The sequence below is a fragment of the Ischnura elegans genome, chromosome 6 (assembly GCF_921293095.1).
Source record: "Ischnura elegans chromosome 6, ioIscEleg1.1, whole genome shotgun sequence".
Lineage (NCBI taxonomy): Eukaryota > Metazoa > Arthropoda > Insecta > Odonata > Coenagrionidae > Ischnura > Ischnura elegans.
In genome coordinates this window covers 48642202-49617376 of record NC_060251.1, presented here as the reverse complement: position 1 = coordinate 49617376, position 975175 = coordinate 48642202, and the positions used below count along the sequence as shown (strand labels likewise).

At 37.7% G+C, this 975175-nt stretch overlaps 14 protein-coding genes and 3 non-coding genes across 26 annotated transcripts; 7 read left to right on the top strand and 10 right to left on the bottom strand.

The window, feature by feature from the left end:
- The first annotated feature begins 4427 nt into the window (after positions 1 to 4427).
- Positions 4428 to 315394, top strand: LOC124160627 (protein piccolo-like). Of its 4 annotated transcripts, none has more exons than XM_046536528.1 (10): positions 4428 to 4822; positions 60352 to 61106; positions 292782 to 292828; positions 297030 to 297220; positions 298354 to 299697; positions 300680 to 300849; positions 303438 to 303448; positions 305246 to 305335; positions 307110 to 310874; positions 313958 to 315394. In XM_046536528.1, the coding sequence occupies exons 1-9, from the start codon at positions 4706 to 4708 to the stop codon at positions 310706 to 310708; spliced, it is 6324 nt and encodes a 2107-aa protein (XP_046392484.1). In that variant the 5' UTR covers positions 4428 to 4705; the 3' UTR covers positions 310709 to 310874; positions 313958 to 315394. The 4 variants fall into 4 exon arrangements, with proteins under 4 accessions (XP_046392484.1, XP_046392483.1, XP_046392487.1 ...); XM_046536527.1 differs by having other exon boundaries at positions 303438 to 303598; XM_046536531.1 differs by lacking the exons at positions 4428 to 4822; positions 60352 to 61106 and adding an exon at positions 101581 to 103736 and having other exon boundaries at positions 303438 to 303598.
- Trnae-cuc lies at positions 58236 to 58307 on the bottom strand. Its single transcript has one exon. It is a non-coding gene; the product is annotated as a tRNA-Glu (tRNA).
- Trnap-ugg lies at positions 164660 to 164731 on the bottom strand. Its single transcript has one exon. It is a non-coding gene; the product is annotated as a tRNA-Pro (tRNA).
- A 350-nt stretch (positions 315395 to 315744) lies between the features above and the next one.
- LOC124160628 (glycine-rich cell wall structural protein 1.8-like) lies at positions 315745 to 318324 on the top strand. 4 transcript variants are annotated; one of them, XM_046536534.1, is made up of 3 exons: positions 315745 to 315850; positions 316707 to 317748; positions 317833 to 318324. In XM_046536534.1, exons 1-3 carry the CDS (start codon positions 315836 to 315838, stop codon positions 318204 to 318206), a joined length of 1431 nt encoding a protein of 476 aa, XP_046392490.1. In that variant the 5' UTR covers positions 315745 to 315835; the 3' UTR covers positions 318207 to 318324. The 4 variants fall into 4 exon arrangements, with proteins under 4 accessions (XP_046392490.1, XP_046392491.1, XP_046392489.1 ...); XM_046536535.1 differs by having other exon boundaries at positions 316707 to 317802; positions 317887 to 318324; XM_046536533.1 differs by having other exon boundaries at positions 316707 to 317892; positions 317953 to 318324.
- Positions 318325 to 328455: 10131 nt separating this feature from the next.
- On the top strand, positions 328456 to 479777 carry LOC124160623. Of its 4 annotated transcripts, XM_046536519.1 has the most exons (25): positions 328456 to 328520; positions 328686 to 328883; positions 416933 to 417041; positions 437791 to 438054; positions 438141 to 438251; positions 440492 to 440676; positions 441628 to 441751; positions 442194 to 442315; positions 450622 to 450745; positions 451134 to 451294; positions 451447 to 451489; positions 454526 to 454602; positions 455895 to 455961; positions 456596 to 456663; positions 459248 to 459366; positions 459733 to 460601; positions 461914 to 462030; positions 463149 to 463294; positions 464080 to 464214; positions 470993 to 471146; positions 472413 to 472822; positions 476602 to 476685; positions 476832 to 476959; positions 477168 to 477385; positions 478890 to 479777. In XM_046536519.1, the coding sequence occupies exons 3-25, from the start codon at positions 416973 to 416975 to the stop codon at positions 478977 to 478979; spliced, it is 3885 nt and encodes a 1294-aa protein (XP_046392475.1). In that variant the 5' UTR covers positions 328456 to 328520; positions 328686 to 328883; positions 416933 to 416972; the 3' UTR covers positions 478980 to 479777. The 4 variants fall into 4 exon arrangements, with proteins under 4 accessions (XP_046392475.1, XP_046392477.1, XP_046392479.1 ...); XM_046536521.1 differs by lacking the exon at positions 416933 to 417041; XM_046536523.1 differs by lacking the exons at positions 328456 to 328520; positions 328686 to 328883; positions 416933 to 417041 and adding an exon at positions 426608 to 426776.
- LOC124160624 lies at positions 346425 to 369855 on the bottom strand. Its single transcript, XM_046536524.1, has 2 exons — positions 369673 to 369855; positions 346425 to 347267 (listed from the first exon to the last, which is right to left on the bottom strand). The coding sequence occupies exons 1-2, from the start codon at positions 369688 to 369690 to the stop codon at positions 346704 to 346706; spliced, it is 582 nt and encodes a 193-aa protein (XP_046392480.1). The 5' UTR covers positions 369691 to 369855; the 3' UTR covers positions 346425 to 346703.
- LOC124160626 (neuropeptide-like protein 30) lies at positions 373669 to 376615 on the bottom strand. The gene is made up of 2 exons (XM_046536526.1): positions 376521 to 376615; positions 373669 to 374889 (listed from the first exon to the last, which is right to left on the bottom strand). The coding sequence occupies exons 1-2, from the start codon at positions 376530 to 376532 to the stop codon at positions 374641 to 374643; spliced, it is 261 nt and encodes an 86-aa protein (XP_046392482.1). The 5' UTR covers positions 376533 to 376615; the 3' UTR covers positions 373669 to 374640.
- On the bottom strand, positions 383777 to 387817 carry LOC124160625 (neuropeptide-like protein 31). Its single transcript, XM_046536525.1, has 2 exons — positions 387710 to 387817; positions 383777 to 384756 (listed from the first exon to the last, which is right to left on the bottom strand). Exons 1-2 carry the CDS (start codon positions 387719 to 387721, stop codon positions 384451 to 384453), a joined length of 318 nt encoding a protein of 105 aa, XP_046392481.1. The 5' UTR covers positions 387722 to 387817; the 3' UTR covers positions 383777 to 384450.
- Trnag-gcc lies at positions 409043 to 409113 on the bottom strand. The gene has a single exon. It is a non-coding gene; the product is annotated as a tRNA-Gly (tRNA).
- Positions 479778 to 489331: 9554 nt separating the features above from the next.
- LOC124160621 (nuclear migration protein nudC) lies at positions 489332 to 673431 on the top strand. The gene is made up of 7 exons (XM_046536517.1): positions 489332 to 489504; positions 489593 to 489670; positions 489757 to 489966; positions 494704 to 494883; positions 669819 to 670013; positions 672680 to 672882; positions 673046 to 673431. The coding sequence occupies exons 1-7, from the start codon at positions 489427 to 489429 to the stop codon at positions 673095 to 673097; spliced, it is 996 nt and encodes a 331-aa protein (XP_046392473.1). The 5' UTR covers positions 489332 to 489426; the 3' UTR covers positions 673098 to 673431.
- Positions 513302 to 624598, bottom strand: LOC124160622. Its single transcript, XM_046536518.1, has 4 exons — positions 624207 to 624598; positions 521228 to 521410; positions 514478 to 514832; positions 513302 to 513745 (listed from the first exon to the last, which is right to left on the bottom strand). The coding sequence occupies exons 1-4, from the start codon at positions 624216 to 624218 to the stop codon at positions 513708 to 513710; spliced, it is 588 nt and encodes a 195-aa protein (XP_046392474.1). The 5' UTR covers positions 624219 to 624598; the 3' UTR covers positions 513302 to 513707.
- Positions 673432 to 676716: 3285 nt separating the features above from the next.
- LOC124160615 (sarcolemmal membrane-associated protein) lies at positions 676717 to 680421 on the top strand. The gene is made up of 2 exons (XM_046536512.1): positions 676717 to 676902; positions 677155 to 680421. Exon 2 carries the CDS (start codon positions 677492 to 677494, stop codon positions 679919 to 679921), a length of 2430 nt encoding a protein of 809 aa, XP_046392468.1. The 5' UTR covers positions 676717 to 676902; positions 677155 to 677491; the 3' UTR covers positions 679922 to 680421.
- Positions 680422 to 690417: 9996 nt separating this feature from the next.
- Positions 690418 to 694988, bottom strand: LOC124160618 (DNA excision repair protein ERCC-1). Its single transcript, XM_046536515.1, has 5 exons — positions 694813 to 694988; positions 694435 to 694586; positions 693931 to 694128; positions 692863 to 693048; positions 690418 to 690982 (listed from the first exon to the last, which is right to left on the bottom strand). Exons 1-5 carry the CDS (start codon positions 694826 to 694828, stop codon positions 690713 to 690715), a joined length of 822 nt encoding a protein of 273 aa, XP_046392471.1. The 5' UTR covers positions 694829 to 694988; the 3' UTR covers positions 690418 to 690712.
- A 104-nt stretch (positions 694989 to 695092) lies between these two features.
- Positions 695093 to 714077, top strand: LOC124160617 (centrosomal protein 43-like). Its single transcript, XM_046536514.1, has 6 exons — positions 695093 to 695337; positions 695415 to 695468; positions 698149 to 698403; positions 699292 to 699667; positions 704297 to 704472; positions 713811 to 714077. The coding sequence occupies exons 1-6, from the start codon at positions 695245 to 695247 to the stop codon at positions 713913 to 713915; spliced, it is 1059 nt and encodes a 352-aa protein (XP_046392470.1). The 5' UTR covers positions 695093 to 695244; the 3' UTR covers positions 713916 to 714077.
- Positions 713418 to 714793, bottom strand: LOC124160619 (mitochondrial import inner membrane translocase subunit Tim13). Its single transcript, XM_046536516.1, has 3 exons — positions 714594 to 714793; positions 714419 to 714487; positions 713418 to 714332 (listed from the first exon to the last, which is right to left on the bottom strand). Exons 1-3 carry the CDS (start codon positions 714690 to 714692, stop codon positions 714234 to 714236), a joined length of 267 nt encoding a protein of 88 aa, XP_046392472.1. The 5' UTR covers positions 714693 to 714793; the 3' UTR covers positions 713418 to 714233.
- On the top strand, positions 714750 to 729769 carry LOC124160616. Its single transcript, XM_046536513.1, has 5 exons — positions 714750 to 714869; positions 714945 to 715075; positions 725436 to 725586; positions 725664 to 726205; positions 729231 to 729769. The coding sequence occupies exons 1-5, from the start codon at positions 714836 to 714838 to the stop codon at positions 729759 to 729761; spliced, it is 1389 nt and encodes a 462-aa protein (XP_046392469.1). The 5' UTR covers positions 714750 to 714835; the 3' UTR covers positions 729762 to 729769.
- An 88874-nt stretch (positions 729770 to 818643) lies between these two features.
- On the bottom strand, positions 818644 to 935478 carry LOC124161366 (uncharacterized PE-PGRS family protein PE_PGRS54-like). Its single transcript, XM_046537681.1, has 4 exons — positions 935226 to 935478; positions 906360 to 908842; positions 901598 to 901681; positions 818644 to 819235 (listed from the first exon to the last, which is right to left on the bottom strand). Exons 2-4 carry the CDS (start codon positions 908828 to 908830, stop codon positions 818644 to 818646), a joined length of 3147 nt encoding a protein of 1048 aa, XP_046393637.1. The 5' UTR covers positions 908831 to 908842; positions 935226 to 935478.
- Between the last annotated feature and the right edge of the window lie 39697 nt (positions 935479 to 975175).

The following is a 975175-nucleotide window of genomic DNA, read 5'->3' as shown; positions in this document are numbered from 1 at the left end:
CGTGTGGCGTATTTCTGGTTACCGCTGCCACTCTGTGAGGTGACCTTGAGGCGAGTTGAGCGCTGATACGACGCAGGCTGCTAGCGGGTAGCTGAGTACCCTGCTGGCTGGTAGCGCTTGGCTTAAATAAGGATTATTAATACCTTATCAAATGAAGAAAACTTTCCGACCTTAGCCAGTTTTAATAAGTGATTATTAAGACATGTTTCCCTGAGCTCTGCGCCTCATGCATGCATTGGTAACCTCAGACGATGTATAACTCCTATCTTCTCGTATAGAAACTAGGTCCCTGTGACGTCACGTGGAGCGGCATCGCATGGGCGCCAATCTGGCCGTTTTCAAATGAGGATAAAAATGGACCATTGCCATTCGTCTAAACCGGTATTTCTAAAACGAAATAATTTGTATATTATGAATACAGTAATGGTGGGTAACGAATCGCAATCAATGCTTTTCGTTTTATTTGATGAAGGAAACTACCCTATTGACGCCATTTGATCTAATTATTTTACCTGTCACATATGTCGACTTTAAGGTTTTTCTTGTTCTTTTTCCTTCCATTATATTCCGTATGAAAATGTTAGTTCCCAATGCTCTTTGCTTTTCTTTTCTAGTTTCCTGTGGTTTCCAATTGGATTTAGTTCAGTCTTGCTCGTTATTGTATTCAATGGGCCCATTAGATTTTTGTCAACCTCCTCTAAAGTCACGTTTATGTCGCTCCAATTTTGGTTATTTTAATCATTATAAGTGTCCATGTCGTACTGGAGCTAGCTCCCGAAGTTCTTTCATTTTCTTTTCTCGTTTCCTGTGGTATTTTACTTTTGGATTTTGTTTAGTCTTGCTCGTCAGTTTTTCAATCAGCCCATTTGATTTTTGTTAGCCTCATCCAAAGTCCCATTTATGCGGCACCTATTTTGGTTATTTCACTCATCCTCAGTGTGCATGTCTTACACTCATATTTTAGTGCACTCTACTCAGTATTTCTGAAATCTTTTCCTAGTCGTAATACTGCTGCTGTTGGTTACGAGGAATATTTTCTTAGTGGAAAGGCTTTCTTTGTTTAAGTTCTTGTAATGTGAGAGGAGACATTGTTTTGTTTATCTAAAATGCTAGACAAGTAAGGGCTAAACTCTGATATTTCAACTCAACTAGGCAATACAGAATTCAGGTACTTCTTCCTGTCCGACCTTGCCTATGTGAATGATTGTAATTTATGCTATTACATTTTTTATTATGGCATGTCGTGAGGTATATTTAATTTGCAGATATCGTACCATAATTTTTTACTTAGTTATATTTTTTGAAAGTTTTCTTATTATGAGGGCAACCTGTCTCTGTTCGTTCCTAGGTAACCTGTTATACTTTTCACATTTACCTCCAAGAATTTTAACGGGTAGGATACCGGAAAATGAACTCATACTTTATTCCTTACGATTTTGAAGTATGCCTAGATGAAATTAAATACGAGCAATTAACATTAGGTGGCAATTTGGTTACGAGGTAAATCCACGAACTCTGGTAATAAAAACTATCGGCCTATTTTGCTGTTTTAATGTTAGGATATTCTCAGCGTTTCCCCACCGCTGTTGGTCGTTTTGTCAAAAGAAATGAATGGGAAACGTCTATTCATAAATTTATATATGTGTTAAAAGACGGCAAAAACCTTAAATACCATATCTTGAGCCATGATGGCCTGATTAAGACAATCGTCCGGAGTCAAGTAGATGACAAGAACGGAAAAGGAAGACCTCGAATTATATGGAACAGGTGAAGAAAAATACGAAGGAGAATAAATACGTTGGTGTGAAAAGATAAGCTGATTGGAGAATTGAGTAGAGAGCTGCGTCAAACCCATGTTCGGATTGTTGACCAGTGATAGTGACGATGATGACCTACAGGAGATGGTAGGAGATGTGGATATATGAGATGGGCTGTTATTAAATCGTCGTTAGCTACGTATGATTTACTTTGACGCTGCGACATAGCCCAAAAGTTTGGATTACCTGGGCAAGCACCGGAGAAAGGTTTAATGACGATCCAACCTGGGCCGTACCTGGGCCATCTCGGTCCGACGATTGCTGTTTGGGGGTTTCCGGAGATGTATTCACCGGGATTTTTTAATCAGTAGCCTGGCAGACCACCCATCAGTGGCGGATCCAGAGAGGGGCTAACCAATTGGGTTAACCAGGTTACACTAGATAAAATGGTAAATTTGTTCAGGCTCCCACTACCAGTGGCGGATGCAGAAAAAACTCAAGGGGGGGGGGGGGGCGCAAAAGATACTTTGAGTTACCTTTACTTTTATCGCAATAAAATATGATAAGTCAAATGCAAAGTTTAATAAGTTTTTAATTAAAGTGATTACGTAAAAATACAAGACAATGCCATATTATGACATAAAAAAGTTACAATTGTGGTTCTGCAATGTTTGGCAATACGGGCGGTCCCACAAGTGGGGGGGGGGGGGGCCCATCTGTAACACAATTTCGCCAACACATTTTCTAGGATAATATTTTATGAATCCGTTTATGCAAGGGCGTACCCAGGGTCATAACTAGGGGGGGGGGGGGGGGCAAGCCAAGTTGTGACATATTAGCATGAATAAGGTGAATGGAACCAATATTTTACGAAAATTATTACAGCGCTTTATTAGTTCATGAGATTATTTCCTTGAAAAAATAGTTTTTTTTGTTACATTTTTGATACTAATACATATCATTTTTCGTGGGTTTAAAGAAAACTTTGTTGAATACTTCCGTTTCAATTCAGTACTGATTTTGCTTAAAGACTTTGCTTCTAGGGGGGGGGGGGGGGGAGCTGCCCCCCTCGTTGGGTACGCCCAAGTGTTTATGTTCATATGTTTCGAGAAAGCAATGTGACGGAAAAGCGGACACTGCATGAACCTGTGCATCCCAAAGTAATCTGCTTGTTATCTTTTTAAAGAATTATTTCAATTTTAATGCCTGTAATCGATACTTGGATTAAATTACTTTTCTTTTTGTGTTACTTCTCTCGCCCTACTCCTTTTTTTGAGTAAACTGACCGTCTTTTACTCCACTGAAGACGCATTGTGCGGTACTTTTCGAGAATTTCGAGCTTTTAACGATATGGGTAGCCGCAGCACTGCTTTCAATCATCTTCCTTTATGCATTATATCCTTTGTATCGTACTAGTTTTGAGCTTGTGAGTTACAGTTAATGAAAACTTTTCTTCAATTACAATCAGTCTAATATTATTTAACTCATTTCTCCCTGTTAGCCAGCCGTCTCTGTTGCTGTAAGCACGGAATATTTTGACTTCAAGTGAGATAATTTTCGAAGTTATTGAGCCCATAAATGAGTTAGGTAACTTCATCACCGCTTAATATTCGTTTGTGTCTAACCTTAGTAGCATGTTTATTTTTCAGTTTTGGTGATTGCATTTAGTGAGTACTTTTTATCAATACATTTCGCCCAGTTAGATGGCCGTCACTTTTGCAATTGGTACTGAATGTGTAGGCGTCGCGTACAATAATTTTTTGATATAATCGAGACCCTAACGAGTGAGGCAGTCTCATCACCGCTTCTTTTTCGTCTATGCCTAACGTAAGTAGCATGCTTGTTTTGCGCTAGGGTTAATTACTTATTTATTAATTTACTTATTACCACACTACCGCAAACAGCACATATCGGCCTTTTAAATATGGGTTTTCAACACATTTAACCATTAAACGTGGACGAACAACCATGCCTTGGATAGGGGAAAATTACCCAGGCGGCACTCGAACCCGCCACCTCTTGATTAGCAGGTGAGGAATTTACCTCGCTGCCACCGAGGGCGGCAAATTGCATTTAGTGAGTGCTATTTATCAATCATATTTCCTCCGTGTAATTTCACTCACTTCTCTCTGATGGCCGTCCCTTTCGCCCAACAGTTTCGCCTGGATTCCACCACGCGTCTTTAGTCCATTGGTGCATTGCTATTGGCCGAAATCTCTTGCTGCTGTGCTGTAATTGGTCGGTTTCTTAAACAATCTCTTCCGAGCATTAGTTAAATAAATAAAAAAGCAGCTCCGCTTTCTCTTCGTGGATGATTAACCTTAGTGTAGCATGCTTATTTTTCCCACCTGGTAATTACATTTGGCGAGTAATTGTTATCACTCACATTTCGCTCAATGCAGTTGCACTCACTTCTCTCAATTCGCTATTAACTTACGTACCTACTGAATGTGTAGACGTCGCGTATGATAATTTTGATGTTATCGAGCTCCTAACGATTTAAGTAACCTCAGCACCGCTTCCTCTTCGTTTATGTCTGCTCCTCCAACTAAACACGCCTTCTCTCTCTCTCCCTTCCATTTCCCCTCCCGCATCTACAGATCCCCACCACCGAATCTCCTTCCCCATCCAAGGGGGACTCAGGGGGGGATGCTACTTCGCTCGAAGCAGAATAGAAATCCTCAACACAGCCGGCCTCGAAGTCGGCCGCAGGCCGGCGGCGTTTTGGCGTGCTGCGAGAAAAAAATACCTCACGTGGCCCCGAAAACTCGTGGGGATGTTGTCGTGCTGTCAGTGTCTGGTCCTGTGTGAGTGATAGAGCTCGTGCACTCGTGTGATTTCAATATTATGGCTCCGTGTTCTACCGAGGAGGATTATTCTACGTTGAAGAGGAGAGCGCGGAGACAGCTGTGCCGTATTACCAACGCCGCCGAAGCTTCCAGCTGAGAATGACGACGCGTTTGTTGAGTATCGTGCTGCAGAGGGAGGATAGGAATGTGCCGTGGGGATTCAGACTGACCGGCGGAGGCGATAAGGCTAACTCGCCTCCCGTCTCCATTCTCAGGGTGAGTTTAATTGGACGAACATTGAAAACGCCGTGGAAAGGATTTCATAAAAAGGTGACATCGTGCGTAGTCACGCGCGCATGTGTTAAGTCATACGTACGCGGTTTATGAGTGGCGGAAAATTTGATATTTTCTTCATCCTAACCAATTTAACGTAATCATTAAAAGTCATCAATAAAATCAGGTGTCGGCGAGTTTACTTGGTGGAATCGTGACATAAATCCTGGGACTTTGTTGACGCAGCTCTCCAATCAATTCATCTATCAGCTAACCTTTAAACAGACGCAAAAACTTCTATTTTACATCATTTATCACTTGCTCCGTGCATTTTTTAAATCCAGAATATTTCATTGCTGTTCTTTCCTTCCTCTTCTTCTCCAAATGTTGTCTTAATCGGACTGTCAGGTATCATGTCATGGCCGATTTAGATGTTTCTTCTTCCTAATAAGGTTCTCGTAAGACATCTATTTTTTCCCATTCTTCTCAGGACTTCGCATAACTCACGATCGACCTATGTGATCTTCTTCATTCTTCTTAAGCCACTAATTTGGAATGCTTCAACCATTAACTTTTCTATTCCTGTCATCTTAGAATTGAATAATGTGATATATCCTTGAAAATACTTATTGTCATCACAACTCAATTTTTATAGTAACTACCCTGTTAAATCGCTCCTGTTTTAACAAGGGCAATCATGTTACTCGTGTTGGGCAGGAAATTATGCTTTCTTTAATGAGTTTTTGTTGTTGGTAGACTTTCATGTTCGATGTTGCCTTGTTCTCATGAATCTATTGTCATATTTGTGCTTTGTCTTTTGGTATAGATAGTAACGGCGAACTGCTCGTAACAAAATTTTTGCTATTATTTGTTGTAATATTAATATTATTTAATAATGAGTCTGCCGAGCGTTCGAGGAAAGGTGGGAAAAGGTAAATTATGATTTCCTTTTTTTCATCCAGACCAAAATAGGAGATATTTCTAAATCGCATGTACTATGTAAGGCTGTGAAAGACTATATCTATTTGGTTAAAGTCAGGTGTGAAATAATGAAATGTTAGCAATTTGAATACCGAAAATTGCCTTGTCTGCTACATAAGACCCACATAAGTACTGCGACTGTCACACAGTGCAGTTGCCTTGGAAAAACAATCGGCGAAAGCCTTTAAAGTCCGTTACAAGAGTCGATAGCAGTATGCACTTGGCGATGCAAAGATGGCGGCTTTTGTTTACATCAGATGATCTCGTCAACTTTGGTCATACATTGCAATTTCTTTATAAAACAGGAAGATTTCGTGGACATATAGCTTCTAATTTTTGGGTGATTATTCCACGCTATTACCTCATAGTAACGCACACACTCTGTCAGCCATTATACCACTGTCATTACGTGATTTAAATAATTATAGGCTGCTTAAATACTTACTTTTTATTAATATTCGTGCACGTTTTTAGTTGTAAGTGCTATAACTATCGCACAAAGTAGTGTTCAGGAACCATGGTCTGCTGTCAGGACGGAAATATTTCCAATTGTTTGTAATAATAAAATTATTTAATATTTGTTGTACAAACGTGTAAATGTAGTTGATTGCAATGAGAAATAAAATTTGAAGCTATGAGTGCTATGTGTATAGTGTAAAACTGGATATTGAGTTGCCTAATTTTTAAAACGGACGCTAAGTGCGTATGCCCTGGCAAATTGTCCTTGCGTTTGTTTATTTTTCTTGGCACCACTTGAAATCGGTCGGCCATTTCTGAGAGTGTTTATCTTTTAACACCTCGTTGGCGCAAAGAAATTCAAACACGAGGTCATTCGATTAAGGTCGATGTTTACATCTTTGCTTTCTTAAAACCGGGAGTTGACGAGTGCATTACATTTTGGATGACATATTTCCCAAGTATTGCGGGTGGTATATTAATATCGACGAATTGTGTTTCCATCTAAATAACAAAGAATAAATTAGACTTGTTAGGAGTATAACTTGAAAGTGAATTTTATATAGCGTTAGTTAAAAGTTTTCTTGAGCTTGTTTAAATATTCTTCCAAAAGCTATTACATTCTAATAGGTATTACCTCTGTTGCGGTAGTTTTCTATGTACGCATTTGTTTTGTATCGGCTCTCTTCATAAGACCCATAACTCTTAAAAAATGTTTGATTAATTTATTTCTGTTTTTTTCGAACTATGGAGACAATTTTTCTTTTGGCCAATCATATTTCTATGTGTTCATGTAACAGTCGTTTTAGATGTTAACAAATCAAAATATTTTTCTTGGATTATTTTTTCGATCGTTGTGCATCACAAAGCCCATCCAATGAACGTTTTCAACTCAATGGAACATCACCCTGTCGTTATCCTAAAATGTTTATCCGCATTAACTAGGTATTTTATTCAATTGTAAGAAATCTCCTATAAACAAGCACTGTGACATTACGCACTGTATAGCACCGTGCCTTTTGTAATATATGTGGCATCATTTCGTGAATACCTTATATTATACAGAAAATTCGGGCATGAGCCGGGTACAGACTCCAGGAAATGGCCCATTCCCCGTTCTTCTGTTTGTTTAAATTTCGCGATGTAAGAAGATCTTTTTTTTGGTGGAATGTCTTCGCCTGGGATAATCTGCTGATAATTTCTGTCATGCTTTTACCATCGCTAGAATCTCTGCTTCCCTAATAACAGAATTTATTAACCTCTTCCAGTTTATTCTCTTTGTTTTTAATTCATTTTTAATATATGCTTATATATTTATTGTTAGTCCTGACTTCTTCTCATCTACTGCATAACAATATCTTAGTTTTATTGGTGCCTTTTTTTTAGCTGACATCTATTACCCAACCCATGTTAACCAGAATCTTTTCAAATTATATCTCTGTCTCTGCTATGATAGCTATGTCATCGGCAAATATTAGCATGCTAATTTTCTCTCAACGTATGTTGACTCCCAATGCCTTTCCTTTGATTTCATTAATGGCTGTTTCGATGTTAACGTTGGAAATTACGCGTGATAATGCAGTCTTGTCTCACTCTTTTCCTGATTCTTGCTTCTTCACATCTGGGTCCTGATATGATCACCGCTACCTGATTTTTGTATCACCTGTGGATAATTTCTCTGTCATTATAAAGATCTCCAATTTAATACAGAAGGGGAATGTATGCAAAAATTTTAATTATATTTCAGATTTTTTTTTCAAATAGTGGGTTTCGAATGCGTAACCCGAATTGTTTTTTTTTCTGATTATTTTCGAAGCTCTTCTAGTAGCTTTAAAAGTAATGTAAATATAGTCCAGATTCGTTTTGCTCGTTTTTTATTTTGGATGAGAAATATTAAAAATGATCAAGTCAATGGAAATTAATTTGGAATGTTGTATTATTTATCTAGGTGTACAGATTTTTAAAATCAAATGGCTCATTGGAAATATCATAGAGGCCATATAAGCTTTCTTCATAGGCAGCCTATTTTTTTTTTTTTTGAGGAAAGGGATCAAATTAAAATTAGGTTTTTGGGTAATTTACTCAGCAACTCGAAGGAAAGAAAATTTTTTATAAAAAACTATAAATGGTACACTCTGATTTTCAAGGCGTGAATTAAATGAATAAGAAATTATTTCGAATTTTCTCTCATTATTCATCATATCTGGCAATTCCGCGCTGGTATGCGACGTTAACCTTCTCGTTGGGCTTTATTTCAATTTTATTTTTTTTTCTCTAATGATCCCCAATTACCTTCGCTACAGTGACCGTGCTAACTGGGCATTACAATGAAAATTTTCCCACTTCAAGCTACGCATTGTTTTCTTGCTTATCCAGGTCCTTTTCTCCTTAACAACTCGATACATTAAATTTATTCTTTATGATGTTAAGATGAAGCATCACTCCCTCTTTACCGATCTTATTTTGTCCTTTTTAGTTCTGCCCCTATGAAAAAAATGTATAAAATGTTTCAAAATTTTATACATTCTTATACATTGCCATGGTAATGTATAAAAATTTGAAACAGGGTTATACAATTTTTTCATAGGGGTGGGGACTGATGCGGTTACAATATGTTGCATTTATAACTTTCCCATAATGTATCTTTTGCCAGGATTCATCTGGAATTGTTACTTTCTATTTTGGTTATGGATCAGGAAACCGGCGTCGCTGCCTTAGGTAGCGGTACTGCTTCTTCCATCGCTAGTTATTCTGCTTGAAGAATCAAAAGTCATTCACCTTTTTCAGTTTTTGTTTCCCTATTTTAATGGTAGTCTTCACTTCTTCTCTTCCGCTCCATACTAATATCATAGTCTTCTTTGTGCTTATTTTCAGCTGATAATCAATAATAACCTATAACACTACTGATAATAACCAGAATATTTTTCAAATGCTTTCTGATACAGCTTGCCATTTTAAACTGAGATAATCTGAAATGTTCAGGGTATATAGAGAAGACCTAGTAAAAATAATTTCATCTGAGAAAGTACAGAGGTAAACATTTCAAATGAGAGATGGAGGTGAATGCTGACCACGGTATTTTTTAAAGTTTTGTTCTTAAGATTAATATAAAATATACTCTTAATATTTTAAATAATACGACGAGAAAAATCGATCGGTTGGGACTAATGCGTCTTTTTAATGGCGCCCTTATCACATCGCCTGGATTCATCTACCAGTTGCCTTCTTTTTTGATGATAAATCACTAAACAAGCTGCGTTGCCAGTAAACGTCTCGGGTAGATTTTTGGCTGGGCAATAATAGTTTTCTGATAATGGTTTTTGTCACATATTGATGTTTTCCTGGCTAATCATAAATTTCATAACATCTCCATGTAGAAAATCCCCTTTTTTTAAAGGGGTGGAAGCTTTAACAGCAAAACCAAATCCGCCGTTGACTAAACAAAAACTGGTTTTCTGGTACTTGGATTGCTTTTCCCATCACCTTAACTCTTTGATTTTCACTCTACTTTGCCTCGCATACATTTCCTAAATGTGCTTACAAAAAAATGGTGAAAGGGTATATAGAGAAGGCATAGTGAAAATAATTTCACATAAGAAAATAGAGAGGCAACTAAATGACCCTCTCCTTACGTGTAAAACCGCTCATCGTAATTTTATAAAAGCTGATGACTTCAGAATAGGAGCTCCTGCAGAATGATCGGAATGAATGGGGTTGGTTTGGTGGCTGATGTTAGCTTATCACCCTGTGGGCCCGGGTTCAAATCCCGGCCGTGGCGGAGATTTTTCAGTGACTCTCCCTGACAGTGATTCATGGATGGCACTTCAAATAGAGCACTCCGTCCATTGGATGTCCCATGTTAAGCTATGGTCTCCTTGGCGGCTTTCGCCGAGTACTTGTTAAATCCGATGCTGGGTTTTTCTCTACCCATGCTTTTCTACTGCAACCTAAGGCGTAAATGACCTCAGCTGTCGGTCGCCTCCTGACAATACCTTCCCACCATTTTGAGCCTAACCTTGACTCCTGCTTGTTACTCTTCTTTGCTCAGACTCAGACTAGCTTTCACCGGAAACCACTGCCGATGAATAAGCTCAGACGAAAGTAAAGTCCAGTGTGTTTTGATTTGCGCTATTTTCGCCGCGTGAATGCATGAATGGAGAATATCCGGAGAGGCAGTTGGCTTGCTGCGGTTCATCAAATTCAGTTAATAAAGAGTAGCATTTTCTGAAGTGTACGAGGTGTGTTCAAAAAGTATCGCGAATTTTGTATTTTTCGCGGGTTACGTATAATCGAATTTCGATTTTTTTGTGGCGTTATGTTGGTACTCATGTCTGTCACTTATGCCGACAAGCTCGGCCATTTTGAATGTTTACTTAATTGTTGACAGCTGCTTTGCTTGCACGTGTTTTGGATCGTCTTCGATTTTTACCATGGATCAAAGAACCTGTATCAAATTTTGTGTAAAAAACGAAATTAAGTGCGCGGATGCATTCCGAATGTTGACTGTGGTATACGGAGAAGCTACCTTGGACCGAAGCAACGTTTATCGGTGGTACAAAATGTTCTCAGAAGGCCGAGAAGATGTGAACGACGAAGAGCGTGCCGGACGCCCGAGCACTTCAACAACAGACGAAAAAATTAATGAAGTGGAGAAAATGGTATTGGCCAATCGTCGAATCACCGTTAGAGAAGTTGCTGAGGACCTAAACATATCGATTGGCTCGTGCCATTCGATTTTTATCAATGATTTGGGCATGAGACGGGTCGGGTTGGGTTGGGTTTGGGTCCGCGACGACCCAAATTTGCTGCAGAGGGTCATAACTGGTGACGAATCGTGGGTTTATGGTTATGACGTGGAAACCAAAGCTCAATCATCCCAATGGAAGCTGCCGCACGAACCAAGACCGAAAAAAGCGCGCCAAGTTCGGTCGAATGTGAAAGTTTTGCTGACAGTTTTCTTCGATTGCAGGGGCGTGGTGCATCATGAGTTCTTGCCACAGGGTAGAACGGTCAATAAGGAATATTACCTGCAAGTTATGCGCAATTTGCGCGAAGCAATCCGCCAGAAACGCCCGGATTTGTGGAAGAACAAAAATTGGCTTTTGCACCACGATAACGCCCCTGCTCACACATCGTTGCTTGTGCGCGACTTTTTGGCCAAAAACAACACACTAATGATGCCGCAGCCACCGTATTCCCCAGATCTGGCCCCCTGTGACTTTTTCTTGTTCCCTAAACTGAAGAGACCCACGAAAGGACGACGTTACGCTACGATTGACGAGATAAAGACGGCATCGAAGGAGGAGCTGAACAAGATTTAAAAAAATGATTTTTTGAAGTGCTTCGAAGATTGGAAAAACCGTTGGCACAAGTGTATAATATCTCATGGGGATTACTTTGAAGGGGACAAAATAGATATTCATGAATAAATAAATAATTTTTGAAAAAACACAAAAGTCGCGATATTTTTTGAACACACCTCGTACACCTACCTTCTATCGATATTTTGCCATCAAGCGCCAAAAATATGGCTAATTAAAAATACGATGACATCTACTCTGCTAAAATGTGATTTTATGCTTTCCCGGCGAATAATGTGGGTAAACTTTTCTCGGGATTCCCACCGGGTTAATGTTTTTATAACGGCCAACGTCTTAAGTACCGTCTCTAGGCTCGTCGTCGACTAGGCTCAAGGAGCATAAGCGGCACTTAAGACTCGGGCAACTGGAGAAATCTGCCATTGCCGAACATTGTGTGAGCCAGGACCACATCATTAAATTTGAAGAAGCAAAAATAATTTGCCATGCTAAAGGTTTTTGGGGTCGCCTCACGAAGGAAGCTATAGAAATTAAGCTGGAGAAAAATAACTTTAACAGAGACTCTGGGTATTCCATCAGTAATACTTGGAAACCCGTTTTGCAGAAGATTCTAGAAGTGAAGGAAAATTCGTGAATGCAAAAATCAAAAACTAACGCCACCTACAGTCACAGAGATAGCCAATCTTGATGCAGTTGACCTAACTATTTCGAAATTACAGTTAAAGAACTTCATTTATATAAAAAGGCCACATAAGGAAATAAGACTGTTTAATATAGGTGCGATAAAAGAATTGGCATCGTATTTTATTTTATTATTATTATTATTTTAATATATATTTTTATTTAACTAAATTTATTACAACAATGAGGCTTAGCAACCAAACATTAAATAAATCAATATTCAGCCCTGATGATGAGTGCCGAGACGGTACTTGAAACGTTGGCCGTTATAAAAACATTAACCCGGTGGGAATCCCGAGAAAAGTTTACCCACATCTACTCTGTTATAAGATGTTGTACGATATCTTGAACTCTTTCCATTGGGCGTGTAGGTATACTATTAGTGAGTATTTGGTATGTGCCATCTCAATCAACCTTAAATAATTTATTTATAGCATTGTAATAATTATACTTTGTAATATCGGTCGGCCATACCTATCTACCTTTAAATGTGAGTAAATTGTGTTTTTTTTTAATCAACGTGTACGCGTTTTAGCTCACAATTCGTGGACGAAGTGCTGTACTGCAATTATCATAAAATTTACGTGATAGAAAAGGAATTCGTCGAAATAATATATTTAGTTTTGCTCACATGTCGCTCTCTCAATTGCTGAGTGTCATTTCACGAAAATGAAATTACTCAGCACGTAAGAAAGTGACGCAAGGTTACGAAATCCACTTCTTGTATTGGTGAAGTTGGTGAGAGTGGCGTCGGCCCAAGTCGACTCCGTATTTTCCTCGCATTTCCAACGTATCTGTTGTGCATTAGTGGTGAATGGGAACACTCATTGAGACTGATGGCTAAATTCATTCTAAGTCCCTCGAGAAATACTGAGCCATTCAATTCGTGGGTTGGATTCGTCAGAATAGATTAGTTTTTTAAATGTGAATTGAAATCTGAATTTTTAATTTGAGGGAAGGTTATAGATAAAGGTACACGAAGTAATAAGTAGGCTATATTAAAGTTTTTATTACGTTTTTATAATACATTATTATAACAGTTAAGTATAGTGAACCAATTTCCCCGGTGTGTCCTCTCACCCGCATTGAACCTTCCGGTCCAATTCTCAGTAAAGGCCTATTCTTAATCATTCAATCCATAAACTCTATTAATATTCTCCCCTTCTTTTCGCACCTTACGTTTTCCCTCCTTACTCAGTTTTCAGAATCCCCTCTCCGATACTCTACTCAAGCTCTCCGTTTACACCTTATCTCCCCTGCAATTTTTCTCACTCCATATTTTCAGTGGCTTGCGATTTTTCTCCGTGGAACCTCGAATTCATGGCTAATTGCATATGCCGGAACTTGATTAACCCATTAGTGAATAGCGTCCGATATATCGGACGCGGGTATTTAATTTTTTTTTCTGGGCTCCAGTTGACTTGTGCTACATTTTGATACTATATTAAGTTCAAATGGATGTCTGTCTTCATCGCCCCGCTAATATTTTAGTTGACTCCTTGAATTTATCGACTTGAGAAGCATTTATGTGAGACATAGATAGCATTGAAAGAATTTTCAGTCACCCGCACGGGGTAATTAAATTATTTTTTATTGTAGTATTTTGCTCAATATGTTGATAACTTTTATCTCTGTTTTCTTCTAAAGGATGATCTTTTTATTTTCTATATTATCAAGTTTTTCTGTACAATTTTGAGTCTGTAATCAACACTAAAAACTGACCGTCCGATATATCAGACGGGCGGTATTATTTAAACTATTGATAGTAGAAATTTAAAAATTGCAGAAATAAGTTAAAATGAACCTTATTAGCCAGAATAATTACTTTCTGAATGAAATTAAACAAAAATAACTTTATGCATTAATGGGTTAATTCCGCGCTTAATTTTGTTAATTTTGTTTACCTCGATCGGTTACAACCTCAGAGTAAGGATTGGGGTAGAGGGCGCTTTCAGGCTGCGCAGTAGCAGATTCTTATAGTCAACATGGTTACCACGTGATCGTGGGAAGTAGTGCGGGAATCCCTTGTGGGAAGAATTGTGGGAAGTGTGGGATGTATATGCTGTATATGCGGGATCTTGACTACATGCGCAGTAGCCAAAGCGCACTCTCCCCCATCCTTACTCTGAGGTTACAACACACGCGTACACACAGTGGCGTTAAAAAGGATTTTGAAATGGGGGGAGGGTTTGCCGGAGATTTCGGGGCCCTTCCGGGGTGTATCGAAAACGCCAGGGCAAAGGGGGTTCGGCGGTCCTCTCCCTGGAAATTTTGGGATTTTTGGTGTTGAAAACGTGTGGACTCAAAAACAGTAATTTTTACTAGTATTTATTAAAATGAAGTATCTAATATATATAAAACCAAGTGATAAAGGCTCTAGGGGCTACGCCACTACATACATACACATTTCAATAGAGAAATATACCTCTGGATTTAGGTATTTCCTCTTAAAAATTACACGTGAGTGTTGAAAACGGTCGATGTTTAACGAATACAGTTGTGTGGAGTGTAAAAGTTTCAATATATTTATATTGTCAATTGTTTCTCCTCATGCACTCCTCAATTTTCCCACCTACCTTGCTCAACGTCTACGATTTCGAACTGTTAAACTCAAAAATAGACTACACTACAGGGAAAATGTTATCACAATACCGCGAAATGAATATGCCTCGATATCTGGTTCTATTCCTCCATGTATAGCAAATATTTTCCTGGTGCGCATGCCTGTTATTTTTGTCTTTTGTTCAATTCCTCGACAGAGAAATCATTTCCGTCGCCTAAATAACCCGCACCGTATATAGTTCGGCTTCTTTGGTGGCGTTTAAGTTGATTTCACCTAATTGGTGCCGATAGTCATGATAACTGTAAACTTATCAGCTCTATGGAGTTATGCAGCTCCGCAATGTATATTTAAGATGCCTTATGGTTTGTAACACCCGTTAATTTTATAAGTAAGCTAGACATTGCTTATACTCACAATAAACCTTGGCACAGTCTGAGTTGAGAAAGCTAGCGAAGTTGAGAAAGCCAAAACAAACCATTGATTTAAGTAAAGTTACTTTTCTGAAAGTGTATCTGAATAAAATTAAAGTAAAAATGTAAGTTATATGTTAACTAACAAGTTATGTTGTAAGTTATTTTTCCGTTTACTTTTAACATTAACGAAAATGTAACTTTTAAAATATATTTTTCCGCAATTAATTTATGGAATAAATGCAAAATTCAATCTGAAGAATAATTTATTTAACTATAACGTAAAAAGTCATTAAATTTCATAACATTTTATTTCAAAATTAGTATTACAAATCCTTCCTAAACTAACAAAAAATAGAAGTCCTTCAGCTCTATACATTCTTACACATTGTTCTGACCAAAGAATACCAGTACAATACTTGATAAAGATATTAATTGGCAACAGTGCAACACTTACGAAAGTACCTCACTCCTTCCCCGCATGCGCGTGATAGGAAATCAACCTTGCTTTCTCCTGTAGATATTAAGTTCCTCACATGTTATCATACAATCGAGGGGTTTATCCTTACCGAGATTTCAATTGTAAAACAGAACTGAATTTCTATTGACTTTCGATCGCGAAGTATTCGCACTGATGAAAGTTGCTCTAAATTCGGTAATGTCTGAAGGATTATCGGTAAAGCAAATGAGTATTAACCCGAGGAAACCCAGGTGGTGTACAGTAGTGGGAATTTGGGGAGTCTGGCGCATGACGTCACAACGTTCCCTTTCGCTCCCAGTGAATTCCAGACACGTGCCGAGACCATAGCTTCTCCCACTCGAGTTGGATATGTTCCTATTGGCAGTTACCAAGGTCTAAACACGTGCGGTTGCAACGTGAATCGTATTTTCCCGTCTCGGCATCGGAAATAACCGAAATAATACCTCTAACTACTTTGCTATTGAACATTTTTGAAAATAAATCCTTTTTAGTAAAAGAGCAAATAATTATCAGTAAAAAAGGTCTCCTACACTTTTTCGATACAAGTCATAGTTATGAAGATAAATAGTATCTTGTCTTATAAACAATTGTTGATTATTAAAAATCGCAATAACTTTGTTAATATTTACGCTATGATCACCATTCAAATTCCTATCATCATCAAATTCAATCTAGAATACTTTAGCATTTCCAAAAATTCGTCACCACAGCGATAAATACTCATTTTCAGAACCCTCCTCAAAAACTGCACATATTGTCTATGGTATGAGGCAAGGCTATAAGTGAAAGGCGTTTCCAAGCGATCTAAGTGGGATGGGTAGGTTACGCCTAGGAGACAAGGCTATAAGTGAAAGTCGTTTCCAAGCGATCCAAGTGGGATGGGTAGGTTACGCCTAGATTTGCCCCTTCCACGGTACCTTCTAAGCAGTATATAAGGCCGTGAAGTCTCTGAGAGAATCACCAGCGGTCTCAGAACTAGTCTGATTCCATCGGTCCAACTGAATCATCGAGCAGGTCTTCTAGAAGTGAATTCTGTAGGAATTCTTTATGAATTCTGATTGAATTCCGGAAGAATCATCAGAGACCCGGACGCCGAAGGAGTTTGCCGCTTTAAGGTAAATATGATCCGTAAAACTGAGTTTTTCGGATTTTTCCTATTTTTTCTATTGCTTTTAGAACCGAGAAAATTCATGAGCGTGTTATGCTCAATACCCCCCTTCGACTCCCGGTCAAAAAACAGGATGAAATTTTTTAAGTATCCTAGGATACTAAGGGTATGGTAGAAATCCTGGTCCTAGTAATCTCGTTTTCTCCTCTAAAATTCGGGGAGATGAGTAAAGGAATAATTCCGTTTGAAAAATTTTGATAGAGCAAATAGTTTAGATTCGGTGGGCCAATATATGAATGATGGTATTAGGAGAATATAGGTTAGTAGCAGGTATCTTTGTAAGAAAATCTTTAATAACTCCCTTATTTGAACGAATAAGACCATAGTTTAAATTTGAATGTTGATGGGTAAGTGACCACTCATCTTTTGTGTGTAAAAAAAATCACCTCACTCCAAGGGCGTGGCCCCTACACTCTGGAGATACTTCCTGCGATTGTCTATAACTCCCTTATTTGAACAAATACGACCATAGTTTAAATTTGAATGTTGATGAGTAGGTGACCACTCATCTTTTGCGTGTAAAAGAAATCACCTCACTCCAAGGGCGTGGCCCCTATACTCGGGAAATAATTCCTACGACCATCTATAACTCCCTTAATTGAACGAATAGGACCATAGTTTAAATTTGAATGTTGATGAGTAAGTAACCACTCATCTTTTGTATGTAAAAGAAATCATCTCACTCCAAGGGCGTGGTCCCTATACTGTGGAGATAATTCCTACGACCGTCTATAACTCCCTTATTGGAGCAAATAGGACCATAGTTTAAATTTAAATGTTGATGAGTAAGTGACAACTCATCTTTTGTGTGTAAAAGAAATCATCTCACTCCAAGGGTGTGGCCCCTATACCCTGGAGATAATTCCTGCGATGGTCTATAACTCCCTTATTTGAACAAATAGGACCATAGTTTAAATTTAAATGTTGATGAGTAAGTGACAACTCATCTTTTGTATGTAAAAGAATTCATCTCACTCCAAGGGCGTGACCCCTATACTCTGGAGATAATTCCTGCGATGGTGTATAACTCCCTTAATTGAACGAATAGGACCATAGTTTAAATTTGAATGTTGATGAGTAAGTGTCCACTGATCTTTTGTATGTAAAAGAAATCACCTCACTCCAAGGGCGTGGCCCCTATACTCGGGAGATAATTCCTACGACCGTCTATAACTCCCTTAATTGAACGAATAGGACCATAGTTTAAATTTGAATGTTGATGAGTAAGTGTCCACTGATCTTTTGTATGTAAAAGAAATCACCTCACTCCAAGGGCGTGGCCCCTATACTCGGGAGATAATTCCTACGACCGTCTATAACTCCCTTATTTGAACAAATAGGACCATAGTTTAAATTTGAATGTTGATGAGTAAGTGTCCACTGATCTTTTGTATGCAAAAGAAATCACCTCACTCCAAGGATGTGACCCCTTTACTCAGGAGATAATTCCTGCGGTGGTCTAACTCCCTTATTTGTGGATTTCTTACCCTATTTGGGGTGAAAGGAAATAGGGAACGACTTTGCTATCCACCCGAGGATAATTTAGCTAGGTATGTGCCACACTGCTGGCGTCATTCAGTAGCAGCTTTGCGCATTCCTTACCTTATTTAGGTGTAAGGAAATGCATAACTTTGTCATCTATCCGTGAGGATTGACCTCGGTTTTTTTTCCACTTAGTTGGAATACCTCTGTAGCTGACATCATACAGTCATCTCAACCCACTTGGCAGCCATCCGCTGAAGAGTAGGAGGAGAAGATTTTCTATTAAAAATACCGATCGAAGACGGAAACTTTCATTGCAATCTCGTCATTTGATCCGAGAACTTCCTCTTGGTGACTACTCCTCAGACAACGTCATCTGCTCTCTACGAAGACAACATCATCGTATCTACATCTGGGTAAGTCCAACTTTTTAGTCATATTCCAAGTTCCCGACATAAAATAACAGCTTGAGGAAGTTATCAACGCAGAATAAACTAACATTTTATTTAAATTGAGATTTTAAGTAGATGGTACGCGTTACGAGGTTAGAATCGAACGTTTTTATGATCCTACAATTGATCCAAGACGAAGAATGAGATAAACTTTTCTCTATTTTTTCAGATTTCTCACATTAATCATGACATCCATTACAGACATCATTTTTAACTTTAAAAACAATACATATAGAACTAAAGAAGAACTTGAACAGGCTTTAGCGTGCATTTACAGAAAAGTAGCTTTTGAAAACGAAAGCATTGATGACATGGAAACATATCATGAAATGAAAGATGCATTAGATAAAGCAAATGGTAGAAAATTTTGCTCTTACTGCGAAATCTTCTATAGCCTTGATGAGGCTATGCCTCATGAGAATACTAACGCACACCGGATGAAAATTAACGAGCAAATAGGGAGAGGGTTCAATGAAATCGAATCGGCAATTAGATCCAGGCTAAAAACCTTTTGGATAACTCCCGAGGGGGATGCTCGGGACGTTGTAACTTTTCTCGATGGAATAAAAAATCTATTGATTGAGAAAATTAGAGAGCAAATAAGGACGAACAGAAGTATAAAGTTCAACCTTGTATTGATTTGCAAATTTCGAAAAGGAGAACACGAGGAGCTAGATACCTCATTTAAGACTAGTAATCAACGAGTACTACTTGTTGATCAGTTAAATGAGATTGTGGGCGAGAAATTTTCCAAACTTTTAAAAGAAAAGTCCGAGTTTCAAGCAAAAGGGTCAGGATGGACTTTGGGTGAAGTTGTAGGTTTAGAGCTCCGTATTAACAAGTACACCCCCCTTCGAGGTTCAACGTATATAGATTTGCCACGAAAGATAAAAAATACCAAAGCAGTTATAAACGTGGAAAATGAAGACCAGTTTTGTTTCAAGTATGCGATATGGGCAAAAAATATCGCTAAAGACCCCCAGAGAGTTTCAAAGTATAATACTAATATATTTCATGAAAGTTACCATTGGGAATGTGTCGATTACCCGGTTGATCTGAAGGATATCCCTAAATTTGAACGTACAAATAACATTTCAATTAATGTGTTTGGACTAGATGATAAAAACAATGTGTATCCTATAAAAATTGTAGATTATGAGCTTGAGGATCATCGCGACCTCCTCTACATTACCAACGAAACCACTGCTCACTATTGCTGGATAAAGAATTTTGAAAGACTCGTGCGATCCCAAATTACGAGACATAAAACTAGAATTTTTATTTGCAAACGGTGTCTAACTTATTACCATGACGTAGAAAATCTCGAATCTCACAAAGACTTATGCAGAGGAACGGGAACTCCAAGTAAAATAGTGCTACCAGACGAGGACAATAAATTATTAAAATTTACCAACATTAATCGCACTTTCCGTGTACCTTACGTGATATATGCCGATTTTGAATGTCTACTGAAAAATGTAAACACATGCGAACCGTGTTCTAATACTTCGTTCACTAACATCATACAGAAGCATGAGCCATTCAGCTTTTGTTATATCATGATGACTCCAAACGGATGCGAGGAGCCAGTATTGTATCGAGGGCCTAATGCAGCACGTGTTTTTATTGAAAGTATAAAAGATGAAGCCCAGAAGGTTTTCAAGTTGTACAAAAATACTATTCCTATAACACCACTCACAGAGGAAAAAGAGAGCGCTTTCCAAAACGCATCGACGTGCCACATTTGTGGGAATGAGTTGAACGAGGATAGGGTTAGGGATCACGATCACCTGACGGGACAGTATCGAGGTCCAGCTCATTCGTTTTGCAATGTTCAGTATAAGATGCCTCAATTTCTTCCAATTTTTATTCATAACCTGTCCGCGTATGATGGTCATTTCATTGTACGAGAGCTAGACTATGATGAGAGGGAAATATTCATTATTCCAAATTCTGAAGAAAAATATATCACTTTTTCCAAGTCTATAGAGGATAATTTCAAAATTCGTTTTGTAGATACCTTTCGATTTATGCCCGCTTCTCTTGCTTCTCTAGTCTCGAACCTGACTGAATTTAAAAATACCTCAGAAATTTTTGGTAACAAGACGCGACTAGTTACACGAAAGGGGGTTTATCCCTATGATTATACTGATTCGTTGAATAAGCTCGATGAAACCTTGCTCCCGGACAAGGATAAATTTTACAACAGGTTGAACGACGAGCATGTGTCAGATGAAGATTATGGTCACGCTTTGAACGTATGGTCTTCGTTTGGATGTGAAACACTCGGTGATTACAGTGATGTTTATTTGAAAAGTGACGTCACTCTTCTCGCCGATGTTTTTGAGAACTTTCGCGACGTGTGCTACGGAGCCTACAAGTTAGACCCGGCGTGGTATTACACGGCACCAGGTTTAACATTTGATGCAATGCTAAAATATACCGAAATAGAGCTAGAGCTTTTGACTGATTACGATATGATACTCATGATTGAGAACGGTATCCGTGGTGGAATTTCACAGTGTTGTAAAAGATACTGTGAATCGAACAATAAGTACATGTCAGGTTATGACCCAGGTAAAGATTCAATATTTTTAACCTATCTTGACGCGAATAATCTCTACGGATGGGCACTCTCCAGACCCCTTCCTTACGGTGAATTTCGGTGGTTAAAACAGGAGGAAATTGACGATTTTAGCGTGAAAAATGTTCCCGATGACAGTGAAAATGGATTTATTCTCGAAGTGGATCTTGAGTACCCACATCGGCTGCACGATACGCATTCAGATTTCCCTCTTTGCCCGGAAAACAAGACACCACCTAACGGTAAACATGAAAAACTTTTGACCACCCTCGAAAATAAAAGTAAATATGTAATTCATTACATGAACCTGAAACAGGCATTAGAATTAGGCATCATACTCAAAAAAGTGCACAGAGTTATCGAGTTCAAACAGTCTTCGTGGTTAAAGACCTATATTGACCTAAATACAGATCGTCGAAAAGTTGCTAAAAATGAGTTTGAGAAGGACTTTTACAAGCTCATGAATAACGCCGTATTTGGCAAGACAATGGAGAATGTAAGGAAACGGATGAATATGCAATTAGTGACAAGCGAAAAAAGACTTCAAAAATTAATCAATAAATCGACATTTTTGGATAGGACAATTTTCAACGAGTCTTTAGTAGCCGTTCACATGCGGAAAGCCACCATCAAAATGGTTAAGCCAATATACATTGGTTTCTGCGTTCTCGATCTCAGCAAAACTCTAATGTACGACTTTCATTACCGTACCATGCTGCCCAAGTACCAAAATAAATTGTCACTCGCCTACACAGACACTGACAGCTTCATTTATGAGATTAGAACGGATGATGTATACAGAGATATGCTAGAATACCTAGATGCATTCGACACCTCGAATTATCCAAAAGAACATCCGTGTTATTCTGAAAAAAACAAGAAGGTCATTGGAAAGTTCAAAGACGAATGCGATGGTCTCATTATGACGGCTTTCGTTGGATTAAGAAGCAAATTGTACTCATTCAAGATGGAATCGGGTAAAGAAAAAAAGAAGGCAAAGGGGATAACGAAATCTGTGAAGGAAAAATGCCTAGAATTTGGTGATTATATTAATTGTTTAAGAGAGAACTCGACGCAATTTCGAAAGATGAACGTAATCCGTAGCAAAATGCACGAGTTATACACTGTTAAAATAAATAAGGTGACACTAAATGCATCCGATGATAAACGATATATTTGCGAGGATGGAATGAATACGCTTGCTTGGGGACATTACAAAATTCCACGGAAACGTACACATGATCAGGCATTTGGTAATGATTGAAGTTGATAAAAACTAGTTTCATCGTAATCATAATTTCAGTGTTAATCATGACGTTAGCCTGGAAACATCCTTTCACATGCATCTGCGCGGGTCCGTCAGGTTGTGGAAAAACCACATTTGTCACGCGGTTTTTGGAAAAATTGGATTATATGATAGATAGCCCGATAGAGCAAGTGGTTTGGTGCTGTGCCCCAGGGAGTGAGCCTAACATACGAATACCAGTTGAATTTTACTCCGAAATACCTCCTTTCGAAGAATTTGGTGGTGTTCCTACTTTGTACGTTATAGATGATTTAATGAGTGAGGGAGCCTACAGCAAAGATGTGTGTAGATTATTCACCAGAGGTAGCCATCATTTTAACATTTCGGTGTTTTTGATCACGCAGAATATTTTCTATCAAAGCCAGCAATCGAGAAACATATCATTGAATTCAAAGTATATTGTAGCGTTCAAAAATCCCAGAGATAAGTTACAATTTGGTCATTTAGCTAGGCAGGTCTATCCGGAAAAATCGGGGGAATTGGAGAGGGTATATAAACAGGTTACGCAAGAACCATTCGGTTATTTGGTTCTAGATCTTGGTCAGGACACGGACGAGATATTCCGCTTTAGAACCAAAATTTTTCCCCAAGACGGGGCCACTGTCATTTACATGCCCCAACGCGATGAAAAGGTTGAAGAACAATAAACACTTGCTCCACGTCCTAAAATCTGCAAAGCCTAAATTACGTACTGCCATATTGAATAGCTCGGACGAGGAGTTGATTAAAACAATTTGCGATTGTTGCCTCAATACTCTAAACGGAAATCATAAGATCGATAGGCGATTGAAACGAAAATTATCCAAGCATCGTAACACACTGAGAAAGTTGGCTGAACGGAGGACGAGTGTAAAAAGAAAACGAGCGCTTCTCGTACAAAAAGGTGGCTTTTTGCCATTACTACTGGGTTCGATTTTAAGCGGTGTGATCGGTAGCCTGCTGGGAAAATGAGTTTGCAGAAAATGCTCGTAGTGAGTCCCGAAGTCTTTGATCGAAGTCATGCAAAGGCTAGGTTGAGTAAATTGGATAAGGAAATGAAACTTGTGTTAGCGAGTAAAGGGCTCAAGGATATTGACAAGTGGCATTTGTATAAAAGAATACTCGATAAATATCTCGACTCAGTGTCAGACTTTAAATCTCCCGTACACGTTCCGATAGTGAAACACTCACCACCAACACGGCTATATGAGGGTAGCGATGCAATGAGAAGGCGGTTAGACGAAATTAGGAGGACAAATTCAGAGTTGGATTCGACATGGGCACGAATAAAGGAACAAATCGAAAGCGATTCTCCACCGAGAAAAATGAAGCGGATAATAGCAACTCCAAGAGAGCCAAGCACACCTCCAAGGGAGCAAAGAACATCTCCAAAGGAGCGATGGACATCTCCGAGACCAATTCCAAGGCGAAGCAAGCGAAAAAGGGTACCAAAAATGTTCGGGGCAGAGTGGGACACGACGTAATAGCTAGCGTGTACAACAATCCCGCACATCCTGCTGGTTTTTCCACAGATAAAAAATTAAATAAAGCGACTGGAATCCCTATAAAAACAATTCGCGAGTGGTTGGAATCTCAAGAAGCGTACACGCGTCACAAGCCGGTGAGAAAAAAGTTTGTTAGAAACCGTTACGAAGTAAACTATATAGATGAGTGTTGGCAATGTGATTTAAATGATTTGAGAAGTTTGAAAAAATACAACAACGGGTTCTGTTACATTTTAACCGTAATAGACATATTTTCCCGTTATGCGTGGGCTAGTCCTCTCAAGTCAAAAAGACCAGAGGAAATTATAGAAGCATTTAAGGTCATATTTCGCGAGCGCAAACCATTGAAAATTCAGAGCGATAAGGGAGGGGAATTTGTTAATAGCAAGTTTAAAAGTTTTCTCTCGAATCAAGGTGTAAAGTTTTACACTACAAATAATCCAGAAATTAAAGCTAGCCTCGTGGAACGCTTTAATCGAACTCTCAAGACAAAAATGTATAAATATTTTACAAAATACGAAACTTACAAATATATCGATGTGCTTCCAAAACTCATCAGTTCTTATAACCATAGTACGCATTCTAGCATTAGGATCGCTCCCTCTCAAGTGAATGCTAAAAATGCATTTATCATTGCTAGTCGGAGAAAAAGCTTAAAGAAGACGGATGCAAAATTTAATAAAGGTGATTATGTGAGGATTAGTAAAGAGAGGATTCCATTCACCAAAGGATACACACCAAATTATACCAAGGAAATATTTCAAGTTACAAACATTGATCGAATGAAACTAATACCAACCTATAAATTGAATGATTTGAACGGGGAGGATATAAAGGGTAGTTTCTATGCGGAAGAATTAGTCAAAGTTAACGTGTCTCCTGACACGGAGTACAGGATCGAGAAAATATTGAGACGTCGGGGGAGTGGTCCTAATTTAGAGTATTTTATCAAGTGGGACGGATACCCACCGTCTTTTAACTCGTGGATTTCAGCTTCTTCCGTGCGTAAAATATGAACGAATTTTATCTTACACTACCCAGCGATAGCTCGAGGGATTTTTTCCCAAGAAATACAATCGCTCATTATCGTACAAAGTTGAGTCATCGCATCGATTTAGAAAATAACGAGTGGTATGTCGGTCTAGCTGAGATTTCGATTCCTTCTATTGAGGTAAAAAAAGTTTCCGAAGACACACCAGCTGTTATCGAAAACTTTACTCCAGCGCCTCGCGTAGCAGACGAATTGCCTCCTAAGGATAATAGGACCCGGACTGAAGAGGGATTAGTTCGAGGGGATAAAGAAGTTATAAATGTGAAACTTTTAGATGATTCATACTTTACAATTTCCATTGGTACTTATGACAGTATTGCGGCGGCATTTGCAAAACCATATATTACCTCCAGTACACAAAAACAAACGTATATTTCAAATGAAGTAATGCGTTATATTGATAAACTGAGTGTAAGGATTAACCAGGTTGGAGTTGATGAACGCATATTACCACGGTCTGCGCAAATTTTTGCGAGCGGAGTAAAATACTCGTTGTCTCCGGGAACGTATGATTCGTTTGCTAACTTATTCAATAGAACTTTGTCAGGCTTTAGTGGAAAAGGCAAGGAAAAGATAAAAAATGACCTATCATTATTATCGGCTGTTCTTATTAGATTATCATTTAAAGATTCAACGTTGACAGATGATGAGTTAGCTGAAATCATCGATGATGCCAGGGTAGAGATTAACACTAAAGAAGACAAAGGAAAAAGAGGAAAAAGAAGCATTGCAACCTCCTCAAAAAATGTTTACGTTTACACAGATATAATAAAACCGCAGTTGGTGGGTGACACTTTGAGTCGATGCATCCGCATCATAAATGTCAAAATTGGTGAATATCAAACTTTCAATCCGATTTATTACTACCCCGTCGAGAAAAACAATATCGAGAGTGTTGAAATTCTTTTTGCTGATAAACTCGGTGAAGCAATTTCTTTTCATAGTGGGGAGCAAAGCTCGATAGTTGTGCTACACTTTATAAAAAAGAATTGATTCACGTTAGTACATCATTTTACGACGAGATGGCGCCGGTGATGGATCGATATTATAGTTATTATTCAAAACAGGTGGGAGGAGAGATTGGATCCTTGTATAGAGCTTCTTATAGGGTGCAAAAGGGACGAGGTATCGGGAGTTTCCTCGCGGGATTGTGGCGATTTGCAAAACCTTTGCTATTTAGCGGGCTTAAGACTGTTGGTAAGGAGGCCGCGAGCGCTGGGGCAGCAGCTCTTGGAGACCTTGGAACAAAACCGGTTAAGGAGATACTGCGCAGTAGAATAAACGAGGCAGGTCAGAACTTGAAACGCAAGGCCGAGGAAAAGATAAAAGGCATGTCTGGGGGTGGGTTGAGGATCGCGAAACGTCCAAGGTTAAACAAAATAAAACATAGCTGCGTAAGAAAAAAGCGACAGTCGATGAGAAGTCGAAGAGGAAAGAAGGTTGTTGGAGGAGATATTTTTTCGCGATAATGGCAGAGCATATGCTGACTTCGTTGGATTTATTTCAGCCCAATCCGCCGGTGCAAACTAACATCTTGGCAAAAAGACTCGTGTCCTACAAACCCATATCTTCGCTAGATAATCGATCGGTTATAGAATTCCTGATCAAAGACTCTGGGGATGCGTATAAGGATTTGAATAGTATATATCTTAGACTTAAAGTGAAACTTTGCAAAAAAGACGGGACTGATTACAATGAATCCGCTACCAATCAACCGGGAGTAGTGAACAATATTCTGCACTCTCTGTTCGAGCAGTGTAACGTTTATTTCAATGGGACGTTGGTCACACCATCAGAGGATAATTACCATTACAGAAGCTACCTGGAAAATGTGTTAAATTATGGAACAGATGCGAGCAAAACACATTTACGAAATGTGGGGTGGGAGTTGGACACGGGAGACGATATTAACTTGACAGATACTTCAAATTCTGGTTATACAAGGCGTAAGGGTTGGTTTAAGAACAGTGCAGAGGTTGAGTTGTATGGTAAACTGCACGTAGATGTTTTTAATCAGATACAATTAATGATGGATCGAGTAGACATCGGTATAAGACTATTGCTCTCTAATCATGCTTTCCATCTTATGGGAGGGAATGATGATGGACTATTGAAAATTTTAGACGCAACTTTATACGTTCAACATTTCGATATTAACCCATCCATTTTAGTTGCACATAATAAAATCCTGGAAAACAACAATGCCAAATATCACTACAAGCGTACTGAGTTGAAAACCTTTACTGTTCCTTCTGGTGGACGAACTTTAAGCCTTGACAATGCGATCGTGGGTCGAATACCTAATGTAATTATTTTTACAATGGTGGATAATGAAGCATATGCGGGAAGTTTGAATAAGAATCCATTTGCTCTCTCTCACTATTCGCTCGAGAATTTTTCACTCTTTGTGAACGGTGTGCAAATTCCGTCCGAGGGATTACAATGCAATTTTTCAAGTAAAAAGTATTGGGCGCGAGCGTATGACACAATATTCTCAGGAAGTGGGATAAAGCATTACAATCGGGGTAATCAAATCACTTACGATATGTTTGGACACGGTTATTTTATGCTAGTCTTCGATCTAACACCCGATGATTCGGGTAATGAGGACTATATAAGTTTAGGAGATAGAGGTGTGGTGAGAATAGAGGCGAGATTTGAAAACGAATTATCGAGAACGGTTACGTGTTTACTTTTCTCAGAGTATGATGCAACAGTGGAAATTGATAAAAACAGAAACATTATCACAAACTTTTAGTCATGGATGGAATTCAAATTAACAGGTTACTAAGACCACTCAATATATTTCGCGGAGTTTACGCATCTGATAGGTTACCAAAATCACCACGAAATGGAGTTTACATAATAAATTTAGATCCATCTAAATTACCGGGTTCACACTGGGTTGCAGTCTATTTACATAATAATTATGCAGAGTATTTTGATTCCTACGGCTTACCTCCTTTTGTTTCAAATATAAGTAATTTTTTAAAGTCATTCTCAGTCACTCGCAATCACGTTCAAATTCAAAGCTTTCGTTCGGATATTTGCGGTGAATACTGCTGCCTCTATACCGCTAGTAAATCATTAGGTCAAACACTACACAAATTCCTCGCACACTTTCATCACACCATCCCTCATCTCAACGACTGTCGAGCCCTGAAGCTGTTTCATCAGACCTTCAAGCGGGTTCGGCGGGCCAAATGTCATCCCAGAGCTCAGCGGTGCTGTTCCCGAATAAATACGATGAGCAGGAAGAGGAGGTGATTATTTGAGAAGAAACAGCCGCAGAATGCAGATCGTGGTATCTGTGACTTATAGCCAAGGCGGGGTGACGGAGCTTGCAGCCGTCGACGTGGATTCAAATCGTTTATTTTGGGGCAGTTTCAAGAAACATGGGAAGCTCATCGCTGGAGGAAAGAAGCTACGTTTCCCAGACCCCTTACAACGAGATGAGACATCCTTCAACGAAGGATTCATTTCACACACCGAACTTTCAACTACCCTGGAAGCTATGACTGAGGGTGCAACCGCTCTCTACGCATTCAGCGAAGCAGAGTGTGAGTTCCTGACCGATCTGACGGGACGCACTTTCATCTCTCTCGAAAAAGAGTTAAACTGTCCCCCTCCCGAAAAATGTTCCTTTCTTGCCTTTTCCTGCCTCAATCCTTGTCACAAATTGCGCAACAGCACTTGCGCATTGAGAGATGCACATTCTCTCGCCCAGTGGTTCCAGTATAACCGTCTCAAAACCGAAGTTGATCCTTGCCCGGATGACTGTTCCCCCACCCCTCCTCCTACATCAACCTCTAAATAAGGACGGTTACGTCACCATACGCCAGTCGTCATGCAGTCATCGGTGGATGCAGACCATCAGTCTCCTCCGGTGAAGAGAAAGAAACCTGCTGGAAATTTTATTCCTTCTATTGGACAATCGGACAATTTACTTCTTCAAACTGTGTATTATTTGAACAAAACAAAGACAAAGAGTGTGTGTATTGGTTACGATCCTGGTAGAGACTTTGAATCAGTTGTGCAATTTAATCAAGTTGGAAAAAAAAGTGTAATTGTTTCACAAAGCGAGTGGGCAAACATCTTGAACTGTGAAAAGGATGTGGATTTGTTCTTTTACAAAGGAGAAAAGCATTTTTTAACTTCCTGTTTGGCTTATGCGAATTACTTTGGGAAGACTCATTTGGTTATTAAAAAGACTTTTAATTTAAAGCAAGAAGAGTGGTTTGCATTGGTGAAACTCTTCAAGCTGATTGATTTATTTCTCCAGAGACTTTCAGCTAGTCGTGACAAAGTGAGACATTTTCTCGCCACAAAATTAGCAAAGAATATCACAGATTGTGATTTTGAAAGACTTGAATTAGAGATGGTACTCATAGCGTATGGTTCGGCTGATGAATAGCCTGTGTGAGTGAAAGGCTTTCTAACCTCTGGCGTGAATGAAAGTTCCGTAAGTTAGAGAGTCTTGATGTAAGTTCAACCCCTGGCATTGGGTGTAAAAACCTTGTAAGTTGGACATACATCACGATGGGTGCCATTGTCGAATTTCAAGGATTTACGGGTAGCAATGGACATTTTATTGTCAAAGAATTGGCAATTATCGCTGTCCAGAATAAATGCTGTAATACGTGGTTATTTAAATCACCACAGAGATTGCTCTTTACAAAAGAGTCTTCTTGGCTGAGAAACAACTATCACGGCTTGTGCGAATACTCTGGAGATGTGGATTATTCAGAACTGGAGAGTATACTTCACAATTATACTAAAAATTTTAAATATCTATTCACAAAGGGTGCTCAAAAAGCTGCCTTCTTAACAAGTCTTCTTCCCAAGGGAATTTGTGTGGCTAATCTGGAACTTTATGGGTGTCCTTCATTCACGAAATTGACCACGAATGAGGGTTGTTTAATTGAAATTCATATGGATGGTAATCTACAATGTGCCAGAAAAAATTGTTTTAAGCTAGCTGATTGGTGTATACGAAATAAAATATGTTAGATTTTCTAGTCAAATGTATCATTTTATTGTTTTACATCATCATGTTCACTTTGATCATTTACGATGCTATACAATTGAGACAATATGATTGTATCTGGGGATATTTAATCGAATGTGGTTATTTAAACGAGAGTGCTAGAGAACTGTCTGCGCTCAGACGTGCTGTTCAATTGTTTCAAGAGGATTATAACATAAGTATGAGTGGGGAAATGAACTATGAAACCATGTATATGGTGAACAATGTAACAAACTCATCTGTGTGTGGTTGAAGAAAATAAACTTTTGTTGTTAAAATTTACCCTGGTCTTTCATTTCGAAATAAAAAACACATAGTATAGTATTTAATATATTTATTGTTAATAAATATACATATCAACTTCAATTTTGAGTACAAACTTTATCACTCTCAGACGGGTACCTTTAATGGCGTCTGTGGTACCATAATCCACTTTTGATTTTCTATGGTCTGTATAACAAACAGGTTTTGATCCGTCAATACAATCACTTTGAGTCCTCGTTCCTCCTCCTTTTGCGTAGACTCGGGGCTGGTAGCACTCGTACACATCCAACCAGATGATTGGGTGCTGCTTGTCCGCGAGGCGTCGCTTTTCCGGATCGGTGATGTCATCCTGGTTCGTTATGTTAAATCTCTCCACTACACCATTCTCATTCTCGAAGCCGGAGAAAGTCACTTTATGTCCGATCACTTCAAATATCTTTCTCTGGTGTCGGAATACGCAGTAGTAAACTTCGTTAAAAAGTACCGAGAGCACAAAATCTGTGCCTCGTTGAGGGATGTACACGATGTAAGTATCCGGATCTGACTGCTTCTCCACCCGGAGATTGGTGTCCTCCAGGGAGGCTTCGGGATCTCTTCGCAGCTCAGCAACAGTTCTGGAGGTCATGTTAACGTTGAATGAGGTAATAATCACTCGGGAGTCATTTATATGCGGTAGTGGGAGGAGTCACGTTGCAACCGCACGTGTTAAGACCTTGGTAACTGCTAATGGGAACATATCCAACTCGAGTGGGAGAAGCTATGGGTGCGGCACGTGTCTGGAATTCACTGGGAGTGAAAGGGAACGTTGTGACGTCATGCGCCAGACTCCCCAAATTCCCACTACTGTGTACTTGGCAATGACTTCTGCAGTTTGCAGCCAATACAGGTATTTATTAATGCCTTTTCTTTTGCTCGTCCATTTTTATGACTTCACTTATAAATCGTGGCTCTATTGAGTCAGTAGGTACTTTGCAGTTTCCGATTCAGGTTACTGAGTAAGTTTTTTCTCAGTTATGTCTTATCAAGAACAATGTTTTTGTTCCTGTTGAAATTTTCCGCATTCATTCGTAGATCCTGATGATTTTCAGTTATTTTTATATTATCTGAATCCTCCATTAATATCAAGGCCATTGTTTACTGAAATAATATATACTCCTTTGTAAATGTGAAAACAAAGGAGCGAATCTTTAAGGTTTAATTGATTTACTAGGATTACTAAGTAAATCCAGATTTAAAAATCTTACTAGTAATGTCGAGCGTTGATGAAACCTCGTTTCCGTTATATGGTTGAACAATGGAATGAATTTTGTTTAACCGAGAAAATCTATTTTACGTTTTAAAACGTGTTTTTTGGAGACCATTATGGCGATTTCTGGATATTATTATTTATTTTAATTGGCAGATTTATGTAGGCAGGATGTTATTTATATTCCTGACAATGAGAGGCTACGCATTTTCAGAGGCGTCGTGTAGTACTAATTTTATAAATCAGTCTGAAACGAATCGATCCAATGAAGGCTAAAGTAAAAGTAAATTATCTGCCGCTCAATTTATGTTACATTTTTGCATTTGTGCTTCGTTTCCATGTCTCAAGGTTCGAAAACAATCCTGTGCTTTAAATACTTTTTGCCAGCTATGTTTACTCTCTGTGGTTTATATAAATTTAGCAATCGTATTTTGGCTTATGTAGCGGAATTATGTTGATAAGGTGAACGCCACGTTTAAGTTTCATTCTGGCGGATGATTTTGGCGGCTTGCAAAGCAGTTCCTTTTTGAGAAATATTTATAATTAATCATTAATAGGCTGTACATCTACGCTAAGATTTAATATTGAATTTGGTTAAAAATAACGCGTGATGAGAAGTTGATGTCGAGATTACCAACCGAAACGGTACTAACCCACTTGTTTTTAGACGAAAGTGTTTGCATTTAAATGCGCTTTCTCGTGTTGTTTCATCGATTTTATTTTAATCAATGGATGTTAAAGAGAAACGCATCAATTCATGGACAATGTAAGTATGATGGGCTTGGTAAAAATAAAATTTATTTTGGAGGAACTGGTTTGTCTGAAAACATTTCTGAGTGGACAAGTACAGTTTTGAAAATTACGGCTTCAAATATTTTTACGACATTTAGTGAGGCCAGTGGCCATATATTGTGTTAAAGACGATGGAGATATATTTTGAAGCTTTTATCAAAGTTTCAAGTAGGTAAAGATTCTGAAAAGTGCTCCCAGATATTTTGGAAAATAAAAATATACACGTAAAGGGCATCAAAAATTATGTGTCTGCCCAAAGTTTCAGGCCTCAAAAATTGAAATTTGCACCAATAAAATTGAAACATGGTTTTTCGTTTTTGAACCATATCTTCAGTATTTATTGTTGTAAAAACGTTTTCTCGATTTTAAAATGTATCTGCTGTTACGATATACCATCTGGATTTTTTTTCAAAATTTTTGACGAAATTTTTACGAAAGTTTGAAATTTTCAAAATTAAATGAAAAAATATTAGGAAAAGATAGACACACCGAAAAAATATATTTTGTTACTCCTACATCATGGCATACCCCATTTTTTCATATTTTTGAAATTGGTGGAACACGGTGAAAAACACGAATAACTGCTTTGCCCCATTAGCATCTTTTTATTCCACTAGAATATTTGATTTGATTGTTGAGAGCAACGACTGTTGATCAGCTAGTAATATTATTGATTGAGATTTAACATTTACAAAAGCAATGAGTATTGCACTAATATTAGTAATGTGAAAGTAAAAAATTTTTCGGAATGACTGGAATGTTGATACCTACCTATAATATTAACACCGATGTTGTAGCGTTAACTCTATGAGAGCATGAACCGCAAGATGGTCTCCTTATGTATCACTTGACTGTACGTTGATTAATTAAGTTGAGGTGGCATCGTTCGCAGAGTTAGCAGCTAGGAGATGGCCACTGTCCATCTATTGCCGTGAAAGACTTGGCACCTTCCAAGTGTCCTGCTTTGGCGGGGAGTCCCAGATCGTCTAAATACGAGTATTCCTAAGCGTGGTAGATAAAATATGATAACCATCATATCGCGGTGACGAGAAGCAATATTACTTTTCAGTTTAATTGTAGAATGAATGGGGTGTTCTAGTATTTCCTCTATCCTTGGAAATTATGTGGTTCGAGAGCCATATATTGAAATAGGAATTCCACTACCTGAACAATAAAAAGTTATGGTACCTTTTCACACGATTTATTCAATACGACCGGTTTCGTCGCAGAGGCGACATCATCAGGTACAGAAATCGTTACATTAACAGTTATTTTGTTGTTGTTTATCCAAGTAACTGTTAACAAAACAACCAACTACTGTTTCACAAAACAACCAACAACTGTTTGTTTAACAAAATAACTGTACCATAACTTTTTATTGTTCAGAATGGATTTTCACAAGGTAAGCCAGAAACAATCGAGTTTATACCACTACCTACTGGATTGTTCACGAAAATGATTGCGTCATTAAATCCTTGTGAATCATAATATTTAGTCCAATCTCTCCTCATCCCTCACATAGAGCGAGATCCAATTCTCCAAAATTAGGGCATAGTTATCACAGGCTTAAAGAAATCTATTGAGAATGGCGCAATTGTATAATGTGTACTCATTATCTCTCGCTTTAGTATCGCTACTATCTCGCTATCGCTAATATCTCGCTAATAAAAGAACTACTCACTGTCTCTCGCTATGTAATTTACCGTTTTTCATTATCTTCTTTCGTAACCCATAGAAATCGTTGGAATAACAATGCAAATGATAGAAACCGAACAGTTGGGGTAATTTGGAATTTAGCCTTTGCGGTAGGCTAGGATAATGAGCAATATCTGGTCATTGGTGGCCCAGAATGTTAAATGGAAGGTTAAACGATGAATTTATCGTCCAATCAGTGTTTTATCTTCGATTGGTGTTGTTCTGCGATGAAATATGAGGTTAACTATTCCTTTAGAAATAGTTGAAATAAAAATCAATTCCATCCAATCACGGAAAGAGAAATCAAGATAATAGACGCTTTGTCATTGGTACCAGGGGCATAGGTTCGTTTTGGTTATGTTTGGCTGGTTGTTTAATGCATCTTATTATTGCCAAGTAGTTTTTGGGAGTATCAAGCTGTTAAAATTCGAAAACGGCGCAAGAGCCGTAATGCCCTCTTGCTATGAATTTCATCCATTATAATTTTGCAGTATATATTTGTAAACAAATGTCACCCTTTTCTACTTTGCAGAGGTTACACACTTTTGATGGCTGCATTTTAAATCAAAGGAATTTTTAACTGTAGCGAAGGAATATACAATGCATATTCTAGGCATAAAATGACTGGAAAGATATGTGTGCTGCCTCCCATATGATACGTTATCAACCGTTTTTTACTGTAGGAATAATAAAGTATTTATAGCACTGTGTGCACTTTTTAGGGGAATGAATTTATAAATTCGCGCATTTATTACCTTCTGCTCTCTTCTTAGTGCGTGATACCCTTCCGATGCTAGTGCACTATCTTAACTCTGCATTTCTCATATCGTTTGATAGGAGGGTACTGGTGAATCATCCTTCAACATTGGTGGGCCAATTCCACTAGATATAAAGCTTGGTTATTTCATGAAGTCGTCATCGTCTTGTATTTTTTTCCTAGAAAATGTTCACAATTCACTTATTTTATCATAATAATGAAAATAAACAAAAATATCGATCTCCATTCTTTCCATTCACTGCGAAGAAAAAATAAAAGTTTGAAGAGGTCGCAATTGTTATAAAATATATGAATTAGATTATGGGCTCAGCTGTCGTTATTATACTTTTTTTAAAGTTTTATTGTACTATAGTTTTATTAATCAGAATTTAAAGCGAAAAGTAAGCAGTATGAAATTAATAAATAATGTGAAACGAAAACAAGAAAAAAATAACGCAAATATAATCATCACCTGGGATATAGACACTTGAATATGGAAAAACCAACAACAACTGTGACGAGCACAATTTTTTCTCATCTATCGAGTCTATCTTACTCTACTCTGCAAGCCGACTCAAAAGGAATGTGGCAGGGGACGTTTTCACAGCCGTCTTTACGAGAATAAAATAAAAATAGTTTTGCACTTTGTGAGAGTTTTGCTTGCTGTAAGCCGTTCTAGCTCACGTAGCCGTTATAGCTGGATAGTAATGGGACGTATTATATACTTTCTGCATTTAGAATACCGTATATTGGCACCCGGTTATTAATAAAATCGGAAATCTGGTACCCAATTTTTCAGAAGTACGTTACGTCATTATTACTGTATTTTTAAGTAGCATAGGTTAATGATTGTAGTTAGAATACATGTAATAATTGGAATTTCCGATTTTGGATGTTTTAAATTTCTGTTTTCTGATTTATACTACATTGTTAAAGTAGGTAGTGGAAAAGAAGTGACAACTACTCATTACCTTTTTGATAAAGACATTTTTATTTGTAATTAGTAGCTCACAAAATTTAGTCAACTAGGATTTTTTCTTATAAACATTATATAATCAAAGTTTAATTACTTCAAAGCGTCATCTTTGCATCAAAGGGGTGGCATTAGAAATATCATAAGCGGGTGGTTTTGGACTATTTCCAGGCATATAGGAAGTAGTACTGGTGAAGTAATAGCCAATAAAGCTGTCTGCCCGCGAAAATATTTGGAGAGAATTGCTATTTTGTGTCTCAATAAAGGAAAAAAAAAACAATCAGAGACACATGAAGCTGATTTCGGCATGCAAAGAATGTAGGTATACTTAGAAACGGGAAAAACACGGGAATGCCACCCTTTGTGTTGACGAAGTAGGGGATAAAATTGTAAGCAACATATAGATAATCAGCAAGCATTAGCCTCATGCATTAGGCACATGACATTTTGTCATCCTTCGTTAACCCTAGGAAAACAAAATCTATGTTATTTGGTACCTCAAAACTACTCAAACATGTCGACTTTGATGTTCTACCCAAGATTTTTGTTGGTGATTCCGAAATATCATATGCAAACTCCGTTAAAAATCTTGGAGTCTTATTGATGCCTAATTTGTCTTGGCAAAACCATGTTAAAGCCATCAGCAATAAGATCAACATGATCTTGTTTCAGCTAAAAATTCATAAAAACCTTATGCCCTCTCATACACGCAAGCAACTTGTATCCTCGTTAATATTCCCCCATATTGATCACTGCTGCCTTGTATATAATGACCTAACCGAAAAGATTAATACCCTGATTCAACGGCAATTAAATATGTGTGTTAGGTTCATTTATGATCTTAAAAAAGATGAACATATATCCCCTTATTTCTCTAAATTAGAATGGCTTAAAGCAAAAACAAGGAGGCAATACATGCTTGCCTCTTTTTTATACAAACTTTTTAATTTCAAACAGTCAGAATACATTATGCAATTTTTTCAGAGTAAAGAGAAATATCGCAATGTTGTAACTAGATTATCAGCTGACTTTTTAATTGTTCCTCAACATCGAACCACTGCATTTGATAATTCATTTTCAGTTGTTGGGACAAGGCTATGGAATGGTATTCCTGAACCAATCAAAACCGCAAAATCACTGATGTCTTTTAAAAATCTAATGTTCACTAAAATGCTATTACAAGAAAAAATGTAATTGTACCAATATGCCATTATATTTTGTTACAATTTTTTTAATATTTCTTTTTGCATGTATCTTATTCTTCTGTGCACTGAGCTCTAATATGAATGTAAGCCCTTGTATATTCTTAGTGGACCATAAAGGTCCAAGAACAATAAATATTTCTTTATTCTTATTAATTATCCTTCTAAAAAGACGGAATAATATGTTTCTTGAGTTCAATATGATTAGGAAATGTTTTAAATGTTTAATGTTTTTTAATAATTAATGCTTAACTTTAACCAAGCGTAGGCTAAGCTATGTAAAGTTTTAGATAAGAAGGATAAGTTGCTGCATGCATATCATAAAATTTCATCCTGTTGGGGTGGTGTTGATAAGCATTATGTTTACAAAATGCCTTATCGTGCGATACTAATTTTTCGTCCAAAATCAAGCAGTTTTGTTTGAAATCTCTGTGCAATTATAAACATGAGCGATTATTGTCCTGTGCGCATGCGGCTTAGGTGGGAATGGCAAAAAACCGAGATCACGCAATGTGTCTGATGGGCAGACTGTGACCATAGTGTTTGCTTTTGTTTTTTTTTCGGTTAGAGATTAAATTTCCATTAAATTTAGTTCTCCCGACGAAGGAGGTATAAGGCGTTTTATAAAATTAATTTCTAAGTATTTAATTTACTAACCCTTTACATTTATGATGATAATACCGGATTAGGGGTTTCATTGTGGGCTCGTGCTTTTTGTCCTTTCTTAGTCACCTTGTGCTGTCTGGTATTATATTGCTACATAGAGGAGACTACAGTCCGTCCTGTAGAGGCTTCATTTATTTTGCGACCTTGAGGAAATTTTGATGGGTTGAAGAATATGTCCGGAGTACAGTAATTAGTTTAGAGCGATCCATTTATTCTCAATATTTAAAATATAATGTTATAATTTCGAGGAATAGCTTTTAAAAGTTATTAATTTGATAGATTATATCATAACGAATACAAATATCGGTAAGCTGACCTATTTGTAAATTATTTCCCTGTGAAATTTCGATCGCTCCGTCTTCAGCGACGCTAGTGACGACTTCTGTAAATCCATTCAAATGCACGATGGTTGGCAACGTACATTCAGTGGCATAGTGGAGAATCCTCAATCGTAATATTCGTGATATATTTGAGGATCCCAGGTCTCGCTTCGCACAGCCTTGCCGGAGATGCGTCTTTGGCAGCGTATTTTGGCGGATAAACGCTGTGACCGAGAACTTAGTTTAATGATACTTTGCGCGAAAAATCCACAGAGAAAAAAATCATTCGCCTTGGACGGGATTCGAACCCGAATCCCCCGATTTTCGGTCGAGTGGCTTAGTCAGTTAAGCTAACGAGGCGTCATTCGTCAAGGCGATTCCTTTTTTTTCTCTGTGGATTTTTCGCACAATTAGTGCATTGCGGGAAGTCACCGTGGCTAGTCCCAGTAGACTTAAATTAATGATATTTTAAATAACTGTTATATAGAATTGTAAAATACCCTATTAGGAAAACAGAATTATCGGCCATTGAATTATTATTATGCTAAATTATTGGCCATTAAATAGCTAAATTATTATTTTACTAGGCAAGTGCCAAAGTTTTAAAAATAAAAGTAGCAGGGTAATTTTCCTACTCAGAGATCGAACTAAAGATTTATGGGACTTCAATAATTTCATTTAATACCTTCAATTTTATGGAGGATGCGAGAAAAATTTAAATGATTGAGCAAAGAATTGTCTTTGAAAATTATTTTGTCTCTCAGATTCTGTGATAGGAAACGTGAGAAGGTATCAAGGTTGTCAAAATGTCGGTAGTTTAGACAATTTTGTAGAAAGAGCGTGGAATGAACTTGAGAAAAGATTTAATTTGGAAATTAGTTGCGACGTCGTTGGAAAACGAGGTGTAAGTCCGTGAGAAACTTTCGTAAGTGTATTTGAGTTTCCGGAAAAAAAAATTATCACGAAATATTTGGCGAAACTTTCATATTAAAAGTTTCATTCCAATATAATTTCATTCCCAGGGTATTTAATTCGTTTAGGTGCATAAGAATATCTCTCTATGCCTTGCTATAAAAACCTTCAAGTCACCTCTAAGATACGATACACGTATTGATCAACATAAAATTCACGACTCATTTTACGCATGATCTCACTGCACTTCAGTAATTCACATGGATATCTTATTCGTCTATTCTTTTTCTGTGCCTGAAGATGTTTACTTCTTATCGTGCGGAGATCTGATCTAATCAAAATGATTTGTCTCCTTTCATTAGTGCAAAGGCTGGAGGAATATTTTTTATTTGAAATTTAAAATGTTCTCTCGTCAGTATTTTTGTTTAATGGCCGTTAAATTTCAAGCTTCGACACGTCTTGGTTTCGCGGAAATGAGTCTAATTAGGTGAAGCCGAGAGGTAAATCACTCAAAGAGGTAAAGTAGCTTCGAATTTTCCGTAAAGTGCCACGCGTATGGCAGCGGATGCATTGAAGTGACTTGGCGTGCCTCCAGACCATGCGCCCCCTGAAATATGAATGAAAACCGTGCCAACTATGCGAAATATTCTCACTCCGACGCCGACTGTGAGGAAATTATCTATATTTATCTCTCTTTCCTCTGCTAAAAGTTCTTCTAAGGCTCATTTTATTCCACACTTGTTCAGCTCAATATTTTTCGCCGTATGCTGCCTCTTATCAAAACATTCATCGCATGTGTCTAAAATGATGTGGAATCGGTTAAGATGTCCAGTTGGCTAGAAATTATTGAACGGGGGTGATCTATAACCTGTTTAAATACCCAGAATGACGGTGTTTTTGATTTTCATGGCCATTTTCACGATCATGTATTTTATATTGAGGTTATTCGGTACCTATATTAATTACAAAAGGACCATAAAACGGCCACGACGAATATTAAAAAGTACTAATTTTTCTACTTTTTCCCAATAAAAATGGCAGTCTTCCTTTTCAAAATCTTCAATGAAAGCGACCGACATGTCTTTAAATGGTAGCCACTCTTTTGGAAAACCTGGAAGTATTTCATTGTGTCTGGAGACTAATTTAATGTGTGGGAAATAGAAAAATAGTTCTTGAAAATCTTGTGTGCTGTAAAATTCAGGTCATGATTTTTCTCATCTCCTTGTACAGAGGGGTATCGGTAATATTAGAAAGTACCATTCCCAACACTTCATTCAGGCGCCTTTCAATTACAGTAAAAATTAATATTCTACAGCTTGATTTTAGTCAGTACAAAGGAATAATATTATTTACATTCAGTTAACCCATTTAAATAAAAATAAGAATGACTATGATGAAATAATCTGTAAAATTGACAAAATTGTTTGGAAACTAAAAAGAACACTTTTGTATTACTTTTTTCTAGTGCAGTGTTATCACCTCCGAAAAGAGAAGTTTGTGTTGCTTCCTCAGTAAGTGCGCTAAAATTAGGGGCTGCCACTGTCTGTAGGCACAAAATATATGTCTTTATCTCGAGAAGATATATTTTGCTATTAAAACCTCCAAATTCAATCTATCCTTTCCTTGGATCAATCAAGAAAACATTTAGGAAATTAAAAGAAGATTGAAATAATTCAAGTTTTATGTCTATTGACTATGACTGCTATCGGCTCAATAATACTTATGAAGTAGAATGCATTTTTAAATACTTTTAAGGTGGATTTAGCGCAAGGCAGATTATTACTGACTAGGGACTCAATGCACGAAAGAATAGCGATGGAGACTGCTAAAATATATCTCAATTCATGTTAGAACCGGAAATTCGGGGAAAACCCCGTGATTCCCTGGCTAGGTCGCGGAATACTGTAATCTAACTTTCCCATGATTCATGTCTATAATACGCTTATGACGTTTTGATTCATTCGAATGGATGTCCATATCTTACTGTAAATTTTTAAGACCCACGAAGGCTTCAGTGGCACCGTTGAAATGGCGACAAAGAAAGCAATGCGGGTTGCTCGTATAATGGGATTAACAACGTGTCTGCGATTTACATTTACAAGGGGATTTACAATTTGTGGCACGCATGGATGGTCCCACTTATTTACCGTTGCTTTTTTACCAGGAGTTGTAAAATTAATGAGGGGAGATGAGCGGCGGCTAATTGCCGTGATTAATGTGAAGATATATCTGAGAACATAAAGAAGGATATGCGATGATAATGGGATGGCGGGATAAACTGAAAGTCGAAGAGGTAGTTAATAAAATTAAGGTCTTTGTGCCAATCTTGTAAAACAACGCATCCATTGACGTTACAATGAGCCATTGCATGCATTTTTATCTTCCTTATTAATTGAGGGTTGTTTACACAGCATATAAAAATTATGAAAATCTAAGATCTATCAAAAATCTATTTGAAATTTGAATTTATTTTAAACAATATAAAATTCTTTAAAAAAAAATTCATCAAAAGTGTTCTCTAATTCAAGAAATTTAAAATGAGATATTGCATGCTTAGCTCCATATTTTTTATTACGATGAGATGCGGTCGAGACAAAAGGTATGGATGGAGCGAGTTGGTACTTATCGGGAACGGGGTGCTGAATACAGTTTTGGAGTATAAATGAGGGAGAGGTAGGAGGAGATAGGATTTTCAGATGGATTGAAAGGGAGTAGGCCTTACCGTGATTTGAAAGGGAAGTCCATGAAGAAAGGGGAGGCTCCCAGAATACTACTTACGTTCTCCATGGAGACCAACCTTAATCGGTAGAATACTTTAGTAATAATGATAATGTCCTCATTTCAAAGTATTACATGGGAAATCCTTATTTCCGGAGATATGAAGCCTTATGCGAAGGTGCTTTCGGGAATAGTACAGTTTTACAACATGCCGTGATTGCTTCCGTCAATTCAAAGACGGTCATTCCCATGCTGACGTGAAGGATGACCAAAAACCTTCGAAGACGCTGAATTGGAGGCATTGCTCGATTATGATCGCTACCAAACTCAAGAAGAGCTTGCTTATGCATTAGGAGTTCCCCACCGATCCATTTCCAAGCGATTGTATGCGTTGGGATTTATGCATAAGCAATGAACTTGGATTCCTTATGATTCTAAGCGATTCTACAGCATGACAACGCTTGACCCCACGTTGCAAAGCCCGTTAAAACATATCTGTAAACGCTCAAATGGGAAGTCCTGACCCCCCAGCAGTATTCCCCAGATATTACGCAGTCCGATTATTACTTGTTCTGTTATATGGCACATGATCTGGCTGATCTGCAGTTGCGCTCATGCGAAGACACCAATAAATGGCATGATTCGTGGGTCGCCTCGAAAAATGAAAATTTTTACTGTTACGGTATTGGCCTCTGCCACAATAATGGGGAAATATTGTAGCGATGGACAATACTTTGAACGATTCATTTATAACCATTTTTTCACGATTAAGTTGTATTTTCGTTCAAAAAACAGCGGGAACTTAGTTGCGCACCTAATAATTTTAATTAGCTTATATTTTATCACCGTAATCGTCCCACAATTAATTTTAATACTTTTCCTCTTCTATTCATGACCTTGTTTAATAACTTTTTATGATATTTCTTGGAGTGTAGGTCAATTTAAACCAAGTTATAGCCAACGTTTAGATTTATTTAAAATCATCCTCAGGGCAAAAAGAGAAAACATGAACAATATAAAATACAAAGATGACAACGGTATACAATATTTTTACATAAAAATGTTACAATCGCGTTTTTTATACAGTGATATAATTTAAAGTATACACATATATAATTATATATAAGAACAGAATAGAATACACAAACATTTTTGACATACCTCTTAACTTTGTACATATTTATTGATGTTGTGTTACTAAGGTATTGCCACACCTAGTTACCATTAATTTTGATTGAATTTCGGTTAATTTTGACAAAAATTATATAATTGATCCTTAAAATTGAGTTCTTTTTTCCATGACAGGATTGAATGAACATTTTTTTCTAAATGTTAGATGAAAAGAATTTGAACTTAAGTTCTGGGAATACTTATCCCGTCGAGTGCCAACCGGTTTTCCAGATACTATGCTAAAAGTGCCGAGGCATTTTTGCTGATTTTGCAGTAGGTTAGGAAAAAAAATTAGGTCTCAAAAGCAACTATAGGTATGTATTCAAAAACTTTAAGAAATCTATGTGGTGTGTGTGGTTTCACCTTTTTAATGTATTATTTGACGAAGTTTTGGTAATATGAGTTAATTTTTATAATTAGATGAAAATAGTTAATGTTAAAATAAAATGAATACTGACTATTGAATTATTAGTGAGCTATCAGAATCTAAGAGAGACATTGCAGGAGGAGCGCCTTCGCGCACTTTGGCACTTTTCGCGATAGATAGGAGGAGCACGATAGCGCTCCCCGGTACTCTTAAGGGTTAACTTTCGGGTATTGTCTAAAGCCGGTTTCACACCACCCAATATTCCTTGATCAATAAATGTTGAACAAGGAAAATTGACCGTCAAACTGCGTCAAAGATAATTCAAGACGGCAGATCAAGAATACTTGATCAAGAGTCATTGGAGGGACTTTCACACGTTCAAAGACTTCAATGATGAGTTTGAAGCGCTGCACCTGCAATACGGAAAACAAAATAGCAACTTAATGCGACTTGAGCACATTTTCTGTGGTTTGCCGGCAAAAAAAGTTTTCGTGGTTCCGAGTACTTAAGCACTATGGATGAGAATCACATAAATGTTGTACGGCTTGGATTAGCTGTGGCCGTTTTAGGCGTTGGCATTCAGGCTCAGAGGCGTAGGAATCGGCGCAGGATGTGGTCGAGGAAATGGATTAGTAGGAGGGAAAACGGAGTGATGTGCTTGCTGAGAAACGAGTTACGGACTGAAGATCCGGAACCCTTTCGGAATTTTTTGAGGATGAGTGAGCTAAATTTTAATGACTTACTTGGGAGGGTGTACGGAAAAATATCGAAGAAGGATACAGTGTGTCGGCAGTGCATACCTGCAAAGCACAAATGAATGCGAACATTGATGAATGAATTAATCCTGGTTTTTTAAAGTCGAAAATGAATCTGATGGCTTAGATATTTCGAAATTTCAGCAGTAAAGCATTGCTATTCACTGATGGATCGAATAGATGCCGATCGGTTCGATTCTATTTTGAGGACATCGTAAGATGGGTTAATGTTAGAATTTAAATATGATAAGATGATCACCGTATCATCACTTTTATTATAGGTTATTTAAAATGGAGACTAAATTTCCAGTATTAACAAACAAACTACAAAAAAGTCGTCCGAATAATGGCGAAAAGATGCCCTTGTAATGTTTGTCTATATCAGAAGGAATGATGTAAAATATCCGCGTATTCATGTATTATGCCATTATCCTTACCCGTAATGATTTACCCCGTCGTACATTTGTAAACTATATTAAAAATGCTGGAAAATTCAATTTGGATATGCTTATCAGTTCAAATTAATAAAATGTTACTTTCTCTTTAATCTGACATATTATGCAAATATTCATGTCGCATGAATTTGGTTATAACGTTGGTAAATAAAAGGTTGGTAAAAGTATAAATTTAAGCCACGTGTGGAAGAGATATCTTTCAAAAAATTGAATTACAATATTCCAATACTATCTCCCGTTTTTATAGTTGACGTTTTCAAGAAATTGTTGTTATTTTATTTATTTGATTTTTTAAACCCTAAACAACTTTGGAAATTCAATTTTTTACATCAAACACTGCGGTTACTCGTAACTCATTACCAGTAAAGGAGAAAACGGTCATAATAGAGGATTCTGTGTTGACGGCGATCGTAAGTAGCCCTCATTTTAGTTGTTTCCTTGGCCATGAATGCAATGCCTTAGTTTAAGTTTCTTGAAGAAGGCAAATCAGTCCTAGTTGCATGAATTGGGAGTTTCACTGCGGTGCATGAACTTCGAGGGAAGAAGAGACTGTAAACTAGTTTCTGGCCTCTTCATGTTGATGAAGTGCAGAGTGGTGGTATCGATTGCCTTTTGTACACATCCCTCTGAGTCAAGCGTCTTCTCATTGGTCTATAAAGGAGGCAGGAGACTTCGTATCGGTCCGTCTTCCGTGGCGTTTTCCTTTATCGTTTTCTACCGAGTTGGACTGACCACTCTTTTCCATAAGTTGGATACCTGGTATCCGTATTCCCTGTTGAAGGTTTTCAAGAATGTTATAATCTTAATCGCTTCCCTAATGATACGTGAACAGTATCCATTCCTCGGGGAAATTACGTTTGCTTTGAAAAATTCAATATAGTGAGTGGGCTCACTCCAGGTGTGCTCAGCTGTAGCTGTGAGGCGCAGTTGTTGATTTCTTGTGACTTCTTGGTGTTCATGGAGCCGTATATTGAGATGATGTCTGACTCCGTCGGATGTGTATGAAAGGCGGTCGATACCACACCTATAATTTTTCGACCTGAAGAAGCCAGCTGTAATTTTGGCAAAACTGTTGTCTTCTAAGACTGATACACGCAATGGATATCCCGTAAACTTTTCCGCTAAATCTCATTTAGCCTTATGTATGTCATTTGTTCCATTCAGAAAATAGCTGTTTAGCCATAATTTGAAATTCCTCCTGGGGAAAAACCTATTTATGAGTTCCTTCCTTACCCGCTGTGCGCTTATTCGACCCACACTACTAGTCGGGAGAGAACGGCCGTGAGTGATGAAACAGAGAAGCCGCCTTGGTATTCAAGTTCAAAACGATAATGGGGGACCACCTCCGAAGGTCCACGTGCCGTAAAACCACCTTGTTGGATCCACATGCCATGTTTTTTGTCCCAGAACGTGAAAGTCGTAAATTTTTAAACGTTATACTGTATTTTCTTTGAAGACTGGACTTACTTAATAACTTTTTTGAAAAAATACAAATACCATAAATATGAAAATAGCGCAATACGTAATTATGAAGCTCTTAAAAGCATATATTGGTGTCCTAAATTTCAGTATTTACTCAGGCTATGTGTAATTACTAGAGAAACATTTCCTACGAGTCCAGCAGAACAAATTAGAGGCCTTTTTCTGCCGAGATTGAGATAGGAATATGTAAAAATGACAAATTTAGATTTTTGAGTTTGATCTGAGGTTTCCGCGGCGTTTCTTCACATGAGTCTTGGCTTCCGGGCGTTCCTCCGCGTTTAGATGTCCATAAGTGACGACAGTTTCTCCAGCCATCCTGCTGGCGTCTTCAGGTCAGAAGTAGCGATGCATAAAATTTGGCCGTCTTATATAGGTACCTATGGGGATCAGAGGCCGATTTTGATTGGTTGGAATTCAAGTGGGCTCTGATTGGTCATTGGAAGACCCTTTTCCATGTGTTCGCTGAGACAGAGAAGACGGCTACATATTAGCCGTCATATCCTTTAATTGATGAATTGTGGTGATTTATGAGCCAAATGGATGATTACGACCTCTTCGGTGGGTAAATACCCAGGTAAACGACTATTTATGGATTCCTCATACGCTATTAGCTGACTCTAAAGACTGCCAGAATACCAGCCTACGCTAAGAAAATACGATACGAGAGCATCACCAGCATGCACGATAATTTATATTGCTCGAACAATTGAGAATGGATTTTTTGAAGAGCGACACAGAGAACATAATATTAGAGCCACACCATATTTCCTGGTCCGATAGAAGCGATAAATTAAGAGAGATGTTTTGCCGAACGGATAGATATGGGAATTCGTTTTTCCCCCGAACCATAAAGGACTTTAATAAAAGCTAGTCCCAACCTCGTTAGAGCACTTCATTTTTTTTTGTAAACGGCCGGTGCCCTAACACCCCCTGCCACACGCCTTTTAGGCGGCTTGCGGGGTATTATGTAGATGTAGAATTCGAACCTGAGGACGCTGATGGAACTCCTACTCGAAAGGGCTAAGAGATTCTATGAGAGTGCATAAGAGTCGTGGTATGAATAAATCCAGCGTCTCGGAAACATCGCGTTCGGACCTCGTAATAAACACAAGCGACCGATCGCCACTACAGTAGAGGACTGCTTGACCGCAAAACGACGGGCAACTCAACAAAACTGAGAAACCACGGAGAAGAATCGAAGCCATCTTAGTGGCTAGACCGGTAAGATGTGAAGAAGAGGAGACGACCAAACCTCAGCGCACTACAATTCTTAGCTAAACCAGCTCAACAGATTGGTAGTTGGGAGTGTAAGAGCGTGAGTGACGAGTGTCTTCCACCTCACCGTGAAGCCGTATGCTTCTCAAGTTCAAGAAGTTAAGTGCGAGACCACCTCGGTGGGTCCACGAGCCGTGTGTTTTGGAAATTCGTTAACTTTTGAACGGTATGTTGTATTTCCTTTGAACAGTGGACTTACTGAATTCCATTTTTGAGCAATATACATCACGTAAGTATGAGAATAACACAGCACCTAATGAAGAAGATCATTAAAATATATATTGGTTTCCTAAATTTCAGTATTTACTCAGGCTCTGGGTTTTAACCAGAGAAACATTTCCTGCCATTCCAGTACACCTTACCAAGTAAAATACCTTTTGCTACCAAGAATGTATGACAGAAGAATATGAAAAAAAAATGCTAATGATTAAAGTAAATATGTATAGATTAGATGATATAACGGATAAGGGGAGAACTGCTTCAAACGTCGTATCCAATAACTTCTGAATTGTGATTAAGGCATACTAAATTATTATTATTAATTGGCTATTATTCCTCATATTACGGTCAATTATGATGTTCCTATGTTTTTGGAAGTGAAAAAGAAATCTCTTTTTTCCTACTCTTTTTAGCAGTTCCTTTCTTCTGCGGGTAAATATCCAGGGTAACGCATATTTATGGATTCCTTACCCGCTCTTTGCTAGTCTGGAAGGTACAACCGTGAATGATGAGTGTCTTCCACTTCCACCGTGAAGCCGCCGATGACTTTCAAGTTCAAGACGCTGAGTGGGAGACCACCACGGTGGGTCCACGCGCGGCGTGTTTTGCCGGCTGCACTTTCGCCGCGGGGGGACCAGGGTCCTCGTGAGGAGAGTCTGTTGTGGCGTTCGGCCCACCGCCCCCTAACCTCTCAATGCCTCTGGGGGGGAAGCCGTCGTGGAAGAGGGGAAGATTTTCTATTTTTAAGTGGCCCCTTCGACTTGTTCTCTTCATCTAGACCTCCCCCTCTCCTCCTCCTCCACAATCCCCTCCCCGCCCGCCCCCATCCTCGTCACCCGCAATCTTTAATTCCCGCCTCCCCTCCGCTCGCGTTCTTCTCCCGCGCGCGGGAATTTCCCAAGGTAGAGGCGTAGACAGGGGTGCCTCGCTTGCCTTCCCCGCGTGTCTCGACTAGATCCGGTCCATTTCCTCCCGCGGAATCTTTTGAGAGTAGACGCGGTCCGTAAATCTCTCACGTAACCGCGACCAAAGGGCTCCTTTGAGACGGTGACCGGAAAATTTTTACTGAGGGTCATTTGGTTAGGGTTCATTATGAGGAAGTTCACGTAGGAGAAGGCACTACACCCACTCGACCAACCGCATTTTATTTGAAATTTTTTTAGAATTACCCTGTCGTCTTGAAATTTTCAGGGTATGTAAGGGTTATGTTACCATTGCTAATTTTTACCTGTTCTATCCACCAAGGATGAAATTCGCTATGAAAAAATAATTTTCTTCGCCAGAATTCGAACCCGGCCATGTATGGTACCAATCACGCCACTAAGCCATCTTCTTTCAAGGCGAATGCCAGACTGGGTTAACCGATCCGGGTTAGAATCCCAGCTAAGCCAAATGATGTATTCATGGCGAATTAATAACATATATTTACTTCATCACTGTTTGCATTATTTTAGCACAATTAATTTCATTCTTGGTGTATCTAACTTTGTACCTATGCGCGCGACTGCGTACAAATTCATTTGTTCTATGCAGTTCTTTGATTAACCTGTTTGTCAAAAAGAAAATTTTTTAAGAAAATATTGGGGTGAAATTTTCACATTTGAGGTAAAGGCACAATTTGAAAAGGGATGAATCTGTATGCCTTGGAATCATCAAATTGATGACGTCGGTTCTGCATTAGTATATTAGGTGGCGCAAAAAGAATGGTGACGAGCATGTTTATTGTGTCCAAGACTCCAATTATAATCATAAGTTATCAAATCTGGGATTGGTTTGACACAGACACTCTTCTCAACTCCCATCTACTAATATTTTCTCATGTAATTACTTCTATTATCTACTTAATATAAGCAACCCAAGCTGTTCCTCTCCTCCCTTCCCTTAATTTAGGAGCAATTTGAAAATGAGCAAAGTGATAAAAATATGCTCATGTATGAACAAGTGTTTGTCACCCACTCTCCTCTCCTTAACCCTTCAAGTTGCAAGGGACATATATGTCCCAAATTTTTAAAATTATCTTAAACGAGGTGGTGTATGATTTTAAGAATTCGTTCCATTGAAGAATAGGCTATTGGCTTCTAGTTTTAAATTCTTTTAGTGATATCCTTTAGATATCGTTGTTTCCATATTGTTAAGAACTTTCACTTGAAATGCTGTTTACGAAGTGTAAATTTGGTAGTTTATGTATAAGAAATCAATGAGATGGTTAATAATAACAGGACTTTCGGTTTATCCTTTATGTGAACCCATTCTGTGGATTTAGTGCGAAAAAATCCGCATTTGTTTTTTAATTTTCACAGAATTAGTGTTTTAATGTCATGTGAAACATATGTCCTTATAGACCATAAGGGAGTGAGAATTTGTATTATTTCAGTTTTTATCTCAGAAACCATAATATATATCGCTTTCACATAATTTCTTTTGGAATCTACGCATTAACATTAGCCTAAAAACCTAGCCTTTTGTTATGCAATCCAAAGGCTGCAATCTTTATGGAACTTAAAGGGTTAAGATCCTCTTCCCGAAAAAAAAATGGTCAAATTCTTTCTTCACCCACTCATTAACCGACTCCAACCTCCACAGGGTTTTTCCAACGCCCACCCCCTCACCGACTTTTAGTATTGTGCTGACCATTTTACTTCGCCTGCAGTCAATTCCCGGTGCCCCCTAAATTCTTTCTCGTCTAATCTTTCTGGGACTTCTCTCCTCCACCTCTTCCTTGCTTTGATACTTACTCCCACCTCTTCATTTCTACTTACGTGCGGACATTTTTTCACCCTACCCTTCCTATTCTTCTCCATCCCCTTGGCCTTCCCGTTTCTGCGGTTCTTTCATCAGTGAAGTTACTTTACAGCTACGACTGGAGTCCTCCTTCCACCCCGTTTGGTCTCCCCGTATCTCTAAAGTTGTATGTTTTTTCACCGTCCCCCCACTGTACACCTGTTTCCAACCCCTTCCTCAAACTTGTCAAATTCTCCCCCATCCCGTCCTCAAAGTTATAAATGTGATGTCCTCATGTACAGCAGTGTCTTGTACTAGGTGATCTCTATGTGAACCGAAACGCGTCGTACGCATTTTTGTGGAAAAGTGCAACTACCTTTCATTTCAATATGTCGACCTTCCACTGTATCACGCCTGAATCAGTTGAACTTACCTTACTTCATAATGACTCGCCAAAGTCGTTGTTGTATGCAGTTCACTGTTACAGTGACTTCAAGGGCATGTAATTATTTCAAATCTTAAATGCTCCGTTATCATTAAAAATTACTTTTTGTAATAAAATATATTACTAAATGAATATCCATATTTGGGATTAAGGATGAGCTCCTGCCCTCAATTATGTAGCTATTTTCGGCTAACAAATAAAATGAAGCTGAAATACATAAGGCAACGAGAAAACTTAATTCAAAAAATGAATAAAAATAAATGCAGAAAATATAAAGTAGCATGATTACTTCATCCGCGAATGAAAGTTTTCTCTTCTGATCACCTATTGAACTGTATGTTATCCATCGTCTGAATTGTATATTGTCCACAAAAAGCTCCTACAAAGATAGTTTAAGCAGTAAAATGAGACCACCGGAGCGGCCCGACGTGCCCGAGTGCCCGATAATGTGTTTTGGCATCGTACTATTATTCCGATCACTGATTGGCCCATTGTAACCTGGCAGGTAACATGCATACAAGCCATCCACGCCCTAAAATTAATGTGACGATTGAGTTTGATCGGCCTTACGTCTGGTTGAAATTAAACCCTTGGAAATAAGAAAATTCTTTTCTTGAGAGGATAGCATAAAATGTGCGCAGTTTGTCTATTAAATTTGGAGAATAACCGTCGGCTGAAGCAATTTGTTTAATGCTGATGATTTCTTTCTTGAAGTCTTCTTTTGATAGTGGTATGCTTAACAGGCGATGAATCATGGAATGAAAAGCCATAAGTTTGTGTGAGTAATGGTGTCTTGAACTTGCTGGGATGACATGATCGGTATAACAGGGTTTCCGAAAAATAGAGAAGGAATGCCGGCATTTATCGAGTTTGATTGTAAGATCCAGATAATTTAAGCAATGGTTGGAGTCTCTTTCACAGGTGAATGAAATTGTAGGATGGGTATCATTCAAAAAACTCTAGAACATATCCAGTTGCCGATCAGTTCCATTCCAAAGCAGGACAGTACTCTTATAAATGAATATCTCTACCCATCCTTTTCCCCTATTCTGGCGTCCGTTTTAAAATTCATGAAGTACCTAGGTAACAATAATAAGATAAACAAATCATAACTTGCGCCTGAAGATGATGATAATTCATTGAAACCCGGGTCGCGCTCTGATAAAAAATAAGTGGTATAAGTAATTGTGTGATATCCAGGAAAACTTATAATGGAATACCACAAAGTAAATCAAGAGTTAGTGAATTTTCCTCAACATGCCAAACCTTGTTTCAACGTTGACTTTTCCCAAGATGCGAGCAATCCGGTCCTTTGTTCCAGATATATATGGCAGAACTGCAAAAGCACATGGTTTTGTGTTATCCTTCGGGTCCTTGACTTACCTTAAAGCTCTCCTTATGAATGATGTAGCGTACCCGTTTCCTTTTGGAATTGAAAAAAGATGTTGCTTTTCACTTTCCATACTATCTTCAGCAGATACGGCAAGAGCTCTATATTTTAAGGTTTAGATTAGCAGAAGCAGAACTTCTGACGCGGATGATGGTGTGATGCTGCGTTCAAGTACCTGTCTGTGTGGGTCTTCTTTCTAAAGACAAATGTCCCAAGATCCCGTCCTGCCTTTTTCTTACTAAAACATCAAGAAATGGTAAGGAGCCATCTTCTCATGAAAGGGCGCTGAAGGCAAGACAGCGGGAGACCTCAGCTATCGCCGATCATTTCATGTCGGGGCCAGGACATAAGATCCTCTTGGATGAGGCCAAAGACATTGCAAGAACATCTGCGTATTATCCAAGGCTAATTAGATATGCGATAGAAATTACTAAACGGGCTATAAATTTTAATAGGGATGATGGATATAATTTAAGCCACGCGTGGAAGAGATATCTTTCAAAAAATTGAATTACAATATTCCAATATTATCTCCGTTTTTATAGTTGACGTTTTAAATAAAATGTTTTTTATTTTATTTATTTGATTTTTGAAACCCTAAACAGCAATGGACCAGTTTTCCAACGGTACGAAAGAAAAATATTTACATCTTTGGTCTCCTGACGACGTTCCCAGCAGGAAGAACGAAACGTCGAGGTAAATATTAAGCACGCAGACGTACACCCGAAAAATGGAATGTAATAGTGCATCTAATAGCTGCCGAAACCTTCCAAAACCAAAAAAATGATAGAGAGTCATGAGAACAAGCTTGATAGCATCAGAGTTAAATGATAAATTGGTTGAACAAAAATTTACTGGTATTCTTTTTATTTTGCAATAAAAGTGTTGTTTTAAAAACGTATTTTTATTTTGTATCATGCAAAATCCAACGCTAATTTTAAATACGGTGTGTCAAAAACTAACGATTTTTTGTTTTCAAATCCAATCGAAGAATGTGTTGTGAACATTAAAAAGCGTTGGCGTATTTTTTAGGCTCTTGAAAATCTCCGAAGTTTTTTCATCCCTCGCACCCCTTGCATGCCGACCATTCCTGGCCACGCGCCCTTGAGATTGCTCGGAACGCCCACACTACTAACAACACTCTTGACTTGGCAATCCTTCCATTAGGGTGGAAAGTACACTGTTGGCCCCTTGACTGTGGCTGAAGCTAGCGTGACATCGAGAAGGGAAAGCCGTGGAATCCCGCTATCTGATCCAAAATTAAGATAATGAAAAAACTGTTTTGATCCTGAACAGGTAGTCAGATAGTGCTAAATCAGATCTTAAGTCGTACCTGAAAATATTTCAGATCCCACCAAGATCAGCATTTCAATCTGTGTATTAGAGGTATGCGAGTGCTTACGGAAATTTTCAAGACACGTTAATTAATCATTCATCTCCTAATACTGGTACAATTACCACCAATATTCCTCATTATCTTTTCCTTTTTACATCAAGCATTCAAAAAAGAAAATTCAATAAGGAATTTGAAAATGATAATAATTTGCGGCATATATGTATTATCATATTGCCAGATCCAGAAATGACCAAACTCGACTCGACTCGATACTCGCGAGTAGTTTTCAGCTCGACTCGATACTCGACTCGAGTTCAAAAAGCGCTACTCGCACATCCCTAGTGCTTATGTTTCCTAGTCTAATTCCTGATCAAACGGGATCAACTTGGATCAAACACGATATAATGAGCTCATGCTCGATTTAAATTTCTGATTTTTTCTGGTCAAATTGGAATCAGGAGGACAATTTAATCCCATAATTCAATTGATGTTACTCCCATCGAGGATATGGGAGGAAAGGTTAAAAGTACTGGATAATCAAGAAATATCTAAAGGAATTTTTCCCTGTATGCAAGTGTATCTAGTGTAGATAACACTATTCAAGTGTTTTTAACGGACAATCGGCTTAAGTGGATAATCAAAAAGCATGAATTTTAATGCATTTTTTCTAAGCAGTAAGGGTAGAGAATAAAATTATTTCTATGGAAATAAGAAATACCTAATTGATAATAAGTAATAATGACTTTACAAAATTATGTATTAGGGTAAAATAATGAGTTCTATAAATCAGTCAAAATCATCAGAAGACCTCTTTTTCCTCTGACAAATATTTCACATTTTAGTATTCAATTCAATTGAATAGCGGAATATTAACTTATAATTTACATGACTGTAGATTACTTAGGGCATAAAAATGGAGTTAAAATATCTAAACCAAACAACCGGTTCCTCTAAAGTTTCATCCCGGCAATCGGAGAAATTTTGACGTGACTGTATGAAATCCGGTTTGAATATATCAGGTTGCTAGTAAAATATTTCTTTGAAATGTATATCTCCTCAAATTGGATGGATAAAATTTCAATATTCAATAAAATACCAATTTTTAGTGATTTTTAATTTTTGTCGATAAAAATGTTTACCCTAACTGTATCTATCATGAGATTGCTTCATATTGAATTCAATTCGTTATAATCGTGTTTAGTGATCTTTGACGATTTAAAAAAAGAGGAGAATGCATTATAGCGTTATTGAAGATTTTTTTGTACTTTTTAGTGTGAAAAGATACATTTATTTGTGCAAATGGAATACAAGTAGTCACGTGATGTAATTTCGCAACTATCGACTCTGGGTTATAGACGCTACCAATATTTGACTCTCTTTTCCCATATTTGAAGAAATTTCAAGTTCTTTTCTACGCTGTAATTTGTTTTGCTAGATTATGTACTCCAACGAGTAATGAATGGAAGAGTGAGTCATGGATATAGTCCCGTGATTTTCGATGAGTAATGTTTTTTTTTCAGAAAAATGATGATTTCCACCGTGAAGCATTTGATCCATTCTCCCACCAGTCTTTTTTTCTTGGATGAAATGCTGGTGGTCAAAAACTATTGTTTTTTTTTGTTTTAACTCCAATTTATTGTTGTTTCTAATTCATTTTGTTTTCTGAAAAAAATACCTTATTCCAATTGCCTTACTTTAGCTAAAATAGTTATCTACGGATTTTCGCTAACTCTACCCAAATTTTTATCTAAGTCATCAGTATTTATATTGCGCTCGGAGAATGGGAGTTACTGTCTTATGATTTTGAGTCATAGATGAAGTATCAAACAACTATTCATCACCGAGGGTTTATACTTTTTTACATGTTTAGCTCAAATTGTTCTCGTGAAACCGTTTTCATAATAGCATCCCATAGGTAGGTACTATAAGGAGCCACGTATTCTCTTTCCTTCTCAGGCCATTAGAATTACCAAAAATTCAATAAAAAATGATTCTAAATGATGAGCCTTTTAATATTAGTGACCTCTATCCTTGGAAAATAGATTTATATTCAGAGATTGAGCGTTAGTAAATCCGTAATGCGTACATAGATCGACTGTTTATTAATTATTAGTACTTCAACAGATTTTTAAGGTATGAAATAGTGATTTAAATCCATATTCACTTCCGTCATCACATATTAGTAATATCAAATTCAATCTGAAAAACTGGTTTGAAATAGTGTCACTAACATTTGATGGTGATTACGCTCTCCTCATTTTATAACTGGAATGCCATGTTTTTATTGTAATGAGCTTTAAATTTATTGACCATCAACAACTGGATAAAATTATTTCTATTGCTCTCGATTCCCCCGAACTTAGAACGAAAGCCAGTTTGTAAAAGCAACAAAGTAAGATGTAACAGCTAAATAGTAATTGCGGTTTTTGAATAATTTGAAGCCTTTTTACCCCTGAAAAAGCGGAATCATTTTATTGCAAGGTGAGGGAATTGCTCATCAAACTATTGCCTATTACTTAACTATTCATCACCGAGGATGTATACTTTTTTTATATGTTTAACTGAATTAGTCAAAACATTTTCTTAAATTAAAGTTGGCTTGTGCATACGCCATTAAATATTCTCGTTTAACATATTGTTACTGAAGTAACACATAGTTGTTGTTTAATATATTTTATCTACGGTTTATTGCGATGGTTAGTGCTTAACTTGTTATTAAGGGCATATCATTGGATGCCAATCTCTTGGATGCAATTTTGTGTGTTGGTCATATGATTTATATTGCGTCATAATTGATAAAATTTCAGAGGTTACTTGCCTGAATGTGTAAATTGATGTCAATTTTTCTATTTATGATTCTGGCAACAGTTTCATCGAGTGGTTGATAATTTTTAAAATCTAATATCATAAATGGCTATGAGTACTGAACCAAGAATACATTTTAGATCGTTTTGAAAATATTTTCCCGTAAGTTGCAAAATGATTTAACACGATATGATATTTACTTATCTTTTGAGTTGCACATAATCTCAACTAACTTATAAATTTGGTTGCATTTTCATTTGAATTTTAGCATGTCGGAAATGTAAATTTTTCGAAATGATTGCGGGAATATTCATTCGTCCTTAATTGTAGGAAGTAATTTTTACCCTTGCACTACTTGCATAATAATACCCTCCTTTAAATAACCCTATGACAAAATTTCCTCCGAATGTACCATTTTCCCTTGAATGAGATTAAAAATGTTGTTATCATATAATGTGTAGTTTTACTATGTCCTGACGCTTAATGTTGTGAGACTGTAAATATAATACGGTGATATTTGGCCTTTTAAGCTCCTTTTACCATGTATGTATGGCATCGAAAAAATGACAATATTTTTTTTGTTTGTATTCATTCACTGAAAGTAGAATTTGACTGTGAAAAAATCATTTCTTTAAACATGATTTGAATATGCATCTCTTTATAGCTAATCAGGAACGCAACAATTTTCCGTTCTAATATATAACTGTTGACGTCAACTTTGATGGTAATTGGTTGCTTTTTATGTTGATTCATGATATTCTGCATCATTCATGCAGTAGCGTGGTAGCAATATGCTGAAAACTGTGCGGATAAGAGGTCGTACAAGTTATGCGACTGCAGATATGTAATTATTAAATGCACACGATGGGCCACGAATATTTTGGTGCACAACACTAGCACTTATCCATAACTTTACTCTTCCTATCGCCCCTGAAATGTTCCGGTTTTAACTTGCGCGCCGCGTAGGGGTTGACGACTTGGTTTCTCATTTAGCTGCTAGAGTGAGCTAGCTTACTGAGAGGGGCTCCAGAAATTCATCGTAGCGGCTCGTCCCACCGCCAGAGGATGTTTACTTATCAATAATCAGAGTAGAAGCTGCGACGTTACCCATTCTGCGATGTTAGACTTGATTCGAACATAGAAGGGAACATTTTTATCCTAGGCCCATCCAAAACAAGCAACCGGTTTTTACTTAGGCGCATGTGTGGTTGCATACCTTCCATGGAGCATAAGTTGTGGGTGAGGAGAGATAAAAGCCAGCGTAAGTCGTCTTTCTTTCTGGATGTTCTCTGTAGTAAACAACTCATCAGCGGTGGATTATTACAAATGATATAAAATGTATCTTGCAATTATGGGAATTTTTATTAAAATAATATTGTGAAGCTATTTTACATGTAATAGGTACTATTATCACTTTTTACCGAAAAATAACTTCTCATTGGAATCGTGAATGCAAATTCTTGTGTGGAAAGATTACAGATCTCCAAGTAGTAATTGTCGCTTAAGCTTAAATAATCATCCTTAGGGTTATAGCTCGTTTACAGCTTAAAAATTATTACATTCAAGCAAGCCTTTTACTCCTAAGGAGATCTATTATAAATGAACTTCCTGAAAGAACCATCGACCTACCAAATATTACCTAGACGACTTATTGTATTGCATGAGATATCCAGGGCCCAAGCATAAAAGTTAAGCGTCACATTACGTGGATTGTAATGGAGGCATGTCAGCTGATATGTATAAGTGCTTTTGCGCCTTATGAATAAAGAAAATGAAGTATTTTTATTTTTTAGGTCAAGTGTGTCTTTTACCTTGGAATGTATATTCTGTTCGATTGTTTTCCTGTTAATGTTAAGAATTTCAAAGGCACAGATAACGAGCTTCCAATTGCTAATGATTGTGTGCGTAATTTTTGTCACGAAGCTGGAACAAAGTGGTCCAGATTATGTGAAACGATTCTGTCTAAAGATAAAATTTAAGTGATTGCTTAACCTGAGAAAAAAAAGTATTCCGGTACCGGGAATCGAACCCGGGCCTCCCGGGTGAGAGCCGGGTATCCTAACCACTAGACAATACCGGAGATTGGGCAATAGGAGATGTGTGTAAAGTTATATTTCCCCAAACTAAGTAATTCGGTAGGCCTTTAAAATTTAAGAAAATTAGTTTTTAATATGGTATTCTTGAAAATTCGTCAATACAGCTAATCTATCCGCTCACAGTGTGTTTATCAACAACGTTATATTGATCCTACAAAATGCTACACAGTAATATTTCATCTGCAGTACGGCCTTACCCCATCCACTCCTTGAAAGGCTGCCGGCAAGATTTATAAATCTTGGAATAATAAATTGTGGGTAAGAAATGTGTACAAAATAGTATCCGGGGAAGAAGTTTTCTGTATAATGGTTCATAATAGAATTGAATTACAAATTAATAATATTGTCCCCCGCCGTATTGTATTAAAATTATTGTTCTCCCCCTACTTTTTTGACATATTTTAAAATATATGCTATAATTGAAGAAGGCTACAAATTATAATCTATAGGACATATAATCGTCTCAACCGCCAGCAAAAAGGTGCCGAAATAAATTTACTTTAAATTCCCAATCTGTTTAAAGTGCTTTAAAATTTATGATTCCCGTTTTAATAATTAGGAACATCAATTTGAAATAGTTTCATTATCATGAATAAGTTATTGTGCAAAATAGGAAAAGCCTTGCTTAATGGGGATAGAAATATGTTTATTTTCACTATTGTCCAAGTATTTGAATAGGCCATGAAATTAAATGTGATAATGAAAAATTTACTTGGGTATTGTGCATTTATTTGTTGACCAGTGGCGTAGCGAGGGGGGGGGGGGGATAAAACCTAGGGGATAAAACCTCCACCAGAGCTGAGTGTTAACTTTAAAGTTTAATCCATTTTACTTAACTTGATTAATGTACTTGTAGAAGAGAGTAAGGATTAATAAAATGTCCATCAGAAAGCCATAAAACTCACCATTTTGAACCAATTATCTTTAAAAAATTCTGTAGGTGGACACCTCCCTCCCCTAGCCTTAATTCCTAGCTGCGCCCGTGGCCCTAACAATTTTCCGCGATTCCCTATAATTGGGTGAATTAATAAAAAAAAATGTTTTTTGTAAGCCTAAAATTGCGTTTATTGCCCTTACTTAACAATTTTTTACTGAACGAAATATTAAACCGTTAACGGAGCTAACGAAGGGATATAATACCGGAAGGATCTCAGCCATACGTACACATTTTTATGTTCATAGCAAAACAATTCCAATCTATTGTCAATCAATATTATTTAAGTCAAGTATTGTCAATCAATTTTATTATTAAATAGTATTTAATATAACTCAAGAATGTATCCAAGATATTTTCGCGAGTAAGAAACTGGCAATACACCGGGATGCTATTTCTTTAAGACCTGCGATATTGAATACTTCTAAGTGTACACATTTTATCAATGAAAATTTAAGTGTATGTACATTTTCATTGAGAACGAGTAACGAACCAGTTGTTCGCGAAACTTTGGCAGCGAAAGAATAGTCACGTGGTGTGGAGCACGAGAGCATTCCCCAGGTTATTTTTCTTGGAAGGTGATAAACTTTTATGCAAATAGTCAAGACATCGAACAATGTTTTTTTGATATAAGGCTAACCATTGGTTAATACAAGTATACCCTACCAATTGGACCATTTGTTTTCTATCTTGCAGCAGGATATTCAAGGCATCGCATGCCCTTGTTACACTTCACACAGTATTTACTAAAAACTTTACCGGTTTCGACCTTTTCAGGTCATTATCAAGAGGTTACCTTTCCAATAACAAACTGCACCTTGAATGTAACAAAGTTTATTTTTGAATCTATCGTGTCACCATTCCACGAAGTGAACTCGCGAACTATTGATTTGAATCTAATACACTTACTGATGTACTTAATGCGTGGGTTATAACTCTGGTTAGGATATGCGTTATAAACTCTACCATCTTCCTATCTTTCAGGAAATTATTCTAAAAATCGAATATACTAATTAATGCCGTCAACACTTTGGTTATTACTTTGGTTCTGATATTCTCAAGATTTTTTTTTTCCATTTTTCTCCGTCATGCAGGTATGTCCCGGCACCCTAGCCTCCCGCCACCTTGTCCCGGGGGACATCCTCCTGGCAGTACAAAACCTGTCAACCCGCGGCCTCCAAGCCTCCCAGGTGGACGAGATTATCTCCAAGGCGGGGAACTCCCTCCAGCTACTCGTCCAGGAGGCCCCCGGAGACGGAGGAGGACAGGCCCCCGTCGCTGCAGATGGCCCCAGACCCGGCCTGGAGGCCACCCTGGAAATCCCTGGACCCACCGTTTACGTGACCTGCGAGGACGGTGCCAGCGGACAGTCCATCGCCCCAGAGATCCGCGTCTCGGCCGGGGGATGTCCGGAGCCGTACGATATGAGTGGCGGCATTAGGGTTTACCCACAGATGTACACGGCCGTTGAGACAAGGGACGAGGGATTGGGCAGCCAGAGTGATCCAATGAGCCCATCCGATTCTGAAGACGGCCATCGTGGTCAACAGCACGTCCCTAGGGTTCAGGTTCGATCCGCACCGTCGCCGCAGGTGGTGACGTCACCGCAGCACGCCCCGTTTGCCATCAAGGTGACCATGACGATGATGCCGATGGAGTACGAAGAGGTGTTGGAAGATGAGGAGGAGGTTGAGCGGGCGGGGGTGAGGGATGCCGCTCCGCCGGTCGCTGCAGCCGCTCCCGCTGCCGCGCCTCACGGTAAGAGGCTGCCTCGGTCCATCTGGAGCTATGACGACATAGAGGTGGCTGCTGCTCAGGACACTTCTATCCCAGGACCGCGGCAAGATGGGTGAGTGAAAATCATAATTGTTTTATTTGCAGAAAAGTTTATCGGGTTTTCCACCGGTTGATGTCGTTCATGTCTCCCGACGTTTTGATCCGCGACTTGCTGATCTTCCTCAGGGGATCTCCGAAGATCTCTCTTCTCATCCGAGGGAGATCTTCATTCGGAAGATCCCCTGAGTTTGATCAGCAAGTCGCGGATCGAAACGTCGGGAGACATGGACGACATCAACCGGGTGGAAAACCTGAAAAACTTTTCCGCAACTGATACGCCGGGAAAATCTAAGATCATACATAATTGTTTTACAACTGCATTCAGTGCCGTAGTTGGGCCGGTACGGCGCGCCGTACCCCCTAAAATTCAAACTCGTTATGCCGGTTAAACTACATTTTTAAATCCGTAAAAAATAGCCCTACTGTAAGTTGTCCTTTGGATTTCAGAGAGGAAAACCGGAAATGATTATTTAATTGTTCAGAGTTTTCTTTTGACAAAGATCTTTTTGACATATTTGTACTGTGATCATATCGGTAATATTGATGAGCTAGTATAACGGATAATGGCTTTCAACATCGCGCTCATTATTCACATTCAACGTATCAGTTGAATTCAGAACGTGTCAATTTAAGTTAAAATCGTCAGATGCAGAATTAAAAATAATACTTATTGAGGTTTTTTGCGATTTCCATTTCAATGCACTGTGCGACGTTTTACGACGCTGTTTGGTATATCAGTTAGAAGTCAACCTGATGTTTTAGTATTTGATTAACGTTACAGTTTGCTGATTTACGTTCGTACATGAGTCTTGAAGTATAATCCAATTTAAAAGCTCCAAAGTGTACTACTATTATTATTATTTATTTGTATTTGTTGCGAAAAAATCGGAGTTCCATTTACTGCTGTTCATTTCATTTTGACCACTGAATTTAATCTTTCCATGAAATTCCTGAATTAATAAATAGTAATTATTAATTTCTTTGATCCCATTAATGAGTATTTCTTCGTGGACAGCATCTTGTTTAGAAAAAAGCTTCACCCAAACTATGCATTTCTTAGGAATGCGATGGCTATTTCTCAGTATCTCATGTTTTTTCTTTTGGAATAGAACATTATGAGTGACTTAAATGTTTAAGCATTTTATTTAATTTTATTCCCTCGACTTTGCGATGTGAGTTTTTCGATTCTCGTAAATTTCTCGTAGGGGGCAATTATCATGGTAGTGGATGTAATACCATGAAGTTCTTGTTAAATCGCTCTTTCAATGTGATCAAGTCATTTTGAGGGACGATTGATCGTTCCTCGTAGGTAGCGTCATCTTTCAGGCGCAGTTTCATCAGACGGCTATACAATAGAAATGCGAGGAAATTTTTTTTCACATTCTCATGGAACTATTGCAGTAATCCTAATATTCCCTATGGAATAAATTATAATTTGGATTTAATCAGTGGCGGATCTATAGGGGGGGGGCTAATGGGGCTATAGCTCCCCCCTTTGGGTATCCAATTCACACTAGATAGAATGGTAATTTTTTTCGACCCCCTCTAGTGCTGGAATTTTAACCCACTTAGCCTCCCCTTGCCCCTATCCTGGATCCGCCACTGGTGTTAATGTTTCGTTTTATATTTTAGTGCTTAGCCTTAACATTCATTTCGCAGTGGCCAATCTATTTCGAGCACCCATTCATGATTCAATATGTCCTCGTTCAACGTAGCTTCTTTGAAGTGCCGCTCCATCATACGATGCATTTCTTGGGAATGCGATGGCTGTTTCTTTTCATATCATCTTATTCCTTTTGGAATCGTACGTTATGAGTGACGTAATGGAATGCGAGCGTTGGCCCGGAAATGCATAAATCCTTTGATCTTCATACCGCTCTCGTAACGCTTTTTTTTACTCTTGTTATGCCGATCGTATTAAATAACTGACGAGCGCGATAGATGAAGGCCATTACCATTGCATCGCATGCCGTGAGTGCGTTCCAGACATTGGGTTCGATTCTATTTCCATCCGGTGCCATCGGTAGAAGAGCGTTCGCTGCACCTCCCGCGCCCTCTAGACACTGCACCCTTGAAGACACATAGCCCGTAATTGCGATCCTTAAGTCGCGGGTACATTCTTCTCCCCTTCGGGCCCAGTGGCCAGACACTATTGAGATTCGTCGTCAGTGAGTCAGGCCGTACGTATTTAACTCAATGGGGATCGGGAAAGGGTTAATGGAGGTAGGGATCGTAGGTCTAAATAATGTAGGGATGTTGAGTGGTATGCTGAGGTTAGAAAGCCGTTGGCACGGTTGGATAATGTCAACGAGGGCGTTTTTTTTGTCCTCTGAAATAATAATTTACCAGCTGCTCCAGTAGCTTTGGGTTTTCATGATAGAGTAGATTCCGGCTAATTGGGACTTATCGGGACTTGTGCACTTTGCCCCAATTAAGCGGCTGCCCCAATTAGGCTAACTATCCTGTATATGGGCATAAACAAGGTTGAAATGATAGGTAGAAGACTAAAGAATGTTTATAATGCAACATAAGTTTGTTAAACTATTTATTTCATTAATAAATCAGCGAGTTTGGTTACTTTATTATAATTTAAATAATTACAACAATTTAGCTAAAATATTTTTCACGGCCTTGGGCGACGCTGAATGAATGTCTTTTACTAAGTCCTATTAAGGAAAAGTCCTATCCTCTTGCGGATAGAATAACAATAAGAGATTTCAAAATAGGGCAACAATAGGATCATTTAAAAAAAAAGATTAAATCAAAGGAGGAAAATATAAAAAATAGTAATCTGAAAACAAAAAAAATTAATGTCGTCGCGAGTATAGAGTCAATGTCGCCGACTCATGGCCCAATAAAGCGGCATGCTGTCCCAATTAAGCGGAGAATACTCTAGGATATTCCTCTATTGGGTTCTGTTCTTCAAGATCTGCCCCAATTAAGCGGCTGCCCCAAGTAACCGGTGGACCCATTAAACGGAATATACTGTATTAATGACGTTTGTGATGTTTCAGTGGCCATATTTTGATCCAAATGAGATAGAAGTTGATAACTACGTCTTGGTGGGATTATAACGGCCATCTTATGGTCCAGGGTAAGGAATTCATATCGATGGTAACGTTTTGTTTGTTTTGCAGCGACCATTTTCAGGAGGAAAGTGAGCGTTTATGTTGATTTCAATGTTTCGTACTGTAAACGAATCAACGTGGTGATAAGGTGGCCATAAGAATAATGTTTTATTCTATATATTAAAGGTGGAAATGATACGGATCTTGAGGGGAATGAGAGGGGTTTATGCACGTAAGTGGTAGAATAGGAGGGACCGAGAAGAAAATATTGAGGAGGTTATCGATAAATTATTTACGCATGAAAAATTGTTGGATCTGGTCAAAAGGAACCAATTGGTGTTAATAATGTGTAATGTTCACTTTTACTATTTCAAATCAAATTAGCACAAATTATAGACACATTTTTCCTGAGTAATTACTCACGAAGAAAATTCTGGAGGGAAGACACGCGCCATGACTTCACAAAGCAGATTAACACAATTTACAACCACATTTGATAAGTATTCAGGACGAAAAATCGGGATCGACTACGGGTACAACTGATCGCCACTATTTCCGTCACATGGCAACTTTTTCGTTTATTTTCGCGCTGTCAACAAGAATTGTTGTCCATTATTCGACTCTCATTGTTTTTTTTTGCGTCGTCAAGGAGAATTGTTACAGGTGAATACGTGTACGAAATGGCTGCATTTAGCTGTAATTTCAACGCAATATTAACCAAGTTATTTTAGAATATATCCTGAATTTCATTTCAGGAATGGAATAGGGATATGGTGTATATGAATGGTATGAGCAAATGATGGAAGAGCGCAGAAAATTTTGTTACTTTCCATTTTTAAATCAAACTTATACTGACATAGGTTTCAAAGGGTAACCATCATGCTCAAGGTTACCCGATGAAACCGAGTTCGTGAAATGTTATATTTCAGTGCAGACAATTACAAAAGTTTGTCTGCTCTTCTATTATTATGATTGAAAAAATCCACACTGTTAAAACTGAGTTTATTGTGTAAAATATGAAGAGAGGTGAGCGGTATACTTTGCTTTCCTTTATCTCTTATAAATGGAAAAATATTTGTTCCTGATTTAGTGAAACTTTGTGTTAAAAATATATCAGTAACTACTTTATATAAATGCCCATGCTATTTTTTATTTGTTAAACTGGGCAAAAATTAAATCACTTTCATGGCAAGGTTCTTGAAATTCCCAGGGTCTTGCACTCATTGCCCTTTGCTATAAGTATTTTACCATAATTGTATTCTAACAGACATTTGAACTCGTTTTTATCCGCGACAGTGTTGTTTTTGTAATGGGAACTACATGAAAAGACCACATGCGTGACTTTACTTTGTTGAAGATTTTGACTTTACTATGAGTGTTGCATTAGGCATAGGAGTGCCTCCGGCGAGTGATAAAAAAGTGTAATTTGGCGATAACTTATCTCATGCATAAAATGTTATTTTGCTTCCGTCAGGGGAACCTTTTATGTAACAAAGAACTCTTGTATTACAGGGTACGAAAAGATGGAAATTCTGGTTTTACGCAGCTCACTACACGGTTCTCCATTAGCCCAATATTTATCACTTACGTAATTAATTCAAATTCACGAAAAAATACGTATTTATAAGATCAGAATGCATTTATATTTGAGATCATAAATCAGGGAAAATAAAAAAAAAAAATCAAATGGTATGAAAATATGTCGCGAGAAAGCAATCAAAATCCTTCTCTTTAATTTAGTTTTAATACTTCACTTAGCATGTCCAATCTCATCAAGTCTGTATCTTCCTAGGGTTATGTCGTGACCCTTTTTTAATTGCGACATTAGTGTCGTAGTGGGGGGAGGTCCGGTGTGTCCGGACCCACCCCGAAATATAGAGGCACAATTACTTTCCTTCATAGAAGAAAACGAAAAATTGAAAAATCATGAATTTACAAAAGATTACTGTGAAAAAAGAGTTTTATTTATTTTGAATATTAAAACAATTGAAAAGAACTAACTATGTCTTTATCCACCAATTTATTCTCGCGGTACAACTAGCTTCGACGCAGAGGCGTCATCGTCAGGCGTCATCAACACATAGTTTGTTCTTTTCATTTGTTAGAATGAACTTTCACAAAGTTGAGCCTGAGATTATAGAGATTAATTGAAAATTAGTTTAAAACCGTAAACTTAATACTCAGTTTTAAAAAAATTCCCCCTGCTTTTGGGCCCCCCTCCCTGAGAAAAACACCTGGCTGCCCCACTGTATGAAATATTCCTCTGTCGTTTAATGTCCAAACTCTTAATCCATCGATATTTTGTTCCCAATTAAACCATCATAAATGGAATAGTTAAATGTGCACTTCAAAACTTGTTTTTAACACTTCAACTATTCAGAATAATGATAACACTGTTCTGCAAAAATAGTTTAAAAAATGCCTGGCTACAATTTAGGGTGTTTTTGGCTAATTTTGGGTCGCTGAATCCGAAAATGACCTCCGTTTTTCTTCCATCACTCTCCATTTTAACGCAACTCCTAAATTGGGGAAAACGACCCCTTTTCTAAACTTATCGCTTTTCAAGGGACTTTTACTGATGTTATCTGCTTCTGATTGAAAACAACTGACGTTTTAAGGCTATCAGGGTCAAGAGAGAGACAAACTTCGCTGGGGTTGAAAAGATTTAGGGGATGAAAATTGAAAAAAAAACTTTAAAAAACATTAAAATAACCATTTTCCTTCGTTTTTTTTTGACATATGATATGGTAGCTAATGGAAAAGTTTTTGAGGGATGAATACAATGTTCACCCCCCCCTATTTTGTAAAGGATTAATATAACATAAAATATAAGAGGGGGAGGGGGTATACGAGTGGTATAGGAGGGGGTTTAGGAGGTGGTATAAAGCTGCCACAAAAATCTGGAATATGGGTTTCCTTTAAAACAGTGGCATATCCAAGAGAACCGAAGGTAAATCGTGGCCGTTGTTCAGTAAAACAGTCATTAAACTTGTCTTCGACGTGTCGATGAATAGCCTCCATTGGTCTGGAACATTCTAAATCGCTAATTTCCTCATCAGTCCTTCAATATCAGTGCAGAAAATCAGATCATTATTTTCATCATCCGTTGAAAAAAATTGAGTGAGCGTTGACTGTCTGCCTCTGTAGTAATAAACATTCACACTATCAGCCAAAAGATTCCTCTGCTGCAAATGTGAGCCAAGAAGTTGTGCTTTACCCTTTGGTAAGTCTAACTCTTGTATTAGATCACTTAGGTCCTCGTGTTATGGGATGAGGTGCCCTTTTTGACTAGTGTGGGGTTCTTCTACATCAGGGCTGTAATATTCATCTCGATGGCTAGGATCTGCTTCCACTTCCAGTGTAGCTTCGTTCACTAAGACATCAGAATCATCGAGAGTCCTTGTAGCTTGAGCTTTAGGGATAGGAATAGCATCAGTATGCTTCACCGGGCGAATTGCTGATGGTAAATTCAGATAAATCATTTCAGGATTGTTTTTTTTAGCCAACCCATAGTGTCGGTTTCGCAAAAATAGCAATTCTTTAATGGCAAGTGGGTTCAACTCAAACCATTGGCACTCCAAAATTTAGGGAACAATTTCCCCAGTTTAGTCATTCACAAAGACTTCTATGACAACCACTGCAACAGAATTTAAGGGCCCACGATTTGTCTTGGTCACCAATTCTACACCCGAAATAAAGTTCATAAGATTTTCGCAAAATTGCAGTCATCGCTTTCCTTTGGTCTTTAAACACTAAATCTCCACTGTACTGGTGTTACTAAATAAATTGGGATGATTTTTGCAGGATCGCTGAATGATCGCGAGAAAACACTATCGCTCGCAAAATAACACGCTAAATCGAACACGCTAGAAAAATAAAGAAAGAACTTGGAAGATTATAACCCGACACGCAGGAAAGAGTGTGAGGTACTGAATAGACCACTAGTTTATTTAATACATGAACATCATTAAGTGCGATTGCCAAGACACATGAAGACACGTTAAAACGTGTACAAGGGTGTCAAAACATGTGGTGAATAACTTTTACAGTGTATTTCCTAATTTTTCTCAATGTATTTACAATGTATTTCCCAACGTTTTCCAATGTATCTGATGGAAAGGTCTCAGCTCTTACTTTAAAAGTAAGGAGGTCAACGAAGTCAAATCATGAGCCCCCAAACGCTGTTACAATAATATTTAGACAAATCTGATTTGTGTTCAGATTTTTTTGGCAGATCTTTATACCACTTCCTAGAGGGGAGTATACGAGTGGTATCACTCGTATACCCCCCTCCCCCTCTTATAGTTTGTTATATTAATTCTTTACAAAATAGGGGGGTGAATATTGTATTCATCCCTCAAAAACTTTTCCATTAGCTACCATATCATATGTCAAAAAAAACGAAGGAAAATGGTTATTTTAATGTTTTTTAAAGTTTTTTTTTCAGTTTTCATCCCCTAAATCTTTTCAACCCCAGCGAAGTTTGTCTCTCTCTTGACCCTGGTAGCCTTAAAACGTCAGTTTTTTTCAATAAGAAGCAGATAACATTAGTAAAAGTCCCTTGAAAAGCGATGAGTTTAGAAAAGGGGTTGTTTTCCCCAATTTAGGAGTTGCGTAAAAATGGAGGGTGATAGAAAAAAAACGGAGGTCATTTTCGGATTCAGCGACTCAAAATTATCCAGAAACACCCTAAATTGTAGCCAGGCATTTTTTGAACTATTTTTTTGCAGAACAGTGTAATTTATAAAGAAGAACCATCAAATTAGCAAACTATTGCAATGAAGTGTCGTATCGCCGAGTATTTCGGAGACCAGCTTTGACGGAACATGTTTATGTAGTCAGAATTTTTATATTTTCGACAAAATTGAGGGTACGTTTTAAAAGTTAATGGGGCAGGCGAAATGAAATGGAATGGCATCCTGACATAATGAAAAAGAGAGATGGTATTTTTGCTACTATTTTATTGATTAATCTACGGTATTGTTATATTATCCAGTCCTCACTCATCCGAACTGTAAAAATATTGCTCCTAATTTCAGCAATTTTCACATTGTGCTTGAAAATGACCAAACGGTCAAAACACATCGTTCATTAATCAATGAAATTGTGAAATTAATGCCGTTTCTCTTTTTTCGTAAAAAATCAGGAACGTTTTTGTTACCAACCTGAATATATTGGATATATTCTTTCATATATACTTTGAAGCAGAAAAAAGTTTTGATAACAGACGAAGTTCTGGAAAGAATACATTCTTCAGAGTGTACACAGCTATGTACTTCGTTTGGGCACTTCCTGTAGAACTGCCTCAGCTGCTGGGGGAGTCAGTTCTGCGAAGGGTACGCGACGTTAAGTGTTTTAGAGTCCAGCGTAGGTGTATGTTTAAAAAATGTCCGCCTTGGTTCCAGTCTGCCCATCTATTTCCTACTTCGCCCACCCCACATCGCCGTCTTCTCCCCTGTCTCCCCCACCTCCTCTCCGTCTCCCCCTCCCCCCACTTCCCTAGCGTCCCCTTTACCATCGCTTCCTCCTCCGTGGGTAGACGGCGCGGGGGTATTTTTGGACTCGGAGGACGGAGGAGGCGGGGAGAAGGGAGATGGAAGGTAGTGGGGGTATGGTGGAGAGTATTGAGGGAATGACCGTGTTAGAAATTTGAGGTTGACGTCGTTAAAGCCTTTATTTGGCGAGAGAAGTGGCGGAGAGTGTGGTGGAGGATTTTTTCCCGCGCGCGGTTCAAAGATCTTAAGCGGTTATCAACATCACCGCCGTATTGGAAGTGGCGCTTTAATCGCGTCGTTTCGCGGTTTAATTTCTCGTTCACACTGTAACTGTAACGATACCCTTACTCCGTAAGTGTTCACCCTTGTCCAGTCCGCTTTTTTGTTTTACACATCTTCTTAAAGTATATAGGACGAGAGAATACTGGACATGGTGGGTGTGGAGGGTAATATTATAGTTGAGTTACGGATGAGATAAGAACAAGGAGGTTGCAAATACAACCTCCTTGGATAAGAATCATCAGAATATTTCCGCTCCCGTAAAATAGTCCGTCGTGTGAGTGAGTTACACACCCCTGCTCTATGTTATGTAAATGTAAGAGCTTTATTACTATGGTAAAATAATGAAAATTTTTATTTACAGTAAAAAAATAATATTATTTAAATTTATAATTTTAAATGCATATGGAATAAGGAATAGAAAAAGGTTTGGATGTTATTATTTACTGTGAAAGAATTATATAGTATACATTTTTAATTTAAAATGCTTATGGTATAAGGAGGAGACAGAAGGTCTGGATGTATCGTGTGCTAAACGGCGATGCCGAAAACAATGTTAGAGGGAAGACTGTTATGTAACTGGGGAATGGGAGGAAGAGGAGAAGATATATAGATGAAATAATAAAAATCAACCAGTGGACCTATCTAGAAAAAGGTTTGGGGATGGAAATTTTTTGCGGGCATTTAGATGTGAAAGGCTGTCGAAGCGAATTAGTATTTTGCGCGAAGTTTATCGTAAGAAAAAAGGAGGGATTGATACAGCAAACGATTAAACAGTTAGTAAGAGTTGGAGCCAGTTTTAAATTTTAGCGATAAATCGAATTCATATAAATGTAGACTAATAATCTTCTAAAGTGGATCGAGGTTACTTAAAAATATCATTTATAAAAATTAATCCCAATTATTGAGTAATACTATGGGCTTTGCGTTGCATTAGCCGTTTCTTTAGGCACACTCGTGAATGTATAAACATTTCTTCGATCATAAATTCAGTTGACTATGGCTATAAAGTTGAAAGGAAACAAACAGCAGAGAATGCGGAAACGTATTATGGGAATAATCTTTGAAACCAACAGCCTACTTCTACATCCATTTATTTTTGTGGAAGCAAATGTGCAATTCAAGGAAGGGTATGTAAATAAACACAAACCTTTTGAATTTATGCAAATGTAAAGTGTGAGATTTTTTAGTGGGTCACAGGTGTTACGTGAAAGATAATGGTAGACTTAAAAGTCTTAAAATACCGATTTTAACGGGGTAACACATATGGCACTTTAATTTAGATGTGAAGGGAGGCTTAGCATAACGTTCACATATTGAGCCACGAAGTAAATTCTTTAGGCCGTGGTGACTTTGAACACTTTCCGTGTTACCACTACCGTGTCTCTGAGGCGATTTTGAGAATAATATGGATGAAAGCCAAGAATACATCGTTTTCCCTGGTAAACATACGTAAGGATACTGCTAATGGCGCGTCTATGTGTATTGTCTGGGAGGACTCTCATCACCTTTATTTGTTTCGGAACCTTCTGTAGTGTCGTCTCCTAAAAAATTTTTCCATCGCTTCTCTTCGACATGTATTATCGAGTTCTCGGTCGCTCAGGAAATTTTAAATTGACAAACCGTATAGTGATTTAAATAGCTGTTTTAATGAGCGTCAGCGGGTATTTGAATTAGCTACGTTTGAATTACAGATTGGAATTTGGAATTTGTCTTTGGAAATTGGAATTATTCTCCGCAAAATATTACTAGCGTCAGTTTATTGTACCTGTTTATAATGCAATTTCAGTGGTTATTTTTTCATCATTTATTCACCGGTTGAAATTGAGCTTTCACTTAAGTTTTTCTTCGCGTTTGCGACAATTTTTAACTAATGAAGAAGGATTGGATGCTCTCCCGGCGAATGGACTCTGTGAAAAGCTCTTGGGGCTGCCACCGTGTCAGGAACTGGAGTGCTGCCAGCGTTTCAACGACGGAACCTACCATCTTCTTCGTGGCTGATACTATCAACGTTGGCAGTACTGTGGCCACTTCACGCAATTTAAACTAATATTTTAAAATAATTACTCTTTCTTATTTGGAAGATAAAGAGTGGGAATGGTTTAATATATGCCTCCAACATATTGATAGGAATTGTGATGCTGATCTTATTTCTTTGGTTTATGGTGAAGCAATTAATATTGAATTGACTTAATTATTGTACTTAAATACTTTGGCCTCTCGTTCGTCCGCAGCGATTCAAACTATATTATAATTCACTAAAATACCTGGTCAACTATGTACGTGGATGCAAAATCCTGTATGCTATAACGATTCGATATATTTTAAGAAAAAGCATATTCGATATACATCAATCGTGAGACTACATGCAAAACATATTTCCATTGGGAATTGTGAGGAATACCAAGACGTACCCAGCACCAAATTTCATTGGTCCAACGGATACACTATTCAACATATGCCAATTTTATGTATTTGTTATAATAATCGAATCCATTCTTCGATTATACTGACATTTAGGGCTATCTTCCATATAATTATCCTGGTCAACTATGTCCTTGGATGTAAAATCCTATATGTTATAGCAATACGATATGTTTTAAGAAAGGGTAGATTCGATATATACCGAACGTGAGACTATACACAAAAAATATTTCATCGGGGCATTGTGAGGAATACGAAGATGTACCCATTTACCAAATTTCATTCGTCCAACGTATATACTAATCAAGTTTTGCCAATTTGCGTATTTGCTAATAATAATTTTTATATTGTATTATATAAAAAAACCCCAATTGTTCCTTCTTTATGTATAAATATTGTGTATCGTCTTATTCTCTGTATTTTATATTGTTTCACACTTTTTCTAACATAGCCCTGAAGATGATTTAAGAAAATAAATCGAAACGTTGGCTTCTAACTTTTGTATAAATGACCTATACTCCTGGAAATACCATATTATATATTATAATCTTCTTAGTTATATATATATTTTTTTTTAGATCACGAGATGTGGGTCAATCATGAAAATGGATATTTCGATCATATTTCATCCACTGTTTCCTATCCAAGTGACGTCCGTTCAAACAGAAAAAAGCGTAAAAAAGCGTATGCAGAAAAGAGATCACCTGAGTCATTTCATTCCTTGGAAATACCATTCCCTTAAAAAAGGCATCGGTGGTGTAATGGTCAGCATAGTTGTCTCCCAAGTAGTTGATCCGAGTTCGATTCCCGGCCTACGCACTTTTTTTCGTTCCTTTTGAGGCATTTCCCTTTTTCTATTTTTCTGTTTACTTAACATTTATGGAAATTGCGTTTTATGTGTATTTTTTATCAATATGGCGTTCAGGTTCTATACTTTATAAAATGTTCCAAATGATTAAATAAAAATATTTTTCATGGACAATGCCAGTTATCACGAAGGGATATTTATGGTTACGGGAACTCTCTTGAATTAAAATGGTTGTTTTAAGAGTCCACACTTTCACAAGTAAACGGTTCATTGACCCACATCTCGTGATCTAAAAAAAAATATATATATATATATATAATAAGGGGTCGTGAAGCATAAAGTTTGAATCTTCTTAGTGTGCGTAGATATTATTTTCCTTTTCTGAGTTTTAAATACGGGTTTCCCTTCGTTAAGTGTAGTCTGGAGCTCGTTAGTTTAAACTCCCGTCTGGAGCACTGGACTCAACGTCTATGTTACGCCCACTCGAAAAAGTCACTAATAACTGCTCAAGGCGTATATTTTCCGTATTTCTGTTCCCAAGGTTATTCTGATATCGGGAGAACTCTGTGCTGGCTGTCAGAGAATAAATTTACGAGAGAGTCAAGGTTTTCCCTCTTTTGATCTAGCGTCTTCGCTCTCCGGATTTGAAAAGAAAAAGAAATAGGTCTAGTTTTTAATACAAGTGTATTAGTGATGTGCATGAAAAATAGTCACAGATATAAGTCTTTTCTTTAGTTCAAAGGAAAATCTTTGTGTTTATTTTGTAAGATGTAATAAAATTTCATGCAGATGTATTTAAGCACCATGTCCACTACTTTCGAAAATAACATTTTAAAAAATATGTAATTTTTTATGCTCTCCAGTGTTGGATATGTCAAGCTATTAGCTGAGATAATCATCGGACGAAATAGCATACAATGTAGCTTCCATTTTTAATTTTATGATTATTTGTTTTATTTTATTGAAGAAGTTTATGTTACAATACAAATTATTTTACAATCGCAGTAATATTTGAAGGAATGTTGCATATTGAGTATTGCAGATTAATGTCTAGGGTGATATGTTAGCTTTCATCCGCGAATCATTACTGCATTTGCAATTTAAATCGTCAACATAAATAAATGCCATTGTAGGTGAAATTTCTGTTTCATATCAATACTCATTTTAGTTTCTGAGCTCGAAATTAAAAAAATATTGTCTGTGATTTGAATTTCATTCCATAAAGCATTCAACTTATTAAATGTCGAAAAGTGGGTAACATTTTCTGGTCCGTTCCTTTCCTCTCACAAAACGCAAATTAAGTTCTCAGAGGAAAGGTAAATTTTTCTTACTTTAAATTTTAAGTGTAATCAAAATTGCTTGAAAATTGAGTCAACTTAAAAGGTGTTGTTCATTCTTTCGCATCTCCAGTATTACGGACTCGCCGTATCTCTACGTAGTGAAACTTAAATACCACCACAAAAAGAATTGGTGGAGATTGGTGGTATATTATGAGCCCACACACTATTTAATAGTCGTGCAAAAAGTAGCAAAGAATTGATTATGGCATGTAGCATACGATGGCCAGATGCTAATATTAATTCACCGTGAAGCTTCGCCAAAATTGTGTCTTCGCCGATGTCAAACCGATATAGATGTCAGAATCCAAAACGCATATCACCAACCTATTTATATAACTTCTCCAAGAACCTTGAAATACAAATTGAAAAGAAACTAAAGTTCTTTAATTCAGGGTTATGTCAATTTTTAACGCGTCGAATCGGTTTTCTGTGCGGCAAAAATAGAAATGATGGAATCAGCCAAATCTTTTCGATGACGAGATCTGTGTGGTGCCTAACCTTTTGGAAAAGAGAGGACACAAATGCTTTTGCTCTCAGGCATACATAATGTATAATTGTACTGATTTTATAGAAGCGAGTAGGCTGTAATGGAAAAATTTGCCGTTTTAACTAATTCCTTATAATCAGGAGGAAAATATGGAAAAGTTACTTGGCATGATTGATTTCATACGATTATTGTACTCAAGTTTTTATAAATGGGTTGTGTGAACTATTTCGGAAAATTTTTATGCATTCGGCATCCTTCTCCGATTAATTAGTGACCTGACTAGTTTTTAATTTACCTTCATCAAACTTGTTTTATTCTTCTTCCTTATTGTTTTTATTAGTAGCTAAAAATTTCGGTTTTGTAGTTTTATGCTAGCATTGCCTCTTTAAATAACAAAGCTCTTCATTGACTGAACCTTTCTATTAAAAAACGTATTAGTTTCAATAAAAATAGGGATCTGTCTGTGCCGAGATAATGTGCTAAACCAAATCATGGAAAGAATAGAGTTATTGTATATGACCAATTGCTGTGGCGTGCTTTTGAATCGCGTGGTGAAATTTATATTTAACTGACATATTTTTACTCCAAATACTGATTTAATTCTATGTAATTCAAACTCTATTATTTTGACGGCAGAATCTCTTTTATTTTTTAACCTTCCCTACTCCAACCCCTTTTGAGGCGGTATGGTAAGAAAGTTTCATACGTGTCGACCCAACCTCTGGATGGTTCATCTACATCCGAAGACTTCGATCCAGTTGTTGTTTCGTTAAGTGACTGTGTATTATTTTTATAATGAATTTAATCGTATGGTACGCCTAATACAAGCTTATTTGTTTGAATGGACTCTTTACTTAAATCGCAAAATTCATTTGTTTGGCAGGGATCAGGATTGTCAAATGAGCTTATGCAATTTGTTTTTCCTTTTATTAAAGTTTACTTGAAACATGTCTATGAAATCGCAATAATTTGGAACGGAAGCGTATAATATAACCAGTATTATATTGCATAAACTTTGTATTGTAAACGTTTATCTACTGTTTTTAAATATGTTTGCATTGACGCTATCGAGGGGTTAGTAGGAAGGGGACTTCTTAGTCTCAACCTCGCCCATATAAAGACATACTAATATTATTGTTACTATTATAATAAAAAGAAATAAATTACATTTTCTCAAAAATGACAAGGTCATTGTTTATCGATTGTAACTCGGGAATGTCCTTCCTTTTTTATCATTGTGTTTCTGATCAGCAAACGTTTCCAGTTCCTTTCCATCTTTCTATCATAATGAATTTCCACCCAATATGATATACCTGCCAACTTTTCGATTCTAAGACGCCATGCTGGGAAAATGGTCTTAAGCCATAGTGTTCGAATGTGGCTGTAGAACTGCTGTTAATATCTGCATTATTGCATATGATATCCCAGAGAAGCCATCAGTGGGCCAGCGGTCTTATGAAGAACACGATACCAAAGGAAAACCTCGGGAACATTTCCCTTAGTTTTGAAAAATAATTTGTATCAAGATGAATTACGTTTTTTCCGAGGGAAAACTATTGAAATTACTAATTTTGTTATTCTGCCTGAAATTCTGATTAGATATCAACAATTTGATTCGATTGGAGGTGCACCGTAATATTTTTTCCTAGGCAACTCGTGGAAAAATAATTTTCAACTGGCGATTCGCATAACTATCTTTAACAGTAAGAGACTTGCGTTCCTACTTGGACTTGCGTTCCCACTAATAGGCGTTACCGTACGCCAGTTGTTATCAATAGTCATTGTGAGACAGTTTTGGGATAGTTTAAGTTTATAGGCTTTGGGTTTATACGCTTTGGGTTTCAGTTTTAACGAAAAATGTGCTCTCTACTGTCCTAATGGCTGCAAATTAAAAAATCTTTATGAATGCCTGATTTGAATGAATGTTGACTACTTTTTTATTCTGTCTATGGCATGAACTATTTTCTTTTACTTTTCCTCTTCTATTCTTGACCTTGTTCAATTAACTTTTTATGATGTTTCTTGGAGTTTAGGTCAATTGAAACCAAGTTATAGCCAACGTTTCGATTTATGTAAAATCATCCTCATTTATATTGTTCATGTTTTCACTTTCATAGCCCTGAGGATGATTTTACATAAATCGAAACGTTGGCTATAACTTGGTTTCAATTGACCTAAACTCCAAGTAACATCATAAAAAGTTATTTTCGTTTATATTTGGAACTGTATTACGGAAGTATAATGTTGTCTCGGGTATAATATTGTAGCCGAGTTTTCGTGAGGTTATGTTCCTGACTTGGAAAGCTTTTTTGTAAAAGGGGAGCCACTGTAGTGGAATAACTATATACCTCTGTATCTGGTGTTAATTATTGTTGCCTTTGCACATAGGGCACTCCACTGAGAACCTAAATCTCGCCTATTCATTTTTTTTCGCCGCCATTTCTGCGTTAGTACTACCTTCATGCGAGTTAGATTAAATAACATTTCGCGAAAGATAACAAAATTAAGAGTTCAAAAGGTTTTGAGCGGAGATGGATAATGTTCAATTGCCCAGAGATGATGAGGCCATCCAATTTTGAGACGGACAAGGAGGAGGTTTAGTTTAGTCAGCCGGATCGAGTGTAAATGGACCTCGAAGTCTCTTCATTTTCTCTCGTCTCAATTGGCAACGCACCTCGATAAGATCACGGGAGAACTGTCATTAAAAGACGATGAGAGCAATTACTATTCTTCTATTTGCTTTGCCTCTTGTGGATAAAATCTCCGACTAAACTGCCTACAAAACAAATATTCCTCGCGTGGCCTGAGTGATGGTGATGCGTATGAAGGTTATTCTGCCAGAGTAGTTTCTTAACGTTAACTTATATTCGTGCTAGAAGACACTGATTATAGCGTAAATGAATAATAAAACTTAAACTGAGATCGATTGACACTTCATAAATAGAACATCACATAAGAAGGTATTTATGCTGAGAGTACACAAATAAATATGTTAGGTCGCCAACATACGAGGACAAAACATCAGTGATAAAGAAATAAACAAGGAACACGACCTAAAAATTACAAATAACAACAGAACGTGGTTCAAATATGACTATTTCTATATTTTCTCAAATTATGTTTTGGTAACGTTTATTTCATGGATGATAACAGCAATAAAAATGAAGTAACTTTCGCTACATCGTACTTCAGCTCTAAGATCTGGTATAGTATCAGAATCAGCTCCATAAAGGTGAAAATATTGGTGCTAAACAAGATCAATTCCAAATGTTTATGGAAGGAATGTTTCGGAAATTAATAAAATGTATTCCAGTAACTTCAGCTTCCTTGTGTCTCGTACCCGTAGTCTGCCTAAAATTTACACAATTGATGATATTTACGTTTTGTTGAGGTTGAGCTGCTGCTTATTGCGTTGCCGCAAGCTAAGTTACTGAAACCTATGTCGGAAGGCTGAAATTTTGTGAAAATTTACAGTTGTTTCCGCGAAAGTGCTAGCCACTTTAAGTATCCTTTTAAGTTTTCCTGTCTTATAGTGCCGTGGAATGCCGTTTTCCACCGGGTCAAGGATGAATTGGCTGCCGAAGTTTCGGAAGCCTGATCGGATTTCATCCGGAAGGAATAAACGGGCCTAGCAGAGAAGACTTGACGACCAAGAGAGATCTCAAATAACACAAGATTACACGGACCAGACGTCAGCCCTGAAGATGGAAAGCGTCTTAGTTTCCGAAACGTTGCAGCTATGTCGTCATTGATTCGGTGGAAAACGTGAACATCTTTCCAGGATGCTGGTCACTTTTTTCCTACTGTCGGCGTCAAAATGATGTGCCGCTAGACTTCGGAAATTCATATCTTGACTTCAGTGCATGACATAATATTGAGTAATACGTCATTTTTAATGAAATTTTATTTTCAATTCTGATTTATTTTTTGTTTTACGAAAATTTTAAAAATAAGACACGCGAGTGCAATAAATGTCTCCGCGCACCGTAAAATTTGCCGTTTTATCAACTTCATGAACTTTGTAACTCAACCTAGGGAAAACTACTACGTCTACAACATTCATCTTCCACAATAAATTGCAAACATTAATGTAGATTAATAAAATGGCTTTTGCGTATTTTTAGAATGCATATTTTGTTGTAAAACAATGAAAATATTTAAACACTATCTAGTCCTACAGTTCACCCCGAAAGAAAAATAAAATTGATAGAAATACTACTTAATTTTTTTCAAATTTTCTATAGTCCATAGTCTATAAAAATATTGATATTTGTGAATGTCAATATTTTAATTATTATTAATGTCATTTTGCCTAACGGGGCCGCTGCCGGTTACCGCGAAGCAAAGTTTTGAGTGCTAGACATGGCAACGCATCATTCGTTCGATCCGGAGCATTTTTTTAATGCCAATATATAATATATGCTATTATTATGATTAAAAAATTTTTACTTTGTTTTTCCACATATACTTTATTTGGACGCGACCATGGTTTCGACGCACTGCGTCATCATCTGGCCCCATCAGTGCGTCGAAACCATGGTCGCGTCTTAATGAAGTATATGTGGAAAAACAAAGTAAAATTTTTTTAATCATAATGAGTAACTTCCTTAAAGTAACGCCTCAGACTATCAACTGCTATTATTATGTCATGAACTGAAGTTCAAATATGGATTTGCAAAGTACAGCGGCACATTATTTTGACGCCGACATTAATATTATCACCTGATTCGATAAGGGCCAATTTTAATGCTTATCGTGGGAATATGTGGGCAGAAATATCGCCCGGGAGTGGTAAGAACTGTCGGTTGCCGAGTAGGACGGCCTAGAGGAAGTATCTTTCTAAATTCACTCGTCCCTTGGCACGTGATAAAATCGCCCTTAATTAGTGGACGAATTGGCTTCCTGTGATTCTGTGTGGCACCTGAGGCCTGACTTCGGCTCAGGGGACCATCTCCTGCTGTTTACGCGTAGCCTGAGTAAAAATCCCCAAACTGATCATATCTACCTTGTAACGAAGTATAGCTCTTGCTTTGTGCCTTGTTAATTGCTTTCACTTGCTGAAACATATGTATAACATTTCTGTAGAAATTTACGTAGTAGTTTTTGCGAAATTGATAGTCACTTATTTCCTAATATTATCCATGCTGTTGTCCTTCACCACTTTTTTTTACATAGTTGCTTTTGTACAATTGCTAGTCACTTACATACTAATAATTTACATATTGTTGACCTTGACCACTGTTTTTGTATATAAATGAGGATATTGTTCTGGAGGTTTGGTCAATTAGAATATTACTTAATCATAAACATTTTTGCAAACGTTTCGCGCCTTTATATGGGCATTACCAGATGTAAGTAGAGCGTATCGAACAACATTAGTGAAGAAAAAAATGTAAAAAAATCACAACATAAATAGTCATTACATAATTTTAGCAACATCAAGTTTTTGTTAAATTTGTTTTGTATCCAAGCGACAAAGAAAACCGCAGCGAAATTGTGCAACCTCATATTATCATCTGATACCATAAATGTCTATTAGTTGCCAGTACAAAACTCATATTTGGAGGAGGAGGAGTCAGAAATATCGCCGTGAAACCAAAGCGGAAAGAAGGAAGGCTTGGCTGTCCGTCGGAGCGTTAGTGATTAGGATGAGCGAGAGGGAATGTCTTTCTTAGCTTACTCGCTCCTTGGCGCGTGATAAAATCGAATGGGGAATGAATGATTTGGCACGGTCTCACCTCGCCTCTTCCTGCTCACACAAACACAAGCACACGGGCCGCTTTATTCAACACTTTAAAACCCCCAAAAACACTCTCGATCCCAAAGATACACCACCCCAGACCTCTCCTCCCCCTCCCCCCCCCTCATCCGTGGCCTCAATCTTCCCTATGATCTCTTCATCTTCTTGTTTCCTTCCCATTGTGTGTGCCTCGTCGCATTTAGTCTCATCCCGCCATGCTATCATCTCCTCTCTTTTTTACTCCTTCCCCATCCTCCTTCCTATTCACTTAGTCCGCGTCTTTTGCTTCGAGACTAACATCCATTTCCTGAATTTAATTATGTAAGCTGCATTATGCTTCTTTCAACAGGTATGGATGTCTGCAGTTTTTAATTGGTATATGCCGACGTTCATAACCTTATCATCTGTAAATAACCCATAATTGGTATTATTTTCAATACAGCTTCACAAGGGCGGGTCCAGGATTTTTTCTGGGGGGCGCAACGATGCTCTGACAGGCAAACGGTCTTCTCATATTTGAGATTAAAAACATAATATAGCAATTACTGTACGAAATATTCCCTTTATTTTAATATTGAAGTTATTAATATGAAATTAAATTATTAAAGATCCGTAATATGGAAAACAAAGCGAACGGAATAATAACCGTATTAAATCTTGGCCGGCCTCGTTGGCGGTGGGGTAAATCCTCGCTTGACTAACCGAAGGTCGTGGGTTCGAACGCCGCCTGGGTAGGTGGTCCCTATCCAAGACATGGATGTTTGTGTTGTGCTTTGTTAATCCTCCGTTGTAAAGGGCTAATTGTGATTTTTACGGCGAAGTTTGAAATAAAAAAGTAAATAAAAATCTTTTCCAGTTTTTGAACGTCTGGGGGGGGGGGGGGGGGCACGTGCCCCCGTGTCCCTCCCCTAAATCCGCCTATGCAGGTTCATCATAAAAAATGGTTCGGTGTCAATAGTTTATAGGAAGATAGTATCGTAATGCGATTGCGATTTTTCTTGTGTGGGTACATCAAAAGAGTTGTAAATGGACAAAAAATACGTGACATATCATTCATAGCTATTGTGTTTGCTATATTTAACTAGGTTAACAGGGTGGGCTCTTTTGGTCCATAGGAGGTATATAACCATGTATTTAAACGTAGTTGTAATAATTTAGTCTCCTATATCGCTATTCATCTCTTATATAGGTCGCGCTGATTTTTTATCCTTCTTTTACATTTAAGTTGTGCCCCTTTGTAATTTCTCTTTCATCGTGCAGTTGGCTACGTCGAAATTTGGCCGCGGATCCTCGAGCAATGCTTGAGCCAATATGAGCCGATAACTTACGAACGAGATTACGAAGATTTTTTGTTCTTTCATTGCTAGCTTCTCTTTTGTATTTCCCTTATTTATTACCTGAGGAATACTTGGAGACAAACGTATGCGATTAAGTATCCTACTGCTATCAGTGACGGTTGCAGTATTAAATTTCGGGCTGGGTGGGGCTCGACTTAAATCCATGTTATTGAAATGGTTGGTGTGCAGAATTTTCTCATTCCGTTGTTTTCTCTCACAGTGGAAAAGTGCCCTCCTGCGCTTCTAAAATAAACAGTAATAGCTAGAAAGTGACGTTAATAAAAGGATATGATCTTTTGAAGCTTTTAGATGAACATTTTCTGTTTTATTTGTTATTACGAATAAAAATTTGCATCGATTAACGAGTGAACTACTAATTTATTTTTCAAAGGGCTGATTAAACGGCTATCTTAATGATAACAATGATTTGATGCATTCAATAAAGGAAAATATTATATTTTCCGTGTTAGATAATTTTTTTACATAATAACAACTTAATTGAAAATATAAAGTTCCCCTCAGAGGCATATGGTGAGTTTTTCTTGTTTTTTTTTTAAGTTTTTTGAAGATTGACCCCTCAAGATACGGCTCAGATGTTGAGGAAAATAAAATATATACAAATAGTTGGACCTTAAGAGTTATGATGTATTTGTATGGCATTTAAAACGCAATTTTATTCGGTCTATACCCGCAAAACAACGCTATGCGGTATTTTAGTGTCCTTTTTTCAAAGCATTTTGGCATTTACAAATTTTTCACATGGCTCGGATATGTCGTTTATTTTGAGAGTTCTGAGGGAAGCTACCTTTCAAGGATACTGAAAGTTTATGGTGACATTAACTGTGTTTAGTCTGCTAGAACAAGGAGATTTGATAATATTTATATTATGTTGTTGCTAAAATTATGATTGTCCTTATTTATGACTGTTTGAAGCAGTCTGAAAACAATCTAACTAAGAAGAGCAAGAGAAAAATGTTATCTCATTAAACATCGCGAGGAACACCTGGAGACTTCGATAAATGCGTTCTGCGGCATATATGACCTTACGAAATGGCTAAAGAATAATAATTTTAAAAATTGACTCATTTTGTCGTCAACCAAGTCTTTGAAGTATTTTAAGTCAACAGGTGTGAGCTACGAAGGAGAGCCATAATTCTTTTCGTGTTCTGTTGCGAATTTCTTCATCACCAACCGGAACCGGATTTTCCTATAGGATTATTATGAATATATCATCAGCTTGAGCAAAGGGCCTTAATATTAAGAAGGATCTACATTCAATTTGCTAGAAAAATTGAAATTACATTATTTTAAAAACAGAGAACACTAGAACAATAAACCAAAAACGAGGATAAATTCTACGCAAATGAGTAATAAGACTCATAAAATTGTGTCTGTTAAGATCAACGCGTTTGGCTCATTGGGTCTGTTCGTTTGCATAAGCTAGATTGCACCAAAGTAAGTGAGAAGTGAAAGGGTCTCATTGGTGGAATAGCCTTGGGCCACTTTTATCTAAATCCGGCCGTCTCCCAGATCGTAATGGGTTATCATTTTTGTTTCACGAGCTCATGTACTGACAAAATATTTTCTTAGTTTAAGTTTTGAATTTGATAATTTTGAATTTTTACTCATAGTGCCATTAGCTTCCTACATGCCATTGTTTATGATTTTATATCTTTGGAGGACCGGTGGAAGGGAAGGAATATAATAGTTGATAAGAAAATTGAGTGGAGACTTGCATCAAACCAATCTCATTATCAATTATTGTTGATGCTGCACTCTAACACGAAGAATTTATTTTTTAAAGGTTATTATGAATGATTTCTATTTGAGGGACATTAAATATTTCACAAATTGTCTTCCATGAAATTATTAACCTACTTTTTTTAAGTATAAAGTGTAAATGTATGACAAACTTCACTCCGAAAGTCCACTCTAAGCATCCTTCATAATCATGCTGTCTCCGTAGTCTTGTTTCTATGACCATGCCGGCTTTTTTACTCTTCGACATAATTTGTTTTACCTAGATTTCTACTTTTAGGTATTTCAATTTTTATTACCAATTCTGTTATTTTTTTACTCTTACCTCGGTTTTTGAAACTGGATATACCCATGTATTTCCAATTTATTGTGCTCGAGATATTTATTCGGCGCGTTTTAGATCTCAGAGGGTTTCTTGCCGGCGAAGATTTCCTTCGCGTAAAGAAACTAGTGTTTTCCTAAAGCTACGCAGACATGGATGGATTTAGTGAGGCAAATGGTCCTGACAGTCCCTTACCCCCTTATCCCCTTTCAGCTTAGGAAGGCGACAAGGGCTAACGGAAGGAGTTATGGGTCTCCCCCTCTCGTGGCGGATGCAGCTCGGCAGATGCATAATTCCACGTTTCGCAAGACTTCTTCTTTCGCAGACTTCTTGAACCAAAACGCCGAAAAGTCCCGCTTCCTCCTTTTTTTCAAAATCCTGGCCGTGCATTCACTATTGCTGGGAAAAGGAGACGGTTGTGTAGGTAGATGACGCAGGAAAGTTCGATGTTTGTATTAGCCATCTGCGCTAACCTAAAACACTCATGGCATATGAATACGTGTTAGTCGGGCTAGTCGGTGGTTTTGATTTTGGCCGGGTATAAATAGTGTTTCTGGAGGAATATCCAATACTTCAGGAGATCGTAAGGGAGACAATTTTAAGCATTTTTTATGCATAAAGATGGGGTCGCAACTCATTAGTTACTGAGCTATGGCAACGGAAATATTGTTTTGGATACACTTTGCAGTTACCATGAAAACTGTTTTTCTTGGGTATCCAGCTTTTTTGACATTTTATTTTATACTCTAAATTTTAAAGGACATTAAATAATTAAGGCTGTACGAAAATGTTCGTTTATAATTTTCTGAAACAAAAAATATTGGAGCTTAAGTAATCGAGAGCTTTGAGCGAGTAACGAGAAACGATTGCGCAATCTCACCTTTTGTGAGATTAATTGTTTCAGGCAGTTAAAAACGTGTATTTTCGTCCAACCTTAACTATTTAATGTACTTAAAAACACAGAGAATTAAATAAATTGTCGAAAAGTCTGGATATCCCAGGAAAATAGTTTTTATGATAACTGCAAAGTGCATCCAAAAAAAATGCTTGCGTGTAAATTGCTGAGTTACAAAAGAGTTGCGATCCCATGTTTATGGACAAAAATGCTCAAAATTGTTACGGCTACCACCTCCTAAAGAGTTGCAGATTCCTCCTGAAACACACTGTATACCTTTGAGGGTATATGTCGGGTAGCATGCTTGTGTTTATAGAGTTTTTCCATGGGATCAAGATTGAAATGGAAGAATCCGAGATCAAGAGATGAATCTGAGGGGTGTAATTGGCTTACCCCCACCATAGCATTTGTTTAAATGTCTTTATTTCGATTGAGAATTTTATTTCAATTAAATGAGTTACCCACGAAAGAGAAAAATTAACAGGATCTAAGTCTTACATAATTTTCAATATTTATTTATTTGTAAACGTATTTTCTAGTAGAGGGACATCATTCTCCAAAGCTGGAGAAAATTGCTTATGTCTAACGTCCTGTCCTGGCGTATTGTTTACAATTAATCGGTGTTTGAATTTTGTATCACTTGGGTAAGTGAAATGTCGTTATTGCAACTTGTTCAGTGCTTCCTGACAGATGACATCATCATACAGAAGCATGATTTACAGAATTCGCTAATATTGTTAGTTAACATCTAATTTACCGGAAAACATGAAATTCAGATCAGAAACGGTAGATATTTCCCGGAATGGAGGTTTAGTGTCAAATTTTAATACCTTTGAGCCGGATTTGAGCATATTGGTATGTCGTTTAATAGATTTTGGATGCTAATTATTCATTAGCGAAGAAGAACGCAGAGTAAATAACAAAAGTTTTGGCTATAAATAGAAAATAGGTGTTCGGGTTAGTATGGTGACTTAGTTGACCCCACAACACCATGTTTAAATCCCTGAGGCGGAGGTTTTAGAGACTTCCCTCTCTATGCTTAAACGCATCCTCCATATTACCTACCTACCGACATGGAATAATGGTAAAACGAGTTTGAAGAGACAGCAGTTGAGATGGAAAATACAGGGAAGAAAGCAGCAGAAGTCAATGAAGTATTCGACGTGGACAAGGGAAAGTGATGAGTAGTATATAAAAATAAAAAATATTGAAAACAATGGAATGTATGGGTTCAGCATGGTTCATCAGAAAACCGAAGGTTTATATATTTTAATAGATAATAAGTGCATTATAATATACCATGTATTGATGTATTGTTATTTTCATACTTATTTTCAACAATTACTCCTCGTTCAGAAGAAAACTTGAAGTATATTTACTAACTTCAACACGTACGACGTGGAAATTATTCTGTAGTTTAGTTATATTGAATAACTATAAATTAATATAGGTATATGAAAATATGGAATATATTTATACATTTATTATTATTCAAGTTCATTAATACAATTCCAGTTTTCTGCTAAGTCAGCACGTTGTGAATTGTTAATAAATTTATCAAATTCTGTTTTAATGGTTGAAAAACCGAAGTAACTGTTTAATATAAAAGAGTAACGGAGTAATGGGTGAAACAAGTGCGAAGTGACGATGGGTCGGAATGAAACTTCTGGAAAAAGTAGCAGACTCCTGAAAGGAATGGTCGTGGCACAGGGATTATTGAATTTAATATTCAACAGGGTCATGTATAATTGGCTATATGCCGATTCCTAGTCCAGAAAAAACGGGAGTTATGTTTATTAATAAGTGTATTTCAAAACTAAGCGTATTCATGTATTCTGTATGTTTTTATAAAGTAATTTATGTAATTATAAAATAACTACTCCTTTCATGATTCGCAGACCAGAAGAAAACTTGAAGCATATCTATTAGTTTATCGACGCACTGTGTGAAAAATGTATTCCGTATTTTTATATAGTGCATAACTTTTTCCCTTCTTCACTTAACTCACGAGTTGCACGAGTTCACACATTTTCATCATGAAAGCAGTGCAATATTTTTATGTTGTGCGTAGCAATAATTAGAGTTAAAACACCAGGTTATTTCATATTAACCATCTGAATTAACTTCGTGCTAACGATGGAAATATTTACGCGCATAAAAAATATTGGTTCAAAGTAAAAGATAAACGAAGTAATGGATGATAGGTGGAGATGGGAGAACACGTCGGATGGGGGTGAAAATAAGAGAGGGTAAAAAAAGTAGTATCAGGAGACGAGGAAGGGTTGGACGTGGACACGAGGAAGAGTTGTAGGGGTGGGGGAGGGGTCCAGAGAAGGTGGGTGGGGTAAAGACTGGGGAAGGGGGTGGTGGAAGCGTCCAATCGCTTGGTTTTCTCCACGAAAGGGGGAGTCGTGGGGCGGAGGGACACGTCTGCTAAGCAGGAGATGGGTTGTGGAGTGTTAGTCGAAGAAGCCCACAGGTTCTATTTCTGGTGAGGCGATGGTCAGAGAGAGTTCACCACTCCATTCCCCTTCCTCCCTCCCTTCCCCCACCCCTAAGGCCATTTGTCCTCTCTCTCTCTCTCTCTCTACACTGGCTAAAGTCCTTCTCCGCCTCCTCGGCTTCCCATCCTCTGTCCCTTTTAGCCATTCTGGACGCTCGTTCGACGCCTACTGAGATCTGTCACTACGCTTCGTGATGGAGAGGTCTCCGGACGAAGGGGTTTGAGGAGGTTGGACGGGTTAAAGATCGTCGTGGTCTTATTTTTTCATACTGTTCCGCGATACTCACATTCGCCTTGCACTAGAGTACCCATGCAAAGAGCGTGCTTAGAGGACCATGCCGTAAGCGCTGAGTGCTTGGAATTTAGCCTTGTGCTTAGTTTGATCTTTTCGTTTATCGTAGATTCAACCCATCATAACCCAATGTTGCTTCTAAGTAACATCAAAAATTTATAAATTTTCAGCACTACTCAGGAAATATTTAAGCCAATTGTTATTTTGTGCTGTAATGTTTAATTGCAGAATATGTAGCTTCCATGTTAATTAGGATTGAGTAGAATATTTTCACATTTTTAAAATGAGAAGTCGTGAAATTTACTTACTTCCAGAAGCAGCTCTGGGTTGGAAATGGTTAATCATATCATATTTTAGTTTTAGACGTTCCGCATGTTGCCGAAATTATGCATCGCAGTCTAATAGCTTTTAATTATTTCTTCTTATTTTTTTCAGTTGAAGCTATTCTTCGTCACTTAGGCTTCAACTTCTATCCGAGTTTTAGCGAATACTAACTGTATAATCTAAGCACCATGGTACCGCGTAAAAATAGATAATTCGGTTTGACATTAATGTACTATGAAATGTGGTAAATGCTCTAGCTTTGGGTGTTTTTATCATTTCATTCAGCGTAGATTTTATGGTGCTATGAATTTGTTCTGGATTGTGCCGGTTGCCAAAATTTTATTTCACAATCCATTGTATTTTTATTTTCGATCACAAATATCTGCTCTGGCTGATGCAGTGAGTTAGATTAATCCTCAAAGACTCCTACCACTTCCAAGTGATATTTCCTATCCATTCATGAAGTGTTAGTTCGTTTTAGCCGTCAAGTATTCAATATGTTGCTGTTTCTCTACGAAAACAGCTTATGATCGTGACTAAGCGAACTCTTTCCTCTCTTGGGTTATTCATGGCAACTTCATTTATAAAAATCCATTACTTTTATGTGAGATGCCTTAGAATTATAGACATCTTTTTCGAGTTCATTCACCATTAAGAACTCCCCAACCCATGGGAAACTAGCCTACAGTAAATGGGTTAACATTGAAGAGTGAAATGACCAATATTAATCCTTTTTCGATCTGTATTTTCTTGTTAATATAGGCTTAGCGCCAAAATCCCCGACCCGTTTTCATGGATGCGAGCGAGGAAAGTTATTGACGTCATTTGCACTGCTTCCTCCGTCTTCAAGTGACCATTGGCTTCCTCATGAACTTTAGGAGGCGTGGTTAAATTTCGCATTTTTTTCATTTACAACTACGATATCGAATGTGGAAGATATTTGATTTTCGCTTTAATCTATTTTTCTATCTGTTAATTTATTAGAGCTTTTTAGCTGCAATGAGCGATAATTCTGGTGTAAGTTTTTTTTGTTTGGTCTGAATGAGGACTGGGGTAAGAAGGCTTGGAATTAGTAAAATTTGCATCTACTTAACAACAATATTTCTCTCAAATTTTTTAAAATACCATAATATAATTTAATTTAAAATATGGTCATTAAAGATACCTATGGAATTTTTTCTGAATATTCGAATGTTCGTAAAATTGTTTTTGTTGATATCGCAACAAATTTTACGTTGCGCATTAGCTGACTCATAAACATTGTCAAAGAGAAATATCCGCCGCGAGGAATAAACGTGGGTCTTCTATGTTTAACACTCCCACGCTTTTTTATTACGGTGATTAAACACTTTTCCGATGGTATTTTTATTCTGTATTTCCCCGTTGAGCCTCAGCATCCACGACCAAACTTCAACTTCTATCCAAGTTACAGCCCCTATCACAAGGGATTGGACATCCATAATCACCAATAAATATCCTGGGCATCCTAGTACCTCGTAAAAGAGGATTATGCGGTTGGTACTGAATGTCCTTTAAAATTGGGGAAATGTTTGGGATTTGGACGTATTTCTCTTTGAATTCAGCGTAGATTCTACGGAACTTTGGCGTTATCAGGAGTTTTATCCATGCAATACGCGAATAAAACCTCTTGACGTGGCGTTTTTATAAATCGATATATTGTTCCTTGATTTTTCTACAGAAAAATATTTTGCATTGTATACATTTTGATGTGAATTTTATTGCAGTAATGAAGTAGTCGTTATTATCCATTCCGATACTCCGATGTTCGTACTTAGTACTACGTGGGGTTCAATTATAACCGAAATAAGAATATAATATATGAAAAAATCGGTTCTATGCCTTATAAAGGTAAGAAGGCGATAACTATGATGGTAGTTATTATGTAAACTAAATATTAAATATATAAAATGTTCTCGGTATTTTGCAATCCCGAGAAAAGTTTATATATGCTGTTCACCGGGAAAGTGTTAAATCTTACATAAAATATTTCATTTCACTTATCATGTAAAATAAGAAAATATCTGGTGCCTAAGAGATTGGTGATTAAGGGATGTTCTGGTGATAAATTCATTTGTTTTGATTTTCCATTTTTGTAAAGCTTGTAATACTATTGGAATCGAATTATCAAGTAATGTATTTTCCGTAAAATTGCTATAGATTTTTTTGACGGTTGAATTACTCATCTCATGAAATATATAGACTATCTAACTCATTTTTAAATCAAATTTGGTGAGCAATATAATTCCGAAGGGAGCTATTTTGAAAGTGATCGCTTGGTGCCATACCACCATGTTCCATTTATCAAAATAGTCAAATTCTCACGGAAGCATAAAATAGTTAAGATACTAATCTATTCGCATCGTTCATTGAGCGCTTATGTATATATCACAGTACTTGGATACCTGTCACTCTAGAGCATTCGAAAATGCTGAATATTTCCCTATGATGTAATTTGAAACCTAATATCTGTAATAAAAATGTATCTATAGTCACTAATCAACAAACGTTCAAGATATTCTTTTACAAACTGTCTCAAGGTAGGTGTCCTCTAATTTTCTAATTAATTGTTATATAGAATGTAACTTTTTTCTAATTAATTGTTATATAGAATGTAACTTTTTTCTAATTAATTGTTACATAGAATGTAACTTTTTTCTAATTAATTGATATATAGAATGTAAATTTTTCATCACTTACAACTATGACTAAAAATGCTGAACGGAATACGAAGGGTTGGTTGAAAGTGTTGCTTTCTTACGTTCAGTAGGAGCGGATTTGCCCAGTAGCGACAAAACCGGGAAAAGCGTCCCTCCCACAAATGAGATGTGGAGTAGAAAAGTGATGAGAAGTATGCCCACGATTTACTTGTAAATGACATAAAATTGTAGAAATAATCCATTTTAATTCTTTAGTACAGCGCAAGATTAATTAATTTACTTCTTGTATTTTTATAAATGTTATTGTACTTATTGCGGCTTGTAGATTAATTAGCTGCAAAGAAATTACCTAGTATAGTTCAAATTGAACATTAAGAAAGGCATAGGCTATGACTAGACTCTAATCATTTGACGAAAGAGAAAAAATTCCTCGCAAAAACAAATTTTTCATACGAGAGTGAATTATAATGCTTTCGGAGTAATGTGGCTCTGGTGAAAGGTGAATATCTTACGGTCAGCCGTCTTAGACACTCACTAAGAGAACTTAAAAAAAGATAAACTTGGCGCTTTCATTAGTCTCTTAAGAGTGACATGTCATAGGAACCAATGTTGGCGGCGAAGTTTCTGAGTGGCTGTCAAATCTTTCTCGCGAGTAATGTGCATTGCGACCAAAATAGAAGATAATAGGCTACACGAGCCAAGTGGAAAATGTGGCACGAGAGGCATTAAGTAATTAGGATGCATATTAATTGAGTTCAAAATTTCTTCAAAGAGCCATATGCCAATAGGTCTATAATGCTTATTTTACTCCAATTTTGCTTAAACTTTTGCCAGCCAACTCGTTCCAATCCAGGGATCTTCATCCCACAGATATTTCCACTTTAGTACCATATCTCCGAATTCAATTTCTTGATATTATCTTGAACTAAGAACTTGCCGGATGAATAATTTATCACCGAATCGAAATGCAGGTATAGGGTTGATACTACAGTGAGGGCCTTCGGCAATTTATCCTCGTATATAAATCCTGATTCAAGTGTACTAAATAGAAGCGTTTATATGAAGCTTAAAAATGCAATCAAAAAGATATCTAGCAGTTTTTTTTACTTCTAGCCTAGACGACGCAAATGACCGTAGTTACTATCCACCTCCTTTCATACCCTCTACCAACCCTTTTGCAGGAACACGTAACAGAGAGTTGGCTGCCTAACTTGTAGATATGCGTAATAATTACGTATTTGGTTGGTAAGCGTAATAATTATAAATGTAATAAATGTTATGTAGTTAGTATAGGTTTGTCGTAAATAGCCTCCTGCACATAACCCCAGAAGAAATGATCGTGTGGTGTGAGATCATGAGAACACGGTGGTCAGAAATGCAGAGCCAGGTCACATTTCTAATTATTAAATAATAAAAAAACTAATCATCGCAAATTATTTAATTTATTAAATTAAATTTGTATTACACATTATGAAAAAATCTTTTAAATTTCCTCTTTTCATTGCTATTAAGCTTGTTAATTTTGGATGTGAACTTGAATAAATAATAAGTTTTGGAAATGGGTCCATCATTTATAATAGGTAGATCCCTGTATTTTAAGGTCTCCAATTCATTCAAATTAATCGCCATGGGAAAAAATTCCACCGTGACTTGTAATCGAACCATGTATCTTTTTTTCTTGAAAATGATCGCATTTTCCGCCAGACATGGCTTATGCGCAATTAAGGGATTCTCAACTGATTTTGACTTTTTGGAAGTCCGTCACCTTTGCTCGGTTAGCTGGTCAGGTGTGTGTTGTGCTTAGTAGTTAGGAAAGAGGAATTGTTCAAACGCGCTTAGTTTTTCCATGATGAATCTATTTTCAATTTGAAGCCTTCTTTAATTTTTTGGTGGTAAATTCTATGCAATCAATAAGTGAACTATGTAGCATATGATTGACATGAATAGTGAATTGATGATAAAATCTTTCATAATTGTTATGAACTCGCTCACAATTTCGTTTTTTTTAAGCCGTAAAACAAAAGTACCCCGAGGCATCGCGTTGCAAAAAATTTCCATTATTTCCTATTCATTGTAGAACATGCAATAAAAAACGCGCCGCTCTCATCGTTAGGTTTGAAGTATGACTTTGACGTGATATAATCAAAAGTTTCCATCTCATATTTCCTTTATACAGTGTACTACCGATGCTTACTTAAATGCTAACTGCTAATTTAATCACCGGGGAGTCGTGAAATTTCTTTCAGATTATCCTTTTCAGGTTATAACTAAATATTTTGTGACCTCCAAGTTTTTATAATTGATCTCAATTGTCTTCTTCAGCAGCTATGAATTTAGAGCACACGAATTATTTATTCGACTCCTTTGTTCAATGCTGTATTGTGATAAGAAATCCTACTCTAATTTATGTTATTTGGAGATTTCATCTCCACAATTAACTATTATGGATTCAAATCAAAATAAAGGCGATGCGTAACAGTGGAGTAATTATGGGGGGGGGGTGAGGGGATAGATCCTCCCCCTCCCCAAAGCCTCATAGAAATAACAAATTATTAATGCCATTTTCTAGTTTTGGCATGCAATAACTGCATCTGCGTATTTAAGTATTCATTGCCAAAATTATGTAAAATATATTTCAAGGTATGTCATTTTTCAAAATTTTTCCCGGACTTAAATGCTTACTCACTTACTTACCCATCCCATCCCCCCCAAAATATATTCCCAGCCACGCCACTGATGTGTAACCAAATCAAAACTTATAAGAAGTACCCCATGGTAAGAACCGCGGGTGATAAAATGTGAACGACATTAATTGAATGATTTGTCGCCCTGCAATTTTCCTTTTTTTCATCGAAGATTCCCTTCTTGGTATTTTAATTTTGTAGTAATACTTAAAGTAAAACTTGGAGGTTTAGTAGATATTTGTTCTGAACCCCGTTTCGGCGGGAATCTTCCTCGTATGCTGGAAAATTGACTTGTAGTCCAAAATAAGTAAAGAGTCAGTTTCAAAGGGAGATTTTGGGCTTAAAAGCTCATTTGGGCTTTAAAAAAAGTTTTCCCTTAGATCTGTTTTGACAGTAAGGATCGAGTGTAAAAATGGAGACTCTCACCAAAATTAGTCGTCTCATATTTTTTTTTATTCTGTGAATTGAATTTATATTTTGAAATTGCCATTCTCTGGAGTATAGTGACTTGAATGAAGAGCTCATTGAAAAGACTTCATCATCGCTGTTTTTTGATACGCATTCGTATTTTCTTGTATACCAAAGAATAAATACGCCGTAAAAAAGAACAATTTATTTTGCATGAGGTTGGAAACTGATTCTCCCAATCGTTTGTCAGGGGTGCTACACACACACCACTGAATCATAATTCTTTGTGTCGAATCTCCATGGGGTCAGCGAAAAAAAACCTTTTGATATTAAAATGCAGGGTTATCATAAAAGAATTATGCGGTTTTAGCAATTAACAGGAAAATATTAGGGCTAGGGTGGCAGAGATTTTTCAGAGGCTGCCCGATCTCTGCTTGAAAGCCTTGAGGAGGGCACTTCAAGTGCTATACTTGGTCGGTTGGATTGGGCGTTAGGCCGTGGTCCCCTTGGCGCCTTCGTTAGGAGTAGGCTAATATCGACGAATGGCTTCTCTCTTTTCAAGGGCCCAGGTATTGAAATTTTTTCAATTATGTTAAAAAATTATTGTAGACAACAAATTCGAAAAATAAAAATATGCATTAATTCTGTTTTCCATTGAAACTTGAAGCTTATGTGTGGTGGAAGGGCTCCATATTGAAAAAAAAATAGCAAACACTTTGTTACTTCCACAAAATATTTATAAAAAATTCTATTTATGACCGGTTTCGGCTATTATCAATATTTTCTATGTTTGATGATGGTGTAATTGCCGAAACCGGAAATATTAAATTTTGTGGAAGTAACAAAGTGTTTGTTGTTGATAATATTCTGTTATCCTTTAATCCATGTTCAATACCGCACCATTATTTTATTATAACGCTGTGTAATGATATTAAGTTTATTTTTTATCTTGAATTCTATGCTTAATGCAAGGACGTACCCTGGATGATATCTAGGGGGGGGGCAAGCCATGGTCTACGGAGGGCAAGCCATGATCTAGGGGGGTGGCAAGTCAAGTTGTGACATTTTAGCATGGAAAAAGTGAATGAAACCAACATTTTAAGAAAATTATGGCAGCGCTTTATTAGTTTGAGATTATTTCCTTGAAAAAAATAGTTTTATTTTAGTTACTTATCTTATACTAATAGATATCATTTTTCGTGGGTTTAAAGAAAATTTGTTGAATACTTTCGTTTCAATGCAGTACTGATTTTGCTTAAAGACTTTTGCGATTTTTGCTTCTAGGGGGGATAACTGCCCCTCCCACCTACCCTCGCTGGGTACGCCCATGGTTTAATGGTGACGTTGAATTGTAGTACAGGTTTTGAAGAATTTTGAATACAAATTTTTGCCAACCTTTCCGTATACTTATATGCACCTTCATCAGACCTTTCGTGAAATTAATTGGATTTGTGTATTTTATTTGTATTTTTTAATAAACAAATCCAATTGATTGCAAAAAAAAGCCCGGATGAAAGTACCAAATAAAAATATACCAAAACTTCAGCAAATATTTGCATTTAAAATTCTTCAATAAAACTATACCTATACCAAAATAACAAATATACCTATACTTCAAGACACTGAATCACCATGAAACATAGAAGTCAAGAGAAAAAATCAATTTAATAATATTACTCAGGGATGTAATAAAAGAATGGTGCGGTTTTGAACATGGATTAAAGGAGCACTGAATTACTTGCACGTTATTATTTTTTGAATTCGTAGTCTCCAACAGTTTGTTTGTAACAAAATTAATTAATTTCAATATCTGCGCCCTCGGCAAGAGATAAGACACTGAATCAAATTATCATCATATTGAGAGATTTTTCCATTATAATCGCTGAGTATTATTTTGGCTGCGGTCACGGTACCGCGGACTAGGTCCAGCATGTCCTTGGCTGCATTTTAAAGCGCCTTCCGCCTTGAAGTTCTGTTTTCTTTCCCACTTCCTCAGTCATGTCATTTCTCTTCTTGCTCCTCATTCCTTGCTGTCACAGGCCTTCCCTTCCCTCCTCGCGGCCTTACCTCTCTCTCACACATCGCGACACCCTCAAGCTCTTCCGAGCACATCCTATCACATGCGCATCTCCCAGATCCCTATCTCAAAGGGCCAAGTGCCACCCACGAACCCCTATATTTCACGCACCCCCCTCTTTGCCCTTACTCCTGTTAATTTTTTTCTTCCATACCTCACACTATTTCCTACCCCCCTCCGTAATTCCATGTTTTATACCGGAATTCCAACCTCGTTACTCGCCGTGCAATGGCAATTATCGCCTCTTGAGCCCTTCCCTAGTGGTGTGGGCTGAATTTGCAAAATGGCCCTGCGAATCCTCCGCACTAAATTTATATGGGATGGCAGACTTTAATTGGGGCGATGCCAAGTGTAAATACCTTCGCGTTGTTGATTTCTTTTTTAATTCAATCGGAAGGATGTCCACTGTGCAAAATATACTAATGATAGGCCTTATCGGAATATATATTTATGCGTCTTGGCGCTTTCTCCTAAATTAAGAGCAACATAAAATGGCGTAGCTCGACTTATTACGAACAAATGAATGACACATTCCGTCATGAAGAGGATAAACTACGCATAGACCGTGAAATCAATTTCAGAGAATTTACGAAAGAATTTTCTGACCTCGATCGGCAAAAAATCTTACTTCTCACTAATTTCAAGGGGAATTTGACCTTTTCTGTACCACGTAGGTATTAGGGAATGGCAGCAGCTGGAAATTCAAAAAAGGAAAGAATAGGCAATTTATGAGTCGAGGAAATAAATATAGAAAATGAGTGCCTATGACGACGAAGATATTAATGAATTTGACAAACTTATTGCCAGAATTATTAATGTGGAATGAAAATGGAATAAAGAAAATGTACAGCCTTATTTTTAGACGGATGGAGTCGAAATATTGTCATCTCGCGTACTGTTTTCATTACCGAGCATGACATATGTTTATCTATTTTCTGTGGTGATTGATTCTGTGGTGTAGAAGGGTCAAATATATCCTCGCTCGTGTGTACTGGTCGCAAATGATGCTGTGCACCCAACTTTGAAGGGCTGTTGTCTGCAACGGTGTCACTCAAAGTTGATCGAGACTGCTTTGGCTATCCATAATGTCTTGGAGTTATGCGTTGCCAACTTCGCGAGAGCTAAATATAATGTTAGAAATTTCAGTTCCTCTTTAACCAAGTGTCCTCTCTAGACCATGGGTAGTAGTTGTTTACTGTTACTCCTTTTGCTCTCCAAGAAATCTTTCAATTTTAAGGATATTTTTGAGTTTTTTTTTTTTTACGCTTTCGATCGATTACCATAGGTCCTTTGTTGCGGCGTCAAATTCGGATCTTAAGATTTTAGCTCCCATATCATTATTTTCAACTTTGCTATCCTCTTAAATTATTTGAGTTACGAAATTATTTTCTATGTGTTCTTCAATTTGTCATAATTTTCAATCAGGAGATCTCCTTTATTGCTTTTAATGGCATTACGTAATGGACTCAGCTCCTTGAAGTAGTATTAGATAGGCAGTTCTACTTTTCCCCGAGAGAGATTTTTCTGCAAAAGTAGGTACGCAGATATTATTCATTCTAATTTCTCTAGCTTTCCCCACTTTGCGACTTATTTCTTTCCTTATTTTCTTGTAGTTAAGTTGTCCTTTGCTTTTAGAAATCGTTCACATTTCTCATTCTTCCAGGAGTTCTAAGACTTTGCTTGTGATCCATGTATTTTTCTTGACAGCTTGTCTTCTCCCAAGAGAATCTTTTGCCGCCCCAGTTGTACATTTTTAATGTGATTCCAGCTTTCCATCACCGATTTCTCGGTAAAATCTTATTTCATTTTACTCTCTACTGCTTCTTGATATTCAGGTTGATGTTGAGCCTCCTTCTATGTGTGCACCTGTCTTACGTTCTTCATAGTTTCATCTCAGTTTCTGGAAATTTATGTGGAATCCCGTCATCACTAAATTATGATCGCTGTTAATATCTACTCCTGGGTTGTTTTTGCAGTCGTTCACCTGGTTTCTAAATGTCTAATTCACCAAGATGTGTCTGTTTGAAATATTCTCACGTCTTCTGGCATTCCCTTCGTGCATCATCTTCGGCTATGATTTTTTGATGAAGCATTAGCAACCACTAGTGTTTATTCCATGAAGGATTCATGTTACCTTCCTCCTTTTTCATTTTGTTTTCCTAATCCATGTTCTCCGGTTATTCTTTCGTCTTGATCTTCTCCGAAGGCGGCGTTCCAATCTCCTGAAATAAGAAAATTCGTTTTCACTCTCTCCACTGCCTCCTTCACCCTAACACTCCTCGTGCATCTATATCTCCGCTCCATAGTGGGAAGTAAATACTGTTATGGTCCCGCGCAGCCCTTTCATAGAAATCAGCCCTTTTATAGAAAACTTTTGTTTCAGAGGCATCGTTTCTAATATGCTGAACGAAATTAAAAAGTAATAAAGATTCTGGAAGACAAATGTTTTTCATTTCACATCGAAGAACTGTAAAATGGAAAAATACTTGGCTATTCCATTAATTTAAGTAATATCTGATGTGTTACTGTTTTTATGTTCCTCATATTTTATGTCCCATTTTTATGCCATAAGTGTATTTATAATTATTACGAAGAGGGGTGAAAATTTTAGTGGAAGGTAAGACCGTTGAATCATAATCTCGCTCAAATTAAGGCAATGTATTAATATAATTTCATTTTAATGGAGCTTTATCAAGGGTGAGATCTACCTTCAGCTATCCAAATAAATCCAATGCAACTCTGAAAATTACGCCTGTTGAGAAATGGTGAATAAATTAGCTGGAACGGATATAAACCGCCCGGAAAGGAAAAAAAAGGCAAAGAAATGGATAGAAATGAGTAGAAATGATTGGAAATGGAATAAAAATGAATTGAAATAACAGATGTGGATGGTAATGACTAAATTGGATAGGAATAGATGGAAGTGGAATTGCTGTGCGCACTTGTTTTTTTTCCAAATTTTTGAGTGAATCCTTGTTGAAACAATATTAATATTCATCGCCTGTATCCATTTTGACACGAGAAATTACCAGTATCATACGCTGATATATTTCGACGCGCAGATATACGTTGCTAAACCTAGGAGTTACGTGTTGTGACCTCTTGTATTTGGGAGCTGATGACCTTCACTCTGATTTCCTCCCCCCTTGCGTCGCTGGCATTGTTAGCGCGTTCCCTAGGGCCCCTCCTCTGTCATCACTCTCCCCAATGGCATTCCTGAGCCTCCGTTAACCCTGCTAACCTTCACCACCGCCCCACCACCCTTATCCTCTTCGCTCCTTCAGTGATCACGACCTCTGTCACTGGCCACTGATCTCTCCTGTCACGTGACTCCATTTCACTCTATCCTCTTCCTCCCTCACCCTTACACCACTTCATGCATCTATGGCTCTGCTCCATAATGAGGAGAAAACAATGTTATGACCCCTCGTAGCCCTTTCGATCGAATCCTCCTATAGATGACGTTTGTTTCAGGGGCGTATTTTTCCGTGGTACCATGCGAATTTAAAACAAAGTTAAGAGAATAGGAGAGAATTTGTTTCATTTTGTATTAAAGCACGATAAAATGGAAAGATACATGGCTACACCATTGATTTAATTAAATTTTCAAGTGGTGCAGTTTTTTATGTTCCTAATAGTAGCATTTTATATTGTCGAAAACATAAGAGGGATATATTTTGACAATGAATTCATTTTTTTAAGAATCGGTGTTTAGATTATTTTTTAATATTGTTTTAAAAATTTTCAAGTTTCAAATGAATGGCGGTATATATTAACTAATAATTATGAAACCACTGCATTCCAAAATTAATTGCCATTTATTAATAGAAAAATACCATATGACGTTAAAAATGATGGCTTTTACAGCATTTCAAGTAATGTGCAAGTTGATGTTTTGATAATTTTCTCATCGTATCATTTTGTTAGAACGTAGGTTTCCGCGGCGATGGTTTGATCTCTGCATTTCATCAGGGTTTTCTTCCGCGTCACTTTGTTTGTGGACAACAGTTTTGCTGGTCGAAGGCGCCTTCGACCTGAAGACGCTGGCAGGATAGCCAGCAAAACTGTTGTCCACAAACAAGCTGACGCGGAAGAAAACCCTGAATAAATGCAGAGATCATCGCATCATTTATATTTTGTCGAGTACTTGCAAAAGAATCACACTGGCAAGTGTTATGTGTAAATGGCTTTCTGAGGTTTAATATTTATTATTTCTCATATATTTTCAAATTATTTAGGGTTCAAATAAATTTTAAGATGTTTTCCAAATCAATTTTAATTTTATATGGTTGAAATATTCCATTTACCATGCCTTCAGAGCATGAATTTTTTTAAATAGCAATTTTTTCTGCATTCAGGCTTCAATCACAAATTTTATGCGACGAACTTCTTTACTAATGAAGTGCTGGAAATAAAAATTTTTCACGTTCGTCCCATGGAGGTGTTGTTTCTCGCTCTAACTAGTGGCAGTTGCTTACCTTTAGCAAGCTCTCATTGCAATTAGTTTTATCTGTGAGTGACTAAAGGCTTTCCCCGTTTTTGCATTAGGACCCCTTAGATTGGTATACCAATGTTTCCGCTGTATTGGCAATTCACCCTATTGAATTTTTACTCTGAAAATTCAACTCATCATTGACACATAAATTTAATTTTATTACTAACAAGCTAAGAATATTTATACGATATTAATTGTATGTATCGTAAGGTCAGTTCAGTTTGAATGTCAACGTAGATTCATCTTGAAGTATAGGTCTTGAAGAATTTTAAATGCAAATATTTGCCAACATTTCGATATATTTACACACCTTTTCCGGGGCTATGAATGAATATGAGAACGTAACATTGATACGTAAAAGACTTAAAAGTTTATAACATTTTTTTACGATAGTAAAATAAATAGGTAAAGAATTCTGATGTCAAGTTTCTTTTTCTCCTTTTACATTTCAAATTAAAATTTGCATTTAAAATTCTTTGAGACGTATACACCAAGGCACTGAATCAGCATTAAACGTAGAGGTTAAGAGAAAGACAAAAGACTCAATTTGTGAGAATGTCATTAATTCAAAAGTGGTGTGATAATCATTTCAAGTATTAGGAAGGAATAAATTGTTGTTTGGATGTACGTTTTTGATGGACTCGAAATGTATGATTCCTTCTTCACCCAAACGTACCAGAACGTTACCTGCTCCATACCACCCTAAAATTCGCATTACCTATTGGTCCAATCTTTCCCACCCCTACCCCATGCTTTGAGCACCCGCGTACTTCCTTAACTCTTCTGCTGTCCCTCCCAATCTCCGCAAAACCCTTTGAACCCCGGTTTAAAAACAGGGAAAAAAAAAGATGTGTTACCTTCCCCCCTATTTCATTCCCCTGCCCCAATCTCTTTTCCCCACCTACCCCCGACCCCTCCTCCTCCTACCGTTGGTCTCGTCTCTTCCTAACCCTCCTCCCTCCCCTCTCCTTTCCCCTGGTCCCCTACGGTTTTTCCCCCACTCTCTCCCCCCTCCACCCTTCCCATTCCAGAAACCCCTCGCCCGCAACACCTCGAGGAACACAAACGGGAGATCTCAAGTTCTCCCAAGGATCTCTACTCCTCCTCCGTCTCCCCAACTCATACGAGACTTTCAGTCCTCTGCAAGACTCTCCTGCGAAAAGTTCTCTCACACTTTCTCAAATAGTACGCGCTTTGCCGGCGATTCAGTGGACCTTTTGGAAAAAAAAATCGCGCGCCGAGGATTTCGCCCGGACTCACGGCGGCTGGTGGGTCCGCTCCCCGCGGGGGCACCTCGGTGACTTAGTTCCTGGGATTTTGACTCGCGCATGTCTCTTTGGAGTTGTTCTCCACGGAATTGCTTCCGGTGTGATTACCTCCCTGGAGATGTGCTCTTCCTTGTATCAGTGCTTATGACGGAGGCGAAAACTGAAGGGGATCGGGAGGCGGCTGCCTCAGATGGGTTTTTGAAGAGGAATCATTGTTTCTTCCCCGACCAGACGGACATCACTGAACTGGAACTGGTGACACGGACCTGGAGGAAGATTGAGCTGCGAAGAATTTTGTGTGCGACCTGGACTTCGTAGTAAAGGCTTAGTTTTAACGAAAGGGAAATACGAAATATTTTTATAGGGTGGAGGAAAATATCTTACCCCTTTTTAGCCGTTGACCTCTGCGAACTCTCAGGGTGGACACCACGTCGAAGATTACCTCGTTATAAGTCGCAATGTTAATTGTTGAACCTTGACCGTTTTGAATTTTACCTTTGCTTGGGAAGTGGGATTTTTAACGTAATATTTATTTTAACTCCCAGGAAATCAGTGCCGGAGAAGCGTATCCTTACTGATTCTTCACCACGGGCGGTATTTGTAAAGACTTATCACGTGTGGTCACTTTTTTCGTGATAAAAAATCTGCTTAGTGGAGAGTTAAGTATTATAACATAGATCAATGTGTTAGGCGGTGGAGGCTATGACTTTTCTCGTGGGCTGAGTCGGCGGGAGCACGTTGAAGATGATTTTTTTGCGTTGAGGAAGGGACTGACCGTCACGGAACTCGGAAATCTTCAATCAGCCGGAAAAGGTATTCAAATCGGCCGTCGCGGCGGCAATTTTCCCGGCGGAGATGCGGCCATCGCCGCGCGGGATACGACCTCCCACAGCCACGCGCTCATCGAAGCCTAGGGCCGAAGAGCCGCGTTCGGGGCCGGCCGGGATCCGGAAGAAAGCCTGAGGGGTAAGGAGAGGACCGTGCAGAGTTTACCGGACAGGGAGGAGTGCGAAGGGGGGGTTAGCGAGGTGTGTATGATATTTCGTCGGTGCACGCCTGGAAGAGTTCCAGGCACTGTGTGACTCCGTAAGCTATTATTAAAAGATCTCACTAGGGAGATCGCTCGAGAAAAGAACTGCCTTATTTTTTTCCTCTTCGGGAAGGAGTGCTATTAGCTTATTTTCGTTTTTCGAATGTTTTCACTTGGATGAAGACTACCTGTTTGTGAAAAGAAGGTGGAGCAAGGAACGGGGATTTTTAAAATTTTTAGTCCAAACTACAATCGTGTTTCACATCTTTTCGAAAAATACTGTTCACTTGTTTCCATGATTTACGCGGTGCGCAGTGATGAGAATAGTGTATGAGAATTCCGATGAGTGCGTCTGAAGTACTCTACTTTTCATTTGTTTTCTTTCAAGCTTTGTTTTAAGCTAATGTGATTGAAATTTCGCAGGATAGGGCTGAGGAGAGAACTATTAGGACGTGGGAAATAGGGAGAGTGATAGAGAATAGGAGAAAATAGTGTGGCGAGGGATCTGATTTTTTCCCTAAAGTCGCTCGTTCGATCAAGGTGGTGGTGCCGTGTGGAAAGAAGGAAGTTTAACTCCTCTCTTCACCGCTGGAGGCGCTGCTCGCGAGTCGAGCGAGTCCCAACGGAGGGAAAAGTCACGTTTTCCCCGTCGCCAGTTTCCGAAATTCGTGAAAAGACAAAAGGGACGCAGTTGGACGTTTTCTGGACGTAAAGACAAGACTGGCGAATTCCGCAACATCGAACTCTTGAAGACGGAATATAAAAAGAGACGAGAAGAGTTGTCGGTGTCCGAACGATACATTTTCTGAGACGAAGAAACTTTTTAACTACGAAAAATCCCTCAACCCTATACGAAAGCACCCAACGAACCTCATTGAGCCCCTTGAACAATGGCCACTGAGGATATGAGTGACGATGCTGCTCCTTGGAGGTAAGATTTCTTCTTCAGAAAGGGAAGGAGTTGTGTGTGCACGAGTGATTTCTGTGCTAACGTGAGTGCCATGCTTGGAGTTGGGTTCCTTCGCCTTATAAGCTGTGCTTTGCGAACTCGGTCAGCTGCTGGTGCAAACTGCTTTGCTTAAATTTCATTTTTTAAAGTTAAACAACCATATTAGAGTGATGTGTGGAAACTGCTTCGCAAAACGCGCCGTATTAATGTATCCCTAACTCGTGGAATATTCTAAAAATATTTACAAGGCCGGATGAAAATACTCAAATGCCTGGGTCTAGTCCACAGCCCGGAGAGTGCGCACCGCTGGATTGAGAAGAATCCAGTGGCAACAGTCGACGCTCTGTGGATCTGAAATATCGATCGAAGTACTCGTATTTACTCGCATAATTTATTTCTCAATCACCACTGTTAATTATACACCCGCTTATGCGCTGTGCATCATGCTTCAAAGTTAAAAATTAATGAGTTTTCAGCAAATTTGCGTAGGTACTTTTAACATCGTTTTCATCTTTTCGAGGGGTAAAAATCACTCACAGTATATTAACTCTCACATAAACAATAATGTTGGACACCGAGGTGTTTAAACCTATGTGCCATATATATCCTAGTGCTACCACGTGAAAGTTACCTATATTGTTTGTTTTGGTGGTATCATAAAAACTACTACGTGTTTATTTTCTTCAGAATATGTTCAACCCTTCTGAATTAATTAATCTGTTTATCAACACTGATGCTGTTTTTCCTATCCCACGTTGCTTTGTAAAAATGTTTAATGCAGTTTATATCGGTTAAGCGCGTGGCCTTTTACCGTAATCTCGGCATTAAGGTATTAAAAATACTCAAAATGTATTTGATGTATTGCAAACGTGGCATTATCATTAATTAGGTGAAGTAGTGAAGTAGACCTTTTAACTCTGTGTACATCTGTATCCAATATTCCACAGCGTGAAAGTTTTGTTGTTGGCTATAAAAGTACCTGGGCAAACTCCTTTATTGACATTTCAATCAATAAAAAGTTAATTTACTTTGCGTGACTTGTAATTCTATGAAAACGTAAGATTACGGAACGTTCCAGAATGGTTTGAAGTGTAAAATATAGGGGGAGGGGAGGTGATAAGCCAAAATTCGGTATTTCATAAGCCATTTTTGCTGTATAATAGTTATTTTAACGCTTTTTTTTTGACATTGCGTCATCGGAAATTTGTATTCATTAAGTTTTGTGCGATAGAAAATTGTTGACGCAGAGGAAAAGAGTTATTATCGCTAAGTGCCTACGGTTGAATCCATTTCTGAGATAAATAGTCATCATAATTCTACTACTACCTGTCGGTTTCTTGTGGATATTGTATTATATATGATAGCTGTAATGTCCTGCCAAGTCATTTTTACATTTCTCTCTTTTTAATTCCTCCCTTAAACATTTAGCTGATCAAATATTTACATACTATTCTTGAAATGGTGAAACTCATCATTACTTCTAATGATAATAATAATGATAGCAACTTTGTACCTTAGTTAATTTATCACGATTTCTTGGCTACCTATATCAAAGAAAACTTCCGTAGAATCAAGGTTATCTACCCTAAACAGTTGATGCCTGTAATCCCCCGTACCTATTTGAATTCGTGACTCAGCAAGCTTGCTAGTAATTGCGTAGTTGGTAATTCGCATTGCTTTATACGCATTTGTCAATGAGTCTAGTCGATTGTTGACTTTATAAATACTGTTGAAATTGCGCTCGTAAACATGTGTTTAGCTTCGTGGATTCTCACATTTATTTGTTTGGAATAGTTATGAAATTATATAATCATAAAATGCTCGTTTTAACTCTCAATAAATTCAATGCAATGTCCTAAACTTCTACATTTCGTAAAAAAAACAAGTGGGAATATTTTTGATTGAATTAATACCAATTTTTCTTATTATTTCGCAATAAGATATTTGAGGAATTAAAAATTGTTTGGCTCAAATTAGAATGGAATATTTCTCTAATTGAACCGACATTTTTTGTCTGTCACAATTTATTCCTTGTCCGTGTTTATCATATTTTATCTTTGCTTCATGGTAAGGTAAAGAACCTTCGAAATTAGGTTTTGAATTTTTAGCATTCTTATCCAATGTAATACCATAGCCACAGAATTTTATTATTGAGCAACTATTCGTGCTGCATGCCCCCTATCAACGTAAAGATAACCTTTTTTTTATTTTTTTTTTATTTCATGCACCATGTAGTTATAAAAATGATAAAAACATCCATCCATCTTCATTTTATCCGTAAGGTTCTTAATTAAATTTGTTCTTTTATTGATAACTAACTGAACTCATGACTTAGTAGAATGCAAAAATATTGCATTATTTTTGTAGTTGCTTTTATTCAATTTATTATACTATTAATTGGAGGATGTAGTAATTTTAAGCGCAGCTGGTTAATATTTACTTCATGCACTTACTTTAAGATTCAATGTGACAAATATCCTTGCATGATGTATCTCATTTAATGTGTTGATACTAACTTATATTTCAAGGATGTTGTTGCATGGGACCAAAAAGTACGGATTACAAGTATTAGATGGAACTCTTCATATCCATGAAGAATAGCAAAATTGTTGGTTCACTTGATATGCTGAATAATTTATGGATATTGCCATGGAAGCCTAGTCCTCCCGCACTCCCGCTCCCGCAGTTCCAATCGCTGCTCTCGATGTCAGCCAAATTTTAATTCCAATAAATCGGTTGTATGGTCCGGTGACTTTCATTTGGCTGTTAATGAACATACACCGTAATAAAGATGTTTGATGTAAGTGGGTTACATAGCTTCATATTAGCCATTTATTAGTCGTTTTGTCTGATTTTCTCTACCTAAATATTAAAAAAAAATAGTCGAACTTCTCGATGACCGCAAACTTATTAAAGATTTTTTAAATAAAATGGGCTGCTCATTAGAGGAAAGCGAACTATTAGGACAGTTAGGATATTATGAAAACTAAAAGGCTAGAAAATGTCTATTAGTATCCTTTCATCTCTTAGGTTTTTACTAATATTTATCGTGTGTCTCGGCGAAAATGCACGGGGCGTTTGCTATTAATTGAAGCGATGGTTCGATTCCATTCTGCTCCTGTTTTATTCAAAACAAGAACGATTAAGGAGAGGAGGGAACAAATTTAATTTCTTCGGCGAGAAGAGTGGACATTTACCGGTGTGATTGGAAAAGGTCCATCATCATCTCGTCTCTTCGTTGCTTGGCAACACGTCTCGGTGGAAACAAAGCCCGTCTTGCAATCAGATTCGCTTTTTGCGTAGAGAGCGTCTGCACGCTTTTCGCGTTTCTTTTGTTTTCTTCTCTTTCATGATGTGCTGCCGCCTCCATCCGATTCGACCACTGCCGCGAGACAGACGAAAGTCGCAAGGCACGCCCAATTTGATTCTTACCGCCGCGCCTAGGTTGATGCTGGCGATTTTTATTTTTCATTTGACGTTATTGTTGCTAGCTCCCATCTTTATCCATTCTTCCAAACTTTTCCTTAAGCTGGATTTTCGAAGCCAATTTCTTTATTCGTATTACTCTAATAAATATTTCGGAATAAATGATGTCGACGGAAAATATTTCGGAAGTTACTCCATATTTATTACTTATTGGTTACTCCTCATAAGCTAATGTTCTCCTCCACAATTACTCCTTGAAGATATCAATGAAATTTCCGCAATTTACGTCAGAAGTAGTATGGAGAAGGTGAATTGCGCTGATAAATTCCAGTCCAAATCGGACCAGATAAATGTTATTTCAAATTTCCATACTTAAACTCTGTATTTTGTCAGATGTAGTGGAGATACAGCCAATTGTTGACAAGGGGCATCTCGATGTATCCTAAATACCAGGTGTTTCAAAATGAATAGCTAGGTTTTGACGATTTATAATGTATTTATTGCGCTTAACTTACAGCTTATAAATGATGCATCAAATGAAAGAGAAACTCGAACAATTTTGATTTTTAGCAATAATGCGCCTGTGGACCCAATGATTCCGCCGCCATCCTTTAGAAAGCGTCAGTAGCAAAAATGTTGATTTGTGAATAGAAAGCAGTCTTTTATAGTTTTGCACGGACGGATTCTGTTGCTGCTTTGCACCGTGCGTTCCGTATAATGTTCATTTTTAATCCTCCAGATGATATCAACATCCATGCCTCCACTACCAGCTGACCTTTCAGAATTGAGTGGAGAAGTCAGAATTGATCAATGAGAATCAATGAGAATTGAGAAGCCAGGGGGTACAAGTGATATTTTTCTCAACATAGTTAGGTAAACTTAATTGTTAGAAGAAATACACGAAAAATTGGTTGCCAAAGGATACGAGTGAGTCTCTATTCTGTGGCTTTTGTTATTTTTTGGCTAATCTATATTAAAGAATTTCTTTAGGTGTTCGTACCATTGCAATCTCCTGATCCTTATTTTATTTGTGACTTTTCAGTATTTCCCTTTGGAAGAAATACTGATAAATAGGTGTAAAAATCATGATATTTTTGCAACTGAGCAATACCGTCCGCAATTCTTAGCATGTCTTTCTTTCTTCGTGAATCCTCATTTTTTCTGAACAGAATATTTTAAAGTAATTTTTTGTGTTTGAAGGTGCTTATCCTTGCTTTATAAAATAAATTTCCTTTAAATGAAAACCGGTGTTAATTTGGCGTGATTAATATCGCAGATTTCTCGTAAAGGGAATTAAATAACTGGCTACTATATCACTGTATTATAAAACAGTAAATACCATTACCTGATGGCATCAGCATCACATCGAAAGCCTTTGATTCCTGGCTTTTTCCCCTATTCGAAGTACAAATGAAACGGGGGCTCCCTCCTATCTTTCCGTTTTAATTTTAAATCAGCTGCCCATTCTGCGGAGTGACAGTTTAAAAAATTCTTTCCGGTTTCTTCAACTTTCCTTTCAGATTCGTTTATTGTCAAGTCCCTTTTCCTGTCAGTCTCCGCTTCGCCTTTCCTTCTACTCCTCGCCCTCTTCACGGATTACGGAAGTCTCTGGCAACTCTTTTTTTCTTGCAAATCGCCGAACCATTTATCTCCTTGTCTTACCCCTTCGAGATGAATCACCCTTAGGGGCCTTTCGGAGAATCTGCGTGAATCACCGCGAATTCTCATCAGGCTTTTTTTGAGATGCCCGCCCAGGCCTGTGTTATAACGAGGAAGGAATTGGGGCATTGTTCTCAAATTCTAAAAGATTGGTTTTTGTCTCTGAATAAATTATCCCTCTCTAAGAGGTCAAAGAATAAAACACTGTTTCCCTTTAGCGCCTGTGGAAAAATATTTTTCAATGTGATCGTTACATTGACATGCTTAAAGTTACATCCATAATCGCTCGCCGTTAATTTAAATCTTCCTTGTTTACCTATAAATGATCCTGATGTTGTATGAATTATCATTTATATGGCATTCCAAAATCCTCGTTTTATTTAACGATGCTTTCCAGTTCTGGCATTGGAACTAGTCAACAGTTATAAAAAAAATATTCTCTAAGATTCCCTGTTCGTCAGTATTTTTGGAATCAATGCGTTTTGTGCTCTCCTCCACCTATTTTGAACTTCCCTCTTAATTAACACTAGGGCCTAGTCCCCTATATTCTGTCCACGAACTCAGTTGCCTCCCTCACCATCCCCTTTCACCCTACACCCTTCACACAATATGGTTTTCAGCATCCCCTCCTCACTTGGCCCGTCCACACTTTCTGTCTCCAATCTTCATAATAGAATAATTTGGTATGATAAATGTGAGGTACTGCAGCTCCAAGAATTTCTAATGACATTATACCGTGATTTGAATGTATTTATTCAGTATTCAAACGATTTATGTAAAGTATTTTGATATGCTAGACTTATTCGCTGTCTTCATTAGTAAATACATCATTAAATTTTCCTCTAAATGTAAATTAACCCAGTGTAAATGACTCAAATGATACATTCACGTTTGATTAGATTGGATACACTTTTATCATGAGTTATTAGTGGGAATTATCTCGTTCGATTCGTTAAAATGTTCTGCTACTTGGTTGTCGAAAAAGTTAGCCAACAAAAGCTTTTATTGTTGTGAAATGGATTTTTAAAAATACACTCGTTCATGAACCTCATATTGCATTCGAAAACTGACAATGAGATCTCAGACTGTTGTAATTAAATTGATATTGCATTTGCATACGTCATAAACCTTCATAGATGTTTAAAGTACCTTGCGTAATTTATTTATGAGGTACTTTTATCGAAAGTCGGATGCAAATTTTATTTTTTCCTGGTGAAAAAAAATCTCAATGGAGAGTATTTGGAAATTCAAATCACGTCATTTGGAATCTTTCCAGATTAAATCTGTCATGCTTTGCATGAATTTGAATTATTGTAAAAATTTTAATCACGATTTCTTCTGCAATGTTGCTGAAGTGGACCTAAATTATTTTAAATTGAAACGAAGTTAAGTTTAAATATTTTATTTAAAAAAACCGACGCTGCATATCATGTAATGATTACCAGTTAAATTATTAATTTTAAAAGGATTTTCCAAAGAGAAAATTCGACATCTCTGACATTCGTCACTTATTGTAAGAATACAGTGTTGAAGTCATGAAATATATTAGTAGTTACGTACAAGCCACCCAGAAGTCACCTTCTTTTTACCTCTGACGTTTTTCTTTTGCTTCTACTTTGGTCTGGCGCAAATCAAGCAATGAGTGTAGTATAAATATGAAATAGGAATTGGTCAATAACAAAATTGATACCTGGAATGTTTTTTTAAGAACTGCAGTAAATAAGTTATCTCTCATAGCTCTTGATAAAAATTAAAAAAAACACCAAAGATTCAGCTACTTTTTACCTGTTTGGCGTTTTCATTTTACTGCTTCTTTGGTCCGGCGCCAACATAGTTATGAGTATCTAGAATATATTAATTTTAAAAGGGAATTGCCCAATAACAAAAATTGATATCTGAAATGTTTTTTAAATAACGTATTAAATAAAACGGAGCTCATTGTACTCTATCAAAATTCCAAAAAACACTTAGAATTCAGTTACTTTTTACCACTTTGGCAGTTTCTCAATGTATTTATGGGTCAGGACGTTTTCGTGGTTGACAGAAATCAGAGTTGATGGGTAAGCGGGGGAAGTCGCCAAGACTTATACCCGTGCAGGATAAATATTGGGGGAGATTTTTCGGGGGAACCCGGAAGTATTTTCGTCGTCCGCGGTGCCGATGGATGTGGATGATCTATTAACGTCGCCTCCGCGATATCCTTGTCCTCTTGCTTTCTCCCCGTGGCTGCTTCGCAAACATTCCCCACCCTCCCTTTTTTCGCCCGTTACCAACCCCGCTTCTTATCCCCAGACTCCCTATCCCTTTCCCCTCCTCTTGGCCCGACCGACGAACGACCCTTGTCCACGTGTCTGGTCAATCACTCACGTTAAAATTAGTCCACGTGGCCTCCATTTTTCTTCCTGTTACCCCATTTCACCCTTCCCTACCCTCAATGTTTCTTCTCCAGCATTTTTACCTCTCCCCCATTTACCCATACCGAGCTTGACTATATCTGTCTTACCTTATTTTTCCGATTCAACCAATTTTTTCGTTACCTTCCATTTCCAACACCGAACTCAAATTTTCCAATGGAGATATAGGGGAGAGTGTTGTACCAAGGAACACTATTTCAATTTTTTTAACTAAAGTAAAATATATTTACTTAAGATTCAGTCTAATAGTAACAATTTAATCCATCAGGATTACTCAACATAAGTTTTAGACTTGTACCTTTACTTTTAATGGATCTCATTTAAACTTCTAAAATTATTTATGATTTTTCCTAGGCACATCATGTTCACGTACCTAAGAACACTACCTTTTGTACCAAGGAACACAAGTTGGATTGGTGGGAACAGGAATTAAAAACGTGAAAAATGGGAATCAATCTGTAGTTTTTTATTAAAATTTGAAAGTACATTAAAGTTTTACATAAATAAAATAAATGTAGCACAGGTAAAAACTAAATTTTAAAACATAACTCCTTTCAAGTAAAAATAAGCTTAGGTTAAACTCTCCAAAATTAATATCATTCTCTAAAGTCCAATTATGTAATGAATGTAACACAAAAAAGTAAATTTTAGAATATTAGACCATAAATTACGGCTGACTTCAAAAATCAAAAACATAGGAACACGTTCTTATGTACATCACGGGCTTGTGTTCCTAGGTACAACAGGTAGCAATTTTAATGTCGACTGATTTCTCTGGTTAATATTACGCCTAAAATACCAAGTAAGTAGAAAAAAAAGACATGCTAAGAATTGCGGACGGTAATGCTGTGTTTGCAGAAAAGGTAAAAGACCTAAAAATAATGATAGGGAAGACGGATGAGATAATGGGAAGGAAAAAAACATGAAAATGAATGCCACTAAAACGAAAGATAATCATAGGTGATATGGAGGGGTAAGCAATGGCGCAGATAATGGGCGATAATCAGGGTATGATAAATTTATTCCTTAGTGAGCTTAGGAAGTAAAATAATGAGGGATGAACGAAGTAAGAAAGAGGCAAAGAGCAGAATTAAGTCAGCTAAAAATGCTTTCAATAAAACATCAATCAATTCATCTCCCAATGGAACAGCTTACAAATAAGAAAGAAGCTCCTGAAAACATACTTATGGAGTGTAATTCTCTAAGGGTTGAAGAAAGGGACTCCAGGCGTGGATGAGCAAAAATATTCAACTCATTTGAACTCTAGTGCTACAGGCGGATGCTAAGGATCGGATGGGCTGACAAGATGGCAAATGAAGAGATTCTGCAAAGTGTAAACGAAAAACGTAGCCTGGAGAAAGCCATAGTCATAGTGAGACAAATTGAGCATATGGGACATCTACTGAGACATAACGGTGTCCATAAGCTAATAATTAAGGGACATGTCAAAGGATTGAGAAATAGAGGAAGGCCACATCTGCAGTCTGTGGAACCGATAATGAAGGAAGTCGGATGCAAGACTTGCGCCGAAATGACGAGGAAGGCAAATGACGTGAGAAAGGGCGAGTTGCTGCAGACCAACTGGCACGGTAAAAACTTAAGAATTATAAAGTACACCCGTGTCCACCTTCATCTGTATCCTATGTATTGAAAATTTTCATTTGAAAAATGCTGAGGTAAAATTAAAAGCTTTGTTAGCTGAATTTCGAAAACTTCTCTTATGAAGTTTTTGCGCAAAATATCAATGCTTATTGATAGTACAATTAATGTGATAAAGTCTTAAGAAATAATTCTCGCTGACGGTGAGGTTAAGATGGAAATAAATTTTGACAAAGATGCACTGTATGCAACCTTATAATTTGAATATAATAGGTTAAGTCTTGAAGAAGAAATAAGTGAAGAAGTAGACTGTTCGAGTGGCAGTGATGTCTTCTCTGCAAGGCTTTTTATGTATAATCATGAGTTCATTTTAATGCACCCATTACTTTCGTTTTAGTAGGCGATGGTAGTCTATCGAGTACCTCACCAACTTAAGGGAGTCAGACTTGTTGGAAGGGTCGAGAATGAACCCATTAAATAGTTGAGAAATTTTTATGAAAGTGTAATTTTCTTCTATAAATAGATGCAACACATCAGAGGGCGGAAGGGGTTGGAGAAAAAGCTGCCATAACAAGGGAGACAGGAGAGGGGTTAAAAAAAAACAACCGAATCAATCACGGATTTAATATACGATCGTTAAGAGAACGCATGACTGCAACACCAACGGCATTTTTTGACCTAATTCTTCTATTAAATGTTACTTTTTTTCTTAAAACATTTGGTGAGTGCAAAATTTTACCCTTGTCGGCATTTGCCTATGTGTCAGTTTTCTAAACTTTCCTCTCTATGTTTTCGCGGATAAACAAACTTTCATTTATTTTGTACAGGCAAATGTTGACAATGGCCCGCATAGATTCCCTGAAAATACCAAATATGATAACTTAAATTTAACACGAGGACTTCTCCACGAAGAAAAAATAAAATACGCCCCGTCGAGATGGAATGACGCGTCCTTTTAAGGTTCCTATCCTCTCCCAGATATCACCGTCATTCTGGATATATTAGCGCTGTTAAAGGAAAAGAAAAGAATATTACACAAGTACGTATCTCTGGCTTCCTCGTAGTGAAGACAACTGACCCGACCGGCCCGCCTGCTCGTCTGCACTTCATTGATACGCGGTCGTTTTTCATTCGCCAGCAGCCGTAACGGCGCTCGGATGACGTCAACGGCGTGTTGGTTCCACCATCAGTCGTCCGACTCGAGCGCCAAATTAAATGGCACCCGTCAAGAAGCTTTTACGACTTAAGTTCTTGAAGCGCTCTAGGGATTGATTGTAACGATCCAGTTACGCGTGTGCTTGTTTTCTTATCGCACCTCGTTTCATTAAGGCCTTTGAAACAAGCCTCGCCGGCGGTTCTTCTATGTGGATGGAATGTGCATGGCGAAGAGCATGCACATCCGCAAACCAGCTCGGCGAGAAATCATAAATCATGATATAGTAATGATATCGCTGAGCTGACCACTCCGTTCAAGGTTCGCGACTCATCAAAAGTTAATGATTCAATCCTCCCTGAATATTAAAATTGTAAAACGCATCCCTGACATAGTATTTGAGGGAAGTATGTTAAGTAAGTGAGTAAGGACTTGGGAGCGAATAGGGTGAGTCGATATAATGGAAGGGAATAGGCGTAATAGTGAATTAAAGAGGGAATGCTATCTTGGGAAGGAGTCCGGATGGAGTGATTAGAAAAATGAAACGTAAAACATGTAAATCTGCCTCAACAGGTAGAATAGTTGAATTGATTAACATGTAAATCTGCCTCAACCGGTAGAATAATGCAATTGATTAATTTTAATGACTAATAATTGAAAGGAATATATATTCTCTTTTCTTCTTTATTATTGCTTGTGTGGGACTAATAAGTGAGCTAGTTTCTATGGTATTTTGATTCATTGCATTCATTTTTTTCTATACATCATTAGAATGTACCTCTCTTAATTTTTTCTTACTGATGTTTATATTACAATGCTCATAACATTAGTTCCTCGCCATAGGTATAATTTTAGAAGCTCCCCAAAATATTTTTTCTACTGCGCATTCGGTACTGTTGGAACCCTCCTCGGACAGCCTACAGTGATCTACTTACTTCTAGCATGGAATGAAAATGTAACATCCATTTCTCAGGCTGAGTTGATTTTTAAAGGATATTTGTGTCTACTTTTATTCATTTTTTAAACTCTAGCCATCTTAAATACGAGTTAATTTTGTGATCGTTGGTCTTTGACGTGCCTGTCATCATAAATCTAAGGTAATTTTTGTTCAAGGGTCATTGTTCCGTTCAAAAAGATGATTTAGCACTGCACGATTTCTATAGCCCTATAAAATAGTAGTCACAATCTATTGTTAGGTACCTATTCTTATCCATTTCTGCTTTTAAGACTTAGCTTGCCGGCTGTGGAGAGGTGTTTAAAGTTAAAATTAGATATTTTCTTTATGCGTTTGATCTCGTGGGGCAATTATTTCACATTATTTTTGATGTAGCTAATGACTGAGGTTCACATCGAGTTAATGCGATCCTTTGGACTTGATGATCTTTGGAATAACTCAACCCTCTGCTCTGAAGTTACGTAAATATAGCTCCATTTTAAAGAAGACGATCAATTTTTCCATGACAGCGGTGCAGAGTTAATGTTGGCTGGAATTTCGAGGACGTCTATTCATATATATGTATATAGACAATAAGTACAAGTAGACAATAGATAATAAGTACAATTTCGTAAAGTAATCGATCTTAAGAAATAATTTTCTCTTACAGTGAAGACTGTGTACATAATTTGGTTTCGATATATAGATCTCCATGTAAAAGCATTGAGTATATAGCCTACATTTGTTAATCCTTCGATATGACCTTTATAAGGCCAGCAGGACTTGAACTCCTTGGACCCCTCGTTATCATTTCAGCACTAAGAATATCTTTGTATGAAACCTGTTGTCACTGACTTCTTGTCAGAATCCCAGATGTTAGACCTGATATTTTATTATTATTATTTTGCTACGAGATTTGTGAAGGAATAATGGCGAGGTAAATGCTAAGTCAATCCAGGTTAAACACAATGTAACGAAGTTACCGTCTGCGTTACTTGTCGCTTCTTTACTTTATGACATGACCTACAGTAGCGATTTCTAATTACTTTCCGTCGTGGGTACTCGAAGATCATGGTTTTTACCAATGTCCAATATTTTCACCGTAGCAAACGTTTTGGCAGACAGGAATGCATAAATTTTTTGAACATGCTATCTAAAATTATAAATCATAGAGGATATTAAATAACGTCTTACGCACTTTCGCTACGATCGCTTATTATCCGCTAATGGCTAATTAATGTAGTTAAGATTATCTGTTACTAGCCCTTAGCAATGAAAGATCCGAAATGAATTTTTCTCTTCCTCCATAGGTGGTTTCGGAAACGGTATATCTTTCACCTCACCAAAATTGATGCACTCAGTCTAGTTTTTTTTCACTATGCTCTCTCTCATAATCAGGTGACTGTCGACTCTCTCTCTTACTGAAGAATTGAGATATTCAACAGCTATTGATTTGACGGGCTGCGAGTTCCTGTTAGTACCCCAAATGGTTGCCCAAATACTTTTCTTTCCGGAGTACTGTTCAGGAAATCGTCTCGTGTTGGTGTACATTCCATTCGTTTATTTGTTTGACTCTCACGCGATCGTTTACAAGTTCAGAACTTAAATCGTAGTGATTTGCGATTTTTAGGGACGCCTCTATGATGCTGGTAATGGACGCCTTCATCGTCGGACAATTTGCGTTGGATGGAACTCCAGCAGTTCAATTTATCCGCTGACGAGTTCATCGACCTTCCTCCTTCACATAAAGCTCTCTCTCGCTCCGTCCCCGGAACTTATACCGTCTTCTTTTTTTTCCTTCCTCTCTTTTTCCGGTGGTGTCTCACCCTAAAGACCATGGGTTCTATTTCCTGCTTCCACCTTCACCTTCCCCCTTTCACGGTTGTATGCCTTCTGAACGATGCCCCTTCAACATTGGACCTCTTCCCGTGTCTCCACTTTTTCCCCACCTTATTCAGCCACACCCTTCGTCTCTCTACCTCAGAACTTTCTAGACGATCTATTTCACGATCACAAGACGGATGTCGTTAGATTTAGTTGGTTAGTTTTAGAAAATGATCTAATTCTTAGTGTGAATCAGATTTAAAATACTACGAGGGAACAAATTTTTATATTGAATACTACCATTTATGTACCGCATGGAAATACAGACTACCAATAGCAAATGAAATATCTTTACCCCAATTCAGCTTAAAAATACAATGTTTACAGCCTTAAATTTCGTCTACTACGAGTCCAGCACACTACCTGGGTCCAATCAAATCAGAGATCTGCCTCTCTCTCTCTCTTCCCCGAACTTCTTAATTTTATCACCTACCGTTCGTCTTTGCTATCCGTCCTTGGTCCACACTCTTTTGCCTGTTTGCATTGTTATTTTTTGCTGTCTCTGAATCTGCCCTTGTTGTTGATTGTATTATCTGATCCTCCAATCGTTTATGCGTCCCTTTTTGTCTTTTCTAGTAACACTGTTATATATTTTAACTTTTTAACTATAAGCTGAATTATTCTTTGGCTAATCTATTTTAACGAATTTCTTTATGTGTTCGAACCATTGCAATTTCCTGATCTTTATTTTATTTGTGACTTTTCAGTAGTTCCCCTATACTGATATATAGGTTTAGAAAATCCTGATATTTTTTATTGTGTGCTGAAATCTTAACGTGAGTAAAATATTCAATCGAAATAAACAACTATCATCGTAGGAGGCCAATCAGATCCAACAAACCCATCACGTGATATTGGACTTTTACCATTTCAATTGACGAGGTGAGAAGGCAAGGAGTACAAGCGGTTATTTGATAGAGTTAGGTACAGAATCGGATGGAAGAAATACGTATCAAAACTTGGTGGCCTAGTGGATATTAGTGAGTCTCTGGTCTGTGTTGAAATCGAGTGGAAAATCTAATGCACTTCTATATATCTAGCTTATCTTGTTCGTTTCCTTCACTAATTTCTGTACTTAACTGTGTTTAGAAAAAAATCACTTTTACCCCTCGGCTTCTAACACCCTCAATGTCGGTCGCATGTGCTGAAGGCAGTATAGCCGCGCCGGAGGCGGGTGGCAATTATTCGTACCGGTCAGTCAAACTCACCCCAACCACACAATTCACATAAAGAAATTTTAAAAATTGCGTATGTGTACTGTTAACATGGTTAATTATTCTGACAAATATTTCTCGGGTTTGCATCCAGGTTAAAGCTTTTATATAAGCCGACGTTTCGGAAGACGACTTGTCTTCCATCCTCAAGGCTGTGTTACTTGAATGAACTCCGCGTAGTTAAGGAAGCAATAGAGATCCGCCTCAATCCCAAAAATTTCAATCGGGACACCGGCTTTCATCTAAGCACTACATGGAGACCTGTAATCAGCTGTATGAAAAACATAAGGGTTAAACGTGAAGAATTTCAAAAGACCTACAGCCAATCGGACGACACCTGAGCCGTATTGTTGTCTCCGTAAACGGTCGATCCTGTTCAGTGTGAAATTGAACTTCATTCAAGTAACACAGCCTTGAGGACGGAAGACAAGTCGTCTTCCGAAACGTCGGCTTACATAAAAGCTTTAACCTGGATGCAAACCCGAGAAATATTTGTCAGAAGTATTCACCAGGAAAAACTTAAATCGTTTATGGTTAATTATTGTTTGTGTGAAATAGGAAACTTAAAACTATTGATTTTAAAAGATTTACATATTTTCATCAAACAGTAATAATGATTGTGTTCCTTTTTTCCATTTGTTATTTTATATTTTTTTTTAGTATTTTCAATAGATTTTGCTATTTCGAAATTCGTAATATTGTTTTTCTTATTCTGAAGCTTAGTTTCTCTCTTATTTACATTTACTCTTTTTTTCTAAACTCCATTTCCAAGTTCGTTGCACCAAACCAGTGCTGAAGGGTAAGGAGTTTCATTTTCTATTTTTTTTTTGCACCAAAGGGACACGAGTTTTACACGAATTTTCATGGATACCTCCGTCGCGAATAGCAGCGCGACCACAAAGGGAGCGGCTATGCATTGGGCACCGCTAATTTACGACCGGTGGAGAGGATGAGCGGGAGACATGCTTGTGGGACCATTTAACGCGGAGCATTCTCCCCGAGACCATTTTGTCCTCGGAAATTTATGCCCCGACAGTCCTATTTTCGTCAAGCCCTCAAAAAAAAGAACCCTTGTGGTCCAGCGATAGCGATTGAGGCACGTGGACGAGGGCGAATTTTCCGAATGGCCGATGCCTTTCGAAAACAATTCGGCCAGAGGTGGATGACCCGAAAGAATATTTCCTCACCGCACCCCAGCTTCAGGCAATTTTTCTCGCTGAATTTCCATGCGGTGGCATTGGCAAGAATTTTGCTGATCAGCGACCTCATTAGTTAGCCGGTGTTCTTCCCGTCACTCATAAGATCATCGTAACCATGGTAATTAGCCGGCCTCGGTGGGGGCGGGGTGAAGTCCTCGCCTGCCAAATTGGAGGTCGCGGGTTCCAGCCCCGCCTGGGTATATCTCCCCTATTCAGGACATGATAGATCGTGTGTGATCAATTTTTAATGGTGAATACGTCTTATAGATAAAATGGCTAATGTGAGCTGTATTCGGTGGTGCCTAAATTTGCCTAATGCCTAAAATGCCTAAATTTCGCTCGCGACTGGTTAAAATACATTATCTCCATATATCTTATAGAATAAATAGATTCAAATTGCATTGAAGCCGGTCGTTAGGTGAAATTATAGTATTTTTTGAAAATTTTCAGTTGCTTTAAACTTACTACTAAGACTTTATGTGATATAAAAATCCCAAACCAATTTTGGGATCAAATTCATGTATACTTAGAGGGTAAAAGACGTAATTTTTCGTCAAAAGGTTTTTTTATTACACTAACTGCAGTTAAAATGCATATGGGCTATCTAACGGTGGGAGACATAACATCACGTCCTTCACCGTTTAAAATTTCATTTATTTCAAGCCACAGGCAAGCAGTTACTAAATTTTTTTATCACTTCTAAGAAGGAACTTTGAAATTTAGGTAAAATTATAGCATAAGAAGAATATTTTTGACATATTTTCGAAATTGTTGAAAAATCATCCCCCCCAGGAGCGAAGGCACCGCTTTAAAACAGGCCACTCACAAAGTGTAAAGCAGTCTATCTTTCACGATTGTATAACATATTCTCATGCTTCTTTTTATGGAACCACATTGCTGTGTTTGGAGATAACTTCATCGTTATGTATTCCACAATTTTTTTTAGTATCCTTGGTTTCAACTCTTCAAATAGTTTAATGATGACTGGGTAATGACTTGTAATAAGTTGAATATTTGGGAGATAGATAAGAAAAATTCTGCGCAATTTCAGGAAGGGAAGTTATTTCCAAAAATATTTCTTCTTTTTGCACTTAGGTAAATTTTGTCAGCGGCACCTAATGCTTTTTTCAAAAGGAAAATAACTGCAGTGCATAAAATGTTGCCTAATTTTTCCCCATTCTATCTGATTAAGCGATTTGTAATATGCAGCAAGAGTTGCCATCCAGCGTTGAAACCACGTGTATTTTATTCTACAAAATGAATCAATATATTCCCTCTGTATACTTATTTGAGACGGTGTTAGTTCCTTTATTATTAATGGAAATTTGAGTCCATTTATTTGAGGAATTATAGCAAATATTTTCCACATTTGATTCAATCGATAGCAACTTTTCCACTTCTCTGTCGAAACGCGAATTTTCTCTTTAGCATGTGGGTATCAGAATGATATCCACGAGTATTTTGAAGCTAATAGTAGATTTATAATAGGTAAGTAGATGTAATAGTAGGCCTGTATCGATCCGTTAAATTTAAATCACTATTGAACCTTTTACATTACATAGGCGGATGTTTATCTTACTTTGGACAGTTGTACTTACTCTTACCAAGTTTTTAAATGCACTTTTCCGTTGGTTTGGACCATGTGCAGTGAACTATTCTATGAAGGAAAGACAGAAATTTAATCCATTGATTCTGAAGTCGAAACTTAAATTCCAAGTGGGGCTGCTGGCTGAATGTGACTGCTTGATCCATCATTGGTAATTTTAAGCTCCCCGCATGTGTTTTAAAATTGAACAATTCTTCTTCTTTTGCTTTATATTTCAGCAGTGATAAATGTAGTATCTTTCGTTATATTTTAACACCTTCTGTGAATGAAAACTTGCACAATTTTCTCGAAATTTTGATAAATTTAATGCTCTTTAGTTTTCTTCTTCTAATCAATACTTTTAACTCAAATTAGCCTATATTTGGAAGTGTGCTTAGATATTCATAATCCAAGATGCGGTCAATTCGTCAAAAAAGAAGTGTTCGTCAAAAACTGCTACGGGCGTTCTGACAGTGTTACGCAGATGTTAAGCGAATCAGGCTGGGAGCCGCTGGAGACTCGGAGGCTGGTCGCTAGGCTTAGATTGTTTGAACAATTGAGAATGGATATCTTTAAGAGCGACACCGAGAACATAATATTAGCGCCAGAATATATTTCAATGTCCGACAGAAGCGATAAATTAAGAGATATATTTTGCCCAACGGGTAGACGTGGGAATTCCTTTTTCCCCCGAACCATAAAGGACTTTAATAAATGCTAATTTTAATTTCGTTAGAACATTTCCTTTTAATTCGTAAACGGCTGGTATCCTAACACCCCCTACCACACGCCTTTTATGCGGCTTTCGGCGTATTAGTATCATTTTGAAAAAAAATCAGTATTTAAGAAGGAGTCACTCAATAAGCATGTGTGCAAACACGAATTTTGCTTCCTAAAATATCCCAATGAAGGCGCTTAGCTTTCCGTTTCTCAAAGACTCCGCTAAGATATTTGTGATCGAAGATAAAACTAAGTTTTTCGATTACTACTGTTATTTTGAGAAAAAATGGATGTTATTAATGAGACGTTCTATAAGAATTCATGTGTGGAAAAAAGAATTGCGTTTCCTTAAAAACGCCATGTAGGAGATTTGCTTTCCGTTACTCGTTAAACTCTCTCGTTACTGATCTACCCGAAGCTTGACCTTGCTCTCACTTCTCACCGACTTGCATGTACACAGCTTCATTTCTTGAAAGCAAAGCACTACTCCGTCGCCAGATGTCATCCACCATTGCCGTCATTTGCTTGCGACCCCCGGCTTCAAAACATCTCTTTTTTCTCACTTTTACGCCTCCGTGAATGAATCCCTTCAAGACCCTGCTTATCCGCTCCCACCGCAAGTGTCGCAATGGAGAGTCAAAAGAAGGGCTCTCTTGCATTGTTGGTCACCCGCCATTGTTTACCGTTGTCTGGTGACGGTCTTACTCATCGCTTCTTTATTCTCCCGCGTAATTTCTCCTCTCGTGCACTGGGGCGCCATCTTTGCCTCCGGCCAAGTTGACGCTGATCCCATTTCACTCCTCGTCTCGAATCTCATTAGAATCCGTGTGCGAGTGCTTGCTTTGATTGTTTGTAATTGCAAGCCTTGCTGTACTCCTTGTCTCTTTACCTGCCAGCTGTGCTGTGGCAACTAGAATAATTTGGGCGTAGCGAATACTATTTTTAAGTGCATGACCCCTTCCAATGCGTGGCTGAATTCTTTTCCCTTCTCTCCAACAAAGAGTTTTTTCTTCAAGAGAGAGTGGCGCATTCTTTTGTCTGACTTGGAGTCATTCCTCAAATAAAACGAACTTTTTTTTACCTACTTTCATTATCTTTACCGAAGTGCATTAGGCTGGATAAGGTGAAATTCTTTTCATATATAGGGGAGGGTGGAGTGCCTAGGACATATTCTACCTAGGAACATTTTAAACTACCGGCAAGTTCTGCGACCTAGCGGCTTTAAAGTAAGTTATTATGTGAAAGATGCGCTAGAGTGTGGCATGTGAGAATTTGAGTGCAGTCGAGTTATGCTTACAAAGAAGAAGCTAGTTTGAAGTTTTTGCCGCGGAAAAGTAAATATTTTTAGTTGCATATCCAAGCCTTTTACCGAAAATCGATCACATCAACAGTGGTTATCGTAGCACACGTGAAATTCACATACAATTTTGAGTGGTATTAGTTACTTTTTTGGTATTTTAGACGCAATATTAACCAGAAAAATCAGCCGAAATTAAAAATGGCTACCTGTTGTACCAAGGAACACAAGCCCATGATGTACCTATGAACATGTTCCGATTCCCATTTTTCACGTTTTTAATAACTGTTCCCACCAATTTTACTTGTGTTCCTTGGTACAAAAGGTAGTGTTCATAGGTACATGAACATGATGTACCCAGGAACAGTTATAAACACTTTTAATTTCTCTTGGTGAATACTATTGATGAATTCTTCTCGGGTTCTCAGCCTGGTTAATTCTGTCGTATATGCTGTCGTTTCGAGAGACGACTTGTCTCCCGTCTTCAAGGCCGTGTTACTCTTAGAAAGTCCAATTTCAAAGAGTAACACGGCCTTGAAGATGGGAGACAAGTCGTCTCTCGAAACGTCGGCTTATGCGAAAGAATTAACCTGGCTGCGAACCCGAGAAGAATTAATCAATTATAAACACTTTTAAAAGCTTTAATTAGATCCATTAATGGTAAAGGTACAAGTCTTAAACCTAAAACTTATATTAGGTAATTCTGATGGATTAAATTGTTACTATTAGACTGAATCTTAAGTAAATATAATTTGCTTTACATGAAAAAGTAGAACAACACTCCGTGAACAACACTCCACGGAACACCAGATAGTGTTCCGTGGAACAACACTATCCCCTACGTCCTGATTTCCTTAGACGTGTCATATCGTATTTATAACTTACTCTCCCATTACTTAAGTGTAAGAAAAAAATTTTTAATTCTGGTTCACTTTTATTCATATAAACTGTATTTTATCAATTAATACAATGGTCAATCAAAGAAAACCTCGAGGTGCTAATCGTCTCAGTTGTCGATAATCTCTAAAACCCCAATCAAAAACTTTTCTGATCTTTATCAAATGAAAAACAACGCTAACATTCCACTGGGTTCGATTAGTAAAAATCTAAAAAAATACAAGGATACGCACAATGATTTTATAACCCCGACCCATAGTCAGTTTGATGATATTTTAACCAGGTGGTGATCTCAAATGCATTGTATTATCTGATCCTTGACATTGGTTTTAGTTGATGAAAGTAATGTTGGTATTACATTTTATTAGTGTTTAGCTATTATTAAGTTAATTAAAAATATTTTGATGTCACCACTTTCTCTGCTTTAACATAGACGCGTGCCTTATTGTAAGGTTAATGAAACTCATGAGTATCCAGAAGATAAGAATTTTTGATAAATCTAGAATAAAGGTGACTCACAGGTAGATGTCTTTTCTGTGTTACTTGTTAAATAATGGCAAATATAGAACGGAAATGCGTATTACAAATATATTAAGGGACCGGGCTATTTAGTATTCATTGGTCATAATGGGCCAACGTTCGATACCCAATCATCAAAATTTACTGCATTTTTTATCAGTTTTATAAAAAAAGTGATACAGGAAGAGGTATAAAATTTATATTTTGCGACAATCTTTAATTGGTTTCCAGTTTTTGGTAAGGAATGGTATATGATGCTAAGATAATTAGAGATGTTTTAAAGAAAAAGCGTATTTTTTAACATAATGAGACTGAGAGTGGTGGTGACCATACGTGAACGGCAATCATTCAGGGCGAAATTGTGGCTTATTCAGGCTTAAACCATCAGCCACTCCTGACTTTTAAGATGATAATTACCATTGCGAAAAACTGAGATCTGCGATTTCTACCGAAGACATGAGGGTCTTGTAGTTTGAATGCCCAAGGTGAAATTTCTCGCAGTGAAAAAAGTGACGTCATTTTCCGGTGCAAGCAATGCTAAATAGTGATTGAAAAGCGAATTCATCTTACAACATTAGAGTATAGGACTGATGCATCAAATGAAAAAGTAATCGTAGGTAGTTAATATTTTTCTACACCGCGGTCATTCAACAGCAGGAGGAATGCCACTAAAAATGCTATGATTTTATCTAATTGTAAGTAGAAATTTGCACCTATTCATGCCGTATTTTCTTGAATAAGTGTGATGAAGTTCAGTGGCAACTTTCAAGTATGAAAACATCAGAATATGCTCGCGTTTAATGAAATCAATAAGCCTTCATGTTAAATATACAAATGCTCGGGGGATAATATTTATTTCGGTAATTCGTGCCGTAATTTTACTATTATAAGTGTTCATCATAAGTACAAGTATTCATAGACAAATTTGACTTATGAATTTTGAAGTATATATCAGCAAGACTGTTTAATGCATTCTATATATTGAATGCGAACCTTACTATCATGTTTGGAGCTATAGAATTAAGGCGTCGTGGCGTGAAACATTTTCTGTTTATTGCGACTCTTAATGCTCGACTTACGGACTTTATATCTTTATATCGTTTTTTTTTCGTCCTCTGCATTGTGTCTGGTCTGGATAAGTGCCCACTTTAGGTACAAGGGAGAGGAAAACTTGGTTGCCGGGACTAAGTCTTTTAATTGTCCGCCTTTTAAATTAGGTGGCGCCGTGTCCCCGACACCGATAATGAGAGAATAAATACTTCATGCCCCAGTAAATAGGAGTCTTTATTTTGCTCACTATTTATGACCTCAGACACCATGATCCTTTGGTCTGAGGTCACGTGGTACCTACCCCTGCATGAGAGGAAAACGTACACTCCTAAAAACCTGTTGAATTGAAAAAAATTGTATCAGTTGCATTTAGTCACTTCATCCTTATCGTACTATCCACTTCAAATGTATCATAGGCTCTAATAACAAGGACAGCATGCTCTAAATTGCCGTATTCACCCATTATTAGTTACAATACGGTCACGAATCACTATCCGTTTTACTAATTTGCCACATGACCCGATTCCTTCAAAAAAGATTTTTTTCATCATACTGGGGATAATTTATAACAATAATAATACATTGTTTATTACTCCAAAAAAAATATAAGTACAAAATAGAATTAATGACATAAAACGGAGTAACTTTAGGTAGCCATTAAGGACAACCTGCTTTTGGGCTACCATCATTACATAGGGTCATGCTGACATATAAAATTGAATTTTGAAATTTGAATTGAAGTAGGTACGTACATGTATTACATGGTATTATATCATAGAAAAAAATCCTCCATACTTTGCATTCTGAACAACCAAGACTGTATATTTTTCATAATTACGATATTATTTTTTGCTTTCAGACATGAATCAGGTAATTAGTTGTACACTTTTGGGCCTGTTAACAAGAAACAACGTTTATAAAGCGTAAGATTAGGCCTTGGTAAAGTAATACGTGATCATCGTAGGGTGAAGGAAGGACGGTTGTATAATAATAACCCCGTATTTCCACTTCTCATGAAAAATCGACGTAAAACCTAGTAAATAAAAAATGTCTCAAGGGAAGCAAGCCTATACTACAAATTAAAGGAAAGGAACTTTCAAGACGGCTATTTGTAAAATTAATCTAATAAGCCTTTTTTGCAGTACAACAATGGATCTTATAGAATTTTTATGAGCTGCAACCCAACTAAATACACCGTAGTTTAGCCTGGTATTTACTAGAGCGTTATAAATGAGTTTCAAAAAATATGTTTCCGAAAACCTGAAGATTCGAGAAATATTCTTGACATAACTTAACATATCCTTAACTTCACCTGATGACCATCGAAATTTTGTTGTGATTGTAATATTTGGAAGAACGACAATGTAGAATTTAAAAATTTAGAGATGATAGAGTATAATTCCAAGGTGCCCAATAATTCTTATTATGACCAGTATTTTTCGTGGCGTCCAGTAGTGTATGGCGGTCAGTGTGTAACTTTTGGCTGTCTAGCTCTCACTTACTGTAAAATTTGTGGACTTTTAGTGGTGTACTTATTATTGAAAATGGCGTGTTTTATCAGAATTCGCCGAAATTTCAGTGACTTCCTCACATAGGAGGCTGAAATTAATGGTTTATTTTCCATTTCGCTGATTATGTAACATGAAATACTCAAAGAACCTTTCGTTTTTATGCTTATATTTTTCGATCAATTTCCATTTTTTGTTATTTTTTCTATCATCTTTCTCAATGATCATTTTGATTCTGATTCAATTCTTGATGCAATAATTCGTGGCAGCAAGTATAATTTCTGATTTTCTGACGGAATACATAGAAAGCAGTGTATTTTCGGCGCGTTCAGCCGTACGACTGTTAGAATCACCAGCAGTTTTTTGCGTAATTAAGTTAGTGTTCCGTGATTTTCACCTGTTGAACTGTATTCAACGATCTTTCCTGGTCGTCCTGTTCAGTGTTCCTACACTATCTCGAGCCTAGAGACTGCGCGATCCTATGCGCACCACATAATAAGTGAGGATATTTTTTTCTCTCGCACCGTCCGCTCATGAGTACAAGATGGCGTCGTCGGCCGCTTGAGTTCACGGACGAAGATAGAATGAAGCTTTAGAGATCTGATCCAAGGCTCCGTTTCAGACCGGACTAAATATAACGCCGAGCCTTTTTCCAAATCGTTCCCCTCCTTACCCCCTACCTTCCTCTCTGCCCACCTCTTCCCCTCCCCCTCTTTTCGCGTCCACATGTGTGTTTTTACGCTCTCGTTAAACATTGACTCTTCTTTTTTTTTCGTGCGTGTTTTTTCGTCTCCCCTCGCGCATAACACGTGACCCTGCCCACGTAGCCAAACATCTTCCGCGGGGAATTCCCAAGCCTCACGAGTCTAGCCTACAATTCGTAGATAAGGGGGGCGAAGGTGCGGAAACGATGGTGCAATAGAAACTGTACTAATGTTCAGCAATATTGAATATTCAATATCTAAGAAAGATATTTTTTATTGTTGGTTATCATCGATTACGATGGGTTATTTAGGGGCGATATACATAATCTAATCGGGATCTATAAAAATATCGTGATAATTAATTATCTCCTGACATAATCCTACGATATATTATTCGAGAAAAATTGTCTTTCGTTTGAAAATCACAATTAATGGATTTTATGGAATGATATATCGTAATATCACCTATTTATCGGGTGATATTTCGCGGTAATTACTGAGGTAACTTTCGTCGTATTTTTATCGGGGACGATATTTTTATTTTTGTTAATCTGACGATGTTTTCCGATTTTTATCGGACAACTGAAATTATCGCTAATGATCAAAACTAGATTTGGTTTCTTAATCTATCTTAATTTCTGGATCCATATCCATATTTCGATATTGTCGTCTATATATTGCGACTTACCTATGAATGTGGTTCCCAATTACCTACCACATGCGGGGTCAGCAACTCGTGGACTGCAGGATACATGCGTCCACGGAATCCATTTCAAGCGGCACTCAAAGTTACCCCTAAATTATTTTATTTCTCTTTACAGTGAGGTTATTAAAGATGGTTTTTTATTCTGTAAATTGGTGTACAATAAATGTAATCCCCTTTTTACAACGCTGGTTTCTGCGTCCCATGAGTACTCATGCAAGTTTGAATGTGGATCCGCGGTCACTCTTGGCTTATTAACCCCTACGTTAGGGTGATTTTAAGAATCGAGAATAAGTGACTAAATGAGGCCAGGTTGCCATGAATAGAATTACAGAAGAAAGGAAGCTACTCGAATATAAAACAAGACTTTATTATGATGGTCTCAAATAATTATTTATCATTATGCTTCTATGCATCCAATGCTGATGCTTCTCCTCTTTGTTCATTTTTCCGTATTCAACAGGTATTTTCAAAAGGTAATTCAGCCTGTAGAATACGGAAAAATGAACAGAGAGGAAAGTCATCAGCAAAGGATGCATGGAAGCATAATGATAAATAATTATTTGAAACCATCATAATAAAGTCTTGTTTTATATTCGAGTAGCTTCCTTTCTTCTGTAATTCTATTCGTGGTAACCAGGCCTCATTTACGTATTTTTCATGTATAAAGTTTGTGTTTTGACTGCTGCTCTATCCTTAACTTTCTATTAACTCTAAAATAAGTATGATCGGGTGCATATGCATTGTTTTTATTGTAGTTGCTAGATAATGTAAGCTGATATAATTTTATTTACTTAACGTTATGTATATTATAATTATAATCTACATTCCTTCTTCGCAGATGTTCGTTTTGCGAGAGTAACTAATTTGATATGAATGGTTATCTGTGGAGTCCATATAATTTATTTAGCAGATTCAGGAAGCCCCTTTATGAGTGGTATTCAGTGTAGTACAATGGTACAGTACAAAGTATACTTCGCAAGTGAAGATAGAGATTTTCCAGGCTTGACTCTGCGGTGGTCCATTTCTGCGGACGACAATTTCGCCAGGGTTACACTCTGCTTCTTCAGGTCACTAGTTGAAGAAGCCGAGTGAGATCCCGGCGAAACTGTCGTCTGAAGAAATGGACAACGTCAGATTCAAGCCCGTATGACCTATACCTTCATAAGAAACCAACCGCGGAAACCTACATAATGATATTTCACATGATTTTTAGTGAAATCCCTCTAAAACTAATTAATGAAAATAGTTTAAGAAAAGAATCAGGGATAGCCTTGGAGTCAGTGAACAAATGCATTATTCCACGCCTTTGGTGCCTTGGTCATTGGACAGGAGCTATATTTCCTTGTCCGCAATTGGCGAAATGAAGCGTGAGATGTGTTAAGAATATGCTTTCAGAGTTGTAGGTTGCCTTAGCGATGACAGAAGCTTTCAACTGACATCTGAGCTCGCTTTAAATGTATTGTTCAAAGAAGAGTTTGCTCAAAGAAGACTTGTAAACCTTGCCACCATCATCTCAGTTTCTCTTGGTCTATTTTGTTTCCGGCTTAATTGCTTCCCCAGCGCATGAGGAAATTGACTCGACAAATGAGAGGATGAACATGTTGATTTCATGTGTAAATTTTGATTTCATGCGTCAGCTTTATTAATTTATTTGGATCATTAGTTCCAGTAGCACGATTTGCTTGTCATAGTCCGCCCATAGCTTTACCAAAGGGCACGAGTTTTCAATGAAGATCCACCATTTTAAGTAGCTTTCAAGTTGTAGTTAAAGCATTTTGGTCCATATGATTTAAATCCTAAAATAATTTTCTTGTATGCAGCGTTAAATTACGAATAAAAAATTACTTATGGTGTCTTTAGTTTTTTTAGAATTTGGAGAGTAGGTACTTTTGTCCGTAAGCATTCATGGAGAAGCCTCAAAATGATGCTATTCTAGTGTCATATCTTGCTGATATATTTGCTCGTCGTTTTAAGCAAAAATATTCATTCGTATATGGTTCAATCATCAATAGGAGTCTTATAACCGAGGTGAATGAATATGAAAATGAAGTGATTAAATATATGGGCAAGTCAATCTTAAAAAATGTCATCGATTTTTATTTTTATTGTTAAATTAGAGCATTAATTTACCGAAATTAGTAATTATCATTAATATTATTATTATTATAAGTAAAATTCATGACTTCTAACTCATCATAAAATCTTGAATTCGTTTTATCAGATATTTTAAAACACTCCTGCAGGTATAATCGTTTCTTGAAAATGATGAGAATATGATTATTTATTTCATACTTAGCTCACTCACGTATTGCATACCAAGGTTGTCGCTATTCATGCCACGACTGTACTCGGGATAATGTTGGCGATAAATGTTCAGCTTTCTGTTACTACTTATTAAAAAAGACCTGTTATTAAAAATAATTCAAGTAATTAAATAATTCTACCTCCCGTTTGAAGCATTTATTGAAGTTGGCCAGAATTTAACCGAGTTTACAGACGTCTCAAGCTTGAAATGCATTTTATCGTTCACTTACCCACCCGATGATATGGATGGAGACGCTAAATCTTTTATTTACAAGTCTTTTGTCATCGGGGTAACTCCTAAACATTTTTCGCCGTTACCTCTCCAACTCTTTTGGGTACTCACCCGACTTTCTTCGAGTTTATAGGATTAATAAAATGGGTTTATCAGAATTAGAATGCAGTTTTGAGTCGCGGCCTCTTACTAGTGCTCTAGTACTTGGGGTCATAAGTTAAAAGCATCAGAATAGGTAGAAAATTGTACAACCCTAAATAAGTTTGATAAAATCACAAATTTCCAAAGCTTTAATACGAAAGGCAATTGTGAACCTTGGATGCCAAGTGGGATTAGTGCAATTTTTTATTATTTTGGGAGATACGTATAGTTAATGATTGTTTGCGTTCACAATACCGTTGTGGCAAAGGGATAAAAGTGAATCACTGATAAGCATATGCATATAGATTCAGTGATTTACATGTATCACTTTGTTACAAAAATATTGTGTACCCCACCAGCCATCATCTGCAATTATCCCCATTGATTTCTAATACCCTCAATTGTTAACACTATTAAGACGCACAAATAAGTAGCCAATTACAAATCGAGATAGAAGTTGAATTAAATAGGTTTTATGATATTTTTGGATGTCTACCCCAGTTCACACACCCATGATATTTACACTGAGTCGTGAATAACCGAGTACTTAACTAACTTCACCAAATATATGACGACGCTATTTTATCAGGGTGACAAGCGTATAAATCTCGATAGCCGTGCCCACGCGTGAATAATTTCCGAAAAATAACCATTGATAAATATCATTGCGGGGTTTCGCGACGTCCCCGAAGCCGCGAGTAACGAGACATTATTACTTGAATTATCCCCGCTCGTTACATTTTGGACCCGGAGGAAGAGGGGATGTCAGCTGATGGTGAATGTGTGCGTGAGAGATAGATATATGTGTGGACCGCTTCGGCGTCGGGACCAGACATACGAGCTTCCGCTCCTTGCGGCACCCCTAAGGCGAAAATAAATCCTTTTCCTGATCCTTTTGAAGGTCAACCACTCCGGTGACCTTCGCGCTATTATATTTTTAGCGATCGCGGAACAAGTAAGAAGACCCTGGAGAGTTTTTGAAGGAGAGGAATCGTTACCCTTAGTTTAATTTCTTACTTCTATTTTTCTTTTTCGTTCAGCTTCCTCTTTCAAGACTTATATCCTGCGGCCAACAGATTTCACGGAGCCAAAACCAATATCCTTGAGTGGGTAACTCACTCGACTCCTGTTGAGTTCACTGGCCGTCTTCCTTTTAGTTTATTTCTGCCGCTAAATTTCTTTTTTCCTTTTCTTCACAGTCCCCACCTATGTCTGTCTGAATCTATTTTACTTTCCATTCTCACCTTGGCAGAGAAAGGAGGACGCAGTATCCTTGAAGTTTCTCTATCCTGAATCTCAAGTTTTTTGACCTGTGTCAACAAGGTCTTCTCCAAAATTTAATGTAATTAGAAGTCATCTAAATCTCAGTTACATAATAATTGAAGTGGTAGTACGTGTTATAACCTTGTCACATCAGTCGTCGATATGGATGGAGATAATATACTGAAAAGTTCGTGGACCACGAAGGTTAAATCGCTTACATCGCCATGAATTTGTAGTGTGGGAAGTTTAATCAATGATAAAATGAATATTTTTTCATTGCCTTTAAAAGTAAAGTGTTTTAGTGTAGTATAGATTACAAATTGCTTCTTTGTCCACTGCACTGCCAATAATTCTGTTATAGTTATTATGACATCCTAATGAGTTTCTTTGCTTCAAATGTAAGTTGGTTGCCAGTAATCTAATATTTATCATCTTTTACTTTGTGAAGTATTTCGTGGTATGGCTGTCCGGAATTGATCTTCTGTCTTCCGTAAACTAAATATGTGCAAACCCGTCAAAAACCTAGTTCCATTAAGCGTAGTGTCCTCATGTGACGTATTATTGGACAATTGATTGAAAATTATCTTATATGGTTTTTTAAATCTCCTAAACTCTCTTATCAAATGCTTTCAGATAATGTCCAGATTACTGGGAGGGGCTAGGTTATAGAAAACGTTTATCAGATTTGACGTAAAATTGACATCTCCAAGATCTTATTAGACATCTTCGCTATCACATGTGGTGTAGCTCAATGTTATGCTATTTTAGCGCATTAAATTTCTGCTCTCATTTTATGGCAATCCAATCAATACCAATTTTGAGTTGCCGCGATTGAAGTAATGTCCACCAGGGAACCCAAGTGCCATAAAATATAATCGTCTATTAACAGATGATGTTACGTTTGAGTCGAAAGAGATATCGTTTCGGAATAAGTAAAGTTGAAGGTGTCAGTATATTTTCGGAGACGGCGTTCAGTTTAAAATTACCTTCCGTTATTTTAACTCTTAAATCACACGTGTGCGTCTGCACGGATGTTAACGTTTAAAAAAGTTTTCCTTTATGACATTAGGTGGCCTTCACGATTCAAAATGGCGTGGCATTTGACGTCATTGAGTCTTTGTCGTTAAATTCTTTTGCGTCATGGGAAGCTAACTAACGCCTCTGTTTTATCTAATTTCGAGTTAGACAGTTACCTTCTGCTTCCTAGAGAGACCGCATTAAAATCTATTTCTATCGTAAGATGTATTTATATTCCCCTATCATATTATTAAAGAAACATTTTCATTGAAATGATCGTTCTAAAGCTGTGATGAAAAATGATTGAATAATGAAAAATACAATAACTTTAGGTGCACAAGGAAAATAGGAAAATAAAACTCCGTAACAAATGGAAATTTGCAAATCTATTATTTTTTAATTTCAATTCCAATTTTCCATTTTTATCATTTTCCAAGTATGGTATAACATAACACAATCATTTATTACTAAGTGAAATTATTTAAAAAATTAATACCATCCCACCTATGCTAGTTACGACCCCTATTGCGCGTTCAATTCAATCACCTTGCTCGAGATTGAACACTGAATAATTAAGTTTTATAAATTCTCTCGAAAATCCTAATAACTACGAGAAACAAATAAAACGTTACCTAATACATTAATATAAAAGTATTAATATAGGTATTATTATATACGTTGTTTATTTCGACTACCATTTTAAACGGGGAACTATCCATATGATTGCTAAGCGGACATTATAGCAGTATCATAGAGATTTGGAAACATTAGTATCTCATTATTTTCCATCTTTGTGGTACATATATCCTCCTTCAGAGGAAGCTCTTTTCTTTAGCAAATAACTTAGCTTGTTGTTTACTACTGCTCCAGTGACGATTAATGGGTGATCGAGTCAATTGAAGGAATGAGTTCCAAAACGGTGCGAGTCTATTGAGAAAAGATTTGAGAGAAGCTAATATTACTTCAATTGGTTATAGTAAACCGGTATGATTTTCACACATACTCCAATCGGTGTTTGTGCGTTATGCCAGCGAGAAAATAATTTAAAAAGTAAAGAACATGTATGCGTGGAAGTAGCCGTTCTTCACGACTGATCATCGATTGTGTCGAAATCCCTTCGGAATCTAGTGCTCGAGCTACATCCCATTTTCACAACCCGGATGTCGCCTCGATAGGTCGCTGGTTCGAATTCCGTTCACCTCTGATTGGGATCGGCCTCAATTCGGTTTGAAAGTTTGTTATGCCGACGAAGCTTCGGAATAATGCTCTGGTCAGCTGGCTAACTCACAGCATCCCTCCACCGTGATTGACCACAATGGCTATCATCCCACCGGGTGCAATGGACCAGAAGAAAGATTTAGAACCACAGAGAGGATAGTATCTGGTGCACGGTGAGGCTTGATGAGGTTTGAAAGTTGTGGTGGCGACTCGAGACGAAGATTAAAATCCATGGATGTACCGTATACAATATACCCTTTGTGTATCCCTCTCGACGCAGAAAAGCGGAAGAGTTGAGAAAAGGAAGTGTCATTTGATTCGTCACCGTAAGTGCGATTTTGTGAAAAAACCACATCTGAATGCATTCAGTTTTTTTGTTAAAACTAAATCCATCGCCTAGTTGTAGTCATTTTTTTATATTTTGGACTCGAAGTCCTGGAATAAAGTTTCGGTACTTTTGTACACATAGGTCGGTAATGAAGGTTTAAGACTTCCAAGTCTTGAGTATATGCCGTAGATATCTGGTTAATACTTTGTGTCATGCGTGGTTCTTCGATCATTTGGTATCTATCCTTTGGTATCTTTGGTATCTCTATCACTTTTCTATCTACGTCTACATTCTAAACCTGGTTTTGGTATCTTTGGTATCTCTATCACTTTTCTATCTACGTCTACATTCTAAACCTGGTTTTGGTATCTTTGGTATCTCTATCACTTTTCTATCTACGTCTGCATTCTAAACCTGTAATCGCCTTTATAGGCGTGTCGCGGATGTGTTTGAACAATTGTTTTTTTATTTATCTGCTTTATATATATTAAAAAATTCAGATTAGCGTTGGTAATTGATTTGACTGACCTGAAATTTGTTGTAATCCTTTAGTTTACAATCAATAGCATATGCGCGCATTAAAAAATATGTATAAAAATATATATCCCTTTTTTATCTACTCACCTTACCCCATCGTTTTCCAAAACCACATTTTAATAGGATATCTGCTGAATACAATGTGGCAAGAGCATGTAAAATTCTGAGAGATTGAAATCTATATCGACGCCCGGAGGTATAAAAACCGAGATAAATGGCCCATGACAGTCGACAAGGAACTCGTGCCGAGGAAAGTCGATGAGTTGGTGTTACAGAAAAGGCCAATCGATGTATTCCCGCTTAATTGAAAGAGACTTTATCTCCCTCAAATTGATCGCCAAGGGTCGGATTCCCCGCTAGGAAGGCTTCCATCTCGCAGGTTGGGAAGGCGGTTTTTGCGGTAGGACTCTCTTCAGTATCTTACGACTCGTCTCTTGGAACTAAACTACGCAAGTACAACCGTGTCGTCGTACGTTATTTTTTCCGCGTTATCGGGGAGGAAAATTAACCCGACTTAGATTTATTTGCTAATAATTGATTACTTAATCGGACCAAAATAATCTTATGCCTTATCTTTATCATGGAAATGGTTCAGCTTTGTCCGTCAATTGAATTACATGCATACATTTTTTCCCCATTCCTATGTGTGATACTAGGATTAATAGAGAAAACAGCGAAACTGCGTCCAATCGGCATACTTTTACTCCGTGCTTGGAAGGTCGTGGCTCAGGGGGTTCAAAGTCAATGGTCTTATCCGTGTTAGGGGAGGATATTTTAATATCTGTGTTATAGGAAAGAATATTAGATGATTGGGGTAGGGGGAGGAAAAGAAAAGGAAATTTAGACAAAATGAAAGGTTGTAGGCCCGTTAGTGAATAGAAAGGAGAATTCCAATTTTGGAGAGGAGGCTGGCCAGGGTATAATGCAAAATACTCCATGAAAACCTGTCATAATCGGTGGTGCTTTAATTCTCCAAATGAACCTTCAGGGAATTTCCTCTCTCTTCAAATTTCCACCCTCACCTATTTTTTTACGCCACGGTCTTGAAACAATCATTTCTGAGGTTATTATTATTTTATTATTAAGGTTTGATCAGTGAAGTATTTTGGAAACCTCTTGGTGTTTATCTCTTCAGCCGAAAAACTATTTCTTTTATTACTGTCAGTTCCTTTTCCCTGGCTGCTAAAAAATTCCCCTAATGTAAATATTTCCCTCCTTTCCTCCGGTTTATCTGAAATTCCGCTCTTATTGCACCAATCTTACCTCGTCCTATGTCTCCATTTCTTGTGAAACAGGCAATTAAACGCTCTAAAATCTGTATGGGAGTGTCACCTATCTTCCTTCTAAATAGTGCACTGCGAAAAAGTAAAATTCATATTGTGTGCCACGTATTGCCCCGGCGATATTAAATGGAAAAACTTCTGGCAATGGAAAATTGCCAAGATTATTTGAGTAACGGAATCTATTTCTTTTTATTCTCGGTCGAAAAATTTTCTCCTCACCTCCAATACGTCCTCTAATCATGTACCCACCCAACATTACCTTCCTCTTACCCTTCATGTTTTTTCTTCTTACATTAGTCCCCCTACTTCTCAGATCTGATTTATATTGTCTTCAGTACAATTTTTTTGGGCCCGCGTCAGATTTGTTTTTGTTTTCTATGTTTTTGCCATTGTTTTGATTCCCTCCGACTTATTGTTCTAGATTGTGGAGGAGGTTCAAGGCGCCCGGGTGGTCGACCATTTTTCCTCTTTACCTTCCTCGTTCTTATTGGAGGAAAATACCGACTTAATTATCTTTGGCGTGCTTCATCTACTCCCTGTGGAGTGTTACCTCCTTCCAAATAATTTCTTCATAGTGCCAAGCACCGCGAAAAAGTGAAATTCATATTAAATGCCACTTATTGCCCCGGTGGTCTAAAATGGAAAGACCTGTTGCAATGGAACATTGCCAAGATTATTTGAATAACAAAGTATTATTCGTTTTTTTCTCGGTCGAACAAATTGTGTCCTTCCGCGTTGGAGCATATTTCTGCCCCATATTCAACGATTTAATGCTTCCATAGTTCTTTCCGGCTGCGGGATAATTTCAACATCTCACCTCAGAACGTTTTGGGCATTAATTTTGAGCGGTCGAGGTGGTGGTCTGAGTCGAGGGTTTGAGTACTAACCGAATTGTCCCTGGTTCACATACCGAAGGAAGCCTTCGGATACTTCCAAAACAAATCATCAATGAGCTATGTGTTCTTGGTAAAGGATCTGTTCTGTATGTGTGAACTTCACGCCCCTGTGGCTTGGTCAAGGGTGAACTCTATGCTCTACTGTCCCAACCAATCTTCAGATTGAAGCACTGAGTGAAGTTTATTTAGACGTAAATCATCTGCGTAGTCTTTATTTCTTTGACCTCATGTAGGTGGTATCAGTGCAAGCATTTTTTTTGCAATGTCGACTTTCGGAGAATTATCACCGTTGATTTTACACAGAGCGTAGGTATGTTGACTCTTAGAGGGCGGATACTAGTATTAATATTTATTAAAAATCCGTCGGCATGTATCTCACCATAATAGCATGCTGATGAAAAACTTAGCCGTAGGGTGTGTGACTAGGAATTTTTTTCCCACCTTCGCAAAATGGTGATAACATTTTAATATTGAATTTAAGCAAAAAATAGTCAAAGGATTCCATAACATTCTTTTTTCTCATAATACCTTGGATGTAAAGAGGAAGGTGAAAATAAAATAACAAACAAGTTCCAGGATAGCATCCGTTATTAATTGTGAATACTATTCAGTTTAATTAGTCGAAAACAAATTTGTGGCCCTATGAAGCGAGAAAAATACTGAAAAATTTCCGTCGCTGTCCTTGACAAAAAATCTCCCTTTCCCTACTCGAAGGAAACTATGCCCCACATCTAGTGACGGTAATCGTAGCGCATGCTTTAGCATTTTTCGGTGTTGGAGCTATCTTAAAAGTCATCAAATATACTCGTCTGAAAGACATTCACCACCCTAAGAGAAACAATATCTCATGGAAGTGATTTTATAGTACCCTTCCAGGACGGCTCCTGTAACTCTCATTTAACTTTGTCACATTATGTACCCAACTTAACCTCATTCTTATCTACTGAGTACTTACTTTTATGGCTCTTCTATGTTCTTCTTTTATATATTTCATACTTTTATCATCCTTTTCTCTAGAGTGTGATGTCTTTTTAAACAAGGAGTGTGGTCTATTTAACATCAGTGCTAGGTTAAAGGGTTTTATATTATTTATTTTTACTCGGTGTACTAAAAATATTGTTTTCAGAATTACTTTCACCTGTGCCATTAATTCGGAGACGGGTGCAGTTTCTGTGTTTTGCCCATTATTTTTTCAGCTTACACCCTCATTCTTTTTCGCTCTTATGTAATGCCTTCATAATTTACTGCGCGTATTCTATTTCCGAGGGCTATTAATTTATTCTACCCATTCATCTCTCTCTCTGTAAATGTTTTCGGAAGGCTGCTAAGAATGTGGTTTACTAAATCTTCCTCAAGTACGCCCGAATATTGCATTCCCAAGAGTTTTCAGTAAAATGAAAATAACTATAGAAACAATAATATATTGCAGTGTCGGTCCATCAAAGTCATAGGGTGAAGGGGAAACGCCTTTAAATTATTCAAAAGAAAACGTTACATAGGAACGTATGAATTATTAAATATCTATCAAATTGGAAACATATTTCTTACACAGAAAATACGGACATATTTAATAGAGCATATACATTAAATTAGGTGAAATGACTTACAAGTGTATATGTCTTAAGAAACTTCTTGATCGGTACAATTGCGGGTGTATCAAGTGACCAACTCAGTGTGTTCTTCTTTGGGTATCGCAGGAACGATATTCGGTCAGAGTTCCTGGACTTTCTCCCGAAATGCGGGAAATGCAAATATCAAAAGGGTGCCACAATCGGAATTATTTTCTTATCTTACATCGATCTGCCCCGTTCCTCATAAAATTCCTACAGGGAGGGAAGAAAGTATATTGAGTGCCTCCTTGATTAGCAGCTATACGTGTTATTCCCAGGATTCGTCGTTACAAAGCTCAGGACTATTGGTGCTTAAGCAAGCTTTTGTTATTTTAGTCTTGGATTTTCCCTAATTTCTTCGTCTCCAGAACAAGGAGTTATTTTTAAATAAAAGCCTTGTATTCAAGAACTACCGCAAAGATCGTATTGCATCCCAGCGTACGAGTTGGTTCAAGTGGTCTGCTCTCTTTGATCTACCCTCTTTGAGACAAACGTTTAGGTAGCTCTCTTAGTAGCCTATATCTTGCAGCGGCTTGGAAATATTTCAGTCTCCAACGTAATTAAATGTGTCTTTTTTTATCATGGTCGGTCCTTTATGGCAGCTCATATGTTAAAGGGCTTATGGTCTCCATTCTTTTCTTCAGTGTTGCCGACGATAACAACAGTTCTCTTCATTATACTTTTTCCAGTGTTTTTGTCATTTTTGAGGTACCCACCCATTAACTTCTTTGTTCCGCTCCAATTGCGCTGAAATAATCTCTCTTTTTGACATTTATTTCGTTTGAACTTCCATGTTTACGGAGAATAGATATGATGGACCGTCGTGCGTCTCAACCATTTACTTTACGTTTAATACCTTTGAAAACATATTTCTGCTGAGATATTTATAGTGAGTCCAACCTTTCGGCTAACCTCCGAAAAATTCGTACATATAAGAGAATTTTCCTTTTTCACGTGCTCTTTATTTCAAGTTATCTATAACTTGAAACTATAAGGTAACTGAACCATTGAATCATACCTGTATAAACCTCACATTTAACACATGCGATATTATTGTCAACTATGAAAGGCCTTTGCCACTACGGTTAATGGCGAAAGTAACAAAAAAATGGATACTTCTGCTTAGTGGCGCCGCCAAATAAAATGCGCGGGAAACAGTCATAACGCTGAAACGCCAAGTTCTTGTCTCCATTTAAGGAGTGCCCTTGATGGACTGTATTAAAAATTAGATGCTCATTTTTTTGTAACTCGGCGATGACTGATATCTCCGGCGTTGGGGGTAGTTTGTAAATGGTCGTTTGAGATCGCTGTCCTCTAGTAATCTCGAAATCAAGTTTACTTGATTATTGGCACTTTCAAACGCGGCTCCAGCTCGTGCATTCGCTGTGTCGCTCCTATTTTATATTAATAAAAATCAATTGATAATAGATGACCGTCTACTAGCTGTTGCCATTTCCCGGGACTCGATTTAGAACCATCCGTGTAAAGGACCTGTGTGCATGCGTGAGGATAAGCTGGCGGTAGATGGCGAGGGGTTAGTTCTGGGAAGAGGGGGGACGGCGCGAGGGGAGGGGGTGTTGATGGCGTGAATTGGAGCGGAGAGACGGGTGGAGGTGGTGGTGTCGGGGTGTCCAGACGGAGAAACCGCAAGGTGTGGGCGTGGCAAGAGGGGTTGAGGACATGCACAGTTACTGAGTTGTACACCAGAGGGTACCCCGGTCGCCGCATAAACCTACATTTTGGCAACGTGCTCGTGGTTAGGTATTGTCACATCTCCAAGTCGCTTCCAAGTCTTAAGACCTGTATATAGAAAAAATAGCGATAAATTTAACGTAGAGAGCATTTTACTTAAGATTCTCATTAAAATCGATGATTTCAGGCTTAACTTTGTGGAAATCCATTGTAAACAATTAAAAAGGTTTGCTACTTTTTCACACTATTTATTTAAGACGACCGGTTTCGTCACAGAGGCGACATCTTCAGGCACAGAAATCGTTATTTTTGTTGTTATGTTATTGTTTATTTGGTTGCTATTACGCGTTGGTAGGGGAGACACTACAAATTAGCGTAAGAAAATTAGGTTGCGTTGGGGTTGGAGCGTTACTCAACTCAGGGGAATTTCCAATTTTTTCTCAAACCCCGAGTCATGGAAGAAGGCTTTTCGGGATGAAAAATTATATGACTTAAACATGTAACGGAGAGGTTAACTCCGGTCAAAGCATAGAGGCAGTTAAGGAATAAAATGAATTTAAACCAAGGGCGGCAAGGGAATCGAAACGAAAATGTTTTGTTTCTATCCGGAGGGAAACGGAAATACGAGGCCTAGGTTTTTGTTTCGTTTCTGCTCGAAATTAAAATCACCAAGGAGTTAAGTTTCGTCCCGGGTCGAAACTTTACTCCCGGGAACGAAACTAAATTAATCGGAACCCCATAATTACGTTTCGATCCCAGAAGTTGAGTGGAGGGGGATAAGAGGAATAGTTTCGAACCATTTCATGATAGAATGTAGAGAGGTTAAAGCATTTTGCTTCGTCGTATTGCGACTTAGTACTGCGTTGCGCATTGTGAGCGGAAAAGTTCCCCAATCATCTAGACGCAGTAGGGCTAACCTCCACTACATGCAACCATACTTCGTACTCGGTGTGAGGGTCGAAACTGAACTGTTCTAAGATGAAGCATGTGGTTTCTCTGGTGCGAAACATTATGTGTTTCGTTTCGTCCCAGAGGTTTAGTAGTTTCGATCCGAAGTAGTTTTGACTCCGATTTCGTTTTGACCCTGAGTTTAGCTCCCCGGGTTTTATTATTTTTCGTTTCGTTTCTACATTTCGCTCCCAGGTACGAAACTATTGAAACTTTACTGGTTTTGACTTTCATTAGGTTTCAGTTGCCATTCCTGATTCAAACACTGTGTCTACAGCGGTACGCTTTCAATCATTCAGAAAGACAAAAGATGGCGTCCAGTACGCGGTCATATTATAAATGCCGCAAAACTATTAAGCTGCTTTTTCGTTCAGTTCTTTATTTAATTTTTCGCTATTTTTTCTATTAGCTAGCCTTTTAGTTTACAGATTATCACATACTTTTTTATGATTTCTTGCCGATTCTCTGGACTTTCAGCATTAAAGAGGGCCATCATTTTCTCCTCCTAAAAAGCTCGGAGATTATTTTTATTGTTTGCACCGCCTTATCATAAACGCTGAATAAAAATTAAAAGTTCTCAAACAACAGAGAAACCAGAAAATTAGGCCATTTCGATGCAAACACTGCGAAAATTAAATTTTAATTTGATATGAAAATAAGCGCAGTGAAAGCTAAATCCTTTGCCCTGCATAGTAAGAATTTCAAAGAAAATTTTACCCTTCTCTGAGACGGTTGAGAGCAGAGATATATCAAATAATATCGTTCAAGGCACTGATTTTTGGCGGAAAAATCAAAATATGCATAAATTGTGAAAAATTATCGTTTTACGCAAGACATTTTTCGGCAGTTTGATGTGAGATTTTTGAATTATATCATGGTTGGAAGTAGCATCACCTTTAATATCCACAATTCAACATGGAATCTTCTGGAAACCGTTTTGGCCCAATCATACGGACGGATATCAACATTTATATCAAAGTCTTTCTTTATAAAACTGTGCTTTATTTTTTAGATTGCTTGTCAAGTTAATTGAATGAGAGTTAGTTGAGCATTGGGTAATTGAATTGATTTTTTGCTGATTTTTCTATTAACTGGCCTTATAGTTTCCAGATTAATGTAAACCAGCGCACAGTGGGCGGAAATCGGAAAAAGCTGGACAAAATTACAAAATGACTTTTTTTGAGTTATAAACTTGAAACTTCGCAGGTATACTAAAAAATGATTGAAATTTATGGATATGTACTTTATTTGACAAAGATTCCACCCGCTACTGAGATACAGAGGCTCAAACGTGAGCAAATTTCCATGAAAACGCCCGTCTTCAATTTTTTCTGAAAATCTTCCAAAGTAAGTTGAGTAAGATGGTGAAGTTATAGAGGGATTCTTGCGGAATAAAAAAACCACATAATGTGTTGGCATGGTGTTTTTCTTTAATTTTCAGTTATATTAAAGAATATCATCGATAAATTCTTACCGTGCAGTTACAAAATGGCGGATACTGTTTTTCGACAAAGGTTTACATTAAGGTAGAGTTTCAAATGGGTTTTCGGCAAAGTCACGCGGAGTATTTTATATGAGAGCATTCCTTAAAGATTTCCTGAGGTGTTTATGCAGTTATTTTTGAAATAAGTTTGCGACGCCGGAAAGTACATAGATTTTTCGATCGCGCGGCAAGGTTCGTCTCCGCGCGTCGGGAGTTGGATTAGCCGCGACGCGGTAAGGTTACTGAAACTGTATGGGTTTTAACGCTCAGCATTGTGCTCAGCAACGCTCAGTGCACTGTGCGGCGCGCCGCGGCGGTGGAAACTTCTCCGTCGCATTGAACTCTCCCATCCAACCTCACAAATTTCCGGAAGTAGGGACAGCCCATGGATCACTGTCTATTTCCAGACCTAGTAAGTTCCGAGTTCTCGAGCCTTCGCACGTCTTGACGTTTGGTCTTGCTCTCGGAGCGTGCGGTCATCGTTTAAATCTTTTTTACTCCCCTTTGATGATCATCGGAGACAACCTGGTGGGCAGAGCGCTTGGCTAACGCCTCCATCTCAGATCCGAGAGGTGACTGGAATTCCCCACTGCGATTTTCGTGGAGGAGGGTGAATGAGAATAGACGTGGACCACTGGGATTGTAAGTTGGGGGAAGGAAAGAGATAATTCATTCGAGGGTTGTAAGGTGAAAACTTTATTTTAAAATATGAGGAAACATGGATTTGGCTTACTCGACGTGAATAAAGATTATGGTTTTGCTATTTTTTTGTCTTTTATTCGTCTTTTCTAAATTGTATCATATACAGCTTGCATGAGATGGAGTTATTTTGTGTCTGTTTTTCAGGATTACCTTTTGCAACCAAACTAGAGGTCTCGAGTTCGAGTCTCGTCAGGGAAGGTTGCACCTATCCAGGACAAGGTTGTTCGTGCACATTTAATTGTTAAATTTGTTGAAAACTCCGATGCAAAAGGCCAAATGTGCTGTTTTCGGTGGTTTGGGAATGAATAAAATGTAATCACTAACTCAGTGATAAGGTTGGTTTAGATAGGTGAGGGTAGGGCTCATCCCATATTAAACCACGGGTGCTTAAATGATACAAAATTAGAAAAATAGCTATTTTCCATGGGCCACTTCGCCACTACACGTGGGAATTGAATACTTTTTTTGTTTCTTAGCCTCTTAATTGCAGCAGTAGGTTTGAAGTTCAATTTTTGTATGAGACACTTACCGCTTACTGCCTTGAAGTAAACCCTTTTTACTATATAAGTATTCAATTTTTTCGTGGTACTCATTCAATAAATGATAAACACTAAAGTAAAGGTTGGATTGGATGAGTGAGGGAAAGAAATGAACCCAAATATACAATAGGGTAGTTTCCTTCATCAAAGAAAACGAAAGGCATTGATTGCGATTCGTTACACACCATTAGTGTATTCATAATACACAAATTATTTGGTTTTTGAAATACCGGTTTAGACGAATGGCAAGGGTCAAATTTTATCCTCATCTGAAAAAGGCCAGATTGGCGTCCATGCGATTCCACTCCACATGACGTCACAGGGACCTAGTTTCTACACGAGAGGATAGGAGTTATACATCGTCTGAGGTTACCAATGCATGCATGAGGCACAGAGCTCAGGGAAACATGTCTTAATAATCACCTATTAAAACTGGCTAAGGTCGGAAAGTTTTCTTCGTTTGATAAGGTATTAATATACCTTTTTTAAGCCAAGCGCTACCACCCAGCAAGGTACTCAGCTACCCGCTAGCAGCCTGCGACGTATCGGCGCTAAGCCTCCCCTCAAGGCCACCTCACCGGGCGGGAGGAGGAACCAGAAATACGACGTACGAGGATATTTCCCGGCATTCATACTTAAGCGTCGCGTTTTCGCGCGCTTGAAAATTTTCACTTTTCATTTAATCGCGAAAAATAGATATTGTCATTTAAAAATCTAAAAGCGTGAAATACGTACTCCAGGAGTAATAATCTTTCGATTAAGGCAATAAAAAAATCATAGGAAACCACCCTATTGCGTGCGAAAATCACACATTCAGGGAAGTAAGCCTAATTTCTTATGACTGGGACGCCTCGCATCGCAAGGATTTCGTCCAGTTGTGTTCAGCTGAAATGAGTACATGAAACGAATTGCTATTTTGTATACACAGTTCCAGAATTTTTCTATATTTTGCCAATAACTATTGCAGCAATACAGGATGCATAATCGTATTTTTTATTTAATTTTCCGTCTATTTTTTTCAGGTGAGTACTTCAACCCTAATCCTTAAGGCGACGGAGGCATTTGCCTGACGCAAGTGAAGTTTGGTGAGTCGCGATTTTTCCCATAATTCTTATTACTATGAAGTCCGAGCAGCCGTAAAATACGCCGTACACTACTTCCCTTGCTTATAAGAATATCCATTTCCGTTTACATGTGGGTGTTTACACAAGTGTTTCAGATTCATTTTAGACGACCTCAAAGTCGAGCTCTGGTTTGCTTTCTAATTTGTCTCTGGGGAATAAACTGAAGGAAATCGGGCCACTATTTGGCAAGGATCGTTGGTGCTAGAGGCAGGTGTTTTGCTTCATTTTTAATTTTTTTTCGATATTGAGCTCGTCTCCAATTTCATATTCCAAAATAGAATTTTTTAAATTTCAGTTGGGATTTTTCAGTATATGTATAGAAGTTTTCCTTGCCAATCGCTACACGTCATCCTCTCAGGTTTGGCAGTCATCTTTCAATAGGTTCCGGCATTACTTTATTCCTAATTACTCATCATTACCACCAGTGACTTGGAGCGTTAGGAAAAAAAATGGTGTAAAATTTTTTGTTCGAATATTTATAAATAATAGAGTTGAACGCAGTATTGAAAACCATCTGCCACAAGAGGGATACAAATATTTTTTTCACCAATTAGCCACTAGAATGATTAGCCTGATTGGGATACGAACCTGGATCTTTCGTATGAGATTTCCCATTTGGATCTACCGCACTTTCTGCTGGTGACTCCGCAAAATATGCCGCTACCTAGTACTATATTATCTCTTAAAACAATCCTAGAATAGTTGAAATTCGAATTGGTGAATGGCCTAGAAAAGCCATGACAATGATTCGTGCTATAATAGATTGATTTTTAAAAGATGTTTTAGTACTCTTTAATTTGAAAGAGAAGAAATATTTTGGAGCGAAAATATCAGCTGATAAGAGAATTGAGTGGAGAGCTGCGTTGAACATATTTTGGGATTCACATGAATTGCCACGAGAAAAAATTCCCCTGAACCAGGAATCGAACCACGTACCTTAGGTATTCTGAGCCACCGTGCAGACTATTACGCTGTCCAGGTATAGAACCATTTTGTATAATCATGAGCATCGGTATAGTTGTCATTGGAAATCAGGAGCATGGTACTCCAGGCAAAGGCAAAAGTAACCAAATCATTCGAAGTCATGAGTTGTCCAGAGCACCCGGCAACAAGGTAAACTCGCGGCCAATCGGAGCGCTTGGGTCAAAGTTGCTGTTGTTTAAAACTGGTGCGATTTCGACCTAAACATCATGAGTAATTTTTGGTTCCTTCTGGAATCTGCTATCCAAGATTAAAATTTCGTGGTACAATTTTTTTCTACCCAGTATTTATTATCATCTTCATACTACCTCGCAAGCCGCCTCAATGGGCGTGTGACAGGAAGTGTAAGGACATCAACCGTTAACCTGAAAGAGATTGATAAAAAGTTTAAGTGCACATGGTGAGAATTGCAGCGTTCGAAGTCCTGAGTTGTCCAAAGCATCCGGCAACGGGGCAAACTCGCGGCCAGTCGGAGCGCTAGGCTCAAAGTTCCTGTGGTTTAAAAAAGGTACGATTTCAACCAAAACATAATTGTTAATTTTGGTTCCTACTTGCATCAGCTCTCTAGGGTCTAAATTTCGTGATACAATTTTTCTCCATTCTGTATAAACCTATCTTTACCACTAGTGTACCCATGACCGGAGCTAGGAGTTTGGTAAGGGTAGATCATTTTTCCGCTCCCCTCCCGTGATCCCTCCACAATACCTCCTTACCCCTCCACACCACTAAAATAAGCTAATTTTTGAGATCCGGTAAATGAAATTAAACACCGTGTGTTTGCTATTAAAAAGTTTTATTAATATAATTATAATAATTGTTAAATAATTATATTTGAAAAATTATATAATTTTTAAAATTTATTTATAAATTTAAAAAATTTTCAAATTTTGTCGCCCCCTGAAATCTGTCGCCCGGGACACGTGCAACCCCTACCCCGCCCTTGTTCGGGCGTGGGTGTACCTTCAGTAACGATGCACTTAATCGTGTGATATAATTCAAGGTATTATGGGTTCAACCAACTCACATCCCAACTCTTCTCTTTCCTTTCCCCCCTTTTGCTTCGGCTTGTAAGCCCCCATCCGTCCCTCAGCCTTCCTCCCACACCCTCCCCCCACTCCCCTCTTGACGGGGAGAGAGAGAGAGTTCTATTCCGAGGTTTTCGCCCACGCCCGGTCGCCACGCACGTGCTCTCTCCCTCGGCTGCCGTAGCCGTCGCTCCCGCGGACGACCCACCGCTAATGAAGATCCTCGGCGGACGCAATAATGGAAGTGAAGAGCTTGCGGCGTAATTTTTATCCTCCCCATTTTTCGCGATTTAATTTTTTTCTGCTACTCGAGCAAGTGAACTCCATTAGAGGAGGACCAAGAACATGGTGGTCCAGGCGAATTGTATGCAATACGTCTACGTTTGAATTTTTCCATCGCTTGGCTAAGTGAAACGTTATTGCAACTAATTCAGTGTGTCTTGACCGATGACAGCATCATACCGAACCATGATTCACAGAAATTGCTAGTGTTTTTGTTGACATCTAACCAACTAAAAATATGTAGATATGTCCTGGGACTGAGGAAGTTAAGCGTTATATCTGTTGCAGTTTCGCGCGCATTTTATTCGGCGGCGACACTAGTTATCTGTATCTTGTTCAGTGTGACTTTCGCTACTAACCGTAGTGGCAGTGGTCTTTCTTAGTTGACATTCGTCTTGCATGCGTTAAATGTGTGGTTTATGTGATTAATTGCATCAGTTACATATTATTGTCGTGTAATTCCTCATGAAAAGTGAATATGGATGACTGGCACCACCGCGAGTGGCGATCTTGTATTCTGATTTTAGTGAGCGCAGAGCGACAACAATGCTAGCGGCTCTATTGTAATATAAGGGTATTCGTGACTCAAATCACCGATGGCGGCGCTGAAGGCACTTATGTAATTTTCCAATATGGCCGACGCATTGAGGATAGTGCTATGATGATAAGATCGGTGTACTGGGATGAATCGTCGAGTCAATGCGTAAAGTATAGTAGAAAATGTCATGGAAGATTTTCCTTGGTTCTGAGGAAGTATTTCGATACCGAGGGGCAGCGACAAATGGCATTAAAGATTCAGGAAGTAATAGATTATAGCTGAAATATCCACTACCAGATCACGGCGATAAGACAAAGGGTCCGTAATGATCTTAAATGCGTGACTCTGATAGAAAACACTATTCTCAGTGGTGTAGAAAAGAAAAAGAAAAGAAAAAGAAAAGAAAAGGAAAAGAAAATACGTTGGTTATCTTACACGGCTTAAACCTACAAACCATCGTCTCATTATATGATGAATTGTAGCAATGACTGGTAACTAAAAGATATTATACATAAATATGAATGCATGAATTAAATAGATAACGACGTTGTAATAGCTTAATACCAACAAAATAACAAGAGACATCAGAGAATACCCAACAATGCCAATGATTTATCAACGTGGTTTCCTTAGGCAATTACTTGGTATCGTTGGGGCTCTACTTACGAATTTGGCCAATAGGTGACGTCTCACCTGTCTGGATTCTCGATACGTTTGATTCCTCAGGTTAAGTACATACCCGAGCGCTCAACTGGCCGCGCGGGAATAAAAAGCTGAAGCCAGCATTGAAACCGCGCGGCTTCGGAAAAATGCTGATATTGTCGCATCTCAAATGCAAGTGAGCAGTATCGTGTCTTTGTGCGGGAATTCGAGTTCTAAATTCATTGAAGATAAAATGTATGTCGATTTTAACTAGTGTGTATATCATTCAAGAGATTTTATTGATGAAAGGCGTATCTATGAGGTTTATCGGGGTTGTAACCTCCTCCCATAAAATATTTAGCAACCTATATTCAAAACGTAACAGCTACTAAAGGTATTTTAAGGCTTGGAGCACCTTTAAAATGTCATTTAAATATTCACATTTATCAGAACTTCCGTTCTAATAGGGGAATTTCTATACATCCTCTACTTCCCGATGATGACCCCTTTCAGACGTTTCTAGATAGGCCTATGCTTTCGATTGAATCAGCTATTTGGCTTTCTTTATGAGAAGTTTACCCGTGATAAGTGGCATAATCCATAGCAAAGTGTCAACAATAAGATTTTGGATTATTTATCATTTTTGTGCCATCAATGTCAAAATGTATGTATGAGCGTAGAGAGGGTGGTACGATTAAAACTTAATAATACAGGAAATTGAATAAATGTTTATTTTAAGTACTTAACACTCCCTTAATACCCCAGTAAATAACGCAAACAACATTCTTGTCTATTTGTTATGTTACTACTTATCCTTCATACATTTCGCGATGGTGATTATGATGGTGGTCATGGTATTTTTCAACATGACAACTATCGTTAGCAGGAGTTTAAATTATGTTTAAAATAATGCCACTTTAGCGTCATATCGCACTAGAGTCGATCACAAGTGGAATTGAGTAATTTTCTGTAGCTGCCGTAGCTGTTTTTTTCATTAAATTCGTAGTATCTTCAATTTTCCGCCTTGTCTTATCATTTTCTGCCCAATGGGTCGTTTTCATGACCGATTAAAAATCTGCAAGCAATGAGTTCCGTCTTGTTCCCCGACCCTAAGTTTCTATTAAAAGCGCTCTGGTGATTTTTCGATGAGGAAGATGAAATCTCATTGGTTTTTCCCGACCCATGTAATGTCTTGTTTGTTCTGGCAAAATTTCGAAGGAAATTTCCCAGGCTAATACAAGGCATTGAATCGGGTGTCAGAAACGTCGAGGCGCGACTTAATCGTTTCCAACTGAAGTTACTGTAGCTCTTCTTCCCTTCTTTAAATAGTTCCGTAAACTCTTGTCTCTCTTCTTTTTGTGGCCGTTCAATTATTCCGTCTTACTTGATTGCTCAGAGTTCTCATTGAAAGACGACGTTAACTACTCGAAGACGCCTGGTGGAGTGAGATGTTTTTTCGAAGTGAGACTCCCACTAATTGCAACATGTCCGCCTGCCAATTATCTCTCTCATTTTTTGTGGCTTAAATATTCTATTTTTCGCCTGACACTTGGGTTTCAACTTTTATTTTGTTTTAAAGTTCTTTATTAATTTCTAATGGATTGAGTAAATATTGATTACTAGTATCTAAAACTGGCTTACAATCCTAGTAAATAGCAAAAGTTATATTCTCATTTAGTTTTAATGATAATATCAACCCATACGGCATTTCACGGTGGTTATTGTGATGGTAGTCATAGTGAATTTTCTACATCTCGACTGTCGTTAATATTTTTCCTAATATCAGGTTTTTATTAACTTGATGCGCTCTTGTTCACGGGTTGTATAAGTGAAAACATGAGCATTAACATCTCCATAGCTCGCGTGCAATCGAATCCAATTTTCATTGCGTTAAGCCTGTTTATTGGCCTTCCGTATGTACTAATAAACAATGGTTGTTAAGGTTTGGTTTTGATACAAGTCTCTTTGCGGTTCAGTTGCCAATATTTTTATGTATTTGCCCGAATCAGACTACGTTTTCATAGTATTTTAATCCTGACCTCAGTTGACCTCATTTTTTTCCTATCTCGGAGTTTTTTCAATGAATACCTTACTAAACTTATTGAGTACTCATCATATCGACGTAAATTACTTTTAAGCTATCTTATCTTCAAACAAACTCGTGGATTACCGTATTTGTCTTAATAGTCCCCCATTTTTTTCCAAAAATGCCCATGGTAAAAGTAAAGGGGGGACTATATTCAAACCCTTTTTTTTTTTATTTTTTCCTGAGACTTAAGCCTCAAAATTAGGGGGGGGGACTATATGCAGAGGGGGGCTATATTCGGAGAAATACATATTGTAATTTCGATTTAAAAGGAACTAGTCAACTAAGGATCTAACCATAGCTTGCGGCGGTGACAGATAATTTTCAGAGATTTCCCGAACCCTGCTTGAATAATATGTGGAGGACTTTTCAAGCGCAACACTCCGTCGGATTGGACGTTTAGCCGTGGTCTTTTTGGCGCCTTTCGTTAATAGTAGGCTGATGCCGACACTGGGTTTCTCTCCTCTCTTCCTTCCATATCCTTCCGTCGTGGCGCAAATGACCTCAGCTGTCGGTCGCCTCCTCCAAAACCCATACCATACCATAGCTTGGTGGAGAAATGGAGGTGACAGCCAAATGAGGGAAGAAATGGAGGAGCAAAAGATGAGACTTCAGATAATACTCCTAACCATCGCGGCCTCGTTTGTGCTCTCAGGAATAATAGACCCCTGCACTGCGATGGATGAGAGTGGCAGCTCTGTCTAGAGTCAACTTTGAGTGATGTGCATTGAGCTCATTTCTCTGCGAGCTCAGAGACACTTCGTGCACCGCCGTGTATAGCTCGCAAAATTTTCGCTTGTCTGCTTTTTTCAACTCTATCCTACTTCCCCAACTTGAACACTTGTACGAAATGAAGTTTTTTTTACTTGCAATTTTCCGATCGTCAGTGACTTTTTCAGTGTTTCCACCCGAAGGTTGTCGTTGATAAATGAGGGTAGACAGTCACCAGTAGAGTTCCCTTGAATTATGATGAATTAAGTATCATTACCATTGGTGCAATTGCGGTATATTTATATTGTAGATATTTATTAATCTTAATGTGAAATTGAGGTTTAGGTGCTGGTTGGCCCTCATTTTGAAGGAAAACCGTAAAGTAATATTGAACCAATTCCATGAAAACATACACGTATGACGAGAAATGGTTTCTCAGTAGTTCAGAATACATTTATATTAGGCTGTAATTTACATGCTATAATTGAATCCCCGAGCTTACTTTTCACAATACAAAAATATTTAACGCAATAGACTGAGACAACATTTTTCTATATGATAACTGATTTGGAATCAATGGCGAAAAATTATAAAAAGATTTTCAAACTCATCGTCAAATATGTTTGTGAAATCCTTCGCATTTTATAGCGGTGTTGTTATAGCTGAGTGAAATTTTTCATTTTTTCGGTATCAAAACCGTATTTTATTTAAAGTCTCTGACTTTTTGATTATATAATCGCATCGCAATTTCATATGTAATCCGTATCAGAAATCCAAGCAGGGGATTCGGTAAACCTGCCCTCTAACCCAATGTAATACGTCTATGTAAAAGTATATGGGTGGTAGTACTCCGACGTGTTCATCTCGGAGGTTGCGGCCGACTGCCGTTGCCTTTGTGTCCTCAACGCTTCAGCAGGCCCTCGTGTGACGCGTGGTCTGAGTTCAAGGGAGGTCCAATTAGAAGGAACGTCTCAATCTTGCGATCGAGCGGACCTCAACATCAGAGATTGTGCAACTCTCAGGAAGGGATGGCAAGGAATTTAGTTCCGACCCGGGACGAAACTTTACTCCTGGGAAAGAAACTAAATTAATCGAAACTTCGCTGCTCATAGTTAAGTTTTGATCCCAGAAGTTGAGTGGAGGAGGAAAAGAGGGAATAGTTTCGACTTATTGCGTTTGACATGCCTGTAGAGGGGTTAAAACATTGAGCTTAAAAATCGAATGGCCAGTTTGCGTTCACCGTTCTCCTGCTATTGGTAAAGATATGAGTCCCCCTGCATCTAATGGCGGTAGGCCGAACCTCTTCTTCATACAACCATACCTCGTTCTCGGTGTGTGGGTCGAAACTAAACTGGTTGAAGGGGAAGTACGTGGTCCCTCCGGTGTGAAACATTATCAGCGTTTCGTTTCGTTCCACAGTTTTAGTTTAGTATCGATCCGCAGTAGTTATGACTCCGATTTCGTTTTGACCCTCAGTTTAGCTCCAGGGTTTAAATCAATTTCGTTTCGTTTCTACATTTCGCTCCGGGGAACGAAACTATTTAAATTTTACTGGTTTTGACTTTCGTTTCGTTTCACTTGCCATCCCTGCTCTCGGGGTGAAAATGTTCTAGGGCGCCCAAATTGACTGCGCAGAAAGGAAAACCCAACGACAACGTTGAATATAAACTTCTGTTTTACTATCGGAAATAAGAACCTGTACAAGAAGAAGAATCATTCCAATCGACCATAATCTGAAACATTATGTCCTGATGAAGATAATGGTCGATGGACAAGAATGGAAAAACAACACCTGAAATGAAATATATAACGAATGGATAAAAAAGGATGGGAAAGAGAAGAAATTGATGCTTGTGAAAAAATTAGCTGACGAATGATTATGGTATATTCCAAAAGGTTTTGCCTGACAAAATCAATTCGAAGCTACCTGAACGATGAATCTAATTGCATTCAAGAAATTTTGAAAAATAACCATCCTACAAGAATCGTCTTGTGGATTTTTCAAGTAAGCCCTCCTTGCATTCTATATTGGTATTAATGGTGGACGCAAATGATGTCGCACTTAGCCGCACAGATGATAAGTGAGGACAGTGACCTCGAAAAACCGCCAGCGGTGATGGATCGACTTTAAACTGCCTGAAGAGTAAGCCACGTACATTTCCGGTGCCGGAAGAGTTGCAGCGTGGAGTAGGCGTGGTAAGGTTAGCGGAAAGTACGAAAGTGTCATATAACACAAGATTGACGGTTCAGTCGTCCGCCACGAGCATTAACTGGCGACCTCGAGAGAAAATAGATTTGGCCAATGTATATGCAGTCGGAGACGAGAACCAGCAATATCTTCACCACGTTTCCGTATTCCCTTGACGAGCCAATAGACTTTTGGCAAGTTAATGTCGCAACAAATAATCTTCAGTTCCTTCAAACAGTATAGTTAAGTCACGTGGTAGAAGGGTCGGTGACCTTATCATTCCTGTTAAATATCAAAATTGGAACGACTATTATTATATAATAATATAACGGACACGAGTAGGATGAAGTTAACTAATTTTATGTACCGATTTTATACTATATATAAACTTTTTTTTTCGGTATTTTTTGTATCATTTCCTGTCATATTTCCCCAGGAGTTCATTTAATATTTGTTCATTTTTGTTTTTTTTTACAGCTGCAGGGGTCAAAAGCACGATTCCGCCATACGTGTTCTTAATTTTTAATGCTATCCCGAATTTTATGCTCATTTAACAATCAGGAACAGAGGCAGCCAGAATTTTCTAAAAGTTAAAGCGAAGACTATATTATCGCACGTAAAATTCATTTTCCACCGGTTGATGCTTATAAGGTCATCTTGTTTCTCGAAATTATTTGTCGAAACCGGTCACAAATAAATCTTATGTGAATGGATAAATTTTATGTATTTGAATAAATTCTATTTTCTAGGTTTTCGCAATAATTTATTAATATTCTGGCTGCTCATCTTAATTATTGTTTACTGTAAATAAAATGGGCAATGGCATTGGGAATCAAATATATTAATGGCAAAACGGTACTGAAGAGCCTCGTAACACAAATAAAATGAAAATGAACAAATAATTTGTAGACCAATATCATGTATAGCTATGCAAATTTGTTGTAGTTGTCATTATGTTGTATCTTGCGATAAAATTTTCTTTTATATAGAATTTCGCTTGTATCCATAAGTATCTGGCAGAAATAATAAAAGCTATATAAGAAATAAGTCTATATGTTCTTTAGTTTTAAAAATTCGACCCTAAAATAATTATCAATTAGGGGTTTATTCCAAGGAACACATTGACTCCACCTCGAAATTAGCGAGCAGCAATAAACTAGTTTTATAACCTCTTCCTTATCAGGATATCGCCTTATTCTCCTCTCCGCTGACCGTTTCCATATCTATCAACAAATCTGTATTCAAAAAAACATATGACATATAATATCAATGGTTTTTGGGGATAACCGCGTCAAGACTTTAAAATATGCTTCGTTTCCTCTCCTATGCCGGAGACCTCATCCGGGCTAATGACCCCAGTGAGGTCCCAGGTCATTCGCCCTGATGAGGTTTCCGGCATAGGAGAGGAAACGTTGGCCACTTTACATTGTTGACGCGAGTCACCCCCAAAATCCAATAACAATGAGGAAAATGGACCGCGAAAGTTTTAGTTATTTTAAATGAGATACATTTTTTCTAAATATAATTTGCAGTCGAATTTTCCTGTCTTCAGACCTTTTCACGTAATCTAATAAGAAGTTCAACTAATTCTTTCTAAAGTCAACTTTATCGGGATGGATATCATGGAACAGCAAATCGAGCGATAAACAAAGATATCGTGTTGCCCAATAACTTTCTTTAACAGCTCTCAACACGTTTTTCGATTGCCTTGCAATCATCATCAGGTACTATTAAATAAAATTAAAGGGTTGTGCGATATCTTAATTTATCATTCAATGAAGTCTTTCTAATCTTTGTATCGGAGGCTTTCGGGAACAGCTGCGTATTACGCGTTGTCAAGCGATTTTTCGCGGCCATCGCAGGACGCTTATTCAGGCGATGAATAATGAAGCCCTCATCGCCTGATGATGCGACCTGAAATCGCCGCCAAAGCTTTCTTGACAGAGCGCAACACGCAGCTGCTCCCAAAATCCTACGATACTAATGGAATTTCGCTGCGAAAGCCTACGTTACCTCTAACTTTCTAATCTTAATTTGTTTTTTTCCCTTCCCTCAAAAATATAATCTTATATCCGCCAATGTTACCAATGCTTGCTTAATACACTGCGTGCTATGGGCGTAATATTACACCATGAGAAGTCCATAGATTTTTTCTTCGGGCCTAATATTTCGCCATATATTTTATCCAAGTGGCACTAACTTCTGAATAAAAAAATAAGAAAAGCAAAATTCATTTTTCGAAAATGACACTAAACAGCTATTCCTCGCCTCAAGGGTTGATTGCTAATAAATGACTATAAAGTATTGAAAATAGCCAGCAATGGGGTACAAACCCTCAGTACTAAGGTCAGCACATTGAGTGTTAATGCAGTTATTGTCACCAATGCTCTTCGAGCTGGCAATTTCCTAGGAATGAGATCACCGCCCCTCACCGTGGTCCTTCCCACTGCATCCCCGCTCGCATTTATTAGCATCACGCCTCCGACCCGTCCTTCTACTTGCTACTCGCATACACAGAGAGTCGACTCTTTGAAAATCCTCGTCGCATGCATGGCGTCGTGTCATCTTGGAGGGCGCGTCTCGTGTTACACTCGGAATCGCAGCGCGCAAAGAAGATTGTGGGGTTAGCGCGACCACCCACGAGACCAAGGACTGACTGCCTACTTCATACACAACAACTACCCCCTTTTCCACTGCTCAGCTGCTTGCTTTCGACGCGGACCGGGCGAAGCAGCGACCTTATACCATATGCCACTGCCGCAACGGCTGGCTGACGACACGGAGGCGAAACACGTGGAAGGAACCGGCATCTCTTCCTTTCTAAGAATAACGAGAATGATCATATTGAAACCGAATACGTACCGGCGCAAGACCATGCGGATAATAAACCACGTCATACCTCTCAGATTTTCTGTTAAGTACCAGTGACACGTATTTTTGCCCGCGGATTCATTTTTTTCCCTTTTATTATAAATTAATGATGATGCGTTAAATATTTTATGAGTTGAAGTCGATTGTAAGTGTTCTTTGTTTGTTTATTTGGATTGAGCTAGTCCTATGACATATATACTGGTATTATATGCTCAAAACCGTACGTATGAAACATAAAAAAAACTGAGCCACATCGTTCTTCACCATTTTTTGTGTAGTGTGACACGTCAGCGGAGACTGTATTTTTTATCCTATTAATTATATCTACGTGTTTCTATTGATATTTCATTTAATTTAGTAACAAAATGTTGATTTCGAAGTCTATCCCTAATATTTTCCACAGGCAGTCACAAAAGGAATTGAAGTCAGTGGTAATATAAAGTCAATTTCATATGCCTAATCTGTATTTTTTTTCGGAGAGACCATAAGTGAGCGAACATAAGATTCCAAGTATCTATGACAGTCGTCAGTACCTTTTTCGCGTGATATTGTAGTGGCTCCATGGGAATCAATTTAATTTTGTGATATAGATTTGATTCAAGAACGAAATGCCTTATACCTTGCAGGCTAAGCAGTCATTATCATAAGTAGCCGGTAAATGGAATCGGATCACATCGAAAAATTAATTATTGCTACTCTCTATTATTTTTAGAGGCTTAAGTAATTGAGTAGAGGCTTAGTTGTGTTCAAGGACTGAAAATTCATATTTTCACTATGCTGGAGAGAAGAACTTACAAGGAAATCAATGGAAATGATATTTTGGGAATTTGTCGCATCTCATTCTAAATGTTGGCCTCATTTATCTTATTTTTATTACGTGTCATTGGCGTAAGAAATATTTGTAAAACTATCGTTTGATATTAAGTATGAGAAATTGTTTAAACTTCATTTACATCCATCACACTTGCGATTTTTTTGCTTTTCGAGTAACGCTAGTATATCACGATGAGTAAATTAGGAGCTTGTGTTTCTCTTGTTCTCAACGCAACGCTGTCTCGCTCTTTGCGTCAATAAATTTAGTTCTATCAATATGCTGAGATTTGAAGTTCATGCTATGGAATGAGGAAGAAAATGCCTTAATCAGGCAAATCGTGAAGAATTTCATCGTCTCGAAGACGGAAGAATTAGGCGTTAACTTTGCTGATGAGAGAATAAGCTGACGTTGAGAAGTGGAATTCCAAGTGCGCAACATGAAATATATGGAATAAGTACCACTATCACCATAGGGAATAAAGGTCGTCTAATTTAAATAATTAATGAAAGTGGTAATTTTGGCTAATGTTTGATACTATCTTTGACCTGGAAAAGTCTGGTGAATGGATGCTGGAGGTAACTTGGAAATTTAATCAAAGATATTTGGTTGTGTCGGTTTCATTTTATCCAGAAGATTTTCGCAAACTATTGTATAACTTGTGTAGTTAATTTCATTCCACTGAAATACCTCCACTGTATTTTTTCTTGTAAATGAAAGTGTTAATAAGATTCCACTGCGATTCATACAGCTGGCCAGCACAAATTTTTCTGTCTTTAACAAGGTAATTGGTCAAATGTTCGTTTCCTCAATAATGTCGCTAATATGTTGTAACTGGCCGGATTAGTAAAATATTCCCAAATATTCAATCTGCAATTTTGTGGTTCCAGTTCAAATTTAACTATTTTTTGACTACGTTAGCAATATTAGCTCACTAAAAGAACTGTTTGATATTAACCAAACTTTCATTTTGATACTCCAAAATTCAGTTTTTGTCAAACCGTCATATGTAGTCTTATTGTTATTCACATTTCTTCGGTAGACAAGTGATCGCATTAGACTGTAATTTGTCGAATGAAACTGTGGAAAATACCAGTTTAAAATTAATTAATCCCCAAACCGTTAGGCGTTGAAAACCGGTTATATTCTGACGACAATCGTAAATAAAAAATTAGGAATCGCGTTTCGAAATTTTCAAAATAATGGCATTAATTTTATATCTCGGTAGAATGTCCATAAATGGCTGGGTTTGTGTTCATTTCCCGCTCTATATGAATGATATTTTCTCTGCGTATTTTCCTCCACCCATCGAATGTATTACTGGACCGAAAATGAAGATCTCGAGAGATGCAGTGAGCGTGGTAAATCGCTTCGCTGCCTCGCCAAAAATGAGGAAGCGTGTGACGCAAAGATGGCGCGTACCGTGTCAATGCGCAGCTGTGAATCACTTCAACGGGAAGTCTCGGAAATAAGACTCGAGACTCGAGAATCCAAATCCCAGCACTTTCAACCTGCTCGGGCTGTCAGAAAAGAAGAAATAGCGAGTTCATACTCATATCTTTGCAGTATACTCATACTTATCACTTTGTACCGTATTAACTACATACGTTGTATTTTATAGGGGCGCAGCTAGGGATTATGGCTAGGGGGGGGGGTTTAGGCGCAAGTAATACATAGGGGTGTGGGGGTTTTGCATACCCGTCATGGTAGGCAGGAGTTGCGGGGGCCCTCCTCCAGAAAAATTTTAAGAATAATAGTTCAAAATAGCGAGTTTTACGGCTTTCTGAGGGATATTTGATTAATCCTAACACTATGCAATAAGTATCACTGATCCAATTAAGAATTTAGTAAAATGGCTTAAACTTTAAAATTTCTCTGAGCTCTGGGGGGGGGGGTTATCACCCAAAACCCCCCCTCGCTGCGCCACTGGTATTTTACATGTAACATGACATTAGCTTTCACTCGGTAGGTTTTCGCAGGTTTTTCAAACCCCCTTCTTGAGTGGGCGTTTTCTTGCAGTGGGTTTTTTCGCTGAAGGATATTACACCCTTATCCTCATGTTTTTTTTCCACAGACAGAAATCTTTTTTGCACAAAAATTTCACTCATACTTGTTTACATTTCTTGACATTTCACAAATAGTGTATATTGTATATCTTTGGTATTGTAAACGTTTATCTATCTTTTTTTTGATAAGTTTACATTGACGCTATCGAGGGGTTAGGTGGAAGAGGGAACTTCTTAGTCTCAACTTCATCAGAATAAAGGCATATTATAATTATTATATCTTACATTTACATCAGGTCTCCTGTAGAGAGAATGTCTTTGACATTCATACACTGCGAGTTATTATTGTTTTATACATGCACTTTCCCACAGTAGCGGATACAGAGGAAACTCAGGGAGGGGGTGGGGGCGCAAAAGATATCTTGAGTTACCTTTAATTTTATCGTAATAAAAAATAATCAAGTCACATGCAGAGATTCATAAAGTTTTAATTATAGTAATTATACATATATTCAAGACAATGCCATCTTATGATATAAAAAAGTTAAAATTGTGGTTCTACTATGTTTGGCAGTACGGATGGCCCCGCAAAGGGGGGGGCGCGCGCCCTCGGCGCCCCCCCCCCCCCCCATCTGTATCCGCCACTGCTTTTCCAGCAATAATGTGCATGCAGGATTATTCATGATTAATATTCAGTGCTTTATTGGGTGAAAGTGATTTTTGTCCCTGCTGCTGTGGAAAGATCAAGTTTAGGGGGATGCTTATGTATATGAAATATTGCAAGCATGATAATTAGAAGTGGGATTTTAAATACCCGCTTCAGGATGTAATACAAGAGCTTGAGCCAGCTTGCATGTAAACCTGATTCACAGGCCACCGTTAAGCTCCGCGGAATTGACTCAGGAAGTAGCGCTGCGAAAGACTTGAACGGCCAATTATTGAACTATTAGTGGAGAGGTTCTTTTCCCACTTCAAAGATGCGGGAATTTTGAACGAGATAATCGGTGCATGTGTTGTTAACCATATATTATTTGTGGAATGTGAGCGCTAATAACCTTCCGCACTGGCTTATAATGGTTAATATCTAACCTTTAAATACTCGAACGCCTTGAGACGAAATGTGTACTAACTGTTACTTGCGGTTTCATCAATATCCAGAATTGAATGAAGAAAAAGGATCCGAAGAATATCATTGCGGTCATCTATCGATGTAAACCTTAGAAAATCAAAGTAACTTTTTCACAGGACGTAGTATAAAAAAATTAATAAGATATGGACGTCTTTTGCATTATTTCAAATGTTTTACCCGATCTGTACTGCACTGATAATGATGATACTTCGGAGAAAATGGGAAAGAAGTCAATCATGGGCCCGCAGAATAAAGGTATTCTATTTATCTAACTTCGTAATGTCTTTTACGAACCTTGTCAATATATAATTTGAATCGCTGAGGTTATTTCTTATTTAATTTTCTTTGTCATTCACCGGATTTAGTAATATCCTGCTATAATATCAATGACGTCTTTTTTAAATGTACCGTGTTTACCACCTTCCGTTCCCTATAATTCCTCGTTTGTATGAATTTATTTACTCGCTCAAGAAGAACCCTAATTGAGTTTAAGTAGATATATTTTCTTGGGCTCACCTGTTTTGATGCACAGAAAGAAAACCGGTTTCGGCTCAGCGGTAGCTTGCTTTTAACGAAAGGTGTTGAGCTTAACTTCTTTTTGCTAGCTAGCGTATGCCTTAACGTCCTTTTCGACGGACAAATTGCTTAATTGTAATTGCCTTATGCATGGTAGGGGTATATATTACTCAGTATGTATGCTCTGCCATCTTCGGGATTTGAAATCTAGCTAGGGACAAATTTATCTAGACAACAGTGAAGAGTTTTCGTGACTGCGTTTAGAGCTGAAGAGTTTTCGTGGCTGTGTTCTAATAGTTTTAGAGCTGCTTCGTTAAATTTATGGGAGGATGTATAATTTATTGCCGCTTTAAATTAATCTCCGTGAGGCTCAACCTTAGTTGGTGGTCTGGAGTTCCTTCTCGCTCTGTTAGTCATGCATGTCGAGCTTCAGAATAAAAAGTGATTGTGTCTTTACTAAATGTTGGCTTTATTGGAGAATTTAATTTTTTCATTAGTACTGCAGTCTTCCCAAAGACTGTGAGATGTATTATGTACTAGCAAAATTTTTTGTTATTATTAAAGATCAAATGTTATTGGAAGTGATAGAAGACCAGGCAAAAAATATTTTCGCCTAGATGAAATTCTTGTCGTTAAATGCCATTATGGATGATTTATTGGCAAAAATAGTGATTTCTTAAATTAAGTGCATAGAAATAGCTTCGCGGATCTGGGGCATTATTAAAAAATAAACTCGTCATTGTCGCCATCTATCACTCTACTGACAATGAGATATAACAGCGGACTGCTGCATACATTGAGTTGAAATTGATATGACCTCATCCTTATCTGTCTTGATGACGGAACACTTTTTTCATGCCAATGCTTTTTTAACCCAAAACGTTTCAGTTATGATTAACAGTTTGAGTCAAGAAAACAAAAGAAAGGAGCTGAAAAATTCACTATTGCTCTGTAAACTCACGAAATGTCACACTCAAAATCTGCATACCTTATTCTAAATATCCAGTTATTTTACCCAGTTTTTGCGCTAATTATCTCGGTATAAATGGTGACCTAAAATATCTGTAATATTACACTGGATGTGATTTTTACTGTAAATTTAAATATTTTTGTCCAAACCAACCTTCATAGCCGTTTTGGTGTGCGAAACGGGAAGCAAAAATGCCTAGTTGGAAATATTTTTTCATAATGCAATTTATGAGATTACTCCTTGATTAAATACCTGCTGCGTGATATTGTATCCAATTCAGCTTACTCGGAGTGAAAAAAGGTGACGTTCACGAATTCGTGCATCGGAAATAATTGGATTCGTGCAATGGGAAAACATCCTCGGACGCAAAAATTAATAAAGTGATTCCGGATACAAAAATGGCCGCGGGGAAAAGAGATGGAGCAAACTCTTCTTTCCTCTAACTTTTTTTTCTTGAGCCTCCTGTCATGTGATGTTCATTAACCTGTCCTGAAAGAGATGTCAGAGCGTTTTATTTAACTGCAGGTGTTCGACCATTTAAAATTTCCTCTTTTTTCGTTTCTCTTCCTTTTTACTCGTTTCGTTAATTTATTCGGCGCGTCGTGGGCTATCCCCGGGGGTCTCTTTTCATCTCAACGGCGGAACTAATGCCTCTTAAAGAAAGAACACACACATGCTCCGGTAACACTCCATTCGGGAAGTGGTCAGCCGCTTTGATGGGTCTTCTTTCGCCCCGGGGGCAAATCTCAGACCTCAAGGCTCTGGAGGGACGAATTCCAGAACCTCAATAGATTCAACGGTGTCAGACGGGATGTTGTGGAACATGTTACGGGGATTAATAAAGACTAGATTTTGCAATATCCACCTAGACCTTTAATTTAATACAACGCGTTCAATGGTACTGCGTCATCCAGGGCCGGATTTAGGGCTCATTTTGGTGGGAGCCCCTGTTTCAAGCTGTTTTCAATTTGTAACGTACGAACAGGAAATGCAAGTAACACAATTTTCTGCAAATTTATTAACGATACATATGCATCTCACTAATACATTGCAATACAGGGACTTTCCTTGATTTTCGTGCAGCAGGCGTTTTTCCGATTATGTGAGATTGGCCGCTATGCTGGTCGAAGGCTCATGCTTGGTGGTTGGCCCACGGACCGAAAACCTTGGGCCACCCCTTGATCCGGCCCTGGCGTCATCATCAGGTATACTGGTTTTACATAAAGTGGTTTTAGTGTAATGTCAGTGAACCTGATAATGACGCAGTTGCGTTGAAACGCGTTTTACAGAAATAAAAGTCTAAGTGGACATTGCAAAATATTTCCTTCATTAATCCTCCAGGACTTGAATCGATTATAAGTCCTCTCTCAACCTCGGTAGATCATATCTCAGACGTTAAAGTTGAGTTACAGTTTGAGTTCATATTTAAGAAACTAACTTCAATTTAGCTTACATGATATAAAGTAATTGTGGTAACGTTTTGTTGTAAAATTTACAAAATAATACACTTACATAAACCCTTTTCACACATGGGCTCCTGATCACCAAATATTAACAGCACAAGAGTACATTATCACGCTTTGAAGTACTTTTACGAGAGCGATTTCTTATTAATAACGTGATTTGACGACGGCGGACATCTCAGAACTTGGCGTCTCAATTTGAGTTTAGACTCTACATATCAACTGCGGAGCGAGTCTGTGCGAGCTTTGGGACTCTATGGATTCCAACGCGGCAACCTACTTAAGATCTGGAATACGGCCCTTAAAGGCTGGAGGAATGGTGTCCTTCTCGTATCGCCTCGTTTACATTTTGACATGTACTTATTTATTCCAATACCACTAAAAACAGCCCAATTGGCCTTTAACATCGGAGTTTATCACTTAGCAATTTAGAGTTCACATACATCCATGCCCTGAATAGGGGCAACCTACCCAGGCGGGACTCGAACCCAAGACCTCTTGTGTAGCCACTTTACCGGCTGCCACCGAGGCCGAGGACATGTCGTTGTTGTTTGTTGCTTTACCAAAAATTACTCTCTTTCGCGACGCAAAAATTATTGGTACATTCCGGTTATTAGTCGCCTCAAGTTTGTATTCGCTTTATTAATGACTCTTTCCGTTTTTTTGATCTCCTCCACATTTTTGCACTCCAAATTCCTGCCCAAATAACCCGCATTTGTGAAAGTTTGACCAAAGCTTAAATTTGTCTGATTCAGCGATCCCAAAGGTGATCCGATTTTACCGATTACCTTCCTTTTTAAAAAACGTCTGTCATGTCCCCAGTATTCTCGTTCCTTATCATTAGCGCTCATGCGTAAAAAATTGGTCAGATTCAGATTATTATTTTCATTTTGTAAAAATTGGGCCTGTCCGGGATTTGAACCCGGGACCTCTCGCACCCAAAGCGAGAATCATACCCCTAGACCAACAGGCCAATGTATTTGAGGAAGATTTCTGAGTTTCTATTTCCTCCATTCCGATATTGCCACAAGCAACAGGCTTCACGTGACGTCCCTTACCTGCCCGAACATATTGTGTCGATGACTTTCTCCCGGGCGACAACCTCGCCTAGCGGAGTGCTGCGTAAGACTAATTATCTCTGTTAATGGGTACATCTCAATTTGCATCCGTTTGCATTGTTCAATCGGAATGCAACTCTAAAACTCTGGATACCGACACAGAAGGGCTATGTTTGGACATATAATGAGTGTCAGCATGAATAAACTACTTACAGTCTTTCATTCATATTTTCACTGGTTTTTCAAACTGACCGTAATAGTTAATAGCGTCAACCTGACTAGTTAATCGATTTGAGAGGAGCTCATGCTTTTCTTTAGCGAATGAGTGTATGAAACTCGTGAGTAAATGTTTACCGGAACGCTGTATGTGGCTGAGCTTATCAGAGCTTATGGTTACTGCGCTCTGTAACCATAATAAGTCCCCCTATTTCGATATTTTTGTATAGAACGAAAAAAAAAGCGAACTAAATATTTACAGTTGTATTTAATTACAACCCTGGTGCCTGTTCTATTTGTGAGCATTAATTTAAATGGAAATAAACTTTAAAATCAAAGTAAACCCCTTGTGATTGAACGTATCTTTGGAATCGGCCAATCAGAACCATCAGGCCCATTACGTGATCTAGGATTTTGCTTCTTGAATCTTGGTCCCCAGCCCAAAAGTCAAGAATAGGGCTATTAGTTAGACTGAGGTATTTGAGATATGACATTCATAGTATTCCTAAGGGATGGGCGAAGTTCTTTTCCGTCAGAAAATAGCGATTTTCACCAATTAAATTGTCGTTTAGTTGAATTAGAACGTCCTTTAATTTAAATGACCTTAGAGAATCTTGATTTCATCCCGCAACTTTCCAATTAGCAGTCCACATCAACATAATATCCTGCGAGGCACGTCTAGGGCGTTTGGCAGGGGGTGATCAAAACACCAGCATGCAGCAGGATTCCCACATATACACACCACATGGTGAAAAAAAGTTACGCATACTAACATATTATACTACCACATTCATGCAAAGGTAAAACTTGCGAACTACTTATTAAGGTTAGCTGTCAATAAAGCTATAACACACAAAATATGCTGTTGGAAATAATAACAAAATTCAGAAACATGTACAAAGGTATACATAAGTTTGCACATTACGCTACAAGTCATCTAATCTATTTGTGAGTTCTATCGCTGCCGTTAGAGTCTCTTATTGATCGTGCAAAAAAGTCATTCTCAATCTATCTGTTGTACAGTCTATCCCTCTTATTTTATTTATATGGTCTTAGTACGTTGGCGTTCGTAAGACATGGCTAACTTCCTCAGAAAATACACTGCTCTTGAATTTATCTAATGGGTTTAGTCTATTTTTCAGTCTGCCGTCTGACAGAGATTCCCATCCGAGTTTATCTAAGAGGTCAGTAACACTAACAACACAATCTTATCGAATTTTCACGTACCTGGGAGCTCTTCTTTGCACGCGTTCTAACTCTGTTTTTAAACGTATTTCATGAGGATCTCAAACACTGGCAGTTATTCTAAGCTCAAAGATCAACTCTGCATATTTTTTTGACTTGCACAACTCATATAGTAGTTGTACTGTCTTTTTTGGCTGAACGGTAAAATAATACAAGAAGCTTGCGATTACGTCACCTTCAGATCAGCAGGTAAGGACCCAACCTCGCCCTCGCCGAGGGTCCCGAAGAGAGTAAACAGTTGTCACCGTGGCGTATCAACTCAATTGGAAAAAAAAACTTCGCTAAAATTGTATGGCTTCCTCCCTGTCTGATCGTGTGCCCAGTGGTGAAATTTTTTTCCGGATGGTACGGGGCTGTCTGACCGGGTGAGTCAGGGTTTTAGAATGCGATGGGCGCCAGGGGGTGGACGGCATTCCATCTTGGCCACCCGCCCCTCTGCGGTCTCTCCGCCGGGGGATGAATGAGTGGGCGGGTGGGAAGTTACTGCCCGGTCGCCGACGCCTTTTGTTTGAGCGGCAGTTTGGAATTCCTTCCAGAGACACAGGTAGAACGAAAACCGCTCTCTAGAAAGAGCACATGTTATCCTGTTATGATGAATAATTTTAATCGAAGGCCTGCAATTCCATCGAGAAACTAATATCTAATTCTTCTCTACTATGAAAGGGAAATATTTTAATTGTTGATTTTCTGTGTAGATATTCGATTATCGAATGTCTTTATTGCTTATGTTGATTAAAATATTTCTTTTTCCAACAGTTGCATACTAATATTTAAGTCTCTCGAGGGTGATATACTCGTATTCAACTCATTACTGACTATAAGGAAAGATGATTTGCAATTTTCCACAAAAATAAATTTAATCCGATCCGAGTTTCGATGTTACTACATCATTTTCAAGGTGGTCCTCGGTTGGGATTAAATTTATTTTTGTGGAAAATTGCAAATCATCTTTCATTATGAACCAATTCCACTCCATCTAGCTTGATTCCTCGAATTTTATTCATTACGGACTATTTGCGCTGATTTATCCAATTTTTGGACTCACTGTGAAGGTGACAATAATTTTTCCCTCCATTCCGAGAAAAATATCTTCCTTTTTAATTTTTTTTATATTTTTTATCATTATCCTTGCATATTCCAATCCTGAGTGAAGCTCATTTCATTATTAAATTTATATTATCTAAACTACATTTTCGACAATTTTCTTTCGTTTTCCCATTTATTATCCTCGTAATTAGGTTATCTTATTTATATTTTTGACCTTTTAACACAGTTTCCTTTATTCCCATTTGCCGAACAAGTTGTTGATGAGTAAGAAATGATAGGAAAACAATGTGCCAATCTATCAATTTTTTTGGCATCAGAGATGTTTTTAGCTTAGTCTTGAGATAAGAAATAATGACTTTTGTTACACCTCTCATTGAAAAGTGTAACTCCAGCTGTCTCAAACTTTTGCGTAAAAATGATCGCGCGATATATGGTCTTCTTCAAAGAGAAATATCGTCCTCTCGGATGGCGGGAAAATGAAAGGCCTCTATACGCAAGGGCACTTATGGGTATTCTCCCTCCCCCCTCCGCATGCCACTTTGGTTCGGATCCTTGCCCCCACTCTCTCTTTCCTCGTTAGTGGAATAATGGTAACCATGTTCTTTCCCTCTCGATGGAATTTGGTTTTTGTCACGAAAAAAGTTCATTTTTCCATAAGCGACCTTTTCCTCCGCCTCTTAGCTCCCGTTCCATATCATCTTGCGTGGTTGCATGCGGGGAATTCCTACTTATTTTCCTGTGGTCTTTCGGAAGGGCTGGTAAACTGGTTGGAAATATGAGTGGCGCGGTATCTTTTAGGTCCGATTTTCACAGATTGCCCTCCGTTCGAGGCGTAATTCAGGCCGTATAAATACCATACCATCTCCCTCAAATATCGGAAAGGTGAAAAAAACCACTTCGACTTAAACTTTAGGGGGCACTCGATCTTAACGGAAAGCTTGAGGTTCTAAAAGTAAAATATGTATGTAATTGGTCCTCTATTTTTGTGTGAAAATGCTATTCCACATTACATTTATAATGTGAAATTAAGGTACATATACTCATATTTTGGGTTTTCAGCTAAAACCGTGAAAATTGTAAAATATCAGTTTGCATTTTCAATGATGTTGCTTTTTCTTCGCAAATAGGGTAATTTTTGCTGTTATCAATTCACTTTAAGTACAAAAACTTGCCGATATCATCTGACTTCCGTATTTATGGGACTGTAATTGAATTAAAATATGTAGAAAAAATACGGAAAAACTTTAGTTTTTGTCTATATTCCCTCTATTTCAATGTAAAACAGAAAGATATCATGTTATGATTACACAATTTCATCCTTACTGAGGAAAATAGTGAAACATTTTAAGTGCACCGTGACAAAAGTAAAGTTACAAAAATCGAAATTGTGATTATTATCAGCGCCGCTTTACGCCTTGGTATTGAGGCCCCTTTAAGGAGGCTCCTGTGAATTCTCAATTCAAAACAGTTTTCGCGCAATTAACATAAATTTTTGTTTTCAAAACCGATAGCGTTCGTTGAGGCTGTATTTCATAATGAGGACAATTCAATAAAGTATCTTTAATGCATACTCTTTCATCATCAAGCTATTTCAGCCTGTTTTAGCGCTTTGTTCGATTACCTGACATTTTTTACTTCTGTTTCTTGATATCTCAGAACGGTACACGGAAAATGAATTTAAAATCGCTAAATATTTGCACTTAGCGGCTGTTTCCATGAAGGTTATCGTTTTGGAGTTGCGTTCTAAAGGGAACTGCTAAGTATTTAAAATTCAGAAGATGCAGAAGATAGACTTGATATTTAGTAAGTCCTATGTGCTTTATTTTGATGTTGCGGTTGTTTACATCAACTGATACTTTCATAGATCATGCGGCCCTCTGGAAATAGGAGGTCCAGTTACGCCGTTGGGCAGGGACTTTGATTATTTATCTGGATGAGAACGCGGACTTACTGGTCAGAAGACTCGAATCATACCGCAAACACCTCCAAATCGAAGTTTCACCATCAGATATGACTCATAAAATAACTTAAAATAATTAGTGGGTTCATGAGGTTGGTTCACGATAGGAAATATATTTCATTATCATGAAAAATTCAGAGCTGTCACTTCTTTGTGCAGTTTATCGACTGACGGTTGCAAAGGTTGGCTCCCCGTGCTGATATCAATGTATATCATTCTTCAAACGCAGCATTGTCACATACGTTCTTTTGGCAGTACTTATGTGCATAGGGAAAATGTTGATTACTTCTTGAATATATCAGATTTCTGCTATTTTTTTGATGAATAAACTTATAAAAAGTTCCATAGAATGTTGTACCACAAGGATGGCGATATAATTTAAACTTAGGCACATCACCGGAACGCTTTATGAGGTACCATCAAACGAGCGCTCTAACTGAACTAAAATTCCGTCACGAACATAATAATGGCGCTACAGTAGGCTCACACAGCCGGAAAAAATGTTAACGACCATGGCTTCGACTTGGCACGTGTCACATGAAGTTCCGATAAAAAGAATAAGAGGTCATGAAGAATGATCGTAGGGTTTCCCGGCGCATAGTATCGTGGGAGATTCCTCGGGATTTCCACCGGGTCAGGTTCTCCATCGCGGCCGAATTTTCGATTCACGGGTCGTCTATCGAAACGTCGGCCGTGATGGAGAACCTGACCCGGTGGGAATCCCGAGGAACCTTCCACGCAAGAGAGGTCACGTTGAAGTAAAACTGCATGCATTACATCATCCACATTCTCAGTACCATTCATTTCCTTTTCAGCTTCGATGGATATAGCCTATGAGAGAAAAACATATTTTTAAAGACATAGTGCGAGAAATGGTTGTTTCGGATCGAGAAACCGCGAAATTTACTGCTTAATAAGGGATTTTACCGACAAGGGTCAGGTTGTCTAAGTCGGCAGGAAACGCGTAGTATTCTGGCCTCGTTATACCTAAGTGAAAGGCGATGGTAGGGATTCATCCACCGACAACCCCGTCCTCTCCCGTCTCGTCCATTAAAATCCACGGGCCGTACTCTTAGCCTCCTGCTCCTAACGGGATAGGGGAGGAGCACATATTCTCGACCACACTTATCTCCCACGGTGCATCTATCCCGATTCAAAATCTTTCCCCCTTTATACCTACGAAGAGCGAGAGAGGGCTGGGACTGTGGTCATGTGTGTGAGGGAGATCAGTTCAGGAGACACCCGATAGGAGGCGGCGATTAGACGCGCGCACGTGTTGTCTAGGATTGTTTTTCCACTGAGTTGATGGTTAAGGAAGGGGGTTCTCCTATTACTAGTGGCATCTCACGGGATAGGCGTGCCCTCGTTAAGACGAAGCATTACTCACCCTTGACCGATCGTGTTTTGTTTTTTCTTCGCGACGTATTGCTCCTTTATAATGTTTTGCTATCGTATTGAAATCTTTATTAAGCAGAGAGTTAACCATAGCCATGGCCTTATTTACAAAAAAATACATTTGAGAAAATACCGAGGTAATATATTCAAATTTTAGCTACCAGCAAATTTTAACAACGACCCAAATGATGGCAACACTGCATTGAAACCTGCGTTTGTTTTGAATTGGAACGTGAGGATTTAATACTAATTTATTCATTAAGAATGTTTAAAATTCAACAGAGTTAAGCCTAAAACGATTACTTCCTATCCGTTTGGGATTAACCCGTAAAATAATGGGGTAAAAGATAGATAAATACGGGTTGCCTAAGTGTAGATATGTCGGTGGGGGTGGATACTATACACGGATAACGATTTTATATTTTATACTAGCAGGAAATGAGTCCTTCATAAGAAGATGCGGAAGAGAGTGCCTTTTTTAGCTATGGATAATATTTTTAGCAAATTAAGTAATTAATTTTTTTTCAGATAATTAACCTATCACCTAAACCTTAAAAGTAATATCTAGTGCTTATGCCCTTACAATATTAATTATCTTCATTTTAGAGATACCATTTTTCAATACTGCAACCACCATGTATTTGTAAAACCCGTAGCATATGGAGAACCATAAAGAAAAGCATGCTAAAGTGATTGCTTTTGGAATACTAGTTACCTAGCCAACCGCATCATGGTTATGGTTCCAGGCTGCTTGAGAAAACTCTTTTATGCCACTTGGCCTGGAAACATGGCAGGGCGTCAGTCTCCTGTGCCCTCAATGGAGGAGGGTATTCTTCATACACCCTCGACTCCAATTCTCTTTCGCGTCCGGACGGGAACGACCGCTCATTGAGAACGGAAGGGCGAGAAACGGGCAAGAGCGGGCTCATCAAAAAACCTCATGCATATGACGAGCACCTGGAAGTGGCTCGCTGTCGGCCTCATGTGTGAGATGAAACGATTAAAAAGCGCGCGCTCTTGTAATTTATGGCTGGCGGGCGAGCCTGGACGTCTTTTGAGGCGAGACAAGTCGGCCGAGGGGTCTGTGATGGGATGTTGTGACTGAAGGGACAAAGATATGCCGTGCCGCCTCTCTACCTATTCGCTTTTGTCAGCTCGTGAGTGTGTGCGAGTGACCCAAATCGTTTGCGGGATGTACCCGCACGGTGCTTGTCCCGACGGGCAGTGATAATTAGCACAGATAAGTTGGCTTCAGTTTTAAAAAATTAATGGTGGGGATTTTAACTGGAGTACCAGAACATAAATTGGGGCTAAAAATTTTCTTTCTCAAGTTTTTAAAAAGAGCGAATGTTTAATGAGAGGTTGAGGAGACCCTCTGAGGCGTCATTTGATGGAAATATTTGTATTAAAATTGATTACAGTTGTTATATTGCACAGATATTTTATGTAAACAACGACTGAAGTTTCAACAATTGAGCGTCATAATCATGCTAACAAATTTCCGTGTTGATGAAAGGCCGGCAAAAAGACCAATTTTTGTGACGGGATGAAAATTAAATAAATACACTTGCTTTCGCCTGTGTCTTGTGGTAATTCTTACGTTAAGAGATGAAAAACTATTAACTGTTAATAACACAATTTGTGTATTATTAAACAGCGAATCGAAACTTTTGGTTAATGATGGTGCGATTAAAAATTGGAAAATGCATGTTTTGCTAAGAAACGGACTTTAAATATCACACAATATGAATCAACGCCTGAGGAAGTGATTGCTCGAAGTCTTTTTGTGGAGTATTATTTTGTAACGCTCAGAGACTACGATCAGTGGGAAAGATAAAAGATAAGAGCGGAGAGGTATTTTGGGATTGAAATTGGCTCTTATAACTTTTCAAGCAAATGTGATTATCGAATTTTTTCTCTAATACCCTACCTTATGTGATAGAGTTATATTGGGGGGCATATATACGGTTTGGAAAAATCCTTCGACGCACAGAATAGCTCAGGAAAATAATCAAGGATACTTTTCTTAGAGGATAAAAAAAATATTTAAGCCAAGTTAAATTGAAGTACCTACACGAGTTTAATAGAACGACACCTTTATGTGCACCCTAGTCTGAAATAAAACAATTTGTATATAAATGTGATCTGTGGGGAAATGCGAAATAAAACAACTTGTAGATAAATGTGATATGTTGGGAAATGCAATTACCTGCTAACCAGCTAGGGGGCTAAAAACGAGATAAGTTTTTATGTTACGCATAATATCGAAATTCACGAACGCCTTACCTTCATGTAGCTAAATCAGCCCTTAGAAATGTGCAGTCGCTTAAACCCCGCCATGTTAACCTCGAGATTGTACACATCCTTGTACACACCCAAAGAATTGTAGAAATTTATAAAGATAAGTCGGCCGGAGAATATTACTTTCATCGGAACTTTAGTTTTCCGTGTAGCTGATTCGGATAATGTATCAAAAAAGAGCCTATGTGAAATGTGTTTTTATCGCTCATCGTGTTATTCGGTCTGCACGTAGGTCGATTAGAAATATAATTTTCCGACGTGAAGATATTTTCAATATTGGATAAATATGTATAACACCAATTTTTCTTATGCCAAAACCGATTTCAACTTACTCACTCCGCCCTCAAGGCTCTGAAATAATTGTTGAGTGCCAATATCGAGGCAAAATTAGACAAAACATGTGATAAACACGTGCTAATTCTAGTGATTAGAACCACCGTCTCAAAGGAATATCTTGTCTTCTCTACGTGGCTTCATTATGCCACCTAAATTGTCGCAGTTGTCTCGCGTGCACACTCTGGCCATCAAGCGAATAATCCTGGGTATAATTCTCCACTTCCCCTCGGGGCACTAACACCCACCCTCGGGCTTTCCTTAGCCTCTCTCTTCCTGGCTTGGGCCCCTTCCAAATCCGAGCTGGAACTCAAAGAAAGAAAAAAATCATTTTCTTCTCCTCCTGCATCTCCGTCGCTGATACTATTTTTAATAGTCCGAACGCCAATAAATTCGCGCCTCATTCAAGGACGGCGATTTCCACGTCTGCTGCTAAAAGATTAAAAAAACAGCTGTGCAAAAAAAAATAAAATGAGAAAACATCCAGTCGAGGCATCTTCCGGAGGTCACTTGGGTTTTCGACCTCTTGATGTTGAGAGGGGAAAAAAATCCGATCGTTTGTGTGGTTTGGCTTCTCTTGCAACCGTCTACCTCCTCCTCTCCAAAGTCAAGAAGAAGAGCTGGGGTTTGTTTTTACGTAAGCAAATCTCGCGGAAGAAGTCTTGAAAGAAAAAAGCGAGAAAGGGGGATTTTTTTATTCGCCAATCAGACGGCGTGTGTGGTCACTGAAATAGCGATTGAATGCATCCGTTTCAAATATATCGTGGGTCTGTCCAGTCTGAGCTCTCGTTTGGTTTATGTTGTGGCAAGTGTACTTCAATGAAGGGCCATTTTTCTGATTTCAATGGAATTATTCATGGATATACTGGTTTCTTTGTGTACTTATATATTAGGACTATTTTGTGAACGTTTAAGACTAAACTGTGAATTGAGAACTTTATGAATTCTAGAGTTATTTAATTAGCCCAAATAACCCGGCCGTTATCAATGCCATGTGTGCATTGAAATAGGGTGGTTTCCTATTATTTGTTTATTGCCTAAATCGAAAGATTATTATCCCTGGAGTACGTATTTCATGCTTTTAGATTTTTAAATGACAATATCTATTTTTCGCGATTAAATGAAAAGTGAAAAATTTCAAGCGCGCGAAAACGCGACGCATAAGTATGAATGCCGGGAAATCTCTCCGTACGTCGTATTTCTGGTTCCCCCTCCCGCCCGGTGAGGTGACCTTGAGGCGAGGCTTAGCGCTGATACGTCGCAGGCTGCTAGCGGGTAGCTGAGTACCCTGCTGGCTGGTAGCGCTTGGCTTAAATAAGGATTATTAATATCTTATCAACGAGGAAAACTTTCCGACCTTAGCCAGTTTTAATAAGTAATTATTAAGACACGTTTCCCTGAGCTCTGCGCCTCATGCATGCATTGGTAACCTCAGACGATGTATAACTCCTATCTTCTCCTATAGAAACTAGGTCCCTGTGACGTCACTTGGAGTGGCATCGCATGGGCGCCAATCTGGTCCTTTTCAAATGAGGATAAAAATGGACCATTGTCATTCGTTTAAACCGGCATTTCTAAAACGAAATAATTTGTATATTATGAATACACTAATGGTGGGTAACGAATCGCAATTATTGCCTTTTGTTTTCTTTGATGAAGGAAACTACCCTATTGGTCGGGATAATATTTACGCCGTGGATTATTACGGTCTTAAATTCACAGTAATGCAATTCTCTTATTAGTGTCCGATCACAATTATCGATTTAGAAAGAGTGGAACTTATAAGTTCGAAACTGGGAGTCGATGATGGGAGTCGTAAAATTAAATACTGGGTTGACAACTGTCGATCTTCGATAAAGATTGATCATCCATAGTCGCCAATTTTTCTCTCTTTTACTAATGCTCGATTGAACGTAGATATTAATATGTTTTTTATGTAAAACACAGAATTTCATTCTACATATGAGTGCGATTCGCTTTTGGAGGTTTCTTACGGTGCAAATATATTTCATTTTTTCATAAATCTCATAAAATATTAAAACTATAACACTATATTTGTAAATCATAACTACCGTACCACAAATCGAACCTAACGCGTTATATTTGTCACTCTCTAAATTAGTTAGATATATTATATAGTCTAAAGTTTTTTTTAAGTCCCAGTTGTCGTCTCATTTATAAGTGTTTATTTTGGCTAAGTTCAATGCTATAGCTTCTTTTGCCTTTAGACAAACTCTCTTATGCGAGTAAAAAAAGGTGGATTACTTGGAAATGAAACGACCTCGTTTGATTTGCTCTCCAACCCAAAATAGTTCGAGTACTACCTCTAGCGCTAGTAAAATTTTCACCGTAGTAATTTTTACTATCGCGAAAATGTAGAATACGCTGAATTTTTCTATAATATAATCCTTCGTGACAATGATTTTATTTGCACCTCAACATATTAACAATGCAAATAGCGAACGTGAGTAAATTTGTGGAATTTTGTGAAATAATTTACTTTACATTCTCACAAATATCAGTTCTGATACCCGTGGAGATGTACCATTTTGTCAATACATTCCAATAGCGTCCCATTCGTTCTTAAAGTTGTTTTTACGGCAGAGTTCGAAGAAATCTTCGCTATAAAAACGACTGACATCAAGATCTGAGGGACAGGAACTCGAATGGATGATTTGCAATCCGTGTGTTCCCTGCACAGCTCCTCTTCCCATGAATATACTTCTCCCGTTCGACGCCAGCGGTGTGGGCCGCTGGGGTCCGCTGATATTACCCCAGCTCCGCTTGTCATAAATCGCGGTGTACGGGCACATCAAGACGTAACGTCGTGAACTTGGCGGTTTGTCGCTCGGCTCGTCTATGCATTACATACTTATTTCCCTCCCCCTCCCTCCGGTTATTCCATGGAGCCGGACGCGCGGCTCTCGCATGGACCCCCTTCTTAAAGGCCGTCATTGCTAGTTGGTTGCGTGACTGATTCCCGACTATCGTGTGTGCCTCAAAGCGGGGAAAGGGGGAGGAAGTTGCTGTAAAGCGATATCGTTAAGTTCGCAGGCGTGCACGACTGCAAAGAGAATTGACCTCCAACGAGGGCGATTGGTTGTCCGTAGGAGGGTTGGCAGTTTCACGGTGCATTGATGGGCTTGGACTCACTTCACGGTTTCGATTTAGGCGGTTCCACAGTGAAAATTGTTAAGGATACGCATCACTCCCGCTCGACCGGACTAGTTTCAAGAATAAAAATATGCTGTCACCTTTATATTTTCAGGTTATATTAAGTAGACCTGTATCGACAATGTCCTCATCATCTTCACTGGTCAACAATCATAAGATTTGTGAAACCCTACATAAGTATAGGAAGACGCGGTACTTCATGTCTATCTCATATTGACACTTGTCTGATCAGCACTCTCCTGGGCTCTTCAGACGATCTATTGCTTCGGGTTCCTTCATTCGATGGACTTATTCCCTCGCGGCGTCTCTGTTGTTGAAGCCTATGATTCCACTATGGAAACAGTGTTGTCCGTTGTCTAGAAGGAAGGACCTCGTCCCTTCCGGTGCCAGCGTAGGATCGTCAATATTTGCCCCATGGTCGCATTTGGAAGTCAGCAATCTTCCGCAGATCAGAATATTTAGAGTCGATGGATCCTTTGAAGAATCTCTGCGTCCGGGAACTGAGAATTTTTTCTAGTAATTCTTGCAATTTCCTATAGGGCAAGGTTGTGCGGCGTACATTCGAGTTGTATTGCAACAGGAACAGAACTTATATCGCCTACACGAGCATATATACCGCCCTGTCTGTATATCCATTTTTTAGCCTCTTGATAATGACCTGAAGAGGTATAAACCGGTTGAATCGGTTAATAAAAACTATGTGGAATACGACAAGGTTTACTTTTTAATCTATCATGTCACGATTCCATAAAGAAACGTCGCAAATCATTGATTTCATGCTAAGATTGGTTTGACGCAGCTCTCCGTTCAATACTCCGATCATCTAATCTTTGCGCACCTGCGTAATTCTTCTATTTCACATCATTTTTAACCTGTCCCTTATATTTAATTCGAGGTCTTCCTTTTCCGTTCTTCCCATTTACTTTTCCCAGACGATCGTCTTCATCAGGCCATCATGTCTCAAGATGGCCTAAAAGGTTGTATCGTCTTCTTATCAGTGTTTTCATGAGGCCTTTTCTCCTACTCTTCTTAGACTTCCTCATTACAAACTCGGTCGATCCATTTGATCCTCAAAACATTTTCCTGCATCTATAATTTAAAATATACCATTTACGTTTTTTTAGGGAGTAATATTTTGGGCTTTTTTGGGCTATGCAACAGGTTGAAAATTATTTTATTGAGGTGAAGGCATTAATATATATAAATGATCGAAAATGTGGAAACACAAGTCTGTTTCACAATAGGACGCAGGTCGTTAAGTTTTCCGAAACGTCACTTCAATCAAATACTAAACCATAAAAGGTAAATTTAGCTTCAAACCTAGTTTCATTTCCATTCCCTTACTCCTTTCCTTATTTTTGGCAGCTCCATCGTTGTCGCTTTCATCAATTGGAAATACCCTCCGGACCCGGATGAATATCATTCGGGGGTCGATGAAACTTTAAAATAAGGAGCGGCCTGAGAATGAAAATTTCCGCCATAGCTTCGAGATGTGTTTCGAATGATAATCGCTTTATAGCTCACCGAATATCCGAAACGAGCCAATTAGAATTTTTTGCTGGGTTGTTAACGGGAAATGCCCATAATTTTTCGCAAGCGGTGTCTTTGTCGGAGCGAAAGACCTTTTTTTTACGAACTCCAGTCACGATCTGAGCGTTTTATTTTCACCCGAAAGACACATGATTATTTTCGTATTCTGTTAAATGAAATGTTTTGCCTCCAACTCGATCTGGGAAATCTAGGAGATATTTATGCAACGGTGACAGTGTCGGTGATTAACTTTGAAATTATCTCAAACCCTTGGAGAACTGAATTCATTCCACTCGAAATATTCTCCTAATAGGATGGAATACTCAATATTAGATTTCGGATTGGAGTACTTAAAATCATTAAGAAATATTTACTTGGTGTGTAAATTAAGTAATGATACTGATTTTTCCATTTTTTATTCAAATAAAATTACAGTTTCACATTGTCTCCTTCAAAGTAACTACCATAGGAAGCCACACAATGCTGGAGACGATTCTTCCATTCCTCATAGCAGTGCTGGAACTCGGATATTGGAATAGCATCAGTATCAAAATTAGTTTATTAGTATGAACTATTCAATCAGGAACATTAGAAACTACATTTCTATTACATATCGTTTTTTGCATGTTAATGGGAAATGATTTCCTATTAGTATTCAACGGGTTTGTGAGAATTAATCATCAGTAAATTTACATTTGCTGTAATTAACTAATTCCAATCACGCAGGGTGCTAAGCTAATTGAGTGTAACTGCTTGTATCTCCAATTCAAAGAAGATTCCAAAGATGCTAATTATCGAATCATTTACGTGATTAGTGTTTTATGTTGTTTGAAGTCGGAATTTCTGTGATTGGCCTCGCTCATAGCGAAACAACTTCAGTGATTCTTAGCCAAAATCCGTTCATGAATTTCCATTAATCGATATCTTGAAACGAACACGGTCAGGATAACTTATTCACATTCCTGCGGTGCCATAACACGTTTTGAGTGTGTATTATTATGGTAGCAATCAAGGGAAATAGCAAGAACTTTCGTTTGTAAAGTACGTAGATGGCAAGACTGTTTCATAGAACCGATATTGCTACCAAAATATCTATTTTTACTGTTTTCAATCTCATTTTATAAGGGCCTGAGGACTCTTTTTTGCACCTAATATTATCTGACTTCCAATTTGTATTTCGTTATTAAAGCAATGTAATTATTAAGGAAGACACTGGCTTCCTTTAGGCGATAATATCACGTATATTCTCAGAATAAGCCAAAATGCGTTCAGTTATAATCTCATCCGTACTTCTACACGATTTTATTTATTGAACGATGTTCGCTGTGTTAGCATCGAAATGTTCGCAGATTTAAAGTTGCTGTATAAAATAGGTAAACTTTTATTTACCGATTCCATTGTTAAAATTTTCATATTTCCTTGAATATTTTTTTCGCTTTACTTTGAGAATGCATGGAACTTCCTTCCCGTTTTGATTTTATTTTGTTGGATGGTATGATTCGTTAACAATAAAAAATAGTTCTGCCAAATATCGCATTTACTTATAAAAGCAAGTTGTTTTTTTTACGCTACTTAGGACCACTTTGAACTATTTACAGCTGAACTCTACTCTTGCTTGTGAGAGACGTGCACAACTGGCATGCATTTGTGCACGCAACACACACCGGATAGCGCTGATATCCCGGAGAATGAAAATTTATGAACGGATCTACTTCAAGTCACAAATATATTCACATTCTTAACATATCTGTTTCTTGTAGTGGATTTTTACACGCGCAATATTCGAATGGGCTTGAATATGAATTAAGACGGATACATTTTTGGAGTAGTATCAGCAACAATCATAGGACCGAAGTTGACTCAACGGTGCGGCAATTTGTACGAAATCCCTCTTTCACCTATTCTTGCATAGTCTCAGCCACTTCGATGATGGTGAAATTATACATATTAACCGAATATGCCCGTCATATTGTGAAGAAGTGTTCCCCTGCCAGCTGGAGAAGTAACCATCAGTCAAAAACCACACATCCGACAACCTCCTCTCCCTCGTAACACTTTTGAGTGATGCAATCATCTTTGATGCCTTTTGAGGACCCGAATCAACACCGTCCCCAATATGTTTCGCCATCGTCGCCTCTTCTCGAATTATCCTCCTCCCGAAAAGGTGCCGCGTGGTTCCATTGTCTCGGCGAAAATTTCCCTGTCGATCATTACGTTCGAAATTATTTGAGTAGAGCGCAATTTGTCTTTAAGAGTCCTCTTTTGTTTTTCTCGATCAGGTCATCGAACTCTCTCTCCCTTGCGATACCGCCGCAGACTCGTCTCTTCCATTTGCGAGTGTAAGGAGTGAATTGATGGGAGCACTTACCTGGCCGCGCAGATTTTAGTACTTCTTCTGATCTCTAGACGAAGAGAGGGGCTAAGCTTTAAAAGCTCGATGAGTTTCCGCTCTTTTTTTTTGTATTCTTCCTTTCTTCGGAGCGTCTCGTATTTTCGCGTCATACCTTCCTTTCTCTTTGAAAAGAGCGCCGCAGCCTACCCTCCAGTCTTATCTCCTCGGAAAATCTTTCCTCATGATGCTGGGGAAAATGCGGTGGAGTTGTCGTTGCCGAGCGCTGTTCGAATGTTTTTTTTTCTTAAAAAGTTGATAAGAGTCGTATTGTGATAGGTATCAGTGGTGGATTTAACGATGATTCGACCCGCATTGTGATGTGTCCATCTTATCTTATTCAAGAGTATTGGGCAGGCGAAAATGCGAATAAGAAGTGATGCACTCTATCGTGCAGTATGGTAGATTTAGTAGAAATCGGGTGAGAATAAAAGCTGTTATTATGGAGGAGAGTACTGGGAAATGGGGATGCTGCAGACAGTGACACAGAGGAGAATATTGACACACTAAAAAAGGAATTATTATAGGCGGATGGATATGAAGAATATGGTCCACACATTGGCTTCTAAATGCACCTAATTGAAGTAATGGGCTACCGTCAGTATTTATAACAACAATAGTGTGATTCCATGTCAAATTAACATCGTATTTTTCTCACGCCAACGGTTTTTTTTTCATCGGGATATGCTGTAATGAGCTTGCGTATGTAGGTACTTCCCTTAATAGTTTTTCAGGATCTTGTTGGAGCGCTGACGAAGTTCAGAGGAGTTAAAATTTTAACTATTTATAATCATGCATTTACTTTTTATTTGTTATCTTATAAAGTATTGTACTCAATTAGACCACTTGGTATAGAATGTCATTCTCTGGCACTCATGAGAATGTCTCTGAAGTGGATCTGTGTACCTATTTTATCATATTTTCCAATTCAACAACGCGAAACATATTTTTTTCAATTCATAAATGTTCTCTTATGATTTTCGCATTTTATTTGTTGTTGGTGGGAATTATCGAGTAATTAGTTTTGAAAATTAGGCAATTGAATTTTTGTTCAAAATTTTTTTCCATGGGAGCATGCGCAGCTCACGGTGCAGCTATCCTCACCTGCTGAAAGCGAAGTTGATGGAATTTTTACAAAGAATCCTAATTCGGCAATTCCCTTTAATTCTATACTACTAAAAATATCGAAATTTCAAAATTATTTTTTAATATATACTTTACCAAGCTGCGGGGTCCAAATTATTTAAATATACGTTTAATAAATTCATATTTTCCAGAAAAAATGCTTTAGCTAATTTTATACATCGCAATTAGTATTTATATACTCGCGTAGCAAATGAATCTTTGCTACTTGACGCGAGTTTCAAAGAAGGGCTTCTACAAAATCTAGTTAGCGATTCTCAGGGTAGGATTCACATTCAGGAAGCAATAAGGAAGTTAGATATTTTGTAGCCGTTTGGTGTTGGTGTGTTCAACAGTTGACGGAAAAAATGGCTGAGAATCTCTACGTCAAGTACCTCACTCTAATCCTTAGAAATATTATTATTCCCTCTCTTGCTCGAAACGTATTGCCAAGCTTCCGCGTCTTATTCCAAGCAATTATCCATATTCATCACCTGTTACGCTCGTAATTGATGATCGAGACGACCTTTCCATGCGACTAGTTTCCCTTGAGAATATCCTGCGTTTATCATGATGCGTCCCGTGGATGCTGATAGATGCATCACCGATGGTTGCTGTAGAGGTGACCATTTTTTTCTAGGGGTTCCTTGAATACCTCATGAAATCTTCGAATCACTCTCAAAAGAAGACGAAACACACATGCGTTTGCAAGGGACTTGCTATCGTCCCCATTGACGGTTTGAGTGCCAAGCGATTTTCTAGGTACTGTGCTATAAGTACCGAGGCATTTTAGCTGATTTTGCAGTAGGTTAGGAAAAAAAATTTGGTCTCAAAAACGACTAACGGTATATATTCAAAAACTTTAGGAAATCTTTATTATGTGTGACTTTTAATGTATTATTTGACGAATTTTTGATAGTATGAGTTAATTTTTATAATTTAAAGAAAATAGTTAATGATAAAATAAAATGAATATTGACTATTGAATGATTAGTGAGCTTTCAGCATCAAAGAGTGACATTAACAGTGTATTACAATTCAGTGACAAAAGTCCTGACACTCTTCGCGAGAGATAGGAGGGTGATAGCGCTTCCCGGCACTCTTAGGGTTAAAATCATATGCTGCTTTTTGTATCCATTATACATTTTTGCTAATTTAGGTAGCATCTCTTGCTAGTCTTGTTTATTAGGATTCTTCCATGGCTATCGGTTTTTTACTTCAAATTCCATATTATACCTGGGTCTATTCCTCGTGTGTGATGGATAGTCTAAATTGCCTATTCGCTGGAGATCCTGGTGATTTACAATACAACCACAAAATATAATTGAATCTGCTTATTACAACTTGCCCTAGCAGCGTAAGAAGAAGGTCTTAAGCTACAGAAATTGTGCATGCTTAAATTATGATCGCGTTCTTGACATTTTCGCTCTACACTTGGTTTTGTTATGACTTTTCCTTCTCTTTTATTGCATTTTTTCCAATTGAGTTCATCCGATTCAAACGTGATATAGTGGATGATTGACATATTGAAATTAGAGGTAGTAGCACTTATCCGTATTTATTTATTGCGTATGATGCGTTTCGGCTCACAGAGCTATTATAAGCTACAATATCTGTACAAGTATGTCTTGTGCCGCCTGATGACTTGTACGTGTTAAATAATTGTGGAAAAGTGCCCTTATCTTTTATTCTAGTCCGTATTTTTTCCAAGTCTAAATATGCAATAACATATATGTAAATAGTCGATTTTTCAATTCTATATACTTACTGTATACTTCGAGCACGTCTCTACATAAGTAATGATGTGGATGCTGTAAGATACTTGGGCTGTAGTACTTGTATTAAAGTTGCAAAATATAGGCTGAATGAGGAGGCGAATGATAAAAAATATATTCCTTAAAAATGTAATATATTTTCATCGTCCAGAGTAACTGTGGAATAGTTAATTTTACCTTTTATCCGTATGTCAAAGTTTTTGCATCTGCTTAGAAATGCAAGTAATTACAGCTGTAAATTGGAAAAATCTCTGCGAATACGTGCCGAAAATTGCTATCGGTATGATATTGATTCTATCACAATCAGTGGTATCAGTTTTGATGATAGGTAATTAATGTAGTCTTGGAGGATTGGTCAGGGAAATGCAATGCAAAAATGTTTGCCGACAATTCGATTTTTTCTTATTTATTCATCAGGGCTGGGCTATGAATAATGGTTACAATAAATTAACACATGAAAGTATGAACGATTTTTAGATGCACGTATCACTATGCCACTGTCCATAAATCCACCTATGTAGGTAGGTAAGTTTATTTACCCCCTGGATATATCACCATTAGAGCATAGTTTCTTTTATGCGCTGTAGTAAAAGGCGTTTTTCTGGCGGAGATTCGTTGGCAGAGGCGTCAAACCACGTGAATCGCTGCGATGGAAATGCATGTAGAAATTAGCCGCCGCTTCCTCGTCTCACTCACGTCTCGAGTGTTGGGAATTCTTAACAGCCACCATAAATTAAAAGCCCGCGCTCTTGAGCAGTGTTTTCCTTCGACCGTGGCGACACACGACTTAACCTTGAGTAGTGTTACTCACCGCGTCATTAGTCCGCGGTTGTGGATTCCTCGGGCGAGTTCATGAGCAAGCGACATTGTTGGAAGAGGGCGTTGGGAAAAAAATGCCGCGCGCGCCAAAAGCTCAACCCAGAGAGACAGCGCTGCGGTGCGAAAAATGGCTGAGGTCTCAGCCCTTATAGTGAGCGTATACTACAATAAAAATGGGTTTCTGGGTTATGGACCGGAATTGAAATGGCAAAATCCGTGATCACGTCATAGATCTGACCGATCTGATTGGTATACTGCGACGTTAGTGTTCATTTTTATGTTGGTTAATTCGATTGGAATTTTTTTTCAGTTGAATTTGATGCTCACGAAGAAGTATCAGATTGTTTATAATATCTTAATATAAGAATATAATCGGCTATCTTAACACCTATCAGCGTTGAAATTCGGTAAAATTGCCATGGGAAATAAAGATCCAGGATAGCTAGTGGTCTGCGCAGTGGTCCGTGGTTCGATTCCCGGTTTAGTGGATTTTTTTCTCCTGGCAATTAATGTGAGGTTTCTCATAGTTAAGCCCGAAGTTATCAGTCACATTTTGGAAGCCAATTAGGCAGAACAGACACAGGTGTATTTCAAACTGTTGGTTAAATTGTGAGAGATAAATAAAAAATGATCGTAGATATTATGCGGGCAATTACTCTCATTGTACTTGCTTTTGGAAGTTACTGACGATAGAACCTCATGATATCAATTATCAATATGCGAATAGCTGAGAAACTCTTCAGGTTGGTACGCAAAGCCGCCTCTCCCTCTCTTCTCCTTGGCGGAAATGCCTCTTATCCTTCGGACCTCCAAATTATGGTCCTGGCTTTCAGTTTAGAGGCGATATTAAGGCCCACTCGAGGACACGGTAATCATCTTCTCCACGCGCATTCATCAGACGTCGAACATCAAAGCGCGCAGATACCTCCAGGATTATCCAACTTTGTTACTAAACGCATGACATCCACCCGTGCTTGGTGATTCAGGGGTCGGTGAATTTCCTCCTTTACTCCACTTACCACGTATATACACTGTTGAAAGCATGAAGACATGCTCGATATCAAGCTGAGACAGCGGGAGGAGATTCGCAGCTACCCACAGGAATTGCTGTACGATACATTAATGGACGATATTGAATTAGGAAATTCTAATATGAGTAGGACAGAAGAGAATCCTGCAGAAAAACTGTTCTGAGGATTAAATGGATCGAACGAGTTAGTAATGAGGAAGTCCTTAGAAGAGTAGGGCGGAAGACAAGCCTCACGAAAACCTTGTTAAGAAGACATTCCAAACTTATAGGCCACATCATGAGACATGATGGCCTGATGAAGACAATCGTTAAGAGACCAGTAGATGGCAAGATCGGGAAAGGAAGACCTCGAATGAAATATATGGAATAGGTAAATAGGGATGTGAAAATTAACAAATACGTAGGTGCGAAAAGATTATCTGATAGAATTATAGAGTGGAGATTGCGTCAAACCTTAGGATTGTTGACCAGTGGTATCGAAGTAGAATGCCAAGTCCCACAGGATAAATAGTTCATGGAAGTGACTTAATCAATATCGATTTCTGTTATTCGATTTTTACTCATTTTCGACTTACATTTCGTAAGTATCATTTACGAAGTACATTGTCGTTTAAGCTTTTCACTTGATCGTGTGATTCGTGTGACCACGTTAGAAGAAATATTTAGTGTAGACCTAATGTAATATAACGATACTGATTAGATAATTACCTGGTATATAAACCATTATATACCGGGTATATAAACCTGGTATATAAAATATACAATTTACTGACGAATATATTGGTATATGAAATGCTGAATGCTAATGAAAATGGTGATAATGGCAATTAAGATCGAAGATATATTGCGGGATAAAGAAATTAACAAAATTTTGGTTACATATGTTTTTAGGTAATTATTATGATGTTTTTTTTCTCAGAAACAAGATTCAGTTTTTCACTTTTGGGCTTGTGTATCTGCCCTATCAGTAATATTCAGAAATAAGATTTTTAATTTCAATTGCATCTTCTTGAATTAAAACTCTTTTCTTCTTTCACAGGTAAGTTTCAAAGAGATTTGGGAACCATGACGGGAATGCATGCTAAACAGCTGGTGGTGAGTCATGAATGTATGTTTTTAATAGGGCATGGTGAGTAAACTTGAAAATATTGTTACCTATAAATCCCGAAAAATAACTATCACATCTCATGCTGTACCATTTCCCTCTAAGGACGTTATTGAAAAATTGAAGCGTCTTCAACTATGACTCGTTTAAGGTGATTAAGGTGAATTTTTATACATTTCTGCTCATGGCATCCCTGATCAATTTGTGTTATGCTGTAGGAGAAATGAATTCAACGAAGATCTTATTGTTTCCTTGAAAACTTAATAGGCGTTAATCTAGGATCGGGTTGGTGTGGTTGTTTCTCACCCTGTGGGCTCGGGTTCAAATCCCGGCTGTGGCAGAAAATTTTCGGAGACTGCCCGATCCCTGCTTGAATGTTCTGTGGAGGACATTTCAAGCGCTATACTCCGTCCGTCGGATGGGACGTTAAGCCGTGCTCCCCTTTGTGCCACGAGGCTTTCGTTAAGAGTAGGCCAATACCGATGCCGGGTTTTTCTCCATTCTTCCTTCCATACCCTTCCCTCATGGCGCGAATGACCTCAGCTGTCGGTCGCCTCCTCCAAATACCATACCAATAGGCGTTAATCTATTTATTTTTTTAACGAGTTGATATGTTCAAAGTTAGTTCTTTGACTCAAGTACGTCCGCTAATGAGAATGGTGGCCTTCACCTCCGATCACCACCTTTGGTGCCGTCGGGTCACACCGCGTCCACCTTTCCGCTTCGAACAATGAGTGCTTAGATTACGACTCCCACGACCTTCTCTTTGCAGAGGGCTGCCGTAAAATACAATTTGATCGCCTTGAGTTGACAGTAACCATTATGGGTACTTCTAATTTCTCTCCTAATTGGAGTTCATTAGGACGGATGTCAAGATTCTTATCCTCTCGTCACGAATGAGTTAAGGGTGGAGAATTCATCGCTGTATAATGCTATGATCCATGAGATAATTTTAAGTAACTAGTATCACGTTTAAAATAATGGAGCGTGATACTGCTATCTATGTATCGAGTATATTGATTTAATGATTTTTCTTTATTCAGTGATTTAAAAGGATAAAAAGCCCTTTTGTTCCCTGAATTGAGATCCTTTTTTTCATACCCTGCTAGAAACTTCTGTAGCAATTCCTAAATATTTTTTTGCACAGAATTCCTCAGACTTGTATTAAGAAGTTTCTTCGAGTTTTGAAATGCTTTTTTTAGGCATTTCTAAAGATGCTTTACAGTTTCCGTAGTTCCTGGTCACCCATTCACGAAATATTGAACAACTGGACGAGTTGGGTCGTAGGAGGTAAGTAAGAACATTATCAAACAGAATGTATATGTATTACTTCCTCAGCGGTCAGCTCTGGCTTGATGCGGGGTTCTATTTCAATTATCTTAGGATTGAGAACATACCTCACCATGGATACAATACTGCTACTTTGATAACTAACTCGCTTTATATGTAAAACATAAATTTATTAGCCTGGTATGCATATATGTATTGTTTATTTATCTAGTAGATTTAATATCAGCCCAAATACTTAATGAATGAACAAACTACGAGTAAGTAACAAATTGCTACGCAGATATCAAACTTATCGATGACATCAAGTACTTGAGTTGAAATATTCGTGTCTGGAACATTAAGGCATTACATATTGCTTATTGTGTTCCTTGTGGCGAGCTATTTACGCTATCAATTGTACATGCTCTGGGTAAAATGCAGACTTCTGTCACTAGCAAACGCTGGAAATTCTACAAAATGTGATAGCCGACGAGGAAACCTAGAGTTCACTAACGTAGAAATATCATATACAATACCATCCACGACTAGCCTTTCTTCTTCGAGAAAACTTTGGCGGGTGCTCGTCATGGTAGTTAAAATCTTTTTAGGCTATTTCTCCGCTTCAATATTTGGTTGGCACCAACAGTTTCCCGACCGATGCTGGTCGCTTTATCAAGGGAATCTGATGTGGCCAGAATTTTTTAAATTTATATTAATGCAGTGTCTAGTTTTGACTTGTTGTAAATTTTAACGTAACCTTTTAATAAACCCAAATTTTGAGTGCTAAAATTATGTAAAATGTATTCGCAGGCATGTACTCTTTCCAAAGTTTTCCTAAAAGGGTGGGTGGGAGGTCGCCCTTCGCCCCTCCTCTCTCATCATGTTCCCTTGATTAAGCGACCAGCATCGGTCGGGAAACTTTGGGGCCACCCATAAAAATTGACGCGGCGACATTGCCCAAAAAGGTTTTTACTACCATAGCTATAGCCTTTCTTGTCCCAAAATACCAAAATCGATCATTTTCAAAAAGGTGCCTTGGTAAACTCCTCTAATTTATGCTCATGAAGTAGTTATAAAACAAACATCTTTATAGTTTTTATCGTCCTCTGTAACTCATCCTCTCTGTATTTCAAACTCTTATTGTAAGTTGCGGCATCGGGGTGAATGTATGAAAATAGTCCCTACGGTAAACCTTGTTCCTATGATGGTGGAACCCTTTCAAACGTTCGTCGACCCGAGAGAATCGCTTTTCCGAACGGTTCACCCAATCACGAAACATTCGTCAAATGGACGGGTCGGAATCGAATGGGATCGTGAGCGCATTAGCTAACAATGGCGCCAATATTTCCGCGGCGGACCGATCCGCCGTGCTCCCGATCAAGAGAGCGTATCATGAATTAGTGCGGCGTAGGAAACTGGGACGCATTCCGACTCTCTTATATTGCGAGCCAGCTCACAAAAGCCGTCGATGAAGCTGCACTGAAGGGTTTTCCGTCTTAAATTAATGGCTGCAATCATTAACGCCCGGCGGAGATGTGAAACGTGAGACGGGGACCGGGAGATACGATTAATCTCGAGACATGGGAGTGAGTCAGTGAGTTTTTAAGTGGAGGAGGGAATACCTGGCGACCAGGGCGGCGTTCGAGAAAGCAAAGAGGCGCTGAGGGAGCTTTCACCGCGTCCCGTCGAATGGGGTTCGGAATCTCCCGCCCACGTATGACTAATCGCACGGCTGACGGGCAAACGGGAGGTAATATAACTGCCGTGCGTGGTTGGCCGAGGGGGTTTAGCGAATCCCGGTCGTGGTAAAAGTTCATTTCTCCCGTGGGGGTTGTTCGAAACAAGGGCGAGGGGCTGAAATCGTGACATGAGGGTTGACTGAAGAAAAATATTTAAGTATACAGGGACTGGCTACGTGAAAACTTTTTCTTAGCATCCAGATACACAGCAATAGTGCCCCATTTCGCGAATATTACGCTACTCGCGTGGCACAGTGTGGCATTAAATTTGGAAAAATGCGTCGTAATGAATTTCTGGAAGAAAAATAACTCCCTACAGCGTAACTATATCATTCGAGGCACCCAATTAAATGCAGTTGAATCCGTGAAATATCTAGGCGTTAGACTCAATAATGATCTATCGTGGAATAAACATATTCGAGAAATAACCGGTCAAGCTAATCGTAAAATGGGTTTTGTTAAAAGAATATTAGGAAAGTGCGACGACAAAGTGGGAGAAATTAGCTACTTTTCCCTCGTTAGACCACATTTGGATACGCTGCCAGTGTTTGGGACCCTCATGAAAAAGGCTTAATAACTGAGTTAGAACGTGTGTAAAGAAGAGCTGCCAGGTATGTGAAAGGTCGTTACGATAGTCTTGTTAGTGTAACTGACCTCTTAGATAAACTCGGATGGGAATCTCTGTCGGACCGTAGATTGAAAAATAGACTAAACCTTTTAGATAAATTCAAGAGCAGTGTCTTTTCTGACGAAGTTGACCATATCTTGCGGACGCCAACGTACTACGGAAAATCAGATCATATAAATAAAATAAGAGAGATAGATTGTAGAACAGACAGATTCCGAATGTCATTTTTTCCACGATCAATAAGAGATTATAACGGCAGCAATAGAACTCGTAAATAGATTGCATGACTTGTAGTGTAGCCTACTAACCTATGTAAAACTTAATGCATGTTTCTGAATTTCTATTCTATATTCTATTTCTAACAGCATATAGTAGTATAGTTTGTTATTATACGGGACGTTTTTTGGACGGTGTGGTGTGCATGTGGGAGTCCAAATGCATGCTGCATGCTGGTGATTGATCACCCCCTGCCAAACACCCTAGAGGTGGCTCGCAGGGTGTTATGTAGATGTAGATTATCATGGAGCCTCTTGAGGTATGTTGGACCAAAGTAGTGACGTCACCCGCCTAATACGATTATTTTTCAATGTGGAATTTTTGCATTGAGAAAATATGCCATGAATATTACCTGAGAGGATCCTCGAGTCGTCTTCTAAATGTGTTGCCCCCCCCCCCCCCCCCAACGCGCATTTTAATGTGTTTACAGAAGTCGCCACCCGCGTCGCTAAGGGACAAATTGATTCGAGTATCACGTGGAAATAAGGTATAATTAAGGGATGTCGAACGAAATTTACATGATGATGCGCTTTATCAAATTAATAAAAGCTCAATTCTGTTCCTCGCAATAGCATATATTATACCTACATCAAAATATTGGGAAAAAAGTGGATCGCATTGCACTCAACATCGCGCCGCGGACATTTTTGAAAGCCGATTAAAATGCGACCCAAGTGGCAATAGAAATCAGTCTTCTATAGGATGGTATTAGGCCTCCTCTATCCAATCCCCTTGCCCTGAGCCATCCGTTTCGATTACTATGCTCTGTCTCATACCCCACCTCATTTTTTACTGTGGCTCACGATAGCATTTTTTTGTAAGGACAGTTCATAAAATTTATTAATTGTATGAAAATGAGTAAATGCACGTTAAAACGGTCACGTTAAACTTTATGATGAAAATTCGTCTTACGCAACGGTTTCATCATCATCATCACAAGTCAACAATCCTAAGATTGGTTTGACGCAGATCTCCACTCATTTCTCCTATCGGCTAATATTTTCACACCTAGGTATTCTCTTCTCTTTCACATCTTCTTTACTCGTTCCATAAATTTTGTTCGAGGTCTTCCTTTTTCGTTCTTGCATTCCACTTGTCCCTCGACGATTGTCTTCGTCAGGCCATCATGTCTCAAGATGTGGCCTATGAGGTTATTCCGTCCTCTTGTTAAGGTTTTCATGAGGCTTCTCTTCTCTCATAGTAATGTAATAAATGCAATGCAATAAATTGATTGCCGGAAACTCCTTCCGATCAATTACCTACATCGTGAGCAGCACGCGTTAGTTACTAATTACAAGACGGTAACGATAATGAAGGAGTTTATTCTCCGATAGTGATAAGTAATATCTGATCCTTCGACTGGAAATGGATTAATAAATAAATTATTTAGTAGAATAGATCGGAATATCTATTAATTTAATTCATTTTTTTCAAAATACATTGACCTCGTTACTCCGCCAAATAAATCAGTATGTCTTTTAGGAAATTTGAAGGTGCTGTTTTGTCGGTTGACTATTTTAGAAGGCTTGCTTTTGATTTGTCCACATGTAATAAATCTTTCTCCTGCCGTATCTGTCATGCGCTCGTTCATTGACACTTCAAATCGCTACGGCTGTCGCGGTTGTTGATTTATTATTCTGTTTGCGCCTGCGTGTATGAGGAGTAATTTTTTAAGGAAACGTCTTGACGAATGTGGTATTTACATTGTTACCATTGCTTAGAGTTATATTTTTGAGTAAATCGTGTACCATTGAGAAAGTGTTGGATTGAATTTAGTTCGTCTCAACGCTTTAGTTTATGTTTTTTTTCTGTTTGATATATATAGGGTGGGTATGTATAGGGTGGGCGGTACTACGACTTGTAGACTCAGAAAGAAAATGCCTTAGGAAGAAAAGCCATGAACTGATTTTAGGGTCTCAGATGTGATATGTTATATTAATAATCTGCTTATATCAAATTCTACTGGCAGAGCCTTTAAGTTTAAACTTCGCGGAAATGGAGGCGGAATTAGTAAACCAACGCCTATGTAGACCAATTCAGTTTAATCAAGGCCATTTCGGTAGTAACCAAATGTGACCGTAAATTTCAACATTATTGTAAAATGAAGTATTTTTATAACTTTCAAATTTACTCAATGAAATGTATGGTTTTGCAATTCGTGAGAACGTTCAACAAATTCCGAGCTATAATAAACCGTTCACCGCCAAAAATTTCTGGCGACACTTGTCATTTTGCGTTTTGGAAGCTGTATTCGCGCTAAATTTTCATAAAAGGTCTGTTTTCCTTCCATACCACGGTTTGTTTTCTTTGAAAACTGAGTTCCATTCATCGAAAATTTATTCCGGAAAATCTTTTCAGTTGTGCAAATCATCGGGACCTCAGCATGGACTTCCTCTCCGAAGAGGAGAGCTTCCGCTGCCATTATATTGTGCACACATTAACTTAACTGTAAATTTCATTCATTGAATCCATTTATTCACAACAAACTTTGTATATCTTTCCCTTGTATAAACTTACCCGTCATTATGACACGATTAGAACTCCTTCACCTTATCATCCACCGCTTATCTTCCAATTCGTCACATCCTTGCCTTACACATGATAGTGGTATTTGTAGCGGAATATTTAACGGATGCTGAGATATCCAGACATTAACAGCGGTGATAATGAGTATCATGGAGACATGTTTGTATATTTCTAATTGTTTAACATAATCTACGCAGATAAAACGGAAGTCGGCGCAAAATTTTTCGTTGCGCTAAATATATAGTTCATACGCTTGCCTTTCTCTCCGTGTCTCTAAAATTGCCGCTACATTTTAGATGTTTTATTTTTTAAATAAAATTGTATAGTGAAGCATGATAATTTTTGTGGCCTAGTGGGTGAAACATTCGGTTACTGACCAAAGGTACCAGATTTAAACCCCGGCTTAAACATTTGGACAATTAAAATAAGCATTCTCGCTTTTTTCCTTCGCTTTTTTTAAGTTCTCCACAAAAATGTCTACCTGAAGTTAATCCGTAATTTTGATGATCATTCGAAAGTTAGAATCTGTCATTTATCCGATGAACTATTGATTAATTATTTGCTTCGGCATTCATGACGCAAGCATACTTTAAATACAATCTACCATTTTCACACATATATCTACGCGGAGAAAATTATTTACGACAATGGAGAATTTTTCCAGAAAAAATCACTTGGCTTAGTGAGAATGATAGCATGATGGTTAGTCAAATGATTTCTTCAGCGCAAATTTAACCCTTTTTGTAAATAACTATGTACCCCTGCGCATGACTGCGTTCAAAATCACTTTTTCTTGCAGTGCTTCAATTCCAGCGTTTTTGTTACATTCTTTTATTTTAAAAAGCACGAAGTGAGTAACTGAATGCGTTGTAAATCAAAACTTGGGCTAATCTTTGCTGGCTGCTAGAGGTCTGCTGTTATCATATACGCCGGATATTTCAAAAAGAATTGCGGGGTTTTAACGCATTCTAATATTTCTTGCACTAAACTCATAGCTCTAAATCATGCAGCAAATGAAAGAGCAACTCAATTAGTTTTACATAAATGCCTACAAGTGTTCGATGTGAGCACTATTCGTTTTACGCCACACGTCCACGGCCTGATATATCTCCAAAGTTAGGCTATAGGCACCTCTCCATTGAGCGCCCATACTCACATGAGGCCCCCCTCCCCTTTATGAGAAGGCAGAGCCACTCGCATGTGGTAACGTTCGGAAAAAAGGAATAAAGAGATATTTGGCTGATGACTTAAGTTTATGCTTGAATTTTTACGCAGGGAAAACATAGACAATTCAGTTAAAGAAAAATAGCTTGGAGTAAAACCACATGAAACTGTTTAACTTTCATCCAACTAAAACACTATGAAAACCCTTCCAAAAAAATAATATCTATCCGTAATTCATGCAACAAAAAAGAATACTAACTTCAAAAATAAAAACGTATTGCTGTAACTGAATGAACAGCCGCCCTTGGAGACTGCGACGCCCCTAGGCACGTGCCTATTTTGCCTTACGATGAATCCGGCCCTGCACACGTCAAGACGATATGCTAATTATTACCAAACATTTATTGGTATCTCTCGAGTAATTGTTGTAACAGCTTCGTAAAATGTTCTCGGTATCCTCACCGGTTGAGGAACTTCATAACTTGCGACGTTTCGATGTCCGACTCGGCCATCGAAACGTCTGCAGTAATGCAGTTCCTGACCCGGTGGCGATCCCGAGAACATTTTACGAAGTCTATTCGCCGGGAAAGCACTAAATATTTCTGTTGTAACAGCTGTTTCAATCATGTCTTTTAATTCGAAAAGATCAGCTGGTAGTACAAACACGGATGTTATCATCACCTGGCCGTTCACAACCGAACGTTTCACAGTAACTACAGAGATATTCGTACACTGTAGAACGCAAGCAATTTCCGGTTCATTATTCGCTATATTTGTTACTAGCGTTCTCTAACGGATTACGGCGGAAACATAGGGCACCCTTGCGCATTGTTGCCGGCAATCAAAACTGTTTGAACTGCTTCTTTCATTGATGTGTCATTTATAGCCGTGACTTACGTGCAATAAATATTATAAAGCATTACAATCCGGCCATTCATTTTGTAACGCTCGGTACACTGCAGAAGGTGAAAGTAAAGAACCAAGAGGACAACATGGAGTTATCTGATGGAATGCTTAGTTTGAGAGGTGTGGCTTAAAGGACCATCCCAGCTAGCCCCGTCGGCGTCGACTCATCCGAGTTCAGCGTTGTGTACCTGACTGCATGACATAGCATTTTGATTCGTCTCAGGGGTCCTTAGATTCGACATTGGCCCGCTTATTCCAGCCGCCCAGTTCTTTCTATATACTTCATGCGTCAACTCAGAACGCACTTGTGAGCGTACGATTCATTTCGCTTTCTCCTCATGTGCGTCCTTCCGAACAGCACGCGTGAGGGAAGAGTCTGTTTGTGAATGCAAGGGCAACTTTCCCATGCGGCCAAGAGAACAGGAGAATCCACCAATCATTCGGTACCGTCATGTGAACCTCGTCGATTCATTCCCCAACCTTTTGTGCTCCCGTCGAATTTGAATATTTAAGTTGATAACTACTTATAAGCAGTGAAGGATTTGATGGGTCGATTTCTCGAGAAATCGCTTTTTTATCGAAATAAAGAGCTCGACTTTTCAGCAAAAATCGAAATTTGAACCGAAAGATCGATTAATCGAAGATATCGACGGTTCATTTTTGAGAAAAAAACAGTATGTACAAAAACATGTTTATTACACATTAGAACAACACTAAATAATACATTTGACTAGTATAAAAATCTACTTAGATAACATGCTGAATATTATCAGTAAAAATTTTCAAGAAACGCTTATTTAAGTTTTGGGATCACCTCTTCGAAGCTGCCCCTACTTTTTGTAAGTTGTTGATGTCATATAATCGTGAGATCTGCCCCATAACATCAGAGATATATCTATCCGTTAATTATATGCCTATCAGATTCTCCCACACCCTCCATCTGCACCACGTTCATTGATCTCAGATATGGCTTGAGTCAGACCTTCTCCGGTATTACCAATATAATCTTCTTTGTCACTATAACTGAAAATTTGGCGTCAAATCATCCGTAGCAATTTCAGTCATGAAGGAAGTGAATTTTACGAAGAGGAAAACATCTGCGTATTCATTGCTGCGAGCATTAGTTCACCACTCAACTAGCGACATTCTCTCAGAATAACATCTTACTATGATTTGTTTTAACAATGGTAATCGAGTTAGTCTACTGCCCTCGAATACCAGTGTGTTATTGTTGTGCGATTTTGGAAGCTCAAAAATTTTATCGGTTGCAAGGATTTTAAGTGAGTGTTGTAGTAGTAGAACGTTTGTCACCATGGAAGATACACCTTAATAAGGAAAACAGGCATGTATTTTCTCAATCAAACGCCAATCCTTTTTTTTAATGGATTTTTCCTGATACAGTCGGTGTACATCTTAAATTTCCTCTCACGACTTTCATTTAAAGAAGTATGCATTGAACAAACTGTGTATACCCGATTGAACTATTGTTAAATGTGTGAGAATTGATATAAATCCGTTACATCTTCCTTATATTTATACAGCTTAACTTCGAATTCCTGTGAAAGCAAGGAGTTATCTGAGAAGGAAACGTGCTCGTAGTAGACATAACTCTAATCTCGCCTCAAGCTTTTAGAACTTCATAGTTTTCTTTTGAATAGAAGCACGCGATGACTTCATTGCGAGTCACCTTTTGTGATAAAATAAGATTGCTGGTCTAAGTAAATAAGTATGCGTTCATCATCACTAGTCAACAATCCTCATATTTGTTTGCCGCAGCTCTCCGCTCAATTCTCATATCTACTAATCTTCTCGTATCTACATATTTTTCTCTTTCACATCCTTTCTTTTGCTCTTTCCATATATCTATTTTTTTAGGTCTTCCTTTTCCGTTCTTGGAGTTCACTTTTCCCTCAACGATTGTCTTGATCAGGCTATCATGTCGTAAGATGTAGCTGATAAGGCTATTTCGTATTCTTATCAAAGATTTCACGGGGTTTATTTTTCTCCCCTACTCTGGTAAAGAATTCCTAATTACTTACTCAGCAAATCCATTCCATTCTCGTCATCCTTCTGTAGCACCACATTTCGAAAGCCTCCACTCTGGATTTCTCCGCTGCTGTCGTTGTCCATGACTCTCTTCCGTAGTTAATTGTAATCATTCATTTGCCCGTTAATAACCCCCATATTGATTAATGTGGATTATCTCAAGTACATATTTATGAGAATTTTCTTTTTCAATGATCCACCTTTATGACTTTATTTTTGTATTTTGTTTTCGGTATGGATACTTTTTGATAAAAAGGCCAAATATTGTTAAGTTTTATATTAAATTATGACACGTAATCTCTATTCCATTACCCAATAAATTCGTATATATACCCAAATTCGTATAGATAATACCCAATCAATTCGTTGCAGTTCCTTCGTGGTAATCACTTAAATTGGATAGGGTATCACGGATACTTGTCCAAAAATTTACTTCGGTGTTCTTTTTACCTGCATATTTTATGATAAAAATTTACTATGATGTGTATTTTCCGTCAAGTAAGCATTTAGTTTTTTTATAAAATAGCTTCATAGCTTTTAAAGTTAAAACAGCGTAACCTTATATGAAGTCCAAATTCGGAGTCGAAAGTCACATGATTGATTTTTTCTCCAAAATTATACGGAAGTAAGTGTTTAACCTACTACTGGTTCTGAGCAGTGCCAAAAATTAAGCTTACGTACTCTTCGAGAGAAAACCAATACCGGCGCCTGTGTGGCTATGCCTTGTATGGTACTAAGGTTTCCTTTGGTCGATGTGCGTCTGGCGCCATGGCTTTTACGTATCATTCGTACTCGATTATGTGTAATTTGAATTCCCGTTACAAACTCCGAACTTTCGCAAGTATAAAATTCTTAAGAGCAATTACATCCTTTTATCTTTCGTATTTATCATGTCCTTTACTTCCGGTCAATTATTAATTGTTATATTTATCATCGCAAAAAATTGTCACGGATTGTTATGTAAATAATTCATTGCCAATAGCTGTCTGGTACATCGCTAATGTCTACGATCACTGCCCTCTGGATGTGTATCGTGTGCAATTATAGAGAAATATTAATTGATTCAAATTTAAATAAAATGTTGTGTACAAATTTCAATTTAAGTATTGGCATATTCTTAAATAGAAAACAAAAAAATGCAATGGAATCAATTTACTGGCCATATTTTTCATAAATTTCATCTGCAGGAATTCATTAAATGTAGAGCTTAAATTAATGAATCTAAAGCTCTGTTATTACGGGTAAAAAGCCCAAATGGACAATATTTATTGAAAGAATATGCCTCATTTGAATACTTTGTATAAATTTGGTTCAGTGACGCTCGAAAATTTCTCAAATCCTACCAGTAACAATATTTCTGAATAAGACGCCAAGACTAGGGGCTTTTTTTAAGTGTGTATTTTCATAGTTGTGATTTGTCTAAGTTGACTCATCACGCAGCGCAGGCGTTTCGAGAAGATTTATTCTTGTCAATTTAGCTGTAAAAATTTTTACATTATGCGTCACCAGACTGCTTGCTTATTTAGCATCAAAAGTTTGTGGGTGATTCGTATCATCTTTCAAATTAAATCCTGGGAACTTACGAGACTGCGAAACTTAAGGTTTTAGAAAAATCCTTACGTTTTCATAAAACGAGCTCCAACATCCTTAAAATTAAAATGATGTGACTGTGGGTTGCAAGATTGACCCGTAGTGGGATTACGGCCACGTGTCAAACGACCGCAATGAATGGTGTGCTACGTTTCTACATCGTGTGGTCGGCAACCACGCGCTTTTGCTGCATATCAGGTGGCTCCTTCTCCGCTATATAGTTTATGCAATCAGGAAAAAAAGTCTAGTTCACGACGCGGAACCGCTTTTTGAGACCGAAACGAATTTCGAAGGTATTCTTTTCCAGCAGGAAGTGTATCTCAGATTGAATAATAAAGTCATGAATATCTCCACGGGTCGGTGCGAAAGTTTTTGCGTTTGGTTATCCTCGTGTATCGAATGAAATCATTATTATTGGAGCCTATTAGCTTGAAGTACTCCACACCTGTATTCATCTTAGTAACGCACGCCGAATTGTCCATTTGCTCTATACATATGAGGATCCTCGAAGTGAATCCTATATAAATTTAGATTTTTGAGCCATGCTTATTTTACTCACCGTGAGTTTCCTCAGAGTTCTTTTGTGTAGAGAAGTGTGCGACTTATTGAGGTTTTCACTCACGCGATTGAAAAGATCAAGTGACTGTTTTTGCAGGCTTTTAAAAATTGCAGCATTTGAAATTATTTATCACCAATGAGACTGAATCTCGCAGGATTTAACTCGTTATTAGATCAATTCATTCAGAGCTGCCAATATCGTGATTCCGAAACCTTCCTTCCTTCCTTATGTTAGCGGCTCATTTATTTCTTTATATCATCGAACTTTGCGCTGCTACTCTCAACGCGAGATTAGGAGAAATTTGGGTGGTTGGAAAGGGTAGAAATGAATAAATTAGTCATTCGAAGATTCGGGAAAAGTCATGAAATTTATATTGGCTTGGAGAAAGAAACTAGCAGCTTTAATGTGGAGGCTGGTTCACTGTCGCGAGAGAATGCTGAAGGCTAAGATGGAGGGAAGATTCTGAGCGTGCGTGCGTTAGAGGAGGAAGTAAGATTATGACTCATATTTAAGATGAAGAGAGATGGGACATTTCTTTTTGATGAAATCGTGCTGTGTAGTGGAGGCTAGTGGATATAAAGTGTTTAAGTGGGATATTTATTTTTACTCAATTGGTTGAATTTTATACTCTCGGCATTCCTTCATTTTCGACTTCATATCGACTATTTTAGCATTGCAAGCGAATTAAATTCAACTCTGTATATTAAAGGAACCGAACTGTACGAAGTAAAAGGCAAAATACCAAATGAAAGAGATTGTGGGTATCGCTAGTGAATGTGTCATCCATCTTCATTTTACGTATTCTACTTCAATATATGAGATTGATTTTAATCTAACAGAATTGAATTTATATTCTACGTTCATTTATTCATAGGCCATCTATCATACAATTTTCATTTACTTAACTATGACAAGTATCCGAACAGTTTGCAGGTTTATTTAATTTTAAATCGCTTTTATGTACGGATTTTGCATTTGGTAAACTGTTCTTGAAGGTCTTCCTGAATATTCCAGAGATTTAAAACATGATTACAATCTAAATGTTATTATAAACCTTGTTTTTGAAATCTTGGAAACTAAATGACCTTTAAATAGTAATATTACCGCTAAAAACTTTTCCCACGTGCTACGTTTAATGCTTTGTAATCTAAGATTCACTCTATGTAAAATATATAACTAGTTTCATGGCAAAGCATTATTCATCACCCCGATATCATATCCAATATACTCGTTTTCCAACTCGCCTCAGTTTCTGAAAAGAAGTCACATTTTAAAAGCAGAGTTGCTTCATAACTTGTTTAACGCTGCATAACACTATGTATTTAACTGCTTTCAAGGTGGCGCCTTTCTTAGTCACTTTGCTTTCGTAACCAATTCGTTTTTTTCCGCTCTTCTTCATGAAAAAGCAGTGACGTTAATTCGCCCCCAAGAGCATTCTGCATTAGCAGTGGAAACATCGCCGCACTCATCCTGATTGATCACGACACGCGGGGACAAATAAAAAGACCGAATTTTTCAGAGCACGTTTCTGCGACTCACTCCTTTCATCGATTTTTTTCCCCGTCCCAAGTCCGCGATAACATCCTCAGGGGAGGGAATTATGAATTCGCGCCCTTGCCCTAGCCAATATCTCGCCATAATCATTATGCAGACGTCGCTCACACAACTATAATCTGATGACTAATCGACTCGCTTGGATGGCCCCCAGGGCGACCTATAATCACGAACAGCAGGCTCGGGACTTCTCCCGTTTTCTGAATCACCGAGTGACATCATGGACAAGCCCTCGGGAATCAATGAAGTCCTCTGGGTTCTCGCCTGTTCGCTTGTATTTGCGTCCGGACTCGAAGTTAGCATTGCACAAGACCCGTAGGTAGTCTTTTGAACTCAGCGCCTTGCCTCCGTTGGGAAAAAACGGCTAGAAAAGCCTTCAACATAATGAAATTGCTTGTCAGTTTCCACACTTCTTTCTTTCAACCGATCCAGGTTTGGGCACATAATCTCATTTTCAAGAAAATTAAAACTTTGAAAAATGGCATAAAGCTGGGTCCCTTGAGGTAAAGAAGTGCGGAAATAGGCGATTACTTTTACTATGTTAAATATCAAAGATTTCTACCGAATTGCGCTGTATCTTTTTAAAAAAAAGGTTCTCCAGCTAATACGCTAGGAGAACACATCAATCCCGCTCAGCCAATTATTTTAATCGTACATAATACGAAATTTAAGCACAGAATAAGGGAAACAATCATAACTTCCATTTGGTGTATACTTGTCTACGGAAAGGAGGCATGGACAACGACAGCAGGGGAGAAAGAAAGGGTCGTTATCAGAGCCAAATTCAACAATAAGATAAAAATATAATTTTCGTATGATCGGCCCCAGAGGTGGCAAAGTATTTTCCCATTCCAATGAAGTGAACACTACTCATCAAAAAAACCTATCTTATTATTTTCCTTTCCGGACAAAGATTTATGCATTAGAGGAGAAGAAGTTAAAACTAGCAATAGGGAAAGAAATCTGCGACAGGTGGATGAATTCTGTTATTTGGAAGCAGGATAACTAGCGATGTGAAAGGGAGAAAGAAATTATCAGCAGAATAGCTCAGGCGAAAAAGGTATTCCATCAAAAGAAAGATCTACTGACATTGGGGAATATGAAGTAAGGAAACAATTTATCAGAACTTACATTTGTAGTATACTTCTTTACGTAAGTGTGGCACGAGCAATGACAGTAGCGGAGACAGCAAGGATTGATGCCTTCAGAATGTGGTGCTACTTAACAATGATGAAGATCAAATGGATCGGCCGAGTTAGTATTGAGGTAATCTTAAGAAGAGTGGGAGAGAAGTGAACCTTCATGAAAACTTTAATAAGAAGACGGAACATCCTGGTAGACCACATCTTAATTCATGATGGTCTGATGAAGACATGAAGGAAACGTATGGAACATAATACATGAAACAGGTAAAGAAGGATGTGAAAGAGAAGAAATACCTAAGTGTGAAATGATTAGCTGATATGAGAATTGAGTGTAGAGCTGCGTCAAACCAATCTAAAGGCCATTTTACACGGGCACGTACGTGCACAATGACGTGTGTACGAAGGCGAAGTCAAACTTGCGTCGTGTAAAGCGGTTAATTGAGAGAAGACATGCGAGCATGCGTGGACGTGAGATGGAAATTTAGCCCCTGTTCTAATTTCGTTCATGCATTCGCGCAATTCCAAGCCCTTTTAAGGCCGTTTTACACGGTACATGGAATTGCGCAATCTGGCGTACGTGCGATGGCGCAATCAAAATTGTGTCGTGTAAAGCGGTGAATTGCTAGAACACATGCGAGAATGCGTGGATGCGAGACGGCAAAATAGCTCCTGTTCTAATTTCGTTCATGCGCATTCGCGCAATTCCGCGCCATTTTAGAAATTAATGCAGCTCTAACCTGCGCAATTCCGTGCCCCGTGTAAAACGGCCTTTTGGATTGCTTACAAGTGATGATGATTATTACGTATAATCCGTTAAAAACAGTAGAGGTTTATAAGCGAAGATAAAATGAATTATTTTTTTATTTATACAAGAATGAATGAGTTATAAGAATTTAGTATGACTCCTGCTGTTCATCACGTTATGCTATTGCCGGAAGTCCCTTCATAAATGAAAAGTAAAATTGAGCGCTGGAGAGTGAGCCGAAGGCTGAGAAAGGGAATCTATATCTAACTTATGATTCATATCAAGACGATGGTGATTTCGGTATGAAATGACGTTCGACATCGAGTGTTGGGCTTGATCAGCGAATAAAGAATTGCTTATTGACGTATCTATCCCGGCGCTCCGAAACGTCAGCAGAAATGCTGAGCTTGACCCAGTGCAGATCCCGGGCAGCCTTCAGCGACGGCAGTTTTTTAATAACTGTGCTCTTTGTATGAACCGCAATAGATGCGCCCAAGGCTGCGCCAAGTGAGGGCAAAACGAATTAAGTTGCATAATTTAACTTTGCCACTGACTGAATTCTGAAATAATCCGCGGAGGCGATGTTTAAAATTGGTTATAATCTGGAATGAAAGTTTAAATCTGCATGTCTTCTCATTTACGAAAAAATGTGCGAAAAATATTTCTCGACTTGAATGCACCATTCTCATTGACTCAGTGCATCATCCTTAATGACGATTAGTCGTTGAAATCTTGGTCGGAGCGTCTTAGCGGAGAGTATGAGTCAATACCATGTATTTTTCTTCTAAAATAATAATTATAACAATTTGTTTTATTACTCCAAAAAAAGGATGCAGAGTTGGAACTTGATCAGTGATCACGTATATACATTATTAACTTTAGGCAGCCATTCAGAAAAACCTGTTCTATGGCTACAATCATTTACAAAAATGTCATGCGAACATAAAAGCATTTTTAAATGCAACATTTGAATTTAACAGTGTTTACATATATTACGTGGTATTGCATAAGAGGAATATATACTCCATACTTTGTCTTGTAATTACCAAGACTATATGTTTCATAATTGAGTTATATTTTTCCGATTTAATACATGAATCCGGCTATGCATTGTGGCTTATAAACATCTTTATATAGCATAACTTTTGGCCTATGAATAAAACTCATTGTTTTTATAGCGTAAGATTAGTTTTTGGTAAAGAAACACACGCTCTGCGTAGGGTGGAGGAAGAATGGTTGTAAAATAACAACCCAGTATTTTCACTTATAATAAAAATACTTTAAACTTTCTCAACCACTCTACTCAAGGTGCACACTTAACCCTTTCGGTCATGGCGTCCATAAATATGGACATAACCATCGGAGAATTCTTACTTCCTGAGCTGCATATCAGTCCTTAACTATGGACATGGACAACAGGATTTAATGCGTAAAAGATTACCAAATTCTATGGCAAAAGCAGTGGCGTAACTATGAGGGGGATAGATCCCCCCAAAGCCGCAGAGAAAAAATATTATTATAAACCTATTGCCTAGTTTTGATATATAATAACTGCATCTACTTTAAGTTAAATTTTAAGTACCAAAATGATGCAAAATGCATATCCAGGCATGTCATTTTTCAAAGATTTTCTCAGACCCCGATTGCTTGGGGGAGGAGGGAGTCGCCCCCTAGGCCCCTCATCCCACCCAAAGCAATTTCCTTGTTAGTATTGAAAAGGTTATGTAAGATTAAATTGCGAAAGAAAAGAACTATTAACAACACAAAGAAAAAATGTGTTACTGAAAGGGAGAAAAGGTTAATGACGTTGAAAGCTTGGTCGGAGCGTTTTATTCCTAAGTATGAGTAGGTACTATGTATTTTTTTCTAGCATCGTGGTTGATTAATTCACCATTCTTCAAAACTCTTTGCATCTTAAATGTGAGTGAAGAACGTGGCATCGTTTACTGCGAGATGGTTGCGGAGGTACCTTCAGCCTTGTGCCCCAGGGCCGTCGGCAGATGGCACACGCTTGATCTGGAAATCGCTGCGCGGTGATTTGTCTCACCGGTGCGACCTTGAAAACAATTGCCTCTCGGAGGAATGCCTCGAAGTGGATGAGCGAGCGATGTAAACAAGGAAATAAAGAAGAGTCGCGGGGCGAAAACAAACCAGTAAATAAGATTAGTCTGCCCAGATGCGGAATTATTTCAAACCCTTGACATAATAACTCAATTATCTTCCGTTGAGTCCCTTCTCGAAATCTTACGGTTATAAATTGTGAAATCTTAAAAAAAAAACTTGCGTGGTAGAAGTGAGAGGTAAATGTGGGGGATAAAGAAATCAAAACAAGATAGACATTTCATCTTCAATTTTTTTATAACTTTACATCGCCTTCTCTGTTCTAAAACATATTATTATGTTTTAAGTGTAGGGACTCGAACGTAATCGCTAATGTAGTCTTTCTGTTTGGTCACTTACTCATTCAGTGATTGAAAACGAAAGCTTGGATTAGTGAGGTCAAGTTAGAGCTCTCCGGGAAATAAGCCACAGGAGTGTGAATTTCACTCATTCAGGGTAGCGGACGACTTTCTTTCCCTGTACTGTCTCGCGCTTCCGGGAGTTATTTCGGTATAACCGGAGGTGTCTCCCGGGAATTGAACCCAAGACCCAACGATTAGCTGGCAGGCGCTCTAGGATCACGCCTTATCATTTACATGCTACCGTAGGTTTTGAATCCGTGACCGCGTTAAAATCCGAGTGCCGACCCGAATATGCTGTGAAATATGAGAAATCAAAGCATATTGAGGCAACACTGTAATACAGTGTTATCCTAGGATCAAGTCAGAATGATTTCGAAGGAAGTTTTCACAAACGTTACTTCATATTACAAGTAATACTTCAATGGAAACATCAGACGGGACCGGTCGTAAATCCCCGTCCGCAATCTCTCGTAATATACGTTTGAGAAATGACTACAGTAAAGCTTTCAAGGAGTCATCATCACCATCATTAGCCGACAATCCTAAGATTGGTTTGACGCAGCTCTCCATTCCTCTCTCCTATCCGCTAGCCTCTTCATAGCGACGTATTTCATCTCTTTTACATCCTTCATAACCTGTCCTACGTAACTCAATCGGGGCCGTCCCTTGCCTATCCCCCCCCCTTCTATGATTGTCTTCTGCAGGCCATCATGCCTCATAATGTGGCCAACCAAGTAGTCCCGTCTTCTTCTTAAGTTTATTAGGAGACTTCTCTTTTCTCCCAATCTTCTTAGCACTTCCTCGTTACTTACACGGTCGATCCATTTTATCTTCATCATTCTTCGGTAGAACTACATTTCGAATGCTTCCACTCCTGACTTCCCTGCTGCTGTCAACGTCCACGCCTCGCTTCCACAGAGAAACATACTCCATATGTAGCATCTGATGATTTTTTTCCTTGCTTCTATGCATGTATTCTCAGCTGTATGAGGAGTTAAAAATTAAATCTTGATAGTTTAAGTACAAGGCAAAATAACTGACTGAGAATATGCGTGAAAAATTGCTTAAATACCATCATTTCTGTGTGCCTTTAGACTAAAATCTCAATCCCCAATATGAAGCTGTAAGATGGACCAAATTTTATAAAGCGGTTTTTTTAAAAAAAAGCACATCTATCATCGAGAGCGCTATATAGACGTTATTATTTACGGCCGTTTTTTCGTGGATATAGCTGGCACCCTATATTTTCAAAGAGAAACTGAAGTATGATACTGTGTTGTGACATCTAAATGACACTAACTCATAACTCGTTATATCGATCCTGTCTCACATTGCCATTGAAATATTAGTTATTTTATGGAATAGCTTTTCTATAAACTTCTTCGAAATCATTCTTGCTTGATTCTCTGTACCGTTGCGGCTCAGTTAGTGAAAAGGAAGGCATATTGGCAATTAACTGCATTATATGACGCGAACTTAATAGTTGACTCTTGACACGTTTTATGTGTGATCCCTCTTCATTTAGTTGCAGTAATTTCTATTTTATGATCGTTAATTTGAGGGAATTCTCCTTTTTTTTACAGCTGATTGGAGAAAAAATCGTCCTGTAAAAAAGGGGTCTTAATTTATTTTTATCGTTTCACAAGTACTGAAATGGACATCAGTTTTAAAAAAGCTGGAAAATTTATGATTGGGAGTTTCAAGTTAAAACAAAATAATTTAGGGATGTCTCCAGGCTCAATTCAACTTTCATTTTAGCCATGATTTATTTAGCACTGGACTGCTGAGAACCTATTTTTTATGAGAAAATGTTGATATTTTTATTTAAAAAGGAATAAAACTTAATTTATTATACCTTATTCCGTTTCCATAGTTTTTATATCTGCTTTCAGTTTCGGTCCTGTTTAATCCTTTGGCAATTAGGCGGAAACAACGGGTGAGAATAACTAAGAACCCTATTATTAGCCTTTACATGTCTCGTAATTTGTTCTAACTGCAACTAAACCTAAATAAATTGCCATTAATCGGTCGTATACTCAGGGACGCCGACTTACAAAAAATATTGGGGGGGCCCAAACCGGAGATCTTGCCCCGGGAAATTTTATAAGTCGTGAGTTTTAAGTTTTTTAAGAATTTTAAAAGAGTCATATGATCAACATTAGAACCCTGATAACTCGAATCTCGATATCTGGACACTCCGGGGAAAATCGACAAGCCTGGCACATTTTTTCCTCACACCCATGACGAATTTTTGAGGGAGCTCGGGCCCCCTCAGGCCCCATGGAGTCGGCGCACTGCGTATACTTAACTAGCAATTTGACTAGAGTTGTAAGTTAGGAGTGCGTATCAAGAAGCGTAACATTGGAGTCATTTGTATTGAATTTGGCCAGGAAAATGACTAACCTTCAATCTGATGGTAAAATTCCGAGTTATTTCTATCACATCTATTTTAAATAAAGAAATAAAACTTTGTAAGGTTCACTATTTTTATATGGGCACGACCCGGGTTTCGTAACGTAGTAACCACGTTACGAAACCCGGGTCGTGCCCATATAAAAATAGTGAACCTTACAAAGTTTTATTTCTTTATTTCTAGTATGGAGAGGTTTCACATAGTAAAGCCTGAAGTTATCAGTTACATCTATTTGAATTAGTTCCTATCACAATAAATTATATTAGTAGTCACTGTTTTTATTATTTTTATACTAATATTAACGGTGATTAATATTTTTTTAAAATGATTATTATGGATTTCGCACGTTAATAGCTGATAGTTTCTTTTGGAAATAAATGGAATGTCAATTATACCATAGAGATGATTCATGTTTTTTGTGAATGAGCAATAGTAGTAAAATACTGAATGGGAATGTTTATACAACTCGTGGGACTTATTTAGGTTCAGACGATCGAACGTTGGCAATTTATATGTCTTATGACTTCACAGCATCGCAAAAATAGTCTCAAAGAACCCGAGAGGCAGCTAATAAGCAATGAAAACAAAATTAAATCTCAGACATCGGCGTGCATAATGGGAGCCATTGTGCACCAGTTCCGCAAACTGGCACCCCAACGTCGGATGGAATACACTCCGCCTGCTGCTGCATTACCGCTATCTCTATGAAAATGTTTGTTTGAATGCAGGATTCTTATCCTGAGAAGACTTTACCATGAAATCTAGTTATCCCACGTATTCCTCGTGTTATCATCTGAGCAACTCAGCAGCACCTATAGGTATGTTTACACAATATTTTAATATCAAATTCAATTATCAAAGTGCCAAGAAACAGGTGCCTTTGCACGCATTCACGCGCACGGGTAAAAAGGTATGTACACCAAGGATGAAGTTTTTCAAGAAAAATATGTGGCTTAGCCGGTATTCGAATTTGAATCTTGAGATTGCCGGTGAGGCGTTTTAGCCAGTTACACTACCAAGCCATCTTCTCGAAGCAAAACATCGGCAATCGGGGGATCCGGGTTCGAATCCCGTCTGAGCAAAATATTTTTTCACAGCGAACTTCATCCTTAGTGTGTATAAGTGCAATTATATTGCTGTTACCTTGTATCCCATGGAATTCTATGCAGCATAGTAGTGGTCATTGTCACTATTTATTACACTACTTATAGTATTGTGGGGTATTGTAGGTGAAAAAATAATATTTTGGAAAATGATCGTTATGGATTTCCTATGTTCATAGCTGATATGTTTTTTTGGAAATGGCTAATGATTGCAATACGTCGTGGGTGGTAATAGTACACTGAAAAAACACTTTGGATATGAGAATCGTAGGTTTGGGTGTCACACCCAAAGCTGAGGTGAAGGAAAGGACTTGTCCATACATTTGGTTGTGTCACCCAAAGGGAATGGGTGATGAGGATTTGGATGTTCCAACTACTCTTTTGGTTGCTACATCCAAAGAAGATGGACGAGTACTTTGGGTGTGAGAACCAAAGCGTTGGGTAGCTCATCAAAACAACGTTTGGATGCCGAATGAAAACTTTAGATCACCTGCCCAAAAGATGGCGCCCCTACCCCTTCCTCCCTCCTTTTCAATTCCACTACACCTTAATATTGTTCTTTTTTAACACATTTTGAAATAGGCCACTAAGACAGTGCAAATAAAAAATGAGAAAATCTAGCTATGTGGTTATCATAATATCTATTATCACTTAATTCAACATATTGTAACATGCGCGGGTGGAAGAATAAATATCCATATTTGTAGAACACTAGAAAGAACATTTATTTCCAATATATAAACACACAGTTACATAAAATTCACTCCAAACACACAATTTTTCTCAATATCTTCTTGTTCATTCTCCTTTCCTCGTCAATAACCTCCGTGCCAACGCTTTCGATGATTACTCCGCAAGGCTCACGATGAATCCACCGTTATAATATCATAAAAAGTGCACAAAACACAGTGAATTAATATCATTATCAAATTCTATGCCATTAACATAAAATATTATTAAAATACAATCACAACATATTATAAATATCATCGGGAAATACAAGAAACGTGAGACAATTTAACCTCAATAAATAAAGGTCAGTGTTAGTAACCACAGCAGCACTTCCGACAAAATATGATCTGAGAGTTTGAACTTTGTTTTAATAAGCACATAGTACATAGCACATAATAAACAATGGGAATCTGAAGAACTCATACGCAAAGGGTGGTAGTGCGGGCATGAGAATTAATGCAACATGGCGGTGAGAATAAACACAAAATGGCCGTGAGAATAAACAACAACTCGCAACTTACCAGCGAAAACATGGATTTAGGCTCCAAGTCCAGCCTTCGATAAGAAATTCGCCGTCCCCTCGTCCATAATCTCGAGCAGCAAGAGCAACGAAGCACAAGCGGCAGCAGAGTTCGCCCGTTTTGCCCACAACAAGTCCACACGTGTCTACGGCTTCCACGGCTGAAGACAGAACTGTGGGTGCTAGAGAGCTTCATGAGATTGCCACCAGAGCGCGTAACAATAGATTTAGATTTCGCACCTAAACCGGTAGAGTGCACTAACCATAACTTTGGTTCTCCCACCCAAAGGACGTTGACTGGACGTGTTTGGTGTGACATTCTTTGCCTTTGGTTCTCACATCCAAAGAGTTAGTTCTGATGTCGCATGATTCTTGATGGCGTATCCAAACCTCCCCGCCCAAAAGGGTTTAGGGTGTAGCATCCAAACCTGTTCTCTCAGTGTAGTACATTCATTTGATGGTAATTGGTTGCTAACGATGGTCTGTAAATGTCAATGATATCGGTGACATCATGGCAAAATTAGCAGTACCGGAAACGCACTTTCCTAAACTCTTTTTAGAAGTGAAATGTTACTCTGTTTGTTTTTTATTACAAGTTATTATTTACATTTTATTACATTTTTTGTCTTGGTTACGAATTTATATATTAGAAATTTTGAGACAACAAAATTAATAAAAGTGTAATTTGACATTACTTCATATTGTTATGTCTTTTGTTAACCATCGCCGAAACGGCGTTACGGTGCGTTCCGGCACCATGACACCACTGAATGATGTTCCATCTAGGTACTATCAACAGTTAGGTGTTTATAGATAGTTGATCACCCATCGTCAATCGGCTGTCTACGGAAATCTTGACCATCTTTATCATTGCTGACAGTCACCATCGTATCTTCCATGATGGGAAAAAAGTTTTTGTTGACGCAATTATTCACACATAAGTATCGATAGTCTTCTGCGTATCGTTGGTGATCGAAACTGTCAATTATGTGATTCGGTTAATCGAATGAAATTTATAAATATTTACTAAAATTTGGTTTGAGGAAGAATAAATCAATAGTCTTTTTGTGTCGTTTGTATAATAGTACAAAGTTATGTCTATTGATTTATATCTACTTCCTATTGTTGAACCAATCAGGAGATTACGTGAAGAGTTAAATCCCGAAATAATCAGTTAAATTCATGACTTTGTGTAGTGATTTTTCAGTTTTTGCTTGCCGTTCACCATTTCTCTTTCCCCATCGAGCCACTTAAAAACCGTCCTTATCGAGGAGTTAACTTCTGAGCAGTAGCACGCAGCTTGCAGACCCCACGCGCCTGTCTTTCAAACATTGACATGTTGGTGGTCTGGTGTCTACTACACCGTTTCTTTTTTTCTCTTCCTTTATTCGTCCCCTTTTTCTTCCGTTTTTGAGTCACTTTCCCGGGAAACCTCTTCCACCGGGTTCTTCTTATTGTGTGATGCGGTTCGGCCGGTTACGTCACGCCTTTCTGAGGCCGTGCACGAGACACGTGGGCCGCCCGTCCCACTCCAACTTCCCGCCTTCGTCGAAAAGATGCGTGCGATAGTCCGACAATTGGAAACCATCGTCAATGTTTTGCAGTTCGAATATGTGCTCTCAACTTTAGATCCTAATTTTTCAGGCACCCACTGCTATACAGGGTGTCCCATTTATCTTGACCACCCGAAATAACTTTTTGTCCAGATGCTTCGTGTAGTCACATTGTACTACAGATACTACAGGTCGTTACCTGTAGTACTCACACAGCTCTTCAACGGACGATTGTTGACTGAATGACTGGTGTGCATTTTACTATGTTTTCATTTGTTCACTGTCAACGTCAGCAAGTGGAGTAGTTCCAATTCCCGCGTACCTGCACTAAGCGCTAGAGAGTCAGTCATTTTTCCTAACACCGTGTTTATGTTAATAGTCCACTGTGCTACATTATTGAATCAGTCTTTGGGAGAGGAAATGAATTGCCGAATAAAAAATATAAGATGCTATTTAAAAAAGACATACCTCTGTTCATACCTTCGTAAATAACAAAGCTACAAGTAAGGCAATCATGCTGATTAATGTCCCCCTGACGGCTAATGAACATTTGCTTGGCACATTTTTGATTTTGCATCTGGATAAATGTTATTTCGGGTGGTCAAGATAAATGGAACACCCTGTATTTCCTACTGTGTGCACGTAGACGAGGGTTGTCCATCGTTATCGGTCGTCGAGGTTTGTGGTCGTCGATGATCGCTAGTCTTTTATTGTACAAATTCCCAACGCTTACGTTGCATAGCCGGCATTAAATGTATTGTTGACGATAATCGATGCAGTAATATCTACAACATCCCATGCCCCAGGGATAGTCATTTTGGCTGGGAACTGCGGCACTAAAAGTCAAGAGAAATCAGTCTTGAACTTGTCTCCCAATCATATTAATTTCTCCAAAAATACCACCACAATAGGTTATTTGAGCAATTGACGATCGGAGACATCGTCGATCATCGAAAATTAATGACAATTGGCTTCATACATGCAATTAACGACCTTAATAATTACACTACTACCGTTATTTGAGTGAGTTATCTCCGACTTTTTTTTAAACAGAGGAATGTTTTAATGTGAAAAGCAAATCAATACGAATGCTATTAAATATAACGTATTTTAATGACTTGGTGAAAGTCTCTGGTTTGGCAAAACTTTTTCCGAAGAAAATAGACTTTTCTGGGACTTTTTGCTAAAAGTACAGGATATAATTTAAAATTACGCTGTTGAAATGTCTTTGCTCAGCCAGAGCTGTTTTTCACCCGTCAGCTCTTTTGAGGGTCGTGGTCATCGGAATTTTTTTCAGCTGATAATGTACCTATTCTATTAAAATATGACATTTTTATTGATTTTTGACGGAAAAAACAACACCTGCTGAAAACCTACGCTTTGTGTTGTCATTATTGACACCCCCAGACTTTTACGAGTCGCTGGCGCGTCCTCGTCAATTCTCGGAAATCCTGACGCACTCCTTGGCGTCTCCTCCTTCATGCACCGCGCGTCGCGCGGTGAAATTCACGAGGGTTTTCCAGAACACGCAAACTTGGGACACCTCGTCGCCCGCCTTTGTTTTTCTACCAGACCTCACCCACATCCTGACTGAGGTAATATTCGACTTGGCCTCGAAGGGTGTGATACTGCCAAAGCTCTCATCCATCCATTCAGTTTCCTTTAGCTGAAAGACGTTTTCTACTTCGATTGAAATTTAAATATTTAAATAACCCCGTGTCAACTGCAAGTGCGTTTTGAGCACTTAATGTCCGCTTAACTAATAGTATATTCTCTTTCTTCCGACGTTTTGCGCAAAATTATTTTTACGTATATTTTTTACTACATTTAATTTGAATCCGTAACTAATATTTTGAAAGTTTTCAGCGTACAAAATTTTAAAAAAAAATCCAAATTTTTAGCATTTATTTATAGTTTAGTACGCATTTCATTATCTGCAGTAATGCTTTGGACACTTTGTGTGGAAAATCTTTGTTATCTTTCGATATAATGCTGTTACTGATACAGGTGACAATTTAATCATAATGTGGTGATAAAAACATCAGTGATTTTTTATGCATTTCTTAATTTTTTATTGATATTTGTATTGGTGTGAAAGCAGTATGTACCGTGATATTATTACCTGTCGTTATTTATGTACATGTTTCAAATGGAGTTGCCGCAGGATTTATCAATACATTCAATTATCCTCTTCACCTTATTCTTCTCCCTTATGAATTGTAATCAGTTTGGATCAGTACTTTAAAATACTCAGTTTGGTGCCACAGAATCTTATTTATTACTTAAAATAATAATGATTGGTTTCCTTTGGAATTAAATTGCCATTAAAATCGTAAAAATTATTCACAATTTAGGAAGCATTCATTTTGCTTCATCTTCACTTTTGTACTACATATATTTCTCATCGAACAAGAAATAAATATTAAATCCGTAGCTAAAATGTTGCATAGTCTATACGTACACATTTTTTTAATCTCCAAATATTATTGACATGCTCTGTTGGTGGAGTTTATAATCGTTTGATATTGAACCCAGATTATACGCGATTGGCGTTTCGTATATATAGGCATCAGTTTTTTTAAGGTTGGAAACCATTTCGGCGGTCAAATATTATCAGAAATCATTCAGGAGGCGAAATGGCGAGTCATTTCTTCCAGCGAAATATGCCCTGAATTTTGGCGCAAAAAGCCCAAGAAATGTGGAATGGTGTTATTTGAATGGCCTTGAGAACAGCAGAGGAAGCCCGAAAAAAAGAGGAGAATTGTTCCATTTAGATAGCGCTTTTAGCTATGGAGGAACGCATGATGGGCAAGTGCTGTGCGATGGGAATAAGAAATGACTGAAGAGTTTACTTCCAAGCCAAACGTAAAGTACTATTTTTCCATGTATTTGGTTTGATATAGTAGCCAAAATTTCAGACGGGAGGCGGTCAACAATATCAAAGCTCTGTTGTTAGAATTCAGGAATTTTCGAGTGCACTACTTGAAATAAACAATTCTTTTATAAGAGAGACCAACACTTCTTTCAATAATCCCTTAGGTATCTTACTTTATACGTTTTCTTGGTCAACCTGGATTGGAAGATAGTATAAATAGTGTTTGAATCTTGAGTTTCGAGTTTCGATGCATACCACATTCGGTGAACGACTCCTGGAATTCAGCCACTCATATTTTTTGCGTAAATTAGACTAAAAGTTGCAAGAGAACGTGACCTCATATCAGGTCATCTGGGAAATGGAATAAGCTATCAACTTTTCGCCGCAAGATGTCAGCGGCGTACTGTGGTCTGGAAACGGAAAAAAAGTATACAAAATTATAAAATACATTAATCGAGGTTGGAACTTTGAGCATCGAAATAATACCCAAAAATAGTCGGTAATCAAGAAGCTGGAGATGAATTGCTGTATTAATTCGCCATTGCCTGGGCAAAGGCATGCTTACTCGACATTAATTTCAAAGGAACGGCGTTTTTTCTGTTTCTGGTTGGAACAATGAACTTTGAAAAAATAGCCTAAATAATCGGTAATCGAGAAACGGGAGATAAATTGCTATATTAATTCGCCATTTTTTGGGCAAAGACATGCATACTTGACAAAAATTTCAAAGGAACGGCGTTTTTTTCTGTTTTCTTGGAAAATCTTGAAGGTTAAACACCTGCTTGCGTTATTGGAATATCTCAATCGGGAAAAAAATGTGGGTCTCTTTACTTTCACTCTATATCAACAATGGAGACGGATTATTTGAATTGAGCGAGTACTGAGCGGGGAGGGATATTATAAACAGTGTTAGAGGGAAGAATGTCGAATTACAGTGGTAGGGGAAGGGAGAGGATAGGATTTATGGATAAGATAAAGGGAATAGGTTTTCTAATTTGAAGTGGCAAGTCCGATTTCGGACGGGAGACAGGCCTGGATAGTCTGCAAAATGGGCCATGTAAACATATACGTTACCAGTTCGAATACTATAACAGTATTAATCACAATCTGCAATAAAATTGGCGCAAGAGCTCATTATCGCACAAGATGTAGAGTGTAGCCATTAAAGGAAGTTATCCCTCATTGTTCCATTTTCAGGAATAATAAGACATCTAAAAGATACAAGTTATCAGCAATAATTAATCAGTATTATCTTTTGGTAGCGCAGCATTTCCTGCTAATTTGATTACATGGGAATTTGATATGTTATCATCACATATTAGGCTCAAATCTGATATGATCTCCCGAAACGTCAGGAAAGACTATAGTTAATACCGTTTCATAATTAGCCTAAGATTTACAAAATATTTCTGTGACAAATGAAGTATTTTGATTACGAAAAGTGTTAAAAATAGTTTAAAACTATTTTAAACACTTTTCGTAATCAGCATGTCTACAAAATTTTTCTGATTTACAAAATATTTCTGTGACAAATAAAGTATTTTGATTATACTTTGATATAGTACTTTCATATACAACCATTCCCTGGTTTGGGGCAACCTATCCAGGCAGGACTCGAACCCGCGACCTTCGGTTTGGCAGGTGAGGACTTAACCCCGCCGCTACCGAGACCATTTCAAAATACTTTGGAAATTACTGTTTGAATGTCTATATAACGTTATTTTTACATCTTGTCGTAGATATTACAAGAAAGAAATCTATGTAAAGTGTTTTTAAAATATTCATCATGTTATAACAACGTGTTTCAATGTAAATTTTATTCATGTTTGGTATCCGATGGATATCGTCTGCTGCTTGGGACGTATCCGCCACTGGTCAGACGATACGTCACGGTGTCGCGGACGGGATCGGCACAGTGAGCGCGCTAGCAAACAGATACGGACGCACATGCACCATGCAGGGGGCGGGGGGGAGTAGAGAACACACACTCACGGGTCCGTGACGTCACCTACCCTCCCCTCCCGCCCTACCACTTCCCCATCCTCCTCCCACACCCTCTCCCCTCCATCCGACTCGAAATCTCCTCTCGCAGCGTCCGTTCGAACGGCCACTCGACTCTCGCCCCTCCGACCACGAGGACGCAACACGCCTTCGGACCAGAGAGGAAGATCTCAGGTATAATCGAAAGGTTCTCCCGTCAAGGCGGCTAAAGGGAACTTGTGCCGGTCGCGCGACGCCGGACAAAGCAGATGGCCTCTTGGGGTGTTATCCAGGACCCCGCGGCTAAATTAACAGTGTTTTGATTCTCCGAGGGCTTGAGTGGGTTGAAGTTCTGCACACATTGTTTCGCGTGTGAAATTGTATGACTGCGCCTCAAATTTTACGTGAACATTTCTTAATTTTTTCGCTGTCCCTTTGTGGTAGACTCTTCCGAATCTTAGACTGCATCCCATCAGTGTCAATTATCTCGCAAAGAAAACGCCGGATTCTGCAGGAGAAACGGAAAATATTATCGCCACAACGAAAGGCAGATTAAGTGCGCCTCTAGTTGGGCAAAATAATTGTTGCAGACTCTCTGAACAGCTGTCGAAGTTGAAAGTGTTGGTGTACGGTGACATAGGACGTAAGACTACGCTTCTCAATCCTAAGAAACGATTTGATTCAGCTAAATCGACCCGTGGTGCTTCACGCATTCATCATTCTTCGAAGTCCGAAAAAGTGCGTTGTATTCGAAGGAGACCTGTGTACAGTAACGACCTGTGACAGGAAGTTGACATTCGTGTTACATTTCCGTGCGCGGTACTTCCAGTTCGTCTTGGAGTGGCAGACCAGTCTTTTGTTTTTGTTTACGTTTTGTCGAAAAGCGCTGACGGTAGTCAATGCGCTTGAAAATGCCATCGTCGGCACCGGAATTCGTGCTTCCAATTCTCACGGCCAGCTGAGCGTGTGCTGCCGGAAATTCGTTGGAGGGATGGGGATGATATAGAAGAACTCCACTTTTTAAAGTTTTATAATTCCATAGTTTTTTAAATATTATTTTTTTGGCACATCAGACGAAGACCCATCCTATTTGCCCAGTTTGAGGCATTGATTCTCCTTACAGTCACAAGTGCGTGTTATTCACTCCACATCGACTCGTATGTGGACGTTGAAGTTTCTTATCCGTGGGAAAAATTGTTCCGCTTTGCGATTACCGAAGTTACCCAACCTCGGAATTCTTCACCAGGGTCGCGTGAGAACCTTTTTAGAGCGGTTGAAGCTTTTGGAAAGGGAGGAAATATATTTTTTCATCTTCCCGCCGACTCCATGCACCTCCGCCGGATGTAGGAGACGGGATATTATATGAGTGTATATTTTTTTGGTCTAGAATTTGCGTGTGCCGCCTTTCTTCTTAAATATTCCTCCTTGATTTTCCATTTGAGACTTGTAAGCTGCGGCATCCTACACGTCCGGTTGGGTGAATTAGATGGTATTGAAAAAATACGCTTAGCTCGATCGAAGTCCTGCATCCCCCTTTCTCATTTTTCGCTTGATTGACTCAGTGAAGGGTGAAAGGAGATCCCTCTGAGACGACAGCAGTGTTGGAGAACGATCGCGATACGCCTGGAAGAAAGTTGGAACATCACAGAATTCCTTGAATCCCTCCTAAACCAGTCGGAAGTTTTTTTCATAAAAAATAGATAAGAGAAGCGCGTAGCAGCTTTTTAAGACATCCATGAGTGCATGAACATTTTAAAAGAAGAGTGGTAATTCTTGTGGACTACAAGAAACTATCTGTTCGGATTTCCGTGAAATATCCCGTCGGTGACTCAGAAAAAGTTTTAAAAAACATCACCCCTTCTTAGCGGTCTCTTATCGGAAGTTATCTTGGCCGTGAATCAAACGGAAAGGGTCGAAATCGTTGCGTTCGGTTGGAGCCGTCGTGATAATTTCTCGGCTCGCAAATATTGTCCAGTGTTGTTGAGGAAGAAGCGAAAATGTCTGCTGCACAGGTGAACAAGGTTGACCCCAATGACCCGCGGGTCCGTCGGCTGGTGTACAACATGTACCGTGGGATGCTGAGTAACTGCAACGATCGGGCCAACGGGATGGTCGATGCTCTTCCAAAGAAAATCGTGCGGGAGGACCAAGGCATTGCCAAACAGCTGGAGTCCATGATGTGAGTCTCGGTTTTAATGTGGTTTATCTTTTTCACAAAATATTTTTTATCGTATTGGGACTTCCTCAGAGTCAGAAGTTTTTCAATATAATGATTAACGCCACTGTTTCAAAATCATATTAATCCATCATCGAGGATATAAAAGAGATGAAAAAATAGTATGCATCAATATGTCAATACTCATAAGTACGTTCAATGTTGTTTACAATTCACAGATTACGTATAAAAGTCATAGCATTGTTACATGATTTTTTTTAATTTTACCATTAATCCTTTTAAATTTGTTTTTCTCTGTATTTTTGTGTATTCTAATTTAATTAACTATGGCATGTACCTTAATTTGGAAATTTCTGTGTTCCTATTACCTCTTTCGTTGTTGCGTTGTGATAAATTACTTCGGGAAATCTTTATTTTACGTATTCTTCTGATGTTTGTTCCTGAGGAAACTACAAAATCGTATTTCTTAGCTCCAGTAGATATGCTTTTATTCATATTTGCAGATCACTTGTGCGTTATAAATTTTACATCCGTTTTCTCAGTCATTATTTCTAGACGCTATGGGATATATATTGAAAGTTTGGGCAGGTTATGAATTAAAAGCAAGTTGTAATTATGTTAATCTTGTTGTAAATTGATGTTTGTTTTTGGGGTATTGATGAAGGTTCAATTTTAATAATGGCATAATTCACTCATGCCCTGAATCGTTATTCATTACAATATTCGGTAGATAATCGAGGAAGGCAGCTAACTGGCGAAAGTATATCTACCCCATTCAGCCATTCGCTTTTAAGTGTAAAGTAGTATAGCGAGAATGTTACTGCCCTTTTTCATTAGTTGATGACGTCATATAAGATCTGGCGCTTTTACTCGTTCCGGGAGAATATATCTTGTGAGTTCCAGGGATTCATGAGGGGCGGGTTCAATAGAGTGTAAACAACTACGAACTGCGTAATGCCGATTCGCAGGGCCGAGGAAAAGCTGCAATCAGCTCGGCATGAGTTCATGACGTCATCAACTTCTCTGCAAAAGGGATGAGGCCATCGATTTTTCGTTGTGGAAATTGCTAGAAGTAGATGACGGATCGAAAATGGGTTAAATACGGATTTCTTTACTTTTTTAAACCCCATTACAGTCGACAATTATAGGTAATGGTGAACGTACCCGTTTTTTCGCCTTCGCGAATGTCGTCTTCCGGGATGATCTCCGCGTGTGTTCATCCTCTATCAGCGGTTTCTTTGGTGTATCATCAGTCGTCTTCAGTTCTGAAAGCCATGTTTCAGTTTTTATCAGTCTCTTAGGTATTGACCTTGATTCTCGTCCGTGCGCCAGTCCATAGAAACTCATGTTCCTTTTTGATTGTAGCTTTCAAGGTTATCACAATATGGATATCTGACATGTTTTATGAATTTCACCCAGTTTTGGTGGTTGCTGCTTTTAGGGGGACTGTAAATGGAGGAAAGAACTATGGTAAACATTTTCCGTATTGAACTTGGAAATATCCATGTTATTGGTATTCTCTAACTTCCATAACATATTTTTAAAGTCATAATTTGTTTATTTGGTCCCTCTTCTGCCTGAATTTTTACCAGCACGTCCAATGTAATGTAATTAATTTTGTTCGCTCGATTTAGTGGATCAAATCACAGAGACCCATCCTTCCCACTAGTACTTTTTCTCATGCATATTTTTGTATGATATAATGGCTTCACTCGATAATTGGAAGCAAATAAGTAATCTCGTGAAATCATTTTTGAGTTTAGTTTTAAGAGCCGGCGCGTTTCGTTTAAGTAATTCGAAGCGTAATCAGTGGTATGTATGAGAATATAATGACAATGTTTCACCACTGCTATTTTCTCTAAGTTATCTTATTAAGTCCAATACCGCAGGATTACTTATTTCGTATAGAGTGAAGCCATTATATCAAACAAATAAATAGTCATTGGAAGTAGAAATGAAATGAAGAATTTGTGTAAACATATAAATAAACCTTCCCCTCTCGCGTTTTTCGTTGAGAGTAGTCTTATGCTGACTGCTGGCTCTTTTTACCTACCCATCCCTCAGAGCGCGGATGACCTCAGCAATCGGTCGCATCCTTCAAATACAATATACTCTTAAAGTTATGTCCTCTCATTTTTATTTTCGTTTTTTAGTTAATATTGGTCATTAGTTATGCATAGACATAATTCTACCTCGTTTTTACAATCAGAGAACTGCTATATTTTATCATTTTCATATAATTTTAGTTCTATTTTGGACTTTCCTGCTGCGGAAATAGATTTCCGGAGGAAGTAAAATACAAGGAGTTTCTCGGATTGTCATGTAAAAGCTCATTCAAATGAATTGAATGTTTGAAAGTATTAATTTTACCATTGTATTTTGACCACACGTCTAACGACCACGCTGCACGAGCAGGCGGAGAAGTAATTCATGTGGTACAATAATGCATGATAACGCATGATTATACTGCTCAGATAAAATGCTCAATATTTTCATTCTATCATCCGTCTTAAAGTTGTAATTCAATGTGGAATCGTAAATTTGTGGCTTCCATTTATTATATTCGGCAAATTCTGTGTCCTTAGTGTTCTGTGTATTTTTATTTGTATTCTGTGTTCTGTGAATTTTTATAAATGTGAACATTGATTACTTCAGTGTTCCTCATCAATTATTTCACTCCCATTCCTAGGTTTAAATTATTAAGTGTTATTGTCGAGAACACTTACGCATCGTATTATCAACTTTATTTTTACTTTTATTTTCATTCATTCATTCCTGGTATCAACTGGTTACGTTTAGACGCAGGTCGTAGATATTAAGAAATAATTATCTGATGGAAATATATGTAGCTAAAATTATTATAGACCGTCTTAATTATCTTCTTATTTAGGTTTCTTCTCACTAACGACTTCACTACCATTTATTTCAGAAAAAAACTTGGAATAGCTATCGCGCAAACTCTCTCACATGTACATTCAGTAACACCAAATTAACAACTTCACTACCATTCATTTCAATTGCTTTAAGGGTTCTTGTGGTCGTGTGTTCCTTCATCTCTATATACCCTATCCCTTCCTCCTCATTAATCGACGTTTTAAAACTGCCCGCTGCGGTGACGTATCGCGAGCTAAGTGGTTTTAACGATCACTTTGGCGCCAAGTGAATTACTTCGCTACAAGAGCGGCGTTTTTCATGGCTATAGCCACCAATTAACGCTTTTTCTATAATCGCTTTTCAATTAGACGATGAGGAAATTGAAGCGTTGTCGAGGATGAAAAGATAAAGCCTACAAGAATTGAGGAGGAGTGGGTTCAAAGGGAATGAAGGAGATATATTTCTGCGGAGTCTTGACGCGAGAGGAGCTTCAAGAAGATGCTTCGTTTCCTCGGCGGAAGTGGATTATGGCAATGGTGGAGACGTGTCGTTTTTAATTGATCTAGAAGCGATTAAATAGTCTTAACACTCGAAGGACCTGGGTGGTATGGCTACTTAGAGGGACAGTTTCTTATCTAGAAGGACATCCTTCACGTGACATGTAACATCATGGGAACAGTAGGAAAGATCCAACACTTATCTCCTCCTGCTTTATCTAATTTTCCTTTCTTTCTAGTTACTGGGAGACATTTTCTTGTAATTTCTTGTATTTGCAAACATCCATGTTTACGAATTTAAGTATACCGGGACTAGCCACGGTGATAACTTTACGGGAGTCACCCGCAATGCACAATTGTGCGAAAAATCCACAGAGAAAAAATCATTCGCCTTGACCGGGATTCGAACCCGGATCCCTCGATTTCCGGCCGAGTGCTTTAGCCAGTTAAGCTACCGAGGCGTCATTCTTCTCTGTGGAAATTTGTGGACTATACCGGACATGGTGGTATGGACTGCCGAGCATATTATGCGACGAGCAGTCCAAATCGTGCGCATGGCGCCACAGCCGGAGAGTAAAGCCCGAACTTTGAACACAAGGGGTGTTCTCTCTTGACGAATTTAAGTATACCGGGACTAGCCACGGTGATAACTTTACGGGAGTCACCCGCAATGCACAATTGTGCGAAAAATCCACAGAGAAAAAATCATTCGCCTTGAGCGGGATTCGAACCCGGATCCCTCGATTTCCGGCCGAGTGCTTTAGCCAGTTAAGCTACCGAGGCGTCATTCTTCTCTGTGGAAATTTGTGGACTATACCGGACATGGTGGTATGGACTGCCGAGCATATTATGCGAAGAGCAGTCCAAATCGTGTTTATCCATGTTTATCCATTATTAAATCCATGTTTACGTTAGATCTTTCTCGGTACGTTTTCGCAGGTTTTCATATCTCCCTTCTTGTGTGGGCGTTTTCCTGCAGTGGGTATTTTCCATTAAGGACTAAAGTCAAAGGTTTTTCCCGCGTTTGTTCACATCTTTTTACTCTTGGTAAATGTAACTTCGTTCACTTTGAATTTTGTTTGTTGTTTCTGGAAAGCGTACTTCTATGTATCTTTTGCCATAATTGACTGCATTTAATTGCAAAAGTAACTTGACATTGTATTAAGCTGAAAATACTTTATGTATGACGAGGGTTTAGACGGAATATAGAACTTTCTAGTCCCTATCTCGTCCAATTAAGTCGAATAATAATAATTATTATCACCTTTCATTTTAACGGGTATTGATTATTTTTTATATTTCTTCGTTTATGTTAAAAGTAATGGATAAATTCGTTAAATTTAACAAATTTTTTGTATATAAATACAACTGAGGAATTTTTACAAAACATTTTAGGTTTAAAACTTTAAAATGAACAGCGGTCGCGTCGCTCCTGCGTCCCCTGCGCTGGCCTAACGCACGCCACTCTGAATGGCAGATATGCTGCGTATATCCATTCGAAATGTAGTAAACATGTTAAATCCATAAAGGTGTTAATTAAAACATAAAATGGCCAGAATTATATAGTATAATGATTTCCTATGTAAAACACACGATACCATTGCAAATAAAATAGAAACGCATAACCCGTTATTTTTTACGGTTGACGTCTTTTACGGTATGCAGGTGTTATAACTCCATTTTTATGTAAAAAGGTCAAATTATGATGTAACAAAATACGTACATTGAAAATTAAATGAAAGTCAGAAAAAATTGAGACGGTAGAAAAGAATCTAGGTAATATGATTAAATAGATGCAGAGTTGTAACTCCGTCAAAATGATATCTAGTGGTTAGACTCAATAATGATCTATCGTGGAATAAACATATTCGAGAAATAACCGGTCAAGCTAATCGTAAAATGGGTTTTGTTAAAAGAATATTAGGAAAGTGCGACGACAAAGTGAGAGAAATTAGCTACTTTTCCCTCGTTAGACCACATTTGGAATACGCTGCCAGTGTTTGGGACCCTCATGAAAAAGGCTTAATGACAGAGTTAGAACGCGTGCAAAGAAGAGCTGCCAGGTATGTGAAAGGTCGTTACGATAGTCTTGTTAGTGTAAATGACCTCTTAGATAAACTCGGATGGGAATCTCTGTCGGACCGTAGATTGAAAAATAGACTAAACCTTTTAGATAAATTCAAGAGCAGTGTCTTTTCTGACGAAGTTAACCATATCTTGCGGACGCCAACGTACTACGGAAGATCAGATCATATAAATAAAATAAGAGAGATAGATTGCAGAACAGACAGATTCCGAATGTCATTTTTTCCACGATCAATAAGAGATTATAATGGCAGCAATAGAACTCGTAAATAGATTGCATGACTTGTAGTGTAGCCTACTAACCTACGTAAAACTTAATGCATGTTTCTGAATTTCTATTCTATATTATATTTCTAACAGCATATAGTAGTATAGTTTGTTATTATACGGGACGTTTTTTGGACGGTGTGGTGTGCATGTGGGAGTCCAAATGCATGCTGCATGCTGGTGATTAATCACCCCCTGCCAAACACCCTAGAGGTGGCTCGCAGGGTATTATGTAGATGTAGATGATGAGTCCGGGACTTCTAGTGTTAATAGAAAATTTAATTGGTCTCACATTTTGAATCTATCCCTTGAGGATATACAAGGAATTCATTTTATTCGTTTTGTGATTGTGACTTTGAAGATGAAAGTTTATGCGTGATATCACGTTCGCCTAAGCAAAACAACACGCAGCAATTCTCGTGCTCATTTGAAAAGTGAGTTGCGTAACTCAACTACCGAGCTTGCGAAGGAAACCTCTGCACGAATTGTCTCCTCGGAAGTGCTCGCGAGCGGAACTTGCTCAATAATTGTATTCTTATCTGTAGGTGGTGTACCATCCTGTTAGAAACCTAAATATTTGATTCTTATAATATTTTGTGTTTCGTGATCAAGTTTACCAGAATAATCGATGAATTTTCCACTTTTTGAGGATTTTTCGTCATAGAATAAAATAATATATATCAAATATTATTATTATATTAATACTAAGACAAGCCGTCATCACCAATTGCTGGCGAAGGCGAGTGCGTTGAGGAGCTTCGAAATTAGTTGACGATAAGGACGCCATTGGTTCGAGTTCCGATGAAGAAGAAGTTCCACTTCTTGTGTACGCCACTTTGATGTATTCCGGATGTTTTTCCTTCTTATAATTCCTAAATAATCGCTATTACAACGCACTCAGCTACGCCGCGCCGGCTATTGGAGGTGTATGCTGACTTGAGGGGTGACATGGCGCGCCAAATCTTTACTTACATTTTCCTTCGATCCCGGGCCTATGAGGAAGAAAGCCGTGACTTTTTTTCTGCATTTGCTATGGAGTTTTAGAAAGTAAAATTAGCATTCATCTCCCGAACATCACTCTCGTGGTGTATCCTAGTGAGTGAGCGAAGGCAGGGGCGATGCTAGGAATTAAGGCTGGGGGGGGGGGGGGTTTAGGTGCTACTAATATTGGGGTGTGTGGGTGTATGGAATACCTACCAAGTATGTTACCGCTTATAGAATACCATAAGCGATAGGTGCGAGATTTATAAATTGCGAAATTTTAAGATAAATGGTTCAAAATTGTGAGTTTTACGGCTTTCTGAGGGATATTTTATTAATCCTTACACTATCCCATAATTAATATCAATCCAATTAAGTAAAATGGATTAAACTTAAAATTTCTCTGAGCTCTGGGGGGGGGGGTTTATCCCCCAAAACCCCCCCTCGCTGCGCCAGTGAGTGAAGGGTATGTTCATCGCAAGTGAACTTGAATTTCATTATGTTCGCACATTTAGTGGTGCATCATTGAGGCAATTGCGTGGTTCCATTTATCTCCTAGATGCACTTTTCACGCCCATTTTCATCAAGCCCAGTCTCAATTCGTCTCAGCCCGGAGCGATAGAGGAAGAGTCATGGCCAAGTGCTGCTCTCCTTTGAGCTCGCCCTTGAGGTGGATGTGACCGCGGAGAATTCGTGTAATCGCGTGACCTTTCTTCTCTTGAGAATGTTCTCCACACCCCATAACTGCGTTCGCTTTTTTTCCGCGAAGGTCAAAACGACTGGCGCCTGCTCCAAGGCGCCGTTTTCGCGAGGCTGGAGGTGAACGAGAGGCAGGACAAATTGTTTAGATGTCATGCCTGGTGACCGTTCCATAGCCTTCCTGCGATTGATGTAATCCAATACGGAGGTTTCGCCACAAATGCGAAGTAATAGTTTCTTTCGTGAAATAAATTAGCGTACGTGCACGTATATGCGTAAGAAGTTACTATTCTTATTCAGTACATACTTTGTCAACATTTGTCCGTTCTAACCTTTATTTTATTAAAGTCAACTTTCTTAGGAGAGATGTCGTGGAACATTACTATTGATAATGGTATACGAAGATATCTTATTGCCCGCAATTTATTAATAAATTGTGGGTAGTACGATATCTTCGTTTATCATTATCTTTATTTTATTAATTTACCCATTATCGTAGGATTGCATGAAGTATTTAAGAAGTGTTCTGGCACCCTCCCGTTCCTTCATGTAATTCCCTCTTCAATTCACAACAAGGCCTTGTTCCTTTCCATTCTATCTAAAAATCCTATTCTTTAACTCCCTCCTCGCCATTTTCCCAGCATTCTACCCTATAACGCTGTTTTCTACATCCTCTCCCCGTTAAGTACTCGCTCCATTCATACTGTCTACCTCCGTAACTCATTAGAAGTTGCCTCTCATTACCCATCATGTCCAGCACTTCGTCGTTTCCATTCCATTCTTCGCCACACCCACATCTCGCTAGCCTCCTGTCTTCTCTCGTCCTCCTTCCTAAGTGTCCATATTTCCGCTCCATAAAGCGCTACACTCCATATCAGACTCTTCATAAACTTTTTCTTTAAACTCTTACTCAACAATCCTCTTGTAATATCCTTCCTGTTCATGAGCGTACTCTGGGGAAAACGCAATTATTTACTCAAATTGACGTGCGGTACTTAGTAATAAATCCTTTGCTGAGCAGCGACGAAGTAGGGTTTTCCCTCCGACAATGGCTCAATATTCACGACCACCGTTTCCTGTGCAACAGTATGGACTTAAGGCGCTTGCATCTTGTGTCATTTTCCTTTTGTGAAGCTGGCTTGGTGGTGATCTGGTAGCACATCTGATGTAGAAATTGAAAGTATGGGTTATATTTCCTACTAAGCCAATTTTTTTTCATGATGAAGTACTTGTCTTGTGAGATACTTTGTGAGAATGTGTCCATTCTGTTCTAATCGGTGAAGAACGTAGTCCTTCAACGTCACATCCATTATAAAAGAGCATAAATGATAGTTTCATGGATTAACTTTTACCATGGATATATCGAACTTCCACAAAATCATGCCTGAAACGATTTTATACATTCAACGGTATACTAATTCGGCTTGGCATTGACAATTTATTTTCTGAAGTATTTTAATGTTATGCAATTCTCTTCGTAGAATAAATGACTGTGAAATAAATGTTATTTCGACGAAACGTAATACCTTTAAGAAACATAGGTATAACTTTTTGGAATTTTTTTTTCGAGTTCCTCGTAATAGTGCTTACATTTTCCTTTTTTTAAATTTTATGCTACGACTGAAGTAAAAGATTGAAACTGCTCTGCATTCGAATAAAAATGCTTGATTATTATGACTGACAAATATATTAATTGTGCATCATAACTACATAGTGTCTTACTTTTACTTTTGGCATTAACTTCTGTCACAATTGAAATCAGTATTTTAAATTCAGTATTTATAAAAAGTTGAAAGTGGCTATTTATTGTTAATCAAGATACCAGGATCTGTACCTTTAAAAATATGATGTATTATTTTAGGAATCACAGGACATTGTATCTTTCAATTCTTAACTACCATAGCCGAAATAACACAAGACTAAAAGTTGATAACCTGAACGCCTTTATTTATCGAAATATGTGTTGTTAACTGAAAGGATGGAAGGATCTTTGTTTAAAAATCATGGGTAAATTCATCGGTAATTTCACTAAAAATCTACGAGTACCCTGGCTCTTGTTAAGGAAGCGGCCAATTATTTTTCTCTGTGGAATTTCTTAATTTTATGATATATTTTCTGCTCTTTGTGAGCCATAGTATTCAATGACTTCTTGTCTTACATATTTTCCCATGCCGAGATTTGTTTACAAGACTTTTTTTTGCCCATGCTTGTAATTGTTTTACTTTTCCTGAGTAACTTGAGATTTCAATTTTCTCATAATAATGAGTCACCATCTTTCGCTTTCTATTCTTTCTCTCATCTCTTTTCACTCATGCACCAAAGGAGTATCTTTATAATTCCATTCGTGCTTCTTCAACTGCATAACTCACCTCTTCCTAACCCCACCGATGCGTCATTTCTATGCGATGATAGTTGAGTATCACATTTTTTTTTAGAAAACCAGCTCAAGGTCGCATCCTAGATTTGGTGAATAGAAACATGTGATGAAACATATCGAGAAGCAGTGCGCTACGGCTTTACGCGTGTTTAGACATGGAAAGTGACATGAGCCTCGATGACTAAAAAAATCACTGCCTTATTTCTCATTGGCTTCAATTCAATCGCCATTGGGCGTTTTGGAGACTGAAACTGTATCACGTTCTAGCCAGTAATGGCCTCGTTAAAAGAGTTTATCGCTCATAACAGCTAAGAGCTAGCTTAATGTACGTCGCGCTAATACTCTGCCCACTAACTTGGCGCTCAATAGCCAGTTTTTGCTCTTATCTTCGGATTTTTATCCCGTGCGAGTTCGCTGCCAACTTCTCATCGCCGCTGGAAACTCTCACTCCACCTCAGATAAGACTCATCTCAGGAGTAAGAAAAGCATTTGACATTAATCACCACCAGGAAATCCAAATCAACGCAATCGACTAACACTAGGATAAGATTTAATTGCATTTTGTGGTCTTCTCACGTATTACAATTGAACATATTGATGGCAGGAATAGGTTTTGTTTAATTTTCATATGGCTTCGGTTTCGGAAAGGTTTCTATGTTCGTTCCACGCGTTGGCTGCTGATTATCACGACATCTAAGCATTTTTTATTACTGACTACCGAAAAGGACAATTTTGATTCTCAAATCAGCCTCGTTTTTCTCTTCTTTATGATTAATTTTCTTAAACTCTCTGTACAAATCTGCCTTGTTAAATAACCAGGATATATTTGTGGATTTTGTATTGCTACGTTTATTCAAACATATTTTTGCAATATGGATGGAAGGATCATTTGTGTAGCGTGTTTTATGCGCGATCTGTTTCATATTATGCAATGTGATCGTAACATGCCATGCGAAAGTTTTTTTTCCCGAAAGTTGAAAATTCTGTCATGCTACTTTTTTCGCGGTAAATTGGTTACAATACATTCTTTTGGATGAATGTAAGTGTATTTAAAATTAATCTACAAAAGATTGTTCATTAGTAATGTCCTTGCGGTGAATTTACAGTCCTGAGTCATCTAAATTCTTAGTTCTAGTTTCAACTGAGTGAAACTGAATTTTTCTCTCTTTTGTACCGTTTCACAAAATGTCATGGTGCAACCAAAGTGAAGTGGTTGTGGTCGGTGGGCATTATTCACAGTTGCTTGATATAAATGTGAACTATAATCACATTATGGCGCGTTTACTGCGATTGCGCGCTCAACGCATGTTAATCCTCACTCGCTCCCTTTTATCTTATATCTTGTCCACGCAACGAAAAACAGGTATTTTCTAACCCATTCCAGATGGTAAGTGTAAAAATGTATGCATTAAAACTTGATTGTGTTGAAGAGTACTAATGGAATTTTTATCGGTATAATCCTGTAAACCTTGTTATTAACTCTTCGAAAAAATCTCATGTGTATTTTAATTCACCTATACGAGCAATGTTTTCGTTATTTTTCGTTCAAATCCTATAAGTATTTATCAGCAGCTCAGTCAGTGGGAGTTTCCTCCATCCAACTAGGGTGATTTTTTTGTGAAGTGACTCATGGAAAGAGATCGCATCTATCTGATACTGCTGATATAATGCTTGTTCAATTGTTTGGAAGAAAATTTATTATATTATGATAAATTCGACATTTTTATAAGGTCGAAAATCAGCTGATATAAATCAGTATCCAAACTCTCTACACACACGTTTCATTTTATAATTTCTATTAATGGTAAGTACCGTAATCTATGGGAGATTTGCATGCGGTAAAAAGTTGCAGTAATTCACATTCACCTGGATATTTTTTCCTTTAGTTTGCTTCGGTAATGCTTGAATCACACCATCATTTGTTTCGTCTCTCTTAGTGATCACTCAAGCGATCGCATATCGCGACTAGAAAAGTGATCGCTCGAGTGATCATTTTTCTGAATCAAACGCCGTCGCGTTTCGCATCATTTTCGATATCACAGCTCGTTGTCATAGGACCAGCATCACGAAAATATAGAGCGTGTTTCTGTTTACCGATATCGTTCCCACGATTGTCAAACGTTGCGCTGCAATCGCTCCATAATGGGCATGCGTTCTGATTGGCTGATAAACTGTTTCAGTGACGGTTTCAGCGACGGAAAAAGCGGCCATACGAATGATGAAAAAATTGATGGGAATCCTCATCATTGTAGTGATCGCGAAAAACAATTGCGCGCGATGATCATTTCAGAGTGATCACTCGGAAATGACAAAAAAATGATCGTGTGATTCAGGCTTTATGAACTGTATTATTAGCTGTTTTCGCTGAAGTTGATAACTTCACCATAATAGCTACGACAAAATATCTCCTACGTGATTCATCGGCTGTGCGTATAGCTTTAGCTTGTCGTTTTATGTTCCTCCAAAAAATATTGATCCCCAGTTCAAAATGATCGCATGTATAGATAAACGAAATTACTCTTCCAAATCTCATGCAATCGTGCAGGTGCAGGAAAACTTCGCGCGTGTCAAAATCCTGGCGTGCAGGTTTGGAAGTTTCGTCTCAATAATTTTTACAATCGAAAAGCGATATGAGACTCCCTTCATTTCTTAGGTTATGTTTTGCTAATAAATCCACATTATGTAAAATGACTACCTTCATCTTATTTAACGCTTATGTTTTAATATTTTTGTTTACAACGCCTAAAGTATCAGACCATTTATAGAAACGCTGTGTGAATGGTGGCTAAAAATCGATTTTTGTAAATCGTGAAAACCATGCAACTTCGAAGAAATCCTTTTATTAATAATAGCTTATTAAATTTAGATTTTATATCATTTTCATCGTGAGATGATGCTGGTCAGGAAAAAAAAATCCCAAGGATTGAGTGACTCCTATAGGCTGGCAGTGCAGCTTGTTCTTCTGTACGCATTCCAATAAGTGGTTTTTCAAAATGTCTCGGCTTATTTATGTGCCCGTTCGAACATCAGGCATTTATTTGGGCGTTGTTGGCTGTAAAGTACGAGGCTATTATATATTTTAAGAGGAATATGCAACCAAGTAGATTTGTCGAAGTGAATTGGCGGGCGCAAAAGTATGGACGATTATTTTCCCCCAGTTACCCAACGTCGATGCATGGTCGTGGTCATACTTGGCTTCCAGATAAATATCATGTGTTGTACGGGGCATGATCGTCTGCTGTTGCCGTTCCATAATGGAGTCGTGAGTCACTTCCGGTGCATGGGTGTATCGTGTACGTAAGTGGGGGGGGGGGGAGGGTGGACCGACGTAAGTTATCTAAGAACGCACGGGCGGAACTCCCCTTGCGTCTCTGTTTCATTGATTATGACTTGTCAGAAACCTTCGATCCGCGACGGTCTTTGCGAATTTCCTACGTGGGTAAATCGATGTCGAAGACTTGCTCCCTTAAGAGGACGCATCACTACCGTCTGCCCGTTCTTTTCTTTGCCGCATCACGCGTTTGTACTTGTTCTATAATTTTGAAATCGACTGGTTACATAACATAGACTGTGGTAAAAATATTCCTTTAAAATTTGGAGAAAAATGAGGTAAAGGCGAATTGAAGTATTTTGTATAATTATTTTCATAAATACAAATTTAACCCAGGTTGGGTAAGAACGGTTTAAAAGATACAATACTCATTCTAAATCAAATTCTCGCTGGAGCCTTCCTCGGAGTTAAAAGTCATAATCCAAAAATTTACATTGGTGTTAGCCTCTTTTTCATTGTATTTTGTATACTTTTCTTACCCCACCTGGGTTATATTTGTGTTAAAAACCTTTTCCAGGAATTTCAATAGCCATATAATCATAAAAAATGTAGCAATTAAAAAAAATTATTTATTGAGATGAAAATAAATGTTATTAAGCCTCTATTCTTTGTATCCTGAAAATTTAGAGATAACAGCTTTGTTTTTCAGATAATACGACACTGAAAAAGAATAAATGCGACCATTTTAGCGGGAGTGGCACGGTCATCTTAAGATTTCTCCCTGCCAATATGAGTATACAGTGATGTGAACTTCATTGGTATTTTATAGCTCTAGATACATATTCTTGATATTCCTCAGCCAATATTTTACAATACTTACAGCACCCACGGTACTCACGATAATCATAACTTTCAGCGTGCTAGCTACTTAATTGTTGAGGCGATAGATATATATGCTATGTATGACTATATAGGCTTGAAACATTGAGGATTTCCGTGGACCTTTTGATTAAATTCGCAAATAATTTATTGTTATAAATCATGGTATTAATATGTAGTTATTTAACTGTTGCAGTAAATAAGTCTTGCGGAAAAAATCAATGTTCAAATGATATTTGTTGTTGCTAGCATTGTACCACTAAAAGCCTCAAATACATGCTAAATATGCTGCTAAGGTAATATATGGTAAGCATAAAACCTAATCTGATCTAGTTTACCGAGTAAATATTACTGGGTATTCATTCAAGATACGTTTGCTTCCTATAGCCCTGGTTCAAAATTGATGACTTCAAATAGGAAATATTTACCAAATATTTCATGTGGTGTTGTTTCTGTTGGTGCACATATCCCAACGATTGAGTTAATTTTAGAAGTATCAAGACTTGCTTATTTGTCAATGAAAACCTCGGAGATTTATTCAGGCGTTCTTAGTAGTGAATTACAAAAGTCGCGTATTTTTCAGGGAAAAATGCCTTAAGAGAGCTCGGCAATCATTAAAAGTTAGGCTTTGTCTTACATTTTACCAATTCCTGTCATCTCAATGCATTTTTTTCTGTGCTCACTTTTCCGAGGCAGCCTTGATGCATCAGATCTTCTTTTCGCTTTCATTGCAAACGGAAGCGTGGTCGAAGGACAGGAAATGCACGTTCTAGTCGCCCGCAGAAAACTCATAACTTCATTTCTTCGTTGCGCCTCGTCGGGAAGTTTCGTGTTAATTTTTTTTTTCTCTGTAGCTTGCCATTTTCTCTCGAGTGATGTCACTGCCTAAGAACCACTAACTCGTGTCTCATCTCCCATCCGTTCCTGACGTCATTTGGTAACGCGAAAATCCTCAGCTATCTGTCGTTATTCCTCGCAAGGGTCGGGACTTAGCTATCATGTTTAACAACTAAATCCAAAATTCCCAGAGAGGAGGTTACATGATTGTAGCCGGTCAAAATATTGTCATTATAGCTCATATTCACGACGTTAATTATTTGTTTCTATCCCTAATCCAATTTTGGTTACCTCTTTTCTAAAGTTAGCATTTAAGTATTTGAAAAAAGTTAAAAATTTAGAGATTATCAATTGCATAGGAATTTAAACGTAAAATCAGTTGCATATGAATTAAATTTTAAATGATACTATATTAAGGATAGTGTAACCAAGTTTTCAAGAATTATATATAATAAAATGTGAATGCCAATAAGTGTAGGGGAAAACGCTGAAGTAAAGTTGAAATTTTTGCGAGGGATGGTATTTTTTTGAAGTGCATAGACACTCTATTTCTTGAAAAGAAATACATTTTTGGAAAGTAAATATAACGGTTAGTTAGTTATGCTATAAATATAGTCGAGAGGATTTTGTTTATCTTATGTATTAGTTTTATTTTATTTGCATGTTCTTTATTTCAGTGGTCGATGAGGAAATACAATGGTAAAGGTAATTTAATACTTAATTCAAATGAATGATTATTCGTAGATTTTTGTAAAAAAAATTACTTCCTGGAAAATGAATTAGTAAAAAGATGTATCTTGAATATATTAATGTGGATATTTTATTATTTTAAATTTCCTACTGAATCCTGTTGCTATTTTATGTGGGGGGAGGGATAAGAAAAATCTGTGAATATGCTGTAGCCAAAATCGCTGCAGATGCTCTGTTTTTATCATGTGGCCACATGAGACTCGATTTCAATGTCAGAAATACAATCAGTAATGTACTAATCAGTCAGTGAATCGATTTATAACAGATCTAATTTACCGTGGGAGATAAAAATGGTTTTACGTATTGGATTGTAGTGATCACGAAAATGAAGTTCTGATTTTACTTGAAATGGATATTAATAACTAGATAATAATGATAAATTTAGCTTAACTCTTGAAATAAACAAGCGAAAAGGTATTTTTTAGTGTTTCGTATGGAAAAATGATCGCTTCTCGACCAAGGGAATAAGGTTCTACCTCAAAATTGTGTTGGTATCAACTTGCTATAACACTGAGAGGTGCAAAAGAGGAGTACGTTCATGGAGGACATCTAGTCCAATGAGAATACCCTGTTTATGAAAAGAGCTACACTCACCGCTACATTTACTGGGTTATTCTGTAACAGTTAATGAGAATTTTGTATGTCATTAACGCACCGTTATTATCAACTTAGCCCTATCTACTGTGCGTTACAAGTGCTTGGGTATTTTAGATCAATTTGTCTCCGAAAAAAAATACAAGAGTGTGGGAAAGTGCAAAAAAATAAATTTGAACTACACGCATTTTCCCATATGTTTTATCCATTTTATGGCATGAAAAGTTTGTTTGCATTCTTATAGAGGATAGTTGGTATAGTGTTTTACTGACGCGAAATACGCTTGCGTTTCAATGTTTGCTGTATACAAACAGTGAAAGGCGTCATTTCTCTCCAGCACTTTCTCTTTCCTGCTCCGCATTTGCCTATCTCCCGGCGGCCATTCTTGAACCTTGCAAAACCCAAGAGCAACCCTGACTTTCTTCGCTATTTTCCGCGAAAAATGCTTGTGGCGTGAAGTAGGAAGTGGCGTTACTGGGACGGCGCACATATCTTCATGAGAGGATGATGGATGAGCTGAAAAGGAATTCCTCGGTCTCAGACGTCACCAGCACTGAGAAAACGTGACGAAATTCCTGAGAGGATATGACTCCATCCCTGTGGGGTCGTACCCAATTTTTCAATTGCTCTTGTGCATTATTTGAGTCAAGATAAGCCGACTTCTGATGTAAGGGAGAAACCAATGGAAATATTTTATCTTTATTTAGATAGTGTACGGCATTTTTGTTTGTAGTTTATTCAAGGCGTTGAGGTGTGGTATCCAGCAGCTAATGGCAATTTTAACTAAATACAGTTATACAAAATTAACTTATTATGATCGTAATAATAGTTAGTTGAGGAAAAATTACATCGAAAAAAATGTCATCCATTGTATGGCAATGTATTTTCTTATTTCAAGGTTCTATTACTAGTACTCCTCCCGCGAAGGCTTTTCCATTCATTTTGTTTCTATTTCCTGCCTTAATTCTTGTTTAGAGGTTACGCTACCGTCCTGAAAATTTCCGTTTGTGTAAATGAGAGCCTCGTAAGTATCTTTCTTTAACTTAAATATGAAAATTTTACCTCAACTTTTATTTTTAACTGAGTGAAAATGTTCTTATTTCAGTTATAGGTAAATTTTAATGAGAATCTGAATATCCTGAAATACTTCAGGATGATAATATTTTACTCCAAGGAATTTTTTTTACTTTAAATACAAGAAGATGTTGACAGCGGTCTACTGCATGAACCCTGAAACTTAAAATACTATAGGACAAGTTTAAAACAAGCACTACGTCAGGAATACCGATAAATCCAGTGAGAATCATTCGTTTCCTTTAATTACAATCGGTATGATGCTCGAAATCTCATCCCAACCTTAAATCTTACAGTCATTTCTGCTGGGGGGGAAAACCGGACTAATTAGTTTCAAGCCCAGTTAATGGAAAACGACACGAAAAGGCTTGGCCCACCTGCCCGGGAAAGACACAGACGAGGGTGCGGTGGGCCGAAATTGCTTTATTACCATTCTAAAATACCTAAAAACATGCCGTGTACGCCGGCTGAGTTGAACGCGACTCAAAAAACATGCACTCCGGGCATTCAGCAAAGCAAGCAAACCGCAGACGCCGCCCGGTTAATTTCGAGAAACGCATTAAAATTTTCCTCGCTCACGTGTTGAGTCCACTTTGGACGGTGTGTTTGGGGTGTGAGTTTTCAGTCCTCGCCAACCGTCTTTCATCTTTCTTTTTCCTCTCTCCTCTCAACATTCCCTCCCCAGACTCTCAAATTGGCATCGCATAAGACGGTTTCTATCTTTGGAACGTTTTCGTGAAGCGGAGTGCCTTTTGCATGTCAAGAGATAAATTAATCCCTTAAAACTTTCGCTTGTGATTCCATCGAGTATATCTTCGTATATCTATTTTTTGAAAAAAGTATTTACTGTAGTTAATTGAATTGAAATTACTTTTTTATCCCTTTTCAACGCTTCATAATGTTATTATTTCTTTGCCACGGCTGCATAAAATTATCAAGTTCTAAAACAGGACGGTATCTCTCTATTCGAATGTTTTCTTGAAGCAACGTGCCTTTTGCATGTCAAGAGAGGAATTAACCCCAAAACTTTCGCTTGAGATTCCATCGAATGGGCTAGCGCATTTTTTTTGTTTTTCAAATACAAGTATTGATTGCTGGTGGTGAAATAGAGATCATTTTTTATTCCTCGTCAGCACTTTGGGATGTTGTTAATCCTTTGTCCGAGCTGCAATAAAATAATGAAGTTAAAAAAAACAAATAGCAACTTTTTAAATAAAAAATGCACGCAATAGTCATGAGAAAACCGTCAAGTCGCATAGACGCAAAGTTTTTAAAATTTTTAAATGTGAATAATCATTATTATACGGTCGATTTACTATTTCATTTGTCAATAAATCATTTAAAGCTTCTAATTTATAGGTGCATAGGTTTTATTTAACGCGCTACGAAGTAATGTTTTCGCAGCAATTCCAATTGAGGAACGTATGTTTAGCACGAGTTAATGTGAGCCACATTATGATCCTAAGTTTAACTACCACAAATAATTCATGATAAAATAAACAGGTGGAGAAACAGGAGAGGTAAACTAAAAGGATGTCTGCGAGGTCTTTTGGTTGGAAGTTTGATTTCATTTTTTGCCTCGATGGCTTGTTGCATGATGACGACGTGGATAATAACGTATTGTCTTTTAGTGGGAATAAGCTAAGGAATTTCAGGATGTAAATCTTTTTATCTGCATCTTCAGTAGCCCTTTTTTTAGCCAAATTAAGTATAATTCTATATTCCATAAGTTCGTGTATCCTGATCCAAGAAAGAAAGTTCATTTACTTTTAATCCAAGCCTCTGATCCAAGCGTGATATCATTTAAAATGTACTCATTCCTTCCGCTCGGTCCATGCTTATTTGTCGTGGAAAAATTAAGTTGTCATCTTAAAATCTTCAGGCTTTATAAAATTATATCTCTTTTTTCGCGAATTTGAAAATTTTACCTCCGTATTTTTTCGGATATGTTTAACGTTTGAGATGCTTGCAAGTGTAGCTAAGTCTACTTTATCTTTATATCATGAAAATTTCATCATGGAAACGCCTGTATCAAACGAGTAATATGTGACGGATAAAGCCAAAATACAACAGGCAGTGATACGTCCTCTTAAAGTTGATGGGTCAGCGGCCTTTATCCTTTCTCTTGTTTACATCCCGTTGCCGAGGTTACTCTTAGTTTCACGTGTAATGGGTGCTCAGTGGAGCGTAAGCGGATGGAACTAAAGGATTTCGAATCCAGGCATCGGCCCAGCGGGGATCTGAAGGATCTTTCCTACGGGTCAGTGCAGATACTCTCCTCCGTGATGGACCTCCAACGCCTTTTCTGACATTCCGACGTCCGTTTATCGCCTTCGGGGCCATCAGCCAGAAGAAAATCTCGTGGTTATTTCGTCTCTCCACCTTCTCTTGTCTCGCAAAGGTAGAAATTTTGTACCCGTCTGCATAATACCTTGAGAGCCACCATAAGGCTGCGAACAGTTTTTTTACTTATACAAAGGGGTCACTTCCTGGAAGTTATTTTCAAGTGGTTTATTTTTATTTTCATATTGTTATCCTATAATATACTTATTTGAGTACAACCATAGTAGTACAACTATTTGTAGTTGTATTAACGCGTCGATTTCATCACCACAACAGATCATTTTATGTCGGTTTTTAATTTTACTTCCAATATTTCTTGACCTCCCACTATGATTCGTTTTCCCCTTAATTAAATTTCTTTTCCTTCCTTTCCTCTTTCTCAAGTTATTTTCTGAGTTATGACACCTTCTTCCGTCACTACCATTTGCTTGGAGTTCCTCACAGAGATTTATTTCTTTTGCTTTGACTGTAAGTTGTTGCGTCTGAAATGCAGCTCTTCAAGTGAGTTTGAGAGAAAAACGCCTTTTCTGACATTCCGTTTATCGCCTTCGGGGACCTACGCCTGAAGAAAATCTTATTTCCTCTCTCCGTCTCGCAACCGTGGAAATTTTTTTTCGTCAGCATAATATCCTGAAAGTCACCAAAAGGCTAAGAATATGGTGAAGTTTGTGGGCTTAAAACGATACCAACTAGTGCCGGATCCATGATAGGGATAAGGGGGGGAGGGGCTAGATGTGGGGGCAGAGTGGTAACCTCCCAGCAGTGGTGAGGGCCTGGGAGGTTCGGAAAATTTTGAAAATCTCGAGGCTTGTGACAGCACTTTAAGGCTCTCTCAGTACTAATTTTCCATTGAATTCCTTTTTAACTCTGCTCTGGATCCGCCACCGATACCAACCCATGTTTCACCCTTACTATAATCATATCCAAGGAAATTTTATCAAGTCGACTTATTTTATATTCAACCACAATAGGAGTCACTTTGTGGAAGTTATTTTGATGATGTAAGTTTATATTTTCATGCTGTTGTAGTAGTAGTGTTTCTTTTATAGGGTGCGTCGGCGGCTAAGGCCATTTTGCACCACTCACTGACTGGAATTGATAAAGGGGATTAGGCCCGTTCTGAAATTAACGTGTCAATAATTTATTTTCATGCTGTTGCTCTACTACATTTTCATTTGGTACAACAGCTTTTTACGGTATTCTTTCTTTTATTTTTCACCAGAAATAATGAACTGGTGCAACAATATACTGAGATATATTTGCAGCGCTATCCATGGAAGTACTAGTTGTCATTTCCATAATACCCAACGCTATCACTTAAATATATCGCGGCATTATGCTATTATTGCTCTTGACCGTTATGGTCAAATTTATTCTTATTGCCCCAAGTGACTTTAAATGGTGTTATCGCGTGGTCGTGATTCTTTGCATTTTGAGGGAGAGTCGGTGTCTACTCAGTGGGAATGCATAAACAAGTCTTTATTTCGTTGACATCCATCCTCATTGAGAAAGTGTATGCGTCTATATCCCCTCTGTATCCCCTCTGTGGTTGTTTTTATGTGTCTTCTTTCAAAATTCTGGTATCAATCGTTGGCTATTTATTCACGTAAATGCAAAGAACATTCTCGGTTTTACGTACGTTGCTCCATATTCGGGCTAATTAAAATAGTTTTAATGCAATGGCAATTGCATATTATCTTTTGCGATTATCTTTTCCATCCTTCGACATGTATAGTAAAGAAGTTTTGCATCAGCAAATACGAGGACGACATAGCGGAGGGAATATCATTGGAAAAGCACCGTGAGAGAGATTGATTCATGAACGGAAACATACGACAAGTGATGACGGAAATGGGAACAATGGCCTGAAGACTGAATTTACCTCGGATAAGCGGCTCTATTTGGGTTTGTTAAGGACGCCGAATAGATAGTCTTTATCAGCGGAAATGAGCAAGACGGGATGATTGAATTTCCGTTAATTTTCCGTTCTCCTTTCAGTCACATTTATGTTGGTTTATAATTCAACAGCATAGTGCGTCAACCGTGTGGCTTGTGGGAGTGGATGAGGGTAGAGCTCATCCCGGACTGAGTCTTGGGTTTGTGAATTCCATATATTCAGATGAGGGACACAGGTTCCTTTCCCTGGGTCACCGCGAGCCTCGTGAACTTTTGATGGGGGTGTACTGAGATCTCACGCAAGGTACTTGATTCCTTCGGTCAAGAGCCAAACTTGTTACTCACAGAGCTACACGTCCCCCGCAGTTATATAAATAGGCATGAAATGTTTACTGAACTCTTTTAGGATTCCGTATAAGAGTCAGTGGAAAGAAATGAGAAGAATAGGCTGCTAAAAAGCAATACAGTTTCGGAATTATGATAGTCCTGGAAGATACCACGCCATATTTACGATGGGCTCGGTCAACTATCTCCTTTTGGTGTCGACTGTGATAGTTTGTAAAATAAAGAATCCCGATTTTTTCGTTTTTTGATCTATTTCCTACTTCTCGAGCAACTCGTGACGAAAAATCGACGGTCTTAACCCATTCGCGGATAACGTCATGACGTTACTAACTCTTGCCTAGCGATTGAACATTTATCCGCTACTTACTGACTTCACGAATCAGCCGCACGTTGTTCGTTCTTGTTTTAACTCTTCTGAGCGATTTATTCTCTCAGTAAAATGCTCTTCCTGGGCGAAGCAATGCACTATTAACTCTAATGTCGTCTCCAAATCGTGAAAAGTAGGGGGCAACTTTCAAGTTTTCTTATTATAACCTTTAAAAAAAATGGCTGAAATATTTTTTCTTTCGTTGTAACTTATCTTTCCTTCCCATCTATCGAATTATTTTAATTTAATGTTATTTCGTGCCTGAGCGAAAGGCTGATTTTGGCGAAATTTAACGACTCACGTTTCCTTTCCTCTTCCCCACAAAGTATCCATGCATTCCTTTACCCGAGACCTCCGTGCATTCTCCCCTCTGAGGAGTCTCTATTCCGCCCCAGAGATTTTTTTCGCAAATATTTCCTCTTGCCTTCGTCTTATCGTAGTTATATGTTTGGAGTGCGGAGTATTTGCCCAATGTCCTTAAGACGAGATACGGTACTCGCACCTCCTTTAACTCAAGAGACTTTGTGACTCCATTGTCCGCCTTTTTGATGGAGTAATTTACCCTATCCTTTTTTTAAATTTTTTTTTGGATTTACATCTATGGTTAAAACTACTGCGTAGTGTTATTAGCCCGAAGCGAGGTTTGAGGTGATGTATAGGAAACAATTTACGTTCACATCCTTTAAGAATTGTCAATTACTTGACGACTAATCTTATCTGAGGGAATTCTCAGCAATGTCAAGTATCAGTGATCTTCTTATCTTTTACTAGTTTTCTCACTTATTGTGCTAAATTTAAACGTTAACATTGCATATTTTTCATTTAGTATCTTGTAAAAATTGTTTCAATTACAGGCTTTCTTAGGGTTTTGACTAAACCCTTATTACGTTAAGTTTGAGCAATTTATGGGGGAGAGTACCGCCTGGTCGAATTCATTTTGCCCAACGCATGCATTGCCCTAGAACTTTAATTAATAAATAAAAATGTGATTTCCACTGCCCCATTTTCTGTTTAAAATCGCCCAGTCTATTCCCTATTGAAAGTCCATTCTCTTCGAACATGAGTGGGTTTTTATTGCAAATAGAAGATGCCGTTTAGCGGCTATTATGGGTTGAGGTCACGTTTACCCAGTTGTCGCCCGACTCGATGACGCGCCGCAGCGAAAGCAGGGGGATGACTCCCAGACGTCTGCCTTTCATAACCCACCGAGAAATTTCTCCCGCCGTCCATCCTGCATCAGATGTGGAGCCCCGATGCGGATTACTTAATTGGTCTGGCAGTCGAAGTCATTCCGTTCTTTCATGGAGATTCGTGGAAGAAAAGTGAAAAGCTTCCATTCCTTCTAGCCATCTGACGCCGGAGGCTATTTATAAAAACGTTACGTTCTTTAAACTGTACTTATCTTTAAAATCACCCCCTCCCTGTGCTCACAGACCGTTGACAAGCATATCAATTGCTAATTATCAATACCTCTGGCAAACTGTATTGTATATATTGAAGCATTAGCTCTGCATATAATCAGAGAGGAGATATAATCTTTAAACTCCATTTCAGCAATGCCTAAAAATTCCTTTTCCTTCTTTCACTCTTTCTACAGTTATTTTCTTTATTACAACATCTTCGGACGTTGCAACTTAAAAGCAGTAATTTCTGCTTTTCCTATTTCTCCAATTATTATCTACATAACAACATTTTCTTCCATCACTTCTTAAAGCAGTATATCCCACAGTATATCCCACGAATTGCACACTTAACTTTCTTTCTTTTGTTTTTACTTAAAATTGTAACACCAGAACTACAACTCTTCAAGTGAGTTTCAAGGAAGCATTTCAATGGTATTCAAACGGTTATGTATTTATACCTTTATTTTTAGCAATTTTATATTTTTTATAAAAATTATAACTCCTTTTTGATGAATCTAGTCATGCATGGAAAAACTCTAAATACCCAGCTAGCCAACAAATATTTTTTTATTTTAAATATTATACCTACTTATGGATTGTAATTTCTGCTCGATTATGTCGTATATTTTTGTCATATTTTTCAAAATCTTTATTTGGCAAAAACGAAATTGATGGTAGCATTTGAAACGTCCTTGTTTAACCCCAACCTATCTACCTGTTTCAAGTCTCGCTTTTCTTGTCCATATTTTTGAGCTACCTTGAAAGCAGCTCTGGTAAAAAACTTTGATAGCTCGTTGATAAGTTGCCCAGGAAATGTGAGCCTAAAAGCAATTCTCAAGGTCCACGTGTGATATTTTTAGCTACACCTGCTGTGAAATGGTATAGGTTAGTTATCCTTGCGGCTTTTTCATCAGTTCAACTTTTACTAGAAGGTTAATTATTAAGAACATTTTGTGAATTTGAATATTTTCTGATAACATACCGTAATATTCATTATTTTAATTTTTATGTAACTGTGGGCTACTACTGAAAAATTTCCATATGAATTTTTAGCCTGTCATGTTTTTATAAATTTTACCTCAGTACGAATTATGTTTCGTATTTTCAGAAAAATGAAGAGAGATTCTTCTGTGAATCAATGATAACACCCATATGTATCGCTGTAATTCTTTTTCCTTGTCATATTCAAACAGTTTTCCGCTATAAACGATGCCATTTGTGTTGTCTAGGCAGTAAATGTTAAAATGAGCATTCATGTCACGTCTTAATTCAAATTTTAGCGTTTCATTCTAACATTTACTCGTAAAGAGTTGGTCTCGAGGGATTAGTAGCTTTGACGTAAAATGCTCGTCCAGCCAAGCAGGTAGAACAATAAGGGCGAAACATGAATATTAATGTATGTTAATTTAATTCTATTGTTACTTGGCTCGGTGATAATTCATTCCAAAATTACCCTTTTAATTGCTGGATTCCGATATTTGTCGGATGAGTTATGGTTCGTGAATAAATTACATGAACACCTGATTGTGTCTTTCAGATTTATGCCGTGGACTCTGAAGTTCGTATGCTCTCGAAGATACTTATTTATTGCGATCTATCCGAAGACATATTCTTTGTGGATACCTGATTTAATAAGTTAAAAATTTTCATCTCGCAATTTTGCAAGGACTGAGTATCTTTGGTATTTGAGCTTGAATTGATTTTTTAATGCCGGAGAGGAAGCGCTTGTTTTCAAAATCAATAAATCCAAGACTTGAATGATTATAATAGAACACGGAGTTTTCCCTTAAAGTTCCTAAATTATATTTTTCCTCTGCAAATCTTTACAGACGCATTTTGGTGAAGTTGGGTGTAAGGCAACACTTACGGAAAGAGTAGCTTTATATCCATATCAATTTAATTACTCAAATTGTTTACTGCTATGTCCCTTTTCACAAATGTTCCGAGTAGAACGATATCTGTGAAACGTATAATAAATAAAAAATCTGCGACAATTTACGAAGTTTGTGTATCTTCATTCAGCATGAATTTTCTCCAAGTGACAGCCGAATCGATCGATTTTGTTTCGTCGAATCTGTAATGCATCCTTGGTTTAGGTCAAGGGCCTTCAATCCGTTTAATGCAAGGGCCAAAAATTGATTTCTCCTCGTCCGGAGGGCCACAATGCTCCACGTCATTTTACCACCCTATCAATAAAATTAGTTAAAAAACATATAATTTTGAAGTGCAATAATCTTTATTTTTTATTAACCCGTTAACGCCTAGCGGTACCAAATGGTACCAGCTGGTAGTGCAGTGCTAAACGTAACTTTTTTGCCATTTGCTGTAATTTATTAGGATTTTTGAGAGGTGTAAATTGATAAGAATGTTTTAAATAACATTTTCCCGAAAAGTTTGCTATTTTAAAGTTGCAATTAACGTTTTTAGAGCCGTTTGAAAATTGAGAATTATCAAATAGCCCATAAAAACGGAAGTTATGGAGCAAGCATTTCGATTTTCTTTACTTACGTCTTATGTATTGTTAATACTAAGGTTTTTAAAAGTGATTTTGGTTGCTACAACATGTATATCTCACATGAAGCATGGTTATTTGATGTGAGCCTAATATTTGGGATGTTATGATGCAAAACATTTTTGTGGTAGCATATGGTACCGATAGGCGGAATTATTAGTGGTAACAGAATAAAATTTGCACCTAATGACTCAGAATTTCATTGATATTTAGATACATGATCACCGAAAAATCACAGAAACTTTTCAATTCAGGCGTTACCGGGTTAAGTTCCATCAATTAATTTTTGATATTGTTTATTTTTGACGAGTGTGTCGATATTTGGTTTTATTTTTGTAGTTGAGATGCATTATTTTCTTTAGCCTATAGGGGCCGCTTGCGGCCCGGAGGCCGCGGGTTGAACACCCTTGTTGTACTTTATCTGTGACATAGCATAGGAACGTTTTTACAGTGCTAGTAAAAGCTTGCGGACACGTGTATTACCGCGAATACTACAAAAGAGGATCCTCAAGTCGGTTTCTTCATGTGTTGTCAGCTTGTCACCCACCGAAAATTCAAATAGGCTTACTTAAGTCGCTACTCGCGTCGATGATGGGGAAAAAGATCCGAGTCTCACGGGGAAAAAAGGTATAAGTAGAGGGGTGTTAACCAAAATTTATATACATGGTGATGTGGATATAGCTGCGATACAATATTTTCCTTAGCCTATAGGGTCTTGCATTCGGCCCGGGGGACGCGGGTTGAAGACCTTTGGCTTAGGTCTTCCCAGTGAACTGTCCAATCCCAGTAGAGCAGCGTCTTTCTTCTGCAGCGCGAGGCTGCTGGAGTCGTGAAGGGCGTGGGGTGGGAATCCAACGGCTGTTGGCTCGTGAAATGCTGACCCTTTTCACATGCTCCTCGCCCCTTGACAGTCGCCTCTCTCGCGCGATTTATGCCCCTTTAACGAGGTGATTGGTCGCGAGGAATTCTTTCCGTGCCACTTAACACCTTTCACGCTGGCTGTTCCGGACGGCTGGCTGTTATCGCGGCACGGAAGCCCCCAGGGGACGGACGAATCGTTCGACCGCCTCGAAAGATGTCCGTGCCATCGGCTGGCGGGGATCTCGTGGACCCGACCACTCCCCCGCGCTCTACATGAGAAGAGTCGATTGTTCACGAAATTTTCCATTCGTTGGAGTAGATGCATCTGGCCGAATGATTACTTAAAACTGGCCGGCCTCGGTGACGGTGGGGTCCTCGCTTGCCAAACCCAAAGTCACAGGTTCGAGTACTATTAAGGATAGCAACGTTGTCTCAATTGATAGGATTAGTGGCGTCGCTCGCTAGGATCACTCATTGCATGTTTTTTCATAGTTCTAACCTTGCATGTATTTGCACTAGGAATTACTAACCATTAGCAATTTTTTATGAATAAGCATGTATATTTTTCTAGTGTGCGTAATATTTCTATGACCGTGCGGTGTGCATGTGGCAGTCCTCTTGCATACTGCATGTTGGTGATTGGTCACCCCCTGCCAAACACCCTAGAGGTGGCTCGCAGGGTATTATGTAGATGTAGATGTATCGGTGAGGCGGTCATTATCCTGGACATACGGTCCATATCCTGAGCTTGGATGTTTATGTTGCACGTTGTTGATGTTGGATTCCCCGTTGTAAAGGCCGTTATTTGCTATTTACGGGGAAGTAGAAAATAAAAGAAAATAAGTAAAGAAATACAGTACACCCTCAAATTAATTGCTATGTGTAAAGATTTCCCTGGACTGAAAATTGAACCGCGAACATTTGGCTATCCATGGGTGCCGAAATTCCCGGTAAATTTTTCCCATGGCAATTGATGTGAATTTAATCGCCGTTCAAGTGTCAGGTTTGAAATAAACCGCAGTAGACCCTAGATTTACGATATTTATCCGTTCCAGATGTCCGACCTTAAGGTGAAATCCTTCGTATGTTGAATAGACATTACTGTCGGACGAGGTATCAGTTTCAAGAGCATCGATGCATATAAATTTTACCATCTTAAAAAACTTAGGATCAACTTAGGATCAGGTTGAAGCGGTTTTCCTAAGTCCTGCCGGCGGATCAATTAGTAAAAATATCGGATTAGGAGCTTGTCTTTGGAAAAAATTGTCTAAGAAAACTAAGGAAAAGAATGAGGAAAGTAGTTTTTATGTCAAAAGAAAAAGGTTCGGAATCACGTTTAGAAATGAAAACGGCATTTGGAATGTCGGAGCGAAATTGTGTTCATCTTCTGCTTCTTGCTGGTATATTTCGTGATTATCACTCTCCCTCGTAAATCACTGGCGCGCATGTATCTTTTTATCGCAGGTTAGTGCTTTTCTAGAAATGGGTCAAGAAAGTGTTCTTCCCAGCAAACAGTATTTGTTCTTAATGGCAAATGGTTGTCGTTGTTGTTCGCTCTCAAGTTCAAGTCACAAGAGGGTCAAGATCCATTATTCAAACACCCCGAAGAACGTACTTAGGTATCTCGGAGTAATTAATGAGGGAAGCTCTACTCGTTGTGACAGAACTCCGTAGCGGTTAACAGAGAGGGTTTTGAATGCATGTTTGACGCGCACTATCTATTAATTAATGCACTACACGTCTAACCTGTTCACGTAGCGGAACAAATGGGGTTTACCTCGTAGTAGGACTCTGGTTTCATTCGCTCATAGAGGAGGTTTTTCCATCTGTCCCCATTTCTCAAGAGGAGATTGTTTCTTCGTCGTTAATCATGTTCAATATTATGCTCAATTTCGCGGTCGCTTAAGTACGATCTTGTTCATTAAGAGTTTTTTTGTCCTCGTCCACTGGTATTTGTCTCCTGCGCATTCTTGATATAATAATTATTGCAATGAATGAAGAAAATACGATCATTCCTAATTGTTTTGCTAAATCGACTGTAATTTGCTAAGCTATGTCTATAGGAGGTTATTCAGAGGTTTCAGTGAAGAGGTTTTTGGGATATCCACTGCGCGTGTCCATATTCGTAGTCGAATGCAATGGAGTGATCGCTGTTAGGATCTCGTGATCAAAATGAGTGTGTAATTCCGCTTTTGGGCTGGTAAGCTTCCATTTATTATTTAGTAACAAAATCTGTGGGTAGAAAGAAATGGAAAATGTATTTAATTAATCGTTTATATTTGTAATACATTTAATCGTTTTCATTCGGCATTTTTGCTAATTATTTCTTAGATGCGTATTTGTAGACGAATAAAATCTCGTGATTTTAATAGGGGTGGTGTCATGGTCGGGTTCGTCTCATATTCATGTAAAATAGCTATAATTAAAATATAAAACTCAATATTATATTTTTCTACCCACTGCTACTGTAACCCTATAAAAATGAATGAATGCAATTATAAAGGTGGAATTAGATACCCTTTTTTTATCAAGAGTCCTCCAGTGCGGTCACTCCATTGAGTTAAAATTACTGAAGAAAAGCTATTGAAGACCTATGAATATCCTCATATGCGTAAACCTTGCCCAATGACAGTCAAGTAAGTCGTGGTTGGAAACAAATCACAACATGAACGGAGCTGGAAGAGGAATATTTATCCCATCAGCTGAATTAACTCTGGTCTTTGGAAGATTATTGGCACTGTCGCCGTCAGAGAAGAAGCCGCATTGCATTTTGCGCCTGGCGCCTCAGAGATTCCGCGCGTCTGGCGGTCTTGGTTGTCCGAACGGACGCAAATCCGCTGACGCGACGTTTCCGCCGAGCCTCGCCCGCCATGACTCGTTTGTTTACACTCCGCTCGAGAATGGATCGGGCGTCTTGGATGCGATCCGAAGGTCGCGTCACTACATCCCGCTCTCTTTCATGATCCACCGCTCGAAGAAATAATCTGGCTCCTTATATGAGACGAAGGCGATGATTTACCTACTACTTACAGTCCCCCGCGAAAGCTTACGGCGGCGTTGCGAAGTAGACGTATTTGGGACTGGAATATTGGCATTTTCCAAAAAGCTGTTGCTTCGATTATTGGGTTTGTGTAGGCGTTAGATTTCAAAGCCAAATAAGTATTTTTAAACTTAGTAAATCCCGCAAAACTTTATTCGGTAAACCTCGAACATACATATGTCATTCAAGGGGAAATACTGCATTGACGTTTATATTGTATTGAGAAAATCACGAAATTGTAAAAACCAGTCCAACTTTACCTAATCAATTTGAGTGGAATTAACAAAGCTTCTTATTATTCATATAGCTATGACTGCGAAGTTCCCGAATGTAAACTCCCAAACCATTGAAACTAAGGCTTTTAATGTTGGATTTCCACGCTGTCGGTCCGGGTTCGCGTGAGCGGCGGCGAAGTCATTATGGTCCCTGCTGTGTGAAGGGCACATAAGTCAAGCACATTGACCATCGGATGGGACGTTGAGGCGTTGTTCCCTCGGTGCTTTTCGTTAAGAGCAGACTAATGAGGACGATGGATTTCTTTCCACCCTTTACTATCAGAGCCTTTGCTATGGCGCAAATAATCTGAGCCAACGGTCGCCTCATTCAAAAACATACTTTTTCGCTGTTGGATGGGCATTTGAGAAAATATTGAAGTAAATTTATGATATTCCAGACACTGGTAAATATTTAAAATGGTGTATCTTATGTACTCTCACGATTCTAATGTTTTGACGCACCATACGTTAAGGTTTTTGTCGAAGTGAACTACATATTCTTGTTGTAATTTGGATTTTTCTCGCCAGAAAAGCGTCACAATTAAATGCTAATAATTTTTCATAGTATGAGTTAGAAATTCTTATTTTTAAGAAATTTTTATTTAAACTCTTAATTTAAAAAATCGTAAAAACCTTCCGTTATTTGATGGTGAAAATAATTTTCGTAGTATCAAGTAAAATTTCGTAATTTTCAGAAATTTTAATTTAAATTATTTATTAAAAGCATCTAATCATTGAATGGGGAAAGAAACACTCCAATGGCCGTAACAAGGGACCTCGTCACAGGTATAAACAAAACATTGTGTGGTATGCTGGAACGGGAAAATTCGCTGATGACGACGAACCAAATTCAAAACCCTCGCGAAGGTTCCTTCATAGTTAAGCGAGTGATTGGTTTCAACGTGAGCAGCCTTAGCGAGGTCCAACAAAACCCTCGCGAAGGTTTCTACACTATTGATCGTGTGTTAGTGAAGGGTTTCCGGTTGAGAGGCTGGGGTTGGTCACTGCTGCGAATTTTCCCGTTCCAGCATACCACACAGTGTTTTGTTTATACCTGTGACGAGGTCCCTTGTTACGGCCATTGGAGTGTTTCTTTCCCCATTTGACCTTGAGGCCGTAGAGCTCAACTTTTTATCTATAATCATTGAATGATTGAAAAATTGATCTTTTCAAGGATTTGTATAGTTTTTGAAGCGCTTCTGCCTTTCCTGAGATTCAAACTCGAATGATGGAATGATAAATGCACAGTCACTTCGTTGTATTGCATTGGAGGGAGCGATGGTATTCTTTGTGGGGTATAGGAGTTACAAGGGATTGATCAAACGACTCCCGCCAATATACCATTGATCTCCATGACCACTTCCAAGACGACTTGAATTATGCGAGGCCAGCGATATGCTAGGATGCCGTCATTCCGGGAAAAAATCTGTGTGTCGAATGAAGATGTCAGATCATGTTATTTTATTCGATCCGTTAAACGTATATCTTTATTTTTATGGAAACATTCTTTAGCAGAGAAATGCACAGTGCGAATAGCAAATAAATTATAATATTACTCAGTCCTCGAAGGCGTTTGCTCGATGGTTCTCATCCTCTCACTTCGACTTCGAAAAGGGAAGTTGGCCTCCAACTATGAACAGATAATAGAACGTAAGGAGCACCTAGCAACCCCGATGAGTTAAAGCTAGGGCACGAAAAGGAAAGAGTTGGAAAGAAATTAGAAATAGTATGAAAGAAATTAAATTAGATTGGATAAAGTTTCCAATGACTCAACAATAAAATAAAATGTAATAAAGGAAAAAGATTTATGTACTTAGTAATAAAATTTAACAATATTTATGAACGTTAAGTTGCGATGCTTCTCAAACTCCTTTGCCGAGGGCTTGTGAGGTCTCCAATGGAATTCTTCCATAATCCACTCAGTTTTTTAATCTAAGGGTTGGCTATGAGGTTGGAGGTTTACCCGCACGAAGCCTCAAGCTTGTACCATTTTAACCTGTGTAATATCTACGTTCAGAAAGGGGGAAGCATACTTATTGGCATCAATTTGAGGCAGTGTCTCACTGCATTTTTATAAAGGCCTTGAACAAACCCTCAATCAATGATTGTAGGTCCTATGAGGTGTCTTTCCATCATTACTTATGCTTTAATAATTATTATTATTATTACTTTTCTTGAAAATACTATTTTTAGTATTTGATCTACGCATCCCCTCATTTTTTGTTTGTTAAGGTTTCTATTATACATGTATTGTCATTTTTCGATTTAGACTTTATTGAGTAATTAATGTACCTTTTTTATGCTTTCAGGTGAGTAAAATCCAAAATCTGCACGATTGGTTGGGGATTTCTCTGCTGCCGGAATTGAAAAATTTGTGAGTAAAAACGAGCTATTTCTCGTAAAGAGAAAAACGTAATAAATATGATAAATTAAAAAAAGAAATTAGTAATGTATTGGCTTCGCTGCAATTTCACCTGAGTGGATAGTCACCGACGAAGAAAAAGTGGCAAAAATACGACTAAAATTTAATATCTATGACCATTTGCGCAGTCCTTCTAAATATGTATTAGTAAGCGTTCTTATAGATCAGTTTTCGTGTATGCTTACGCAACTTATTTTGAAGTGGCGTCCACGCATCAAATCCGGTTATGTTAAACCCAGTTATGACCTATCAAGTTTTCGAGAATGACCTACGCTAGGTTTTGAGATTACATGGACGCAAGTAAAATGACCGAATTAAATTACCTTATTAGTTATTTATTTATTTGCAGGATTATTTTTTTGATTTAGAGAAGCGATGCAATATGACGAATGAAACAAATGATTCACCATTCCAACTACATGTTTTCTCTTGAAACTACAATGACTGAATTCACTCTATCTTTGGAAGGTGTAAATAATCCAATATGAACTTCTATTCTTGCCTCACTTAAATGCGTATAACGTGAGTCTCCTCGTCCATCCATTTTAAGTATATTGGAAGCAAAAAACTAAAGAAGTACTGAATGCATCAGCAAACCCTAATCCTGAAATTAAATTTCCGGCGTTTTATATTTCAATAAGTATGAACCACTCTCGGTATTCCTTTCAGCTTCGTTTTTATAGAAGGTGGGGATTATTAAGTGGATCAGTGGTTCATTTTTTTCACTTTCGAAGGCAGTGCCGCGGGCGGGGTTGTAGTATGGGGTGGTTAGTGACTTGTTCCGTTCTCACAGTAAGTTGATTGATGGTGCCATCTTAATTGGCGGCCCCATTGACCGTAATGACCGTGTCAGTTTAACCTGCGACCAGCCTACTTCTGACACTCAACCCGGAGGGCGTGTCCGGAAAAATCAACCAGTCATCTTTCCGACGAACTCGATAGGATGCTCAGGATGTTAAACTATACCGCGGTGCGACGTGCATTTGGGTAAAGTTGACAGCTAGTACCTCACACCTTAATGTCACAACCTGTTTTGTTGTTGTGATTTAGCTCCGGTTTTGTAGCTTTCTATTTGATCTAACCTTTAGTGGATGATTCCTTTGCGTTTACTCAAAAGTGCCCACTGACCGTTCAAATACCTGTGTTCTATTTTCCGTTCGTCATGTCAAAATTTGCATACATCTCAAGTAACTAGAGATAATAAATGAATTTGTATTTCAAAGTAAATTTATATTAGTGATAGTTGAGGTCTTCAAACGTGTTTCCTACGACGACGCTTGATAGTTTGGACTTCAATCGAAACCTCTTATAAAAACAACATCCAAACGTTAAAATATAAAGGTAGTAAAATGAACAAAATATTCAATTTGCCACTAAAAATTCACTCTTAGTTTCCTTTAAAATTCTATAGAATCTCAAGCCAACACTTCTGGGCTATTTTCATTTTGTTTCGTTCATAATTGTATACCACTTCAAAGTCGAAAGCTAATTTATTATATATTTCGTAAATTTTATCAGATCCTCATTTAAATCACAAGAAACTGTGACCTTGTGGTTTGCTTTTTTATTTTAAATTGTAGACACTAGTGATAAAAAGCAGCCATACGTTGTACATATCGACTTCATAAATCATTTTTTCCCTTAAATTTCAGTTAATTTTTCAATCAAGGTTCTCTGCCGTCTTCTTGAACGGAGCTTTTGAAAGTATTTTGGCTTCGTCACTCAAATAGAAACTATCGTGTGGTTGAGAATGACGCCTCAGCGTCGAAACGCGTTGTATCAATAAATAATTTTCCAATGAAAAGTTACCAGGGTTGTGCATTTTCATTTCAACATGGATTTTTCACAAAGTAAAAGCCGAATCGATTGAATTCCATAGAAACTATATTATTGTCCAACAGTTTCTCTTATCTGTGCATGGACTAATTTTAAAAATAGAAGGAGGTAAATCTAAAATCTGTAATTTAGGGTAGGATTCATAGTAAACGAGGATAGAGAATGTAGAACACGGAATTCGTAGCCGAATTGTCCCACTGATGCAATGAATAAGTTAATGATCTTTAGAATTGGGCCCTGAGCAAAAATGTATGTGTTCATATCATATAACGTATCAGATGAACGTACTTTAATGGGTGTATCACCTTAGGTTGCTCAGTGACACTAGAACTCACCTCAGACCAAGCCATAGTCATGTGAAATTCGTGAATTAAGGGTAGGGGGGTCAGTTCGTCTCCCAGGGCCACCTCGCTCTGCGAGGATTTTCTTTTGCTTGGATGTGTGTTAAGATTTCGCATTTCGAGTCTTGATCCCGAAATCCTTTACTCAATAGCCCAACAACACTTGCTTATTCATAAAAAGTATTGGACACTGAAAGATACTAATTATCTTGAATAAATAGTTACTTCTTCATTTTACCGTAATAGTTGTCAGTATGGTGGTGCATTTTTCTGTACCATTTTTGGCTTTATGTAGGGACCAGTCTTCAAAATACCCCCGGACTGTGCTGTTAATGAAATGCATATCTTGGAAATAATCAATCATCTTCCTCGCCCACAGCGATGAATCACGCCATCAAACTCAGAAATGAGATTTCGTTTGAAGAAGTGGCTCATTTTTACATGCATTACGTCACTCTTTTCGCGAAATGCGATCATCACAATCGGCTCAGCTTCGTCCACTCAAACCGCCAAACAAGAACATGGACAGGTGTCGATGATTGGCCTGCGCGACCGTTACAGAGGGAATCGCCAGTTTCAAGAATGGCGCGTCCCTGTTCTTCGTTGTTTTATTTCTTTTCGCTCGAATAGCAAAAAAAATGTATCGTCCGCAGACCCACAGGGATGTGGAATTTACGAGAAACAGGGGGTGGAGTTGCTCTGGGGAAAAAGGAACGCGAAGAGTTTGAACCTGTTAGGTCGACTTTCTCTCCGATACGTGTGGGTTTCGTTTGCAGACGGAGTGTGACTCACCGATCGGGCGACGGTTACGCTCTGGTCAGCGTCCAGCCAGCGAGGAGCCCGTCGCGCCGGCGGGAGAGTATTATAGACTCCTGCCAATTCGGAGAGAGATATCGGCCGGACAGATTTCCCTACCCGTGTGAAAGTCAGGCAGCAAATGTTTACTATTTTCCATGGAAATTCATGTGAATAGTTCTTTAAACATTGACAATAAATATATACAGAATATTTTTAGGAGGAATCTATAATATTTCAGAAGGTGGTAAGAAAGAAAATTTTAAGCATTTTTTTGGCCCATAAATATGGGGTCGCAACTTCTTAGCTACTAAGCTATGGCAACGTCAGCATTTTTTTGGATTCTTTTTGCAGTTACCATGGAAATGGTTTTTCTTATGTATTCAGCCTTTTCAACATTTTATGAAATACTCTTGATATTCATGGGTATTAAGTAACTAAGGTTGGACGAAAATATGGGATTATAATTGTCTGAAACAATTATTCTTTGAGTTAATTAAACGAGAGCATTGAGCAAGTTATCAAAATTACAATAGTGCAATCTCACCCATTTTGAAATGAACTGTTTCAGACAATTATAATCGCACATTTTCGTCCAACATTAGTTATCTAATGTCCTTAAAGATATAGAAAATTGAATAAAATGTTAAAAGGCTGGATGCTCAAAAAAACCGTTTTCATGGTTACTGCAAAGTTACCGTTTTTATGTTAACCCCAAAAAATTGTTTAAGTTGCCATAGCTCGGTAACTAAGGAGTTGGGACCCCATGTTTATAGGACAAAAATGCTTAAAATTGGCTTTCATACAACCACTTAAAATATTGCAGATTCCTCAAGAAACACCCTGTATATATGCGGCCACTGAAGTGGCATATTAATTGAGGAAGGGGAAGATGAGAAGTCAAAATGTCGAAATTTGAAATTTTATGGGGAATATGAGTATAATAAGACCCTACATAATCCCCTCTTTCGTCGCAGTTCAGAAAGATTCTGGTATCCGTTGCCTACAGTTTTTTTTGAGAATTTTCCACCGCAACTACTTAATCCAAAACTAATTCTCAGTGTATACATTTACCTTGCCTTAGTAAAAAAATAATAAATTCATGAATTGCAACCTGGATTACGTTGATCCTTCAATTTTTAGAAACAATATCAAAGTTTATTTCCCAACCGTGAGAAAGCCTTCTGTTATCTCTCAGTTGTCGTTACTCGAGAATTTTCCTTCGTAACCACTTTGTCCAAAACCAATTCTTTACGAATACTTTTACTTTGCATTAATAAAAATGATAAATTCATGGACTAACTGTGCCAACCTGCCTCTTCTGCAGCCAGGTTGACTCGGTACCGGTCGTTTCCTTGGAGCCAATCGTAATGGTGCTCTTGCCTATCATAGTGTTGCACCTGTTGCTGGTTGCTATCAGGCCCGTGCTGGGCCGCCGGGACACCGGGACGTATCCCGGTGCGCCCTCCAGGTTGGAAATCTTTGGCGCCCTCCTGTTCCGAAACTGACAAATTTCACAGTTAGAATACCAACATTGAGCGGTTAGCTTGATTTCAATAATGTCTCATTTAACAGCATAATTAATACCCCCTTGAGTAAAGAAAATAATTATTAAAATTAATATAATTCAATCTGGTAAGATTCGATTCAATCACAAGAGGGTAAAGATTAAAATTTCAAATTTTATTTGTTATATTCCGCACCCACAGACGCACACCCGGTAGTCCTACCCCTGCATATAGCCGGCGGCCTTTGAGCTATGGCCGTCCACTGCTCTAAGGAGGAGTTCAGCTCGCGCCTGGTTGCTATAGTTTGCAAAGGAGAACCACTGCAGTGGGGAGACAGGAAATAATTGTGTCTTGTCACTGTTCAAACCTGGTATTCATCAGCTGCGGTTTATTAAGGATTTTCTTCCACTACTTCTTTGTCAAAAACCAATGCCTCACGTATTTTTTTGCTCTGCATTGATAAAAAATACAAAGTTCATGAATTACGGCATGAATTACATTGATCCTTTAATTTTTCGAAACAAAACAAAGTCTGTTTCCCAGACGTTTGAAAGCCTTCTGAAATCCATCAGCTGCAGTCTCTTGAGAGTTTTCAGTTCTGTTAAGAAAAAAAAGAACAGGGTGTCCTTTGAAATATCCCATATTCACAACAACATTTCTAAATATTGACTTTTTGTCCTTTCATCTTTCCCGTCCAACCGTAACGGAATTTTTGCATAATTTCTGCACCTGTAATTCATGTAACACATAGTCATTACCCCAAAAACTAATATGGAAAATTTTTATATCGCGTTATATATAGATGTAGATATCAAAGTAGCTGATTTAAACTTATTTTTTGTACGTACAAGTAGTGAAGTGGGAAAAAGTAACCACATATTACTGCAAGGTTCTCATCTCACAGACACTCGCTTACTTTTGAAATTCACCGGCAACCGTCTCCATTATCATTCATGCGCCATACGGAGTGAGCGCGGTGATCGCCGCTGGAGGAAAGGGCCGTCGTCGTGGGAACTCTCGTCTGGGGCAGGGGACAGAGAGGAATCCGGTCCAACGGCCGAAAGATTGTCTCAGATCAAAGGCAGGAAGCGTGCACGATCAGTTTCGCATTTTGGCTCCCACACGAACTGATTGATCAAGTTCACCGGGGAGGATTTTCAGTTCGAAATTGACCATTCATCAAACGTTGTCCGCCCGCTGCGTTTCTTTCCCGCTTTTCGATGAAGATTTATTCATTTTGCTGCAGATAACTGAACAGGAACGAACGTCTTCCTTCCTGCCGGAACGCAGTGGTACGTTTCGTCGATTTTATTGGAATCGTGAGATGACTCCCAAGGAATGAAACATGGAAGCCACTACCGGTAGTCAATGAAATTATCGTATCCTGTATTGGGTGCGGTAGGTAGTTCCATTTGACCCTTTTTAATTCGTCTTGTTTCCAATTTTGAGTCAGCCTGCTATGCCGTATCTGTATTTATTTTAATTTGTTTAGTGTGTGAATAGATAAAAATGTGATCGAAGGAAAGTTGCCTTTTAGAGTTTGGCCCATGTTATTAACTTTCCACCACTTCCATTGGTGTTTGATTTAGCTACACCTTATGAAGGTGACTGGATTGTTGGTTTATGCTATTGTTTTACTTTCATTTTTCTCTCATCCATTTCATTTTCTCACGTGAGATGATTCTAAAGGAATGAAACATGGCAGCCACGAGTGGTAGTGAATTAAATGATCACTTCCTTAATTTGGTGCGGTCGGTAGTTCCAATAGATTTTTATAATTCGCTTTTTTCTATGTTAGATGTACTTAATGGTTTATATTAGAAGAAAAAATTAAAAAACTATGTGGTTATTTATAATTTTCTCACGCGCCTGTGCAATAAAAATTCCCGTCATCATTCTTTCATTTAATTTTTGGTAGAATATAAACATTTGTATTTTGGTATTTTGATTTTTCGTAAAATGTCCAGCATTGATTAGACTTGATAGATTCAACCTTGATCGGTTGCATACATTTTCGAGAATTTCCTCAAATATAGAGGAAGGCATAAAAAACCGTTTTATTTAGCTGGAAAAAGTCCCTTAAGGTATAAAAAATACAATTGCTTGCCATCATGAAAAATATGATTACAGTGTATAACTGATTTAATACATAAAGGGGGAAAACAACTTTTTAAACGATAGCGGACAAACAGGCAGCCATTAAGATAATTAAATCAACAAATTAGGGTGATACGAAAAAATTATCTTTTTGTAATAAATGAAAAGTAGACAAAAATCAGAAAAACAAGTGTTTTTATCTGGGATCAATATCATGTCGTACTCAAATTATTTTTCTATCATAATTTACCAATGGAAGGCACAGTGCATTCGCGTGACAGTTCCAATAGATACCATATCTCTGTCGAATTATATTTAATTACAGGTTATCAGGCTGTAACAAACTGTACTCTTTACTGTATTTCAGTTCTTCTACTTGATGAAGTACTTCCAAATTTCCCCAGTTGTCAAGGAGGACCTCGAAGATGTTTGACTGATTACACTTGAGAGTTCGCGCTTATTCATGGTACCCGATATAAAAGGTCATGCCTGCGGCTTTTATAAGCAGTTGCTCTTCGATCATCATTCGTCAAAAAAACTAATATGGCATTGATTGATGCGAATTTACATTCGTTTAGCCGTTGGCACCCTTCCGAACCCAATCATTCACTACTTATCCTCTCTTAGTGTCTCGATTTTTTTTCGTTGCAGTGGGTGCTACAAATAAGGGCGAATTCAAATATATAATCACACTTCTCCATGTTTCAAATTATACGTCAGCTTCGGTCACCAGCTATAATAAATGCTCTTGATACAGGACTGTAATCGGTTTCCAAATATATAGTGTTTTTTTGCAACCCAATCGTGATAAGTAGTACCTAATCTTCTTTCGAACAAAGAAAGCCCTGCGAAGATTGATAGACAAAATTATTCTTTTAAATTTTCAATTACGCTACTGTTAATGTTTCAGGTTAATTTTTTTTACGTATACTGTATGCAAAAAAAACTTCTTTGATGTATTTTATAAATCTGAGCCTTTTTTTATTTAAAAAAAGATAGGAATAGGGAATGATACTTAAGGAGGGAGATGTTTTAGCTAGATAGAAGATATTCTGGCACAAGCGCATTAGCAATAAGTTACCAAAGCATCGAGAATATTTTTAAGATATCCGTGTTTTTAAGCACTGAGGCTTGTTTCTCGGTTGATATGAATTGTAGTCCGGGATAATTGTCGTTAAATTTATTTCACTTCTTTGGATAGGCATGGAAATTTAACTAGGCATTAGTGGTGGACAGCTGTTTGGGCAGCTGATCGAAGGGTCGCGGGTTCATACCCCCAGGCAAAACTACTTACTTGCGATACGAGGTGGTTCAAGAAAAAGAACTGGCCCTGAATTGGTGAAATTGATAAAACTGTTGCATGTCCGGGACAGGAGCGCGGTATTGGGGTTTAGTTAGACACATCGACCTTGATTTCAAGTATTCAGAGCGTTGCAACTTAAAAATTATGGGGAGATGTTTGATACGAGGATTGTTACTGTGAAATATTTATATAAAAATCTATTGAATGCTATTCACGTTTACCAAAATTTAAGTTTTTTTTATGAATAAGCTTCACTAGAAGTACGGTGAACGTATTAGAAATAATTATTTTGATTAACATAAAACCTCCCCAAGGAATTACCTGGATACAGTGTTGATCCAAGGCGAGCTCTAGCCTCACCTACGAAAGCCAATCTTTGGAATAAATCACTGAGTAAATGAACGGTATATGACCTAATAGAATTTGTATCGAAGGTGACATGGGAAAGAAATTGGTCGTATATTATTAAGTGCGTCACCCACTCATAAGGGATTCCCACGGACAGGAGTGATTGGATTGTAATTTACAAATAGGGATGCGTGCAGTCTTTCTGGAAGTGCAGTGCATACTGCACAGTCGACTCTCTCCGAGCTTCCAGCACCATTCTCTTTCCGCTTGACCTTTTATCTCGCCGCCAAAGGAGCAGCTCTCCACGCGTGGAAGCGTGTAATGGACCGGAATCAATTTCACCGCGAGCGCCGTCTCGTTTAGCTCCTTTACAGTATCCTTTTGAGCTTAGAAAATCTTTGTGAAATACCACATCTAATCTGGATGGACGACGTGGGAACCTCGTGAAAGTGTGACATCGTAAACATGATTCCTGCGAGAAAACCTGCGATTAACATTCTCGTAAAAATTTCCCCCGTGTACTCTCGTACATATTATAAGCGGATTATCGCGAGAAAAAAATGCCTATTTAGCTTAAATCACCTATGTTTCATGGCCAATGAAGTGAAATTTCTCCATACTGGAAATGATAAAGTTTAAATTCCCATCATTTATCATTACCAGTGGTAATTGAAGTTGGATGCTACATGTCTGGAAATTATTTTTTTCGCAGATTTTTGAAATTCTCATTGCTATACTTGTCTATTCGTAGAAAAATGTCGTTTACATCATGGAAAGGAACGCTTTTTCGAAAAAAATATGGGGAACTGTATAGACTTTGACATTGACTCAAACGAGCATCATAAATAAATAAAACTTCTTCTTGCACTAGGGTAAGAACACAAAAACATTTACTTAGATGGTAAGAATAAACAAAAAAACAAAAATATTTAGCTTAAGGGGGTAGTCTGATCTCATTTTCGATGGGACTCAGCCCCTCTTTCTCATCAAAGGAGAGGAATAGGAGTCTAGAAACAGGCCTCCTGTTTCTAGTCTTGTTCAAATCCCGGCGGTAGCAGAGAATTTTTAGAATCTGTTCGAATCCCGTTTGAATTTTTTTAAGGATATTTCAAGCGCAACACTCCGTCCGTTGGATGGGACGTTAAGCCGTGGTCCCTTAGGCGCCTCTCGTTAAGAGCAGGCTAATACTGACTCCGGGTTTCTCCCTACCTTTCCTTCCATACCCTTCCGTCATCGCACAAATGACCTCAGCTGTCGGACGCCTCCTCCAAATACCATATCACTAAAAGTTAACATTTTGCACCGATGCCTTGATAATGCCACTGCTGAGCACAGATGATATTCCCTCAGTTGTCACCGTAATATCATATCAGAGTGCTGCTGAGAATTATGCTCATGGACGAGAGTGACCCCGTGGCTCTGAATATTTTCCAAGTCACCGTGACATTTCATCTTCATCCCTGTCCCGCTTATTCTAATCACTTCTTTCATTCTATGTAGCACGGAGAAAAATGAAGATTATAATTGCTCTACGACTCTGCTGCATAATTTATCTCACTGTTAGTAGCCCGATGATGAGGTAGATCGAGAACTGTAAAGCATTAAGGAGCATGCTCAGGGCGATTTAAAGCCTCAGAACCTTGTATGCAAATCCTTGTTAACCTAATTAATGTTTACCGTCGTAGGAAATGACTTGCTTTGACATACTATTCCCTTTGAATTATTGGGGTTTACCACATGGAGTGATGTTCTATGCTACTTTTAAGCAATATTTTTGTACCTATTAAAATGTCATCTTTTGTCTTCTGAACTAACAAGTCCCACATTCAGTTACGGTTATGATTTAAATACTAGGTGGTCGTGATAATTTTTATGTGCAAATGTATCTAAAAACCATCTTCATTGTCTGCTAAATTTTGTTTTTAGCCTTTGACTGCTGTTACTGTGATATCAGCTTGGGATGATAATTGGAACATGACGAAATAAAATATTTGGAATAGATGTTATTTAGCATCCATTATAGGTATTGATTTTAATTTAACAAATTGGAATGATTAAATATTCATCTTAAAAGTTGTTCGCTACTTGGCTGTCACAGGACAAAATCAATCAAAATAATGAAAATGTCTTATTTGTGCTCTCCAGAAGTCCAACACATGAATTAAATAGTTATGCGGTTTAATAATTAGGTTAAAACTTTTTTAGTTGCACGCAACTTGTTTTTGGCATGCCCCAACCAGTTTAAAGACTTGATTTGCAATCTCAATGGAAGCAAAACAATGTGAAAATTTAAAAAAAAGTTTTAACATATTTGTTTTGCTATGAATGCGAGTTTCCACAAAACTATCACGCAAGCTATTGAAGGAATAAGCTATTATAATAATATTGTTTACCTTTATTCGTTTCAGTAATGAAAAATTATGTAAGGAAAGCAAATATTACCTGCATTAAAAGTTAGTATTGTTTCCAATTGCCTCAGAAGAGTGTTGGATGTAATTAGATATCTTCAATGTTGGTTTGACTATCAAGGCCGACTAAGAATCTCAAGAATAGATGGCACTCAAGTTGAAAACGTTTTCCTTTGCAGTAGCTAAATATGAACGTTCCGTTGTAAATTACAGTGCTAACGTTTCCTAATTGTCCAAACTGATGGACAAGTGGTGAAACATTCCATAAGTGGTATTGAAGGTAAACTCTCCCTTTCGGTCTAACGAGGACACCTAAGGACCAAGTGTTGCCTTCAAACTTATTTTTTTCATGGTCTCCTAGACATAATTCCTTGCCTCACTTCACGACTTCCTATTAATCCTCGCCATGCGGTTCTCTCACCTTGAAATGTTTGGGATTCTCTTGTGGCTCAAACATTTGAGAACAAAAGTTATTGTGATATGATGACGGTATGGATATCGGACGTGCATAGCTTTACAATTGATAATAATGATTAAAAAGATATTTATTTCAATGCCCGAAAATTTCACCAAAATGCTGAGAAAATCAGTGAAATTAGGCACCCTAGAATTAACAGCCTTCTGTAGGTATTGCCATTCAACGAAAGTTAGGCAATGCTCGGCAGTACAATTTACAAATAAGATTTGAACAAAATTTGCTCATCTATGACTCATTATATTAGCATGTGTATTAGCAATATCATGCATTACTATAAATAAAAGTAAGTGAAAAACGTGTAAACCGTTACAATTTTTATAAAAAGTACAATAATAGGAAATATTATTAAACAAAATTATAATCAAATAAAATTAGTAGAAAAATAGAAGGTCATAAGTTTGGAATAATGAATTACCTTAATTTCAGTCCCAAGCATACCTATTGATATTCAAGATCAGGCCTGATGTTAACTTTTCATGAGGAAATGGGCAAATTCTAATCCTGATGAGGTTAAATGTTCATAATTGATCATATTTCAGTAAGAAATCATCAGATTCCAGATCAGACCCCGAACCGGATTAAGTTTTAGATCGTGCGTGAACTAATGAGATCGCCCTTGATTCAATTCCTCATAGTACCAGATAACTTATATCAGACCTGATCTAATATCATCAGCCCTGATTGATCCTGACCGGATATCATTAATTTGGATCAGATCTGAGATCCTTGGATTATTTTTGATTTAATTACTGATAAGACTTAATCCAGTTGTAGGTATTAGAAAATTCTATGCGGATCAGTTAGTGTACGCACAAGGATAGAAGTAGAAATATAGAGTTCGATGTTGATAATCGTCATCGAAAATTAACGTTATGCTTCCTGCGATGCCTTGTACGATCGATATATCGATTATAGTTCATTTTTCAATCTAACATAAGATATATTGACTATTGAACTATGCAATCTTCGATATCTTGACTAATGCTAAGACCTGCTCTACTACTAGCGAGGGCTAGGCTACTACTACTACTAGTAGCCTAGCCCTCGGCCCTAGCCTCGGTCAACATCTGTACTCCTCCCTGATAATGATTGCCTAAGACAATTGAAAAATCGGTTTCGGAGATATTGATCCTTCAAAATTTAATCATCATCATAAGTCAAGAATCTTAAGATTGGTTTGACGCAGCTCTCCATTTCGCTCTCCTATCTGCTTGATTTTTCATATCGATGTATTTCTTCTCTTTTTTATACTCTTTAAAACCTGTCCTATGCCACTCATTTGGGGTCGTCCCTTGCCCATCTTCCCGTCCACCTGTCCTTCAACGATTGTTGGGGATCTGGTTGTAGTGGTTGCGAGGGTGTTGGCTTCCCATTCCGTGGACTCGGGTTCAAATCCCGGCGGTGGCAGAGACTGACCGATCTCTGCTTGAATGGTGTGTACAGGACATTTAAAGCGCAACACCCCGTCCGTAGAATGGGACGTTAAGCTATGGTCCCCTTGGCGCCTTTCGTTAAGGCCGACGCCGGGTTTCTCTCCACCCTTCCTTTCCTACCCTTCCCTTATGCCACAAATGGCCTCAGCTGTCGGTCGTCTCCTCCAAATACCATACCATACTACTTAAAGGATTGTTTTCGTTTGGGCATCAGGCCTCATAATGTGGTCAACTAAGTTTTCCTGTCTGCTCCTTATAATTTTTAGCTCCTAATTTTAGTATACATTTGAATTTCCTCTCTTCTGACTTATTCATACGCGAGGTGTCCCGCGACACAAGCAGTATTTATGAGATGCCCCATCCTGGGGGAGAGTTGGAATACAAATCATTGCGGGCCTTCGGCATGAGAAGAGGATGATGGCATTTGCCGTGGATGGTCCATCGGCAGAGAAATCTCCCGGGAGTCGCGGTCCCTCGCTCGCCCAGGCGCCCAGGAAGAAAGCGGGAGATGGGGTCGGTGCCGCAGCGAAGGGCCGGCCGGAGGCGCCCGCGGATCTGGGCCACGGTCGCGCGCCACACAGTCCCGCGCCTTCCAATGATTCACCTTGATCCGAGCGGCGGGAAGGTCGGAGAAAGCAAGTTCCACACTACGACGACGATGGGGCGATCCGTGGCCGAGAAGGTCAACGCGCGTGCTCCTCCAAGGGATTCCAGAAAATTCCATGCGGTTTATTTTGTGTGCGCAGGGGGATAGAAGTAAAAAAAATACGGAGTTCGATTGTGATAAACGTCATCGTAAATTATCTTTGTTTTTCCAGCAATGCTTTGGACGATATATATTTCGATTTAAAATTTTAGGTTTTCTCGGCGTATAGATTGATGAAAAATTTCTCGGGATTCCCGCCAGGTGTGGTATTGGGTTAATTCTCCCAACGTTTCACTATTATATTTATTTATATTTCGATTGTTGGATAGTAGCAGGCTTTAATAGCGAGGCCCTAATTTAGACCATCATCAATACCATAATTATCAATGATATATTAAATGAAAGAATGACTCAATCAATTTCGTTGTACACTTATAAGTATGTGCGCGCAATGTCTCATCAATAGAATGCGATGGTATAAAAAAACGGAGACCACTGAACAGAAGGTTACTTTTTGCGTACCCCCACTTACACGGATGCGATTTTCCACATTACCGATTTCTGACACCGATGTGTTTTTTTTTCTTAGGGGAAAAATGAAAGATCGTCTTTATTTTCCTACGATACCGGATAAACTTCTTTTCTCGAGGAACTAGATTGAAGTAATCGATGTAGCAAATACTCCATCAAGCTGACCAAAGTAACAGCGTGGAAGGACCCCGTTCATCGATGGGATGTGTAACGTGTAATGAACGAAAAATACACTTTACTAAACTTTGTTGTTGAGCAATCTTGCGAGACGTTTTTCAAAGATATCGTTGCCGATTAGAATTAGTGGCAGTTTTTTTAATTTCCCCGTGTACAGGCCCGAAAGAGTAAAAATACAAATAAATTAAATTTCACCATCATGTGTGAACATAAAAACGGATAAAAAAGAACTACAATCATTTAATCACTTACGATACAGTACTAGTATTTACAAATAAGCATTTGCGAAAAAATAGATGGAGATACACTTTCTTTTAATTGCGAAATAATGGTAGAATCTCTATAGTGTCTATTAGTCCGATACCGTGGTCTTTTATTCAAAATCACTCGTCACGCTGAACGATTTATTTTTTTTTCTATCCTAGTAATGGAGTCGCATCAATGGCAGTCAACTGATTGAGGCGACCTTTTCTTGCTGGAAGCGTGCACTTCGATTAAGCGTCGGACCGTTTTTGGTGCTGTGTAACGTCTTTCTTGAACGCCGCGTAAACTTCGAGTTTTTAAAATGGTCAACGCGAGTGCGATGGTGCTGCATAATGAAGGTCAGATTGGCGGCGGAGCGGATGAGGTTAGAGCAGCAGCTACGGCGGCTGCATTCCGATCCCCTCTTACGCTGGTGATCGACTCTGAGGAGCTATGAGTGGAGAACTTCTTTTTTTTTTCTTTCTTTCTCATCGTCTGGATTCCGTCCCGTCTCACCAAACCCATTCACTTTTTTTCCGCCGCCTTTTTCTGTTGCGGAGGAATTAGTTTTTGAGATGGCTGTGAGGGAAGAATTCAGATACTTAAGTATGTGGGCTGAAAAACGTATACTGGGTGTTTCAGGAGGAATCTGGAATACTTCAGCAGGTGTTAAGGGAAACAATTTCAAGTATTTTTTTGTCCATTTAAATGAGGTTGCTACTCCTTAGTTACTGAGCTTTGGGAACGAAAACATTATTTTCATGCCCTTTGAAGTTATAATGCCATGAAAGCTGCTTATTTTTTTGGGTATCCAGCCGACGTTGTATTTATTCTCTGAATCTTTAAGGGCATCAATATAAATAATTGGGGTTCGATTATGTGTCTGAAAATTACGATAATAATTGCCTGAAAAAATTAATCTTTGAACTTGATTAAACGAGAGCTTTGATCGAGTTTTAAGAATACGATTGCGCAATCTCACCCTTTTGAAATCAATTGTTTTAGACAATTATAAACGTGAAAAGCGTGTTCAAAGACTGCAAGAATGCGAAATTGAATTATTTGTAGGCTTCCATTTCCACGAGATACAAAAGAGCGAAAGTAAATTTCTTTTCGAAGTGTTTCCAATTAGTTCCCTATTGCATGTGATTTTCAAAAAGAGTTTTTGATTTTTTCTCGCTATAGTAACCTTTACATCTCGACTATAAAAGTTCTGCGTTTTTAACTTCGAACGTTAAAAAGCCTAAAGTATCGCTAGTTCGAACTCTAGGCTGTCAAAATTTTACTAAGTGCACCTAAATTTTTATTTGACTCTCACAAGTTAACGGCCGGTGTCCTTACACTTCGTGCCATACCACAATTGAAGCGGCTTGTGGACAGTGCCCGATTTTCCTAAAGTGTAACTAACTTCAGCGAAAGGCTAACTAGGCTTCAGGGCCTCAAGATCAAAATTTTTCACGTTCAATTTCCTTGCAAAATTAAAATTACACCATTCTAAAAACAGTAAGCACTGAAGTGCTGAACAGAAAACAAGGCGAAATTCTACTCATATGAGTAATAAACAAAAATAAAAATGTATTGGTTAATGTTCAAGCTTTTGGCTCAACGGGTCTGTTCGTTTGTATATAATAGATTGCACCTAAGTATAGCACCTATCACAACATGTTTCATTACTTCAAATAGGAAAGTGGAATAGTTTGAAGCCGCTTTTCGTCTAAATCCGGCCCTGCTTACGGGGTATTATGTATAGATGACGATAAATATATGTCGACCTTAACGAGCTGGAAGTAAGAAAGAAAGGCACCTCAATTCTTCGCGCCAAGTTTTTTTTTAACTCTTTTGCCGGTTTTGTAGCCAGGAAAGAAAGTTATGAAACTTCGGATAAATACATTCCAGGATGTTTTACGACGCTCACGAGCTGAAAGTTGGGAGAAAGTGTGTAAGCTGTTTTTTTTTTTTGCTTTTTGTTGTCCCTTTTGTGGTCCATGAAAAGAAGTTGTGAGTTAACATTCCGTACAACCCTTGCCCTTCCGCAGCATTTCCTCCCACAAAGCATGCCTTTCTTCTTAGTGACCTCTTTATTCTTGACGCGCGAGGTCTCGACCATTGTCCCGTGAGGGCATGATATATTATTAAGCTCCGTGCGAGATAACGCGCCAATGAAACGGCTGACTAGTGTAAATCGTACGTAGGTAACGCGCTTCATTTCATGCTCGTGATTCGTTCCGCCAACAGCGGAAATATGCTTTGAATATTGCTCCGAGAGATCGAGTGGGAAGTACGTTGCTCCCACTTTTTAAAATATGGGACACGGATCTTAACTAGGCCTGGAATAAGGAGTTTGCACCATGAAACGCGGCGCTAGTTATTTTGAGTTTTTTTTTAAATTCTTTCTCTTTGAATTTCTTTCTCTTATGTTGAATGCCGAATAAGTGTCTTAAGGCCTGTTTACACGATACATTAACACGTACGAGTTAATTTCTGTTTGCATGAATGATTTTTGTGGACCGGAATGGAACATTTACGAATGCATGAACCAAAGTAGAACAGGTTCTATTTTCTGTGCGTGCATTTCCACAAGTTGGGTGGTTACACGGTGCATTTTGGCGTTCATTCTCACATTCATACATTTAGTCATTTACCCGTTCGCGTTAATGTACCGTGTAAACAGGCCTTTGAGTATAGGTTCTGAAGAATTTAAAATACAATTTTATGCCAAAATTTGGATATGTTTATGCACCTTCATCAGGTGTACGGATGAATTTGAGTACATAATTTTGACACTTAAGAGGTATAAAAGGTTATTAAAACGTTTCTTTGCAATAATAAATAAAAAAAGAAGAATTCAGTTTTAAATTAATTAAAATGAAGATACTAAGTAGTAAATTATTAGCTAGTTATTTTAATAAAAATCTCGCTCTAACTTGTGCTTTACCCTCTATTGTTCCTTGTTCATTACGTCTTAACTTAGCAAAAGAAGCTTACAGTATTGCCTTACCACCTCATGGTTGTATTTTTTTGTTTGGTTGTTTTTTTTTGTTGTATTTATTGTTTTGCACTGAATGTTAATGTTATAAAGAGGATGCGACCGACAGCTAAGTAATAAGGGGACGGTACGAGAGGAGGGGTAAAGAGAAACCCGGCGTCAGTATTATACTGCTCTTAACGGGACCACAGCCAAGGGGACCACGGCTCAATGTCCCATTCGTTGGACGGAGTATTACACTTGAGTGGATTGGAAGCCAAGTGATACAAGTGATTTTTTCTCAACAGAGTTAGGTAAAGGTAATTGTTAGAATAAATACACGAAAATCTGGTCGCCAAAGGATACGAGTGAGTCTCTGTTCTGTGCTAACGTGGAGTGGAAAATTAAATGCACTACTATGTAATTGATCTCGTTTGTTTTCTATACTTACCTAAATTCTGTACCTAACTCTGTATAGAAAAGGGAAATCACTTGTACCCCTTGCCTTCCAACCCACTCACTTGAGGTACCCCCCTCGTCGAACTGTAGTAGGATTCAGGCGACTGCTTGAACGTCTCAGCCTCCGTTGGGATTTGAACCTGGATCCATGAAGTGAGATGCCAGCCCTCTTGTCACCACACTAACGCGACCCCTTTTCTACTTCTCCTATCATTTCTTCGCCAAAGAGTCTTCATTTTTTGGCTGAAGCTCAACTCAAAAGGTTACTCGGTACAATGTGGGGTACCTGTAATGCGCGGGCAATAACGGAAGTAGTTCACAAGTGCGTGGAACACATCGCCGCGTAGGTGGGATAATTGTTCCCGTTACACTCACGTAAGTGTCGTCATAAATATTATTGAGAGTTGCTAATGGCATACAACACATCAATGGCGAGGAATTTAAACTCCCAGGTGGACTGAGGGATTATAAATTCATACGGATTCTGTGTGCATAAATACTAATTACTGAATTGCTATCATGGTATTTACAGACGGTCGGTGGAGAAAAATTTACTTGTGGAAAAGAATGTTTTTTTTAATCGGCATTAAAACCATACCTATTTACTTGATTGATATGAAACATATTTACTTAGTCAGTTCTAAAGGAAGAAAATTTAGGTATATGATAGCATTAACCCGTCAGTTCCCATGCTCTGTGGCTTAAGTAAATTAACGTAAATTTGGTCGTTTTGAGTTAAAAAAAACATCTCTATTAGGTGGTTAAAGATGTTTTGTCGTAAATTTTTACATTGATTTTGTGACAGGAAGTGCGTCACCATCAGGTGAGATTGGAAATTAGCCTCCTATTTTTGAATGAATGAAATATAAGAGAGAATTTTCAAGATTTTTATAGATTCACAGGTGCACTAAAGACTTCTATGTCACCATAGCAACATAATATTACATTATGTGGCGCAAAAAGAGAAAAAGAATGTAACAAAAATACACCGCGTCCCTAAGATTATATTGTTGCATTTTATTTGTTCACAAAACTGTGTTATCTATATGTGACGTCGGCCGTTGCCGAGTTAAGACATGTACACGTAATTCGGTATCATCGGCTTCCATTTAACCTTGTAACGTAATAATAATAATCAAGTTTTTCTGCCAGCTCTATTTCGCGACGTGCTAATTTTCTATAATACTCGTTCCTTTTTACTCCTTTAGCTCTTTAAAACCTCATTTTTTAGTTTAATTACGAGCAAGCTTTATACCGTATGTCACGTCACATTTTTAATCATCATTATGCTTCTGTGCACCTTTATTTGGAGTAAAGGTGGACGGGGTTATATAAATTTTCAAGGAATAGTTGCTTCTTTTTTGCAAGACGGGAACTTAGGAAGACGGTGTCAATCAAACGCATTTACTTGCGGTATCATGTTAGTAATTCAAGATCCGGTTTCGCTTGGCAAATGTGGAAAAAATATATGGGACGTTGTCGAAGTGATAGTTTCAAGGATTTACGCTCACCTTTAGTGACCCGCGACCGCAAATCAAACGGATTAAAGACACTTTTTAACTCTCGTATATCCTTTGTACGCAAGAAAATTTCTCCCTCTACAGCATTTGCATTCTGTCGCCCCACCGAGGTCAGTTTGATATGTGACAGTTACCTGCCCTTTCTTCTGATTGGAAATATCGAGACGGTGTGACTTTTGGGTTAAGAAAGGTGATGAATGATTGTCTCGTAAAAAAAATGAGTGGTTCCATAAACTCCACTGAAAGAGTAAATCATTGGTATTAGTGACGGTGCAAGCATCATATATATCTTATTGTGTCTGGCTGGATAGCTTTTCCTTTACAGTTAGTAATAACTAGTATTTTTTACGGGAATACCTGAAACAGGAAAAACCTTTTCTTAAAAAAAAGAAAGGTTTTTCCTTCTTCAGGAAAAAGGCTTCTTCTTCGCACCTTCTTCCTTCTTCAGGAAAAACCTGTCTTGGTATTACTGGCGGAGCCAGCATCATTATATCTTATTGTGCCTGGCTGGATAGCTTTTCGTTTACAGTTAGTAATAACCGGTATTATTTACGGGAATACCTGAAACAGGAAAAACCTTTTCTCAAATAATTTTAAATTTGCCATTCTGTTGAATTTTGATCCACCTCACAATTTTCTGCTGTCAATTTCTTCTGCAGTATGGAACAACGGTATAAATTATTCTGAGTGGGAGAAAACCTTTAAAAAAATGAACGAAAAAAATTAACCAACAAAATAATGAGAGAAATCAAAAAATACCCAACAATGCCAATGAAATGTCAATATTCTTTACTGAAGCCTGAACCTTGCGATCATTTGTTCTGTCCCTCTTAGTGATCACTTGAGCGATCGCTTTTCGTGACCGGAAAAGTGATCGCTCGAGTGATCATTTTTCTGAATCACACGGTCCCTCTCGCCGTTGCTTTACGCATCATTTTCGATATCACAGCTCGTTGTCATAGGACCCGCATTACGAAAACGTATAGTTTTGTGAAAATGTATGTTTTTATGTTTACCAATGTCGTTCCCACGATTTTCAAACGTTGCGCTGCAATCGCTCCATACGGGCATGCGTTCTGTTTGGCTGATATGGTGTTTCAGTGACGGAAAAAGCGGCCAGACGAGTGATGAAAAAATTGATGGGAATCCTCATCGTTGGAGTGATCGCGAAAAATAATTGCGCGCGACGATCGTTTCCGAGTGATCAATCCAGTGATCGCTGGAGTGATCACTCGAAAATTACGAAAAAATATGATCGTTTGATTCAGGCTTAAGGTAACTGCCTGATATCCTCGTAGCTCTACTTCCGAATTCGGCCGACAGTTGGCGTCTCACTTGTGTGGATTCTCGAATTCGACGTGGGCTATCCTCCGTCCTTCTCGGAACTCTTTACGATTGGACACGGTGAAAACTTGTGCGTTTCATACCCGCCGCGAGGAATTGTTCTCGCGCCGCTAGACGTCTTGTCATTAGCAGGATACCCGCGGAACAAACGCCTTTCCTCGCGTAGTGCCGGCCGCGTGATGAGAATTCCTGGAAGCTGAACGTCATCGCTCGTGTTTTTTCCCACCGTAGTGATGATTTTTCCCAAACTTGGCGTGCCGTCTTGCGTCTTGAAGCGGTTACTCAAAAGGTGAGTTGCCGCCGATCAAGCGTGGGTGAACGTCGTTTGCGTTTGCCATCGTGAGAAATTCCGAATGCGATGTAATGCTTGCTTTTCGAAAACTACAAAGGTCCTTTAATGTAAAGCACGATCTTGCACAGTGACGTAGCCAGCAATTTCGTTCGAGGGGGGGGGGTCCAAAACCAGGGGTGAAAAAAAAAATTTCCACAACAGAGTACAAAGAAGAGGGTTTTAAACTAGTTTTAACAGTTTTCAAAATCGAAATAATTTCATTTGTTGAAGAAATATATTGCAAATTCATGATTTTTCAATATTTTGTTTTCTTTAATGAAAGAAAATAATTGCGTTTTTACATTTCGGGGGGTGGGGTCCGGACCCCCCGAAATGTAAAAACGGCAAGGCCAGGCCACTAATGGCAAGGCCACTGATCTTGCATTAGATTATTCGGAACTAAATGCGATTATGCGTGCGAAAATGAAATGCACAGAACTAACCAGACTGATGAGATATTTTTGTTTAAACACTGTGGCCGGTGATAACTAAAGGAAAAATTAACGCTACTGATTTATCAAATAACTACGTTTATTACATTGGAAAATTCAATTGCACGTAAGAAAATTAAATTTATAGAACCCACCAGTAAGATGCGATATTTTTTTTAGCACCACGGCCGGTAATTACCATTTATATTACTAAAGGAAACCCAAACGCTATACTGATTTACCAATTAACTTCGTTTATATGATATTTTAGATTTACTCGGGAGTGACTATTTCTGAATTGAGAACAGTAACTTTTGTAAATGACTGATTAATCAACCAAGCAATTATCATGTTTAATATTAATCGTGTAAAGTTTCGGAAATAATTACCTGAACCGGGTATTGTTCCTAGAAATTTGCAATAATAAAATTACGCGTCTATAAATTGTGTTTTATTTTGATTGGGTTTCATAATCAAGCAATCTAAGCTAATTATGCAAGTTTGGTTTGTTATAAACTGCGATTCAACTGCGGAACGAGTGAATGTTTTTGATACCACGGCGGTTGTAAGTGCATTCATTGGCATAGGATTCTCATCTTTTTCCTCCCTAAACACTCACCGTCTTTGCTTTTATAACAAATAGCACCCAATGATTTCTATGGAAACGTGACCTTGTCTCGCCTGTTTGACCTTTTCTTAAATTAACTCTCCCAATTCAATCAAATTTATTCATATTCTGATGTGGAGTTCTTCCAACTCCATAATGTCAAAGTACTATTTAAATCGGTGCTTCGAAGGTTGAGACCTTGTTTCTAGGTACAAACCATCAATTCACTACAACTCAGGACATACGTATTAAGTGTTTAAAAAATATGATTCATATAGAAGTGAGTAAAAAAGTTGCGAAATCCATCAAAAAATATGAATTTCCCTTTCATAAAAAAACATAAAATAAGTGAGGTAAATAATAAAATTTTAATTCAATAAAAAGTACCAATTATTAAAATAATGTAATGCAGTAACATTAATCGAGTGAAAGGAAAAATATTAGAAAAAATAGTTCCGAAAATGAGAAGATATGTATGTGATTAAGATTGAGAGAAGTATTAAACCAATTTTTTTAAGGTTTTGATGTTGAGTGATGAAGCAAGATTTACGTGGTGTAATTGATGTTATCACTGTCACCGTAATATCCACGAATGAATTGCTCTCATTTGCCATCTCGAATTCGGTCCTTTGTTCGCCGGTCTTCCTTAGTGCCCATTTAAGACGCCGCCTCTTCTATTTGGTCCTCCCCAGCGGGGCGCTCCCGTCGTGAGCTTCGCTAGCAGTGCCACCAACGGCGGAGGGTATAATTTCCACCCGACAAGAATGATGCGGCGGCCTTACAAATACTGCTCCCCATCAATTAGCGACTTCGCGGAAGCATTTAGAAATGATCCTTTCACAATTATATCGTAATAAATCTTTCCCCTAACGAGTCGTGAGTTCATTTACTTTCAGCTTTGTCTTGTAGCCACCCGTGTCGCTCCATGGGGCGCCTAACATATAATTCTAGCTTCTGTCCACAGATGCTCTAGATGTAGGAAGCGGCTTCATTTTTCATGAAGTTTTCTCCCTGTGAAATTATCACGAAGAGAAAATAAAATTATCTAAACGTCGGAGGAAGAAATTCAGGACGAAAAAATCATTGAACTTGACCGGTGTCAACCCCGCATCTCCCAACTACATGTATCAGCGCCAAACAAAATGCTATGTAACCATTAATGTAACCATTAATGACATTTCTGAATTCGAACAACGATCTACTCAAATGATGTTTTGCAGCCAGTTTCATTCTCTGGTGTTTATCTTTTCCCCCTCTCTTTAACTTTGTTCCTTAGTATCGCCCATGAATATTTGCTCATATTTCTGAACCATGAGATAGAATTGCCATAGAGATCAAGGAAGTTAAAAAATTGCTTTGAACAATTTGAGGGGAGTTTATGAAACATAACCAGGCCACTTAGCACTCAACCTTAACAAAGTAACCAGCAAGTGCAATTATCCCAATGGGAAAGAGTAGTTAGTCTTGACGTAGACTCGACTCGATTGACGCCTTTTAACTTTAACTTTTAACTTTAAAAATAGTAAATAATATTGAATCCCTGTCAAGCCAATTAATTTCTTTTACGCCTGATTTCATTATGTGGTGCTTATTCTGTCAGCTCTTGGCGGGGCTGTTAACGAAGGCCCTTGTTGAACTATTTCAGTTTACGAGGGATTGCTTCTGAAGATGTTTTTGAATAATTTCGTTAGGCTTACTCTTAAAAAATCGATCTAAGGTTTTATGAACATTCCGTAACAGAATTTAGCTCATACCATTCGTTTGAGAAATTTGTTTAAGAGTTGAGTAGATGATGTCACATTACGTGTGTTTCCTCTATTTACCCCCAAGATATCAAGGTATTTTACTCGTTTCACTACCAAGTGGTTTAATTTGGCTACACCATCAATTTAACTTAAAAGAAAGTACACCTTGCAGAAGAGATCTATTGCATAATTTTTACATTATTGTCATTTTATCTACTTTTGAATTTGAACGTTTATAATCACCCATATAATAAGTTGTTTAAATTAAGAAACAGATTTCAAAATGCTTATTATCTTTTATTATCCAGGATTTTTATTTAAATCGCGGTAAAATAGGTACGAGCGTTCGAAATTATGCGAACGAAGCATTTTTTCTAATAGAAAGTAATTGGGCTGCGTGGGTTTTTCATAATATGCCAATGAATCTCCCATGTGTTACAACTGATCATCCACCTCTATTCTTCCTCAACATTGCCATCAATATTTTACCTCTATAACGGTAGTATAATCTCACACTTTGACGGACGAATAGTGTAGTTTCCTTCATCAAAGAAAACGAAAGTTATTGATTGCGATTCGTTACCCACGTTGGAGTATTCATTATATACAAATTATTTGGTTTTAGAAATCCCAGTTTAGACGAACGTTAATGATCAATTTTAACCTCATTTGAAAAAGGCCAAATTGGTGGCCATGCGATGCCACTCCACGTGTCGTCACAGGGACCTAGATGCCATACGACTAGTCAGGAGTTTTACATCGTCTGAGATTACCAATGCATGCATGAGGCACAGAGCTCAGGGAAACATTTCTTAATAATCACCTATTAAAATGCCTATGGTCGGTGGTTTCCTTCCTTAATAGGGTATTAATAATCCTTATTTAATCCAATCGCTACCTGCTAGCAGCCTGCATCGTATCGGCGCTCATAGCCTCGAACTAAGGTGGCCTCATACGATGGCAGCTGGAACCAGAATGACGTCACACGGGCTTTTCCCAGCAGGCATACTTAGCCGTCGCGTTTTCGCGCGCTTGAAATTTTTCACTTTTCATTTAATCGCGAAAAATAGATATCGTCATTTAAAAATCTAAAAGCGTGAAATACGTACTCCAGAAGTAATATTCTTTCGATTTAGGCAGTAAAAAAATAGGAAACTACCTATTGACGTAATCTTGGGCAAGATCCCATCGATTTTCTTGAGATGTGACACCAGGCATACATACGAACGACTGTATTCTCTTTACTTTAGCCGGCGCCTCGAAGTCAACACGTTTCCCACGAAACAAAAAACTTTTTCGAAGGGGCAGCATTTTGTTCGTGTGGAGGAGGGAGAAGGAGGCATATAGGGGGTTGAAAGATCTGAGTTATACGAGGCGAAACCTGAGTCACGGCGTAATGCGATTAAACACCATGTTGACAAGGCTGAGCCCGTGACGTGGCCCGAGTCTCTTTCCCGTGATGCATTCTTCGGACGTCCGTAATCCTGTGGCTCACGCGTGCTCACGCCCTAATCGGCCGACATCCACGCATGGACTGCTAAATGCACGCCCGACCTTGATGCGAGATGCTCGGAGGAGTGTGGAACGTGTGAGTTCTCTCGCCTTTTATTCGTATTTATTCTAGTATTATTTTATTCTTTTCATTACGCTTTTATTTCTTAGCTAGCTTTAATATCTATTCAAACTAGTTTTAACGTTGCTCAAGGTTTTAAGGTTACCACTTTAATAAAAGTAAGATTTAAAAGTAACACGCTTTTTCCAATTGCAGTATAAAATACAAAATATTCAAAAAGCAAACTTTTCCCAAAATCAGTAAAAATGCACAAAAAGGTAAAATAATAAGGCTTTCATGATTAGTTGACATGATTTATTAGAAATGAGTTTAGACAATCCTGATAGGTTAGGATTATCACGCAATATTTATCTCTAAACCTAATCAGCACCCGATCTTTATTCTCCAAGTAGTGAAAAGCTTTTCTGTTACTTTTTGGTATATTTTATACTTAATTTATTATAGTATTTTACCGATTAAGGGCCAGTTTCACCAACGAGGATAATTGAATTAACTCGGATAATATTCTCAAAAACCGAGATATTACAACAATCGCGTTTCACCAGATGCATTAACTCGGTTTTGGGCTGTTATCTCGGTTTATACTTTTACTGGCGATATTCCGCAGTTCAAAGCTTATTATCCGAGTTAATCTGAGGGCAGATGGCATGGCGCGCATGCAGCTTCATCAGCTCTCGGAAAATACGAATGACAGCGATGAAGAATATCGACATTCTATTCGGAGACCACGTTCATTATGGATAAATGAGCGTGCAGATTATTTTAATATATATGGTGAAGTACATTTATTTACTCATCCCAAAATGGCATATGAAACTGCAAAGGCAGTTCTCGCTCTCATTGAAGAAGACGAATTTTACTAACAAGGGGAAGCGGAGGTTTCCAATGCCGTATATTTTATAGCATTCGGAATGGCGAACACATCTATAAACTGGTAGTGGTTCTAATGAATGAGCCTTAGTTTGGCTGTAATAAATTAATTTTCATGCGGTACTTTTAACAAGCCTTATTCAATAATGATATATAATGCTAAAATAGCGCAATATCCCATATCTCGGGTAGTTGGTATAGTGGTACCGTCGTTGACTCTCACCCAGGGTTCGAGCCTTCGCCGAAGAGAACTTTTTTTTCGTCTTCGTTTTGATCATACGGCGACAAGTATATGAATAATTTTAATTGTAGTTAGCATAGACATGAGGAAAATTTTTTATCATCATAATGGGGTACGTGATCTCCCCTTGTCAAAGAAATTTCACGTTTCTTTCTCTTAAACTTGAGCTTTCCCATGCCTATGCTCCTCTTGAGCCAATAATTCGGACAACTCTTGCCAAAATATGTTCGTATTCATAAATGTCATAAGCCTTTCTTTGAATTTTCTTGCATATATATACAAAAACCTTTTATCTCTGTCCTCTTCCTGAATTAATACCTATGTAACAGCATCGTTATCTTCGAAATCGCAATTTTACCAATGTGAGACGTAATTAATTATTGTAGCACAAAATAACCAAGAACTGTGTTTGTTTAAATGTGGGAGTCTCGGTAAATTAAAAATTTTCATTTTTAAATAACGATGCATTAAACAAAGGTGCTTACAAGTTTTTTTACCGCAATATTCTCGCATTCCTTGATCTTGCCAAATGCGGTTCCCCTATTTGTTTTTTATTTATTTTTTACTACCCGTGCGTGGTATTCGGTAAGGCAAATTAAAAAATCCTTGCACGAAAACTTAATATTTGAGCTTTTTGAACTCTCATTGTCTATATTAATACTGTTGCTGTTCATTTTATCACTCTGTACTTAATTGTACACTTACCGGCTAATTAAAGCTGATTCCATGTCATACGGTTGCTTACCGTCATTTGTTTTTCCCACGTCAGAGTTATGAAAAACGTACGAGCCAAATCATTTATTCTGATTATCTCGGTTTTTGAAAACTAGGATAAAACGTCGTTGGTGAAACACGGTCATCACATTTCTGAGATAATATTTTAACCGAGTTTTTGAAAACTTAGATAATAGAGAATATTATCCGTGTTGGTGAAACTGGGCCTAAGGTAGGTTTCCATGGAACACTAAGGCCCAGTTTCACCAACACGGATAATATTCTCCATTATCTCAGTTTTCAAAAACTCGGTTAAAATTATTATCTCAGAAATATGAGGATCGTGTTTCACCAACGACGTTTTATCTTAGTTTTCAAAAACCGAGATAATCAGAATAAATTATTTGGCTCGTATGTTTTTCATAACGCTGACGTGGGACAAATAAATGACGGTAAGCAACCGTATGACATGGAATCAGCTTTAATAAGGCGGTATGTGTACAATCAAGTACAGAGTGAGAAAATGAACAGCAAAAGTGTTAATATTGACAATGAGAGTTAGAAAAGCTCAAATATTACGTTTTCGTGGAAATATTTATTAATTCGCCTTACCGAATACCACGCACGGGTAACAAACACTAAATAAAAAACAAATAGGGGAACCGCGTTTGGAAAGAGCAAGGAATGCGAGAATATTGCGGTAAAAAAAACTTGTGAGCACCTTTGTTTAATGCATCGTTATTTAAAAATGAAAATTTTAAATTAACCGAGACTCCCAGATTTAAATAAACACAGTTCTTGATTATTTTGTGCTACAATAAATAATTAAGTACGTCTCATATTGGTAAAATTGCGATTTCGAAGATAACGATTCTGTTACATAGGTATTAATTCAGGAAGAGGACAGAGATTAAAGGTTTTTGTATATACATGTAAGAAAATTCAAAGAAAGGCTTGTAATATTTAAGAGTGCGACCATATTTTGGCAAGAGTTGTCGGAATCATTGGCTCAAGAGGAGCATAGGCATGGAAGAGCTCACGTTTAAGAGAAAGAAAAGTGAAATTGCTTTGACAAGGGGAGATCACGTACCCCATTATGATGATGAAAAATTTTCCTCATGTCTATGCTTGCTTCAATTAAAATTATTCATGTACTTGTCGCCGTATGATGAAAATGAAGACGACAAAAAAAAGCTATACAAAAGATGCTACGCCGAAGGCTCGAACCCTGGCCCCCTGGGTGAGAGTCGACGGCGGTACCATTATACCAACTGCCCGACATGTGAGATATGGCGCTATTTTAGCATTATACATTATCGTTGTAAAGCTTGTTAAAAATACCGCATGAAAATTAATTTATTACAGCCAAACTAAGGCCCATTAATTAGAACCAATACCAGTTTAGAAATGTGTTCGCCATTCCGAATGCTATAAAATACACGGCATTGGAAACCTCCACCTCCCCTTGTTAGTAAAATTCGTCTTCTTCAATGAGAAAGAGAACTGACTTTGCAGTTTTATTTGCCATTTTGGGATGAGTAAATATGTACTTTACCATACATATTAAAATAATCTGCACATCCATAATGAACGTGGTCTCCGAATAGAATGTCGATATTCTTCATCGCTGTCATTCGTATTTTCCGAGAGCTGATGAAGTTGCATGCGCGCCATGCCATCTGCCCTCAGATTAACTCGGATAATAAGCTTTGAACGAAGGAATATCGTCAGTAAAGGTATAAACCGAGATAACAGCCCAAAACCGAGTTAATGTATCTGGTGAAACGCGATGGTTGTAATATCTCGGTTTTTGGAGGATATTATCCGAGTTAATTCAATTATCCTCGTTGGTGAAACTGGCCCTAAAGAGGTTATCTTGGAGCCTCCATTTCCTTCCAGCACTGCCTTCTCCAATTCACTGTGAGGCCTACTCCCTTTTAATCTATCTAAAAATCCTATTCTCCTCCTTTCCCTCCCTCGTTTACCTAACATTCTACCCTCTAACACCATTTTCAAGGTTCCCTTCCCGCTAAGTACTCCCTGCATCCACACCCTCTGTCTCCTCCGTATCTCATCTAAAAGCTGACGCTCCTCAACCACCTTGTCCAGCACTTCGTCGTTTCTCCTTCTCTCTGCCCATTTCACCTTCTCCATTCTTCTCCATACCCACATCTCGAATGACTCTAATCTTCTCTCGTCCTCCTTCCTTAGTGTCCACGTTTCCGCACCGTAGAGAGCTACACTCCAGATCAAACTCTTCACTAACCTTATCTTTAAACTCTTACATAACGATCCTCTCAGAAGCTCCTTCCTGTTCATGAAGTATTTCAAAAAGGTTGATTTTGTATATTTTATATTAGAGTTAATTCCTACTGTTTAGAAATGCATAATGTAATACATTAAACCAGAGCTGTTAAAGAAATTTATGCCAAAAGATTTATAACTAAAGCCATCAATTGAGAAAATGTATGTAAAATGAGTCAAGGTACGTAGGATTCCGCGGTGATTAAATTGATGTGTGTTTTTCGGGTTAATGCCGCGTAGATTCATTTTTGGTGGACGACAGCTTTAGCTCTCCAGATCATTTGGACCCGAATACAGGAGCTGGAACGCGCCCGAAACTGTCGTCCACCAGCAATGAGTCGATGCGGCATTAAAACCGAATAACACTCATCAAATGTATAACTATTATTCCTTATGAAAATTCAGTTAATAAATTACAAAAAATAACAAAATTTCAAATTCCTAATTACTGTATTGTCATCAGAAACAAGCAAGTGTGCCAAATGTCAAGCTGAATCGGCAATGGGAAATCAGTTACAAGATTCCATCCATGAAACAATCAGACAGACGAAGGAAGTTAAGGAAAATCGTGTAAAAATTGGAGGACATTGCCTTATTATTTTCATATCAGCATCAGGAGATGACGCATCACTCCTGTTATCAGTTCCCGTATCATCCGGTCGTACATCGCAATTTTTTTCCCTGTATTATTTTTTCTAATCACGCAAATATATTTACGGAATACACGCCTGTCAACAAATTTCTGTTTCTCAAAGATAAATTTTTAACCTGTAAGGAAATACTGAGGTTAGCCAGTGGCGTAGCCATGAATTTTGTTCTGGGGGGTTCAAAAGCAGGGGGGAAATATTTTGAAAAGCATGTTACTAAGCAGAGGTTTTTAAACTAATTTTAACACTTATCATGATCGAAAAAGCTTCATATTTCAAAGAAATCTTTTGTAAATTCATGATTTCTCAATATTTGGTTTTCCCTTGTGATGTAAAGTAAGTGTGCTTTTATATTTCGAGGGGTGGTCCGGACCCCCCCCCCCCCTCGCTACGCCACTGAACGTTTCGTATTTTAGGTGTAGGAAAATTTTGACCGCAGTCTACTCTTTAATCGTTATTTGAAATTTGTAAAACATGCATTGTTATTCCACGGCTTATTGCTGCTCATTTTCCAATGAACTGAGTACCGATTTTTTTGTAGTTATGCATAATCGAAACCGTTGGGCAAATTTTGTATTCAGGGTTTGTAGTAGGCAATGAATTTCAGCCTTATATAAATGGCTTAGTGCGCTTTGATTGTATTGCCTTAGGTTTCATCCACTGAATGTTAAAATTTTTAAGAAGGAAGCACGCTATAGTTGTGAAACATCATGATTTATGTGTGAGGAGAAATCCAAATAGATTTTATTTTCTTGGTGATTGTGATTCTTGTCTTGCTGCATGATGCAATTCTGATGTATCAAGAATTCAAATCCAAGTCATGTGTTCATTGTTGCATTTCATTTGAATAATCCTCCATCCTTATAGTCAGCAAAAAGCTCTTTAGGATGTCATCGACAACATACGCATCTACTGGTTGCTGTTGCACTATTAAGCAGAATGGATTTGTTTATTTATGCTGGGCGTTTGTGGAAATAACCCGCTGCGTCTGCAATGATAACAATTGACATGATTTTCTGAACAACTGCATCCGAAATGCACTTTTAAATGTTGTAATGAGATGGAAATAAATTAGATGTTAAGTGAAAACGGTTATTAGTTATTAGCCCCCACTTGCTTGAGTGATAGGAAGTAAGAGAGTTTCAGTGTACATTTATTTCGTTTCAGTTTTTTTTCCTGGTTTCGGGCAACCAAGATATTTACTCTTTCGGATTAATTCCAAGTTGATAAAAATATGAGCGTACCCTTTACGACCTCATCTTGGTATTTTTCCCGTCGTAATAATCCGTTGCCGAATCACGCATCAGTTGTACCACCGTCACTCTTATATTGTCAAAGAGGAATTCAATTCCCTTGAAACAGGGGAAACATTGTGTTGAATAAAAACGTGTGGATTATGTCGCCGCATCAATTTTTGGGTGGCCCCAACTGCTAGTCGCTTTCTCAAGGGAATCTTCTGGTGAGATTCCCTTGGGAATCATCTGAAATATGATTCCCTTTAGAAAGCGACCAGCATCAGTCAGGAAACGTTGGGGCCACCCAAAAATTGACGCGGCGACATAGCCCAAGTCTTTATTCGACATGACGAGTACCCGCGAAAGTTTTAAGGGAGAAACATTGACGTATATATACTTTTTGTGTATAAATTCGTTAATTAGACATTGAATATGATGATTTCATTGTGAATATTACTCAAGAGATATCACATTTAAACCTGTAAATATATTTAACAGTCTTATTTTTCAAATATTGAATTTTCGTGAACTTTCTCTTTCTTTTCTTACTTTTTGGTTTCCTTGATTTCTTATTGGTTCCCTACCTAACCCCATACCTCTTATGTATCGGTACCTCTCCGCGTGGCTGAACTGTTTATGGGGAAGCAAAAATAGTCTTATGACAAAAATAGGGATAGGTGGTAATAAACCTCAAGCAAAAAAGATTTATTTCGCTCGCCATAATTTATTAGCTTGGTACTGATGCTGAATAAGATGTATCCTGGCAACGCCCTTAGTCCTCGATGTTGATTTCACGTTCGCGATCTTCCACGTTAAAGACCGATACGCATCAGGGATTGCAGTTCGTGAGTAGCTTAAGTGGTGCATGATCATATCGTAGGGCCATATAACAACAGCAGCCTGGAGTCAAACCAGTTTAACCGGCTGTCCTTTTTTTCGTCCAAACTTTTCATTTAATTTTTGTGGTCTTCGTTAACTACCTGTGATGCATCAACGCCTTTTGACGGAAGAAATTGGTAGTTAGTTGGCAAAAAGTGAACTTTTAATTGTTTTTTATTATTTTATTTTTAGTTTAGTCAAATCCTTATGTGTTATTTATGAGTATGTCTTTCATTGAGGCACCAAAGAAATGATGATTTTTTTTACATCGATCGTGAAAACTACAGTTTTGCTTTAATATACTATTTGTTACTGAATATTATATGTAAATATCGTTATCACCCGTAAATCGCCCAAAAAATGAAATCGTGATGACTTCAAATTGGTTACCTTCTTTGATAACTGTTCGAATTAATTTTAATTATGTTAATTTTTCAATTAAATAAAAATATATCTTGGTAGAATACAGCATTGAATGCGCCAAAAATATATTTTTAATATATCTTGGGGGATACGATATTTAAAACAAGCATACGACGTTTTACCTGAACTTCCTAACCCTTCTTTTGTAATTCTCTGCGGAAATTACTCGATTACCAAAGTCAAAACTGAGCCTTGGAGAATAGTTAGCATGCAATGGTTTTACTGCCCTTCATATTAGCTGCGGACGGATTATTATATTTTTTTTTACTCATTCGTCATATCCTTCACGTGTTTTATTCCCTGACACTATCCCACAATCTTGTCAGTCATAAGGTCCGTTTGCACATATTATACTTCATCCCGCACGTGGAAGTAGATTGCGATTACAATGGATTAACTGGTGGTGTAGATCGGACGTGCGATGTGAAGGGAAATATAAGTCCACTGCGTACCTTTATACAATATATATTTCCTCTTTTGGGATGACTTAGTCGAGTCCTTTCTCCTTCGCCAGGGTCCCGACCTTTTGTTCGAATCAGCGCGCGTCCTTCCTCATTTCCATACATGGTGCCATTACTCCACCCCCCCAGTTCATCACTTAACCTCCGCTTTGAATACATCGCCGATGGTGGCGCCGACGGGTTGCAGCCGAACCAAACCGGCGCTCAATCTTGTCGCCGGGCGTAGTTCAATTGTTTGATTTGCTTGTCGCGCCTGCCGATGGCCTTTCAAGAAGAAGGAAATGACGTTATCGCATTGAAATCCCGTAAAGGTTGATGAAAAACTATGGGAATGTGAGAAATATTGGAGGTTCATCAGGTAAACGATGTAGAAAATTGTAATTTTCGTGAATATTTCCAAAATTGTTTACCCTTTTAATTGGGGATTTTCGTAGTTTTTTGATGTTTTCATTAAACAGGCCATGAGTTCCGCGGAATAAACTTTCCAATTGATAGATTTGTCTGAAAATTAAATTTATGTGACGTATTCATGACGAAAAATGAACTTGGTGCATTCACCACTTTCTATCTTCATTTCCCACCTAAGTTTGGACTGTACAGCTACCGTTTCAAGTTACATTTATCATGTTTTCCAAGAATTTCGACTTCTCGGTAATCAATTATTCCTGTGCAGTAGAAATATAGGTCGGAAATGAAGTTTTAAGCGTTGAATATTCTTGAGTTGATTTTTCGTTCGGTCTGTAACTACACTCCTCAAAGTTACATCTTCAGCCATTCATTGTATGAATTACTGTTATTGTACTACATTCCCTATAGCTATTTTCCATATTAATAATTATTCAGGTTCAATCTGAGTGAGAAATTGTGTAAATTCTCATTCTCACTGTTTACTTACCGATGAAGGTATAACACGCAACGCAATAAAAAAGCTTGCATGATGTTAGGCACGATATGGTGGAAGTTCTTCATATAATTAAAATAAGAAATTGCAATATTTCCACTGAGTTTTATTATTACACTACACGTTTCGTCGTTACAAACAACATCACTTGATATGGTTGTTTGTAACGACGAAACGTGTAGTGTAATAATAAAACTCAGTGGAAATGTTGCAATGCCTTATTTTAGTAACAATAAAAAAGGAATTTTGGCACACCATTGAGATATGCTATGCAGTCTATTACTATAAAGACTATGTATTAAAGGGAATTGTGGACTTACCTTTCTGTTAATACATTTTCTGTGCAAGTGTTAAAAACGTAGTTCTATCTTACTCAATTGCTTCACAAAAAAATAAGTCTACGCGCCAATTTTACTTTTCCTACCCTCTTTCCTCTTATGTTACCCTCATTCTCCCATTTCCTTTTTGAATTTGTACTTTTATCATTCTTTCTAGCCATTGAAAATACTTTATATTACTCCTCCTTTCTTTTTACCCAAAATTCTTCCCTCTAACGCAATTTTCTGAACCCCATTGGCCCTCAAGGAACGCTCCATTCTGCCTTGCCATTATCTCATAGTCGTTTCCTATTATCATTCCCCATTTCCAGCACTTTCTCGTTCATTTTCGTCTTTGGTTACGTTTTCCATTTTCCTCCATACCTATATCTCGATAGCATACGATTGTCAGTTGCTGACGTCTTTATACAATCAGTCCTCTTACGTAAAAATGAAATGTGCCTCTTTTCCGATGTAATCACCTTTCATATGTCTCTCATTACTTCTGCTTGACCCAGCCAGTGGCGAATAGGTCACGGGGGTCACTCCCCCCAAATATTATAACATATTTTTGATTTTCATTTATTCAATAGGTTTTTATCCTTGAATGCCTAAAATCGTTTAATTTCATCTGTTATTCAGAATAGAAGTCATATTTTAGGCTTTTTTTTTTAGTTTTACACGGGAGAACGCCCCTCTCTCCCGGGGGTATTCCATACTCACTGGACCCTGGTCATGACCCCCTCCCCCCAATTTCGTGCTGAATCCTCCTTTCACATTTTTCATACCAGCTTTCATCTAAAATCAGTAAAAAAAATGTCTTCTCCACGGTGCATAGACCAAGTTTTCGAGAATCATAATCAAGTTCATGTGTAATGCATGGCGATTTCTTAGCACTTTTCGATTGAATACCTCTCTCTAGGTTTTCATTGTTTGGTTTTAGTTTTTCTTCTCGACATAAAATTTATCATCCACTGCTGAATCGCGGAACCCGTTCATTTTACATTTCCTCCGCGATAGCATTCATTCTAACTATATTTCTATGAATTCTTCGGTTTGAAAGAGGAAATTTTCAAGGTTAAAATTTCAATGATTCATTTAAATAAACCGGTCGTTAAATAGGTTATCATCTCAGGTGGTTTACGGATTGAAGAGCATGTTGAACATCAACCGTGGTGGAAATTTTTTACCTCCTCGATACTCACCGTCAATGCGAGCTAGAGCGAGATCTGGTGGATGTGGCGGACGTTTACAACTTCAGTGATTAAATGTTTGAAACTATGCACGAGTTTGGAACACGATAAAATTTTAACGAAGGCTCAGAGAATTTTTTTACTTGTAGCTCTGACCTTTTTTTTATCGCCACCATCAATCGGCCCATTTTCGCACGGCGCTCCTCAACTTTTTTTCCGTCCCTTCTCCGCCCCCACCACGGGAAAACTGTTGTCTCGCGTCGGGCGCCGCGAAAGCACTTAAGATTTACATCTGATCAGGGGTTTATCGACTCGCATCAATGGTGAGGGTGTCGTTGCATGCCTAATGATCTGCAGTTAAAAGAGATAGGCATCTCATCAACGCGTCGAGTGAATCGCCAATGAAATGACACCATACTCAACCCTCTCAGACGATTGGAACGAACCGGAAATGAGAAGTATTTTTATTTAGGCTGATGGGTCGAGAGACTTAAGGAGGCAGTCTGAGTATGCAGAGGTATAAAATTTATTTCTGTTATTTCTTGCCAGCACTCATTTTAAATATTCTTCATCATCTATCAGTTGTTTTATTGCTGAGGGTATCGTAATTGTGGATGAATGATGGCTAAAATTTCTTGTGGAGTGGGTGTGATATGTTTATCTTAATATAGGTAGTTTAACTTTCTTGGATCTTACCATCGAATGCGATTAACCTACAAATTTCTTATATTCCTTTCGTTTTCATATATTTGGTACATGCTGTAACTTTTGTCGTCATGAGTTTCGTGACACGTCATAATTTATCCTTTCTCCTCTGGTGTACCTTTTACCCATTCTTATTTGATGAAATCTTTGTTTTTTTATACATTATTCTAAAATATTTTTGGTGAAAATTTCTGACCCCGAACTACGGTATGATAATGGAATTGCTCTCGGCCTTATTGTCATACTTGGCGTTATAGGACGACATTTGGGTTTCTTTCTCACCTCAGCCCCGTAGCAGTGGCACAAAGAAAACGAGGAAGTAGATGAGCTTTGTGAAAATTGCCGACGCAAGATCCACGTCTGCTTTCAAAATGTTTCATCAGCACCACGTGCGTAGGAAACATGTCTCGTGGGTTGACATTCATGCTGATTTAAACAAAATTCAAGAGTTAGCTTTTAAAATAATCTGAGCGAATCTCAAATAGTACGGCAAATTTTACTTTGAATCTGGTCGATTATTTTATTAAAAATTTAGTCTATACTATACTAATAAACGTTCTTTAAATGAAATTCATTAATCAATGGATTCATTGGATTCTACTGGAGTGCAATTGTGTGCAAATATAAGTTGAGATACCTTGATCAACATGGTGAAACATTTCCATCATTTACTGGTAAAGGAAAGTGATATTTCTCCTTTTTCTATGCTCAAGTACTTCGTGAGAATAGTGAGATTACCATTTCATTCATCAGTGAATGTTTTTAGAGAGCTGAAACATTATATTACGTGAAGATTGATTCATGTCAGTCTAGTCAAGTAATAATAGTCAAATCTATGGTGAAACTTTACTGGTTTGAATATACGAAATTTCTAAGCGCATTTGGTGCATCCATCTGTCAAATTAGGTATATCCATCCTCCTTTGTATCATAATTTTTTCAAGGTTACTACAGGATTTTGCAATGTAATCCTAGTTTCAAAGCCTACCTTAGTCAGTAGAAATTTTTAATGATAATAATCATAATAATAATAATGATTAATATTTAGATTATGGTGGACAAACATTTTAAAGAACAAAGCTAAATGATACACTGTTAAGTAACTAACTCATGTTCATGTAACACATTTATGTCTGGGAAAACCGCCTCCTATCGACGACAAGCTTCGGGATTCATAGATGTCTTACATATGGAGAATTATTATTTCAAAGAATTACCATTTAGAAAAAAAATCGTCGAGAATTTTTTCCTCGAAAGCTCGGTTTCACGTGATTTCCCTTGCGTCCTTCAAAAGGTTTTTCACGCAAGATTTCGTTGCGTGTTAAGTGTTTTGTTTTCCTCGCCCGAGCGGCTGTTTTAAATTTTGTTCGCCGGCGCTTGTTATGGGGAAACATCCCTCTAAGGAATATAACTGCCGTGCCCGCTCTTTGATCGTGGTGTATTAGCGGGGCCGATTTAAATTTTTGATCGAGTTGAAGGATGCTGTGATCCGTGCCGACGAACACGATCCGAAGGGATTTGAGTATTTTTGACGGGAATAAGTCAGCCGTACTTACGAGATAAGCTATGCAAATTTCAATTATTGATGAGATGATCACGAATTATTATTGGATATATTCAAATAATATGATTCATCAATGTAAATTGGATCTTAAAACCCTCTTATCATTTACTTTTTTCTTTCCTAATCCTTCACTTTTATGCCTTATGGCTTAGTAAATAATTTAGAACGAAATAGCCGCATTTTGTTCACTAAAATATCCTGAATGCTACCCTTATCCGATCATGGAATATTATTTGATGTATTCATCTATGTGAATTGGATCTAAAAACCGTCTTATCATTTACTTTTTCTTTTCTAAGTCTTCACCTTTATGGCTTAGTAACTAATTTAGAACGAAATAACCGCATTTTTTTCAGTACAATATTCTGAATTCTACCCTCAACTGATCATGGAATATTATTAGATGTATTTAAATAATGTGATTCGTCTATTTAAATTGGATCTAAAAACCGTCTTATCACTTACTTTTTCTCTCCTAATATTCACCTTTATGGCCTAGTAATTAATTTAGAACTATATAGCCGCAAAATTGGCATAACATTCTGCAAATACCTTTCACTCAGTGAATTGGCTCTAAGTTTTTTTTGGGATAGGTGAGGGTTGAGATCGCGCTAGATTTATTCATACACGTGTGAATTTCTCACATTCTGGGAAGAAGGCCATATCATTTTTTGGCCACCTTACACTTTGAGGATTTTGCTAATTTTATCGTATTATACTTTATTTTATTATATTTCATTATAAGTTGCGCCATTTCCCATTTTATTTTGAGTAGCGATATAATTTATGATACAGTTTCCTTTCGTCACGACCTTATGGTCATTGATTAAATTGCATCAGTGGCTGTGATGTTCATCACGTGGAGGCCTCAATCGTATAGGTTGAATAAGTTCCTTGGATTGGGTACTATGCGAGAGGATGTGATCATGACACTGACTGAAAGAGAAAGTATGCGAAGTTACATTTTTTTAAGATGCACAGCACAGCTCAAGGACTCAAACGGAAATTCGACCGCCTTGACCTACCCGGAACCGTTCTTAATCCTTTTATACGCGCCAATGAGCGAACCGTTTGTTTTTTTTTTCAGTTTAAGGAGATAGACTCGCGACTTCGTGATCCCAAACATACATACTTTTCGCGAATGTTATTTCAAAAAAGTTTTTCCATCATATGAGACATCCATCGAGCAGAATTAGAACACGAAGGATTTTGATAATATATTCCATATATTTTAATTTCAATACTTTCTCCATCTATTTGAGCTAACTAACCATTTTCATGTATCACATGGAAAGTGACTTCAATTACAGCAATCAAAATCTTAAAACTTAAAATATAGTTAAAATTAAATACTTTTTAGGCATTAGAACACACTGTAGTGCCATTTTAATGTACGATCGTAATTAACGTGATAACACTTAAATTTCAGCGTTCATTTGCTAATAACTAAAAAGGCAACGCTATAATGTCCCGAAATTTATTTTTATAAATATTTTAATGCTATTATAAACATTAATTAGTTTTTAACTGCAGTATATTTTCTATAAGTAGACAAGATTTTTCTTCTGCGTAATAGGGTATCGCCGTGAGACCCTGCGTAAAAATGCGAATTTACAAGTGCTATTTCCAGAAAATGTATAAGGGAAAGCATGATTTTTGTGCCGTCTGTCGATTGAGTGCAAATAGAAGACCATATATAAATATGGTCTTCTATTTGAACTACAAAGTTAAGTTATTAATGTTAGTTTCATCGGTACGATCTTTTACTGTTGCTTTCATTCTGAGTGAAGACTAGACATCATCAATTAAAATCTTCAAAATGCAAGGTGGCTCAGGGAAAGGAACTGAATGTGTGAAATACCTTAACTGAGCATTATCTTAATTTTAAGAGCCTTAATATATGCTGTAAATTGGTTTGTATGTTAATACTATGGCTCATGACGATTGGTAACTAATGTTTTTCTTCTTCTTGTTATGAACATATTATTTTTAACAAAATTCTGTTTCTTGACTTGATAAAAAATAACGTTGTAATGTTCTGTTTTTGGCACACCTAGCTGGCTGTTTCCTTATTTTCTTCTTATGGAAAGAACTATGTATGATGACAACTCCAGCACTGATTGTTTATCACAAGGGTGTCATTATTACACCGTATTTAATTTTATTGTCAAAATTATTTATTGTAAGCTGGTGGAATGAAATTATATATCTGTCTATTTAACGATATTCAATTAAAATGACATACACTTGGTACCTACTATTTATTTACTATGGAAGGCCTGTGAACTAACGCGAGCGCCATATTCATCTAACTAACGGGATTGGATATCTATAACATAAAGTAACCGCTAAAAACTTTAAATATAGTTTTATATTGATTTTTTTTCTAGTTATTACATCATTTTCGTGTAACTAAGTAATTCTACTTCAATTACAGTGCTAATTTGCTATTAACATAAAAATTAACTAAATCGCATGTCTTAATTTCCTGTTAGTTTGATGAATATGGCGCTACAATTAGCTCAAATACCTTCAACAGAAAATAAATGGTACAAGTCATTTGCCATAATAATTGAATATTTCAAAATTGGCAGATGCATAATCTAACTCCACTAACTTACAACAAATAATTTTGACAAAAAAATTACATATTGTGTAATACGGGCAACACTTTTGAAGGTATTAATTCTCTGTTGACTTGAGTTTTAAGTTATAGTTCTCCGGAATTTATCATTATTTCTTATAGTTTTATAATTGTAAAATGAAGCTAAATTTATTACTTCTGCAATACCTTTAGGGTCTTGAGGGTCCACGATAATTAACTTTTACTATTATTATTGTTATACTTGGTGCTCCTCACCAACCTCCTTCATTTCCATTAAACAACCTGTTTTTTTATGATGGTCAGCGGAGAGTTTACCGCTCGCGACCTCCGCTTCGTTTCCGCGGCCGATGCGACACCTGTTGCACCCAGCTGATACATCCCAGTCACCCTCACCGTGTCCTTACCGCAACGCCTTTTAAGGGGCTTTGCCAGCCTTTCGTGTGAAATATTAATCCGAGTCAAGGTGGCGGTTTAGCGCGCTCGCGGCCATAAATAATCCTTTCACGTTCATAAATATCTTCACAGATGCCGTTGTTTTTTTCCTCCGCATCGACTGTTTTCACCGCTTTTTTCTCCAGACGTTCGTCTTTTGAAATCGTAACGAGATAGTTTTGATGCGATATATACATTTATGGAATTGTGTGGGAAAAGTCCTTTTTCTTCTTGCCTCTCAACTAATTCCGATTCTTATCCGCGACCTATTTATAGTTTGTTTTGCTATTATGTTGGCGTTTTCTGTTGTTTTTCCTTACCTTTATGATCCTCGTCCCCACTACCTGGCTGTCCTCAGGAAACGTTCTTTTGCCCCCTGAATCGTCCAGATGGTTGGATGTATTCGAATCACAAGTCATTCCTCCACTTCCGATCAGAACGGATTGATTTCTACTACCGCGAGGCTCTCGTGAACTCTCCTTTGTTTCTGTTGCTCAACTTCTCACAAAATTGGGTTTGTTTGGTGTCTGGTCTACAGGTTTGTCCTGTGACTTAGAAAAATGCCTTCCGTCGAATTAAAGGTAAGTTTTGTGGAAGTTTTCAGGAATTCAATTTGCTCTCCGTCGCCGGGGATCATTGATTCACGTGTTGGTGGATTCTGAAATATCATGTAAGCAAACCTTTTACTCAATTCGAACTGTAATATTTGAGGGTTCATTGAATTAGATGTATATATATTGTTTTGTGGAGAAGTTTTTGCATCATCGTCATATCAAGATTTTAATTCGTAGAATAGGAATTAATGTTGGATAATGGAAATTACTCCGTAATTCCTGCGCGACACAATGCTACACAAGCAGTGTAATCGACCGGAGCTACGATTTATTGATGTGTTAATTGCTGACCTAATTTATATTCTTGTATTGATAAATACCTTAATTTTTTATTTTTTTTCCGTATTGCATTATTACCAGAAACCATCTTATTTCTACTTGTGATTCCGTCATGAATTTAGATCAGTCTCTGTTCTTTGAATAGCACATTTTTCTTCAGCAGTGAGTGATATCCGTACCGCCGACAAACGTGGGCATCGCCAAAAACCAGTGACGGAGCGATCATGTTCAAAACCGATTCATATTACTTTTCCGGTCCACCGTATGGGTTTCCAATATCAATAATCATGTAAATATCACCCATATATTTCATACCCTTGTTTGTTTAGTCCATTTTTATTGCCTGCAAATGATAAGTTCGTGGAAAATTATTGTCCTATTATTCTAATATGTCCCTATTTTTTTCTTTCAGACGGCAGTCAAGCCAAATCTCTGGCAGAGGAAATGGAAATGAAGCAGGTAAGGAACAACATTTCTATTACTGTACTCTGTCACTACTAGAAGTTCATGATTTTTAACTTGTCATGATTCCGCTGTTTAATAAATGGAAGGTTCTTAATATTACACTCCAGAATTGAACGCCCTATGGTATATTTGTCACAAATCACCAAATAGTATCAGTCCAGAGCTGTGAGTAATTTCTGGCGCTGAAAATGCAGGCGAAGTTTTACCAGGCTTTAATATTTTGAGTGATTTATTTTTGTATTTTTTACGTAAAATTTGAATTTTTCGTGCACATAATTTTTGATTGCTAGCACTCATTTGAGGGATTGGATGTGTGCGAATTGTTAGGTGCCTCAAATGGTGTTGTTATTATGTTTCTTGTGGTATCTAACGGAAAATAATTTAGGCTTTTATCTAGAGAATGATTGAGAATAACTTGATTCTGATATTGATCGGAAATAAGTACTTTTTCGCAGCAGCCTCAGAAATCGTTCTTGCAAAAATATTTACATTTTCAGTTGCCTGGTCAGGCTTTGTTTTTAATATCGATTGTTTATTTTTTTATTTTTGATTTAAATATTTAAGGCAGAATGTATGTCTGCGTAAAAGGGTGCTTAGAATATTTGAAGTTCGTTCCAAGATGTATGCGAGTACATTCTTTTTACCATATCGACTTATTTTTAAAAGTATGAAACGTAAATATAAGTGGGCATTCGGTCATATAGTGACACAGGCAATACGAATGCAGTTACCCGATAGAAAAAGAAGGGTAATACTTCCTTAATACTCTTAATCCTTTTGAAAATATTCATAATTTTTGGGCAAGACTCGAGAAGTTTTGTGGGACAAGTTCATTATGGTCCTAGTAAAGTAGAACTTTTCTTCTTTGGTCACTTGCGACGGGCGCTTTATCAACTTCTATTATTATTTTTCCCCACTAAGTGTGGTGTCACTGACAGCTTTGCTGTAATTTCGTGTTAGCACCTGTGCTAAGGCCTGGGAGATATATCGAAATATCGGAGAATTTAGCGGTATTAAAATACATGGGGAATCGTATATTACGTTTTGTAAATTGACGATGCACGAATCTCCGAAAAAAGTCGTCATATATCGACCGATAACTATTAAAAAATCGTGCCCGTTCAAATGTTAAGATAAAATGTATAAATATATATTAACCGATTAAAATAGCCGCCTGATAGCATATCACGATATATTATTAGATGAATATCAAATATTGGAATGTATCTGGTAAATCGTGTTATTTTATCGGACGAAGATTTTTATTTGGTGGTAAATCAGATATTTTATCCCTATATTTTTATCAGTTCTGATGAGACGATATTAGTTGTCACGACGCTAGCTAGTTACGTTAGTGACCTGTTATCGATTTTAACATATAATCGTATTCTGAATATCAATTTTCAATATCGCCGAGGCTTACCTGTACTGCCCACTCAGAACGTTTCTCGCGAGAGATCGTTATCTTCGTCCATGGCGTAGAATGTGCGTTCCATTTCCTTCTTTTTGCTCTTGCTGTATCTAAAATGAGTGACAAGGAGGCTTCAGACTGCCAGGTGGCCACCAAATTAGTGTCGTAAATAATCGGTTTCCGAGGTCGAATTCCATGAGTCTTTTCCTTTTCTTGCGTTTTTTACCCCTCGTGGCTATTCTCGTCAGTTTCAATCCTTGGCCCCGAAAGGGAATATTCTAATTCATTATCTGATTTTGGAACTCATGTTTCAACGAGTTATACTTTCCGAATTCTTTCACGGTCAAAATGAGGTTATCTTATTGTTAAAAACGAAATATTATCATACTCGAATACTTGTTAGCGTGGAATTAAGTGATAAGCAATGAATACCTATGGAGAAAAATTTACGATCGATAATAATTTTTAAGTTTTTTCGCTTTTATGGATATATATCCGATGGGTTAGAGGAAGGAAGAATAATTTAATCGTTTTCGTTTGCTTAAAAACAAAATCGATCCAAACTACACGTATTATAATTCGATGATTATTTCCGATTGTTCTAAAATTGTTGATACAATTTGTTCCCTGAACATGCTACTTTATCTTTGCCTTGCTTTGGTACAGGGTGCATTGACTTCGATTGAAAAATCCTAGTATGTTTTTCAATACCCTGTTTATTGCTCCTTTATTTATAAATCCTAGTAAAAACGTTTTAGACAGCCTTGGCGCTTAAGACGTAAGCGGAAGAAATGGAGATGAAAGCTCTTTGTTTCTTAGTTGAGTATGCCTTTTCCATTCCAGAAACAGTTTTGTTCTCGTGCACGATGATTTCTCAATAAGGCGTAGCTTACGCGGTTGTGATGGTCGCATACCTGGGGAAAATATACATCACTTTACTATCACCAAATTTGTGGCATTGTGAGGAAGACGATTCTGGGGCCTTGGAAAGAAAATGTGTTTGAATTCATGGGAACAACAATTTCAAATCGAGTTGAGAGGAAAGTCCTAGTCTAACACTGATTCTTCCCTGATATTCTTAATTTCCCCTACTCTTGGAGCCTGGTAAATTCACCGAGTTAAAAATAAACTGAGGCGGAAGTCTGGTTTACTCTCGAAATCGAGGTAAAAACCACAAAATCTGTCTTTCATTGATCAATCAAAGCACTCTCTTAAATATGGAGTATGATCAATTCAGAAAAAAATGTTGGCAGCATTATGATTGGAAAAGTTTCGGGCCTATATTTATGCTACGAAGGAGCATTTCGCCATCTTGCTGCAATAATTTCCATTGCTAAGTAGATATAAATTACCTGCAAATTCATATTTTTCAACTGTTTATATTTGTATGCATCTTCAGGATTCGTAGCAGATGGAAATAATTAGAATATAATAATAGCGGAACCACTGGTTATTTGCTCAGAGTAAACATATAAAAGAGCAGAAAAGTTTGTCGGGTTTTCCAGCGGTTGATGTTTTCCTTGCCTCCCGACGTTTCGAGCAGCGACTTGCTGTTCAAGTTTTTCTGCACCTGATACGCCGTGAAAACCTAATATCATAAGTATAAAAGAGCAATTCTCGACTTCTTTGGCTGAAACCAAGATTAATTTTTTTTAAGTTCGAGACTAAGTGATTGAGCAGGTTGAGCAATTCAACTATTTAGGCAGTACGTTAGAGGAAAACGGATACAGTAGTAAGGATATCAGGAAGAGAATAGCATTAGCAAAGGAGGCGTTCATGAACAGGAAAGAGTTTCTGAGAGGATCGTTGTGTAAGAGTTTAAAGAAAAGGCTAGTGAAGAGTTTGATTTGGAGTGTAGCTCTCTACGGTGCGGAAACGTGGACAATGAGGAAAGAAGACGAGAGAAGATTGGAGGCATTCGAGATGTGGGTATGGAGAAGAATGGAGAGGGTGAAATGGGCGGAGAGGAAAAGGAACGACGAAGTGCTGGATATGGTTGGCGAGGAGAGGCAGCTTTTAGATGAGATACGCAGGAGACAGAAGTTATGGATGGAGCGAGTACTTAGCGGGGAGGGGATGTTGAAAATGGTGTTGGAGGGTAGAATGTTAGGGAAACGAGGGAGGGGAAGGAAAAGAATAAAATTTTTGGATAGATTGAAAGAGAGTAGGCCTTACAGTGAATTAAAGAAGGCAGTGCTGGAAGGAAGGGGAGGCTCCCAGATCGCTTCTCGAATACTCCATGGAAACCTACCTTAATCGGTAGAATACTATAATAATAATAGACTAAGTGATGGGTCCAATTGACTGACCACGGCGATAGCATTTGCTTTCATGCGATGTTTTTTAGGATCTCAATTTTATTTCTTTTAAATTTAATAGCTAGAAGGTCTGAGAGCTATTAGTATTTTAATAGAATCAATTTGTAAGTATTTCATTAGCTAGCGTCACATTTATAATGATAATGCAGTTTTTGGAGGTTTCATTGTTGGCCTCGGCTTTCAGTCACCAGCAACCACCCACTGGGACCTCGTCTATTTTTATTAGGATGATGAGTGCGGTTATTAGAATTTTCCCCGTTTCTGAACTAATTACCCCTATAATATTCCCGCTTCCTATCCTTGACGGTCTCTTTATCGAAGGATTTCGCCTTGGAAAGCCCAACGCTCGAAATGTTGACTCTTCCTTTCACTATACGTCTTCACCTGTCAGGTGTAGTACGCATCGTGTGGAGAGGAGTGAGTGAGTGATGTTGATTTGCGACCGTCATCTTTCCATTGTTTTCAGACGACTACGACGAGAGCTGTGTCAATGGGAATGACAAGGGCAGCCCGACGCCCCCGATGAATGCCCCGCCTCCACCGCCTCCCGCCCCCAGTGGAGGGGGTGCCCCGCCGCCTCCACCTCCACCCCCGCCTCCACCGCCCCCGCCTCCCTCGTCCGGGGGTGGCTTCCCGGGGGCGCGCATCAACAGCGAGGTGAGTGACTACGGTATTTCCTTTTTTACTGAAATTTAATTCACAGTTCATGTCGGCAGCCTTTTTCTCAGCCCCGTGTGCATTTCCGTGCGAGAACTAGACCATTGAGCCAGCCTGGTTATTGGAATTAAGTTTTTGTCTTGGCAAATACGGGTTGGAGAAAAATTTTGTCACGAAATTTTAACCTTGGATAGCTGATGCCAGTCGGAACAAAAATTACTAATGACATTTGGGTCGAAATGCACCATTTTTTGACTATAGAAACTTTGAGCCAAGCGCTCCGGTTGGCCGCGAGTTTACACCTACCTGTACCTGTTGCTGGTTGCTATGGACAACTCATTACTTCGAATGCTTTGCCTGCCGGAGATGGCGATGTATCCAAGATATCCGGAAACAGTGCAAGCTCGGGAACAATTGGAGCGCTTGGCTAAAACTTTTTGTAGTTTAAAAATGGTGCGTTTTCCACCAAAAAATGATTGGTAATTTTGGTTCCAATTGACATCAGCAAGGCAGGGCTAAATTTTCATGACTAAATTTTTCTACACCCTGTAAAATCAAGAGCGAGTTTTGGATTTTACTCGTGGAATTAAAATTGAATTGTCAAAGTCACAAATTACGTGATCCCTGGTGTAATGATTGGCCACCAACATGGGGTTGGCAAACCTTTTTCGTAATTACTCCCCAAGAGTCTTTACCAAGCATTTAATTTCTATTTTTTATGCATCTTATTTGTAGATAGGCGGATGTATTCTCTCTTATGATTCCATTGGGGACATTGGCGAATTAAAAAATAGGAAATACCTTTTCGTAACTGTGAACGCAATACCTTACATCACCTATTATTTATTTTCTACCAATAAATCTATTAATAAAAATATAATTTTAAATTAATGTTCCTCAGGAAATAACTGTTAACAGTAGAGAATTGAAAATTTATCCTTGAAAACCTTTAAAACTCAAAAAACTTACGCGATTGAACATTTTAAAGCATAAATTCGGATTCTATCATTGAAACTGCATGATTAATGGTGTGTGGCATCCTGAAGGCAAAATGATTGTCCACTAATCTCTTTATATTTCCATTTTTCTCTCTATCTGATCGTAATGCTACCCGCTCGCCATCATTAACCCAGCTCGCTCAAAGGGGAGGTACCCTTCCGAAAGCAGTGAGCCTGGGCATGCCTCCTCCGGCTGCCATCCAAAACGCGATGATGACCAAGGACAAGAAACCATTCACGTACACGCCGGGCGGCATCGACCTCTCGCAGCTCCGGAGCCCCAGGATGCAGCGGCGGATCTCGAGGAACGCGGCCTCCGAAGGGGTCTCCGGGCCCCCGCAGCCACCGGCCCCCTCGCCCCTTGCACAGCAGGTCCCCGGCCAGCAGCCCACCTCCACCATCCCCACACCTCCACCCCCACCGCCTCCACCGCCCCCGGGCCCACTCCCGCCATCTGCCCTCGCCGCCATGCAGCCACAAATCGCTATACCCGTGTTCCCGCCCCCGGGGGCCCAGCACACCCTCAACAAGGTCGCGCCGCCCCACTCCCAAGCGCAGAGGCGACAGTCTCCACCTTCCCAACCCGCCGCACCCCAGGTCAAGTCGCCCATCCAGCAGGCAATGAAGTCTCCCCCGGCGGCGCAGGTCCCTTCCCCGCCTCCGGCTCCGAAGTCGCCCCCGACACCCAAGTCTGCCCCTTCCCCGCCCACCCCGAAGTCCCCCCCAACACCCCAGTCTCCTCCATCTGTCTCCTCCCCACCCCCTCCGCAGACTTCTCAGCAACAACCCGCAGTGGTTGTCGTCATCCGTGCCGGGACCGGACCGCCGCCCCCGCCTGAACAGCCAGCGACGGTCAGGATGGGTCCTGGGAAGATTTACATCCCTCCGACGAGTCCACCCCAGCAGCAAAACACGGCACCTCCTTCTAGAGGGTCCGGTTCCGGCTCATCGGCAACTCCGGGGTCGGCCTCGACGCCCATGTCGCCGATTCAAGTCTCCCTCAACAAGACTCCGAAACCGGCTTGGCTGAATTCGCAGAACAGGGCTGCTGGAGGATCCCAACAGGGCGGTGGGCAGCCTCCGTGGCAACAGCAGCAGAAGGATCAACAACAGCAAAGGGAGCAGCAACAGAAGGAGCAGATCCAGAAGGAGAGGCTACAGCAGCAATACCAGAGGGATCTTCAGGAGCAGCAGTTAAGGGAGCAGGAGCATGCATTCATGCAGAATCAACTGAGGCAACAGGCGCAGTTTCAGCCACCGCAGTTCCAACCTCCTCAGTTTCAGCAGCCCCAGTTTCAGCAAAGGCAGCCTCCAATGCAGCAACAGCAGCAAGCGGGTCATCCCCAGACAAGGATAATCCCAATCCATGTGGAAGGACGGGATGATCCTGCTCCAGCTTCTCAGCAGCAGGGTCAGCAGCGGCAGCAAACTCAGCAGCAGAAGGGTGCTAATCCTCGGGAGCACGTGATTCCCATACAGGTATTTCAGATATTACTACCATCTCTTTAATATGTTTCACAAAGTGAATTTATCCCAGGGATGTTTTGAGTTACAGTTTCTGTAAGTCTGTAATGATCGACATGCTCTGTTGCTTTTGTTGTATTTAGAACAATGTTAATGGTTGGAGAAAATTTTGATTTTAGATCAATACAACGTATTACTTTCAGCAATTTATGTCCTATTTTCCCCATTCAAGTGCATATCCTGTGATTTAGGGCGTTGCTTATTTTTTTTATTTTTTCCCGGAGTCAGGGGTGTGACGCACAGCTGTAGCTTGCGGAAAAGTATTGTGTTCTTGGAAAACTGTTGAGCGGATGTAAAAATGGAGCAAATTTTGAATCTGAAGGAAGGTAAAATTTTGTATTACCTCCGAAAATGATGTAATTTCAAAATAAAAGGAAAATAAAATGTTGTATTTATGTACTTTGAGCAACTTCTAAATCTTAAACAATCGAGCTGAAATTTTTAGGATGTATCCATTCTGCACCCCATAGCATATTTTAAGAGGTAGAAATCAAATATCTGAGAAAAATAAGCAACACCCTACTGTGGCTCCTGCAGGTAAGGCTACTATTCATTTTCGGCGTATCCCCTAATTCCTGCTTTCTTTTGGTTTCTCTATTATCTTTCAATTCTTTATGCCATGAGTTCTTCTTCAATATTTTCACCATACATGTTGACTTCGTAATTTTTAATGATTATAGATGCCAGCTACTCTCACTTTTTCAAGGATTGCATATAGATTTCCTCCAAAGCAAACTCTGCACTAATTAATCATTTAATTTTTTAGACTCAATTAGTAAGAAAAATAATGCATTATTATTGAGGATAAAACAAAATTATACAGTTTTAGGCTGTATGCATTGTAAAAATGTGTACTTGAAGTATTAAAAATATTTCTCCAGTTGAATGTGTATGTTGGTGATTGGATTCTAAAATTTAGGATTGATTTTATCTCCAGATTGAAGGAAGGTCTTCTCAGCAATCTTCACCATCACCGCAGCAACATCAGCAAGTCAGAAGACCACCGTTTGCTCAAAACAAGTTCAACTCACCTGCAACACCATCGGGGGCTTATCCACCTCAGTACCAGCATCAAGTGGATGGAAACTTTGTGTCTGCTATGGAAAGGTATTACTGCACCTTTTTAGTCAGTGCTAATCTAGGAGGTTGTAAATATCTGGAGGCGCTGTATTTGAGTTGTAAGCGCGGTCAGAATTCCACCATCTTGGTTTGACAATTTTTTGACTAAGTCTCAAACAGTGTACAGGTATAATCAAGTAGTCTATTCCTTATATTGCCTCTGATTTATAAAATGAAAATGCAACAATTACTTCTTGATTGTTGTTGTAGTATTCTGATCGTTCGTCATACTATTGTGTATATTAAACTGTCCATATAGTCATATCGTGATGATAATATATCGTCGTGAACATGCTTTCATAATATTATTATAACCGGTCCACTATCGTAAGATATCCATTGGCTGTAACCTTATTAATTACCGGTATAAGTGCAGGGGAATAGATATTTTACACTTGTAAAATGTTATTTTCGGCTAAGCTAGTTGCACAGTGGAACTGTGGTGTTTTACAATAATTTTTCCTTGGAAAAAGAAATTTTAGGCATATTTTCACAAGTCTTCCCATAATGATAGAAAAAGGTTTACTGTGTTATTTGCTATAGTTTATTTTAATCTAACAACGATCATGACCAAATATTTCTCCAAATAGTTAGCGTTAACTCTTATGGGATTATCAGCATTTTGGTCAAAGTAGGCTATCCCACCCAAGCTCCCCTATTCCTGCCACACTGCGCTCAACGCTCGGAACCAGTGGTGCCCCCTCTAGTATATTTACAACCTCCTTAATGCTAATCATGTTGGCATCATTTAATTATTTGCCTATTTGCACAATGAATAGTCCTAACTACAGTTGATGATATGTATCATTATAGCTGCTTATAAATTAAAAGTGCATATAAGTCATTTCATACCAGAATTCGTTAACAAATGAGAGATATAATTGATTATATATTCGTACTACTTCATCATGCATTTTAAAAACCTGCATTTGAGGTAAATGCATGCTGAATTTCTGAATTAGGAAGAGTTTTGTATTCCTTGGTTAGTATATTGCATATTATATGTATAGTAAATTTATATTTTTCATTCTGCATGTGTATTTTGATTTCTGAAAGAATGAGCATTACTGAAATTAATTGCATAGTATAATTTTATTCATTAGTTCTGCGTTAGGATAACCCATAGTGCATGTGGTTTCTGAGTCTGCAAAAAACTAACTTGATAGTTGACTTTTAGAATAATTTAGCCATTAACTACCAAGATGTTAAAGAACCTGTCCCTAGCCGTAGTCTTAGTTGTGACAATTATGGCTATTCTGCATTAATGGCTGGAATAACATTCTTTCTTAATTATGCTTTTTTGTGCACTTGTATATGTTCATTTATATTCCATGAGTTAGTAGCAAAACTACATTCTGAAAGACAAGACTGTTTCATAATTAAGTTCTATGGCAGAGACTTAGTTTCTTGCCAACAGTTACAGTCAGCCATAAGTTGAATGCATTGTCTAGGCAAAAAATTTCCATTTGTGCCAAGTATGTCTTTCCAAGTTGCTGAAGTATCATCTCCTATATCCCATAGCAATAGCAAAAATAATCCTTATTTCCAATGCATCGTTACAAAAATATTTTGACTTGAACGCTTTGAAAATTATTTCAGAGTTTAGCTAAAATTCATGTGCCTATAATTTATCTCCAAAATTAGGCCATTCAGGTTGGTCTGTTTTGCAGCTCATTTTGCAATCATGTGTTTTTGTAATTAATTGTTTAAAGTAGGGATGGACGGATCCAGGATTTTTTTTCGGATCCGGATTCAGATCGGATCCTAGATTTTCGGAGCCGAATCTTACGGATTGGATATTTTCGGATCCAAATGTATTTTCAAATCCCTGCTGCAAAACGAAGTAATTATTCAAGTTTATCCTGGGTACATACAATCAAAGGAATGCGTTTTAGATTTTCATAGACATTTTAATATTTTTATGAATTAAAAATCATTTTTATAGGCTATCTAGTTGTTTTTAAAAACATCTTTACATGCTCAGAACCCGAACTGTTACGCTCGGGTTTGGAAATGGAAATAGGAAAAATCTTTGGATAAACCACAAATTGCTACATAGCCTCTGCGAGAGCTTTCAAACAAAATGGTTCATGAATAGGACAAGTAATACGACGGAGCATTCGAAGAGAGAATCGGAACTCTTTCCACCCTTATGGGGTGTTGCATTTACTGAAGCTTTTATTTAAAATTTCTAATCCAGATCCAATATCTTCCATGACTTTGTATCCGATGCATCCGATGAAGGGCAATATCCGCGGATATTTGGATCCGAGGTATCCGATCCGACCATCCCTAGTTTAAAGAAATTTCCTGTTTCACTCTTGGTTTATTCCATTGTTAATTAAACCTGTGGTAACAAAGAACAATAATAATAATATAATGAATTTTTAATAATAATGAACCTATTGATGCCAAATATTCACTTAACCTCAAGTTGATGACTGCATCATTAAAAAACCATTTTCACCTGGAAAGAAGATTAATTAGCATAAGCTATGTTATAACTATGATTATATAAATTTTTGTGATAATTTCCCATACCCAAGTTCTAATCAGCAAAACTGCAATTTTTCCAGGATGTCTACAGGTGAGCAACCTCCACAGTATGTTAGGCAGCATTCTGCTCAACAGCACCCATCTTCTGGAGGAGGGTGGGGGCCCACAACACCGGGAGGTGGGCCAATACAATCACGCTCCTTCCGAGTTCTACAAAAAATCACAGACACAGATGATGATGGTGGGTTGCGCTAATGGTACTGGGTGCATGTAGCCGAGATGGGGAAGTTAGAGTTGCCAACTCATCTTCAAGAAATCCAGGCACAAATCCTTGGGTCTCCAAATCCTTCGTTTCCTTTCAGTATCAATGAGGACATCTCATATTCAGTCTCAGAATCTAGTGCTATATTTTGAGCTTTCTGTTAAACATGGAAGGAATTGTGTCATTTATATGTTTCCGTTTTTTTGTGATAGCAATTAGTTAGCCAGCTGTAGATATCTCTATTAGTTGTTCTTTGTGCTAAGTTTGTGTGTGTTCCATCAAAACTTAAAAAAAAATTTTGGAGAGTGTATCTGACTCTCATGATCAGTTTTTATTCAATGTTTTTATTTGTAATTATAAACCTATATTCTTATCTTGAATTACTTAAACTTTTACGTTAGAACTTTTTCGATCAATGTCTCATCTCATATTTGACTTATTAAGAGAAAAGAATCTGTGGATCCAAATGTTTCATGATTGTGTCTACATTTCTATTTTAAACATTTAAACTGATTCCTCTTGAGAACTTTCTACAGATTTTTCTTTAAGCATGCCTCATGCTGTCATAGCATAGCTTAGAATTTCACATTTGGGATTCCTACTCAGTTTTGTGTCTCTTCTCATTGTTTCTTCCTATATCTGTAGTTTATGACCTTTTTGCTGAACCCTGTAGCCTCTCTCTTTTCTTTAGAGATAGTTCCCACTTGTATCCCAGGATATATTAACATCAGACCTATATCTCAGTGTTACCTCTTCAGTTCCTGACAGTAATTCCTGAGAGACAATTCCATTTCCATCAAAATCAGCTTGGTTCAATATTTTCCTATTTGTTGGGCAGGTTGGCAGCTCTATTTCTTGTTAGTATTTCGTTACCTTGTGATAGCCCCAAGAATACACGCATGCGTAGATTTCCTTACCCACTCAAATTTTGTGAAGACAGGATTTTACTATATGCTTTTTGTATGTATTTAATTATTCATGTAGTGAAACAGCACTTCTTCCATTTGTGGGCAATAAATATCTACTCAGTCAACTAGTAACCAATCATAAAATTAGATCAGGCTGGATGGATAGTTGCTTCATGAATTGAAGTCATAGTTTTCATTGGTATTCAATAAGTATGTCTACTCTGAGAAGAATATGCCAAAAACAAGGTCTCTCTGTAGCTTCTTCCTCATCAATTGGGTCATCACTAAATCTAAGTAAGGCCGAAAAATGTTTCTACTGGTCTGCAATCACTCCTCCTTAGAACTGCACTTATACATATTTCAGAAATCCCAGGCTAAACATTCATGTTATATTTGACTTAAAATATGTGTAATTACAGTAAATCAGACAGTGGCGTAGCCGGAGGGGGGGTGGAAGATTCAAGGGGGTTAGGCAATAAATTATATATTTAATCACATTTATCATGAGAAAATGTCCCTATTTCTCAAAGCATGTGGGCATTTTTCAGCAGTTTATGGCCTTTTCATAATCTAATCCCTCACAATTTTGGTGAAATGAGGTATTTATCAAAATGCTATCCCTCAAATACAGACTAAAAATGTAACGGGTTCCAATCAGTCAGTATGTACATATGTATTTGTAAAATAAACATGTATTTTTTTCGTTTTTATTTCTTAGGTCATCCTGAAGGATATGATACACCTATGTCACCAAATTCACTTCCATATGGTCATGGATACAGGGCAAGAAGAGATGATGGAGAATGTGGTAAGTAACATCATTATTCTTATTTTATTTTTCCTCAGTTTCTATGGGTTGCTGACTTGTTGAATAATTGGCTGTATAAAATGGGTGTAACAGTACCCTCCATGGCAATGAACTGATCACGAAATTTATAAGAATAAAGCATACAATTATCTTCATGTGTCTCCATTTATCACCAGTAGTCAAATACCTCTCGTGAGATTTCTCTATAGGCAACTTATGTAAAAAAAAATATGAATTCATGTCGGAGAATGGTCCAGAAGGAGAGAAAAAATTCATCGTAGATTATGTAATTCAAGTGCCATAAAAAGTGCCTCAAGTAAGTGTCCCTTCATGCAGGGTCACTCAGTGGGACTTTCTTGTTCCAATACCTGATCTTAGAATTTGCTGCACCACAGACATGCCATATAAGTGCCATAAAAGAATATCACTGGATACATTTTTGTCACTACACAGTCAGGCTTCTTTGGTATTTGGGCACACCACTTCGAAGTGCCACTATGTAGTCCCGCAAAGAGGGGTTGTGAAAGCTCATCTTGGCCAAGAAGAAAAGAAGGCATGAATTTGATGTAGTGAGAGTCTTTTATCTTTGGCCTAATTTCTTGTCCATTTTTTTTTATCATGGCATTGATATGCTTTTCATATAGAAAATGCAGCAGGTTTCAAATTTGATTTTCGCAATACATTTTATATTTACTTGTAGGATTGCTGCTATTTATTCTTGTACTGGTATATTTTCTGGCTTATATAAATAGTATTTCAAGTTTTATGTGGTTATAATATAATGGGTGAAAGTTAACTTGAGAATTACTGGCAATTTACCCCAAAAAGTACTCAGTTTTTATTCTGTCTGGCATTGAGCAGTATAAATTTAATTTTGCCTATATTTCAGAGGCCATTGTCTTCAACATACATACAACATAAAATTATTTATCAATGTGGTTCCCACATTTAGTGTAAAATTTTGTATAGTTACTGATAACCTATGTTACCCATTGTTTCCTATCTGTTTTAATACAAAACTGATTGAGTCTCTATGTCCTTATACTGTTTGATTGTTTAAACTTCAGAAATATTAGTATTAAGAGTATTTCAAATGCCACAGAAGAAAAGGTTTATATAATTCACATTTATAAATAATCTTAATAACTTAATATGATTAAGAAGCCATTTTTGTTGGCACTTAAAAAACTGGAAAATATTTTCAAAAACTTTTTTCACATTTCGACTGGTTTGATTCATAATTTTACTTAGCCTTTTTTTGTTAAATATTGCAGGTTCATTGAAACATTTATCCACTTGCTAGCTCTCTATGTTGTGCCTGTTATGAGTGTTGGCAGATAAAAGAAAATGCCCTTAAAGTTATTACCTTCATTATTGTGTAAGTGAGCATCCTGGACTGAAGTTAAATCATTTCCTTACCCATTCAAGTGGTAACAGAGTGGGTAATCACCAGAAAATTGGGGGTTACAATAAATAATTGACAAGTCAAGATAATTTGTGAAAGAAATCATGGAAAAAGATTTAATATTTTGATAATACACAAGGTATTTTAGATGTAATGGAAACTATGTGAGGATGCATCAGAAGTCTGAGCATAACAAATACATTAGGAATATGTGTTACCGTATTGAAATAAGGTTTCGTGGAAGTAAATGGAATTCAATTTTCGTACTGCCAACACTCATGCCAGAACTATTTCAAAACGCGTGCACAGTGACACCGTAGCTTTGATAACCCCATTCCTCGCATGGCCTTCTTTTTTTATCTCTTGTAGAGACACTTTCATCCTCAGATGGAGGTGGCTCCCCTACCGATGCCTTCCTCTCTCACAGTTCGGACCCTTCAAACAAACCATCACCCTCTCCCCATGGTCTACCTCCCCACCCACCTCGCAGACCACAAAGCCAGCCTACCCTGCAGACCTCAGTGTCCCCCACAGAACCCTATTGGGGTCAATACGACCCGCAATATCGTGCGTATTCACCGTATGCAAATCCCATGCATGATGGAAGTGAGCACTATGACCCTACCTATTGGTGGAGTGGTCACGAGGCCCATCAGCCCCAAATGTGGGACCCTTATGCTTACGCCTCGTACATGGCTGGCTATGAGGCAGCCACAGCTGCAGCCTCTGCAGCTTCCCCTTATGGTACCCCATCGGCATCACCCTCGCCGGCTCAGTGGGGACGGTACCCCCCACACCAGATGCCCTACCCATACCAGCATCCTCGTTACTATGGGGGCTACATGAATGGTGACTCAGATGACTACTCTGGGTACTCTTCGGCAGAGGAAATGGCTTACTATAATAAAATGCAAGCCGCTGCCGCTGCAGCCTCAGCTAATGACAGGAACTATGACCACTCATCCAATTATGCGCCACAGCAGAATGGAGTGTATCAAAATGGTTACGAGACAACCCAGAGTAACCCTCCAAAATCACCCACACCTCGCATCGTTGTTACGCCTTCGGCCTCTGAGGGTTCTCAAACGCCCACCTCGGTGAGAATTGATGACAAATCACCAGTGAGTAGTTCAAACACATTGAAAGTTAGCTCTCCTGGGAGTGTATCCAATGGAAGATCTTCTGCCACATCAGAGGAAGAGGAGACTGAAACAGAGGTTGAGACAGAAGGAGAAAGTGAGAGTGCAGATGGAGACAGATCGCCTGGACTGAAAGCAATCAGGTCAGTGTCAAATGTTGGCATCTATGATGGTGAGGGAATGCCTTTGGCAGAGAGTTCCTCACGCTCCGGCTGCTCTTCTATGAATGAAGAGGAGGAAGAGAGCGAAGAGGAATCGACCGAGGAAGAAGAAGAGGAGGAGGAGGAAGTGGAAGAAGATGAAGAAGAGGATACAGAGAAGGCTTCGCAACAACAACAGATTCCCAAACAGTTGAGCACTATATATGAGGAAACAGAGAGTGTGGCTAGCAATTCAGAGGCTGAAATAGAGGTATCGGGTAGGAGTGGTGGGAGGGTTAAGAAATCCAAATCGAAGAGCAAGCAGGAGGACACAGAGGAAGAAACTGAGGAAGAAGAGACAGAGGAGGAGACCGAGGAGGAGGAGGAGGAAGAAGAAAGTGAAACAGAGGTAGAGGAGGATGAAAAGATGAAAGATAAGATGGGGAACAAAACCATGGCATCAAGCAAGGCCTCAATGGATCAAGAAGTTGGTTCAGACTCGGAGAGCGAAGCAGGTTCATGGGACGGAGAAGCATCCTCCACAGTCACTGTCAGACTGCCTTTGCAAATAAAAGTCAGCCGCTCTGATGGCGATGAGCAAGTTACTACTGTGATTGTAGGAGACAGTGAAGTTCGGAAATCCAGTTCAAGCAGCAGTGAGAGAACAGAAAGCTCTTCAGGCTCATCATCAAAGACAAAGTGTGAAGAGAAATCGCAGGCTATTGCCGATGAATCGGAAGAGCCAAATGTTTCGGTCACCCTATCTGTCCCTGCCAAAACAAAGGTGGAAAAGTGGAGGGAGGAATCTTACAAGTATTCTGCCGGGGAAGATAGTGACCATGACAGTGAAAATGAAACTGATGAGTCTCGTGAAGCATCAAAGTCACCCTTGCCAACGGTCAAGTCCAAGTCTCTTTCCTCAGAGCCAGATTCTGAGGTGAGCGTGACTGTATCTTTGCCCTTGGCCACGGAGATGAACAAAGCTGAAGGTGCTGCGTTCAAAAATGCTAAGAAAATTGATGAGGATGAGTCAGAAGAGGAATCTGACGAAGAATCAGAAGAGGATGAGGAAGAAGAAGAGGAATGTAAGACAAGGCATGAGAGTGAATCGCCATTCAGCCATTGGGAGGATGACTCCAGTGGCACTAGCATCCAAACCGTCAAAGTGGGAATAACTGGAGCGGCATCCACCTCTGTGACTTCTACCACCAATGGGAGGAGAAACAGTGAAGCATGTTCTGATTCGGGAGGGGCGCAGATCAAGTCCAAAGAATTTGTTGCCAACCCAAGTGGAGGAAAGGAGGCAATCAAAAAGGCAGAAGAAGCAAAAGAATCCTCAGAAAGCTCTTCGGAATCTGAAGAATCAGAAGATGAAGAAGAGGAGGAAGATGATGTGAAACCAGCGGAGAAACCTGTTGAAAAAGAACCAGAGGAACGCACTTCAGAGAAATTGTCTTCGCTAAAGGAAAAAGTTGAAACTGTGGACACCACAGAAATATCTGATTGCTCCATCAAAACAGAGAAGAAGATCAAGAGATCAAAGTCAAGCTCGTCAACCAAAAAATTGTCCAAAGATAAAGAGCAATCAGGTTCAGAGAATATTTCCGAGCCCCCTCCTCCTCCCGTTTCTCCTCCAGGCAGTGAAGATGATTCTGGTGTCACTGATCTCAGCCGCCACATATCTGATGTGGAATGTGATAACTCATCAGTTGGCCGTGGCACTCAATCAGGTTGTGCAGATGCTGATGATGAAGCAGCCGCTGCTGCTGCAGCCATTGTGGCCGAGGTGCTGGAGAGAAGAGGAATGGTTGAGTTCCAGAGAGCTGCCACACACTCTCGCCTATTCCATCTGTTGAGAGATGCTTGCGAGGATGACGGCAGCGAGGAGGAACAGAGAGAAATGGAACCTGAATACTTTAAACCTGAAGAATTAACTCCGTCCAAGGGAAGGGAGAAGGATGAGGAGATTCTGGATAGTGCCATGAGGCGTCGCCAGTTAACTCTACCTCTCCGTGCTAGGGAAGCATGTCAAGGTGGAGCCGACAGCCTGTCCTCCTCATCTGGCGTGGCTTCTCCAGCCTCACCCACTGTATCTGCCGAGCGTCTTGTGGGCGAACTGGTTGCGGAATTGCAAAGGAGGAAGCATGCTCAGGCATTGCAGCACCACAAGAAACCAAAGAAAGTGCCTCTTGCCAAGCTTCATGCTGCTGCATTGAGGATCCTTCAGGAGGATATGGATCCATATGACACTGCCACTGGAAGCTCTCCATCGGAAGATGGAAGCCCAGCTAGGAGGCCACCTCCAACTCAGGTCGATTACATCCAAACACCTGCAGAGTATTATGCCCCTATGGGTTATGCAGATCCTGCATACTATAGGGATTACTGTGATTATTACGCCACATGGCGGGAAGGTAACGGGTACATGAGACAAGGTGAAAGATGGGACCAACCCACGTGGTGGGGAGAGTATGACGTTGTTCCTTCGAGAGCTTTTAGACTGCTGAGGGAGCATGCTACACCAAAGGGGTTCAGTGGTGGTGTTATCCAGGGCCTGTGGGGTAAGTGCCCCAGGGTTCCTAGCCGAGATGGTAACCACCACCACTACCCAATGGGCTTAGATGTAGGCGATAGAAGTGAACCCAATCCTGCCCCTGACCAAGCACCCTGTCCACCCGAGGCGACTTGAACGCATGAGAGAGGGGGGGTCGGGAGGGTGGGGGGCTAAAAGGTCGTGATGAAGGCAAGGAAATCCAAGGTGTGCCCTTTCCACGTTTCACTATTATCTACCCCAAACCCTTTCTCCCCACTTATGAAGAGTCACGGCCTGGGGCCAGCAGGCATATCAAAAACAGGTCATTGAAAAGTTAAAAAAAAAAATTTTGCCTAGTTTTGTGGGCTAATATTCCCTCATTTTTTTAGTTAATATACTTTTTTCTCTACTACATTCACATATCTGTAATAATTGTTAAATTTTTTTGATTTATTTTTTTTTTGCGCCAAATTAATATTGCCATGAGTGTTTGAGTGATGCGTGCTGAGGTCTCTCTGGAGTAAACTCCACCATTCCCTTTCATTCAAATAAAAAATGAATGATAGTGCAAAGGAAATTCCAATTTTATTTATAATTCTTGGATATGAGATGCTAAAGTAAAAATAAACAGAAATGGTTATTCTGTCTCTGTAATTGGAATGAATGATAGATATAAGTTCAAAGAAGATATCATGTGATAAATTCTTGTTTGAGAAATTCACTTTCTGAAAGCCGATTCGGTGAGCTGAGATTATCATGCAAGCATATGATTCTTTTTCAAGATATTTCCTTTGGACTGGAGGCCTGCAATATTTTAATGATGCTATAAAAAAATGTAGAGTAAACTTAAGGAATCGTTTATTGCAGAAACTTTTTTAATCCCTGCATTTTTAAACTGTGATTGATTAAATTTTGTCAATCATTTTTAAAATTGTAAAAAATTCGGTATAAATTTATTGACAATATGTAAGAAAATACTGTTGCATTTTGCACTCGTGTTTTTACAGTTTTATATCCTTTTGATTCTTTGCAATGCATTAACAGCTTCACCCCTTAATTAGTTATCCAATGTACTAGAAGTCCAATTGTCTCACCTACGGCTGGTATTAATTTCTCCACATTGGACTGACACTTTAAAAGGACTGCAATTGGGTGTGGTTTGCTTCAAAGAGATTGTGAGGATCCCCTAACTGATTTTGTGATGTCATAGTGACCTGTTTTGTTCTTAATAGTATACTTAACATTTAGGACTAACTCATCATTGATGGAAGAGTAATCATTCTCTGTATTCAGTCAAAGTTTATAGGGTTATTTGATACAGTAATAATTTTAAGCTTTGATAGCATTTTAGGTGCCAAAGATAAGAAAACAGTAATACATATTATATTCTCATGGGAAGCAAGTCAATATTATTTGATACACATTTTGTGCCTATATCTCCATTTCTCAGAAACTCTTATTGTGCCATGAGAAAAATTACTATTATAATGATTAATGTTTTGAGATTTTCTCTCCTTTGAACTAAAGGTTTACAAGTTTATTGCATCAGTAATTTTTTTTAAATCCACCTAATACCCCCAAAATCAAACATATAATTTTGTGAGCTGGGAGTGACATGCATTAGCACAAATGATGCATTACTAGCAATTTTTCAAATGAGGCAATTAGTATAGGTTGAAGTGGATCCTCCAAGAATCACGGTCTACTGTTTTATAAATTTGGGTTTCAATTTTTCAAATGTGATTATCTGCTCATTAAGTTGTATCCTCATAAAAATATCTTTTTTTATCATTTGAATCATTCATAAGATGTAAAAATGATTAACTTTTAGTTTAAGATGTGAATGAGAGAATGGTTTGCTCTGAGGACACTTTCACAAACATATTTCATTGGTTAGCAATAAAACATCCCTGCATATCCTCAAGGCTATTTACTTTTTAGAATTATTTTTTATGCATGTTATTGCTTTTTTAAACAGTAGGCATGGTTTCTTATTTTTAATTATTTTGCAATACTTTGATCATCCTTTACCTCTACAAAGAGTGTAATTGATTCTATCAATTCAGAAAAACTTGGGTATCAGTATGAATTACTAATTGGCTGAAAGGTTAGTTGCCATTGGCTTCAGATTGGAGGTCAGGGTATGAACATAACTTGGCAATCATCCATGTTAAAAACTTATTGAGCTTCTACGTTAAAAAAAGCTATTCTTAATGAATCAATATATCCTTTTCCCATGCATATTGCAAATTGATTTGAAATTTAACTTTCCATTTATAATATTATACCAGGTGTGTAATTGTTTTTTTAAACTTTTTAAATGGTTCTCCCTATTCATATCATAAAAAATTTTATATGTCCTGCCTGGCACCAGCTGCTGGTATTTTAAATCAGCAGCTCATTTTATCTTTAGAAAAACATGGCAGAGCTAAATAAATACATGTCTTTATTCCATCAATGTGTTTTGTATGAATGGACATCAGCTACTGACTTGCTAAACCATTGAGATAGTTGACTAAACAGGCCTTAAGAGCTATTTTTATGGAACAATTTGGCCAATATTTCAAGAAAATAATAAGGAAAAAACATTAGAATGAATTTTTACTATATTTCTCATGGAAATAAAGCCCTGAGAATATAAAATATAGACATAATAGTTTGGCTTGCAAATGATAATATATGTGGGTGCATGACGTATTTGTAGTACTATCTCTTATTGTAGCCATCCCTTTACAACAGTTATCAAAAGAGAAAGTTCATAGAAATCATGAATTTCAGTGATAATTTTGAGGAAAGAAGTATAAAGTAATAATGTTAAGTTAAATCAGTTACAAGCGTTGATGCTATTTTTTAATATCTGCCTTATAAGTATTCCTCTTGTTTTATTTTTTAGTTTTTTCTCTGAAACTTTTACCTCCAGTTATAACATATTTATCTTCTGATGTAGAATTTATTTTATTTTACTGTAAGGTAATGCATGGATGTTGTAGAGCAAGTTTGCATGACTTGAAATATTTTTATTTTTCGAAACTTTTCGCAAACTTTTCTTGATTTATTTTTATTTGAGTAGATATATTTACTTACTGCCATGGGTGTTTACTCATATGTATATTTAACGGCTCTATAATGAATTGCACTCTGTTTGATGGTGTTTCATGAATGGTATTTAAACTTCAGTATGCATGGAGAACTGTTGAATACCAAGGTTGCGCAAAGCATGCATGAAAAAAAACGTGAAATGCAACAGTTTCTGAACATATTTTCTTTTAAGTATGTAAAAGTATTTTGTAAATTCATCAATTTTTTTAAATAATCAAACTATTGCAGTTGGCTTTTTCATAGTGTTTTTAATAACAGAAATATGATGAAGGTTCATTGTCTAATACAAACATTAATTCTTTCCAGGCCCAGGGCAGTCAGACATGTGAGGTTCATGTTCAAAGAATATCAGCTTTGTGGGATTTGAGCTCTGCTTTCCTCCTCCCACTTAGAAATTTCTATGAAAGTGTGGAGCCATGTTGAGGATCAACAAAAATTGTCAATTAATGGTGTGAAGGCTATCAACGGAGCCCAAAAGGCATTCAGTCAGAGTATAGTCACAGATGGTTACCATTATTTGGTTTTGAAATGGAAAAATTGAGTTGGTATCTTTTTTCTTGAATGCAAAATGATTCTTTCTCATGGTTCTTCATCAACATGATGGCTCTGTACCATCAGTGCCTCTCACATGGCAATGTGGTGCTTTGTCTCTGGTGCTTTGCATTTTTAGCTAAATAAGTCTGCAGGACATTTTTAGATTGGGACATCAAGTTTGCTTTGAAGCCTTAATCTACATGGCTAGCACAGGTTTTGCTGTCATCAGAGATACAGTGTAATACAAGTTGTTTTCTGAAGGAACGTAAGGTCTCTACAAAGTTAATATTATAGCCTGTGATTGTGTGAAATGGTGTGGTGACCCCGTATTACGGGACAAGAGAACAGTGTTCCTTTCATTACATTATTTATACTGTTGGAATATAATTCAAAATAATTTCTCTGTATGCTTCAAACAGTGCTAAGATGCCATTGAAAATAGTAACGCTTTACTTTTTTGCCCATTTTGTTTCTCATGTTCCCTCAAGAGGATCTCTCATATTAATTCACCATTTAACAGTTGAATAAAATGAAGATCCACTTAATAATGGAATAAATGTCAGAAAATATGCTTATTTTATGTCAATTACCATTGATTGTCATTTAGTTTTATGGCATGTTTTGTAAATAATATTTCACAAAAGCATTTTCAGTAATAACATTTTGTACATTCTTTCTGAGAAATGTTTTTCATAGGTAGTACTGTACAAACTCATGACTTTGATGCTCTCTGTCATGTAGTTTATAGTTAAATTGATTGTCAAATGGATAGCTCATTATAGCTTGTGTGTTTTTGATGAGACTGTAAAATTGGAAGTTTTGCTGCCCAAGCAAAATGTTTAATGGAAACTTCTCTCATTTATTTTATCACATTTCATGTTGATACATGCTCTACTTAAAGTTTCAACTAACTCTGATTTTAAATTAAACTTGAACTTTATTGTCAAAAGGTGATATGCACAAAAATCTCATTCTATGAAGATGAGAAGTTTTATTTTATTCTATCCAAATTGTATAGAAGTATTTACAGTTCTGTCATTTAATAGCCAAATTGTAATGATTTGTTGGTTTGTTTTTTATATGCTTAAATCCTTCTTTTCTAATTGAAATTAATTTATAAATGCATGAATACCCAGCATTGTTGTTATAAATTGTGTGCTGTAAAAGAAATTTGTATTAAATAAAAATAAGCACAGTTTTTCCCTAAAATATTGTAATTATTTAATAACCTGGGCAAACACATTATAATTTGTGGTTATTTTTAGACAGCATTTCTTTTTTGTGCATTATTGGCATGGAAAATGTCTGAAGAAATTGTCTTTAGGTCTGAGTGCAAAAATGCCAGCATTGTGAATGTGCAATGTGCTGATGCTTCATTCTTGCTGATCTATGCGGAGGGGGTGGAGGGGAGAGGCTTCGCCTCCTCCTTCCCTATTGAGCAGTCACCATTGCAGATGGGGAAAGAAATGAATTTGCAGTTTCATAACTTGAAGAGTGAGAAATGCATTCTTGCAAAGGATAGCTCTATGGGGGAAGTGGAATAGCTCTTATAAAAGGGTGACCTTCAAACTGTCAGAACATCATTGTGCTTTCATTAACCGACTGTGGGAAAGCTCCTGTCACACAGTAAGAAGATCTCCGGCCAGCACAATGGTCTCCAAGGTGGTGAGTAGCTGATTACTGAAGTCTTTCATTTATAAAAAGATTCCTTTCTCAGGAATTCAGAATTATCTTCATTCTTTTGGAATTCATAATTCTCTTTTTTCAAAATTCTCTCACATGACTGTTGACTGCCCACATATAATGCTAAAAAGAATCTTCAGATACATTAAGCAAAATAATGCAAATTATGTCTGTGCGATTGTTTTCAAAGAACAGAAATCAAATGGTAAAGATGGCTCAGAATAATCAATTTATCCATATACATATATAATAGGTGGAGAGTTGTATTAGTATATTTATTGCTCAAAATTTTGTAAAAAATTATCTCATCATGCCATTCAAACTACTTCAAATTTGTTTAATTGAGTACATACAATGGTAATCGCTTTATTAAAATTATGTACAATTACAAGCCTTATCATTCTCTCCTATTTATTTATTGATTTAATAAATATGCACAGCTACTTAGATGTAATATGTCAGTGAATTTTTTGTCAACTTGGCTTTAAGATGACTTATTGCAAAATGCTAGGTTAACCTCATGATCTCACCTCAATCCATCATCATAATTAACTTTGTAGAAAAGTTTTCAAACTAATTCTGATGGGCCAACTTTTTGGTATTTTGTCATTTATCATTTTGGCATTTCCTGTTGTTAATGGATAGTTTAAGATTGGAGTCAGTGTTATGAGTTTCTGATTTTTAGACCAAAATTTCTTTCCATTTATAGGTCTTGCTAACTTTTCGATACTTTTTCATTGATCATTTTGGCATTTCTAGGAGTATGATGGTTAATTTAAGATTAGATTGAGTTCCATGAGTTTCTGATTTTAAAACAAAAATTTCTTTCCATTTATAGGTCATGCTGACCCTTCTCCCTTCCCTCCTCCTACTGGCCACCTCGTCATCGGCCACCCACCTCATGGCCATGCCGTACGGTGGGTACGGGGGCAAAGGAGGATACGACATGGGTGGTTATGGGGGAAAAGGGGGATACGACATGGGCGGTTATGGAGGGAAAGGCGGGTACGACATGGGTGGCTATGGGATGAAAGGGGGCTATGGAATGGGGGGCGGATATGGAGGGAAAGGGGGTTACGGTAAAGGCCACGAGATGGGAGGATACGGAGGATATGGGAAAGGGGGGAGCTATGACATGGGCGGATATGGAGGGAAAGGGGGCTATGACATGGGGGGGTACGGAGGGAAAGGGGGATATGACATGGGCGGGTACGGAGGGAAAGGGGGATATGACATGGGAGGGTACGGAGGCAAAGGTGGCTACGGAATGGGAGGGGGCAAGGGAGGGTATGGAATGGGAGGTGGGTACGGAGGGAAAGGAGGTTACGACATGGGTGGGTACGGAGGGAAGGGAGGCCACGACATGGGAGGCTACGGCGGTAAGGGTTACGGTCACGGAGGTGGTTATGGAGCTTATGGTGGAGCTGCTGGAGCTGGATCTGGAGGATATGGAGGTCATGGTGGTGGTGGTTACGGAGGTGCTGGCGGTTACGGAAACAGTGGAGGAGTGTATGGAAGTGGTGGATATGGCTCTGGAGGTCATGGTGGTTATGGAAGTGGAAGTTATGGAGCTGGAGGTCATGGCTCTGGAGGTTATGGATACGGCATGCCTCCCACCTACAAGCCTCATGTATCCATCACATATCCAACCCCAAGTTACTCTTCTGGATGCAGCTATGGTCTCCCCATCCTACAGCCTAAGCACCACCACGTGATTGTACCTTACCCCTCACTTGATTACGGCAAGGGAGGTTACGGTGGAGGCTATGGCGGTAAAGGAGGTTATGACAGCGGTTATGGCGGTAAGGTAGGCTATGGAGGTGGTCACGGAGGAAAGGGAGGATATGATGGTGGTTATGGAGGTAAGGGAGGCTACGGAGGTGGCTATGGAGGTGGTCATGGAGGAAAAGGAGGCTATGATGGTGGTTATGGAGGAAAAGTTGGCTACGATGGTGGCTACGGAGGCGGCTATGGAGGTGGTCATGGAGGAAAAGGAGGCTATGATGGTGGCTATGGAGGCAAAGGTGGCTACGATGGTGGCTACGGAGGCAAAGGTGGCTACGATGGTGGCTACGGAGGCAAAGGTGGCTACGATGGTGGTTATGGAGGTGGTCATGGAGGAAAAGGAGGCTATGATGGCGGATATGGTGGCAAGGGAGGTTATGGTGGTGGCCATGGAGGAAAGGGTGGATATGGCTCAGCCTATGGTGATGGAGGCTACGGCGACAAGGGAGGCTATGGCGGTGGTGCTAGTGGTGGTTATGGTGGAAAGGATGGTTATGATGGTGGCCATGATGCAAAAGGACTCTATGAAGGTGGCTACGTGAAAGGATATTGAACATGAACTTACTCTTTTGCTCTTGATCTCAAATATGAAACAGCAACCAGATGCCATAAATAAGTTGTTTTATGACTGATTTTGATTTTTCACACTATTTTTTAATTCCATGACTCGTGTCAGAACAAAATAATTACCTGTTATTTGTGTTTACTTCTGACATTTGCTCAATAGTAATTCACAAGGTGCATTTTGAACAAGTGGAAAATCATGATACCTTATTGGCGTTGCATCTCATGAAAGAGAACCCTGTACATTAAAGTATTTGTGAATACAAATGTATTACTAAAAAAATGGTGAAACTTGTTTTATTTCATTTCCCTTGCATCATTTAGTGGTCATTTGCCAGTTAAGTATTTTAATAGCTTATTTTTTCTAGGGTATAGTATCAGCCTATACACGCTACTTTTTTATGATGTTGTATAAGTTTGGGGATTTAATTTTTTTAAATTGAGTTTTCTTACATTCTACTTGTCGGAATGGTCATTCAGGAATGTTATTTAGGAATGTCAAGTATTGCTAAGGAAACCCAAGTTTTTAAGAAAAATGTAAACAGTAAAGTAAATGCGCCATTGGGTGCGTTCATCCAGGCTAGCGCTGAGCTAGCGAACAGCGCTTTTCGGGATTGAACGCTCCGCTGAGGAGTTCGCTACCTCCAGCGGACGCCATTTTCAACAGCGAAATTTTCCTATGCTCGCGGACTTAGCGGTGAACCCTGATTGGTTGTATACTTTAAATATTAAGGAATACTGAAATATTTAAAAACATTTAGCATTTTCAGAGTAGTGATGCTTGGGTGTAAAGACGTATACATTTTATTCCGGTCTAAATTAATGTAGCCTATTTTCATTGCTTACATAAATGTCCTCGTCCAGCTCGTATGAGAATTCCCGTAAAGAAGAAATTATATGTTTGGCGTATCATTTAAACGCGGCCAAATATTTAATTCTATTGATTGCACTTCGGTGACATCCTCCGTGAGTGCTATCTCATATTTCTCTGGGTTCATGGCTCAGAGTAAGGATGGTTCATGGCGCGCTTTCTTCAAATATCTTTCTTTCAAATACGATTGTAATCTATCGCTTGCAAATATCGAAAGGTCGAGGGAATTCAAATTTCGATTATTTTGTCGTAACATCAAATTCGTAGTGGTAATTCTAGTAATAAAAGTGATTCTTTGTAGTGTTTATTGTACTGTTTGAATTTTTATGTTCTTTAGTTACTTTCTCAGAGGCTTAATTATTTTTTGGACGAGAAAATTGTAACGAAGTGGTTGTCCTAGTTATTCAAGAACGAGTCTACCCGATGGCAGGTTTGGCGGATTCGTGCGAAATGGCAATAACAGCAAGTTCTACCTGTTTTCATATTGTTTAACATTATTCATTGTTCACGTGTGCTTTCATCCCTTAACTCTTGTTTGTGAAAAAGCCTTAAACGAGTTCCCTATTGGAAAAAATCAGCCGATTCAATTGAAAATTCCAATTGAAATCAATTGAAAATGCCAATTTTCAATTGAATTTCCTTGTTTTCAATTGAATATCCAAAAATTCAATGGAATTTCCTTGTTTTCAATTGAATATCCAAAAATTCAATGGAATTTTCAAATTTACAATTGAAAATACGAATGTCCAATTGAATATTAGGAAATTCCATTGAATTCGAAGAAAAGATACAATTGAATTTTCAAATATTCAATGGAATTCTCAAATTTTCAATGGAATTCCCAAATATCCTATTGAAATCTCAAATACTCAATGGAATTCTCCTATATTCAATTGAAATAAAAAATACCGTTATACCGGTTATACCGTTATTCATATGTTTACGTGCACATGGTTGACCGGGTTATGGTTAATTGTTTGCTTGTGGAGAAAAGACTATTTAGTATCGTTGTTATTTATAACCTGTGCTTGATCTCCACAGCGTTGTTTTAGGTCATTCGTGTGTTTCTTCAGAGATATAGTGGAAGTCTTGATGTGATTGTTGTGCTGTAGTGTGTTCATTTAGTAATGCATCGTTTGCCTTCAGTTTTTGACTGGTTATACTAACGTTTGTGTTTAAAATGTAAGCATATTTATGTAACTTAATTATGCGTACGTTCGTTACGTCGCCGACAAAAAACTACTAGCATTGTCGGAATAGTGTGTATCACGCAGGTTTGTTTGTGTGAAGTGAAATTCCCGTGTTCTAGTATAAACATGAGTGACATGTTTCTGTTGTGAAAAACAAGTTATGTTGGCTTCATGCTAAACCAGAATTATATTTATTAGTATTTTAAAGAAGCCTTTCTTAGATAAAGACGTGTGAGATATTTGTTGGTGAAGTTGTTATCGCTAATCGCGAAAAAACGTTTTCTTTTCGACAACTACTCCAACGTTGTTCGAACTGATAAAAGATGTGGCTCTCGTGGTATAGTTGTTGTTCTGATAATCATGGCAAAACTATACAGCTTTTCGATAGCTATTCATGATTGTGAGAAGTGTTGTAACATGTGGAAAAGCCCAATTAAAGTTTTCATGACACTGCTTCTAAGAATATTTCAACTTTAATTTTTGTTCACATATTTTATTTATTCAGAATTCGGGATTCGTGAAATTTAGATGTTAAGTATATTCTACCTAATAATAAGTTTACCATATTGGATGCATTTATGTATTTGTAATTTTTTCAATTGAACCGCTCAATTGAAAAGTGACAAATTTCAATTTAATTTTTCAATTGAAAATTGTCACTTTCAATTGAATTTTTTTTTCAATTGAAAAAAATTCAATTGAAATTTGTCACTTTTCAATTGAACATTTCAATTGAATTTTTTCCCATTGAATTTTTCCAATAGGGTTGTGGTTGACTTAATCGATGATTCTGCGAATGTTTACTGAACACAATGCAGAATAAGATGTATTTCCATATAGAGAGTAGTGATTAACCTCGTATATTCATTTACCTACGATAAGTTGCAGATTGTAATGTTACTGAAGTCCTGTTTTCTTTCTTTCTGGAGAAGTATTGCACGTTTTGTATCGAATTAATATTGTGCAGTCAGCCTTTAAGGGACTATTTAACCATATTGATATCCGGATTATAATTTTTGTTATGTACACCCCAAGAATGCATTATTTTGTCTGTCGTTTTTGACAGGTTGTGCTTTGAAAGTATGGATGAGAATGGGAGCAAAATTTACACTTATAGACATTTAACGCCATATTGTGGATAAGGAACTTAAAAAAACTGAAAGCCAACATTTTTTGCAATACTTACTTACACTATCTGTTTCCCGAACCTCACGGATTCTTCTGCTAGCGTACGAAATGAGTCGCCCGTTTGAGGATGTCTGTCCAAATTATTCTCATTTTTGTAATGTAGGAGTTGAAATCAGGAATTTCCTTCAAAAGTTGTGAAACTAATTTTCATTTTCCAATTCTATAGCGGAAGTGGTCCCCAGATCGTTTTTGTCTTTGGTACTTATTATTTACAAATACATGTACGAAATATCTTGGCATCATAATAGTTCCCCCCAATATTACATGTATGTAGAAGACTCTTATCAAATTAACCGTCTGTAAGGCCAGAACACTAGTGTAGTTAAGCCCAGTAAGGACTTGCCTAAATATCCAGTAACCTTTAACTAGCGAAGCTTTATGATCTGTATATCCTACCCCTATTACCATTTATGGATTCTTTACGTCAGAACTTGCATTTCCATGAGCTTGAATCACAAATTCCGGGTTTTTTTCCGTTTTTATTTTGAGTTTGTTATTATTTAATGACTTAATTCATATTTAATTTCACTTCGCGTCCAAGTTCCTAACAATTTTGATCACGTAGTTATAAAACTCACTAAGCCATTCAGTACTTTGGGCACAAAGGTTATTTGGATTTGGTGAGGGCAGAAATTTCTTTGAATGCAGCCACACGCTTGTCAATTCGACTGATTCAGGATGGTGAGATTAACTTCTTTCTCTGTGCCACCTCTCACTCTGAGGATATTTATTTAATTATCAGGCATCAGAATTTATATCCTCTTTAATGATTTACTTTTGGAACTCTGCTCAGTCTGGTTGAATAGACCGTAGCTGTTTGTCTAAGGTCTTTAATGGAGAGTTCACCGAGTGGACAGAAAGTGCTCTTATGCGTGTACAAAATATTGGTGATAGTTGTCAATGAAACTTTTATTACTCAGTAACATTCATTACTCAAGGCATCACCTAGTACAGGGAACAGCAGCTTCTCTCTAAAACTGTAAATGGTATGATCTTGGTATGGTATGGTGTTTGGAGGTGACTGACATCTTCGGTCATTTGTGCCATATGGGGGAAGGGGAACAGGATGGGTGGAGAGAAACCCAGCATCAATATTGGCCTGCTCTAAACGAAAAAGGGCCAAGGCTTATTATCCCATCGGATGGGTGGAGTACTTGAAATGCCCTCCAGAAGACATTCAGGAAGGGATCAGGCAGTCTCTGAAAAATCTCTGCCACTGCTGGGATTAGAATCTAGAACCATAGGGTGAGAAGTCAACAATCTAGCCACCACACCAACCTGATCTCCAGTAAGTTTCTTTCCCAAACTACTTGAAAGAGGACAGAAAAGGACATTTGGCATATAACATTTTTTGTAACGATTTAATTTTATATGCCTTTCTCTTCACCAGGAGGTTATAGCATAAATTGTGGCAAAGCTCTTGTTCTAATTGACCGAAATTGATGCCAGCTGCCGTCAATGACATAGTGTTTTTGTAGGGTTTAGAGAATGAGTCAAAAAGTTTTTTGTAGATTTTGTATTCATTTTCTTTGCAGTTGAGCAAAGAATAAGTACATTGAGGGCTTGGTAATTATGATATAAAAATCTGAAGATTCAAGCATGATGGAGTGGAATTTTTCCATATTGAAATAAAAACTTGCAATTTTCCATGATTAAAAAAATTATGACGGCCTAGGTTTCAACGTTATTATGATGTAGTAATATTGAAACTTAGGTCATAATAAATGTTATAATCATAGAAAATTGCTTGTGATTATTTCTATAAATCAAGATGTTATTACATGTGATATTGTAGCCAAGGGGACAGAGGCTGCCTCCATCCCCAAGAATGGAGTTGTTGATATTTTACATTCACAGCCTGCTAGAAAGGCTTAAGTACCAGGCCCCTTCACACTCTTCCTCCCTGATTCCTTGGGTTGGTGGGTTGCATCATTGAGATTTTCATAGTGACATGTAATTTCTTTTATGCTATTTATTTATTGCATTAACTATATTTTTATTTTGAATATTCGGAAAGAAGCCCTTTTTTAGACGATGCATGGTTTCTTTAAAGTCCTCTTACCCAACCCTTATCAATAGTTGGCAGCAGGGGCGCAGCAAGGAATTAAGGCTGGGGGGGGGGTTTACGTGCGATTAATACCGGGTCGCGTGGGGGTATGGTATACCCACCAGGATAAGCGGTGGGTGCGAGATTAATAAATTGCGGAATTTTAAGATAAATGGTTCAAAATGGTGAGTTTTACGGCTTTGTGAGGGATATTTTATTAATCCTTACACTATTCTATTAGTAATATCAATCCAATTAAGTAAAATGGATTAAACTTACAATTTCATTGAGCTCTGGGGGGGGGGGGGTTTATCCCCCAAAACCCCCACCTCGCTGCGCCACTGGTTGGCAGGGGTGGATCCAGTATTTTTTTTCTGGGGGGGGGGGGGGCACAAGAGTCTGACAGACAAATGATCTTCTTATATGTACTTGAGATTAAAAACGAGATACAACAAAACTGCACATAATATTTTCTTTATTTAATATGAAATTAAATGGTCGAGGCTCCGAAATACTCAAAACAAAGTGAACTCAATGGTAACCATATAAAAAATTTGGTCTGTTTTTTAAGCATCTGAGGGGGTATGTGCCCCCCCCCCGCAAATCTGCCTATGATAGTTGGGATCGCACGCAATGGTGCCCAAGGCCGCCAACCATACCACCAATACACCTTTGCGCCAATGACACTACTGTGTAGCTACCAGAGGTATATTTGAGCAAGTTTTGGGTAGGGTGTAGACAACTGGGGAGCAAAGGTAATATTATACGTATAATTAGCCGTTAAAGGAAGATTTTAAGACCCTAAAGTTCACGTATTGTTTTTTGTTCAGAGTAAATCTGCATTATTCCTCCTTTTGGGAGTAAAATCCATGCCAAATTCATGCTTTATCCCAAGTCTCATGTTGCTAGATTAATAGCTTCAGCAAAAAAATATTTTCTTTCTGATTTATGAGATAGTTTCCCCTTTTCCTCCCGGCCCTACAGGAACTACATTTAGTAGACGTATCGTACGTCAATCATCTCCGGGGAGGGAGGGCAAGATCGATGTAGGATGTGGTTAAATAATTTTAAGTTAGGCCCCGCTATGATATTTGATATTTATAATAAATTTGAAAATAAAAAAATAAGTGATTACGACAGTGTGAATAAACTTTTCTCGGGTTTCCGTGCGGGTAATAAAATCTAAGGCAGCCTTAGATTTCTTAGCCGCGCGGAAACCAGTGAAAAGTTCATTTATTCTATTCGCCGGGAAAGTGTTATATCATTCATAAGTTTGATAGTACCTTTAGATGGATAGGAAGTACCGCGATAGCTCTAAGCGGCGGGCGGTATGATGATAAATGCTAAATAAAATTCCGTATACCGGATGGGGGGGGGGGGGGGGGGGCGATACTCCCCAGTTACGATTTCAGTTGGAACCACTGTGTAACGGCCTAACTAAAGCGATTCGAGATGGCCACTATTTCGCTTAGTTGGGCTCCGATTTCGTGGCTGAGTCCCACGTGCATAATTCAAGCGACGACTTTAGTGTTAAGACCATTTAACACGAAATGCTGAAGTGTTAAAGTATTGCGTATCGTCAAAGAAGGCTATTCGGGCTTCCAGTCGGGTGGTCTCTTTCCATTCTGCCGACGGTTTGGAACTCGAGTCGTGTTCAATCCTCAACTCTGTCGAGTTCTGAAACGTCGGCAGAGGAGAGAGATCACCCGGCTGGAAGCCCGAATAGCCTTCTTTGACTATATTCGCCGGGAAAGCATCAGATCTTGCAATGCGTATTGTCGTTTGATTTGAGAACTATTTCCGCGAGGAAGAGGGCTAAAATATTCTTAATTGGCAAAAATGAACTTACAATTATGGGTTGATGCAAAGAGGGTGATGTAGTAGTAGCGCAATTAGTTGATGACTCGTTTCCGGAGGCTGCAACGTCTCGTTCCAGGTCAAATGCGGTAAGAGGGATCGGCTTCTAATATTCTCGCTCCCGTATCAGCTTTAAATCACAGAGTAATGATTCTTGCAATGATGATTACAGATTGAGACCAAAGTACTGATTAGGAAGGACTACGAGAAAAGAGTGGAGGCATTCGAGATTTAGGCATGAAAGAGAAGGAAAAGGTGAAGTGGACGTACGGAATGAGAAACGACATAGTGCTAGAAAAGGTTGTTGAGGAAAGGAAACTTATTGATGAGATACGGAAGAAAGAGATGGTTTGGATAGAGGTAGTTGTGATTGTGGGCGGGGAAAGGATGTTTAAATCCGTGTTTAATGGAAGAATGTCAGATAAAAAAGGGAGGGGAAGTAAGATACTTAATTGGATTTATAGATATAATAATTGTGGGGTAAAGTCATCGCCTTCCAAACCGGAGGCCGTAGGTTCGAGTCCCGCCTGGGTTAGTGGACCATATCCTGTGCATGTGTGTTTGTGTTGTGCTTCGTAAATTCTGGAACTCCCGTTGTAAAGGCCATAATTTACTGTTTACGGGGAAGTTGGAAAGAAATAAGAACAATAATGAGAGGGAATAGGCCTTAAAGTAAACGGAAGAGAGGAGTCCTATCAGGGCTAGCTTAGCTAACCCGCCAAACACTCCACGGAAACCTACCTCAACCGTTAGTATGCTTAAATAATGGTTTACCGAGTTTGTATAGTGGATTATACGGGTCGTCCAGCAGATTTAAACCAGGGATGGCAATCGGAACTAATCGAAAGTCAAAACCAGTAAAATTTCAATGGTTTCGTTCCCGGGAGCGAAATGTAGAAACGAAACAAGAAAGAATTAAACCCGGAGAGCTAAACTCAGGGTCGAAACGAAATCGGAGTCATAACTACTGCGGATCGATACTAAACTGAACCTCTGGGACGAAACGAAACACAGATTATGTTTTGCACCGGAGCGACCACTTACTTCGCCTTCGAACATTTTAGTTTCGACCCATAAACCGAGTACGAAGTATGGTTGAATCATAGATCTTCCATATATCATTTCTGTACGAAAGATCTATGGGTTGAATGAAGTGGAGGTTCTGCCTACCGCCACTGGATGCATGGGGCAGTGGCGCAGCGAGGGGGTGGGTGTTTGGGGGATTAAACCCCCCCCCCCCCCAGAGCTCAGAGAAATTTTTAAGTTTAATCCATTTGACTTAATTGGATTGATATTACAAATAGAATAGTGTAAGTATTGATAAAATATCCCTCAGAAAGCCGTAAAACTCACCATTTTGAACCAATTATCATAAAATTCCGCAATTTATTAATCTCGCACCTACCGCTTATCCTAGTGGGTATTCCATACCCCTACACACCCCGGTATAAGTTGCACCTAAACCCCCTGAGCCTTAATTCCTAGCTGCGGCCCTGACATGGGGAATCCATATTTTGGCCACAAATAGGAGAACGGTGAGAGCAAACTGGACAATGTATTTTTAAGCTTAATATTTTAACCTCTCTACATTCTGTCATGAAATGAGTTAAAACTATTACCACTTATGCCCCTCCACTCAACTTCTAGGATCGAAACTTAACTATGAGTAGTAGTGATGAGCGATATATCGCTAACTGTGATTGAATCACCGTTACTGAAAAGTAGCAGTCACTGTCGGTGATTCAATATTCGAAATCACTGTGATCGGTGATTCGATCACTGGATTCGGTGAAGATAGCTCTGGCTGCTACCAAGTGATATGCGATACATCGCTACCTGTGATTGAAGAGAAGTAGCCGATCACTGCCGGTGACTAAATCACCAAATACTCGAAATCACTGCGACTGTGTGAATACGGTGAAGTTAGCCTCGGCAGCTACCATGAAGCTACCAATAGCAATATAAGGATGTCTTATTCATCTTGTATGATAAATAACACATTCTGAACGAAATATACAGCTAAAGTTTTGATTTATGATGGTTTGATTAAAAATATGCTTAAAAAATGATTGCCCCTTACTAATTCTTTTACCCCATAAAATTTACTTAATTATTGTAAATAAACTCGGAATTAGAACTATTCCCTCATAAAAAATATTTCCCCTATTCTTTTGCAATTTTCTATAAGTTTATTCGTTTCTATTGAGGAGAGCTCACTCCTTGGAATTGGATAAAGTAGCAGGAATAGCAGCGCCACAAATCACCGCTGAATTCTAAGAGTGATTCACCTCGGTGATCGCAATCACAGTTAAGAATCACCGTTACTGGAGAGTAGCAGTCACAGGTAACGAAGTGATCGAAAAATCACAGTTCCGCTCATCACTAATGAGTAGCGGAGTTTCGATTAATTTCGTTTCGTCCCAGGTCGAAACTAAATTTTTAATTTCGCGCGGGAACGAAAATAAACTTATGCCTCTTATTTTCGTTTCCCTTCGGGTCGAAACGAAACATTTTCGTTTCGTTTCAATTGCCATCCCCGATTTAAACAGACGAAAGAAAGACTTATCCTCAAAACCTGTCTTTTCGGGGGTTTGACTCTTCTTCTGCCCCCACCACCTTTGGTGACGCCCATGAAAGAAAGGTAGTCTCAACAAAAACAACCTCTGAACCAAGGGTCAATGCACAGTAATCGAAAAAGTAATGATTTCTAATGATTGGGATTTAAATATTTGTCAAAATTGCGCGTATGTAATGCCGACTGAGCTTTTAAATTTCGGGAAAGCATTTAATTAACGGAGACCGCAGAGCCTTTTATAACAACGATTTTTTTTGTGCTAGTAAAACGTAACAAAGTTTTGTTCCGAGATTGCATTTATAAAATTCCGTATTTCCATTATATGGATTATGAAATACATGCATAGAGAAGTTCTTGAAGAAAAAGCGTTCAATGTTGAGCTATTGTTTTCCGATTGCCTAAAAACGGACCTTTTTTTTTCGAGAGAAGCCGAATCGAAAAATTGTTTATGCTAAGATGGGTTGTTAATCGTATTGGTGAAAATTTTCTTTAATTTTCAGTTTATTGCATCAGAACCTATGGAGCAGTTACCGAGACGCAGCACTTGAAACTGGTGTACTTCCACTTTTTGCTTGGTGAGTGGAAACATGTAGAAGTTCTCTTGAAGGTGGATTTACGTGACTATTCTTGGCCAACTTATGTCGACCAAGCCCATTTATTGCTCGGGCGTGGCTTATCTTCGGTTCGTCTCCCTTAATGCTTTCAAACGTGTTTGTGGTTATCACCTTATCTCTTTCCAGCCTCTTTAGATAAACGATTCATGAGATAAGCCAGTCCCAATCTTGCCTTGGGTTTTCGACCACCTGCAATGCAAGTGCCTCCTTGGACTCCCTCCGATGTGTTTCATGTTTCATGGTTCCTTACTGTGTCGTGATCAGAAAATCCTGTCTTTTTCGATCCCGTAAGATTTCATCAGGATTTGGAAGCTCATGGAGTCGGTGAGTATATTTTTTTTGTCTTCCCATTTAAAATTAAATGATTGGAGGGTTTGCTAATTGAAAATGTTGTAGGTTCAAAGGTTGCTTCGATTTAATTTAGATCCGCTGTATAAGTGCCTGCTGGCTGAATTCTGTCGCCGTGGCTCAGTTACTCGTTTCTTATTTTCAGGTTACAGAATTAACGTTATCATTTTTAAAGTATTCATCGTAATTGGACGAGATAGGAACTAGGTGTTACTGATTTTTTTCCTTGAATTTATTGTTTCACCTATTTTTCCAAACTCGAGTGTACCTCCAGAATTCTCATACACGTGTTTAAACAGCCACCAATATTCAAGCACCTTCATCAGCGCCCATTCATGCTACAAAATTATATGCTTGGCAACGAATACCATTGAAAAATTATCTTCGGCTACGTGAAAAGTTTATGTGCTACTGCCCAAGAGTTACCATATTTTATCAATTTGTAAAACGATAATGATATATGACTAGTGTGTTTCTTATAACTGGTTTTTGTTTACAAAACATTTCGTGTGCAGTGTATATATAGTTTATCTTTCATTTTTCGCTGTGACTAATGAGTAGTATTGTTTATAAAAACACATTTTTAGTTAGAAAAGATAGTGATTTATCTCAGAGACCTCTTCATTAACTGTCGTTACTTTTTATGATTGAATTTCCTTTTTTAAGTAGTTCTAATGGGTGAACTGAAATCTTTGAAAATCTCCGAAAGTGTATTTGATATTCCCGAGTTTGAATCCATTCCAAAGTTTATTATTTCACTTTTCGTGAAGTTGAAAATAATTATGCCGTAAGGATGTAAATTTTAAGGTAATGAGAATTGTGTGCTGGTGAGTTCACTAATTGATGCCATATTTTTTTCTTGCCGAATACTAATTGAGCATGAATTTCTGTTCCAGAATAGTTTTTTTTTCCTTTTTGTACGTAAGGAGAAGCTACAGGTTGTTCAGGACGCATTACTATTGCAAATTAATCGTTCACTCTCTCGCGAAAAAATTTCCTCTCTACGTTTGTCGACTTTAACTCGTCAATGTAAAGCAAGAGATATGTTATCTGCCTGATAATATTGGTGTTGGCTAATGTATGGGATACCTGTATAGATCATTTTATCTGACGAAAGAAGGTGAATGTGCCAACTGTACTTTCTCATGTTCTCTGCGAGAAGTTCTCTCTGAAAAAATGTCTGAAATCTTTCTGTGCTCATTAAAAAATGTAGACTCTAGTGTTGCTCGGACGAAATGTTTAAGAATGTAAGTAAAATAATTTATGCCATTAGTTAACAAGTGTTGAGCGAAATAATTGTAAATGTGCAAATTTTTTATGAAAACCACTGTTTAATATGTTGCCCCACTGGGAGATACCCAATCGCTCACCAAACCCGTATAACTTACGAAGCTAATTCTTCATTCGATGGGGTAGACAGCGACCACTGCCCTCACTCCCGCGAGATAGGAAAATAATAAAATAAAACAATTTATACAGCCCTTTGCTTAACTTACGCGAGAGAATAGATGGCTTTTACAGCAGTTATTTTCAAATTTGTTGTTGTCACACTCACGGGCGTACCCAGCGAGGGGCAATGGGGCCCCCCCCAGAAGCAAAAATCGCATAAGTCTTTAAGCAAAATTAGTACTGAATGGAAACGAAAGTATTTTTTTTTAATTCTTTAAACCCACAAAAAATGATATGTATTAGTACAAGATATGTAACTAAAATACAACTATTTTTTCAAGGAAATAATCTCATAAACTAATAAGGCGCTGTTACAATTTTCTTAAAATGTTGGTTTCATTCACCTTTTCCATGCTAAAATGTCACAACTAGGCTTGACCCACCCTAAACCATGGCTTGCCCCTAGTTATGATCCTGGGTACGCCCTTGGTCACACTATCCTTTTTCTGAATTACTGTAATAATTATTCTCCTGCCAAGCTCATAAAAGTTCAATGCCATGAGCGAACACAGCCCATCCTGTGACCATATGAGCAGAACTGAATGAATGTGCGTAATCAATAAGATCACGTTAACTATCGGAAGCTTATGACCAATAGTCAGGGCTGTGCAGTATTTCAAATACGAGTATTATAATATACGTATTTTGTCAATACGCATTTGTAATTTTTATTCAAGTATTTCAAACACAGAATTTTGGTGTTTTCCGATTCTGAAATAAAAAATACATTTGTAAAATACTTTTGAAGTAGCTCTGATAACACTTCTGTAACATTATAATTCAGAGATTACTTAATTTTCGTTATACTTGTTTTCTTCGTGTTTGCAGCAATCCATTACGTGCCAAGGCAGGTTATCTATTTTTAAGATCTCTCAGTTTCCATGCAAATGCATTTTGTATTTTAAAAGTTATTTAAAATACTATTTTGTTGTTTTTTTTTCAAATACCAAAGTCCAAGGTATTTTGTATTTTGCATTCCAAATATATTTAGAGCGGTATTTTGTATTTCAAATACTTCACGGCTTGCATGCTGCCAAGTCCTCCCAATAGGGTAGTTTCCTTCATCATAGAAAACGAAAGGCACTTATTGCGATTCGTTACCCACCATTAGTGTATTCATAATATACAAATTATTTGGTTTTAGAAATCCCAGTTTAGACGAATGTTAATGGTCAATTTTAACGTCATTTGAAAAAGACCAGATTGGCGCCCATGCGATGCCACTCCACATGACGTCACAGGGACCTAAATTCTATACGAGTTGATATGAGTTTTACAACGTCTGATATTACCAATGCTTGCGTGAGGCTCAGAGGTCAGGGAAACATCTCTTCATAATCACCTATTAAAAGTGCCAAAGGTCGGAAAGTTTCCCTCGTTTGATGGGGTATTTATAATCCTTATTTAAGCCAAGCGCTACATGCTAGTAGGGTACTCTACGCAACCACCATGCTCGGCAGCAAGCAGCCTGCGTCGTAGCGGCGTTCATAGCTTCGCACACAGGTGGCCTCACACAGCAGCAGCCAGACGTCACACGGGCTTTTCCCAGGATTCATACTTAGCCGTCAAGTTTCCACGCACCTGAAATTTTTCATTTAATCGGAAAAAATAGATATCGTCATTTAAAAATCTAAAAGAATGAAATATATAATACAGGAGTAATAATCTTTCGATTTAGGCAATAAAAAATAACATGAAACCACCCTATTGTGAGCCGAGCACCTTCTCTTCAATGAAATGAATACGTTGTCTTATTTGCAGATGCGTCGACCTTCAGAGAACAGCGAGCGTGGGAGTATTAGGTCTAAGGAGTGAAAGTCTTCAAGTCTTGAGACGACGGAAAACCATTGCGGTCTGCGGCACTGTCGTCAGCTTTTAGGTTGTCTTTACGGCTTGCGGTAGGGTTGCATGGAAGCCATTCCTCGAAAGCCATCGTAATTGAATTTTTTACGATACTAGGCGTAATATATGTGGGGCAAAGAGTTTTAAAGCATGCGTTTTATGCCGTAAATATGCTGAAAGGTGCACAAACGTGCATTTAATAAATTGCTAATATTTCTATCCAATTTATACAACATGGAAATCACTATAAACAATAGAAATTAAATTGCATTTATGAACCTGTTTTCAGCAAAAAAATCTGTAAATCCGTGGTGATAACTTCAGCCATTGGTATATTATCAATATATAGAAAGTACACTTATAATATCAAAAGCAGCCCTACCTGACTTATGACATCGCAAACTTTTATAACTTTATGATAAGCTATGACTCAGCTTATTCTATTAAATGCGCCAAGTTTGACTGTGACCTTTTGTCGGGTAATATCACATCGCATTTTTTCGTGTTATCTTAGTCGGCCACATCCTGACTTGTAACCACTGAACTGAAGTGAGAGGATGGCCTCAGAATATTTTTCAGATACTTTCACATAAAAGATTACATACTTTTATTTACTTCCGTCTTCATGGGAAAAAATAATATTAGAAAGAAGTTTATCGGTCATTACTCCTCTTCTTTTGCTCTCGGCTCAAACTCCTACAATTTCACTATGTTTTTCGTCCCTCTTATATGTTTTTTATGATTTTCAAAAGTAATTCTGAGAAATATTATAAGGTCAAAATTTATTACTTGATCAAAGATAAATTTTAATTAAATTTCTCTGAAATGTTATCTTTTTATCTCAAAGTTTCATATAATTTCTCTCCAGGTAAATAATAGTTGTTAAGGAATGCATTCCCCTTGCATACATATATTTCCTCTTCCCTCACCGTAAACATATATCATGCTCACCTCATCTCCTCCTTGGGTCCTTACTTATGTTCGAATTTATATCGGAGATACCACTCGCGTAATTGAATTATTTAACTGCCTGTAATCGGTGATGACATAACAATTGTTACATTCCAATCCGCCCAATAGAACTTTGTTAAACATGGTCGATAGCAAAGAACCTACGAATGTGATGAGGCTGCTAAAACTAATTGCGTGAAATAATGCTTTGAATCTCGTACGTACGTTTGCGACAACCTACCAGTTGCTGTAAGAAATTTGAATAGTTTTTATCGCCAGGGCCACTCACGGAGACATGTATGGCGCTAGATGCATCATTGATACAAATCTTGGGGGAGAGAGGAATCATTAATTTTGGCTGTTTTGAAAATTACGTGAATGAACTATGCTCTAAATATCTACGTAGATAATCTTTTACAGTATTAAATGTATCCCCGAAGGTCGTTATGTTAGGTGAATGCTACACGTTAAGTGCAGAAGACTAAATCAGGTCTTCGGTGTGTCACGTTCTTAAATTTCAGTCAGTTGATGTATAATGGGATGAATAAAAGATTTTGGTGGGCTCAATCCAACCAGAAATCCCAATTCATCTAAATAAATCGGTAGATTAAAGGAAAAGATAAGGAGGAAAGAAAATCTTCCTTGTTCAGCCATTCTTCCAAAAAAATAAAATAAAACAAAAAAGCGCGAAAGTTGCTGCCCACTATTCATGAGTTGGTGGCGTTATTGGAGTTCCGGTTAAACATTCGTTCAGGTAGAACTCCTTGTAGAGGAGATTAATCGGTCGAAAGAGTGTAAACGACAAGTTTTCCGCGGTTACAAGATGTAGAAAGCAGTGGTGAAGCGGTAATCTCGCTTGGCAGAAAAAGGTCGTGACGTTAACAACTTATCTGCGAAAGGGTTGTGGCCGTATATTTTTCGATTCTAATAGCTCAAGAAGTAGGCGGGAAAATACGGTCTCTTTATTTTTATAACTGCTATCTTAGTCGTCATTAAAATAAATCGGTAACCGCGCCATTTGGAGGGGATGAGTATCCCGCGTTTCACTCCCATCATTCTTAGCTATGCCTAAGCCTTGATTCATTGCTTCAATGCCTCTCCTAAGTTATGTTTGGCGGTGGCTTCGGAAGGCGCTAACTCCCTGTCAACACCTCTGCAATTTGCTTTCTCTGCCGCCCCATTGTCCGCACGTAAGCCTCCCCGGCCCCACCCAGGTGTCGTTGACACCCCCGACATTGCGCATTCATGAGATGCCTTCCCGTCTTCTCGTGCTTGCCCACTACCGCTAGACTGCCGTAATCGCAGCGGTAACGTGCTGTGGGCGATATTATTCATTGGCTGTGAAAATTGCTGGACTTGACTTGAGTAACCCTGCAAAAATTTCTTAGAGTTTCTTAATAATCCGTGGTATTTCGGTATTATTTCAGTTAAGATGGGTTTGCAGGGAGCGTTATGCAAATCATCACCGACTTCCTCCTCCACCAATTTGGACGTTCCTTTAACATTCACTATAAGAGTTTTTTCAGCTCCACTAAACGCAATGAAGGCCTTAGTTCCAATTAATAGTTACGTGACGTGACTTGCTACTATTAGTAGAATATTAGTTATTTGGATACGTCGAAAATGTGACTTATTTATTGGAAGTCAAATTCTCACTCCATACTCTTTGCTAAATGCTAGTCGCGTACCCAGAAAATGGATCTAGGGGAAGTTAAGCTGAAAGAATACTTCCATCTTGTTCATTACCTGTACAAGGTGTTTGATTGATGCTATTGCGCATCATCATCATCACTGGTCAACAATCCTAGGATTGGTTTGACGCAGCTCTCCACTCAGTTCTCCTATCAGCTAATCTTTTCACACCAACGTATTTCTTCTCTTTCACATCTCTATTTACTGGTTCCATATATTTTGTTCGGGGTCTTCCTTTTCCATTCTTGCCTTCCACTTGTCCTTCGACTATTGTCTTCATCAGGCCATCATGTCTCAAGATGTGGCCTATAAGGTTGTTCCGTCTTCTTATTAAGGTTTTCATGAGGCTTCTCTTCTCTCCTACCCTTCTTAGGACTTCCTCGTTACTAACTCGGTCGATCCATTTGATTTTCATCATTCTTCTGTAGCACCACATTTCAAAGGCCTCTATCCTTGCTTTCTCCGCTGCGGTCATAGTCCATGCCTCACTTCCGTATAGGAGCATAATCCAGATGTAGGTTCTTATAAATTGTTTCTTTACTTCCATATTTACGTTTCCCGCTGTAAGCAGGTCTCTCTTTTGGTGGAATGCTCTCTTCGCCTGGGCTGTTCTGCTGATAATTTCTTTCTTGCTTCTCCCGTCACTAGTTATCTTTCTTCCCAACTTACAGAATTCATCCACCTCTATCAGTTTTTGCCTCCCTATTTTAATGTTGGTCTTGACTTCTTCTCTTCTGCTGCATACTAATTGTAAGATCTTGGTTTTCTTCGTGCTTATTTTCAGTTGATATCTACTCATTACCCTACCCATATTAACCAGAATATTTTTCAAATCCTTCTCTGTTTCTGCTATAACGGCTATGTCATCGGCAAATCTTAGCATGCTAATTTTTTCTCCATGGATATTCACTCCCAATTCCTTTCCTTTGATTTCATTAATGGCTTTTTCAATGTAAACGTTGAAAATTACGGGTGACAATGTACAGCCTTGTCGCACTCCTTTCTTAATTCTTGCTTCTTCACAGCTGGGCCCTGATTTTATCACGGCTACTTGTTTTTGTATAAACTGTGGATGATTCTTCTGTCATTATAAAGAACCCCAATTTCCTTTAGGATTCCAAGCATTGTGCTTCAATCCACGTTGTCAAATGCTTTCTCTAAGTCCACATACGCAACGAATGTTGGCTTGTTCTTTTCCATTCTCTTCTCTATGAGCAGTCTTAAAGCCAATATTGCTTCCCTTGTGCCTTTGTTTTTTTCTGAATCCAAATTGGTCCTCATCCAAGTACTCTTCTGCTTTTCGTTCTATTCTTCTATAGATGATCCTTGTCAGTATCTTTGACGCATGTGTAGTAAGGCTTATGGTCCTAAAATCTTCGCACTTCTCCGCTCTTTTCTTCTTAGGAATAGGGATTATAATGTTCCTCTCGAAATCCTTTGGTATCTCACCTGTCGTATACATTTCACTAATGATTTTGTATAGCTGGTTCAGCGTCTTCTCTCCTGAATTTTTAATTAGTTCTGCAGGAATGTCATCAATGCCAGACGCTTTATTTATCCTGAGGTCTCTTACAGCCGCATCAAATTCCGATCTTAAAATTGGGGCTCCCATGTCATCGGCATCCACTTCCCTCTCGTTTTCGATAGCATTCCTTCTGAGGCGACTTCCTTTGTACAAATCTTCCAGATATTCCTTCCATCTCTTCCCTTTTTCTTCGTTTTCAATCAATGGTTCTCCGTTTTTGTCCTTAAGGGTATTACATCTTACGCCCCTTTCCTTAAAGTGGTTCCTCACTATCCTATAAGCGGCCTCTACTTTTCCATGTCTAAGATTGTTTTGCACGTCTTCGCAAATGCTTTTCATCCACGTTTCTCTAGCCTTCCGCGCTTTACGACATATTTCGTTCCTTATTCTCTTGTAATTGCGCATATGATAATAATAAATAAAAAATTAATAATTTTTAATAGATCTAACATATTTTTCTTATAGATTTTGATAAAATTTTCATTTATTTCCTCGATAATAATTTAATGTAATTAGATCTCTAGTCTCAATTTAATTTGACTAATTTTACTTCTTGCATGTGGGAATACTCACGCCCAACCTGCTGCCCCTGGTTACATCACTGACTTCTTGTATAGTATTTGCTTAATATGCGATTCTACGTGTTGTAAATATATTAGCTCACCCATGGTATTGCCATTAAGAATATAGATGTTACAGTTCCCTCTCCAAGTTCTTAGTCGCCCTCTAAAGATGAAGTTACACCACACATGATGGAGTTAGCAATATCAGATGGCATTTGCATTACGACAGCTGTCTTAGCGTAAGCCATCTATTAATTATGCATATGTTCTCCGGTAAACGACAGTATTCATGGTTTGATGAACTTTGAGCTCCCTGTTTGCATTGTGTAAACGAATGAATTTTCTTTGCCTAATCATTATGCAAGTCACGTCGCGTGAAGAAAAATGCGCTTCGGCTATGGCTCCGGCATTCTGACCGAACAGGTACACAGCAAACACCCAAGGAGAAGAAGAAGGTTTAAGTATATGCATTAACCTATTCTATTAAGCATCAGTAATTGAACTAGTTTATTTGGGGGGATTATTTGGAAATAATTGTAGAATGATTGTCAAATTAATTTCAATAGTTGGGAATATGTATCTATTGAGCGATTGATCTCACCGAGCTTGTTCTTACCAGCAGTTTTTTTAAATATTTCTAGATATTCCAAAAAACAGCAGCAGTCTTGTCCAAGTAATAATGTCATTGCTTTTCGCAACACTTTTTTTCAGCCGATGCGGCATTTATGAAGCTTTTTATGTTCCTAAAACATTGCCTTTGTTGTGGTGATGCTTTGCATCTTCCATCATATTCTATCCTGATTTATATCTCGAGTCGAAATTTTGGGAATATACACGGATAAAAAACAATGCAATAATTGGCACAAAAGAATCTAATTACAATTTCTCACTATCTTTTCTCCGTATAACAAGGCAATTACAGGCCTAATATAATCGAATTCGTAAAATATCAAGGCTTATATTCATCATTTTTTACAATTTGCATTTCTCTGCTTTTAGTTTCCTCGGTGGTGAAGTGTCAAAGTTCTTCCCCATTTCTCAAAAAGTGCTGTGGATTTTTCTAAACTCTTATACGGTTCTTTCGTTAAATTATCAAGAAAGCAATGAACCTTTTCCTTTCTGTCCTTAATATCGTTCAAGGGTGCGATTAGGGCACTTCAGAGGGATTATGCGGCGTCATGTCATCATGAACTGAACTGAACTGAAGTTTTCGGTGACGAATGACTTGTTTAAACTTTCGGTATCATCCTTAAATTTTCAGGGTATATAAAGTTAAGTATCATTGTGACGTTTGCTTGTATCTCAAATATTTACAAAAATACATCTGAAAAAATACCCTCGATAAATTTTCAAGTTTGAAATGCAGGTCGATGCTGACCAGGGCACTGCCTTGAATACCCTGTAATTTTCGAGGCTACGTGACACAAATACAAGTGGAGTGGTGGTATGCGTCCTAGTCAACAGCAACTTTTGTAACTTCTTTCTAATTACGAGCTAATGGTTGATCCCGGAATATTTTCACTTCGGCACAGTGATGGATACATACCCTCATAAGGGGGCGCGGAGGTGCCCCCTTGCGGGGCTGCCCGCATTGCCGAACATTGCAGAGCCACAATTGTGACTTTTTTATATCGTAAGATGGTATTGTCTTGTATGTGTATATAATCAGTGTACATAAAACTTTCTTAAACTTAACATATGACTTGATAATTTTTTAATTACGATAAAAGTAAAGGTAGATCAAGATACCTTTCCGCCCCCCTTGAGGTTTTTCCGTATCCGCTACTGCTTCGGCATTAATCTATTTATCAATTCAACTTCTGTAGTCTTAATGAAATTGTAATATGTGGTCACAGAAGCTTTACGTTTTTCACTGCTCATGGCTGCGGCGGATATTAATTCAGCTGAGAGTCGGAAACATCTTGGGAGTGATATAGGTACGGCGCATTCGGCGACCTTTGTACTGCAGACGCATGAAAGGAATATTTGTTTCATGCGCACAATAATTCATCTATGTCGACTGCTCGCCATATCCTCTCCAGACAACCAGGCTTTGTGAGAATGTCTTATCACCATAAGTAAGAGATTCTATAGTACGGAAGTTCGGCTTGGGGAACTTCTTAATTTAGCTGGGTTAATGTTAAGTATACTTTCATTCAGCTGAAAGTAGTGTGACCTTGTCATCAAATTTCACCATTAACATTTATCTTATTTAACGACTACATATATATTTAATCTTACGCAGTGCTCTACGTTATGTGAATATCATTTACGTTAGTATTGGACATTTTATTTTGAAATCCTATTAAGGCGCCACCGCAGAAGTATTTTGAAAAAATATGTAGGTATCTTATTTATTTCAGGTGATATCTTTACCCGCAAGTTACCTATAGTTTTAATAATAAATTGGTGTCATTGGATGTATTTTGGTGCATATTTCTTGTACTTGTATATTATTTATTCCTTTCATGACGCCGTATTTCATATCTAGCTACTATAGTGTAGTTCGAAAATATATTATAGTACTAGTTTCATAATATTATATTGTCATTTGTATGAAATTCAAATGGAAATAAATTATTCGCGACAAAAAGTTTCGTTCAGTGAGAGAATTGTACATGGTTATTCTACTTTCGAAATCGCGTCGTCATCGCTGTATTGCAAATTATCGGTGTCATTCAAATTTATAAATTTTGCCCTTTATTTATTTCTTATCATTTTAAACTGTCCCTGTATAGGACCTATTAGTGAATTTCTGTTTGACGTAGTGGAGATGCCGTGAACAAATTACAAATGGTCTATCCTGTTCATGCCTTTATTTATCTGGTATCAGCTACAGGTTGCAAGATGTATGGTTCTCTATTGGTGCCTCCGTATAGAGTTAATGGCACTTGAATTCAGTGTTAATTGGCTACTCAAAGGAGTTTAAAACCGTAATTCTTTGCGTATATTAATGAAAGCGGATACGAGATGTATTGCAGTATGCAATGGGCTGGGTGTTGTTGTGCATAGTTATAGTGGTTATAGTCTTCAAGAAAGCTTACGTCATCAAACTTGCTGAACAAATGAAGTGAAATAAGTGGACCAGAGAAAGAAGGGATCGTGAGCACACGGTGGAATGGGGTCGCTTACATAGATTTTAAAATCAAAATTAACTGAGTGAATTCCTTAGATGAGAGGGAAAGACAAATTACGACCAAAAAAATCATCCTCATTCGGCAATTTTCTCATAATTCTAAAAAAAATGCGAAAGTTGCAGACAACTTTTCATGAGTTGGTGACGCCGTTAGAATATTAGTTCATTGACTTGGTTATGGTGATGCGCTCATTGGAGTTGCTCACTCCAGTGTAAATGACGACAAACCACACATGACCCGCGAGGTCTAGGAATAGGGGGTAGCGGTGAGGCCCTCGGTAGGAGTTTGTGAAATCATCAACTTACATGTTAAAGGTATAAGACTTTCGATATTTCGACGCGAATAAAGAAGCCAGTAGGTAAGACGTAGTTATAAAGCGAAGAAGTAGGTCCTATATCTAAAAACTGAGAAAGTATGAGTCTATATACTTATAAAATTTTACCACTATAAAAAATGCAAAGTAATTGGCGAACAAACCCATCACCAGCGTAGCGTCTCAGTGTAGGAACTGAATGCCGTGCCACATTTTAAAATTAAACGCCTCTTGGACTCGGATCATATATCCGGCTTTTGGGAAGGAAAAGAATAGGTCCTATCCATCCCTCTCGGCGGTTAATAGGTGAAGGTATTCAAATTTGTCGGAATTGAATAAAAAATTTCAAAGTTGGCTGTAAAAAATCATAAAAATAATCCACCTTTCCACCCGCAACAACCGGCTTATAGAAAAATAGGCTTTTTTACCCCCGAAGTCATCCATTGGGCAACACTGAAAGGTCCCGCTAGGATTGTAGTTAAAGTGCTCATATTGATTTACAAGTGTACATATATTTGGTGGACCACCGCTTTACGACATATTCTTCATAACGTCTGTGGTAATTTTGCGCTTTTTAATGTTAAAATTTCACCGATTTTGTTTCCGCTCGCACAATATGGCATCAATTATGTTATTCTACGCCTTATTTGTTTATGAAAAACATTCTTATCATAGTAGTATTTTCATGCGCTGAAACTTTTTAAACTGATTTCTTATTCGGTAATATGAGCATCACCATACGATATGAACGATACGATACATCACTAGAATTCACTTTACGACAGGTCATGCGGAACGAAAAAGCGTAGGCATACTGCTTATGTTTTCGGCACTTGAGTATTTATACAGGAGGAGAGGATGAGTAATGGAAGAATGCTATTCGAAGCCGGTCAAAAATAGTTGTGGTTAGGTTAAGCTATCAGTCTTTTGTTTTGACTCTGTTACTCGTTCTGAAGGTCATGCAATGGTAGCTTGAGCTTGACTGCTATCGGTGTTTATTTACGCAGTGGTCGTTTTCCCAATGTTATCATGAAGCTTCTGTTGCGTTTTATAGATAAACATAACTTTTATAGAGATAAATAACAAATACGTAAAAGATAATCAAAATGATCATCAGATATCAATATCGATCGTTTTTTTTTTGTAAAAATAGTGGAATATTACTGGAGCCGGCGATTCCGAATATTTTTGAAGCTATGGAAATGTTGATTGTTCGTAAATTGCTTTTTTTCCGTCTTCCAATGTGTTCACGTGTATATGTGATCTCAAGAATGACATATTGAAGAAGCCTTAGCCATCCATGTTAAGTAACGCATAAAGTATGATGAGTAGTTTTTGCCCTTGTGAAACCCATGCCATCATTGTAAAATGAGTTTACTTTTACATGTGTGTATTAGTTGTTTTTGGAGGACTTTCGTCTATTATTGAGTAATCCATCCACACTATTCTCTTCGTATCATCTTCTTTTCGTATTCTCCAAAATCCTTTGTTAATGGTGCTAATGACCTGAGCTGTAGCTGGCCTCCCCCAAATATCATTCCTTACGGCGCAAGTCCACTATGTAAGAGTTTGGGATGAATTATTAGAATACGCATTTGTGGGTCAATAAGGGCTATTACTTATTTTGTTTCCACGAATAGATCTTATAAATTTTTATATATCTGTCTATTAATGGGAATGATTCTGAGTTGGCTGTCCTTGGTATGAAGGTGTTCTGAAAAAGTCAAGTGTCTAAAAATTTCCCGAATGGACTTCCCCTATTTTTGCTTTAAGTTTAAAACTGCAAAGTAATGTATAAATATTTATTCGTTGAATCTAATTGAATAGATTTGAGTATTTATTTCCATCTTTCTGTGCAAATACTGTCTCCAATATTCGCTAACCCGTCCATGTGATTCCGTGTTTATTAATTTTCCAGAGAAAATTTTCGGCGTACCTCATAGATAGCTATGGTGTCAAGTAATAATCTTTGCCTACTTGATCTGCGCCTCAAAATTGCGCTGCAAATAAGTTGTGTTGCATCGAACATTACGTGGCGTGGTCTCGCCGTCCCTATCTAGAATTCGTTATGAGGCAGTCGCAAAGCAAAATTTAACCCCAGTTGGGTCTCATTTTTGCATCGCCCACTATCGCATACGTCTTTCACGGTGGCGGAATTTTAAATTGCCCGCGATGCACAATGGGCGGTCAGTAAACTCAAGGGAGTCATTTCTTCCGAAGGCGTCGGCCTTTCCAAAGAGCAAATACGCTTCACTCCCTTCCCGATAAGTCAGTGACCTCATGCATGCGTGTGTTACGTAATGTTTAACGACACAACAACGGCTCGCTTTTGTCCCTTCACCATTCCCTCCCAAAATTTTTCCATGGCACGCCCTCTTATTAATACAATATTCACTTTCGCCCCAGACCCCCCAGAAAAGGCCGCAGGTCCTGCGACCTCTTCTGGTCACTCTGCTAGTTCTTACAATTTTTTTTTGCCGCTTGATCCCTCAGGATCGTTTTGTTTCGTGACATCAATACTACTTAAATTGAATCCTAGGAATACCACACTCTTCTGGACACCAGGCTTTCGGACTGTTACAAAGTGTGGACTAATTGTTGCCACAATGACTTTAGTGCCATTAACAAGCTTCTCCGCGATGTTCAAGTTCCTCATTAATATCGATTTTTTGACCACCAAAAAGTAGAGGCGTAGAGACTGTTGGCAACACTGTAATATATAGAAAATTCAGTGTTTCGACACTTTTTCCCAGGGTATTAGAGGAGGTCAATTGTATGACTTTTGGTCGTATCTCGTCTCTTTCACCCCAAAAATATGTATGAATCAATCAGTCAGTGGTCGGAGGTGGGTTTTATAGTATATTCATATGAAGCGATAGTCATTCATAATTTCTTTTCATTATCAGGTCATTACTCTGTTCTTGAATATTACTTGGGAATACATTTTTTCACCACCGAAAACGGCACTGAGGCATTTTGATTGGTTGACGTAATCAAATAAATTCAAACGTACCGGTAATGTAAATCGCAAAAATTCTATATGAAACGTATGAAATTAACTTAGGTTTGGAGAGCGGTTATTTGTTTAGTTGGAGTTTAAGGAAGGATTTGAAAACTATGGAATGGGAGGTGAGGTGAAGGGAAGGATATTTTGAGTCCAGGAAGTTAAATAATGGAGTCGCTGGCAAAAAATAGCGATATAGAGAGGCGGGTTCGGAGAATTGACGCATTAAGATATTGTAGTGGTGTTTACGAGGAACATGTCTTGGCATGTTATAACTCATGCATGAATCAATTACCGCGCTGAATTTCATTTTCTATTACTAACTAATAGTTTTATTTACATAGTAGTGTGTTCGTGTCCTTAGCATTCTCCTAGTTTCTGGTCTGACCGCATCTCGCTGTCCTGCATACTTGGCCTGTTTCCGACAAGCGAGGGCGTGTCTAAGGCTGGAATGAGTGCTGCATGCCTGGTATGGAATCACCCCGTGCCACACACCCTTGTGGTGGCTTGTACGGCACCTCGTAGATATAGATGTAAACGTAGAAGAGGTAGACCAAAGGATAGGCTACGAGCATGCGGGTAGGTCAATCAATAAATTTGTCAATAGCACTATTTGCTGGTGTTTGAGTCGTCTGAGTTGACATTTTCATCCAACTAATGTATTTTGAATTCAGTTATAAAATTAATTTTCAAATAACTCTTAAGTTAGCATTCTTAGTTGACTAATAGATTTTATTTTTACGATGACTTTTACACTATCACTCACCTTTTATGAGTATTTTTTCAAGGCAGCTTTCACAACTCGGGTGTAATCTTCAATGTTTCTTCGCCTATTTAAACATTTCCATGATATTCTATAGAAATTTTCGTGTTATTAGTAATTTAAAAAACATTTGTTTTATCTCAGTAGTTTTGTTTCATAAGTTTTGGTTAAAAAATAAAATTTTTCGATTGTATTTTAACATTTTTATGAAAAATAATTCATTTTTGGACGGAAAACCCTTAACCAATGGGTGTACATCAGGTTCTGGAGCTTGAGTTTCTGGCTGGCATGCATTGCTTTCATAGCCTCAAAATTTTCACCAACTTTCGCTGACGCGGTAAATAATACAAGCAGTATGATAGCATAATAAGAAATTTATTCACAGAATTCGAGATTATTGAAGTTAGTAATCATCAAACTTCTATTTGATTGCTAAACCATGCCATATCTTTCTGAAAGAATTTTTAAAATTAAATTTAAACATGTTTCACCAATTTAATTGCGTTTAGCGGTTATCGAAGACTTTAGTAATTGAAAGACGTAGGTGAAAATCTCTTGTATTTCTTTCAGTCAATGTTCTTGCTCTCCGTTTAGGCTTCGTGGCGGCATAAAATCTGTGGAGTGGGTTTATAAACGATGTTTATAATGATTTCAGTACAAAGAGGTTGAGTGTTGGCTTTGCTCAATAGGTACTAACGATTAGGTCTAACAAAAAATTAAATAATTGACATCTAATCGTTGGTTGAGTGGTATGGATTGGTTGATTCAAAACTGAGTTAATATCCGCGTTTTCTTATTTTCTGGGACTTGTTTGTCGAAAAGCTAAAGACAAATTCGTCCCTTATGTTTGCGTTCCCCCAACCTCATGTTTAATCTATCCAAATATATTATTGCTCAGCATTGATTACCTTCAAGTATATATCGACGACATCTTATTGTTTATTTTTCACTCATATCGTCACTGATAGTTTATGTATTTGGTAAAATTTTGAAGTGATTTTAGTGCCTTTTTTCCTGTAAATAATGATGAAAATTATCCCTTGACTTATTATATGATGAGAGGGATTTTGGAATTTTTATCAAGCTCCTCAACGTGTATGGAATTAATATTTTTGTGTTTCGCAGCTGAATCTAACAAATTTTTTAAAGATTTAGTTCAAGGAAACAATAGAAGGCACTAAAAAACACCGTGAAAACATACGTCCTCTTGATGGGCATATTAGGGGAGGCGAAGGTAATGTAAGGAGTTAAGTTAAGTGAACAGAAGGGAAGCGTATGTACATGGCAAGCAAAATGGCCTACTTATCGGAAAAGCGAAAAAAGTTAGACATATTGGACAGTTTCATTCATTCATGCAGTAGGTATTTTACCCATCATGCCGCCCGTCGACCAACTGTGTCGAATAAGGGACATCCATAACACATCGCGACGAGTTGCTGGAGAAATCCAAATTCATGGAAAGCATGTACATGGCAAATTCCGAGGTCGGCAACGAAAATTTTAAACGATAGCCCGCAGCTGCCATCCGTCCACTCACTACAATCATTTTTCAAAGGATAGACTTTGCGCATGAAATGCGCAATGACATAAGCTTTGACCCTGACCGGACGGTACCTTTTATTCGGACCCGGTCGGTAACCCGTGAAGAATTCATATATTTCATCCATCAAGAAAGCACCAGGTCATAAATAGACATAGAAAACTTGGCTTAAATTTTGAGTCCTTAATGAGTCCATAATACTGTATTAAAACATAAAAGGAAACCACGTACTTGTGAACCTTAAAAATTCGTCGTGTTGGGACATGGAAATAAAATAATACAAAGGAAGCTTCCATGTGGAAAATAGGCAAAAGTCAAATGCCGTATGTGCACAAAAATAATTTCCTTTCACATAAAGAAAAGCTTCATTGAAAATCGTGAAGTAACTGAGAATAGCAGGCTTCTGTAAAAGAAAAGACGGGACTCGATCTTAGAATCTTGGCATATGAGTAGGAAACCGTAGCCACGGGACCGTGATTAAATATAATAATAAAATACAGTTCTGAAGGGAATTCTAAACCAAATGCATTGACTCCTACCAATCAGTGCGCCACTAGGGACAAGAGTTGGAGTGCGATTCAATGCGCGGGGACCGGGTTCAAATTAGGTTACGTAGTGGAGCCTCCTATAGTAGTATAAACTCTATGCACCAGGTCCCAAGGGCGTACACAGGATCAATACTAAGGAGAGGGGGCAAGCCGTGGTCGTTCAAGTTGTAACATTTTAGCACAGGAAAGGTTAAGGAAGCCAAAATTTTAAGAAAATTATGACATCAATTTATTAGTTTTCATTATTATTTGCTTGGATAAATAATGATTTTTTTTTAGATCCCTGTCTTGAACGTAAATCACTTTAATCCAAAAGAAGTTTTGTTCAAAACTTTCGTGTTTTTCTAAAATGATTTTCGCTTCATGGGGGGGGGGGGGCAGCTGCCTCCTCATGCCCCCCGCTGGGTACGCCCATGCCAGGTCCTGTTTGAAATAAAGTCAATCCAACTTCATGGGAAGGTCGGACACCTCACTGCAATAGGAAGGCCGAGGCCAGCGCCCCCGCTGGCCAACCGAGCCACTGCCTTAGTGGCCAGATCACGTATCGCCTGAGCTCCAAATTCCTCGTTACTCTGTCGGGAAGGATTCCGCCTCCAAGATTGGGGACGGTCTCGTACACGCTGTACGGAGGACGGTACGTCGGACGTGGCTTGTGAGGCTGTGGCTTATGCGGCTTTGCAGTGGTGGGCTCTCGGCAGAGGATCGTGATTGCCTTCTTCAATCGTCTTATCTTGAGGGCTAAGTGGATGGCGTCGCCGGGGCCCAAAGTCTTGTGGCTGCCTCCCTGGTGTCCGCTTTCGTATTCGTGGGAGTCGAACCAGTGCTTGGCGGCTGGGCAGACCTTCCCTATCTTCTCTCCCAAGTGTTTCTCGATGTCCTCCAACTCATCCTCGTCGAAGAATCGCCTTCTCCTGATTAGGATAGCTTCCGGAAGGTGGCGCTCTCCGCTAGTTGGTGGCGGGATGTCTAGCTTGGCGCCATTGTGTGGTGGCGCTGCTAGTCCCACTGCTGCAACTACCCAGAAGAAAGCTAACTGAAATGATACGATGGCATATGATTAAGAGGATGCATCATTAGCAATCGATCGATCCTTTTTTTTACGTATTATTGTTTAAAACCTAGTTCATCATCTCTAAGTTTTTAGGGTATGAAGTATTAATATAGGACATTTAGTAAATCCCTGTGAAATGAAACATTAAATTATCAACTCAGTATTTTCTAGCTGATAAAATTTTGTATTGAAGAGGTAAATTTTGATAAGGGTGTAATCTAAAATTTCAAGGTGTTAGATCAACCATAAATATAAAAGATACTAGCGGATAAAATTTTGTATTGAAGAGGTAAAGTTTGATAAGGGTGTAATTTAAAATTTCAAGGTGATAGATCAACCATAAATATAAGATATATAGCAAGTTTCCGGGGAACCTGCAAAATCTCTTTCATTAATGATCGGTTCCACCACATCTTATCTGAAGCCACAAGTTTCATGATCGGTAAAAATACAAACAAGTAATACGCCGCGAAATATGAAAAATACGACTGGTTGAGCGGAACTGATGCGGCCTATTAAAGAAGTTCCGTCGATACTGAACAACTCGAAACAAAGACTTTTTTCATATCCATGATAAAAACACAAATGGTAATTTCCACACTATTTAATTCAACACTCAACGACCGACCATGGTTTCATCACTTTGTGTCATTTTCAAGGGGTGAAATTGACACAAAGTGTTGAAACCATGGTCGGTCGTTGAGTGTTGAATTAAATAGTGTGGAAATTACCGTTTGTGTTTTTATCATGGATATAGCAATATTCCTCAAAATCAAGCCGGAAACGATTTTATTCTTTTTTCATATTTCGTAAAATTAAATTTTTCTCTTTATAGATGAAAATCCATTTATGCACAAAGTAAAATAAGAGTGCTATATGTAATTTGAAATTTCAATCCCAATATTTTTAAATTGAAGCCTTTTAGGAATGGATGATCAAGCGTAACCCACATATCATTCAACGAGTATGGTAATACTTATAATTCAAGGGAATTTACGAGGGGAGGGCCCTCATTCTCCATCAAAACGCAGAATGGTAAGGAAAAAATGAAGTACCGCAGTTTGAACAGATTAATGAGCATTATTTCGCCAGATATATCAGCATTCCTACATAGTTAAATATTTATAATTCATGGGTTGTCCTTGTTTAAAATGAGTTATCCAGGCCTCACATATGTTCTTGGACCCCCTTTCATTATCGATACATCATTTTTAGTTAGTGTAGGGCATTATTACTGGTCCGAGTACGCGCGAGCGATAGAGAGACGGAAACCCGGACCGCATTCGTCGAATGAATTTGACGAATGTTCCTGAAAGGTCCTGACACGCGCAATCGTCTTGCGTCACCGAAGTTGCGTTCTGCGCCGGAGCGAAAACAAATCTAAGAGTTACGAATGGTAATCCCCAAAGGTGAATATGTGGAAGGGGATGAGAGAGCCCGCTCCACACCGCCAAAACAGGGATTAGTGCTCGCTACTGACTTCAATCGCGTCATTCCTTGCTAAAACTAAATATATAGTTCGGAGACGTACCTACGTTTCATTTATACCATGGCTATTCCGGTGTCATGAACTCTATATCAGAATTTTGAGATGGAATTCTCCAACAGCCGTAATGTATACTGTAAATACGTTGCGGTTGTATGGACATTTCATCTCACAAGTCCTCTTCAAGGCCGTAGAGCTCTCGTCCTTATATTCAACTATATATCAGGTTTCCATTATCGCGAAATTTATATCCTATTTCCAGTCAACGTTTTCGTGTGCTTGTACCGGCATCGTCATAGGGATGTATTTTCAATTATGATTATAAATTGCAATTTACAGGAAATAAAGCATGGAACCCGGATGTTTCTTATCTTTTTTCGATGAAAACAATTAGAAGAGTATTTTCTTTTTTTGCGATGATTGCATTTCTTACGATGGCCATACCTACAACCTCCACTCCTTTTTATATCGTTCAAGGATAAAATGAAAACCTCCCATATGATTCAAATCATTAAATGTAACCGAGGTTTCTCTGTGGTGTAGCATCATTAGGATAGGACATATTCTAAGATCGTGGGATAGGATTTGCCTCACCAGAGTTGTACCTACCATAGAGTAGGAGTGTTACCCTGTGGCTGTACTAAAAAGTATTTTCTTCGAGGAATTGTAAGCGTTCATTATCATTGCAGCTATCGTGAAACCCATCTGCCTATGTAAGTCTGAAGGTTTTTATGATGGATAAACTATTCGATACGATTTCTTTCGTTTAAAGTAATTAAGCGCAAATGCTGAGGTAGTCAGCGCTGACGGATTTGTGAGAGAGGTTTGGGAAAAATCAGACGCATTGTAATTATTTGAGAACTATAGTTAAACATTTTTTCGGCATATTTACATTTCACTCGCTCAATGATTTTACCTGATCATTGGTTTCAAAAGGTGAACCATGAGTGTGAGCCACACTCCTCGAATAGCAACGTTAGCGCTCTACCTTACACTCCCTTCTAGGACAGCACCTCGCTTCCACAACGGTGAAGAATAGGTGGGTGTCTTTATTCTCATGGCGGTCCTTTTTGTGGCGACGGTGGCGACTATGCACGTGAGGAGACCGCGAAATATCTTCAAAAATCGGCAATCCAACGGGACGGGAAATGCGAACCTTTGGTTTGAAGATGGAACGGTAAAACAAGGTTTCTCGTCTTTCTTCTAAGGTAGAGCATAGAAAGTTATATTTAAACGTAAATTGGAACCAAGCGAGTACGATAATTCTTCCCCAAACATTGATACTGGTTTTGCATAGCAAAATTTTATTAGATCTATGCTCAACAACTTTTCGAAATTTTACTCTCGTCTAGCACCCGGCGTTGACAACAGGTCGTGGAGGCTTCATGTCTTTTATATTCCTGTTTTTCCAATTTTTCCAAAAATTTCTGTTTCTGATCCCTTGAGTGCCAATACCTCCAGGGATGTTAACGCGTACTCTCTACTTGTCTCAAACCCTATATCGATGCCTATGTGGCCTTTCCTATAGTCATCTCGGCCTCTCATCGACACAGCAACTATGAATTGTTCAACCAAATTCTATCGCGTAGTATAGGGTTGAAAACTTCCTAAGTGACATACTGCGGACCACCCATCAAAGTCACGGTCGAACGCACTGTGTGTTATGTGAAGGCCGATTTTGAGAAGAAAACCACGCGCGGAACGAATTTACGTCCTCATGCGTGACAAAGTGTATTTCCCAGTATTTCCCCTCGCATTGCTATCAACGGATTCGCGGGATGAATATTGTCACCCGAGCGACCTTCGCGTCAAGTGTCGCGCGTCGCCAGCATGTTGAGAGTTTCATTTCCTCCCTCAAAGTCATCCCATGTTCCGGCAGAAGGAAAAACTGCCTCGTAATTCAATTTTAGCGAGAGCAAAATTAACCAAATCATATTTTAAGCACTGCAGAAACAGGTGACTTTGTACGCAGTCACGCGCACGGGTACAAAGTGAAATACACTCAAGGATGAAGTTCGCTCTGAAAACATTTAATGTAAATGAATTTGCGATGGTGGTTTCAGGTGTGTTTGACTGGCTAACACACCTGACCGGCAATCTGGAGATCCGGGTTCGAATCCCGACTAAGTCAAACATGTTTTCATGGCGAACTTCATCCTTTGGTGTCTTTAACTTTGCACCCGTACGCGTGACTGTGAACAAATTAACTTGTTTCTGCAGTGCTTTGAAATTCGTCGTCGCAGACCAGCGACCAAATAGGGGGTTTTCACTCCGACAGTAGCTTAGTAAGCACGACCTTCGCCACAAGTGTCACAGTTGGGACTTGTAACGTCAACATCTTGTTCGGTAAAACCCATCCCTAAGTTCGCTCTGGAAAAATGGCTTGGCGGTGTTACTGGCTAACACACCTGACCGGCAATCGGGAGATCCGGGTTCGAATTCCGGCTAAGTCAAATATTCTATTCATGGCGTACTTCATCCTTAGGTGTAGTAAACTCATTTTTAACTGTGTGGTATACCATTTTAAAGTTTCTTGGTTGAATTACTATTACTTATACCACTTCTTATTATAATTTAAGCCTGATGATGATGATTAACCTTCGAAACTTGGGTCGCTTTATTAAAAAAAGAAGTGGTATCATTAATAGTTATCCAACCAAGAAACCTTTAGCAAGAGCGTCAGGTTCATAACGTCATTTCATCTTCCTTCAAAATTTCTTCGCGAATGCATTCATTTTTACTGATCCAAGGTGTTTGGTAGGGGGCCGCTCAATTGTTGATTAATTAAAGCCTGAATCACGAGATCACTTTTTTCCATCCCTTCGTAGGGACAGCTCCAGTGATCTCTCCAATGATGACGGAAAAATGAACGTTTCCCACGATCATTTTCCGCGATGGCTGGAGGGATGGAAATCCCATCCCTTTTTTCGTCCCTTATTCCGTTGCTGAAACCATCGCTGGCATTTCGCTTCAGCCAATCAAAACGCACGATTGCTGAAAGCGATTGTACCACTCCACTCTGGGCTTTTAATTGAGTGACAGGTGTAAATACGAAAAGTGCTGGAAAAAGGGACGGTGACAATGACCGTGGGATACTGAAGATTATGGGTCGAGTGATCACTCTATTGGTCTCTGAAAACCTACCCAAGCAGCAATGACCAAACAACGTTCCAGCGATGTCCAAGAGTGGACATGGAGGTCCGTATTACTACATCTCTTAAATATATTCACAACATCTAACGAGTATATATTGGGTGTGCTTACGATAAAGTCTGCTGCTTTGGTATCGCTTGAGCTATCATTCTACGAGATGAATACCTGTATATTTTTACAAATAACGTTTGCACCAAGTTTTTCGCCAGAGAGTGGTTTGTTCTTTCGATTTCACCCTACTACCAGTAAATCTCTTCTTCCTCATGCGAATTATAATTTGCAATCGAAGCACGTTTTCCTCTCAGTTCAACGTTCTTAGAATCCCCCTTTGGAGCTTTATGTCTTCCATTGTGATCGAGGTTACTACCTGGAAAAATAAAAATTCTAAGACATCCTTCCCTCGTTTCCAAGTTTTTGTTGGAAATACCCTAAAATTTTCTCATCAGCGCCCGCCTTTAACAATGGCCTTGAAGGCTTCAAGCATTTTATTTTTCTCCTTTTCCAAAGATCCATGCTGTGGTCCTTAGAAAGCCACTGCCCCCACGAGTGTTTTCACAAACTGTTTCCTTGTCTCTATTCTAATGCTCTTGGAGCACACCTCTTTTTAAAAGTATCCCAATAATTAATTTTTTATTAGTCTAGTTACGTAAACTTCTATTTTTTGAGCTCGTATGACAAAATTTATCTAAGCTGATGTATATTTTGCTATCCTCAGGGCACCTGTAGATTTTCTCATGGAAATGGGTGAGTATCATTTCGAAAATTGTACGGAGATTTTTCTCCTTTGATGAGCCAATGTGTTGGGTGATAAATGAATCGCGGGAGTGAAATAACTTTGAGTTATCTCCAGTGAGGCCACTTTTAAGTTTCAGCCCGTCACTGTAACTCACTGGTCATGACTTTTTAAAAATCGTACTCTCTCACGAGTGTAATATTAAATTAACGCTACTGGGAATGAAAAAAGGCGTTCGCAAAGGTCAACAACCATTTGACCTGCTGAAAAATTCTCCAAAAGCGATAGTGCTGAGCCAACAGTCAGTAGCACGTTAGGTACAATGATCTCTTTCAACGAGCTCGTTGCAAAATAGTTGAGTCATCAGCCAGTCGTTGAAAACGGTCATTCTCGTATCTCTGACTTAACAGTGGTCACTTGTTATCGTGAAAAAAATAGCCTCCATTATTATGCGACTATTGGACCGAATTAAGTCGAACGAACAGGAAAAAAATATTCACGCCTACACGCGTAATTTTCGACGTTGGTGAAAGTCCGACAAGGCGTTGTGAGAGGGCGTTTTGAGTTCGTAGACCGTACGAATTTTTTGGACCAATGTGGAAAAAGTAGAGCACATCTGTAGGTTTCAATTTAAAAATTAACTCATAACATTTTTTGATCTTGAAAGCACTTCATGATTCATTCCGAAAGATGGTTGACATCAATAGAGGTCATCTGATGCTCAACGGACATGTGTATTAATACATATTACTCTTTCAGGGGTGGGGGGGGGGAGAGAGTACCCTTTTCTGGGCCACCTCGCATTACTCATTTTTGTTGAGGATGTCCTTGTTGTTGAAAGCCTCTTTTTCAGGGATATTCACTCGGGTTTTTAACCCAAGAACCTTCGTTCAGTGTCCAAACACCCTACCAACTGGGCTACTCCCGCGAATAATGGTTGCTGTGAAATTTTCATAAAGCTTTTAACATACAGTGGAGGCAAATAACTCTTGAGCCCATAGAACCCTGAAGTTGGGTGGATAGATGCATAGATCATTTATTTTACAAATCATCAACTCTAAGGCTGGTTGGGAGCAGTGGCGGGTTTAAGGGGGTGGCGAGGTGAGCGGCTGCCTCCTCCCCACCCCTCTAATAGCGGGAAAAATTGAAAAGATAGAAATATTTTAGGTGGAAATCCAATGAAAGTTATTGCTTCACAAACTTAGCAAATATTATTTACAACTAATCGATAAATTCTAAAAGCCTGGGGATCAGGTTGGTGTGGTGGATATAGTGTCGACTTCCCACCCCATGGGCTTGGGTTTGTACCCTGGCGGTTAATGTCGCTCTCGTGGGGACTACCGATGGTCAGTCCCGCTAATGAAGGTTCAACCTCGACTCCCTGGTAGTGGCAGAGAAGTTTCAGAGAATGCCCGATGAATGTTGTTGGAGAAAATTTCAAGCGCAACACTCCGTCCGTCAGATGGGACGTTAAACTGTGTTCCCCTAAGCGTTCTCCGTTAAGGGCAGGCCAATGCCGACGCCGGGTTTCTCACCACCCTATGCTCATTGTGCAAATTACCCCAGCTGTCGGTCGCCTGCTTCAAATACCGTACCTTCTAACAACCTCTTCTCCATGCATGTAAGACCTTTATCGCTTAGAAGTATTGCATACCGTGCAAGGCTCCGCCGAAAATAATAAACCTCCCAAGAAGACGACCATAATTCGCCCCTGACTGGTAATGCTTTTGCAACTCGCGACTCTTCGCGTCTGTCCTCCAACCTGCGGCGGTCGACCGTTCCTCTTCCCGCGACCGTGGCCGTCAGCTCGTTCTGGTGTGTGCGTCCGCTTCTAATGCATTGACTTCGTACCTTGGCGGCCGTCACCACGGCCTCGAAGCTGCGTGGGAGGCTTTTATTTATCAGAGGACTAGCCGGCCTGCCGACGTTGCTCGGGAAGGATAATACCCATAAGAGTGGGAAACTTGGAATTCATGGTCGCATGGCAGGATTTTTAGGTAAAGGAACAAAGCAGGTATGATGATGATATGCATATGCAACAGCAAACAATGGAAAAAACGATATCCGTATACCTCGCTCGCGATCAGCTCATATCCCGCTCCACAACATTGATCAATGTTTGTGTCTGTACGTGCGTATACCGAAAATATCATGTGAATGCATAACCCAACAAGAGGGTTTGCACCAATGGGATTAATAGTTAGTCCTTTGAGTTGTTTTCCCTTTGAGCGTGTCAAGATGTGTGCCTACCGGGCAGTGCCTTTTGTCATTTTCTCTGAAAGTCTTCGACGCTATCAAAGCCATCACTCCCACTTTTTCCCATGAACAGGTAAGCTACACTTTTTGTGTGTACTACCCTTTTTATAAAAAAATAAATCGAAGAATGAGCTTTAGCAGCCCCAAAGGTATGAATATGCTGTTCCATCCAAATCATATCACTTTTGTATGAATTGTATCGCGTAAGCCGAATAGAATTATAGAAAATGAATTTTCGACTCATAGGGTGATATGCACGAAACTAGAAGGTGTGAAGTTTTCGATCTGGAAGTTAGACATGTATTGAATTCTAAAAGCGTAAGTGCTCGCCCACCCTCACCCGATATCCAACCCTAGCCACCATCATATTTTAGACCTCAAGAGAACCTCACCCGCAACCCGAGCCACCATCATATTTTAGGGCCGTTTATATATTGCCTTGTTAAAATTTTACGAGCAATGAAAATCACAGTAAATAAATGCTTTAATTTTAGGCATTAAGTTATACTGGCCCTTATTCGTAATTACTTTACTTGTGTGATTCAGTTCGAATCTGCCGGGTTAACGGCGGTGAAATTCACGATAATTGACATGGAAAAAAATCCTGTGGACCGGGTAGTGGTCTGCGCAGTGTCCAAAAAGCCTAAGGTCCGTGTTACGATTCCCGATCTAGGGGTTATTTTATTCTTATGGCAATTATTGTGTAAGGTTACTTGTGTCTTGCAGATATCGCTTTCAAGTTAAGGAGAAGGCTGAAGGTTAAAGTTAACGCTAGCCAGATGTTGTAAAACCGGCTTTTACGTCCCAAATAGAATACTTGAATCGGAAATGCTAAAAATCAACCCCTGCTTTCTCTATTCCTATCTACTTTTTAAAGAGGAATCACGCTTATTTTGATACGTTCCGTTGATTTAAAAAAAACTGGTAATCAAGCCAAGTGCGTCTTTTTGTCCGTCACTCACGGCATTATATTTAAAATAATTGCATTGGGATTGTTAATTATATTTTTGTGTGTTCCATCCAAATACATTTTCATCGACTTAATAGTGTCAACAACATGCTCTGCATCGTGGTCTGCACCAATCACACTATCTGTGGGCACTCTTTGACCACACCTTGGGAAATTGGCGATTTAATAACAGGGATTGCCCTCTATTATCGAACCTACGCGTCAGGCTTTTCCTCGCGAAAATTTGCGTCGCTCATGTGCATCTGTGTGGCTTGTACAATAACAGGGTGAGGTGAACGACAGGGCCAAACGCCCTTCATCCCAGCCTCTTTTGTTTCTGCATTGTGCTCCTGTCACAAGTGGTAAATCGTTGTGGGTCATGGACCGTGCGTTTTCACACGGGGTATCTCAACAGGTGTGGCTCCCTCCGTATGACCTCACATGGGAGGTGTTTCTCAACTTGATTAGTTTTCTCTTGAAGATCGGCTATTTTTTTTTCGAGTACTGCCCTCCGGCTCAATTACAGTTTCCACAATGATAGTTGTATACAGGGTTTTTTAAAGCGGAATATGCAATACTTCAGGAGGTGGTAGTGGAGACAATTTCAAGCATTTTTTGTCCATAAACATGGGGTCGCAACTCTTTAGTTACTGAGCTATGACCACGAAAGCATATTTTTGGATGCACTTTGCAGTTACCATGAAAAGGGTTTTTCTTGCGTTTCCAGCCTTTTCAACATTGTATTTAATACTCTGAATTTTTAAGGACATTAATATTAATTAATAATAATTAATTAATATATTTTGGACGAAAATGTGCTATTATAATTGTCTGAAACAATTAATCTCAAAATGGTTTCCGCTATCATATTGTTGACACTCACTCAAAGCTTTCCTTTTTATTAAGATCAAAGATTAATTGTTTCATACAATTATAATCGCACAACTTCGTCCTACCTGAATTATTTAATTTTTTTTAAATCCAGAGTATAAAATAAAGTGTCGAAAACGCTGGATACCCAAGAAAAACAATTTTATTAGTTACTTCAAAGTATGTACATCAAAAAATGTTTGCGTTGCTATTGGCCAGGAACTAAGGAGCTGCGAACCCATGGTTATGGACAAAAAATGCTGAAAACTGTTTCCCCTACCACCTCCTAAAGTACTGCAGATTCCTCCCGAAGAACCCTATACAAGCGCTAGAGCTCCCTCTAAATTTTAAATATTAGAATCATACTTTCTTATAGCCTTCCAGGTTTTCACCAAAACAATCTTTTTGTAGTCCTCTTGCTTATGAGAATCTAACAAGAAGTCCCCGGAAAGCCTGGAAACAGTGTCCACAGGTCCTCTGAAAGCGGCAAGTGTAAAGGTCAGTTATATTGAAAAAACATTTGCCTATTGCAACATAGTATATCACATTAAAAACTTTTCTTGGGCAGACTATACAAATTCATTTCCAATCCTCAGCCTGACTATTATGTTATTTCATTCGCGTATACAGCGTTCTACCTTCGTCGGTGGGTTATGAGAAACTCGATACGCTTCCTGTCATTCATTTCCTTGCTGCTTGAATTTTTTTCTTACTACATATTTTGCTGACTTGAAATGGAGTGGAGAATTGGCATCTGGACTATTTGCTTATGATGTCGTATTATCCACAAGAGCATAAGGCAGTCAACTTGAATTGAAAAAAATTGAAAACGATTTTGAAAACGCCTCGCTCAAGGTTGGTGCATGGTAAGCTACTTTTTTGCTAGTGCAAAAGCTAAAAAAGTTGTAAAATGTGGTTCCTATTTTAGACGATAAAAAATAATCAAAATTGATTAGACAAATATCGTATCAAGATGTAGCGGAGTTTATACAATACAATGTGTTTGTACAATCTTTTGAAAAGATTTTTTGTTACGTCTTTATTGTTTTCATAATGAAAATTAATTTTCTATTTTAATTCAATTAACATCAGGCTATTAGCTAAGCTAATAAAGAAAAGTTTTAGAAAGTTAATTTTTTATTAACTAGCCTATTCAAGTCCGTTGTCGATCATGAAGTTGTGTTCTACGTTTTTACGGGCTTCATCAAGTAAAAAAGAAATTAGGTCGTTATGATCTGATTTTACTTGCATTGAAGAATATGGTAGTTTCTGTTAATTTTTTTACGGCGCAATTTTCCTCGAAGATAAAATAATGTACAAGATTTTTTTCGATTTTTTTCTTAGGTTTCATGAATTATTATTTTCTTCTCCTAGGTATTTATGTTATATTCGCAATGACTTACTTAAAACTTTCATATTACTACAAAATAATGGGAAATGTGTATTATTTTGTAAAAAAAGAAATAAATATGGAAATAACATAATAACATATCTTTATAAAGGTAGTTCAAGCTGTGAAAAGGTATCTCTGTGAATTCCTTTTTTATTTGAAGCGAATTAATAGGTATATTCAATAAATTTTGATGAAATTATTTAACCATCTCAGTGAACTTAAAAAATTTTGCACATATTTTTGGATTATGGGACCAAAAAAATCTTCCAGTGTTATTTTATATGTAATCAATGTATCATTCATCGTTACAATAATATTTCGCTGATACTGTACAGCTTTTAAGTTTTATTCCAAATACTTTTGTTACTATTGCATGTTAGCATCCGTTTCGGTGTTATTTAAAAATTTATTAGGTTAATATTTTTTAGATTATTTTTAACTACATCTTTATCTCGGTATGTTTGCCGAGGGTTTCTTAGGATAGGCTAACGCGTGTTATTAATAACAATCTTAGTGCCTTTAACTCAGATTGTATCGTTACCATAGTTATTCATGTTACTGTCCCATCGTGCTTCTACCAGAGACGCACAAAGGTTAAGAAAAAGACTTCGCTGTTTCACAAAATATTTTGTGAAACAGCGAAGTCTTTTTCTTAATCTTTGTGCATCATGAAGGAGTTTCACCATGTTACGCCAACCACCATCGCATACATCAGAGACGTTGTGACGCCTTTGACTTCGCTGAAAATGAGTGTCGCTAAGTCTCCACTTCCAGTATTTGCGTACCAGGCGCAGGGATGCCCGGCTGATCGCGACCTTGGTTATAGCGAGCGATATGTAGTCTCAGTATCTGTGAAAAAAACTCGCTGAGGTGGGCTTCATTTCTTCTCGCCATCTTTTCCGGTGACGGCGTGCGTCGTGGTGAATTACTTCGAGTCGAATTATACCTCGGAAGTTGAAGGCATTGTTCTATTGAAGTTTTTTTTAGCTTTGCGAGTTTATGTTATTTTCTTTTACGTGCGTAAGGAAATTAGAAGTTATTTGGGTAGAATGTAGTGAAACCCGACTTCAGGAATATCATGCTCTTTGGACAGCTTTACAAGATGTATTTTGGGATACATTCTGATTTGCGTGCGATTAAAATTGTAAGTTTATCAGTAAAACATTTTTTTTCAATCCGAGAAATCTTACGAAAATCATTTGGGACATCTTAATACAGCTCTCCTTTTCATAATTTATTGGCTACTTCATAGGGTAAATACATATTTTGTAATTATTTCCCGAGTAAAAGTGTGAAGCACGAATTTTGCGATAGAAGATTCTCAAGTCTGCCGCTAGCATTGTTGTTGCTCCGCACGCGTTAAAACCAGATTTCAAAATCGCTACCATCATCGATTTCTACTTTTCATGAGAATCTACGCGGTAATAATACATACTGAACCAATAAATCATATAAACCATAAATTTAAGGAATTCGAGAAGATTAACAACTAAAGAAGACCACTTCCACTACAGTTAATTGCGAAAGCGTCTCTGAACTTGGTACCGCTGTCTAGTGACGCCGCCGAATAAAATGACTGCGAAACGGCAACAAATGCAAAGCTTAACTGCCATGTTCTTGGGCCTACTATAATGGAAACTCCTTGGTATTAAGTTGAAACTAATATTAGTTGCCCCTAATTCTGCCTTGCGCCACGCTGTTTGGTAATCAGTCTTTTTCGCTTCAAACTTTCTTCCCCTGGGGTTTTGGTATTCATTGGATCGGCATTTCCTGGAAAGTTACGGTCACAAAAAATGACCTTGCTTAACTTATTTTTGGTCATCGATCGCTTTTGACCTAAAAATTTACCCTGGTACACTTTTGGCAAAATTGGTTTGCGAATGATGCCATTTTGTCATTCAACATGCTTTAACCCATTAGTGCATACAATTATTTTTGTAAAATATTCATTTATAAAGTAATTATTCTGGCTAATAAGGTTTGTTTTAATGTATTTCTGCAATTCTTAAATTTTTACAATCAATAGTTCAAATAATACAGCCCGTCCAATATATCGGACGGTCAGTTGTCAGTGTTGATTACAGATTCAAAATAGTACAGAAAAACTTGATAATATTGAAAATAAAAAGATCAACCTTTACAAGAGAAATGAGATAAAAGTTATCAACATATTGAGCAAAATACTACAGTAAAAAATAATTTACTTACCCCGTGCGGGTGACTGAAAATTCTTTCAATGCCATGTCTCACATAAATGCTTCTCAAGTCGATAAATTAAAGGAATAAACTAGAATATTAGCAGGGCGGTGAATACAGACATCCATTTGAACTTAATATAGTATCAAAATGTAGCACAAGTCAACTGGAGCCCAGAAAAAAATTAAATGCGCGCGTCCGATATATCGGACGCTATTCGCTAATAGGTTAATTTATCTCGGCGTAGCATTTACTTCAGTCCTCTGTAATTTTGTTAATTTACCATGAAATTTTATTCTTGGAACTCATTAAAAGGTATGCCAAAGGCAACGACAGTCAAACCAGAGAAACTTTACTTATTTCCCATACATGAGATCTATTCTTCATTTGCTGCACAGGTTAGTTTAATTTTACAGACCGGAATGTTGCTTGCTGTGTGGTCACCGCTTTGAGTTTCGCTCCAGACAGTTTTGGTTCAATAAATTCTTGCTGGATGAATTTCTCACAATATCAAGTCCAAAGATTCATAATATCCTGAGGCATACTCTCTTGTTCAGGATTGTGCTAGTAATATAAAGACTTCAATTAAATCTTGTGAAATTATACTTGAAGAGAAGTTAAGAATAAGGCTATTTGTTGAAATTACGAGTAACTGCTGGAAATTGTCATTGCGACGAATTGTTTCGGGGAGATAATAATATAGATATACAGTTGTGTCTGCAAAATAATTGACGGATAAAATGTATGGTTCTATCTCGGGAAATGTTTCATGATTGCTGAGCTGTCTACAACTAATGTTTGAGCTACAATAGTTAGAATGTGTATATTACTGCTTCAGGATTAACTTCGGAGTAGTAGATAATATTAATATTATAACATAATTTGTTGCATTCTTCAGTTTTCAATTACTTTTTACATCAAAACTCCGAATACCACCTTCCCTTCAACGAAATTAACCAGCCCCTCAGTTTGTGTCGTTTGGAATTTTAAAAGGATATTAGGTTACTTTTTTGTAAATTAAAATTCATGAGGGAATTAAAAATTTTTTTTTCAAAACAATCTTTTTCCTTCTCTACTTTTTATATTTATTTTTAGATTTTAATTTTTTTAATCATTTAAAACATTTTTTTTTAGATTTTATTATTGTATGCTAAATTACTACAGCAAAGTGGCATAAAGGGGTTGACTTAATATCCTGATGGTAACCTAAGAAAGCGAAATACGTAGAAATAAAATTGTGTAACACTTGTGTTCCAGTTAGAAACCCATGGGTTGAGGTTAAAAAATTTGTTCTTGTCATGATGTAAAGGCGTGAATCCGTTACTATGTGAGATAATTGAATTAACTGGAAAGTTTCCATTCATTTTTTTGTCTCGAAACGGTCAACTTTTATTACCGAAAGAAAGATAAATACAGGAAGAAAGATTTCGTGGATTGCTCTCATCCTGTCCTTTTGTCCAAAATTAGAAACACGTATTTTTGTTTCCGTGGCTTTGAATTGTGGTACCAATCCTGTTAAAAAAAGAGATAATGTAACATGAAGAAGAGATAAGTTTCGTTGCCTGTCCGGTACCGTTTATTTAACTGTGTTTTTTTTTAAGAGGGAGAGAAGTGGCCAAGTGAATCGAGTAGTGTGAATTGGGGCTGAAATTGTACCTGCCCTCGACTGATTACGAGATTCAGAATTGGTTACTTTTTTGTGAGTTCTGAGTTCTCGTGTGCCGTTAATGTTATCTGTTTGTTGCCAAGGGTCATGTTACACAATTTACGACGGTGAGAATTTCGTCTTTTTCACTTCACTATGACCATTTCATTGGATCAGTTGGCCGTTAAAAAGCCAGACTATTAATGAAGAAGACCCCAGAAGATTTCATGCAGCCGGAGGTGGCGACAAATGCTGCAGCTGAGTTTGGAACACCACGCCGATTATGCAGAGACATTAAAAAGAAAAGGAGAGACATGCTTTCATGAAGACATCCAGGTTTTCGCTTTCTTATCAAATGGATATGATTTGCTAAATTTGGTTGAAATAGGTGACCCAACGGGCAAGAACGAGATCGAATTTTGATGGAATAACCTAACTAGATGTTAATATGTTCTATCGTCGAATATATTTTTTAAACTACCGGATAATTTAAAAAAAATAATTCCACAGATAAGTTATCGGATAAAGGGCAGGTAAAATTATCGGATTATCGTTGTTAATGAGGGGCGGGTAAGTATCATTAGGAAGCCGAACAGTAGGGAATTGAAAAGACTAGCGTGCAATACTAGATGTGGAGGGCTGTACCATACAAATTTTTGGAAATATTAGGATTGGAATACTATTAATGTAGTTGATAAAACATTCAACTTTAATTAGGTGCCTAAAGTTTTGATCAATTTATTTTTTCTTCTTTGAAAATACACAGGAATCAATAATCTTATGAGCTTTAGAAATTTGCTGTATTGTACCAGTGATTAGGTGTTACATTTGTTAGAAAAAGACTTAAAATAGACCATATGTTGTATTCCGAGTACTTCGCTACTGATATGGTGTAGGTGTAATTCGTTTTTCTTTTATTGTTTAAGTCGCAAATAATAATGATGATAATAATAATAATAATTTATTTACTCCTACATTTTGATTTTACAGTTGAATACAAGATGACAAAGAGAAGGAGCTTTAGGTAGTCCATCCTCCAAGGCCATCGGACCAGAATTTAGCCACCATCAAATAACAAAAATGTATGCCAATAAAAGAAAATAATAATGCAGTAAATAATACATGAGTGTTTTCAATAAATAACATCAAAGTAAATGCTCAATTATTTCTTGTGAGAAAAGCCAGTCTTTGGCAAGTCTGAACATTTTATTTGGCGTTTTAATTTTTTAATTTTAGCGCGCAGCAAATGAAGTAACTTTGGGTCCATGTAAAGAAAACAACGTTTATAGAATGTTAACTTTGGTCTGTTTTTTACTAGACATGACTCACTCCTTAAATTATATTTGTATTTATCACATCCACTCGGCATATTGCCACTTCTGACAAATCACCGGATATGTATAAATTTTGGGTTTTCCTCGATAAATACCTAGAATATTCACTCTAATCCGTTATTGTTCGGTATGAAATATCACTGCTAGGTTATGTTTGAGATTAACTCCATTCGAATCATTTACCTATATTGATTTGGGCCAGAGCTAAGTTCAAAGTTGTTGCACTCACATCAAGGGGTTTTTAAGTCAAAAAGTATAATATGAATAGACAAACAGTTGAAGGCGTTACTTGAGTGGCAGGTAGGTTTGGAAAGGGAACCTAATGCAATAATCTTTCACGCAATAAGTTTGACGTCGAAATCTCGGGAAGATGATCACTGTGGGTCGGAAAAGATTTTTTCATTCGTGTCTTTGTTTGATTGTTTTCGTTATCGCGTGGGATTCGACCATTTTAGTTTAGAGTGAGGATGAGTCGCAAAATTTTAATTTCTCGAAAGAAGTCCTTTTGAAATCCAACGGTGACACGTTATTCTTTCACAGCGGTGAGACAGGTAGGAAAGTTCAGACATAAGCTACCTACATTGAGTGTTCATTACTCTTTTTTTTGCCGGGTACTTTATCTCATTTTCAATGTAATGACTTCTTTGGTGAGTCAAGAAATACATTTTAATCAATGTATCAATGAATTACCAGTCATTATTGTCATTCACATATATTTTATTTTGTAATGAAATAAAAACTTTTTAAGGATTAATTAATATGATAAATGTGGTGAAACACGTTATGTGGTTTAAAATATGGTTTCTGAAGAAACTACCAGGTTTGTTCGTACATCTTAATCATACCGCATTTTTCATTGGTAAATGTTAATGTTTTCGGTTTTTGAGTTTTCAAATTTAAATATTCAATTGGTGATGAAAACTATTTCGAATTAATCGAATATATTTTAGTTCCGTATGCATATATTTGTAATCGTTAATTGTAAGTGATTGTAATTTCAGTATTTGTATGCCCTCTGTAGGATTGCTTCGAAAATACCAGTTATGAGAAAAGGAATAAATATTATTTTTTTATGCAGTCAACGCAGTAAAAAAAAGGTGGCTAATGTAAGTTAAAAATAAAATTGAGCATGTGTGAACCTATAGTAGAGGATTTGAGACCGCAGTAGTGAAATAATTAGGATTTTTTCGAATTCGATTCTGTAAAGACAAGGTTTACACTTATGAAATATTAGAGACTGCACTGCATTACTCATTGCTTTTTTTCTGGATAACTTGTACCGAGTGGCTTTCCTTCAAATCAGAGAAAAATAATTATACTTATGCCCTTTGACCACCATTTACGATAATGTTTATGGCCCTTTATATTACTCCAAATTAGATCTCCTTGACATGTACACCAGTGGCGTAGCCAGGGGGGAGGGTCCGGGGGGTCCCCCCGAATTTTAAAAATAAAATTATTTTCCTTCGTGAAAGAAAACAAAACCGACTCGACAAAACTGAATCGACTGCAATGCAATTTCGTGGATTTCTCTTGATGTCGATTATGAACGGAATACAATTCACTAACTCTTGGTTTACTCTGTGGTATTCCATTATAAGTTTTTCCTAGATATTAGCAGTTAATTATACCACTTATTTTTTCACTTGTGTGCCACCAGAGGAAGAAACCGGCCCAGAAATAGATCTCCTGGGGGCAGCCAAGATTGCAGAAAAAATGAAGGACGAATGATCCACCCTTCTCAAAATATGTGTGGCGCAAAATTAGTTCAAGTTCGATGGTAAATTTTACGAACAAAGTAGTGGCCTCGCTATGGGCTCACCACTTTCTCCGTTGCGGGCAGATGTTTTTGTTGATAATTTGGAAAGAAACATGTTTAGCTCAGGACATAGGCTACTAAATTATGTGGTATACTGGTACCGATACGTTGACGATATTATTGTGCTTTGGAATAGAAGTGATCGGCAACTGGATATGTTCTTGAGTTTTTTGAATGATATCCATCCTACAATTTCATTTACCTGTGAAAGAGACTCCAACCATTGCTTAAATTATCTGGATCTTACAATCAAACTCAATAAATGCCGGCATTCCTTCTACATTTTTCGGAAATCCTGTTATATCGATCATGTCATCCCAGCAAGTTCAAGACACCATTACGCTCTCAAACTTAACAGTTTGCGTGCCATGGGCGTAATATTACGTCCTGCTAATCTTTCTGAGGATGGCCATGGACGTAATATTACGTCTATCTAATTTATTGACGTTGTTTGCGTGAAGCTGTAATATTTCGCCCATGGTACTTTTCCAGTTTACTGCTTAGTGGTTCTATTATTTCAAAAATCAACTGCTCGATGGAAAAAGAGTTCTTTTAATATCTTGAGGATGAATCTCTGTAGCTACCGGCACCCTTATCTCAGCCTACTTTGTGTGAAAATTCTTTGGAGGATAGAATCGTTCGTGGAGGGTGCAGTGACCCTTTTTGTCATCCAGTATTATGAATGATTTGCTTGGAACAATGCTTTTGCATGATTTCCTTGGTTTAAATGGTTCAAATTGAACACAATTCAAAAAATATTATGCATTTTAAGGCGGTACATCATTTGTTGCAACTTTTTTATTTTTAAAAAACAGTAGGTTTTCATTATTAAAATATATATTTAAAAGTTAGCAATAAATATTATTCAACTCATTTATAAAGAAGAGCAAAGTCCATTTTTCCAGCCTTTATATCAACTCACCAACCTGTCTGTTTGTTTGTCTGTTTGTCTGGTACAAATCTTGTAACTCAAATTTGACTCACTTCCTGTGAAGCAAAAACGCTGAAATTTTGCACACTTCTTCATTTCCGATGACAATACATGAAAATATAACTTTTTCTCTCCAACCCCCCTTTAACCACCCCCCAGTCAACCTATAGCCCCCCAAAACATGTTTTTGATCTAAGAAGTTCCAAATTGTCGATTTTCGTGTTTTGCGACCACAGTAAAAGTTATCCACTTTAGGCATATCCACATAGTAGGCATTTAAAAGCATAGGGGTGGCATTTTGAAACATAGGGGGCTTACCATTCACTGAAAATTTAATAAATATAGTGACTTTTTTAATACGTCACTTTTGGTTTTTCGGGGTCACTGAGTTTTTTTGCTTTGTGTCATATATAAACGTTGCTCATCCCCTGTAATCTAAATATAAAGGCTGGTTTAAAAAAAAATTTTTTTTTATAAGAGCTTATTATTGAAATACACATCGATATAAATATATTTTTGATGCTAATGTTTTTAAAAAAATTTGCAAATTTAGTAAAAATGGCTGGATTTTTCAGTAGGGCTTTAAAATTAGCGGGCGGCACTCAAAGTGTTAAGGCTTTTCATTCCATGATTCATCGCCTGTTAAGCATATCACTTTCCAAAGAAGACTTTAAGAAAGAAATCATCACCATTAAACAAATTGCTTCTGCCAACGGTTATTCTCAAAATTTAATTGACAAACTGATTTAAAATAAGCTCTTATAAAAATTTTTTTTTTTTTTAAACCAGCCTTTATATTTAGATTACAGGGGATGAGCAACGTTTATATATGACACAAAGCAAAAAAACTCAGTGACCCCGAAAAATCAAAAGTGACGTATTAAAAAAGTCACTATATTTATTAAATTTTCAGTGAATGGTAAGCCCCCTATGTTTCAAAATGCCACCCCTATGCTTTTAAATGCCTACCCCTATGTTAAAAATGCCACGAAACACGAAAATCGACCATTTGGAACTTCTTAGATCAAAAACATGTTTTGGGGGGGGGTTGACTGGGGGGTGGTTAAAGGGGGGTTGGAGAGAAAAAGTTATATTTTCATGTATTGTCATCGGAAATGAAGAAGTGTGCAAAATTTCAGCGTTTTTGCTTCACAGGAAGTGAGTCAAATTTCAGTTACAAGATTTGTACCAGACAAACAGACAGGTTGGTGAGTTGATATAAAGACTGTAAAAAACAGAAGATTGGCTATTGACCAAATGTTTTCGGCGGACGAGGATAAAAAGAAGCAGTGGTGCGCAGTGACGCACCTCGATGCACTTTCTCTGAAAATGGCTCATCATTTACCCAAGGACAAATTCCGCTTGGCTTTTAAACCTTATGCCACTCTAAGGAGACTGATCGTTAAAGGTAAGGATCAGATAGACCGATTGGAAGGATGTGGAGTATATTCTTTGAAATGCAGCGATTGCAATGGTGTATACGTGGGACAGACGGGAATAAGTTTTGAAATCAGGAAGAAAGAACATTTAAGTGCTTACAAACATAACAAAGATGAAAAAAGTAATTTTGCTAAGCACTTAAGATGTAACTGCCATAGAAGCGATTTTAAAATGAATATTTTAAATTTTTGCAATGACCGCCGAGAACTGGATTCTAGGGAACAGTTAGAAATTTTAAAAATTATTGAATATCAAGACAGTACTCTTATAAATGAATACCTCTACCCATCTTTTTCCCCTATTTTGGCGTCCGTTTTAAAATTCATCAAGTAACTAGGTAACAATAAGATAAACAAATCATGATTAGCGCCTGATGATGATGATTATTCATTGAAACCCGGGTCGCACTCTGATACAAAAAAGAAGTGGTATAAGTAATTGTGTATAGGTACCAGGAAAAAACTGATTATGAATGGAACGAAAACGAAAAAATTTCAAATGAAAAAATATCCAAAAGTAACAATAATATGATCACGGCATAACAATTTCCTTCCAATATTTACCCATGAGAACAGGTGGAAATTGATGTTAATTTTTATTATTTTATTTGGAGAAAAAATTCATTTCGTATCATTAAAATCTTTAAATAATCGTCCTTGGTCAGGATTTTGAGAATATTCAAATCTTTTTCGTTAGGTGTTTATAGGTGGTTATGCATGCTGAAGTTGCTGGATAAAATGCACCAACTTCAACTTTCTACGTGTATTTGCGTTAGCTTTGATAATTGTCGTCTTTAAGCTGTGAATCTGAGTGTTATCCAATCACTTCCTCGTTATTTATATTGGCTAAACTTTCTTCCCTGGCTTGTGATCGCTCTAACTTTCTCTCATGCCTGGCGAATATGAAGTAGATACTACTTCCAACCACTCATTTTTAGGCGTGGCGAAACTTTTAAATGCGCGGTAGTGTACTGTTAAATAATTCCTTTAAAAATATCCTCCATTTTAATTCCATCGTAATTTTCCAACGCTTACGGTTAAAACTTAAGAATAAAACTCGAATAGTGCAGAATAAAATGAGAAAGTGGCTGGATAGCTTGGGTTCACGAGCAATTAACCTTTCTCTTTTAATTTTATGCGCACATATGGCTGTCTAAAAAAGACGCTAACTAAGTATTAATGTAATTATTCGACGAGATTCATTGGCTTCTTAAAGCTAAGTTGATTTATGGTTTTTTACTGAATTAAAATCTAAACCACGTAGACATTATTTTTGCATTCCTGCAAGGATTATTTCCTCGTATTGCTGAATTTATCTCACTCCTAGGAGTGGCTGTTATCTTTTGGAATGAGAACCACATATATACCTACGTCTTTTTAACTTACCTATCGCAAAAATACCTATGACTAGAGTGAAGGCCTATTTTGAAGTGCAGTATTGGAAAAAATACCACTCAGAGCGGCATCATTGAAATTTGAGTACCTACCTAAATAATTTTTCATAGGGCAGCAATGCAAAAAGTTGTCCTGTCAACATTAATTTTTTTCCACAACTCAATATTAGTGACTTTTTTAAGTTTCAAATCTGCTACAAATATGTGAAAATTGAAATTTTTCAAAAATTATTTTTAGACAATAATATTAGTAAAGCTACCTCAAGGGCCGGAAAGGAAAATGATTTGCACATATTAAAATGTTTTCGCTGATTTCTGTTTTCCTGATAAGATTGTCTATGTATGTCTTTATGACTACATTGTAATTTTATTTTATATCCATATCATGCAAGCGTATTTGCATTAATGGAAGATTTTTCAATACATTTTATTTAATAGCGCTAAAGTTCTTTTTGTCAATAATGATTTTATCGTCATTTCTATTTTAGATCTTTGCAGGTAGAAGTTAATTACTCCAATGAAATTCTATAACGGTGAAACTTGATAAAACATTTATCAATTCGCAATCATGAAAAATCCCTCAAAGGCCGTGTTTCTGAACTGAACTATTCGCAAATTAAAAAGACCATTAATTACAGAATAGTCAGCCGTTGTAATGCTTTGGCTAAGGGTACGGCTTTGACTATACACGTACGTGCGTTTCCTTGCATCTTTCTTAGACATATCTCATATCCTTGACGTATAATATCACCTCCAGCTATTTTAAATGATAAAATGATAAGTTCTTACCTGAAAGGTCAATTCCATTTTTGCTCCGGCTTATTCTTAATCCTTTCAAGTCGGTATCAGAAAGTGCTGGTGAGTCGACGGAGCCAACGTTAAGCTATATCCCGCCAAACGTCGCCTACTCCGCTCACACGTGTGTTATCTTCCAGATTATTACGTTGGATTGTCGTCTCTGTAGATGCTTGCTCAGCGATGTCTGGAGACTTGTGGCGATTACTTCTAGCGAACGCTGGCATATAAGGGTTGTAGGGTTTCTTTCTTGAGCTATCATCCCGTGGGATGCGTGGGATGGTATACACACGGAAGTGCTTTCAATGAGAGTTCGAGGCGGCTAGAATGACTCTGGCATTTCTCCATGGGCTAGCCAATGAAAGGAAGAAAGTGATCGAGGGTGGAAACGTACGTGGGTGTAGAAGATGCCTGTCGTGAACCGTGAAGATGATTTTAAAAGGTGCGCTTTGTCCTTTACCTCGAGTATCGGCTTGTCCCCATTTTATTTGTAACAGAAAGAGAAAGATTATAAAAATAAACCATTGCAAAAGAGAGGAGACCAAGTTTTTTTTATTATGGGGAATAAATTATCCTAACAAAGCTTGTGCTGTTATAATCGAACTAGGAAAATCAATTATTTTCTGAAGGCATATTGATGCAATAATTTTAGGGAGAAATGGCTTTACCACCAAGGTAATTTTTACTATTATGGCTGACGTAAATTAAAAACTTGCGCTGTATCGTACGAATTTTCTATGAAAGAAAAATTATTCAACGAAGTTTGTATTCAAATATCGATCTCCGACAAAATATTTCTCCATCCTGGTATTGCATATCATTCTAAGGCCTCATTCACGACTTAGGAAATGTAAGCGCGTCACATCGTCTTCCTCTTTTCAGCACTTCTTTCTTCCTCAAGTCAGTGATGGGAAACCGGCTGTTTGCCTGTTCCAGTCGTAGTCTGAGCTGTTCACCAGATTAATGGCGTATTGAATAATTCTTACTTGATGCCTTAGAAGCGTTCTATTCAACTTTCTAGGATTTCCAGGTCTGAGCCTGAGTATTGAATGAACCGTTGACCCTTGACCGAGAGCCAAAACGTACTCGGTCTGTAGAAAAAAGAGAGGAAAGAGGAAAAATGCGGAAAATTTTCGACTAAGGGATATTTCAAAGGCATTAAATTAGCATTACCCTACGCGCCACCATACTGACGACGAGAGCTAATTACTATTGGGGCAGGTAAGCCCCTATATTGACTCCGACTCGTATGATGAAAAAAGGGACACGATGCGGCCTGTTCGAATTTCCATCATCGTTAATTAGGATTATGAATATTACGCTATATCAGAAAGGAAACTTTTTTTGTGACAGATTGGTAGTGGACTACAAACTTGGTTTATGTACTTTTCCTCTATGGTACGTACTTACAGTTGGAAACAGCCTGAGTTTTTGACGTACATCATCCATAATTATTTAAAAAAAATACCTTGATGGTAATGCCTTTTTTTAGAATGTTTGAATCGATTGCAAGAAAGTTGGATACTTAGATGGTTAAAAAAGATTGAGAGGAGATGAGGAGGAGTTAGGTGTAGATGAAGCGATTACTAAGTGGGTAGGGTATCCAGAAAACCGTGGTAGGTATTATGTGAGGATTATTGTGTCAGGGTGTGTAGCAAAGGCAAGAGAAGAATCTATCTTGAATGGGCGCATCACGGCGCTGACACTTAGACGCTGAGGAAAGAGGACGAGAAAAGTCTGGGGGCTTTGGAGACGTGATTGTGGAGGAGAAAGGAGAAGGTGAAGAGGACGGAGAGGACCGAGGAAGTGCTAAATATGGTGGGAGGGGAGAGAAAACATCTGGAGGAAACGAACGGTCCGATTAACTCAGAGGAGGTTATGATGTTAGGTAAGCGGAGAAAAGGAACGGGGATAATATAAAAAGAAGAAGATAATAAGTTTTACGAATTCAATTAGAGGGAATATGCCTCATTTGGAATAAAAACGGATGTTCAATGTGGGTTCAGAACAGGCCAGGGTTATTAGTAACATAGTCTATGGAAACTTACTGCAACCAATGTATTAACTGCGGTGATGATTATTATTTGGTCCTTTGATCTTCTAATCGAATCTTTATTCATACTAACTTTTAGTATTATAGGCCGTAAATTGATCACATTTCCTTAAGTTATTGGCATTAACCGCAAATACTAGAAATAATGTTGAACCCAAGCTTTCTATTAATTGAACAATTAATAAAGAGTTTAGGAGAGAGAAAATTCTGATCTGGAGTGTGGCGCTTTACGGTGCGGAAGCAAGGACTTAAGATGGAAGGTTTCGAGAAAATGTTAGAGACCTTCCAGATGGGGTTTGGAGGAGAATGAAGGAAAGGGTCAAGTGGACGGAGAGGAAAAGGAACAAGGGAGTTAGGTTTTGGTTGAAGCGAGTATTGATCTCGGTGAGGATCCTGAAAGTAGTGTTAGAGGAAAGAATATTTAGTTGGCATGTAAGCTCAACGTACAGGACATGATTTTTAGATAAAATGAAAATTAATAGGCGTTATTGTGAATGGAAGATGAAAGTTTACTTTGGGAACGGCGAAGGTCGAGGGGATTTGCAAAATGCCCCGTGTAAACCTATCTTTACGTTTGATGGAAAATATAGGTACCCCCTTTTATTAAATATCAATGAATATTGGGAATTGGGATTTTTCTCATGGCAATTCTTGTATATCAATGAATATTGTCTATGAAAGTAAAAATTTTTCAATAAAATATACGAAAAGTTAATTTTTTTGCTCAGTGGAAATGGCACTACCTCTTTTAACGCTTTAATATTGTCGACTGTATCTTTTTAGGCGACTCTTACCTGTCTTTCACATAATATGCATGTAGTTCCTGCAAAGTGCAATCTTCAGATTAAATGAGATAGTGGCCACTGTACAGATCCAGTAGGTTTCCCTGTACTGAGGTCAAAAGTCCCTCATCACGGAAGCGGATTAATTAGCAAGTGAATCGATACTGATTAACGTGCCAACACTAAGATGCCCAATTTGCGCAAAGCGAATACCGGAGATGTAATGAACCGATCACGCAATGTTTTCGTTTCAGCGTGCAGCACCTCGTCTTGTCACGGCCTTTGTATCACTCATCATAAACTCATGGTTACGACGTATAAGGTTCTGCTTTTCCTCCAGTTCCACTGTCGTGGACGATGTATCCGTTTACTTTTTTTTGTCATTTGCCCATGTGAGATCCGTATCCCGGGCTTCTACGTAAACAATAGATTAACATTTCTGTTACAAGTGTTGGCATATCGTTTTTCATTTCTTGCGTTTGCGAATTTAAAGGATGGCGGTGAACAATTAATTGTGTCTGGTCATAGCGTTTAAATAAATTTATTTATTTTAATTTTAATATGCATTCATCGCCCCAAAAAACAGCGCATTTAAGGCCTTCAGAGCGGAGGAATGTAAGGACAACAACGTAGAATGATCACAAACACCGAAGGTCTGTATTAGGGCAACCTTCCCAGGCGGGACTCGAACCATGAACTTAACGAGGGACCAGGAAGGAATGAACCACCAGTCACCGAGGTCGGCCAAACAAAAAAAAATACGTTCACATGTCGGGAATCGGACCCGGGCCTTCTGGGTGAAAGCCAGATATCCTAGCCACTAGACCACATGGGATTAGTATTATGTGATAAGAATAATGATCCTATAATCGCGCAAAAATGGCTTCGTGCGAAATGTTTTTCCGCAAAATACATTGATATAAATATGAATTTTTAGGTCACAATAGCAATAATTATCAAATTCTGAGAACCTCTGCGTCGGTTATTTGTTGAATTGTTGTGAAATGACCTATTGGATTTGGAGGATTATTCATAAATTTGTTGTGTAAATTTATGAATAATCCTCCAAAAAATTGGTACGCAAAAAGTAAATTGCTTATTTATTTTTAATAAAAAACAGCCATTCATTTTTTGTGCATAAAATAAATGCGAAAATTTATTTTAACCTTTTATTTATGTATTTGTTGTTTATAATGCATTGTCAAGTTTCAGGGTTTACAGACACGTTATTTACCACTAATTGGATATAGTCCTCTCAGTAGTTTCAATGGTCGAAATTGCGTAGTTTACTTATTTTGAAGGTATCCACTTTCATATGCAAATAACAGTCTTAGCACAGTTCTTGATTGATACACAAAGTATAGAAATTTTCGTTCAGAACGACCTTAACACGGAGAAGGCCCATCCTAAACTCGTTCATTGTCATTGTCGCATTTTTGTTTCGCACATTGGTCACGGAAGCATCGTTAGCACTCACTTGTCACTCGCCACAATTCCATCTCGTCATAAAACACGTAAACATGGCAAATGAAAAAGCACTTCGGTCCATATCTCAACCAAAATTTCAAAGTAGTTTCCAAGAGCAGAAATTGAAACAAATTCAATTGATAGAATTCGGAATTGATTAAATATTTACACTTTGTTATATTCCAAACAATTCATACATCTCGTGACCCGTAGTGTTTTTCAGTATACTGATTCCTTAAGAGATATCTTGTTGGTCTAGTGAATAGAGCGTTGGACTGCTGACCGAAGAATCCTGGGTTCATATCTCGGGTGAAGCCTTCCTAGAAAGTGTGAGGTGGACCAGGGAAAGAAAATGACCCCCTCCCTCGCAGTGAATGTTTGAATTACATCCGGTTGAGCTCTACCCTCACCTATCCGGAACTACCGTACGGTTAATCACAGAAAAAGGGAATTTCTTGATATAGTCCCTTGAAAAGTAACTTGAAAACAACACATACGTTTTGTAATCGGTCGGGTAAAAAGTTTAATTATTTAACCAAATAATCTTCTATCTGGTATTGTTTCAATCTCGTATGTGCGAACTTCCATGTACGATTCATGTTGTGGCTGTCGAACTCATTCACTCGGTGTAATGCTGCTGTCCTCAGAGAATCTATTCGATTATCCATAGCCGTAGCCAAAGGGTCTACCAACTCCGATAGGGTAGGGAAATGGCACCGGGTGGATCGGGAATCGGCCCGGTCCACCAAATCCACCTGGTCTACCAAATCCACCAGGTCTACCGTATCCTCCGTATCCACCGTAGCCGCCGTAACGACCATAGCCAGGGCCGTAACCACCTGGAGCGACCACAACTGGAAATGTGGCCTCGGAGTAGGCAATGATGAGTAGAACAACTCCAACGAAGATCTGGAATGAAAAATATACTTCGTTAATATTATGGTTTATGAAAGAATCACGACTCAAGCAGGTATAAATATACCAAAAACATCCAGACAACATTGTCGGCGTTCTCATATGACATCCGTATAATATCTATATCAATTCAATTGACGTTGTACGCATATCTGTCTTATATCCCATGGTCTCGCCAAACAACGTTGCAGCCATGTCCAACATATTACAACATCTCTTAGATATCTTCACAACATCTAATAAGTTTTTCCGCAATGAAAATTTCCGCATAACGTCACCTTAGTCTCACCTCACCTGGCAATTGCAGGGTATCACTCATTAAGTCGGAATTACTAGGATATACCACAAGCATAGGCAGATTTAGGGGAGGGGCACGGGGGCACATGCCCCAGACGCTTAAAAAATGGACCACATTTTTAATACGGTTATCATTACGTTCGTTTTCTTTAGAGCAATACAGAACCTCAATGATTTTATTTCTTATTAAAATAAAGGTAATATTTCATACCTTAATTGTTGCATGTGGTTTTTAATCTCTAATATCACCGTTTGCCTGTCAGTCCTTGTGCCCCGCCCCCCCAGAAAAATATCCTGGATCCGCCCTTTACCATAAGCGATTAGTATCAATCGATGGTCATCAGAAGTACTTCCCCTTGCATCCAATGCAACTTTCCTAAATGTTTGACTACCTACATAGATTTTGAATTTGATTACCTTAACATAAGTAAAATGAGGTATTGTTTGAATTTTTATATAATTTATATATATGAACTCACGTTAATCGAGATAATGGGTGTACTTACTATGCAACGAGGTTGCAACATTTTTTTTTGTATTCCCCAAACATACAAACAAAACATTTGTACTCTTCAATTCTATTCAGAACATGTGCAACCTATGGATACTATTTCGAATTACATTTTTTTTAGCATCACGGTTATTACAACTTGGATATCTATGTAACATTGTCGAAATATGCATCTTCTACTAAAAACGTATTTTGGATATATCAACCTTATTTAGATATCAAATGGATATTGTCTGCTACTTGGGTAGCAACACGAAAATATATATCTATTCCTAACCGCTGAAATCAAAAGATCTTTAAACATAGTTATTAAACCTGGGATCAATATGGCTTGGCTTTTATTATGAGGATGATTTATACTGATAGGTATTGGAGATTTGTTTGCACTTAATCCAAATCAAGTAGTGGTCAAAGTGGTCAAAAAGTAGCCAAGGGGAAGCACGGGGGTACGGACCCCCTCCGAAGTATAAAAATGCAATTATTTCCCTTCAAAAAATAAAACAAAATATTGAAAAATCATGAATGTACAAAACATTTCTTTAAAAAATGAAGTTTTTTCGATTATGGGAGGTGTTAAAATTAGTTTAAAACCCTCTACTTAGTACCCTGTTTTTCAAAAATCCCCCCCCCCCCGAACGAAATTCCTGGCTACGCCACTGGTGATGGTGTTATACTTTGAAGATAGATTCTCTAATAATAATGCTGAAATGGATATCGAAAAGGTAAAATTATTATTTAAGATTGAGATCAAAGATAATACTCTAAATGATATTGAAATTTTAATTTTCTAACCTAGTAAAGGAAAATATGAACTCACCAAAGACCGCATTATCGCAGATATCTCTTCAAAAACTGATCCAAGTTATTCAGTAGGCTCCGAATCCTTCGAGTTTTTCCGTCAAGTTTCTTTCTTGATTTGATTTTTCTCCTAGGTGACCACCCTTTTATATATACGCACTGTTAACGATTAGGCTGCTCGGAACGCCATAATTGACCACGTGCCTACGTGTTAAATGGACCCACTCAGTCTCTCTCTTGGGTGAATCCCCATTCTGCCTGACGTCACCTTAGTCTCACCTCTCCTGCCAATAGCAGGGTGTCACTCATTAAGTCGAAAATACTGGGATTCACCACAAGCGATCGGTATCAATCGATGGTCATCGTATTTACTTCCCCTTGCAGCCAATATTTACTCACTTTCTTAAGAGCTTTGACTACCTGTGGAGACTGAATTTGACTGCCATACCACAAGTAAAATGAGGTATTATTTGAATTTCAAATGATTTTTATACATAACATTACATTAATCGTGTCAATGTAGTCAGTGCGAAAGATACCATTTTTTTGTTAAATATCTATTCTTCTTCTAAATCTTGTCAATCCGTCTTTATTTGCGTATTTTTAAAAATTCAACATTAAAACCTTGGCAAGTGGTGTCTGCCCATTAGTATGGCCACAAACTTTGTTAGATTTTTTTCTGAGGCCCCACTAAAAGTAACCAACCTTAAAATGAGATTGGAAAAGTATCACCTCACCTCAGTATAATAACTTTAACCCATCCTCCCAGACATATCTCGAGCCTAAGAGAGCGTTGAAGTTTGGAAAAAATGCAATATTTAGCCAAAAAAAATCGTAGTTTGTCTTTTATGAAATGAAAAAAATCGTTGTAGAGACCTAATGTTAATATCATGCTCCATAATGCTTCATTTTCTTTCAGCACTGTTCAATTAATCCTTCTGACACAACGGATTGAGTTGGCAGTATTTAGCATTATTTGGCCCGGGGGGTGGGGGGGGGGCTCAATGGTCCGACAGGCAAACGGTCTTCTCACATTTGACATTAAAAACAAAATATAACAATTGCTCTACGAAATATTCCCTTTATTTTAATATTGAACTTATTGATTAGAAATTAAATGATTGAGGATCTGTAGTACAAAAAATAAAACGAACGGAATGATAACTGTATTAAAAATCTTGTCCAGTTTTTGTGCGTCTGGGGGACGTGCCCCCGTTCCCCTCCCTTAAATCCACCGATGCCTACAAATATCCAAAAATTTATTTTCAGCTACTTTCCAGAAATTGCATCTCTATTTATAATTTTACACTTTGTAAAGGGTCAAATTGTGGTAGTTTCAGGTAAGTAAAATGTCAATGCATAATTTGTAAAATATATCGGCGGTAGTTTCATTTTCGTTTCGGGTAGTCCACGTCTTCCCTATACCACCTTTATGAAATTGGTTTGACACTAAAGCCACCATATTTACGAGTATTTTACCTAAATATTATTCATATTTAAAAGTGTAACGTAAAATGAAATGTAAAATAGTCCAAAAATCATCGCTTGCTTCCAGAAGAGCTAATATTTAATAACTTAAATATGCCAACCTGGCTAACGCGTGTTGAGTGCAGGCTTTTAAAAAAATATTAAAAAGATAAATATTGCCCACTCTTTTTAAATAAGCTGAATTTTTCACTATTGCTGTTTTATTTTAGTTAATTTCGATGAAATTTAAGGATGATAATGTGGAGAAATTGCCTCTTTTGCCTTCGCAAAAGTTCACTTTTCATTCATCACTGGCATATTTCATGTACGCGCTACAATGTTTGAAAATTTTGAAAGATACTTTCCCGCTGAAATGTGTAACTACTACAATCCAAGCTGATTTTTGTTCCTAATGCATTTTTTGGATGTACAAAAATTGTTAAAGTTGACAAAATTTTGTGATTATTCATTATGAAATTAGTGCCACGTTCGCCACCCATCCTAGTCAATATCAAACTGTGTCTTTAGGTGCAAATAATGACAAATCACTTTATAATGAAGAGATTTTCAATAATGTAGCCTTGTAATTGTCCTAGTCTTACACAAATGAAAAATAACTGTTTACCCCACACTCGCCAAAAGGGGCATTTGAGATGTTTTTTTTTTCAAAATTAGGGCTACAGTGTCATGTTGTTCTTGTAGGTCATCCAAGCGCAGTTTTCTGAAAAATATTATAGATAGAGGCCCCGCACCTTATGTATGAATTTAAATTGAATACTTTTTCACGCTGATATATTTTTCTAAGAAATTAAATTTAAATGATCATTTCAAAGTTATTGATGGTGTGTCCCGCTGTGTATCAGCATCAGAAATAATTGTTTGTCTCATAAATCTCTCCTAGTGTTTGAATCTCAAGATCTCTGAAATAGTTGAAAAGGGCATGAAATCATATCTTCAGATAATTACAAAAACAATAGAAATTTGTAGTATATATCCGCTGGTTGATTCTTTTGCATTAGTGCAACTTTTTCGTCGTCTTCTCGTTATCTCCTGGGGATGAGGTATTTTTTATCACTATCAGTTCAGGAAATATAACATCTTGCCACATACCGTTGATTTTATTCATATATTCAGGGTACAGAAAGCGTTACACTGATGTTAAGCGAATGAGGCTGGGAGACGCTAGAGACTCGAAGGTTGCGCGCTAGCCTTAGATTGCGTGAGCAATTAATTGTAAATATCTTTCAGGGTGACACCGAAAACATAATCTTGAAACGTCATTATATTTCTTAAAAGAGCGTTATTAAATGCAAGGTGGGTCACAGTGCGCATATCCTTTTCTTTTTTCTTCTTTTTTTGCTGATGACTGGTTTCCTTACACCACACGCCAGTTGAGGCAGTTCGTGGGGTAGTATAGTTTATATACAGTCTTCTAAAAACCCCAAGAAGAAGGTGGGTCAAGTTAATCGGCCGAATCTTGAGGCATGATGGCCTCATAAATACAATCGTCGAAGCACTAGTGGATGGGAAAAAAAGGCAAAGGATGGCCCAGAATGAATTGTATACGATAGAATATTTAGGATGTAACAGCGATGAATTACGTAAAAATGAAATGGTTAGCTTATTGGAGATCACAGTAGAGCTGTGTCAAACCAGTCATCGGATTGTTGATTGATGATTCACGATATGAGGGTTTCCTTTCCTTTGGCAGCCTGATTTTAACTGCCAAATACTGGGTACCTTTGCCCAAAATATTCTCTCTCATTATATCAAATCTGGATTCAGATAGGTGGTGTTAGAACTAGCAGCAATTAAACCTTTTCATGTGACACATTAGCGTGTTAAAGGTGGAGGCAGTAATATAATCCATTTTCGGGTGTACGTCTGCGTGCTTAATATTTGTCTCAACGTTTCATTCCACTTACTGGGAACGTCGTCAGGAGAATGAAAATATAAAAATCTATCGTACCGTTGGAAAAACTGGTCCATTGTTGTCAAGGTATTTAAAAAAGTAAATAAAAATAAAATAAAAGTCAACTTCTTTAAAACATCTACTATAAAAAAGGAAGATGAAAAGTATAATATTGTTATCAAATTTTCGAAATATATCTCTTCCACACATGGCTTAAATTATATCCATCATTCCTGTTAAAATTCATAGGTCGTTTAGAAATTTCGGAAAGAGGCTCTTGAATATTTCCATGAACACCTGAATAATATTCATGATAACATCAAGTTCACCAAAGAAATCGAAGAAGATGGCTCCTTACCGTTTCTTGATGTTCTAGTAAGAAAAAGGCAAGACGGAAGCTTGGGACATTCGGTCTTTAGGAAGAAGACCCCCACAGACAGGTACTTAAACGCGGCATCACACCATCACCCGCGCCAGAAGTCCTGCGTTATCAAGACCTTAAGACATAGAGCCCTTGCCGTTTCTGATGAATATAGCATGGAAAGTGAAATGGAACATCTTATTTCAATTTTAAAAGGAAAGGGATATGCTAATTCATTCATTAGGAGAGCTTTAAGGGAAGTCAAGGCCCCGATGGAGAAAACAAAACCAAGTGCTTTTGCAGTTCTGCCTTACATATCAGGAACAACGGACCGGATTGCTCGCATCCTTGGAAAAGCCAACGTTGAAACCAGGTTTGGCACGTTGAGGAAGATCATAGACCTACTTCCATCCGTCATTGATGCTATTCCCCCATTACAAATGGAAGGTATATATGAGATTCCGTGTTCATGTGGGTCTAGTTACATCGGACAGACCAAACGGAAGATAGTGACCAGGCTGAAAGAGCGTGAAAGGGCGCTGAAGGCAAGGCAATGGGAAACTTCAGCTGTCGCCGATCATTTTATGTCGGGACCGGGACACAAGATCCTCCTGGATGAGGCCAAAGCCATTGTAAGAAAATCTGCATATTATCCACGGCTTATTAGAGAGGCGATAGAAATTTCTAAACGACCTATGAATTTTAACAGGGATGATGGATATAATTTAAGCCATGTGTGGAAGAGATATATTTCGAAAATTTGATAACAATATTATACTTTTCATCTTCCTTTTTTATAGTAGATGTTTTAAAGAAGTTGGCTTTTATTTTATTTATATTTACTTTTTTAAATACCTTGACAACAATGGACCAGTTTTTCCAACGGTACGATAGACGTTTATATTTTCATTCTCCTGACGACGTTCCCAGTAAGTGGAATGAAACGTTGAGACAAATAATAAGCACGCAGACGTACACCCGAAAATGGATTATGATAGTGCATCTAATCACTGCGAAAACCTTAAAACTAAAAATGTGGAGGCAGTAACTTCACCTGTACCACCAACGATTCGTCTCCATCCTGTTATGACCTGCACAAAGTCGAATTCTGTTATGTTATTGGCATGAGTGTCAAAAAACTTGCTTATATTTTAATCCGGAGTTTCTCGTCCGTATTCCTGTGCTCTGTCTATCAACCACCGCGCCACATGTAATTATTTTAGCGGAAAACGTATTATTGTGGAAAAGTGTTGCTATAAATTTCCAAGCGTTAAAAAAAGCCATTTGCAATGATACTACAACAGATCAGCAGCGATCTAACTCATATGAATAGACTTTATTATGTTATTGTGTATATATTTATTTATTATTGTCTTCGGTATGCTTATTGTAACTCTTTAAAAATATCGCCATTAAAATTTAAAGTATTTTGTTTCTATTTATGGATTTTTGCTTCAATATTTGAATGGCATCTTTTCAGTCAGTTCCACAATATCGGGTGTAACATCTCGTTGATTTCTATTTATTTTCCTATGTTCCTAAAAATATCTGTTTGCACGTGTAAAGAATCCTCTAACAATAGTACTATACTCATGCAAAGACCAAATACGATGCTGTATGCTAACCAGAGTCCATGCTAGTTAGGGAGAATATCTCATTCAAAACCGAGTTAGTTCAAAGTGACGAGTGGAAAATCGGAAGCGCAGTTTATTATTTTGTGCTTAGTATCCTTAAGGAGAGGAAAAATCTCTAAACTTTCATCATGTTGTCCAATGCATAGAATTTTGCCATTTTCTTCTGCTATATTTAATGACGTTAGTAGTAGTATTTTGATTTATGGGAATTTTCTTTGAAAAGTTCTTACCAAAGTTTAGATTATTTAAATCATCAATTACTTTACCATTTATTTCATAGTTTTAGTTACTTACCTATTCTTAAGTATCTGTATTTCTCGTTTATTTTCCACCATTATTATCAAGTAGTTTCAAAATATTTTGGAATTTTGTGGAAAATATCGTTAACTGTCTCATCTTCATGAAGTTAGTGGGTAATCTATTGTCAAATGGACCTTAAAAAGAAAATTTCGTCGAATGATGCATAAATTACCGCACGTAAATAAAAATAATCGGCAAATATTTTGAAATGTATACTTGTTAGATTTCCTATAATGTAAAATCAAGTTTCTCAATCTCTTTGTTTCTCTGATTCCTCAGCGAAATACAAATACCAACATATAATTTAAGCTTGTACCCTCCGAAAGTAATAATAGTAGTTTTTACCTGCTATGATCCATCCAGCTTTTAACCATTAGCTCATCGAACGTATTTTTTGTGTAAACAATTTAGTCTCCAGCATTTTATAAATATGTTAAATTACACTAATTTCAAGAATGTAATAGCTGAAAGACCTTGAGAAATCTAACCCTAATTGAATAATAAAACTTATTATTACAATTTAAAAGTATTATGAGTGGGGAACTGGATTGACTGAAATGTACATGAACAAGATGAAAGAGTGCTAGGAGACAAAACAATCAGAATTTAGTCCAAAAAATATTTTTACTTCCGAATTCACGAGTATTTTCTGTTCCAAATTATAACTTCGATTGTGATCCAATGTTTAAAATATATATACGCACTATAATAGTGGCGTATCACATATTTTGTTATCTGTATGTGCGTAATGAAACTAAATAACTTGAAGAACAGAGGTATCAAGCCTTGAAATTCATACGCGTGGTATCAAGCCTCAAATTCATACGCGTGCCAAAGGCAACTTGAAAGTTAAGTTATTCGCTTCGGGAAACAGTAATTAGTAATAACCATGTTTTGATCGCTGTCCTTTTGATGTATCTAAAAATTTTCACAAGTTAAAATTATTTTCAGTAGTTATTATGTACCAAAAAATGAATGTAGCCATCATTGCTATTATTCTGTGTTTCTAATTTGAGAATTTAGAATATCAAACTCTCACTGCTCTACATAGCTTTCTCAGCTTTTTCGGGGTGTAAATTTGATCGATGGTTGGGTAAGTCCATTTAATGTCATTAGGTCATTAGCATTCTTTTTCAGAATTTGAAAAATTGTTGTAAAATCTGGATTCAAGTTTTCTAATATTTAAGAAAACTCTAACTTAATTTATTTGAATCGACGTAACTATTTGTTAACATGAAAATTTTATTGTTGCAATCACAAATTTCGATATTACTGTGATTTTTTAGCCAATTAATCTCCTCTAACACTAAAATTGATTTGCTTATACATATAAACCAGTTTTCCGGCCGCCCTTGGCATCTGTTCCACCTGTATTCATTGCGATAATATTTAAAGCCAGGACCAAAGTTACTTACCTTTATCTGAAAATCTTTTGTAAACATTAGGACAAAACATCGTTAAAACTAGACAAAGGGAAGAGAAAATTAATGGGGAAGAAACAAGACGGCCAAGCTACCCAATGGTTAACAAGGCGATATAATTAGGATTGCATGATGAGTTGTGAAATAGATGGAATAAATTTTTCATGGAATACATCGGTATCGTTTTGAGTAATTTTATTGCGAAAATATATTTGCGTATGAAAAACCCAACATCATTCTCTCTCTTTCAATGTAACACACAAATATTTTCATGTACATACTCAAAGAGAAAAATAAAAAGCATTTCAAAAGTGATTGTGCGAAGAGAACCATTTCATTAATGAAACACATTCAGAACAATACTCGAACGTAGTAGAGAGCATAAGCAAGTTCTGGCTCGAGCTGTTGAAGATGAAATGAAGGATAACATTTTAGACACTCAAAGGACTGGAAATTGATTGAAATCACTACATTTTCTCTGAAAAACACGCGGACATAAGGATAAAGTGTTCGCTAATAACTCGGGTAAAAAGTCTGTCATTCTGAACGTTTTTCTGAACTGTTTAAGCTGAAGAACTCTTCAACATGAAAAGTATCCTCCTCAGACTTCATTTTTGTCACTTCCAGCGTAGAATTTACATTTATTCGACGCAATCTTTCCCATCTGATTACCGCGTCTTTGCTACTATCTCCAGTTCAGTATGTTGGTGACTTCAACGTCTGAATGGGAAGGACAGGATAACACTATTTAACGGAGATTTTGGTTTTGCGTCGATAGCATTCAGTGTTCTTTCACAAACAGATCGTCATTGCCGAGGAAGAGAGGTGTTATGCTTCGCTGCATCGTTGGGACTTTAGTAGTGGCCGTATCCGTAACCTCCGTAGCCGCCGAATGGCCTGTGTCCGTAGCCATAGCCGCCATAACCACCATAGCCATAAGGCCTGTGGCCGTATCCACCATAGCCGCCGTATCCGAATGGTCTGTGTCCGTAGCCATATCCGCCGTATCCACCATAACCGCCATGTCCATAAGGCCTATGGCCGTATCCATAACCTCCGTATCCGCCATAACCGCCGTAACCGCCAAGACCGAAGAGGGCGCCGAGGCCGGTGGCTTCAGCGGCGGCAGCGGCGATCACCACAATGACGGCGATGATGAGCTGGAAAAATATTAGATAAGGTCACTTCAAGACAAGAACGTATGGTTTTCCATCCTTTTTACCCTCCATTATATTTAAAAACCTAGCGATTAAAAAAAGATTTTAATGAAAAATGCCGATTTGCGCCATTGAAAACTCAGTAGCAGCAGTGTCCGGAGGTCATTTTGCGGCGTTTGCAATAGTTTTTGAGGCGAAAATTGGTCACAGATGCTTATGAATTGAGCTTCAAGAATTAAGAAGTACGAAATTAAGATACAATATTAAGCATACGTCCTAAGAACGAATTCTGGGAAATTTACCATCTTATTTTTAGCAAAAAAGGATGATTTTTCGTTGCCGGAAGCGCACTCATCTATTAAAAAAATACAATTTCTAATGGAATTTCATGGCTCAGGGTCACCTCCGAAAACTTTTAGATGCATATTTTTCAAATTTCCCGGATTCCCCACGCTACATGGCGTTGCATTCCATACGCCCCAAGACTCCCCCACCAAGAGGTGATACTTACGCCTATGATTCTAAGCTATGAAAATTACTAGTTATTGTAATTCATTCTGAAATAATAGAGCAAGGGTCGGGAAGGAAAAGGATTGTTCATGTTATCACAATGGCCTAATTGCTGGATGCCGTTGGTGGTACCCATGAGTATGAATGACAAAATAATTAAAACTAATTTTACCTCTAACGTCTCGTATATATTTACATTGGCACTTTTTCAGCTTTTTGATGTCAATTTGTTGCCTAAAAATCCAATTCAATTACCAATCACAAAACAGTTTCACTATAAACATTTCCTTATGACTAAAATATATAAGTTTTTATAGGCTAACGTGAATATGCAGCATGTCGTAAAATTCGTTCGCTATTTGTGTTATGTAATTTCTTTAATTTGAAATTATTATTATAATTTATAAAAATATTTTTTTACGTCAATCCCTCTTACTTTTAATGACAAAATTTGCTTTTAGGTTATATTCGAAAATTACCACTCTGCAATTGTTTGATTAATTTTAAAATTAAGAATTCTTATTTTAATTATAAGTATTCGTCAGAGAAACAATATAAATTGTTTTCCATCGCATTCCACGTTAATTCGGATCCCTGTGAAACACTTGAGCCGCCAACAAATCCGTTGAGTTCTCTCAAAGCAAAATAACCTGTTAAGTAGCATTATTTCAATTTTTTCATATTTGCGTCCGTAAAAGGCGTTTTTGGTCAGTATTACGTATTTTTTCGTAATTTGTTAGAAGCGATTCGGCCAAATGTGTGTGTTTTCTCATGAATATTGTTTGTATTCTCTAAAGGTCAGAGGCAATCAGCAATTTTATGAAACAACCACATTCCGGAAACGAGTTTGCAACATATTTGGGTAGTGGGACAGAAAATGAAAGTTGTGCGTGTACTTGGAACGTAATTTTACGCAGCGGCAATTCTGATCTTCTAGGTTGCGTTTGCGTTCTCTGATTTGTCATCTTGTCTAATCATACGGCCTATGACAATACAGAAAGCATAATCCGGAGCTATATAATGTTTTTCAAAGTTTTAAATTTCGTTTTCGTATAACTGCGTGGCGAAAAAACGTGCGCCTCAACTTGGGAAACGGAAAAAATGTGAGAAAGTTGTCGGTTAAGGTCAATGTCACCTTCCGTCGTAGCGGGTTGAATTGTAGATGGAGGAAAAACGAGGATTCGACTAGGTATGGCGAATGATTTTCTGGAAATCGACTCAAGTTCATGCTATTTAGAATCACTTCAACTATCATTGAAGCACATCATTAATTCGTGTTAGCATTTACTTTCAATTTCCAAGGAAATTTTAAGCTATCCATTGGACAGATTAGTATTTTTTACTTTTTGTGGGGGATAAAGATATATAATTTCTTTTATATTTTCCAACTTGGTCATTTGTATTGGTGTCTAGACCGGTTCAGTTGTCAATGCCACCATTCTTAGTTCCCTTTTCAACAAAAATATAGTATTATTTTTTATCACTATCAAATCTGTGATCATCATGGAAGAAATCGATGGTGCAATAGCCCAAAAAGTGTCTTATAATTAAAGATAACCCATCGCAATACGATTGAAATGACATTTTCCTCGTATATATTCAGCCAGTTCGACGGTAGTAGCGATACTGTACATTCGTCTACCTCCGTGAGTCCTCGCTTAAAATTTAATTTTCAACCCAGTTGTGCATTTCATTTAGTATAATAACTCCATATCGTAATTAAAATCTACCTCTTTCGACGAAAAATTAATGAATTAGATGTTTGAATTGGTTCATATAGCTATCGCAGATTATCCTTAAAAGGTTAAAATCGATGTTCCCTAATGGCTTATATTAATAATTTTTCCAAAACCGTCGATAAAATACTACGTGCGCGTTATGTAGAACTACAGGTAATTTCAATTTTGGACTCGCTAAAATATATTTTTTCTGCTTTTCAACATGACTGCGCTTACTAATTGGCCGTGATATTGATATTTAGACATGTTTAGGCATATTTAAACGTTTTATTATACTTTTCGGGGGTAAATTTCGTTGTTTTTCTTGGAAATCTTTAAAATCATATTTTTTACGTTTAATTTGCCATAGAATAATATTAATTGTTCACAATTGAATTATATAATAATATAAATCACGTTGCTTTAAGTTACGTTTTAAAATTACATTGAATATTTGTAACACGAGCTGGTGAATTGTTACGATTTCACTTTCGTCCTGGTTTATCGTAAAATAAAATAAGAAGGCTAAATTTCCTCACTGAAAAACAACATTGAAAAACTTTCCAACCACGTTGAAGATGTATTAAACTAAGTAACCACGTAAAAAGCTTAGAATTTCAACCGAAACGTTGAGGTTTAAGACTGAGGAACCAACAGCGACTTTTTCTTTAAATATCGTTCCCTGAGCGTGAGCACAATGCATCTTAATGAAAAAGTGAGAGACTTACCAGGGAGCGCATGTTGGCCGAGTGAATTTTCCAATCGTCTGGATACGATATATCGAACGGGGAACCCCGATACTGTTTCACCTTACTACGGAGCACTCCGGAGTGTGACTGACGAGTTGGGCGGTTGAGAGACCGGCCTTATATAGCGAATCGGACGGTGAGACCGTGGCGGGAGGGCCCCCTCTGGGAAAATAAAGGAAAAAAAAAGACTTTCGGAACCACGTGTCCTTAAAGAAAATCCCACTCTTTCTTCTCCCCCTTCCTCCCTCCCCTACTCTCATCCGTCTCCGGTACCTCTTGATCCTTCGTCCAGAGGGACGCTATCCACCTCATCTGTGGGTGCCGCCTATCTAGGGGCCTTATTGCGTTTACCTAGTCGGAAAGCGTCGTTGCGGACCATCCAAGTTGGTAGCACGGTTCTTGGTGATGTTTTTTTCCATGGTAAATTTTTTAGTTCACTATAGGGTGAGAATGAATTTGCGATCACATAATATCCTTCTAATTTTTGTTTAATCGAGGAAAATAGACTTAAAACTGGCGTCGTTCCCCAGTTTTTCAACGTAATTTCATGCTGTGTCAACGTAAATAAATATGTATTGTATAAGTTGAAAATTGTGTTTTTTATCGTAGAATATATACTAATAAAATTATTACTTCGCTTGCCTCCGAAAGGTTAAATTATTGAAAATGCTTACTAATTTTTAGATATTTTTCAGTTTTGCTTCTACACTGATCGCAAAAAAAACTCAAAAATGCCATCTGTATATTTATTTATTTATTCAAGTAATTTTTCACTTACGGTATGTCTATCAATACATTTACGCAGTAACAAGCATGAAATATAAACGTAAACAAAACATGAAGGGTACAGGCTTAAAATAGAAAAAGAACACAAATACAAGTCACTAGGAAAATCTTTATATTTATTTATTATTAACACAGTTCCGAACATTATTTTGATGAAAATAATTGCGTTTAATCATTTTTCAAAATAATTTAATACATAATAAGTTACGCATATGGAGAACCAATCGTTGATATCACTACTTTAAGAGCGTTGAATTTTCCGCCAGGGTAGTGCGGCCCCTTGAGTTCCCCTCCCCCCACACTGCTGGCATTTCCCCTTCCAGCAAACACCTGTGCATAACCCTATCAAGTCCCAGCGCTCGTTTCAGTCTCCAATCGTCCCAACCTCCCCCTCTCCCGCCCCCACCCACCCCCCCGATCCCTCCATGATATCACCGGCTTTTTTCTTCCTTCGCCTCCGAAGCGGTCAACCGAAGCCACGGAGCGTTTGGAGGGGAGTGGCCTTCTCAGCGTATTTCACACGCGGTTCTCTTCTTAAGCGTTTCTAAGTTGTGAGAAGTGTTTCGTAGGAAGTTCTGGGATGGAGATCGGTTCGGAGATATGCAAATACTGCTAGGTACATGGAGATTTTTTTCTTATTATTCCCACGGCTGATTTCACCAGGGTGTTCAGAATGAAGGGACCAAATTTTGGGCGGTTACAATTCTTGTCAAAGGTCCACTTGAAATGGAAGGTAGCTCCACTTTTTCACAATCATTTAATACGAACGACGCGTTTCGGCTAACAGAGCTATCATCTGGTACAACACCTGGTACAGTGCAACCGCCTTTGATTTCAATATGTCGAACTTCCATTGTATCACGCCTGAACCGTTTGAACTTATGGTCCAGTTTTGAGTATTTCTTACGCATATTTTACGCTTGATTCGGATGGAATTTACCGGAGGGAAATGTATCACTTATTTCAACTTTGGAATAGGACCACGTTGTCGCCTCTATTTTTGTCATATTAGGTCAGCAATCCTAAAATTGGTACGTCGCAACACTCCTGTCAAATCTCCTTAATTTTTTCGTGTTTAAGAATGTTTTCTATTTTACATTCTGCATGTTTTTCCTGCCCATGGTTATCCTATTGTATTAATAGAAAGAAACAAATAATAATAATTATTATTATTACTATTATTTTTTTATGCACTTTCTCAGCTGATTAAAACCAGCTGGAAATATTCACCTATCCCGAGGTCAATTTAGGATTAGGCTCGGATGCTAAGGAAGAGAATTCACCCTATCCTACACTGTCCGATCATGCCCGACCCAGGAATCTTCTCACGATCTGGCAGGTCTGTAGTAAAACAGCTTTTTGCCCGAGGTTAATCAGTTGTTTTTTAATTCCCAGGTCTTCAACTTCTTTTTTGAATCTTTTAGACAAGACTCCCTCCGCAGAGATTATCAGTGGGTGTATGCTGACGTCTTTCAACTTCCAAATATTTTTTATTTCACCGGCTAAATTCTGATATTTTTGTATTTTCTCTCTTTCCGTAGACTCAACATTGTGATTTAGTGGCACTGCTACATCGACTATGTTTGCTCTTTGCTGTAATTTGTGGATCAATAAAATATCAGGCCTATTGTAATCTATGGTTTTATCTGTAAGTATCGGTCTATCCCAGTATAGGATGTGTGTATCTGTCTCTAGTACGGCGGGAGGATGGTATTTGTAATATGGTGGAGTATTTTTTTAAAGTCCATAGGTAGTTGCTAGGTTTTGGTGGATAATTTTGGCCAACTGGTTGTGCCTATTGAGATAGTCATTACCAGCAAGAGCTGAGCACCCCGAAGTTATGTGTTCAATGGATTCACCCGTTTTCCCACATTTTCTACATTTATCTGCAATTTCAAGTTTTAATATATTTGTTTCATAGTTGTGAGTTCGTATAACTCTGTCTTGAATTGCCATCACAAACCCTTCAGTCTCCGGGTATAAATAGCCATCTTGGAGCCATTTCAGAGAGGCGTTTCTGTCAACCCAATCCTCCTGTATGACTGTTGGGAACTTTCCATGCAAGATTTTAGACTTCCATTCCTGCTTTTGTTGGTTTAGGTCTGGTATTTGAATCCGATCTTGGTTCTCTCCAAAATTCAATGGTGTGTATCCCACGTCAGCCTTTATTACCGCTTTCATTAATGCATCTTTTGACGATTTTAAGGAGGATTTCATTGACTGTTCCTGAGATCGGCATTGTCGGAGAATATTTATTAGGCCTCTACCTCCTTCCTTTCTTGGGATATATAACCTAATTACTGAAGCCTTATCATGTAAACATCGGAATTTATTCAAAAGTCGTCTAGTCAGTCGGTCCAGCTCATTTAGATCCGTGTCAGACCATTTTAAAATTCCGAAGGAGTAAGCCAGCACAGGCACTGCCCAGGTATTTATTGCCGTTATCATATTCCTTCCAGATAGCTTTGTGTTCAGGATCTTCGTCACCCGACTCTTATATGCATTTGCTCGAGCTTTCTTTAATTCAGTATGGTCTATCCGATGATTTTGATGAAAGCCTAAGTATTTATATGACCCATCTACTGGAAGTATCTCTATATCGTCTATACATTCCAGTGGTGTCTGAGGTTTTCCTTTATTTAAGTGAACACTGGCACATTTATCCAGTCCAAATTCCATAAATATATCCTCACTAAACGTTTTCGCAGTTCTGATGAGTATCTGAAGTTTTTCTTTGGATTCGGCGTACAGTTTCAGATCATCCATGAACATTAAATGATTGGTTCTATTACTATCATTGTTATTATTATTATTACTATTATTATTTTACAAAATCATTCATAGAAGCGAAAGGTAAGATATTCTCATGGTTAATTTTGCCAGGGTGCTGCAAGAGAAGGGACTGAACTATAGACTAATGCCATGTTTTCTAAAGATTCAGTGCTAAGTTTTTCAACGGAGAAATTTGCGCCCGTTTCGATAGGAATTCTTTTGAGGGAAATACATGATTTATTCCCAATTTGGAAGAGACCTTAGTGTTAAACCATACTGCATCATCCCACGTAATAATTATAAATTGTAGACTTTTTACTACTATCGACTGACCTTGTACAATAATTTAAACCTACATATTGTAGGATAATTTTATTATTATCAAGCGCTATTTCTTTAATGTGATGTATTAGCTCTATTTGGAAAGCACTAATAACAACGAATGAAATATTTCAAATCTTCTACCGATTAATCGCGTCCTTTTTGGCCTCTGAAGTGCGAGAAAAAAATATTTATTAATAAGTCGACTGTTGTATTTTAAAATGAGTGTTAGGGAGGTGTACAATAACTTCATTAAGAAATATTCAATTCAGCTTCAGAACCTTGATTAGGAGCTTCTTGGCCTTAGTTATGCGAGAGCAATGAAGTCCTAATTGAGAGGATAGAAGGTTTACCTTGGGAGCTCTCGGCTAAATGGCTGTTCGCAAAATGTGTGAATCGTTTCAGATGAATCATATTAGATCATGGTAGACTGGGCTAGGTTTCAAGCAATGATTTAACTTTAGTTTATATGTTTACATTTAGCTAAATTTCTGGTTTTGTACCATCCTCTGTATCGGTAAACTTTTTCATCGCTTGTATCGGTATACTCTCTTGAAAATATACTATTTAATATTTAACGACTGATTTATTTTTCTACTGAAGTATAATTCTAGAGCGTCATAGTGCCCCAAGGTGATCTGCAACGCTATCACCTTCCTTCCTTGTCTGCGATGTTAAGATTTACCTCATTTTACTTATAATTACGAGTACAAGCTTAAATTAGAGGTGAAAGGGGTAAATAAGGCAATTTCAATAATACTGTATTCTAGTGGTATAACAGTGGCCCGCCTCAACGGAGCCCATGATCACCTTCCTTGTATATGACTTTGATGCTTTCTTTTATTAACTTTTGCCCTTGGTTTTCCCTCTCCTGATGATTCTTCGTCATATATTATTTGTTTTTTTCCCTGCGATCAGTAAGTTCCTCTTCTTTGCTACCCTGCATGATATTTTATGTTTTTATGATCAATGAGAAAGTTATTATGCTCTGCAAAGCACTCTGTGTAACAGCTATGCCATATTATATTGAGCCTGAACTTGTAAAACTATATCTAAGGACAGTAGTATTCTTTGTTGGAATGGATTTGAGAAAGGTACATTATGACATGAGAAGGAATCAGCAATTATCATAGCTAATTGGGATGCAATGTATTTTTATTGTTGAAAGATTTCAGGTACGTTAAGATGAGTGGGATGATGATGAATTTAAGGGAATCACCGATGACGCCAGTCTCGTCACTTCTTTTATTTCCTGTTTGCGACAGCGCGGGATTGTTCTCACGTCATGAGAACGGAACGTACGAATTGAGGAAATAGTGTTTTTTGTCGTGGGTAAATCATGTATGCAATCAAATCATAAAAATATCCGCAAAATTTTATGCCATTTCATTTGATTGTGATTTTGATCAATTGCTTTATTTTTATTTCTCGATGAAATATTACGGGAGCTTGGTAGTCTAAAAGGGGAGGACAGAAACAAGGGTCTCAGTATCCATGACCCCCTGTGTAGTCTTTGGACACCGCATAAATCCTCGAAGTGCGAGGTGGAACAAGGAAATGAAGTGCATTGGTCCGGGGCGAGGTCTACTCTCACATACCGAAACCCTTTGGGTTGATTCTCTGAGTTAATGAAAGGTTTCTGCCAATTGATTTAAATAAAAAACCGCTGAGGGTGTTCTCCTAAAAAACTATAATGTATATCTGATTTCCGTAACTGATCAACAATAACATTCATATCCAGATTGTGAATTGAAATCTCAATTTCCAAATCGTTTCTCGTGTATAAGGCGTAAATTTCCTGCTTGTTAGGAGTCGTAGAGACGGATTTCAGAATATATTTTTTGTTCGAAGACGAAATTATATGATCAATGAGAAAGAATTTATTATACGAAGACGAGGACGAATGGGGACGGAAGAAGACTAGAAGCGTTCGAGATGTAGGTGTGGAGAAGAATAGAGAAGGTGAAGTGGACGGAGAGGAGGAGAAACGTCGAAGTGCTGAACATGGTGGGTGAGGAGAAGCAGCTTTTAGGTTAGATACAGAAGAGTCATAAGGTTTGGACGATTACTGAGCGAGGAAGGGATGTTGAAAACAGTGTAAACGATGAAGAGGAAGAGAATAGCATTTTTAGATAGAATGAAAAGGAGTAGGCCTTATTGTGAATTAAAGAGGGAAGTCAATGAAGGAAGCGGATGCTGTCGGAATGCTTCTTAAGTGCTTTATGGAAGCCTACCTTAATCGGTGGAAATCTTATATAATAATACTTCTTTTCTAATTATTCGTGATCTCTTCTGCGTAGGAATTATCCATAGCCACAAATAAATTAATACGAGCGAATGCTAAATTTTGAGTTCAATTTTTGAAATACATAGGCTGTTGTTACAAATCTTTACTATGTTTCTTATTTTTTCAAAATACTTTGAATCGGTAGGTGATAAAAAGCTCATGGAGTGTCACTCTCTTTCTTAAAACCTTCAATATTGTAGCTCCCTTGACCACAAGCTGAGGAAATATTGTATGAAAGATACGCTAATGATATACTTTTACCCGCGGCATCCGGTGATTATCATTCCCCGGTTCACAAATACCTGGTGCCGTGCCGCAGTAACCATTATGAAACTTATCATAACTAATTTCCACCACCGAAGTGGCCCCACGTTTACTCTTTACCAATCGAAATCTGGGAAATCCCAAACTTCATTCGGGGTCAATGTTTTCTTCATTTTTTTCCCAACTCACCTGCTACGAGAATTTTCACGCCGGTTATGTTGAAAAGGCCTATTTCTGAGCTTTACAACCCTCCCGTCTCGTATGATATAACCGACGCCTTGCCGTAAGGAGGGCCACGAATTTTGAAAGTCCTCTCACTGAATCATGGGGATTTCCAAGCCAAGAGTGAGAGGAGGAGAGATGAAAATAAAGAAACGGAACGGAGGCCCGAGGGATTGGACTGGCGTCGGCGGGTGCAAATGACCTAGGTGTGCGCCAGTCGTGTTTTGTTTTCACGTCATGCGTGATGGCTCGTTATGTTATGGTGGGCGTTACACATGGTGGGGTTGAAGTATTTTTTACGAAATTTCTTCAACTCAGAGCTGTTTGGCAAATATATTGTTTTGCCTGTGACTTGCCTGTGCAGCATGTGATGCTCATAGTTCTGTGATTGGTTAGAGTTTTTCATCTTCAAGTTACCCCAATGTTAGCAGACACGCTATTTAAATTGCGGGAACACTCTTCAAGCTTCAATCAGCATACAATAAAAATACGCACTACACTTCTCTCCTTTTTATCTCTAAGCCGTCATTAGGTGTATTATGGTATTTGGAGGACGCGACTGAAAGCTGAGGTCATTTGCGCCATGAGGGAAGGGTATGGAAGAAAGAATGGAGAGAAACCCGGCGTCGGCATTAGCCTAATTTCAACAAAAGGCGCCAAAGGGATCACGGGTTAACGTCCCATCTGACGGACGGATTGTTGCGATTTAAATGTCCTCCACACATCATTCAAGTAGGAATCGGGCTGTCTCTGAAAATTTTCTTACACCGTGGGGATTTGAACCCGAGCCCACGGGGTCGGAAGCCAACACATAAGTCAATTCACTAACCCTATTCCCAGGAGTTTCTTCAACTCACAGCTGAACTTCTTAAAGCACGTTACCGCAATTTTAGTAGACTCGTTAATAAAATTTTGGAAACATGTTCAAGTTTTATTAGTGCGATTTAAAAATGCAGAGCCCACTTTTTGCTCACTAATTGTAAGATATCATCAGGTGTCCGGGGTTATCCGGATGATAACAATACTTTTACGTTTGGTTTGAGTGATCATTTGATAATTGAAACGATGAAAATGAATATATCTTGGAAATATGCTATTTCCTACGATGTAAAACGTGTTGACACTACTCACACTGAGCAACAAGGAAAGTATGTGGCCGTTTATATTCAATATCGATTAAAATTTTATTAAAAACATTCTATTCCGTCTGTGACTTTATTGCACAACGTTTGATGCTTATAGTTCTGTGATTGGTTAGAGTTTGATGGCATATCTTTTCAATACTGCACTTTCAAAATGCAGTGAATATTCTGCCTTCAACATAACGTTTGAATTGAGAATATACGGAATATTCTCCTTTGAACTTAACGAAGTTAAAGTCAACTTTCAAGACACAACTGTGAAAATAATTATTTTCACCGCTAGTTTAAGTAACAATAAACGTGAGGTAGGTAGCCCAAGAACAGTTTTTGTGGTGGCTTAGGTGAGTTCTTTTTATGGCCAATTGAAATATAATTGTTCATATTTTCTTTTTAGACTCCCTTTTCAAGTTCCACCAAAGCTTCACGAAGAATTAAAGAGCACTTCGATGCTACCTTCTTAAATGCGTTATTTTTTATCCCAGATGATTGAGAAAAAAACGTTTTCATTATCATCGAAAATTTTTATTGTTCTCCCAACCATAGCCACGGAATGCCTGTCTCATTTTTATCATTCGGGGTAACCGTATTAGCCCTGTGGGCGTTTTGAGGCAAGACTTAGAGGATTGGCCGCCAGTTACGTGACTGCGTAGGAAAGTGAAAGTGGTCGAGTGAGTATAGAATCACGAGTTGAGTGGCGGGGGAAGGTTAAATATGAAGCGAGCTCTATCCTTTTAGGTGGGACCAGGGAACGAGTCCCGAAAAAAAGGTCGCGCCCTAGCCTTGCATTGTTTTTTAGCTTCTCATATATTCTCGACGGTTCCTCTGGTGGCCACGTTGGATGCGGCCATCTCGAGATCTGAGAGAAGAGCCGTTATTTTTACTTAAGTATTCTATAAATTAAGATAGGTTTGCATGGAGTGTTTAAGAAATATTGTAGCAGTCTCCTTACGTAGACTTTCTCAATACAAAATAAGACCTACTCCCTTTCATTCTATCTAAAAATCCTATTCATGAAAAAATGTATGGAACAAATTTTGATTTGCACACCTTAATGCGTAACTCCTCCAACGACCTTTCGACAATCTATGTAATTTTTAAGGTACTTTCCTTTACTTTGAAAATGACATAGAGTATCGACATCATGGTCAGTAGTGAAGTTCTATATGATCGTGCGGAAATAACCATTTGTTGTTTATATTTTATAATGGATATATCGCATTTCTACCACGTCAAGCCTGAAGCGATCTCATTATATTCGCTTCCTTCCTCTCCCTTGTTTACGAAACATTCTTCCCTCATACACTGTTTTCAATATCCCCTACCCACGAGCAGCAAGGAAATGAAAGACACGAAGCGTATCAAGTTTCCCATAGCCCACCCACGCGACGGTTGTAGAACGCTGCATTACTATTATAGTATTCTACCGATTAACGTGGATCTTAAGAAGCCTTCCTAGCCTCCCTTGCCTTCAAGCACATCCCTCTTCAATTCATTGTAAGGCCTTCTACCTTTCAATCTATCCAAAAATCCTATTCTTTTCCTTCCTCTCCCTCGTTTAGCTAAAATTCTTCTCTGTAAAGCCGTTTTCAACATCCTCTAATCGCTAAGTACTCCCTCCATACACACCTGTCGCCTCTGTATTTCTAGAAGCTGCCTCTCCTCACCCTCCATGCCCAGCACATCGTCGTTTTTTTTCCTTTCCGTCCATTTTGCTTTCACCATTCTTCTCCACGCCCCCGTCTCGAACGCCTCCTGTCTCTTCTTGTCCTCCTTCCCAATAGTCCACGTTTACGCTATTCTTCAGATCAGACTCTTCACTGACCTTTTCTCAAAACTCTTGCTCAACAATGAAGAAGCCTTAGACTAAAATACAATTTTCAGGGAGTTTTTAAGGGAAGGGGATACGTTTTGCGGGGACTTCATTTGGAGGGGGAACACTGGAGACCATATCTCAAGAAAATTTTGAGGGAGGGAGGGAGTGAGAGGGTTTAAACCTTTGAATCCCTACGCTCTTTACGCCCTTGTCAGCAATGATGCGCTCTGGTTGTTATTCTTGTCCCGCCACAGCAAAAATGGTTTCAAGGATGGCTATTTTTGGGAATTCGTGATGACATTTTCTCTGGTGACGAGAGAAAGATCTTATCAGGCTTTAAAAAATTTAGTGTGTTGAATTTTGTGAATAAAATTGGGGCAGATGACAAATCAACACGATTTCTCAAATTTAAGGCCTGTTTACTCGGTACATCAGCTTTGCAAGTTAATGTCTAAACGTATGGTCGCGAGAATGAACGCCAAAATTCACCGTGCAACCACCCACGTGTGGGAACGCATGGACAGAAAATAGAAACTGTTCTAATTTGGTTCGTGTATTCGTACATGTTCCGTTCCGGACCACCAAAATCCCTTATTTAATCTAACATTATCTCGTACTTGTTAATGTATCGAGTAAACAGGCCTTAAAATTTTAAGATATCCTTTATATAATTATCCATCGCTTAATCCATTCGGTGCGTTGGGTCTAAAATTTTCTTTGATTTCATCATCATCAATGGTCAGCAATCCTAATATTGGGGTGACGCAGCTCTCCACTCAATTCTCATATCAGCTAATCTTTTCACACCTCGTATTTCTCCTCTTTCACATCCTTTTTTTCCTGTTCTATATATTTCATTCGAGGTCTTCCTTTTCCGTTCTTGCCATCCACTTGTCCCTCGACGATTGTCATCATTAAGCCATCATGTCTCGAGATGTGGCCGGTAAGGTTGTTCCGTCTTCTTATCAAGGTTAATATGAGGCTTTTCTTGATGTTTTCCTCATTGATTACTTACAATTTGTTACTATGTCTATTTGATCTCATCATTATTCTGTAGCACCAGATTTCGAAGACCTCTACCCTTGATATCTCCGTTGCTGTCATAGCCACATCCGTAGAGAAGTATGCTCCAGATGTAATTTCTGATAAATTTTCTCCTTACTTCTATTCTTCTTTTTGAAGAATTAGGTACGATTTACAATTGTATTATGACTACGTATTCATTCTGCTTTTCAAAAACATGCGTCTTATTTCAAACGACCTTCATTTACAAGTAACGGGTTGTAGAGGAAAATTTTCTAGAAGTGTATCACGCTTCGTTGCCACCCATGTCTATTCCCCTTATTTGTGTTTGAACAATTGGATCGCCGCCGTGAAAAATCAATTGATTGTACATTAGCGACTGGTACGGAATTGTCTCAGGAGCAAAGAGGCGGCGTCCAGGTGCCATAGAATTGCTAAATCGCTCACTCAATGGGCGAGTAGAGGCCGCACTCATTAGCGAAGGTTCTCGAAATGGCCGGTCGGGCATAACGCGTTGCCCTAATCACATGCCCTCCTCGTCGCATTTTCATGCAGCACATAAAGCACCCATTCCACGTGGGAACGTTCTTGTGGGTATGTGGTTAATCGTTCTCTCCGAATCTTGAATAAAGTGCGCCTTCATCAATATTTTTTATTGCTGCTCACAATCAACATGAATTGGCTACTTTTTTTAGGAATAAAACGGGCGGAAAGGGAATAGACAAATTTCTCTAGAAATTACTATTTTCTTAGACATGCTTACTGGGCATAAATCATTTCCAATGCATTCAAAGACATAAAAAATACATAAATATATTTATAAAAAGTTTCAATTGATAGCGTAAAAGCTGTTCGTTTCATGTTCTGTTCTGTCCGAATTGAATTCAGAGAAAAGTTGTCCATTATATTACGCCGGGAAAAAGTCTTTTCATAGATGACGTATTGATATTTAAAAAATAAACTCTTGTATTTGTTCGTTTTTCCCTTTTGTACCTGCTAAATTTCTTGGTCTCGAATAGATTTTTTCATAATTAGCGACATTTCTGAAAATCTTTGCACTTTTTGGGTGAAAATAATAACCTTTCTCCGTAATTAGATTGGAATTTATTTTATGCTTTCTTTGGCGTCTAAATACTTTGGTAGCCACAGAAATATGAGCTAAAGATTCTATTTTTATACTCTACATCCTTCAAAAGGTGATGCAATTCCAAAGATTTTAGAAGTGTTCATTTTCAAGTATCAATGAAAGGAGTTGGAATAGATTTTATGGAATTTGGGCCCTAGGTAACCAACAACTTTGTGACAAATTGCGACGTCCTAATTGCAAATTATCTCTGAATATCCTCTCAGATGAGAGGACATCAACTTACCGGATGGGTGAAATTTATCCGTGTTACTTAATGGTTTAATCGCGTTATAGAACGTTCATCTCAACTACAGATAATGCTAGGGTGACCTTAATAAGATGTTTTGATTCACTATGGTGCTTATACAGGTCCGATGGCGAAATTGGCATCTCCTGTTATGAGAAAATCGCTGAATGCTTTACGCCTACACATTTACTGCCCTATGTGGTAGTCTGCCTTTGAAGTGGGAGAATTTTCGTAACACAGCGATTCGCCGAATATTGGCAATTTTGATCTTGGCCTTGCTTGGAAATTCGCTGTCTGCCTGTAGGTGGAATTTGCTAATCTCGATGCTAGATTATCAGTGATATGCTTGAAGACTCTATATTTTATTATGCAAAGAAGGAATTTTAATATTTGAGTGTTGATGTGAGGAAACGTTTATGGCCTTGGATTTCCGAAAGTCGGGATCATAAATTACAATTTGTTGACGTCAGGGCATTTGATACGAAAGCTGCTTCTATTCTTATTTTTGAATTTAAGACTTAAAATGCATCCGTCATGCAATACGTTGCTCCGTTTGTTAAATTCGGCCGGGATATGGAAAGTAATATCCTCAATTCAACTGGTTATGAAACCATGTGGTTAGGTGTTTACAATGTGGTTATGTTAAAGCCTTACACAATCAGAATAAATTGATGATCGGCATACTAATTGATGATAATAAAGCATGTTCAATGCAAATAAAGAAAACGGGTTGTATTGCTTTCCCGTGGTCAGGGAATCGTGAGGTCTTTGAACTCAGGAATATGATTAATAAGGAGCGTTTACTTTTTGGGGCGTGGTTGTTATGTCTTCATGGAGGACTTTTGCATTACAAACGTGCATTGTTTACTGATTTCGAAAGTGTTATCCCTTGATCACATAATGATATTCATTTTCTTTTAAATGCTCATTCTATTCATACTTGAGAGAAGAAATTTGAGATTCAAGAAAATGTTGATCGGGATCTATGGAGATATTCCCTGAAAATTTCAAGGTGATAGCTTAAGTATTGAAGGTGTAATTTGTTGCGAAAAAGACCAAATGAGCCGGAGTAATGCTTCATCCTAAGTAAACACACTGTTTGATCCACCATCAACGTGAAAACCTTGAGGAAAATAGATGATCCATCGCGTTTAAAGAAAACACGTGAAAGAGTCTTCAAAACTCCTGATTCGCCATGAGTTTAAGTTCTCTCGTTTTCTTATTAATTCCACGAATTTATCTAGAACCACAATGACCCCATAAGAGTGTGGCCATCTATGTCCACGCTGTGGCTCATTAGAATTGCTATCGAGATTGTGTTTATATAAATGTCAAGCATGGGATTTTTTCAGGAGTCATTCATATTTCACACTGTCACCATCGCTCCATCCAGAAGACCTGTTCTTCAGTATTATGGCATTCGGTTAATACTTATTTGTTCGCCCTAGTGTGGACTGTAAGACAGATTTTAGGGTAAAATCCCCACCGAAGTCCACATCTTTTGGTAGGTCTTTTTCGGTGTCTGTTTCTAAGATATTGCGATAAACATAACCGTATGAAAAGGAGCAAAGAGAATCCACCGTGAAGGTGCAAAGAAAGGCAGCAAGGTATGTGATGGAGAAACATAAAAAGACCGAAAGTGTCACTAAAATTCTGAAAGCGCTGAGATGGGACTCATTAAGACGGAGAAGAAAAATAAATAGGCTTTGCGTGCTCTTCTGCTCACTTAAGGAGGAAAAGGCATGAGGGGAACTACGAAATAAGATTGAAAACCTCAGCTATATGGGAATGTAGAAAAGATCACCAATACAAGATGAAATGCCGGCCTCAAAGTACTAACGTAAAAAAGTTCTCATACCTCAACAGGACGATTAATGAATGGAAGAGACTCCCTACAGAACTGTTTCAGCCATATCCTAGCAACATTAAGATTTTCAAGAAGGGATGTAAAAAATTTATCATGAAAAATTAATTTCATAGCTATTTCAAATTTTCACTGATCTAGTTTTATTTTGGTAATGTATTTTCATTTCCTACATTTTAAGTAAATATAAACTGTTACCACCTGGCAAATAGCCAACTCGTCACCTGTGTAATCATAATAATTTCTTTCATCCTCAAGTAGGTACGTATGATCCCATGAGAATACGAAATGGCTTATTTGGTTCAATTTATCGACATAAGCTAAAGGTAGGAAGATATGAAAACCCTAACCTTTCCTTCTTTTAAACCTAGCCTTATTACTTTCACGAACAGTTGATATTGTGTTTAATAATAATATCAACTCGGTCCATGCAATCCTGATTATGGCCTTTCATGAGGAAAATATGTCCTTCCTTGTGAATCTCTCGAGTCTAATGAACTCCCAACATTTAAACTATTTTTCTACATTTACTGCTATTTTACTAAGCTAACCCATTTTTATTCTTTGTGCTTTAAGGATTAATTTTTAAAACTTTATCTTGTCTAGCCTTCTCTCCCTTCAAAAGGCTTGCACTATTTGTAATTTATGAAATTTACACCTGCTTACTTTGGCTAAGTCACTTTGGTTGTTGGTTCTCTGTGCCAGTAAGCAGCCGTGAAGTAAACATTACTGTACCCACTTTCTGGAAATGGTCGTTATAACAGTTGGTACTTATTTGCGTATACTACTATCAGTTTCAACGTTAATATGATCATTATATGTTAGCAAAATTGGTCAGAGCCTGAAAATAATGTAAGCATCTAAATTGGTATTTTAATTAAGTACAAATTAAATAAACTTGCAAAATGAGAAGCGCTCTTTATTAAACAAATACGCATCAAACATAAAAACCTGTTTAAGTCCTACTCATTGCGCGGCTTTTAGCATATAGGCTAATAGAAACTTGATGATTTTTCCCCGTAAAAAAAAATATATTTTTGTGGCAGGAAAATATCAAGTTCTCGTGACACGCATTAAGTTAACGTGACTCGACGTAAAATTAGTGCACGCGTGGTTGAATTCCAGGGCGGGGTCGGCTGGCACGAACTCTCACCGCCCTACCCACAATGGTGTGCGACAATTACCCCATCCGCCTATAGTCAAAATGTTTTTTGGGTTGTCGGAACAGGTTTGCGACTTTTTTTCGGGTGCCCCGATCCAAAGCAAGTCCCGGTAGGATTGAAAAACACCCGGTCGAAAAAAATGTTCAGAACTTCGTTCGCTTCGGGCAATGATGCGAAAGTATTGGCGAAAAAGAATGACTTCCACCTACCTGTACTTTTATAAATGTTCATTTGATTTAAGATCTCCACTTGTGTCGCGTGTGCTTCAATTTCCCAGCTTATGCATTTCGCTCGAGTTAAACACGCCCTGGCATGATACCTGCGCATCGTTAATTGGAGTGCATGGCGAAAACATGATAGCGCACCGAAAAATGAATTTGCATTGCTTAAATATATATTTAAGTATTTTGTATCAAAATGCATTACTTATATTATGTCTATCCCGCCTGTATATCTCAACTTAAGGTTTGCAGTAAATTTCAGTTTGTCCATATAAATGCGTGCATCAAATAAAATTAATTAACTCATCAAAGAAATGAAATAGGTACATCAATTTCGGTAACAGTTGTTCAAAAATTCACCCAGTGATGTATATCTCCTAATAATGGATAATTTCTAAATTATGATTTTGTTAACCGAAAGGAATTTTAAATTAGGATGCTTTACAGACATATTTTATTACGTATTTGATGTAAAAGAAGGGGTAAACAATATATTGACCTAAAGAAATTAGATGCCGTATTCAATGAGGTGTAAGGTAAATTAAATATTTAGTCTTCCCCTATAATTTTCCTCCTTTTCACTGCAGGGAATGTCAATAGGGTGGTTTCCTATTATTTTTTCATTACCTAAATCGAAAGATTATTACTCCTGGAGTACGCATTTCACGATTTTAGATTTTTAAATGACCATATATATTTTTCGCGATTAATTGAAAAGCGAAAATTTTCAGCGCGCGAAAGCACGACGGCTAAGTATGAATGCTGGGAAATGCCCGTATGACGTCATTCTGGTTCCTGCTGCCGCCGTGTGAGGTGACCTTGGGGCGAGTATATTGTGCGCCGCTGCGATGCAGGCTGCTAGCAGGTAGTAGAGTTCCCTGCTAGCAGGTAGCGCTTGGCTTAAATAAGAATGATTAATACCTTATCAAACGAAGGAAACTTTCCGACCATATGCAGTTTGAAGAGGTGATTATTAAGAGGTGTTTCCCAGAAGTCTGTGCCTCATGCATGCATTGGTAATCTCAGACGATATAAAACTCCTACCTACTCGTATAGAAACTAGGTCCCTGTGACGTCACGTGGAGTGGCATCGCATGGGCGCCAATCTGGCCTTTTTTCAAATGAGGTTAAAATTGACCATTGCCATTCGTCTAAACTGGGATTTGTAAAACCAAATAATTTGTATATTATGAATGCACAAATGGTGGGTAAGGAATCGCAATCAATGCCTTTCGTTCTCTTTGATGAAGGCAACTACCCTATTCTTTATACCCTATTATTTCTCCACATCTTCCCTGAATGTGTGACGTTCACATGCAGTGGCGCTGTTCGGGGTGGGCACTGTTCTCATCTAAACAAACCAACCTCCGGTTTGACTTACCGAGTCGATTCTTCCATTGATTGATTAGCATATTATGCTAATGGATTTGAATTTAAAATTAACTGCCATCGCATGAGGTTCTTTGTTATATTATCTCCTTTCGTTCCCTCATTACCGGTGTAATTATATTGACCTCCGGAAGTGTTTCGAGGAGATATTTTATGCATATTTTTTATAAATGGACCATAAATAAGATTTTTTGGTAAATACTCTGTGGAAATGCATACAATATATTGTATTATTTTTTAAGTAAATTGTAACTTTTTTAGTAATTCATGCTTCATACAAGAGAAGAATTTGTTTTCGCAAATGAGGAAGATAAAGGAGGAATTTGTTATTAAAATGTTAAATATAGTGTCCAGGTAAACGTGAAATTAACGACATATTTCGTCTTTTTCCAGTTTTATACTAGTTTTTTTTTAACAAGAATGATGATAAATAACGCCTATTTTTAATAATTAATTTTTATAATAATATCTATTTTATAGATAGAATAAGAGGGAATAGGTCTCAATGTGCATTGAAGATGGAAGTTTAACTTGGGGAAGATGGACGGACCCGAGTGATTCATAAAGTTCTCTATGTAATCCTAACTTAAGCGTCGGTTAAATGGGTTTTTTAACAAAACAAAAATTTTCAATTTAGAGGAATGTTAATTACATTAATTTTCATGGAGAAAAGGTCCCTTGGATTTGGATTCGATCCCGTGATAGTTATATTTTAACAAACCAAACCATATCGAGGTTTCTGGAACCTTTGGGCATGTTAATGATAATCGTTGACGCCAAGTTTCTGGCCAGTGGTGGATGCAGTACCATGACGGGGGCAGTATCTGGTGCTTTATGATTTCATTTCCTTTTTTGTCGAGTTTTAAGAGGAATGTAATCCATTCCAATAGAAGAAATGAGCATCAATTTTTCTCCCGATGTTGAGTTTGGTGTATATTTTTATTTCTTACTGAATGTTGCAGGAAAGTTTCTCGAGTTTTCCACCGGTTGATGTCGTCCATCAACCGGTGTACGTCGGGAGACATGGACGAAATCAACCGGTGGAAAACTCGAGAAACTTTTCTGCTACTGATACGCCGGGAAAACCTAAGATCATACTTCATACTGAATGGCTCACAGATTTTTGTGTTGTGAACCTTTGATGTAAAATTGGTGCCATTTTGTCCATTGTGTTTCCGGAAACCTTGCGACCGCTTCAAACATGACGCGGAAAGTCATTTTATTATGACGAAAACGCACTGGTACACAGAGAAACGGATACTATTGCACGAATAAATATTTCATTACTCTTTATTATTACGCGTTTCGTATGCATACAACTTTATATTTTTTTTTAATTCCAATACCTAAATATCCTTTCGTATCTCATTTCAATGGACCTGATTATACTAATAATATGGTTTATTGTTCTTTAGCATTGTCCATTGAGAACATATTGGGGTCATATCATAAAAAGGAGCTCATGATATACAAATTACAAAATTTAAAAATATATAGAGAGCGGTATCGTAAAAATATATAGAGCGGTTATAGCATGAAGTTCTCCGTGTCACTCCGAAAGATATGTATCTGTTCTTAATTGATCAATCACTCTAAGCCTATCACAATTCTGACTGAGTGGTCCACGGATATCTACGGTTTGGGAACTTCAGCTTTTGCGCCACCTTGTCCACTCTCTAGGTCGGGAAACCTCGACCGGAGAATGGACAGTGCAGATGCGTGCTCCCGTTTCCCTCCAAATGCTTTTTCCGGTGGCTGCGTTGTCCGACTGAGGTGGGCGTTCGGACGAAGGAAAGGTGGTTAACCCGCCGGTCTTTTCTTTTTGGGGTCGACGAAACCGAAAGTGTTCCCGTGGTATCACTCGCGCCTTCGGCCGACATGTGGGCCAAGGTCGCGGAGAGATCCGACCGCTCGATTCCGGCGAAAGTGAAGTGAAACGCGAGTGGGAAGCGACGCGACTTGAACTGGGCCCATCGACAGTTGGCCCAGAAAGGTTGATGGGCGTGCCATCTCGGGGCAGGGGTCATGCCGCGCCGCCGTGTCTGGGTCAAACTACGTCGCGTGAATAGCGTGTTGATGGTCACGTCGCTTGACGTCGACGTGGCGTGACGCGGATATGGGCTGTTGGCTCATCAATTACTTGCTCTATTATAACTACAGTCGTACCCGAAAGTAAGTACTAAAGCCGCTATACACGGCGAATGATTACATTCGCATGATCATTCAGTATGATCATGCGCATGATCATTCACCGTGTATGACCATAGAGTAAGTATATACTTACTCTATGGTATGACGGAACAATTCGCTTCATGCGCATGATCATTCAGTGAAAATCAGAACATGGTCCATTTTGCTCGCATGGTCCTGTGAATGATCACGTTATCATTCAGCATGATCATTCGCATGATCACGCAAAGGGCGTACTAAGGATCAAAACTAGAGGGGGACAAGCCGTGGTCGTTCATGTTGTAATACAGAAAAAGTTGAGAAAACCAAAATTTCAATAACATTATAACGGTGCATTGTTAGTTTTTTAAATTATTTGTTCGAAAAAGTATTTTTATTTTAATTATATGTTTTATACTAATATCACTTTTCTTAGATTTAAAGAAATTTTGTTCAAAACTTGCTTTTTGTACTAATTTAAGGTGAGGGCAGCTGCCCCTTGATGCCCCCTGCTGGGTACGCCCATTGTACTAAGCGATATCGACCAATAAATAGGTATAATGGCACCTGATGTCATTTTCACCGCAGGGATGGATGGAAGAAAACCCGGCGTCGGAATAAGCCCGCCCTTAACGATAGGGATCGGGTAGTCTCTAAAAGAAACCTCCGCCACCGCGATTTGAACCCGAGAAGGTGGGAAGCCATCATTGTAGCCACCTCGCCAGTGGCGTAGCAGCCGGGGGGTCCGGAATCCCCTCCCCTAGAAATATAAAAGCACTCTTACTTTGCATCACAAAACAAAAGCAAATATTGAAAAAATCATGAATTTACAAAAGATTTCTTTGACAAATGAAGTTTTTTCGATTATGAAAAGTGTTGAAATTAGTTTAAAACCATCTACTTTAGTACCCCGTTTTTCAAAAAATTTCCCCCTGGTTTTGGACCCCCCCGAACAAAATTCCTGGCTACGCCACTGCTCCACGCCAATTCCGTACCGGGCTAACTTATAATTTCTATAAAGATATCATTTGTGGACTCATAATGATGAAGTCGAGAGCTAGGAGACGATCGGAACAGCGACATTTTGGGTCAGGTACCCGGAACTCTTGCACTTGCATCCAAGGCCGGATCCAGGATGTTTTTCTGGGTAGAGGGACACAAGCGATATTTCATATAGAGAAATCATATTTGACAGGCAAACGGTCTTCTCATATTTGAGATTAAAAACTGCTTACGACAATTACTGTACGAAATATTCTCTTTTTTTAATATGAACGATATGAATTTAAAATTAAATCTTGTCTATTTTTGAGCGTCTGGGGGGGGGAGGCATGTGATTCTCCCTTAAAAACTCCTAAGCTTCCGTGTATAGCTGAAAAAAAGAGTGTAATTACAAGAAGCATCGTGCTACCATTTAAAGCTGAAAATAGCCTAAAATGTAATTCATACGTAAGGTAATCTAAAAAAAATACGAAATTCAATTTTGAATCGGGCATTTTAAATTACCAGTTGTAAATAGTAAAAAACCGGGAGTGCCTGAGAATTACTTCCGTAAGAGCAACTTTGGGAGTAATTGGAACGCGCATTTCCACAGCGGCAAAGTTGCTGCTCTAAGAAAATGAAATAATACTAATAACAATGAGGATATTTACTAAACCATTTTCCTTTGAAATATAGGAGCTTTAATTTAACCCTTAAATGCTCGAGATGCCGATATATCAGCTTTCGGTTTGTGCCTTAAAACCCTGCAGGTGTCGATTTATCGACTCCGTATTTTATCCCGTGTAAAAATGTTTGTAAAAATATTTTGAGTAAATTTAACTTTCATAATGAATATCATATACATATTTATCACTCCTGAGGCAATGGTTTTTCTTCTACTGTATTTAGTACATTCTATAAAAGCGATAATTTAGAAGAATTTGTCTCTTCTTCCAAACGCCTGACCCGTTCTTGAGTCGGACTTGAGCTTTCAGGGAGTGGAAACGGAGATTACCCTGAGAGCGTAAGGTGCGCTTCTAAGAGCGGATCAACGGAGTAGTCTTTGAAATCTTGGTTAAAATTGACGCCTTGGCAAGAATTATAAATAGTAAAACTGATGGCTGGTGCAGCTTTTGCTGATTCTCATTATTCTTCGGCACGTTTGAAGGATTGATAAGGTACGCTCTGAATCCATATGAAAATTATATCTCACACATTCTAGAAAATGGTTCTCGAGTTCTAAATAGCTATAACTGAAAGTGATCAAATACAATTCACGTTCTATAAACAGCTTTAAAGTAAAGTAAGAGTAAATTTTAAGTTAAGAAAAAAATTTAAGTATTTAAAGTAAAACTTTTTATAACGCGTAAAATGTGTTTGCTCATTTACAGATTTTGCTGTTTTGAACTCGAGTTCCATTCTCTGAAATGCATGGGATATAATTTTCATTAGGACTATATATATATAGGACGAGCATATGTTCTCAGTTCCTCAAACGCTTCGGGAAAAAAACAACAAAAGCTGCATCGGCCGGGAATCGAACCCGGGCCGCCCGCGTGGCAGGCGAGCATTCTACCACTGAACCACCGATGCTTATGTTTCTAGGGTGAATGTTCTTGAGAAATCTTCATTGACATTTTTGGGGAATTTTGAGACCTAGTTAAGAAAGATAAGTCGATGAATCACTCTCTTCCAATCGCAGCTGAAAAAAAAACTGTTATTAAGATGACCCGCCCTTCCATATCAAAAATTCTCTTGTATCTTAAAGAAGTTTCCGCAGAGCAGGTATGCGGTTTTTGATCATTTCTGAAGGCAACTCTTATCTAATCGAAAGAAATTAAATAACAGACTAGTAACAAGACAATAATGTTCCCGACAAAACCTATAATGAGGCGTGCCGTACTCACTACTCATCTCCTTCCCCAAGTCACCTCCGATTGAAGAATGGATTTTATTTATTTCAATTCAATGAGCCGTATCTTGAACTGGTAAGTAATTTTATGCGATTCGGTCATTTAAAATGGACATCTGTTCAGGATCGAATACTGGTGACCTATGAGTGCAATGCGTGCAATAACTCGCTTAAACATTTTTTACAATATTATTTGTAGTGGCGTGGTCATTTTGGCAATCTAAACACTATAATTAGACTGTTTACAACCTGTGGCTCTTGAGTAGATGTTTTCGGATCAGTCTCATCACAAATATAGCAAATATTGTTCACGTTCTGCTACCTCCTGTTTTTTCTTTTCTAAGTTCACCATAAATTAAGTTATTTCCATAAAATGAATCTTTCGCGATAAACATTTCTAATATAAGACACGGTCGAAGGTGTTATTTTGTGGAATTTCTTCATTATAGAATAAAATAAAATAACTTTGTTTTATTCCACACTTTATTTTAAATAGCACGGCCCGGGTTTCAACATCTAGTGTTATCTTAGAACGTAGGTATCCGCGGCGATGGTTTGATCTCTGCATTTCTTCAGGGTTTTCTTCCGCGTCAGCGTGTTTGTGGACAACAGTTTCGCTGGCTATCCTTCACCTTTGACCTGAAGACGCTGGCAGGATAGCCAGCGAAACTGTTGTCCACAAACAAGCTGACGCGGAAGAAAACCCTGAAGAAATGCAGAGATCATCTAGTGTTATCATCAGGTATCAACTTCTAGTGTTATCATCCTGATGATAACACTAGATGCTGAAACCCGGGTCGTGCTATTTAAAATAAAGTGTGGAATAAAACAAAGTTATTTTATTTTATTATGTAATAAACATTTCTTTTCCATTGCAGGTGAAGTTTGTTCTGCCTTCTATTTATTAACCTCCTGCCATTCACCCATCAGCGTAATTGGTGTCAATCCCTATGACCAGAAGTAGCGATCAATTAAAACCTTTGGGTTGGTGAAAAGGAATGATAAGTTTGGACGGAATAGAAATATTATTTTTCACCCATTACCGTGGAATTGAATGTTTAGACTCAAATCCCTTACTTAAATGAAATTATCACGGCAAAGTTATAAAATTAACACAGAGACGCTAAATTTTTAATTGTAATTTTTAACTTTTAAGTATTATTTCTGCTGCTATCAATGGGAGAAATTAAGGATATGGGGTAGAGGTATGTGATAGAAAATATTGGTCATTCAACATGTATCAATGCCTAATTAAAAAAGGTCAAATAGGTAGCCGAAATCTGATGCATGAAACTCCACCATACTGTACGAGGTATTTCAATGTAAAATAAGGCTACCCACTTTAGCTAAGCGGTAGAGATGGCGTATTTATTTTCTCTAACGAATTAAAAAAATACGATCAGAAAACATCGCTTACTTACAGAATTCGAATTGTCATTCGAACGAGTACTCATACAATGTGTTGGGAAGAAATTGATTTTCTCAGAAAAGGCCTGTCCCAGTTTCTACGCCTGCACGGAAAAATGAAAATTGCGGATGTTTTATGATTATTTCTTTCTTATTTATGTGATAACATCATACTTCCTTATGGAAACTTTTGTTGACGTATTTGGTTTTCAGGAAGTCGCGACACTGGGAATCGTTTGCTTACCAATTAGCATTTTTTTTCAGTTCCACGGGCGCGTTCTGCTAAACAAGGGGCATAATGTAATAATATTTTTTCCTGTTTTTAATCTGCATACATCCATGTATTCACTACCTCGGACAATGTCATGGAGGACTCACATCAGTAGATGCACGTGGAGTAAAACCAAGAAACAATATTCTTAAACATCCCGTTAATACATCCCGTCGAAGCCAGGACACGAGGGCAGAATATCATTGCTTATTATAACTTTGTTTAAATTCTTTCCGTATACATTGGGGCTGCCTTATTGATCGGTGAACATTTAGTCTTCAAGTTAACAGCCAAAATCGTGTAAATTCATCTTCATAATCAATCAAATTTTGGGTCTTTTTCGGGGTAAGGCAGGTTATCCTTGGGTTCGGATTCTCAATTAGGTTGATGTGCCATACCATTATTACCAGCTCTCTTTTTAAGTCGACGACATTTTCATATCGGCGTAATACGCTATCATATTTCCGAAATTTACTAACTTTTTGGTGATACCGCATGTTTCTATTCCAAATTTATTTCTCCCTGCCGTTTTTTGCCCGAATACGCTTTCATCAATTCTTCTCCTCTCACTCCTTCCATTGAAGTTTTTTCACTTGATCATCTCCTACTACTCCATTATTTTCCATTCCATATGAGCTTCAGTGTGACTTGGGGGAAATCTTTTTAACACATAATTCCTCTCTGTAACTCAAAGAGGAGTTAAAATAAGAAAAATTTGCGGCAAAGCTGTTAATCAGTTGGATGCTACACATTATTCAACAACTCACGTAGATCATTTTACTTATCTTCTTTTCCTTTCTCGTGGCTAATACCCACTTCTTGGCTTTTGAAATCGGAAGCGGCTATCTGGGTGATCTTGATCTACGAGCTATATTTATTTGTGGGTAGGTCAGTCAACTGTTAATATTGATGAGTTGCATTGTATACAATTAAAATAATAAATTTATTATTCCGATCACAACACGATTAGAGCTATGTAAAAATAATTTCAGTTTAACATGTATTGCGGAATATTGTTACCCCTATGGAGGAACTCCATGTTGAGGTCACTGACTCTTTTGCAAGCATAGATAGTATTTTATATTTTCATTTTTTTTAAGTGTGCCGACACGCAGCCACTCAGCATTATTAGCACTGGCCGAGCCACAAGAGAAACTGGTGCTGACTGCGAAATCAATAAATGGAAAATGTTATTATAATGAAAATAGAAAAAGAGAATATGCAATCAATATAAATGACACATACAGGGTGTTTGAGGATGAATCTGCAATATTTTAGTAGGTGGTAGGGGAGCCAATTTTAAACATTGTTTGTCCATAAACATGGGGCCGCAATTCATTAGTTCCTGAGCTATGGTAACGCAAAAATGTTTTTGGATGCAATTACGGTTATTCTTGGGTATCTAGCCTTTTCGAAATTTTATTAATATTCTTGATTTTTAAGGACATTAAATACTGAAGGTTGGACAAATATGTGCGATTATAATTGTTTTTAGCAATTAATCTCAAAATGGGTGAGATTGCGCAATCGTATTGTTGATATTTACTCAAATTTCTCATTTAATTAAACTCAAAGATTAATAGTTTCAGACGTTTCAATAATCGTAAGATTCACCCGCCTAGCCCTCCAAAATTATATTTCAAATTCCCATTGAAAACATTCCCGCAACGGGGTATCCTTTCCTTTCTCCGCATTCTGTGATTATAATCGACACTTGAGGTAATTACAATACAGGAGTAGAGTCGGAAGACGAAAATCGCCGGAAATTCGCGAAGTCCGCTCCGTTAATCTGTTGCTGGGTCCTTTGTTTTCCAAGGATGTTCCACCGAGGTCGACCCTGGCCCGAATTCTCAAGTTGTGTCCGCTTCTTCTTTCGGTGCTGAACAATGGACAGGACTCGGACATAGTAAACGTCGAGGAAAATACGTAACTCACTCCATCCGAAATAATTAGTATCGCCTTCAATCTTTTAAGTTTCTGTGCGTGTTTTCTTGTTCGCCTTTTTTTCTGTCTCAATCCAAAGAGCCTATGTAGGCCTGTGAACGGTTTAATTCGTATAGATCTGACTCGAACTGTCAATCCAAAAGTCTTGTCCTCGCGAGCTTTCAGTTGTCGATGGATAGGTCATAGTTCACGGTAGATTATCGTCTTCTAAAAGCAGCATTATGTGTACCACGGCACAAATTGTATTCCTTCCAGGGCCCTACCGTTTTCATGCTCAAATCTACCCAGAATAGAGGTAGGGAAAGTTATATAAATATAGTTTTATTTAATGCGGCATTTAATTTTTTTAATTATTTTCCGAGTTATTTAATTACATATTGTCCTAAAATATCACAATAATCGCTAATAATTAGCCATTCTAATTACATTACTTGGTGAGGGCTGTATAATTCTTCGAGTTTCCCACACTTCAGCAAGTTACATATAGCTATGCAAGACAAAATAATTATTTTGAATTGCTTGCAGAATATAGTAACTTTTGTCTGAGAGCCTAACTTACAGTGTTACAAACATAGCTTATGCCTTTAAAAAATACAGCATTTTGGACTGAAATAGTATTTAGGTAGATGTGAGTGGATATCGCGGAATATTTATTTATATTTTACATGTATCATTGATGCAATATTATACCAAATAACCCTTCATGCACTTTACATAGCTACGGATAAAATAGCCTAATTACTGGAGAATAATGCACAAATAGTTTTCATGAAGATAGTTGCTGAGGAAATAGTGATAGTAATGATGAAATTTTGGAAATAGTAGTAAGTAATTAATTTTTGGCATGATAAAAGGTTTTTTCTATGCTCCATGGAATTTAATAGATTTTGTGAAATTGATTAAAATTTTTTTACGGTTTTTTATCATACAGTAAATTATAATTATAATTTTAATTAGACTCCATTCTGATTTTGAATTTCAACTGTATCTTAATGGCATTCACCTTGTATTCAATATTTGTCTTCTCAAGTAAGGGCTGAAGGTTAATGCCATGAGAGACTAACTTTGGAAATGACCTTTAACCAAGCGTAAACCATTGTTTTAAAGAATATGCCAATTTGGGGTCTCCCTAAAGGCACAAAAGCAAGGCCAGTTATTTTACTGAAAGTTAACTCTTTTGAGGTGTTATTCATTACATACAGCATTAATTATGATGCACTGGAGGAAGAGATACTTCGACATAATCCTCGCCATAGGTTTTTCTAGAAATATGCTGGAGATGATGCATATAACGTATGGTTCTGTATTTTTTGGATTATTTTAGCTAACATAGCTAGCATATGTAACGGGAATAATTCTGTTTTCAGCGGTAATTCGGTCTGTAACAGCGCTCACGTACAGACTGTCCCAAGGTTCGTGTGTCATTTTTGACCTGTAATTTTAGTAACTTTCCATGGAGCAATGTTCATGAAAATTGGCACACTTATGGGGAAAGGTCCTAATTTTTGTTGAATGTAAGCAAAATTTTACAATTTTGACCTTTTGACCTCACAATTTGGGTCCAAACCAAAATTTTGAATTTGCCTTATGGGATTTCAATGTTAAAAAAATCGAGATAGAAAAATGTTTGAATTTCATTGACCAATATGTCAATTCTTAGGGTTTCGGACCCGAGAAACCCGAAAATAACACTTTTATTGACGAAAATTCAACCGTTGACCCAGTAAGGTCACCGTCAAGGTCATAAGGGTGGCAAAAAGAATGGCATACCAACAAAGGTGTCGATCCATGGGTTTCATAGGGTGCCCAAGTCATTGGTATTGTCCAAATACCCGTATTATTCACTAATTGACCTCCTAGGGTCACAATGGGGGTCAAAGGTCATAGAGTTAAACGTCGGGCCATCATGACAACCAACATGTCAAACCATAGGTTTTGAAGGGTGCCAAAGTCGGTTAGGCAGTTCATAGGTCCGTATTATTGGTTTTTTGACCTCCGAGGGTCACAATGGGGGTCAAAGGTCATAGAGTTAAATGTCGGGCGATCTTGACAACCAACGTGTCAAACCATAGGTTTTGAAGGGTGCCAAAGTCGGTTAGGCAGTTCATAGGTCCGTAGTGTTGGTTTTTTGACCTCCGAGGGTCACAATGGGGGTCAAAGGTCATAGAGAAAATATGTTATGCGCTTACCTTCTAAAATTTTTCCATTTTCTCGCAGTCTTTTCCGACAGGCCTTCCATGCCCTCTTAGTTTCACGCCACAGTTGATCATTTATTTCTTTACACATTCTTTTGATTTACCACAATTTGTATAGTAGAATTTTGATTGTAAATTTTCATATTTCTTAGGGAAATTGCTTGTTTTGGGATTTTGATCCAAAAAATCATTATTTACCTTGTGAATCGTTAAGTGTTTTTATAAATTTTCATTTTGAGTATGGCTACTAAAGTTCATTAAACTTAATTGCGTTAAAATATCGAGTTAAATTTCGAATGTCAGAAGTCATTAAACCTACCTACTTTCGGCTCTATGTTTTGGTCTTCTGAAGATTTGGCCGTGGTAAATTTTTGTCTTGAAATTATTTGAATACGTTTTTCTAACTTCACTGTTTTGTCTGTATGTTTGCCCTATCTTGTAAAATTTTGTCACTCAGACTTAACCCAATTTCCGATTAGATATTGAGCTACAATTTTCAGGACAAATAAGAGCTACATAATGGCATTGAATTTTTACACAATTTTTACTTCTTCAGAGGCCGAATGAGCCGTCATTTTTGACGATTAACATTGGTATTAATCTCATAGCTGCCGGAGAAATTTTGAGAGTTTATTTTAATTTAATTACAAGAATTTTTGTGCTATATTAGGGATCTTTTAGCGCAACGGTTAACGCGTCCGACTACTGATATAAAGAGTTCAGTGTAACATTCCGGTTGATTTATTATGTTTTCCTTATATTTTTTAGCTTTTTTAGAAGTTGGATTTCTAGCTTTTTTTAGCTTTTTTTTTAATTTTTAGCTTTTTTACAAGTTGGATTTTTTGTCTTCCATAGTTTTCGGCTTTGACGTTTTGAACTCTTTTTATGTTTTTGGTAGCCTCGGACACCTCACTTTCACGAAATAAAAATGAGAAAAAATTACTGCAATGGATTGAAAAATTAATCTAAAAAGTTACGTTTTAAATTTAAAATAAAAATAAGAACATATACCACCTTTCCTTGCCCCAAGGTCTCACGTTAAATTTTTCTGACAAGAGATATTATATATCATCATTATTCCTTATTTTCATCTTGAATAAAAAATTGAGTTTTCAAATTAATTCTTTAATTTATTGCGATATTTTACTTGCATTAGTGTACTTTTTTGTCTTCTGAAAACGTATGTGAACACTTTGCTCTCTATTTCGTTGTTTTTTATAAAAAGTTTCAAAATTATTTTTAAATTTTATTTGAAAATCGTGTATTTTACAATTACATACAGTTATTTTTTATGGTATTCATTGCTTACCTTATTTCTGCCTGCATTTTTTCCTTTTTTTTTGCATTCCTTTTTTTATTATCTTCGGTGAATGGAAAGTCTCATGTACAAATGTACTTGTGCAGCTTGTATAAAGAAGAGTTTTAAATTTCATTGAATAATTTGCAAGTTACGTGCAAAGTCGTGTGGCTACATCTTTAATTTGAAGGTGTATTTATTATTACTATTTTTCCTCTATAAGGTGGAGAATATCTGAGCAGTTCTACAAAATTATGCCCTCGTTTGAGAAATTTGCAAGACTGCCCTGTTTCTCAGACTTTTGAATGCATGCATCATATTTAACTTTGTTTTAATTAATGGTTTTCCCCGAATATGCTCATTAGCACCGTTCTTCTTTTGCATAGGTTTCCTTGGACATAGCATCGTGAGAAGGCTTGAGGAGAAATGAAGCCTCCGGTGAATGCTATCAAAATCGTTACGCCTTCTACGGGAAGAATATCGTCATCCGCTCAGGTTCGGGAATGTCCTACAATGCACTCCTTGCATGCTATCCTTGCTTTTGACTAAAAAAATCCTACTTCTCTCCTATGTCCCCTGTGTTCTTCTGTATAGGAGATGAATACATTTGGTGATGGTCTTTTAAATATTAACAGATTTGATTAGAGAATTTGCGTGGGGTAGTCATCATAGCGTTCTGGTGCTCTATAGCGTGTGGAGGTCTAAAAAAATTTCAAATCTATTCTAATTAAGCCCTTGTTACTAAATTATTAAATGATAAGAATAATTATAAAAAAGGAAACGTTCGATTACGATTCTCGAGTCCACCACTTCTTAGAGGAATTGGGAATGAAAGAAGCCTTCCAAGGATTTTGAGGAAACACGAAATAACCAAAATTATAATACTGTCAATTTTTATTTCCTTGATTTGAAGTTTCCATGGTATAAGATCAAAACCTTGCACTTATGTGTTTTTATCATAATAATTCAGCTGAAAATTGTATTTATTTTCACACGTTCTTTTTTAATACCGTAATAATACAATTTTAACACATTCGTGGAACGTATTTAACATATTCGTATATTTTATAATTCGTGGAATGTCATCTAGATAGTATGGGAGATGTAAATAAATTAATTTATATTTTTGCATGTATTTCAAATTTTGACTCGTTTTAACACCAAGGTCTCCTAAATTGTATTTCTATTGTGTGTTTAAATGTGATGTGGATGAATTGAATGTTTAACGAAATTTTTTCACTGTACAAAAAACATGTGAAATTTATTCTCTTTTACAGCCTTAATCACTTAATATACTATTATGTAAATCATACTTAGGTTTTTTTGTCGTTGCTCCTGTCCTCTTGCCCATTGACAATTGTCTTCATCAGACCATCTTGTCGCATGATGATACCGATTAGATTGCCTCGTCTTTTCTCTGAATCATCTTCGGACGACCTTATTGCTCGTTCGATCCATTTGATTCTCATCTGTCTTTGATTACACCACGTTTCAAATGCATTTCACGCAATTGACTTTTCCGCATGGTGTTACGGAATAGTGTGAAGATTAATAAAACATTCCTCACAAGGCCGTAAAAATCACCATTTTGACACATTTATCTTAATTTTTTTCTGGGGGAGGGGCCCGCACCTCCCGCTTATCCTGGCGGGTGTACCACACCCCCAGCACCTCCCAGTGTAAGTTCCGCGTAAAACCCCGTAGCCTTAATTCCTAGGTGCGCTCCTGATTGACGAGGCAGCTTCCCTTCGTTACAACTCTCTGGTCACACGCTGTTAGGGAAAGAATCGGCCGTAGGTTGTCACGGGCCCATTGCCAAACCTGAAGTATGCAAATTATAATATCTTAAAACCAGTCTCCCGGTATTATTATCCATTTTCGAGGAGTGGATTAGTAATTACGACGTATTATGCCCGATTACACTAGTACTCCCCGACTTAAGGCCATCCGGAGTTACGACCAAAATTATTTTTTAAATATGTTTTGAAAAACCCCGACATTTCTAGTTGAACTTTCACAACAGTCGAACGCATATTGTGGCAACGTTTTCCTATCACACAATTATTCTCAGCAGCGGTTTTTTCGTGGAATTACATCGCATTTTCAATTTTTATGGCACACAGTTTTATTAGCATTGATGTTCTTTTAATATTTACATTAAAGGATAAAGCTTAAAGATTACGTGTATTTCACAGAGAGAAATTACGTTAGCCGGTTCAGGAACTTTTTATGCTATATTTTGGCCTGTAAATGATCATATGCCTGTACATATATGTACGTCCGTTCCGACTTACGACCAAGTATTCGGAACGTATCTTGATCGTATGTCTGGGAGGGTAGTTTCCTTCATCAAAGAAAACGAAAGGCATTGATTGCGATTCGTTACCCACCATTAGTGTATTCATAATATATAAATTATCTGGTTTCAGAAATCCCAGTTAAGACAAATGTTAATGGTCAATTTTAACCTCATTTGAAAAAGGCTAGATTGGCGCCCATGCGATGCCACTCCACGTGACGTCACAGGGACCTAGTTTCTATACGAGTAGATAGGAGTTTTACACCGTCTGAGATTACCAATGCAAGCATGAGGCACAGAGCTCAGGGAAACATCTCTTGATAATCACCTATTAAAATTGCCTAAGGTCGGAAAGTTTCCTTCGTTTGATAGGGTGTTAATAATCCTTATTTAAGCCAAGCGCTACCTGCTAGCGGGGTACTCTGCTACCTTCTAGTAGCCTGCATCGTAACGGCGCTCATAGACTCGCAACAAGGTAGCCTCACACGGCAGCAGCCAGAACCAGAATGACGTCACACGGTGTTTTCCCAGCATTCATACTTAGCCGTCGCGTTTTCGCGCGCTTGAAATTTTTCACTTTTCATTTAATCGCGAAAAAATAGATATCGTAATTTAAAAATCTAAAAGCGTGAAATACGTACTCCAGGAATAATAATCTTTCGATTCAGGCAATAAAAAAATAATACGAAACCACCCTATTGCCTGTATATCGCCATATCACTGATATTAAGGACCCCCGAGTCACTCCCTCTCTCAGTCTCATATCTTTGATGACGAAGGGAGGGTGTTTTGGCCTTGAGTATCTGGTCGCTCCGGGCGAGACAACTGCTGGTGATGATAAGTAGGATGACTGCGAGAGTTCAGCCTGAGCTTAACAGGGGGAGTAACCTCTGGAACCTCTGAGTGCATACAAGTGAATCTTCACATGCACAAAGAGGCTTAACGTAAAGGCTTAACTTCCCGTTAAAATTGGAGTCTGAGCATTTTACAGATTCGTGATGAAAGAACTACCTTCATACATCTGTGAAAAATGTATGTACGGAATTGATTTCTATGGCAAATACAAAGATTGTGTAACTTTTATCCATCGTGACATTGAGAATTATCTTTTCATGCTATGAAATTTTAAATCATTAGCTACATAAAAATGAGTCTGAAATTCTTCGTTAAAATTTTTTTAATACTAGGATAATCAATCCTTGCATCTAAATCCGCACCCATCAACTATAACTTCAAACCGCTCACCAGCGTGACCAAGATGTGAATTAGCCTCATGATGATTCAAAACATATTCCACGCGATATCGCACCAAAAGTCACCAAATGACGAAATGATAAATGATGACGGATTCGTCTATGCTGTGTCAGAAATATGAAAGTATGTCAAGTCATCATGCAAGATTTGTTGATTCGGGAATAAATGTGAAAGTAAATAAAGTATACACAGGAAGCATATAGCTCGCGTGACCCATAACTTGTAACGGAACGCTAAAGATAGTAGATTAAAGTGCAATAATTAATTTCGCTCGGATTTTTCAAAAGAAATTCTACAATAATAATAGCCTATACCCTTTATCAAATGTAGGAATGTGAAAATTGCTTGACTATTAATTGTCCTACGTCGTGTGCGGAAAAGTTGTGTGTGTAGCTGGTTGGTTAGTTGCCCGTGAAGTACTAACGAGTTCCTTGCCACACAAATTTACGAGCATCTCTGTTATGTCTGGGAACATGGCCTCAGGACACGTTCTCCTTATTCATCAAGTCTGTGAGCTTGTAGCGTTTGAACAAACGAACTGATCACCTAATTCAGCTACTAAAGAATCGTATTTTTCAGGGGAGTGCATTGACTTGCATATTTAATAATGAATATTTGTTCATGTGTCGTAAAATATATTTCTTAAAATTTGCTGAACAGGAAGTTTCAGAAGCGTTTTTATAAATCAAAGAGGCCAGGTTACGTACGTAAAATAATGAGTTCTTACTACCTATCGTGTTGGTGTTAAACATAAAATCTTATTAACGTTTACTTTTTCATTAAAGCAGGCATCGTTTTTCCTGTTTTTAATAAGAAGAAGTAATTGCCGAATGTCATGGAAACAATAAAAAAGCAGTGCAGTGAAAGAACAGTAATATTATCGAATCAATCATCAACGTTTTCTTGAATTTAAGAGGTTGAATATACATTATACTGGGTGAAAAATACAGCATCGTATTTCACGCCCTTAAGTCTCCATTAGGTCTCCATTAAGTCTTTCTCCATTAGTTCTCCATTAAGTCTTTCTTAATTTTTTATTATTTCTAACAGCATATGGTAGTATAATTTGTTAGTATGCGTGACGTATTTTGTACTGTGTGGTGTGCGTGTTCTAACTGCATGCTGGTGATTGATCACCCCCTGCCAAACACCCTAAAGGTGGCTCGCAGGGTATTATGTAGATGTAAGCTTTTTTATTTCCATCACCCCGAAAACAGCACTATTTGGCTTTTATATCGGAGGGTTTTCAACAATTAACATAGGACAATCAAACAACCATGCCCTGGTTAGGAGTTAACCATCCGGGCGGGATTCCAACCCGCGACCTTCAGTGTGGCAGGCGAGGACTGTACCCCGCCGCCACCGAGGTCGTCAAATTAAAAGGATTCAAAAGAAAAATTTGAGTGCCTGGGAAACTTGAGTGTAATATTTTGGCTTCGAATTAACAAGTGCTCTATTTTTGCGGGCTTTGGAGCCAGTTGTTTGTACCGCTGCCTGTTTTAACCCATGCTCGGTAAAATGATGCTCCCATTCTGTAATCTGTTTTAGTTGCTTGTAGGGGAGAGAAAAGTGTGTGGTAGGCTATTGCGTATAGCAGTTAGATGAATCGAGGAGTCGTAGGTTCAAATCCCAGGTGAAAGCTTTGGATATCCTCATCCATTAAATAAAATCCTCGAAGAGCGAGGTGGTTCAGGGAAGGGAACCGACCGGCCGGTTTGGGCCATTTGAAAATTCAGGTAAAATATATATTTTTTTAATTGTCCTCCACGAGGCTGAACATATTCAAAATCGTCCGATTTAACGCAATTGTCTTTTTCATGCTGAATGCTCCTCGTTTGACGGGTCCCTGTAGCCGCTCTGATCTACGAAAATTTCGAATAAGTGGCGTGCTTTGTAGACCATATCCTGTAGAATCCGAATACAACATTTAAAAATTCCATGAAAAATTCTAAAAAATGACTTTTGGCCAGCTTTTTTCGATTTGGGACCACTGTGCAGCCTCCCTACCCTGATTTTGTAAAATTCTCGTTCCTGTAACTTACTTCGAAGTGAGCCCTTATGCAAAGTAAGATTTTAATGAAATAAAAATAATTGTATTAATAATAATTTCGTGTTTATTTATCAACCGAATTTCGGAATATAAAATCTTTTCTTACAATTAAGTTGATGGACACGCACTTATATACCTTGAATGAGAAATAATCCACCCAGGTGTACTTCGAACCTTAGGACTAGCAGTCTAGGACTTTACCCCGCCTCCATTGGAAGCAACAAGTAATTTGCCTCCAGAGAGATTTAAACTCTTTACCCTTGGTGTAAAAGGCCAGTGCTCTAACCCCTGAGGCATTTTGGGTAAAATCACTGTAAGTACGTGGAGAGGATATGAAGAACTTCAATACTTAAAGAAATTCAAAGATCTTCACGAGAATGGGCGTGTCTGAAGGTGTGGTGCTCTGTCTGAAATTCCTAAATTCTTGTAACCGGAGTTTCGTTCGTTTGATAAAAGAAAATGTCATGCCCTCCTCTTTCCCGGAACGCTATTTTCATTTTTCTTCTTCGTTGCCCTCAGCCTCACCTTGACCTTTTGCTACTTTATTTATTTTGTCCGCAGTGTCACTATTTCCTCTCATCCGGCTACGAACTTGGAGACACAATGATCGCCTACGGTCCCAGCTCTCACGGATAAAAAAGTTGATACCTCAAAAGAGGCTATAAAAAAGGACCATGTGGGCGTTTTGAGTGGGACCTCGGTGACTATTTATGAAAGGATGTGCAGAGTTCTGTGTCCCCAAATGTATTCAAACCGCTTCGCTATTTTTTTATCCTCCCTGGAAACGTTTCATGCCTATTAAGCGCGGTAGTGATGCGAAGAATTCCGTAAGATAAAAAATAAATTGATGACAAAAATAAATGCTTTCAATTTTGAATTTTAACGAACTTCGAGAGTTTAAGGGACTGCGAGTTTATCTTTTTGTTCATATTTCGCCATGAACGTGTAATTAAAAATAACTGTGGCACTTAATTCCAAATCTGTCCATACATATTTCTGCAAAAGCTGATTTTCCTTCCTTTCCTTTTAAATGACGTATTATTCATTATTATGGCGTGCTCTGAAGTCCAGATATAAATTTTCAAAGTACATCGCTTTACGCCGACAGATGATCGATTAATTAGTAGATGATGGATTAATTATAGCGGATTAACAATAGTGAGGCGTAAGTTCAATAATGTTGCCGTATTTCAAGCCATTTGATTCGGATATCCAATGAGTATTTATCTCTAAATATAATGACGAACATTGATATGCATGATGGAGTATCACTGCATTCCGCGGCGCAAGTTTCATTACATAAATGAAGGCATCTACATCTACATAATACCCTCCGATCCACCTCTAGGGTGTTTGGCAGGGGGTGACCAATCACCAACATGCAGCATGCAAGAAGACCGCCACTTACACACCGCACGGTCATAGAAATATTACGCATACCGCCAAAATATACATGCGTATTCATAAAAAAAAACTTGCCAATGTTTAGTAATTCCTATAGCAAATACATGCAAGGTTAGAACCATAGATGTCCAACTCCACGCAAAACTTCTTTGACAGTTAAGAGTTTTACTACTATAAGTTCAGATGGCAGCAGCATCGGCATCTGCCGCCAAATTCAAATCACTAAAACACGACCTCCCTTCCCATTCCATTGTTTCAAGTCTATTTGCTTCAACTCAAAATGCCCGCAAACTCGTACGCACAAAATAACTGATTCTCAGGAGCGAATGGGTAGTTTTATAGCATTTTTATTTGGAGGAAAGATCCATCAAGGCCTCAGGGCAGTAGCTTATTGTTTATCTGAGGTTATTGCACATAAATTAAAATCGAATATAAAAAGACAAAAATAATATTTATTGTCAATAAGTACATTAATCATGAGAATAACAAACTTATCCGAATAGTTCTGTGCTACATATTTTTTTCATGATGGAGTTCTGAAGAATGATTCATGAACTCCTGGATAAAGAAAGAATAGAAAGAAACCCAATCAGAGTACATCACTTGTAATGTTTCAGAAATTAAAGGAAAATTACACCTCCCTATGAAAAACACAAGAAAGTTATGAGAAATGCAAGGACTTTCAAACAAAATTAGCTGAGTGAATTGGCTATAACTGAGTATTGCACTGTTAAACAATTTTCAGACGATATCCACAAAAATCAGTTCTGTAAGACAAAAATGGAAGCAGACGCGTAACTATGGCGGTGGGAAGGGGGATAGATCCCCCCCAAAGCCTCAGAGAAACAAAAACAATTGACTAGTTTTGACATTTAATAACTTCGTCTGCTTAAAGTCAATTTTTTAGTGCGAAAATTATGTGAAATGTATCTCCAGGCATGCTATTTTTCAAAAACTTTCCCCAACGAAAGTGGGGAATCGCCACCCCAGGCTATCCCCTCCCCCCAAAGCATAGTCCTAGTTCCCCCTGAATGGCAGCATGGATGAGGCGATGATTCAAAACTTTTAAAAGAACTAGAAATTTAGCCCAGTAATTTCTTAGAAGAAAATTATCTTAGACTGTTGCAAAGAGTATTTCAATAGCAGGTTAAAATTAAAGAAAGATTCACATGACACCACCACAAAAATGCATAAAGTTAACTTCACTAACAACACAATTTGGTGTAGATAAGTGAAAAATAAAGGCATTAATTAAAAATGATTTAACTTAATTAAATAGATTTAAACAGTAATTCTAATACATAGTAACTTCAAACCACCGAGTTTGGATGTTTAGAGCAAGCACATAGAAGCATAAAAACAATGTGACGAGCGAAGGATGGAAGTTAACTAAGCATAGTAAAAATTATGCATTCCTTTTTCGAGATCCTTGGAATTTAATAATAATCGCTTCAAGCAGATGAACTACATTTGGATTAATCATTCTTAACAGTCCTATACTTACTCCACGGGAAAGATATGTCTTTATCAATTGAGAGGAAATAAACTGAAATGTCACTGTTCTTCTAAAGAGTTGGATTAAGTTACCTAAATTTAAAACATCCAACAACTACGTTCTTGAGAAAAGTATTTCACAACGCATGACAGCAGATGCAATAAAAATAAATGTGACTTACCTGGCTACTTGTCGAGGAAAACAGAAAAACTTACAGCCCTTGGAAGGGCAGTCCTTAACTGCGCAACAGTAACGTATTTCTTACGATACTCCAAATTTTGAAGATCTATTACGATGCGATACACGCTGGCAAATGCCGACATTCTTCGATTTCACTACAGAACTCCGAAACAACAACACAGTTCACTTGAGAGGACGCGGATGTCACCTTCATTTGTTTTTCTAATAGCCCTTCGACCGAAAATATAAATCAGTAGAAAGAGACATTTAGTTATCAAAAGGAAAGGCAATATAGCGTAAATTGGAAATTTATGGCTGAATTATGCATTTTTATGGCTACAAATATTATATTTAACAACAACGTCAAGAATAGATGTCGCAAATGCTTGCGAAAAAATTTCCCCTATCCTGTTGAACTTCCCTGGTTAGAACTATGGAAAAACATGCTATGAGTCATCTTAGCGACTGACGCCATTAATCCTATTAATTGAAACAACGTTGCTATCCGTAATAGTACGAGGGAAGAATGACATTTAAATCTCTCTGTTTTGCAGTCTATTTCTTTAATTTCCTTCTCATGATCACGTCTACTATAGTACGACGGTAAACGAAGAATATGATTTACGCCGTCTGAGAAAATATCTTCGTCGAATTTATTAAGTAAATTAAGCCTATACTCCGATATACGCTCTTGTAAAGATTCCCATTTTAACTCGTCTTACACACTGGACTGCTGAAAGTAAGTATTATAAAGGAATTATTTTAGGAAATCAAAGAACTCTATTTACCTTCTTTCGGGGATTGGGGAGGAAGGGACGCCCGCCTCATGTACACCCCTGAGAAATAACCACGTCTTTGGTGTCTGGGGTTCCCTGGAGTTTCTTCTGTTGTTAGCGTAAAGGATATGGCATGGGAATCCCGAAAGCATTGTCTACCAAGAGATTAGAGATAATAAACCCCTAGCAGGCAGCCTGCGTTTCCTAGGTCTCGCTTTTGCCTGAAGGCCCTTACCCACCCTTGCCCTTGTCCCTCCACGACCAGCGTTTGACCGCTTGCAGCCGGCGCGCCGGTTTGCTTACCTCCCAAGAACAATAAATGACCGGCTGGATTTTGGGAACAAGTGGTGAATATCTATGACCAGTTTCAGGAGAATGGTTGAGGTGAGGTTTTTGCTGCAGGAACCTCTGAAGGAAGGGAAATGGGAATCCCTAGCATCGAACAGGGTCGTTGACCGTGTTAGTAATCGCTAATCTCCGCTATGCCGAAAACGTAGGTATTTAGTGTCGCTGTTGGCGTCTGAAGGAGTAGGCTATTTGGTAAATTCATTCCATTCTCTTAAAAACGGCCTATTGGAGAGGTTGTCTTCGTGAGTAGTTTTAGTTCATATTGGTGCTTCCATCTGAGCTTCGAAGTATCGCTCATGCGAGTGAACAAGTGCTTTCTGTGAGAGAAGTTTGCGTCATAGGATCAGATTTCATTCAATTACATTGGAGAATGAAGAGCTATCGGTCCCTGCCATTTTTTCCAGGATGTTCTGCTTGAACGGCGGTGAGTGTAAAAATAGAATCGGTAGCGATAAAGGTATTATTTCGGGATTAATTGTCGTAAGAAGAGTTAACATCGTGTCAGTGCCGGTAGTGAGAATTAATACTCCTTTTTAGAATATATGCACCGACTCACATCTCGTGCATAGTTAACCTATTTACACAAGTGAGTGCGTGTATCTAAAATCGAAGATATTTTTATCCTGAGTGGTGTAAACTTATCATTTTTTAGCAATGTAATTGTATAGGTGAACAAATGTATGTAAAGTGTTGGAACCGAGTCTATTTGGTTTGAAATCTCTACATATCTTTGATAATGAGACTTTTCACACTTGAAATCACAAATCATTATCACATACTTAGGACATCGGAAGATTGCAGATGCCATCTCTTAGAGGACAATTTTGGAGTTTTCATGAGAACAGCATTTTCTTCGCGCGAGATGGCTGAAGTGTTGGGTACTCATCCTAAGGGCCTGGGTTCAAATCCCGTCAGTGGCGCAGAGTATTCGGAGACTGCCAGCTTGTGTTTACAGAGAAATCCGTTCCGGCAAAGATAGAGATAAACTAATGAATGACCTTGCGGTTATCCAAGCGTGGTGCGATGCATGGCAGTTAGAATTAAATTTGAAAAAATGCGTAGTAATGAATTTCTGGACGAAGAATAACTCTCTACAACGTAGCCATATAATTCGTGGCACCCAATTAAAGGCAGTTGAATCCGTGAAATATCTAGGAGTTAGACTCAATAATGATCTATCGTGGAATAAAAATATTCGGGAAATAACCGGTCAAGCTAATCGTAAAATGGGTTTTGTTAAAAGAATATTAGGAAAGTGCGACAGAAAGAGAGAAATCAGCTACTTTTCCTTCGTTAGACCCCATTTAGAATACGCTGCTATAGTGTTTGGGACCCTCATGAAAAAGGCTTAATAACAGAGTTAGAACGCGTGGAAAGAAGAGCTGCCAGGTACGTGAAAGGTCGTTACGACAGTCTTTTTAGTGTAACTGACCTCTTAGATAAAATCGGGTGGGAATCTCTGTCAGACCGTAGATTGAAAAATAGACCTTGTAGATAAATTCAAGACCATTGTCTTTTCTTTCGAAGTTAGCAATCAACATACTACGGAAGATCATATCATATAAATAAAATAATAGAGATAGATTGTAGTACAGACAGATTCAGAATGTCTTTTTTTCCACGATCGATAAGATATTATAACGGCAGCGATAAAACTCATAAGTAGATTAAATGACTTGTAGTGTAGCCTACAAACCTATGTAAAACTTAATGCATGTTTTTTTAATTTTATTATTATTTCTAACAGCATATGGTAGTATTATTTGTTAGTATGCTTGACGTTTTTTGTACTTTGGTGTGCATGTGGGAGTTAATTGCGTGCTGGTGATTGATCACCCCCTGCCAAACACCCTAGAGGTGGCTCGGAGGGTATTATGTAGATGTTGAGAGGACACCTTAAGCACAACGCTCCGTCCGTCGAATGGGTTGTTGAGTCATGTCCTCTTGGTGCCTTTTGTTTACCAACGCGCCGACGCGTCGCGACGCCGTGATTCTCTCCACCCTTTCTCTTCCTCGTCGCACAAATGAAAATCGCTGTCAGTCACCTAAAGAGCCTGCCTGCTACCATTTTCTTCGTTTCTCTTTGGAATTTCCCTCGTATGCACTGTTGGCACAAGAAATTATATTTCCCGTTGTTAAGATACGAATTCAAATTTAACACAATTGACGGTTACTTTAATTCTAAACTCATAGACCATTATGCCTTATTAATGATGTAAAAATGCGTATGAAAATGTTACCAAGAACGAATCTTAACGACATCCCACTTCTGTTATGATCGCATTTTGCTCGTTTGAGAATAGCTCTTTTTCTGTTGAGAAATACATAAATTAAACTTAAAGATTTATTGCAAAGATTCCTTTCTTATTAGTATTCAAATTTGATGGAAATTGTATGGCTTATTTCCCAGTTATGAGTACCTCCCCATTGGAAAAAATCTGCCGATTCAATTGAAAATTCCAATTGAATGTGCCAATATTCAATTGAATTTCCATATATTCAATTGAAATTTGTCACTTTTCAACTGAACGCAATTGAATATTTCCAATAGGGCTAAAATGGATTAGCTTGAACAATCTCAAAAACTTTTTTCGTTACAGCTGTGATGAAAACTAGAGTAAAGCCTCTTCAAATTTTAAGGTCAGGCTGAAACAACATGGAATAGAATAGGGTGGTTTCCTATTATTTTTTTATTGCCTAAATCGAAAGATTATTACTCCTGGAGTACGCATTTCACGCTTTTAGATTTTTAAATTACGATATCTATTTTTTCGCGATTAAATGAAAAGTGAAAATTTTCAAGCGCGCGAAAACGCGACGGCTAAGTATGAATGCTGGGAAAACACCGTGTGACGTCATTCTGGTTCCCGATGTTGGCGTGTGAGGTGACCTTGGAGCGAGGCTTTGAGCGCTGATACGATGCAGGCTGCTACCAGGTAGCTGAGTACCCTGCTAGCAGGTAGCGCTTCGCTTAAATAAGGATTATTAATACCCTATCATACGAAGGAAACTTTCCGACCTTAGGCAGTTTTAATAGATGATTATTAAGACGTTTCCCTGACCTCTGTGCCTCATGCATGCATCGGTAATCTCAGACGATGTAAAACTCCTATCTACTCGTATAGAAACTTGGTCCCTGTGACGTCACGTGGAGTGGCATCGCATGGGCACCAATCTGGCCTTTTTCAAATGAGGTTAAAATTGACCAGTAACATTCCTCTAAACTGAGATTTCTAAAACCAAATAATTTGTATATTATGAATACACTAATGGTGTGTAACAAATCACAATCAGTGCCTTTTCTTTTCTTTGATGAAGGAAACTACCCTATTGAAACCGAGAAAGGGCATTGTGGGGTCATTAGCCATCTTGAGCCATTCTTCGTACCATAGCTTAAACTCGTACACACACACACAGTTTATGTGGTGGTAGTATAGTTGCTAAGTTTCTTCAGCTCCTCTGTGATCGTTCTTTTGGTTTTATCTTCTGATATATTTGGTCCTTGAGTCTATTCCTTCAGTTCAGATGGTTTTTCTGTTGGGAATTCCCCGCAGTCGATCAAACTGGTGCTTCCCGGTTATGGCACTGGCTGGGAGAAGATGTTTCCCCCTGCCGTTTGACCTTTGTGTTTCAGACGCCGAGTGACCTTGATACTCGTGACTGAAACATTATGTGTTCTCCGGGCGTGACTGGCGAACACGCAGGACATCGTCCTCGGTTATTCGTGGATTGGCGTGCTCTGTGGGGACCCAGCCCGCGCGCTCGATTTTCATCCGAGAAAGGGGAATCCCCTCCCCCGCGTAGTTATAATTACTGTTTGCAAGCTTGACTTAATTCGATTCGAGGCAACTCGGGTGAGTGAGGGCTATATCCCGCTTTTTGACGAAGTCCTGAAAACAAATTCCAGAAAATCGCGTCGCAGTGTGGTCGGAAATCGGAAAAAGCCGGCCAAAATTACAAAATGGCTTTTTTTAGTTAGAAATTTGAAATTTCGCTTGTTAACTCATAAATGATCTAACTGTATGGAAATGTACCTGATTTGACATGATTCTAAACCCTTACTGAGTTATAAAGGCTCAAGCAAATTTCCATAAAATTGCCCGTCTTCAATTTTCTCTGAAAATCTTCCTAAATATCAACAATGAACAATAAATACAAGGAATGCTCGCGTTAATGTATTTGTACAATAATTCGTTCGTGTTTACGATTTTTTTAAATTTTCATGATGGGAATGGCAAGGGATTTCCTTGCACCTTGAAGTTTTATCTCTTGGTAGTATCTCTTCCTTTATTTTGAAGGTAGTATTTTTTCTCTGATGTTTCCGGTCGTGAACAATTCCGTATTGTATTTTTGCCGAGCGTCCCTTAAAACACATGTGAAAATTACGATTTGAACGGCTCGTGGAGAATTTGAAGAGTAATTTCCTTGTAGGAAATTCTAGTACTCACAAGCTTTTAGTATGCTACCGTTCTCTATCTGTGGAGCTACCTATCTCTCTGTGGATATCGATTATTGTACCAATGTTGAATAAAAACTTTTGGGATATGTCGCCGCGTCAATTTTTGCATGGCCCCAACGTTTCCCTACCGATGCTGGTCGCTTTCTTAAGGGATAGGTACGGGTAAAGGGTTAATTTAACGTCCCTTACCTGTGTGATTTTTTTCCTAAGTGTTAAGAAATTGAACGCCTTGAACACCAAGCGTATTACACATAGATAACGCACCAAATTCAAGCCTTTCATTTTGATATCAAGTCAAAAGTTAATAAGACATGCTGACTTTCACCAAGAAGACCTTAAAGCAACCATGCTTTTACCTGCTCTACATTCTGCTTAGCTGAACATTGATGTAAAATGATCTCTGCATTTCTTCAGGGTTTCCTTCCGCGTCAGCTTGTTTGTGGACAACAGTTTCGCTGGCTATCTTGCCAGCGTCTCCAGGTCGAAGGTCTGAAAGCAAGAAACTGTTGTCCACAAACAAGCTTGACGTGGAAGGAAACCCAGAAGAAATGCAGAGATCAAACCATCGCCGCGGAAACCTACGTTCTAACGTTGATGTAAAATATCATTCATATTGTGATTTGAGCAATCTCGGCTAAGTTAGTGGTTATTTTCTAATAACACTATGAAACACTAACTTAATTGACTTATGAAAGCACCTTCTAGTTCCTACAGCTAAAAATACCCCGCGAATTTGTCCATGACTTTAACTAATTAAGCTTCATAAAATTTTCTCCTTGAGAATACTGATTAACTCAATTAAAGTTGAAACATCATATTCAACAGCTTATAAAAAACATTTCCCCTCTGTAATTATGTATGATCGTCATTTTATTAATGTGTCATACTACCTTTGATTTAAAAAATATTTTTGTCCCTTATTTATCATTTTATTGTCGTTCTATTTATTTTTCTTATATGTAATGGTTTATTTATTTAAACTTAAAATAATCCTTAGAAAATTATTCTAAATATATAATAGGGAACTTGCATATATTTCAGATATAATCAATAGCCCCAAAATTATATAAAAATATATGTTTGCATACCTCGGTGAAAGTTTTTTTATTATTTTATGACGTGGTTTACGATATTTAATGCATCAAAGTTCACGATAATTTTCAAATGCAAGTGAGAAGCGAAAACGCCCGATGATTGGCTGGTAGAAAAGTGACGTCATAGTTCAGTACGAGGTGAGACGGCGGCACGGCCATAGTATAGGTTGCATACTTATACATGCGACGGCGTGGTTATGATTCATTTATTGAAGTGCAGACGTATCGTAGTTGTTCATTGTGACTTCAGGGCTATTATTTGATCTATTTCTCCTCCATTGAAAGCGATAGATTGCGTAAAGATGAAGGCATATGGTTATTCTTAGGCTGATCCTAGCAAGCTTCCTGTTACTGATTCCATCATGATAACAGGGTATTTTAGTGAAACTGTAGACTTCGTCGGCTCGGAAAGTCGATGCCGAGAAATGGAAAGATAGCTGATGAGCATCTGTAATGTTTTATAGTTCATAACAAAGTGAGACTTGCGTATAATATTGGCGAAAGCGTATACTCATGTGAAATGTGTATTCTTTTGGCAGTCCGGTAGAGTGTTATGGTGAACTTATTTCCACCTCGAAGCTGTCGATGATACTTTCAACTTAAAAATACCTTGCCTGGAGGGCGAAAGGAAGCTCTGAGGAGGCCAGACTATTAATTTTTCAATTTAGTAGCGATAATATAGACGAACTTCCAACACAATCTACCATCTTGTGACTAAAAACCCCGAAGCCACTTCCTTTTCTGCAGAAAGAATCGGTCAATCGCACTTCGATCAATATAATAAACACAACGTCTTCAGGTGTTCATAAGTTACTTTTGAAATGAAATACTTCCTAAATTAGCATTAAAATGTGCATGTTTTCCAAACAGAGTCTTTAATACATTTTGGGAGCTTTTCTCACGATATATCTGAAACCTTCTCTAAAGGCGAGCTCATCGTCATTGCGATCGGTTGTCACTTTAAAATTCCGTATCGGAAATCCTAGAGGGATGACTTTCGACGATGACCGTGATCACCTGCACTCTCACTATCACTGGAACCCGTGGTGAAAATATCATCCCAATCCAATTTCTATTTGGTTTTAACTGGGGAAAGAGCAACATAGAACTGCACATTCTTTGGGCAACTTTGGGTTTGACTTTCCCTCAAACACACCATTTCCCCTGTGGTGCACATCAGTCCTATCTTTATACGATGGCCTGACAACCTTTAAATGGATCCTTGGTTTATCCTGACAACCAACTAAATGGAAATTGCTGATCCACACATGTCCATTCTTATCTCCATAGTTTCCAAATCAAAGGCCGCGGAACATATGTTCAAAAAAAAAGTTGAGTCACAAGAGGTATATTCCTCTTGTGACTCAACTTTTTTTTTTAAAGCAAGCAACGGCGTAGAATAAAATCAAAGAATGCTGCGATTCATTTTTTGTGACCACCTCTGGATTCCATTCTTTTTCCATCTACAACTTTCTTTATTTTTCGGGGTAAACTATGGGACAAGATAATGTTTAAATATTTTCATTAATTTATAACAAAATATAAGTTCGAAAAATACCCAAAAGCCATTTTATTAATCCGCACTGATGAGTGTAAATTAATGTGGAAGATGAATGCTGTAGACGTAGTAGTTTTCCTTAGGTTGAGTTGCAAAGTTCATGAAGTTGACAAAACGGCTAATTTTTCGGTGCGCGGAGTCATTTATTGCACTGACCGTGTCTACATTTTTCAATTTTTTTGTAATAAAATAAATCAGAATTTAGGATAAAATTTCCTTTAAAATGACGTATAGTTCATTATTATAGCATGTAGTGAAGCCAGGATATAAATTTGCAAAGTACAGCGGCGCATCATTTTGACGCCGACAGTAGAAGAAAACGCTGTCTTCTTGGCTGGCACTCGAATGCATGAGGATCAACGTTGCTCTATATTTTCATATTTCCTCCCTTGATTTTAAACATCATGGAATTTTCTATGTCCTTCCGTAACTGAAATTGAACAAGTGCCTTAATAATTTGAGTCCATCGTAACCATCGAGAAACACCTATCTCGATTTTTGTTCGGAAGTTGAGTTTTTATTCTACGGCGGCCGAATAGGGTGGTTTCCTATTATTTTTTTATTGCCTAAATCGAAAGATTATTACTCCTGGAGTACGTATTTCGCGCTTTTAGATTTTTAAATGACGATATCTATTTTTCGCGATTAAATGAAAAGTGAAAAATTTCAAGCGCGCAAAAACGCGACGCGTAAGTAGGAAAGTCCGTGCGCCGCATTTCTGGTTCCCCCTCTCTCCTTGTGAAGTGACCTTGATCGAGGCTCTGAGCGCTGATAGGACGCAGGATGCTAGCGGATAGCTGAGTACCTTCCTGTCTGGTAGCGCATGGCTTAAAAAAGGTTTATCAATACCTTATCAAGCGAAGAAAACTTTCCGACCTTAGCCAGTTTTAATAGGTGATTATTGAGACATGTTTCCCTGAGCTCTGTGCCTCATGCATGCATTGGTAACCTCAGACGATGTATAACTCCTATCCTCTCGTGTAGAAACTAGGTCCCTGTGACGTCACGCGGAGCGGAATCGCATGGGCGCCAATCTGGCCTTTTTCAAATGAGGATAAAATTTGACCCTTGCCATTCGTCTAAAACGGTATTTCAAAAACCAAATAATTTGTGTATTATGAATACACTAATGGTGGGCAACGAATCGCAATCAATGCCTATCGTTTTCTTTGATGAAGGAAACTACCCTATTATCGAAAAATCTCAGTTTCAAGTTATTCAGTCAATGAAATATGGAAATATTATTTATATTAAAGTTATCTTCGCTCACATAGCACACGGGTTTATCATTCCGTTTATTATACTCTTATTTTTCCGTAACGCTCATCCCGACAGACGGCATGCATCGAGGCTTTTCTTCTAATTTCCTCCGTGGGAATGCAGACGAAAATTTTTTTCTGGGGTGTTATTGCACAGAGGAATAATGCACCACTTGTAATTTTTCCTTATTTCACCCATGTTCTCCTTAAAACGCAACGTGGATCTTCCAAACCTGCAGTTACTGGGCTTGGATCTTGGACTCGTACTGAACTATGACGTCACAGCCAAAGATTAGTGGGGGCGGTATTTTTTAGCCCGCGAAACTCGGGCGACTTTTGGGAGTCATTTTCTAGGGTATAAACTGAATTTTAAGCGGAAAAAAGTATATTGCTGTCCTAAGTGTTTACTGTAGTATATCAGCATACTGTTTATAAAAAGTATGCAATTTCCCTATTTGTATATATTGTCATCACGACATACCTCGGAAATTTGAATAGAAGTGTTGGCTGCGAAAAATTACCAAAAATCGTTCGGATGTAATTATTACTACAGTGAGAAATACAAAAATTTCATAGTAATTTCGTGTGTAACTTTCATTCTGTTTATCATACCGCAGACAAGAGGACATACATCCGGATAGGTCCCGCCATAAAATGTATACCTAAAGTTACTAACGATATCCTTGGGAAAGCTAAAATCGGACTAAATAAGATAAAATAAAGCTTTCACTACGCCTGTGTCTACTTCTCAGAATTGTTTTAAATACAGAATTTCCTGCAATCCACATTTACGTTTTTATTTAAATGTGCCGCGCTTGCATGCTGCTCGTGATAACACTCTTCTCTGATGTTCCATGCGGCAACTATTTACTAAAAGGTAGCTTATGGTGGACTTCATGGTATTTAATTCGTCCTGTCTTTATTTTGCTGTCTTGGGGAAGTATTTCAATCTCTTCCATGTCGAATACGTTAAAAAAAAACATTCAGGCGATTCAGACAAGCAAGCTGACAAATGATGGTATTGGAGCGTCTTGAATCTCGCGTAGCCGACGTCCAAATTGAGACGCCTACGGAACAGTGTGTGAGAGTCTGGGAGTTAGTTCCAATTCGGCGGATAGGTGCGCTGTTTTGAGAACAAAGTATGTGTAGGGATTAACGAAGAACGTATGAATGAGGCACTAATTATCATTTGAAATTATTTATTTTTATGGCAGTGAAGGTTGGCATATTAAAGTGATTTTGACTTATTGATATATTTCATATTTTCTTCAAAATTTAAAGTATTTCCAGTCCAATGGTTCTTTCCTAACGGCAAGCCCTCAGCGTCCGTTCCTTTTTTTTTAACGAGATTGTCCAGAAGTGGCTTCGAAAACTTTTTTCTATCACTTAAAGCATTTCCTAATTTTGTCTTGCTTACAAGCAAATTCGTGGTAGAATATATATATGAGATTGCTAAACAAAGAGCTGGAAATGTGGAAACAAAGTTTACCAAAGCATTCCGTAGTTTCTTGTTATAAAAAGCATGATAAAAAATGAGAAACACAGGGTGGGAGAAAAATCCTCGTCCATCCGTGTTGACACTTGAATAGGATTTACATAGAATGGAGATATAGGCAGGGGCGCTACAGCTCTACAAATTCTGGGGGTGGAGGTAAATCTGAAAAAATCGACTTGGCTTGCCAGGGTGGGAGAGTTTCGTTGTCTCCCCATAATAGTTTTCGCGACTTTCGAAGTCTGAGGGGTGCCGCTTAGGATGAAGGCGCAAATATTTTTGCAAATAATTTTGTACGTGTTAATTGAAAAGTGAGCCAAAGCCTCCACTGCGCTCCAATGCTTACCCCCTTCCGGCCTCCACTGCGCCCCTGTCTTCGGGGAATGGGGGCTTCATTACTTTCCTCATGATACTAATATACCATGACTTTCCTAGGCGCCCTGAGGGTAAGCATTTCCAATAAACGGGACTGTGATGCAGCAGCATTTCCGCAATTCATATGAATCTCCCTCGTCGTAAAATATGGCTGATAGAAAACTTTCTCTTTGCCCTCGAACTTCAACGTGAAATAGCAAATAGTATAATTTCCTTTAACTATCCTTTTTACATTTTTTCATTACGTCGCACGAGATGATCATGACCAATCATGACTGTTCAAATAGCACTGCCGTCATTTTTTTGATACTTGTGTACCAGATGAATAACAGATTCTGTATCTCTACCCCATTTTCCCGAATGAAATAACAATTTTCAACCGACAAATACTTATACATATTGTCAAACACACCCTAAACATATGGAAAATTCATAAAATTTGGCGAGAATAGGCCAAAAAATAGCCAAGATTTTTCTCATACTTCGTGATGTTGTAGAAAGAATGTATACCCTCTGTACATGCAAAAAATCATAATTTCCTCGTTTCCGCGTCTTTTGACGGTTAGGGGGGTTAGGGGTATTAAATCATGTTCTCAAAAGAACGCCTCTAGCGTCGACAGAATGCACTACGTGAACTGATGCGGTATTCTCTAAGCGAATGACGGTTTTGTATATGACGTAGGCTACAGTGAACGCGAGGCATTATTCGACGTAGCTGTTGAAGTCATGGGCATTTTTTTGCTTTAATTGTCAATAATACACGTTGTCAGTCTATTAATAGTGTTTTTTCGATTTTTATTTTGTGCTGTGAATCTAAAGACACATCAATTGAAGGGAATTCATATATTTGGAGCTACACATCCATCGTACTCTGCTTTGTGTGGCTTGCTTATTTTCGCAGAGTTCTTTTGAAATGGTAAGTGCCTCACAAAATTGTAAAAATAGTGTCAGGAATCATTGGTTGAGAATAAAATTTGATGAGACGTTTTAGGATTGGTAGGGAACATTTGCATATAGGAACATTGAACTCATTCGTACAATTAGCTCCAAGTCAAGGACGAGGTGACTTCAAGATCTTCGCTGATAGTTGGTTGACATTCCAAAATAGTTGAATGCAACCCACCATTATTTATAAACTGCAGTATTGTCTTGAAATTGGGTGGAGAGTATAAATATGATGGATACTTCTTGTATGTTTTAGGTGGGAGATGAGTCTCTGAGTTCGTCGAGTGAGTCAAGACGGGAACAGTTGGTTGATATGGTGAAAACAGGCATTGAGACAGTTCCGGGTAAGAACAAGGACAAGATGCAAGGTACTGGGAGAGCAGTAGCATCTCACCCAACGACTACGGGCGAGAAGATTCGGGAAGAGAATACCACAGTGTATCGTAGCAGTGACATATTATTAAATATTGCTTGTGACGTTGATAAAAAAAATGTTTTAAGCCGCGAATCGACTTCAGAGGTAATACATGAGGAAATGCTGTACTACGTACTCCATGAGCTTGTGTTGATGGTAAAGGATTTTCATGTTTATTTTTTCCATTACAGCGTCTTGGCATACTTTTAGGTGAAGGATCCAGGGCTTTAATCGTGGGAAACTTCAGATTAGCTGTGAGTAAATTCCAAGAAGTGGCTGAATTAAAGAAGTATTCCAGTCATGTAAGTGTGTATGTTATAGTAGGATATAGATGAACAATTTAAGTATTGTCCCAGGGAGAACACAAAGGTCAAAAAGACGTCTTTAAAACGTCATTTAGATGGTCGAAAAAACGTCTTAATCCCAGGTCAATAATACCTATTTCCTTCCCTCCACCATGATCCAATCACGACGTCTTCTGGTTGGTCATAAAGGCGTATTTTAGACGTCCCTTAGGTGGTCAATAAAACCTCTCGATCCCAGGTCAATAATACCTATTTCCTTCCCTCTACCATTACGTAACCACGATGTCTTCTGGTTGGTCAAAAAGATGTCTTTAAGGTGTTATTTAGATGGTCAAAAAACCTCTCAATCCCGGGCTAACAATACCTTTTTCCTTCCCTCCACCATGGCCCAATCGCGACCTTTTCTTTTTGATCAAAAAGATGACATTTTGGTGTTTAAAATATTTTGAAAAATTCAACTAGAAGACATATTTTCTTCCCTCCACCAAGATTTAAGGAAAACCTCTTAGGTGATGAAAATAGGAGATAAAACATGAGATGAATGAAGTAATTTTTTAATTATATAACCAATAGAAAACTGTTTAGATTTATGTCTGAGAAACAGGAAGTATAAATAAATATAGAAAACTCCCACGTAGCAAAAATTATCGACAAAATGTCTATGTAATATCTAATACGTCTTTTGCTAATACTAGAATATATCTTTAATAACTTGTAGACACCTTCTAAGCATGTTGTAGATATCTTAGCTGTCTCAAAACATCTTCAGCATTATAAATGAATTCATTCATAATAATAAATAAAAGCGAACAAACTATGTATAAATCCACCAATTTATAAATACCAAATTTATATATATACCAAATTTTTTGTGGTACTACTAGTTTCGACGCAGCGGCGTCATCATCAGGTACAAAGGCTACAAAGAAACAAACATCCTTATATATCATGTGGTATCGGGAGGAAGAAGGTAGGTGGAAGGGGTGGCTGGGAAATCTGAGGTGTGTGATTGGGCCTTTGTACCTGATGATGACGCCGCTGCGTCGAAACTAGTAGTACCACAAAAATAAATTGGTGGATTTATACATAGTTTGTTCGCTTTTATTTATTAGAATGAACCTCCACAAAGTTGAGCCTGTTACGATAGAGATTATGAATTCATTCATGTTGATTCAATGTCTTGCAGTATAGTTATTGAAGTATTTTCAATGCAAATTTTGCCAACGTATTTAAACACCTTCATCAGGGCTATGAATAAATATGAGTACATAATTGTGAAACATAAAAGGTTATGACAATATTATTCACGATATTAAAATAAAAACAGAATTATCTTGTACATTAATTAAAAAGAAGAGACTAGAATTTTGATACATACCTGCTATACCATTGAATTGGATTTGTTTATTGATGGTAACTAATCTAATTCAGTACATATTTACGTATCAATTTTGATTAAGTAAATAATTATAAATTTTGCTTAAATAGTTGATGTCTGCCCTGTATTTCTTACAACTATTTTTGTTTTTCAAATGTATATCATTTGTTTAAATAATCTTTTTGTTAAATTAATTACATCATCTAAAATATTGGTATTTTTGAAGTCCAATCAACAGCCATACTTTCATAAAATAGGCATTCTATAGAATTTCTATTATTCTACTCTACTATTCTCTAGACTATATATGTATAGCTATATGTTTAGTAAAGATATTTAGAGAATGAGTTTTCCCAACTTTAAATCGCTTTTATGAACATTTGCCAGAAAAGTTGCCAATGCAATTTGGTGCACGTGCATACTATGACTTCATCTATCCATCCACCTTCAAAGGAAATAGGTATTATTGACCTGGGATTAATACGTTTTTTTGACCATCTAAATATCGTCTTAAAGATGCCTTTTTGACCAAACAGAAGACGTCGTGATGAGGTCGATCATGATCATGGTGAAGGGAAGAAAATAGGTTTTTTGACCTAGGATCGCAAGGTTTTGTCGACCATCTAAATGATATCCTAAAGACATCTTTTTGTCCAACCAGAAGATGTCATGATTAGGTCACGGTGGAGGGAAGGAAATAGGTTTTTTGACTGGGGATCGCAAGGTTTTTTTTGACCATCTAAATGATGTCTTTTTGACCTTGGTGTTCTCCCTGGGATGATTCAGCCTCGGTTTGCCATCTGAATTCCTGACTATGATTCCGTCTGCCATCACTTTGTAACTTATTTTTCTTTTTAAGGTTTTTGATGACAGTTCCAAGTACATATGGTTTCAATACGCCTATTTTATGAGCCTCGTTGAAGTGGACAGCTTCCCGGACCTCATCAATGCCCAAAATTCCCTTTCAGCTTTGAAAGACACTCTTCATGCTGAACTACCAACATATCATTATGCTGCTGCTAAATTGCTTATAAAATTCAACCGGTAAGTAATATTGCATTATGGTCTGGTTACATGATACATCAACACACAGGAGTTTATGTCCAAATGCATGAGCACTAGAATGGACATTAAAATGCACCATGTAACCACCCAATGCATGGACAGAAAAGAGAAGCTGTTCTAATTTGGTTCATACATTAGTTCCGGTCAAATAAATTGTTTGTGCATTTATACATTCACTTGAAAGCAGTGGCACCGACTCCATGGGGCCTGAGGGGGCCCGAGCCCCCCCAAAAGTTCGTTACAGATGTGAGAAAAAAATGTTTCAGGCTTGCCGATCTTCCCCGAAGTGTCCAGATATCGAGATTCGAGTGATCAGGGTTCTAATGTTGATCATATGACTCTTTTAAAATGCTTAAAAACCTAAAATTCACTACTTACAAAATTGAGGTGACCTTGGAGCGAGGCTTTGAGCGCTGATACGATGCAGGCTGCTACCAGGTAGCTGAGTACCCTGCAAGCAGGTAGCGCTTCGCTTAAATAAGGATTATTAATACCCTATCATACGAAGGAAACTTTCCGACCTTAGGCAGTTTTAATAGGTGATTATTAAGAGATGTTTCCCTGAGCTCTGTGCCTCATGCATTCATCAGTAATCTCAGACGATGTAGAACTCCTATCTACTCATATAGAAACTAGGTCCCTGTGACGTCACATGGAGTGGCATCGCATGGGCACCAATCTGGCCTTTTTCAAATGAGGATAAAATTGACCCTTGCCATTCGTCTAAACCGATATTTCTAAAACCAAATAATTTGTATATTATGAATACACTAATGGTGGGTAACGAATCGCAATCAATGCCTTTCGTTTTCTTTGCTGAAGGAAACTACCCTATTGAAATTATGCTGCACGATTTTCATTTATGTTTTTCTTGTAACAATCTTGAGAGTGATAATATATCTTGATAGTTTATTTTTTATCTTCTTTCAGGTTTCAGTTAGCTGAGGAAGAAATTCAGAAAAGTCGTGACGCTATGGTAGGGCATGATTTCAAAACACATTTTTGGCCTTTCACTGAAGAAGTTATAAAGGAAGCCACTCAAGATGGTCTTGAGGTTTGTATCTACTGGTCCAAACCATAATGTAATTTTGGCTGAATTGGTCGAACTTAAATATCTTGGGCAGATCTCTTACGAGGACAATTTGTTCACAAGGGTTCAGGACTAAGTATAGGTTGCACTAATGGTGAACTATCAGGAAGGGTAGGTTGTGGACCATCCAATTGTAGATTGCTTAGGACAAAACACTAAACATTGGAAGACCCCTCCCCGCTCAACTTCCTCCTCCTGCAGGTTGCCATCGAAAGTCCCAGTAAAGAGTGCCTTCTCCATAATTTGTCATGGTATATGATATTCAAACTTAAGCTAAAAATTTTGGATAGTCGCATTTGAATTAAATTTTCATTTTATAAATATGTATGCAAATAGATTATTAATTTTTTTGTAAGGGGTGTTGAAGAAATCTTATAATTAATCTAAATGCTTTCTTCTTTTACAGAAATACCTGGAAGATTTAATTACTAAATGTAAGGGTTATCATGTGCCTGATGCAACATGTAAATTTGAGGGTTGCTTAAGTGCAAGCTCTCATCCATACCCTTCTAGAGACATCTTTCACAGGTAGCATAAAAAAATTGAATTTATTTGTTATGGAAAATTTAACTTGTAGGGTGTAAGAGCCACTCATGAATTTTTATGGCACATGGTGGTATTTTTGTGGAGATAATATTTAAAGGAACTCGTTGAATATGTGAGTCTAGTAATTATAGTCAACAGGGTGTTTTAACTTCCAGAAGATGGATTCTTCCCTCTATATCAGTCATATTTTGTCATTTTAAATGTAAATTACTCATTAATGTCGTAGTATTGAAATTTTTTGAGTTTGTAAAATATACCCTCATCAGAATTAACTTCTATCTCAAATGCAAAAATTTTCCCTCTAAGAAAATACATACGTGAACTTTTCACTTTTGAGGAGCAGGCAAATTTCAATAAGGGTCTATTCTAATACAATACAATTTGAATTTAGTTGAAAAAAAAGAAAAAGAATAATGAAAGTTGAATTATACATTTTCTTAGTGAATCGATTTCAAAATAAGTTATTGCATAAGCCATCAGTTGTATCCTAAGACATACTATGTTCCTCTCTTTACCTCTGCACTTAATTTCTTTAAGGTTTTATTACATAGTCAGTCAGTTGAGGCATGAGAATGATCAGTGTTACCAATGTGGAAACTTAAATTATATTTTTAGGCATAGGTGTTAGATAATATCAATCCTTTACTTTCAATATTGTCCAATTCAATATTTTGTCAAATTCAGCATTTACCTCATATCCGTTAGGTATTACCGTATTTCCCGGCCTATAAGACGTACCGGCGCATAAGACGCACCTGGATTTTTCAGGTTAGAATTTACGAAAAAAACTAAAATACTTGGATAATACAAAGAAGAATTTTAATGATAACATTTTACATAAAAACGGAACTTTAATATTAAAAAATTTTAAAATTATTAATGAGCAAATATATCAGAGTTTATTCATCATAGAACCCCAGAAATTCCTCATCACTGCTGCTAAAATCATTCACGTACATATTTTCTCGGGAGTCGTCACTTTCCTCATACAAAATGTCATCTTCACTTCCATCCAGCGCATTGCTGATTCCACACTTTTTGAAAGACTTTATGATAGTCTCAGTTTTTACTTTCTGCCAGGACTTTTTCACCCACTCACAAACGGTAGAAATTGACGGCCGTTTCATTCTTCCGGTCGGTGTGAAATCGTGAGTTGGTGCCTCAATCCACTTTATCCATTCTTCACGCATAAATCCCTTGAATGGTTTATTGATTGAAACATCCAAAGGCTGCAGTTGAGAAGTCAATCCACCAGGAATCACAGCAAGATGCGTCTTCAGTTCTGTAGCAAGGATTTTTGCGGACTCCATTATATGGGCCTTAAACTGATCGCACACTAACAAAGACGATTTCTTCAGAAGTCCACCTGGACGCCGGGACCACACCCTCTGCAACCACAGTTTCATATCCTCTCCATCCATCCATCCCTTAGGATGAACATGAATATAAATTCCATGTGGAATTATACACTTAGGCAGCGTTTTTCGTTTAAAGATCAACAAAGGAGGGAGTTTTGAACCATCAGCACAACACGCAAGGACAACAGTATAGCGTGTTTTTTCGTTGCCGGAAGTCTTTATCGTAACTGTATTTGCACCTTTAACGTCCACAGTTCTATTTGATGGCACATCAAATGTCAAGGGAACTTCATCCATATTTCCTATCTGTCCTATTTCAAAACACTTCATTTTTCTCAGGTTAAGTACGTATTTATGGAATTCGATAATTTTTCTTTCGTATTCGGGTGGCAGTTTTTGTGCTATTGTGGTTTTAGTACGCATGCACAGACCATTTCTCTTCATAAATCTTTCACACGACGTTGTCCCAGAAAAATCGGCAATAGACATATCTATCGCCAACTTTCTCGCTTCCATTAAAATCATTTTTGTTGAAACAGTGATCCCGTTCTTCCTGTGATTTATTATCCAGGTCTTAACGTGCTCCTCAAGCTTTGGCCATTTCGGAGATCATGAACGTAAAGTTTTCTTACTCTTATTTGCATTCATTAAATCTACCTTCTGCTTCCGCCATTCTCGTATCATCTTCTCGGTTGGAGGTGGGCCGAAACGCCTTGCAGCTGCCCGGTTGCCGTGTTCCGAAGCATATTTCACGACTTCAAGTTTAAACGCAATACTGTACGACAATCTTCTCTCTTTAGATCCCATTAGGTTATTCCAATTTTGACTTTTTATACAGAAATTACCAAGTTTCTGTGCTTAGAAGCACATGTGCAGACTAAATAGAAAGATACGTATTACGCCTGAACTGACTGAACACCGAGCTCATACTTTGTTACCTAAGGTTGAGTGCCGGTGGTGCTGGTAGACTCGTGAGTTTATCGTGAGAGATACAATGTATTAGCATATAGATGACATCTCCTTTAGCTCAATGTATGTAAGTTTTGCAGCAGCACCCATTGCAAGATTAAACTAAACATGCTACATTGCATGCATTTCTGATTTTATCCGGGAATTTTTTTAAAGGAGTTAGACATCGACGTATTAAAACTTTATTTCTAACAACCTGCTCAAAAGAGTGCTATTATCAAAATTTTTAATGAATTGAACTATTTTCAATGCCTGACACACTAAAAAATACTTAATGGTAATTATTTATCCTGTCAAAACGGTTGCTTATTATAGGACGAAGTTATACCCGTGATATCCGTACACCATCGGCGCATAAGACGCAGGCAAATTTTACAGCACATTTAGGAGAAAAAAAAGTGCGTCTTATCGGCCGGGAAATATGGTACTTAATGAAAACATTTAGTGATATCAGATTTAGTTACGGATAATGGTTTTTACCAACTGTGAAATTGCATTTTGGGTCCCATTTGGCTAATGTCCTATTTGGCTTGTGTATTGATAACTGGCCTGGTGACTCTGCGTTTTAGGGTGCATTGAATCAATAAGTTGACATAGTTTATTGGGCTGGAGATGATAGTGTGGGTTGGAGAGAGTTGTTGTTAATGATGTTGTAATGGGTTCGTTATTGTTGAAGGGGGTTGGATAATGTTCAGTTGTGCCATCGCAATTATGTAACTCCACACCTTTTCGTGGATTAATGTCTATCAAAGAAGTGATACAGTTAAGAAGTGATAAGAACTTCGAAAGCTTTTGCTTATCCTACTAATATATGAACAACTAATTGCTAAGCTAATGTGATGAAATATTACATTTTCCCGTTATTATCGTCATTTGTGTTTGTATTTCATTTTTGATTTTTTGCGCCATGTTTAGTAATTGCGTCTGTATTGCATTCGAAATAGTAACGTGTTATAAGTACATGTATATGTTTTGAACGGCATTCAAATTTGGCGGTGTTTAGGTACGTGCGCTGTGAAATTATGATGTTCATTTGTTTGACTAGGAATGTTGTGAAACCGTAATAATGCGTATGGAAACGTTACAACCACTATTGTACATAGGATTTCGTCGGGTATGTTGACATATTGGAATACGGAATGCCATAATTGTTATGTTGATGTATTTTTCACTTTCGTCAAGTATTGCTGTCGTCCCTCGCGACTTAACCTATGTTTTAGGTATTTTCGGTTGTTCCTCGCATGGTACACGTTATTCTTTACGTCTTACAATTTTACGATTTGTTCCTGATTACATCCCGTACTCGCGGCTATCTCGTATTAATTTTCTGTGGTTTTTGAAGTACATGCCCTTTCCAGCATTTGGTAACTACGCTACATTGCGCCTCGATAACGTAGGGTTTTCCATGTGTAGTTTTGCTTATTTTCTTACTCTCGCGTGAGTTATAATTGTTAACAACTCTTGGAACATAGCAGAATAATAAGCTTCGAAATGTTCATGGAATTAACCCGATTCACCGACGACATCTAAAGGGTTCATCTTTTTCTGTTGTTGAAGTCTTTGACATGCTGACTAGTTTGAATTTTGGGCGGCCCTTATTTTTAGCAAGATCTTTGCATGAGTTTTATTTTTTACTTAGTGTACGGTCACCCTGAGAAAAGCTAGTGTTAAGCTTATTGTGGTTTTTCGAAATTAAATTGTTGTGATCTGTCTTGATATTTAAGAAAAAGACAATCCAAGTGAACTGCATCAATGGTAACGGTCACTTTGTAGCACTCCATTCTCCACCATAAATTTATCTTGGAATGAATTATAACCGTACTCAAAAGGCTAAATGATCCCAAAGAAGGAAAGAAAGTGTATCATCATTGATAGTCCTTCGGTACCTAGTGCTGTCCCTTTCAGCTTACTTTTATTGCTTGTATCTGTGCGCACTGCCCAAAAAGCAGTGAGGTATTTGAGGTAAATATTCCCTTGTATTTTGTGAGGTGTTCATTGATGTCTATGGACTATTTTTATTCATATCTGATAATGCAATTGCTTGGGTGACATTTCTCTAAACTTTGTTTTATCAACTTATATACTGAAAGATCTGAGGTTTTCCCGGCGTATGATGATGTTGAAGTTTATTCTGGATTGCCACCGGATAAGGTTCTCCATCTCTGCCGACGTTTCGATGGCCGAGTCGTCCATCGTCATCAGGGCTTGATGATGATGGACGACTCAGCCATCAAAACGTTAAACTTCAACAACTTATATACTCTTCTTATTAACCATAGATGACCCAGTGAACTTAGTGACACCTTCATCTGCCTACCCTGTCGATTTCTGTAACAATAATGCCTGTTCGTTATCTGTTCAGCAGGCTGTTGGCTCCCTGTTCCTTGTTCGAGTGACAACAGTCAGACGATTGTCAGTAGATTGTAAATTGGAACGCATTGTCTGTTTCATGTCTGTGAGAATAGGGTTACTTGTCTGTTCTCTCCCTGTTGCGGCATTCTCTGTTTCTTGTTGGACCACAGCTAGTGAACAGATGGGGGACTGAGTGCTGTTAGTTTGCTGCCTGTTAATTAGACTATTAGATCCCTGTTTGCTGGCCAAGTGACTACAGGCAGGTGACTTTTGGTAGAATGTAAATTGGAACACATGGTCTGTTTCATGTCTGTGTGATGGTTACTTGCCTGTTCTCTCCCTAGCAGCATACGTTGTCCCCTACCTGTTCACTGTTGTTGATTTGGTACTAGACAAGAAGTAATTTATGTAAACATAGAATTCAAAGTTGAAATTCATTTGAAGGATTGTTAGAAACACTTATTGTGCTTTTCTACATCTTCCATCTGTCATAACAATCTTGAATAGATATCGAAAAGCAAGCTTTGTCATCAATGACAGAGATATTTCATCAAAGAAATACTTCCTTAAATGAATATTATTCTGGTTCTGCAATATGCTAATGTAATATGTGTGTTTCAAAAGAGAAATATGCCATTAATGTTTGTACATGAGCATGATGATTTCACTTCACTCAAACAAACCTACTCAGAATATAGTCCTCTGACAATGTTTGTAGGATCTTATTGGTGACTTAACACACGCACACATAATACATGTTAAATACAAATACTACTAATTACTCAAAAACTGGATACACAGTAAATTATTAAATGAATGCATTAAAGCCCAAATATCACGTAAAGACTTTCACTCTCACTGAATAGATGTATGAATGACTTAATTCAATGCTGTGGGGATTATGCAGAGGTTAAATAATACTCAAATAAAGACATGTTTTCTCCACAACCAACAACTTAACCACAGTACAGTACACCATGTGCTTGGAAACATGTGTGGATAACGGTATCGGCATTGTTTTTTACATTTGCTATCCTCTGTAGGTAGATGGCAGCACCGTGCCCACGATCTTTCCCATCCTGTTAAGAACCTGTTCACTGTTTTCTGTTCGTGCCATGTAGTGTGAAACGGACAATCAACCGGCTCCTGCCTGTTGAGTGCCTGTTCACTGTTGTCTGTTAGTTCCCTGTCCAGTGAAACATACAAACAACCGTCCCCTGCATGTAATATGCGAAGTAAAGTATTTAACATGCATAAGCCGTGATAGCTGTTTTAATTTGCATGCTCACTTCATTAGCCGTCATCTGTGGTTGGTGATAACCGTGATAATGAATTCAATCACATATAATTTCTGTTTAAGCAGATAGTATTTTGTTTTAATTCAATTAAGCATCCTCATACTCTATTAAATTGAGATTGTTCATTGGCTGTTCATGTTCTGTTCACTAAATCTACAGCTGGCTATAAACTGACAGCGAACAGGCTATATTGTTACAGAAATCGATAGGGTGTTGAGTGCCTATTCACTGTTGTCTGTTCGTTCTTAGTTTAGAGCACAGGCAGATTCAGATTCAAATTTGGGGGGGTTCATGATCTGGGAAGAGAGGGGTATTCTCCTGTGTGAACTTTTTTAAAATTCTCATTTTGTATGCATTTTTGAGCGTAATATTTCATTTTTATTCTTAACAATTGATGTAATTGAACAATTTAAGAAGTTTAAAATAACAATGGAGAAAAATGAATAGGAAGAAAAACTGATTAAACTAATAAAATTTAATATAAAATTATGAGGGGCGGTTACAACCCCTGTGATCCCCTCCTAAATCTGCCACTGATTGGGAGAAACCAACATCCAACCAGTCCCTGCCTGGTGTTTTTGTGTTGTTTTTGAATCTGTTCGTTCCTGTGCGGTGAAACATACAAACTACTGGCCCCTGTATGTTGACTGCCTATTCAATGTTTTCTGTTCATTCCCTGCACGGTGAAACATAAAACAACCCACCCCTGCCTGTAAAGAGTTTGTTCACTATTGTTCCCGAAAAGCTGTTCCGTGTCTGACAGGCGCTTGTTGCCTGCCTGTTAAGGAACAAGCTGCAAACAGAGTACTAATTGTTGAAAGGCTGTTATTAAGTTCCCATTTGTGTGTGGCCCGAGATTTTTCATGGGCTGTTCGTACTCTGTTCACTAAATCTTCAACAGGTTATCAATAGGCTTCAAACGGACAAGAAACAGGCATTATTGTTACAGAAATAGACAGGATATTTATACAAAAAATATCTTGTTTAATGAAAAGAGTATCGTGTGGACAAGGTTCTATTTTAACCAATATCTGTTAATAAGTATGGATTTTAATAGTTTAGAGGCTTGTGTGCCTATCATTTTCCATTGCCTTGTCTCATAAAAATTCCTTTCCTATTAAGTGTAAGTATGTAGTTCTCTTTCATTATTTCAAATTTTCTTGTCTTCAAGATAGAATTTTCATGTAAAAGGATCATATTAAGTAGGTAGATACATCCTTCAGTTGTATCGTCATCACTTAATTCATTTTTCTTTTTGTTCTCAATGTTTATCTAATTATCACCTCATTTTATTTATTAGAAGCTATGAGGCTGAAATAATTAGTTGATTGTATTGTCTGCTATTTAAATACACACTCGATTGACTTACATTCTTTATGTATCAACAATTCTTCATGAGCTTAACCCTTTCGTGCCGGACCTTCATTGAGGGAAATTCTTCCTCATTATGAGTCTCTTGAAAATTTTCTTTTCTCCCCTGTACGAAGGTTTTTTCGCATCGACAGAAGGCAGTGGTTCCCTCCCTAACCATTTTTGGACCCAACTCAGCGGGGCAACAATCCCTTTCCTCTGCCTCTTTCCCAGACCCTCTGAGGATTAAAGGCCCCTTCCCAGCGCGAGTTCGCGGTGAACTGGCTAAAATATTAATGTTAAATGTGAGCAAATATTTGTTGTTTGCATAGATATTTTTACATTCAAAATGAATTTTGTGTTTTTTTAAGGAGCGTGCAGAAATTTTAAATGAAGTTCTAACGTTGATATAGACGGATTTAGTATATTTACTAGTTGTTCTATAACTCCGTTGATATTAGAATTTCGTTTGAAATTTCCATGTGGTTTCCAGTTTCAGCAAAAAAAGATGAATTCATTTCTAGCTTTGGATTTCAAAAGTAAGCAACAAATATTTTTTGGAAAAAACACTGGAAATAGCAGTAGTTAACCGCGTGGAGAGGATAGGAAATGGTTGATCTGAGCGGCCGAAGAATGGTCTGGGCTAGCGCTAAGGCAGATCTTGAAGGGTGACCGCGTCCATGGGTCTATTGTGTCCGCCACGGTCTCTTTTTTGTACCTGTGCCGCACATTCGTTGGTTAGGGTAGGAAAATTCACGCCACACAGGTGCGGCATTCGGCGCGAAAGGGTTAATTTGTAATCTGATAAAAAAAGCAACCTAAAAACACTTTTTTTTCTTAATTGTAAAAAACCACTTCTCTTGATATTCTGAAATGAGACTGCATTTCGTGTAGCATTTCATTATTAATATATCTTTCAAGTTAGGCTTTGATTACTTCATATCTCAGGTTTATTTTTCAGTGATCCCGACTTCAAAGGATATGTAGTACTTACCTGCCAGGAAGGTTGTAAAGTGCATTACCACCCTCAGTGTTGGAAAAATATAAAGGAAACCTTTACTAATTTAGACAAGTTATCAGATAAGGTTGGTGATTCTGGTTTATAATGAAGTTTTGATAGATTCTTTGCAAATGGCTAATCTTCAAAGTAATATTAGGCTTAAATTGTGTCCTTGTTAAAAAAAATGGATTATTCCTTCATTTGAAATTAATGTGTTATTTTTAAGTGGAGAAATTTTGAGCAATATCTAATTTAGTCAAGAAAAGTGTCTACTACATCGTGCCGTACAACTTACATGATATTGAGATGACTAGTTCTTGTTGTTAGTTACTTTTTCATATCCATAGTGTGGAATAATCCAGAGATGGAATTTTGTTTAAATGCTTTGACTTATGCTCCTTCATACATCATGTTTTTGGAAATTACTGTTATTATATATGTACATTACTATTATTTATTCTTATCCATTCTAGGAATGCGTCGGTAAGCCATGCTTAACACCAGACTGCAAAAATAGTGACGGTGGACCATCTATCCTACAAAAAATAGAAATTTTTGGTTCTGATGGCCACATCAAGAGTACATGTGTTGTAGACCTTGGAGCTGAAATCCGCCAAAAGGAAATTGCTTTGAAGTAGGTGCTATTCAATGGTGAACCAAATATTTTTGGTTACTGTTTTATATCTACCGATTTTCTGCTATATTTTGTATTTTGATTGGTTTCATTCTTAATTATGACTTCATTCTATGTACCCTCCTAAATATGGGTTTTGTTCCTTTTTTCAGGAAAAGGCAAAGGCAAATCTCCGATGAGCTTAAAAATGAAAAGGTGGGTCATTGTTTTGTACAAAATTTAAATGCGTTAGAATGTGTTGAAATGGGTACTGCTTGTGGCAAGGTCTTGGCCATTATGAGGATGTATAGAGGCCCTGTAAATGTCTTCCTGATGCTGTATTGTCAAAGACTGGTATTATGGAACCGTCATATATTTATGGTGTTTGTTATTTGAAGTTTTTTTGCTGGAGGTGAACTAAATGAGAATAATTGTAGTTGGTGCGGCCTGGATGCAATACATGTGTTATAGTAGTTAATGTAATTGTATAACGTGTGCGTCATTATATCACACAGCTTCTAATGTATTTTGTTATTATTTCCCGATAGATGTATTCAAATGATTTTGCAACGTTTCTTTCCTCTTTGTCCTCACAAATACGATATACACACACATTTCCAGCAAAATTTATAAATACTTTGGCAAATGCAACGGGAACAATGACGCACGCACCCACTCTCCACAATTTTCACAACCATACTGCCCATTCTCTGTCCCGCGCCTTCTACAACAATTAATCCATTAAAGTTTTGCTGTTCATAATCACCTGACTCACTGTTTTTCTCCCATCGTCAACATTAATTGTCACAATGTACATATATATCAAAAATTAAAGCTCGGTTGCAGTCTTCTCATTTAGTATTTCTATCTCAAATTATTCAGATAATAATGAAAAGTGAAAGGTCACCGAGTTGTTTAGAAAATTAACTGTTTTAGAAATGTAAAAGTGATTTAATTTATTTTAGTGCAAGAGTGTGGAAAATAGTCAGTATTCCTATAAGCTGATTTAAAATGAGGCTAAAATGTAGGTATCTTATCTTAGTTTTGAAGTTATTTCTTGTTACTTGTACTAAGTAGTGAGAAAGGAGATGAAATTTCAATAGGGAGAAGAATGAAAGATTCAAAATTGAATAAAGAGAAAAAATAATTTTCCTTCATTTCTAACAGCCTATTAAATTGAATTATTCCAGCTAATATCTATTTTTACAATGATAGATGCTATTATGTACTTAGAGAACCTAATACAGCAGACTCCCGATTATCCGGCTGCGGTTTTTGCGGGTTGAGGATTATCCGTGCATGATTTTAACTCTCGCTCAATTTTTTCCGCGATCTTTATAAAAAAATAAAATCGAACACAAATTCATCAAAATTAGGGCATTAATGCTAGGATACATGAGGTTTATTATTTCCATTAGAATCCCCTTCGTAAAACGGAAGTGATCACGCACTAGCTGCATTCACGGGAGCACCGTGTTCATGTTTTCTAAGCCTCGCAGTGTGCAACCGTGCCCCTTGTTTGCGGATACACGTCGCGCAGCAGTTGCAACCCCGGCAACTTGTTGAAGATGGGAGTACGTGCTGTGGTGCCTGACAGTATAGTTTCTGACGTCGAGAGTTGGTTTTGAAGCATTCGTGCTAACCACTTTTCTACATCTGTGATCACACAGACCCGGATGTGTGGTTTTTGAAACCAGGTCTTAGATGGAGCATTAATAATACGAATATAACCATGTTATCGCCGCTAAAAAGATCACGAACTGGCAAAGAAAGCCCTCAATTAGTCCGGGAAGTACTCTTAACATGTTGCGGACCGGGTATTTAATTCCAATCTCATCGGGTTGCACCAGGCATTTAGAGGAGCTTTAACCTAAATGACACTGATACACAAAAACCCTCATAGAATGTTTACTTTTTAACGTATTTTAATAAAATTTGAAGCGTTTTACTTACCAGAGGTGTTAGTACATAGTTTTTGTAGAAACATAGTATTTGGAGAAACATGCTCCTTTGTGCTGGGGAACCTTGCAGAATCCACAGATATACCGAGTTTCCTTCATAAGTTTATTAGCAGAACAAGCTCGACACATCCGTGATGGATATTTCTTCTTCTCATACCCCACTATCTTCTCTAGAGTGTGTTTCATCATTCACCCTGCTAGCCTTGTTGGGTTATATTGCCGAGGCATTTGCTGAGTCGGTCTTTCTATCTCGCCCTCTGTGTCATCATTGCTGGAAGACGTACTTCTTCCCTCCTCACATTTAGCTCAGCCCTTGGCTACTTCCAAAACAAATTTTTTGAAGGTCAAACGGGTGGAAGTGTTCAACGTTTTGTATACCACAAAAGAATTAAATAGGGCACAGTTGATCTACCACAAAACCACTTTTTTTGTCCAGTTCATTGTTTTTCTTAGTACTGAAAAGTAAGCCAGGTACATATCAGCTTTATCTACTCCTCCCATGTACTTATTGTACTCCAAAATACAAATTGATTTTTTCTTTATTCATCCCGTCCATCTGTTTCGCTTTCCTTTGCGCATACTCGAGTTAGGGATTGTGGAAATCATCCTCACCTCCCTCTTGTCCTTCCACACAAGCAGCAGAACTTCCCTCCATCTACAGAATGTGTAGTCACCTTTCTTCATATTTATATAATGCATCAACACAAATTTCTTCGTATATTTCCTTCTCTGTCATTCCGCAAGCACCACCACTAGTTGATGCCATTACTATAGATAAGGTCTTATTGTTTTGGAGTAATTTTTCGGTAGACAAGATACATAGGAATTAATACTGGAAATAAATGAAATTGACGTAGGCTACGTATGCATGCACTTTCATTGGGTAAACGCACTCCAACTTTCATCCAAGGAAATGATTCCTCACTAAACTACATGACTTCATGAGTTTCCTAAAGGCCATTTTACACGGGGCACAGAATTGCTCAGGTGAGAGCTGCATTAATTTCTAAAATGGTGTGGAATTGTGCGAATGCATGAACAACATTAGAACGGGCTATTTTGCCATCTCAGGTCCATGCATTCTCGCATGTGTTCTAGCAATTTACCGCTTTACACAACACAATTTTGACTGTGCCTTCATACACACATCAGATTGTGCAAGTACATGTCCCATGTAAAACGGCCTTAGTGGATTTATCAAAATTAAGGCCATGGTGCTTCATTTGGTCAAATATATGTTAAGTAACTGCTGTGATTCTAAAAACTTTCTTCTATTTCTCCTAAATTTTAGCTGGCTTCGAAGATCAAGCAGAAAAATAAGAAAATTCCAGAACATAATCACGCCAGTGAAGTATTGCCATCCTCAACGTAAGTGAACTGTTTCTAATATTAGGGCAAAATCGTCACTTATAAAATTATCTAAAATTTGAAACTTGATTGATGTTAATTGTACAATTTTACTGGGTGGACATGAAGGACAAGCAGAGATAATATGCTAATTAAATTAAAAATCTGCCACCAATTTGGGACTCTTTTTGGTTATTTGAACCGCTTATGGGCACAATATGCAAAAGCACGTGATCGAATAATATCTTTGCACTAATGATTATCCTCTTGAAGAATTCAAGCATTAATTGAATCCTTTGATATGAAATGCCAAGTACCGCATGAATCATTCTGCTCTATCACTGCATGTAACTTTTTCGTTACTTGGTGCTGAGAACTACCTTTTTTTAAATAGAAGATGGTAGTACTTTTCCACAATATTTTAATGCGAATGACACGTTTTGGCTCACAGAGCCATCATCTGGTACAAGAGGTGTTGTACCAGATGATGGCTCTGTGAGCCGAAACGCGTCCTATGCATTAAAATAATGTGGAAAAGTGCTACCATCTTTTATTTAAATATGTCAAACTTGCACCATATAGTGCCTGCATCGATTGAACTCGTTCATTTTTTTAGTTTATTTTATGAAACGGTATGTAATAGTTTGTTCCATAAGTTTGTATTGAAATTACATATTTCATCAACTATAGCCCTCTGCCTCCTTTTAAAGGCTTACCCTTTTGGATTATAATTTCTCTTTTGCAATGAAGGCCTCAAAACTTGTGTGCTGAATATGTTTTGTACTCTTGGTGTGCAACGGAATGGCTGTATTATTTGTGTACAGTAAGAGCTCAATGATCCAGAAATCTAAATAATGGAATGATCTACTATCTGTAAAAAAAAGCAAGACACCCAAGTTTGAGGAGCTCTCTAGCACCTAAATGAAGCAATCAATTTCAATGCTACTAAAAGCATACGAAAGAGAATTTTTTTCCATGTTGGATCATTTACTTAAAAAAATAATTTGCTCCATAGTATTTAATGTACTCAATTTTTTCTCAAAAACGTAACTGTTTTTTGTGCGTAAAATCAAGTTGCCCAACATTGAGGGCTTGGTATTCCCATAGTTTTCGTTTCAATAACTTGCAATTTTGATATAAAAAAGCCAGATATAGTGACAACAGTTTGCAGAAAACATTTTTTTATACCACTAAAATTGATGGAGTGGTTGTAATCAATGCAAATCACTGCTTGCTTCGAAAAAATTGGGAGCCTGCATTGTGTTTGCCTGTTTTTGAAATACAATGCCTAATAGTTGGTGTTTTATTTTCAGAAAAAATCCAGTCCCTAAGGATAATAAACCACTTCAGATAACAGGAGTGGCAAGTGTTAAGCAAAATGTAAGTTTTTAATTTTTTTGTCTATTTTTTCCTCCCTATTTGGAAATACTTTGATATAATTAAATGGAAAAATTAAAATTGTGGAATCAAGACTAATTTGAGTTAAACTATCGTAAAGTTTTTTGACTTGAATGCATGGAGTCATAATAAGATCTTGCACATAATTTAAATTGGTCTAAATACTTAGACTTTTTTCAAACCATGTGTTGTTTTTTTTTTCCTATGCTTTTTTGATCGTATCCTGGCTCTTTATTTCTCTTTGTGCTCCCTCACATAGAGGTCTTGATTTAATGCATTTAAAAAGTTGTATATAGAAATGCATTTTCATGTAAGCCATTTCTTAGTCTAATTAAGCTGCTGAACCAAACAGTATGTGCATTTTAGAAAAAAACTTATTCGTTATATCACGGCAATGAATGCTTATCTCATATCCATCAGTGTCAACTTTTCTTTTGAGCTCTGCTCTGCAAGACATTTATGATTTGGAGAATCAACTAATTCCTAAGTCAAATCATAAATTAAAGCTTCCATTCATACAGATAAATATAAATACAATAAAATATCCAATTGTTTAGTCAATTTTTAAATTGAGAAATTTATTCTTGCTGTCTCTCTATTGCATGTTTTTTTCTAGATGCCTGCAAAGGAAAAGAGTTATCGGGAAATGGATACTCTTGCAGGTCAGAAGGAATTCATCTGCTCGTAAGTACATATATGTTTTAATATTATGTATCAAATATTCAGTTTGATTAATAATTTTGTGCTTCAAATTACTGCCCTGTCCTATACAGTGAACTCTTCTTATTATGAAGTTCACTGGATCGAAAAACAGCAGGTTCATGATAGCAAACTCTATATGAGTATTTCTCTTAGTAATCATTGCAAAAAAACATACCTTGCCAAAATTCCTTGTCTCATTAATCTCCCATACATATACTTGCACTGTGGAATAGCTCTAGAGTATGGTATGCATGATTAAATGATGTACAAATACAGTAATCTTCGACATATGAACAAGATGCGTTCCGAGGGCATGTTCGTAAGGTGATAAATCTATGCAAGGCATCTAAAAGTCTTGTTATCCTGCAGAATGCAACACTGCATTACAACTTTTGTTTTGACTCACAATTGTGATGAACTGATCTAGCTGTGCGTGAAGAAGGCGAATAAAATGTGCTGTCCATAGGAAGGAAGAATGGGCAAAACGCTGAACAGTTACTGATTTCAATACGGATTTAATTGACTCTCTGTTCAGTCTGTGCCCAAAGTGCGAGTTCCTTTGCACCACACTGCATCGCATCGGCCAGCTTCAAAGGCACCAAATTTGAAATTTCTGGCATGCTTGAATTTTTCAAAAGTTCGTAAATCGAGTGTTTGTAAAAAGAGGATGTACTGATTGTAATTTATTAGGGGGTCACAATGATTCCACAGGAATGAAGCTTATAATATGATGCTGTGTAGATACTGAAGTATCTCCTACTGAAGAAAGAACTATAATTGATGCTCTTGGGCACAGTGCACGAGGATAACTTAAGCTTGGCGCAATGATTATGATGTAGTGTAGTTACATCCACCTTTAAAAAAGGCCATCAGGGTGTTTTAAAATGCCGTTAGTTAGTGTATAAACACCATTGCCTATCCATGGAACTTCATAATAAAGTTCACTTTATAACCCCCAGGACTTGAACTGACGTTTGTAATATCGTTATAATGAAAATTTCGTATTAACATTACTTTTATTATAGATTGGATTATTCTTTCATTGGGACCAGCGATTTGCTTCATAGGAATGAGAAATTCATAGTAACGTTGTTCGTATGAATGCATGTCTATTGTGTACCAAATTGCTCTTAATTTATTTTAGGTAGGCACCTACACCAAACTCTCAAATTTGCCAAGCAGGATAATACGAATTGAAAGTGTTGGTCCCAGCAAAAAGCATATTCTCTGGTCAGCAATTTTGAAAATACAAAGCTCTGAAAATGCATATTTTTTTAAATTTCCAAAACTCGACCTCAGTCACCATGAAGTGCTAAAATTCGTCTTTACGAACAAAGGCAAAAAACTCAACTACAAAGCTATCAATAATGATGTGTTTACAGTAGTGGTTTGCGTTTTATTGTACTTTTTAAACTGTATCTTGCATTGGATGGAAAGACTGGAAGCTGGAAAATTCACAGAATGACAGACATTCCATAGTGCGACCTTCAGGCAAAAGGGATGCCCGGTTACCTGTGGTCAACAAGGGATACACAATATAAAGAATAGAAAAAAAACTCTAGAATAGATTTCCGTGGAATCTTAAGCAAGATATCCTTAGGTCATTTTTTGCCGGACAAAATTTGCAACCCTATTTTACTTACAAACTCAAAAATTATTGATGCCATCATTTGGAAATAATTAGGTAAATTTGTGGCAAAATCCTTATTACCTCTCCTGCCTGGCCCATTCTTGCCTTGGGCCTAAGTTAAGTAACGTGTGTGCAAGCGTTTATAGCTGCGGGACATAGGTGAGGATCTGCTGCATTGTAACTTCAGCATCAACTCTGGACATTTTTCATCTTTGGATAATTTTTTTCAACAGGATTGAATTATTTTTGTGGCGATTTATTTTTTGTACCTGACCGTGGGATCTGAAATTTCATTTGTTAGGTAAGGGAAGAGGATGTATGTCTTGTTTAAATTTCTAAATTACTTGGAAATTCTGATGTAGTGGAGGTTGGAGATTACTATACACAATGCGGAATACATATTACACAATAATTTATTCCTTCAAATCTACCTCAAAAGCATTAATTGAGGAATGCTCTTTCTAGATTGCATCCAATTGCATTCAAAATGATTACATAAATACAAAAGAGGGTAGAAAAATCCAAGTTAACATTGTGTCAGATTTATTAAAAATTGTTGAAATGAAGTAATTTGATATTACAAAATGCCAATTTTTTTTTTGTTCCAATGACTTCATGTTATCAAGAGTCTACTTTATTCCTTTTTTTTCTTCTGAACTTTAAAAAAATTATCATCCTCATTGTGAGTCTAAGGAAAGAATACATGTCAAGTCATTGTGCTTAAGTTTTTGGAAAAGAAATGAATGTTGTAATGGATGTGGAAAAGGCTATGTTTCAAATACAAATCCTATAGCAGAGCAAAAAGAGCAGCACTTCTTGAATAGTGCTGCAGCAGAATGGATTGTCATGGGACTATGTCAACTTTTTTAGGCCTACACATGTTTATAACTTTTCAATGAGATTGATGGATGCTTGTACTTCTATTTTTCTGAATAGGTATTTTACAATGCTTGTAAACACAAGTGGACCATTATCTAAAGATAAAGTTGAAGATGAATGGGGAAAATTTTATCCTATTTTTAAACCAATGGCTGGACTTGTAACAAAGAATTGTGGTGAGTAACTAAAAAATACTTTCTTATGTAGTCTTTGCTTTCTAGACCAGTTTATCATTCGAATAGGACATAGTAAGTCCTTGGTTATTGTGAAATCATTAACACTACCAGTTCATTCTTATAACATATGGACTTAGATGCTTCCCGTTTGTCAGTATAATGCTAAATTGACCAATAAATAATTTAATTTCTTAACGATTTTCTCTATTACTTATGTATAATTTTTAAGTTTGCATTTTTTTTTACATATTTTCGAGTATTCAAATATATCCTAATTATTAATTGAATAGTTACTGATGTGTAATTGTTGGTTTGTTGCATGATATATGTGGATGTTTTTTTCTAATAAAATAAAATTCATTGCAGGTATTTTCAATTTACTTAAGAAATCAGGAAGCTTTGTTGTTGAAGATGACCATTTGTGCATAAAAGAATCATCAAACAAAAAAGAAGATACCAAGGAGGGCTCAGTAGGTGATGTGAAGAGTGAAGATGAAAAAGAAGAAAATACTCTTCCAGCAGCTGATTGTGAAGAAACTCCTAAGCCTCCAAACACATTAAAATCTTTAAAACAAACTGAAAAGGCTGAGACACTTGAATCGGTTAAAATTGTGCCTCCATTGCCACTCTTATCTGATTTTATTTCTTCTAAAGATAAATCAAGTCACAAAGACTGGGCTATGGAGAATAAAGTTGTAGATTCGGAAATCAGTGAAATCGAGAATGAATTACGGTTGACATCTCTTTTAGATAAGACATCAAAAAGTTTTCATAATAGCTCTGAATTACTGAATTCCAAATTACTTGATAGTTCTAGCAAAGATCGGACTAACGCTTCTGGTGATCAAGCCAGTCATAATTACCATATACCTATCAATAAACCACCTAGTTTCTTTGAGGATAGTAGAAATGATAAAAAACCAATGCTTGGTACCACTTTAGATCATCAAAAGTTGGCTGGCATACCATTTCATAAAAGTAGTGAAAACGTACCGATGATGCCCCAACATCCGGAAGGTTTTTTCTTCATTCCGCCCCATTTAAGAGGAGTGCCTACAATGATGCCCCCTCTAGTTCCCCCACCGCCATTACCAGGATCAACTGCGTTACATTGGCCTGTTGATGGATTACAACCACAGAAACCAATGCAATTTGGGAATCAAGAGATGATTAAACCAATGATGATTTTCCCCACTCCTGGTGGTCTTGATCCATCTTTTGGTTTTCCAGTCCAGGTAAGCTCTCTCTTGTGGAATTATAAAATATACAATTACCCCTGTTCACTGTACTGTGTGAGGTTGGCTACTCCTCTGAAAATCCTAGAAAGTTGGAGAAAGTCATGGAATGTCAGCAAAATTACAAAGACATCTGGATAAATGTTATATGTTGTGCAAGTCGAATATGTAATATCTAATATTTCCTTATCTTCTTACTCAGTGGTGAACAGGAATCCCTCGCTTTGCACGAATTCAGATAACTCGATGCCAAAACTCTCATGTCACCTCTTTGCAAGCATGGGAAAAGTAAAGAACATGATTTACCTTATGAAGTAATTATAATTCATGAAGTAATTTGCTCTATGCAAGATAAGAATCTCTGGCTTTTCGATCACTGTGCCATATCAAATGCATTGATTCCCATTGATATAAAATATCCCCCAGTCTATGTCAGTCTAAAAGTCAGTCTATGGGATACAGAGTATAAATGATATTTTCTGATGTACACCTCTCACTTGACAAAATATTTGCTTGACACAACACTTTTTAAGAACATATTTATGGTGTTGAGTGAGGGATACATGTGTCTTTGACCTTTGAACATCCTGCTCTATGTAACTTTTTCTTTCCATTTTTTTTGTCGTGTAAACAATAAGATGGGCCAATCTCAAGTATTTCAGGATGAAATAAGTTTTTCTCTAGTTTTAGCAAAATATTGATTGAATATTTGCTGATGTCGTCATAACACATAATTCCATCCAGATGATGTGCCATTGCTGTTAAAATTTCTTTATCGATGTTTATTAAAATTATTTTATTTTAAGATTTATCTCTATTAGCATATTTTTGTGTGATCAATTTATACATGCTTATTTCGTACAATTTTGTGAAATAGCCTGGAAAATTGTCTTGAAAGTTAGGGAAATATAATTTTATATTTGTATGACTACCCTGTTGATATAGAAGAAAATTGTAAGTAAAATCCTGGTAGAAGAAAATTGTAAGTAAAATCCTGGTTTGTGTATACGTACCTGTTTTGCGAGGGCCACTTCCAATTTCAGTTTTCTCTTGTTTAGCTCATAGGTTTTGAGAAGAAATCCTCAGAGTTTGTGTCAAAACATTGAATGCATGAAGAATTCTGAATGCAATATCCTGTATTTTTAGTTTCTACTTAAGTAAACGATTATGTAAGTTTATTTAAATGATGCCATTGATTTGAGACAATGTTTTAAACAACTCCTTGAACATTCTGCTGTTTAGGGCTGGGTGATAATTATGTTTACACCATTTAACATTGAATTTTTATTTACCAAAACTTCCATTATTTCAGAATCGTAGAGATATAAGCATACAGACAGATGAAAAGTGGGAGGAGAAGAACAGTGGTGACGAGACTTGGGTTCAGCACATGCAGCTGGCAGTTAATGAGCTGTTGAAAAAGAACAAAGTGAGTAATTTTCCACGTTTCACTCTCCTCATTTCATGGTGGGGATTTTTTAAGAGTCCTGTGGTGGTTACTTCAATCATCTCGAAAGGAAAAGGAATGATGTAATGTGAAAAGTAATGTGGACAAATTTTGCAGAAGGGGAAACAAAAATTACAATTATCCAACCGTGGGCATTCATCATTTGTTGTCATTTTGGGCACCCATAAAAATTAAATTTTCGAATCAACTCCTTTGAGTTTTGATGACAGAAAGGTTTGAATTCTCAGCTTAAGTGAAAGGCAAACCTCATGAAAACAGCTTGTAATGGTAGGTGCTTGATGTGACTAGCTATATAGAATTGACAGGCCATCTGGAGCCATTTTAACGATGAAAGAAATAACTGGATGATGCTTTTGTGTACCATTGAATTATACATTTTCAAAAGATTAAATTATTATTAAGTCATCTTTTATGAAAAATTAAGGTGAGCTTCTAATTGGCTGAAGTGAATATACCTGAGGACTAGATCCAATTGCCAGTTAAATAGGAAAAATATAAATACCATCTGAGCCAGTTTTTTGATTGACTTTAGCAGTCATGAATGGGAAGGAGAATGTGTGTTGCAAGCTTAGAGATGAAGTCTTGTTAATAGCCCATTATGCATGCCTACATGCATTAAATTTTATATTGTCATCATGACTAAATTATTTACACGTAATTTTCATGTCCAATATTAAGTATCAACATCCATTATTGCTATTTGCCCAGAAGTAACTTTTTAATTCTGTGATTAATAAAAACATGACTAATATTTTTTACTCTAGCTTAAATGCTAAGAGGAAGGTGTAAGTCTGACTACGATGTACATCTTAAAATATTTATTTGATGTAATTGAGTGCCTTTTATACCTTTATTTTTAACATCATCCAATTATAAGTGATTCAATAACCTCTCTCTGTAATTTTTTGCCTTTTTCCTCTGTGGTTTGGTGGTGACAGTATTCACAATATTGCTTTTGTTGCTGTTGATTGTATTTATTAGATAGCAGGAAGTATCAAATTTTAGTTTATGTTATGTTATGAATTTTAATTCTAATGGAAGTGATTCTCTGGCTTCATTGTTGGTATTATCATCTGCAGGACTTGGCACATTCGAAGGAGGAATTAATAAATGCACATCAAAAGGAAGTTGAAGCTCTAAAAAATCAAATGCTGACTTTGAGGCAGAGTTATGAACAGTATATTGAATCCTTGAAGGAAAGCCTAAATAAAAGTGATGATGACCGGTAAGGCACTTAAGTCTCATGTTGTTTATTCTTGAATTGTCATCATAGTTATCCATGAAGTCCGTGTTTTAAAAATAATTTGAAGCATCCATTGGCACCAAGTTTTTAGAAGTTGGTTCATTAATTAATCAATTGCGTAGCCCTAATGGTAAATAACATCACTTGATGTAGTGAAAAATGCTTCGGTGGTATATTGTGCACTCTTTCTTTACTAACTAACAGATGTTCTTGCATGGATTTGTTCAGTGTAGTAAGAAGGTATGTTCTTGATGCGTTCTCCTAGAATTGTGTGATAACATTGATTTTCTTAATGTGCTTGTATCTATTTGATCTAAACCTAGAATTTAGATTTTTAGGTTTAGGTAGAAGCAGTGCCTTATTCTTTATTACATTTTTTTTTTTAATCTGACATTTTTTCGCTTCTGATGCCACTGGAATAATTTTATTGGCTGATAAATGGAATCAACTATTAATATGATAATTTGTCTAATTTTGACTAAGTTTCAAATGCTAATACTAGTGTCTTTATTAACTTAGGCTGGGCAACAATTTTGCATGACTTTTCACATAAAATTAATTACAGTTTAAAAATATATCTGTTGAGTAATCAAACGTGAAATCTCTTTATAATGCTTTTATGGCATATCTGAAGAAAAATCAGAAATCCACATGCTTGCCCAAAATTCTGCATTTTTACCCTCCATACTGTACATTTTACATTTGTATTTGTTTACTTCATTTTGTTCACATTAATGAAAATTTATGTCTCATTGTTGATGTTGTAGGAGAAGAGGTATGGGATTAGAGCAGCGCATGAAGTTACAAGAACAAATATTAAACTCAACCAGGGAAGAATTAAGGAACAAAGACTTCGATCTTCTGGAAGCAAAGAAATTATTGGGAGTAACAATCCTAGAAAGGTGAGTTCGCTGCAATTTACTAATTCTCTGGTGCATGCTGTGTGCACTCTTGTATCCATGTTATATACAGTAAACTCTTGATTTTACGAAGTCAGTGGGACCGGAAAATTGGCACTTCGTAAAATCGAGTTTCGTAAATTCAAACCTTATTCATAAGTCACGAAAAAAATGTTCGCTTTTGTTTCTTCCGCCGTTTTTGGTCTTTAGTTGTCTTATTTAACTGTTTTCGGTGGTTATTCTCGGTATAAATCATAGAAAAGGCTTTTTGCTATCGATTTATGTGATAAATCGTTAAATACCACCATATACCACCATAAAATTCCCATTTCTTGATCATACTTCAACATCCACGATCGCTAAAGAAATTCCCGACCAGTTTAGAAAACGTACTCAAATAATGAACTGCAATGTTTATTATAAGAATTTAATGTTATAAATTTGCGGTTAGGAGCCAATAGCTACTATTAAGTATGCAAAAGATAGATATTTGTTTCTGACACCCACGGAATTTTAGCGGCAGCCGGCCTAACCGCCATTTATGTCGCCCTCTATCGCTCAGTGACGAGAAAAAAAGAAAAACAAGGGTCTTACCCCGTTTCCAAAATAACCTTCGTAAGTTAATATTTCGAGTTACTTCGTATTTTCAGCAGAATGTGCTCTATTTCCACTGAGATTCAATTACGATCGTAAATAGCGTAGGATGTGATTATCTTCCGGCGAATATTTGAAGTAAATTCTGTTTGAGTTCTCCGTCCGACTACTGTGTTCCATCATCTTCGCAGACGTTGCCATAAAAGACTTAATTCTTCATCAGGACCATATTCTTCATACCGGGTGTGAGGTGACCTGTTCATATAGTATGTTTCTCTCCTTTTATGCCGACTGGAGCAAGGTTCCAACCGGAAAATGACAGGAGAAACATCTTACAGTATCGGAGAAATAGAGATAGAAACGTTATTATCCACATTGATTGTTTTCCTTCAAGAGACGTTTTATCATTTCTCAACGTGGTTAAGTATTAGTTCACTAGCGTGAATTCCCAAAAAATGACATGCAAAAGCTGTACCGTCACCTCATTTAGTTTTCGTGTTCCTTTCTCCGCCGTATTGAAAGTTTTGCAAAGGATCATTGACATAGAGAAAAGATTTTCTTAGTTTTAGCACTAAAAAATAGTCGCGCCATAATCGTAAATAAATATAGTGTGGAAAGAGCAAAGAAAATAATTTCAATTGAAAAGTCAGCTGAAAAGAAGAGAGACAATTATAAGCGCGGCACCATTTTCCCGATAGTGGAAGATACTTCTTCCGCCTCTCTCCGGTGAATAACTTCCCCCCGTTGCAGGTAAAGATGAACCATGCCCTTCTCCACAATCGGGGAACGTTCCCAGTGGGTGGGGTGAATAAGAGTGGCTGAGGGAAGAAGTGTGGTCAGCATAAGGACTGGTGAAGGGGGCAGGAGAAAGAAGGGTGGGGAAATGGCCTTGAGCTCTGCCTCAGTCTACTTTTGGGGGCCGTATTTTTTTGCGACGCACACAAGCTCAGTCACCTTAGGGAGGGAGTGAATGGGAAATGCTGGGGAAGCATAAGGTGGGTGTCAGCAAGATCAGCCAAAGGCGGCAGGAGGGAGTAAACAATGGCTTTGGAAAGAAAGAACCCCAGCATGGGAGAACGGGGAAGCGCGTGAGAAGAAAGTTCATGGTTAGACTTGGAAGTGTGTCTTCATTACGAGAAGCTTAAAATATAAATTGGCGGTAAATAGAGCCCAATACTTAAGATATTTAAGTCGTTTATTCACAAAGGCCAATATATACACGAAAAGATATAATGGCGCGGATTGCATGTATCAACGTCCATTTCGGGATGTTATAAATTTCTGTTCCCATTTATAAAAGTAGCAAATAGATTTGAAAGAATGATAATCATGAATAAAAATATCTAAATCGATATCCAAACGCACATGAGCAAAATAGATGAATGTATACATACCGATTCATCGCAAGTAATACCGCACAAGCTTCTTCCGGTACAGGACTTTAAAATCCTGGATAATGCCTTGGTCCAAGGGCTGGGACTTGCTAGTCGAGTTCGGGGGTAAAAAGAGGACTCGAACATTAGCCAATTTTAGATCTTCCACGAATTTATGGACGGTGGCATTATCCATTATTAAAACAATTTTGCGGTTCTCTCCAGCAATTTTTCTCTGTAGACGTATAACCATTTTCTGGAAAATTTCTCGGGTCATCCAGCTGTTTTTATTTGCATGGTAAAAAGCTGGGAGGGCTTCCAATTTTACATGTTTTAAGCACCGTGGCCTTTCAAATTTCCCAATGACAACGGGCTTATTTTGTCCGTGCCCGTTTGGTTGACGCACAGCCCCACAGTAACACGCACTTTACTCTTTTTCCCCCCATGGCACCTTTTCCCTTTGAAACCCAGGGTTGCGTCAGGTAATGCATTAAAAAATAGCCCAGTTTCAGGGGCCAGCGAGGGTGAGCTCGTCGAGGAAAGGGTCCCGGATTAGGGACCCTTCGAAGTGCTTCGGCGAAAAGTAGTCAAGTAGTCTTCGAAGAACGTTCACAGCAGTGCAAAGGGTTAATTAGGGGTGTTCGAAATACTCCGCGCGACCTTCCTGACATGTTAAACTACGAATTATTGTCGATGCTATGTTTACGAACAGGCACGTAAATAGGGGCATAATGTCAGCCGCGTTATTTTAACTGAACTCCTACTCCCCCTAAATTCCCACAGTGAGGTTTTTGGCGACCCATTTCTCTCCAAAGTTGCATTATCATTTACGATTTCGCACTTTTGATGGACCACAGTTGAAAGCGCTGATTTTTTAGCTACTTACGCCGGCGTAACTAGTTTTGTTGACAAATTTTTCGCCGTAGTTCGTATAAACGAATGCCATTTGCTCCTAGGGACCGAGCCGAGGTTCGTAAATTCAAAAAATTTCGTATAATCGAAACTTCGTATAATCGAATAGCGCCATGTATTTAGCATAGGCTTTTCGCCGGGACCGCAATATCACTTCGTATAATCGAAAACTTCGTAAAATCCTGCTTCGTAAAATCAAGAGTTTACTGTATTATCATTTTTGTCAATATCAGTATGATTAAGGGATAAATCTGCCAAGTACCTGTTATATACCTATAAATAATTACCTGTTGAAAGTTTGCTGGCCACCTTAATGCATTTTGGAGGTTGCATGTGGTGTCGGTGGTGGTGGAGTAAAGCACTTGCCTACTACTCCTGGAGTCATGCTTTCAAGTCCTGTCCGAGTGTGTTTTTACCACTCTGGACATGGGTGTATGTAAAATTCTGCTGGTCTAGTCCCTGGAAAATCTTAACACAGACCATGCCTTCTGATTTCTTGGGGTAAAACATGTGTACCAGGTTTGGAATTGTCAGATTAGTTATATGAGATTTCAGACCCCTCTTATGAACATTTCAAACAGCATTAATAATAATAATAATAAAATTTATTGTTCCGCTGGTCATGTGACATAGAACTCGTCAAATTGGAAACATACATATTGTATACAATACTAATACAATATACAAATTTACAATATATGCAATACACAAAAAATCAATTAGAGAATATCTTCCAGGTCTTCAGTCAAGTTGTAATACCGTTTGTTATAAAGAATTTAACATAATCTGCTTTTGAAAATGGCCGGAGAAGAGACAGACTTTAAAGAACTTGGGAGCTTATTGTATACAGTGGAACCTCGTTAAAGTGAGTACGGGCTATAGCGACACCCCCGCTATTACGAGAGATAGCCGATGCACCGTCAATTGACCCTATAATAAGCGTGTTAAAAAATTTGTTTTTACGAGACCCTTTTGGTGTTGGCTATTAGGAATACTATATTCTGTAAAAAATACATCAAAATGTTGCAATGGATGTAAGAATTGCCAGAAATAATATTCTCTTCAAGTCTTCCTCCTCAATCACATTAAATTCCAACAACAGTGCAACCCCGATCTATCTTTCCTGCATTGATCGTTTTCCCACATTGATCGTTTTCCCACATTTATTGTTCACCATTACTGGTCCCAAATAAAGTTCCACACAGACAATGTAATTCTTTCCCACATCTATCGTTCCCCAAAGTATCGTTTTCCCCCATTGATCGTTCGAAGATTGCAGTCCCGTTTACAATGTGTAATTTATGGCTAATAATGACAGACACATACAGTGGAACCTCGTTAAAGCGAGCTATACGGGCTATAGCGACACCCCCGCTATTACGAGAGATAGCCGATGCACCGTCAATTGACCCTATAATAAGCGTGTTAAAAAATTCGTTTTTACGAGACCCTTTCGGTGTTGGCTCTCGCCATAGCGAGGGTTTCACCGCCGGAAGACTTTCATCAAGACTCCTTAACCTCTGTAATTGCTAGCGATCTGTTAGAAATGAAGTTAATGGAGTGCTCAGTCTCAAATTTATGTGGTAAACTGTCGTTCGATAAATATTATGATTGACGAAACAATGCTTTGCATGATTTTTATTCAGTGCGGCGCTTATAAATTGTTTGAATAGTTGGTCGTTTATTTGAGTAAGGAAATTTAGTGATGCAAAAAAACATCGCCTTTCGCCTGGATTTATGCTTACGTTTATCGGATAGATGTTTATCTGTCGCCGCACCACTCCTGTTCCTGTATATCTGTTCACAGCAGGTATATTGGCTATTATTTGCTCCACCTCCGGTAAAGTGAGAATTCGCTATAGCGAGTGTTTATTAGTGCACCGTGGGGTGTCGTTATATCGAGGTTGCACTGTATTTGGGAAGCTGGGTGGAAAGGACCTCGCCTGAAATACTCTAAATTGTGCCCAAATGCATGTATATTGCCTCTACCACGTGTGAGATTATTGATTGAGAGAACCACTTGTTGAGCTATTAAATTGTTTGCTGAGTTTCAGTGCTCTGGTGAGTTTCCCCAAGCTCAGTTACCCAATGTGAGCAAGTGACTCAATGTGAGCCATGTACAAACCCTCGATAGTGGCAGTCCAAAAGAATCATTGAAAGCAAATGTAATTCCTTGCCAACAAGAGGGCCTTTAGTATCAAAGTAGATAAGTAGCTGCTATAGGTATTGAGTACAAACTTGCCATGATGATAATAGTCTATGTGACTACGCAAAAAAAATGGAAAAACCTTGAGACCTCCATAAAGCCAACCTTTTTTAGAAACCAATCAACCTTTTAAAAAAATTCCAAAATTCGTACTGACTTTAGGCTATAGGAATGGAACTATAGTATATGCTAATGAAATCAATTTTAGTGAAGAAGCCTGCTTCAACAAATTTGTTTACAGATTGAAAAATAATATTTTAACACTATTTTTTATCCTATGAAACTCGATACCTGTTTCAGGTTCTTGGTGGTTCACGACTCATTGTAAACAGCAGTTTTGATCCGGAAGACAGGTTCTGACAGATAGTATATTATTAAACTCGTTGCATATCATTGCGTCTTCATCTCTTTTTTTATCACTTCATTCATTACCAAGGGTAATAACAATCTGGAGCACTCAATCATGAACACGTTCCTTTTTTCAGCCTTCATCCTGAATTTTAGTATGCTCAACATACCTGTAATCCAATCTTTGATACTGATGCTAAAGCCTTATTTGTTAAACACTCCTCATAAACTGTTTTGCAGGTATTCCTCTGTGTTTTGAACCTCTTCACTTAAACAACTTATGCCCTAAACTCTTCAGAAATCTCCTTTGGTAATACAAGAGAATTACACAGCACCACTGATGATGAGTTTTGCTTGGAAGATGTCTTTGGGCAATGGCTTAGCTATAGTGCCTTTGAGAAGCCCCGAAATTTCATTAACAAATTTTGTACAAACCCATAAATATAGCAAATAAACATGACCCTATAAGCGGACTGGTTTTCAAACCTAGTGTCAGCACAGTTTATCTCCATTTTGCAGCTCCCTTGCAGAGCGCCCCAAATCTTAAACTTTCCTTTCACAATCATGGGAAAATATACAGGGGGTAGTGCTCACGGCACTAACGAATGCATTACTGGTTTCTTTACGTTTGGTTTTATCTTCAGGTGGTTTGAAAGTTATCAATTTTCATTTTATTATTTATTATCAATCATTATTCAACCTTCATTTTGTATTTTACTGTCAGGGATGCCATTGCTTAACATCATGAACAAAACATGACATCGTCATAAATCAAAATTGTATTGTTATTTTTATTTTTTGATTTCTTCAAAAAATCCATTGTTCCATTTATTGTTTTTTGTAATTACTTAGGACCTTAGACCTATGACTGTTGCAAACCTCTCTAAAGAAATTAAATTTCCAGTAAATAATTTTTCTATAACTTCCGTTGTAGGATGAATCGCTTTGCTAATATTTCACTTTTAATTTAATAAAATTGAAAAAATGACAGTTGTTGATAGAGGTGGCCATTTTTTTTAGAGTTGGAAATCTTTGATATTAATCATTTCACAGCACTCATTATGACTTTAAATTATTACAAATTTTCTCTTTTATATATTATCTAGTGGGTTAGTTTCTCTTAAAGGTATAATTTGGGAGGAATAAGCAATGAGGCAAGAAAGAGTGAAGATTTTGGTTTTTTCCCTTCTGGGAGTTACATAGGTCTTTTGGAGTTGCAAATCTGGATTTTCACAATCAATATTTGCTTTTATGATTTATCATAAAATCATAAAAACTTAAATTGGTAATGTTACGAAAGTTTCTACTGGCCAAGTCTCATTTATTGTGTTTCCATTTGATATTTCAGAATGGAGAGTGGTGCATGTAAGCAAGTGGCACGATTGGTCACAGCTTTAGCATCTTTGCCATGCAACAGCAAAGAAGCGGAGGCTGTAGGGCAGGCGATGGCAAAATGGGAAGAAACTGGCAATAGTGCTGCTAAGGCTAAGGGTGAATTTCTGGTAAGCAGTGATGTTTTAAACTTCATTTATCAAATTCAAATGATAAGGCTAAGTGGCTGAAAGATGTTTTCCCCCTGCAAATGGGTGAGATCTTTTATCCGAAAATTCTGTGAAAAATGAAAATTTTATCTGAATTGGTACTAGAGATGGGTTGGTTAAACTTTTTCTTGGTTGCAGTTCTTGGCTTTGGTTCCGTTGTTAATTTAGCACTCAAGTAGCTCAATTTTTCAGCATTAAAGCAGTTTTTGTATTTATATGCTTATTTCGGATAGTATTAATTGCAACTTTGAGAAATTTTTATTTTTCCATCCCTGAAAATGGCAAAAGAGTCAAAGCCATCACTGGGCCTATCCCTCAAATGGGCTAAAACTACTGGTACAGATATGAGGCATGAAGGGTAAGGGAACTCTGAAGCAACCTCTTATTACCACTGAAGGTGACATGTGCTATGGTGAGTTGTAGGTTCTATTCCCATAAAAATATTACCAAGAATCAAATGATATTATGCCAAGAATGAAGCTAACCATGAAAAAATATTTAGCTGGGATTTTAATGCAGTGCTTTGAGAGTCAAATGAATCTGCCAGGTATGTTCTTCATCGCCATTCTTCTGCCTTGACAGTGATGGAATCTGCAACTCAGCTGGCTGTTTTGCTTTTGCCACATCTAAGTTGAGTGTAACTCAGCTTGAGAACAATCCAGTTTACTTCTGTGTCTCATTCATCAATGTTTTCAAGTTTCTTTTCTGGGATTTTACCCTCTACTGCCATGCGTCTTGGCTGATAGTAGTTTGACAAGTAGGCAAGTTCTGCAATCAAGTGTACCCATTTTTTGTGTAACTTCTTGACAATGAAACTAGTGTTTTTATGGTGTGTTTGTTGTAGTAATTTCAGTGAAGTAGAATTAAATCAGAGCTTAAGATGAAGGGCAAAGATTGGAAAATGGAGTGCAAAGGTTAATTGGGGTAAACTCTCATCAGTTATATAAGTACGTCTTACTTGCTTTCAAAACACATTCTAAAACGTAGCTACATTGACATGAACTGATGCACTTTAAAATGATTCCTAGTCGGGAAATAATGCAGAGTTAACGTACTATGGAGTTTTGATTTACAATTGGTCCTCAGGAACAGGTAATTAATGTGTAATCAATATTAATAACAGAAAGCAAGGGTCTCCTATATTATGCTTGTTATTTGTTTGCTGTTTTTTTCTTGTTGTAGTTGATGTAAATTTTTCTTTACCACATTTACTCTTGGTTCTTTTAGGCTGCATGCATGAGACACCAAGCAAAGCTTATTGCCATGACAGGTGGTTATGGCAGTGATAATCTGAAAGATCTTCAAATTCCTGTTGTGGAGGAACCCAGTGGAGTTTGTCCATTGGACAGTTTGACTCTTAAGCTACTGCACGAAAAGGAGAGTGCCGGTTTGAACAATGAACCGTTTAGGATGAATCAAGGAAGGACTTCAATGGCAGCACCGACAGGTGTCCCGCCATTTAGGAACAGAAATGCTACCCCTGACATGTCTGTATCTACTGCTTCTTCATCATTCACACCCATACCTGCTCCATTATCTCCAGCTTCTTTAGGTGCTAGGCCAAGGGATTCAAGTGTCGGGGATCCATCAATGAACAGATGGCCGTCGTCACATAGTGTTCACAGCATCAGTCACAGGTATAGTAATGCTTCTGGTATTTCTCTTTTATGGACCATTCATCCATGGTGGTTTTTGGTCTTAAACAAGTAAAAGATCCGCCAATGAAACAGGATGATTAAATTAAGTAATTGGTTGTTGAAAAAGAACTTTTTAAGTATTTTCTTACTAATTAACTGAATGTACAAAAAAAACATTTTGAATAGAAAACGAGAAAAATTATTTTCTGATCACATTGTCCACCAAATTTACACCAATGCAGTCAAGGCATTCTTGCAGCCTGGCCTGGAAATTTTGCATAACCTCTCGTATCAGGTTGACAGGTATTGCAGCTATCTCGTCTGAATGTCTTTGTTTGAGAGCTTGGATGGTTCTGGGAGGATCGGTTTGAAAAACCTTCGTTTTTGGGTACCCTTCCACCATCTAGGCCAGCTTCCACCATTTTGATAAAATGCTTTGCATGCAAAGTCACGAAGTTCTTCAGTCTTATGATCCATGGCAACTGAAATGGCGGACTAATCAGTTTGTAACACATCAGTAGCCTTTCCCCCCCAGTCAAGGCCGTAGCCAGGGGGGGGATGAAGGGGGATTGATCCCCCCCCCGAAATGAAAAAAATTAAATAGATACTTTATGCTCACTTGGTGCTCACACGACAATATTATATAGCGGCGCAGGGACATCTAGTAGTCCAATGCGACTTATGTCAATAATTATCTAAGGGAATTTGTAGGTGCAGTGTGTGTAGTTGTAGCGCAGTGTGTGAAATAATAGTGCTGTGAATTAGTAGAGAGGTGAGTGACTTATGAGCCTCCTGAGGGACCGCAGCATTGAAATTGACACCGAGGAGTTAATTCATTTGGTCACTGCAAAAAAAAGCTAGAAGGCTAAATTCAATTTTATAATACAGTGGAACTTGGATAATTCGAATCTCAAGGGACCAGCTAAAAACTTCGAATTATCCAAAAATTCGAATTAAAGAAGTTCTTATAACCGGGGAAGTAAACAATAATAACACGTTTTAAATGAAAACTATTAACTTTATTGATACTATTTGATCATTAATTTATTGAATAATGCCTATTACAGTAATAGTATACAATAAAAATAACTTTCAATCGCTCAAACGGCAACGAAATTAAGTAAACAATCTTAACTAACCTTAAAATGTCCTCAGCAATAGCTGAACTGCACTGCATGACTGCAGTTTGCAAACTACGCACGATTACCAATAGTCCATAGCGAAATAAAAGCAAAAATCTATACAGAACTGAAATATAAAACATCGATCAAAGAGAACTAAAAGTCTGGACACTATATTAACTGAATAAACAATAAACATAAATTTATAGGCCCTAACCTATTGTTTTACAAAAAAAGAAGAGATTTTGGCCTGTTTCTTTGAATTTAATCTCTCGGCCGTTATAAATGATGCTAAAACATCTAATGATTTAAATTGCACATCACCAACATTATTTCTGCTCTCCACAAATCGCCGAATTTCTCTCAGGTAGTCCATAGCGTCGGCTGCACTCGGTACTGGCGTTTCTTCTTCATCGGCTCGTGACCCCTCTATCTCGTCCCCCGATCCTTCATTATTTTGTGTCTCGGTGTCTAGGACTTCTGCTACGATGTCGGCGTCAGTTAGTTCTCCGCACACAGTGACATTCTCGTCCGCATTCAGAAAGTCCTCGTACAAGATGATTGGATTGGGTGCCACATCCTCCCAGCCGTCGATTGGTAGAATTTCATCCAATTCCGTTCTTTCGGCGCTTTCTTCGTCGGTTTTAACAAAACCTGCCTTTTTAAAACAGTTTTTTATTGTTTCCGGTTTCACTTTGTCCCACGCTTGTTTACACATTCGCGATGCTTCTAAAATATCCAGCTTTATTTTGAGAGCGTTTCCTTCCCCGGACAGGATATTCTCGACCAACAAACCCCTGTAAAAGTGTTTTAAATTTTTTATGATCCCTTGATCCATGGGCTGGACAACAGAGGTCATGTTGGCTGCGAAAAAAACCACTTTCACATTTTCCATTACAGGTATGGTGTTGTGTGCCGTGCAATTGTCGATGAAAAGGAGAACCTGTCGATTTTCTTTAACAAACCTTTTGTCCAACTTCATTAGCCACTTCGCAAAAAGGTCACTTGTCATCCAAGCCTTAGAACTGCTGACATATTCTACTGGTTTAGACTTGACATTTTTAAAGCAACGAGGATTGGCCGATTTTCCTATCATTAGCAAAGGCAGCTTTTCCGAACCATCCATATTAGCGCCAACCAATAGCGTGATTCTTTCTTTGCTTAATTTCCCTCCGTGGCACTTTTCGTCTTTAAATGCAAGTGTTTTGTCAGGAGTGCATTTAAAAAAAAGACCGGTTTCGTCAACGTTAAAAATATTTCTCGGGTCTCTGTCCTGGATCATCTCTTCCAGATCTCTCTTCCACTGGTTAGCTTCCTGTAGGTTCACGGCCCCACTTTCACCACAGACTGCCTTAAACAAAATTTTATTGCGCTCTTTAAAACCATCCAGCCACCCAGTGCTAGCTTTAAAATTTTGCTTTCCTAATTCTTTAGCAAACTGCTCAGCCTTGATCCTAATCAGAGGACCACTTACAGGAACTTTCTTGTCTCTTGTCTGCTTGAACCATTTCAGCACACAGTTGTCGACATCTGGATTTCCTGGCTCTCGCGATCGTTTCCTGTCTTTATCAAATTCCTCTGCACTGCTGAGAATTTTATATTTATTTTTTAAGTAAGTCGATAGGGTGTTGGGTGGAATTCCAAAGTCTTTCGCGATTTCAGATTTTTTCTTTACTCCTTTTTCCACTTCTTTAATCACACTGACTTTTTCAGCTAATGTCAAAGTTTTATAAGACCCTGGTTTTTTCGATGACGTTGATGCCATGATCACTACACAGTACACTCACTAAAAGTTAAGATTTGGAGAAACCGACCCTAAGACATCAGCAAACCTACGTTAGGTAACGGCCTTCACACGAAACGATATAAACCACGCACAATGCGACACACAATGTAGGGGGAGTGTCGGGTGTCAGGTACAATGACCTTGGAACGCGCTGTGCCGTCTCAGTTGCAAGCAGGGTTGAGTTATTTTTAGTGTGGCCTTCAACAGGCGGTGGCGGGAGACTAAACGCAGGCGCGCGCGGTCCCGCGTTTGTTCTAACGCAAACATTTCGTCAAATGTGGCTTGGAATATGTTTTTTTACTTTTTTATTTATGGATATTTTGAATCGTAATTTAATGATTTGCTACTTAAAAATTCGAATTATCCAAAATAAACTTCGAATTATCCACGATGTTTTAGCATTGTTTTAATACAAAATGCTAGGGACCACGGGAAAAATTCGAATTAAAGAAGATTTCGAAGTAAAGAAGTTCGAATTATCCAGGTTCCACTGTAATATTTTTATATTTTCCTTTAAGGGTTTATAATAAATATGTATATTTAACCGTATACGCTTTTTTATTTATCTTATAAAAATAATTTTATGTTTGCCTACTATTCCATAAACCCCCCCCGAAAATATTTTCTGGCTACGGCCTTGCCCCCAGTACTTCCCAACTTCGTCTGAGGCCACCTACAATCATCTGGTTTCACTGGCGGACTGTATTCTTTGTTGCAAGTCTGTGTTCTTAAAATTATTACTGAAAGTACTGTACTGATTTTAAGGAATGTATCTGCTTTGTGGTAAAAATATTTTAATAGGAAAGTAATAATCTCCAAAAAGTTAATTTATCCTTGACTTGTAGCTTCTAATGCTAACACTTTCATTGCAGCTCATCTGGTGGCAATCCTAGAGGGTTATCTAATTTTCGGAAGCTTTTGATTGAACTTAAAAGATGTTTTCCCAGTCGAACAGAGTAAGTAATTGATTTTTGTATGCCTTGATGCCATGAAATGTGCTATCTATTATTGTCATAATGTTGAAGAAATCATCACCAATTCATTTTGTGATCTGTGAATGTTAATCAAAAACTCATCATTATATATGTAATGGTTTTTTCAGAGATGAGTTATGCTCTGCAATTAAATTAGCACGGAGGAAAAATAAGAATTCATTAAGTGGACTGACAATTGAAAAGATAGTTACCATGGTTGGCAATGTTCTTGAATGGTGGCCTGAGCCCATAGATGGTATGTATAATTCAGTGATGATTGATGTTCTATCATTTCAATTGTCCAGGTTGCTTGGGGAATTTTATTCTCATCTCCTGAGTATTCTTATTTTAAAGTCTGAATGGATCAGTCCCATGAAAAAATACATAGCCCTGTTTTAATTTTCTTTTCTTGTGAGCTTGAATGATGATGAAGAGTGGCTGACTTTATTTGTGTGTATTTTCAGGATCCATGGGTCTTGATAAGTTCATGGGCTGGGCCTCTGATGTCACACCTGCTGATGAAACATTTTGCAGTGTTTCAAAACCCCCTCAAAGTTCAGCCTGGATGTCAAACACTTGTAGCCCACGAAAGGAAGGTGACAAGGATGATTGCTGCATTTGCCTTCAAGGAATGAGTGAGCCGAAGACTGAGTTAATTTGCTCTCATTCCTTTCACACACAGGTGAGTAGCATTCATTTGCATGGTAAATTATTTTTATTTAAATTGATATTTCTTGATTGTCCCTGGTTGGCAGTGCAAATCAGGTTATTGACTTGAGGATTTCATGGTTGATAGAAGTGATGAATGTTTTTCAAGTTATTTCTCTGCTTGAGATGGTTGTATTTTTTACTATTCCTTAAAATGTCACCTATAAGTGATTGTTATGAAGCTTTTTCTTATAATGAGAAGGACTATATGTTATGAATTTCTTGGATTCAGTTTGATATGTCTTTGGAAGATGGATGATAATTAATTTATTTGACATTTATTTGTTTGTTATTTCAAGTTTTGATGTTTATTAATTGATTCAACACTAATATGTCATTGAAATTGGATGGATATAGTAGAGTAAAACGCATAATAGACCATAATTTGAAATGCAGGAAAAAGGATAGCGCTAAGAGGGTCACTGTAATATTGTAATTTAGTGTTGCGTTCTGCAGGATAACTCCACTGGCTTGTTCAACGTACAAACAAATTCAACCTATGATCAAGGTCTTAGAATACCTCTTGTTCGTGTCCCGGGGACTGTATACTAGTGTACTTCATGGACAAATGTACTTTGCCGTGGTTATTCTCAATATCCGAGTGAGACATGTCTGACACTGAGTAATTTATAACTGCCAAATAGCTAGCATAAAAAATCTCATTAAATGGATAGTCCATTCATGACCACATTCGTAGTACCTAGTTTCATTTCTGTGTCATACTCTCTTTGAATTGTGTGTTCACTATTCATTTTGTTGAAACACAGTGGAACTTGGTTGGTACGCTCTTCCTTAGCATGTTGAATTCTTTCGGTACTGGTAGCATTGGAGCAAAATAAACTAAACTAAAAAGTAAAACTAATTGGTTAGTACGCTTGAAATAGAGGCGCTTTCCTTGGTATGTAGTACACTTAATTATTTGCCATCAAGCAGCCCACAAGTTGTTTCCTAGTACATATCTCCTGGGTGTGTAAACCTCTGAATTCATTAGTTATTTTATTATTATCAGCCATTGACCTTCTTATATTCATCCTATATCTCTCTTTCTTCTACCGTGATGCATCCAAATGCATTTCTCAATGCTAGGAGTAAGTGCATCATTACTTGACTAGTGTTGCAGGAGCAGATAGTGCTTTAGATCTCCACGTGAAGCTTAACACAAAAATACTTGATCATGGTGCAAGAAGTAGAAAGCAGTCTCGATTGGACAAAATTTTTGAGGGAAATTAAAGTGTAGAATATAAAAAGGTGCTTATAATAATCTTTAAGTGTCATGTGTAATATTTCTAATCCTGCCATGTGAACGGCAGTGAAATATACAAGAATTGCCATGAGAAAAAATTCCCCTATACCGGAAATCGAGCCATGGACCTTTGGTTTCCTGGGCCTAACACCTAGTATAAATTTAATAATTTATTTATGAATAAATTTATGTTCAATATTTTGAGTTGTTGATGAAAATTTCGTTTTATTTTCAGTGCATACGCAAGTGGTTGAGCAAAGAGAGTGTCTGCCCAATATGTCGAAAATTCACAAGAATGCCTGATGAGTTTCCTACTTTAAAGTAGATTTGAGCGTAAACATTTTTGTTCTCATCTTGCAAGGAATTCTCATCCATTACAATACAAAATATTTTTATAAATAGTCATTGAACTATTTGATAACGAGCATCGCTGCTTTTTTGTAATGAAAGGTCTGCTGAAATGGCAAGCTCATCCATTCAGCTGTTGATAGTTTCTGCTGCTGTTGAAAGATTTTTTTATTTTTGACCAGTTAAATACTCATGATGTTTTAAAATGTCATGGTTTAATGGTTGATTTGAGATTGATTACAATCTTAATATGTTAATGTAAACTAAATATTTTTATTTTGATATACAAGTGTTGACAAGTGATCGTAGTTGGTGCTTTCTAATAACTTCAAGGTGACGAATGGATGTTTTTTTGTATTGCTCTATGATGGTATTGTTTATATCTTTTATTATTGTACATTTACTATTAGAAATGTGAACTATATCAAATAATTCAAATCTCCGTTGAATATATGTTTACTGTAGCTTAGTACTCCATTTTCAATTACTTCTATCTTGGTATCAGATAAAGGTGAACAAAAGTTTTACTTTCTTTGATATAGTTTATTTTTCTACCCTGGATATTCGAATAAGTAAGTCTTAACTGCAAAAAAGGCTATTCTGTGATTACTATCATATTTTAATATCTGTCGTAGAAAGTATTTTTGAAGTTTTACAGTAATTTTTTTAATTTCATTCTTGAATTGACGATAACTTCATAATTGAGTGTATTGTTCATAAAAAAATAAATACATCCTAGGATGAGTTATTCCTTGGAATTGATGATTTATTTTAATTTATTTATTTCATTTTTGGCCTCTCTTCTGTTACATCTTCCTTCATCTTATCATAGGATTAGCTGAGCTTATGCTAGTGACACACAGGAGGATTGAAAGCATAATTTAAATTAAATGTAATTTATTTAAATAAGTAAAAATTCAAATAGAAAATGGTGATTCGATCTTTTTTTCTGAACTTGATTCAAATCAATAGAGATGGTTTTATGAAGAACTGAATATATCTAGATTTTTTGTATTTTGTATTTGTTGTGAATACACTTGGTGATACTTAATATTTAATCACTATTCATATCATAAATCATAGAGATGGGTGGGCTCTAACTTTTACAGTTCTGTTTCATTTCTTACCTCCGGTTCTCTCTTCTGCGTTCTTGTCACATTGTTCGCATTGGTCACATTGCAATTGCCAAAGAAGAGTCAGCTTGAACTGCACAAAAGAAAAGTTCAGCTTTTTAAATGTGTTATAAGTAACTGCTTAAAGTCAGGATTATTTATGTCTTCGCTTTATTTAAGCATATGCCATGCCCTGAGAGGAATTATTCTTTTGTACGTGGAGTAAATAATTTTTCCACTGTCACCATATTGCAGGGATCAATGTAGTTAATGTAATTACAGTAAACTCTTGATTTTACGAAGTCAGTGGGACCGGAAAATTGGCACTTCGTAAAATCGAGTTTCGTAAATTCAAACCTTTTTCATAAGTCACGAAAAAAATATTCGCTTTTGTTTCTTCCGGCGTTTTTTGTCTTTAGTGGTCTTATTTAAATGTTTTCGGTGGTTATTCTCGGTATAATTCATAGAAAAGGCTTTTTTCTATCGATTTATGATGTGAAAAATCGTTAAATAATTATATATACCACCATAAAATTCCCATTTCTTGTTCATACTTCAACATCAACGATCGCTAAAGAAATTCCCGACCAGTTTAGAAAACGTAATCAAATAATGAATTGCAATGTTTATTATAAGAATTTACAGTAATAAATTTGTGGTTAGGAGTCAATAGCTACTATTAAGTATGCAAAAGATAGATACATATTTGTTTCTGACACCCACGGAATTTTAGCGGCAGCCGGCCTAACCGCCATTTATGTCGCCCTCTATCGCTCAGTGACGAGAAAAAAAGAAAAACAAGGGTCTTAGCCCGTTTCCAAAATAACCTTCGTAAGTTAATATTTCGAGTTACTTCGTATTTTCAGCAGAATGTACTCTATTTTCACTGAGATTCAATTACGATCATAAATAACGTAGGATGTGATTATCTTCTGGCGAATATTTGAAGTAAATTCTGTTTGAGTTCTCCGTCCGACTACTGTGTTCCATCATCTTCGCAGACGTTGCCATAGAAGACTTAATTCTTCATCAGGACTGTATTCTTCATACCGGGTGTGAGGTGACCTGTTCATATAGTATGTTTCTCTCCTTTTATGCCGACAGGAGCAAGGTTCCAACCGGAAAACGACAAGAGAAACATCTTACAGTATCGGAGAAAGATAGATAGAAACGTTATTATCCACATTGATTGTTTTCCTACAAGAGACGTTTTATCATTTCTCAACGTGGTTAAGTATTGGTTCACTAGCGTGAATTCCCAAAAAATGACACGCAAAAACCTGTACCGTCACCTCATTTAGTTTTCGTGTTCCTTTCTCCGCCATATTGAAAGTTATGCAAAGGATCATTGACATAGAGAAAAGATTTTCTTAGTTTTAGCAGTAAAAAATAGTCGCGCCATAATCGTAAATAAATATAGTGTGGAAAGAGCAAAGAAAATAATTTCAATTGAAAAGTCAGCTGAGAAGAAGAGAGACAATGCGGCACCATTTTCCCGATAGTGAAAGATACTTCTTCCGCCTCTCTCCGGTTAATAACTTCCCCCCGTTGCAGGTAAAGATGAACCATGCCCTTCTCCACAATCGGGGAACGTTCCCAGTGGGTGGGGTGAATAAGAGTGGGATGGGGATTGCCTGAGGGAAGAAGTGTGGTCATCACAAGGACTGGTGAAGGGGGCAGGACAAAGAAGGGTGGGGAAATGGCCTTCAGCTCTGCCTCAGTCTACTTTTGGGGGCCGTATTTTTTTGCGACGCACACAAGCTCAGTCACCTTAGGGAGGGAGTGAATGGGAAATGCTGGGGAAGGAGGGGTTTGGGATGCGTAAGGTGGGTGTCAGCAAGATCAGCCAAAGGCGGCAGGAGGGAAGGGACAAAGGCTTTTGAAAGACAGAACCCCAGCATGGGAGAACGGGGAAGCGCGTGAGAAGAAAGTTCATGGTTAGACTTGGAAGTGCGTCTTCATTACGAGAAGCCTGAAATATAAATTGGCGGTAAATAGAGCCCAATACTTAAGATATTTAAGTTGTTCATTCACAAAGGCCAATATATACACGAAAAGATATTATGGCGCGGATTGCATGTATCAACGTCCATTTCGGGATGTTATTAATTTCTGTTCCCATTTATAAATGTAGCAAATAGATTTGAAAGAATGATAATCATGAATAAAAATATCTAAATCGATATCCAAACGCACATGAGCAAAATAGATGAATGTATACATACCGATCCATCGCAAGTAATGCCGCTCAAGCTTCTTCCGGTACAGGACTTTAAAATCTTGGATAATGCCTTGGTCCAAGGGCTGGGACTTGATAGTCGAGTTCGGGGGTAAAAAGAGGACTCGAACATTAGCCAATTTTAGATCTTCCACGTATTTATGAACGGTGGCATTATCCATTATTAAAACAATTTTGCTGTTCTCTCCAGCAATTTTTCTCTGTAGACGTATAACCGTTTGCTGGAAAATTTCTCGGGTCATCCAGCTGTTTTTATTTGCATGGTAAAAAACGGGGAGGGCTTCCAATTTTACATGTTTTAAGCACCGTGGCCTTTCAAATTTCCCAATGACAACGGACTTATTTTGTCCGTGCCCGTTTGGTTGACGCACAGCCCCACAGTAACACGCACTTTACTCTTTTTCCCCCCACGGCACCTTTGCCCTTTGAAACCCAGGGTTGCGTCAGGTAATGCATTAAAAAATAGCCCAGTTTCAGGGGCCAGCGAGGGTAAGCTCGTCGAGGAAAGGGTCCCGGATTAGGGACCCTTCGAAGTGCGTCGGCGAAAAGTAGTCAAGTAGTCTTCGAAGTACGTTCACAGAAGTGCAAAGGGTTAATTAGGGGTGTACGAAATACTCCGCGCGACCTTCCTGACATGTTAAACTACGAATTATTGTCGATGCTATGCTTACGAACAGGCACGTAAATAGGGGCATAATGTCAGCCGCGATATTTTAACTGAACTCCTACTCCCCCTAAATTCCCACAGTGAGGTTTTTGGCGACCCATTTCTCTCCAAAGTTGCATTATCATTTACGATTTCGCACTTTTGATGGACCACAGTTGGAAGCGCTGATTTTTTAGCTACTTACGCCGGCGTAACTAGTTTTGTTGACAAATTTTTCGCCGTAGTTCGTATAAACGAATGCCATTTGTTCCTAGGGACCGAGCCGAGGTTCGTAAATTCAAAAAATTTCGTATAATCGAAACTTCGTATAATCGAATAGCGCCATGTATTTAGCATAGGCTTTTCACCGGGACCGCAATATCACTTCGTATAATCGAAAACTTCGTAAAATCCTGCTTCGTAAAATCAAGAGTTTACTGTATGTAAATGAAAATCAACCAGTCAGTGTGCCTCCTTGCATGAAGTGGAGATGTTGCTCAATCATTCTTTCTGCCCTTAGTTAGTGACAGCATGATTAACTATGAAAAAATGAGACACTTTTACCTTTAGTTTTTGGAAATGGTTCTGTAATGGGGATTCCTATTGCCTTGTGATCATTCAGGTTGATCCATTTTCTTTCAATAGTAATGTCATCTTGGTAGTCAAGAGCTAAGGCAAGGAGCGAATGCAAGGCTGTGTTTTGACTTGTACAGAATGAGAGTTGTAAACTTGTAAGTAAGCACAGCGAAGGGACAGAAAAAATAATGGAAAGTGACAAAAATGACCATGTGATGTGAATTTAAAAAAAATTCATCTTCAAATCCCAGAAAGCAGTGTACAACAAGGGAATTTAACAAGATCTAACATAGGTCGATCACAAACATCGGGGGCAACTATATGGGGCAACCTACCAAGGCAGGACTCAAACCTGTGACCTTTGGTTTGGAAGGCAAGGGCCCCACCGCCACAGGCTGGCTAAGTTGTAAAGTTGTTTTTCTGAGAGTAAGTTTATGTTCTGAGCCATAAAAATCATCGATGCTTGCTGTGTACCTAAATTTTCTTTCAAAAAAAAGGGAAGCTGTTGAAATTGGGGTGGGAAGGTTATATTGGGAAGAGGGGGCATCATGCAAAGAGAAATAAGTTATTTCTTGTGCACACAATATTCTATAACCTAATAGTGGTATCCGTGAGGAAAAGTGGCAATAAGTATGTTAAACTTTTTCCTTGATGTTGTACATGGAACTAAGTCTGCAATCTACCTTTTATTAACAAAACTCCATTTATGCAAATGAAGTTAATTTTCAATACCAGCAGAAAATGTGGCAAGCAGAGTGGTCCCTCTTCTGCAAAATCTAGGAAGTCTTGAATTAAACTAAATTATATTTCCTTGTCCTCCTACTTTGAGGTAGATATTTGACATTTGAACATCCCATGCTTTGTTGATAGCCGTCTTAACTCTTCTATTATTATTTTTATTATTTATTAGTTACTTATTTAACCCTGAGAATTCAGCACACAGGTAATCTTCTCTAGCAAATAATGATGTGGACAAACACAAGCTTCTGTGCGTTGTATGGCTAAAGGATTTAGGATTTGAAACCAGTGATCTCAGGAGTAGCAGGCAAGGTCTTATCTCCTGACCATTAAGGCCATTAGGACCAATTTTTTGGGTTTGAGTAACATGATAATGTATTTTATCAGTGATTGTAGGTTATCATGGATCAACTCACTCAAACTTGTTCCCTTCCCTCTGTGAATTTTGTTCTTCAGTTCAATATGAAGCATATTACTCCTCATTCTATTCTTAAACCTTAAGTATAGCCAACAGTAGTGGCTTAAGGGATGGCCGAAGTTGGAATGAAAACACTATGGTATACGCTGAATACCCTTTTATTATAAACAAAAATATCAATCTTGGCAACTTCCACTGTGTTTCAGAGATCAAATCTGAAGAAACGGTAAGTTAAGGATAAAAGAAATCCAATCCAATGCTGATGAGTGGACCAGCACCAGCTTTCTAATATGGGAACCATCATGATTTGGCTCTTGCTCTTATCTCAATATCTATTCCAGCATCACTATTTTTCATCATCCTCATCATCATTTTCACATGCTTCATTGATAACTTCAGCCTTCTTATCAGTGGCATAACTAGGAATATGCTTCTGGAGGATGAGATGGTCTGAGGTGGTGACCGCCCCAGGCAACGTTGGGTTCAGGAAATTTTTAAAGAAATGACATGCCTGGATATACATTTTACATCATTTTGGTACTGATACCCTTTTTCCGAACCGATGGCGACTGGGTGGAAAATAGCAAGCAGCCAATCAGAAGCACTGCCCCTTCCACCTCTCCTTTCCCCTCCATCCGGACAACAGACGTTGCCAGCCTTTGTACTTTCGGGGGCGGCGGACGAATGCTGCGCGATCTCCACAGATTCAGATTGGAAACACTGCAAACTGGAGAGCGATCTGTGCTGCACTGAAGTCGGAGAGAGACTGCGGCCTCTAACACTTTCTCCTGTCACTCTTCTGTGATTGGCTAAAAGAGTGGGTGGGTTTTGAGTACGCTCAAGGTCAGCCGCCATCAGTTCGGAAAAAGGTGTTAATATTTAACTTTAAGCAGATGCCGTTATTACATATGTATATAGCAAAACTAGACAATGGTTCTGAATTTTTTTTTCTCTGAGGCTTTGGGAGGGGGTCTATCCCCTCTATAATCTATTCTAGCAGCTTCCTCTCCTCACCTAGCATGTGGAGAGCATTCTCATTTCCTTTTCTCTCTTCGTCCATTTTTCCTTGCATGCCATTTCCCATTTAGTCCAGGAAATGAAGCTCATAAAAGTGCAAAACCTTGCAATTTTTTCAAACTGAATCGATTTGCACAAAAATTTGGGATTAGACTAATTATACCCCCTACTTCAAAATCTATATTATGCTGAAGGGCGCTTTTTATTTTTTAGGGGTGAAAACTACCCCTAAAAGCCAAAACTTATAAAATTATATTTTAAAGCTAAATACGGGTAAAATTTAGTTTAAACTATTTGTATAATTATTTTTTTATGTTTGGAAAATAATTTTAAGGTGCTTCAACCCATAATAATCAACCCTTATTGGGGGTTAATGTAAAAAGAAATTATTTAGCCTAAAAATATAAATTATTTATCACAATGTATCTTCTTATTCACTTTCTTACTCCTTTTATTATGTATTCACTTTTTTCTCTCATGATTTTAATCATAGCACAGAAAAGATATAACAATAGGATAAACAGAACAAATTTCATCATGGTAACATAAACAAATAAATGTACATTTATGTAGAAACTACATGAAACACTATCAAACTGAGACTGTATGGCTTCTAGTCTTCCCACCACATGCATGCACACAGGTCACTGTGAGCGAGAGCACACATACTCACACATGCGTATGTATATATACATCTTATGGGTATGTGTGTTTACTTTGTAGCAAATTTGAGTGTATCGTTAGCTTCGAACGTAAAGCAGACAAAGTATATACTGGTTATGAGGAATGTTATGCTCTGAATTGTGGATTTCGAATTTTTCGAAAATAAATTTGATTGGTATTTCAAACATAGCTCCTTTATTTTTTATGACAGAAAGTTCATTTAAATATTATTTTGTAGGGTTTTTATTGACTACGAGGTCATGAGAATTGAATTTTTTACGAGTCCTTAATTTTGAAAGGGTTTAAATAAGGTGGAGCTCCCTTGTAAATAGAGATTTTAATTATCAATATCTCACCAAATATTTATTGTACAGAAAATTTAAAAACACAAAATTATTTGAAAATAAAGAAGCTTATACAATTTATTACTCTTGCATTTTTTCATATCTCCAGTTTATTGGAGTTACTTTGAAAAAAAAAAGAACATTTTTAACAAAATTGTAGAACATGGCTTTTCACTTTTACCTCCAATTTTTTCAAAATTTAGAATTGTAAATTAAATAAACTTTTAGGATCAATTAACAATACTTAAAGAAAGAGAAATTCTGAAGGGCATTGATCAATTTACACTAGTGTGGTTAGAAGGAGTTGTTTTCACTGATTTTTTCGTAGAAAAAAGTAGGGACTGATCTTATTTTTAATCACAACTCGCTCAAATTTCATGATAAATTTTTTTTTCCCATTTTAAGAAAGTTTTTTTTAATACTTTCAAACAGATTGCATAAGTTTTCCTCGAAATATACATTTTTCCCGCTATTTGGTATTGAATCTTTCAAATTTAGCGTATGATAAACAAAAGATAACTATGAAAAAGTTGTAGTTCCATCCGAATTGGTCATAAAGGAAATATAAAATAAGATTTTTATTTAATTTTTTACAAGCTAGAGTTTTTTAATTGACAATTTCCTAATCAAATTAATGCTTTTCAAGTTATTTGCCTATATTTGATTAAAATCGTTGATTTTTTCGTCAAAAAACTTACTTTCAATCGCAAATAACTCTAAAAATATCAATTTTATGCAAAAAATGATAGGAACATTTTATTCTTAGAATTTATCTTTCTATCAATTTCTGTGGTGAAAATATAATTAAAATTTTCCACCCCCAGGGTAAAAGCGCCCGTCGGCATGATATAGATTTTGATTCTTGGTATATTCCCTACTTATTGTGAAAATTTCAAGAAAATCGATTCTGTTTGAAAAAATTGCAAGCCAAAATGCTTCATTTCCTGGACTAATTCCCATGTCACAAACTTCCCAAAATTCCGCCTATCGTTCCGATTTGTTCACTATTGCCTCCTGAGGAGCCTGTTACCTATGGACTAACCTAGACACTCAGAGAAAAATTGAACAAAAGATAGGATAAGCAAAAGAAGAGCCAATTAGACTAGCTAATCCAAATGGCATGAGTGGGGTAGCTGCAATTTTATCATCCACCAGGGATAATAATTTTCATATACAATGGATAGGAGAGAATGTTAAAGACTAGAATAAGGAAAGATAGCAGAGAATGGAGCCACACTTTTGCTGAGATAGAGAAACTTTGCTTGTGTGGCCCAGGTGGTAAGTTATTAACTAAACTTTTACATTTAAGTGAGTTATTTTAAACTGCGCTCACATCATGTTCTTGAGCATCAATAATGTTCAAAATTATTCTTATCATTTGAATGTACATAATTATTTTTATGTTTAAGGAGAATTCTGATGGTACTGAAGAATTATGGAAATAATTGCCGGCGTATACATACATCTCTGAAGCTTTAATCTGAATGTTGCGGAGCTGTATCATCTAGGGTGAACATCTAAATGGACCATTATAGGAACACATTATCATAAGCATATTTTGAACGTGAGCATTAATGTTAAAAGGGTAATTAAATAAGGAAACCACAGGTATTTGGAAACCATTCTGAATGTTCTTCATCATAATTAAATTGACGAGCTTTTCCTGTGATAAGGGGTGCTCTATGAATGCTTAATTGAGAATTTATATCTTTGGGTTTAGAATGTTTTATTGGTGAGTTTTTTAAAAGGTCAAAGTGACTATAATCAGTGGCGTAACTAGGAATGTGCTTTGGGGAGAGGGGGGGGGGGGACAGGGTGGCCTCAGGGGGCGACCCACCCCCCAGGCAAGGGGGTCCGGGAAATTTTTTGAAAAATGGCATGCCTGGAAATACATTTTAAATAATTTTGGCACTTAAAATTTAACTTCAAGCATATGCAGTTATTATATATGAAAGCTACACAATAGTTAAAAAAAAGTTTCTCTGTGGCTTCGGGGGGGGGGGATCTATACCCTCATCCCCCCATAGTTACGCCACTGTGGCTTATGATTGCTAATGGCCCTCTGCAAAACTGCCAAGGTAACTTTGTGCGATGGTATTTGAAGTTGTATACCGACCAGCAGTAATATTTCACCGAAGTGGGAAATCCTGAGAATGCGTTTCAAATAAAATTAGCGCATTAAAAGATGTTGGGTTAGAATCATTATTAATAGTATTAATTTTTCATCTTTTCTATAAAAAATCCAGAACTTCGAAAAGTTCCAGAAGGTTCTCCTAATAGAATCACTTGAATCTTGAGCTGCTTGAGCTAAAGAGCAACTGCCATCTACCAGGTTTTGAGTATACTAAAGGTGGCTATGTAAACGATCAAGTAAATCGGGATCGGGGGTAAAAATCGGTTATTTTCCCTTGATATCCAGCGTATTCCCAAGTTTTCAAGAAATTTCAAACTAAAATTAGACCGATTATTTTGGTCACTCATCTTTCATAATTATAAACAGATAAGGAAAGAAAAACTTGCTCGAGTCCGCCGGAGCTGCATTTGAAAGTGCCGGTAAAGATTTACGCCCTCTAACGGTAGAGGCACGAATTATTGTAGTTTACCAAATTGAGTATCGAAAACACGAGGTATTCAGTGGTCACACATTTCAGGCGCTTCGAAGAAACCGAAAATGACGGCGAATGATCCAGAACAATTTGATGGAATGTTTTTGGCGATGGCCCAGCAGCATGAGGGTGGTGTTCAAGAGGTGAATATCGACTTAAGATCAAAATTTGGATAAATATCACTAGCCCTAAACCTTATTCCCTCTAACATGTGTTTCTGTTATGTGACAGCTCTTGGACACCATCTTCAGTTTCTTGGCCCGGAAGACTGATTTCTACACCGGTGCTGAGGAAGGGGCTGCCCAAAAGGTAAATTTACGATTACATTTTTCATTTTATCCCTTAAAGCCTTTCTTGTCGCCATTTTTCACCTTTGATGTCATGTTTCTTCGCAGCTTGTCATGGAAAAATTCAAGAAGTACCAAAAGTTGGCCATCGAAAAGAAGAATGAGAAAAAAAGAGAAATGGAAGAGCAAGAACGAAAGAAGAAAGAAAAGGCCCAGAGGTTGAAGGAAGAGGAGGAGAAGGAGGCTGCTAAATTGAAATCAAGTATAGTGGAAATAACAGACGAAGAAGCCGAGTCGCTGCAGAAAGAAATCGATCAGGTATTGGCCGATGAGTCTTATTTACTTACTTTTACCCCCAGGACGTGTATATCGAAGGCTAAGTTTAGCTCTTTCAATCGTCTCCACTTAGATCGTTCTACTGCCTATCCTTCTCTAAGTAGTTCGTATCCCTTCTCGATAAGCATTTGGTCCTACCATCTCCGACGCGGTCGTCTCCCAAGCAGCACCTATTCCATCTAATATCCCTCCTGGCTTAAATGCTTACTGCCCACCTTTTTGTTTTGGACCTTCTCTCACTAATAATCTCCGAGTGATGATTTAGATTTCTGAATTCTCTCAAATGCGTTTTTCCTCGATCGTAATTCTTATTTTTATATTTATTGGTTAAGAAATCTCTTGACAATCAGGATTGATCGTGGACTTTACCATGTATAACAACTTTATCAAATATCTTTGTAAGCAGAGGAACAGACTAACGACATTTTGTCTTAAGCTGGGTTTGCAAGGGCATGGAATCTGCAGACTGGGTGGTCTAAACGAAGACTTTCAGCCATTCTCAATTCACCCCTTACTCACAACCCTGCTGTCATCAGTCATGGATTGGCTAATTATTCTTTCAGCATTCTGCCCGTTCCGTCGATTCAAGCTGCCTTTTAACCCAGTTTTAATTGGAAACATCTTGTCTTTAGCTAAGCACATTATATAATTTGGACCAGATGATATTACGGCATTTCTGCATTATCTTTTTATTTTGGCAATCAATGTATGTACACTCTTAACTAGCAATAGTTTTGTGAGGCACCTGGTTTTCTGAGGGTCATAATTTTGTATCAAATATGTGGACTATTTCATGTCATCATATCTTATAATTAGAACTTATTCTGATTAATAGATTTTACAAACTGTTACAAACTCACAATCAACTGCAATCAACAACTTCAAACAACTAAAAACACGTTTCCACACAGCTAAGAACAATTACTCATCACACAAAATAAAAAATACCGAAAAACAAAAAAGAATGATCACAATATGTTCCCTTTCTTTGTAAATAATTGCCACTCAGAGATGCCTCAATCTTTTAGATTCTCTCAGTGCGCACCCTCTCTTACATTCTCTTTCCTACCTCTATCTCAATACTATCTTTCTCCTTTAGATTTGAGCCAATCATGTGATCCCTTGGTACACTATCTATGCCACTCCACCGAGGATTGTTATGATTCACTATCACATTCCCCTCATTCTCATTCCAAACTAATAAAGGCAGACTTTCTTCACTGTCACTTCCATTCCACTCTTGAGAAGGGTCTTCATTTTCTCTTTCTTATTGAATAACACTCATCAGCGTTTTTAAATTTTCTTACTACATTCGGTTTGATTGCAGCTCTGTGGTAGATCAGATAGAGATAGATAGATGTAGATCTCCCATTTATGCAAACCAGAAATATATTTCAATGTCTTTTGTTCCTAGCAGATATATCGATGTTTTCTTTTAATTCTCTACGTCTGCTTTGACAACTTTTTCTATTTCTCTGCATTAACAAATTAATAAAAATGCAATATCTTGTCTGGTTTAACTGAGATGGATAGAAAATCGCAGAATACTTGAGGGTATGGACAGTCCAAGGTCTCTTCTTATCTGGCGGTGAATTCTTCTCGGGTTTCACTCCGGGTGAGCTCCATCTCCATCGCTGCCGACGTTTCGATAGAATCCTTTTCTATCGTCATCAGGGCCGATGATGCCAGTAGGAAAGTGCCAGGTTTATATATCCTCGGTCGTTATGTTGGGTCGTTCTGATTGGCGGAGAAAGAGTGCGCTTTTCCCGCCACTTTCAAAATCAAGTTCTATGCCTTACTTAAGTTGAAACCCTCGTCTCTGTTGAAGTTTTTCTTGGAGAGTCGTATTTCAATTGCCTCCTTGGTGAGGCGATCCCAGTAGCCGCTGGAGTGGCAGAGCATTTTGGTGTCTTCCCAGCGAATTCCGTGGTCGAGATTGATGGCGTGCTCCGCAACCGCCGATTTCGATGGTTGGCACAGCCGGAGATGACGCTTATGCTCTTTGATTCGGGTCTCGATCGTTCTTCCCGTTTCACCGATATACTCCTCACCACACTCGCATGGTATGCTGTAGACACCAGGCAATTTCAGTCCTGCAGGGTCTTTGGCACGGACTAAGACTTGTCTTAGTTTTTTGTGAGGCAGATGCACTGTCCGTATGTTGTGTTTATGAAGAATGCGCGAAATCTTGCCGGATACCGTAGAGACGTACGGCAGGTATGCGTTGGCCACCGGTTTCCCCTCTTCTTCATGTGTCTACCTTTTTCCTTCAAATGGAGATGGAGCTCACCCGGATGGAAACCCGAGAAGAATTCACCGCCATCATACGCCGGGAAAAAGTGAAATCTCTCTTCTTATCTGTTCCATTTTATTTTCATGGACTGGCATCAATGGGGCCTTCACTTGCTTGAAGTCTGGCATCTTCGAAATGTGGGTACTAATGCCAATCATTTGAGTTACTCATTATTTTGAGTTGATGTTTGTGTGAGGTGGAATTTACTCCATCTAACCTTATTCACTGTTAACATTGCATTGTAAAGAAGATTTAATCCTGGCCTAAAATACCACATAACTATATATGTCCATGCAGGGTAGTATCCCCTGCATATATGGATGTTAAAAAGAAGTGCTATCATTTTAGGATATATCGTCATGATATCTGAAGAGTTCATCAATGTATACTTTCTTCTTTTAACTTGCACTGGTTCACTCGTCTTGGTTTCCTGGGGAAAAATAATTATCTGATAACATCTCCTCTGAATTAGTGATGCCATAAACGACTCTTTTTGTGGAGCTGCCTCACCACTCACAGCACACTCCAGAGAGCCCCTCACACAGTGCGACTCAGCAAAGCGCTTCTTGGTTGAGGGGAGGGGGGAAGAGGGAAGTGGAAAAAAGGGGATGAAGGGAAGGTGGTGAGGGGGGATTTCTGAACGAACATTTGAAATGCGACATTTCCTAGATCAGGGGTCTCCAAAATATGGCCTGCGGGCTGGATCCGGCCCACGTACTAGTTTCAAGTAGCACGCGATTCTCGCTCGTTTAACTCTGTGAGATGGTGCCAGGAGCATTGCAGCGCTGTACTGCACGTCAAAGGCGCCTTCAACTGTTCGTAAATAAGAAATACGCCACCAGTAGACTTTGGTATTGAATACTTCAGTCATCGGCAAATTTGCTATCCGGCCCGCAGGGCAATTCGGAACTTGGAATGTGGCCCTCGTGGTCTAGTAAATTAGAGACCCCTGTCCTGGACCATAATTTGAAAAATTGATTTAAAATCAATCACGTATTTCATAGTCACAATGTTTAACACGTGATGTAACTGAGGAACCATTTCTGCCAAAACGTTATATCTTTCATGTAAGACAGAAAATGTATTCCATCTCCTGTGCTTAGAGATGATGTCAGTTTAAAAAATTTTGTTGTAACAATGTTATGTTTGTTAATTTCGATGTCAAAGTAGGGGTATTGTGAAGTTTATGGAAGACCAATGAGTTAAGTTAAAAAAGGATATAATCAGTTAACAATCCTAGGTTTTTTGTTTTATGTAAATCTCTACTCATGCCCTACAGGCAGTCTTTTCACTATTACATGCTTGTTGATCTTTTACATTCCTCATAATATGATCTATGTATCTGAGTTATGGCTACCCTTTTCATTCTTCATGTCCACTCGTCCTGAGGTTGTTTTCATCAGACCATTGCCTCATGTTGTTACGGATTAGTTCTCTTTTTTTCTTAGAGCTTTCAAAGGCTTCTCTTGCTTTTCTTTTCCCTCAGTACTCTTGTGTATAATATCCTCCTAATACACTCAGGTATTCTGCTGGATCTTCAGCATTCTTATGTTGTACCACATTTCGTTGCTACCACTCTCGACTTCTCTGCTGCTGTCATTTTCTATGCCTCATTTTCACAATGACTCAAGCTCTCAATTTCACTATGACTAAAGATTTTAGTCCTGTTGAATTGTCTCCTTAACACCCTGCTTTTGTTCCCTGCTAATATTAGAAGTTGTTTATGAACCTGTCTTCGCCCTTGGTTTTCTTTTGACAAATTATTTCAGGCTTTATCCATCATTGGTTTTTTACCCGGTCACAGAGCTCTTTCACCACCTCAAAGTTTGGTTTACCTAGTTAAACGTAGGCATTGACCTCTTCTGCTGCAATTCAATACCTTATTTTTTTATAATTATGCTCCCATTATCTGCTGTAATGGCCATCATCCTTTCCAAATGTACTGCTAACTTTGTCATACTCCTATCTTTCTCATCTATCATTGTTTTGTCATCAGAATGTTATATTTCCCTTTTGGAAAATAATAAGCATGAGCATGCAGCACTGTGAAATGTATAATATGAGCTCGTGAAACCATACGCTTTTCCTCATAGGGGTAATATCTTTTCATGTGTTTTTTTCTGTTTCAAAGGATTCAAGATCTGACAACACATAATTTTCTTTAACCCTTAGTTTTGGAACATTTTTATATGTTTTGCACGCTGACTGCGGCATTTACCCAAAATTTTTATTGCTACCTGGATATCTTGCATTTAGGAACTTTCCCTTGCCATAAGGAACGTTAAGGGGCTTAATTCTATCAAACCAGCCTTGGTGGCAGGGGGTCCCTCCTGCACAGGGGGTCTCTTCTGCACTGGCTAGCAGCTAAAATCGTGAACTACCCAGCCCAAGGGTTAAATCTTATTCTTTCCTCAATTTTTTTGCAGGAAAAGTTCGAACATGACGAAAAACCTGCTGTGAATAGTGAACCTACCACGCCCACTCCCAAGAAGGAGGATGAGGAGGAAGAAGAAGACCCCAAGGAAAAAGGGAAGCTGAAACCCAATGCTGGCAATGGTTGTGACCTCCCGAACTACAGATGGACGCAGACACTTTCGGAACTGGAGGTAGGTGAAAAGCTATTTTTTCAGTCCCAGCATGCATTTAGTTGCATCTGAATCCTGCCAGGATCCCATGAGGATACTCTATCGAGGCTGGGTCTATAATACATATTTTCTTCCTCCCTAAAAAATATCATTATTAGCATAGTTCGTTGAAACCTGTGTCTGTCAAGGCGTTGTGTATAGATGGTGAGAATTCTTGTCATTTTTTTCCCTAGCATCCCGGATGTATAATGAAGATTCTCATCATGTAGGCATGTCAACTTACACAATTTTAAAGCAGCAAAGAGTTTTCAGTTGTTTGTTACTTATGATGAATGGACGTATTGTAATGCTTGATTAGGTAAAGTTATATTTCAATCATTAGCATTTTAACTGTCTTTAAACCACAGGCAGTTCACCCAAATTGGCTCATATTTTCTATCTTAACACCTCTGCCTAAGTATGTTGTTCTTCTTCTTACCGGAATCAGCTTCTTATTTATTGTTTTCCTTGGGTTACAACACACACTTGCCTCTTTATGTTTTTCTGAAGGGTTTACCACATGGCCTTACTTTAGCTGGTGAGTTTGGCACCTGTCTTTTTTGCCGCTTCTTCGAGATGTACTCTTAGCAAATGGACTGCTCTGCTCTGTTAATATAAACATTTACGTTGGAAAGAGCGTGAGGACTCACAATGACATTATCTTACTTGTTTTTTGGCTCAGAGATATTTTCTTCTCCTAATGTGTCTAGAGCAGTTCAGGTTTCCTTGAGTCCCGGTGAGTAGTGCATTTGGTGTCAAGATTTTCTGGACAAGATTTGCTCATATTTTTGATCGAGGAACTAAATATGGGTTACTAGTTCCAATGAATTGTGAAAGTAATTCTGGTTACATTAGTAATTTAGGAATTTATTCAGCCGAGGGGGAAAAATTTGAGCTAACCATCTTGATCCTTTTGAAGCCACATCTCAATCTTAAGCATCATACCTATAAGGACAACTATTATAATAGCTTGAAAGTTGCGGAACTGCTTTTAGATAATAAAGTGAGAGTGAGTGGAACCATAAGGCCAAATTGGGGACTCTCTGCTAAGTTAAAGAGTGAGGCAAAAACTTTTTAAAAGAGACAAATCATGTTCTCTTGCAAAGATGAGGTGTTACTAGTGGTTTGGAAAGACTAGAGGGAAGTAAGAATAATTATGTAGGACTGCTCACTTGAGCAACTCAAAGTTAAAGTGTTGGGTCATAGGACAGGCAATCATAAAACCCATTATTTGCATTCTGAAATACATAGAGTACATGCAAGGAGTAGATATGTACTCATCCTATTACTCGATCATGAAAAAAAAACAAGGAAATGGTCAATGAAAGTGGGGCTGTGGCTAATGAATTGTGCCCTTTTCAATGCTTTCAGAGTATATAAAACTCTTTAACACTAATAATGTCATTTGATTTAAAGTCTATTCGCTCCTAACCGTCAGTGAGTGGGTTGCAAGTAGGCAGGAATCGGTTGAGTCATCCTCAAATGAGGACTGCGATGATAAGCCAACAGAGAAGTCCCTGCAAGAGATCACCCACCGGGCTTCTTGAGAGACCTTTAGAAACACCATCTTGTTCCCATCATGAGAAAGAGGAGGAAAAAATATCACACTGGAACATGTAAAGTGTGCGCTTCAAGAAACATTAGGAAAGAAACTTTGTAGTACTGTATTTAATAGCATATAAGGTACTCCCTCTTTTCAGGATGGCACACAAAAGAAAAAGACTGTGCGTAGGTGGGACACCCCAACAACTGAAGTTAGTTCCTTTTAGATCTTATTAGATCATATAAATTTAAGCAATAATTCATCTGTAATTTCTAAATGAATGGCCATTTTTTCCCTTTAGAAATAAAATCTTAAGTTGCTTCTAGTATTATCTTAATCTTATAAAAGCTTTATGTTTTGTCCAAAATAGCACAAGTAAATTGTCAAGATGGTTTGTAGTAAAACTTATGGTGTCTCCATCATGATAAGGCCTCTCCATCATTTCTCTGCCTTTGATTTAACACATTGAGCATGGAGCACGTCAACTGACGTGGTCCTGTCCAAGCCGAGATACGGAGCATATCAATTTACGTGCTCTGCCTTTCTTCGCCTCTATACGTGACTAAAATCCACTTTCGAGTCTTCCGATCATGTGCATGGCCTTCAGCAAGCTTCCCTCCTAAGACCCGTGCGCGCCATTTGTAAATAGCAGTATTTGAACGGAAGTTACGGCACAAAAACCTCTATTTTTCTTTCATATTTTATCGCCAATTCTGACGACGTTCATGAAAATCGGGCCCGCATTGAATATGTTAATGAATAACTTTTCCATCATTATCTAGGTCATTGCTTGGTAGCATGATACAAGCATAGATTTAGGGGTTGGGAGGTTTACGTCTCCTTCTCCTCTCTAAATTCTTGTTAAATTGTAAAGTGGTAGTCATAGATGTGGATTTCCATAATGAAAAGTAAAGAAAACTTTGTAATTTCTCATAAACATATACATATTTAATTTACGACCTAGGTTTCAACGTGGTTGGTTTCCTAAGTCGTACATTAAATATTTATGAGAAATTACAAAGTTTTCTTCACTTTTTATTATGTTAAGTAGAATCCATAAAGTCAAAGCTGAAACAACTAATTATAACAAGTGGATTTCCAATTTCACTGGTACAATATGCAATGCTTTCATGTCTCACGCATGCATTTCACGTTTACTTAACTTCTGATGCATATAAGCCTTGGGTAAATTTTGTGCTTCATGGTTCAGCCTTGTAAACAGAAGACCATTCATTTGTTTCCTAATGCACCTAAAGTGTGTTGGAATGCAGTTGTTAGCCCAAGCATTTAGCTTGTAGCCTACTGTCTGTGAAAAAAAGCTAGACACCCGAGTTTGAGAGGCTCTAGCATCTAAATGAAACAATCAATTTCAATGCGACAAAAAGATGACATAAAATTATTTATTTCTACATTGGATCATATACTGTTAACCCTTTTAGTTCGGCGCGCCAATATATCGGCTTTTACCGCTCGGCTGAAAAGTGCGATGCGCCGATATATCGGCTTTTACATAGTTGTTGTTAAATTTGAGGACATTGAAATAAAAAAAACTTATATATCAGTACACATGTAAAAATGTTGTGATTATTGTCCAATTTAATCTCATTAATAAAAAAAACACTTAAAGATATCTAAAAAGTTAACTATATAATGTTTATTTTTCCTAGTTGCTACATTTTATGAAAATACCCTCTGCATTTTTCGACTGTACCCCGGGAAGAAGGATAGCACTTAAAGGGTTAAAAATCTTCAGCTTCATAGTATTTCCTGTACTCTTGTGTTTTTTCTCAAAAAAGTAAGTTTTTAGCACATAAAATCAAGTTGGTATGCAATCGGTATTCCCGTAGTTTTTGTTCCAGTAACTTGCAATTTGGATATAAGAAAGTCAGATCTAGTATTAACATTTTGTCGAAAACAAATTGTTTATACCACTTAAAGTGATTGATTTGTCGTAAACTATGCAAATCTCTACTAACTTCGAAACGAATGGGTCAATTGAAAATTGATTGGTACTTTTATTTATTTATTTTACATACCACCGAAAACAGCACTGTTCGGCCTTTACATCGAGGTTGATAATAGTTAACAATCACAAACATCCATGCCCTGGATAAGGGTAACTTACCCAGGCGGGACTCGAACCCGCGACCTTCGGGTTGGCAGGTGAGGACTTTAACCCGCCGCCACGGAGGCCGGCATACTGTTACGGAGGTACTGTTGTGCGCCGTAGAATATAAGAAAATATATTTCCTCACTACTTGAGTTCAGCCAATGCAGATGTTGTTTAAGAAGGGACTAATTGTTATGATTATTTTAACTTAGGTGAATGTCTAAGGCTGGTCATACCTTCAGGTTCAATCATTCAATTTCCATATTTCTCCAAATATACCGTATAAGCTTGTGTAAGAGGCGCACACGTGTAAGAGGCGCACCCCTATTTTGAGGATCGAAGCTATAAAGAAAAAAATTTTGCGACATTTTTTTTATCCTATCGTGCGGTGTTGCAGACGTATGCCTGGAATTTCGACAGTTATCGAAATGTCCTCTTTCAGTACTATTTCTATCGGCTGTCCACATTCCAATAGTGAACAATGGGAGAGCATTGGAGCTTGCACACGTACCGACCACACGCCGGCACCGGCAAAATGCCGGTTAGCTGCCGGATATTGTCACTGTGGATCGCCGGCCCCGGCTCAAAAACTTAGCAACGTATCGTTTGACCGGTAAAAATCCGGCGTGTGTGCAAGCATCGCTTCGCCGGTAAAATATCGGCCAATGTTTTACCGGCCGTCCAAAATCGGTGTGTGTGCAAGGGGCTTAACGGAACTACACTCGGCTCTCCATCAGCTAATGCCTCTGTCGTTTTTTTCCTTTCCGAGACTCCACAGGAAAATATCAAGTTACAGGGGAACAATGGAAACGTGTTTCATCCCTACCCCATTCCACCAACTGACCTTTTACCTCGGTCTACCAGGTTCAATTCCCCGAGTTTCTGGAGGTCAAATGCTACGTGAGTCACCTTCTGAGCTCGAAGATATCTCGATATCTTTCAGCAATTGTATGACACGCACGAGGTTCTAAAAAGAATTAGACCTAACGCGACATATATCTTACAGCATTTAAGTTTTTTGAGCTCTAATTGATTGACACAAAGATTTATAGCTAAAATAAGGCTACTAATATTCAACATAGTCCAAACAGCACAATTTCGGAAGAAACAAGCGTAGCATAAGCGCATTCAAACAAGACGAGACGGACTGGAAACTCAGGCAACGCAAACTGCGTATATCACATAGTGATGGGTCGTTCGTGATCGATTCGTTCAAAATGATTGAATCACCAACTGAATCAAATGACTCATGATTCATTGCGCAAAATAAAGTCGATCATCAATCATCAATCAGTCCGACTTCCGGTTTATTAGGTGTAAGTCAATCATCAATCAGCCAGACTTCCTGCTTATTCAGTGCAATTCAGTGATCGATCCTGAGTATTTCTTGTGTGAATAGGTCTACCGTTGTGCTTTTATAAAATTGGTTGTGTTTATCCCGAATAATTCCAGATGATCGCTTTTTTCACCCAATTTCCTACAGTTGTAAGCTCCGCGCTGTGGTAGTAGCGACTTTGTTGAAAATCAACCAATTTTCAAAGAAATTATTATTTTTTGGAAATATGCACGTACACAAATATACGTATATAACAGAATACCTTTATGGTACCATAAAGGTATTCTGTTAAGTTTTTCTAGAACTCCATGGATGTTAAGATTCAGTTTTTCATTTGCATCGTATTTTAATCCTCAAAATCAACTTGTATAACTCATTATTATGAGGGTGTAAACAAGGCGATAATCTCAAAAAATGTTACATGTGAATGTTATGTTTACATAATTGAAATTGAAGGTACAAAAGTACAGTTGGCTGCATATTTAGGGTGGGTAATGATATAGCCTTATAAGAACATCTCAATCAAGAACGCAAAAGTTGATTTTGCAGTATTTATGCGACTTTAATGGTGGTAAATTACTCGCATACCTTCTAATTAGAATAAATCATAGAATAAGGTATTATCACAGAGTGTCCCAACTCTCTGATGTATGACTGAAGGGCTTTACAGTCACAAAGGAATTAGCAATATCGTATATTAAATAACAAAATCAAAAATGTTGCTCATGACTAGTTTATTCCTTCTGCATGTGCCAAATAAATATAAATTGCACTTTATTATAAAAAAATAAGGAATGCATCTTGCAAAAATAATAAGGCTATAAAAGTAAAAGTGCATGTCATCCCTTCAGTAATAACATCTGCAATATGACATATATGTTCTTCCCTGGCATATTACATATTAAAAATAACAAATCTAACAATATTAGGTAGAGGCACAAAATCATTGCAAATTGGCGTTGAGGAACATGATTTCTGATACCCTCTTTGAGGATAATCTGTTTCGCTTTTCTGAAAGAATCTGCCCGCTTTTAGAAAATATTCTTTCACACGGTACAGAAGTGGCTGGTATGGCAAGCCGACTACACATTATATCAAAAAGATGTGGATATAAAGTTTTGCGGTCCACCCACCATGCCAGAGGATTTTCTGTTCTCTTAATGATATCTTCTCGCATGTATTTCTCAAATTCAATTATTCCAGCTGCAGTGCTGTTTCGAGTAAGAAAAAATTCTTCCATTGTGTTGTCGAAATCCTCCCATATGGAAGAAGTTGATGGTTCCACAGAGGAGGTGGAATTCAATCGAGGCTCTTCTGGGGCGTTAGAGCAAGCTTGCAGCGTGGACAGCCTCTGTTGAATTGCTCTTGTTGTATTTTTCAATGCAACCTCATTTGTGAATCCATGTTTCTTGAATCGTGGATCCAGAAGCGTGCTTTCTGAGAGGATAGGGTTTGCCTCTATTTCTGCAAATCTTATTTTCATTTGATCAGATATTTTTGTTGCCATTTTTTTTATGCCTTCAGGCAAGTTTGCCTCACTATTTATTCTCTCTACATGCTTTTGCAGAGCTTTACTCACTAGTATAACTTTTGATATTGTCACTTTGTTTTCACTACTTAATTCTACTGTCACTTCATAGAAAAGCCTTAATAGCTCACAGGCTTTTGTGAGTACAAACCACTCTTCCTCAGTCACTGGTTCAATGTCTGTAGTGAACAAGGCCATTGTGGACAGCACAGGTTCCCTAAGTGCAATCATTCTTTGGAACATATCATAGGTTGAGTTCCACCTTGTGGGGACCTCCTGTTTTAATTTTAATTCGCTCACCCCAGATTGCTTCTGGAGAGCTCTTAACTTAGAAGTAGCATCTGGCCTACGCTTAAAAAATTCAACTATCTGCTTCACCTTAATTTGTAGTGCAGAAATTTCCTGCACACCTGCTTTAACAATTAAATTGATGGTGTGGGCAAAGCAAGGTATGTGTCTCCAATGACACTTTTTAATAGCAGCCTTTATATTTGCTGCGTTGTCACTCACTACCACAGATATTTTTCCAACTACTTCCCACTCCGTGGCTATTCTTATTATTTCAGCAGCCAAATTTTCACTCGTGTGCTTTCCTGTTAGTTCAAAACAATCTAATAAGTAGGACTTCAGGTCACAGCCGACCTGAAAATGGACTGTCACAGCGAGAAAGCTGTCATTGTTGATTGAGGTCCAGGCATCAGTTGTAATTGACACTGAATGAACTGATCGTAATGTATTCAGTACCATTTCCTTAGTGCTTAGATACAGCTGTGGCACAAGGGTGGAAGATACAGTTTTCCTGCTGGGCAACTTATAATTAGGGTTCAATAGGTATACAAAATTTTTAAATTCTTTATCCTCCACTAGTGACAGAGGATGGTATTCTTTTGCTATCATTTTTATGAGTTGATGGTCTAACTGTTTATGTCTCTGCTGGGAAATCGGTTTATTTATATAATTGGTAATTCGTGGCTGATTAGTAGCAGCTCTCAACACCATTGGAATGACACCCGGAGCTTGGTCAGGTGTAACGTCAGGGCACGGAGGTACAGAGGAGGAAGAATCTTGTGAATTACGAAGGGCTGAGATATCTATAAGTTCCTCTCTGTTGATCTCAGGAGGAATATCTTGGCGACTTAATTGGGACCCTGGATGCTTAAATTTAAGGTGCCTTCTTAAATTACTAGTAGCACCTCCTAGGAAAGACATTACTTGACCACATAACCCACATTTTGCCTTTCCTGATCCCATGTCAGTGAACGATGTCCACAGCAAGCTTCGCTTTCGCTTCTCCATGGTCCTTTGAAATGAGATTTAAATGTAAGGACATATAATAGATAGTTTATGCATGTAACTTTCTATGACAATGAGTACAGTAATATGTATGATACACCTACATGATGTATATCTTATACTCTGTGGTATTAGTAATTGAAGAGCGAAATCAAAAATAAATGAGAAAGGATGAACTGGATTTGGTGTTCAAAATACAAAATCGCAGTTCTTTTCCTTCTGACATGCTATTACAAAAGCATGTACGCATTTTTTTCATAAAATTAATTACCTCAAAATTCGTAAACCTTCCCGGGAAATATAAATTCAAAAAAAATTCTGCGTATCTGCAGTACCAATTCGCTACCACCACTCAACCACAGGTTATTAATAATTTCAAATTATCTGTTGACTACAGTCTCTGTGGTACGTTAATTGCAATCAATTTCTGTCACATCTCGATCATAATTTGCTAAAACTATGTGATTCATTTCAATCGATAGGTCACAGTCAATCAATGATCGGTGTTGATTGGCTAACCGGTTTCATTGGATTGGAACTGACGCAAATCCCTGATTGAATTCAAGATTCAATCAGGGATTTGAGTCAGTTCCATCAAGTCAATCAAAATGATTGATGATCGAAATGATTGAATCAGTTGATGGAATCACCCAAGTGACTTGAATCATAAAGATCGAATCTTTGAAAAGAATGACTTTGCCCATCTCTAATATCACATTGCTGCGCCTTCGCCCCTTCGCTTTAAAGGCAACGACGTCACATGCAAGATCGGACGTGTCCTTCCCTTGCTCCTTCGCTCGTAGCTTTAAATACGGAGGGGAGGGAGCGCTCTTCCCCTCGACCTCTCCTTCAGCGCTCTTCACTTATAAGCATTTCCGATTTCTTCTATCCACCATTAAGTCCAACAATGAGCACACTCGTTCGAATTTTTTCAACCGCAGGTTGTGACACCAATATTACTATATGCAGTATAAATGCCGCGGGATGCCCACTCGTGGCAATAAATTTAGCGCGCGCTCCGGAGCGAATCACCCCGCGCGATCTTTTCAATGTTCACCTCTGGGGTACCGACGTGACGGCGCACAGTGGTCCGGATCCGGAAAAAGGTGGACAAAAATCATTTTTTCGACTTTCTTGAAACTCACTTAGACTATAGACGTTATGTAGCAATATGCCTGGGGTATCACCTTTCATGCTTAATTTTTTGTAAAAAAATTGCTTGCTTAGATATATTGCGTCAAAGTAGCACTATTTATAATGGTATCTTGATTTTTCCGTTTTTTTGAAAATTACGCATTTTAGATTTATTTTTGGCTTTACGCCGCCAATTATATTCGTAAACTAACTTTGCACTATAGTAATATAGACATTTCACTGTCATAAAATATATATTTCAACCTTTTAGGGATGTTGATGATTGCTGTAGAATTATTCGAAGGGGAGTAATTTTTTTCGGAAAAATTCGCATAAATGTTGAGTTATAAAAAAAGTGACGTCGACTTGCGCAAATTCGGCTATTGGTGACAATAAAGTACAGTATTATAAAGATATTAGTAAAAAAATCAGCTGCAAATCTGTGCGAGTCAGCGAATAACAACGATTTATGTTCCTAGCCGCGGTGCGCGTCGTGCGTAGCGTGTCGACGTGAGCGTCGACACGCTAGCATCAGCGCAGTGTAGGCACATGGTAAAATGTGTCTCCCAATGTTTCATGGGCCAGAATCACAAAAAAAAGAATTTTAGCATTTTAAAACCTATTTTACACTTTGTAATAATCCAAACTTAATCTGTGTGTGGACCAATAGAATAATTTCGGAACAATTTGAATTAGGTTAAGCGCAGTTGGGACGCTGGGAGAGGAGATAAAATATTTTCGTCGATCGCTTCTCAGAACGACTTCAATCGCGATTTGGTAATAGATTGAAGTAAATACGACAGGCTACATGCACTGCTACCGGGAAAACCCACAACCGCCTTCCCTTTCTTTCAATCCGAACGGGCAAGAGACCCGTTACCCGAACACGTGTCGGACCTCAGGGAAGTGGGAAGGGGTCTTTAGTCGGGACATTTTGCCATCTTTTGTGATTTTGCCACTTGGCGCATCACCCAACTTGAGCTTATTGCTTTTCTAGGGGCGGTCTGGCTTGCAAGTGAAGCTAAATAGATGTAAATACGTGTAAATAGATGAGGTCTTTACCCTCCACCCGCTTCCTTTTGGACGGATTTTATTGCAGGTCCGCCGCTAGTATGCATTTTCGCTCAAAATCCAAACATTTCACATTTTATTTACGGGGACCAACCCTACCCCAACAAGTTATCCAGGGGAATACCCACATTTCCGTTGGTAAAGATTACTCCTCTTTTTAACCCCATCCAAATTTCGGTCGAAACATTTTGGTACCCTTCAGTTTCAACTTCTCTGTCGATGTGAACACATACCCATCACTAATTGCGAAGTCCTATTTTGGCTAAGTTTTTGTGATTTACAGTGATCTCGCAAAGAAGTTATAGTGTTGAGATAACTAAAAAATTGTGATTAAGTGATTTATTCCTGACAACCACAAAAATAAGGATTGTGGAGCAGGTGTACTATGTTTCATTTATTTCCGTTTCTTGTTTCCGTTTTTTTAAATTGGTCTGAGACGAGGCACCGCTCTAATTTTTCATACTTTCCCTTCTATTTGATATTTAAACTTTTTAGAAAGAAGACTGTTGTGTAGCTTTTTGCAAACCTGTGTTTTTTATTGTTGGCGGTCAACAATAAAAATTCATGGGCATTTACGCGGCGTAAACTGCACGAAAAAATGCTGGAGAAAAAAAGAAAAAACCATGGATGCTCGAAAAAGGAATTTGAATGCATACTTATCTAGAGAGTTGTTTCAGATTACACGGAGACGAGGAGGCAAAACTAGAGCTTAATAACTTTTTAAACATGAATTTTTTTTTATTCCAACGAGAGAGGTAGGTGAGCTAGTTCGCGATCAAAACTCTTCTTTTTTGAAGAGAAATTGCACTTGGATGGACAAAATTGTTGATTTCCCTGATGTATTTCGCAACCTTCAAAGCACCTCAGGTTCGTATTTTCCTGGTATTCTAATGGTGATATGGGGTCCCCTGGGATATTGTTCTAGTAGTCTTATTTTTTAATAGGTACCTACGAATTTTAAAAGAGAATGGGCCTTTTAGTTGATGTGCCGAAGCCAAAATATGGTACATCCAGTGATGGAAACTCAGCTAGGCGCTTTTTCAAAAATTCTCGCCTATCGGCTGAAACTACTGGCGAGGGTCAATATTTTTGAATGCTTTCTTTTCATTTTTGCAATATAACATCTTTTTTTATTGCTTTATGCAGCACTTTTCACATGAAATAACATAGTTAATTAATTTTCAGGAGTAGAGGAAGAGTTAATCTCTCAATTCTCAACAATTTTAAGGTCTTCGTCTTGCGGATTTTTGATTGATTCAGTAAAATTTAAAAAGTTCTGTATGGATACAGCGGAAAATTTTGTGAGACATTATGGATGGTTTTACATACCACCCACTGTGCACAAAGTGTTAATACATGGTGCAGATGTGATCGAGTCGGCTCTTCTTCCTATTGGAGAACTGTCGGAGGAGGCCCAGGAATCTCGCAATAAAGACATTAGAATATATCGCGAGCATCACGCGAGAAAGATATCTCGACTTCACACTAATGAGGATATTTTCCGGAGACTGATCCTAATATAAGATCCTTTTATTAGCGCATTAGGAACTGAACTAAACAAATGCCGGGGCCTTAAAGATCTTCCGCAGGAGGTTCGTGCTCTCTTGGTCTTGCAAGAGTCTCAAAATTCTTCGAGTGAATGAGAGGAGGAGGATGGGTGGGATTCAGAAGAATCTGATGCTGAACAATTATAATACATAATTGTAAATCTATGAGGAATTAACCATGCTTTTATGAGAATAAAAGAGTCACTTAAATACTATTTTGACACTTATTTAGTAATTACTTTTTAGTCCATACAGAAGAATCTCACGAAATCTGGAAATCGCTCCTCTTTAACGTAAGTCAATGTACCCAAAAACCCTACTTTTAGCAGTTTTTTTGTTTATTGACTAATTTGAAAGATCATTAACTCATTCTATACAACTAATTATCATTTATTTTCATATTTTATCATGATAACCGTTTATCTATGCAGTCAGCATTACAATTAGCCAGTTAATAAGATAAAGTTCCACGATACCGCATGGAATAATAGTTTTTTCGTAAAAATAACTGCAGAAATGAAAATAGCTCGGCAAAAAACATGTAAGGAGCAATTTTTAAAGACATCCAACGAAAATCTGATTTTTGTCCAACTTTTTCACGATCCGGACCACTGTGCGGCGCGATGCTCAGTGGCGGCTCGTGGGTCAAATGCTAGGGGGGGCGCACTCCACCGGGGGGTCATAAATTTTTAATATTTCGTGTATTTTATCAAGTTTTTACGGAAATCTAGGAATTAAATTTTGTGATGCCATATGTTCCGTTTTTTCAACAAAAATACCTAATTTTCCTAATAAAGCTTGATTAATAAATAATAAATGCAGTATACTCTCGGTCATCCGGATCGGCTTAGTCCGGACTCTCGATTATACTGATCAATGATCTTGAAGAATAAAAATATATTTGCTGCGATATTTTGTAAATACAAACGAAAATACGTAACTTTAGGTTTTAGCGCCTACATTCTTCGTGCGGATATGCCCGCAGTACACTTCTGTTGTTCGTTTTGCAATCATAATGCGTTATTTGTCAAATCTATACAACATTTGCTATGATTTAGGTATCAATGACACTTGTAACACCTGAGGAGGGAGGGGATTGTCACTGACTTCCACTAGGCAACAAACACTACTAGAATGCGCGCGCTTTGCTATTGCAGATGTAAACTTTGATGGCGGTGTTCGCGTTGCTTTTTGAATACAGTATGATTTAAAATCAATAATTAAACTTTTCTCACACATTTTTAACAAAATGCGAAATACTCACATGCCTTTAGTTATATTGCAGAAGTCCATCCTTCTTTCCTTTTGTCCAGCAAAGTGATCAATTACACGTTCGTTGAAATCAGCGCCGGACAATAATTTCTTTCCTATTGAACACATGGCAAGGGCACTAGTCTATAAATAAACAAGGGACGACACAAAATAGGCCGACGAAAAATACGACCAAAAAGAACAAGGTGCCTGGACACAGAATTGGGGCAATTTTTCCCTATATTTCCCTAAAAAAACGAGCACTGTTGATTAATTCAAAATTATCTTCTTGAATGTACACACAGCACGAAGAAACTTCTTAATCGGCAATTACGCACAGTTAACTCCTCGAAAATGATGTCTGAACTCATTTCACTCCGTTCTTTCCGTGAGTCTTGTCGTTACTATAAGGACGACTCAAGGGAGATAGAAGTCGTGGTCCACTAATGCTGATTCAGCTGAGGGACGAATTTAAGGTCAGCAAAGGCATTCAAGCAAACAAAGGACGCCACGGACCATCTCCTTGAGTCTAATATTCATATGTGGTAAACACACGAGACGCCAACGGGTCGCTTTTGGAATAACAGTTTCTTCGAAATCATTGCCATGATATAATAGAATATAAATTATAGATCGTAAAAGAAGACGACTCTGAGCCACAGATAGGAGCTGTAAGGATCTCCGCACGGATATGAACTCTTCAAAGCCACTTAAATCAGACCCAAGTGGACATTTTCCGTCAGACAGCTACCGCTCTGCCGCTGAGGAATTAGGTGAACATGAAGTAATACAACAAGGACGGCTAGAAATATGATGGACCTACACACAAAAGGTGCATTGTACGCGGCACTTCTTGACATTCATTGAATGACTCTATTTAAAGTCACGTTTTACGGTTTAAATCATGTTTAATCCTTCACCCTATCACGCACGCACCTATTTCTTAAATTATAAATCAGTAGGAGATGTTAACTGATTTTTCCTAATACCGCAGGTCTTTTGATAAATTTATCTGAAAAATAAGTACCGCATTTATAATCATCGGGAAGATATTAATACATTGTTAAGGGCTAAATATTATAATATTAGTTTCCCCAAGGTTCTTGAAATTCGTAATCATAACAGAACTGTGGCAAATACCTACTCGAGAATAGTTTTCCTTCCTCAATACGGCCTTTAACTGGTTGGATTTTATGTGTACCGGAATTCAAACACCAAAAAACGCAAGCATAATGGGATAATTTATTTACTGTAGCAATACCCACCAGTAATTAAAAATTAAAATCGTATAACTACACCCAGTACAGTGACCATTCTGATTCCGTAGGTCCCTTTTCTGTGGCGGCACCAAGTAGACGCCAGATTATACGCCCGCCCGCCTGCGCAGTGATGTCAACTCACTCGTCGCTCTGCGCAATCTCGGACGACGTCCCAAGACTTCCGTAAGGCACAATGTTAGACGCGTCATAGCACCAGCAGCCCCCACCACTACCACTCTCCATATAACTGCATGGGGATGGATTGGGACGTTCTGGCCAGCGCCCCACGACTACAAATACGAACTTCTCGCGCTATTTCTTTTCGTGTTTTTCCAACACTTTCGATGTATGGAACTGAAAAAACACTTTGATTAATCAGATGTATAATTATAAATCAATGGATATTTATTTTTTTTACTTTTTCAAATATTTGGGAGGGGCGGCGTCCGAGAGTCCTTATGGGCAAACCGCCACTGCCGATGCTTGCAAGAAATTCAAACAGGAGCATTTTAAAAATACGTCACTAAGGGAGAAACTCCCCTGCCTGCCGCTTGATTTTGACCCAGGGTTTCAGATGACTGACTCACGCTGAAAACCAAGGCCACTCAGTTCCCCTTGAACTTGCAACCGGTGAAGGGGAGGGGGGGAAGGTAAGAAGTTTGTGTAAGAGGCGCACCCCCATTTTCGGTTGCAATATCTGGGAAAAAAGGTGCGCCTCTTACACGCGCTTATACGGTACCTAGTTGCTCTATATCCTTGGGTGCCACAGGGCACCATGGTGCAGGGTTCTGTTCAATCTTCTACAATTTCTCAATAATGTATTTCTTTGCAATTGTTATAACTTTCTTATGTGGTAGATGGTTTTTTCTGTTATTTAAACATCAAAAAGTGTGCTTTATACCTCAAAAAATCATCTGATGTGCTCTTCAGTTAACACCTACTTCTGAGAACGAAATTTCTGGGATCATGACTGAGAAAATTCTTTTAAAAATTTATAGAGTAAATAATAAAAAAATTGCTGCCACATTTTGACAGAGGATGTAGTGCATATGAACAGTAAACTTATACGAGACTAATTATGGTGGTTATATTTTGAGAAAGATAAAAACAGATATCTGCTGTGCCATATGGCACCACCTGAAAAAATACTCTTTGGTTACTACTTCTCTTGCCTGTGACTGAGATTCTTAGCGGCAACTCTTATGACTATGTCATTTCCTTAGACTGTAGTTATGAACACACATTTGCATGTGTATTTAGTTCAATATTCAAATAAAAGTAAGTGAGTATGCATTTAATTATGCATTAAAGCAAGGGTTTCATATTCAGAGGTACTTCATTGTATCTCACTGGAAAATGAACAGTTATATTTACCACTATGCTTTTGTCATATCTTTGTATGATCAAGTACTTGTGTGATAAGTATACTGCTACACTATTGCACACTTTGAAAAAGAAGCATAATAATCCCGAAATGTACAATATTCTGGATTATTTCCTGAAAAAAGTTCTCTTACTTTCATAACTTCTAACTAAATATTTTCTGTGCTCTGGGAATTATAGGCATGCAATATTTTGTAGTTCCAGTTTTACTAATATAAACCCCTTGTACATGCTTACTTGTGGGAAAGTCATTGCTGCCAAAGTAGTATGTGGTGCTAAGTGTGCATACCTATTACATATGGGACAGATGTCTCTGACACAAACAGTCACAGTAATAGTTATCTGGAGAGGACTCACGAGCAACTTGGCAGGAACCAACACTAACAACTGGATTAGCATTTTAGATAACGTCTTTGCCATTACACTTCAGTGGTGTGGGTTTATATTTATAACTGAGGCCCCTAATAATGCTCTATTGTTACAAGATGGGTGGTAAATGATCAGATAGGTAATCACTGCCTATCACAATTTGTGTTAGCTTTTTATAGATTGTTAGCCTATGATCAGTCTCAATAATTACTCTTAATACAGTCCGGCCGCCGAGAGTTGTCCGATGACAGCTAGAAGGAGTAGGGGGCAAGGTTGCCAGGTAAGAAATGGAAACGCCCACACCACGCGTAAACAAAAGGGTTCCCTTAAGAAAGGAACCAGAAGGGACGACGAGCGTGAAGGACCCAAAGGAAGATTCCTTTGTTTTGGCGATTCGCAGAAAGGGCTTGTTTTGGTGGCTCAGGCTTGTTTCAGTGCTTCATATCCATGAGACAACGTTGTATGACTGGACGAGGGTATGAGGTGCGTTTGGGGGACAGCAATTGGCTGCAAACCGTGCAGGCGCAGGGTTCTCCGCCCCTCCTTTTGAACTGTCATCGGACAACTCTCGACGGCCGGACTGTAGACTAGGTTCAGCAACTGTATACTTACCAGTATTTATGAACTCACCAGTTTTTAAGTTGATTAGCTTATTTTATCTAGATTATATAAAATAGATATATAAAGGAGGAAAAACGAATGTGTAGAACATCACGTACACCTTTTTTTCATATTGGTGTATCTATGAAAAGATTCTTGATAATTGGTACCTCGGTTCGGTAACATTTTTACTAGCAATTTTTTATGGCCCTTCTCACATAAAGTTACCACCATATCCATTCTGTCGTGTTAAAGGGAGACTTTTTTCTAAATTTGAGGGAGGAATTTAGGAATGTTATTAGTTGGTAACTTCAACTAAAATCAGTTCCAGAAAAAGTTAATCATGGATCCAAAATGCAAGAAAATGAGAAGGGTGATATTATTTTACTCGTATTGATTGTCAGTGAATGTATTTTTACAGGACTATCTTCATGGTGCTGTGTTTCCCCCAATTTTTATTTGCACTCTACCTTCAAGTACAGTAAAAAAAAAAGACAAACTTTTTATTTCTGGAATACAATGAGCAATTCAACAATAACAATAATTCTAGGGGGGGCAGCTGCCCCCTCTTGCCCCTCGCTGTGTACGCCCCATGGACGATATAGCTTGCCACTTAGTCTTTTCAGAAAAATGCTTAAGATATTTCATTTTAAGTGGAAACAAGAGTCCATTATGTTTGTGTTTTTTTTTCAAGCCAGTTATTCCTATTTATATATTTTTAAAATTTCAGCTACCTTTTATCTTAAAATAAAGTCATATAATCTAATTTACTTCGGTAAATCTTATTTAAAATTCAATTTGAATCGCGAGATCCTTCGCACAGAATTCCTGTGATTCCAGCAAAAATTTTAAGCCAGCGGAAAAACCATGGACTAGTGTCAAAAATTTTCAGTTAACCACCGGGTAATATAATAAGTATTCTTTTACCATTTCGCGGCTAATTTCATCATTCATTACCTGATCTTTCCGCGCTCTTCGTAGTGATTCGGTGCACAGTCGTTGATTCGGGGTGATGGTTTACCCCGTAGCCGTTAGGTGCCACTTGACGCGCTTTGTGCAAGATCTTTGTGCGGGTGCGAGCAAAAGCTTGTCCGAAAGGGTTCGTGAAGGCGACGAATTTATACTCTGATCGAAATTGTTTACGTTCGGAACGAGAAATAAATCTCCACAGAATTGCAATGAGAAAAATTTACTTCAATCCATATTGATGGGCACGGACCTTTTTAGGAAGATCATTTTTATTTTGGAACGTAGTGATTCTCAGAGATCGGAACTTTTCACGAATCAATCGCGCAAATCTCTCCTCTATGCTCCTAAAGTCATCTTTGTAGTTTGATTTCCTTTGCCACTCATGTAATTGTGATATTTTATTGACCCCTCGATCATCCGTATTGAGATGAAATCTCTATTGTGATCGCATTTAAGGTTTAGCGCGAATGCTTCACTGCCGATCGCAACAGCTGTGAGTTCTGTGGCACGCAGTTATCGTTTATGTCCGTTATCATCTTCTCTTTTGGGTTGTGAGGATTGTGTTTGAGTACGTAAAATATTCTACAGAATGTGTGTGAAGTTGTTCTATGGTTGCAACTCCGGGCTTTCAACTCGATTAACATTGCGTTCTATATGCCGTGGAAACGGTCCGTAGAATTACTTTGCAATGGTGGAGCTTGTCGACGTGTAGTAGGTGAATTCTCACTAACATAATTTGACTTTTCCTTCGATATTTGAGTTGTAAAGCCCACTTTCAGAATCCAGCTCTATTTTAAGGTTAAAAATTGTTTTCCTAACGCATCTGGTATTGTTTGTTTGTGAAATGGTTTTCTGTAGGAGGGAATTTATTTACTGCAATCACCAATAAAGATTACAATAAATATCTTGTTTTAAGTAAATCGATTACTTTCTCCTCATAACTGGCACTGGATACAAGTCATGCAACTTTTTTTTTTTTTGCTCTGGTTAATTATATAGCAAACTACTGATTTAATAGTATATTTTTTATTACGTAATAATTATGATTACCGCCGTACAAAAGTTTCATAATACCTTTATATGACTCAGTATTGTACTGACAATTATTACAGTTTCATTTTGATATTTCTAAATTATTAAAAATTATTTAACCTAATTGGAACATTACATGAGACACAAAGCATCGTACATTACATATACCTCACAGCCTTTTTCTTTGGAAGAACATGTTTTGACACTATCACATGAATCCTGCTAATGCACTTGCATGATGAAGATAATTTTCATATGTAACTTGCATTCAATGATTGAAATCTGTCATCTTTTATGGATGCAAATAGGCATACTGATATGATAAAAATTACACTTATATCATTTATAAATTAAAGAAGTTCAATGATGCTAATTTTCTTCTCAAGTTGTCTTCGGCCAATGCATATTTCTTGCTCTTACTGTAAAGAAAGAAGATAGTATGTTAGTAAATTCAAATCTGTCAAGTTCTGTGAATATTTTTTCAAGGCGTATATCCACGTTGGGGTAGGATCAGGGACAGATTAAGGTCGTTTATGTGGGGATTCATTATTTTCCGCCGCGCCTTGGTACTATACCATACCTCCCAGCGATAATGTTTCTAGGGTCTTATTTTAGGTATTCATCAATTACATTTAAACATTGATTTTTAAACTGGTGGAATGAAAATTTTCATTGGAGAGCCACCTTCAAGATTACCATCTTCTCAGTTTTTCCTGAAATTACAGGGGGTGGCCGTTCCCTCCCTGATCAGCCACTTGATTGGATATTATTTTTCTGAAGCTTGCGCTACTTGCGCCTTGCATCCATCCAGGGGTAGATTTAGGAAGGGGGTCACAGGGCCATGACCCCCCTCTCCTTAAATTTTGTCAAAGATTGTTAATTTTTATTCGTTTAATTGTTTTTGTATCCTTGTAAAGGAGTAAATGGAGTGTATATGCTAATGCGTGGCTACAAGTCCCGAACGTGAGAGAAGTTTGAGTACTATTTTGAGTGTGGCACTCTTTACTGTAAAAGAAGGTATACCATACTTCCCGGACCCATGGTCCCTCCAAATTTGATGCCGAATTTTTCCGTGTGAACGGATCTTAAAATTCAGGCATTGGTCACAGCTAACTTGAGTACCCACACGTCAGTGGTCGATTCCATCTCACCTTCTAGAAGTAGGATGGCCGCTAGTATTCCGATGAGGATAAGCAGGGACATAGACAGCACGAGTGCCGTTATCTTCCCCGCCTTCAGCCCGCGAGATCTGCTGCGGACTCCGCGGCCGCCGCTGTAGCCCCCGACCACGGTGAAGTGCGTCGACGACGCGATGGACACCGCGTCTTCCGCCTTGGCGTCCGCGTCTAGGTCCCCAGCGCACAGGGGGCCGGTCCCAGTGGTTGTCGCGGCCGCCGCGGAACCCTTCTTCAGTCCACCGTCGACTTCCAGGGGCGGCAGGGCTGTCGGAATCCACGTAGGCCTCGCGTGACCCTCTCTTACCAGCGGAGAGTGCAGCGAACCAACCTGTGTAGATGATTTGAAATCATTAGTGACTGACGTTCTAAATTATTTGTAGTTTTTATTTAACTGTGGACGAGTATAAGTTTAACGATAATCGATAGTGATCCTTGTAGCCATTTATGAGATTTCACAAGGGAAGCAGAGGGAGAATCAAGGTGCGGTACGGGACAAGGCTATCCACTGATGCCTTTTTTGTTTTACTTCGTTGCGATGGAGGTGGCAAGGTAGGCGCGTGAAGAATTAACTAACCAGTCAACTCTTCTTAGGATTAGAGTGAAATTATAAATGGATTGGATAAAAAGGATGTTTGAATGAGTAGGATTCGCGAATGATCATGTGTTGAATTGCTAGCGAAAGGTTTGCAGGCCCTAGTTGATGCGTTAGGTAAATAGTACGAGCAACATGGCATGGGGATAATTTTAAGAAGGCCAAAGGGATACGGTTTTGTATAGCATCGGGAGCTAGTAACTTGAGGCTTGACGTAAAATGAGATGGACACTGACTGGAACAGGTTGAGCGATTTATTTGGGCTGACGGTAAATGCAGGGCGGTAGTGCAGTAAATGTATCAGGAGGAGAATAGTTTTCACAAAACAGACGTTTATGAATAGAAAAAAAGCAGATGAGAAGTTATGTTAGGTTAATAGATACATATCGTACATTTTTTCTCCAAATTATTGAAATTCATAATTCTTTTAACCCCGAAATGTATTACTCTTAGCCATTTAAATGTATTCAAAACTTATTATGGTGTATTTAGGTAGTATAAGGTAGGCAAAATAGTTTTGTAAATCGTTACTTTAATTATGTGTTAATTAATATCATAATAATAGAACGTACCGTCTTAAATAGTGCGAGCGTGTAAAATAAGGGAATTCCATTTCATCTGCCTTTTCAAGCACATGGAGGAAGTAGTCGGTAGCTCTAACTTAGCCGATGGCGATGGGTACGGTGCGTAATAATGGATGGAGATTTTAAAAATTGTTCGTAAGCTTATTGTGCGCACGGGAGCGGTAAAAAGTAAACTGTGAGACTGTTGTTTAGAATGTTAATTCGCGTAAATTGCTCGACTTTCACCGTAGGTGAGCGGCGATATGACATATCTCGCGGTAGCTTCGTGAAGGCGGTGAAAGATCAGAATTCAATGTATAACCGTTAGTGAATTTCAAGGCTCAGAATGATGGCGTCCTTACGTTAAGAATTAATATCTTGTGGTTGACATTAAGTACCGATTTCATCGCCAAAAGAAAACAGTGGTTATATCCTTGTGGAGAAGGATTGTGATTAATTGGTTGAATAATTTTTAAATGACCTTTTGGAATGTAACTACTCGACGATGCTTCATAACGGAGTTACGCTATTATTAAGAGCATTTTATCATGGAAATGTGAATAAATGGTAGCGCTTTATCCTAGTTAAAGTACTCTTATGATGTATGTTCAAGCAATTTACTAGAAAAATTAGTTTGAACCTCATTGTAGCATTTATGGAGGAGACCGCTTCCGTTTGTGCATTGAAGTTCAAAGGTGCACGATCACTCAAGGCAGTGTAAAGTTCTAAAGGCGTTGTCTGCAAAATGAAAACCCACCAAGGTTGTATTTGTAACCGAGGTCACTATCCTAAGACGTTTGAGTTATGTTCATTTTGGTGGCTTTGCGCTTTTCCCTAATATTTAGTTTATTGTGAGAAACTTTTCGTATTATTAACCTACAAGTACACGTTTTTTATAAATAGTCTTTTATCTCCCCTCATTAATATTTTGCTCTTGAAGTACTATAATGATACGCCACATTGTGCGTGTGTTTAGTATGAGTTTTATGTCCCATGGGTGTGATTTAAGCGCTCAGTCACGTGAAAGAGATTTCGAAAACTTTTCAGGTGCTCGAAAGAGGACGGGAAGCTAAATGGAATACAGTTCCTTTTTATTTTCGGGAAACTATAAAATCGGTTTTTATGGCGCAGCATCCCGTTTGCTTTATATAGTCTGGGTCTGGTTATGTCGTAATCCCGCTTATGGATGTATAGGGATGCAGTATCGGAGCTGAAGAGGATGTTCGGAAGCTAAAAATAAGGCGATGAATTGGGCCGAAAGGCAACCGTGTCCTAAGTGTGGAAATCTAAGCTGCCTCCTCAATGTAACCTAGACGTTGCATAGTTTGTATCTTGTTCTCTCGTCTTCTCTACCTAGGGAACTTTTAAATTTCGCTTTTCAGTTACACGATTTGTATCGTAATTTTTAATCGACGGGATATAGCATTTGCCGACTATTTATTTGCCCATTTAATCGCGGTTCACATTATTTCGCTATTTTTTCTATTGCGGAAAATAAATACCTTGACCACTGGTAAGCCAAAGCGTGTGAAAGTCGTTAATTTCCCTACAAATATTTTATGAAATCCAGACAAAACATGTTTAGCATCGTCGTATCTGTTCCCTTGTTAGTTTTTTTGTATGTTTGAGCTGGTATCCGGTTTAGTCGTTCGTTTGGCGTAGTTGCGAATCAATAGTTTGGAAATTAAATTGAGTTGTGCAAATGCAGTATACTTAAGACCATTTTCTGTACAGTTCAAAAGTTAAAAGTATTTTAGGGAATATTTTATTTTGTATAATTAGGGCACAATAATCTCCTGTTTTGCTGTGGGTTAATTTTTTTTATCCCGACTCGTGATTAAATATGTTGTTAACCACCCTTTTTAATGAAAGAAACGTTTTATTTAGCGTGTAAACCCATTTATCACAAACCTTGGATACCATTTTCTTACGATAGTGCGAAGTTTGGACAGATATTCCGCTATATTTTAACATTTTTGTTTTGAATCAGAGTTTTTAATCCCTTTGATGTCATTAATGGGGGGGGGGATGTTGTTTCATTTGGCGATTTTTTTTCTTCGACAATGACAGTGAACGTCTCACAACCACTGAACATTTGCGTCACGAGCTACAACCATTAGCGGTGTAATGACCCTGTATCGTATCCATCTTACTCTTGAGATAATGGCTTCATGCTCAATATGCGCATCATATCTGCTCCAAGGTTTCTCGTATGCGGTTCCGTTGTTAAGAGACGCATTAGACTTGCGGTTTTGCAAAATAACTTAGGATATGGAATCAGCAGGGAATCTTACGTGTGTGTCTAATATTTTCGTAGGCGTTCTAATTCCGTAACTGCAGAGTTTCAATGACTCAAGTTGTTCCCGCATATTCCTTTATGCGTCCTTTAGAATCTCGCATTATATTTGTGAAAAGGCCGTCTTTTAATTTACCGAGTTCTGGAGTGCGCAAGTATGTTCCTCAGTAACTCGTTCACCATAATATGTCCATCTTTTATGGATTAATTTTCGTTTTGTAGTATGTAAGGACAAGCTATTTAGACTTAAACTGTTTTCCCCCACGCAGTTCTTTGCCTAAGTTTAAAAAAAGTTATTTACTTTTCCCAGAGCTAATTTTTCAATAATGGCACGTTCGTATTTGTTGTGTGCCACCTCGACAATATTTAATTATGTTTTTCAAGCATTGTTTTGTGATACTTTCCTGTGGTATAAGGTTGAGAATAGTGAATGCCTCGTTAAAGATTATGCCGCAATGTGTTACTACTAATGAAAAAGACTAGTCGAGTAGTGGGATATAGATTGCTTAATTTAATAAAATTCAGGAACCATCCAATTTTACGTGAATAGCCGCGAAGTTATGAATGTATGACCAGCGTTTCGTGGTTGTGGAATCTTTCTTGAGTATAGAAGACATTGTTGCTGGTCGTTAACGCAGCCTTTCAGTAGCGATACTTTTGGTCGTTTGAATTCTCTTGTTTTCTTACATGTATGTGCTGTAATCTATTTATGCATACCTTATAGGTTCATGTGAGCACTGTCCGGTTTTGTTAAGTGTTATAGCGGAGAGTGGTAATGTTTGTATTTTATGTTTATTTGCCGTTTCTAAGCTGTTTTCTTGGTTTAAATTTTGATTACCTCTTTCGAGGAAAATCCCTTAAGTGTCTCCACCAGATCTCGTTCAAATTTTGATAGGGGATAGGAACTGGTCACCCATGAGGTTTAGTGTTTCAGCCGCCTACGTTCTATACTTTTCGAGATATTAGCAGCGGAAAATAACAGGAAAACACCGATGTATATGCAATCCGCAGCGCAATAATAGCTCATTAAGGCCGTACACGGTGAATGATCATGCGAATGATCATGCTGAATGATCACGTGAACATTCACAGGATCATGCCAGCAAAATAGAGCATGTTATCATTTTCACTGAATGATCATACGCATGAAGGTTCATTCGCGAATTGTTCCGTTAAGGCCGTTTTACACGGTACACGGAATTGCGCAGTCTGACGTACGTGTGAAGGCGCAATCAAAATTGCGTCGTTTAAAGCGGTGAATTGCTAGAACACATGCGTGGATGCGAGACGGCAAAATAGCCCCTGTTCTCATTTCGTTCATGCATTCGCGCAATTCCACGCCATTTTAGAAATTAATGCAGCTCTAACCTGCGCAATTCCGTGTACCGTGTAAAACGGCCTTTATACACGGTGAATGATCATGCGCATGATCATGCTGAATGATCATGCGAATGAAATCATTCGCCGTGTATAGCGGCCTTTATACGTTGCTAGGATGAAGAGCAGTGACGGTATTACTGTGCTGTGGGTTGCATAATTTAAGGCGTTTTCTTTAAAAGGCTTTTTTTTTTATTTTACTTTCTGCCGCTAATATAGAGAAAAGTATTCAACGTTGGCGGCTGAAATAAAAAATAAACCTCATGGGTAACCATTTTCTATCACCGAGCAAAATTTGAACGAGATCATGTGATGACACTTGAGGGACTTCCTTTGTTAGAGGTATTTCTTCCCAAACAGCCAGTTGGAGAAAGACGAATGTCACACATTATTTTTAGAGAATACCTCCATAGCGGTAGTATCTCAATTGAACGAAGCATTTGATTAGATCGATTCGGATTGGATGTATTCAATCAAAATAAACAGTTATTTGTCTTCGTTGACTTACTTTTTGTGTCTTGAAATGGTTAAATTTAGGTTTTTGACTTCTGTAACTGTGTGTAGATTTTTCTTGTATTGCTCGAAAATTGCATTCATTATTTTTTATGCGTGGGTGATTTTATAGGTTGGCGAAAAATGGCCCCTTATCCTGATACATTATTCCATTCCAATAATATGCATCGAGAGTTTGCATTGGATCAGCTGCATTCCAGTTTTATATAACTGGGGGTGTAAAGATTGCTTTCAGTGAAATTTCGGCAGACTTATCGATCCACCGGCTCGTAAGCCTGGTCCAGAAGGGGAGATGATATTTTTGCATCCCTTTTTAAGTGTAAGACCGTACCGGGTATGGTGCAAGAAGAGAGACCCCGCCCTTGAGCATTCCTGAAATGTGGAAGTGTATTAAATATCAGCCACCCCTTTCTCCATTACAACATGTCACTTACGAGCAATGACTCGTTTATACATCGAATTGCCTCACTCACCACAGGGATAAATTTTCTATGAATAAGGTTCTTTCCCCTATTTGGTCGTACCAATTGCCGCCAAATACCAACTGCCGCGTGTGATAGAATTCGAAAATTTAAAAAGACCCATATTTGTCCGTTTTTCGATCCTTCAACTTCATCTCGAACGATTCGCCGCGAATAAGCGACGGCATAAACCCTTTAGCAGATTCTATGACGTCACGAGCTCATTCCGAGCGGGTCAACGCTTTTCAGCCACCCCTCCCCCATGCGTAAAGGCTATGTGAGCCATCTATTTTAATGGGCGTGAGACTCGGGTGGTTCTTCGTTGTTGACGCTTTATTACGCTATTCCTTCCCTCAATGAAAGGGTCTTCCTGTTCGAGTAAATGAACCCGAAATCCGAAATGAAACGACGTCAGCAAATCGAAAATTTGGCGGAAATCTTTGGGTTTTTTTAAATTTTAAACCTGCGAGTGAAGGACTGAGTTTGGAAGCTTTATTCGTGGTAAATAATGTTGATGAATGATTCCCTTCCATCTACCGACATTTTTAATGAGTAACGATTTTGGGTCGGTATGAACGACCCCATTATCATTCGACTGGACCGGTAGTCGGGCTTAGATCTTTCGATTTCCTATGTGTTATGATACTAGTTTCGTCATTTAGCCATCGTTATTTTTTGAAACCGGGAGATCGGTGTTAGAACCACGTTTATCTCACTTTTTTCTCAAAGAAATGCCATTCCTGTGGGCATTCGCCTCTAAAAGAGTCACCCCAGCAATTTCTATAGCCAGCGTACGAGGGTTTAGCTCCTGAAAATGGAATGCGTGCAGGATGCCCGCACGCAAGGGTACACACATAAATATATATGTATAAATATAATTGAGTGACGCATCGCCTCACGACAGCAACTTGTTGCTCTCACCGGCGTCGTCGTGGATGATGAGGAGGTGGAGGCGTCGGAGGCTGCGTAGCTGGGCCTGGGGGCGGCGTCACGCTCCGTGGGGCTCCTGTGCTGCCACCCCCCACCCTCCACGTCCCCCTGGTGGTTGTGCCTTGTCTTCCACCATAGCGAGGGCCGAGGGATGTGCCAGATTTTCCCGTGTACCTGAAAGGCAGAACGAAATTTATACATTTAATTATTACCCACAGAATTTTAACAGTGCATATTTCAAACCGATTAAGTACGAGAGGCTTATACGTAGCCTCATAATAACCCTGTGAGTCATAACGGCCTTAAGGGGATTTTAACCTACCAATGTGTGTGCCCGTCCATAATTATTGATGTACCACAAAAATCTTTACTTAAAAAAATAGCCAAACCGTTTAGCATAAATTTTATGAGACCACCATTAAAGATCAATGGCAAAAAATTGTATACATCAAAGAGGAGAAAAACTATGCGACTAAAATGGTTAAGAGTCACTCCCTCGTTTATCTCTATTTAGAATTCGGGTGTCTTTTTTTTCAAAGATTTACTCGTTTTAATTTTGTAATTCTTGGAAAATCTCTTTGTGCGCAGAGAAGGGCTTATTCAACAATTTTGTGTGTCACTACTATGAAAATTTTACGTTGAGAAAGTAGTGAAGTGAAATTTTCAAATTTGAGGTGCAGGAAAATGTTGAAAACGGTCTACTCTTTATTCCATGAAAATATCAAAATAACGGCGCAAGTTTTGAACGAGTATTTTTTTAGTCGCAAAATGGACCGGTCGAACTTGAGTAATGCGCGCTGCCTACAATTACTCGCTGATTTGATAATCTCTAATATATATTAGCAATTTTACAAATTAGATTTTTTTTTACAATTTTTGGTGAGTCGTATAATTAAGATAAGAATTTGATGCCGTTATATAAAAAACTGCTTCACCTCAGGCTTAGTAATAAGGATCCACTCGCAGTTTCAAAACGCAGACCAGTCTGGTTTTCGCTAAGGTTCTCTCTTCGAAATGAGTCACTATATTCACCTACATTGTCGTAAAGCGATGCATTTTTTTAAATCATTAAGTGTAATTCGCTTGGTATATCTATTACTGAAGATGAGTTTTTCCTCTGTCGTTGAAAATACATTTTTCATTCCACTTTTTCCTAAATAGTTATTTTTCAACTCTTTTTTCCCTAACGAGACAAGTTAAATCCAAAAATGGATAAAAATATACTCATGCAGGTAGTAATGTCGCTGACGTCATGTGTCATTATTAATCCTTTAATATTAGGTACAGGAAAGAGAAAATGAATTAATTATCTTTCAGTTAAACGATGTATTAATGAGGAAGTAGTTAGGCCGGAAAGGCTTCGCTGGCTCAATTAAAATCGCTTCAAAATTGTGGGCTTCTAATGTCTGTCGGCAGCGACGTCAAGGGTGAACGTAGATAATGCTGATGATCAATAACAGGATATTGGAGGGTAGAAATGACGGCTAATTTGAGAAAGAGTATGCTATATTTAGCCAGAGAGTCGTTTCCTGTAGCAACGGAGGAACGGAGGAATAGGATCAATGCTGAAAATCGATGATTGCCTCTACGAGTTGGGAGACGGCTGTAGCAATCATTTAAAATGCCGAGAATGTAGTGGTTTTGGGACAAACTTAGGATCGATCTTTTGCAAGTTTCCTTTTTCTCGATCCCAGTCCGGCTCATTAAATTTCCTATGGCTATTTTCCGCTATATTTGTAGTAACTTCCCCCTATTACATAATTGTCCCTTTTGATGTAATACCTAGTTCTTCCCCGAACAGTAGCAGTGAAGATATCTCGGGTCTTGCACCGGATAAGTCCTCCATATCTCCTTCCAATGTTTTCATCAATCTTGGATTCCTAAATCCCTGAAGACGATGGGCGAGTTGCTGGTCGAAACGTTGGAAGATGATTTGTAGGACCTTACCAGGTGCAAGACCCGAGATATCTTCACTGCTTGTTGTCCCTTTTTCTTCCTGAAAGCTTTATTAATTTGATATTTTCTTTCATTTAGTTTCACCGGAAATCAATCTTTCTCTTGACTTGGCCAACCCTCGTTTCCCTGGCTTCTTATTTTATTATTTTTCCTTTCTCATTCTAATTTTTTGGTTTCCTCCTCGTTTCTCACTTTATTTTTACACCTTTCTCTGTATCCTTCTCCAGATCGATTCGCATAAGGTTACTGCTTGGATTTTATCTCTACAGCGGTCTTTGGCTCATATAGTACCTACTTAACCCCTGTCCGCGCGGACGTGTGTCACCAAATATTTACCTGTCGCCAACTTCATTTTTAGTAGTACCGAGAATGTAATACCATGTGAAAAAATATCTTCAGAAAATCTTGATAAAAATATGGACTATAATACAATATGGAATATAATAACTAATATGGAAAAATATCCTGAGAAAAAACTCGCTAAAAATATAATTTAGACTCATTGATAGAGTATTCTGATGCTTCCAACTTTGACTGTAAAATCAGGGAGAAATCCAACATTTATAGAGTCATGAAGTGAAACCTGTTTTTTTCTATCGTATGGAAGTATTACAAAAGGATTTTTTTATTACATTGCTACAGTATCTCTCTTAAATGTATCGAAGTTTTTAGAAAAGTCCATCATAGGTAAGAAAATTATTTGTAATTGTTTAATAAAGTCTGGATTTATGAATGGGCATTCCTGTCTAAAATGTACCTTTTCATTAGGTCTCGCACAAGAGCCTTCAAAATAACTTGAATTTTTTATGACGGGACATTTTTTGATACCTCATTCATCAGTAGTCATGTATTAATTTCTTAGTAACTATTTAATTTGCACTAAACCTGACTGTTAATTATGCGAAATTACTCTTTACTTTTTTGTCTCCTCTTAAAAATTTATTTCCAGCACGTGGAAGTTCTTTATGGTGCCACTTTGAACTTAAGCTTTACAAATGATTCGTATACCTACGTATTTTCCCCAACAATTGTATCACGCTTCCTTGCGTGCCGACGGGGTGCTGAAGCCTCTTCGGCAATTCTCTCCACAAGAAAATTTCATTCACGTGTACGACGCCCGTGGAGCCGAAGTTCCCCGAAAATATTTCTTTTATCCGTGCCCTCGGCATGCCCTAGCGTTTCGTGTTTTCATTTCCCCGTGGCAGGGGTGAAAAAAATAATTTCTGGCCTTGTTCATTCTATTCCATCAAATCCGTGCCGTAATCTGCGTGCAATGGTTGTTTATAAAGTGTGTTAGGGTTTGATAATGTGTGGCTCCACGGAAGTGTGATTTCGTAATAGTTGCGTCATTTTTTTCGTATACTACGCCGCGTCACGCGTGGGGCGCTTTAAACGCGTCACATTATCGCTTTCTCTTGCGTGCTATCACGTCTACCCTTCAGCTCCCAAGAGAGCCGTTTCCTTTGGATGGAGAACCTCAGTTGGGTTTATCTGTGAAGGTTGCTGCGTGTTGTTTTCTGAAATTTCTTTCGGAGATTTTCCCGCTCCAAGTTTTGTTAAATTTCTTGTGGATTATTTATTATCTTTAGTTTATGATTATCGTCTAGTGCAGGGGTATCCAAACTTTTCAATGTAAGAATCACATTATTATTTCCTACATTTATACGAGCTGAAGAAATTGAAAAAAAAAACAAATTGGTGCCAGTGATTTAATGTCCTCAAAAATATGAGTACAAACGTGGAAAAAAATATCATGTAGGAAAAAGCCATGGTAAGCTAAGTAGATTCCTGCCTTTAGTTTTATGTAACCAAATTAGTTTGACGAATGATAGTGCCGTTTTGACTTCAAAATTTCATTAAAATTAGGTTCCAGATTAGATGAGCCAATTGTAAGAATTTTAACTAAACACGGATTTGTTTGGCAGGCCGGATGAAATTGTTTCGGGCCGGGTGTGGTCCGCGGGTCATAGTTATTAGACCCCTGGTCTAGTGGAAATTTTTTCCAAAGTCAAATTATTGCCCGCTTTATTAGATACTATCGTTTTTTTACGCTTTATTGTGTGACCTCCTCCGTAGATGATTAGCCTATGTTCTTCAATCAAGCCTCAAAGAATTTAGTTTTTTACTTACCGTACTGCAGCTTATAATCACTGATATTTTAATATCTGTTTATTATAAAATGCCTTGTTTCAAAATCCATGTCTTGGTTCGGGAAAATTAGTTTTTTAATATATTTCTTTTGATTTTTTTTAGCTTCAACATTGTACCTGATTATTTCGATTGCATATTAAAAAATTTTTCACTGGCTAGTATTGTTGAAATCAATATCCTCAGTATGAATGTAGTTTTTACGGCCATCTTGCGACAATGTCATGTTATTATCAGATGTTACTTATGTGCTTTCGTTCTCATAGGGACGATTTTACTAGGAAGGTACATTTTAAGTGATGCATTATCTTGCTTTTCTGTAAAGACCCATTTTTACATGACGCTCTGCTTTCCTAGAATCACATTACCATCGTTAAGTTTTCGTGTTATCTCCTGGTCACTAACAATTTTGGTGAAATGTCGAGACTAATGTCTTGAACATTAGTATTTCTTGGAAATTTACCCTGTATATTGCCATTTAAATAGACAAAAGCAGCAATTTGTACGTTGGACCAGAAATAGTCGATTCCGTTACATTACCGGTTTATCGCTGTCTTGTGGGGGCAGTGAGTGATGGATGTTAAAATGCTCATGTGGTTTATAATTGAACTTTGTTTTGTAAAAAGTTTAATGTTTGATTCCCGTGTAACAGAAAACTTTTTTTTATGGAAATTAATATGGAATGCAGGTGGTACGGAAAAGATATTTCTGTGGCGGAGTAGTCTTGTTACAAATTAGTATGCTCACCGTGGAGTTATATCCATCTCTTTAATCTTTAAAATTCGAAAAAAAGTTGCTTGAGTTTTTCTACTGCGGCAGTTATTCATTCGTAATAATGTATCACATTTAGTTATCGTAATAAGTTATTCAATGTGCTATTTTTCCCCATTTTGCTGGCCGCCGTATATATTAGATTTTTTTTTAATTTGTACGTTATTAGTATTTGGGAATAATTTTTCATCAAATAAATTTTTTTTGGAAGCTAATCCTCCATTTATATTTATACATGGAAAGTATGATGAACAAGGGAGGAGTTAAAGAGCATTTCTCATTTCTTTCCAGTGTTCATTCAGTTGCGGAATGCATAGAATGTTTCTTCATCTTGATGATTTCGTGTGTGCTGCTCCTATTATTTTCTTCTTAGCGCATTCTCCGCATCGTCATGATTGACCTGTCACTCAAGGATCGGTGTCGAAGATAAGGCCACGTGTCTTCGTCGCTTCTCTTTGTCGCCTCAAATTGCCCGTCTCTGCGCTATTTTTCCTCCGGTGGGTGTCGTAACAGCGCACAGGGTGTCGGTTAAATAGGCCGGACGACTGGGTGGTCGGGGTCCCTACTGATGGGTGGACCTCTGTTGCTTGACCACAAGGTCAATTCGAATTCGTTGGGTGGCCAGTTGAATACGAATTGTGGCACGTCTTTCAGGCAATTGGGACTCCCATCACGCCCGGTGAACACGTGCTCAAGTAAAATTGCTGCCTGAAGTTTTTTTTTGCTGGAATTATCACTTATTTTAGTTTCCCTTGGCCATTGAATTTTTTCGCCCGTTTGCTCATTAAAAATTCATTATATCGGTTAATTTCGTTGTCAATTCTCCGACATAATGTCGTTAATGGGTAGACTGCCAATTGAAGTTCGCTCTACCATGAGAGAATATTGCTAAATATTGTGTATTAATTATTATCATTTATTAAAAATCCCGAAAAACTGATACATGTCTCTTCCGGAGCCATGCAAAATGGCGCTTTGGATTTTGAAAACCTTGATTCTTTTTGTGATTGCCTTATTATATGTGATATTGGGAAATGGTTGTGTGCCTTATAAAAATAATGTGAAAAGAATTGATTTATAATGGAACCGCATCATTTGTGGCATTACTTTGGTAAAAATATTTCCTCTTTCCGATATGTGTCTAAATAAATTGTCGAAGTATTCGTATTTAATGCTTCGGACAAGATGGATGTGTTTTTAAAATTTTTATGGAAAAAAAAATCATTGTTATGATTGTACTTGAGCGCTTCGTGGAACTGACCTGAGTTCCTAATAGCCCTTGAGTATCAAGTTTCATTCAGCTAGAGGTAAAGGCGTTCGAAATTTCTGTAGCTGTCGTTGCAGGCGATAGTGGAGGGCTGCCGCGATCCCTTGTCTGTCCCTAGCGGGAGCAAGACCCAAGGCGTTGTCGTCCTAGAATGGTTCTCATGTTCTCTTTCGGGAGGCCCCTCGTTTTTATAGATTTTCCCGCCTTGTGTAAACTCCGGCAAATGTTGGCCAGGGAGAGAGGAATAAGGAATAAAAGGTGGCATTTTTCTCGCCTTTTGAAGGGGATGTCCCAACGCGGTGCCCGGGGAGATAAGAATTCAACCCTTTGGCGCCATATTTCTCGCGCACGAGAAAGTTTTGTGGGCGGGCAGCTGGTAGGGATTCACAAATTCAGAGCATTATTTCTGTAAGCTTCATTTAAAAGTTTGAAATATTCTTTTGCTCTCATGAGTACTTTCGTGTACGGAAGTATTTTACCGAAATCGTCATAAATTGTTGCTGCAAACTGTCTGAAGTTAAATCATTAAGATCACATGTTTATGAGTTTTAGCACGTAAATATGGTTTCTATCGTGGACCATGAAGTCTAACCCTATGTTTGGTGGCGATACAGAGCTCTGAAGGATGCTTTGAAGACCAGTATTGAATTAACTTTTGCTAGTCCCTTTCATGTTTATATTTTGTCAAAGTATTGTTAATTATGTGCTATTTTCAAACTTACTGTCACATTATAGAGATTCTAGCACTGCATATCTGCAGTAAAGCGTTCGGACAAGACTGCAAACACATGGTTTCCGGTGAAAGATATGGTTGATGAAGTACAGACGAAAAATACATCAAGAACAAGAATATAAAATACATTGAAGAATTACAAAAAATACCATGGCCGCCTTTGAAAAATTTCGCATCCTTTCTCGGATGGAAAAAGGGTGGGCTTTAGGTGTGCGAATTTGCGGCGCCGACACCGAAAACGAGTCCATACCGCGCCACTGCCGCAGAGTTAGCTGAAAGTAAGATATTTTCTCCCAGAATATACTCGGTACTAAAGAATACATTCAATATTTAATATTAGCTTTGCGCTGCCTAATGCTTGGAACTAAATTTTACCAATTTGCGCCGTAGAGGTCATTTTTTTTTATTTCCACCGAGGCCACACCACCGAAAACATCGCTTCTTGTCCTTTAAATCGGGGTTTTCAATAGCATTAAACTAGTTAACGTACAAGAACATCCATACATAACATGGATAGGGGCAACCTACTTGGACGGGACTCCAACTCGTGATAAACTCGGCATTAGAGTAAATATTCCATATTTAATTTTAATCCCCCTTGGAGCCCCAACCCGCGACCGTCAGTTTGACAGGCGAAGACATACCCCGCCGCCACCGAGGCCGCTAAAACATGAACCGATGGGGGGACACGAACCCCCAATCCTAGATCTAGGAGACTGATGCCTTCCATTTGGTCATGGGCAATCGGCGTGGGCGACGTCGCGCGCCGCAAAAAAATACCTCCTGACGCCGCCATCGAATTTTTACTGTCGGCGCCCAAGTCTAGTACGAACTTATCTGCGGTACACACCTGTGAAAGCGGACCTGAAACGCATTGCTTTTTTATTTTCTATGAAGTCTCGTGGAAAAAGTTCTTCTCAGCCGAAATTGAAATGGAGAGTGGATAAGAGAGCGCTTCATCCGCCTACCCGCTGGCCACTGGCCCCAGGGCTGGGAGGAGCGTACTTATTACGGCTATGCTCGCGTCCTTGGGCCGACTTGAGTATCGGCGAAATATCGCGCTCCAGTTGCCGCCTCACGCTTGTTATTCGTTTTTCCCCGCGCCAAGTTCGTCCTGCGGCAAGCTTTCGACCTCGCGTACTTAGTACTCCCTCTCGAATTGCATATATCCCGCAATTGACCTTTCAGGTTAAATAAATGTACTAGTCTTTTTGAAACATACATCATTTTATCCGAATGTAACGAATTTTAAAAATGGAAATTCTACAATGTGCTAAATTGTTTTAATTATCGTTGTTTAGGGACAATTATTTTTCTTCAAGTATTTCACTATGGAAAATTAATTCACTTGGTTCTGTTCCACAATTTGATTTTGTCCAACCCAAGTTTCTTCTATTTTCAAGGAATATCTAGTTCTGTCAAGTTACTCTTGATAATTGTATGTATATATCTGCAACCTTTGGTAATATTGAAGAATTTTAATTTCCTTGAAGCTGATTAACGATTTTATTTGGAATTATGGATATTTTTATGATTTTCTATTTTAAATTTAAAATTTTCTTCGGTAATCTCCTTATTTCAGACCTATCTTTGGAGTTTCATTGGTGTATAAAGCTTTAAATGGGTCATCCAATGTCTGTTTTCCTCTTCGTGAGGTAAGACGAAGATTTGAGTTAACTGAATTTGGCGCGCTTGCATCTTCCTTTTGCATAAATCTAGCGCCTGTATCTTGTTGAATTCTACGAGTTAGTCGGATGAAACAGGACTAACTTTTTTCGTGTTATAATTTCTTGATATTACACTTGTGTAATCACCCATTATTTCAATTTTCTCGCCTCCCATTTCAGCTCGGATTGTGCACATAAAATTCTTCGATTCTTAAAAAACTCTCTAGAAGGCTAGATACATTCAGCATTCCTTTAAATGATGAATGGCTCTTATTGCATTTACACGTAATTTGAGGAGATGATTTCAACGAATCATAGCGAGCAACAGAATTTTATATAGGGTACTATGCATTGTAAGGCCTCCGTTGGGAATCGGAGACATCCTTATGCGTGGAAGCTGTTTCAGTGGATGGGTATTTGGAATGTGAGTCTAGAACATTGGCCTAGATATTTGTTCGAAACAGCTTTGTAGCTCAACTTTCGACCACCGAAGGTTAATGATAGTAAATTTGAAAGAGCGCTGCGTTGTTCAAGTCATCGGTATCCTTCATACGTCGCGGCAAAGGTTAGGTCGTGAGGCGTTGCTACTTCATCTCGATTTTTCGGTTCTTGAATAGCGGGGAATGTGAGTAGGCCTGGAACCGCCAAGTCATGACCTCCATTGTCAGTTGGTCGACCCTGGATGTAACGGCTGAATCAGTTATCATTTCGTGAGTAACTGGATCGCTTCCGACTTCTATATTTGTCGATTCTTCTCATTGTCAGGAGCCGAATTCCAGTGTTGCGACTCATAGCTCTCTCGCAAGGACGTAATATTTTGGTTTCTACGTCATCTCTCGTCCTTGATTGGTTTCACGAAGCATCGCTGTAGCATCGTTCGTAGAATTTTTCTGTGACCAGTCTTGGATTGCGAGAATACGGTAGGAGTGGTCTTGGTGGTCAGCCTTCACTGGTATGTAACGTATCCCGGGTAGGTTTGTTGACCACCAGTTGGTATTCTTGATGCCTGAGCCTCCGAAATGACCTTAGATGCGGGAACCTGACCTCAGTATTAGCATGACGCCTCACGCAGATGTATGTATCCATTGGAATGCCCATGAATCATGACGCTGCATTAGATGTCTGTGATTGCGATCAGGATGATTCGCTGTGTATGGGAAAGGTTGCCCTTTTTATGGCCTTATAAGATTTTTCGCTTGTTAAGACTAACGGAATACTGACTTTCAGCAAAAGTAATTCATATTATTATTATTTAGTCTTTCAACGGCGGTTAACGAAGCTAATTCAAAGGGATAAAACGGATGTTTTTGAGCGCCGTCAATGCTGAAACGTGGAATGTGTAATAATGATAATTTTCAATGTAAATCGAAAAATATTTATGTTGTAGTGATTTCTGATTTTCTTTATTGTTACTATTGAACTTAAGGATAGGTTTGCGCTATGAACTCAAGGAAACCGGACCGTATTCTGATCGGCCGTGATGGGCAAGAATATAAATATATGAAAATGATAATTAATAAAAAAAAGAAACCTCGTTTAGTAGAACGTTGGCCATTTAATTTTTTTAATTTTCTGAGCCGTATAATTAAAAGAAGTATTTTATTATATTCTTCCAATACAATGAGTGGAAAAATTCTCTTTAACTTATTCCACTTTTAAAGTATCGAATAAAATCAATGTTTCTAATTCATAACAGAGGCAGGGAGTATTGGACAATTTGTTCCTATATCCGACCGAATAAAAAACTGAATACCCGATTTTTTCTTTTTCTGCAATTCTTACAGGAAGTAAGAAGACATTTTCATGTATTCGCATGATGTATTGAACTACCTTATTTCTAGATCCTAATTATATCACTTCCGCCATTGTGGCGAAATGAATGAAAGACTTTTTTTTAGAGTTATTTTTTGGATTGGTTTCAATATATGCTGTTTGTGTCTTCGTTTATGTTCGCTATATTGCTGTACTTTGGCATGAAGCAGTTATATGTAAGAAAGTGGCCGTGGAATCGGGAAGAGACTAGACCAGCGAGGTCGGAAGCTAATTAGTATCAAGGTCCACATCTTTCTGGGGATCCCAATGGCTTTTATTGCTAGTCTCGGGCATTTACATTGGACGCGTTTTTTTATCAACTTGTTTAAACGTGTTTATTTTATCGGTAGGCGGAGAATTGCTGCCACTCCTATTTTTATTGCTCGGTTAAACATTCTTATCTTAAAAAGGTTTTTGCCTCTGCTCATACTGAGCTTGGAAAGAAGCAAAAAGATTGGTGAAGTTTTAATGAGCTGAACTTGGATTCGTAAGATGAATAATTTCATGGTCAGCGACTTGCAAACTTCATTCCAAAGATAATATTAACATGTTGTTGTTAATGAGATAGCTTCTCCTATTATTTCACCGCATCCTACACGTCTTGTGTAATTTGTCATAGCTTTACCTCTTCTCTCATCCATGCATCGATGATTTTCCCTGTTGCTAGATTATGGGGTTGAGTTGGAGGTTCCGTATATGGTGGATATTGCATAGTTTGATGGAAAAGCAGAATTTTTTAAATTGTATCTCATTATTTGTAAGATTATTTTTGTCACCACATAGGTATCAAGGTCCAGTTATCGCATGTTGTTGTTTTCTATCGCTTTTAGAGGAAGATCTCATGGGAGAGGATATCTCCCAATTTAAGGCGCTCCATTTATCCTGGTTAGTTCTTGTTTCATGCCTTATGAGGTGGCATCTGTGGCTCTAGTATTGGTGACGCAGCTCTCCTCAAATTTCTTATGTCAGCTTTTCATGTAAACATTTTTATTTTTATTTACATCCTCAATCCCTTGATCGTCGAGTAATGATTCAGAGCATAACATTCTCATAGCACTCCTGACGCCCGGGGTCAAAGACATTAGGATTTCGGTCATCAATTTTATTGGATATTCTACTTTAGAATCACAAAAAGTCGGCTCTTATGGTGAAGTTCGCCTTAACGTCGAAAAAAGAGATTTTTTAAGATATAAACTTTAAATGTAATTCATATTTTAATTTTGAATATATGCTGAAGAGGCGGTAAGTAACATTTTTAAGTGTGGTGAAAAGGAAATGTAGGCGTATAACGAAATTAATTATTGAGTTATTTCCAAATTAATGCTGCGATTGCGGCGAAAGTTTGGTCATTTGATTCAAATGAATAAATCCTTAATTTTATATAATGAAAATTAAGAAAGACTTGGTAATTCCGCATAAATTTATTAATGTGCGACCTAGTTTTTGACGTGGAACCTCATGAATGTAGTACATTTGAGTATAAGGCGGACTAAATTTGAATGGAAGACAGACTTAAACTCTGTCTTCTGTTTAAATATTCCAGATTATGATGTTTCTAGTCGAAACCTAGGTCGTACACTGATGAAATTAAATGGATGAAAGTTTTTTTTTACTTTTGATTGTTAAGTCGCTTCCATGAAGTCACGCCCGAGACAACGAATTATTAATTTTAGTTAATTATTTATTTATATATAAGGATTTTATGTATAAATATTTATTGTATACAAGGATTTATCCATGACCGCCGACCTTTTTTAAAAATTACACGAGCGAAAACTATTTTTGTTTTGTAGAATTTAATTTTTTTAAAAGAATTTATTTTTGTTTTGATGTGCGCGGTTACGGCATAACCTCCTCTGGCCCTGCCGCAATTTCGGATGCGTGTTGTATGTGAGCGGCGCAATCACGGCGTGGGTTCCCTTTGGCCCTGCCCTGTTGTGCAATGCCCCCCGGGGAGACGTGCGCCAAGCAGACAAGAGGATGAATGGCCTTGGTTCTCTCGAGCGGCGGCTACCGTTGGGAGGGAAGACCAGTGGTTGCTGGGGCAGCGAGCGTTCTTCTCCCGCCTGAATGTTAATCGCCCCGCGGTTAGGTGGGGTTAATAATTTCATCGTGGCGGTCACGAGCGAATTCCCTGACGGGTTTATGTGGGATGGGAGCTCTTATTAGAGCCCTTCTATCCCCACTTCCAACCCTTTATCTCCCGTGTATGCGGCCGGCCAACGTTCGTTTGGTGTTTGCCGCAGCTCGTCCTGGGGTTCTCGGAATGCTGGGAGATGAGACAAGTGTATCTGAGGCAAACGGGAGGAAGAAATGGCTTTTGTAGTGAGGTTTCGATGGTTACATGGTCCTTGCTCGTATTTTTAGGTGCTGAACACAAATCCGATATTTTTCAAGAACAAATTCGAAGGGGAAGTCATTGTTTTGATTAAATCGTGGAGAATTTTCTACGCTTTTTTTTAAATCACCTCTTATATTTCTTGGTCGTAGGACGAGCCTGAATCTCCCAAATTCGCCTGGTGTTTTGCAACTTAAGCTACCAAGGCATCTTCTTCTCCTGCAGATTTTTAAATTTCCTTATTTACAGCGAATTCGGGGAAGATGGCTAAAGATCTCGGTAAATTGAAATAATTTTTCTTCTGTAGAATTTTTGCACTTTCTGTGCACTTACAGGTGACTCCTTAAAGATACTGGTGACTCTGTGGTTATTTCCTTAAATAGCGTTTTGGTTGAACTTCAAGAAACTGTGGTTAAAATTATTAAATGTATAAAACATTTTTATTCACAATTTTTTCAATTATTCTGGGCGGAAGGGATGGCAAAAAAAGTTATTCTTACTTCTGGAAAGAAAGTTGTATTGAAAAAAAGTACGGAAATGTTTCATATTTTCATATAATGGTTTCCCATTCGAATATTATGCTGGAAAACGTCAGATACGCGTCTAGCTCCTTATAGTGGATGTCTGATGCTCCCTGATGCCCGCTTATACTAATGACTGTGTGTGGTGTGGTCGCCTGGGGGATGGGAGCTCCTATTAGTACTCCTCTCTCCCTTTGAAAAGGGCTTAGTCTCTTGTATGTACGACCGGCCAATGTACGCTTGGCGTTTCTTCGGCCTGGGGTTGGCGGAATGCTGGGAGATGCGGCGAAGGGTAATTTGCCTCTTCGACCCAATTGCAGTCTCCCGTATTGGGTCGGTCGAGTGACTTGATTCATTTTGCGGGTCTTTGGGTGAAATTCCTTGCGTGCAGGAGCTATACCGTGACTGAAATTGTAAAAAAAAAAGAAATTTTATATTTTCGAAGTTATTATGATCCAAGGGATTCTTTAAAGTAGATGAGTGCGACTACAAATTCATGATGTAACTGGAGCGGTCTGAAATCATATATCTCACATCGTCAATAACGTAAAAATATTATGGATATTTTAGTTCTCTCATCTCAAAGCAAGTAAAGGAATATGGTGCGAGAAAAATTTTCTTTTGGTTATTTGAATGGTCAAATCGATAATGTATGTTTGGCTTCGGATTTAGGGATCGATTAAAATTAAATGCATGTATTACTATGCCATATAACCTGGCGAATAAGAGAATGAAATCATGGCATTACTCGCTGAAATGCGTATTACGCATAGTTTGTCATCATGAGCCGAGAAACTTTCAAATCAGAACTTTTAAGTCCTCTTGTGAGAAAACAAGTCAACATTTGGTTGTGTATTTTTATTGTGTGGTATTTATCTCTAATGCTTTGAACGATGACTCTGCATGGTGTCATCCAGGATGTAGAAATTTCCCGTTTAGGTAATTTTTAAATGTAGTTTGATTTTAATATATTTTAGTGAAATATGAAAGTAGGAATTTGAAATTACTTTTGGTAGGTGGAATTAAATGTCGTGATTTTCTTTTAAAAATCAAGACTACGAATCTGCTAAGAAGGGACAAGTTATTATGCTTTAGACCGCACTCAAAATGTTATAAATGAGAGTTTTAGCCTTTTTTATAGCTTTCGTCAATCTAGGCAAATGATGGATTTGCTGAATATATATGTGGGTCAAGGAAGTGGTCAGTTAGGTCTTTCAAGGATATTCTTCGGGTGTTTAGTGCTCCGTTATTACAATTTTCTCATAAGAAGTAATATTTTGGCCTGATGTTGTATCTAAAGTGCTGTAAATTAGAGTTGTAAACTATAAGTCAGTATTTTACGACTCCTTAAAAGTTTAGGAATTAAACGAATTTTGTGGTATTTTGTGATATAAATTGGCTTAGGCAGCACAAAAAAGTACAGTACTCGAACTTCTATTGAAGGTAAAATGGGTGTTTCGTCCATGTAAATGATGCATTAGCTCCAGTGTAACCCAGCCATAATGTTGTAATAGTGTACTGAAGTATAGCGACTATAAAGACTAATTTGTAGTGCACACAAATACAAATTACGCTTTAGAGTCACTATTCTTCATTAGACTATAAAAAAATTGTGGCCGAGTTAAGTTACACCAGTGTCCATGGAAACATTAGACATTTAATATTCTCACCAACGAATGATGGGTGAGATATGATGGTGTACCTAATGCTGCTACGTTAAATAGCTTTATTAACATTCGTGGTTGGTTACCTAACAATTAATTGCTGAAGTATTAAGGTATGCATTTTCAATTCTTGGTACTATAAAATGATCGCCCAAAAGTTGCATCTTGCAATGTGGAGATACAGTCAGGTGTCAATTTCGAGGTCTCGGTTGAAATGCTGTTAGCTTTGACCCATTTTCCATTGTTTTGCCGGACCCAGGGTGTTCGTTGCCAGATTCTTCCGTTGCTTTCTCAGTCGGATACTATACGGCTTTGTGGTACGTCGGAGGGAGAAGTTTGAGCTGTCGAAGAATTTTATCCATTCAGATTCTGTGATGACGGAAGTTTGTATACTTTTATGGTGTTATTGTTGGAGAAAAGGAAGTTTCCCTTAAAAATGAAAGATTTTTGTTAAAGCTTCCATGTATGCTCTTCTTCATGCCGACTTTCAGAATACCTGGGATTATCCGGTGTCCTTAGTTGTCGACGCACCCGATGAACCAGAAGGTACTACTGTATTTCTCAATTGTTTATTCTTTGCGTCATAAAAATGGTGTAATGGGATCCTAAAACAACGATATCCTGTGAGTGGAAGATATGCAGAGTATATTTAGATTAAAAATAATCTCAATTCTCGTATTTTTTAATTATTTGCAAGCCAATGCTCTATAAAAACAAATGTATTGATTAGATTTTGTTCTTTAATGTGCTAAAGATACAAACTATTATTTATTAACAGTAATAATCATCTGTGTAATATTTAATATACAAATATTTAACATAAAAAAATAATATTAACATATTTAACATAAAACAGGCCGAATCAATCGTGGTTTTAAGTTTTATGCTGGACGGTTACTTAAAATTCAACAGTATTTTTAAGTTCTACTACCATTTATCTACGATAATTTGCTAATATATATTGTGGTGAAAGTCGCAATATTACTGCACCATCCTTCAATGCGACAATGTTTTGAGAACTTTGCGCCGGAATTTTGTGAACGCGGGTAATTGATTTTACGCTCGGCATTTGGCTTGCTGCCGGAGAATCCGAATTCTTTTCTTTTGTCACGCGAACATTCCCTCCCATAGCGTAATTATCGAACACCTGTTTCGTCGGCGGGTGATCTTTTCCGAGCTTCCCACCTTCTTGCATTTCGTCCATTTCACGCTCCGGTTGAGGAGCTAATGGATTTCAGGGATTCAATTTTTTTGGCCGATATTCCCACCGTCAGTATCCTTACTAAGTGATTCCCTTCTCGCAATTAAAAAAGTTGACCTTGACGGAAAAGTGTGTAATTGTGTGTGGGAGAATATCACGTATACCTTAGGTTATTTTTTTGTCTTCTTATTGCGACGTCCCAATTGTGCATGGGAATTCAACACGGTGAAAATGTAGCGTCTGTACGCTAAACGTGCACAATACGCGCCCATATATTTATCCTCGACGTTGGCGTATGATCTTATTCACTCCATGGGAGAAAACGGTGGTTATCTCTCATCTTTTTCTACTCCCTAGCGTCCTATGTTCTTTTACACCTTGGTCGGTGGAAATTTTAGTATCGCGAATCTATATTCTCCCATCGTCAACGCCTTTATCTTCAACAGCCAACCTATGGTACTAAACCTCGATTACGGCTTTCATGAAGGCGGTAAATGAGGTCATACTGTGTAATTTAGGTCATTTTTCATTCCACGACTCGCATGCTAGAGGATTGCCAGTATCTTTTCCTCGTCCAATCTTTCGGATGCCGTAATGGCATGCGTACTTTCTTTCAGGGATAGTGGACTTATCTTAGGAAGTGAATAAGTCATGTTCGCAGACTCATAGTTATTGTGTTTCTCCTCGTGTTCTATCTGTTAATATGCGTCTAATGCGTTTTTAGGAAGCATGAGTTGGCATATTGTGATTCCGCTTACTTCGTTGAAGTTTCTTTCTTTCTAAGGCTACTTTAGGAACGTGAATGCCATCCAAGACGTTAATATCGTTGGAGATAAATGAAGAAAGTAATAGAACTTTTAGTTTGTAACGGATTTGTTAGCAATTACGTAAGGCCTTTCGTAAGAATATTATTTTAAAATTTATAAATATATATTAATTATACATTTATGAATTTTAATAATAATATAATATCTCTTCATTCTTGGTGTCCACTTAAATGTTTTTACTTTGCTTAACCATGTTATGGAAGAAAATATTCAGTCGAGTACGACAGTTCTTGTGCTACCGGTTGGTTTGAAGGCTTCAGAGCGGAATCTTGATTCATTCCTTAGCGGATTTTTTCGGAAAATTATCTTCATTTGGCTTTATTGACCAGAGTGACTCTACTGCATCATTTGAAATTCAAATGAGTGCTGTAATATACCAAATTTCGGAGTGCGGTGTGGAATTTACTTGCTATGACATCATAACGTGAAGTTTTATGATAATAATTACCAAACCGTTCATTTGGACAGTGTTTCCCGATGAAGTGTTTTGAAAAGTGATAGATCTCCTATTGAATCATGTTAGATTTACTTTCGAAGTACGCTTAGTCGAGATTTAACTTTTGCTATGACCTTTATTAAAAATTCTATCAATTACCGTTCGTTTTATGTTTTTGCTAGAATGTTACATAAACTAGCGAGTTACAGGTTATAGGCAATCAAGTAACTTGGTTATGTGAAACTTCATTGAGAGTTATCGTTCTCCAGAAAAAATAATTTCCCGTTACAGGAGTGCATTCGATCGCGTGTCGCTTATGACAGCTTGTTTTCATATTCCATTCGCTATTCACGGAAATGTTTCAAATATGAGACGATGACAGTGGGAAATAAACCATCCCATCACTGTGTCAGGTGCATGGTAGTTGCATGTTTAATACTTCTGCTCGAAAAACTAGATGTGGAGTTGCAACTGGCTTGGTTCTCTTCTGCTCGTATTTATGGAAAGTTCTGAAGTCACGTGAATCATAGGCGGTGCATAAAATTCTTTCGAACGACATTGCTCATTTTATTGAATCGTCGGATAAGAAATTATAAGAGAGACATTGTAGATCTTGAGAGTTAAGAAATCTTTTTTCCGACCACTTTTGTGCCCTTTGTATTGAATATGTTAAAACTTGTTAAATTCAAATGTGATCGTAGTGCTATTAGAAATCCTAAAAATGGTGTAAAAGACTTCAGTGATTCGTTTTCTATATTGCATCCCATTCTTTTATATAATCAATGGAAAAAACTTAAATATTCGGTTGTAGCGCTATGTTCGGAAGTCCTTCTCAGTATTATTCGATTCGTAATTTTTTATGACTTCACTGTGGGATGAGCTATCGTCATTCCATTGTTTTGAGTTCAGTGACATTCCAGTCTTTGGTTCGGTGCAGTAAGCCCGCCTCTTCTCGCTCGCACTTTCCTCGGCTCTCTGAGTCGAGGTAAATTCTTAAGAGCGATTTTAGGCTTGTGCGACCAAAATAAAAAAAGAACATCATAGATTACGTGATACCCCTTTCCTTCCGACATTTCTTTGTCTGGGGGTATACCTAAGAAACACTGATTTCAATATTGGTGTTGGATACATGTCCATTATTCCTGTAGAAAATTTTATTTCCATTACAGTTACCCATCACGAAGTCGGAGAGGTATCCGTATTTGAATAAAACATTAAAGTATTTAGCTTTTCCACGTATAACACCATTTCGTCTACCTTTCCTACCCTGGATTTCTCAAGGTCCTTGGGATTATTCCAGAGACAGCTTCCAAAAGCTATCTTCTCCTGAATATTTGTTTTATTCATTAAAAAAAAAGTTTTTATAGTTTATATTTGTTAAAGCTGAAGTTTATAAGTTTTATATTTAATCTAAAGGCCATATTGGCCGTTTTTGAATAACTAAATTAGCAATGATAATGTAGAAGTTGGGAGTTTCAATTGTGGCCTTTTTGGATTGGACCATTCAATGGGTGATCTATTCGATCAATAATTGTCATTAGTTTATCGGTGATCATTTATCATGGCCATATGACGGGTGATGATTATTTGGTTATCAATCTTCGATGATCCGCTATGGTTTAGATTACTTTTAACCATCCCAAAATCTCTCCTCGCGTCTTTCTCCCTTTCCGCGGTAGGATCTACATTTACATGCTACTCCGCAAGCCGTCTCAATGCGTGCGTGGCGGGGGCTTTTAGGACACTAGCCGTTCACCCATAAAAAGCAAATGCACCAACGAAATTACGTCTAGCACGTATTGAAGTCCTTGATCGTGCTGGAAAATAACGAATTACCATACCTATCGTTTCATCAGAACATCTCTCTTAATTAATCGTATCTGTCGGACCTGGAAATATAGTGGGGTTCTAATATGATGTTCTCCGAGTCGATTTTAAAGATATCAATTCTAAGTTTTTCAAGCAATATAAGCCTAACTCGCAACCGCTGTCTCTTGCAGCTCCCAACCTTATCCGTTTAACCCTGTATTTCGAAACCTGGCTCAGAGTCACGTGGTTACTGGACCTTCGTCATTTTGACGGCGCTATTTTTTTTACCTTCCAATCAGGTTATATTTGTGCTTTAAACCAATCGACTTAAAGTTTTAGCAAATTAATATATATTTCAAAGTTTAAGTCATAATATGTCTTTCATGAAAATATTTTTAAAATAATCCTTTTTACTATGATATATAACATAAAAATGATGTAAGGTGCTGGGGGAAAATATATAAAATGCCATTTTTATTACAAAATGCATTTTCCAAAACTTTGGAATTTATATTTAGCGCGTCGTAAACATTACGAAGTTTTAGTGATCCAGGGTTAACATCCGTGTTGCGCTTTCTGTACGCCAGTAGCAGTTTTTCACGAAAAACGGTAGGTGGTGTTGGAGGTGTCCATAGTGTTCGTGCACGTTCGCACCTCAGTGGTCTTCTCCGTTCCTATTCGGATTTTAGGAAGGGCAAGGCCCCGGCCTCCCACTACAACTTTCGCACTGATCTTCGCCTCTCCTGACGCAACGGATTCGTGGAAGGGTGGGTGAAATAGCCGCTCGTCCACTGCGATCGGTGACAAAGCCTCTCGGACCGCCGCGTTGCGTAAGGGCCGTCCTCGCGATGGTCGCCGTTGCATTCAAACGGCGAGAGAGGCCCTACTATAGTCGAAGGTCTTTCAAGAGTGCCATCTTCAGCTTTCAAGCGCATTTGGACTCGCGCTATGTAGCGTAAGCGCCTCGTACGTGCTCGACCTTTTTGTCGCCGTGCATCATTCAATTGTTTTTCGTCTCGCGGGATACGGCGTCGCCATACGTCAGAATGAAATTATTCGGTAGTGAAATTGTTCTAATAAGCCGGGAAGATTGGCTGAGTTAGTGTCATAGTAAGAACATATGACCTAGAGCAGCCGTTCCCAACCTTTTTTTCCTCCCGCACCCCCCTATATGGGTAACTAATGTTGCGGCCCCAAAAATGTTACGTGGAAATTTTATTACGTAATTCACTACTGGTAGGTGACACTTATAGTTATAAATAATTGTATAAAAAGATACAGTGTTTTCATACCCCATGTAATATGTATGCATAGTTCCTGGCGTCCGCCATTACCGATTATTTTCGGCGTACTCCCGACTGGTTCGTCGCGTACCCCCAAGGAGTACGCTTACCACCGGTTGGGAAACGCTGTCCTAGAGGGATTATCCGTGTCTGCGCGTACGATCAAGATTGAAATGACTAAATCCGAGATTACGTCATGGTTCCGATTGGGGATTCCGGCGATAATATGCTTACATGGTGACTATTTCGAGTAACACTTTTATTTACATTGAGTTTGATTATCACGAAGACAGAGGAGTATCAGCAGTTAAATAAAATCTATTTTAAAGCATTTCATTTGCAAATTTATCCATTTTCCATTATAGCACTACATGTATTAACTTTATAAATTAGCTTCAGCTTTTGGTTACTGCTGGGCAACCTTGAGCGCTCTTTTAATACTTTCTGAGGTTATAACTACTTTCAATGTGTATTATTGGTTTTTTTCTACACTAGTAGTTTTTGTTAGTTGCAGTCACGCCGGAGGTATTATGGAAAAAAAATAGATCGTTCACCCTCGGTATGAAAATAATAGCCAAAACTTTTACACGATCATTAGAAAATTATTTTTATGATTTTTATGATGATTAAAAATATACATGGAAATTATGTAGATAATCAAAATGGCTGTTACAAGTGATTGGGAATGGAATTCTTTAGACACTGCTAGAATGGAGAATTCTGCTGCTTGTTGATTATTTTGTCATTTGTCAGGTGAGGGTAAAGCCCTCCCCGAATGATGCTAATGGGGCGCGACCATATAAGTGTGACTTATACTTTCACTGTAATTGTTGAAAGGTTATAATTTTCCCTTGGACCCCATAAATTCATGCTTCAGCCGGTTTGAACTCGATACCCTCCGCTCCTTGGTCCAACGCTCTTCCTAGTAGGCTACGAGGCGGAGCTTCTGTTGCTCAAGAGTATGTATCGACGTGTTATATTTTGTAATTTGTTTGTACTGGGCATAATAGCTCACCAAATGATACAAAATGTGCGCACTGGTACCCATAATGTTGATCAGTACTTCGCTATGTCACATGGCCATGCTTCTCTTATTGCAAGCCTTCGTTCGGTTGGCAACGCTGACATACCTATTATATATTCCCACGCGGTTGCTGGGGGAAGCCGCCGCTGGTTACTATGTTGAAGTCATTACCTCATCCGCCGCCTGATAATCTGACCTTACCTCTTCGTACTCCCCTCGCCCTCCTATGGTTTTTTTCCCTCCGACAATTAGACTCGGAAGGAGATAATTCTCCATCGATCTCCTCGTCGTGACCGGCGTGAGATGCCTATCTCACTTTTGGCCCTGGGATGCACTCCTCGCTATCCCGTTCTAGTCATATTCGCGTACGTCTCGTGAATTATGGGTCGAAAGGATGCCATTTACGGGTTGCGGACTCGAATTCTTCTTTGCGGTTCTTGCCTCTGCATATTCAGGCTGTTGCTACCTTCGATAATACCAGGCAGTAGATACGTTATTAGGGGAAAATGTTGGTCCCAACCAGCCTCTGCCTCAGAGTTACTATAAACTGAGAGGTCAAGGTGGCTCGCGTGGTAGCAGACAGCTGAGGACAGCATTGAAATCACGTGATTTAGAAAAATGCCGTTGAATAGGCCAATAAAAGTGGGTACAAAATTAATGTATTTTTCTCAGTATCATTGATGAATGAAAGCATTTTACTGTTCCTTCATAAGTTCTAAATTTTATGGGAGTAATATTTTTAGTCGAAATGAGGAGACCTCTTTATACAATCAGTCATGTATTCGGCCAATCAGCAGAATTTCTTAGCCCGTTCAGGTCGGGAGATGGGAGGAGGATCTCGTTATTTTGTAGATTTTATTTTTAAATTTTGCTTCAAACGCAGTAAATAATTATATATCTATATTATCTATCATTACTCTTGAGGTCCCAGCATCTCACGATATTTAAAATAATTCATGAGTAGGTTGGCCAAAACCATGGCCCCACATTTGAGTTGGCCAGCAGGTCATCCAGGTACACACTTATATACCTAATAGTAATTACATTATCAAAGCTTTTTCATGTGCTGTAAATAAAAAGTTATTGCTATGTAATCGGAATACAGGATAATTAATGGAATTAAAAGAAATTGATGCGTTTATTTTATTTTTTTATGCTTTGAAACAATGGAGAATGTCATGCAACCGTGAATGAGTAGCAAGTTTTTGACGCCACTGGTCAAGAGATGTTGGACCAGAAGCCGCTGTAGTGATGTGTAAGTATGTTGATACTAAGGTTCACCATAATGCCAATACAGTGGGAGAGTTTTAAGGTAGATGAGGTGTTTGGCTTATTTTCCCTTGTTCTTACTCCGATTTCTAATCTCTATTTGTTAAAGACCAGGTGGTCGCGCGTTAAATGTTAGTACCGTTTGAATTATTTCATTTTGCGAGTCTCCTTGAACATGTAATTATTTTGCTTTCCTTAAATTACCATTATTTTCTTGCTCTTTCCCCGGCGTTTAATTTTTCTCTGCCTCTTGGCACTTCGCCGCAAGTATGATTTCATTAATGCTTGGAAATTGCATTATTCCAATGGAATTCTGGAGGAAATTGTATTAATTTTGTCTCATTGCTCATATATAATAGAATTCTCTGAAACTGAGTTCATCACGATGCTAATTTGCTGGATTTTCAATTTAATTTGTGGCACTATGCTGCACTAAAAAATACTAATTTATCTGTTTTGTTCTTCATCTCACTTTTCCCGTTCTCTAACTGCGAGGGTCAAATATTATTTCTTCGAAATGGAGTCATGTGTATGTATTACTTGCAGTGATTTAACTTCATCTCTGTTACCTCTCCAGCTAACGGAATTTCCATGTTCCCCTGTTTTCATGTACCGCAGTTTGATGGAAATGAGCCAATTGCTGCTATTTATCGATCGGTCTAGTCCAGTTTATATTTTATGGGTCTCGGAAGCTAAATCGATCTTGCGGAGGTATTTTTACCTTCTTTTTTATGCGTTTAAGCAATGAAAGAACTGCATTTTTCCATGTGATCAAATGTTTCATAGTGAACTACGAGTTATCGTTAAAACGTGATCAACTAATTGATAAGTGCACGACTCGTTGAGGAAATAATCTGTTCAAAATGGAAGGTCCAGGGTATCTTTATTTGAAACGCAATGGAATCTCAAAGAAACAACGTTAATTAGGTATCGTTGTTAGCTTTCTGGGGTAGGCTCAAGGAAATCATGATTTGATTCGTAAGTATTTAAAAATGACATTGTGTGTTAAGATTAGAGCTTGCTTCTCTTATGGAGCTTTTTGAAATTCATTTCTTTGATTAAAACCGTTACCAATTGGTAATGCGCATTGATTAATTAATTGATATGCAAAATTACTATACGTTTCGTAACTTTCTCCTCGGTAAAAATAATTCTCTATTATTTTCTATTAGAACGTAAGGGTTTGTTGGTGTTCCATTGGTAGGATTGGTAGGAATCCATCGTAGATGAAAAATACGCCTTACAATATGATATATATTGCGCCCTAGTTCAGCATTTACCTATATGTTAACGATAACAATGATGATGTCGCCCGAATGTCCAAACCATGGTCGTGGAGAAATGAGATTTTATGTGTGGGAAATACAAACTCAATATGAGCTGCAAATTCCTCAAGGTGACACCTGAAACTACCATTTTTTAATTTTGATTGAAAATGGAGGAAGAGCCACTCGGAAATATTAAATTATGTCTCGTGTACGTCTTTTGTGCAAAATTGATGGAGGAAAAACAGCATTAGTTGCTGTTGGCTTTTTTTCCATTGCTCGTCTAGGCGTGTTAGTCACGCATCATATTTCACGGAGGTTGCTGCAAAAGCCTCCTCTGCAATTAATTATTCAGTTGATGTTAATTACCCGTCCTTGGAAGGAATCTCCGTTGTCGAAGTTCCGGTCGTTAGCTTAATCGATTTGTCGTAAGTAATTAACGTCCGAGCGTGTGTGAGGTGCTGATCGATGGAATGTTGAACCTTGGTGTGTTTGAAAAAGGTGAGGACTCAGTAGGTTGGTGTTTCGAGGACCGGTACTCATCTCGAGTGACCTACTTTAAGAAAAGGGTTTTTATTTGACGCCTGCAGTGACGAGAGTAGCTGAATCGATGCTGTGTTTTCCTTGGAAGTGGCCACAAGTAAAAATATGTCCGGTCTGCTCCTCATTCTCTTGAAGGTTAAACGTGAAACTTAGTGCGCTTATGCCTTATCTAAAAACCAATTCTTTCCTTTTTTCCGTCATCCGACTGTCTAGATATATATTATATACTCATCAATTGAATTAATACCATGATGGTTTTCAGGTAACATAGTTTGACGCTCTAAATGAATTTTAATTTTTTAACAGATCGGTATTCAGTTACTTGCGATGTCAGTCTATAAACAAAGCAACGAATTTTGAGCACAAAAATTCCGACATTTTAGCATAAAAATTCTTAGGGTTAGTTAATTGATGTGATTTGGCAGTTAAAGTACGTGATGGTTTTTCGTTTTAAATTTACCAAATTGTTTCTATAAGTTTTTCAGCATGTTTAAAATTTTGGTATGCATGTTTGGTTAAAATGATTCTTCAATGTATCAATCTATATTATCTACGTTCCGCGGAATTAAAATAATATGGTGATTGAGCCTTTTCCATGTTTGCCGTAGGGTATTTTTGTGGCTGTAACCCACTAATTGTAATTGTCAGCGTTGGACTGTTTTTTGTCTGTTACTATTTCCTGAGATTTTCATATTCGGCATGGGTTTGCTTTCTTTTTTATCATCGTATGATCGTAAACTTGAATTAAAAGCAGGATGATTATTCTCGTATCGCGATCATTAATCTTTCACATGCTAACCACGTTAGAAATAACTTTCGGAAATCTTATATTTTTATCTTAATATTTTTGTCGCTGGTATTTCTAATCGACTACCCCTTATGTTATTAATAAAATGCTCTTTCTCTACTCAAAATTGTCGAAGAATTATGAAGTTCAAATATGTGCAGCTAGAATTAGAGACAGAAATAGATCTCTATGAGGAGTTTCTGCTATTCGCGGTCGGGTCGGAAATTTTTACCGTGCTATTTTCAGAAATCTTAAGATAATGAACTTTATTTTAGTCTTTGTAATCTATTTGCGGTGTATTCTCGACAGTTCACCTGGCGATCACGTGAAATGACTGGAATATTTAGGATCACTTTAGTGGATCTTTGTCGATGGGTGATGATCGTCTATTTTCTGCGTTCGTGGTCTCTTTCTTGGTCTCACTAAATCGCCGTGTTAAATGAAGCCCAGCCTCTTTCTGAGCTCGTGTTTGAAGGGGGCACCTCATCTGCTTGCTCCACGTTCAGCGATAATTGGACCCTTGGCGCAGTTCGCGTGAGTCAAGGGCGAGTTGATCAAGGCGGAGGAAATTCGGTCTCGCAGCCTCCCTGTTTGTGCTAAGGTCCTCGGCAATCCGTGGTCTCTTGCGTCGGCTTATAAAGGCTTGTCCGTATAGGTTCGATACCTAAATATTTTATACTTAACTGTAGTCATCGATTGTACATGGTTACCTAATATTAATTAAATTGTGGACATCGATATTCGTAGGTGAACGGTGGCCGTAAATTTTCAACTAAAGAAATCGATTTTCGCTGGCATTAAATAAATAAATAAACGGTCATAATTCTCCTATCCATAATTATCTCTTCCTGTTCTGCGGTGAACCATTCGTATTAAGTGGACCATCGAGGGGGTCAATTGAAAGAAGAATAAATATGGATGAGATCGATCAAACTTCTCATTAAAAAGGAAGATATTACAAATACCAGTCGAGAAGCTAACCATCTTCGATTAATGATAGTATTTTTCAAATTAATGGGAAAATAGTTCTTGATTTTTTATATTAAAATTTTTATTTCGTTAAGTTTAAATATTTGGTGGTTTCATTTAATATTTGTAAGCATTAGTCAATTAACTAATCGAGCTATCAAAAAATCCCTCTCAGTTTGCCTAACTTTGAAGAACTACTTGTTTGGACTTAGGCATGTTTGCACCGACCGCGGGTTCTTAAAGTGTGAGTGTTCTTACATTCTCGATAATCGCTTTATTTGTTGAAAACATGGTGAGTACAAATTAAGAAAGAGTATGGTATTTGCCTGGCAAAGTATCTTCTCAAATTCAACTATCGTATGCATGGTGAGCGAAGGAATTGTTTCTAGGGTACTCTTCATTCGTTAGGGAGGGACGAACTGGGGCAAACACTCTCAGAGCCTCTTCCCTTCTCGGCTTTATCTTCGTTTTAATTCATTTCCTCTGCCGCTCCATCCGTTCCGACGGGGAACATGCCAGGCCACAGCGCACAGTTGACGCGCCGTCTCCGCCAAAAGAAATCGTTGCGCTGAATTCTCCTACCCTCTCGGTGTCAGTGCCCTATAAATCGGGTCCATTACTGTAATTGGCCCATCTATTGTGACGATAAATCGTTCACGCCGATATTGATCCTTTCTTTTCAATACCAAACTCGAAACAATGGAATGACGATCCCTATTCGCCACGCGAGGGATCAGGTGAAGACAGTGTGAGATTTCCCTGCATGGTCGGTTGCCATGTATTTTGAATGCGATAATGCGCAATGTTCGATAGTGTATGTAAAGAATTGTTGGTCGTATTGGATTCCAATATTCTGTTACACAGATCACATTTCAATCCAAATTATATGGCATAAGAAGAACATGAAAAGATGGAAGAACATACGAAGTCGCTAAATTTTCCATGAATTTAAATGGTGCACAGTGCCAAAGATGGCTGGATGCGCAATTTCTTCGTTTTACTCTGGATGGGAGGGTATCATCATACCGTAGTTTTGAGCCAATTGGTTTTCAAAGATGCGCTTCACTCCGGGTGGTTATCGTAAGATTTTCTCCGAGTTACTAATGTGTCGTCGGAAACATGAAGAAAAAATTCTCCGTGATTTCCTCGTTTCATTGAATTTGAAATTACTGTGTTAATTTTTGCTGCACGGCCGAAGTAATTTGTGAGAAATTATTTGTACAGAACATCTGTATTGTCGACGTATTTAACCCCAGGATGGGTCGTTTTGTCGTACATTTATTATTTTTTAATTCCTTCAGCAAATGTGATAATTATCATTTAATATTATCTGTAATTAAGGGACTCCAAGTAAAAAGTGAATTAAATGGTTCCATTGCCTTATTAGTCTCTACTCTAGAGCATTTATATTAACTACAGTATTTTATATGCTTTTATCTTATTTTATTATATTGCATTCAATTTTCTAGTTCTTATACTTTATCAAATCGTTCTTGGATGCTAAGAATAATAGATTTTTTAACGATTTGGCTTGGATTCTTGGAACCTTTTTTTCTTTTTTGAGTGAAAAATCACTCTTAAAAATTTACCAGAAGACATCCTTATTGAGTTCAATTAACTGATCAAATAATCGTTTCATGTACTCGAATTTATTTTTAATCACTCTGGTACACTTATTACACACACAATCAATGCTCTGCAATTGATTTTTGTCACCAGCTCCAGACTGTTGGAGTCAATTAAGAACGGGGCAATTTGCCAAGGGAGTGTAGACTCATCCCTCACGTTTATTTTTTTCCTCTTCTTGTAAGTTTTCCATTTTTTTTCTCCCCGCGTTCGATGGAAACTGTTGGTTACCGTTTCATGCTCGATCAATCGCAAAGAGCTTGTTGGCTCGTGCTCACCTGTTAAATGTCTACTTCGAAAGAAATATCCTTCCCTTTCCGTCTGGGCCAATACTTTATTTTATGGTGATATGAATCGTGCCTTTACAAAGCTTGGTGCGTGGTAATATAAATGCCCAAAGTGCCAGAAGTAAATTTTTACGGGAAGAAGTAAAAACATACTTTCCATAGAAAAAGTTATTATTAAGTAGGTGAATTACGCATTAAATTATTTTTGAAGTGGGAATTGCATCTGTTATTTAAAAAATTAATTCTATTCACATTTACAACGTGTTTTAATATGGTAAATAATATTTTCCAATTTTGTCGTGTACAACGTTTTGGGTATGTACGATTCATATATCGTCCGCTGATCGAATTAATTTCCATGTTCTCGCGAATTAGTTCATGTCAATAGTTATATCACTTTTGAATTGTTGTATAATCCTGATAACTTAAAGAAAGTAAAACTTTTGGTAAAATCCACGAAACGAGTTTTTATTGGTGTGACTGATTTGAAACTTTAGGGCATCTTCTGGTACCTAAACATGTCTTAACCAATAAATCGTCCCAATAAAAAAGTTGTGGATTTTATTCAGTTTTTTAAATTGCTTTAGTTTTTTGTGGAGACAAATTTCCTGAAAGTTACGCCTGAGTTTTTTTCAATGATGTACTTTGCGGTGTATTATTATTCTATTAACTAGCTGACCCGACAGACTTCGTCCTGTCAAAAAAATTTGTAATGTGGCAGTGTTTTGTTCCTACCATTTTTATATTCTTTGCAAAAAATTATCCTGAACAGAACCGTCACCCTGGTAATAATTCGGTGTGAATTATTGGGATTATGCCTGAACGCCTCTAAGGCAGAATCCCCTCTAGCCGATGAGGCAACGGTGATTTGAGGAGGCCCGAGAGCCGGCAGGCTCGAGACACTTTTCTTGCTCTTAGTCGACGCGCCTTGCTTAGGGGTGCGTCGGCATCCGAGCCGACTTGCCGATCGGGGAAACCGGGGCTCCAGGGGCGTATCCAGCGCCGACGGGATGCCTCCCCCAAGCGGTCGATCATGGGTGACCGACTGAGGACGGCGTCGGGTCTCGGAATTGTCTGTAGACGACTTTGGTACCGAGCGGGGTGTTGTACTCGGTAGAGCAGCTGCCACGCTGCGATCTCTTGAGACTCAGCCCTAGCTTGGGGGATTCGTCTTGCTTTACTCGGCGAGACCCCCGCTTTCGAAAATTTTTCGAAGTCCCTCCGTCGTCTCAGGTCCGGCTTCGGACTTTGAAAAATGTCGTCCGAATTCCGTCGTCCCAGGTCCGGACTCTGGACTGAAATTTTTCGGCACTTCGAAAATCGTCAAAAAAATTTTCTTCCCTTCGAGCGCCTGCAGATTCGTAGGTCTATTCCGTAGTATGATCGTACTGGTGCCGTAGTCTGATCCCGCCGTGGGTTGATCTTTTTTCGAGATCCGAAATTCCGTCGTCCCAGGTCCCGACTCTGGACTTCGTCGTCCCAGGTGTGAAAAAGAAAAGGGCTGTTTTTAGGGTTTCCCGGCAATTATTCGATTTTTTTCTCGCCGTAAGAACCATCCTTGGACTTCAACGAACATTTAAAAAAAAGAATTGGCCAAATTGGTCCAGGCGTTGTTGAGTTATGCGCTTACCAACACATTTTGCGATTCATTTTTATATATAAGATAATAAACTAATGCGTCGGAAACTTTGGATAGCGTATTAGAGCTTTACGTGTTTTCAGCCTCACATGTTAACATCCAAAAAGCAAGTTCTTCAGACTACTCTATAGGATTTCCTCTAATTCACACCCCCTACCGCTACTAAACATGCATACATATTAGGCTTGCTTTAAGTTCCCAATTTTTCTCAAGAGTCGTTTCCTACTTGGGATCAATTCAAGAAACGATGAAAAAGCGAAGCTTTTATATGATTTTAGGAGTAGACGGTTACCTTCTTATTTCTATTAACATGTAGGACGTTTCAAAATATGTGACCGATTATTTGCCCTTTTAATTATATAATTATTAAGATGCTTCGAACGTTAGTCTGCATATGTGTATAAAAAATCGTATAATTTCTCATCCTTAGTCTTTTTTCGCTATTACATTCTATAACGAGGCGGGAGGTAACGTCGAGTTAATTAAAAATAATGTTTTGTGAGTAACAGAAAAAATGGCAAATGTTTGGCAGCGTAAATATGATAGTGAATGCGACCGCTTTTGGAAGAGTTGAGGGTGGATGGGGAGTGAAACATTATCTCCGCGTTAATTTCCCTTTCTCGCCCCTTAGATTTATTGCAGATGATTTTTTTTGCGGAGTCAAAGTTGCGAAACTCGTTTCGGCAGTTCTATATTTTATGCTTCTTATTGCATTTCATGGTGCCTTAAATGAATGAGAACCATTTCTGCTGAACGTAGCGTAGCAGCGCTTGTGATGAAATTCAAGGCCATGTAATTTTATCCCCGGAATGAAGATGAAATGTCTAAATGTCTTTTTTGAACTACAAATGTTTTTTAACACGTATTCATTTCAATGAAAGACTTGTTTTCAATCATTACCACTGTTTTAATATGCGCACTTACTGAGGTGAATTCTTCTCATGCCTCTAAGTCGATGCTGGCAACTTCATATGTTTTCGAATAAGCCGGGCTTTTTTGTTTTTTGAGTTGTTTTTTTTTTTCAAAAAACTGACTTTATCTTCATTTTATTGAATGAAGGTGTGACTGATTAATCGTGCTCTACTATTTTAAGAAGTAAATTCGAAAAATAATTAAAGGCGGAATTAAAAGTAAGGACGAATTAAAAGTAAGGACGAAACAAAGTAATGAAGTTTTTGCAATATCTTGATGCATATGTTAGTACTTCATCTCAAATTCGATTTCTTCCATCTATTTGCCTTACGTCCGTGTTTCCTCATCCTATTTGCTTTAATCCTAATCTCTTCCATTCCCCACTCTTTAGCGTCTTTCCCCCGCTATGGAAATACTGTTAGTCCTTCTATCTCATCAGCTGCTTCTTCATTTCTTGAAACCTAGAACTCCCTGAAAAAAATGGCGAATACCTGAGTATGAACCTTAATAAGTAAGAATTAAATTTACTCTCTATTAGTTTCATCGGTTCTTGTCGTAATTTGACGCCAAAACAAATATTTCTCTAAATATGCATGTATGGTCACCCAGGCAGTGGTAAAAAATATCCGTCGCGACTCTGTTGTGGACTAATAGCTGTAGTAGGTTGAGCGAATTGCGGCTTGTGCGAATATCAGAAAGCAGTGATTCTTGCTAAGCATTAGTTGCACCATAGTCGCAACAACATTTCAATTTGGAATTTTTAATCGCTAATATTTAAAGAAAAAGGTAATAAGCATTGTTGTTTTTGTTTTGTTTGCATTATTTCTACTATAATTGTCATTTTACCCGCGATTTTTTCGCTATTTTCCTCGATTTGGTATATTGTATTTTTATTATTTGGATATTTCCTGGTGAACGAAGCAGTCTAATGCTGGCTCACATTTTACTCTCCTACGCAGCTAACTAATTCGGTCAGGGTTGGACTGTAAATCGATTTACTAATAGTATCTCCTTTTCTTGCTCACTGGGGAGTTCACCTCCTCTTGCGAGGGAAGCCTTGTCCGTGAATTCCGCGAGGAGAATCCGTTTGTTTTCTCCCTTTGGTGGATAGATTGTGCTAAAAGAGATTTATATGCCGTCGTTGTTGAGTGGCGTCCTCATGCTCATGCTGGAAGGATGGCGGAAGCAATAAAGTTATACTTTCACCCGCACGCAATGAAGAAGGCGTTGCGTTGTTTCGGCGAAAACGACAAGGTGGGTGTGTTAAGAGGCCCCCTGTGTTTGGCTCCTTAAAACATGTGATTATTATGAAACTTCTCCATTATTGTGATGCTCCTGGTGAAGAGAACGTGTGCAATAATTTGTTTTTAAAATTTAAAATGAAGCCTTGGGCACTTTAAAAAGATATATTTCATCATAAAAAGATACATTATTTATAACTTCTTGTCTTATTACCTGGTTATCTTCTTACCCTTGAGTTATCGCGTGGCTATCATTCCCTCTCAAGTAGGAATCTCGTCCATCACTGAGTTCAGTTTTTTTGTGCTCGATAAACGCGATCAGTTTTACCTTGAAGTTAGAAGACAAAGGTATGAGTTGTTAAGAGCTCAATAATTTTGCTAGTTGGCTTGATGTTTACCACAAAGAAGCATATTGATAGTATTCTTAGTCGAGAAAATCAGGAAAAACTCGAAATCGTAATCGATATGCTGCTTAAATTCGAGGACTTCCTTTTAAGAAAATCGAAAGTTTAAATTCGAAGATTTTAATTAAAAAAATTCGTACAAATGATGGATTTCAGGAATCCAATCATTCGGAATCGCACGGATGTCAGCTACACAATCCTCTGCCATGGGGTATGTTGAAGCCTACGCTTGAAAACGGCGGATTGGTGCGCGATTAATTCGTATATTAGAGGAAAATTCCGGAGTATCATCATTCGAACACGGCTTATAATCGGATAAATACTGTAGTAAATGATTATTTGTTTCTCGATGATTGGTGCTCTTCAATCAGTTCCCTCCTCAGTGCCCCGATGCGTCACCTGTGCATTAGATGAGTAAGACATTTTTTTTCTCGGAAACAAGGACATAGTTGTTTGCACTTTACAACTGGGGGCGGCGCTGTGTTCGCACGCGATGCACGCCGCTTGTTGCTTTTCCCAGCTGGTGGTACTAGTGAAGCAAGCCTCCTCGCGTCAGTCATCACCTCATCTGTTTTCCGCTCCTTTGTTGTGAAATGCCGCGCGTGTTTCCAACTCGCTGAGTATTTGCGACGAATCAGTTGGGGCATCCCTTCTTTTAACCCGTCAGATTCCTTTAGTGAGAAAAAATATCAGCCCTCCATCATCTTTACTTCTATGTCCCTTAGTAAAGTAGCCCATCGAAATTAACTACTACTTTCGAATCTTTTTGGTTGCAGAAAAACAGATCAATGCAATAGAAATGAGTATGGCAAAATCTAGTCAAATATCTGTGACTATACAAGATAGAAATTATTTTCAGCCAAATGGCATCTATTTCTTACAATTAGTATATCTGCAAGTGGGAAACACCTTTATGGTGAAAATCTTAAGCGTTTTTGGTGTAGCATGAATATGTTTTCAATATTATCTAAAATATTTGGCAATATGTGAAGTAACTCGTAAATTTCATTATTTTATGTCACCAAAAAATTGCCCTCATTAATTTGATGACAAGATTTTAGTATTCAAAATTGGAGGTAAGTATTTACAAATATAAGGCAATCGTTATCGAATCCTCCCTCTGTGACGCGTCTGAACATTCGTGGCTTTTTATGTATCCATACGGTTTGCAGTTGGGACAATAAATATCGGCGGTACAAATTGCTTACCTTTCTACACCGAAATTGTCGTTGGAATTGCAATAATTTTCATTTGAACTCTCTCATTTATTTTTGTGTCTGTACAGTTAGGGGAAGTACATCGACTGGTGTAGCTAATGTGCACAGTTTTGCTAAGGAATAAGTTGGCATTATAAAAATAAATTAGTCCCCTGCGAATTACTAACAGTGACATATATTAGTAATAATACTGAAATTTCGACGAGATAAAGTTTTAGGGGTGTCAAAATACTTTAATCGGATTTGAACTCAGAATTATCCGCACCTGTAATCTACCAGTATGTCCACTCTCCCATACCCATGTCTCCGAACTTGCGAAAGTATTTTTATGTTATTTTGATTCGTATATTTATTTATTTCGTATTTTTTTCTTGAAAATTTCATAGCCAGAGCCTCGTGATCATGATGTTTCCAATTGTATGTTTCAATAAATGGTTGGCACGCTAGAAAACCACATATTGTTACCCTAGCGATCGCGGTAGGTATCCTTGGTGTTTGTCTCTCTAACTCCAACGAGTGCTACTTAATGGTGTCTGAAACGGTTACAGTAATGCATTTAACTTGCGCTATTCTTTGGGTAAGTAACGTTAGGTCGATTAATATTCTTCTGTGTGATGTCCTTGCTTAGTATTGCTCTCCTTTCGAAAAATATTTCTGTGAATTCATTGGCACTAAATCCGCTTAAATGTACACCCTACAGTCACCTGGAAGACCTTGATAATGTAAATGTCTCAAGAATGAACGAGAGTTTTGTGTGTTCACATGGCGTTAAAAGGAGACTGTAATGAAAAGTTCTAATGAAATAGAGGTTAAGTGATAGTCAAACAGGATATAGATAGTGGAAATTATAAGAAAACATTGAATAATTTTAAAACCCAACAGTATTAATTATCATATTACAATTATAATATTTCTTAACTCAATGGACATAAATATGTGGCCGGAAAAGAACGTCTTCCTCCCTTTAGCAGTTGCTCCATCCAAACGCTATCTACTCCGTATCTCACATAGAAGTTTTCTCTCCCCACCACCATGTGTAGCACGTTCATCTTTCCTCCTCCTCTCCGTCCATTTCACTGTATCTTTTGCCCTCCGCTCCCACATCTCGATTGCCTTCAGCAGTAGCGTATGTAAAATATATTTTCGAGGGAGGGAGCAAGGTCAATGTTAGCTTGTGTAATCTTAAATAGCACCCCTCATACCATTTAAAATTAAAAATAAATTTGAAATAACGAAGTAATATACGATAGTACTAGCAGATGGATTGGAAAGATCTACTATAGCTCTCAGTAGCGGTATGTAGACAGCTCCAACGCTGTAAGTTATCCAGTTTTCGGAGGGAGGGGAGCTCCGGCCCCCTATTTACGACCCTGGCCTCCTCTTTTTTCCCCTGCCCTAAGCGTCCACGTATCCTCACTGTTACGTGCTACACTTCTTATCAGACTCTTCACTAGACTTCCCATTCTTGCATAACAATCCTCTCATTATCTGTTTTCGATTCACAACTGACGCCTTTTAATGAAGCAATTCTCTTCTTCACATCCTTACTGTTGTGTTCATTTTGCTTCTATGTACGGTTCAAATTGTTGAACTGCTTTACCTGCTCCAGTTTGTGCACGTACTCTTTTATGTTATTTATATATTAGTATTTATATTTTATATATTATTGTACCATCCTTGCACGCGATGCTTTATAATGACCAGGAAAATGGACGAGGGCTACATAATTTCAAACAATTTATGCGGCAGAAAAATCATGACGGGCCGAGTGTTATTTGAATGGTTTTAAAAATTGTGAATGCTTCTATAAAGGTGAAATCATATTCGGAAACGAGCGGTGTCTATCAGAACCGTCGCATAAATGGGGATGGATCGGCACATGCCGGGATCCATTACCACACCCCACTCCGCCCCCTCCCTTTACTTCCGAATGCATTCCATTCTCATTCAGGTGAGTGCGCGTCTCGCCTGGTCTCTCACACTGGGCGTGGACCGTTGCCCTGCCCTGACCATAAAAACCTCTTCTGGAGACCCCGCACCGTCTCATTCTGTACCGCAAATAAAAACAAAAGATCCAAGGACGGTAGGAGGTAGGAAGTGGAAGGTCACAGGCAATGGTGTGTCGTCCACAGTGGGCTCATTTCTCAAGATTTGTCCAATCCCAATGTAATTTCGCTAAAGCCGAAGTTGTCGAAGGCGAAGATAAGCTTTGCAGTTCAGGTTTTAAAGGTGTATATCGTTGGCCCAAGTTAGAATGTTTTATTTTTCACGCTAATATCTATTAACTTGGATGCTAGAGTGTAGGGATGCTATCCGTTCATAAATACCTTCAGAAGAGTGTAATTATCGATAATTTTTTACCTGCTACAGAAATTGACTTCCACCAAAATATCGGCCACTTCGTAGACTGTTATGCCTTATGGCCTATGCGAATGTGCTATGTTGACTTTCGTGCGAGCAGTATTGCTTTCACTATAACGTCGAGAGATTACGGAGAAAATCATCAAATGTATCTCGGCTCATAAAGCGATGCTTAATGGTAGAAAAAAATATAAATACAATCGTAATGGAGTATTATATTTGACGATAATTGATGTAAGATGCGTCAAAACTAAAAGTGAATCTTAATAAAATTGAAGCATGGCCACCTGACCATATTACTTTCCAAGTTTCTTACAACGAATTCAAAATATATTGATAAACATTGCGTCTAAGTCCTTTTCGCGCCTAAAAATGTAAAATATTGATAACTTCAGGTCTTACTTCGCGGAAGCTTTGCATATTCATGTTAAAAGAACGAAATGAATAATTTCCACAGGATTTTGATTTTCTTCGCATAGCAATACATCGATTGAACATGTTCGAGTATGGTGAAAAATACGAAGTGTTTTTGTTTTATTCTTAATTCTTTAGTAGTGTTCGTTTAAAAATGCATAATTTTTAAATAGCATGCATTTAATGTAGCATAAACATGATTTTTCGCATCGAATTATGTCATATTGGAAAGCAAAATTTCTTGAAATAATATTCTTGAAGACATCGTCCTAACATTAAAGTGTCAGGAGTTTAAGATTTTGCTTTGAATTGTGCTTTTACCGCAGTCTCTCCTCAAGAGGACCCGTAGATGACCTTTCCCATCGATTCTTGGCTTGCGTGTTGTGATGGAAGAAATGGGAAGATTCGAATCGGCTGGAGTCTACTCGGGAGTGGCAACGTGGGCTTTTCTATCCGCTGCACACTTTTTATGATAGGGTGTGGCCTTGCGTTTTATGGAGTGACCAGCAGGTTGTCCGACCTTGACTCGCTTTGCCGTCCACAGGACTAATATTAATTTTTTCGCCAGGTGGATGCCTATCGATGATTATCCCTCGGCGAATTCACTTTCCCGTGGGAGTAGCTCTCCTTCCGAATTACGGGCATCCGTTTGATGAGGATGACTGGTTAAGGGGTCGTAGCACTTCAGCTCGACTCGTCTATATCCTCTATCATATGATATTTTCTTGAAATGTTCAGTGCATGTAAACTTATTACATGCACCTCAAAGATGAATATTTTATCTCAATATTAAAATGTAAATAAATATGAATTTTTTCAGTTTGAGGTAGAGATAAACGATGACAAGTGTCTCCTCTGTGTGCTCTGAACATTTAAAGAGTCGTAGAGTAAATTTTAAACAAGTTATACGTCGCCAGAAACGTAGTACGACATGTCAAACAGGAGATACTCGTCCTCTTCTCTACGCGGGTGGAGAGCTCAAGCTTCGACATGAGGTGGCTGGGGTAGCTTGACCTTTAAATTTTGTAGGTTAACAACAGGCAATATTGCATCGAAGAATATGAATTTGCAAAATATAAACGCAAGTGTCCAGTTTTTTCGCAAAAAGTTCGGAAACATATGTTCGTACTCAATACTGTAACTTAATTTTCCGTAATTTGCAGTATTACTTTTGAGTTAATTGATTCAGATTCAGATGATGTTAAAAGACAGGAAAGAATTAAATTTTATAGACGTTTAAAGAGAGAGAACTCATTTGCATGAAGGAAATATCAATTTTATTGTTAGTTTAGTAAGTTACATTCCTTATTTATGCATTTCATCCAATTTACGTTGCAATTAGGTAGCCACAAAAGGGGTGATACAAATCATGTACTTAGCTCGTCATTAAAATCTTATTTTAAATAAAAAAATGGTTATCAAATGGAATATATCGATATTAATGATGGTTCGTCGATAATTTTTTGCCCCTCAATTCGTTTTTCTCCTCTTTATGAAATGATACCCTTTGCATTCCATGTTCACGTAAGTCATCTCTTGGTCTTTAAGCGCCCCATTGTTTTGGCATTACGTAACGTCTTCTAGCTGCAAGATATCCGAAGTTGTGTAGAGTTCTTCCTCTCAGGCTCGATAGAAAATTAGGGCTGTCGCATAATGCAGATCCATCAAAAATTTAAGCGTTTTCTCTTGAAAAGAAAAAAATAACTTAAAAATACACTTCAGCTTGCTCTCGCCACATCGTATGGCCATATTTGACGGGCTCGAGTGAGGGTCTTATTCAAGATGCACGTGGATCAGTGTTGTGTGTGATATTTGTCCTATATCGTTCTACGTTATGTCTGGGTATCATGATACATCCCGAGTATATCACGTATTGAGTCTCACCATCTATTTTTTTCCGGCTGGGCATATATCGATCGTGGTCTTTAAGGAAAGTGCTTGAGTGCATTATTCTTGCATGTTTTCATCCTCTTCAAGATTTCTTCTGTCTTTGTGCATTTGCACTCGAGTTACTTCGTAATAATGTGTCCGTGTCATCATTTTTCTCTCCTCCTGGTGCGGACTCAGTCTTCACCAAAATTTTTAGCGGACCTTGGACTCCCCTCAATGGCTGGTGAAAATGTTGACGTTGATCCTCGGAGTTATCTATGTATCTATGTTTGTTCGTCTTATCTAATCCGAGGGGTAAGCTTATGGTAGTTGGTTCAGTTTGATCACTGGGCTCATCCGGAATGTCAGATGGGCTTGTGGTCTTCTTTTATTACCAGTGTGACATTTAAGTTAGTATGTAGATATTACATAAATTTGTAATGCCTTATTTTCACTAAGCGCTTTTTGTCATATCTACCGTAATGTATACCCGTACTAAATGGTGATGTGCTCACGACAGTAAAAGCAAATTGGTTTAAAAAAAACAACGCGGCAAATTGTCGTTTTTAGATCCTATCTTGTCGGGGTGATGAATTAATTAGGTGCAATGTCGTACGTAAATGTAGGTATGAAATTGAAAAGGTTAATTCCCTGATGATGCGTCTAATAATGTTCGTGATTAAAAGCACTATGGGCACCAACGCCCAGAAGAAATTAAAACAGATCGTATTTGCTTTACCGTGGGATTTTCACAAAATTATTGGCTGCTAGGGTACCGGTCTAGTCATATTCGTAATTAAGCATGAGTTGTTTACACGATTTTTTGGCTCTCCTTGCGGGTAGGTTTTCTTCGTTCTATTTTATGCAGCGTTGCCTGTCGCGAGTTCGCGAACCACGTGAAATTTTGTGGCGATTATTATCGTCCATTTCGGTCCAGAATAGCAAAAAAAAAGTTTCGTCCTTGAAGTATTTCTCCGCTCACGCTAAAAAGCGTCAGGGGAGAAAGAGAGTGAGGAAAAAGTGACTCTTTCTCGCGACCCTGAGGTGTGATGAGCCTGTATTATGCAAAGTGAAGGTACATTTTTCCTCGGAAGAGGACGATTCACGCATGCGATGAATCGTCCTCTTCTGTAATTTTATCGTCACTCTGGCTAGGCTTCAAAGAAATTCCGTGGAGCCGCTAGTGAAGGAATCCTTCCCGTCTCCCGAAAGGTCTTCCTTTTTCAAAATAAAAGCGAGGTCCGGTTTTTTTAATTCCTTTTTTCGACTCTTGTTCGAGTTGGCAAGATGCCACGAAGCTTCCGTCCTTAAAGTTGAGCTCTTCCTCCTCTGCCCTGCCCCTCCTTACCCCCTCGTCCTGCCACGCTCAGATATCTCAAGGATGTTATCGGGGGCAAGCCTAACATTTCGCCGGACCGTATTAAGCTCGTGGATTGTTCCGAGTTGTCTCGCGAGAAATTTACCACGCTGAATGATTTCTTAGTTTTTTTCCGGACAAACCATAGCTTCCAGTTTTCATCGTCGTCCTTAAAACTTGAATAAGTCGAGCTCTTGCTTCCCTCCTGCTACTAGTCTTGCATTATTTTTGCCTTTTATTTTCTTTGCTATTTGCTGTTACGAAGATTTTCTCTAGTTTAGCTCTGATCGAATCCGTTTCGTTTACATATTTCATTATTGAAATCCGTCTTCAACGCCCGACTAACAAACCAAGTTGTAGCTAACATATTTGTCACGATTTTAGCTGTGGTCATCGTGTATCTTGAGGAGAAGTTGCCATGAATGTCTTGTTCGTGCCTCTAGTTTTGAAAAGTTAGCGGGGAACAAGGGAATGCTCCCTCAAGTTTTCTAATCGGAAGGTTAGTTAGATAGTTAGCAGTCTATGTCAACTCCTCCTAATCTTTTGGCCAGTGAGATTCAAGCATTCAGCGTTGTAAGCTGCAATAGAGTATTGATTAGGAACGAGTTAGTGTAATGGAAAATGGATGAGATCATCTCCTTGGCTTAGAAAATGAATTAAATGGAAATCCAGTTTTCATTGATTTATAATATCTCACTATTCATGCCGGCCATTTAACTTTTATCTGCCATTCATTCCCATTTGTATTCTTCGATGCTTACCTCAGTAATTTATATACCCAGGTTTCTTATTTAGAGGGTTTAAATTTAAACTTAATTCATGCCTAAATTATGTGGCTGAAGTTACCTCTTTGAAGTACCAGCATTTACGCTCAAATTAGTCCTGCCAACTTACTTAGGACTTCATTATAAGGAAAAATTTGCCGTAGATTACTTTTAAGTAATATCAAGTTTCACAGAGCTGCTCGAAATTTATTTGTAAAAATTCAGCCTATTCCTATTCGAAATTTTTATGAAGAGGCCGCGGGCCCTTTCCCTGCTAATATCCATTCTTTTCCATTTTTCCGGTGGAATACCGAAGTACTCTGTTGCAACAGCTTTTTTATGACCAAGAATTCACAGTCCTCCATTCGGCCATAATTCTTCTGAATGCATTTCATTCGTTCTATCTTTTTGAGACTAGTTCTGTGGCAATTCCTTATTTTATGTAGATGGGTCGTTGTTTTGTCGAGTTTCTATTCTTTGAGTGCACTACGAGTGCGTTCTCGGGTGGAGGCGCAGTCCCCTCTTCCAGTATCGCCTGCCGATCGAACTTAATCCCATATCGCCGAGAAGGGTTTATATTCTTCTATTTTATTCGGGCAATGTTTCGTGAATGGAATGCCTTTCTTATTCTACCGCAAATTGACATTACACTATGAACCCAGCTGGGGCGGAGTAGGGGAAGTGGTGCTCGAACCCACCTTGATCCCTGGCAAAATAGAAAAGAATCATCGAGGTGGCTCTCCGTTGCAAGTTTCTATTTCATCAGCCTAGAAACCAATGTTTAAAGATGATTTGAGAGAAACCTTAAAGCCACTTGCCTAAACAGGCGTATATTGAGAGGAATAGCATACGACCAAGTATCCGAAGAAAATAGTGAACATATGACCACTACTCCGAAACATCGTTTATACTTCCACTGAAATCCTGTGGTATTCGTCGCTAACTCTTCTTCTCCCTCATATTTTTAGATAACTTATGTCATATATAGGCGGCGTCACGTCATTTTTTTGATTCCACATTCCTCCAATTTTTGCCAGTCTGATGTTAAATAAATTCTGTGACTGGTAAGACCGGCTTACACGATACATTAGCTCGGACAAGTTTATGCCTTAATGTATGAAAGCGAGAATGAACGCCAGAATGCATTGCAAAACCACCCAACTTGTGGGATTGCATGGACAGAAAATAAAACCTCTTCTTATTTGATTCATGCATTTGTACATGTTCCGTTCCGGTCCACAAAAATCGTTCATGCAGTCAGACATTAACTCGTACGTGTTAATGTATCGCGGAAACAGGCCTTTGCCAAATTGTGGACGTTGTATAGTTTCCGGCTATAATGGTACTTCAGGTGACTCGTGCGAAAATTTCGCACTTCCACGATATCAGAGAATAAGTATGTTAAGAAAATGGTGTAAATGAGGTTTTAAATAGAGAAGAAGGTGTATTATAAAGTAATTTTATTTATTCTTGTTTTCTTGCTAAAACATTTTAATGTCTCATATTTCTTAGATTTTATTTTAAATATTTTTGCCTTCTCATGTTACGTGTCTTTGGTTTAGTTATGGATTTTACGGGTTTCCAAACTTTTTTGTGAAGTTAAGTGTTAAAAAATGTGTGGAGTAGATTTACCTCGAGCGAGTAATCGACTTCGAAATCGAAACTTTTGAGTCAAATTAATGGGTAAATCATGAAGTTTGAGATTCAAATTGTAGTTTTCGTCGGAAGCTGGTGATTCGACGTTAAAGGTGAAACCTCTTTTATCACTGTAGGTGCAGTATTAATGTAGCATATACGGAATGACAGAAAAAAACCTTTGGGTAGTAATATGTATTATAGTAGTGGCACATGTTCAAGGGAGTTAATATGATTTTTTTTGGTTGTATTTCCTGATTGTTTTGGTCGATATTTGGAGTATATAAGGCACCCATTCTTTGCCCGCAGTCTGTGTTGGCGAAGCATCGCTTGCATTTGAGTCATCCGGGATAAACCTGCGTGGGTGGTGCGTGATGCATCGTTGGCAGATCTATTTCGACCCGTCAAGGGGTAGTTAAGAAACCTTGGGATTTCAAGAATAATCACCGACGGTGAATTGCGTGTTAGGTGACAACGGAGATCTTCTCCAGACGCGTATCTCAGCAAGATGCTCAGTGCGTGTTGCAATCCCATACTCGTTTAAAACAATGATTCATCATCTCTTTTCCCAAATAGCTATCGTGGGCCAAAAATGCGAACTCTCGCCTGCTCAGGTGTTTGCTCTTTGTATATGGTGAAGAATGCGTTACTGGATTTTCCTTTTCTGAAAGCTTCGCGGTAGTTTATATTCTACAATCGCAATTCGGAAACGCTAAGTGATGATGTCAACAACTGATGAAAAATATTGCTAGCAAGCTTATTATATGAAATTTTGAGTAATGCAGTCGATGATTCTGAGAAGCAAACTAATCCGGAACTCTATCCTTCAAATTTTTGTAGCTTTCCTTTTTTGCTGTAGCAGAACCTGTTTTGTAGTGACTGTCATGATTCATTATATCGTAGGATATTACGCCAAAGGCTATTATTGCTTGAAATCACCATTCTGAGGAGATATTCATATGCATTGTCATGTTCTTCAATCAAATTGAAGTGGTTTGCCGTCACATCTTGAATCATTGACCTTAGTCAAATTCTTGTGTTTTTTGGTTAAGTTTTCTAGCAATATAATAATTTGTCTCTATAGGCGCCATGTTTATGAATTCTGCTTATTCGCTGTTAAGTGGAATGAACCCTTTTTCATATATCGTGTAGTAAAATATAAACAGTACACTATCTTTTATGTTCAGGGAGAAATTTTTTCACCGATTTGCCAGCATAAATTTAGTTAATCCAGTTCAACTCGCCATCGCAGGAGATAAAATCATCAAAACAATTTGTCAGTTGCTTTCTGGAAACGTGCGAGACGGTGATTACTTTGGTGTAGTAGTTGACCAATCTCTGGGCCTAGGCAGCGAACGTGTTGAAGTGCGCGTTTGTTGACTAACACGACGTTCAAATGCCACCGAGGAACGATTCTGTTATCCTTAAATTTCATGCAAAGAACTCTTTTATCGATTGGCCTATTTCTTGCGCCAATTGCCTCCAAGCACGCCACGCTAGTCTCTTGATCCAACTCTCGTGCGTTGATCCAGATTTTGAGGTGGTTCCGCTGTTACCGAACAAGTGAAAATAAAGACATCGCATGTGATGTTAAAAAGCGTTTTACATTCGTATATGATATCCATTGTATTCATTAAAAAAAATAGGTTACGCATAATGAGGGTTTCGCAGCGCTTTTATATTTTATTTTAGACATTTTTTAATAGTTGAAGCCAACTATTGCTTCTTTCTAATTTTTCCTAATTTTTTGCTTCAATTACAGTATTCATGTTCTAATATTGATGTACATGCGTGACTGAATTATTAAAACAAATGCGTGGTGACGTGCTTACATTTTATTTCTGTCGGTATTGTTAATGTTATTAGTTCTCTCAATCAATTAGTTTTTTCAGTACTTTTTTAAAAACCAATGCAATGTTATAACAATATTTTATACCCACAAGAAAGCATCGTTACATAGTCTGTAGACAATGCGCAGATTTTAAATTCAAATTTTCCAATGACGTAGCATAGAAAACCCATGGCATGGCTGTTGTGGTTAACTATTGTGCATTGTCATCAATGAAGTAAACATTCAGGCGCATCTATTCGCTTCTTAATCAGTTACTAGTAATTTGATCCTGAAGCTGAAGTACTGTGCCATGTATGAAAAAGACGCCACTCTCGTCTCTAGCTAATTGATAGTATTACTTATTTAAATATATAGAGTGTGTAAATATTATTATCCATTTACATCAATTTATTTATTTTTGTAATTATGAATACAAATATAGGTTGAGACCGTAGATTTTTCGTCAGGAATGGCTTGAAAGGTCGGCGACGGATCCAAGTACAGTGTAATACGTGATTATTTAATCTTCAATCTATCAAAATCGATAATTAAAAAAACGATGTACGCGCCTATTTTTTAAGTGAATTAATTGTATTTTATCTACGAAAGCAGTATTTTTAAATAAGCGTACGGGAAAAAATAGTTTCTTGGGTATAATGTTTTTCTAGTATTAGAAGTATTTGTCTTGAGTCTGGTTTCCGTAGGGACAGTCGGAACAGGATTAATTGGTTTCCGGGTAGACTTTCGGATTAGTGTTGTCCTTTTCTTATAATACCTTTGAGGCGCTTTTTTCTGTTCTGTCCCGTTGGGTCTCTAGCCTCTGGGTCGTTGGCCTATTGTGAAATTTCTAGGAATAATCGCCTTTTTTGGTGTTAGGAATTTGGTGTAGTGAGTGGAGAACTTTTGTGCTTTTTTCTCCTCAAGGCCGTTGGATAAGTGTAGCTAAATGTTTTAGTTTTCTTAGTGTAACTGTAGTTGTTTTTCTGGATATAATTGTTGTTGTTTCTCGTTACCTTTAAGCCACTAAGGCAATCTTTGTAGCGACCAAACGGTTTTGCCTTTGGATACGATAGGTACGATTTACCCTGCTGTTTAAGTTTCTGTGCATGACCTCTATGATAAAATGAATAGGCCCTGACTTTATTGTCCCTGTTACTTTTAATGTGTGAACCTCCTTGCCTCAGTTCATCCCTTAAGTTATAACCAAGTAATAATGTCGCAATAAATGGGAAATAATTCCAGTGGAGCAGGAGTGATGCGTTCTCTTGAAGTATTAGTTTATTTTTTATGAATTTTACTCCCCCTTGTTTCATATGCAATGGAAATAATTGGTTGGAGCTAACTGCGCACTACTTGCATTTTCGTGTGACTTTGGTTTTTATGGCTTTTGCTATCATTATGTTATTTAAAGCGTTATGGGAACGTTGTCAGCGTCTTCAGTATATCTCCACCTTATATCTATCCGCCATATCCTAGCTCCATTTATTTTGTGGTCGAAAAAGAGACTAGCAGACTTTGAAATCGTGTCTACGTCATACATTTTATGTGACCGCGATGAGATCTTCTCTCTCCTTAGATATATTTGCATCCTTCATCCTTTATCCATGCTATACGTCGTAATAGGCGTTGCTTTGCATTTGTTTGATTCAAAATTTTGCAGCAGAAGCTGTCTTAAAGAAAAAAAATCATCATTTAGTTATTTAGTAAGCTGAAATCGATCGAACTATATTGCAAATCTTGTAATAACTGCAGCTAAAAATGGGTGAAGATTGTTGAAGGATCAGTAGAGCTCTCTGAACAGAGGGATAACTCGTATGACCACTTTGCATAGTAATAAATGATTATAGTTAGATGTGTAGTCCCTTGCATCTTACGTGCTTTTATTAAATTTTGGGAAATCGTGATTTGCTTGATTATTTTATGTGTCGAAATAAGATTAATGATCCAGCACAAAATATTACTTATAGTATTAGTAATTCAAGTAGTAGTAATGAAAACATTCGAAAAAAAATATTAATGCTAGAGTATACCGGGCGTTTTGATATAAAAACAATGTAATCTTCTTTTCACTTTAAGAAACATGGTAAAGGTAAAACTGAGGCTCGTCACCCGACTATTTTTTGTGTTATTAACAAAAATGAATGCTGTACTTAAATCAAATCTCGTCTGTTTCATGAAAATGGCGCCACGGTCGACTCAAGCACTAGGAAAATGTTTCAACTTATAATTACCTGTCTAATAAAAGTTTTAACTTTGTTTTTAACCTCGGTGTGCGGTGTCTATGATGGCAAAACTCTTTTAATAAGGTCCGTAAAAAGTATTAATTTTGATTTGTATACTCGCGATCTAACCTCCTTAAATCGTGAGAATAAAGGCGAGGCACGATCTTTTCAGATCTTCCGAGGGTTTTGCTGCCAGTTTTTCTCGTCTTAGCTTCCAATTTCCAATCACAACACCGAGGAAGACGTGCCGGGTCAGCTGTGTCTCGATGCCAATTCATCTTTGATGGCCTTCCAGGGGAAGACGCCATTCTGTTCTTCCAATCAATTTCCTTCTTCCCGTTGGGGCTTCATCCAGCTTCGTGGTTTCCTTTCGTCGTTTTTCTCCGCACATCCATGTCCTCGAGTTGTTTTCTTCCTGTTAAAGAGTCATTCTGATTTCTCGTCCTGCTTCTATCCCTCGCTCCTTACCTCTGTTAAGGCTCTTCCTAATTTTTTTGCATTGTCTCTCACTTATAAGGCTTTTGCGCCAAGCCTTACTGAGCGTTGCGTACTTGCGCGAGTCAGTGTTTCAGTAGTTTGCTCGCCTCTTGTACCCTTCAGCCCTCTTAGATCACGAAATGGAACAAAAAGCTGATGACTTTCAGAGTTACACATACGGTTATCGTTTAGTTCCTTGCGGAGGCGATTTCCCTGTGGGAGAAAAAACTGAACCTGCTGGTAACCTTCATTGTATTCTCATTGTGGTTTTCCCTATTCGACTTCTAATATGTATGATAGTCAGAGTGTAGACACTAGCCAAGGTCTTCAGCTGAACTTATCAGTACTGTTGGTTAGTTTAGTGGATATTGTGCTTCGTACTACTTTGTCTGTTTGTTTTGTTCAACTTATATATCCAGATTGTGTAAGCTGGATATGCACTTACAAATCAAATATATGTGACTTGGATAGGAATGTGGGAAATAATATTAGATGGGAATATTGCAGTCGTTGACTATTGCATGAATCATGACTCACAACTCAGGAAAAAACTGTGACTTTTTTTAAATCTCAAAAGCTCTGTGTGTCAGTTTTAATTATATATGTGGCTCTTCATTTATCTTTACTTGCGTTTTTTTAAATGAAAGCATTTTAAACTTTAGTGAAGTTCACAGTTTTTTTATTTCATCATGAAGCAATTACAAGTATTGGCGCCGTAAACAATTAATTTCATTCGAACCTTTCTATTCGAAACTATTTATTCCATGCCGGAGTTATCTGTATGTAAATACTAGATTTTAAATTACACTTGTGGCATGGTAAGTTTGATTAGTCAATTGAAAGAAAGGTAGAAATACTTAGGCCTAGATAGATTGATATAAGTAGTTTGAGCTATGAGTTTAAAAGTGTCTCTCTCTGCGTGGGCTCATTAGTTTAAATTCATTCATCATGTAGGTCGCATTCTTATTACCTCCGATTTGTGACCTCAGTAGTAACATCAGGTGAATGTTTAGGCCTTAATTATCTCATGTAAGCTTCAGTTGCTATTCTCTTTTGGCACTCTCTCCTCCAATTTTCGACGCTGGAGTATTAATTCAACCTTTTCTAAAGTTGGTAATGCACCCTCTAATATTTTTGACATTTTTCGCCTCCTCACGAGCATGCACAGTTTCTCTTGTAATCGGAAAACATCTCATTTGGGAAACACGTTTCGTTCTTCATAACCCATGTGACCCCTGTTTCATAGGTCCGTTATTTTTTCATTATTATATTTCATTATTTTCCATAGAAGGGCTTAGATTGATCGAGCATCCAGGAAGTTGGTGATTTTTGTGAAATTTTTGTCTTCGAAGACTATCGTGGAATATTTCGAGATGGGAAATAGAGGGTCTAAAGACGTGTGACGTCGCTGGAGAATACACCTCGTATTTTTTTTTGTTTTCATACATTATGATGACTTTCTTTATTTGGCGTTTATTTCTCCTACATCTAAAAAGTTTCAGTGACAAAATAAGTTTAAATAATATATATTTAATAATCACACTAAGGTGTGACTTGGTGAAAGTTTTTGATGTTCGAATTGATGCTTATTTTGTTCTAGGGCACATTTCTTTTGCGTACCACCATTCTTCTCACCACATAATGGTATCTTCAAATACTATGAAATATAAGTTGTTTTTATAAAAAATGACGGCAAATTAACCAAAAGCAACAAGTGACCAAGATTGTATTTCACTTTAAGATGCCGATTTGTGAAACCGACTTCTGCAGACAGTTAGAAATGTTGTGCAATGGTACTAATGTAAACAAGAACATTGAAATTATACCTTATATAAGAATTTTTCTCTAAGCAATCAGTTGACTTCTTATACGTGACTTTTGTTTTATTTTTAATCGATTGTCTTTCATTTATTTAATTAATTTCAATCCTCTTTGCGAAAATTAAATTTCTCCTGACCGCTCTTGATAGACTGAGTGCGTAGTGATTCCTTCTTTCAGTTTCACTGCTCCCTTCTCGTATTCGGAATAAGTGCATTCATAGATTCACGTTACGTAAATACTTGCTTGCAAAGTTTATTTTTGATGTATCCTCAGCTGTTCACAAGTCTCGACTGAAGAGCTCTTTTCCCCACGGGAGGCACGTGCCATAGGCTGTGAACCTTTCACATCACGGACGTCGCTTCAGGCGCTAGACAAGTCCGAGATCTCCTGATAAAGTCTGGGAAAACCATTAATGGAGGCTGGACGGGCGGCGGGAAGGATTGATAGTCTCCCGGTGGCGGTAACTGCCTGTTTGTATGGAAAAGTATGACATGGGAAATCCTCGTTTGTTAAGACTGACTGCAAGAAACTTAACCAACGCCTTTAGCGGTTGCTAGTTACATTTTGACTCGGTCACAAAATGGTCTAAGTGGGTCTCTCAGTATTACGGTGATATTAGGACACCTAACCCCCTATATACGTTTCATATTTTGTTTATTTTTCGTGAAAATCTCCGTTTACAATTCGTCATCGACTTAAAATGTAAAGGGTACGAATAGTAAGAACAACCTTTGTCAATATTAAGAGTGTGTTCCTAATACATATAATTATTTTACGCCTAAGAATAATCTGAAGTAGCTTTTTTATTAGAGATGCAGGTATGTGTTGACAGGGGTCTGCCTTATACACCCTGAAAATTTCCACTTAAGTGGATGAATTTTAAGCGAGTTATCCGAAAAAGGGCCTTTTGAGCGAGACTGCCGCGTCTTATTAGAAGAGTTAACCCGTTTGGCTAGTTTGTCTTTAACTTCGTGTTAACGGCTGTCCTCTTGTGTTTTTTTTTCCCCCGTACGCCTCAAGATTCGCCAAAAATTGCACTAGTCTGCTCCTGATTGTCAATGCAAAACATGAAATCTAGCTTTGCTATTCCTTGAATCAGTCCTTATCAAACTGAATTAGTTTCTTAAAGAATCGGTTAATAACATTTTATGAATTTATAGCATGGAAAAGTTTTGTAGTGTGGAGATCGCGTATATATGGTTACGCTATGTTATTCCCTAGTCAATATCGATCGTTCTCGACGTGTGTGGTGTATGAAAGATGCATATTTTATCAACAGAAAATTCCCGTTCGATGTTCTGTAGACCATTATATTCTTTAATATTGAATGAATTTTATTGAAGCCTGCATACCAGTTAATTAGGTTGACGAGGGCATACATTTCATGATTCAGAAAAGTTTCTCTGGTTTTCCACCGGTTGATGCTCTCCATGTCTCCCGACGTTTTGAGCAGCGACTTGCTGTTCATCCTCAGGGGATCTTCGAAGATTCAGAAGATTCCCTGAGGATGAACAGCAAGTCACTGCTCGAAATGCTGGAGACATAGAGAGCACTAACCGGTGGAAAACCCGAGAAACTTTTCTGCGCCTGATATGCCGGGAAAATTTAAGATCATACATATTTCATGATATTTGCCATTGAGTAGCATACGTTGGCGAGGCTTAAAATGATTCTTCTCTCGGCTATTTGAAGCTAAGCGGTCGAGTTTGGTGTACCCTCACTTGAAACTATTGATCATCGATTTTCTCTGCCTTGTTTGCTTTAGACATTTTTGAATGGTGTATTCGTCCCCTAATATGCCTCGGCTGATGTGCAAGAGAGGGAGCCAGTGAGGGCATTTGCTTTAGGAGCTGTATAAAGGGAAAAACCCTGGAGAAGTTTTGTTTTTTATTCTCCTTTGTTCTTGAAGGGCTTGTGAGGCTGTGCACGAGTTCGTCTTCGATAGCTGTTTTTAGGAGATAAATGTGAAGATTTTTCTTCGGGACATCGTCTGACGATGTGACGATGTAACTGTCATATCATGGACCCGTTGATTCTGGACTTAATGTTGAATTGAGGATAGTCATCCGTATTGATCATGTTTTTCTAGCTTCTTAGTTCTCAGCATGTGATTTGATCCAAAGCGGACCAAGTTTGGTGGCGGATCAGGGGTATAAGGTTCTAGTTGAATGATTTTGTCGGGGTAACAAAAAGACAGAAGGCTGCTAAAGAGGTTTGAGTTTTAACGTAAGTTTGTATTCGTCGAGTATTAACTGCACATGTATGTTCTATGCGTAATAAATTATAGCTAAATGTTTTGGAGTAAATTTTACTACATATTGAAAGTGGGCGTAATAAAATAATCGCAATTAAACGTTATGAACGCTTTCTTTTTCTGCCAGTGGAAAGTCAACAACATAAGTACCTACTTCTGTTGTATTTTTTCATAATTAATTGTCTCATTTATCCCAATAAGCTGCGGCCAACCTTAAGTGACTGCCTGTGAGCCTAGTCATTCTTTCTTTTATCTTCCGCAATAATTACCCTCTGAAGTACAAGAATTACTTTCAATTTGATGCCCTTCATTTAAAAAATCGATTAATTTAGCGTGTGAGTGTTATGACTGGCTCATTCCGTGTTCTGTGCGGTATCCGCCACTCCCTTGATAAAAGAATAACATTCCTGTGTGTAATTATAATCACTTGAAGAGGAGGTATGCGTGTATTTGCGTCATTAGAATTAGTACCTTTCTAAGTGCTCGTCATTAAGGAAACTAGATTAAAGTTTCTTCTACTCAGAACGTGGATTGTTGGCGTGAAGGATTTCCCCTTTTGTTTGTCATTGACATTGGTTTTAATCTTATGAAGCTATTTTTCTTTTTCGGAAGCTTTGGGAATGGTTGCAAATCTTCCATGCTTTTGGTGCAGTTTGCCTGTTGGGGAAATGCTATATCTAGATACGTCAATGACCTTCATTTGCATTTTCTTATGATGTTCTTACTCGATTACAGAACTACGTCTTATATTTGATGTTTAATTACGCGATGTACTCATCATAATTTTTAGTTTGGGAGTTTTATCTTTGCTTAATAGTTCAAAAGTTACATTTTCTCCATCGTAGATATGTTTTAATATTGTTGATTGACAGTTTATTTTCATGACCGCATGTATTTTTTTCATTTTTTTCCTCGTGTTATCGGTCTATTTCACGCTTATGGAACATAAAATCGATTATTTAATTCTAAACTTTTATGATTTCTATAGTATGGCGCTTCAGGTGATTGCTTATATTTCCTAATTCTAGTTCACAATATTTGTGCTGTTTTTATGTGTAATGTTTATCGTGTATTTCCCTCCATCAACGTCAATTCGGGAATATATGAAGATTTTGTCCGTTACCTTTTAGATCCCAGTATCAAATTGGACCTTAAAAGAAATTGCCACGTGTAGACAAATATCCTAGGCATCATGGCCATAACTACCGAATGGGAAAACGCGTCGTGTATGAGAAGATAATGGCTTAGCGGGCACAATTTTTTTGTGAGGAACTGGATGAGTCAATTAGCGCAGGTTACAAAGGAAACACGATTCTAAAGAGCGCTGCCCGGTAATGAGACATTTTTGAAAAGCTCATCTCGTAATATTGCAGCTCAAGACGTTTTGACGTTCTTGTCCTGCATTCTCTTTAAATCTCACAGCCTGGTTTGCTTGGAGTTGGTACTTTAATTGTCCATTCAAATATCTGCTTGATGTGCTAACTGGTTGTTAGGGATTCATTGAATGAAGAACGAGGAACGACCTCTCATTAAGAATTGCCAGTGCCACTCACCTAGAAAATGGTAGCTGATGAATCCTAGATTTCACCATGTGTAGCTGCGGTGGCTTTACTTAATTGATTATTTTAAAATTTCTTTGGTAGAGTACCATGGGATTGGAACGGATTTTGTGAAAATATTCCATGTACTCGCCTATCCTAATTGTTGCATTGTAATTTTCTTTTCTACGTATCGTGCCTATTGAGGACGAAGTAGTCTTCATGTCTGAATAACATCTCCATATTTGAAGCTGATTTGTGTGTATCAAATAGGTTAATAGTCGATTTTCCAGTTTTATTCGTATAAAAAAGGTTTTCCCATCTAATTTAGTCAATTTGTTATGGCTATATATTGCTGTCATCTGTGTCCTGCTCACTTAGAGGCCCGGAATATATTTTTCCGTTTTTTTCTTTACATTTCGAGTTGAGTTCCTGCTCATTTATAAAATATTAATCTATTTAATAACATAGAAAAAACTAAATGTTTGGGCAATAGTATAAGATCGTGTGGGAGACAATAAATAGTATCGAATTCATTTTTTCTTCCTCTGCGCTACCCTCACTCGAATAGTGGACAAAAAGGAGTACAAAACGAATCTCGCTCTATGTTGAAGCGAATCAATGGAAAGAAGGGTGCGTTTTTGTGTAAATTTTGAATTCTAACCAAATTCAAATGGATATGCAGTTTTATAGTAATGTAGAATAAATTTATAACTTTTTTTTACTGTGAGTAATTTCAGGAAAGGGAAATTTTCTGCTATCATCCATTGCTAAAATTGACTAAATGAGCATAAAGTGTGAAGTATCGAAATTTGAAGCATATCATTTCTTTATCAAAGCATTCCTAGTCCCTATAAAGTCAATTAATTTTTCCCAATTTCAGTTAGTTCTTTTTGCCAACATTATCACGACAATTCTAGTGTAGTTAACCATGTGTTACGTTGCCTCATGTAATTTCGAAGTAGCGCTTGTTATGTCGGCGTTTTGAGTTATTGTAGAGTTTTGAGATGTTATGTACATGAACGTGAAGAGACTTCATCCTCTTTACATTTCATTTAATAGTCAGCTCTATTTCAATTCCGTCGTTTCCGCTATTGACATTGGTATATCCACAGCCCTCCAGGCATTCACCTGCTATTTCTCGCGACGGGGTACCGAGTTACACTTAATGAATGTGTAATAAAAAGGTAATTGAGCATAATTCCCAATTCGAACCTCAAACATGAACGTATCGACTTTAACGAGCCAATAAAAATTCCGTTTCACAATTACCTGTCGTGAATCCTCTCTCCTTTCCCTCTTGATGAAAAGATGATTCGAATAGGTCTGCGAAAGGGCATGTCGAGTGTCTTGTGTGTATGTACCGAGGGTGGTGGCGTAACGGACTATCAGATGTGATTGCAGCTTATCCTTTTAAGGTCGGCGCAGGATTCTCAAGAAAAAAAGTAACCTTTGTTGCCACTTGACGTTAAGCTCAGTGCCTCTCACGCAAGTTAGCAAGGGCTCTCTCTGTGAAAATAGGGTGAGAACACGACTAGGCGAGTGTATGTGTGATAATGTTAGGTATTCCTTGGAAATCCTGTGGCCAATGAATGAGCCGCATGTGTATGTGAATCTAAGCCTTTGCTATGTGTTGTATTATTAATTTTTCCATTTTATAGTATGCTGTGTTATTAAGCATGCATTTCATTGAAGTAGCTCTTTCACTACATGATTGCTTTATTTTTCATTTATTCTTTATTTACTTTAATACTTTATTTTTCCATTTTATCGTGTGTTGTGTTTTATTAGTTATGCATTGCATTAAAGTATGTCTTTCACCACATGATATACTTTTAGGGCTTAAAAAAAACATTGACGCAGGAAGTAACTCGTTTTCTAATCTCTAGCCGTTAAAGTGTGCGTAAAAGTGTATACAAACAAAGATTATTTCAATCCACAGGCTATAAAAAAATCGAAAATGAAAGTAAGGGATTTCAAACCGTAATTAATCAAACTCCGAGATGGATCGAAACTTTTTCCTTAATGTGGTTTCCTCTCTGTATTCATCCATGTTTTAACCCGCGGTGTGATATGACGAATTGTATTCATGTGAACTCGACACTAAATATAATCAAGTTGATACTCGTCGATAACGGGTTCTGAACAGCAATGATTCCACTATATTTCATGCTGCTTTTGGAGTCTGGTAGACGCCGCGAGACAACTTGAGCAGCAATTCGTTATCTGCTTATACCTTCGCGATATTCTTAAGTTTTTTATGCGTTACAATTGAAACAAATGTACAAATTAAGTATGTAAAGCATTAAATTTTGGATACGCGTCTTATTGCTACGAATTTATGGTTGTAATCAATATTAATACTTAACGAAGTTGATTATTGTCTTTCCATATTTTTAAGGATTCATAATTACTAGGCGGGAAAGAGTATCATATATGAAGGGTTGAGAAGCCAAGGGGTACAAGTGATTTTTTCTCAACATAGTTCGGCAAAGTTAATTGTTAGAATAAATGCACAAAAACTTGGCTGTCAAAGGGATACGAGTGAGTCCCTGTTCTGTGCTGACATCCAGTTGAAAATCAAATGCACTACTAAATATCTGATTGATCTCGTTTATTTTCTGTATCTAATTTCTGTACCTAACTCTGTGTAGAAAAAAGAAATCACTAGTATCCCTTGGCTTCTTGCCCATTCAAATGTGAGTAAATGTGGAGATAAAATCGAATTTAAAGACAGTTCCAGGCATTAAGAATTGTGGAGACAAATAAATGGGGTCACATAAACGGGTGGATCATAGGGTACATGGTGAGCAGTGTTTGCGGAATGTAATGTGAGTAAGAAAGCGTGCTCGAACAAGTTCACGAATGTGACGAAGGCCATAGGAAGTGAGTGTCAAAGAGTGTTGTGGAGGAAATAGGCAGAACCTCACCAATCCTTCGCATGTAAAACCACCATTGGGCGTATGTTTTTTTTTTCGTGTCTGCACCGCGGAGGAAAATTTGCTTCGGTGATTGGTGGCGATGTCACGAGATAATATGCCGCCAATGGAATGATCTCACTTAATGAGAAAGATACATGGGGCCAATCACGTTTTTTTCTTCAAACCGGTGATATAATGCTTGTCACGAGTCATGTCCGAGCAGCCTGAAGCGTAGAGGTCGTGTCTTTGCAGTGTTTCCCAGCGCATGTTCGCCGTTGTCAGGTAGCGGTGCGTGCATGCCATGTTACGGGGAGCGTTTCGTTTTTGTCTTCCTTTTTTTTGCTAAGCAGTTTTTTTTTTTCGTTTTGAAAAGCGCGGCTTATCGTCTTACGTGTCACATGCGTTGGTGCACTTCGTCCTTGGCTCGGATCTCGTGCTTTCATCGCCAGCGTTCCGGCGTCGTATCGCGTTCCCATGATCCTCTCCTACAACCCCCCCCCCCCCCATGGCCCGCACCCTTGGGTCCTTTCCCTTTGCCCTTCTCGACCCCTGTTTCCTCTCTGCACAGCACAGCTGAGAGAGTCTAAATCCGCCCGCGAGTTGTAGGAACTCCTGTCGTTGGCGCGAGAGCGTTTGGCTAAGACATTCTAATTCTACATTTAGCATTTGTCGTCATTTTTGGATAGGTAGGTGAATAGAATAGAGTCGTTCACACTGACCTGATATCTCAATTCATCAAAGGAACTTGGTGAATGCAAGGGAGAGAAACGTTAAACGGAAAAAAAAACATCCTCAACGCCTACTTTTTTAGTTTGTGACGTCATTGGAGGTCTGGTTCAATAACTCGTTCAGGTATAATCGCTCATTGTTGGAAGAAAGCGATGAACCAATGCGAGGAAGGTAGGGGGAACTGAGAAGTGGTGACCCGCTCGGTGGGAGCCCGTGACGTCATCGACTAATCTGCTGAACGCAATCGATTTTTCTCCCGAAAATCTCGATACGAAGGCGACATATTGGAAAGTAATTATAAGGATATCTCAATTTTTTTAATGCTATGACAAACGACTTATCAGGGGTCGGAAACTTACGGCTCGCGATCCGCATGCGGCTCTTTCGATGTCAAATTGCAGCCATCTAGTTTAACACGAAAAAATACTAATTATTTCATTTTCTATTCAGAACTACAAAAAAAATTTCAAACAGGGTAAAAACCATGAATGTAAGGAGGAGAGAGGATAAAGTGTCCTTGTAATAAATACATTGCCGGTAGTCAAATTAAGGCACTGCCGAAATGTATCTGCGCAGCTTTTTGCACAACTTTTGGCTCTTCTGTCGTTAAAGGTTACCGATCCCTGGACTATATTACAAAATTGGTGAACGAGCCTCATGATGATATATATGCTGCATTGGTTACTTGGTATAACTTGGTTAACTTCCTCAATAAATAAAAATCTTTTTATACTTTACATACTCAACTTTTTTATTTCTTGCACGACGTGACACACTTTTAAACAAACTACAATGCATAGATACGTGGCTAACAATCTTAAATAATAAAGGCGGAACCTTACTGAGGCATCGCTACTCGGAGGGGGGGGCCACATGTGCAGAGGAATGGGGTCCAAAGTTGCGGTAACCAGCCCCTTCGGTGGACCTCCCCTGTGCGCGGCCCTCCCCCTCGGAGAGTGGAAGGGCGATGGAAGAGACGTTAAACGAAAAAATTAATAAATGAAAATGAAAGAAAAAATGATGAATAAAACAAGGTGGTGATGAAATTTGTTTAAGCCTTTAAAAAAACGGCCCATATAATAATAATAATAATAAACAATCTTACCAAAATAAATACTCAAAGGTAATAATAAATTATGAAATCTTAATTGATTCTCATATATTTTGTACTAAAATAATTATGCTTTTGCGAAGTCTAAATACATTTTTGTTGATGAATTATCCAAAATTAATTTGTCGTTACCTTTGCCCAGATTTTTTCGTTTTGAAAACACCATGCAACGCTGAGAATCCAGCGTCACTCTATTGTTGGGCTTGTTATTCGTTTTCGTCCGCGGCGTTGCATTTCTCGTCGCTTCCTTTTCCCGCTCCCTTATCGTCGTCCCTTCAACCTCCGCCGCATACGCGCGTTCCTGCAATTAATCAGGCGCCCCGATGGACGCCTCATGCTTTATCTCGCCTTCCGGGCCCCTCTCCGTGCGCCCCCCTTCCCGGCAACTTTCATTCTGCTCTCGTCGCGCAGTGTCGCCTTCTTTCTTTTCCGTCGGGTCTCTAATGAAGCGCCTCCCAAGACCGCAGTTCTCTGCCCGACGAATGCGAAAAAAGGAATCCTTCAGGGGGATATGTGCAGTCGTTGGTATGCTTCACTTGCTGCTGTGAGAGCGTGGCGACGTAGATACAGCCGATGTTGATAATAACTCATTCGGATTGTCAGACGCTATGCCAAGGGTGCCCATGGGAAGGATTCAATGCACGGTGTGTGTCATTGACATTTTTAGCGAAGCTTACAAATATTTTTCGGACTAATATGTCATAAGTTAATGAAAATAAAATAATAAACTTTGTTACGTTCACTAATATTTAAATTCATTAACAAAGTTTAATTTTTAAGTTTGTTAACAAAATTTATCTATTCTTTTACTTTCCATGATTTATTTTCTTGCATTAAATCCTAAAACAGTCTAGAAGACTTTTTACATTGGATTTACATTGGCAAGCAAAGCATTAAACAATAAAGTTTTCACGCAGCTAAGCCGGAAGTTAGTGGTTATATCATCAGTTATTATTTTATTTGAGAGTTTTACCAGTTTAGGTACATTCTCACAGTTTTTTTTTAAGAATCGACCCTCTCCTCTCCCAGGTCGATCTTCCCTTTTGAAATGTAAACTAGCAGCTCTCCACAAATGACTTTAATTATCTTTACACGACCGGTTTCAATACATTTTGTATTATCCTGAGGGCCTTACGATATTACAAAATGTATTGAAGCCAGTTGTGTTAAGAGCTTGAGCGGAAAAATTGCCCGTATGTTTAAATGTACAATACGTTAGAATTACTCCAGATTAAGCCTGATGCAATGTATATTCCCTTTTCATTTCATAGTAAGGTCTAATCTCTTTAAATTTATGTGTATGATGTTCAGAAGTTATTATTTTACTAAAGGATCATACCTTTCAATTTAGGATTACGTAAAGCATTTTACGAATCAACTAAGCCCTTCTCTCTTTCCAAACTGGGTTTCCCATTTTAATTCATCGTTAGGTCGAAACTCTTTCCCCTATTCCCTACCCTCCCCTGCTCAACTAGTATTCTTCACTCTAAAGAGGTTATGAAAATCCCCTCCACGCTCAGTACTCGCTCCATCCAAATACTCTGTGTTTATAGAATAAAGTTAAAAATTAAAGGAATCTAACTTAATGAATGATTAGGATTTATGCTTGGTAGTGGGGAATCTGGGCTCTGTAAGATGGACCAATTCATAAAATTTTCTGCTTTTTATTTCTTACTTTAATACAACCTGAATGTCGACGTTTTTTAAAATCATCGTGCGTAAAAAAATCGGTTACAAATCAGTGGCAAATTGCATTTGAATGTCATCCTCATAATTATGGTAAAGGTTTCCATCCGAGGCTCCTTTATCACATCAAGTATCTAATGATAATTATCTGTAAACCTTTATTTGTGTATTTGGGTGTCACCGAGTCATAAATGTGCTTTCTTTCTTTTTCAGGTAAGTGCCATCCATGAGACTTCATTAGTGGTTTGGAATTTCCTCTTCGGTGGTGTTAGTAAAATATGTGAGTAGAATAATGTAATGCCAAGGATCCCTCGTTACAAAATATTAAACCTTCTTAATTTACTGAATCAAGTGGTTGAACTTTTCATACTTCCATTTCCAATTGTATACGCATGGTATAGGAATTTATGCCTCTAAAATCCTCCTCCAATTTTTAAAATATTAATAAGAGTGAATTGGTTTATTTTTTTACTTATAGTGTATTGTGTATTATACTATTGTGTAGATTTTTTATAGTGAAAAGTTTTAGGTATGCATATTTATTTCGTGTGGTCCAATCGCACTTAAGCCATCAAGATGGTGAAATATAGAGTTAAGTGCCTGAACCTTGCTTGAGTGTTTATAAAAGTGAATGGGCATACCAGTGTTTGTAGCAGTGTTTCATGTTGATATGGAAGCATTCCACCAAATCAGCACCTGATGAAGTCTTCTCGTGAAATCAGTCGGGTCTGGATGGATATTGCTGCCAACGTTTCTACGGCCTTCTCTGCCACCGCCATCAGGGCGAATGACGATGATTCTCCCTGATGACGATGGCAGAGAAGGCCGTCGAAACGTTGACAGCAATGTCCTGACCCGGCTGATTTCCCGAGAAGACTTCATCAGCAAGATTCGCCGGAAAGCACCAAATCCTTCATAAATCAGCAGCTATTGGCGTTCGTGTCTTCATTTTATATTTTGAATTCAATTCGGTTTGAAATTATTAATTAGGCTCCTTAAATGTTGAGTGCATTTAGTACGGTGTCTTCCTTGTGTCTGGGTGGTAACGATTCCGTTGGAAGTCTGGCTCCCCTCCACGAGATGCAAACGTTGAATCATAAACCCGACGCCAATACTTCCTCCTTTTCTTCCTTTCCCTCTCATGCGTCTGGATCGTTGCGAATGTTTCTGGCTCTCCGCTGGCCGAGTGCAAGCCTTCTCCACGGGGATCAGTTGTACGCCCAAGCACGAGGAAAGGAATGCGCCGGCCGCGCTGTTCAGTACAAGCTCCGACTCGCATTTCTGCGTTCTACAGAGTAATTCAATCCTCTTTTTTTTACCCTCGCCGACCGAATCAAAACTAGATTATCCTGCATTTATTCAAACAATGAGAGATGCACCATTGTGGCAATCGTTTCAAGATAGCTCTTATTCGTATTGTGTATTTTCGCGGGTAGAAGAATATAGTGGAGCAAATTTACTTTAGCCTTGCCCATGAGACCATTCATTTGTTTACGAACTCACCCTTCGATTATATATACGTTAACATATTAGCCTTGTCATAAACTTGACTGAGGCAGTTAATTCCAATATCAACCCGGGCTCCTGATGTTGTAGTGTGTATTTTCACTTGTGGAGTCACAATATTGTTTGATCGAATTGTGTCGGCTCGCGCGTGCGAAGCGCGACTGTGTCGCGTGTACGCATATATTCCAGAGGAATATCGTTATGACTCTTTAAGAATAATTTCTGATGCTTTGATAAATATTTTTCCCTTATTCAATGTTTATATGATAGAAGAATTCACCTGAATCGTTTCGGTATATCGAATCCCAAGAATCTGGCCTATAGTCTAAGCTCGTAGCAACCATCAAAGCTGACGTAATGAGTACTTAAGTGCTAGGTTGGAGCGGATCCTTAGAATTACGAACCAGAACATAGTTTACATGGTAATTGATGGATATATGGGCAGTGAAGTAATGTTTCGATATGTGATATTGGGTTTGTCAAAAGGCATGCAGAAACAAAAACGACACAGCGCAGGCGTTTGATTAACCATAAGTATCAAATAAATGTGACAAAAATTTGGATAAAAATAATTTCATGTAGTAGCTGCATATTAATCCAGCGATTCTATACAAATATCTCTACTGTTTTTGTGACGTTGGTTTCAAATCAGTCTGTCAATTCAGTTAATTTACCTATAATCTGTGGAGGCACAACATCTTCTGAAAACCAAGTATGTTATTTCTTTGGTGAAGCTACTTGGATTTCCATATATTTAATTAATAAAACTTCCAACTCAGCTGGAAAACGTTGCTTCAAACTAGCAGTGACGTGTCTACTGAGCCCAAAAGTTTTTATCACTATTTAAAAGCTTCATTAAACTTCTAGATTCGCTCTCCTCACGGATTTTAACGTGGCGGGTAGCGATCAATTTATATTCAAGGTAGGCTCTCAGCCGTGTCCGCAACGCGTGAGTCGCCGATGGTGAGTATCTCCATAGTCGAGGCTGCATTATCCCATCTACCTTTTTTTTCTGTTTTCGTGTCTTCTTCGGTCATTTTTTTCGCATCATTCCCCCCCGAGGCACCCCATCAAGTTCATGCACTCGAGACACGGCGAGAGTGAACGCTTTTATTTATTCATTTTTTTTTAAGTCTTAACCTTCTTTTCTGTTCGCTTCTCCCGAGAAATCGTGCCGCGGGAAGGATCAGTTTATTGACCCCCGCGGAGGAGCTATTCGGATGTGAGGTGTGGGCGGTGGACGGACGGTTCCTGTTCCTTCGCTGGGGCTTCGCTTACGTCACCTCTTTCTCCTGGGCTCCAGCTGGTCCGGCTTAAATTGCCGTCGCTATCTCGAAAGTGGGAATTGATTCTGGGCATGAGATACGGACCGCTCCAGTGCCCAGAGGGACCGGACAGCGATATGCTTGTTCAGTAGGCGGATTTGGCCATCCGGATTCTATGGCTTAAAATAGTCCTTATGCCCAAGTGTCGATAGTGGTCACCAAGTGGACGATGGTTATCGATTATCATAGGTCATCGAAGCCTTCATAATTATTAATGGAGTAGTAACTTGCGGGAAAGTTGGCTGTTTAGGTCTTAATTCAGTCAAGTCATTATATTTTTCGTGACGATTTCATTTATTTGGTGAATAATTGATTCTCGTCGTTCGTTTTTATGTATTTTTTTAGTTTTTGGTGTACGCAAGTTTCTCAGATTTCAATAGTCTATGGTCAGTTATGGTCGCACGTGTCGATAGCCATCAATGACCTGTACATGTTTATGGTCATTGGTTTTCAAGCGGTACCCCTTTGAGGGAAAGAAGCCAATGCAAGCCAAAGACATCCACAGTCTTCACTGTAATTTCGGATGGTTTTTCTGAACTTTCAAACCTGCTTAAGGAGTTCCTTATTGGTCATTTTTTCTCTATCAATATGTTTTAATTGTCCAAGTTCATTATTACTGCCGAGTTAAAAAAGAGAGACAGTGGAGAGATGCTAGATAAAGTTAGTTATATGTAGTTAGTTTTTGGCTCGAAAAAATTCTCAAGTTTGATTAAAAAGTAGACTTTTTGCACCCAAATTGATATTTTATGACTTAGATTCTTTGAATAGGTATAAACAAAAACGTTTTCTTTTTAATTCAAACGCCTCACTACTTTGACAAAGGTGGGCTATTTTTTATTTAACCTCTAATGTCATTTGGTTTGCTGGGGTGATTATTGGACTCAGCGGTACGGGTATCGCGGCCGTCGGCACGTTTCGTAGACGTAAATATTTAATGATCCAGTTTTTTGTAATTCTGGTGAAAGTTAAAATAAAAAAAAATTATCTCAAAGCAGATTGAGAGTAACTCTTTAAATCCCCTTAACATCCGTAAAAGCTAATCATTTTGGCAATTTGTTGAGGATATCAGGGAAATGAAACGTTGCTGTATTTCCGCTGAATTTCCATTGACGCGTTTTGTGCTCAGAATAATTCGGTGGAAATACTGCAATGAGTTATTCAACTAATATGTATAACTTCTTCCACATCGTGCCACATATCATACAAGTTGTTAATTATAGCAATTTTACTCTGAAAGAAATATTTTTCTTACTTACTAGTCGGAACGAAAGTTAAATTTTTTCATCTCAACCCTTTCTAACCTAGAGCTGCGTCTGGGAGAAATAAAATTTCAAGACTTCTCATTTTAAAAATGTGAAAATGTTCTACTCAATCATAATTATTGTGTCTGCTACATATTTCACCATTAAAATTTACTGCAATAAAGAACAGGTAGTTTAAAGCTTTCTTGAATAGAGCTGAAAATTGATACACTTTTGGTGTTACCTTGAAGCGACATTTGGTTGAAATGGGTTAAGGGAAAATTTGGCGACATAAGCCTGTTCCGAATGGCCACTGTGGCTATTCCGTTGCATGGGCTTGCCTACGTCATCTCTTTCGCCTGGCTCCAGCAAGTCCGGCTCAAATTACTTCCACTATCTCGAAAACGGCAATTTATTCCGGCTTGGAGATACGGTTCGCTCTATTGCTCGTAGAGACTGGAGGAGTCTTGTTGGGTGCATGAATGGAATGGACCTCAACCGTCCAGGAGTGTTGGAAGGCCTCCGGGAAAAGCGCATAATAGAAGCCTATGTTCTCCCTCCATGGTGTTTATTTATCCATTTCCAAGGTGGCGCTGATAGGCCTCACTTTTCCCCCTCTCAGCGTCTGTTCTCGTTTCGTGCGCCATTTGCGAAGCGAAGCACTGTGGGGGCCGTTTCCCAAGATGCGTTCGAGACATTAATAGTCTCTCCTATGTGAGGAAAGCTTTCAAGGAAGATCTTTGAAAATTCTTTTTCATTTTGAATTTTTACGTGCACGTGGCTTTCGGTGAGTTTACGTTTTCGTCTCCTCAGAGATAATGTTGGTATACGGCTTAGAATCGACTGCTTTCCCAGAATTCTAAATGAACAGAAGTGACGGGGATTATATGTAGAAAACGCGCAGGCTTAACGCGATTTTAGTTATTAATTGATTCGAAAGCAGGGAAAATCGTTTACTTACTTATGTTCATTTTTTGCCGTACTGTGTTCATCACAATTGCTATAAAACGATGAAATCGAAAATTTGATCCATTCTCGTTGGAAATCTAATTACGATTTTTTTCCAGTTTTCCTCGTCTCCAAAACTTATTCAATAAATGGCGCAGTTCCCTTCGTGGAATGCTCATATATACTCCATAGACCAAGATATATACCCCATAGGACATGTTCAAATCAGTAAATTTTATGGATTTTTTCTTTGGTTTAGTTAAATATTTTCAAGTAGTTATTGTTTTCACGAAGTATTTATGTGAGTAACTTTTGGGAGTTTTTTTATCGCTGGAGACTATAGTTAAAATTATTCAGCGTCTTTGGTTGATCTATTGTATTTTAGATGCTGACATCAAGTATATTTTTGAATTTGTGTATTCAATTTATTTTTAATCGTTGTTGAATATTTCGGAAATTAGAACTGATTTACTTTTTAAACTGGAGGTATACATACCCATTTTCAAACCTCCTAATAGGTAGCTATACATCCTTCTCTTTTGGCAAAAATGGCGAATTATTTAAGTGAAGGCACGTCCGCCTCGGTTTTTGAAATTGAGATTAAGTGATCAATATTTTATTCATACACTCGGAAAGTCGAGCCCCAAAACAGCTTTGCGGATAAAAAAATCTTTTTATTACCTGTGCAGATCATCCAGTCCGGTAAATTATGGACTTGGAGAAGTCTGGGAAGGAGTCGTCCGTGAAGGCACCCTTTGTGGGACTATATTATTCAAGGGAGCTGAGCGTAGTGGAAGACCTCAAAGTGTTCTCTCGTGCGGTGGACCGGCTCCGTAATTGGACGGCAAGGGCGGTGGTGTGGTCCTGCCGAAAATTTATCACCCGTTTTCCGCGCCGTGTCTTCTCTGCGCTCTTATCTTGCGCTATATTTCTTACTCTTCCGTATTCTTTTGCTTCAGTGTGGGTGGCCTGCCGTTTAGAGTGATAGGTGTCGGTCGATCGATATTTCTGGCATATTTTTTCCCGTCTTCGTTTTATCGCAACGTCCAATCTTACGGAAACTTGTAATAATTGCTGTAAGATGACAAATTGATGTAAGATGACATTAATGCCGATACAGAAAGCTAAAAGGAAGTTCTAGTTGTTTTTTCATTCGAGGAAATTGAGCTGCAGCTGACTTGACAAAATTATCCAATCGAGATAACCACTGTTTCCTGTAAAATAAATTCTATAAAAATTTTTTTTAGAATGCATTATTAACACATACTCAACATATCCGCGATCTGTTTATATAAATATTTCTGCTGCATTGGTTATTTCCTGTATACCGAAATATCGGAATACGTAATATTTCTACCAATTAAGGTCCATTCCATATGGATCAATCGTATGTTCCTTTAAGTTCATCTGCCTTTCGCCTCCTAAATGTATTTAACTGTCGTCCATGAAAAATTCCATGATGTAGTGAAAGAGTCATGCGGGAAGCTCACTCGTATATGCACGCAGTGTCCCATTTGTATGCTCCTACCTGCGATATTTGTGCAAAAGTGTGTTAATAATGTACGGTGACAAATTTCGACTAGATTTATTTCACAGGAAAGTTTTTATGTATCGATTTGATGTATTTGATTTTATCGATTGGATAATTTTATCAACTCAGCTGCACCTTAATTTACTCGAATCAAAAAACTACTAGAAATTGCTTATTGCTTTCAGTAAATGCAAACAAATTATAAGGACTTTAGGTATTGATGTATGTTATATAGGTATCGATGTCCTCTTATAGCAATTATTAATAGTTTTCGTCGGATACGATGTTGCGCCGTGGTCTTTTCGTTGAGAGCCGGCTAATGTCGATGCCGGGTTTCTTTCCGCCCTCTCCTGTGGCAAAAATTACCCGAGTTGTCGGTCGCCTCCCCCAAATACGTACATACCTACCTATCGTGTATTGCTTATTACACACCTGCCTACTGCTCCTTTATAGTGTATATTTTTGGTCTCCCGTGCAAATCTACCTTGAAAATGTCGATTCGATCACTTTCGAGTGAAAACTGCCCGCGAAGATGATCGCGCTGGCGAAATGGTCGCACCCGCCCCTCCAGTTCCTCAACGTCCGCCGACCGCACGCTCTCCGCCACCTCATCTTCCCGCATCCGGTCTGTGGCGGTGCGCTCCAAGGTCGTCGCTTTGCATTTTTTCTCCCAAAAGTGGCGCCTCATCACATCTCCGCCACCTTTCTCTTCCACCTCCCCCCTTCCCTCCCCCTGTCTTTCCCAACAAAGCCTCATTCCCCTTTCCCCCGTGTGGAAGATTCGCGCCTCCTTTTTTTTTGCCTCGTTCTTTTCTCTTCCTCAGCCCCGTGCCTTACTCCCCCGCACGGAGCGTTGAGAGGATCAGGCGAGTATAAGGATGCAGAGGAGCTCTCCGTCACGTAGCGAGCATGGCTCCGTAGGCGGTCATTCGTCCGACGGCGGAGTGATGGATAGTGCCAACCCGTTTCGCTTGCGATGCTTCGTTCTATGTTATTTCAGGGGTACTCTATAGCGAAATAGCTTTCTATAATTGTATTAAATAGAACTCGTATACTGAGAACTAGTGGCCGATCCATGATATGGAAAGGGGGGGGGCTAGGACTGAGGACGGGGGTTTTTCGGGGGTTTCCTCTCCTGTACCTCTTTATTCGACAACTGAACAAAATTACCGTTTTATCTAATGTAAATTGGATATCCCAGGGGCCTATTGCCCCCCAACCCCTCTCTGGATCCGCCTCTGCTGACAACCTTTGTTATTTAAGCCGGCTAAGCTAGTTCGTTTTACTTTATGGTACATTTTGCCAATCGCCTCAAGCCGACGCTTTTTTATGATTCATGCATTTATTGTTATTGGTTAGTCTGGATTATGCGTGGAAGAAATGTTAGATTGGCGTTTCGGCAAGTTATGTTCGTGTGGGATTGATTAGGAGTTTTTCAAATGAAAATAGATTATACACCGAAGGTGAAATGACTGAAACTGACATCACAGAGTGGGAGGGCAGTGTTTATATCTCTATTTAGTGTTTTTGAGCTATGGGTGTTGTCATTGTCATGTGCATGTTACACAAAAATTGTTTAAAAGATTACCTTGGAATGAAGTGTTATTTAGTGTATATATCAAGTAATTTGACAGTTAATATTTTCATCTGTGTATGCATTTTATTATTAGTGGATCACATCACGTCTTAAAATATTATTCAAATTTATTTCTCTCGTGTATTAGGTTATATTTGCTTTGTAGATAATTGCCTATCAAGGGATTTATTTTTCCTTCCGTGATTTTAGCTGCTATCTTCTTAGTATTTTATTCATCTTGCCATCAATGGTAATTGACGTTGTTAAATGGAAATTAAAGAGTGGTATTAAAGCCTTCAACATCTTTGACATTTCAATCCAGCTGAATTCAGTGGTTTTTGTACCAGGAGTTCTTATTGAGCACGTATCCCTCGAGATATTCGTGTTCTATATGCGGTTTGCAACAGGTGGCTCATGGAAGTTATTATCCTAGCGGCCGAAAGATGTGGATTGTCGACTTCATTTTCTCCCAAGGCCATTCCTAGGCTCTATTTTCGATTATAGTGCTTCGTAGAAACCTCAAGCTTTGGGGAATGCCGCACGCAAGCTACGTAACATGCCTATTTTTAGACTCTCTAATTAGATGAGCTAAGTTTTTGCCTGCTTATTTTCCCGTAGCAGTTACCCAGCATTTAATAGTCGAGACGCTCTTATTACTTCGAAGGTGTTCGACCTTGCTAACTTCTATTATCATTTTCCCATCTGTGTATTAAACCTATCTTTTATTGAATCATGTTTGTATTTTTGGTTAGCATTCCCTGTCCGCTGTGATAAGTTTTTGGTCCTTAAGATCTCTGATATTATATGAATCACGAAAAATGTTTTTTCTTTTCAAATCGTGTTTACCACATATGATGTTCTTATGTTTTATCATTGTATTATGGCATTATAATTACTGATAATCAACTTGCTTGGAGGCCTCCTAAAAGGCAAACTACGTGAGTTCTAAAAAGTCAGAAAAATACGCATACGTGTGCGTAAGAGCACGAGTACGCAAATAAAATATTAAAATATGAGCTTAACTTCCAAATATTAAGAAATGCTCATAAAAGTTTAAGAGCTGATTGGAGACTATGTTGAAAAATTAAAAAAAAACTAACCCAACATTATGTGTTTCTACCTTTTTCTTAAAACTTAATGAACGGCCCTCCTATGTTTCATAATTCCTACGGTATTTCCCTTCTAGAAGTGATGTCTTTTCACTGTGAAATTAATATAAATTTCAGTGTTTTTAGTGACCATCTCATTCGTGAACCGGGAAATGGCACATTTTACGATTTAGCCTTCCTCTCATCGAGGATGAGATTTGAGTTATTGATTTTTTAATCCCTCTACAAGGAGTTTCATTCATGTGTCCAAAATGCCTCGTCCTTATGCCGCTATCAGTTTATGATTTACATCATAGGTATTCTTGTAGCCTGACGGACTTGCACGTAAGGAATCATCTCGTATATTTCCCTTTAGAAGAATAGGCGTCCTTAACGTCATTGCATGGACCATGGCTCATTTTAATCTCGTTTGATCGGTGTGAATATAACCCTGGCGTCCTGAAAGTAATGAATAAAACTTGTATCCTCTTCGTGGAAGACCTGACGTTTCATGGCTGAGCTAATATACACGTGGACGGCCAGCGGAAGTATTTATTGCTTTTAACCGTCACCGATCTTTACTGATGCGGTGTGCGGTAGCGGATAAATATGGTTTATGAAGTTATCGCTTATGATTCATTGACTCGCTCGGTGTGGAATTCTGTGATTTATCCGCCTTCTGTATAAAATTTGAAAGAAATATGGGCTCTTCCTTTTAGGAGAAAATCCCCGAAGAATGTCGGAGAGCCTGCGACCTTTGCTTTATCTTTGTTTGCAACATTTGCACTTCGTTTTACGCTTGCCATTCTTCAGGTGAATGTGGGCCATCTTCAAAATGAAATACACAGTTAAGAGTGAGGCATTACGGTAATTGCCAGTACTTTCGCTAGTTTGGTAGAATGGTTGATCATTGCAGTTTCCATATTTACTTACCTTTGAACTTTTGAAAGTCTCAAAATAATTTTATTTCCCTCTCTATCAGATTTTTTCATCGATATGTGAAACTACGTTACATTTTAGTGATTGTTTTTTTTCTCTTAATTTGAAGAATCCTGTTTCGTGTTACATTTTTAAATATCTTAATATTTTTCTTAATATCGATAATTATTTTAGGATTTATTTTGTGGTAACTTTTCTTTGCATAAAATAATAATTTTCACTAAGTACGGTTCCTTAATTATGTTTTATGGACGCGATCCTGGTTTCGTAACATAGTTTACCGTGAAGATGCAACTATGTTACGAAACTTCGTTCGTGACCATTGTACATAGTTAGTGAACCTTTCCAAGGGTAATATTTTTACTTTCCATTTTTTATCTATTTATAATTAAACGTGTGTTTTCACGTGTGCTAGGATGTAGATTGTGCAATGGTTTTCCCTTTGCGTTATTTGACTTGTTCCGATATTCATCGTTTAACTTAAAGCATTAAGACGCTCAATAGCATTCTTCTTATGTAAGTGTCAATGCGGCTTTTCACGTTATCAGGACTAGAGTAGCTCTGGGGCCTTTTTGCCCGTCGGCGCTGTCCTGGAATTTTTGGTGGCGTCATGGTTTTTCCTTCATCTTTGGCCAAATGAATTGTCTCTGGATCCTTCCAAACTATAGCAAGAAATAATGCCTTTTTTCTCTGTTTTTTGTTTCGTGTATTCATTGCTCAATTCGTGACGCTTTCCGGCAAAATCGAGCATCATCTGACCTCTGTAGCTCATAAAAAGGAAGTATACCCTTGAGTCGTGGGCGATTCGTCGAATTTGGCGGTTAGTTCTACTTATTCGTATAAGACCTTTGCAAATTACAGTGCTCATTAAATTAAGTGTAGTTAGTATCATTCTATGTTGCGAAATGGGAATTACAAATCTCTTTGAGTTGGAGATCCGTGTGCAAGCGGAAACGGCATTTTTCCATAAACTGAGCCTACTAATTGTCCTTTAAACTTGCTACAAACTCATGCTGGATTATCGGTTCATTTCTGTGGAAAAATATTCGTCTATATCACTGAGGATCCCGCTGCGAATACGATCCCTCAGAGCGAACGATCTGTGACCTAGTTTGATTGTGGTCCATATATTTTTTTATCTCTTTTTATGCAAGGTCGCGTTGATTTTTTTATAGCTTTGCGAACTGCCAATTTTTTTCATGACTGTGCAGTTTAGTTCTTCTTTTTCTCCATTACTCGGTTCTTTTTTCCTTGATATCGGTATTGGATGAAATATTTTCGTCATCTTAAAGTAAGAAACCTAAAATTGGATGGATTGTGGATGTTCATGACTGAAGTTGAGGATTTTCTCGTCGGCAGTCATCCCAAGAATATAATGGGGTAAAATTTTTTACTCTGAAGCAAAGGATAATGTTGACATAGGTCTTCCCATCTTCGACCTGAAGACTCTGACAGTAGTGTGAGGGAAATTGTTGTCGCAGTTGCCGCAGCAACCGACGCGATTGTACAGAAAGTCCTCTACTTACGAATATTCGACTTACGGACATTCGACTTACGAGCTTTCAGCGGTAAGAACATTCGAAAAATCGATGCGTGCCCGAAATTTCAAGTTTGGCGCCTTTGAGGTTGGCCGACGCAACACGCTGTAGCGTATAGGAACTCGCTTTTTGAGCTCAGTCTACACGAAGGTTCAATTAAACCGTTGTGAAGTCGGGAACTGTTCAGCGTTTCGCGCGTTTTACCTTCGCGAGCTGCGAAATTTTTTAGGCTCTTGCCTCGTTGCACGCGCAAAAAGATCAGTTCGTTACCGTCGTGAGTTAACGCAACATTGTAACGCAGTGTTGCATTACATAGGATAATGACACATTTCGTTGTCAGTAGGTTTTTCAACTTTCGAACAAGGTTCAGAACGCATCTTTTTGTATGTCGAGGACTGAAACCGAAAATTAAGAATTTCATTGCACTCCGCGGCCATCTCCGTTCTCACGAAGGTCTTCCCTGTAAATATCAAGTAATATCATTATACTAATGATCGACGAAGATATCGTATTGCCCACAATGTTATTAACAGAGTACTACACTTTTTTCAATTGTTATACAATCGGCATCAGGTACTAACGAAGTACAGCAAGTAGCAAGGTGAGTAGCAATTACATGATGATGATTGTATTACAATTGAAACACGTGTAGTACTCATTTAATAAAATGTTGGGCAAAACTATATCTTCGTTGATCATTAGATATGTTGTTCCACGACATCTCTCCTCAAAAAGTTGAATTTAATATCGTTAGATCTGAAGTAGTTATGCACCACTGTAGAAGACTGGTCGAGTGGGAGTGATGCGCCGTCTTAAATCCTCATCCAGCGAGGCGGTGGTTGCGATCACGTTGGTCGTGCTCTCGGCGTGCAGTTCCATACACGCCTCCCCGCTGGGGACATTCACGCTTCTCGTGTCTCCACTCCCTCCGTTCCCCTCGACTGCCCCGGGGCTAGAGAGCTACGCGAAGTTAACCTTGGCAATGGCGAGGCCTTTTAATGTGATGCCATATTTCTAAGCTCTCTAAAAACACATCGAATCGCCGGAAGGCAGTTGGGTGAGGCGCCGATCTGAAAGCTTCCTCATTCCACCGCACAAACATTTTAGATTGATTTCGGCTCTTCCTCTGGTGTGTTTTGTTGTTTACATAACAAGTCGTTCCGTGAAGGAGAAGTGGAAGTCCTTCCTAGCATAATGGGTTTCCTGAAAGAAGGGACGGAGCATCATCTCTGTCTTAAGCCTTTCCAGAAATTGAAGCTACTGCAGTGATTTATCGGCTTATGATTAATTTCGCAATCGAATTTTTTGGCTGAGTGTATTCGTTTCTCTTCCGACTGGCGTAGGAATTTATATCAGGGAAAAACAATTGTTTAGAGAGCATAATGCTGCAAGCATCGATGGTCTGGCAGGGTGGGAAGATAAAATTAACGAAATTATTTATTATTCATTGTTTTCTTATTTTTCTCTCCGTAGATATATTTGGTTAAAATTTCATAGTATAAATCTATTATGTCTCTTATTCTATTGAGTGATTTTCATTGATATGACCCGTGTAAATTCCATTCCGTTCACCGTGCATTCGGAAGATTTGTCCTGGAATTAATAATACCAGCTTGCCCGTATCATTATGTTCGTTATGTTAGAGCATGGTGAAAAAGTGATGCCGTGTCATTATTCAAGTTTCGAGTCGTTTTTGGCGATGAGAGAAGACTCCTACCATGTTTTCTTGTGCCATTATAATTTTTTTCTTTTTATGATGTTTCTTGGAGTTAAGGCCAATTGAAACAAGTTATAGCCAACGTTTCGATTTATGTAAAATCATCCTCAGTTCTTATATATATATATCTGTATACTTTAAATTATATTACTGTATAAAAACGCGATCGTAACATTTTATTGTAAAAAATATTGTATATCGTTGTCATCTTTGTATTTTATATTGTTCATGTTTTCACTTTCATAGCCCTGAGGATGATTTTACATAAATCGAAACGTTGGCTATAACTTGGTTTCAATTGACCTAAACTCCAAGAAACATCATAAAAAGTTATTAAACAAGGTCAAGAATAGAAGAGGAAAAGTAGTAATAATACTAATTATTATAATTTTTGGAAGTCTGTAAAGGCATAGCTGACTATTGTGTGGTTGGTATGGTGAGGTTTATGAGGAATTATTTTTGTGGGTGAACATAGCACGATAGTGAGAGTCAAGTCGTCGCGTTCAGAGTTTGTAATAGAGAAGAACCCTACGGCGTGTGAACTTCGCTTTTGATGCGAAACATCACTATCATGCGTATACATTAGATATTGGGTTTCATATTTTTCCTGTGGCGGTGGCGATAAGACATATAACGGAAAGTTGTGCTTTTATGAATGCGATGCGAAACATTAGAAAGGTCAATTCTGTGTGCGTGGCAGAAAAATGTCAGCGAATTTGACCCGGAGACACCTGCAGGACAGCCTGCGAATCTAGCGTCAGGAATTCCACCCACGCTGAGGCACCCGGAAGGAGCGAAAAACGTATACTTTTCCGTCTGACCATTGACAGATTTAACGTGTGTAGTGCATGCAATGATCGAACCAGAAACCATATTTTTAGTTAAAATTTAATTCAAAGCATGAATTTTAGATTTCCGGGATTCAAACTCGATGTATCTACGTCAGAAGAAATTTGGTATGGACAGCCACATCTCCAATCTTCTCATATTTGCTCAAAATATATTTTGATTTGTTATGTAATTATTATGTAATTACCCGAAACGAAAACACGAAGGAAAACTGTTATTTCCTAAATTGTTTTCCTATTGATGCATTGGTTTCATACGTATATTACCATCACAACCAATTCTTCTTCCAAGACTAAATTACTCTGTCAGAAGGTTATAGTAAGTACCGAGTCAATGGATTTTTCTTAGAATTTAATTGATAGAAGTACTCGATTCTGTTGCGCCTTTTTCTTGCCACCTTCTTTCGCGTTGTAAAATTTATAGCATTTTATTTTGCTTGTACTTCTACCAGTAATTTTTTATTTTCTAAACTGCTCGTGATGAGAATATTAATTGTTAATGACGTGGTTTCCCAGATTTTAATGCTCACTTATTTGTATTGGGCTGGCGCCTTACTTAAAGTCTGTGACGTGTTGAGAATCTATCCAAAAGCTTCCTCCTTTGCTAATTTTGTTTTTCTTAAGGTTTTCTTTTTTATGTTAGCTTAAAAATTTTCAAGAGACGTTCATCAAATTCATGTCGTGATGATGTGCATGCGGAAGTAATTAGTTTTCTCGTTGAAAAAACTCTACTTAGTGAGGAGATTAGCCTTAGGGGTTTCGTAGTTTTGATCTTGATGTTGATTTACTACGATATTATTTGTCTTCTTTTCAAGACTTAGATGTATGCCCGGGTGGCAGCGTTTGCGAATTCTTCATCCGCGTTGGATACGGAAGATAAAGTTAAAAGAAAATATGCTTTTTTTGGAGAAGCATGGGTATACGCACGAAATACGCACCGGTCGTTCACGGAAACACTCAGATCTCCTAGCGGATCCTTCGTCTCAATATGAGGAAGACGGTGAAGAATAGTCCGCCTGAACAGTGATTGACTGCGAGAATTCTTATGCGGAGAGAGGTCCCGTCGCTGTCTGCGTTTATTTCGTCGCATGGAATACGTAAGGACTTACAGAGGATAGGATTAATTGGATATATCCTTCGCAAAAAAATTTCAAAATTTTATCTTGCATTAACCAGTGCCATATTGAATACCAAGTTTAAAATAATTGGCATTCTATGATACATTTCGAAAATTGCTTTAAACGAATTGCAATGGTTATTTAGGGTGATAGGGTTGCAATTTTACGGCATAGTAAGCGAACGCAACCGTTTCTGTGTGAAGGACGTGCCCCTAACGTTAGAAGGAGCAAGGGAAACTTCACGCCGTGCTTATCTCTGTATAAGAAAAATGTAGATACCAACGAGAGTGAGTTTGTTTTCAGAAACAACTATCAGGTGAGTCATTGAATCACGGAAAAAATACGAAATTAGCCCCTCACTGTGCTAATTTCAGGATTATTTGATGCTATTGATAAAGGTTCTTTGCCGACTTAAACTACTTGAAGAAGGAGTAGATGGGAAATTTATCCATTGGATTGGTTAGTTTCGATTCACAATATCTATGCATACCTTAACTGAGGGCAGTTAATTTTGAACAAAGGATATACTTGATAGATATACATGAGTTAATTTAGTACAATATTTATACTTGGAAGATATATAGCAGTCAAATTTGAACAGCATTTATTCTTTGAAGATATACAGCAGTTAATTTTGAACAATAGATATGCTTGGAAACAAGTAATTGCTTTTTCCTATTCGGAGTAGTTCCTCCACCTTATTGTATATCCGAGTTTGAAGATCTATTCCTGGTACCGGCATTTATTGGACGCTGGGCATGAAAACACAGTCATTTCGTTTCCGTGTGGGGGACAAAGCCCTCCACATTTCCATCGATGACGAAACGAGGATGCGAAAGAATTCCAAACGTTCGCTCATGCCGATCCGGATAGGGGGTAATTTATTTATTGCACCTCCTCCCGCCCCCTCCCAACTTGCAACAATGCACGGGGGGAGGATAAGCGAGCACGGGGCGTGGGAGGCGTCGCGGAAGCCGAGACGGATGTGGAGCAGACCAGGATGGGGAGAATCGCGGGGAGTGGCCGGGCGAAACCCACCGAAGGCTGGGCGGAGCCCTCAAGCGGGGAGGTTGTGGAGTGCTGCCTCGTCATAAAGATTGAATTGAGGGGAGCGATGCAGGAAGCGTTCGGAGGGGAGGTCCCCTGAGGAATGAGATGAGGCATCGCGGATGGACCCAAGGACACCCCCGAGGGCTAGGACTATCGGCGATATATCAAAATATCCGAAAATAACGCGATAGGTATTTAAAAACATCGGTAATCCCAGTATAAGTTTCAAAAATTGGAGTTACCGGGTAGTCCGATAGAAATTGCGATGAGGCGCCCGTTTACAAAAATGGAAGTATCTCGAGCGAATCAAATATCACGAAATATCATCCAGTATGCATCGTTATATTTTACCGGGTGATGAATCCTGATGTTTTGTGTTTTTGATTGATAGATATTGAGACCCGATGAGGGGATAATAAGCGATATTATCCCAACGTTAGTTATAGTAATTTTATTATTGTAAATTTTATTTATTGCCGTACCACCGGGAACAAGTCATATTGTTCTTTACGTCATGGTTTTTCATCAAGTTAATAATTACAGGAGCACGGATAACCATGTCTTGGATAGGGGCTCGAACCGGCGACCTCTTGTTTTGCAGGCGAGGACTTTACCCTTCCCCACTGAGGCCGGCAATGGCTAACCATCGATTACTAAAGAGTTATCAAATTCCTACGTTCATTTTTTTAAAGCGTTATCCGAGCCTTGGTTAGAATGCCTCGTCGTAACGGGGAGGATTCATTGAGAAGAGGGGTGGTTCCCAAGGAATGAGATGAGGCATCGCGGATGGACCCAAGGACGCCCCTGCAGGACACGTCTGGACCGCTTTGTCTCACCTAACCTTCTCCGCTATGAAAGCCCTCCCCTCCCTCGACTCCTGCTCACGCAGATGCCGGCCACCGTCCGGGCCGCACCCAACTGTTTATCTTGGTGATGATGCGTGTGGCCCTTGCGAAAGATTGGCCGCGATGGTGGAATCAGTATGTCAATGGGCTCTCTGTTCTATAGCGTGATCGCTCACGAAGGGAAATCCTTCCAGACCCTATGTCTCCAGCTTGGACGCCATTAACCTTAGCTTTCCTCTTTAGTAATCTTCATTGTTGGCTAAACATCACTAATAAGTGTGTGTATTATATCAGAGCCAACGTTGCACCAATTTTATCGGCTTCTATGCGAGTTCAAAATTACGTTAATTAATGCACTTCAAGGGCATAAAAGTTAAGGAGCTGGTTGAGATATTTATGAATTTTAAGTATAATTATTCAATTCTTTATCGTCGATCATTTTGATGATTAAACTCATGTTGAAGAAATTATTTTGTTATTTAACTATTAAGTTGATAGTTCATTAGTAATTAAAAAATACCTAATGCTGGGACGTGTACCCGCCCGATTCGATTCAGAAGACAAGAAAAGAGCCCGTAACTTTTATGCTATTTCGGTTGTTAAACTAGGAATATATGTGAACCATGTTAAGTGACTAATTGCCATCATAAGCATCATGTTTCTGCCGTAGAGAGCTCCCACTCGTATGTTCCTGATTTCTGTATTTTAAATGCGGTATGAAAAGGGAAAAAACGCGATCAAAATGTGACGGTCTATCTAGATCGTCGCCCGCAGCATGTGCTTCCTTTCTTATCCTCTTGGGAAGTTGTTATGCGCAGAAAGATCGCATGATAAGTATTGTTAATACGAATGTGTATCTGCGAATTGCTTTGCATGATAACAGGATTTTTATCAGTTTTGCACGTTCTTATCGCTGTGTTGGGACATTGTGTCGGAAGAAATCCTTTGGTCGCCTGTATTTATTTTCTCATTTTGTTTTATCAAAACATTCGACATCAATTGTGGTTTGAAAGGCCTGTAATTTCTGGCACTCTATTTGTGTATCGGAATTATTTTATTTAGCCCTGCTTTCGGGTCTTATTTTGTTATCGTGAATCATTTGTCTTCGATTAATCGTTTTTTTCATATTGTGACGTCTATGAGGAAAACTATTGATATGTTTCCTCAGTGTCTTAGGGACAATTTTTTATGACTGATTTGATCTCGTTCAATGCGGCTTTATTGACGGAACTGAATTCCAAGTCCTCACTTCTTTTATTTCCTTCTTTGTCCTTCGCCCGCGTCTTTCTCGGCAACCACCGATAAACGACCTTAGCCCCAACACGTCACTGCCGCCACGCCTCGTCAGAGCGACTCGACACTCGAAGTGGCCGAACTCCTATCGTCTCCTACTAAACTGCGATTGGAGATAGGAAATGGTAGACCTGTCACAGACATTCTACCCATGAAGTTTAGCATTCTTCATCGATAGTTGTCGATTGTCGAAGGCCTTCGATTATTATTAGTTTCAGTGAAATATAACTGAAATACCAACATAGCCCAACTATAATAAAATTAAAATAACTCATTTACTACCAAAATTTTGATGGAACACATCGGTAATAACAAAGATGGGGGAGCCTTAGGTGATCTCGAAGGTCATGAGACCAGAATTTAGCCACCAGTAAATAACAAAAATGTATGCCACATAAATAAATGCATTAACTATTACAAAAGCATTGTTCCAGTGCATTAGCATCAAGGTAAATATTCAATTTTTTCTTGAGAAAAAAGTCAGTCTTTGGCAAATTTTTAAACACTTTATTTGAGGATCTTATTTTTTTAATTTCAGTGGGTGGGCAGTAGATTAAATATCTTAGCCTCATATCGAGAAAGCAACGTTTATATGAAATTAATATTGATCTGTTTGTTACAATGATTGACTCGCTCCTTAAATTATATTTACTTTTCAGATACACTCGGCATATTGCCACTTTTCTGTGAACTGCTAGTGAAGCGTGCATAATCAACGATAAAGAGAAAAATACCTTACCCTCTATCTTAGATCTCAGTAGTACCTCTGAGTTCATGGAAAAATTTATTTTCATGATATATTTTCCGGCGTCACGTAGTGGCAAGATTATACATTCTTAATAAAGCAAAAACTGGTAATACTCCACGCTTAAAATTAATTACTGGCCTCGGTGGCGTTGGGGTAAAGTCCTCGCCTGCCATACCGTAGGTCGCGGGTTCAAATCCCGCCTGGGTAGGTGGTCCCTTTCCAGGGCATGGATGTCTGTGTCGTGCTTTATTAGTCCTCCGTAGTAAAGGCCTCTATGTGGTGTTTACTGGGAAGTTGGAAAATAAACCCGAAACCCGGTTTGATTCTCGTGTGTAACAATTATTGCAAGCGTTTGCATTTTTCGTGATAAATGTGAACATCCTTGAATATATCTTCATGAATCACATAATAATGAGTGTCTAATGTAGCGTTTGCCTTATTTTTTATTTAGTTCGGCGAAACAAGCATGTTTCCATGAGTATTGTGTGCCGCGCGTCTCCGCTGCCAATTCAAATTATTTTTCCCCCGAGTCGTCAATGTATCTCCTTCTGCTCATTCTCTTTGTATGTGCGACGCTCCTCATTAACCTCTTTGTTTTCACCTTGCGGGATCGGTGTCTCTTGAATACCCATGTAGTAGTTTCCGCGTGTCTTGGCCTCTCCTTTGCCGTGGGCCATATTCGCGGTGCACGTGTTGAAATGCTCGAAGGAAATCGCTATCCTTCTTTCATGGCCGACAAAAGAGAATCGCCCGCGTCTCTTTTGTCTTTTTTTCGATCAAAGTGAGAGGAATCTTTCATTCATTCATGTAGCTACCGAAGTATTCTTTTTTCATTTGGCGGGAGAGAAGTGGAGGGAATACGGGCACGATGAAAAGCTTTGTTCTGCTCACTGATACATTTAGGTAACTTGTGATCTGATTATGGCGCCTAAGCATGGCTGATATTAGAGGTGAATCCGCCGCTGACCCGTCGAGTTTCCTTGCGGGCGATTCAGTTAGTATAACTGGGGTGAGCTTTCGATGATCCGAGTTGTCATATGGTCAGGGTGAATGTATTGACTGTGGAAATGATGAAGGATTCGTGATAGATACTTGATGTAATTGTTATTCAATTTTATCACCCAGCTGGAAATCTGAGAATTTTTCATCATGAGTATTCACTGGGAAAAAAGGAGTGAAGATTTTCTATCGGAGGTGCATATTTTACGCGGAATAAAGTGTTATCCTATGATTATATGATATAAATGTGGCTGCTGGTTAGATGGAGTTTCGGCAGTAGTTTCTTCAATGAAATACCACTTGCCAACGTTCTAAAATATTTTGAAAGCATGGTTTCCAGCTGTATTTCTATATTGCAGCGTTAGTTATTATTTCTGTTTTTTATTTACGTAAATAAAATCGGAAAGAAAATTCTAGTTGTTTGCGAAACTTACCCTGGTTTTTAAAAAAGACTCCTTAACGACTTGTCGATCATGTGCTCAGTGTCACCTTTAATTAAAATATATTTGCACGGTTTATCGGGGACAAAGCAGATGATAGTGGGTGCTATGGAATCTATCGCGGATGTTACCACTCAAATTTATATCTCGTGTAGCATTTCCTCATTGCGTGCTATTCGCTGATAAAGTCTGAATGATCGATATCATTGCCACGCTTCTTTAAATTCATCTTTAGGCTGATTGAATCATATTTTTGTCGCCATTAAAGAAATTCTTGTGTTCTGTCGGAAAACAGCACGCAAAAAAATGATTGTTCATTTCCCTTTCTTCGCTTCCCCTTGTTATATTTAAATAACTCGTGATAGCACGTAAACGAAGTAACGTTAGCCGCTCCTTCCCTGGGTCACTTCACAAATGGCTTGTTTGTGAAGTGACCCAATCTTCTCTGAAAAACATTACACGAACAAATCGTAAATATTGAAAGGTGATCAAATGGTGAAGGTCAAGTTTTTTTAACCTGCGGAACAGGTTTTAGCCTACAATATGGCATGAAAAATATTCAATCGAGCATAATCGAGTGTTATTTCGTTGGCCAAATGATAAATGGTACGAATTGGCATTTTTTACTTCACCTAATATTTTATTCACTTACGGTAATTTTCAAGAGGGTAAATTTGTGGGGGAGCTTAACAGTGAAGTCTCCCAAGTTCAACTTTAGTACAAGATAATTAAATACCTTTTCTTAGAAACCTTTCGGTTCCATGTATCATTTCTTTTTTTTTCAGGGCGACAGGCTTATTTTTATCCCCCGATGTTATAGCGTGATCTCTTAACTAATAACATCAAACTTTTCGTACAGATGTAAATTGTCATAGGAGTTAGTTGCTAAGCGCCTGTAGTATAATTTACTTTCCTACAACAAGTCTATTTAAGTCATTGTCATCGAGTCATTATTCTCTCTTCATACAAGTGCATCAATCCTTAGCTTCTTTTGATGCAATTCTGCAATTAATGTTAGTTCTCCCATCAGTAGATATTTAACACCATTATAATTCTGGTTAAGATTCTTCATCTTTTGCTTCATGTATCTTACCCGAGGGCTTCCTTTGTCATAATGTGATTCAAGGCACGTAGTTGTTATTTTGCTACCATACTATATATTTCCTTTGGTGAAGGCTATACTATTTGATATGTTTCATTATACAGAGATCATCTGAATTAGTGAAAATCGAATATCATCAAGAGATTTTCGGCGGTCTTGGTAATAAACTTTCTGCCTTAGTTACATTACCTTTACATTATCTCGTACGTTACCTTTGATAAATGTCCCCACGCTATCCGAACGGGATACCGATGTTGATTTCTTGGGCACACGAATCTTGCGTACCTTGTCTCTGTGTTGAATCATAGGTATATGCCATTTTCTGTGTTGAGGTTTTCCTCATTTAACGAATGAAAGTTTCGCTCTCCCTTATTTTAACTGTCATATAATATTTCTCCATAATTCTCCCTTTTGTCAAAGGTAATTACAGTCTCTCTCATATCTCACTGCTCCAAAGGTAGTTGTATCGCGCGGCCTTGGTTTACGCTTCTGGAACTCAAACGACCTCTTGCGCGTAGTCCTGAATTTTAAGGAAGGCAATATTTTTTGTTTGGAACATAAATTGTACCCTGTCATCCACTTTAAATCGGCCAAGTGCAGGCCTTGAAGTGTAGATTTGGGTTGCCGTAGTCGGTTTGTGGAGCTCCTTTTTTAAGTTTATTTTGTGTTTTAATATCAGGTAAAACGTTAACTTGATGCTGAATGCGCTCCGTGATGTGTGCATTGTGTACATTTGGTGATATTGGAATGGTTTTCCAGAAAATTGAGATTTTTCTATGTACTGGGGTTTGAGGTGACAAGAAACGATTTTAGGTGCGTCGGAAAATGGCTAACCTGATGAAAAGAGTACCTCATCACTGTTTGACTTCGGAGTTTTTAGCTAATTAATGCCGCAACTTAAGTTAAATTGCATTACTTTAGTAAAGTGCTCCTCAACTCACTCAACCTGTAGGAATGAAAGTGATTTGAAAAATGTACTCGTTTACCTATTTGCATGTTTGGTAGGCTAAATTTTTAACATCCACAGTCTTCACGTGTGAAAGCAGAATTTTTTATCCTATTCACGAAAATGTGGAATTTTACATTTAAATAGCTTTAGGAGGTTCCGTCGCGACTATGCTATTCAGAAAGGGTACTTTATTCTGCCTTCGAATGAGTATTTTTTGCTATTCGGATTTTCTGTGAGGTATTGCAGCTTAAGTTTTCGTAGTAGATAAAAATATGTTTTTCTTGAATTCATCTTATTTTTTTTTATTTTTGTCTGTGTACAGTCCGTATTCAGTGGCGGAGCCAGGGGGTGGGGTCCGGGGGGTCCGAACCCTCCCCCCCCCCCCGAAATATAAAAACACAATTATTTTCCTTCCCAAAAAAAACAAAATATAGAAAAATCATGAATTTACAAAATATTTCTTTGACGAATGAAGTTTTTTCGATTATGAATAGTGTTAAAATTTTGTTTAACACCCATTACTTAGTACCCTGTTTTTCAAAAATTTCCCCCCCTGGTTTTGGTCCCCTTCCGAAATTCCTGGCTACGCCACTGTCATTAGCGAGTGACTATCTAGGAATAACGATTCTAGTGAAATCTTATCGGATTTTCCTCCGGGTGAGTTGCTTGATGGCCGACGTTTCGATGGCGTGCTGAGACCACCATGAGGCAGGGACAGAGGCCCTTAGGACGATGGCAGAGGCAGCCATCGAAACGTCGGGCTACAAGCAACTCAACCGGTGGAAAACCCAAGAAGATTTTTCTAGTATCATTTGCTGGGAAAGAGCGAAATCATATTAAGGATTCTTCATTGTAATTTGCAAACAAACTATGACTTGAAAACACGGTTTCCGTGAGGGACAGGCAATGGAATACAATTTAGGGAATGTGTTTTAGATGCGCATGAAAATGAAATTTACTACACTTATCGATGTGGAATTTGATTCGGCTTGCCGCGAGGCGGCCTCCGGAATTCCAACTCGACCTTCCCAAGGGGGGCAGCCCCGCCTTCCCAAGTTCATACCCGACCACCTCGCCCGACATATGAGCGATGCGGTCTCCTCCCGCCGGAGACACGCGCCCTTCAAAATAGAAGTCGCCTCGCGGTGTCTGTGTTGGCGTCGGGGGCAGAGGTGGTGTCGGGTGCCCGCGGAAGGCTCGCTCGTCCTCCCGCCACGAAAGGTCCAAGGTGACCGAGTTCTCGTGTCGGGAGACCTGCGTCCCGCTCCAATCTAGGATGCGTCGGCGCACTTTTTAATCGGGGTATTTTTAGGATAGCCCTGCGTTCTTGATTCAATCCCACGAATTTCTCCTCGCGCGTCGCAAACCGGTCGGGCCTGAAATTTTCCGATGATAATGTAAGCGGAAGGAGTGTCTTCGACGTCGGGTTGTATAAAAGAAAAAAAATGTCGATTGGATGTCGACTTATTTGTTCGTTTTATTATGTACAATTCTGTCAGAATTTCTGCTCTCTTTTAATTGAGGAGTACCTGCTCTGATAATATAGGCGGAAGGAGTTTATTTGATACCTGGCTGTACCAATTAAAAAGTAGAGTATAAAAAAGATAAAAACACGCCTTTTCCAGAAATAGTAAACAGTGCCCTATAAAGTAGAAAATAAGTTTTTAATCACTAGGGGAATAAAGCCTGGGTGCTGGGTAGATTTATTAGAAATCAGTGTAGACGACACTGATAGGTGAGTAAGGATTGGAACGCATAATTAATAGGTAGGTAAACCTAAACAGTACCCATGTTTTATTCTCCAGGCGATGACAAACTTATTTTTTACTTTATAGTGCACTGTGAACTATTTCAGGAAAAGGCGTGGAAGCGATGAAAAGCTTGTGTTATTTGTGCGTCATGAACTGTTTTTAGAAAAAGATTGTTTTTTCGTATTCTTTTATTTTCTAATTTTATGCAATCGATTATGAATTATGTAATCATTTAAACCGGAACTGTTAAAGAACTTTGTCTACCAAACTGCCCATTCTGTCAAACATGTTATTATGAAAGCCATTTGTTGAGAAATGTTTAAACCATTTTCAACATGGAAATTTAGTTGATTAATTTGAGCACAATGGAACAAAAAATCAAACTCTGATTATTGAATATTATACTGTCATCAGAATCAAGCAAGTTTGCCAAATTTCAAGCCGACAATTGGAAGTGGGTTTAAAATCAACTACAAGATTCCACCGATGAAAGAGGCAAAGAGACTAAGCAAGTTAAGAAAAAGCATGTAAAAATATGGATTGGATGTTTGAAAAAATGTGGGATGTATCAGCCACAATGTCTTCGGAATACCTGCTCCTTTTTAATTCATACTTTTCTCTCCTGATTCTGTAGGCGGAAGATGTGTTTTCCATGCCTAGTTTATAGGACGGATTTACTTAAAACAACATTTGTCTGTAGTATTTATGATACCTTCAGTATTTTGATCTCTTTCGATTCAAGGCGATCTTTTTAAGAAGCTGTTACTCCAGGTTGGATTGATACCTGCCTCTTTTTAGTTCCTTTATCGAATATCAAGATGGCCTTGGTGGCAATTATGCGTCGGAGAATCCAGTGGTGACCCTCCCAAACTTTCCCGGTGGATCCCATGTCGGATGTCACCCTCTTTTAGAATTCCAATTTCTAATCGTTAAAGACAATGTTTTAAATAGATACCAGATAGATTTTGACATTTGTTCTCTCGTAGAGAGTTATTTCCGGGGCTTCATTGGTTTTCTACTGACTACGCGATTGAAGATATTGATACATTTTTTATTCACAAATGCTCCTTGATTGGGTCATTTTTTGGTAATACAGAATTTCATCATTATAATTATTATTTTGGTTTCTTCGGTGAAGTTCTAGGTCTATTTTTACCTTGAAGCCACTTCGAACTCACGGGAAATAACAAGATAGATTTCCTTTGATGTGAAGAGAAGTTATGATAAAGATTCCTCTTGTAACGGCACATTCTAGGAAGTTATTACAATCAAAGATGAAACCTTTTCCATCTAGTGATTAAGTTTGTGATGTTCGATTAATTATGCTTTTTATCCCGTGATTCAATATCACCTTCTTTTTAGTCTTTGTTACCGTTGCTACCAGGGTTCTGCGTTTTAGTTCATTTCGATTGCCCATGAGTAGTAATAGGTTTTTTACTGAAATTTCGTTTCTCGGGGGATTGAGGAAAGACATATCTACCAATGCTTTATTTTTATCTCTGCATGAGTATTTAATTTGTTAAGACTTAATGTGTCATCCAGGGAATGCGAAAGGGTGTGTGCTCTTTTTCTGCTTATATATTTATTTCAGAGTTGATTTAAATGATGTGCTGTATTAGATGTGAAAGTAACATTATCAAACAAAGTTTTGACAAAATTTTAAGAAGAGCACAGTGCTAGGCTGCATTTTTTTGCGACCATCTCACCTCGTAAAATTCCATTAACCACTAGGTTGTACCAGTGAGCCTGTCGCAAATTTAAAGTCCGCGACCTTGAGGTTATTGCTAGACATCTTTACCTTCCGGTCCAGCCTAATTGAGTTCGTGCGTTTTTCTCCCTTTGACCTCGCTTGTCCTTGTTTTTTACGAGATGGGAAGCTTTTTAATTCCATCATCATCATCATCGCGATGAGTGATATATATTCAGGCGTGACTCGAGTGAATGCTAAAAGGTTCATTCACCGTGACGAAGCACTCTCGATTTCAAGTCTTTCGAGCCGCGATGGGCGCCATGTGGAACCAACATTTCGGTGCGGCGGGGATGAGCACGTTTAAGGTTGCCTTTCTTGTCTTTCAACCCAAAGGTTAACTGCGGCCCTTCAATATTTCCTTTCCCTTGCGAACTCCTCATCTTCTGAGAATCCCTTCCTCTCCACATCCGTCGCTAGCTGCCGGCGTTGTATTGTAAGGCCTTTGGGCATCTGTGTGGGACGTCCCTTCATCGTTTTCCACGTAGTATCCTGGTTCGTAACGTGAGTAACGTTTGTAGTGGATAATCATTAACGAAGATATCGTATTGCTCATAAGTTTTGTTATAACAGCTTACTGCACGTGTTTCGATTTCTAGGTCTACCTGATTTTCAGTACCTGATGATGATGATTGTGTAACGATGGAAACACGTTTAGTAAGCAGTTATAACAAAATTTGTGGGCAATGCGATAGATTCGTAGGATGCCACTTCTTTTAATGTATAGATAAGCCGAAATCATTTTGCTGATATCCACAAAAATATGTTTGGGCAGCCTACAGACTTTCATTGTGTACTTATCATAGATTGACTCACTACAGTTTGCATGCTGGGATTCTATGTAGGGAAGGACCAAATAAATTCCATTAAAACTTTTAATATAGGTTTACGATGCATTCCTTGCCAGATAAAAGGTGAATTTAAGTCCCACGGAGTAATTAGATATGTTGTTCCACGACATCTCTTCGCAAAGAGTAGCCTTTATTTATTGAGGATGTGCTCGTAAGAAGAGTGTCGGTTGCTCGTCTAATTTTATTTTTTGTCCATAGACCATGCTACGCTACCGTTCGATAGAGTTTGACAAAAAAGGTCTCTAACTTCTAAAGGAATTAATTCTTGCTGTAGAATAAAACTTTTTGCCGTTAGAGTTAAGAACTCTTTGTCTATTAGAAAATATGTTCGTTTGGCGAGAAAATGGATTTGGAAAGCTCAGTCATTTTCAAACTATTTGTCCGTATGGCTTTGGAGAAAGAAATTTTGTTATATTAGTATTAATAAATGTAAAAATTTGGATATTAATGTTAATCTTTCATGTTTTAACGGTTTTTCATTGTTACTTGCGAAGCCCTAATCAGATGGCTTAAATGACTGCTTTTTCCTCTTAAATACCCGAATAAATGCAATCGGCAATAACTCCGCGTGCTTCATATGCGCGAGGAGTGCAGAATGAATCCAAAATTCACTCATACTCAAGATTTTATCGTACGATGTCTAACATTTTCCTTCTTTTTGTGTGCAGTTGCTGTATCATCGTCGTATGAGGTCATCTCCACTTCTTTTCCATCATACTTTTCCATCCCCTGCCATCTTTATTATTTCTCCACGCTATGATATCTTCAATTAGTGGCCCACATTCCCTTATGCCCGATCTCTTCCGCGTACGATAATTTTGATGGGCAACTTGGCGAAGATATCCGCTCGTGTTTTGAGGGTCAAGCCTTTTCAGTCGATTTCCATCCCATCGATCAATCTGTCTGCATATCATTCCCATGGCGCCAATTTTCCACCCTAGAAAATGTTTCACCTTTTGAGCGCTGCCATTACTCTCAACTGCTTAGCCTCGAGACTAAAGACTGAGTCACACAATCATTTTTTACATCTTTCAGAATGCGTCCCGCTCCAGCGATAGGTTTTCAGGGATCAAAAGAATGATCACTCGGGTCATCATTTTCTGAATCACACAGTTATTCCCACCGTCCTTTTTTCCATCGCGTATTCTCTATTTTTCCGTATTTACAAATGTCATCAACCTAAACACCGAGCGTGGTGTTACAACCTTTGTTAGCGGCCGTACGTTCAAATTGGTTGAAGGACGGTGCCAGCGATGGTTTCAGAAACGGAAAAAAGGATGGAATATCCATCCCTCAAGCCATCGCGGATAATCATCGCGTGAGAAGGTCATATGTACGTCATCATTGGATCGATCGCTGTAGCTGTCCCTCGAAAGGAATGTCAAAAATGACCGTGTGACCCAGGCTTAAAGCAGATGTGAGTTAAATCCCGTGATAAAATCCTAGTAGCGCGGTGCAGAATTGCTATGAGAATAAAACAAATTATATAACAAGTGTAATAGTCTAATCATTTTTATTATTATTAGTTATAGTATTTTTCACGGGGTTTTGGTGCGGGAGTAAAGTTCAATGTGCGAGCGAAATCAACGTTTCGGTAATATCATTTGTCATCATCATGTCATTACCATCTGTCCGTCCGCTGTCATCGGAACTAGCCCATATCAAACCTTTTTCCATGTTAGTCTTATGCGCTGAAGTCGAAAATCTGGTTCATTTATAATTTGGGTTTTTTTAGCGAGGTACCTCATCCGCCGACCATTAAATAGGCATATTTATTTTTCTCCAAAACTGATTACATTCTTTTAGTGCTAATAATTCGGAGCTTTAGGTAGCCTCGAAGGCTCAAGCACCTGTATCGAGACTGCCTTCCGTAAATAAATACGTGCCATTGCTGAAGTCGTTATACAAAAACTGAAATTTTCCCAGCATCTATACCTATGTACCCAAATAAGGACCATTTCATTCGTGCCATTATAGTAGACTTCGTTATTCCTAACAATTTTCGGATTTCAAATGAGTCATTTCTGATATATGTGCATTTTTAACTGACCTAGAAGGGGTGGCGTGATTAAAAAAAATCCCGCTCTGATGGCCCTTCCCTCTTCACTTCATTCCTCGCCCGCCCTGCTGCTTCCGCGTCCGATGACTTGAGGCCGGTGCGAGCCGTTCGTTGCCTTGTAAGGTCACGGCATTATCGCCTCAACCACCACCGCTATTTCCTTTGTCGCGTCCCCTTCGAGGTCCCGCCCTTTGCACCTCGATCCTTTATAGCCATGTGAAAATCGCAGAGTAAATAATATTAATGCCGATCTTCGACTATTTGTCTTCCGCTATGGTGTGATTGATTTATTCGGACGATAGCGCTTGTTTGCATGTTGTTCATAGGAAACATTTTTTGATTTGATCGGCAAGTTTATTTGCCATTACCTAGGCTTCCTTTGTCTTTTTCTGCAATTCAACGATGAAAATTATAGCGGTGAATGTAGCAAGGAAACGCAGTCATGTGCACGGTGCTAGGTTAGGCACACCAAGAGTGAAGTCGCCATGAAAAAAATCATTTGGATTAGTCGGGAACGCGGATCGAAATCCAGTAGGAAAAGCGCTTCTGCAGAAAGTGGCTCAGTGGTGTAAATGGTAGCATACATGACGGGCAATCCGGATATCCGGGTTCGATTCCCGGCTCAGCTAAATGATGCATTCGTGCCTAATTTCATCCCTGGTATGTATAAAATTATGGCGACCAATATTTGTCAAACGGTCGCTTGAACTAAACATGGTCGCAATAATTTTATATTTGAATTACTAAAAGAGTAGAGCAAGCGTAGAAAATAATGAGTCCATTGATTTTAAAATTATCACAATCTTCATAAAATATATCCTGTATATAAATTGAAGAAAATTCCCTTGACGAAGAAAAAGGCATGAGCACTACGAATTAACCTCGGGCAAAGAAGGGAACTGGCTCGAAATAGGGAGGAATAGAGAGGTGCAGTATCACAATCCTCGGGTTGCAATACTATGTATGAACTCTTAACCAATTTGGCTGCCAAGGCTTCTTAATATTCCGCTTAATATTTCAGGATATTTGTTCGAGCTCGCGGCGTCTTGGAATCGAAATTGCGTCTTTGAGTTTGAGAATATTTTCCCCCCTGCGAAATTTTGCACTTTGACTCCGTCAAGGGTCGCCGCTGTCTTGTTCGCGGATGTTTTCTAAAATTTCTCTGCCCTCGCTTATTGAACTAACCTTCATGTTGAAATACTGAGAGGTACCATGTGTGGGAAATTCCAGCTTGTCGCTTGTTCTGTCGGTGCTTTCACCACTGACCCGTTATAATTTCAGGATGATGGAAGGGGTAAGGTGCCAAATGACTTTCGGTCGTGAATTTCGCATTATCACCTTTTTTCCAGCTCAAGGCCCCTATTACGTCACAATTGGAGGTGGAGCCCGAGTCTATGGCTCCAATAATTTCGTTTGTCAGTATTTCCCGTAAACATGACAGAAATATAAAATGAGGTTTCCTTGGTTCACTACTTGATTAAGTTCATCGTAATATCAGTACGAAACTGAGCCTTTCAGAGCTGTTTTATAATCACTATTACGGGAATGGACGCCTATGAGGCCATTCTCAGTTAATATTTAAATTGGTTTATGCTAAATAAATTATTTAGCCTCATCCTGAGAATCACCTTTTAGACATCGAAACTTCTTCGTTGCAATAAAGTGTTCGCTTCACATAGTTTACAGTTTTGTCGCGTTTATTTCTAAGTTTCTCTGCCATTTTATCGGTGCTGGTTTCCTGCAAAATCTGTAGTGTTCCGTATTTCCCTTCCTACTTATATTTTTCCCTACAACCTCACCTTTTTTATCTTTCAGGGCGACGTGGAGAAATTATTATAACAACCGCACTATAATTCCAGATCCGACAGAAACGATCAATTAAGATAGACATTTTGCTGAACGGATTGGTACGGGAATTCGTTTTTCCCCCCGAACGAAAGAGGACTTAAATAAATGCTATGTGGAACTTCGTTACAGCATTTCCTTTTAATTTGTTTAGGGCTGGTGTCCTAACACGTAGCCCCCGCCAAACGCTTATTTACTGTCGGCGTCAAAATGATGTGCCTCTGTACTTTGAAAATTTATATCTGGACTTCAGTGCATGCCATAATAATGAATAATACGTCCTTTAAAAGGAAATTTTTTTCTCAATTCTTATTTATTTTTTGTTTTATGAAAAATTCAAAAATGTAGACACGCGAGTGCAATAAATGTTTCCGCGCACCACAAAATTAGCCGTTTTGTCAACTTCATGAACTTTGTAACTCAACCTAGGGAAAACTGCTACGTCTACAACATTCATCTTCCACAATAAGTTGCAAACATTAATGTAGATTAATAAAATGGCGTTTACGTAGTTTTAGAACTCATATTTTGTTGTAAAATAACGAACATTTTAAAACACTATTTAGTCCTACAGTTTACCCCGAAAGAAAAAATAAAATTATTAGAAACACTTCTAATTTATTTGAAAATTTTCTATGATCCATAATCTATAAAAATATTGATATTTGTGAATTTAAATAACTTCTATTAATGTCATGTTGCCAAACGGGGCCGTGCCGGAAAGTGCCAGTTACCTGGAAACTAAGTTTCGCGCGCAATGCGTGGCAGCATTCGTTCGCTCGGGCATATTTTTTGAATGCCCATGTGTAATCTATGCTAACCTAAAAATCATATATTTCCGGATCATAGAGAAATTGCAAATAAATGCACCATGTCTCGAATGAGAGACTTTTGTGGCCATCTTTTCCAATGGTTCATATCGTCCCGGGAAAAGCAGACGAAGATGCAAAAATTACAAAAAATAATTCCAAAACGAAATAAGTGTGTGTAATAGAGGTCTTCCGGAGCGAGAGGCCTAATCGAGTGCCGGAGATTCTCTGGAGGTTTCTTTTCCGGGGAATCGAATTTATATCGCACCTGGGCTGTGCCTTCTTGTCCCTTCAGTACCTACTCCCCGCCCACCATTCCTTGAGGAATTCTGTTTGGTTTCCATTCTTTCCCCATTCCCCACCTCTCGGCACTCTCAAATATCTCCGGTTATCCTTCACCTTTCTTCTGACAGCCGATCGTGGTGGAGACGTGGGTGTGGAATATATATGGAGGTTTTATTCGTCTTATCGCCCCACGATGCGAGCCCGAGCGTCGCCTTATTGGTTTTATATATCGAGATGCCCGCCGTGGAGAAAGTGAATACGTCGGCGGGTATTTTATTTGAGGGATGATGATGCCAATGAGGAAAATAAACGTCGCCGAAAGATATACGGTCTGCGATCCATAGCCTTGCTTCTGTTCACCCAACGCTGCACTCAGTTATATTATATTTATGGTTCTTTGGCTTAGTATATTCTTTCAGTTAATGGATGTAAAATTAAACTTTGGAACCCCTCTCCATTTCAAAAGTTCGTAATTTTTATCTCTTTGAGTGGTACCTTTGTGTTGCGCGCATTGCTACTAAAAATTGGCATTATCTACAAGTCTATCCATGTCGTTGTAGATTCGATAGTGATAATATGTGATCACGTCATCTTATTAATACATAGTCATACCTTTTAATGTAATTCGTTATTTTTTATTGCTTGATATTTTTTTTTATTTCTCATTCGGTTATACTATTGTATATGCAAGTTCTCCCAGGTATTTTGATTGTGCGTGATTGTGAGTTATCCTTTCGATTTATTCAACGAAAACCTTGGTTTCTCAATGATTCCCTAATTCCTGAGATAATTCCCTTGTCTATCGAAATTTCTGGTTTGAAGTAGAAATCGTGGGAATATTAATTAAAAATAGGTAAATATCCAGCATTAATGAAATAAGTCTCAGAGAAAAAATTGTCGTGAGATCCTGTGGTTATTATTTGAGTGATTTGCAACTTCAAGAGCCAGTCTAGGTAGCCCTAACCAGAAGATGATTCAATCTTCAACTTTACGTGGCAGTGGCTGAAAGTTCTGGTTAGCTTTAAGTCTGACCTTATACAGGAGCTTGCCAAAACTTTCAATCATCTTTTGGTAAAGTTAAAGACTGTATAATCTTATGGTTGGTGTTAACCAGACATTATAAAACCGGTGCTAAGTGAGCTTTGCAATGTAATAAAAATACAATTTTATTGGCTTCATCCTTAAGCGCATACTGTCGAGCTACGTGTTCGTACTCAGCGAAGTTTGTTATTTGTTGTGAAGATGACCTCCATGTCCAGTCATCAAAGTCAAATTTATCTTCATTCGATCGTCATTGCATTGTATGGGGTTGGGTATCTTTTTGGTCCTATTTTTTAACCGTATGGTTTCGAAGGTGAATCATTTCCCCTTGCAGTCGGCACCAGGAAGGTGATGGAGCGATCATGTGCTCGTTGACGTTAAATCTTTGGAGTCTCCCGGGGCGCCAGGCGATATTTTCTCCTTGTCAGCACTTCGTATTTTTCAGTCTGAAGATGCAGAATTTAATTTCTCCGCGGAAATACCTCATAACATGCCCTTTTTTTCATTTTCTCACGCCCACAACCGTTCTTCTAACGTAAAATTGATTTTTCGTCAAAAAACACTTGGGTCAACGCGGGTCAGGTGCAAGTTTATCATTAATTTCATTATGCAATCGATCATCTTAATCAAATCACCGTTTTTGCAAAATTATCCGTCTGACAGGAAATGACATCACTTCGGTGGAATAAATTTCAATTGAAAATGTAATTCTTCATTTGATTCAGTTTAACCTGTCGATAATGCCTGTCATTCACTCAACTTACTCCAGTATGGCACTACGACCACTATTTCTTATCCTTCTAATATGCTATGAAATTGTTGATATGAGAGAGTGGAAAATTCGGGAGAAATGTAAGTTTTTGTCTGGGAAAAGTCGGGAGTTTTGAATCTTGTGACAACCCTGACGTATCCCTTCGTTTTCTTCCGTTTCCTACCACTGAATGTTTGCTCCGATACTTGAGAGGAAACTTTTTAAAACGTCTGGGGTAATGAAGGTCCAACAGTTTGTTGCATTTCTCATTCTTCAAGAATGTCATGCTATTATCGAAAGGAGACAGTGAAGAAGTCGCAGGGAAATGGAGATTTTTTATCTGGGAAGATTTCCGGAATTTTGAAAATTTTGAATTTAGGAAATCTTGTGATAGTTCTTTCGTTGCCCCCCGTGGCTCCCATCCCATCTCTCAGTGGCTAAGCTACTGGGCTGTTTTCCGAGCTATTGACCCTCTCTTAAGCCTTTAAATGAGGCCCCTAAAACGAGTAAGATGACCTCAATGAATAACTTTCAATAAATACTCTTGGAAAATTACAGTTTGAGTCCTAAAAATCACGTTTTCAACACCGAAAATCCCAACATTCTCCGGGGGAGGATCCCCATTTGCCCAGCGGCGTTTTCCATACATCCCGGAAGGGTCCCGAAATTTCCGGCGAACCCCTCCCATTTCAAAATGCTGCCACCTACGCCACTGCCTTCAGCACTATCCCATTGAAATATTCCCAGTATCTGAGGAAACTACAGAAACTTCTGGGGTACAGAAACTCCCATAGTCTTTTGCATGGCTACGTGCGTTTGGCATGGCTGCTCTCCCGACAAATTCAAGGGCGCCCATCCCCGTGGAGCACCGTTCAGGGATAGAAGGGAACTCTTCATCAAAGTCCACTCCTCTATGCGTCTCAAGCACTTCTCTTAGGATGGAGTCCGGCTGCCATCCCGTTCGGCCTCTCAATGCCGCGGCCGACGTCATGCGGCGGCTTCGCGGGAAGTTTCTTGTGACGCGATTGCTATCGGTTAATGCTCGGAACTCGCATCGGGGAATTTCGCCTGGGGGTAGAAGGGGTCATCTAGTCCCCGCCCCGGACCATTCATCACCGTGGAAAAGGATTCGCAACTTGGGAATCCGCGACGTTCCAATCCCACGGGCATGTTCGGGGAAACGTGGGACGACTTTCGTACGCACGCTTCTTATAATTGATCGACGCTTGTCTCCGAAAGTGGTGTGGATGAGGTGAGGAGATGGACGGTCTTAGCCATGGTTAATGTTGATTGCCCGTGGCCGTCTTAATTTCGGTATTGGCTTGCGTTTGAGCCTTTCCGCGCAGGACTATTTATTTATGGGCCTATGGATTGATGAATCGTCAGTGTTCTTTTTATAAATTGTTCACTGACCTCGGGTTTTCTGAATAATTTTTATCTTAATGTACGGAATGATCTTGATTTTACAAGGTACTTCAGGGATGAGATGTGAAAGGTTTAAAGGAAAGAAATCTTTCATGCCCGTATGCACCTGCCTCATAATCACACCGGAGCATTTCCCTCTCCGCTACTCTATTTACGCTTGCATTACACACCTTTTCTGTATTGGGGCTCATTCCATTCTCTCACCGTAACTGAGCCAGCGAAGCGAGCCCTGAGCACTACCGGAACATCCCACTTGCATTCTTTGATGACTACTTCATTCTCACCTTCCCAGTGTTTCGGAATACCATGAGCACATCGCAGTTAAGGTGCACTTAACGTGAATGAGTAAGCTCTTGCCCTTCTTGTAGATGATCTGTACATTTTCATACCTTTTGGAATATTGGAAATACGTTGCTAGGCCATATAGTTTTTTTTTCCATTTACCATCACTTCATGACGGTTATAAATCTATTAATATTTTTCTCAATAATGGTTCCCTGTATTCAGATAAACTGGAATAAATAATATGGCGCTCTTAAAAATTGCGATATTCTAATCATAAGGTTGCGGGACTACGTGTCTATGCAGTCTATGCAATTATCGTACTTACCATTTTATTTTCATGCTTATTGAAGGGTTTTATGCGTTTTGACTCTTGGTGTTGTGATATGATGAGAAACGTCTCGTAAAAAACCTGAATTTCATATTGTTGGTGTCACACGTGACTTCCGAATGCTTGTTCTGTCAACTTCAGGGTGAAGATAAACATTTTTTACTCGAATGTCCATTGAATTGTCGCTTAGAAGGTTGATTTATTTCTAAATACTTCCTTATTTTAAAGCTGGTGGCTAAATTTTCTCTGCAGCTACGGTTTAAAGATAATTAATAAAATTCTAAGCAGAATTGCTAAAGTAATAAATTGTGAACCTCAATCTTAGATCTATTCTCGTCTTACTTCATTTTCTAAAAAGTACGAAGGAAATATTTTTTTCATGAAAAACCCCACTTTATTCCTTTTTCGGTAATTCCGAGAATGACAAATATTCGACCCGTAAGAAAAGCTCTGGATTTGAATACGAGTTGTTGCCATGAACTCCGAAGTGTGAGTCGAGTCTGCTCACCTCGCGGCGTTGCCTGCAGGATAATCGACCTTGGAGAGATACCATCGACGTATCTCGTGCTCTTCAAATGTGTACTACCGTGTCGGTTAGAATTTAACGCTTCGGATCTCCTCAATTATTCGCTCTTTGGGTTTTAATAAGCCGGTGGAGTTCGCGAAACATTTTTTTCCCGGTTTTAATTTTAAAACCCTAGATTTGGAATCGTGCTGAAGCCTTTTATAAAAAAGATTTTCCCCAGTGAATGCTTACCTCAACGCTTTTTACTTTGTGCTACACCGCAGAGATCCTTTTAAAATGCCTCGAAATTAAGTTCTCCCGCTTTTATCGTCTTCGCTTTAAACTCTTGGCTGGCGTGGTAGTATAATTTCACTTTTAATTGCAATGCTATGAATGTCAATCGGTGGCCTTGGCATAAAGAAGCGGTGTGCTGGAAGAAGAAAGTAGTGTGTTCTACGGCTATGAAATAAGTATTGAGGTCTTGAGGTGTGGGTCTGAAGGCTCCTATTAATAGCTCATTTCAAGTTTTACTGTTTTCACGCCCTAGACGTGTGTTAACTGCTTTTAGCGTCACGTCTAATGCCTGGTCGTTTAGCTAGAAGGTGAGTTAAGTTATACGTTCAAGTCCTGGGGACGAATCCTTGGTTGGTTATGTCTCCATTGTTTTTTATTGTTCTCTCGAGTTTAACTGTTTGCTAATTGAAGTTCCTTTTTACATAAGACTATTGAAAGAAGCCTAGTACCTACTTTTCCTACATTGAGGTGCGCAAAATCGCCTAAATAGATTCAGTTCAGTCGCGTACCATTTGTTGATAATGTATTATCTTCTTTTTCGATGCATGTGCGTCATAAATGACGTCCGTTAGTATTGCATCCGGATACTTGATACATTGATACCGTCACTGTGTTTTGGACTCTTTCAAACCTTTAAGTTCTGTTCACAATAAGAGAATTAAAGAGTGCCGCGTGAAGGTCATCGGAGGACCTTGCTTGTTATTTCATTCACTTAGGGATACGCGGAAGTGAGTCCAATTCTTGATGATATTTCGGGATGGTATGCATCTCCTCTATTCATGAAAAATGTCTGAGCGTAGTTTTTCGCTTGTGTTGGTGTCAAGAGTTTAAAGGAAAGTTGCTTTCATCATCTAAGCGTCCTGCTTCTATTTTAGGTGTTGTAAAAAAGGAACAATAGAAGCTGGAAAGAAGTTCATTTAGATCTTATGGTGGTGTTGGTTTTTATTTGTTTGATTGTTCGAAGATAAACCCGTTGAAGTATTTAGGGGAAAGGTTTTGTTGAGGAAGGATTATTTTTTGATTAGCTGAAGGGTTGAGAAATACTCAGCTTAAGCCTAAAGGAGGGGCCCGTGCCCTGGGGACACTTTGGGACGCTTTGGCTTGAGTGTGCACAATGCGTCGGGGGGTGGGAGGTGTAAGCACTTGTAGTGCTTCGACTTCTCTCTGTCGACTCCTTTGAAATATCTATCAATAGTGTGATTCTCTTGCTCACGAAACTAGCCTACTTTGTAATGCTATCTCTGTCAACGGTTAGATCCTGGACGGGTTATCATACCCCTAGATGATGAAAGCAAATTTTGGTAATTCTTTTTATTTCTTTTCTCATAGTACTCTATTGCTATTTCGAAGAATTTAATGGTAAACAAAAATTGATTGTACCCCTAGCTTGAATGGTTTGATGAATTTTCAACACTTGTGTTAGAACACTTGTTCCACATTCCTGCTTCGAATTACTAGGCACAAATAAATATGACCTTGGCCTAAACGCAGCTTCGGTAGCAGTATTGACGCGGGTATGCGAAGTGTTGAAGGTGTCGGTGCCACTAAATGCTAATATTGCTCGTTAAATTGTGTAGGTTGCTCAGGCCCGCCCATTTGACACGCCCTAGTGATTAGCCTACTGGAGTCGCGGAAGGATTGTCCTCAGTTATAGTTCGAAGGTGATGAACGGTTGTGACAGCTGTTATTACATTGAGACCCTTAAGACTGCTATTATTCCACAGAAGGACTCGATGCGCGTGTTATGGTGGCGAAATTTCGGCCCTTGGATTGTGATTTTATTCTCCTCTGCCTGGAATGATACTTACGTAATATTGCCCCCCTTTATCTAGTCCGGAAGTTGATGAGAAAGTAATTTCCGGAATGAAGAATTACTGCTTTTTAAAAATGTACCGTATTATATATTTTAGAGTAATCCAACACTATTGATAAAAACACAATATCATTGGACTCTAATGCCATTGAAATTTAAGGATATTTAACGAAATGTCATAATTGTCGTTCTATTTTACAATTAATATTTTTAGTTTACTAAAATTTTTTTCGGAGTGCTAAGAATCTTATATCCTATGATATAATTACGTATATTGCCAATCGTCGGAACTTATATTTCGAGGTAAGGAGTAAAATTCGCGCAAACCTATTTTTTACAATATTTCAGACGTAAAATAATATTTTCTAAGTTTTCATGAATGCACTAAATACTCGCCCAAACTTTTATGCATGCACCTTGTGGATTACTGGTTACGCATTTTTATGTTGTTGGAAAATGCGTGATTAATAATCACTGTCAATGAATTGTATTCCTCTTCCAAAATCCATAGTTGATGCTTTTATCCATCCCTCGAACAGAGAATATTTAGGAAAGGATTTAGAATGTCTTTTCTCCGTCCTCAAGATCATACCTGCTCTGCCTTTTGTTACACTCAGATATCTGTTTTCGTCCTGGGGGTGTGGATTCTTGGATCTAATTTCTTCCACTCGCCTTGGTCTATGAGGAGGAGTGCCCCCTATCAAATGGATTGGGGCCTGTTAGCGGTCGGGAGAAATTTTATTTGCTCTCGCCATCATTTATAGACCCGATAAATGCGTGGTACCATACTTTTCTGTCAACGCCCCAGCAGGTTGGATATATAACGGGGATTTCCTCGCACTCAAACACGCCCTGGTTTTAATTCCTCTAGCCGTTTTCCACATCTGTCATTTCATCCTATTTAAGTTGCCTTTGGAAGTATATTTTAGTTACCTTGGGAAGGTTCATCGAAGAGTGTGCTCGATTTTTTGGATGGATTTCTTAACTTAAATAGCGTAAAAACATTAGTCTTGGCCTAGATTCTATCAATCGGGACGCATCATTCCTTCTCGGCCGTTCGTATTTCTTCTCGATTTCCTGGAGTCCTATTTGTTTAAAACTTAGCCTATCCAAACGAAATTTTTATAAGGGTTAGAGTATTTTATGCAGAGTTAGGTACAGGAATTAGCTATAGAAAACAAACGAGATCAATTAGATATTTGGTAGTGCATTTGAATTTCCACTCGATGTCAGCACGGAACGGACTCAGTATCCCTTGGCAACCAAGTTTTCGTGTATTTCTTCTAACAATCAACCTAACATAACTCTGTTGAGAAAAAAATTACTTGTACCCCTCGGCTTCTCATCCCCTCGTATGTGTATTATAAGACCATTTTTATAAACACGAGTATCTCAAATATGATAACTTTCCTCACAAAAGACTGAGGTAAAATTTTCATCACTGCGATACAAAAGATGGAGCCAATCTTTAAGTATGAAAATTTCATGAAGAAAATAAAAGATTCAAACAAGTGATGAAAGCGTCAAATTCTTATCAGACTAATTTAGTGGAAATGATCCTCATTCTAAAACTAAAATGTTCCCACCTAGCGTTAGTTTGCGAGTGACTCGTTAAAGGTTCACTGATTGCTAATTCGCGATGATTTAGAAACATTGGAGTGATATTTTTTACTTGAATTGAAGTTTTCAACCCTAATACGGTTACTGCTGGTTATTTTTGTTTACATGTTAATTATTCAGTGAAATACTTACTCCTGTGGCTTATTTAGTGGTGAGTTCTACTCTCACCTACCCATATCAACCTTGGGTAAAAACTCAACGAGTAAGAGTTGATTCGCTGTGAACAAGTTTTGAGATTATCATCATTCGATGTTTTTAGGGGACTTCGGTAGGTTCTCTTGCAAATTAAAACTCCTGCTATGCCAATCATTATAAGTCATTTGTTGGACGAGGGTAATTTAATGATCTAAATTCTTTAGAAACTCCGATAATTCCCCCCACCCCACCCCTATGACATGGTGATGGATCAAGACTTTTCTGCGAAAAATCTCAGGGCTTCCACCTTTGCAAGCGAGGAAGGATTCATGGCATCGACCTTGTGGAAAAAGCAGGACGCCTGCCAAGTGCACTCGCGATATCTCCGCAAATCACGACTCAGTTCGAGGATCAGCTGTTGGATCGGAACCCATGAGTCTGCCCGGTCTCTTTCGTGCCTCGCCGTTAATCACATTAAAGCGTGGAAGTTCCCCCTCGGAAAAGATTTAGCCAAACCCTCAACGAAGCTTGGCTACAGTCTTTACGCAATCCGCTGAGCGAAGATAATCTTCGTACGGGCATTTTCAACGCTCCATGAGCGAGTTTTCTTGAAGGATATCGTAGATGTTTTCAATTGAAAATAACCCTTCGACGGTTTTGACGGCGAAGTGAGCACATAATCTTAGTGAAGGGTAGAGTATGAAAGGGAAAAAATAATCTCTTCGTGGTTTGAACCCGGAACCGATAATTTGGCTCAGCTCGCGGAGGATAAGCTTCTTTGTATGGCAGCGTGAGGTCCGGGTTCATTTCCCGGCCACGGTAAATTTACGGCCATCGGGAAGGCCGCGCTGCGTCGGACAGTACATTACGTGGGAGATAACTCAGTTAATGTTAGGAAAATGGTTCTCTGGGTAATGGGTTGCCGGGAGGTCGGCGTTGCTGACCGTGGGTTAAATAGTTGCCCCCGATTCCAGAAAAATCGTTTAAAGTAGACTTAGTGTGAGCTCTGAACCGTAATTTAGGTGCGTTAAAAAAATTCCAAGGTCAGGTTTGGCCTCTAGTGCTTTGCTGAGAAAAGGTTTTCGAAATGCGATGCTCCGTTATTAACTCAAGGTATCCTGTTTTTTTTTGTGGTAAATGATCCTTTGTTGATGACTGCCCAGAATTTGGTTAAATTTTGCTTCATTTCTAGTCATTTTTGTGGATATTTATTTAACTATCCTAATCTTTATGTGATAATTCTGCTTGTTTATAAATTTTCCTCTTTTAGTGCATTTTTGCATGTAATTTTTCAAATATTATTTGTAATGGCAAAAATAATCGCTATAGTTTTGAAATTATAATTATATTTATACGCAAAAAATTGTATTTAAATTTAGATCCAACGATGTGTTGGTTTCCCTGCTATCCGTTTCGAAATCAAAGCTTGTCCGAGACTTTCCCTCTGACTTGTAGATCTTGTGGACACGAATTTATATATAATTCTCACCATCCCTTAAGTTGATTATGAAGTAAATTTTTGTTGTTGCAAGTTATAATGGTATTTTCTTTTATTTTCAGGTAAGCCTTTGGTGTTGATTGTGCACGGGATTATCTTTCAAGGATAGGTAATACGAGTATTTTATTCATCATAGTGATGATTTTATTATTTTTCTAGTCTTCGTCCCAAGCATCTATTTCTTGTATTTTATCATAATTTTTGAAACATTATTTTGTATATGTTATATTCTTGGCGATGTTAAGTTTAAGGCATTATTATAGGGCCTTAGGAAATGTATGATTAACCACTTTGGTCGAATTTTTATTCTCAGTTAAACTAATTTCGATGTCCTTGCCTAATCAGTAGGACTGATTCAGTCCTAATCACCACTATCCTTTCGTTTATTACTGACACAGAAATAGTTATTACCTCTCTTGCAAAGGTTTGCAAGCGAGTCAGTGTTATGTTTTTATTTGATGAAATTTGGTACTTATTCGCCCGAAGATTCACCATCCCATCCGTAGCCCTTATCATGCTTGGGATTTGATCAATATCTACTCACTCAGTGCCATGGAAACAGTCAACAAAAGGATGAGTTTTCTTCACTGCTACTTCCTTCTCTCTATGCTGTGGTCGCGGGTAGTGCGTGAGATAATCGAATCCTTGAATCTCTTCGACAGTCTTTTTGTATTTAGTTGTCACCATAGTGCTCTGAGGAGACGCGACTATTTCCTTGGTGTCGCAAGCTGTGTCTCACGCTTAGTACCTGAACAATTGTTACAAACTTGCGCTGTGCTTTCACACGCTTCCCTTAGCCGCTTGTGGTTAGCGATATAGTGCATAGGCTTGGTGCAATGCCGTAATCCTGCAGATGAGCTTTGTAACCGATCTCTTATAATGTTTTAATTTATGGATTGGTCAAATTAGGTACCATTGTTGGGATCAGTCGATTGTAGCTTTCTTCATTCATTTCGTTCACAATAATCACCTTTAAACTTACATCAGTTGTTATAAATGGAAATTTTTTGGGTAAAATATCGTATGAAAACGACCCCTTGTGGAAATGATCATTCAGGAAAGGGATATTTTTAGAATTTGGAGAAGTTTTAGAAGTTAAGTTATGTTTGTGGAATGTACGGAATATGTGCAAGTCTTTCATGACGATTATTAATCTTATAGGCTAAATTAAAATTATTATTTCGTAAACCTCGTAAGGCTCGTTGGGCTCCATGTCTCTTGATTCACTTACCGTGGTCGATGGTGGAAGTTTAAGCCAGGAAAGCATGGAGAGTTTTTAATAAGTAGCTTTTAGGTGTTGGTTAAAGGAATAATGCTTACTTTAATACATCTATCTTTAATCCTGACATTTACATCGTTGAAATTTTATGATATTTCTGTGGTGAGTATTGCCAATGAAAGAGGGATCTTCAGCACCACCTAACGTTTCAGCCAGCTAGTGCTTCAATCAGGTTGATATGTTTTGGGTTAAATAAACAGCCTTATCCAAAACTTGGAAAGCCCCTCCGAATTTACCACGTAAAGTAAAACTTGATTCTTATTCTTTTAAAAATGGAAGACCACCCATGAATCAGCTGAGTAACGCTGACCAAAGATTTCTTGTAACTTTATTACGAAAGGAAAATGAAAAGCCTCTGCATACGTATTCATTACTAAAAGTAAAATTCATTCTTGTATTCATTATTGGTTAAAGACACAATGCTTTTTTCAATGTTCCAAATTTTAATCTTGACGGTCTCTATCGTTAAAAGGCAATTTTCTTACTGTCAACAATACCAATCTATATAATCAGTTACATAATACTAGTACCATAAAGGGAAGGACCATCTATGAATCAGCTGATTAAAGACGCCGATAAAATATAAGTCGCGTGCACCAACACTTTCACGCGCGGGTTGACTCTGTAGCAGTGGTTCCCAACCTTTATTCCTCCCGCACCCCTCTATATCGATGGCTAAGTTCTAACAACACGCATCTCAAATTCGTCCGGTTTGAGACGTATGTTAAACAAAGTGTAATGACATTTAAAAAATAAAATACAAGGAAAAAACAACTCTTTGTTAGCAAATGAATGCCTCATTTTTCAATTTTATGAACTTTTCGTTTTTAATTTAAGTGTACAAGTAAAAAAAATATTTTTTTGCTCTCCTGAAAAGTTACTATTTTTGAGATACGTGTCGTTAGATTTTGTGTGTCTTAGCCATCGAATTGCAAGTAACTAATATTGTACCCCAAAAAATGTAACGTGCCCATTTAATTACGCAATGTCACTGCGGGTAGGTAACACTTTTAGTTATAAATACTTGTATAAATATAGGGAACGTAGCTTCCGCCATTACCGATTATTTTCTGCGTACCCCAGAATGGTTCGTCGCGTGCCCCGAAGGGGTCTCCATACCATTACTTGGGAACCGCTGCTCTACAGCGTTTGAAACTGCCGCTCACAACTCCCTCCCAGTTTCCACCTGTACCGATAACGGAAATAAAATAATAGCGGTGTGTGTAGGAAAAGAAAACTCACGGGCACTTCCATAGCTCCAGCGGTGTCTCCGTGGGCGAACGCCGGGCGAAAATTTCCTCCGCCGAAAGGGCTATGCAGTCTCGCGTTGATCACCTTTCCCAAAAGAGAATCGTCGGAAAGGTTGAAGAACTTTGAGACGCCGTCCCTCTCTGTATATGCGGGTGTACCGGTGTCTTCTCGTGGGTCGGCTGCCGTGCTTTTTAACGGCCCCTGTCTCCACCGTCGAAGAAGCTCTCCCGGTTCCTTGTCGCGGAGTTGCCCACACCTTTTCGTCCGCCCGGTCTTCCCTCACTGACACAGCACTCGCCGTCGCTGACTATCCTCGACCACCACCACAGTCGCAATGCCGAGGATTGCCCGCGCTCTCGCCGATGGCTCCTCGCCACCCCTCCGGAGGGTCACGTGGCTAACCATGACATTGGGGGCTCTCCACCACCACCCCTCGATGTCTTCCGCCTCGGCCTTCCAGACGCACCCCCACCCCACCGTCGGTTGTCCCCCCTTCCTCCACCTCCTCCCACCTGTCTCTCTCTATTCGGAGAGCACTTTCCCTCTCGCCCGTGAAGTAGGAGGGAACTCCTTCCTCTCCTCGGATATGCCTTTTGACGAAGATTTTTATTTTCAGAACTTTCCTCCCTCGTGTGCTGGGCATAGGTGGGTCCACGTATCATTTTAGGGGAGGGTGACTTCGTGGGGGAGAAGTCAATGCCCAAAACATAAGTAATGAAGGGCTAAATGATTAGCATTTTGGTATTGTAGTCTCAGTAAGCATGTGCGTACACCTACTTTTCAGATGGTTTGCAAAGTACCAGACAGTCATCGTAAAGATTTAATGTTAAAATTAACAGTTTTCTTATTAGGTGTTTACCACAAATTGATGTTCACGCAAAATTTATTTCAGGATGTCATGCATATCAATCCATATCATCAGTTTATGATAATTTTCCACTTAACAAATTATTCTGCGTATGTCCGGGTGTAACTGGTGGCCAGAATTAACACAATAAAAGATTAATAAGACAATAAAAAAGTCCATTACGTGAACTACTTTATCAAAATTAACCTTGACGGAGGTATTTCCTGCCTATATTCCGATTTTTTTTCACGTCGATTTTTATTTTCGGAGCTTTGATCCTAATGTGCACGGAAAGGGTGGATCTTGATATTATTTTTTAAGGGGAGGGAAGCTTACTAGGAGAGAATTCCAATTACAAAATATAAGTTAGGTGCTTCACGATTAATCTTTAGTCCCCTGATTGATAATTTTGTGCATAAGCGTTCGAATTCGATTTTTTTTCGAATTAGCTATCAATGATCTACCTTGGAGTAGCCTCAGAAATGACATTTTCAATTGGATTAGGGTGTGGAGGAAGTCCCCTTTCTTCTCCGTGGACCCTCCTCCGATGTAAGTACGAGATTTATTTGTCATCACTCGTCTGGCGTTGGAGTCTCCAGTTAAGTCGCCCGGCTCAGACGACAGCCTTTCTGTATTATGTAGAAATAATTAACCTTGTGAGTATAAAATTAAGACTAGGTAATCTACCTGTTGAGGTTGGTTTATGGAGCGTGTTACTAATGACTAGCCATTTTACTGTTCCTTTCAGGCATCGCATTTTCCTCATTGATTCGGTATTACAATTTTTTATTGGGGAATGACGGGGAACTAGCCTGCGGTGTATCTTTGCATGTAGCCAACCGCTAATGCACGCGAGGTGCGGAAACTCCTGGAAATATTCGTGTCTCAGAATCCGCTCCGGGTGCTATGCCGTTTATGCTACCATGGTATCGTCTTCCTTCTGCGGAATCGGGGGATCCGGGCTCAAATCCCAATCGAAGCCGTTATTAACTTTTAAGTGAACATATGCATGAGCCGTCTTTTCGGATGGTTTTCTAAGTACGAGACAATCATTGGAAATGTTCTATCATAAAATAATAAGTTGTCTTATCAGGTGTCTACCGCAATTGTTGTTCACATCGAGGGATCCGGGCTCAAATCCCAATCGAAACAATTGATAACTTATAACTTTTAAGCGAGTAATGCTCTATGAAAAAGACTGGTCGAGCGTCAGTGAAGCATCCTTTTAACGTTCCCTTGTATCGGGTATTTATATCTTTTTCCTGCATCATTCATCTTATGGCCCTCTTCTGAGCTCTCAAAGATCCACCATTTGGGAACGTCTGTTCTAGTTGCGAATATCTTTTCAGGTAGCAGGGATGCCATTTCTCTTGCATCCCATCAAGTGCGGCATAAAGTCAATTATTGTGTGCTAGTAGATTTTTTGCTCTCGAATCCCTCTGAGGTGTCGTCATAAAAGACGAGCCACCTGTCAGAGGGAAGTGAAAGTAGAAAACACTATTGAAATTGATGTCTGTCACGGCCTGCGCGGTTCTTGTTGTGAGGCGTAACCCTATTCAGATGAATGTTCTTCAAGGGCACGTCACCCAGAACCCCTAAATGCAGGGCTGGACCTCGAAGCTGACAGTTGAAGAGGGTTCACCGAGTAAAAAATCGACTCGTATTACGGGAATAGTCAACGTTGTTAGAAAAAAAACATTAGTGTGTGACAGCATTTTCTCACAATGTCTGGGCTAAGTTGAATGAGGGCCTCACAGCGAAAACATATTTTAAAGTTGAAAGAATTAATAGTGTTGATAACGGATGCAGAAATATATCAATCGCAAAACATTCATGATATTTTATTATATTTGTATAAAAAATTCGACTACAGTGCCTTTTTCTCCTATGGATTGGATTTTCTCCTCGGGATTCATAAGGTAGTTTGTGGATTTAGTCGATGCTAATTTAAGTTGAAGCATATATGTCCTACTAGCGGAATTTCCTTCTTTAATTCTTCGCGGTATATGCACCTGGTCATTGTATCGAGGAAAGAATACTTTTCATCATCCACCTGGCCCAATGGAGACCTCAAGACGTTGGATTAACTAGACGTTATCCATCATGGGTGTACTGACCCAGTGTAACACACGAGAATAATTCAGAAGTATGATTTCATATGATTCGACGTTTCGTTTCCTCATGCTATAGCCTTCTCATTGCTTATGGTCCCCAACGTAATGTAATCCACCATGGGTGCACCAACGTGGTACAAAACCTTTGAAGAATGAACCAGTATCATAACGAAGTTTCGTTTTCCCTTTTTCCGACCCTCTCATGGCTACTCTCAGTCTTCAAGAGGTTGCAGCAGAAGCTCCAGTAGCCAACTGATTCAGATCAACACCAACCCGGTGTGAAACTGAGAATATGTATCAACCCTTTGGTAGTTTTTGAAGGTATTTTTGGTTTTCCTGGATCGAAATCTTTCTAAAAGTTAAAGACAGCATATTCTCATGCTTGAAAGTAACGTGGCGGTAATAATTTATCGGTTTTCCGGGCGGCGGATGGTGATTATATCGTTGCGTGCACGCGATTCAGTCGGCACTTCGAATTGCATTGGTTGCGTCACGGGCCAGCTTTCATGGTTAGCGAAGAGGGAGAGTAGATAGTGACCTTCAGTGTTGTCGGCGAGCGTATTGCGGGACCCCACGGTCTGCAACTGGATCAGCCCAGGCCGCGGGCGTCAAGAAAACTGAAAATAGTCGTTAAGGAGATTGTGCTCCATTGCACACTAAGGAAATTCTTGCCCGCGTGCGAAATTTCTTTGACTTCAATTATTTTAAGTTATGTAAATGGGTTGGCGCTTAATTGTTCTACATAAAATACTTAATCACGACCCTAGTTTTGCCGAGGATAAGCATAAACAGATCATCACCATAGTATTTTCTCCCGTGGTTTTAATACTTTCATGCTTGTAATACTTTTTTATTACTTTCATTCATTACTGTTTTACATAATATTAAATCTTTTACTTCGCGTAATATTATTTTCATCATTATTTTTAAAATGTTTATATTTCGCATTGATCGAATAATCTAAAAAATTATGAAAGTGGATAGGAATGTCTTGAAAAGTCATCTTACTTGTGCGTTATATTTTATGTCTGCTTTTTTAGTATACCCTACATTACACTAAGCCCTTCAGTTGTGTGAGAATGCCGTCATTTAAAGAATTTTTTTTCACTTTATTATTTCCTTAAAGCGAGTTTTTTTTTTCGTTGCGATCCCTCTTTACGTGTCTGCGGCGAGGACCAGCCCTGCGTTCAGGGGTTGTTGGTGACGCCATGTTATTGTAGACAATCTTTATAGCCATGCCTCATTTTGCTCAGAATATATGAACTCTCGAGTAAGTACTGTTATTTCAGTAGTTTTTGGGATTTTTACCAAGTTAATATGCCATTTTTAATTGCGTGTCTTATTTCTTGTTTGAAGTGACTATTTTTTTAATGAGGGTCCGCTTGAGTATTGCTGTTTTTACAATCATACAGCATTTGTGTTTAATGGATAATTTTCTCAATATTCGGTCGAATAGGCTTCACTTGGAGACACAAGTTCATCAAGGTGATCCCTATTCACCTCGATGGGCGTGAGAATAAATTATGACTCAGGGTGTAGTTTCTATCTAGCCTGCCTTTTTTTTAGCTTCGTTACATAATGAATTGGCTTAAAGTGAGTACTCTGCTTGAAGGAGCTGATTTAAGGACTAACTTTAGACGACTGGATGTAGAAACGCTGGTTTTGTCATTAAAAAGATTGAATTTACAGGCCCTTAATGCTCAACGTATTATAATATACCATTCAATCGCTTATCCACTTGACATAATGTAAATTTGTAATCGTTCAATTAAATTCCAACTCGTTAGATAAGAGCTGGTGGGATTTTGATTGAGACAACTTCGTTTGCTTCATGTACATAAGGAGTTAATCGTTACATTTATTCATAGCCTCTCTTTACCGACTATCAAATTGACTCCTTACCCCTGTTTGCTTTGCAAGGGTCTAGAAAACCAAGTTGACGAATTTATAATAGGGTCACGTTGTCCTATTACGCAATGGAATGGGTTTCTTTATTGGCAATTGCATGCCTACCATTTCTTTTTTTATTCGATTGTATTCTGTTTTATTCAACGCCTAGTTGGCGTAGTTTGCCTTTCGCCTATAACCAACATCAAAATGCTATCGTGCGATATTTTTTGCGTGATGGATATTATAATGGAAAGGGCATCGATTCGCTTTATTTCATACTGGAAAAGCCGATGTATTTCGTAATCACAGTTCTATTTCCTTCCTTGAGCTTTTTCCTTCATAATTCGTAAAATTTTCAATTCTAATTTTCATTGGATATCATCCAAATCGTTATTTGGATGTGATTTACGTAAAATTCGGCCATTGGTCGGTAAGAAGGTATTAATGACGAGGTTAAATGGTTAATACCTAGGTTTCTATGAGAAAGGAGTTATCGGGTGAAGATAAAGCAACCTGATGATTAAATTTTCAACATAGCTTTTATGTAACACACTAAATTTTACATGCTTGCGTGAGGTTATTTTCTCAATGAAATAATTCATTGCTTGTCAAACTCACTGTTTTCTCTAGTGTATGTCAATCGTTGCATGCTCATCTCAGAATTGAAATACACTCTTATTAAATTGCCGTTATCTATGGTCTGTTCATATTAATTCTACTCCCTGATGAGGTGTATTTTATCATAATTTTCCTCGTGTGTTCTGCTTCATAAAAATTCATTTTTTAACTTAACAAGTTCCACGTTTTTGACACGACTGAAAATTAACTGAAATGAAATACTTTCGTTTTTTTCGCATCACTTTTAAAACTTTTTAAAATTCTTTTAGAATTTCTTTCGGGTGTTATTGTTATCAAATTATATTATTTTTACATCATGGTTCGAAAAATAAATGAGGATACAAGTTCGTGCGCGGTAAAATCCTCCAAAGTTGTTCACTGCCATAAAATATTTTCATGAGAATAAAAATTCATTATATTTTGCGTGTTTGTGGGCATTCAATTTGAATAAAAGTTGTTGTGAATAGTCTTGTTCTCGAGCATTATTTATGAGTTAATAGACTTGCTGTTAATTTATTTTCGGTTTCTCCAAATGCGTCGTCTGTGTGCTGTATCTTTCACAGTTGAGAAGAAAACACAAATTTCACCCCAGCGTTTTATGGCTCACCGGTTTTAATGTTTGTTTTGACGAGATGCTCACTCAGAATTATGAGCACGTTTGTCATGTTTATTACCTGACCTAAATCCAAATCAAAATATGGTACAATTGCCCCATGAGATTATCTGGTTGCCTTAAGATGTCGAAATTTTATGTTGATAGTCTTAAACGTTCGTTTCCGTAAATTCATCGGTGTTTGAAAGGGTTTTTTTTTGACTTGGTGTAATATTTTTCTCATTTTTAACTCTAAAATCTTGTTGTTGTGCTAAGTTCCGTATACATGGTCACGTACATCTTTAAAACGTTGAACTTGTCCAAAATTACTGCCATTTATGTTATTTTACTCAATCAAGTTAAAATAATTTCATTTTTCATTATTTTTCCTTGTTTATCTTCACTATTTATACTTCAACTTGTGTGTGACTTGCCCTAACCACGTGTGCATTTGAAAAGGGAATGCATTGAGATATTAAACTACCTATTAATTTTTTTCGACTGCCTGAGAAGGACATCAATTACCATATTTTTCCATTTGGTGACTTTTTTCGGATTATGAATCGACGTGCATACATTTTGTTTCTGAAGAGACGAGTGTTTAATCACTATTAGTTCGTGTCATCTATTTTTTGCGCCTGGTTGCAATACCTGAAAACTTTATTTTACCATGCCTTTTGTGGTGATGCGTATAGTAGCTTACGATTGGTGTTACATTGTAAAAATCTTTGGCGTGTCGAAAGGTAGGAGCAGCAAATCTACAAGTGATGTGCTGAAGCGTATTACTATAGGCTTCGTAACCTTGTAGCCTCCGTGAGTTATGGGCATTCACTGTGCTCTCTTTTAAAGGTGAATGGCTGACTGATGGGTCACGAATGCTTTATGATCTCGAAGCGCTCGTGAGAAGGATTGCGTTGATTCGTTATTATGGTGAGAGCGACTTAAAGTTACTTTCCGCCTTTTATTAGGAGAAAATGTAATCTCTTTGAAAATGGCTTATGAAAATAAATGCTAAGAGAAAACGATTTGTGGTTCTTGGAAATAATTCATCTTCGATTATCTTTACTCTTCAAGGTTAGCGTATTTATTTAAAGTAATGCGTGGAAAAATAGTGAAAATAAATTGAATTGTTGTTACTTTTATTTTAACGATAGCGTTAAGTAAGGAACTCGATGATTTCTTTACCGAATATCAATTCAACTAGATCTCTATCGGAAACAGTGGGTTTGAAACCCCATTGGCTACGCTACTGATCTAATTCGGAGAGCTACCCTAATTCACTTCGTTTTAGTTGTTCGTTTAATCTCTGGATCTTGAACTTTCAGGTCATTTTTTTATCTCATCCCGGTATTCAAGTGGTCCACTATTATGCATTACTATCGGCTGTCACAAATTCGTAATGAGTTTATGCAGTCTTTAGTTTCCCTGCGCTTTGTTTAAAAATGTAAACAATACATAGAATGAAACGGGGTATATCGTAGAAAAGTAGGGGGAGGATGTTTTTAGATTAATAATGTAACACTGGAAAACCCGACGTCCTTTGAAGATATCACTAAAATTAGTCTCAAGTAAAGCCCTTTATGTGTGATGTGTAATAATTTCTACTCTGTGTGACCTGTAGCTTTCAAAGGTGGTGGTATAATTAAAAGTAAGTAAATAAACCAGTTTTACATCACGTAAGAAGACCGGTTGAGCGGGAGTGATTCGTCCTCTTAAAGGGAGGATCAGGCCGCCCCTTAAATTACATTCTGAAACTTTAATTCTGAATGAGTTGAAAATATTACGTACGCTCTATATTTATGGGCTCCACAAGGCCCATGTTGCCTTCGTACCCATGACACGAACGTCATTTTCTGACTCGGCGCAAATTGCTTTGCCATCCGGCTATCCTGTATCAGCCTACCAACTAGTAGAGTATACAATGTGTTCTTTGACTATAGTAAATTTACGCTCACCGCGAATAGCGGATAAGGGCTATTATATTTGACGAACCATGGCTTAATTGGGGCACTACCAGGATCGGTATTAGCCATCAAGTACCGTCCACCATATACCTCGTCCATGAATTGCTGCTAATAAATAATATGGGCTCGGGAAGAAATTCGTAGAAGTATGATCAGATAATAATTTCCTGACCGTGAAAACCTTGGCGTTTATCACTGGTAATTGTTACGGGTGGTGTGGTGCAATTCTAGACTTCTCCGAGGCTCTTTCCTCTTACTCATCCATGACGAAGATTCCACCTGTGTTCGCGCTGGAAATGAAGAGGAGTTTCGAGAAAGAGAAAGTTTTATACCCAATCATTCCCTTTCGTTTCGGCATCTTTTCCTCCTTGCTGCCAACCGAGAATCTGTGACTTTAATTGCTTTACAGCATTTCCATTCCTGTATATTATGATAAATTCTCCTTGGCCTTCTCTGAGTAGGTGAGGGCTGATTTAGGAGTAAACTATTCCTGAAATTTGATTTCAAGATTCCACCAGTTTGGACTAGCGTCATTTCCAAGACTAATCTACGATGGTATATCTACTCTTCATGGAATATCGTCATTTGCTAGGCTTGTATAATATTGAAAGTTCAATATAGGAATACAGCAATTACAATAATAAGTTTTCGGGACTATTTAGGTTCCCCGGTTGCGGTACAGATCATCATCTCTAACAACATTTAGAAATAATCAGTGAAGCACTTACGGGAATCTCGACTTGGGATGAATTTTCCCATTAGTTTGCGGTTATAAGTACACTGATGCAGAAGTTGGTTTAGCAGCTCATTCCTGCATTAGTTGTAGGTATTGACTTATTTTTATTTTTCGACGTTCACCACTTTTGATCGAGAAAGTTTCGTTTTTAAAATGAAATTTTTAGAATAAGTGTTTTTCACGTTTTCGTTTACAATTTTCATTTTATTATTTATTTTTTGCCTCTAATGGCAATGCTTGTCTTACCACTGGGAAATGCTGACTATAATTGGGTATTAGTGTTGGTTTAGTAAAATATCTGTTATTTGTCTCATTGCAGCAAAACAAAAAGATAATTACAAATCATAAATACGTCACCGACCGACATTCAGTAATATTTGCTAGTTAAATCTGCAATTGAAGTCAAAATGTGGTGTAAATATTATGATAAAACTTATTTAATTATTGTTTTAATTTAATTAATTAATTTTTCTTCATACATTTATACATTCGTCTAAATAAGTTTCTTCCTTGGGTAGTTTAAATCATTCAGAAGAAACAAATTGAGTTTGAATTATGCGCGTCTGTGGAATCAGCAGATTTTTTTTACCATTTTCATAATTTTTAAAGTCTACCAAATTCCTCGCGGAAAATAAGGTACATGAATTCAAATGTTTTAAAAAATATATGCTATTTATGCTTTGAATTTTAGAGATTCTTCTATTTCCTTTTATTCAACAAAGGATGGAAAATGTCTTCGAAACCATTTGCGATTTGGATTTGTTTTGAATGGCGCTGGCACAGTGGAACTTCCGCAATGAATTTTCCCCTTATATCACTCAATTAATCCGTTTGGTGACGCTACATGTGGACACTTCCTCCGCGTGGGCCAATGACGCGGCATGGGCTGACCGTGGCCCAAATAGTATCGGGGTGGATAGCGTCGCAATCTTAAAGTCCAACACGAGGCTGGAGAATCTTCTTCGTTCTTGGAATCATATTCGCAGCGTGACGTGTTAAAATGATGTGCCGGACGTCAGACACACCCATTACGTGTTTCATCCTCACCTATTAGGCTCATCTATTACATCAGGGTCTGGGAAATACGGGTATACATGGTACATATTGAAATGGGACTCATGAATATGGGAACGGTCAGGGAAACTCGTCCACAGCGTTTAAATTTATGCCTTATCAAGTGAATCGAAATTACCACCTCGCTGTAGGTTGGCTGAGGAATTGCGTCTTCCACACGGAAAGAGACGGTAAATTTACATTAGATGGTAGATTTATTCCATTTAAAACTATTTTAATATTTATTGGAAAAGAGAAACTGCAATTCTTCCTCAAATTTATTAAAAAAACCGCACGACGCGTTTCGACAGAAAGGTCATTCTCAAGTAAAAGTTTCTTTTTTAAATAAATTTGTGTAAAAATTACTATCTCTCCTTTGAATTAAATCAGGATGTCAGTACACTACATCTCGCCTACCTCAGTTACCATCTTAATAGGAAAAAAAACCTGGCGTTTGAGGTGAGATTTGATGGAACCGTGTCATCATGAATTAAATATCCTTCGTGTATTCCACTTAAAAATCTCAATAACGACTCAACGCATTTCGATTGTTATATCTCGACCCATGACTACGATTTAGTAGTCGAAATGCCTCGTGTCGTTTATAAAGAATTGAATTGGAACCTTCAAAGGATCTTTTATTCTTTGTAATCTTTGTTTTGGGAGAATTAAGGTTTTGACAGCATCGCGGTGCGTTGTACTCTCGCCTGATATTTATTTTTATTCTCATCTCCAAGACGTTAGAAGAAAATTCACGTACTTCGTGCTCATCTTCGCTATACTTCTCTCAGAGATAATTTGACAGCAAGCCGAGCAACTCCGAATAACCCGTTAGAACGGCGATGTGTATTTCCCGGGACAGCTTAAATTAAAGGTGGAGTTGGTCACGATTGGCCGATCCAAGCAAAAATTCTATTTAATGATCGAAAGAAGAGAAAATTCAGGGAAACGAGGGCTTTTGTCAGTGATAAGTTGGGCTCCTTGATTTTCGCGAAAGAGTTTTCTCCATTTCATTATTGATTAAAGATTCTAAATGTGGTAGGAAGACCTGAACTTGATAAAATACAAAGGAAAGCGGCGCGATTCGGCAAAAACTGCTACGAGAGAACAGAAACCATTACGCAGCTTTAAAACGAATTATGCTGGGAGCCGCTCGAGATTCGGAGGCTACGTGCTAGGGTTAGATTGCTTGAATAATTAGGAATAGATATCATTCCGAGCGATACGTAAAACATCATCTTAAGAACCTCATCTTATTTCTACGTCCGACAGAAACGATTAAACGATTTAGCCGTACGTATAGGTATAGGAATTCGTTTTCTCTGAAAAATTAAGGACACTGATAAGTGCTAGATGGAACTCATTGCTCGTATTTCATTTTCTTTATTTTTATAAAGGACTGGGAGGGAGTCCTCACCAAGGTGGGCGGGTTAGTTTATAGATGTAGATGAACTGCATCCGAAAACGTGGATAATTACGCCATGAATACTAAAAATTGTGTTAAAAATGAAAAAAATATGAAACCACGAGCGTAATTTTTCGCAAAAATCTAAGAGCTTTTGTAATAAATGAGGTTTGTTGGGGAAATTGAACAAAGGAATGTTTTTACAACCCTTAGAGACCTTATTTTAGACCTGTTGTTTTTTCTTGTTCCTGTTTATATTTTTGATAATATCTTAATTATTTATTTGTTTAAGTCACCCAATGTAAAGAGCCGTTGTGCCGTTGTCGTGACGTTTCAAATAAAAAAATACGTTTCGGACCCCCTCTACTTGGTCATCCTGGCGACTCCAGACTTGGCTCTCCTTTTCCCCATGTATTTCCCCCCCTTCTGGCCTTGATTGCTTTATTACCCAATTCGGCGCGGCAAAATGGCACGTTTCGGGCATATTTTATCGCTTGTGATTTTTTTATTTTCGGCATGCGGTGGGTTACATTCCTAGGCGTCGTATCTTTTTTTTCACGGACTCGATATTAATTGTGTGCGTAATCCTTACGTGTGTGAGCGGTTTTGGGGAAGTGTTAATGGACTGTGGAATGTTTTTCGCGACCGAGGAATTTTCGTTTTTTATTGACTCGTGCGGTATTTGGCTTGGCTCGTATACTGTTTCTGTAGCCAGGAAGAAGAGATCGAGTTATTTGGAGGAACTGGCCCTTATAAGTTTTTCCAAAAGTTTTCAACTTTTTTGGGATTTGCTAGCGCAATGTGAATTCATTTGAGCTTTCATTGGAAAAAAAATGTTACTGTATACGAGAAGACAATTCTTTGAACTCAATTATTTGCCATTTTTTAGGTATTTTAAGCGTTGGGATTTTATTTTTCATTTGTCATGGTATTCCATTTATGGTTTCAGTTTTCTATTTGGAATTGAAAAAATTTAAATGAAGATAAACAACCGTTGTAAATGTTGTTAGAATTTTTTATTTGGTACTCGAGAATGACACCCTAGAGCCGAAACGCGTCTAACCAAATAAAACATTCTGTGAAATTTTGCAAAGGTTGTTTATTTTCATTCAGCATGAATTTTTAGGTAGTTATAGCCGAATATATCGATTTGTTGCGAAGATTTACTTATGATTACCATTAAAATTTATTTTACTCGTCCAGGTTTCAAAATGACACGTAATTATTAGTTTCAACTTGTTGTAATTAACGTGGTTAAAGTATTTCCATGGTTAAAGTACCGCCTCTGTCTTATCCCAAACCTTAAATTACAACCTCTGTCAGTGCACTTATGTTCAATTAAACTCGGCGTTGGCTTGTGAAAGTATTTTTTCTATTCGTGATAGCTGTTGTTACTTTTGCACAATTTTTTCCTGAAACGTATCGCTAGTTTGCGACAATATCAATCCAGGCTGATGAATGAGCGAAAAAAAAATTAATTTTAAAAATCTTTTCCGTTCAATCATGCGATACTATAATCGGTTTAATTGGACCGTGTGTCCGTGTAGTATATCTGGACTATTGATTTTGGTACCGTGTATTATTAAAAGTTCTTCATTTGCATTAAATGAGTATAAACTAACTAAATATTCCACTTTTATGTGTTGAACTCTCTTCCCTTAATTTTCCTTTGGAAATCCCCAGTATTGAGCAAAGTGTTTCAATCATCTAGTTGGAATCGTAGGATGTTTCTTCCTGGGCGTATTGGCTTGGACAAACTAGTTTTAACCGCCGAGAAAAAAAGTTTTGTGTGAGAATCTTGGTTCAGGTCATGCGAAGATGCAGTGATTCAGTAAGGGGAGGTTCAAGGAAGTCAACCCCCATGCAATAGGTCATGGACATGTGGATGGAGGAAGCAGGTTTCGTGTTGACATTCCTGAAATCCTTTGGTCTTTTGTCTGCATACTTTTTCTTCTTACATACTTTTTTGCTCAGGATTTTATGAGTCAAGTTCCAAATAAGTAGGCAGGAATACCTGCTGACCATCCCTTGAAGTCCTCAATCCTTCGTGCGAAAGAAATATTTCCGAGAAAATAAGGAAGTGACATTTTCGTATGCATTTCAAAATACACCCACCCTCTTGTGATGAACTTATTATTGTTCTTGGAAATTATAATATATATCCATACATTTTTTTAGGATTTTATACCAATGATCGTTTTGATAAAGCAGGTGTGTTATCATTAGTCAACAATCCTAAGATTGGTTTGACGCAGCTCTCCATTCCTCTCTCCTATCCACTAGCCTTTTCATAGCGACGTATTTTGTCTCTTTTACATCCTTTATAACCTATCCTATGTAACTCATTCAGGGCCGTCCCTTTCCAAACTTCCCTTCCACCTGTCCTTCTATGATTATGTTAATCAAGCCATCATATCTCATAATGTGGCCAACTAAGTTGTTCCGTCTTTTGCTCAAGGTTTTTAGAAGACTTCTCTTTTCTCCCACTCGTCTTAATTTTCCTCATTACTTACACTGTCGATCCATTTTATCTTCATGCAGGTGTGTTAGTTTCGAAAAAAAGGAAGAATCAAACAACAGTATAGTAGTAAGAGTGTCCGTGGTTGGCTGAAGCCTAGAGCGTTGGGTTACTGACCGATGGGTCGCGGGTTCAAACCCCGTCTCCTTGGACTGCATGCCATTAAAAAATCCTTACTCGGTCCTGGGAAAGATACTGACCCCCAGCCCTGAATGTGTTATATTCACACCGCTATGGCTTAAATCTGTGGTGAGCTTTACCCTATATTTGCTAACCTGCTGTTGGAATTGGTGACTCATAGAAATTAATTAAACGTAAAAATTGTCCACCATATTACAATTTAGTTGTTAGGCAATCAATGATTTGGTTAAAGTGAAGGTTCGTAAAATAGATAGAAGTGGCCCTTATTCTTGGCTAAATAACATGAAAAATTGTTGTATGTAATTGGATTTATTCCCCATTGCTTAATATTTTTATCCGTCATATTATATTATATTTTGAGACACCTCTCTATGTTTGATATTTCTTCTGTACGTATGTATGGTCCTCTGCATGCTATTTCCACTTGCGTGTTATTTCTGCCGTTGTGAAAGAAGCTCTTACTCAGTGTACCTTGGTGTTATTAAAAACATCATCACTTATTACAAACAAAATCGAGCAGTGAGTAGACAAAATACTATCGGCATTGAGTAAAAAGGGTGAAAATATTCATGATAGCGGGTAATTTCTTGTTTTTTTCACCACCTCTCCTGCTAAGTGCCTTTCGCAGCTTTGAAATGTTAGGCAGCCATGTCTACAAGCCCGGGCGTTGAACTCTCTGGTGCCATCCTGTCAAAGTAGGCGCCTCCGTTGTCGGAAAGCTTGGGATAAATGAGAGAAAAAAGGCTTAATTTTCCCTAGATTCCGTCGTGATGTTTCCCCAACCAGGCCTATAGAATTCTCCGCCCTGAGGTAAAAATAGCAGGGGATTTAAAAGAGAAGCCCACTCGAAGATATATGTTTGTGCTTTACGAATTTTGTGCTATAGTGAAGTTAAAGTATTCTCTGAAATGAAGGTTAATACTTGGCATGTTCTCTATGCTGTAAGGGACCTGTTTAATTACAGAAAAGAAGCCTAAAAATTGATTTCGTACGGAAAAGTGTATAAGATCAATTATCTTTTGATTTGTTAAGCAGTTCAATTTGGGACATACTTGTCTGCCTTCAATCGCCGTGTTCAAATCTCATCGGAATGCAGTTCTTTTTACAATTATATGATTTTCTCCAAGTAGTCAAATAATACTCCTCGCCTCGTTAATTATTCTTTGGATTAATTTATCTTTTGCCTGCTCATAGAAGTCTAAGCGCGTAGTTTGTTTTGTTTAGTTCATTTTAGGTTTTACTATTCAAGGAACCGTTGGCTTTTGGTTTTTAGATTTTTATGATAATCCACCACGTATTTCATGGATAAAAGGAATAGCCTCCATTAAATACCATTTTGTGGTCGAAATTACGATTTAATTAAAATTATTTTTTAACCTTCCTCTGGCTCGTTTCTCGTCGAGTTGCCGTTGTGTTTTGGTATTTAATTTTATCGCATTTCTTTTATCCTTGTGAACATGTACTGCTTATTGTGTTGGTAATGTAAGTAGATTTCGCTGAATTTGTCTTTTAGCCCTATGTGGCAAGTCACGGTTCCAGCATTTCTTTTTCTCTTAATATTGGGTGATATTGTTCGTGTTTATATGAATTTTTTTATTCTGTACCTCGTAGGTAAAGGACGCTATGTCCGTTTTTCTAATTTTTCTGGGGAGCAGTTTTAAGATTTAAAAAATAACCAGTGATCATTAGAAGGTTAGGTAACAATTTTGCAATATTTTATATCACAATGTTATTGATATAGTGACCTAATCTTCTAGTAGTTACTGGATAAATTTGTAAAGGGTTTTAATACTGCTCTCCTGAAAAATGAGGAAAACGGACTTCGTGCTCTTTAACTCTTAGGTACAGAATTGTACTGTCTTTTTATTTGGTCATTTGGTGCAAGTTAAGAAAAATTCTCATCATCCAATTTGTCGGGTGGAGAAAATAATGGGGTCCAGCATGTATAAAATTTTCTTCGCAAGGAGGAAAGCTCTTTTTATTAGACGTCTGACGTAAGAATTCGAACGATTCCGGCGCGGATTGGCCCTCCGAAATTTGCTGTGTCATTCACATGCGTCGTGTGGGCCCGCCTAAGAAAGGATTCGTGTTGGATTGACGGTTTGTCGCGCGTTCCAGATTTGCCGTCCTTTTTTCTCGATGTGAATTCAAGTCCCCAGCATATTTTGACCGCAGCTTTCTCCTTCGTTTGCCAGAAATCATGCGGCGGATACTTCTCTATTCATTTCCTTCCTATAAGTGTTATGAGGACGCCGACGAGGACCTTGTTGCATAAGAGGTCGCCAGAGTGGCGACTACCGCCCATTATAACCATTCCGGCGCTTACCTCCTCGGAAGAAAGTGGGAGAAATTATTTTTTTCTTCGAAACGAAGACGCAAGATCCTGCGTGATCCTTTTTATATGCTCACCAATGTAGGTCAGTCGAGTGTGTATAAGAGATAATATCATACCTTATTAATTGAGGAAAAATATTATTACAACCTTCAGTGTTTTGAAACATTCTACCGATTGAGGTTGGTTTACATGGACCATTTTGCGAATTACCTCAGCGTATCTCACCACCCAACTTGTACTTCCCTCATCAGTATATAATTTAGTCATAATTCCGATTATTTTCCTTTCCCTCCCTCGCTAACCTACCTTCCTTCATTCCAAGACGGATTTTAACCTATCCTCCACACTTTGCATTCTCTACGTACAAACCTCCTATACCCTCAATGTCCATTTCAGTGTTATTCTGTTTTATTTCCAACCCATTCTATTGCTTCGCATTTTATTTCTTTTCTGCTACCTTTCGGCGGCCCTGCGGATTGCTCCTTCAGGCGATGACTTTGATTATAGCCAATTTGATGTCTGTATTTCGTTAACTAATCATTGAATTAGCATTGATGTCGCATGTCTCGCCGATTGTGAAGTTAGTGGTCCATTACCAACACGTAAACATGCCACATATATTTGATCATGAGAAAAACGTATGTTTTTTTTAGATTCAAGCCAAAAACACTCACCTTGTGATTTCTGAAACGTCATCGCGAATGCAACTCAAATTGGAAATTGAATTCGTTTAAACTGAAGGGGCATACCGCTTGGGATTTTCGTCGACTAATCGTTGAATTAACGTTGATAATACTGTCGCATGTCTTACCCATTGTGAAGTTAGTGTTCCATTCCTGAGGTTTTGCGATTGTTTCAATTAACCAATGTAATGTCACTGAGACGATTCTCTATAAAAGCAAGGTTTCTTTTGGATGGCCATTTAAAGTAATTGTTTATGGGGTTAATCTTTAGCAGCCCTTCATCATTTTTAAAGTAATATTGAAGGCGTAAATAATCTTTAAAACAATCTAGATGACTAAATTACTAGGGAAGCGAGGCATTTGTTTGGATGTTTGAGTGGTTGAAAAGAAGGGACTAGTGATATGTTTCATCTGGAGTGTGTCATTTTACGGTTTGGAAACGTGGACTCTGAGAAGGCCGAGAAATGTTTGGAGGCGTTCTAGTTAGGATATGGTACTTCTGTGTACATTTCCTCCCCATTACTGTAATGAGGACGTCGACGAGGACCATGTTGCATAAGAGGTCGTCAGATTGGGGACTACCGCCCATTTTGACCATTCCTCCGCTTGGGAAGAAAGTGAGAGGAAACTTATTTTTTCTCAGAAATGAAGACGCAAGATTCTGCGTGATACATCACTTCTCATATTCTCGTCAATGAGGGCCCATCACGTCCCTATAGATGTCCGTTTTATCCTTTATTAATTGAGCATTAGTTTAGATCTAACTTTTTCTGCGTGAAGCTTCATACTGTTTGTTAATACGTATATATTTAATTTTTCGCGGCCCAGCAAAAGTAATAGGAGTTTATACGGGTGTATGAGTCGTATTATTTGTGGCCGTAATGTCGGCTCACTCCATTAACATGCGGTTTTTACACATTATTGCGTTCCATTTCAGATTGAATCACCTTCGTTTTTTCCTCAAAAGTGAGCAAACTTTGTATTGTATAAAATTCACACAGGAACGTCATGGACGGCGCTTCCTCAAAATTAAATAGAATGTCATCTCATATCTTCGTACCTATTTTGTTTTAAATTGTTGTTTGTTCCGAATAATCCCGCGAAAAAATGCGCTCCATAGTGAAATATTAACTACAAATGGTAATTTCCATCTTTAAATATGAAACTCCACTAAAGAGTAAGGTTACGACATTCTATGTCATTTTCAAAGTAAAAAAATTATTTACTTGCTTGAAAATCACCATGATGTCGAAGCCATGGTCGGTAGTGGAGTTTTATGTTTAATTGTGGAAATGACCTTTTGTATTTTATCACTGATGTTTCGCATTTCCACCTAGCCAAGCTAGATGAATTCATAAAAATGCACTCCATGTTTTTGGACGGATAACTGACTGTTGGACGTGCCTGCTCTGAATTCATATCGATTTGTGTAATTTTATAGGAGATTCGGGTGTGTGCGTCAAGGGATAGCGTCCAAAGCAGCTCCTCAATGGGATCGGATTGGTCTAATTGGAAGGAAACATCGGAAGGTTCGCCTGCGGAAGCTGACAGTGGATCCTTGAGCGACTTCTCCTTCGCAAGGCGCAGAATTACCTCAGGACACGCATCGCAATGTCATCCGCCCCTCGTCAGTGTACCCCAACCATGTTTCTCTGTGTCCATCGAATCCCCCGATCTGTTCCCCACCGCCATCGCGGCATCGGCGCCCAGGTCACAGCAAGGCCCCCAAACGGTCATCTCCCCATCGGAATTCGTTCCGGGAACCCCTTACGCCGTCTCAAAAACATTGCCGCACAAGTTCATGTCGATGAGGAAGGTGCCTCATTTGGCCCCTACAACCCCGTCTCTAGATTGTACCGATGACACTGATTTAATTTCACCCACATTTATTCAGGAGTCTAAATGTTTTTTCCCCTTCCCGCCCGTCCCACATTCCCTTCCTCCAGGGTGCGCCTCTGTCGAAATGAAGTTTTAAACTGCGTGTTTCTGTCCGAGGTCTTAACGAGTATATCTATCTGCCCGACATAAATTTCTCCCCTGTGTTTATATGTCTACATGTACTTTATTGAAGCATGGTAACCTGTACTCGTGTGAGAATTTGAATGGGCAATAAATGGTTGGTTCAACTGTCTTATTCATCTTGCGGCTTAATTGGTGAATTTGGTTTATTGTTATATTGCAATATTTAAGATAAATTTCTCTCGACTCCAATCGAGATCTTATGGAACCTTGTCATTGTGCGAGTATTTACTTCATGAGTGCTCTTTCGCGTTTTGGTCTTACGAATTAGCCTATGATATGTTGAAATAGTTATTTATAGCCATAGTTTCTTTATAGCATTTTTTCAATCAGGATGTACTTTTATTAAAATTTCGGGAATAGTCATCAGAATTTCCTTCTCTTGTACACCATATTATGATACGATATTTTTTTAAATGAATTTTCCTATCAGCGCTTTTCTTCGGAAAAGATTTATCTATACTATATTTTTCGGGAATTGTTTTGTTTTCATTTCATGCCTGCCGTATGTTAAATTCTAGGTAGCCTGCTTTTATAAACGTATGAAAATTATTTTGCTTTGCAATTTTTATTTTTTCCTTCGCCTGTTTATTTCGCACATTTCCTTATTGCTGTGATAGAGCATATAATCCTCACTATTTTCATTTGTCATATTTGTCACTACGTGTAGATTCGTTTTGAAACCACTTGTTTATTTATATTTATTGATGTGAGTTTATTGTTTGCATTTATTTAGTATTTATTTATTTCAAATAAAGTTTATTGCCAGTTGATAAGGCTTTCTTATTTTTCTTAGTGTGTAGAAAGGCTAAGTTCCTCGCCTTCATCACCAACGCTTTCATGACGCTGTAGACTCTTGTCGTAATAATTAAAGAAGGGTTCTTATGGCTGAAAACCGACTTGGATATTCGGTTTTCGGATATGAATTTTAACACCTAGGAAAAGTTAGAAGAGGAAAGCATTTCTGAGAATACCGAGCATCCTCAATTTGCAAATAGACTTACCTCGATGGTGCAAGCCTCTGAAATTCAGTCTCTTTCCTTTCACGTGTTTCGTATTACTTTAGAATGCAATTTCCGGATGCTTGGAAAATTGGAAAGCTTGTTGGAGGTCGCCTTATTTGATGCCTTTGTCCGAGCCTATAACACGTTGCGCATAGGTCGTAGTGGCTTGAAGAAAATATGTCGCTGCTTCTTTTAGATTCCTGCTCTGGAGCAATTAAGGGGCCTTTACCTCAGTTTCAACTCTAACATGAACATAATCGCATTATATCTAAGTTATGATTTTTCATATTTGGAGAAGAAAAGGAAATTAGGTTCTCTAGAGAGGCTTTTCGTAACCTTATACACGCGATCTGAGGACGAATATAGGAAAGATTTTTAGTGCCTTGAACCTTTCTCCTCGTAGTAAATCACAATGACCATGGCTTTCTTTCAAAACTCTGCTTAGAATTGAACATATTAAGTTTCTGGTGCGAAGGCGACCGATCAGGGCGAACCACTGGGCTGCCTATATAACGGCGGCCAAAACACGTCACAATCACTTCGACCTGAAGACGCCTGCTGGAATGCAGGAGAAACTGTTGTCACCAACGCAACCACGACGCGGTGAAACCCGGAAAATGCAGCCTACAATATTAAGTTTCTGTTATTCCTTACTGCTGCATAAGAAGACTACGGAAGTTTTTCCATACGTGATAATGGAATTCATCACATTGAGTTTTTTTATATTTATGGAAAGCATTATTCTGCTGATATTGCTAAATAATTCATAGTTCAGATTTCTAGATTCGATGACGTTATTCAAACCGGACCATTTATATTAGTTGTGATGGTAGAATTTTCGTAATCAATTGCACAAATTTTCTCCTCATAAAATTATTTGAAGTGATTATAAGGCGTTCGAGTCTTTTTTATTCATTTGTTTTCCTTTTGCAAACGTGTATTCGGCTTCTATAGGCTACTGGTCAGTCCATCGGCCGTTTACAAAAGTGGCTACAAAGCGTACTTGCGTAATTGACTTAATTAGGCATACAGAATCATTTCATTAACACCAAGTTCAATATTTAAGTAAGTATTTATGATGTGATGTCCAGGTGGTAAACATAAACCTGGTGAAGATAACATCGTTGACTTCATCTACAGTTCTACCAACTCCAACCTGTAGGAGGCGCTGGTTCATGAATTCCTTCGGTTGCGGCTAAGTGGGATGGGTAACTCCAAAAAGATTTTTACTTTTTATATGGCCTATTAGTTTTTTCTCATTTTTTAATGTAAAACTGTGTCCAAGTGAGACAGTAACACGTTGTAATGTTTTTGATTTCAGTTGTGTAACTAAAAATTAATTCGTTTCTGCATCATATTGTAAAGAAATGGCGTTTGGTATGCGATTGTGGACGAAGCACATGATGATATTTTTGTTCAGCCGCAAGTAAATAAAGCGAGGAACATAATGACATACAATCCATATCAATAAAAAAAATTGTAATTATGTACGTCCGTTCCCTTAATTGTCCATCTACTCCTTGGAAGGCAACGTTCGAGGATTGTCATCTTCAAGCTCGCTGAAATGATTTAAGTTTATTCACATCGGTGATGTCACTGCCTTCTCATGATGACGAGGATTCCTGGTCGTTCGAATAACGGCAGCATCCATTGTTGGCGTTGTTGTCACCGTGTCGTCTCAATAGATGAATGAGCTTGTGTATGTTGGGCTTTCTTCGGAAACGCTCTTCAGATTCCGACCGATGGCTTTCAGGGAATTCCCCTTGTGCTTCGGGAAAAAGGAGTGATTCACATCTGAATAATCCATGCTAATTACCGTATGGTGCACTGCCCAATTTATCGTGTTAGGGTCATCGATCTTCCAGCTGCCAAAGTGCAGCTACATAGTACCTCGCAGGCCGCCTCAATGGGCGTGTGGCGGGGGTTGTTACGACAACAGCCGTTTACACATAAAAAGAATGTACTCTAATGAAAAAACACCTATAATTTATTAAAGTCCTTTATCGTGGGTGTAAAAACTAATTCCCATACCTATCCGTTCGACACGTCTGTCGGACCTGGAAATGTTCTGGAGTTCTAATTGATGTTCTTTGTGTCGCTTTCTCAAAAATATCCATTCTCAATTGCTCAATCAATCTAAGTCTTGCGCGCAGTGGTTGGGTGATAAAAAAAATTAGTTGTCAGTCGGATGAATTTTTTGTGTATATTTAACGGTAAGCAAGACCCAAAGAAATCATAGTGGTCGCTAAACATTTGACCGCTTCGAATCGTGTTTTTAAAATTTCAGATGTTTTTGATCGAAAATTGGCTGCTTTACAGGGGCGACCCACGGGAAATAGGGGGTAATCGTGTTTCATAGGCAGACATTGTGGTTAGCATACAAAAATACCACTTTTCGTGATGAAAATTACCTTTCCCATTGGCAGTCTTATATTTTAATTGGTTAAAAATTGTGTATGGAAACTTCAACCTTACCAACCACAATATTCCAATACTTGGAAAATTTCCTTACGATCATGTCACAGTTAATCACTGGTGGCGTTCATTATTTGCTTTATTTACCCTTAGAATAAAGCCTCTAATAAGAAAAATGCCCTTTTAGGCGGTGCCATTTGCAATATTATTGAGTTTCATACTATCATTAACGTCGACCTTAACTTACATTGTGAGATCATTTCTCCTGATATTATAGCAAATTAATTGATTAATTCCCGCAGTTTCGAGGAAATTTTCGTTAAGTATTGGAATATTGTGGTTGAGGTGACGTTAAATGTTTTGCCAACAATTTTCAAGCTAATCAAATTCAAGACTGCCATAATATTTATATTTATTAATATTTAAGCGGTAATATTTATCTCTAAAGGTTGTTTGTGTGGCTGATAACCGCAATGTCTGCCGTAGAAACCCGGGGGGAGGGGGAGGGGAATCCGCGGGCCGCCCCTGTAAAGTGGGCAGTTTTCGATGGCTTATTTCCGAAATTTTCAAATGCAATTCGGCAGGGCCAAAAGTTGTTCGACCAAGCTGATATTTTGCGATTTAGTTGATGCGCTAGAAATTACATATTGTGTTTTGGTGGGTACGGCGGAATGCCCTGTCCTAATGCCATCCGGAAAAATCCAGCCACATAGATGATGTCATATTTGTTCGCTGAACCGTCTCCAGTGGCTGTATTATAGTGGGGGAAGGCCTTGTCATTCGTCTTGACTGAAATTGGTCTTTGCGTAAGAGCTAAAGATCCATCTCAATGTACGTATGCAGTGAAATATTTTACTATTGGAAAGCAATAAAGTGCTTATTGTGTCATAGTTGTATCTTAAGTCAAAGTTGGCCGCAAGAGTACTTGTTTTTTTTGTGTGTTAGTTTTACTATATGCGCTTGGAATAGGCTCTTGACTTGTAAGGTGAAAGGTGTGAACTTCTAACAGGCGCAAATCACAGAAGAAATAAATATTCTGGCAAATCTTTCCGTATTCGTTCAACGAAATGAGGTAAGACCTCTAATATCCAATTCTTCTCAGGCCTCTCTTTTTTTCTATTCCGTTTTAATTAAATTTTTCGTATTCGCCAAGTAGTTAAAACTAGTGTTTCCTGTTTTAAAGTCATATGAAGACAGTTTTGGAATACCGTGTCAATATGGTTGGTAATGAAAAAAACATAATTTCAATGCCTTTTCGTTTAACTGTGCGCCTTTTCTCATAAGATTTTGTTCAATGTGTAAGTTCTCGAGCATTACATGTTATTCTAGTTGTTCTTGAAAAAGTGGCCGGCCGGATTATGGAAATGATGTCCGTAATTAAGGAAATTTTTTCCAACTCCGAGCCGGGCAGAAAAATATCGACAGGTGACAGCCTGAGGCATGGGAAAGGTAAATAACGATCTGCTAGCGTACTTAATCATCATGTGGCTTGACCTTGCTCTTATGCGGATATAAAACCACCTATTCAGTTAACAACTTTCTACCATTACTTTTAAGCCACAGTCGTTATGCCTTTATGTGTAACTCCAGTAAATTATGCACTCTTTGCAAATCTGTCCCATAAAATATCTGTCACATAATGCTCTACAGTATTCTGAGACTCTCGTTAAATTGAGGAAGGGGCATACTTAATTTGCTCTCATTCTTAATTATTGATATTTATCGTCCGGCATAGCTTTTTTTTTAGTAAGAAATAACTACTATTCAAGATGAGTGACCGATAGTTTTAATTTTTTTGGCCCACGCGTCTATTGTTACTGGACGTATACCTTGGTTATCCTTAATCCATTTACAGCACCAAAGGCTTTGATGTGATTTGTGCCTTAATTTTCTCCTTTAGATTTATTTAGCAGTTAAAATTTCTCGTAAATGAGGACTTGATGTATTTTTCTACGCAATTAGTTTCTGTTTGACGTTTATTTTTGCCATGACAACGAGCAGATTCGTTGGACCAGATAAACTAGATACTTGGAGCAAATTTTATTTCTTATGTTGTAGGTAACTCAACTGCTGTTCAGGAATTAGGTGCTTAAAACTTAGGTGTAAAACTTCGGTGCAAGGGTAATGAACTTCTTTTTTTTTTTTTTTTTTTTAATTATAATATAGTTTATTAATAACAATATATACATATTCCATCATGTCTTTTAACATATAACAATCTAGGCCCCGCTAAGTCTCAAAGACTTGTCAGCGGGTTCCAATACATCACAAAAATATATGACAGCATTTGTATAATACAGATACATTTTCCCAACTAATGCAAGCATACATACACATGCGAACTAGCCTTCAATTGATATTCATATACATTAGTATCTAATACATTTATATACATTTTTTATATTTATATATTGCTTTCAAGGATAATAACATACATTAGAAAAACGGTCACTCGATTTCATTTACCTTCTTTTTCATTTTCCAACAACCAATTAACAGATATTTCAACAACACATTAAGAATAATTTTTAACCATTGATCATCAAACACACTTATTCCTTATTACATACATAAAATACACACATGACTTTTTTTTTCAATTTTATACCTATGTAAGCATACTGGTACATATATTCAATTATGATATGTAACTTAGAACTTTTTTAAACATTTAATGCAATACATCACATAAATATTTTACCTATCGTTCTTCCAACAACCATTTTTTTATTTTTGTCTTGACTTCATGTCTAGTAGTTAATGTAGTTAAACTGTTTGGTATTTTGTTGAATTCTTTTGGTACAATCACTTGAAACGTATTACTACCATAACCTGTATATTTCAAAGGAACACAAAATTTTCTTATTGAACGCAATTTTTCACTATTTTGAAAGGAACGCATTTTTTTATATTTATTACAGAAATAATTGTCCTGTATAATTATATATCTATATAATTTTTCTAACCTTAAAATGCCTAAATATTTATAAACATGTTCAATATTTGTATATGATTTGTCTATTCTATCATATAAAACTTTCATGAATTTATTTTGTTTCTTGATTAGCAGTTTATGGTACATACTATTTACATTTCCCCATATAGTGAGCCCGTATCTCATTAAGTTCTCAACTAATCCATAATATATTAATTTCAGAGCAGAAAATGGAACTATATCCTTAATGTAATACATTTGATATAATATTCTTCTTAATCTTGTATTTAATGCAATGACATGTGTCTTAAATTTAAAAGCATCGTCAATTATTATACCTAAATATTTATATTTTGTTACTTGTTCTAGATATGGGCATTTACAATTTTTTGTACCTACCTGTAAACAGTCATTTGAGTGTTTACAAATTTTTAATGTTTTTTTCTGAGAAGTTTTTGTCACAACATGCATGACTTTTGATTTTTTTTCGTTTACAATTAACTTGTTATCATGGGACCAGCATAAAAAATGCTCAAAATCTTTTTTTAAATTCAACTCTGCATCTTTAAAATTAGTATGAGTTGATATTAATAAGGCATCATCGGCATACAGTAGTAAAGTACAGTGTTTAATAATTTTAAATATATCATTAATATAAATTAAAAATAATAATGGTCCCAGAATAGATCCTTGAGGTACACCTGTAACTGTTTGAGCAGGTTCACTTATATAGTCATGTCCTATTTTTATCCTTATTCTCCTATCCTTTAGGTAACTAACAAACCATTCCAACGTTGTACCTCTTATACCTAAAGTATTCAGTTTATGCAAGAGTATATCATGATCTACTGTATCGAACGCTTTTTTAAAATCAATAAATAATAAAATTACACTCATCCTCTTTTCTATTGAATTTCTAACAGTTTCTGAAAGTTTCTCCAGTGCATGTTTGGCACCTTTTGATTCTTGGAATCCAAATTGTTGCTTAGCAATTATCTCATTTTTTCCCATAAATTTAAGCAAACAGTTAGCAATATGTCTTTCAATGACTTTGTGCATAGAGGGCAATATGGATATAGGTCTATAGTTGTTTGGATCACTATGTAAACCATCTTTATAAATTGGACATACTATAGCAGTTTTCATGTTTTCAGGTATTTTGCCTTTCTGCAAAGACAAATTAATAAATTTTGCCATGATATCATGCAGTATTTCATAATTTTTTACATCAGTGATTCTGATACCGTCTATTCCTGGGCTTTTGTTTTTTATAGTAGTTAGTAATTGTCTCACCTCATTTGCAGTTATCTCTGGAACATAAATACTATTTTGCATAACACTACCAGCAGTACATAGAATTTTTTGGGTGAGTTTTTCAATTTCTTCGGTAAACTGTTTATTTTCTTGTATTATGTCTATCACTCGCCGTGTTAGGAGTTATCTAGTATTTAATATCATTCCTTCTACAGTAACGGCTAGATTCGTTCGGATGGTTTAAGTTGGTACTCAATAAGTTAAGCGATATTGTGCATAAGTGGTTGTATCTTAAGTAGTCATGTTAAAAATTCTGGAATAGAACAAAATTTGTTCTTATTTGGTTCTTGCCTTCGCACAGGTTACGTTCCGTCAAAACCATTCACGCAAAATTAAATGCGTGAACTCTTATAAGTTAATGTACCATTTGCCTAGGAAATTCCTGTCGATACACGTATAAAGTTGGGAATGATCGCATTTGTTGGTGGTGAAATACTTTTTCCCGTGAGACGAAGGAACTTCTAATGTGACTGATATTTTCTTGTGTTGTGGAGATGTGCACAAGATGTCTTCAGCGTCGCGCCTGAGATCATAGATATGGTTGACGGGAAAAGTAGGTAGTGCCCCTATTCTTCCATAGCTGGAAGTATTGTTTAACTGATAAAGATTTAGGTCTCCCCATTTGCCTTAATTGCTTATTAGTCTGGAGAGCAATTTTTATATCTTAATTGATCTGCTCTTGTTTCATGACTACTGTCATTTTGGATTTAGCTGTGTATTTTTACTGTGCTATCTTCCATTATCGTTCAACAGCAGCAACTATTACCGCATAAATTAACATTTTCATCACAAGACTGCGAATTAGGTGGATAAATTATTATCTGGGGTTTCGGGTGGTGTGGTGGCTGGAGTGCTGGCGTCCCTCCCAGTTGGCCCGGTTTCAAATCCCGGCAGTGGCTGAGATTTTTTTAGAGACTGCCCCATCCCTTCATGGGTGCTTTGTGGGGAGCACTTCCAAGTACAGTACTCCGTCCGTCGGATGGGACGCTAAGCCGTGGTCCCCCGGGCTCCTTTCGTTAAGAGCAGGCTATTGCCGGCGTCGGATTTCTCTCCACCCTTCCTTCTCTACCCTTCCCTTTGGCGCAAACGGCCTAAGCTGTCAGTGGCCTCCTCCAAATTCCAAATTATTATAAGCCTGTGCATTGTTGGTTCGCCATCATTAGGGCATAGCAAATCATGGAATTTTATATTAAAGTACTACTTATTCATTTGAGAGAGTAATCTTCTCTACAAGTAATTAGCGCGACTTGATTTGAGTGTTACTGTAATTCTATTGGAGGAAGTGGTCCCTTTACCGTTCATTTGTTCCGTATGCAGCTCTTAACTGCTCTCCTTACATTTATTCCTTGCGTTGAAATCGCAAATTGCCGATGCCATTGTATTAACTGAGTGTAAAGGCCTGGTTACACGATACATTAACACGTACGGGTTAATGTCTAAATGTATGAACGCGAGAATGAACGCCAAAATGCACCGTGTAACCACCCAACTTGTGCGAATGCATGAACGGAAAATAGAACCTGTTCTAATTTGGTTCATGCATTGGTACATGTTCCGTTCCGGTCCACAAAAACCATTCACGCAAACGTACATTAACTTGTACGTTTTAATGTACCGTGTAACCAGGCCTTAAGAATGGTCGGGCATTATTTATGTGATGTTATTTTTCTCACCCCTTTTTACCAGTAGTTCTTTATTGTGCATTATGAGTGCATTCTCCCCTGTTGTACTCCCTAGATAGTCATCTGTTGTCTTCTCGTCGTCTTGCGATTGGAATAGGTATCGAGAGAAAGTCTTTAAGCTTTGAGAAGGGTAACCTTGGCTGCGTCATTTATGAGTGAGAGTATCCAATCTCTTGAATAACTCGTCCTAGGATTTCTGCGGTTACTGTTCGTGTTTTTTTACCTCATGGGGTGGTTATATATGTTAGCGAGTCAAAGGAAAGTGGTTTCTTTTTCGCAAGAGTGGAGCGTTGCTAGACAACTGGAGGAAGAGACGGCATTATGCGTGTTGAATGTTATTACAGCGTAAATGAAGTAACAGTCATTTTGCTGATTCTTGCCTGAAAGAAAATACTCGATTCAGACTGTGGAATTCCTCCATTTCTTTCGTTAATCGCAGTATTTACTTGATATGGAAGCGTGTGGTTGGCGAAATATAATCAAAAAAGTTCTCTCAGGGATTAAATTCTTGCCAAATATTTGGTCGCCTTTATTTTTTTAACGAAACTTGTGACGTGATATGCGTTAGATTACCATAATTGGAGACGGAAAAGTGAGTATTAAATTTTATCTTAAAAAATGTGCCCATTTTATCAACTGTATTGTCCTTTAGTAGATGCGGAATATTATCAGCCTAATGATTAGTTATTCAAAAGTTTTTTTTTTCAGTTAAGAAGGAATAGCAACAAGTATGTCGGCGTGTAAGACGTGAAAGTGGAAAAATACCCTGCTAGTTAGGGTCTACAGATTGTCGTATACTACCACCCCGTTGCCAATTATTGTATTTGAGTCCTTATTTAGAATGGTAGATGCATATTGACACAATTGCCAACTCTAACGCTGTCTGTTATTTGATTTACGTTTTATGTATTGTTCTATTAAGCTAGGGTTAAAATAAGTTTTTTTTCACCCAGTGGCGGATCCAGAAAGGGACACTAGATAAAATGGTAATTTTTTTTCGGACCCCCACTGCTACTTGGAGGTTACCCCCCAGACTCACTCACCTAGCCCACCCAGTCCCTATCTTGGATCCGCTACTGTTTTCAACCATATCTTGATATCACTATCACGAAGTTTAGTCGTGTTGTTACGTGACCAGGTTTTCGAATGCCTGGAAGGAACAAAATTCGCTCTTTATTGAGCGCATATGGCTACAATTTCAGCGATCTTTCCCCTTTTCTTTTCTAATTATCGATTATCCACGGCTTGGAATCGTAATGAGCGGGTATTTTAGTTTCAGCTCCTTGCTGAGATGAGTGCTGTTGATTTATCACCAAAGCTCGTTCAAGGTCGTGGGAAGGGAAGAATTCCTGAGAAAACCTTGACTTAAAGAAGGTGGCCAGATAAAAACCTGTCAAATCCCCCGTCGAGTTTCGCGAACCAGAGAGGTTAGGATGCTGCAGCCTAATCGACATCAAATCACCGAGTGAATCGGTTTACCTGGCAGCCAGAAAGCAGACGAAGTTATGGACGCCCATCTTTTAAAAAAAATAGCTTTAATAATAAAGAAATCCTTTCGTGCTCGGAGCAAGAGGCCATATCAAGTCACTCCTTGGCATACCCTCTCACTTTTGAAGAAGCTACCTTAGCGGCCATCCCTCCTCTCCATCAGTGGCCTGCAACCTTGGCGAATTTAGACGCTGCGTCATCGGGTAATCGCTCCCTACATTCCCTGATGGTATTTTTTTCGCCACGTTGTTGATTAGGTTTGTACTTAAATCTATACCACGGAGGAAAGGTGAGCAACTTGGACGGTCCAATTTGGCCAACCCCCTTCGATGGCCGATGGGATAATAGGAATCTGTGGGCGCCCGCCTGGCTTGATCTCCTCTTAGTTAGCTGCACAATGTGCAACGCCTAAATGGGACAGGCATACAATTGGAAAATAAATTCTTCCTAAGAATAACTGTCATGTGAAATACATGTAATTGTTAAATAGAACCAATGGCGTGAACTGACTCCTCAAACCGGTTCTTAGGTTTCTGGTTCTCGTAATTCGTTTTCGTTGCTTAATGGTAGTGTTTGTGACTAGTATTTTTTCTTGGAATCTACATCACGGATAAAATGCGATTAATTCGTGATTTTAAAAATCAGTAGAGTGAAGTGATGCTTCAACTAATTCTTTGGTTACAGGTCCTCTTAGTGGTTTTGGTCCGGTCTTTTTGGTTATTGGTTTCTTGGCATAATGTCTGCAACGTTATCACGCATTTATTTTCTTAGATTTTTGTATTCGCGTCTTTTTGAAAGGTCAAAATCGCCTGTCGAAAAGTCATGGAAGATATATAAAGGAGACAGTGTATTTATGGTGCATATAATCCGAGTCAAATGAATGCTGCTTGATAGAGGCATGTGAGACTAATGGAATAATGTTTGTGTATAAATGATGAGATAAAAATATTTTGTTAAGCCGAAGAATTGGATCTAATCATAGATTGGAAGGTTGCTGTAATGAATTAATAGTACTTTTCGGTTCTCATGTGGAGTTAGCACCTACTCGAATTGATCGGCTGTGGGTGTAAATGAATAATCATGCTTACGTTTAGCCAGTTGCCTTACGCATACATATATCAATCGGGTGGTAACTTCATCTATTTTTTTTAATCATTGGAATGGAGGAAGTAAGAAGGATGTCGCGGTGAAAAATAACAAGGTGTTAAGAAATAGGAATCCGTGGGCGATACAGAGCGTATAGATATTTTTTGTCCCCATCTTCCTTTAATCGGTGGGATAATAATGGTGTGAGGCAGCCGGCGGTTGCATAATAGAACCGGTAGCTTCCTATGCTCGGCCGAGCCCATACTTGGAAATAATGATAAAAATCGATCGTTGAAAATTTTACTTACCATTTTATTTAATATTTCATTTCTAGAGATGTAAAATTTTTATCGTTGAATTTGTTAAATAACCAATCAGAATTTGCTAAGGCATTTTTATTTGTTTATTTTTGGTGAATTTCGACCCCGCTGGCATAGGGCTCACAACTTATAACACACATGTAGGGCATACAACATACTGGGGGAGAATGAAATGGTTTCTTTGTTCTGTATTACTTACGCGTGTTCCATTTGTGCGATAGAATATTTATACGTAGAAACGAGCTTTTTATTCCAATCGTCTGACTTCGTGAATAACTTTTCACAAGTAGCTAAGCAGGTGATATAAGGCTGTGTTACGCAGAACTTTCAATCGTGATAATTTTTCTGTGAAGCTCTGCATACCACAAATCACATCCTGGAAAGCGACGAATTGTATAAATGATGCAACTCAAAATGGAAACTTATAATTTCTTCAGATAAGTATACAATCTCGCGCCAAATCGTTTGTACAATATCTCTAACCACGTAAACTTTCAAGCGTTCTCGTGACTTTTTTTACCTTAAATAAATCGGTAAATTTTGATTTCGACAATTTTTTACTGATATTAATTCAAATATTGTCATATTTTGGCTAATTTTCCGAACTACGCCTGGCTATGAGGAACATGTTGCAAAGGGCCAGTCGCACGCGCGTTGTAATTCTCCGCCCGCCTGGCTGGCGCCTCTGCGGATCGCCGCTGATACTTCTGGTCGCGTGTTTTTGTCGGATCCCGTGGAACTCATCCTTTTCTGTCAGTGAAAAAAGAAACTCGATGTCCGCGATTTGAGGAAGCTCCTGGCTTGTAAGTTCGCTATGAGGAAAAAGAGGTGACAGGGCGGTGTTGGAATTGGGATTGAAAATTGGTACCCCATGTGTAGTCTCGAAACCGAGGGTGGCTGGAGCTTGGGGGACCAGTTGTTTGTTAAGCACTTTGTTACTACCCACGCAGCTGAGGAATATCTTATGCTGAGGATTTTCTCGAAGGGCTAGAGGAATATCAAAAGAATATTCTCAATTGTCTGGGGATATGTCATGGATATTCCTGGGAGACACATGACGTCCGTCCTAAAGGATATCCTAGGAGTATCAGAAAGATATTCTGAGAACATTGAGATTATTCTGGGGTCGTACAAAGAACCCGTAACTATTCCTGTCAGCTGAATGGGATATGTTTGGGATTAGGAATATTTAGATGGCATACATAATAAAACCGCCTTGACTTTATGTTAACATTTGTATTGATCATAACATACTGACTCTGTTTAATGAGATTCCCAACTTACCATGCACATTATTGGTATTTGAGTAGTCAACGTCGTTAAAGAATATTCTTTAAGTATTTCGCAATGTCTCTTGGATAAAATAAGATTATTTGTGATCAAAATGGAGTATTCCTCTTATATCCCTTGCTGTGTGGTTGATCGCAGCGTCTCGGGTTCAAAGTGAGGGTGGAAACTTCCGATACCCACGCACAAAAATCCTCGTAGTCGGGGGTCGCTGTCTGAATATGTTGGCTAGAAACCAACTTTCCGGCTGAATCACTGAGAGTGTAATTTAGGTGGTTTGGTGATATAGGAAAGAACTGGTACCAGGATTTAAAGTTGATACTATGAAAAAAGCTGCATCAAAATTCCTAAAACAATAGGCACTCGCTTGCTTGAAAAAGTGTCTGCGGAAATCCGAGAGGTATCCTCGGAAAACTTATATAGTTGATTTTAGGCGGAATCCTTCGAAGTCGATGATCAGAAAAGACCTGGTTCCTAAGATAAAAATTATGTTCTCAAATGACAAACCGGAGCCGGACACCATTGAACGTAAAAATTATGTCTTAGAGCTGGCAAAGTACTGCATGAATAAAGTAACCTTCAGTCAATATGGCTGTGAGGTTGTAAACACCTACATTTGGAATTCGCTAAGAATAAATCATTTGGTTTTATCGGGATCCTGGCAAAAAATGTTTTTTTTTCAGCACAGAAACTAACGTTTTTTTTTATTAGGCTTGTGTCCCTCATTTTTAAAAGAAGAATACTCTATCGGGAAGTTATTATAATTTATTCCTCAATTGAAATGTTCTTGTAGCGATGGAAGAATTTTCTGAGCGTGGTTATGTAATCTGGCATGGTTTTGCAATGACTCCAAACAGTTCGGTAACATGCATTTATCAAAATATTATCTCCCATCTTCCGCGAGGTTATGAAAGTATCCTCCCATTTATAATATTTTCTTAAACGTGGCAATTTTCGGGACGCGACCGCTCGTTGACACCAATTCCAACTCTATCAGAGAAACAGCAAAGAAATTATAATCTCGTATAAAATTTGTGACAAGAATTTTTCGTAAGTTATTCGACACTTTTTTCTGGTGTCCTCATCTTCCGCTGCATCCTATTTACTACATTAGTGAGCCTCCAAAATTCGTAGTTTAAGCTGTTTTCACACTAAAAAAAACGTACCTTTAAAATTAGCGAGAAATTTTCTTGCATCAAAATTTTTTGACGAATTCCATCATGTATACATCTTTTTTTCTTTCAGATGTATGAAGCCATTGCAACGTATTTGTCGCGACGTGCAACTTTGCTTTTCCAAGAAAATATGCTTTCTAAATACGATCATATTTTCTTGCCGTCGCTGGTTTTGGGATGGTAGTTTTGACTGACGAATCAAACGCATTTAATGTCATTTTGTCCACGGTCATTAAACTTGACTCGGCAATATTAATTTTTGTCAACTCTGGGGACATTTATTTAGGGTAAATACAAGGGAGTACCCAGGATCAAAAGTAGAGGGAGGTAAGCCGTGGTCGTTCAAATTTTAACACAGAAAAGGTGGAGGAAACAAAAATAAAAAAATTATAACAGCGCTTTATTATTTTTTAAAATTATTCGCTCGAAAAAAATGTTTTTGATTGCATTACATGTTTTATATTAACATCACTTTTCTTGGCATAAAAAAATACGTTCGTTTTGAACTAAATTTACTTTTGCTTCTAGGGGCGCAGCCGCCCCCTGCTGCCCCTCGCTGGGTACGCTCATGGGTAGATATTTAATTCATTCTTGAAACAATAGCCCTACGCTTTCCACCGGCTATCAGTGCTACTGTCCACATTTCCCAATCTCTCCGCGAAGCGCTGCTTAATTAGCCCAGGATATCTTCAAACCGGCAATCGTGAAGTTGTCATTTTTAAAGCATTAAGAGTTAATGTTTGAAAACTACTAATTTTCCGTTACTTGTAATGAGTGTAATTTGGATGAAAAATAGGGTCTTTGATAGAAGCCATGATTAATGTAATTCACGACTCGAGCAATTAGAATCCGCCACAGTACGCCCTTACACAATTTTCCCCTCGTCAACTGTTTCCTGTATTCTGAATTAGAATGGATGAAATATTCTGAAACTGAATTATGTTTGTCAGGAAAATATCGAGGAAAAGTTTGTGATTTACCATATGAAAGGCAAAAATTCCGCTAAGGATAATTAATTTGCTGCGGCCTGGTCTCGAGCTATGGTCAACCGAATTTAGTATTCAATTCCAAGCTCTTTAGCGAGCTTAAGCTACTAGGGCATCCTTTACCAGGCTCCCTTCGCCGTATTAAGTTCCCCAGGATTCAAACGCGAAAAATGTGGTTTTATGACCTAGGTTGTCCTAGTTTTTCATTCTAATAGTATCATGAATTCAGCAAGAAATTTTTGCTGGAGGTTAGGGATCGCAAAGTGAAGAAGATATACAGATCTCATGTGGTGTCTTTGTAAGAGGTCTTTTTATATGAGTTTCAGGAAAGTAAATCACTTTTTGGAGGTTTGAACACCTTTAATAAAAAAATGGTTCCCGATCGTATCCAAAGAAAACTAAATTAACTCCAGTGAAACGTTCACTTGCCTCGGCTAAAAATCTTCGGTTTTCTTCACTTTAGACCCTTTGAAGATCGATGTCTTGAAGTATTGCTTAAAAACGGTGAATGCTGAGCGTTAAAATCCATACAGTTCCAATAACATTACCGCGTCACGGCTAATCCAGCTCCCGACGCGCGGAGACGAACCCTGCCGCACGATCGAAAAATCAATCTAATATCCGGCGTCGCAAACTTAATTTAAAGTTAACTGCACCTCGATAAATCTTTTAATAATGCTCTGATCTAAGTTACTTTGCGTGACTTCGCCTAAACCCATTTGAAACTCTCACTAAATGTAACATTTTGTAGAATAACAGTGTCCGCCAATTTGTTACTGCATGGTAAGAATTTATCGAAGATATTCGTTAAAATTACGGAAATTAAAAGAAAAGTACCATGATAACAGATTATATAGTTTTTTATTCCGTAAGAATCCACCTTTAACTTCACCATCTACTTCATTTGGACGATTTTCAGAGTAAATTGAAGACGCACATTTTTCTGTAAATTTGCTCAAGTTTGAACCTCTGTGTCTCGGTAACGGGTAGAAATCAAGTCAAATGAAGTACATTTCCATAAAGTTCAATCATTTTTTAGTTAACCAGCGGAATGTCAAATTTCTAGCTTAAAAAAAGTCGTTTTGCAATTTTGTCCGGCTTTTTCCTATTTCCGCCCACTGTGCAGCGGGGACCTTTGTCAACGTTCTCCGCTAGTTAGTTCGCGCTTGTTTCCTAAAAAAGGTGTGAACGGTGTGCGTTAGGAGGAGAAGGGAACAAAACATATGCTACGTGAAGTAGGATAAGAAAAGAGCTAACGGAAGAAACTAGAAGGCTGTGAAACTGGTTAAAGATTGGATTGTGTGTCATTGACTTGGTTTGGGGTGTGAGATTGGAAACTTTTGGGACGAATAGTTGGGAAATTACATTATTGAGAGGAGAGAACTACGCCTAAATAATGGATGTGATATTAGGAAATAGATAGTTCTATTCGGAGAGAAATTATAGGCAAGACTTTCCATGCGGTTACCAATGATCTTGGGGAATGGCCACGACTGTGGTGTTTTGAAGATGATTCAACCTATGTTTTTATCATAATCAAAAGTGGCATAATGCTCATTCTTTCGAGAGTTGATAGATCAGTTTTTCTCGCGTCAGGCGTACTTTTTTTTTTTTACACATAAAGGAAAATAAAGTTTTTCCGCGCTTAAATGTCTAATTTTCTAATTTCAGTCCCATAATTGTTTTATTATCGATGTAGATGCATGACTTTCACCTCTGGTGGCGTAAATTGAATAGTGTTTACAGCACCCATCTTTTCTCTATTAGAGTCTGTGGACCAACCGAAATTTAAATTGTGTAATATATATTTTTGAAAAAAAAATATTTTTTTCAAGTTTTATATCATTTTGAGCGTTTCTGTCTCAATGAAGGACGGTAAAAGAAGTAAGGGAAACTTAATTTCCTAGAGAAGCGGAAGTGATGCCTCGAACTTTGTCCTTAAACTTATGAAAGTGACTGTGCATCTGTACATGTATATGTCTTGAAAAGCTATTCATTGTTAAATAAAATCTAGTACTCCCATGCAAACTTCGGTATAAGTTATAAGTATGTCTCTTGTAGTCTTTTCTTCGGAAGCTCGAGGTTTCCTCTGCTCCCAATTCTACTTCCGGCGGACTAATTGGTTTAGCGGTGATAAGCTGCTGTGAGGACCTGTCGCCCGCAAAGTGATGTCATATTGCACGGAAAAACTCTCTGAGATATATGATTGTTGTTATGTACTTGTTTTCTCGCAAGTGAAAAAGTTTTTTTTCCATTCTGAAAGCGGACTTTCGTGAGAATGGGAAGCTACTCCGTAGGTTACATTCTCGTTTGAATAAGTTTCCATTTTCTGTGTCAATCTGGAGAACTGTTCGATTTTATCTTGGTTTCATACTTAAGAATATTGTTGGATGTGATTTAGGGATTAGGATAGCTTTATATGGATTCAGGAATATTTTAACGCATCAAAAATAGGTGGTTGACATCGTTTATGGGTTCACTCGTACCTTTTTGCTTTTAGTTTGAAATAAATAATTTGTGTGGAAAAAATTGTATGAAAACAATTTCATGGAAGAATTTCTGATGAATTTTGCCCTAGATCAATTGGGCCTTGGTTATTAATGCGCGTAGAATACCAAGTTGAATTCAGATTTTGTTTCGTCCGTGCTGCATTATGAGCGCTCCACGCAAGATAATCGGGTGTCGAGAGGAGGTTTTGTGGTGAAATGGTAATATTCGAAGCATTAGATGCCTTTCTTCAGTGTCAGTCCATCTCGAGAAATAAATTGCATTTATTACTTGTGGACGAGTCTGTCCGATACGTGATGGAAAGCAATCCTTATTGACTGCTAATCGTCCTCGTAATTAACTCTTATCCCTTCCAGTCGTCGTGTTCATTGAAAAGTGAGGGCGGCTCGCAGGTGTCTTTAGTGACTTTTTACCTTGAGATTCTTTATTGATCTGTTGAGTCAATTCTTTGAAGTGCAGCCAGAAGATTTATAAATGGACTGAAGAGCACGTGCTAGCCTGTAGACCCGAAGTTGACTTGTCACGTTACTGATCCATGAGACTCAAAAGCGCCCTCAGGCGAATAATTGGAGAAAGGGGCATTCTCCGTCATGGAGTGTATATCTTCTCCATTTGTCGGCAGTTGAGTTCTTTTTGAATGAATGATTGGGAGTGATTAAAGCGTCGTGATTACCCAAGTATTTTCTTTATTTTATGAAAATGTAATTCTCGTGAACGTGGTATGGAAGTAGTGTGGGTGTAACTGGTTTTTCAAGGTGGGTTTTTCGCTATATTTATTGTCATTTCACACAGGCTTGAGTGATTATCACGTCCTGCAGTAAATCAAAGTTGAGATGTTCTCTTTTTCTTATTGAAAGATGGCTCATCGAAGTTAAAAGTATTCTTGTTACCAAGACGTATTCCTTGATATCCTTTCATTGTTCGGATAAAAAAGACTATACGATGACTACAACAAAATTGTCCAACGCGTGTGCGAAACGTGAGAGAATAAAAGTCAATAATACGAAGTATAGCAAATTTTATCGACCCAACGTGCCTCTTTGCGATTGCTTCATGCTATACCTTCATTTGCTTTTGGAAGATGGAGGAGCAAATATCCAGAAGAACAAGCTGTGTTCCAAGTTCATTTATTGTTATCTAGTCATTGGTGATCAAACGTTATGTCTTGACTTTCTCAAGTCTTCTACAAAATTAAGTGCTCGCAGTTGTAGAGCCACTGTGCAACAAAAAAATAAAGATCGGCGGTGATTAATTTATTTTCAGCACGCGTGTGAGTTGCCTTTGAATACCTGGCGATAATTTTTCGCGGGGAAAAATACAAAATCAATCGAAATTTCGATCTCTATGAATCTCAACCAATGTAATAACTTTCGTATCTTCTATGATACCTTGAAACAGAGGGTAGCTGTTGTCAGTTAAAAATAATGGGACAGAAAGAGATTTTTTATTTTTTGGAAACTTTTGGGGAAATTTTGGGGAGAGATAAGGAAAGCATAAATAGCATTCTAGTGGAGGTAAAATATAGTTTTTGCGGGGGTGCATCCCCCCTATCGCACATTCTCCTAATTCTCTTACCTTAACTCCTCGGTAACCTCTTTCTGCGAAAAGCATCCCTGAGTTACCATTTTCTTTTGACATCGTTTGCGAAGCAGTTCCAAATGTGTTAGTAATTTCGATTTGTCAGGTTATTTTCTTATTACATTGTTACAAATTTTTTGAAAGGTTATTTACTTATTGCAAATTGTACATGTTTGAAAGCATTAAAATTATTATCATATTAGAACCATCCGATATTTTTTAAGTAGTTGTGTAACTTATAGCTTTTTGCCCCCTAAAATATATTTTCATTTACCCTCGAAAGTTTCAGTTTCAGCTCTCTACAAAATGGCAATTGGCATCGTGGCGGATTGGAAAAGAGCTTATGCCGCTTTGTGTTTCCCTAGGGGTCCCAAGCAAAATTTTGTTGTGACTGAAATGCACATAAAATATATATACCCCGGTTCAAATTTATATTGGAGTTTCTTTCTTCTATTCAATGCGTTTTCATTGTCTTATGAGTTTATAATCGACTAGGGCCAGGGGAAAATAAAAATGTTGATTCTTGCACCGTGGATCTTAATGAAATTTATCATTTTGAACTAGTAAGGTCACTACGGTGAGAATAAATTAACAATTAAACTTTTACCTGTCAAGATGGATGAAAAACGCTTGAAAAAACTTAGTATTCTCGAAGATTTTCATGAAAGCGCATTTTTTATCATGCTCAAATGGATAGGTTTAACCCTGAGCAAAAATATTTTGCGTTCCTCCCAGTAGCTGCAAAAAATGATGAGAGGCACTCGTAGGGAAACGATTTGCGACGTTAGCCCTTTTTCGATCCATACCCTTAGTTTGGTTCCCCTGGATGTGGGGTTTATTTCGCGTTATCATTTGTAGATATGAATTGGGCATCCCAGGGTTTTCCTCTTGGTAACAGGTTGTCTCGCGGAATTTATTTTTGGTTGGAAGTCGTTGCGAAGCCTTTCATTTTTCTTTTTACACTGTAGCGATACCCACGATACGATGAATCCAAGCCTTGAAGCTTAGTTTTTTCCCTCCCCCTCAACTTTACTGTCACACGTGGCAACTCGCCTTTTTTTAGCGTGCCTCTCCTAAAGCACCATTCCTGTTTTAACTTCTTCATCGTTTTTCCTTTGATGTGTGTGTGAGTACATTCATTGGTGAGAGAAATTGTCCCATCTATGCAGATTAACCTTGAAACTGGTCGTTACCAGTGAAAGTGTCCTTGTAAGTTTTATTGGTCTCGTGTTTTCCAAATACGTGACTTAGGGTGTAATTTAATTGAGGATGTCTCGGCGGCTAATTATACGACCAAAAACATGTAATCAATTCCATCTTCTCGCAAAGGCTATTAGAAAGGTATAGGTTACAAGGGCTGACACCTGTTGATATTAAAAATAGCATGTAGTCTGTATTGCGTGCAGAGTATATTTTTCCATCAAAACGCTTTCTAGCAGTTTTGATTGAATTTTGTGTATTTTACATTGAACTAATGTATTTGACTTACAGAGTAAATTTGATTTTCAATAAAAGACATTTTACCTAATTCGACTTAACTTCGTGGAAAGTAGTCGTGTCTTATATTTATTAAGCCACATTTGCACCTTTCGGCAAATTTTTATTGAATTCCACAACTATTTTCGCTCATTTGCGGCATCTTCAAGTCCAGTGTTGCTTATCAATTGAAAATCCCTTATCCCCTACGGATTTTTTACGAGGCAAATTCATAAAGTAAGGTCCGATTGGTCGCAGGGAAAACAATTGATATGAAACACATTTTATTGGCACTTTTAGTTGGCTACAAATCTACTTAATTTCTATACCCAATCACCGTTCACTTCTAAGCACTTTTTGTACCGCTGCACCAGCTTCTTTAACCACTCTGCATAGAGGCTTGTTACCTGTGAGTTGAACCAATTGGACTACGCCACAGGCTCGCACTGCTGTCAAAACCAATATAAAAATTCAAGATTTTCTTTTGGAACTCTTTGGCCACCACCGTACAGTCCTTACCTTGCACCTAGCGATTACTTCTTCTTCTTCTTATTGCACTTGTAACAGTGGCTCAGTGGACAACATTTCGAAACCGAAGAGGATCTCAACGGAGTAGTCAATTGGTTCATTTCTCAGGCGGCGAGCTTCTATGCAGAGATGTTAAAGAAGCTGGTGCAGCGATACGAAAAATGCTTAGAAGTGATCGGCGATTATGTAGAGGGGTGAAGTAGGTTTCTTGCTGACTAAAAGTGCCGATAAAATGTATCATATGATTATATTTTTTTCCTGTGACCAAACGGCCCTTACTATATGAATATGCCCCGTCAATTAGTATTATTATTTATGTTGCAATGCAGCAAAACCTCTCGTTATATGAAATGAAAACGTGCGAAATGGTTCAAGTTCAACGTAATTAACTGAGAAATTAGTTGGGTAAGGAACCTATGTTTCATTTTTGTCGTGTTTCTCAAGTTACGTATATTATATCAGTTTTTTTGTCCAAAATAAATTTTAAACTCTAGCTTCAATCTAAATTTTACGCTGATCATGCGCCATTTTTCATTAAAATACTTTTTCAGTGCAGCACTGTCCGGTCCCGTGGACTTTCCTATGGTCGCCAACGTTAATATCCCCACTTATAACGACTTTGGATGATACGAAATGCCTGCTATTAGGAACTATTCTTTGTCCCTTGAGGAATAATTTCCTCTTTTATAAAGAAATTACGGCCATCTCCTATTCGTCCGTCCCTTGCCTTATCATCGGCTGTTCTCACGTGTGGCCATCACCTCATAGTTCTACTGTTATTATTAAAATTCATCCCTTAACAGCCGGTTGGTGGAAACGATGGGACGATGGTTAATTGTTACGGATCTTTTGCTTAAATAAAGACGATTTGCGGAATATTTATCGGCAATCCTGTGATGTATAGGGGAAAATCCTTTATTGTGGGTATAACGAAATCTCGTCTCTAACAGTTCGTTATAAGCGAGTTTCACTGTATATTCGTTTCTCGGTGAAACCTCCGTGCGTTCCAAGATAAACGGAGACGTAACACAAGGAGGTCCTTTTGGCCGTTCCATGCAAGTGGGGCAGGAAAAGCACACACAATCGATTCGTCCAGCCCCTTTTCAGACAATGAGCGACGATTACGCCCGGGGGACTTGCAAGTCTGAACGGGGGCTCGCTGCGTAGCTGTTCCAGACATTCGTCGGGACTTGTATGTCGGGAGATATCGTGATTATATATCAAAATGCGACTCGTCTTGCTGACGTTTGTGTGGTTGGTTTTCACACTCCGTGATTCAACCCGAAGGTATGTTTGGATAGGTGAGGGTAGAGCTCACCCCACACTTAGCCACAGCTGTGTGACACCACATATTTAGGGTATGGGGGGCAGTTCCTTTCCCTGGGCCTTGAGAATTTTCGATTGGGGGTTTCCGTAGGCTTCATACAAGACTTAAATCGAGGACCCTCCGATCTGGAGCCATGCGTTCTTCCCAGTGAGATCCTTGGAGACATCTTACTGCGGATAAAAGGTTGGCAAGACTGCGAGAAATTTTTCTCTCGTTTGGAGGGGGATTCATTGTTAGGGGGCTGGTACAATGATGACTGTCATCTTCAACACTCATCATTCCTAGGATTGATTTGGCGTAGTTATCGGCTGATCATTAACACCTGCATAATTCTTTTAATCAAGAAAATGTTCAAGGCGGGTTTGTATCTTCTAACCTCTCCCCTCTTAGCTACGGCCTTGGAGGTTGAGAAACATTCTTACTCGTACACCGCCCTCTTCCGACAAAAATTCTATTTCTATATTACGGTATCATACCATCATATAGCGTATTGATAGAGATATCACCTCGGAACGTTGAAATCGTTTGAAAAAACGCTTTTATTCGACGTTTTGAATATTCAAGGGGGGAATAACGTTTTTAATTCCATCACCACGTATAGCAATTCCCACTCTCAACCAATGGGGTTGGGTATCGCAATTTCCTCCTGCGGCTCCAGACGTCTCAACTTCCTCGTACTGAACTTAACCTTTGTCCCTGGTGACGCCCTGAGAAGAAGCATATATTGGTCGTGGGACGTGCCCTGCCTTTGCGTTATCCAAACTTGGAATTTCGACCATTAAAAAGTCAAGGATAACGACCTCTTTTTGCGTGCAAGGAAAGAAAACCTGTACCCGGGAGTGCATTAAAAAACACCTTTGCAGTCCATCTTGTAATCAAATAATGAGTATCATTAGTATTGCATGAAATCGAGGAAGTTTTCATATCTATGTTCTGCAGCTATTTGGTCGCCCATTCGAATAGAGCGTCTTATATGCCCATCTGATGGCTAGAATCTTTTGGATCTTTCCTTCTAGCGAAATTGGAGATTATTTACAGAATTACTTGAGGCAGAAATGGATTAATTCACGAATTGATTGTTCATGTATTCCTCAATCATGGTAGAAGAAAACTTCTGCCTGCATCTATGGTCATTTTGTTAAGATATGAAAATATGTGAAATCAAAAATGTATCTCCTGCGTAAAAAACGGTAATCTGCGGCTTATATATCCTCTCTCTTTATTTTATATCTACTACTCTTCAGTTTTGGTGATATTTTCAAGTGAATTCTGCATTTTAAGTGAATCGTCGCATATGAGCTAAAAATAGCCGGAAAGGTCGAAGATCGTGGTGGACTTAAATAAATTATGGAATACGTATAACATTCAGCGGAGCTGGTTCAGGGATTTTTACCGCATTTTTCCATTTCCAGAGACACAGAAATGAACTATAGAAGTGTGTGCGTTGCCACTATAAAAATTGGAACTTATTAAACGTTTGATTTATATAAAGATTAGATTTATATTGTATTCTACTGTTTATTCCGATTGATTTAGTTTCGTGATTGATTTGTTAGCCGCTGACCTGCCTGTATGGCTAATAAAAATTGTGTTTTTAACGAAATGTAAAAGTAAAATCTATTGTTTCTATGTATTTTCTAGGCTGATACGTTGGTCTTATATGCTTCGGGAAGTTCCTTCGGATAATGAGATCTTACCTTCCCACCTTAAGGAAGTAATACATATTACCTTCAAATTTGAATTGATTTTCGTTTCTATTTTATTTTTTCTTTTGTACTTATTTGAGGACCTCGAAGACTCCATTTACTTCGTAATCAATTCTCAATCCTCCCAAACTGACCTGTGAGACGTGATTCAACATAGTGATTGAAGTCATACTCGATAAAGACTGTCGCGGCCGCCTATCTGGGTATCCATGGTTCGATTCCTAGTCCAAGTGAGGTAGAACCGCCCGGCGTGCCCTTTCAATCCTTCTTCACCAAATTTATCATAAATATCCCTATTCTTCTTGTCCCTCGATACTTCACAGTCCCCTACCACGTCCTTGAACTTCTCCTTCGCCCCAGGAGTCATGTCTTCTTGTCTGTATGGTACTTGAAGGGAAAGCTTTCGATAGGAGTTCTTGATTTCATCCTCCGTTACACCTGTCTTTTAAATAACACTGAGGGTTGTAGGTTAATTCAGCCCAGTTCTTTCCGTTAATTTTGGCTGTATGAATGAATTAATGGGATTATTATAAAATAATTTAGCGTAGCGAATTAAAGAATACATTGAAATTATTTCAATCATTCTTTTCATAGCTACACTTACACATTCGTGGTTAATTCGTTTTAATCACTAGAAGACCAAGGTCATGCGGTTTTGTAAAACATCGCGAGCTAGGAATGTGAGACTCAAGGTAAAAGTAGATATCAGGAAGAGAATTGCATTAGCAAAAGAGGCATTCATGGACAGGAAGGAGCTTATGATAGTATCGTTATGTAAGAGTTTAAAGAAAAGGTTAGTGAAGAGTCTGATCTGGAGTGTAGCTCTTTACGGTGCGGAAACGTGGGCACTTAGGAGGACGAGAGAAGACGAGAGGCTTTCGAGATTTAGGTGTGGCGGAGAATGGAGGAGGTGAAGTGGACGGAGAGGAGGAGGAACGACGAAGTGCTTGAGATGGTGGGTTAGGGGAGGCAGCTTTTAGATGTGATACGGAGGAGACAGAAGGTATGGATGGAGCGTGTACTTAGCGGGGAGGGGTTGTTGAAAGCAGTGTTAGGGGGTAGAATGTTAGATAAACGAGGGAGGGGAAGGAAGAGAATAGGATTTTTAGATAGAATGAAAGAGAGTAAGCCGTATTGTGAATTGAAGAGGGAGGTGCTTGAAGTAAGGGGAGGCTCCCAAAATGCTTCTTAAGTACTCCATGGAAATCTACCTTGATCGGTAGAATACTGTAGTAATAATAGCCTGTTTACCTACGAGTGGATTTTTCCGTTTTCGACTCCCGAATAAGATAATGGTCCCGTCCCGTTTTATCTTTGCTAAACTCATTGTTGAGTGTTATATGTAGTATTAATATGATTCATGCATACAAATCTTGAGGAAATACTCTATCTACGCACGAAGATCGATGTATTCCAGCTCAAAATTCAAATTTCTTAGAGCAAAAAAAACTCTAAAATTAGAAAGTTTCACATTTCAGTTGTCAATTCACCAAATTTAAATAGGGAATCCAAGCCAACCTGTTGGTGGATGGCGATATTTGGTGGAACTGTGTAACTGGAAAAATAATGTCCGATACACTAATATGGTATGTTCCACAAATTTTTTAATTGCCTGACCCAGGTTTCCACACAATAGACTGTGTATGCCATTATCATAGGTGTGAATGTCGTCAATTCCTTTGAGAATGACATTGTGTATAGTATCTAAACCTGGATCAGACCATTAAAAATTTGTGGAACACACAATGTAACTGTATCTATGGTTATGTTTCCTAAAGGGAATCCAAGATTCTTTTAGAAATGCATTCTATTCACATTTTTCACGAAATATATTTCAAATGCCTTTATCTTATTGGTTTTTGTTTAATTTCAGGTGCGGGTTCCTCTGAACACAACTTTAAAGTTGAAACCTAGGGATTTGTCTGTTGTTATTGAGAAGAGACAAATCCGTTGTGGGATTCGTAATGCTGAACCACTTCTTCAGGGTCAATTATTTTCGGATCTCAAAGTAGAAGAATCATCTTGGGTGCTAGAAGATGGCAAAGTGGTGCTCCTTACCCTGGAAAAAGTGAGGCTTCACAATTAATTTTATTTAATTTATTCAGTGAATTTCATTTTTAACCAGCCTATGAATGTGCTCGTTCACTAACTTTATTATATCCTCGATTTTGGTCGAGTATATAAGATAAAGTGACTCGTATTTCTTCGTTTGTCGATTTCTCATACTTCTCGACCTGTTCGTGTTGGAAAATCAATGGCCGTAACCATTGGCCGATCCAGAAAGGGGCTTGGGGGACTGTAGCCCCCCCTCCCCTTAGAGTATCCATTTTACACTGGATAAAATGGTAATTTTGTTCAGTTGTCGAAGTTGTTTAAAGAGGAGAGCTCCGAAAATCTAAATTACTAAAAACGTACATAAGTGTTTGTTTTAAAAACATAATTCTTTGGAAAATAGGAATAAGATAACCGTAAATTGTAGTCAAAAGTCTCGGAATTCTCAAATTTTCGTAACCTCCCGGACCTCCTCAACTACTGGGATGTTGGCAGCGAGGCCCCCATTAACCGCCCCTGGCCCCTATCCTGGATCCGCCACTGGCCGTAATCCTTTATTTAGTACTTAAGAGCAGGGCCGGCCCTAGCAGGTACGGGGCTAGAGGCGAACCTTCAGTGCGGGGCCCTTCACTTAAAATATTAAACTCTATACCCCATCTACAAACTCGAGCATTTTAAATCCCTACCACTCTCTCTCTGGCTAAGTATGAGTTCCCCTCCCAAATTCAGACTTCGTAATTACGCCGTTATGATACCATCACGCAGTTGAGTTCAAAATAGTATTATACAAATAAAATTTATAATTATATTTTTGGGTTAGGAACTTCGGAACTATTGACTTTGCCAATGTCAGTATCACTTTGATCTTGGTGGTTATAGTCGTCTAGCTGTATCGTTAATATAGGCGATTTATTTTCCAAATTGTTTAATATTGCGGGCAGACTTCCTGCATCGATGTCTCAATAGTTTCACGCAAAATAGCAAAATTTTCATATGTACTTTTTTCAGTGAGAGTGACCATAATTCTTAGTCAGGAGACATCAGCCGTAGTGAATGTTTTTATAAAAATGCCAAATATGTACCGGTTTTTCGTGGGATAGATGATTTACTAAGAAGCCCTGACCATCAACGTCATTAATTTTTTGTTGGCCGTAAGGCAACCCCTTAACATCGTCTCATAATTGTTCGGCAGTTAATCCGACGAGGGCTCATTTTTCAGGAAATACCGAGGAAAATTCGGCGTAAATTGAGAAAAGCCTGAGATTTTTACGGTTTCTTGAACATGCCTTTGGCGGCTTGCCAATTTTAAGATTTTTTTTATGTCTCTTTAGATATCAATGTCAGGTACTTCATAATAAAGTAACTTTGCCTTCTCTTTGGCATGAAAATTTACCTGGCAATTTGCTATCATGCCGTGTGCGCCATCGACCGGAGAAAATGGCTCCATCTGTTTGCTCACTGCAGAAATACACAAGACCCACAGCCGTGTGTTGAGGGTTGCCTACTACATAAGAAAAATCTCTCAACGGCCACACTAATAAGTGATGTAATCGGAGAGAAATGGTCATTACATTGACGTAATCATGTTCTATTGTCAATAGTCAGCCTGACTGATGTCTTAATTTCGAAAAATATTGCCAATTTGAGCTAAAACTACATCACAATGTCATTGTTTTTATCCAAATTTAAATATTTCAAGGCAGAAATTTAGAAAAAGGTATCTCTGATGTGGAGGAATAATGTCTATAATACTGAAATATATAGTCTGATAGGCTTCTTTTGCTAGGTAATTCAAATTGCTTTAGAAAATTAATTGTTAATAAGAGTCACCGTCATTTATGCCAAAGTATTAAAATTTTTTTTATGAGGCCAATTGAGTTTTTTTATTTCATATTGCTTCTTTGAGAAAATAGAGCTCAATTCCCCCTTTGAATTTCTACGAGAGTTTTGGCTTTACACAAAATTTTGCTGAGAAAGAATTGCCCTAGAGGAATGCAAAGTTTAAGGGTGCCAAAATATAACATAAAATAAAGACCTAAAATATCAATCAAATCACTGAAGGAGCATTATGGTGATTTGCCTAGTATGCTGTGCCATCATATAAGATTAGCCTGCATTTTATATTAACTATTATGCTATTGATAGATTGGGAGAGGTATCTGCCCAGAAATATTTTTTATGCAGTTGGCTAAGGTGGTTGTAAGTTAAAAGAAATAAGCTTTCCATTTTGGATGATGAACATCTCTGAATACAATGAGTGGGTTTTCTATTTTATTGACTGAGTTAATGAAAATTTGGTGTTTATTTACAAACAAGTTATATGGTAAATTATTAAGTGTTAACGAAAAAATGTTATAACCTCATGGTTAAAACATCACACAATATTTTTGGGAAAGCTGTGGGTGGTAAACCTTCTCCTAGGCTATACCTAGTGTGAATGGTATGAGGAGGTCGTTAGAAGTAACTTACTCTGCAAACTCTAAATGTATGCCTCATAAAAGTTGAATGAATTGGCTGTTATAAGTTATTAAAGATATTCTGTTATGTCCTTTTTATTTTGATAGTATTTTCATTTTATTTCCCTGTGTTTGGTGGTATCCGTGGAAATAATTTAAACTGATCTAGACTTTAATTATAATGGCATGGTAAATGTTACCAACTACTGTTTCTTTGGTTTCCCAGGTGAACAAAATGGAGTGGTGGGCAAGGTTAGTCATGTCTGATCCTGAGATAAGCACACGCAAAATAAACCCTGAGCCTTCAAAATTATCAGATCTTGATGGTGAGACACGAGGACTTGTGGAGAAGATGATGTACGATCAACGCCAGAGAGAGCTTGGTCTGCCCACTTCTGATGATCAAAAGAAACAAGATATATTACAGAAGTAAATATATTGCCATAGTTATGCATTTTTATGTATATTTTATTAATTTTTTACATTTCCTTACCAATTTTTAATGCTTTTTGTAATCAGAAGTAATCAGTATGGATTCATTTTGTTTAATTTTCTTAGGTTTGAATTTCATATTTTCTCTTTTTTGTTTCAGATTCATGCAGCAGCATCCAGAAATGGATTTTTCAAAATGCAAGTTTAATTAAGGGTGTAATGATGTACAATTAGGTGATAATACTTGTAATTTCTTACGTTTTTCATGTTTCTTGTAAAATGTGTACTACTGTATTTTATACTTAATAAATGCTATTGTTTCCATCATGAAGATGAACTGTGTGGATATATATGGAGGAAGTTGTGTTTGAAGTTGTTGTCACCTGTGCTATTCACCTGCAACTCAACGTGTAGTGCTAACTGCAACTAAATTAACTTCAGTCACCTGCATGAATTGAGATGACTGAGTGAAGACTATTTTCTGAGTCATCAGTGTCACGCATAAAATTAGTGCTTTATTTTGATGAATAAAATTTATCACTCAATTACAGTTGTTCTCACTACCTGTTCATACCTGGCTTGTTGGTAAGATTCTAAAAAAAAATATTTTCTTTCGGAGTACTTGTAAATATCTCAACAAAAAGTGGTATTCTTAATACCTCAATTCTCATTAAAAAAAAGATTTAACGTTCTATTGTGATACTTTGATGATTAATTAATTATATATAACTACTTGGGCTAATTCTTTCGAGAGTACTTTCTACCATCCTAAGTCAGAAAATCCTGGTAACTTCAATATTGTTTAGATCAGCTACTCAGTATTCCTTACTGGCCTAAAACATTATGAAGTATTACTAACGATATCAGGCTTATCACAATGAAAATCCATCCATATTAGTCGTTAAACTGCCCATGGCAAGCAACCTAGAGATGGCTAACAAGGTATCATGTAGATGCAAAATAGTACACTCAGTACAGAACACAAGATGAATTAATGAATGCTAACCAGTTTTTGTAACATGGCACCTGAAAATGTTTCTAAATGAGGAAACCTGGGTGAATTCCTTGAGGTTAGAGTAAAATATTTCTTTGAATTCTAGCAAATGCTGAATTGAATACTTGGAATATTATTGTCACTTACAGTAGCTTTGATACACTGAGTGACCAGGTGCTGCACTTATTCTCACTCCAACTGCTAGGTTTTCTAGGTTCTAAGGAGTAGAGTAACCAATGATGATGGAGTTGCGGTGTTGATGATTTAGCTTAAACTTCATTGTTCATACAATTACCAAGATTTTATTGAGTGAGTCAGTATGTCTCTGGTCCATGCCTCTGCTTAACACAATCAATGTAAAACATGAACCTCAAACTTTCCCCCAAACTAAGGTGTTCTTTTTAGCTTGAAGGGGGTTTAAAATTGGGGCTGAACCGGACTGCTACCAATGGAAAAAGAAGTGGAATGATATGGTTGCATAATTGGTTGGGACCCACCTAAAAGTGTTTCTGGATACTTTGAGGTATAAAAAGCTATGATGCAATGGGAGAACAGCATCTCCATTTAACATGTTATACACTGCATGTGTTAATCTACTGGAAGGAGCATTTCCAGCTAGGAGGAGATGGCACAGAAATTGAGCAGTTAATCGACCTCATTTTAACCTCACCGACAATTTTAACCTCACTCCAGTGAGTTGCGTGAACATATATGTATGGAAGTTCCCATACCACCTGACTTCTTAGGGCATGATGATGATGCTAGTGTCAGTCTTAATGCTTCAATCTTGAAGGCTTGCAAATACATCACCCTTCCATAAGGATTTTTTCATGTCATCTATCCTAGTAGCTAGAAATTGCTAGAATAGGGGGGTCCATTTGTGTGTTCATTGTACATTTCAAAAATTTTTTGGGGTTTGAACCCTAAGACGACCCCACTGCCCGGATGGTTTAATAACATAATATAGATAGTCTTTGAAGAGTGTTTAATGCTATGATTTTTGAGGTAAGTACTATTTTCAATTATTTTACTAAAAACAAGAAGCTCCATCAGCTCAGCAGCCATACAGAAGAAACAAAGGGTTAAGGGAAATTGAGGGGTGAAAAATTATAAAATATAAAATTTTATACATAACTGTTTAGTTTCCTGGTATTTATCAGATGTAATATTAGGTGAAAACCTTATGATCAGCGGAGTGAACATTTATTTTTCTCCAAACATTGAAGTTAGAGACAAAATACTATCTCCAACATGTACGTATCCTAAATATGTTTATCATACTTGCACACCTGCTGGACTTGAATTAATGCCAAATGTGGCCCCCCACCCTAATCATCAATTCTACCCAATAAATGTGAAATGACTTCATGTATTCAGCGGTTAGATGTCTCTCTTGTCAGAGTTTTTTCATTTCTTGACTTAAGTAACATATTTTCACTGGATGACGTACCTACTTGCCACATAATTTTTGTTATTTGATGCACCACTTCTGGTATACCGATCATCTTTGCTTATAATTTTAAGTTCCTCAATATTTTTTAGCCATCTTAGTAAGGACAGAACCATACTAGTCCCTAATGTAAGAGCCTTTTCACTTTAACTCTGAATCATCTTGCAGGTGAAAATTTGTTACTATTTCCCTTTGGAAATTTATGGCATAGAGTAAGTATACTTACTCTACGGTTATGGTCATGTAAAACATTTTTTTATGGATAAATACATTGATAAACTATCTGTCACTGCATTAGCATTAAATGAAGAGGGTATTAGGTTATTGAGAAATGAATGCAGGTAAAAAAAACTGGAATACCTTAAGTAGTCCATATTTATTGAAAACTTTTTACCTAGCCTATTGCATCTTTATGGACATTTGTGACCACAACTGCTGTTAGCAATACTGATGATGCATTGTTTATTTTACTCACAATGCTTGTAATAAGCGAGTGCTTCTTTTGATGAAATCATGAGACACCTTTTGAATCAATATTGAGGTTGTTTTTAATTAATCGAAAAATAGTGAAAATTCCTTCAAACATTTTCAATTTTTATATTCATTTGCTTATGGAGCTAATAGATTTTGGAACTGTAAGATGACGTGAAATTCCAGAATAATGAAGAGCTCGAAGAAAATCCGAAAATTCAATTTTTAAAATGCTATATTAAGCAAACTTCATGCATTGTATTATTTTAAACAAGATATGGAGAGATTACCTAGATATTTAGTGTGGAATTTAACGTGGCAAGGGGATATACACATCTCCCCCAATAATTTATCATTTCCAGCAGTCGGCTATTAATCGTAGCATTTCAAGGCTTTTCCAAGAATTAAGTTACCGCAAAATAATTTATAACGTTCTCTCATATCATCCTAGAGTGTTAAATGCGTGATTCCATTTTAGTCACAATTTTTTGAGGGAGCAAGTACAAGGAGGGAGCATAAAATGTTTAGAGAAGGAACTGCTTTTCGCGATCTACGCCTATGTAAATAGATTTACTCTACGTCACTGATTATTTTCTCTCCATTCCTTCATCAACTTGTCTAATTGAAGAACTCTGTTACTTACGGTCTGGTTTTGCATGGTCAGTATGCAGTTGGCATCGAAAAACATTGAATTCTAAAAAATGGTATGTTCTGTTTAATGCCCAAATGTTATAGGTATAAAATATTTATAGTAATAGATAATAATCAGGTTTATACTCCGATGAGGGATTTTTACCAAACCTGCCCTCCCAATTTATGTTCTCGGAAGAAAATTCTTGTGAATTCGAACACGCCCCCTTAACAGCAGACGAATTTAAAGGGCTGCTGATACAGTGCCACCTATTGTGAGAAAGTTGCAACTTCAACGAAACTGGTGAATATGTATCGGGGAGTGTTGGTATCTTGAGAAGGGGAGATCAGTTTTCACTTTCTGTTACATTCCATAAGGAGAAGTTTTTAAAGTGAAGTGTTATCAAATGGAGCCACTGTAATGTACTATATTGCTGTTCACCGCATAATCCCGGGTCTTCAGCGAAGCCAGGTGAGCTGCAGATCTTAGACATAATCTGCCCTTGAGCGTATTCATTGCAGAATGTTAGTGATGTCAGAAATAATGATACCTCTCGGCATCACTCATTGAGCACAGTTACAACAAAGAATTAAGTTTCTAGAATTATTTTTAATTTCGTTTTTGGTATCGTTTTTCATATCTGTAGATACTATTGATTTGCGTTTTCGATGTGTGTTAGCTCACGGATGCAGTAGCAAGTTGTAATTAAATCCTTTCTTTCAGACCTCCTCCTGGAAATGGTGATCATAGTGAAATAGATATGGTGTTCTCTTCTGTCGTCGCATTTGCTGCATTTACCGGATTGGGATTGTGACTAACTCAACTGATGATAATGAAACAGCCAAAAGAATTTAAAACTTGAAAAAGGTACAAACAACTTGAGTGCCCGTTTTTAGTGCCTATAACTTTGGGTATTGTCCCGATTTTCAATTATAGCTGATGAATAATGAAAAGTAGAATGCATTCATGCATTTTGTAGTCAAAAGACCGTGGAAAGTTTTCCTGCTTCAGTGTTTGTGACGTTGTCGTTAAGTAATGAAATACCAATAATACAGTTTTAATGGTTGTGTCAAATGCCGTGCTTGTTAAGCATGGTTCGTGCTCTTTTATTTTTAAACCATTAAGTGAACAGTGTAGTGATTTTGACACTAACAACAAAATGTCTGCACGGGCGATTCTCACTAGTCGACCAAATTCCCACCCATTTCAAGAAAGGCGGTTGGTTCTTGATCAAAAAGTAAAAGTAGGAAGATCTGTAGCTCGTGCACGTCCTGCCACAAATAATGTAATATTTGATTGTAAAGTCTTATCCAGAAATCATGCGCTATTTTGGTATGAAAATGGAAAGTTCTACTTGCAAGACACTAAAAGTAGCAATGGAACTTTTGTTAACAATCAGAGGCTTAGCAAAAGTCTTGAGGAGTCAGCTCCTCAGGAAGTATGTTCAGGTGATATTGTTCAGTTTGGTGTGGACGTCATGGAGAATTCACGCAAAGTTACCCATGGCTGTATTGTGGCCACCTTGAAACTATACCTTCCTGATGGTAAGGAGGCGAAAGCCAGTCGGTCCACGACACTTGTTGGTGCAGTTCAACTCGATGAGCTATATCAACTTAATTCGTATCTTCAAGAAGCGCTGCAGAGGGAAAAGGTGTTGGAGACGAAATTGCACTCACTTCAGCAGTTAGTTGTTAATACACAAGAGGCGTCTGACATGGGTTGGAAAGCTCTCATAGATGAAGATCTGCTTATATCACGTGTCGAAATTTTGGAAAATAAACTGCAAGCCTTCTACAAAAATTTAGGCGAGGATAAGTTAAAGAATGAATTGTGTGTTTTGCTGGAGGATAAAGATCGTTATCAATATATGGCTCGACAGTCAATCAAAAAGGTGATTGAAGAGAAATTGGAAGCTGTTCATAGTTTGAAAACAATGGAAAGGACTTTGAGCACCACTGAAGAAGAATGCGAGTGCTTGCAAATTTTGTGTGAACAAAGTCAGAATGATTTGAAGGATTTGGCTCAAAAGTACAAGAAACAGTTGGTCTCAGTTGAGGAACTTACAGCAAAGCTTCAGGCTGCTGAAGAGAAACAGCAGGAATTGCAGAAACAACTTGATCAGGAGAAGACTCACCTTAAGTCGCAGTTAGAGGAGCACCTTAAAGCTGAGAAAACCTTACAAGCAAAACTCAAAGCTCTTGAAGATGATAGAGGTACCAATGAAATTGAAATGTCACACATATGTGCTAACATCAAATCCGTCATGGATAGTGACAGTATTAATAATGACAATGACGATATCAACCTGAAGGAAGCTAAGTATGATGTTCAGCTGCTTGGTGTTAGTGATGATGACACTCTTTCTGTGAATTCTAATGATCATTTTGAGCAAAACAATGACTCTGAAGCTAAGTATGATGTTCAGCTGCTCAACATTAGTGATGATGATTCACTTCCTGTTCATTCTGATGATCTTTTTGACCAGAATAATGATTCTGGTGGTGGCGGGAGCCAAGAAAAACTGGATGAGAGTTTTATCGACAGTAAAAGCCTGGCAGAGTTGACTCCCGAGGGTGGGGATTCCGAGTACAGCAGGAAAAATGGAAAGGAGGAAGGGAAGCAAAGCAAAAAGGCTTCTGGGATGGAAGAATCTCTCCCCCAAGATGGATTTGAGGAAGGAGTGCTGTCAGATGATTCCAATCAGTTGAAACAGCAATTGCAGGTGATCCAGAATCGCATGAAAGAGAAAGCTAAATTTATCTTGGAGCTGCAGGATAAAATTCATAGTGCGTCTGAGGTGATTGGATGCCTGAAGGAATCCCTTCAGAGTGAGCAGCAAAAAAGTGCCAAATATTATGAAGAAGCAGAGAACAGTAAGAAGCTGCTGCTCACCGCCGAACAAAATGTGAAACAAAGCAGAAATGAAGCTGAACAGTTGAAGGACAAAATTAAATCTTTGCAGGTTGAATTAGATACCAATAAGATTAATCAAAATTCCGCTGATGATAACAAGAATTCATCAGAAATAATGAGACTGACAAGCGAATGTGCCTTGCTCCATTCTAAAATATCAGAATTGGAAATGGACATTAAGAGAAGCCGAAGTGAAAAATGTAGGCTTATTGATGAAAACAATAGTCTTTTGAAGTTTAAAGAAGAGGTTAATGTTCTGAAAGGCAAATTGTCAAGTGGGCAAACTACTTCATTCCTGGCGGAATATGAGGAGTGTAGGAGCCAACTTCAGGACAATATTCGTAAAATTGCAAAAATTGAAGAAGAGCTTGTTATAGTTAAGGAGAGGTATAGCATCTGTAATGAGGAGAAAACTTTGCTTGCTCATGATCTGCAGTCGTTGAAGGGAAAGTACAAATCAATTGATTGGCAATCATATGTCGCAGTAATTATTTCTGTGACACCCTTTCTTGTTTTTTTAGGGTTCCTTGTCCTAATTTACCCTGTGTTATCTTACTTCACTGGATCCGATTCCTAATACGCAATAAGGTTTATACATTTGTCATAATTTTGTAATATTCATGAAGTCAACTTTTGTGAGAATCAAACTTTGTTATATAGCCCTATATTGTTGATACTTTTTACTTCTCTTTTTTTGAAAGAATTTTGACTTCGTATTATTTTGTTTTAAGGCATTAAATGTTGGGAATAGCAAAGCATTTCATTATATTTTGGTCTGAAAATGTAATGGAAATACTGCTATTGAGCACTGTGGAAGCTGCTCTATGAGGAATAGTTTTGTTGAAAGAATTTATATTGTGACTTTCTTATTATTTTTTATGTGATTAAAGTATGTTATCGTGTTTTATTGTTGTCAGCTTTGCAGAATTTGAAATTAAATTATTATTTTGCAGTCCTGTGCAGTGATATGTTTTTATTTGTTCACTGTCAGTGTAAGCTATCTGTGATTTGTATTATTACCCATCCTAATTTGTGACCCTACTTGCATTGTCTTAAAATAAAATGTGAGAAATGTAAGCATTTAGTTTAATTATCTGTATTTACCTCATATAATATTGTATGTAGCATTACACCTTTAAGATATTTCTCCCCAAGTTATAATGCATGTGGTGATGGAATTAGTTGTGCATTTTCCAGCCGTATAAATTTTCCTTAGCATGCCATGCCACATAGTAATGCTTGATTTTAATAAACAGTTGAAGAAATTCTTCTTTTTCTGTCGGTTATTGTAGGCTATATTTTAATCCCGAAAGACTAAAATGTATAAACATGTATATAACTGTTTTGTATTGACTTTTAAAGTGTTGAGGGAACAAAGTTAAGGCTGTGGAGTAAAAAATCAAGCATTACTTCTTTCCTTATGGGCATACAATTTGTGAGTTTGTTCATTAAATTCATTGAATAAATTTTGGTGTGTAAATCAATGACCCAAAACTGTTCTTGTTACTAATCCATTGTGCAAATTTTTGGCATGAAAGTTGCAGTTGTTTGGAATGTATGTGAGTTGCACATGGTTTCTAGTTGATACGTGATGCAGTTACTTTATGTTTGGTCTAGCACTCTAACAAACACTTTATGGCATTTAATATTATGACTGATATGAAGAGTTTGATGTAATTAATGAAAAAGGTCAATTTTAACTTCTTCCAAAAAAATGATTCCAATCATGATGTCTTGTATTTCTGCACTTAAATTTAGCTGAAGTTTTTGTTTAAAACAGTGCCAATCTTTGTATTCCAGGGATAAATGTGTTCACTATTAGGAAAGTATAATATCTAGTTTTAAATGTTGTTGGTCATGAATTTATTAGGTTATACCCATAGACGATCATTCATCGCTCTATGAATTGGAAGTATCATATTTAAATGGATGAATTAGGTGTGCAGTTTTGAAAATGGAGTAATTTCTATCCAGATTTTAAACATCTTTGTAATGTCAATAGAAACTGAAGAGTTGGAACAGCGTATTATACACTAGGAAAGTATTTAATATGATCTAGGTAATCAAAATATTTTGTATGTAAATATTCAAGTGAGATATGTTTTTGAAAATACATAAATAATTTTTAATTGTTTTAGTTGTATAGGTCATGGTGGTTTGCCTTGCTCAGAATTTGTTCAGTTTATGGTTTTATGATATTTTTCAGCCACTTCCATTTCAAGGGGCGATTCAGGTATTTTTTTAAAGTGTTAATTTCTTACGCACCATCTCCAATCCTTGTTTATAATCCACGATTATTTCTCACAAGATTTGGGGGTTTCTGATTTAGTATCTTTGAGCAGGTATGCATGTATCCGTCCATCATTCAAAAATGTCTCACTAGTTATTTTTAGATAGGTCTGACTAGTTTGGTACTCCATGTACCTTGGATTTTAATGCTACAATGCTGCCATTTATCTACTCTTTATTCCCATCAAAGAATGATCTGGCAAGTTTTTTGCTTGGCTCTAGTTGAAATGAGACAAAAAAATAGTTCATAAATGTCTGGCTTTCATGTTCCTCAAGGACTAATAGCGATAAAGCAAACCTTTGAGGTGAATCTTCTGGCCATTATTAAAAATATAATTTTGTGGAAATGGATTATTGAAATCCTAAATTTGTTGATTATGAGCCCTCTTACATGGTTAAGAACTGATAATGCTACTGCTTAAATGTGTATGTGAATGTTGGTCTGTTGAATTTTTAGCTTGTCAGAATTTCAAATATATAAAAAAAATGGATTTGGAAATGAAATTATTCCTACTAAACAGGACATGTGTAGGGCTTTAAAGGCAAACAAATTTTTGCTGTCACTTGAAGTTCTGAGAATGTGGTTGATGTCAATTGATACTATGATGTAAGCCTATTTGAATTGTTCTACAAAGCCTTTGTACATGGTCGTATGTCTATTAATACATTATTCAAAAGACCATTATTGGATGTCAAGGCGCTCTTCTTCTACCTCGGTTGGCACTGGTGAAACCAAATTTTTTTAGGTTCATTGAACTTAATAACAAGATTATGATTGGATTTTATGAATATGCTGAGAATTGTACACAATTGACCTTTTGAAACTTTATTTAGAAGCCTCCTGTGTGACTTAGAAACCCTAATATGCCACTCTTTGGCATGTTTTTTGTTGATAGATCATATTCATGTTCATCTGCAATTCGTTCAGTGGAAGCATTACTTTTTGTGTGTCTAACTACCTGGTATTGTGTCAAAAATTAAGAAAAGCTAGCTATGTTTGACCAGTAACAAATGAAGTAATTGTTGATTCTGGAACACTGAGCTGCAGTAAATATTGTTGCCCTTGTTTCCTCGGAGTTGTATGCTGGTATAATCATTCTGTAGAAAATGTTTAGAATATGTTGGAAATCTGTGAGTAGTAAAGAGTTGAAAAGTTTCATGCTTTAATGAGGTGAGCCTAGAAAATCTTGTTAGGATTGAAAAAATAAATTTTATATAAAAATATTGTGTTTGCTCTAACATTTTTTTACATACCGATGATCCACTATTCTAATTAATTTGCTTGCTCCTCCTAATTTGCCATCCATTCTGACTTTTGTTTATTTTGTGTGCATATTTGTTTGCAATCTTCTATGAAGACTTATCCTAAACAATCATCTATATCAGCGGTTCCCAACTGGTGGTACGTGTACCCCTTGGGGGTACGCGACGAACCAGTGGGGGTACACCGAAAATAATCGGTAATGACGGATGCTACGTTCCTTAATAGTAGTCTGGCAACATGCTGAAAGTCTTAACTAGGAAATATGTATACATATTATATGGGTCATTTAAAGCTGAGTTTCAACTATAAGTGTCACCTAACCATTCTGAAATTATCTAATAAAATGTGCATGTTACATTTTTGGGGGTACAAAATTAGTTTTATACATATAAGAGGGGTATGGGAGGAAAAAAATGTTGAGAACTGCTGATCTATATTATTGAATGGGGACTCAGTGCATTGACATAATTAAAATTTATAGCTGTTGGGCTAAAAGTTTTAACTTCTCCAATTTTCATTCTGAAACCCTTTGTTAAGTTCTTTTGTTCTCATTCGGCTCTCTGCGATCAACACAGATTAGGTAATAGTTAGAAGTGCTTGTGCATTAGAGAAAAAAAACCTTGAGGAAGGCCCGGTGTAACTGTGTATTTAAATATTCAAGCTAATGCATGAAAAAGGGAATGAATTCATGGTGTAATCACCGAACTTCTAGGAATGCATGAAAGTAGAACCCATTCTTGTTTGATTGATTCATTCAAGTTCCTCTCTGACCAGTGAAAAGCATTTATGCGTCTGTAAATGAACTCATACAAGTTGATGTATCTTTTAACTAGGCCTTTGGAGGAGTATTTGCTGTGATTACCAATGGACTGTACAGTTTGTTGAATTATAATTGCTATCAACTGGTGTTGGTAGCATTATTTTCAATTCATCAATACCAGTATTCAAATTTCAGTTTAGAATTAGTGTGTATTTTTATCAATATGCAACAGATGTCTGTTATGTGCAGTGCATCCCTTGATTCTTCCAACTTTGTCTTGGAGGAACTCGAAGATTTTCAATACTGAGTGTCTATTAATCACCATTTTCAACAAGCCTTATGGTATGATTACAATGGGCTGCTTTGTTAAGGCAAGATTTTAAAGTTGTGACTGGCTTTAGTCACAAGATGAAGTTTTTCTAAAAGATTCTGTAATATATTCCCTGATCTTATAGTTATATGGCATTGTCTGTAGTTATTGTTTATTGTATCTACACTTGAGTCACGTAATTATTGGAGTTTTAACTGAACAGAAATTCTTCAACCACCGAGGAAGCACATTGAATTTTCATCTTGGTTATTATGATATGTGACTCTTATCTAGTGATCGTGATTTTATAAATGGAGGAGATCTTGCAAGTTTCTCTGAAAAACTTGATTCACTAATTGATAAATTTTGATGCTTTCACATCACTTACAAGTGTGTTCAGAGCTCTTTTCCTTAGTCCATTTTTACCAATGGTATTTCGAGGGGTACTCTAGGATTAGGGAGGGGAGAAAGGAAGGAGGTACAGGATGGTGTGTGCTCCTTCACTGTGGCATATTCGATGGGTTTGCAGATGTGGTTGTGGTGTCCTCTGGATGTAGGAGGAGTGGTTAGAGGAACATGGAGGAGAGGTATGGGGTGGAGTCTTCTTGAAATGATTTGAGAGGACAACTCCGCATTGATTTTTCTGTTACACCAATAAAAAGGTGTTACGGTGGTGTAAGTCAGAGGAAAGTCACAAATTTCCTTGCTGTCTTTGGAATCCAAGTGCTACATCTACGTCTACGAGGCACTGAGTAAGCCACGACCAGGGATTGTGGCACGGTGTGATTCCATGCTGGACATGAAGTACTCATCCCAGTTTTAATGAGGAACGCTCTCGCTTGCCGGACGCAGGCTAAGCACTGTACAACAACATGTGGTCAAACCAGAGAATAGGAGAATGCTTAGGACACAAATACGCTGTCATGCGAGTTCGTAATTGGCAAGTAATAGTTGTAGTCACTGCTGGCATACCTTTCCCCATCCCTTACCATCCAGTGTTTATAACTCTCCTACTTTTGGTTTTGTTGGCTTGTGCGTCGCTATGGTGTCCCATTGTCCCATCCCACTGTCCCATGTTGGGGCAGTGAAAAGATTTCCTCCTCTTTCACAGGGTGGGGTGAAAGGGACAGTGCAATAGGTTTGGGGGGCCCATATCTCTCCCCATCCCACTCATCCACGTCCATTAATTTGGTGAAGTGATTTTAGACCCCATCCCCCCAAAGTGAGATATCATGAGATTTGGCTTGACCCCTTCCCTCTAATCTCATGTGAGATTATTCAAAATGCTTATATTCAGTGTAAATACGTAATCTATGCTTAATTGCACTCACATTATTAAAATAACAATATGTTTCATTATTTTTGTTTTAGATTAGTTGAGACTAGTGTTTAAGAATATTAAGATAGAAATTTTACACTGATTCTTGTGGAAAAAAATTACATGATACTTAGCAGGACCCCCTCTCTTCCCCACCAGAGATTGGGTGAGAATTAGATTGACCAGATTCATATGAAATCTGATATGATTTGTGTAATCAGATTCTAAATGCTGCACATAATTAATGGATGCCCCCTTTGCTGTGTAGCTATCCCTTCAAGATCCAGAGGGTTCCAAGAGGAAGACACAAGGACCTCATCTACAGACCCAATGAATATGTCACAGTGAAGGAGCGATTTCCACCCTGAACTCCCTAATTCTTTATTCTCCCCTTCCTCCTATCCTAATCTCCTCATTGTATTGTATCGCATAATATTGATATAAATAGACAAAATAAAAGGACTTTGAACACACATACTCAGAAGTGATGTGAAAGAATCGAAATGTATAGTGTATTGGATAAAGTTTTTAGGGGGACTTGCAAGGTTTCTTTCATTTATGATGGGTCAGTTCTACCGCATTTCAGCTGAAACTACCAGTTTCAACCATGATTTCATTTCTGAGTGAAATTATGTTGGTAACAATTTGACTAAACCTGAGCCTACTTGAGCAAAGTTTATTTAAATTTAGAAATAGCCAAGTTTATATCTCTCTCATGTTCCTTACATGACACTTCATCAATCTTCTACGTTTAATTTTGGTAATTCAACACAGAGTTCATAAAAAATGCTAGAACGTATGCAGTTGTTTGAAGTACATAATAAAAGCATGTACATATCTACACCCTCTTCTCTTCTGCTCATGCTGGTATCCTGAAAAGCATTTTGAGTTTAGTCATTTATTTAATAGTCTCTTTCTTTTCTATATTTTAGCCGTTTGTGTATACTTTAACTCAAAGGTGAGCAGTATTGAAAATAATGTAGTTGACGTAAAAATTTTGTATTGGAAATACATTTTTGTGTAAGTATTTTGCAACTAAAATGCGTTGGAGAAGTATTTTTAAATTTATAAATACATTCAAAATCAAAACACATGGTTTAAACCAGTTTCAATTTTACAGCCTGGCCACTCCCTCTCCTCCCAGCTCCCTCGACATTTTTCTAGCTGGCTACTCTATGGATTTTTCAATCAAATTAAATTTACTACTGCAGCCATTCCAGCAATAAGTGATCACTTAAGGCTGTTTTACAGGAGGCACTTCATTGTGCAATCTGAAAAATGAAGGTTGGCGCAGTCGAAATTGCATCGTGTAAATCTGTAAATTGCTAGAGCGCATGCAAGGTAGCAAAACAGCCCCTGCTATAATTTGGATCTGGCATTTTAAAAATATTTTCAGTTCTAGCCTGTGCAATGACATCCCCTATGTAATATAGCCTTTATGCCTAAATCTTACTGATTATGTAGCTGCTGACACAATTTGAATTATTTTCAGAATAGCAATGGTTTCATTTGTTAATATCATACTTAGTATTTATTTTTACTTAGTTTAGATGCTCTGATGTTATAGAACAGCAAATGCTATTTTTGCATAAAATGGAAAAGAGAAAACATTTTATCCTTCGTATTTATTTTTCGAATGTAGTTATGTCAATGGTTTGCTGGTGCTGTGGTTTTTGATAGTATATTCCAACATAGGCCTTTCTCAGTGGTGTAACTAAGCATATGCTTTGGGGGGGGGGGGGGGGAAAGGAAATGGCATGACGTGGCGACCCCCTGTAAATATTGTTCCTATCATGATTTAAACCTTTCGCACTGGATGTCGGGTGGAGCCAATGGGCATTTTCATATGCAGAAGACCTGATGAGGGGTATAGCTGAGGACGATTTTTCAATGCAAACGGATGTCGGTTCCGGCCGTTGGGAGGGAAGTGACCACTGAGGTAGCAATTGTTGAATGCATTCCAGCCGGGCCTGAGACCCAGCGTAGCGAGACCTCTACTTGGCAATTAAGCCCAACCCTCTCACTCATTTGTGATCATTCTCACCGAGGGAATCCATTGCAAAGTGAATATATTGTCAATGGTTTTCCAGTGATATATTTTGTTGCATACCACAATTTTTTATACTTTGAAATGAATTCTTCGTTTTGTTCTGTGTGTAAGCAATTTTTAAACAAAATTTTAGGATTAAAAATAATGGACTTTCGGAGTTATAGCCTTATATTGCCTCGTATTTACTAACTGTTGTTATTAATGCTAGAAATATGTTTAAAATTCCACAATGCTTAAAAAAATGTTAGTAATTATTTTAGAAGAGTAAATTATTGAAAATAATATAAAATTTTTGGTTGAAAAAATCACTGGTAACACAATAAGTTGACCGTGAATTTGCTATGATAGTGGTAGAGGGTCTAGTCCAGTGGCCAGGGTAAGAATGGGCTTAGCTGGAAGGCCCCAATCTTGAGCTGGGTCCCAAATCTGAGGAACGAAAATACCAGGGTAACTCCACCCCAAAAAAGAGCTCCGTACAGAGAGGTTTCAAATATTCTCATGCTACTCGTAGCACGGAAAACATTTTACAAATGTAGATGATGGCAGGAAAGGGTTAAAACAGCTACTTTTTTTCCATTACTCACCCATATTGTAATCTTGATTATAATTTTGCATATATTTATGTTTCATTGTAAATTACTGTATTATAACGGCCACAAGGGTCAGATAGGCCTGTGGTAATATAGTATTGAATTGTGAATTTGGATGATCATGGCAGATGTTCAGGGGATTTTTGGAAGCTTAAGGCTGTTATTTAAAAGAAGAGACAAAAGTGTATTGGTTATGAATTACAAGTATGTAATTAGAAACAGTGTTTCCTTAAGTCCATCAGCGGATTTGATTAGGGGTCAGAAGAGCTATTGTCCATTGCCCATTTTTTTCATTGTGAAAATGTCTCCACAGAGATGTGCAGGTTAACGAGATGCATGTATAATAATATGGCAGATAAGGAGTTTTTGCTTGAGGGTTGGTGGGAGCAAGCAGGTAAATGGGTCCAGATTTTGTGTGCAACAATTGATCAGTACTATCTTAGATACTTTATGGGATAAGGTGCTCATAGTACATTTTGCCGATCATCCCGGCCTGTCAAATATTCAATGTTGAATTTTTTTCTTCAAAACAGTTTGAGGCCCAGACTTTCCAACAATGAGAATTACTCTTATCCTCAGCTTAACTAACATCCTTTGCTCTATTATGAGTTTTCAAGATTTTCTGTCTGTATAATACATGCTCCAAAAACACCATTGCTGTCTGGTAATCTCCTCCAGGTATTTAATCCTATCGACCCCCATCTCTGAAATTTCCTTGTTTCTTTTTTTTTCTGTCCATATTACCTTTCTTTTCTCATCAACATATCCATCCCATTAATCACTAGACTCCTAATTAGAATTTTCACTTGAATTCCCTAGCTCTACAAGACTAAAATCCTCTCATCGACTCTTTCCAATTCAGACACATCTTTGCAATGTCCTTTGTCCTATTTCTTTGTCATAGTTATACTTTTAATTAATTTTCCTTTAATGCGGTCAATAAATAATCGAGTTGTTCCACCTGCTTGTCTTCTAAGCCTGAAGCCATCAAAGCTTTACTAAACTTCGACTTTGGTCTTCAGGTTATATGTTTTTATCATTTAGTGCTTACTGTGGGCTGATTAGCAGTGTAGCGTTGATATGGGCAATGAAAATACACAATAAGTAGGAGTGAACATCTTTTATGAACCACACACTTTACATTACTCGGCGCGACTGCGCAACTAACACACACAAAAAAATGAGCAGCGCCTTCTCATGCCTGCCAACCTTGCTGGATGATAGCCGACACAAGAATGAAACCCCAACATTTACTATACCTTTTTGTCCATAAGTCCCTGATAATCCGTTCAATGACTCGGTAATCAATGCCTAGTCATCTACAAAATTTGCTGGTTTTAACATTAATCCACACTCTCAAGCTCCATCAGCTTTTCACATTGAAAACTCAATAATTCTGTCGATGCCTTCATTACCATGTCTTCAGAATGCCCAGGAAATTAGCTGCAAGACTGATAACATTGGAGGTAAAATTTAGTGAAATATACAGCTTCTTCCAGTGGAAGTTATTACCTGGTTAGCTTACCTGTCTTTATGGCCTAGAAAGGTTGAGATAATTTTCCGGAAAATTGAGTGCAATCATTGTGTACATTTGGAAGAGGATTAAACTTATGGAAAAAGTGTGGAATCATCGAGCCATACAGTTTGCATCATTTTCAATATTGGGGCATTAGTGTATGCCAAGCTCGAGAATGTGGAGGCTACTGAGTATTCAGAATTTACTAATTGGAGTCACTTGTAAAAAAACCTCTCATTGACTATAATCAGCAATGACTGCTGAGTGATTGTAATTAAGCGATGATTGTCAAAGTCACTTGTTTGAAAATTTACCTTGATCATTGTAGCCTAAACACACCCATAATACAGGGTTATAGTGAGCTCCAAATCCAGTGCGCATTCCAGGAACACAACAATGGAAAAACAGCAATACAACAGTTAACTCATGTATTTTTGCTCCCTAGAGCTTTTGGAACAACTTGATTCACTAAATGCATAAGGTTAGCTTATATTTGAAGCTATCACTGGTAGCCAAACCTCAAACCTGTGTCATATGGATGGAAAGTTTAGGTTCCAATCTTACCCGAATGCTGGCCCATAATTCTGAAATTACCTCACCTGCCAAAGATACCAACCCAATCTCACCTAAAGACCACCCATGTTATTGGAACAGGTAATTATGTATCCTTCTTCATAGCAATGTACTAACAAGTAGCCTCTTGTGCTGTTAATTTTGCACTCATGATCACTAATTGTGTAATTCTGCTGAAAAATATCCTTTGTCTTGATCGCCATGTGATCTACCATTTCCTGACAGGGTACAATGATTTATTTCTCATAAATTTCCCACTCTGGTCTTCTATATCCTTGTTTTCATTTCTCACCTACTTTGTAAGGGGTCTATGGCAATCACTTAATGCTGAAATTCAGATTCTACCCATAAGCCTCTTAGAACACATGATGTATATATTAGTCATAAAAATGGTTTATAAAAATAATGAGAATGGCTTTCTTTATTTTACAAAATTTATTGGGACACAGCATAACATGAAAATTCAAATAAATACAACATTTTATTCACGTACAAAAATTGCATAACTTTTTAGTTCATTTTTTCAGATATACTAATACCAAAGCCTAAAAAAATTAAACTTCCTTATGATCGAATTAGGAGTTTGGCAAACAGCTTTAAACAAATAAACATAACATTTCATTAATTTCGCTCACACATTAAACTGGGTAAGTCACTTAATTTTTAACTCAAAAAATTGTTTCTAAATAAATTTTTAACTAATCTTTGGCATTTTCCTTTATGGTTGGTTCTGCAGCATCACTATGGATAGATGACTTACTTGTAGTAGCTTTTGGGGATTTTTCACAGATAAAAGGCATGTGGAGCACTTTGTGAAGTCTCACTGCTTTCTGAGGCCCTAATCCTGGGCATAGGGCTAACTCATCCTTTGATGCTTTCAAAATGCGCTCCATTGATCCCATAGTTGAGAGAAGTGTGTTAGCATCTGTTTTGTTGATTGAGCGGACTGAAGTAAGGGCACTTATCAGCTGGAAATGAAGATGAAAACATAAAACAGAATGATCACATTTATGTGTACTGATTTGTTTCTTCAATTCACTATCCATCCTCATTAGCTCCTTTACCATCATGGGATAATTGTTCATGCCTGTGAAAACAATGCACATTCAAGAATAACTTTATTTCACGAATAACCTTTAAGAAAATTATTACTTGAAGAACCATGCTTAACCTTTTCCCTACCATACACGTATATATATGTACATGTGAGATTTTCCTGGCCAGGAGAACGAAAGCCGTATACATTCGTTTTCCAGCTCTCCCCCTTTTAGGACAGTCGCGGGTTTACGTCGTCTTTGTCTTGGGACCCAACCCTGCAGGGTTTAGGATTTACCCTCGGAATCTGGGAGCAGGTCCCCGGACCCCTCGTCTTTTATAACCCCTTTTAGCGGTAAGGGACAGCGGTCGTACAATTGTTTATCCAGTCAGTTTTCAAACTAAATATTTGTTCATATCTCATAAAAAATAAACTACGAATTGAATAATGTCTTTTGAGCGGCGTTTACAATTTTTAAACGAAACTCTACGATAAATATTAACTTATATCTCGAGTTATGTATAAACATCAAAATGGAAATTGTTGCTGCATTAAATGCATTAATATTAACCTCAGAACTTCGTTTAAAATTTGACAATACTCACAATGACAAAAAATGAGGAATTCAATTCAAAGTCTGCAATTTACCTGCAAGCAACAATTATCCATTTGCTAAATACATATAAGCAATACATAAGTTGACCGCTAGCCAATGCCGCAGGTATGGTCGTAAACCCGGAAAGGAAGGGAGCACAACTACTCTCTGTGTCTGGAGTCTGAGATAATGCGGAGTTCCAGCCGGGAGGGGTCGAAAAAGGTTCAGCGAGACCCTTCTTAACGAATGTCCACTAAAAATGCTCCGTACCACGAGAAAGAAGAGTCTCTTGGGGCTCAGTACAGCAGTGATGCTAAGATGAAAACTCCGCCGCTTCGAAAGGGTTAAACATTAACCATTACGAATGTTAACCAAATGAAGAGCATAATTATGCATCTTTCTTCATAGCGATGTACAAGTAATATCTTGTGCCGTTAATTTTGCACTTGTGTAAACTCATGAATAACTTCTGGGACTTGAAAATTTCTAACTTGTACTTTTTTAGAAACATGAAAAAATCTTATCCTGACTTCAATTTCTTCACTGACTGCAAAAATGTCTCTCTTACTTATAATAAATAAGATGTACATGCTACAGATCGAAACGAGGAGGACTGATTGGACTGACTGTATTTTGCTATACAGTGTTGAAACCAAAATTTAACAATTACACAAAATTACCAAGTTTAATGGGCTGAGTTTGAGAAGTGAATAATGAAAAATGTCTTTTTAGAGTGTACTAGAGAATTATCCCGGAGAAAAAGGGAAAATGTCCCCAAAAATCCAAGGTTAAATTTTTTTCTGAGGCTATTAATTTTTAAATTTCAAAGTGAGCATACCTATTGTTTGCTACCAGGCAAAGAATCTCTGCAAGAAAATATGTAAATATGAAACTAGTTTCAAGATAAAAAACAATATGTGCCACAATATTCGTGCCATAAAAAGGACGTAAAATTCTACATTTAACTTCAACTAATGTGCAGCATGTTACATTGGCTACCCTAAGGTTTCCCCCAAAAAATCGAGTCAGGACTAACTTCTGGTCCACATTGATAACTGTTTGTTGGAAGAGGAGGGTTCTTTTTAGGCAGGAGAGAAATAAACCAAAATAGAAATTAAAGCAAACCAAATGGTCAGTGCATCCCATTAAAAAATCTTTCCTTAGAACATGACAAAGAGTGGATACCAAACTACAATGCAAGAGTCACACTAACTCACCTTCTGATAAGGATCATCATCCTTTTTCTCCATTATCATGTCTGGTGGTTTATTTTCAAATATCTTGTACGTTTCAATTATCCTTCCAGCTTCTTCTGCATTCCAAGCAAGCATCAGAGTAAGGTTAGCCAGCAAACATACTCGTGTCAAGTATTTTAGGGCATGGTGTGGGTCTGGAGCATCTATCTGAGGAGTTCATTGATCTTATTAATGAAATTTCAAATAATGTTACACTTACTCATGCCAAGGGTGAAATTCACCAAGACAAATCATTAGGTTTAGCCAGAATTCAAACCCATATCTCCCAGCCATCTTCCTCCAAGGCACATTTCAGGCAGGGTTTATAACTACAGTCCACACAGTTGCACAATAGATGGTGGTCATGCTTAATAAGCCACCATCAGAAAGAAAAGCTAACTTAGTCTACTATGCAGAGGGTAACTTTAGGGGGAGAGGGTTCATGTACTTAAGTGAGGATACACTATAGATCATTTCTCCCAAAAATTTCAGGGGGTGTTTGAAGTCTCAAAACTCTTCCCTTAAAACTGAAACTTAGAATTCCAAGACCCCCTCCACTGGCTCAGGTTACAAGCAGAATGTCAAGACCATATTGATAGACAAGAACCAAAGTACAGCTTCAAGCCCATTTGCATATTAAAAAATGAAAATAAAATTGAGAAACCACAGAATGCTCTTCCTCCTCATGCCTGAGAGTGAAAATTTTTTATATTTTTATTTCCCAGAAAATTTATAATAAAGATGAATATATTCGACAAAATTACAACATTTATTATTAAGCATTATCAGATTCTCAGAAAATTGCGTGAGACAGGAAAGGTTTTCATAAATAATCCCTAAAGATGTAAAATGATAACCAGAAAAATACTTTTTCTTTGCCGAGGGCCAATTTTCCTCAGCTGATTCCCGATGAGGTCTTCATGGCATGGCATGGCAGAAGAAACGTTGAATATTTTTAAATCTCGACGCAGGTTACTCCAAAAGCCAAGTGTGGACCGCGAAAGTTTAGTAAGTTGACAGACAAATGATACAAAAAGTGTTACACCATACCTGAACTAGGAGGACCCTTAACTCATACAGCTTTCCTAAAGTTTTGAGTCTTTCATGAATATAATCTGGGTTGAGTATATGATAGCGGAGACTCAAAAATAACGCGCAGGTGGTCTGTCCCATAACATAGTCAGGAACCAAACTTTCTTCATACTCCCAGGGGACATTTCTGATGGACTTAAGTAGTGGATTTCCCCTCTGAAAAAAGTTCATTATGCCATTACTAATTCATCGATTTTGTAAGCGAAATTTCAAATTCAAACTACAATAATTATAGTTTTATTATATGTGTCAAATTACCTAAGAGGAAAATAAAGGGAAAACCAAGTACGACAGTTAATGAAAAGTTTAAAAATTTAGAGGCCTCAAGATACATAACAGCAATTCTCTACTCACAACTCAATTTATCGTGAAGGGAATACAGAGAGTTTGAAAAAGTATGATTAAAAGCCTCCAAAAATTCGGTGACACATGAAAATAAATGTGTAATAAACATAGACAAACCTGCCTCGGGTTAACCAACACATTATTCCCAGAAGAACTATGAGGTTTGCTTTCTGAAGTGGATGTCGACGGTTGTCCGCTACGCTGACCTTCCGTTACACGTAATTCAGGTTCTTTATAAAATTCAGACTTCTTCAGATCACTAAAATTTCCTAAAACACATTTGAAAGAAGAAATTAGCTTTAAGTCCTCACTTACTAAAAGGCAGTTACATTTGAACAGTCAGCCAAAATAACTCTCGCATTAAAATGAGGAAATTGAAGTAATCATGATATCTGCGACTGAGAAATGTAGTGAATAAAATTTATTATCAAGCTAAAAATAATTAAAGAATAGGAATTTAATTTAAAATCCAATAATTTATCAGTAAGAGCTTACTTGCAAAGGCGGACATACTAGCATCACAAATTCACCAACGTAGAATTTTGATCAAATAAGCCACTCACGACTTAACAACGCTAGCCCAAGGATCTATTTTCACTAAAAATTTAATTGGAGTTATATGGGGAACAAAAAACTTATTTTATACATATCTCGCCCGCCGACGTCTCCGTCGGCGTTTCACCGAATGCAGTTTTGTAAACAGAAAATCCTATTGGCTGTGCTAATTTCGGCATTATTTTGTCGAGGTTTGTTGCTCTGTTGTTTGTGTGTTGTGAATTAACTTTGAAACTTGTCAGTGCTTAATGGGTTTGAATCATGAAATATTTTCGTGAAAGCATTGTTTGAAGTTACACGTGAGGAAGTCGCTGCCAGAGAATCCAGCTTGTAATTGTTTATCAAAGAGTTTCAAGCCCACCATTTCCTAAAATGTCGGAGATTAGGTCGGAAGAAGGCCTAACAGAGTTGAGAGATTTAGTGGCACAAACGTTAGAAAAAAATGGTGCTCTCGCTAAAATTAAGGTAAAAAATCTTTAAAATTCCATCGTCAGCCCTTTACAGTTCCCCATTCACCTCATTGAACGTTGATTTTGTTACAGGCTGAACTTCGCGCCAGTGTGTTTCTGGCTTTGGAAGAGCAAGAATCTATTGAGGTAAATTTTGTGGCTTTGCCTACGGCTAACAACTTGTGCGCATCATTGTGATCTCGTTATTTCCCTATTTCCTCATTACGCTAGTATATTTCTTACCTATTCCCCCTTCTACGATATCTTTCCAGAATATTCCTTATTTGTTGATTAATATTCCCAGTCAACACAACAATTATGGCCACAGTATGGCCGAACTGTGGTTTACCTGTGGCAACTATGGCTATGGCTAGCCACAGCTTGCCATACTATGGCCAGACTGTGGTTGTCATGCGGCAAGCCATAGTGTGGCTTGCCATACACATATGCAACTATGGCCACACTTTGGAAAGCCACAACTGCCACAGATGATAAAGTTTGTTTACGGTTGCTATAGATGCAGACTTGTTGATGAGTTATCAAAATGAGAGTTGGCTGATTTCATTGATATAAAGAAAGTGTGTTAAAGAAAGAATAATATGTATTTATTTCAAGAGAAAAGGCTTCCACATTATTTATTGATTTAATCTATTTCAGCGTCTTTCCGTGAGTACTGTGATGTTGAAATGTGGAGAGGATTAGATAGACTACCGTAAATGTTGTAATGACTAAATATGTGATTTTACCTGTTACAGATTGGTCCATAAGCCTAGCTAAAATAACTTGAGGTGGATGTGTAACATGTTATTGTCTCAAATCCAAGGCAATATTGTAATACTAGCTTATCTGTTCTATTGTAATACTATTTATGTTATCCTACTCCACGTACTAAATATCTACCAGAAATCATTTCTGATAACGGGATCAAAATTCTGGAATTCTCTCCCTGAGGATCTTAGACAGAGGGGCTCCATCCATGCTTTTAAAATTAAATTGTACATGGATTTACTCAGTGGAGAGCTAAAATAAACTCCCACGAAAATACAGCCTATTATGTATCATTATTATGTATTATGTACTATTGCCCAATAATCCGTCTGCCTATGATGTCAAATTTCAATCCTTGTTACGTGTTATTTCTTTTTTTTATAGATGCGTATCAAACAACTTTACTTGACATTTTTCATGAACTTTTGCTTTGATGAGCCATTTTTTGTAAATTGTGTTTTTTGCTCCAAGGGTTTTTTCCCAGAGCATAATAAATATCTATTCTATTATATCTGCAATGTTGTTATGTTTTTTTAGTGGCTAACCTAGGCGATCATTAATGGTTATATTATGTTATTCATGGTTAATTTACTGCAATAATAAAGTATATACTTACAAACATCATTTACTGAGTAGGAACTTTTATTTGAATTTACCTTTCTGATACTCTATATCGCAAAGTGCTACTTGGGGTATGGGGTGCCAACCAGAGGGCATTTTATCGTATTTATTATTTAAATTGATGGTAAATTAAAATTTTTGGTTCGCATCTAATTTTCCAAAAAATCATTATTTTTACATTGATGGGCATAGCTAGGATTGAAGGAGGCATAATAATACTATTAAAAAGGAATTATTATATGTATAAATATTAATATATTACTGGTGGAGCATTGTGGCTAGCCAAAATGTGGCCATAGTGTGGCTATCCACACTAAAGCCACATTATGGCTAGCCACACTATGGCCACAGTGTGGCCGGGGGTCAAATCCATTATGGCGCCATAATGGCAACCCATTATGGCCATAATGCCTTGCCACAGTACGGCCACAGTATGGCCATACTGTGGCCATAATTGTTGTGTTGACTGGGTTCATAATACTCGTTCAGATAATGTAGGCATAATTTTATCTCCGTAAATAAAGTTCTGTTTATGACCATTTTATATAACTTAGCTTTTTCGTCATAGTCCAATTCACGTTGCGTCTGAATTAATTTTTTTCTCTTAAATGCCTTGTAAAATTTCCTAGACACCTATGTTTATATATCTTGAAGTAGCATCCAAGGAGAAATTAGTCACGTTCAGATTAAATAGAAAGATCCAGCTGTTCATCTTAGATCCTGCTTTTTTTGCTGAAAAGGACTAACCTTGTCTTGATGGAATAGATTTACAATGCAATGCCGGGAGAGTGACCGTCATGACGGTCACTCTCCCGGCTAAACAATTCTTTCATGTCCAATTTTCTTATGGAAGAGAAAATTCTATAGACCACTGTCCCGTGTAGAAATACTATGATCTATGGTTAAGACTCATTGCTATGGAGCTACTTTATTGTTTCTATGAGAAACTGATGCATTCCATTGGAAGGTGGGTAGCTTATGAAGTATTTTAGGTGATAGAAGCGGAATAGATGTCATGATTCTAAAATTTTTGTTAATAGCGGGTCATTTTCATGGATATCTAGTGAAAGTATATCCATCCTATAGTTGTGCTTTTGGTTATAATTTTGAGAATAATGATAGGAAGGAGTCATTTATTCACACAATTTTTTCTCACCTCTTGAATTTTTGCTCCTAAGTTAATCCAAATCTCAATCACTAACTGTACCGATCTCCAGTCACACAATGAGATTAAAAGAAAACATGTTTCAATTATCAATCCTATTCTTTCGAGGGGAACCTTGTATTAATGAAATCTTTCCCTTGCATATAATTACGTATTTCTGCACGTATAGTGCATTTTCCCATTTTACATCTGATATTATCCTCAGAAAGTAATTATTAATAATGTGACCAGCCTTCAATTTAAACAGCCAGACATTCTATCCTTCTCCAACAGAATAAAACTCCGTTTCTAAATCAACCCCTGCGGGATTTCCTTAGCACTTCTGAAGGAGAACTTGTTAGCTGTTTAGTACGAGAATTTTTGGAGTACTTTCATCTTGATTATACATTGTCTGTGTTTGATCAAGAAACATATCATGAGAAGGAGTATCATTACATGGGTAGAGAAAAGCTATGTCAAGACCTCAAGATAAGAAGCGATGCTAATGGTCCTCTGCTTGCAGATGTTCTGCAGTTAGCATCGCAAGAGGTAAGTGCACTAAACCTACCCATTTGGATTTCTGTTGGTTGGTAACTCTTTATCAATCGTTGGTGGAAATGAAATGAATTTTTGAGATAAGCTGTATTCTTTAAGTTAAAAATTTGAAACGAATGTAATGGCTTATCAGTCAGACTTGAGCATTGTTTGCAATTCTGTGGAATCTTGCTTTGTTATGTTAATCAGTTTGGGAGATCCTATTAGATTGTATGTTGGATCTGCATTATTTGTGGTTGAGGGATAAGCTTGTAGAGCATCAGCGCTTGTTAATTTATTTTATTTACAAGTATGGAATATAATTACAGAAATAGTGATAACATATTGTGAGTTAAAATAAAGTTGGTAAAATTTTAAATTTAAAAAAGCATAACAAAATAAACTCAAATTGTATACCGAGTCTATCATAAGTCGAAACTATTGTAAAGTTGGGGTCTACTATATTTCAGTTGTTGGGTTTCCATATATTTATGAAAGAAATGATACTCCTTATGTAATGCATATTCTTTAAAATAGTAAAACATTGTTTTCCATATAAATGTAATTTTCCTGGAACACATTTGTATTTGTGACATGATACAGATGATTCACATCAGCACAAAAATTTAGCTCATTGTATGATGAATCCATTTTTAATCGAACCCATCCTTAAGTGATGGTCCAGTGCACATTAATTGCTAGTTAGGCTTAGTTTGCATGGAACATATTCACTGTATGAGTCATACAGAGTAAAGTTTTTATTTTTAATTTTTCAAATATACAACAAGACTGACTTCATTATATATTCTGCATGGGATTGATTCGGTCCTAAAAACGTCCTTGAGCGAATTTCAAATGAATGAACATAGTATCTTATATTATTTTTTCTGAAATTCATTACAGGATTACCGTACAGGCAACAGGAGTTATAATGAAGATGATAGTGCATCTTTAGAGTACGCTCCAAATTCAATATCAGAAAATATGCGACTGGATCTCAAGAGTGATAAGAGACATGAAAGAAGTTTGGTCTCTGGTGTAGAAACAATAAAAGTGACCCTCCAACCAAAAAGTAAACAAAATGAAGACAAAAGTAATGACTCAGGCTCATCATCAAACTCCTCTCATGAAACAGATAAGTCAAACAATATAGGACAGATAACTGAATCACCAATTCTAAACCAAGAATCAAAAAATGATGAAGGCAAAAAGGAAGAATCTCCTGTCGCATCAACACCCATTCCCAATCAAGGGAAATCAAGGATTACTTTTGACCCAGGTGAGTTTTCTTTCATACCTCATCTGTAATCTATATTCATTAATACACTCACTCCCATGGCCATTTATACCTTAAATGGTATTTAGCCTCACCAACTGTCTGCCTCTAACTCTTTCTAACTTCTGCATCCAACTTGTGGACTCGCATTTTCCCCATGTCAATCAGCACCTCATCCTTACATCTTTTTCTGGGTCTTCCGTCAGGGTTTTCTGCCCAGACTTGGTTTACTAGGGCCTCTTGGTCTCTACGTATTATGTTCCCTGCCCATTGCAATCTGCTGCTCTTAGCTTCAGCTCTTACGTCTGGCGAGTCGAAAAGGTCCCTGATTTCCCTGTTGTTTTATTCTTGAGGTTCCATTCTCTCTTGTTGGTCCAAAAACTTTCCGCAACACTTTATTCTCAAAGACAATTAACTTCTTTTCTGTTCTTTTGTTGATAACCCATTATTTCATGTATATCATGATAATTTCAAGTTTGGCTCTGAAGGATAAAATTTTTGATGTTAGCAGTTTGTTCAGGGCATACATACTTCCATGGGCTGAATTTATTCTGTTTCGTATCTCATACAATTCACTATTGTTTGAGCTGATTATGGCTCCAAGGTATTTAAATTCATTTACTCTTTCAAAATTGTGACCCTCAATTTTAATGTTTCTGGAGGTATTAGGGTTTCAACTGAAGGACATAAATTTGGTCTTATCGTCATTGATTTTCAGTCCAACTTCTTGAGTTTCTTTTATCAGAATTTCTTCTTAATCGAAATACTTCTTTTCTTTCATCAGTCTAATGAATAAAAAAATGCTTCTTAACACGCTGCGTATGGATGGCGAGAATTATCGTCATTTTTTGCTGTGTGTTCCGAACAAATTACAAAAATTCTCATCATTCAGGCTCGTCAACTTATACAATTTTAAAACATACTATAGGTATTTGGTAATACATTATCAGTTGTTGTGTGTTATTTATTGTGAACAGATGTATCGTAATGTTTGATTGGGTCAAGTTATATTTTTAAAATTAGCTTTTTAACCATATGTTCAAACCTAAGGAAGTTCGCCCAAATTGACATATATTTTCAATCTCTACACCTCTACCCAGGTACTTCGTTTCCCTGCATGAAAGTACCCTGTTACGCAACGTGTTAAGTCTTCCTTATTTTCCACTAGCAAAAGTAAGCCATCTTCAAAGGCGAGCACTTATATGTTTCCTTATTAATCTTAGAATCTAAGGACAAATGTTTGTTGAATTGAGTTGGAACGACCCAAATGGTGTCCTATGTGGCTCTGAAAGATATCTATTTTAATTCCTGAACCAATCCAATCTAAGCTTAGCCCTCAGTCTATGAGAGTTTAGCAGCTCCCAGCATAATTTTTGTAAAACTGTGTATGTATCGCTTTGTGTTTGCTTGCTGCAGTTTTTGATGTATTGCACAGCTTTCCTTTGTATTTTATTGAGTTCACTGGTTGCGTCTTTCTGTGCCAGATCCCATATGTTTGCTGCATATTCAAGGTGTGGTGAGACAAGTGTGAAACTGGATCTCTCTTTTGTATCCCACAACATGCTTTAGGAACCCTAGGTTCATTAGGGCTCTGCAACAATTATTTCTTATGTTTGTTTGTCACTATAGGTTTGTAGTTTTCATAACATTTAGATATTTGACTTAATTTGTCCCCTTTATATTAACACCATATACACAACTTATGCATGGGAATAGTTGGAAGACCTAGTCAAGAAAAATATTATGCAGCTACTAATCATTGGAATAAAAATCTAGATAAAGTACAAAATCTAGATAAAGTATATTTTAAGAATACCATAAACCGGGACAACTTTGCCACTTTTTTTTCTTTTTCAACTGCATTCTTGTAAGTTCATGTACAAAAATGAGTTAAAACCATTATCAGCCATTACTCTTGCTCTCTACTTTCAAAATGTGTGAAAAAATACAACTTATGTAAAAGTTTATACATTAAAAAAATTGAAAACATAGTTGACAAAGATTCCCTGGAACTGGGGCAACTTTGCCAACGGAGTTATATCCAGCGGAAACCTCAATAAAACAATGAAATAAATAATTTTAACTTAGAAAACTCTTAAATATAGAATGGTACACACAGATGCTCAAAACACGGCTCATAATATACTAATGTTATTCCCCTATTTTTTCTTCTATTTAAAAGTTGATCCAATATGATTCTGTGTGGAGGTGCTTGGAAGTGATCAAGTGTGATTTTTCCATGGTTCTCCAGGGGCCACATTAATTTTCCGTCTTCTTCTCTATGGCGAACCTTTGTTTGGATTGTGACGACAGGCTTGAAGGCAATTCAAAAATGAATCACTTACTCTTGTTGGAGTGTCATTACGATCAGTTTTCTATGCATCCGGAATTCAAGACTAAACTTCTTTGGGATTGAGTGGCACGATGCCATATTTCTCGAATCCTGATATGATGTTTGAGTTCATTTTACCTCCTTCATCCAAAGCACTGAGAATTTTTGCCAAAAGTGTTGGAAATGCTCTATTTTCGAGAGTTTTATAACTAGTAAAGTTCCACAATTTATAGTATGTCAGTATGGCTCTCCATTTATTTTTTACAAGGAGCGAAGACTGAAACATCAAAAGGTTGTCATAAATGAATGGACGATGGTGTAAGAATACAAAACGAATCAATTATCAATCAATGGCATTAAAAGGCATACTCTGGTCTGCATAAAAAAAGCACATGTTCGGCGATCTCTTCTTCCTTATCCTTGCTCAATGCCGTCTAGCACCCTGGATTCTTTGAATGGCGACACATCACCTTACTGTCAATTGTCCTGTCTGCAATATTATATTTCAGGGCTGCTTTTCCACTGCCCATTTCATTATTAATCACTGTAGTGACAGCAAGTTGCAGCGTAGTGCCATCAAAATTTCGATACCTGCGGCCTCCCAACTTGGTATTAAAGCGTCTTGGCATCTGAATAGTCTATAAAACGAATATGAAAAATGCACCCTTAGGAAAAAGTGTACTAGAATTTGAAGAATAACATTATTGTCAGTTGGCAAAGGTGCCCCATTTCCACCACGCTTCCTGGTGCAACATTGCCAAGTTACATTATTAAACCTAAGTAAAACATACATTTTACCATTTAAAGCGATTCTGAAAGCAAATTATATGCTCTATTGAACGATACCAGAAGTTTTTACTTTCGTTGGAGAAATTGGACAGGGCGAGACACTTAAATAGCCAACAAAAAAAATTAAGTTTTGCGCGACGAAAACAAAACACTAATAAAGACCTGCAAAAAAACTCGTAGGACTACAAGTGTGTGGAAAGGCTATCATTCAATATCTTTTCGTTGCTATGAAAACACAGGCCCTTTCTTGGATAATTAGGGAACTTAGTAGAGCACCAAACATAATATTTTCCAAAACCTGGCAAAGTTGTCCCACTTGGCAAAGTTGTCCCGGTTTACGGTAAGATAAAAACAGTATGTTCATATACCATAGAGGGTCATCAAATTTTTTTCATAGGTTTTTCATTTTACATAAATGCCCTTGGTATTTCTCAGTGGTGGCACTCCAAGTAGGCTTTAAGAAGGTTAAGTGACATAAATTGGCATCATGCTATTAGGATGTGTTACAATGTGCTAGAGAGGCATTTGAAGCAACAATTTTATGTAATTGTAACTAAATAAATTGAATCATTGCCTTACTTTGACCTTATCGGCCGGAAGTCAAGTTTGCCACTACAAGTTAGCTGCTATGATATAATGTCCTCTTAACTCTTCCAAAAGTTTTGTCTCACTGCTGACCGTATGAATCACATCATCTTTCTCTCTGCTTGTCCCATATTTTCCATCATTGTCTTCACATTTGATGCTCATGGAGGGTCTGCACATTATCCTTTGGGAGAATCTATTTTCTGGATCATATAATTTGATTGGATAATTAAACTACTTTTTGGCTAAAGTGAAAATTTCTAAAGACAGGAAAATGTAGAATGACAATTAAAGTTAAAAAAATAAATATGCATGAATTTTGTACTCATCAGCAATCATCCAATGGGCGGTGAATAGGTGTTAAACCATAGAGAGCAAAGCTAAGAGTGATAGTGTTTGAAACCTACTTCATATTAAACTCTTCCCAAGTCTTTTCCCAGAGCTTCATGGGGTGCATTTCATGAATTCCCTTTAGAAGTGCCGCTATTGTAACTACATATGTACATATTTTTTTGCGATTCTGATCGTTTTCTTTTTCTCTGTACTTCCTCAAATGGCATGCTTCATTATACTTATATTTAAATACATCTCTTTCTCACTGCTTGTAAGACCAATATTTTAATTACGATGGGCAATCACATTCAGATGCCACTCTAATTAACATATTTATGACTCAATATTTGAAAAAGACTTGCAGTTACAACTAGGTTTCAATGCAGATGTCAATAATGAGGACCTTTGTAAACCTTGTCATGCTGCATCACTTAATGAAAGATATAATAGTGGGTTGCTCTAGTAATTGTTGGTACTGTATTATGATGTTTATCAGTGCAAGAAAATTATATTTAATGCTTGCATGTATATTTTTTATAATACAGAGAAGTGTATATAAATACTCTCATAGTAAACAATTAAACTTTTTTCAGATTCATTAGGAGCTGGGGAAGAAGAGTTTCAGTCATACACTAGTGTGAATGAAGACAATGGAGGTGATATTAAAGCCAAAGGTCGAGTTAGTCCTCCTGCTGCTAGTGTTAGTGAAGAAATAGAAGAAGAGATACCATCTGCTGTGGATGAGCCTCTGAGTAGCAATGTATCCGGGGTCAGTTACTTCATTTTTTGTTTTGAATTTGGTTGTTATTTTTATTTTATTTTGGAGAAATCAGCTCTAAATGATTACCTGTAGCAGTCATTTTTACTTGGTTTATATTTTATGCACTAGACCCATACAAAAGCACCAGAATAGCCTGCTTGAACTTGCCTGTCCCTGTGAAATAGCTAGCTAGATATGGCTCGAGCTTAAGGTCATTATTTGCCTCCTCCACCATAAAGTTCAACCTGCTTGCATTCAAATTTATTGGCAAACCCAGTGGGTCTGTTTTCAGCTTTTGGGCTTGAACCTTTTAGGAAATTTGGGCATGGGAAAGATTTAACTTGGCCTGAACCAAAATTACGGCCTACATTGATTTCACTCTCAAAGGGCCATATTGTATGGCGTGGCCATAGGTTTTAACACTCTTTCTACAGGCGAGTATAAAAGTTATAATTGGTACTTTAAGTTCGGTTCACTTTTTTAAAACACTATTCATTTTTTGAGATATGTAGATTGTTCCAACGTGGAGAAAAAATTAAGTCTCTGGTCTGTAACTGAAATGGGCTCTTACGAAGGATAAATTTGGATTTTCTTAAAACACTGGTCTAGAGGCAGATACGTCGCAAAAAGTGAATGGAGATAATCATGGATGAGAAGCAGAAGATCCATTTGTACCGTACAGTAATTATAATATTCATGAATTTTACATGTAATGAATAGAGTGAGAACCTCTTACCTCTTGTAGTTCTAACCGCCTTCCTCTCCTTTCAATGGTATCACTATTGTCTCATGGATACAACCTATAGCTCCCAAAATCTTTGGAAATCCAGCCATTGCACAAAATCTATAGATGGATTTGAAACTCCAACGTTCAATTATAAATTTTATTATCAGAGGCTTAAGTTTAGGTTGGTAGCTGTATAAAATTATAACCTCAATATAGAATTATTATTTTTTCCTTGATTTGTAGATGGTGTTTTTACCCATGCATTGTATAGGTGGTCACAGATGGCCCAAGTCATGTTCTTTACCCATCGACTCATTGAAGATTGCCTGTATCACGGCCAAAAAATGTCTTGCTCTTTGCTCCTTTGTTATCCTCCCTTGTGAACTGAAATGCAACGAGAACCTTAACTTTTCAGTGCGGATATTTCAAATTACATACAACTTGTTGAAAGAAATAAGTAAGAAATCCACTAGCAAATGTAGCATAGAAAGCAAATGAAGGTCTACGTCGCGAGAGCATCCATTTAAAAAGTATATTCAACTCTTTAATTATAAATGAACGCTAAGTCCATCCACTATTTCTATTTAGGTAAGTAGTAACTTCTTTTGCGGAAATATTTAAATGAAATTATCATCATCATATTTGAATGGATTAAATGTATCTTTACCCTCCTTTCCAGTTGAAATTGATGTATTTCTTCTGTATATCCAGCCAATGCCCGTTGAATCTGCATTTTCTCCCATATTTAGTATTTATTTTCATATTTTTTAAAAATCTGTCTATACAATCGATGACACTTCATAAATTCCTTTTATAACTGTGTGCAATGTTATTTTTTATGGCCCAGTTTATGACGGCCCCCTAGGCAGGTCATAATATGATGGCCTTGGCTATCGCCTGACTTATGGACCTGGCGATATGATGAGTGGAATAGTCCTACTGGCCTCTTTCTGTATGTATCAAATTCATGGTTTTGCTAAACTCAGAGACTTTCCCAGGCCATCCTGAAGTTTATAAGGTGTTTTGGTTGGTATTAATGCTAGAAAATTTATCACAAGCAGCAGTATTTTTCTGTTATCATTGTCATTTGTCAACAATCCTAAGATTGGTTTTATGCAGCTCTCCATTCCTCTTTCCTATCCGCTAGCCTTTTCATAGTGATGTACATATTTCTTCTCTTTTACATCCTTTATAACCTGTCCTATGTAACTAAAATGGGGCCGTCCTTTGCCCTTCTTACCCTCAACCTGTCCTTCCACGATTGTTTTCATCAGGCCAACATGCCTCATATGTAATGTGGCCAACTAAGTCATTCTGTCTCCTTCCTAATGTTTTCAGAAGACTTCTCTTTTTTCCCCTCTCTTCTTAGCACTTCCTCATTACTTACATGGTCACTCCATGTTATCTTCATCATTCTTCGGTAGCACCACATTTCGAATGCTTCTACTCATGACTTCTCTGCAGATGTGAACATCCGCGCCTCCCTTCCACAGAGAAATATGCTCCATATGTAGCATCTAATAAACTTTTTCTTCACTTCTATTCTTGTGTTTTCTTCTGTATGTTGATTTTTTAGAAAGCCCGTCTTGCCTGTACTATTCAACTGACTATTTATATATTTCTTTTTCCATTGATGGCAATTTTGCCCTCTAGGTAACAAAACTTTTTCACCCTTCAGTTTATTGTTTTCATAGTTTAACGTTTGTCTTAGTATCCTCTCTTTTGCTGCATATGTACTTAGTCTCCTTTTAGTTGATATTCAGCTGATACCTGGCTTTTGTCCTCACATTACGCATTCAGCAGGCCTGAGGATGAGCCCAGAGTCAGAGTTCGAAAAGTCAGAAAAAATGAAGTTTTTAACCTGGTGGGAACCCTGGGAAAAGTTTACCAAATTGTTACAAATGAGTTGAAATTGCTACCTAAATGATAAAAATAGATTGTATGCCATTTTTTATGAATTTATCAAAAAGAATCGCCTATTAAATTTGGTGGAGATGCATTTGTTTCCTTGCATTTTCTCCATAATAAAGGAAGTTGAGCATTTGTTCATGATCCCAGTTTTTATCCAAACAACATGATGCAAATGCTACAAAACATGTTAGCACAAATATTTGCTTATAAATGCATTTGTTTTATTCATTTGGGTCAACATGTGTAAAAGCAAAGTTAGACTGTACACATTAAGGTCAAAAAAATTTCTTTGTTTTGAATGAAGTATGCTCTTAAAAGAGGATTTTCAAGACTGTTTCAAGGGAATTTAAATCGCAGTCTTATCAATACATTAATAACTTCCCCCTTTTTTCTTAAATATTTCCATATACAGTAAAACTTTGATTTTACGCAGTTGGAGGGACCGAAATATGGGCACTGTGTAAAATCAAAGTGTGTAAAATCAAGTGTTGGTATTGAGGAGGAGTATAGTTTTCAGGATAACTCTTGCTCGTTATTTTTAGAAGGCTTAGTCATACACTTTTGTATAGCTCTGATTTAAGCCAGATCCGGAACCAGAAAAAATCTCATATGGGAGGTTGTAGGTAAAAGAGCATGAAATATTTTTCAATCACGTCAGATATGTTTCTTGGATTCAATTAGTCATTTGAGGGCAAGAAAATGAAGCCTAATAATCTGATTTACTCACAAGCAATACCACAGACGACGTGTTACCTTAAGAGAAACAGCGTTGCATTCCTGAACAATTTTTCCCATGGTTGAACAACATGGTTGAATTGCTAGCATTTCTGGCACTAAGATTACTTCTGTTACCCAGGAGAAATTTCGGAATGGTGATACTAAATGCTCGCAGAGAAGCTAATTTTCGAAAATATTCTCATTAAAAGCAGTTTTCAAGAAATCTGTTTGACAACCTGCAGACAAACAAAGATTGGAGATTGAAGAAATGAGATATATGAGGATAGTCATCCAAATTAACCCCATTAACAGGGAGCAAAATTTTGCTAATACATCACAAAAGCTTTACACCCTGTGGGCCTGGGTTCAAGTCCTGGCAGTAGCAGAAACTTATCAGAGATGGTCCTATCCCTATTTGAGGGTAATGTGGAGGGCACTTCCAGTGCACCACTCTGTCCTGCAGATGGGACGTTAAGTCCTGGTCCATTTGAAGCCTATCATTACAACCTGGCTAATGCCAACATAAGGTTCCTATCCCCCAGCCCTTACTTTATGGCGCTAATGACCCCAGCTGTCGGTTACCTCCTTTCAAATATCATACCATAGATAATATGGAGCACTCAGGACCCGGGATATTCTGAAATTTAGATTTTTCCGGTGTTTGGATCACATTTTTTAAGTGAGCCATTTAAATAACCGCGCAACTACCGTCATGCCGCCAGTGACGAATAAAAAAATGATTAATAGTCCGGAACAATTTTCCCTCTATAATTTTTACGCATTAAAAAAGCATTTTCCAATGAAATTTTAGCATTAGTAGATTGAATCTACCGGGTATAGCTTCTCTGTCGGCATTCTTCCGCGAATTTAGCGCCGGGACCTTCGACTTACAAGCCGTGCGACTCATCTTCACGTAATATTTTGCTTCCCCATATCTGATAACAACACCGGACACTTTTTGTATTTCGATTTAATGGTGCTAAGCCATTCCTGAGTTTAAAGGGACTGCCATATCACTCCCGTCTTGAATTTGACTTTAATGATTACAAGACGATTGACGACGTGAGTTATTCTCCGAGGGCATTAACTCCCGTTCAGTTAAAAATAAACGCTTGCCACCTAGCGGAGTTAAGATAATAGCTATAAAGTTCCGATCATGTTTCACTAAAACCCACTGACAATGAGATACAAGTTGAGTCAGTTCTGATAAGTGCGCCGCGCAAGCAACTTTCCCTCGCCTCCATTCGTCCCGCAGATGTGGGGTTAGCCCGCGGAATGAAACAACGCATGCTGCCTTTACCATCATGTTGAATCACCATCGACTTACCTACATACTAGAAGTTCGACTATCTTTTTTGGATTACCTTGGAAGCCAAAATTTTGGTACGGGAGGATTTTTAACGACTCATTTCGCCGTTATATTTCGCTGGGGCGACGGAAAACATTGCGCCGGCAAAATTCTACAAAACCTTCCGTGAGGGATAGATATTCCGTAGCTCATAATTCCGGATTAACGGCCATCTACTGTAATTACAATAAATATGTTATAAACAGCGTCCATCAATAAGCCGAATAATAAACGAAAGGTGAAAATGCTAATATCTCCGGCGATCATCTGTCTTAATCAAAAGTAGTTACGCATACACGTCGATTGCCGTATGTTTTAGGCTTCGATATCCTTCTACGGCAAATTTGAACTAAGAGCGATATTCGAGTTCGTAAATATTCGTTCGGAGCCTGAACTATTGCTGAGAGGGCGCACGAGGAAGCAATTATTAGATTCGCGATGTTTTTAGTTTCACGCACACAGCGCGACGCCATTTCAACCGTTTATGTATTCATTTTTGCAACTCATTGAGACGAATAAATAACCTAACTTCATATTGCTCCAGTCGGAATTTTCAAAACAAGTCGAAAGACAACTGCGTAAAATCAAGATTAGCGGCCTCTTTGGGGATGTGGTTATGCTGCGCAAAATCGAAAAACTGCGTAAAATCAAGAAAAGATGTAAAATCGAAGTTTCACCATTGCAATTCCCTATGCTTTCCGGCCGGACTTGAGTGTCGCTGCGTAAAAACGAGACTTGATGTAAAATCGAAGTGCGTAAAATCGAAGTTTTACTGTACATAGTTATAGGATAGAGAAGCCTGGAAAATTTTTCAATAATACAAGTGTATCAAGTTATATTTTTTCGCTTACTAACAAGGAGAGGTCGCCAAAGTGATGTTCGGGATCTGAATGACGATATTATTTCCTGAAACAATATAGGTAAGGTAGAAAAAGTGTCACGGCTTTCTTCCACATAGGCCCGGGTTCGAGAGATATTCGCATGTAAAGATTCCGCGCACCATGACTTCCTTCGACTACTCTCCCTCGTACAGCAAGCGGCGTAGCCTAGTGGGTTAAAGCACGAGGACGAGACATTTGATGTATACGTTCGGGGTTTGAGTCCCAGTGGGGTTAAAAATTTTTTCTTCCTTATTATGTTTTAAAATCACTGCTATAATTCATTCCTATTCGTTTATGTCAGTTACTTTGCTATATTTTATTTTTATATTAGTTTACGAATTTTAAATAGTACTCCGAATAGTTTCCATTTCCAGCCGCGCTATGTCTTTGGCGGGTGAGATGTATCGGCAGAGTGAGGTGTTGGATTTAATTGCTCTACGCACCTTCTTCCTTTCCTGTGTCTCTCCGGTCCTAGAATACTGCAGCCAAATCTGGTCTACGGCCCCACCTTCTTTATGAAAGCTCCCAGAAAGCCCTTTGAATTGTTTTCCTTTCTATTGTCCGCTACTGCCACTTGCCTCCCTCAATAAGATTAGATCCTCTCTTGGCATTGCTACTTTAGCTGATCGCCGTATCCTCAATGACCGGAGACTTTTCTTGAATATCATTAATTGCAAATACAGATCATCTGACCTTCTTTTTTTCCGCTTCGCGTACCTTCGTGCACGACGAGGTCGAGTGGCCTATTTCATATTTTCACCCCCTGCCTTTCTGTCTCCAAAGGCTCTTTTCTATTCAGACTTCCTCCTTCCATTAACTCCTATGCCGAATGTGTTCCAAATTTGATCCTTTTTTTCATACCTCATACATCTTGCTCCATCACTATCGTAATTTGTCCCCTATTCCTCACACCACCCGATAAAATTTATTATTCTTTGTTATTTATTTGTAAATACTGTTGAATATTTTTTGTTCATTAATGGTTACGATGCTTTATATTATTAAATTGTTTCTCCTGTTATTGTTTATCCTCTCTAATTGGCCTCTTGCTGTTTTTGGACTGGATTAAATAAATAAATATATAATTACCACGCGAACTTGAGGACGCATATAACTACGCGTGAATTTCCAGGTAATGTGCTCATCCTCGACCAAGACATTGTTCCCTCAGCCTCTTCATATATTTATGATCTCAACTTATTCTTCTCACCAAATAGACACAACCGGGTATCCGCATATTCAGTCACCAACCCCAGCCAGGTACCTCCCCTACCCATTATCACCCGTCAAGTGCAATGACCCTGCGTCCCAACTGCCTGCTCAAGCCGTTCTGGAAGTCTTCTTTGTCTATCTTTCGCACACTTCTTCACACAGTTGGGCCCCTGATACCTCATTGAGGGATTAGCAAGGGTCAACTGCGGAGGGAAGGTTGTCGGGGTGGAACTCTTTGAAGGGCGCAAGAAGGTATGTCATAAAGGGGGCAGGGTAGATGGAAGGGCATTATGTAATAACATCATGAGAACAATTTTCTTTTCCGCAATTCAATATTATTTAATCAATTCATTTTGTCAATTTACAAATTTTCGGATGGTATTCATCAAAAAACATTTGAAACAGAGGATATTCCTGCACCAAGCACATTTCATGAAACCTACATCGGAACAATTACATTTTTTTACAGGTAACTCGTGGGGGAAACATACCTCCCTTACATTTCTAAATACAGTTCTTTCATCGACTAGTTTTGAGGCATACCAGGCATATCTCAACATGTCACCGAATTCAGGCGATGACAATTGATAGTGCAACAAAGAATGTATTTTGATACAGTCCTCTCGTGAACTAATCTCTCTTTTTTCTTTTATTAAGAAACTACTATTTTGCAGCCGTGCTATGAATTGCTTCACAAAAATTCATTCAAATTGCAAAAATTGTTCTCATGATGTTACGCCGCTTGCTGTACGAGGGAGAGTAGTCGAAGGAAGTCATGGTGCGCGGAATCTTTACATGCGAATATCTCTCGAACCTGGGCCTATGTGGAAGAAAGCCGTGACACTTTTTCTACCTTACCTATATTGTTTCAGGAAATAACATCGTCATTCAGATCCCGAACATCACTTTGGCGACCTCTCCTTGTAAGTTAAAATAGAGTTGTGGTAATGATTAGCTGAAGCTTTATCTTACCCTCTATTTTTAGGTACTTATCCACGTCTAACTCACCTTCTCCATCATCCTTGTCAACCATATCTTTATTTCCTATATGCTAATCTGATAAACCCTGGGCATATACACCAATATCACCTCAGAATGCCATCACTTTTAGTCCATAACTGTTCTTTCAACAAGAGAATTCACTTGTCTCTTAGCTGCTCTGTTGCAGATAGTGAATTCTCTGTAGCCAGAGAACTCACTATCTGGAACCTTATGGATGCACTACATGGTTAAATTCAAAAGCAGTTTTTGATAAAGAAGAGAAATGGGATAAAAATGTAACATTTATAAAGAAATTTCTGGTGCCTAATATGGCGACCCATTTGCCTGTTTTCCCACTATTTGTGACCACGGGCGTAGCCGCCATAGGGGACGCGTCCCCCCCAATATTTGGAAAGTCAGCTTTGTCCTGACTGACTAAATTGTATAAAAAAATTTAATATAAACCCATTTGTCTCCCCCCCCCCCCCCCCCCCCCCCCAAAGTGTTCATGCTGACGACGACTATGTTTGTGACTATGGTGTGCAGTGGTACTGCCCATGGATATCAATGGATCACATACAAATAATCTTAACTTCTGATTTCTCCATTTAACATGTAAGAACTGACTTTTGTCTGCCATCAACAAATTAGGCAGGCATTGCTATTCTATGGTGCTGTCACTAATATTTTTGGGAAGTATTTCAATGGTCTGTCTTCCTGTGATTAGCTTTTGGGTACAGGATGCAATCAGGGAATATTTATCTCAATTATTTCTTTCCCCAGCTCTGATATTATAAATAAATTCAGCAATAGAAAGCAATCATGCGGATAACATTATTCATTTAAGTAATGCTGAGTGGTTGGGTTATTAGTTCTGACATAATCATAGAATAGATTGGCCAGTCAATGCCTTGCCAGTGCAGGTGGGGAGTGACTTACAGGACTTTATTTCTGATGGCAAGATTTTTCAGTCTAATATTCTTTGTAAGGACAGTTTTACGTTGCATGAAAATTTTAAGACAAAACTAACTTCATGGTATCTACAAATTTCCGGTCAACTAGAAAATTTTTATCTCGGTCCCACATTAGTTTTTATATTTTGTCATCGAATTTTTATAATATTAATAACTTGGTTAGCTAAAATATTGAAATGTTATTTAAAATGAAATCAAACACCCACCTTAAGGAGTATTTAATTTTGAAGCACTTATTTGTACAGAGATTAGGCTTTGACATTTAATTTGTGTCTCACTCCCAATGCCCTTCATTGTAATTTCTCTAGAATAATATGGTATTTTTGTCAGTTTCTTCAAATACCAGGTAGATTCAAAATTACTTGCATTGTTATTAAATTCAGGGGGAAATATTATTTTACCTTACCTACCACATATTGTATATTGTCTCAAATTTTGGTTTCCAGTTACTAATATGTCATACCTTGAATAATTCCAATTACTTTGAAATTATTGTGATAGTAGAGCATAGGTAGCTGTAAGTATCTGGGCTATGATATAGTTTAGACAAGTCTACTTACCAATTCTGTATTCACTAATTTTTACTTATATTTTAGGGAGAAGACACAACAGCTGACGCAACAATATCAAATCCAACTGGGGTGGCAGACTACATGGAAGATTTGCAGAGTGAACGGAAAGCTGAAGAAACAGTGTCTTGAAATTCTTGAGTTTTAAAAACTGTACTTGTTACGATTGAAGTTTTAACGTTGAAGTTTAATGACACTTGGTTTATATATCAGGCTCTGTGAGCTTTAGATATTTGTTCTAAGTCAAAATGCCAATTTTTAAGAGGTAATAAATGTTGAAAACATTGAACATGAGTCACTGCGAAAAAAATGTATTCACCCACATTAGAACACCAACATATCTTCAAGATTCCACTTCGAACAGCACCCAGCATCGTGCGACAACTTTGGTCCTTCTTCTCTATAACAATCTACCACTAAGAGTTCATCAATAACATATTTACATCATCATTACAGTCGTTGCCTTTCTCGCTGTATCCTGTTGCCATAAACTCTTGAAACGAGATTCCAAGAATCCATGTATCTGTCCATACACATCGCAATACATTTCTGAAAAAAAGGTAAGACTTTAAAATCAAGCACATATACCACATACAATTATATACACTTATATGAAAGGATTAATGTGTGCTCACCTGCTCCGAGCTGTCTAAGGACGATCCTGGTTTCGTTATACATTTTTTAAAACATTTCTCCGTCATTTTCTGAAAATAAAAGTCTTTAGCGTAAATAATCAGAGTAAGAAATTTAGAAATAAAATTACTGGCTCGGCGCCGGGGGCAACGATATCCATTTCAGTAACGTTCTTACCGTTATTAACTCTTGAGCGTTTGCTACTGCTATTTGTTGTTTAAGCTGATCCATCAGCTCGTCTTTTTGAGAGCCCGTTAACTGCCCTAGGGAATCCATGGTATTTGTATTTACAATAATTTCCCCTATATGAGTCTTCAAGGAAATGGCAGGAGACGGACAAGCATACGAAAAATATCCATGTGAGTTGACAATTGAGGGCTGCCATCCGTATTCATTCGCAAATCGCGCTTCAAGTAACTATGGCGCTGAGTTTGGAAGACGGAGTGACTTATCGTAAGTATTTAGGTTTCCATTTTCATTCATTTTTCTTACGTACATCACGAGTAAATATAATATTCCTATTTCAAGTCAATCATGTGTTCCGGAAACTTCAAGTTGCGATTGCAGTTGCTGTTATAAGAACCCGTCCTGAGACCTGCTCCACGGAGGAATATATTACATCTTTAAAAGCTTCAGTCTTGCAGCAGCCTTTTTGTCTGGTAATTACTCAATATAGTGAACTATAAGTTTGTTTTTAATTCTAATTTCGTAGGTAATGGCGGTTTATATGTAAGAACTTTCTGAGTTTGGTGTGTGTAGTCGAGTCGGCTGGCTGTAAGGGATATGTGCATTTTTCGATTTTTACTCACGGGAAGGAAATTTATAAGTTTATAATGCTATTGATTTTGGAATATCCCAACACCTTACATTTAGTAATGGACATCCAAACTTCAACTTTCATCCTTACACCGCTGTACAATCAATCAAGGTAATTGACCATTTACTGTGCTAATTAGCAGTCCTTAAGGAGTTCATGCATGGAAGGAGGAGGAGATTATTGTTCTTACTGTGAAAATACTATTAGCTGTAGGCACCAAATTATAATGATCTGAGGTGAAGTTTCCATATCAGCTCAACAATTTCAATTTCCAAAATTGTGATAAAGGCTACAAACTATGTGTACAGACCGAGTAAAAAAATTCATTGACTGAATTGCAATTTTATTGAAATGAGTGTATTTCATCTGAAGTGTTAAATTACTGAGGTTGACAAATATTTGTTTCCTCCTTAAACAGCATGCGTAAATTATAATAAATATATTAGGGAAAGCCATTCGGATGTCATTAATGTTTAACACTTTCAATGCTGACCATGTAAAACTCAAAATCGACCCCCGGTGCGGCTGTCGTTTTTTAATGCAAAACGCATGCATGGGTGCCAAAAGAGCTGGGAAAAATAATGAAAAAATTTTCTTGGCTCTAATTTGTTAGCTATGAATTTTTTTATTTATGACGTGATATCACGTCACCCGCACAGCGGGATATTAACGTAATGCGGGTTGCATACTGTCGGATTTTTTCCCCGCGCCACCGTTTTCTTTCAATTTTTTTCTGCGCTATGTATCCAAAAAATACGAGGAAAATGAATTTGTAATGTTCTATTGGTATCGCCATTGGTATTTTGCCACTGCCATAGGGAAATTTTTGGCTTAGATGGATGTAATGCAAGTTATAAGTACAAGGAGTCGCCGTGAACAGCTGTTTGATTGGGATGGTAATTCTGCGCAGGGTATTTCGGCGTATTCCTTGTACTAGTAATCCCAAGTATCGGGGTAGGGTTCTATAATATTGAATAATTTCTACATTTTCTTCTGAAGTCACTATTTCGTCACAAATTCCTTTACTCGTTTCATGTTTTCAGCTCCAATTCCTTTCTTCCCATACGACCACCCGTAAGCATCAGTTATTTAACAAAAAATGGTTTTCATATACCATTATGTATTCCCTTCACTGCAGGTGCTTGAGATGGATGGCACTCCGCTTTCGAGATTATTTTCCGACGGTGTATTAGGGTGTCTCTTGACGTGCACCACTCCTGCCGGCTGTTCTAAGGTGGAGGGGGTACGGAGATGAAGCGAGGGGTAATAGTAAGATTTAGTCGGTCCGCTTGTAAGAGCAAGGAATAGCTTTTTTGGGAGTGCCATCGGAACATCAAAAAGATGGGGAAGGTGTGAGGAAAGATTGCTGATGCGTGTCCTTTTTGGGTCATTGGGGTATAGACTCCGTTGCTGAAATAAAAATGGATGTGGAAACAGAAATAATCAACCCATAACTTCCTCATTACTATCTTCTGAACTTAAGCCAATAACATATTTTTGCAATATGATGTGACCGAGTTAGAAATTAATGCATAAAAACTGGAACTAATAGTATTTGCAAGCAAACATCTTACAAGTAATCTTCATTTAGGCCACGTATCGCGGTTCTTACTACAAATATTCTGCGAAAATCTGAAAATGATAAATTTTTACCGCAATAATATTTTTTTCATTTGGTGCATAATAATATCAATTCGAGTAAACCATTCAATAATACGTATTGCTAGGAATATATTTGCAGCATGTATGCCCCTTATTACTTACCCGATTACCGAAAGCAACGATGGCGTGTTCTTTCTAACTACACGAGGGAAAGACTAATTCGATCGTGCTTGGAAATCTCTAGTTACTTCTTATTTATGAAAGAGCCCTAGTCTATTGAAAAAAGGAATGACATGACATGAAAAAAATATTGTATTTACCCAAAGCAAATTCAATACAATCGAAATGATGACCATTTTCAAATTATATATTATATAAAACTACGTACAGTCATGTATGTTTTACCAATGTAGGGAATACCTCTCTCACAAATTTTATAACAATATATTTAACCTATAATACTATTGCAATATATGATACAAAAATATATAATACTATTCATGCCTTCTTATGAAAGAAAGAAAAAAGCTCGGGATAGAGTAGAGGAGACCTAGCAGCCAATGTAGATATCTGCGGTCTCTTTCCTATGCCCAAGAGTGCTTGCACCACAATAGTGCAATACTTGCACCATCGATTCTTCTTTCTGCCACCTTCCTCTTGGATGAGTTCAGGGAAGTGAGATTGAGGTATTGATGGTAAAAGTGGCTTGGGATAAGGAATATAGGATGGAAGAATAAAGGATCTAATGACAGAAAGACGGAATTTATAAAGGGTAATCTTTCCGGCGGGTTCACGATAAATGAAAAAGCGTGCATAGCTTTCGGGAAGGAATTATTAGGGAATCAATGGAGGAGTGAAATGAATCTAAAAGGGACGGATTTTTTTAGAGAAAATACTCAGTCTCTGAATCGTTTGGGCCGGTGTTCGGTGAAAAATGAAGGGCTTGAAGAATGCTAAAGAATCAATCACGACTCATATATTTCCGAAAGCAAAGCTGATCAAACAAGATAGCAACGCTCCAATAGTCGGATATATTAGTTATAGGAATTCCTAACTTGTAAAATATTAGGCCTAAGAAGATAAAACTCTTCAAAGGTCAATTGTTTCCAATTCCTTACCTATTCTTTCGGAGATTATAAGAAAGTATGTCTGTATACGAAAGAGGGTGTCTGGGAAAAGGAGACGCAAAAAACTTTTGGGTCGTTGAAAGGGGGTGGAGTGTTGAGAGCTGGGTTATCTATGAGAGTGATATTTTGAGGGGTCACTGAACTACGGGTCCACCGCAAAGGACATTCGGATGGAGGAGGACTGACGGTATTGTTAGAGGGTTCAGGGAAAGAATAGGAAAAAGGGGATGGGCCAGTGATTGACATAAAGGGATCGGGCTTAGAAGGAGGCAACGGAGTACCTGACTGGGAGGGTTCAACCTCCTCCCCACCCTCCTCCCCTCTAATTTCTAGCTCGGAGTCTTCAGAGAATGCCTGATCCCGCTCTCTTCCAGGAGCTCCCGCTATTCCTTCTTCGTGTACATTCGTCTAGAGACGGCAGAGAGCTAAGAAGGAAATATTTGTGTCCTTGCGGAGGTTTCCTCCCTCGACGTCGATGGCTGCAGGTCCTGATGGAAGGTCGAAGACTGCTGATCATCTGCAAAAGCTGATGAATAGAGAATTTCACCTCTTTCAGGCGGCATTGACTACCGGCCAGCATGAAAAATTTTCCGTTTTACTCCTCGCTTCCGTACCATCTGCAATAAATACATTGTATTTTTTTGTAAACATTCCGATAAATAACAGGATCAAAATAAACACTCTCGGTGAAATAGGCCAAAGCTGAAATGCTACAAACAGCTTTACTAATGTAAAACTATATTTAGGAACTAAATATTCACAATGGCGAGACAAAGAATTGAGAGCACCCATAAGCCATTGATTTCACAGTTATTGAGAAAATAACAGCATTTTTATAAAGCAACTCCTCAGCACTTCTTCGCCAATCCATGGGATAATGTGCAAACAGTTATTTGCAATTATAGTAAGAATGTTTATAGGTGAATTATATACATATATAAACAATAAATATTATAAATAACTTACACTTTTTCCGTAAATAACTTCCTTCACTCTCGTAATATTGCCGCTTGTCGATCCCCTCCCTGCTTAGGAGTTGCACTGATAAACAAAGGAAGGGTGCAAAAGTTAGAGATATGTTACGTTGCATAAATAAAATGTAATGGCATTTTCAAATTTCCTTTAAGTTTAACTAATCACAGTACTTCATGTATTAATTGAATAAAACTTATTAATATCATACAATAATGGTTCAAAAAATACTAGGCTCGCAAGAAAAAAAAAGGAAGGATGGAAAAAAATATCTATATTCTCGCTAAACATTATTAAAATAGAATAAAAAATTAATAAACACACTTAATTAAGTTCCAGATAGTAAATACTTATGATTTGTAAAATAAAACTCAAATAAAATTTGTCATACTCACGCATTCATAGAGAGAAATAAAAATAATAGCATAAAATACAGGGGGGGAAATGAATGAAAATTGGCTTACCTTAAGATAAAAGAAAAAATTTCTCCCGATCCTCCCAGGAAAGGTTGCTTGAAACGGCGTTCACAAATGCGCTGCTAGATCCCTGCTGAGCAACTTAGGGGGGCAAAATGTCATAATAGAACTTAACCGAGCACTCACGGAGGGCCGGAACCCTCGGGGTACGCATGACGTGATATCACGTCATCAGCACCAGAGGATAGCGCATCATGACGTGATATCACGTCATGCCGCACTCAAGGTGTTAATCAAGTTCACCATTGCTGAATAAGAAATTAATGTTTTGAGAACTTGATGTGAAGTAGCTTTTACTTGATGACCAGTCTTACTGCAAATGAGTCCAGGCTAACCTCGAATGAGTCCAAGCCAAGAGACAGCTCCAGCAAGCCAACCAACCTCTTGGGTGGAAGTCATTCCTCCTTACTCCTGTATTTAATTCTTAATAAACCGTTGATAATAAACTGCACTATTGATAGATACCCGGTATACTGTGATATTGGAGCAGACACTCACAGCTGTGTCTCTTGATGAGCATGAAAGCCACAGTTGCCATAGAAAGAAATTTCTAGGTTATGGCGAAAGACTCATATTAAAATCTATCTCTTTACCCTCAGCAGCAGATGGATGGATTTGGGGGGACCAGGGGTCATGACCTCCCCTCAAATTTTATCAAAAAGTTTTAATTTGTATTAGTTTAATAGTTTTTGAACCTTTAAATTTATAAAAATTTCAGTTTCATCTGTTGTTAAGAATAAAAATGAAATTATAGGCTCCAAAAATACATGTGAAATGGGTACTTCAAAAAATTTGACATGGGAGAATGCCCCTATCTTCTGGGGGTATTCCATAATCCCTGAACTCAGTTCATGACCCACCCCCCAAATTTGATTATGAATTCACCGCTGCTCAGCAGTAATAAAAAAGGAAGAATTTCCCCTCATCATTTGACCATTCATTGTGCGACCGGTTATGAACCCGTGACATTACATCTGGTAGAATGACCTCAGTGTTCTTCCAAGTAATTTGCAATAAGTAAATAATGCTAAATTTGATATAAGGTGTGTGAGGGAAGAGGAATAGAGAGTAAGTTAAACTCGTCTTTTTTATTGAAAAATACCTACTTTGATTTTGGGAGCATGCAATCATGAGCAAGTTATTGGGTAGAGCATTTGCCCAGAAGGGCCTAGTGTTCACATCTCGGAATAAGCCTTCGGACTCCTTCAGCATTTTCCCCACCTTTCAAGGTGGTCCAGAGAAATGAAGTTGCTCCTCTATTTTGAATGTGGGAATTAGTTAAAATATGAGTGAATGACATTATTTTTTAATGCCTTGCATTACAAATATGGCTGCTAATAAAAAAACGACCATTTCTGGTAAAAAAATCAACTTCTAAATTAGTAAATGTACTGTATCTGTAGGGTGCAGGACAGTGAACATTCCAAGATAAGCCAGTGAGGGCAGCACTCACCTTCTTATCTTGGAACTCCAGGTTCAAATCTTGCTAACATACTTATATGCTATTGCTAATATGTATCTATTTGCTAATATTTTTTCATCTGCAAGGTCCTCATCAAGGTCAAGGATCATGGTACTTAGGATCTTTTGGCCATAGGTAAGGGCTAATCGACTCGTATGATGCTAAAAAAACAGTGGCTTAAAATTAAATAAGTTGGTAAATCTATGGTTAGCCTTGCTACATTATCTAGTAGAGTGCGAGAATGTTTTTGTACGTTTTGCACGCTGACCATGGTATTTATCCAAAATTTTTAATGCTACTCGGAGATTTTGCTCTAGGGGACTTTTCCTCACCATAAGGATCGCTAAGGGGCTAAGCTCTACCAGACCAGCTCTTGTGGCCGAGGGTGCATAGTGCAGAGGGGGTCTCTTCTGCACTGGCAGGCCGCTAAAATTGTGAACTCCCGCAGCCCAAGCGTGAATGTACTACGTATATACAGTAGTAGTCTAGCTAGATCATTAATGATAATTTCACTAACTGTGAAGATAGGTCTTGTGTCTCTTCCACTGTCTTCCAAATATGCTTATGGTGATTGATAGCTCTTTGGGAAGAATACAGTAATTTTTTTGCTCAGTCATAGTCTTCCCATCCCTGTATAATCAACTATTTAAAATAATATGTTGACAAGCATCATTAAAGTATTGAAAAAAATGAATTGATCATGCAAAGACTGTACACTATGAATATTTTCTCCTTTTCTGCGTAAATTGATGACAAATCAGTGCCATTTTGGCTATTGTACTTGTTACTCTGCTATTTTTTCTAAAAAAAAACACTGCCTTTGTTAGTATAGCCTCTGGGATTATTTTCAATAACTATGCAATGGATTTTGTTGCAAACAAGATTTGAAAGTGCTTAGTTTTGTAGGTTTCCACTCTGATATTTCTATGGAATGGCAAAGGGCATTTTATGACATTCGGCTTGTAGCCCACTTCTTGTCGTAGCCTAGCAGTGGCTATTTTCATTGAGAGCTAGAGATAGAGAAAGTGAGACGTTAGGGGACCTCAGAGATCTCTGAGCTTACCCTAGACCCTAGGCTTCCAACAGATAGAATAGCCCCAGGTACAACCATCTGTTGCCCTAAGTCAGAAAATTCGGTACCTTCACTCTTGACGAGTGATGATCTCAAAGTGCCTGGCAGTTTTGGCGAATGCTGGGTAGGCAGAGGTAACCTAGCCCAGTGGCGCAGCGAGGGGGGGTTTTGCAGGTTAAAACCCCCCGAGAGCTCAGAGAAATATTTAAGTTTTACCCATTTTACTTAATTTGATTGATATTACTTATAAAATAGTGTAAGGATAAATAAAATATCCCTCAGAAAGCTGTAAAACTCACCATTTTGAACAGTTTATATTAATATTCTGCAATTTATTAATCTCGCACCTACCACTTATCCTGGTGGGTATTCCATACCTCCACACACCCTGGTATTAGTTGCACCTAAACCCCCACAGCCTTCATTCCTGGCTGCACCCCTGACCTAGCCGACCCTCAATGCACACGACTGATTGTGATGAGGATACATTTTGGAATTCAAATCAATGCAACTTCTGAATTTACTCTAATTTGCATTCACTTGTGACACTGACTTATCATTAAAATTCCTCTTCCTTATTAACACATTCAATGCGGATGATATTTTTGCCGTAACCTCCTGTGACGGATGGGTGATTTTCCTTCATAATGGTGGTGTTGGAAGTAATACAACAGAATTTGTGAAAATTTTCGGTTCTATTTCACGCAATTTGTAAAAAACGTTAATGACATATGTGTGCCACCCGTCACCAGTAATTGACAATTCACGCAACCCACATTACGCACATATATACTTGCATGAAGTTGTAAACTTATCATTTTTCCGTTTACAATACTTCTTCTACCGTTGATGCCTTAGGTTAATGACGAAAATATCTTGGAATTAGTCTTTAGGTGTAATTTTTTGTTTCAAAGGCCGTAGATTTAATTTTTTCTAGCCACAGAAATAGAACACACAATGAACGGCAAGAAAAATATAAATTTATGGAATAAACATTTTTTTATCAACACACAATTCCCTACCTGGAGAAACAATGTCTTTCATGGACTGCTGGAAACAGTCGAGCAGGGGTCTAATTTTATACAGCCTATCGCTAGGTTAAGGTTCATTTTCTCAAGGGTTTGCGGAGAAATGAAGAGCCTGCATCATTCCTAAAAACCTATCACGGCACATTTTCTCCCATAATATCGGTACTCGCACTAACTCTGACCTCCTCCAATCGTTAGAAATCGTGTTAACCCTAATTGTGCCCATGTGGAGAAGAAGGCCCAGCCAAGTTTCCAGTTCTTCCCTGCCCAACGGCTTCCAACCCATTATGCCCTTAGTGAAGGCCCTTGGTGAAGGAATTCGGAGGAAAATACTTTCTGCATTTTTCTCCGTCTTCAAGAGGATTATTTCAAAGAAAATTTCATTTGCAAGTTGAAATAATCCGTGGGAGTGCCGCTGGTAGGGAGGGACTCCAACCTTGATCCTTAAAAATTATCCAGCAAAATATTACAATTTGTGTAATGGAGTGTTGCATAAGTTGCAATATGTTAGTTTTTATGAAAAGTAAGACTGTATCTGTACCTAACACTAGAATGTATTAATGACCTACAAAATGAAAACACCATAATGAACAGAGGACAAGTAATTAATGTGGAGTTACGGCTGAGAAAATATGCCATAAAATTAGAAAAAATAAATCCCAAAATATGTAAAAAAACGTAATTTGCAATAATGATGTAAAAAGTTATTAATAAAGTATAAAATATGAACTTATGGACCGCGCTGGAAACATTTTGGAATAAAATAGTGAGTTTTCAGATGGGCATACATGTTATTAACAAAAAGTAAGGCTGATCATAATTCTTGTGGTTGCACATAAGATATGAATAAATTAAAAAATAAGATAAAAATCCTATTTCAAGGGAATAAATAATGGTTAAATGCCGAAATGTTTAAAATGCCTCTGAGTTTATCTATTCATTTCCGCAATTTTGTTTACAAAGCTAGGGAAACAAACACATGAGTAAAAAAATACAGCCCAATACTGTGCATTATGTAATGCTGTATTACGTACGCGATTAAAATGTTATTTATAATGAAAAGGAAGAAAATCTGCAACTAACCCCAAGACATATGAATAACTCAGAAAATGAAATAAAATCGGAATAAATAGAGGATTGGTAAATGACCTAGAGAAACGAATGAGAAAATATTCCGTAAAAGTATGAAAAAGACCCAAAAAAATCACTCAGGATTAACGTAATTTGCAATAATAAAAAAATTCCTTGAAAAAGAAATTCAAATATAACATAGTTAACTGAAGCACCGTACTAAGATCATTTTTTTATAATGTAGTGAGTATGAAATGGGGATAAATATTTTTAATAAAAAAGTTAGTCCAATCATAATATTTGTGATAGCACATGAAATATGAATAAATTAAAAAGGAAGGTAAAAAAATAATTAAAAAAAAATCCATTTGTAAGACATGACGGGATATTTACGAAGAGAATAATGAAAAAGAGGTGAAGGAAATGAAAAGAAAAATCTCAACCTGCCAAATTTTTCCAAAAATAGCACTAAACTAAAAAAAAAACACTGTAAATGAAGGAACTCATAGAACAAGAAACGGACACTTCCACAATGGTGTAAGGTCACTCCCGAACTGCGGGAGGGTGAAAAAGTAACGCTAGGCGCGCTCGGAGCACCCTAGTGACGAGCGGAAAAACGAACTCCCAAAGACATACATTTATGTCTTCCGCCTGAGAGGAAAAGCCTTCATGGCGTATATGTATGTCATCCGCACTGAAAGTGTTAAGTGAGTCCCTTAACAGATATTATTTCATCAAAGAGATTATTTTAAAGTAAATGTTAATTTTTAGGAATTATGATTTATTTAATGCTTGACTTATAAACTAATTTTAAAGTTTGAGTACACTCAATTTGAACAATTCAATGGGCTTAGTTTTGATTCAAAATTTTTGAGTTTAGATTTGGTCCAATTGGAAATGATATTCCTTGTTTTCTTTGCTTTTATGTTACAGTCCAGATTATGGGGACAGTCCCAAGCATGTTACAGTCACATGATAATAGCTCAGAATTAGGTGAGCATATCATATTGAACGTTAAACATGGTAAATAAAACAAGCGTGTAATTTCTACACAAATTAAAAGCACCCCAATAAATTTTAGCAACCAAGCATCATTTTTAAGGGCGGAGGCAACTGAAAATGTTCAGAGTTTCCACGAAATATCATGTCCATCAATTAATTTATCTTATTGAAGCCTGCTTTGTATATTAATAATATGCTGTAAATCAGTCATTTTCCTTCCAATATTTGCTCACCATACCTGGTACATATTAATGTATTAATCCTTTGGGAATGGTCAAGATTTCTGAAAGTATAAATTTACCATTTTGGACTTAATGGCATTAGCTTCATTTGATTTTTTGTATGTGTTGCTTTAAGCTCTATCTATACCTTCTACCTCTCCTATTAAAGCCTGAAAATGTCCTACATGGAGGCCAAGACTGCCACATGAGAGATATCTCTCAGCAGCAAGAGGCTCTTTTCAGTAAACTTTGGGCTGTCGTACCAACGGATTATGGTGACATGTCTAAGGAAAAAATCAGGGAGAATTCAAATGAAATAGGTAGGATTAAAATTGAGTTGAATTGTGCTGAAAAAATGTGATTAATCTCATATATGTATTTTATTACTTTGCGTTAGACATTTCCCAAGATATTCCTCTGAGAGAGTCGCTCGATAAAAATGCTGAAGACAATAAGTCAGATGATGATTCAGAGGCTGACGCAAATGTGAGATTCATAGAAGCTGTAGTTCAATTGAAGAGCTTTATAAATTCAAGATCCACAATACCAGCGAATAAGTTTAAAGATGTTTTGGAATTATTTCTCTCACCTGAAGCATTACTTGAGGATAATCCTGTGACTGGGAAAAGTGGAAGAAGTTGGAGCAATGAATCCATTCCTTGTTGTGCTCTTGGATATGTCCTGCAGTCCTCAGAAACCAACGAGCTACTGTGTCTGTCATTTGAGCGTGTTTTGAAATATTTGGGCCAGAGCTTAAATTCCCAAGAATGGGATGGACATGATGACAATTCACTCATTGCTCATGCCATCAAAACCATTGGGCAACTGATAGAGATGGCTGGCACTGGCAGTGAGAGTCTTACTTACTGTCAAAATGCCTGTTTGAAGTTTGCTACCACATTAATCGATCAGTTAACCACTGATAAAGATATGAATAAGGTAAGCTATTTGGACTTATTTTTGGAAATGCACCAAAGATAATATTTGTAAAAAATACCATATTTTTATTAATGAACAAAAAATCATCCAATTCATTTTTACCTGAATCATTAAGAATGTCATGTGAATAATGAAAATAAATGAGTGTGGTGTCCACTAACACATGAAAATTCATGTAGTAGTCAGGGAACTTTGATAAAAATCTAAAAATTTTAAATAAATTATGGTACCTATAAAGTGAATACAGACCAAAGATTGAACATTCATATTTGATGATCGAGAATGATAGTAGAACTCTAAGGAGGTGATGATAAATGTATTATAATGGCCTTGTCACCATTCTTTGTATATTTTAATCGCAGCTGCTTCCTGTCACTATAGTAATTTCTCACAGCAACCATTCCCTACCATTTCAACCAATTTACATATATATTTCCCTAAATGCCCAACTATCAGTTTCTGTCCAATGCTATCTTTGCCTTGCCATTGTAAAAGCCATCCGTGTTGCATAGTGGATGATTTTGATCCCCTAAGTTTCAAAAATGGCTCTAATGTCTATTCTATTTTATAAAAACTGCTTTATTTTTGGGTGGAAGAATTGCACCAAGGCTTAATTTTTATGATTTTCAACCGCATGCCAAAATACATCAATAATGTCAGAAACTGATACATTTATTGAGACACTATGTCAGGGTTCATACTGGTCAGTGAAGCCATGGAAATTCAGGGGAATTAAGTTTTGGACAGAAAAAAAAACTCCAAAGGAGTTGGTAAATGATGAAAATCATGGTTGAACACGGTGATTGTCGCTGTGTTCGAGTGGTGAGGTGGGTGTTTTGTTGCCCGACTGGCTGGGCAGCACAAGGTAGCGCCAACTTCGTGCTACTTGACTTGATTTCTCTTATTAACACTGCTCCTGCTTCTCCTTTAATTTATTTTACAATATACCTTGCTGCATTTTTCCATGTAAAACCTGTGTCTTCTTTGCCATTGATAGGAAGTGAAGAAAATTTAAAAATTCACAGAAAAGTCAAGGCATTTGAAAATGAAAAGTTGTATGAAACATCCTTCCATTCTGCCTGCCTAGTGCTCATTTCTCCAACATTATTTTCCCTCTCTCTTCCTTCTGTTCTGTGTATCTAAGGGCCATCAGCTTTCCCAGTATCTATTTTGATGGTGAACGATAACCCTCAATCAACTTTCTTGCCAAATTTTATACTCTAATTTACAGGTAGATTTTCTTTTGACTGTACCTTTCTAATAAACCATGACCGTCTTATATGAGGGCTGTTTTTTTAAACTTCTGATAGGACACAAATAGAACGAATGATTTAAATTATTCCATAGCTAAAAATTATGCACACTTGTGGCTACTTTTCAACATAATCAGCTGGTTGATCAAGTCATTGGTCATACATGTGGGCTAGCTATACAATGCCCTCTTCATAGAAAGTAACTGCGAGTGATATGCAGAAAAAATCACCGAGCAGTGAATAAAATTCAGAGAAACCTTCAATAATGAAAATGTTGTGGCAACAATGTAATATTTACAGTTGTCCTGGAGCTCACCAAACATTTGAAAACTCTACTTTCCTAGCCACATATTTGTTTTAGTGAAAAAATGGAAGTCACTTGGTGCAAGGTTGGGATTGCTTGGCGACTGGTGAAAAATGTCACACTAAAGTAGCTGGAGTTGCTGATGGGTTGAACCCATTCTAAGACCGTGGTTGAACCAGTACTGAGAGGATGGGCTTTGACATTGATTAGAAGAATTTCAGAAGTCAGCATGTCTATTCTTTTGTTTTTAATAGCGCTACGCCATTTTTGTTATGGTCCGCATTAGGCAACAGCATTTATCAATGTCTGCGTGAGTGTGACTTCATGTGACTGCGTGAAAACCTCAAGCAATACACAGTTTTGGACCCGAAACATTGTTGCCATAACCTTTTGATTATTGAAGGTTTGTCTGAATTTTATATGCTGCTTGGTGATTTTTTTCTGCAGTTATTGTTGTGATTGTTGCTATGTTTTAGGTGTATCATTTTGAAAACATTTCTAATCTCTAGTCACAATAGGGTACATAGTTTCCTTCATCAAAGGAAATGAAAGGCATTGATTGCGATTAGTTACCCACCATTAGTGTATTCATAATATACAAATTATTTGGTTTCAGAAATCTCAGCTTAGACGAATGTTACTGGTCAATTTTAACCTCATTTGAAAAAGGCCAGATTGGCGCCTATGCGATGGCAATCCATGTAACGTCACAGGGACCCAGATACTGTACGAGTAGTCAAGAGTTATACATCGTCTGAGATTACCAATGCTTGCATGTGGTGCAGAGCTCAGAGAAACATCTATTATAATCGCCTGTTAAAATTGCCTATGGTCGGAAAGTTTCCTTTTTTTGATATGGTATTAATAATCCTTATTTAAGCCAAGTACTACCTGCTAGCAGCCTGCATCGTATCGGTGCTCATAGCCTCGCACCAAGGTGGCATCGCTCGGTAGCAGCCGGAACCAGAATGACATCACAAGGGCTTTTCCCAGCATTAATACTTAGCCGTCGTGCTTTCATGAGCTTGAAAATTTCACTTTTCATTTAATCGCAAAAAACAGATATTGTCATTTTAAAATCTAAAATTGTGAAATACATACTCCAGGAGTAATAATCTTTCGATGTAGGCAATAAAAAATACTAATAGGAAACCACCCTATTGGTATAAAAAATTTTCTCATATGAGCATAATTGTCGAGGCATGTCAAAGCTGAAGCCATTCAGTAAGTTTTGTGGTTGTTGCTCCACAGTTCACTCTTGGTGGGAGAATCAACTGAGGTGGCTTTGTTTGCATGTGGTACAGAGGATGTGCAGTGTCCTGCTGTGCACACTACTCACCTGTAGCTAATATGGCTTGCATTAATGCTGAATGATCGGAGGTTGAAAAAAGAACTGCCCTCTTATGTTTGCACCCTTGAGTGATCTCATTACTCATTGTTATTTCATAAAATGCCCTCCTCTTTATAGGCCTACATTTGGGAGAGACACTGTACACTGGTTTTAAGGCTTTGCAAAGCTGGGTGCTTGAGGGACAAAATGATTTCTCACATCATTGATGCCATTTTGAAGATATCAGAAGATTTTCTGAATGGTCTTGAGCAAGGGGAGACCATGAGAAATGGCTGTGGATGTTGCCCCAGTTTTGAGCCGCACACTTTAGAAAATTGTTGGTACATGTTCTACGTTTGGAAAAAGCTCATGGCTTCAAGAAATGAAGCTGAAAAGCTCGGCAGTGATTCACCAGAAGCTGCAAATTTTGGTGACTCCCAGAAAAGTGAAGTGTGTAATATTGGAGATCTGTGGAGGTTGAACTGGAAAGGAAGCAATACGCAAAAAGGAGCTGTGGAATCGAGACACCAATTTTATACTGAACAGGGTTCATTTGATCCAAATATTGTGGATAAATGGAGGGAAAAATTAAATCATTACATTAAAGCTCTCTCATTTCATTTACCTCTCTTTACTTATGAATTGTATGAATGTGAAAAGTTATTATGAAAAGACAAATATAATTTATTTTTATAGAAATCACTGTCTGCATCTTTATTCAGTTTCCTCAATTTATTAAATATGCCTCCCATTGAAAGATTGCTAGTCCTTAAAAAGTCTCATGAAATCTTATTAAGTTTGTGCCAACACTGCTCACCATATTGCTCATCATCATCATTAGTATTCTTTCTTGGGATTTATTTTAGCTTTCACTTAATTCTCTAATCAGCCAATCTTTACAGGCTTAGTCCTGTGCTAAAGAGTATCAACCAATTAGAGTCTTCTGTGACAACCTATCAAAACTCAGTAGTACCTTGTGCAATCGAATTTTCATCTATCTCATTTTCATCCAATATTCAGTTTTATTATATGAATTGTGAAATCAGTTCATTAAAAACACCTTTTAACATCTTCATAGATTATTTCCAATATCAGGAATTAATAATAATTATTTTACAGAAATAATAAAGGAGACCATATTAACTCAATTAAAAATCTAATCATGAAAATACATGCACTCAATACAATACGATACCTCCACTACAAAAACGCTCAATGATCGCCCACCAAATCAAATCCGCTCATCTAATAGCCCAACAATATGAGTCCGCTCAGCTGGCAGTGTCTGCAGCATAAACGCTCGCCTCCAAGCTAAGAGAATAGGAGATGAGCGTTTATGCTCCGGACACTGCCAGCTGAGCGGATTCGTATTGATGGGCTACTAGATGAGCGGATTTGATTCGGTGGGCAATTGGTGAGGGTTTTTGCAGTGGAGGTATCGAATAGTTATATTTTATATTTTAACAACAGGTACGGTGAGTTTGCACATTTTGCATAAAAATTTCAAAAATTATTACTTGTAAAATCTCAGAGATACTGTAATTTTTTCAGTGCACTTTCCATAAAATATTTTTTTGCATTGAAGGCATACATTAGATGATTTATTGGGCAATATTTGGCTTCTTTTTCTTTTTTGTGCCTATGCACAGGATGAGGATGTGGCTGCTGGATTTGAGACGTGTAAATACGTAAATTGATATGCTCAAGGTATCCATCATGTCTACTCCCACTTTATTTCTATTATAAAATAGGATGATCTCTGGTTTTCTTTTATTTGTTTAGGAAATAGTGACGTCTGAGTTTATGGTGTTGAGTAGAAGTATTTTCATGTTCTTTTTTACCTGATACAACATGTTCTTTTGAACATGAATTAGAATATTCGTGTGGACCGAAGGAGGTAGTAAGTCACATCTGTTTTCTCTGATTGTCCCTACAAGAGATATAATGGAAATCTATGAAAAAATTGACATTATTTTTAATTCATTACACGTTTCATATAATCCTGATTTCTTTTATGTTTCGGTCAGTCTAGTAACTATTTATTCCCCTAATGCTTGATTTGATGGCCTATCTTCATCTTTGCCTTAACATGGAAATGCTTTTAGGCAATACATACTTTGATTTCAAATCTGTCAAAACCTAGAACTTGATTCCAAATTTATCCGTTTTTTTATGGTATATACTGTATTAAATGGCTCCAGCATAGAGCTGTTACACTTTCACCTAGATTGTAGATGGCTTGAGAATTATTGGCAAAATGGTTTCAAATTTCAGAAACCAAACAAATTTTATCTGTCCTCAGTGCTATGAGTTACTATGAGTTACTTTCAAATCAGAGTGTAAATGGTTCATAATACTCAAAAATCAATCCCAAGGCATTGGACTAGAGAATATTTTTGAACCCCATGTTTAGTACCAGCGGCTTTTTACAGACAAATGCCTCTGTAATCCACTGTATATTTTATAAAGTTGTCGAAGAGGGTATCACTCACTAACAAGCAGAATCCACTTATTACTAATAGGTCTTGTGTATTTCTTTTGGAATACAGTGCTAGACCTGATGCTAAATGTAGAATATTTATCCTCAATAGTCTCCCTGCTGGGAAGTTATCTGTGGAAATCTGAAACCACTTTGTTCCATCCTGAGCAATTTTGCTTGGTGTGGATGATTCTGTAAAAATAAAAGAAAAAATTATAGTATCAATAATATCACATTTTAGGTTTTTTCATTGAGTCTTTTCCCCTCATACATTTTATTAATATTTGTAGGCAAAATTCATTTAATAAAATAAAATATGTGCGTACAAATGAAAAATTCAAAAAAATGTATATTATCAGATGCCTGGGTCATTAATGGCCAGAGCTATCATATGTCATAATTAACTCATGTTATTATTGATACATAATAAGAAAATAAGTTAGTAAAATAGGTATAATTATAAAAAAAGAAAAGAATTTACGCACAGGAATCACTGCCAGAACTATCATTCCCGGAGTCGCCATTGGATTCACTATCTTGGACTTTGGAACTGGAATCGTCGCGTCCATCACACACAGATGATGATGGACATTGTCCTTGGATTGATGTTTCCGATTCACTTCCAGACAGACTTCCAACACCTATAAAACAACAAGAACACTCTGGTGTAATATATTCCCTAGCAACCATTTGAATGGCGACGCTACTCTTGATATCTTTTCCATTTGCTTTTTCCTTGACTCTCTACTGACTATCATGAGAAAAAATCTGCAAATGAAAGCAAAATATGGTAGACTCAACTCCAGCTTATATTATAGGGATAGAGAGCCAGAGAGCATTTTAATTGCAAACACAAGGGTGAGAATCTTATAAGTGCCGCTAATTGCTAATCGAAAGGCAGGGACTCAACCGCAGCCCTGGGTGCTGATTCATATCTTCCAAGAACCTGCAGTAATTCTTCTTCTCTGTCCTAGGTGCAGATTTCAGTGGTAGCTTATAAAATAGAATTTTAAAGTCCACCCCATACCTCTGTTCTCTCAAAAGGAGATGAAGTTCTGCCCCAGGGCGCTGCGTGCAGACCGCCTGCCCCACACCCCAATGGAGTCAGGTGGGACACTATGGTGGTCCTTATTTTTCGATTTTTCGAATTTCTTTCGGGACGCCCCCACATTTCAAGCCAAATGGTGTAAAAACATATCCTGTAAAATGTTATTGCAATTGGACAACAGGAAAACGTGCCGCATCGCACTCAAAGTTGAGAAATTTTGGTATTTTCGGATATGAATGGCGAGAAGAAGGCGCTGGTATTTTTCAACTGATTTTCTATGGTAAATCTACGCAAAATCTATAAAAACAAATCTACGCAGAGCAGCAGGATGTCGTATCGTATTCGAGGTAATCGCAGCAGGATGCAGTTACCATATACTTGGACGGAATATTTCTTCCATCATTGATGGGCAAAGAACCGGTGAATAGGCTTCCACTTGTCCGGGAGCTAAGCATCTACTTGGGGTTACAATTTCATAATCAGTCATTGGGAAATATCAAGCCGTTGCCAATCAGATGCTGAAGGAGTGGACTTACATGAAAATGTCCAAGTATTCTACTGCGACCAACATTGGGAGACTCATTTGCGCATGCATCTTATTAAAGCAGCTTCTCAAAAAGGATCATTTATACCGGCATGCTTCTACCATGACGGTACTACATACACGAGCTGGTTTTAAAAAGTGTCTTCGACACGAAGATTGGGAAGTCGTCGGACACTAATGTTCCTCTGGTTTAAATATTTCAAAATATTTCAATAATATTTAACAGGATGTTTTTACACCATTTGGCTTGAAATGAGGGGGCGTCCCAAAAGAAATTGGAAAAATCGAAAAATAAGGACCACCCTAGTGGGACACTCGGCAAAGATGTATGGCCGAGCGACAATGCTATCAGCCCAGAAAAATTAAACAGTTATTCGATAAACAGGATGTTGTGTTGATGAAAAATAATATCTCTTAGAGCTCTGAATCTTGACTGATACACAACACTCATGGGATACATGTGATTTTCTGGTGTGGGTAAAACAGCTATAATTGAAAAAGAACAAAAATGCAATTTTTGTTTTTTTCAATTAAGCTCGCCGCTTCCCAAAAGCTTCCGTAGCCCTTCCAATATAATAACAAGATATGCACCAACAAATGTCATTTCTTCCAAAAAAAAGCCACTGTTTTAGCCCCCCGTTAATCTTTCGTTATGTTTTTGAGTAGAAAGTGGAGCCTTCACTTCTCCGCGTTGAAAATGACACTGCTTAAATACCTAAACGTCATTATGGTGATAAAAAAATAGTCTCATGTCTATGCTTGTCGCAATTAAAATTAATAAAAAAGTTGATGCCTTATGATCACAATGGAGACTAGAAAATATAAAACCATGGCGGAGACTCAACCCTGGTCCCCCGAGTAGTAGCCGTAAACGCTAACCACTACCCCAACTGACCCTCCTGATATTGGAAGTGATATCATGAAACTATACGCGGCTTCCCAGATAACACGGCATTTGCATTACATCTGTATTACACCAATAATACACAAAAAATACGTGCCCAAATACATATGTATAAGATGGAATACGATCGTATTACATCGGTATATTTCACGTAGAAGTGGTTCAAAAGTCCCTATGGATGTATGTATTCGTGCGTATTACAAATTGGAAATCTGAATACCCATACATGAATTATACATATGTATACAATGGAATACAATCGTATTACGTCTGTATATTTCACGTAAAAGTGGCTCAAAAGTCCCTCAGGATGTATGTATACATGCGTATTACAAATTGGAAATCTGAATATCCTTACATGTAATATACATATGTATCTGCAGGCCCTCGTACACGAATTATACATATTGATTTTCTGACCCACATCCACTTAATATCAATATGGATCAAATGGATGAATAAATATAAGGAAACCAGAACGTACAGATAATAAAACATTTATTCAAAGAGAAAAATAAAATAATACACACAAATAACAAGTGTGGCCATGAATATTGCTAACAAGCATTAAGGGCCAGCAAACAGTAGGTGAAACTTAGTTAAAGCAAATGGCACAAAGATAAATCAAGTACAAACAATGGTTTGAGTTGGAAAATAGAAAAAAATGTTAGCACGGAACAAGCGTTGTAACCCATTGCACAAGAAGAAACCTGAATTCAGGAAACCAACTCTGCACAATTAGCCACTTTCTGAAAGGAGAAAAAAAGAAGTCAAGTTTAAAAGTCATGCAAAAATATATCTTTTTGTAAGATATGAATAGGAGCTCAAGGCCTTTCAATTTTATTTTTTTTCAATTCATATAGGCAGTCAGTATTCTGTGAAGTCTGTAATTTTAGTACTAATTCTGTATTCTGAATGCAAATGAAAGTTTGGCTTCTCTGCTAGATTCCAGACATAAATTTTAAATTTTTTCATTTACCAATTATGTTGAGGTCCCAGCTAGCACAGATTTGACCTTGTCCTTTGAGAAATCATATATTTTGGGGAAATGCTTTCATTTTACAAAATTAATAGCCTTTCTCTTAAGAAAAATGAGAAATATGAGAAAAGATCATATGACTACTTTTAAATATAAATTAACAAGGAAAACGTGAATCCATTGGTATGCTTATTTAGTACATGATACTAATATATTAGTACCATGATTTAGTAGCGGATGACTCACACAGAAAAAATATAAACTTGTGATATCAAATTTTCAAACAAATAAATTTCATACATAATAGATAATTTCAGGCTTAACTTTAAGAAACCTCTCCATTATGGTTAAAAAAAATTTTTCCCTCAAAGCTTACCTAGATATTAACAATTCCACCTGGTCTTCTGGCTTTGCTTCGTCGTCTTTTCCGTAATCCATTCTCCTCTTGTCCAGGCCAAGCTATTTACATCGTCGCCTGCTGGGTATGCGCGAAAGAGCATGAAAAGAAAATTAAAATTAATTAATTTGGCCCGTACGCACCTTTTTCTTACATATAATGACAAACTTTCGCATGAAAATTACGTATTTATCTTGTGTTAATAATAATGACGAAATGCACCTTGATTGACTGCATTTCAAGATGAAAGAAATATTACATTTTGCTTTAAGGGAACCGATATTACACGACCAATACTTCTTGTTCGTTAAATAGGTAATTAGAAGTAGAGGGCAAAACCGCTCGGAACCTCGAGGAATCTATTAGCATAGGGTAAGTATATACTTACTCTATGCTATTAGTGACAAAGCTACGCTGATAAGTCTACGGTCAAAGATGTTATGACTAAAGCATAGGATAACTAGGAATGCAAGAACTACAATACAGTAGGTTGTGGTAATAAACAGCGATAAAACAACTTACACGTGAACGAAAACATTCCTTAAACAATTTTTTCTGCTCTTAATTAAGAGAAGAAAAAATTTAACTTCAGCCGCGAAGCACGGAATTACTATACGACGCATTATCTATTAATTTTTACGTACAAGATTGACATTACTATGTTTTACCATATAACTTCAATGGACACCAGTCTCCTCGATACATAACTCAACAAAAAAGGAAAACAATAGCCAAACATAAACAAAATAATTACCTCTATTGGCGCAATGTGGTCAACACATTGCGCCAATAGTTGTATCCAAATATACTCATATAACATAATTAATGTAGTCTATGTATGCGTACAATATAATAAAAGATAAATCATACCTTACCTTAATTATCCAGTGACAGGAAACTGTTGGAGCTGGCTTGCACGAATCGCAATAACGTGCGGGATTGAAGCACATTTCCAGCAAAACATAGCTTCGGTTTGAGCACACCATCCACACGCACCGGTTATCGAGGATTAAAACACTATGTCAATTCTTCCAATACGTATAATAATACAAACAAATATAAAATTAACTATACATCAGTAGCCGGAGTTCCTCCTACAGCACGTTCTTGACGTTCTCGTAGTCTCGAACGAAATGCCGAGCTAACTGTTAACGAGATTATCACTCCCACTCACTTCCCTAGCTTGTTGCGACAGAATTGAGAATTTAATTTTTTTGTTTAAACAGTTAATTTTAAATATCGTTTAAAAAATTAAACTTCGCTTTTACTTTTGCGCTGTGCAAGAACTATTTTTTGTATTTTTCATGTATTGTGAACCATTTTCCATGTGTATATTTCGCGGATGGAAACTGAATTTTACATATGTAATACGTCTGTATTTCGCGTGCATTTACAAATTAACATAAATATGGTCGCCATACTACCCTTGCTCACATCGATCAGTATATGATTTATTTTTAAGCTTCCTGGGTATAAATTCGAATGGATGAATGATCATTGAAATGAGGAAATCTGGCGTTTGCAGTGAACATATTATTTCTGCAAAAATGTTTCTGAACATTTCACTAGACGCCACGAAAATCCACCTCTCAAAAATTACAGGAAATATACATAATGTATATTTTGTGTATTTTTGACCACATTTACATATGTATTTCCTCTGTATTCATACATATGTAAAAGTAACAAGTGTTACACGATATTTACATTTGTATTTTTGACCACATTTACATAAGTATTCAAATTTCAAAAATACAAATGTATTTATCGTGTAAACACGTACCACTTTTACATATGTATGAATACGAAGGAAATACATCCAATAATACATATGTATTACACATGTTATACATAACAAAAATACATATGTATGTGACCCATGAAAATACAATATAAATACATTATGTATATCCAAATGTGTGCTGTTGGGGTTGTGAAAAGTAGCGCATGAAAATTAATTAATTACAGCCTAAGGCCCATTCAACGGAACCACTACTAGTTCAGGGATGTGTTCACCATTCCGAAGGCCATAAAAAATGCGGCATTGAAAAAGGCGGAGCAACTTTCGTGGTCTCCCCTTGTCAGGTAAACAACGCATTTCTAATGCCTACCCAGACGGCACAGAACCCTCCGTATCTAATTCGTATGTACATAGTACCCATTGACTAAGGGGATACTATGCCGCTCCGTCGCTTTTCGTCAATGGATACATTCCATTCGCGGCCTGTCGACGAAGCGCGTACGCAGCATGTGAATGTCCGCTACTAAGCACGTACGATTGGATACAAAGCGCGCAGGAACACGGCACTCAGGCTAATCTCAATCGATTAGGTCGAAATTAGTTATATCGTAACTCGCACGATCGAAAAATGTATCGAACGCAACACAATCGATAACTACCGACCGTAGCGAGAACCTTGATACGAATCATTAAGGCCTGGTTACACGGTGCATTAACCCGTACGGGTTAATGTCTAAATGTATGAACGCGAGAATGAACGGAAAAATTCACCGTGTAACCACCCCAAAATGTACAAATGCATGAACGCGTGAACGGAAAATAGAACCTGTTCTAATTTCGTTCATGCATTCGCACAAGTTGATAACAGAGCCACCTGGTGGGAAACGACACATTTAGTTGTCATCTGCAGGGCTATTCCACGGCCGTCTTGGCTATTCAGTAACTCTTTACGCGTATTTGTTCATTTGTACTGTATCGTAAGTGCTTGAATCCTACCACAAACTCACCATTTGCATCTACACTAATATTCGTATAGATTATCCCTGTATGTATGCCGGACATACCAAGTTTATGCCTATGGTATCTTATTGGTTGTATTATGCCGGAACAAAACAATCGATGAGGTTGTCACAGAGTTTTCAACACGACATTTGTGAAATACAACGGCTATCATACGACTTATAGAACACATTTAAACATAATTTATATCATACGAAATAACGACAATTCTACCTTTTATGCGTCCGAGGTGGGAATGCGCTGGCCCACCACAAAAATACTACACACATTACGCAAGTTCATAAATCGACAAGACCTCTAAACCAACATCTTTTCCATCAACAGCAAATATCTTCTTAACTTTATAACCGTCCCGGACAAAAGTAGAACAAAGTATTAAAAATATCTACTCTCATACATCATCTACACTCAGTGAAACAGATGACAGAAAAATGTCTAGTAAACACGGCTTAAAAACAAGATGCGTCTACAAATTTTCAGCCTAAGTATTAACTTTGATAACGGTTTAAAATAAATAGAGTACTATTGAGATATAGCATTAAGCGAGCGATAACGATAAATATTAAATATAAATAAATATTACTGGCACGAAATGAAACAACTTCGGCAACTACAATGAAAACCACTGTTTACACGGCAGCGCAAATATATTACCAGTATGTGAAATTTCCTGGTCCTACAGGAAACAACGAAAAGGGAATTATTTTCTGGTAGGTATCGTCTGCTTCCTACCTAATGATACTGTTTTCACATTTAAATTTTGCGCACTGTAAACGGAATAAACAAAAACTAACCGCCTCGCGTTACGAGAAAATGTGTGAAAACTTGTGCGAACGCATGTACCGTGTAACCGCTCATTCATGCTCCTCGTTCACGCAAACGTCCATGAATTCAGACATGTAAACAGACACGCATTCATACATTAACCCGTACGGGTTAATGCACCGTGTAACCAGGCCTTTATGAATTGTAAGTTCTCAATAGGTAAATAACACCATATCATGAATTCTAATTACCATGAAAGACTCACGACCGACAAAGTTTTTGTCGGTTGTGAGTTTTTCATGGTAATTAGAATTCATGATATAGTGTTATTTACCCATTGAGAACTTACAAAACTTAATTACTCGGCCACTTAAATAACTCTGCGAAAAATGAGATTCTCACGGCTAATTCACGCATCCCCAGCATCCAGAATTCTTAAGTGGCTCGTACTTACATGGAAACCTTGAGATGTTAATGAGAGTAAATTCTTATTAATTTTGGCACTAAATAAGACATCACATAGCCCACGAGCATTAAAAAGCTTACCCTAAAGCCTGACGAAATAAAAGTTTAAAATAAAAATTGCCGATGAAACAGGATTGCTGACACATCTGCTATTAGTATGATCGAATTCATCAAAATGCAAGCAAAAATTAACGTATAGTTCAGTCTCAGCTACTAAAACTTACCCATATCAGGCGCTAAAGTATTTGAAAAATTATTTGGGATGAGTAAAAGTCTCTAGGTCACTGCAGTAAATGTATTAACCTATTAAAAATATGAAAGTCCTGCCAAATCACCAGCATAAACACTTGTAAAATAAAACATGTTATCTCTTAGATCACACCTCCGATTTTATACTTACTTTGCATGAAGTCACCACCGCAAGAAATTTTAAAGAGGCAGGAAAGAAAAAACCCACAGAAATACAATACATATATTATGTATTTTCTATTGTCAACCACAATAATATTTCCAATTTTCTCTTCTATCCCACATCTAATTTAGCGAAACAATTACTCTTATTCTCTTTCGAATAGAAAATTATTTAAAAGAGGACTGGTCGATACATACAAACTATCGTCAATACTTTCTCCGATAAACGTCCACTATCACTGCACCAACTTGCACAAATCAAATCCACATCCACAAATATGTCACTTCTGCCACAATGTCTGTCTTCTTGGCGACAGGTAACAGTGAAGCAATGGTACCTTCCTCCAATCTGGGTAACTTCAATTCAGCAAGAATTTTCTCCTCGTCTTCTCGTCCAAGGCCACAGATTATTTTCTGATATCACAAGGTGCGATGTGAATCTCACACACCTAAAATTAATAAATAATAAAATACCATGTAACTTATTAGGTCAAATCATTTCCAATTTTTGGTATTTCTGCATGAGAAATCAAATTACTATAGGCTCGTAAATATAGTAAATATTTGTATGCCTGATATTTTTATTGTTTTAAACTATAGCATAAGATAATTTGAAATGATGAAAGCCGACGTGTAATACACCATAGGGCAAGCTAAGAAGCAATATTCGATCCTATAAACTTGGCAGCTTATTCCTAGTTTCTCCTTTAACCACACGTTTACCGAATGAATTAATACAAAAAAGACAACTAAAATGCAAGAATTTTCAAAAGAATTGCTGCTACAATATTTTGAATCACCATTTTTAGTACTGAATAGTACTATAGTACTTCAGTACTGAATAGTTCGGGATGTTGATGCATCAACATCCCGAAGCCACTTCTAACTTAAAATTACATCCAAATAATTACAGCGAGAAAGAGTACATACCTCACAGTTTTTCGTGGGGGTGAAATGTTTTCTTCTTATCGCCCAAATGCACTTCTTCTTCAACTCAGGATCTTTTGGAAAGCTAAAATCTTGAACCATGTCCCGGAGTTTCCATTACATCCCGACATTACACACACGGAAGGCATTTTTAACAAAAATATCTCACAAACACGTTTCTGAAGACCAGAGAATGAAATTAAAGAATAAGGGAAACTTCACCATTACCAGACACTCTATTTTTCACAAACTTAACCACAAAAATCCCTGAAATGTGGTGAGACGTGACGTAAACCATGCCATCTCCAACGGCTTGTGAAGGCATGTGATCTTTCTAGGAGGATATGGCACGATGGCACCAGATGGCACCACCCGCGAAAGAAAATAGTCCCAGACCGAATACAGTTTTATCGATGAGATACAATTTTATCGATGCATATGAATTTGCCAGTCCTCTTGCATCTTTTTTCGTCATTAAAGGAAATAAAGAAACAAAGCCTTCTAAATAACTTCCTAAGCGCGATTTTTGTATCTTGATTGTCCACCCTCGTATTTAGGTACGAAAACTTCCTGTGCCGTCTGGGTACTCATAAATATTTGAAATTATACTTACTGTGAATGTATTAAACCATGACTAAAACTGGTTTTGAATCCACAGCAACAAAAACTCGATTCCAGATCATAAAAGTGGAAATTTACGTTAAAAACGCGATTCTATAAAATACTCACACATAAAAATGTAAAAATTAACTGGAAATGTGAAAAACCATGATAATAACTGTTTTTGAAAGTTCATTAACAAATACAAGTAATCAGATTTAAAAAGTAAAAATAGACGTCAACAACGCGTTTATATTGCTCACACAGAAAAATGTGAAATTATACTGGTAATGTGATAAATTATCATAAAAACTGGTTCTGCATGCACGGTAACAAAAACACAAAATTCAGATGATAAGAGACCACGTCAACACTTAATTTTTAATGCTCACAGATAAAAATTTTAACTAATATAGCGAACACTCTAACTTATGGTAAAACTTGCTTTCGCATGCACATTAACAAAAATGTGAATCCAAATGATCAAAGTAAAATATCTCGTGAACAACACCGATTTAAAGGTTCACACAAAAAGTTTTGAGGTTAGTGAATGTGACAACGCGTAATGAATGTGCTTTTTCATGCACAATATAAATGCGCGAATTCGTATAATAGAAGAAAAAATCTCGACATACACGCATTTCCAATGATCTCTCACAAAAATTTGAGATTACAATGTGAATTTTATGCAAAAAGCAGATTTCATTATATAGTAAAAAAAACGCGAATACAAATGATAGGAGTTAGAAATCTAGTCAACGGCAAGTTTATCATCTTCACACACAAAAATGTGTTATTTTACCGTGAATGTATGGTAATTCATGACAAAGAATAGTTTTGCATGCACAGTAAATAAATCGCGAATTGAGATGACCGAAATGCATAATTTCAATTCAAGGAAAAACAATGCTTATTTAATGCTTGAACTCAAAAATGTGAAATAACGCTGTGAAAATGATAACACATAACAAAGACTAGGTTAGAATTCGCAATAACAAAAACGCGAACTCAGATGATTGATTCAAAAATTCATATCAGCATTGCGTTTTTAATGTTTAAACTCCAAAATGTGAAATAAAACTGTTAATACGTAAACTCATGAAAAGGTACTACGCAGTTTTTCGTGAAAAGTAACGAAAACGATAATTCGGATAAAAATAAAGTAAAAAGTCTCGTCTACAACGCGTTTTTAAAATTTGTACACAAAAAAGTGAAATTTTATTGTCATCATTATAACTCATGACAAAAGCATTTGATTTCACAGTAAAAAATACGCGAATTCATTCACAAGTAAAAAACCTCGTCAATAACGCGATTTCAGTATTCACACACAGCAAATGTGAAATTACTCTTCTGAAATGTAACTCAAGCATGCATTAGTGAAAAACAGATTCGATCTCATAGTAACAAAAACTCGAATTCGGATTATAGAAATAAAAAAAATCTCGTCCAGAGAGCGATTACAATTCACAGAAATGTAAGATATATGAATATGATAGCTATAATGACAAAAACTAGTTTTGCGTACGCAGTAACAAATACGCGAATTCAGATGATGGAAAGCAGTACAAAATCTCATCAGTGCACTAAAAACGCCTTGTTGACCAGATCTTTTTACTTATGTAAATTCACGCTTTATCTAAATTCACCTATTATCTAAATTCACGTTTTTGTTATGAGTAACAGCATTCACGTACATTCATAATTTTACATTTTTCAGTGTGTACATAAAAAAGGCGTTTAGTGAGTTATCGTATTCATAGTATTATTTCACATTTATGAGTGTGAAAGTGAACACTACAAGGGCGGCATGTGTCATTTGCCCCTTTTTCAGAGTTCAAATCAATTTATCCCTTGTTAAAATATTTTTGAATTTTGAAACTTTTTGACTTTCTTTATTTTGGAATAAATGTTGTTATAAGAGCGTAAATTTAACAATATTATTTCGGTTTTTATTTTTATGAAAGGTTATATCTAGAAGGACGGCTGGGGGTCATTTGACCCACAACTTGTTTTCGCGTATTTTCTCCTTTTTGTCTTGCATGTGGGTCTTTTGTGTTATGTTCGTACTAAGATCATCGAGAGGAAGAAAAAGTACGTCCACCGCAGTCTGTCGTGCGGACGTACTAGGTACGTCCACAGCAGTGAAAGGGTTAGCATGCTCACAGATAAAAATTTGAAAGTACCCTGCGAATGTTAAACATTGTGAACTTTTTTTGAATGCACTATAGCAAAAATACGAATTCAGGTGATAAAAAAGAAAATTTATGTCTTCAACCAGTTTTAATATGCCTACTCACAAAGGTGAAATTATAATGTGAATGCGTTAAATCATAAAAAAAACAGCTTTAAATGAAAAACAACAAAAACACGATGTCAAATAAATAATTTAAAAATTCACGCCAACAACGCGTTTCTAATGCTAAAACTAAAAAATGTGAAATTACACTGAAAATATGGTAAACCTAGTTGAAACTGATTTTGAATGCACAGCAACAAAAACATGAATTAAGAAGGTAAATGTAAAATCGAAATCGAAAACGATGGTAAATAAATCGTATCAAATATTCACCCATAAAAAATGGAATGCATTTATTAATGATGAAAACTGGTTTTGCATAATCCAAAACAAAAATAGGTATTAATATCATTAAATTGAAAATTCACGCAAACACCGCTTTTCCAATATTTTATAACTGTACATGAAAAACAATTTTTTATCTTAATATATCGCATTCGCAGATTAATTTCAAAACTTGACGTGTTTGCATAAAGAACGCATTTTTAATTTTATCGACTGAAATTGAGTTCTTGTTACTGCGGATTCAAAACCAGTTTTCATCGTGATTTATTACATTTGCAGTATTAATTTTCATTTTTATGGTTGAGAATTTCAAACGCCATGTTTATACATTTTTCCTTTTTTACGTATTGCTTCGGGTTGTTATTTCTATGCAGGGAAAACCGGTTTTTATTTATCTCTTTTTTATGGTTGAGTATGAGAAACGAAGTTTTGACCTGAAGTTTCAATTTTATCATGTGAATTCGTGTATCTGCAACTGTGCATAGGAATTTAATTTGTGACCATTAGGGAACGATTTGTGGACGTGAATATATACTTTTACTATCGTAATATTTGTTTTTGCACTGTGAACGCAAAACCAGTTTTATAATGATTTTTCACATTCACTGTAAATTTTCAATTTTTTTGTACGAGCAATTGAAATGGGTTGTAGATGTGAATTTTAATTTTATCATTTCGAATCAGTGTTTTTAATACTGTGCATTATAAACCAGTTTTTATCACGTTTTATTTCATTTAACATATATTTGAAATTTTATTTGTGACCACTAGGAACGCGTTGTAGTCGTGAATATATACTTTTACCATCTGAATTCATTACACATACCTTCTGAACTTTGCATTCTAAACAACTTTTTATCATGATGTATATCATACACAATATAATTTCAAGTTTTTTGAAAGGGAATGAAAAACGCGCTGTTGACGTAATCATTTAATTTTACCAACTGAATTCGTGTTTTTTACTGTGCATACAAAACCGATTTTTATCATGATTTATCACACCAACAGTATTTTTTTTATTTTTTTTGTATGAGCATAGAGAGGCGTTGTCCTCGTGAATCTCTCTAATATTATATGAATTCGTGTTTTAATTACTGTGTACGCAAAACCACATTTATCACATTCACAATATAATTCCAATTTTATTTTATGAATATTAGAAACGCATTGCAGACGTGAATTTTAGTTGTATCATTTAAATCAGTTTCTAAGCACTATGCATTCTAAACCAGTTTTTATCATGTTTTTTTTTTTGCATTTAACATATAATTTCGAAAGTATTTGTGACCGTTAGGAACGCGTTGTAGACGTGAATATTTACTATTACCAACAGCATTTGTGTTTTTGTACTCTGCATTCTAAAGCAGTATTTATCATTATGTATCTTATTAACAATACAATTTCATTTTTAGCTTTGGGAATGAAAGACACATAATATTTAATTTAACCATCCGAAATCGTGTTTTTATTACTACGCACGCAAAACGAAATTTTATCATGAATAATCAAATTCACAGAATATTTTTTATTTTTTTAGTATTAGCATTAAAAAAGCGTTGTTGATTTTAATACTAGTTGCTCATTCTCAATTCGTGTTTCTGTTAATGTGAAGGCGAAAACAGTTTTTTTCATGTTACATGCAATTTCAGAATTTTATTTCTGACCATTAGGAACGCGTTGTAGACGTTCAGATAGAGGAGACGTAGAAGTATACACATTTGCCATATTGATTTTTGTTTTTGTTGCTGTGAACGTAAAAACCAGTTTTTATAATGATTTATCACGTTCACTATATAATTTCAGTATTTTGTACGAGCAATAGAAATGGGTTGTTTACGCGAATTTTACTTTTATCATCTACATTTGTTTCACTATGGGTTTTAACCCATTAGTCCATAGCGTCCGATATATCGGACGTGTGCCATGTCTCACAAAAATACTTCTCTAGTCGATAAATTCAATGAGGCAACTAAAATATTAGCAGGTGAAGACAGATATCCATTTGAACTTAATACAGTATGAAAATGTAATTAAAATGTAGCGGCAGTCAACTGGAGCCCATAAAAAAATAAAATAACTACGCTATGCACTAATAAACCGGTTTATATCCTAACATTAGATTTGTAAATTTAATTTGTGACAATTATGAACGCGTTTGAGACTTTTACCATCAAAATTTGTTTTTTTGTACTGTGTACTTTTATCATCTACATTTGTTTCACTATGAGTTGTAAACCGGTTGATATCCTAATTTTTTTCATTTAACATTAGATTTGTAAATGTAATTTGTGGCAATTACGAACGCGTTTGAGATGTGAATATATACTTTTACCATCAGAATTCGTTTTTTTGTACTGTGTATCCAATTCTATCCTAATGAATTCTAATCAAGATTCACTCGTTCACAATATAATTTCAACTTTTTGTATTGGAAGGATTACCGCGCTGTCAAATGGTTTTATTTAATTATACCACCTGAATTCGTGTTTTTCTTACTGTGAATGCAAAACCAGTTTTTATCCTGATTTATAACATCGACAGTATAATTTCACTTTATTTGTATGAGCATAGAAAGGCTTTGTCGATGTTAATCCTTCTAATATTACATGAATTTCTGTTTAAATTAATGTTTATGCAAAACCAAAGTTTTTGTGTTTTGCATCCCGAACAAGTTTTAATCAAGATGTACCTCTTTCACAGTATGATTTCATGGTTTGTATGAGCGTTATAAACGTATAATTGACGAGAATTTTACATTTAACATTTAAATCAGTATACAAACAATCTAAACCAGTCGTTATAATGATTTTTTTATTTAACACAGAATTTTAAAATTTTATTTGTGATCATTTAAGAACGAATTGTAGACGTGAATTTTAGATTTATCATTTAAATCAGATTCTAAGCACTGTGTATTGCTAACAAGTTTTAATTATTTTTGCCATATTAATTTTTTTCAATTAACATATAATTTCGAAATTATTTGTGACCATTTGGAAGGTGTTGTAGACGTGAATATTTACTTTTACCAACAGGATTTGTGTTTTTGTACTCTGCATTCTAAATATGTATTTATCATGATGGATTCTAAAGATATATTTATCATTATTTAAAATATAATTTCACTTTTTTCCATGAGAATGAAAAACACAGATTATTTAGTTTAAGTATGTGAAATCGTGTTTTTATTACTACGCACGCAAAACGAAATTTTATCATGAATAATCAAATTCATAGAATAATTTTTATTATTTAGAATTAGCATTAAAAAGTGTTGCTGACTTTAATTCTAATTTGTCCAACTCAATTCGTGTTTCTGTTAATGTGATGACAAAAACAGTTTTCATAATTTTTTTTCGTGCAACATGTAATTTCAAAATTTTATTTGTGACCATTAGGAACGCAATGTAGACGTCTGTGTACACTTTTGCCGTATTAATTTCTGTTTTTGTTACTGTGAAAGCAAAACCAGTTTTTATCATGTTTTTTCTCTTCGACAGGATAAAATGAATGTTGTTGTATGAGTATAGGATGTCAATATGAATGATACTTCGACAAACATATAGTCATATGTTTGTCGAAGTCAGAATGTAAGAAGAAACATATAGTCAAACATATGACTATATGTTTGTCGAAGTATCATTACTATATTATTTGAATTCTTGTTTTATTATCTGTTTATATAAAACCAGTTTTTATCATGATTTATCACGTTCACAGTAAAATTTCAATTTTTATGAATGAGAATGAAAAACATTTCACTTCATTATTTATTTTTAAGGAAATTAGATGGAGTTTTTGCTACGCAAAAAGTTTTTATAATAATATAACACATCGACAGTAAAAATAAATTTTTTATGTATTAGCATAAGAAAACCTTTATGACTTGAATTTTAGTTTTACCATCTAAATTCGTGTTTTTGTGTCTGTGATCGCAATACCAGATTTTATCATGATTTACAACATAATTTTAATTATCTTGTATGATATAGAAACGCATTGTCGATGTGAATGTTACTTTTATCGTTTAAATCACTATTCAATCACTGTATTTTCCAAAACAGTTTTTATCATGAATATTTCATTTACCTTATAATTTCGTTATTTTATTTGTAACCATTATGAACGCTTTGTAGATGTGAATATTTACTTTTACCATCTGAATGCGTGTTTTTGTACTATGAATTCTAAACCAGTATTTATCATAGTGTATCTCATTCAGAATACTATTTCAAATGTTTGTAAGAGAAGGAAAAACGCTCTGTTGAGATGATTATTTACCATCTAAATGTGTGTTTACTGAATGCTGTTTTTGTCACTGTGCGCGTAATTTCATTTTTCACCGTTTTTTCAGAAAATAATTTATTTTTTGTATAGGCTTAAGAAACGTTGACGTTAACATTACTTTTATCTTTTGAATATGTTTCTTAACACTGTAAATTATAAACAACTTTTTACATGATGTATATCATTTATCATTTATTTTTGATTTTTTTAAAAAATGAATATTTTTGATCATTAGGAAAACGTTGTAGACGTGAAGTTTACTTATATATTATGATTTATTGTTTTATTTTTTTCATTCAATATCAGATATTATCATGATTCATCACATCCTCAGAATACTATAATTTTTTGAATGAGCAGTTGAAAGGAAAGAAATAATAGAGAATTTTACTTATATCGTTAGAATCCGCGTTTTGGTTTCTATTGATTCGAGACTAATATTAATCATGATAGATTGCATTTACAGTATAGTTTCATTTTTTTATTTAAGTAAAGGGAAAGCGTCGTAACCTTAGTATTTATTTATATCATCGGAATTCGTGCTTTAATAACTGTGTATGCAAAAGCAGTTATTGACATCATTTATCTCATCAACAGTGGACTTTTAATTATTTTGTATGAGCATTAGAAACCTGTTGCCGTGAATTTTACTCTTTTTATCTGAATTCTATTTTAAAATAACTCTGTGCTCAACCGTTTTTTTACATGATTTTTTCATTTTCAGATTTTTTAATAATTATCTTACTGACAGTAAAAAATACATGTTAATGTATGTGTTGCGACGGTAAGCTTTGGAAAATATTTAACCAGTAAGAAATAGTAATGGTAATAGTCTAACAAAATAGAACTTTTTCACAAAAATAAAACTCCTTTAAACTCCGTGACGAAAAATAACTAAGGCTGTAAAGGCTCTCATCAAACTGAGGACGGAATAGAGAATATCATATTCAATCACATCAAAACTTGAATATTAACTTATATACCATTTATCGGACCTTTATCTAGTACGCTATCCCGATTAATCCCGAAAAATAAATATATATGGCATTTTTTGTAATAACATCACCTTGGGAAGATGGTTAAATAATACAAAAAATGTAATTGAACCCAATTTAAAATCTGGTATGTATAAATTAGAATGTAATATTTGTGAATCTTTTATATCGGCCAAACGGGATGCAATTTCAAGACAAGGGTGAAGGAGCACAAAGCATGCCGGAGGAACAAGGATGATTCGTCAGCCTCCGCCCGACACCTGTTGAAGATGGGGCACCAACGTGACTTGGAACCAGAAATACTGATAATACTGATTTTACTGGGAAAGGAAGGAGTATTTTTGCCTTGGAAACTAGGGAGATTAAAATAAAAGGAATCGTTGTGAACGATCCTAACCCCTCCCCCTTATATTACCCTCCCAAAACCCTCACCCCTATAACACGAATGACGAACTTTGTTTTCACCCACCCCATTCCCCTCCCAGCTGCGAAGTCTTCCTCTAATAATCACCATTGCATTAATAATCCTGTCCCCTCCGTATTTTTTGGTTTTCATGCACTTAATAATTGCACTTAATAATAATAATAGCAGCAAAAACCAGTAGTAAATTTTAAATAAATTGTGGAAGTAATGAAGTGTTTTTCATCGCTAACCCGCCATGTTCAGAGTCCGATAATGTTTCTTGCGCCTAAATGTGGCTGCCCTTAACATCGTTTTTCTCGAGGCAGGCGCATCGATAGAGATTTCGAGCTATGGTTTTTCGAATGTTAAAAATATACCGTTTATAATATTTTTGATTAAAGTAATTCTTAATTAAATTAATTAGTTAATAAATGAAACAATTCAATAATAAAGAAATAAATGTCGTAATGGATGAAATGAATATTGATGTTTATAATCTATTACGACAATATGGCTTTTCGTTCATCAGAAACATTGCTTGCTTGCAACGCTTGATAACATGAAGACGTCGGATCGGCCTCCCTTGCTATAATTTCCCAGTTTCCTATAGTTTGAGCACGGTCATCTCATGGGATAATCATGATATCCTCGCCAAAAGAGCGCGATACTATATGGGATAGTGCCTGCCTAGTGAACGGAAGGTCTCGCGTTTACACTGGACAAAGACTTCCTAAACTTTCCTACATCCATTCGCAGCTAAATTGCCTTCAAGTTTTCACACCGAAGATTATTGTATATCTTACGCGCGATACGTACGTGTGAAATATTTTTTGTCATATCAATTAATGAGGACATAAAGACGTAGGTTTTCAACTGCTTGATCCAAAGCACTTAAGGAGTATTTATTACTGATAAATTTTGCTACAATGGACGATATCCATCGAGGTTAAATGAACAAGAAAAATTAGGGCACACTAAATGTGGATGATTCAACGGTAATAGTATCATCTTCAATACATTTCTACCTATTTAAGGTGACGATAGTGCCTTTTTCAAGTTGCTGAAGTGATTCGACTTCAATTCCAATATTGATTTCATAATAACTGGAAATGACTGCTTTAAATTTTTTTTGACGATTCTTAGGTAAAAACGAACTATTAATCGGTATTTTAAGAGCAACGTATGGTTGCAGTAATAAAAATTTTTTCCCTTAACCTTAGAAAAGTATTGCAAAAAGATCATTTGTTAAAATAAATATAATCAATCATAATATCTAGATAGGTTTCTTTCGGAAAACCTATTTTTGCGAACGTCAGTCGATTAAGTATTATTAAATTCGTATGCTTTGAAATTTTTGTGAAATTGGCATTTTTCGTGTCTTGCCCCAACCAAGTTAAGCAACCGTCTCCCAATAAGTTAGAAATTATACTAACATATTTCTCCTATTATTTTTAAATAACCGCTTACCTTGCTTATAAAACCATCAATATTTGGAAGAAAATCAATGAGTTGGCGTGGAATGACCCAAGTATACAACCTTGCAACTAGTTTAGCTAATAGCCCAGCCCATAATAGCTACTTTTTTAAGGACCTTACTGGATTTCATAATAAGCTACTAAGTGAAAAAAATATTTTTCTCGTGGGTGCCTATTTGAAAGTAAACAATTCGCGCATGGAAAACATGCAGGAAAGTAAATTCGACCTCATATAGATTGTTTCCCTGCGATCGGTTATTGAATTTTATTCTCCTGTATGCCAGCAGAGCAACATGGTTACCTCATTTCCGTAAACACCGGAAGCTGTGATCGCCGATGCTTACACGTGCATACGATGAAATGCATTCACAAATATACAACAATTCACAACATATAGCGGTTTCCAAATATTTTTCAACGCCCTTTAATAGAATTACCCAGGTTTTCTGAACGGACATAATGTATAACAATCATAAGTTATCGGAATGGCGGAAATAACGTCGGAATTCAGATGAATTTCATTGTTTGGAAGAGTGATATATGGTGTCATATTTGGATGGTGCTTATATAGAGCGATGCTCTATAATGTATGAAGCTATATAAGCACCATCAAAATATCCACTCTCTTTATGTTTCATTCGTATCCAAAGAAAGAAGGAACTCCTACGATTGAATCATGGACAACTGCCGATTTTTCTTCATACTCTGCTACATCGCCGGGCTTGCGGTTATATGCAGCGGAGAACATGGTAAGCAGTATTAGAAACGGAACGATTATGAACATTATTTTTCATGTATAAAATCATTTTAGGTTTGATTTGGTGGAGGTTTGATATATCCATGATAAAAACACATGGTAATTTCCGAACTTAGATACACTCAACTACCAACTATGGTTTCAATATATTATGAAAACCTTACCTTGAAAATCACTTACCTTGATTACCTTGAAAATGACATAATATGATGAAACCATGGTCGGTAGTTGAGTGTATTAAAGTGTGGAAGTTACCATTTGTTTTTTACATGAATTTGTTTTTTTTAATTGCCTTTCTTCTAGTACTTTAATAACAGCCATTTTCCTAACCCATGACGCCAACTTTTAAGCCAGTTATTTCGTGAATTTGTGGCTACAAATATGGTTTTCGACCTTGAATTGGAAGTGCTTTTTTCTTCGACACGCTGAAGGGGGGCGCTTTGTGTGCCGAAATACGTATCCGACCTGGGGCCGTATTCTGTAACTCCAAACCGATCGGTGCGGCACCGATTCGTCGGGTGCGACGTCACACCGACTCCCGGTAAGAAGTCGTGCGATTCTGTACGAACCCGATCGGTGCGGCACCGACGTGAGGGCGAGAGATTGTCGGTACCCGTACCGACAGCAAAAAGGTGTCGGTACGGCCACCGACTAGTGGGTTTCATCAACTCCCCGGTGCGCATTGTACGTTTTATTTTGTTTTTATCTCATCACCGAGTAAATAATGAGGTTTGCTGCAATGTTATCTTTTTCTGCCCCTTCGAATAGGCCACTATAATTCACTGTGTCAACATCTGTGCCTGTGCCAACACTGTGCCAGAATCTATATTGATTACCTTGACATAAATATAAGATATTGGTTAATAAACATGAGGTTTGCCACTATATAATGATTTTCTCTCATTTATGTTACCACTTTCACTCGCTTGTAATAGGATTTCTTTCACTCTATCATCATTTATTTGCTCATTTGACATAAAAAAGATATTTTTGATTAAATATGAGTTTTGCCGCAATGTTATCACTTTGTCTCACTCTGAATAGGCAACTATTGTTTCACTCAATCATCATTTGGCGTTTCTCTCGGCATAGAAATAAGATCTTTTTATTTAAGTATGAAGTTTTCCACAACGGTATCAGTTTCTTTCATTTGTAACAGGCAACTATATTTCATTTTATCGTCAGCCATTGATTCCCTTGACGATAAAAGAAGATATTTGTTAATAAGTATGAGGTTTACCGCAATATTATCATTTTCTCTCACTTGGAATGCGCAACTTAAACATATGTATTTCACCCAATCACAATTTCTTTACTTCCTCGTCCTTACACTTCTTTTAATTACACCCAGTTCCATATTTTTATAACAATTTCCTAACTTGTTCCTCTAATATGACATTTACATTTGCTTTTGAATCCTACGTTCACGTTCCAATGGTATGTTATTTTCGTCTGCTACGGTGCCAATGGCATAACCTTCCGTTGATAACATTTAGACGGAACTTACTTAATAACAACTGTATTACCAAATCATGAATAAATAGCAATATACGGAACCAATATTTAAAAAAAGAAACTACGATCTCAAGGATAGTTTCAATAATTCATTCCAGCAACAACAATCTCCATCACTTACAAACTTTATTGTGATGTTGTAATATTGTTTCCTTCGATTCTGTAGGTACAGCATTACTACCACACATTATATCAGCATTGTTAACAACTTATCCAATATCGTTTATCTTGATCTAGCAATAAGTCGTAATTTCCGCAAATAAAAAGATTGAGAATGACGACAACAAACTGTGCCAATGAGTCTTCACTTGTTTTTACCCTTCTTTCATTGGTGGAGACACGTTAGATGACTTCTAACTTCAGATATATTCGGATTTTCCCTGTTTGAGAAGGAGGGGGAACCGTACCGACTGGTTTGATACCGACGACCATACTGAATCGCTGAATTAGCCGTCGTCGGTATGCAAACCGTCGTCGGTACGGAATGATGTGCTGTCGGTGGGCTGGGAAGGGAAACCGACCGGTGCGGTACCGACGAAATACAGAATACGGCCCCTGTTCCTCGTCTCCTTCTGACCATCTTCTTGGAGCTAATTTTTTTCAGGAGTTTTGAAGCCATCTATTTTTAACTGTTTTCCGAATGCCTGCGTGTGCACATCCACCAACAACTAGACATCCTTAGCAGGATATCTTAGCAGGGTACTTCCAGGATATCTTCCTGTCACGAATATTACAAAAGAGGATCCTCAAGCCGGCCTCTAAACGTGTTTTCACCCACCGCGCAATAGGTTTAAATAATTCGCCACTCTCGTCACATTACGTACAACGCTATCCGAGTTTCACGGGGAAATCAGGGATAATTAGGGGTATCCACCGAAATTTATATTCAGAATGATGTTATTTATCATATACATAACTCTTCAATACTATTCCTCGCATTTGCAAAGACAATTCTGCAAAATATTTGAAAAAGTGGATCGCATTGCACTCATCACAACGCCGCGGACATTTTTGAAAGTCGATTCAAATCGGACCGAAGTGGCTTCAGAAATCTGTCTTCTATGGAGTGGAATTGGACATCCTATATGAAGTCCCCTTGCTTCCTGCGAAGAACTGCGGGTTGCTAACCTCGACTTACGGCTATAGTGAACACTTTTTTGTGTTCTAAGTTCGGACTTAGCTCTCCAGCTGTGCTCCAAAATTGGACTGCTAGTCGCATAATATGCTCAGCAGTTCACACCATCTTATTCGGTATAGTCCACAAATTTTCACCGTGGAAAAAAACGACTCGGCAACTTAACTGGCTAAAGCACTTAACCAGAAATCGGGAGATGCGGGTCCGAACCCCGGTCGAGGCGAATGATTTCTTTTCTGCGTGGAATTGTCGCACAATTTGTGCGTTGCGGGTGACTCCGTAACGTTTTCACCGTAAATTATAGAAGTAAATGACTTAAGGATCAATAAACACACTCGCTCACTCCCATAGCCATTTCTACCCTAAATTGTATTTAGCCTCGCCAACTGTCGACCTCCAACTCTTTCTAACTTATGCATTCAACTCGCTGACTCCCATTATCCCCAAATCAATCTCCACCTCATCCTTCTATCTTTTTCTTGGCCTTCCTGGAGGTCGTCTTCCGTCAGGGTTTTCAGCCCAGACTTGTTTTACAAGGGCCTCTTGCTCTCAACGTATTATTTGCCCTGCCCAGATTTAAGTATCAGTAAATGTCCTTAAAAATTCGGAATTATTAATTATATTCCATTTCTTGGGAACAAACATGGAGATATTTCACACACATACGCGGATAACTTGATAGGAGTGGTGGGGTTGGATACATAACTTGATAGGAGAGGTGAGGTGGAAGGATAAGGTAGGATTTTTCTGTTGTGAATTAAAGATGACACTTTATTCTATAATGTGTTGTAAAACACTATGCGTAGGAAAGTGAAAAAACATAGTGTTCCTCTACACTATGTAAAATATAGGTGAAAAATAAAACATTTTAGTTGCTTAACAAAAGTATTTAAACCGATGAATAGAATAAAACTTTTCACTGCAGAGGATTCTGGAAATGTTCATTTTTATCATGGCATGCTTATAATTTAGGCATGTTAAGACAAAACGTAACTGCTGCAAAATACTTTAGTCGATTTTCTCCAAAAATATGACCAAAAATTGAGACCATTTAATATATGTTGACAGACGTCACCTGCTCTAATAGAATGACTTAGAAATAAAATTATTCCAGTAATGTGGTCTATGATTATTTTCTAATTAGAAAATATAATAGTTTTTTCCTAAATTAAAAGTGAAAACAAATCATTTTTGGCCAGATTTTTTCGATTTCAGCCCACTGTGCGGAAGGCGGTAATGTGTGACAACGGAATCTTGCATTTAGTAAAGTATAATATGGGAATATATTTTCAGATCGTGATGTCAAGCCATCTCCCGAGTTGCCGAACGTAGTCGCCAAGCCTGGTTCAAACGGAAGAACCTTCTTAATATCCAATTATGAGTTTACTTTCGTCGAAGAGAAGAAAACGTGGGATGGAGCAATGCGTGCATGTCCGGAAATGATCCCGAAGAGTAAAACCGCCGAGTTCAATGACAGAAAATTGGTGCCGTTTGTGTCAAGCGTCGTTGCAGAACATCCAGAACTTATAAAGAGTGAGTACAATGTGATTTTTGTAGATTTGTAGCTCTTTCTATCTTTTATTTGCAATGGAATACTTGTGACGATTAGTTTTGGAGTAATTTGTACTAGTAACGATAATTTTTCGACGAAACATAATTTTTGTAGGTATTTTCTTCTTACGGCGAAGGAGGAATCGTTACTTCCTTTGTGATCATTACTTGCTCGTAATCGACGATTACGTTATTGATTTCACCGATTTACCCAGGATCTCAGATAACTTCGAGTCCCTGAGTACCAGAATTTGCTCGTTTAGGTTCAGCCTCTTTAATGTTGTAACTTGTGCGAAAAATCCACACGGAATAAATCATTCGCCTTGACCAGGATTCAACCCGGATCCCCCGATTACCGGTCGAGTGTTTAGCCAGTTTATCCCTTTCTAACCCAGAGCTACTTCTGGGAGAAATCAAATTTCAAGATTTTTCATTTAGAAAACTTGAAAATTTTGCTCTCAATCATAATTATCGTGGCTGCTAAATATTTTGTTATTACAATTTACACCACAAAATAATACGTAGATTAGATATTTCCTAAATAGTGAAGAAAATATATGCATTTTTGATGTTGCTTAGAAGCAACACTGGGCTATAACGGATTAAAGGGTAAAGGGATGGGTGTATAAGGAATAATGGAGAGAAACCTGGCGTCCATATTAGCCTGCTTAACAAAAGGGGCCAAGAGGACCATGCCTTAACGTCCCATCCGACGGACTGAGTATTGAGCTCGAAATGTCCTCCACACAACATTCAAGCAGGGAAGTCTCTGAAAATTCTCTGCCGCTGCTGGGATTTGAACCCGAGTTGACGGGGTGGAAAACCGGGCGAATTTAGATATTAACAATTATGTCTAAATGCTGGGTGAGCACTTTCTTTTAGCCCTCGATCCGAGATTACTAAACCTGGCTCAGAGTCGCACGGCCACTAACCCTTCGTCATTTTGACGACGCTATTTTTTTACCATCCAATTAGGTTATATTTGTGTTTTAACTAATGAACTTAAAATATCGAAGTAGTTATGATGGGTAAAAATATATCACCGCTTTGTTTTCTTACAGCAGTTATTATTTTATGTATCGCAAGTGATTTTGCAAAAAAAAAACTGGAAACCTAATCTATGACTCAACTATTACACATGTTTACTGCAATATTCGACAGTTTCCAAGTGGTCTCCATAGTGGTCATACTAGAAGTGATTGTAATTCAAATTTGAATGATTAATTTTTAAAATAAGTAATTTGTACTCTTAATTAATTACTTCTTTTACAAAGTAACTGTAATTGAGACCAGCCAGAGACCAGAGACTGATGATATACCGGTGGGGTCATCGACATTCCACCGTAATTACAAAAAGACCAAAGTTAAAAAGTTTTCGCAAAGCATTGCGGAGTGACAAATTATTTTGTACCATTTGCCTAGGTCAAACCATTATCATCATCAGAAATGAACAATCCAAAGATTGGTTTAACGCAGCTATCCATTCCGCTGTCCTACTGGTGAATTACAGAGTAAACCTTTGTGGATATTTGCCTAACTCTCAAATGTATAAAAGATTGCATTCGAGAAAATATTGAGGTTAACTTTTCAAATTGGAGATACTGCAAAATTTCGGTAAGGCTCTTTCCTTAGTGACATATTTCTTTATAACATCCTTATTAACGTGTCTTACCTAACTCATTTGCGGCTGCTCCATATCCCTCTTTCCGTCTATTTGACCTTTCACGATTGTCTTAATCAGGCCAATATGTCTCAGGAATAGGGGCAGTTGGGGTGATTGGGGGCCCTCGGCTGGGGCTCACGAGGAGGTCCCCCTTACTGGAGGGTTTTGGGAGTCCCAACCCGGAATTTCGTAAGAAAAAAATACAATGAAAAGAGAGAATTTCACAGATTATAAAATTTAATAATTTATTGCGGATCTATTATTTATTTAGTGAATGTGTTCCTTGAAACTGCTGAAATAAAAAAAAACTCCAAACTAACCTTTTCAATTAACCCATTCAAAAAACATCACGTTCTCAATTATCACCATTATTCTATTTATTTTTATATAATATTTTTACACTAAGTATGCTGTAAATAAAGCAATTGATGAAAACTTAGAGTTTTATGAAAACAAAAAAACGAAACTCAAGTAATCTGAGTATTTTTATTCCACCTTCCATACACCCTTCACGATAGACGCGACCTAAGCTATGGGGGCCCTCCGCGATTGCCGAACAGCCGACCTGGGGCCGTATTCTGTAACTCCAAACCGATCGGTGCGGCACCGATTCGTCGGGTGCGACGTCACACCAACTCCCGGTAAGAAGTCGTGCGATTCTGTACGAACCCGATCGGTGCGGCACCGACGTGAGGGCGAGAGATCGTCGTTAGCCTTGCCGACAGCAAAAAGGTGTCGGTACGGCCACCGACTAGTGGGTTTCATCAACTCCCCGGTGCGCATTGTACGTTTTATTTTGTTTTTATCTCATCACCGAGTAAATAATGAGGTTTGCTGCAATGTTATCTTTTTCTGCCCCTTCGAATAGGCCACTATAATTCACTGTGTCATCATCTTTATTGATTACCTTGACATAAATATAAGATATTGGTTAATAAACATGAGGTTTGCCACTATATAATGACTTTCTCTCATTTATGTTACCAATTTCACTCGCTTGTAATAGGATTTCTTTCACTCTATCATCATTTATTTGCTACTTTGACATAAAAAAGATATTTTTGATTAAATATGAGTTTTGCCGCAATGTTATCACTTTATCTCACTCTGAATAGGCAACTATTATTTCAATCAATCATCATTTGGCGTTTCTCTCGGCATAGAAATAAGATCTTTTTATTTAAGTATGAAGTTTGCCACAACGGTATCAGTTTCTTTCATTTGTAACAGGCAACTATATTTCATTTTATCGTCAGCCATTGATTCCCTTGACGATAAAAGAAGATATTTGTTAATAAGTATTAGGTTTACCGCAATATTATCATTTTCTCTCACTTGGAATGCGCAACTTAAACATATGTATTTCACCCAATCACAATTTCTTTACTTCCTCGTCATTACACTTCTTTTAATTACACCCAGTTACATATTTTTATAACAATTTCCTAACTCGTTCCTCTTATATGACATTTACATTTGCAATTGAATCCTACGTTCACGTTCCATGGTATGTTATTTTCGTCTGCTACGGTGCCAATGGAATAACCTTCCGTTGATAAAATTTAGACGGAACTTACTTAATGACAACTATATTACCAAATCATGAATAAATAGCAATATACGGAACCAATATTTAAAAAAAGAAACTACGATCTCAAGGATAGTTTCAATAATTCATTCCAGTAACAACAATCTCCATCACATACAAACATTATTGTGATGTTGTAATATTGTTTCCTTCGATTCTGTAGGTACAGCATTACTACCACACATTATATAAGCATTGTTAACAACTTATGCAATATCGATTATCTTAATCTAGCAATAAGTCGTAATTTCAGCAAATAAAAAGATTGAGAATGACGACAACAAACTGCCAATGAGTCTTCACTTGTTTTTACCCTTCTTTCATTGGTGGAGACACGTTAGATGACTTTTAACTTCCGATGTATTCGGATTTTCCCTGTTTGAGAAGGAGGGGGAACCGTACCGACTGGTTTGATACCGACAACCATACTGAATCGCTGAATTTGTCGTCGTCGGTATGGAAACCGTCGTCGGTACGGAATGATGTGCTGTCGGTGGGCTGGGAAGGGAAACCGACCGGTGCGGTACCGACGAAATACAGAATACGGCCCCTGGCCAGACCGTCCTTTTCTTGGATCACGATATGGCCCGAAGAGTTTTCCAGTTTTTTTCTCAGGGTATTTCGAAGACGTATTTTTTCTCCTACTCTTCTCAACACTTCCATATCAATCCATATACCTGTTTAATTGGAGAATTACCTCTACTATAAATTGTTTATATTATATTTTGTGCTCTTTTTTATGTTTTGGATCTCGTGAAATGTATAATTTCTATGGCTTTGTGATTTTTATATTTCCCTTTCATGATGCCTATATTCTGAAAATTGGTCACTTCATGAAATTTTAGGAAATGAGTATTTAAATGAGTATGCTGTACATAATTATAAAAGTCGCACCATTTTTATGCTCTGTATAAATATTTGAGATACTGGTTGATAGGTTAGATAAACGGTGCCAGGAATGAAGATCATTCACAGGGAAACCTAAGTTGGGTTTTCGTGAAGCATCGCGAACATGGAATGTGAGGGTCAAAGTAGCTGGAGAAAAAATAGGGAGGGTGTGGAAAACTTGTTGCGAAAGAAACGTTGTTTTTTATTTATTTCTGCAATTTAATATTATTCACATTCTATCATAATCGACGATAAAAGAAAATTGGCGACCGAGCCCATTCAAAGGGAAAATATCAAATCACTAATAGGGTAGTTTCCTTCATCAAATAATACGAAAGGCATTGATTGCGATTCGTTACCCACCATTGTTATTATTATTATTATTAAAATTGTTACAAGTAGGCCATTGGCCTGGTGGTAACATGTACATATGATGAAAGAAAACAAGAGAAAACATTGAAAAAAAAAACAATAGAAAACGTTTGAAAAAACAATAGAAAACATTAGTACATTCATAATATACAAATTATTTGGTTTTAGAAGTCCCAGTTTAGACGAATGTTAACGATCAATTTTAACCTCATTTGAAATAGGCCAGATTGGCGCCCATGCGATGCCACTCCACGTGACGTCACAGGGACCTAGTTTCTATACGAGTAGATAAGAGTTTTACACCGTCTGAGATTACGTATGCGTGAGGCACAGAGCTCAAGGAAACATCTCTTAATTATCAATTGTTAAAATTGCCTATGGTCGGAAAGTTTCCTTTGTTTGATAGGGTATTAATAATCCTTATTTAAACCAAGCGCTACCTGCTAGCAAGGTACTCTACGCTACCGCCATGCTCGGTAGCAAGTTTTCGCGCGCTTGAAAATTTTCACTTTTTATTTAATCACGAAAAATAGATATCGTCATTTAAAAATCTAAAAGCGTGAAATACGTACTCCAGGGTTAATAATCTTTCGATTTAAGCAATAAAAAATAATAGGAAGCCACCCTTTTACTTATTTTGCAGACGACGAAAAGCTGTGGATTGGTGGAGCATTCGATGGGACCTCCTGGCTGTGGGAGGAATCTGGTCTCATAATCCCGGGCAAGATGGGACCTGACTCCTATCCTCCGTGGGCTGATGAAATGGCGTCCGGACACGAAAACTGTCTCGCGATAGAGAAGTTGGAAACCGATTGTCCCACGTGCTCCATTGCATTCAACGGGGGAACCTGCGAAGAGGAGCACGGATTCATATGCATGTTAGGTAAGCACTTTCTTTCAGCCTTTAACCCTAGATTACTAAACCTGTCTCAGAGTCACATAGCCAATAAAACCTTCGTCATTTTGACGACGCTATTCTTTTATCTTCACATGAGGTTATTTTTGTGCTTTTAACTAGTTAACTTAAAGTTTTATCATTGTTACTGTATGTTTTGAAGTTTGTCTCATATGTCTTTCATAGAAAATATTTTATAATAATTCTTTTTAATATTATTGTTAACAAATTTCTGATGTAAGGTGCTTGATAAAAAAATATTTAAAATACCATCAAGTACGTTTTTTTAAAATCATGTAATGTATTTTCCAAAACTTTGGCGCGTCGTAAAAATTACGAAGGTTTAGTGATCCGGGGTTAAGGGGGCTTCGAACCAATGTCTGATCGCATGCATAATTTTTATCGACGGGGACGGAGCATGCACAAATGCATGAATCAAATTAAGGCCTGTTTACACGGTACATTAACATGTACGACTTAATGTCTGTCTGCTTGATTGATTTTTGTGGATCGGAACGGAACATGTACGAATGCAGTAACCAAATTAGAACAGGTTCTAGTTTCTGTTCATGCATTCGTACAAGTTAGTTGGTTACACAGTGCATTTTCTTGTTAATTCACGCGTTCATTCATAATACATTAACCTGTACAAGATAATGTACCTTGTAAACAGGCCTTAAAAGTCGTATATCAATCCTTGCGCTGAAACGAGCGGTCAGTGTATTACTCATTTAGTGACGTTAGTCAACCTGTCGGCACTCATTGCTACCTACTGTATGTTTTGTTTACGTTCGCTTTCTGTCACGCACGTGGCTTTTTGGGGTTTCGGTTTAGTTACACTGTATGCTTTTTGACAATGGCTAACGATGATTTTTAACTTTTAGTTGTGTGAAAACGAAATGTATATCTTACCTATTGAAATGCATAGTTTCCCAATCCTTGCTAATTGACAACAAAATACCAGAATACTACAGAACTCGCACATCTCCCAAGCACCCTCCGAAGAAAATTTCTGACTACGTTCGTAAGTGCTTTTAGCAGTAATCGGAAAAATTTGAAATCATGCTTAATAGTGTCATGGAAAGCCCTGACTGCTTACCTGAATAAACTAAGACGAGCTAGAAAGACGCGAAGGATATAACAGCCATTGTTCAAAGTACAACGGAAACATTTCGTCACCATACCTTTCTAATTGTTGTTGTCACGGTGAAGGGGATACATTAATGCTGAAATGATACCTATAACTCAGAATTTAATTTTCATACTGCATCCCGAAATAATACGGAGGTTGGAGTTTCAGTTTCGGCTATCGGTTATATAGCAGCCATCACATGCGGTCGTTTGTATGGATCCTCTAAGGGCGAAAGTACAAAGTTCCAGTAAATTTTGCCTGAAATTTTAAGCTGCGAAGTTTGTTTGGTGATGTTGAGAACGCATGAGAAGACGACGTTCTGAAGATTCAAGATCGTAAATGGGTGGTATAAATTGATTTTTCATTGTTTTTCTTCACTTTTGCAGATAAATACTATCGTTAAAAGCAACATTTTACGCTTCCTTTTTAATTACTCTCTCAGCCACATGCTTGAAATCAGCGAATGCAGTTGTCACCTGTGCTATGCTCATGGGAATATTACTGACTGTAGGTCATCTCAGTGGACCAAAACAGGCTTCTCGTGCGCATGAGGTAAGCTGGTGGAATTGCAGAAAGACGTTTGCCGAAGACTGGGGAAAAGTAGGGAACACGAGCGCATTATAGTAGGACTTGTCACGAAACCGCCAGCCTCGTTTTTTCATTAGCCACCTCAGTCCCGGGGCATATGTACTATTGTTTTTATCAGGATTCAACGTTTTCTGGTTAATTAGATGTTAACAAACAACATTTGTGCTTTATATGGATCCAGCTCCTTTAACATGCTGTCATAGGTCAGGAAACACGGAACTAGTTGCAATAACTACATTTCACCTAATTAAGCGGAACAAAATTCAGACGTCGATTATTATATGCTATATATATACGTCGTTGTATAGAATACGCCAAAACCGAGGACGCTAGAAAAAAGCTGGTTTTCCTGTCCACTCTTTCTTTTCTTCATGTTCTTTTTTCACTCAGACGGTTGTAAGTCACCATCTTGACTATGGCGATCTCATAGTCTGCAACTCTACTGAGCCAATGTGCCATGGTTTTCAGTTGTCCTGTCAAGAAGTACGTCTTCTAACTCTGTTTCTTCTCCCATAGATCTTCCTGTGTGGAATTATTTACAAAAGGTCATGCTTTTTTCTTCTCATCATTTTCCCGAAGTATTGACACTTTCTAACTTTTACTGTATGCAGCACTTCTTTACTTTTTCCCATTCATGCTGGAGTTCTTCTGTTATGGACCTTGACATCTCGTAGAGAGATTTTTCAGGATAACCCTATTTAAAATGGTTATTTATCTTTTATTTCAGTAAAATCTTCCTTTCCATATAAAATGATTAGAATATGTTACAATTTAGCAAACTAATTTTAACTCTGAAACCAGGATTTCTTGAGCATGTGGCCTTTTCCATTTAAATAAACGGAGGGCTTAGAAACATATGTGCTTTAGGCATAAATCAAAGTTTTTCAATATAATAATTCGCAAATTAGTTGGAACTATGCTGAGGGCTCCAAGTATGTACTGCTACCTGGCCATCCAAAGTGTAACTATGATTTGCACCATTTTATTTCTAAGATAGGCTACTCTAGATAGGCTACTTTGAAGTCGGTTACCATGGATATCTCAAAATAAACAAAAAGTGACACAAATCTATAAGTTTCTCAAGTCCTCCATATGTTCTTGTGGCCGAAACTCTTATTGATTTGATGCCATTACTCAAAATATTTGATACTTTCAGAAAAAGAAGACCATATAAGGGACCCCGAAAAGGTTATAAAAAAAGAATCCAAGAAGGAAAAGGAAGAGAAACGTTTGCTTCAATTACTTTACCCTGATGCCCTGATTGCTGCCAGGGACATAAGGGATGGCCTAACCTAAGCAGCCTGTTCTGAATGCCTACGGGAAGTGAATTTCATCTTCATGACCAACCAACGTTCATAATCTCAGGAAGATTGAGGAGACCACGGATTTTACGAAGCTTGAATTATTTCAAACGGAATTAACATTTCAACTTTTTTTTTAACACTATGTGACGATTATTATGTCTAGTCTCCTCGTACCCACAGCACTCACCATTCACATCTTCCTCTTCCATTTCCATTCCATCACAGTGCGCATCCGGCAAAGATTGGAATAAAAATGAAGCTATGAAAGAATAAGAATGCCTTTTTTTATTCAGAATGGAAACAGTGATTGGCTAAGCTTGATTGTCACGTCACCACCTCGCGACCCCAAGTGTAAATTTGCTAGTAGGTAGTACCAGGAGCGCAGCTAGGAATAAAGGCTGGGGGGTTTAGGTGTAATTAATACCGGGGTGTGTGGGGGTGTGGAATACTCACCAGGATAAGCGGTAGGTGCTAGATTAATAAATTGCGGAATTTTAAGATAAACGGTTCAAAATGGTGAGTTTTACGGCTCTCTGAGGGATATATAATTAATCCTTACACTATTCTGCTACTGATATCAATCCAATTAAGTAAAATGGATTAAACTTAAAAATTTCTCTGAGCTCTGGAGGAGGGGGTTTTAACCCCCGAAACCCCTCCTCGCTGCGCCATTGGGTACTACCTCTGTTGGTCAAAAAAGCTTCCCAGCAAATTGAGTGGCACTATATATCCATGTGTGCTATTTTCATCTTACTTTATTATTCTATGTCATTCTATGTACCAATGAAATAAAAATCTAATGCCTAATGTCATGTATTCGAAGCCGGGATCTATGACAACCACTGCTGAAGAGAAGCCATAACAATTAACTTTAAATGAGGCATTAAAAGTTGTACTTTCCTTACTTACTTTTATACGTACATACCAATACTTTTAGCAAAAAGCAAACAAAAACGTAGGTTTAAATTTTTACCTGCTCCGTGAAAAAACTTACTGAAAATCCGTCTTGGGGTGACTATAAGTGGGTTGACGGCATTATTATGGGAGAAAACAATTTTTTTCATCTCGTACGACTTATCGTAAGTCGATAAACTAGATTATACAAGCCTGCCGTCAAAAAACGCGTGCTACATAGTTACATTTTCGTCGTCATCACGAGACCAAGCAAGAATATACTCCGAGAGATGAGGCTTGATTTAAAAATAACCGACAGTGGCGCCACTCTATTCATGGGAAAAGTTTTTGGCCAAACGCACATTCACGCTAAGGAGGAGAAAACTTCTCACCGTGACAATGACGTGTTCCCATTATAAATATCGAAGTGATTTGAGTGGTCAATCAGTCCTTTCAAGATCCATGGCGCATAATGCGCAGACGCAGAAGATCAGAATATAAACGAAACCGTATGGGAATATGGAATTATTTCTGTTTAGATGCGGAACGGAAAGCAATGAACGACTAAGTTTGATTGTTACGTCACCACCTGGGGAATGGAATGGAAAGGATTGAGAGACGCGTGAATTGTGACCTTTTAAAATGTTTCAATTTTCTTTTCATTCCAAATCTGTGGAATATTAAGCGAAGGTCAGACGGGGAAGGAAAGTGGAAAGCAATAATACTGAACCACCGCACCGGATTGGATTTCACGTTTCGTCAATGTTCCCTTCATGGTGACCATAACGTTTCTCCTTCCATGCTGTAGGCGTCCTCATCCCGGGCTGAAGTAGAGATGACTGCAAATTCTGCTGTTATGTATTATCGCAAGTGACTGCATTGGGTATATGGAAGTGGCGTGAGGGATGAAGGAGGGAGAACAATTTGGGTGAGCAAATGAATGAAGGCCGATGACATAAAACAGACGACGAACTGGGGAGTAAGTGAAGGTCAAGGTTATTTCGTCTTAGGAAGGCTCAACTTTAACAAAAGTGAGTCAGTACAAATGGGCGTACCCAGCGAGGGGCAGAGGGGGGGCAGCTGCCCCCCCCCCCAGAAGCGAAAATCGCAAAAGTCTTCAATAAAAATCAGAACTGAATTGATATGAAGGTATTCAACAAATTTTCTTTAAACACACGAAAAATGATAAGTATTAGTATAAGATATGTATCTAAAATAAAACAATTTTTTTCAAATATCACAACCTGGCATGCCCACATAGACCATGGCTTGGACCCCCCAGTTATGATCCTGGGTACGCTCTTGTCAGGAGAGAATGAACTACATCATTACAAAGTCCATCCGGGGTATTGACAATTTCAGTTTTCCATAAAATCTAATTTAAGCCGTTTGTCGTCTTTTCAAATCCAAAACGTAAATATCCATGTCCAAATAGATAAAATGATTGCTCAGGCATAACTAAGTAAAACACCTGGACCTTGACTCACGCCCAACTTTGTTGTCTGTTTTATGTCATCGGCCTTAAGTCATTTGTTTGCCCAAACTGTTCCCCCTCCCACTCTTTCACGCTGCTCATGTATACCCCCTCCTCCTACCTTGGCACAGTGTTTAAATGCATGAGAGAGTGCTTGTTTTATCACCTTGAAAATTACGTAGAATGTCGAAACCATGGTCGTTAGAGGAGTTTTATATTTAAGCGTGGAAATTACCACTTGTATTTTTTATCATGGTGGTACATAGCGACCAGAATTCCATTGTTTTCAGTTCAGTGACCTAGCAGCGATTTTAAAGTCATATCTGCTTCAACCTCACGTTGCCTCACTGTGATGAGACTGGGGACGAAGCGCGATAACCATACCAGTGATTCAATGCAACGCCGTGAAGCCTTCGTCAGAAGTAATGGAATTGCTTTCCATTTGTGACAGTGTTATCCTAATGTTATGGTTTCTTTAAAAAAAAATGTTTGTTTGTCATAATTGTCATAATGTATAGTCACCTTAAATTCTTGTACTTAGTATGCTATATCTAAATGCGATTATTTATTTATTTTTTTTGTAGAAAATATTGTATTGTTTTTTCATGCTCTTGGCTATCTGCACTGATTGCATTTGTCTGTAATTATATTTATTTACTTTTTTACTTCTATTTATCTACCAAGATGGAAATGTAGAAAGCTGTACTTTAATTTTCTCATGGGCCCCAGTGCCTACGAAAATAAACGACATTATTATTATTATTCTGAATAGGGCTGGAATACCATAATTGGCTAGGCCTGTTTGTGACGTTACCGCCTGTTGAATGTTATGGAAAATAAAGTTGAAAGTAAAAAAAAAAAAAATTATAATATAAACATGTATGTAATGGCATGCAATAATTATCACTTATACACAAATTTGTACTTTAGTTAAAAAAGATGAAAAATGGAATCTTCGAATGTTTCCTTCCAAAAATCACTAATCATGAATATCTAATGTTTTGAAATTTGTTACGACCATTCTCAACAATGCATGTTTTTTTTTTAAACGCGTATGGTTGTCGCCATACGTATTTCAAACAAATGTGGTTATCACCGCTATGGGTGTGTATATGAGTAGCGTGAGGGGAGTGGAAGGGGGAATAGTTTATGTGAGCAAATGAATTAAGTTCGATGACATAAAACAGACAACAATTACGGGTGTGAGCAAAGGTCCAGGTGTTTTACTTATTTACATATGGTTGTCACCGCTAATAATTGACGGCGATTGGAACATTTTAAAGACCTGTTGTGTAATCATGTATTCAATGCATAGAATAGAAAAAGATTACATACATCAAATTATATTGAATAATTGCATAAAAAATTGGGAATTTAAAGTATTTTTGTTTAATTTATCAGTTCATAATTCATATATCTAAGTATAGCATTTGGATTTGCATGAATAAAAAAATAAATATATCATATGCGGGATTGAAATAATAGGAAACTATTTTTAACGCTGTCAACGAAGGGTTCTCTAAAAGAATTGATGCTTCATTGAGTATAACAAATACATAATGGATTCATGACGGAGGAAGCATTTCAAACAGTTCGGAGATGTGTTAATGCGATGGATATTTAGATCAATCACAGGCTTACATTAAATAATGTTTCCTCTGCAGCGAATCAAAATAATTAATTTAAATTATCCCCGCTCCCTCTCTGCCTCGCTAAATTAAAATCAGGTTGAATGCCTTTTTCTGTGACAGGTTTTCAAATTTAGGCACGGGAAATAATAAAAAATTAGGCGAAAAATTAATTATGCATATTTTCCTGCTACTTTTCTTTCCTGCTACTAATTATAATTTAGAATGGTCTCCAGGAAGGCGGTGCTGAAAAATATTTTAAATGTATATCTCAACCATATGATATTACTTCCGGGACTCCCTGGGACATGGAAGCAATCCACCATAAGTATCAGTTATTTCACGTCTAGCGTAATGCTAGTGTTTTACTACAGGGGGATTAAATTATAAAAGTGGGAGTTTTTATATTGTTGAAATTATTTGTCAAAGATTCTAAAAAAATCTGAGTGTAGAACTATTTCCAGGTGTTTTTCAATCATAAGTTGGCATTGTTTTCATTCTTGTAAATATGACTGCATTAAAAGAAAGTTGACTGGAATTATATAAGGCTCTTTAGAATGGTCTTTATCTTTTTAAAGGGTGTTGATCACTGTTGGTTCAATTAAAATACAATATTGAATTCTATAGAAAATTAACCAGGCAAATTGCAATGAAAAATCATTCCGATAGAAGCGTATCTTAGAAATGAAGTGCTGATATATTGGACAAATCCTCATGAATCACCATCTGTGGCAATAACTTGATAACTATGGCAAATATTCAATGGGAATTTATTGTATTAACCAAATATTAGTGGTCCAAATAACGTTACAAATAAAAATAATAGCATTCCTACAAGGGCAAACGCAATAAAATGACTGCTAATTTCAAACAGATAACAATCGAAATTCGGATATTCCACCCTTTACATCTCGGAGTCAACGAACGAGTGCTCCTGTTATAACATATAATTAATATGTTGCTACCATAACAACATCGATCAATAATGGAATTTATCGAGCACAATAAAATGATGGCTTAATTCGATTTCCAAAGATGGAATATGAGTTGGTTACAGAAATTTTCACCGTAACATGACAATAATAACTCGAAAGACTTGTGAACGACTACAGACAAAGGATGAAGGGTGAAAGCTGAAAACGGGGAGAAAGTACGCTGATCCTCAAAAAAGGGATTCAATGGGGCCCAATCTTTTTTTTGTATCCCATAGTGGTGCATTAAATGTTCAACGGGACCGTAACGTGTAATAGCCTTCAGCGATATCCTTTGGGCAGACTACCAATGATGGCGAAGGTTGAGGATGGGCTATAGTACGAAACTCGGAAACAAATAGGTGGCAATAAATTAGAGAAAGGGAACACCATTATTTAACGAGCCTCCGCAACCTTTCCGTTAAGAGAAGCGTCCCTCCTTTTATTCTCAGCGGGAAGAAAAAAACAAAGAAATACATTTCAAAATGGCGAGGTCGAAAAGCGGAAAAATAACGAAGCCCCTGCCTGCCACCGTAAATTTTTCAAAGGCCTTACGAATGAAAAAAATGAGGGAAGCGAAACAATTCTTGGAAAGGATGGTGAAGAATTGTCGGTGGAGAAGGTGTGGGATTTATTATCCGTCAGAAAATGTTCGCGAGAATTGCAAGAAAGGAAGAAAAGAAATGGTGAACGACTCTTACAATGGTTCATAAGCAGGGAAAGTTTTTCTCGTCTACGTTAATGGTAAGTGAAGGATTTCGGAGGTGTTGGAGGTAGATTCAGTTTTTGAGCCTAAGCTAATCCATACGGGAATGACGTATTTTCGAAAAATCGTTGAGAGTTTTCGCAGCATCACCTTATTTATTTTAAGGGACGTGTATAAGAGTGATTAGTTGTTTCAGGCAAACCTTTAATGGGCGAACCCAGCGAAGGGCCGGAGGGGCAGCAGCCCCGCCCCCCCTAGAAACAAAAATCGCAAATGTCTTTAAGGAAAATAATATTTTTTTAAGCAAATAATTTTAAGAGCGAATAAGGAGCTGTTACAGTTTCCTTAAAATGTTGATTTCATTCACCTTTTCCATGCTTAAATGTTACCTACAACTTGAACAACTTTGACTTGCCACGCCATTATTTATACAGATTTACAGATTTTTATTTTTTAATATAATAAAATGGTACGCATAGGGCAAGATTGCGAATTTGAAGTGCACATATAGCAACTAAAAATTAAGTAAATTAGTCATTAATTACAATCCAACAAAAAGCGAAACTAAAAACCGAATACCGTGGCCACATTCTCAGAATATATCAAGTTATATAGTTCATTATGTGTTAAATATGATGCTGCCAAGTGAGTAAAAGTTTTAATTGACGAAGGAAACGGATCAATATCAGATGAGAGGGAATTAATCGGAACAGAAAGTCGGTGGGATAGAGAGCGCTTAGTTACTGATAGCCTGGGTTTAGGCATAGGATTAAAGAGGAAGAACGGGGAATCAGTTATGAAGCAATTTAGGGTGTTATAGTATGAATTTTAGAGTAGCCACTTTAATAAAAAGTAGTGGAATATTTAGTAAGAGCAAAGGAAAATGAACATAACGAAGGATGGTAATGATAAATGAGAAGTGATTATTTTTTTGACAAAATTCCATCGAAAAATAAACATGGATATACATATTCATTGAGTGAGAGATTGTAATGAATGAAATAGACGATTAAAATTATAAGAGCGAAAAATAACTGAAACATTTGGCGTGACGTTGCTAAGAAATAAGGCATTCCTAGGCTCTTGAACTGGAAGAGTCAATAGTCCAGTATGCTTAAAATAAGGGCACGCTTTATGAAAATGTAATTTTCAATGTGAATGTTTTGCTTTTGCGAGTTAAAAGAAAGCATCTCTGTATACCAAGCTTGGCAAAGTTATCGTGAATATAGGTGATGATTGCAACTGATGATAGTATTCGCAATTCTTTTTATTTGATAACTACAAGTGATGAAAATATTTATAGCACTGATAAGAGACACGCTTCCAATAGGTGTTTCGCCAAGGTCCTTTTTCCGCAAAAAGTGAATCATAGAAGCCGGAGAATCCATTGCTGAGTCAGATTTGTCATATAGAAGATCGGGTTCGGATGTTAAATATTTGATGAAAACTGTTTTACCTGGCAAGGATTTCTGGTTTTAAGTTTTGAGTTCAAATTTTACCCCGGGATTATGAGTTTTTTAAAATCACAAATTCAGCGTAAGGATTAAGCCTTGTTATTTTATTGGTAACACAATAGCATTATACGATTCCCTAATTTCATCAACTCCGTTTAAGACTAATGGGCTACTCATGGAGTAGTTTAATAAGAAAGAGAGTACAACATTCGCTTCGGCTCGTAAATGGGGAATTGTTTTGTCCGCAGGGTTAATGATAGGAAGAAGATTTTGGAAGCGCTTGAGTACTTCCAACTTTTTGAGCTGCAGAGAATCGATCAGTAGCAGGCGTAAATTACTAAGTCGACCATCTGCGTAATAGGGTGGTTTCCTATTATTTTTTATTGCCTAAACCGAAAGATTATTACTCCTGGAGTACGTATTTCACGCTTTTAGATTTTTTAATGACGATATCTATTTTTCGCGATGTGAAGAAAAGTGAAAAATTTCAAGCGTGCGAAAACGCGACGGCTAAGTATGAATGCCAGGAAAACTCCGTGTGACGTCGTTCTGGTTCCCGCTGCCGCAAGTGAGGTGACCTTGGGGCGAGGCTTTGAGCGCTGACACGACGCAGGATGCTAGCAGGTAGCAGAGTACCCTGCTAGCTGGTAGCGCTTGGCTTAAATAAGGATTATTAATACCTTATCAAACGAAGAAAACTTTCCGACCTTAGCCAGTTTTAATAAGTGATTATTAAGAGATGTATCCCTGAGCTCTGTGCCTCATGCATGCATTGGTAATCTCAGACGATGTAAAACTCCTATCTACTCGTATAGAAACTAGGTCCCTGTGACGTCACGTGGAGTGGCATCGCATGGGCGCCAACCTGGCCCTTTTCAAATGAGGATACAAATTGACCGTTGCCATTCGTCTAAACCGGCATTTCTAAAACCAAATAATTTGTATATTATGAATACACTAATGGTGGGTAACGAATCGCAATCAGTGCCATTAGTTTTCTTTGATGAAGGAAACTACCCTATTGTCATGAGACCACATCATTCGCATAAGCTGAGTTTAATAGGAAAGTGTTTATTGGACTCAGTAACGAAGGGGAGTATTTGACAAGCATCTTAAAGAAAGCACATACAGAATACTCAGAATATAATGTTAATATTCGAGGATTGGATGTAAAGGATGAGCCTCAACAATTAGAACTAATAATTATTTATTTTAATTTAATTTTAATTATGAATTTTATTAATTTTTAATTTTTTTATCATAATTGAAAATCTGAATAGCTAAGGAAGCAACCCACGCTCAGTTCATATATTTCACTGCAGGTTTATATTAAACGATAAGTTCATATTTTGTTTATTTGTTATTATTCAGCATATTACTGTTCCAATTTAATGCAATTAAAGTTGCGGGTAAATATGTTTACTACCGTTTAAGAAAATCTAACATACCAACTATTTGAGACGTACAGAAAGACCTCCAATAGGGTCGTTTCCTTCATTAAAGAAAACGAAAGGCATTGATTGCGATTCGTTACCCACCATTAGTGTATTCATAATGTACAAATTATTTGGTTTTAGAAATACTGGTTCAGACGAATGGAAATGGTCAATTTTAACCTCATTTGAAAAAGGCCAGATTGGCGCCCATGCGATTCCACTCCACGTGACGTCACAGTGACGTAGTTTCTACACATGAGGATAGGAGTTTTACATCGTCTGTGATTACCAATGCATGCATGAGTCACAGAGCTCAGGGAAACATATCTTAATAATCACTTATTAAAATTGTCTAAGGTCGGAAAGTTTCCTTCGTTTGATAAGGTATTAATAATCCTTATTTAAGCCAAGCGCTACCTGCTAGCAGGGTACTCTGCTACCTGCTAGCAGCCTGCGTCGTATCAGCGCTCAAGCCTCGCCTCAAGGTCACCTCACAGGGTGGCAGCGGGAACCAGAAATACGTCACACGGACTTTTCCCATCATTCCTACTTAGCCGTCGCGTTTTCGCGCGCTTGAAAATTTTCACTTTTCGTTTAATCGCAAAAATAGATATTGTCATTCGAAAATCTAAGAGCGTGAAATGCGACCTCACGGAGTAATAATCTTTCGATTTAGGCAATAAAAAAATAATAGGAAACCACCCTATTGTATTGGGTATTCTGAAATGCTAGATCATTAAATTGCCAAAGGGAAAAAGAAAAAAAGAGAACCCTCTGGGGAAGGAAGAAAAACAGGCAATATGGGTAGATTTTTCTTACTGGCGTCTGCAGAGCTATATCATCATTCCACCATTTGATAGCGTGTGATAAATCAATTTTGACCTTTTAAAAAATGTATTTTCGCGCTCACAAAACGTAGCTAGTTGAGAGTAACTCCAAGAGAGGTCTCGAGTGTGCGGCGTCCAGAGAAAATCGAGGAGCCCGTTAAGGATCGGTAATAATCATTTGCGATAAGGGGCTGTCAGTTTGGGAACACAAAGAAGCCTATGATTAACTAGAGTGAACTTCGATTTGTTCTTTTCCGACTTGTCGCTAGTTTAGTAAACGGCAGATAGTTTTGGATGAAAAATGATGTCGGTCCCTCAAGTGTGAACAATTTCAAGCTCTTTACCTAATCACCAATGCCTTCAGATGCATTTCATCAAGTGAAATGAACACTTCATAAATTTTCTTTGCTGCCATTATTCAGTCTAGAAAATACCTACGAATTCACCACACTTGTATAGACAGGTACTGAATTCCGACTTTATCAGCCACACTCACCTCTTGCATGATTTATATTACCATCCTGACTGGGCAGAAAACAGGCCGGGGAGTATTTGCACTGCAAAATACAAATTACAGCTCCAAGCAGAAGCGTAACTATGGGGAGGGGGGTGAGGGGATAGATCTCCCCCCAAAGCCTCAGATAAATAAAAAAAAATAAAAAATATTTCAAACTATTAATACTCAGGTGTGATGAACAAGTCTACAGCTGGTATGTGTTCACAAAACTAGCAATATTTAACCACAGGTGTGATGCACAAGTCTACAGCTCATGGGCGTACCCAGCGAGGGGCAGGGGGGGGGGGCAGCTACCCCCCTAGAAGCAAAAATCGCAAAAGTCTTTATGAAAGATTAGTACTGAATTGAAACGAAAGTATTCAACAAATTTTCTTCTAACCCACGAAAAATGATATGTATTAGTATAAGATAAATAACGAAAATAAAACTATTTTTTCAAGGAAATAATCTCATAAAATAATAAAGTGCTGCTATAATTATCTAAAAATGTTGGTTTCATTCACCTTTTCCATGCTAAAATGTCAGAACTTTGATTCCCCCCCTAGATCATGGCTTGCTCCCCCTAGACCATGGCTTGGCCCTCCCTAGTTATGATCCTGGGTACGCCCTTGCTAGAGCTAGTATCTGTTCACATAACTAGCAAGATTTATTCAAGCTTGCAGATAGCTTTCAAGCTAGAATAAGTTTGTCACAGCAACTCTGCTGCAAACTTGCCTCAACAAGGTTTGTCGTACCAAGGCAATGAAAACCCTATGACAAGTTTGTCGCAACTTTACATGCTATGTGGGTTGGCTATTTTTGACATATAATAACTGCATCTGCTTAAAGTAAACATTTTAAGTGCCAAAATGATGTAAAATATATTTTATGACATGTCATTTTTCAAAACTTTTCCGGAATCCCCGTTGCCTGGGAGGGTGAGGGGGAAGAGTCCCCTCCCACGCCCCCCTATACCCCCCAAAGCATATTCCTAGTTACACCACTGGCTCCGAATGTATTTGAAATGCAAAATACAAAATACCATTCACTGGGGCATTTGAAAAACAAACTACAAAATAGTATTTGTATTTTAAATACTTTTTAAAATACAAAATGCATTTCCATGGAAACTTAAGAGATCTTAAAAAATATACCCTACATTGGCACGTTATGGATTGTTGCAAAGATGTAGAAAACGATAATCGAAGAACTATCTGAAGTATAATGTGACAGAAGTGTTATCAGAACTACTTCAGAAGTATTTTAAAAATGAATTTTTTAGAATGGGAAAACACCAAAAATCTGTATTTGAAATACAAAATACATTTTGGGTCGTGTATTTGAAATAACAAATCCAAATTAAAAATGTATTTCAGATACGCATTCGAAAATACTCGTATTAGAAATGCTGCCCAGCCCTGATTATGATTGCATTAAAGTTGCATCAAAAATATGTTAAAACTGAAAAAAACATCAAGAAATTATCTCAAATAACCATATAAATTAAACTTGTGTCCTTTTACTCGTCGTGTATTTCCCATTAAAGGTTCCTGCTTTCCGTAATTAATAATATATATTTGAGGATTGAGTACCGTTGAATGCGCAATGGATTGTTGCGCTCAGACTTGTAAGTTTTAGAAGATATATTCTACTCTCAGGACAATAAATGATTAAAACCACCTCAAAAGCATAAAGATGTATCATGCGGTTCATATCTGCGGTATATATAATCATATTATTGTAAACAAAGAAGAATCATCATTCACTATAATTATATTGTACGGATGTACCGATTAGGCTTCACAGTGTGCCTGACATTGTAGCATGTGAAGAAGATTAAAAATGGTGGATGTGGGCTTCAGTTATTTGCCAGTGAAAGTTTCCAAAATACCTCCATAGCACATCTCCTATCTTTACAAAAACATCTCTATAATAGGTAATATCGGGAGATACAAGCCGTTAAGAGCATGGGGAAAAAGTTTTGATAAAAAAGATCGCGAGTTATCGTGAAATATCAGTTATTTTGTTTTACCTGGCTAAACTGTAAATTTTCATCGCGAATTTTCTGGGAATGAAAATAACTAACAAGGTAAACATTTGAATTTGAAATAACAAATCCAAATTAAAAATGTATTTCAGATACGCATTCGAAAATACTCGTATTAGAAATGCTGCCCAGCCCTGATTATGATTGCATTAAAGTTGCATCAAAAATATGTTAAAACTGAAAAAAACATCAAGAAATTATCTCAAATAACCATATAAATTAAACTTGTGCATGACTCGCAAACGTTAAGTTTATTTTGGGCACTATAAAGTGGTAAAGAACCCGTTTGGTGTCCAATAAAATTAAGGTTTAATGTGTGCATTACGGGAAACTCAGAGCGTCAAAATTCACGACAGACCTCTTCTTTTTAGAGTGCAATTTGCTCAATAAAAGAGAAAAAACACGCAAATACAAGAAGAAATATTCAGCGGGGTTGGCAAAGAAACATCATCATCTCTATTTAATTAGTTTTCTGTAGTGCTATTGGCACGAAGAGCATAATAATTTAGCTTTGGCGGTTTTTGTTTGAAAATTTTAAACTGTATTTCCGTTTAAGCTTTCATTGGCCCCATATCAAGGCCAGGGATTTAATGTGTTCCATTTTTGCTCTTTCAAATGCATAATAATCGATGTAATATCATGTGGAGGCCAAGAGAATCATGAGCAGAAGAATCATGATCGCGCTAAAAGAAAATACATGTTTTACACATTTTTTTATGGAAATATAAAGAAAAAATAATGTTTCAGACAAACATTTCCGAAGAGGATGTACGCTGTAAAAATAACGATATAGACGAAGTATTTGGTACTTGTTTTGATGATTCGATACTTCGCCGTACTGACTAGAAAAATATGAAAATTGCTTAAAAACTTCGCGATCACCAAAAAAAGTCTGAGGCTAATTCCTTCAAAGACGGTGCCGAGGAGGGTGCAATGACAAATAATTTTCGCCTACAAGCCAAAAATCTTCTAATTTTGTATATAAAAACTAATCTTCATATGAACTGCATAAAAACGAACTTATTTAAAAATTGATGCATATATCCAACCGTTACATTACTGGTGAAAATTACTATACGCACTGTATACTTTGTACAAATGAATGATTCCAAGAGTTCTCTGATACTTGAAATGTGAATAGGGTAGTTTCCTTCATCAAAGAAAACGAAAGGCATTGATTGCGATTCGTTACCCACCATTAGTGTATTCATAATACACAAATTATTTTGTTTTTGAAACACCGTTTTAGACGAATGGCAAGGGTCAAATTTTATCCTCATTTCAAAAAGGCCAGATTGGCGCCCATGCGATTCCACTCCACATGACGTCACAGGGACCTAGTTTCTACACGAGAGGATAGGAGTTATACATCGTCTGAGGTTACCAATGCATGCATGAGGCACAGAGCTCAGGGAAACATGTCTTAATAATCACCTATTAAAACTGGCTAAGGTCGGAAAGTTTTCTTCGTTTGATAAGGTTTAATAAACCTTTTTTAAGCCAAGCGCTACCATCCAGCAAGGTACTCAGCTACTCGCTAGCAGCCTGCGACGTATCAGCGCTAAGCCTCGCCTCAAGGTCACCTCACCGGGCGGGAGGGGGAACCAGAAATACGACGTACGGAGTTATTTCCCGGCATTCATACTTGAGCGTCGCGTTTTCGCGCGCCTGAAAATTTTCACTTTTCATTTAATCGCGAAAAATAGATATTGTCATTTAAAAATCTAAAAGCGTGAAATACGTGCTCCAGGAGTAATAATCTTTCGATTAAGGCAATAAAAAAAATAATAGGAAACCACCCTATTCATATATTATTCCCAGAATGAATATCGCTATCGTCAACGGAGGAGAATAAAGTCATATTTTACATTGCCTCGCCATCTTAAATTTTAAATAAAAGCAGCAAAATTTGTGTATACTTCTACTAGCATGTGGTCCGAGTAAATTACTCTCCTTCACTATAGTTTATAATAATATTCATTGCACTTCTGAGTCAGTAAAATACGAATACTTTTGATACGTCGAGCTATCTTCGGCAAAATGACGTAATCCTTTACCATTTTTTTTTGCAAAAAGCCTTGGAAAGTTGTTGACAAAAATGGTTACTACCATCCAATCACATTGAAAGCTACACAACAAGTTTATTTTCGCTCTCCCACAGTTTCCTCACGATAAATGGAATTCACTTCTTCAGTGGATTGCTCTCATATTTTTTTAAATTTACGACCGAGACGATGGAAGCAGAGGAATTTATTTCTCCGTAAATCTATTTTACCATTCGTATAGAAAATTATTACATACATTTTGTGTATTCGGGCCAGGAGAAACCACCATGTTTTCTTAAATCTCCAATTTTAATGGAATTTCGGATTTAAAAAAAGTAATTAGTTTATCTTCAATCGCAGCGAACAAAATACATGATTTTAGCTTGAGAAAGGTTAACGATGGTTAATATTCTATTTTATTGGTCTCTCGATCCAAAAAAGATGTATCAGATCAGCTTTTACGAGCAATTACGGCGAGTACAGTATGGAGTTAGTTAGCTGAAGAACTATCTAAAGATGGGTTCTCGTATTGTATTTCATACCACAAAAATAACTGGTGTATCATAGCTCAACAGAAAAGGGAAGGTCCACAATCACTCAAGCTAGTGAAAAAACTCATGTGTTGACACGGCAGAAATCATCGACTTTCAATTTTAGATAAAGATAGCATAGTTAACAGAAAAAATAAATAGTTATAAAAAGTATAGTTGTGAAACAGATCAATCAAGTGCACTTTGAAAATTAAAGTATTTAATGTGTAACTTTGAAGCTTATTCCGCTATTTTTTCTTTCCGGTTTCTCATAAATTCCTGGAGGATATTCCGAGAAGGAATTGATACATGCTTGGGAAAAGAGCCAGCTCAATCAATTTCTAATGTATCCATAAAAGAGTTTCACGTGCGAGTTCAGCGTGCTTACAATCAACATTTTCTTGGAATTCCTCAGGAGTTTAAGTCTGGAATAAAAAAATAAAACCTGTGTTAATATTATGGATACTTTTTTGCATGTTTATTATTGAGTGCTTCTATGACTTTCCTTGGATAACTGTAAGCCTTAACTAATATTACTATAAATTCAAAACATTGGATGAAGTTTAATGCTTTTAAATTTCATTCTTAATCTATATAAAAATAATTTATAAATAATAAAATTATTTATTGGTACAAAGATCATTTTACATTATACTTACTTGTACATGATATATGATGCGTTATTGCTAATAGCACACATGCAGGATATGCCTATAGCTTCATAGGTATAAACTCTTGTTTTTAGGAAGGTATTCATAAGAAATTACCATGTAAAGTAAATTTAACAATATAACAAGATAGACTGTGTCATTAGATTAAGAATAAATATTATTAATCTTCACAATACAAGTCCTTCTGACCCACTGGCTCGTCAGGTGGTGCTTGCATTGACAAAATTAGGAAGAGGAAAACGCGATAGTTGATCAGGTACAATGGATGTTTTCTCTTATAATGAAGAAACGAAAACTAAATTACACACTTGTTATCAGATAAACTCAAATACAGTAAAATAACAAACTATTATATTAAGTTATTGTTGATTTTCAAGAAATATTCTTCTTACAATTTCTTTCTAATTCCCCAATTGTTATGTTTGGTACTCTAACATTTACGTAGTTCAATAATTTCGGTTTAGTTACTCTCAATAGTCTATCTCTATAATTTGTGTGTGGATTTGGAATTTTGTACCATTCTGTATGTCTCAACTTTACTGTACATTTTAAGTCTTTTTAAAACGTATATTCATTATTATAAAAATTTTGCGTCATGATTATATGTAAAAAAGTTTGTTTAATGGTTGTGCAAATATATTCATATAGACCAAATTAATATCCCGTATCTCCGTTTAGTCTTTTAAATTGTAATTTACATCTATATATATTGTTTTCACTATTCTATTTTGGTAGTATATCATTCATTGACTCTAAAATAAAAAGATAATAAATTTAATGTGAATAAAATTTTTTGAGTAGGAAAAATTTGAAAAGATGGCAATAAAAATGCTTTTCGTGTTTATCGAAAAAAAATAAGGTAATAAATTTAAATTTTAAGCAACAAAATTATCGAATTAAAACAAGACATTAGAAATTTATAGTAGGTATATATGACAAGGGAAGTGGATGAAATAAAATATCTATGAAGCGCAAGTAAATCATTTATAATCGATACTCTTGTCTACCTTTTCTTATAAAAAAGTTTTGAATTAAAAAACCTTCATTTCCGTATCCAAAATTGGTTTTTATCATAAATGGATATTTTTTTATCGAGCATGGACCAACAATCGAATGTTTTTCATACTTCTCCATCTCGAGGGGTAAGTATATAACCCACGTTATTTTCATCCCTCAAATGTCCTAACATATCACTTCAAGGTTTCATTTCCATGAAAGCATGCATGCCATACATTAAGCTGAGTGGCTGAGCCTCAATCCTGTCTGATCCCAACGTCAGCTTTAGTCAGGATCAAGCACGCGGAACGAGTGAGGCAAAATACTCATTTCCATAATATTCTCTGCGGAGAATTCTGTTTTTCGGACAAAATTCGATGCATGCTGAGGGACAGCAAAATCCCGAAGGCGAAAAATGAATGCCCGCAGTGAAGTACTGCATCCATTACATCCGCATGCCATCTCTGGTTTTGATCTTTGAAATCTTCAACACTGAATTTTTCTACCTTTTTGTTTCGATTTTTCCTTTTTTTATAGAGAATGCGCAGATTTTCAAGCCACAGTTGTTCGGGTTTCAAATAAGATATATTATGTAATAGAAATATATTATGATGAGAGTAAAATAAAATTTTTTCGATGGGTTCATCCAGTTATGATCTTTGAAAACATCAACGAAGCATTTTTCGACCGAATTGTTTGGAGTTTTTTGTTCTAATATAAACGCAGTTTTTCGTTTATATATTCGCAGAATTTCAAGTGACGTATGTTCATGTTTCAATAAGGATAATCTAATGTAATAACAATAAATCATGATGAGAGTAAAATTTAAAAAAATTGTCGATGGGTAGGTCTTTGCATATTATTGGCAGCTATCATGCCGGGGTATCAGCTAGGACTTCAGGAATAGACTCTGGCTCTTCAATATGAATTAAAGAGTCAATCCATTTCAAATCACCCAGGCAATGTTGCTCAACATTTTTTATTACCCTGATTATTTTTATCATTGGTTCCCTACAAGTAGACAATTACAAAACACTATTTGAAAAAAATTTACAAGCCATACTTTTTTTGGCAGCCATTTTTAAATGGGCGGATGGACAAATATTGATTAAAAACGTGGTTTGCATAAAGTTTAATTTCGAAGCTATTTTAAAAGATATCAGAATAATTTAAAAACCAATGTGTTTATCAAGAAAAGAACTTTTGGAAACAGTTTTTAAAAATTTTCCATTATAAAAGATAGTCAAAATCTTTCCGCAAAAACTCCGGAAAAATTTGTCAATAATAACTTTTTATTGGCATAAATTTTTATGAAGGAAACGAGACTCACAAATAAAATGTTATGTCTGAGTTGAATGCTCAAAAAACTGCTTGCAGTATAAGTTTTAGCACTGGGAATGCACTCCATTTTTTTCTAGAGTTTTTCAAACAATGCCGAAAGCCTTTTAGCGTCGATTTTCGCAGGTCAATATCTAAAAAGGGAGTGAAAGTAAAGAAATGTATGGCTTGTAAATTTTTTCAAATGGTGTTTTGTGATTTTCTACTTGTAGGGAACTAATGATAAAAAATCAGGATAGTTAAAAATGTCGAGCAACAACTTTTACTCATATTGGGCGATTTGAAATGGCAATTGAGCATTTTTGAATCTCATTGTAATACCACCAAATTTTTGTGGGGTTAGAAAGAAAAACATCATAAAAAATTGCTGTTAAAGACGAACATCGATAGTTAAATCGAGAAGTCATGTGAGATGTGTAAGGACTGAGAGAGTAAAAGAAAAGAGATGTCTTCAAAAACCTCACAAAGAAGACGGGATTTCTTCATCGGCCACACCACATCGGGACGAATGTGGCAAACGGAAATGGTGGCGAAGAATTTAAAATAGAAGTATTACGTGTGTAGAAAGACTGATAGAGGAGTTGAGCGGATCATCAGGCTAAGGGGCGCAGCTAGGAATATTAAGTCTAGGGAGGGTTTTAGGCGCAACTAACAGTGGGGGGCCTGGGGGTATCGAATACCCTCCAGGGCAAGCGGGAGGTGCGGGGGCCCTCCCCCAGAAAAAATAGGATAAATAGTAAGTTTTACGGCTTTACGGCTTTATATTTTATAAATCCTTACAAAATTTTATAAGTCATATTAAAGCAATGAAGTAAAATAGATTTGAATTAAAAAGTTTTCTGAGCTCTCGGGGGGATTATCCCCCAAAATCCCCTTCCCCTCGCTGCGCCACTGATCAGACCAATAGTTTGAATGATGACTCCTGATGGTCATGATGGGATATGATTTGTTTCTTGAGAAGCTGGATCAATTATGCATAATTCTCAGGTATATGGTGCGAGTAAATTACCTTCGTTCGCAAGCTGTGTGGAAACATTATGCAATCAATCTTCATCATGACTTCGCGGAAGAGTAAGATGGAAAGTGGTACGAAACTTGACTATCATTATTATAAAAAATAATAATGTTGATTTTTAAAGAGGCCGAGTTTTGTTTTCAATGGAATTTATGCATTATACTTGACGAAATGACTCCTTACATACTGAAGGACAGGTTGAACGATGAAAGATGGTCAGACGATGATGAAAGAGAAATTGAACTATATAAATTTTAGGTACCTCAAGAGTTAATGTGCTTGAGAGTAAATCCATCCCTTATGAATATTTAGCCAAAGATAAGTGTCAAATCGAATAACTATATTGGAGATACATTTTACCCATTTTAGGATGAGACTTGACACTGCAATGGAAACAAAAGATATTATTTCCGAAGTAAAGGGATAGTTTTAGATTTGAAGGGATAAAAAAAAGAACTTTTCATTGCTTTAAAAATTATTTTTCCTGTCGGATTGCAAACTTTTCTCATTTTTTGTATACCTCTTTCTTATTGTCAATAATATTTTTTTGAACACTGTCGAGACTCAAGATCCTTTTCCAAGTGAAAAAATATCTTTCAAACCCTGCAGTTATAAGGCTCACTAGAGCATACTACCAGTTAACAATGCATGTACTCGGACATGCGCAGTCAGAAGTTACCAAAATGTTCAATATAACATGGGGGATGAACGCTGGCTAAACTTGCGTAGCTTCTTCGGGCAGAACTAAGATATTTCTCAGCCTTAAAAAGGACATTTTCCTGCCACTAAGGGGTTCTCCTAGAGCGAAATACGAAGTTTTCAATTTTTCAGCGCGGCAGGTCTCTCGAGTTTTATGACTGCGCTTCTCGTAAACCTTTACAGCCTTTTCCTCAGAATCAAAAGTTATTTTCCAGAAGCATTCTGAGAAACAAGACGTAGCCCCGGATTTTTACCATGATGGAATTGCTGGCATGTCATGATGTGCAAAGTAACGACGCCTGATTACCTCGAGGAAGTAGCGCAACGACCTAAAATTGTTGTGACGAATATTTCTCGGGTTTTCAGCCAGGTTAATGCTTTTGTGTAAGCCGACGTTTCGGGAGACGATTTGTCTCCCATCCTCAAGCCTGTGTTACTTAATGGAAGTCCAATTTCGCATAGAAATTGAAATTTGAGTTAATGAATTTTGTGTGTTTTTTTTCATTTTTGTGTGTGAAATTGGACTTACATAAAGTAACACAGCCTTGAGGATGGGAGACAAGTCGTCTCCCGAAACGTCGGCTTACATAAAAGCATTAACCGGGCTGAATACCCGAGAAATATTCGTCACAAGTGTTCACCAGGAAAAATTAGAATAGTGTACCTAAAATGGTCAATTAAAAATCGTAGACTTATCCGGCGAATGCTGTTGATAAAATCTTCTCTGGTTTGGCACCGGGTAAGGCTGTTTAAGGCTATAATGGCCCGAAATGATTTAATCACTTAAAATGGCTATTGGATATACAAACAAAAAAACACAAAAATATTGACCACTTGCCCTGGATAAGTCCTCACGAAGAGACTCGGGAGCGATGGTACGTACTATGTCTTGAAAAAAAGCATACATTCACAAATACCAACACGCAACTGATAATTATTCAGGACCGAAAATTGGCATCGACGACGTGTACGACTGGACTCCACCATTTCTATTCCATCACTCTCATCACGGGCGTACCTAGGATCGAACTTAGGGTGGGACAAATCGTGGTCGTTCAAAGTTGTAACACTTTAGCACACAAAAGGTCGATGAAACCAAATTTTAAGAAAATTATCGCAGCTATTTACTAGTTTTTATAATTATTTGCTTGAAAAAATTAGTTCCCTGTCTTATACTAATATCAGTTTTCATTAAAAGAAAATTTGTTGAAAACTTTCTTTTTGAACTAAATTTATTTTCGCCTCTGGGGGAGGGGGGGGGGGCAGCCACCTTCTGCCCCCCGCTGGGTACGCCCATGACTCCCATTTGGTATATTCTTCGTTGTGAACCAGAATTGTTGTCCATTATAGCTTAAATCTTTATTTTCTCTCGTCAACATTAATTGTTACAGATATTTTCTTAGTTGAAGCTTTTGCGGGTCATTTTGGCTGTTGATGTATTTTTCGGGTGTGTCCCATGTCTTATTGGGTTTGCCACCCGACATTTCGTGGCCGTAGCTGATCATTTTTTTCTCAGTGTATAAGAGTAGTTTTTCCGTGGAAGGTATATTTGAGGGACGGATGAAGTGTGTGCGTTTGAAATGTACTCCACACATCCTTCAAGCAGGGATCGGGTTGTCTCTGAAAATTCTATACCACCGACAGGATACGAACTTGAGCACTATCCTTATTCCCTGAGAAAAAGTGACCAGCAACAGACACGAAAAGTCGGGCACGAAACCCAATATGTACGTGGGGCCCATAAAAAAAAATTAGAAGCTATTATATAATATTTAAAAACTGTTTCTAACATATATAAAGTTTTTTTCCGACCTATGTAAAGATTTTTATCCAATCAACGCAAAAATTTGATGGAAAGGATTTTGTATTTGCAACAAGGTGAAAAACTTCACAACATGGTGGACGTTTTTTGCGGGTTTATTCTTTAAGTTGTATTTTAGGAGGCGTCTTACAGCTTAGGTAATTTGCGCCATTAGCTGAGGGTATGGAAGGAAGGGTTGAGGGAAACCTGGCGTCGGAATTAGCCTGCTCTGAACGAAAGGCGCCCACGGGACCACGGCTTAACGTCCCATCCGACGGACGGAGTATTGCGCTTCGAATGTTCTCCACACAACGCTCAAGTAGGGATCGGTCAGTCTCTGAAATTCTCTCTGTCACCGCCGGTATTTGAACCTGAGCACTCAGGATGGGAAAACAATACACTAGCTACCACGCAAATCTGATCTCCATTGATGCTATAAATATAAAATAAATGTGAAAAATTAAAGAATTCTACCTAAATCCCACTCGCCAATTCTTGCCCTCACCTACGGCTGAATAAGATGAACCTTTAACTTTTTTTTCCCACTTTTTATGCACTACATCATATTCTCGTGGGGATCGGGTTGGAGTGGAGGCTAGAGTGTTGGCTTCCTACCCGGTGGGCTCGGGTTCAAATCCCGGCAGTGGCAGAGAATTTTCATAGACTGCCTGCTTGAACGTTGTGTGGAGGACATTTCAAGCGCAACACTCCGTCCGTCGGATGGGACGTTAAGCCGTGGTCCCCTTGGCGCCTTTCGTTAAGAGCAGGCTAATGCCGACGCCAGGTTTCTCTCCACCCTTCCTCCCATACCCTTCCCTCGTGGCGCAAATGACCTCAGCTGTCGGTCGCCTCCTCCAAATACCATATACCACCATACCATCATATTCTCGTAAATGTTATTATGTATATAAGACGGCTGTCTCAATAAATAGTCATACATTAGTGTGGGACATTGCATAGTTTTCACTAGTAGATGATGGAATAGTTCCAATATATCCTCTTAAGTACCTTCTCATATATATTCAAAGTTTACATTTCTAGAATACTTCTCATATATTCTTAGAATTCAGAATGCCAAGATATAAATGGGGGATGTGGTACGCTTATGGTTAAAGTATTACAGATAAATAGAGTACTGATCGGAAAATCTTTGGTTCAAAACCCGGACGAAACCAACGGAAAATCCAAACATAAATATTCCCGGAGTGCGACGTGGCCTATGGATAGGAACTGGTCGCGTCTAACTGGTCTGAATGTGTGGCATTTCACGCCTGTGCGTAAGTCTGGGGTGAGCTCTATCCCTACCAATCGACACCAACCTCCAGGTTGAATGACCTTTTTGTAGTTCGGAAATCATTACGTAGAATGGCGCCAATAAAAATATTGCAGCAGAAAACCTTTAGTCATTCTGCCATTCTTTATCTTTCGCCATAATTAGCACAAAAATTCAAAGTGTGCTCCGAGCCGTTAACATCGCGGTGATTAAATTTACACTTGTCTGGCGTGGTGAATTGAATGACGAATGGATTGAATGAAACCGTCAAGGCCGATGCATTCTTTATTTATTTCAGGGGCACCAAAATTCAGTTCGATTCATTGAATGGGCGTTTGCAGGGAAATTCGTCAAGGGCAGTTTGGCAGCGGAGGAAATACACTATTAACTCTCATCGCTTTAATGGAATAACGGAGAGGAAATGAAAAAAGGAAAGAAACGGATCGTAAAAGATTTGGTAAGGCAGTGAAAGGGGTAGTGGTTGATTAAAGGGGAGAGAGGTTATTCATATGAGATTGGAATACAGCGAGCGGCTGTGGAGAGGAAGATCACGTTGGGCGAAAGCCACACCGAAAAAAAGGCTTCTAAAATCGAGAGGGCCTTCATCAAATAAGAGTGGTTTGAATACATTCTAATAATTTCTTAATTTACTGGTACGTTTATTCTCTTTAAATTGATATACCAGGCCATAACTAAGGTCATTTGCTCATTAGAGTCACTAGGGAAGTACCTCAGTTGTCACCACCAGATCTCGTTAAAAGTTTGTTAGATGATAAGAAATCGATAATCGTTTAGAGTAGTTTTATTTCAGCTGCTAACGCTCAATACCTTTTGAGACACTAGCGACAATAATACACCGTGCTCTTTACCTTAGTAACGGAGTACAAGGGACTGTTATGGCGCTGGCGGGTTGCATAAATGTCGATGTTTTCCTGGAACTTTCCCTCGCTAATATCTGGAAAAGTATTGAGCGTTGGGAGGTGAAACAAAAATACCATCCAATCTCATTGATATCCATTTCCTATCACCTACCAAAATTTTAACGAGATCTGGTGGTGACACATAAGGGACTTACTTCCCTTGTCAGCTTTAATTTGTAGTTAGTAATAGAAGATGTCTCGCTAGTGCCATTAACCTTGATTTACTGACACTACGCGTTTAAACACGCACACCTCATTTTCAAGTGTGACGTGTCAGCGTCGAAACACGTAGTGTCAGTATTAAAGTGAACTTATTATTATAGGAGTAGACTTATTACCCTGGGGAGCAGCCATTTTGTTGTCTTGGATCTGTGGCTTCTTTTGCCTAACTTTTAGCCTCCGGATAAGAAAATCACCTCAGCTTTTATCTATCATGTCATTTTTTAAGCTACAGGACACCCACTTCTCATGCGTCATGCAAAATTTGCAAATGAAGGAATTTAGAGGGGAACCGTACCTTATACACTGTCCATAAGGAATGATTAGATTTATACAAAGGTACAGATGCGCGTGAATTGACAAAAAAATCTATTCCATCATCGAATGGTGAAAACTACGCAATATCCCACACTAATTTATAAAAAAATTATTGAGACAGTCGTCTTAATAAAATAATAATGAACTTGTATAGAATAGCCAAAATTTGGATATTACCAAAGTCTCGGGAAGGAGAGGAGCTGCTGATGATGGCACGGGTGGATAGCGAGGCGCTTCGGTCGCACGGGTCATACTGCCCGCACTTCGACTCCTACTGACGGCTACATTGTGACTGACCACTGGCGAGTCTACTGGTGACTAACTGTGTCAAGTAAGTGAGAGCCAATAGCGTCTCAAAGGTGCCATTATGTAGGGGAGGTGAATCAAGGATGTTTACGATAAAGAGAATGACGAAGAGGAAGGTTTAGTGGGTTTTGAAATTGAAAGGTACAAATCCCGAGGCATAATTTGACCAAGCAGGCTATTCTGAGACGACACACAACAACATATTGATGCATACTTTAGAAATGGAAATCTTCCATTTCCGGATCACGAAAGCTCAATCAGCGGAGAGTGGTCGCAATTACACAATGGATCGTGAAGAATCTTGACGAGGAAGAAGAAAACTAACTACAGTTTTGAAATTAGCTTGCCAATATCACTTAAAGCAGCTCAAAAATCGAAGTCAACAGAAAATAAATTAAAAATTGTGCCCCAGTGTAATAGGAGAACTTGCAAGATGCCTTTAATTTTTAATGGATCTGTTCCACCACATCTCACCTGTAACTATCAGTTTCAGGGGCGTAGCCAGGGATGAAGGCTGGGGGGGATTTAGGTGTAACTAATACCGGGGTGTATGGGGGTAATGAATACCCATCAGGATAAGCGGTAGGTGCGAGATTAATAAATTGCGGAATTTTAAGATAAACTGTTCAAGATGGTGACTTTTACGGCTTTCTGAGGGATATTTTATTAATCATTACAGTATTCTGTTAGTAATATCAATCCAATTTAGTAAAATGGATTAAACATAAGCATCTCTCTGAGCTCTGGGGGGGGGGGGGGGGTTAACCCCCAAAACCCCCCCTCGCTGCGCCTTTGATCAGTTTCATTCGCTTTTCAGTTACGTCTAATACTGGACACAAAGAAGTCGCATCAAAAATCAACACACCAACATATTCTTTTAATAGATTTCATAAAATATTTATCCGGACCATATTCAACTCATATTAAGTCAATTTTCCGCATATCGATATGATGATGCGTGCCGAAAATCTGGGTTTAAACGTCGAAGATGACTAGTTTAGCAGGCGACTGTTATGTTCGACTCGTACGAGTAGACGGCGACTGCGAAAAGAGCACGAATCGATTGAGGTCTATTCGATTCGATCTATGCATGAAATGCCATTGCCAGCAAAAAATCTTTAGTACCAAAACAACTAGTACCATCAGGCTCGGTACCGTTGCCATGGGGAATAAGGAACTTGCATAGCTAATTTGTCTGCACTGTGGCTTGGTAAGCCATAGGCCCGTGGTTCGATTCCCGGTCCAGGGTAATTCTTTCTCGTGACAGTTCAGGTATATTTCACCACAGTTCACACGGCAGGCGTCGAAATATTACTTGATTCGATCTATTGGCGAAGTTGAAGGTTTTAAACGCAACTTTAAACGCAAGAGCAGTCGATGACTATGGATATATCGCAAGATAGATAGGGCAGGCTGGAAAGGTCAGGCGCAAGGTGGACAGGTCAGGCTGATTTAAAGATTGCTCTACCTTATCATAATTCTTCGGTAGAATGCGTTAAATAACATAGTTGACACCGTCAAGGCTATCGAACATCGACATTTAACCCGAAAATCACATCGGCATGATTATGTGCACCGAAAATCTGCGATAGTCTCACGAGGTCAAAAACTTGGTCGCGTAATTCGAAATACTATCCATCGCTCGAGTTATCAGCTTCCTTCAAATTACCCTTATCGACCTGGTCGACAGGAAATAAATTATCGACGCGGCGCCGATATACCATCACATCGCACAGGTCATTACACGTGGAATGTAGGGGAAGAGAGAGGGAATAATCCCGACCGGGTTAAGGCCAACTCGTATACGGATCGTTAGGGCGGCACTGAGGGTTTTACGAGTGACCGGGATTGCTGAGGGAAGGCATGCGGTAGAGGGGAGTTTGGGCCGCGGGAGAAGGCGGGAAGGGTATGTGGACAGAAAGGGTAAAAAGAAAGGAAACGGGTGGGCAGGAATGGATAAGGGCTTGAGGTTCAAGGCCGCATGTCCTCACGAACGAGGAGAGCGTGACAAACGAGACTTCATAGATGTCCAATCCCATTCCATAGAAGGTTGATTCATGCTTCCTCTTCGTTCGCATTTTAATCAATTTTCAAAAATGTCCGCAGCGCGGTGGTAAGTCCAATACGACCCACTTTTATCCGATATTTTGAAAGATAATATCAGGCATGGTCTCAGGCGTCACTTTGTGGAATTGCTTCATCATAGAATAAAATAAAATAAAATTACTTTGTTTTATTCCACTCTTTATTTTAAATAGCACGACCCGGATTTCATCATCTAATGCTATTATCAGCATTACCTGATGATAGCATTAAATGCTATCATCGATCAAATTGTGGAATAAAAAAATTAATTTAATTTTATTTTATTTTATTCTATGTTGAAATATAATGTTTGTAATTGCGAGGAATAGCACTGACATGTTATGAATTTGATAAATAAAATAATGGTGAATGTAAATTTCGGTCCACACCCCTAATTGTAACTTATTTCCCCCACTCGGATCAATTCGTCCGACATTAAGCGATTCAAGAAAGGGGTCAGTTCATTTTTAACATTGTGGGACGTAGGCTCAAATGGCATTGGCATGCCAAATATTTCACTATGAACTGTAAGGAACCTCTGTGCTAGAGAATAAAAAAAAAATGACACCCATCTGTGCAGGACTATTCGTTGAAATCGCTATCGTGGGTAGGCCATTCAAACAGCTCTTCAATATTTATTTTCGTCAATAAATTATAATATTATATTTTTTACGCTTTCGTTTTCACCCATAAATTAATTTGATTACGGCTTTCCTTTCTAAAGCACACAAAAGCGTTATTATGAATGAAAAGATACATCAAAATACGGTATGAAATCGATAGAAGTTGCCTTTTGATGATTTTAAGTATAATGAATTAATATGCATAACTTCTTTGCTATAGTTAAGAATCAGCAGAAAGTGGTTTTGTGCTCTCTGTTTGAAAGTTCATTTACGCCACGTAACTTTAATTTGCTTTGAAATCGAGCGCGAAATTTCGGATTTTCAATTCCAAAAGCAAAAAAGTTAGGTCGAGTTAAGCTTGCGTGAACGTGGCTTAGTGCTACGCATAAATACGCTGAAAGGATGCGAAAAACGAATTCACACCAATGGTGGAATTGGCGGATGACGGCTGGTAGTCGAAATGCATCGCTGAGTTACACTCACGCACAATTGATTTTATACGTACATAATCGGTATGGAAGAATGCACGCACATAAATATGGTTATCGGCTCTCGCGCGGACATCAAAAATACAAATTTACGCATTCACGACTTGCATGAAAAGAAAGAAAGGGAAAAAAGGATGAGTGTTGACGCAATTATAAAACGGTCCAAAATCGCTCGATGATCAAGAGTTATTATCAACCGAATGAATGAGTTTTTGAAGAGTTAATTGCCCGCGAACTTTCGCTCGTGTGTGAATTTCATTTCAAATGCTGATGAAATTAGCTCGTGATTCTCTGAAATGGGAGAAATTGATCGTGCTCTGAGGATTTCCCGTTTCGTAACCCTCTGAGTCTAGCTTTTCGGATGTATTTTTGGGAAAAAATTGAAAAAAAACGCATAAAGTGGCAATACCAATTTTACCAAAATAGAAAATAGAAACCCTCATCACCAAGCTAGAAGCTATTTAAGTGAGGTAAACTGAGTAATTCATACACATAATTTGATAACAGAAATAATATCTCTCTTCGTCTGAATAGATATTTCTCAATTTCATTTCATTAAAGTTTAATATTGTAATTTTCATAAAAAATAAAATATTAAACTTTATTTTTATGAAAATTACAGCATAAAATATTTCGTAAAACATTAATGAAAATTACATTATTAAAATATTGTAATTTTCATTAATATACAAATCGTGAAAGCGAATGAACGAAGTTGAGTTGTTTGAAGTGTGCTAGAATCATTTGGAGTTTTTTTTTCATGTGTTTTACAACCATTTGAAGTGTGTGTTATATCCATTTGAAGACTGAAAAAAAGCATCTGAAGTGAACTCCAAGCATTTCAAATGAAATGTGCTACCATGGGTGGAATTTGTACCTGGAAATTATTTGTCGACATACTAATTTATAATTATGTATAAATACTCAAAGTAATGAAATAAAAATGGGTTGAGTGAAAATATTCTTATACACGCGTAAGAGTTTTCGTATGGATATATATTTCAAGGCTCATATACCCATGAAATATTTTCAGGTGTATGAGCGGATGAAATAGAAATTAAAACAGCAATATCTGCCAATAATAGTTATCCAATGTTATTTGCACTTAAATAAATATGATATTGACTACTTCATGTATTTCAACCGTATTAATACCTGATGAGAACAAAATAGGATTTTAAACAACGTGAATGCAATTTTACGGTAAATGTTAATACATGTGTTTAATAAACAATTGATTATAATTACTTTAAGTATGCTGGGACTAGCCATGGTGATAACTTTACGGGAGTCATCCGCAATGCACAAATTGGGCTAAAAATTCACAGAGAAAAAATCATTCGCCTTGACCGGGATACTTTTTCATATGTGTCATGTCCAAATTTTGATCTCCTTATCTCCCTTGCTAAAAAGTAGTGGCGATAGGTCAATGAATATATCCTTCAGGCTTCAATTATTTTAATGGCTTAAATCGAACCTAGCCCCACTTTAATTGAACTTAAGCGATTCATTTTACTTCATTTAGCGTGTTTATTGTCAAATGACTTCATCAGTTAAGGGAGCGGTTCTCATATTTTATTTTTTAATACTTTTTATTGATAGTTTCCATGGTATCTGGAGACAGTGGCGCAGCGAGGGGGGGTTTTGGAGGATAAAACTCCCCCCAGAGCTCAGAGAGATTTTAAGTTGAATCCATTTTACTGAATTGGATTGATATTACTATTATAATGGTGTAAGGATTAATAAAATATCCCTCAGAAAGCCGTTAAACTCACCATTTTGAACAATTTATCTTACCAATCCGCAATTTATTTATCTCGCACCGACCACTTATCCTGGTAGGTATTCCAAGCCCCTACACACCCCGGTATTAGTTGTACCTTAACCCCCCACAGCCTTAATTCCTAGCTGCGCCCCTGTCTGGAGATGTAGTGCGGTTTTAAGATAACTTCCTCCGTCTTACTCTGAAATATAACTCAACTAATCAAATGATCTATGCCTCGAACATAACCCCCGAGTTGCTAGCGGCTCCTTGCCAAATTTATGTGAGAGCTGTGTACCTCTCGATGCTCGCTCGCACTGTTTTGTCACAATTTTATTTAGTTAATGGTTTTAATCTGCTTTCGCCGTCCAATACACTTGCCAATTATTCTATGCCCTAGTCTCCTTGATACACAAAATATGGGTTGTTTAAATAAAAAAATCACTTTGTACTTAACACACAATTTTAATATTTTGCGACTGGTTTCGACGTGTTCTACGTCATTTTCAAGATAGACTGTCAAGCAGAACGGTTTCGACGACCGGTATTATATTTTAATATTTAGCGACAATTTTAATATTAAAATTGTGTGGAAAGTACAAAGTGATTTTTTATTTAAACAACACATATTTTGTGTATTTACCTTAGCCATGGTTATATACTCGTGATAATTCCTAGTCAAAAATAATATATTTATTTTGTATTCCTCCGACCCCAATCCCTGGTTGCACGCGATTTAAAAGAAGGACGTCATAAAATTTATGAGGATTCGCCAGATCAGAAAAGCAAGGTCGGTTCAGATTAAACGAGTTCTCATACATCTCGGGGCCGCAGTTTCATGCACTCTTTCCAGCTGCAGTATTTCCACGTCACGCTCGCCACGGGAGTTGTGATGATAATTTGATGCCCGCTTCCCTTCCGACGCATCTTCGATGCTCTTTTATTAATTTTTTTCCCGGATGCACGGTCAGGCAAGCCGTTGGAGAGAGAGGATATTGATTACGATTTGAACGCTTTCAAAGTTTTCGTAAATCACCGCTTCCAACGATCGAGTGAGATTAAACGGATTTTCGCTAATGGTGTCAAGCGGAGAAAAAATATTCAGGGATTTCGCTCAGTTTAGTTTTTTTTCGGAATACTGTGTGTAAGTGAAGCGACTGAAAATAAACGCTCTACAAAATATGAACGAGGACAGCTCGTTGGAAAACGTTGGGAAGAGTTATCACAAGTTCGTTGAAGGGCCTAAGCTAGAATATTCAACATTCTTTTATCCGAGGAGTATGAGATTAAGTGCGGATATAAATATTTATTTGCCTTCTATATACGTACATCTGAACAGGAGAAAGGTAAATAATAGACCTCCACCACTGTATGAGATTGAATGAAATTGGTTTGTAAAATATCTTATATGATCGATCAAGAGAGGATCGTAACTGTAGCGGATGTATAAATATCGTTCCTATAATTCCTACTTTCTACATTTCGAGGAATTGCTAATGCATAAAACAAAGGATTTTCAGGCTGTTTTATTCATGCTATCTGAACTTGAGTTACTCGGATTTTGCATTTTTGTTTAACCACTAATGAATTGATCTTAAGCATACTTAACCGAGAAAACACCCATGTAGTATCTCTGAGCATAACAGATAATAAACCGTATTGTTATATGTGATGGGATTGACACATATACCATGAAACTCGGATCTATTGCATTTCAACGGTAAGGATATCACTGAACTAGCCAATTTTAATATTCACCACTAAATGTGAGATTGACGGGAGATGATGAACTCACTATTATTAGGTTTCCCAGCTGCACCTTTCACAGTGTGCACACACCAACGGCAAATTTCTTGATGCAGTAGAATCAAAGGCTTTTACCACGCTTACGAAAGTTATTTAAAAATGGCTACCTAACTCACATTGCTACTATTTGAGATTTACTTAATGAAGTACAAATTAAAGCGTTAGTAATAACTTAAACTGAAATGAGAGGTGTTTTTTTAATAATTACTACTAAATTTGCAACAAAATAGACACAGTGTTAGAAAAACAAAATTTTATTCGCGAGATGATAAATAATTCAATAAATTGCATTTTTTTAAGGATTTTGAATATCCATTGGAAAGGAGATAGATGTTGAGTGTATCATCAGCTTCCAATACATTAGTAATTCCTTTAAAACAATAAGCTGTGATTTGAAAATTCAATTCTGCTGATAATATACGCTCTCCTATATTAAGTTCGCTTACTGCGCTCAGGTTAAGTGAGTTATCATTGTCATTGTGCCCGGCAGGATTTTAGAATTCACAATACGGAATTTACAAGCACTAAGGATGTCACTCAGATTGAATTACCGGTTGCCAAGGTAATTTTGAATAATTTTCCACCATGAATAATAATCATCCCCGCAATAACAAAGCTTAGATTTAGATAAAACTAAGCTCAGATTAAGCTAAAGCCGTAAAATTAAATTCTCCTGCAGAGCCTTGCAAATAGGGAATTGCATCAATTTTCAAAGGGAAAGTAACGACATTATTAACCCTTTCCGTAATTGACTTTTCTATCGAATCTTTGCGCATCTTTGTCCTAAGTTGAACAAAAAATTAAAGCCTTTCACGTAGCCTCCCAAGTATCTATTTTTTCTCATCTAGTGAGTAATGGATACAGCGAAACTTAATTCACAAAATCTTCATATTAATCTCTAACAAATACTGTGTAAATCAATTTGTACGAAATTACTCTACTCGAAAAAAAATGAAAGCACTCTATAATTCTAAACCTTCGGTGGATTGTAGCAGGTATCAATTCCTTCTGTTTGGTCTTGCTTATCTGCGGAAGGATAAAAAAAAATCATGTGGGTAAAAATAATTTCACTCCATTGGATAATTAATTGGATTGGATAAGATTTGAATTCTGGGGTTTGAGTTAATTCTTGCACCGTACCTTCTGAATCTCCGTCTCTTCCAATATCTATTCTTATCCTGTACTTTCTATATTGGCTATTGATCAGCTACCTTCTAATAAGATTCAAAAATATATTCTCTTCCTTAGTCGAACGTATATCTTTCTTTCTTCTACGGATTTCAACGTATCATCGCTCTATCCTAATCTTGCACTTTCTATATTTTCTATTGATCACCTACCTTCTTATAAGATCTAAAAGTATTATCTCTTCCTTCGTCGTATATCTTTCCCTCTTCGACGGATTTCATCGTATATTGCCCCCTAATATATTCAATCCTTCGCCCTGCCTATTCAACCGTACGCTCAAATTTCGTGCTTCGTTTCGATTAAGCTAAATTCATTATCAACCTCCGTCCACATGAGTGAACACATTCCGCGCTATTGGTCCCGTGAGAATGGTATTTTACGATTCCCGATCACTTTCACTGCACCAATAAAGAGACGCGTCCCCAATTCTGCAGGCCAATTAAATTAGGTTGTTACACAAATAGGAGATGGCATTGGACGGAAAGATGATTACACGTTTCCATATCGGACTTTTCAGGGTATGAGTTTGTAATAGTAGGATATTACAAGTGAGGCCTACAATTTGGTCTTGCTTATCTGAGAAAGGATTTAAAAAATCATGCGGGAAAAAATGATTTCACTTCATTGGCTAATCACATACTTAGGGAGAATTAAATTCTGGGGTTTGATTTAATTCTAGGGCTTGAGTTTTCAGCGTATCATTTTGTAATAGTAGAATATTACAAGTGAGGCCTACAATTTGGTCTTGCTTATCTGCGAAAGGATTAAAAAAATCATGTGTGCAAAAATAATTTCACTCAATTGGCTAATCACATACTTAGCGAAAATTAAATTCTGGGATATGAGTTAAATCAGAGATTTGGGTTCCAAAATTTAAGTTGAAAACTTGTGGGAAAGGTGTAAATGGCGTCACGTGATATATTTGATGGTTGACAGTAGAAAGATTTTTCTCATATTAGAAATAGATTTTCTTTTAACAGATTATTTCTCTCTTCCTATAGGCCTGCATTTACTTGAATTACTTCCGTGGTTTCTATAACTTATTTAATTCATTGCGCGAGGGGAGAAAGATTGAAGTGATTCACACACCGTTCCATATATTTATCTAAACAGGTAACTTTTAAGAAGTAAAGGTAGATTGTGTGGTTTTCTCTGCTTTGGAAATTAAAACGCGCTAATTTTGAATTCTAGTTTGCATAAAACATTTCTCCGAATGAAATTAGAAAATGATGATAGTATTAAAAAATATATAATAGTGTAAGATAATTACAAAGTGTGGGGAAATGACTTCGCATCGTCGCATTTTGTTTATGTTGATGGAATTTCACATGCAAAAAATTATATGTGAGAAAATACCTATGCAGAATTTTCAAACTTGCTACCGGGGAAAATTTTGGCAAGTTTCTACTCTATGCATTCCGAAACTTTTAAGTAAATAGCATCAGTTCAATAAAATAAAGAGGATTGTTGAGACTTGCATTGTCCAAAGTTAAGAGAAAAGTCCCGAAGCTAATTTTTTCACTGCTTTTATATGTATTCATTGCTAATATTTTTATAGAAGCTGGCTTTTGGGGTCAAAAACTAGACACAAAAAAGCTACAGACCCCTGACACAACGCAAGGTAGAAAAGTCATTTTTGTAAAGAATGCAAAACTAAAGTTTAGAATTGTTACAATTTATTTTTTAATGTATATCGTGAGTCACTAGTTCCTCCATCACCCTTGTCCATTCAAATTTGAACTAACGCAAAAAAAAACTAGACTCAAAAAAGCTAAGGACCTCTGACAAAATCGAATTACAACAGCTTTTATAACGGAATTGTACAATACGATTCCACCTATTCACATCTGCAAAGAACTCAGTTATGTCATTACTCAAGTTAGTAAAGGTATTTTTGTAAACATCGCTAGCCTAGAGTTTATAATTCGTATAATTTATTAAAAAATTATATTTTTAGGCTCTGGTTCTTTTGTTTCTCTTTTCCATACAGATTTTAACTTACCTGTGCCCATGGACACAAAAAGGTTACCGACCCCTGACATAATCGGATTAGCAGAGAACAACAGCATACATTTATCATAATTGTGCCTTATGTATCCACGCATTCGCAGCTGAAAAGAGCTTAATTATTTCATAACTCAAGATAGTAAAGGCGTTTTCATAAACAATGCAAACCTAAAGTTCAGAAATGTTATCATTTATTTTGTAATGATATCGTGAGACACTGGTTCTTGTAAGTATACTGGAAATAGATTTTATATATATCTTGCCCATGCATATTTGAACTTCAGGGCCCTACGGGCACAGGCAAGAACCTGTGCCCGTAGACACAAAAAGATTACCGACCCCCGACATCATCGAGTTATAACAGCATGTTAAACATAATAGTACCCTAAGGATCTATGAAATCTCATCTGAAAAGAATGCTAAGAGCGCACAAGACAATTACACCCACGAAGAAACTCCAAACGCCCGCTGAAATCATGTGTAAACAGAGGCCATAGATATGCCCCAAGTCATATCGAACTAGACAACGTATAAAGGGATGCCTACGGGAAGAAAAGACCGAGACACGAGGTCTAAAACCCTTGCCATATCTTTTCCTTCCCACTCCGCTCGTAAGACGAGTGGAGAAGAAATGAGAAGTTTTTCGGTGCGCTCAGAATGATAAAGTAACTCCGGGAGGAGAAGAAAGTTTTCTTCTATCTGGAGGGATATGTTCCACGAATAAAGCCCCGCAAGATGTTACGAGTTCGAGGATGTCCCCGCAAGAAATCGTTCCCAGTTATACTTCCCCGTCCCGCCACGCACTGGGAAATGATAATAAAAATAATAAAGAATAAAAAAAAGTTTGTTGGTGGAAAAATTGCGTTGCAAACGCCCCAATGCCCTAGAAGATTGCTTCTTCGACGGAAACTTGAAGCGTTCAGCCAGGTCAACCATATTTTTACTCTCCGAAGTGTGCCGTGCGAAAGAGAGAGAAAGAGAAAGAGAGAGAAAGCAATATGTAGCGTATTATCATAAAACAATATGATACACGCGAACAGTGCGGAAGTCGCGTCATGAGAAATACTTTGCAACTGAGAGGAGATTTGAAGAAGTCCGCCAAGCCGGGGGTTTAGAGTTATATATCCCTCCTGCATTCTATTTCTCCTTATGCGGGCAGTAAAAGAAACTTTTTCCATTAAATTCAGACCTGCCTTTATCTCTCTCTCCATAGGGGATGAATAAGCTGAGCAGACTTCACTGCTGGTGACACTGACGGCCCAAAACGAACTGGGATTCGATTACTGTCCGCCCCTACACTTGGCGATGAAACTTTTGGCCATTCTGAGCGCATTGTATTTTGGTCAAGAAACTACATTAAAAGCAATAGAGAATAAACTCTTGCGTTAGTTCCAGTTCTGTGGAGGCTATCGCGTGGTCTTTTTTGACTTAGTGTCCGACTGATATTTTATATTTTGTTCTGCAAATGCTCTAAGTTAAGTGACAACTGCTGCCATACTCACTTTTATTAAGCCGGTGACTGTCATCTGAGATTTCCAATCATTCGTGATACTCGTGACACTACCCTTCGTGCATCAACTCTGTGTCTTACAAGCCACTTTACTGGTGGGGATATCATTGCAAACATACTTTAGTACATAGTGACCGGTTCAAAAACGTTAGATAACCAATGCTGAGACACTATTAAATACTGGTAGAAGTTCAGGAAAATGGCTAGTTACACTTGTAAACTTTTATTTTCGCTGAATTAGCTGTACAGCCTAACCGTGGTGATTGACAATAATTTTTTCCAGGGAAAAGATATTTGATACATAACTTCGCCAAGCCTACCAATGCAGTAAGGAAAATAGGTTTACTGAGTGCGTTCAAATATTGTATTCTGATGCAACGAGTTTGGTATTATAACATATTTTAACGAGTTATGGCCAAAAAATATCACCAAAAAGTAAGCATTTAGTATGTGGTTACAGCTTAAATAGCAGTAAGTTTCGATGTCGTCTCCCTGTTCACCAGCACCCCTATCGGCGAAGCCATGGAAATTGTTGGCGCCCTCTCGGAAAAAACACTACCAAAGGGATTCCCCAAGCTAGTTGAATTTTGTCTGCGGAACTCATATTTCCTATGGAATGGAAATATTTGAAGGAAACTGAAGGCGCCGTCATGGGATCTCCGCTATCACCGAAAATCGCCAACTTCTTTATGGAAAACCTCGAGAAAAAGGCACTAGATTCGTTTGCCTACCCACTAACCTAAGCTATTTCTATTCCTAAGCTAACTAACCTAAAAAGACACGGTCTCAGGCGTTACTTTGTGGAATAGCTTCATTATAGAATAAAATAAAATTACTTTGTTTTATTCCACACTTTATTTCAAATAGCACGACCCGGGTTTCAGCATCTAATGTGCCTGACCTTAACATCTGATGATAGCGTTAGATGATGAAACCCGGGTCGTGCTATTTAAAATAAAGTGTGGAATAAAACAAAGTAATTTTATTTTATTCTAACTAATCTAAGGTATTTCTAAGATACGTGGATGACACGTTTGTGATATGGCAACATGGAAGAACGGAACTCAAGAATTTCCTCCAACACCTGAATTCCGTCAACCCTGCCATCCAATTCACCTTGGAGGTTGAAGAATACAGTACTCTGCCCTTCCTGGATGTCTTGATCACGAAAAGAGAAGATGGAACACTGGGCCACTCCGTCTACTGAAAAAGGACCACACGGACCAGTTCCTACTCAGTTTCGGACTCTTCGGACTCGCCCAGGAGAAATGCCACCTCATCAAGGCCTTTCAAAATAACGGCTTCAACATAAAAAATATCCTCAAGGCAGCCAGAAAGGTAAAGGGAGACATCTACGGCCCTTAAAAGGACCTCTGAAGAGCCCGCACTACAAAAATAAAAAAACACCCATATGTGCCATACTGGAACCACGGAAAAAATTGCGAGAATACTCAGGAATCACGACGTGGTGACCATATACACCTCCTTCACCAAGACAGCAAGATTTACTCAGCAATAGCAAAGACAAACTGCCAGAAAGCATCCAAGAAGGAAGGAAGATTTCGTGCTTTCCCGGCGAATAGACTTAGTGAAGAGTTCTCGGGATCGCCACCGGGTCAGGAACTCCATACCTGTCGACGTTTCGATGTCCGACTTGGTCTTTGAAACGCCGGCAGTTATGGAGTTCCTGACCCGGTGGCGATCCCGAGAATTCTTCACTAATCCAAGAAGGAGTATACGAGGTGATTGTGGACAGGCATACATAGGCCAAACGTCTAGAGCTCTTAGATGCCGCCTTCAAGAGCTCCGGAGAGCCATTAAAAACAGGCAGTTTCGTGCCTCAGCCATCGCCGAACACACATGGAGCGGACCGAAACACAATGTAAATGTGGAAGAAGAAAGATTGATCATAAAAGAAAGACGCTATCATCCGAGATTCATTAGAGAAGCCATCAAATTAAAGAAAAACCCAAATAATTTCAATAGAGAAGATGGCTATACATTGCCCAGCTCTTGGAAATGAGTTTTCAGCGAAAAAAAGAAAGCGCCCCAAAACGCACCGGCCCCCAGCTGAAGGAAAAGTAAGAGGGTCGCTCAATAAGTAATGCCTCATATTTTTTTAAAAAGCCATTGGTATACATAGATCAATGTCCTTGTCGGTGTTTCACAATTGATGTATGTTTTTTCTCTGTCCTGATGAAGTTTGACACCGTTCTAGCAGATAGCAGAACCGTAGTACAGGTTTAAAATGGCGTCTACATACGACTCACGTTAGAAGCAGCGTGCTGTTGTTGAATTTTGGTGTAAAGATAAAGAAACCGTGGTGAACATCCATAAAAGTTTGTGTGCAGTGAATGACAACGCTGCAGTTGGTAGGAGTGAAGTTGGGCAATGGGTAAAGAAAGTTTCAGCCTCAGGAGATGCACGAACAGAGCTCCATGATCAGCCACGCTTGGCATGGCAATGCCTACAAGACAAGAGCTTTTACCACCAAGGAATACATGCTCTCCAAAAATGTTAGCGCTACGCCTTAGAACGTAATGGGTACTACGTAGAAATATAGGGCATGGACAAGACATGCTGATGCATATTGTACCCAAAATCTGACTATTTACCATAAATGTGTTCTGAGAAAAAAAGTAATCACCAACTGCATCCTACTCTTCGGACCTGAAGAAGCAAATTGCAACGTTTGCGAAACATCTCGTCGCCTGAGATGAAAATACGCGGGATAGAACCTGAAAGCAGCTAATCTTCGAGTAGATTTGCTTGTATGTCAAATTTGAAAATTTCGCCTTAATATTTTCTCAGGTGAATTTTATTTATGCTTGAGGAACAGAAAAATGTTTACTAAGGTCTGCTTGCTATCCTTTGAAATTTTCAAGATGACAGGGTAAGGTTTAAAGGAGTGAAACATCGCAAAGTAAGCCAAAATACGATGTGCCGAGAGGGGGGTTGCGTCATATTAAGCTGGCAATTCAATTGTTTTTAAGGCCGCTTCATGCGTGGGGAGTTTTTAGTGTGAAATTCCGGGTACCTATATATCAATGCCATAGAAAGTTAGCGTGAAAAAGTAATTTCATATGCGCATTTTATCCGTTTTTTGTTATCACTACCGTTAATTGTGGAAGATGACATCATAGAATGAAGAATAATATGGGTATAAAATGGAATTGAGAAGTAATTGAGAAGATGAAGAAGGAGTTGAGCAGTAAGCCTAATCGCCACAAATCTATGGCGATTATGCTTACTGCTTTACTGCAATGGGAAAAAAATCAGCGCAAATTTTACGTGAAGTGCTGAATGTAAATGTATCCCAAATTTACCTTACCTTGTAAGTAGGTGTTCTGGTGTCTTCCTTATGATCCTTTTATGCACGTGTTTGTCTGCATTGCCTAACCCGCAGTCTCCATCGGGTTCACTCGAGCGTGCACTTGTATTGACGCCGCATAATAACCGTTAACTCAAGATGCCCGACCGTGCAACTACCTTCCGCTTTCGCCGCGGACCATGACGGAAGCGGCGAAGCGAAAATTCTCATTGAATCCGCGGAGGGAAGAGGGCTCTGTGAGGCGGCGACGGTGAATCACTTTCTCGCTTGTTTTCTCGGGGATGCGGCGGAAGCATGCGGAAGAAAGGGAATTCACGTTCACTTGAGACAGCGTCGCTGCGGGGAAGCCGATACCAGTATCCTCCGGAGTATCGATAGTACTCTATATATTCGTGAATTATAAACCTGTGAGGGAGTGGTGTAGAGAACTGCCATCCAGAGGATTCTGGCTGATACCAGAGTTATCTAGATTGCCATATAATAACTACGAATGAGGCTGTAATGATGAAAGTTCAATCTAGAGGACTCTGGAAGATACACTTTATGCGTGGCATCTCTACGCGAGGCTCAGAACTCATCCAAAGACGGCGGTCGACGTGCAATTTTGATGATTTCCCTCGCGAATTAGGCGAATGCGTGATCATTACCATTCTCGGAAGAAAAGAGTTCCGGATATCTTTCTCTTTTTTTATTATGTTTGCTAGAGCACATTTTACGGAATTTTTTCCCGGATGCCAAAGAGACAAGATTACCTCCACAAAAATTGCAGCCGTTGTAACTAATCGCACGGACGCCTTCTCCGTGCATTGGGTTTGTTATTAGCTATCATCCGTGTACTCGGGGCTACCTGTCTTCAGTTTAACACGTGCAGAAATTGATTTTCTTCTTCTGTATCTGTTGGCACCAAGTAGTGCCACTGGGCGAAAAATATTGACTCTAGGCAGAATTCGTGTCGTTTAATTTATCCACTGATGTCTTGTACAATATCATAAATAATGTGTAGATATTGAACAACCTTTTTTGAAACCCTGAAGAAAAATATTTCCTGTAGGGTCCTCGGTGTATATATAGAAAACCTATAACCATTCCAAGTCAAGTTATGCTACTTAGAGTTAATGTGAATCAGTTACCATCTCCTCAACGCCATAGTTACGCCAAGTTTTGTCAGCTTACATTTATCGTCAGCTTACATACTTATTTCAAATGACCTTGCCCCCAAATTCAGCCACCCTCCATCATTCATTTATTTCTGAAAGAACCCCCCTCGATTTTCTGCCGGCGGCCTTGTGTGTCACCCTCAGCGTTCCAAGAAATGTTGCGGGGTTATTTCGGCCCCCACTGGCATGCTTGGTACATATTTCATCTCCAACCGCATCGTTGAACTTAAATTTGTTACAATCTTGAAATTGATATTGAGAATTCTTTACGCGATATTTTCAAAGTCATGCACACATTGATGTATCTTCTCTAATCAAAAAAGTAGAAGTTTAAAGTATTTTTAATTCAATGAAAAATCGAATATTTTCATGGGCCCTTGTGAGAAGACATAGAGGATATGAAATGCATGCATAAAAATTAGAATACATTACTGTCAAGTGTAGTCACTAGATAAGTACAAGGAAAAGAGGAAATATAAAGTTAATTTGACCCATGCATGATTATTTGCAAGGATGAGTTCGATTTGCGAATGCCTAATTTTTTCATACTCAGCTCATTCCGATATTTAAAAAAAATATCTGAAGAGGGGATTTTTATGCTATATCGAATAGAAAAATACAATGGATGTAAGGAAGAGCCATAAAAATCCTCGATCTAGAGTAAAAAGTCGATCCAGTTCATTGCGTTATGTGTATGGTTCTAATATCAGCGTGTTAAACAACATTTGTACCCATACTTTCGTAAAATTGCTGATTTTCTTTGATGATGATGCCCACGCGATCAACACTGATGGCAGTATTTGGAATTATGGTTAGAAGTGTTCCCATAACGCCCGCAGGTATTGGTACTCTAACATCAATGTCGTTGTCAATAACACAGAGCGGCTTACGCCAGGTGTGATAAAACAAAACAAGTTTTGTTACGCAATGAATTACATTTGCCTTTCTCTTGAGCCGAAATATCAAACGGTAATCCTAACAGGGGTTGCTTTTTAATTGGTGTCTCCTCTCTGGATGGAACATACAAAAAGGAGGCCGGATTGAAGGGTGTTAATCATAAACAAGTTGGAAACTCAATCAGAAAGGCAATTTACACATTAATATGTTTTCGGGAAACTTTTTTTTATTTAATGACAGGAGAGGAGAATGTTTGAGAATATGGGAAGCAATCATATTTTAATCCTAATTATTTTGTCGAAAACGAGAAAGCAATAATGGAACACGTTCTCTAGAGGAGGAAATGCATTATTCCAAATCAGTATTAAACAATGTTATATATCCCTAGGTCATACGAAATTACCAGCGGAAAAAAAGTGAAAGTAAAGAAATGAATCATTAAAACTCGAAAAATGAGACAGTGCAGAGACATGCTATGCTCAAAAGGGAGGCTTAGCTGATGGCAATGGATTGATAATTGAGATAATAGGCATTTCAGTTGAGGTCTAAATGAAGTATGGAGTTAAATGACAAAAGAACAGTAACGAAAAGGGCTTCGTGTAAAGAAAAGGTGATGACCATGGATACCTATGAAAACTTAATGGAGACAAAAAAATACCGTGCACTAATGGAGGGATGACTCAATAAAGTGAACTAGAGGATGAAATGAGAATAAACTGTTGGTATTACTGGAATACATGATGCTCGCACACATTGCAAGGAAGATTTCAATAGAATAAAGACGGTACTTAAGACACACCTAAATATCTAATGATACAGCTCCGACAGACTTGTTAATTGCATCGATAACAAATTCTAAGTTTTGAAAAGTTTCGGACTGTTTTAAGGAGTCTTACCTAATCTTATGACCATATGATATTTACTCGCTTAGCTCGCTGGGGGGGCTCTGCCCCCCCTAGGCCCCCCCGAAAAAGGCCTTCGGCCTGTTATGCTCACTGTGGGAGGTCTTACACTTTTTGTTTGCTTCTTGTTACTTAAGGATCGTTTACTTTTAAGCTGGCTAGCTTAGGTATAAGCAATATTTACACTTTCACGTAAAACGAGCGCATGGTACGTAGGCTACAATGTGAATGTAAATATTTATAAAGAGAAACGTTTTTCTGTGGGGCTAAAAAAGTAAAATAAATTTCTACGAGTTTCTCTAACTTATTCAATTCAAATACAAAAAACGTTGAGACCACGTTTCACTGTAACACCCAATGCATACGTAATATCATAACATAACGACTTTACGAATTACAATGAAAAACACGTTTATTAATTATTTTCCACAAAACAACCAAATTCTTGATATACGAATAAGATGTAACAGCTGTTCCCCTTCGTAAGCGAATTACGTTGGGACTGAATATCAATATCTAGAAACAAATGCGCCTTAGCATGAATTGGGGCTAGTATAACGAATTTTATCGAAATATTATTTATCGTGATCGTGAATGATTTCACTTCAGAAATGCCTCTATTTAAAGTTTTAATGAATCGGGATACACAAATATCTCAGCTTTAATATCCAAAACGCAATGCGCAATAACTCTGGTGAGAACGGAGTGAGTAACGGATCACAGCCTTTCAAGACATTGTGAATGTCAAGATTTCGATAATTTTCACAGTGGAATAACTTAGTCACTCAAGGAAACGTGATTTTCGCAAGACAAATAATTGAATAAGAAATACCTTTATTTGCACTTATCTTCCATATTGTATTATTCACTTCCTTAGATGCACCAGCTCACGGATAACATTGTACATTAAAAAGGAAATTAACGGAAAAAGGAACGTAAACAAAAATAAAAAGTTATCACCATCACAAAACACGATAATAAAATCATTTTTACCAACCTATATTATGTAAGACTTGTTTAAAAGTCTTTCTACTACAATCGTGTATCGCCAGCAAGATACGAACTATAGTCAACAGCACGAATCATATTTCTAATATGGCATTTAGAGCACTTGTTAACTTTGAAATTAATAACCACCACACTCTCGATGTAATATACCAAAAACAACAACTAATTTCTTACCTTACATTTCTCCGCTTTTGATTTGAATGCGCTTTGATTTAAACAGATGTTTGTTCTTGCGGAAAGAAAACGCAAAGAAATAGACACTTCAATTATTACTTATATTTATCAGTTTTTCGTTTCATTTCCTTTATCTTCTTTCCCAGTTTAGCTCCTCTTGTTTGCATAAACAAATATGTTGCCATGATTGTTTGCTTGTATGACTGCCGCGCCGCCATTGGAATTTGGTGGCCATTTTTTGAACTAATCCCCATACACTCAATTTTATATGAATAGACGGATAAATAATTGTAAATTTAGTGTTTTCATAATTTTTCCTGGGGTTTCAGACAATTTTAGAGGGGGTCTTCATTAGACTTTTTGCCGTATCTCGTCTCGTTCACCCCAAACATTTGTATACGTGAATGAATGAATGAATGAGTGGTCGTTAAGGGGCTTCATGTTATATAGATTTTGGATAAGTTATCATAAATATCAAAGTATTTAATCTTATTATCGTTCATGCGTGTATAAAAATTCAATTCTATGCAGGAAATAACCCAGCGATATGCTCCGTTTTCGAGTTGCGTATTGGATATATCCCATTGCCAATGTAATCATAAAAAGCAATTGTTATTTAACATAATTTTTTCTCGATAAGCCAGAGTATACTCCGCAAATTGTTCAAATGTTATTTGCTCATCCTTTCAGTATAAAAAACACTGGTTCCTAATTGATGTAGTTAAGACAATTTAGATGAAATTAGGTTAAACCATTAAAATAAATGAGAGTGAAATAGGTATAAAGCACATTTCATGATTTTTTACCAGTGGATGAACATATACACCGGTCTAAAATGGTTAGAAAATGTTTTAATTTATATTTATTTAAAAAAGGTTTCTGAAGCAGTAACCCCGAAATATTTTTACAGATGGATATGTATGAATGAAAATGCACAACAATGGATAGGAAAAATGCCCAAATCGTAGATTGGCAGAGTCACAGACTTGTCATTTGTGGACGATGGAATAACCTGATTTGATGCTAGGAAAAACATTGACTTTGTTGTAACTTACTCTCTGTCATCTGTTGGAATATATATTTTAAATGCTATATGAAGTCTTCCATTCATCCAACATGAAATGACGCGTACTTTTTATAGCTACGCCCCAACATTCCCCAATTTCTTAGGAAAAAATACCGAAATCATCGTCATACTAGTGAGAAAACATCACTGGCTATTGGATGCTAATGAATGCTTGTATGAAAAATAATCTTGAAAAAATCATTTTATTAATTATTTCATCAAAAGTTTTCTAAAATCGCAGACTTTGTAGAAGATTAAAATCGTAGAAGCTAAAAATAAAAATTATACAGATGTTGATGTTATTACATACCCCACTCAAAGTATATTTCAAGTTGATCACTTATTTCTCCAAAACAATATTCCATAAAAATGATGCAAGACAATTTATGATTTATAAATAAATTAATAGAATACAAAATTAAGAGAATAGTGTTATTTACCAGAAGCTGGGGAGAGAGCAAAATATATTTAATTAGAGAAAGTAGGTTTAAAAAAAATATTCGTATTGATGTCTGTAATTTTCCTAGTAATTAACAAACTAGACATGATGGATGAAAAAGTAAAAGAATGAAATAAAAATCAGTGTAAATCTATCGTAAATAAACATCGATTTAATATTACTACTACAAGTAGTTATATATTATACCAGCTGTATACTTTTGTCATTTGATAATCATTTTGGGGGAAATATTTTGAAACAAAGCTAAGGGCTTATCTGTCTTTCCATGATAAAACAGCATACAATGTTTATTTAGGATAGATTTGAATTGTTTTACCTTTCTTGATTTTACACTTTTTATACATAACGTTGGGTTTTTTAATAAATTAGATTATTAGACACATCAACACAATTTAATTTTATTAAAATTACGTTTTTCTAAATATACTTTTTATTTACTCCCCTAGGTAACATCAAGTGAAATAATTGATAAATATAGTTATTAATGGGATGAGTTATCTTCTTTACCTCTAATTATATTTTTTGATGTTTTCTGGTCATTAACGAAAATATAAAACACCCATACCAAAAATATAAAAAATATCAATAATAGTTACTAATCTTCTTCCAATAATTTATTTAAATCTATTGCAGGTTAGCTGGGATTCACTTGTCCTACATGGAGTTACGTATCCTACCCATTGTTACGCCATATTTTAATACTATTTCATCAGAAAACATTCCAAAATAAAGTGACATAGGTGATGCGAAAATATCTCAGGTTTCCTTGCCATTAAGAATGTTACTACGCAACCCGGGTGAACTTCAATGTTGCGAGACGCGACTGCCGAAACATTTCACGGCGCGCCGTCGCCCACCATAGGAGGCATCCATTTCGTTTCCAAAATTAAGCAGGCGTGCATCCAGGAGCAAGTGTCCGTGACACTGTTTCCCCTTCCTCCGTGACCTAAGCTGCCATTGTTCTACCGTGGCAACCTACCGCAACCTGCCTACCTCACCCCAGCGCCCACACACAAAAAAAACCCTCTTCAAATAACGCCTCATTATGCGCATACAACTCATTGTGTTTCACTAATGGTAATAACGAAGAACTTCCACCGACATAGGCCCTATCTGAGGAAGTAGGGACTTTTTTATAATCTTTTTTTTGGGGGGGTTTGGACCAAAGGAACACGAGGAAATTGTAGATTAAAAGGCGAGAATAGGTGTTGTGCAGGTGGGTGAAAGTGAAACCTTAAATGGAGAGATGAATGACTTCATCAACACGACTTTTGTACGGAAGTAGTCCATCAGCTTCAATGCGAAAGGTCATGTTGTTACCAACTAATTGTTTTTTTTACTCTATACGTAAAGATAAGTCAAAGTGTCTCGTTATCCCTTAAAGGAATTCTATGAGCATCAGTGAATAAGTTTGTTTTTTCAGCCATAATGCTTCAGCGCTAATAGTATTCTGACAAAGAGACAATAGTAGAACAAGACAAAATATTGGTCGGTATCACAGGTCTCCAAAGTATAAGTAGGGACGTCAAAGGGACACAATAAGAGATCTTAAGACGATGAGATGAAATTTGTTCACTGAAGACTTAAAACAGCGAAGACTTATAAGGTCAATTGGAATCATCCTCACTGGTCAACAATCCTAAGATTGATTTGACGCAGATCTCCACTCATTTCTTTTATCAGCCAATCTTTTCTTCTTTTTCACACCCTTCTTTACCTGTTCCATATATTTTGGTCGAGGTCTTCCTTTTCCGTTCTTGCCATTTACTTCTCCCTCGACGATTGCCTTCTTCATATCTCAAGATGTGGCCTATAAGGTTGTTCCATCTTCTTATTAAGGTTTTCATGAGGCTTTGAAGAGTTCTCGGGACCGCCACCGGGTCAGGAACTCCATAGCTGCCGACGTTTCGATGTTCGACTCGGTCATCGTCCTCAGGGCTGTGAGTCATCGAAACGAAAGCTTTGGAGTTCCTGACCCGCTAGCAATCCCGAGAACTCTTCACTTAGTCCATTCGCCGGGAAAGCAAGAAATCTTTTTTCATGAGGCTTCTTTCCTCTCCTACTCTACTTGGGACCTTCTCAATTGGAATATTATTAAATAATTATGAATCGGGTTGGTATGATGGCTAAGAGTGTAGGTTTCCCACCCCGTCAACTCGGGTTCAAATCCCAGCAGCGGCAGAGAATTTTCAGAGACTTCCCTGCCTGAATGTTGTGTGGAGGACATTTCGAGCTCAATACTCCGTCCATCGAATGGGACGTTAAGGCATGGTCCTCTTGGCCCCTTTTGTTAAGCAGGCTAATATGGACGCCAGGTTTCTCTCCATTATTCCTTATATACCCATCCCTTTACCCTTTAATCCGTTATAGCCCAGTGTTGCTTCTAAGCAACATCAAAAATGCATATATTTTCTTCACTATTTAGGAAATATCTAATCTACGTATTATTTTGTAGCGTAAATTGTAATGACAAAATATTTAGCTTCCACGATAATTATGATTGAGTGCAAAATTTTCAAGTTTTCTAAATGAAAAATCTTGAAGTTAGATATCTCCCAGAAGCAGCTCTGGGTTAGAAAGGGTTAAGGTCCAAAGGACATATATGTCCCAAAATTTTGAAATTCTCTCAAAATTAAAAAAGAAGTTGTATGATCGTAAGAGTTGGTTATACTGAAGAATAGGCTATTAGTTTCTTATTTTAAATTAAAGTGACATCTTTTAGACATCGTAGTTTCCATATTGCTGAGAACTTTCACTTGAAATGCTATTTACGAGGTGGAAACTTGATAGTTTATAACAAAGCAGTGAGATGGTAAATAATAAGAGGGCTTCCGGTTTGTCCTTTATGCGTACCTAGCATGTGAAGTTGTCATGAAAAACTCCGAATTTGTGATTTAATTTAGAGAAAGATAGATTGTTTTTGTGTCATGTGACATATTCGTCGCTATGGTCCATAAGGGAGCGTGAATAGGTATTATTTCACATTCCAGACTGTTTCTTGGAAACCATTAGAGATGTTGCTTTCATATAAATGGTTTTGGAATCTATGCATTATTAATAGCCTAAAAACGTATTTTTTTACGCAATCTAAAGGCTGCAATCTATATGAACCTTAACCCTTTCTAACCCAGAGCTGTTTCTGGAGGAAATCAAATTTCAAGATTTTTCATTTTGAAATCTTGAAAATTCTGCGCTCAATTATAATTATCGTGGCAGCTATATATTTCGTCTTTAAAATTTACACTACAAAATAATGCATAGCTTAGATATTTTCTCAATAGACCAGAAAATTAATATATATTTGATGTTGCTTAGAAGCAACATTGGGCTATAATAGGTTAAAAACATGCGCAAATGACCTCAGCTCTCGGTTGCCTCCTCCAAGAACCAGTAAATCATACTAAATATTGATTTTAAATGGCAAGGGTAGTGGGAGTGCCACTCACAAGAAATGCCTTCACAGAACTAGAGTGTAGTTAATTCTTTGCACCTGACCATGTTTGGATAAAAATGAAAATGGATAGTGAGACATAAATGAGATTGCTTCGTGAACACCTTCGACTCCTCTCAACTTTTACGAGGTAACTTTTATCCCTCAATATATATCACCTCTCGATTCTACGCCTACAAACAGCACGGCTATACTTCGAACACCATAAATTGAAGAAAACGTTGACACGAGGGAAAATCACTTTTGTCAGTTGCGACGCGGCCGCTGCACAGCACAACTCTCGACCGTACACCAGAAATACCGAGTGGTGTGTTTCAAACAGATGACGGTGTATTCGGTCACAATCTATTCTGTGGAGAGAGCCCTGGAGAGAAAATTGAAACCTTGGGTAGAAATAAAAACAGCGTTTTCGAAGACCACTTTTTCAGTTTTGATAAAAAATCAAAAACCTATCACGCAGGATCGTGAAAAATAAACTCGAGAGACTTCACGTGATTGTGGAATTGGAATGCCGAAACTGGAGTCCTCGCGAACAAAAACGAATCGAAAAGAGGAATCGAATGGTGCAAGCATGAATATTACAAAAGAGGATCCTAAAGTAGACCTCTAAATGTGTCGTCACCCATCGCGCATTTAAATTCGTTTACAAAAGTGGCCACTCGCGTCGCTAACGGACAAATTGATCCTAGTTTCACGGAGAAATAAGATTTAATTTGGGGTATTAGCCGAAGTTTATGCACATGATGATGTGATCCATCAAATTCATTAACTTTCAATGCATTCGCTCGAATTTGCAAACATTTTACTGCTAAGTATTGGAAAAAGCGGATCGCATCGCACTAAACACCGCGTACAAAACCGATTAAAATGTGACCGAATTAGTAACAGAAATCAGTCTTCCACGGAATGAATCGGGCCTCCTCTATGCAGTCCCCTTCTTGGGAGCAAAGTATCGCAGGCGCTGCGGTGTAACGGCTTGGATTGGCGCGAAGTCGAGTCTCTTCTTTTTGAGGTCGCTGGCGATTACCAAACTGCGGGGAAAGGATGGGGAAAAGGGAGGTAGGGGAAACTTGGGAGGTAGGGGGGTGTGGGAACTTCTGGAGGGGAAGGGGAGGGTTTGGGGAGCTAGCGAAAAACCTTACAAACGGGGCAACAATGGTTCGTGGGAGTATTTCCCGTTTCTTGTCGTGAGACAAGGTCTTCTTGCTATAATGGATGAGGATTGTGGTGTGAGACGAGCGCAGGAAATCGAGAGGTTTTGGGTAGTGGTCATGGAGACGGGGGAAAAACAATTGCCTGGCTCGTTGCGAAACAATTGCGAGACTAAGAGCGTGGGAGTGCTTCGAGTGTTCCTGAAGTGGTGACGTTTAAGGAGACTGCTGTCTCACACTTTGAGGCGCCGTAGTAGCTCTTCATTTTCCGTGCTCAACAATCGATTGCCTTGAATGGCGAAAATTCATTTATCATGGTTTTTAACCGTTGTCACCATAAAAAATGGGGAGACCATAGAATTATAACAGACAGAAGGGGGTATGAATTCTTCGTATGCTTGCCGACTTTGGAATTCGTGAGTATTGGCAATAAGTAGTGAACCCTATCGAAGAATGAATTATCATTCAAAATTTTGAAAGAAAATGATTCATTAAAAAATAGTGACACAGTATTACCAATTCCTTAAATATCAGCTCCAAAGTTTTCGTTTATGTAAATGAGCTAATTACTTTGGTTACGCTTATTATTTTCAACGCTTTTCTATTGAAATTACGAGGGAAATTACGTGCTAATTAGCCAATTAACGCAATTACGGAGGAGATTTTCCACAAGTGTGATTTTTATTTTGTTTTTCGCATATAAAAGAGAACTGGTGCACACGAAAACTCTACTCTATTGCATGGATCACGTATTGAATCGACTGAAATGGTATTGAATCGGCTGACCTAATGAGGTAATCATTTAATTTGGCTTAAAAATGTCAAAAAACGGTTTGTCGAAGTCTACTAGAACAGAATAAAATACATGGAAATAGGTCGGAGTAACCGGCTTCAATTGAAGCCTCACGTATTTTACGATGATCGCCTCCCGTAATGCTTTGAGCTGCTGACTGTATATTCCAGGTACAGCCGTATTATAAAGAAATGGCACGGTTTCAGTAATTTATATGAAGGTAGGCAGGATAGGGTAACAGATTTTTAAGAGGCTGTCCGATCCCTGCTTGATTGCCTTGAGGGGGGCACTTCAAGTGAAGCTTTCCGTCCGTCAGCTGGGACGTAAGTCGTAGTCCCTTTCCCTTTCGTTAGGATTAGGCTAACGCCGGGTTTTCTCATATTGAACGACTGAGGGCGCACATATTGGTGACTGTTGGAGACGTCCAATTAGAAAAAAACAAAACCTGTAAATAACTGTCAAAACTGAACCATTATTTTTTGATAACCCTGCCTGTACTTAAACTGTAATGTGGCCCTTGACTCTTTTGCTATTTTATAAATAGTCACCGTTTAATCAGGCGGAATGAATCGTTTGGCAAATTTTTTCGACTATTTAGCCGCCATTTCTTTTTTCATTTCTTCATCAAGACTTTTAATCACGGGCGCCCTTTGGTTTGTCCGCAGTTCGTATGTACACGTCAATATCAAACCAGTAAACCTAATTTAAACTATTTACACAATATTTGTACGGTATAACCAAATCCTTTCAACGATCCCTACATTTAAAATGTGCTATCACAATTTTATTATCTACAAAGTTTATCCTCACCTTAAATACAATAGACCGAAAAAATCAAAACGCATCCTACACAGAAATGAAAAAAGCCAACTTAATACCACCTCAACACAAGAACCATACCAAACTCCGATTTCCAGCAATAGTGTAATATAACTGAACGAACACTTACCGAAATAGCGTAGCGTGCGCCTTCCTTCGAAGCCACCATTGCCTATTTTAATGATGCACCGCAGTTTGGAACGTGCCATCACTTTAAGCGTTTTAAGTTAGAGGCGTTTCGCGATTCAATAAAATTCTGAGACAATAAAAGAGAAATTTTGCCAACGGAAAGACAATAAAAGGGAAATAAAATGGGTAAAATCTCCTGTGTACTTTGACGAAAAACAATCTCGATGATCCTTTTCGGGGCTTAAGTTTTATAAGCTATGCAAAAGAGAAATTCAAGTAAATAAAAGGAGGTTGCGCCATATTCTTTAATGTTTGCGGTCAACTTTTATCAATCTGTACATATTTCAAAGGGTTTTAATTTTGAGTGAAAGTAATGGCCCCATTCACAGCTATTTCATTTTAAACTTTTTGCAAAGAGGAAAGTAATGGAGAGTTCCGTAGAGGAACAGTATGGTAGAGTAATGACGCCTCAATGGATATTCGGTAGATTCCTTAGGGACATCACTCGAGTACAAACCTGTGCCCTACGGTGGTAGGGTTCAACCAAGGCTCCGATTTCTTCATCATTTTAGTTTGTCCTGTTACATCTCTTTGAATGTTATACACTACAGTTTACGTACCCGTGATCCGAGAACAAAAGTAGGTAGTCAGAAGATAAACTTATAATAACTTGATTACTTTACATAACTATATGAATATGGTGATCCGAGGAATTATGAAAATATTTGAGATGCTCCATGCATCTGATTTTACTATTAAAGTTTTAATTTTTCAAAAAATAGAGCCGAGGTCTTTTGGCCTATTGCGCTTTTTATGTTCTGCTTACTCTAGGATGGGCTATTATCATTGCTTTATACTAAGGTAAGCTTTTATTGGCTGGTTATTTTGAATGATTACAAGATATTTTCTTTAATTTTTGGATACTGAACTAGTAAAATTAAAATGAATATTCTGTAAATTCCTGAGGGTGCGAACCTAAACCACTGGAGTGCGAAGAGCTATAGGGTCCAACCAACTCTCCAATTTCATCATTTTAGCTTATTACTGTTTAGTACTCCTATCTGAATGGTGTACAGTACGGTCCTCAGTTTGTTGCCATTTTGCCAATCACAAATAAGGAAAAAAAATTAACGCTGGCCGTCAAAATACTTTTCCCAGGCATTCGAGCCTGGGCTACCAATAGCCTTCATCGGAACGAGAATGCCACTAGGAGGATACAGGTGGGAAGAACGGTCTTGGGGGCACTTAGCCTTGGATTGATCGTTTCTCCTTGACGAAAACTGATAAATTAAGATATCCTGTCTTCGGCCACCCACGCCACGCGGATCGCAAGCGTGACGTTTCCGGTGTGCCAAGCATTTTTTTCTCGAAACGGTTCTGGAAAGACTTTTTCATTGCATTTTTTTCGTTCATTCATTCACAGCTCAAAGAGTCGCCTTCTGAAAAAAAAACTCTCGGGGAATGATAAATAGAGCCGCAATCCTTTTTTTTTCTCACACCTTGGCCCACTTTCCGCAGAACAGTTGGCAACAGATGGCGCCGATATAAATCAGAGACTTTATCTTAAATAGCTCTACCCTTTTTATTATTGCCATTTTTGAGTATTTGGCAACGGGTTGCAAAATATCATGGAGCATTGTCGAAAATTTTTTTGTTTGGCAATCGCATTTTTTATTAAAAAAGTATTTTCACTACAAAACAGTCTTTTACAAAAATATTTGATTCTTTTTTTCGGCCTTGTGACAATTATTGGACAAATAGGTTTTTTTGTGGCGACACATGTGCAATGTTATTTCACGGTGATTAATTTTGACATATGCAATACAGTCATCTGTATTTTTGATTCATTATTATTAGATTTTACGGAGGTCTTTTGTTGATCAAAAAGGCCAATTACAAAATAAAAATGGCAATGGAATGTGGCCTGGCAGTTGATCAAAAAGGACAAAATAGAAGAGTAATTGAAAAAAAATTGCCAGGAAATATTCCAGAATAAATTAACATTCTCGTTGCAAATATGGACGTCAAAAGTAAATCTATCATTTGAACTTTCAAATTTTCATTGAAAAATTTTCATTACAGAATATGGATAGCATTTCCTGTGGAGTTTCCCTTAACATAAAAAAATGAAATGCTAAACTAACTTTAAATAAAAGGTTACACATTTTTTCTAATGTAAAGCATGTTTTAGAAGGTTTTTGACTAAATGTCAGTGTTTAAAAAGTTAAAAATGACAGCAATTAAGATATAGGAAAATACAGAAGTTTTTACTCCAGTTATTGATTCGAGTAAATAGCAGAACTCCATGTTTTAGTGCGTACAGGGAATTGTCAAAGATGCGTTCAGTAATTAGAGATACAATACTTCATCCAGGGCCGATTTCTTAAGGTCACACCATTCCATTGCCATTTATTAAAATATATCGAAAAACTCAAAAGCAAAATAGTTCAAAAGTTATCCGTGAAAATACTAGAATTAACCTCCTGATCAAAGGATCACACCTTTGTAAGGAAGAAGATGATCTTCAAAGATACAAGAAGTTAAAAAGCGAAGAAAAAGGTGAAACCGCCGCCACGAAGACAGGCTAGTCGGACAAGATGTCAAGGGGCAATCATCCTTCTGACACCGTCACAACGCCACCGACATGATCCTGAAAGGAATATATTAAATACTGCTAGCGTCTTCCGAACATTTTTGCGTCCAATGTCACTTTCCGGGCGGACAGAGCGCGTGCACTTTAAGACACAGCGACGAAAACTTAGATCATTCACTTTCCGACCCAAACCAGATTACACACACAAATACCACAATAAAATATTCAGAGACCAATTAGGCTTTGAATGCTAGTCATTTCACATCTCCGGCTGCAACCAAGCACGTCTTAAAAGTGTTTTTTGAGTTCGACGTTTGGGGGTGGGGGTGTTGTCAAGAGTAAAAAGTTAAGGAGACTGGTTGCTGTTTCTTTCTTATAGTCTATCCATATCCCTGGGAAATATCACCGTCCTATATTGCTTTCCCAGATCCACTGGTGTCGCATGAGTGCTTTTCCACTTTGGATCTCAGAGCACCATTCCAGTGGACCTAAAGAGACCTACTGGAACTTCGGTGAAAAAACATTCAGAGATTGGTATAGACAAGAAAGAGAGCACTGGTGAGCCAGTCCCATCAACTCCACGGAAGCCTTCATGTGATGTACAAAAAAAGTGTCAGCAGGTCCGTTCCGAGCAAAATTAAACTTCCTATGGGCACTGAGACGGTGACGTAATCAACCTTTCCCCGGTGTCGTCACGACGATCGCACCACCCCTGACGGCGTCCACCTGAACTCCGCTCCCTACGACTGCCGTGGCGCTGCTGTTTCTGTCGAAGAGGTAGGAGGTGGAGGATTCACCTCGGCTCCAGTCACCGCCTCCGCCTCCTGCCGGCGGCTTTCCGCCGCCTCCGGCTGGGGGCCCCCAGCTACCTCCTCCACCACCGCCTCCACCACTCCAACCTCCTCCGCCGCCGCCTCCTGGCCCTCCTCCTGCCCCACCCGGGCCCCAGCTACCGCCTCCGCCCCCGCTCGGTGGCCCTCCTGAGCTCCAACCCCCTCCTGCCCCCATCTGTGACCATCCGCCCCCTGGCCCCATTTGTGACCAACCTCCGCCGCCGGGCGGGCCTGCTGCCCCTCCCGGTGAACCGTAGTTGCCGGAGCCGTAGCCCCCTGACCCGTGACCCCCGGTGCCCCAACTGCCGGTGCCGTACATGCCGGAGCCGCCGCCACCACCCCCGGGGTGTGGTGGCCTGCCGCCTCCGCTGGTCCCGCTGCCGTAGTAGTATTCCTTGTACTCCACCCGTGAACCCCCTGGCTGTGGCTGCCTGTAAAGAAGGGAAGCTGATTTGTGGGAGCGTGTCTTGGAAACAATGCCATGCATGACAAATTCTTAACTGTACACTATAGCAGAGAATACAAAGGGATTAATACTTCCAAGCACGGAGTCCATAATGCACCAGTTGAAACTCAATCAGAAATATTAATTTTAAGGCCTGTTTATACGATATATTAACACATATGAGTTGATAGCTCGGATGAAGAAGCTTATGGTCATTGGATTTGGAGCATTTGCTACAGTTTGTATGAATAAAAATTGGGAGAATAAGCATTTGCTCAGCTCTGTCGGTAGCGCGTGAGCAAATGCTCAATTTAATTGCGAAGCATAAGCAAATGCTCAATTTTCAAGCATTTGGTATGAAAAAAGTAGAGAAATTGCTTCAGAGGGTGAGAAAATGCTCAGAAATGAATGCATCTCCTGCGGACTGGATGCATCAAGGAAGTTTTTTATGATTAAGGGGATTATTCGTTGCAAGAATGAGTCTTGTGGAACGGAACCGAGCATGTACGAATGCATGACCATATTAGAGCAGCTTCTATTTTCTGTACATGCATTCGTACATGTTGGGTAGTTACAAGGAGATTTTCCGTGTTAATTCACGCGTTCATGCAATTAGAAATTAAGTAATACGTGCTAATGTACCGAGTTAACAGACCTTAATATTTAGTTATTCTTTACGGTAAATAATGAAGAAGCTGCACCGTAAATAAAGCTTTCTTTCAATTTCATGCGTTGAACAACTTGGCACCAAAACCAAGATAAAATTATTAATCCATTGACACAATGTCCTAAGGAGGAGAATGATTCTAATTAAGATAAGTTATTTTCCCTGGTGAGTAGAGGAGATAAATATTCCTATAATAACGGAGCTTATTCTTATCCGGCTAGTATACAGTGAAATATTCATTTAAGCTCATTTTTCAAAATGAAAACTGTGAAGAGTTGAAAAATTTCATTTACTTCTACGCAGAGGCGTTATCATTAGGACCAAATGGCCCATAAACAGTTTTTTCTGTCCAAGTCGTTGTGGGCATTCCAGTAAATTTCTGTCCTGATTATATCACCGAGGTGCTGAAACTCGTAGAAAGGCTTGAAATTCGTATGGAGTGCAAAAACTTAATATAAAAGTATTTAATATAAAAAACAATTCCGTGAAATATCGCCCGATTTGTTGTTCAAGTCAAGTTTGTTCAATATATGAAGAAGTTGTTTGTAGAAGAAATTAGCATTTACATGAGACTATAATCCTTTTAAAACTTTGGCACTTGATAAGAGATGAGGAAACACTTGAGGCATTTTAAGCATAGTTTTACTGGAAAATACTAAAAATACCCTATGATAGACGATATCTAACAAGAAGCTAAGTATGATACGGAAAAATAGATTTTTCAACTCTCCAATTTCTCTCCAACTCGAAATTTTGGTTAAAACCATACTAAAAGTTATAGCAGATGGAAAAAAACGACAAGGACAGGCATGTAGAGTATTAAAATCGTTTGATAAATTTTCGCTTAAATCGCTTACGATTATATGCTTCCATTAATATAGTTGTAAATATATGATCTCGTCAACTTTGAGACCCCCAGGAGACGATGACAAGTAATACATTTTGGGTCAATTGGACACAATCGTTGCCAGACACGCTGTGCAGGCACAGATGACGCTTCGCTGGTAGCCAAAACGTGCCGAGTTTGCCTCAAAACATGCATATTTCGCAGAGCCCCAGCTTTGAATTTTTGGCACGAAAACAATACTCCTTTCTCCGCTCCCTTTTGCTTCGAAGAAGGGAAGACGAAGCAATTTAGACCGCACGACAGCCGATGTGGAAACTAGAGACTAGGGGGACGTATGCTTTTTAGTGTGGGACAGGGAAATATCAATTGGCTAGGGTATCTATATGGGAAAAATATTCTGGATTTAACCCCTGGCACGTGCAAAAATACCTTATATGATGGAATTTTGATATTTATAGATTTCGTATAAAAGAGTATTGTAAGGAAGATTTAGTTGATGCACCAATTACTACGGACACATATTAACTTAAAATAGAAATTTTACAGCCTTCGAAAGGATATTTTTCAAATGTATATATTTATTAAAGTAATCAGCTCATCTGATAAAAGTTCTCTTCTGCACCCAACGTTTTACAGATTAAAAGAGTCATGGCATAATAATACTGGAGAGGGAATTAGGGGATAGGGATATGGGAAGGGTTGAGGGCACATTTGGGGAGGCGGTGTTTTGGTTTCAGCGGAGGTTCGTAGTCCCAAAGATTTTTTAACAGTGCATTATTTGTTTTATCAAATGTAAGATCAAATTTTTCTAGAGCAGATTTTAGTTTCGCTATCTTCTGCACCCCGCATTCTCTTGAAACTTCCCACTACGCTTAATTGTCTAAAGGGTTATTCGTGATTACATGGTTCATCATTAGTTAGTCAATACCTGATCTTGTCACCTTAGAAACCAAAAAGAAATGATTACAAATAATATATTTTGAGACATTTCGATGAAACCGATGCCATGACTGTTGAACGCCATTACATGAGGTACTTAAATTAAAAAAGGCTTTACTCAATTCCTTAATTTCTCAATGATACCAGATTTATACATATTTGCGTTGCTCTCAATTTAGAAACTTTTATGACTGCATCCTGTATTTTCCTTCATATGTTGTATTTATTATTGATTTTGGTAATTTGACGCGTTTTATATCAAGTATAAAATTTGTAAAAGTTCGATCTTTAGAGAAACATAAAGAATTATTTTTACTTTATTTATTACTGGTTATGATTTACGGGCGTCATAGATATTCGGAATTTAAAAATTTCGGGTATTCACCTGGGTCGAAAATAATAGAAACTAGTGGGATGTATGCTGTTTGATGCGGGACAGGGAAATATCAATATGATATTTATATTGGAAAACTACTCTGGACTGGGTTCCAATTCAAAGAGTATTTTCTTGAGGTAACCGTCCGTAAGTTAAGTTGATGTGGGAAACATTGGGTGCTTGCTATGACATACTGATAAACTGGTATTTCGCACTATTATGCACGTTGTGCGATGTGGGTACCACGAACCGGAGGGCCATCTGCAGGCGATTGCCTATTCCGCATAGGGACACATCCAAGATATTCTGCCAGCCGAGCGCTTTCCGCGCCTCCGACACAACCCGTGGGCCGTTGGGCCTTGACAGCCGGAATGGGTGAAGCATTGCCTCGTTTCCGAGAGAAGGGGTTTGTAGGGTCATCGAACATCGATTAGGCGGAGTGGAACGGGAGTATGGCTCCCACGCCAACGGACGGGGCCTGATGGAATCAAATGTGGCCCGTTTGATGGTGAAAATTGATTTCATGGGGGAGCAGTACTTTCAAGTTTGTCCGAAAAGATATTCATTCTGATTAGACCCTAAATGATCCGGCTGTTCAAAAACCGGGCGTTAGAAATTGAAACACGTTTGAGAGAAAGATTTCGATACATCTTTACTCGCAGGTTTTCGCCTGAAGACGGCACGAATTGACACCAATGGTGGAGTAAAATTATAGCATTCAAGGAAAATTTCCATTAATTTTTTAAAACTATATTTACTAATGAGTGAAATAGTCGTAAAATTATAAAATCTTACACTCTAAAAATAGGGCGATAATACTTATAATAATAATTTATTTATTTTACTAGTACTCATTAGACTACAAATTTCCAAGCTGCACCAAAAAATTAGCCAAAGCAGGTTTAATAATTTAAAACCCGTTTCAGAAAAAGATTCCGATAGATCTTTAATCAGAGGCTTTCACTCGAAGGAAATACTAATAGCATTGAACCTGTTCGCGAGAGAAAATTGAAGTATTTAAGACAAATATACCGTAACTTTTGACCTAAATTTACTTGTGAGTAAAATTAATGTGAAATTAAAAAAATATTTCGTTCTAAAAAAAGACAACAATGAAGAATTTTAAAGGCTTAAAACACCATCATAATTTCATTTTAAAATCCGTAATTTCCGGAATTTCAGGAGCCCGTTTTACAAGGAGGTATTCCTTATTCCCTGGTGGTGGCCCCCACTCCAACGTCTGACGTATATAACATCATCTGTTACTTCCATAATAAAAGAAAAAAGTGCATCGATCAGAAATGTGCCCACGCCAGGCTCAATGACCAAAGATTTCGACCTGGCTTAGCAAAATATTTAATCAATATTTTTCCATATTGGATAACTGAAAAACTTGATTTATCGCTTTTACAGAAATAATATAAATTACCGTAAGTTCTATCACATACGGAGTAATAATGGAAAACGTATCATAATGGGATGATGATCAGAAATTTCAGCCAATCTTCAAAGTAGCTCAAATTTGGCATAATTTTAATGTTACAAATGATTGGCCCTCATTATACCTGTCATAAGGGGTGAGAAACGCAGTAACCAATGTGTATTCATTGCTCTAAAAACAATCAGCATTTGATGTGATCAGAAAGAAATATTTAAAATGAGCAAAAAGAGTCGTTTTCATCACAATTTAACCGTTGATAGCAATCATAAACGCTGGCTAAATAAACAAACATCTAACTGCCGATTATTTTATTCAATCTTATATACATGGCAGTGTCACTAAGAATATAAAAAAAACACGGCAGAAAATTTTTATGCATAAATCGAAGAGAATCTCAACGACAAAAACATTAGGATATATCTATCACAATCACAAATTATCCATATCTGTGGAAGCCTATTTTCCGTATCATTAAGCAATTTTGGGGCGTCTCGTGAATTTATCAGCATTTTCGAAACCAGCTGAATTTTATCGGGGCATAATATTTCAACCATTACGGGGGAAGTGATATCAATATCACACGCTCATACTCATCAATTTAATAGATTACGGCCGCAACGGACACTGGATAATGGTAATCACCCATGGATCTTTGATTTATCGCGAAACAGCGGACACACTCGGCAGTGCATGGAAGGTGCATGCTTCGGCGATAAAGTCATCCAGTTCCCATCGGATGGAGATGAAATTTCATCGCGAACTATTTATATGTTCTATAATTTAAAGGAGAAATCCAAAACACGCTGCTACCTCGGATTAAAATCAAATAGAATGAAAATATCTATTCTATCTATCTATTAACCTAGTATGACATTCATGTAAAAATGTGTGAATGAACGTTTTGCCATCTGACAGTTATTTTATTAGAAAAATTTTATGAAATGCGAGAGCTTGGTATATATTTTTGAAAAAATTCTCCAGAGGAAAATTACGCAAGAATAAATTTTCAGTGAAAGTTTTTAGATAACTACATCTTTTTTTTATAGTATCATTATATTTCCATTATTTGATGAGTATATATAACGTGCATGTTTTGTTGATAGATGCGTTGGTGAATGAGTATGTTTGTGAAAATGTTTAAGATGTTTACACTGACTTGATCATGAACGATTTTCGCTGAAGATAGAAATTGGTATTCTCAATAAAGGGGATAAAATCTCACTTTAGGCACGGAATAGGTATAATTTCACTATCTTGCTACAATTGAAACCTTTTTAAGATTTTCCACGTTAACTGCAAAATTTATCGTAATGTCACATCCATCGTCATTGTCGGTGTCTAAAGCGTTCCGAACTTAAGTTTGCAGAGCACGAAAAGATGATGATGCATCTTCACCACTTTCAAATTATTGAACATTACTTGTGAATCATCCAGTTAGAGTCAAAAAAGAAAGTGAGAGAGAAAAGAATGATTAAAATTGCAATTACTGTTCCAATCTTAATATCCTGTTTTTTTAAATAAAATATACTACTCTCTTCCGATAACTTATTCGCATAAATCACATTGATTCAAATTATAATACAATATATTAGACGCTTTTGTTAAAGATAAATAAGAAAAATTGTGACGGATAGAAATATAAATTTTATGGAAAAAAATCATCAAATTCTCCTCCCCTACCATTTCCTACAATAAACAATATTAAAAGATTACAGGTGCCAGAAAAATAAGGAAAATTTGCACTTACTCAATTTCAATTCGTTCGTAAAATTTGACCCTGGTTTTTAAGCAAAATATTATCGTCATAGGATATCAGTCGTGGATAAATTCCAAAGGGTGAAGGCTGAAAAATGAGTTTCAAGAAATAGAATTTTTCTACTCTAGAACCCACCATAAATTATCAAAAGGACGTCTTTGAGGGTGTGTTCGTTTATTTGCACCATTGGTCGCTCTAAGCATCCTGCACTACAGACCCAAGCGTACCTTGGCCAACCCGGAGGGTACTTCCGCCGCTGTAGTTCAGCTCGTTTGAGCAGAAACCCTTTACGACTAGATCACATGAGTTTCCGAGCAACGATCTGTCGGATGCAGAGGGCAAGTGGGTGGCAATATTTCTGGTAGTTTGTGTTAACAGGGCTGTTCATATCTGCCGAAAATCTGCGGATTTAATGGAACTTGGATGGGATGAAATCAAGATGCTCTAATTTTTGAGCTACGAGGTATGAACAGAACAGATTTGACTGGGATTTTTAAAATATTAATTAAAATTTATTGTTTTTTATATATCGTTTGTCATGTAGATAATTTCTTAAAAAATCTCGCGTTAATTTGAATTATATGCTAAACTATATCGGTCCCGGAAACTAACGTCACTAGTTGAATATTGGGTTACCAAACAAAATAGAAATATACAGTGTTACGTGACGGAGACAATCCTTTATGATATATAGGCAGTAGAAATTTAGGGGTAAGAACATTTACTGGCTCACTTTTTTGACCTACTAAGAATGGAACAAGAATAGAAGAAGCGGCAAAATCAATAAAAAATTTGTTTCAAGACATTTATGTCAAAACTACCCTCATATCAAACCCAACTTCTGGTTGTATCACCGAGTCAATGATTCATTCACAATCGCATGTTGACGAAACGAGTATTGGTTGAAAATGTCTCAGAAAATATGTTTTCGATACCAACGTTACAGGCTCTAATTTCACCTATTTCAGCTCTAAATTTCATTGACTAAATTTTACGGAAAATTCAAATTAATCTTTGCAATCATAGTTGACAGAAATAATTTCATTTAATAATGTGATTATAAATTGTGTACATTCATTACTGGAAGCAGTCGTTAAACCTTCATGAAAATGACAAGTTATATAAAGGAGCAACAGAGTAATAAATCATTCCCTTATGATAAAAATTTATCATTAATTTATATTGTAAAATTGTACTTTATGCATTATATTTACTCCCACACGCCTATTTGAATTTATGAATGAATTTTTGAATTTGAGAGTAAGCGACCCCTATGCACTGGAGTGACTGAACGAAGAAATGATCTCTGTAAGCTAGGCTGTTTCAATGTACGCTTGCTTTGATAACGTGCATGCCAGGAAGACCAGTCCTTATATAACTGCGTTAGACATTTACACAACATGCTACCGTGGCGTCTGCAGATTGATGTTTGCAAGAAACTTTCGGGGAAAACGTAGCATGCCCTGCCAACTCTATTTCACGAACAAGTTTTCGTACAGATAAGCGATTCAAGTCCAGCCCGGGCCAGCTAGAAGGAAACTCACCCCGAATGGCTATGTCTATTTTCGGGGGAGGAGCAAAGCAAATTTGAGGATGAGCAGTTATATTTGACGTGAAACAGCTTGCTTTGTAACTCCCCGACAGACTTTACGGCATCTCCTTGCTTCAACTTCCCGCTACGCTCGTATCGTAACGTGTGTAGTGAGGAGAAAAGATTCATGAGAATGTTTTCCAATTAGTGACCTTAGTAACCGGGGCCGATACAGGTTATCATATAATTACCCGGAAACAGTGTTTTGACAAACATTGCACACCAAAAAAGTTACGGAAAATAATCAATCAAACAAATTGAATAATATATTTTGAATGTTAAATTGATTTGCAAGAATTTGCAAAAGAGGTTGCTAAACGCACAATTAAAGTTTCTCCCCCAAGAATTCGATTCCTCTTTAAAAAATTTCCCAAACTGAATATAACCAATGAAAACCTCTTTATGGAATAAGTGAACGAAGAAAAAACTTCCGAAAATACAATTGTACTTCACCGCAGAAAATTTTAGGGTTAATGTCATTTATTACAAGTATTATGTCGATATTTAATCTGAATAATTAACCAATTAAATATTTATTTATTTCGCGGAATTGTTCAATTATAACGAGACCGAATGAAAAATAACTTTATTTACATAACTGTTGTTTGACTGTTTACATTTTGGTGAGAATTGTGACGAAAACGGATCACTTTTTCCTATGCTTTAGACTAAATAATTACACTAATATATTTGAATGAGGAATTGAAAAATAAAAGTGGCGTGTTTTTGTACACCGGATAGCGTAGTTATGGCTACATTTGCAGTATTTCTTTTAAAGGAGTCAATATATAGCGCTATCACCGTAAAAAATAATCGATATTTACTATATATCTATAAGTGACAGCAAATAGAAAAGGTGAAGAGAAAATTAATCTAGGTAAAGGAGATTTGAAGAATTCCAGAGGAGATATGGAAAAGTCGATAAGAAGAAATCAAGAATCAAAACCTGTTCAATGTACAGGTACTCATGATTCATAGGATTTTTGAATTTACTCTTGTAAATTTGTGAATTCAGAGTGGGAAGTTGAAGGGTTTAATCCCCAATTAATAAACAACGTAAATTTATAAAAATATGATACATTAGATGCATTTTTTTGAAGAAATTTTAAGGCTTAGAAGATTATCAAGCGCCTTTATGATGAATATTTTTAAAATGAGGGAATCCATGCAGATAAACGGAATGTAACTCTTCATCCCACGGAATTGACTGCCCTTCTCAGGCTTATAGATTCGATTATGCTCTTGAAAGTTTCTTCTGACATAGCAAAGGAAAATTAAGTGTTCCATATAAAATATAGCAATGGGAAATAATTAGTTTCCTCAAAGAAAAAAAATATGGGCTATTATCGGTGTTTCACAAAAATTTATGATTGCTGTTGGATCGAGTTAATTGGATTTTACATTGATATGACTTCTTGGACATGACTTCTTCACGATTTTACATTTCCTCTATTGAATATGTACAAAGCCCTAAGGCATATATCAATCTTCCAGACAAAAACACACTGGATTTAAGATTTGGATGGAAAGAAAACTTGATTAATTGTACGCAGAAAACATGGCGAAAGTCTAAATGACGGATAGCAATCCGATATGGAAGCAAAAAGCTACCGATTCCATACAAACTTTCTTGAGTTTCCCGAGGCATGAACAGTGGAAATATTAATGTGGTCTGATGAGTGGATAAAAGGCACGACAAAGTTGAGAATGAAACCTAAATTCATCGGAATGTCAGGTCGGGAAATGTAATCTTCGCTCGCTGAAAACGAAAATTCACTCGAAATTCAGTGGGGTCGAATATCTGAGGTTGTCTCGAGTATGATAGGAATGAGAGAGCAAAAATGGATTTTAGATCAATAGAAAATACAACGTCGCTTGATTGTCATTAGAATACGATTTACGCAAAAAAGAGAGTTTTTTGCTCGCCTTTCTAGCTTGCATCAAATAGGCGACACAATCTGAAACACAAATCAAAAGTGATACTTCAGAAAAAATATGGTTGATTTTCATGGAGTCAGACACGATAACAGTATCCTCGAGTCATTCAAACTAGTTATAACATTCTGCGTCGAAAAATAAAAAAAACTCAAACGATTTTATTTTATGTATTTCTATAATTTACACTTCAAAATTTAAATACTCCTGTTAATTACCACCCATTATACTGTTTAGACCTAATGGCAATGCAGTGTAATTTCTCACTGATGAAACTGAAAAAAAACTCGTGAAAATGGAAGGAATATTCTATATTAGAGGAAAATAGTTTTCGTTATTCCAGTTGACATTCAAAGAAGAGACGATTTTAAAATGGTAGCGTAGTTATAAGGGTTTTAGACGTTAAAAGCGAAATCCCCTTGAGCCTAAATCGGTCAGAACCATTTGAATTTCTTATTTAAAACATTCCTAACGCATGAAAACTCTTTCCTTCAACTTTCAATGTATAGGCGTTTGTTTATATAAGGAAGTTAATTTATTTAAGGCTAAATGTTCTTTCTTTGCAGCCAATATTTCGTCCTTTGCTGTTATCGTCAGGGCTTAAGAAAATTGGATACATTATTGCTTAATATAGCGAAAGACAAACCAAATAAACACAACTGTTACTCCACCGTTTCGCAACACTAAATAAGACAAACGTATGACAAAGGAAAAATAATGCCAAAATAGTTCATATAATCTTCGAGAGAAAAGCGATGACTAAAAATTTTTGTCCATTCTCAAGTAGTACCTACTAGTTTTTCTGTAGAAAAGTTCCCTTTAAGACGCCTGATTATGAACTGTCTGTTTTAATTGACCTTAATATTAGTGAAACCCCACGCTGTTAGTTAAGCTACTTGCTAGATTGATTTTTTCACAGATGCTTGAAGTAATAACGTATAAATGGGCCAGTGATGCCTTTGTTGCCTGGGAAACCGCAGGCTGCTGTCCCATGGATCGGACAGGCATAGTGACGCATTGATGCACTGTCCACATTTCGCACTAGAAGGATTCGTTATATCACCGCGGGGAATAGACGAGCTTTAGGACGTGGACAAAGGCACAATCCGTTTTCATCCGATGCGGAGTCTCTGATTGTCTCGCAGATGATAAAAGTGGAAAATTGGGAATTGAAATTGTGAAAAATAAAAGAAGAATTCACTGCAAAACGGACCGTGGGTACACATGCATATATCATGGGTATCTATGTCCAGTGACAGGCATCATACACGGCTATTCCGGAGAGAAAGGTCGAGGGAAGAATAGTGGAAAAAATGTTGTTCTGGAGGGGCACAGCCTACATGTAGCAGCTGGCATGAGATACGTTTTCCACGAGCGACGGACCATGAGCACGATCCTCCTACATTCGGGGTCTCTCCGGATTACGTTTTTGCTTTCAGCCGCACCGCGAGCGGCACTTGTTTTTATTTTTTTATTCCTTCGCGATCGCCACTATCACGACTATTGTTCGGGATCTGCCTACTGCGCAGTTGCGTTCTCATTCTTGCTCCAGAGGTTCCGGAGGAATTTGAAACCGTTCCCATGGAAACACAAAGAGTGTTAGGAATAATGAACGAAAAAAAAACGAAAGCGATTTCGAAGTTTTCAGGCCCCGCTTCACCCGCCCCGTGTCTCTTTCGCTCAGAGAAAGTAAACAGTTCGAGAAAAATATGGCGGGGAGAAGAAAAAACAAATGACACGCAGTTGCGTCCATCGAAATGTTTGTTCGGCGCTTGTTCATATTTTTGCACACAGAGGCGCTTGCATAGGTATGCTTGCCTAATAAATAACGGTTTATTTCGGACCAAAATATAAGTGTTCTCCCACGAATTAATCAAAGGTCACGGCTAGTGAGAGCCCAAAGAGAGAAATAAATCTATTAAAAATGCATTGAATAATTTTACACGTCACCTGTCCATAACACGCAGATATCGTGAAGCATATTTTTTCCCGTGTGCAGAGGGAAAAATTGCCAAAATAAAGCGAATCGAAACAAAATATAATGCATAAAATATGACCTAAAATAATGAGAGATAATATTTTTGACTGTTTTCAAATAAAATCTGACAGTATGACGGACAATTTATCATACAAAAAAGTATCGGATCCCTCTTAAAGGCCATCGAAAATTTTAGCCACACCGAGAGAAGGTGAGAAATTACTTTTTAGATGATATGCTGATTTTCAGATGTTTTGATTATTCCGTTTATTGCTAATTTCATTAAAAGCCAGCCATGCACGAAATTTAGAAAAACAGAAAGAAAATTGAAGTTTTTACAGCCTTCTCGCGAGGAGCACACGTAAATTACTATGATTATATTTACTACCGTCCGCTTAATAATATCTACATCACTACACAATAATATCGCAGGAAAAAAAATGTATCCAACAAATGAAAATCGTTGAATCGTCGCAACGAGCCTTCTGTGTCCGAGAATTTATCCATCATTTAGTATTTCAGATATTATATCCGATAAAACGTTTCATACATTTTTATTAATGTATATATTTATACCGAAAATTTTCATTTATAAAATTACTGAAAAGTGAGTCATTCAGCATAAACATGATAAATTTTTCAACAGCCTTGAAATAACCACAACTTAAGTAAGGTCTACTCACGAATGAGTAAACTTAAAAATATAAAAAAAAGATACGATAGCTTTTTTTCTACTGCCACTTTTCTAGTTGAAATGTGGTCAGAAATTTTCACTGACTAATTTTTCATTATTTTCCAGCTATAACGTGCGTTTTCTCTCGTGGCTTTTAATCTAAATTAAAATAGCCGACCTGATTGGTGAGCAACGAATACCCGCAAAGAGAGGTTAACATTTCCGGCATTAGCAAATGCGGCAGGTTGAGCCCATTTATAAAGCCGCCAAGGACCCAGCTCTTGATATGAAATTATCCTGTTATCTACGGGACTGCACTCCATTTGGGTATTAGTAAATCATAGAAAATTACGGGAATAAACTGCTGGAAAATTAAAAAGTACCGAGGCATAGAAAATACGGCGGTTGAAAGCCATTAGCAAAGTTGCGGAATTAAAATGTACCCTCATCATTTAAATCATTTTATGTCTCACTCGAAAAATTCTGAGAATATTAGATGAAATTTGGAGCGTCTGTTTCTCATAAATTAATGATAAGGAAGCATTGAAAAAACAAATACTTTCCCCTGAATCACGCGCAAAAGTGCAAAGATATTAAACGAAGGAATTTTTCTGGGAATAAGTCGATTGACCTGACGGACAAGATTTGATCTTCCTAGTGCAATAAAATGAAAAAAATCACGGATACACAAAATATTGTATGTTCCTCAAACTTTTTAATGGTTTAATCTAGGTTTAGACACATTCACTACACTATGTCATTTTCATAGGTTGGACTGCCGGTGTTATTTTGGTGATATTTGCTAATAATAATTGTAAGAATTTTTGTGATAGAATGGTTTGAAGGTAGGCTCAAAGCTTTGACTGCTTCACCTTTGAGAATGATATAATGTATAGTTTTGAAACCATTTCTGGACCATTTAAAAATTTATGTGAATGCTTATTAGTGTATCTGTGATTATGTTTCCTGTTACACAGAGACACAAAATATCGCCATCCACCCTTAAGTTTGTACAAAAATGATTTCAACCGGCAGAATACCCTCCTTTGGCGCTAAAAAATTCACACAGCATATTGTGAATATAACAGCTCGGCCAGACAGTTAAAGTTTCGACAGAAATCACGTGAATTTCGCTTAGTAAAACTATTGTGCGAGGAATTGATTGGAAATTGTAATATCAAATCACTCGAAATGTAATGAGTAAAATTTTTGTATTTGCAGGCGATTCGTGTGTAGTTTTTACGCCATCAAATCAGAAAGATTCGTAATTACTCTTCGTTGATTACTATCTTATCATATGTTGAGCTTCTACGTGGAGAGATTGTATCTGAAATGATAAGATATTATTCACGGCATTGGTGAACGTGGTTGAGAGGTTGTGGCAATTAAATAAAAAATCACAGTAAGTATATCACTCGTGTATAAAATAATCCTGTAATGCATAAGTCTGAAGTCTATTTTGGAGAGATAAAATACCTCAATGAAAAGCCTCTACGCCATAGATGACGCACCAGGTGAGATCTATCCTTTCAAATAAATTAACGGATAAAGGCAAATGAAAAGTGGGAATGATGCAATTTTGGGATAGCATTATCAAAGCAGTGCATCTATTTTACAATTCCAATGCCATGTTTGATACAATTCGGTCATATCAAATAAAAGTTATGGCATAATTTTTATACGCTAGCCACATATTTCCATAATTCAAACATTTATACCACACGCCGCAAAACTTGTTTACATGTCTTGTGGGCATGAAGGTTTCACGGGAATTGGCGAGAGGCTCTGTAAAAGGTTATAGATTTTACCATTATATCATATACAAAGGATTATGTATCTTTTCAGGCCCTAGTTATATGTAAAACGTATTTTGAAGGATCGAGATAAGTGCGGATGGACAATGGATGAAATAATATCGTCAACTTGTGGACCTATGCCGCAAATCAAAAACATAATTTCCTCATTCTTGATTATTTTACCGCGCGGTTTCATGACGCCAGGGAAGTGCCCAAATTGAAAGCATTGCATTAGCAGAGGCCTCGACAAAACGCGAGGAAATTGAGTTATGGCGAACGAATAAACAAATAATGCAGAAGCTATTGGAGGAAGAGATAGCAAGAGAGAAAACAGAATATTCCATGCCTGTGCTAAAAAGACCGGTAGCTCCAAATTTGATTCGGCTGAGAGGCAGAAGCTTCATTAAGATAGGCAAACGAATGAAAGAATAATAAAATATATGGTCTACGGTGCGATGGAATTTCATTAAAAACTGGAATATCAATCCCAACACTTGCAGCGAATTCCTATGGCTTGATTTTTGGTTTTCAATATGACCGAGTGCGATGAGATTTTATGGAGTATATAAAAAAAAACCATTGCCATGACTCGTACAAGGTAAATGAAAACGTACAGACTGCCCAATACAAACGAACATCATTCCAAAGGATCTCTATAAAGGCATGCATACAAAATGGAGTTGTATTGTAATAAAGTGAAATATAATTTATTTATTTAAGTAATATTATTGAATTGACATTGGTTTTGTTCCACATTAAAGAAACTGAGATAGAATCGCAGAATTAATGATTGTGGTTTATTCAGCAATATCTAGGGTCGATAAAGTAATTACCTACCATTTAACATAATTAAATAGTTTGGGACACGATACCGAAATGAACTGTTAAAATCAATGCTTTTACCATTCTCAGCAATGTTGAGAGATATCAACATCATATTATGTTTCAATATAAATTCGGAAAAATAATTTTCATTATATAAGTCCAAACTTCGTATAAAGAAGAAATAATTTCTTTTCATGATGATGAATAATATTCTTTTAATGACGTAAAGCATTAATTTTGCAGCAAAGAAGAAGTACTTATTTAGTTAAATTTTTTCTCTATAACATACAATTCTGAGCCGTAGCCACTTTGAGAACATTACTAAGATATCTAATGCGTATCTAAAATGATCCCTTGTGAACTAACGTGGCATAGAATATGAAGACCACATGTATAAACTGGAATATTTAAGAAATTCTCAAGAAATATAACTTGCTCGTAACGGAAGATACATCGATATCTCATTTAACATGACATCAAGATTCCACGCAGCAAAAAATCTTGAAAATATAAAAATATTATTTTTAGGATATTATAACGATTGAGGTAGGTTTGAATGGAGTATTTACAAGATATTCTGGCAATAAATAATAAATACGATAATCTCCCTCCTTGACATATCAGTTGTCACCAATAAAAATATCCATCACAATTAAATTGTGAAAAACTGAAAATAGAAAAATATGCACCCCTCGCAATAGAGCTGAAACATTTGGAAACAAAATCATGTATACAAAGCACCTTTAATTATGTCTGTTACTCGTGTCACACCACGCAGTTCAATAGGAAAACTCACTATCATGCATACAGTCACCATCATGGATTTTTACAATGAGATCCACTAAGCATCTCAATGTAAAACTCCATCCAGGAATCCAAAAAGAATTTTTTAAGGCATGAAATGTTGCCAGAAAATTTCTCAGATCACCACATCAAAAATTTGAATATGACGTGGCTCCTGCCCGTTCGATTTGCCAGGAATATTTAATTCTGAGATAAACACCACATAACAAAAATTATAACGACAAAAAATGTTAATAATAACATTATTATTTCATGAAAGAAATTAAATGTCAATTTATAAATACATATTTGCCTTTTGCATATATTCCCATACACTGTTTTTAGTAACAGCGTTCGTTTAGAGTGAGCTTTCAACAAGTTAGTTCAACCTTGTTCCTACCGCAGAGAACATACGTTTCCTGCGAACTTCACGCCTCTCACGCGCAAAAACACAAAACGCCTCAAAATTTCTCGCCACATTCAACATGGCATGCTCTTGATGAGATGACAGAAATGATTGAACAACGAGGACGGGAAAAGCTAAAAGGGATATCTCAACCGCGAAATCCAATGACTATTTGATGACAATCTCACCACTCCCCCAAAAAGTTATGCCTACTACTCAACTCTCCGCTCCAATTCCTTAACGTAAATACATCGTCGAGGTTTAGTAATCTTTAATGACGTCAATATCTCCCCGAAACGGTTGAGTGACGAGGGAATAGAGAGAGGGCTGCTAAGTGACAGGTAGAATAAATAACAGGAGAGCCGTCCTAACTTTTCATCCCTTACTACCCCTTCGCTCCTGAACCTCCCACGACTCATATATTATTCCCATCAATTCAGGGATAGCCCCACGAACCCTTCCCCCAAAACTCCTTCCTCCCCCAAAGCCAACCCTGTCGAACCCTGAGTCTTCTCAATAATGGCATCAAACCGGGTGGGTCTCGTCTCCTGCCCATCCACAGTCATTACGCGGGGTTCGTTCGTATATATTTCTCAGGGGGGACCTCGTTTAAAATAATACTCGACAGTGCTTGTCGGGTTCCCTGTCAGATTTCCAGGTTTATCGATTACTTTTACTCGGTACACCCCTTTACGGTTAATGCCAAGCACGGCCGGTTTATGCGGTAAATAAAGTACGATGCCGCGTATGGCGCCAAGCGAAAGGGCGAGTGCTGATTTTTAAGATCTAAAAATATTACATTCAAAATAAATTAGAGCAAGGACGTTATAAGTTCTCACTGATATTTAAGTCTCCACCCATATTCCGATATAATTTTTCTTTATCTTAACATGTATTCAGAGAGAATCCCCACTACTTCTCAGGTTATTTTTCAGGGGGGCGCGGAATGTTGTTCGCTTACACAGGAAAAATGTCTAGAATCGGGCCTGATGTCAAGTTCCCGTTTTACCGATGTGCGCACCATTGTGCCAACCAAGAGAGTGAGATATGGGTGGATCGGATTGCTATGGTGACTAGAGACTATCCACCCTGTGAATCTGTTCAACTCTCGGTAGTGGCTAAAATATTTCCGTTAATGCCCCACCCCTACTAGAAATGCATTGTGAAGGACTCTTTCAGTCCATTTGAAACGGGGCACGTTATTGCGCAACCGGACTCATGTACGAAGGCGCAGCCAAAATTGCGTCGTATAAAACGCTGAATTAATAGAACGCATGCGAGAAATGGCATTTAGAATTATTAGAAAGATGGAAACTTAGATGAGAGATGGAAAATAGCCCTGCTCTAATTCCGAGCTCGCATTCTCGCAATTTCAAAAATGTTTTCAGTGCTAACCTGCGCAATAACATGCCCCGTGTAATACGGCCTTTATATATAGCATTCAGCTCGTGGAATGGGACGTAAAGCCGTGGTACTTCAGGAGGGCTTTCGTTAATGCCAGTTTAACGACGACGCCGCACAGTGGGCTGAAATCGAAAAAAACTGGCCTCAAAAATGTTTTTTATTTAAACATAGATCATGAAACTTTGCACAGTTGTTTTCAATTTATTAGTGCATGTTTTGATGTATTCAGTTTTTCATGGTTTACTTACATTAACAAAAAACATAGCCTCAAAGTTGAACAAATTTCGCGAAAATTGCCCACATTGATTTTCTTTTCGAAATTTCAGCATGTAAAAAATAATTGCACGTCTTTTGTAATCATTCAATAGTAACAAAATCGCTCTAGGGAGGAGGGAATGGAAATAGCGATGTGGCTCTGGCTTAAAGGCATCGATTGATCGAAAGTTTTCAGAATTTTGCTTACAAAGAAAAATCGTACTAGGGGAATGCCGAGGCGTCAGGAAGGAAATACGAATGATGAAAAGGGGCTAAGGGAAACAGTCAAACTCTCAGCGATACATCCCGGTAGGTTTTCATTCAGTTCCGCGCTACGGATTATGACATTGCCTGAGGGAAAAGATAACAATAAGGAAAATATGACCCCTACATATACCTAAGCTGCTCTCAATACGAAGACAAACACAGTGAACCACACGTTTATACTTCATATTATATTTTTTTGACGGAACTCTCTTTCCTCTATTTAGGTTTCTCGGTTTTCTCGTTCGGTGGCTTTGAATATTGAAAAAAAATGTATGTGATGTATCCTGGCTCTATGGTCCTTCAAACGGCACAAAAATCGCCATATAAAACCCTCTAACGTAGCCTTTATTCGGTTAATTGAAATGAATCATGCAGGAGATTCGGAAAAAAAATCGTATCAGGGGTTGTGTTTGGAATGGAACTTGGAGTGGTAAAGGCACACACTCCACGAGGCGAACCAGCATCTCGAAAGGTTCTCGATTGGGATCGCTGACCGGAATGGGTTATGTTCATATCCAGGCCACGCACTCCTCAAATGGATGGGAAGGGTATTGGATATTTAGAAATTGAATCAATGGCAGATGGAGAACGTGAGGTGGAGGAAACTCACTCGGCCCAAGAGCGTATGGAACGTTGGGCGTTTCTCCGCGCGTTTTCTAAAAAAAACATTTATTGAGAAATTCTCTGTACCATAATTTATCTTCTCTAACACACCCAATTTCGAATATGGTGTTAAACTAAAATTGTTTGAAACCAAATGTTACCTTTGTAGGCGCAGAAACTACGTTATTTTTCCAAACTTAATCTCCTCTGACCTGGCGTATTGCATACGATGCCTCGAATTTTGATTTTTTTTCCCTCTTATAGGTGAAATGTCGTCATTGCAACTAGTTCAGTGCTTCCCGACAGAGGGCAGTATCACACACACACGTATGATTCACAGAAATCACTAATGTTTTTTTGTTTACATCTAATTAACCAGAAAACATGAAATTCAGACCATAGCGGTAAGTCCCGCGACTGAGGAGGTTAGCCGATTTGAGTATGGATTAAAATAGCTGAATAATAACAAGGAGAAAGAACTTTAAAATAGATAATTTTTTCTATCATTTTCTGCGTTACTAAACACTACACTTAAATTTTTACAATGCATCTAATAATATTTATCACGGATGTAACGAAAAAACAGCCTTTGGTTGCAAAAGAAGCAGCAACCATCTTCTTTCAGCTAAAATTAGGATGCAGTCTATGCTAACGCCACGCCTGTTATCTAGATTACTTCCAACCTAAATTTAATAGAAATAGATAAAAAATGAATATCCACATAATTGGTTCCAATAGATTGATTGAAAAATCAATTGAGGATATGCTCTGACATGATTTTTTTGCACGAGTTTATTTAGCAAGAACTTGCAAAAGAACTTCAGTAAATGGAGAAATTTTCTCGAGTTTGTATGGTAATTGGTTGCAGTTCATTACGCTGGATTTACAAATAATGAGCATTTCAAGATAATTATTTAGGGATTGGAATCTACTCATAAGTAGAGTTGAAAATCAAATGGGTACGAATATTTTCTGATAGAAACATTCACACCATCGTGCTTCAGTAAATATGTGATTTCGCTGGAGCATGTCTTCGAAAGGTAAAGGAATTTTTATTTATGAAAAAATGAATTTTTTTCGATAATCAATGAGAGACTGCGATGTGCGCACAGCATACGCCCTCTTCATTTAAATTGAAGATGAAAGACCAACAAAGACTGAAAAAAGTAGAATGGCTCTGTAGAGAAAAAAATGAGAGAGTCACTTTGCCTTAGAATATGTTATTTAAACTCCCTTTTTTGGAATAAAATCGCCGAAGTACAGTGAAAGGTAATGCCGCAATCATTTATTGGGTTCCCTTTCATCTCCGATGTCGTTAGAGAATAAAATCGTGTTAAAGATTTTTAATGCACACTTATTTATGATGCGGCCGGTTTTATATATATAGCAAGCGTCGAGCGTAACACAAAACAGTCGTAACTTTAACTTCTGAATGGATTCAAGTAACAGCAGATAAAGAAGTTATGAATAATGGACAGTTAAACAAGTTAACTTTAATCGGTGATCCTATATCTAGGAAAAGACCGCTTTTCATCCTCTCCAATATGCTAATTGGATACCAATAACACGCATTCTATCACATTGGGAGGTAACACGAATCATTACTTACTACCCTTCCGTGGAGTATCTCCCATTTTAAAAATATATCCACTTTAGTCACCTTGTAAATTTTTCCCCTACTCAATACTATCTTTAATTTTGACTAATTTACTTTCAAGACCTAAAACTTCATAAAAATTCACCATCTGAAATCAATTTTCAAGAGAGATAAAACTTTCGATTCAAACCTCTAGAAGAAGACTAAAATTATTTTTATCGAAAATATTTTATCTCCATCCCTTCACATTACATTTTTTACGAGTATTACTTACTCACTCATGCCTTATACTTTTTGATATGCCATGCAAATATCTATAGTTCTAAAAAAACGACGATTCCCTTAGTTAACACATAAAATTCTGGAAAACTGAACAGCGGGTCTACAATAGAGGTTCTGACATAATGATTGAATACAAATCCTCGATTATTTCGAAGATCTTCTCCTAATTAGGGAATTATTTAATTAAATAAATGATTATTGCAATTCCGCTCCCCTATGATCATCCCAATTAATTAATTAAATCTAACGTTCGCGCAAATTTAGTTCTGTCACAGACAGACGCCTTTCAGAATTAAATGGAAATCATAGCATAACAGGTGGGTGGCAATATTTTTCTTGAAATGCATCAAATAGCCAATCATATTTAAAAGTAGATGTGAATGGTCACGAACTTAAACGAAAGTCAGCAGCTTTAGAATTTCTATGGACATGCAATTTTATTAATGAGCGCATACTTACTTATTACCATAAGGGGGTGAAAGAGGCTTGCTGAAAGAAGAAATTTCTTATGAAAAATCATAATTTCACCAACTGATGGAGATATTCAGAGTTCGCTAAAAAAGAAAAACTTGACTAGCAGTCGAGAGACATGGTCTATGGAAAGGAAAGATTACTTAGAGAGTGGGCGAAGAGAGGATGACGTATACGAAATGAAGGATAGATGGATTAAATACTACGAAGAACAAAAAAGACCTCTCTGTAAAAAAGTCAAACTTGAGAGGAAAAAAATCATCACAGGGCATACTTTTAGATGGAAGAACGCAGGAGTAGTACGCAGTACTGAGGCAATTTTCCGTACGCAATGACAAGCAAATTCTAGGGGATGAAAGAAACAAATTAACGAAAGAGGGTAAAGTAAGGCTACACTTTTATTTTGGCCGAAAAAAAATTTCGACTTTCCTCCTTGATTAATGGGACGTCTGTTTGCGGAGCACTTACAGCCAGCAGCCGGCCCTTAAAAAAGGCTTGGGAATAAAACCGAAAAATGCTCCTTAAGGAGGCTGCGCGGATGCAACATTTTATCTCGCGCGATATTATTTTTGAAGTGAAAAATTCTTCTGGATCACGGAGAACTTTTTGGATGAAGTTTAAAAAAAGCGAGTTCGTTATGCTCAGAAAAACCTTGAGGCTATGCCTATTGTCGGCGCAGAAACTACATTATTTATAATCAAACTTAAATGCATTTGAGTATAGATGGAAATAACTGAATGACAAAAACGTAGATGGAAATGGACATAATTTTACCTGTTAAATTTTACGTTGTTAAATACGACACGCAAACTTTATAAACGTCTTTTAATAATATTTATCTCGGATGCAATGAAAAAGGTGCATGTTTTTTGTCGCAAGAGAAGCAGCAACTGTCGTTATTCAGCTAAAAGTAGACAGAATTATATGCAAGCGATATCCCTGTGAGCTTTTAACCTAAATTAACTAGAAGTAGGTGTAAAATAAGAGTGGAATAAATAAAAAATTTCAGCATTATCGGTTTGAATAAAATGGTTGGAAAAGTTCTAGGGGCTGTATCCAAGAAGTTTGCAGAATTGAAGTACCCACATACGGAATTAAGGATAACCCAAGATAAAACGATGTCTAAAAGAAACAGGTCAGAAATCATTGCCTTTTGATAACCCACAACTCGAAAAAATAATTTTATAGCAACTACATTGTAAGATGCGATAAATAAATACCCTACCATTTACCATACCTACTTTAATCTATTACGAATTTCCGTTATTGGTAGTTCAAACTTTATGCTTCACGACCCCTTATTATATATATATATTTTTTTTAGATCACGAGATGTGGGTCAATTGACCCACATCTCGTGATCTAAAAAAAATATGTTATTGGTAGTTTTTTAATCTATGTGTTCAGTGTGACTAATGTTTAACTGTCACAAGCGTCAGAAAGTGAATTAAATTTCTATCGACTGACCAAAATGAGTGTTTTCGGCAAGTAGTACTCCTTGGCTGACGGTAAATAATTCTTGTAATAGTCCGAGGTGAGGAGTAAAGGCTTGTTTTGAGTGGGTTATTGCTGTAAACAGTCATTTCAGTCATATTAACCCCGCTAATATTTACGTGAACTCTTATGAGAAAGGATGACCTCGGCGGGGGATTTCTTTCAAACTTTCAAAAAACGTTTTCACTGAAAGATACCCGGAAAAACTTTATATTGCCGGAAAGTACCATATCAGTACATTTTTCTATAACAGAAATATCTTTCACGATTAGTTTTTTTGTTAAGGATTGCGTTTTGAACTTCAAGTCCAACATATTTGTTAACTTTTCAGCAAAGGATATTTCCTCGGATAGGAGGCTACGAATTTAAAATGCGCTTTGAACTAAATATTACTATCAATGAAATTCAATGAAATATAACTTACTACAATAAATTTTAATTTCTACGATTAGTACGTTTTCTTCCGTTTTTTTTACGTTTTATTTTCGTACGATACTTCCATTTTCCACACGCATATTCATTATGAAAATCAGTACCTTTTATACCAACATAAAAAAATTCCTATAGCTTTCATTATTAAAATCATTTCATTCATTAATAAAATTTTCACTTCTGCGGAAGAATTACTTCATTACCAGTTTTATTCCTGAAGGCACACGAAAAGAAGCATACAGTCTGAAAATTCTCCGCGAGACGATTTGCGAACGAGTAACCATGCGCGATAAAAGGGGTCTTCTTTTTTTGCTGCAAAATCTTTTAATCCGGAATCTAATGGCCGTGGAACAAACATTCGGTAGCAGAATTCAAGGAGAAATATGGCCACTTGTGCCAAGCTTAAGCTAAAACTTCATTCTGTGAATTGCATTTGCTCTATAAAACCAAAGTAAACAGTGATTAAAAAGAAAAATTTCAGTACCGTGCTAATGAGCTGCTCAGTGACCAGTGCTATTAATATTACCTTGAGGCATTTTTCAGTAACAAAAAATGATCGTTACGTACGAGGAAATTATGGCCGACAACTGGTATTGTATAAGCGGCTACGGCCCATAACATATAATCGCAAAAAATATCCGAATTAACGCTAGAAAAATCATTCACAATGAGGCTTACTCGGTTTAATTATTCGCATCAATCTTGTTCCTTTTTCTCCTCCTTTCCAGTTTACCAGATATCTTTCCCTTCAACACTATTTTCAGAATCCCGTCTCTGCTTGGAACTCACTCAGTCAAGACCATATGTCTCCTCCATATTTCGTATTGAATTTACATTTCATTGACCACCATGTATATCATCTCGCCATTCCTTTTCCTCTCCATTCACTTCACCTTCTCCTTTCTCCTCTATACACACCCACCTCTTGCATTTTCTCCTCCACTGTCTAAGGAGTCCACGTTTACGCACCTTAAGGGTAATACTCAAGATTCAATCTTAGATCCCGGAGAGCACAATGATGTAGTAAACTAATGCTGTTTCAGTAATAAAAATTCTTTTGCAGCGTCAACACACGTGACAATTTCTTGGCAATGAAGTGCACGGTAGGATGCTGTACAACCATGTGGGGGCAAAGGCTGATCCGCAAGCATATTTGTTAGGAGAACTTCCGTTTAGCATGGGCGATATGCATCAAATTATTATTTACCAAACGAAGAGTATTGTCTTATACATCACAAATAAAATATTAATAAAATAATTTTGAATATGTGCTGAAGTTCTACAGTGTATGGTCATATTCAGTGTTAATTGAATTACTTTATCCTGGGATTATTTATGAATTTTCCCACCTGAGAAGAATTCAACTCATTAGTTCGCCGCGAAAGAATGAAATCCGATATCACTTTCTCCTGCATTTTAGCGTTGAGTGTGGGAATTAGCTTGTCCTCGGGTCTACCACTGTATGAGAGTCAGCCATGGCACGGAAAACCAAAAATTATGAATATACACCAAGGGTGAAAAATTAGTCCGATTAGGATTCGAACCCGATACTCCCGATTGTCATTCAGGCGTGATAGACAAATACACCACCAAGCAATCATTTGAGAGCCAACTTCAGGATGGCTTTTGACGAGTGGTGTAATTGGCTAAATCGCTTGACGGGCAATCGGGAATCGAATCGAATCCCGGCAAAGCCAAATATATTTTTATGGCAAGCTTCTTCCGTGGTGAATATAACTTCGCACCAGTGCGCTTGACTGCGTGCAAAGTCGCTTGTTTCATGCAGTGCTTTAAACTTATGAAAATCGGATAAATAATGAGAATAATGTAATACACTACATTCCCAAATGTAAAGCGCTGGTAAAATTTTATGTATTATCTGGATGTTTCCAAAATATCAAGCATAACGTGCACTCATATATTGCTCGTGAGGCACACACAGGTTAAGATTCATTCATTCTTCATAAATTGGAATTTCCCCACGATATCAGAAACCTGGTGAACGTTTTAAGCCTAAAACACATTATAAGTTAGTGTTAACCCACATATCAGTACAAACCCTTCAAACGATCAACGGAATATTACTTCGATAAATAATATAATCAAGGGAGGAAAATTTGGTGTTGAGTCGTACGATTGATGCATTTGAGGAACGATACATATAAGGCGATGCGGATGCCGGTACCTACATGAGAAACTGTCAAACGACGAATATCATAAATATTGAAGAAATGAAAAAGTTTGCATAGTTTCAACGCCCCAATTAAAAATTTATAACTAATAACTTGAAAATGTCTCCCGTGCAGACAATTAATGCTTATTTGCAAGTTGAGCCCTGTATTGCCTCATGGCTTAAAGTCGACTAGACCAAGTGAGGATCAGTTGAGGATGAGTGGGTTCATTAATGACAATGAAATATTTTTAATGAAGGAATTAAATAAAGATAAACGGAAACTTTTCTCTCGATATTAAGAAAATATCACAAACAGAAATCCATGTAATTTTCTGTTATGGTAACGAAAAACATATTATTCCTTATATGATATCAGGAATCTACCAGCACTTCAAGAAGTGCTCAATTAAGAAACATTTTTATGCTAAAAATGTTTTAGAGTTTAGTGGCACCTCTAAAAGGAAAACATCAATGAGTGGATTAGGCTACAAATTTCATAATGACTGATAATATTAAAGAGAAGGCTTGCTGCTCACTATCTGGGGATTAGTCATAGTTAAACTTCAGTTTTTAATCTCAACGAGTGGCTACACCAAACCCATAAAATAAGACGTAAAATACATTTTAGGTTAGATGATAGTACTTTTGGAAATATTATTTCTCCGGAAAGGTGATGGCGAAAGACGTATTAAGGATCCATCATGAAGGCGTATGAAAACTTTTCCCAAAATATATTCCCGAAGACCGTAGGGATTAGCAACAATGAATGGTGACGTCCTTCCCATTGACCTTTTAAGTCTATCATCAATCTGAACGCAGATTACCAAAAATATAATAAAATATAACGCCTAGACAGACACTTGCCTATTTTTTTTTCGACGCCTACGGATCTCCGAACATATTCATCACGTGCCCCATCGTTAAGCTGACCCAACTGCCGCCTGGAAAAATAAAACATCTTTTGCATAAAGAGTCGCTATGGAAATTAAGGGCGATTTATATTTGGATTGATGAGCAACGGGTCGGTCTCCTAGTTACCTCACGGGCTGATGCCGAAATATTGTGTACGCAAACAACAAAGGCCCGAAAATAAATTTAAAAAATAAAAAAAGAAGAGAACGACATGGCAGGTAGGTAGGAAAGGTATTCAGCTATCGATTACGCTACGAGCCATTCACGTCGAGAAATCCTGGGCTTTAACTCCATCATATTATTTTTGCTCTCTTATTTTTTTTAGTACGGTCTCGTCACGATTTTTCCCCCCAAGCCATGACCGGGATCTCGGCGCGAACGCAGGGCTCTCTCTTCGGTACGGTAACTATCTAAGCCGGGGAGATGGCTAGTGCATGTGTGTGTGTGTGTGTGTTGCAGAGTAAAAGGCCGCAGAGAATCCCCCTTGTTAAGGTAAGGGTATAGGGATTTTCGAAAGATTATCGGGTATGGGTTATATTAGGGTATCGGAGGCGAGAGAGGAGAACAGGATCGATAGGCTCGTATCCATACCCTACCGGGCGACCGCTAGGCGATCCAACTTTATCGAGGATCGAAGCCGTTTTATAAATGTATTTTTTGACGTGAAAAGGGGGGGGGGGGTGGGCTAAAAGGTTTTTTTTTTCTTTTTACGTTGCGTTCCAGGATGAGGGAGGATGCTCACGGAAAATTGGGGTTCTCTTGGCTTAGGGGATCCATTAATACCTTTTGTCTGTAGTCTCCCTAATGGATTGCGATTTTTTTACCCTTCCCTCTCTCTCTCCTGAGTCAATTTTTTTATTTCGCAAGAGCAGCAGCACAGCATCTGCTCCGTCGAGTCGGCCGTAATGCGATTTGCAAAAAAAAGAAGAAAAAAATCATTCCGGGAGGCTAAAAGATAACGCTGATGTTGCTGGCTAAATATTACCGTGGCAACGGGAATTGATTTAACGCCAAAGTGTGGGACACACATTTAATTTTTCGCTAAATCATGCCATCATGGGGAAAATAAGAGAAAACCTAAGAGCACGCTCATGAAAAAATCAAATCAGTCCTCATCAACGCTTGTGTAAAAAAAAATTAGCAAAAACCCGTGACCCAAATTAAAAAGGGGAAAATTTAATCCAAGCGTTGAGTTTTAAAAAGTTGATAAAATGAAACACTTAACTTTGTTGTTTGCCTCGAGGGAGATTATCATAATTGATTTCAGGTTATCTGCAAAACGTACGCGTGTTTGTCTATGCGGATGTAAAAAATCAGATATCGATTCTCAGAAAGCCTTTGATTCAGTTCATAGGTTGTGGCAGCGGCGAGGACAGAGCAGATACGAATGTTTTAGTGAAGTCATATTAAATTGAGATTTGATAGAAGAAAACTTTGGAGTTCTGCTTACATGGCAACTTTAAAACAAGGTTATCACTGCGAAATTCAAGTTTATTTCAATCATATACTGGGGTTGATCCCCAAAAAATAATTAAGTGTCGGTCCCATGGAATGTCCTGCTTTGAATAAAATTTGTGTGTGGTCACACAAATTCAACGCCCCAAGATGATTTTGCGAAGAAAATAGAGTGATATTTTCTACATTATTTTAATTCTCTACCGTAATAACTATGCATAATATTCCTTTGCATTACTGTATTTAAGAAAGAAGAACTATTTTATAAGGTCCAGCCAGAATCGTGTGATGGTTGCACCACAAGTTATGATATAGAATGAAAACCAAATGCTTGATAATTGAAACCAGCAGACTGGGAGGAGATTCATACTGGTGCAGACAAGTTGAAAAATATTTTCTTCGAATGTAATCCTCGTTCATCACTACGTACTACCCTTCTAAGGAGGTGGAGGTGGATGAAGCTGTAAGCTGATACTTGGGAGTCATCCGCAAAAAGTGAGAGTTATTATGGACAAGGGAGCGAAAGAAGAAAATATAACTGAGCTTCCTAGCCTATTTTTTAGCCGAACTACAGTAAGGGAAGATTAAAATTGAACGTATCTTCCCTTTGAATCTGTTCATATGGGTTCATACAGGTATTTTCCAAAGGTAAAACGCATATTTATTGCCAAATGTACACGTGATATCAGTGTAATGAGTAAATGAAAAGACCAAAACATATTTTTTTCTTTTCTCATGGAAATTCTTGTATATAAATTATTTAGTTTGGTGAAATAAAGCATGATAAAAATGTTGAAATGGAGTAAAGATAAAAACAAAGAGGGTACGGGCTTCAACCACTCGATATTAGAATTTCAAGCTTCATTATTACGATAGCATTTGATAAAAGCCCAAATAAAAAACCAATTACTTATATTCCATGCTCATATCTCATTTTCATTTTACTTCATCGCCACTTACATAAACTCATCAGTTTACATATACGATAAAACAAATAAAAATATAGGTTTGATTTGGGTAGCGTCAAAAAATGAATACATCGAATGAGTAGGCTGTGTTATTAAGTGAAATCTTCACCAAAAATGATACACCGGCTTTAAATATTCTACGAAAAACGAGTATAATCGAAATCACAATCAATATACACGGCAGGAAAATATGTGCATAAGAGGCTGAGGAAATATCTATAATGATGAATCCCCGTGTATTTTCACGAAGGTAAAACCACTTTTTGCCGGAACCTAATCAAATGACAACGAGACCATTACTGGCGGACTTACACAGATTTACTCGGTCCATAATACTCCTTTGGCAGGAACACATTAGGATATAATCGTGATAAATGAATCGTCATAAATGACTCATACTGGACTCCGAAGTTGCGCAAATATGTTTTAATGCAAACACGCGCAAATTTCAATTGACTGCTGACCTAAAATGGGTAATTAAGCATATTAAAAATTTAAGTTGATTAATTATTTACGGCCGAGGCCATGAAACGTTCATTTATTAGCATTTGCTGGAGCGCAGTTGGCTTCTCTTTACGTGTTTGGAACTTGACTCATTAATGACACTTTTTAGTACTTCTCAACCAGCGTGTTATCGCAAGGGGATTTCCCAAAAACATCAAGATGAAAAAATTCTTTTTCATGATTTATCCGAGTCAACTCCTTTCATGCGAAAGCCATAGTATATCGACGAAAATTTCAATTACACCGCCGTTTTACGATCATTGGCTGACTAACTTTTACCCTTTGATGATGAAAGACCGACCATTTTACAGGTTTCACAAATTTCAAACGTTAACGAATCGTTCCATCTATTTTTCCTTTGACGAAGACGATGAAATTGGAGCACATGTTTTTTACAATCGATCGCGAGAAAATAATGAGAGGGTTTTACGGAAATAACAAGGCCAGGACGAACAATAAAAAAATAATTCAACAGCGCGACACCCTCCTGGCACACGTCAATGGTAATTACAGGAACAACAAAGGCGTGATGAAAACATTTTCCGCAATTCAAAGCATAGGAAAAATTTCAGCGGGAGATAGTTTGTCCAAACGCTTCAACGTAAAGGGAGGGATGGGGGGGACCTCTTGAATAATTGGTCACCTCTGTCAAAGGCGCAAAACGATCCTTTAATTAAGAAACCCACCTGAGCGCAAAGGTTTATTTATTCTGTTGGCGAGGCGCGGGTGTTGTGGAAGGGGTAGGGGAAGGAAAAGAATGATGAAGTACTGGAAATGGGAGGTGGTGAGAATAAAAAAAATGTGTGCGAGTAAATAAATAAATTCTGGCGCCGAAATTATCGCGAAGCCCCGTCCTTGCATTTTTGTCACAGAGCTTCGTGACGCCCTCTCTCGTTAGGGACCGGAGTCGAAACAACGCTGCAAGTTTTTGGGGGATATTCTGTCGCTGCCTGTGCTTTCTCGTCCACCGGTCCATATCGCCCTGTGCCGCCTCCCTTGCACGTCAGTTTAACGAGCCGTCCGCCCGGCTGATTCCGCTGCGAAAACTTCTACCTTGTCCACCACGTGGAGTTTCGCTCCGCGATATGCTTTTGTTTCAATTCCCGCGCTGGCAGGTGTCGCCTCACTCGGCGGATTTATGCACCCGCGATAGCCCAGCGGGCAACGTGGTATTATAGCGCGCTCCCTCTCTCTACCTCCCTTTCGTAGCGAAGCCAGCAATAATAAAAAATCAGGAAGCTCAGTTGTTCGGAAAGTGAGGAGAGGTAGGTTCAAATTCGATGAAGTTGCAAAATGGGAGAGGCCGACTTTGATGGGCCAATTATCGCATTTCGCACTGACCCTCCATTAAAGCGAAACTACGGATGGGGTCAACGTTCCCCGGTTTGTATCTCTGGTGTCATTAATTAGCTCTCGGACAGAGAAAAATTCGGGAATGGACAATGCCTGCTTTGTCGGGCTCTGGAGTTTATTTAGGGTCTCCGACCGAATTTCCGCATCGATGCAAATAATGAAGGCTTCCTCTTAAGTGGTTGTCTGAAACTGTATTTCAATGGGACTATTATTAGTAGGAAAAATTAGCTGCATATGTTTATGCTTCTGAAACTAAGAGTATACATTTTTCATCGATTTAAAAATATTTTCAGGGCCATAGAATTAAAGTTTAAATACGTATCAGCATGAACCAACTCTGTACTATTTAATGGTTCAACGCTTATATAATGTTTAACGGCCAATAAGAAACGAAAATACGTAGATTTAAGGTTAGCTTGAGGTACAAAAAATTCTTTGATTATATACAACTAACGGGAATTTAACAACTGGAAATACTTTTCAAACATGAATAAGACTTCCTTTATAGAGTCTCATTAGAAAAAGTGTGATCTACAAGGTCTTTCATAATAATGGAACGGTTCTATCTGAATGATACAATTTTATGTTCATTAAAATTGGAGTACTTGAAAAGTCGAGCTCAACATTGATTCTGTCAAGGCGATTTCTAAGAATCATTGTAGTGATTAGCTGACGTACTAAAACTCGAAGTAATGTCGTCATAAACAAACTTTCGCCTTTTTTCAATCGCCTTCTCTAAAAGACTAGGTGTAGGTGAGCTGCTGCCTATGATGATATTTATTATATCTGCGGAAATAAAGAAATATACGACCCCTAAAAGACTCTCTTCCGTTTCCCATTTGGACCTTTTGAAGGTCCGGAACCGAAGGATATGATTTATTTTCATGACCACCCCGGATGGCGAAAATTGGCCGGTCCCTACCTTAACCTCAGCACACCCACTCATACGTGAAGTTCCTTTCATCGGGTTCTCCCCCTACACCCAAACTGTTCAGCGCGCTCCCTTGATCTGGACGAGCTGCTCTGCTTCCATCTTGTTGTATAATCTTTGATATAACCCTTCCCCAACCCCCCGCAAAACCCTTAAGTTCGTCGGACCCCCCTTATGCGTTTGCCCTCGCCTTCCAATCACAAGCATCCTTCCTAGCAGGAATGGCGAGAAAAACACCGTTAACTTGGCGTAAAATTCCGTGTAATAACCCAAACCAGTGAGGGATACAATTCGATTCGTTGAATGGTAGAGGCGATGTTAAGCCAAAATATTGGTCAATAGAGTACATACTAACTATTAGGGTCTTCAACATAGTTGCAGGCGACCTAGGTTGGAATGACAAAATCGGAGACCAAAGGTTTAGTCTGATTTGCTAACTAGGACGATAGCGTTTATTTTCATTTTGGTTGCTTTTATTGGTAATTTAATTTCCATGACATTTAATACGATGGAGGAGACATGTAGAGCAGGATTGAAATGATAAATCAAAACTTTCTCTATTCGACGGATAAATGTCTTTGATTAGCCTCGAAAAATACCACTATGATCGCAAAACTTTATATTGATAGCATGTGCGAAAAGACTTTGTAAACAATCTCGCAGTTGCAGATCTGCGTTAATGTCTATTAGCATATTTTCACAAAGTTTTGTCAAAAATATTCTTACATTATTGAAAAATAAAATAAAAGTTGCGTAGAATTTGAACATTAAATGCGGAAAAACCAAACAATCAAAGTTGGACACCTAGATTTTATTCGCAAAAAATGGTACAATTTTGAAAAAATTGAGCGCAATGCACCCAGGATGGGAATGAAGAAATTTTCAGAGCTTCTAATCCAACATAAGCTGTCTCTTTAATGCATTTTGCTCCATTTGGATTGCTTACTTCGTTTCGACCCAAGGGCTTCTAAAAATTGGGCGTCTTGCTCATTTTAACAGACAGTAGTTACTCGTAAAAATTGTACCGATAACCGATTATCAATGTTAAAAATCAACTGCAGCTAAACCCGGTTACATTTTATCGGGGCTTCATTACCAATCTCTGTATCCTTGCTCGCAAAACCACTTTTCCGATACCTTCCTTAACTTGTCACCGCACACATGGTAGGTCCTTAAAGCCCCCATGGAGCTGGAAACCCTTGTAAGAGAGTTTTGGCCTTCGAAAGGGCCCAAAACGAGGCCCTAATGGCTTGGTCTTCACCTCTCCTTCACGTGAGCCTTCCCCGCTTCCCGGCCCCACCGAATCACCTGCCTGGGCAGCTTCTTGCCTTCCCACAATCCCCTGCGAGCCCAATTAATGCGTAGAGGGTCGTTTCGAAGGGGTTTCCGGCCAGTGCACAAGTGCGTGTGGATTTTACTCGGGTGAACTGACCGCTTCAGCGCCGGATTGTTGCCGAACGCCGAAAGTTGTAATCCCGGGTCAACTTCTGGATACTCACTCCAAGATGGAATTTAAGGAGCTTGTATCAGAACCATGCATTAAAAAAGCAACCAATATTCGCAAATGTTATTATAATTTTTTTTTAGCGTCCACAGACGAAATGAACTGAGGTTAAAAAGCACAAATAAGGCACTGAGAATTGAGGGAAATTCAATCCTTAATTTTTACATCTCCAATTTTCACCCATTTGAGCTGACCGCGGAACCATTATTTTTCCTCGGCTTATATTTCCTGACTCCAACTACTGCCTCAATTATTAAAAGCTCAAGCAGTCCGATGAAAAGTCTAAGTTACATTTTTACAATGATCCTCGTATGGATATTATAACAGTTTATTCTAAAAATGAGGGGAAAATTCTAGTAATAATAAAAATTATTAAAAGGTTTTTATTAAGAAAATTTCATTCGCAAGAAATTTTATCGTGGACTTTTAAAATTCAATTTACGTACAGTTCAACTCACAATATATATTTTTTATGTCTGTCCTGATTAGGCATGCTAGGTGTGCCATGATTTTTAAAATCCGAATTTGGTAGAATTGGAAGAGAACATCTCGATATTTGCATGAAGTTCGATTTATTAGTTTCCTTAAATAAACTCTTTTTAAGCATGAAAATTCTGTACTATCAATTATTTCTAAGCATTATGAGCACAATAATAACAATGGATTCAATCGTGAGCTCTGTGAGATGAAGGTGTAAATTGAAAATAATTATTTCATAACATTTGGCTATTTCTAGTATTTTTAAAAATGTACGTGAAATATTTATCACTGAGAGATACGTACTAAATAGCTCAACCATAAATTCACAAATTATCTCCAAAAGGACATTTAAGATTTCCATTCACCCCTTAGGAACCCCACTTATGCAACCCGAATTTCATTGCCTCTGAACAACCGAATGTCTCTATACAGAAATATGGTTATCGGGTGATGGGTTGTTACCGACACTTATTAGGTAAATTGGGGAAGGTAGCGATTGGTTTAGCCTAACTACAGATTATTATTCCACCAAGTCAAACTTACTTTTTTTCTCCTCTCTACATGGAAAACCGTCAGTCATACGGATCGCATAGAAATGAAAATAATGGCTGATAAAACATTGATTATACAATGAGGGAAATAAGGTGAAAATAAGGGAAAGAGAATGATTAGCCTTAAAATTAGCCTCTTGCGTTACATTGTCTTAGAGAGACACGTATGGTGATTCCTTTCAAAAGAGAATGCATATTTGATTTGGTGTAGTCCGCTTCCATCATTTACGAATTTGTTGCGTTATCTTAGATTAACTTCTTTTATCTAGAATTTTTTTACGCTATCCAAAATACATAAAATTACTTACTCCAATGATTTTTTTTCCAGACTGAAGGGATTACACCTTATTAGTTCTCGCATTTTGTAGCAGTTTCGCGAAATGTTGCCAAATCATTAGTCCGGTGGTTAAAGTGGCAAACTTTCCTCTATGCGTTTAATTCTACTTCCTGTCTAAATCAGTCTGAAAACGCTCAGTGAACATGCGCAGCATTCAGCGCGGGTGGGGTACTACAATTAAGCTATGCCATTAAGTAACCACAAATACTAGGTGGAACAAAGCAGAGGAAATCACTAAGCTTTGGTTGACTTTGAAACCAACAACTCGGTTGAGAGCAATAGCGGTCAAAGGCAGCCGATCATCAATCCTAATATCATAGCCGTGAAGCTGCATGGTTCAAAATTTGCAACAGGGAGAAAAAATTGGCGCCAAATAATTTTTACCCTTATATGAGACCTCATCTGAGGGATAACGCACAACTTAATTTACTTATCTTAAAAGTGAAAAATCAACCATTAATCTGGATAATTAATTAAAATCCTTTGCCAACTTTGTCCAGACGAATTTTGATGGTGAGCTGGGGTGGAAATGATGATGTGTGTACCAACTTAATGAGGTGTGGTTATTTTTTTTATCTTAATCATCCCCGTCGCATATTAATTTTCCTCCTTTTTTCATATGAAGGTAGAGCTTCTCAGACGTCTGGAGAGGGTTTCAATGGGAACACTCAGCGCGCGGCGCGGATCCACAAAGCAAAGGATGACTTTTAATTTTATAAAATTACGGAAACTGTTTCAAATGTAAAAAAACTAGAATGCAGAGAAATCCATTGAGGTTCAATTCAACTGTTTTCAGGGAATTTCAGAAGATAAGGTTTATGATTGACGGAGATTTTTTGGAATTCATAACAATTTTATCTGAATGAATGGAAACCTAAGATCTTCTCGGTAAATAATAGAGGCAGATTTATCTTCCCAAACGTTCGGGTACTTAGTCTCACCGACTAATAAGCGAGAAAAAAATGAAATTTCAGTAGTTTTTATAGAGTAACGTAAAATCATCGTAGCAGTCAAGAGTTAAGGCATTCCCTGCGTAAGAGTTACCAGTGAGTCACTTAAAATTGGAAATAACGGAAGGATATGGATTAAGCTAATCCTCACCGGTAATAAACTGTCTAGCACGTAATAATTAACTAAAATCATGGAATTTAGGTGTCCATAATTTTTCACCGTAATAGTTCAATGCAAACTCTTGACTATTTCTACTTTAGATATTCATTCTTTGGAATAAAAAACTATTAATTTACACAATATAAAATTATAGACTGTCCCTGAGTGTTCGCAATATCCAAGAAAACAAACCCTTGCTGTGGTCGTGGATGTTCAAGGAATAAAAAACATGCAGTCACAAAATACCAATAGATAGCATGGCGGAATTTAAAGAAATTTGCAAACAAGATTATGGATTTAGCTAAAAATTCTTGCTGGAGTAGATAAAGGACACTGATATCATATTTTGCAGTAAACAAGAGTAAGTGGAATAGGAAAACGAAGTATTAACCCCCAAGAATCTTTCATTCTATACCTCTGGAACTCACTATGAAACTAGAAATTCAATCATGTTCATTGATCACTTGACACAATCAGTGATCTAACCACGGCGTTGCCTTGGATTTTCGAGAACAGACTTCACCGCAGACTTATCCACAGGTTTGTGGGTTTTAAACATTCAGGGTGGGGCCAGTTGCATTCCCAGAGCTACCTCAGACTTGATCATGGGAAGAATGAAGTTAATTTAATTCCTCAGTATATCAGGTAATATCACACCATACCCACGATTAACACTAATTAGCAATTCATTCTGGATGGATCCATACTTTTAATTGGACGAGTTATGAGTAAATTTTGAAGTCAAAAGGAGATTATTTTACAAAAAATACCACATGAGGTAAAGCAAAATAAATTATTTGTTTTTAAATCCTGATGAATAAAATGCCTGATGTTCATCGCGGAAAATTGTTGCCAGTTTTATCTTAAACGGGGATGAGGACCGGTTTCCATGATTTATTTCAAGCGCAACGCAGACGCATTAATTAGGTGGGGTATAAACCTACTGTATGTCCTCTGCTTTACGAATATTTACGCTTTTCAAGCGCACCTTTGCCAAGAAATTCTTTAAAAAAATTTAAGCGGCAATAAAGGATTTTCGCGAGCAATTTTGATCTCGTTCTGAGTAAACTTTGGCCGGAGGAATTCTCTCAAATGGGATAATAAAGGGGAGCTGAGTGCACTCGCGATTTTATTCTTTTTGGCGAACTTCGTCGGGGATGGTGAAAAATATTTGAATCGCAAGATTATAAAGGAAGTCGCTAGCGCTTTTTCGCTTTATGGTCGAGGGGAGGTAAAACCAAGTACAAATCCAGCCTTAGGCCAGTAGTATTTTTCGCAGCTTTTTAGACGCGTTTGCTCGGAAATGGGATACGAACAGTTTAAGCCCGCCGGGATGTGGAACCGAAATGAAAGGAGATCACCCAAAAAATGCTACCATCATCTGCCGGCTAGAATGGCGAGGGTAAAAAAATCAGTTCTCACGAAAACTGACGCAGGCGCAATTTTATTAAAAGGCTCAGTGCTTATGACGCATCCTCGAGTGGAACATTGGAGGAAAACGAACTCTTATGGAAAGAAAAGAAACGGTAGAAATGATCAAATTTGAAATCACAACTATCGTCAAGTTTCCGTTAGGATTATTACAATCTTATCTTTCTATTGTTCTCAGATGGTATGCCAGAAACTACTACAATATATATTGTAATGCTAAAAATTTGACTTCGTGATTATTATACATTACACACACAGAAACTCACAAGATAAAAAATTATCGAATTAGCATTGGTTGATGACTTCCGTGTGAGTGATCCACTTCAAACTTAAAATTGATTTACAATCAACTTGAAAAGTATAAATTAGTAGAATTTTATCAGTATACAGCATGTGTATCAACGAATCATTTGGCATTATAGAAGGTCAAGGAAGGAATTTTGAATGATATATGCATCGCTAAGCGTAACGACAAAATATTTTTGTTTACAATGAAAAAAAATTCTTTTTCAATTACTTTTTGCTTAAGGATACGATAAATAAATGCGTATATACATGAGGTTTTGTTATTACGTCCAAATTAATAAAAAACAAGATAAGCAACTTCAGCAGGTAATAGAATTTAATAAACAGTAGTCTTCCTGATTCCTCTCCAATATATAAAAGGTAAGTAATTAATATATGTGGAATTTTTAAGCTTAATAAGTTCTTAATTATTCCTAAAAATGCCTACTACAAGCAAAAGAAAGTTTCTTAAATTTTAATATTTTTGAGTGTCGTGCGATTTATGGTCATCACAAGCTGCCTAACTCCAAGTGATGTTGCTAGAATGAAGGACTTGATCATTATAGATTTTCAAGCAAAAGGAGCCTCTTGAGCCTCTTTAAAGCATCAGGTACGTCTACGTTACGTAGAATAATGAGCGAAAAACGTAAACTATAGACAAAAAATGAAGGAGAAACTGGGTATACACACATTAATGATGCAAGTGCCCTTCTTAACAGTAATAATAACCGACGCACATGTCAGGTATTTCACTGAATGCTGGGGTGGGCTCCCTCAGGTGGCTTGGATCTTTCTTGTATTTTGTCAACCACACATTTATCCTGCCTGACAGACTTGCAGACAAAATACAAGGGCACAATGGTCAAGCTGTGAATTGTGTCCCATCCGACGTTGTTTTTGGATAAGTTTTGCGGTCTTGCGGAACCAGAGTGTCAATGTGGTGTGGTCCCTGCCACAGGCAACAGATGCTGATTGTTGTATTAATCTAATATTAAATTAAATCAATCCCTCCATCAATTGGATCAATAAAAAGTTATACCCTCAAAAGGATATGTGTCATCAACCTTACCACTAATTCATAGCCTCGCCTCTACGCCAAAAATGAAGAATTCCCAGAATAAAAAGGAATAAAAAAACAATTTTTTTTCAAAAGCTTAGGTGTCATTAGCCTTTCCGCTAATTTGTGTACCTACACCAGAAAGCGTCTCCTAGCAACCGCTTTACCAGAGAACATCAGAACCACGGAAATCTCCGTAGCGGAAAAGCTGGTGCGGCTGGAAGACGCTTTAAAAAAATCAATCCTCGGAGAATATTTTTTTTTTTATTATTCCCTTACGCGGTCGGAAGAGGTTTATCCCGTCACATATTTTTTCCTCCCTTGTCTCGACACGTTTTTTTATATTATTTTTTGCTCGCGTTCGCCGGGGGAAAGCGAATTGGGGTTGGAGAGGCTTGAGGTCAGTGCGAGTGGTTGGCTTCGTTAGTTTTCCCCGATTGGGGGTGAGAGGATGTTATGACCACGCTGATAAGACTGCCCAGCACGACCCTTCGGACCAACGTGGGAGGGTAGAGCAAGATAAAAAAAAAAAAAACGATGGGACGGTTGAAAATAATTCATACGAACAAGAAGCCTGGTGGCAAATCATGCTCCTGCACGGAAATGGGAGGAGGAAGGTGATATAAAGGGAAGAATGTGTGAGAAGCAATTTGTGAGGAGAGAAATTGACGGTGAGGTATTACTTAATATGGCTGAGGACGATTTCAGGCTATCGGCCATACTTGGTTTCATAAAGCTGGCAGTTGTTAAAGCATAGCTTAAAGAAAACTTATTGTGTTGTCAAGGGAATATTCATTGAAAGAATCAGATATATAGTATAGATGCATAGATTTAAACGAATTTTACAAGAACTTTTTTGCCGTGGAATTGTAATTTTTACTTGGAAAATAACTTTTATTTTAATACAATTTTTCCCTTCACTGCATGTGCTAAGTATAGCATAATACTGGAAGTTTATAACTTTATTTTCATTCACGTAGATCCAAGGTGATTAACGGGAAGTCAGCTTTCATATGTTGCATTACAAGAAGAGAAAGCCAGGTGGCCTGGCCACCCACTGAAATGAGGGAAATAAAGAGAGATTTAAGCACAGAGTTTAAGCTGTCTACTTCACGCAGATTAGAGCTATCGTAGTTCTTGTAATCCATCTACTACTAAATCGAGTTTCCTTTAGAGAGAGTTTAAATTAAATTTTACATTCATTTTAATAATAAAATGTCATATGATGTCTTCATTCTAAATGGCTTATTTAATATAATATTTACCTTCCCCTCAGGGATAAAAGCTTCTTCCATTCAACCCTGTTTACTAGGGATATAGGAAACGATAGAAATAACGAAACGACCAAGAAGATTAGCCAGGAAGAAAAAAGTCGAAGCAAAAGGACATACGGTGAAAAGTAATTCATAATAACGCAGGGTCGGGAGGAAAATCATCGTCCCGAACGGTATAATGAAAGAGGAGAGCGATACAAATGGAAGAAAGAGGAATGGAAGATTATCTCAAAGTAAACTAGACGGGGATGGGTGATGGACTTAATATAACCTGGAAGCAGTTTCAAGTCTATCATGTCGTTCAGCGCTTACGTGAAGTGCATCAGATATGCTGTATTATTACATCATTTAATAATTTTTTTGTTATATATCCTCAGTAAATCAACCGGAGGGTAGGTTTGGATAGGTGAGGATAGAGCTCACCGCAGACAGCCACAGGCGTGTTATTACAGCTCGTTCTTTGTGGTCGGCCTGTTCCTTTCCCTGGTCCGCGGTTTATTTGTTTAACATTAGGCGGTTCAAATGAATTTCACTCGATGGTGAAGCACTGTAATTTTTGCTTGAAAATTGTAAATTTAAAACAGAAAATTATTTTTTATATCATTTTCCCTTCACTTAAGGTGGTAAACCTCACATGCGTTAATCTCCTTTAAAATAAAATGTAAAAAGATATTTTAGCCTTAATGTATTCGTTTGCGTATTTCATTTAATGAAAAGGTTACCATGGCGTAGAGTAAGAATACGGATAAAAATTCAATACGGCACAATTTTCAACTATTCACTCTTGTAAAATACGGACAAGAAATGTAGGGCACAGGAATATTACAGTGAGTTTCAATGGTTAGACAAAAATTTGTTGAAGAATGATTTTAAAAAAAATATGCTAGACCAGTTAATGAAATAAGTTCAAAAAATAAGACAAAAGCACCACAGCTGGAGTGTGCTTAAATTAAAACTTTGGCAAGCTATGGGAAGAATATTCTATGGTAAACTATTCAAAGGGGTGGATAGCTTACCATTTTCCAATCGAGAGGACAGGCCAATATTTGAAAGGAGCAATTCCTGAATGCAATCCTATCCGACGATTGAATTACACGCGAAAGCGTTTGCGGCCATCGGCGCGATTCCAACGAATATTGATCAAATATGGAAAATTGCAGACGTCTTATATCACGGCGGAGTTCCAAAAACTCTGCCCCGTATGAATTTCAAAATTTAATTTACGAAAGTTTCGAAGCGCGTTCGAGGAAAAGCCGTCACTCACATTTCCGATTCTTGATCGGATTTAAAAATAAAATCTCCAAAATTTTATCATTGAATTTGCTGCCACATCTGAAATAGTGGGCACATTTATCGAGAAAATAAATGCCGTTGAAGGGTAAACTCAATCTATACGACTTTAAGTATATGATTGAATTTTGACTTTTCGAATTTTTTGAACTATTTTATGTGTGAATAAACCATGCTAAATCTATTATAAAATCACAATCACAAATTATTCAAATTATATTTATCTAGTAGAGCTCTCAGATTCATGCACTTTGAAGTAGTGGACACATTTATTGGATAATAAAATAACTTTGAAAGGTAAACTCGATTTATAGGACAATAAGTGCATGATTTTATTCCGACCTTACGAATGTTTTCAACTTTTGATGTATATATACCGTACTAAATCTATTATAAGATCACATTTCATGAACATAATGTATCTAGAAGAGCTCTAAAGCATTACTTAGACTGCTTCTACCTGTATGTAATTTATTCAAGCTCTAAATATTCTGCAGATCCATGCAATTCAACTTTGATTTTTCTCAACTCTGCTCCTTTTAAACATCAACCGTTCTCGAAGTCGGCTGTTAATAAGCGATGGAACTTGTGATCTAAAGTCCTAAGCTATCAATTTCCACTCTCTACTTTTTCTACGATGGAGTAAAAGATGGATTCCAAATACTTTAATTATAAACGATTAACAACAAAGAAGGAAGATTAAGAGATTTTTGGTTAACTTGTAATCAAAATCATGGGTAACTTTATAATAATATACATATCAGTATAAAATAACTATGACGAAAGTAATTTGCTGAAAGTTATGCATGCTATTTCCAGAACATTTTGTCTCAATGTCGTAATGCGAACACAACGTTAAAGTTTTTATGACAGCAGCAAAAAATTGATAAAGTATTCAAATCGATTGCCAAAAAATATACCTTGATTGAAAAAACTTAAGGTAAGTTCAAAAATTAAAAATTAATTTATTTTTACAGCTATTTCTTCGTGACAACTCAGATGAGTTAGCAAGGGGAAATTAATTTCTTGGCAAAACGCGAAAATACCCGGAGAATTTTACTAAATTAACTTATCAGCTACGACGATTGAAACCAACCACATAAGCGTCTCAAATTCTCTTAAACTTTTTAAAAAATTTTTAAATTTTGGAAGCGGTATAATTACGGCGGGAAAGTGAGTAAATAAAATTAAAAGTGATAGGCGGTTATAAACTGTGTTATATCTACGAAGAAGACAACATATTCAATGAAAACCTGGTTTCTCCATCAGTCATTTCCTGATTGATTCTTTGTTTGTTGCATCGGTTTCCTTGATCATGCAAATTTAATCATTATTTTTTGAAAACGATTGAAAATAATTAAAATAATAAATATCACATATTCAAAAGATACAGATATTACATAATGGAAAAGACACATTTTGAAATTTCCTTGACAGTGGCGTTTACCTAGACCTACCTTTGCCTGGCTTTGGGAGCTCTCAAAATAGCGATGCCAATGTAAAGGATTGACTTTTTAATGAAAGCAAGGCCCATTTTTTAATTAAAAGAATTAGCACAATACATTACATTTCTTTCTCTTTACTCACGATAGAATTTTTCCAACATACTTTCCCATTGTAGAAAAATCAGCACGTGAATTTTATCACAACAAGTGAGTATTGTAAACTCTTACACCAATTAAATAACTAAAACTACATGTACACTGCACGAAAGGCCACTAACTAGCGGCATAAATGGCGTGAATTTTTTTGGAAACAGTCAAAAATGTTTAGATGGAAATGTAACAGATATCTTTGAAGTTCTAAGCCCAATCAACTGATGAACTACTGAAAACTCAGAAGGAATAAAAATATTTATTTAAGCGCGCTACGGTTAAAACAGCTTACGCTCGTTCGATCCTTACTCACGAAATAACTATTGTGTATTTATTATGCATTCCCATACAACTAGTTACAGCACATTGGCCTATTATATCGTGGTTTTCATCAATTCAACAATTACACGTGCACGAACAAACTTGACAGGGGCAACCTATCCAGACGGGAATCGAAATCACGACCTCTTGTTTGGCAGGCGAGGACTTTACCCCACCGCTACCGCGCGATGGTTAAACATCTAAATTCACCGATCCTTATTAACAAAATAACTATTGTTTATTTAGGGGTTTTTAACAATTTAACCAATACACGTGCACGAAGAGCCTTGCCCTGGATAGGGGCAACCTATGCAGGCGGGACACAAACTCGCTACCTCTTGCTTTTAGAAGGCGAGGACTTCACCCCATTGCCTCCGCGCGATGGTCAAACAGCTACATTGAATCGATCCCCGCTAAAAAAATAACTATTGTTGATTTAACAATTGCGCATGCACGAACAACCATGCCCTGGATAGGGGCAAACAATTCATGCGAGACTCGAACTTGCGACCTTTTGTTTGGCAGACCAAGACTTTACACCACCGCCACCGAGACAGGCAAACATTTTCACGAAAACACGAATAGTGCGACGCACAACGTGGCTTTTCCCGTGAGTGGAAATATTCTCCTTCAAGACCAAGCAAAGGGGAAAAGGGTTGGTTGGGCATGGAAGAAGGTTCCTCTCCTGAGAAGTAAGTACCAGTTTAATCGGTCCCCGAGGGGTCCAGCAAAAAAATACGCGGACTAGAAAGGGAGCGGTAGAGATGGAAGGTTAGCACATTTCACGGGGACGCCTCTTTCGCCTCCTTTGTATTCCGTAGCCGCGAGCCAGCGTCGCTCTGAAAATCCTCCTCCAGGGTATTTTCACTTGTCGGCCTCTCCTCCCGTTCATTTCCTTCACGCCATCCCCTTTAATGCGCCGGTGAGAGCGTCATATAAGAAATGCCGCCGTCTGCCTACTGTTCCTCACGAGTGTTTATCTACCGATTCGATCGATGGATTTTTCTTCCTCATAGGAAAATCCACTAGGATTGGTAGAACATTAATAGCTCACGCTTGGTTTCGCTAATTAGTAGGGCCTTCTTCGCTTCTATAGCGTTGGGGTGTTTTTCCCTCGTCCCCTTCCTTCCGCTCCTATCCTATCCCAGAGGCGTCGCTAATTTCCCAAAAAATCCTTTATCTCTGCATCTCCCCCAATACTAAAGTTTTTAATAGAAATTTGAATGCCAATAGTTTTTTCGACTCTACCGTCTACACCATTCCTTGGCACATAGCATCGTGCAGTTCTTTTCGAGTCACTTTCCTCGTCTTCATTTTCTCCCCTGTCGGAGATAATAGCTTCTAAATCTACAAGCCACAAAAAATTGCTACATTTTCTAACGTTGCCTTATCGACATAAAATATTTCTACAACTAGTGGTGTTAATCATACCTGTGACCGATTAATGTATTCCCTCCATCGTGTACGACCTCTCTGTATTAGAGTAAGTTCGACAACCGGTAACCAATCGATGGGCTCACCTAGGAGAACTCCTCTGTCAGTAGTCACTGTGGCTAAAAGACGTCGATGTTTCAACACTCACCAGCTAAGTTAGACTGACCGTATGAGTAAAACTGAGGAAGCAAGGCATTATCTAAGACAATAGAACGTGTGAATTTTTGGGAAAACCGCCCGGTAAATCGCCAGCTAACTCGTTCACTAGCGTGTTCCAGAGAAGCGATCTTTTGGAGGGCATTAACCGATGCACGTGCGCTGCGGTGGTAAAACAAATAGCGGCGAGTTTCAAAGAAACAACCTAGCCCCAAACACCAAATTCAAGAGCCCCACATTTTGAAGGAACAATAAGCTGGAGTAGTCAAGAGGTGTTACTTAGAGAACTACTAGTAGTGGAAGCGGATTACCGCCCCAAGGAACAATTGCAGTCTGTCGGTCGTGTGCACTGACCGCGCCTGCTTCGATTCTTTCCCTCTCCTCAAGGTCGGAGGGATTTCTAGTTTGAAGGGACCTAAAGTGCGGGAAATTCCCTGTACATATGTATGTGAGAATAAGTACGAATAAGGGAACTAAGCACTCTGCCGACGTATGGTCACACGTCCTCATAGGGCTCATGGGTGACCGGCGGCAGCGGCGAATTTTCTACTTTCCATGTGCAACAAGAGAGTACGAAATTTTTTTGGACAAAATATTGCCTTTACTTTTAGATTTCAAATCTTTCCTAACAATTGGGGTAAAAATAATAGTGGTGGAACCATTATTTGCTTTAAACTGGAGCAAAAACCAAATCAGGGTAATCTGCGGCCGGGCCGGGCGGCAGCGTTGACTTTTTATACATATCCCATCAACAAGCAAGGTAGCAAGTTGGAGCAAGATTTTTCTTTTGGATCATATAGCCAAGATTCAGGTCTTTATTTCCATATGAATTTTAAGATCGAGTCTCGTCGCCCTCATAAAGTTTTTTTCCACTTTATGTCAAAAATAGTCCAAAAACAATGCACTTTTGAATGTTTAATTATTATATGAAAAATTGATAAAAATAAATAAAATATCCAGTGTAATTCTTAGTAAAGGTCTCTTTTACAAAATATGCGTTGAAATTTATGTAAAACCATATTAACGGCTCAATAGCGAAAGTAAATACTCGATTTTTGCAGAAATTCAGAATTGACATTTTTTATAATTTTTTCTCGTCTTTAACGGATTCTAATGATTTAATGGGTGAACTAAATATTGAAATAGCCATAGTTCCTTAATCCTTGGACATTATTCTATCGGACTGTACCATTTTTGTTTACCAAAAAAATAGTGAAAATTTAGGGTTTTGTCACACTTTTTTCGATTTCCGCCCACTGTGCGGCCCCAGTGTGTTGTATCCTTAAGAGGGTTCACCTAGAACCCTCATAGTGTCTCTGTTTCACACGAGACGGACCGACTAACTTCGTTGTTACACTTGCGACGATAGAAAATACACGTACGTACGCAAGTTGTACCAACTATATTCATTGTTACACCCTCGACGATAGTAGATACGAGCCGAAAAATCGTCATGTAAGAAATGCCACCGTCTGTCTACAGTTTTGCACAAGATGCATACATATTACCATCATTTTTACACCCGTGACTGTGTTAAATAAATGAAACGAAAAGTTAAGACTGTGGTGCTCAACCGGTTGTATGTTGCGATTTTTATTGACTCGTTTCAAGCTTACGCTATCATCAAGAAATTTCCATGTTGCCAACAGGAAATATTTGTATAAATTTGCCTGTATGTATCAATATGTATATAATATATCTCTAAGAAAATAGCGAGGAAAACCTTTCATGATTTTAAGTATACCGGGACTAGCCACGGTGACACCCGTAATGCACAAATTGTGCGAAAAATCCACAGGGAAAAAAGTCATTCGCATTGACCGGGATTCGAACCCGGATCCCCCGATTTCCGGTCGAGTGCTTTAGCCAGTTAAACTACCGAGGCGTCGTAAAACATACTAACCTCCATATGATCGATAAGGTGTATTCTCTACCTTCCCTTTCCCCTCCCCTATTATTTGGTTTTAAGCGCCCCCTCGCACTCGCATTGGACTCGCTCCCTCCACAGCCCCTGCGATTTCTCAATCACCGCTAACAGTTATCCACCATGTATGGCCCTTCCTCGATCATTTTCCTCTCCGTTCATCGCATATTCTTCTTTTTCATACCTACTCAATGCTCATACATTGAACAACTACACTAGCAAAAGAAAAATACGCTAACAATGAACGCCATCACACTTGATATTTAATGCACAAAACAGGCAATTAAAAGGTTGGATGGAAAAACAGCAGAATCAGAACATAGCGTAGATGTATTCAAGAAAATCAATATGATCATAGCACAGTTTCTATTTCGTGTGTTCTACTTCGATAAGTCAGAATAGTGATCAACGAATAGTTTTTTTCGGTCTCACACTTCTGCTGAACTAACAAAGCCTATATTTATAAGTAATTTTATAATTTGTCATTAGCGCAAACTTCTGATGAGAGAAATTCAGTTGTTTTCCTGGAAACGGAACACTCCCTTTCAAAACTTTCTTCAATTAATTAATTAAAGGAATTCCATTAATTCGCGGACAAGGTATTTTTGAGATGACATTAAATTATAATTTTATTTTACTTCTCTCATGTATGCTTCGAAGCAACTCAATATGCAACCTCTGAAATCAGAAACGGAGACTATTTTGTTTAATCGGCACTTAGTTATTGAAGAAATTCATTGATTTTGGGCTCATTGAAACACAAAAGTCCATTCATTACTTCTCTCAGCGTAATCCGACGAGAATTGTAATATAAAATATTAAAAAAAACAAGCATGCCCATGGAATTCGGCTGATTATGGTATATGCATAAGTTTAACGATTGATTTGAGGCATACAATTTTTGGAAACTATCTTTCTCAATCGTAAAAATATATTCACACAAGCTATACTTGCCGAAGCGTCAAAATGAAAGCAAGGAAAAATAATAATTCAAAATTATTATTTTTCCTTGCGCACAATATATTTTTAAACAATATAATCTGCATTCTTTATTTTAAAACCACGATGCAAAAATTTGGACACTGGTATACGCACATAAGAACATGCATCTTCATTACGAACATATTAAGGACTTAGAATACCCGGTAAACTGTTAATCGCAAGAATTATCTTAGCGATTTCCTATCGAGAAACAATATCTTCCTACCATACAAGCAAAATAATCCTAAAAAAACATGGAAACCATTATTTCAAAACCCAGTAGGGACACGAACATCAAATTTATAACAATCATCTTCTACTACGGAATATCTGCCTTGAAACAGTTTTCCACGAACGTGACTTTTCTGTAGGGCAGGACGATTATTTCATGACTTCATCGATCATTACATACAGCCAGGAAGATTAAGTATTTCTTTTTCAGCACACTCTACGAAGAAAGGACTTTGTCGACTTTATCCGATAGAGGAATATTTATTCCGTTTGTTACGGAGTAATCTTTTTCGGCGTCAAATTTTAGCGTTGAGCGATGGAAGAGGCTTTTAGTTCGCGACTTTGCGTCCTCGCTAAGTCCTCATTCTGGCTGTGTCATTCTTTGTCTTCCGCAAAACGCTCCCGGAAGCGATGGCCCGAAGGCACGAGGCGTCGTCAGGGGCCTTGTTGAAAACTTCACGCGTCAAGGGCCTCGCCGGCGAGTGTTGGCATTTTCACCGCTCTTGCCTCGTCGCTCACGAAAAGCCTTCACTGCCGTGCACGCACGTCATCGAGAAAGAAAAGCTTGCTCAGGGTCAGGATTTCGACGGAAGGGAACGGTGTACGAAGCATGGGAAAATTTCTTACCAGCATCGCCACCTTTAAGAGGACTGAATGGAGGAGACCCCAGTCTAGCACGCAGCCAGGAAAGAAGTCCTGGGGGCTTTAGACCCGCCGAATTTCTTTCCCTCGTGGGATCTACCCGCGATACATTAGACGAGGAGACAACTAGGCTTGGGCCATCTATTCTCTGACACTCCATTTTTCGATATCGTCACATAACATGTGTCTACTAATAGCTTACGATTAAGTTAACATTCAACATTGTGAAAACGTATTATATAGTAGGTGCAATGAAAGTTATGGTTTTCCAATTCGTTTTAACGGACAACAAAATAGAAGTACTGACCACCAGAATGACCCCCAACCTCCCCCTTACGCAAATTTCTGGATAAGTGCCGGGGTCCGGTCCTGACAATAGAAGCTTGATTTATTCGTGCTTCATTTAAAAATAGCAGTAAAATAATTTTATTGTCTGAGAACGCTTTCATAAACCGCGAAATTAGTGATCACTCTGACTTAAGGACGTTTTACACGGGGAACGGAATTGCGCAGGTTAGAACTGCATTAATTTCTAAAATGTCGTGGAATTGCGCGAATGCATGAACGAAATTGGAACAGGGGGCTATCTTGCCATCTCACTTCCACGCATTCTCGCATGTGTTCTAGCAATTCACCGCTTTACACGACGCAATTTTGAATGCGCCTTCGTACACACGTCAGATGGTGCAAGTACGTGCCCCGTTAAAACGGCCTTCAGAAATTCTTTCATAGGATCTAAACAAGGTTCATGCGCGGAGCCTAGAGTAGGGAAGGACTAGAGCTTCTTCTGCAAATGCACGGCAGTACATTTATTGTGGAGGTCATCCAACTCTCCCCATGTCTAGGTTATAGATGGTGTCAACATAAATGCGTCAAATGAAGTGAAATATCTGAGAGTTGCATAACTTCGAACTTACCGTAGGGAACAAACACGCATAAGAAACATTTTTGGCAAAACCCTAAATAAGTTAGGATTTGTCAAACATGTTGTGGGTAGATTTTGAGATTAAGAAAGAGAATGGATATTTTTCATAGCGATACGGAGAGCATCATCTTAGGGTCTACATTATTCTTTTAAGTTCAACGGAAAAGATAAGATAAGAGAGATATTTTGATGATGTATTGGTAAAGGATTTCGTTCTCCACCCGAAAATAAAGGAATCGGAATCTGGTGAACTTATCGCGGAAATTAGCGGGGGGTTTGAACGGATTTGAATCAATGGGTAAATTTATGTTAAACATTGGAACGCGCAGTGTCGCAGCCAATTTGTTCATGATCTTTTCGCCTGAGTTTTCTTTCGCTCTAACCGTGACTCAAGGGGACTGCAGAGATGAGGCCTAATTCCACCTCATACAATGCTAATTTCTGTTACCACTTCGGTCTCATTTTAATCGAATTTCAAAAATGTCCGCGTGCGTGCGTGGTGAGTGCAATGCGATCCACTTTTTTCAGTAGAATATTTTGCTGTATTATATTTTTAATTACGGGTAATAGAGTTGTAGAGTTATAAATTTGATAAATAAAATCATCATGAATGTAAATTTTGATTGACGCTTCGAATTGCACGTTAACTCATAAGTGAAAATCACATCATTTTGTCCGTCAGCTACGCGAGTGTCGACTTCTGCAAACCCATTAAAATGCGCGGTGTCTGACAGCACATTTAGAAGACAACTTGAGAATACTTTTTTTGTAATATTCGTGCCATGAATGGAAGACATATTTAATAAAAAAGGAAATGAAAGACGGTGAAAAAAGATAAAAAATTCCACGTAAATACTAAAATGGAATTGAGAATTAAACATAGAAAATACGTGTACTAAGAAACAACTCACCTTAATGCAATTTTGCGGCAGTTTTCTGTTATTTCTGCTGAAGAGAAAAATAAGGCGTCCAGTATGCGTTATGTTCACTATAAACACCCCAAAGCATTGAAGCCTATTTTTCTGTTAAGTACTGAATTAAAATAAAACAAGAGTTACAGAAAAAAGCTTGATTACATATGTGCACAATTTATTCAGTCTCCTGATGAATACACTCAGGAAAGTAAAGCAGTTAACCCCGAAGTTGAACACGTATATCACATCATATTATCAAACCAAATATATTTTGTGATATTCATTGGTAATCGTGAAGTTGATCAAGGTAAAATAATTTTCAGGGAATAATATAAACTATATTCCTCAATTATGGAATATAAGTGCTAGTTAAAACTTCAAAAAGTATCAAATTAATTTTAGCTAACCATTCATTATTTTTTTTTTAACTTTTGCACCAAGGTGATTACAAAGAAAAGTCTTTGACTGGAGTTCAAGTTTTATAATATTTAAGTTCATGTAACCACGCTCAATAGGGCAATCAAATACACTTTCATTCCTGAGGTCAAAAAGAGTTCATCAAAGGCGTACATCTGAGCATCTCTCTATCAGCTTTCATGGAAAACTTTTAACCAAATTTCATTTCGCGACCCTCAAAGAGATAAGGTTTTCAAGCTAGGTTAAATACACGAAATAAAATAAAAACCGCAAGCGCTTATGGATTTTCATGAAGCTTTTCGAAACTTATGGAAAGGCAATTTGCATCATAAAGTCTATTTTAAAAAAATGACGACGGATCCGGAGGCATTATTTCGACCAAACCTACCGGAAAATGGGACGATTCGGAAATTCTAACTCATGCCTAATTTTTTAATGGCCCCCCTCACGAGACCGGGCTAATGACACAATTAGGGAAGTTGTTTTTATTTCCCCCCTATACCTTCCGCGTCCTCGTTTTTTAACCACATTTAGCGGGCGAAAACAAACTTTCATTTTGATAATGGAAATTTGAGAAACTTTTTTCTCAATATTCCATTATCCAACTCGCTCCAATACTCCGAAAAGGGAAATTTTAGTCCGCTTATTTGCTACGTGCAGGAAGTTATGTGGCACTGATTCTAATACTTGACTGCGCCAATTCGCTTTGCGTTGTTTCGAAATTTCAGCTTCCCACGCCGGCCACCGGACGGCAGCACCGTCGTCACATAAGTTCGCATTAACATCCGGGAGACGCATATCGTTCCCTCTTCCATCAACAGCTAATTGCGAGTCTTTTTCCGAAAGAATTCCACAGGGTATTGGTAGAGAACGCATCTTTTTAACTCATGGGTGCCTAATTTAATTTAAGTTAATTAATTTGCCACTATTTTCTCGAAGCGAACGGTAAAAGAAGCCAAAACTTCCCAGGTGGTATCATTGACTGGGAAAAATACCTTCCCCCGTCCATTGTTAGGGAAATTTAGCAAAAGGCAAGTGTGAATTGCGTACTAAGTGAAAATATGCTATTGGTGGCTGACATAAAGGGCACATTAATCAATTAAAAGGGGTTATAATTGGGATATAACAATCCATCATGATGCCTGAAAGAGATACATAGAAATAATAGTATTTTTTTAAATAAAAATCTAATTTTGATGCAAAAAGTTTGACAAGATATTTGTCAAATTGGGTTTACCAGTTGGAGGGCTAGAATATGAAACAAACAGGAAATATTCTGCTTAGAAAACAAAGAACACATTCTTATTCAAATAATGTCGAACGAATAAGCCAATCAATAGCCCTTCCTGTCGAAGACAGTTTGACGTCACGGAATAGGGAATGTGATTTTAAATTTTCAATTCCGGCCGTTTACGTAGGAGCCGAAAATTACTATTTACCACCTAAACTGTTTGAGTGTTCCTTCCTGAGTGACGTCAATTCCCTCCAACGATATTCCAAGCCAATGCCCGAGCCGATCTCAGCCCACGCTGTGCGCTATTGTGTTGTTTTGGATTTTCGACTTCCCCCCACCCAACGCTGGACAGCAGCACTGTCGCGTCGTCGTCACATAACTCCGCATTAACTTCCGAGCGACCTATTATCGCGTGACATCCCCCTTTTCCCGCTTCGCATCGGAAAGTCTTTCCGTGCAATCCCATAGTTCCGTGCGCGACCTCCGGGGTCTCATACTCCCGCTTCATACGCTGCTGCATCCATGCCCCTCTCGGATGTGTCCGAACCTGTGTGTGGTTTGGAATTCGCGGTGTGGCGAGAGCACATATGCGACCCGGAGCAGCCGTACGTAATGGCCGAGGCGATTACTGGGAGCTTAATCCCTTCGCAGCGGCGCGGCGGTTCTCTACACTCTCACTCGTCCCATATGGGCGTCCGAGAGTCGAACGCGCTGCACGGGAGCGGAAAGCGGGCAAAGGACGTTCGAGTTCCGCTTGTGCAAAATATATCCCGCAAGCCACGGGAAGTGCGGAACGTCGGAGGGAATGAAATATGGGTTGAAAGCAGCGAGAATTGATGATGCTCCTCCGTACTCAAAATGTAGGCTGTTCATTAAAAAAAACAATGACTCGTTAATCTTAAGCCCATCGCTCAAGCGTTGACCAAATGCATAGTAATTGGCTCGTTTAACAATTTTATATTATTGCCTTTTATGATAAGTCTGGATTGCTGATAATATTCTCACAATTGCCAGTGAAATAGAGCACAATTTTCATGGAATTCATAAAATACTCTACCACATAAGTTCTATCTTTCTCAACTGTCATAGTCACACGGATTATAATAATAATTATTATTTAAGTATTCTACCGATTAAGTACCATAGGAGCTTTCTGGCAGCATCCCCTTCTTTAATGTAATTCCCTCTTTAATTTCTCTTCATTCTATCAAAAAAACCTATTCTCTCCCTTTCAATTCCTACCCATGAAATCGTAACTTCATTTGGCCAGGAAAACTTCATCAAAACTAGTGCCAAAGTTTCAGTAACTCTTGTGACTATCCATTGAATTAGGCATGCCTCCTTTGCTCTGCTTTCTTATACCCTTTCAGTACATACAAATACTTCATTCGCCAGATCACGGAGTAAATACGGAGCAAAAATAACAAATACATTGTCAGCAAAACATTGCTGGCCTTGTGAGCGCAGCAAGCATCGACATTATGTGTTTTCAAGGGCGGCTCCAGGATTTTTTCTGGGGTAGAGGGGGCACCAGGTTCTGACAGGCAAACGGTCTCCTCATATTTGGGATTAAAAGCTACAAGAAACAATTTAGCTACGAAATGTACCCCTCACATTATTATAAAAGTTATTAATGTGGATTATTTATAAATTTTATACTAAAATATGAAATTTAAAAATATTTCTATTAAAAATCTCGTCTATTTTTTAAGCGTGTGTCCCCTCCCTAACTCCGCCTATGTGCCCTAAATCCGCCCATGGTAAATTAAAAAAAAAACACTTAAAGTACGATGAATTCGGGGCGTAAGAAGCATTTAGACTATACGAGTTAGACTGGAATACGCCGTTTATGTTCCACCTCGTACTGCCTACGGTAGGTCGTAAATCATAGGAGAGTGATCCCTCGGAATTGGTGCTCTGAAGATATCCGATCCATTCTTCCTTCTATCCGTACAATGGCATCGCTATTCCTCGGAATCGGTCTCGCATACCGACATAAGTCTGAACCCTTCACCGTTTCCAGAGAACGTGGAGCTTTAGCACGGCCGAACATGAGCGGGAATACGATGACTAGAATATGCAGTGGAGACGTCGCGTCGCCCGCGCTCAACTGCGGCAATCACCATAGCAAGGGTAAAGGCCCTTGCGATGCATGGTCACACCCCATGCGATGCCCCCTATACTTCACGAAGCCGTTCGCGTTGAGACATATCGATGGCTTTTAATGTCGATATCCCCCATCGTGGAACGGCATATCGGTAGATTGGAGAAAAGAAGTGCTTACGCGGCTACTGAACTACAGTTGATTGCGTTGTACTGAATAATTCTTTCGGAGCACCTTCCACGTTTCTTAAATAAGAGTTTTGTTTTCCAAAATTTATCTTCGGATCATTTTGGAGTTCCCAACATTATTAAATAAGGATATATAACATACATACAATATAACATATAGTATAAGATATTATAGATCATAATAAATACAATACAATTACCTATCGGGAATCCAAATGATCCGAATATGAGTTTTTGAATGACTTCTGATAACGACAATTATTAATGATTGAAAACGCTAAGTTCTAGGAACATACATACTGAATGCTATTCCACGCATATTATCATAAAAACACATTCGCAAAAAATCCCGAAAAACTATGTCTACGAGAATTAATCTTCACAAATCTTTTTACGATGGAATGGGGACATGTTATCATTCATGTCAATAACACTAAATTCACCATTTTACCCAAATAAAATTGATGGTAGAACCAAACGAAATATGAGTCTCTCGATAAAAATCCTGCATTGAGTGAAACACGGAAGATTTTCAAAGGCATAATAAGCCGATGAAATTTTTTTCTCGATGATAATGGGCGAGGAATGCATAGCAGATATAATCTTTTGATTATCCTCATCTCCACATGATTCAAATCGCCCAAATTCACCTTAATAAATATTTTTCAACATTCAATCCTGAATCCATTTCAAAAGGTCACCATTTAGTGCGCTAATCCCTCAAACATGCTTTCAATATGGAAGCAATAAAGAGGTCATCTATGCAGCTTCCTCCATTAAGGATAAATTTCATAGAAAAAATATTGATGTCAATTGAAAGTATGACAAGCCTTAATTTCAAACGCAGATGAAAAACCCTAATTCCTTTTGGAAATGATTTCAAGCCGAATTCCATGAAAAAGGCAAAAGGATGTTGGGAATGGGCTGGAAATGAAGTTTCGAATAAATTATAAAAGGAAAAAAACTACAGTGAAACAAACGATCAGTATTCTGTTGATTGATGAATACTTATTCATGAGGCCATTCATGAGGCCATATTTATATGTACCGAAAGAATTGATGAACGATAAATTGAGCTCAGGGAAAGTAAAACTTTGTGGCTAAAGTAGCGTAAAACGTGATGCGGTTTTTAAAAGACATACGTAAACAAATGACGAGGTGCAGGAAAACGCCATCACCAAAGAGCGATTATCCCAAAAGAAATACAAAATAAGGGACTAATGCCAGAGATAAGTAGAAAGAAAACTATTCTTATGACTTCCTGATATGGCATGACTTGGTATCACGAAGAAACAGTGAATATGGAATAATCATTGAAGAATGATCATTTCCTAGTCTGCATCAAGTATCTTTAATTACAGAAAAAATAACTTCCACTTTGAATAGAAATAGAAAGGTCCGAACCTATAGTGAAATAATAGCGAAAATGTATTTTTTTAGTTCTCTTCATTCCTGCAGCCGTATTAAAACTAAGTAAACAACCAATTCGAGGAAGATTTTTTGTGAACCGATACGCTAAACTTGTATATACAAGACATATTCTAAAAGTAAGGGCCGTTTGGTCACAGGAAAAAATATACTCATATGAAGCACATTTTATTCGCACTTTTAGTTAGCAAGAAACCTACTTCACCCCTCTACATAATCGCCGTTCACTTCTAAGCATTTTTCGTACCACTGCGCCAGATTCTCTAACCTCTTTGTATAAAAGCTCACCGCCTTATGCTGGATGCACAACATCAAGGCTACACAACAAATGATAGGAAGTCCAGTGTGAATATCATAAATACTTGATGCCAATCTGTTCAAGGAAACATTGAATCATATGTTATCTGAGAGTCCATTCAAATATTCTTGCAAAAAAATCCACTTCAAATTTATCTATAATATTTAGGATAGCAAAATCTAGCTGTGCAAAGGAATGAAAAATATATTTATTAGTTGAAAATCAGCACTTTCCCATTAGAATTAGGGGAAATCGTTATTAATGGTTTTATTTACACATATGAACAATCACTGATAATCACAGCTCAGTGAATTTGATAAAAATTATTAAGAATTGTAGGGATAGATACTATAAGAAACGTCTTTGACTGGAATAGATATGTTACTTTCACCCATCTATATAAACACCCGTAAGCGGCGAAAAACCGGATAAATTTATCGGCTCTAAATAACGCTTTATAACCATTTTAATCTTATCGCGAATAAAGTTTTCAATAATTTCATTCACAGCGTTTTGGATGCGATGAATGCAAATAGTAATTCCGTAGGGTTTTTTTGCGAGGGTCATCGAAATTAATACGCATCAGTTTGTCTCTTCTATGGGGATCGTCAGTATTCGTTCGACATGGAATCTAATTACAGTCCTGAAGCGTATCACACTGTGACATTTAAATACCATCCAGTAAAGCGGCAAATATCTCGGACCAGAAAATTGAATTGAAGGACCGTGGGAGAAAATTGCTCTTATTAGTGGCATTTCAAAGGTATCCTTAGGTAATTTTCAAATGAATTTCACCTTCGGCTCGCAGCTGAATAGCTACATTACCATTCACGGGGATTACTAGAGTTCGAAATACCGTGATAAATACATTTTCCAATATGAAAGACCAACTTTCACATTTTGGATTAGAATCCGCAATAACATTAAAAAAAAGTTGCTATAATATATTTTAAGATATAAGCATATTTTAGTCAGTTTCCAATGCCAGTAAAAATTGCAACATGAGAAGTATTTTCAGAAGAACTGATTATGTATTCAATGAAAAAGTAGCACTAAGATTCCACAACTTGTGATGAAAAGTCTACCTAAAATATCATAAATACTTAATGCTACTCTGTTCAAGGAAACACTGAATCATACGTGATTTCAGAGTCCACTGAATCATTACTGCCGCTGCTCATCATTGGAAATGACTAGAAAGGTTGAGAATAATTTTCAGATCGTTTAATAGAAGTTTCCATAAGATATAAAAACGGATAACATAAACATTTATGAGCCGCCCTTGAGCCTGTGCTCTGAAGTTCAAGGCTTAGAAAACTACAGGAAAATCTACGTTTAGCATTTCCAAATTGCCACCATTAACAAATAGTATTTGTCATGCTTGCCCTTTAGGCGCCGATTTTTTAATTAACTGGCTTTTAAATTATCCCGAGATAATTTTAAAATTAAAAATTTCTGGCTCTTCGCATTGATTTTGAATGCGGTTTGTAACAAAATGCTGTGACACATTTCCGCTAAATGTCTGGTCAAAAGTATGGCTTAAAAATTATGAGCTGTGTGGTTCCATTAGCCACTAATTGGACGCTATTCAATAGGACAAATGAGTACCCCACCCTTTAAATATTTCTTCCAATTTTAGTATCACGTGAAATGGAAAATGCTTCAAATTGACGCAGATTTTGATAATTAAATGGCCATATATCCATATTTTTTTATATTTTATCACTTTCACTTTCATATTTTTATGAGTAAGGAACAAAAATTCATCAATCATAAAATTATAATTTTATTTGAGTTTTCACTGTGCGATTGTCACAATACTCGTAATTGGCCATATATTTAATGAATAAATTAGGCTTGCAATACACGTGTACATACAGTTAAAAGTAAAATAAATTTCTCTGCGATAATAAGGGGAGGATGTAGTCACCACAAAATAATCAATGGTACTTCAAGCCGGTGTACCTACTTCGAAATATATTTCTACCGGTTGAAAATTTTTCTGATTTCAATTATGCTTTCAACCAGCTGTGAAATTTTTAAACCGCAGAAATCATAAATAGATAAACCTACACATGAAGTGAAACAATCGAGAAAATGTATGTTTAGAAAGGAATCAGTCATAATTTCATTTTGTAACGCTCCTATCACAAAGGCTGGCGAAAATTTTAATTTTTTAGTTCATGAAAAAGTATAGTTATTTAGGTCAGTAGTTTGGAAAAAAGTTTAGTTAAGATAAAAGATATAATACGAAGTCCTAGAAAAATATCTATCTTTAAGTTAGTTTCTTTTAATTTCAAAATTATAAATTTTTAATATTATGATGTGTTCTAAAAAAAGGCCGTTTCGAATTAACTCTTTATTAACTGGCACACCTTTTTAGACAATGTTAAAAATGCCAGTGCGCATTGTACATTCAGAAAAGCGTCAGATTGACAAAAGTGTTGATTTAAATGAAATATTTTGTGACCAACTTACTCCCATCATTATAAATAGTAATTGTTCAGCGTGAGTTATGATAATCGTGTATCTCGGTACGAGAAAGAATTTGTCAAGTCACTAAGAGTTATGGAATAAAAGAGACAGAAAAAAATTTGGAGTGCTGGTATATCATGCAAGAACTGTTATCAAACTTGGAAGGCGGAACTAATAAGATAGAATCCCTACCACTCAGAAGTAAACTACTGAATGAATAGGGGAAGAAATATGAAGACGAGCTGAATAGGAGTACTTCAACGCAGAAGTAGAGCTTTATGTGTGTGATTCACTCTGAAAGAACTACAATATGTTTGTAGAGTGCCTTAAGCCAAAAAAGGTACTTGCAAGGAGAAAAAAAAACTGCTTAATTCGAATGAGGACTGAGAAATATACCTCGTAAAGGAGGAAACGGTGTCGGGAAATATTAGATTGGAGAGCGTCACTCAAAGTGTCAGAAAAATAGGACAATGGATTGGACAAGGGAGAAATATGAGTCCTGGGAATATGGGTGCTGGAGGCTGAGATAAGAGACAAGAGGTACGGTGACATCGGAAACAAGGAAGTGTGGAGAAGCGTGGAAGAGGAAAACTGCCACGAAAATGGACGTCACGACGATGGCCTCCATGTTAGCGGAAAGGGCGGAGACAAATAAAATGGCTAAAACACGAAATACATCGCATTTCCAAGGAATGCGAGACAAGAACACATCTCGTAAGAGTCAGTAAAAATATCCATTGAGGAAGAATTATTACTGTGAAACCTCTCATTTACGGACACTAACGGTCCTCGAAAATTTGTCCGTAAGTGAAAAGTTTCTGTAAGTTGGAGGTGGCCTAAAGAAAACCTCTTTTTTAAACTCAATGTTATGAAGTACCTAAGTATTATAGTGTAGCTGAATGAAATCCTTTTATAAAAAAAATTCATTTTTTTAGAAATCGTTCAGAAAACCCATGGCGATGGTGTCCGCAAAAGAGTAAAATTGTGACTTAAAAGTGTTTGTGTCCGTAAGTGGGAAATTAGGTAAACTAGGGGTTCTATCCCTCTATTCTGCAAATGCATATCCTTCTGCCGGGGAATTGAATACTGGCCTTAAGTCAGAGGTGTCCGTGTACAGGTTTTACTGCATTTCTATTTCTCAAATTATGCTTTTTTTTTAGGGAGAACTGTATGGAGATTTATCTTTTCTGTATAATCCGCAGAAGATATACTGACCACAAGGCGGTGACCTGACCATTAGAAGCGATCATCGATCATAATATCAATACACATGAAATGCGCAAAGTGTGAAATAAATGATATTTAAAAAGAAAATGAGACAAGAACACGACTTGTATGAGCCTTTATGAAGACGGTGGGAAGAATAATTTCCACTTTTTATTATCGATGGCTAAGTTCTAAAAACACGAATCTCAAAATTTGGCCGGTCTGAGTTAATGTTTCTAATACTTTTATTAAAAAATAAAATTCAAGCGGACAAACTCCTTGTTTGCAGAAGCTATGCCACTTTTTCAGTTTTATGCATTTTTGGTTTTAATTTCAATTAAAATTATATACAATTAAAAAATAAATTGTTTTTTCTCTCCTGAAAAGTTTAAATTTTTGAAATACGTGTTGTTAGAACTTCCATCGATTTATTCCTTGAAAAATATATAAAAAATTATTTTTCTTCTCAAGTAGTAGAGGAAATAATGGTGGTGAGGTGACGGGTAGACCATCTAAACCGATCTAGCACAGACATGGATACAAATATTGTTCGCAGAACTCCAAGCATTAATGGTCGGCGGGCATCAAAAGATTAATGTAATGTTAATAATTGTATCAGAAGAGTTTTTCAATCACAAAGCTTGAGCTTAGGATGATATAATGATATTAGTGATATCTCCGGCGCCATTATTCAAATCACTGACTCAGGAGAGATATCAAAGGAAAAACTAATAACTTCCCGTAAAATGGTGTCACGAAGGACTAATAAAATAGACTCCAACGTTCATTTCTGGAAGCCAGAAAACCTACAGAATCCCATAAAATCGCAAAAGATCCCCCTCAAAGGACTTCGCCGATTACATATTAGAACCAAAAATATTTTTAAAACTAAGTAAAAACACTCTTCATCCCAGTTTTTTCTATTTCGTTTTCTTCATGCTTATATTCTCTTTGAGTCCTAGCCAAAGTAACATAGAAATCCCTGGAGACGGGAATTTGAACCATACATAACAGAGCCTCATTTTATTCACAGAATAATGCCAAATTAAATATTTATATTAGGAATTTTGAGAGGTTTTCTAAGTAAATATTCGTAAATTATTTCTGTTTTTTAGTAGCTGTTGAAGGAATAAAAAATTTTCCTCTCCCACTCGGTGACTCATATTTTCACAACATGGTTTCGTTTCCGCCTATCATTTTCAAGGTTATCGTTTCTATAGTTTCAATTTCAAGAGCACATGACGTGACGTGGTCACAAGGTTCATCCCGCAAGGTATCCCGCAGGCACTATGCGTAGGCGTGTACACAGTGCCATGCTCCTGCGGAAAATCATATGTTGGTGAAATGGCGAGGAATGGCGTCAAGGATGAAGGTGCATGTGAGAGCCACTAATAAAAAAGCAATTGCAATTGTCAGCCATTGCAGAGCATGTTTGGAGTGAGGCGGGCCATAAAATTGATTTCGAAAAAGCGAACATAGTGGCAAAAGATAGTCGCTACTACCCAAGGCAAATCAGGGAAGCAATTGACATTAACAAAACACAAAATGTTAACAGGGACAATGGCTACCCAATCAGCAACGTTTGGAAGAGAGTGCCGACCAATCAGCGCACAGGGGGAGATCGGCCAGTGCTATATAAGACGGCAAAAAATGAAAACTTCTCACCTTCGGCCGGAAGACGAAAGCAGGATGGCTTTCGAAACTGTTGTCAACCATAAACGACAGACGCGGCCGGAGAACACGAAAATTAGCAGTCATCAAAATGTAAGTCAAATTAAGCCGACACTGGCCTATAAGCATTGCTTAGGACATTTTAAGCATTACTTTACCAACACAGAAAAGTGTGTTTTAAATAAATTCGGACTATCTTAATAAAAGTTAAATTTTTTACAGAGATAAATACTTGGAACAATGAAATGAAAAAAAATGTTTAATTCCATCAATTTATTGAAAGGTATGACAATTTTCGACGCAGCGGCATCATCAGATACGATTGTCAATGATAGTATCTGATGATGACGCCGATGCCTCGAAACTAGTCGTACCTTTAAATAAATTAGAGAAATAAAACGAAGTTTTTTTCATTTCATTACTAAAATGATCTTCCACCAAGTTGAGCCTGAGACGATGGAAGTAATATTTTGAAGATCATTTTCACCAATAACAATGTCAGGGTGCGAGCGAGAATTTTTTCCACTAAACCCTACCAGCTTTTTTCGATTTCAGCCATTTCAGCCCACTGTGAACCATAGTAAGAATAAACTGTGGCGAGTGTCCTTTTTCGGCCGATGTAGCAATTCCCTGACCCAAGCGTTGGCTCCTTTGTTCCATTAATTTCAGGGCTAGCGCACTTTCTCGCATCCCTTTAACCCAAAGCAGTCCGCTCGGATCACCCGCGAATTTACAGCCTTTTGAGCCCTGAGCAGTCTCTTTCTTTAAACCATCGGGTCCATATCCTGGCCCCCGGTACGACCTTAATCCCTCCCAGCTTTCCTCTCGAGCCAAACTTAAATCTCTCTTCTCTTTCTAATCCTGGCCTAACGCCCTTATACTTCCCAACCACCCCGATGTTGGAGAGACGGCACGCAAGACTCGGGGTGCAGATAAGTCGCAACTGTGTGTGGGAGACACTCTCACCGGAGGTAGACTACTACTTTTTGGCTCGACAAAAAAACTTCGCGTGCAATCAACGCTCCGACAGCTAGATTGCCTAAAATATTTCCTTACATTTAATACTATACGCAAGGAATAGCAATCTATGCTTGGCGTTGTAAAGAGGGAAGATTGGTGGTCTAAGATATGTATGCATGCCTGAAAAAGCCATTATCCCCAGGTAGGTACTTTACTTGTAGGCATTTCGGAGGGACCTTGTTCGCACAGAAAAAATGAAAATTGAAAGGACTATATAGAGGGTCTTTAATAATTAACTTTTTTGGTGGAATCGTGTAATTCATGAAATAGGCAGTGTTGGGAAGCCTAAAGTTTTTCCTATCTATCAACCATATTTTTGAGTTAATACCATGCTAAATATGGTACACAGGCATTATAGAAGAGAATGGCATTAACAACATTTAAATACTTAGGAAAAAGCTAGTGTGAAATAAAAGCAGAATTCTCAAAAATTGTACAATAAAATGAAGATATGGTCTGACCTGAAGTTCGGATCGAACAGGTGAAGAAGATTTAGAACTCATCAAATACAAAACAGCAGCAAGAAGAAGCACTAGAAACTAGTTGCATAAAAAAGTTATGCCTAAGTTAGCCTCCATGCAGTAAATATCAGAACTTGAAAGCTGAAATGGAATTCAGTAGGTAGATAATCCTACTTTATGATTAATATAATTTCCTTTTTTATCAAATTTGACATGCAATTTTCGATGTGCAATAGGAAATATAGATGGTTAATCACAACGGAAGTCTGAGGAGGACAAAAAGTACAGTCAGAGTAAAAGCAAATATCCGGACAATCATATGAAATGAGTTCCGGCGCTGAGGATCACAGCACTCTCCTCTCAGCATAGCATCTGAGTCTTGCGCGAGCCGTAGCGGAAATTTCATGAAATAATGATGCTCCTCTGGAACAGTACAGCTCCTATCAAGTACTCGGGACACAAAAGGAAGAAAATACCTCGTTAGGAGCAAGGAATTTTGTTTACTGAAGCGTAAAGTATAAACACACGCCCGGAGGTCGGAGAATAGGGTACAGAGTAGAATACCCACCGACTGCGACAAATTACAACATTGTCTCCTCGGAAGGGGATATCCTCAGAAATGAAACTTCCCTCGGAATTGATGATACCTCCTCTGTCTTCCAATTTTTCCTCCCCCGTGAGTCATTTATGCACAACGCGCCTTTCTCCCACAGTGTTCTCGAGGCCGCGGGAAGGGTCAAGGGCTTACTCCGTGTCCTTTTACCTACTCGCCCGTCCGACACTTTCCTTTCATCAGCCGTCTCTTCTACACACGCGCCGTCCTCGGGTATATAAACCCTTCGGCTGTCTCAAGAGAGAGAGAGAGAGAGAGAGAGAGAGAGCTGTGCCTTATAATTATCCCCCACTACCCCTCTCAAAGCCATCTCCTCGTATCATCCTGCAGCCCTGCTAATGATGCGCAGGCGTCGAAACTGGTTTGAATTAATTAAGTATTCCCTCTGAATTTCGCGAAAGACACGTACATCTCGGATGGACGACACATAAAATTCTATACTGCGAGGGGAAACTGCTGTGAGGTCGTTTACTCTTTTAAAGCAATTTCAGTCGCATGCTTAATTAATTTTAGGGATGATTTTTTTTGCGAGAAAGATCGAGGTATTTCGATGAATTTTCAATTAAAATATGGTCATAACCGAAAAATCAATTTATGATAACCCTGCATTTAGAAAGAACGTGATTCAGAAGCGAATTCAGGCCTCGGTGGCGCCGGGGTAAAGTACCCGACTGCTTACCAAAAGGTCGCGTGTTCGAATCCCGCCTGGGTGGATTGACCATCATCCAGGGCATGGATGTTTGTGATTCTCCATCAAGTTAATCATAAGAGAGGACAATGTTGTCCTAAATTCGCTTGAATAAAAAGACGAAATTATTATCATTACTTCTTTCCAGCCCAATCTTTCATACGCTGACAGCCTTCACCTAGAAATACCAGTTCTACTCCTCAAGTTTCAGTTTCTCTGTGGTAAATTGACTTACTACCGTATCAATTTGTAAACTTACACATCTAATTTGACATAAATAAATATTAACTTTGTTCGTGAATGATTACAGGTTGGTTTTATGTTGTGAAAAGAGAAGGATTATGGACTGATTACCAGCCAAAATGCTCTCCGGAAAAATTTGAAGTTGGAAGAAAAATGAACATGATAGCAAAGACTAGCTGTGCTCACGAAGCAACGCCAAAACAATTCTTCAAGTAATTATATATAATCAATAAAATCTCTCCTGCCCTGCTAGGTTTGTGCAGGCGTTGAACATTTTTGAAATAATTTTATATCTTCCCTCTGAATTCTGCAGGTTTACACATTTTTAGTTTAAAATTAGTAAAAGCACTAATACCGATACCGATACACAAAATACTGATATCGGCACTTCAACTGGAAGACGCGTGATAGAATCCAGGCGAAGCTGTTGTCATCCTATGACAACAGCTTCGCGACAAACAACGCGACGAAAACCCGAAAAATAGAGAGATCATTTAATTAAGAACGCCACGGAACATAACGTGACAACATTTAAAAAACTATTTGAGATAACAAATTCGTACAAAATCATAAAATGTAAATAATTATGTTTTCAATTAAACCATGCTCATAACCGCACAATTATTTTATGAATACCTTGATTTTAGGTATCTGCAAAGGAAGCTCATTCAGAACCGAGGTACTACTTCTTTCCCGCCCTTTCTCTCACACGCTGAGAGAGCTTCACTGAGGGCAATTAATTTTCTTCCCATGGGATCTGTCTTTGCCATCACCAGGGATTTTCTTCACGATATAACCCCCTGGATTAACGGATGGAAGGCATTGAATGGTGGAGCAAATGTGTTGATTGCCTTCGAGATCACGTCACACTAACGCCTACGCGTTATATTCGGGAACACACCACTAAGATTAGGATGACCATTGAAGAAATAGTTACAAAATTAATCGAGAGTAAAACTGAGTTCAAATATAGAGATTGATAGAGAGTTGATAGCAGTCGAATGTGATCTATTGCGCTCGAGTTGTACGTGTGGAAAGTGACTGAGAAACATGGAGAATACAGTATGATTCGAACCATGATATTAACAATTTTGTTTAGCTATATTAGTGTCGTTATAACAGTTTAACATCAAGCGCGTTGAGGATCGATTACAGAGGAAATACTACAGGAGCCATCTTACAATTAGATTTAAACACGCAGACAAAGAATATAATTATATCTCACTATTTTTCATTTAATTGCTAATGAGCGTACCCAGCGTAGGGCAGGAGGGGGCAGCTGCCCTCCGCCCCCCTAGAAGCAAAAATTGCAAAATTCTTTTAGGAAATTCAGGACTGAATTGAAACGAAATTTTTCTACAAATTTTATTTGAAAACTGGAATAATCCTAAGACAAATAAAAATTGTATAAGATGTGTGAATAAAACAAAAATATTTTTTACGCAAATAATAAACCGGGTGTCGTCAACGTTTGTATCTGGAGACCTTCGACCTTTGCAGACCTTTTCCCTTCATCCCGTTTCGTCGTACTTCTCTTCCCCACTCTCACTCTCTCGCTGAAAACTCTCCCTGTGACGGCAGGAGGGTGGGCGATGCGTTTCAACGTCGCCGGCGGCCTTACCACGAGAAGACCCCGATTAATTGCCATGGCCCGAGATACTCCCTGGAGAGAGTAGGACAGGAGAGTGAACAAAACGGTACGAGGGAGATGGACCACGTCAGAATGAGGAGGAGCACGAGGGAAAATAGAATAGTCAGCGCAAAATCGTGAGAGGAATGTGCAAGTTCTAAGAAGAGTATGAGAGAAGAGCGGTAGTTTTAAAGCCTTGGGTTAAAGACGGGACAATTGTCGGGACAATTTAATCGGGCATACCATGAAAAAATGATGGTCTGATGAAAATTATCGTTAAAGGACATATCGATGGCTAAGTTCTAACAACACGTATATAAAAATTAGCAACTTTTCAGGAGAGAAATTTTTTTTAAATTGTATGTAATTTTAATGGAAATTAAAAACAGGAAATACATAAAACTAAAATAGAAGCATACATTTGCATTATATTTGCTTGAATTTTATTTATTTTTATTAACAGTAGGTATTAGCAATAGTAACTCAGACAGGCCAATTTTTGAGATACGTGTTTTTATAACTTAGCCATCTATGTGTATGGTTAGAACGATAGAGTTAGACTTCCATTACGCAGTCTGGAGGGGGCTTTAAGGGCACGTGTCAAACCAATTAATTTTAGCAGAAAAATATTAACCTATAAAATATATATTTATTCTACTCCGCCAATGCTAGGAATATTCAGTACCAAAATAGCATAAAATTTGATTTCTAGGGAATAAAGAATTCACATTTTCCCCCGAGAGGGGTTCTAATCCTATGACTCCGTACCCTCCATAACACATCCTCCTGGCTATGCCCTTGGATGCTGATTAAAGTTTGATGATAGGAGAACTGAGTGGAGAGCTGCGTCAAACCAATCTTCGGATAAATGGAAGGGAAGAATGGCAGAAGTAGGCCTACGTAATTGGCCAGATGAGATGCAAAAAGGTGACGAAGGATGTGAAGAAGAAATATGTAGTTGCGGAAAGGGTTGCTGTTTGGAGAACTGTGTGGAGAGCTGCGCCTTACCAATCTTCGGAGTGATGATGATGATGATGAAGCCCGAAATTAGGGACTTGAATTCATTTCAACTAAAAGTACATTTCGACCCACAAAATCCTAAGCAAACTCAACTGCTAATTTTTTGCTACAACTATACTATTCTAATGACATTTCGTATTTTTACATCAGATTATACGACTGTAGAATATAAAATGTTATTGTTCATAGGAAAATGTGATTGTTTAATTTATAAGTATAGCTAAGGGTGAGGTCAGAGGGTCTTGATAATGACCTCAATGGTACGAAACATGTCGTACGGAAGAAATAAATCTGTGGAAAGCAACGTAGTCTCCTTTTCACTTTCGTGAGGTCATAGATTTTTATGACCCATGACCTCTTTTTCTATCCTTAAATCTTTATTTTCTTCTCCTGTAGACTTCAGAAATTTATCAAAAGAAATAATCAGTGATAAGAATACAGTTGAAACCACACTTCTTTCCTATTAATACCATTAGAATGTTATATTTCGCTAGAGATGATTTTCTTCCTTTGCGAGTAGCCTAAATCATGAAAAAATTCACATTTAATTGAGCTAAACTAAACATTACATTTGCTCAACGAATCTGTTATTTTCACAATTTAATATTATAATTGTTTTTATGACTGAAATATGCAGAAAGACAATTAATACTCATGGCAGAAAAGTGCAAGAAGTTAGAAAACTTTTATGATCCAAAATAACCCCTATTCATCCTAGATACTGCGATATTCCCGTCATCCTAGGCAAGATTACGCCACCTCATTAGAAAGCGTCGGTGATGGCCATAAACATATCCTTGTTATGGTTATCGCTAAGTTTGGTACACTTATATTTTTCAGCATATACTGTGCACTGTCAGTCATCACAAGACGTGCTCAGTTTTGAGTTGATGCTCTGAAAAAAGAGGCTATAATAAATATTTTTTTTTCCTTTTCCAACACGATATTGTGATAAGTTTTTGACCTCGCGAAAATGAAAATTATGTGATATATATGCAAGTATCGAGCCTTCATCTATGCATGGAAATGGAAATCATTCAGGTAATAGAAGTGAACTAGAGTCAAGCACGTACTGATGCATTTTATTAAGAGTTTTGCTTTCATTTCCCTGATATTGGCGGAAAAACTCACAATAAACGTTCAAGTATTATAAATTTGTTTTATGAGTACAGTTCTGGATTGAATTTTCATTCAACAAAGCAGGAAAATTCGCAGCTATTGTGCTCTTCGAGCGTTACGTTCAAAACTGAGGTACTGCGGCCCCAAAAGAACAAATATTAGCATGAGAACTCGGAAGAGGGCGCTTTATGTGAGACTTTTATTCCCATCCTTCTGCCTCGCAGAGGTTCTTAGGCCTTCTTGAATTACTTAAGAATACGGCAGCATTAAATTTCGCTAGTTAATATGTAAACTGGAAATATTGTGGAATTGTAACTGACCACATGTTGGGTGAATAAAGATTATGAAAAAAATACTCTCATAGGTAATTTAGGTTTTTACTGCACCACGCAGATACCTGAACATTTTCAGGAAGGAAAAATGAAATCGACATAAATACAATAAAAAATAGGGATCAAGTTTTGATACACCATTCACGTGGCGTAAAATCGTTGAAATATAATTAGCGATGGAATTTAACGATAATCGGTCACCAGAAGACATAAAAATAGACTTGATATTTGGTGCATGCACCACAGCAGAAATAATTAACTCCACGGAACAAAAATAGAATCGAATTCGCACTAATCAAGGTACGAAATTTCAGCTTCGATACGAATTCCTGATCTAGACGGAATGCTTACGGTCTTACGCTCATAGATTTTTACATATTTGCATAAAAATTACGTCCATAGATAATTTAATTTTGGTGCAGTAACATTCGAATATTTCTGGGAAGATAAAAATAAATTTGATATAAAAACAATTTGATACTGGGATTAAGTTTTGATAAACCATTCAAGATGAGTAAACTCGTTAAAATATAATTGGCAACGAGATGTAACGATAAATAGTCACCAGAAGTCACAAAAAATGACGATATTTAACGAATGCACCATAGCAGAAGGACTTCGCTTCATTCACGCGCATCAAGATACGAAAATTTCTGCTTCGATACGAATTTTTGATCTAGACGGAATGCTTACGGTCTCGTGGGCAATCAACTCCCATAGCTCTCATTTTCAACGGACCGTGCTCAATATTTTCAGTTGAATTTACCCCGCATGCTTCACGAGAAAGATGGATGGCTCAGAATGAAAAGGTAGCATCAAGAATCACGACAATTAGGCTCTCCGCCGGGATAAGGCCTCGTAGCCAATCACCGAGTAACATTGAGCGAACGCTGCTGTCATCCAGAGGACTGCTACCCCTTTTTTATACCGGCTTCGGAAAAGTTCGGCTTCTTGATAGATTGATGGGACCATCCGGGATTTTTTTTCACGAAAGGTCGAGCTACCCGGCATAAAAAAATGTTGGAGCTTCGGAAACGAATGTATCCACGGATATCACTCCCTCTGGTGATTAGGAGTCTCACAGACAGATGCAGGGGGTATGGGGATGGTGGAGGCAAAAAATGCAGACGACTGACAGCCGCTGCATCAATCGAGGGATTCCTCCGTGACCCGAAATGAAGAAAATGGAGAGACAACAAATGACTGAAATTTCATGCAGTCCACAATATGCCAGCAAGTGAAACATGGACGTGGTCTCCTTTAAAAATAACATTATCCACGGTAGGATAAAGTCGGAAAAAAGCTGGACTAAATTGAATAAAGGCTTTTTTTTCATTGGCACTATTCAAACGCAGGCAATATTCAAACGTTTCCAGGAATAAAAATAAAAATTGACATAAAAACGATATGATGAAGGGTTTAAGTTTAAATATACAATTCACGCATAAAATCGTTATAATATACGTAATAACTCGATGAGATGTTACGACTATCAGTCTCAGAAGATACAAAAAATGACTTCATATCTGATGAATGCACCAAGGAAGAAATACTTTGCTCTAGTCACACGCATTGAGAGACGAGAATTTCTGTTTCGACACAAATTTCTGATCTTCAATTGAAAAGACTTGGCATCAACAGTTATATATTATACGAGTCGATGGGCGCTTGATTTCATCAAGCGGGCTTGGGAGGGGGGTGGGAACATGTTTGTGTCACGCGTTTTCGAGTATTGGGTCCATAAGTTGCTTGAAAAGGGAAAGAAAACACTTACTATATCGTTTTAATAGATGAAATAGACGGAAGATACCCTCTTTCGCTCTCAACAATACTTAACGTCGTCTTAGTAACCACGATGATATAAGCGTTATGACCGTTTTGAATTGAATATTTGCGTAATGGAGAGAAATATAAAATTAACGACGGATGCACTTGTGAAATATCGCCGATTTTTCGTATTTTGACCCTTGTCCCAGAATTGTAGCTTTTCTCTTTCTGATTATGAAGGTTTGAACCCAACATACTTTAAAAAATATAACAGCTTTTTTTTTACTATCGGACTGAGACCAATTCCATGCACCAATACCCAGCCGATCAAGTTAATTTCGAAGACAGAAATGCAAAAAGCGCGGATCTATTAAATGTTACCACCTTTAAACCGAGAGAAGCTCAAACGCTCTGTCCTCAAAAATCCAACATTCGCATATTCCTTGAGGTTTATTTATAAAAATTCGACAATTCATACTAATATACATACATACATATCATAATTCGACAATACATAACTGTTCATCTATTCATAAATATACGAGCGCGGAATAATGTGAAAGATAGCTATCACCTGGCCTGTAAATTATTTTCACAAACAGCAATAAAATTAGCTATTCTAAAACCTGCTCTTATTTGTGAGGTGGGAGATGGCAATATGAACGCGAAGTATCGGGACACAAAAGTATCACCATGCACGAAAGTTTTTTTATGAACAATACACATGAAAATAGATATTCTAAAATATATTTTTATTATCACTGTATAGATGGCGCCACCAACGCAAATCAGCGTAACACAGCTATCATAACAGGTCGCGCAAGATTTTTTCATAATCATTACATATTCACAGTAAATTGTCTTCGCCGAATTAACTCAATTTTTGGTTATGGCATTCATTTGTCGTGACGCCTTACGCGAGCTTTATTAGATATTAATTCCCGACTAATTGAATCCCATATAATGTAAAACATTCTTAAACGATGAATTACGTGAGGATGTAGTCTCCCTAACTCCAAATTTCAGCGTTGGTAAATAAGTATGCAACAGACATAACATATAGGCCCTACGTATGCTAGAAAACGTTAGTAAATATTTTAATAGCATACTATCCGTAATTTCGTGTGGTTAAATAACCACGGGAAAAAGCAACCCTGGTATATAATGGTTAGTATTACCGGTTACTATGATTGAAATTATTCCGCACATTAGGCAATCAATAATGCGGCTGAAATGATTTGATGAAAGATTGGGTAAGGATGCGCCTTGAATATTGAATTTTTCGTATTTCAATGATGCATGATATAGTATGTAATTTTGGAAAGGAGATATATTATCAAAGGGAAATTAAAACTGTTAAAAAAATCAAATATAAAAAATACATAAATACAGTTTAGCATTTTGAAATGGTGTAATGCATGCAAACGTCATTGAAAGTAAAAAAATAAGTCAATGTTTAAACCAAAATAATGAATTGGTTAGGCTAACGTGTGGAAGAGTTGGTTTACCAGACATCAACAATCACTTCCAGCCTTAGCAACCACTTCGAAATCCAGAATGAAATCGTACGTAAAAACGATATGAGTGTATCGCCATTTACTTTACATTGAAATTAAATGTCGATATTTAATGATAAATATAGTTGCCATGGAGCCCTCATTATGACGAAACATCTATATTACCGATCAGGTACTACCCTGAAAATATCGGAGAGGTACGGTCAATAGCAAAGGAGAAAATGAGTCCTATCGATATAATTTCATATCGATATATTTTCATTAGGAATCGTTACCCATCAAAATTATTTGCATGTGTGCACAGAGCTTTTCTATCTTACCAATATATCAAAATTTATATCCCCGTAGCTATGTAAATAAGTCTAAAAAAGGGATCTATCGAATGCACACTAAGATCGATAATTACTTCGGCTCTAATCATTCGATCCGCTTGATTTAACTTTTGTCGGATAAAACACATTATCAGCTTTTATATATCTGACTTCCATATTCATACCTTCATTAACAACAAAGTTATTAGCGAATAAAGCGTAACTAAGGAGATTAGTATCGATATAACTCGCACATGACTCGATCGAGCGGAATGGTCATCATTGCAAAAGTTGACTTTTTTGATAAAAGTAATACCCTGAAAAATTTATTCATCTAGCTGAAACGGTTGCTAAGATATTCAAGATTGTATGCTCCACAAAAAAATGGCGACAATGATTTTTCGCGTGCAGGATATTTTTCGGAATTTAATTATGAATTAACCAAGAGGGTTACGGGGAAAGCAGGCTGAAACGGTAGGGTTCGGAGAACCCTAAACGGCTTTTATAGGAGATTCCAAATTTTCATATGGCACATGTCTCAACGCCGAAATCCGAGTTTGAAAATTCGCCCTTCACGACAATGTTAAATCGAAATCGTTTATTCCTCGGAATTGTTTCGACGTATGAAAATTTCAAGATATCCAAAAAATCAAACAAAAAATCTTCCACCTTATATTTCAAGGAATTTGTCCTACGATTATTGCAAGTTGGTCAAAAAAATTCCTAAACTTTTTCCATAAGGAAAGCATAGAAAACGTTCAAAAAATAATAAAAAATACTAAATATCAATTGGTCGCCATAACAACCGTAACAAAAAATCGACCAAAAAACCTACTTTATGTCCATTGAATATCATGTTCCTCTGACGTTTAAAAGCACAAAATAAAAGCGAAAAAGTTTTAGTCCCATAAGGCTCCCATGTTAATTCAAGTCGATATATCTCGAAAAATGATCGACTTTTTCAAGTTTTCAGATTTTTTCTCCCGATGAATTTTTTTTTACTTTTACGTCCAATAAGCCATATACCCCCACCTATCACAGTTTGGGCTGCGAATTGTGATGAATCAGTCAGTCAGTGAGTGAAATTGCAGCCTTATATATGCGCAGCATAACTGCACCTAGATACAGACTCAAATACGATAACAATTCGCGTGATTCTGTTTTCATAAAAAAATCTTTCGACTGAAGCTGATGTTGATGCTATTGGAAAAAAGTTAACGTATTGAAGATAAAATTCTTATATGTGCAATGCGCTAATTCAAGTCTAAATTTGGAATCATTTGGTTCCAAGATAATAAGAGCACTATTACGTTTCAAATCCATCTGCAATATGGAGCTACACATCTTCATGACCTTATCAAGGACTATTTCATATTTTCTGCCTCTAATTCATTCTACTTCAGTGGTAAGAGTGGGGTGTGAGAACTAATTCTCCATGCATTGTATAATAAAATAATTAGCTAATCGTTCAAAAAGCATCACCAGCACAAGGAACCACAGAAACAAACTAACGCGACCTTTGAGTTTAAGGCATATTCAACTTTAACTGATATGGGATAATTGAATGCAGATAAAAACTCCATAAGGGAGAACAAAATCATCAGATAATTTTTTTCATTCCCTCTAAAAAAATTGATGAATTCGCAGAAACAAAGAGAAGAATATGGTAATTCGCTCAAAGGGGGAACATGTATCATCAAGAAGTATGTACAGGCCACCTTTAGACTTTGCTTTAGAAGATGTCTTTCCGTAAACTTCCATAAAAATTAAGAAAAAAAGGGAATAGTACACTATTTACTATTGAAAATGAGGAATTAAATGGATTTAAAAAGTCCTGGGTGGAGAATGCAACGTGCAAACTAGAGTAACCCATTATTACCCAATGTTGCTTCTAAGTAACATCAAAAATGTATACATTTTCAGCTCTATTCAGCAAAGATTTAAACTACGTTCTCTTTTGTGGAGGAAAATTTAATTGAAAAATATGTAGCTGCCGCAATAATTATAATTGAGTAGAAAATTTTCACATTATTAAAATGAGAAGTCTTGAAATTCAATTTCCTCCAAAAGTAGCTCTGGGTTACAGAGAGTGGATAAAGCAGGAAACTTTATTAATGCTGAAATCCAGGGCAAGGGAAGTGTTTAGAATATTGAGGTAAGCCTAAGCAGCTCAATAGATCGTTGAAAAAAGAGGTTGCTAGCAGAGTATAATAGATGAGAGAGGTAAACGACTCGGAAGAGAGGGAATAAAAAAATGTTGGTCAGAAGTACACTGGTGCTTTCGCTATAGTTTGATCGGATAAGATGAAATGGATTGGAAATTTAGCGTCTGATGGATACGGAAAACGTGATGGTGATAGATTGCTTGAAGAAGTGGGCTAAAGTTATAGGATAAAAAAAGTTATATTTTTACTTATTTGACCTAAAAATATATTGGTATAGCCAGGTGAATTTATTTCTTTCTTTGGGGGTCAATTAAAAAATTGAAATTGGAACTAAAATCTTAGCAAACCTCTGGCATGCGTAATTTCCAGGGATTTGATGCTGATGAAGCGCTAGTCCGACGTTCAGATTAAAAAAAACATCAATTTCGTAATTGTTGTTTTAAATTTAAAACTGCCTCAAAAATATTTATCTATCTATAATCATTTTATCTAGTGATTAATTTATCCAGCTTGGTTAATAAACATGCAAAGTTTTACAAGTCCTAAACACTAAACGCGCATTTTAATGAAATTAATTCTTCAGAATTTTCCAATTACGGATACAAAACTTGCACAATTTTGCATAAATATCGCTCGGCAATCGGTCCTTGATCTTACTAAGAATTTTACCACAAGCATCGTTTAATCAAAATGCAAAAATGATGCAAAATAAGAAGTTTATAAAAATGGTATAAGACGGCATGTTTTGAAATGCAGGGATTTAATTTTTATTCATAAAAAAATGAGCAGATAAGATGTAAAAACCCAGATAGCGCTATGCATGCACTTATTTCAAGCAGATAAGAAATCTTTTGAATCTTGACTCAATCAGTAACGATGAGTGTAGACGTTAGGCAAAGAGTTTCGAATGCATCTTGTCACTAAGGTAAAAGGCGCACTAAATTTTTACACGATTAGGAAAATTTATCATTTCCTTTGGTGGAAAATAGAATTTTGATGATGTTCTAAAATTATAGTTACAAGTATCCCGGAGCAAATAGTGAATACACGCAATGTTAATAGTGTAAAAATAAATAAATTGATCTTCGGATGTAAAAATATTCAATTTTGGGACTCCTGAAATTTTGAGGAAACTGACTCAAGCTTCCTTGTGAGACCATATCTGCGCAGTTGACGAAATTAAAAATGAATCATCTCAGGGCTACAGAAATGCATGCATGCTGAAAGCTTACGAGGCGTATCTTGAATAAATGCCGTCCCATCAATGGGAGCGGTGCCTGAAAATTCAATTTAGATCCTCTGAAAGAAAATAACAATGGAAAAGAGGAACACTAGATATTTTGTTCGCCTTGAAAGAAAAAGAGGTGCTGACGAGACGTACAAAAGCGTTGAGAAAGAACGTACAAAAATGTTGAAGTGTGACAGAAAATGAGGAAAGCTGGTGGAGGGCTGATGGATGGAGAAAGGGAGAAAACTATACAGATAAAAACTTCATGCCTCAAAAAAAGAAACGATGAAATTCAAGAGTTGACAGAGAGAGGAAAGAGTAGGAAATCTAGAATTGTATGCTTGCCGACTGCTATTATTTATCATATCAAATCACTATAATCCTCTGAATTTCCTCGTGAATTTTCTTCCTGATCTTAGGCGATTTATTGTCGGGGTTACATTACAGTGTAAGTTGCGTGAGAAGTGGAACTTGAGAAACATGAATCGAAATTCATATTTGAGAAATAATAAAAAAATTCCCATGTAATGCATTGATATGATAACCGTTGAAGGAGGATGAAGACTATTAAAAATACTCTAATGGCTAACCTTTAAATATGTCAATGATTTTATAAACCATAATTTATTCACCAAGCGAAATCTTTCCTGAATTTTCCTGACTCTAGACAAATTTCCACTTCTCGGTAGCTTAACTGGCTAAAGCTCTCGACCGGAAATCAGTGGATCCGGGTTCGAATCCCGGTCAAGGCGAATAATTTTTTTCCCTCTGGATTTTTTTTGCGCAATTTATGCATTGCGGGTGACACCCGTAAAAGTTATCACCGTGGCTAGTCCCGGTACACTTTAATCACGCAGCCCTTAAAATGGCATGGGTTCCCCATCAAGGATGGGTACCTACGTATACTGAAAACTCCGAATTGTAAAGGATATTAATGAATTAAGCTCCTGGGAAAGTTTTCAATCGGTCAATGGGAAAGTGGACGCTTGGGAGAGACATGGGATTCCCATTCATCCGGCTCAGGAAACAACGTTCTTGAAAATACAAATGGCAGGTAAAGTAAACATACAAGACATTTTAAAAATTCGCACGGATTTTGGTATAGACATCAGATAGGCATTTGAACCTAAAATTGGCTGACTTCAACAAAATAAATATGTACATAAAATTGACGAATTTCAGTTTTCAATAATTTTAAATTCAAGATTTCAATATTGACCGGTTAGGTAAGTACTATAACTGTATTCAGTGACTCACTGTATTTTTGGGAAGGGAAAAATGAAGGGTCCTGTAATAATCCTGTAAACAGAAAGAACTATTTCATTTATAAACAAAATGCTACATTGGAGGATACGGACGAATTTTTCGGTAGAATGAGACCGTATACTCCACACGGTAATTTTTTAAATTAAATGCAATAATTCCGTCTGTTTCCACATCAATATGATGACAAAATATTTTATTATATTACATGAAATCCCTTTATTTGTGGCCGTAAATTTCAGGAAAACATGCTATAAAACTAAAAAGTTTGTATTTCCTCGATAAAACACAGATGCGAGCAATATCTCGTAACAACTGAGCTAGCAAATCCTTACCTGTAAAACTACTGAACTTAATTTAGTGCCGCGAAGACAAAGTAAATTTAAGAATAAGGATATTGCGAGAGACTGTGGTAACAGATTTCGCGAACAACCCGCTTGTGTTTCATTTTATGCAAAAGTTAACGAAAAGGAGACGACGACAAGCAAAATAAAAGAAAGCAAAAAAAAATTGATTGAATCACTTTCGGATTTGCGAAAATCGTTGAATTCAAATAAAATACGTTCATTGCTTCCAATTCAAACTATTTTTCAAAAAAATACTGGATATCAGCAATAATGCTCTTATATTAGGGTTATCTGCATACCGCCAAACATCTATAAAGATGGGACGACACATAGATGACTTTAGAGCAGATGACCTATATGCCGACGTATCAGTGTAGCTGTAAACCTGATTGATTATCAACTAGCGGAAGGTAACGGATAAAATTACACGAGGAATGAAACCGAGAAAATATTGTTGACTATTATCAGAATTTAATTTTTAGCAAACTTATGAATATTTTTTAACAAAATTTTGTATTGGGAGCGGAATTCTTTACTCCTGTATTGCATTTCGTTCATAAGCTTAAATGAGGCATAAAACATCTCAAAATATGACTAGTAAAACTCCTATCTCAGTACACTTATATCTTGCAATTTAAATGTGATCTGAAAATTAAATAGCTATTCGTACACAATAAAACCCGATTCCGACCTCTGGCTGACTAATTCTTACATATGTTTGGGTTGAACGAGACCAGATACGACAAAAATGTCATAGAATAGACCCAACTATAAAATCGTCTGAGAACCTTGGCAAAATTGTTGAAATACTAAATGTTCTCTCTATATAGTTGCCAAATGCCTCAATAACTCTTTTTGGCTCATTTGGATGTTATAATCAATTTTGACAAAAATGTCATTTTTCGAATCTTGACCACGCTATACGCCGAGAAACCAATTTTCAGACCCGTAGGAGCACTTTTGATTTTGGCCAAATATTGCAATTTCTCTATTTCGTAAATTATTTTCTGAACAACGGAGGGTGATGCGACATTGAATCAATGGGTTACAACGGATGGAGACATGGCGGTGCTTCACAAGGTTAAAATGATTGTAAGCAAATGTCTTATCGCATCGACCCTGTGAGCGAAAAAGAGTATTACAATAACTTTGTGCAGAGAGGTGGTTAGCGCATGATTCTTGATTAATGTAAAAGATATTGCGAACTGAAACTAAGAAACCCTTCGATTATGAAAGATAATATACTTGATACTATCTTATAGGATCCAGAGATGGGCAAAATACATGTCAAATGTATTTTAGGTACAAAATACAAATTACTTTTAAAATCTGTATTTCAAATACAAAATACAAATTACTTCGAAAAATTGTATTTTCGATACTAAATACAAATGTAATTTCAAAATACTCTATTAAAATACGAAATACATGCCTTCACCGAAGTTCTTACCTAATAAAAAATTAAAATAAATTCAAATACGAACTATTTTTATAATGAGAGGCTAAAACATTCTGGCAACGTATCTATAGGAAACTGGCAATTTGACCATTATCCATGGCGAAATGTCTTAAATGAAATGGAGAAAAATGTCTCCTGCACCTTTGGGAACAGCGTCAGATTCTAGAAGTCCCCTCCACAAATTACTCAATGCAAAACTTCGTTTCGCAAAATACTCCACACGCGACTACGTTTTGCAAGTATACAAGGGCCTACGGGTGTTACAGAAGTAAATTAAGGGGCAATATATTGTCCCATAGATGACAGGCTAATACAGACTCATTCGGGATCCCTGCCATCTCGTCGCACGCTCTTTCTACTTATGCACAAAAAACATTGCATATATTTTTATTTTAAATGTATTTTAAAAATACAAACTATTCTTTAGATGTATTTTCGTTACAAAATACAAAATACTCTCAGAAAATGTATTTCCGATACAAATTACAAACTACAAAAGTATCGAAAATACGTATTTCAAATACAAGTATTTTCGATACTGCCCATCTCTGATAGGATCTATGCTTTAAAAAATAAACCGAGCATCGTTAGTTTCCCCTGGAGATAGAGGGAGAGCTGGAGACAGGTCGGCAGGTCGCTTGAGATACATATTTCAACAGGGCAGAGAGATGATGAGCGCATGGTTCTTGCTTGATGTAAAAGATGTTATGAAATGAGGCTGAGAAACCCTTTCATTGTGAACGATGGAAAACTTGATACTATCTAAAAGCATTGATACTATAAAACTTAACAGAGCACCGTTAATTTCCTCTGCAGTTAGAGGCATAGTTGGAGACAGCTTTTGTTGGAAACAGGTCGGCAGCTCGCCCGACTACGTACTACAACGCGGCAGAGAGATGATGAGCCTATGGTTCTTGCTTAATGTAAAACATGTTGTGAACTGTAGGTAATAAACTCATTATGAACGATGCAATACTTGATACTGTCTAAAAGCATCGATACTGCAATACTTGACAAAGCACCGTTAGTTTTCCCTTGGAGTGAGAGGGAGAGTTGGAAACGGCTTGTGTGTTGGAAGCAGGTCGGCAGGTCGCCCGAGAGAGAAGGAGAGGAGGAGCAGTGAATTGGATTACTGACGGGAGAGCGGAGGGTTGAGTTGGGTGTAGGAAGACGAAGCAGTGAAACCGTTTACATTAGTTCGTCGTTTCGGATCGCGTGGGGAAAAAGGGACCCAAAGAAAGGTCTCCCTCCCCGTGAGAGAGAGGAAAAAAAAGAGGAACGGAAAGCGGAAAACTTTCGAGATGAAATCCCAGGGCGAGAGCGGGAAAGAATAGCGATGGAGGGGATTTGGCGAAGAGAGGAAGGTGTAAGTTAAGCGGGAGAAAGGGCGTGGATGTGAGCTTTTATCCGAGGCTTTATTCCGACCCAAAGAAAAAGAAGATGGATGTCCACGCTTGAATCAATCATAACTTGGGGCGTGGCGGACGGTTTGAAGTAGGCACAGCGGTGCATGCAAGATAAGAATCCATATACCGGTAAATATGGCACTGGTTACAGTATTTTGAAGTTCAAGGTCCGATAATTGTTTCATTACTCATATGGCAAATAATTATTCATACAATTATTCTACCGATTTAGATGGTTGACTGCTTATGACTGCTGATGGTTAATGCTTTCGAACGAATTATAAATGCATTCAAAAATACAATAAATCTATTATATCGACGAGCATGATCCCAAAATTATTTTATTACTTATGTGACTGAATCGATAACATAATATTAATATTGCAATATTAATTATATTATCAATTCATGTATAGCGTTAAAGCCATCCAATATTATTCGGTTGAAATGTTTAATAATAATGTTAATAAAAATGCTTCAGAGACCACTACTACGCGATCTAAAAATTGTTAAACACCGCTTTAACCGATACCATTTATTTGGCAGATATTTAGACGCAATGTCTTTTGCCTCATGCTAATAAATGAATCCAAAATTACCTAAATGGCATTTCTATTTGCTTAAGAAAAATTTTATGCCATTTTGATTTATATAACCAAAGTCGATTTAGTATTCAGTACTCCAATATCAGTAGAATCATACTCGTCACCAAAATGCAAAAAGGATTGTGATGAGGTTATTCTCGGGCGATAGCCTAGTTTTCCTTCAAATGGACATGTAAAGATTAACAAAATTAGATTATAAAAATATTTCTTGGCCTAGTCGTGACCGTCCATATGAAAACATATTTTAGCTGTATTTTCAGCAACTACAGGAAAAAGGAAATCAAGGTTTCTGAAGAATCGTTGGAAAACTGTATTCGGAAAAGCACATTTATCAGATTTTTTTGTCCTCTTCTTTTTCATTTAAAAAGGTTCACTCAGTGCTCATATACGAGACTCTTTGGGAAGCACTATGTAGGGGTACGCAGTAATATGTCTTTGAAGAGGATATTAATATTAGGGTGCTGAATCTAAGAGGCCTTTTATGTTGTTGTCCTTGATGCATTAGGAAAGTTACGTTTGAATAAATGCAACTTGTGTATACTGTTTTGTCAAGGTTATACTTTAGATTTGATGTGGTGATCGATTAAAATAGATGGGCAGCTACTCTTTTTTTTTTTTAACAATTCCGTTGTTATAAGGAAAAGAAATAACTTTTGTTGAATAGCGCTTCCACTTTTTCGCCTTTACAGCGTTATTAACACCTATTCATGTACTTAAAGAATAAATTATTCGTAATTTTGGGCTAAAGTTAAAGTATTTCGTTTTTTAAAAAGTAAATTACATTCATGAAATAAAATTAAAATGTTACCCGTACAACCCAGGCAATAATATTGTACAAAGCTTTAGGTTTTTATAAAATTATGCAACAGGTTTAGATGGTTTAGGAGGTGCAATTTGTTAATACCCTCGGCCTGCCTATTATTCATATTAGACGTTTGTTTTGATTCACAAAAATGTAACTGAGGTTGACCATGCAGGACAATAAAAGTATTCATAACAGTTACCAAAAACTTCTGAACTCCAGTACTTGCATACCATCTCATAAAATTCAACAAAAATGGCCATCTAAAAATGTATTTCCTTTTCGCTCACTTTCCCCTTATATCTGACCTGGGGAGGATTATGATTAGATCAGACATTTTGTATTAGACACATCGAACGCAGCACATTATGTGAGTATTCCATTTCATTCTGTCATTAAATCTTATTCTCTTCCTTTCCACTGACACGGTTTTTAACATGACTTCCCCGCGAAGTACTTGCTTCATTTCACTATTTTGATCATGAATAATCGCTATTAAAAAATCTATCCGGTGTCCAAGTACCTAAAGGCATACTTTTTTGCCATTTGTATCGCTGTATATGGTTACTTTTTGAATACATTCCGTAGAGGCAGTAGAAAACACAGTCGGAAGAGTGGGTGGAAAAGAGACCTTAATTTTCAACAGTTTACACAGGCGGGCTGACGCAACACAAACATTAAGTCCGCTATATTTACGCAGTCGTGTTTACACTGGAGGTATACGTATCTATTTCCAGCGGGATGATCACATTGCTACAACAATTGCTCGCGGCGTTCTGAATGCCACAGAGCGAATTTTTTGGCACGATATACTCGGATTTTCGGAACAAAGTTTTAATTTAATAAAGTTTACCGGAGCGAAAATGTTGGAATGGGAAATTCACTGAACTGAGTGAAACGGATTGAAATTCTCTACGAGGTTAATGAACAGCGGAAGCTGAGTACATATGAAATAAAATATTTTCGTGAATCGTTCGTGAATCCTCAGGGTTTGGTTAACCCTACATGTTTAATGGTTTCCATTATGGTTTTTGTATGCAAAAATAAATTAAAAGATGAATGTTCAAAAACTGGATAGAAAATTCTTATTTTCAGCTCTGAATGCAGTAGAGTTAAAATATTTTTTCTTTGAGAATGAATGTTGATGCCGCATTTTGGCACTACTTGCTCACGAATGAAAATATCATAACAAATATGTCTTTATTTACATTGAGGAAATATTCGTTAATTTACCTACATATTTCAGACATTTTAGAGGAAAAGGCTTAAGCAGCACATACAAGAACACCAGCATCTTGTCCTTAAGAAAAATATGTATAACAGCTTCTATTAATCTCTGAAAGGTGACCTGGCTCTACATATATTATTTAAAATACGAAATGAGTTAAAATTCGAAGGTAGCCTCATGGCGTTATGCGGTAATAGCAATTATTATCTTGCAGTTGACGCTCTTGACCGCGATGATAATATTTTCATTAAAAACGCTTCATCCATGAAAGCAATCGGTAAGCTTATTTAAAAATCGGTACTTTATGCATTTATTACTGTTAAAATGTTTAAATTTATGTTTATAAAGCGTGGAAAGTGAAAGTATTATTTAAATGTGTGGTTTATTGGGTAAGTTTATTTTTTTAAGGTTAGATTCTGCCACATGACTTGAGTTAATCAAAGCCAGTCATTCTATGAAGCAGTAGCGCGGAGTTAGCCCAATCCTCTAAGCGTTAATTGAAGCAGAGGCGAAAAAAATAGCAGTTGTTGCTCATCAGTTCACTTACGGGCCACAGTCCGGGTGAGTTGGGTGGGGACAGTTTGGCCAACTTCCGGCCGGGAGCCCTGGTCTCACGGGTCCTGGGCCTTCCCTTAGCATCATATATGGAAAATAAAAGTCTTCATTAATTATGAGCGACTTATTAAAATTTACGAGGGAACCAAAGTAACAAAAAAAAATCCTCGTGTTGATTTAATCAACGCGGTAGGGGCGCAGTCCGAATTTAATAAAATCGAAATTGAGAGTATCCTGAATTAAGTATTAAATGATGAAATAAACTTGATAAAAAACTTTAATTACTTGATAACACTCATCACTTTTCACGGGGAAGTTGATACAGACATTAAGTTTATTAGGGTCAAAATATTTTACAACTGGTTACTCAGGAACCCTTAGTAGAATATTCCCTCTTATTAGAATAATATCGCCTTGATTTTCGCATAAGAATATTACCAACTAATGTTCGTTCGAGATAAGAATTTTTTATAAAATGAGCACAATTATTGAGCAATATTTAATATTATTCGCTTTTAATACAGTGTAAGTGAATTATAACGATACTATGGATCAGGGAAAGCGAAGTTTTGTTTTTTTCCTGGGATGGAGGGTACAAGAAAAATACTTCACTTCATTACCAGTACATACACTTCGGTGTACTAACATCCTAATATTCGGTAAATCCACGTATATAATTTTGCCTCTATCTATGCATTTCGAAGGTGAAACATTTTGCACGGGTAGAAATACTATATCAATAAGCATCACTAAGAATACTGAAAACCTAAGGAAGAATGAAAAATGGGATTTCTTAAAGAATATTTTAGAGATTAATAAGTAAACGTCGGAGAAGGCACACAAGTTGTAAAAATCATGTAGTTTTAAAGTAATTATATGGAAAAATAGGACCATAAACCACTGCGTACGTTGAAAGCCACACATGCCATACGCCCTGATGAAAATTTTTTAGGAAGCTGAAATAGGCTGTACTTCATGAGTACTCTTATCTATTTTAGGCAACATATTATTTTAAAATTGTCATTAGAAATGTATCTGATTCGACAGGTAATTACCTGAAAATATAAGATTTAAAAACATTTCTGAAATTAGGTCACATATATTTCCTTAATTTTTTGCTATTGACTTCCATTCTATAATTTTAAAGAGGTAAATTTATGCAAACATTTAACACTACGGGAATTAATGAGCAATATTCAGAGAGTTATGTTTATTGTATACTGCGGAAATAAGCAAATACAGGTCGCAATACCATATATAATTGATATCAATTCGATTATAGTTTCAAAATCAAAATTTCGATCATATAGGATTCATATATAGCCAATTTAGGATAAAAAAGTTTTCATTGATTAAGAATAACATGGACACTGCATGAGAAATAATCGTAAATTAAACATTTACTCTACTATTCCAATTCTTACTGAGAACATTGGGTGTTTATGGAGGAATCTGCAATACCTTAGGAGGGGGTAGGGGAGACAATTTAAGTCTTTTTGTCATAGCCATGGGGTCGCAACTCCTTAGTTACTGAACTATGGCAACGCAGACATTTTTTTGATGCACTTTGCACTTATCATGGAAACGGTTTGTCTTGGGTATCCAGTCTTTTTGACATTTCATTCAATACTCTGAATTTTAAAGGCAAAAAACTAGTTAGGTTGGACGAAAATGTGAGATTATAATTTTCTGAAACAATTTATCTCAAAACGGGCGACATTGCTCAATCATGTTATTGATACTTGTATAAACCTTTCGTTCAACTAAGGATTTCTAAGAACAATACATTATCAAGGTTGGACGAAACTAGGAAATTATAATTGTCTGAAACAATTAATCTGTGAGCTTAATTAAACGAGAGCTTTGAGCGAGTATCAGCAATACGGTTGCGCAATCTCACCAATTTTAAGATAATTTTAATGGACAATTATATTCACACAGCTTCATCCAACCTTAATTATTTAATATCTCTAAAAATCCAGAGTATTAAATAAAATGTCGGAAAGCCTGGGTACCCAAGAAAAACCGCTTTCATGGTAACTGCAAAGCGTACCCAAAAAAATGCTTGCGTTGCCATAGATTAGTTCCTAAGGAGTTTAGACCCTTTGTTTATGGGCAAAAAATGCTTTAAATTGTCTCACCTACCACCCCCTGAAGTATTGCAGGTTCCTTGAAACACTGTATAATTTCCACCGTCATTTATGTTTCCTAAAGAATGACTACGCTGAAACTGGATTAAAGTTCCTTCGAAATATCTCATTCCTCGAGTAGGAAATTCATCCAAGTGAACGAGGATGATTACTTAGGGGTGATTGAGGGAACTATTACGCTACGGAACAACAATGCAGGTAATGGAAAATTACCTTATCAGCACCATTGAATCAGTGCTGCTGCGTTTGCGGGACGAAGCGAACAGGCAAGATCACCGCAGAAATGATTACGGCCTGCGGCTAATTCACACATGAGAACTTGGGCGGCAGTTCGTAATTCCAGTGGGATTAGGGAGCAAGTGAACATGCCCATGACGGGTGGATACGACTGAATTCCTTCCGTTAACAAGGGAAGCATGGGGCGCAGTAGTAAATCATCTAAAGATATCGACGCAGACATATTCAACAACGTCCCAGTTGATGAATTCCTGTCCAAAGTTTATACGAACACCGGCTAGTTGTTCCAGAACTGAAGCTGTTGAGCTGTGAGGAAATTAATTTAAGGTAAGGGGAAACGTAATGATATTGAGATATAATGGCGAATAAAGACGTAAATGCTTTCATAATAATTGAAAAATGTTGATATTAGTATGCCATCGATAAGAAAACATGTAGCAACTAGCATATAAAAAGGAATTGAAATTAATAACTGCCGTCTTAGTAACCCACGATTTATACTTGTTTGCGATTATAGTTGAAAATGACACCAAGTTAAAATAAAATAAGTAAAAAGGTCATAAGTTAAGTCGACTATGGGTAAAATAACATAGAAAATAAAAGCAATTAAAACATTATTGTGATATGTGTAAAATAAGGAAGTCGCAGCGATTGTTTCAACTAAATACAAGAAGAATTAGCTACGCAATGAAGACATATTGGCCAAATGTTGAGATTCGAATGGCATCATCCCTGCTTTGATTTAAACAACATAACATCATGAAGGGAATGAGGACAAATTTCATTCTATTTTTTTAAATTTATAATAAAAAGGACGTAAGCTTGTTGGGGGAAATTTAAAAAGATGAAGGACTAAAAGAATAATTTCACACATTGAATTATAAAATTTGAATAACCTATCCGTCGTTAAAAGCAATTCACGTAACTCAATCAAAAAAGCATAGTCAGAATAGCAATAAAAATCATGCTTCCTATAACTATATAAGAGGACATGCAAAATGAGAACTCGGCAAACCTTGAGAAGGGAAGTCTACAAAATGATTACGAAGGACTTACGGCTTTAAAAACTCGATTCCTGATATCATTATTTTGAAAAGCACAGGAATTGCAAAAAACTTAGTGAATATTAATGACAAAACCCACTATAACAATGAATGTGGAACAATATGATTTGATAGTAATATGAAAAACAATTTCTTTACACATTGAAAGTATTTACAACTCTTAACCGAAGCAGATAAGCCAATTTGATTCAGCATCAGACCTCAGATGGAAATACATTTTATATAAGCAAAAAGGATAAAAGTTGATTGGTTTTGTTGTCGTTAGTTTGAAAAAAAAGATGGAGAAATAATTGTGTTCCATAAAAAATAGCCCTATGAAATTGTATTTTTGAAATTATGGAAGCATTATGGCCCATTGGTGATTATTTATTGCAAACTTAATGATGGCAAAACATAAAAAGTAATGATTTAAATTCAAAATACTTTAATCTTACAGGGAATGAGAAAAATCTTGGTTCTCGTAAAAACAGAAACGATATTTGAACCGTTGGAAATTTTTGGTACTTGATCCCATGAGACAATTTCACATGAGGCAATGTGCCTACGGGAAAGAGATTAACGAGGCCTAGATCACGTGACCCTATGGTGGCCAATAAACGTCTCGGTGAGGAATTCCCTTCTCTAAAGGGCTAATTAGTACGCTTATTTTTTTTATAATTACCTGCACTCCATTTACTTTATGACCAGGCATATTAAAGCTCAGCATAAAAATAGCTTTTGAATATGATTGAATATGAAAGTAAATACCGCAGATGTGGTTCTCAGTTTACCGGTGTGATTGTGTTGGAAATATTCAATGTTTTACCATGAGTACATTTAATAACGATTTAGAAATATGCAAAATTAAATTTTAAATGTGCTTGGAAAAACCATAGAAAAGCATGATAATAATTTTGGTTCGATTCAAATTATGCAAGTAAATAATATTAAAGTCGATTAATAATTGTCATCATTTAAGATAAATGCCAGGAGGAAAATGCAAGTTATAATTTTGAAACCTCTAAAATGAAGTGCACTTTTTGCCACTGTGAAATAATTGATGCCGTTAGGTTATTTGATCGGTCCAAAGTTTTACTAAGCTACTCCCTGTTACAGAGTTTTTTAGTTGAGAGCCTGTTGAGAGTGACCACTTTCTAAAATACCAGCCAATCTAATAGGTTCTATGATTTTACTGCGCAATTTGGAAAAATTATAAATGTAAATGTTCATATTGTGACAGTTACTGGTAAGCAAAGGTTATTTCCATCAGAGGCCAAAGAGGCTAAACAAAGCGACAGACAATGAGGAGCGCCGAGTCACTTACGCAGGGGAAGTATTCCAACCTTTCCCGCTGGTGGCGTGGGACCACCCAGCCGCATAACCCCTCTCATAGTCCGAGTCCCACTTCTGACCTCCTCCGCCCGCAGAGCCTCCCGAGGACCAACCTGAGGCTGCGCCAGAGGATCCACCGCCGGACGCCCAACCCTGCATGTTCTTCATGTCCCAGACGCCACCGCCACCGCCCCCTCCTGGCTTCACCCCAGCCGGTCCTCCCTGCCACCCGCCTCCGCCCATGTTCCAGCCGCCCCCTTGGCCACTCCAGGCACCACCGCCCATCCCACGCATGTCCCATCCGCTGCCCCCACCTCCCATGTTCCAACCAGAGCCGCCACCGCTCCAAGCTCCTCCACCACCCCCGGCACCACCCTTCATGGGCCAACCGCCAGCAGGCATCGGTCCACCACCAGCCCATGGTGCAGGACTGCTGCTGCCCCCGCCTTTGCTATCCCATGATCCGCCCCCGGAGGGAGCTTTGCTGTCCCAGGAGCCACCTCCACCGCCTCCAGAACCCTTGTCCCACCATCCTGACCCACCTCCTCCCCCACCGGAGGCCCAGCTGCCTCCACCACCACCTCCGCCGCCACCTCCACCGCCACCTCCACCGCTAGCCGGCCAGCTTCCACCTTTCATGTCCCACGGTGCACCTCCTCCTGGCTTCATGTTCCAAGCTCCCCCGCCGGCTGGACTACCTCCGCCCCCGGCCCAGCTGCCTCCCGGAGCTGCAGGCGCGCCTCCTCCTTTGTCCCAGCTTCCAGCTCCAGCCGGTGCGCCACCCTTGCTATCCCAGCTACCTCCTGGAGCTGCTCCAGGTGCTGGAGTTACTCCTGGTGTAGCTCCGCTAGTACCACCGCCTTTGAGGCCCCAACCAGAAGGTCCATCCCAGTTTCCGAGTCCACCTGGGCCACCCATAGCGGGCCATCCAGCGCTACCGCCGAACCCTTTCATGGGCCAAGACCCTTGAGCACCGCCGGCGGCGCCTTTCATGGGCCACGGACCTCCGCCGCCAGCGGATGGGCCTTTGGAGTCCCAGCTACCAGTTTGTCCCTTCATGTCCCAGCTACCACTTTGGCCCTTCATGTCCCAACTACCTGACTGCCCCTTTGAGTCCCAAGATCCACCTTGTCCTCCAGAAGACCATGATCCACCGGATCCTCCCCCACCTCCAGACCAGCTACCGCCTTTCATTCCGCTGGTCCACCCTGGCGGCATGCCTCCCCAACTACCCATTCCCCTTCCACCACCTCCGCCGCCTCCACCTCCAGAGTTCCAGGCACCACCTCCTCCACCACCCCCTGCCGGTTTAGGCCCCCAAGAACCACCCCCAGCAGGCTTGGAGTCCCACCCACTGCCGCCTCCACCGGAGGGCTTTGAGTCCCACGCTCCAGCACCGCCTCCACCTCCGCCGCCACCACTCCAGGCTCCACCACCGCCGCCTCCAGGCATCGGACCCCAGCTGGGTTTCTTCCAGTCACCACCGCCAGCACCACCTCCTCCAGGCATCGGTCCCCACGAGGGTTTTTTCCAGTCACCACCACCGCCACCTCCGCCTCCCCTGTTGCCACTGTTCCAGGCTCCAGAACCTCCACCTCCACCACCTCCCCAGCTACCACCTCCACTTCCGCCCCCGCGACCGCCAGTCGTCGGGTCCCAACGATATCCCTTATTGTCCCAACCATATCCCTGCCAAGTCCCACCTGGCTTTCCACCGCCCCCTCCCCAAGACTGCCCACCACCGGAAGGACGGCCTCCACTATCCCAGCCTTTGGAACCACCACTCCCAGCGCCGGAGTCCCACCCTTTGGAGCCCCCGCTAGCATCCCAACCCTTGCCACCACCTCCGCTCGCGTCCCAACCTTTACCCCCGCTACTGTCCCAGCCTTTGCCCCCGCCTCCATCGCCCCCGCCAGAGCTCCAACCTTTGCCCCCGCCGCCCGCTCCAGAATCCCAACCTTTTGACCCTCCACCACCACCCCCGCTACTCCAGCCTTTGCTCCCGCCCCCACCGCCGCCGCTATCCCAGCCTTTGCTTCCACCAGAGTCCCAGCCCTTGCCCCCTCCGCCGCCACCACTGGAGTCCCAGCCTTTGCCCCCGCCACCACCGGCATCCCAGCTACCTTTGCTCCCTCCGCTGCTCCAGCCTTTGGAACTACTCGCACCGCCGTCCCAGGGTTTGGTGTCTTCACTGAGCCAGCTGGCTGCTCCGACCCCTCCGGAGTTCCAGTGGTCTCCGGAGTCACGACCGCTCTTGCCGCTGTCCCAGACTATGCTCCGTCCTTCAGAAGCCAGGGGATACTCGGGGTCTTTTGGTGGAGTCCATCCGGCTTTTGGGGAGGGACCGTAGACGCCAACCACAGGCTCCGGCTTGTCCGGTCCATCATCTTTGGGAGGTGCAGGAGGTGGCGAGGCTCGTAAGGAGTGCGACACCAGTAGAAGGATCACGAATCGGGAGATCATGTCGGATGGGACCTGAGATAGAGAGGTAAATAATTGAGTGATTAGCAGCCTATCTCCAATGTACACTCTGGTCTCTTATTTGGAATAGCACAGATATTATGACGAGAAATTCTTGAATTAATACTAATCATTTGTCGAAACAACAATACTTTGGCTTTATTTTTAATACACCTACTATCCAAGTCAACCTCAAGCAAAATGAATTATTAGTTTTAATAAACGTTGATGGTTTGCACGTAAAGTATTTTCTAGTTGCAGATGATATAGTAAATGCGTTCACACAAGGGTAAACAAATATTTGTTAAATTTATCTCAGGTTTTTGATTATACATGAGTATGAGAGAAATATATATGTGCACATATGCCGCGGAAAACTGCATAAGTTCCCTGCATTTCCTTCATTTTTAGAAAGGAAATCTCAAGACGACATTTCATAGGGTTAAATCGTCAACCTTTATGTGCAAAAATATACTACTCTACGATGAACACAATGAATAAAATCTCACAACCTCGAGGTCAAACTTAAATACATGTCGAGACAATAACTCTTTAATGCTATTATTAATATATTCATCGGATGCAAGTATGACCGTTTAATAGTGAGTGCCCTCATTTCGGAAGAGTATTTCAACATGCAATCATTAATAAACTAGGAAAGGTTCATTTATCATGCCACAAAACCCAGAGTTATTAACTTAAAAAGTGCGACCTCAAGATGGAATTTACAATTGAATTTTCTGCAAAATTTGGTTTTTATAAAAAATAAAATAGTATTGCTATGGAAGGCATTTTACCCAAGTGCTATTATCATAAAATATACAATATATTTGATTAAAAAATAAAATTTTTGGTGATAAATGACGAAAAGGCGTTTAGCAGACTCATTTTCAAAGAGACTTACTATTCTAATAACCTATTTTTAATTACATAAACGCTTGCCAGAAAACTTTCATAATTAAATAGCGTTCATTGAGAAAAAAGACTGATTTTGTATCTATAAAACATGAACTCTAGCGCAAATTTATCATAGATCTGATTCAAAGATATGAAGCATCCATTTGCGTTTGCGATCACGAAAAGGGCTAACGCCTTAGTCTGAAATAGCATGCAAAACAATGTTGATTATAAATTGCAATTTATGCTGAAGTAATGATATCTTCGCTAAAGAAGATGAGACCTCGTTCCCTTTTGATTAACTTCGTAAAGATTTTGAAAGAAATCTGAATACTGCTTTTGCTTCTACTTCATATATATCAACAAGCCATTAAAGTGCTCTAAACATAATTTCTGTTAAACCTAATTTGCAATGATTGATAGAAGAAATTTATGAACGGCTTCATACTATTTACAAATGAATTATGTCTCACTTTCATTAGCTCCATTTCCTCCCATTCTAAATTGACGGTGTTGGCATCATCGCAATGAATAATAATTTTCCATTTATTTGCTCCAATTGCAAGCTTATGCAGTGACAATAAGTACATCACAATCAGTAAATATCGCCCGTTTATGAACGGTAGTTCAAGCTTATAAAAATAAAAATAGAAACAGAATATACCTCTTAACACTACAGGGAAAGAGATATCAACATAAAAGAAAAAAGAGATGAATAATCCTTCATTATTCTTGCCCGAAGTGCATACTTATACAATTAGAAATAGAAACTGAATAAACCTCTCAACATTAAAGGAGAAAGAGATTCCGGGATAAAATTAATCGTGAAGGTCATATAACTTTTTTTTTCGCCAAGAAAAAGAATGACTCACAAAAGTTTTCGGCAGTATGATCATATCTCGGAAGCATGAGAGTGGGAAATTTGCAGCAAAGCTGTTCTCATCAGTTGACAAAGGGGGAATTTCAAGACGAAAATCAAGACGGAAAATTAAGGTTTACCCGTCGTAATAAATATAAGAATGAGAGATAAATGAAGCGTAAGAGACTTCAAGGGCTTTGAAGAGAAGAACTTAGGGAGACAGAGATCCGGACCACGTCATCAACGGCGGCGGTCAATTAAAAATCGCTCACAAGGACAATCACCGCGCTCATAAAGGTGGTTCCACCTGCCTCGCAGAAAAAAAGAACTCATCAAGAACTCCAGGAAGTTGAAAACTTTTATTTTACCCACGTTTCCTGATTTTTCGAGGCTCTTTCGGCCTTGTGATCTTACCGAGATTTCATTCATTCTTTCCTCAGATTTCAACGGCCGCCACAGGAACGATTAAGATTCAATCGTATGATCAATCCGCAGAATTTAGGCATAAAACTGTGCGTAATTCTTGACGGTAATTGATGACAGTAAATATGTATCTATCACCATAAAAAGATTTTAATTAGGAAAAATAGCAACTTTGCGCTCTACAATTTAACATTTAATTTGTCGACTAGTTTCAATTAGCTGTATCATTTTCAAGACTAGTGGTACATCACATTGATTCTTGGTTATATACCAGGTTGGGTGGTGGTTGCGGTTGGGCGGGGTTAGTGGAGGGTAGCACCCGACTGTAACTACCACCCGGCCAGGTAGACAACCAAGAATCATTATGTTTGGTACTACTAGTCTTGAAAATGACACAGCGTACTGAAACTAGTCGACGATTAAATGTTAAGTTTTGGTAGACAAGGTTGCTACTTTTCCTAACTTAAAATGAAATTCTACCACGCCTCAACAATTCAGATGAGTTTAAAGATAGTATATTTACCGTGAAACTTCCACAGTTTTCTGGTTTTTGACTTCATTTTTACCCTGAAATAATTTTTGCAAACTGAAATTTAGTGTTGCTTATCCTGATAACACTGAAATACTACTGGCCTCAGGGGCTACGAGCTATCTTAAAAAATATCTCAAGAAAAGTAAAAGTTTTCTGAGGAACATCAACCTAAAATTAGAGAGAAGATTTTCGTGAAAAAAGTTTACGATACAACAGCGGCTATCAATTTCGCGAAACTGCTGGCGGTATGGGCAATATGTTTTGGCCAAGTGCGCACCACTTATTCCAAGACCAGCAAACTACGCGGCAACGTTGGTGCACTATAGAGTAGAAGGTCTGTTTACCTTTACCAAATTCTAACATACAAATTCGTATTTCAGGATAATACCAAAATAATAAAATACTCGCAATAATTTAAGCAAAGTAACTAAATGACCAATAGCGTTGAATAGGTGTCTTGAAAGTGGCTTTATGCACAGGAAAATTCTCTCAAGTCTAATATTAATCTCGAGTTCGATGCATTTGATTTACTTAAGCATCGAAGTATTATTTTTTAAAAATTTCAATTGAAAAATGAATTAGCTAGACCGAATTCTTGTATTAGATACTTATCATGGATTAAGGAATAATCCAGGACTTTGGCAAACTTGAAAGATTTGTAATGGTAATAGTCACGATTGCTGTCTGCACTACATTGACTCGGAAAATAATACCAACTATGAATAAATCTAGGATAGTAGTAGTGTTCAATTTTCCATTATGAGGGATTCTTGATTTTCGCTATAAAAATGTTCCGATTTCATATATTTTGCAATTTTACACTATTTTTGGTACCTATGTCTTGGTGTTATTTACTATTTTTACACGGTTTTGGAGAGTGTTTTGACCACATTACCGCACTCAAAAATTTCAAGCAATTATGAGCTGTCGAAAATACGCATGCGCGAAAATCTAGGAGCCAGATTACAAGTGCATGAGTGCTACAGGTAAGCCTTTGAGCAATAGCAACACAAGGGATTTGAGATTGGGTGTTGTGTGGAATCTTGAACGCTCTCCGAGAGGTGGGGGAGTGAGGAAGGTGGGGGAGGGGAGGCGCGGACGAAGGCAGTGTAGCGTAGCGGATGGCGTGACCCATCTATACGCTCCGCTGCCTGGCCGCTGGCGTATTTAATTGCCATGGAAAATTCTCATGAAGTAGACAATTGTACGATAGACTCTTGTCTCGGGGATGGGCAGGTGGATCGTAAAGGCGCCAACTAATGCGATTAAAGGATCTACAATTCGGCGTAAGTGTTATGTTTCCAAGAAATGATAGTATATTTGATTCATTCAGAAATTATTTGTATATTCCAAGGCCCTTTTGCGTAGCCTTAGACTAAATAATATCATTTAGGAATCATCCGAACATTACACAGAGTTTGCTAAAAAATTATAAATTTATACAAAAAACGAAGTTTGCCGCGGTAATGGTTTGATCTATGCATTTTTTCTCGGGTTTTCTTCCGAGTTAGTTGCTTGTAGATAATATTCAACCTGAAGACGCTGACAAGATAGCCAGTGAAACTCTAATCCAAATGACGCAGAAGATAACCCGAAAAATTTTCAGGGGTAAAATTAATAAATTATAATTTAACTAGCTCATGTCTACTAGGGAATTTAAATATTTTTCATTCGCGTTCTCACAAGGTAAGCAACCAAATAGATTTGGTTATTTTCGCGAGGAACGGTAGATATGTTTTATTTCTGCGAAAGACATACTTTCGTGTATTTCAAAAGACAACTTTTTGGCGTAACAAAAAGCATGATGGACTTAAAATGGACTATGGTATCTAGGCGAACATAACCGAATGTTCAGTTTATGAGTGGTTAATTATCAAGGTTACTGGATGCGATATCCATGGTGAATTTGATGGAAGATAATTTGCGAAGTACTAGTGGTGAAAAATGGAAAGGAAATATGAAACTAGCATCAAATAATTTTCATCGACTACTTCATACACTGTCGCATATTTACTTATTTAAAACAATTACTTCTACCTTTTTATGCTATCATAAAAATCATATTGTGCCAACCACAAAATACAGCAATGGATTTCATTCTTTATTTGCACCATCTCCAACGTTTTTTTCGACATGATACGAGTCATCATCCCACAGTTTCTGAGAATGAAATATTTCCTTTATGCTATTTCATGACGTGTTTTACATTCAAAAGCGTCCTAAATTCCTCGGTTCTATCAAACGATTCATTGTCAACGTAACCATTCTATCGATTACCGGGACAGTACTTTTAGAAATAATAAAGCACATCATGTCCTATTGTGAAGAAATGACAATAACGAGGAAAAGGTAAATTTCTATAGTATTTAAAAGTGAGTCGTACCCAAGCTCCTACTCAAGAGTTCATATAAATTGTTGAATCAACAATCAAAGATGGATGCGTCGAAATACGCTACAATTTAATTAGAAAAAGTATTACAATCAGCATTCCTTGTGCGGTTACGAACAGAAAAATTATGCGCTGATGTTTTACAGTTTCTCTATTTTAGTCTGTATTCAAGTACTACCAACTTACTGAATCACGCCCTGATATAGTCTTCATTGCGGAAAAAAACTCGTGGTTGTGATAGATACAATGAACACACGAGACCATTGAAGATATGTTTACCGTTAACAACGAGATAAAGAGCCCACTTCATATTCGTTAAATATCGGTTCAGACACGTGTCCCGCTATTAATGGAGCAGCCAATAGGCATTATCAATAAATATAGCCGGCACGCTGATGTGCAATCGCATGGGGTAATTAGCAGCTGCCAAACACACATACCGGAAATTCGATGAGAGTGAGTGGCCATAGCTTCTGCATCGGAATTATCTGTGATTACATTCGGGGAATGATATAGCTGACATCCCGAGCCATTCCACGCAACGAACCAGCTCATTTGCTTCATTTCCATGTTCATGCACATTTTGCCTACATTTCGGGCTTGGGACATGCTCTAATTTTAATTTGCTAAATCTTTCTGCGTCCAAATGGAGCGTGCAACGAGTTGGCGACTAGTTAAGTGCAGTGAAGCAGTGAATTCGGAATAGGAAAGATTTGTTTTAGTTATCAGTTACGTGCCCCTACAGACTGATTACTTTCATTACCTTTAGTCGGTTTAAATGGCCAGTGTCAATTATAACGAGTTTTTCATCTTTTCAGAGAAGCATTTTAAAGCACATAACTCCCGATGGAGTTACAAGACAACAGCGTGTCAAGGTTTTTTTTGCTGATGTTGCATACGTCACATCATTAATTTTTTCCTGAAATTTATGGGCAATATAACACACGGATAACTCCCATAAAAATGATTCAAAGACTAATGAAAATAGCGAGGTGTTAAATCAACTTTTAGTGCACCATTTTCAGTGTATAATGAGCCGGCGACTATATCTACGTAACAAAGCAGTGGACTCAACAAACGAGTTTTTTAATCATTAAATAACCTATGAACCTACACTGTCAGATCACTTTCAAAGTGAAAGTTTCAGCAGAACTTAGGACAATGTTTCGCTAATCCACCATATTAAATGTTTCATAGGATTTCTAGGTGTGGGTGAACAATACTTTTAGAATGTCAAATTATTTTCATATTCTTAGACTCAAAGCAGTCGCAAGAACGGCGTTGAAAATAATTAGAATTTCTGCTGAAAAATAATCGTGAATATCTCTCAATACTTGAAGGAATTGGTAAGCCAACTTGAAAGAAAAATGAAAAGCCAAATGAAGTTTATTGAAATAAATAAATTATTTTGGACAATAGGCAAAAATTATTTTTTTGGTAGCTCTAAGAATTATTAAGTAACAAAATGGTACAAATTTTGGGCAAACACAGTTTAGTTATTGGACGCTGACGTTTTGTGATAGCAGAAGTAAGTTTTGTAACTGCTCTTTGTTCATTCAAGCCATAATTCTTATATTCATTCGTTCAGACCTACGCAGAACAAAAATCTACGTGATTACTAGAAGGAGTAGATGATGTCCTGGAAATAAAAGTAGGGAGGAGCTAAGAGAAGGTGCGATGGACCAAGAGATGGTGAAATGGACCAAAGGTGATAAAAAAACGCTCTGTGTTGCAAAAGTGAACAAGAAACTGCGCGTGGAAATTGGATACACCCTAATCAGCGTTGGAGGGTGAATGTTCGGTACGTGAGGATAGGAGGAGATGAAAATTGGATCGCTAGATGGAATAAAAAAAGATTCTAATCAGAGTGTACTCGCTTAGTAAAATGAATCACGTGCCTAATTCTCGAAACAAAAGACGAAAAAATAACGATCACAGTGTGAATGATGCTCAAGACATAAAGATCAGCTTCATTGGTATTAAGCATCATCCACCCTTACTTATTGGTTACCCAAAACAGCTAAAGTGAAAAATATATACATTTATAATGATTAGGATGTTAGGTGCTTTATCATCATATTTCATTTGCAATATCTTTGCTTTTTATCGACGCTGATTGTTTTGTAATTACATCTAATATCACAATGAAAAAAGGAGGAGGATCGTTTTCAAAATTTTCAACAAATTATATTTTTGTGGAACATTATAAAAAATATTCATACTTTTTCAAGGTTTCCAAAGATTGATATGAATAAATGTCTTAACTAAGTACTTTTCACATTGCTCAGCGCAGCTTTGCCGGTAATACTTAAACCAAGACTGCCGTCGACACAATCTAAGGGTACCAGCTACAAATAATTATTGAAAAAGGTTGATGATGAATAATAAGGTCACTTTATTGCTATCCCTAATAAATAGCTTAGGTGAAGTGCAACCGTGGATGCCAAAATATAATGTTATATGAACATTTTCTTCTCAATTTAGTTAAAAGAGTAATTTACTTTTCTCAAAGCTATGCCTGCTCGTTTATATGGTTAAAATCACTGATAACTAAGTCACCCTAATATAACATAACTAAATTTTTTAAGTACGGCTATAAATTAGTATTCCAACTGTTATTTTAACCTGGCGTTTAAATCTCCTGAGTTATGATTCCAAAAACAGGCGTTCGCACCTCATCTTCTGGCGAAGAATTTTTAAATAATATGAGATAGCTAAATGCTTTCATTCTTACTTAACCAAAGTTGGTTTGTATAGATAAGGGAAAAACTCATTCCTAGCTAAGGTACAGGCGTATATAAATCACATATTTATGGTAGGGAGGCTAGATCCTTTCCCAGCACCTTGAACTTTGAACAAGCAGTTTTCTCACCGGGAGTTCAACCGAGGACCCATCGACGAGTGGCCCATCGTCTCTATAAAGTGGGTCATCAAGGTAGTTCATGGTCACATGTAAACCCTTAAAGACTTATTTAAATAACTACTTGCAATTTTCCACGATTGTTTATTTTGTTATTTATTTCCATATCGCCGAAAACAGCTCCATACGGCCTTTTACATCGGGTTTATCAACATGCAACAGTTTAACGTACACAAACAACCATGCCCTGGATAGGGGTAAGTTAACCATGCGGGATTCGAATCCGCGACCTCCTGTTTGTCTTATATGTCCCAGAAAGATATACATCCATATCTCATAGCTTGCGTAAGTAAATAGTTTGCTAAATTCAAGTGAATACCTTTCACTCACCCAAAAGATTAAGATTATAAAATTTTTATTACAACCTAGGTTTCAGTGATACTACATCACCTTAAAGGTACAAGAACCTTGAAGATGATGTATTTAAATTGAAACCTACGTTGTAATAAACATTTTATAATCATGGAAAATTACTTGTGTTTGAAGTGTTTATTTCAATATGGAAAAATCCCATGCCATCACACTTTGGATATCTGTGTAATAAACTTCTTCGGATATTATTCTTTTTGGACTTCCCGAAAGAGGAACAGTAAAGCGTACCTTAAAGAACTTATCCACATTCCTGAATGTACTGTGTACGTCCATACAATGGTATGTAAGATTATCCGAAGCCGTTATGTACCGAAAAGACTGACATTCATATCTCATAGCTTGTGTAAGTTAATGGTTTGCGGACGCTAAATTCAAGGGAATGTCTTTCACTCACCCAAAAGATTAAGATGCGGAAAAAAATGAAACATTTTTTGCACCGGGACGGTCTTTAATTAAGGCCCGGGAAATTGAGAATATCGGCCTGAATACGTAATGCGGCTCAAAACATCTGGGTCCCCCCCAAAAAATGTAAATCACGACGAACAATTCATACGGTTATACGTTTTTAGACGGCGAAGCGTAACAAAAATACTCATCCACGGCGAGGGAGCGATATTTTGCCAAACTGGACGAGATTAAAACAAACATAGTCACGGGCGCCGCGGCGGAATTGCGTGAAAAAACAAAAGCGGCGCGAAGCGCTCATTTAAATGTACTGCGCAGCGAAAATTTTGGCCGCAAAAAACTGCGTTGCGCGGTCCCATGGAAGGGAAGCCGTTCGCTTTTTTTTTTTTTTGCGCTTAAAGAGATGATTTCTTTTTTTGTCCCGGTTTGTCGTTCGCAACGTGCATCCCTATCCGGAATATGCACCATCATAGATCTGGCAATTTTCGGGCATTAACATGCTTAACTACAACGGCGAGGGGTAAAAATGGTCGGGCAGAAATATGCGAAATGCTGCATGAAAGATTCAAGGCACGTAGCTAATGAGGCAAACAGTGGGATTTAGGCCCAGTTAATTGCCAAAAAGCTGTGGTGAAATGAATAAAGTTTCAGGAGAAATAATGTGAAACTATTGCCTCTATTCCTAACTGTAAAAAAGACAAATACGTCTAATTAAAACTTTTAACTAAATTTTATCGATCCAAATTACCTATCTACTGCAAGCATTACAAAAGATTCAAAAATTAAAACTTATATTGGTGAAAGTGTTGGGAAGAAATCGAGGTTTTAAGAAAATTATTGATAAAACTTGTCTCATTTACAAATGCCGTAATCAACCAGTGTGGTGGTTGTGTTTGTAGTCGAGTAGTTTGGTTGTGTTACAGTGAAAATTATATTTTCTCTCATGCTAAGGATGGCGCATATCAGGTTTTAAATTATTCAATTTCAATGCAATCAAGCATGTGATGCAATTTTCTATTTTGTGGAGTGAAATCCGACGATTACCTTTTTATTTGCTTTAAAATTCAATTTGAATTTATCTTCAACCACATAGCTGTACAGCAAGATAATTGCATTGTCAGAGGGCCTATTAAAAGGAAGATCATAATATTCATTTCGACTATAGGCACACAATTTCCAGCTAAATTTTCATCCGAAGGCTAATTTTTCGCATGTATACGTAAGTATCACATTAAATACGGATTACGGTTGTACTGGTATTCCAATGGGACGCCATAGTCCAGCTCGCATGGAGAACTCACTTGTTGATAAATTGCATTTTTTTATCTTAGGATGGCGAATTTTTTGTTTATAATTCTCAATTTTTTTACGCAAAGCCTACAGCATATTCTACGTACTTATTTAAATAATATTCGATACAGGGCACGTTATGAGATGAGAGAAAGAGACCCTATTAAAACAAGTCTGCACAGAAAACCCTGATGAAAGACGATCTGCGGGAAGGCAAAAAAAGTATGGAAGGATGATGTAATCATTGATATGAGGAGAGTGAGAGTCAGTGAGGAGGATGCAGATGATCTGAGGCTTTGAAGCAGACATTTGAAGAGGCCAAATACCATCTAGGGTATAATTAACTATGGGAGTAAGTATTTGTTAATTACGAGCCTGATATTTCATCAATAATTCATTCAGGATCGTGTGATTGCACAGGGTATATACAGGGTGGATACTCAGGGTACTCAGGGTACTGGCCTTTCCCTTAGTCGTTTCTCACTTCGATGATTTTTGTTTGGTGGTGTCGAAGACTTCACGCAAGATTCGAACCAAGTACCCTAAGATGAGTGACCAACTCCACGTAATTAAAGTATGATTTATTGTTTTAGCCCGAACTTATGAGTATTGTCATAAATATTCCTGAGAAATATAAGTTTACAAGCAAAATAAAGTTATGTTTCATCTAGGTCGCTTTATACCAGATATACCTACATGAGCATGCAACAGTTATGGCTGTGTTGGTAGTCGATTGATGTAATGTTGGTGATGGTGATCAGGCATATGACCTAGTTATCTTCTATATTTAATCTTGTCATTCTATATTTATCATATATACGCCTGATATTTCATCAATAATAAATTCTTTGAAATGCAGTGCAATTGTTTGAGTAGGGATGACAAATACCGTTATAATTCCTACTATTGAATATACCGACATATAGGTAACATAAAAGTTTACCGAGGATGCGTTTCCCCATAAATGCATGCATCTGAATAAACAAGAGTTAAGTCCGCATTGGTAGTATTGAGCTACAGTTCACCATGCATGGGCACCTCACTTCTCCGTAAATTACATTTTTGCCGCTCGCGCAACACGTATCGATTCGGACTCGTCCTCCGGGCCAAGAGGAAATAGATAACCACCCGCGACGGTTGGTTGCATGCCGGGGGGAAATCCCAGCCATCGGCTCAAATGGAATGGAACTAGTACCGTCAGGCGCACATACAAGCCGGGGCAAATTAGAATATGGTCCCCCTCCGAGCCACATTCTGTCGCATAATTTCCCTAGTTATTGGTGAGAGGCGATTCGCAACTCGGGTCGTTTGCATGCACAAGATTGGAAGGGCAGTGGAAACGTGCCGGGGGAAATTGCGTGAAAGGCCAAGAGAAAGAAGACGAGCATCGCGTTCCGGTCGCCTCGAAACGATAATTATCTATTTTAAAAAATAGCACGAAGATGGCAATATTCCACAAGTTTATTGTCTGTACCACGCGTTTCGACCGTTAGGTCATTATCAAGTACGGTCCTAACGGTCGAAACGCGTAGTACAGACAATAAACTTGTGGAATATTGCCATCTTCGTGTTATTTTTTAAAATACTTAGAATGTCATTCCACTACATAACGCCTGCTTCTGTTACTTTTATTATTATTATTGATAATTACCTAGTTGTACTAACGCCCAATGATTTCGTCCTGGGAAATTAATGAACATTAAACTTACTAAGGAAAGACACATCGCTTCTTTCGCAATTTGTTTCAAAACTACTACGTTTTCCCGGTTTCGCCATTATCATGACAATGGAATAATCATTATCATGATGAGGGAGTAGTCATCATGATAATGGTCATAAGGATATGGTGATAATGGTATAACAGCCGAAAACGGTAATAATTTGTAAATAAATTGTAGAAGTAACGAAGTGTTTTTAATTGCTAATGTGGAGACTTTCCACCTTGTACAAGCTTCAAGTTTCGATTTAACATTAAAATTGAAAAAGAAAACAGTGATATGTGGAAATATCTTTACTTGGATGTGTTCCATACCAAATGTTTCAGTTACCCAACTAGGTTCTAACTCGTTAAAAGTCATTATCAAGGCAAAGATTTGAAACATAGGTGGTCGAATAAAAAAAATCTGTGGATAATAAGAAATATAGTCACTTCCTAATGTGATAATTTGGTTCCATGAAGTGAAGCCTGGGAATGTGGTACACATTCATGGAAATAACCACTTTTCACGGCGAATAGTTTTACTGAGAGGATAATGAAAGGGGTGCATGCACCTGAATGTTGCATGAATAACATGTTAGATTTGACAGATTCATATTGGATATTTCAAAAATATTCTTTTACTGACTCGGAATGTTTCAATGGGCCAAAATAAAATAATGGCTCAATTTCGCTGCAGAATTCCGGAAAAATATGAAAAATATCTGCTCAATCAAACACCAAGGAGTGGAAAGCCTACGCCGCGGCATACTTTACTCTTGGATATAAATTTTCCGAGTAAAATATTTCGTAAACGAAATATAATGCCGATTTCAAATTTCACGTGAAAAACGAGCATGCCATTTTTCGTTGCAAAACCAGACGGATGAGAGCCAAGAATTTGAAAATTCATGAGAAATATAGGCAAAGCACCAGTTCATAGGAATATTGCGTTTCCGTGAAAAACATACCAACGCAACACCACCTGCCTAAATTCAAGCATTTTCGAAGAAAAACAAGGTCGCGCCTTGATATGAAAAAATGGTCATGATTGGGATGCTGTACCTCATCAACGGGTCTCAGTTATGTAAAATGGAGTATAAATCTATAATCGGTGATTATTTAATGTTTTTTAAAATTTTAACCTTAATCCCAAACCACCGAATACAGCTCATATTGGCCACTTTACATCGGGATGTCTAACAAATTCAACAATCACACGTACACTAACAACCATGCCCAGGATAGACGAAACCTACCCAGGTGGGACTCGAACTTGTGACCTCATGTTTGGCAGGCAGGCAGACTTTACCCCGCTGCCACCAGCATTTACGCTCCTTCATAAGTGTCTATTAAAAAAGACTATAGTGGACATTTATCTGGCTTTTTCGTATTACGGCTCTGTGGCTCTCGGCACTGTGCCGCCTCTGTTGAACGAAATTCACACCTCTTATCCTGTGAGTGGGCCATTGATAAAATGAATGAAGGCATCAGTAGGCGCGAGGAAATAATGTAATGTACCTAACGGGTTTTGATAGACATACTTACTATTTTAAACAAATAAGTATTTTTTTCTATCGGATAGAAGTCCACGTTCTTTATGTTTCCGTTCGTTCCAAATTCGTTATTCCCAAGTTATCGCCTGAAATACTCGTGATGGACGTTGATTCAAAGCCTTGAACTTTAAAGCCCTATGTGCTGCGTACTAAAATTTTTCTTATTCTCGGTAGCTATACTTCCGAAGAAAAACCGTTTCACGCCGTTGGTAGGACTAGGATTCGTCTGACGTACGTGCACCTAGGATTTATACGACAAACGCAATACTGCCATTCAAGAGCAATCCCATTTATTGGCCTTTAGGAAGGTATCGGATTTCCGATAAATAAAATCTCAGAGAGGATAGGAATTCGCGCTCAAACCCTAAGAATTCGATACCAGCACTCGAGGTACAGCCCTACGCCACCATCCAAGTTCTATCACTGTCTACCGAGTGAATTGATTTGTTTATTTTTTTTATCTGATCACACATTTTCAAAGGAGGTGAAAAATCTCGAGGTTTTTTTCTCGATTTTATTTCTTACCCAGAAAAGATGTATCGGAGAGGTAGTAAATAAAGGTGACTTTTTTGACCGCAACAAATCTCCATAGATTAAACAACCCGATAGGAAATGGTCGACGTGTCACGTAATCGTTGCCGCATTTCTCTTCGAGAAAATAAATCTTCCAATTGATAACGCAGGTGATTTATACTTATTAAGTCCTTCGTTAGTCCGGTGGGATTTAGGTGGACCATTTGGAATCTTATTTAATAAATTTAAAGTAACCATTGAAAATTAGTAAGCATTAACCCGTTATCGCCTAGCGGTACCAAATGGTACCAGCTGATAGTGCAGTGCTAAACGTAGCTTTTTTGCCATTTTCTGTAATTTATTAGGATTTTTGAGAGGTTTAAATTGATAAGATGTTTTAAATAACATTTTCCCGAAACGTTTGCAATTTTAAAGTTGCAATTAACGTTTTTAGAGCCGTTTGAAAATTGAGAATTATCAACTAGCCCATAAAAACGGAAGTTTTGGAGCAAGCATTTCGATTTTCTTTACTTACGTCTTATGTATTGTTAATACTAAGGTTTTTAAAAGTAATTATGGTTGCTAAAACATGTATATCTCATGTGAAGCATGGTTATTTGATGTGAGACTAATATTTGGGATGTTATGATGCAAAAAATTTTTGTGGTAGCATATGGTACCGGTAAGGCGTAATTATTAGTGGTAACAGAATAAAATTTGTACCTAATGACTCAGAATTTCATTGATATTTAGATACATGATCACCGAAAAATCACAGAAACCTTTCAATTCAGACGTTACCGGGTTAATAGCATTATTCAAAATTACTCCGTAGCTTTGTGCGAAATTCACATTTATGACTTTTATGCGCTGAACACACGTTTAGCTGTAGACTTGTAACACCCATTAGTCCAGTGGGTTTTAGGATACCATTATCGAAGTTTTTCAAGTCTTTACTCTATACTCTACGATATTTATTACTATTGTTGTTTGCTATTTAAATATTTACTAATATCCATCACCATTCTTAAATTAAAGTGTCTTTTTTCGGTATGGAGACGTTTTTCTCTCCATATTTAGTAAATAATAACGTTGTAATGATGGAATGCGGTACAGTATTATAGTATTTTGAATGCTTCTCTACTAAAAAAATCTCTGCATAATTCGTACGGTCCCAGGGCACAAATATTTACATAAAGTTGACATGATACATTTTCATGCGGGTTGTGCCAGTAGACAAATGAGCGAATATTTGTGGATATTTAAGGTAAAACAAGTTTGAATTACTGGTATCTTATTCTGTGTGTGTCAGACTGAATTTTTATTGAAAATATTTACCGGCGTTAGCTACGACACGCTGCAGCTAACAGTGTGTTCAGTACATTCATTTCATAAATGTGAATGTCACACGAAGCTACGGAGTGATCGATATGCTTGCCAATCTTCAATGATTTATTTTAATATCTTAAATAAGATTCCAACAGAACTCTCATAGTTAGCTATTTTTATTCGGATAAGCGAAACAAAGATACGCGATAATCATAGAATCTTCAAGATTTAGGTTTTTTCGGAATTTTTCGGTTTTGTAGAATTATTATCGGGCTCTTCGCCAGGATGTTGACTTCATATCCGCCTTCCTATGCGTTTCAGAAAACGACTTGCTTCCCATTTATAAGGCGTGTTAACCTCACGGTGTCAGATTTCACCCTGAATGGAATCGATATTGTTTTGGCCCAGCTATTAATTTAAGGTATCCTTGAATTGGCGAAAGCTCCTAATTTGATTTTGAAAAATTTTTGTTCTTTAGATATGTGAAACTAACGTTAGTTGTTCACGTATTGCTCAAATGAAAGCCATTATCACGATTTTTTTTGTATTAAGGAGATTCTGATGACTTCCTCAAGTATATGATTCCAGTAGCGCTGTGAGTGCCAAAGAATTTTTCCATCTCCCAATTGAATGGCATGGTCTTCATTGATGCTGGGTTACGCGACTACCAACTTTTGAGCTTGCGCAAATGAAAAACGCCTTTGGGCTTCTTTCAGTCTCGAGTTTGTATAGGGAGGTGGAAATGATGTTAATATCCCGAAAAGAATTCTAAATAATTCTAATCCTTAAGTCCTTAGTAGAATACTAAAAAAAGAAGGGACGCATGGGGCGACATGCCAGGAAAATAGAAATATGATAACTTCTTAGGCAATTACACAGAAAAATTGAGAAACCACAAAAAAGTAGAGGATTCGATAATTCTAAAAAAATAAAAAATAAAGAATCAATCACTGGCACTGTAATTGAATACGACATGATATTAATTTCTCATTTCTATTCCAATTTCGTCTCGGTTAATGAATTTTGCGGCAATTTGGTGGAAAATATATCTGACACTTGACGAGCCATTAAATAAAAACTGCATCATAGCTGCTTTTTCGAAATAGGAAATAAACCATTCAGTTGAACCATTACCAATCGTCCGTCAATTTTATCGTCGAGTAGAGGTAATTTAATGTCATTCAAAAGTGATTCATCGGATTAATAAACGAAATTCATTACAAAGCGGTTGTCATTGAGGCCTGTTCATTGGCGGTATTAACCCCACACTAACAGCGGAATTAATCTAAACCGACGAAGCAGAACTTTAATGAATTACTCTATCATCTTTTCTCTCGTCCGTTTACTCTTCATGGACCAAAATCGTCACGCTCCCGGCGAGTGGTACAATATCCAATTTCAAAAGAAAGCCACGACAACTAGCACAGCAGAGATGGTTGAAACGAGGGCCATTTATAATTCCCTCAAATTTGGAAATCCTGCCATTCGTGTAAGAGTAATTATTTTACCGAGAGACTTCGGTTTGCTAACTTCAGACCCGTTTCAAATTATCTGGGTGTCACATTTTGAGGTTACTCAAAAGATAAATGGTCGAACAAGATACTTTCCCGGATTCCAATTACTTGTCATCGCTGGTATAACACGTAATTCACGGTAAAATAGTAATATTTCAACGTATGACCAGGGACTCTATCAGCATTTATTTCACGTTTCGTGAAACTCAAAGCGTTCGATCACACGAAACACGTCAAAGATAGAGAAATAATTTTAACTAGTGATATGAATTGCACGAGTGCTATTTGAATTGCATGACACATATCTATCACAATTCTATTACATGAAGATCTCGATAAACACGTCATGGCACTTACATTAAAAAATAAAAATTCAATTGCTATTAAGAGTTACGAAATATTGCACTCACAATATTCGTAATTATACATCCAATAAATTTCAATTTTTTCATGTCTTTAATAAATTACTGCGCCGTAATGACAGTAACTGATGGAAGGAATTTTAAATCACTGCGTACGAATATCCTGCATCGAAAAATTATCAGAAATTTAAGAATATTTTACCGCAGCGGTGGATAAAGCTACTTAGCTGTGCTCAGACACGTTATATATTAATTTTAACATGAAAAATGTTTAGATAAGTTGTTTAAAGCAGGAGAACAACCCATTTATATGTTCACCAGTTATTACATAAAAGAAAACAAAATCGAATGAAACGATATTAATTAAGTAAATCTACTCTATAGAAGAAACACTTAGGGTATTTTAATGATATTTAATGCACATATTGGAGAAGCTTCATGAATTCATGGAAAATTGACTCCTGGATATCCATTTAAAAACAAAGTGAAATATAATCGTAGTTTTTGCCTTACAAATCTCTGAAAGATTTTCAAAGGCTGTCTTCCAATTTATAGCTCAGTATAGTTATATACGTGTATCTATAGCGCTAAATATAATGATAGTAAGTCATTCTATTCCATTTCTGCTATAGGAAAGTTAATAGATATCAATCAAACTTTATAATGCGGAGATGCTTTCTCATACGATTCTAATATATATGAAGCAGTAGCTTATTATTTGACAGGTCTCACTTATATGAATTTCGAAGAATGAAATAGCATGTTCATTTTAAAGAGGCTACCTGGAAGATCAATAAATTTAACCGAGAATTTAAAAAACTGTGTCAGTAGATTACTTAGTACTCAATCCAAACGCCATTTAGAACAGCGACCACCGCGTGGTTCAAATGCAAATGTTTCAATTGAATTAATTATTTTGTAGTTCTTATAAATAATTTATTAGAACTGACAAAAATTATCCGATAATATAAAAATATCTTCACGGGATGTATCTTCGAACTTTGAAACTATGCTATAAAATGCTATGAAAATACTCGGAATAAAAACGATTAACTGACTTTCGCCATTTACAACAGAAGCAGCCACTATTAATTCATAAAATTTTTTATGGAGGTGGCCTGAAATCAATTTGAGAGTAAAGAAGTACGGAAATAAAAACGGCACGCCATACATTTTCCAAAGCGGCGACTGAAAAGTGCAAAAGGGCTCTGAAAAACTCGATCGATCCCCCATTTAAATTGTATATTCCGATGCACCGCTATGCAAACTCGGTGCTTAGAGGTGCTCGGAGCCCAAGTATTCGAAGTCATCGAGGAGGAGAGAAGAAGAGAAACTTAGCAAGATACGAGCGCTGTGACGACACCTATAATGATCGCCTCTCCCTACTCGGCTGCGGAATTTCGTATTACACCGAGGAGGCCTTTTCGGAGTTAAATGTACCGAAATTTCCATCAGGCCATCCGTTACGGATAACCCATCCTCCCGCGGCTGATCAATCGACACAGTGGTGACGCCAAACACCAGAAGCGGAGGAGATGGGAATGGAGCAATTGGAACGAGGAGGGAGACCACTAGTTCGTTTGGGGGAGCGAATTGGGGGTGTGACGTTCGTGAACGAATCGTTCAAAATGAGCGAATAGAATGAATTCAGTTATAAAACATTAACAAGAATAAAAACGATTGTTTGCCATGATATCTCTACTAAAAATAATGTTAGATTTCATTCCAAATAATTTAGTGTACATCGATCACTGTTTAAAAACTGTTTCATCCTCAAGTACTCATTTAAAGTATGATCTGAATGCAATTCAGGACATCTCATAATCGAAAGAAATTCGATGTTCCAAAATTAGAGGCAACGATAAAACTAAAATCTTAATCATTACATCACTATTTAAAAAACTTATTTTTGGAATAAATATAATAAAAAACCAATATATTAAAAAGGCATTATCGACGCAAATGATTAGTAACCTCAAAATTAAAAAAGGTTGTCGTCTACTTCTCAACCATCTGCGATACATACATTTTCTTTTACTACACTCGGATGTCATTCATGAAATATTTTGTACGCATTTAAAATATTTGGATTAAATTTTTTATTTTGAATTACACAGTCAAAATGAAATGCCCTTAAAACTGATTTGAAATATGGAAACAGCAACACGAACTGAAGTGCTCCGATATTTCAGCCTATACCGTCAACGCATTTTCTCCGCTCCTTCGGAAAACTCTCCTCGAGGGTTCACCAACATGCACCCATTTCCCAGAGACCTATTTTAAGCGCTTTGCCCCCATTCAACTACACCGAAACTGAGCCCCATTTTATAGCGGTGGTAGAGAAGAGGAGCTCCCGCCATTTGTCAAGCCTTCGAAGTGAGATTTACGATGACACGATTGATTGCATTCGGTAAAGGTGTGGGGAATAGAAGTGGCGGGAAGGGTAAGGGAATGGATAAGACCCTTGGAGGTAATCCTCGAGAGTGTAATGGGAAAACTAACATTCAGAAATTATCGGGGCAGGTAAATAGCGGGAAAAGAGTTTCCAGCTTTGGCCACCAGCCGAGGGTGGCGGCACCGTGGGACTCGATGGAGCGCGATATTTTCAGTGTGCGCTACCCGTAACGTTTGAATAAGTTTCAGAAATATGCAGGGGGAAATTCGGGTCACGCTGGGACGTTTGATTCCAATGGTATGCCATCCCGTTCAGTTTTTTTAAAGGTATTCCTTGGTGGCAGCGGAGCAAATTAGAAAGAAAACATCTTTTTAAATATATTTTTTATGTCCCTCGGCTTCCGAACTTTGTGGAAACCCCAATTATTGACTGCGTCCCAATTAAATGATGAAGAGGCTTACAAGGGATTTCAACAGTGAGTAATCTTCGACATCAGCAAAAATATTTTCTTTTCTGTGACGAATCATTCACCCAAATTGTAGATATTCTAAAAATAGCTATTGATGTGAATGTGGAAATGGAATACTGGGAATCCCTGCTTCTTTCTCATATTAGTTGATATTGGCGTTATTTTCAACGGAATAATTTTCCGTTTTCCTGATAGATATTAAAGGCACGAAAGAATTTAACCTGTTTAATTTTATAGGACATTTCTCTATCAGCGTATTTATTTCGAACGCATTACCTTGAATGGAGTAAAATATTCTGGAATTTTTCCGCAGCATTTTTGCACAATATTTTTATGCACGCTTTTCAACTGTGAATTGAATAAGAAACTGAGTTGAGCCTATCATATAATCTATTGGTAAAATGAAATATCATGTGTTTGCTATATAAGTGGCAAATATTTATTCATAAGAAAAATCGCAACTCGAGCTGCCGTTGAAGTAGAATAAATATTTATGCAATTGAATACATTGGAAAGAAATGCCAACTGGGATACTACCATTTCGTTTCTTCGCTTCTCTGTAGTTTCGCTCCTTTAGTTTTCTACGCACCCGTGCGTGAAGTGAGCCAGAGTACCCAATTATTAAAACTCAATAGAAATGAGCGCAAGCAAGAATTATGCACGCTTAAATTGTGGGAAAAATGAAACTATGATGCTTAACAATGAATAAAATAGAGCTTCATAATTAATAAAAATCGGCGTAGGGTTAAAATGAAAACTTTCATATAAGAGTGTTACTTTAAAAAATCTTGAGAAATGTGTGTTTTTTCTCTTGAGATGCCCAATGTATCCATGTAGTTGAAGGAGTTTGACCATAAACTACTATCAAACCTCGTATGTTACTTACTAGAACCCTTACCATAGTTGCTCCTCTCGTAAAATATGCAAATAAATTTCATCTCGACCTGAGAAAGCCCCTTATTTGCCAATAAAGGATTTAAAAATAAATAAATAAACTCAATTTATCTGATAATCTCTTCAAACAAATATTTTGCCTCATGAAACACCCCATGCATTGATAAATTAGTTTGACCAAGAGCAGCCACTACACCTCGCATTTATTCACTAAACCCCTTCCTGTCGACTTGCCTCATTTAATTATATTAATGCACCTTATCGACGCCAAATAAAAGGCCAGGGCCAAACTGTTATCTCAGACTAGTCCCACTTTGAAAAGGACCCTTTAGGGCCGATTCTATCTATCTGCCCTCTCGTTTTTCTCACTAGATAGACGCCACATCAACATTTACTCCTTCTCCTGAACCCATTCAAAGAACTCACACACACACAAATGTATATGTTTCCTTCGGCGCTCAAGTTCACCAGAAGGTCCCCATTCCCTACTTTTTCCGCCACCCTATGGCATTCGGAAGGTATCGACTTTTTCGACGGCTCCCCCTATCCCCTTCCGATGCTTCTGCAACTCACACCTTCGAGAAGGAGAACCCTGCACCCCCATTTCCACTTCCCTTCCTTCCGTTATTGTTAAAGGTCCACTCCCAAGCACGCTCCATCCCCCGACTGAGTAGGTCCATTCTTGCCTTCCTGTTTCCTATACCTCTTGACATCCCTTTCCCGCGTTATATTTCTCGCTCGATTCCTTACCTCACTTGGGCGAAAACGTTTCCACATACATTCGATACCGATAGCTTGACTCTCGGAGGTCCCGAGCTAGATGAATAGATGAATAAGTAGGTTGTTTGATGGATGATCAGGTAGATAGATTAGTAGGTAGACAGATGGGTACATAGATCGATAGGTAGATAAATTGTACATAGTTCGATAATTAGATAAATTGACAAACGAGTAATCAGGTAATTTTTATCTATTTTCCACACTCCCGGAAACAGAATAATTATGGGTAAGAGAAGTAGGTGGATAGGGGTTAGGAAGACGGAGAAGTAGGTATGTATATATGTAGACAGATTGAATTATAGACTCCTTGATCGATAGGTAAATAGGTATATAGATTATTTGATATATACATTGGTAGATACCTCGACTAATAAATACGTAGACAGATGAGTGGGCTGGTAATTTTATTTATTTCTTACACTCCCGAAAATAGCAGGCCTCAAGATCAAGATATAACAATGTGCTATCACAAGCTCCCATGCTTAGGGTTTACCTACTTAGGCGGAGGTCGAATCCAAGGCCTTAGATTTTGGTGGAAACCCGCCGCCATTGAATCCAGCTGATGCAGGTAAAATATTTTCAAATACATTTTTAAGATTGAATGGGTTACGTCAGTCGTTTAGATAAGTGAAGAATTCATGAAGAAATGAGGAATCAAATACTATTTGCAATAAATCAAGTTTATTTAGTATTCAGCGACTTACCTTTTCGAAAAAAACTTGTGAATCGTTATCAGGGATAAAGGGACTAACTTCCTTGAAAATGACACGCAACCTTTGAATTGGAAGGCGGGGTAAGGAATATGGAATATAAAACAGTACTTGATTTAATTTTAACCGAATTTAACGAAATGTTAAAATTTTAAATGTATGTTATAGCAATTACATGTCATATTTTCTTATAAAGCATGGAAATGGTTAAACTTCGTCCAAAATTTCGCACAGTATCTCTGATATTCGTATAAGATAATGATATTTTTCATAAATCTTATAGTGAATTTCATAAAAATCGTGCATTGAGTATTTTATGTCGCTAATATTTATTTTTTCAAAATTTAAGTCCTAAGAATAGTTAAACAGAATTCCCTTGAAAACCTTAAGACGAAGACGAAAAGCGCAATTGGTTTTATTAAGAGGATGATGGTCTAAGAAAATATTTTATATACAGGTGAACGATAACAACGTAAAAGAAGAACTCGACTAAATTATATGGAACAGGTAAATAAGAAGAATTTTGGAGGTTTTAAAAGATTTTTATTATTTTAAAAGAACCGACGGGAAAATTGAGTGGAGTTACGCATAAAAGAATCTTTGGATTATTTACCAGTGATTATGATGATTATGACTGCATTGACAAACAAACGGCATTTTTTTAGCAGCTTTGAATAATGATGACATCGATCTATTGTTAATGCCAGATTTATTTAGCTTTTCATTAGAAAATTAACGAGCCAACACCGCGTGACGAAATTGTTCTTGCATCCCTGAATCATTGAAAACGAAGATATGTCGTAGCAGTGGTTTCGTTCGCTACATTTCGAAGTAGCCGAAGCTCTTCCCCAGGAGGAGGAGGAAAACGTAGTGCTTGAAGGGAAAAGGGCACGGAACCAGGGAGCCGACCCATTCGGGTGAAAGAGGGTTCCACATTTTTTACCCCACGGGGTTTTTCGTAAACTCTGAGACCTTTTTCGAGGAGGAGGAAGAAAGACGAAAAACAAAACCGTTTCTCTTTATCTCTACCGCGCAGTTATGGATTCGGGGTTCGGAAAAACGAGGCCACACGAGGTAAAAAAATTGAACAGGAAAAATAAATCGGGAGAGAGGATATTTTACGTTCAAGGTTTATGCATGGGCTGGTGGAGGAGTTAACGTGGGACATCTCACCCGCTTAAAAGCCCGGTGATGTACCGATTTTCCATCACTAGGGCAACACACTTCGGTCCGACGCAAAGCAGAGGAACTTGAGCGAACTGGGGCGATGAGCGAACTACTTTCACTCTTTTTTTATCATCTCTCCCAACCAGTATCACCATCAAAGGGATTGGTTTTTTATTTTTTTTATACCCGCAGAATACTCCGTTACTCTCACGATCCTGATTTAAAACGGCACTTAACAATCTAAAAATTATTGCCGTTGCCACTGCTGAAATTTTTCCTAAAAAAATAAAACTCCCTTTGCTACCGGCTATCACTCTCCAATTTCCTTCTGGTGCATAAAATCCCGAGAATAGGTGGGTATTAATTTCGTATCTCCCTGCGCTGCAGCTCTCAAATTGATTGGAAACAAAGAAAAACTCTCCGATTTCCTAAACTACTACCAGTGCCATAAATCCCGAAACTCATTTCTCAGAGTGGAATTAGTGAGAAGTTCCCTCGCTACTTCTTTCGACCGGAGCATGAAAAAGATCGCAACGATCAACTTCAAATCCCTGCGGTGAAATACGACGCATTACAAGTCTGTTTCGAGATCGTTATGTTTTTATTAATGAAATTGAGTCTTTTTGAGTGAGTATTAATTATTGTATGATCTCGACGTTTCGGTGCGAATGATGAGGAGGACCTTTCGGAAACCCACTCGTTTTTCGGAACGTCGACGACAATGGAAACTTTCACCCGGGGGATAGCCATAGTTCAGCCAAAATTAATATAGTATTGGCTAAGGTATATCGAAACCCACAATTTCGATTGTACTACCTGAAATGATATATAATTTGTAATGGTAACAATCAAATTAAAAAGGAAACTTTGCTAAGATAATTTGATATCGAAAAAATCGTATCAGATAAAATGGTTCAAATAGAACTCAATGAAGAACGATTAGGTTCTATATCCGTACACAATAAAGATGATATATTCTTCATGAGTAGTCATCGGATTGTCTCTATTCATTTTCCGCTATTTCAATTTGTCTCATCCTATATGCGGTACTCAAACATTAACATATCCATGATGGACGGCAATGGAGAAGTACATTATAAATATTTGCATATAAATGCTAAATCTACCATTAGCTCCATGTTGTCGTACGATGAGCAATCAAAATTCTGCTAAAATTGATAGTTATTAAACACTAACACACCTGGGAACCTATGCGGACTACATACTCTTTGAAATGAAAAAAATGAAGCCAAAAAATGCAATGTGTAAAGTTCATAATTTACGATTGTTAAGTGAGGTTGAGTTGCGTTCAAGCAAAAAAGCAAATACTATAAATTACGAAGCAGCTATGATTGAGTTCTCGAAAGACCTCCATGATGTTCAATACTTCGTCACGCTGATGTAATCAAAAATATTAATTTGTAGAAAAAAAAGATGAATGCGGAATGAAATTCATGATTAATAAAACGGCTTTTAGCGTGCAAAACTCCTCCAAAATCTTCATATTCATGGTGGTACAATGGCGAAGAGAGCTTTTAATGTTTTATGTCCAGCGACAAACTCAAGTATGAACATTCTCTCAGGCTTTTACTGCCAGCGGGGATGAAGTAATAAAAGTGCAACCCTATACCCAACGTTTTTATGGGAACACTCCAACGGTATCCTCCAAACGGCCTATAAAATGTGAAAAAGTCGATGACGCAAGCTTATAAACTTGCGAGTACGGGCGTAACCGCGCGGCGACGTGATTTTACCCCTGGAAGGGGAAGGAAAAATAAATATAGCAGAACAACCGTGACGGTGAACAGGAATGAGTGAGTCATGTCATGTCAAAGTAATAATAAAAACACTGGTAATTTTCAGCATTAAAATTTTGCATAGTAACTTAATCAACCATGGATTTAGCATGTATTAAAATTTAAGGTTAGCAAGGTAATATTTTCACGCATAAATCCTTAAAATATATCGTATGCAACGTAGGAGCTGAGTGCGGGCATGAAGCCGTGTTCAAACGTGCCAAAAATGATATTAACTTGGTTGCAGTTCACTTATAACACGAGGGCAGTAATCTTATGGGACACTTTTGAACGACTTAGGTATCTTCAACGGAACAGACATCACGTGCAAAAAATCGCGTTTAACAATGGTTATAATAATGTATTTTGGATAATTAGTACCAGTTAATCACCACAATTATCACCTATAGATCACTCATTTCGCGAGAAAAAAATACGTCAGGTTAATAAAGGAAACACCTTGGGAATTGGAGAGCTTGGTATTCTTAGCATTTCGGTGCTAATAGAAAATTATTATCATAATGAAAATAAAATATAGGGGCGTCACTATACATGTTTTTGAGCTGCATTAATGATCAAATGAATTTTGCAACAGAGTGTTCATTCTGGAAATTATAAGCGGTCGCAGAGTTAAGTTAATGAAGAAAAGAGCGACTCTCGCTACCACTGTTAAATTATCTTCTTAAGGCTCCATTATGTTAGCAGTAGCTAACCTTTAGGTACTAAAGAACCGGAATAACCATCCTGAAATCAATGAATGGGTTTTAAATCGGCTAATACTGCTTAAAAAAGCATTATTAAAGAATTAAAGCATCGAATTACCCTCATTCTGTGAACGCTTACTTTGGGTTAATGAACGTTGCATAAGCAAGTATAACTCCTAAAAATAATTAAGTAAAACTCTCCACCTATTCATAATGACCTAAAATAATCGAAACCGGATGAGTTTTTTAAGAACAAATACTGTGTGGAACGCAAAAAGTTTACTTTTTAATCAATCAAGTTAAACCTTTTTCAGAAAATAACTTAAAAAGTATTTTTTTACAGTCGGTAAGTCGTGTTGGAACCTTTTTAATCCTGATATGCTCATACGATAAAGGAGGAAAACACACAAAATCACTCTTCCGTACCCGTACAGTGGAGTGGAAGAATGGGGGAAGACTTGTCCGTCCTCTTACGATGCTCAGCAGACCGTCTCGATTCCGGCTTCTTATCTAACTCCACGGATCCGTCGGACGTCAAACTGGGGGACGCGTTCGCAGGAACTTAAGCGGGTGGAAACTGTTCGGGACCACAATGGCGAGGCGTTGGATGTCTAGAGTTAAGGGAAGCCGCACTGGCCTGTCACTAGACCCTCTCTCAAGCACAACACATATCCGTGAACGCCGGACCGGAGTCAACAATGGAATGATACTGAGAGTGAAGATACCTTGCCTTGCCTTGCCATCAAAGACCTCTCAACTCACCCCCACCTCCTCCCTATTGTCTCCCTATTAAGCACCCTCTTCTTCCCCCACCCCCGTTTCCTCTTAATCCACAATCCCCTCCCCTCAACCCTAGCACCTCTCTCGCGTTGCCCCCTTCCATCTGTGGAGGAAAATTACAATGTAAACCGATAAAATCACGATAAAATACATTTAGGTATTTGGCCAAAATTGAAGTTAGAGAAATATGGTTTTGGGGGAGGTTTACTAGAAATAGGTGGACCGATGAAAAAATTAGTAAACACAATTAGTACACAAGCCTACGATCATTCAGTACACTAGTAACTGTAACTTCGGAAAAATGACTTTGGGGGAGGATTACTAAAAATACGCGGCCCGACCGAAAAATAATGAGCATGCACTGACATTGCATAAATAGTTGGAAAACATTGAAGCAAGAAGAGCAAAGCTCATCGGAAATGTATTCAGTCGCGACAACTTCATCCGGGATACTGCAGAAGGGAAAAATCCTAGGCAAAAGACAAAAAAGATGACCGAGAACTTCTTACTAGTAATCATTGGAAGCACGATGGAAATGGGATACACCTCTTATAAAGACTTGAAGAGAAAGGCTGAAGATAGTGTTTTGAAAAAAAATGGCTGCAGCACAGGAGGCTGAAGAAGACTATTTGTACCAATTCGGACGTATTCGAAAACGTTAAAAAATCCCATTTAGTGACATCTAGAGTATAGTTATCTCCATAGGCGGATCCAGGGGGGGGGGCACGGGGGCACGTGCCCCCCCCAGACCCTTAAAAATATGCTAGATTTTTAATACGGTCCCATTATCATTTCGTTCGTTTTGTATGACGAGGTATCCTTGTGCCCCCCCCTGAACAAAATCCTGGATACGGCCTTGCTTGTGCCCCTCCCAGAAAGAAATCCTGGATCCGCCCCTGGTTATCTCCAATATCCACTGCATGCGTAACCGTGGTGGCATTTATTCCCAATCTTTGAGTAAGGCCAGGAAAAAGTGATTATAATCTTCAGCGAAAGAAACCGATATTTATATTAAATTTTTGAGTGTCCATAACTCCCCCTCCGATATTCCACTGTCGGGGAAAATCGCTGATTCACTGATTCCGGCGATAGCTACTGTTAAAATACGAATTTCGTTTCCGTTACACTTTAAACTCATGAGCAAGTGGATATATTAGCAACTTAAGAAAACCACTACTTGTCGCCCGATTCATGTAACTAAAGCGATTTGGCTGCAATTACGGTGGTACTTGATTACACCTCAAGAGAATTGTATGGATAAGAACCCAAGTTTTACTTTTATCACGATGCTTAGTGTATGACGAACTATATTTCAGTGTTTATTACACTGCATTAAATTCTCTAATAGTATTAAACATTTTTCCTACAAAAGTATTTTCTACGAGGTACAAATGTCATAGTTGAGATAGAGGCAAATAAAGACCTATTTTCTATAATAATAATGACCTAAAGAACAAAAATGATGGATCTGCTAAGTTTTAAATGAGCAATACGTAAAGATTGATAAAGAAAACAGGGTAGGCAAGGATGAATAATTAGACCTTTTTCCGGTGGATATTATGAATAAATATTTTCCGGGTTTACAAACGGATGAATGGCTTAATTGAAAAATTGGGTGAAGGGGGATGGAATCATTCACTTGGTTGACAACCAGGGAAATTTCTCTGCTTGAGAGAAATAGGAGTATGCACTTTCTATCTTGATTTCGAATGAAAAATAACGATCGATTAAGCTTGCTACTTCATTGACGGGCGTCAGGAATGTTAAGGGAACGTGTGAATAGTGTATGTTAGGGAGGAACCATGGAAGTCGGGCGTCGTGGAAGGTGGAGATGGGAAGGTTTCCTAACCAGCCACTTCCCCTATTCGCCAGTTCCTATCGCCCCATCTTCACACCAGTCAGTCGACTTCCTTCCGTTCGTCTGAATCACCTCCCTCCTCCTCATCCTTCCGGAACACACTCCGCCTATCTTCTCATCCGCCTCAATTTTCGTCTGCACGAGGCGGATATGAATCACGTAATCACACCAGCGTTACTTGGTATTTTTGCCTCTACGTAAGGAATAAAGCTATCTTGAATAAAATCATTTAGTTAATATGAAGTTGAGTGGTAGCGATTGAAGACGATGCAATTACAAGATGTAGGTATGAAATCGTGCTGGGCTTGTCGTAGTAGAAATGGTATAATCAATATCAACGAAAAAATTTGGACAAAAAAATGGTAATTTTCACTCTTTAAGAATTCAAGATATTTTTGAAATAAAAGTATTTTTTCTCGCATGCATATGATAATTTGACATAATTGTACGTTAATTAGTCTTATAAACATGAAATTAGCGAAATAATAGATTCGCCATTGAACATGAGCTCAAAATTTAAACCCGCACTGAAAGTTTTAATGTATAAATCCACTTCAAACCTTGGTTTAGATACTATTTGTCATTTTCAAGGACATTAAAGATTAAATATAGTGTCGAAACCATGGTTGGAAGAGGAGTTATACATTAAAGTATGGAAAATGCCATTCATTGTTTTTATTTTATCATGGATATACGATGTAGGATGTCGTATGGAAAGGAACTTATTTTGTTTACAGATTCGATTCTCGTCAATTTTCGCCTGTAAGACGCAAGTGTGGATATATTGTCACATTTAGGTGCCGTTGTTACTAGGTATTTTTTACCTCTTTCAGAGGATGAGGTGGCCCCTTAACAGCTTGAATTAACCAATTTTTCATAATGATGAAAGTAGGTTCAAATACAAAATTTAAGATATCGTACTGAAAAGAACTTATTTCATTTCTAATCACTATTCTCGTAAATTGGCGCCTGCGAGACGCAAGTCTAAAGCACAATTCATTCACTAGAGACATTCGTCTAGAGACTGTTCTCAAAATTCACACCTATGTTGCTTGGTATTTCTTGCGTTTTGTGTAAGGAATAAGGCTATCTCTTAACAGCTTGAACAAACCTTTAACACTTAATATTGTAATTTATATAAGTCCAGGTAAGATTTAGGATGTCGTATTGAAATGTGCTGATATTTAAAGTGTCGATTCTTGTCAATATTCACCTGCTAGGTGCGAGTTTGAAGCATTTATTCATACCATTCATATATTTTATTTACTGTCTCGCTTCTCATCAATTTTTGTTTGCAAGTCGCGAGTTTGAATCACGTACTCAAATTTTTGATGCAATGCATTTCTCCCTCTTCTCTAGGACAGAGGTAGTGCCTTTGTATCTTGAAATGTTTCTCAGCGTAAACATGTTGAAAGAATTGAGTTCAAAATCGTGATGTGAGATGTTGTATTGAAAATAACTTTTTGTTAGTTCTAGTGTCAATTCTTATAATTTTTTTCTGCAAGCAACGATCCTGAATCACGTATTCATATTGTTTTAAAATATTTTTGCATGGTGAAAGAAGCGCTTTTGTAATTTTCTCAGGATTTAAATCTTTTTTAACGTAAAAGAAAAGTCTCTATTTGGAAAAAAATTGAATTAGCCTGAAGATAACTTTGTTATACATTTAAAAAACAAAAATTATTGTAATTTATTTACGCGAGCTACTAAAAATATAATTCTGACAATTCTACTGCTTTTTTCAATGGTAATATTTTAATCTAAAAAGAAATTTAATCTTCATTAGCTTCAAAGAAAATTATATTTTCGTAACAAAGTATGAATAAGCCGAGGATAGCTTTGCTATGCACTAAAAAAAAACAAAAATTGTTCTAATTCCTCATTGTTCTAATTCTGTTCAAAAATTGGTTCTAATTCTCACCCAAAACTCAAAAAATTGGATTCTGACAGTTTTACTACATTTTTTAATGATTATAAAAAATAAATAAGTAGTCAACGTCAACAAAGTTTTTCCAAAGAGGTAGCTCTGGTTCCTTATATTACTTTTTTTGTACTTCATTATACAAACGAAACGACAACACCAAACGGATTTCACTCTCAAAATACCCCACGGAAGACAACAGGAAGCTTTCTTCTGAGAGAAAAAGGTAGTAGATTAGCACATTTGATGGCATTTGGTTACAGTTGAGTTTGAGGAAATATTAGATTTACTAGGTGGAATCAGTGAGAGATATTAGAAATACGACGTATTGGGGGATGTGAGGCACATAGTGGGGATAAGGGAGACCCGAGAGTTAAATAAATCGCCAATTTTAAAATTTTATGGAATGCTTTAACATTTGGTCATCAGCGCGAATAAAGCTTGAGGCAGTAATGCAGACGATATTTCGTAACAACCTAGGTTGCTGGAAAAAGTCACTTAAAACTTCATAGTCTCGTTCCTGAATTATATGCCGTTGGAAAAGGAATCATTTTTCCAGATGAGGGCTGGAGGCCTTAAGAATTTTGTTTGAGTACTTTTTCCCCATAATACATTTTTATCATAGGATAGCTACAGAAAACCATGACACCATATCATCAGATGTTGAGTTTTAAGAGCAATCACAACAGGTATGATATAAAGTATAGGAATGTAATTTTTCCTCTCATATCATAGTATTATTGGAAGTGTAGGTAGCTACTGCAAAAGTTGTCGTTTCTTACATTATACCATGTACACAATGACGAGAGAAAAATTCCATGTAGCATTTGCATCGTGTTTTCACGAGACTTAGTTCTACTTCCAAATTATAAATACTAGACTTTTCAAATTTAGATACCTGGTTCCTTTCAAATTAAATTAACATAATATTACCTAGGATCGACTTCAAATTAGAAAAGTAAAGATTTGGATAACGATTTGTTTGCCAAATTTCATGTTTATTCATGAGAAGTGGAATAATACGTGGTGATATGTCTATTTTCTTGTATCAGTTAGTACTTTCTCTGCCTTAAAAATTACCTTTTAATTGTTTTGGCATGTTTTCATATTAAGCAATGAGGAAAGTAACATATTTACCATGACGCCATCTATTTTGATTTTTATATTGTTACGGACTTTGACCTAGACAGCAAATTTTAATTCAATTCCATCGTAAAAAGAGATACAAAATTACCCTTCCCTCACGTCCCTCCGGTTGAAAAACGGTAAGGTCTTCGGTTATCTATGGATAACGATGATATTTCCTCTGCGGCAGAACTTATCTATTATTACAGGGATTTTACTGCGCATGCAAGATTCATGGTCAGCGACGAAATCACAATCAAAAACCAACCTCATCACAAAGTTATGTTCAATTTTCACATTTCCATCGACCGCATAGATGCGAATGAGTTGATAAAAAATTGAGCGAAAGGTTCCACAAAAACGAATCCAATGAGATGATATACGATAGGAATCGTCAACAAGTCATTCACAGTTTCGAGAATTTTCTGGCCATTATAGAAACGCACGTAGAGTGGATACGGGTAGTTTGGTGCAGCGGATTGAAATTATTTCATTGTTTTTTTTCCGTATTTTTTCAACCAATATCACGAGAGAGAAAATTGAAACTCCAAAATTAAAAAAAAAAGGTAGACCAACTAGGATATTGATCTTCGGTATTTCGACACTCTCCAAACGATGTTGGTGGATGAATATTTACATTATTAATTCAGCGTTTTAAATTTTAATTTAAACTCTAAACCATATCTCAAAAGGTCGTTTGGATGAAAGAATGAACGGATGACCGCTTTTTCAGTAATTACTAATGTTTACACGGATTAATGAAGCGCTCGGGCTTGGATCAAAATTTGTTCATCCTCATCGCCTCCGATCCCATTCATACCCATCCCATAACAGTTGATTGAATTCGTGAATACCGATAACAATTTTCATAGAACCCATTAAAATTTTTTTATTAGACTGCTTTTATGCTCAGAATGCTTCACGTCACGCTAAGTACAGTTCATATTTATACATTGTTTACATAATTTCATGATCATGAGTCAATTTAGCTTACCGCTTGAAAAAACAGCGGGGAAAATATATATTGATGATGGTAAAGAACACAATAATAATCATGATAATTATTCAGAAATTATTACCCCATGAAATTTGACTGCATAATCAAGCAAAGAGAATGGTAAATAATATTTAATGATAGGTAGAGGAATACCGGTTTGGATGCAGGCTAGTATTAGTGGAAGAAGATTTGGATTTATAATTAATTTCACAAAAGAGGATGCAGATTTGGAAGATAATGGAATCGCTCACAGTTAAATTTAATAAATTTGACAGTGATGATATAGATGAAGATCAGTATAGTAGAAAATCTATAGTATTCATATTCCTTACATTATTTCTTTTACATTCCGAGATAGAATTAATTATTTTGGACGAGCCAACTCTCACAAACATTGACGGAAAGTAAATCAAAATTTGGATTATAAGAGAACAAAAAACAAATTTATACCGATGCACCGTTCAGGACAGAAAACTGTAGCGATCACTACCTTGGCAAGCATTCTGCAAAACTGAATTCAACTCAACTCTCAAAGGGAATGATGGAGTAAAATTTGATGCAAGAGGAAAAATTAAAGTCCTACCAGTAGGATTAGATGCTCTCGTGGAAAAAAGTATGCCAGGAAAAGACATACATAGCGATGAAAGGTTCAAAGGAAAAAAAATGTTATTTTTATCTTCCGTCACTGAAAACGTGAAGGAAAATCGAGTCCCTTTCTGCAATAGGAATAAATGTTTGCACAATTTGAACTGGTAATTTATTTCTTGGTATCTCTGAAATTTGTGCGTGGCAGTTCTTTGAAAATCAGTAGCACGGGCATACACAGACAGTGACAATGAATTGCAAAGGTTCTAAAAATTAAATGAAAATACAACCTTCATTGGCTTGACATGCTCTCAAAAGTTATGGAATCCGATCCGGTTATTAAAAAAAATAAACACAAATATTAAAAAAAATATTATTTGCCAGCAATTGCGTGGAGAAGAATGAATTCAAATAAAAATTTGAGAAGTACCTAATTAGAATATATCTCTAACAAAACAAGAAGATAAATGTGAAATGAATTTTAACTGCTAAATTCTCTAAAACAATAGGTGTCACATTTTGCTCTCGATTTCGGTGACGATTTTCGGGTTGGAAAACTTAAAAGGGCGATAAAATCAAACATTCATTGAAGGTGATAATATATTAACATCTATAATAACACTGAGATGTAGGTAATAGCTTCATTATATCATCTAAAAATTGGTTTGTTATTTTTATTATTTTATACGAAAAAATACTACTTGCGTTCATCAAAATATTTTTTTAGGTTATTCCGAAGCCTACATAAGGCATCTAATAATATCGATAGTAATATATAGGTACATTAATGGATGCAAAAAGAATAAAATTGTTGAACGAATTTCTAAACATCGTCTACGCTTAAGAGAATTAGCTAAAATAACAGCAGACATCCTAACCGTTACGCCCAATATGCTATTGAGAGTGTGGAACGAGTTTTGAGCATGGGGTTGATATCGCTCAAGTGCCCGTAAGGAGTCACATTGAGCATTTGCGAACTTGTTTTCGATTGATAAAGACATTTTTTAAAAAAGACTATTTTTAATGATGTAAAACACAAGTTCTATAATGTTTCTCTGATTAAATACTTTTTATTATATTTTGATTTTTAAAATCGTGGTATTCCTATTGAATCGCGCTTTATTTAGAGGCCCTCGCAAGAATTAACAAATAGAGCTGGAATTAAAAAAATCGGGCGAAAAAATTATTTTCAGCGACTACCTTCTCTTCGTTTTGTAGACTACGGAATGGCACGAAAAATTAGTTTCCGTAGAAGGTACCGTTGAGCACGCTCGACGGCAAAAATTTCCGATTCGCTCGAGTCCCACCTTGAAGATATAGTCCAAACTTGCAAATGAGGTCAATCCATTGCGCAACGGCCCGAGTCATACACGCCGATGCTCGAGTCAGCTCTCCGTGTCGGAAACCGATCGAGAGACACCCTCTCGAGAAAAAAAATCTGATAGAATTTCCGGGACGTTTTTCCATTTCCATCCGGGAGTCTATGCATTTAAATGGGCCCGTTACTCATTCAATTACGAAGGAATCGTGCGAAGGGCCCTCATCATAGGGATAGGAAAAGGACGAGAGATCCTTGCAAAAGTGGGAAGTGTAGCCCTGGCTGGCAAGCTGAAATTCTCGGAGGTAGGTCGCTAGTAATGGAAACATTTTTTCAATGCATCCACCATTATAATTTATTTCACATTTTATTAGGGTAGCTTTGACTGAAACTGGCAATAAAAAATAATAAAAAAGCAATATTATTGGATATTTCATTCCCTTATTTTATTATAGCTCAGTATTTGTAATTTTCGAAGTAAAAAAAAGTTATCGTGAGATACAGTGTATTTACAAGTTCGTCGCCACCCTTTAATTGAGGTCCATCATCGTTTTCTTACATCCAAATTTAAATAGCATTCTCGGGTCTCTCGAATTGATTGATTTCTTTTTGCTATCCGCAACACTTAAATTTTTCTTAACCGATAAAAGATATTTTTGGTAATTGTTTGTAGGTAATTACTCCTCCTCTGTGCAATGTTTTCTTTGTGTGTCGCATCCGTTACTTACAAAATTTAAGCTTTTCAACTGTATATTAATTATGAACATTTGAAATTCAAGATAAAATGAATCGACCGAGTTAGTCATGAGGAAGCGCTGAGAAGAGAGATATCTTCTATAAATCTTAAGTAGAAGACAGGATAGCTAAGGTGGCCACATTAAGAGACATGTTGGCTAGATGAAAATAATGATAGAAGGACAGGTGGAAGGGAAGAAGGGTATAGGACGGCTCCGAATGAATTATATGGGATAAGTTATGAAGGACGTAAAAAAGAAGAAATACGTCGATATGAAAACGCTAGCGAATAGGAGAGAGGAATGGAGAGCTGCAACAAACCAATCTTAGGATTGTTGAGTGATGATCATGGTATTTGAATGAGAGACAAGGTGACGTAAAAAAGAGACAAAATTTCCCTTCCATAAATATCTATGAAGACAGCCTAAAGTAGATGTAGAGTACCTAAATCAAAAGTAAGCTATCCTGACAAGAATTCAAAGTCGGTTTCGCAATGTCACGCGAAAGTGGGAAGAGGGATATGGCATGAATAAAACAGCCACATTCCTGCGCTCACGGGAGGGACTGATACCGAGGGAGATATTTCAAAAAGCCCGTGTTCAAAAAATCCTTTGATTTCCTCTCGAGTTTTCCTTTCCAGAGTACACCCTGCTAGGCAACGGATGGCCATTATTTGCTAATCCTACAGTTAATACTTAAATGGTAAATATACCCCACTGAAAGCAGCCTAATATCGTACATATTTAAATTTTTTCACAAAGAGCGACTTTTCATCAATTTAAAACTCTCTTTCAACTTAGACTACATGCATAGGTATATATTGTATGGGGGTTCAAAATTAAAATACTACAACTCCTGTTTTCTCAACCTACCTAGTCATCCCTTGTAAATAAGGCTGGCCGCACAGAAACTTTACTAAAAAGATGCATACTGCTTTGACAACGCCGGGTAAACTAAAACGGACCTTGTGCTATTAATAGTAAGGGATGCATGAGATTTCAAATAAAAAGGCATGATTTACTGTCGCTTACAGTAAGGCATAAAAATGTCAATACATTATCCGGCTTAAGGCTTTTGTAAGAGCTTAAAAAATTGTCTGTGATGAGGCAATCCATTAAATTATTATAATTAAGAGAGATATAGGTAATTTTTGTTTTCTTATTTCAGGAGCAACCACTCCATTTATATCCTTTTGGACTGCTTTCACCTAACTACGAGCATCTCTAAGATTTTGAAACTTTTGGTTGCAATGTTTTCTTTATATTTTTTTTACCCCTGGTACCCCTGGGAATCTTTCTCCCTCAATTGTAATATATATTAAATATCAACTAGTATGTAAACGAACCAAGGGACGAGCAATAATCCGATTTTACCTACAAGAAGATGCATCAAAGATTGGATGGAATAACATTGGATCAAAAGTCGGTTGACCTGAGTCGGTTCCGCAATATCGCAACGGAAGACGATGATGAGTATGGCAAAACAGTATGAATAAAACAACCTCATCCCTGTCCGTCCGGGAGGGACTGATTCCGGGGGAAAGAATTTTGCAACGCTCACGTTTGCAAAACCCTTTGATTTTTCCCCCCTCCGTCCTCTCTCGTTTTCTTTTCCCGGCTAGACCCAGGACACCTTCCGGGCACAATTGGGTGGTGGGCGGGACAGTTGATATGCTCGGGACCCGACTGCATGACAAGCCGTCGCCGCTGGAGGTATTTACCCTGTGGAAGGATAAAGTCGAGCCGACACCCCGACATGCCTCCGGTTCCCCCTTTGCGTTTTTCCCCCGCGAGCGAGCGAGCGAACGACCCTGTCCCATATTTCGAAGGGGAGACCGTAACGGATCGGTTGGCGTCCCCATTTCAGTGGAACAAGCCGACGCCGATCCGAGGAGCCATTGCGGACGTCCGCGGAATCCATGCAATACAACGCAGCCGAGTTGACGGCTTGGATTTATTTTCTTGTACATATCACTTCCAGTTCGAAGAGTCTACTCAGGAATTCAATGCGTTGATTAAAATGTAAATTTACTTTTCGAAGGGTGCGGTATAGTGTTGCCGTAACTTGCGGGTGATGTATATACGTTGCATATTAATATCAAACTCCTTGTGTTTCTATTATGGAGGGCTGAGCATTAGTTAAAACATTTTCGCCTTTCTCGGAGGTATTTTCCTCTTGAATCTACAGTAACAGTAATTTTTAATTAAAATAATTTCAAACTCAAACTTTCGTACCTTAAGGTGAAGTATGGTATTTGAAAAATTCTCTGGAATAAAAAAGATGCACGAGACTGCAGTCGCGATAATTTTAATGTAATTCATTTATAACTCAAAATTTCGTACTTTGAAACGAAGTACGGTATTTATGTGACGAAAAATTTGAACAAAAAACGAAGCTAAATTCAGTACTGGCATCTCGGGCTCAGCAAGAAATCCTCTACATTCCTAGTAGAAATAGAGATATTCAATTTTTCACGGAATCCATGTAATATACTGCTGGAGTGGACGGCTTGGATTTTTTAATTATGTGATTTCCAGTTATACTCAGGAATCCATTAAGTTTATGAAAATATCAATTCACTCGAGGAATTTATGGAGGTCGGGGTACAGTATTGACGTTACTTGCGGTGTATGAATTTACTTTACATAATTATATTGAACTCCTTGCCTTTTTGTTAATGAGGGATGGTCATTACTCATAAATTGGCCTTTCACTAAAATTGTAATCATTATTTGAGAATCATCAGGAATATAACGATAATATGTAATTACAATAGCAATAATTTTGCAACATAATATTGAGAATAATATAATGAAATTAAATTTATATATAAACTAAACTTGAGGGGAAGTATGGTGTTTAAGTTACGAAACATTAGAACAAAAAATAAAGCCAATAACCTCTACTGCCATTATGGTCTCACAGTAACTCCTTACATCACTGCTAGAAATAGAGAGAATAATTTTCCTATCCAAGCTCGAAAGGGTATTCGAGAATTCAGTCTATAGTTTACATCTATAAATGTCATAATTATGGCCATAAACGATTCTCAAGAATAAATACATGGAAAATAAATTAATGTAAAAATAAACTAGCTAAAATCATCATTTTGTACGCGTTCAAGCAGAGGTACGGTCATCACTCAATCAGTGATTTTGCCCTGAAGTTGGTTTGGCTGGGTGATGGCAGAGCTCATCACAAACTAGGCCGAAGGTTAATTATTTCGCAAATTCAGAGTCGTAGATCACTACCTTGTAACGCAAAGATATTTTTTGTGGATTCCCATAGCCTGAGATTTTAATGATGGGACTCCATATAGTCAGTGAAATACTTGCATAAAGATATAATTAATATCATGGTACTTCTCTTTTTAGTAAGAATGAAAAGTTAACGTAAATAGTATATCTAATTCATATTACTTGGGAGAATGAAAAGAGTACTTTTAGCCGACACCTACCTCAACGCGCAAATATGCACAGGTTTAATTTAAGCCCACCAAACCCCCAACGCCAAAGCGCGCCAGAGATATAGAGAGGGAGGTATACGTAAGGAACGTTTAGCATTTCCTCTTGTGAAACTCTCATTGTATTCCGTGTGGAAGAATCACTTCTCTCCCAGGCCTTGTGCTCCGCTTGGAACCTTGAACGCGGATTAAAGAGGGTGGACAAATTATACGGAGAGAAAACTCTGATGAAACGCTAAAAAGAAAGGCGTTTCGAACGGAAACTTCCCATCGTTTGGATCCGACCCCATGTGTCGATGGACTGACCTTAATTTTAAGCGGTTTCTGATTATCCACCCAAAAAGTGGGTTACGTTCATTTGCGATTGACAAGAGACATTTCTCCGATTGAGAAGGATTTAAAAAAATTAAAGCCATCTGACTATATCGTAATTTTCCTTTTTATGGGACACAATATTACAGCGACAGGGCTTAGGGGATGACTCTCATGGAATCGCGCTTGGTAATGAATAATATCTCTGCAAAATATCCAGAATCCTTTATGGAAACTGAGATACATTGCCACTATTTCTTTGGTATAAAGGCCGTTTTATACGGTACACGGAATTGCGCAGTCTGAAGTACGTGTGAAGGCGCAATCAAAATTGCGTCGTGTAAAGCGACGAATTGCTAGAACACATGCGAGAATGCGTGGATGCGAGACGGCAAAATAGCCCCTGTTCCAATTTCGTTCATGCATTCGCGCAATTCCACGCCTTTTTAGAAATCAATGCAGCTCTAACCTGCGAAATACCGTGTACCGTGTAAAACGGCCTTAAGATCCATGGAGATAAGTTCCGACTATTACTTAAACATTTGAGCCATGGATATTTTCATTCAACAGATCATATTCTGACCTAGATATTCGGGACCATCAAGAATAAAATACAGCAGCACATTATGCGAAATAATATTCGAGATTATTCGGCATCATCGGTACTAGTCTTAAATGTACGTTTTAGATGCTCCGAGCATTATATTAGAGCAGGAAATCTGGTAGACAGAATGTAGCACGGGAAGTTCTTGAGAAGAAAACTCTAGCTTAAGTGGTTTTGATATTTTTTCAATGAATTTTCACCAAAATAAAATACAATACTAATTTGTCAAAGGATTGGCAAAATATAGGTTAATTCTAATGGAAGAGCGACTGGGTAAACTTTGGCAAGACTAAGTCAAGTACGCTAGAAGTACGACAATTCCACAAATGGAAAACATTTACCTAAACACGCATTCGAACTGAGGTTCCCCGATTTAATGGCTAGTGCTTAAAGCAATCAAAATCTAATGGAGAACTGGTGGCGTAATCGCTCAAATGACTCAGCGCGAATTTAGAAATTCCTTACTTACCCAGGATGAGGTTAAAACTTCTTTCCGAGAGATTTTCAAACTTTTAATACGATTCATCATCAAGGAAGCCGGTATGACCTAACCCTAACGAGCATCTTTTCTACTTATTGCTTTTCGGAAAATTTCCGCCAATTCCAATCAACTAAAAACAATATTTTCGCCTTAATATTTTTGGTTTGGTCTGGTAATGTGAAGTCATCGTCTTACTTTTTTAAATTTACAACTAGAATGTAGCACCATCAGGAGAGTATTCGCTGTTAACTATTGTTAATCAGAGAAAGTATGGAACTAATGAGTATCAGCCGAAGGGACGAATTAAGTCTCGTGGACTGTATAAAAAACACGAAATTTTGGCAAAACCATTTAGGTTTCAGAGGTAAAATAATGAATAATCTAAAACACAATTTTTCATGCACCAACATGCATGTTTTCTTGCAAGAAAAAAATGCATTGAAGTTAAAAAATATTTAAAGTAAATTAAGTCTTGGGAAAACATTTTTTGCGTGGAATAATGACATAATTTATATTTTTTCATGAAAATCAGAATTTATTAATCTGCAACAAAATGAAAACCAATTTTAAATAAAAAATTCCCCTCGCACAGCCAGATTCAAAATTCCGCCATGGGAAATTTTCCCCCTACACTGTCATCCAATGACTTTGTTTTATTTTGTCAGAAACTTTGCTGCAGCTATCTAAAATAACGTAAGCTATTTCATTAGAATTTATTACAATGAATAAATTTTTAACGATTTCTACAAAAACTATCGGTAGGGAGAAATTGCAGAGTCCAAAATTAATGTTAACCAAACGGCCAAAGGAAATAAGTCTATGCATTGAGATGCATGTTATGGAGAATGATAAAAGTTTCCACATAAATAGGGTGCCTTGAATGTGTATTTCAATATCTCTTTTCATGGAGATCTGTTTTATGATTAGATAATCACAAAAGGAAACCTATTTCATCATGAACTGACAAGCATGCGATTTTTTTAGAGCCCATTGTTAAACTTGAACGGGTCAGTATAATATTTTTGGTGAAGCCATTGTTTGTGAAAAAAAAGTTATGCTTGCAACAGGGTGAACCTTTTGTGACGCCTGACCTACTTTGGGAGCTTAGCATCCATTCTTTTAATATTCAATCCTGCACAAAATAAATATATATTTTTATCGGGAATTTTTCCTCCATGTGATCATGCCTACATATCATATTTGAGGGCCGGTTCTTTATACCCGGAAGATCTCAAATGCACTTTTTCCGGATTTCAAGTCTCGGACAAGGCAGCTTACCCAATCCACTCAGCTACCGCGTAGCTCGTAAGGAAGCTAGGCATCAAAGTGAACGAAATATCCACGTATGAGATGATGGGAAGTAGCTTTAAGCTTCTCCAAACCTACTATTCTTGGAGCATATTGGGAAATATGTTCCTTAAATCATTTTTTCAATATTTAAAAAAATTTCCTTATCGAACGCAAGAGGTAAAGGAGGGACTGTTTTTATGAAACATCGAAGATAATTAAGACAGCAATTTTTAGACAGTTGCCTCATTTTACGCGAGATTTTGTGCCGTATTACTGGAAAAGCCGAGAATTTTCTTAGGGAGCAACTTGATACCCTTTTGGAATATTTATTTTACCAGCGCATTTAAAGAGAGAAATAAAGTTCAATGGCGACGAGAAATTTTTTCGAGGCTAATTTGAAGTTTGAAAAATATTATTTTTAACGATACTTTGAAAAAATATTTGATTAGTATCATTGCTCGGATTTATGGAATATCAATACTATTTAACAACACTATCTATCAAATATTTATAATAGAAAGTGAGCCTCCGGCTAATCCGGTAAAAAACTAGGAATTTAATAACTGTTCTAGCAACAAAATATTTGTTTCGTAGCCAACATTGAAAAAGTCATAACATTGTTTTCAAAACATTTAAGGTAGCATGGTGTTAAAATGTTACGCCGATCTGTTAGTAATAACTATTCTAGCCGCAGGAGTCAATTAGTACGTAAAAATGAATAAAAAATTACATTGAAAATGCAGCAATAAAATATAATTCTTAGTGAGTAGTTCTTATGTATGATATTTATTAAAAATCATATTTTAGCCCAAAAATTACCTTAAATAGGCAGAATATGATTAAAATACCTTACCTGAAGAAGCTTTTGAATGCCACGCAAACCATCAAACCATTTTCATAAGCGAACTAAAGAAATCATCATTTTTGGCTACCAAATAGTGGCGTAAAACAAAATTATAGGGAGAAATTATAATCATCGATCTTGCTGAACGAAAATATTTACCAGTTATGGAATGGTAAATTGAAAAGGCTAGATGAGTCACCTTTAGTGACATATTTCGGGACGTATATCTTTGCTCATTACAAACATATTTTATTTGAATTTTAATCAGGAAATGAACTGAACCATCGCCTTAAAGAAAAAATTGAACATGTAAAGGTTGAATTTTTAGTAAAGTTCTTTGAATATTCTATAAAATCTCATGCACCTTAAATAATAATTCAACCAATATCGTATCAATGTATTTGAGTTCATATACATTTAATCACAAAATGATTCTGATAGCAAGGACATAGACTAAGATTTAGAGACTACCTACAGCAAAAAATCAATTTACTGCATTTAAGGCATTTATTTTCATAGTCATCCGCGGGAACTACTTGAGATTGTGGACGTAGGATGCAAAATCTGAGATGCATTTCTTTTTTTTTTACAGGTACGTTTCAAAGAAGGCGTATTATTTTTCCTTACGTGCCTTATATGCTCTCCCGAGGGCTTAGGGATCCATCTCCTACACATTTATATGGAAAACAATGCGAAAGACATAGAACAAAGATTCCACTCGGCAGATGAATTACTCTGCCTCTTGGAGCTCGAATAAATTACATTCAGAAAAAGCGGAGCGTTCCACGGGAAAGAAATTTCTTCAAAATTGCGAGTGGCTTACGTTAAACGAATTGGAATTCCGAGAAAATATAGGGACACAAAGGACTGCCATCCATGGCAGAACACAATTGGACAAAGTCTCAGTCACCGAGAGAGGCACTGAGCTCCCTAATAAACGTGCATAGCGAGTCGAAGTTAAATTGAAACTTCAACAGCTCCACACCCTATTGTTGCAGTCCCCTCTCGAACATTACAAAAGCTGCAAGCTAAAATAAAATCACTTTATTATGTAACATAATACCAAAAAAAGCTCTTTCTTTCTGAAAATTATGTTGAACAAAAAGTGAAATTATAGAGACTACTCCAAACTATTATGTACACAATATATTAGAGTTCCTCAAAATTTGCTTGTTTTGAGCTATATTTAGAATGAAAAAATAATGTTATTTTAAAATTACCTACAGCGTTCTTGTAAAGTTGGTAAGCATTTGATTAAGCTATGAGACAAAGATACCAACCCTTAATTATGTAATTAATCGTCGAGCAAAGATGCGCGTTGTAGAATTAGAAAGAATTTAATGTAAAATAATTATTTTTAAACAAGAATTGAAACATCGGAGAGAGGACAGAGAAATTCTCACTTACGGCTCCATAGCTGTTGTTATTGTGACATCTCAGTCAGAGGAGAAGGTAGATTTTGCTGAGCGAAAAGTATTATTACTTAACTTTATGGCTTCTAAACTTCTATATTAATCCGGTAAAAGGACGCATTTGAGTTCATAAAAAATAAATACATATGTCCACTATTGCAGAAAGATCGCCATAAATAATTTTTAAGGTATCCTAGAGAAAGAGGCACTTACATTTTTAGTATTTTTTTCGAGATAGTTCGTGATTTTAGCCGCAATTTACCCATTTTCCTACTGCATTATCTACTGTAAATTATAAAATCAAGAATATAAGTAACAATTAGTTTGTGAATATTGTTATTTGCGTAATAGTTGCATAGTTTCTTAGTATTTATTAATGGTTTTTGGAGTAAAAACCTTGAGTATCGTTCACACAAGTTACGTACCTATATGGTCAATTTTTATTGCAAAAATATTACGATTCTAATTATAATTGTAAGGAATATTTCCAAATGCAATATATCCGTTTGCTGCTGACTTATAGTTAAAATTTTCGTCTGTGTTTGACGGAGATTCAATAAGGGACAGGAAATGCATGATCCACGTATGTGGGGATCTTTACATCGAGATCAAAGGGGACCTTCCGTCATATTTCATCTTTATAATTGCATGAAACTTGACTGAAGCAGGATATTTTTTCCGGGAATATAGCTCAGACACGACAGTAAATTATTAATCTCTCCAGTCTCGTGCTAAATATAACGCTCAAAAGCACACGCCATGATCAGCGGGACCTTATTACATTTTATACAGGGAAGAGGAGACTTTTTCCGAACCAGGCTTCCTGATAATTTAAAAAGTAGAATGAATAGCGCCAGGCGTTCGATCGATGAGGTAGCATTTAATTTTTTCACCGAATTTTAATTGATTATATCGCAAGAGATCTCGCAGGGAAAGATTATTTTCTGGTATCCCTAATTAGCAAATGAATTGGAAGCAATGTCACTTGATCTATCAGTAGACTAAATTAGGTGATGCAAAAAAACGATCGAAGGTATGGATAAATTAACTAGCCATCATTTATGGTTTGATTGGTTGTTGCAAGGAAAGGGTTCCACGTATGACTGATTTCCCGGGCTTATATTTTTCGAATACCCCCTCTAAATGTAGTGCAAATTTTCCGCGGTCAAACTCTTTATAAATAGGTATTTAACCAAGTTTTGGACGCAATATATGGAATTATGAGGAATAGAAGTATATTCCCTGGTTATGGCGAATGACTGGTTACAAGGTGACGGTAAGAACATCATACATTTTCTCTTAAAGGAGCCTTCCTTTCGCAGTGAATATGCCAATTATGAATGATTTTTGCCCCTATGAGAATGCCAGTTAATATATCTTTGCTTGAAATTTCGCTGATAGGTTATGCAAAATAGGAGAAAATGAATTATAGTTATACGTTCAAGCATTTACGCTACATTATAAGGATATCATAATTTATCCATGCAGCACATCCTATTTGAAAGATAAAGCAAGGCCAAAACTTGAAGTGAGACACTCACATGTCTTCCTTGGGAATCAAACTCCGACCTCTCTACTTTCGATCTGGTATCTGTTACACCACCCAATTTTAATTAACAACTAGGTGATGAAGGTTCGAATTCCGAGCCAAACGAATGATTATTTTTCACATTTCCATTGGTAATGAATTTAACTTTATTTCTACTACCGTTAAGTTGTACTTGATTGCTACCGTGCTATGTTTATTACCATATTTTTTGTGTCAAATTTTCTTTAGAGCTTTACTTGAGATGAATGAGATTTTAAGATGCAGCGACTTGTATTATATGATTCGAAAAATAATCTTTAACTTACGTTGCCAAATAGTTTATAATTCCATCGGAAATTTTTTTAACTTCAATGTTTAACTTTAATGGAAATAAACAAGATAAGCCGTTATATTCTATGAAATTCTTCAGTCGGCGTAGCGCAGGCCATGGTAAAAAATAACATTAAATATTTTTAGAGCCTATATTTCATCAATGTATTTTATTTATCTGGCAAGGCAAATGAGAAAATGCTTCAGCTTAGATCAAAGAGAACGTGCAGCCGATGCCTTTGGAAAACAAGAAGAAATTCTTACTTCATATTGCGGTCAGTGAGACATCAAAAGCGCAGGAATATTTTTCTATTAGAAATACCATCCATGCTCCCATGTAACATAAAAATATTTCCTTTGAAATAATGGTGAAATATCATCTTTTCAACTTTCATGCGTAGTATCCTAAGGACCTAGAAAAGTTTACCATCTTAGCTACTTAGTTCTTGCAACTGACTCTTGAGAAAAAAAGGTACCAAGAGTTAAATGGTGCCCTCTTTGATCTACTTCTACATTTGAGGCTTCAACTTGAAGGAGTGAAAAATATGAAACGCACTGCTACAGTGATTATAGTTTAAGAGTATAGGGAAGATGATGATCTAAATTACCTCGAAAATTAATTTGATCATATTTCAAGACAAAAATGTCCACCAAAAACAGTTTTCCTACTCGTAAGGCTCTCTCATTGAAGTAACGACTTACTTGGAAAAGAGAATAAGATGAAACTGTTTTAGTATTGTGATTTATTGCGATTGCCAGGGGCACGGATTAGTACTGAAAACACTTGACTCCAAACTCCTCTAAAACAATATATACTTATCACCATTTACTTTCGCCACATCTCGATTATGTTCCAGCCATGCCTTTCTATTTTTTATAGTGAATATAGTGGCAATGAGTTTTCCTCAAACTATTTCGCGAATGATGAATGGAAAAAGTGAAGTGGACATAGAATAGGATCAATGTCAAAGTGCTGGATATGTTGGGTGAGAATAGGCGGCTTTTAAATGACATACGTAGGACACAGAAGGTATGAATGGAGCGATCACTTATTGGGGAGAGGATGTTGAAAACAGTGTAGAATTTTAGGTAAACGAGAGAGAGGAAGAAAAAGAATAGGGTTTTTAGATAAAATGAAAGGGAGTAGGCCTTACAGTGAATTGAAGAGAGAAGTGCTTGATGGATTGGGAGGCTCCTGGAATTCTTCCTAAGAACTCCATGGTAACCTACCTTAATTGGCGGAATACTTTCATGATAATGATAACTTTAATAATATTGCTCGAGTATTTCCAGTAAGTGATGTGAATTGATAATGTCGGGTAAATATCCAAAAATTAGATAGTTTATTGATTACTCTCTCAACTTTCATCCGTGGCCAGTGTAATAACCCTATTGAAGGATTGAATGTTTTTCTGTCGTTACAGCGCTAGGTAATTATTTCTAAGGCTTGAGAAATAAGTGATTTATGAGACCATATAGGCACTTAAAAGGACAGTTTACCTTTCTTTTATAGTAAATTGAGACATCCATACCACTGAAAATTCCTTTTATGCCATGCCACTAAATCCATATAACATTGATAAAAAGAGATAGGTATATTGCAGGTTCTGACTATTTAATAATTACCTAGGTGATAACTTTTACGTTGTTTGATAGTTGAACTATTCCACAATTATTCTATGCGTACGGCGCATTTCGACTCACAGATTTCAATATGTAGGACCTTCACTATATCACGCCTGAATCGATTGAACTGTAACTACTATATAACTGAACTGTAAAAAGTGTATAATGTTTTATGTCGTAACAGCGATAGGCAGATATTTTTAAGGCATAGGGAAATAAGTGTTTTGATAGACCATAGACAAATAATTAAATTGACTAGGCTCTAAAAAGGACTGTTTACGTATTTGGTGTAATGAGATGTTACATTCGAAACACTACAAATTAATGTAACATTATCTCGACAATCTATATTCAACAAAAGCGATAGGCATAGGCTATGACTGCCTATTGTTTAGGTGATTATTTTTACGCTATAGATGAATTAGGAGTCGTAAATATGTACCCAGACGTATTGAAACAAATTATAGTTGTACTTTTCAACAATTTTTTAATGCGTACTACACATTTCGGCTCTCAGAGCCATAATCTGGTACTAGCTGAGTTTGTCATGAACTAAAATGGCCTCGTAAAATTCAGTGTGAAATATGTTTGGGTCTGAACATTATTTCCCATTTAAATATGAAAATTAATTGTAAAAAAAATAATAAAAACCAGATGATGGGTATGAGACCTTTTATTTCACTATTTCAACTTCCACTATATCACTCCTGAATCGGCTGAATTGTACCCAGACACTTTATATAACTCTGCACGCATCTTTACCGGGCTGCCTCACCGTTTGCATTCCACGAGCGAAAATAGAAACCCGCACTCCACTTCTCCTCCGGCAACTCCGCGGCCTTTTCTCCGCTAAATCCCAGTCCCTTCCTTTGCTCTCCCGTGGGGAAAACCCATAAGCACCCCGTCCCCAATGTAAGCGCTTGTATCACAAGGCCCTTCGGAAAGCCTCGGTTCGCCGCAGAGGTGCCCTGGAACCCATGAGGCACGTCGGGACCGTCTCCATGTAACGGTTTCATTACAGAGCGGCGATTTGATGAGTTCATTAGGGCACTTGCTAGCGGTCTGCACCCTGTGTACGCCCGGGAGAAAAGCGAGTCTCCTTCATCTTCATCTACGCTCTTGTTCTCACAGTTTTAAGACCTCGGTAGAGATGGATAGGTGAAAATAAGCGATCATACTAAGAGACAAGTTGAATGGTGCATCAACAATATAAGTGGTCGCATTTTCTAAGCAATATTTTTATTAAATAAGCACGCTTGTACCTGTAAACGTTTGAAACTAAATTTCGTTAGTGAAATCGAGTATAACTTCCTTATTTAGCTAAAAAAAATTTTTCTTCTTTCTACTATGTAATTTTACGTATAATTTATTTGATTAATATAAAAAATGTAAACATGCATCCAAGCGTGCCTAGTTATTATTAAAGGTGTATTTCTAAATTGGAACTTGCACTGAAAATGGCGTTTTACGTGCATACACCGGTAACGATACCAACTATTTATCTCCCAATACGAGTTCGACAAATATCATACAATTTCATTGAATCTGGATCATTTGATGCATTAACATCACTTCTCTCGAGCATATATGAGGCGGAAATCCATATCCTGCTTAATTTATTGCGTGATACCGTAGTTGTGATGGATGTATCGGCATTTCCAGTGGATTATCTGATCAGGATTATTTATCTCATTCCCAATAATAAATAAATCCTACGCAATAATTCACCACTGTATTGTAACATAGCTTGCCTTAAAACTACGAAAGTCTCGTAAAATTCTGTGTGAAATATGGCACTGCAGGTGAGTGAAATATCTTAGGATATGGACATTTCTCTACGAAAATTAATCGGAAAAATTGAGCATGAAATTACACTGTAGAAAGTTTAAATATTTATTTTGAATGAAAAAGGGAGTAATTCTCGTTTTTACCTACAAAATTATGTTTCAAAGACGATTTAATTTCTTTTTATGTCTTTATTGCGAGGATAATTTTATTTCAAGGCAGTTGTGTAGAACAAATTCAAAGACTTCCCTACTGAAAACCTTGTGGTTCTTAAAAATCTGACGAAGGCTCCAAGAAGATGAAAGATATACTTTCAGATAATAATTTAGTAACAAAATTGTTTAATTACATTAATATTCAAATAATTAATTTGAATTTTCTCCAGAACTACGAAGTATAATACCTGCGTATTAGGTATCTCTGCCTTTTGGAAATTGGTGATAGGGATCTACGCATTGAGGTACTTAGGGCCGTATTCTTAGTCGACCCTACATATCCGTCCCTACATAACAAAAGGCCCCTACATGCGTTTCTCAGTCGACCCTACATAAGTGGTGTGGGGGTGATTCCGTCGTCAAGTTCTCTGAGATGACGTAGATGATGGCGCAGCGCCAATTTTCCATACTGGTGGCGTAATGGGAACTATCTATGAAACTAAGAAAAGAGGTCCGATAATTTTCGGGCGTATTGTTAGGGCAACGGCTCAAGGTAAATAAACAATCGGTGTCGTCCGCCAGGTCGTGTCGGTACTTTAATTATCGCTACAAATACACTCATATCGAGACAAAAGTAGAACCTTATTGTCTTCAAATTACTTCAAAAGCGGTCTGTACAAGATAGTAATAAGTACGGAGCAAATATGATCATTGACGTGGGAACTTACGTTGCATCATCAAGATTCGTCATTTGCTTTTACCTTCCGTAGTTAAGTTTATTATGTGGCAAATAGTGGCATGAAAATACGTTTATACGTAAACAAAGTATTGGTTTCCCAAAAGTATACCAAGTGCCAAACGTGAAAAATATTATATATTCGTAGAAACAAGGAGCTTGTATACCGCTATATTGTTCTTATTAGTTCAGTCAATTTTATAATTTATTTAACTTGGTGGCTATAAAGTGGTAGTATCATTACCTTTCCGCTGTGTTACTATACATTTTTAAATGACTTGTGTGAGCTCGTCTCCATTAATATCAATTGTAACGTAGATTCTTTATCGAAGTGATTAGCAGACGATATTTAGCCGCCATGTTTTTGTAGGGTGTAGGGTTGGTTCGGGTACCCTACATCAAGTAGGGCCCGTTTAGTTCCAAAAACGGCCATATGTACGGCTTGATGTGGCGTATGTGGGGCGAGATCGGTTTATGTAGGGGCTGATGACGTATCCAGGCCCTGCGTTGACCCTACATGGTCGACTAAGAATACGGGCCTTAGTCACTTTTTTTCGATGAATTACGAGAGCTCATTCTGATAATAACAGAAGACAACGAATTTAAAGCTGCAGCGTTGAGAAAAACATACACAGAGTTGGAAATTCGTGGGGACTAAATAAATCAAACCACAAAAATGTACCGTACTTTGATGGAAAATTTATTCCCTATGCTACTATATACATTAAATATCTTTAGTGAATAAATTCTACCATTTTCAATAAGTCGTGTCTTAACTATTAATGTCATTAAAAATATATAATCATGAAAGTTTTTACCCACTGAGAAAGTTAATGGCGCTAAAAAATATCATAAGGGAAGTTAGGTAGCATCAGCAAGGGAAAACTCTACCCCATTTTAACCCAACTTTAAGTGAAATGCTTTTAAACTACATCAAAAATGTATAAATATACATATCTATTTAGAAAATATACAAACTACGTACTATTTTGTGGTGTAAATTTGAAAGACGATATATTTATCTGCGAAGTTAATTATGATTTAGTGCAAAATTTTCAAATTTTGTAAATGAGAAATCTTAAAATTTGATTTCTCCTAGGAGCAGCTCTGGCTTATAAAGAGTTAAGGACTTGAATATTTCGCTTTCTCATGCACGTATTTTGCTAAATATCAGAAGAATATGCTGGCTAACTGGCAAAGAATAAGTTTGGGAAGGTCTATCGAATAAAAGAGGCCCACAGATAATGTGATAGAAATAAGGATATCAGATTTTCCAACCAGTTTTCGTATGCTGAGAAAAACTACACAAGATTTCAGCTTCACACTGGTAGAAAATCTCAGCCCCTTAACGTGAAGGGAAGGAAAGAATTATGAATTTTTGATGCGTTCCATGCCTCCACACTGCTCCCCTCTGCGCCATCCAAAGCTATCCCCTTCCCATAAGAAAAAAAGGGAATATCTTGTCCGCACCCTTATCTCAGAACCAAACCCTTGAATGCCCGAGAAGGAGAAGGCCTTGCACCTTCACGCTTTGGTCAAGGCATTTTCTTTCCTTTTTATCCTGCTTGGTTTGTAAAAAAAGAACGTTCAAATGGGAGGTTCAGAAAAAAATCCAGTTTTGTCTGTGGGCGATGTGGATACCCATACAATGGACAGAAATATGAGCAGGGATGGTGGAAAGAGGAAACTTTCAGTTCAAATTCAACAGTTTTTTTCTGCTCCACCCAGGGTTGGCTTTAATTTAGGCGGACAAGAAATTATTATTTTTTTAGATCTTTGTGGAATCAGGAAGAATTACGCGAGCAATTAAACATTTCTCATTTTCAAAAGCATTTCTATAGAGTTAATTCCTCACCGAATTATCATCGCCATCATCTTAATCACTTGTTCCAACACTGGTTACGCTCATTCCTTAATTTTTTTCAGTGTTTATTCCCCGAATATGACGAAAGAGGATCCTAAGTCGCACTATAAATTTGTTGTCACCCACCGCGCATTTAAATTAGTTTTAAAAAATCGCCACACGTGTCGCTGACGGACAAAATGATCCGATAGTGGAAGATTACTCGGGTTTGCCATCGGGTAAGGTTTGCCAGCACGGCCGACGTTTCGATGCACGAGTCGTCCACCATCATCGTGCATCGAAACGTCGACATCGATGGAGAACCTGACTCGGTGGAATCTCGAATAATCTTCCACGGTACTATAAGCCGGGAAAGTCTACGATAATTCCTCAAAGTTATACGAGTTTCACGAAAAAATAAGGTATAATTAGAAGTATTAACAGAAATTTATTCATATGAGGAGGTGATCTATCAAATTCATTATTTTTCAATGCTATCATTCAAAATTATAAACATTATAATATCATTATATTGCAAAATATTGGAAAAAAGTGAATCGCAATGCACTCATTACCACGCCGCGGACATTTTTTAAATCCGATCAAAATGTGACCACAGTGGCAACAGAAATCAGTCCTCTACGGGATGAAATTACGCCTCCTCTACGCATTCCCCTTAACCCATAATATTTTTATAAAAGTATTCTACCGATTAAGGTTGCTTTCCATGGAGTACTTAGGAAGAATTCCGGGAGCTTCCCCTTCCATCAAGCACTTTCCTCTTCAATGCACAATAAGGCTTTCTCCCATTCATTCTATCTAAAAATCCTATTCTTTCCCTTCCTCTTCCTCATTTACCTAACATTCTACCCTTTAACACTATTTTCAACATCCCCTCTCCGCTAAGTGCTCGCTCCATCCATACCTTCTGTCTCCTCCGTATCTCATCTAAATGCTGCCTCTCCTCACCCTCATATCCAGCTCATCGTCGCTCCTCCTCCTCTTGAACCATACTATGGACAGAAATTCTAGCAGAGAGGGGAGAAAGAGGAAACTTTCAATTCCAAGTCAACAGTTTTTTTTTCGCCCAGGGTAGGATTTAATTTCGGCGGACAAGGAATTATCATCATTTTTAGACCTTTGTGGAACCAGGAAGAATTACGCTAGCAATTAAACATTTCTCATCTTCAAAAGCATTTCTGAAGAGTTAATTCCTCACCAAGTTATCATCACCATACTCCAACACTGTTAACGCTCTTCCATACTATTTTGCTATAATCACATGAGGATGTGATCTATCAAATTCATTACTTTTCAATGCCATTCCTCGCAATAACAAACATTATAATGCAAAGAATTGGAAAAAAGTGAATCTCATTGCAGTCATCACCGCGCTGGGGACATTTTTTAAAACCGATTAAAACGCGACCGGAGTGGCAAGAGAAATCAACATTCTATGGGAAGGAATATAATTCATAAAATTGGGCCTCCTTGATGCAATCCCCTTGGTTTTATCCTTTCGAGAAACCAAATAGATCCTTCCTATCCTCATAACTCTCGCCCATTTTTTAGAGTTGCATCAGCCCATTTTGTGAGACCTTCATTTCCTTTCAACTCCGTTAAATTATTTTTCTTGAAAATCCATTACGCTCCAGAGCATTGAGACGGATTCCACTGTTTGCGCAAATGTTTCCGCGCCCGCTTAGTTTTTCTCCTGCTATTCTGCATACCTCCTTCCCTTTCTTCAACCATGAGATAATATCAACGTTATAATTTCATGAGTTTCAAAAAAATAAGGCAATTAAAAGGGCGATAGCACACAAACCTAACCCATAGGGATAGAAATTATGCCCAAATGTTAATGTAGTCTCATTTTCAAAAACTCTCTTCCTTCTCGAGAAAGGATCTTGTCACTTTTCATGATGATATAGGATTTTAGTTTATAAATGGCTTGTTTTCCTTTTTATTGCATTTTAGTTTTATCCTCAATCTGAAAAGATTCGATATTGTTTTGAAGTATGTGCTTCTTTTCATGATTGAAATGTCACTCTAAAGCAAGATAAACCGCGAAGAGGAAGATAAATGTTAAGTTTTCACGATAGCATATTTCATTATTAAAAAGCATGATGTTACTACCTATTTATTATTATAACCGAGACTTATTTTATTTAAACAGTTATTCCAAAAGGGGCGTGGATATTATCCCTTTTTCAACGGCCGAACAAGTTTGAATTAAATCACATTAGGGGGCAGAGCTAAATCCAATATAGATTTCAAATATTGTTGACAAAAATTTAATGTTGACTGTATTGCCATGTGACTGTTTGAGGTTGAAGAAAATGAATTTTAATGATGTATAGCTCAAGTATTTAATAAAAATTATAAGCACACATGATCGAGGTTTAAAGTACCATTAAGCCACAAAACCATTTATGGTAAAGTGACTAATAAATATACAGCGTAAATTAAAATTTATTGTTCAAGGGCACTCCAGAAATGGAATGCTGCAATGAATATAAAGAACACATTCCTTGTAATTATGCACTACCAAAATTCAAATAGAATTGAAATAAAATATTAAAAATGTAGCTTATCATATTTCATAACTATAAACTAAAGGATTATAATAATTTTCGGTACGATTCAAAATATTCTGTTAAACTCAATTTCAGCAAAGATTGGACCGTTTGACATTGGCTTATTGCAAAATGCGAAACGAAGGCAATTTTTCAGCGGCGGTGAACCATTTGAAGAGGCAATCATTCAATTCATGCTCACCGAATCGAGTTTGTGCACTCCCAAACACTCCCGGAAGCCAACTGATTTATCAAGCTACCGCCGGATAACCGTTCTCCAGGAAGCCTGTGACACGCAATGGGTTATATGATAATCTCTCGAGATTCACGTGGTGCAAAGCTTTACTAGGTAGTGGAATCCGTATTTACCGGCCTTCGAGAGCAGATTTAAATAATTTAGAAATTTACGTCGATAAAAACTAGGATGAGTAGCACACAGGGATACAAGGTTGAAATCGTTGGTTGAGAAATTATATACCTAGACCATGCGCATAATATACAGGTTTATATTACATCCATGGAGAGATTATTACAAGTTGAGACTCACTGACCTCGCAGCAATGGGAGCCATGATATATATTTATATCTTCATAGAAAAATGATTTTAATTACTATTAGTCAATGACACCAACAAAGACGATATTTTAATACATTTATTCGATACTTAAAATGATTATTTATCGATGATATTTCTAAGGAAACTTCGCTATTGAAATTCCATTATTACTTCTTCATTGGAAGAATAATTTTTAATTAAATATGAGTTGCGCAGTATGTACCTCCATAGGACTGCATGTTACAATTTTCTAATATCTATGAAACTAATCATAATGGTGTTATTCATACGATGAATTTTGTTTTTACCAATAATAAATGAGGGTTTTTTGCAGCTATAGAATTAAAAAAAGGGTATACTAAATTAAAACTATCCCTAACTAACATATTTGCGAAAAGTTTGCATTTACAAACTACATCATTCAAGAAAATGTAGCAAATAAGCATGCTACGCGTATTTTGTTGAAAAAAATGCGCTTCTTTTACATGCTTTTTCGATAATTTATGAGTAGGTACGGTTTGACCAAAAAAATCTTGCTTACGGTACGAGAGTTCCCAAAAACCTCCCCAACTGGCAGGGCAATTGAAAAAGGGGCGTATTTCACTGCGGCAACCGCCAGCCCGGCCCAAAAGTAGTTACCATGCAACGGGTCATCCCGCTCGCTGGAAGCGTTCGCAAAGACCGGGGCCATTAGTTATTTGAGCAGTAATTCATCTGGTGTTCCCTCCTCACCTGAACTCTCAACCACGCATACAAAGGGCAGCACGGGAGGCGAACAAATGCACATAATCGTGCGCACGCAATCGACGGACGGCGCTAGATACGACCGGTTTTCCGCGGTACGATCTCGGGCTTAAAAATTATCATTTCTAACGCCCAGCGCCAACAGGACGTGACTCCCTACTGCGAGTGGGTATCCGAGGAAAGTTCCCGTAAACAATTTGGAGACCAAGCGGTGCAGTTAGGCCAAATCCCTTATTTTCTGGATAGTGGCACTAACATTTAGCCTAAAAAAACGGTTAGGTTCATGTATTAGATAACGTAAAAATGTATAAAATATCTGGAATATTTTTAAGAATTAATATATTAAAATTTAACAACTAAATGGGTTCGGTGATTGTTCTCGCATTGCCATTGCGACCAAATGCAACATAAATCCATGGAAAATGTCCGAAATCCAACGTTCATTGTTCAACAACGTCTAAAGGATTTTTCTCTTAGTATCGCGTTAAAATTATTGCAAGAAGCACACGTATTTCACGAAAAATTGGTGAATTACCTTAAATGCTATGCAAATTAAGGGATGAGAACACACCTTCAATTATCATAATCTCATCCATTCCATTATGGTGAGTCATTAGTTATTTGGTAAGTCATTAGCTAACACCTTCCACGCACTTAAATTTATTTTCATCTATTAGCTCCTAATATTCAAGCTTCAAATCATACTACATGTTGATACAATCTCTAATCTCTTCTCTCTTTAAAAAAGAGGAAAACTTAATTTCTATTCAAAATAATTCATTATCTTATGTCTTCTTCCAACTATAACTAAATTCCCAAATAATAAGAGTCCATACTAACCACTGGGCATTATGACAGCGTTAAGTTGACGCAGGCTTTTTAGGGGAAAGATGAATTTGGGTAAGAAATTTGCACATCTAATTTCTTTGCATCTAACCTTGCAGTAAATCGGATGTAACTTTTGGCCGAAAGGCAGTTTTACTGGGGCTTGATACATATATAAAAATAGGGGTCAAAAACACAAAAAAAGAAAAACGACTTCCGCTATTATAAACAGATTCCTAAATTAAATTTATTCCGTGGACCTAGAGGCTATTTCACAAACCTGGCTTTAAACTTTATTCCTCCGCTAAAGCGATATGGCCACTCAGTGCCGCGTGGAAACGAATTTGGGAATCCTTTCATGGATTTGCGTCGCCTCGAGCCAATGAAAACGACATAACTCACTCGAGGTGCTCTGAGATAGGAGAACACAGCCGATATATCACTTAGCGCAGTGGGTGATGGTTAGGATTTATTAATTTCGTGCGTACCCGATCATGGTTGATGATAAAAATATGGAGATGCCCTGAAATTTCGTGCGATAACTTTTAGAATTTTCTTCCTACCATCGTGCATCGTAATTAAGTATGTGGCCAGGAAAAACTTATATGGACAATTTTTATCGAACTGAAGCATTATCGAGCGTCTATTCTATCGTGATCGTGCTATTTATTCTGGCAGAATATATTTATGGGAAAAGAAAAATTATTTATACAGTTAAAATCTAAAGAGCTATAAAAGGGCACAAAATAATCATATAAAATGCAAAGAGTGACCTTATATGCATATTTTGCAAACCTTGAAAAAGTAGCGATGAAGATAAAAATTTCAGACATTTTCATGCCGATGAACTTTGCCGATGGCTCTCTTCCGGAGAGGTTAAATTCAAGGATATTACAAGGCATTCTGGTTGAAAGTTAATCGCCCTATTCCCATATCTCTATTAATAGAGGCCGGCACATTATCAAGATTATATAAAAAGTGCGCACGGAGCTAATCTGTGCATTAAAAACTGCTTATTCTAATACCAGAAAAATATGAGCCATCAAAACCATTGCGACGGAAAACGTTGAATAAATCTATTATGCAATTGTATAATGTGTCTTGCTTTCCGTTTAGTAATGATACGTACAAATATTTTTCAAATATGAAGAAAAAATGATGGAATTAGCAATTAACTCAAAATATTTTAATTTTAAAATTCAAAACTTTAAAATTGGAACCTTCTGCACACAATAAAATACTCCTAAAAATTCAAAAACATAAGGAACTTAAGATTTAACCTACGATTTAATCTTAAGATCCTGTCCTAAGCATTAAATTATATTTGATCTTTAATCCCGTTCTTACGCAAAAAAGTCATTTTCTCACCATCTTCGAAACTGGCACGCTGAAAAGCGTCATTTCAGGTTTAGCCGTGACAATTTTCTTAAATTAAGGCAGGCGCAAAGAGAGTTAGAAACTTTTACTGCTCAAGGCTCTCAATTTACATTTACGGGAGCGAAGCTTGCTATTACACTGAAAGTGGCCTCTCGAAAAAAGCTTCGAAAAATTCTTTGATAGCAATTTCTTCTGTCTCAGTCATCTCTTCACTGCACCTTGCCAACCTAGACCTTAAAAAAAATTCACCTCTCGAGGAACTCCGCGTTTATGAAACTAACTAGCACTTCAACGCCCGGGAAACATTTTATTGACGGTTTCCACTCCTCTCGTTTTTCTTTATCTAACGAAGTTTTCCTACAACTTCCCTGATTAATGATTCGTGCTTCAGAGCGTAGCAGTTTTTGAACTTCCGAAGTTTCCTGAATTCAAGAGAGGACGAAGGAAAAGAGAGAAAAAACCACGCAAATGGGAACCTTCTACGTACATTAAAAATCTTATTCATATTCATGAGTTACGACGGACGTGTTTGCGGAGATTTCCCAAGAACAAAGGACTTTATACGAGTGGTTTTTTTTTATTCATGCCACGGCACAATGCTTCGTGATTCAGGCAGGTCGTGGACCATGAAATGAGTTGTTCAAAAGCCGAGAAATATCTGCAATACGAGAAAATGAAGAAACTTGATGAACGCCGTGTGCAGTGGAAGAAAAATACTAGAACCCATGTTAATTTGTATGATTCGAAAAATGTAATCTGAATTAATACGTGACATAATGTAACTGTAATCCAAATTATTGCTTCTGTGGGAATTAAAATGAAAAAGTACTTAACATAGTGTAATCTCGTGATAAATAGAAGAATGCGCGAAAGAAAATTTGCATTGAAAATTTAAATGAAAAATACGCACAATAAAGTATGAGCACATGATTTTAATTTAATTAAACAACCTGGATTTAAATGGTAAAAGCCTACTGAAAGTTAGCTTAAGATAAAAATCCGTCAATTTTAACTTTTTACTTATTGAAGTAGGCTAAGTTTTCCTGAATTTTTTTAGATATTTAAAGTCTCTAAAGTAACAGTATAGGAATATCATTCATGCAAGCAGTTTATGCTCTTAGGGCAAAATATTGTTTCAACAATCAACTCATTTCTTGAGGAGCTTCACTGTAACCAGTTGATCACCTCCCTCAGCAAAAATCGAATAGTTATACAGATGAAATTTGGCTTACTGCAGTTGTTCTCAAACGTCCCGCAAGATAAACAGGATCCGCAAATCTGACTCTTGTTGCCTGTTCTCATATTGAAATATGCATTCTTATGTATCCTCTTATTCGTGCATATGCATTAAGACACGAAATTTCCTATTTATCTCAGCATAAAAATAAAAAGATTTGGAGAAGCCACCCTCTTAGCGGATGCATGTATACTTTCTTCATTTGATACCAGATGAATAACAAAATTGAACATTAAAGAATTGAAATAGAGGAAATTATGGAATTCCATGAATAGCCCCTGTATAACATGTAACTTCGATAAATAGTAGTTGCGTACATGTGGTAAAATAATCATGAAAACATAAAAATTCTTTCAAGTGTAGTGCTCTTCGCATGGCAGCTTAGCCCTTTCTAACCCAGAGCTACTTCTAGGAGAAATTAAATTTCTATATTCTTCATTTTAAAAATGTGAAAATTTACCACTCAATCATAATAATTGTGGCAGTTACATATTTCGCCATTAAACTTTACAGCACAAAAGAACTCGTAGTTTAAATCTTTCCTGAACAGGGCTGAAAATGTATACATTTTTGATTTTACTTAGAAGCAAAATTACGTTATGAAGGGTTAAGGGGACGTGAATTGCGTCGTGGATTCAAACCCAGTCGCTCGTTCCTTCGAAATCATAGAATCGATTTATAGAGAAATTTTTTGCTTGAAGGCTATTGAATGTGCTGCCATCAAAGAGGGAGGTTTTGAGGGCGATCTCAATCCATGCGAATTTGGAAAGCTTAGGCTTTCCAAGGGGAAGAAAATTTTCACTGCTTTTAACATTCATTAGAAATCGTAGACTTATTAAAGCAGATTATAACCTCTGTGGCTTTCTTTGGCAATGAAAAACATAATTTATGTGCATTTGGCTGAAAAAAAGTACCTTTATAACAACCTGAGATGGAGAAGGACAGCAAAATTGTGTTGAGGTTCGCGAATTATCTTCAAAAACACCCTGATTGCCACCAGATGCCACTATCAAGAAAGTAATTACATTTAATTTCGCTTGAAACAACGGGCTACATTGCTAAATGTTTCAAGTTGTATTTTAAAAAGGCTGTTTTATAATCTTCCATACCGAACGATAATGTATACATAGTAGGTTATCCTGACATTAATAATCGAAGTGGTAAATCACCCAGCGACTCGAACGACCTCAGCTGTCCGTCACTAAACCAATGAACCCAGCCACCAATCAGAGCGAAGGGAACGGCGAAGGATAGGAGAGCGGACTGCATGCGATTAAGGATTGAGAAAACGAGTCAAGGCTCCGAAGAGCGGGAAAATCCACAGCACGAACCGGCTTATTCCATCCAGTGAGCTTAATTGCCTCCGAAATCCCACTTCCAACGCCCTAGTCGCCTCTACCCCACATCTTGCCCCGTTTGCCTCGGAGTTGCGTAATTGCTTTTCCAAGATCTCCGACGTAAGAGCTGGGATTGCACCCTCTGTCTCTTCTCCCTGTCTCCCTTTGCCGCCACCAGAGTCCCCTCAAATCGCAGCTACGCCACAGATGCTCGAAAAAGTTCAGGACCTTAAGGATTTACGACACTGCTCCCTGCTATAATAAGCTGCGTTCGTAACAAATTCATAGCAGCATCGCAGGGTAAGATATAAGTGGTGCAAGTGATTTTCTTTTTAAACAGTGATAGGTGTGGAAACTAATAAAAGAAATGTAAGAAAACTTGTTGGCAGTTTCAGTTAGTCTCTGTTCTGTGCGGAGTGGAAAATCAAATGCACTACTAAACATCTGGTTGATCTCGTTTGCTTTCTTTGCTTAATTTGTTTTCATAACTCTGTTTCGGAAAAAAATAATTTGTACCCCTTGTCTTCTCACTCCCCCACATATATTATCATTGATGAGTTGACGTATTTATTTATTCGCTTAGGATATTTTATAGAAAAAGTTCTCAATTTTTAACATTTATTAGTTTTTTTTGCAACAGTAAGCTTATCAAACGATAGTACCACCTCTGTGGTTTGCTATGATAATTAAACAGGGAGTTAAAGTACCATCATCATATCCTGAGATCAGCTATCGTTACGTTAAATTACCACAATTTATAAATAAAAAAGGAGTAACTCGTATTATATTTACGATTTATCAAAAAAACTATCGATTTGTTTGACCCCGAATTTGGCAGAAACATTATTGGTTTGTGTACCACTATGAATAAGCTTTATAAAAAAATCCTAAGCAACGTATTCTCCCGATTGATGTCGTTTTAAGAATACAGAAACGAAGAAATTTACGCAATTTCCACAAGAAGCAGAGAAGAAGCATGAAGTTGCATGGGTGAGCAGGGCTGAAAGAGTATATCAAAGAGTAATGTCTTCTAAGTAAATTATTACGTAGGGACCAAGAAGTCGTAGTTACCTTCCACTAAATCAAGCCAAAAACTGCTACAAGCGAATAAAGGGTATTCTTCAGGCTTTACGACTACTAGATTGGGAGCCAATGGAGACTAGAATGCTACCTTCTAGGATTTGTCTGATTGTGTAGTTAGGGATGCATGTCTTTCAGAATGACATGGAAAACAAAATCTTAGAGCCGCATTACATTTTCAGATCTGAATGAAACGATAAAATAAGTCAGATTACTTGGAGAACGATTGAGTAAAGGAATTTGTCTAAACCCTTGAAAATTAAGGACTCATATAAACACTAAATGGGACTGGATACATTTAAAAATTCCATTTAAAAAAACGTTTAAAAAATAAATGGCTGGAATCCTAGCAGCCCTTATTCTACGCCTTTTCAAAAGGCTTATTGGGTAGCATGTAACAACAGTATGTAGAAGAAAATTGGGTCTTTTGACGGTGTTTATAATTTAAGGATGAAATCTGCCAAACCATCTCAATCTCGGGCAGCCAAATTTCTCAATATTTCAGAGTTCTCATGCCAGGTAACGGCCGTTGTCTTAGCTCCTCCCGCCAAACTTTTATTCAGGCGGCTTGCAGTTTGGTAAGTAATATTTCTTTTAGTATATAGCTGTTGCCTGCATAAATTGATGGTGTTTTTAATTAAATTTTAGGCTGAGCTCAAATGAGTACATCTGAACTACTACACTACTAACTTCCTTACCTATCTTTAAAAAATGTTCCCACTAATTTTCCGTGTGAGACCAAACACAGCCTTTATCCCAAAAGCTAAGGATATGTGTTTTTCGGGAAAGAAAGGGAAGAGGTGTTATCGTTGGGGAATCCCACGTTTTACCGTGTCACCATCCGGCTGGATTTGGCGTCGTAATTGGCTCCGCTACGACCCGAAACACGTCAGCGGGAATTGAAACTGTTTTCGACGGCATTAGAAGAAATAACGCATCGGTTGCGACCGTAATTCGAGTCCCATCGGGACTGAGGAAGCCCCAAACGCAACGGCGGGAAATTGAAAAACCTCGGCGCTGAGTGCATTTCGCCCATACGCGTCCAAATATCCAATTTCGGAATTTTATCCGTTTTCTTTGTTTTTATTACTTTTTCTGGAAGCTCACGTGATGAGCAAATGCATGCCGACGGCAAAACTGCATCGCAACGTGCGCCAGATGAAATTTGGAACGATGGCGAGACATTAGTGCCGTAGAATGCGGAAGCAAGGCGGGCAATTTAAAACCTCAATCTGGCTGGAACGCAATTTGGGATATGCTTCAACATGTTTTCACTGGGGTATTTAGCTATTACCTTGATAAATCTAGCAAATATTGCTAGAAATTTGCGTTAACATTCTTCCCTCGTTGTTACTAATTCCCATCGCAAAGCTTGAGGAAACATGTCAATACCTCCACTGCAAAAACGCTCAACAATCGCCCACCGAATCAAATCCGCTCATCTAGTAGCCCAGCAATACGAATCCGCTCAGCTGGCACTAGCCGTAGATTAACGCTCACCTCCAGTTCTCAATGCTTTGGTGGCTAGGCAAATTCTTATTGATGGGCTACCACTTAGATGAGAGGATTTGATTCGGTGGGCGATTTTGAGCGTTTGTAAAATGGAGGTATCGATATGAGTAGTTGCTAGATATGAAAGCACAGAAAATGAATATTTAAAAGTGATACTGTAACACCATTATTTTCATTGTGAGTACCAGGATTGATATTTTTAATGTATTTAGGTAGACGCTTACATCACTTATTCTCTCTCGCACTCAGCGACTGACCCCGGATGTTGGCTTGAATAAGTGAGGATAGTAATCCATGCGGACCAAGCCAAAGGCGTGTGATACATTCATAGTGGGGGTATTTCCTAGTGGTGTAGCCAGGAATTTATTTCGTGGGGGTAATGCTTGAAAAACAGGGTACAAAGTAGAGGGTTTTAAAGTAATTCCAAAACTATTAATAAACGAAAAAAATTCATTTTTATAAGAAATCTTTTGTAAATACATGATTTTTCTTAATTTTTTTTTCTGTTATGACGAAGCAAAGTAATATTGTTTTTATATTTTGGGGAGGGTCCTGACCCCCTCGTATTGGTCCCCACCGGTAGTTCCTCTCCCTATGCCATCTCGCACTTCGAGATGGTTGGTTAAGGGGTACACATTGGCTTCGCCTGGGGTTTGAACCCGGGTCAAATAGCCAAACGCTTTACCACTAGGCTGCCACGCTACATCACACTCGCAAATAATATCAAATCACCCCAAATGCTCACGAAAGACTCAAAATTTGTGAATTTAATTTTTCCCAATTGTTACGCTGCTTGACGCTCAAATCAATAACACTATTAATTAAGACTTATACAAAATTAATGCGTTAGCACAGAATAGCAATTGTAAATTTTTAAATCGATGAGTAAGGCTATTAAGGGAATGGGAAAACAGGAAACATAATAAAAAAGAAAGAGGTAGGGAAAAATGGGGAGGATATGAAAAATGCGCTTAATTTAAACTAATTATGCAACCAACTGTAACCTTCACAATATTTCCAGGTCAGATATAACATATATGGTAAGAAAAATACTTTTCAGGCCGGTTATGTAATGTATTTCGTTTTTCCCTCGAAAAATATCTGACATCAATAATTACTACGTTGATGTTAGCCAGTTGTATCCATGGAACCGCGGACCTAAATGTTTGATTATTCTCTAACACGTCTACAGTACAACGTCCGGTGTCTTAACACAGATCAATATACGGCTGTTGAGGTGGTTTGTGGGGTGGTATGTAGGTATATGCAGATATAAAAACATGACAAATATATTATTTTTGAAGGTGATTTCTATATAATCGATATTCCCTATTTCTTTCGCGAAATATGGAATAATATATTTGCAAGTTAAAATACAAATGATCCTGAAAAATACCAATTTTGAAAAAAGGTAATTTTTTTATCCATCCTTCAAAAAAATCTTGAGGCAAGGCAAATTTCACCTATTGCACCTATCCTCAAAAATTAGAATTGTACCCACTTAAGGACATCCGTCTCCAAAGATATTAGATTTTTGAGAGTACATTAAGGGAATCCAGTTCTCTGAATGCAAGTAAGACTTAAACGAATTTTATTTTCAAATTTAAAATTCAGGCATTTGAATAAAACACACATTACTTATGTGCACTCGTAACAAAAATTCGAGCTAAAAATAACCGAACCGTTTCAAAGAGTTTTCGAGGCCAGCTATCAAATTTAAGTGCCAATTAAGGTCCCAAAATGCGAAATGTTACTCTGCGAGTCACATTTTATTTGAAACGTTGAATGGAAAACAGCAAAATCATTAGCAGGGCCATTGAAATGGATAAATAAATGTATTACATTACACGCTGCACTTGATAAAAGGCACTTGGATGCTTTTTTGATTCCTGGTCAAATATTCCATCCATATTAATTTCACCACAAATAGCATTGGAATTTGTTCAGTTTTCATTTTAACAACTCAATAATGTGATAGGCTGCTTCACATTCATATATGTTTTCAGAGAAAAATAAAAATATATAAACTGCCAAACGCTACTTTGCCGCGAAAAATCTCAGTAAAGAAAAATAAAATGGACATGATTCGAAATATAAATGGAAAATTTACACGGGTTAACTCGCTCTGAGTCAATGCACCAGTCAGAATCAACATGTATAGAGAAAATAATATATTTGATTAGCCAATTAAAACAGAAAATGACACAGCTCTTTACCAAGATATATACTATACAAAAAATAAATGATTGGCTTGATGAAACGAGCTAATATCAATTAATATCATGAAAATGAGTACCATTGATTTAACATGGAAGCAAAACATGCATTCGTCGTTACAGACACTATGTGCATAATTGAATATGACTCAATTACTCGTATTTCTATGCAAATGAAGTATATAGAAGTGACCCCTGGTGATTACTCTTATAACTCTATAATAATTCCACTGATTACGTAACTTTTGACTAAATTAATGAATGTTGAAGTAAAAAAGCTGAAAAAATAAAAACTAAAAAAATAAAATACACAAAGGTCAACTCACCCACAGCCACAGAGAATATTCCAAATTTTTAAATTTAAATCTCTTTTGAATCTAATTCAAGATGGTTGTTTTATGATTTTTTACCATATCGATTATTAATTTGAACGAAAAACAGTATTTTAGGCAAGCAATTCGCAAACTGTGATCCTTGTACAATTAATTCTATTGTTCGGCAACATCGATCGTATCAGGGGGATACAGTATATAATTTTTTTACAATCATTAATTTAAAGTAAATATGTTAGAAAGAAAATAATGATAGTTTAAAAATATTATCCAAGAGTTTATCGATTTATCCATGCGTTCAGACCAGTAGGTTCTAGGACATATGAAACATACCAAATGGGCTTGGCTAGCAAGCATTGGTAAATAATGCTCTAGATATCTGGAAATAAACATATGCATGCTATGAACAGTAACAGATGATTGAAAATCGCTACTATAAATATGGAGGCTAAAAATGTTTGGAATTAGATGATTCAGTCTACATTGATTGAAGATTTTATAGGTCGAAATGGATAATACATTTTTATTCGACCGGTAGACATTAAGTGAAACACATACAAGGGGTTTAAAATTATATCTCACTAAGAGCATAAAACACAGTTACTTTGATTTTTATTTCAATAAAATTCATATCCTATGGTTTGAAAGAGAAATCAATCACAATTAAACCAGATATCATTTGAAGAGTGAACCGCTCTACACTTGCATGCGTATTAGGAGGAAAACGATGTTTATCCAAAATTACAAAATATAGATTGCATTAATATATATTTTATTCATTCTTAAAAATTTCGAATCATAATGCAGTGAAGTTCATTTCTTGAAAGCTAATACGAGGAAAAACTCTACCATGGCA

Bases quoted from the DNA above. Each gene is read 5' to 3' on its own strand.
- LOC124160627 (XM_046536527.1), top strand. From the start codon at position 4,706: ATGACGACGCGTTTGTTGAGTATCGTGCTGCAGAGGGAGGATAGGAAT. The intron at 297,221-298,353 runs GTGAGTGACTAC...TCATTAACCCAG, and splicing joins GGGCGCGCATCAACAGCGAG to CTCGCTCAAAGGGGAGGTAC. The intron at 305,336-307,109 runs GTAAGTAACATC...TATCTCTTGTAG, and splicing joins AAGAGATGATGGAGAATGTG to AGACACTTTCATCCTCAGAT.
- LOC124160623 (XM_046536519.1), top strand. From the start codon at position 416,973: ATGAAGCCTCCGGTGAATGCTATCAAAATCGTTACGCCTTCTACGGGA. The intron at 438,252-440,491 runs GTAAGTGTGTAT...TTTCTTTTTAAG, and splicing joins TAAAGAAGTATTCCAGTCAT to GTTTTTGATGACAGTTCCAA. The intron at 459,367-459,732 runs GTGAGTAACTAA...AATTCATTGCAG, and splicing joins ACTTGTAACAAAGAATTGTG to GTATTTTCAATTTACTTAAG.
- LOC124160621 (XM_046536517.1), top strand. From the start codon at position 489,427: ATGACGGCGAATGATCCAGAACAATTTGATGGAATGTTTTTGGCGATG. The intron at 494,884-669,818 runs GTAGGTGAAAAG...GTTTAATTTCAG, and splicing joins AGACACTTTCGGAACTGGAG to GTGCGGGTTCCTCTGAACAC. The intron at 672,883-673,045 runs GTAAATATATTG...TTTTTGTTTCAG, and splicing joins AAACAAGATATATTACAGAA to ATTCATGCAGCAGCATCCAG.
- LOC124160622 (XM_046536518.1), bottom strand. The intron at 514,833-521,227 runs GTGAGAGCAACA...TCATCTACACAG, and splicing joins CATCATCCACGACGACGCCG to GTTGGTTCGCTGCACTCTCC. The intron at 513,746-514,477 runs GTGAGATGGAAT...CTTTCTTTACAG, and splicing joins GGCCATCCTACTTCTAGAAG to TAAGAGCAAGAAATATGCAT.
- LOC124160615 (XM_046536512.1), top strand. From the start codon at position 677,492: ATGGTTGTGTCAAATGCCGTGCTTGTTAAGCATGGTTCGTGCTCTTTT.
- LOC124160618 (XM_046536515.1), bottom strand. The intron at 694,129-694,434 runs GTTTGTCTATGT...AACTTTTTTCAG, and splicing joins TGTTGGTTAACCCGAGGCAG to AGGGGAAATCCACTACTTAA. The intron at 693,049-693,930 runs GTATGGTGTAAC...TGAACTCCTCAG, and splicing joins TAAGGGTCCTCCTAGTTCAG to ATAGATGCTCCAGACCCACA.
- LOC124160617 (XM_046536514.1), top strand. From the start codon at position 695,245: ATGTCGGAGATTAGGTCGGAAGAAGGCCTAACAGAGTTGAGAGATTTA. The intron at 698,404-699,291 runs GTAAGTGCACTA...AATTCATTACAG, and splicing joins TGCAGTTAGCATCGCAAGAG to GATTACCGTACAGGCAACAG. The intron at 704,473-713,810 runs GTCAGTTACTTC...CTTATATTTTAG, and splicing joins TGAGTAGCAATGTATCCGGG to GGAGAAGACACAACAGCTGA.
- LOC124160619 (XM_046536516.1), bottom strand. From the start codon at position 714,692: ATGGATTCCCTAGGGCAGTTAACGGGCTCTCAAAAAGACGAGCTGATG. The intron at 714,488-714,593 runs GTAAGAACGTTA...TTTTATTTTCAG, and splicing joins ACGCTCAAGAGTTAATAACG to AAAATGACGGAGAAATGTTT. The intron at 714,333-714,418 runs GTGAGCACACAT...CCTTTTTTTCAG, and splicing joins CCTTAGACAGCTCGGAGCAG to AAATGTATTGCGATGTGTAT.
- LOC124160616 (XM_046536513.1), top strand. From the start codon at position 714,836: ATGGCGCTGAGTTTGGAAGACGGAGTGACTTATC. The intron at 714,870-714,944 runs GTAAGTATTTAG...TCCTATTTCAAG, and splicing joins GGAAGACGGAGTGACTTATC to TCAATCATGTGTTCCGGAAA. The intron at 726,206-729,230 runs GTAAGCTATTTG...TCCTCTTTATAG, and splicing joins CTGATAAAGATATGAATAAG to GCCTACATTTGGGAGAGACA.
- LOC124161366 (XM_046537681.1), bottom strand. From the start codon at position 908,830: ATGATCTCCCGATTCGTGATCCTTCTACTGGTGTCGCACTCCTTACGA. The intron at 901,682-906,359 runs GTAAGTGACTCG...TATGATGCTAAG, and splicing joins GGTTGGAATACTTCCCCTGC to GGAAGGCCCAGGACCCGTGA. The intron at 819,236-901,597 runs GTAAGTGAACTG...CCTTCTTTACAG, and splicing joins ACTCACCCGGACTGTGGCCC to GCAGCCACAGCCAGGGGGTT.